Source organism: Lissotriton vulgaris, chromosome 9, assembly GCF_964263255.1.
Source record: "Lissotriton vulgaris chromosome 9, aLisVul1.2, whole genome shotgun sequence".
Lineage (NCBI taxonomy): Eukaryota > Metazoa > Chordata > Amphibia > Caudata > Salamandridae > Lissotriton > Lissotriton vulgaris.
The window spans coordinates 274,090,486-275,243,918 of record NC_141697.1 but is presented as its reverse complement, the minus strand read 5'-3'; the positions used below and the strand labels follow the sequence as shown (position 1 = coordinate 275,243,918).

General features: G+C 45.7%; 3 protein-coding genes across 7 annotated transcripts; 2 read left to right on the top strand and 1 right to left on the bottom strand.

The window, feature by feature from the left end:
* Positions 1–253,866: 253,866 nt before the first annotated feature.
* AHSA1 (activator of HSP90 ATPase activity 1) lies at positions 253,867–467,956 on the bottom strand. The gene is made up of 9 exons (XM_086937559.1): positions 467,416–467,956; positions 425,876–426,066; positions 384,628–384,710; positions 384,253–384,370; positions 376,889–376,974; positions 360,183–360,314; positions 322,689–322,790; positions 290,362–290,413; positions 253,867–254,545 (listed from the first exon to the last, which is right to left on the bottom strand). The coding sequence occupies exons 1-9, from the start codon at positions 467,493–467,495 to the stop codon at positions 254,373–254,375; spliced, it is 1,017 nt and encodes a 338-aa protein (XP_086793685.1). The 5' UTR covers positions 467,496–467,956; the 3' UTR covers positions 253,867–254,372.
* Positions 467,957–468,635: 679 nt separating this feature from the next.
* On the top strand, positions 468,636–778,418 carry VIPAS39 (VPS33B interacting protein, apical-basolateral polarity regulator, spe-39 homolog). Of its 2 annotated transcripts, none has more exons than XM_086937557.1 (20): positions 468,636–468,876; positions 496,433–496,525; positions 543,171–543,270; positions 546,676–546,825; positions 603,761–603,799; positions 608,334–608,398; positions 633,863–633,919; positions 634,360–634,452; positions 636,100–636,133; positions 655,877–655,979; positions 668,807–668,834; positions 672,321–672,397; positions 697,981–698,056; positions 710,900–711,034; positions 724,468–724,509; positions 730,924–731,013; positions 733,141–733,227; positions 767,070–767,159; positions 774,424–774,528; positions 778,292–778,418. In XM_086937557.1, exons 1-20 carry the CDS (start codon positions 468,874–468,876, stop codon positions 778,310–778,312), a joined length of 1,488 nt encoding a protein of 495 aa, XP_086793683.1. In that variant the 5' UTR covers positions 468,636–468,873; the 3' UTR covers positions 778,313–778,418. The 2 variants fall into 2 exon arrangements, with proteins under 2 accessions (XP_086793683.1, XP_086793684.1); XM_086937558.1 differs by lacking the exon at positions 468,636–468,876 and adding an exon at positions 468,917–468,940.
* Positions 778,419–849,918: 71,500 nt separating this feature from the next.
* Positions 849,919–1,042,072, top strand: NOXRED1 (NADP dependent oxidoreductase domain containing 1). Of its 4 annotated transcripts, XM_086936625.1 has the most exons (9): positions 888,510–888,552; positions 912,669–912,758; positions 928,476–928,548; positions 951,110–951,308; positions 959,662–959,855; positions 985,820–986,000; positions 1,006,660–1,006,814; positions 1,016,502–1,016,718; positions 1,041,351–1,042,072. In XM_086936625.1, exons 3-9 carry the CDS (start codon positions 928,536–928,538, stop codon positions 1,041,523–1,041,525), a joined length of 1,134 nt encoding a protein of 377 aa, XP_086792751.1. In that variant the 5' UTR covers positions 888,510–888,552; positions 912,669–912,758; positions 928,476–928,535; the 3' UTR covers positions 1,041,526–1,042,072. The 4 variants fall into 4 exon arrangements, with proteins under 4 accessions (XP_086792750.1, XP_086792749.1, XP_086792751.1 ...); XM_086936624.1 differs by lacking the exons at positions 888,510–888,552; positions 912,669–912,758 and adding an exon at positions 849,919–850,010; XM_086936623.1 differs by lacking the exon at positions 912,669–912,758 and having other exon boundaries at positions 888,488–888,552.
* The last annotated feature ends 111,361 nt before the right edge of the window (positions 1,042,073–1,153,433 follow it).

Here is a 1,153,433-nt window from a genome sequence, read left to right as displayed (position 1 = left end):
CTTCCACGCTTAGGGTGGACAAAAATATTTACAACAAGGGGTGGTGAGGGACAGAGTCTCTGAATTAAACAGAATACTCTCACCCAGTCAAGAGATCAGGGCTAGATCCAACACCGTTTTTTAGCTCACTGCACCATCCCAGTTTCAGAACCTGGCTGTATGCAAATTAGTCTGTTCCTGTCCCAGTGCATGATGGGAACAGGGCAAACCAAACTACAAAAGCCAATTCTTACACTGGGAAGGAAACAAGCTACCGGGGACCGGTTTCTGGCATTTCAGCCGTCTTCGGCCCGGCTTGCTTGAATCCTGATGGTGCAATGAGCAAGGGACTCACATCTGAGTATACCCTTCCACGCTTAGGGTGGACAAAAATATTTACAACAAGGGGTGGTGAGGGACAGAGTCTCTGAATTAAACAGAATACTCTCACCCAGTCAAGAGATCAGGGCTAGATCCAACACCGTTTTTTAGCTCACTGCACCATCCCAGTTTCAGAACCTGGCTGTATGCAAATTAGTCTGTTCCTGTCCCAGTGCATGATGGGAACAGGGCAAACCAAACTACAAAAGCCAATTCTTACACTGGGAAGGAAACAAGCTACCGGGGACCGGTTTCTGGCATTTCAGCCGTCTTCGGCCCGGCTTGCTTGAATCCTGATGGTGCAATGAGCAAGGGACTCACATCTGAGTATACCCTTCCACGCTTAGGGTGGACAAAAATATTTACAACAAGGGGTGGTGAGGGACAGAGTCTCTGAATTAAACAGAATACTCTCACCCAGTCAAGAGATCAGGGCTAGATCCAACACCGTTTTTTAGCTCACTGCACCATCCCAGTTTCAGAACCTGGCTGTATGCAAATTAGTCTGTTCCTGTCCCAGTGCATGATGGGAACAGGGCAAACCAAACTACAAAAGCCAATTCTTACACTGGGAAGGAAACAAGCTACCGGGGACCGGTTTCTGGCATTTCAGCCGTCTTCGGCCCGGCTTGCTTGAATCCTGATGGTGCAATGAGCAAGGGACTCACATCTGAGTATACCCTTCCACGCTTAGGGTGGACAAAAATATTTACAACAAGGGGTGGTGAGGGACAGAGTCTCTGAATTAAACAGAATACTCTCACCCAGTCAAGAGATCAGGGCTAGATCCAACACCGTTTTTTAGCTCACTGCACCATCCCAGTTTCAGAACCTGGCTGTATGCAAATTAGTCTGTTCCTGTCCCAGTGCATGATGGGAACAGGGCAAACCAAACTACAAAAGCCAATTCTTACACTGGGAAGGAAACAAGCTACCGGGGACGGGTTTCTGGCATTTCAGCCGTCTTCGGCCCGGCTTGCTTGAATCCTGATGGTGCAATGAGCAAGGGACTCACATCTGAGTATACCCTTCCACGCTTAGGGTGGACAAAAATATTTACAACAAGGGGTGGTGAGGGACAGAGTCTCTGAATTAAACAGAATACTCTCACCCAGTCAAGAGATCAGGGCTAGATCCAACACCGTTTTTTAGCTCACTGCACCATCCCAGTTTCAGAACCTGGCTGTATGCAAATTAGTCTGTTCCTGTCCCAGTGCATGATGGGAACAGGGCAAACCAAACTACAAAAGCCAATTCTTACACTGGGAAGGAAACAAGCTACCGGGGACCGGTTTCTGGCATTTCAGCCGTCTTCGGCCCGGCTTGCTTGAATCCTGATGGTGCAATGAGCAAGGGACTCACATCTGAGTATACCCTTCCACGCTTAGGGTGGACAAAAATATTTACAACAAGGGGTGGTGAGGGACAGAGTCTCTGAATTAAACAGAATACTCTCACCCAGTCAAGAGATCAGGGCTAGATCCAACACCGTTTTTTAGCTCACTGCACCATCCCAGTTTCAGAACCTGGCTGTATGCAAATTAGTCTGTTCCTGTCCCAGTGCATGATGGGAACAGGGCAAACCAAACTACAAAAGCCAATTCTTACACTGGGAAGGAAACAAGCTACCGGGGACCGGTTTCTGGCATTTCAGCCGTCTTCGGCCCGGCTTGCTTGAAACCTGATGGTGCAATGAGCAAGGGACTCACATCTGAGTATACCCTTCCACGCTTAGGGTGGACAAAAATATTTACAACAAGGGGTGGTGAGGGACAGAGTCTCTGAATTAAACAGAATACTCTCACCCAGTCAAGAGATCAGGGCTAGATCCAACACCGTTTTTTAGCTCACTGCACCATCCCAGTTTCAGAACCTGGCTGTATGCAAATTAGTCTGTTCCTGTCCCAGTGCATGATGGGAACAGGGCAAACCAAACTACAAAAGCCAATTCTTACACTGGGAAGGAAACAAGCTACCGGGGACCGGTTTCTGGCATTTCAGCCGTCTTCGGCCCGGCTTGCTTGAATCCTGATGGTGCAATGAGCAAGGGACTCACATCTGAGTATACCCTTCCACGCTTAGGGTGGACAAAAATATTTACAACAAGGGGTGGTGAGGGACAGAGTCTCTGAATTAAACAGAATACTCTCACCCAGTCAAGAGATCAGGGCTAGATCCAACACCGTTTTTTAGCTCACTGCACCATCCCAGTTTCAGAACCTGGCTGTATGCAAATTAGTCTGTTCCTGTCCCAGTGCATGATGGGAACAGGGCAAACCAAACTACAAAAGCCAATTCTTACACTGGGAAGGAAACAAGCTACCGGGGACCGGTTTCTGGCATTTCAGCCGTCTTCGGCCCGGCTTGCTTGAATCCTGATGGTGCAATGAGCAAGGGACTCACATCTGAGTATACCCTTCCACGCTTAGGGTGGACAAAAATATTTACAACAAGGGGTGGTGAGGGACAGAGTCTCTGAATTAAACAGAATACTCTCACCCAGTCAAGAGATCAGGGCTAGATCCAACACCGTTTTTTAGCTCACTGCACCATCCCAGTTTCAGAACCTGGCTGTATGCAAATTAGTCTGTTCCTGTCCCAGTGCATGATGGGAACAGGGCAAACCAAACTACAAAAGCCAATTCTTACACTGGGAAGGAAACAAGCTACCGGGGACCGGTTTCTGGCATTTCAGCCGTCTTCGGCCCGGCTTGCTTGAATCCTGATGGTGCAATGAGCAAGGGACTCACATCTGAGTATACCCTTCCACGCTTAGGGTGGACAAAAATATTTACAACAAGGGGTGGTGAGGGACAGAGTCTCTGAATTAAACAGAATACTCTCACCCAGTCAAGAGATCAGGGCTAGATCCAACACCGTTTTTTAGCTCACTGCACCATCCCAGTTTCAGAACCTGGCTGTATGCAAATTAGTCTGTTCCTGTCCCAGTGCATGATGGGAACAGGGCAAACCAAACTACAAAAGCCAATTCTTACACTGGGAAGGAAACAAGCTACCGGGGACCGGTTTCTGGCATTTCAGCCGTCTTCGGCCCGGCTTGCTTGAATCCTGATGGTGCAATGAGCAAGGGACTCACATCTGAGTATACCCTTCCACGCTTAGGGTGGACAAAAATATTTACAACAAGGGGTGGTGAGGGACAGAGTCTCTGAATTAAACAGAATACTCTCACCCAGTCAAGAGATCAGGGCTAGATCCAACACCGTTTTTTAGCTCACTGCACCATCCCAGTTTCAGAACCTGGCTGTATGCAAATTAGTCTGTTCCTGTCCCAGTGCATGATGGGAACAGGGCAAACCAAACTACAAAAGCCAATTCTTACACTGGGAAGGAAACAAGCTACCGGGGACCGGTTTCTGGCATTTCAGCCGTCTTCGGCCCGGCTTGCTTGAATCCTGATGGTGCAATGAGCAAGGGACTCACATCTGAGTATACCCTTCCACGCTTAGGGTGGACAAAAATATTTACAACAAGGGGTGGTGAGGGACAGAGTCTCTGAATTAAACAGAATACTCTCACCCAGTCAAGAGATCAGGGCTAGATCCAACACCGTTTTTTAGCTCACTGCACCATCCCAGTTTCAGAACCTGGCTGTATGCAAATTAGTCTGTTCCTGTCCCAGTGCATGATGGGAACAGGGCAAACCAAACTACAAAAGCCAATTCTTACACTGGGAAGGAAACAAGCTACCGGGGACCGGTTTCTGGCATTTCAGCCGTCTTCGGCCCGGCTTGCTTGAATCCTGATGGTGCAATGAGCAAGGGACTCACATCTGAGTATACCCTTCCACGCTTAGGGTGGACAAAAATATTTACAACAAGGGGTGGTGAGGGACAGAGTCTCTGAATTAAACAGAATACTCTCACCCAGTCAAGAGATCAGGGCTAGATCCAACACCGTTTTTTAGCTCACTGCACCATCCCAGTTTCAGAACCTGGCTGTATGCAAATTAGTCTGTTCCTGTCCCAGTGCATGATGGGAACAGGGCAAACCAAACTACAAAAGCCAATTCTTACACTGGGAAGGAAACAAGCTACCGGGGACCGGTTTCTGGCATTTCAGCCGTCTTCGGCCCGGCTTGCTTGAATCCTGATGGTGCAATGAGCAAGGGACTCACATCTGAGTATACCCTTCCACGCTTAGGGTGGACAAAAATATTTACAACAAGGGGTGGTGAGGGACAGAGTCTCTGAATTAAACAGAATACTCTCACCCAGTCAAGAGATCAGGGCTAGATCCAACACCGTTTTTTAGCTCACTGCACCATCCCAGTTTCAGAACCTGGCTGTATGCAAATTAGTCTGTTCCTGTCCCAGTGCATGATGGGAACAGGGCAAACCAAACTACAAAAGCCAATTCTTACACTGGGAAGGAAACAAGCTACCGGGGACCGGTTTCTGGCATTTCAGCCGTCTTCGGCCCGGCTTGCTTGAATCCTGATGGTGCAATGAGCAAGGGACTCACATCTGAGTATACCCTTCCACGCTTAGGGTGGACAAAAATATTTACAACAAGGGGTGGTGAGGGACAGAGTCTCTGAATTAAACAGAATACTCTCACCCAGTCAAGAGATCAGGGCTAGATCCAACACCGTTTTTTAGCTCACTGCACCATCCCAGTTTCAGAACCTGGCTGTATGCAAATTAGTCTGTTCCTGTCCCAGTGCATGATGGGAACAGGGCAAACCAAACTACAAAAGCCAATTCTTACACTGGGAAGGAAACAAGCTACCGGGGACCGGTTTCTGGCATTTCAGCCGTCTTCGGCCCGGCTTGCTTGAATCCTGATGGTGCAATGAGCAAGGGACTCACATCTGAGTATACCCTTCCACGCTTAGGGTGGACAAAAATATTTACAACAAGGGGTGGTGAGGGACAGAGTCTCTGAATTAAACAGAATACTCTCACCCAGTCAAGAGATCAGGGCTAGATCCAACACCGTTTTTTAGCTCACTGCACCATCCCAGTTTCAGAACCTGGCTGTATGCAAATTAGTCTGTTCCTGTCCCAGTGCATGATGGGAACAGGGCAAACCAAACTACAAAAGCCAATTCTTACACTGGGAAGGAAACAAGCTACCGGGGACCGGTTTCTGGCATTTCAGCCGTCTTCGGCCCGGCTTGCTTGAATCCTGATGGTGCAATGAGCAAGGGACTCACATCTGAGTATACCCTTCCACGCTTAGGGTGGACAAAAATATTTACAACAAGGGGTGGTGAGGGACAGAGTCTCTGAATTAAACAGAATACTCTCACCCAGTCAAGAGATCAGGGCTAGATCCAACACCGTTTTTTAGCTCACTGCACCATCCCAGTTTCAGAACCTGGCTGTATGCAAATTAGTCTGTTCCTGTCCCAGTGCATGATGGGAACAGGGCAAACCAAACTACAAAAGCCAATTCTTACACTGGGAAGGAAACAAGCTACCGGGGACCGGTTTCTGGCATTTCAGCCGTCTTCGGCCCGGCTTGCTTGAATCCTGATGGTGCAATGAGCAAGGGACTCACATCTGAGTATACCCTTCCACGCTTAGGGTGGACAAAAATATTTACAACAAGGGGTGGTGAGGGACAGAGTCTCTGAATTAAACAGAATACTCTCACCCAGTCAAGAGATCAGGGCTAGATCCAACACCGTTTTTTAGCTCACTGCACCATCCCAGTTTCAGAACCTGGCTGTATGCAAATTAGTCTGTTCCTGTCCCAGTGCATGATGGGAACAGGGCAAACCAAACTACAAAAGCCAATTCTTACACTGGGAAGGAAACAAGCTACCGGGGACCGGTTTCTGGCATTTCAGCCGTCTTCGGCCCGGCTTGCTTGAATCCTGATGGTGCAATGAGCAAGGGACTCACATCTGAGTATACCCATCCACGCTTAGGGTGGACAAAAATATTTACAACAAGGGGTGGTGAGGGACAGAGTCTCTGAATTAAACAGAATACTCTCACCCAGTCAAGAGATCAGGGCTAGATCCAACACCGTTTTTTAGCTCACTGCACCATCCCAGTTTCAGAACCTGGCTGTATGCAAATTAGTCTGTTCCTGTCCCAGTGCATGATGGGAACAGGGCAAACCAAACTACAAAAGCCAATTCTTACACTGGGAAGGAAACAAGCTACCGGGGACCGGTTTCTGGCATTTCAGCCGTCTTCGGCCCGGCTTGCTTGAATCCTGATGGTGCAATGAGCAAGGGACTCACATCTGAGTATACCCTTCCACGCTTAGGGTGGACAAAAATATTTACAACAAGGGGTGGTGAGGGACAGAGTCTCTGAATTAAACAGAATACTCTCACCCAGTCAAGAGATCAGGGCTAGATCCAACACCGTTTTTTAGCTCACTGCACCATCCCAGTTTCAGAACCTGGCTGTATGCAAATTAGTCTGTTCCTGTCCCAGTGCATGATGGGAACAGGGCAAACCAAACTACAAAAGCCAATTCTTACACTGGGAAGGAAACAAGCTACCGGGGACCGGTTTCTGGCATTTCAGCCGTCTTCGGCCCGGCTTGCTTGAATCCTGATGGTGCAATGAGCAAGGGACTCACATCTGAGTATACCCTTCCACGCTTAGGGTGGACAAAAATATTTACAACAAGGGGTGGTGAGGGACAGAGTCTCTGAATTAAACAGAATACTCTCACCCAGTCAAGAGATCAGGGCTAGATCCAACACCGTTTTTTAGCTCACTGCACCATCCCAGTTTCAGAACCTGGCTGTATGCAAATTAGTCTGTTCCTGTCCCAGTGCATGATGGGAACAGGGCAAACCAAACTACAAAAGCCAATTCTTACACTGGGAAGGAAACAAGCTACCGGGGACCGGTTTCTGGCATTTCAGCCGTCTTCGGCCCGGCTTGCTTGAATCCTGATGGTGCAATGAGCAAGGGACTCACATCTGAGTATACCCTTCCACGCTTAGGGTGGACAAAAATATTTACAACAAGGGGTGGTGAGGGACAGAGTCTCTGAATTAAACAGAATACTCTCACCCAGTCAAGAGATCAGGGCTAGATCCAACACCGTTTTTTAGCTCACTGCACCATCCCAGTTTCAGAACCTGGCTGTATGCAAATTAGTCTGTTCCTGTCCCAGTGCATGATGGGAACAGGGCAAACCAAACTACAAAAGCCAATTCTTACACTGGGAAGGAAACAAGCTACCGGGGACCGGTTTCTGGCATTTCAGCCGTCTTCGGCCCGGCTTGCTTGAATCCTGATGGTGCAATGAGCAAGGGACTCACATCTGAGTATACCCTTCCACGCTTAGGGTGGACAAAAATATTTACAACAAGGGGTGGTGAGGGACAGAGTCTCTGAATTAAACAGAATACTCTCACCCAGTCAAGAGATCAGGGCTAGATCCAACACCGTTTTTTAGCTCACTGCACCATCCCAGTTTCAGAACCTGGCTGTATGCAAATTAGTCTGTTCCTGTCCCAGTGCATGATGGGAACAGGGCAAACCAAACTACAAAAGCCAATTCTTACACTGGGAAGGAAACAAGCTACCGGGGACCGGTTTCTGGCATTTCAGCCGTCTTCGGCCCGGCTTGCTTGAATCCTGATGGTGCAATGAGCAAGGGACTCACATCTGAGTCTACCCTTCCACGCTTAGGGTGGACAAAAATATTTACAACAAGGCGTGGTGAGGGACAGAGTCTCTGAATTAAACAGAATACTCTCACCCAGTCAAGAGATCAGGGCTAGATCCAACACCGTTTTTTAGCTCACTGCACCATCCCAGTTTCAGAACCTGGCTGTATGCAAATTAGTCTGTTCCTGTCCCAGTGCATGATGGGAACAGGGCAAACCAAACTACAAAAGCCAATTCTTACACTGGGAAGGAAACAAGCTACCGGGGACCGGTTTCTGGCATTTCAGCCGTCTTCGGCCCGGCTTGCTTGAATCCTGATGGTGCAATGAGCAAGGGACTCACATCTGAGTATACCCTTCCACGCTTAGGGTGGACAAAAATATTTACAACAAGGGGTGGTGAGGGACAGAGTCTCTGAATTAAACAGAATACTCTCACCCAGTCAAGAGATCAGGGCTAGATCCAACACCGTTTTTTAGCTCACTGCACCATCCCAGTTTCAGAACCTGGCTGTATGCAAATTAGTCTGTTCCTGTCCCAGTGCATGATGGGAACAGGGCAAACCAAACTACAAAAGCCAATTCTTACACTGGGAAGGAAACAAGCTACCGGGGACCGGTTTCTGGCATTTCAGCCGTCTTCGGCCCGGCTTGCTTGAATCCTGATGGTGCAATGAGCAAGGGACTCACATCTGAGTATACCCTTCCACGCTTAGGGTGGACAAAAATATTTACAACAAGGGGTGGTGAGGGACAGAGTCTCTGAATTAAACAGAATACTCTCACCCAGTCAAGAGATCAGGGCTAGATCCAACACCGTTTTTTAGCTCACTGCACCATCCCAGTTTCAGAACCTGGCTGTATGCAAATTAGTCTGTTCCTGTCCCAGTGCATGATGGGAACAGGGCAAACCAAACTACAAAAGCCAATTCTTACACTGGGAAGGAAACAAGCTACCGGGGACCGGTTTCTGGCATTTCAGCCGTCTTCGGCCCGGCTTGCTTGAATCCTGATGGTGCAATGAGCAAGGGACTCACATCTGAGTATACCCTTCCACGCTTAGGGTGGACAAAAATATTTACAACAAGGGGTGGTGAGGGACAGAGTCTCTGAATTAAACAGAATACTCTCACCCAGTCAAGAGATCAGGGCTAGATCCAACACCGTTTTTTAGCTCACTGCACCATCCCAGTTTCAGAACCTGGCTGTATGCAAATTAGTCTGTTCCTGTCCCAGTGCATGATGGGAACAGGGCAAACCAAACTACAAAAGCCAATTCTTACACTGGGAAGGAAACAAGCTACCGGGGACCGGTTTCTGGCATTTCAGCCGTCTTCGGCCCGGCTTGCTTGAATCCTGATGGTGCAATGAGCAAGGGACTCACATCTGAGTATACCCTTCCACGCTTAGGGTGGACAAAAATATTTACAACAAGGGGTGGTGAGGGACAGAGTCTCTGAATTAAACAGAATACTCTCACCCAGTCAAGAGATCAGGGCTAGATCCAACACCGTTTTTTAGCTCACTGCACCATCCCAGTTTCAGAACCTGGCTGTATGCAAATTAGTCTGTTCCTGTCCCAGTGCATGATGGGAACAGGGCAAACCAAACTACAAAAGCCAATTCTTACACTGGGAAGGAAACAAGCTACCGGGGACCGGTTTCTGGCATTTCAGCCGTCTTCGGCCCGGCTTGCTTGAATCCTGATGGTGCAATGAGCAAGGGACTCACATCTGAGTATACCCTTCCACGCTTAGGGTGGACAAAAATATTTACAACAAGGGGTGGTGAGGGACAGAGTCTCTGAATTAAACAGAATACTCTCACCCAGTCAAGAGATCAGGGCTAGATCCAACACCGTTTTTTAGCTCACTGCACCATCCCAGTTTCAGAACCTGGCTGTATGCAAATTAGTCTGTTCCTGTCCCAGTGCATGATGGGAACAGGGCAAACCAAACTACAAAAGCCAATTCTTACACTGGGAAGGAAACAAGCTACCGGGGACCGGTTTCTGGCATTTCAGCCGTCTTCGGCCCGGCTTGCTTGAATCCTGATGGTGCAATGAGCAAGGGACTCACATCTGAGTATACCCTTCCACGCTTAGGGTGGACAAAAATATTTACAACAAGGGGTGGTGAGGGACAGAGTCTCTGAATTAAACAGAATACTCTCACCCAGTCAAGAGATCAGGGCTAGATCCAACACCGTTTTTTAGCTCACTGCACCATCCCAGTTTCAGAACCTGGCTGTATGCAAATTAGTCTGTTCCTGTCCCAGTGCATGATGGGAACAGGGCAAACCAAACTACAAAAGCCAATTCTTACACTGGGAAGGAAACAAGCTACCGGGGACCGGTTTCTGGCATTTCAGCCGTCTTCGGCCCGGCTTGCTTGAATCCTGATGGTGCAATGAGCAAGGGACTCACATCTGAGTATACCCTTCCACGCTTAGGGTGGACAAAAATATTTACAACAAGGGGTGGTGAGGGACAGAGTCTCTGAATTAAACAGAATACTCTCACCCAGTCAAGAGATCAGGGCTAGATCCAACACCGTTTTTTAGCTCACTGCACCATCCCAGTTTCAGAACCTGGCTGTATGCAAATTAGTCTGTTCCTGTCCCAGTGCATGATGGGAACAGGGCAAACCAAACTACAAAAGCCAATTCTTACACTGGGAAGGAAACAAGCTACCGGGGACCGGTTTCTGGCATTTCAGCCGTCTTCGGCCCGGCTTGCTTGAATCCTGATGGTGCAATGAGCAAGGGACTCACATCTGAGTATACCCTTCCACGCTTAGGGTGGACAAAAATATTTACAACAAGGGGTGGTGAGGGACAGAGTCTCTGAATTAAACAGAATACTCTCACCCAGTCAAGAGATCAGGGCTAGATCCAACACCGTTTTTTAGCTCACTGCACCATCCCAGTTTCAGAACCTGGCTGTATGCAAATTAGTCTGTTCCTGTCCCAGTGCATGATGGGAACAGGGCAAACCAAACTACAAAAGCCAATTCTTACACTGGGAAGGAAACAAGCTACCGGGGACCGGTTTCTGGCATTTCAGCCGTCTTCGGCCCGGCTTGCTTGAATCCTGATGGTGCAATGAGCCAGGGACAGACTGATTTGCATATAGCCAGGTTCTGAGCTGGGATGGGGCAGTGAGATAAATAACGGTGATGGATCAAGCCCTGATCTTTGGACTGGGTAAGAGTGGTCTGTTTAACTCAGACACTCTGTTCATCACCACCCCCTTTTCTAAATCGTTTTTGGCCACTATAGGTGTGGCAGGGTATACTCAGACATGAGTCCCTTTCTCACTGCTCCATCAGGATTCAAGCAAGCCGGGCCGAAGAAGGCTGAAATGCCAGAAACCGGTCCCCGGTAGCTTGTCTCCTTTCTGGTGAAGAATTGGCTTGGTAGTTTAGTCTGCCCTGTTCCCATGATGCACTGGGCCAGGGACAGACTGATTTGCATATAGCCAGGTTCTGAGCTGGGATGGGGCAGTGAGATAAATAACGGTGATGGATCAAGCCCTGATCTTTGGACTGGGTAAGAGTGGTCTGTTTAACTCAGACACTCTGTTCATCACCACCCCCTTTTCTAAATCGTTTTTGGCCACTATAGGTGTGGCAGGGTATACTCAGACATGAGTCCCTTTCTCACTGCTCCATCAGGATTCAAGCAAGCCGGGCCGAAGAAGGCTGAAATGCCAGAAACCGGTCCCCGGTAGCTTGTCTCCTTTCTGGTGAAGAATTGGCTTGGTAGTTTAGTCTGCCCTGTTCCCATGATGCACTGGGCCAGGGACAGACTGATTTGCATATAGCCAGGTTCTGAGCTGGGATGGGGCAGTGAGATAAATAACGGTGATGGATCAAGCCCTGATCTTTGGACTGGGTAAGAGTGGTCTGTTTAACTCAGACACTCTGTTCATCACCACCCCCTTTTCTAAATCGTTTTTGGCCACTATAGGTGTGGCAGGGTATACTCAGACATGAGTCCCTTTCTCACTGCTCCATCAGGATTCAAGCAAGCCGGGCCGAAGAAGGCTGAAATGCCAGAAACCGGTCCCCGGTAGCTTGTCTCCTTTCTGGTGAAGAATTGGCTTGGTAGTTTAGTCTGCCCTGTTCCCATGATGCACTGGGCCAGGGACAGACTGATTTGCATATAGCCAGGTTCTGAGCTGGGATGGGGAAGTGAGATAAATAACGGTGATGGATCAAGCCCTGATCTTTGGACTGGGTAAGAGTGGTCTGTTTAACTCAGACACTCTGTTCATCACCACCCCCTTTTCTAAATCGTTTTTGGCCACTATAGGTGTGGCAGGGTATACTCAGACATGAGTCCCTTTCTCACTGCTCCATCAGGATTCAAGCAAGCCGGGCCGAAGAAGGCTGAAATGCCAGAAACCGGTCCCCGGTAGCTTGTCTCCTTTCTGGTGAAGAATTGGCTTGGTAGTTTAGTCTGCCCTGTTCCCATGATGCACTGGGCCAGGGACAGACTGATTTGCATATAGCCAGGTTCTGAGCTGGGATGGGGCAGTGAGATAAATAACGGTGATGGATCAAGCCCTGATCTTTGGACTGGGTAAGAGTGGTCTGTTTAACTCAGACACTCTGTTCATCACCACCCCCTTTTCTAAATCGTTTTTGGCCACTATAGGTGTGGCAGGGTATACTCAGACATGAGTCCCTTTCTCACTGCTCCATCAGGATTCAAGCAAGCCGGGCCGAAGAAGGCTGAAATGCCAGAAACCGGTCCCCGGTAGCTTGTCTCCTTTCTGGTGAAGAATTGGCTTGGTAGTTTAGTCTGCCCTGTTCCCATGATGCACTGGGCCAGGGACAGACTGATTTGCATATAGCCAGGTTCTGAGCTGGGATGGGGCAGTGAGATAAATAACGGTGATGGATCAAGCCCTGATCTTTGGACTGGGTAAGAGTGGTCTGTTTAACTCAGACACTCTGTTCATCACCACCCCCTTTTCTAAATCGTTTTTGGCCACTATAGGTGTGGCAGGGTATACTCAGACATGAGTCCCTTTCTCACTGCTCCATCAGGATTCAAGCAAGCCGGGCCGAAGAAGGCTGAAATGCCAGAAACCGGTCCCCGGTAGCTTGTCTCCTTTCTGGTGAAGAATTGGCTTGGTAGTTTAGTCTGCCCTGTTCCCATGATGCACTGGGCCAGGGACAGACTGATTTGCATATAGCCAGGTTCTGAGCTGGGATGGGGCAGTGAGATAAATAACGGTGATGGATCAAGCCCTGATCTTTGGACTGGGTAAGAGTGGTCTGTTTAACTCAGACACTCTGTTCATCACCACCCCCTTTTCTAAATCGTTTTTGGCCACTATAGGTGTGGCAGGGTATACTCAGACATGAGTCCCTTTCTCACTGCTCCATCAGGATTCAAGCAAGCCGGGCCGAAGAAGGCTGAAATGCCAGAAACCGGTCCCCGGTAGCTTGTCTCCTTTCTGGTGAAGAATTGGCTTGGTAGTTTAGTCTGCCCTGTTCCCATGATGCACTGGGCCAGGGACAGACTGATTTGCATATAGCCAGGTTCTGAGCTGGGATGGGGCAGTGAGATAAATAACGGTGATGGATCAAGCCCTGATCTTTGGACTGGGTAAGAGTGGTCTGTTTAACTCAGACACTCTGTTCATCACCACCCCCTTTTCTAAATCGTTTTTGGCCACTATAGGTGTGGCAGGGTATACTCAGACATGAGTCCCTTTCTCACTGCTCCATCAGGATTCAAGCAAGCCGGGCCGAAGAAGGCTGAAATGCCAGAAACCGGTCCCCGGTAGCTTGTCTCCTTTCTGGTGAAGAATTGGCTTGGTAGTTTAGTCTGCCCTGTTCCCATGATGCACTGGGCCAGGGACAGACTGATTTGCATATAGCCAGGTTCTGAGCTGGGATGGGGCAGTGAGATAAATAACGGTGATGGATCAAGCCCTGATCTTTGGACTGGGTAAGAGTGGTCTGTTTAACTCAGACACTCTGTTCATCACCACCCCCTTTTCTAAATCGTTTTTGGCCACTATAGGTGTGGCAGGGTATACTCAGACATGAGTCCCTTTCTCACTGCTCCATCAGGATTCAAGCAAGCCGGGCCGAAGAAGGCTGAAATGCCAGAAACCGGTCCCCGGTAGCTTGTCTCCTTTCTGGTGAAGAATTGGCTTGGTAGTTTAGTCTGCCCTGTTCCCATGATGCACTGGGCCAGGGACAGACTGATTTGCATATAGCCAGGTTCTGAGCTGGGATGGGGCAGTGAGATAAATAACGGTGATGGATCAAGCCCTGATCTTTGGACTGGGTAAGAGTGGTCTGTTTAACTCAGACACTCTGTTCATCACCACCCCCTTTTCTAAATCGTTTTTGGCCACTATAGGTGTGGCAGGGTATACTCAGACATGAGTCCCTTTCTCACTGCTCCATCAGGATTCAAGCAAGCCGGGCCGAAGAAGGCTGAAATGCCAGAAACCGGTCCCCGGTAGCTTGTCTCCTTTCTGGTGAAGAATTGGCTTGGTAGTTTAGTCTGCCCTGTTCCCATGATGCACTGGGCCAGGGACAGACTGATTTGCATATAGCCAGGTTCTGAGCTGGGATGGGGCAGTGAGATAAATAACGGTGATGGATCAAGCCCTGATCTTTGGACTGGGTAAGAGTGGTCTGTTTAACTCAGACACTCTGTTCATCACCACCCCCTTTTCTAAATCGTTTTTGGCCACTATAGGTGTGGCAGGGTATACTCAGACATGAGTCCCTTTCTCACTGCTCCATCAGGATTCAAGCAAGCCGGGCCGAAGAAGGCTGAAATGCCAGAAACCGGTCCCCGGTAGCTTGTCTCCTTTCTGGTGAAGAATTGGCTTGGTAGTTTAGTCTGCCCTGTTCCCATGATGCACTGGGCCAGGGACAGACTGATTTGCATATAGCCAGGTTCTGAGCTGGGATGGGGCAGTGAGATAAATAACGGTGATGGATCAAGCCCTGATCTTTGGACTGGGTAAGAGTGGTCTGTTTAACTCAGACACTCTGTTCATCACCACCCCCTTTTCTAAATCGTTCACAATGGTGGGAGCACCCCACTCTGAAAATTGTTCCTGCACCACTGGATGAGGGGCTCAGTTAGCAGCAGAGGGATTTGAGCTGTGACCTGCAGATGATCACATGTTTCAGCAGCAAGCATCTGTCAGCAGCTACCTTTCAACTCATTGAGCCACCCGGGAACATTACTTTATCACCATTATTCTTAATAAACTCCTGAGAGAAACATCTACCACTCACCACTTTAATGGACCTCTTAACAAAGAGATAAAAGAAAGACACAAAGTGAATCGACCATCATGCGTCACCATAACATCATCTGTCCAAAACATCTTGCAAAGGCTTTTATAGTAGAGCATTAGTACAGGCTGAAAATGTCTTGAAAAATATTTTTGTTTAAATAAAAGCACTGAGAAGCTGTCACAGCTTCTTGTCCATATTGATTAGGCGCCCAGTTCTAAACTCATTCCTCTTAAGAATGCTCAATTATGTCAATATTATCTCCGAAAGGTCCACCACTCAAGCATCTTTCTAGTATATTTCACTTGTTTTTCTAGGAATGAGGAGGACAGTATCTATTGTCTACATTTCTGTATGAGTACTGTCACGTGGCTGCTTTGGACATTCTCGACATCTGTAAGTTAGCATGGCCCATGCAGCCATGATGCTGCTTTTGGGCACGTTACTACATAACTTAATTTTTGCAAGACTCTGTTTATACCTTTTACTTGAGAACTGTCTGCTGTGTTCGTTCTCTGCCTGTTCCTGGAGTTTAGTCTGAACATAGTGAGCAAGGTCAAAAAACAATGCCCCTTGTTATTCTGTTCTGGTCAGGCCCTAGCACCTAGACATAACATACCACTGCAGCTGTTGCTGGAGACTCGTACTTTGATATTATAGGGATGCAAGTTTAGGTAAAGGACACTTGGAGAGGGATCTCACCAGGGGGAAGAGCAACACTCCCCTTCAATGTAGAAATCCCATCTATACTGTAAGGTGTGGGGTCTGCTGACAAAACCCAGAGATCTTCTAATATATAATAATACTTCTTTCCAAGGGGAGGGAGGTTAGGCACTATAGTCCTTTCTCCATTGTCTTTATAAGATAACATCTCCCTTCATAATGTATGGAATGGCTGCAATGCTATCTGGATTCCTGTTATGCATTTTTCTGCTTGTTATGGCACGTATAGTGCATGTTAGAGCATGTTAATTAAAATGAACATTTTAAACTATATTCGTATCTCGTCAGATCTTATTATGGACTGGTTCGAGAGTATGAGCGTCAAGGTGTGTCTTGTTACCGCAATTCTTAATGATCTGGGAGTGTTGTGTTCTGGGGTATCTAATCACTTGCTTCTCCCTTTTTGTTAGGAGAGCGAGAGAGACACTATAGCTAGTCTGTCCTGGGCTCATGGGTACTAAGGCGGTAGGAAGGCTCAGTCCCTATACACCCAGGGCCCATAATCCTGCGGATAGTTCTGTGTATGTGCAAAATCCATGCAACAGTACTGTTTAGAAACAATATGCCTGCCCCAAACAGCAACAGTTGTGGGGTCAGTGAGAATGGGAGATTCAACACAGAATGTAGCCACTTCTTGATCACGTTCCAAAAAGACTCTATCAGGCACATGCATCAAGCTAAGTAGTGCTCGCAATATTTGTGAATCGCAAAAAAACTCTCTTTGCGAGCGCAATTTAGCTTATCCTAATGCATAAACACAAATCTTAGAAAAGCCCTGAAATTGCAAAAATAAGGAATCGCTAATTTTGAGGAGACATACTTTTCGAATCCCTATTAGCGAAATCCTTATTTGCGAATCTCAAATAGCGAATTGCAATTAAGGAATCACAGGGGGCCTCTGAAACTTTCAAAATGGCAGCGCTCTACCTGATGGCGAGGAGGATGAGGGTCCAGGCAGCAGCAGAGCAAAGGAGAATACATGAGCGCATCTTCAGAGTGCGCATCACATTGTTAGGACAAACAGATGAAGAAATCCACGACAAGTACAGGCTGAATGGTGACATGATCCTTGACCTAATAGCAGAATTGGAACCCCTAATGCAGCGCCACACTCGTAGGACCCATGCCATCCACACTCATGTGCAGGTCCTATGTTGCCTACACCTACTTGCGCCCAGCAGTTTGCAGGGGGTAGTAGCTGTTGCTGGAGGGGTATCACAAAGTTCCCTTTCACGTATCTTTAATTATTTCCTGAACGACATGATGACAAGGATCCATAACCACATTAGCTTCCCCACAACCCCACAAGAATTGAATAGAACCAAACAGGACTTCTACCAGGTTTGCCCGGTTCCCACACGTAATAGGATGCATAGATGGAATGCATGTTGCCATTTGTCCCCCAGCAGTGAATGAATACATAAATCCTATCACTCAATCAACATACAAGTAGTCTGCATCGCCAACCGTATCATCACAGACATTATGGCTCAATACCCTGGGAGCATGCATGACTCCTATATATTCAGACGCAGTAGCATACACACCCATCTGCTCAGGGGTGATTGTGGCGAAGGACATCTGCTTGGTAAACTCATATAATGATTCCTCACACACAATGGTCAAATGGCAATGCATAACTGTTACTAACCCTTTGCTCACTACCCTGTAGGTGGCAGTGCATATGCTGTGCAAAACTACATTATGATGCCTTACCTCAACCCAGCCACCCCAAATGAGCAGAGGTACAATGCAGCGCACATCGCCTCACGAAATGTCATAGAACGCACCTTTCGGCTGATGAAAAGTCGCTGCAGCTCCATCCACAAGACTGGCGGTGCGTTGCAGTACCGGCCCAACACCTGCTGCAGAATTGTGGCTGCAAGTGCCATGTTGCACAATATTGCCACCAGGAGGGACATACCCATTGAACTCACCGACAGTGAACCAGAGGAGGGCAACCGGCAGGGGACACAACTAAGAGCAGCACATGGGGCAAGCTCAGCAGAAGGGCAAAGGAGACATGCAGAAATCACACAACATTTTTTCTGAGGTGAGTAATGATGAGACAAGACACAGCATTTCCAAACTGAACTATATTTGTCATAATTAAATCATGTCATAGTGTTGAAGCACAAATATCACTTGGCAAGTAGCACAGGGATTGGATTTTATTAAATTAGACAATGACATAATCATAGGACTTGAAACTCAGTCCCTAGTAATGACAGTGGCAATGGTTACTTCACCATGATTGTTTGGCTCTGGACATACCTGTCTATCTTTTGATTCCACGCACCCCCAGACTCCTTTCGCCTGCTTCAGCTCCATCCCTCCTGGAGCCTAAGCAGGGTGTGGTGCTTCGAGTGGCGCGCCTCCTGCAAGTGGTGACTGGCCCTGACAGGCTACTGAGGGTTGAGGCCTCCTCACTTCCCCCTTCCCCCGTCACATTGCTAGCCCCAACTGTTGCAGACTGCATTAGTTCCACGGCATTGGTTACCTGACCCAGTGCCTTGGCCACATCCCCACAACAATGGGTCATCTCGATCTGCATGGAGGCGGACCTACGGGACAGCAGCGCAGTGTTGGCGCTCAGGCGATTGTTTGATTGGGTATAGCCTTGTAAGCGATGCATCAACTAGCGATGCCGTCTCCTCTGTGTCACCTGGCCCTCCTGCATCACTCTGGTCAGCTCCTGCATGGCCGCATTTGACTGTCTGTTGCCCTCCACCACAGCTGCAGTGAGTTCCCTTATGCAATCACTCATGACAGCGAAGTTACTTGCCATTGTGCTGATTTGGGCCTGCACTAACCTCATGTTTTTGGCCTGCAGGCACGGCACCTGGAGCATTTGTCCCTCCAGCCCACCCCAGACATTTTTGGATTGGTCCTCCTGCGGTGTGAAGCGGGACCTTGCTCTGTGCCTCCAGCTTTGGGCTGTGCTGTGCCAGACCTGCGCTTGGGGTGTCGTTGTGGGGGTACATTGAGGCTGGCTTGTCTCTGGTGTTGTTACTGGCTCATCCTCAGCTTCCATGGTCTGCAGTGGTGGAACTGTGGCCCTGCGGGTAGTGGGGGCTGTTGATTGTGGGACCACAGCTGTATCGATGTCAGCCACAGCCAGAGTATCCTGGGTGTCGCCGCAGTCACTGTCCTCAGCCTCTCCTTCTGCTGCATGTGTGATGTTAAACAGTGCAAGGTTTATTTTTTTCTGAAGGGTTATGTCGTGTCACATTAAGCATACTTTGACTCTCAATAAATTGTTGACTGTCACATATTGTTCACTTATTTTAACTTCTTATTGTCTATTTTCCTACGAACCTGCCTAACCTGCCTATGTTTCCCACAATGCATTTGGGTGTGGGTGCAAAATGTGGACTGGAGTTGCTTTCTGTACACTTGTGCTGAACTGGGGTGATGTGCACGTTTTAATATATCTCTTGTAATGGTCACTTGCATGCATCTTACCTTGAGATGTGCTGGGCGCTTCAGATGTGTCCAGCTGGGTCACTCCCCCATGCCTTCCGGCTGGAGTGTGGACTCAACCAAGTGCTCCATGGGTGTGTTCCCAGGCTGTGTTGCTGGTCCCTCTCCGGTCTTCTTGGCCTCCTTCAGCCTCTCAGCAATCCTCTCTTTGGCACTGCTGCGCAGGTCGTACCAACGCTTTTTTAGTTCGCCTATTGAGCGGTGGTTGACCCCCACTGCATTAACTTTATTCTGGATCCTGAGCCAGATTTTGCGCTTCGGTTCCTCTGGGACCTTCAGTGACAGTTTGTTAAATAGCTTGCATTGGCTGCTGACTACCTAAGGAGGTGTTCAATTTCCCTCTCACTGAACTTCAGCTTACATTTCCTGCCTAGTGTACTCTCCCCTGATGCTGAAGTATCCATTTTTAACAAGGGACAGGTCTGCAAGCACAGTTGTTGGATGTCCTGTTCTGCTCCTGCACTCAGCCTCCTCCTCTCACTCTCACTGAGCACTACATGAAGCATGGGCTGGATGACTTCCTGGTTGTGATGTCATCACCATGCATCAAAAACTGACCTCGCTATTTGCGATTTTGCTATTTGCGATTTCGCTAATAGCAATTTTGCTAATAGTGAGGTGGGTATTAGGCTTTTTGGAAATAGCGCAACTCTGCACCAGTATTTGATATTGAGAATTTTACCGCTTCAGTAACAAGTTGCAAAATTGGTCATGCATTGGGAATAGCGATTTCTAAATAGCGATTCCTTATTTTTCGCTATTTAGGAATCGCTATTTCTTAGTTTGCTGCATGTACAAACTAGGTCAGTAATATTTTATAGTTTATATAACAGTAATAAAAGTGGTTTATATTTCATATGAGCAATTGTTTTAATTTCCTATAAGAGTAATTGTTTACATTGTGTATAAGAGTACCTATTTACATATTATATGAGTGATTGTTTACATGTTATAGAAGATTTATTTTTCACATTTCATACAAGAGTAAATGTTTACATTTTATAGGAGTAAGTAATTACATTTTAAATAAGAGTAATTGTTTACATCTGCTGGCGAGACGCAGTCAAACCCACGGACATGCTCTGTCGCTAGGTGCGCTCCCCCAACCTCCCACAACTCATCTCAGCTTTCTCCCTTCCGTGTATGTGAAACCCGGCTTGACACTGCTGCCACACTGGTTGCAGTTGCTCCTGATTCCCTCCATTTTCGGCTCTGGAATTTACAGAGGAAGCCACCAGCAAACGGTTAGTAGTATTGATTTTGGCTGCCTTTTTCTCCGCTCTCTGCTTTTCTCTGTGCTTGAGGGAGAGTATGGATCTTTGCTGTATCCTTTCTTTTTTCGTTGGGCTGTGATAGGCCCAGGTTGCCTCAATTTGTTGACTGGAGCCCTTGATGCTTGCTTGCCTGCTGCCAGCTGCCAGCTGCCTGCTGTGTTGTTTGGCTCCGCATCGCTGCTAAATCTTGATTTAAAAAGAAGGCAGCTATCTCTGACTAAACATGTGGTCTCTATTATTAATCCAATGGACATGTCTCTTCTGAGAAGACTTTCACTCTTAAGTGCATCTCTACCCTGAGCATATATCACCAGTATACAGCCTCCTGTGATGAATCACCTGCATCATTTCGGTAAGCACCTTGAAGGTGGCTTTCTTTTTTATTTTTGTGGGCTTCAGTTAAGGATTTCCAGATCTGCTTCACGGGGCAACCAGGTTTCACACCAGTGGTAGCCTCCCAAGGGTGTCATAATGAGGTGGACGCCCTGGTAGTGGGTCGCTGGCTAGTCCTCTGTCCATTTTTTAAAAGACTGCTAGCTCTGATCTGATGGATTAAAAGACTCCCTCCATTTACTATAATGGGAAAACATCTCAAGTTTTCAATCATATGATGAATGTAGATACGGCCTCTAGTTTAAAAACTATAGGGTCTATTAGGATGGCCGGCGGACCTGGGTCCACCCACCATCCTAGCGGGAATGGGACCGGCTGCCTGCCATGCGACGGTCCTGCACCCTTGATTATGATGACACCACCACCACGGTGGCCACATCTAGCATTCTAACATTGCGGCGGGTGCTTGTGCATGGACCTGCGTGGGGTTATCATGGGTACCGCCAATTCCCCACGCCCCCGGCCTGCAAAGGGTCCCCAAAGCCAATCCCCACCAGCCTTTCCAAACATCATAATATGGATGGCGGTCCCTGCAAGGCAACACCACCATATATGGGCCCCCAAAATGATTGCCGATGGTCAGAAAAGCTTTGGAGGGACTTTCCGACCGCCGCAATACCCACCACCATTGTAATATGGCGGTGGATAATTCAGGTTACGATGGCGTGACGGTCGCCACCGCCGGCACGGTGGTGGCGATCGTTACGCCATCCTAATCACCCCCTAAGTCCCGCACCACTCAAATGAGGATGGCATCGGCAGCAGCAAAGGCAGAGCGCAGTCAAAAATTGTGCAGCTGTTCAGTAGCATTAACTAGCCCTTTAAGCTCTGAGGAAAATTTGTTGGATCAGGGACAGACGATTGGGAAAACTAAGTTGGTAATCTTCAATATTTCACAGGACCTGGCACAAGATGAACTGTCCAATTTATCCAATAGTGACTGAAGGGCTGGGGAAGACAAGGAAGTGGTATTAAAAGCAGCACTTACAAACTAGGAAGAAAAAAAGAGATTTCTTCTTGGAGCCACAAATGGAAGATTCCATGTCCTTAATTCTAGGGTAGGTGAAAGAATACTCTCTTTTTACTAAACCCAAACCGATAATAGCTATGTTGTTGGGAGCCTCCATTAATGAGCAATCTTCAAATTGGAGGTTTTGTGCTTCCTATGTAGAACATACCTTTCGTATAGAAGAAACCAGTACATAGTCATCCTTCTCCCAACAGGCTACTCCTACACTCTCGCACCTGCCATCCAAGCTCCATACAATAGATGCAATGAGACTGGGGAAAACAAGAGCAACCTCATGCAATTATGGAAAATAATAACTCTAAAATGCATCCTTTAAATCAGGTGCTGGAAAACGATCTGACTGCACAATGGAATGTAAAAACTATGCAAATCTTATATTAGAGGAAATAATAGATCTAAAAGCATCACAAGCAACTGAGATGGCATCTCTGCACCATCACCTGACGAAAATTGAGAAAGCAGTTGCAAGCTTTCCAGATAGGATGCAGGTGGCAGAGGAAAGGATATTGCCGCTTGAGGATCAGATTACCATATTACAGAAACAATTGGATGTAGTAAGAAAAGATAAATTACTACTCAATCAATCACAGAACTTGTAAAGCGCACTACTTACCCGTGAGGGTCTCAAGGCACTACTGGGGGGGGGGGGGGATAGCTGCTTCTACTGTTCGAAGATTCAGGTCTTGAGAAGCTTCCTGAAGGTGAGCAGGTCCTGGGTCTGCCGCAGGTGGATGGGGAGGGTGTTCCAGGTCTTGGCAGCGAGGAAGGAGAAGAATCTGCTTCCGGAGGTGGTATGCTGGATTCTTGGGACGTCGGCGAGGGCGAGGCTGGTGGAGCTGAGCTGGCGGGCGGGGGTGTTGAAGTTGAGTCTGTTGTTCAGGTAGGCTGGTCCGGAGTTGTGGAGTGCTTTGTGAGCGTGGGTGAGGAGCTTGAAGGTGATCCTCTTGTTGATGGGGAGCCAGTGAAGGTCTCTGAGGTGGAGGGTGATGTGGCTGCATCGGGGGAGGTTGAGGATCAGATGGGCCGAGGCATTCTGGATTCGTTGTAGTCGCTGTAGGTGTTTGGTCGGGATTCCCGCGTGGAGTGCGTTGCCGTAGTCCAGCGGGCTGCTGACGAGGGCTTGGGTCACCGTTCTTCTGGTTTCGATTGGGATCCACTGACCTGCTTGGACATGGAGAGGGAGGAGTCGAGGATGACTGCCAAGTTGCGTGCGTGGTCCGTGGGCGTCCGTGCTGTTCCTAGCGTTGTCGGCCATGAGGAGTCGTCCCAGGCAGACTGGGTGGGGCCGAGGATGAGGACTTCCGTCTTGTCTGAGTTCAGCTTCAGACAGCTGCTCCTCATCCACTCGGCGACGGCCTTCATTCCCTCGTGGAGGTTGGTTTTGGTGGTGTGTGGGTCCTTGGTGAGGGAGAGGATGAGCTGGGTGTCGTCGGCGTAGGAGATGATGTTCAGGTCATGTTGGCGGGCCACTTGAGCGAGGGGGGCCATGTAGATGTTGAACAGCGTCAGGCTGAGGGATGAGCCCTGGGGTACGCCGCAGATGAAGTTGGTAGCTTTGGAATGGTGGGGTGGGAGGCGGACCCTCTGGGTTCTGTCGGAGAGGAAGGAGGTGGTCCAGTCCACGGCTTTTTCCAGAATTCCGGCTTCTTGGAGGCGTGTTCTTAGTGTGTGGTGGCAGACCATGTTGAAGGCAGCTGACAGGTCCAGGAGGATGAGGGCTGAGGTTTCGCCGTTGTCTAGTTGGCGTCGGATGTCGTCTGTGGCGGCAATGAGGGCTGTCTCGCTGCTGTGGTTCCGTCAGAATCCGGATTGCGACGGGTCTAAGATGTTGTTGTCCTCGAGGTGGCGGGTCAGCTGTGTGTTGGCGATTTTCTCAATGACCTTCGCCGGGAAGGGGGGCAGGGAGATGGGGCAGAAGTTCTTGAGGTCCTTGGGGTCTGCCTTGGGCTTCTTAAGGAGGGCGTTGATTTCGGTGTGCTTCCAGCTTTCCGGGAATGTTGCTGAGTCAAAGGAGATGTTGATGACCTTTCGTAGTTGGGGTGCGATGGTGGTGACTGCTTTGTTGAACACGTGTGGGTAGGGGTCTGCTGGTGATCCCGAGTGGATGGAGTTCATGATCTTTCGTGTCTCCTCGTCGTTGACGTGGGCCCAGGATGTCCGCTGGTTGGTGCAGGTGGTGTTCGGGGTGGGGTCAGTCGTGGTCGGTGCGTTGAAGCTGTCGTGGATGTCTATGATCTTGCGATGGAAGAAAGTGGCCAGTGAGTCGCACAGTTCTTGCAAGGGCGGGATGTCGTTGGTGTTGGCGCTGGCGTTGGAGAGTTCCTTGACGATGCTGAAGAGCTCTTTGCAATCGTGTGCGTTGTTGTCCAGGCGGGCTTTGAAGGAGGATCTCTTGGTTGTTCTGATGAGTTGGTGGTGTCTGCGAATGGCGTCCTTGTGGGCAGCGTGGTTGTCTGACGTGCGGTCTTGGAGCCATTTTTTTTTAGGATCCGGCATGAGTGTTTGGAGGTCTGGAGTTCTTTGTGAACCAGGCGACTTTCTTGATGGAGTGGTTGAATGAGGCCTTCTTTAGCGGGGCTAGGGTGTTGGCGCAATCTTTGATCCACTGTCTGAGGCTTCAGCCGGCGCTGTCAGGATCTGTGGGGTCGGTTGGAGGGTCCAGGGCGAGGGCGGATGTCAGTTGATTCTCTGTGATTTTGCCCCAGCAGCGGCGGGGTAGCTGTTGAGTGTGGTGGTGCGTGGTTGCCTTTTCGATGTGAAGTGGATGCAGTGGTGTTCGGTCCAGTGGAGTTCGGTGGTGTGGTTGAAGGCGACGTGGGTGCTTGTGGAGAAGATGGGGTCGAGCGTGTGGCTGGCGGCGTGGGTGGGTTCGGTGACGAGTTGTCGGAGGCCGAGGTTGGCGAGGTTGACGATAAGGGTGGCGGAGTTGGAGTCGTTGTTGTTTTCGAGGTGGTAGTTCAGGCCCTGAGGAGGATGTAGACCGTGGAGGCGAGTGCGTGGGTGCTGGCGAGGTTGGCGATGGAGTCGCTGAATAGGGCCCTAGGTCCGGGAGGTATTTAGACGAGTGTTCCTCTGAGAGTGGTGTTGGGGTCGGTGTGGATCCGGAAGTGAAGGTGTTCGGCGGAGTTGAGAGAGTCGTCTGCGAGGGTGTGGACCTGGAGTGTGGCCTTGTGGACGATGGCTATTCCTCCTCCGATTCCGTTTGCGCGATCCCTGCGGGTGATCTTGTAGCCGTCCAGGATGGCTATTGCGATGTCCGGTGTCGAGGATTCGTTCCACCAGAACTCGGTCAGGAACGCCACGTCTGGGGCTGCTGTGTCGAGTAGGTCCCAGAGCTCGATGGCTTGCTTGCGTGTGGAGCGGGTATTGAGGAGTATGCAGCGGAGGTGGTTGGGTCTGGTCTTTGGAGGCTTGGTGGTTCTCTCACAGGAGAAGTTGCAGGTGTGGCAGGAGAAGGGTCAGTGGGTGCGTTTCAGGGCAGCCTGGAAGCAGCTGCAGTCCCGGCCCGTGTTGAGGGGGAGGAGGGCGTTGGCGTCCTATCAGAGTCTGCGGTTGCGGGGGGCGGGGTCCAGGGGTTCTGGCGCTGGGCGCGGTCCAGACACAGACAGGCACAGACGGGCATCCTCCATAAAAGGCGAAGTGGGAGGGAGGAGCAGCTGGGAGGAGGGAGCGGGCAGCCAAAGGGCGTGAGGGACGTGGACGGAATGGGACAGAGAAAACAAAGGGGGCGGGGCTGCAGGGGTGCAGCGGCGGGAATCGGGGAGTGGTGGGGTACAGAGGGCTAGGGGCGCTAAGGGCGCCTACACTACAAAACAAATGATAACAAAAACGAAATGAGAATAAAAATAGAATTGAAAAAAAATAACAGTATGAGAGGCACAAAGCAGTCACCCGATCGCAGCCACAGGAGCACACCAGCGGCGAACTCTCGGCAGCGGCAGCAGGGGGCAAGGAGTCACAGGCGCACAGGGGGAGCCGTGCGGCGTGGTGAGCGACCTGACCTGCGAGCAGGGTCAAGGGTCACACTCACTGCCGTGCGGGGTCCTCTATAAAAGGCCAAGTGGGAGGGAGGAGCAGCTGGGAGGCGGGAGCGGGGCGGCCAATGGGTGTGGGGGACAGGGACGGTAGGGGACACAGAAGGCAAAGGGGGCGGGCTGCATGGTTACAGCGGTGGGAAAGCGGGAGCGGGGGGGTACAGAGGGCAAGGGGCGCTAAGGGCGCCTACACTACAAAACAAACAATAACAAAAACTAAATGAGAATGAAAATAGAATTGAAATAAAATAACAGTATGAGAGGCACAAAGCAGTCACCCGATCGCAGCCACAGGAGCACACCAGCGGCAAACTCTCGGCAGCGGCAGCAGGGGGCAAGGATTCACGGGCGCACAGGACGGGCCGTGTGGCGTGGGGAGCGACCTGACCTGCGAGCAGGGTCAAGGGTCACACTCACTGCTGCGCGGCATCCTCCATAAAAGGCCAAGTGGGAGGGAGGAGCAGCTGGGAGCGGGGCGGCCAATGGGCATGGGGGACGGGGGCGGGACGGGACACAGAAGGCAAAGGGGGCGGGGCCGCAGGTGTGCAGCTGCGGGAATTGGGGAGCGGGGGTTACAGAGGGCATGGGGCACTAAGGGCGCCTACACTACAAAACAAATGATAATAAAAACGAAATGAGAATGAAAATAGAATTGAATTAAAATAACAGTATGAGAGGCACAAAGCAGTCACCCGATCGCAGCCACAGGAGCACACCAGCGGCGAACACGCGGCAGCAGGGGGCAAGGAGTCACGGGCGCACAGGGGGAGCCGTGCGGCCTGGGGAGCGACCTGACCTGCTAGCAGGTTCAAGGGTCACACTCACTGCCGCGCGGCGTCCTCCATAAAAGGCCAAGTGGGAGGGAGGAGCAGCTGGGAGGCGGGAGCGGGGCGGCCAATCGGCGTGGGGGACGGAGACGGGACAGGACACAGAAGGCAAAGGGGGTGGGCCGCATGGGTACAGCGGTAGGAAGCGGGGAGCGGGGGGGATACAGTGGGCAACGGGCGCTAAGGGCGCCTACACTACAAAACAAATGATAACAAAAACGAAATGAGAATGAAAATAGAATTGAAAAAAAATAACAGTATGAGAGGCACAAAGCAGTCACCCGATCGCAGCCACAGGAGCACACCAGCGGCGAACTCTCGGCAGCGGCAGCAGGGGGCAAGGAGTCACGGGAGCACAAGAGGAGCCGTGCGGCGTGGGGTGCGACCTGACCTGCGAGCAGGGTCAAGGGTCACACTTACTGCCGCACGGGGTCCTCCATAAAAGGCCAAGTGGGAGGGAGGAGAAGCTGGGAGGCGGGAGCGGGGCGGCCAATGGGTGTGGGGGACAGGGACGGAACGGGACACAGAAGGCAAAGGGGGCCGGCCACATGGGTACAGCGGTGGGAAGCGGGGAGTGGGGGGTACAGAGGGCAAGGGGCGCTAAGGGCGCCTACACTACAAAACAAACGATAACAAAAATGAAATGAGAATGAAAATAGAATTGAAATAAAATAACAGTATGAGAGGCCCAAAGCAGTCACCCGATCGCAGCCACAGGAGCACACCAGCGGCGAACTCTCGGCAGCGGCAGCAGGGGGCAAGGAGTCACGGGCACACAGGGGGAGCCGTGCGGCATGGGGAGCGACCTGACCTGCGAGCAGGGTCAAGGGTCACACTCACTGCTGCGCGGCGTCCTCCATAAAAGGCCAAGTGGGAGGGAGGAGCAGCTGGGAGCCGGGCGGCCAATGAGAGTGGGGGACGGAGATGGGACGGGACACAGAAGGCAAAGGGGGTGGGGCCGCGGGGGTGCAGCGGTGGGAATCGGGGAGCAGGGGGGTACAGAGGGCAAGGGGCGCTAAGGGCGCCTACACTACAAAACAAACGATAACAAAAACGAAATGAGAATGAAAATAGAATTGAAATAAAATAACAGTATGAGAGGCACAAAGCAGTCACCCGATCGCAGCCACAGGAGCACACCAGCGGCGAACTCTCGGCAGCGGCAGCAGGGGGCAAGGAGGCACGGGCGCACAGGGGGAGCTGTGCGGTGTGGGGAGCGGCCTGACCTGCGAGCAGGGTCAAGGGTCACACTCACTGCCGCACGGCGTCCTCCATAAAAGGCCAAGTGGGAGGGAGGAGCAGCTGGGAGGCGGGAGCGGAGTGGCCAATGGGCGTGGGGGACGGAGACGGGACAGGACACAGAAGGCAAAGGGGGCGGGCCGCAATGGTGTAGCGGCGGGAATCGGGGAGCGGGGGGTACAGAGGGCAAGGGGCACTAAGGGCGCCTACACTACAAAACAAACAATAACAAAAACAAAATGAGAATGAAAATGGAATTGAAATAAAATAACAGTATGAGAGGCACAAAGCAGTCACCCGATCGCAGCCACAGGATCACACCAGCGGCGAACTCTCGGTAGCGGCAGCAGGGGGCAAGGAGTCACAGGTGCACAGGGGGAGCCGTGTGGCATGGGGAGGGACCTAACCTGCGAGCAAGTCACTACTGGAAAATATGATCCATGAACCTGAAAATCAATCACGACGCTGCAATCTACGGCTAGTAGGAATGCCAGAAGGCTGCGAGGGCACTCAAACTTTGCAAAGGGTCGAGATATTCATCAAGAAAAATATGGTTCCGGAAATTGCAGGGGATTTGACAATTACGAGAGCACACAGAGTACCCGCTGTCCATTTCCAAGCTCAAACTTGCGAAGGACAATCTTGCTGAACATTACTGTCTATCTTATTAAAGAACAGATTCTCTCTAGAGCCATACAAAGAGAGCAATTTTCCACTAATACGGTTCCCTGTTGCTGAATTTTATCTGATATGTCAGCAGCATTAGCAAGGCATTGAAAAGAGTTTGTGAAGCTGCTTTATCTGTTCAAGGCTCAGGGTGTGCAAGCAGCTATAGCGCAACAGTCAAACCACCAAGTTCTAGTAAAGGGCAAATTCCACATGTTTACTAATTTAGAAGAAGCACAAGAAATGCTGCAAACAATTTCTACCCAGAGGGTTTTAAAATAGGGAGAAATCTCTTACTACGATTATTAATGGGTAGAAGGGAGGGGTTGTTCACTCAGGGTGCTCCAACATAGCACCCAGTTGTGGCGAACATCTAGGGCCCCTTTCAGCAAGGTAGAGAAGGGTATGGTGGGCTATTCCCCTCCTTTCAGGGTTGGGGGGTCAAGTTGGGGGTGTTGCTGGGGGGGTTGTTGGTGGTGGGGTGAACAGGCGTTAAAAAGAGCAAAACTATAGATTGAAAAGTAATGGCGGAAAAGATTTCTGTTTTGTTGACTTCTATGTTTGAAAAGTTAGTTTGGAAATGGGGGCTGAAGTACAAATACTATGCGTTAATGTCCATGTGCTATCCAACAAGCAAAAGTATGGGGCTTAGATGGCTAACCTCTTTTTCTCCCCAAATTTTGTTTCTGCAAGAAACTCATTTAAAGTCAAATTCCTCATAGTTTTGTATTCCCAATTACTATACAAAGCTATACTTTGCTTCTGCTGTGTAGGCCATGCAGGGTGTTGCAATTTATTTTGGGAAGGTCTTGACCGGAATATTATGCAGGTCCAGAGGGACCCCGAAGGCAGGTGGATTCGGGTTACTACCAGAGTGCATGGCTACGTATGTAATCTTGTGAATTATTACACCCCTATATTTGATGATCCAAGGTCTATTATTACAAAAAATGATTTGTTGAGAGGTGCTAAGGGTCCCTTAGTAGTAGGGGGGATTTTAACTATATTCAGGATCTAGTTAGGGACACCTTGAATAAAATGAAAAAAACTGTTGAAGCCAAATACTAAAAGCATATTAGATGTGATGATCCAAGATTATGAACTGATTGGTCCATGGCGTAGAGCCCAATTAGGAATGTCACAATATACTTATCACTCTCGATAATGTCAGTTCGCTTTGCGAATAGATTACTTTCTTATTTATCGTTCCCTTAGGTATCTTGATTCTCAAATATGTGCCAACTCTTTTTCAGATCACTCAGCCATCAGTCTAAAGACAGAATTAGATGTAAGGTGAGGGGAAAGATCCAGGTGGCAGATGGATCGTCTCCTTCTCTCTAATCCGGAATGGCTGATGAATACTAAAAAATAGATCAAAGAATTTTTTTCAGATCAATTAAGGTTCTGAAACACTGTTTTTTGTTTTGGGTGCCTTCAAGGCAGCTATCCACAAACAGATGGTGGCCAATATGGCTGCTCAATCCAAATTGCAGCGGGCCGTATCTCTCAACTCCAACTTGCGGTTGATACTGCAGTTCAGAGGATAGCGGGTCCATTGATCGACTGAAGTGCAGCCGTTCTGCAGCTGGCCAGTACGAAACAAGAGCTAAAGGAGTTTTTAGTTCTCAAAGAGAAAAATAGCTCATGGACATTGCAACAACGAGTTTATGAAGAAAGTCGGATGGTCTGTAAATTTTTAGCCTGGCCATCTAGGGTAAGGCAGAAATCTGCATTAATTACCGAATTGCAGGAACCTGTGTCTAGGGTCCTGGCCTCGGAGAAGGAAGTGGTTGCAAAAATCTTCCTTGATCATTATAGGAAATTAACAAAAAAGAGTTGTTTTCATTTTATATGAGTAATTGTTTACATATTATATGAGTGATTGTTTTATTTTATATACGACTAATTGTTTGCTTTTGATATAAGAGAAATTGTTTACTTTTTATATGAGTAATTGTTAGCATTTTATTCAAGAGTAATTGTTTTCATTTTATATGAGTAATTGTTTACATATTATATGAGTATTTGTTTACAATTTAGCTAAGAGCAAGTTTACATTTTATAAAAGAGTGTTTATTTACATTTTATATAAGAGTAATTGTTTACATTTTATAGGAGTCATTGTTTAAATTTTATACAAGAGTAATGGTTTACATTTTAAACAGGAGTAACTGTTTTCATTTTACACAAGAGGCATCATTTAACTTTATACAAGAGTCATTGTTTACATCTTGTGGAACATTTCAAGAACCTTGGACGCCTTGTGGAAAACCTTTCAAGAATAGCTGCAAGATCTCCATTGAAACATGGCTGCCATAATTTGGATACTGTCTAAAATGAAAGGCCAAAACGAAGCCCTTGCCAGCCAGCCCAGGGTGTTGAGCAGAGTGCAACAATGTCTCGATCCAAGGCAAAGGACTTCCTCTTTAGGTCACCAGAAAGATGAATAAGGTATCACCTGTATCGTCACCTGGAGGATGTAGTAAGCCTTGCCTTTTTTTATACTTGTGATAATCTTCCCTTTTGGAGGATGCTGGAAGCTAAAGAAAAGGTGGCAGGGCTTTTTCCTTCATTGTGCCAAAATTATAGAACACACTTCCTGTTAAGATAAGATCTATCTAACTCCCAGGACAAAAGTAAAAATCCTGGCTTTTTAGTTCTGTTCTGAACTTTCTGACCGACATTTTCCTTTTCAACTTCAGTTACGTTGAGGCTGGCACTAGGAATCTCATGCAGGTAACAGTGCACTCTAAAAAAATGTACTTCATTCATTATATAAATGTGGCAATATGCTAACAGCCACTTTACCCACCTGGGTTTTCTCAATCACAGTTCTTCCCACCAACAGAAGCCCCCACCCACCCCGGGGCCTACTTAATGCAGTCGCAATGCAACCGCTTCAATAAGCAAATTGGCACCTAGCCTATCACTTGCCTCTGACTTCCAGTTCCTGATTGTTCCAGAATGATTCAGTGACATTGCCACTGCCCTGGTTTTCCCAGTGGGGGTTTCCCTCCTGGGTTTTCCCACTCACTGTTCTTCCTGCCAACAAAAGCCACGTCCGCCCCAGATCCTACTTAATGCAGGTCGCAATGCGACCATGCAGGGGACTTGTGCTGCTGGCATGCCGCTGGTGGCCAAAGCCAAGCCAGTCTGCGCCTGTCCATGCCCGGACCATGCTCAGTGCCATGATCCCTGGCCCTCCAGCTCCCTGAAGATACAGCATCACCGAGCTCTACATCTTTGACCCCGGATGCCGCACCAAACACTGCCACGGCACAGACTCACACTCCTTGGTAAGACCTTTCACCTGCCACAGACCAGCCCCACCCCAAGCACACCATAGACATCACTTGGACAAAAACACCAGCTACCATACACCCTTCTCAACACACACTCACTATGCAAACATTCCACAAAATTAAGGGACCTCTTTGCCACCCATGCACACAACATCGTATTCCTCACTGGTACATGGCTCAATCCCACAATCACCCCAGACATTGTCACAGTGATCCCCGATGGATAAAAAATCACTCACCTACACCGCACCAACAAGCCAGGTGGAGCAACAGCCTTCATCCATAAAGAGACCATACAGTGCACCACTACCATCAATAAAACCACCACCCCTATGGAAGATCTCAACTTCAAGCTGCACAAGGATGACAAGCCAACCATCAGAGGACACCTTGTATACCAACACCCAGGCCCGCGCTCCAGCTTCTGCAAACACCTGCAGAGACTTTATTGCACCCCTAGCCTTAGACTCCAAGAATTACATGTTCCTCAGTTACCTACATTTCCACATCGAAGACCCCGACAACAAAAACACTGCACACCTCCTTGACAGTATGAGCAGCTTTGGATTGACACAGATGATCCACAACCCTACACACACCGCAGGACCCACATTGGACCCCAGCCAGCGTTCCCTACTGGAGGTAAAATTAAATTTCAGAGACCAGCTGGACAGATGTCCTTAACACCTCCAACCTCTTTACCGCCAGGAACCACCAACAAGGAATGAAGAACTTCAATGCCTAGATCACCAATTGCGCAAACTGCTTAGTCCCCTTCAAGAGCAACAACCAGAGAAATTACTTAAAAAAGGCCAGCTGGTACACCAAAGAACTTAGAATAGCGAAGCGAGAAATCAAGCAGCTAGAGAGGAGATGGCGTGTCAACAAGGACACCTCCGACAGGTCATACTTCAAGGTCTCCCATAACCTCTTCTACTGCATACTGAAGGCAAAGAAGAAGACAGATCTAGCTGCACACTTCAAAACCAGCACCAACAACACCAATGAACTTTTCAATATAGTTAAGAAATTATATAACCCGGCTTTCCACAAAGCAACATCACACCTTCACAGGAGCTGTGCGACACCCTCACTGACTTCTTCCACAACATGATGGCAAACATATACAGAAACTTCGAACCCCAAACCACACCTATGGACTTCCTCGACAGATAAGCCACCAGCACCTACACGATTGACAGACTGACCAATTAAAACCTCCTCTCCAACCAGAACACCACCTCCATTATGAAATCCATCCCCTCTGGAGCACCCAGAGACCCATGCCTGCACCATATCGTCAACCTGGGAAACCACCAAAGGATCGACCAGGAACTCACCACCCTGCTCAACACCTCTATTACCACTGCAACATTTCCTGATGCCTGGAAACACACTGAAGTCAGACCACTATTCAAAAAACCCTAGGCTGCCCCAGCGAGATCAAAAACGATCCCCCTGCTCCAATTCCCAGCGAAGGACGCTCCTTCTCCCACATCCAGAAAAGACCTGGAACAGCCCCCCCATGCACCTTCGGATCCTCAATTTACTTCTTGAATTCCAAATGGTGCTCATAACCTGGCTGTTCGAATAATGTTTCAAGACCTTCATGCTCCTGGACACTCTATCAGGTGATCAGCCTTGCTTTATAAATCCTGACTGATTGAATAGATTAGAGAGTTTCAATTGAAGTAAATCATGTGTAGTGTAGGATTTTAAACTGGAATTGTCTATTTTTCTAATATCGTAGAAGATTTTATTAAATTGTGAGCCAGCCTCTACACATGTTGATGAGTTTTATGGCTGTCCGCAGGTCCTTCTGGGGTCAGGCTGTCTACAGTGCATTAACTTATCTGGAGAGGAGCCAATGATATGGTTTAATTTCCACATGTTAGTTGACAGGACGCCAATCTTTTTCAAAATGGCTTGGAAGGGGTCCCAGTGCTTGTGGACAGAGTGAACAGAGTTGATTGCAGACCAGTTATGAGTTTTGGGTGTTTTCTCTTGTAGCACAAATGTCATATGAATATGGGCTCACTAGATTTAAGACATGCTTATCGGTTCTGTGTCACCTTCCACCCAAATGTTTGCTCAGCTTCTAAAAAAAAAGCTGTTGCAACATCATGTTATTAACATGACGGAAGAGAATTCATTTAGAATAATTCCAGATCTGCACTGCAGCCTGTACTAGTGCCACAGCGAAATTCACATCATAGGGTACCTGTTGAGCCTCACAGGTAGTGATGGGAGTATTGTCTTTTTTATTTTAAAAAGAAAATCCAGCTTTGGGATTTTTTTTTTTAAGGTAAAAAAAATAAGTTTGTTGCGTGCTAATCTAGGACCCTGATCGATACTGTGACCTTATGCCCCTATTCGGCTATAAATCCATTTATTCCCTATATTGGCATAACCGTTCAAGTGCAATATTCAGAAACTCGTCTCTGGCCTCACACGAACAGAGCCACATTTCAGAATAGCTTTCTCTGCCACTTCCTTTGCAACCAATTAGTGCAATGACATAGCAGAAGTTACTATCTGAGATTCCTAGATTAACACTCCGAGTTCTTCAACAAGATAAAAACTCAGCAACCTGGAAATCCCCGCTTGCTGTGTTTTGATTAGTAATAGAACTCTAATGAGCACTGATAGACGATCACTTCCTAGTGACATCTTTATTGATATCTTATGCCCAAAAACTTACGTCAAACAAGGCACCTTTCAGGTATAAATATTACCAACGTTGCCTTAAGCAAACGCTGTCTGCTGCTGTTTGCTGTTGTGTTGCTGAAGCTGATGCTGCCAGCTATCTCGCTGCTGCTGAAGAAGCTGTCATGCTGATGATACCATAGCTGCTATCGCTACTGCTATCGCTGCTAACTAGCGAACGATGGTGTGGTGAACTTAGGAGCTGAACAGCCGTCCCCTGCAAGAGCCCAGCAGATGCAAGCTGCCCGCGGACGCTGCCCCTCCTCCTCCTCCTCGACGCGCTGAGAAGAGACGCTGTCTTTCTCCTGCAGAGAAATCCAGCTCTGGCGTTTCTAGTCTACCCTTGCGGGTGACTGGGATATCGACCCCCTGAAGGAGATACCAGACCTCCATCATTCTATTCCAGAGGTATGGTGTTGACTAAACTCTTAGAGAGAATTCTTGAAGCAAACCTTGGCAAAACCAACTTAAACTAAAGCTACTTACTTACTCCCCTCCCAAGTATTAGGCTTAGGTCAGGTACACTGGGGTAGGCGTAGTTAGAAGCACCAGTTGAGTATTTTAGCCTAATGTATATATGAATGTATATATGTTTTATTCATTTTAAACCATTGTATGGCTAAGAAACCAGATCAATGCTTTTACAGTATTATTTCGCAATACTTATCTTACTGTACGTACTTTTTATAATAACAAGTCTTGCAATTGTGGCAATTCATTTCTCTTGTTCGAGAAGAAAGACTGTTCAATAAATGTTACCCTTTATTGACAACGCCCGTCTCTCTATTCTCTACATATTGTGAAAGTAATCTGCACCAACCTGACTGAGTAAAATAACTGTCTATTGTTTCACACGACCCTAGAGATTGACTCTTGATCTGAGGAGCAAAGTTGTCATGTTGCACGGTTGTTGGAAGACTGAATCCCTTCTTGGCTGTGCCAGGGAAGCTGATCACTTCCTATTCAGTCAAGAAAGTTTCCAGTGACCTCTGAGCTAGTTGGTAACAACCCCAATTAAGTTTAGCATAGTCAGTGGAGGCCTGGAAGATCCGCCCTTCTACGTCAATACTACTGTTTATGTTATTCCAATGCGCAGGGCCTATTGGGAAAATAGGAACTACACTACATGGCGCCCAACGTTTGGTAAGGCGATAAACTAACGCAAGACGTTAGAGTAACTCAGTCGTGCATATTTCACACAGACCCCTTTCTCCCGTAAATACTCCAATAGACGTCTGGAGTGGGTGTAAGGTTAAAATCCGCCCGACCTTAGTAGGAAGACATTCCTATGTAAAGCTCTGGTTTATTCAACGTTGAAGGATACAGTGTTCCAAAATATTGTGCACCTAATCTTTGTCTCCTTGGAGACCTACTCTGCAAAGCCTGCATTTATAAAATGTCAGACAGTGAAGAAGAAAGGGAAGCAGCTAGGCTCGCAACCCTACTAATAGATGAAGACTCGAGTCTCCTACAGACTGACCCGGATGCTATCGACATCCCGGTACATTTAAGAAAATCTATAACTTTAAAGCTTATAGAAAATGGACTGACACCACAAGGTGGTACAGTAATTTTCGTGATAGAGGCACACGAATATCGGCAGACAGAGGTATTCTATTCATGGATAAACTTTCCAGCGGCAAACGCTAGAACAAAAGAGTTTCACTATTACAAAATAGAGAAACCACCGGATGAGTACGCTCCTTTCGAGGAGACTGAAATCCCACTAAAATTCCAAGAGCACCTGCTCTGGTTTAATGGCGCCCTAAAACATAATGATCATATTACCAGGCTCGGTCCACTAGGTAGACCAGGAGCAACGTGGCCGGTTCTAGCCAGCTACACACCACATCCGGACATTGCAAAAATGTCTAGAGAAGAGCTGTTAGTACAGCTAAAAACACTTATAAAAATACATAGGCAATTAGTCCAATATTTAATGCGGACTGCAACAGTCCAACCAGCTGTTAATGTACCACAGCTGACCCCTCATCAGGGGAACACTCATAAAATTACACCACAGAACATACAGTCATGTCTTGGTAAAACACCAGTAAAACGGGAACAAATTCCTTTCTGGTTAGCACAGAAAATCACTCAAATAGAGGCAGTATTTCCGGATACTACCCCTATTGAGAAACACAGAATCTTGACCATCTGCCTTCCTATGGGAATCGCACCACACATGGAGGACTGTGACACTTGGGGTACAGTCTTTGCTTCCATTTACACAAAAACACATGGTGTTCCGTCTATGGCGGTAATACCAGATGTATTAAGACAGATTCAAAATGAATACGGTCCAGAACCTGCTTTAACTCTTGGTATGAAATTACTGAAAGACTTCAAGCAGGTCTCGGCTATATTATTAGCCAACATAAAGAGAGAAGCAGCATCTGTGGCGATCCGCCAGAAGTTGAAGGAAACAGATATAACAGATCAGCCAATTGAGCTTGCCAAAATCATAGAAAAATGCTATGAAGAATTAGGTAGAGACAGCTTGGGTGGAAAACCAGTAAAGCCCCAACTGCTCGAAAATCCTGAAAAATTATTTATTAAAAATAATTTAAACACTCCTAAAAAGAGCTGGGATGGAAATAAACAATCCACTCCCAAGGAAAAAGTTTTCCAGTTCAGAGGAAGGTCTCCTCGACGGAGGGAAAGAACTCCGACTCGAGAACACCAGTCTCCCCAGAGGGAGCACTCTGAGAAAAGATATAACCTTAGAAATAGGGATAATTTGAAAAAGCCTGACAGATATCAAAGTATTGATACACGTCCCTCTCGATCTTTTTCGCAGAAATCGGAAAGAAGAGGACGGTCAGACCCAGGAGAGCACACCAAGTCCAAAGACAAGGAACCTGCTCAGAGTAAAAAATCTCAATTTCCAAAAAAGAAGGTAGCCAGTATTAGAGTAATCAACCATGCCGAGAATACTGAGGACACAGTTGAAAAACGGGGAGTGGGCACAGACAATGCTAGACAGTGCAGCAGAAATCAGTATAGCCCGCAAGATCCTGATGAGTCATCTGGAGACAGTGGACACAAATGAATACATTCAGGTTGAAACTGCCGACACCAGACTTAGCGAGCCCCATAAAATATACGAAATAACATTGCGTATAGAGGGTGATAAGACTAGGAAAATAAAGGGTCTATTTTGGGATAAACTCTCAAAAGGCTATGATATTCTGTTAGCTGAAAAAGATTAGCCCCCAGAGGTTGTCAGGGAGTGCCCTCGTGGCGAAGAAATGATTATGCCTGCCTTCTCGAATCACATTCCGATTCACAAAAAATATACATATGCAAGGAAATGGGCAGTGGCCCAGGCACCGGCATTATATAAAAATCATGTAGGATGGGATGAGGACTCTCCTCCCCACAAAATCCAGTTAAAAAGTGAACCAACTGCCCAACGGCAGTATCCCATTAAGCAAGAAGCTAAAAAACAAGTCAGGGAGATCTTAGATCAACTTGAATACCAGGGGGTGATTGAAACATGCACCTCTCAAATGAACAATCCTTTGTTTCCTGTCTCCAAGCCAGACAATTCATATCGTCTAGTTTTGGACTACAGACACCTTAATGCATGTTGCAAAACATTTGCAGTACGGAAATTCGCATAGTGCTGCACTAATGAATAACATAGTTAGGAAAAAATATAAAACAACATTAGACATATCGAATGGTTTCTTTTGTCAAAACATTGCACCAGAAAGCAGATACTTGACCGCTTTCTCCGTAATGGGGTCTCAGAAAAATTTCTGTAGGCTCCCACAGGGGTTCAAGAACAGCCCAGGACTATTCTCAGCTAGAGTAACAGAGTTACTACAAATATATGATGATGAGGCATTATCTTACGTAGATGATATCTATCTCACAGACGACGACTTGGATACTCACTTGAAAAGAGTGAACACCATTATACTTGGGTTCGCAGCAGAGGGTTACAAATTCAACTTTAAAAAGTCTCGAATTGCCCATCTGACAGTATTATTTTTAGGATACGAATTATCAAGTGAAGGAAAAAGCATAGCGGACAACTTCTTAGAGAAGTGCGCTGTACTCCAAGCTCCAAAAACGCTGAAGAATTTACAATCCATTCTAGGTTTTCTGAATTTCGGAAGAACTTACATTCTAAATTACGCGGAGAGGGTTAAACCTCTCTACGAACTAATTAAACCTGATTTTAAACAAATCACCTGGACTCAAAAACACACAGAAATTTTGAGATCACTGCAAACAGACATGTTAGCTAAAACAAAATTAGATACACGTGACAACACACGCGATCTTGTAATCCGAGTCATCCCAGGAGGATGCGGATTCACGTACCTGACCTCTAATGAGGGTGAAAAGGTACCAATTTCAATTAAATCTCACTTGTACACACAAGTAGAAAAAACATTCAGTCACACAGAAAGAACTGTGAAAGCAGTGCAAATTGCATTAGCAAATGAAAGAGAACTAGCACACGGCAAACGGATTAATATCCTCACAGCGGAATCCGCCTTCGAGGCGCTATTCAGCCCAGTAAACCTGCCTACAGTGTCACTGGAGCCGAAATGGATACAGTGTATAGATTCTCTAGGAGCGGAAGATGTGAAATACTATTTCGCCTCGCAATTCGAAGAACTGAATGATTTAGAATATGAAGAAGAATATCCTCTGCCAATCGAACTTCTGCCTCTCCCACAGTACGCCTGTATAATCTATACAGATAGATTTGTACAGCATTTCAACGTAGAGAACAAATCCTACAATGCAGCCTGTGCGATTATTAAAGGTCGTTGGCTGTGCGGTAAACTCAGACCGAAAGTAACAAAAACTGAATCAGTAAGAAACTGTTCGGCTCAGAGAGCTGAAATCAGATGTTTAAAGATGGCGCTCGAAAATGCAGAACATGAATTCCCCACACTTATCGTGTGTGATTCTCATTTATGCGTCAACTCTTACAATAATAAACTGCAGAGCTGGATTGAAAACGATTACAAAGATGACACAGGTGCCACAATAAAGCATAAATTGCTCTGGAAACAGGTAGCTCTTTTACAGAAAGAACTACAAAAGACTCACTTGATACACGCACAGAGTCTTCAACGTGATGGCGTTCACGGTGCAGGGAATTCATTGGCTAACACAGCCACAGCGGAAGCAACTAAACCGGCTTCCGTAGCCACAAAAAAGCGTGCAGAAAAATACATAGACGGGGACACCATGCTGGCAGTAAAAACGACCGTAAAAGGCGACTGCGCAGCACTACCCATGAACTATCCACTCAATTATGCATACGTAATCGATGCAAACTCCGTTCCTTTTGCTCGAATCCCTGGAGTGGGGGATAGGGTAATTCCAAACAGGGACCGGAGGGGCTTTCTATTACAGGAAGCACATATGGGGTTGGGTCTGAGACACCAAACAATCAGGGACTCTCTGAGAGAATTAGAATCAGAGTACTGGTGGCCGGAAATGAGTGAAGGTATTCATGAGTTTGCAAAAAACTGTGAAGACTGCAACAGAGATCGCAGTGGAGAACCGGCCAGTGTAGTGTCAGAAGCCCTAATAGAAAGCATTAGGCAATCTATCCGCGCTATCAAAAAAGAGAAACGCGTCCCATTGTACATCGTTAAGGCTAAACACACTTAAAAAATGTGGCCCCAGCGCTCGGCTGACGCTAGAACGGTTATAAAAGATCTGCGAGTCTTTATCGGCACATACGCAATTACCACGTTCCATTCTGACCAGGGTCCTGCTTTTAGCTCTCGAGCTTATAGGGAGGCCATGGCCAGCATGGGAATTGGGTTGCGGTATTCTTGTCCGTCGCACCCCAAAGGGAATAGTGTGGTAGAAAGAAAAAACCGGGACATAAAGCGACCTATAACAGCGAAGGTATTAGGTTCAGGCGCTGGGTGGGTCAAACATTTAATAAGTGTCCAGACCAGTCTTAACAATTTGCCAAGAAAATCTCTAAAAGGTTTCAGCCCATACGAACTATTGTTCGGAATTAGAATGACAATTCAGGACTTAGATAGTCAGATATCAGTGGTACAAGAAAAAACAACAGACTTTGATATAAAAGATCGTTTGGCTGTTTTACAGAAACTGAATGAAACAAGAAAATCCTTAAGCAACATAAAGTTAAAACAACAGCCAGATACCACTGACGAGGCACCACAAGCAACAGCCCCAGCAAGGCCTGTCTGGATTCCAAAGATTGGGGATCTAGTCAGAGAAAAAATCGCGGTGAAGAAGGAATTTGGGCCTTCTTACAGAAAAGCAGTACCTGTCTTGGCAGTCACAGGAACAAGATCAGTAGTACTACCGCCCCTTGCTGGTAAAAAGGAGAACAGAGTTGTATCTATAGACCTGGTAAAACCACAAGCATGTGGCCTATAATCAACAGTAGGCCCAGTGGACTCCAAAGAAACAACAGAATACCCAAACTTGCAACAATCCAAGAGGTTCAAACTGAAAGACTAATCACATTCGATCAGCCTGCAGTGCACAGAGAAGGACTATGAAATAATGCCATGGAACTCGTGCCTCTTGAGACACAGATTGAAACAGTTCGTCAAGAAACACCAGTCTACAATAATGTGGCATCAGAAAGTGCTACCGAAAGACAAATTGAAAGAACAATCCCAACAATTGACAGAACTGCCTCTGGTTATTTCATCGACTTCGACAACTTTTCCGAGGATCAAAGTAACCCCGAAGTTATGCCAGAAAAAAAGTATTCTAAAGAAACAACAACGGAACTCTTTCAACAAATCAAAGAATTATATCTGGATTCACCGTTGATTGAGCATTGGATTATTTCAGGGGTATTCATACTCCTACTATGCCTAATTTTAGTTTTAATTTTAGGAAAGTTTATTACAATTGAATGGACACAGCAAGTCAGAACATCAACCTAGTCCTCAAACCACACAGATCATCCCACGTGAAGAAAAGAGAACTGTCAACAGTAAATGTCACAGCCATTCCAATACCCGGTGGGGTAGTATGGGAGAAAACTGACTATGAGATCTATGGTCCGGTCGAGATCCTGAAGTATCCTCATCAACTGAAGGTTTCCTTAAGTGACTTTGTAAAACCTAGAACATTCTCTGATGATTGGGACTTTAACAGTATTAATGACATGATGTCTGATTTAGTAATGTCAGCTAGATTCACAGAACATGATTATTTACAAGGTTCATCTAGTTATGAGCAGACATTCTGCTACACACATTATGGCGATCATTATTTGCATAAATCTGCACAGCCTAGAAATATTTTTAAGTATAATCAATGGGAACATTGTGCTACACCACCTAAAAGCAGTTCTAAAACATTCTTTGAGAAATTCAAGTACTTCTCAGGGTTTAACACCAGTGATGCAGAAACGTTTTATTACAAACTGTTAGATAAAACAGGAATGAAAACAATGCTGACAAATTCTAAATTGATATATTCAGAAGCATTTTATGAAAAAATGATGACATTTGGTTTTGATTATTGGAAAAATAATATTGAAACAAAAACCATTTGGGGTACAAAAGATTGGCAGGTACAAGGCCTAGAAGCACTATTCAGAACCTGCATGATACCAGAACAAATTATGTTTTTAAATGACACAATTCACCAAACATCCTGTCTTGGCCTAGCTAAGATCAAAGACCTTAACAAACTGTCTATTCCGAAGCCAATACCTGATAATGCAACAACAGATATTGAGATAGACGTAACTAAAATTTTACATTTTAACAGAACACATCCTGATTGGAAAAAGTGGTTAATCTGGCCTACTGACACAAACAACTGTCAAGATAGATTCCTGAATAAAACACAGGGGTTAAAAATGGCCAGACAAGACCCTAGATACTCCCAGAGACAACATCCAGGGATAGTATCAGCATACAGTGTAGGGAAACTCTGCCTCGAATGGCTAGGATCATCCACACTGGCTGAAATTAAGCAACACTTATCTTTACTTAAAGATGGTGCTGATTTGCGCGATTTCATTCTTGGACCACGCAAACAGCGTCAAAAGCGTTTCATAGCGACCAGTATTTATGCTGCGTACAACGAGGCTTGGAAAGTCACACAAATTGAAACAGCAGAAAAAATACGAGAAATTGATCGTATTAATTTGGAAAAAATCCCTTTCTGTAGTGGACAATGGGTTAATGACTCTGTCCTCCAGAATATATTTGTTGGACAATATTGTATCTTCTGCCTTTGACATAATAGACAGAGACTTGCTAATGTTACAGCATGGCCAATCTCAATTACGTTCTATTGTACAATTAGGCTGGACGCTGCAAAATCTTCGTTCAGGCTATGTGCCTTGGCGTTTAATCAACACAACGTCATTGTTTTCCATTTTTAACCTTACTGATAAACAAATCAGTTTGGCACAGAAAGGAGCAGACTATACAATCCTGAGCATCGAAAAACTTGAGAGATTACCATTGACAATGTCAGAAAGTCCTGTCATTGAATGGATAATACACGGAATTATCACTATTCCGATAACAACTTTCCGATTTAAAAAGTGCCTTGAATACATACCTACTGGCCAGTATGAACGATTGGGTAAAGGATATGTTAAATCAGCATGGAAATTACCATGCACACATTCATGCTATAGTGACAGCGACAAAAATTTATTTCTTAGTGGTGAAAACTGTAAACGTTCACTAAGCGGTATACTTTTGTGCCAGGGTATTAATTTACATGGAGCCTGTGAAGGTAATTCTAACAACCTTTCATGCCACCAGCTTGTCACACCTGCAACGCAAATAGAGCCCTTCTTTATGCAGCTCGCGAATGGGAGTTACATTCTAAGAACCGATCACAGATGTTGTGGCCTTGTTCCACGGAAAAGTTATCTCGTAAGCGTAACTTCCATGGTCAAATGCTGTATGCAAGCATTGTTCCCGAGCGGGCTCGGAGACACAGAGACTCCCATCTGGCCTCGTCTGCATTTCTCTTCTATACGAATTGATACTTTAAGCAAAATGAAGTCTGTGCTTTTACAGACAACAGTGCCCATAACGTCATCGAAAGAGACGTATGATCTCCTAGTTGCAAGGACAGCTACGGAGGTTCATGACCTTTTATCAACAAATTGCCCCGTGCATTTCGTAGAAATGCTTAGCCAACTCCTTAACATGTCTAGTGCCACAGGTATCCCAGGCATATTTAAGACGATTTTTACGGGACTGCTGACACCATTTCAAGCAATTCTTGGAATCGTTCCAAATTTTGTCCACTCTGTTTTTGGCGGCATACCCCTATTTTTGGGACTTGTAGCAGGGATTTTATTTTTGACCCTCCTGCTTCGTTATGGCAAGCCACAGCTCAGACATGACTCCTATGGGAATGGAAGAGACAATCCTAGCAATCCGCTACCGGGACAGAATAACTAGAGTCCTTGGATTGGCCAGGCTGAGAGATCTAAACATGACCTGGTTCCTTTCATTCAGACCGATATGGCAAAATTGCATCTTACCTGTACTCTGATGTATGCTATGCGGAGATGAGTGCGTGTTGGACACCTGTCTTTCACTTCCATCAGCAGTACCAATGGATATCGATACTTTGCTAAGTCCGATAACGGCTCACGCATTGTGTTGTCCCCAGCGGCTACCAATCCTGATGACGGCATTCGTTGAGACTCCTGTGCTACCACTAGGTGGTAACAGTGGAGCGAGTGACAAAAGCAACATCACCCAGGTACGACCTTCTGTGAGCATTGCTGATCCCGACTTTGATGACAGCAATCATTCTCACACCTGCCAAGTTACAGCACTAACGAATTTGGTCGAACTGTCACCTGATTTTGTAGACCAATTCTTTGAGAGCCTGTCTGATATGATGTTCTCACCCGAACAGAAACAATAACTTTGGAGAAGCATTCCGACACACAGCGTTCCCATGAACTCTGAATTCGGCCTTCAGTTTTGAACAACAAAAACTGCTAAAAGCGTTGGAACTCTATTTTCCCCGTTCAAGCAATAATTCTTTTGAATTGAACACTTTTTAATATTCACGTTTTTCTGGCACGAAAAATTCTTTGCTTAAAGTAAAACTATTCATAGAGAACAGAAGCTTCAACTTCTATTTCTAAATACATCTAGAGACATAATAACTTTACACCAGCCTCTAGCACATTTATTGCAATGCATTTATATGTGATGAAATTATCTCGCCCTTCTTCTGTTTCAGAGATATTTCATGTGTAATTCTTTTTGCATAATCGTTCATTGATTTCATATGCTATAATTTTTTTATGATTTCTATGCTTCAAAAACGTACAGTACCTAAATTTTCACGTATTACAAATACGCCTATTTCAAATGCATATATGTATTTTGGGGTGGGCAATGTTACACATGCATCTTATTGCTCTAGTTTTAGTAATTTGATGGACATGAATTCGTGGAATGGGTGTTGCGTGCTAATCTAGGACCCTGATCGATACTGTGACCTTATGCCCCTATTCGGCTATAAATCCATTTATTCCCTATATTGGCATAACCGTTCAAGTGCAATATTCAGAAACTCGTCTCTGGCCTCACATGAACAGAGCCACATTTCAGAATAGCTTTCTCTGCCACTTCCTTTGCAACCAATTAGTGCAATGACATAGCAGAAGTTACTATCTGAGATTCCTAGATTAACACTCCGAGTTCTTCAACAAGATAAAAACTCAGCAACCTGGAAATCCCCGCTTGCTGTGTTTTGATTAGTAATAGAACTCTAATGAGCACTGATAGACGATCACTTCCTAGTGGCATCTTCATTGACGTCTTATGTCCAAAAACTTACGTCAAACAAGGCACCTTTCAGGTATAAATATTACCAACGTTGCCTTGAGCAAACGCTGTCTGCTGCTGTTTGCTGTTGTGTTGCTGAAGCTGATGCTGCCAGCTATCTCGCTGCTGCTGAAGAAGCTGTCATGCTGATGATACCATTGCTGCTATCGCTACTGCTATCGCTGCTAACTAGCGAACGATGGTGTGGTGAACTTAGGAGCTGAACAGCCGTCCCCTGCAAGAGCCCAGCAGATGCAAGCTGCCCGCGGACGCTGCCCCTCCTCCTCCTCCTCGACGCGCTGAGAAGAGACGCTGTCTTTCTCCTGCAGAGAAATCCAGCTCTGGCGTTTCTAGTCTACCCTTGCGGGTGACTGGGATATCGACCCCCTGAAGGAGATACCAGACCTCCATCATTCTATTCCAGAGGTATGGTGTTGACTAAACTCTTAGAGAGAATTCTTGAAGCAAACCTTGGCAAAACCAACTTAAACTAAAGCTACTTACTTACTCCCCTCCCAAGTATTAGGCTTAGGTCAGGTACACTGGGGTAGGCGTAGTTAGAAGCACCAGTTGAGTATTTTAGCCTAATGTATATATGAATGTATATATGTTTTATTCATTTTAAACCATTGTATGGCTAAGAAACCATATCAATGCTTTTACAGTATTATTTCGCAATACTTATCTTACTGTACGTACTTTTTATAATAACAAGTCTTGCAATTGTGGCAATTCATTTCTCTTGTACGAGAAGAAAGACTGTTCAATAAATGTTACCCTTTATTAACAACGCCCCTCTCTCTATTCTCTACATATTGTGAAAGTAATCTGCACCAACCTGACTGAGTAAAATAACTGTCTATTGTTTCACACGACCCTAGAGATTGACTCTTGATCTGAGGAGCAAAGTTGTCATGTTGCACGGTTGTTGGAAAACTGAATCCCTTCTTGGCTGTGCCAGGGAAGCTGATCACTTCCTATTCAGTCAAGAAAGTTTCCAGTGACCTCTGAGCTAGTTGGTAACAACCCCAATTAAGTTTAGCATAGTCAGTGGAGGCCTGGAAGATCTGCACTTCTACGTCGATACTACTGTTTATGTTATTCCAATGCGCAGGGCCTATTGGGAAAATAGGAACTACACTACAAGTTGTGTACATGGCTCCGTCCCTTTGACGAAGCCATGCAACAAACTTCAAACAGAATTGACAGGAAACTTTGTGATGGCGGATCCTGCCAATGATTTGGAAATGACCACCCACTGGGAGTAATTTACTCCTTCTCCCTGAAAGAGAAACGGGCCGCCCACCAATTCATGAATCAGTCCCTAAGTCTAGTGTTCCTTTCCCCAGCATCCATTCCTTGATATCTTCTTGCTGTATATTGCAGTTACCTGGAGTTTAATGACCTGTGCAAGTAACAGGTAGACCAAGGAGTATCTTTGTGTCATCCTAGAAAAGAGATCGATCCTGGGGAGAGGAAACCATTCATGAGTGCGGGCAAAATTGATACTTTATATAATCAGTGGTGTAACAAAAGACCCTACAGCTCCCGCGGTTTGGGGGCCCCAAGCACCAGGGGGCTGCCTCAACACTGTGCATGGACGACAGCTAGGAGCTCCTGACTGGGGCAAGAGCGTGGGGGGGGGGGGGGGGGTGCGCTCCAAATACTTTGCAGGGGGCACCCTCAAGTTTCGTTACACCACTATAAATAATAACTAGGAGTGGGCAAAATGTGTGTACTTTGATTATGGGTAATGATACAAAATTCAGCAAAAAATACACGAAATAGCATGAAATCATGTGAAATGGAAAATCAACATTTAGCTCTATATTTTAGCATAAAATGTGTCCTCTTTGAACGAGGGGACACGATTCGAGCTCGAAAAATGGGACCAAAAACACATGTGCCAGGAACAACAGCCACTCGCTTTCTGGTCATACCATATTCTAGGGACTTATAGGTAAGTTAAGTATGCCATTCAGGTGTATACCACTTTTGCTATGTTAAAATGAAGAGCACAAGCACTTTACCCCTTGTTTGCAGGGGTAAAGTGTACACAGCCATCAAAAATAGGGTTCAGCACAAATGTAACAAAATTCGAGGTGACCTTGTAAAAAGGTCAATATTCCCACAGTCAAGATCCACAGATTTCCTGTGGTTAATCTATCAATATTATATTTGAGATCTTGGCTCTAATGATATTTGGCATCATGTTTGGGCGCTCTCTAAAATAAAGGCGGAGTCCGGTTTTAGCTGGTCCAGCCTGTCCTGCAGAGTGCAGGTGTGCATGGAGCCAACACAGAAAACTATACTATTAGCTCATCCTGAAGCTGATCTGGTACTACCTGCATCACTCATGTCAGAAGCAGGAGGATGTGGCAAGCTTTTCCTTTCTGAAATATCAAGAGGACCATTCCCACTGGAGGTTTGAACTACTGCAGTAGAGTAGCATTGTTGAGTTGATTGTCACTATGTCGTCCGCAGGTACTTCTTGGGGGATACATGGCCACCACTACGCTGGGCGTTAGAGCATATTGGGGTTATGCCACTAGACTCCCACTTTTTAAAATATATTTAAGGTTGCCCTTCCCCACTTTGTAGTTAATCTTTCCCCTTAATTTATGGATTACTTACATTTAACATAGTAATGCCCCAGGTACTGGACCAGAATGTAGTGGACTTGACCTAGTGAGAGTATACCCTGGAGAGTAGTTGGACCGTGATATCTCTGTGTAGAACTAGAGTCAAGTAGATATTGTTGCCTGTGCCGAAGGTTCAGAGGTTCTGACAGCATATCATGAAAACCTTGGATAGAATGTCTAAAACATTTTAAAATACCCTAAATACTTTCTAAAGCAATCTCAAAGAGTTTATACAAAAGACCTTTGTGCTGGCACTCACTTTGAACCATGTTGTTGCTAAATAATGGATCTAATCTTGAAGAGGACTCGTAGACTTATTTAGGGAATTGCAGAAGTAGAGCAAAATACACTGAACTCGGGTAGATGAGGGATTTCCACTAGCGCAGTGCTTAATTTCAGCAGGAGCTTTCAGGTGCTCAGCACCTGCACTTCTTTCACAGGGCCAGGGCTACAATTTTTGACCCTGCAGGTGGTGGTCTCAATATTAATGGTGTAAAATTCAAAATAAAATGAATAACATACATTGCATGGTTTCTGGCTGGTAAATGTTCATAGACAGGTCAGCATACGCCTGTCCAGGCAGGCATTATTGTGTATCACCAAGTTAGTGATGATGTCATCTCGCCGATCACAAATCCAAGAAGTCATCGACAAACTATGTCTTGCATTATATTCCCAGAGTCTGCTGCACCATGCAACTGCCTGAGCCTAAGCCTCCCATTGGATAATTGTAGCTGGGCCTGGCTCAAGACGAAGTTGAGGCAAGGAAGCTGCGAGTGGGCATTTGGAACTTGGGAGTGAGGGCTCTTGAGGAAGAATAAACGAAAGTAAGTGTGGACTTTCCACTTGCTGTGTAGCCAGAGCAGCATATCCTGCAGCCCTGCATTGCTGCTATCCTCAACGTGCTCGATGCGGCTGTGGCCCAACACAACTTTTGTGCGCCATGGCATTACCTGTAGAATCTGTGTGCTGCACCCCAGCATGGTAATTGCTGAGTGTGCCTGAGTCCAGTTGGCACCACAGCCATACTTACCGGCATTGGCAGCGTTGCGGCTGGGGACAGTGCCTGTGCTTTAGCAGGCAGGGTCACAGCAAGCCGAGCAGTGGATGACAATGCCGTCGCCTTCCCTGGACCTACTAATTACAGGCAGCACTACTAGTGACTTCACCTGCTGTGCTCGAGCAGCTACCTGTTCTGCAAATAACCCAGTTATACTGCACTGATTAATATATGCAAAAAAAGAATTTTCATTTGATGTACATTTTGTTTTTGCACTCGGTGTAGGTAAGAAAGTAAAACACATGTCATCTTCCTCTTCTTTAGGAAAGACAGCAGGAAAACGCAGAGTTCAAAATAGCAGGGAGATGTACAGGCTGACTACAGGGGGTCACAGGCAGCAGCAGTGTTATAGATGAGAGAGAGAGCAGGAGTAAAGAGGAGAAAGAAACAACAGGAGAGGAGAGGGATAAGACGGAGCTAAGTAGAAGAAAAGGAGAGCAAATCAGATACAAAGAGAAAGCAGCCATGATGTGAAGAAGAGAGCATTGAGAAGAAAGAAGATAGAATGAAAGGATGTAGAGGACAGGACAGAGGAAAAAAAGCAGACAAATGATAAAAACGGAGACACAGCTAATCACTGCTAGAAGAGTGATCGTAAAGACCCAAGATCTAGGGGAGAGAGAACAGAGCATGGATAAAAGTGAAGAGGAAAAAGGGCAGGGGTAGAGTGAATAGAGTGCAAATCAGAAATGCAGGGAATAAGGTAACACACCAGGTGTGACAAAGATGATAGAAAACAATTAGAGAGGTGAGAAGATAGACTCTTAGAGCAAAGACGTAGGGGACAGACAAAAGATCAAGGTTAGAAGATAGAGACTGAGGCAGTGAGAGTGTTGAAAGTGGGGCTCACCAGAGGAAGAAGTGAGCTGTGGCCTCCTTGGCAAAATTTTAAGCACCTGCACTGCTTTTTTTTTTTTAAAAATTAAGCACTGCGACTAGCGGAATTACTGGCACCAGATTATAACACGGAAGGGGTAATACGCATACAACAATCCATCTGATGGTTGATTTCTCATGTTTCCAGACATCAGGGAATTTACATGACCAGAAACCTCTGAAAGAGGTCTTTAAGAGTTTCACAAATCTGTTTTCAAGAGGTGCTCTGGAACTGTAGTAAAACACAGTTAATAAGCAGGCTTGAATTTCCCGTAGCCTGAGAAGATTAAGTAAATACCATTCCCTTACAGTGTTTACCAAAACCAGTCCCGAAGCAGATAACCAGAAATGCCCCCCTCCGGGGTCGATGCATTCCTCGGCTGGTTTACCAGAGATCCATGTTGTGATAGAAGGAATGACGGGTGATCATGTCTTGGTGCAGTTAATATCTGGTGTTCCCTTTCCTTGACTCTTTCCCATAGATCTGCTACTGGGAGTAGGTGCAAGGGCCAGGCCCAGAGCTGGTAACAGGTTTCTTAGTAAACTTAGTACTTCCGAAAAATCACAGATTTTGTCAGCAGAACTGGACTCAATTACTAATAGACCTCTTTTTGTCGTCAGTTTATTTCTGAAAACTTGTGGCCATCAGTGATTTGATGGTGGACAGACAGGAGTCTTAAGCCGGATGTTTGTTTTGTTTGTAGATGCTGAAGAAGGGAGAGGATGTGGTCTGACGGCTAGATTGTCGACTTTGGTGCTGGAAACCAGGCTTCCTGTGATTCTGGGAAAATTACTTATAGTGCCAATATCGGCAACACTCATCACCCCTCATGCAGCATCATACCCAATAAATAACAAGACACGACACTGGGGTAAGAAACAAAGAGACCGCTAGGTGGGCAGGGGAAGAACTTATACCTCTCTGGGGTGACCAACCGTCCGTAAATTTCACGGACAGTCCGTAATTTCGGCCGTCTGTCCGTTGTCCGTGAAGGATTCTTTAACGGACGCCATTTGTCCGTAATTTTAACCGGGCACCGGTCGCACCTCCCGAAAGCTGGCACAGCTTCCACTCACCTCCCTTCTTGACGTGACATGACGCATTCAGGGCTGTTAGCATCTGAATAGATGCCCCTGCTCTTGAAGCTGCAGCCCCCACCCCTCACACCTCCAGCCCTTGATGAGCTGTTAAGAGGTGCTCGAAGGTGACTGAGAGGGGGGGGGGCTGCAGCTTCAGGAGCAGGGGGCATCTATTCAGATGCAAACAGCCCTGAATGCGTCATGGCTCTGCAATTTGTGTGAGATATTCCCTTTCTGCGCAGGGCCCCAAACATCCTACAACCGGTCTGGATTACACAGAGGCAGCACGTGGTTCTATTCGCTCTGGTAGTAGGAGCCACCGATATTGGTATTCTGATTTACCAGGGTTTAATTACTGGCAAATCGTTGTTTCGCGAGCCTTTTCAATTGGCTTGCTTTGAGGTGGGCGTCTGCAAAATGACGGGGATTATCCTGCCACTTCGAATTTGAATTCGGCCTCCCTGCTCCTACTCCGGCAGCGTTTCGGGGATTCTGTATATATTGAGAATGTGGCTCCTACTACCAGAGGGCGACCCCGCCTATTGAAAGCACAAGACACCAGAACTGCCCCTATTATATTCAAAATCGTGAAAATATGCAGTTCAGCTAATACCCGGATTTTACAATCGGGCACCTGGTCCTCTATGATTTATCTGGAAACCAGAAATTAAACTCAGAACTGGTCCTGAAGAAGGTTTTTGTTGTTTCTTCCAAACCGAAACGCCGCGTCGACCCTTGTTCTTGCGAACATTTTAACCTTATATTGTACAAATTGTTTTTGTTTATGGTTTTGATCCTATATGTTTTTAATTGACTGTATAATATATTGTACCTATTTTTATAAACTACTTGTTATCATTGCAATAATATTGTGATCTTGAATAAATACACAAATGAATTTTTTTTAAACAATTCTCCTGTTCTCTTTAAATTTGACTGAAAATAAGTATCATGGGTGCTATATATGTATAAATGTTTTTTGACATCTTTTCTATAATGGTTGGCCTATGTCTAGTTGAATAGCCTTGTATAATGCTTGAAGGTTGATTTTCTGTGTGATTGGTATTGCCAAATAATAAGACTTTGGGTACCACCAGAATAACCATAACCACCTTTGTGGTTAACTAGTGGGACTTTCCCTGTTCCTTAATCATTTGAACAAAAACACCAGCTAGCATATGCCCTTCTCAACACACACTCACTATGCAAACATTCCACAAAATTGAGGGACCTCTTTGCCACCCATGCACACAACATCGTCTTTCTCACTGGTACATGGCTCAACCCCACATCCACCCCAGATATTGTCACAGCGATCCCCAATGGATATAAAATCACTGACCAGGACCATACCAACAAACCAGGAGAAGCAACAGTCTGCAGCCACAAAGAGACCACACAGTGCACCACCACCACCCCTATGGAAGATCTCAACTTCAAGCTTCACATGGATGACAGGACAACCATCAGAGGCACCCATGTATACCAACCCCCAAGCCAGCCCTCCAGCTTCTGCAACAACTTTACAGACTTTATTGCACCCCTAGCCGTAGTCTCCAAGGACTGTATGTTCCTCATTGACCTAAATTTCCACATTGACAACCCCAATGACAAAAACACTGCACCCCTCCTCAACAGTATGAGCAGCCTTGGATTGACATAGATCATCCACGACCCTACACACACCGCAGCACACACATTGGACCCCATTTTCACCTCCAGCAACCACGTCAAATACAGACACAGAACTCATATAGTCCGATCACTACATTGTCCACTTCAGCATCTCCAGCCCCTGCACCACCACCCCAAGATGGCCAGTGTCACCTACTGGTGGTGGAATAAAATCTCAGAGACCAGCTGGAAAGATGCCCTCAACACCTCCAACCCCTCTACCGCCATGAACCACGAACAGGGAGCGAAGAACTTCAATGCCTGGATAACCAATTGCACCAACTGCATCGTCCCCATCAAGAGCAACATTCTGCAAAAATCCTTCCAAAATGCCAACTGGTCAATCCAAGAACTGTCTGGCTCCCCGTCGAGAAGAGAGTAACCTTCAAACTGCTCACCCACACCTACAAATCCCTTCACAACATCGGACCCAAATAGCTCAACGAGAGAGTCTCCTTCCACGTACCCAAAAGGAACCTCCGCTCCGCCGACCTCGCCCTCGCAGCAAACAGCGAAGCAAGACATCAGGCAGCTGGAGAGGAGTTGGCGTGCCAGCAGGGACACTTCCAACAGGGCAGCCCTCAAGGACTCCCTCAACCTCTTCTACTGCCTACTGAGGGCAATAAAGAAGACAGCCCTAGCCGCACTAATTAAAACCAGCGCCAACACCAAGGAACGTTTCAACAAAGTTAAGAAATTCTACAACCTGGCTTTCAACAAAAGCAACATCACACCCTCACCTCGCTGACTTCTTCCACAACATGATCTCAACCATATACAGAAACTTCAAACCCCAAACCACACCTTTAGACTTCCTTAACAGATATGCCACCACTGCAACCAACGTGAATGACAGACTGACCAACTAGAGCCTCCTCTCTACCGAGGACACCCCCTCCACCATGAAATCCATCCACTTGGGAGCTCCCACAGACCCATGCCTGCACCATATCTTCAACTTCGGAAACCAAAGAATCGACCAGGAACTCATCACCCTGTTCAACACCGCCATCACCAACGCGACATTTCCTGATGCCTGGAAACACGCTAAAGTCATATCACTAATTAAAAAACCCTCGGTCAACCGCAGGGAGCTCAAAAACTACTGGCTAATCCCTCTGCTCCCATCCCCAGCGAATGACGCTCCTTCCCCCACACCGCAGAAAAGACCTGGAACAGCCTCCCCATGCAAGTCCGGACCATCACCTCCCATCTGGAATTCCGAATGGCGCTCATAACCTGGCTGTTCGAATAAGGTTCCGGGGCCTGCATGCTCCTGGACACTTTATCAGGGTATTAGCCACACTTCATAAATCCTGATTGATTGATTAATTGATTGAATGGATTTGAGAGTTTCAAGTGAAATAAATCATGGTAGTGTAGGATTTTAAACTGAAATTCTCTATTTTTCTAATACCGAAGAAGATTTTATTAAATTATGTGCCAGCCTCTACACATGTTGCTGCGTTTTATGGCAGTCCGCAGGTCCTGGAGTCAGGCTGTCTACAGTGCATTAAATTATCTGGAGAGGAGCCAGTGATATGGGTTAATTTCCAGACGTCATATTTTTTTCAAACTGGCTGGTAAGGGGTCCCACTGCATGTGAACAGAGTTATTTGTAGACCAGCTATAGTTTCCAGTAGCACAAGCAGGGCTTTAAGTGGGTCGGGTCTCAAGGGGTCTGAGCACCGGCAGTTTTTTTAAGGGGCCTCGAAACGGGTCTCTATCGGGCTCTGTTTTGAGCGCTGGCACAGGCGGTCCTTTTTTTTCCCAGACTGCAGTGACAGCAGTTTGCTGTCACTGCAGTCCGGAAAAAAGTGCCAGGGCGCAGAGAGCCCGATAGAGACCCGTTTCGAGACAGCAGGCACATCAATGTGCGCTGCTCACACTACTCACTTCTCACTAGTAGACGTCATGCCAGGTGAGCATTGTGTGGGAAGGGAAATCCTTTAAAGAGAGTCATTTTCTGTCTGGATTTCCCTTCCCTTTCCGAACGCAAGAGCAGCAACATTGTGGTAGGGTCACCTGGGCTTTAAGTAGACGCGTTTTCAATATTCTATGTAACGAGCCATAGTTGCAGCTGTTTTATCTTATGCAACTAACAACCATTGACAAAGCCAATAGTCCTGACTTGTTGTAGGTATGATGTTACTTGTTGTATCACATATCTGGAATGGATGTAATGACAGAAACAGCAAAATACAAGTGGGGCTGCACACTATGCTAAAAACAGATTTTTAACCTAAGTGATTTAAAGCCACTCCCCCAATTACACTGGCCACGCCCCTTTGAGAGACCCCACAGTTTTTTCATCCCACGTAAAGCCCTGAGCACAAGTGCCATGTGAATATGGGCTCACTAGATTTAAGAAATGCTGATCGGTTCTGTGCCACTTTCCACCCAAATGTTTTCTCAGGTTCTAGAGAAAAGCTGTTGCAACATCATGTTATAAACAATAGATATGACCAAAGAGAATTTATTTGGAAGAATTCCAGATCTGCACTGCAGCCTGTACCAGTGCCGCAGCGAGAATCACATCATAGGGTGCCTGTTGATTGAGCCTCACAGGTAGTGACTGGAGTATTGTCTTTTATATTTTCAAAAAGAAAAATCGAGCTTTGGGAAAAAAAATTTAAGGTAAAAAAAAATACGTTGGGTACATGGCTTCGTCACTTTGACGAAGCCATGCAACAAACTTCAACAAGCATTGACAGGAAACCCTGTGACGGCGGATCCTGCCAATGATTCGGAAATGGCCACCCACTGTGAATAATTTACTCCTTCTTCCTGAAGGAGAAACGGGCCGCCCACCAATTCATAAATCAGTCCCTAAGTCTGGTGTTCCTTTCCAGTAGCGGTCGGTGCTGCTGGGCAGTGACGTGTGGTGGGGGAGGGTTAGGGTGGGGGGTAGTAAACTGCAGAATACGGCCAAATACAGGTAAGTAAACATATAAATAAATAAAACGAATTTCGTTGCGCGCACTGCATCACATTTGGCGATGCAGTGTGCGCAATGAAATTTGTTTTGTTTAGTTATATGTTTACTTACCTGTATTTGGCTGTATTCCGTGGTTTACTACCCCCCACCTTGCCCCTACCCCACCCCACGTAATCGCTGGGCAGCACTCCCACCACCGACCGCTACTGTTCCTTTCCCCAGCATTCATTGCCTTGATATCTTCTTGCTGTATAGTGCAGTTGCCTGGAGTTTAATGACCACTGCTAGTAACAGGTAGACCAAGGAGTATCTTTGTGTCATCCTAGAAAAGAGATCGATCCTGGGGAGAGGAAACCATTCATGAGTGCAGGCAAAATGGATACTTTATATAATCAGTGGTGTAACAAAAGCCCCCACAGCCCCCGCGGTTTGGGGGCCCCAGGCACCAGGGGGTTGCCTCAGCACGGTGCATGGACGGCAGCTAGGAGCTCCTGACTGGGGCAAGAGGGTGGTGGAGCCCTCCAAGTACTTTGCAGGGGGGGGGGGGGGGGGGGGCTCAAGTTTCGTTACGTCACTGTGTAAATAATAAGTTGGGGTGGGCAAAATTTGCGTTATTTGATTATAGGTAATGATACAAAATTCAGCAAAAAATACACGAAATAACATGAAATTATGTGAAATGCAAAATCAACATTTAGCTCTATATTTTAGCATAAAATGTGTCCTCTGAACGAGGGGACAGGTTTCGAGCTAGAAAAATAGCACCAAAAACACAAGTGCCACGAACAACAGCCACTCGCTTTCTGGTCATTCACATGGTTCCCAGTCTTCTATACAAACGTTTCCTTTAAATGCAGCATAATTAAGCTGCATGGGTGATAGTGTAATTTCAGGAATTTCATATAACAACTAGAATAAGATGAAATTCAAGAAGTTAAGAGAAATTACGCCTGAAGTGTGCCCGTCCTAAAACGAGCCAGTTGATGAAATGAACTCTTGACATGAAGGTATTCACTGGCGTGCCTTTTACATACATTACGGGCTGACCCTGGTCAAACACTTTCTCAGCACTAAGTGCTAAAATGCCGTTGCCAGGCGACTGCGGGCAGCAATCACACGAAACCATCAATCCATGCTGTGAGGTTGCTATGCCGCGGCGTTTAGGAATTATCCTAACACCGGCTGCTACGATTGAAAGAGGATCATATGATCAGTACAGCTAATAGTTTTTATAAAACTTTTCAAATACCACGGTTGTATAGAGAGAAAGGGAAAAGGCAAGTGATATAAAAACTCCTGCTAATGAAGAATGCCATGCGAGAATTGGTGCAGAAACACCAAGTCCACATATTCGTGCCCATTTCTCTGGGGCATTTAGTAACAGCCCGGTTTTGGTACTGCTGGATGCAGTAATATCTATACAGTATTCCCCATCTCAATAATCGGCCACTTAAGCAGGATTGTTGTGGATGTCAGGCATAGCACGACTGGAGAGAGGTAACAGGTTTGCATAACCAACCACCCTCTAAGAGATAAGGGCATTCTCCTAAATTACAGTAATAGTTTGGGTTTAGTGATGCAATGCTTTTGCATTCCTGGAATGTTGATGCATTTATCAGTGACAGGTCAGTCACACTGCTGGTTAAATAATTAACCTAACCAAACTTATGCTTTTAATCAAGCGCTGTGTTACCCGTGGATTGAAGTTATAAAAAACTTTATGCAGCGAACTTAAGCTTTGGGGTGTATGGGATGACCGAGTAATTTGAGGGCCAACATGGTCAATTTTTTAAAGATATTTACTGGGAGCAAGTTCTGCAAAAGATATGGCGCAAGGGGAAGCCTGAAGGCCTGACGGATAAATTCTTAAACAACAAATGCTCGTGTCTTTTGAGCCATTCCTGGATATAATTTTTCTCTGTGCAGCCAAATCGCAGTATATTTGTTTCCAAGTGGGAATGTTGCTGCTTTGAGCTCAATTATGAGTCTGGCAGTTCACGGACGGCCCAAATCACGGGGGTGGGATGGTTGCAGTCTTCTGACCGCCCTATTACAATTACTGCAGTCGGACCGCCATTGCTTTGCCTCAGCCGCCAGGGAGCCGCCATTCCCTGGTGGTGTTGCGGCAGTCTTGAGGCCACAATATGCTTGGCGGGACCGCCAAGGGCCTGCCAAGCATTTTACAAGTTTCTTCTCTGCCACAGTTTTGATGGTGGTTCCTACTCCTGGAAAACCGTGGCGGAGTTGTGCCTCAGGGCAATGGGGTGCATACAAGGGGGTACAACATGTGCCCCCTGTGTGCATGCACCCCAGTTCCTGCGCAGACTGGACGTTACAGTCCATGCCGTGCAGGAACTGTTTTTGTAGTTCCCATTGTGGTGCCCATTTTCCGAGGCACTGACATAGGAACATAAAAAAAAAGCCCACCAGATAAGAGAAACACTCGTAATTTGGCGGACGGCCCAACTATGGTTTGGCAGTGCGGCGGCAGGGCAAATCCGGAGCTGCACTGCCAAACGCATATTCAGGCTCTAAGGGTCTTCACCTCAAGATGGTCTAAAGAGCAGGAACGAAACTGTATATGTCCATTCGGGCCTAACAGGCCAGAATCTGAGGTGGACTTCCTATTATTTTGTAAAAAACGTAACAAACCAAGATCCAGGTAGATTCTGGCTCTTTGCTGTAACTTGGGTGATAGGCAGCGCTGAGAAGCCTTCTGTATATTAAAATCTGATATCTCTGTACGCACTGTAGTCGCACATGCAAGATTACTAAATTGGGTTTAGTCACTCAGAGCTGCTGGGTGCTGGCTGGCGCAGCAGATGATTTAAGGGTGTAGTCAAGCTCCTGTAGGGATGTTACAGAGGGTGCTGTGATGTAACATTATATCTTTTAATTTATGTGGTTTGCCAACATTTTATACTGCATTAAACTACTTCCTTATCACAAGTTTGTTTAGTGAGAACAAGATGTGCCATCCCACGCTAGACACTTTATTGCCAGAAAGCGATATTGTTATATAATATTCTTCCCAATTTCTGCCAACTGTTCTAATCTTACAAATCTATCTTGCACTTTACTACTCCTTTGGATACATTTGGGGCCCGATGTAGGTAGGGCTTTACCGATCGGTATCGGCCGAAAATACCGATTTTTGGCCCTTACCGATCGGTAAACAGCCATCGAGATGTAGGGGACCAAAAACAGAACGAATCGGATAGAAAACCGATTCGGAATGTGTACCGAATGTGAAAGAATCCAATACGTACATACCGAAAATCGGATATGTAACGAATCGGAAAAACACCGATTCGGTTACAAAGACCGAATCGGTCCATGTACCGAATCGTTAGTGACACCGAATCGGAAAATCACCGATTCGGTCCCACTACCGATTCGTTAGCGACACCGAATCGGAAAATCACCGATTCGGTCCCACTACCGATTCGTTAGCGACACCGATTCGGAAAATCACCGATTCGGTCCCACTACCGAATCGTTAGTGACACCGAATCGGAAAATCACCGATTCGGTCCATGTACCGAATCGGAAAAAATACCGATTCGGACATGATCCGATTCGGAAAACATGCCGATTCGTATAAATCTCCGATCGGGAAATTCCCCGATTCCGACAGTTGGGGAGATGTAGGGAGGCACAGAAACACCGAAATCGGCTCAAAATCGGTAGAATTCACTCGGTATTTACCATGGATTGCAATCAGGTGGTAACCAACTCCAACCCATATAAACAGTCCCAAAATGCATTGCAACTTGCAGGATGGCAGCTTTCTATGTCATTGCGAGGCGGCTACGGCTACAGCAGGAAGGACTGAGGGAATGGCTAAGAAATGAACAGGTCTACAGACAGAGGATAACCCTGTTCATGCTCACTGAGGCTGAGATCCTACAGAGATACAGGCTGGACTCTGACACCATACTTGAGCTCATCAGGGACCTTAAGCCATACTTGGACCACCACACCCCAAGGGCACACGCCATCCCTGCGCACGTCCAGGTGCTATGCAGCCTACACCTGGTAGCGTCTGGCAGCTATCAAAGTGGAGTAGCAGCAGCAGGAGGGGTGAGCCAGAGCAGCCTGTCAAGGTTCTTCCACATATTCCTTGACGCCATGATAGACAGGATGGACCAATACATCTCATTCCCTGCAACCCACGCAGAACTGCTACAAACCAAAGCGGACTTCTACCAGATGGCACACTTTCCCCAAGTCATCGGTTGCATAGATGGCACGCATATTCCGATTTGCCCACCAGCGGACACCGAATACATATACCGCAATCGGAAATCGACACACACCATCAACGTGCAGGTGATCTGCAATGCCAAGTGCACCATCACAGACCTGGTAGCAAAATTTCCAGGGAGTACCCATGACTCCTATATATTCCAACAGAGCGGCATATATGCACGGCTGATGGCTGGCGATTTTGGAGAAGGATACCTCCTAGGTGAGCCACATCATCAGACCCCCATAACACATAGTAGGTAGGTGTAATACATGTATGCATGTGTCTAATGTGACCCCTTTCTCTTCCAGGCGACAGTGCATATGCCCTCCGCTCATTCATACTCACCCCCTACCTCAACCCCTCCACACCCAGCCAAAGGAGGTATAACCGGGCCCACATACGCACAAGGAATGTTGTTGAACGGACCTTTGGCATCTGGAAAAGTAGATTCAGATGCCTGCACAAGAGTGGAGGTGCAAGGCAGTATACCCCCATCACCTGCTGCAAGATCATAGCTGTATGTGCAATGTTACACAATCTTGCGGTCAAGAAGGGCACTGAGGTGGAGTTGTCTGACTACGAGGACTATGACGACGACGAAGCTGTGCCACTGACACAGCCAGCTGGGGTGTGTACGCCATGTGATGGCAGATACAGACGTGAGGAGATCACTGAGAACTATTTCTGACTGAGTACAGATGCAAAGACAGCTAAATGTTGCTTGGAAAATAAACTTTTTAATAGTGATGCACCACAGTTACATCACTGAAGTGCATAGAAAAATGGAGTCTGTCAAAACAAATAAAGTCCAGGGTTCTGGTATGATCATCCCCCCTTGCCAGCCTATTTTTTGGCCCGCTTTCCAGACCCACTGGGGTGTCCCTCGGCCCCCTCCGAATGGCCAGCAGCATCAGCGGAGCGCCTGGTGCTCCTCCTTGGCTCTGATGCAGCGCTGGCCGGGCTGCTGCGGCTGCTGCTGTCACCAGCATCACCCAGGTCCAGGGCAGGATTGGAGGCGGCGTTTGATATTAACATGGCCTCCATGGCCGTGGTGATCCTGGCCATCCCCCTGGTCAGCTCAGCAGTATGCTGACTCTGCACCGACTCCTGATTTGCGCTACGATGGCACAGCTGTGCAGTCGCCGCTGCAAGGCGGGCCATGGCCCGGTTGAGCACCCGGGCATCCCTCCTGCGCGCAACCTCATGCTCCTCCTGCCTGGCAGAGGAGTGGGTGATGGCAGTGGTCAGCCTGCCCAACCCTGCTGCCACCTCCTTGTTGCTGTCCACAACAGCCTGGAACCCCTTCACCAACTCCCCCATCTGCAGGTTGTGCTGCAGGAGCTGGCGTTGGCAGGCCATGGTGGATCTGGCCTGTTGGCGCTGGATTTTGACCATCTGGCCCTCCAGGCCCAGGAACACACTGCCCTCCCGTGCTGGTGCAGCAGTGGTGGTGGTGGTGGTGGTGGTGGTGGCACGGCGTCTGGCACTGCTGCCTCCGGCCTGCTGAGTGGGCTGGGGTGCCACTGGTGGTGGTGTGGTGCTGGCCGGTCCCGGAGCCCCTGCTCCCAGGACAGGTAGGACGGGTGGCAAGGCCACGGTTGTGGCAGGAGATGTTGTCGGCGGAATGGTCTGCCTTGTTGGGGAGTTGTATGGGGAAAATTGCAAGGGGGGTGAGCTGGGCAGTACTGGGGAGTGCACTGCCTGGAAATCAATCACCAGGACTCCCTCCATTCCAAGCCCTGGGGTGTCTCCTTCCTCATCCTCTTCCTCCTCCTCCTGGCCAGGCTGGCTGGTGCTCGGCCCTGCCACTGCAGTATGTGATGTCGAAGCTCCCTCTGCTGCCACAGTGGTGCCGCCTGATGGTGCCCCTAGGTACAAAGAAGCATTTGTAAACTGAGTGCCGATGTATTACAGTCAGTACAATTATGGCATTCCACATGTCCTTGCATCTCCTTACACTGTGTCACACTGTTTCCTGTCTTGTGATTCTGCACTGACATATTTGGCTAACTCCTGCTGACTACATGTACCATGATGCTTGTCTCTTGTATGTTGGTGACAGTACAGTGCTGGTGTTTGCCTATGCATTGTGTCTAATGGGGAGGTGTCTGGTAGGGTGTGTCATGATGCGCATGCTTCTTACCTGTAGCTGTGGCCATCGCAGTGCTGTCCAGGGTCCCGATCCCTACAATGCTCTCCCTCTCGATGGTGCTGGAGACAATTTCCTCCAGCTCGGTGAGGGGTGGCGCCGGGTTCTTGCCTCCTCCGGTGAGTCCTGCCTGCCTTTGGAGGTCGGCCAGCTTCCTCTTGGTGAGGCTGCGGAGGTCATAGAACCTTTTCTTAAGTTCCTCAATGGACCTGGGGGTGACTCCAGCAGCATTGACCTTCTGGGCGATGTCTGCCCACAATCGCCTCTTGGTGCTGTCTGGCACGTTGAGGGACAGCTTGCCAAAGAGCTGGCGGTGCACCCTCACCACCTCCTCAACCAGCACCTGTAGTTCTGTGGTGGTGAATTTGGGCTTCCTCTTTTGGGAGGACTTCTGGCTTCCTGCCTGATCTGCCATATTCTCTTGCTCCTGCTCAGTCTGCAACCTCCTTCTCCCACTGCTGCTAACTGTGTGTTGGGCTCAGGCAGGCTTTCCAGAAACTTCTAGAAACTTCTTAATTGGCTGCACCTGCCAGGGTTGCCACTCCCTGTTTGGGTGGGGGAGGGGGAGCCACCTCATTGGCTGAATCGCCTATTGCCGAGTCTGCTTTTACCGATTCGGTAAAATCCGATTCGGTAAAATCCGATTCGGTAAAATCCGATTCGGTAAAATCCGATTCGGTATTATCCGATTCGGTAAAAGCCGAATCGGGTCATGCAATGCATTCCTATGGGCTTTTTCGCCATGGGTCTATGATTGCCGAATCGGTTTTTACCGAATCGGCTTTTACCGATTCGGTATTCGCCGAATCGGAAATATCCGATTCGGTGGTAGCCGATTCGGTATTTTCCGATTCGTTGTTGGCCGATTCGGTAATTTCCGATTCGGACCGAGCTGAATCGGAACGTACCGAATCTCATTACCGATGCCGACCGAATCGGTCTTCAGTCGGTATTATTTTCCTACATCTCGTTTTCCGATTTCAGAATACCGATTCGGCCCGCCTCGGTATTTTGAAATCGGAAAATCCCGTTTACCTACATCGGGCCCTTTGTGTCTGGATTTGTAATGTATTAATCTGTGTCAGACTGCATTTTTGCTGCTGGAAATAGATTTGCTAAGGAGTTGTCAAGAACCCGGAGATGTAGATTATTCCCAGTATTTTAAGTATTCTAATTTTATATTATATTTTATTATATTTTTCTATAGAAATGTTTGTGATATGTTTTTAAGTACTGTATCTTTTATGGTCTTTTGTGGCTGAAATAAAGATGAAATGATGATGATTAGCCGAAGGTATTGCTGTGGGCACAGGAAAGCAAACGTATGCTTCCAAGGTCCAGATTACGAGTGTGACCGCCAGACTCGTGGTGGTGCGGCAGGGGCGGTCCAGCCACCACCGCACCGGTGATCCGACCACCCCATTAGGACTTGGGTGGTCAGACCGCCATGGGACCGCCGGTCCCTGGCAGTGGCACGGCGGTCCAGAGGCCGCAATATGCTTGCCGGAACCACCGTTGCCCCGTCAAGCATATTACGAGTTTCCTCTCCGCCACAGTTTTCATACCAGTTCCAAAGCCATAAAAACTGTGGCAGTGAGGAAACAAAGAGGGGTCCACAGGGCCTCCTTGTGCCCCATCCCTACTGGCCAACTGCTTGCTCCCGCAGCTCCAAAAGTGGTAATCGGGCCCCTAGTGTGAGTATATAATTTAAAAAAGAAGCAGAAAAGAAGTAACTCTAGCATAAGACTTGATTATTGACATGTTCATTAGGTATCAGGGTAATATATTTGAGCTTCCTCTAAATATCTATCTAGAATTCCTTCTAAATGATCAGAGTACAACATTTCAAAGGTGTATAGTTTTCTGAGGTATTTTAGTTTGTCGGCTGAAGCAGGTGGAGGCACTGACAACTGAAATACATTGGGCACATTGTTAGTGAATGTGAGTTTATACCTTCACGGGTAAATTTATCGAAGAGAACTCTGCCATGGTTAAGTTCTCAGGTCTCCAAGTAAGGGACAACAGCACCCTTTCCCCTTTCCTAGACGACTCCATGCTTCTACCCACACAAAGGAGAGAATAGAATATCAAGGAGGTTACATCTATTTGAAGTATTAGTGTCACCAATGTTTGAAACTAAACACGTTCTAATTGACATTACATTTTTGTTTTGCAACCTGAATTCACACTTTGAGCGGGTAAATGTAGTAAAAGCCCTACGTTGACATCCTGTTCTTTTTCTCTTTCAGGAGTGCTACCTCAGTGGATCTTTGCTGAAAATCCAAGCCCTACCGCTGAATAGGTGTGAGCATCGGCTAGTTGTGAGATGGTCCCTGTCTCCCTGGTTCTCTGGTCTGACATGGGCTCACATTTAAATGATTGCAATTAGCTTTATTTGGGAACGTCTATGCTACTCATGTGCATTTCTTATTCTTGAAAACCTCTTCTGGATACCACATTCATTAAAAACTAAATTCAGAGCATTGACAATGTTCTATAGAATGCTAGAGCAAGACTGTCCTCAACGCTCGAAGACCAAAGTTCATAAGTAGTCACCTAGTTGAGAACATTGGGTGAACTATTTAAATGTCCTGTGCATGCCTCGAGTTCAAAGCAACCTACATACGCTCACTTCTACTTCTAGAACCAACGCTCACTAAATCTTAGAGACTCACAATCTTGGAATTTCCAAGCAAAAACTGAAAACACTATAATTTATTGGGTTCTTTGTATCTCCGAGAAAGCTCTGTTTAGCGCCTGGAGACTTTTCAGTTTAGGTGCTTTATAAATGGCAGATCTGGACTGGACTGCTCAGGTAGGATTGCCTAAAATGAATAACCCTGTTCAGATCATGGGTTGATAGTGGAATGATACCCTGTCACATTGAGGGGCGGAGGTAGAGATTACCTGCGTTAATGACAAAAAATAAATTATGCATTTCTAGAAGATGCATTTTAGAGTTTTCAGACAGTTTTCCGACTTCAGATAAACCAGGGCTCCCGACAATGAGAATCAAGGCCAGGCTTCCCTTCCACTGTTATCTTAGAATCAACCTAATTTGTGTTTCCCATATTGGAACTGAAATCTCCTCTGTTCCAGAGGAAATTTAACATCTAGGATTGGGTACCACCTTTTCTTGATCAGGTATCTTTGAAGCAAACTGTATTAGCCACTAAGAGGAGCTCAGTTTTGGATTGTTACTTTCTCTATCACCTCATCCCTGTTGCCTCAACTTGATTGGGTTTCTGGCCCCCGAAACCTCAGTCGCTTCGAGATGAAGCTTATATTAATTAATTAAAGAATTTGTTTGAAACTGTGTGGGAAGCTTGACGGCATTGACCGCCCAATCACTGCATCTTTTGAATCGACACTGAAAGCTCTAAGAGCCAGCCAGCTAGCATTTGGCATCCTACAGAATACTGCACATAACACCTGGCTTAAAAATGGAACTCAATACCCTGATGTCTCTTAATGCGGACACTCTACACATCACATTCTGTGTGTATTTTCTACAGCTTGTCTTGCCTTTATGGTTCTTAGAGAATCAGAACCCCTGCTATGGTTGTGGGCACCATAAGTGGGGGTGTTTTTGGTTCAAGTGGGGATATTTAACTGTGCAGGATAGCCTTTTGTCATAAACATTAATTAGAGCTGAAGGGTAAAGCCAGGAATAAGGTAGTTAATCAATGTTATCGATAATGCGTATCACATGGGCTAATTATGTCTTTTGGCCCAGATTGCAACTGTGGCACTAACTCGCATGCAAGCTCTTATTTGAACTCTAAACAGGATTCCATGATGGCGCTATTTTTCTATGCACTATTAGCACAAGCTATTTGTCCATGCACAATTTGCATACCTGGTGCTATTTGCCCACAACTTTAGGACAGGTAAAACCTGGACAGGACCTTTGTGGCAAATAATATACAATTCTGTTTTGTGAGCCTTGTAAAGTGTAATGTAATGGTTTGTACTTCACTATTGTGCTTTCTTGCTATTGTGTTATTTTCTGGTTGTCTATTTATAAAGCTGTCTCAGGGGTCCCCAACAGGTTAATCGCTAGCTACCAGTAGCTCACAGCCTGCCTATCAGTGGCTCGCACACATTTGCCTGTCAGCTGGTTTGTGAATATACAGCTGCAGTTTTGCTTACAACGTTGGGCATCCCATTCTCGGATGCCCAGGGAAATCACAGTGCTGGGCTCTCTCATCTGAAAATAGTATTTCTTTCTCCATTGACTTGATTATCTCTTTCTTCTTCTTCTTCTTCTTCTTCTTCCTTTCAAGCATTTTTGCTCACTCGCTTTTTTCCATCTTGATTCATTTTATTCTCACATTTCCTGCTCTTTTGCCTTCCCTTCTTTCTCCTTCTTCCTATGTCTTTCTTTGTCTACTTGTTTCCTTTTTAGTCATGCCTCATATTTCTTTCTTCATTTCATTCTCTTTTTTGCTGTTTATCTTTCACTTCTTTTTCTTTCTTCTTCCCCTTTCATCCTCTTCTTCTCTCATTTAGCTTTCTTTATTCCCTCCTTGCAGTTTCTTTCATTCATTTCATTCATTCATTTCAATCTTTATTTCGGCCTTGTTGCCATAAAAGAAATAATTCAATACATACAATAAGAGCAGAATAAAACTGTACAGCATGGAACATAAAAACCATTAATTAAAACAATTCATTTATAATGGAGACAAGTATGCGCAACAACAATAGGGTTCAGCAGTGGCCCCCCACTGATTACTTAAAAATTTATCAGTTCTATCTCTGGAGTTGACCCCATTTACAGATGATATCCCAGTTTTTTCCTTTGAAAAAAAATACACTGCAGAAATCTACTAACACTAAATACTATAGGTTGAGTTGTGTTAGTGGATAGAATTCTCAGGGCCTGTGTACATGATCTCACGCCTAGCGCAAGACATATCGGTTTTATCCATCTTTTCCTGGCCTGTGCATATACTGGACAGAAAAATAGGATGTGTTGCTCGTTTTCTTTTTGGTGGCCTCCACACATGGGGCAAAGTTCGTCTTTTGCTGGGTTTGAGGTATTTGGACCGCTAGTCCAACGAGCCAAAGTTTAGCCTATTTGGAGATTGCCATATCTAAATTTTAAGAATAGGGTTTTTGCGAGTGGCGGTTCTATTTCATCCAAAAAAGTCTCAAAAAGTGGCTCGTCTTTAAAACTGAGGAACTTTGTTACTAAGGTCCCACCATTTGAGGCACTTTTGATCATGTTAGTAATGTAGGTCCAGAAGGCCCTTTTTAATAATTGTTTCGAGTTAGATGGTAATAGGTCCGGGTTCTCCCAAAAATGTTTCAAACCTAGGTTGTTAAGCCAAATTTTGACATGTTTGAACCACGGGATAACTTTAAAGGAGTCAAGCTCCATAATTTCTTTTAGCCCCTCCCTATAGTCTTGCAATTCTGGTACCCGCCATAGCCTAACCCATAACAATAATGGGCGTATTATAATGTGGTGGTCCGTTCTTTTGAAATTCAGATCTAATTGGAGGGGCACTAGGGGAGTGTTTCTCGGGGCCCTTACCAAACTTCTCATGAAATTATTGTCCAGGAGACTAAAGGCGTCCCTGGACCCGGGGCCCCAAATTTCTGAGCCATAAAGCACTGCTGGCTGTACTTTGAATTTAAAAAGTTCAACAGCCGGAGACACGGCTTTGCTAGTGCTCAGGCTTTGTTCCCTGAGAATAGGTTTAGCATTCTGGGAAAATGTCATCTTACTTTTTTCTAGTTGGGCTTTCCACGAAAATTTGGAATCCATTGTCACCCCTAAATAGACAAAATGGGGCACCGATTCTAGTTTTAATCCTTTTAAGGTTAAGCAGCCTTTATCTGATTTAGTGGAATTGAGGGCCATACATTTGGTTTTTTTCCCATTTATCTCCAGTCCCTTCTTACTACAATACTCGCTAAAGGAATTCAAAAGAGCCCGAAGACCTCTTTTGGTCTGGGAAATCAAGATAGTATCGTCAGCAAATAATAGGGAAGTTACCTTTTCGCCATTCAATTTAGGAGAGTCGTTTTCGCATCCCTCAAGATATGAGGGAAAGTCATTTATGAAAAGGGAAAAGAGTGTGGGGGCCAGGACACACCCCTGGCGAACACCACGCTCAATGGGGATTTTTGGAGTTAGCTCTCCATTAGGGCCCCAACGGATTCTCGCAAAATTATCTCTATGGAGCTCTTTGATCTGATCTATTAAATTGGTTGGCATCCCTGCTACACTCAGTACTTCCCATAGTAACTTGCGAGGCACTAAATCGAACGCCGCCCTTAAGTCGACAAATGCGACATATAATTGGCCCTTTTTGATCTTTACATACTTCCAGTAAAGGCAGCAAAATCGGAAAATTTGGTCTATAGTACTTACTTTAGGTCTAAATCCAGCTTGATATCTGGTTAAAATAGCATTTTCATCCAGCCAGTCATTACCACGAAATAAAATATGTTGTGCATAAATTTTCTGTAGTATGTCCATTAGGCTGATTGGCCGGTAATTGGAGGGCTCCATCCTGTCTCCTTTTTTAAAAATTAAAACTATTTCGGCTCCCTTCCAACTCTCTGGGAAATCTAGATTTCTGGATAACTTATTGCACAGGTAGTTAATATAGGGTACCCATACTTTTAGATCGTGTTTATATAAGTCTCCCGGGATCTTGTCTAGCCCAGGTGCTTTACCAGATTTTATTTGGCTTATTGCCATCTCTGTTTCACCTAGAGTAAAGTCTAGATGGTCTGTTGGAAGAGCGTTGTTTGGGACAATAATATCAATGGGAAGATCTTCATATTTTTTATACAGGTTAGTGAAGTGGTTAACCCAGGTTTGTTCATCCAGGTAGATGTCCTTAACCACTCTCCCTGCATGGTTTCCATTAGCTACTAGCCTCCAAAAAGCTACATTATCGCGTGTTTTTGCGGCCAGCAGCATGTCAGCCCATTTTTCTTCTTCCCAAGCAATTTTTGACGCCTTTTGTACCGATTTGTAATTGTTCCTAGCTGTTTTAATGTCTAAGGATACCTTAGATTTAATAGCTTTTAAAAGCGCCCTTTTGGACTCCCTACAGGCTTTGTTGTACCAGGGTTTGCTATGAGACAGATTATTTGTCTTTTGCTGACTCTTCTTGGGCATTTTAGTAACTAAAAGCTTAAGAGCGTCAAAAAATGTTTGGTGTAGGATCTTAAAGTGGGTGTTGTTTTCCATATCCGATGTACACTTTAAATAAGGGTCAAATGTACTTGCAAAAAGTGTATATATTTCTGCCAAAATTTCGCCATTGTCCAATACAAGTGGCCATTTTAGAGATCGCCTATTATTACTAATGTGGATCTCATTGTTGTCGCCATTGTCCCCCTCTAAAGACATAGTGGGAGGCGTAGCTTCTAACAATGAGGCTTCCATTTTGAGATCTAAAGGAAAATGGTCACTTTCTAATCTTTCTATTACCTCGATGTCAAGAAGGTATGCCCAGGTTGATATGGAAGAAATAACGAAATCTATATTACTTTTGCAATTCCTCCTACAAAAGGTAGGCTTCTTTAAACTGTCCGACGGTAACCGTCCGTTACAAGCCCTAAGACAATATTCTGCACATATTTTGGTTATTTGGAGGGCCACGGTTGAACATTTGACTGATTTGACATTGTCTAAGGCAGGTATTCTGTTGGCCTGATCTTCCTCATCAAAGATATCACTAAGTCCCACAATTGGTTCATAGTTACAATTTAAATCGCCAGCCACAATAACAAAGTCCTCCCTAGTGTCCAGATTACTTAAAAAGAGATCTAGGTGGGATAGTGTTGGGGTTTCTCTTGCTAACGGTGATGGCCTATTATAAATGTTTACTAGAAATAGGTTTTTCCCTTCTCGTGCAGAGACTTTTAAGGCCAATATATCGGGGGAGTTTGCATCCACTACCTCAATGTTCACCTTTAGGTTTACATTCACCCAAGTTATTAAACCACCCGAAGGCCTTCCACTCCTGGATGGAATAGCACTAATTCCATAAGTTTTGTACCCTAGTCTATGTAGAATTTCAACTGTCCAAGTCTCCTGTAACATGCAGAAGTCGGAGGAATCAATATAATTGGCCCATTCTGGGTCCCTCAGATTTTTTTAGACTCCCGCTATGTTCCAGGAGACCAGTTTAAATGACCGCCTTATTACGGGGTCCATTTCCATAGGTATCTTTCCAACCTCCTTGCAATTAGTGAGAACCTCAAGTTGCACAGCCGGAGAACCATCTGGACCAATCAAATTGTCCTGAGGAGACAACAAGACATTTGGCTATATAACGCTTCCATTCAATGTAATACTATCCAATGTAAGACTATCCCTAGTTGTTAATACAGCCAGCGATGAGGGTCCTGTGTTTCCCAATGATTCAGATTCATTGATAATACCCCCATTATACAGTACACTTATTTCATTTTCCACACCCCCCACCCCCTCGACATTGTCATTTGTTGTTCCTTTTCCATTGCCCCCCAATAACATATGGCATCAATCACAATCATCTAGTCCACTAAATATATCAAATCTATTGGTGGTTTCTAGAGGTGTGAATGGCTTTAGGTGGTCCATTCTTCTGTTGTTGGGGTTGAAGCGTCTGGCTGGCACACAATTCCATCCATAAGGATCAGGTGCAGGCACCGGGTGTGATGGATAGTACAGGTCCCTCGCATTCTGTTTAGTGGGTGGGTACAGAGTGTGTTGAATGTTCCCAGCTCTCTGCATAATCGATGGATAACAACTAGAGGGGGTTTGGGATGTTATATACAGGGGTGGTTGATGCTGGGAAGGGAATACCACTGACCTAGGGTAAAAGTACGTCAGTGGTCTAGGGATGATGCTGTTGTTGGAAATGCCCGACGGCCAGTTTAATATAAAGTGGACGGCATTAGGATCCCTAAAATTTACAACCACCACATCACCCTCGATATCTTTGGGTCTGCCCCCCAACCATTGAAGACGGCGCACATGCACAATTTCACCATTTACATGATTTGCTATTGGCCTGTATTGGCCTGTAAAGGCTTAGCCAATGCATAATCTTGTTTTTTAATTGAGCAAAACCCTCCCGCTTGTTTGGTTGTAACACAGGGACCCCTGTTAGAACTACCACAAAGGGTACTGCCTCTGGTGGTAGTTCGGGTAAAGGAGCCAGTTTAGGTCTCCCCCAGCTGGACTTAGGGCCCCCCGCCTCAGTTGTTGTTCTTTCCTGGGGAGTGTTTGCCGTATCAATGGAGGGTTTGCTAACTAGGGTAGCCGGTATTGGATCTGGCTTCCTAGTTGGATGTGTAACCGGTGGAATTAGCTCGGAAGTCTTTTTATTCCCTGTATGCTTAGAAGTGGAAGGATTTGTTGCCGGAATAGACACAGGAATAGAGACTGGTGCAACTGGGATGGATTCTGGTTGTATGTTAGTTTTGTGTAGTGCATTACTAGGGTTTGTAATGTTGTCATTACCCCCGCTTCCCAGTGCCCGCTCAATTTTACTTAATCTAAGTTCCACTTCAATCAGCCTCTCTAGGATTGACGCAGAGTAGGTTTTTATCAGACTTTCTAGCGTGTCTAAAGTAACAAGGTCACAATTTGCTTGGGGCGCTTTATCAGTCATGGTAATATCCGGATTGCCATCTGCATCTACCAGCATATTAGGTAAAGGCAACGGTGTAATAGTAGACCCTTCTGTAGCTACTGTTAGGTTATCAAGGTTTTTGGAAGTGGTCATCGACTTTTTCCCAAAGTCAGAGTGACTTAACTTCGGTTGTTGTAAGTCCCCCCTTTTTCGTCTTTTTTTACAAGGAGGAGGTCCATGTGTCATAGATACAGGTATAGTTTTTTTTGCCCTATTTCGCGATGTTTTAGTTAATATGTGGACAGGTGGCTTTGGTACATTAGGAGTGCTCATATGGATAGTTGGAGAGGTGCCATTCCTGGCCAACTCAGGGGATGCGATTAAAGTAGATGTAGTATTAATCACTTCTGGAGACTGGGTGTCCGATAGGTGTACAATGACATTGGCTATCTGTATATTTTCGTTAACGGAAGAGGAAGGTACAAGTAATGGTGACAGTGGCCGATTTTTCATGCTTTCCACAGAGCGGCGGCGTTCAGCTCGACGCTCTGCCAAAGCAACTTCAATAGGGATGTCAGGAGTTGCCTTGGTGAAATAATTATCTAGCGTTTTGTTTAACAACCCTCCCTGCTTGTCAGACATAATAAAGTCGGATGTGAAAAGAATACAAGCACAGTTCTGAAATGTCCACCAGATTATGGCAGCTGCTGAAATAGAGAAAAAAAGTACCAGGGAGTTGTGTCCGGTCCGGTCTCCTCGGTTCTCTGAGGGCTCCGCGCTTTGGCCCGCGCGCGTCCCGCTAGCGCGTTGTTGGCTGACTTGATATAGAGGGAGGAGGCGGGAAGAGGACCAGCTGTGGCGAGTTTGTAACGCAGCGCCCGCTGGTCCTCGCAGTCCCTGTTGCTCTTCGCTTCCCTCGGCGGTACCTCTTGTTCAGGAGTCCGGCGACCAACACTGGCAAAGCCTCGAGCGGCTCCCGCGAAGCGGGGGCCGCGAGGCGTGGGTAAAAAACAGCAAAGCAGCACCCGGTGACAAATGGAGGAGTCTCTGTTTTCAGGCACACAGAGTACGTTCAGCCCTTCTCTTCTTAATGTCCAGCGGGAGGGGGCGGGAAGAGGACCAGCTGTGGTGAGTTTGTAACGCAGCGCCCGCTGGTCCTCGCAGTCCCTGTTGCTCTTCGCTTCCCTCGGCGGTACCTCTTGTTCAGGAGTCCGGCGACCAACACTGGCAAAGCCTCGAGCGGCTCCCGCGAAGCAGGGGCCGCGAGGCGTGGGTAAAAAACAGCAAAGCAGCACTCGGTGACAAATGGAGGAGTCTCTGTTTTCAGGCACACTTTCTTTCTATTTCCTTGTTTATTTCTTTTTCAGTTTTTCATTTGTCTTGCTCATTCCGTCGTTGTTTTTCATATTCTCCTTATACTGTTTCCATTTTATTTGTATTTTTTTTCACACATCTACTACCTTCTTTTTTCTGATTCTTTCTGTCTTCTGTTCCTCCTTTTTTCTGCTTCTGCCCTAATTTTCCTTTCATTCACATTTCTTAATTTCTCAAATCTTTGTTTCCTCTGTACTACCTTTTCTCCTTTCTCTGTATTTTTGTCTTTCACAATTACCACTTTAGTTTATCTGCCGCTCTTTTTTCTGTTTCTTTATTTCCTATCTTCTTTCCTATTTCTTCCTTTTTCTTTTTTCTTGTTCCTTTTTTTCCTTTCTTTCATCTGCTTCTTTCCTTTTCTCCCTTCCTGTTTGCTCCCCTCCTCGTCTTCCTTTCTTCCTTTCTTTCTTCTTTATTTGCTTCGATCTTTCATTTTACTTTGTTTCTTTCGCTCCTTCAAGTTCCTTTCATCCATATTCCCCTTCCGTCTTACCTGTTCTTTCTCCCTTCCTTTCTTTCACCCTTCCTTTCTTTCACCCTTCCTCTCTTACTTCCTCTCCCTTTCTCTTCCTTTCCTTTGCCTTCCTCACTCTCTTTTCTTTCTTTATCCATTGCTTTATTTCCTTTATTCTTTTTCTATTTCTTTGTTTGTCCTTCTTTGTTTTTCCTCCTTTGTCACTCTTATTCTCTTCCCTTCTCTTTTCTCTTCACCTCTTTTTTTTTTTAACTTGTTTCTACTTTCTGTGTAGTCCTTTTTAGGTCTCGCCTAAGCCATCGCGTTAGCGATACTTTGGCGAGATATTAAGTAGGGACTTTCAAAAGTGCTCCCAAAGCATGCAGGCGGATCGGGTACAGTGCATGTGCGCCGGGCGCGCGCACCATTTGTCCGCCTGCAGCCTTTGGGAGCACTTTCGCAGCTGCTTTGATGTTCTCAGTGAGCCTCGTGGCCACTGAGAACATCAAAGCGGCAGCGAAAGTGCTCACCATTTGCCACCCACTCCCTTATCCCACTTCCTGCTTGTTTAACTCAGGGGGTACACCCGGTCTCCCATCATGTAGTTTCACAATAAATGGATAACAAGTACTTGTTATATGCAAAGCCTCACTTCTCAATTCTGCAGTTCTTAGACACCACAATTAAGCATGGTTACCTTTACCCAATTTAATGATACTCGTATTATTGACAAAAGAAAGTTGAAAGGCTTTGTCTGGCTTTCTAGGATTGACCTTGTGTCGTGCGGATTGCATATGTTGCTAGTGGCATGCGTTAAACACACTGACATGTATTATTACATCAGGAGTAAGTAGGTGAAAGTAGCCTATTTTAGGCTCAGACGCACAGTACTAGTTCCGTATTAGGAATACACAAGAATACTTGAAAAATTTATTTTACCAATGTGCATTAATAAAAAATATATATCTCAGCAATGCGCATTATTATAAAATATATGTCTGTTGCATAATTCCCTGGCGTTAGAGCTCCGCTTAAAGTGACACTCCATAATTAACCTTATCTGCCTATAACCGTTTTGAAAACTTTTTGCATTTAGTCCTGACCCTTCATGTAAAATCGCATTCTGTCTCAGAGTACATCACACACAGCAGAGCACATCACGCTCATGCCTGACACCACATCACACACAGCAGAGCACATCACACTCAGGCATGACACCACATCACACAAAGCAGAGCACATCACACTCAGGCCTGACACCACATCACACACAGCAAAGCACATCACACTCATGCCTGACACCACATCACGCACAGCAGAGCACATCACACTCAGGCCTGACACCATATCACACACAGCAGAGCACATCACACTCAGGTCTAACACGCCATCACACCACACACTACACCACACACACAACCACACACACAACCACACACAGACACACACAACTACACCCAACCACACACACAACCACACACACAACCGCACACACACATACAACCACACACACAACCACACAAACACACACAATCACACACACAACCACACACACCCAACCATACACACAACCACACATACAAACACACACAACCACAACCACACACACACACACAACCACACAACCACACACACACAACCACACACAATCACACACACAACCACACACACACAACAACCACACACACAACCACACATACAACCACACACACAACCACACACAAACACACACAACCACACACACAACCACAAACACACAACCACACACAACCACACACACAACCAAAAACACAACAACACACACACAACCACACACACACACAACCATGCACACACACACAACCACACACACACACACAACCACCCCCACACACACAACCACAAACACACAACCACACACACACAACCACACACACAACCACAACCACACACACAAACACACACACACACAAACTCACACTACCACACACACAACCACACACAACCACACACACACAAACAACCACACACACAACCACACACAGCCACACAACCACACACACACACACAACCACACACACACACACACAACCACACACACAAACACACAACCACACACACAACCACACACACACAAACAACCACACACACAACCACACACAGCCACACAACCACACACACACACACAACCACACACACACACACACACACACAACCACACACACAAACACACAACCACACACACAACCACACACACACAACCACACACAGCCACACACACACACACAACCACACACACACACAACCACACACACACACACACACAACCAACCACACACACACAACCACACACACAACACACATACACAACAGACATACAACCAAACACACACAATCACACACACCCACAACCACACACACCCACAACCACACACACAACCACACCACACATACACAACCACACACACAACCACACACACAGACCAACATCACACACACACCAACATCACACACACCAACATCACACACACAACCACACACACAACCACACACACATACACAACCACACACACACATCCACACACACAAATACACACAACCACACACACACAACCATATACACACACAACCACACACACACAACCACACACACACAACCACAATAACCAGAATACTAAACTGCATTCGTGCCCCACTTAGTTTTAAACAGCAAACAGTTATTCTAATTAGTTTGTTTCACAGAGGTTCAGTCTTAGGAAAAGGGCAGTGGCACTCACATGGCACTATACACTAGTGTGTTCAAAAGAGTTGTTTAAATTTTTTTTAATGAAAAATAGACTCTTATACAAATTCTGATTCCACCAGAATCCGAGTCCTCCACAACATCCTGTTTTTTTGGCTGCCAGCTGTGAAAAGGAGACCAATATTGCCCCCATTTTTAGTATTCTGTATCCTCGGTTCAATTTTGTGGTGCTTTTTCAACTTCTTGCTAGTTCATTGCGAATATTGCCATTACTAATTCAAATTGTGTTACCTTTGGCTTATTCGCAATGCAAACTTTATCTCAATAAGTTGCTGTAACAAGCCGCAAGTCCACTATGTAAGCCCATTCATTTGCTCATATTTTCCACATAAGGTTGCAAGATCATAAAGTGGAGTTTTCAGGATTTTGAATAGTTTCTTGTTTGAAGATGTTACTCTCTCCTGTGCACCCCACTCCTGTACTAAGGTTACGAGTGACTTGGCACCCGCCTTTCAGAGGTTCTTGCATCCGCCCAAGTCTGGACTGGCACTGGTGCGTCCCAGCCTGGCACACACCGGGTGATGATCTCCACACCTCCTTCTAGACCCAGCTCACTACTGTTTGCAGTCTGTCACTCACCCTTCACCTCCCTGGCACTCACACTTCACCCCTCAGGCCTGGCAGTCACTACTCGCACCTGGCACTCACCCTTCCCCCTCTCTGGCACTCAGCATTGACTCTCTGTGACACTCAACTGTCACCTCCCTGACACTCACCCTCGAACCTCCTGGTACTCATACTTACCCTCCCTGGCACATATCCTTTACCCCCTCACTACTCGCCCCCTTGGCACTCACCCTTCACCTCCATGGCACTAGCCCTTCATCCCCCTGGCCTGGCAGCTATCCTTCACCCCTTGCACTCACCCTTCCCCTCCCTGGCACTCACTTTTGATCCTCCTGACTCTTACATCTCACCTCCATGGCACTCAACCTTCATCTCCCTGGCACTCACCCTTCATCCCGCTGACCTGGCACTCAACCTTCACCTGAAAAACTAGATAGTACCAGGGAGTCAGAGAGAAACCACGTAGCTACTTTGAAAACAACAAAACACAATACTGTGTGATAGTTAAAGTGACGTGACTATGTTTCATTCTGCACTCAAAATTCCTTCTTGGAAAAAAGTGCCCATCAGTTCCCGCCTGATTCCGCCCTACATCATTTGGGCTCTCCTTACCCAGGAGAAAATGCAGTATATCTATCAGTGTGGTAGTGATAGATTGACTTCAGAAAATGTCGCTGGTAGGAGTGTCAGAGTATTAATGCGGGTTACTGAAATACAGTGCCAAATTAAATATGTGAAAAATGGTGATGTTAAAATTGGGTAGCTATTGAGTGGATGCAAACAATTTTAATCAGTTCCCTCAAAACTCCCAATATTAAAATGTGAAAAAGCAAACAGATTTAACATAATATCTGTTTATACAGTATGGTCAACATGTTTCAGCAAATGTGACTTGATATGTCACTGCTTTCATCAGGACCTTGATTTTATTGGCTACTGTGTGAGAAATAAAGGAAAAATATCACCTGTATATTTTTCAACTTCGTTCAATCTTCTCCACTCAATTTGGTAGGAGGAAAAGCATCACCCCACCTGGCCGCTGCTCAGGTAAGAGGAGCACCGCTCTTCCTGTCGGTACACCAGACGTCCCTCTGTGCAATCTGGGTCCTGATGAAAGCAGTGACATATCAAGTCACATTTGCTGAAACATGTTGACCATACTGTCCTTTCCCCTTCCTTTCTTTGACCCTTACTTTCATACTTACTTTCTCTTCAGTTCTTCCCTCCTCCCTCTTCCTTTCTTTCCTTTCCTTCTCTTCCCTTTCCCTTCTCTTAATTTCCTTTACCTTCCTCGCTCCCTTTTCTTCCTTTACCCATCGATTTCTTTCTTTTCGTTTTTCTTTTTCCATTTCTTTGTTTTTCCTTCTTTGTTTTCCATCCTTTGTTTCTTTGTTTCTCTTTTTTTCTTGACCCATTCTTTAAAAAAAAATTCTATTTTCTGTGTAGCCCTTCCTTTTTTTGTCTTTTATAAAGAAATGTCTATAACAAGTACAGCCGTGACTGCAAAGATATATTTACTTGTAAACAGCTTTCGAGTTTGCATGTAGCTTTCAAAATTGATTGCAGACATTGGTCCTGGTTAAGGATGCAATCTATATTGTAAAAAATAATATTTTGACTTCCTTATTAGTGGACTTCAACCAAAGGACCTCGTGACTATTAGCCAGATAGTAAAAGTGTTTTGGGCCCTGGCTCTCGAAACTAGAGGAGGGCTCATTATTTGTATTGGATTTGCAATGGGGCCACTAGCCCCAAGGAGACGACATTTTGTGATACAGCTAATATGATATTAGGATATGGTCAGTGGAGAAAACTTGAGCACTCTGGTGGAGGTGCTTAAGTTGTGTAGCCCATTTGAATCCTTATGTCAAGCAGTAGCTGAGGAAGGGTTTCAATGAAAAGAAGTAGCTTTTACTATAGGAAAGACTGGAGATCCCTGCACCTCACCATTTTTATTACCTCATTGCCCCCTCTCTCGCTTCCATCCATTACAACAATGAGCCATTCCTGCCTCACCAGACCCCCATACCACTTGTCGTCTATCACCAATAAAAGCGACCTCCTATCTCCTTTTTAGGTTTTGCCTGGCGAAAGCTGCGCTCTGCGCAGCTTTTTCGCGCAGTCGAAAACCTAATGATTATAGTAGGGGAGACAGGAACGGCCCCCGTCTTCGATTGGCTAGCTCCATAAATGGAGGCTAGCCATTGGAAGAAGGGCCTGTCCGTCAATGCCGGACCAGATTCGGGGGCGTTCCCGAGAATATTTGGCTTTTGGCTACGTCAGCCGAAAGCCTGTTCTCGGGAACGCCCCCGAATCTGGGTCTGCATTGAGCCGACACCCGCCTTCCTGCCGAAGGGAAGCAGCCGTCCGTCATACAGCCAGGGCCGCGTTGGGATTGGCCCAGCCGGCCGAGCCTCCACCGTGTCATCGGGAGGAGGAGGAGTGGAGAGCAGGAAGCAGCCTGCGTCGTCTGTCCCGAGGCTCCCGAGCGAAGGAGGAGCCCCGGGGAAAGAGCAAGTCCCGCCTCGGCCCCGGAACGAAGTCCAGGTGAGTGCTTTGTTTACCCTCCGTGCTGGGGCTAGGGGAGGCTCCCTCCCGCTACCCGTGTGTCCGTTCCCGCCCCCGCACCCCCCCCCTCTCCGTGTGTCCGTTCCCACCCCCGCACCCCCCCTCCCGCTCTCTGTGAGCGACCCTGCCTAGCTGCCCCCCCCCCACAAAATTAAAATTGTTTCATTTCTATGACTGGAATGAGAAGAAACGAAATCCCCAGTCATAAAAAGTAATGTTAGCGATCAAGTCTCGCATTACCGTTATCGTACCGGGCGGCGTAGTGATAGTGGAAGCGATCGTGCATTACAGGAGATATTAATTCAGAGACCCTAAATCTCCAGTTCGGCTTTCTCAGACTCGTAGAGAGGAGCATGGGGGCGATTCATTCCTCCCGCCCCATGTTCATTAAGCCAAATGACAACAGAATGTCACAGTAGTGAAAAGAAATGTAAGATCTTGGAATGTTTTTTTTCAGGTGGTTCATATTGTCTGAGCGCTTAGTCCAAAGAGCACCACCTCCCGCCGAAGCCCGCTCCCCGGGATGACTTCAGTAATCCGATTTAATTTGCAACCACATGTGGAGAATTGTTTCCCTTAATTACCATAAATGGAGACTAAAGGTTACTGTGGTCCCGAAGAAACACTTAATGGATTCTCAAGCAAAACTCTTAGGCACATTCAGGGAACGATCTTCCAAAACGTTGCTGGAGGTTTGTGGAGCAAGGAGTGCACGTGCCACATGACTGCCACCCAGGTCGAATCACCCCTGACCCCCACAACCCCGCAGAGTAACATTATAAACACACACTTATGCTAGGGGCGCACCGAACTTGCATACATGTGGGGCAACCCCTATGCGCCGCTCTGTAGAGCCTGGCCCCCTTTATGAAGAGTGCCGGTCAAACCTGCTTTGGAAGCCGGGACTACACCCAGTGCCCCGCAGACCCGTCTGTCATGCCCAGCACGCCCCCCCCTCCCGCTTCCGTTTCAAACCGATGAATATTCCACCCCTCAACCCCCAAAAATATACTACGGCTTCAGTCCCCACAGAAAAGATATCTTACGGCAGGAAGTGCATGAGCTTTCTTTTCCATTTAACTTGCAGTGAAGAGACGGATACTTTTCGCGAGAGGAAGTAAAACTAGGGGATATGCGAACGTTTTTGTCAAAGGCAAGAGAGAATTATATCTAAATGGCAACTCTATATGTGTACTCTCATTTTGTCCCCGCCGCCACGCTTAACCCTATCGCTCTTAAATGCTCTCGACCCGTTTCAGCACTCAAAACCCCACCCATCCTTCAGCAGCCTCCTTTTCTTAAGGAACGCCTCAACCCCTGCGCCAGCCCATTCCGAAACTCCTCTGGTGTTACTCCATACATACACTTTTTCTGTGCATTGAAAAATATTGAATAGTCACAGCTGCTTGTACTGACAATTTGTTTTCTAAAAAAACTGCCGTTCCCAACTTCAGTATTGGACCAAATGTAAGCGATAATATTTTCCAACTTCCGGAGACCCGTCTGTCACGCCCAGCACGTACCCCGATTGTTATTAACGTATTTCACAAGATCTTTGCTATATTTTTTGTAAGTTGTCACACTATTCCACAGGTCGTTTATAGCTGAACAGCTTGGAGTTTTTTTTTCTTGTTCTAGAACTAACTGTACTTATGTCTTCATTTAGTTTGGTTTGAAAACACATTTCCACAGGTATAAATTATATTTTAAATCCAACTCCCCGCTTTTGTTTAATTTATTGGCATAGCAATGCGTATCCAACTTTAAGTGTTTTACTTCTAATAATAATTCAGTGTGCCCACAAGTTCTTAAACTGTTCCAGTAATTACTATTGTTGCTAGCGAGTGAAACTGACGTGTTCATTTATGCAAGCTCTGAAAACATTTATTAAATCGTGGAATGTGCCCGGCTAGTTTCATGTTGTGCGAAATGGTGTTATTGTACTCCAGAACAAAAAAATGTACACTTTAATGTATTTGAAACATCTGGTGCTAGCGTTTGGATGATGACCGAACCACCACCACCAAAGAAAACCATGGACAGTGCCGAATATATATTTGTGAATTTGTATCTTATCTCGTCCAAGGCGCATAGGGCTTGTACTGTATAAGCTGCTGGGCAGTCTCCACACAGCTCGTATTAAGTTTACAGGTTTCTTTCGCATTCAGAGCATGTACAGTAGCATGTGTTGTCATCTTCTGAGGAACAGGAGCCTATTCCTGCTCGCCAGAGTAGGTCCAGTGACCCTGCTGATCCTTCTGCTTTGCTGTCTGCCTCTGAGGTCCAGGCTGTGATTGAGGCGGCTGTGGCCAGAGCATTGGATGACAGAGCTAAGCCCAAGCACAGCGGCTCACTTCCTGATGTGGGTTCAGTGGTTTCCCCCTCTGGAGATTCCTCGGCTTCAGAGACTGACCGCCCATCCACCTATACAGGGAAGTTTGTGCGCAGAGAGGAGATCCCAGACATTCTGCAGCACATCCAGGAGAATTTGGGTTTTTTGCCTTTCCCATCCACTGAGTTAGCAGAAGGCATGTTAGCACAATATGTTAAACCTCCCGTTTTTGCTATGTCATTTCATAGGTGGATTAAGGACTTGATCATGGCGAGACCTGGAACGCTCCTCAGTTCCCTGGTTTCTGCAGAAGCTGTATACATTAGAGGAGGGTGACCAGCCTTCTTCCTCTGGTATACAGACACAATATTGAGGTTTTTTTTTTATAGATATACATAAATATCGAGTTTTTAATATCGTGGGGACAGAATATCGATGTCAAGAATATCGTCAACTGAATATAGAATGGAATATCGAATGTGAAGTAAGAAATATCGAAGTAAATCATATTGAAGTTATTAATATTGATGTTAATAATATCGATGTGTATATTAATATGTATTTTATATGCATGTATTATATGTTTTTTTAAGTATTGTATTTTTTTACATATATTTGTACATTTTTTTAGAAGTTAGTATTTTTTTAAGTGAATTATGCGTTTTAGTACCGTAGCTCGTTGTAAGTTTATAGGGGAATAGGGTGGGAAGTAATTTAATTATAGTTAATTAATTCATATTTTTTATGGATTATTAATTATTTTTAATTAAATTTAGCGTTTTAGTTCTGTAGCGGGTTGTGGGTTTATAGGGGAATAGAGTGGGAAGTAATTTAATTTTAATAAAGTAATTATTATTTTTTGTTTATTTGTATTGATAATTAATTGATTATTAATTAACAATTGGTTATTAATTTAATTTATTGATAATTATGTTAATTGTATTAATTAGTTTTAGAGGGGGTGTGGATTTATATGGGAATAAGTTGGGAAGTAATTTATTTGTAATTATTAATTATAATTTATTGGTGTAGTTCATTTATTTATTGTTTATTAATTATTAATTGGTAATTAATTCTTATTACATTATTAATTGATACATATTTTAAATGTTTGAAATTGTATGTGGAGTGAGTTGTTTTTTTTATTTGGGAATAGGGTGGGAAGTAATTTAATGTTGTTAAGGTAATTTATATTTTTAATTTATTGGTATTTTTAATAAATGTATTGATAATTAATTAATCAATTAATATTTTAATTAAGAAATATTTAATTTATAAATATGTTATTTTTAATCGCTACGGTATCCAACGTTTTCCCTACTGCTGCACTCTGTGGAGTGTGAATAGTAATTTTAACCCCTACGCTATCGAACGGTTTCCCTACTGTTGCACTCTTTGGAGTGGGAATAGTAATTATTACCCATACACTATCCAAAGCTTTTTCCACTGTTGCACTCTCTGGAGTGGGAATAGTAATTTTAACCCCTACGCTATCCAACGCTTTCCCGACTGTTGCACTCTTTGGAGTGGGAATAGTAATTTTAACATTTCTGCAATCCAACGCTTTCTCTACTTTTGCACTCTCTGGAGTGGGAATAGTAATTTTGACCTCTAAGCTATCCAACGCGTTCCCTACTGTTGCACTCTTTGGAGTGGGAATAGTAATTATTACCCCCACGCTATCCAATGCTTACCCCACTGTTATACTCTCAGGAGTTGGAATAGTAATTTTTACCCCTACGCTATCCAACGCTTTCCCTACTGTTGCCCTCAGTAGTGTGGCTCACTGGTTAGAGGCGGCAGACCCGAGAGCAGAGGACGGCCCGGGACCAGGGTTCGATTCCCGGCGCGGCAGGTTTCTGGACCAGGGTCAGCGGACTCGATAATTCTCTCGCCTCGGTGCCCAATCTGATCAGCGATCACACTCGGCAACTCTGGGTATTAGCTTGCCTCATCTTCACTAACGGCCCCACCAGACCGCCGGGGATGCCTGGTCTCACCCTGGAGATACCCATTAAGGGACCATCTCTCAGGGAAGCCAGGAAGGGTTTCGCAGCGGTCGAAGCGCCTTGGGGCCCTCCGGGTAAGTAGTGCCCTATATAAATGCCTATACATTTACATTTACATTTACATTTACATTTACTCACTGGGGTGGAATAGTAATTTCTACCCCTACGCTATCCAACGCTTTCCCTAGTGTTGCTTTTTATGGACTAACTATATACATTATATTTTAAATATATATGCTTAACCCTTTCGATGCTGATGACGAGCTCAGCTCGTCATCAGCCACGGGTGGCGTGTGCTGATGACGAGCTGAGCTCGTCATGTAACGCGGCTTTAAAAAAAAAGCCGCACAGCGCAAAAATCACGCAGCAGTGATGCGGTTAATTTATTTTTACAGTATATGTGTTAGTTATTATTTTTAAATACTTTTAAATATTTTTAACTATGTATAATTTAATTATATATATATTTTTACTATGTTTTAAATTAACATTTAAACATTTTAAAATAATGATATTTTTTACAACGATATTTTTAAAATCGATATTTTTTATCTCGATATTTTTGGACTTACAATGTTATAGATAGGAAGTCGATATTCTTGATGTCGATATTCTGGCGTCGATATTTTGCCAACTGGATATTTTGTCGGTCAATATTCTGTCAGTGATCCCTTCCTATTCTTCCTTTTGTTCCTCCCGGAAACCTTCCAGACAGTTTTCGGATCGTCAGAGGAAGTTCCAACCCAAAACGTTGTCAGCCTCTGCAGGGTCCAAATATCAGCAATGTTCCTTCAAGAGAAAGTCCTGACAACTATTGCAGAGGGGGGCAACAATTCCTGTGGGCGGCAGGCTTTTGTTTTTCCTGGATGCCTGGTGACGGCATGCAAAGGATCTATGGGTCTTGAACATTGTCAGGAGTTGCTATCGTTTTTAATTTGTTAATCTGCCTTCTGGCTGGGGCACCATCCGTACTCCTATCCCCAGGGATACAGAGAAGAAACAGGCTCTTTTGGAAGGAGGTGAAGAGTGCAATGTTCCGGTTCCCGTGGCGGAACGAGGAAAGGGTTGTTATTGGATTCTTTTTCTGTTTCAGATGGTGTACGGAGGTGTCAGGCCGGTTCTGAAGAGAGTGAATGGGTGGGTCAGGAACATTCATTTCAAGATGGTGACCTTACAGTCCATAATTCCCTAGGTCGGTGTTTGGGACTCTATGACTTCCATTGGGCATACCATCGGGTGACTCCAGATCTGTTAGCCCAGGCCCTTTTGAACCATCCCGTGTCCTACACCGGTGACCTGGATAATGACCTCGAAATCCTGCAGACCTGGCTCTTAGATAGATTGAATGAGCTTGCCCCTGTGCTGCCTCCTCGAACTGCCATGAAACGGGTTTCGGCACCATGGTTCACTGAAGTGTTGGCTCACTCCCGTAGGCAATGCAAAGTTGCCGAACGGACGTGGAGGGCCCAGTATGATGCCGAGGCAAAGCTGACCTATAGATCTATGATTAAATCTTACCATAGACAAGTACTTCAGGAAAAAAAATGCTATTTCGCTAAGAGAATCGAGGAAGCAGCAAACTCCTGTAAGGAGATTTTCTCGATTGTTAGGGAATTCACAACCTTGCGATCTAACTCAGTACAGGAAGCTCCGTCTGAGATGTGGGCCGATACTATAGCTAATTTTTTTACTACTAAAATTAGGCAGATACAGGATTCTTTCCCCTCTAGACCGACGGTCGGTTTCTCGACCTTGCTGGAGGGGCCAGCCCATTCATTTACTTCTGGTCCTGTATTGGCGGTCTTTCCGCCTCTCACGATATCTTCATCATTATCACTCATGATGAATCTTAAATCTGGATCGCCACGTGACCCCTGCCCTGCCAAATTTTTAGCTAAAATGGCAGCCACTGTAAACCCTCTAGCCAACCCTATCCTGAATCTTTCCCTGAGTCAGGGGGCTATACCACAGTCATGGAAACAGGCTATGGTCATCCCTCTTCTTAAAAAGCCAAGCCTTGCCCCAGAAGTCCCTGCCAGTTATAGGCCCATCTCGCTCCTTCCGGCACTCACTAAAATCCTTGAGAAGCATGTTCACGGCGTGCTCTCCAATTTTTTGGAGTCCAATGAGCTACTGCACGCTTCTCAATCTGGCTTCCGCCCCAATCTAAGCACAGAAACAGCGCTTTTGGAGGTTTCGGAGGTCGTTAAGGAGACGCTGGATGTCGGAGGCAGTGTGATGCTAGTCATGTTAGACCTGTCGGCGGCCTTTGACACCGTCCCCCACGAGGATCTCCTTGTAAGACTTCATGACATCGGTCTGAGGGGGACGGTGCTCAGTTGGTTTCGCTCCTTTCTAGCCAACCGCCGACAAACGGTCTGGGCCTCTCCTGGTTCTGCTGAAATGTCGCCTTTGGGAGTCGGAGTTCCTCAGGGCTCTGTATTGAGCCCAACTCTATTTAACATCTTTATGACCCCTTTGGCGACATTGGTGGAGTCCTTCGGGGCCCAGATCGTTTCCTATGCCGATGACACCCAGCTTCTCTTTACCTGCCGGAAGGGTGAAGAATTTGATGGCGAAAGTATCCGGGAGTGCCTTGGGGCTGTTTTTAACTGGTTCCAACTGAACAGCCTCAAGTGCAACTCAGACAAATCTGAGATACTTTTTTTCGGATGCTCATCGGATCCGGATTGACAAGGGTGGTGGCCCGCCGACATGTTCCCCCCAGCCCATTCATCACAGTCAGCCAAGAACCTGGGAATTAAAATAGACAACGGGCTGACGCTTAAATCCCAGGTGCTGACTCTCACAGGAACATGTTTCGGCATCCTCAGGATGCTCCAGAAGTTCTTTCCGTTACTTTCAGAAGAACATAGGAGAACAATTGTTCAGGCCCTCATTGGATCCAGATTGGATTATGCTAACATCTTATACCTTGGCCTCCCGGAATACCTTCTACAACGCCTGCAGGTAGCCCAGAATGATGCCGCTCGAGCCATCTTTGGCCTGCATCGGCGAGCTAGTGCCTCGAGTCTACTGCAAGCTCTACATCGGCTCCCCATCCGGAAGCGGATAATATTCAAGGCTATGACGCTGGCCCACAAAGCTTTGCATGCTACGGGAGCTCATTACTTGCAAAGGAGGCTGGCTTTTTACCTTCCGGCACGATCTTTGAGATCGGAGTCCCTTGCACTTGCAGTAGTCCCCTGAATAAAAAAAGCCCGCATCGGAGGACGGTCATTTAGGCTGTTGGCCCCTCAGTTGTGGAACTCTTTACCTTTGTCCTTGCGTTCCACGCCTAACTTACTTGCTTTCAGGAAGGGTTTAAAGACCTGGCTCTTTACCCGTTAGAGACTTTCTGCCCTGTCTTAGGTTTTGTGACTGTTTTTATTTCTTTCTCACTGTTATGTTTTGTCTGTCTCTTTCCTAGGTCTGGAGCACAAAGCGCCGGGACACTCCTTTGGAGTAGCCGTGCGCTATAGAAGACCTATAATAACATATAATAACATAACATTGACCTCCAAGACACCTACCTCCATGGTCTCATGGCTCTAGATCATCAGAGGTTTCTGAGATTTGTGGTTTGGGGATGACCACTTTCAGTTCACTGTATTGCCATTTGGTCTGAAGTCCGTCCCGAAGCACTTTACAAAGCTGTTGGCCCCTTTGGTGGCAGTCGCTCACCGTCAGTGGATCTTCGTTCATCTGTACCTAAACGATTAGTTGGTTCGCGCTCACACAAACCTGTTGGTTCGCAAGCCCATGGGGGTGGTGCTGGCCATTTTACACACGCAGGGTTTTCTTATCAATCCAACATGCCTTGCCTTGTTCTGGCCCAGAACCATCTCTTTATTGGAGCGAGGTTTCCTATCCATTTGGGTGTGGTCAGTTTGCCCGATGTGAGGGTGGCAAGGATCTGGTCACACCTTCAGGGTCTTCTGGCCAGGCCCGTCGAGGTGACTGCCTTTTGACTCCAGGTTCAGGGGGATCTTGCAGCAATGGTGTTTCTGGTTCCCTGGGCGCATTTTAAGTGGCACAGGCTGATAGCTCACATCCTGGTGCATTGCTCTCCCACTTGTCTTCCCCTGTTGTTTCAGATTCCTCTCTCCCCTCAGATCCTGATGGACCTGGGTTAGTTGCTTGTCAAGGAACATATGCTGAGGGGTGTCCCTCTCCCCCCTCCTGCCCCCTTGATTGTCACAATGGATACCAGTCTGTTGAGGTGGGGTGCCTAGATAGGGGTGCATGAGATCAAGCGCTCGTTTCCCCATCTCAGAACAGGAGGTCTTTGAATTGGAGTGTCCGCTTGGTTCTGAGGGCATTCTCTTGGTTTCTGAAGGGGGCAGTCGTTCTGGTCAGGACAGACAACGTTATAGCTATGGCTTATGTGAACAGACAAGGGCAGGTCTCTTTCTCTTGCTCAGGTGGCAGGCAGGGTGTTCAGTTGGGTGGAGTCTCATCTGTTGGTTGTGTCTGCGATCCATATTCAGGGGTATCCAATACTCTGGCGGACACTCTCAGTGTGGTCTATCCATCATCGGTGGTTTTATTACCTCCGCCAGGAACTGTTTGTTGAGTTTACGGAGCAGTGGGATGTCCCGGTGGTCGACCTTTTTAAGCGAGTATTCTCAATGCCAAGATGCCGCTGTTTTTCAAGAGGACCAGGTATGGGCAGGCTTGAGCTGTGGAGGTTCTCTCCTGCCGGTGACCCCAGGGGCTTCTTTATGCTTTTCCTCCCTTTCCACTGAATCCTAAGTTCCTTCTCAGGGTCCAGAGGTTGGGGGCGTCGGTCATTCTTATATCCCCAGCTTGACCCCGCACCTATTGGTTTCCTCTTCTTGTGGAGATGACGTGAGAGGAGGAGTGGTTGTTCTTGTTGACTTCCTCCTCCTTGGTGGAAGAGGTGTCGTGCTGCGGCTAGGGCGACTGACGCTGGAATCTGGGGCTCACGGTACGATCCCCAGCACCGGCAGGTAGGTCAGCCTGGCACCATGTGACTATGGGCAATAGCTTGCTTAATCTTCCCGAGGGCCCCCAGCGCTGGGACACCACTTCATAGGTAGATGTGCTCTTTACAAATACTGGTATCCAATATCTATCTATCTTGGTGTTCCCTGTGTTGCAGCAGGATGTTCTGTCTAGGATGCGGTTAGCGGCATGGACGTTGCACGGCAAGGTCTGCTGCATAAGAGGGTTCTGGCTAGCTTGGCTCCATCTCTGCAGGCAGCTAGGTGCTCCTCTACCAATAAGTCTTACTTGCGTCACTGGTGTTCCTTCAGTAAGTGGTGTCAAGGTAAGGGTTTGGACCCTACTTCTTCTGACTTGTCTGATGTGATGCTGTTTCTGCAGGAGGGGGCTTATTTGGAGTTGAAAGTTGCCTCCCTTAAGCTTCAATGAGGTACTATTAAGGCTTTTAGGGTGTCTTGGAAAATCTGTCTGATCCCGATGATTTGGTGGGGTGTATTTTTAAAGAATTGGTAAAAGTTCTTCCTTCACCTCTGAGGCACTTACCTTCATGGGATCTCTCTTTGGTTTTGGGAGCATTGATGGATCCTCCGTTTGAGCCCCTGGACTCCGTGGATTCGCGTTTGTTGTCCCTTAAGACTTTCTTTTTGTTGGCTATTTCATCTGCTAGGCTTTTGAGTGAGCTGGGCACTTTGTCTTTTAAGCATCCTTTTTGTAGGGTTTTCGATGACAGGATAATTTTGAGGCCTCTCCTTTCCTTTTGTCCTAAAAATGATTCCATTTCCATAGGGACCAGGGGTTGATTTTTTCCTCCTTTTTCAAGTCTCTTTTTCTGACGGGGAAATGCGGCTGCATTGTTTCAATCAATCAATCAATCAGGAGTTTGTTAAAGCGCGACTACTCACCCGTAAGGGTCTCAAGGCGCTAGGGGTGGGAGGGGTGGGAGGGGTGGGAGGGTGCAGGTTCCATTCCATCAAGGAGGGGGTCTGTTGAAGAGCCAGGTTTTGAGGTTTCTTGCGAAGATGGGGAGCGATGTTGTCTGTCTGAGGTGGAGCGGAAGGGCGTTCCATGCTTTGGGCGAGAGGAAGAAGGAGCGGCCTCCCGATCTGGTCTTTCTGGTGCGGGGGACCACGGCATAGGAAAGCTGGGCTGAACGTAGGGTCCTTTGGGGTGCGTGGAATTTGAGTCGGCTGTTCAGGTATGCTGGTCCGGTGCCGTGGAGGGCCTTGTGTGCGTGGGTGAGCATCTTAAAGGTGATTCTCGCCTCGACGGGGAGCCAGTGGAGTGTGCGCAGGTGCTGGGAGATGTGGCAGTGTTTTGGCAGGTTGAGGACCAGTCTTGCGGCGGCGTTCTGGATGTTCTGTAGCTTGCGGATGAGGTTTTTGTTTATTCCGGCGTAGAGTGCGTTGCCGTAGTCGAGTCTGCTGGTGACCAGGGCGTGAGTGACTGTCTTTCGGTGTTCGAGGGGGATCCATTTGAAGGTCTTACGAAGGAGGCGGAGGGTGTGGAAGCAGGAAGATGAGACAGAGTTGATCTGGCGGTCCATTTTGAGCTCGGAGTCCAGGATGATTCCCAGGTTGCGAGCGTGGTCTGTGGGGGTTGGCGAGTTTCCGAGGGCAGTGGGCCACCAGGTGTCGCTCCAGGCGTCGGGGTTTGGGCCCATGATGAGTACTTCTGTTTTGTTGGTGTTTAGTTGAAGGCAGCTGTTTTTCATCCATTTGGCGACGGTTTCCATGCCTTCTCGAAAGTTGCGTCTGGCGGTGTTGGGCTCGTTGGATAGGGAGAGGATGAGCTGGGTGTGGTCTGCATATGAAACGATGTTGAGTCCGTAGGTTCTGACGATGGGGGCAAGTGGAGCCATGTAGACGTTGAAGAGAGTCGGGCTGAGGGAGGAGCCCTGGGGGACTCCGCAGGTGATCGGTGTGGGGTCCGAGAGGAAAGGGGGGAGTCTGACCCGCTGCATCCTGCCGGAGAGGAAGGAGCAGACCAGTCGAGGGCCTTGTCCTGGATTCCTGCATCGTAGAGTCTGCGTATTAGGGTGTGGTGGGAGACTGTGTCGAACGCCGCTGATAGGTCGAGGAGGATGAGGGCTACTGTTTCTCCTTTGTCCAGTAAGGTGCGGATGTCGTCTGTTGCGGCGAGGAGGGCGGTTTCCGTACTGTGGTTTTTTCTGAAGCCGGATTGGGAGGAGTCGAGGATGTTGTGTTCTTCAATGAATGTGGCGAGTTGGCTGTTGATGGCTTTCTCGATGACTTTCGCTGGGAACGGGAGCAGGGAGATGGGTCTGTAGTTTTTTAGGTCGGTGGGGTCCGCTGAGGGTTTCTTTAGGAGGGGGTTGACCTCGGCGTGTTTCCAGTCGTCGGGGAACGAGGCGGTCGCCAGGGAGCAGTTGATGGTTTGGCGGAGCATGGGAGCGATGGTGTTGGCGGCTCTGTTGAAGATGTGGTGGGGGCAGGGGTCCGTGGGGGCCCCTGAGTGGATTGACTTCATTGTCTTCAGTGTGTCTTCGGTGGTGAGGGCTGTCCAGTCATCAATTGCTGGTTTCCGGGTGTCGGGCGTGGTTGGTGAGGGTTCAGTGTGTTGGTTGTCTTCGTCGAAGTTGTCGTAGATGCTCTTGATTTTGTGGTGGAAAAAGATGCTGAGTTTGTCGCAGAGGTCTTGTGAGGGAGGGATGTCGGTAGACTCGCTGGTGGGTTGGGCGAACTCCTTGATGATGCTGAAGAGTTCCTTGCTGTTGTGTGCGTGGGTGGAGATTCTGTCTTCAATCGCTTTTTTCCTCGTTTCTCTGATGAGTTGATGGTGGGCGTTGGTGGCGGCTCTGAAGTTGTTGTGGGCTTCTGTGGATTTGGTGTTTCTCCAGGCCTTTTCAAGGCGGCAGCATGTGCACCTGAACTCTCGAAGTTCGGTGGTAAACCATCTGGCTTTCTTGGCACGGGTATTGTTTTTCTTGAGGGGGGCTATGGTGTTGGTGCTGTCCGAGATCCATCTATGCAGGGTTCGGGCTGCGGTGTTGGGGTCGTCGTTTTCCGCGATGGTTGGGGTGGAGTTGTTGAGTGAGGAGGTGAGCTGGTCATCGGTGATTTTGGTCCAGTTTCTTTGTGGAAGCAGGTGCTGGTGTCTGTGGATGGTGGGTGTTCTGAAGGTGAAGTGGACACAACGATGGTCGGTCCATGGGAGTTTGGTGGTGTGGCTGAAGGTGATGGAGTTTCCTGCAGTGAAGAGGGGGTCGAGGGTGTGTCCTGCTGAGTGCGTGGGCTCGGTCACGATCTGGCGGAGTCCAATGTTGTGGAGGTTGTCCAGGAGGGATGTGGTGTTGGGGTCCAGTTGATTGTCGAGGTGGAAGTTGAGGTCTCCCAGCAGGGTGTAGTTGGTGGATGCGATGGCCTGCGGGGAGATAATGTCCGTGATGGAGTTGGCGAAGGGTCCGCGGGGTCCAGGGGGTTGGTAGATGAGGGTTCCTCAGAGGGCGGCGGTGGGGCTGGCCAGTATCTTGAAGTGAAGGTGTTCCATCAGTTCTGTGGACTCGTCAGGGAGTGTGCTCAGGCGGAGGCTGGATTTGTGGACGATGGCGATTCCTCCTCCTGGGTGGATGGGGCGGTCCTTCCTGGAGATCTTGTATCCTTGGGGGATGGCAATGGCGATGTCCGGTCCCGAGGTGGTGTTGGTCCAGGTTTCGGTGAAGAATGCTACGTCTGGGGTGGTGCTGTCGAGGAGGTCCCAGATTTCTGTTGCGTGTTTGTGGAGGGATCGGACGTTGAGGAGGATGCATTGCAGGGTCTTCGGTTCGGTTGTGTTCTTGTGGGCGGGTTGTCCTGGATCCGTGTTCTTGGCGGTGCTGCAGGTGTGCCGGCAGCGGTGACAGCTGAAGGGTCCATGGGTGTCGGCTGGTGATGCTAGCTTGCAGTTGTTGTTGCAGCCTGGGTTGAGTGCGTGGAGTGCTGCTGGGTCGTAGCGTTGGCGGGGCGGAGGTCCAGGGTTCCTGGTGCTGGTTGCAGACGGGTCGCAGACGGGCGCAGACGTGCTTGCCTTTGACGCGCCTTCGGTGCACCAGCGGCGCGCCCGGAACCCTGCGGCCGCTGCGCGGCTGCGCAGTGGCCGCCATTAAGTAGGGGTCGGGGAGGGCTGGACAGCTGGGAGGCGGGGAGGGGAGCTGGATTGGGCCGGTCGTGCTGGGGGGGAGGGGCCGCGGGGGCAGCAGCGGCGGGGAAAGGTAAAGGGAGGAAAGAAGGGATAAAGAAAAAAGGGAAAATAAGCAGACATAAGGCACAAAAGAGCAGAGATGCAGAAAAGAGCAGAAAGGTGAAAGATAGAAAGGGTAAAAAAACGAGTGAAAACGAGTGAAGGAGCAGAGGGAGAGAAAGGGAAAATGTGCAGAAATAAGGCACAAAAGAGCAGAGGTGCAGAAAGGTGAAAGATAGAAAGGGGAAAAAAACGAGTGAAAACGAGTGAAGGAGCAGAGGGAGAGAAAGGGAAAATGGGCAGAAATAAGGCACAAAAGAGCAGAGGTGCAGAAAGGTGAAAGGGAAAAAAACGAGTGAAAACGAGTGAAGGAGCAGAGGGAGAGAAAGGGAGAATGGGCAGAAATAAGGCGCAAAAGAGCAGAGGTGCAGAAAGGTGAAAGATAGAAAGGGGAGAAAAACGAGTGAAGGAGCAGAAAGAAAGAAAGGAGACAGAGGTCCACTGGACCACCAGGGATGAGGCGCAGGGAAAATCGCGGGTGGAGGAGGGCCTCGATCACCAACACTGAAGAGTGCAGGGGCAGGGGCACCTCACTTAATGGTGGAGCTGCGAGGGTGGGAGAGCAATTTCACTGACAATGAGTCAGTGGTCTTGCTCGCCTGTCCCCGCAGTGGCCGCCATTAAGTAGGGGTCGGGGAGGGCTGGACAGCTGGGAGGCGGGGAGGGGAGCTGGATTGGGCCGGTCGTGCTGGGGGGGGAGGGGCCGCGGGGGCAGCAGCGGCGGGGAAAGGTAAAGGGAGGAAAGAAGGGATAAAGAAAAACGGGAAAATAAGCAGACATAAGGCACAAAAGAGCAGAGATGCAGAAAAGAGCAGAAAGGTGAAAGATAGAAAGGGTAAAAAAACGAGTGAAAACGAGTGAAGGAGCAGAGGGAGAGAAAGGGAAAATGGGCAGAAATAAGGCACAAAAGAGCAGAGGTGCAGAAAGGTGAAAGATAGAAAGGGGAAAAAAACGAGTGAAAACGAGTGAAGGAGCAGAGGGAGAGAAAGGGAAAATGGGCAGAAATAAGGCACAAAAGAGCAGAGGTGCAGAAAGGTGAAAGATAGAAAGGGAAAAAAAACGAGTGAAAACGAGTGAAGGAGCAGAGGGAGAGAAAGGGAGAATGGGCAGAAATAAGGCGCAAAAGAGCAGAGGTGCAGAAAGGTGAAAGATAGAAAGGGGAGAAAAACGAGTGAAGGAGCAGAAAGAAAGAAAGGAGACAGAGGTCCACTGGACCACCAGGGATGAGGCGCAGGGAAACCTGCGGGTGGAGGAGGGCCTCGATCACCAACACTGAAGAGTGCAGGGGCAGGGGCACCTCACTTAATGGTGGAGCTGCGAGGGTGGGAGAGCAATTTCACTGACAATGAGTCAGTGGTCTTGCTCGCCTGTCCCCGCAGTGGCCGCCATTGAGTAGGGGTCGGGGAGGGCTGGACAGCTGGGAGGCGGGGAGGGGAGCTGGATTGGGCCGGTCGTGCTGGGGGGGAGGGGCCGCGGGGGCAGCAGCGGCGGGGAAAGGTAAAGGGAGGAAAGAAGGGATAAAGAAAGAAGGGAGAATAAGCAGAAATAAGGCACAAAAGAGCAGAGATGCAGAAAAGAGCAGAAAGGTGAAAGATAGAAAGGGTAAAAAAAAGAGTGAAAACGAGTGAAGGAGCAGAGGGAGAGAAAGGGAAAATGGGCAGAAATAAGGCACAAAAGAGCAGAGGTGCAGAAAGGTGAAAGATAGAAAGGGGAAAAAAACGAGTGAAAACTAGTGAAGGAGCAGAGGGAGAGAAAGGGAGAATGGGCAGAAATAAGGCGCAAAAGAGCAGAGGTGCAGAAAGGTGAAAGATAGAAAGGGGAGAAAAACGAGTGAAGGAGCAGAAAGAAAGAAAGGAGACAGAGGTCCACTGGACCACCAGGGATGAGGCGCAGGGAAACCTGCGGGTGGAGGAGGGCCTCGATCACCAACACTGAAGAGTGCAGGGGCAGGGGCACCTCACTTAATGGTGGAGCTGCGAGGTTGGGAGAGCAATTTCACTGACAATGGATGTTAGGAGGGCGCTTCTGAGTTTTTTTGGCTGGGTGGCGTCTCTTTGGCTTTCTGATTCCCTGTTTGTGAATTTTGGCCCCGTGAATAAGGGGTTGCAGCCTTCCACTTCTTGTTTGAGTTGCTGGGTTCGAACTCTGATTTCTCTGTCCTACAAAGCTTCTGGTCAGGTTATTCTCCTGGGTGTTCCGGGTAGATCCACGAGGTACATGGCTACTTCCTGGGTAAGATCCAAGGGGCTTCTATTGCTGAGATTTGCAGGACTGCCACCTAGGCTTTCCCATTTACTTTAGCCTCTCATTACCGGATTGTGCAAGAGGTGGACCGGTCTGACGTGTTTGGCTCTAAAGTCCTGTCCACTATGGTGTATGAATAGTGGTCCATTACTTTTTGTCTGTGTTGTTTAATAAACATGTTTTTTGTTCATTACCACTTTTGGTTGTACTGTTTGGTTTTGTACTTCTCATTATTGTAATGAAGGGAAGTGAGGGAGGGCACGATGAGGTAATGTTTCAATTACTTACCAGTAATTGCATTACTCGGAGTCCTCTTCCCTAGCTTTAATTCATTACATCTCTCCCTCTCTCCCTGGTAGTCTGGGTCAACCATTCATTGATATTGTGTTGGGATACGTGCTATTACAGGAGGAAAGGGGGGCTTTTTATTGGTTATAGAGATCACATGGTATGGGTGTCTGGTGAGGCAGGAATGGCTCATTGTTGTAATGAATAGAAACGAGGGAAGAGGACTCTGAGTAATGCAATTACCGGTAAGTAATTGAAGCAAAAACCTTCTATGAAAGAGCCAAAAGTTCACTAAATATCATTTTCAATGTCAAAACTACAACTACACAACACATACCAGTACTAAACCCTAATTATAAACTAGAATAATACAATTTAAAAGTCTCACCTTAACCAATGACGAGATCAGGCCCCTCCAAATACCACAGATGAAGACTCAAACTAAGTAAAACAAAAAAGACTAACATCAAATATACGAGGGAAAAAATAGTGTTCTGATGACAGAAAAACACACATCCACAGATGTCTGTGGAAAGAAATGTACACATATAAATGATTCTATTAAAAAATTTACAAAAATGCAAAACTTGTTACAAAATGTTTACAAGCTGCAAAAAAAACCCGATGTTTTTAATGTAAAAAATGCACTACCTGTGAATTACGTAACCAAAAATAATTGCATATTGGGCCTGATTGACCAAAATATACTTTTGATTGCGTTTATACTTTTGAGTACATTTACTACTTTTCAGCATCAACTCAGAGTGCAAGGTACTAGTGAAAAAAGCCAGTGGTAAGTCCAGCACTACACATTCCAGTCACTGGTGCTGCAATACGCTCGCTCCTATAGGAAATATTGGAGGCAGGGACCTAAAATAAAACCATATTGGAAACAATCTTACATTCATTTCAATGATTTATATATATAAAAATATAAATATGTATAAATGAATGTTTAAAAAAAAATACATATATAAATATGGTACAAATTTATTATTTAAATATTACATATTTCAATCAATATTTTTAATTTAAAAAACAATGTAACAATACATTTTTATTAAAAAATAATTACATTTATTTTAATTAATTCTATACTTCACTGTAAACAAGTATTAATGCACTTTAAAAATATTCTCTTCTTTAGGATTAGATTATTTTTAATTTAAACTTCAGAAAAATACATTTAATTTAATACAGTTCCATTAATTAAAGTATGAATTCAAATATTAATACAATAGTGTTGTGGCATTTTTTATTTTGTTCTACATTTATATTGAATATAAAATGAATTTATAGTGACTTTTAACATAAAAATATTTTGAATATTTATGTCCCACTTTTATATTTGTACCATTACTATACCATGCAGGTATTTCCTGCTTTAATATAATTCTAACATTTTTAAAACTTAAAAAACAATAATTTGCACGTGTTAAAAAGTTCATGTTACAAAATACCAACTTCGACCTTATAAACATACAAAATTCAATTTGAAATCATTTATTACATATAATTAGGTATATACTCAACAATGTGTGAACATTTTTAAATGTAAAATCATAGTACTAATACATAAATAATCATCTGACAATTACAAAAATGTAAATTAAATCATACACATTATTTTAAAACACTACCCATCCAAAACTCCTATATTTCCCAACAACACGAAATTAAAATCAAACTCAAACTTATTATATTAATATTTAAGAAAAAATCAAAATAAACACTTCAAAATATTTAACTTTAAACCAATGGATACAAAATAAATAGAAAGCGCAAAAAATTATTAGAATTTCAAAACATTTTAATTAAATCACTACCCACCCTACTACCCCATTTACCCAACACCCTGATTATTCAAACAAAGAAATTACAATAAAATAATTGTGACTTTACAAAAAAAGATTATCAATAAATATAATAAATCTATAAATAAAAAGATTATATAGAACAATACGATTTTTTTTTAAAACAACAATATTCAACAATTTGGACTTATAGACAAACACAAGTAGGATATACTTTACAATGATATTACTTACCTCTAAGTAAATGCACTAATGATATTCCATCTTCGGTATTTTGTACCATCAATGTTCCGACTCTGATTTTAAGGTTGCACACCGATACATTTTTTTGTTATAGGCCAGTTTATCTACCCGAATTTAAGATCACAGAAATAGGAAAAGGACCCTTTGCCATTGGGAATATTTTTTCTCAGTACAGCGCCCATCTGGGATGCCAGTGTCCCAACACATGGGTCTGCTGAAACAAAAAGAGGACTCCTATGCATTCATGGGGGTTACACGAACATGCGCCCACATAGAATACAAGAGTTCCAGCTTTATGGCAAAATCTACAGTTAGAAAATCTGAACTTGGGGGGGCGTGGCTTAGGTGCCGCGCAGGATGGCCGGCTGGGTGCTGAGCTCCGCCGCACCTAAATACCTCAAGACGACTTTCCCGATGTGAACGGGACGTTTCCTGCGCCTTTTTACCGGTTTCTGATTCCAGACCTCACAGGGAACAAGTGGAGCGGCTTTGAAGCTTTCGGAGTGCCGCTGGCATTTCAAATATGCGACGTGGAGGTCGCGCCTGACTGACCCGCCATTTCCGACATTACTGGCACCTCTCACGCTGTTTGACCTCCGCCTCCCGGAACTCAACTGACAGGATACCATTATTCTTCAGGGCTCTGTCCTGCACCGGAGAGCTTTTGGGTGAGCAACCAGAGTTTTTTTTTTTTGTTTTGTTTTCTCACATTTTCTCTCGCTCTGAGGAAACGCTGCTCGATAGCTGCGTCATGGCGCCGCCTGCACAGTTGTAATTTTCTCTTCAGCGCTATGAGCTTTCCTGGCTTGTCACTCCTTTACCCTATAGACAGTGCTTAGTGCCATTTGTAATGCACTACTAACAAATGACTGTTGGACACTGCCAAGCCTCAGGAGACGTGTATTGAATAATTATTCCTGTCACACTAGGATGGCTCGTGTTGTTACACCTTGATGCTCTCTATGTTTAGTGTGTGCCCTGCTGGATTTCCTGAGTTGCACGGTTCCTGTGGCGTTGGAGGGGTTCTGAGACTCCTGATGGGCAAGTGATTATTTTTGCCATTCTCCATGTGACCCGGGGTATTGTGCCTTCACCATGCTCCTTTAATCTGCGCGTACGGCCACCTCCTTTTTACCAGTGTCAGTTTTTTTTGGAAGCTACTGCATACAATAGCTCCTTGATTATTGAGACTTTATATTGTATCTACAGCTCATAATTCTGAAGTCCCATGCATTCCAATCTACAACGCATGAGCATATGTATCATCTTCATCTCTTCACCCTAAGGATATAAATGACTTATTTTTCCCTTTTATATTGGTGAAACACTGCGCTTTCTTCTAGCCTCACTTCGTTATTCATGTTCTTACTTTTCAACAACTGAAGATTCTACACGCTGACCTTTTTCTTCCTGCTGGAGCTAGTCAAGAATATTTAAATATGATACATTTCTGAAACTCCTTGCAGTATAATATATTGACCTAACTGCTCTAGAATGACTCTCTGAACCACATTTACTCTACTTATTGCAGCTTTTGCCTTCTGCACATTTTTGATTACTTCTCAGAACATCGTGATTTGTGATTTGTCAATGGACTAGAGTGCACATTTTCTATGGTGAGGTTATACAAACCTAAGTTTGTTTTCACTCCCTCTGTTCTTACTCCTGTGAGCTCTTCAACTGCTATAGCTACACCTGTTCAACCTGCCATGATGGCGACTTCTTCTTCTCAACGCTCCCCTTCGGGACATTCGTCGTCCAATAGATCCTCGCCTCCTGCTACAACCGGCAAGCGACCTAAACAAGATTCTCCCACACCAGACAACTCCTCTTCTTCATCCTCCATTGATCAAATCTTGGAAGAAATTTGTGCAATGCGTCCGTTCATTGAGGAGAAAAGCAAGGATATGCAACTTTTAAAAGATAAATGGGAGACCATGGATGCCCGACTATCCTCAGTTGAACAACAGATCCCTGAAGTTCAATCCAACACGCAACGCATTGCAATATTGGAAAAAACTGTACTCTCTCTACAGCATCACACGGAGGATTTGGAAAATCGTAACAGAAGAAATAACCTTCGTATTTATGGTTTGCCGGAGACTCTTGAGGGTGATGATCCAGTGAATTTCTTTACTTCCTTCCTCCCGAAGCTTCTGGATATGCCTCATTCTACATCCATCAGTATTCAAAGAGCTCATAGACTGGGAGCACGAACTACTTCATCTACAAAACCTCGTGGTGTTATTATCCTTTTTTTGAAGTTCACAGATCTTCTCTCAATTCTTTCGGCGGCAAGGGCCAAGAGACAAATATCCTGGCTTGGTCAACGAGTCTACCTGTCTCAAGATGTTTCTAATGCTACTGCCTCCAGGCGTAAGGAGTTTCCATCTCTCCGCCCTTCTTTGCGCTCCCTTGGAGCACGATATGGCTTGTTCCATCCTTGTACCGTCCGAGTTACTCATCGGAATAAGACATGGTCATTTCAAGAACCTGGCGAATTACGAAATGTCATCCTTCTGCAGAATGATTAGGGAATGGAGGCCTCTCCTTCAAACAGTGGCTGAACTGTTAATGCTATTGTTGTATCTTTTTTTTTTGTAATCATCTTTACTTGTTTTCATTTCTATGTTCCTGCTCGAAGTCTCTTATTGTCGCTTCGTCTTCTTCTTTTTCTTATATCTCATCGAACCATGTTCTCAACAGGTCTTCTTATTTTCGACTTTTTGTATATTTATATTTTGTCTTTCGTTATATGATGTTTGTCATAGTCTCCATGGTGTATTAATTATTTTCTTTCTTCCCCTTTGCAGATATATATCGGTTGTTTCCCTTCATCATCATGTTCCATCCTTTGTAAGTTGTGAGGTCTCGGTGCGGTTATGAGTCTGTTCCTAGTCTACCCGTCTTGTAACGCATCACCACTTCCCCACCCCCCTTTGTGTATCTTCCCCTTCAGGTATGTTTCTTGCAGTCATCCTTACGGATATGTACTGTCTTCTATGCCTTTTCTCTTTTCTTTCTTTCCCTTCCTTTGCTCACCCTTTTTTCTTTCCTTTCTCGTATGCGGACCCTCTTCCCTTTCCCTTACTCTTTCTCCTCTCATTTCCTTTTTCTCTTCTTTTTTCCCTCATTTTTCCTACTACTTTTTTCATGGTTAGCTTATTTCCTAATGCTTTATTGTTTGATTTATTACTTGTACAGTATGCTTTTGCACTTTTCAAGTTTGAACAGTTAAAATGTTTTGATTTTCAAAGTTGTTTCATGGAATGTGAAAGGATTTAACCATCCTATTAAGCGGCAGAGAGTACTTTCACACCTCGCCTCTTATAATCCGATATTGTTCTCATTCAGGAAACTCACCTTTCAGATGTTGAATCTTTGAAACTTAAAAGATTATGGGTTGGCACGGTTTTATTTTCTCCGGCCTCTCAGAAAAAGAATGGTGTTGCTATTTTGATCCATAAACGTCTCAAATGTAAAGTAATTCTTGAGGAAAAGGATGATGAAGGTCGTTGGATTTTAGCTAAATTACTTATTAATGCCATCCCAATCACTTTGTTTAATGTTTATGGCCCTACAGGTTTTGACTCCTCTTTTTGGCCATTAATAACTGCTAAATGTATCCAACATAAAGATGATTCCTTCCTATTAGGCGGAGATTGTAATCAGATTATTGACCCCTTTTTGGATCGAAAGTCCTCGGTTCGTTTCACCCCTCACAAACCCCATAAACAATTTCTTGACATTATTACACAGGTTCATCTCGTGGATTCATGGAGGCTCACCCATCCGGACACTGTTGATTTTTCTTTTTTCTCCCCCCCACATGCTTCTTTCTCTCGTTTAGACTATATTTTTCTTTCTTCATCTTTATCTCAGACTCTTTTGTCTTCCTCTATTGAACCTATTGTCATCTCTGATCATGCTCCTATTATTACTGATTTTGATCTTCTTCCTCCTCTTCCTAAATCTTTTCGCTGGCGCTTTAATTCTTCTCTCCTTACTGACCCCCTTTTCTCTTCTTCCTTTCGTTCTTTCACCTCTGAATTCTTTCAACTTAACTCAAATCCTGATACTCCTCCTCATGTTCTTTGGGATTCTTTTAAGGCCACAGCCCGCAGGTTTATTCTCGATTTCGTCTCGAAAAAAAAGAAAAAGTTTCTTCAAAAGCGTAAGGTTGCTCTTGCACATATTAAATCATTAGAACATCAATTCTATACTTCCTCTCCTAACCATATGTCCCCGGCACTTTTCCAAGCCAAAATTGCGTTTAATAAGCTCACTACAGATTCAGCCTCTTCTTTTCTTCTTCGAGGTAGTGCAAAGTTCTATGGGGGCCGTAACAAATCGGGCAAACTACTTGCTAATTATCTAAAGTCGCGTAAGGAACGTACCCTCATAGACTCCATCTATTCCCCTTCTAATGTCCTTCTTCACACGGATAAAGACATTTTGGAACAATTTCAATTATTTTATGAGTCTTTATACACTCCTGAAAACCCTCCTTCTCCAGACCTCCTCCAAACATATTTTGAGAATTTACCTCAACGAGATGTCTCCAAACTTAATTTCTCGAGCATTGATACCGACCTTACCCTTTCTGAATTGTCCACTGCTTTGTCTTCTCTAACCAAGGGCAAGACTCCAGGACCGGATGGATTCCCAGTTGAATTTTATTTACACTTTTCCGACCTCCTTTTACCCAAACTTCTCTCTCTCTTTCAGTCCTTTTGTTCCGATTGTCTAGCTCAAGGCTCATTTCAAGATGCGACCATTTGCATCATTCCTAAAGAGGGGCGGGATCCCAAATTTTGTAAGAATTATCGAACAATATCTCTAGTTAATGTAGATTATAAACTTTTCACAAAATTGTTAGCTCTTCGTCTCGATCCACTCATGCCACATCTCATTGGAAAAGAGCAATGTGGTTTTGTCAAGGGCCGTCTTACGTCAGACAACTCCAGACTTCTTCTCAATATTTTAAGCAAGGCCCCCTCTCTTTCTATTCCACTTGCAGCCATTTCGGTTGATGCTGAAAAAGCCTTTGATCGTGTTGATTGGTCCTTTTTAATAGCTTCACTGAAATGGCATGGCTTTGGCCCTAAATTTATATCCTATATTTCTTTAATTTATTCTATGCCCAAAGCGTCAGTTCTCGTCAATGGTCAACTTACCTCCCCTTTTACTCTTCGACGTGGAGTGCGTCAGGGTTGTCCTCTTTCCCCTCTTCTCTTTATTTTGGCACTTGAACCCTTTATATCTTCTATTCGTAACAATCCTTCCATTTCTGGGTTTCCGTATGGAGATCACCAGCTTAAACTTTCTGCCTATGCGGATGACATCCTTCTATTCATTTCAGATCCAGTTACCTCTGTTCCTTCCTTATTAGCTGAATTTGAGAAATTCTCCCTGGTTTCAGGATACAAGATCAATTCAGATAAAACGGAGATTCTCCCTATAACTAAATTCTGTCTACCGCATCTCTTTGCTTCCACTGGCTTTGCTTGGAATAATAAGCAAATAAAATATCTTGGGGTTCTTTTCTCTAACTCGATCTCATCTTCTGTCAGACTTAACATGAATGCAGTTATCTCCAGAATTGATTCTCTTCTCTCTTCTTGGAATCCCTTATATCTGTCTTGGTGGGGTCGTCTTGACTCGGTTAAGATGATGGTTGCCCCGATCTTAACTTACTTACTCTCCATGCTCCCGGTCCATATTCCTGCTTTTTATTTCCGCCGTATTGATTCAGTTTTTGTCTAAGTTTCTCTGGAAACAGAAGAAAGCACGTATATCTCTTTCAGCTCTTCGTAAATCTAAATTAAATGGAGGGGTTAACTTTCCAGATTTTTGACTTTATCATAAGTCCTTTTCTCTCCATCAGGCTTCTCGCTGGTTATCACAGGACATATCCCCTCTTTCTCCACTTTGGCTTTCCGTGGAGCATGACTTGTTACTCCCTTACTCTTTTCAGGATGTAATTCACTTTACTGCTAAAGCTCCATGTCTTAATCCTCCACTTTTTAAACACACGTCTTCTCTTTTACGACCCCTGGTATCCATAGTTTCTATTTCTCGTGAAGCCTTTTTAATGTTGCCCATTTGGTATAAATCCCTCATTCTAATACGAAATAGACCTGTCGCCTGGACTACATGGAGATCGAGGGGAATCATTTGGGTTCATCATCTCTTTGATGGTTCAACTCCTTGTTCCTTCCCCCAATTCCAATCCCAATTTCACTGTCCTACCTCGTTTGGAAAGAAATATTACCTCCTGATGGAAACCATCCTAGACCGATACTATTCTCTCACATCAGATATATCACCTCCATCTTTTTCTTCCCTACTTACTATTCTCTCTACTATCCCTAAGGCTTCTCTTATCTATCGATATTTCTCAACCCCTGATCCTGCTCGTCCTAAATCAAAAATAGAACTTTCTTGGGAAAAAGATTTAGGTTGCTCATGGCCGATTCCTCTTTGGGATAAACTTTGGGCTAAATCTTTGAAGACTTCCCATACTGCATCTCTCACTCAGTCTCTATTCTTCTTTTATCACAGACTCTATCTTTCTCCCCTTTCTCTTTCCCGTTTTCTTCCTTCTCATTCTCCCAATTGCTGGACCTGTAATGCTCCCAATACTGATCTCTTTCATCTGTTCTTTCTCTGTCCTTCAGTCCGAATCTTCTGGACGCAGATTTGGTCTCGTATTTCCCATATTTTTAACTTATATACTCCTTTCTCTGCCTCTTTGGTGTTTTTGGGTAGCCTTTCAGAATCTCTTGATCTTTCCCCGCAATCACATGGTATTTTCGACCTTATGATAGCACTTGCATTCCAACACATTGCCTCCAATTGAAAGTCTTTGTCCAATCTATCCTTAACTTGTTGGTGGAACCTACTATGTCATTCCCATAGACTGGATGTGGCTTTTGCATCCTCCTGCAATCCTTCTCTCAATGTTGAATTATATTGGTTACCTCTTACCTTATATTTAGATCAATCCGCCAAAAAGAATTATGTCCCAATCTCTTCAGAGAATTTCAAGCCTCCCTGAACACTTGTACTCCTGCTTGTTGTTCCATGCTTTATATTTCACTAATGTAGTTTTTTCTCCTTCATGTTTTTATAAAGTTCTTATTCCACATATCTTCTAGATATTTGTGCATTTACTGTACTTGTTGCCACCAATCATTATGCTTTCTTAATTTATTCTTCAATTGTATTAACATGATGATGTGCACACAGGGGGGCGTGGCCGCGGCGGCAACCGTAATGGTCGCTCCGCTGTGAAGCTCCTTCGCCCACTTCGGACGAAAAGGAATGTAAACCGCGTCCCTGCCAACCCTAAATGCAGTGTCCAGCCTACTGATGGTCCGGGGCAGCCGGAGAGAAGTTCCTGAGCCGCGGGTGCGGCTGGCCGCGACGGCCACGGCGGAGGGGATCTGAGGCCTCCGGACCTCGGCGCCATCTTCCCTGCTGCGCTGGAGAGCCGGGTGAGTGCGACTCGGCGGACTGCGGCCGCGCCGCCGCTCCTTTAGGCTCCTGCCTCTGGCGGCCTCGCGCGCTGTTCCCCCCTAACCGCTCGGTCCCGTCTTTTCCCTGGTCTCCGAGTTCTCGGGTGTGGCTGCGGCCTTGGCCCGTTCGGGAGCGGGAGCCGGGGACTGGATTTCGGACTCGTGCGGAATCGGTGGGGGGTGCTGCGGGCTCGTTCGGGGGTCGGGGGAGGAGCGGGACGCAGGCCTGCTAGTCGGTCCGGGGGCGCTCCCTGGTAACGAACAGCGGCCCCGCCGTGCGCCCGAACCACGCGCCACCTTCCATCGCCGCTGCGAGGCTTCTGATGGCTACGCCACGGCTGGGTGGCCTACTCCTGCACCTCGCTGCGCCATTTTGAGCTTCCCGGCCACCAACGTCCCTGCTACTCTGACTGCGGCCTGAACATTTGCCTGCTGCCTTATCCACGTGGCCGGTCAGTGGAGGTCTACGGGTCGGCCTGCTTTTACCATTGATCCCTGCTCGCCACCACTGTCGCAGAGACTGCGGCCCCGCCACACGTCCTCCACGATGGGGAAAAAGGATCCAGCCCAGAGGACTCTCAACTTCGACAAGACTCTCCCTGCCGCCGACCCCCCTCCGGGTACTGCTGCTGGAGCCCCAGTAACACAGGACGCTGGCGATGCAGCGTACATGCTGGCCACCATGATGGGGGAGATGCGTGCGGGTTTCAAAGCCCTTGATACCTGGTTCGACAGTCTGGAACAAAAGCTGTCTGCCATCAACTCAACCGTACAAGCCCACGATCGGCGTCTGGACCTGGCGGAGTCTAGAATATCTGACCTTGAAGACGAATCCTCCAAAACCCGAAAGAGACTTGAGAGAGTGGAGAAAATTCTTAAGGATGTCACCATTAAGAACGAGGATTTGGAGGCACGTGGCCGGCGAAACAACATCAGAATCCTTGGCGTGGCGGAGACTACTGCCACTGGCCGGTTCGACACCTTTGTGGAAAATCTCCTCATCGAATTGTTTGGTAAAGACACGTTTATGGCTGGTTTTATTGTGGAGAGAGCTCACAGGTCATTGGGGCCTAAGCCGCGCTCGGGTCAGCTACCCCGGCCCATCATTGCCAGAATCATTAACTTTAGGGACCGAGACGCCGCGCTTCGGGCGGCGCGAGAGATGGGCGAGGTGCGATGGCAGGGGAGCAAGCTGTCCTTCTTTCCGGACTATACGGTCATGGTGCAGGAGGCTCGGAGGAAATACACCAGCGTCAAGGCGGCTCTTCGAAACCTGGGCCTGAAATACAGTATGCTCTACCCAGCTCGGTTGAAAGTGGACATTATTGGCCGGTATCGCATTTTTGACTCTCCAGCTGAGGTTCAGGACTTCTGCCACATGTATAAGAAAGGGCCTGGATCGGCCCCTGGCTCTAGACCCACTTCTCCCCCGCAGCCAGACACGCAGGCCAGCGCTGACTTGTTTACAGACGCTGGACAGGGCTGAATGTACACTCCGCTCCAGTTTTGGTTAATTCCTTCTTGCAGGGGTGGCTAACATTCCTATCATCCTTATCCGTTTATGACATTCTCAATGTTCCGTTGGACTGCCCGCTCGGGGGCTAGCGTTGCCTCCCCCCCAAGCTCGGGCTGATATGTTTTGTTGCTTCTTCTGGGGTTTCCTAGATTACGTTATGCAACCATTTTTGTATGCTTTTACTACATTGCACTTGCTGTACTGCTTTTCAGATTTGCAATTTGGGGGTTTTGCCTCTCACGGGGTGTTGAGAGGCTGGGTGGTGGGTGGGGGCGGGGGTGTTTGTATTCTTTGTTTTTTCCCTCTTTTTTATCCTGATTGCGAGACACATGGCACTGGTTTGTTCGATGATCACTTCTTACCCACGATTCTAGATTTGACTCTATGGCCCGGGTAGGTTTGCAGACTGGCCCTTCTAGTCTAACATTGATGACTTGGAATGTCCGAGGCTTGAATTCCACCCGGAAACGGAAGCAGGTTTTACAATATGCAGTGAGACATAAAGTTGATATTCTAATTCTACAGGAGACGCACATGGTTCATTCGGACACACCTTCCTTTGCACGGAGTTGGGGCGCCCATAGAGTGTTTTCAAGCTTCAGTAGATATGCTCGTGGTGTGGCAGTTTTGATACACAAACGCATACCCTTTGTCCTGACTAGTAGCAAAGTGGATAGGGAGGGACGATATGTGATCCTTCACGGGCTGCTGTTTGGTTACAAGATCTCCATTGTAGGGGTTTATGGTCCTAATGTTGACTCCCCGGCCTGCCTTGATGAACTACACTTGTCTCTAATACACGCAGATATTGACCTACTGGCGATGGGGGGCGACTTTAACTTACTGATGAACCCCGGCAGAGACAGCACATCCCCCTCCCCTGACGGCAAACCACTATCCCGCGCAGCGATGGCGGATATTTGTTCCCACTTTTCACTGCAGGACATAGAGGCTACTCGTCACGCTGCCTCCCCGTCCTTCACGCACCACTCGGGCTACCACAACACGAGCACCAGGATTGATTACTGGCTCTTGTCTCCGGGCTTGGCGGGGTGGGTTACCGATTTGCGCACACTACCGCGCACCATCTCTGACCACTCTCCGGTGGTTCTGGTGCTTGCGATCCCCAGGTTGGGTGGATATGAGAGGCAATGGAGATTTCCTGGGCGGGCTCTAGCGGACCCAGTTTTCACGGAGGAGATCCGCTCGGCGATAGAGGACTATTTCGAACTCAACACTGGCTCGGTGACTGCATGGGCTACACTATGGGAGGGATTCAAGGCTACCATCAGGGGGGTCTGCATCACTAAACATGTCGGAGCGCTGCGCGAAGTTCGGGCCACCCTGTCCCACCTTGAGACCGACCTGTTGGCCATTGAATCCCAGATCCTGATTGACCCCTCCCCGGTCAACGACGCAAAACGCATCGAGCTCCTTTTAGAGTTCAGAGACACGGCGGATAGGGAACTGAAATATTTGGGCAAGTACCATTCGGCACGCCAATACGGCGAAGGGGACAGGCCGGGAAGGTTATTGGCTCAACTACTGCGCCCCCCCCGGCAGGCGGCGTACATTACACAGATTGTGGCTGCAGATGGCACACCTCGCTTTAACACTCCTGACATTTGCAACACTTGCTTGTCTTACTATAAGCACCTTTATAAATCTGCCCTAACAGAGGAAAACCGCAACCCCGGTCCTTACATTAACGAAATAGCAATGGTCTTCTTGGAGAAGTACATGCAAGACTTTTTGGCGCACCCCATCACGCCCGAGATGATCGCAGAGGCGATTGACTCGCTGAAAGGTTCCTCGGCGCCGGGCCTGGATGGTTTCACGGCCGATTTTTATCAAACATACAAGGAGGAGTTGGTTCCCATTCTAGTCGAGGTCTACGCCGAGGCCCTGGAGTCCGGTATTCTCCTCCCTACGCTCCGTGAGGCGGTTATAGTCTTGCTTCCCAAACCTGGCCGTGACCCAACGGTCTGCAGCTCCTATCGCCCGCTGTCACTTTTGAACCTGGACTATAAAACCCTTGCCAAGGTGCTTGCTATGCGGCTCGCGCTACTGGTGAACTCTATTATTTCACCGGTTCAATCTGGCTTCATCCCTCAGCGGTCGACATCCCCGAACCTTCGCACGGTCTTCTCGGTCCTGCATAGAATTGACCCAACCGTTCCGGCAGCTGCGGTCTTTCTGGATACCGAGAAGGCTTTTGATACCCTAGAGTGGCCATTTTTTCTGGACGTGATGCGTAGGATGGGCATGCCCGCTATGTTTCTTGGCGACCGTCGAATTGCTGTACACAGCACCCACGGCACGTATTCGCCTCAATGGCACTATCACCGACAGGTTCACTCTCTCTAGAGGTACCCGACAAGGATGCCCCCTATCCCCCTTGCTTTTTATTTTGGCTATGGATCCTCTGGTCCGGCACTTTCAAGAGAAACAGTTGCACAGGGGGCTCCAGTTCCGCACCGGGCCTCTTCTTGTATCGCTCTACGCGGACGACATGGTTCTTTACGTCCGCACCCCGGAGACCAACCTGCAGCCTCTGCTGTCGGAGATTGTGCGTTTTGGTGACTATTCGGGCCTCAGGGTTAATTGGCACAAATCACAGCTGTTCCCCCTTACCCTTTCCACCACGAGATGGCCTTGCTCCCTCCGGCTGGAATGGTGCGAGGACTCCGTTAAATACCTAGGGATTCACATCCACTTAGATACCGTGTCTATTATTCGCATGAACTATGGACGTTCCCTCGATTTTTTGGAAGATAACACTGATAGATGGCTCCGCCTTCCCTTGTCAATGGCTGGGCGCATTGCTACAGTGAAAATGGTGGTACTGCCCCGGTTCTTATATCTTTTCAACAACATCCCCATCCCTCTCACACGGGTGTTTTTTGCTCAACTGCGCACTGCCCTACTGAGGCTGGTTTGGGGTGGGAAGCGCCCTCGCCTCGCCTGGAGCACGTTAACACTGCCATACGAGAGGGGCGGCTTTGGAGTCCCAGACTTCTACCTTTATTACCTGGTTGCCCAGTGTTCGTATGCCCACTCCTGGTACCATCCGGATGCCAGGATTCAAAATTTGAAACCTGAAGCAGACGCCCAGTTTCTCTGGACACTGTGCTCCCAAAAGGCCTTCCCCGCGATCCACATGACATACTCCCTCTCACCACTACGACTTGGGCCTGGGACAAGCTCAGGCGCTTACTACATGTTGACACTCTGTACTCACAGGCCCTCCCACTCCCCAATCCCCACTGGCTCCCCATAACAGGCGAAACATTGGTCAGTCGCACACTAGCTAAATACCAACTGACTACAATCGGTGACTTATTCCCAGATGGCCACGCTCTTTCCATATCTGAAGACCCCCGCTTCACCGAGCGCACTTTCATGGACACCTTTGTGTTTGCTAGAATTTGAATTTGAATTTAAAATTTGAATTTAAATGCTAGAGTCAGGGCATTGATGCGAGCCACATTCCGTACTTTCCCATTGCCACCGAATGACACTCTGGCACTCACTTCCATTATCCAGAACACTTCCGGGGCCCACGTGGTGTCCAAACTCTACAAGCTCTGCCTGTCCTCTCTTCCATCGTCAGATGAGGCGGTTCGCGCCGTGTGGGAAAAGGATCTGGGCACCCAGATCTCTGACGATCAATGGGACGCATGCTGTGCCACGACCAGAGAGGTTTCAATGAATAACAGACACAAACTCATACACTTCAAATTCCTTCGACGGCTATACCACACCCCAGCGATGGCCAACAAAATCGACCCGGCACGTCCCCACACCTGTCCCAAGTGCAACGCCCCTCAGGCGGACTTTGCCCATCTTTCCTGGACATGCCCGAAGCTACACGCCTTTTGGGTTGACCTACATGACACACTGGGTGCAATTTTAGGCCTGCCACTGTCCGTCCTACCAGAGATTGCCCTGATGGGATACATGTCCAACTTTCCCCGCAAAATTCGCAAATTGGCATCGATCTGCTTCCTTCTGGCCAAGAGAGAGGTAGCGCTGCACTGGTGCTCGAGACGTGCTCCCACAGTTGCCGCTTGGCTACTAAGTGTGGCATATTGCAATGTCAATAGTGTGGAATATTCTGACCAACTCCCTGCATCCTCCCGCCCCACAGACATTTGGGGTCCATATCGTCAATACATTGCGGGGAGGGCGTTGGAAGCACCCTCTCAGTCCCTACACCCCAATTTGCCGACTGGGGTGGGCTAGGCCTCAGGACCCCCACTCTGTACTCCATCTATTATGGCTTCTGCCACAACCTGCTGCTCCCCTTTGGCCAGGGGCGGGGATGGTCCTTGCTCGCCAATTTAGCCTACTCTCGGTCCCACATGGCATTTTTGTACTGTGCGATCCCCTGCTTTTACTCCTGCTCCCCCCTGGGTGAGATGATTCATTAATTGCTTTTATAGGAAATGTGGTCATTGTCTGAGATGCCTCCTAATGTGATACAGAATGATTTACCGTGCTGGTCTTGCAATCTGTTTTTTATGACTATTGTTTCTCTTATCATTTCTTTGATTTTTTGGACTATTGCTTATGTTTGCTTTGCATTTAAGTTGCTTCTTAGAAAATTATCCTATTGTGACATTTGTTATGCTTCATGGTGCAACCAAACTGTTTATTTTGCTAGCGTCATTCTTATGTTACCTGACCTACTTTGCTTCTACAAGCTCGGTCGATGTGAACAGACCTTGTCTATTTCACTACTGTGGTTTGCATCACTTGCTTTAATAAAGTGTTTTTTAAAAAAAAATGGTATTAACGTGATTTTTATTCCCCCCTTCCCTTCTTTTTCTTTCCCCTCCTTAAATTTTTTTTTTTAAATGCTTTGATTTTTTCATTGTGACATCAGTGAACTGTGTTCTATCTTTCCCACGAATTCACCACCTCTCATTTTGTTGTACTGATGTTACCTTCTTGTATTAACAATTTTATTTCAGTAAAGCTTTCAAACATTAAAAAAAAAAGAAAATCTGAACTTATTTCTTCCTGGTAATCTTCATCATTGCGAATCAGGAGCTCCTCATCCCTGTCCTGGAGCGTGAGGATCTGCCCCCCAGACAGCACCTTCCTATGTCTGTTTGACCTCTAAAAAGAGCACTACATCTATTTCGAAATACAGCATAAGGCCCCTCCCTTCCCTTGGTACGATGTTCCTGGCACTGTCCAGGGGCACAGTCTGAATGGTTAGGACTGGTACAAGGAGAAGATGATGAGGGGGTAATAATTTCTTTCTCTTGAATTACAGCATGATTAGATGATTATCATCCAGGTATACACTTTAACTCTCTAATGCAGTCCAAATGAATATTCACTGGTTCTGTTTCCTGACTTTTTCTTCACTCTCCACCACTGCCTTCTTTGTTAAGACTGTGCTAGGTGAGGTTTACTGACTCGGAATTCACTTTGCTTCCTTTATCACATTTTATGTGAACACGCAAAGCCTGTGCACTCAATATTTAGTGCTCTTATTATCTTTTAGGCTTCTCAGAAGTCAAATAACGCGCCAGTCTTTACCGTCATTCAGCAATTCAGACTGGCGCGTTATTTGACTTCTGAGAAGCCTAAAAGATCGTACATTAATAGACGATCCTTTGATGCACAACCGAATTTCCTTGGATGTGTGCAACAACCTCCTTCAAGCAATCAATTTCCTCCTTTGCACTGCCTGAAAAGTGCACAGAACAAAAGTCTCACGTTTCACCTGAGTCCCTGCTAATAGATTCGGACTGGTGGACGCTGCTCTAAGATTAATTCCTAACAGTACTGAAGCCGCCCGAATCTTAAAGTAAAGATACCGGCTAGTGATTCTCGCCCTTGGGGAGTTACAATATTTTGTTTCGATTGTCCTGATGATGGTCTCGTCGAGTTGCCCATAGAGACCGAAACGTCGACTTCTGCTTTATCCGAAAGGAAATTTTTCCACCTTTTGTTTTTTGGATAAGCTTGCCACGGGCGATACAGAGAAATTGATTGATTTTCTAAACACTTGTCTTGTATCCCTGTGTTGTACATTTTGGTCTATTGTATTTTCCCTGTTAATTTAAATATTTTGATAAAATCTTCTTTTTGCATATACACATGCCTATTTGTTTTCATGTCAATATTTGTTTTAATGTTGAGTATTGTCGTGTCTAGTTAGTCTTTGATTTACTGAAATTAAGTTACCCCAGGATAATTCAGTTGCCTACACTTAATTCATCTAAATAATCCTAAATTAATCTTGAAAACAAACTCCTTTGGAGGCCCTCTTTACCCATTTTATCATTTTTCACCCAGCCCCCAAAGGTTTACTGGGTAGCTCACTTTACTTAACATATGATTTCGATGTTGGGCAGAATTCCTTGCACCCGACACCTACTCTGTCCTGGGACCACTGACACTCGGTTGGCGGGCCCGACCACCTCATCAGGATGCGACCGAACAGTGTTCGGTTGCATTCCTATATTTCACTATGAGAGCATGCATTACGGCTGTAAACCGGCCGCAATGCATGCTCCCATTGTGAAATGGCAGTTGCGGTTTATCCCTGGTGGTCCCTCTAATCCCTGGTCCCCTACTCATTGGCCCCTTTCTCTTGGTACCCCCCCTCTTCCAGTCCCCTCTGTTCGCACTTTAGGCATCAAGGTCAGCAGTGACCTTTCCATGCATTCCCAAGTTAGCTCTGTAATTTCATCTTGTTTTTATCCCTTCGCCTCATTCGCAAAATTTCCCGTTTTTTTACCACTGAAGCCCTCAAATCCATCATTACAGCCCTCATCACCTCTCGTCTCGATTACGGGAACGCTCTTTACTCCGGCATCCCCGCCTTTGAAATGCGCCGGCTTCAGGCCATCCAAAACCAGGCCGCCCGGCTCATTTTTCACCTCCCCAAATTCTCCCACGTCACGCCCGTCCTGAAGTCCCTTCACTGGCTTCCTGTACGCTTTCGCTCTTCTTTTAAATTAGCCTGCCTAGCCTTTTTAGCCTTCACCCATTCCGCCCCTCTCTTTATCGTTTCTTTGATCACTCCCTATACTCCCTCTCGCACTCTTCGGTCATCTTCTCAACTCCTTCTTCAAGTCCCCCGCTACCGTAAAGCCCGTATCGGTGGCACCCGTTTCTCGGTTCTGGCTCCTCAGTATTGGAATAGTCTTCCATTATCTATCCGTTCGATCCCCACTTACCCAGCTTTTCGAAAGGCATTAAAAACCTTTCTTTTTCTTCAGGCCTTCCCCGGTTAGTCCCTCCGGTTGCAGTGCAGAACCCGTCTTCCCTCCCTCAGCGCCAGGAAGCCGCTCGGCCACAGTGCGCTTTATTAAGTTCCTTTTTTCATTTCATTTTTCATTTCATTTCATTTATCCCTGCACCCCGTGGCAGGCCCTCAAGGTACCTGCCACAAGGTGCAGAGAGCAACAGGGGGGCATCATAGGTGCCAACTGGAGGCCGTGCACCAACGGGGGGCCCCCAAACATGATTTCCGACATTGTTTTCAAGTCGAACAGGCCAGCATGGAAGCCATGTTGGAAATGTGCATTGTAATCACAAGGGCAGAAAGGCCCGCCCTTGAGATTACTAGCCAGCTTTCGGCTGGCAGACAGGGTCTCCGAGCCCATCAGAAGCCAGCCAGAAGGACCAGCCAGTTTCCTTACCGACCACCTCCATCATAATGAGGTGGTCGGAAAGGAAATTGATCTGCCCGTTACAATGCTTTACGGGCCGCACTTAATTTTGCTTTTTTGCTATTACTAAATTTAAATGTGTAACCACGTCCACTTGAGGAAGGACCACGATGGTCAGAAATGCACTGGAAAATGGCAATGTTCTTTTAATTTTGAATTAAGAAGTATACGGACATTGGAAATATATATATATTTCATTACCTGTTTAATCAAATACCCGTAATAAATGTTTGGTTAACCTTATCAAACCTCAATGGCTGGAGTAATATATGTATGTGTTGGGTAGAATTTCTGGATTAAAACTGCGCCTATGAACAGTTGAAGAGCAGATTGATACCCCTTTAGAATAATGAAGGGGGCTTCACACAACTTTTTGTTCAATATCCTTGCTTAGAGAATTTGCTTTCATAGCACACCATAAACCGTACAACCCATAGAAAAAGGGAGTACAACACTAGTAGTTCAACTACAGAGGTACATACTCACTCACATTGAATACAAAGAAACTGCATTTCAGGTAAAGGGGCAACAGAGCCACAAGTGATACTTTCCCAAGAGGCAGAAAAGATGTTGAGTCAATAGAATAGCTATTTAGGCTTCCGGTTTTGGGATGGGTGGGCTTGGATCCTTGGAGCACAGAGTGGATTGAGTTGCTCTACACCTCACCGATGGCTAGCGTGACGGTTAATGGGGTACAGTCCCTGTTATGTCACATGGGAAGGGTAGCCAGATGAGTTACCATGCATAGGTCCATTGTCCCCAATCCTGTATGCTTTGGTATTGTAACCATTCATCTGATAGAGATGATGAGATGCTTTATTGAGGGGCATGACATGAAGTGCAAATGGGAAGGCAGAGCTTCCCTGCATGTGAATGATATTCTGTTATATGCAGAAGACAAAAAAGAGTTGATTAGTAGAATTTTAGAAAGGTTTCTAAGTTATAGAAAACATTAATTGGACTAAGTCTGTATTAGATTGCATTGAAGGTTAGAGGTCATCACAACAGACAGAATCCACCGTTCTAATTAAAACAGAGAAACCTACCTACCTGGGCATTCATTTGACTAGAAATTAAAATAATTTTACAACCAGAATCCTAAGAGGCCAGATACACTTTCACACAAAGTTGCCCCAGATGGGGAAGGACACACTGTACCTAAAGGAAAAGACTGCACTATTTAAAATGATGGAATTCAACAGGTGCTCATATGATTTGCAGAATGTGCCACTCTGTCTTCTAAATGGTTTCTTTGAACAGTTGAGGCAGTTTAGCAAAACGTCTTGTAGGGGGGCACTCCTAGAATTGTGACTACTGGATATTGGGGGTGTATGATGGGGCACATGATGGTGGGTTATATCTTTCTAAAGAGTTTCCACCCCGTACTCATCATCAATAATAGTTTCCTCATGCTAGGCATCTACCCAGAAGCTCTTGAGACAGTCCAGATTCTATTACTCCTGAAGAAGACCACGCTAGACTCTCATGACTTTTGTCAACTACTTGCCCATCACTTCTTTGTTCTTTATTGGCAAGATCATTGGAAAAGCAGTCTATGCGCAACTCCAAGATCATATCAATGCCATCAGCAATTTCATGTATGGCTGCCAGTGGAGAAGGGAGACAGCTACCTTACAAATCTTAGACAATGACCCCTGACCTCTTAAAAATATGTCCACTACCTCCTGAAATTCCTTGGGCTCTCTAGTGCCTTCAAGACTGTTGGCCATCTTATCCTTAGCCAAAATCTTAATTCCTGAATTGGGCTGATTAGCAACATCCTTAACATGTATTCCTCTTACCAATCCAACCTATACCACTTTGTTCACATGGCCATCTCTGGGTCCCAGAAGATCACTATCAGTGGGAAATACCACTTGGTTCTATCTTGTAGCCATAATCTTCCACTTCTACATGGGGCTCCTTGGGACATTACTCACTGTTTACAACATCAAACTTCCTAAAGATGCCAAAAACACACAGCTCTACTTGAACATACCGCCTACTTAACATCCAATGCCTCAAACACTTACTTCATTTCAGCCACACCTTGATATCCACCATATCCCTGAAGCTCAACATCAGCAAAACGGAATTGCCGCTATTCGCCACGAACAAAAAGTACCAGCTAGTCTAAAGAAGACTCAAGCTCATGAATGAAAACCAATTTTAACCCCAATTTGTGCCCAGTGTTAAGTCACTCGATTTCACCCTTGACATAAACCTCACACTAAAGAAATGAACTACCAGGACAACCAGGACAGCCTAGTACCAGCTCACTCTACCAAAGAGGGAGAAACTGTTCCTCCCAAAAAGAAATATTAGAACTGCTGTTCAAGCCCTCCCACTTCTGGATGGTAGAACCCTGCTCTCTGGCCTCTCAGACTCCACACTGGCCTATGTTACATTCATTAAGAGCCCGAAGAAATATGACAACAGTACTCCCATCCTTCAAAGGCTCCCCTTCCCTGCCTGTACCATCTTCAAAACCAGTTGCATCATCTGCAAAACAAAAGGGGCACCCCTGCCTATCTGACTGACAAGCCCACCACCTCTAATGGCACACCCACAACCAGGACACCACCAGTCTGGAGACAAAAAGGGAAAAAAGAAAAAACATGACAAGAGGACTTGTCCATGTATGCAACTAGGATCTAGAAGAAATCCTGTTTCCTTCAGATCTACCTCAATAATTCTCAAATGTAAGGATGAATTGAAGACACAGTTCTTAAAAGGAAATACTACACCACAGTGCTGTAACCCACCAGTTCCACTCTCCAATCCCAGCTACGCCGCCAATCTCATGTTGATGGTATCTTTACTATTGACCTTGTACATGTGCCCGCTACATTTCTGTTCAATTTTTATGTGCGGTGATAGCATACATAAATCCATACCTGGTGTCACATTTGATGGTGATTAATGCATGGACTTTTCTGCCAGTTTTTTTATTTCTTCTATGGTGGAAAGGCCCTAAGAGATCTTCCATAGCCTACTTCAACAGTGATAAAATCCTGAAAAATAAAACGTATAGGAATGGGCTAGAGGGGGGGCTCTCAAGTAAAACCCCGTGTGGGTGGATACAACTAAGAAGGAGGTTAGGGAGCTTTGAGGATTCGGAGAATAGAACGTAATAGGCATATACAAAATATGAGTTGTATGGAAACCAACACAATGATCTAATTTATACAATAGTAAGAATGTAAATGTAAATGTGGCGTATTTGTATAGCGCGAACAGTGACCCGGAGGCATCCCGGCGCTTGTACTCCTACCATAAGGGAACCCCTCCTGGCTTTTCCTTGTGGGGTGTCCACTCCTGGGCATCCCATGGTGAAACCAGGCATCCCTTGTGTATCGGGGCCTTTGTGGAGACTAAGCAAGCTATTGCCCAGAGTTGCAGCGTGGGACCCATGCTTAGAATCGGCACTGAGGCGAGAATATCCGGTCAGAGGAATTTAAGCCCGAAACCCGCCGAGGCGGGAATCGAACCCTGGTCCCTGGCCTGCGTTCTGCATCAAGGTCTGCCGCTCTAAGCATTGAGCCACACTTCTCCAGAACGTGAGGGACTTAGTTTTCAATCTTCATATACCACTAACTACAATTTGCAGTGGCTCACTGTGTAAACTGGGGAGGATTTTCAAGATTTCTCACACTTTGAGAATCATCTGTTGTTTGAGAAACTGAAATGTTGTAGAATAATACACTCACTTGCCAAGTTAATGTTCAAATGGTGTGGTTGAGGTGAATGAAAGTAAATGGTCACAGGTGCCTTGTACCCACTAGATATGACTGTTAACAGGTGCTTTTGGAAGATCTGCTGCAGAAGTACCACCTGAGTACCCAGATGTGGACATTTGTATAATTTCTTTCAGCTACCTGCCAAAGAGAATGTGCTCAGAACTTCTGGGCCAGAAGGGTATATTTTATCACATCAGAGGGCAATGAGTCAGAAGGGTATATTTTATCACATCAGAGGGCAATGAGTCAGAAGGGTATATTTTATCACATCAGAGGGCAATGCTGAAAGACATCCTTTTTCTGGAGAAGGGTCATGGACCGTTTGCATGAGGTTGTGGGTCCCCCTAAAATTGCTCTAGTGGGTGTGTGGGGATCCCTCGCATCTCAAAATGGTTTTCATGGATCTCGCCTTGCAGAGACATAGCCCAGAAATAGGAAGCCACTTGGCCCCTAACTCAATTCCTGGCGCAATAACATGAACTGGCGAAGAGTGGGGTATTAAATGTGTTGCAAGGGACCTAGAAAATTTGAGAATTGTGTTTATATTGAGGCAAGTTTCAGAGTCTACAAATTAACCATTCATATCTTTAATTGTGGAAACTTAAAGTTGTACCAATATGTTTGGTAATGAACGAGACAATGCGGTTTTGTTTTCTTTCTATATACAGAATTGACGACCTCTGGATCTGTAATTTGATGATTAATTACGTTTTGTGATGAAAAATATTTTTCAAAATGTACGCACATTTTTCAACCTCATTTTCCCCCCCAACTCCTTCTACCCACGTTTGCCAATCACTTGAGCCCACCGCAGGGATTGGCAGAACGTTTTACTACCATTTTTAATTCCTGTCTTTCTGGCTATCTTCGTCACTAAAATGTGAAGAATAACTTCCCCACTTTTCCGATAATGTAGTATTACATGTATTATAAGATACAACGCATGCTTGGTGATCCCCAGTTTGCAAAGGCATCAAATGCCATCTGGAAACCTTTCCAGAAAAAACGCAGCCACCATTCCACAGAGCATATAGAACATTTATATATCACATCATGACTAAGCAAGACAAACATGGATGGCGATATATAGCTAATAATACAAAGAACACAACTGAACTGAACCCAGCTGTAGAGAAAAAGAATATCACATTACGATCCTACTTTAAAAGAGTTACTTTTGCAAAGTATGCTTGGATGAAGTAAGGGGGGTTAAAGGCAAAACCAGATGTAGATGACTGATTTTAAAGTGAATATCTACAATTTATAATTAAGCTCGTGAAGCACTCTGGGCCAGATGTACAAAGCATTTTCGAGGTCGGAAACGGCATGATTCACATTTTTCAAATGTACAAAAGGCAAATTGTTATTCAGTAACTTGTCAAGGAGTCAGTCAATCAATCAGTTCTTGTTGAGCGCGGCTACTCACCTGTGAGCTTCTCAAGATGCTGGGCGGGCTGGAGGAGGGCTGCAGGTTCGACTGGGCACTGCCATTCATTCGAAGAGCCATATCTTGTGATCCTTCCTGAATTGTGTCAGAGACAGGGAGACCCTGAAGTGGAGAGGCATGGCGTTCCAGGATTTTGCAGGGAGGTAGGAGAAGGATCTTCCGCCGGTCCTGGTCTGGTGGATCCGATGGGCGGTGGCGAGGCCCAATTTGGCGGAGTGGAGGTGTCTAGCAGATACATGGAATGAGAGGCAGTGGTTCAGGTATGCTGGTCCGGCGTCGTGGAGGGCCAGTGGAGTTCTTGTAGGTGTTCAGAGATGTGGATGTGGCAGGGGATGCTGAGGACAAGTCTGGCTGTGGCGTTCTGCACGTTCTGAAGTCTCCTGAGGAGTTTCTGGGTAGCGCCTGCACTGAGTGCGTTGCCGTACTCGTGTCTGCTGATGATGAGTCCGAGCATGACCATCTTCCTGGCCTCAGTTGGGATCCATCTGAAGGTCTTCCAAAGCAGGCAAAGAATGCAGAGGCATGATGAGGTGACGGCATTGATCTGGTGGTTCATGGTGAGTGAAGAGCCCATTATGAAGCTAAGGTTTCATGCATGGTCAGTGGGTGTGGGGGGTTCCTAGCCCGGCGGGCCACCAGGAGTCTTGCCAAGAAAAGGTGTTGAGCCCCAGGATGAGGACTTCGGTCTTGTCCGAGTTGAGCTTTAGGCAGCTGTCTCTCATCCAGGTGGCGATGGCCTTCATCCCATTGTGAAAGTTGTTTCTGGCGATGGTGAGTTCATTGGTGAGGGAGAGAATCAGCTGAGTGTCATTGGCATAAGAAAGGATGTTGAGTCCATGGCTCCTGACAATGACTGCAGGTGGGGCCATGTATATGTTGAAAAGCGTGGGGCTCAAGAGGGAGCCCTGAGGCACTCCACAGCTGATCTCTGTGGGTTCCGAGAGGAACAGGGGAAGTCTGAATTGCTGTGTTCTATCGGTGAGGAAGGAAGGGATCTAGTTGAGGGTTTTGTCATGGACGCCGGCGTCTTGGAGTCTCGTGATTAGGGTACGGTGAGAGACGGCGTCCAAGGCTGCTGAGAGGTCGAGGAGGATGAGGGCTGTTGTTTCACCCCAGTCGAGGAGGGAGCGGATGGCGTTAATGGCAGAGAGGAGGGTGGTCTTGGTGCTGTGGTTGCTTCTGAAGCCAGATTGAGAGGAGTCCAGGACATGGTTAGCTTCGATGAACTCGGAGAGTTGGGCGTTGTTGGCTTTCTTGATTACCTTGGCTGGGAAGGGGAGCAGGGAGATGGATCTGAAGCAGTTGGAGATCCATCAGTGGAGGGTGCGTGCAGAGATATTGGCGTCTATGGATGTTGGCGGTATGGTTGTACTGAGGGAGGCGATGAGATGTTCTTCGGTGACCTTGTTCAAGTTGCAACAGGGGGTGGTTGGTGCATTGGTGTACAATGGGTTTGGTGAAGGCGAAGTGAACGCAGTGGTGGTCGGTCCAGAGAAATTCGGAGGTGTGGCTGTAGGCGATGTTTTCGCTAGCAGTAAAGATGGGGTTGTGCTGCTGCATGGCTCAGAGAGGACACTAGCTGCTTGAGTCCGATGTTGGCGAGGTTCTCCAGAAGGGATGCAGTGTTCTGGTCGTTGGGATTGTCGAGGTGGAAGATGAGGTCATGGAGTAGGATGTAATAGGTGGATGTGAGAGCCTGGGGTGCAATGAAGTTGATGATGACCTTGGAGAAGGGCGGGTGGGGGCCAGGAGGTCTGTAGACGAAGGTCCCGCAGAGGGTGGTGTTGGGTTTGGTCTGGACCTGGAAGTGGAGATATTCCATGCTTGTCGTAGGGTCATCCGAGTGGGTGGTCAGGAGGAGGGAGTTCTTGTGGATGATGGCAATGCCTCCTCGAGTCAGTTGATGCGATCCTTGTTGGTGATCTTGTAGCCGTCGGGAATGGCGATGCCTGGGCCTGAGCCAGGGTTTGTCCGGGTTTCAGTGAGAAAGGCGATGTCCGGGGAGACAGTGTCAAGGAGGTCCCACTGTTTTGTGGCGTGTCCGTTGAGGAAGCGCGTGTTGAGGAAGATGCAGCTGAGCCGTTCAGGTGGGCTGTGGGTCGGCCTGGCCATGGGCGGAGCTGGAAGGTGGCGGTGGGTGAGAGTGCAGATGTAGTTTCGGCAGAAGAAAGGTCCTTGGGTGTCCTTCGGTGATGCGAGGTGGCAAGCAGCGTGTAGTCTTGTGTTAAGGGCGAGGAGGGGGCTGGCATTGTATTAGTGGAAGGTCCAAGAACCAGGGATCGTGGCGCTGGGCGCGGTCCAGGGGCAGATGGGCTTGCCTTTGGAGCACCTTTGCCGAGCCAGCAGCCCGCCCTCTGCGCAGCCGCGATTTAGTATGTGAGGGGGAGGACTGGACAGATGGGAGGTGAGAAGTGGGAAACGCAGCCCTAGAAAAGGCGTGGGCCCGTGGGGGTCAAACAGCAACAGGAGCACAGCACAAAAAGAGGAAAAAAAGTGAAAAACTGCAAAAAAACAAAAAGGGTGAAGAGAGAAAAAAGCAAAAAAGAGTGCAAAGAAGCAGAAAGCAAAAGGACAGAAGGTAGACCAGCAGCACAGCAAAGAGGCTCCCCACTAGAGCACCAGGGATGAGGCACAGGCCCTGCGGGTGGAGGAGGGCCCCGAACCACCAACCAGCAAAGGTCAGTGAGTCTGCAATGGGCACCAGCTACCAGGCGGAGCTTCGCAGGAAGGGAAGCAATTCACTGATAAGGTCAGTAGGCGGGGGTCGAGCAGGGTCACAGCACAAAGAGAGACAAAATTTGGAAAAACAGCAACAACTAAAAAGGGTGAAGAAAGAAAAGAGCAAAAAGGGGGAAGAGGCAGAAAGCAAATGGATAGAATGTAGACCAGCAGCCCAGCAAAGATGATCCCCCACTAGACCACCGGGGATGAGGCGCAGGCAGGAGTCTGCGGGTGGAGGAGTGCCTTCAACCACCAACCAGCGAGGGTCAGTGAGCTTGCAAGGGGCAGCAGCTGCCAGGCGGAGATGCGGCAGGAAGGGAATCAGATCACTGATGTTACTGAATCGCTATTTGTACTTGAAATTCAGTATTTGGAAGGAGCGAGTTTTGGGTCTCTTAATACCGAAACAGTATGCTGTTTTTCAACTGAATTTCGGTGCAAAGCAGTAATACTTTACCACCCGTTTTGTCATGTGTCTTAGTTAGGCCCATTTAGAAACACTGACATATTTAAGCATGTTTCTTAAGTTGCCTTCCTTTCACACAATAACCTTTTAGACACATGTGTGTGCATTACAATGCTGGATTAGTTAATCTGAAACTGGTTCGCTTATAGATTCCACTTTGAAAGACCAGTCCCATAACTCCTTCAACACCATGTACAGGGCCTCGACACACATTGTGCAAATATTATTCTATTTTTTATCCACAAGGCAACACGCTATCTATAGACCATAACAATGCTGGCTTGCCCAGGACTCGCTAGGATGCTTTTCATTCTACATAAGCAAATATTTCCAGGTTTAGTTAGAGGAGAGCTTTGCTGTCATTGGCAAGGTATCTACATGCTGAAGCTTCAGCCCAGCGGCTTGCTGATATCTCTGCGAAGGGTGTCCAGCTTGTGACCATGACAGGGACCTACATTCTTTCCCTTCAGGTAACCAGGTTTGGATTATCCTGTATGGGGATTCTTGGCAGAACGCATAAACATGCCCTAGACACTTTGGCTAGAAGATGCATAGTCAGAGTACACCAGATTTTTATATTTTTTAATACTGTTTTATATGCCAGCATAAATACATTGTTTTAGCATGATGGTGGAACTTTTTATTTTGTTCACTGTCCTGATACTGCTAATAACTTTCATCTGCTTCTGTCTATTGATTATTGCAGCACATATACCCTATACAAGAATCATGTGATTCAATAAGTTTTGCAAACGTCTCACTGTATATAATTCTCTGAGAATAAGAGAGCACGAGTGACTGAGCAAAAGGGTTCTAGATCTGTTACCACGATTCCTGGGGGATCAGGGTTGTCATGTTCAGTGGGTGCCAGAACCATTTCCTACCCGTCTAGGTTTAGGTGTGCTTATGGTGGCACTGTGAGTAGCTGGCCTATAAGATAACATATCCTTAGGGGGTGCTTGGAATCAGTCTGGCACCATCCCAGCGGTTATGCTGTCCACAAACATGCAGTTTCTACCGTAGGGTGGAAACTACATAAAAGTGGTGGGAACCCATTTGTAAATGGGTAGGGGTCCCCTCCAATTAGAATATTAAAAAAATATATATTAAGGAAAGGAGCTGCCGAGGAGTTGAAACCAGACTGTTGCAGGGGATGGGGTGCGGCTAACACAGGGTGGGGGAGGAACGAGCCTTGGGCTTCGTCTGAGGGCAAGGGGTTGGCACACATGGGAAAACACACATACGTGGTTGCCAAAGAAACTTTGAATGGACGAGTAACGTGAGGGGAGGGCAGAGCCATCGTTGTTTCAAAAGGTCAGTGAATAGGCAAGTTGCATTATTGTTGTCGGGTTCGCCAAAGTTGTGGGAGTCCCATTCGCTGTCGCAGTTCTGAGGTCAATTTATGAAGGACATATCCCCCCACACACACACATCGCTCAGGAGCAGTGCAGCAGTAATAATCTGAGGATGGCCAGAGCAGGAGGTGGAGCCGCGAGGATGAAGAGTGCACCAGGATCTGCCTAGAAGGACCGACACACCCAGAGCTGCTCATCTAGGACAGCATGGTAAGAGCTGCTGCTTTGAGAGCACTAAGAGGGAGGAATCCAGATGAAACGGAGCAATGCGGTGGAAGCCGGGGCTATTCTCAGCATTGCAAGGAAGCTGCAGTTAGCAGCAAACATCATGCAGGAGGCAGTGGGAGCCGTTTGCATCTTCACGGCGGCCCACCTGTGTGCAAGGATAGACACATTACCTGACCCTGCAGACGGGGGCAGAGACAAGGGTTCAAATTTATATTTGCCTTAAATCACTCCAATTTCAGAGCCCATGCAAGCCAACAAGAGGGTTACCGAGGACGGGTTGCCCTAATGGTGAGGGCCCAGACAGAATGTCTTCCCTTCACTCTGGGTACAACATGAGAAGCACAAGGGCAGGAGAGCGAGGCTGCAACTGACTAAGCCAGGAAAGGAGCCAGATACCTGGTTGACCTTCAGGCTACTAACAGGATGGGTGACAGCAAAGGGGCAAGCAGTTAAATCAGTTCAGAGGCAGCAGCCAGGAGCCAGCACAGGAAATCAGCTCTATACAGGGTGGAGTAGGATGAGCACAAGCAGGCAAACTGGTATGGAGTTGGCCAAGTGGCTGCAGCGGAGCAGCCGAGGGCATCCAGTCTTGGAGGGCAGTTCGAGGGGAATGAGGAGCTGCAGTGCCTGATTCAAAACGCACAGGAGGTAGTTCAGGAGCTGGGCCAGGATTGGCTTATGGGACAAGTGCTGGGCACCAGCCAAGAGCTGGACGGGAGGCAAAGAGTGGCTGGAGAGGGTGCTCAAGCACAAGGCGAAGGAGATGCTTAAAATAACCGCATGGCAGGCGCAAGCAGAGTACATGGACTACCAAAGCCCTGCAGCCCAATGCCTTAGAACATGTGGCCAAGACGGCGGTGCGGGGGACTCGTAGCCCGCACAGAGACAGCTTGGACAGTGATATGGAGGGGTCTGAGACAGCCTCCCTTAAGGCGCATGGAGCCAACACAGAGCCAACACGGAGGCATAAGATGGGGTGGATACAGTCGAACACCACACGTGACAACAGGAGGACCAGGGCTCGAGTCGGGGTACCACGTGGGTGGATGGCGTCCCCCCACTTATTTTACCGGGAGCTCAATAACTGGAGCAAATGGAGCCACACATTCACTCTTTGACCTCTCTGGGGTGAGATCGGAGCCCATTCAGAACGCTGCTCACGCACTGGCTTCTCTGATGCAATCGCATCTAAGGGGTGAGCAAGGGAGGTAATGAGTCTGATGGTGCAAGCCGCCTTTCGTGACGTCACTTCCTGTCGTGACGTCAGCGTCCCCCCACTTCTTTTTTTAGGACTTGTGCCCTGAGGAGGACTAAGGTGAGCATTTGAGCATGGCGGTCAGCGACCGAGTGGGGCCCGCAGAGAGGCAGTGCATCATGGAAGGGGCATGGTATATTGAATTACAGGACTCAGGGGTGATAAATAATGCAGCGACTGGTATGCCTTGGCTAGTCATGCAAGCACAGAAGGATATTGCACAGGCGCAACTGCAGCACACAGAGGGGAGATGCATGCTGCAAGTGCCACAGGAAAATTTGCTGGCATCAGTTTTCCAGTGGGGCCCACCAGAAAGTGGGCAGCTCCCTCATACCTTATGCAAAGGCATGCCCCATAGCAAGCGACTTACCTGCACAGCATCCTCACATAAGTAATGTGGCCTTTACTGGCCACATATGCAGGTTTGGTGGCAATACCTATGGGCAGTACCCCCCACCACAGGAGTAGGCGCCCAACGTATAAATAGGGGCAGGCAAAGAAGCCAACCCAGCAAGTAAGCCATAGCAACTTGGGCAGACTAGCGAGGGGTACCCAAGCACAGGCAGGCACTCGAGCGCACAGGAACAGGTAGGTAACCGGGGTTAACAAGCTGAGCAGGGTGCTGGCAGCAGCAGCAGCGGTGGTCAAGAGATTCATCCTATGGGCATTCACGAAAAGAAAGAGTATGGCGTGAGCACAGTCCTCACTGCAGTTGCACACTTTGCAAAGCTGCAAGGCGGGATGACCCATCTAATTCCTTCAGATGCAGCGGGGCAATGAAAGCTTAGGGGTGCTTGCAGACACAGCACAAGGATAATAAGCTCCCCACAGGTTTTGATAAAATTAGGGACATCCAGGAGAGCATTGGAATGGTTGTGTAGTGACTCTTTCAAAACAGCTCTGCTTAGAGCAGCGTTCACACTAACCTTCTTTGGGGCATACAGAGTCAGCGAAGCAGTGGCTCGAAGTTTGAAGCGAGTGTGTCCTGCTTAAGGTGGCACAACCTATTCCAAGGGGCAGATTACATGAAGCTAAGGCTAAGGTGCTCCAAAACCAGGGGCGGCTGGTGACATTTGAAAGTGGTGAGGCGTAAACTAATTTGCATATTGCACCGCAGCGATCGAGCGCAGCGAGCGAGCCCGAACCACCTTGCATCCATCCATACATCATTCATGCATCCACCCATCTATCCACCCACCCACCCTGCATCCATACATCATTCATTCATGCACCCACCCACCCATCCATCATGCATCCACCCATCATGCATGCATGCATCCATACATCATTCATACATCCACCCATACATCCACCCACCCATCCTGGATCCATACATCATTCATTCATGCACCCACCCACCCATCCATCATGCATCCACCCATCATGCATGCATCCATGCATCCACCCATCCATCCATCCACCCACTCTGCATACATCATTCATTCATGCATCCACCCATCCATCCATCATGCATCCGCCCATCATGCATGCATGCATCCATACATCATTCATGCATCCACCCATCCATCCACCCAGCCATCCTGCATCCATACATCATTCATTCATGCACCCACCCATCCATCCACCCATCCATCCATCATGCATCCACCCATCATGCATGCATCCATCCATACATCATTCATGCATCCACCCATCCACCCATCCACCCATCATGCATCCACCCATCCATCCATCATGCATCCACCCATCATGCATGCATCCATGCATCCACCCACCCACCCTGCATACATCATTCATTCATGCATCCACCCATCCATCCATCATGCATCCGCCCATCATGCATGCATGCATCCATACATCATTCATGCATCCACCCATCCATCCACCCAGCCATCCTGCATCCATACATCATTCATTCATGCACCCACCCATCCATCCATCCACCCATCCATCATGCATCCACCCATCATGCATGCATCTATCCATACATCATTCATGCATCCACCCATCCATCCACCCACCCACCCATCCTGTATCCATACATCATTCATTCATGCACCCACCCATCCATCCATCCACCCATCCATCCATCATGCATCCACCCATCATGCATGCATCCATGCATCCATCCATACATCATTCATACATCCACCCATACATCCACCCACCCATCCTGCATCCATACATCATTCATTCATGCACCCACCCATCCACCCATCCATCCATCATGCATCCACCCATCATGCATGCATCCACCCATCCATCCACCCACCCACCCTGCATACATCATTCATTCATGCATCCACCCATCCATCCATCATGCATCCATCATGCATCCGCCCATCATGCATGCATGCATGCATACATCATTCATGCATCCACCCATCCATCCACCCATCCTGCATCCATACATCATTTGTTCATGCACCCACCCATCCATTCATCATGCATCCACCCATCATGCATGCATCCATCCATACATCATTCATGCATCCACCCATCCACCCACCCATCCAGCATCCATACATCATTCATTCATACACCCACCCATCCATCCATCCATCCACCCATCCATCCATCCATCATGCATCCACCCATCATGCATGCATCCATGCATCCATCCATACATCATCCATGCATCCATCCATACATCATTCATGCATCCATCCATACATCATTCATGCATCCATCCATTCATCATTCATGCATCCATCCATCCACCCATCATGCATCCACCCATCATACATGCATCCATGCATCCATCCATACATCCATGCATCCATGCATCCATCCATACATCCATACATCATTCATGCATGCATCCACCCATCCATCCACCCACACTGCATCCATCCATCATTCATGTATTTTTATGACCATATAAAAATAAATTATGGACTCTAACAAGTCTTTAGGATCGATGTTGAAGGATGTGCCAGTTTACATATTACATCACCCCTACCTTTTTATGCTGGAAACCTTCTACTGCCCATGTATTTGCCATCCTGTAAGCCCTAGGTATGTACTATACAAATTCACATACAAACATACACCAACATGCATGCAATAATAAATGCATATATCATGCTATTCCGCCTCTACCGTTTGTTAACATTTTGAAATTTTATAACCTTAGTTCAAAGAGTACATTATATTTGTGGTGACAGTTGTTAACTCATTTTCTGGAAAATGTTTATAAAATGAAATCTGTTGAAGGCTGTTGTTGCAACTATCAAAAAAGAAATTCTGAGAATTTTTACATTTCCAAAACCCCATGCCGTGAAATAAACGGGTGACCTGGAATAGACGCACACATTTCTGCAGCAGATGCTTTAACACACTGAACTATCTCAAGTCATTTGTACAAGCTAGTTTACTGGAACACCGAAAAACACACACTCTTACCTTGCTGCCGGTCCGCACACGTCATAGGCTCACAGCGCCCCTGGCCAATCCTGGCGCCAGGGGCACAAGTACCCTCTCGCCCGCAGCACGCCCATTAGGGCTCCTGATGGGCATGCGCAACGCCGCCAAAACACAAGTGCGCATGCGTGGGCACGGGTAAAAATTCACCCTCCGTCCCCACGCATGCGTACTTGTGTTGCCGTCTGTACATTAATCATGTCAATGAATCAACATGAAGCCCGCCCGGCGGTCTGACGTCATGTTGATTCATTGACATGATTGTCATGAGGGAGCTGCGGGCGGCGTCGGGCAGGGGGGGCTACGCCCCCACGCCCCAATGGACGAACCGCGCCTGTCCAAAACAGACCTGAGGTCGTATTACAGTAAGAGCCCTAGGGGCACAACGAGCATTTGCACCTGCTTTGCGTGCCCCAGGGGCACTTTGGTATTACAGAACGAGGCACAGACGCTTGCGCATCCCCTTCAGTAATGCGGATAGCGCTTGCACACTTAAAGCACTAGCACTACCTCCAGGGGGCATTCCCTTGTTTTCATGGAGGCGTGCCCTATGCAAATGAGGGAATTACTTTCCTCTGCACCCACACCGCATTATCTACGTAGGCGCAGAGGCAAAGAAGGTCTCAGGGGGTGCACTCACAGTGCTGAGTGTGCCCTCTAAGATCAGCCCTCTGGAGGGGGGAAGGGGGCCCTGTGGCTCCCCTCCCCCCAGACAGCAGCTTGACACCCTGTAAAAGTGCAGGTGGGTGCCGCCTGCACTGTGAAAACACAGAGTGGCTGAAAGTGTTTTCACATGAACGCGCTGCCCTGGGCATTCACCGTAATAGGACGCACTTTCATTGTTTGCACTGGGCGCACCTTTTAATAGGTGCACCTGGCGCAAACAGTGTAAATGCATAATACGGGCCCTGGAAGTTAGAGGGATGAGATCATGTATAAAGTGCATAGCTGTGGCTGAGAGCTGCCCCGATTGCCTAATGCATGATTACGTGCACCAGAGGCCACTGATAGATGCTCCTTTGTTCATCCGCCGCAATGGTACCTTTTTGAGCAGATACAAAGTCTCTGCTGTGTTGAGGCAGGCCCTCAGCGTGGTAGGTTACCCCATGGGTGTTTTGGAACACACTCCCTTAGGATCGGGGCTGCCACCACGGCGGAATGCCAGGGAATGAGACAGCAAGAAATAAATAGACTACTAGGCAGATGGAGGTTCCCTGCATACAGGGCATACATCAGGCCCAACATTTACTAAGGCCTGCGTTCCTTCTCTGATTCTAGGAGCAGCGACAGGCACTCAGATGGCAAGGCTGGTCGGGCACTTGTACATCACACGGGCCCAAAGATGGGCAAGCTTGCAGAAGCAATACAAGGGAATCTGGCTAAAGAACTCAACCCTGATTTGGCTGGAGCTAAAATGAGCTGAACTGTTCACAGTAATGGAGCCACTAGACAAGAGAGGGCCGCTGGTCACCATGGTGATTAATCTGGGGGCAATGGCCTTACAACGTTGGACAGGTGAACGCGCCTAGCAAGTATGAAAGCAGATCTGACAGAGATAGCTAGGCTGGTGCAGACAAAGGACGTGCTACGGTCAGGAATAATTGCTTGGTTTGAGTGACGAGGGGCTAAGGACCACACTGCGGTCAAGAGGTCCAGAAGAAAGCTGAACATATCCAGGAGTAAGTTCTACAAAGGCATAGGATGGGAGTTTGTGAGACACAGGCTCGTGAATGTGAGGATGTCGGGTTACTATGCGGAGGACCGAGGCACCTCTCAAGGGTTGGTTTGGATATGTTCCTCTTTAACATTGCAGGGGCCTGGGGCTTGTAGGTTACTCATAGCGATGCATGCAGGTCATGACAGGGGAGAGCCACCGACGCCCATGAAACCACCAGCGGCATGGCCGGGTCGGCACCACTTAACCTGCGCTAATAAACTCTGAGGGGTGACCAGGTGTTGCAAGCAAGGTAAACCTTGGGATGTCTCACAGCAGCGACACTGAAGGGCAGAAAAGAAGCCAAATGAGAGTGGTAACGCAGGCACAGCACTTGCAGGCTGCACATCGGTAACAAGGGGAGCCTCCATCTGCGTCACAAGGGAAACAAGGATCTGTCACAATGGTACAAGATAAAGGATGATTAGATTTACGACGAAGCAGTTAAATGCCAGTGTCTAAATAGTGATGTCAGAACTATGATTTATGGCTCTATGATTTGGTACATTTGTGGCAGTATACCTTTGGGAGCTTACAGAGAACTGTGACATTTTATGGCCGATTACTTCTGTGATGCTTATGGTCTAACATGCTAGAGAATAACAATAAACTGTGGTCTGTACTGCCACCTGGAGTGATGTGATCCTTCTACCATGGGGCAAGGGAGGATGGACGGGGGATGGAGTGGTGGTTGCAGAAGGCCGAAAGCCTAGAGATAGGGGGTAGCTTCCCTAGGACAGGTTTACGCTATTCCTAATGTTTATACACCTGGCCCTCTGTCTGCTGAACTGGGCCTCGCTCTTCTAAACAGTGAAAAGCAGAACAAATGCATGAACTTAACCCATACAGCTCCCGACATCCCTGCACTTCCAAAGTCTTGATCGAGGTTCAGGCGTTGCCACTCGTCTCTATTTATTCATTTAAGTGCTAAAGCAGGTTATTACCCAGAGGTGCCCTGGCCTTTTAGTGTGAACAACCATGCATTGAGGAGTTTCCTTGAACTAAACTCGTTGGTTTGACGCTTTTATGTACCTCAATTTAAGGGTTGGTATGGATATGTTCCTCCTCAACATTGCAGAGGCCCTGGGAGCTTGCCTCAACACTGACTTGCCCTACACTAAGCAGGTTCATTTTGTTACTTCTGCCACCCTCCTCAGCCTCTGAACTATTAATAAGATTCTACCCTTTATCCCTCCTCGTTTGCAGAACACTGTGGTTGCATCCTTGGTCTTGTCGAAACTTGACTACTGCAGTGGACGTTACTTAAACGTGCAACAACATGCTCCGAATACTCCAGACCGCGCAGAATGAATCCGCCAGGGTCCTCTGTAAACCTCCCAAATATCATTCTGCCTCTCCGGTTGTCCAGCATCTTCATTGGCTTCTTGTCAGGCAATGAATTATCTTCAAATCTCTCTGTATGGTCTACAAAGCCCTGCATGGTCAGGGTCCTACTTTCTACGGTCTGCCTTCTCCTTCTACCTCCCTTCCGTCTCTTCTAAACTTCTGTTGGTTCCTGGTTTTAGACGAGTGAAATGGGGCGGTCGCGGGTTCATTCTGGGGGCCTCCAAGGCCTGGATCGCTCTCCCATTCTCCATTAAATCCTTGCCCAATCTTCTGGCCTTCCAGAAGGTGCTTAAACCTGGCTTTTTATTTCTTACTAATTTAGTTTTCTCTGTTGTAGCTCTCACTCTGGTTTGCCACCCTGCTAGTGCCAACACACCTTATTGGTATTCAAGTGCTTTATAAATTCTCATAACAGAACATAAATTCAAGAAGTAGCCTTTGCAGGCGCATCATTGGTATATGAAAAGCAAAATAAGGAAACTGTGCTAAGTCATGCGACATCGACGTTCTCCGCAGTGGCAGAAAATTGTAGATCCAATTCTCTATGACATCCTGTAGCAAAACAACACGGTTAAAAATGCTGGAGGCAAAATTTTTAAATTCTACAAGTAAAGGGAAATCGAAGTGAAACGTGTAAAAGCCTATAAATATCGTTTTCTTTAAAACCAGCTAATAGCCTAGACAGCCCTTGCAAGGAAGGTACTGCAACTGAGCAGGCTTCTAGCGCTAGAGGGGGGAAACAGCTACGAAACTGTAACTCAATCTACTCAACGCTAACAAATAACAAACAGTCAATGCCTTGGGGGACTGCAACATTAGACACTTCCAGCTGATTTGAGGCACACTTAGTGACATATTTCTTTGTCTGTCTATGTGCCTCGCTTCTCGTGTTCTTGCTTTGCTAAACCTTATATACGAAGCTGCCTGATAGATGTTTGCATGTTACCATGGGCAGTGAGAATAAACCGACAGGAGCAGCAGGACACACCTCCCCTTCACGAAGTCATGAACACTGAGGTCAGGGACAGAACAATACTTACGAGACAGCAAAGTGCAAAATAAGCCAAGGCCGCACGTGTTATGTGAGGCTGGCTGAGGGTTAGTACACTCCCCCAGAAGAACCCCATCTACTGGAACAGGCAACCATAGACAAACCAGGGTTTTAAGTGGGCCGGGTCTGAGAACCGTCAGTTTTTTTAAGGGGGCCTCGAAACGGGTCTCTAGCGCTGGTACAGACGGTCTGTTTTTTACCGGACTACAGTGACAGCAGTCTGCTGTCACTGCAGTCCGGAAAAAAAGTGCCAGCCAGGGCACAAAACAGAGCACAATAGAGACCCGTTTCGAGACAGCAAGCACATGGATGTACCCTGCTCACACTACTCACAAGTGGAGAAGTTACGGCATGACGTCATGCCAGGTGAGCATTGTAGGGGGAAGGGAAATCCTTTAAAGAGTCATTTTCACTCTAGATTTCCCTTCTCCTTTTGAAACTAAGGAGCAGCAACATTGTCGTGGTGTCACCAGGGCTTTAAGTGGAAGCTTTTTCAATATTCCATACAAGCCATAGTTGCTGCTTATTTATCTTATGCAACTAACAACCATTGACCAAGCCAATAGTCTTGACTTGTAGGTATGATGTTATTTGTTGTATCATATCTGGATTGAATAATAGAAGCAGCAAAATACAGGTCGGGCTGCACACTATGCTAAACACAGATTTTTAAATTCTGTTTTAAGCCACGCCCTTAATTACATTGGCCATGCCGCCTTGATAGACCCCCCCAGTTTTTTCATCCCACTTAAAGCCCTGAGCCAAACAAACACAGACAGAAGGCTATGTATGACTGTGACTAGACTTTGTAAACTGCACAGTGCCAACATTTGGAAAACATTCCCTGCACTTTGCAGCACAGGGATGCCACAGATAAAAATGTCTTGTTTGCGTATGTTATGTGAAGCTGGTTGTGGGTTAGAAACTCCCCCAGAAGAACACCATCTACTGGAACAGGCAACCATAGACAAACAAACATAGACAAAAGACTATTTATGACTGTGACCAGACAGAGTAAACTGCACAGTTGCCAACATTTGAAAAACATTTCCCTGCACTTTGCAGCACAGGGCTGCCACAGATAAACATTTCTTGTTTGGGTATCTGTTTTTTTTTTGTTTTTGTTTTTTTAATTATTGAACTGCAGCATAGGTTCAAATACAAGAATATCATTCACATACATCATTTCAGGAGTAAATCTGCACATACCTCAAAACTATACAGAATGTATAGTCCTTCCAATGTCAAAGTGCAGAGCTCCATATGCTTATCATATCGCAATGTACTGCGACTAACAGAACAATCCCTCGATAGTGACCCCAGCTGAACACAGAAAAGAAAAAAAACAACAAAAACAACAAAAAACATTTCACATCATGAACTGTGCAGAATCCCAAGTTGTGTCATTCCGCACCAGCATTATTTCCAAATATTGCACAATAGTCCCATCTGTTATGTTATGTTATGTTATGTTAATAACATTTATTAGGCGCAACAGCTGCCCCAGCAAAGGGGCGTCCTGGCGCCAGATCATGTGCACAACACAACAGATCAAAACTGAAAAGAAGAGAGATCAGATAACAGGGGAAAACAAATGGGTTTTGATGGCGCGTCTAAAAAGAGTCAGGCTATTAAGGGCGCGAATCTGAACAGGAAGGGAATTCCATAAATCCGCCGCCAGAACACGGAAGGAACGTCCTCCCATCCTGCTCAGCCTGAACCTAGGCTTACTCGCCAGATGGAGTGATTCAGATCTGAGGGACCGCGTGGGGACGTACGAAGAAATGAGGCCCACCAAGGCAGGGGGAGAAGAAAGCTTCAGAATCTTGAATGTCAGACAGAGAGCCTTAAATTTGATTCTCTGTCTGACCGGAAGCCAGTGAAGAGAGGTCAGGACAGTCGAGACCGAACAACGTCTCGAAAGGCCAACAATGGCTCGTGCAGCAGCGTTCTGCACCCTCTGAAGCCTAGTGGCCTCAGCCTGGTTGACTCCAAGCAGCAAGGCACTCCCGTAGTCAATCCGGGAAAGGATAGAGGCCTGAACCACCAGTTGCCGAGTGGGAGGGTCGAAGAATTTGAGGACTGGTCTCAGTCCTCGCAGAATACCATAACAGGTAGCTGCTGTCTTCTTCGTGTGGCTGGTGAAAGATAGATTGGAATCCAGCCAAACCCCCAGATTTTTAACTTCGGCCGCTGGGATGGGGGACGCCCCTAGTTCGGAAGGCCACCACTGATCTCCCCAGAGATCCGCCTGCTTCCCTACGATCAGGACCTCGGTTTTCTTGGCATTAAGCTGTAGACAGTTATTACGCATCCAGCTAGCCACAGCTATGAGTCCTGCCCGGAATCTGGGCGCAGTCACCTCAGGGTCCCCACTGAGTGTCACCGCCAGCTGCGTGTCGTCGGCATACGATGTCATGGTAAGGCCATATTGCCTGACGACAGCAGCCAGCGGCTTCACATACAAGTTGAATAAAGTGGGGCTAAGGGCAGAGCCCTGAGGGACTCCCAGTTCCAGAGGGTGGAACGAGGACTGGCCAGGTGGAATGGCTACTTTGAAAAACCGGTCCGAGAGGAAGGAGCGGAACCACTGAAGAGCCTTCCCCGCAATACCCACTTCCTCCAATCGCCGCATCAGAATGTCATGAGACACCGTGTCAAACGCGGCGCTCAGGTCTAGCAATAGGAGCGCCGCAGTCTGCCCCGCATCCAGCACCGACCGCAAATGCTCGATCATAAAGAGCAGAGCAGTTTCAGTGCTGTGTTGAGCGCGAAACCCATTTTGGCTCTCGTCGAGAATGTTATTACGAGAGAGGTGGGCAGACAAGATGGAATTCACGTGCGCCTCAGTGACCTTGGCGGTCCAAGGTAAGAGGGAGATGGGTCGATAGTTCTCCGGGAGCAAGGGGTCAGAGTTGGGTTTCTTCAGAATAGGACTGACCACAGCTTGCTTCCAGGAAAGCGGAACCACGCCCTCACTGAGGGAGAGATTGATCAAATCCAAAATGGGCTCACGACAGAGAGGCGGGAGACGGGTGAGAAGCTCCGGCTTCAGTGGGTCTAAGGGGGAGCCAGATTTAATTTTGAGGCTCAGAGTGTCGAATACCCCGTTAGACATGGCCGGCAAGGTGGACAAAGTTTCGGACGCCGAGACCTTCACATCACTCGGAGTATCCCCGGGAGCAGATGGAATAAAACCTTGGTAGATTTTCTGCACCTTCTCCACGAAAAAGGATGCCAGGCTTTCACAGTGCGAGTCCGTGCAGATTTCTTGCGAGGTGGCCCGTTTCCCCATCAGGTCTTTAAGTACCTTAAAGATTAACTTAGAGGGGTTAGGGCTGTTGGAGAACTCAACTGCATAATATGCGGCCCGGGTTTGACATATAGCTCTGTGGTAGGTCTTAAGCTGGGCAAAGTACAGTGATTTTAACGTGGGATCAAAAGATTTTCTCCAGGCCCTCTCAGCTTGCCGGCAGGTTCTCTTGAGCTCGGCAAGAGTCTCATTATACCAAGGACTACGATTTTTAGCATGACATTTTGCCCAACGCAAAGGTATAAGAGAGTCGAGGGCAGTAAGGACCCAGTTGCAGAACTGTTCATATCCCTGTTCTGCATTCTGCAGTTTGCCTAGTGGTTGCGCCTCCAAAATCCTGACAAACTCCTCCAGCTTGAGTTTGCGCCAATTGCGCTTTAGGATCTGTTTGTCAACAAGTTTAAGTTGAGGATTGTCAAGGGGACATATCACTTTAACCAGCAGATGGTCAGTCCAGCCCACCACCATCGGGTCAGCTGATCTAGCCCAAACTAAGGTGGTAAAAAAGGGGTCAAGTATATGTCCTCCTATATGGGTGGGGGAGGAGACTAGTTGGTTCAGCTGCATCGCTTCCAAGTCCGCCAACAAGGAGCTGATGGAAGGAGATGACGTCTGGTCAAGATGTATATTTAAGTCGCCTACTATGTTGAAGTTAGCACCTGTGGGAGCAAGCGAGCTAACCACGTCCGCAAGGGCGGCTTTGAAAGCAGTGTCATTCCCAGGTGGGCAATAGATAAGCACGCCGCTGAGGGTGAATTGATGACTAACCTTTACCTTAAACGAGGCGCTTTCACACCTTGGCAGATCCAGAGCCTTCCACTCAGCCGGGAAACAAGATTTAGTCGCCATGGCTATACCACCTCCCCTAGTCGAGCGGTTCAGAACAAACACCGTATAGGTGGAGGGGAAAGCCAGATTTATAATGGCAATATCGGTGTCCTGTAACCAAGTTTCGGTCAGGAAGATGATATCAGGAAGATCCGTATCAATCATGTCCCGTAGTGACTGATGGTGCTTGACCAAGGATCTAACATTCAAACTCCATATGTTAAGTGCTTGCCCGGTACGACCCGTATGAGTACTATGGACAGTCCTATCAACTGGGCGCACCCCAATGGGTGAGGCCAGAGAGAAGGAACCACAGGCACAGTCAAAGGGTCCCGAAAGAGGGGATAGAGGGACATGGTTACACACCAGAAGACTGTCTTTTATAGAAAAGAGGGTTGCGCGATCATACCTGAGCGTCACCATGTTAATCAGGATGATAATACAGAAGGAGGCCAGAGTCCATGTCCCGCTCCCGCTACCTCGACGCGGACGAGCGCAGACGGGCAGGACTCTGGCACGACTCCGGCTAAGCGACGGCGTCCCACTGCGCGTTCCCGCTGCGCGGGAGAGGACGACTTTAAATAGGCAGCTCCCAACACAACTCGAGCGTCGGGACGCTCCAAGATGGCGCCCGCGCTCAAACACACTCACCCCAAGCAAAGATGGCGCCCACGAGTGACCAGCCCCGGGACCCGGACCCGCCAAATGGCGGTGAGTTTTCCAAAAATTAACTGCAGGTGAGGGGACAGAAGCCCAGCAGAGCGAAGGGTAAAATCAGGGGTTAAGCAACTTAAAAGAACCAAAATGCGCTAAAGGTAGTATTTAAAATCTCTAATTGTCAAGCAGGCTGGCAGCGCGACCTGCGCTCGTGCAGCAATGATCAGGAAGCCAGAAAGTGTAAGTCCGCCTTAAATAGGCAGCTCCCAACACAACTCGAGCGCCGGGACGCTCCAAGATGGCGCCCGCGCTCAAACACACTCACCCCAAGCAAAGATGGCGCCCACGAGTGACCAGCCCCGGGACCCGGACCCGCCAAATGGCGGTGAGTTTTCCAAAAATTAACTGCAGGTGAGGGGACAGAAGCCCAGCAGAGCGAAGGGTAAAATCAGGGGTTAAGCAACTTAAAAGAACCAAAATGCGCTAAAGGTAGTATTTAAAATCTCTAATTGTCAAGCAGGCTGGCAGCGCGACCTGCGCTCGTGCTGCAATGATCATCTCTAGTCATTCTCTGAGGTATCTTGGTGAAGCAGATATGTTCGCAGCGGTTCCCAAATGTCCCTGGTCCTCGAAATCATAGGCAGTTCTTCTGCGTACGTTACTAGATTATCTCTGCAATACACCAAATCTTTTATCCACATATCAACTTTCGGCCTGCCTCTACCCCCCCATGTAATCGCCACTCTCCGTGTCGCCAACAGCTGGGCCAGACGTACGAACTTGCCAGCTACCCCCTTAATATGAGGCACACAACATAGTAAACAGGTAAGTGGAGTACATGGCAGGTCCACAGCCACCATATCCTTCAGACAGCACACCACCTTCTCCCAGAATTCCCATACCCTCTGACACTCCCAGGCCAGATGCATAAAATCCGTATTTTCTCTGCCACATCGTGCACAATTTGCGGATGCACGCAATCCATAGCCCTGCAATCGCACCGGGGTATAGTATACCTGATGTATGTATTTAAAATGTATGATCCTCAAATTCCCATTCATACTAAGCGTCCCTGTCAAGCCACATATATATTTCCAGTCCGCTTCCGATACTGGTTCAGGCAAACATGCAGACCATCGCTCCCAACTCCGGTCCAGAACATCCACACTCTCAAGCCTTATCATTTTGTACAATTTCGATACTAAACTTTTATTGCTAGGAGTGGTAAGTGCAAATTGTAAGGACAGCAATGTGGGAGGTTCTAGTGGATAAGTGGTGTAATGCAATTTGATCGCATGACGCAGACGATTCACCGCAAATCGGAATAGCAACAACTGATTACTGACATAATTCAAATCTATGCTTTAGAAGCAGAACAAAAAGTAGATGACCAAAAGAGGGACGGAAAAACAGGGTTGTGAAAATAATTATAAACAATTACAAATATATTAATGAATTTCAATATATAATTGTGGGTAAGAGCTCCCGCGCTGATGCAGATGGCGGGTGGCTTTAACATACTGTGGATACTAACCTGCTTATCAAATGGCAGGTCCCTGTTCTACGAGTAGATTTTCAAACCCCCCCAACCTCCATAAATTTTTTTAGGTCTCGCCTATGCAGCGCACATGCGCTGCATAGGAAAAAGACCTTTAGCAATGGATTCTGTTTTTCATCAAAAACGTGCACGCATTGCATTGCTTTGAATGCAACGCGTGCACGCTTGGCGATTGCCTTGCGGGAGCGAGCTTTAACATATGGTTCTTGCTCTCTCCCGCAAAGGAAACAGCCACAGGCCCCCTCCTTTCTCCACTCCCCCTGCTGCCCCCTCCTCTCCCATCTCGTTTTTATTTTTTTTTTACTTTCAGCTCGAGGCGCGCTCCGGTTCTTTTTTGGATCCATTTTACAGGGAAGCAACTAAATAAAAGAAGGAAAGATGTTGTGAATCGTTTCTTCAAGTCACGGTTTTCAGTAAGTGAGGAGGGAGGCGCGCGCTGGTTTTCCCTCTTATAGTACAGTGCGTAATCCGAGGCTGCTGCAAGAATGTTAGTAAAGCAGTTGGAATGTCTCGACCTAGCTTTCCTCTGATGTTCTCTTGCCGAGCAGGAGCCCTGCATACCCCTCTGAACCTGCTTGCAAACAGAGACGATTTCAATATGAGACATTCTTACATGGCAACGCATCGGATATGGTGCAATTACCATGCGAGTCTTACAGCAAACTAGTGCTTCACTTTCAGTGCTTAAGATCCCAGATCTTCCTTCCTGTCCGGGGTTGGGTGTTTTACACAGTGGTGTATCCAGTGTTCATGGCCATAGCGCAAGGAAGGACATGCCCCCGTGAAATACAGCAATATTCAGGGGTCAGTGGGCCCCTCAGGCCTCCGGCTCCAGGGGCCACAAAACCTGCGGAACCAATAGGAGCTATGCTTCTGTTTTTATTTTTATAGCGTGTCATGGTTAACTGGTGGGCAGCGATGAGCTACATTAAACGTTGTGCTCACTCCTTTGCATCGGCCTACACTTGCTAATAGGCTGCAATATTCCGTGAACAAAGAGACCACAGGCTTGCTTTGTTTTGGTTTGCATTTCTTTCAAAAAAGTCTTTACTGATTTAACAGAATCACCCGTTGCATGCCTTTTTAGAATGATAATATTGGTATTTCTCTGGAAAGAAAACAATGCGTTTGCCACTGTTTAGCTTAGTCTCCTGGGACATGTTGCGCGTTGTAAACCCTCTCGGATGTGGAGCAAGCTGCTCTGCAGGAGTTTTTGGTTTGAAGAATGTTGTGATCCTGTGTGGGAAGTGTTTTGGTATTGTGTTGTATTTGTTGCGATCCTATGTGGGAAGTGACTCTATTCAGCATTTAGCAGGCTGTTGGAGGGGGAGGAAGTATGAGAGATGGACCACAAATTAGGATTGTAGTTATCTGGCAGACATAATTACTCTGTAAGTTCTGTATTATTATGTGTATAGATTCTTTAAATTTTTAAATCCACTTTCTCTGCTGACGGTGGCAATTAGTTCCCCTGCTCTGCAAGTATTGAAAGGCTGGCTGAGGTGGATTGATGTTAGATTTCATTATTTTTATGCAACCAACACTTATGTCAGTCGGCTGTGATAACATCCATTAAAACAAAAATATTCTTTATTTCAGATTTTGCATAGTAACATACATGCATGTACACCTAACAATAAAGTATCTGCAACATTTCTTTTCAAACCGCTTCAACTTGCTTGCTTTATCTTGGTTAGTCTTCCCAGCACGTTCCTCCATTCCATCTAATCCCTGCCATTGCTCACCCCACTACATCATAGCCATAGTTCAGTTCAAGTCACATGCCCCTTAGTCGGTAGATCTACTATTTGTCCCCCCTTTCTCCCCTACAGTCCCTGCTTTCCAATTGGAGTCTACTCTAAGTCTTCAGGCACCTTCGTCATTTTTACTTGAGAGCCTAATATGTGTCTCCTCAGTCAACGCCCAGTCTGCAGTATACAATGCTGGCCCCTTAAACCCAGCCCTCCCCATTGAGATTTGTTGCATCACCAGAAGAAGCGCTAACTGGGGGATTGTATACTGCATCATTCCTGTTTTGGGACGAGACACTCTGTCCAATAGGCATTGCTTAGGGATGGGTTTAGCAGTAGTCCTGTTGCTGTTCCGATCCTGTCCACCACCACCACCACCTGCAAATACGCCAACATGAGAGCACACTGCTATGCCATGTATAGGAATGTGCTGCTGCAACAAATGATGGACAGAATGCTGAATGAATCAAAGATTCAACCCAGTCAAGAGACCTGGGCTAAATCCATCGTTTTTTTGCTCACTACCCCACCCCAGGGTGTGTGTGCGCCTGTGTGTGTTTGTACGTATGCTTGTGTGTGCCTGTGTTTGTGTATGTGCATGTGCTTGTATATGTATCCATGTGTGTGCTTGTGTGTATTCCTCTGTCTGCGTGTGTGTATCTGCGTGTGTGCTTGTTTGTGTGCCTGTATGTGCTTGTGTGTGCTTATGCATGTGCGCCTGTGAGTATGTGTGTGTGTTCTTGTGTGTATGTGCCTGTGTGTGTGTCTGTTCCTCGTCACTGACTCCATCCAAGAGTTCTATGTCATACCACTCTACACAGCCAAGTGACAAAGCATGCCGGGATATTGATCCCAAAAGGATAGATGAGGCAGTTGCCTTATGGAATCAGCAGTAGATGGTGCCCAATAGTAAGCAAGACCTGGAGAATAGTTTTGCCAGTGGATGCAAGACTGAAGTGTCCATGTGCTGTTGTGCCCACCCTTGCACCGTTCGTTGCACAAAATGCTATGACCACTTACACTTACACCTTACATGTCAGCCCCTACTTCTGTAGCCCAAGGGGCGTGCTGAGATCCCTAGAAATGCTTCCATACCCAGCAAGACCATAGACATTCTTTGGGATGACGTTGAGTGTTGAGTAAGCAATAAATGTTCCCTAAATAAGTGAATAGACATGCAGGCATCCAGGTCTAGCCATCACACTGCTCTCATCAGGTGGTTTCTGATAAGAATAATACTTGCAGTGGAGGTGACTCTTTTCTCAATGCAACTTCTCCCATGTCTGCCACTGCATCTTCTTTTTTATCTCTTTTATCTCGGTCACTGCCTAGCCTTTCGCTTCTTTCCACTTTTCTCCTTTCAATGTTGTCGTTACACTTTCTAGATGTCTTCCAGTCTCGTTGTCAACTCTCATGGGCCGCTCCCTCAGCGTTTGCCACACAATAACGCCTTTCCCTTTTCCAGATTGACGAAATTCCACGAAATCGCCCTCACCTGCCAAAACAAACTTAATTTGCTTCTGTAGGCTCATCTCTTAAAACCACTAAATATCACGCCCTATACTAGAAAGTTTGAGACTTATTCCTTATATCACACAGATACAAATATAAGCATAAAGGAATAACAAGCCTTGGCATAGCCAATAAGTCTCCCTTTTGGGACCTTATAAGTATTTAGTTATGCAGCACAATATCCTTGGTGCAACAACATTAACCATTGCATGGCTAAACACTTATAAGGTCACAAAGGCGAGACCTATTGGCTATGCCAATGTTTGTTTCAATTGCTGAGGATAAACAGGTTTTTTTCAGCTGCGGAGTTGCAGTTTCGGCTTTGCTCCACTGGCAAAACACACGCCACATTAACTAGTCCTGTCCATCATTCTGTTTGAGTAAAATAGGTCAAAGACGCCTCTTTTAATTCGCTTTTGGATTGCAATTGTATTCAGTGATGTTTGTACAGTGCAAGAAGGTCGGGCCTGGCTGCCATGGGTCAGAGCACTGTAACAACAGAAAAAACAACCCAGCAGAGACACATACACTCACCAATCTCCAAACCATCTAACGATGCAGCTTTGAGAGTACATGGTCTTAATGTCGACAGGCACAAATATAGGCACCGAAACGAACACATTATACAATAAATTATGAACTAATAGGGACTGCTATTCTCCTAACATACGCTTGGTTCGGGTAAAAATAACAAATGATACAACAATAACAACCCTGGCAGGAAGTTTGGGAGGGTCCCGACTCACACTGATTACTGACAAGGTATCCACTCAGGTTCTGTGGAGTCACTAGCACTCTGGCAGGGACATTTTAAGGATTTTGGAGGCCCTGGCCCAAACGTATTATTGGGGTCCCTGTTTGGATCAGTTTTGAATACCTGCTTCAATTTCAGCTCGTTCATGCAGTCTTTGGTCAGATCACTAACAGGCACATTCGTCCAAATTCTAAATGTCTTTACATCAAATATTCAGGGATAGTGCTGTGTGTTTTCAACATTGTAACACAGCAGTAGCTCACTAATTATGCTACAAATAATCTCCGTAACACCCTCCCATTTCTCATCCCAGTTCTCCCGCGCCCCCGCCCGTTTTTCCCGCCGCTGCTTCCCTGCGGCCCCGCCCACCAGCAATCCCATTCGCCGCCCCGCTCCCGCCTCCCAGCTGCGCCTCCCTCCCACATCCCCTCATATGGAAGTTCAGCAGGAGCGCCACTGGCGCACCTAAGGCAAGCCCGTCTGCGCCCGTCCGCTCCTGGACCGCGCCCAGCGCCAGAACCCCTGGCCCCCGCACCCCCCACCGCACCCGACCCAGACTCAGCTACGACGCCGACTCCCTCCACGCTCTCAACACCGGCAGAGACCAACGCTGCAACCAGGCCGCCCGAAACACACCCCCGGACCCTTCTCCTGCTGCAGCTGCAGATTCACCTGCGACAGAACCATCAAACCACCAAGAACCAGACCCAACCACCTCCGCTGCATACTCCCCAACACCCGCTCCGCACGCAAACACGCCATCGAGCTCTGGGACCTGCTCAACACCACAGGCCCGGACGTAGCCTTCCTGACCAAGACGTGGTGGAACGACTCCTCTGCACCAGACATCGCCGTAGACATCCCAGACGGATACAAGATCACCCGCAGGGACCGCGCCAACGGCATTGGAGGAGGAATAGCCATCGTCCACAAGTCCACCCTCAAGGTCACCACCCACGCAGACGACTCCCTCAACACCGCCGAACACCTGCACTTCCGGATCCACACCTACCCCAACTCCACCCTCAGAGGAACTCTCATCTACAGACCCCCCGGACACCGGGCCCGCTTCAGCGACTCCATCGCCAACCTCGCCAGCACCCACGCACTCGCCTCCACGGACTACATCCTCCTCGGGGACCTGAACTTCCACCTCGAGAACAACAACGACGCCAACTCCTCCACGCTGATCGACAACCTCGCCAACCTCGGCCTCAGACAACTCGTCACCGTGCCCACCCACACCACCGACCACACTCTGGACGCCATCTTCTCCACAAGCACCCAGGTCACCTTCGACCACACAACCGAACCCCTCTGGACCGACCACCGCTGCATTCACTTCACCTTCAAAAAAGCAACCACGCACCATCGCACCCAACAGCTGTCTCACCGCTGCTGGAGCAAAGTCACCGAAGATCAGCTGATCACCATCCTCTCCAAGAACCCACCCACCGACCCCACCAACCCACACACCGCAGCCCGCAACCTCAGACAGTGGATCAACGACTGTGCCAACACCCTCGCCCCACTGAAGAAACCCTCCAACAACCACACCAGCAAGAGAGCCACCTGGTTCACCGACGAGCTCCTGGCCTCCAAGCGCGCACGCCGGAAACTAGAGAAGAAATGGCTCCACGAACGCACACCGGACAACCACGCAGTCCTCAAGGACGCCACCCGCAGACACCACCACCTCATCAGATCAGCCAAGAGATCCTCTTTCAAAGACCGCCTGGATAACAACGCACACGACAGCAAAGAGATCTTCGGCATTGTAAAAGAACTCTCCAACCCCAGCGCCAACACCAACGACATCCCGCCCTCACAGGAACTGTGCGACTCACTGGCCATCTTCTTCCACCACAAGATCGCCGACATCCACGAAAGCTTCAACACCACAACCGACCCGACCACGCCAGACTCCACCCCTTCCCCGAACACCAACAGCACCAACGACGTCGAGACACGCAAGGTCATGAACTCCATCCACTCAGGATCACCGACAGACCCGTGCCCACACCACATATTTAACAAGGCAGACGGAGCCATCGCACCCCAACTACGGAAGATCATCAACATCTCCTTCAAAACAGCGACATTCCCGGAAAGCTGGAATCACGCCGAAATCAACGCCCTCCTTAAAAAGCCCAAGGCGGACCCCATGGACCTCAAGAACTTCCGGCCCATCTCCCTGCTCCTGTTCCCGGCGAAGGTCATCGAGAAAATCGTCAACATGCAACTGACCCGCCACCTCGAAGACAACAACATCCTGGACCCGTCCCAATCCGGTTTCAGACGAAACCACAGCACAGAGACAGCCTTATCGCCGCCACAGACGACATCAGGTACCAATTAGACAACGGCGAAACATCTGCCCTCATCCTCCTGGACCTCTCGGCCGCCTTCGACACGGTCTGCCATCGCACTCTAAAAACACGCCTCCAAGAAGCCGGTATCCAAGAGAAGGTCCTCGACTGGACCACATCCTTCCTCTCCGACAGATCCCAGAGCATCCGCCTCCCACCTTTCCGATCCGAAGCCACCAACATCATCTGCGGCGTCCCCGAGGGCTCCTCCCTCAGCCCGACGCTGTTCAAAATCTACATGGCCCCCCTCGCACAAGTGGCCCGCCACCACAACCTCAACATCATCTCCTACGCTGACGACACTCATCTCATCCTCTCCTTCACCAAGGACCCACGCACCGCCAAAACCAACATCCACGATGGAATGAAGGCCATCACCGACTGGATGAGGAGCAGCCGTCTGAAACTGAACTCGGACAAGATGGAGGTCCTCATCCTCAGACCCAACCCCTCAGCCTGGGACGATTCCTGCTGGCCAACCACTCTGGTGACAGCACCGACACCCACCGACCACCACGCAATCTTGGATTCATCCTCGACTCCTCCCTCTCCATGTCCAAACAGGTCAACGCCGTCTCCCCCTCCTGCTACAACACCCTTCGCATGCTCCGCAGGATCTACAAGTGGATCCCGATCGAAACAAGAAGAACGGTGACACAGGCCCTCGTCAGCAGCAGGCTGGACTATGGCAACGCACTCTACGCCGGAATCCCAGCCAAACACCCACGACGACTACAGCACATCCAAAATGCCTCCGCCCGACTGATCATCAACGTCCCCTGCCGCAGCCACATCACCCCCCACCTGAGAAACCTAAACTGGCTCCCCGTTGACAAGAGGATCACCTTCAAACTCCTCACCCACGCACACAAAGCACTCCACAACGCCGGACCAGCCTACCTGAACATCAGACTCAGCTTCCACACCCCTCGCCGCCAGCTCCGCTCCACCAGCCTCACCCTCGCATCCAAGAACAACCTCAGGCGGCAGATCCTTCTCCTACCTCGCCGCCAAGGCCTGGAACACCCTTCCTACCCACCTACGGCAGACCGAAGACCTTCTTGCCTTCAGAAGACTCCTCAAGACCTGGCTCTTCGAACAGTAGCGAAGCTTCCACTCCCCCCCCCCTCAGCACCTTGAGACCCTCACAGGTAAATAGCGCCCTCTACAAATAGATTGATTGATTGATTGATACGTGAGGTCCTGTTTTGAACTAAAAGAACTTTTTTTGTATGGATGTTGCATGAAACAAACACAACATTTCTCTGCAAAATATCTGTAATAGTCTCCCACATATCGCCAACAATAAAAATAAATTAAAGGAAACATGGTATTTAAAATACGTTGTTTAAGAATTAGAACTCTCATCTTCGAGATCCTGCGAAGACTGGCCCTGTCGTTTACTCGGAGGGGCAGATTTATGTTAACTGGCGCATCCCCAGGGATGCGCCAGTTAACGTGCGCCACAGTGCGCCACAGCTCCGCCACCCATGGTGCGCCGCATTTATAATGCGGCGCACCATGGTGCAAAAATGGCACAGATGCGTGACGCATCTGTGCCGGAAATGCGGCGCATTGCTGGAGTTGCGTTGCAAGCACAACGCAGCTCCAGCAAGGCTCGGGGGTACACCATCTGCACAATGCTGCGTCGAGATCTACGCCTGCTTCAAGCAGGCGCAGGGTTTTGACGCAGCATTGCCCTGAAAGTGACTGAGTGAAATCTCATAGATTTCACTCAGCCACTTTCAGGAGGCGTTCCTGCTCAGGAACGCCCCCCCTGCGCAAGAACGCCCCCCCTGCGCAAGAACGCCTCCTTATGGCGCAGTGCTTTACCACGTGACGCATCTCCTAGATGCGTCACGTTGTAAATAGGGCGCATTGTTTTCGCCGCAGTTGCGTCAAATAAAGTGACGCAATTGCGGCGCAACGGCCTCATAAATCTGCCCCGGAGTGTTCTGGACGACGGAATATTGCCGTAGCTTCTGGAGGAGAATGCTGTTTCCCTCCCGCTCCTTGGGACTGTGAACTGCACTAGTCCAGCCCGCTAGCATTTGCACTGGGACGGCAGCGCTTCCTTTTTCGTCCTCCGAGATATTTGACCTTGTTCACCTGAATCCAACTGCGATCATAGTGAAGGGGTCCTTGGGGTTAACCCTCGCTTCATCTGGACCTATTTCCTTATCCTGGGCTAAACACAGGCGTACAGATCTGCCTTTATTCCGACCACTTGTCCCCAGATATTGCTCTCTTCTAGGCATCATCATTCTGTGCGTCACCGACATCCTGTTCTGTCTCTTTCTCTAATATTCTTCAGAGGACGGACTGGTGACACGATCCTCACTTTTACGGAGCTACTGTCTTTGTAAAGTGCACTCTTGGCACCCACTCTGACCTTTCCCCTTTCGCCTGATTTTCCCCACCCTAGTGCTCTTTCCCAGATTTTACAGTCTTCAGTGCCTTGAGGAAGGTGATGGCTACTTGTTAGCCCAGCACCGAAACACGCGTCAGCACCATGCAAGCCAGGAACCTTTGGGCCACCAACTTCTGACAGCACTTATTAGGTGCACTAGTGCCCTGTACCTCTTGTGGGTTTCTGCCTTTTGTATATATTGTCTGTATATAATCTGATTTATGTGATTTTTGTGAGAGTGTGGCATTGTATGAATGGTAAGATTGGTGGAAATATATCTTTATGTCTTTGATCTCTAGGTTCAAATTTATGTTTAGAGCTCTTTCGTGGGGACTGTGAGAATTTAGTTGTCTACTTAGATATCTTTATCTGTCCAGACATATTTGTCTTGTTTGTATACTACAAATTTGTTATCGTATGTGTTTATTGCTCCGTAACTTATTACATGAAATCCAAATAAATTGATCTACATCATTTGTAAATATAAACCTGTTTTTTGTATTCTTGCTTGTTTTTCCGTTTATTTTATGTATTTGGTTCTCTCCTGAACCCAGTGAATTGTCCTCTCTTATCCATTTGAGACGTTATTACGCTCCTTGAGTTTATCCTTAGCAAGTGACACTTTCCTTCCTCGCCTTCGGGGGTGAACCTTTTTCTTTAAGAATTAGTACACGTCATAAGGGCAAGACTCTGCAGAACAGAGCTGGCTCTGTCTGGGGGGGCTCTGAAAGACTGGGGCCCTGGGCTATTGCCCACTTTGCCCATGCCTTAAAACATCTCTGCACTCTAGGTGTGTGATCGGGCCAGCTAACGGGCATATCTCCTGACTCTAGGGAATTTGGAGAAGGCTTCCTGCAGGTATAGCAGAGTAGGCAGCACTTGTTTGGAGCCAGACTGAGGAGGAAGGTAGTGATAGTGATGCTGTGCAGAGCCGGTGGGAATCAAGGTTTAGTAATGTGGGCAGAGGCAAATGTAAGTGTTTCTAAAGCACATGCAGTCCTGCCAAGTACCACACTACAGGCATTAGACTATCGCATTTCAGTGCGGTGATCTTCATCACCGGACTGAAATGCAAAGTCACAAATTATAGCGCCTCCTCAGCTGTCAAACTGGAGCGCTGCTTCAGTGGCAGCGCACTTCTGTTAGGCTTGGGGGGATGGCAGATCTGCTCACAGCTCTAGCTTCTACTCCGCTACAATATAATAATAGGACATCTTACAGCACGTGACATTACATTCACTGACATTGAATGTACCCTTTTGTATGCATAAGGGAAATTGAATACTCAATATATGCCAGAAATGCTTTAGTATCATTATGCATATCTGCACACCAATTCAATCTCAATCACATTAAATGTGTGCTCCTGGCTGGGTCCCTTAGCACTGCAAATAGCTCCGCCCCATAGCCCCACCCTAAGCCCCGCCCCCTAGTCCACATCTCAATTTGGTGAGTACCTGCACTGATTTTTTTCCATTTAAAGCACTGACAATGACAGTAGGAATTTAATGCACACTGTGCTTTGTCGTACATATTGGGAAATGTTGGTTGTTCTCATCCAAAACGTTTTCAAAACCAAATGCCACTGACTGTGCCTTACCTTAGGCTGAGTTAAATTTAAGTAATTCAGAATATTGTCAAGAAAGCGCCCCCTTCCTGAAATAGAGAGGAGGGATTTCCCTAGCAAGACAGGTAGGAAAGAAAGTCATTGATGGGCGGCTGAAATCTTGCAGCCTGAAGATGCCTGCAGAACCGAACCCAGTGGTTAATATGTGCGGTGGGGCCTGCGGCACTGCTTTTGGGGGCCTGGGACTCTTCTTGACAGTACATTAGAGTTGTGTATATAGTGCACTCTCTGTCATTGCAGCGTGTGTGAGAGAGCGAGAGAATTTGTGTGTTTGGGGAGAAGAGGAGGCGCAATCGGTGCTCAGCACCAACAGCCATTAAAACAATATTTTGAGTCTGTAACTGCAACCAGACACAAAGATTTTTTTCTTGACAAAGTGTCCAAGAACACTTGAAGTTAATCCAGGTGCCTGATGAATTCCCTGTTACATTAAAAAATATATATTCAAGGCCCAAGTGGCCCTATTTCCTAAGAGTGTTTTCTTTTGCTATTTTTTTCAGCTAGGATATGACTCTTGTTTAGCGAATAATGTGATCTGAATTTCAAGTTGAGTCCATGTAAGTGGAAGGGTGTTCATTGATGGGGAAATACTGGCACCCTCCCAGGAGCAAATGAATGAAACTCACCAGACATAGCAGGTTTGCCCAAACAGAGTGAAATGTATTTATTGGTACCAAAAGCATTCGTCATTGCTAATTAGCAAGGAAGAAGTCATGTCTCCTGCCTTAGGGGATCTCAGACCGTTGCTTCCCAGAGTGACAGGTTTCTAGGAGCTATATACAGTTAGAAATACCATGTCAGCGGAACTAGAATAAGACACCAAGCCAAATATGACTAACATGGATGTGCAATGTCTGCACCATGCAAATTATAAAAAGGCAGATATGGGCAGACCAGAAAGGCGGGCTCGGCACTGTGTATGCAACTTGCACAACCAGATTAAGAAATATCATGTAGTCAGGACAGGCAAAGTGACCTCTAAGGTGGTACCGAATAGCTTGTTGAAGCTTGTCCAGTCAAGGTCAAATAGGAAGCCCTTTGGAGCTCCAGGCCTCATGTTAATGTGATATATCTAAGCATGGTATCTTTTGAAGTGCATAAACATGAATTTATATATGGATATTCATATATATTTTGCAACAATCCTCCCTTTTGGATAGACCTATCGAACATTAGTGTAAAACCAAAATATTTATTATTAATAAAATTTAAAGTCACGCAGTGAGTGGTCATCTCCTTCTCCTCCTGGTTCACAGTTGTCTTGTTCAGGGGCGGTTTCACGGACCTGCCCTGCGTTGTGCTCTTCAGTCTATTTTTCTGCAGGTGCAGACCATCATATTTCTTCGAGACTGCATTGCGTAATTCACCCAACAGCATCAGTATATGTTGTGTCCCTCTGACACTTTATGATGGGCCCCCATGGATCGTAGAAATGATCTGGTCTGTCCTCTTCTTGACTGCTGTGTTGCTCAGGTCCTCTGGTAACAGATGGTCATCAATTTCTGGTACCATCCTCTCAGGCGTCTGGATGCTGCCCTGTATTTTGTCCCCTCAATCCATTCATGGTGTTGGTTCACCGTCTGTGGTTCAGTCCACCTAGAACTAAAAGAAACAGCTTTTATTTTTCTCACCATGACCATGTCTCCCTGATTGCTTTAAAAGTCTTTGCAACAATGCAGGCAGTACTAAAGTCAGATCATCAGGCCATTTCAGGCCTGTTCCATCAGTTGCTTTTACTAATAATCTATTTTTTATTTTCATTTTGGCGCTCATTTACTCCTTCTGGCTCAAGCTGGAGGGTGGTATGGGGTATGCATGTTCTAATGTATTCCCCAAAACAACCTCTTTAGCATAAATGTAGTCACTAAGTGATCTCCTTTTATCGCTATTTATGCCCTGTTGGGTCCCTAGCCTTGGAGAGATGGCTTTACTGAAGTACTACGCCCCAGTTGCTGCATTATTCTTCCCTGTTGGATACACCTCCATTCATTTTGAAAACATATCCACCCACACCAGCAAATATTTATATCCATTCACTGGGAAGCAACATGCATCTGCTCATTCATCCTCCCTTGTGCAATATCAGAGGGTCCCTGCTCCAGTCTTGTAAGGGAAAGGAACATACTGCGTGGGAACACAGGCATCTCATCCTGGTAGGCCCATACTCTCTTCCTTATTCGGCTCACATCCATCATCAATCCCCCCTCTATGTTTATCTGGTGTTGCAGACCATTGTGCTTCCTTTACATTAGCTTTCAACAATTGTCTCTAAATAAGCTGTATTATTGGAATGCTTTGTTCATTAGTCCCGTCTGCACTGGCTGTAACCTGCCTTTATTTAATGCTGTGTCAGCGATGGCATCACCATTGGCTAACTTAGTATTAGCTCCTGTTTAGGCTTCACATTTCATTACCGCTATCCTGGTATATAATAGTATTGCTTTTAACAAGATCCTTATTAAAGGACCATTTTTAATAAGGCGCCCTGCTTCTGTTATGAATCCGTGATATTTCCACAGCTGGCCTCAAATAAGAACTGCAAAGCATAATGTGAGTCAGTTTAAATGTTAACAGTTTTACCCTTGACTAGTATTCATGCTTTTGTTACAGCATACAGCTTATCTCACTGGGTAGATGTTTCAAGTGGCAGAGCTGCATTTCAGCTATTGCTATAGCATACCCTGCTCTGTAATCAGTGTCTATCAGCCAGCTGGAGGAACCATCAGTGTACCACTCCTATAGATGGCCTTTTCTAATGGTGTCTAATCTTGGCGTGGTACCAATTTCTACAATCTCAACACCAACTTACTTAGGGGTCTCATCTGTCTTAAGAGAATGGATCTCATCAGAATAACCTATTGCAGGTAATCCTTTTGCTAAATCAACAGGTGGGCCTCTTATTATGACATTACAATTAGACAACATGGTGCCATTATAACCTGTGTGCCTGCCAGCAAAAAAATGTTGTGTTGATCCAGACAACAACCATACCAAATATGGCACCTAGACAATACAGGTATAGTCCAACACAATGAGAGCCGTCCTCTCCACCATCACAGCTGCTGACCCCTAATCACTACAGAAAGCAAAGTCACATAGTTGTGTCCCACAGGCCTTTCCTTTCCAGCTGTATCAGCACACCATTGGCAGCACCACTTCATTTGCAATGTTATTTTGCTCTGAAACAGAGATGGAAAGGCAGTTTGTGGTCAGGCAGTCCCCATGATGGCGCAGTACACAATGTTTCTTTCAATTTCTTAAAACAGTTTGCAAGTTCATTAGTCTTAGCATCTGCATTCATGGGCCCATTTATGGAAGAGGTTCATTATCCCCAGGAAGGACATCATTCCTTTCTTGGTGGGCAGGAGCTAAATGCCCTGAAATAATTGTATTCTGTCAGGTGGCATGCCTTGGAATATCACATAACCCAGGTAAGTCAACTCTTTTTTGGCAGCACTGGAATTTTGACAATGAGGCTTTGTGTCTTCTCTCCTGGAGGTAGTTCAGCAGAGCTACAGTGTCTTTTTCATAGGCTTTCAAAGGCCTCAAGTGATGGAGATGTCACAAGGAGGTCTTCAGCCTACTGCAAGACGATTGTTATATTCCATAACTTGTTAAGTTGTACACTGTCACTTTAAGTGGATGGCCTTGCTCAGCTGTCTCTTACTTTATGATGTCATCTGCATCTTGTACATGGTAGAATGTTATGATTCAACACTTGAGAAACTGGAAACTCTGAAGATGCTGGCAGATGATGAGCTGTGTAGGTTTTATTAAATAAATCTCTTTTTAACTCATCCTCCTGAGTCCTGGATTACTACATATTTTTGGCGACGCGGTCCTACACAGCTGAACCCACGCATCCATCTTCAATTTTTCAAGGATTTTTTTTTATCCACTTCAAGCCATCTGCCTCAACGGTCATCTTCAATTCTTCAAAGAAATGTTATTCTCAACTCAACCTCGACATTCATCATTTGCTTCTCATCAAGATGAATTCTCAACTACCACTTAGCTCCAGATAAGTGACTTTTTTTTTTCCTATTTCCCTCTAAATCTTTGCTGTGTGTCAACTTCACAGCGTTTTGCCAAAGGAAGATATTGTGACATCATTTCTAAGTTCTTCATCAGCTTCCTTTTCATCAAAAAGGATTGTGATTTCATCATTTCTACTCTACCAGTTCTTTGGATTGTCAAATTCAATATCAGCTTTGTAAAATTCAATATCAGCAATTCCTTCAACACAAGGGAACATTTGAGAAGAACTCTATTCTCTACAAAGGAGTACAATTTTTCTAAACCATTTTCCATTAAGAGTACATTACATTTGTAATTTTGTTTCTCTTATTTATTTATTTTTGTTCTTTTCACTTTACAGGTTTTTCTTTGACTCATTGTATATTATCTTAAAAATGTCTATGTTACAATCTATTAATGCTCCTCCTGCTTTCCTTGATACTCCAGGAGATCCTCAAGTGAAATGGGATATTTGGTTTGACGCCTTTGAAACTTATTTAGGTGCTATTGGTGCTTCAAGGTATCGTCCTGAAAGGAAAAAATTTCTCTTATTGCATTCTCTTGGTTTTGAAGGTAGATCCATTTTTAAACACTTACCTGATCCTCTTGTAGACTATGAAGTTATTGATGAGTATCAAACTACTATTACTAAACTTAAACTAAGGTTTGATAAGAAGCCTAACTTAATTGTACTTAGACACAAATTTTTTATGAGGAAGCAATCTGAATGTGAAGATGTTGATTCTTATTTTTCCACTCTTAGGAAACTAGCTTCTGTCTGTCTTTTTGAAAACTTTACTGAGCAGTTAATTCGGGATCAATTTGTTGGTCATTGTAAAGACAAACAGACTAGACAGAAGTTACTCACAATGGATAATACTACTCTTGATGAGACTATCAAAATTGCAAAAAGTATTGAAACTTCTCATATTTCTCTTAAAGAGTTAGAAGACAAACCAGTAGATAGTATCAATTTTGTTGGGAGTTCCACAAAGGGTAAAAATAGATCTTTTAAGACTGTTAACAATTTTTATCCAAAATTCAAGGATAATCCTTCTCCAATATTTAAAGATGGTGTGTCTGTACCAAACAATATGTGTTTGCGTTGTGGAAGTTCAATTCACAGCAAAGGTTCGAAATGTCCTGCGATAAATTCTATGTGCAATTATTGTAAAAAAATAGAATTATGCTACTGTCTGTTTAAAGAAAAAATTTCAAAAGAAAACTATAGCTTGTGTTTTAGAATCAGATAATGACTCAGACACTGAAACTATCTCCATTGTTACTGACCATTTCATTTCATAAAGCTTTATTCGGAGCATTTAAAAAACATGTCCATAAAAGCACATATAATACAGACAATTCATACATAATTCATTAAAGAAAATACATGATATAAAATATACAATTATTAATTACAAACAATACATTAAACAATACATATCTCCATGAAATACCACATAATACAAAATATCCAGAGGGGGATGGAATAAATATTTAAAATGTACATGTATTTAAAAACACATACTTTTCCTGGCGCTAATAGCTTTAAGCAAAAAAGAAGCGGTAAAAAAGCAAATGTCCGGGTGATTCAGATTAAAAAGCAGTCTCATAGCATCCGAAGTGTTTCTCACTCCAAATCTATTAAATAATGGCTTCAAGTAGAATTTCCGTAACTCCCTATACAGTTCGCATGTTAATAAAAAGTGCTTAGTACTTTGTTCAGTTTTATTATCACATTCACAGGGGCCAATAGGGCGCATTTTAATGTTTGGGCACGCAACCAGATAATGTACTATACCCATCCTCATTCTGGTTAGTACAAACTGGTGCGTGGTTCTTGTTACCTGTGACAGATATGGGCTGAAACCAGTAAATTCATTCATGCTATTGTACAGTACACATGTTGTTAACTTAGAATCCTCTAGAAGATGCCTTTCATTACAGTGATTTAAAAAGATTGTTTTCACATTAGATTTGGGGATTTCCGAGAGACTGTAAGGGTCCGTTAACACATTGATCCCAAATAATTTTTGTAAACATTCAATAATATATTTGATCCAAGGGATCTTCAAGTGCTGGTCCAATAAAAAGCAGTCCTTAATAATTGCTCTGTTCAATGAGGTACCATCACTGAGCCAGATAGAGCGCCACAATAGTATGGGCCTTAGCATAATCAGATCATTTAGGGCTTGGATCCCTGTTTCGTTATGAACCAAGGAATTGGAAGTAGACTTGGGTAAACATAAGAGCTTTTTCAGGAAGAGGTTCTCCTCTACCTGGAGGCTCTTGGCAGATGACACACCCCAGACACCTGCCCCATAGAGGGCCGCAGAGAGACATTTAGCTTGGTAGATATTTAACATGTCTTTAATACGTCTATTCCCCAACTTCTTGGCAAACAAAAAGACCCCATTAGAGCTCCTAATCATTTTAGTTCTGACTACTTTATGTTCAGTGGCCCAGCTCCCATTATTAGAAAAGGTAATCCCCAAATAGCAAAAGTGTTCAACTTTTTTAACTGGTTCACCATCAATAACATAGTGGGTTTTACCTCTGGTTTTTGCTTTTCCCGAAGTGCATTCCATTACATATGTCTTAGACTTATTGATCACCAGTTTCCTATTCTTAATGAAGGATACAAAACAATCCATCAGACGTTGGAGACCCAAGGGTGTCCTAGACAGTAGCACTGCGTCGTCCGCATAGAGTAATACAGGTATATTAAAGTTATTGACTCTAGGGGCATCCGCAGCGACTGCCTGCAGGGCAGATTCAACCTCATTAATAAAGAGGGTAAAAAGCAGGGGTGCTAAAACGCACCCCTGTCTAATACCTCTTCCTATCCCAAACTTTGTAGTACATTCCCCATTGGGTCCATAGCGGACACTGGTGCGAAGCTTTTCATACAGTCGGGCTAAGAAATATATAATGCCTTCAGGTGCACCCATTTCCAATAATTTGGCCCATAATATTGCGTGATCTACCAGATCAAAGGCGCTACTAAGGTCAGCGAAACACAGATAAAGCGACCCTTTTTTCGCCTGGGTGTATTTTCCCACTAGTAGCTCTAAATTCAGGCACTGTTCAATAGTACCGCGGCTTTTCCTAAAGCCAAACTGGCAGTTGCTTAGGATCTCATTTGATTCTGCCCACTCCTCTAGTCTTACAAGAAGGACCCTACTCATGATTTTAACAGATGAGTCCAATAAGGATATAGGTCGATAATTTTTAGCATCCCCCCGGTCTCCTTTCTTATAAATGGGGATGATTATTGACTCTTCCCAGGTAGACGGTATTTTACAGCAGATGGCTGTGTTAAAGATTTTGGTAAGCAGTGGACCCCAAATATCTGGCGCAATCTTATACACGTCTATGGGAACGCCATCCGGCCCCTGGGCCTTACCTCCTTTACTAGATCTTATACTAGCCATGGTTTCTCCAATGGTAATATCTAAGGCTAGGGTGGGCCATCTATCTCCATTGGAATCTGTTAAATTACTAGAGTCAAAGATGTTAGAAAAATGCTGGATCCACGAGTCCATGCTCACATTAGATGTGAGTTCTGGGACCTTGTCATCTTTTAGGAAAGGGCTGTTCACCGTGGACCAGAACAGGGTACAATTATTCGTGTCCGCAGCTTGGGTGAGATTATCCCAGGCTTCTTGCTGTAATTCAGCTTTTCTACGTTTGAGGGTCGTGTTATATCCCTGTCTAAGTTGGACCACCAAATCCTTGTCCCTTGGTTTTGCTGCAAGAGCCTCTTTAAGGTCATTCCGGGCAGTAGAGCAAGCATGGTCAAACCAACCCCTTATACACCTAACTTTAGACCCAGCCTCTTTAGTAAACTTTTTATTGATGATAGAATTAATCCTGTTAAAGTGGTCGATACTGTCAGACGAGGTGTCTTCCTGTTCTAAAATTGCCGTGATCTCCAACAGACAACTAGAAATAATGGAATCTGATGTTATGTCCGCTTTTTCTCCTTTCCACCTCAGTCTATATCCATTCTGTCTATGGGGTTCGATATTGGCAATGATACCCTGTTCACAGACATGATCGTTTTTCCAGAAAGTTAATTCAGTAGTCAAACAGTTATGGTCACTCAACATAATATCTATCACCTTGGGCATTGGGCATAGCGGGGCAATGGTTGAAGACATGCACATAAAATCGATAATGGTATTCGCGCCCCTTCCTTTAAAAGTTGGTATATTTTCACCCATGTCGTTTTGAGCATTGTCCATAATTTCCATGTCATATTGAATCATAAAATTATTCAAGGTTTCCCCGTAGGTGTGATGGGGAAAATGGACTTCAGCTTCCCCCAGTCGGTTATACACACCGCAAACCTTCTGGGTGGATAATGGGCACACAGGAACATTAAAATCCCCCACAAAAATAAATTCAAATACACCATTAAAATTCTTCACGAAATTATTCACTGCCGTTTCTAATTCATTAATTGCTACATGTCTAGTGTTATCAAAAACATTATTATAGAAATTTATCAATAGAATATTTCTGCCATTTTCTTGAGTAAGCCATAGGATTTGCGAATGCGCCCCCACATTAACAAACTTTTTCACTGAGATGGGTAATTTAACAGAGATTAGCACCATCAACCCACCTTTAGCTCTACCATGGGTTGAGGGCAGTGCTGGGAGCTCACAAGACACATACCCATCAATGCCTTTGAAATTTTTGCACCAGGTTTCCTGTAAGCACAGGATATCGAATAAATGCACAAAATCCTTCCAACCTAACGCATCCTCTTTGCCCGCAATTCCAGCAATGTTCCAGCTAGCAATGTAACAGGTTACCTTCACTCTCTCTTGGCTAACATTAGGCTGTTCAACACTAGATATGGACATGTTATTCTCTATAGTAAAAGGCTCTATGTTATGTATAAAATTTGGGATATCACCCCCTGTCAACGTACAGTTCAAGCACACATCATTACCCGTTTCCTCAATTAACAAAATAACTTCTTCATTAAGGGTACTATTTCCTACATCCCTAGGAGGGTCAATCTCATGTCAGTCGTTCTGATCTAGGTAACTCAGGGACTGAAACCTGTTCTGGGTTGGGACCTGGTAAACCATACCATTATCGCACAAAGGGGTACTACCAAAAGGTACAAATGGGTTGGGGGTATGCATTAAGGGAACATTCCCCCCTAACATATAATTCCCCATATGCAGCGGTGGGGTGAATAGACCATTTTGTGAACCAAAGAAAAAGTTGGGCATCACTGGTCTATTTACCATAGATGGATAGGTAGGATTACTCGGTACCCTCTCCTTACAGTTTGCCGGAGGTTGCCGACCAAGATGATTATAAAAGTAGCCCAATGGTCTAGCAACTACTTCAGTCTCCGACTGTGTAATTGCGGCTGCTCTAAGCAAGACAGTCGCCACATGTTGTGGGTGTTTAAAATTTATTATCACACAATCCCCCCCACCGACTTTTTTGGTGTTACCTATCCAGTTGACTCTTCTGATGGAGACAATTTGATCAGAATAGCCGACCGGAAAGCCACAATGATGGTTTAACCAAGAGATGGTTTTATTCCTCAAGGAGTCAGGTGTCTCATAATCATTTGGGGGCTGAGTGAGGATGGGGACGTTAGTTAATACCACAACGTAGGGTACACAGTCGGGTGGAAGATCAACGGGGCGTCTACATATCCTAGTGGACACCCCATTAGACCCTCCCGTCGTATCAGATGGAACTGGCACCACAGGTGCCGATACTTGCATGGGGGCTGGTATTTTGACACCCGGCAAAGTGCTTGTAACCCCATTGTTAGATTGCTTTGAAGATCTACCTGCCTCCTGAGTCGATGTGGGTAGTGGTTTCAGTAGTTCTTTAGAAGAGTGTTTCCTGGTGGTAATGGGAGGGGCACTAGTTGAGGCTTGTGGCTGCTCCTTATCCTTAGTGGGAGCAGTGGCTGGACAGGTTGTCTTTTTGAGGTGGGCTAAAGACTTTTCTAAGTTGTCGGCATGCTTGCCCACCATACCCCTTAACCTAGCTACTTCTTCCTGGAGATCTCCTATTTTAGTTAGCAATGGCTCTACCACCATACTAAGTTTACTGAGAATAGTACTCATTAGTGAGTCAATTTGGTCAGGCTTAATGGAAACATATTTATCTTGACTCAGAGTTCCTAAGTCCTCGGTATGTTCCAAATGTGTGGTGTCTTTTTTCTTTCTTGAGATATGACTACCTCGCTTGGGGACTGTTTTTCTACAAGCTCGCATATATTTGGAAGCCCTCCCAGATTGCTGAGGTGTCCCCCCAACATTATCACATTGGTCATCATCCCCCATTATTGACTTGTCTGAAACCTTAGTCACTTCAACATTAATACTATTAATACTATTATCAAGCTCTACAGGAGCGACCATCTCATTAACAATATTATCTGAGTTAATATAGTTATTTGCATCAGCAGACAGGGTCAAAGGGGGGTCTGCAATAGTACTTTTTCCTAGTGACTTCCTTCTGTCGCTGTTGATTTTGGAGACCACTTTCAATAAGTAATTGTCCGGTAGTGTACTTTGGACTGACATTTCAGGGCTTGATTTGACAGTATCAGGTGAATATTATTTAAAAAAAAAAAAAAAACAAGGGGAACAAGTGGATTTTCCACGATGTGTCCTTCAATAGTACTCACAGTTCGTGCCAAGGGGGGTGGCCCAGCCCGGCCTCTTCTGGCCCCTGACGGCCACAGACGGCCACAGACGGCCCCGCCCTTGTCCCGGGCTTCTCCCGCGCGCGACTCGCGGGGCGAGAGGGGGTGTCAGGCTTTAACTGGCGCCTCCGGGCGCTCTTTGCGCGTCACGGGCGCGCTGCAGGCACAGGGCGTGCTGGGTAATGTGGTCCGCTTTCGGTGGACGCCTCCCGGCGTGTTCTCAACCAGCCGTTTCCCTCACGGCAAAGCCCGTCGGCCAGGAAGTGTAAGTACGCTGCTGGTGTTCCCCCACTAGGCTCCCGGGGGGTCAGGCTTTAACTGGCGCCTCCGGGCGCTCTTTGCGCATCACGGGCGCGCTGCAGGCACAGGGCGTGCTGGGTAATGTGGTCCGCTTTCGGTGGACGCCTCCCGGCGTGTTCTCAACCAGCCGTTTCCCTCACGGCAAAGCCCGTCGGCCAGGAAGTGTAAGTACGCTGCTGGTGTTCCCCCACTAGGCTCCCGGGGGGTCAGGCTTTAACTGGCGCCTCCGGGCGGTCTTTGCACGTCACGGGCGCGCTGCAGGCACAGGGCGTGCTGGGTAATGTGGTCCGCTTTCGGTGGACGCCTCCCGGCGTGTTCTCAACCAGCCGTTTCCCTCACGGCAAAGCCCGTCGGCCAGGAAGTGTAAGTACGCTGCTGGTGTTCCCCCACTAGGCTCCCGGGGGGGTCAGGCTTTAACTGGCGCTTCCGGGCGCTCTTTGCGCGTCACGGGCGCGCTGCAGGCACAGGGCATGCTGGGTAATGTGGTCCGCTTTCGGTGGACGCCTCCCGGCGTGTTCTCAACCAGCCGTTTCCCTCACGGCAAAGCCCGTCGGCCAGGAAGTGTAAGTACGCTGCTGGTGTTCCCCCACTAGGCTCCCGGGGGGTCAGGCTTTAACTGGCGCCTCCGGGCGCTCTTTGCGCGTCACGGGCGCGCTGCAGGCACAGGGCGTGCTGGGTAATGTGGTCCGCTTTCGGTGGACGCCTCCCGGCGTGTTCTCAACCAGCCGTTTCCCTCACGGCAAAGCCCGTCGGCCAGGAAGTGTAAGTACGCTGCTGGTGTTCCCCCACTAGGCTCCCGGGGGTCAGGCTTTAACTGGCGCCTCCGGGCGCTTTTTGCGCGTCACGGGCGCGCTGCAGGCACAGGGCGTGCTGGGTAATGTGGTCCGCTTTCGGTGGACGCCTCCCGGCGTGTTCTCAACCAGCCGTTTCCCTCACGGCAAAGCCCGTCGGCCAGGAAGTGTAAGTACGCTGCTGGTGTTACTGACCATATAGAGACTGATGACACATCAATACCTCTCACTGGTGATCCTTCTACCTGTGTAGATCCCATTGTTGAGATACTCGTTGGTGATAAGAACCTAATCTTTTAGCAGATTCAGGTGCAAGGATCACTATAATTACCAATGAGCTTTTTCGTGAAACATGGGGTGAGAGGGTAATTTTCCCTCCTGACAGAAAACCTATTTCCTATCAAAAACGCAAAATTGCTCTTTTAGGATTTTTTGAGGATTATTTAGAGTACAAAGGTAGGAGAATCAGGGGAAAAGTTTATGTAGCTGTCAAAGGACTTAACATTTTAGGATGGTTTCATCAGGGTCTTTTTGGGATGCAGCTTAGACCAGGGATGAAAGAACAAGTTTTACTTGTTTCTTGTGAAGAAGAAAACACAAGGTGGGTTAATGAATTTCCTTCTGTGTTTAGTGATCAACTTGGGAAGATCATAGGTTTCAAACACAAAATAATTGTTAAGGATGGTGCAACTCCTATTAAACACAAACTCAGGAGTGTTCCTTTTAGCATTAAGGAAGACCTTAATAAAGAAATCACCATGCTTTGCGAAAAAGGAATCATAGAACCCACAGAATCTTCACTATGGTTATCCCCTCTTGTTGTCGCACGAAAGAGAGATGGAAAACTCAGAGTTTGTGTTGATCTTAGGTCCTTAAACAAGGAGATCTGGGTTGACTCCCATCCTCTACCCAAAATTACAGATCTTTTTACCAGTATCAAAGGTGCAAACATCTTTTCAAAATTAGATCTGGCTAGTGCCTACCATCAAATAGAACTTCACCCTCAATCACGATCTCTAACAGCTTTTGTGTCACCACTTGGTACCTTCCGTTACAAAAGGATGCCTTTTGGACTGGCCTCGGCAGCCTCTGTTTTTCAGAGGGTGATGCAGAATTTATTGAGAGATGTTGAGGGTGTTCTTGTTTTTCAAGATAATGTTTTAATTTATGCCAAGGATGATGAAACTCATGATAACATTGTTAGGAAGGTCTTGGAAATTTTTAAGAAAAGTGGGGTTGTTTTGAAAACAGAGAAATGCAAGTTTAGTTGCAGTGAGATTGAATACCTTGGTCACTTACTTTCTTTTGAAGGGATCAAACCAAGACAAGGATTAATTGATGCCATTATGAAAGCACCTGTACCTAAGGACAGGGCTGGGGTTTAGTCTTTGCTTGGGTTGTTGGAATACTATTCGAGGTTTGTGCCTGGGTATGCGTCAATAGTTAGACCCATTAGTAATTTGCTCAAATTTTCTACAAAGTTTTCATGGACAGGTGACTGTGATCGTGCTTTCATGGAAGTAAAGGACATTTTGAAGAAGGGTGATGCGCTTACACCATTTCACCCAGACTTGCCTTGTTATATAACTGTAGATGCGAGCAAGGTGGGTTTGGGAGCTATTCTCACTCAACGTTCTGGTGAAAGAGAATTTACAGTTGCTTTTGCCTCCAGGGTTCCTAGGAGTGCTGAAGTTCAATACTCTGTTATAGAGAAAGAATTGCTAGCCTGTGTGTGGGCTATCGACAAATATTGACCTTATGTCTGGGGTAGACATTTTAATTTGATCACTGATCACAAGCCATTGGTGTCTATTTTGTCTGCTGGTCCTAGCAAATGTTGTACACCCAGGATCACAAGAATGGTGACTAAATTACTTCAATATCAGTTTGATATCACACACATTTCTGGTGGTAAAAACACACGTGCAGATTTTTTGTCACGTTTTCCTCAGAATGACGGTGTGAGCGAAGGTACAGGTTTCCATGATTTGAATGATGAAGATGAGGAGGATTGTTTTGTGGCATCAATAGATGTGCCTGTCCTAGCTGTGGGGTCTGAGGAAGATTGGAGAGAGTCCTTGTTAAAGGACAAGGTGTTGCAAGAAGTGTTCAATTTTGTCAAAAATGGGTGGCCCAAGGAGAAGTCCTTATCCACTGTGTTACAACCGTATTGGAAGGTTGAATCTGAAATTTCAATTGAAGATGGTTTAATAGTGAGATGTGACAAACTGATTTCACCTCATAGTCTCAGACCTACTATCATGAAGGAGGCTCATGAGGGGCATTTGGGGATTTCTCTTACTATACGTCGAGTGCGACAAGATTTTTGGTGGCCAAGCATGGACAATGAGATTCGTACTTTTGTTGAGAACTGTCCAGTGTGTTCTTTGTCTGAAAAATCACTCAAAGTTGTGGTTCCACCTTTGTCTCCCATTGAGTGTCCTACCAGTCCTTGGGTTAAGGTGGGGATTGACATTATGGGTCCTTTTGAAGTTTTACCTTTGGGCATGAGATTCATTATTGTCCTGATGGATTATACATCGAAGTGGCCTGAGGTTAAGGTTGTAAAGGAGGTCAGTGCTTCTACTGTTATCAAATTTCTCAAGGAAGCATTTTTGAGAGAAGAGTTTCCTGAATTTATCGTTTCAGACAATGGGACTCAGTTTGTTAGTCTTGAGTTCCAATCGTTTCTTAAGTCTTGTGGAATCAAACACATTAGGAGTTCACTCTATTATCCACAAACAAAACGGTCTTGTGGAAAGGATGAACCGTGTTGTGGGTGATTGCATCAAGTGGGCAGTCGAGGGGAGGCATGATGTTTTTGCATCCTTTGAAAGTATGCTTTGGTCTTATAGGACGACACCGCACTCTTCCACGAAGGTTTCCCCCTTTGAAGTGTTAAGAGGGAGGAAAGCCAATACCAGTTTTAGACCCGGTTGGATGTCTAAATGGTCTTGTCCCGTAGTTGATGTTGAGTCTGTTTTAGAAACAGTCAAGTCTAATTCCACTTTGGCACAGAATAAGGAAAAAATCTGTTTTGATCAAAAGAAAAATGCCAGGATGGTCACATTGTGTGTGGGGGACTTTGTTAGAATAAAGAATTATACTCACACAAAGAAAGAAAGGAGTAAATACAGTGAACCTATCAAGATTGTGAGAATTGGTGGAAATGCTGTTCAAGTTGAGGGAGGGTATTGGTGGAATATTTCAAAAGTTGTAAAAGTTAAAGAAAATCTTGCAGTTTCTCGAAAATGTGATATGCATGTCAACAATATGAATTCTTCTCGTAGGAAGAGTACTAGACCTATTAATTTGCCTTGTAGGTTTCGCGATTAAGCATTTTTCTTTATTGATCTTTGTTGTACTTTTGTTTCATTTTATTTTATTTTTATTTTCTCTTTGAAATGAATCCTATACTTGTTATTTGATATGTGCTTTATACTCTTTTATCTTTTCTTTTGTTTTTGGGTTCTTCTTCAGGAAGGAAAGGAGGTATGTTATATTCCATAACTTGTTAAGTTGTACACTGTCACTTTAAGTGGATGGCCTTGCTCAGCTGTCTCTTACTTTATGATGTCATCTGCATCTTGTACATGGTAGAATGTTATGATTCAACACTTGAGAAACTAGAAACTCTGAAGATGCTAGCAGATGATGAGCTGTGTAGGTTTTATTAAATAAATCTCTTTTGAACTCATCCTCCTGAGTCCTGGATTACTACAACGATGCTATCACCTTCCAGGCATAGTTGGTCCAAGTCTCTCTTTACTGCCCGCGCATTGACATTGGGACTCACAGTGAACAAAGTTTACTGGGTATCCCAGCATGACGGCAAAGAGCCTTTTACCCTGTGGATGGACTTTACTGCTAAAACCCACTGAGGGGAGAAAAATACTCAGCCTCTACAGGTATAAATAATAATATAGTACTGGTGTCAGGCACAACAGGCTCTAAGGGAACCACAGGTTCATAAGGTAATCACTTTATGGGGACAGCATGTTTTCACCACCCTCTCTTTTTTCATTTTATTTATTTTAAATATCACTTTATGGTGAGGGCTTTTTCCAAACCTCTCGTTCCCTGGTTCTATAACCTTATTGTTAGTTATGTGTACATCCATCCATTTCCTTTTCATATGTAACAAACTGCTGTCTAACAGCATCATTCATCATTTCTCAACACATCCATACGTGCTCTACAGGGGGTGCGTACAACAGAGAATCCTTACTGAAGCTGCAAGCAGTAAGTGCCCTGTTCTAACCTATCCTTAGGTATTTGTGATTAAATTACATTTATTAAAACATATGTATGTATATATATATATATATACTGCTGCAAAAAATATATTTGTTTATATAAAAAATTGTGAAATGTATCCCTATTTATTTCCCACCTTAGTGGAAACATCTCCTATGCAGGGTGGAAACATGACATTTTCCTCGGGCGTGTCTGATACCTTCATCCTGAAACACTGTGCAACACCCTATTTATTGCCCACCTTAGTGGAAACATCTCCTATGCAGGGTGGAAACATGACAATCTCCTTGGGCATGTCTGATACCTTCATCCTGAAACACTGTGCAACAATAACACTGATACCCTACTCTTATGTACTCTCTGGTATCTACGTTGTGCCCCTTGATAATGTTATTCACTAAGATAAACCCCACCAAGCATATCTCCTACATAGGTATTATTTCTCAAGAAAAAAGTGATATCCCCATCTGCTCCTAAAAGAATATGCAATATTTCCTTTAGCTAATGGTACCTAAACAGATCTGTGGTGTCCAATCTAGTTTCAGGAAGGCTTAATCAAGGCCATCATTTTATTGAAACAACTATGTAAATTCTTACATTTCTTAAATGTAGTTAAAATACTAATGACAATATCCTAAACATCATTGGCATGAATTGAGAATTAATTTGACCCTAATTTTCCTAGGCACATAATAGGCTCAGACATCATCAGAGCTAAGTTCATTTTAACATTCTCATAAATGGGCAATTATTTTTAGTGCTATGATCTTATTTGTAAATTACCTGTAGTGGTTTATCCTTCAATGTTAAAATCAGGAAATGTAATTAATACAGAGGAATTAAGTTGGTAAACTACTTTTCAAAACTACAAGCAGGTGTATTTCTATGTGTTTCTTATTTAGAACAAGTGGCACTGGAGTGTGCGTTTGCTTAACACGTGTTATTTGCTGTAGACCAAAATAGAAAGCAAATCTGCTGAAAAGGAATAACTCCCCATACAATCAAATACAGTCCTGTTTATTTATTTTTATTATTACTACAAGGGCTATAAACTAAATGTACAACTTGCATTTACACAATTATATATGTACATGTATACATCAGGAAAAGCTGTGATGCTTTCATAGGTTAATGTGGAAATCACACACTGTCACAGTGGCTGACCTCAGATAAAACAAAATGCTCCAAAACTACCTGCGGGGACTTTTTACGTTCAGTAGGGCTGGTCAGTTCTAAACACAGAACTTGGCCTCTGACCCTTAAACCTGTTGTCCCCTGTCTGAGCAAGGCTATTTTCATGCGGCCTTTACAACCGGCAGGTGTCATCTTCTACACTTCTCAGGAGAGAAGGCAGCAGCTGGTACTAGGAGTCAGCTCTGTTTATTCTATTAAAACCCAGGCATTCCAAGCCAGTCAAAAGCAGTGTGGTATCCCACAAAAAAATATCCCTATATGCTGACAACATATTACTATATCTTGCCTCTCCTTACAAATCCATACATGCCGTATTGAATATCTTTACAAACTTCGGGAAATACTCAGGGTATGCAATCAACTGGGGCAAGTCGGTGCTGTTCGTGCTGCAGGGACAAACTCCCCGTCTCCCCAAAGACTGCGCACTAGAAGTTGCTGTGGAAGGATTTAGGTATCTTGGAGTCTTTGTTACATCGGATCCAGCTCTTTTCTATAGACAGAATTTGGCAGCCCTGCTGGCTAGATTGCGAGCGGGCGTAAAACACTGGAGGTCACTGCCTTTGTCTTTGGTGGGCTGTGCCGCTCTTTTTAAAATGCTGGCGCTCCCGCGAATTTTATATATTCTCCAGAATTGCCCGCACCGAATCCCAGACACGTATTTTGTAGCAGTGGAAGGGGAAGTACGAACACTGTTGTGGGATGGTAAGGCCCCTAGAGTGGCATTTCAGAGATTAACAAAAGGGTGGTATGATGGGGGGATAGCAGTGCCGGACCTTAGGCTGTACTATTGGGCCTCCCAGCTGGTGGCTGTGAATCACTGGATTTACTTCCCGCTGACAAACCTGGCCTACACCTTAGATAGATACCAGAATGACCGCTCCGGCTATTTGGGTGCCCTTTACTCCCGCACTCGAAGACAGTGATATATTGGCCCAACACAGCATACCATACAAATTTGGCATCTGGAAAACGCACGGCTGGACTGGGCTGGACAAAAACTCTCACCAAGGTAACACCTTTGTTGTACCTTCAGAAACTGGGCATGCTGTGCTATCAACCAGGGTTTGATAGATGGGATACGATAGGTATCTCAGTGGTAAAGGACTTGGTCAAAACGGGTACGATACTTACATTTGAAGACCTCCAGAGGATTTATAAGATGGCTCCAGGGGAGCTGTTTAGATACCTGCAAATAAGACATGCTCTACAGGCGGCTTTCCCGAGCTTTGAGAACGTACCAGACTCGTCGCCCCTGGAGGAACGCCTGCTAGATGGGCCACTGCAGTCTTAAACCATATCCTTAACATATAAAAAAACTTAGCAATAATCTACCTGACAATTTTGGCAAGCTTAAGGAGCAGTGGAAAAGAGACCTAGGTTATGTCACCCAGGGAGGCGGCCATCACGCCCAGATTTAGACTGATACAGCTCAGGGTTTTACACTGATCATATATGACAGGGATAACCCTTGGAAAAATAGGTGCAAGACAAGACAACCTTTGTTTGAAGGGCTGCAGGCGCCAGCTACATTCTATCACACACTATGGGAGTGCCCGTGGGTGCGAGGCTTCTGGGAGAGAGCCACAAACCATATGCGGTCTGCACTGGTAAAGACGGTAGACCTGACACCGTGATTGGGCTTGCTGAATATTTGGGCAGATAATGATCTAACTGCCATTGAACAACAGCTGGTGACGCTAGGGTACACACTGGTGAAAAGAGAGCTGGCAAGGGGATGGGGCGGAAGGGCAGAGCCTTTAACATCGATATGGTTGAAAGAGTTAGATAGATGCATGATTGCAGAAAAATAAGTTTTTATAACCCGGGGGTGCCCGAAGAAATGGGACAGTAAGTGGTCCAAGTGGAACGCCTATAGAGGGGAAATATGTGTATCGCCAATGGTGGGGTTAGAAATGCGCAGCGATGTGAACAGAGATGTAATTTCTTAATATGCTTATTTTTGTTAGCTTCTGTGTGAAGTTCCATGATGAGAGTAACCAGCAAATGTCATCTGCCAATACTTTCTATATGTCTGTCACATTGTTCGAACAAATAAAAAAAATGTAAAAAGTGAAAAAAAAGCAGTGTGGTAAAAAGGAGGACGCTTTTATTTTAGCATTTTACCCGTACAGCAGCCACCAATTGGTCAAGTTTAAATACAATTATAGAAATCAAAAATAAACAATCATTGGCAAAGCCAGTAGGTCTGAAATTGGAGGTCGGTCTTTTTTTTTTTTCAATGTGTGACTTGTTTAGCCATGGTTTTTTTAAAACCATATCAGTGTTGGAGTTCCTGGGCCCTCACCGTTCTAACAAGCATTGGCAAAAGCAAAAATAGTTTTTTGTGTCAAAAAGTACACATTGCCACAGGCGTTATGGGCACTGTACAAAACTACTTTGTGTGTCAATATGCTCCTTGTGAAAGAGCAGAATACTATCACTCACAGTGATGCCAGCTGATAGAGAGAGAGAGTGACAGGCAGAATTTTAATATACACAAAGGTCATTGTTAACGCAATGCCTAATTAGAGGCCCAATTATTAAAGAAAGTCTCAAAAGTGCATGCATGGTATATATCCTTGCGTATCTTATGTTTCCTTGAATTCACACGAATTTACAGAAGTAGGCCAAGAAATAGTACTCCTAGAAAATATTTGTGAACTGCATTCTTCCATGAGCAAATGTGCATGTGTAGATTTGCTCATGTGAAAATCTGAATGTTTCCAAGTTCACTTTTCCTCAAACCACTTTTTTCCTAACCCTGGAAGAAGTTTTACGTCTGCCACTGTCAAGAGTAAATTTCCAACCTTTCTCATTATGAGAAAAGATTAGAGAAGAATTGGTTAAAACTAACCCTGGGCGGGCAGCTACGCTCCGTGCACGGAGTGTGCGTAGTGCTGGTTCCTACGCATTTTGCGTAGCATGCGTATCTGCCAGCACTACGCACGCTCCGCAGACGGTGCGTAGCTGGCCGCCACCCGCCTCCCTCCCGCCCTCTCTAAATCCCCCCCATAAAGGATAAAGTGGCATAAAAGTAAGTTTAAATCACTTACCTGGTCCACGGCGCGTCCCGGGGCTCCCTCTTCTATTTTGCTGCACGTCGTCATTCCCAATGCGCATGCGCGGCCGCCCGTGCATGCGCATTTCTCATGACAAATGCGCATGCGCGGGCTGCCGCGCATGCGCATTGGGATTGACAACGTGCAGCAAAATAGAAGAGGGAGCCCCGGGACGCGCCGTGGACCAGGTAAGTGATTTAAACTTACTTTTATGCCACTTTATCCTTTAAGGGGGGGATTTAGAGAGGGCGGGAGGGAGGCGGGTGGCGCGTAGTGGGGCTACGCGGAGTGTGCGGGTGGGCGTAGCTTTGTGCCCACTTCGCGTAGCTCCGCGTAGCCCCACTACGCGAACTACGCCCAGGTTCCTTAAACATGCAAGTTAGTAGGTTTGCACAGACTCAAAAGGGCCTTCCAACCCTGGAACTATTGCTTACCACTAACTTCAGCCCCAGTATGTAGACCTGCAGAAACGTGGCAACATAAGGGAATTGCTAGTAATCAAACTCTATTATGGCATGAGCCCTGGCATAATCAGAGATGCTATATCAGAACTCTTATATAATGAGATTGCTGCCATAATTTGTCACAGCATTGCATGGCACAAAAGAGACAAGTGGATTTTGTTACAGGACAAGTAAATATATGAAGCAACCTGCCCCATGGACAAGTAGATATTTTATTAAATTCCACACCCCTGTTAATACATCTATTATGTACAGAAACAAACACAAAATATCTTCTATGAAATACAAGATAATGTATGCAAAGTCAATTCTCTTTTTATATGGAATGCTAGGCAATTCTGCCTCGAGTTTTAATTGTAATATACATATACATATATATATATATATATATATATATATATATATATATATATATATATATATATATATATATATATATATATATATATTATCATTGTGGCAATGTATTACTTGAAGTGTCACACATCTATACTTAGTTACTGCTTCACTGTCCATAGTAGAGTGCAGCCACTTAACATATTTTATATAATTAATTTTCTTACCTTTATTTGCAGGGCTAATTGTTATTCCTTCTGCCAGTGTTTTAAAACAATGTTCTAGTGGGCTTACCATGCTTTTCGTCTGAGAAATTTTTCATGAAATGTGGTTTTTGTACTCACAATGTGCACTTTTACTCTGAAAGATAAATACAAAAGGTCTCCTACAAAGGAAAAGTTGTTAGGTAGTGGAATTCACTAATGCGCTCCATTTTTATATAAATCAAAGAAACATTTCAAGGAAACATAGAGGTCCTGTACTGAAGATCAATACCCTATTTAAATGCAGTCATTCATCCATGACATTACTGCGCATATTTCAAAATAATTTCTCTGTGTTCTGGTGCAACCCGCAAATCAAAAGCTCCACTCACTATATTCTGGGAGGGGTTTTTCAATACCCCCATCATAGCATAGGGTCTCCTGCAATGGATTTTTATAAAACCCCCAAAGGGTCTAGCCATTTGTCATTATTTATTGACATAAAGCAACTTAGGGGCATATTAGTAAGCAGGGGCGGCTGGTGACATTTGAAAGTGGTGAGGCGCAAACTGATTTGCATAGTGCACCGTAGCGAGCGAGCGCAGCGAGCGAGCCCGAACCCCATAAGGGGGGTTTGGGGTGATTAGCCCCAAGAAAATCTTGAAAAAGGAGAAGAAAAATCGTACATTTTCAAGCAAATTTGAGAAAGCAGGAAGGTTAATAAAGCACCGGGCTCCTCTGGAGATTGGTACCCGAGGGAGGGCTGGACCAGACCAGAGGCCTTGCAATGCAGCCACCCAGAGAGAGGGTAGTAGTAAAGGCAGAAACATGCAGGCTGAGAGGAAGGAGGGTAGAAGAGAGGGTAAGCAAGAAGAAGGAGTGGACCCAAGAAGACCAGAGGAAGGACCGGGCTACTCTGGAGGTTGGTACTCGAGGTAGGGCTGGACCAGACCAGAGGCCTTGCAATGCAGCCACCCAGAGAGAGGGTAGTGGTAAAGGCAGAAACATGCAGGGTGAGAGGAAGGAGGGTAGAAGAGAGGGTAGGCAAGAAGAAGGAGTGGACCCAAGAAGACCAGTGGAAGGACCGGGCTCCTCTAGAGGTTGGTACCCGAGGGAGGGCTGGACCAGACCAGAGGCATTGCAATGCATTTATTTCAAAATATGGTTAGAAACGGACACAGGTTGCTTATTTTAAATGCTGTCAGTCATGATTGCCATTCCAGTAGCTGTGCGGATTGACAAGTAAAAGAGTCAAAACAGAGAAAGTTTTCTTAATGCGTCTTAAAGAGCTGAAAATGGGCACCAGGCTGGTGCTAAAATGTGCAGGGTTTCATACAAGTATCATCTATGCGTGTCATATCACTGAGACATGTCAGGCATTCAAGGATGAGCAAACGTTCATTGGTTCAATAAATGTGGAAATATACTAATTTCGGCTTTGTTTTTTCACAAAACCCAAAATAAATGTGGATAACATTTGCAAACCTTATATGTGGATAAATAGAGACAGAAATGTCCAAAATATATGTACCATAAGAGTCGGAGCCCTATTTTTATAAATGCAAAATAGTGAGCCCCTGCTGTGTACTGAATATGACTTAAAACCATCAAAGGGTTTTACAACCAGATAGAAGAGCTGCTTCACGGGGAAAATGAACTTGATGGTCACTTACAGAATGCCTTTTTTACATACGAAAGGAAATATTTGATTTTATAACATGTTATCTCGCCATGCCTGGGACCTCACCTTCTTGTAAATCAATTTTTTTGTGAACTGTTTGAAGGAAGCCTAGAAATGAGAGCTTAAAGTCTCAAATCAGACAGCTGGGTGACAATCTGGCAGCTTTCAGTTGCGAGTGCTGAGGGGTGTGCTAGGGGTCTTGTTATAAGGCGCCCTGCTCTCTTCTCTTTATTTTCAATGATTCCTTCTGCTGGGGGGCGCGAGGGGTGGTGTCCTACACAGAAATGGTGGTGTCCATGCAGAAGGGCTGGCAATCATACCACCTGGGCCAGCTCCGCCATAAGGGCTAGAGAAAGTCATTAAGGCGTCACCTTGTAGCACCATATTATTTCAAAAACCTGGAAAAGGGCTGTTTTTCTTGCATTAGGGGCTCTCCGGTAGGTGAATGGTTCCCCAGTTCCTGTGTAATGGTGGGTCCCACGTCTAATGGTGAGTCCCACGTCTAATAAGGGTCCCACCACTGGAGGCAATGAGAAAAGGGAATTACTGAGCAGGTCGTGCTTTTCTTGAACATTTGACCCCAGACACCTGCATAATGCCGAGATGTTTTGATGATGAAGAATTGGCAGTGGTGCATTTTACTTTATTTCTTGAGCACCTGAGGCAGTCCCAGGGTTTGTACAATGCGCACCTTAAAAATATTAACAGCAACATGTTGTTTTAATTTGAATACATTTTGACATGAGTTATTAAAGCCAATGTGATGCGGAGTATTCAGGTGCAAAATGTTTCTAATATTAAGAGGTTTCACGTCTACCTTTGCAGCAGACACATGGGGGCACAGTGAGGGGTTCCAGCCCCATCTCATCGATACATGTGCAGTTGATTCACTACAACAAACTTTCCATATTTCTAATAGGGCACCATGTAAACCTCAAAATAGTGGAGAAATTTATATCAGAAGCATCTCTACAAGAGATGCACGATCGCCATGGCACAGGAGCAGCCCTACTCCTGCTGGGACTGTACATCTACAGAGTCCGTGCAAATTGGCATTCTCAAGGCCGCAGCTAGAGCTGTCTCTTGGGAGTCCTGCGCTCTTACATCCACTACTAGACCCACGTTGTCTCTGAGACAGCCAACCGCACTGACTCTCATAAGGTAGAGTTCAGCTAAGGAATCCCTGCGTAAGGACGGTCACTAGTCCCATGCGGCATCCCCTGCGTTGAAAGGTTTGTGTGTGTGTGGGGGGTGGGCGAGGTAGGAATCTTTTCAGCTGCCCCATTCATCCCAAGGCTAATAAAGATATGTGAGACACAGGACACTAACTCCTGCTGCACAACTTGTGGACGCAAACACAAATAGCAGTGAAGGTCACCGTACTTGACGTACCAACAGTCATGTATCTTTGTGTTTTCGGTGATGTAACCAACATTGGATGTGGACATTACGTACCATTTGCCTGTTGATAATTTGATTAAACACTTTTTTTTAAAACTGCCAATAAAGGTTAATTTACTTAGAAGCATCAAACAAGCTTTGTAAGTTTTACTTTATTTCTATATCACATATGTCTTATCTTGAAAAGTAATTATTGGCAATGTGGTCCCGTTGCTATCTCCCCTTCACAGCTCTACTCTCATCCATTAGCTGATGGGTGGCTCAGGAGCTTCTTCTTCTGAATCATATTGCAACACAGTGATTTGTAGCCGACACAGTGATATGTAGCCCTCTCCTGCTAGAGATTTTAATGTAGGCAACAGAAACGAGTTTTCAGCTATCCAAATGTCTCTCAATCACACTGCTGGTGCGATGATGTGCTGTGTAGTATTGCCTTTCATTTTGGGTTGTAGGGGGAAGGTATTGAGGCACACTGTGTCCTCGCCCTGGCGGCCTTTTTAAAACCCGGGGCCCGGCTGAAGCAGCACCCCCGGCCCTTCTGACCCTCTCTCAATGCCTGAACTGTGTGTGGCGCATCGGCGCATGCTCGGGCAAGTCACAGCCCGGTAATCATCATGCGCACAGTGCTGCTGGCCTGCTGCAGACTGTCACTCAAGCTGCAGCAGACCAGCAGCCCCGCCCCACCCCCTGCGCACTCCGGGACCGCACCGCCACCTGACCGCATATTTATTAGCATGATGATGGCATTGCCCGCCTGTCCCCGTGTTCCGCGTTGCGCTGTAGAATGTTAGTTCATGTTCATTAGCTTCACTTGCAAGTTGCCACAGTGCGTCCCAGGCTTAGTGGGGCTACGCCCCTATGCTCCAATGGACGCACCGTGGCTGTTAGCAAGAACCTTGTTAGAATTATCGCCATTTTAACGGCAGGAAACTGCCGCTAAATTGAGGATAATAAGTTCAAGTTCAAGTTTAGAATTTGTATAGCGCACTACTCACCCAGAGGGTCTCAAGGCGCTTGAGGGAGGGGGGGTCCTTTACTTATCAAATATCCAAGTTTTTAGTTGTTTTCTGAAGGAGAGGTGGTTCTGTGTAAGGCGGAGGTAGGTGGGGAGAGAATTCCCGGTCTTGGCTGCTAAGTAGGAGAATGATCTTCCCCCCATGGTGGATCTTTGGATTCGTGGAATTGCGGCGAGGGCTTGGTTGGACGATCGTAGTTGGCGGGTGGGGGTGTAAAAGGACAGGCGCGTGTTGAGGTATTCGGGTCCTAGGTCGTAGAGGGCTTTGTGTGCGTGGGTGAGGAGACGGAACGTTATTCTCTTGTTGACGGGGAGCCAGTGGAGGTCTTTCAGGTGACCGGAAATGTGAGCTTGGTGGGGGATGTCTAGGATGAGTCTGGCTGAGGCGTTTTGGATGCGTTGGAGTTTTTTCTGTAGTTTGGCTGTGGTTCCGGCGTAAAGGGTGTTACCGTAGTCCAGTCGGCTTGTGACCAGTGCATTGGTGACCGTCTTTCTTGTTTCGGTGGGGATCCAACGGAAGATTTTTTTGAGCATGCGTAGGATGTTGAAGCATGATGATGAGACGGCGTTGACTTGTCTGGTCATCGAGAGGGAGGAGTCCAGGATGAAGCCCAGGTTACGTGCGTGGTCCGTTGGTATGGGTGCATTTCCCAGGGCCGGTGGCCACCACGAGTCGTCCCAGGCGGAGGGGGATGATCCTAAGATGAGGACTTCCGTTTTGTCCGAGTTCAGTTTTAAACGGCTGTTCTTCATCCATTCGGCTACTTCTTTCATCCCTTCGTGTAGGTTGGTTTTGGCGGTGTTTGGGTCTTTGGTGAGGGAGAGGATCAGCTGGGTGTCGTCTGCGTAGGAGATGATGTTGAGGTTGTGTTGGCCCGCGATGGAAGCGAGGGGACTCATGTATACGTTGAAGAGGGTGGGACTGAGTGATGACTTCGGTGGCCTCTGATCTAAAAGGGGGAGGCGGACTCTCTGGGTTCTTCCGGCGAGGAACGAGATGATCCAGTCCAATGCTTTTCCTTGTATTCCGATGTTGCTGAGGTGTTGTATAAGGGTGCTATGACAGACTGTGTCGAAGGCTGCGGAGAGGTCATGTAGGATGAGGGCGGCTGTTTCTCCGTTGTCCAGTAGAGTTCGAATGTCGTCTGTGGCTGCGATGAGGGCGGTTTCGGTGCTGTGTTTGGCTCGGAAGCCGGACTGTGAAGGGTCAAGGGATTTGTTGGATTCGAGGAAGGCGGCGAGCTGACTGTTGACGGTTTTCTCAATGACTTTGGCAGGGAATGGGAGGAGCGAGATGGGGCGGTAGTTCTTAAGTTCAGTGGGGTCTGCTGTGGGTTTCTTCAGGAGGGCGCTGAGTTCGGCATGTTTCCAGCTTTCCGGGAAGGGCGCGGTGTTGAGGGAGCAGTTGATGACGTCTCGGAGATGGGGTGCGATAATGGAGTCTGCTTTGTTGAAAATGTGGTGGGGACATGGGTCAGTTGGTGATCCTGAGTGGATGGAGTTCATCAGGTGGATGGTGTCTTCAGTGGTGATTGGGTTCCAGGCGCAAAGGATGTTGGAGGGGGGTTTAGCTTCGGAGGTGGGTGGGGTGGGCTGGTCTCCAAAGCTGTTATGTATGTCAGCGATTTTGTTGTGGAAGAACGAGGCTAGAGAGTCGCAGAGGTCTTGGGAGGGAGTATTGTCGTTGGTGCCGGCGGTGGGGTTGGTAAATTCTTTGACAATGTTGAATAGTTCCTTGCTATTGTGGGCGTTGTTGTCGAGTCGATCCTTGAATGCTGATTTCTTGGTGGATCGGATCAGTTGGTGGTGTTTGCGGGTGGCGTTCTTGAAGGTGGCCAGGTTGTCAGTGGTGGGGTTTTTTCTCCAGGCTTTCTCGAGGGTGCGACAGATCTTCTTGGATTTCTTAAGGTCATCATTGAACCAGGGGGCTTTTTTGCTACCTTGCTTGATTTGATGGTTCTTCAAGGGTGCTAATTCGTCTGCGCTGTGGGTGATCCATTGAGTGAAGTTGGTGGCTGCTTGGTTTGGGTCAGATGATTTGGCAGGAGGGTTTTGGTGAAGCGATGTGAAGAGCTGGTCGGTGGTAATTTTGTTCCAGTTTCTGCGGGGAATTGGTTGTGGGTGTTGTGGGTCGTAGTCTTTTTGTAGTTGAAGTGAACTCAGCTGTGGTCCGTCCAATGGAGAGCTGTGGTGTGATTGAAGGAGATGTGCTTGCTGGAGGTGAAGATTGGGTCGAGCGTGTGCCCGGCGTAGTGGGTGGGGGTGTCAACTAGTTGTTCGAGTCCGAGATTGGCGAGGTTGTCCAGAAGGGTGGTGGTGTTGCTGTTGTTGTTCTTTTCCAGGTGGAAGTTGAGGTCTCCCAGTAGAATGTAGTCCTCGGAGGGGAGGGCGTGTGGGCTGATGAAGTCGGTGATGTCTTCGCTGAATTGTGTGTGGGGTCCTGGTGGCCTGTAGATGAGGGTGCCTCTGAGTGTGGTCTTGGGGTCGGTGTGGATCTGGAAGTGAAGGTGTTCGGCGGCTGTGAGGTTATCATCGGAACTGGTCGTGATGTGGATGGTATTCTTGTGGACGATGGCGATGCCTTCTCCTGTTTGGTTGATGCGGTCCTTTCGGATGATCTTGTAGCCGTCCGGGATGGCTATCGCGATGTCGGGCATTGATGAGGCGTTCATCCATGTTTCTGTAGGAAAGGCGACGTCCGGTGATGTGGTGTCGAGTAGGTTCCAAAGTTCAATGGCGTGTCTGTGGACCGAGCGGGTGTTGAGCAGGATGCATTTCAGGTGGTTAGTGTCGGAGCTCTGTTTGGGGTTTGTGGATTTGGTGTGGGTCCTGATGCAGTCGAACTTGCAGGAGTGGCAGGTGAAGGGTCCATGGGTGTGTCCTGGGGCGGCTTGGTAGCAGTTTGGGAGTCGGACGGTGTTGAGTGTTGAGAGGGTAGCGGCGTCGTACGTTATGCGGGTGGAGTGGAATTTGCGGGGACCAGGGGGCCTGGCTCTGGGCGCGGTCCAGGCACGGACGGGCGTAGACGGGCTTACCTTTGGCGCACCTTCGGCGCACATAGGGGGCGCGTTCGCAGCGCGTGAACGCTGCGCGCAAGTGCATCTGACATAAGTGGATAGTGGAGGGGGGCGGAGCGAGGGAGGAGCAGCTGGGAGGCGGGAGCCGGGTGGAGAGACGGGCTGGAGGCACAACAACAAAATGGCAGCAACAACAAAAGCCAAACAGGACGAGATTGGGGCACGATGTGAAATATAGCTAAGGGCAGTGTCACCGGCACAATCAGGCACTAATTAATATTAGCAAGCAGTGCAGCGCTACGATAATACACAGGCACAACTAATTTCAAAGCAATGCGAGCAGTGCACAATTACTTCTTGGCCGCAGTGAGTGAAAAAGCGCTACAATACTGAGCGGGCACAAAATAATAACAAGGCAATTAATTACAAGGCAATGCACAAGATCGTTTTTGGCAGCAGTGGGGAAAAGCGCTACGATACCCAGGAGACCAGGGAGGAGCGACCGCTTCTGAACGAGTCAGGACAGTCACAGCGCTTCACCGGACGGGACCTTTCCTGACTTTCAGTAGGAGGGAGGAACAGCTGGGAGGCGGGAGCGGAGTGGAGAGACGGGCCGGAGGCACAACAACAAAGTGGCAGCAACAAGAAAAGCCAAACAGGATGAGATTGGGGCACGATGTGAAATATAGCTAAGGGCAGTGTGCAGGACATCTAACATTGGCTTCTATTGGAATTCTATAAGGCATATTAGCAAGCCCATTATCGCCATTTTAGCGGCAGTTTCCTGTTGCTAAAACTGCGATAATTTTAAGCAGGTTCTTGATAATATGCCCCTTAAGGCCAGATGTAGGTCGCCAAATACCGGGCGGTAACGGCCAATTTCGGCCGTTACCGACCAGTATTTCGAAATTGAGATTTAGGGGGCCTAATATTTACCGAATCAGTAAATTTACAGATTCGATAAAATACCGAATCAGTAAATTTACCAAATCAGTAATTCTAGATGTAGGTGGCACTGAAAACAGTGCCACAGGCCCTTAAGAATTCGTTATTTACCATGAAATACTATTTCATGGTAAATAACAAATTCCTGTGTACATGCACATCTGTGCATGTACACCTGTGCCATGTGACACACATACATGCCCTTAGGGCATGTATGTGTGTCACATGCCCTTAGGGCATGTATGTGTGTCACATGGCACACAAGCCAGAATGAGGGGTGCAACAGGGTGTCAAAGTGACACCCTGTCCCCCTTGACAATTCGGTAATTTTACCGAATCGGTATTTACCGATTCGGTAATTGACATTGATTCCTATGGGGCTCAAGGCCCATAGGAATCAATGGCAATTACTGAATCGGTAAATACCGATTCGGTACTTACCGAATCATACCGATTCCGTAAAAATTACTGAATTATTACTTACATCTCATTTACAGAATCTAGAATACCGAATAGGTAAAATTCGGTATTCTAGAGTCGGTAAATGAGATTTACCTACATCGGGCCCTTAGTTACTTATCAGTCACCTGTTTCACCACTTCTTATATGTGTAGGTACACATAAATTATTCTCTAACCCAGGCTCTCCTGCAGTGTATGCCACTTATCAATTAGTGTATTGATACAGAGAATATTTTAAACACATTCTCTACAGTCCCCTGTCTATTATATATGCCAGTCAATGCCCCTTTTAATAATACTATGGGGTCCATTAGGATGACAGGCGGACTTAGTCTGCCCGCCATCCCATCGGGGGAAGGGGCCGCCCGCCATAAGGGCGGGGGTCCCGTGGGGGGTATTAGGATGGGCCCGCCACAGTGGCGGGCGCATCATGCATGTATAACAATGCGGCGGGCGGTGTTCACACCAGCAACCGCCGCAATGTTAAGAATGCATGTGATGCTCAGTTCAGTTCAGTTCCAATCACTTTAATCGATTAATTAAAATCATAAAAGTACGCATATAAATCACATTCAATAAATACAATATTAAAACAGTGGTGCCTGCCGCATTCTGTATGCAAATGCAGGGGGATACCACAGTTACCCCCCATGTGCACCCCCACCCCCCCTTCACCCTGGGGCCCGCAACGGGCCCCCAAAGCACAGACCATATACATTTCAACTGTGGCAAAGCCGCCGTGGAAAGGCATAGGTCCACAGGCATTGTAATATGGTTGGCAGTGTCTCGCTGACACCGCCACCATATGTACGCACTTTTTCCGCCGGTCGCAAAGGCGACCTGCGGAAAAGCGGCGGGCGGTCTTTCCGTCTGCCGAAGACTCCCCAGCCATCCTATTGTGGCGAGGGGTCATTTCAGTGAGGATGGCGGGCTGATTGCCCCCGCCGGGCCGGCGGAGGCTACCACCAGCCCGGCGGGGGTAATCCGCCCGCCATCCTAATGGGGCCCTAGGTGCTAAATACCCATTTGAAAGACTGAAAGGTCACTTGCAGCAAGGCAAGTTACTTATTTAGCTTACATCTCACTTACCAACTGGTGATATCACAGTCCTCTAATGTCCCACTGAGGATACCTGGGCATCCATATTAAGCTTGTTGTCAATGATGACTCCTAAGTTTTTAGCTTGAAGAACAGGACTAGGAGGTTGGCTCAGTTGTTCTGGCCACCAATTAAGGGACCAGATAGGTGAGGGATTTCCAAATATAATAACCTTCTTTTTCCCCGAATTGAGCTTCAAACAATGTCGATTTATCCAACAGCTACCATACAGTTTTACATCTTTGCGGACCTGATGAGTCTTTATTTGAGGCAGTGACTACCAAGTGGGTGTCATCAGCATAGGGTGTTACCTTCAAATTACACTTTTTTGCATAAGTGGGGCCAATTTGGCTACATAAATGTTAAAAAGAGACGGGCTTAGTGAGGATCCTTGTGGCACTCCACACGATGGAGTGTAAGGTGTTGACTCAAATTTTCCTAGCACCAAGGTTTGTTTCCTGCCTGTGAGGAAAGAGGTGAGTAGCGCCAGAGCCTTATCCTTAATCCCTATTCCTGCTAGATGGTGAATCAGGGTTTTATGGTCCACCGTATCAAACGCAGCCAATAGATCCAATAGGATGAGGACTGCGGATCCACCTCCATCTAGTGTCATTCTAATCTCTTCAGTTGCCTTGACCAGTGCAGTATCGGTGCTATGTTCCGGTCTAAATCCAAACTGTGTTGGATCTAGAATTAAATTATCCTGAATGTATTTAGATAATTCTAGTTTCAAGATTTTTTTCAATGATTTTAGGAGGCACCGGGAGGCGTGATATTGGGCAATAGTTGTTAGGGTCCATACAGTTGAGATTAGGTTTTTTTAATAGAGGGAGGGAGGGAGGAAGGAATCTTGTTTCCAAACAAACGAAATACGCCTGTGGAAATCATGATGTTAGAGATATCAGGCAGGTTAGTCGAGATAATATCTGGTGTCAATTTGAGTATTTTAGGAGGGCAAGGAAGATTATGAAAACCTGATTTGTTTTGCATAATAAAAGGTGCTACTTGCTCTGGGGTGGTGAATGTGAATTCTAACAGTGGTACACGATCTTTTGTTAAGAGTGTTGTCTCTGCTCACTCTTAAGTTGATTGTTTGTTTTATAAAACGATTTAAAGATCTCATTCACCTTTTCTTCAAATGCAAATGGAAAATATGATTCCATGGCACATTGTGTATAGGAATTATAGAGCTTTTTAAATATGAGATGTGCAAAGGGAAACCATTTCTAGGGTAAAAACCCCCATCTAAAACTTTGGGAAAGTGCCTTTCTCACTTCACTTGTTTGCTGCAATCTAGCTTTGAAATTCAGTATGCAAGCAGTGTGTGATGCCAGTGGTGGATGTTAGCAGGAGGAGAGTAAGTGGCGGTCTTCTAAGAAACTGCTGGTGCTCTATTCATTCATTTTTTATTTATTCTCACGATTCATTGAAGAGGAAAGATTAATGAATTGCGAGAATGAATAGGAAATAAATTAATAGAACGCTGGCTTGGCTAGGCCCATCACGTTGGCGACGAGAGCCTTGTTAGCGTGTCTCCAGATACAGGGGCTACCAGAAGCTAGTCCCCAGCCCTCTGAGTTCAGGATGCATAGGAAGCGGTGGCGATGAACAAAGGCAGGCGGTGAACCAGTCGCCAGCTTGAAACGTGAGAGGGAAGTGCAGGAAGGCATTTCCCTATCACAAAAGCAGAGCAGAGCAAATACAAATTGTGTCTAACATGTGTTCCGCTTGGCAGGCATCGTGAGCCAAGGCTCAGAAGGCATAAAAAGCAGTGGCGGTGAACGCTGGCAAGCGGCAAGCTGGTCTACGGCTCAAAATGTGGGAGGGAAGTGCAGGAAGGCGTTTCCCTAATACAAAAGCAGTGCAGAGCAAATAAAAAAATGTGTCTTACATGTGTTCGGCTTGGCAGGCATGGGGTGCCCCGGATCGAAAGCATGGGATGTTTCTAACATGAAAATGGTGGCTGTGTTGAAACAAAGCGTGGCGCCTGTGTATCTATGCATCTGGCGGCTCCGGTAAGCAGGCGTTATAATAATAAATAAGTAGTCCTCAAAGTACACTATGAGCATGTATAGGGTAATGAAACTGTAGTTGGCCAGTGCTCCTGGCGTGAAAACAGAAATGATGTATCGGGAGCACCAACCAATAAGAAGCCAGGAAATAAGAGCAAGGCAGGACTGAACCAATGGCAAGTAGCATATGGGATTACACTCACTATAGTTACTACAGCAGGCCTTGCAGACAGCGCATGCGCGCTGCCTAGGCTCAACCTAAAAATGAAATGTAACGCAACGAAGGCTGCTGCGTTGCATTAGATTTCTTTACAAAACCACGGAAGGCCAAGCAAATCAGGCTTTGCATGGTTTTGTAAATCCAAAATAAGCTATTGAGTTGCCCTGCTTCACTTTGCTTGACAAAAGGGTGACGCAAAGGCTAAGTAAATGTGCCCCACAATTCTGCAATCATGGTAGTGGAGTACATGATTACATAACATTAGCAAGTCTGACGAGAGTTTTCTTGAAAGATTGGATATCATTTGGCAATAAAGATGGTGGAGTGGCTGATGGAGGCCTTAATTTTGCACTAGAGTCTGCAAACGTTGTCGGGGATTAAAGGTGAGCTACAGTGTGCACTCACTGATTTAGCAATCTACGAATATATCTGTATTGCACTACACATTGATTTGTAGCTGTGAAATGTCCAGTATGATTTTTGAACCTTCATCCAACCCTGACCTGCACACTGCATACTGGAATCATTGAGACTGGACTTTAAATGTTATAATCAAAAACTGCAGGTCCCTAATTGCAACGTGTTTTTCGAGGAAAAGATAAGAATAGCTCAATAGGAGACACATGACATGGGGTCATTTGGCAGCAACTCCATAGATCGAACAATTGACTATTTTCTAACTTGTTACTGTTTCAACTGGGGCTCTGGAAAAGGTATCATGGCCAATACCATCAGCAATTTCACCATACAGTTGAGCCTTGCCCAGGTATCTTCAACCAAGCCCTGACAAGTGCTTTGCCCCATCACTATGTGAATTGACTGCACGTTTTGCTTAGGAAAGGTAAAGCCTTGCTCCTTGCCTTTCGCACCTTACAAAGATCATTGGATGGCCCAAGCTACCTGCCAATGCTGCAGTTAATAGCAGAAAAAATTACACCGTGTATCTCCTATGGAAGCAAAGCCCTCCGAGGTAGAGACACGTCAATCCAAAATTCGATTTCCTCGAAAATATTCAGATCGCTTTTTTACCTCCCTCCTAATGCTTTGCCAACTGAGATAAGGCTGGATTTTGACCTAACAAACCAAATAAGCAAGAAAGGGGGCTACATAAAAATATGTAACAGGAGAAAGCCCTCTCCTGCAAGCCAACTGTGCCAAGTGCTCTGGCAGGAAGTGCAAACAAATGAAGACACCCCTTCTCGTCGGCACCTAAACCTGGCCATTGAAGATCTGGATGCTCGGCCAATATGGGAAAGGTCTCCATCTCAGCTTCCTTTAAAAACGGATTATTGGCATGATGAAAAAAATCTCGGTACTCCGAGACAAAGCCTGTCTGAGCTGCCTATTTGCCTCTTCGATGCCAATCATTCGACATCCTACTCCCCCATTACACTTGTCACAGGCACCAGCAGTAGGCTGCACCATCGGCAGCTGACATCCATGGGAGCCGTTTATCCGGAAGGTACCTTTATTGCATTCAACAGGCCCTGCAGGGGCCTGCAATTACACTACTGGAATTGTTTATATACTATCAACTACGAGCTATGATCTGGACAATTCATGACACTTTTCCAGCAGCCTCTCTTACTTTTCAGGTACTTTAGATGACACTTAAATAACCTTCCCTACATAGGCTGGTCACACGGCTTTACGCTGGAATGCACGAAAATGCGCAAGTGAGGGTTCCCAGTGCCCGGCAGGCGTGGGATGCTGACCGTGCGATCCCTGCCACTGGCGACCATTGGAGATATTGTTGTTCTCAATCTTGGGAGCTTTCCCCCAACTATAGACTGTGTTTAGTGCACTTCAAGTATGTGCAAAGGTGTACCGCACCCCGGAGAAGATGCATTGAATAGGTTTGACCATGAATGAGTGCTGTATGCCCTGCACTGTGCTCTGTGTTGACTTCTTACACCTGCCCTGGTGTGAGATGTAGGAACATGCCCCTTTTTGCACAGTTGCCTCCACTTTTTGCGTAATGTTGATATACTTTGACTGAGTGTGCCCTAAGTTCCTGAAACAAGCTACCCAGGTCATATGTTCTTTCCCTAAATCTATACTGTTGCAAAGCTCAATTGGCAACTTTCTAGACACATGTAATCCCCTTGTAAAAGGTACCATAGGTACCAAGGACAATGTGACCTGGGAAGGCCTCCAAGGGCTGCAGCACTTATTGTGCCACCCTTAGAGGCCCTGTACCTTTGCACACACACACTGCCTTTGCAGGCTGTGTGTTTTGGTGAAGAACAAAGTGAAGGGCGACATGGCACACAACCCTGTCTGCCATGCCTACAACCCACTGCCCTGGCATAAGTTTAGACACCCCTCCAGATGGGTGCACTATACAAGTGGTGAGGGTACAGGTGCATGAGCCCTGCACCCCTAGCGTGCCTAAGTCAATTCTTAGACATTGTAAATTCAGTAATGCCATAACGAGCATATGGTATAGGAGTTTGTCATTACGAACTCCACAGCACCATAATGGCTTTGCTGAAAACTGGGAAGTTTGTTACCAAACTTCTCAGCAAATTAAACCCACACTGATGCCAATGTGGGTTTTAATGGAAAATGCACTCAAGGAGCATCTCAGAGATGCCCCCTGAAAAACAACCTAAATTTAGTGTCCTGGCTGAGAGGCTGCTCATCAGCTGCCACCGCCAGATATGTTTCTGGACCCCTGGGTCGAGAGCCTGACACTCTCTGGGTGTCCTGAAACAAAGCAGATCCTGGGACGAGGGGCCAAGCCTCCTCCCCCAGGATGGGCAGGGTCCACAAAGAGGAAACTTCAAAGTCCTGCCGCCTTTGTGAGCTACCCCAGCCATTTGCTTCTCCCAGCAACTGGTCCCCACCGGTTCTGACCCCCACTTTGGGTGGGCGAATCTGTTTGAAAACTACGTTAGAAAGAGAGGTGTGCCCACATTTTCCAACCCCACCCATCAGGTGCGGGAGGTGAGGTGTACTGCTTTGTTCACCATAAGTTGGCAGGGTATGCTCAGACGCGAGTCCCTTGCTCACTTTGCCACTGGATTCAAGCAAGCTGGGCTGAAGACGGTTGTAATGCCAGAAACCGGTCCTCGGAAGCTTCTTTATGTTCCAGGGAAGACATCGCTTGACAGTTCAGGCTGAACTGTTCCCATGAGGCCCAGGGTCAGACTGATTTGCATATGGCCATGTCTGAACTGGGGTGGCAGAGTGGGCTAAAGAACGGTGATGGAATAAACCCAGATCTGTTGACTGGGTGTGAGTGTTTGATTGGTTCAGATGCTCCGTCCATTACCACCCCCTTTTGTACCGCTAAGTCAATTCTTAGACATTGTAAGTTCAGTAATGCCATAACGAGCATATGGTATAGGAGTTTGTCATTACGAACTCCACAGCACCATAATGGCTTTGCTGAAAACTGGGAAGTTTGATACCAAACTTCTCAGCACATTAAACCCACACTGATGCCAATGTGAGTTTTAATGGAAAATCCACTCAAGGAGCATCTTGGAGATGCCCCCTGAAAAACGACCTAAATGTAGTGTCCTGGCTGAGAGTCTGCTCATCAGCTGCCACCGCCAGATATGTTTCTGGACCCCTGGGTCGAAAGCCTGCCACTCTCTGGGTGTCCTGAAACAAAACAGATCCTGGGACGAGGTGCCAAGCCTCCTCCCCCAGGATGGGCAGGGTCCACAAAGAGGAAACTTCAAAGGCCTGCCGCCTTTGTGAGCTACCCCAGCCATTTGCTTCTCCCAGCAACTGGTCCCCACCGGTTCTGACCCCCACTTTGTGTGGGCGAATCTGTTTGAAAACTACGTTACAAAGAGAGGTGTGCCCACATTTTCCAACCCCACCCCTCAGGTGGGGGAGGTGAGGTGAAGCACAACTCTCAGTCCCCGCCTACTTGCAGATGGGGAACCCAGCGAACCAGAGTGAGGCCTATGCTCGCCTCCCACTAGAAGGTGGCATAGTAGGGGGTGTACCAACCCCAAGAAAAGGACCTATTGTTACCAGAACTAAATTCAGTATTAGGGGCAATCTTGCATCCTCAGACCAGAGTCGACCAGAAGAAGCAAGAAGAAGGATCAAACAGCTGCGCTGAAAGTAAGAGAGGAGAACACTTACTGACTTGACCCACACCCTTACCAGCCTGTCCCAAACTCAGACTCCTTCAGCAGAACCTCAGTTTGTCCTGCAACAAGTAGCCCTCAAAAGTTCAGAGGCTCTGCACTGCCTTTGTAGCCAAACAGACTCTGTCTCCTGTGAGCATCGGACTTGCTCAAAACCAATCGACTCTGACTTCGGCCGATTCCGTGAGTCTCCATCACTACGGTCCCAGCAACCCGAGCCCAAGTGACCTTATATCCTCAGGGGGCCCCCTCAGCGATACTAGCCTTGATCCAAGTGTCCATTGAGCTCCTACAAACTCCTAAACCAATGCTGCAACCAACAATTGGAGGATCCCCTCAATGGCGACCGAAGGCGACCCCATGACCGACTCTGTAACCGAAGCAGTCCAGAGAGACCAACCGCGACCATCCGACTGACTCGGCCTCCGAATACTTGCATTCACAAGACTACAAACCCCAAAGGCCTCATTCGCCTCATCAACCGCTGACCGACTCCAAGGGACCCTCGACCGAATCTGAAGCTTCAGCCAAGAAAGCATCCTACACCCAGTTGCCTCTGTACCACTGGCGGTGTAGTTCTTGTGTTGGCCAGTTGGCCCTACAGAGCTGACCTCGACCCCAGGAGTTTTTGTTTTCTCAACCTGGTGGCCTGCTCGCCACAGTTCCCAAGTCCACGACTGTGTCTAGCCTGTTGACTAACGTGCGGTCCCTGCACTCGAAACCCGGTGCCTCTGTTCCATTGGTACTGTGACTTGGGTGCATATTTGACCGAACTTTAACCATGAACCTTTGAACACAGTTCTGCCTTCTCAGGACTCAATGTGGCATATGAGTAATACTGTAAACCTATATTGAGTTTGCAAACATATTGTCTCCTTTTTCCTTCCCTCAGGAAATGCACCAGCATTGCATCTAGAGATACCTGGCTGCATAAGAAAAGTAATTGTGAAGTAGTTCAGACTATCTACAAATACAAACTAACTCGACTGCAAACTAATTCACTACATTCAAACTGTATTTAAACTGTGTATGCTTGCAAGGTTTTTTACACTTACCGGTACTAGGTCCGGCTTGGTTCTAGACAATAAATATAACTAAACAATACTTTTTATACAAACCAATAGGTCAGAGTTCAGTCCGTGAGTGTGTGAAATCATTTCTTGTCTGAGCTGTGGAATAAATGCTTAGTGCTACTCTCTGATAAGGCCTTAATGCTCGCCCACACTACCACAAATAGAGAGTAAGGTACTATATACTTTAACCTCTGCCTACCTTTGGGGATCCACTGGAGTTTATGCACACAATACCTTACTTTGGTATAGTATATACAGAGCCAGCTGCCTACATGCAGCACTTATGGCACATGGTTTTTGAAGCTATTTCGGATATCAATGGGTTCACACCTGATCACTCACCGCAAGTTACACTTTTAGGGTACATGAAGGAGGTTCCCTTGGACATGTGCAAATTGACAGCAATCCTACTGGTGCTTGCCAATCTCCATGTGGTGATGCATTGGGGTCTGTGTCTGATGTGGCAGTAGGATAAATGGCTTCAAGATGCGATTATTAAGATTATTTTCAGGAACAACTGGCTGCCTACTGGAAGATGGTGCCTGCATGGTCCCACCCCAATCCCCTTTGCAGATGTTTTTGAGGACTCAGAATGATGAGGAGGATTCTGATTATGCTACTGACCTGGTGCTGAGTGATCAGTCGGCTGCCCCTACTGCTGTGAGTCAGGATCTTTAGACAGCTAAGTTAGATCAGTCTGGGATACAACATGCATTTGAGCGCGCTACATGTGTAGCTCTTTTTGGTGACCTCAACCATTTTCACCTTGCTGAGTGGGTATTCCTCTTTCTCCCTTTCTCAAAAAGAGTGAAATTATGGTGCAACAGCCTGCCTTTGGGATTACCTGCCTATGACTTAAGTAAACTTCAGTATGTGCAGAATAAAAGTAGTGTGACAGATTTGCCATGTGAAGAAGTTCTATGGAGTCTACCAGGCACAGGGAAATCTGCATTGTCTAGGAATTCAAAATACCAATCAGCCTCCGGAATCACCCTGTAACTCCGCCTGCAAGACAAATTCATGCATTAATAAGTTCAATTCCTTTGCCCGCCGGCACGCAGAGTAAGCGGTTGGGAGGGTAACAGCATGCCCAGTGGAAAACAAAGAGGCTGGACAATGGGTGTGGGCAGGTATAAATACCTGTACCCAGCCCACCAGAAATGACACTGCCGTGTTACCGGACATAGGCGGTACTCCCATGGGAAGGGGGTCCTGGCAGCTGGTCCTGCAGGAATGTGCCTTATGCGGCACTAAGGGGAGCACCCTCTTACAGGGCCTACTGCATGTGCCGCGGGTAGCCGCATAGTGCCGATATCGGCAACCCCCACCACTTAGCAGTAATTGGTCGCACTGCACAAAATAATCAGTCCACACAAATTTTGTTGGAAAACAGTTTGCTGCAGGTTTATTTCATATAAAAAGTATTCCAACGTTGTGGGTTAATTTACGGGCGATCCAAGGGCAGGCAGTGGTGACTAACCTAATCTGCCCTGCCCACCAGATGCGCCAAACTGCACTGTGGCCAACCCAATCTGTGCAATCATTTATGTGGGGATTATCTCCCTTACATACCATGGTGCACCAGTCCATAACTTTACTCACGCCTTTTAGGGGCGGAGCATTGCAAGCCCAACCCCCGGTTGGTCAGCCCTACAACTGTCCGAAGGACTAGCAGGGTGCCAATGCTTTCATCCAGGGTCCTGCCATAAAAACTCCTGGGGTTTGGCATAAGACACCACTCTGTGCTCCTGAAAGGGTACCCCTTTAACCCATCAGCCTCCGGATTGCTCTGAAACTCCACCAATGACCAGGATGTGGCCACCATCATATTCGGGCCCCTCCCTCATGGCCTGCTCCATAACCACCTACAACCTGCCATTAGTCCTTCTAGGTAGACCATTTCCTTATCTACCTCCGACAAGTCTGTTCCGTCCCCATATGTGTTACACAAAATAGGCTATGCCTAATTCACCCAGCCCTTCTTATTTTATATTGATTTTGAGTTGAACCATGCCCTCCTGCTTGGTGGGCTTGTCCGTGTCTTTATTTTCCTTTCTCTACTGTTCTTTTCTTTAACCACAGTTTTATTATCCTTCAAGTTATTGCAGGCTCCATAACCTCCTGCAACTTGCAGTTACAGTCATTCTAGCTGGACCATTTACCGTACTACCTCTTATAGGTGTGCCCGTCCCTATCGGGGTACTGTGTGGTGTTTGAACAAAAGAGGCCATGCCTAATTTACCAAAACCTTCTATTTGATTTGAATTGAGATGAACCAAGCCCTCCGGCTTGTTGGGCTTGTGCATGGCTTTATTTATCCTTCTGTAAGACTGTTCGATGGCTTCCCGAAAGATGGGAGCCTTCTTTAACCACAGCCTTGTTTACCCTGCAAGTTATTGCTTGGGGCCAACCAATACCCTTATGTCTACCTACTGACCTCCAATTGTATGGGAACGCAGTGCCAACAGAAGATAGGACCCCAAGAGCATAAAGAACTACCGCTCTCTTCGAAACCACAGTCCTGTGTCATATAATCCGTTGTGCCCTGTGTGCAAGGATACACATTTACATTTGGGGGTTGATTAAGCCATTGTTCTTCCACCTACTACTTGGTGAGTCCCAAATTTGAGGGTTCAAACTGATAACCTACTGCTGCCCCAGCAAGTGAATTCTGGACCCCCTGGAGAGGGTCATTGGGCGAGGACAAGAGGGAGTCTTGTGACCGTGGGTACGTCCTGCCTGAACTAGCACCTTGGCATGGCCCTCTCACCCATCTGCAACATATGACATTTATCGACTTTAAGCTTAGTCATGCCTTCCTAGGATGCCAGGTGGACGTCCCCACCTAACCAAGACAAAGGTGGATCTAAACCCTGAGGGGTGGGTCCTGAGGCCCCCTAAGAGTACTCCAAATATTCTGCTACATCTCATGTCCTTCTTGCCTGCACCACCGATCAGTCTGACTGTGATCTTCAGATGCTGTCTCGCCAAACTGGTGACCCCACCAAGCATATAAGGCCCAGAGCCAGCTTATGTTGCAGGTATCCCAAGTGCCGCAAAAGAGGCCAATACTTTTGGATTGTGAGGGCATGGAGTACATTATATGAGCATATTTGCCTGCACCTTCTTAGATAGGAGTGCAGTCTGTCCTTTGGATCTGTCAGTATTTGTGCTCCAAACCCATATTTCTTGACACCATTGGAGCCATGCAAACAAAAGTGTGCCCAGACATGGGTCCTGTGCTCTCCATGCCACTGGAGTCAAACTATCAGGGCTGAAAGCCCGAAACCAGTCCTAGGATGCTTGTTTCTAGTCCAGGGAGGACCTGGCCTGGCAGTTCGGGCTGGACTGCTCCCATTGGGCGCAGGGTCAAGACTGATTTTCATATGGCTGGGTCCAAACTGGAATGGCATAGTGAGCAAAAAAACAATGAATTTAGGCCCAGATCTCTGTAGTGTGGTGAATGTATGAAATTGTTCTGTATTCGGTCCATCAATTGTTCTTTTTGCACTATTAGAGTCACTGCACACTTTCTGCCATAGCAAACTAACGCAATCCACCTGGCTGAATGGCCGCTGAGAGATTTTGATCTGATACCCATACTCTCATGTTACCCGGTGCACATCTTCTATTGGACTGGCCCCCACTCTATATACACAGATTCCTGCAATGTACTCTTCTGCCCCTGTATGGGCGAATACAACGCCTGTAACATTGCCACTTTCACCGCCCTAAAATCTAGGTGCGATACGGGGGTGGGGGGTGTACCCTTGGTTCTGAATCAATAAATGGTCTCATTGCCTGCACACACCCGCGTCTGACAGTGATGCTTAGATTCTGTGTCGCCCGCTAAATGTCCCCACCCGGCACAAGCTGTCCAGTTCCATACTTCTGCCAATGGGTACCCTAATGCAGACCGTGGATGGAAAAGCTTATGGGATGGTGGACAGTAGGAGCACAATTTGAACAGATACCTGCCCTTTGCTTGGCTAATGAGAATGCCCAATGTGTTTTAATAGTTGTGACCTTTTGTGCTTTAATCCAGAGTTTCCCCGCTGTGGAACCACAGCACACATGTTAAGTGACAAAGTTACGCAACCCCGCCTGGCTACAAGGGCGATAAGGCGAGCGAAATTCAGCTTAACTGAAGTAACCAGTAACACACACTAGCATAAAGAGTGCACATTTTCTGCTGGGTTGACCAGACATTTGCAATGACAGTTTTATAGATAAAGCTATGGTGAACAACTTCATAGTGTCAAATCTGGTTGGAGTGAATGTTTGTCTGTTGTGCTTCTGCCAGTATATAAAGCAAGCGATATTTAGCTTAGCTGAAGCAACCTGTACCACGCACTGGTTTACGGAGTGCACATTTTTGGCTGAGTGTCCGGACACTTGCATGGTCAGGTGATTGATAACTATGGCGAACACTTACTAGGGTAAAATCCAGTTCCAGTGAGTGTTAGTCTGTTGTGCCTCTGCCCGTAAATACCTTGATTTGTCTTGGCTGGGTTAAAATTATTGATTCTGTCACACTTTATCCCTGGAATTAATTGTCTGCCACCAGAATCAAAGACCTGCCTTGTTACTGGCTTACCTTCTGGTAACATTGTAATTACCGATACCAAATATTTTACTCAGCATAAGACTGGCAATCTTGCGGCCATTGCCCTCGCTGGTCCTATGCCCTTTGGAATCACCATATAACCTCCTTGCACAGTGGTCATTTGCCTAAAGGCCTGGTAGGACCTGGAAATGCTATTTAACCCTCATATCATCTGCACATTTGGCAAGCACCACTCATTGTTGCAGGTGCCTGAGTGCGTGAGCAACCTGCTGGCCACCTCTCGCCACCAGCTATTCATCCCCCATGGAGGCTCCCGTTCGTGGAACGTGTGTGAAAATGTCTTGCTAGAGTAGACACAAAAGCCTTTTATAGATTGATGACTGTCCTTACCAGGCTACATGACTGCCCAGCTTCTGGCGCTTAAAAACAGAGTCCTTAAGCAATGTATGTCTTTAATTGCAATGCGTCCAATAATTCCTTAAAGGAATTTCCCCCGTGCAGATAATCCCCATAAACAAATTTCCCCCTGAAGAGGCCAGACTAGGGAGAGGCCCTTTACCAGCCACTGTCACTCCTAAAGCAGCTGCACATGGCTTTTCGCCATGCGCCACAAGCTTTGGGGCTGCATTAAAAAAAAATCATTTCTTTAAAAGCAATCACAGACAGGGTGGCTGCTAACCCCAGCAGGCCACCATCCATGTGATGGCAGCAAAACTTAGAGGGTCACAAATTGCAAACTACCCCAATAATATTCATGAGGTAGGTTCACTGCGACCCACTACGAATCGATCAATAGGAATTAAGGGACAGATATAACTTTAGCACATTAGTAATAGCGATTCCCAAACAATTGTTATTTGGTCATCGCTATTACTAATGTTAGTACACCTGCCCTTTGACTGGAATCAAATGTGACGCCCATGTTTTATACCACTGCGAATGAAGGAGGAGGGGGGCACATTTCATAGGGCCCATGTTCTTTGAACATTGCTGAAGTGAAGAGCTCCGTAATACGAATGTCTGTTTCCCCTCTTTAGTGTGAGCTACGACTTGTTTGCCCACTCCTGAAACACTCTCAGTGTTGCAAAGAGCCTGACAGCAACACCACCTAGTCAGATAACGAGCTTTGTGTTGTCAGTGTAAATGTAGAAAGTGAGTTTGAGGTCATTAATTACTGAGGCCCATCAACCAAGATAGACATCAAAAAGACGAGGACACCAACAGCGAAGGTGGATGTGATTTTAAAATAGCAGACAGGTAAAATGACCAATTGAGAAAGAGCAGAGAGAAAGCAGTTCACCCAGGGAAGCACTCGGACAGCAGCTAACCCCTACAGACTGAACACAAGCTACAAGGATTTGTGATCAATGGTGTAGCATGCAACTGACACACCTAAAAGAATAGTGCCCCAACAGTCTGTCTTGTCAACCACCCTGAGGTTGTCAAGTGCTACATGGAGCACCAACTCAATACTGGTACTTGCGAGAAAGATTGTCTGGAAGGGAGCAAAAACTGATTTAGCCTTACAGCAATCATTCAGCTTTTCAGTATCTACCCCTTTCAGTAATGTAGCCCCAAGTGGGGGGAGGATAGATAGAGAGAGAGAGAGAGAGAGAGAGAGAGAGAAAGAAAAAGAAGAAAGAAAGAAAGAAAGAAAGAAAGAAAGAAAGAAAGAAAGAGAGAAAGAAAGAGAGAAAGAAAGAGAGAAAGAAAGAGAGAAAGAAAGAGAGAAAGAAAGAGAGAAAGAAAGAGAGAAAGAAAGAAAGAAAGAAAGAAAGAAAGAAAGAAAGAAAGAAAGAAAGAAAGAGAGAAAGAAAGAAAGAAAGATAGCGAGAGATAGAGGTGTGTCAATGGGTCAAGGGCAGAGTTCAATTTTAGACTGAACAGAGACTGAGACTCCACAGTTCAATTAGACAAAGTGAAGGTGATTTAAGAAGAACAAGTCAGTGCTTCCTTATCACTGACTGAAAATGGACCTTTGTCAATTATGCTAAAGTAACTGCGCATATGCAGGATATTTTGTTAAAAACACAGACTGAGGGAGTCGAGCAGATTTGATGGAGTGCCAGAGGATCAATCATAGAAAAACAGAGTTGGAAACCTCTTTGTGATTGTTGCTGGGCTCCAGCATTTTTGTTGAATATAAAGATTGTCGTCAGGATATGCAGAGCACCTTGTAAGTCTAAAGTGGTTCTTTCTAAAGTAGCTTTGGCCTCCGGATTACACTTGCAGGGACACCCATTTTCTCCTTTCTCCTTTCTCCAAAGACAGCTTGGCAGAAAACCAAGGGGCTCATATGAGGCAAACACTTTGAACTTTAATTCTCAAATGTAACAATTCGTCAGCTGTACAATTAACCCAGGTGCTAAAGGAAACTTGGAGGATAGTAGGAAAAAAGTATCAGCAAAGCCTATAGGTATTGCAGATGTGAGATTTATTGACTTTGATAAGGTTTTAGCTATGTTGCAAATGGCTGAAAGTAAGGTAAAAAAAAAGCTGTACGACACAGCCAGCATTGTCCATGTAATAGTGCTTTCTTTTTCATTTTCAGTTATGCTGCACTGAAGCTAGAGCTGTTGTATAATATGGCTAATAACATTGTCATAGCCAATAGATCTAGCATAGGCGAGACCTATTGGTTTTGCTAATGCTTGGTAAGGAATGCCATATGGAAACTTATAAATATTTATATAGTGTTTACAATGGCTGAAGTTCTAATGTCATAGAATGGAGAATGCCCTTGATAAGGTGATAGTGTGTCTAGATTTAGACGCATTTTAGGGAGATACAAAAACGGTGAGAGTCTGCCTTTTAAATGCGCTGAATGTAGCATAAGTTGTGGATAGACAGGTCACAGCTTTTATTACAGCGATGCTTTTGGCTATATGTTCATTTTGGTGCAATGGTTACAAAAGAGCCAAAATCACACTCCTACCTGCTTGTTTAGTAGTAAAATATAGCAGTAATTGGTGTTCAGTGGAGTTCCTAGACCTTTTGGCCCCTGTGTCACTGCACCTGCTGCACCATTCAAATCATGACCCTAGTGCCTGCAAGGTAACTGCACTTGTGACTGCTTGTTTAGTAGTAGTGATAGAGCACGCAGGTCACCCGACTCTTATTTTACCAAATATACACTACTGGGCCCATAACGTGTTTATCACTATATTTCATAAATCAGGTAACCTACACACCGCTATCAGTAATTCGAGTTTCCTTTCTATTTATTTCCGTGTACCTAACTTACCAATCCTCGAGAACAGGTACCTAAGATCACCATGGATCAGGAGCTAGTTATGAGATGCAAGCAGAAAAACACCAATACCATGTACATTTATATTTTGTTTATACTTTTGTAATAACCACAAACACAAGAAGTTTTTAAAGCTTTATCTAATCATCAAATTCATGATGTGCCATGAGAATGAAATTCACACAGATCAAAACATCTATAACCAAGATGAGAAAAATAGTATAACTATGAATCAACGTAAGGAGCATCTAGTATTCGGGAAAGATAAAGGAAATGGGGAAAAAGGAACACGCTAATTTTTGTCTAACATATTTTATCACGTTGCTAAAGGTGGGTAAGAACAAGGGAATATTTTACTAAATGCTAATTTGAATATACTAAACGATTTAGAAGAAACGATACTTTTGAAATGCACTTATTTTCTATAGGGAGGGTAAGAGTGGAACATACTGGATAAGCAAACAGTTCAGTGTTTAAGTAAAGGTAGGGAGAAGATAAGGAACAATGCTAGAATAATATTTTTCATGAGAGTCAAATGTCAGAGATAATCACATAGGCAAGGTTGCTTTATTTGGAAAAAAGGAGAGGAAAGATTTAGATAGACAAACACCCACATATATTATATTTACCTAAGATGGAAAGAAGACTAACCCTGGCCACGGGTCAGTTGGGAAAGGACCCTCAAGGACTTGGAATGCCAGTAGGCGAGCAGGTAGAGCTCATGGACAGTCAGGACAGGATTACCCCAGGATTTGGATCAGGACTGGGCTCATCAAAGGGTACGACCAACACCTGCAGCTTCGGATGCAACGCCTGCGCTACGCCCTCTCTGCAAGGAATCTGCCAATAACCCCGATTGGGTTCTCGAATCTCCCAGCAAAGTGCTTCGCCAGCACTTAAGGTTTCTCCACCCCAGACTAAGTTTGTGGAAATTACGGACAGAGTGCTCCGCAACTCTCTGTATTAATTACCTATAGAGTTCGTAGGGTCAGTGACAGGTCAGCTATTCGGACAAGTCGGACAATTTCTCTAGCTAAACCTAGGCCAGTTATACTGTTTTCGGGTCGATGTACCACCCACAAATGTTGCAAGTGAAAGGATCCCCAACTTCGGATTGGACAAGAGAGGCGGTTAGGTCATCACACCACCTATAATTCGAACTTTCCCATAATAAATATTCAGTTTTCGAACCCACCCCTTACATTCCAGTTCCCATGGCATAGAAATTCAGAGCAAAATAGGGCATACAAAAATCTCAACATGTAGCGAGTTCAGGTACAAATCGAAGTCTTCTCCTGGAGCATGGGTCACTTTCCCAGGAGCATCTTAGCTTCGGCAGCCAGCTGGCTGAGTTCCACTGCTGTACGACTCGCTTCTCCTTCATCACGTGATTAGTACCACACGGGCTTCAAAGATGGAGTGGCGCACCGCTCCCAGGCACACAAAGATCGATACATGAAAAGTAAGCGAAAACAATTTAGAAACACAGAAAAATTGAAGACACTGTATACCATGATTGGCTATTCTACACCCCTTACTTTATAATATCTATAGCATTAGGAGTTAAGCAGAACAAAACGGCTGTGCAAAAGCAGCGGTGGCAAGCGAAGAGCATGTTAGAACAAAGCGGCCATATTTAGCTGTACTGCGCATGAGCGAAAAATTCCCTCCAGAACTGCAAGTGCGTCACATCACATGGGTATGACCGACGCATGCGCAGACTAGAATCCCGCATAGCAGCGACCATTTTAGCTGCAAGCGTAGTTAGGATTAGTAAACACATAGGCAAGCATCACTGGGACACCCGCGTGTAGTGTAAAAGTGCAATATTAATAAAACAAAACAGGTTGATTATGACGTTAACGTTATGAGAGGTTCATGAGTTCAAGCAAGTCGCGTAACATGCAAATCCTTGCTCCATCAGTAGCAAATAGCAATCATCAGTGTTCAGTGGGTTTCCTAATCCTTTTGGTCTCTGTGTCACTGCACCTGCTGCACAACTGAAATCATGACCCTAATGTCCACAAGGATAACTGAAGATATTATTTATTTCCATTAATGTATGTATTCCAGAAAAAGGCAAGATGCAGAAGGAATACATAATGTTTGTGTAGCTAAACCAAAAATGTTCATAAAAAGTGCCTTTAAACTTATTCAACTCTCCAAAACAAGTTGCCAACAACGTCATAAATAAAGATCATAGTAAAAACCGAGCATTGTTAAATTGTTTTTCAATGTGGCTGGCTCTTTCCCATGAAAAGATCTTATTAGGTGCTTGGTAATGAATGTGCCATAAACAGTGTAAATTGTCCAAAATCAACATACGTTAGGCTGGTGCAGAGACTGATATCAGTTTTTGTGCTTTGTTCTTAAATAGGCAGTCTCAAGAATTAAATGTACACACTAAAGAAGAGGAATTTTGTTTAAAAAATACGGGCAAATGTTTTGTGCAGCGACCTTTTGAGATGGCTATGTCAAGAATTTTTTTTTTTTTTTAAAGGGCACGAGCAGGCTCCATGGAGAAAGTGCACTGCATCCCTCTTTCCTACAAATGCTCTTACTTTCAAGTCAGCCAAAAGCAAAATAAACCCTAGCATCCCAAGAAAACACAGCTTAACTTTTGACCTCAGTCTTTGAAAGGCCAGCAAACTGATGAGATAAGCACACAATTTAACCCCTTGCATGCTTCGAACGGCCCCGGCCGTCCGACGTAGCGGTGGGCGTGTGCGTCGGACGGACGGGAGCCGTTCAATCTGCTCACAAGTGAAATTTTGCCACCCTGCGGCAAAATTCCGGCTGCACCCAAGGAGTTAAAGGTCTTTTTATTTCAGAAAACAAGTTTGTGGAAGAATATTGTAAATACAGCTGTAGTACGAGGAGGTACGACCTCAAGCTGCACAACCTAAAGCAAATAAAGCCAGCAAATGGAAAGCCAGAAAACGTGAGTTACAAACCACAAAGCCAATAACAAGTTACAGGCGGAATGCATTCCCAGGTCAACATTCTAAAGGTCCCCAAGATGTCTTTCGCAAACCAGTCAGCTGCGCGGTCTGGTAGGCGGCGACCTAACGAACATAAAAATGGAAGGATAAGATGGTATCAATTTAATGTAAAGAAAAGATTTGGATAAAGAGGACCAATTAAGTAAAGTAAATTGATCCTAATTGTTTAACAGTCGCACAAGTCTGTAGCCTAATCAGGCATGTGATAAAATAATTATCCTTCCAGATCATAAGCATAAAACACATTAAAAAATGTTAAGAGTCCATATCCCAAAACGCATTAAAGGTGTTCCGTGTGGTGGCTTAGACATTTGACCCACCGATTGAGATTATGGTCTCAAAAGAGCTGTTCAAGTTAAGACATTGCTAATCCAGCCATAACACTAATTTTTGGGGTTTTGGGCTAATTTCAGTTCTAAGGGAAAGAGCAGTGGAAGTAAAGTGTACATTGCTGCAAGGTGAGCTGTCATTTTGGGTTGGCTATTTCCAGCGGTTTCGACAGTTATGTGAGGTACTATAGATATTCAACAGTATGGAATAATCAATAGGAGCGGAGCAGTCGTTCAGTGTTGCAGCACTACACAACACTTTTCAACCTGTACAATGATTAAATATGTTTATGGTTGTTTGAATATTGAGTGTTATCATGTTACACTGTATGAACACTTTATGCAAAATGCGAAATATTTTTGTAAAATACGTCTATGTACACACATAAGGACCTTAATCTCGAGGGATACCATTCTTTGGCTGGTCTACACTGTTGGAAGTACTTTCTTACTTGGTGAGTTGTAGCTGTGCATGTTTCCTGTCATCCCGGAGGTTGATTAGTATTCCAATTATTGGTACATGGTATGGTATGTGTATTCACAACTGATTGGTTCTCTTAATAGTATTGCCAATAGGATTGGATATTTGGTGGCCTTCCAATACAAGAGCACAGATGTGTCAGGAGTGTTGGCTTTTTAGTTAATGTAAGGGATCTCCCTTCTGTATTCAGATATACTGTTGAATGTTCCGGTCTCTTATATTGTCAATAGGAAGAGAGTAATGGTAATTTATTTATAATAGATAATAGATGGACAGATTTATGTATAAAGTGAAGCACTTTAGCTTCATTGAATGACATTGGAGGGAGGGCTCCGCTTTGATTACACTAAGTGGCTTTCCCAGTATGGCTGATGCCATGGGATGGTCTAGTTCAGGTGCCTCCAACTAGTCAATTGCGAGCTACCAGTGGCTCAGAGGCACCCTCAGAGTAGCTCACATCCTCCAGTTCATTTTTAAATAAGCACAGGGTCACATTTTTCTTTTAAAGTTAAGGTAGTTCTGTGAAGTATGATCACGGTGTGGGAGGCCTTTAAGGTCTCAGTGCGGGGTGCATGTATTGGGTTGCGGTCCGGGGTCCTCACGTCCATCAGAGACTCCATGTCCAGACTAGAAAGGGAGTTGTTGGCTCTGGAGCGCCGACTGGAGGAGGGGGCGGATATCACATTGTTAGCGGATATTAGGGCGAAGGTCACAGAATATAATGAATTGGCAGACCAGGAGGTGAAATTTCTGTCCAAACGCGCTACAGCCAGGTACTATGGAGAAGGAGGTAGGCCAGGTAAGGGGCTTGCTGATAGAATCCGAGATCCTTGGGCGAGGCACTGTACGGTATTGGAAATTGAGGATCAAGGAGAAGTGGTGACTACGTCGGATGGTATACTCGCCTGCTTCTCGAGACATTATGCACAACTCTATGAACATAGGGAAACGGCGGAAGAGGCAGACATAACGCAGTACTTGGAGGATGTGGCACTGGTGTGGCTCTCCAGGGGTCAACAGGAATTCCTAATGCATCATGTTACTGAGGCGGAATTCAGAGATGCAATCGCAGCACTCCCGAATGGAAAGGCGGCTGGCACAGATGGCTTACCCGCCGAATTCTATAAGACATATGCAGATTTGCTTATTCCGCGATTGGCAATGGTACTGGAGGAGGCCTTCGAATGCGGACGGCTTCCAGGGACTATGAGAGAAGCGCTCTTGGTGGCGCTCCCCAAGCCCGGTAAACCTCTGGATAAGTGCGAGTCATACCGCCCACTTTCACTAATGAACACTGACGTTAAAATAATTGCTAAAGTGTTAGCCACGAGACTGCGTCTGCTCCTGCCGGTCATGGTACTACCTGATCAGTCGGGGTTTATCCCCCTCCGGTCCACCACTCACAACCTGAGGACCTTATTCGCCGTCCTGCATCTCCTTAAGCCAGAACTGGCCGCGGTGGCGGTCATGCTTGATGCCGCCAAGGCCTTTGATTCAGTAGCATGGAAGTATATGCTAGCCGTACTACATCGGATGGGGGTACCTTTCTTTTTCACGTCCCTAATCGCCCTGTTGTATAATGCGCCCACGGCAAGAGTCAGGGTTAATGGGCATGTCTCTTCCTCCTTTCCGATACAGAGGGGGACAAGGCAGGGGTGCCCTCTTTCGCCCCTGCTTTTTGCCATCATGATGGAACCGCTGGCCTGTGTCTTGCGGCAAAGGTATGCGGATGCAGCATTGAAGTTTCCTCTCAGATCGTTGGCTGTGTCAATGTACGCTGACGACATGGTTCTATATGTCAGGGATCCTGCACTCCACCTGGAAAACATACTTCGAGAGTTCATTAAATTCGGCCGACACTCAGGACTGACCATAAACTGGGACAAGTCGGTGGTGCTGCCTCTCACGGATGTTACCCAACGGGTCCCCTTGGAATTCCCGCTGGAATGGGCGACGGAGTCTGTTAGATACCTGGGCGTCTGGGTGCATAGGGATTGCCAGGAAGTCATACGGGCCAACTACGGCGTTGCCATTTCCAATCTGGAAGATCAGGTGGCGAGATGGACTCGTTTACCACTGACCCTGGCGGACCGAGTGTCGCTGATTAAAATGGTGGTGCTTCCGAAATTTCTTTATCTCTTCACAAACATCCCTGTCACGCTTAGGTCCCACTTCTTTGCGAGGCTCAGGTCCCTATTAATATCTCTCACCTGGGCTGGCAAGAGACCGCGAGTGACTTGGGAGGTGCTGATCAAGCCATACGATCTGGGTGGGTTCGCCCTGCCGGATATGAGGCTTTATTATCTGTGTGCGCAGGCACACTTCGCAAGTTACTGGATAGCCGCTCCGCCGTACACTCCGCACGTAGCGCTGGAAGCAAGCGCGGTTCTGCCATACCCATTAAGGGCTATGATCGCAAATAAGCACTCGGTGTTTAAGAAGGGGGAGATTGACACCGTGCGACTCACGGCGACTGCTTGGCACAGCTTGGGCAAACGGGCTGGTAGACTACCGCTATACGCCCCTGCTATGCCTCTACTTTATCACTCGGATATCTCTGTATCGGGTGACCCAGGAGGGCTGCAGATCCTGCGGGAGGCTGGACTACAGACTATGGGAGACCTGTTTCCGGGTGCATCGTTTCTCTCCTCTCAGGAGATGACGACCCACTCGACGAATGCCACTATGTCCACCTTTGTGTATGTCAGGTTACGGGCCGCCGTGCGTGACTTGTACCCTACTTATCCGGAGGAACCTCTGGCCCTGGGTGCCCTGCAGTTGCTATATACAGTTAAGGACAGGACTAAATTACTATCTAAACTAAATAAGGCTGCACAGGAAGATGAGGGCGGGGGGGCGGCGCTGGCTAGAGCAAGGTGGGACAGGAGTCTCCCGGAACCGCTGAGTGATGACGAGTGGAATGAATGCTGTGCTATGACCGGGGGGTATGTGATCAATGGCAACTTCCGCCTTCTACATTATAAATTTCTGCAACAATGGTACTATACGCCTACCCAACTGGTAAGATACGGCCTTAGGTCCACTGCTCAATGTGTCCGATGCGGGGCCGAGGAGGCCGACTTTATACACCTGGCCTGGGGATGCCCCCGTGTCTACGATTTCTGGAAGGAGGTGACTGAAAGGCTGACTGTCATAACTTCGATTGAGGTGAAGCTGGATGTACGCTTGTGTCTTTTGGGCATTGCTTCTGGTGTGGCTGCTCCGTCGCGCCGACTGGTGGTGCTGGCGCTTCAGTTGGCCAAGAGGAGGGTTGCTATGGTTTGGGGAGGGAGGAGAGCGCCTGAGGTGCAACTGTGGCTGAAGGATATGGCCTATTGCAGGGACCAACTGAACTGTTACTATGAAGAATTACCTGTGGCGGCTCGCCCGAGGGATGTATGGACTCCGTTCACACTTTACATGTTGTCTTTGACGGAAACCGACAGCGACGTGAGTGTGACAACTGCTTTGTCTGACGGAGGGGATGGAGCTGCATGAGATGTCCTTGTGAGATAGCGTTAAGATTGCCCTGTGTGTTGTGCGGAGTGACTGGACGATGGTCATGTAAGTGGGAGTGTCTCGGTCTGCTGAGACTGGCATGGCAGGCATGCATTAATGTTCCTCGCTACGGCCTCTGGGGAGTTCTGAGAAGGCGGTGAAGGTTCCCTACCTCGGGGATGCCCTGTTAGACATCTGATGTATTGACTACCCTATCACATTATAACTGCTGGACTTAGAATACTCACTGTGATCAGGATGAGTTGGGGAGGGGGGGTTGGGATTTGTTGACATTACCTTTCTTTATAAAAACTGAAAATTAGACCAAGATCACATGGGGGCGAACGACCGCACTCAATGGGTGTGCTGAACTTATTGCATCTGGATCTACTGTAGTGCCTACATGGGCTAAGACGTTTGGACTTCTGCACACGTGCCTCTGGCGTATGGTATCAAGCTTGTATGATATATGTGGTACTCCGATGGCGGCCGGCCCCAGCAGTGGGTTGTAGGCACACCGCTGTGTATATGAACAATGTGCAATAAAGGTCTTCCAAAAACAAAAAAAAACAAAAAAAAAGGTAGTTCTGTGTTTATTTTAGATTGTTAGCATCAGGCTGCAGATAGCCCACTGATAATGAGCAGTGTTCAGTCAGATTTATGACCAGGATGAACAGAGGTGAAGAATTGAAGCACTGTTGCATTTAACTCTCTCATAAAAGTCCTTATCAACTCAGTATTGGAGCTAAGAACAAAATTATGTTTCTGAATGCTTTTAAATGGTAGAAAATTCAAATGAAAAGTTTACCTTTTTTTTTTAGAAAGATCATGAATAAACACTTGATTTTCTTTGCCAGTGTTCCAGTTACAGGTGACCTCATTTCTAAGGAACCATTAGTAATATTCAAGGGAATTAAGTCAACTCCAAACAGATTAGCACACAGCCATTTCACCTCAGACCTGAACACATGGCTTGATTTGTGAAAAGCTACATTAATGATTAGGTTAACCCTTCATTTTAATTTTGTTCCATTTGAAGGTGTCAAACGGTACGCCTCTTGCTCCCAGTTGCCAGTAGACATTGTGCCATATATATATCTAAAAGATAAAGTAATTTTTTTTAATGGGCGAAATGTAAACTGAAGAAAAATGTTCCATTAAACATTAAGCGGTAATTACTTTCTTCACCTTCAATTAAGCCAGTTACATATTAATGTTTAATGAAGAATGTTTATTCACTTTATATTCCTCCCTTTTGAAGAAATAGCTGTAATTTGTCTTTTATAAATATAGCACTGTGTCTACATCCCACTGGGAGCAAGGTGTCTGATGCTTATCAATTTGACACTTGGAAATGGGAGGTAATTTAAATGATGAGTTTTATGGAATCTATATAAACATAAAGTTAACTCTTCAGTTTAATCTTCTCCCATTTCAAAGTGTTGCCACACACACATCAGACATCTTGCTTCCTGTGGCTGGTAGACACTGTAACATATTTATAACTGAAAGATGCACCCTTTATTTATAGTGGTAGAAATTGAAAGAGCAGAAAAAATGCTCCATATTATAAACATTGTTGCAGAATATTTTTCTGCACTTTAAATTTATCCCATTTAAAAAAATGGTTGCATGTTTGCGTTATACATGTAACGGTGCCACATAGGGTGAAAGATATGTCATGTGCTACAAATACATCCTATACAGGCTCCCAGTCACCTATGCACATATCTCATACATCCCCAAAGACAACGCTCTCACTGAAACACATGGCATCCCTGTAATAGTGTCCCTAGTCAAAGTGTTCTGTTCAAACCATAATATCTGGCTCTGTGGACATCAGGTTTAAGTCAATAAAGCTGGGCGTGGGGTGGTCTGGTAGCAATACCCGAGTTGCTTAGCCTTTAGTAGCGCACAATGATTTTCACCGATCAGAAGTAGCTCTCACTACAGAAAAGGTTGAGACCCCTAGTCTAGCTCTTTAGACACTTCAAGAGATATGCTTAGTAGTATCTGCTGCATCTTCACTTCTCTGATGGCAGCAATGTAATGAGTAAACACGGAGAAGCTGATTATTTCAGGAAGTGGTTCTGGGAATACCTTTGAATGTAGAATTTGTTGAGTCTCCAAGAGGAATTGACGAGACACTCTTGACACATAGTTGATTGAGAGGTTCTCTTCCTTGTGTAGTTTAAACCTGCACAGTAATTCATTCAAATCAACCGACAGGCCCCTTAAACGTTGTGTGGTGGTCTGGGAGTGGTGTGGGACCATTTGACCATGTGACGTCAGTGGTGGAGGATTCTCCGCCCTGTTTACACAGCACACTCAAGGGATGCTGCCTGTGAACCCAGTATGCAGACCGTGGAACGGAGTACGTGATGTCCACGCACAGGGCATATTCACGTGCATGACTTAGGATGAGTATGTCAGGATGGGCTACTAGTAGTCCCTCTATACATAGATTGTTTGCTCAAGCATGATCATTTGGCAGTACAGCGTAGGATGCATTGACTGGACACAGACACCCAAATCAGTGAGTGTGAGCATGAAGTGACAATATTGAGGCTTCATTTGGTGATGACATTGGTGAATCTTTGATAGCGATGCGAACCTATTGATAACACGATGCCATGCATTGATTACAGAATATAAAAGTTTGACCATTTTGAGTGCCTATTTACTCACATAAAGTGTGATTAGTAAGCATATTTAGTAGCCATGAGACACTTAACATGGTTTCATTTGGGTACATAGACTAAGCATAGTTCTCTCTTCTGCTATCGGTACTTTAGTCGTAGGACAAAGGTCCTGATGAGACCTCACAATTCGATACAAGTCCAAACTTAGACACCCCTTCTCTTGGTTCTTTAGCGCTTTGGAATCCGCTGAGAGATATTATATACAAATAGATGCGATCTCTGTTGACTATTGGTGTAAATCATCTTTGTTTATATGTTCACTGTCTAAGCACTGCATTGTCTGCACTAATATTATCTAGTACAACGAACACGTTTTTCCTTGTTCCTATAAAGCATACTAATGAGTTTCTCAAAAGAGAAAAAGTGCCTTGTATTCACTTTTTCACAGTTTCAAGTACGTAATGAATGATTAAATGTAGATACCCTGAAATGTTTGAGGGTGTTGACAAATTAGACCCATGGGGCAATTGTGACACTACACTGTTTTACCCCAGTTCTTGTAGGTGGATAGAGTTCTTCTTGTATTATTTACACATGAAATTGTAGCAGGCCAACTCTATGAAAGTGGCTGGGGACAAAGGGCTACCCCAAAGCAGATGGGGGCATTCGAATATGTTAAAGGTCCTGTGCTATGACTGCAGAAACAGGACCTCCTCCCAATCAATGGCTATGTGGACCGCCAGCAAGGGTTTGTGCGACCAAATGGTGTGCTTGCTCGGCTACATTCTGGTCAAGCGTGTCATAAAAGTGACTCATGCTTGGCATATTGTGGGGCAGTCATGAGATCAGTCTGGATATTGCTGGCTTAATAGTCACCCTCCCTCTACATACTGTGGGCACTCTTTTGGATTTATCAGCCACAGCTATATGCTGCCCTGAAGTCACAATTCTGTGTTTTTATAACAGGTTTTAGCACCCGTTCTGAACAGGTGTTAAATGTCTGCTAGGGAGCAGGGCATCTTAGGGCAATGCAACTGGTGTGGCCACACTGGGCGCTGACCTGAGGAGGGGGCGCTGACCCCAGGGGTAGAACTGTGCTTAGCAATAACTAACAATTAATTTCAAAACACCTTCTGCAGAGTTCCTTGTGCATCCAGCTTTCAGGCAGCAATAAAAATAACAAGATAACTCTTGTTATTAATGTTCCTGTTATAGAGAGAGATTGGAGTTTTGTCTGGTGGCATAAAGTAGCTCAGGGTCTGTATTTTGTATGGAGAGCGGAGTTGATTCCTGCTTTTGTCACAGAGGGCCTGATGTACAACACTGGCATTTTGCGACTCGCAAATTGTGTCGCTTTGCGACTCGCAAAATGCAATGTACAACAGTGTCAGAGACACTGTAAGCAATTCCGAATGGGGTCGCAAATTGCATGCCTCACCAATATATATTGTATTGTATTGTAATTGCATTTATATATTGCTTACTACCCCTGACGAGGCGTTGAAGCATTTTTTTGGCGAGTAGCGCGCTACTCCGGGACCCATAGAGGATTAATATTGAATTAGTATAGTGAAACATTCAGGTACATTTTAAGTGGTGGATAGGTTAGTCAGTTATTTGGATTTGGAATGGTAGCAGAAGGAGAGAGGAGGAAAAAAGATTTGTATTTATATAGCGCTTGTTACCCCTGATGGGGTGTTGAAGCACGCTATTCAGGAAGCCCATAAAGAATTAGTGGTGAATTAATATGGTGAAATATGAAAGTAATTTCAGTGGTGGATATTAGTCAGTTATTTGGAGTGAGAAGGATAGGGGAGGGATAAAAGGGGAAGAAAGGTTTGCATTCATAGCTATAGCCCTTGTAACCCCTGATGGATGTTGAAGCGCTTTTCTGGCGAGTAGCACGCCACTCCGGAACCCATAAAGGATTAGTGTTGAAAATTAGTATAGTAAAATATGAAGTAATTTGAGTAGTGGATATGTTATTCAGTTATTTGGGTAGAGAAGGGTAGGTGGCGGGATAGTGAAGGGAAAGAGGTTTGTATTTATATAGCGCTTGCTACTCCTGATGGGGTTTTGAAGCGCAGGTAGCACGCTACTCTGGAACCCATCAGGATTAGTGTTGAATTAGTATGGTGAAACATGAAAGTAATTTTAGTGATGGATATGTTAGTCAGTTATTTGGGTTGGGGAGGGGTAGAAAAAGAGGGAAGAATTTGGAAAGGTTTGTTTTGGGGGATCGGTATAGTAAAAGAGGTGTCAGATGATGCAAGGAGGGGTAGAGTAGGAGAGTCTAGAAAGAGTTCTTTTGGGGATCATAGTAGTGGTATGGGGTTTGGGATAAATGAGAGAGTGGATGTAAAGGATATATTGAGCGAAGTATAGCCTGATAAATAGGGAAGTGCATTGGAAATGCTAAATTAGAAGAAAGTGATAAATATATAGATTCATAAGTACATTGAAAGTATATAGATGCATAAAGGCGGTATATATATTGGGCAGCATTTCTGGCCCTGGTCCTGCTCAGTCTCGAACAGGCTCAAACAGGTAACTGCCCTTGTCCTCGCCGCCCTTAGCCTCGACGCCCGGGCTGAGGCGCCCTAACCCTGGCCTTTTATAGCCCTAGTAATCAGGTGACCCCGTCAGCCAATGGGAACCCTAGCCCTAACATTATCCAATCACAACACTAGCCAATCTTAGCCCTAGTCCAAGCACCCAACCAGTTAAAAAAAACCCTGATCTCTACATCTAATAGAGGCCCTAGCCCTACCAGTTGTCCCTACCCAAGTCCAAGCAACCAATAGCACAGGAAGCCCTAGTCCCTACTTCCAATAGAAAGCCTAACTCTACTCTGAGTCCCATAACTAGTCCAGCAACCAATTACACCAGAAGCCCTAATCGCTACTTCCAATTAAAGGTCTAACCCTAGCTCTAGTCCCACCCTAGTCCCAACAACCAATAACACAGGAAACCCTTTTTCAATAGATCGGAGGTTTCTCTTGGGTGTGTGGAAGGAGAGTCTCTCGTTGAGGTATGGGGGTCCGGTGTTGTGGAGGCATTTGTAGGCGAGAGTGAGTATCTTGAAGGTAACTCTCTTCTTGATTGGGCATAAAGCCATGGTGCAGGTAGGAGATCATTTTCCCTGCTCAGCCCCACAGTTTTGCTGCCACCTTCCAGAAGACGGGATATTTTCACCCTGCATATAGGAAAGCAGGCCTGACAACCAAAGCATGGGCATTGATTCAACATAATGCCAAGGGTAGTGGAAGTAACATCAAATACCCTTTGACCCTAATAGCATCACAGGAAGTGATATCACATATAGGTGTTTGCATGGGAACGCCCTTGCACCATCCATGGAACACCCACTTAATGCAAATGAATACAAGGCATTGCATTTTGCAATTTGGGTTATTTTGGGATACTATCCAGACAGTAATTTCCAACCTAACACTTCACACCAGGTTTGTATCACAAAAGTGACACAAGCAAAAAGCAAAGCATTAGTAAACCCAGATCTTAGTGTCAGTAAGTAGAAGTGAGATTAAGAACGATGCCAGTGAATGAGATTGAATAAGAATGAGTGTAAGGGGGTGTAAGAGAATGTGAGTACGATGTTGAGGTCATGTGAAATACCTTCCTGGAAGAAATCTGGATCATGGATCACATAATGTCACTCATTACCTGTCACTGACTCTCACTCACTTCCATTCACACAGACATGCTTACACATACAGACACATGCTCACACATACACACGGTCTTATGTCACATAAACACACTCTCACCCGCAAGCATGCACACAACATACATTTAAAAAATATTGTACTTACTACAGCTGCCACCAAAGGTTCTGTACCAGCTAAGTGTGCTCCAAGTTTTATCACACTAATAGTGAATAATGCAAAATTATTCACCATTAGTATAACATAAAACGTGTTGAAAATATGGAATGCAAAGCCGCCCCGTGATCTTGGCTCTGATATTGTGACCTCTGAGGCCAGGGTTTGCAAACCCAGTAGCAGCGGTCTCAAAAGGCAAGCCGAGGGTCACAGCTGCGAAACCGGTGACCCGTCCTTGACGACAGTTAATGGTTCCCCACCAAGCCACCATGTATGGTTGGAGTCTTCCTTTTAGCAAACACTATGACATGTGCCCTTGTGTGTCTAATCTTTACTCAATGATGCTTTGAGTAATATTCCATTTTATGACAGACACTGGAGGGGTTTTTCATAACTTAGGTGTTCTGCTGCTTGTGTATTGTGCTACTGAGGGGTGGGGTCTCCTATGGGCTTGTCGCACCACAACACGCCACCTCCTAGACCCCAGAAGGAAGAGACTCCAGCACAAGTGGAGGGGGGAGTCATCCATTTCTGATCTAGAAATGGTCTTCCAGAACAAACAATGTCCTGCCTCCCATAAAATAGCTGTGTAGTAATAGCTTAGAAACAAGAATCAGGCGATAATTTACGGTGTTTGCATTGGAAATATGATAACATATATAATGGTGATAATAAAAGTGCTACACGGAACAGTTTATAAAAAAATAAGTTACTTACTGGTAATCCAAGTTCAACAAAATAGTCTTCATCCATACCCTTGTTTGCCATCGCAGTATATTTTACAACTAATTTCTTTTTTTTAAATAAATAAATTAAAGCATTTACCAAGTGTCATTTGATTTTTCAAGAACGTTTATGGAACAAAAAACAGAAAAATTAGAGAAATGAAGCTAGATAAGCAACGGTTCATTGCTAACATTTGACAGTGCTCCTCCGAGGTAGCTAACAATTCCAACCTTCCTGCCAGTCCACACTTTGTAATGGCGGAAGTTGATTCAGTTTGTTTCGACAGATTCTGTCTTTGTCCGATTTACCTTATTTAAGTCACCAGACAGAGAGGGGAGAGTGGGAGGCATGAGGGTTTAAGATTGGGCGAAAAGTAGTTTATGAGTTTGTTGCCTAGCGCTATCGCAGCCTCCCTTGCACCATGGTGCAAGATTTCAACGATGAATAACAAATAACTTTGCCTTTTCCTTCCAGAATCATAGATGGTCTATAGACGTTTGACTAAAACTGAAAATGAATCTCCACTATGGCAAACAAAATGCAAAGTAAGATAACACGTCAACCAGACAGATTGCTCAAGGAGGCAATCTGACCTGCAGCCATAATTCTACATTAGAGCCTGCCGATGTCTGTTTCCAACTGAAACATGTCAGCTACAGGGATGTGTTTTTTAGTGCTGGTGTGGCAGCTTTATCTCTTGGTGAACGTGCCCGAGATTCCCAGAAAAGGACCAGTTCAGGAGAGCAGCTTCCACTGGTGCAGTAGCACCTGAGCCCAGAGACCCTAGGGGCCCCTGAACCTCGACTACTGCTGTATTTTATCATTGAAACAGCAGCAGGGGGAAATTTCCTTTCTTGCACTAGGGTCCAGGACACACGGTCTATGCTACTGGACCAGAGAGCTGTTTGGCTGAGGAGAGCTATACAGGACTCATCCACCTGTAAAACTGATTGTTTGAAGCTAAACCTGCTCAAACGAGCTATAACTCACAAATAGTTTTTTGATGACCTGATAGTTGTATTCAGGAAAAAAAAATAACTCGGCTAAAAGCCAGTGTGTAATGATCTACTAAAAATGAAGTTTTTTTTTTAAAGAAGGGGGCAAGAACGTTGCCTTCCTATGAAAACCAGAGACCACTTTTTTCAGGTGAGCTGGATGGAGTCTCAAGACTACAGTATTAAAAAATACCATGTATGATCTGTGGGACAAGTGGGTCGGTAATTCTTTAACCAAACAGCTGCCCCGAGAGCTGCTTCCTCCAAACATGATGTAAAGCTGCATAATGGAAGGGGACACTCATCATGCTACATTATAAGATGGATCGACGATTGGAGAGAAAACCTTTTCAATAGCTTCTGAAAATCCTGCCTCTGTGGGTAAGTAAAAATGTAATCTTGTGATGAGATGAAGCCTTCCGGTAAGCAATAATGACTTTAAAGTCCACCTTAATGGAAGATATTTGAAGACTGCACTCCGCAAACCTAAAGAGATTAAGTCAAAAGAAAAGGGTACTTCTCTATAATGCGAGTTCTTTCTCTCAGTGAGATTTTCTTTTTAAAATAATCACAAAATGTCCACTTGGAAAGTGAAGTATAAAGGGCCCTCTCCACTCGAGAAATAATTACATCAACAATAAATAATTAGGTCTTTGAAAGACACAATTAAAATTTCAGTAAATACTAAAGACAGCCAAATGTACTTTATTGTCAGTTCAATTGGCAAAAGAATGAAGGTGAGGCAATACTGTCTTTCCTAGGCAAGCTCTTGGGCCCACCTCCTGCGCGCAATATATGGAGAAGTACTCCACTCGCAGAATATGAATATCTCGTGAAAGGAGGCTTTGTTCCTTTCAATATGTTTATACAGTAACTGACAGACTTCGATAGATGCATTGCAAGTACTCGGGAGAGAGCCAGACAGGCTCAGCAACGGAGAGGGTAGGTGCAGGTTCTTATCTGACATCCTGGTATAAAGACCCAGGGGTATATTTACAACAAACGGACTCAGCGGGGCACAGGAAGCCATCTTTCCGCGCCATAAAGAAAGTGCAGGGATACGTCATATTTACAACAATACGATGCAGCCCTGTCCTTTGCGCGGACACAGTTTGTTGCCTAGCGCCAACGCAGCCTCCCTTGCACCATGGTGCAAGAGTTTCTGCTGTGTAGGAATGGCTGATTTTGTGCAGGAAGGGACACCTTTCTGCACACAAACAATTAATGGAGGTGTTTTCCTTCTATGTGCAGCACACATAGAAAGATGAAAAAACAAGGAGAAATAGCGATATTTCTCCTCTTTAGAACTTCCCAGCGGAGGCATAGGCTTTTGACGTACTCCCAGGTGTGCAAATCCTTGTAAATCTGAGAATGCGTCAAAATCCATGGGAACACCCACAGCCGAGCTCATGGAACGCCTCTTTGATGCAGAGTAAGGCAGAGTGGGAACTTGGTCTGCTTTGCCTTACTCCATATATACGAGGCCATGAAAAGACAACTAAAGTGACTTTGCGTGGCTTTGTAAATATGTGTCTGCACTCTACGCTGCCAATGTGTATAGAAAAAGTGATGCAGTGCGGCGCAGGCTTCTTGTAATCCTCCTGTGAGACTGCAGAGATCGGGGAATCTGATACATATAACACATCTCCCACAGCCAGTCCAGAGCACTTGGATTTCTTGCCTCAGCCTGGCAATCAGCCTGGGAAGAAGAGGAGCAGGAGAAAAGGCACAGATGACTGTCCTTGAGCAGGTTATAAAAATATCATTCCACATGGATAGGTATTCTGGATATCTTGGTGCAAAGTCTCGACAACATACACTGTGAGGAACAATTACACTGCTCCAAACTTTGAACCTGTCCACAGCCACTGCCGTTCTTCCACAAGATGCATGTTGAGAGTATCTATCTTCCAGTTCTGTAGATGAGGTAGGTGCACCGATGTCAGGATAACATTGCCCGCTAGTGTCCAATACCAGCTAAGCCTCCCTCGAAAGGACTCTGAATGGGATTCGCCCTTGCTTGTGGAGTTAATGGATCATTTTTGTCTAGTGTGAAAAAGGATAAAGAATGGTTTTGGCAAGCATGGATGTAAGAAACAATTTGAGCTCCTGATGGCCTGCTCTTAGCTGCAGGTAGCTGGTGTGCTATTTTTTTTCTAAATGAGATCACTCCCCCTGAGCCGAAGAAATTGAACATATGGGCTCCACTTTCTTCATTAGGGAATCAGTCACGGTGGTTTACACTGAAAGAGGATAGTAAAAAGTAATTTGCTGAAGGAACAATTGCTTACCTTTAATCTTAGTTGTCCATCAGGAAAATCACAAGTGAAATGATAGGCAGTTAATTGGCCCACCCATGCATGAAATCCCAGAGCACTTTTTACAAAATACCAACATAGTAAGATTTCATTTAGAAAAACAATTTGTAAAAAAAAAACAATGTCAATCTATTGCAGGACATATTTCTCATTTTTATTTATTTTGCTTCATAAAGACCATTTTAATTTTAGAAAAACGCTACATTAAAAAAAGTAGCAATCAAAACTCTTTCCCCAAAGTTTTTTACAATAAAAGTGAGAGATAAGCAAACAAAGTATCTAAACAGACTCTAGCCCAGAGAGGCTGGGAAAACGATGCCCCTCCTTTAAGAAAGTGCACTCCAGCCATATCCCATCATGCCCGGTCAACGGTTGTTGCTCCAGTTCTCTATCATCAGAGACTCAGGGTCCTGCCCTTTAAGAAAACAATGTATTTATCCATTTACCAGGAAGGATTGCTTATGAAGAATCACCTGAATGAGAACTTAGATAACAGATAAATAACTTTCCCTTGTCCTTCGGTGGTTCCTATCGCATCCTAAGCACTGACTACATTAGCAAGCCTGTCTTAGACATTAGGCAATGGACTTCAATATATTGACTTTACTGAAAAGAATCTGCATCAAGACAGTAGTGTCTGGTGAATGTATGTACAAACCACTGTATGGCTGCTTTAGAGATCTCCGTTATGAGAATGTTGCTCAGCAAGACAGTGGTTGCTGCATTACTCCTAGGAGAATGCACTTTGGGTTTGCCTAGCAAAGATTTATTCACTTCCTAATCACAGTGCACAATACAAAAGACAATCCTCCTGGCTATGGACTGATTTGAAATGGCCAAAGCTATACAAACAGGCCCATAGTTTACAAATAGAGACTTGGATTTATGAACACTTTTTGTGTTATCATATTTTAGAACTCTTCTTGATTGACTGGTCATATTTGTAAGGCACAACTACTCCAAAAGGATGTCAAAAGCTTTCAGCTGGTGAAAACGAAATCTGAAAGAATAAAGAGCGCGAGAGTCTAATATGAAAATCAGAGACTACTTTGGGTAGAAAATTTGGATCTTCCCTTTTGACCAACTTTGTTCTTATGAAACACAATGTAAGGTTCATGGGAGAATAGGTCTTGAGCCAGTCTTCCATAAAGTATGCTGTAAGGAGGCCTTCTGTACAGGTTCAAAAACTGACCCATGAGATTTACACGGACCATTTTGAGTCCGCAATTGGGAGAAGGCCTCTTAACTGGTGGAAACACTTTTATAATGCCTTTTAGGATATCTTTAAAAACCAGGGACTCTTAAGAAAGAGGTTACTGAAGGACATTGCCTGCAATAGCATCAAGAGCCACCTTCAATGATCCTGGCCCGTGTAGTGTCAATTGCCCTCTGGTACCAGTCACCAACAGCAGGACAAGTTACTTACCTTCGGAAATGACTTATGTGGTAGAGACATGATATAGCCATAGATTCAAGTCAAGTCAGTCAAGTCATAAAATTTATATAGCGCACTACATACCCAGAGGGTCTCAAGGCGCTTAGGGAGGGGAGGAGGATTACTTGTCAAATATCCACGTTTTAAGTTGCTTTCTGAATGCTAGGTGGTTCTGGGTAAGGCGAAGGTAAGTGGGAAGTGAGTTCCATGTTTTAGCTGCCAGGTATGAGAAGGATCTACCTCCCATGGTGGTCTTGTTGATGCGAGGTACAGTGGCGAGGGCTTGGCTGGAAGATCGTAGTTGGCGGGAGGGGGTGTAGAAGGACAGTCGTGAGTTGAGGCATTCTGGTCCGATTTCGTAGAGTGCTTTGTGTGCGTGGGTTAGGAGACGGAAAGTGATCCTCTTATTGACGGGTAGCCAGTGGAGGTTTTTCAGGTGACCAGAGATGTGTTCGTTACGCGGGATGTCTAATATGATCCTGGCTGAGGCGTTTTGGATTCGTTGGAGTTTTTTCTGGAGTTTAGCGGTAGTACCTGCGTAGAGGGTGTTTCCGTAGTCCAGTCGGCTCGTGACCAGAGCGTGGGTGACTGTTTTCCTGGTTTCGGTGGGGATCCAGCGAAATGTTTTTTTGAGCATGCGAAGAATATTGAAGCAGGATGAGGAGACGGCGCTGACTTGTCTGTTCATTGAAAGTGAAGAATCCAGGATAACGCCCAGGTTCCGTGTGTGGTCTGTCGGGATGGGTGCTTTTCCAAGGGCTTCCGGCCACCAAGAGTCGTCCCAAGCAGAGGGGGATGTACCTAAGATGAGGACTTCTGTTTTATCTGAGTTCAGTTTCAGACGGCTGTGTTTCATCCATTCGGCAACTTCTTTCATTCCTTCGTGTAGGTTAGTTTTGGCGGTGCTAGGGTCATTGGTGAGTGAAAGGATCAGTTGAGTGTCATCCGCGTAGGAGATGATGTTGAGGTTGTGTTGGCGGGCGATGGCCGCGAGGGGGCTCATGTATACGTTGAAGAGGGTGGGACTGAGTGAGGATCCTTGTGGTACGCCACAGATGACTTCAGTGGCCTCGGACTTGAATGGTGGAAGGTGGACTCTCTGGGTTCTTCCGGTGAGGAACGAGGTGATCCATTCAAGTGCTTTTCCTTGTATTCCGATGTTTCTGAGGCGTTGTAAAAGGGTGCTGTGGCAGACTGTGTCGAAGGCTGCAGAGAGGTCGAGGAGGATGAGGGCGACTGTGTCTCCATTGTCCAGTAGAGTTCGAATGTCGTCTATTGCTGCGATGAGGGCGGTCTCAGTGCTGTGTTTTGCTCGGAAGCCAGATTGTGAGGAGTCGAGGGATTTGTTGGCTTCGAGGAAAGCGGCGAGCTGGTTGTTGACAGCTTTCTCGATGACTTTGGCCGGGAATGGAAGGAGCGAGATGGGGCGGTAGTTTTTGAGTTCGGTGGGGTCCGCTGTGGGTTTTTTCAGAAGGGCGCTGAGTTCGGCGTGTTTCCAGCTTTCCGGGAAGGTGGCGGAGTTGAAGGAGCAGATGATGATGTCTCGGAGGTGCGGTGCTATGACGGAGTCTGCTTTGTTGAAGATGTGGTGAGGACATGGGTCTGTGGGGGATCCTGAGTGGATGGAGTTCATCAGGCGGATGGTGTCCTCAGTGGAGATTGGGTTCCAGTCGTTAAGGGTGTTCAAGGGGGGTGAATGTTCAGCATATGGTTGGGTGGGTTGGTCTCTGGGTTGGTTGTCGAAGCTGTTGTGGATGTCTGCAATTTTGTTGTGGAAGAATGAAGCTAGGGAGTCGCAGAGGGCTTGAGAGGGGGTGATGTCATTGGAGTTGGCAGAGGGATTGGTAAATTCCTTGACGATGTTGAAAAGTTCCTTGCTGTTGTGGGCGTGGTTATCTAGTCGATCCTTGAATGCTGTTTTCTTGGCCTTTCGGATTAGTTGGTGATGTATGCGGGTGGCGTTTTTGAATGCGTCCTTGGTGCTAGTGGTTGGGTCTTTCTTCCAGGCATTTTCAAGGGAGCGGCAGAGTTTCTTGGACTTCTTAAGATCATCGTTGAACCATGAGGCCTTCTTGCTGCCAGGTTTGCTTTGACGTTTTTTCAGTGGTGCTAGGATGTCGGCGCTGTTGGATAACCATAGGGTGAAGTTGGTGGCGGCTTGGTCTGGGTTAGAAGAGTGGGCTGGGGTGTTTAGAAGGAGCGATGAGGAGATCTGGTCGATGGTGATTTTGTTCCAGTTTCTTTGCAGAGTTGGTTGGGGGTGGTTGATGGGTTTAGGCTTGTTGTAGGTAAAGTGAACGCAGCTGTGGTCAGTCCAAAGGAGAGCCGTAGTGTGGCTGAAGGAGATGTGATTGCTGGAAGTGAAGATAGGGTCGAGAGTATGACCTGCGATGTGGGTGGGGGAAGTGACCAGTTGTTTAAGTCCGAGGTTGGCGAGGTTGTCCAGCAGGGTGGTGGAGTTGCGGTCGTTGTTGTTCTCAAGGCGAAAGTTGAGGTCTCCCAGAAGGATGTAATCTTTGGAGGGGAGCGCGTGTGGAGAGATGAAGTCCGTGATGTCTTCACTGAATTGTGCGCGGGGTCCTGGTGGTCTGTATAGGAGGGTGCCTCTGAGTGTGGTCTTGGGGTCGATGTGGATCTGGAAGTGAAGGTGTTCAGAGTTGGCGAGATTGACGTCTGAGCTGGTTGAGATGTGGATTGATTTTTTATGGACGATAGCGATTCCTCCTCCTGTGTGGCCGGTACGGTCCTTGCGTGTGATCTTATAGTCTTCAGGGATGGCAATGGTGATGTCTGGGGCGGAGGAAGCGTTCATCCATGTTTCTGTTAGGAAGGCGACGTCTGGAGAGCGGGCACACGAGGACGACAACAACAAACAAAATGGAGGCGGAGGGGGGAGCACAGCGGAGCGCTAGAGGCAAACGCGCTGACAAAGTCTAAACAGCAGTAAGAAATAAACAGAGCGCAAATGAAGCAAAGCGGTAATCCAGCACACAGCAGGCGAAATGATATGGCAATTTTCTAAGCAATCAAAGCAATGCAGCGCTACGATACCAGATGTCTGCAAGGGAAACTGGGAGCGACCACTCAGCCCGTGAGAGAGGAGCGAGTCACGGCGCCTTCAGGGAGAGGAGCGCTATTTCTGGTCAGTGGGAGGGCGTCTCAGCTGGGAGGCGGGGCGGGCACACGAGGACGACAACACCTTTGAACTTCCAGACATAAGGCTGGATCCGGAATATTTATTTTAGCAGTTCCGCTGCATGCCGGTAGGTGGTGTTGGTCGACTCCGTGTGACGTCATCGGTTTCGTGTTTCCCGTTGTCATGACGTCTGCATCATCATTATGACTGCCTTCCGGCATGCTGACGTCAGTACTTTTCACGAATTTCCACATCAGAAGTGCAGAAACATGAAGTGACTGACCACGGAGTGTTAAAAAAAGAAGCTAGGGCCCTGAAGGAGATCAGCCCTAACACTAAAAACAATTCCACAGTGCGGTGAGAATGGGTGGGTTGGTGAGGAATCTGCAGCTAGATCATGTCTCTACCAGATAAGGCTTTACCAAAGGTAAGTAACTTGTCCATCTGATAGAGACATATACCCGCCGATTCCTTACCTTTGATCAGATACCCAAGCAATACCATCCCCAGAGGAGGGACTGCAGAAGGGTTTAGACAAGAAAATCCTGCAAAACAGAACAACCAAACAAGCCTTCTCTGTGAACTTGGGAATCCAGGCAGTAGTGTCTAGCGAATGTGTGCAGCGATGCCCATGTGGCTGCTTGGTAGATATCAGAAACAGGGACACCATGCTGGAGAGCCATGGTGGCCGCTTCTGCCCTTCAGGGGGATCTTTCTTCGCTAAGGCGTAGCAAATTTTGAAACAGAGGATAACTCAGCGGGATATAGTCCTCTTTTGGACAGCGCACCCTTTCTTTGCACCCATGTACCCTATAAAAAGTTGGTCATCTACCAGAACTCTTTTGTTCGATGGAGATAGAATAATAATGCTCTTTTTTGGGTCCAGACGATGGAGACGCTCCTCTTCCTTGGAAGGGTGCGGTGGTGCATTGAAGGTGGGAAGAGTAACCAACTGTCCCCTGTGGAAGGGTGTCACCACCTTAGGGAGAAAATATGCCCTTGTGCGGAGCACCACTTTATCCGGGAAGACCGTCAGGTAAGGAGGCTGTGATGAGTGCCTGCAGTTTGCTCACAATCCTGGCAGATGTTATTGCCACTAAGAAGGCTGTTTTGATGATGAGCAACCATAGAGGACAGTTGTGTAGCGGCTCAAACGATGTGCACATCAGAAAAGTGTGAACCAAATTAAGGTCCCACAGTGGCATAATGAAGGAGGAAACAAGTGTGTTAACCCCTTATATAATCTCTGCACCAGAGGTGATTTGAAAAGAGAATGCTGATCAGGAAGCCGAAGAAAAGAGGGAAGGGCTGAAAGATAGTCCTTCAAGGTGCCAGAGCAGAGCCCTGCCGAGCCAAGAAAGGCATAAACAGGAGGACTTCGCATAAAGAGTCAATAGACCAGTCTGTACAATATTTACAAAATGTGTTCAATCGGCAGGCGTATACCGATTTTGTTGAGGGACGCCTGGCTGCCATAATAACTTCACAGAATTTGTGAGGGAGGTCAAAAGCTGCCAACTGTCGCCGCTCAATCTCTATGCAAGGAGGCGGAGAGCGGACAGGTTTGGGTGGAGGACTCTCCCCTGCTGCTGCAACAGAAGATCCTCCCTAAGGGGCAAAGTGACCGGAGGATCAATGCTCATGTCTAGAAATTTAGGATACCAAATTTTCTGTGCCCAGTCTAGAGCCACAAGAATAACTTGTGCTAGGTCGCTCCTGATCTTCTTGAGCACCCTGGGCAGGAGTGATATAGGTCCTATACGCTAAAGGAGGCCTGAGCGCCACTCGCAGAGAAAAGCATCGCAGAGTGAGAGCCGCCTTGGAAACTTCAACGTGCAAAACTGCTGACATTGCGCGTTCTCTTCGGAGGTGAACAGATCTAATAAAGGCTCCCCCCACAGCAGAAAAAGACCTTGTGCCACCTCTAAATGGAGACGCCACTCGTGATCCGCAAGGCACCTTTGGCTGAGCTCGTCCGCCCTGGCGTTCAGAGAACCAGCCAGGTGTTGAACCACCAGGGAAATGCCCTGTTGTTCCAGTCAAGTCCAAAGACGCAGGGCTTTTTGACAAGAGTCCAACACCCCCACTACACCCTGTTTATAGCAGCACCACAGGGCGGTACTGTTGTCTGTGAACACCTGTATAAACCTTCTCTATAGCTCCCTTGGCCAAGAGTGTCTTGACTTCCTTGCAGAGTAGGGCAATGTGATCCTCCATCAGCCGATCGTATAGTGGAGGCATGGATCGAGGAGTAGTCTCGAAGGGAGAGGAGTAACTCCTTCAGACTATTTGAAACACCCAATTGTCCAACGTGATGTCCTGCCAGTGGTGGAGATGATGGCATACTCGGCCACCAACTGGCTGTAAATGATCATGGAGGATTGGACTAATATGGTTTTGTGGTGGGGGTGGGGGTGGTAGGGGGGTGGGGGTTTGTTGCCTGGCTCGACCTCTGGCCTCCCGACCCGCGTCCACGTCCCGCATAGGCTGCTGAGCTGGCAGGGCCCTCTGGCTGGAATAGGGTTGGGGCAGTTGGTAGCTCCTCCGCAGCCACAAACGGAGCTAAAAGCAGATGCTGTTCGGGAAGTTGTGGTGAGGCCCAAGGACTTGGCCATGGCCCGCGATTCCTTGAAGCACTCCAGGGCGGCATCTGACTTGTCTCCGAAGAGACGGGAGCCACGAAGGGTATGTCCATGAGGTTAGCTTGGACATCCCATAAAGCCAGACTTTCTCAGCTAGGCGTGGCGACGAACAGCCACCGTTGTGGAAATTGCTCTGACCAGCAAGTCTCTCGTGTTCAAGCCACACCTGATGGCGAACTTTGCTGCATCTTTTCAGTCCCAAATAGCTTGGGAGAGTAGAGCTCGGTCCTCCTCCAAGACCCTGGGCAGCACTTGCGCAACCGTGTTCCATACAGAACGGAAATAACCGCAATGAAGGACCGGCGGAAAGAAAATGTCTTTCCAAAATTCTCTAGTCTCTTGGATTCCTTGTCCGGGGGTGCAGAAGGGAACGCGCCACGGGAAGTGGAAGCTTAGATCCCCAAGCTTTGTGGAGTGGGTGGTGAGGAAAAGTGGGTTCCCCGGTGCAGGGCAATGGTGGTGGGCAATCGTCCTATTCACAGGAGCCCCTGTGCTAGTTTTGGACCAGGTACCCAGGAAGATGTCCATCAAGGCCTCATTAAAAGGCCGCTAGGGTTCAGAGCTGGAAACTCCAGGCTACGGGACCTCTGTCAAAACATTAATCTTGATTGCCACAGTAGGGAGCTGCTGGTCTGGGAGCTGCAGGTCCAGGACCTCCGCAGCCCTATGCACCGCCATAGCAAATGATGCCCCCTCCTCCGTAGCCACTATAACAAGGGGGCTCCTGAATTTAGATGAGGGCGAAGATGCAGGGGAAAAGGACAACTGAAAAAACAGGAAAAATTCTCCACCCGCATTCAATCAAAGAGTTGCTATAAAGTCGCCAACAATTAAATCTCCCCCCAGCGCTGGCCTAAAGACAAAGGTAAACAATGTTCACAAGTTCCAGATTATCAAAATGTATTAAGAAATCAATTCATACATTTTCATCAATATATAATCACAATGTAACAAAAAGTAACATCCCCACAAAACATTCATTCAAACATTCATACCAACAGACTCATCAACAATCATTCTCATTCGTCCTGATCCTCAAGTATTCTTAAAATACTTACAAAAGTTGGACATAATTTGAAAAAGGGGACCACAATAGCAAAGAACAATCATGGCTAACAATAAATGTCCTACATATAGGTCGATTTATCAAAATGTCTTAAAGGTCAATTTTTCAAGATGTCTTGAAGGTTCTTTCAATTGATGTTACAAAATCCAACGGAATACCATAAATGAAAGGTAAATGGAAAACACAATGGTATTTGCTTTTGTATATATGTGGTTCACCAAGGATTTATTTGAAACAGTGCCGAAGCGCGTTTCGGTGTCTGACCTATTACAGGTCTCACCTTCCTCAGGGCGGATGTCTCTGTAAAGAAAGTTGTGAGGTGTACCTAAAACAAATAATCATTATATTAAAATAAGAAGGGGCCATTAAAACTCGATATTCAGTCATTATTATAGATGACTTGCATAGTGAGTGCTGATTTATGTTAAAGTGCAAGAGGCTCAGCTGGGAGGACATTATTAAAAACAATAATAAAAAGGACCAAAGTACACCACACGCCAAAGAAAGAGTATGTAAAATAGATCAAGTGTAATATGCCAACCATCAACCACAAGTGAACGACAAAGATTGTTTTTTCACAAGTGCAAAAAAAGGACGTATTAAGTTGCAAAGGATAGCAGACATTTACCAAGAGATAAAGGAAGAAACAATCCCATGCAAGGAATGAGATCAAGTGAAATAATCAGAAATAGAAAGAAATGCATGGATTCATCCAATAGATAAAAACAATAAATGTGGTTAGAATGGGTACCTGAAAGCAAGTACATAAAGGCACAATCACTGACCAGGACGCGGTATGAAGAACTCAGTGATATCTAAAACAATAACCAAAAGGGTGGTTGCAAAAAAACGTAATAGCGGATAAGAGGGTGCAGTGGCATAACAAAACTTGAGGGGGGCCCCCTGCAAACTACATGGAGGGGTCCCCCTGCCATTCTCCGTGCCAGTCTAGAGCTCTCAGGCCAGCGACCCGCCACACTGCAGGGGATGCGGGGCTATTGTTATGCCACTGTCACCAATACAGCCGTTTTAAGTAACACTGGATGGTGGAGTTAAAGGTTGGGCTTGGTCTGCCAGTAGGCTATCATAGGTGGTGGTCCATTCATTACAGGGTCCCTGCTTCAGTAGGCCGGGGAAGTTTACCCAATTTCAGGTGGGTTTCCTGATGCAGACTCCTGTCATGATATACAACATCGGGCCCACTTATCGTTCAGTTTTGAGAAAAGTGCATCCACTGCTCCTTCTCATTTCCTTTTTTAAAACATTAGACAATGCGACAATGCAGTATTTCAAAAGCAGATGTAACTACAAAGAGCAAATTTTGATAATACATTTGTATTAGTAGACAATAGCAATGTTAAGAGGCATTGCATAGCTTCATACACACTTTGACCCCAATTCCATCACCATCTCTCTCTCTCTCTCTCTCTCAGTTGTAAATGAATCTCGGACCCTGGTGTAATTTTCCCGATTTATGCCCTTTTATAGGTATACTTTATCATATCCTTATATAGGCATAGAAATCACTACCATATTTGGCCTAAGCCAAACAGCCCAAATACGACATGGCTACTTCCACTAAGTTCCGAGAATCAACAACAATTTCTTGCAAAAACCTGCCTTCGGCAGCTAGGAACTTCCCCCTGCTTGAATATTAAGTTCTCCAAGAACTCCTGGCGTTTTCCAAGAATTTAGCCTTTGAGTGACGTTATTAAGTCCAAACATGCATCAAACTCGGCACCTTCAAAGTATAAATATGCCTAGGTTTGCCCACACAAACACACAGTGGTTTGGAGCAGATCGACTATCTCCTTGCCCGACGCCCTGCTGCAGCAAGTGCCGAAGGAAGCCGACCCTCTAACTGACGCACTGAGAGAGACGCTGTCTTTTCTCTTGCCGAGAAATCCAGCTCCAGTGTTTCTGTCTTACCCTTGCGGGTATCTGGGAAATCGAGTCCTGAGAGAGAGATACAAGACCTCCTTCATTCTAACACCAAGGTACAGAGCTGATTAGACCTCTTAGAGAATTCTTGGAATAGATTCCTGGCAGAGAACTACTAAACTTAAGCTACTCCTCACTTCTTCCCTTGTACTAGACTTAGGTTAGGTACACCTTGGTAGGCATATTTTAGAAGCACCAGTTGAGTACTTTTAGTCATTATTTATTACTGTATGTATTTTATACATTTTATGCACGTTATGGCTCAGAAACCATATCATGCTTTTACAGTACTACTTTATAATACTGTTTGTATTATATGCCTTGTACTTTATAACCAGTATTACGATTGCAGCAGTTCATTTCCAATGTTTGAGAAAAAAGACTGTTCAATAAATACTTTTATTGAAAACACCTGTCTCTCTATTTCTCTGCATCTCTGGTGAAGCATACACGATTGACTGAGTAAAATAGTTATCTATTGTTTCTGCGACTCTAGAGATTTGATTTCTTATTCTTGGGAAACAAAGTTGTCATGTTTATGCGGTTGTCAGAAACTAATCCCTTCTTGTTTATTCGAGAAAGTTTCTAGTGACCTCTGAGCTAGCTGGAACTCACTATCAAGTTTAATATATTCGGAAGAGACCTAGTCGACCTCAGTCCTACGCCTAAACTACAGTATATATTATTCCAGTGTGCAGGGCCTATTGGGAATATAGGAACTACACTACATCTCAGTCAGTCTGTCTCTCTCTCTCAGTCAGTCAGTCTCTCTCCCTGTCAGTCCCTCTGTCTGTCAGTCTCTCTCTCTCGGTCAGTCTCTCTATCTCTCTCTTTCTGTCAGTCTCTCTCAGTCAGTCAGTCTCTCTCAGTCAGTCAGTCAGTCAGTCTCTCTCAGTCAGTCAGTCTCTCTCTCAGTCAGTCTCTCTCTTTCTGTCAGTCAGTCTCTCCCTTTCTGTCAGTATCTGTCAGAGTCCCAGTCTCTCTTCAATTTGTGTTATTTTCCAAGCTTCATTGTAAGCTGCTTATATACCAGCGTATATGAAACGTTTTTGACGCTGTTTGCGAGGTCCCAGAAAGAAATCTCGCAAGTCAGCACCTTCTTTAAGTAAAGTTAAGTGTTGCTTAATCTCGGGTAGTGTGGATTTATGTAGCCATTCGAGGCATAGTTTTCCTACACTGTATGTTGTTATTATCCCTGGATGTTGTCTCTGGGAATATCTTGGGTCTGGCCTGTTCAGTTTGAACCCCTGTTTTTTGTTCAGGAATCCATCTTGACAGTTATTAGTGTCTGTGGGCCAGTTCAACCATTTGTTCCAATCAGGATTTGTTCTGTTTTAAAATATAGGACATGTCTAACCCCTCTTCTGTAGTGTTATTTCGATCAGGCATAGGCTTTGGTATAGACAGGTAGTTTAAATCTTTTATCTTGGCTAGACAAAGACAGGTTGTTTGTTGAATGGTGTCATTCAGGAATATTATTTGTTCTGGGATCATGCAGGCTCTGAATAATGATTCTAGTCCTTGTACCTGCCATTCTTTTGTACCCAGACAGTTTTTGTCTCAATGTTGTTTTTCCAAAATTCAAAACCAAATGTAGACATTTTCTCATAATTTTTTTTAGAATAAATCAGTTTAGTGTTTGTCAACATGTTTTTCATTCCTGTCTTATTCATAATTTTAAAATGAAACGTTTCTGGATCAGTGATATTAAACCCTGAGAAGTATGGGAATTTCTCATAAAATGTTTTCGAACTGTCTTTTGGTGGAGTTGGACAATGTTCCCATTGATTATAATTGTAATCATTTCTAGGATTAGCAGATTTATGCAAATAATGATGCCCAAAATGATTAAAGCAATGCATTTCTTCATAATTCGATGAACTTTGTAAATAATCATGTTCTGTAAATTTTGCTGACATTTCAAATTCTGACATCATATTATTAATATTTTCAAAGTCCCAATCATCAGAGAAAGTACTAGGTGTTACAAAGTCACTTAAAGAAATCTTGAACTGATGTGGCTATTTCAAGAGTTCAACCGGGCCATAGATTTCGTAATCAGTATTGTCCCATGCTACACCACCAGGTATAGGAATGGCTGTGATGTTCACTGATTATCGTTCTCTTTTTTCAATGTGAGAGGATCTGTGAGGTTTTAGAACCAACTTGATGTTCTGACTTGCTGTGTCCATTGTACTGTATTTTCCATCAATCAATCATTTCCAAGCTTAAAACTAAGATGAGCCAGAGCAGGAGGAAAAGTACACCTAACACAAACCACAGTTCAATCCACAGTGAAATCAAATATGTTTCTCCAAGTTGATGAAAGAGTTCTGTAATTTTGTCTTTGAAAGTTTTGTTTGTTGGCTTGTCTCCATTTTCACTTGGATCATCAGAAAAGTCATCAAAGTTGATAAAGTAGCCAGATGCAGTTCTGTCAATTGTTTGAATGGCATCAGGATTGGTATTAATCTTTGTAGTTACTTCTTCCTTTTTCATATCGGTATAGTCCGAGGCTACATCATTGTAGACAGGTGTTTCTTGACGAACTGTTGCAATTTGGGTTTCAAGAGGCACAAGTTCCATGGCTTTGTTGCATAGTCCTTTTTTATTCACTGCAGGTTTATCAAATGTGATTAGTCTCTCAGTTTGAACCTCTTGGATTGTAGCAAGGTTTGGTCTTCTGCTACTTCTTGGGAGTCCACTGGGCCTACTACTTACTATTGGCCACATGGTTGTGGTTTTACCAGGTCGATTGATACAACTCGGTTCTCCTTTTTACCAGCAAGGGGCGGTAGTAGTACTGATCTTGTTCCGCTGATAGCTAAGACAGGTACTGCTTTTCTGTAAGAAGGGTCAAATTCCTTCTTCACCGCAATCTTTTCTCTGACCAGATCCCCAATCTTTGGAATCCAGACAGGTCTTGCTGGGACAGGTGGTTTCTCTTCAGTGGCCGTTGGCTTTAGCTTTGTGTTACTTAGACTTCTTGTTTCATTCAATTCCTGTAAAACAGAAAAACGATCTTTGATATCAAAAGCTTTTTGTTCCACCACTGAAGTCTGACAATCGAGGTCTTCGATTATCATTCTTGTACCAAACAAAAGTTCATACGGAGTGATTCCACCCAGAGAATTTCTTGGCAGATTGTTAAGACTACGTTGGACACTTATTAGATGTTTGACCCACCCATCACCCGAACTCAATACCCTCGCTGTTTTAGATTGCTTTATGTCACGTTTTTTCCGCTCCACTACCGCATTTCCCTCAGGATGGAATGGACTAGAGTACCGCAATGCAATGCCCATGCTGGCCATGGCCTCCTTGTAAGCTCGAGAGCTAAACGCAGGACCCTGGTCAGAATGTAGCATGCCAATTGCGTATGTGCCCATAAAGACTCACAAATCTTTTATAACCGTTCTGGCGTCAGCCGAGCGCTGGGGCCACATCCAAATGAATCTCGTCTTAATATTTATGGGATCGCATTTGTCTGGTCGGACGCCTGCGTGTAGATAGTCCAATGCTGTCTAAAAGAGGTGTCTGGGCTGGTATTACTGTGCTAGAGTCTGATATCTGGTCCGGTTCATAACTGCAGTCTTGACAATCCATTGCAAAGTTATACACTTGCACGCTCATTCCCGGCCACCAGTATTTTGATTGCAATTCTATTAGAGATTTCAGGATCTCTTGGTGCCTCAGACTCATTCCCATGAGTGCTTATTGAATCAAGTAAGCCCTCCGGTGCGTGTTTGGAATTACTCTATACCCCACTCCAGGGATTTGAGCAAACGGAATGGAGTTCGCATCAATTATGTATGTATTTCCGAGTGGATCGTTTAGAGGTAACGCCGCATAATTGCCTTCTATTTAGGCTCTCACTGCTAGTAGCGTTTCTCCATCTATTTGTTTTTTAGAACGCTTTGTGTAGCTACGGAAGCCGGTTGACCAGCTGCCGCCGTAGCTCTGTTAGCCAATGAATTCCCTGCAACGTGAACGCCATCACGTTGAAGACTCTGAGTATGCATCACGTGAGTCTTTTGTAGTTCTTTCTGTAAAAGAACTACCTGTTCCTATAGTTTTTTATGTTTTATTGTGCCACCTCTTTCATCTTTGTAACCATTTTCAATCCAGGTCTGCATGGAAATATTGTAAGATTCGACGCAGTAATGCGAATCGCACACTATTAGTGTGGGGAATCCGCGATCTGCATTTTGAAGCGCCATCTTCAAAGTTCATAGTTCAGCTCGCTTGAAGGTTGACATTGTCTAGTGGATCCTCGTCTCCATCTAAGGAGAAATAAACGCCACACAGAAGATGTAAGGGGTGCAGAGTGTATAGATAAAACAACGATACGTGGGAAAGCAAGCTGCCATTGTATTAACCACACTTACCTGCAGATAAGCGGTCAGGCGTATACAAGCGTCTGGGTCTCACGGCCAAAGTCCGATAAGGAGGGCTTCCGGGATGTTCGAGGAATATAAGTGTTATAATTGATCTCTGTCTCTTTTCCCTGGCTGGTATTTCCCTGTGGCTCATATGGTGGGACTGCTGGAATGTTTAGTGACGAACAACAAGGGTTTTGGCCAGAGCGCAGTAAGGCTGCGCCAATTCTATATTAAACTAACAAAATGCCAGTACTGCGCATTTAATCACAAACTGAAAGTAATTGAGTTGAGATTCCTCAATTACAAAGACCACTCTTTCAGTCAAGTTTATCAAACATTTAATCAGTTTATTTTATTTTTTCTTTCTTTCTTTTTTGAGAATTTCAAATGTTTATTGAATAAATTAAGAAGCAGAACAATATTTAAGTAGCTCCTACTAGGTTAGGTGTATTTCACAATAAATAAACAGTGAAACCAGGTTATTAATGGTGGGGGTAATGTTGGAAAGAAGATTGTGGGGGAAGAATTGTTTTGGAGGAACACAAAAACATTGAATGGACTACAGACAGTGCACTAAATTGCCACATAAAAAGACAAGACCAAACAAATAAAGGGATGGTGCAAGGGGGAAGAAGAAAGTGAAGGGAATGTGTGTATGCCCTGCACTAGTCCTACTTATGGGAGCAGGTGCTAACACCACTGGATGGAGCAGAAATAACTCAAAGTTTTAGCTTCAATCAAAGCAATAGACCATCAACAAATTGAACATTTAGACTATAATAGCATAAGATTGGTCTAGATAAAGGGCGAAGGGGGCCGATGCGTTTCGAATCCCTTTGAGTGGTGGGATTCTCATCAGGACCATGTGGACAAGATCTGGAAAAATAAATTTAAAACATACTGTCAGTCATACGGTAGAGCAACTCTCAACTTGACATTCAGTCCCTCACACACTTAGCTCGTACCTGGACTTCTGTAAAAGCTCGTTGGTCCCCGAAGGGCAGAAGTGGGTTTGCTGAAATTAAAAGACAGGGTTCGTAAGTTTCTGCATTGGATGGGGTGTAGGATGGTAAGAGTACGAACATTCAGGGAAATAGTACTCACTTGGACGTAAGGGAGAATGGATCTCTTCTGGTCTTTACAGTCTCCAGGCTATTGTGTCTTTTTTTGACTTTTTTTTAAATGAATGCAATTCATCCGTATATGATTTCTGGAAAAGATCAATACAAATGAAGGAGTTCAATTTTTTGTTTTTTGTTTGGTAGATGGTGAATCAAAAAAATGGAAGTCATGGATGCCGGGATGTTCTATTCTGGATCTCCGTTAATTTAAACATTGGGCTTAGCTAATGCGTGTAAGTTAAAAAGCTCGTAATTATCACAATGTTGTTGGATGGCATTAAAGTTGTTCTGAGTTAAGAAGGCGCGCTTAATCATAACAAACGGTGTTGTCACAGGGCAGCGAATGATTAAAAACGCAAGCGTTCGCAGGATGCTCGTATTTATAACATTAATGTTTGGAAGGCATTGTTAGTAGCTATGGAAGGCGTGCTCAATCGCCACATTCGATGGTCCCTTGGGACAGGGTGGAACATGCTTATGGCAAACGGACTTGATGCGTTGTTGGTGGGAAACGTATTAGTCAGCTCTTTGAACGTGATTCGTCCCAAACATTGAATATAAACCTGCTTGTGAAATACACGTACTATTAGGCCACTGCATATTTGTGGGTTTTAAGAAAAATTGCGGTACAGCGTGTCGCTCTGGTGGACGTCTCGGTGTATAAATAGTTCCAGCGTTTAGTTATTAAATCTTACCTTCAGGTCAAAACCGGGGGTCCTCCATGGGCGTCTCTTTCCTCATTCAGAACGCCGTGAATTGGTTCCGGTTAGGCAGGTTAATGTTGAATTATATATGGAAGTATGTTATAAACATGATTTAAGAAGATTTGAAAATGAATAAAAACACATAATATGTGAAAACAAGAAGACTTTATAAATAGTGTGGAAATAATTTTCTTTCCCAGGGAACAGTGCGCCGTACATGCAGATCTCTTCTGCATTTCATTTTCTAGAGACAGTCCAAACCAGGAAGGACCAGCACGTTTTCCTCACATTGGTTGCTGAGAAAGCATTTGATGCTGTCCACTGGCCTTTTTTGCTGCAGGTGGCGGGCAGGTATGGATTTGGCCTTAAATTTCAAGCATGGATAAGACTAGTATACAAGGCCCCATTGCTGCTGTCAGGGTAAATGGTGCCCTGACAAAAGAATTCACTATTGGGGAGGGCGCCAGGCAAGGCTGCCCCCTGTCCCCTCTCCTGTTCGCTCTAGTCCTGGAACTGCTAGCCTGCTCTATTCGGGTACACCCTGATATCAGGGGCTTTCAAGCAGAGTGTTGGGTGGGGAAAGGATTTCACTTTATGCAGACGGCATCCTCCTTTATATTACCCACCCAAGAAAGACTATTTCAGTGATACTCCAAGTGTTTAGTGATTATGGTGCTCATTCCAGGGTACACCATAAACTGGGACCAATCAGGTCTATATCCAATTGAACGACCTGCCCGACTATGCATAATGTGGGAGAGCTTCAGATATCTCTGCATCTTTTACATCTTAGACAGAGAATGCGATTTGGATCGTAATCTCCTTCAAATAGTAGAAGAGCTCCAAACAGATGATGGCAGGTGGAGGAAATTGCCATGGATGCTGTTAGGCCGAACAGCAATGTTTACGATGATTACCCTACCAAAATGTTTATATGTACTCCAAAGTAATTACTATTCTATCCTGGACGACTACTTTACCAAGATAAAATAGAGTTACAAACACTGCAAAGAAATAAATATAATGGAAGTATCGCTCTCCCGGATATCCAGTCATATTATATTGACTGAGGATATGCACCCGGAGACCATCTCGCGTACCTACTTGAGCATCTACAGTTCCATACGAACTTACTTACACCAAATCTTTGGCAGTCGAGGCACAAGGAAACTACAACCGGCGACACAGGTTATCATTGAAGCCTGGAACAAGACTGAGTAGCTTGGGGTGGGAGACCCCACTGAGGCGAAGGACGAGATTCTTGAGTTCAAAATCGTGCTACTTTGACACAGGTCCAAGCCATACACGTAAAATCAGCCATCGAGGCACTGCATCTGGGGCAGGCGTGTGGGCGCAGTGGGTCCATACGGTGAACTTGAGAAATGTATGCTCACCATGAACATTTTAACTGTAATATCTCATGCTTAAGGTTGAATGAAACTGGACATGTTAGTTCACAGCATGCCTTCCATTGTGCGTCAGTAAGGGGGGCACCTAAGTCCCGTCCCCAGGTAGCCCGCTCCCCCTCATCCCTAACTGGAAGCATAGATACCGAGGCTCTATACATCCTAGCTATGAGGTGCTCATCGGTTATGTCCTTAATAACTTGGGTCAGAGGGGGAAACTCCTGTGGCTCCAGGGGGTAGCTTGGAACCAGCAACCTGAATGCGCTCTGCAATCTGCACAGATTGAACTGGTCTAGGAAACGTGGCTCCCTGAAATCTTCCATCCTCCTCCCTGGTGAATATGTGCCCGTCAGGTAACACATCCCCAATCGTGCTCAGATTAAATTTATTCAAGGTTTATTCTAGGTTTGTTGCATCGTGACCTCGGCAAGCGGGCGGGCTAGAGAATACAGCAACTGCACTCCTGTAGTTCAAGCCAACTGCATCCAGGCCCAACTGGTCGTCGACAGCGTCTGTATGTCCATGGGCCTCTTTTTAAACTGGTCGGAAGAAATGCAGACAAGGGGGTGGGGTGTACTAAGTCAGCCTCTGGGCATAGATATGGAATTCATGAATCGGAGTGAAACCAGTGTCTGGAAAAGCTACACTGAGCAACTAGGTAGTATATGCAAAAATTAGGAATTCCAAACCTCCCCCGCTCATACAGGAGCGTCAATATGCCTCAGCTAATCCTCAGCTGTTTGCCACCCCACACCAACCGGATTAATTTAGTGCGCAGAGTGGCAAAGAAAGTCTTGTATAGTGGTATTGGAATATTCTGGAACAGATATAAAAATGGTGGCAAAACCACCATCTTGACCAGTGCTATCCTACCGGCTATGGTCAGTGGGAGTTTAAGCCACCTCTCTATTTTGTTATTTAATTTCTCCCTAGCTGGACCGTAGTTAAGTTGGAGTATTTGGTCCGGGTACCTATGTATAACTATCCTAAGATTTAACCGAGTCGTCACACCACTTCAAAGCCAGTTCAGTGTCGCGGTTACAGGGTGCCTCTGTCAATGGGAAAATGTCATATTTACCCCAATTAATATGCTATCCCGAAAAAACACTGAAATGGTTAATTTCCTGCAAAAGAGGCTCCAGGTTTTCATCCGTGCGCGAAACATACAAAATATCATCTGCGTATCTGCGAACCTCCAACCCGGCAGATAATAGTCCAGTCCATGGTCCTCTCACACCTGGACTATTGCAACGTTCTTTTTCTGGGCTCCAATCTGACTGTCATTAAAAGACTTCAGAGGGCTCAGAATGCCACAGCCCGCACTCTGCTTGCCCTGCCAAAACTCTGCTCCGCATCACAGGCTCTCGTTCGGCTGCACTGGCTCCCTGTAAAACAGAGAATCCAATTTAAGACCCTTTGTGTAGCTCTCAAAATTTTACACGGACAGGGTCCTCATATCTTGAAGGGACTCTGCACCTTCTATACCAAGACGCGCGATCTTCGCTCTGCAGATCTCCACCTGGCCTGTACTACGAGGGTACGAAGGAGCAGAGCAGGAGGACGCTCATTTAAGCACAAGGCTCCACTACTTTGGAAATCTATCCCTCTACAAGCACGATCCACTACGCATCATCAGTGTTTCCGCAAGCTAATTAAAACTTGGCTATTTTCATCAATCTAACCTGCAGAGCTGTGGAGGCCGGTATTACACTCCCTCTCCACACGCAGCCTCGCAGCCGATCTGTCACGCATGTCTGTAAGCGCTGGGACGCCCCGTTGCTGGAGTAGCCATGCGCTATATAAAACAACTTAACATAACATAACATATAATGTGATCAACAATGGGCCCGTTTTAAATTGTACGCCCCTGTGCAAATGATTATCCTGAAGGTGACACACCAGGGGGCACATTACAAGGAAAAATAACAGAGAGAGAGGACACCCCTGGCGGGTCCCCCTCGACAGCGTGAAGGCTGCCGTCAGCATGTCATTCACCTCAATACGAGCCGACGGGCGTGTATATAACAATGAGACCACCGCAATTAACCTGGGCGGCATCCCCGGTCTTATTAACATCGCCTGGAGAAATGGGCATTCTAAAGAATCAAAAGAATTATCGGCATCCAAAGCACTGCTGGTAACATCCTGTGGAGTGTGACAAACGGTGCGAAGATTCAGGGCAGTGGACCACTGAGGAATGTCAAGTCAAGTCAAGTCAGAGAATTTATATAGCGCACTACATACCCAGAGGGTCTCAAGGCGCTTAGGAAGGGGAGGAGGATTACTTGTCAAATATCCACGTTTTAAGTTGCTTTCTGAATGCTAGGTGGTTCTGGGTAAGGCGAAGGTGAGCGGGGAGTGAGTTCCATGTTTTAGCAGCCAGGTATGAGAAGGATCTGCCTCCCATGGTGGTCTTGTTGATGCGAGGTACAGTGGCGAGGGCTTGGTTGGAAGAACGTAGTTGGCGGGAGGGGGTGTAGAAGGACAATCGTGAGTTGAGGCATTCCGGTCCGATGTCGTAGAGTGATTTGTGTGCGTGGGTTAGCAGTCGGAAAGTGATTCTCTTATTGACGGGTAGCCAGTGGAGGTCTTTCAGGTGACCAGAGATGTGTTCGTTGCGCGGGATGTCTAATATGATCCTGGCTGAGGCGTTTTGGATTCGTTGGAGTTTCTTCTGGAGTTTAGCGGTAGTACCTGCGTAGAGGGTGTTTCCGTAGTCCAGTCGGCTCGTGACCAGAGCATGGGTGACTGTTTTCTTGGTTTCGGTGGGGATCCAGCGAAATGTTTTTTTGAGCATGCGAAGAATGTTGAAGCAGGATGAGGATACGGCGCCGACTTGTCTGTTCATTGAGAGTGAAGAATCCAGGATGACGCCTAGGTTCCGTGCGTGGTCAGTCGGGATGGGTGCTTTTCCAAGGGCTTCCGGCCACCAAGAGTCGTCCCATGCAGAGGGGGATGTACCTAAGATGAGGACTTCTGTTTTGTCTGAGTTCAGTTTCAGACGGCTTTGTTTCATCCATTCGGCAACTTCTTTCATTCCTTCGTGTAGGTTAGTTTTGGCGGTGCTGGGGTCATTGGTGAGAGAAAGGATTAGTTGAGTGTCATCCGCGTAAGAGATGATGTTGAGGTTGTGTTGGCGGGCGATGGCCGCGAGGGGGCTCATGTATACGTTGAAGAGGGTGGGGCTGAGTGAGGATCCTTGTGGTACGCCACAGATGACTTCAGTGGCCTTGGACTTGAATGGTGGAAGGCGGACTCTCTGGGTTCTTCCGGTGAGGAATGAGGTGATCCATTCAAGTGCTTTTCCTTGTATTCCGATGTTATTGAGGCGTTGTAAAAGGGTGCTGTGGCAGACTGTGTCGAATGCTGCAGAGAGGTCGAGGAGGATGAGGGCGACTGTGTCTCCATTGTCCAGTAGAGTTCGAATGTCGTCTGTTGCTGCGATGAGGGCGGTCTCAGTGCTGTGTTTTGCTCGGAAGCCAGATTGTGAGGAGTCGAGGGATTTGTTAGCTTCGAGGAAAGCGGCGAGCTGGTTGTTGACAGCTTTCTCGATGACTTTGGCCGGGAATGGAAGGAGCGAAATGGGGCGGTAATTTTTGAGTTCGGTGGGGTCCGCTGTGGGTTTCTTCAGAAGGGCGGTGAGTTCAGCGTGTTTCCAGTGTTCTGGGAAGGTGGCGGAGTTGAAGGAGCAGTTGATGACGTCTCGGAGGTGCGGTGCTATGACGGAGTCTGCTTTGTTGAAGATGTGGTGAGGACATGGGTCTGTGGGGGAACCTGAGTGGATGGAATTCATCAGGCGGATGGTGTCCTCAGTGGAGATTGGATTCCAGTCGTTAAGGGTGTTCACGGGGGGAGAATGTTCAGCAAATGGTTGGGTGGGTTGGTCTCCGGGTTGGTTGTCGAAGCTGTTGTGGATGTCTGTAATCTTGTTGTGGAAGAATGAGGCTAGGGAGTCGCAGAGGGCTTGAGAGGGGGTGATGTCGTTGGAGTTGGCCGAGGGATTGGAAAATTCCTTGACGATGTTGAAAAGTTCCTTGCTGTTGTGGGCGTTGTTGTCGAGACGATCCTTGAATGCTGTTTTCTTGGCCTTTCGGATTAGTTGGTGGTGAGTGCGGGTGGCGTTTTTGAAGGCGTCCTTGGTGCTAGTGGTTGGGTCTTTTTTCCAGGCCTTTTCAAGGGAGCGGCAGAGTTTCTTGGACTTCTTAAGATAGTCGTTGAACCATGAGGCCTTCTTGCTGCCAGGTTTGCTTTGACGTTTTTTCAGTGGTGCTAAGGTGTCGGCGGTGTTGGATAACCATAGGGTGAGGTTGGCGGCGGCTTGGTCTGGGTTAGAAGAGTGGGCTGGGGTGTTTAGAAGGAGCGATGCGGAGATCTGGTCAGTGGTGATTTTGTTCCAGTTTCTTTGCAGAGTTGGTTGGTGGGTTTCGGCTTGTTGTAGGTGAAGTGAACGCAGCTGTGGTCAGTCCAGAGGAGATCCGTAGTGTGGCTGAAGGAGACATGATTGCTGGAGGTGAAGATGGGGTCGAGTGTGTGACCTGCGATGTGGGTGGGGGAAGTGACTAGTTGTTTAAGTCCGAGGTTGGCGAGGTTGTCCAAGAGGGTGGTGGTGTTGCGGTCGTTGATCTTTTCAAGGTGAAAGTTGAGGTCTCCCAGAAGGATGTAATCTTTGGAGGGGAGCGCGTGTGGAGTGATGGAGTCCGTGATGTCTTCACTGAATTTTGCGCGGGGTCCTGGTGGTCTGTAGAGGAGGGTGCCTCTGAGTGTGGTCTTGGGGTCGATGTGGATTTGGAAGTGAAGGTGTTCGGAGTTGGCGAGGTTGGCGTCAGAGCTGGTTGAGATGCGGATTGATTTCTTATGGACGATAGCGATTCCTCCTCCTGTGTGGCCGGTATGGTCCTTGCGTGTGATCTTATAGTCTTCAGGGATGGCAATGGTGATGTCTGGGGCGGAGGAAGCGTTCATCCATGTTTCTGTTAGGAAGGCGACGTCTGGAGAGATGGGGTCTAGTAGATTCCATAGGTCAATGGCGTGTCTGTGGACCGAGCGGGTGTTGAGAAGGATGCATTGTAGGTGGTTGGGGTCGGGAGTCTGTGGAGTGGTCGTAGCGGAGTAGTTGTCGGTGCCGCTGAATTTGCAGGAGGAACAGGAGAAAGGTCCATGGGTGTGTCCAGGAGCGGCTTGGACGCAGTTGGGGGAGCGGCCGGGGTTAAGGGCTAGGAGGGTGGTGGCATCGTAGGTAATGCGGGAAGGCTGGGCGGCGCGAGGGGCAGGGGGTCTGGCGCTGGGCGCGGTCCAGGCGCGGACGGGCGTAGACAGGCTTACCTTTGGCGCACCTTCGGCGCGGATAGGGCGCGGTCGCTGCGCGTGAACGCTGCGCGCGGGAGCGGCTGTCATATAAGGAGGGTGGGGGGGAGGGGCGAGGGCGGCTCAGCTGGGAGGCGGGGCGGGCTAAGTAGGAGGACAACAACAACAAAATGGAGGGCGCTTGGGGGAATACACTAAAGGAGCAGGAAAGTCGCGCTGGCAATCTGAATAATGAAATATGCAAAGCGGTATACAAAGCGCACAGCAGGCTATTTATTTCACACAGTGTGCAGCAAGAAGCGTTATACAACGATACCGGAAATATGCAAAGCGGTATACAGAGCGCACAGCAGGCTATTTATTTCACACAGTGTGCAGCAAGAAGCGTTATACAACGATACCGGAAATATGCAAAGCAGTATACAGAGCGCACAGCAGGCTATTTATTTCACACAGTTTGCAGCAAGAAGCGTTATACAACGATACCGGAGCCAAAGGGAGCGATCACCCAGACAGAACCCTGTCTGGGTGGGTGAGATAAGCTGTTCAACTATCAGGGCCAGCCTGGTAGCCAGCATCTTCGCCAGAATCCTATAATCAAAAATCAATAGAGACAAGGGTCGGTAGGAGCCACAGCTCTTGGGGTCTTTGCCCGCCTTAGGTATTAGTGTGATAACTGCCTTGTGGAGAGTCAGGGGAGTACACCCTTTTCTATTGCTTCCTGATAAACATCTATCAAGTGGGGGGCCAGTGTCCGTTTGAAGGCTTTGCAAAAACGGCCAGAAAAACCATCCAGGCAAGGAGCTTTGGACCCATCCATTGCGTCTATAGCCTGAACTACATCATCTACTGTAAATGGCTCTGCCAGAAATTCCCCATGTGCGTTTTCTAGCCATACTAACGTTATTTCATCCAAATAAGCATTACAGGCCTCCGTATCCGAGGAGACTTTCCTAGTGTATAAATCTTTATAATATGCTAATATTATGGCTTCGATTCCCTCGCAGTCAGTTATAGCTTTGCCTTCTTCCCCATTCAAGCTAGTTATATATGTTGGGGCCCTGTGTGGCTGAATCAGTCTAGCCAACGTGCGGCCTGGGTGTTCTCCCTCCCCATACCTCCTGGCAACCGCGTATTTTCCCAGATAGTGTGAAGTCCGCCAATAGTACCGCCTGTCGCCTCAGCCCAGAAGTGGTCTGACCCCTGTAGCCAGATCAGGGGTGAGAAACTAATAGTCCAGTTTTTCATTGTATTGTGCACGGCTGCATAGTGAGTATACATCTGTGTATCTGCATGTAAGTGACACCAAGCATCAGTCAACTGATATGCCTCCATTAACACTGTCAGAGTCTGCCTGGCTCTTTGCTTCATGTTGGAGGTGCAATCTGTGCTATCCAGTCGTGGGCTCAATAAGATATTCAAGTCCCCACCTATGCAGATCCTTTCTGCCCCATGCGGTCAATACTAACATGTAAAACAACAAAGAAGTCAGGGTCGTCTATATTTGGGGCATATACATTAACAAATAGTATTGTGTTCCCTAATAGCCATCCTTTTACTAGTAGGTACCTACTGGCCTGGTCTGAATATATATCTACCGCTCTAAAAGTTACCCTCTTGTGGATTAAAATGGCAACCCCTATAGAATAGGTGCTTTAACTGGCAAAATAGTGGTCTGCACCCCAATCACAGGCAAAAATTGGGGGGGGGGGGGGGGGGGGGGATTTCCTGCAAAAATGCAATGTCAACATTGCGACGATGTAGATAATGTAACACTTGTTTTCTTTTCCGAGCACCATTAAGCTCCTGCACATTCCAGGACATCAGCGCTATATTCTCACCAACACCTTTACCATGCATTAACCCTCAATTTTGTATTTAGTATCTATGCTGCTATACGGTCTCACTATCAGTACATATATGCCCAGCATGTGTCTACAAGATTGCAAAGAGATCAAGTCTATAAATCTTAACCATCCCCTCCGATCCCCCTCAGTCATAACACTGAAAAAACGGAACACCCAAACAAGTGTGTGTGCCTAAGCTCTGGTGGGCAGGGGTGTCGGGGGCAGGGGTGTCGGGGGCGGGGGTGTGGGGGGCGGGGCGTGGGGGGACAACGCTACGCCTAGTCCCCTATTGCACTCAATCAGTGAAAGAAGAACAGTATGTAAATGGGTCCACCCCCGGACAGCAAGCACCACAATGTGATAAAAGCACCGGTAATACTCTACCATATTCAGAGCAGTCAGTCCGTCAGATGGCCGAGAACACATCGGCACTAGCCCCAGAGTCTGGCAGCCCAGGTGAACGATCCTGCATAGAGGACTTCTTCTGACGTCCATTCACATCTCGCAGTCGAAGAAATGTTTGCACTGCAGAAGATGTTTCAAATATTCGTGATCGGCCCTCCACATCCACCCTGAGCCTTGCGGGATACAACATGCTGTACTTCAGCCCTGCTTCAGCCCTTTCTTCAATGCAAGTTTGACCGCAGCATATTTCCAGAGTCTGGCAGCCCAGGTGAACGATCCTGCATAGAGGACTTCTTCTGACGTCCATTCACATCTCGCAGTCGAAGAAATGTTTGCACTGCAGCAGATGTTTCAAATATTCGTGATCGGCCCTCCACATCCACCCTGAGCCTTGCGGGATACAACATGCTGTACTTCAGCCCTGCTTCAGCCCTTTCTTCAATTCAAGTTTGACCGCAGCATATTTTTTACATGCATCCTGCACCATTACCTTGAAGTCTGGGTACAGAGCTATAGTCGATCCTTGCCAGTCCAACATTCCTTTCTCTCGAGCCATGCGCAAGGCAGTGTCCCGGTCCCTAAAATTAAGAAGCCTCACCATAATGGGGAGTGGAGGGAAGCCAGGATTAGGCCGAGGGCCAAGAGTGCGATGTGCTCTTTCAACCACAAATGTAGTTGTGAAGGACTCTCGGTCAAACAAGTCGATCAGCAATCCCTCCACGAATCCATCCAACCGACCTGCATTGGTTGACTCTGGCACTCCCATAATGCGAATGTTATTGAACCTTCCTCGGGCTCGAAGTCCGTATTCTTGATAGCTATCGTTTTAAGCACCCTTTCCATTCTCTCCATCTTTTTAGTGGTCTGCACCGTGCCGTCCTCTAGGTCTGATATCCTGCCCTCCACAGTTTCCAGTCTGCCTTCGTGTTGATCCAGCCGGGCTCCCATTTTATCAAGCCGTTTGTCCAAGGAATCGAAACGCTGTGCTTGTGGCGTCCGTACCATCACTCGGCCTTTCAAACATGTTTCCTTTGTTTGTCAGCGCGCTGGTGTATCCAAAGCCCTCCAGGGGCAAGCCAGTAGCTATCCACACCGTCCTCAGTCGGACAACTCACCCCCTCCTCGCATGTATCACCAATTTGTGCAATATGGGCTCATGAGGTAGCCAAGTCCCACTTACACCTTTCCAGCAGGGCTATGCTGTCTAGCATCACAGCCCACTACTGCACCTCGAGCCCAGGCCCTCTCCTGCAGTGTCCGAAACACCAAGAAGCGTTCTTTGTGCAAGTTTGATCATTACCAGCTTCCATAGGTATGTCCCACTGTGCGAGCTGCACACTATGCTGGGGAGGTATTCTGCTGAGTCTCATATGCTCCACACGTTGCAAAGTGGCATCAGCTTCTAAGCGACCGGTCCGTGTCCGCACAGCCGCAAACCAGTCTCCCCCATCTCTTCCGCACTGACCCCAGTTCTCTCGGGTCTCTAGGGGAGTTCAGATAGACCCCATACACTTACTTGGGTCGAGGGGAGGGCTGTCTCAATCCCTGCAGTGCAATTGCCAGCCAGCGCTGCAAGGTACGTACCACAGCTTTAGTGCTCGGCCATTCTCATTTCAGCCCTCCGAGAGCGCTGAGCCCCCAAATCAGCACAAGCCCGCGTCTCTGCACAGTTCGTCAGCAGCAGGTAACGCAAGTCCCCGGCTTCTCATTGGCCACGCCTCTCCTAGGTCAACAGTTGCCGACGCCCGCAGCTCCCGGGGTGTTCGTCCGATCCCGGTCAGAGCAAGCTCATCATGGCGCCCAGCTCTCCGGCATCCTCCAGTGCATTTAATATCTCCTCATGGGTGCCAGTCAGGTGGCCGATGTTGGTCGGGGGTTTCGGCAACAGCTACTCAACCATCTTGGCCCGCGGCTTGGTCATGCCTCGGGAAACAGGAAAGTTGAAAGTCTTTAGGAGTTAGAAACTTATGGGAAGTTCCACATTGGGAAGTCTTTTAGAAAATGGTGGGCTAATTCTCTTCGACTCACTCCAGTGAGATCATCAACTTAGTGCTAAGCAATAAAATACTATAAATAATAACATGTCTGATAATCTGAGGAAATTAAGGGAGAAATGGGAAAGTGTAGTAGCATAACTAGACAGCAAAGACTAGGAGGCAGCCCTGATGCACCCAAGGAAGGTGGCGATCAAATCATGGATAAGATTTACATAATTCAATATTCCTCACAGGAGCTATTATGAACAGGGCCGATTGCATAGATTTGGAAGGGCAGAGACACCACACTGCCGGAGGTGCAGGGAGCATAGAGGTACCTTTTTCCAAAACACTCTGGAACCGCCCAAATATAGCCAATACTGGAGTGGAATACTAGACGTGCTGGGCAGAATCTTTAGCACACCATTACAGACAGAACCCAAATGCATGCTTCTTGGCATTCCCATGGATGCAGATATCCTGAGAGCCCAACTCCTTTTTTTGCAATCTAAGTCTGGCAGTGGTAAAAGGAGTTATAGCCAAATGTTGGGACATGCCTGAGCTGCCCACTGTGGAGGAATGGAGGAGGGGGAGGGGAATGGATCTTTACATGGCTGCAGAAAAAGTCAGATATAAAGCTGGAGACTGTCCAAAGAAATATGCTAAGATTTGGGGACTCTAGTGCAAATGCCACAGAGCCGATAAGATTGAAGAAAATGTGTTCCCACCAGAATGATTCCTATGTTTAACACTGAAACTCTGTGTACGACTGTATGTGATGTGCTATAAGATAGACTGCCCAATGTGCACTGACTGCACTGTACTGTCATATGCTTTTAATGGCAACAATAAACTCAATAAGAGGTCGTTCTTGTTTGAAAAATAAAATAAAAATATTTAAAACCTTTTTCACAGTATTTTTTTTTTTACCCAAGCCAATATCCTATTCCTATACCAAACTACAACGACACATTAACCTTTGCTTCTTTCCTTGAATTGTTTTGGATTTTTGATCATATTCAGCCAACTCCAATGCTGCGCAAGACCTTTGGCAGTAGAGCCTGGCCTCCAGTCAGGCCCTGCTGCCAACCCCACCCCAGACAACCAAATCCTCACTGCACATCGCCTTTGGCTGTGGGCAACAGGGGTTTGGCCTCACTGCTCCATTTTTTCCATTTTCAGTACCACAGGACTCCCATGTGACCAACCTTCCAAATATATTTAACTTTTTAACCTCTTCAAGCCCAACTCAATCCCCTTTTTAGACGCAGAATTCACTAAAGTAACTGGACTGATTTACACCAAATAATGAAAGCCACAGTTTCGTAGAAAAGGAGAGCAAAGTTTCTATGGGTATTAACATGGGAAATCAATGACCCCTGCTTTTAGTTGGCCCGCTTGACTGATTAGACCACCTAAAATTTCGAGGAAGGAGAGGAAGTTGATGAGTTTTTTTGGGGGAAAGTTCCATGCACATTTGTCAAACGGACAACGCTATAAGCAAAACATGCTCTTCCTATGGAAATTTCTGACCTAACTATACCATACATTTATATACACTTTTATGTACATATACCAGTTGTTACAATGCATAATGCTTTTTTAAATACCACGTTGTAAAAGACAATGCTTTGTAAAAAAAAAAACAACATAGTAAAGACACAGGTTGGGGTAAAGGACATTTACCGATACTATTGATATTCATCTGTAGCTGGGTGCTTAATGAAAACAATCAAGGTAACCAGTTGCCAAGTCTATAATGTCTGGTCACCTGTCTGTACCCAGTCAGCTAGAAACAATTGTTGACAATGGACTCTTTTTCAAGAAAGGTTCATCCTTTGCAATTATATGCTTTTTGCAATGACTCATGAGCCTAAAGGAAGAGTAATATCATCTAGAGGTTTAAATTAATATCAACCGTATAGATTTTACCTAATGCTTGTTAATGAAGTAGCCCAGAAGATATATTAGTTAATACAAGCAGGCCAAAGCATGATTTGGACCAAGTAGCCATTCGAGTATCTGTGAGGGCATCACTAACTGTGACAAAAGGCTGATATTGCTGGCCGAGACTGCAGAGTTTCTGTCAAACCATTCTTTTTAGTCTCAATGGAGGGCAGCTGTAATGCTAGCACCTCTAACACCCTCTGACCCACTCTGCAAATTAGTTATTTTCTTCTGCTTGAGGCCCATTTGGTGAGCCATGCTCCGTGTCAGGAGGTATCAAGCCCACTGGCATTCTGTATACAAGGGTATAAGCCATCATCAGTGTAATGGAGGGAAGCACACCATCACCTTCCTCACAGGGTCGGATTGGGATCACAATTCGGCCCGGGCACTGACGAAAAAAGTGGCCCACATTCAGGAGGCGTGGCCCATATTTAAGGGTCGTGGCCCATATTCAAGGGGCGTGGCCCACATTCAAGGGGCGTGGCCTTTCATGAAACACCATTTGCACAGACAAGGAATGAAAGTGGGAGGATACTGTTCTTGCACAGGACACAGGGCCAAGGTGACAATGGTCTACATGCTGAGCAACTAAAAAAAATAGCAAGGCCCCTTTTTGTCACAAAATTATTCCAGCCCTCCAGCACAGGAGCACCTGAAAAGCAGCAAAGCCCCTGCTATTACTAACCTACTTAGCCCTCCCCAGACCTTCAGCACAGGAGCACCTGAAAAGCAGCAAAGCCCCTGCTATTACTAACCTACTTAGCCCTCCCCAGACCTTCAGCTCAGGAGCACATGAACAGAGGTAAGGCCCCTGCAATTAGTAAATTAATCAACCCTCCAGGCCTTGGGAAAATGTCCTGGCAGGGGAGCACAAAACACAGCTTTATGGGTCATCCAAGGTAGCCAGGTAGCCAGGGGGGGGGGGCTGAGGTGAAGCTGGTGCATGGGAAGTGCCTTCCCAGTGTGTTCTGGCAGTTTGAGTATTTACCATTTACTGTAGTATTACCCTTGTACCTGTGTATGGTACCCTTTTGTAACTTGCACATGTCACTTTTCTCTTGTAACACACTGTTTGCTACCTCTCATTTTTGTTTGCTTTAGATACTTGCACAAGTGCCACCATTGCCTACGTAACGTTTATTCTTGTGCTGGAGTGTCTGCCATTAATTGCAGTATTATACCTCTACTTGTATTTTGTACGCTTTTGTAACCTGCACACATATCACTTTTTCCTCCTGTAATGTATCGTTGGCTCCTCTTGTATTTTGGTTGCTCACTATTGTCACTTTTGATTCATGTAACTTAACGTTTGCTTTTGTAATTTGTCCACTTATAATTTTTTCCTCATGTATTATTGCTGTTCCTAGTGTGAAGCGCTCTGACACCTTCGTTGAAAGTCCGCGCTATATAAAATCGCATAAATAAATAAATAAAACAAAAAAATTCCAAACATCACCAGGCCCCCACAACAAGACCCATTCTTCCTCGCCCATTATGCCCTGAATGTGAAGGGCTGTGGGCGAGGTGTTAAGACTAACACCATTTCTGGGCTGCATGGGCGCCAGGGGGCCGAGGTGCAAATGGCTCAAAGGCCTGAGAAACACCTGGCCCCCAGGGAGGCCGATTATTGCAAACAATCACCCATGCCCAGCCTCAGCTTGATTGCTTGGCAGGGCAGGGGTGAAGGAGAGGCCACAGCTGACAATCGCTGTCTGGCCGCACAGCGAGGCTGCTTTCATTTTCTGTGTCTCTGTCTCCGTGCACTCTGTGGGCCGGTTTTTTTTCTCCCCTTTCCTAGTCCACTCTCTGTGGACTGGGACAGGGGAGAAAAAAAAACAGCCCACAGAGGGCACTGAGGCACCGGCCCTTCGGCCCATTCCCGAATGCCCGCCTTGCCAATCCGCCCCGGCTTCCTCATCAATATCCTTTGCTGTTTCCCGCTACGACACAGTATCATAATTAGAAGTAAAAGGTAATGGAGCCTCCTCCGCAGGTAGTTACAACACGGGTTGGAATCAGGCTGCATAACATCCGGTTGTGCTTTTGTAATTTCATAGCACCATCGGTTGAGCTCAGGCAGACGTCTGTTCAGGATTCAACATGGGTGTCTTCACCAGATCATCTGGAGGTACCAGGGTGGTGGGAACTGGCACGGATCCCTGGAGTGCGGGGGAAATCTGTAACTGAGTTGCAAAGGACTAACAGCACGGCCTAAGGGGACAGACGGCACTGAGGAGGGGCGGCTGGCAGAAACAAGGCTTGAGGCCCCAGCAGTTCAATGTGGTCTTAAGGTGCACTAGATAGAGCTGGAAGCAGACTGAAGAGTTGTAGCATGACCTCGATCTGCCGTGGAGTCAACAGCCTGTTAGGATTAGGATTAAGGATGAGTCGGGACCAAATAAGAGATATGTTTTGTGACCGGTGACTTAGCTGGAATGCTTCTAACATCTTTATGCGTTCGCCTCTTTTCGTTAGGGGCAGAGTTGTGGAAAGGAATAGAGTCCAGCTCCGCTTTTTATGCTTTTATTTGAGCTTTGACTTACCAAAGGACTTCTAGTAGGAGCAATAATTGTCCCTTGGGCAGGACAGAGACCAAGGACCGAACTCGGTACAGGATCTACATGAAAGCTATATCTTTTTGTGTTCGCCAACCTAAAACTTCACCCGATCTCTAATCTCTTCAGGTCCATGACTTCAAGTCGCATGCAGAGACAAGTCCAGGCAGCTCCACAGGCAACATCGGCTTCCTGCAGTCGCAGCACAACATGAATTCTGCTGTATTTGGTGTGGACTTTGCTTCCCAGTATACTGTGGCTATTTTTTGGGAGTCAGCGGAAAACCAGCAATTCAAGAGCAGTGCTCTTGACCCACGGATGATGGGTCGGAGAGAAAGTAACCAACATCATTGTGCCGGTGTGGTGCTTATATGTGGCTCGGCTCTGCCAATTTAGGGGCAGTGTGGCTTTAGTGTGGAGTGCACAATGCCACCTATCGTGCACAGGAGCATTGCCACAAAAAAATATTTTATTCTAAGGTGAGAAATCTGTGGTAAGAAGTACCCATCAGAAAATCCAACTATTAACATTTGTTAGAAAAGGTGGAATAGGCAGAGCCAGGGAACTTTAACACATCAGCTGGTAATAGAAACAGCCAGAGCAAGGCATGATGGATACAGAGCCGCTAGCTACCTACCTTAAAGGTGCAGTGTCAAATTTCAGCCCCAATCTTGTTCCAATTTTAGCATTCTTTTTTCTTTCAAAAAGTGATCAAGAAAGTGAAAGTGAAACCTAGCCAACTAGATATGCACTATTGTAATTTTAAACTTGATCACATTTTTTTTTAATAAAAACTAAATTAATTTGGAAAAGACGGCAGATGGGTTTACATTTTTTTAACCCCCCCCTCCATTTACAATTTACATTTACATATAAAAGATGCATTGTTCACTGAGTTTGTTTCACAAACACACCAGCAGTACAATTTAGAGTGTCTAGTCAGTACTAAGACACCCACACAGGAGAACCATTAAGCTAATATAGACAGGAACAAATTGAGACGAACAGCCATTCTTTGAGGAACATCTAACAAAAGATAATCGGTCAATGTGAAACTTAAGTTTAATTACTATATGCTGCCAAGGGACCACCCACATAATCATCAAATCCACTTAATCCCAAACAATACTTCTGTGCTAGTTAAAGGGATATCCTATTGTACTGAAACATCAAGCTGCTTTAATTCTGCAGAGAACCATGTCGGCAAATGCATCCATGTCAATAGTTTGGGAACAGAAATGTATTACAATGAAAGTGTCAAGTCTGAAAAACCTTTGGGTACATTCTCTCATGGTTCTACTTTCTTGCAGCCATGGAATGAAAACAAGTTACTTACCTGTAACTTTAGTTCCCCAGTATTGGTAACCTATATAGATTCCTATGCTTTTGTATGATTTCCCGTCGTTGGAATGGGAGTCTCGGTAACAAAAATAACATAGAAGTAGGTACAAAAGAGAAAGAAATAGGCCTAGGCCTCATTCCCTTTTGTAGCATATCCGACTCTTTTTGTAAAAGAGACCAAACTTAGGCATCAGCCAATCAGAAGAGCCTCACCCCATAAAACCCTCCTGAAGGAACCTCAGAGCCTCAGATTTTCGTAGCCGTTGTGTATCAGTCACCATATCTGCTGACGGCTGAGCTTTCCTCGGGGAGGTGGGTGAGCGCATGGGAATCTATGAAAGTTACCAATATTGGGGAACTAAAGTTACAGGTAAGTAACTTGTTTTCTTGCCCCAGTATGTAACTTTCATAGATTTCCATGCTTTTGCATCAGAGTAGCAAGCAGTTAGCAACCAAAAACACATTTTGTGTCATAACATACATTGCAATAGCCATCATGACAAAGATAAAAAATAACGGAAGGTGGGATAGAAAGGAAAGCTCACCAGTTAGTGGAAGAGGTTCCTCAGGACTGCTTGGCCCACTGCCGTATCTTCCTGTTGTAAGGATTGTAAGCAGTAATGCTTGGTAAAGGTGTGGACGCTGCTCCAGGTAGCAGCTCTGCAAATGTCTTTAATCTGTACACCCGCGAAGAGAGCTGCTGAAGAAGCCACTGATCTTGTTGAGTGTGCTTGAACCCTGCCAGTCAGTGGTTTGCCTGCTGCAGAATGACAAGGCAGAATGGTACTGGTAATCCATCTTGCAATCCCCTGCTTCGACAGAGGAAGACCCTTGTTCGGACCACCAAACGCAACAAACAGATGGGAAGATTTCCGAAATGTTTTGGTGCGATCCAAATAGAATTTTAAACATTGCTGTACATCTCGAGAATGTAGCGACCTCTCCGCTGGTTTAGCGGGTGAGGGAAGAAAGCCTTAAGAATCACCGGCTCGTTTAAGTGGAAGTCCGAAGGTACCTTAGGTATGAACCTTTGGTTAGTCCTCATGATAACTGTGTTTCTTTTGAATTGCAGAAAAGGCTCTTGGATTGTGAGAGCCTGCAACTCCCCAATGCGTCTTGCTGATGCGAGGGCAAGACGGAGAGCCAATTTCCATGAAAGGAACTTGATGTCTGATCGATGAATCGGTTCAAATGGACTTTTCATGAGTTCAGTGAGGACTAGATTCAGGCGCCAGGTAGGAGGCGGAGGCCTCACTGGTGGATAGACCCGGAACAAGCCTTTTAGAAATAGTTTCACAATCCTGGAAGACCACAATGAAGGTCCTGATTCTGACCGTCTGAACCTTGAAATTGCAGCCAAATTGACTTTTATCGATGAATGGGCCAGCCCTGACTTAGCCAAGGACAAGAGATAGGGCAGAAGCTGATGAGGTTCTGAAGAAAAGTGGTCAATCTTCTCTCTCTTGCACCAAATGCAAAATCTCTTCCATTTAAGGCAGTAAGTCTTGTTCGTGGAAGGAGCTCTCGCCTGGGAGAGGACTTCTTTAATTTCGGTCGAGATGGGAAGATTCATAAATTCTCGCTGCTCAGGAGCCATGCAGTCAGGTGTAATAACTGCGGGTCCGGATGCCAAATCTGTCCTACGGACATTGAGAGAAGGTCCGGAATAGTCCTCAGAGGAAGCGGAGGAGCTATTGACAACAGATGAAGCCCTGTGTACCAGAACTGTCTCGGCCAAGCAGGGGCTATTAGGATCATCCTGCATGGTTCCACTTTGATCTTCTTAATCAATCTCGGGATCAGTGGAATGGGGGGAAAGGCGTAGACAAATGTCCTTGACCAGGCTATTGAAAGCGCATTTCCCAATGATCCTTGGTGGCGAAGCCTGCTTGCATAAGACCAGCATTTCTTGTTGGTCGGTGTGGCAAAGAGATCTATTGTTGGTCTGTCCCACTGGTAAAACACCTCTTCTAGAACCCGCTGGTTCAGCTCCCACTCGTGACTGACCGTGGATAACTTGCTCAATCTGTCGGCATTTTCGTTTAGAATTCCTGGCAAGTTTTCTGCCTGCAGCGACATTCCATTAAGGATTGCCCATTCACAAATCTCTTGAGCTTCCTGCGACAATGGGAGAGACCTATTTCCTCCCTCCTTGTTCACATAATGCATGGCCGTGGTGTTGTCCGTCCTGATGAGCACTTGTGAACCTTTTAGGCAAGGGAGAAAGGCTTGCAGAGCCAGTTTTATCGCTCTTCGCTCCAAGAGTTTGATGTGGAGCCAACGATCGTGAGGAGACCAATGGCCACTGACATGCAGGTCTTGCATCACCGCTCCCCAGCCCTCCAAGGACGCATCTGTTGTCACCACCTGAGGAGACGGATCACTTACGAAGGATAGACCATGGGACAGGTTTCTCTGGCCTGTCCACCACAGGGCAGCTCTTTTCATTGACGGAGTGATGTTTACTTTGTCGTCGAATGACCCGTGAACTTGTGTCCATTGGATGTCTAGTTGTTCTTGAAGAGGACGCATTCGCAGTCTGCAGTGAGGAATCAGAGGTATACATGACGACATTACCCCCAGCAGAGACTTGTAGCGGCGTACTGAAAGAGACTTTCTTTTTTGTAAGTCCAGAGACATGGACTGCAGTTTCTCTAGTCTTTCTAGAGTTGGAAAAGCCTTTGAGAGTCTCGAGTCCAGAATTGCTCCCAGGAAACTGGCTTCCCTGGATGGGACCAGAGACGATTTGTCCTTGTTTAACGTGAGACCCAGATTTTGAAACAGGTTTGTACAAGCCTGAACCGCGTCCTGCGCAGCTCCCCTGGACGGGGCCTTCAGCAACCAGTCGTCCAGGTAAGGGAAGACTTGAAAATGATTCCTTCGCAGGAAAGCCGCTAATGGCGCCAGCACCTTCGTGAAAATCTTCGGGGCTGAGAAAAGACCAAAGGGTAAAACCCTGAATTGAAAATGGCTCTTGGCTACTGTAAAGCGTAGGAACCTTCTGTGCGCTGGGTGAATCGGTACATGAAAGTAAGCATCTTCGAGCTCGAGCGTGGCCATGAAATCTCCCGGATTGATGAGCTGCAGGATGTCGAAGAGAGACCATCCGGAAAGAAAGGGAGATGAGATAGGTGTTGAGCTCCCGGAGATCTAAAATGGGGCGCCATTACTCTAGCGTCTTCCTGACCAGGAGAAACCTGGAATAGAATCCCTGTCCTTTTTGGTCGGCAGGAACTGGCTCTATTGCCCCTTTCAGGAGCATCTGATGTACTTTGAGCCGCAGGTGTTTCGATGGAATGGCTGCAGGGGCTTTGGATGGTGGGATTTGGGTGAATTCTAAGGTATGGCCCTTTCGAATGATGTTGAGCACCCAACGGTCCGATGTTATCCTGGACCAATTCTGAAGGTATCGGGATACCCTGCCTCCAACTGATGACTTCCTGGAGGAGGGCACAGTAGGAAGAGCCAGGAGGCCGCTATTGACATTTGGAGGTATCACGACCATGGCGATCCTGCTTCCCTCTATTGTTAGGCCTGGAGTAATTGGAGGATTGACCCTGCCTTTGTTGATAAGGCTGGCGGTTCTGTTGCGAACCTGAGCCGTAGGACGAGTATCTCTGTATGTTGATAAGATCCTCTGTAGTTTGTACTCTTTCCTCTGGACCCTCTAAATGGAGTCTTGCGGTACTGTAGAGTACCCAAAGATCTGGCGGTCTCAGTGTCCTTTTTTTATGTCTTGGAGAGTGTCGTCAATCAGTTTCCCGAAAAGTGCCTCTCCATCAAAAGGAAGATCCAGGACCTTATTTTGGATCTCGGGTCGAAACCAGGTTGCTCTTAGCCACCCCTGGCAACGAAGGACTGCAGCCCCTGCCAGAGACCGAAACGTCATTGTGGCAACGTCCATGGCGCAGTCAATGATCTCCATAGATGTAGCCTCTCCCTCCTGTAAGACTTTGTGCTTCTACTTTTGATTCCGGAGGAAGCTGCTCCAGGAACGGTGCGACATCACACCATAGCTGGCGATCATATCTGCCCAATATTGCCAGGGCATTAGCTGCACGCACCAGAAGACTTTCCATTGAAGAGAATCTTTTTCCCGCATTGTCCAATCTCCTTTCTTCCTTGTCTGGAGGAGTTGTTAACGGAGCAGAGGGGTTGCGGGATGTTCTCTGCGCCGCTTGAGAAATTACAGAGTCCGGTTTTGGGGGACCCCGTCAAGGCAGCTGGACCGTCGTCAGGCGTTTTGTACTTTTTATCAAGACGCAGTAGTACAGGCACCACCATCGCTGGATTCTTCATTGCCCTAAGGCCTTCCTCCCACAGATGCTGCACTATCGGTATGGATCTTGTAGACTTCCTATAAGGTTCCTTGAAATCATACAAGAAACACTCAGTGGCCAACGCAGGCATTGCCAACTTAAATCTGCCAGTCGCTTTTTCCATTAACTGATGGAATCCGCCTATATCCGCCGGAGGGGAATCCACCGTATCCGGACATGGAGATGGAGGCCCCGGAATGATGGATTCATCCCATTCAGTAGCTTGATCACCAACGTCTGAATCATGATCCTCATCCGAGGAATAACCATGGGGGTCTACTGGCCTGGAAGGCTCTTGTGGCATTGGTGTCTGTGGTTGAGGAGACACCTGAGCTGGTACCTCAGGAACAGCTGTTGAGGTAGATGCTGGGACAGGAACGGCTTGTACAAGTGGAGCCGGAGCAGGCTTTGCTGCTCTAGATTTGTAATCCTGTAGCATCTTGTGTAGGTCTTGCAAGAAAGAAGACGGAACCGAAACCATGTCCCGATCTGAATATTGGTTGGGCAGAATGATGATGATGATGATAATCACCTTCTTGGTCATACCCTCCTTCTGAATCCGTCTCCTGGCATTTTACCAGAAGTTGAGAAGGACTGTCAGCGTAGTCATATGAGTCCTGATCCTCCTCCTCTGACTCATCCTCATCCAACAGTAGTGCTAGCGGGAAGGGGGTTACCTTCCTCGGAGAAGTCATGTCCGGCGTAATTCTGGTCATTGAGATAGTGATTCTCTTCTCCTATGCCAAAATCGTCGACGGTCCAGTCAACGATGGAACTGAAATCGCAGCAGTTGTGGGCTTAGTTGACGGAATAGGCCATGTCGACACTGAAACACTCGACGATAAGATAGGCATTGTCGTTGCTGCCGTCGACGAGACTGTCAACATCCCCGACGTCGACGTTGTCAATGTTGTCGTCGTCGAGGCTCTCGTCGACGACACTGTCGTCGTCGCCACCGTCGACGGACTTAAAGTCGTCGATCTCGTCGTCGTCGGCATCTTCGTCGAAGATGCCCTAGTCGACGACTCCTTCGTCGACGCTGTTGTAGCCGTCGTCGATGACGATTCCATCCCAGTCGATGATCCGGTCGTCGTCGGTTGTCCCGTCGACGAGCCCGTCGACGGAACCGCGTCAGCTTAGGCTGCTTTTTCTTCGTCGACGGAGCCTCCGTCGACCACGTGTTCATAGACGACGACTTGGAACTCCAGTCAGACTTTCCCGAAGATGGGGAAGAGGGTTTTCTGAACGCTGGATCAGTCTTCAAACCCTTAGAAGGCGTAGATGGTCCCACCCTCTCCTTTTCACCACGGTGAGGTGATTCTCCTGGACCTTGGCTCTCAGACTCTCTGGGGGTCTTTTTTGAGGCCTTAGAAAGATGCTCCACAGAAGGAGAAGGGGAACCCCTACACCTTTTGTCTGACCTTCTTGATGAAGACTTAGACGCAGAGTCCTCACTGTCACTGGAGACAGTATCCTTCCTGGACTTCAACTTCTGGAGCCAGGTCAGAAGCCTACCCTCACGATCCCGGAGGGTCTTGGTTGAAAAGGTGCAACAGATCTTACAGTCCGCAGCCTTGTGGTCAGGATAGAGGCAATAGATGCAGTCTTTATGCTTATCCTCAATGAACAGCCTTTTCTTGCCACAGGTGGAACATGGCTTGAAAAGGGCCTCCTTTTTCTCCTTGTCAGACATCCTGGAAGGATCAGCTAACAATCTGAAGAGAATCTGAAGAAAAAAACTTGAAGAAATTTTCTGAAGAGTAGAAGTTGAGCAGAGCTCAAAGGAGACTCCCTAGCACAACGTGCGGTAGAAAATCTGAGGCTCCTTCAGGAGGGTTCTATGGGGTGAGGCTCTTCTGATTGGCTGATGCCTAAGTTTGGTCTCTTTTACAAAAAGAGGCGGACATGCTACAAAAGGGAATGAGGCCTAGGCCTGTTTCTTTGTCTTTTGTACCAACTGCTATGTTATTTTTGTTACGAGACTCCCATTCCGACGACGGGGAATGATACAAAAGCATGGGAATCAATGAAAGATCCAATACTGGGGAAATCAAATATAATCTATAAATAAAGTAAGAGGAGCCCCCTCCTATGATCTGAAAGTTTCACCCAAGCCTTGCTTTGTTGTGCTGCGTATTGGTGGTATTTGACTTCCAAGCAGTTTCTTATACAGGTTTCAATCTTGTATACGGCTTCCTAATGGTGCAAGATAATTAAAAACAGACACATACGGGAGAGGCATTGCAGAAATAGTTTATTTTTAAAATGTTACGATGCACTGAAGTTCCCCGCTGCAGTCAATGTACTGGCAGCTAAGGCTGTGGACACTTGAATCCTGCATTCTGCTGTCAAATTGTAGGTCCTTTCCTCATAATTCAAGATCACCCCATGTACAAATTCTGTGGTGAAAACACTACAAAATCTGACGTTTCCACACATTACGTCTGTCAAAAAATTGACTGAAATGAGGAAATAATTCCTAGAGATGAATTTGGGAACCAGTTCAAATAAATCCACATGTCACTTTCCCGTCATCTGGGGTGCCAAGTGTGTCTGGCCTGTGAATGATATCCAAACAAACACTCTGTCTGAAGGGCATCAATACAGAGCATCCTTCCTCCTCAAGAAAAAAAACCCAAAAAACAAAGCAAAGGATGAAAAAAATTTAGGACAAGTTAAATAAATCTCAGTACACATAGAGAACTTGCTCTTCAGGCTAAAAAAGTGCCATAATTTAAGCCTTTAAAATAATCGCGCCCCATATCCAAATGTCTGTTTAATGGCTTCAAAGTAGTGCCGCCTCCAGCCTTCCTTGGTCATGGCCTCTTCGCTGGAAGGGACTCCCACCCCTTCCAATTTCAGTTCAGTCTCTCCACCTTTGTCGTGAAACATCAAGGTAATTACTGCATAATGCCCTGCAAAAAAAAAAAAAAATGCAGTTATTGACCACACAGAAACTGGGATTACTAGAAAGCACTTAATCCGGAACAAAGCATAGTAAAAGGTTTTCCTAATATTCCAGGAATTGCAATAATCGCTTTTCATGTACCCACTGTAGAAAATACACTTTTATGCAAGTTTGCATTTGACTTTAGGGTTATGAACTTGAATTGCTCACACTCTTGCCGTCTGAGCTCTGCTTACCAGCCCTTACAGCATGCATCAATTCTGATAAAACATGGCAATTGTTAAGAAAACACTAAGGGCCAAATGTAGGTAATCCAGATTTATCGATTCTAAAATACCGAATTTTACCGATTTGGTATTTTAGAATCGGTAAATGGGATGTAGGTATCCATTCGGTATTTTTTACTGAAGCGGTAAGATAAGATAACTGTTTTCGTTATTTACTACCAACTTGTAGTTGGTGGTAAATAACGAATCCTTAAAAGTGGAAAGCACTCACTTGAGTGCTTCCTACATTAAGGATTAGATTATTTACCGAATCGGTATTTAAGAATTCGGTAATTTACAGATTCCTTAAAATACCAATTCGGTAAATTACTGAATCCTTAAATTAGGCCCCTACATCTCAAATGCCTAATACCGGCCGGTAACAGCCGAAATTCGGTCATTTCGGCCGTTACCGACTGGTATTTGGCTTCCTACATCTGGCCCTAAATGGCATATTTGACTTGTATTAAAATCCATAGCAAAGTGCGCAAAAACGGTGCACGTCGTTTTTAGGTCTCGCCTCTCAATGCGCATGCACATTGAGCAGAGCGAGACTATAGGCACTTAAACAGACTTTACCCAACTGGCGATTTGGTGCTGTGCCCGTGCGCTTTTAGGTCAATGCGCAAGCGCATTGACCTAAAATGCGCGTGCACAGCATCAAATCGCCAGCCATCTGTTCCCCAGCAGCTCTTCCCGCTCCGCCCCACAAGCTTCCCCCAGCGTGCGCTCTGCCTCAGCCGCATTTGTTTTTACAACTCCTCACACCTTTGAAGTGAAGCTTAGCTTCACTTCAAAGGCCTCTGCTGCTTCACGTCTCTCCCTCATCACCGCTCTCCCCACTCCGCCCCCTAAGCTGCAGAAACCTAGTTGAATTTCCAATCCTAATGATGTAGTTATCGGCATGCTCAAATAGGTGAGCAGTTTTACTGCTGCGAAAGTGGTTCTTATGGTATTGGCGTACTTTCTCCTGATCTTTTACTATTGTTTTGGATTGCTTTCTCCTATCTTATCTCTCGACAAATGTTTGTCCTTCATTTGCTTAGAAATAGACTGCTGGGATGAAACCCGTCCGAATGATAGATTAGTAAAATAACCAAAGAAATCAATTACATTTTCCCCAATTTCAGTGAATTTTATCGCGGCCGCGCGGTGTTAGTTTTACGGCCGCACGGCCAATGCTTGTTGATTTTGTTGACACGAACACGGTCCTCTCCAACGGCACAAATACATTTCATGTATTACAGTCCTACTAAATATAGGGATCGGCCATGCTTTCACTAGCAGTGTCAAGGATAATTGTGCCCTGTAGAAATTGCCACTTCGTAAAGTTCCACAGTGCCCCTTCTCTCAAATACTATTGTGAAATTGAGGCAGCACCTTCAAGCAGTATCTTTACATTTTATAGTCATTGGCGGTTATCGCGCGGATATAAATTCTGCAGTAGAGCAGTGAACCTGAACCCTCGCTGCCCATGCAAAATTTTAGCTGAAAACAAGCAGCCCCGTCTGAGGGAATTTAGTCAGGCTCTGGAAGAACTATGGGCTGATTTAAACTGTGGTAAAAGCTCTGCTTTCAGCTCCCCGGCCAGGGCAGGAAGGGACAGAATTTCTTCATCTTTTAGAAAGGCTACCCCTTTCCGCCTTATCCCCGTTCTCCCTCTCAATTTCACCTCCATCCACCCCTGTGCACCCGTTCCAGTCTTCCCTGACTTTGCGCATTCTCCTCTACTTTCTTCCTCTCCAGCCCTTTTTACGCCTGCCGCTCTCGGCACCGTGCATCCTGCACAGCCCGTCTTTCCTGCACAGTCCGTCTTATATTTATCATTCGAATTGCTACCATGGTATGCGTTTGTTCCTTGAGGTGGAATATTAAGAACTGTAAAATGTAAACAAATGCATGTTGCAAACAAATACGGTTTAACTTGCATTAATCATAGACCAGTCACTTACAGGGAGTTTACTTACATAATGCTTGTTCCCTGTTGTTCTCATCTTCATCTCCCCCATGGTTACTCCTTTCCCAGGTCTATCTCCATTGCTCTGCCTTCTACCTCTTATGCCTCTCTCCCAAACTCATCTTCTCCCTTTCTATACTCAACTTCTCCCTTTCTATAATCTCAGACTCCCTCTCCTGCTTCTCTCTCTTGCTTCGCTCTTGGGCTCCCTGTCCGTACTTCTCGCCCCTGATACACTCTGTCTCGCTCTCCATGCTTCTGTCCCCTGCTGCACTCTCAGGCTCCCTGTCCGTGCATATCACCCTTGCTTCACTTTTGGGCTCCCTCTCCGTGCTTCTCTTCCTTGCTGCACTCTCTGCTCCCTCTCTGTGCTTCTCTCCCCTGCTGCACTCTCGTGCTCTCTAGAGATGTGGCCTAACGACCAGAGCTGCCATCTTAGTCACGTAAATACAAAACATGTTGCATTCCAAATGCTATAGGTGTCACATTCGCGAAAGTTATAACTATTGGCATTGTAAATGACAAAGCTATCCATTTAGCTATTTTAAAAACCAACACATAAATACAATATTTGTTATTTACAAGACCAATAGCTCCAACTTTTCTAATGCTAGACCTAGTGCATTTCCAATGCTTGTTTTAAGATGTCAATTTCCCTTTGAGAGGACAGCAAGACCCCATATGCTGGAATAATAAAAAAAAAAACCCACATGAAATGTCTTACAAGTCGTCATGCCACAAACCGAATTGGGCCTCAATGTGGAAATGGTACTTCAACTGTTTGGACAGTAAATAAACCTGCCATTCAATTTGTCGGCTGTAAGTAAGCCTTGAAACATCAAGGGCCTGCCACTTAATGTAGATTGTGCTCACAATCATATTTTTGAAGGCAATATGAATATAAAAGTCCATTTAGCAGATAGGCTGTTACAACATATGTATAGGTAAGTGTGTGTATTGCTTAGAAGTCCACTTTTTAGGTCTCAGCTAGAAGCGCGTTCTCACCGAGAACTATAGTCGTCGGCACAGCAGACGAGTGGCGACAAGAGCTGGCCACGCGCGCAGCATCGCCAATGGGAGAGGGAGAGACAAGAGCTGGCCACACGCGCATGGGATTTGGTTGCGTGCGCGTGAGTCAGTCTCGGAGCTGCCGATGTGCACGCTCACGGCGACAGCGTCTCCGCCGCGCGCCACAGCTCCAACTCAGATTGACCCCCAGACCCTCCACTTTCATGAGTCTTTGTCCACACAGCTTGGCGTACTCATGTTTTGTTTGCTCTGCCCCTAACTCAAGCAAAACATTTCAGACTAAGCCGCAGTTAATGAGAGGCTTTGTCATTACAGTAAAGCGAGGCAGCGCCCCGCACACTGTTTCAGCAAAGCACACATACCACATTCAGCTAAGACGCCGAAAAGGTAACTTTCTTATTTGTTTAGTTGTTATATGTTTTTGTGTTTAAAATCATGGTGATTGCTTTCCTTTATTTAGTTTTAACAGATATTCCTGGTATTAAGTGTTAGGAGTGACGATGTCGCCACAATAATGCGGGTTTATCCAAACAGTTGTTGAGATCCCCAGGTTTGCAGAGATTCTTATGACCCAAATGTCTGTGTGTAACCCCCATAGGGCATCTGTGATAGCAGAATTGTGTGTCAGAGGCCAACAGATGAGGAGGCAGGAGACAGAGAAGGCTGCGAATAGAGGGCAGCGAACAAGCAGTGTTGTTTGTTCGAGGCAGTGAAGTCTTTAGTGTTGGACGTGGGTAGTTACTGGGGGTATTTGGCAATGGGTGGTGAGACGGTACCTCCCATCCGCTGGTACTGAGTGATCACACAAGAGAGTTTTAGTGAAACAACTAGATCAATCAGAAACTCCTAGTGATATCTGTCAAGGAAACAGAGGGCAGTGGAGCACAGTGAAAGAAGGGGGTGTCAGAAAACACTGCTCAATCAGTTCTAATTTTATTAAGAATCATATTTACACCAAGTATCCATGAATCAAAGCCTGCCAGAGTGTATATACCTCCCAACCTTAACCTCATGGCTGCTAATGGTTTTCCCCTCCTGTGCTGAAAAAACGCAAATACCAGTGTTACATGACGAGCTGGGCTCGTCATCAGCCTGGAAGGGGTTAACTATATGTCATTGATCTATGCAGCACGTCCTTTCTTGTGCTTCTGATTTCTCAATGGGTTGGCCCCAGTCCCGGATGCATTTTTCCATGTATCATTAAGCCAGGAAGGCGGAAGAGCCCTTCAGAGATCAGATATATCACACGGCCGCTGAGAAGCAGCCCTGCTTGTTGCACGGTCTTTCACCTCCTCTTCACTGCATACCTCTTTAGAAAGCGGTCATCAAAAAATGAAGTATGCACTTCAAACCAGCCCAAAAATGTTCTTTCATGGCCTTGGGCATTATAAATTACCACAAAGTTGTTTTTGCAGCTATAGTATGCTACCTATAGTCAGGAAAATGAGTTTGTGTCGAGGCGGTTTTACATCATACCTAAGGAGGCTGCCTGTATGTGACGGATATCATTGTGTAAACACCATAGTACACAAAATAAAAGTGATTTTAGTCTTCCTTACTGTGTAAGCTTTCTAGCGGCCAGGGCCAGTGAGAATATACAGCAACGACGGGCGAAAATATGGGGCTGGGTTAAGTAAGCTATGTGCGAAGAAAAGGCAACTTGTGCAGCGTGATGCTACACATCCTGGTGCTGCATTATTTCACAGGTTTGCCATTTCACACACTGAAGTGACGTCAGAGACTAGCGAAAGAGGACTAGCTTCGTGGCATCACACCAGAGGAAGCAGGCAAGAATGGTAACAAGCAGGTGAGGGGGGGGCGGGGGGGGGGGGGGGGAATGAAAACGGGATGAACAAAACGGGACAAAATATCAAAGTACTCATGTAGGATTTCCCAGTGCCAGATTGAAACGCAAAACTGTTTTAATATGACCCAAGTAGAAGGAAAATTGAGGAATTCTTTATTCACCTCTCCCCCCGGCCTTTGCAAACTATCAGGTTAAATGTATATATTAGCTTCAGACTAACACAATTTGAGGCTTGTCTGCAATTAGGCCTGCTACTGTGAATAAACTAGTTGACGTCCATGTGTTGTCTTCAGTTATGCTTTTTTTCTTTTGATGTTCCTGCTTGTACTGTCCATATCACCAGAGTTCAAAAAGAAAACATCAGTGCATTGTACAAACCTTTGCAGTGAAATTTATCAAAAGCAAAGGTGACCGTTGAGGGTGCACAGTGAAAGTAGTGCATCTTACTCATTTAACCAAATGCCTATAAATGCTCTTGAAAAGCAGTTGCCTCTCGATGTAGGACATATGATCCAGATAAACCAAGGGAGCTTAAATATATGATTGGAAAAAAAAATCGCTCCCCCAAAATTGCAAGTTTGCAAGTATGCAAAGACTGGCAAGCAATCCTAGTTATCTCACATTGGCTACACATCGCAGAATGCGGAGTTGCCGTTCCGATAGGCTCGTTGTTGCTGGTTCCTAGCTGAGTAAGGTATGCCTCTTCGGGCCCTGAAGGGTAGGAGTGGCCAGAGTCTGGCATTTTGCCTCACAAAATGTCGCAGGTGGGGCGCCCTTTTGAGTTTTGACGTTGCTCTGTAATCACCTGTACAGTGCTCTTAAATCACATCGCTCTTTCAGTCTCAGTCTAACAATAACATTTCCTAGTTACCTCGCACCACTGCACGCCTCTGGTAAAAACTACAGGTCCCAGAATGCAACGTGTTAGTAGCAGAAAGCCACGACCGACTAAAAATATCACGAATGACAAGGGCCACTATGGTGACGATATACACATACCCTTATTCTCGCCTTTCATCCTTCCCACTTCCTCAATTAATTGCTCTCCCTTCTTTTACCTCCTCCTTTCACTGACTGACTTTAGACTCGTGAAGGCAGGACACCCTCTCTGGTAATGCATTTTCAATGCAATAGGTTTTGTGTTTGCAAGGGTTCATGCTATTGGCATTGTAAATGACAATGCCTTTTATTTATCTGTTTTAAAAAAATTATAAATAAAAGGCATTGCCGTTTACAATGCCAATAGCTCAAACTCTAACAAACGCGAGACTTATTGCATTGCAAATGCTTGTTTAACTAAAGCTAGCAAACATGCCCGGCATTGTACTGTTTATTGAAATCTAACTCTTTGGCACACTTACATTAGCACAATTGTGTTTTAGGACGTTTACAACTTGCTGCCTTACCAAGCTGACATTTTTATCATTATAAAAGACACACAATTGATGGACGGAATGCAGAACAAATCAAAATATTCAAGAGATCTGGGTTAAATCCATTATTCTTTTGCTCACCATGCCACCCCAGTTTAGACCTGGCCATATGCAAATCAGTCTTGACCCTGTGCCTCATGTGAATAGTCCAGCCCGAACTGCCAAGCCAGGTCCTCCCTGGACCTGAAAGCCCAAATCCGTTCCTAGGATGTTGGTTTCCAATCCAGGGAGGAACTGGCCAGGCTGTTCGGGCTGGACTGTTCCCATTGGGCGCATGGTCAATACTGATTTCGATATGTTGGGTCCAAACTGGAATGGCGAACAAAACAAAAAAAACGATGGATTTAGGCCCAGATCTCTGTACTGGGATGAATGTAGGACATTATTCTGCATTCTGTCCATCAATTGTTCTTTTTGCATTTTCATCATTATGCCATTTTCTTTTTAACTATTAAGGTTTGGACAATTTTTTACTTTTATTTTATACCTATTATTTGGTACGGTTGTTCAAAATTCACACGATTTACCCATGAGGGAAACAAGTAAGCTGTCCCAAGCTATAAGAGTAAAGTCCATGAGTCCTGAAAAAAAATCTGGTTTTACTTTTAGATGTTTGGTATGATTCTTAATGTGAGCTGAGTGAGCTCCTCAAACGTGAAGAACAAGTTACTTACCTTCTGTGACACTTTTTCTGGTGGATACAGTATCTCCCTGTGGATTCCTCACCTTTTGAATATCCCCTGCGCCAGCATTCCGCTGAAACTTTTTTCCTAGCTCTCCTCGCCGACAAGGTAGTCACAATGCCACGCCTCCGCTCGCGACTCCGCATGATGTCACCGGAGCCATAAGAGAGCCTCGTCGGCGTGATGACGTCAGTTCTACTCATTTTTTAAGTGCCTCTGAGGCGAACAGGTGGACCGACACCAAATTCAAAGTATACACAGTACACAATATTCATACAAATACACGCATTACCTATAAAGCCACTCAAAAGCAGATAGAAGAAACAGTACAAAATAAACATGTTAAATAATGCCACTTATAAGGTATAGTAGGGTGGACATTGGGTAGGAGGGTAGGTCAGTGAGGAATCCACAGGCAGATACTGTATCCACCAGAAAAAGCGTTAATGTAGGTAAGTAACTTGTTCTTCTGATGGATACACCTGCCTGTGGATTCCTAACCTTTTGAATAGAATCCCACAGCAGTCCCACTCCCGGAGGAGCGTGTCCACCCTTCTATACCAAAATGTCCTGCAGGACAGAGTGCGTAAAGTGACCATCCCTCCTCACTTCGGAATCCAAGCAATAATGCTTTGCGAAAGTGTGGAGGGAGGACCAAGTTGCAGCCTTACAAATGTCCACTACAGGAACACCTCTGGCCAAAGCAGAAGTGGATGACTTGGCTCTGGTGGAATGAGCTCTAATACCTTCAGGTGGCTCCTTACCAGACAGGGCCTAGCAGCTCTTGATGCACAAGATGATCCATCTGGATAGAGTGCGCTTGTGCACAGCCTTGCCCTTCATGCTTCCAATGTACCCACTAAGAGCTGATCATCCAATCGCAAGTCTTTAGTCCTTTCCAAATAAAAGCTAACCGCTATTTTAGGTTCCAGGCGGTGAAGTCTCTCCTCCTCCTTGGAAGGATGAGGTTGAGGACAGAATGCAGGAAGGGTAATGGACTGCCCTAGATGAAAGGGAGTAACAACCTTAGGCAGAAAAGCAGCCCTGGTCCTGAGGACCATCCTTTCAGCATAAAAGGTCAAAAACTGTGGTTTTGAACTTAGAGCCTGAAGCTCACTCACCCTCCTGGCCGAACTACAAGAAAAACCGTTTTGAAAGTCAGGAGTCTTAAAGGACAGCTATGCAAGGGTTCAAAAGGAGACCCCATTTAGAAGGTCAGAACAAGATTTAAATCCAATGGAGGGACAATAAAGGCAGTAGGTGGAAACCTATTGGTAAGGCCGTTAATAAATCTTAAAACAAAAGGAGATTTAAACAAAAGACGGCTGATCTGGCAAACAAAGAAATGCAGATAAAGCCGACAAATAACCTTTTACAGTGGCCGCAGCACAACTCTGCTGGGTCAAGAAGAGCGAAAACTGAAGAATAACCGACAAGGGTCAGCATCTTGAATGTCTCCTGTTTGAGGTAAAAATTCAAGACCCCGAGGTCCATGATCGGACGTAACCTGCAGTCCTTTTTGGGAATCAGAAAATACCGGGAGTAGCATCCCTGACCCCTTTCCTGCTCCAGGACTACCTCTATCACACCTTTTTGAAATAAGGCAAGGACCTCCTTCTGGAGAAGGAGCAAATGATCCTCCGAACAGAATCCTTGGTGAGGAGGGAATTCCCGAAAGGGAAGGGCGTACCCATTCTCTACAAAATTCAAAACCCAAAAGGTACGAAGTTACAGATTTCCAATCCTCTAGAAAGTGGGACAGCCGGCCACCCACAGGAACCACATGATCCAGGATGGGGGATCTAGGGCACCCTTCTTTCCGAACAGTTTTGATCCATCAAACGGAAGGTCAAGGAGGGTAGCCTGCACATCAGGAGAAAACCCAGAGGATCTGAGCCAAGCCTGTCTCATGGTAACAATAGAGGAGCTCATAACTCTGGCCAGTAAATCAACTGTGTCAAGACCAGACTGTATAACCGGACGAGCTGCAGACTGTGCATTCGTCAGAACCTCCATAAAATTATCACGATCCTCGTCGGGCAACTTGGGCAAATTGTTTCGCAGAATCCATCAGAGCGTGTATATATCTGCCAAGCAAACAGGTAGCATTGGTTAACTTTAACGGATCAATAGACTTCTCTCCACACAATTAGACGAATCTAGACCATCTGGAGGAGTAAACAGATTTGGTGGAGGGTCACCTGGACGATAAAATAACATCCACCACATCCGGCCTGAAAGAGAAAGACTTCAGGTTGCCCCATTCAATCTCCAGGCATGAAGGTGCAGGCTCTGGAGGTGAAGAACCTGCCCTGCGACTGTGAGAGGAGGTCTGCCCTGAGAGGGAGACGGAACGGAGAGTGCAATGAGAGGTGAAGTAGATCTGTGTACCATACCCTTCTTGGCCAATCCGGGGCGATCAATATAACTTGGGCCCGGTCTTGGCGAATCTTCCTCAGAAACCGAGGAATCAAGGGTATGGGAGGAAACACATAAAGAAGTTGTGAGCTCCAATCCAATTGAACGCATTCCCCATCGCTCGATGCATCGGATACCTGAGACAGCAGAACAACGGCCAGCGCGCATTCTCGTGGGTGGCAAACAGGTCCACCAGAGTAGATCCCCCACATCTGGAAGATGTGATGAACAACCTACGGATGAAGCCTCCACTCGTGATCGGCCGAGAACTGACTGTCCGCATGCACGTTCAGCACCCCTGCCAGATGATTTGCCATCAGACAAATCTGGTGGTCCTGGGCCCAGGACGAGAGCCGTAGAGCCTCTCTGCAAAGACTATACGACCCTACTCCTCCCTGTTTGTTGATGTACCACATTGCGGTAGTGTTGTCCGTCAGGACCTGAACCGACTGACCGCGATGGGAGGGAAGAAAGGCCTTGAGTGCCAAACGTATCACCCGCAATTCCAAAAGGTTGATATGAAGCAATCTTTCCTCTGGAGACCAAAGACCTTTGACCTCCAGGTCCCCCAGTTGAACACCCCACCCTAGGGTGGAGGCATCCGTAATCACCGTGGCCACCAATAGAGGAAGATGAAATTGCTTTCCTTGTGACAGGTTGCCTTCCACACTCCACCAAGTCAGATCTGCTGCAGTGTCTGGAGATCCTGACTGTCCCCCTGAGATCCCCGTTGTGTTGAAACCACTGCCTGCGGAGGCACCACTGGGGTGCCCTCATGTGCCAGCCTGCATGGTTGACGAACAGAACAGGCAGGTGAACGACCTTCAAGCCTGGAAGAACCGCTCCATTGTGAAACAAAGGGATCATTTCCTGAATGTCGAGAATCCTTTGTGGAGGTGGAAAAGCTTGACACACAGTAGTATCCAGTACGGCCCCTATGAACAGGTTGCTTCGAGAGAGCACCAGGTGATATTTGGCAATATTTATTAAATATCCCAAGTTGAACAACAGCGGAGCTGTTACTTGCAGATGATGAAGCACCATCTCCGGTGACTCGGCATTGAGCAGCCAGTCATCCAAATAGGGGAAAACTGGAATCCCCGACCTGAGATGAGCTGCCACCGCTGCCATCACCTTTGTGAAGACTCGAGGTCAGTAGTAAGACCAAACGGGAGGATAGCAAACGGGTAGTGCTGCGACCCTACCGTGAAACGGAGATACTTCCTGTGCAACTTCAAGATGGGGATGTGAAAATACGCATCCTGTAAATCAATTGACACCATCCAGTCTTCCTGCTGCAGCGCCCGAAGAACCTGAGCAAGGGTCAGCATCTTGAATGTCTCCGGTTTGAGGTAAAAATTCAAGACCCTGAGGTCCATGATCGCCAGTAAATCAGCTGTGTCAAGACCAGACTGTATAACCGGACGAGCTGCAGACTGTGCATTCGTCAGAACCTCCATAAAATTATCACGAACCTCGTCAGGCAACTTGGGCGCTAATTGTTTAGCAGAATCCATCAGAGCGTGTATATATCTGCCCAGCAAATAGGTAGCATTGGTTGACTTTAACGCCATACTAGAAGAAGAAGAAAATACTTTCTTAGCTGATTGCTCCAACTTTTTAGAGTCCCTGTCAGCAGGAGCTTGAGAAAATGCGACTATAGACTTTTTAGAACAGGACACCTGTACCACTAAACTTTAAGGAGACGGGCGAGATGAAAGGAAGACAGATTTCGAAACAGCAGGAGCAGATAGAAGTTTACGCCAGACTTCAAGGATAGGCTCAGTTAAAGCCTCATTAAACGGTAACAGACGCTCAACTATAGAGGATAGAGAATGAAAAAACATCTGTGAGTAAATTAGGTTTGTACTCTGCTGGAGGTAATTGCAAGTCCAAAAAGCTCTGCAGTCTTTCTAATAACTGAAGGTTAAGGAGCAACCTCTTGAGATGGTGAGGCTCTTGAGGAGGAAAGCTCCCACTCCGGTGCGGTATCCAGGCCACTAGCCTCTTGAAGACCCTCGAAATCATCAGACTCCTCGATTTCACCTTCTTCAACCTCCTCTCTTCGAAACTGCTCCTCCTCCAACAGTCTCTGTGCTCTCTCCTCGAATGCAACTTCGGTTGCAGTGTGGGCGGGCGGCGTCAACAGCCCCGGAGTCAATGGAAAGTCCGAAACAGGTATTGGCGCCGTACTAATTCGAGATGAAGGGCCACCAGATGGCGCCGGGGACTGATTTTACAGCGTTGAAAACCTCAGAGCCGGAAACTGCCAAGACGGTGCAGTCTGCATAAAAGGCACAAAGGGTGCCTGGGGCATATTGTTGAGGCACACCCAAATTAAAGGCAAGTGAACCCACGGGACCCGGAAGTGCTCTGGAGGGGAAGGCAGCTTTGCAAACACGCCATACATAGCATTTAAAAAATGCGAGGGATCGGACCCCGGTCCAGGAAAAGGAGGATACGGAGTAGTCAGGATCCACACGAGGTACATCCGGCGCCGGAACAGCCAGATCCACAGGTTCAGTCTCATGCACAGGAGAAGGCTCATCCTGATCCGGTAAGCCCTCCGAAGCGGGAGAGCCCCTAAGCTTCGGCGACCGCACCTGGGTACCTATAGACGAAGTAGAATGAACCGGAGTCGCCTGAGGAGATGGCGAAGGCGATGGAGATACAAAGTCCTTTTGTCGATGTTGAGGTGCCAGAGAAGGTGACCTCGAAGCCTTTCTCTTCGACGAATGATGCCGAGAGCCATGCCTCCTTCTTTTTATGCTTTCTCGACTTAAAAGCATACAAGGTCGACGACTTCGACCTTTTCCGAACCCTTTTCTCCTTCCTTGCTTTTGTCATGAAAAGCTTGGCCTCCCGCTCTTTCAAAGCCTTCTGGTTGATTTTGTGACAGCATGAACAGCCCTCCGCGTCGTGGTCCGAAGACAAACACCACAAACAGTCTTCATGGGAGTCAGTGATGGACATGTGACCCACACACTCTACAGGGCTTGAATCCTGACTTTCTTGAAGTCGCCATCGTGCGGCTACAGTTAAACCTGGAGAAATAACAAAGTAACACGAAAATAGTATGGGGAGTCCCAGAAAACCGTTACCGTTGCGTGTTGACGGCCTGGAAAAAAAGGGAACGAACGTCATCTCGCAGACGAGGCTCTCTTATGGCTGCAGTGACGTCATGTGGAGCAGAGAGCGGAGCAGTGGCAGTGTGATGACCTCGTTGGCGAGGAGAGCTAGGAAAAAAGTTTCCGCAGATTGCTGTCGCAAGGGATATTCAAAAGGTGAGGAATCCACAGGCAGATGAAACATCTGCCTCCCTTAGTTATCATTCTTGTTTTCTACACAGAACAATAATGGGTATACAAATAAAGGCAGGAGGTACACCGCTGACTGAGATGGAGTTGTATGCTTTAGCAAATACAGGAAAGAATACAAAAAAGTGATACATGGAATGCTTGAATTAATCGTAGTCACTGGTATTTACTCCGGGCCGCATCCCAATCCATTGTTATTTTGCACACCATATCACCTCCGTTGGGACCCAGCTAAATGCAAATCAGTCTTGACCCTGCTCCAATTGAACAGTCCAACACGAACTGCGAAGTCAGGTCCTCCATAGAACTGGAACACAAGCAACTCAGGACCGGTTTCACCATAGTTATGCGATCAGCTGGTTACAGCTTTGTTCCAGTGATAGTGTGTACGGGACGTACGTCTGCGCGTGCCCGACCCACTTAGGGCGACACACTAAAAAGTATACAAAAAAGTGAAGTGATGGATGGAATGCTTGAAATAATCTCAGCCACTGGTCATTACTCTTGGCCACATCCCAAACCATGGGCAGTGTCACTGGAACCAAGCTGTACCCAGCTGATGATCCCATAACTAGGGTGAAACTGGTCCTGGGTTGCTTGTGCTCCAGTTCAAGGAGGCCCTGGCTTGGCTCTTCAGGCTTGACTGTTCCCATTGGAGCAGGGTTAAGACTGATTTGAATATGGCTGGGTCCATACTGAGGTGGAATGGTGAGCAAAAGAACGATGGGTTGGAGTGCTACCCAGAGCTATTGCCAGTGGTTAGACTTACTGCACGGAGCCTCCCATCATCTTTTGTGTGTTTAGCAAATACAGATGCACTGATTTCACATGGACATATATAGTAGGAGAGCAAACATGTAAAGGATGATTGAAAAAAAAAGAGAGGCATACATTCTGCAAGAAGAGGAAGCGAGAAAAGCAGCTGTTGAAGTAGGCAGGTTATGTGCCTCAGTCCCTCTCTATACCTACACATCTGCTTCCCTGATATGGTGAGGCCAAGAGTGGTCAGCTCCACTTCTCGCATACCTGGGAGACTAGTGCTCTTGCAGCACTCTATACTAAGGGAAAGGAGTTCAAGTAGCATCCTTTTAGTTTCAAGACACCTCAAACTGTACTTTAAGAAGAAGAGGAAGCAGGCAGGCACACAGTAAGCCTGAGAGCAGGAAGGGTGAACTGGTCTTTGGGAACACAACACAAGGCCCTTGTAGCTACTACAGCCTACCCTCCACTGCTTCGTAAACCTGGTCTATATGCCGTCACCAAGGTGCCGTCCAAAATCCCATAGCCACCCTTTTAGTTATGTTGAATATTGTTAAAATAACCACACTATTATGAAGGAATCCCTAACACTGCCAGATAAATTATGGAAACTTAATCGCAAGCACAACTCGATCATGGTCATTGCAAGTCAGCATGGAACTGAAATGTTACCCCACTCATGAGAAAACATGGAATGCACCGAACATTCTATCTGTCCATAAAGCTACATAAGAATAACATATCCTCTTGCCTTCCATATCTACAACAAGGTAAAAATAAAGACGTGAGAAAAAATTTAATACAAGGCAAACATACAGAAAACTGCATTTTATATAATCCTGTAAGTACCTTGGTGGTCTGTGCATCCTACCTTCATCTCACCTAGTTCCTTACGAGAAGCCTGCACAATCCCCCTACAGGAGAGTCCCCACCTCCAACCTCAGAACTCACCAACCCAACGTGACAGGCATAAATCATGGACACCCATTAATAATAAAGCGCTGCAACTCATATTTCTCCCTACTCTACATTCATCCTCCACTCTGGTAAAGTGCTATCCTCCTCCTTTAGTTCAATCCCTCAACTTTCACCAAAACCATAAAGAGATGGCATACAAAATTTAGTCAGATCACTTAACTGACCAGATTGAACCTTCAACCAAACGCCAACCTTAAATTTATCATACAGATTCACCTTTTCCTGAATTTTACCACAACTTTCTTTCAAGGCGAGAACCATCTTAGAGCCTAGTTTTATGCCTCTCAACACAAATTGGCAACACTATTCAGAGTAGAGCGATACGTCCATACCATTTCTGCCACAAGCCTCATCGCCACTATATTTGATGAAGGAACCCATCAAATCTTTCAGATGGATTATAAGAACTTTCTCAGACGTGCATGCAGGGTTTGGTCATCTTAGGCAAGCCAGAAACCAACTGCCTGGAACTGGAAAGCCCACACTCATGGGAAAGCATGTACAGCTGAGCATATTTTAATCATCCATAAAGCTACAGAAGTATAACAAACACAATCCCTAAATTGCAAAACTGGGTTTAGCTCGAGGTTCCTGTGGAAGTACAGGATCCATGTTAAAAACCACTAGGCATTAGATAATGAGACTAGGGTAAAAGTCTCAAGATTAGACTTGGTGAACCTATTCCTGAATCTTAGCAACTTTGGGGTATGACCGTGCTTTTGCTAGGTGTGGTCTATAAAGTTATTGTTACCCTCTAACACTGCTAAACACACCATAAAAACATTAATGTCTCTTCTATGCACGTGCCTATGCTTGTATGTTTTTTCCAGCCACTGACTTTACACCTCTTGAAGTACACACCATAAGGACTAAGTTCATCAAAATCCATTGCTGCTATTTATTACATACGTTTTATATGCTCTTCAATCTTACCTACTCCCCTCATACTACATGATCCAGAAGCCCGATGTAAAATTCACAATGCAGCATAGAAAACAGAAAACGTGTCCCGTTTGAGTGGCTTTGAAGGTGGTACATTAGTGTAGCAATACATTTATGTCTTACGAATATGCTCATAATTTTTACCCCACCTTCTTTTATTTCCTTTCTACTAGCCAGGTCTGGTGGCTCAGTGGACTAATGCATCCACTGCAGGGGCCTGTGTTCGACCTCATGGTCACAGGTTCAAATCCCGGGGATCCACTCAGCCGCTCATCCATCTGAGGTCGATAAAATGAGTTCCATTGAGTTGGGTAACAATCAACATATGGTATTCAGCGCTACGAGACCCCGACAGGGTAAACGTGCGCTTTACAAATATAGGTTATGTTATTATAGGCAACACAGTTTACCATTTTGTGCATAAAATTCTGCACTGCCAATTATGTTTAATGAAAAGGTCAACAACAGAGTACGGTAGGTAGGAAGGATGGAAGAATAATATAACTTGCCTGAGAGTTCCAGAGATTGGTACCACAGTTAATACAAGGAATTTTAGCTCATCTACTTTGACTCACTGTTTGGCTCTGTGATACAGCCAATGAGGTGGAAAGGCTTTAAACTTCTTCTTCTGCATATTTCCTGCATGGTTCTTATAGCAGTAATATGTGAGGAAGGTACTCAAGAGGAAATGAAGGCACCACAGAAACCTCTGGAGAATCATACTTACAGGTAATTAGCTTTTTCTTCCCCAGCACTAAAATCTTCATAGATCAATTTTCTATGAATTACAAATAGCAAGCAGTAAACAATTAAACTAAAAATGAAGGCTCAGGTTATTCTGAAAGGATTTGTCAGTGTTACCAGTCTGTGCTTCAATTTGAATAGCATGGCCAAGAGTTAGTGCTTTGGCAAATTAGAGTACAACAGCGTTATGCATCTAGTATGAGTAAAGACCTGGCCAAGGGGCAGAATAGGTTTTAATGAATCTTAGCAGAATTATTCACTGGTTTATACCAAACAGCAAGATAACTAAGAAGAGAAAGTTGAATACTTTGATTTTGGGTGCAGAGTTTCATCTCAGTCTCAGCCATTATGATTTACTCAGGGAATGTTAATAAGTTTATCCATGAGCTACAAATTCAGATATTGTTGTAGCAGGCGTATGCCCTGGTTGGCAGTAAGGGTTCTTCTAAAAGGGCCTTGTTCATGCCCAGTCACTTGTACATTTAGAGATTTCTAGCAAGTCACTTAATTGGCGCATAAAGCACCCATTAATAAGCAAGAAGTAGCACTGGCTGCCTTAAATGAAGTAGTTGATGTGGCAACTAAACCCATTCTTCTAGTTTTATCAAGTAGAAGGTGGACCATGTGAGGCTCTTAATCCAGAGGCAATCCGGTATCAGCCAGAGTCACAAATATCTACTTGGTTGACTATCAGCCCTGGGAGCAAATATCCAGAAGTGGCTTCATTGAGGTGGAGTGCTGGTGCATCTTCAAGATGAATTACTACATGGCTTGTGAATAGAAAATGAAAAGTAGGATTTTGCTGCTTCGCTGACCGAAATGACAGAAAAGATAGTCGTTAGTAAGATTCCTGATAACAAATGGAAGAATGCATATCGTCCTTCAAATAGGAAATACTAATTATTTCCCTGTCTGTTCTAAAATGTAAACAGCTACTTCGAGCTGCAGTAATGAGACAGGTTCTGCAATGCCCAGTAGTTTTTGAATAACTGAGTACTCAATTTGTCTTGAAATGTGATTTGTTAACTGCTATGGTGTAGTTTGCTTGATGAGTTTTCTTTTTCAAATTACATCCTTTGATGGAATTGCTGGAGGATATGGTAGCATTTGAGGAAATAACAAAAATGGCTGAAGCGAAGGAAATACTTCCTGTACCATATTTGTGCAAAAAGATGAGAGTTCTACAAATATATGTAATCTGAAAATTTTTTGTGTTTCCATGACACTTGAAAAGGGTCACTACAGGCATAGCTAGTGTTCATGTGTTAACAAGGATCCACAACAAAAATGTCAACAATTCAGGCCGTAACTATGAATGCCTAGACACCGACGTTGAGGTGAGAGTTAAGCTCTCGCAGCAGTTTATGTTAGGAGCTCTATATTTTTTAATGCAATGTAGCAACCAGCACTTGGTCAGAAATATTCTACTATTAATACATTCAAATGGACTTAATTAAGGTAAAGCTATGATGCTAGGAATTTTTAAGCAAGATGGGGGTCCTGGTTGGACTTGAAGGAAAATTCAAGAACTAATTGTTTTGTTGAAAAATGTGCTTATTCTCTGAATTGTAGAAACTATGTTCTACAAAATGAGTTGTTTCAACAATCTTAGCATCTTGAGAGCACAAGCAGAGATGAACCAGTCAGTAGCAGATGCTTCAGCATCATAACCGGTGAACTTCAAAGTTCTCAATGCACATGTCTTGATATTAAAATCAGCAAAAGGCTCTACTTGTCTGAAAGGCCATCATGGTGGAAGAATGGGCAAGCATGTCTAAAAGATTATAATAATTTCCCCATGTCTTTATTGCCCGTTTAGCTTTTTACATTTACACAGAAACAACATATGTTAAAGAGTTGACATATAGTGCCTGATAAATTAGTCAAGCTTCAAAATATGGTGCACTTTCATCAAAACAACTGAAGCACATACATGCCTTTTGCTGCCAAGTAAAACCTACAGTCTGCTCCCAAAATATTTAGAGAAAAATTTGCCTTAACAGTCAAAGCTTCGTTTAGGGATATTTGTTCTGTAGAGGGAAAAAGAAGCTGCTGCAAAACTGCTAAGTATTCTCAGACAGTGGACTTTCCTAGGAGCTTTTAAGACAGGGTCTGCTTTTTCTCTGTTTGGTGGTACCAATAATTCCTGCTTCACTTTTCTTGATTTTAAACAAGAAAAAGGGTATTCAAATTAGATTTTCACAGAACAGAACTGAAAGTGTCAAATTCAGATTCAATTTTAATTCACTTTAAGAGAAAGAAGCGTACTCATGCAAATAAAAAACAAATACATTTATCAATTTGAAATGTGATTTGTATATTGTAGGAAACTGCACGTCTGTTGCAATAACACGGTTGCTGCCCCCCCCCCCCCCCCCCCCCCGCCTGGCATTTAATGCAACTGATTGAGGGTACTAGGTCCATGTTGACCAGGTTCCCAGTATCAGTGTTCTTTCCCTAACATTATACCACAATTGGGAACACTTCAGATTGGCCTAATAAGTCCCTAGTAAATGGTACTGCAAATGCTACTTACCAGTATGCATCTGTTCTTGGCATGTAGGGCTGCTGACATTCATATCTGTGCATAGATCGCCGCCTAGTGTTGGGTCCGGATGATTGCACATTGTTGTCCTGGAAGAGTCTTCGAAGTATCACGAGATAGGTGGCTCCTCCCCTGGACTACAGTGCGCATGGGCATCGCCTCCATCCCCAGATTGTTTTTAGCCATTGGCAGAGATGGAGTGAAGTATGTGAGTGATGACCATGCTATGAGCATGTATATATATATATATATGAATACTGCAGCTGCTACAGGTGCCGGGGAGGAGGGTGGGCGATATGAATGTCAGCAGCCCTACATGCCAAGAACAGATGCATACGGGTAAGTAGCATTTGCAGTTCGAGGCATGTGGGCTGCTGAATTCATATCTGTGCATAGAATACATAGCAGTCCTCCCATTATTGGCGGCCGCCCGTGCCAGCTGCAGCAGTCTGAAAAAGTGTTTTGAGAACAGCCTGACCAACAGCTGCCTGCTGTTTGGAGTGCACGTCTACACAGTAATGTTTAGTAAAAGTATGTGTGGTAGACCATGTGCAGGGGTGGGGGAATCATATCTCCCGACGCCCGAACCAAGTAGATTGTTATAATGGGCAAGAAGATTTAATGTCTATTTTGTCCGATGGACAAGTAGACATTAAATCACTAAAAAATATACAAGCTGAGGGCACTCTGAGGCTCACAGCCAATTCGAAATACATTCGGAAAGCCTTTAGAGGCCTTTGAGAGGCTAGAAGCCCGTGACTGGGCTCTCGCCAGTGATTGGCTGGGTGAGTCTTGAGTCAAAAGTCAGCTCCACACTGGTGCTGCCCGCCTGCTTAACCCAGCTGCTGAACATGCAAGGGTGGGCGAAGAGGTAGGAAACACGTTTTCCGCTGCCAGGTTCCAGTTCCTTGGGCCGGGAGGGAAGCCTTGCGGTCTCTCTGCCGCTGTTTGCTGCGTGCCTTGATTTCCCCTTGTTCACTGGTATCCATCCAAGGCAGGCCACTCGTCTTTGGTGCGCTTTGGCACACTTCCTGGAATCGGGAGCGGCAGGTTTCTGTCTCAGACACACACTGTATGCTCCCCACAGTGGTGTGAACATTCGCCTCCACAGTGCGGTGGGAGGGGGGGGGGGGGGGGGGGGGGGGGGCGGGGGACCTCCCTTCCCTGACTTAATTACTTTTCATTACGCCACTGGCTCCCCCGACGGGTGAGTCAGTCTGATAATGGTTTATGCAGTGGTCACAGCGTTAAGAAAATGACGTGAACTGTGATGCTGCATGTTATGGCCTGGGTTCAGTGAGCATGGGGGCAGGGTCAAATGAATGGCATGTTAAAAAATGTACAATATAGTGGGAAGGAGACAGACGATCAATACGGCCCCTGTTGCAGTGTAACAATGGAACCAGTACAGCGTTGATCCGGAGTGAAACACGATGAAAAGAAGTTCACTATATAGAGATATTGATCTTAACTGTCTCTGCTTTTATGGAGGACGAGAAAACAATCATACTTTAAACACCTGGCAGGATTTCATAAAATGCTGCCTTGTAAGATTATGCATGCGCTGTAAATATAAACATTTTTTAAATAACATCTTTTTTCCTGTGGTTATGCAAATAAAGTAACATATGAATAAAAGAACGGCCATATAATGCAGCAGACAGAAGGCATCTTTGTAATTCAGGCAATGCTGTGTGTGCAGCGTATTTCACACTGTTCACTCTTGCCATCGAAACGTCGCAACCCAAACGAAGTCTCCCTACCCCACAGTCTTGCCTTTTCCTTATTCCAATACCCCCACCTGGCCCCCCATCCCTTCACTCCACGACTTCTTGCTTAATCAGTGCCCACACTTTATTTCTCAATCTTGCCACTGCGTCCGTGTCAATTTTATAGGCTTTAATCCTGTCAAGAAACGGGTTATTGTCCACATTTTGGACTCATTACTGTTACTAGTCTCCTAAACCTAATCTAAATAGCCCCCACCGTGCATAGCGCTCTGGCGGTTGTGCTAAATAAGCAGAGCCACTGTAATGAAGAGACAGGAAAGGTCTAAACTATGCGGCAGTGTTGACTAAATTATGTGGCCACAAAATGAGAATTATATAGCATAATGCAGCACATTTTTTAAAAGGATTACTTCATTATTTTCCCATCTGTCCACGTTAACGCTGTCTATATACATGTTTTGCCTCATTACTTTCAGATGAACTCCCAAATACAGCAACAAGCAATGTAAAAGTGACCAGTCACTACTTGCGATGGGCTTTCCACTGAGCGGCAGGATAGGTCCCCACCTTTTTAGTAACGTTTGATCTGTTTGAGCTAGAATCAACATTTTTGGTTCAAATTTGCAGTTTATGTAGCATGCGATGAATTATATTTCAAATGATGTGGAAAATGACGCAGCTGTATAACCTCATAATTAGAGTGGCTCTGTATACGAGTCACAGGCATACACAGGATCTACCATCAGTGGGGGATCATATATCATTTGCTACAATATAAAATGGCAAAAATTGCAGAAGCATACTCAATATAAAACAGAAATTATCGAAATATAAATGTATAGGTCTCACAATCACGTTTTATTGACAGCTGCTTGGAATTATACAATATTCCACCTCAGAATTTTATGCAAACACTAGTTTGTTGCTCAGTTACGTCAGCAGTAAAAATAAGTCAATATCAGATCCAAGGAAAAGTGACTCTTCCACCTGTGTGAATTCTCGTCCTATGTAGACATAAAGGTTTGTTTTTCTATCACTACATGTTTTTCCGGTGTGCCTGTCTTAGTGCCTTCTTTATGCATGTGCCCATTTTAAAATATCTAAGCATCACACCTTAGACCCTTGGAATGCTCAGATTTTGAAAGAAACAAACTGATTTAAAAAAGTTACTGCAACGTTAAAACTGTACATTTCACCTGGCTTCCCACAACTCCCATGTCAGCATCCAGCAACAGAATTACACGATTTCCCAGAAGATAACAGACATCTGGGTAGGCAGTGGGGGCTGGGGACATTGGAAGGAGAGAGACTAGTGGCAGAGAACTCGGATTTTAAAGAAAAGAGTGACTACTTTACAAATCTCAGTGAGAAAAACTTGCACACCTATTGCTGAGCTGCACGTCTGTTTGGGAAGCTTACTCTGCTGGTGCCATTACTATACCAGTACTGTGAACAAGAGAACCCTGTACTGCTACGTCCAGTGCTCCATATACTTCTGTGAGAGAAGAATGTGGAGATGTAGCAGTGCATACCCATTAATATAATCACACCACACCTGCTCAGCAGTGTAAAACGAGAGATTGATTTAATTGCCCATTCCTTCCTCTTGTGTATTCTTTAGTTGTGGATACTGTCGCACTGAATCACAGCACCTCTGCTATGTAATGTTTGCTGCCCCATGAACAGTTCATAAGCTCTACCAAGAAGTGCAGTTTTTTCTATCCACACATTTTATCAGCACATCACATGGGAGTATTTTTGAAACTGGCAAAATACGAGTTGGCGCTAGGATGGAGAACACCCTTCTGTCCTACAGGTTCATATTCTAACACACACCCTGTGCCAAAAGAAATGTAGTCCATTACTAGTCTGCATATCTACCTTTAGGTACTAATTCTCAACATTTTAAAATCTGTCACATGAATACTGGTTGATAATTGAGTGCAGTGCACGCTGATGCATCTGCACACATGCTGTACAACCAGCCTGTACAACACTTGCATTTAAGGGTAGATGACCGTGCATTGAATAATTGGACTTGCATTGGATACATATATTGGACAGTATGTTGCACTGATTGCAGTGAAGCTTCTCTCCGTGCAGATCTACTTTAGTTAGTTATGGAGTAGGTAGGGCAAGCAGATATCTTCCCAGGGCAAGTAGATTTCTGTGACATTTTGTCCCTTGGCCAAGTAGATTTTTCAAAAATTTCCACACCCCTGATGTGGCTGCTCTACAAATATCTTCTAAGGGAATGTTACCTAGGAAAGCCATAGAGGCCCCCAACTTTCTGGTGGAGTGGGCTCTTGGTGGAATTGTGAGAGTGCGTTTAGCCTTAGCGTAACAGATCTGAATGCATTTCACGATCCACCTAGCGATACCAGCTTTGGAGATAGCGTTTCCCTTGTGGTGTGAGGCAAATGCAACGAAAAGTTGCTTGGTCTTACGAAAATCCTTTGTCCTGTCAATGTAGTACATTAAGGCTCTTTTAACGTCAAGGGTGTGGAGCATCCGCTCCGCCAGCGACTCTGGGTTTTGAAAGAACACTGGCAACTCAATTGTCTGGTTCATGTGGAATTGAGATACAACCTTGGGTAAGAATTTAGGGTTAGTGCGGAGCACCACCCTGATAGCGTGTACTTGGAAGAAAGGTTCTTGGATGGTGAGCGCCTGCAACTCACTAACCCTCCGTAGCGATGTAATTGCTACTAAGAAAGCCACCTTCCAAGTCAGAAACTGAAGCTCACAAGAGTGCAGTGGCTCAAAGGGAGGACCCATCAGCCTTGTAAGAACCACATTGAGGTTCCATTCCGGAGCTGGTGGTGTCCGTGGTGGAATGACCCTTTTGAGTCCTTCCAGAAAAGCCTTGATAGCAGGGACCTTAAAAAGTGATAGGTGTTGCCTATTCTGGAGGTATGCTGACATTGCAGACAAGTGAATGCGGATGGAAGAATACGCCAAATTGCATTGGTACAGGTGGAACAGGTAACAAATGATGTTCTGAATGGAAGCATCTAGCGGGTCAATATCGTGGTTTACACAGTAAATGACAAACTGCTTCCATTTAGCCGCATAACAAGCTCTAGTAGTGGGCTTCCTTGCCTCCCGAATGATGTCCATGCAATCGGGGGGAAGATTGAGGTAGCCAAACTCTAGGACTTCAGGAGCCAGATCGCCAGGTTGAGCTGTTGCGGATCTGGGTGCTGAATGTCGCCATGGCTCTGCGTCAGAAGGCTGGGTGTGAGATGAAGCCTTTGATGCGGTACCACGGAGAGTTCCAGAAACGTGGTGTACCATGGTTGGCGAGCCCACGTTGGAGCAACCAGGATGAGAGTCATCGAGTGCTGCCTGAGTTTGCGTGCCACCAGCGGTATCAGAGGTGCTGGGGGAAAAGCGTACGCAAATCTGCCTGACCAGTTCATCCACATCGCATTGCCCTGCGATTGCGGGTGTGGGAACCTGGCGGCAAAGCTTTGGCATTTTGCGTTCTCCTTTGTGGCGAACAGGTCTATCTCTGGATGACCCCACCTTTGGAAGTACGGTTGGAGTACTGATGGATGTATCTCCCACTCGTGCATTTGGTGGCTGTGCCTGCTGAGCAGGTCCGCCATCTGGTTGTCCTTGCCCGGGAGATGCTCCGCCATGAGGAAGATGTTCCTCTGAATGGCCCACTTCCACATGCTCTGAGCCAGATGAGACAGCTGCGGAGAGTGTGTGCCCCCCTGTTTCTGAATGTAGTACATGGCCGTCATGTTGTCCGTCCGGATCAACACGACCTTGTTGCACAGATGTACTTTGAATGCCTTCAAGGCCATGAAGATTGCCATCAGTTCCAAAACGTTGATGTGCATCTTCCTTTGCTGTAGTGTCCATAGTCCCTGCACTGTGTAGTTGAGTACATGTGCTCCCCATCCCTGGAGAGAAGCGTCCGTTGTCAAGATAATCTGTGGCACAGGCTCCTGGAACGGTCGGCCCTTGCAAAGGTTTTGTGGATTCCACCAATGCAGAGAGTTGTATGCCCGACCGCTCACCAACACTAGGTCTGTCAGTTGCCAATGAGCCTGAGTCCACTGACGTGCTAGGCACTCCTGAAGCGGACGCATATGTAGTCTCGCGTGCGGGACGATGGAGATGCAGGAGGCCATCATGCCTATCAACTGCATGAACACCTTCGCTGGAAGCGAGTGCTGAGGTCTGAATCGTTGGATCAGCGTTTGGATACTGACGATTCTCACTGAATTTGGCTGCGCAGTGGCTGCCAGAGTGTCTATTGTCGCGCCCAGATACTGCCGTATATGGGCGGGTTGGAGATGGGATTTTGGATAGTTCAGCGAGAATCCCAGATCGTGCAGGAGATGAATGGTGCGGGACACGTGGTCGGCGCACTGCTGTTCTGACTTTGCCTGAATGAGCCAGTCGTCCAGATAGGGATAGACGTGGACGTTCTGGCGTCGTAGATGCGCCGCCACAGTCGCCAGGCACTTTGTTATGACTCTTAGCGCTGTGGTGACCCCGAAAGGCAGAACCCTGAACTGGTAGTGCTGGTCTTGAATCGTGAATCTGAGGTACTTCCTGTGGGAAGGATGCAGGGGGATATGAAAGTATGCATCCTTGAGATCCAGCGTAGCCAGGAAGTCCCCCTGTTGAAGCAGAGGGAGGACCTGCTGCAACGTGAGCATATGGAAGTGCTCCGATAGAATGTACCAGTTGAGGGGCCTGAGGTCCAGGATGGGCCTGTGGGATCCGTCCTTTTTGGGGATTAGAAAGTACAGAGAGTAAACTCCTGTTCCCCTTTCTGGCAGTGGAATGAGCTCTATTGCCCCTTTTTGCAGCATGACTTGAACTTCCTGCTGCAACAAGTGCAAGTGCTCGCCGGACATAGGACGGTTTCTTGGAGGTATGTTTGGTGGAGTGGAAGTAAGTTCCAGACAGTAACCGTACTGGATAAGAGATTTGACCCACCTGTCCGTGGTGATGGATTTCCACGCGGGCAGGAACTGCTGGAGTCTCCCCCCGACCGGTGTTGTGTGGTCGGGGGGCAGTGACAAGGCGTCACTGTTTGTTGGTGGAGGATGACCTGGAGCTGTTGTTTCCACGTCCCCTGCCTTTGACGTTGTTGCCCCTGTAACCACCTCTACCTTTGTTGGTGTATGAGGTTTGGGTGTTGCTCTTATAGTACTGCGTGGATTGTGATGCCTGACCCCTTGAGGTGCCTCTGTTATTGGAGCGGCGAAAGGAACCACCCCGAAACTGCTGAGACTGGAGGGCCCCCATAGACTTAGCAGTGTCCGTGTCTTTCTTCATTTTTTCAAGGGTCGCATCCACCTCGGGGCCAAACAGGTGGTCTGGATTAACTGTTTGGTTCAAGATGGTTGTCTGTATATCTGGTTTGAAGCCTGATATTCTAAGCCATGCATGTCTCCTCAGCAACACGCTAGTGTTTATCGCCCTGGAGGCGGTATCAGCCACGTCCAGCGCACATTTGATGGAAGCGTTGGTGATCAGCTTCCCCTCCTGAATCAACATTTCACCTGCCTCCTTGTACTGATCAGGTAAGTGCTGCAGAAGTGTTTCTAGGGTGTCGTAATGCGCCCTATCGTAGCGTGCAAGTAGGGCCTGCGTGTTTGAAATGTGCCAAATACTAGCTGCCTGCGCAGCAATTCGTTTCCCTGAGGCTTCAAATATTTTTGACTCTTTGTCTGGGGGAGGAGCGTCACCCGTGGTCTGCGAATTCGCCCGCTTACGTGCGTTGGATACGACCAAAGAATCCAGTGGCAAGTGTCCCTTGATGTACGTTGGATCCGAGGGCGCTGCCTTGTATTTTTTGTCAATACGAGGATTGATGACTCGCGCCCGAGTGGGCTCCCTGAAAACCTCTGGCGCGTGCTTCAGCACTCCCTTGAGCATAGGCAATGTCTTGACTGACTTTTCAGCCACTGAGAAAGTGTCAAACAGAAAATCGACATCCACAGGATCTGCATGTAGGTCGACATCATGATTAGCTGCAGCTCTCTCAATCAGAGCGTTGAAGGCTGCAGAGTCCTCTGTTGGAGAAGTCTTCGCTGCAAAAAGCTGCGGTTCATGACCCGACTGAGGGTCCTCAGGGTCGCCTCCGGCAGACCAAGGTTCATGTACCTCCTCTGGATCCGAGTATGCTGGATAATTGTACTCGTCCTCCTCATCTCCGTCACCTTCCCCAGCGTTAGAATGCGTCGGAGAAAGTTCCAAATTATGTGGAGATGCAGGCTCTATAGGGGCAGAAGTACCCGCAGAGTCCTTTTTGTTCTTGAGTGGAATACGAAAATGTTCCAACACCGGCTCCGTGGTGATCTTCCTCTTAAGGAGAGAGAGCTTCCCGGTGTTGGCGTCGATGATAACCTCTCGACGCTCCTCATCTGCGAGTGGCTGGAGCCGAGGCTTCGGCGCTACCAATGACGCCTTGGGCGTTGACACCACCTTCAAAGGCACCCCGGCCCCATGCCTCGGAGCGAAAGCCTTCGGCGTCGTCTTCGGCGGCAGCGTGAAGTGGATAGGCGTCTGCGCCTTTGCCGGCTTTGGTGTAGGCTTCGGCACCACATCCTTCGGTTCGGGAGCCACAGCGTCCTTCCGAATCCGCTGCAGGGACTCCACGACCTTTTTTGTTAAGGCCGGGGAGGGCTGGACCGGCTCGAGCGATTTCCCCGAGTCCGGAGTCCGGTCGGCGAAAGGCACGGTCTTCTGAGCCGACACATCACCATCCTTGGCCTTGACGGCCGGAGTCGGCGCAGCCAGAGCTTTGGAGTCGTCCTGACGCTTCTTCGGAGCCTTCTTCGGGTCATCGACCTCGACCACCTTCGGCGCCGACGCGGCCGCGTCGGTCGTCTTCGCCTTCGGCTTCGACACCGGGGTCTTCGGGTCGGCCATCTTGACGTGGCTCTTGATGTCGGCCATTTTGAATTTCTTAGACATTGAGGCCTCTGGAGCCTTCTGTCCCACCAGTGCGACTTTCACTTTCGGTTTCGAAACCGTTGGTGCGGACCCCGATGGCTTCACTTTCGTTTTCTTCAACGGGAGTGGCGCATCAGAAATGTCCGTGGCCGGGCCCGGAGGCGAGGCCGTGGGACGATTAATGAGGTCTTGGGTAAGGCCCGAAGGCGATCCCTCGACCTGGGCCGTATAGTGGGGGTTGACCCCTGAGTCAGTTTGAGGATGCTCCTCCTCCGAGCTATCCTCCACGGTGGCAATGGCCCCATCGTCGTCCCCTATCTCACCGACGACTTCATCAAACTCCTCGTCTCCCGCGTCGTAGTTTTCTTCCTCCGACGCCGGGCTAGAGTCCGAAACTTGAAAGACATTGTCGTCTCCAACGTCTTCTTCGAAGATGTTGTCTGGCGGGGGCGCTGATAACTGGGCCTGGAGTCTAGCGGCCCGACGAAGCTTGAGAGTCTTCTTACACCGGAACTTTGAGCAGGCCATACACCTGGCCTCATCATGGTCCGGCGACAAACATTTGTTGCACACTGGGTGCACGTCGAGGTGTGAATACTTTGAGGTGCACACCGGGCACCTCTTAAACGGAGTTCGTTCCATGTCTGGAGCGTTGTGTAGGCCCGTCCGCGCCGACAGCACGCGGAAGGGCAGCAAGAGTTCGGAGCTGAAGAACAGTCAAACCCGAACGAAAAACGATACCGACGCCAAGCCTAAAGACCTTTTGGTCTCAAGTTAGGAAAGTTAAACAACTATCGATTCCGACAGAGGGAACCGAAACACATCCGAACCCAATGGCGGAAAAAAACAATCTGGGGATGGAGGCGATGCCCATGCGCACTGTAGTCCAGGGGAGGAGCCACCTATCTCGTGATACTTCGAAGACTCTTCCAGGACAACAATGTGCAATCATCCGGACCCAACACTAGGCGGCGATCTATGCACAGATATGAATTCAGCAGCCCACATGCCTCGAACCCCTGGTACCTTGGGCATGGGTATGGGTATTAAAGAGGGTCCTCTGGGGCTGCAGCACTGGTTGTACCACACCAGAGACTCCTCACAAAGGCAATACAAACTGCCACTGCAGACTGCATGCCTTAGTGCATAGAAAAAGGACTAATTCAACATTGCACACTGCCTGTGTGCCATGTCAGGCAGCACTGCCTAAGGTATGATATGTTACACCTCTAGCAGGCTTTACAAGCTAATGCAGGGTGCACTATATCTCAAGTGTGGGCATATCAAAAGCGCCAATGAAGCCACAGAGTACATGGGCTGGAAACTCAAGTTCCCCAGCACCATGATGGCTTCACTGAACCCAGGGGGTGTTTGTACCACACAACTCCTCCTAATAAACCCACACTTATGCCAGAGCAGGATTTATTAAAACATGCATTCAGAGGGCACTTCAGAGGTGTTCCCTCAAAACCTACCAATCATGACATTTTTGGATCCCTGGATCGAGAGCCCTTGCTCTCTGAGGCCAGAAACAAAGCCCATCCTGGGCAGAGGTGTCACACCTCCTTCCCAAGGATGAGCACAGTGCTAGAGAGGAAAGCTTCAAAGGCCTTGCCGCCTTTGTATTGCAACCCCAGTCTCTGCTAGCAGCAGAAGGCAGCCCCCAGTTCAAACCCCCACTTTTGGTGGGAGAAAACTGGTGGGAAAACTTGTGAGAATAGAAAGTATGCCCCGTTTCACGAACTCCACCCCTCATGTGAGGCACATTTTTCAATGCCCACCATCTTGAAGATGATGGGACTTACCCAATTGGGACTAGGGGTATAAACTCCACCCGCAGGAGAGTGGCATAATAGAGGGTGTAGACACCCCAGGCAAGGAATCCATTTGTCCCCACCTGTCACTCTTCTGTAACACTCCTAAATCTACTATTTAGGTGGCACCCCAGACATGAAATAAGATACCAGATGACACTACAAAGTCACACCAGATTAGACTGCAGAAACCAACTGGCTTGGCACGAGCTCTGCCGGCCTGTCTGCAGCTGTAGATGATCATGCACCAAAAGACAACCCGTTCTGCAGCCCAGCTACTTCCAAAGCCTCGGGAGGACTGACTGCCTTCAACAACAATCAAGAGCTCCCTAGAACAGCGGACATGTTCAAGAAAAGAACAACTTTAAAAGAAAAAGAAATGTACCCTGAGGAACCGCGAAACAGAAACAGACCCACCTCTGTACCAGACACTCACTGCCAGAGTCCAAGTGGCCCACCAGTCCTGCAAAGGTTACCCAGCAATTCTGAGCCAGGGTCCACCATGCGCTGACCCCAGCAGGACTCTACCTCAACACCAGCAGCCTCAATCTGTAGACTCCCCTGACAGCCTGGTAAGCTGATCCTGACGCCAATGGACAAACCTTAACTGAAGCCCCTGGGCCGGTTGTAGGATTTAACAACTACCTCTGGAATCACGGATGCCTAAACCACAATGGCTAAACAAAGACCAAATCCGAACCACTATGTTTTGAACCACGGCTCACTGAACTACGAAATACATTCCATTTACATATAAACCAAATCTACTACTACGTCTCTTCGTTTCGCTGTCAGTGCTTCGGAGTCTGATTAGGGCTTCATAAACGCTATAAAAACAATTTATGGAGTAACACTATTAATAGATGCTGGTTCTGCTGCGAGAGTGTTTTTTGTGCCACCCTGCCTTGTTACCAACGTCAGCTAAATGTTCTGATGCCAGGGCTCTTCCCCTGAATGTCAGTCTTGATTTTTTTTCTCCACAGGGTCAGAGGAAAGGGCATCCTCCGAGATAAATCACCCCTCATTAGAAAGACCTGCCATGAGGTTGCCAACCTTAAAATTTGAAGTAAATTCCTCAGAAAAACCCTCTGAAGGATACTGCCTCAGCAGAAAGCAAGGAAAGGATTGGCGCTCCAAATTCTTCCATTCATTGGTTTCATTCAATTATGGTGTGGAAGGCACCATGGTCCCAGCCGTCGACTTCCCTCTGCAAAGTCTCTACAGCAGGGGGTGCACCAGCACCTCTCTCTGGGCCCCCACTGCATCCAGCAGGGGTTGCTGCGCCACACTGCCCCTCTGCAATCCACGTCCTCGCAGCAGGGTGTACTGTGCCTCACCCTCTCAAGGGGTGCCGTTCCACACTGCGCCAAAGCCTCCACGCCCCCAACCTAAGTACACAAGCCAAAGTGTCCCATGGCGGAGGGGGCACAGAGAAACAGATGAGCCTTGTGGTGTGCCCCAGACCCCCGCTGAAAAGCAACGTGTCACACAATGCAGGCCTGTGATCTCAAATCAGAGGTTTCATCCGCTTTAAGTCAGTGAAACACAGATCCTCAGGATCCGTGCCCAGGGTCCTCATGCCTGAAAACAATCCTACAGTGCCATCTACTGGCCAATTACAACCAGGTAAATTAAAACGACTATCATTAGATGTTTAATAAAATTAGTATACGTTTGAAGTGTACTTTAAATAAATTAAATTTTTTTCCATGTTTAAAAAGGTAGGAGTCGTTGTTTACGGCCACTCGTTGTTTAATAAAGTCGTTGTTAAGGAGGTCGTGGTTCAGTCCCAGGTCGTTGTATAGGAGTCGTCGGTAATGCCACTCGTTGTTTAAAAATCTTTGTTCATGCCGTTTCCCCCTTGGGCCTTGGGCAGCTTGACCAACAGTGTCCCTAAGCATCCCTACTTATCTGGGCAGCTGCGGGTGTTCTTTGCCTGGCCCCCAGGCCCGAGTCTGCAGCCTTTCTTCAAAACTGACCTCCTCCATTGATTTGTATTGGAGGACTCACGCTGTGTTGGCATTCTGCACCCCGCCGCCCCCATGATGCGGAGGGTGCAAATCTTTTGCGGCCTTGTGCCCCCCTGGCCTTCCCCGGTGCATACCGTAACTCCAGGAGATTGTCCCCCTAACACTGCTTAACTCCCCTGTGAGCAGCGCACCTTCAATCCCCCCCAGTCTCCACTGGTTAACATTGGGCGCCCGACCCTGAATTTGACCTCTGCACCCAGTTGCCCCTGTGCTCTGGTAGTGCACTCTTGGTACTGATTTGAACCTTGCCAGGTGTGGACCATGGAACCCGTAACACTGGATTTGTAAGTCGAGTACTTACCTTCAAAACTGTATTCTTGTTTTCCTCCCATAGGTTAACATTGCTGAATGGAAAAATTAAACGAAGTGTTCACTTTTTGAAGTGAAAGGTATTTTTGTTGAAAAACGTACTTACCTTTTAGCGTACATCTTGGTCTTAAAATAAATCTTGAAACAAACTTATTTTTTATAAAATAGGTGTGGATCTCCTTTTTGAGTTTTGTGTTAGTCATAAATCTTTCTTTGAAATACATAAACTCATAAAAGCATCAAACATCACAAATCAAAATGTCATAGCACCTTTAAGACATCAATCAATAAATAATATCATTCAAATATACAAACAATACCAATGCTCTCAAGTATTAAAAAAACCTTACTAGAGCTACCCAAGAGTTTCCCCCTGCTATTTACAAATGGAACAAAAATGTGTACTATATTTTTATCTTCCAGCTTGCAAGTGTAACGTATAAACTATTTTACATTAACCTTGGTAACCTCATTTCAGAATACCAACTTAAAACTGTTATCAACAAAAACAGATGACTACATAAAACCTATTCATATCTCTAAGTGCTATGCATGTCCTCAAAAACTTTAGAACTGCCCAGCAAACATCTTTACTTTCCATACATTGTAAATAAAGTAATCCTTCCAAATGAAGTCTAACCTTTGACTTCCGTAAAATATGTATGAAAAACCGCTTGTTTGGAGAATTGATCACACAGGCACTGGGATACATCACGTAACCAACTATTGTGGGTGGGAAAGGCTACCAACAAATGTATTGAACAGAATCTAAAAAGGGAAAGACATTGCCTGTAAGCAGAATTTGTTCCATCTCATTTGCTGTTATCAATGGGACATATCTCACCAAGGGTGGCATGCTTTGTGCTTTCCTTAACCTCGTGTCAGTGCAATAACTTAGGAAATTACATTTTACTCTCTCTTTTGTGTTTGCAGTGATAGTGGAGGAATTTACATACAATTCATTCATGCCGAACATTCCAAAAGACTTTTGTATATATGACAACCAAACGATCTTCCTCACTCTTGTTAGACCCAGGCACTGCAGGATGCATGCCAGCACCAAGGAGACCTCAGGGTTAGACAAGGCCTTAACCCACAACAATAAGGGGGAGAGATTTAGGAGCTCCGTTAGGTATGAACGACAGAGCTCTTCATGGCATTACACATTTGCTGTGCCTTGGGGGACCTGTAATAGTCTTCCAACGGAAAGAGTTTTCCACTTTTAGTAAGAGGTCTATGATGTTTGTATATCCCCATACGCCAGCTCCATAAGATCCTGCTCAAACACCTTTTGTTTCATAGAGATAAACAAGCTTGTTAGATGGTTTTTGTCCTAGCTTCTAAGAGAATGTAAAAATAGCTTTAACATTACTTTTAAAATGATTTGCCCTAACAGTTAAAAGCTATCAGTTAAAGGCTGTTTCCATGACAGCGTCAAGCTAAATAAAATCCCCAGATAATTTAAAGTATGAACTTTCTCTGATGTTGCACTTCCCATCAAATAAGTTTTAGTATTTCATGGCCATGTGTCATTTATTAATCACTGGGAGCATAACACATGTTATGTTAGGCCCAAGGCTGCTTGACCACACTACCACAAATCGAGGACTTTGGGTTTACATTGAGACCTGCACACTTCTGGGGGAATCTCTGGACTCTTGCACGATATAACCACTTAGTGGTAGATCCTATGAAGAGCCAGATTCCTAATATATTACACAAACAAGTAGTAATTTTGATGCTCACCACTGGAAACGAATATCTTATGGTGAACAGTTGCTCAGTACGGTTATCTAAATGTCCGTTGTCAAGTGACCCTTCCATCTTCGCTTCAAAATTCTCTTTTGTTCCGAAAAAAAAGGAGAACGGCTCAGAGCCAAAGGGTGGTTGCTTCTCTACCTCAGTAGAGCACAAGGTGAAAGAGACTGTCACATACTCCAATGGAGTGTGGGGAGGGAAGAGCAATCAGCATATCAATGAGCAGCAATACAGAAATGTTGTTAAATTTATGTTCTTCTTAAAGTCAGTGTTGCACAAAAGTAGCAGCACTAGTTGGAGTAAGCAATTCTTGAATGATAGCTGTGAAAAAAGTAAAAAAAGAGAGGAACTGTGAAACCAAGTGCAAATGCAGTACCTCATACTAAAGGTTTTGAATAAAGCTATCTAAGTTTGTTTGTGTGTGTGTGTGTGTGTGTGTGTATATATATATATATATAGCAATTCCTCAGACCTCCGCGGAGCGTGGCGAAAGAAGAGACGGACCCCACGGCTTCAGGCAAGATGTTATTTATTTTTTACCTTTCAAGCGAAGCGTTTCGAGTATCAAGTACTCTTGTTCACACACATGATTGACGTGTCAGCTTGCTTTTTTAATGCTGTGTTTCCCTGACTCCTCCTATGGGCCACACCTCCTAAAGTGTATCACATGACCTTGTTCATGGACATAGAAACGGTACATAAAACATATGGGATTCAGGAAACGACATGTCGCGTTCTCCAAAATTTACAAGCTTGCCTGTAAAGTGTATACATCTCATAAAACAAATCACATTGTTTTTACTATGTATAATAGTCCCATAATTTCATGATGTTATAAAATCACATTGAAAAATATTTTAATAATTGCACAAATTTCATTTCAACAAATATCCCTACTGCATAAATGCAGATACCAATGGTACATAAAGTGACTAGTGCAGCTTGTTAGAAAATACTGATTTGATAAATGTTGTACCGATTGTGAACCATTGATTCATGAGAAAGTCTATATGAATGTGGTGAAAAGCCACCATGTTTACCCACGAACTCCTGTTCTACATATTTATTCAAAATTTAAAATTGATACATTCTGTATTTCATAAATATTAAGACCTATTTACAATTTACATACTTAAAACCAAGTATAAGTGCTAGTCTGTACATGGGCTTAATTTGTGGAAAACAAAAATAAAAGGGTAAACACAAAGAAATAAGAAATGGATTACATTTTAGAACTATATACAATACTTGAAAAGGATAGGGTTGATCTTACACATGCTATTAATTCATATAATTATCAGGTGCATTAATTTCATTTCATGTGCATGTGTGCAGCTCTATGGGTCTCTAATATTGACATAGGTCCTAACCTGACTCTAATTACTCATAGAATGACCAGAGCGTGACGATATTCTCATGTGCTTGCTGCGGACCAATACTGACAAACAAGGTGAATTTACAAAAAGTTATGCAGATCTTCGGTCACGTTCAGACCGTTGGGCTGTTTGCTGTCAAGCTCAATAATGTATCTTGTTTCCATCTTCCTTAATATTCTTTCCCTGTCCCCACCCCTTCTCAATGGGGGCACTGCATCGATGACAAAATATCTTAAACACGACAGATCCCTGCAGTGTTTTATGTGAAATGGCGAGCCACAGGATAGGCTGCATCATTATTCACAATGGCCTGGAGATGCTGCAATATCCTGACATGCAACTGCGACTTCGTGCTTCCTACATAGCACAAACCACAGGTGCACGTCAGGACATATACAGCAAACTCCGTGCGGCAATTGAAATTGCCCTTAATTGGAGTTTTAGTATGGGAGAATGTAGTATCATAGTGCGTGGTGTTCTGCCCAAATTTGCATGCCCAGCAGGAGGAGCATTTAAAAAAGCCCCTCCTGCTTAGCCAGGCGCAGCCGCTACCCAGCTCAGGACTGGCCTTAACCAGTTTGCTATGCATGCTGTAAGCCCTTCTGAAAGTGACAGTGGGTTTATCAGGGACTCTCGAGCATAAAACACCATCAGTTTTTAAGATGGGCCATTGTCTGTGTATGATGGATTTAATTTTACGCTGTTGCTGGCTGAAAGAAAGTTGTTATCAGCCTGGGGGTTTCATCACTGCCTGCTGCCTCGACAGGCTTGGATGTTTAAAGGGATATATATATATATATATATATATATATATATATATATATATATATATATATATATATATATATATATATATATATATATATATATATATATATATATATACATACATACATACATATATATATATACATACATACATATACACACACACACACACACATACATATATACATACACACCCCACTTACTGGCATAATAATTAGTCAGCCAAAACTTACCTGCAGGCCAAGACTTAAACCTCCATTTCATCACTATCTTGGTTTCAAGAATCTAGAAAAAGACAAAAAAGATTAAAGTCCTACGCAATTTCAACCTTAAAGTGGGTATCAGCCTTTAAGAGTAAGTCACTTATATATAATACCAACTGGATGAAAGTGCACTACTTAAAAGCAAGAGGAAGAGCCGGAGATGTTTTGTTTTCCTAAAGCAATGTGGAGGCTTTTATGAGAATGCTATGGTGGTACAACAGGAGCAGCAGAATAAACCCTCCCACCCCATTCACACATATTGAGCATGTGAAGCAGAACTGAAAACTAAAACATCCTTAATGAAAAATTATGTGCAATGCAAACTTTCCTCACATGCACAAATTACTGTGTAGGTAACAGCAGTGCAACATTCCATACAAGAGCAGCAACAGCTTAGGTAACAGCAGCACTGCACGCCGCACATGTTCATGAGCATCAGATTTATTCAAAACGAATGACCCCACTGCGGATAATCATGTAAAGGCCTAACATTTTTTTTTTTTTTTTTTTAAAAAGAACAAAATATTTGGATTCCGAGAAAAAGATAATAAAACCACCAGGAAGTGAAGGTTGCGTTACAACTACAGTAGACATCATTGTTAAGTCCTTGCCTAGAGCGTTTTGTCCAGTGCAGAAGAACATATCTGGAATATTGACTATGCATCATAGGGAGCACTGTGACTGCTTTAAAAGCCATGACAGGTTACCAATGTGAAGGCCATCTAGTTTATAGCTACAGTTTATGTATCTAGTACTGGAGAACATCTCTGCCATATTTTGTCAATTTCCAGAGATTTCAACCCAAGCGTTAAGGCCGGTTTTGAGTCACTTGCTGCAGCAATGAAAAATGAGTTAACACGGTGCAGAGGAATTTTTGAGTTTTGTTCCGTGTTGCTTTAAAGTGCTGCAAGGAGCTGGCAATAAAATATATAGTGGAAGCTTGGTTTCCAAACTGGGGGGGGGGGGGGGGGGGGCGCGGGTCATTAGGTTGGCGGTCAGACAATCGTTGCAGGCTTGGGACCGGCTGCCCGTAAGGCGGCGTTCCCGCTCAGGAGATTCCGATGCGACCGCCACTGTGGCGGTCGTATTGTATATCACGAACATTGCTGTGGGTGCTGCTAGCTGCAGCACCCACCGCAATGTTAAAGTGCCATGCCGAGCATTTCCCTGCACCCCCCACCCCAGGGGGGCCGCAACGGGCCCCCAAATACAATCCCTGCCAGTCTATAAATGGCGGTTCCACCGCCAAACACCGGCTGGCGGGGAATTTGGCTGACAGTGCCTGCTAGGCACCGCCACCATTTTACGGATGCTGACAGCTCTGCCAGGCAATCTGATCAGTCTTTGGTCCTGCCGCGGTCGCATTCCCCCAGTCATCCAAATTGGGGGGGGGGGGAGGGGGCATCGCAGTCTGGTGGCGGAAGGCCCGCCACCGCAAGGCTAGCGGTGGAGGGCCTTCCGCCATCATAATGATTCCCTTAAAATAGTTAGACCTGTGATAACACTTTAGTTAGGTCGATAGGGACAGCTTTAGCAGTCTCGCCAGCCTCAAGAAAAATGTAATCTAACTTTGAAATATGTAGTGGCGTATCTAGAGGGTCTTTGTGTCAGTTCTCTTCATAAACTGATTTGTTCAACTGTCATTCGCATTTCGCTACCACAGCATACGGCACAGAGAAATTGTTCGGCCTACTCCAGCCTACCACTCTATATATTCGAGTAACAGCATTTTGCCCGATTACATGTGCAAATCTGAACGAAAATAAGAGCATTTCAACGCTAATGCTGTTGGACTGAATATTTACTGAGTCAATGTTTTGGAGTAGGTTTAGAACTCGGTTTTGGGGGAGCAAGAGAAGGATTTAAAAGTGTGATAGCATCATGTAGTGGCTTTAATTGAGCCCTACCTTTCAGATGAAAGGGAATGGGAAATGTGGTTTGGTCCAGTCCGCAACCAAGGAGATTGTGAGCAGAGCAGCAGCTCCCTTCTCCTCTGCACACTAAATTCAGAGTAAGTGACTAGGCCTGGGCCAAGAGTTACCTGAGCAAGCCTTCCTCCTCCCCTCCCACCTTGCACAACCTCGAATGTTGAAGGTCACATGATCTAAAGAGAGGATTTTTTTGATATGGAGGCCAGGGTTCCTATTAGCTCTGGGCCTTGAGTTCTGATTGTTTCCTAGGGCAGAACTCTTCTTCACCAATGCATTTTTTGTAATGGTCTCTCCTGAACAGTATTCACTAGAGGTTCTTGGTGTCAACCTGGTGATTGGCGTAAACAGGACAGCAGAGCCACTCTTTGTGCTGGCCTTAGTGAGGCTCACTTCCCTCGTCAGTAGGTCGGTATTGGCAGAGTCAGTGTCCGGACTGGACACATAACAAGCCTTGGCTGCTGCAAGGGCTGTTACCCACAGTATCGGTGCAGGGAGGGAGGAGGGTCTAGCAGCTCGAAACTCGCGGAGGAGACAGGATTGACCTCTGGGTGTCAGGAAGTCCTTCATCCATGGTGGACCCAGTGGTCAGCAGAACAGTGTGTGAGAAAGTGCCATCTTTCTTTCATTGGTATGCCCCCACTTTTTTCTGAACTGCTGATGTGCTTTGACTGAGTGTGCCCAGGGCTCCTGCCAACCAGGTGCCCAGGGCCTGTGTTAGTTCCCTAAAACTGTATTGAAACTAAAACCCAATTGGCATCTCTGGCCACCGATCAGCCCCTAGTAAATGGTACACTAGGTACCCAGGGCATGGTGACCAGAGAAGACCCCTAAGGGCTGCAGCACTTATTGTGCCACCCTTAGGGGCCCTGTACCCCGACACCCACACACTGCCTTTGCAGGCTGAGTGTCTAAGTGCAGAACTAAACAGAGTCAACATGGGCCACATCCCTGTGTGCCATGCCCACAAACCCACTGCCCTGGCATACCTCAGCCACCCCTCTAGCTGGGTGCCCTATGGCAGTGGTATGGGCACAGGTGCATGAATCCTGTGCCCCTACAGTACCAAGGGCCATTCCTGGGCACTAAGTGCAGTGCTGCCATTAGGAGTATATGGTGCTGGGAGGTCGTCATTACGAACTCCACAGCACCATAATGGCTGCACTGAAGACTGAGAAGTTTGGTATCAAACTTCTCAGCACATTAAACCCGCACTGATGCCAGTGTGAGATTTAATGTAAAATGCACCAGAGGGCATCTTAGAGATGCCCCCTGAAACCTAAACCTGCAATCCACATCTGGACTGAGAGGCTGCTTAGGCTGCCACACAGCAGACATGTTGCTGGACCCTAGGGTGGAAAGCCCCCCGCTCTCCTGGGAATGAAACAATACACATCCTGGGTGAGGTGATAGGTCTCCTCCCTCAGGATGGGCAGGAGGAAGCTTCAAAGGCCTGCCGCCTCTGTGAGCTCACCCAGACCATTTGCTGTACCCATCAACTGGCTCCCACCATTTCTGACCCCCACTCTGGCAGGAAGACTGGCTGGAAAACCTACGTCAGGAAGGGGGATGTGCCAGCCTGTGCCAACCCCACCCGTCAGGTGGGAGAGGTGAGGTGAAGCACGACCCCGGGCTCCGGCCATCTTGAAGATGGGGAGCCCTGCCCAATCACAGCTAGGCTCCTGCTCCCCTCCCACAGGAGAGGAGCAGGCTAGGGGGTGTACCCACCCCAGGACAGGGAGCTCAATGTTACAGTTCGATCCCAGATCCCCATCAAGACCATGGTACCTTCTCCATTTTCCTCAAACTCTGCGGAATTTCCGGGGACAGCCTCTTGCTTTATAGGTGACCCTTTCCGCAATCATATACAAGTCCAGTCTCCTTCTCCATTCCCCCAATTGAGGTGGTGACGGCGCTCCCCGCGCCACATCCCTTTACGCCACCACCAGGGCCAGCATTGCAAAGATCAGGTGTGGGCGGCTCAAGTCTACATCGTTAGCTACCCTTAGTAAAACAAATTTTGGTTCCACAGAAAGCTTTGCCTCTAACACCTCACTCAACTCTCCCAATACCTGTGTCCAATAGGTGTGAATAGTGGGGCAGTCCCAAATGATATGATAGAAGTCAGGATTTAATTGCAACTTCTCTGTGGTGCATCAGGGCTGCATCCCAGTCTAGTGTGTCCATCTCGCCCAAGTCTTGTTCCCAGGTTGCTCTCAGCTTTCCTAATCTATCTGGTGCGTTATTATTCAGTGTCTTATATGTCAGGGATACTAGTTTATTGGGTATCTGTTCTTGCAGCAGGCGACCCTCCAACGGGGTATATTCCGGCAAGGGAGAGGACAGTGCCGCTTCAGCCCTCCATGCATGACGCAGTTGCGCATATTTAAGGAACTGTGTGGGACGTAGCCCATACTCTGTCACCAAGGTCCCATAGGGTTGAAAGATCCACCTGTGCCACCAGATCCCCCAGCGTGGAGATTCCAATATCGTCCCACCCTCCAAAACCCCTAAGCTTGTGGAGTTCCTTCAGCCATGAGCAGGGACCATATCGGCGTCTGCTTTGTTGGTTTATGTGTCCATCCCATCATCTTCGTTGCCCTGTCCCAGACCTCTGTGGTTATTTATGTGGCCCGGAGTACTCGTCTCTTTCCAGTGCCCCCATATAAATAGTGCAGACTGGTGCAGTGTGCAATGGTGTCCCTTTCCAATCTATATGTAGGGTGATCAGCTGAAGCATGGAGCCATTCATTTATCAGCGCCAAATGCTCAGCCCAGTAGTATGCCTCCACATGTTGTAAGGAGATCCCTCCATTATACGGATTTCTCTGTAGCGTGTCAATGGCTATTCTCGGTTGCTTTCCCAGCCACAGCAGAGAGCGCAGTTCTGCGTTTATCACTTTGAATGTCTGTCTGGGGAGGGGAAAGTATTAGTTTTGTGAGGCATACAAGAAACGAGGTAACGTAATCATTTTAAACATGGCAGCTCGGCTCAAGATTGTGAGGGGAAGGGCCTTCCACCTAAGGGTGTCGTTCGCGAAGTTCGTAATCACTCGCTGGATGTTATTTGATAGAATATGTTTCTGTCCGTGGTCAGGTAGAACCCCAGGTATGTGAACCCCGTCTGTGTGACCTGGAGGGCCCCAGGCAGAGGGGGCCATGTTTCTTCCAGTAGCGGGATGTACAGGAGCGATTTATGCCAGTTTATCATGTATCCCGAGAAGGAGCCATACCTGCCCAAGAGCCTGAACAGTGCGGGGACTGTGGTGGCCGGTTGTGTAACAGCATTATATCATCCGCGTATAGTGAGATTTTCTCTTCCTGGGTGTCGGTCTGTGATATTTGAAATCCCCGTATCTCCTCCGCCTGTTAGACCTCACAGGCCACTATTTCAACGGCGAAGGCGAACAACAGTGGAGATAGAGGGCATCCCTGCCGGGTCCCCCTCTTAATGGGAAAATCTTCAGATAGAACCCCGTTCACCTTAACCCGGGCTCTAGGGTGTGCATATAGGAGTCCCACCCACTACCTGAAGTTAGGGCCGACGCCAAATTTGATTAGAGATACCTCTAGAAAGGGCCAGTGTACCACGTCCAACGCTTTTTCAGCGTCGAGGGAGAGGAACATATGTGGATCCTCCCGTCCCTTCACCTCCATGAGCCAATTAGGAGTTAAACATAAATTTTGCCTAGTTGCCCTGTCTGGTAGGAATCCCATCTGGTCTTCATGTACTAGGCCTGAAATCACCTGGCGCAGTCAGAGGGCCAAGATTGTCGCCAGCAGCTTAGTCTCCACATTCAGGAGGGCGATTGGTCGATAAGACGCCATTCCTCGGGGGGCCTGCCTTGTTTATATATGGGTAGGATCGTGGCCATCCAAAGGTCAAGTGGGAGGATGCCCTCCTGGGCCGCTTCCTTGAATAGCGCGAACAGGTGGACCGTCAAAGCGGCTCCTTTTAAAAAAAATTTAAGCTAGCAGTCCATTTCGACCTGGTGCCTTCCCTGGACGGAGTCGGACTATCGCATCTCTAATTTCAGTGGCCGATATGTCGGATTCAAGGGTCTCCTTGTCCTCGTCCGTTAAGATCGAGGTTTGAACAGTAGTCAGGTAAGCGATGATCACTTCTGAGTCACCCAATTCCCTGGCTTTATAAAATTCCCTGAAGTAGGAAGCAAAAGTCTGAACAATCTGGGCATCCCCCCTCTGCATCTGGTCCTGCCCATCAAACACGCCCTTTATCCACCTGGCGAACCTTTCCTTGCGGCTTAGCCATGCTAGCAGCTTCCCAGACTTGTCCCCCACGTCATATAATCTGTGTAGGGTCGCTAGTGCCTGTGCCTTGGCTTCATCTGTTGCTAGGGTTTTATATTGCTGTTGGATATCAGTCAGGTGCAGAGGCACCTGCAGGTCAGTTTCCGACAAATATTGCCTCTCTATCTCTAATATTTGGGTTTCCAGGGAATTTAGTTCCTCTTGCGCTTTCCGCTTCTTCCATGACATTCGATTTTGGGCCCAGTCTCGGAGTACTGTTTTATATGCCTCCCACACTACAATACCCGACTGCACCAAGCCCACTTTTTCTGCAAAGTACACTTTCGTGTCAGCCCTAAGGCCCCGCAGTACCTCATTATTCTGTAGATCCCATGCTGGCAGTCGCCAACCCCAACCGCTGGCCCTAAGCATCCCACCCAACCGGACCAAGAGGGGTGAGTGGTCTGTAATCCCACTTGCCAGGTACTCAGCCTCAGCATCTGCCCCAAATGCATGTTGGGGGAGCCTACTGTAAGGTTGACTTATAGTTTGCATGAAGTGTCTGTGGGCAGGGCACACAGGGAGTGTGCCATGTCGTGCTTTCACAATGGTTTGCACCATTTCATGTAGCCTGCAATGGCAGTGTGTATGGAGTTGGATGTGGGTCCATAGGGTCGCACAATACATGCTGCAGCCCTAAAAGACTGTCTCTACTACCCATGTCCTAGGTACCAGGGTACCATTTACTAGGGACTAACAGGGGTGCTAAAGTCCTGGCCAATTGGTTTAACAATTGAACATGTTTGTTTTAGGGAAAGAGCATTGGTTAGCAGGGACCCAGTGCACATCAGTCGAACAACATCAGTACCAGAGGCAAAACGTGGGGGGCGACAATGTCACAAAGGGGCACTTTCCTACAACCAGTGCAACTCAATTTATTGGAAACTACTCCAGAGGGGAGAGAAAGACAACAACGTGTTTCGGCCTTGACAATTTTTGGCCTTCTCTCAAAAGAAGAGAAGGACAAAAGTGAAAGCCAAGAAGGAATTTCCTATGGAAGAACATACAAATAAATGTGTATATCGTTAATAAGGCAGGAGAGGTCTGTGGTCATTGTCAAAATCCATGCCAACATGGATAATTCCATAACAATGAGAGGATGAAACCTCTCCCCTCCCCCCCACCAAAGTAAATACCACCACGAGCCAACCTCAATAATCCACCGTGCACTAAACGTGCTGTATAAAAAGAAAAGTCCCCTGGTCTAAGGTTGAAGTTTTTAATATAGTTCCGAAAAAAGTTGCATGCACAATTAAAAATAATGGTTCCAAACAATATCTGTAAAAGGTTCAAAATGTCTCTTCAAATCCGTAGGCCATACAGATTGTTACCAAGAGCAAATTAGGTAACCATTCACCAAGTAAGGCACCTAAGTGGCCCTTCTTAGTGACTGAGATCCAATACTGTGTACCCTTTGGCTTACTACAATGGCACTCAAAAGTCAATCTACCCAGAACATTGCGACTCCTTTTTCACCACACGCTGCCCAAAATACAGCATCTAAAACCGGTAAAGTTCTGCTACAAATAAACATTGCATGCCAAAATGAGGGCCATAAAAACCCTCAAACAGACATCTTTTGCATGCAATTTGTGAGAGCCACAGTCCCTAGCACTGAACAAAACTACTTTGTGTATCAATAAGCTTCTTGTGAAAGAGCGGAAGCCAGACAATGAATGGATGGATGGCTAGATAATTTTAATAAAAACCAAAAGGTTTTTGATAACTCCAAACCTACTTAGGGGCCCAACTCTTGAAGAAAGTCACAAATTTGCACCTATGGTACAAGTCCTAGCCTTAGAAAGGATTTAAGCATTTCAGGAAATTGTATTCCTAAAAAATATTTGTGAACTGCTTTTTAGCATGAGCAAATATGCAGGTGTAGATTTGCTCATGTAAAAGTCTGTTGAGCGTTAACAAGTTCACTTTTCCTCCGACATTTATTTGTATGTTCTTCCATAAGAAATGTCTTGTTTGTTCTTTCACTTCTGTCCTGAGGAGGCCATTAATAGTCAAGATCGAAACGAGTCCCCTTTTTCCTGTGGAGGAGTCTCCAATAAACAAATTGAGCTGCAATGATATATTGGGACGATAAGGAAGAAAGATATTAAGGGAGTTTTTATATTCGACTGGCCTGATGAACTACCTCGGAGGTGGACTTTGCTATGAACTCATTATTTAGATATCTCTAGGGGTAACTGTTCAGAACAAGATAGCAAAAGCTTTTTACTGGTGTACAAAGAATTCTGTATATAAGTGTTTTGTAGTACACGCCATGCAATATATATATATATATATATATATATATATATATATATATATATATATATATATATATATATATATATATATATATATATATATATATATATATATATATATATATATATATATATATATCTCTCTCTCTCCACCACTCCGTCTCTCGTTTCGCGCTCTGGAGTCACACCAGCCAGGATACAGAGTACACGGACACGGACCAGTCAGGTGATTTCATTATTTATTTTCTAGTGCAGGTAGTCTCATGATGTTTCAGCTCCAAGAGCCTTGTTCACATGACAATGTTCTCGTATATGGTTGGCCCTTATAAAGTGCCAGTGATAGGTTCATTGTCGTCACATGAGAGGGCTATGTATGGACATAGACAACATACTAGGTTTATACGGCAGTTGTAATGTATACAAGCATTAATTTGATGCTATTTGCAAATCATAGTAAATACCAAATTAGCAACAATTGACAGTCTAATAATGCATTGAATTAAACTTTCGACATTTATAACATTGTGGTTGAAGTGAGGTGTCACAGTTAAATACCTTATGTTCATAGACTGTAAAATTTCAATATTTTCACATTCCTGGGTACAATATTATTGTTTATAGTGTCATATTGATTGATATCTATTGCATTTTGCTGTATGCTAGACCAACAGGTATATAAAGTGCAAGTGCAAGATTCTCAATGTGCAAATATCGCCTTTAGTGCAGTTTTTTGTGCAAAACATAGCTTTAGTGCAAATCGAATCAAAGCAGGGGTACTAGTCCCCTTCTGTCTGTACCAATTATGCTAAAATGCAAACACTAATATGATCAAAATTAATGACAGCTGATTGTGCAAGTATCTTCAATTTGTGTAAAAGATCGCATGGGGTTTTGTAGTATACGCCATGCAAAATTATATAATATATATATATATATATTTATTTGGTCAGGTCACATGATCTCTGGTGCCATTCACACCTATTGCTTAGGGCATCCAGTTGAAGTGTGAAATGTCAACAGTGTTGCAGTGTTGCCCGTTAGGGCCTAGGGCCAGAAAGGAATATGCTACTTACCAGTATGCATCTGTTCTTGGCATGTAGTGCCGCTAACATTCATATCTTGTGCATAGATCGCCGCCTAGTGTTGGGTCCGGATGATTGCACCTTGTTGTCCTGGAAGAGTCTTTTGAAGTATCACGAGATAGGTGGCTCCTCCCCTGGACTACAGTGCGCATGGTCATCCTCTCCATCCTCAGATTGTTTTTCGCCATTGTGGCAGAGATGGAGTCCAATACAATACTAGATGACCATGCTTACGAATAATTCTGACTGCTACAGCTGCGACAGGCACCGGGGAGGATGGGCGGGCGATATGAATGTTAGCGGCCCTACATGACAAGAACAGATGCATACTGGTAAGTAGCATATTGCGTTCGAGGCATGTGGGCCGCTAAATTCATATCTTGTGCATAGAATAAATAGCAGTTTCTCCCTTAGCGGTGGTTGCCTGAGCCAGCTCCAGCAGCCTGAAAGAGGGTTTTTAGAACAGCCTGTCCTACAGCAGCTTGCTGCTTGGAATGTACATCAACACAGTAGTGTTTGGTGAATGTATGTATGTTATTCCATGTGGCTGCTCTACATATCTCCTCTAATGGAATGTTACCCAGGAAAGCCATGGATGCCCCTAGCTTGCGTGTGGAATGCGCTCTTGGGGGGACTGTTAGTGTGCGTTTAGCCTTCTGATAACAAATCTGAATACACTTAACAATCCATCTGGCTATACCTGATTTGGAAATGGGTTTGCCCTTGTGCTGTGGTGAAAAAGCAACAAAGAGTTGTTTAGTCTTTCTGAAATCCCTCGTCCTGTCTATATAGTACAGGAGAGCTCGTTTGACGTCTAGTATGTGCAGTGATCTTTCTGCTACTGAGTCTGGATTAGGGAAGAAAACTGGCAGTTCAATAGTTTGATTAATGTGGAACTGAGAAACTACCTTGGGAATAAATTTAGGGTTAGTGCGTAGCACCACCCTATTTGCGTGAACCTGTATAAAAGGTTCTTGAATGGTTAGGGCTTGCAGCTCGCTAACCCGTCTGAACGACGTGATCGCTACTAAGAAGGCAACCTTCCAAGTGAGGAACTGTATCTCACAAGAGTGGAGAGGTTTGAATGGAGGTCCCATCAGTCTGGTCAAAACAATATTAAGATTCCAGACCGGCGAAGGTGGTCTTCTGGGTGGAATGACTCGTTTGAGTCCCTCCATAAAAGCCTTTATGGTTGGCACTTGGAACAGTCAAAGATGTTGCCTGTTCTGCAAGTAAGCCGCTATTGCCGCCAAATGAATACGTATAGAGCTGTATGCCAGATTGCATCTGTATAAATGTAACAGGTAACAAATAATGTTCTGTGTTGATGCATCCAGTGGGTTTATGTCATGGTTGGAACAGTAAATGACAAAGCGTTTCCATTTGGCAGCATAGCAGGCCCTAGTGGTAGGCCGTCTCGCCTCCTTGATGATGTCCATACAATCAGGAGACAAATTCAGATACCCAAATTTAACTGTTGCGGATCTGGGTGCTGAACTTTGCCATGGCTGTGGGTGAGAAGACTGGGTGTAAGACGCAGTCTTTGGTGAGGCACCACGGAAAGTTCCAGGAAACGTGGTGTATCATGCTTGCCTCGCCCACGTTGGAGCAACCAGGATGAGAGTCATCGAGTGCTGCCTGAGTTTCCGTGCCACCAGAGGCATGAGCAGGGCTGGCGGAAAAGCGTACGCAAATCTGCCTGACCAGTTCATCCATATCGCATTGCCCTGAGACCGCGGGTGTGGGAACCTGGCGGCAAAGTTTGGGCATTTTGCGTTCTCGTTTGTGGCAAACAGGTCGATGTCTGGATGCCCCCACTGCTGGAAGTAGGGTTGCAGCACCGAGGGATGAATCTCCCACTCGTGCACCTGATGGCTGTGTCTGCTGAGCAGATCCGCCATCTGGTTGTCCTGGCCCGGGAGGTGCTCCACCATGAGAAAAATGTTCCTCTGAATGGCCCATTTCCACATGCTCTGAGCCAAGTGTGACAACTGTGGAGAGTGAGTACCTCCCTGCTTCTGAATGTAATACATGGCTGTCATGTTGTCCGTCCGGATCAACACGACCTTGCGGCACAGATGTATCTTGAAAGCCTTCAGTGCCATGAAGATTGCCATCAATTCCAGCAGATTGATGTGCATCTTCTTCTGTTGATCCGACCATAGTCCCTGCACTGTATAATGAAGGAGATGCGCCCCCCACCCCAGGAGGGATGCGTCCGTCGTGGGCACTATTTGTGGTACAGGCTCTTGGAACGGTCGTCCCTTGCAAAGGTTGCGTGGATTCCACCAATGCAGAGAGTTGTACGCACGACCGGTCACCAACACTAGGTCTTTCAATTGTCCTTGAGCCTGATTCCACTATCGTGCTAAACACTCTTGGAGCGGACGCATGTGCAGTCTCCCGTGCGGGACTATGAAGATGCAGGAGGCCATCATGCCTATCAACTGCAGAAACACTCGCGCCTGTAGTGAGTGTTGTGGCCTGAATTTGCAAATCAGCAGTTGCATGCTGTTGATTCGCACTGAGTTCAGCTGGGCCGTAGCTGTCACAGTGTCCAACGTTGCTCCCAAGTATTGCTGTACCTGAGCGGGTTGAAGATGCGACTTGGGATAGTTCAGGGAAAATCCCAAACTGTGCAGAAGATGAATTGTGCGGGACACGTGGCTGGCGCACTGCTGGGCCGACTTCGCTTTCACAAGCCAGTCGTCCAGGTAAGGGTAGACATGAAGGTGTTGTCTCCGAAGGTGTGCCGCCACTGTCGCCAAGCACTTGGTGAACACTCTGGGAGCAGTGGTCACTCCAAAGGGTAGCACCTTGAACTGATAATGCTTGTTCTGAATAGTGATCCTGAGGTATTTCCTGTGTGCCTGATGTATGGGTATATGGAAATATGCATCCTTCAGATCCAGAGTTGCTAGGAAATCCCCCTGACTGAGCAATGGCAGGACCTGCTGCAGAGTCAGCATGTGGAAATGTTCTGAAAGGATGTATAGGTTCAAGGGTCTCAGATCCAGAATGGGCCTGAGAGACCCGTCCTTCTTTGGGACCAAGAAATAGAGAGAGTACACCCCTGTTCCGTGCTCTTCTAGAGGCACCAGTTCTATGGCCCCTTTTTGCAGCATGCTGGCCACTTCCTGCTGTAAGAAGGCTAAGTGCTCTGCGGACATATGATGGTGTCTTGGTGGTATGTCGGGTGGAGTGGATGTCAGTTCTAAACAATACCCGTACTGGATAAGTTGCCTCACCCACCTGTCTGTGGTAATGCCTTCCCAGACTGGCAGGAACTGCTGGAGTCGTCCCCCACCGGTGTTATACGGTCCGGGGGCAGTGACAAGGCGTCACGGTTTGGTATTTGCTGAGGACCTGGTGTTATTATTTCCACGTCCTCTGCCTTTGGCGCTGTTACCACGGTATCCACCTCTATTGTTCTTGTTAAAGGTGGCCTGTGCACCACCTTTATTGTATTGTGTTTGCTGAGATGTTTGTCCCCCTTGACGGCCCTCTACTACCTGAGCGACGAAAAGAACCCCCTCTAAACTGTTGAGACTGCGAGGCCCCCATAGACTTAGCCATCTCGGTGTCCTTCTTGATGTTCTCAAGAATCGTGTCAACGTCAGGCCCAAACAAGAAATCTGGGTTAACGGGGTGATTGAGCAAACTTGTTTGTATTTCTGGCTTCAACCCTGAAATTCGTAACCATGCCTGCCTCCTTAGCATTACACTAGTGTTAATGGCCCTGGCCGCAGTGTCTGCTGAATCTAGGGCACACTTGATAGAAGCGTTTGATATCAGTTTCCCCTCCTGAATCAACATTTCCGCCCCCTCTCTATATGTATCAGGCAAGTGTTGCAACAATTGCTCTAGGGTGTCATAGTGAGCCCTATCGTATCTAGCCAGTAGAGCTTGAGTATTGGCTATTCTTCAAATATTCGCTGCCTGCGCAGCAACCGCCTTCCCAGAGGCTTCTAACACTTTAGATTCTTTGTCTGGGGGAGGAGCATCACCACTTGTTTGTGAGTTCGCCCTCTTGCGGGCATTGGAGACCACCAAAGAGTCCAATGGCAATTGACCCCGTATATACGTAGGGTCCACAGGAGCAGGCCTGTATTTCTTTTCAATAAGTGGGTTCACCACCCTTGCTCTGGTTGTGTCCATGAAAATTGGTGTGCTTAAGGACACCCTTCAGCATCGGCAGCGTCTTTACTGATCTGTCAGACGTAGAGAAGGTATCAAACAGGAAGTCCTCCTCAACCGGGTCCGCATGCATGACCACATCATGGTTCAACGCTGCCCTTTCAATTAGAGCGTTGAACGCCGCAGTATCTTCCGCAGGGGCCGGCTTCACTTGGTAAGACTGGATGTCCGCTGTGCCTTGATCTTCAAGCACATCCTGCGAGTCATCCTGATTAGATTCATCAGGATAGTTGAATTGCTAGTCATTCTGGTCATCCCCCCACCATCCTCAGTGCGTGTGGGGGAATGAGTAAAGGCTTGCCCATAAGGCCTCACGGACTCGAAAAGGACTGGCGAGGAAGCAAAGTCTCTTTTCCTTTTGAGTGGAATTTGATAGGATTCCATCGGCTTCTCCGGTAAGATCTTCCGTTTGAAAAGGGTGAGTCTTCCGGTTGCAGAGTCAATGTACAACTTTCTTGAGCTTTCAGAAGAAGGTGGAGTGGAACCGACGCCTTCAGGAGTGGCGGTCGTTCCCTTAAGTTTTGACATCATTTTACCAGGGTCGGTGCCCTGTGCCGGCTTAGACGCTTTAGGTCTTGCAGTCTGAGGCAGTCCAAAAACTATAGACGGAGGCCCCGATGGCTTCTGGCCTTTTTTCACAGCCATCGCCAACTTCGAGCCAGGCGTAGCGCTGGGATTCCCAAAATGGCCGCGGCTTGATGCGTCACGTTCCAACGCGGCCATTTTGTGCTTATCTTCGAGAACCTTCACCAGCAGCAACTTGTATGCATTCGGACTGAGGGGCGGCTGCGACTCAAGTCCGTCTTCAGTGTCCACGCCCCCAAGGGCAGCCTTAGATGACGTCGCTCCGTCTCTTTGGGCCTTTGGTACCTTCTTTTATGTGCCGATCTTCGGGTTGGCACCCTTCTGTGACCCCGAAGGGGCAATGACACTTTGAGCCTTCTTAGGATCCGATGGAGTGAGGCTTTGCGAAACGAATACTGGGTTTACCAGTTTCGGTTTCGATTTGTCTTTAGTCAGTTTTGTTTTCGTTTTCGAAGGCTCTGAAATATTCTTAGCCGGGCCAGATTGCGGGGCTGTAGATGAGCATAAAGATCTTGGCTAAGGCCTTCCGGCGATGCTTCGACCTGAGCCTTTGACAAGACTGTCACTTTTGACCCCCAAAAGGTTCGGTTGGGTCTTGCTCATCGCTGGAACCGCCCTCTGCGGCTCCAATGGCCATACCGTCGTCTCTTACCTCGACGGCTTCATCGTCTTCGATGTTCTCATCGTCTACCTCTTCTCCGTAGTAAGAATCATGACAGGAGGCCGGGTCGGAGAAGTGCTCCGGTTCCTCCTCTTGGACGCCCTAGTCGTCCCCAGCCTCGAAGATATCCGCCACATCCGACGCTCTCTGCACCGGTAGTCTCGCCTCACGTCGAAGAGCGATCGCCTCTTCCGACCTGAATTTCGAACAGGCCAAGCAACTCTCCTCGTCGTGGTCTGGAGACAGACATCTGTTGCACACAGGGTTCACGTCTGAGAGAGGATACTTCGCGTCACAGACTGGGCAACGCTTAAACGGGGCCTGGAATTCCATCGTCAATGTCAAGATCGGGCCTAAAAAACTGGGAGCACACGTGCTCAAGTATCTGGGAACCGGATAAAGTAACTCAGAACCGAACGAAGTACAATACAGACGCTTAAAGAGGCCTATTGGCCTGAAGAAAACAAGTTTTTCCTATAGGTTCCGAACGAGAGTCACGGAACACATCCGAACCCAATGGCGGAAAAAAACAATCTGAGGATGGAGAGGATGCCCATGCGCACTGTAGTCCAGGGGAGGAGCCACCTATCTCGTGATACTTCAAAAGACTCTTCCAGGACAACAAGGTGCAATCATCCGGACCCAACACTAGGCAGCGATCTATGCACAAGATATGAATTTAGCGGCCCACATGCCTCGAACCATTCAATCTCTAGCATAATAACTTCAGTAAGCAACCATTCATTAACAAAAACTGTATCTGTTTCTGCTCCCTAAATACTACCTTTACTGAATTCACAACCCACACCTGAACTACTACTAAACCAACCTTATTAACCACATAACCTCTTCAAGAACGAAACCCACCACAACACCACACAACCTGCCACAAAAACAGACCAACTCTAAAACCACAACCCAAAGAACTCACAAACACGTCAATACAAAAAGGAAATAAAAAATCAAGGAAAGGAGCAAACATGATAACTAGGTTCCATAATAGTACATTCCCACAAGGGCTCCTACGTGTCACTCAAACCACCAGACAAACCACTGGCTGCCACAAAAAGCCCTCATACACACAAACATGTTTCAAGCCTCTGATTTCTTTACCCACTCAACCTCCCCTCCACCATCTCCACAGACTGCAACCAGAATGCCAGCCCCAAACCAGCTACACCAAAATAACCCATGCCCCTGCTTCTCCACCCATACTAAAACACACATCTCCCTCAAAGCACCAGGACATGAAGAAAGAAACAAACAAAAATTAAAAGGCTTACTCTTTAAAGCAAGATCCATTTACAAACATTGCTTCAACATTTTTGACCTACGCTCTGCAACTACAGACCTACGCTCTGCAACGATACCAGACCTCACCTTAATTACAGAAGCATGGCTCAGTGAAGACCGTGAATGCCAACTTTAACAATGTCTTACTAGATACAGTGACCAACATCCACCCCAACCAATACATTCTAGAAGACCACAACATAGGGTTTGACAAGAAGAATCAAACTAGAACCACAGCTATCACAACCAATCTTGAAGCCTTTAAACTAAAAATAAATAGTTTCTAACCCAACTCATCACTCTGCAGTCACACTCTATATGACATAATTGCACAAGCGACAGATACAAACAACCCAACCGTAGACTGAGGACACCATAACATTATCACTTTCATGTTCACACATATTAATGACAATTCTTTAAAAACACCAAAACCAGCAGCAAAATAATGCTCGTACAGGCAACGGAAAAAACTAGACATCCACAAATAGTTTGCATCTTGAAAGAACCCAAATAAACTTGCAACCAAAAGATACACACACCTTTTACAACTGAATCTGTACTGCAATGGACAACAGATACCAATAAAAATACATCCAGGCTGGACCACAAAATGACCACCACATGGAGCAATGAGAACATCAAAAGAATTAAGATGCAACTCACCGTTACTACAATGCACATGGAGTAAATAAAGAGAAAAAAAACTAAAACACCATACACCACTGAAACAGAGCCTAAAGAGGGCATTCAAAACCACATAAAGACACCACTACTCCAGAGGCATGGATGAAGAAGACTGCTCTTCTAAAGAGCTCCACAATATTCTAGCAGAAACCTACAATCCAGAGTGCAAAGACACACAACACTCACAAAACTTTCCTGATAAAATATCAAACGGTAAAATATCAAATGAACTTATCACAAAAATTTTAAAATATTGAAAATTACTTTACAGAAAATGCAGACAAAGCCACAACAATACATGACCAAAATACCATAGAAAGAGAAAAGAAAAAACATCCATGAATGCATACTTCCAATACCCTCTCACAAAAAGATTTCCTCAATATCACAGTAGCCAGAACCAGCACCTCCAAAAACATTCAAAGATATCCTTTGCACAGCCTGAGCACAGGAGGTGCACAGATGTCTACTGAACAAGTCACTGAAACTATGTTTGTTGCTATCCGAGCTAAAAAAAAAAACTCATGTTAGACCACTCCACCCATACTATTATTATTAATATGCTGTTTTATTACGCGCTCAATTACTGCCGGAGTATCCTGGCGCGAAAAGAAAAAAGAAAACAGAAAAAGAGGAATAGGCTATACAGAAAACTAAAAAGCCAACCTGAACAAATGGGTTTTCAAGGCTTTTTTAAATGGACCATAGTTCAGGGTAGCTCGCAAAAATAATGGAAGGTCATTCCAGGCAGAAGCGGCCTTAACCGCAACCGACTGCCCTTCCAGCCGAGAGCGCTGAAAATGTGGGACCTGCAGCAGATGTTGGGCGGCAGCACGCAAAGGTCTGTTGGGAGAGTAACGGCTAAATAGTTTCATCAAATAGGCAGGACCATGGCCGTTTATAGCTTTATGCGCCAGTGTAAAACAATCCGTTGTGGCACTGGCAGCCAGTGCAATCTCTGCAAGTGGTTCCTTACACTCACACGGTTAAGGATATTGCATAGAAGTCTGGCGGTAGCTTTTGAATTACTTGGAGACGCCTCACCAGATAGGCCAGAGAGCCGCTCAGCAAGGCATTGGCGTAATCAAGACGCGAGCGAATTAATGCCCTCGCTACTGACTCTCTTGCTGTGGAAGGAAGATAGGGAAAAAACTTCCGTAGCGCTTTAAGGGTCCCAAAGCAACACCCTGTCAGTTTCTTAATGTGCGCCTCGAACCGGAGGTCTTCTCCGAACCAGACTCCTAAGTTCTTAGCGGGAACATTTACTGAACAGGGCTTCGGAAAGCCAGCTGGCCTGAGTGAATGTCTAAAACTAGGGCGAAAATGGCCATACAACAAAATTTCTGTCTTATCCTCATTACATTTCAATTGTGCAGCGGCTAACCAATTGAAAACTGAGGAGAGACAAGACTGAATCAGAGCGGTGTCAAGAACATCACTAGGCCACGTAAAAAGCAGCTGCGTGTCATCAGCGTAGGCGATAATTTTGGCCCCCAACTGTTCGGCCATCTCAATCAAGGGGGTCAGATAGACATTAAAAAGCAGAGGGCTCAATGTAGAGCCCTGAGGGACCCCCGCCGAAAGAGGCTTGGCCGTAGATGAAAAGGGGGGAAGCCAGACATGCTGGGATCCGGACGAAAGAAAGGACCGCAGCCAGTCCAAAGCTAAGCCCGTAACACCAATATCAGCAAGCCGCGCGAGAAGGCACTGGTGTGGCACAGTGTTGAACGCGGCAGAGAGGTCCAATAAAATTAGAGCCGCTCTGCCGCCACTGTCCAGACACTCCCTGACCGCTTCAGAGATCTCCACTAATGCAGACTCCGTGCTGTGGGCAGCGCGGAACCCCGATTGCGCCGGGTGGAGAGCCCCTGACGATTCAACGAACTCGTTCAGCTGCCCGAATGCCATTTTTTCACCAACTTTAGCCATAGCCGGAAGTAGAGAAATTGGCAGATAATTGGCGAGCACGGCAGGGTCAGCACCCGCCTTTTTAAGCAAAGGCAGCAGCTTAGCCTGTTTCCAGTCAGCAGGCACGATGACCGACTTAAAAGAAAGGCCAATGACATGCAAAATTTCCTGTACCACCACCTCAGCTATACCAGCGAGCACCCGCGCAGGGCCAGACAGAGACCCTGATTTCAAAGATTTAATCACGGCCAGAGTGTCGACTACTGAAGGTGGCACAAACTCCGATATCTTGGGAGAAGAGGACCCTAAGGGGGGAGCAGGGCCGGGAATGGAGTCAAAGGTGGACCTGGAATCAAAGCTGGACTGAATAGCAACAATGTTTTGCTCAAAGAACGAGGAGAGACTCACACCACCCCCTCGAGGCCGGGACCATTCGCTGCTCAGCACAGGGGGAGAGAAAACTTTTGACAATCACAAAGATCTCACGGCAGCTATTATTAGCCTTATCAATCCTGCTAGCAAAGTACTCTCCCTTGGCTGTTTTAATACAGGCATAGTAGTTCCTCTGTGCCGCCCGCAGAGCCGCCTTAGCCAGGGGGCAGTAAGCTTGACGCCAGGCCCGTTCTAACTTTTTACAGGTGAGCTTATGTGCGCGCAGCTCGGGGGAAAACCAGGGTTTAGAAGGAGCAGAGCGAGTTCTACCAGAATTGCCACCTTTAGATGAGGAAGCCACCCCCGCTGCAACCCATTCATTTAAAGTCAGCCCTGCCTTTGCAAGCTCATCGCCCAGCACGGGCCGTCTCTCACTCAAGGCGGCAGACAGGGTATCCATAATAATTTTCTTGGCACAAACGGTTTTTGCCGCTGAAGGGATGATTTTCTGGGCTGACCATGCAAATCTGATCAGCCGGTGATCCGACCATGTGAGGACTTGCGGGGATTCCACCCGGAGGGGAAAGTTCGAACAGATCACATCAAGCGTGTGACCCCCCGAGTGCGTAGGCAGAGAGACCCATTGAGAAAGGTGGGCAAGGCTGAAAAAATCCCACAAAGCTTTACACTCCGGGAGCTCCGCCACCTCAGCATGAATATTAAAATCACCCAGCAGCAGAAAACACGGAAACCTCAGGGCCCGAGGCACCATGGCCTCGAGCAATGCTTTAAGAAAAGAACCAGAAGGCCCTGGTGGCCGATAGATTAAAGTGCCACCTAGAGTGAAATGAGGAGAGAGGACCAGGGAAAAATTCAGAACTTCCCCGTCTCCTAACTCGTCCGGGGGATCTACATGAAGAACCCAAGATTCTTTCAGAATAATTGCCAGTCCACCTCCCCTTCCCAGTGCACGATCTTTCCTACATATTTTATAGCCTCTAGGAATGGCCAACTCGACATCCGATGCACTGGCGTTATTATGCCAGGTTTCTGTGACAAACAGAATGTCCAAAGAGCCCTCCTCCAGCAGTTCAAATATATTCGCAGCGTGCTTGCTCAGCGATCGAGCATTGACCAAGGCCGCTGAGATAGAGTGGGAGGAACTCAAAGGGGGAGAGTGGGAGGAACTCAAAGGGGGAGATTGATCAATCAGTGTGGCAGCACAGCTAAAGCCACTGGACGAAGCAAACTATAGACCTATATCAAATGGACCATTCTTAAGAAAAATATCTGAAAGACCATTGCTTGCTCAACTCTCAAGCCTTACAGAACATAATGGCTTAATATCAGACCATTATTATTGATTCAGGTCAGGCAGAGACAGAGTCAGCAATAATATCCATTCGAGATTATCTCAAACTCACAGTGGACAAGAACGAAGTGGCCACCCTATTGCTTCAGAATTTATTAGCTTCGGTTGACAGAGTTCACCACAACACACTACTACAAAGACAATTTTATATTGGAGTCCACAAAAATGCTCCAAGATGGATTGTATCTTACCTCCGAGTCAAAGTGCAGCTTACCTACCACCTTTCACATCAGCTGCTTGCATACAACACTGAGCTGTCCCTCAGGGATCAATCACATCTCCTCTACGATTCAACATCTACCTAACTCCCTTTAGTAAATCATGCTACCTCGTCTGTTACAACTAAGCAGATGACACCCATATCTTTTTAAAAATGGATATCCTGGAAGACTTCCACAATTCAAAACTCGATGACTGCCTTTGTGCCATAAACAAGTAGAGGATGAATTTCCATCTAAAACTCAATAACAAAGGCAGAGATCATGACCTGCGGACAATGGCAAAAATACCAGCCTACTGCCATATGGCTTAAGGAACTGGAGGTCCCTCCAACAAGATCAACAGAAGTCCGAAACTTAGGGGTAACCATAGATTCAGACTTACCCATGCTACCACATGCTAATGTCACAAAGAGAGCCTTCTACACAATGAAACAAGCATTTACAATGCAATAGGTCTCGCAGCATTAAAGTTTGAGTTACTGGCATTGTAAATGACAATGCTTTGCATTATTTTATTTTTTTTAATTTGCAATTATGCAAGATTAAATATTAGGGCCATGCTCAAAGCGTGGGGTTAAGAGGAGGATTAGGTTTTTCACGTTATTTCTAAGAAACAATGTTGATTGATAAAACTGAAGTATTTTTGTGGGTATGACCGAATACAAGCTTTCAAAGAAATGTTTCAACCCCACCTTTCACGGAATCGTCAGTTTCAATGTAATGTAAAGCAAATCACACTTCAGATTGTGTTCAACAGAAACATTTTACTAGCACTGTAGTCGTCATACATGCGCCGAGAAGAAACAGATCTAACAATTCACAGACCTTAAAACACAAAAAATAAATATATGCCACCATAAACTGGAATACCTGGATACATGTAATGCAAGAAGCCCCCCGTATATTTATGATAAACGTTATCCAACAGATATTCGGCTATCACTAGTGACACAACTGTGATTTAAGACATAATCAACCCAAAACTATCTCAATGAGAAAGCAGCTGAAGTAGAAGACACGAGTCCTTCGCACACAACCATTTAAGCCCACAGCCATAACGAAGTAGCAACCAAAAAAAAAAAACTATCAACATTATGAAATTTAGAGAAAATACACAGACAGAAGAAGCCAAGCATTTGTCATTTTTATATTGAACAGGTGCACCAAGTCATAGTTGAGCACTTTACCGATTTAAAAGCCATACAAGGAATATTAGTTTCCTAACCTCAAACAGCACCGTGTAATGGCTTGGGAGATAGGGCAACGTAATCAGCTGACTACCTTGGGATGCATAGCTAACAACCTGCTGTGGATCAGAACTGATAAAACAGATATTAGACTGATTATCATCGGTTTAATACAAACCACAAAAGAAAAGGTATTAAAAATGCGCAGTGGTGTTGCGTGCAGCAGAAGACACTTTGCAAAGGTTGACTGTTCAACTTTCAGTGGCGTGTTGCTGTTTTTCTGAATCAAACGAGTACTTACAAGGTGAAACTCTTCTCCTGACAATGTTAATGTGTTAAAAAAAAAACATAATGAACAGATACTATTACGAAATGTGACACTTATGCCACATAAATAGATTTTTCTTGATACATAAATTAGTCAAATTTGCAATGTAATAGTATTGCCGCTCCCCTGGATGGGAGCTCACCCCGTGATAAAGAAAGAATCGCTGCCGCCGCCGCCGCCCGGGTGGAAGTCAGGCAGGAGGAGAAGGGCAGCCGGCGCTAGCGGGGCTCCCGTGAGGTGAGAGTGCCCCGCACCGAAGGAAGAGACCGCCGCCGCCTGCAAAGAGCCACCGCCTGGAGAGCCGGAGACGAGTACCGGTGAGTGGGGGCCTTCTTACTTTCCTGAGCTGCGAGGGCTCCAGGGGCATTCTGAAGATATCAAGTCCCCCGTGAGGGACTCCAACGGTAGTGCCGCCAGTAGTTTCAGGCCCACGAGGGTGGGAGCTTCTCTATGTATGTATGTGTGTGTGTGTGTGTGTGTGTGTGTGTGCGTGTGCGTGTGTGTGTGTGTGTGTGCGAGCGCGGCGGGGGAGGTTCTCTGTGTGTGTGCGTGTGTGTGTGTGTGTCTGCTTACAAGGAGCCATGGGAGACAGGAGATTGTGAACGCGCGCGCGCGCGACCTGATCCGATTCTGCAAGGTTGCGCATGCACATCACTTGTCTCCTGTCTCCCTTGGCTTATTGAAAGCAGAAATGATTGCAATAGAGTCTCGCAGCGACGATCGCTTTGCGATCTGTTCGCAGGTGCGAGACCTAAAAACAGTCGCAACTTCCCATACCTTGAACACCAATAGAAACTGTAAGCCACTCTTGCACTCACTCTCCAAACTTAACTGAGCCAAATGTTCATACCTTTGCGCACCCGCAAGCATCATAAACAAAATACATCACATTCAAAATGCTCATGAAGGACTTCACCTTCAAACATGAGAAAACGTTTCCGGCCTTGTAATCACTTCACTGGCTACCTATAGCTAGAAGGGTAATGTTCAAGGCATTCTTCATTGTCCACAAAGCCTAACAAGGAAAAGGAACGGTATACCTACTGGTTACGTTCAAGCAATACAAACATAAAAGGACATTGCGCTCCAGGTTTCTACCATATTTCATACCACCTTACCATAAGAAATCCGTTGGAGGCACAGCTTTGTCAGTGCAAGCTGCGTGCTCTGGGACTCACTGCCAGCCAGACACTGAGCACAAAGCAAAAGGAAGTTTTTGGTCCATGGTACAGTGAATGGAGAACACATGAAGAGGAATCAAGCAGGCACATGTTGACGAAACAGGTTCCCAGCAAGGATTAGTTACTTACCTGTAATCCTAGTTCTCTTCCAGGGGTATCCTCATCAAAGTCATAAGCATTAGAATATTCCTGCCCATGCGCGGGACCCCGGAAACACTATAATTATATGATATATATATATATATACACAATTGCAGCCTAATAAACACCAGAGCTGAGTCATGCTGTAAGGAATTTCCACCATACATGAAAAACATGCATTAGAAACAGGAGAAACAACAACATTTGTTTAGAGACTGTTTTAATGCTCAGCAAGCAGTAGAAATTCTCATAAGACACTGAAAGCATAGGAAGCTCCCAGGCTGCTATGCAAATACCCAGTCTAAAAAGACTGAAAAGCTAACCTGTAGCTGCATAGCAATAAACTGACACCGTGCCTTTAAGGCACCCCTGACCCCCAGCTTCCCATCATGCCTCAGGGGTGACAGTTAGGTCAGTTGTTCTTTGCGGAGACTGAAAAACCATGGAACCAAGTGGTTAACAAGATCTCCAAAATATAACAGTCCTTTGCCCGGGGAGGCGGGAGGGTTGCTTAGGACTTTGATGAGGATACCACTGGAAGAGAACTAGGATTACAGGCTAGTAACTAATCCTTCTCTTGCAGGGGATCCTCATAAATAGTCATAAGCATTAGAATAGAATAGTGAACCTCACCTCATCCCCCTGCAGGCAAAGGAGAACACAGAAATGTGATCAGTAAGCTTAAAAACCCAAGCTCGGATAGAGCAAAAGAACTATACAAACAGATTCCTCAAGGAGGCTTGGCCTACTTGAGCATCAGCCCTGTAATCCATATTCTAGGCAGTAGTGCCTCGTAAAGGTATGAACAGATTTCCAGGTTGCAGCCTTGCAAATCTCTAACATTGGGACGTCATGTAAGAAAGCAACTGTGGCCGCTTTCCCCCTAGTGGAATGCGCCTTAGGAGGCAACGGTAAGGGTCTTTTCACCAGCTGGTAAATTAAGGTAATGCAGGATACAATCCATCTTGAAATGGATCTCTTAGCGGCTGGGAAGCCTGTTCTCATGGCGCCATAATTGACAAATAACTGATCGGTCTTCCTTATGCCCTTGGTAATTTTCAAGTAGAACTTAAGCACCCTCTTGAGGTCTAAGGAATGAAGTGACCGCTCAGCCGGGGTCGCTGGATTTGGGAAACAAGATGGAAGAGAAATGGACTGATTGATATGAAAATCAGACACCACCTTAGGGAGAAAAGATGGATGCGCCCTTAAGACTACTCTGTTTCTGGTGGAAAACAGTGTAAGGCTCATTGGTACACAGCGCTTGGATCTCGCTTACTCTGCGTGCTGATGTAATGGCTACCAGAAAAGCGGCCTTCCAAGACAAATGCTGCAAGAAAGCTCTGTGGATTGGCTCAAAAGGTGGGCCCATCAATTTAGATAACACCAGGTTCAACTCCCACGGAGGAGAAAGGTTTCGAACAGGGGGATACACTTTCTTCAACCCCTGTAAGAAGTCCTTGACCACCTGCATTTGGAAAAAAGAGGGCTGAACAGGTGATCTCCTGTACGCCGTAATGGCAGATAGATGCACTCTGATAGAAGCATACTTTAAACCAGATCTTGCTAAGTACAGAAGGTAAGGGAGAATGACTTCCTCCTGCCCCTTCGTAGGATCAAGGTGATGTTCTCTACACCAAAGAAAAAACCTCTTCCACTTAAACTCGTATGACGCTCTTGTGGAGGGTCTTTTTGCTTCTTTCAAAATATGCATGCAATCAGGAGGCAGTTTCAAATGTCCGTATTGCAGGACCTCAGGAGCCATGCTGTCAAGTTCAGTGAGGGAAGGTTGGGATGAAGAATCCTCCCGCTCATCTTGGTCAGTAGGTCCGGCCTGCAAGATAGTCTCCTGTGTGGAAGTACCGACAGATGAAAAAGGTCCAGGTACCACCACTGCCGTGGCCAGACTGGAGCTATCAGAATCATCGTCATGCTGGATCTGAGTAGCTTGGACACAACCTACAGGATCAGGGGCAGATGAGGAAAGGTGTAGGCAAATGTCCCCGACCAGTCCATCAAAAGCACATTCCCCTTGTCCCTGGACGGTGGAATCTGGACGTGAAGGTGTGGCATTTTGTGTTTTCGTTGTCTGCGAATAGATCTATTTCCAGACGACCCCAACGATGGAAAAGGTGTAGCACCCAGTCTGGCTGATCTTCGAAGTGCCTGCTGAGTGCGTCTGCCATGACATTTAGCTCTCCTGGAAGGTGCACTGCCACCACCGAGAGGTTCCAGGCGAGAAGCCAGTGCCAGATCGCCTGCGTTTCCAGGGAGAGAGGACGCGACCGAGTGCCACCCTGTTTGTTTAGGTAGAACATGGCCGTCGTGTTGTCGGTCTGGACCAGGACTGAATCTGACTCGATTGCAGGTAGGAAAGCTTTGAGAGCAAGGTGGACTGCTCGTAGCTCCAGTATATTGATGTGGTAGGTCTGTTCCTTTTCCGACCACCGTCCTTGTATCTGAAGGCACCCAATGTGTGCCCCCCAGCCTTGCAGAGACGCGTCTGTCACCACCGATTGCACTGGAAGTGGCTGGTGAAAAGGGACTCCTACCATCAGATTCCACTGCTGAGTCCACCATGTGAGGGAGGATCTCGCCGCCTGGGAGAGACATATCTGATCTTCCCAGCGACCTGTTGATGGATCCCACTGGTCCTCCAGAGACTGCTGCAAAGGATGCATTCTCAGCCTGGCGTTGGGAATGAGAAAGATGCAGGAGACTATGGATCCTAGCAGGGATGCCACCTGCCGGACTGTCGGATTCTGCACCTGGAGCAGAAGCCTGCACTTCTGTCTCATCAAAGACAGTCTCTCCTCCGAAGGATACGCTCTTCTCACGCTTGTGTCCAGTACGGAGCCGAGGTAGTGGATGGTCTGGGTGGGCTGTTGCACTGACTTCTCCATGTTGACATGAATGCCTAGATCGTGCAAGTGTTGTAGACAGATCTGGAAGTCGTGCCCCACCTGCAGCGGGGATGGACCTTTCTGCAGCCAGTCTAAGTATGGATAGACGAAGGAGGCCTTTTCTGTGAAGAAAAGCTGCCACCACTGCCATGCATTTGGTGAAGACTCGTGGAGCCGACTTGAATCCAAAGGGCAGGACCTTGTATTGATAATGTTTATGGCCGACCACAAACCGTAGGTACTTGTGATGATGTATTGCAATGGAAATGTGGAAGTACGCATCTTGGAGGTCCACCAAACACATCCAATCCCCTACTTGCAGATGTGGACATATTTGGGGGAAGGGCCAACATGCGAAACTTGTCCTTCACTATGACCTTGTTCAGAAGTCGAAGGTTCAGGATCGGTCGAAACTTGTGCTCCTGATCTTTTTTGGGGACAAGAAAGTACCTGGAGTAAACTCCTCTTCCCCTTTGAGAGGGCTGAACCTCTTCTATAGCCTGCTTCGGAAGAAGAAGAGCCCTCACCTCCTTTCGAAGCAGCTTTAATTGGTGAGGAAGAGACTTTTTCGGTGGTATGTCCTTTTGAAGCGCACCGAAACGTAACACATATCCATTGCGTAGTATATTCAGCACCCGGCGATATTTTGTGATGCTGTCCCACTCAGCCAGATGTTGTGAAGCACTTCCTCCCACTGGAGTGGGCAACGGTGGCAGAGGAAGCCACTGCTCATGACTTCCCTCCTGCTCTCGCCGTGGTAGAGGACTGCTGCTGGTTACCACCTCTACCTCCGTGGACTTTCCTCCCCGAAACTGGGACTTCCCCTGGTTCTTGTTCTGGGACCACTGAGGGGTTTGAACCCTATGTTGAGGCCCCTTGCGCTGGTTGGATTTGTAGCGACGCTTAAATTTCTTCTTTTTCCCCAACCCAACCGCCTTGAGGGTGTCCAACTCTGTCTTCATTCTATTCATCTCTTCATCTGCGTGTGTGCCGAAGAGAGAAGAGCCAGAGAATGGGAGGTTCAAGATCCTCTGCTGCGCATCTGGTTTTAGTCCTGTCAATCTTAACCAGGACGATCTCCTGGCGCATATCCCATGCGCGTAAGAGTGCGCTGATAGCACCGCACCATCTGCCGCTGTGCTAATCATTTGATTTGCCACCAAAGATCCCTCTGTGACTATTTCGCGGAAGTCCTTTTGGTCTTCCTTTGGGAGCTTTGTTTTTATAACGCTCTAAAGATTCCCAGAGAGCTCTGTCATAATGGCCTAGCAACGCAGCCGCGCTGGAGACCTTAAGGGATGCAGCAGGAAAAGTGCAGGCTCTGCGACTCCACGAGTCCTGGAACCTGCTCTCTTTATCTGGTGGACCAGAAGAAATGGCTGTTACAGCATGCGTCTTCTTTGCTGCCGCCACGATGACTGGGTCTGCAGGAGGGTCCGTCTTGACGAAGACCGGTTCAGAGGTAGCCCGCTTATATTTCTTTAGGATGCGAGCCGGCACCGCTTTGATGGTTGCTGGAGTTAAAAAAGGTGTCCATGACTGGGTCATGGATCCCAGGAACTAATGGAAGCAATGGCCGAGATGCAGTCTTCTGATGAAGAGTCTCGAAAATCATTGTCGTCGTGACTTGCGGGACAGACACCTCAATGTTGAGCTTCTGAGCACCCCTCTGCAGAACCTCATGGTATGTAATAATGGCATCTATGGGAGAGACCCTGGAAACCGGGCTGTCCGATAGTGGGGGGGAATAATCCCTCTTGGAGGACCTGGTAGAGGAGGTCGAGGAAGTAGATGGTGTTCTTCTACTTCGCCGATTAGCACTGCGCCTCCTTTCTAGTGACCTGACTGCGCGTTCCTCTCGTCTCGGGGAACGCGATCTATAGTGCCTTCTCTCAGGGGACCTCTCGTGCCTACGCCTGGGAGAACTCACTCTGTCCACTTCGTCCACCAGTCTCTGAAGAGGTGATCTATGAACCAGATTGGCATACTCCTGCATCCGCCTTGTCGCTCCTGCCAGTGACGTAAGGGCAACCTGCACGCATTCCAGACATTGATCTTGGCTCCTGACTTCTCGTTGGATGGACCTTCCGTCTACTCGACGTCGAACGCTGCCTCGACGGCGACCACTGCAGATGAGAAGCAGGGGAAGAACGCTGTCTCGACGTTGAACGGCGATGTGAAGCCGATGACAGAGGGTCTCTCTCTCTCTCGACGCCGAGCGTCGTCTAGACGACGGAGAGCTGTATCCAATCTCGACGTCGAAGGTCTGCGAGACGACAGCGGAGGGGTATTTTTCACCCTCGACGCCGATCGCCGCCAAGTTGACGACGGCGGAGGGTCTCTGCTCCTCGACGCCGATCGTTGCCGGGTTGACGACGGCGGAGGATCCCGAATCTTCGACGTAGACGACGTACCTTTTCTTGACGGCGAGCCCGCTGTCAAAGGTCTTTTCTTAGATAAATTACCCACCTGAAGATCTTGACTCAGCGCAGAGCCCGACGCTGAAGCAGAAGGACGCGAGGACTTGCTTATAGAAGGTGTTCTAGACCTCTTGGAGCCCTTCCTTACTGGAGACCTTCCTCTAGATGATTTATCTGCCAGGCCATACAGGCGAACTCTCTCCCTGTCCTTTAAGGTTCTTCTGGACAGGTTCTGGCAGTGAGGGCAGGTCTTAGGATCATGATCCTCAGGTAGACAAAGAATACAGACCTCATGAGAGTCTGTTTTGGCCTTCTTTTTACCACAAGAAGGGCGAGAGTCAAAAAGAGATGGCATTTTAAGTTCAAAATGCCCAAACCTGTCAAAAAAAGAAAGCTTCTTACTTCAAAAGATGAAAGACATCGAAGTAAGGAATTAAAGTTGTGAAAAGTGAAGAGATTTTCTGACAAAAACCAGAAAAGAGTTGAGCTGTGTTGCCAGGATCCTTCCTGAAGGACAGCCAGTATGGAGTTTCTTTGCCCAAGCAGTGAAAGAAACACTAGGGTTGATGCGGCTGGCAAGTCGAGTAGACAAGCCCAGTGATCTTGCTAATGCTCTGCTTTCTTTGATACCCCCGCCCTCTTCTCCCCCAAAAAACTGATGAGTTCTGTCAAGGGCATGAAAGACAATTGGACATAGTCTGAAAAACCAGCCAACTGCAGCCAGGCATGACGGCGAATGATGTTGGCTCTACAGATGAAATCACTAGTATCCAAACCAAAGAGTTGTCATCTTGGTCACAACTGTCCTGTATGACTTAGGTCAGAGCCAGATCAAGTAGGACTTTTGCCACTGAATCCCAAAGAGCGTGGGAATAGATGTCCAGCAGGCAACTGGCATTCATGGATCCAAGGACCAAGCTGAAGAAAGAAAACACCCTCTTCCCAAAAGTTTTCAACTTGTTTAGTCTCTCGATCGCAAAAGGAGTAGCCGGAAAAGTATTCAAATTCGTCCAACCAGTATAAACTGGCACCACCAAAGTCTCTGGAGGGGAGTGCAAAGACAAAAAGGAATGGTCACCCGGGGCAGGGTGGTGGAGTCTAGCAATTTAGCAAGTGAATGGGCTGAGGGGGACTTTGGGGGCGGAACAAGGTTTGACCCAGGCCCCTAAGAAAGTATCTTAAGTGCTTCACTGAAGGGAAGGAAGGGCACAGAAGATGGTTTGCCTCTGCTGCAGCACTTCCTGCAAAACATTTATTTTGAAGTCTAAGGTGGAGAGCTGGAGGTCGAGAGCTGCAGCTGCTTTATGCCTGATGATTTTGAAAGATGAACTCTTCTCGGTGCAGGGCCTGGGGAAAGGAAGGTCGTTCCAACTCAGAGAAAGGGTCAAGGCCACAGGTCTCAAAGGAAATTTTCCTTGTTGTATGGTTTCCCCATTTCATCACTGTATCATAATCTTTGTCCGACTCCATAATAACTAAGGAATGCAGTGTGTGTATTGTTCCTTGCGCAGGTGGTAAGTCAAGGGGGAGGTTGCACTTTGATAGAAATCGAACACAGCCTTGGTTGGGCTCAGAGAGGCCCCGGCTTGGTAGTCAGAGAGCACAATGGGCATCTTGTCCTCCTGCATCAATTGAGTCCTAATCGGCGTTAAAACTCCAGGAACCAGCATGGAGCCAAAGGTGGTATAGGAAGTGGGGCCAAAAAGTGGTTTTGGAGGGTCCGCTGGCGCCAAGGGCAAATTTGCTGACCATTTAACAGATGGAGGGCCTCTCCACTCCTAGGGGCCCTTAGGCACGCCCAAGGGAATCAGTAAAGAGCCAAAGAGTTGGAGCATGGCCTGAAGAACTCTTCTGTCTGCCTCAGTGGTGCAGACAGCCTCAGAATCTTAAGTGATGCTGGGACAAGTGGCGGGGTGGGCTCCAAAGAGACTTCAGGAGTGAAAGGAATGGTACGCAAATGCACTGCCTCAGGAGTATGTGAGTTATGAGAAAGGACAGAGACCTGCTTCGATGATTTTTTTTTTAATTCTCTGACTTACCCAAACACATTTCTCAAGACAGCAACCAACCTCGGGTACGAATTCTGGACTGGGAATTAGGAACAACCCTTCTACTAAGACCAGTCTCACTGCAGTCTTCTGGTACATGGCGACTCAGCTACTGATTTGGCCTTCAGGTTCATCGATGTACAATCACTGCAGGCCTTAAAGTAGTGGCCAGATCCGAAGGATCAGAAGCAAACCTGATGAGTATTTGTCACAGACATTGGTATACGACAGTTTACGACGTTTGTAGCCTGTCGTTTTGGGAGGTGACATTTTCCTTGCACACTGAAACAATGTAGGGAAATTGCCTCTTAAGAGACAAGAGGTAACTACAGATCCACATATGGAGGTGCACAAAGAAATCAATTGACATCAGCTTGCAGGAGTGGTGCTTATATAGGCTTATATAGGCTCCACAAGTAATTTCCAGAACAGCATAGTGTGGAGCCGCACAGCACCACCTATTGGCACGCAGAGGTACTGCTCAAAACGTTTCTGGATCCAGTCGAACGTCTTAGGAATATTTAAAAGGTGTGCAATCTGAGGTTAGAAGTCTATATTAGAAAAACCTTGATACACACCTTCTAGGGCACAGATATTGAAGTCTGCGGAAAAAAGGGCTGTGCAAAATTGGTTTCGAGTGCTGCGGGCTTGGGATGGTAGCCAATTCACTGCGTTTCTTAGTATCCAGAAAAACTTCAAGTGTTGAGAATACTGGTTAATTCAGTGCCTGGCAGCACCACAGAACTGGACATGAAAACACATCAAGAATATCCAACGGAGTTCTTTTTGTTAAATCCTATGTATAATGTACAAATCCATTTGCTGTGCTTTCAAAGTATACAGCGACGTGATGCATTCCCAGAAGCAGGCCCCAATTGTGCCTTGAGGAAACTGGAAGAGGCCACTGTGACCAGACTTTCTTCTGTGACATCTCTAGCAGTGTTAGAAAATAGTTCTCTGCAGTGGCTTTAAAACACCACTTGTGCTAAAATTCAGAAAAGGGAATAACCAACTGGTAAAATCAATTTAAAAACTCAATCCCATCAACAATGTCCGACATACAGTGTCCACATGCTGGACAACACTACTTCCCCAGCAATGTGTAAGTGAGAGAGCTGTGCAGGAGAACTAATATTTCAAGCAGAAATTGCAAGTCCTGAAAACGAGGCAGGTAGGCAGATGAAAGGCTCACAAGCAAATGCAAAACTCACCAAATCTAAAAACTCTCCAGTTACACTTCCATTGAGCATCTGAAACTTCCCACCTTTATCTGCCTCCAAATCGGCTGGGGAATGGGTAAATGCCTGTACCAACTGCAGAGAACAAACAAGTTTACTATTATAACATCAAGTAACTTTAATATTTTACTCAACTCTTTACACTTCAGTCGTAATAGGATCTTCATATGTACACAAATAACCTACATAAAAATTATCAAATCAAAATACTCTAAAAGCTGAAATAGGGATCCGTCTCTTGTATCACCTTCTGAATAAATCTGTTATTATTCAGTTGCCAATGCTATTAAAAGTGCATTTAAGGCCAGTCAATATGGAACTGTAACAATATGGTTACTTACCAGTAGGAGTAGTTTAGCTGGTTGGAGGGTTTTCTGGATTAACATGCTGTGCATTATGCCACCATCTAGTGGTCAAGCCCAGAATTTTTTGGGGGTTTTGTTTTTTTCTCAGTAGTGGGAGTCGTTGACCAATCTTTGGTATGTGCATCCTCTGTGTGACAACAGACGGCACCCCGGATCTCCCTGTGCGTAGTAACCATCTTCGTATTTATTTTTTCCTTGTTTTTAGTATACATCTTCCTTTTTCCCCCCTCTCTTCTTCCCTACCTGGTTGCATTCTCTCCGATTTCTGGGGAGGCAGGTGGATCGCATGAGAGTCCAGAAAACTCTTCAAGTTACAAAACTCCTCTTATTGGCAAATAACAATTTTGTTTTGCAGCATGAACCCTTTTCTGGATTTGCGTTTTGAACTCAGGAAATAAGCTGAATAGTTTATTTTGTTTGCTTGCTCTGTTGGTACCCTTTCTATTGCTTTCTTTTATAAACGTTTCTTGATTTCTTTCTTGAGCAGTAAGATCTCTTGATTACAAAGGTTTTTTTGGTTGGGTGACGGTGGAATTTGTGGTGGTTCGTAGAGTAGTTATATGCTATATCCGTGAGGTATTATGTTCAAAACCAATCTGTCAGAGGATTTATTTTCCCATTCCTGTGGGTAATTCCCTAATCTGCCTCCCACTTCTGTTTATTGGTGGCATGTTCTGTTGTGCAACTCACCTGCTTGTTGCTCCTCCCCACTCTGGAAGCCTAGGCTCTTCCCCTTTCGCGTCCACGAAAGGACTGCCTCGCAGAGTGTTGCCACTGCTGGTATGTGGTTTGCTGCGTGGCATGGTGCAGGCTGCCCTGTGGTTGCTTTTGTTGTTGGCCTGATATGAAGGGGGCGCTGCCTGTGGGCCTTCGGGATACGCTGCTTCCCCCCTAAAGAGACTCCTAAATTGAGGTGCCCCCTTTGCAGTCTTGTTGTTCTCCTTCAATCTTTGTAGGAACTCATTCACCACCTGTCCGAACAGGGCATCTCCTGTGAACTCCTGTGTCAATTGAGGCTTGTTCCTCTGGCTTGAATCCAGACACTCCAAGCCAGATATGCCTTCTTAATGTTCCAATGCACATATGCCTGCTGGCAGTCTCTGCTGCACCAAAGGCTGACTTTAGGCAGGTGTCAGGGATGTTCCTCCTTATTTGCATCACTGCCTTGGCCCTCTTTTGGTAGTCCTCTGGGATGTGCTGCATGAGGGACTTCATCTCATCTTCTGTACCTGTTCAAGAGGGCGTTGAAATTCGCAATATTCCATTGAGTTGCTGCCTCCCTTTCTATTTTCCTTCCCGTCAGGTCTTTAACTTTCCTTTTCAGATGGTAGACCTGAGGATGTATGAGCGATGTTTCTCTTCTTGGGAGTTGCAACAATTATTGAATGAATGAATGAATGAATGATTACGCATTTATGTAGCGCATGGCTACCCGGAGGCATCCCAGCGCATTAAGTACCTAGTCAATATTCCGGCTCGGGGAAACAGAAAGGTTTTAAGAAGTTTCCTGAACGTAAGGTGGTTTGGTTCAAGTCGGATGGCATCAGGGAGCTGGTTCCAGAATTTTGCAGCGTGTAGGGAGAAACGGCGGCCGCCCATGCGTGTCCTTTTAATCCTAGGGACTAACAGAAGTTTCTTGTGGTTCGATCTGAGGGTCCGGGGAATATAATGGAGCTGAAACATGGGTTGGATCAAGGCAGGTCCGGAGTCAGAGATAGACTTATGGACAGTACACATAGCCTTAAACTAAATCCTTTGCTGCACTGGAAGCCAGTGCAACTGGCGTAATGCAGATTTGGCCGAACCCCGTTTAGGCACATCCATTAGCACTCGTGCAGCACAGTTTTGTACTATCTGCAAGACTTTAATAGTTCCCTGAGGGGCGCTGAGGTATACTGCATTTGCGTAGTCAAGTCGCGACAAAATGAGTGACTGGACCAACAGACGCCTGGCTTCAAAAGGGAGAAGATTTAAGTCCACAGGAGTGTTCCCCTGGATGCACTTCAGGTCATGAGTAGATGGACTGTATTTTTTCTCTCAGTAACAGCCCTTGCAGCAGCTGCTTCACAGAATGCTTCCTTCCCTTGGTCCAATATGCTTCAGAGCATGGTAAGTACAGGTTCCCTTGTGAGTGGAGATTAAGGTTTCCAGAAAAAAAGCATTTATACTTTTTTTCTCCTCCAACTGAACCTCATACGTCTCCGCAGCCCTTTTGATGGGGATAGGTCGCCGGGTGGATATGGCCTCGAATGGTTGTTGCCCACTCCTTTATCTGGTGAATAAGCATTGAGTTTGTGCCATGATTCTTTCAACCCTGTTGCTGCTTCGACCTTTTTAAGTTCGTAGAACTCTTTCTGCTGCTCTTGATGAGGTTCTGGGAGTTGCTGGGGCAAACAAAGCAGACTGGTAGTCTTTGGTCGAAGGCTTAATAGGAATATGGAAATCCTTCAAGGGGTCAAACTCCTTCCTTTGCAGAAGTGTGACCATTTCCGCCTCGAGCCTTCATTTCTTCAGATGACCTCGAGCATTTTCTGTTCAGCGTCGGCGACAGCCTCTTCTTCCGCGTCAACTGGTCTACCATCTACAAAACCTTGCTTTCTCTCTCTAGAGAGAGAGAGAGAATGAATGAATGAATGAATGAATGGTATGAAAGGTTTTGATGGTGTCTGGCCTCATTGGTACCCCTCTGTCGATATCCGTGTGCCTTTTTCAGTTTCAGCTGACCTTAGGTCGACAAGCGTTTCGAAGCAGAGGCTGCTTTTTGGGACTTATTGTCTGAGGGTTTGGCATCTGAACCTTTTGGCGGTTTAAAGAACTTCAGCTTCTTTTGTGCGTCCTTTGCTGACAGTTTTTTCCCAGTGTCAACCACATAGATCTCAACATCAGATTTTTATCCCCGTGAGCTAGCTCGCTTCTTTGACATCATTGTCACTGGATAGGCCAGGGTCCTGAGTGCTGGGCATGGTGGTGTAGTGTTCCAGCCTCTGTTGTCAACGTATTACTAGAGTTTTGGGTACAAACGCAGAGCAGGCCTCACTGTTCTTATCTCTGTGATCTTTCGTGAGACACAGATTGCAGACTTCGTGGGGGTCTCTCTGGGCGTACTTGTAGTGGCAGAATTTAAAAGGGGTTTTTTCCAGGACCCCCACCTGCCTTCTTTCTCTGGCCATGTGTCTGATTCTGGACGGGTCCCTGTCTTCGAAAAAAGAGAAGGATCCTCCCCTTCTCTAGTCATCCCTCTTGCGGCTTTCTGCAATTGTGTTGGGTTTTTTCCCCCAAAAACTTTTAGATCTCCTCCATTGATTCAGAGACCCTACGGCGGGGAAAGAAAATCTGAAGATGGAGACTACGCACAGCGAATTTGACGCCATCTGGCATCACACAGGGGATGGGCATACTACCAAATAGGTGGTTGAAGATGCCCACAACGAGAAAAAAAAAAGTTCTCAATAAGAACTCGAGTTTCCCTCTTCTCTCTCCCCCTCTTGTAACCCTCCCCCACTTTATAACTCCCTTCTCCTACCCCCCACCCCCCAGGTTTCCGCCCCCCCCCCTCCTCTCACCAATTTCCCTCTCCTGGATAATTCAAACTCTTCTCACTACCCAAATACAGACCACCTTCACTCCTCACTTCTTACCCAATCACTCCTTAATGTTGAACTTCCCCTTTTATCCCTTGTTTTAGAGCTCTCCTCCCTCAGAAATGACGTTTCACTCCTTGCTAGGATTCACTCTCTGGATCACCGGGCTGCGGATCACCCCCACACCACGATCCCCTCACAAAACTGCATAGCTTCTCAGCTCAAAACACCTCTCATTCCCCCCCTCCCCCAAACGTCTCACCTATTATTGTTACCAACTCCAATACTCTACCTAGCCCACCCCTCCCTCTGAGCTACCTGTCCCCACCCGAACCCGTTGAACTTACTAATGTCCTCCCCCCTTGCACCGCAACTATGATCTCCCCTCCACAACATGCTTCTTGCCCAGTGATCTTGGGAATTAACATGATTACAAACTCCCCCGTCTCTCCCCCACCTTCCTCTCCTACGAGCCCCCCTAACCTCAATCTACCATCCCAGTTCTCTTGGGAATGAGCAGGTACCCCCTTTACCCAGCGTCACCCAAACCCCCACAACAACTAACATCTATCCTTCCTTGTCCCTCCACCCAATACCTCGACTCGTCATCCCTCTGTTGCATGGTGATTAACTGCCGATCTGCCTCTTGCCACGCTACGGAGATCGCGGAAACCATTCTCAGCGAAAACATCGACATTGCATTCCTAACTGAAACATTGCTCAACCCCCACTCCACACCTCTCCTCGAGATGCTCATTCCTCCAGGATATTCCATCCTTAAGAAAGATAGAATCGATCAAATAGGAGGAGGCCTTGCCCTAAACTTTAAAGACAAACGTAAACTCATGCTGGTCCATCTCCAGGGCCCATCAACCTTTGAATACCTCTGCGCTGATCTTACTACTCCTGGTTCCCTTACTATTCGTCTACATACTATCTACCACCCCCCTGGTAATCCTATCTCCTTTACTGAGGAGCTGTCTGATCTCATTATTCAAGCATCGCTCTCTCACTCCAGTAATCTCTTCCTTGGCGACTATTATATCCATTGGAATCAAAATGACGACCCTGCAGTTATCCTCTTTAATGACACTATGGACATTACTGACCTGACTGAACTCTGGCAATCCCAACTCACTCTAAAGGTGCCATCCTTGACGCTATTATGACTAGCAAGGATCTGGCCTCCCTCTCCAAGATCATACCCGTGGACTGGTCTGATCACCACCTTATCCTTTTCACCATGAACAGCTCCACTACTTGCCCTACCCCAATCAGCAGTTTACCTATGAAACATACTTGTAATCTCCACCGTATTTCCCCTGGAGATTTGGAACCCTCAATTAAAACTTGCTTACTTCTTCCCCGTCTCTCTCACAGCACTACTAACCTAACTGATCATTACAATAATTCTATCCTTGAAGCCCTTGGCCAAATTGCCCCAACCAAACTAAAACAACAACAACAAAACATCCCAGCCAAATCCTGGTTCAATTCCGACCTTAATAATGAAAGACAGGCCCTCAGACAGTCAGAACGTGCTTGGAAGAATCATCCCTCCTCTGCTAATTTGGTACTCCTTAGAAACGCCAGAGCCAAATACAAGAAGCACATCTTCAACGAAAAAGCCTCCTTCCTCCGTTCTCAACTTGACCAGGCTATAAACCGTCCCAGAGAACTCTTTAACATGGTCAAAAAACAAACTTTCTCTGGCCCTCCTAAAATATTAGCCACTGTTGAAAGGTGTGAAGAAATCGCCAGCTTCTTTTCTAGTAAAGTCAACAAGATTGAGCTATCCTTCTCTTCCACCCCTCTCTCATTCCAACCTCCCCTCCTGAACATTCCTACTGCTTTTTTATCCTCCTCTCCCCAGTTTCATGATCCCTTAACAACCCTCCTTGCTCCATGATCCACATTTTTTGACCCCCAACCTAAAAACAATGCTTCTTGGAGCGAATGTTGTTCAATATCTGAAACTGCTGTCCTCAACATCATCTCTAAAGTCAAACCATCCTCTCATACCAAAGATCCTCTTCCCGCCCATTTGGTTCAGGAACTTAAACACATCATTGCCCCTATATGGGCCAACATCATCAATTCCTCCTTTGCCACTGGTTGTGTTCCTGCCTCCCTTCAACTAGGTCAAATCTCCCCCATCCTCAAAAACACCTCCACTGACCCTAATGACTTAAACAATTTGCGCCCTATCTCAAACCTTCCCTTCCTCTCCAAAGCCCTTGAAAAATGTGTCCTGTCTCAACTGGATAACCATATTGTCTCCTTCAATCTCCTTGACGTTTTCCAATCTGGTTTTAGAAAAGGATGCAGCACCGAAACTTCTATGCTCAATATTACCGACGACATCCATCGCTCTTTGGACAAAGGCGAATCCTCCCTACTAATCCTCCTTGACCTCTCTGCAGCCTTTTATACTGTCCACCATCCCACCCTTCTTAAAACTCTCAAAGACCGCTTCGGTTTTGAGGGCAATGTACTCAAGTGGTTCACCTTGTATCTCCAAAATAGAACACAACAAATTAAGCTCAGTGATTGCCTCTCCAAACCTCGACCTGTCTCTCTTGGTGTCCCACAAGGTTCTATCCTATCCCCAACCCTATTCAACCTCCTCATGGAACCCCTCACCCTTCTGCTCAAACAAGCTAAAATCAGTTAGCACCTCTATGCCGATGATACTCAACTATATTACAAGATCAAATCCCACAACGACATCTTACACCTCAAAGATACCCTGAATAAAGTCCAAGCCTGGTTCCATTTTAATCACCTCAAACTTAATCCTAAAAAAACTGAAATCATCCTTTTCACTCCCAAAAACAACTTTCTGCCTATCCAAAACTGGATCACAGATCTCAAAGTACTTAACTGGTCTCTTTCCACCTCCAACTCTGTCAAATCCCTTGGCATTAGCATCGACCAGAATCTTAATCTCATCTTTAAAAATGCGGCTAAAGGTGCTCTCTTCACACAAGATTGCCTGTATCACTCACAAAGCCCTTCACCAAAACACCCCCTCGTACCTTTCTGACAAACTACTAAAAGCCGGGTATTCCAGGTCTTTGACGAGCACTAACAGCTTTTAACCAGTTACTATACAGAAAAATATGCACCGTTCTTATTGGACTTTGTTTTTTTGGGTCTGAAATGGCAAAAGCCAACTGATCAATAATGCCAACACATACTAATCAGGAACGGTCATGGTAGGCCTCACCTTCAGGACACACTCATTCCCAACTACAGAACTTGACTGAAGAAAAAAAAAAGTAAACTGGCACGTTCTTTGGTCTCGCCAGAAGTGAACACATCGCTGAGGCTCTACTCAAGCTCTTGTCGTTTAGGTACATTGCTTAAACACATTCCAGTGCTTTTAAGTACATGTGAGGTGCTCCACTAAAAGGTTTTTTCCAAGTTGGAGTGCCAATGGGTGCCTATTTATATGCGTATAAACTGGATTGGATATGGTTTGAGGTACAGATTATACTCATATTAAAGGTAACTACTATACAGATAATGTGCTCTCTTAATTCAGCTGAGGGGCAGAGTATGGCTCTGTTCATGATCAGGGCCGGACTGGCCATAGAGGGCACCGGGCGTTTCCCAGGTAGGCCGCTAGGGTTGGGGCGGGTTTTGGGCCAGGGGTCGGCAATATCGGCCCCCTTTAACAAAACCGGCCCTCGCAAACTGCTCGGCTGCACTCCCCCCTCAGCCCACCTACTGTGGAGCAGAAAGCAACTGTGGAGCAGAAAGCAACTGTGGAGCGATCTCATCTGAAGTCCCCTCTATGATCCAAAACTTAAGCAACCCAAGACCGATTTTGCTATTATTTACAGCTCAGTCGGGTACAGCTTGGTGTCAGTGGCTCCGTGTGCATGGTGGTCTAAAGAATGAGGAGTTGGAATACTACCCCGAGAGACAGTTGTTGGACTTCTTGCTAGCAGTCCTTCATGCATCTTTTGTGTGTCTAACTTGACAATCAACAGCCACATGTGGTAATGATCAAGACAAATAACGGGCTGCTTCCCTTCTAACGGCGCTTCACACTGTAACAGATACCAAAGTCCAACCCTCCACAACTGCAGTTTCCAAAAGGGCAGTTCTAAGAAGTCTGATCAGTAGCTCCCTGTAACATAAAGGGCCTCATCAAATTTCTACAGGGAAGACTGTCTCCTATTTCCTTATTTCAGCGTCTGCTGTCCCTCCAGTCTTAAGAAAGTAAGCAACACTCTTTCAGCGACTGGGGAAAAGAAATTTCACTTCCACTTTGTGCACATGAAAAAGCAAGGGGATTCCAAAATGCAACCCACATGCCTGTGTGTCACTGTTTCAGCAGTACACCCATGGATTGCATACCAATCCACTAGCATACATGGACATGCTTCATCGTACGGGATCTTGTGCCAGGATACTCGATTCACCAGGAGCAGTGACATCTTTTATTGAGTGGGCCAGTTGGCTCCCACTCACATGAATAAAGCAAAAAGGCTTGGGCAAACTATAATCAATACAAAACAATGAATGCTACCACCACTATGCTACACCTGCAAAACCAGTTACAGGAACAATAGTCCAGATTCACTATGCCGGATTTGCCTGGTGCATCTGTCCATGTCAAGTCTAAAACATCTTGTAAGTCAAGGGCAGGCATAGGCATCTACACACAGTGGATTAGTGAGAGGCTGGGGCCAAAATCCAAAACCATGATACCAGATACTCGCACTTTAGGCAGGGGACACAATGGCTATAATGCATTACCATGCGTTTTAAAAAGAACCTTAAAAGTTTACTAAGGAGACAACAGTTAAAGTGGTGTGATGGTTGCAAATTAAAAATTTTAAAAACCTCACTGAAACTCTTAAGTACTGGGACAGTCAGTTGGATAATAGGAGCTATTTTGTATTGCCAGGAGATGCTCAAGGATCCTTTTTTGAACTAAACAGGATACTGCCCACAAAGTATTTGGAACAAAGACAGAGCAATACGTAGACCACATAGACAGAGCGGCAGGTAATTTTCTATTTTTATCTTTAATCCGGTTATCAAATGATACTTTGTACAATCTTCTATTTGTAGCATACTTGTAGGTCTTACATTTTATAAATTTCAAGAAGCCAGTTTACTACTGTAACCATGCAGGAGTAAATGGGCATTATTTGAGCAGACTTCCAGCTAGCAGGAATGCTTGATCCCTCCAAAATGTAATTCAATAGTTTATAAAAAATAAAGGGCCCGGGGGAGGAAGCGGTTACCTGCGACGCCATCGGGTATCGCTGCTTTTAGAGGGGGAATAGTCTGGATTGCTCAACAGAGTCCTTCAAGTCCATCACAAGAGAGACAGTGGAAGTGGTGTGTAGTGAAGGCTGGGCCTTATTTGCGCACATTGCTATGCTAGCATATGCTTATTAGAAGTTTAAATGCCATTTTACTTTTGCTGCTTTTTGCACACAACACTGCATATAGATGTCGTTGTAAGTTAGGCTGCGTGAATTACTTCCCATGAGAATGTGATTCTGGGCAAATCACTTAATCTCCCCGTGCCTGACAAAAATGAATGTGTCCTCATGTAACGCAACCGGTGCTACGTAAAGCACTCTGATACCCGATAGCTTCGGGTCAAGTTTGTGCTATATAAAACTCTGTATAATCTTTTTTTTTAAAATTGCCTTGTTTTCAGCATCCCTAGACTTACATCGCGACCTTAGTCTGCACAGTGAGTAAAGCCTTCAAGGTTATCATAACATGGTTAGCTGTTGTTCGGGCTGATCGGCTCACGTTTTAGACATAACATACAGGAAGCTGCAGCCAACTGAGATTCTGGCGCCTTGAATATTGCACTGTAGGCATGATTTCAGGCACTTAGAGAAAATCCGATTCCCAGAGAGAAAGAGCTTTCGCAGAACCTGATGTGATTCACTCCTGCTGATCTTGGAGGTATGGGGTCCCCTATTCAAGCCCAAGAGACCTTCAATATTTTATAAAACATAGTTCCTAGCAAGAGAAGGTGACATACTAGGCGCTATAGGACCTGTTTTCACCATCATTGTAATATGATTTCTTCTTTTGTGTTTAATGGAATTGTAACAATGCTGATCATATTATTTCTAATCATATGTCTGCTTGGGTTAGCAAAAATACTGCATCTTAGAGCACGTCGTTAAAATAACCATTTTAACCTTTCCGGTGTGTCACTTTTTACTCCTGTTGTGGACTGGTATGAGAATAACAAACGAAAGAGTGTTCTTGAGTCCCACCATTCCTAAGAGTAACCTAAGTCACATGTTCTGGGTTGTCTAATCATTGGTTCCTTTGCTATAGGACGAAGAGCTAATGTGTGAGTTTGTTGGTCCACCACAATTCACTGAGGGCCTGGGTCTCTGGCAACAGTTCTGTGTCTGAGCAGAATCCCTGCAACATGGCTCCCCTAACGTACTGGTCTTATTTTGAGAATATCGAGTAGTGCTTATATCAGTCCAAAACCCCCTCACTATTGTTTCCGTTGACAGTGGTGGCAGAAAAACCTACCTATAGTTTAATAGGTCTTTTCAAGCTTGATAATTTAAAACGGTTTCTATTGAATTACTACCCAGTTGTGCTACATTACTTTGCATTGTTCTTGTTCTTTTCCGTGTCCGTATGGCTGACGTTGATATCTCACAGCATAGTAGGGTGGCCGTCCGCAACCACTTGCTGACGTATGGCGTCACAGTAGATGGCTTTCTAGTTGTTTTTGTGGTGAGTGCTGAGGCAGCATACCCGTTTGAGCTCTTCTACTCATGGGTCACCTTTCCTGCAGTAGATGAAGGTACTGGTTTGTTTCACATTTATACTCCCAAGGTTGTGCCTCTACATTACACCCCGTATAGGACTAAGGAGATCCCTATTAATTCTTGCGTTTGGTTTGATGGCGCCCATCCCCAATCCTTGACGGTGGTTCGGTTGGGCCCTTTGTCTATTCCAGGGGCCACGTGGCCGGTTTTGGCCGGTTACACACTGCATCATAACACATGCACTATTGAGTTGCGTGTGCTCTATACCTATTTAGTTAGGGTGCACTGGGCTCTGGTACAATACGTGACCCGCAATGTCCAGGTGGGGGCACCTGGCGCTGCGGCACGTCCAGTTGGACAGGCCGGGATCAAAATTAATCCAGTCATGGTGAATTCCGTCATGGGCAAGCGCCCTCAAGATAAGGATGATATGCCTTTTTGGCTTGCTGAGAAATTTGACCAACTGGTGGTGGCATTTCCTAACACGACTCCTGTTGAAAAACACAGGATTCTCACCATTAGTTTGCAGAACGACTTAATACCAGAGGTTCCCGAATTGTGAAACCTGGGGCAAGATTTTTGCGACAGTCTAAGCTAAGTGCTTTGGCACTCCATCCATGGCTGTCCTACCCTCCGTCATTAAATGTGTTCAAGATGAACACGGAGTGGAGGCGGCTGTTGAATTGGGGATGAGACTAGTGGGAGTGTTTGACATTGTTTCGGATCTCAGCCTTGCAAATGTCAAGGGAGATGCGGTAAGCTTCCATGTGTCGAATGCTTTACGGGATGCCCCCGATGCTGATAAACCCCGCCAGTTACCGAAAATTATTACGGCGGCATATAAGACCCTTGGCCGTAATAGTTTGGGTGTTAAGCCTTTTGCCAAAGCAGCGCAGAAGCAAACTCAGGCGGCGAACTGTGACAAAGATGAACGCCCCAATGTTCCAAAGGAGAATTGGAATAAGAATAAAAAAACAGGGAAAACAGAAACAGAAACAGGGGTCCCGTCCTGTATCACCAATACCTGCGTCTGCTGAGCGCACACATGATTTGCGCGACCGCGCTACTATTAAGTCACCTGATCGTTTTCAGGTTCCTGATCAACGTTCTCCTTGTTCTTTACAGGATACATCGGTCTCGCCTACCGGTGGAGGAGACGGCGGTAAAGGTCGGGGTGTCCAGCAAAGACGTGAGCAGCCCCGCAAGACGGACGGTAAAGGCAAGCAGGACGACTTTCAACGTCAAAGACCCCAGTTTCAGAAAAAGAAGGTTGCAGCTTTAACAGCGAGATATGCCACGGATAGTGAGAACACAGCATTGGAACTAGACATGGGCGCTGACCCTGCTAGACTGCGAGGCGGAAATTACCATAGTGCGGGAAGCGTTACATTAGCTTCTGGAGGTGACAGCAACTGACACGTTCGTTGTGGTTGTTGAGACAGCTGACACTAGAGTGGCTCCCCAAGAAAGACTTTTGAAATAGTCATTTTAATTGAAGGTGACATACAACGTACTGAAAAAGGGGTATTTTGGGAGAATCTAACTACTACCTACGACATTTTGGAAGCGGAGGCCGATAGGCCCCCACCTTTCGTTTTGGCCGCTCCGCAAGGGGAGGAGGTGATCCTCCCTAGTTTCGCGCACACTGTGCCGAAAGAGCAGGCTCTGCATTTTGCATTAGAGTGGGCTAAGGTGCTTGCACCAGCTTTGTACCGTACTCACTGAGGATGGGACAAATGTTCTCCCCGACATAAGTTACCATTGCGGTCTATGCCACAGCTCCAACCCCAATACCCCAAGCAGCGTGAAGCGAAAGGTCCCGTGGCAGAAATCCTTGAACAATTGGAATATCAAGCTGTGATTGAAGCGTGTATGCCTCCGATGAATAATCCACTTTTTACTGTGACCAAGCCCGATGGCTCTTACCGTTTAGTATTGGATTACTGGCACTTAAACTATTATCCGACCTGCGAGGTACAAAACACTCAGAGTTCTGCCCTTGTGGATAGTCTCGTGCGTGAAAGGTTTAAGACCACACTTGACATATCCAATGGCTTTTTCGGTCATAACCTGTCCTCTATTAGTAGTCAATGGACAGCTTTTACCTGTGGTGGCAAACAAAGACAGTTCCGAAGATTAGCTATATGCTACAAGAAAAGTCCCAGCGTCTTTGCCCCCCGCATAGTCTCTCTTTTGGAGGGACTCTACCCAGACGCATGCTCGTATGTGGATGACATTTATCTCACCGCCGACGAATTATGGCCGCATCTGTGTCGTGTTGACCGCATAAATTGTCAGTGTGCGGACTTCGGTTACACATTTAACTTTGTAAAATCTCACATTGTAGAGTACAAAGTGTTGTTCACGGGCTACGAGCTCAACAATGAAGGTGGAGGATTAGCTCCTCACTTCCTGGAGAAATGCGCACAGCTGAGCGCTCCTACAGCACTGAAAAAACTACAGTCTATACTGGGCGTACTTACATTCCCGAATATGCCCAGCGTATCAAGCAGTTTTACGCCTTGGTACAACCTACTTTCAACAAATCGTGCTGGCTGCCTGCACATTCAGCCATCTTGCAATCTTTGCAGGCTGACTCTAAATTCTTACTGACTCGTGATAACCACACCAACCTAGTGATAAGAATCGTACCTGGGGCGGTGGGTTTCACATGCCGGACTTTAAATGAGGGTGGCACAGTCCCTATCGCTTACAAGTCACACTTGTACACTTCGGTTGAACTGCGGTTTTCCACTGTGAAAAAAGGTTTGACAGTGGTGCAAATGGCGATTCTGAAAGAACGTGCACTGTCGCAGAGAAAACGCATATTGGTTGTTACTCCGTATCCTGCCTTGGAGGCAGTGATGAAAGCCAGTGCATCAAATTCAAAAGCTTTGCACCCTCGGTGGATACAATGGGCTACGTCCTTGACATCTCAGGATGTCACGTTCATTTTCGATTCCTCTTTGCAGACTCAGGAGTATTTGCAGTATGAATTCGTTCATCCGGCTCCTCTGATCATGTGCCCGCTGGAGGATTTCCATTGTATCATTTACACTGACGGTTCGGCTCAACCTGCAACGGATTCAAAGCATGCTGATGCTTCGCCCTGCACAATAGTGGTTGGTACTATGGTGAGTTCAAGTGCAATGTCGTGCATACACAGACATTAGGGGACTGTACCGCCCAATTGGCAGAGCTCCATGCTCTGGTGCTTGCACTGGAGTACACTGATCCTAGTGTGACTACTCTTATCATAAGTGACTCTTACTACTGTGTTCAGTCTTACAATGACAATCTGTTCTTCTGGACTCAAAATGAATATTGTGACTCCAAAGGTAGCACAATTAAACATAAAATGATCTGGGTTCGAGTGGCTGAGCTTAAAGAACGGCTGTAATTCGTGTTTGTGATTCATACTCTTGGTCAGCAGCGCATTGGAGTTCATGCTGTTGGCAATAGTCTTTGCTGATGAAGCAGCAAAGACCGCAGTTGTGACATATGTAGTTGCAGCAGTAACAGGTTTCCAAAAGTAAGATTAATGATGACATCTTGGCAGCTATTGCCACAACAGAGAAGGGAAGTAATTACCCTAGAGGTTTCCCTTCCAAATAATCTTATCATTTAAGTCCTGATGAAGTTCCCCATGTGAGAATCAACGACGTGGGTGACAGGTTGATTCCCAACGTGGACCGCAGGTCCTCACTGAGAACAGCCGCTCACGAGGGTATTGCTCATGCCGGCGTCTCTGTGACGATCTCTTTTGCAACAGCGTTACTGGTGGTGCGGGTTGTACAAACAAACGCGTGATTATGTCCTTCATTGTGACATTTGCCAGCAGAATTAACCTTCAACTGCTGCATGCCCGCCCCAGACACAGTTGTGCATATCTAATAAACCACTTGGTTGCGTTTACTTAAATCACTGCGGTTCTTTCTCCTCTGATACTGCGTATAAGTACATCTTAGTTGCAGTTGATTCGTCCACACGCTTTGTTTGGGTGTGGCCACAAAGGAGTGCTGATTCTCGATCTGTCGTAAGGGATTTGCGTGTCTTTGTGGGAATTTTTGCATGTGGTACCTTTCATTCGGACCAGGGTCCAACGTTCGCCTCTAAGGCGTACAAGGATGCCATGCGTTCATTGGAGGTCCAAGTAAAATTTTCGTCTCCATACAGGCCTGAGGGCAATAGTGTTGTGGAGCGGATGAACCATGACTTAAAGCAATCCTTGACAGCTAGAGTTTTAGGTACAGGCCAGAACTGGCTAGCCCATCTTAATAGCGTTCAGCGTGCACTTAATTATCTCCCTAAAAGGTCTCTGGGTTGCCAGACCCCATACGAAATGCTCTTTGGCATCCAAATGTTTATTCCGGACCTTGAGTGTCTAGACCAAGCATCGTCTGCCGCCCCCTTTGGCGTAGATGAACATTGTGTATTCCAGAATCTACAAAAGACATGTGACAGTCTTGCAAAGGAACATTTGCCCACCACAACTGATGCTGCGTTGCATATTCTGGTAGCTGGCTGGCTACCTAGAGTTGGTGAATTGGTCCGAGAGAAGGTGGAGAACAAGAAGGAGTTCGGCCCCTCATATCATGCTCCAGTTTCTGTGCTTGGGGTGCAGGGTACAACAACAGTCATTTTACCGCCACACCTGGTCGCAAGGAAAACAGGTACATCTCCATTGACAATGTCAAATTACACAAAGTGGCCGATTCTTCTTAGTATGACACCTGCGGTCTGGTGATCCCCTTGATGAAACTGAGTATACTTACCCCACATATTTGTCAATGCCCGATTTACAGACATGTGTGGCTAATCAGTCGTGCTTTTCATTTGACACAGACTCTACCACATGAAAGTCCCCATGAAAAGTTTTGATTTTTGCTGTTTGGTTTAAAAAAAAAAAAATATTTGATTCCCCCTTGGACTTACATTTGGCTGGTACTGTTTTCTATTTTTTTATTCATGTCAATTGGATTTGTGGTGTATTTTTTCCATCTTGTGAATGGACACTAGGTTAAAGAAAGATCTACAATTGGAATGATTGATGGAACTTTGGCACCCCACTTCTCATCACACGTCATGAAGAGGGACCACACTTTTGTGAATATTACTGCTTGGCCTGTCTTAGATGGGATTGTGAGGGATGCTGTTGAATTTCAAATCCAAGGACCCACAGAGGTTATTAATGTCCCTAATGTACTTTGTGTTTCAATGGGGGATGTGGTTAAACAAAATACATGCTCTGATGACTGGGACGTCCAAGCCCCTGAGGCTTTATTTTCTGATTTGAAACATTATGCTGCCTTTGATGCTGAAGATTTGTACTTCGATTCCACAAATTAGGCAGACTTATTTTGCTACCAACATTATGGCAATCACTTTCTGCATAAGGCAAACACGTTTAGAAATGTGGTTAATTATACACAATGGGAACATTGTCCCGCTCCTGTTGAGGGCAGCTCGAAAACTCTTTTGAAAAAGTTCGCTTATTTTACTGATTTTAATCAATCAAATCCTGACGCATTTTATTTTAAGATGACTGAGAAGTCCTCTTCCAAGATAAGACTCCCCCACACCAAATGATTGTTTTCGAAGTCCTTTATTGACCAATTGGCAATAGGGGCTATGAGCTATAGAAAGATACTATTGATCTTAAAATCTATTTGGGGTTCTAAAAGTTGTCAAGTGCAAGGCACTGAGGCTTGGCATCATGTAAATGCCGGCAATGTAAATGCCGGCATTTGTAGAGCGCACAGCTACCTCCAACGGAAGTGTCCCGGCGCTGTCCATATACCGCGTAGGAACCCTTCCTGGCTTTTCCCTGTGAAATGTCCACTCCTGGACACCCCCAATGTAAAGCCAGGCATCCCAGCGCTGTTGGGGCCGTTGTGGAGATTAAGCAAGCTATTGCCCAGAGTTGCAGAGTGGGACCCATGATTAGAATAGGCACCGAGGCGAGAATTATCAGGTCCGAGGAAATTAAGCCCAAGACCCGCTGAGGCTGGTATTGAACCCTGGTCCCGGACCAGACCTCTGCATCATGGTCTGCCGCTCTAACCATTGAGCCACACTTCTCCATAGGTCTCCATGCAGGTCTCATCCCGAACCATATGTTGTTTTTTAATTCGACTATTTCACAAATCACCTGCTTTGGATTGGCTAAGTCTAAATAATTAAATGCTCCTTCTCTTCCTGATTTGGGAGAATACCCCACATGGTACAATCACACCCGCAAGTCCCTTAGTGATTTACAGTCTCGGTTACTAAATTCGTCCTTTAACATTTCCAGTTTGGATCTCCAAGGTCGGTTGTTATGGCAAAAAAGTGCAGATTCATGCCAGCATCGTTTTCTGGGTTTGGCCCCTGGCTATACACAGGTTAGGATGGATCCCCGTTTTCAGAGTGACCATTCGGTCACTACTTATTCAGTAGGCAAGTTATGTCAGAATTGGCTCAAGCATTCCACTTCAGTCAGTTAAACTTCATTTGTCTAAATTGACTGAAGATGTGGACTTGAATGACTTTGTAAAAGGTCCTGCAACAGGCCGATCCAAAAGATGGATAGATGCTATTGACAACGAAGTTTGGAAATTGTTCCAGGTTGAAGCTGCTTCTAGGTTAAGGGCTATTGATCAAGCTAATTTAGAAAAAGTGCTTGCAGTTGTAGATAATAGCATTAACACACTTTCTTTCCGAATTTACACATTAGACAATATTGTTTCTTCTGTCGTTGATATTGTGCAAGATGAGGTCTCAGTTTTGTACCATGGGCAAAATCAATTGCGTTCTATTATGCAGTTTGCATGGACATTACAAACGTTAAAGGCTAGTAAGGTGCCTTGGGACTACATGAACAAGTCTAAGCTATTTTTACCATTTAATTTGACTGTTAAACAACAATTTATGTCAATGAAAGATGCTATATTTTCACTTTTGCATATTGAAAAGTAAGAACCTTTACCATTTTCTGGGCCGAAACAAATTCAGCAGTTTGGCTTATTCATGGGTTAATAACGCTACCTTTCTCATTGTTTAAATTCGAAGCATGTATGAAACACTATGCCATAGGCAGATATGAACCTTTGGGTACCGCTTATCTCCATGAAGTTTGGTCTCTGCCATTTACCTATAGGTGCCTGAGGGAAGGTAAAGAAGTTTATTTAAAAGGTGAAGATTGCACTTCAACACCCGACCACTCATTGATCTGTATGAAAATACAATTGCACGGCTCTTGTAATTCTGATGCCCCTATTTTGGCTTGTATTTTGAAAGGTACACCCGCCCCTGCAATTACACAGACTTTCACGTTGTTGGCAAATGGTAGTTATTTACTTTTAAATAATGAAGATTACTGTGGTATGCTGGCAGGGATTCCGTACATTGTGACAGTCTCCCAATCTGTTGTAAAAGTGTTCCGTTCCCTCCTCCGCATGGGAAGCTGGATGTATCCATCTGGCCTTCCATTCCGATCTTGAAAGCAGAGTTCAACAAGAGGAGTCGAATAAGGGCTCTTTTGTCTCAAAAAGAAGTCTCCCTTACTTCTGTGTGTGAAACATTTGTCCTTCACGTGGCTAACACTCGTACCGAGGTACATGCCCTTCTGAATAATGACCTCCCCCTGCATTTTGGCACGTTGATTTACACAATATTCAATGCCTCGTCGACCACAGGCTTGGCGCACTTTTTTAAAGTAGTAAGTTCTGGCCTTGTGACTTCATTTCAAACTATATTTGGTGTGATACCGGCATTTTCTTTCATTTTATTTTTCCCAGCCTCTTTGGCGGTTTACCGTTAATTCTTGCCCTGGCTGCCGGTGTGCTGCTGTTAATTTGTTTGCTCAAGAATGGCTGCACAACCTGTGTCACACGACAATCTGCCCCGGCTGCTTCTACTTTGCAACCGGATGCTTGATTACTATGGAACGCTGCCTCTGGCTACGTTGAGTGCAGCATATGGATTATTTTGATTCTCCTATTTCATATGCGTGCAGCCTGTCTTCCATTGCCTGGATTGCCGTTTTGAATGGGCTCTGGATTTGTGTCTGCAACACAGTGTCTCCCAACCAGGATTATGACCAGCTGCTGAGCCCCTTAGTTGCTTATGAACAGCAATGTTCTGGCACCGGGATCATGGCCTTTGCAGCGATGCATGGAGTCTTAGGTAATTGGAATATTTGTGCAGCGGCACATGACTTCCTGGCACGCAGTTATATTGAAGAATACCGGAGTTGTCCTCTGATGGCGCTAGAGGCTCCAGCTATTGAAGAACATGTAGGTTCCTTTCTATTACTGAATTGGATGGCTGAAATGTTTTCAGATGAGAACAATGACTTCCTATTGGAGGCAGTTGCAACGTACTGTGCCTATACACTGATGGATTGAAGTGGCATTTTTTTTTTCAGCTGGACTCGTGATTTTATAATAATTTTTTTTCTCCACACACTCTTTGTGTTTGAAACAGTCAGTCTACTTTTATTTGATTTGTACAAAAAAATCATAAAAGGGTGGAACTTACCACCATGCGATCAATATTTACATCTTTAAAACTGCACAACAAATCGATTAAGAAAAATAAAATAAAAAATAGCAACATGAAATTACACAAGCTTTACAAAGAATGTTCTAGAAGGAGACTAAGACTTAGGAAAGTGGTGTAAGTTAAGTCACGTTGCGCTTTTTTAACTCAATTTTAAAAATATTTACACTATACTAGGGAATGAAGAAGAAGGTATCCATTGAGTAAAATAAAAATGAATAAATAGAAATTAAGAGAGGGTCCATGACCAACTATAGCCAGGGCTATTACCCTGAGTCCTCTTTAGTTGGTGCCTTGTTTTCCAGCTCTTGAGCAGCGTACTTCAGAAATGTTATAGTATTGCAGGATAATTGGATCCAAGACCCGCTGAGGCATTTAATAACAGCCGCCCTGCAAGTTCTCACCTGAGCGTCTCTTAAGAGTGGTAACAGAAGTGTTTTCCTTAGTTCCTGGAGGGCCGGGCATATACATTAAGTGCAGAAGTGACTCTACGCCATTGCCGCAAAGGCGACAGTCAGATGTTGGCCACGTCCGTAGCCATTTAGGGGTGAGGTCTTTACTCGAAAAGCAGCCCAGCCTTAACAAACTTAATTTCCTTTTGTAATGGTCCCTGAAGCAGTCTTGCAAATATGGGTGGGGTTTCAGATAGATGTATGATGGCAGGACCATCCAGGCGTGGCTTTTACCAACCACGGCCGCTTTGTCCAGTAGTAATGACACTTGTTTGATTGCTTTGTTAGTTGTCTGTTTAAAAGCAGTATAAGTCATGGGTAAAAGCCAGGATTCTTCCAGTCCTAATGCATGAAGTGCTTGCCTAAGGGACTTATAAGTGGAATTAGGGTGGCCTGCCTGTTTTTCAACTTCTAGCCAGCACAGGTGAGCCAGGGAATGATCTTCTGCGTCCCTCATTCGCCAATAGTATTTGGCAAGGGCTCCTTGGCTTGGCGGAAACTGATTTGTAAGACCATATTCTAAACGTATCTGGGCTTGGGAAATGTGACGCGGAATTGAAAAAAGGTTTTTGAACAGACTGGATTGGGCAAGATTTAGGACTATGGAGTCCCGGGTTGCCATCATCTCAGAGCCGTATGTAAGCGATGGCAGGAATTTAGCAGCTACAATCTTTAAAATGTGTCCGGTGGAATTTCCGCATAGATGTTTTTGGACGGTTTTAAAGGCAAATTGGAGTTGCTTGGCTTTCGATTTCCCCTGTTCCAAATGCTGTTTGTACCTTAACTTATGATCCAGTAAAATGCCCAAGTATTTGTATTGGTCTACCTGAGTTAGTATGGTGGAATTTATCTTCCAGGCAAATTTATTTCTCTTCTTGCGTGAACCAGAGAAACATAAGATGTTTGTTTTCTTAAGATTTATTGATAATTGTGCATTCGAGAGATATGTCGCGAGTTTGGAGATCATGCGTTGTAAACCAAGAAGAGTTTGTGACAAGAGCACAATGTCATCTGCATATGATAGACTCATTATGGGTGAGTTTGACACTAAACTCCCAATTTTCCGTTTTGGCAAATTTTTTTTCACAACCAATTTTATTGAGCAAATGAGCAGCAAGAACGTGGCATCTCCACACTCGAAGATCACCACAACAATATCAATATAGCAATTACATAGGCAGCAAATGATAGAGCTGACTCAAAATAGGCTCAGTATAAAACTCCCCAGCAACCCACCCCAACCCACAACTCTACCCCCCCCCGCTCCGAACACCCCCCCCAACCCCTCCTACCACACGTGTATAGAAAGTAATAGAGAAAAATAAGCAGGTGTAGCGCCACCAGGGCGTTGCGGCTTCGGGCCAAAAGTGTCACTGTGATCAAATGTCCTCCTCTTGCTCCGCCGGGGGGTCCAGAGACAGACCACGGTAGTCGGCCCAACGCTTCCAGATTTTGTAGTGTTTGCGCAGGCAGCCCCTCGCTTCAAAGATCGGCCTCTCCAGACCCATGAAGTAATCCAGCCCAGCCTTCCATGCAGACAGGGGGGGAGCCCTCACTGACTTCCACGCCCGGGCCAGGTCTCGCTTAGCCACGACCAGCCCCAAGAGCAACAGGTGACGTTTATATACATTACCCCCAATCCCTTCCATAATGTGCAGTAGGACCGGTGGGTACGAGGAAGGTCCCAGCCCAGGACCTCAGCCAAGCAACTCCACACACCCCTCCAGAACCCAGCCAGCCGGCCACACGACCATACAGTGTGCATCAAGGAGCCAGGCACCGCCCCACAGCGCAAGCATTCCGAGGATGCAATCAAACCAGCCTTCCACAGTCGTTCACGCGTATAATAAGCGCGGTGCAAGTATTTAAATTGGATCAGCCGGAGCCGGACTGCAATGGCGGTTCCACATGGGGATTCCAGCGCCTCCCTCCAGTCGTCTTCATCAAGGGGGCCCACGTCCACTTCCCATGCCTCCCGAAGAGAGTGCAGGGTGGAGGAGCAGTGGATGACAAGTGTCTGGTAAATCCTAGAGACCTTCTTGTCCCCCAGGTCTCCCATAAACACTTTAGCCTCGACCGGGCTAAACTCCGGCAAGGAGTCAAGGCCGGTGATGCTCGGGGTGAGGGCGCGCCGCAGCTGGAGGTAGCGGAAGAACTGGGACTGAGGCATTTGGAACTCCGTGCGGAGCTCCTCGAAGGATTTGAGGGTGGTGCCGGACATGACCTGGCCCAGCTGTGTAACCCCAATGGCTTCCCAGCCCTCAAACCCGGTCAGGGCCGCCAGCTCCGGGAGCAGACCATTATGCCAAAGCGGTGTCTCAGCCGTCAGTTTTCCCCACCATCCCATGCGGCGTAACGACTGCCGCCACACAGCAAAGACCACCCTGGTGACCGACGGCAACCGACGGCGTAGGCGAGCCGAATAGAGGATGGTGTGGAGCGTGTGATCACCCATGAGTGATCGTTCCAGGGCATATGCCGGATCCCCTTTAATCGCCATACCACCATTCATTAAGGACGAGCAGTTGGGAAGCTTGGTAGTAGGAGAGGAGGTCCGAGGTGGCCAGGCCACCACAGTACGTGGACAGAAAGCACGTCCTCAAGGCCACCCTGGCTGCGCCGCCAACCCACAGGAAGCGGCCCAGCACTGAATTAACCTGACGGAACCACTCCAGGCCAATGGGGTGCGGGAAATTTTGGATTTGGTATAGAAGCCGTGGAAGCGCCACCATCTTGAAGATGGCCGACCTCCCAAAGATCGTGAGCGGCATTCTGGACCAAGTCTTGACATCGGCCTGGACCCGTTCCCACACCGGCAAGACTCCACGCGCCCAGGCCACTACCCGCGACTCTGAGAGAAAAACGCCCAGATACTTCAGGCCATTCGTCGCCACTCGCAACTCAGCAGCCCAAGGGTCGGCAACCACAGCGCCCCCCAGTACCCACAGGGTCGATTTATTCAGGTTAAGATGAAGACCCGAGACCACGCCAAACGCCCGCATGATCTCTAGAACCCGGGGACCCGAGTGCCGCAGGTCAGTAAGGAAGAGGAGGACGTCATCCGCATACAGTGCAATCCTATCCGCCAAGTCCTCGTTCCAGACGAAGCCACGCAACTGGGCATCTGCTCGTACCCGCGACGCCAGGGGTTCCATGGCAAGGGCAAACAGGTACGGGGACAGAGGGCAATCCTGCCGAGTACCGCGACCTATACGGAAGCCCCCAGAGGTAGCACATGCCACACGGACCGAGGCCGTTACGTTAGTATAGAGGAGACGAATATAAGACACGTTTAGGCAAATTTTGATCTTTGTTCTGTCTCACTCGAACTTTAACTCTGCGTTCACATATTGCTCCCCGTTTTGTACGTGTTCCGATCAAGGGAGGGTGTAGTGAAGGCTGGGCCTTATTTGCGCACATTGCTATGTTAGCATAGGCTTATTAGAAGTTTAAAAGGCATTTTACCTTTTGCTGCTTTTTGCACAGGACACTGCATATAGCTGTTGTTGTAAATTAGACTGCGCAAATTACTTCACATGAGAATGGCGAGAAGGGGGATGGTGGCAGCTCCCTCCTGAATCGTTTGGTGGCCCACAGGTTCGATACTTTGCGTTCTCCCTCTACCCTGACGCTGATTGGAGTCCTAAATTTGTTTTAAAATTGTTTTAACCAGAGTGAAGTGTTGTTTATTCACTCTCGGCTTTGAACACGGCTCTCTGCCATTTTAGCTGGGGCTTGAGTGGCTTGCAGTTTGCTACCTTCGCGCTGAATCCATCAGTGGGGCATTGTTTGCTACCTTCGAGCTGAATCCAACAGTGGGACATTGTGAGCACTTACCATTTTAGCTGGGGGTGTGCAGCTTGCTTCCTACGCGCAGAATCTTCAGTGGGGCATTGCGAGCACTTACCTGGAGACGAACGGAGGCCTGTACTAGGTGATCTGTCCTTCCCGCCCTGGACAGACGCGGTAGCTAGTACCGTTGTGGAGGGCGGGGTAGGTAGAGTCAGGCCCTTCCGCATTCCGAGGTTAGCGGTCTAGTTGCCGGGGTGATCCTGCATAAAACCCACATGCCCCAGCGACCGCGCAGCGGGCGCACCACCAGCACACCAAAGGCAAGCCCGTCTGCGCCCGTCCGTGGCCGAACGGGGCACGGGGCCTGGACCACTGGAGGATTTAAGGTAGGAAAATCTTAAACGCGGCAGGAGCTGGTAGAACTCAAGATGTGCCTTGATTAATTGTAGATCGTTGAAAAAGCATACATTGGTAATCCGCGACTATCTGGTTGATAGTCAGGTGGGAATACTTTTTCTCATAGAGACCTGGCTGGACGAGGAGTCGGCCCTGGAAATTCTACAGGCACTGCCCCAGGGCAACGGTATTTGTAGGTTGGATAGACCCTCTGGAGGAGGGATTGCTTTGATCCATAAACACGACATACAGTGCACGCTAGAGCCGGCGGACATTACAGATAGCGGAGCAGGCTCCTTTTCTACTAGGGTTTCTAACAATTATATTATTAAGGGCCTCCTAGTTTATAGACCTCCGGGAGGAGCCACGCAATTTGCAACTAGCCTTATTCAAAATCTGATGCTACCGGCCATGCGTTATGAGAAGTTCCTCTTGTTAGGGGACTTGAATTTGCATTTTGAGGACATATCCAACTTTGCAGCCCAGGAGCTCTGACAAGAGCGGTTAACCTTACAACTATCTTTAAAATCTGAGCTTCCCACACACCGGCTGGGACATCTATTGGATCCTATTTTTGTTAACTGGGAATCATTCAAAACTGAACTCCCAGTACCTGTTATTTGGACTGACCACATCTTGATCCCTTTTCAAGTCACCTGTATTGCTGAGAAAATACCGGTGAAATCGGGAGCAAAGAAGAGTCAGAGGAAATGGGCAAACTTCTCCCCTGAGAACTTTCGTACGGCCCTGGCTCAGGGTGGTTCTCCGGGGGAGGGTTAGGGCTAGAGATAGAGATAGAGATAAATTCAGCCTGTGAGGCCTTGGACCGGTGCATTTTGAATGCTCTGGATAGTACGGCGCCTTGGTCTAGTATGGGGTCTGCGAGGCGAACAAAATCTGCCACTTGGTTCAATGTGGAGCTGAGGGAGGCAAAGACAGCATGTAATTGTCTTGAGAGACACTGGAGAAGCGGTTATCTGCCTATTCACGGGACGGAATACAAATCCAGTCTCAAAAATGATCATGTCCTGATAAGGAAAGCACGTTCTTCCTACAATGCAGATCGGATCGATAAGGCGGACAGCTCAGCTAAGGAGTTGTTGCGGGTGTATAAAGAGATATGTAATAGCTACCAGAAAAGCTGTTTTCCATGGGAGGAATTGCAGTTCACATTTGTTTAGAGGTTCAAAAGGTGGTCCCATGAGCCTGGTAAGAACAATGTTTAGGTTCCACACTGGAGAGGGTGGTAACCTGGGAGGAATGATTCTTTTTAATCCTTCCATAAATGTTTTAATAGCTGGCACTCTAAATAAAAGACAGATGTTGTCTATTTTGTAAATATGCTGCAATTGCGGCCAGATGTAGGCGTACAGATAAATATGCCAAGTTACATCTTTGTAAATGTAGAAGGTAGCAAATGATATTTTGGATGGAAGCATCTAGGGGATCAATTTGGTTATTGTTGCAGTAAATGGCAAATCCTTTCCATTTAGCAGCATAGCACTCTCTAGTAGTAGGTCTCCTGGCTTCTTTAAAGATATTCATACAGTCTGGTGGTAGGTTAAGATAACCAAACTCTAAGACTTCAGGAGCCAGATCGCCAGATTCAGTTGGCTTGGGTCTGGATGTCTGAAGTCTCCATGGTTCTGCGTTAACATGGATGGTGTCAGACGTAGCTTTTGGTGTGGAACTAGGGATAGTTCTAGCAGTGTTGTATACCACGGTTGGCGTGCCCATGTAGGAGCTACTAAAATCAGTTTGAGCGACTGTTGTCGTAGATTGCGCACTATTAGTGATATTAGGGGTAGTGGCGGAAAAGCGTATGCAAATCTGCCTGACCAGTTCATCCATATCGCATTGCCCTTGGACAGCGGGTCTGGAAACCTGGCGGTGAAGGTTGGGCATTTTGCGTTTTCTTGTGTGGCAAACAGATCTATGTCTGGGTGACCCCACTTGTGAAAGAATGGTAGAAGAACTTGAGGATGTAGTTCCCATTTGTGAATCTGTTGAGTTTGCCGACTTAACAGATCTGCTATCTGATTGTGAACTCTTGGAAGGTGTTCTGCTAACAGATATATGTTCTGTGGAATGGCCCATCTCCAAATGTTCTGTGCAAGCTGGGACAGTTGTAGAGAGTGCCCCCCCCCCCTGTTTTTGTATATAGTACATGGCTGTCATGTTGTCCGTCCGGATTAAGACAGCTTTGTTTTGTACTTGGAAAGTTTTGAGCGCTAAGAATATTGCTAGTAGCTCTAGGTGGTTGATATGTAGTGATCTTTGTTGAGTGGTCCATTGGCCTTGAGTTGTATGATGTAGGAGATGGGCTCCCCATCTTGTGAGATGAGTCTGCTGTTAAGCATTATTTGTGGAACAGGTTCGAGGAACGGCCGCCCTTTTGCCAAGTTTTTCGTGTTCCACCACTGCAGAGAGCGATGTGTGCAGCTGTCCACCAACACCAGGTCTGTTAGTTATCCTTGAGCCTGGTTCCACTGATGTGATAGACATTCCTGTAACAGATGCATTTGCAGTCTTGCATATGGTACAATAAAGATGCAAGATGCCATCATGCCTATTAGTCTCATGAACACTCTGGGTGGAAGAGAGTGTTGATGTTGAAACTTTGTGACTAAGGCTTGAATGCTCTGTATCCTTGCCGGACTGTGATACGCTAGAGCTGTAGACGTGTTTATTGTAGCCTCTAAATATTGATGTACATGAGAGGGCTGAAGGTGTGACTTGGTGTAGTTGATTGTGAACCCTAAGTTGTGCGGTGTTTGAATTGTCTGAGATGTGTGTTGGACACACTGATTGAATGACTTGACTTTTATTAGCCAATTGTCTGGATATGGGAAGACATGTATATGTTGTCTTCTGAGGTGTGCTGCTACTACTGCTAGGCACTTTGTGAACACTCTTGGCGCAGTTGTGACCCCGAATGGAAGGACTTTGAATTGATAATGCTGTCCTTCCAGTACAAGCCTCAGATACTTCCTGTGAGAAGGATGTAAAGGAATGTGAAGTAGGCGTCCTTTAGATCTAGTGTTGTAAGGAAGTTGCCTTGCTGCAGCAATGGGAGCACTTGCTGTAAAGTGATCATATGAAAAATGATCTGAGTGTATATAGTGATTGAGGGGCCAGAGGTCGAGAATTGGTCTTAGTGTCCCGTCCTTTTTGGGTATTAGAAAATACAACGATAAACCCCTGTTCCTTGATGTTGTAAAGGAACTTTTTCTATTGCGTCTTTTCGAAGAAGGGACGCTTCCTGGGTGGTATGTGTGGAGGGGTAGCTGTAAATTCGAGGCAGTAGCCATTTTGGATAATTTGTCTTACCCACCTGTCTGTTGTGATGGAATTACAGACAGGTAGGAACTGTGTTAGTCTGCCCCCCACTGGAGTGGAATGCTGTTGGGGGAGCAGAGGGAAGTCACTGTTTTGTGATTGAAGAGGTTTGATTATTGTTATTACCTCGACCTCTTCCTTTATTGTTGTTGCCTCTGTAGCCTCCTCTAAAATATCCTTTATTGGAGGATGTCTGAGTATTAGATTTGAAGGAAGCTGAATTGTCTGCTCCATACTGTTTGGAGCCTCTTCTATAGAAGGAGCAAGGAAAAGACCCTCTAGCTTGTGTAGATGGCAAAGCTCCCAAAGATTTGGCTGTATCAATGTCTTTTTTCATTTTCTCAAGTGCTGTGTCTACCTCTGGTCCAAACAATTGATGTTGGTTGAATGGCCACGCATGACGTCTGAGTAGTACACTAGTGTTTACAGCTCTAGATGCAGTGTCTGCTACATCAAGTGCGCACTTGATGGAGGCATTTAAAATTAACTTGCCTTCTTGTATAAGGTTGTTTGCTTGCGCCTTATATTGGTCAGGTACATGTTGTAGAAGTGGCTCTAACTGATCATAGTGAGCCCTGTCATATCTTGCAAGGAGGGCTTGTGTGTTAGCTATACGCCATGTATTGCTAGCTTGTGCAGCTATCCTCTTGCCTGAAGCATTTATCACTTTAGATTCTTTATCCGGGGGTGGTGCTTCACCTGATGTCTGAATTTGCTCTTTTCCTAGCATTTGACACGACCAGGGAGTCTAAGGGTAGGTGTCATTTAATGTAGTCAGGATCCCCAGGAGCAGGCCTGTACTTTTTCTCAATCCTAGGGTTTAGAATCCTAGCACGTACATTATCTTTAAATATTTCTGGAGCATGTTTGATGACCCCTTTATTCATAGGCAGAATTTGAACAGACTTTTGTGATTGCTCAAACGTGTCTAATAAAAACTCTTCCTCTGCCTCATCTGAATGCATGGTGACGCCATGACAGATGGCCGCCCTATTTAATAAGTGCCCAAAACCAATATGGTCTTCTGGGGGTGAAGGTTTTGATGGATATGAATGTGGGTCAGGGATATCTGGCACATCCTGTGGGTTTGGGTACTCCCAATCTGGATCATCAATAGGGTAGGGAAAAGGCTAATCTGGGACTACCCCTCCCCCCATGCTGTACTCATCATCATTTGGAGTTGTATATGGTGAAGAACGAGGAGGAGATTGTTCAGGAGAATTTTGAGGTGAAATGTTAAGAGGAACGGGAGATGAAGGAGAAGGAAGTATAGGAGAAGGGTGCATGGGAGATGTGGCAGAGTCCTTCTTCTTGACAGGCACTGTAGGTGTAGGTGCTGTGTCTGATTTCCTCTTCCTGTGTGGTGTAGTAGATACATGACCTGTCTTTGGGGCAATGTAGATATTCTTTTGTAGAGGATCAGGTTGGAAAAGTTCTTCTCCTTGCGGTACCCTTGCCGGCGCTTATTTTTTTTTGTTCTGGGCGTGGTTGCGGGTTGTCCTTAGCCTTAGGAATTGTTATTGTGTCCTTTACCGTAGATTTCGGCACCAAAAGGTATTGTTTTCGGAGCCGTAGGCTGTTTCGAGGGCTTGAGCGCATCGAAATCAGGCCTTGTAGGTTTCGGTACTGAACATATTGTCTTCGGAGTAGAAGCCGGTCTCGTCGGCCTCGAGGCGGCAGACAATGGCTTCATAGTTTTGTCCTTAGAAGTAGACGGTTTCAGAGCCGGGACTTCTTTCGGTTTCTGTGCAGAGGGAGCTGGGCTCGATGGCTGGGCTTTCGAAGTGTTTTTTCGGTCTCGACTGGGCCCCGGAGGCGGAGTGTTGACCGTTGCCTTCGATTTAGGTGCCAGGTATGGGGCAGGGACAGTGGTACTCACGCGCTGACCCGATGGAATGGAGTCATCGGAGTTGTCCCCGGATACGATTTGGAGATCATCTGAATCTTTTTCTGGGACGAGCGGAACTTCCTCGTCGAAGATATCCACCGGTTCCGGAGCCGTTCTCTGCATGTCGTGTCGACGGGACCTCCGATCTCGAATGGTCTTCTTGGATCGAAAGGATGCACAGGCTGTATAGCTGGATTAGTCGTGTTCTGGTGATAAACACAGGTTACAGACCTTGTGATGTTCACTGTGTGGATAATTTGCTCCACACTCGGGGCATCTTTTGAATGGCGTCCTTTCCATGAGTTGTAGGCCTCACGGCATGGATAGGCCCAATGGCCCACGTCGACGACCGGAATCGAACAGATGAAGTCGAGTCGATGTTTGTCGGAAGTTGTTTCTAAAGTTTTTTCGCATTGAACTACCATTTAAGGTAGATTTCGAACCGGAGAGGAAAAGTTACATCCGAACCCAGTGGCGGAAAAAAACAATCTAAGGATGGAGCCGATGCCCATGCACACTATCGTCCAAGGGAGGAGTCACCTATCTTGTGACTACAAAGACTTCTTCCAAGACAACAACAACATGCAATCATCCGAGCCCAACACCAGGTGGCGATCTAATGCAAAGTGTAGAATCTGCAGCTCATATGCCTCGAACATAAACATTTTAACCTTTCGAACATAAACATTTTAACCTTTCCTATGTCTCTTCTTACTCCTGTTCTGGACTGGTATGAGAATAACAAACAAAAGAGTGTTCCTGATTCCCACCATTCCTGAGAGAAACCCAAGTCGCATGTTCTGGGTTGTCTAATCATGGTTCCTTTGAATAGGACGTAGAGTTAATGTGACACCGATGCTAGTCGGTTAGGGGTTCTAGGTACTGAGGTGAGTTTTTTGGTCCACCACATTTCACTGAGGTCCTGAATCTCTGTGCACAGTTCTGTGTCTGAGCAGAATCCCTGCAACAGGGGGGATTGAGCAGTATCATCAGCCAGGGGTCCCTGCTGCAGCCTCTACAGATTTGTAAAATGAGCATGCTATATTTCAGGAGGAATTGTGTCTGCTAGAAGCCTCAATGGGCCCTTCTTATTATTAGCTACCAGCTTTCAAAAGGCTTTGGTATCTTTAGATATGGCTGCCTCATAAATATCTCCCCACAGTTCTGATTCCCATTCCCTATGTGCTCTTACTGGAACCAGCCTTTATTCCTTTCTTTTAAGACACATCAATTGTGAATTACCAATAACTAAATCCTGTCGAAGTTCATTTTTTTTTAGTATTACATGCCTTATTATACCACGTTTTTTGGTTTGGAATAGGTCTTGGTGGGCTTGTAATTACGTGAAAAGAACTTTCCTAGAGTTTTAAACAAACCCTATTTTTGTAGACCAGGAATTGTCCCTGGGCTGGATGTATTGAGGTCCAGTATGTCTTCTGTAAGAGACAGGCTCATAAGGTCTCTTGTACGCTTGTCCTAAGGCTTCATGCCCTCATTTAATCCTGCGCTTGTTAAATGGAATAGGTGGGGAATGGCCGGAAAGACACGGGCAGAGCCACACGCGCTGGAACATATGCTAGACCATGTGCTAGGGTGAAGGACAGGAGCCGATATGCAGCTCTGGTCCAGCGCGTCACTAAAGGGGTGTTGAAAGCAGGGATTCCCCATTCTTCATCCTTTTCACTTATAGGTGATTAGTTATCAATGTCACATGGCTCGTATGTTGTATTAAAGCCTCTGCAGAGATAGTGTTATGGAAATCAAAAGAAGCCCTGTGTAAGGTCCCAAATCGCCGCAGCCGCTCTCCCTTCCCTGTCCATCCGATTATAAACATTATAAAAGTGGTAAGTACGGCATCAGTTCTTGTAACTGATCAACCCATAACGCCGTGTGAAATTGGGAGTAGGAGACATATTTAAACATTGATATTTTTTTTAGCCCAAATATGGCGGCCACCCGAGGGGCGACCCTTTCCAGTGCTACGTAATGTAGCCCGATCTGTGGGGTGGGTCAAGAGACCAGGTTTCTGGCAGAAACACATATCAAATTGATCAATAAAGCACCTCCAGGACAGATTGCTCAACTTGATCAGTATTCAAAGAAAGCATATTAAAAGCTGGAATAAAAAGGATGGGGTCCGAGACTAGTCACAGGATCACAGTTAGGGAATCACTATCTTGGTGCAATGTTCCTGAGACAGCATGATGGTCTCTTCAGCTGTCAATGACATTTGTGGGAACCCAATTAGAAACAAAAATGAAAGGAGTGGAGTCAGAGACACTGGGTACGGGAACAAGTGAGGTACACACAGTTAGGTAATCACTATTTGGCTGCAGTGAATCCAGATTGGCATACTGGTCTGCACTGCTGGAACTAATGATCATAGGACACTCTGCAAGTTAGTCCACCATTGATATGCCCAGAGGTTCATCCTGTTTTTGGCTGGTTCCCTTTATCAGGGGAAATGGGCCACAAAATGTTGGGGGGTTAAATTTAAACCTGGTTGTTGGTTCATCTACCAGGTGACAGCACAACTCCATGTTCACAAAACCCTCTACTTCAGCTCAAGCCTAATATAGTAGAAAGCACCTGAGGGCTCAGAGAAATCATGGAGTCATTTCACATTAAGAATGCCAGAGCGGAAAACCAAGTAACAATGGTGTCCAGCTTGTATCTTGAAGATACAATTATTTATAAGAGGCTCCGTTTCCTCATGTGCAGACTCTGGTTAGAATGGGACCTTAGTCATATAAACTGAAGATACTGGCATATGTCCTGTTTGGGTGTTCCTTGCTCGGCTACGGGGACCCCCTTCCCGACCTTTCGGGAAAGCATAATCATGATGCTGTGTCCGGACATCCTGTCCTTTACGTCTGGTTTTGATGGATTTTAATGGAATCTGTTGGGGCACAACTTCAGGGGGCAGGCCAAAGAAAATACAGGTTTAACAACCTCGGGTGGAGCTAAGTGAGGAGGGATAGCAGCAGAATGATTTGAAACCATTTGGTTTCTTGCACTATTCCTTTTATTGGAAAGCGTTGTACAAGAAGAGCATGTGACAAATATATTTGGGGATTGATGGCCTCACTACTAACCTCAACTCTTCTAGTTGAGCAGTCAGTGTTGATAATTGTGCCTTTAAAGCAGAAACTTCTGTCTGCAAGCTGCATACCAAATTAAAGACTTGGTTACCTTCAGTACCCACAAGCAAGTTCAGATCCGTAGAAGGGGTCTGAAGAGGAAGAAATGATAATGTGTCAGCAGATTTAGATACCATCTTGGGAATTTCCAGCTCCGGAGGAGAAGCCAAAGGCATAAATTGATTAATACAAATGGAGACATATGGTATAGGCAATCTTTTTACAGATGGAGATTTACACAAAGAGGAAGATAAAACATTAATAGAGTTGGCTATAAAAGAACTAGAAAGGCCCAAGTTAGGATTTGAACAGCAATGCAATGCTGTAACAGCTTTAGTTTTACTCTTCTTCAAAAAGACAGAAGGAACTTTCTTCGAACTTGTCGAGGGGTGTGTACTCAGTTATATACAAATAAGACTCCACAAAGCGAAGTTGCAAAAAGGGTCCTGGGTCATGAAAAGTGAACCCAGTGCCAAACAACAAAACCTGGCAGAAGAGTAGTCAAAATCGATAAAGATTCCCAAAAGATTGCAGTCCTTAACCCAGCATCATGAAGAACAAGCATTTGCAATGCAATAGGTCTCGCATTCACGCAAGCTTGAGCTATTGGCATTGTAAATGTCATTGCCTTTTATTTACATAGATAAAAGGCATTGTGATTTACAATGCTAATAGCCTAAACTCTTGCAAATGCGAGACCTATTGCTTGCCAGGTGAACGGAATGGAACAATGGGGATTGTCAATGGCAGTCTGGTACTAAGTTTGAAACCTCCAGTTTTCAGTACATAGAGTTAAAGTGGGACAATTCCCTGCTGGGGCTGTGGTAGGGGAGGTAATGACAGAATGCAGGGAGAGGGTACAGATATATATATTTATATATATATATATTTATATTTTTTCAAGCTTCAAAAGGATGTCCTTGCCAGTTTTACTCCTAAGACACACAGCACTCGCGGGGTCGTAGAAGCGTTTGAACGCCAAACTTTATTTCAACAGACGCGTTTCGGGAAAACTCCCTTCGTCAGTGTCAAAGAATACATTTCGCGGCTCCATTTTTAAAGTGCAAGGGTTGTCGGGAATAACAAACAACGGACTTTGCCTCAAAATTTCATGCGGGCGCCATCTTAGAGAGTGTTAATCTCATACAGTTTACATACTGTTTGAACATTTCAAAGGGATTTAGTTACCACATGTAACAAAATAATACCCAAAACATTAATATCGCCGTGGATCGGCAATTGCAGCATATTAATGCTGCCACTAGTCCAATTTTTAGTAAATGTATTAACCCGATCTCATCAATGTAGCAATGGGATAGCGAGACTGTCATTACACAAACATACTATTCATGAATTGTGTACAAATTTTTACAAGATAATCTACGACCCCGCGAGTGCTGTGTGTCTTTGGAGTAAGGAGGGAGTGAAAAAAAGTAGAAAAAGCATAAGATATGATGGACGTAGGGTCGTGGGAAGCAGTGGACTATCAGAGAAAGAAATGGGATATGAAGGACGAATCAAACTTGAGGTCCTGGGACGACATTAATGGGACAGATGCAGGGAGTATAGGCAGATGGCATGAAGGGGAGCCTGAACGGATCTGGCGTCACTGCAAACACCCCACCAGGGGATCAGAAACACTCCAAATGTACATTGTGGAGGCTGCCAGCACAGCACCCCTACAGTAGCACTCCGGCGGGGCTTCCAATGTGTCTAACCCAGAGGCTCACCTGGCAGTGCAGTTCCCTCCTTTAGGTGCTGCAGCTCAGTCTTCCTTCACTGGCTTTACATGGGCTTGGGACCCTGCTGTGGGCAGAAGCTCCTGTAGCGCCTCCTGCTGAGGTTACTTCCTTGCCTTCCTCCTTCGGTGCAAAGAAGGGCGCCTGCCTGCTACTAGTGCCTCCGCGTGCGCACCGCCCCCGCTGCGAAACACTGAGCGAGAGAGCAGTGGCGCGCGCACCCGAAGGCAGACCCCGGCGCGTGGACAGCAGCAGCAGTGGCAACCACAGCGGCGCGTGGACAGAAAGGAACTTGATGCCAGGAGGAGCGGAGTGTGCGCACACACACGGTGCCCAGCGCCGAGGTAGGACATACAAACAACTTCAGAGGCTGCTCGCAGAATGCAACCCATGCATTTCCGAGGAAATGACTGCTGACTCCCTTTAGCCCATACTCAGTGGGGGTACTTTGACCAGGACCGGGACATACGGTAGGGCTGCTGGGGGAGGTCTGGTATATGCAACGGATTTGTGCCAGCTGGTGGAGGGGCTAGACTCTGGACTGCCTCAGTTGCCGGCCTCTCGCTTAATCCTGTTGTTTGTAAGTTAGCCTGGGGTTCACGAGTGGGCATACTGTTTGTCCTCCGGGGGCTGTTACTTGCACAAGCAAGTGACGGAATCAAGGGGGCGGGGGGGAGTGGGCTGGGGAATGTTGGACGATGTCAATTGGACTGAACACGTTAAGTAGGTAACCTTCCTTTGGTCCTTAGCCTCCCTAATATGATCCCCGAAGGACCTGGGGCTTGTCCTGGAGCAGGAGGGTCGGCCATTCTCGGGGGGGTGCCAGATGTGCCACAAACAGGCCTCTGTTAATGAGGAGAGAAATTTCTCCTCAATCTTCCCCAGTCTGGAGTTTAACAGGTTAAGTAGCGTGAGGACCAGCCGCCCCCTCCCCTTTACACACTGGCACACACGCCCCATCCGTTCCCCCATTTTCACAGTGCTTGCCAGGTTTCACATCGTGAAAATCGTTCTGTACATTGTGACATTCTTTAATATTTATATGGGTGAAGGTGTGTTGAGCGGATTGAGCGCACGTGCGCATTGGAAAACAAAAGTGAAATGGATTCAGGCTTGCGAGGCGCTGTTTCTGCATGCAGCTGGCTTGCTTGGACGGAAGAGGGACAGGAGATGTGCACACCGCGTTGCTATACGTGCGTGTGCACGAGCTCCAATTACCAAAAGCCCTGCGTGTGGCCATCTCTGTCTCACTTCCGAGTCAGTGACAATAGATCTCGCTGGCAACAGCGCTTTCGCGCTGTGGTCGCCAGGCGAGACCTAAAATTGAAGGGGGATAGGGGGTGGGGTAGGGGCAAGGACTGCAGCCTACTTAAAATAGTGCTGCCAGGGCTCAGGTGATGTCCGGAGGGGATTCTGGGCTCTGTATTCCGAAGAGGCAGCAGGTCTTCCCTCATCACACCCACAATCAGCAGGGTGTTTGTGGTAAGGCTCCTGATAAGGCAGACAACAATGGCAGAAATATCCACTTGAGGGTACATGAAAACAGCCCCCCGCCCCCCACATATATATTAATTTAAGTGGTCAGTCCATAGTACCTGCACTTCCCACTAGGCCAAGAACAAATTTGTTTATTTGAGGACCAAACAGGCACATGTGCAGTACTTATGACCCAAAAAAATGTTTTCAACCAGAATATTATATATATATATATATATATATATATATACACACATATATATACATATACATACACACACATACATATATATATATATATATACACATACATATATATATACACATACATACACACACACACACACACACACACACTCCTACATATACACACATTACACATATATACATACACACACACATATATATATATATATATTTTAGATGGTTAAGCCTTCTTACTGAATGTTTGGTATTAGTTTCAAAGCTTGTATTTCACAGAATAAAAGTCTAACAGTTAATTTACCATAATTCAGTACTTTAATTAACTTGCAGGATATTTATCTTATCTAAACAAATGAAAAGTTAAACGCAGAATTTCCTCCTTCACAATGACAGTGCTGCTCTATCAAAATTTATCAGCACACCTGACAAGCTCAACTTGCAGGCCTAGGCTTAATGCAAATTCTACAGATGAATTCTCCCTGGTGTGTGAAAATAAACCATGTAAACAGAACACCATCAGCGAAAAGTAGCTGTCTCACATTGCACTTAATTTTCTTTCTATACATGTCTTGTTAGGCCTACGCTGTAGAGGTGTACTACAAAAAAAAGTACATGCAATGAAACAGGTTTAATTTCCTTACAACAATTTGCTTTGTGTTTATAATACACATTGTTGCATACAATATTTTAAATATTAGCACATTATCCCCAAACACACACACACATTTCTCAAAACAATGAAATCCATATCTGCAGCTTCAGTCAAACCTATTTCTCCCTAAAGTGTACTAAAACCAATTAAGAAATCATGTAATATAAAAACGAAATAACTAATTTTAGTTCATTCCACCTGTTTGATTTTGCTTTCTTTCTTCTTTCTCTCTTTTTATAATCTGATAATAACAGGTGTTAACGATTGAACTTCGTGTTTTTGTCATGATTAAGTCATATATTAATTCGGATCATATAAGAATGAAGGTATGTTATTTTTTTGCATTGCAACCTTATTAAGGGAAAAGAGATGTAGGTTCTGTAGATATCTATAGGATTTTTCTGCTATAAGAATAAGGTGGATCTTTAATCGAAACTGTTAATATTGGTTTCAATAAATAAAGCTTGTTAGAATGGAATATAGGCAGGATGAATGTGGGCATATATTACATATGTGAATCAGAACTATGAACATGTACCATAATGGGACAATATATTGTATATTAATACTGATTGTTAGTTTGTTTTAATTAAGATGGATTTTGATTATATTTTTCTGTTTATCATTTCGCAGCCCTGATGATGTCCAAGTAGGACGAAACGCATAGGCTGTGTTAAAGGGATTTTCACCTCATGAACTTTGAGACATTGAATCTTTGTTTTGAATTTACTACACTGGATTGAATACATTTTGTTCTGTTGGACAATCTTGGACTTTGGAATAAGCTCATAATAAAGAGTTGTTGGACTACAATATTGGACTGGAAAATAAATCTCGAATTTGGCGCTCCTTCCCATCTAGTTTATATTGACGGATAACTTCGTGGCTTGGACGGTAAACCACAGGAAGAAGAGCGCTGGAACTGATACATTTTTTCTTTTGAAATTTTGCTGGAACATACCCTGGTGCATACCTGGTCTTGCGCCTTACCGTCATTATTGAATAGTCATTGTGAAATCTTGTATTACCTTGACTAACTAACCGGGCATTTAACTGAGCAGGCCCACTCAAAAAAAAGAAGCCAGTAGTCACATTATATTTGTGGGACTCAAGTTCTTACCTCGTGAGTTACAAAGATTCGGTAAAGCTCCTCAGGTGACGTTAAAAAGGTCTCCTTCAAACTGATTTTGCAAGTTGGGATCTTCACTCCGGCAGGGTTACACGACTGTGTGGTGCTACTGGTAGGAGCAACCTAGGAGGCCATAGTTGAAAACAGATGGTTACAATTCCAGGAGATGATCTTACCCAGCTATAGCACATACAATTTACTACTTATTTAATCAATGAATTATTTCCACTAAAAAGATCATTAGGAGCAAGATGACAACAAATAAGTGGTGATAGTGCCTGGAGATGAACGGAAGAACACACTGGCATGAGATACATATATTGTTAATTTGTGATCTAACCAAATTATGCATTTACAATATATACCGCAAGGAGATACAGCCATGAGCCCAGACTCACACACACACCAGTAAAAATCCCAAGCAAGTATTACAATTTAGTCTACCAGTGCTAGGGTCAGCAATTTAGCGACTAGGCCACGCTGCATCCCAGAGGACATACAGTGCAGTGTGGAAATCAAGCTTTAAATGTCTCCCGGGGTAGGAGCTACGCTAGCAAACAAGATGGCTGCTTAGGCTCCCGGCTCCGCCGACCTCCGTATCCTGCCAGATGATCCTGTCGATAATCCTGTTTTTACGCCCGACCTCCATGTAGATGAACCGATGCACACTCTGATGGTGCAATCCCGAAATCTTAATCGGCTTGGTTGATGGAATTGTGTCGAGTTGAAGTTTGCGGCCTAGTCCAGCAGGAGAGCCGGGGCCTCGAGTTTTGACCCAGCTGGGGTGCAGTTGAACAACATCGGCCGTGAGAATCAAGCAGGGTCCGGTCTACCGCAGTTGAGGTCTTTTCGCCCGATGTTGACGGCGATCATTCTGATTGACTAACATCGAGGGAGGAGTGACGTGGCACGACAGTGGCTGTGGGTGGAGGTCCCTTTCCCGCAGATCCGGTTTGCTGCCGCAGGGGTTCGGTGTGTCGGGGTCTTCACTCGCTCGGAGTGCAGTTTGCTGTCGCAGAAACTGATCAGTCACCCGTCCGTTCCGCTCCCATCTGTTCACCCGGAGAAATCGGGCTCTCTGGGGAAGTGAATACGATTGGTACTGAGCGAGGAGAAATGGACCGGACGGAGCCCTAGCCGTCACTGAAGACAGTATTGGCAGCCATCGGGGCATTTCATTCACATATGGATGCCCTGCTTCACAAAATAATTATGGGCTTATCTGAGAAGGAGTGTGTGGAACCAGACCCTGCTCCACTGCCGGAACTGCTGCCAGCAACGATTTACATGACGACCATTTTGAATCTGGACGAGGATCCCTTGCGACAAGAGGCGCCGAAGCCCTCGGTTGGTACTCTTGAGAATCATGAACCCTGGTGTTTCGAACGTATTATTACACCTACCATCATTGCTGACTTTGGGAGAATCGATTGGCGTTCCCTTCCCGGAGACTCCTGTTGGTGATTGTTCTTGGACTTCTGTTTCATCCTTTCCCTCTTTGGTGACCGTACGATGGTGGAGAAAACAACATTGGGACTATCCGTCCATGAGGGAACGTTTCTGTGCTGATGGGAGTTCTTGAGGAATTACTGACTTTGATTTGTTTTGGACTGACTTTTTTCAGATTCTTTTTGCACTTTGATTCTCCTGTAGAAGTAGTGGTCCTACCGGGAGGGGTTCGCTCGCATGATGGTTCGAAGGGCCAAGGCTGAGATCGATTGACCGGGATTGGTACTATGGCCTTAATGGATGTGGGATTCGTAACTGTTGGTCTCACGAGAGGCTGGGCCGTGTATCACTGCTACCCCTAATTTACTTTTTCTGTGATCACAGATAAAAAATTGTATTTTCATCATAGGGGATGCTCGACTTTGGCGGGGGGGGGGGGGTGATGGAAGGGGACCGGGAGCCCATATGGAAATGTTTTTTCTTTTCTATTTTTAGAACCTAGTTAGTCGGGGCGACAGGCACACTGCTAGTTAGGGTTAGGAGATAGCCATATGCAGGGGTGCAGGGTGGGGGGGATGGGTTTATTGTTTTCTTTCTGTACTCGTTCTTATGGTTTTCTTTTCTTCAATCTTCTCTTTTGTCTCTCCCTTATAAGTAATATTAGCGAAATATCCTGATTTTGTTTAAATTCCAGTGTCTGGTTGCCATGCTTTTTCTACTATTCTGATTTTATGGGCGGGCGGGCTCTGAGGGCATGCGCTTAAATTGTTTGTTGATTGTAATGCCACAAATCCTGCTTCGTACTTATTAGCGCAGGCGTTTCAGCGATTCTTCTGTTGCTTCACGTCTATCCTGTCATTGTACCTGTGCACCCTATTATTATGTATGAATGTATGGCACCGGATATGTCTATTCCTTTTTCCTTGTTTTTAAAATAATAAAAAGATTTATAAAAAAAATGTCTCCCAATAGTGACTCTGTAATATAGGAGACCATGGCTTGCTTCCAGCACTAGAGAGAAGTAACGGGCAAGGTCATTACACATCAATAAAAAACAAGCATTAGAAATGCAATCGGGCTCGGATTTATTTGAGTTTGAGCTAATGGCATTGTAAATGCCAATGTATTGTTGCTATGTGTTATGGAGTGTGTTCATGTGGTGTGTACTGCCAGTGATCTCCTTGTGAGTGTGAGAATATTGCACCGTTACTGCCTGTGATGTCCTTCTTGTGAGTGTGAGAAGCTTGCACCTCTGCTGCCTGTGGTCTCCTTGTGAATGTAAGAAGCTTGCACTGCTGCTGCCTTGTGGAAATTAGCAAAATTAATGTACCTAAGCGGCGTTCATTTGCCCTCTCCCGTCCCCCCTCCCTGTAGGCACCACGTATACCCTGAAATGTTGACCGCATCATTCTGCCAATGAAAGCCCGTGCCCATATGTACATGACAGCCATTTTAGGCACCTTGGCCTCTTGCCCACTCATTAGAATCACTGGCTTCCCTCCTGCGCGCATTTGAGCACCCCCCTCCCACTCTCACATGCATAGACCATGAAACCCAGCACTCTGCGCGACCCTGCTATGAAAGGCAACCCTCCTGCTTGACCCAGGCACCACCCCCCCCATTTCCCTCTTGAAGAGGCATCCTTCGCCTCAGCTGACATAGCCCCCCAGCTGTATCTGACTGCCCCTGTTCTCTCATGTACGGGTCATAAGACCTCTCTCTCTCTCTGTGCGACTCTGACCCTGCGCGCACCCTGACCCCCTCCTTCTCCCTCACATGGACAAGTCATAAACCTTCTCCTTCTGCAGGACCCTGTCCTTGGGAGTCACGGCCGCGCCTGACCAACACCTCCTTTCCTTCCATGAATGCCCCACTGTTGACAAGCCTTCCCTCCGCGCTCGATTGTCCACGTGGCATGAATGCCACTCCTTTGATGACCCCTTCCCCCGAGTCCGACTGACCACACATGTCCGAGGCCATCGCCTAAGCCAGAGGATACCATTTACTGCACTTTATTGTATGAAGTCACTCCTCTTCAAAGGACCCACTATTGATCCTGGTCTCCCCACCCCCTGGGCTACGATCAGGCGCACACATCCTAATAATCAGCGGAACATTCAGCTGCGTCATTGCCCCCTCTCTTATCAGCAGGTCAAGGGTCCCTATTGTGAACACATGTGGGGTAGGATTGACACGAGGATTATGGGGTTATCTTTTCTTTGTTTCACAATGCTGTGACTGTAATGCCAAGTGTTTTGTAAGGTATAAAAGGCTGAGTCTCAGCTCACTTGTTAGAGCACCTCGAGACGATACCTTGTTGTCTGATCTGATGTGTTCTGCTCCGTCGGAATAAACTTCTGTTTCCTGCCTTCTGGTCTCCGGCGCCTGCCTCATTGCTTGGTAAACTTGAATGGTACAAGGGCGGTTAGCGCCGGGCAAATCTTGAGAAAGGTCCTAGCCCTACCTTTTTCAACAATTGGCGTCCCAAAGCGTGGGGCCCATCAGCGACACGTGGATCCAGTGGGAGAGGTCCCGACGACAGAGTGAACGACTGCAACGATCGGGAGAGCTCGTGTCCGATAGACCCTCGTCTGACAGCCGATCATCCGACCTTCACTAGTTCTGAACAGACCTCTCTCGAGTGATCCACGGTCCTGACTGGGAACCATCAGGAGTGCCACGGGCATCACGAAGAAGAGAGGACGATCGGGCGCTGGATCCAGGAGACAGGAAACCGTCCACGCGGTCCGGGTAAGGTCGTGTAAACACGACGAATTGAGAAAAGATTGTTTTGTTTGGATAATACTAGTATTACGCTTTGTTGAAACCTCTGGAGATTCACTGTCTGCAAACGGGGAAAAACAAACAGGCTCTCTCTTTGCAAGCAGTGAAGGATAGGTAACGCAGACTTTTTGTCCCCGTTGTAATCTGTCGTGCCTATCTTCCTCCCCCACGGTTTCCCGAACTGTTGTTCGTGGATTATTGTCTGGAGATTCTTTGTCTGCAAACAGGGAAGAACAAGGTCTCTCTTTGCAGGTAGAGAAAGAGTGGGTAGCGATAACTTTTCGTGCCCACTTATTCTCCCCACTGAATTGTTTGATTGGCCGATTATTCGGTATTGGTTCGTTTGAGGTATTCACCGCCGGCAAACAACGGAGAATAGAAATATTCTGTCTAGTCTTTGCCCGCCGTGATAAGATAGGTAGTGCAGACTTTTGTCCCCGGTGTAAACCGTCATGCCTATCTTCTCCCCACTGGTTGGTAGCCTGTTTAGCCCGGACCGCTTATTAGAGATGAACCATCCAGCTCCACTGGAGGGCACCCCTAATAAGGACATGTTCACTAAGCATGGACTAGTCGCTATAGCTTATAATAGGTTATGGCATAAAAATACAAGAAAAGGAGTTGAGCGAAATCAGTAGGCCACTGAGGAGTTATCAACTTCGCTAAAAATAAAATAAGAAACGCTAGAAACAACCCGTAATAAGAAACATACAAATGGCGAGGGAAGACAAGTTTGACAGCAGGCAAGCCACGAGGTAGCTAGGTTCCGTTGCCTATTCCTGCCCTAAACATGTCTGCCTCATTGCCCACCACGCCCAAATAACGGTCACGTGAAATAGATACAAATCAATAGGTACCTACCCCCATCCCGGAAACTCCCGAAGTGCCACAGGTCCGCGGTTACGCCCATCCGGTAGGCGAGGCCTCGAGGCATGCGGGGCTCGCCTGGACGCAGTCGGAAGGGGAGGCTGTGGGGCGGACGGCCCAGAAAACCGTGATGGCCTCTCCTTCTCTCCTCCTCTGCTGCCCTGCAGGCCACGGGGGGGGGCTGTCTTGCCTCAGCCACCGACCACCCCCCCCCCTCTGTCTCTCGCCTGGTCCGACCCGCGAAGAAGGCCGAAGCCAAAAGCGAGAACGGCGGCGCTTGCAAGTAGTCCCGCCACATGTCAAATTCCTGGATAGTTACAGGTAGTCCCGCCACATGTCCACCTCTGGAGAGTTGGAGGTAGTCCCGCCACCTTATCAAAGAGGAAGGGGGGGGGGCTGTCTTGCCTCAGCCGCCGACCACCCCCCCCATCTTCAATAGCCGGCACGGCCAATACCGAAGCGGCAGAGCCGAGGAACGGCGCGGGGTCGCTGGAAGGGGGAGGCGGCGCGAACGAGCCTCCCCCACCTCCCTTCAGGTGGAGGCTTCCAGCGACACCCCAACGCTCTTACTTAAAGAGGGTCCACAACAAAAAACGGTCTTCTGCCCAGGACGGGCACACGCTCCATGCCTTCTCTCCTCGATCTTGAAGATTCTATGAGAGCCGGGGGGGCACCCCGATCCCTCCTCATGGGCGCCCCTGCCCCCCTCACTGGGAACCGCGACATCGACGCACTCCTGCCGGCGCCAGCCTCAGTTTGGAAATGGCTAAAACACAGCCAAGGTACAGACTTGTTCAGTTCCGGTGGGACACCAGAGTGACCCGGTAGGAAAATTGTTGCCGCCCTCCCCACTCTTTGACTGATGGTCCATATTGTTAGACTGTTACCACATTACGCAAAACTTTTTGAACTGCCAACGGAAGGTTCTGGTCCAACCATGAGTCATTGGAAACATTCTGACTATACCGGAACCTGCCTGACCTTGCCCAAAATGGCGCCGATACACGAAACAAAACTTTTTGCCCTGTTCACCCGGATTGCTCGAATCTTGATGCTCTGAGATACGTGTGCATTTTTGGACAATGGAAGTCGATAGGATGGATAATGAGTATGTGTTTAGAGAAGAAAGCAATGTAAGACAGATATTGATCATGTGTTTGGACAATGAACTGATTTAGGGTGGGTACTAATTATGATTTGGGAAAATGAACTGGTGTAATTTAGACAGTGAATGAGCATTTGGATACTGAATTAATGAATTAATTGAAAAACAGAATTCTTGACATGCATCATGCTTGCTCTGTAGGGAAGTTTGATACGATTTTATTGCACTGCTGCACTTTATGCAATGAACTGCCACCAACTTCGTTCTTCTTGTGTACAGTTCCAATCTGCTCCGTGGCCGGTCCACTGGGTTGTAGGCCTGTATTTATACATCAACACTTTTTTATTAAAAGTATTTTGAAAAAGAAAGCATAGTTGTAGTGGTTGCGTTAATGAGTTTCGAATGTTTTGCTACTATGAGCAAAAGAATAAGTATGATGAAAGCTGAAGGTTAAAAAGAACCAGATATTTAGCAGCTACATTATGTGTCACAGGCAGCTGGAAAAATGTTTTAGACACACTTAAAACGACACCACAATGCCACCTGACCGCCACCCTTGCACCCAACAAAAGGGGTTGCGACCAAGTAACCTATGTAGATATCATATACCTGACATTACTGGTCCTTCTGGGCTTAAACGCCGAGATGGTAAAGAAATGCACTACGTGGAGATAGGTCGAGTATGTGGTAGGTAAAAACATTTCCAGATTACTACATGCTGATGTGGTTTGAATGCTGCCCCCCCCACCCCTTCTTTCTCCTCCCTTCTGCAGGTCGCATTGGAACATCGGCTGAAGTATGGGAGAACGATGATTGAACCACCGACGAAAAGGGAAGGAGGGAATATGTGCATAGTCCTTATGACGATAAGTTTTTAAAAGACGTAGACTTAAACATGACTGTTCCTCCTTAGAACGTAGCGACTGGGAGGATGGACTGACATAGAAACTTGACGGGTACTGTATGACGAAAATTGACTCGAAATAACACGTTAGATAATGTAACTAGACGTTTTGACTAGATAGGGAAAGGACAAAGAAGAGTGCATGGGTAAGGGTTACCAAGGCACCACCCGTCTGGGAAGTTAGAAATGTTGCTGATGTTCAAAATGTACTGCCCCCCTTCTCACACCATTATAGATCTAGCCAAGCTGTCCGACTGATCTCCCGATCAATACTAGCCGTTGCCTCAGCCTGGAGAACTTCCCACCAAAGGAAGGAACTGAAAAATGGTTTAAGATCCAACCATGGGTAAATAGCGCGACCAGGTTAATTTCAGATCGACTGACCACGGTGTAAGTATTAGCGACTGAGAACACTCACGAAGATAGTAATTGAGAGAAAAAGGAGGAAAAAGGTAAAAAGAGCTAAGCACATAGATAAATAGGATACTAAAGATGCGCAGCATGCAGAAGTTCTCTTTGGCCAATAACTGTTTTATGTTTTGTCATGAACCCTTTTTGTATGTAACACATGTACTGCCTTCCCCTGTCTGAGTTTGTGTGTATGTAATGTACGAGTTTTATGTCCTCCCTCTGTCTTGTGTTTCCGTGTTACCTGACCCCTACCGTTCTGTGTTATGAATGCACTAAACGACCTGTTGCCGTACACGTCTCTTTCTCTCTCTCCCCTCGATCTCTCTCTCTCCCTCTATCTGTCTCTCTCTCTCTCTCTCTCTCTCTCTCTCTCTCTCTCTCTACATGTCATATGTGTACTGAATAGCTCGTTTAGGTTGCGGACGACTCTCACTCTCTACGAGAGTCCCCCTGTTCCATCTTCCTTTTTTTGTATATATTTTGTGCCCCGCTGGCACCAGTCTGATTGGATACTCTGTGAACACAAAGGTGTTCGGTGAAATTGACAGATAATAAAATGATTGTGATTTGCCATATTACTACCTCTCCTTTCTACAAAATAAATGAACTCGAATTGGCTAAGAAAGAAAGGACAGGTGAGACGACTAAGGTCCCCTAATCTGGCCCTTTTATAAGGGGGACTATATGTCAATGGCATCCTAATTTTTTTAATTGTTAGAGACAAGCGCCAACGTCCAGATTGACCCCCAATGCCCAGATTGCCCCACCCCTTTGCACCTAAGCGCGAATGCCCGAAGCGTCCCAGCCCCACTTGATTGACCCCGGCTACTGTCCCCGATATATATATATGATGACCATGAGTAACTGCCGCCCTTCGAGAAAAACCTGTTTGACCCTGTCTTTCAATGATTGCACCCCGCTCCGTTTGAAAGAGTTAGCCAGCTCTAAAGGGAAATGTAAGACTGTTCAGGCTCGGGTTAGAAGGACGAGTCTCCCCTGAATGTTGTCAATCTTGGGGTTTTTGTTGAAATACGCAGGTGATAAGAGTCTGACCTCTGTCCATATATGTCATGAACGAACGCCGATTAGACTTGGTGCGAACGCAGTAGAAATACCCACCTACTTACTTCATGGTAATAGACTTCTGACTATGACCAATGAGCATAACGCCAGGTGCTAGGATTGCGAGTGGAATTCAGATGTAAAAATCTCTTCTCCTGCCAGTTCTCTAAAACTTGTTTTTACCCATTTAAAGATACTCAATCACCGGAGGAGAAGGGCCGGACGTAACGCACAGCCTGGCCGCAGATCATGGGACACATGCGACCTCGACCAAAGGTGGAGCCGCAGCACAACAAGAAACGGGACGAGGCAGCACTTTCAAAGGCGGTAAAAGAAAGGATGAAGGGCTGTCCTGAAGCTCGCCGTCCGCCAACCCACGTGTGCCTGGAGCCTCCGTCCCCCTTTTCAAGCCCGATTGATGGGCCTGCTTGCTTGTTATCCATTGCTCCCTTGGTCCTTTTGGTGTGTCCCAGGAAATCTGCTCCCACTCCGCCCTCTCACTCCCATCGACTATTTGAACGACACACCCTCTTTTCCATGTGACTTCTTGTCAAAAAGGAAGAACAGCCTTCGGGTGGGAATAGGGTGTTGCCACGGAAATATAGGTGCCGAGCATAAGGCACCACTAAACGGATTGGTTAGGGAACAGGACTGTGGTCTAACAGCAGAGGACTGACTGCACCCTGCAACGCGTAAGGATAAGACCCGAGCTGGACCTATAGCTCCACCGCCGGTGCTCAACAGCGCCAACGAAAGGACACGGACTAGAGCCTACCAGTGATGGCTCACTGCTAAAAGACACTGTGACGAAGAGATCTTGTGTATTGAACTGAATTCCGCCCTCAACTGCTTGGTCAAAATGTTCATTGGTCACATTTTTAAGTCAGAAACATTTATGCTATGTAGTGCTTTTGAAATGATAGGAACTCGACAAATGCAATTTCCTATGTGCTGCATTCTGCCCATCACATCAACTGTTCATGATTTTTATGCAATATGTTAGTATTGACAAATGCTATTTCATCAACCACATGTTTATATGTACACCCCTTAACTAGGAAGGATAGGAAAATGAACTGTTGTTGTTTATATGTACGCCCATCAACTAGGAAGAATAGGAAAATGAACTCGCTTATGTTAAAAGCGGCGACTGTGGAAATTAGCAAAATTAATGTACCTAAGCGGCGTTCATTTGCCCTCTCCCGTCCCCCCTCCCTGTAGGCACCACGTATACCCTGAAATGTTGACCGCATCATTCTGCCAATGAAAGCCCGTGCCCATATGTACATGACAGCCATTTTAGGCACCTTGGCCTCTTGCCCACTCATTAGAATCACTGGCTTCCCTCCTGCGCGCATTTGAGCACCCCCCTCCCACTCTCACATGCATAGACCATGAAACCCAGCACTCTGCGCGACCCTGCTATGAAAGGCAACCCTCCTGCTTGACCCAGGCACCACCCCCCCCCCCATTTCCCTCTTGAAGAGGCATCCTTCGCCTCAGCTGACATAGCCCCCCAGCTGTATCTGACTGCCCCTGTTCTCTCATGTACGGGTCATAAGACCTCTCTCTCTCTCTGTGCGACTCTGACCCTGCGCGCACCCTGACCCCCTCCTTCTCCCTCACATGGACAAGTCATAAACCTTCTCCTTCTGCAGGACCCTGTCCTTGGGAGTCACGGCCGCGCCTGACCAACACCTCCTTTCCTTCCATGAATGCCCCACTGTTGACAAGCCTTCCCTCCGCGCTCGATTGTCCACGTGGCATGAATGCCACTCCTTTGATGACCCCTTCCCCCGAGTCCGACTGACCACACATGTCCGAGGCCATCGCCTAAGCCAGAGGATACCATTTACTGCACTTTATTGTATGAAGTCACTCCTCTTCAAAGGACCCACTATTGATCCTGGTCTCCCCACCCCCTGGGCTACGATCAGGCGCACACATCCTAATAATCAGCGGAACATTCAGCTGCGTCATTGCCCCCTCTCTTATCAGCAGGTCAAGGGTCCCTATTGTGAACACATGTGGGGTAGGATTGACACGAGGATTATGGGGTTATCTTTTCTTTGTTTCACAATGCTGTGACTGTAATGCCAAGTGTTTTGTAAGGTATAAAAGGCTGAGTCTCAGCTCACTTGTTAGAGCACCTCGAGACGATACCTTGTTGTCTGATCTGATGTGTTCTGCTCCGTCGGAATAAACTTCTGTTTCCTGCCTTCTGGTCTCCGGCGCCTGCCTCATTGCTTGGTAAACTTGAATGGTACAAGGGCGGTTAGCGCCGGGCAAATCTTGAGAAAGGTCCTAGCCCTACCTTTTTCAACAGCCTGTGATGTCGTTCTTGTGAGTGGGAAAAGATTGCACCTCAGCTGCCTGTGGTCTCCTTGTGAGTGTAAGAAGCTTGCACAGCTGCTGCCTGTGATGTCCTACTCACTACTCTACTCACTACTCTACTCACTACTCTACTCTACTCACTACTCACTGCTCTACTCACTACTCACTGCTCTACTCACTACTCACTGCTCACTGCTCTACTCACTACTCTACTCACTACTCACTACTCTACTCACTACTCACTACTCTACTCACTACTCACTACTCTGCACTCACTACTCTACTCACTACTCACCACTCACTACTCTACTCCTCACTACTCACTACTCACTACTCACTTCTCTACTCACTACTCTGCACTCACTACTTTACTCACTACTCTACTCACCTCACTACTCACCTCACTACTCTACTCACTACTCTACTCACTACTGACTACTCTACTCACTACTCTGCACTCACTACTCACTACACCACTCAACCATGGTCCACATCTCAGCACAAACTGCTTCCACAACCCATGGAGTGCCACCGATTTAGAGAGGAATCATGGTAACCACAAAGATCTTGCTGATGTGAACCCCCCACGCCGCCCCCCACTTCCTCCTCTCCGCGGAAACAGGCCTTTTTGAAGTACCAGAATGGTCTGTGCCGTCCCAAACTCACGCCAGAGAGCCATCAACTAACATCAACTGTGATCCCCTCCACCCAAAGTTCTATATTGATCTGGCAATCGTGGTATGCAGGATAAATAAAATAAAGGAAATAGTGGGGGGGGGGGGGAGAAGGGGAGGTCGACAACCAGCGTGGCAGAACAGCTGTAATAAAAAAGCAGTGTGTGTCAGGGAGACAAGCAGGGGTTGAGAGAGGAGATGAGTGAGAGAGAAACAAGAGAAGGCGAAAGAGCAGAACAGTAATATGGAGGGCAGCGCGCAGGCAGCTGAAGAACTGCATTAAAGCGAAGAAATGCGGAGAAAACAGAATGATCAGGTGGAGTTCGCGATGCAAGAATGAACTTTTAACACCATCACACATGTTCTTCTTTGTGTGAAAAAACAACCGCAGCCAATGTAGGTCTGGCTAATTCCCCAATCTATACAAGGTAAACTACGGACATAGCACTGTAGCCCGCCCGCCTCACAAGTATTGCCCCGAAGGGGTGTGCCGAAAGGCCCCACGTTCGCTAGGCTTCTAGGGAAAATACGGCAGCCAAGTCAGTGGCAAGGTGACTTCATTTTGCTTGTCAACGTGCTTCTCTCCTGCCACATGTCACTCACTGAACGCTTCTATGAGCCCAGATACATGCAGAATGATGACAATGAAATACAGTGCATGCGAATGTCATACATAAAACACGCAAATTGTCATGAAAAGTGTGCTGTTCGAACTTGTTAACTTATCAGTGGCTTCCAAAAGGAGCCGGCCACGGGTAACTCATTTTGCATGCACTCTTTACAAACAATTTTTAAAATCCTGCGAGATTTAACGAACGAGACACTAGCATCATGCTATGCCGTGTACCTAGAAAGGAGCTTCATTTTACCCCTCGTGTGTGTGCAAAGTATCACCCGTTCAAGACGCACTTCTCTGAAGACGAAGAAAGACAGTTAAATAAGAAACAAAGACACAAAACCACTTGTTTCTCAAGTGCTCCGGATCTCTGATGAAACCACCATGTCCACCATTTTAGGTTGTCAGGAGCCCTCACCACAGTGCCAATATGCTGCAGGCAGCTGAAGAAAAGGCGCACCAGGCCTGTCCTGTTGAGCACTTGAGTGCCCGGCAGTAAATATTTGCTTTGGCAGATGTACAACAGGCAGGAGCTGCCATCAAAACATCAATGGCGCCCACAAGATACAAATGGTAACAATAGAACATGACATCAGGTGATCACCAGCTTCACGCGATGCGCTTTCAGGTACGCAGATCACAAATTTGGCCCGAATGATAGCTCAGCTGCATGACGCGCAAGCCTAGTCCCATCCCCCAAAAGTAGAGTTCGATGATGATTGCAGTGTATTCAGCCTGTCATTCTTCTGAGGCCGATTACATGAGTACCAGTTTCTTTTGATTGAACCTAAGTAAGCGCCTCGACGCGTCTACACCATGGTATTCAACGCTATAGACACATAAGGCAATAAAAGTCTGTCCAGAGGGACTTCAACAGAGAGAAAGCCAAAGGCATGCTATACTACCTCGACTAAGCAGCAGCAGTGGCAGACCATCATAGCACTACTACACACACACACTTGGTGCAAGCCTTAGTCCAAAACGACCGCCATCACATCGAGGTCACGTTTAACGCAAGCAGTCGCAGTTTTCCTATCACTCAGATTTATTTCGAGACCCAAAGAAGACGGCAAGCTCTGCTCCCGGCCTCCTTGTGTATGCATACTGCGCATAGCTCTCTGCAGAGTGTGTTATGACAAAAGTTAAACACACCAGCCAGTGGCTAAACAAATACCCACCTCCAAGGCCGTATCACTAGTGAACGTTTGGTGCCTCAACCAGTGAGCACAGTAACACTCACTGCAGCCACATGACCATCAGGGAGTCCCACTCCCATGGCCCGTGAGTGAGAAGCCATCCGTGCAATGCACACGGAACCGCCCCGGCCACATCAAAGTGTCTGCTGTGCCGAGCTAGGGGTGGCATAAGCGCACTCCAGGCGGGGTATTTTAAACGGGGATTAAGCAGCAGCCCGGACGCTATCCGAGCCATGCACGGATCGCCTTTGGCTGGTAATGCCGCAACACTTTTGGTGTTAACATATTCAAGTCTCCAAACGCAAGCCGGAGACTCACGATTCAAGGCATCCCCATAACTGGTATTTCGAAAGTTGTTGAATACGTCGCTTATTTGTGAACACCAATTAGCACACTCTCCGCGCATCTGTGCACATTCGGTTATGGACAACACAATAGAGAAACGAAAGCGTAGCATTAATAGTGCATCTAAACATAACATGCTAAACGACGCAGCTATGCGTCAAATTAATCCCGAACACCAGTTTTATTTTAAATGCGTCCTTCAATCAAGAGAGACCTGCGGAAAATCACCTGGGGTTGAGGAACAGCAGAGACACAAACCACGGCTCTTCGGCTGCGCTTGTCAAGAGCGACGACATCCCCCCGGGCCGAGGTTGGTCTGTTCGAGCCGGTTTTGCATTGCTTGCTCGCTCCAGCAAACTTTTTACTAAAGTTTCATCTGCTGGCGCGTTCCCTTTCGAATGCAACCTTCACAATCCGTGCCATTTGCTAACGCATTATTCCTTCAAAATCTAACCAAATGTAACACATAAATGTGAATTCAATAAGGCCACAGGGCATACAGGACATTTGTTCAGGCTATTGACTTGCTCGCGTGTCCCACGGAAAAGAAGGAAATGGCGCCCTTTGGAAATGAGACTCTTCAGGAAACACAAGAACTACAGTGTGGACGAGCATGTATGAGTCATCTTCTGTGAGCCTCGCCTGCTGCCTCGTGAGCTCTTATCATCTGGATTGCATTACATGGGCACTCTGACAGCTCCTAATTAAGATGAATCACTCTCCCGTGCTCGCTCGCGAACAGAAAATGCCAACTCGGGCACGCGTACATTGCATACAGCCTATCACGTCAACGCTACTGAATACACAGCACAGCGAAGACGAATCACTAGGCAGATGCCAGAAAAATCTAAGGAATGTCCCAGCCGGAGTCCTTTCTGAAACTTTTTTTTCTAAATGCTAAAGAGCTCGCAAGCTCCTCCTACACTTCCGTGTAGGGGAGGCCCGAGCCCTAAAAATCATCTGTTCTGTGCCCTTAAATGGTTTCAATGCTTGGATATATCAGACAAGACTCAAAATCTTTTAACCGCATCGCTGCGGCGGTTATTTTCGCGCTACCCGGCTTTTTTCTAAAAGCCGCGTTAGATGACGAGCTCAGCTCGTCATCCGCACACGCCCCCCTGTGGCTGATGACGAGCGGAGCTCGTCATCAGCATCGAAGGGGTTAAAAAGGAATACCATCTCGTTTACAAGCAGAATCGGGAGACAGTCACAGCTGAGAGTTCTACACTACGCCCATTTGTAAGAATACAGAGAAATGGGTTAGAATTGGGAACAGCATGTAGCATTACTGTATCATCAAGTTATGGTTCTGCATAGGTGTCCCATATCAATGCGACACCCGTAAATACTGAATGACAATCTGAAAATCGATTATATATGTAATAACCTGGAATGGTAGCAACTGCAACCCCTCTTATCTCATGCTTGCCGGTGGATCCTGTGGGTTGACGTGGTTCTGGTTGGCAAGGCAGATTGTAAATATGTAGTTCCGTTTAATGCCTAGGCGGTGGTTTAACTCCGCTTTAGTGAATTCTGTGATCCCTTTTGTTTTTAAGTGCGAGATAATCTGTAGAATTGATGATGCGATTGACAGACATGGGTGGCAAGGGTGGGAAAATGCACTCACTGTAAGAAGGGCATTGTATGATCTGGGTTTAACAGAAGATTGGTGGAAACAACATTATTCAGAAACAATGTACTCCTTTTATTCGTTCATGTTTGGATTACTAGTTTTTCTCCTCTAGACCTGCAGAAGTCTGAAATAATTGATTACAATGACCGGATTCTCTCAAACCACTCCTTTGGCTTCGTGTAAAATGGTGAAGGCTAAAGAACTCAATAACAGACTTCCACCCAATAAATTACTCACGAGCATTCCAGATGGTACCAGTTCTTTGGAATTTTGGGGGTATTGAAGAATTGGTATCATAAAAGCAGTGGACAGGAAGTTTGCGAAGAACACAACAATGAGAAAGGTGGAATAGACAAAGACAAACTAACCCAGCAGCCCTAGAAAAACAGTGATTTTGGATATTCCACTCCGCTATCCCACCAATGCACAGCTATTTGAGGAAGGGCACAGATATATTGGTCTTATGGAGCTTTATGAGGGGTTTCAAATGAACTTCTTCAGCCAGCGTTTACAGAAGGAGAGCAAAACTTGTCTTTAAAGAGAGAAGACTACCTACTGCCTTATTAAGGCAATTGAGAACGCCATGGTTATACCAGACCTTATAAGAGATTAAGAGTGTGTTCCTAGAATATCTTAAGGCATAACACTCAACCATAAACTCCTCAGACTTACTCCGACAGTCTACTGGGCAATTGCATACTGCTTTAACCAACGTCATAAAAGCAATTAAATCTATAAAAGAACCGAACCTGGGTAGGACCTTCATAGTACACTAGCTTGCAGACGTATTTTAGTATTGATGACCACAAGGTATACTGTATTCTGGGGAGACGGTGGCTTAAACATAAACTGCGCTTCGTTCAATTAGGAAAAGTGACCTGAAAAGCTAAGATGAGTCAGAATGACCAAAAACGCATGCAGAGTTTGCACCACTGTTGGCTGCAGGCACAGCAAGCATTCAGATTTATTAAGGGGTTTCATGATGTTGAAAGAGAAGACCATGCATCAAACTAGATATAGAGTCCTAGTGTGGTCTCCCTGAACAAGTTAAAAAGTAGCACAATATAAAGTTCCGTATCCCTTCAATCCTGGATTGTTTCCTAGTAACTCACTCACTCAGTTTCCACATTCCCTTGATCAACATGCAGAGGTCGCTCACACATACATAAAAGAAAATTTAAGTTAATGGGACTTTGTGGTTGAGATTACGATCTAAACCTTATTAAAACAATTAGCTAGATATGGGGAACATAGTTCCAACAAATTCTCAAAAATGAATACCCAATGATAAGGAATTGTGCCTGAATAAAATTGTACCTTTTGTTGGTTGGTAGGCACTTTGGTCTCCTGGACTGGCTCCTTCACACCATTAGCAGTTGGCAAGATCATGCCTTGCGTGAACTCTGGAAATTAAAACAAGCCCAGTTACTACACTCAAAAATAAACTAAATACATAAAACGCATTCAAAGATTCAAAAGCAGAGTATCAAGAAAAGATACGAAAAAGCTCCTTGTCCACTTCCAACAAGTGCACTGCCCTTCTGCTCAGTGGCTGGAAACTGCCTCACAGTTTCTTAATTTGCAGAAGACAGGCTACAACTAATCTGACAATTGTTATGGAAGCTGTTCTCAGAGAAGAGCTCATAATACGGATCCTGGAGCTCCTCAAGCCTTGGAAATAGACCTTTTGGGGGTACCAGCCAATTTTCATCTTTATCTGGAAGAGAATGTGGCTGCTTATGATAATAGAATAAATTGCACATTTGGAAACAAAAGCATACCATGGATGCACAGAACAGAACTGTGGAAAGCAACAGAGAGCGCTCAACTAGAGTAAGCAAGGTCAGACAGTCTAGTCTGTCAATCGTTATCGAAAAGTGGACACCTGCTCCCGAAACACATTTAAACAAACTGCAATTGTTTGGATACGCACTGCACGCACACTCAGCCAGATGTGCAAAGTTCAGCATGATAAAAAAAATAAAGGGGGCCATGCGCTAAGAAAAATCTAGGACCAAAATTACTTGACAAAGCTTTACTTATTTCAGTGAATTACTGCCGATACCTATTCACAATTTACTCTTGCCCCCCAAAAAAATTCTGGCTTGCAAAATAAAACAATGAGACAATTCCTTGATATAACCAATGTAGTAGTTTATTTGTAAGCATATATTAAGCAGCACAAGAGGATAGCTATTCTGGATTTGATAAAGTAATTTTTTTCAAGTATTTATTGTGGAAAAAGGTTTCTAACCGGCGTTTACTGGGCCAATAGATTGCCATTACAATTCCTTGGCCTCGAGAAAACGACTGGAAAGATCACAGCATAGTTCAAGTGCTCGAGTCAAGTCTTGAGGTCTCCTCATAAAATTCACAACAATGAGGTCTTGAGCAGAGTAGGCACCCTTCTCATTCCATACCCCAGTGAGAGATGTGGGAGAGGTATGTGTGTTAAACACTAGAGAAAGACAGCAGGAGTGGTAAATAGAGACATATGCTAGCGAAGCCTTTTGGGCCCCTAACTGAAAAATGGGTAGGTCCCTTAATTGGTGATCGGGTGAGGCAGTATGAGCCAGATACCAGTCAAGACGCTGAATCACCAGCTAAGCAAAAGCAATCTTCCACATGTAAATGACTGCTACTGCTGGGTGTCTCACAGTAGACTCATTAGTTCAGGAATTCTTTAAATTGACAGCCTTCAGCTGTGGCATGCTGAAAGTTACAGGTGGGCACTACTGTATGTATAAGGTATTTGCATTGAACAATAGTTCTCCACCCTAGGAATTATCATTAAATTCATATACAATGGATGTCTCCATTTATGACCAGGATAACAGAAACTTCCAATAAAAAAAGAAATTCTGCATTTATTTTTTCAAAAATACCTAACAGCAGCACTCCTTATTTATAAAAACATAAATAAAAGGCCAAAATGACACTTTCCATGGGTGTGCAGCTTCATGTGTAAAGAATAACTGTGAAGTGACCAAGTCAGTTAAGGAGCTCAACGGAAACAAAATGCTGCCCAGCAGCAAGTAAACCCTCTATTCTGGAATATTCGGTCAGGAGGTTTGGTTGAACAATAACACTAACAACTGTAAACTGATGCTATAAGCAAGTAACCTGCTATAGCATCATGTGACTTCATAATACTCACAAACAATTCAAACTCAAAAAGCGCACCCTTTCCGGAAAGAAATTGGAGTCTTGTGGGATCTAAAATTGATAAACAACACAAGAACTCCTGAAAAATAGGCATGACACCCCCTTGGGAGACTGCCTTGATTCCATATTCGAGGTGCACGGGACAGCCTAGCTTCTTATACTCATTGAACGCAACGGCATATGGGACTAACCAAAAGTCTATGAACTCTTTAATTAAACTTGGGAACAGCTAGACAGCCCAATTAGTCACCAACTCAGGAGTTTTCCTTTAATGGTGGCCTTCCTCATTGGGAACCGCTCTAAAGTCTAAATTGGTAGCAAAAAAGTTTAGGAGTCCTTGTAGATAATTCTTTATCCATGCAAGAGCAAGTAAAGGCCACTTGTGGCAAATGTTTCGCCATTTTAAAACTGCTAAGGAGACTCTTTAAGTGGATTCCTGAAAATTGGACAAACACTATAATTCAAGGCTTCATAACAAATAAACAAGACCATGAAAATGCTTTGTATGTAGGCATGGCAGAATTTGCTTTCACAGCTGCAGGTTAAACAAAACACAGAGGCCAGGTTAATCTGCGATAAGGACAAGTTCAGTTTGGCATGCCTGGAGGTTTTACATTGGCTGCCAAAGTTTAAGTTTAAGTACTTAAAACTTGCCCTATAATCTTGCAAGATAGAGGAGAATTCTATTTTCCTTCACGTTAGCGTAAACTTTGGGGGTGATGGAAAAGCTAAAAGCATGGTTGTTTAGAACATAATGCTTTCGGAGCCCACACTAACTAATGTTTTCAGAAACGTCAGGGAGTAATATTAATGTAGTGATATCCCACTGGGATGAGTGTTTCGCTTTATAAAAACTGTAAATAATATTAACAAGCACTTTCTAGATTTACCGGGTCCTTCAATTTAATTGGTCAAGTGCCTTTACCATTGTAAATAATGGTAAAAATTGGACTCCCACGATAAGAAAAAAAACTAAGGCAATATATGAAGAACTCCTTAAGAGGATGCACAAGTCTCCAGGTGTTCTTCAATGTAAGCGTGATGCATTTATGACACAAGGCAAGAAAAAAAAATTCTTGCAAAAGATATACCCAAGTATGGAATCGGCTAAATATGATAGAATAGCGGAGTCTTCTAGAATTCTTAAAATGGCAGGGTTACGTTCTCTCACACTCTAAATATTTACGCTTATGGTCACCACTTTTATTTTTCCTTTAGATTTTATTACAATGGTGTTTACAGGCAAAAGTGCCATACATTTTCAATATAGCTGTTTAGATTTAAAAAACAAAAAGCAAATACTGCCTAATTGGGCATGTTTTCCAACTAGGTTATAGATTTTAGAAAACGTGGATTGGCTAAAAAGTATTCCAGGATCTCACAATGGTGCATAGATATTCTAGCTTTAAGATTATCTGAGAAAATCTTATGATGAAAGGTTTTGCACAATCAATAAAGTATAATAGCTCTCCTAATGCTTAAGCCATGTAGAAACAGGGTAGCTCAATAGTGTGATGAAAATTTCGGTGAATGTAAATTCCAGTAAGTGCATACAATACCTTTCCTTCGTTGGTTACAGGCAGATAAAGTTAATCTTTTGCATTTTTATTGCAGCTGCAGTTTTAGTGTGAAACTAAAGAGCTACACCAATTGAAAGCTTTTGCTTACAAATGTGTCCTGTGAACCTGAAGTGAAAGACTGCATTTAGTAAGCTTGGGAAGTTTTTTCATTGGGATATGTTATTTTCCACAAAGCCCATTGCACTCACACTTTGGGTGCAATGACCGTGTTCACCAGTCCATACAGAACTTTACCAGGCTGCAAAGTACATACAATAAGGTAGACTTCAATGCCCGGTGAATTTCACCCCAAGACACAATCCTAACCCTAGTGATAACAATAGAGGCCCAGACCAAGAGGATGCATCTCTCTTTATAGGCCTGTAAGAGGATCGGAAGAAACAAAAAGGTTATTGAAGAATGCTGCTTTCTTTATTCTACAGCCCACATGTTTTTTATCTGGAGATACTCTACCAATACAAAGACACCTATCACAATACAATAATTCAAAGGAAAAGCATAGTGGTATAAAAGCGATCCACCACTCTAGTATTGATTATTTTTTCAGGAGTCATATGCATGCATGAATAATTCCTGGGGAAAATAGTCACTATTTTCCAGGTCCCAGGAAATGCAGTTGTGAATCTGTAGACGATTCATACAGCACAACACCTATATTATACAAGTCAAGTCAAGTCAAGTCAGATAATTTATATAGCGCACTACATACCCAGAGGGTCTCAAGGCGCTTAGGTAGGAGAGGAGGATTACTTGTCAAATATCCACGTTTTAAGTTGCTTTCTAAAGGCTAGGTGGTTCTGGGTAAGGCGAAGGTGGGTGGGGAGTGAGTTCCATGTTTTAGCTGCCAGGTATGAGAAGGATCTGCCTCCCATGGTGGTCTTGTTGATGCGGGGTACAGTGGCGAGGGCTTGGCTGGCAGAACGTAGTTGGCGGGAGGGGGTGTAGAAGGACAGTCGTGAGTTGAGGCATTCTGGTCCGATGTCGTAGAGTGATTTGTGTGCGTGGGTTAGCAGTCGGAAAGTGATCCTCTTATTGACGGGTAGCCAGTGGAGGTCTTTCAGGTGGCCAGAGATGTGTTCGTTACGCGGGATGTCTAATATGATCCTGGCTGAGGCGTTTTGGATTCGTTGGAGTTTTTTCTGGAGTGTAGCGGTAGTACCTGCGTAGAGGGTGTTGCCGTAGTCCAGTCGGCTCGTGACCAGAGCATGGGTGACTGTTTTTCTGGTTTCGGTGGGGATCCAGCGAAATGTTTTTTTGAGCATGCGAAGAATGTTGAAGCAGGATGAGGATACGGCGTTGACTTGTCTGTCCATTGAGAGTGAAGAATCCAGGATAACGCCTAGGTTCCGTGCGTGGTCTGTCGGGATGGGTGCTTTTCCAAGGGCTTCCGGCCACCAAGAGTCGTCCCATGAAGAGGGGGATGTACCTAAGATGAGGACTTCTGTTTTATCTGAGTTCAGTTTCAGACGGCTTTGTTTCATCCATTTGGCAACTTCTTTCATTCCTTCGTGTAGGTTGGTTTTGGCGGTGCTGGGGTCATTGGTGAGAGAAAGGATCAGTTGAGTGTCATCCGCGTAGGAGATGATGTTGAGGTTGTGCTGGCGAGCGATGGCCGCAAGGGGGCTCATGTATACGTTGAAGAGGGTGGGACTGAGTGAGGATCCTTGTGGTACTCCACAGATGACTTCAGTGGCCTCGGACTTGAATGGTGGGAGGCGGACTCTCTGGGTTCTTCCGGTGAGGAACGAGGTGATCCATTCAAGTGCTTTTCCTTGTATTCCGATGTTTCTGAGGCGTTGTAAAAGGGTGCTGTGGCAGACTGTGTCGAAGGCTGCAGAGAGGTCGAGGAGGATGAGGGCGACTGTGTCTCCATTGTCCAGTAGAGTTCGAATGTCATCTGTTGCTGCGATGAGGGCGGTCTCAGTGCTGTGTTTTGCTCGGAAGCCAGATTGTGAGGAGTCGAGGGATTTGTTGGCTTCTAGGAAAGCGGAGAGTTGATTGTTGACAGCTTTCTCGATGACTTTGGCTGGGAAAGGAAGGAGCGATATGGGGCGATAATTTTTGAGTTCGGTGGGGTCCGCTGTGGGTTTTTTCAGGAGGGCGGTGAGTTCAGCGTGTTTCCAGCTTTCCGGGAAGGTAGCGGAATTGAAGGAGCAGTTGATGACGTCTCGGAGGTGCGGTGATATTATGGAGTCTGCTTTGTTGAAGATGTGGTGAGGACATGGGTCTGTGGGGGATCCTGAGTGGATAGAGTTCATCAGGCGGATGGTGTCCTCAGTGGAGATTGGGTTCCAATCGTTAAGAGTGTTCAAGAGGGGAGGTTGTTCATCATGTGGTTGGGTGAGTTGGACTCCGGGTTGGTTGTCGAAGCTGTTGTGGATGTCTGCAATTTTGTTGTGGAAGAATAACGTCAGGGAGTCGCAGAGGGCTTGAGAAGGGGTGATGTCGTTGGAGTTGGCCGAGGGGTTGGTAAATTCCTTGACGATGTTGAAGAGTTCCTTGCTGTTGTGGGCGTTGTTGTCTAGTCGATCCTTGAATGCTGTTTTCTTGGCCTTTCGGATTAGTTGGTGGTGTGTGCGGGTGGCGTTTTTGAAGGCGTCCTTGGTGCTAGTGGTTGGGTCTTTTTTCCAGGCTTTTTCAAGGGAGCGGCAGAGTTTCTTGGACTTCTTAAGATCATCGTTGAACCAAGAGGCCTTCTTGCTGCCAGGTTTGCTTTGACGTTTTTTCAGTGGTGCTAGGATGTCGGCGGTGTTGGATATCCATAGGGTGAAGTTGGCGGCGGCTTGGTCTGGGTTAGAAGAGTGGGCTGGTGTGTTTAGAAGGAGCGATGAGGAGATCTGGTCGATGGTGATTTTGTTCCAGTTTCTTTGCAGAGTTGGTTGGAGGTGGTTGGTGGGTTTCGGCTTGTTGTAGGTGAAGTGAACGCAGCTGTGGTCAGTCCAGAGGAGATCCGTAGTGTGGCTGAAGGAGACATGATTGCTGGAGGTGAAGATGGGGTCGAGTGTGTGACCTGCGATGTGGGTGGGGGAAGTGACCAGTTGTTTAAGTCCGAGGTTGGCGAGGTTGTCCAAGAGGGTGGTGGTGTTGCGGTCGTTGTTCTTTTCAAGGTGAAAATTGAGGTCTCCCAGAAGGATGTAATCTTTGGAGCGCGTGTGGAGTGATGAAGTCCGTGATGTCTTCACTGAATTTTGAGCGGGGTCCTGGTGGTCTGTAAAGGAGGGTGCCTCTGAGTGTGGTCTTGGGATCGATGTGGATCTGGAAGTGAAGGTGTTCAGAGTTGGCGAGGTTGACGTCAGAGCTGGTTGAGATGTGGATTGATTTTTTATGGACGATAGCGATTCCTCCTCCTGTGTGGCCGGTGCGGTCCTTGCGTGTGATCTTATAGTCTTCCGGGATGGCAATGGTGATGTCTGGGGCGGAGGAAGCGTTCATCCATGTTTCTGTAAGGAAGGCGACGTCCGGAGAGATGGTGTCTAGTAGATTCCAGAGGTCGATGGCGTGTCTGTGGACCGATCGGGTGTTGAGCAGGATGCATTGTAGGTGGTTGGCGTCGGGAATCTGAGGTGTGGTCGTAGTGGAGATGTTGTCGGTGCCGCTGAATTTGCAGGAGTAGCAGGAGAAAGGTCCATGGGTGTGTCCAGGAGCGGCTTGGACGCAGTTGGGGGCACGGCCGGGGTTAAGGGCTAGGAGGGTGGCGGCATTGTAGGAAATGCGGGAGGGCTGGGCAGCGCTAGGGGCAGGGGGTCTGGCGCTGGGCGCGGTCCAGGCGCGGACGGGCGTAGACGGGCTTACCTTTGGCGTGGAAAAATTGGAACTTTGCAACTATAGACTCATCATGGGCACCTTGAAATCAATCAGTCTTTGCTGATAAGAGATGATGTTTGCTGGCCGCAATAACCTTTCCCTCCACAATGTCCTGCTGTAATGCATTCATACCTGTTTTGAGAGTGCTGATGTAATCTGCAACAGCCGCTCTGATCTTCTTAGAACCCTCCTTCTTCATTAAGGCAAGGAGATTTGTGTCTGGCTGGTCTTTAATTAGTGTGACACGGATCTGTTACAAATGAGAACAAATGTTTAGCTGGTTTCCATGAAAGTCCACTCAAAAGTGATGAATGTAAGCTATCAATTACACGCACCCAACATTCCTAATAACCACCCAAGTCACGTCATCTGTGTAGGTGCTTTAAATCAAGTAGTTGCTGTTCCGTGTATTTCACACAAATCAGTTTCCAAAAAACCCAAAACTAGGAAATACTTTACAATTGATTATTCCATTTGTCTGCATTAAATTAAACTGAGAATACCTACATCAACTTCACTGGGATCGTTTTCATCTGACAGATTCGGGATCTCCACGTGGCCCTTGAATATCACACCAGACTTTGAGGTGCCTGCAAAAAGTAATGAACAACTTTGGTTATAATTGTGCCTGAACAAGCACCAAAAGTGTAGTTAGTAAAAGTCAGAAAACTCTAAATTTGGAGGGCGGGGGTCCCTTGGGATGGTAGAGGTATTGTCCACTGCTATGCCAAAAGAGTAAACTCTGTGCATCAAGCTCTAAATCCCAATTAAAAGAATTTCCAATAAATTTAATAAAAAACTGTATAGCTTCTTAGTGCAAGAGACCAGAGTACTTTGCAAGAGAAAAACCTTTTTAATTTGATTAAACATTCATGCCTATATAAAAAGCCGATTCACTTTTTTGTTAACATTCACTGCTCAAATAGACAATGTACTGGCATATTTTCTCAACCTTTTTTAATGCTTAGTATTTTTTTTATTAATGTTTAAGTATTTAGTAAAAATTGAAGCACAACAAAGTAAGCATTGTCCAGATTACAAACTCTGTTTTGGGTAAATAATGTATCAATGGAGTTCAAATTCTCAAAAAATAGTGCTCAGTTTGGTTAGAACATAATTTTTCATAAGCTTACAAATGCCCCCAAAGCTATTGCAAATGCCAGGCGGTCCTTTTTAGGTCGAGCATCAGCGAAAGACCTATTGTTGCCCGTATTTGGGAATGAAGACACGAGAGGGGCACGAGTGCAAATTTGACCTCGTGGGCGCGCACGGCGCCGTGCCCCTCTCGTGCCTCATATTCCCATGCGCACACAGCCAGCCCCCACACCCCTGCTCACACACCACACAGGCACACGTAAACACGCTGCCGCCCCCCCACCACACACACACATCCACGCAGGCAGGCACACACACAGGTACAACACATGCAGGCACATACAAGCGTGTTGCTCTAAGAGCTCTCTATGAGTTACTGTGTCACGCAGTGAGATTCGTGCTTGTCACGGGCCTGCCATGCTGCTCACGAATGGGCAGCGTGGGCTCCTAAAATAGAAACCAATCAACAGATTTGCACAGCTGTGAACATTAATGCTCTTAAGCAAAGTTTAAGGTCGATAATATTCAACCTCCAGCGGACAGAAGGCACTGTGATGCATCAAGGCGCTGCGATGCATCGAGGCGCTGCGATGCTTCGAGGCGCTGTGATGCATGGAAGCGCTGCGGTGCATTGAGGCGCTGTGATGCATCGAGGCGCCTCGGTCCATTGTTCATCGCCACCTCGCGGACCGACCACGCAGGCCCCCGGAGCGGCGGCCCAATTACTTATTGATTCCCATTCCGCCCTTATCGGCTGCCTGTCTTCTGAGATTGTTTCCAGAGTGTTCTCGGCGCGCTTTAAGCCGCGGGGCCCCGATCCCTCCTTTAAGCCGGCGCCGCTCAATCGCGGGCCACAAGACGAGTGATCTTGGACAGACATCCCTCAGTCCACGCCGCTTGGAGCCAGCAAAGGTCACTCCGAGGCAGCCCCTGTGCTTAGCCCACGTCGCGTGCCGGTGTATGGCTGAGATACCCGCCACCCCCTCTCAACACAATCCCCAAAGGAGGGAAACCGGAAACAGTTCTTGAAGTTTTTGGAAGTGGGAGGGAGTGACCCTCCCGGCCGTATTTATTAAAACAAAATTATAAACATTTAAACATTAATGTACAATTTCATACCACATTGCGATGTTTGGCTAACCTTAACAGATTCTCTAATACAGAGGTTCTCCTAGCCGAACTATCATCCTACAAAACATTTACTTGAAATATTGAAATTGTACATCCTAACATTTAAGGGCCAACGGCAAGGTCGTAACCGGTGTCAAGATCCCTAACCAGACATACCCCCCCCACTTGGAGGGGCGACAGCACTGAGGCGTACTCAAGTGCAACTACTACCAATTTCCCTTGACTTGACGGGGGCACTTATCAACTCGACGCCAGTTAAAGGTCGTTCGAAGACTCGTGTGAGGTATCTAGAAGGTATCGTAGACCTCCCCCCAACCCCACACAACTTACCGCATCTGCCGTCGCAGATGTCACTGGCCCCGGGAAATTCCCCAGGAGGGGGCTGTAACCCCTCCTACACAGGAAGGGGCCTTGACCGCCTTTCCTCTTCTTTCGGCGACCCATCCTTAGAAGGGACCGCCTCCCCGTTGAGGGGCCAAAGGCCACCTCCCCCGAGCGCTCCCATCCGTGTTGGGTGACGCCCACTCATAGGGATCTTCCAATTAGTGCTCACCGATCATGACCTTACCGCCCGACCAAAATAAATACGACAAATGCTAACTAAACGAAACTACATTGGCCACTATGACCGAAAAAACCTGTTTATAAATGGACCTTACATCCGAAGTTCTTTAATCGCAAACTTGTAAAATTAGACCAATCTTTATTACGCATTTCATCATCAACACAACACTACAATAACCTGTAAATGAAATAGAATAATTGATCAAATTTATTAAAACCACTGGCTGTCCTCAGGGGCTGGTGGGTGGGTCAAAATTGGCTCTTCGTTCCGTCTCGAGCTCACGTGCAGCGAGGAGGTGCAGCTTCAGAGCACAGGAACAAGAGGATGTCTTCTGGTCTCGCGTCCCTTTTTATCCATCTTCAGGGCGGGCGTAAACCCGCCCCTGCCTGCCCCGAGGGCGTGGCCAGCCGCGTCAGTGTCTAGGCCAGCCCACTCTAGGGCGGGAAAAAGCGCGCCCCGGCTACGCCGCTTCGGGCATACCAGCCGAGACGCGCCTCCCGCCCAAAATGGCTTCCCGGGGGGATCGAGGCACTCTGCCATACGTTCGGGGGGACCGAGTGGTCGCCCCTTTCCATATGGCTGAGATACCCGCCACCCCCTCTCAACACAATCCCCAAAGGAGGGAAACCGGAAACAGTTCTTGAAGTTTTTGGAAGTGGGAGGGAGTGACCCTCCCGGCCGTATTTATTAAAACAAAATTATAAACATTTAAACATTAATGTACAATTTCATACCACATTGCGATGTTTGGCTAACCTTAACAGATTCTCTAATACAGAGGTTCTCCTAGCCGAACTATCATCCTACAAAACATTTACTTGAAATATTGAAATTGTACATCCTAACGTTTAAGGGCCAACGGCAAGGTCGTTACCGGTGTCAAGATCCCTAACCAGACATACCCCCCCCACTTGGAGGGGCGACAGCACTGAGGCGTACTCAAGTGCAACTACTACCAATTTCCCTTGACTTGACGGGGGCACTTATCAACTCGACGCCAGTTAAAGGTTGTTCGAAGACTCGTGTGAGGTATCTAGAAGGTATCGTAGACCTCCCCCCAACCCCACACAACTTACCGCATCTGCCGTCGCAGATGTCACTGGCCCCGGGAAATTCCCCAGGAGGGGGCTGTAACCCCTCCTACACAGGAAGGGGCCTTGACCGCCTTTCCTCTTCTTTCGGCGACCCATCCTTAGAAGGGACCGCCTCCCCGTTGAGGGGCCAAAGGCCACCTCCCCCGAGCGCTCCCATCCGTGTTGGGTGACGCCCACTCATAGGGATCTTCCAATTAGTGCTCACCGATCATGACCTTACCGCCACAGGCCGGATAGTTGACCGGCTATCCGGACCCCCCACACAACTCCTACCTAAAGGTCATGTTTCAACGATTTTAACCATGCTAAGAAGTCTCCTAAGAGTAACTCATTCCCCACCCAAGACAAATGCACACCATCCCCCGAATACATACTGTCATCATTAATACAGCTATGAGAAATAGAATGCAATGCCCTGGAACGGAACAACCTACTCACTTTATTGTTAAGCTTTCTAACAGAATGGTTCAAAGCAGGAATAGAGATAGCCCCCCGCCACACCTTTCGTGGAATCAAATGGGACCATGCAATCGTGCACCCCGGAACTCTCCTCGCCAACCAACTTACGGTGGAAAGCATTGCCTCCAGGAGTAGTCGTCTACCGATGGTGACCAAATCATTACCCCCAACATGCACTATAACTATAGACGGCGGTGACCTTGTCCGCCCTAACAAACCCTCGAAAAATGTTTTAAACTGGTCAATACAGAGACCGCCCCTTCCGTAGAAGGACATCCTGTACCCGTATTCCCCAGCTACGTGAATCATGTCACCTGCTTTGAATACGTCTGCGGCACGCCTCACGTATGAGTGGCCGACGACCCACACCTCCTTTTTCACAGCCGGTGATGTCTGACCGCTGGCCCGGTGTAGGGTCGACTGCATAGTCCGCCCCGCCTCGTAGGCTTGCGTAACTGAAAACCAAACAAAAACAAGAAGCGTGAGTACATTATTACAGCTTCACAACATGTGCAACCGCACGTATCTTTTGTAACAATTGGAGGACCAACGCCCCACTCGTTTCACTTGCTCAACATTAAGACCCCTGGCTGTAGCTTCCGTAGCAGCCCCTATCCGAAAGGAATGGGTCCCAAATTCGCCCGGGTTCAAGCCCGCAGCGGCAATCGACATCGCAAGCACCCGCTGAAACTGAAATTTCGTCAGTGGGGTGGCGTCAGCGTGTCTTAACAAAGTCCCCCCCCATGATGCCACCCTTCGTGCTAGGTAATCCTCTAAACACTGTACCGGACACATGGAGGACCCAGGAATCCTGCGTATGATGACGCAGTCACCCATCCTATCTTGATCAGTCTTGGATTTTACAAAGGAGACAGTCATTGTTTCTCCCCTGATCTGAACGTGTTCCTGGCACAAACCCCCTGCCACATCCAGTTTGTTCCTTGCAACTAGTTCGCTTACCCGCATTGCTCCGTGAAATGCTAGCGTAAAAGCGGCTCGGAACAGCAACGCCTCAAACTGAGATGAACATGTGGCCGGGAGTGTGGCCAACAACTGGGACAATCTATCCAAACCTATCGGGCGCCTTTCATCTACTCTGCGACCCTCAAGGCGTTGCCACCCACGTAGCGCTTTCTGTACAACGAAAGACGCTGTTGGGTCCTGGATAGCGTGTGCTCTGGCAACAAAGGAAATGGCAGCACGATGCCTCTGGGCCGTAGCCACCGATTTCCCAGCCCTACGTAAGGACATCAGGAAATTCACTACCCATTCCTCGTGACCCCAAAGTCGCTCTCTATCACTCCCCAAAAAGGCTAAATAGGCCCGAAACGCCCCTTCGTATGCCTTCCTCGTCCTTGGTGCTAGACTCTCTCCCACGAGGTGACGAAGTTCGGGGCACCGAGAGACCAGAGAGCTTCGGGAAAGGGTGCCGGCTCTGGGTCCGCTGAGGGGAGGAAACCCGAAAAAGCCTGCATTTGAAAACGAGACAGTGCGTCAGCCGCCTGATTCATCACCCCCGGAACATGTTTTGCTCTGAATAGCACGTTCAATTGCATACATAGTAAAACAATTTCCTTAAGCAGTCTCAAAATCAGTTTACAACGTGCTGCCTGACTATTGATGCACTCGACCACGGTCATATTGTCAGACCAAAATATGACAGAGTGATCTTTGAACCCATCGGGCCATGTTCTCAAGGCCACCAAGATGGGAAACAGTTCCAGGAAAGCAATATTACTCGTCAGACCATTCTCATGCCACCATGTCGGCCATCTTTGTGCCGACCATTTCGTGCCGAAAATGGCGCCAAAACCTATGCTTCCTGCTGAATCTGTCCACAGCCCCAGCTCTTCAGAAGACACGGCTGGTTCATTCCAGACGATTCTACCATTGAAGTCCGCCAGAAATGCTAACCAAATACGCATGTCCTGGCGGATCTCGGACGATAGTCTCGTGCGATGGTGGCACTCTTTAAGGCCGACCATCGCTTGGGCAATTGAACGGGAAAAGGGGCGGGCCATTGGTATTACCCTCAGGGCAAAATTCAACTGTCCCACCAACTGCTGTAATTGTTGCAGCGTAACTTTTGATGCATTCATACACACTTGCAGCGCAGCCCTGAACTTCAACACCTTCTCAGCTGGCAAACGGAAACACCCTTCAATGGAGTCCAACTCGATCCCCAGAAACTCGAGGCAAGTCGTAGGACCCACTGTTTTACCCGGCGCCAATGGCACACCAAACTGTTTCATTAACACACAAAATTCGGCCAAGGCCCGGGCACATTCAAGATCCCCGGCTGCCCCAAGAAACAGAAAATCATCAAGGTAGTGCATTACATCTTGGAAACCTGTTTTCTTTGTGAAGACCCATTGTAGAAAACTACTGAATTTCTCGAAATAAGCACAGGATATAGAGCACCCCATTGGCATACACCTATCCATGTAATAACAACCCTGAAACATGAATCCTAGGAGACGCTGGTCGTCTGGGTGTACCGGGAGCAATCGGAACGCTGACTCGATATCTGACTTCGCCATCAGCGCCCCGGGCCCCAGGCGATTTAAAATGGCTACGGCCTCATCGAAGGATGCGTACCGCACCGAACACACTTCTGGATCGATTGCATCATTTACGGAAAGACCTTGTGGAGCTGATAAATTATGAATCAGTCGGAACTCACCGGGGTCTTTCTTGGGGACTACCCCTAAGGGAGAACAAACAAAATTCTGGACCGGGGGTAAACTAAACGGGCCGGCGACCCGACCTCGAGTCACCTCTTTCCGGATCTTATCCTGTACTACGGTCGTATGCTGCAGGACGGAAAGTTGATTTTTACACTTTTCCACACCCTGAAAGTCCCCTACCGGGATGCGGAAACCATACGAAAAACCGTTCTGCAGCACCCCAGCAGAAGTACGATCCGGGTATTCACTGAGCCAGGGAATCATCGCCAGGGTATCAATTGGGGTAGGTAAAGGCGCCCCTCGGACTATATTAGACCTGTTTGGCACCTCCTCTCCCCCCGTTATCACCCGTTTTGGCTCTGCACGAGGACTCAGGATGGGACGACCCACAACCACTACATTCATGTTTGAATTTACACGATCCCTGGGGTCTAGTACATTTACCTCTGTTGTAATTAAAGCAGAAACCCCTTTTTCCGGTATTGCCGGCAGGTTTCGAGTAGTCATCGGCACCCGTACCTGATCGAAAGGGCGTCCCCGCATATTGCCGGGAGGATTCGCCAACATTACTTCCCACCAACGGCATTTTCAACATTCCTGACTCCTTCATTTTATCCCAAGTCAAGGAATCATAACAATCCCAGGTTAAACTTTTATTATGCTCCTTTTCCTTTCTGAACAGATTATCGTAACAGAACCAATGATTACCCTGGTGCGATGTCGAGTACCCCATGATTCGTGATTGATAGATTGGGAACTCGGAAAGCAACTCAGGTCTACGTTCCCCCAAGATTGATGTAAAGATTCCCCAAGCATTGCCCCAATTGCCGATATTCTCATTCACTTTAAAGGCGGCCATTTTTGCGCGCCAAACACTCGGATGCATGAGATCCTTCTGACTCTTCACATGCTCTACCTCATAATGATCAACAAGCAGTGAGAAAATGTTCACATACTCCCCCGCCCAAATCTTTTCCTTAATTGCCAAAGGAACATGTTGCCCCAACTTTTCTCTCCGAGAGGGTGTTGACTCATCCCTCGCGATCGGCAATGGCCGCTTACCTGCACCTGACGCTGCCTCTGTGGTCGCAATCGTCCCTGGTGTCTTGTCCCCTACTGCAGCCGGCACGGGCACCTTGGCTGCTTCCCGTTTCTCACGCAATTGCTTTATCAGCGCCTGCGCATCGACAGCCGTGGCGCCCTCGTTACCTTTACCCAACCACGCTGCCAATTGTGCCGCCAGCTCGGGCGGCATATCATCCTCGGACACGGGGGTGACCACAACGGGAATTGGATTCCCCTCCTTCGGCGCGGGAGTTGGAGCCTCGAGCGGGGCACTGGGACCCGGGATGTCTTCACCCGCTGCCCCCCTCCTGGGCCTCTTGTTTTTCCCTCCCGGGGCTGCTCCCGCCAAAGGACGTTTTGGACCCCCTTCCTCATTCTTGTCCACCCGCTTCTTTAGCTCGGACATCTCCTTCATGAGAACGCGCAGCATCTGGTCAGTAGTCATGCGCTTTCCCACCTTCTTCGGCATTCTCCAACAAAGTAACTGTAAAACAAACAAGAACGATTAAAACGCTCAAAATTGGCTCTTCGTTCCGTCTCGAGCTCACGTGCAGCGAGGAGGTGCAGCTTCAGAGCACAGGAACAAGAGGATGTCTTCTGGTCTCGCGTCCCTTTTTATCCATCTTCAGGGCGGGCGTAAACCCGCCCCTGCCTGCCCCGAGGGCGTGGCCAGCCGCGTCAGTGTCTAGGCCAGCCCACTCTAGGGCGGGAAAAAGCGCGCCCCGGCTACGCCGCTTCGGGCATACCAGCCGAGACGCGCCTCCCGCCCAAAATGGCTTCCCGGGGGGATCGAGGCACTCTGCCATACGTTCGGGGGGACCGAGTGGTCGCCCCTTTCCATTTAACTCCCAGAGACCGCTGCTCCTGGAAGGTCGAGCCTTCATCCTGACAGCCGGGCGCCTACGGGCCTTGTCAGGCAGTGACCAGTCGCTCCATCAGGGCACTGCACAGGGCCTCTCGGAGGTCAGGCCAGGCATTCCACGAACACTTGCATTACAGCAAAGCTTCCGAAACCCTTTAGAACCACATCTCAGTAACCAGGGGCGTAATTTTTAGATTTTTGACCAGATTTGCATTCTATTTATGTACCCTCTTTACAAGCATCAATCTGTGCAACCATTCAACAACACCTAGTTCAAATATATTCTCTCAATGTTTCAAGCTTTATTACAAATGTAACAAAAAGATGTTAATATTTCACTTCTGTTCTTGGATTTTCGGCCCAATAAAATACATTGAACATAATCTTCACAAAAGTTATTTACACAACTTTAAGCTATTGCCATTATAAATGACAATAACTTTTATTTAAGTATTAATTATTGAAAAAAAATTAAAAGCCACTGTTATTTGTAATATCAATACATGTAAGTCACGTAAATACAACACATGTTGCATGCTATGCGTGTCACATTTGCGAAAGTTATAACTATTTGGCATTGTAAATGACAAAGCTATCAATTTCGCTATTTTCAAAAACAAAACAAATAAAAAATTTGTCATTTACAATACCAATAGCTCAAAATTTCCTAATGCGAGACCTATTGCATTGCAAATGCTTGTTTACAGTAGAGTGCAGTCGACTTCCTGGTTGCCCCAATCATTTTCCAAGAAAGGCCTCAGGTGCTAAAGTTATAAGCTCACAGCCACCATTAGTGGAGTGCGAAATTCACCTAAGTTGCATAATGACGCAAAGTTGGGAGAATTATGTGGAACTACTCAAAATGCAAAAACAGTATTTGCTGCTTCAGTTTATCACAAAATACATCCTCAAAACCACTGTCACAATGAAAGCACATTTCATGTAAACAAAAAAAATTAGAACGGCAAAAAGCAGCTACTTGCGTTTCGTTAATGTTATTCCTGTGCACTTGCTCTACATTTTTAACAAGGTCTCCTGACAGGATTAACACGAAATTTCGAGAGATTAAGCGGTTATAATGGAATTTTTGCTTGGGCCCATTTACTATGTGGGAAACTCAGAAAAGCTAGGCCTGGGTCAGTCGGTATCTCATATGCCACTGCTTCCGTAATGTCGCTGAAGACCTCTTTCCAATATGCTGGGAGGTTATTGCAGCTCCACTAGTCAATTTTGCATGAAACTCCTTCACTATCCTTTTTGGGCGATCCTTAGGGACCATTATAAATCAGTGAGTTCTCTGGTCTCGAGAGACCATCACAGCTTCCAGACCCTTCAACGTCCTTTCACTGCCAATCTGGTGTAGTGCTGAGCAGTCAGGTAGCCCTATTGGTATTTAATTCATTTGTTCAAAATCTGAGTGATACTTTTCAGTTTCTTTTACTTCTGGAAAGTCTCGGAGGTTAGATCATGGTACAAGAGGACTCTGGACCCACAAATAAGATTTGGTCACACTGTAAAGCGTTATTCATTAATTAAATGTATCTAGCTTTATTGTATGCCAGTTTCACAGCAATAACATTATATTAGGTAGTTGATTCATTATATTTCTGTTCTCCAGGCATGTATAGTTATAATTAAGGTCTGTGCCTTCCTTCTTTATAAAAGCAGATGTTGTAGCCCCTGCGCCGATTTTCCAGGCTTTTGCGCTCATCTAACAACTGCCAGGTGTGCTCCTCAAAGTGTGCCATTGTGAGGTGTGGGGGCTATTTTTTTGCTAGCTCAATCAGCAGGGTCTTGGCTTCTTGCATTTACGCATTTAGAGATACTCCACAATCTGGTGACGTCAGGCAGCTACCAGGAGTCTACTTTGGTTTATGTGCATGATTTGAACACTTTCGGATAATAATTTGGACCACTAGTCTACGTTGGATTTTATTACTACTCCTGTTAGGTCATTCAGATTTTGTCAGCTTGATCAAAGAGATTATGTTCTGTATTCGCTGTGAAACGTGCAAGGTCATCTATAAATACCGCACCCTTTCTGCTTCGATCCCACCTGCCCCCTTGTATATAGATTGTAAATGATTAACTCATTCCTGCATGGAAATCATACTTCCATCCCTGATCTCCCTGCCATATACGCCTAATCTCACTAGTTTCCAGAATTTCTGAGGATTCCTTTAAATGATTACAGCCAACATTTCATTCCAGTTTTTCATGAGACTTCTTTTGTGTAATAGGAGTTACCATCAGTAGATGAAGAGTTTGCCCAGTTAATTTTTCCGTTTTTCTTTTCTAACTCCTCACATTGGAAATCAAACGAAGGTGCATCCTTTCCCAAATGCACGAGACCATATATTAGTCTAGAGGTCTCTTGCCGATCTACTTTCAGGCGGTTGATCAAATCTTTTATTGAGACGTCATACTTTCACGCTCCTTATCAAGGGAGATTATAGGGTTTAAACAAAATTATTTTAAACATTTTTCAATCCACTCTGAAGTTGCAAAATTCTGGTGGCGCTACGAAGGGAAAAATCCATGACCATTGAGATAATTGTGTCCCAGGGTGCAGTTCCTAATTCAGGGGCCAACTCCGATGGACTTCTGTCAGTCTGCCATAATCCTGGGGATGGGGACGACCCAGCTATAAGGCGGCGATGTCACATATGGCATTACGATTCGTCCGCCACTACCGCAGTCGCAAGTGCCATGTTTTCCATTGCGATGGGTTTTGCTGGCTGCAGCAACTGGCTCAATGGAAAAAAATACAGGTTTTGCATCTCCCTCCACTACCTGGAACACATGGTGCAGGGAAATGTAGGGGGGCACCATAGGCGCCACGCAAGTGCACCAACCAACTGCCCCTGCACTAGGGATGGAGGGGGGGCACAACGGGTCCCCAAAGGCCTTCCTTGCCAGCCTTTCCATGGTAGGTGAACCCCCATGGAAAGGCTGCTGGAGAGCCAGGATCGTAATCAGATGGGCTGCGCCTGCTAGGCACCGTCGGTATGCATTACGTTCTGAGGGCCTGCACCGCGCCGGCGCGCTCCTCGAGCCCATCAGATTTCTGGCGGTTGCACTTCCCGCCCACCATCCTAATATGGCGGGTGGGAAATGGCCACAAGATCGCGGTGAACCCGCCAATGGCATCCTGCCGGAGGCGCTTTCGCTGCGATCCTAATCAGCCCCATAACTACAAATGTTAAAGGTAAATGATCGCTACCTGATAATGCAGGCTGTTGAAAATCGTTAATAAAAAAAAAATGAACGTTTGAGATATATATATATGAATTTGATAGTAAATAACCAAATGGGTTGAACAATACAAAAGATATGTATAACTTTCTTTAAATCAGGCAGTTCCCCATTACATGGATTCTGGCCCTTTCACTATCATGACACATCACCATACTGTGATTTCTTTTAAATATATATATAGCCCTTTCTATTTTCCCAAATGTTGTAGGATAAGTAACATTATTTAATTTCCATAATGTTTTTCTTTTAGGACAGTACTTGAATAACTTACATGCCTAAAATGGAAAACATGTTTTTATATCACTTTTGCACTTTATCCATTATGCTGAATTTTAGAAATGTTATTTATATGATTTTAGCAATATTACCCAGAAATGGTTTTTCATTGTTAGCAATATTTATTTAATCATACGGATAGCACTTTATTTAGAGGATGTTTGCACATTAGCACAGTTTTGCACAGTTAGTTGATTGCTGCTATGCTCTATTTTTGCACTTGAATTGGTCCTCCAGACAATAATATATTGCCGTTCTATCTTAAAATATGAAATGTTTTTATAAATGAAGCATAATTTAGTTTCAGTGGTTCTCTAACAGGATTTATCCAGTTACTGTATTTCTTAGAAAAGGCATATGCTAGATCGTAGAAGGCAATTTCAAGGTACATGGTGCTAGCTTTGTAAAAAATAATATGTGGTTGTTCAGACAAGGCTGGGCTTTCGCATAATGCCTTCATGAAGGAAAAAATATAGAAAAGATATATTTTTTATGAATTTCAGCTTTAATGTATTTATACAGATAGTAAAACCGAAAGTACCTCTGTTATATGGACTATAATAATGAAACATCTCATATTGCATATTATTTGTGAGCCAACGAAGAAATGAGATTATTTGTGTCACAAAACCTAAAAACTCGTTTTAGTGCTCTTTCAAGAAAAAGGTAGTATTTTTTCACTCTCTATGGTCATGTGATCGGGAGGTGAAAGAAGAGGGTGTGCACTTTATAGCATGTAAAAACAATTGATTTGGCTGTGACCCGCATGTGAACGAGGGCTTCCGAGCCCAAAATATGTCATGCGCTGAAAAAGAATGGTCAAAGAATAAAACATCTCTCCTGTGGTCCGTCTCTCCTTCTTCGCCATTCGGAGGTTGCGGGAGAATATGTTTGTTGGAGAGATGGATTATATATATATATATATATATATATATATATATGTATATATATATATACGCGTCATCTTGTCCTGTTGCTGCTCGGATGAAAATATGAAATAAACTATTTCTGCAGTCAGCAGTGAATTAAATGGCAAAGTGTCCGTGTTCTCTGTTTGGTGGAGTCTAAACACCTAGAGCGGTAAATATAAATATATATATATATATATATATATATATATATATATATATATATATATATATACTCCAAATGCCTGCTTTCTGAACTCTCGGCGGGTGCACACAAACATGGGGATGGAACCCGTGTGTTCCACAACAACTAACGCTCACCATGTGCACTCGCGGAACGTGTCACTATCCTTCGCAGACATGTTTTCGCTTTCCTCAGTGCAGTAAAAAACTTCTGACACCCAGCCACTGTTGAAATTATTCATTGTTTTTATTTGGTGCTCTCTTGACCAATAGAAAGGCAGCATACTCCATAGGGCTGTCATTGGAGCGGACAATTTGAAAGTCCTCTGCTTTGATTGCAAAATGTTCCAATAATTAATTGCACATGTATGTGAAGCATCTCCAACCAGTCCTGTTAAAACTCATTCTGCTGCTGTCTTTAGTGCCGAAAACGTCCCTCGCCTGCTGCCAGTTGCAATACAAAGCATACTGCGGGTGTCCGTCTAATGGCTGAAACACCCTGAATTTGAATAATTCACGACCTTCTTGGTCGTCAGGGCTGTGTTAGCGGCGATTCAGTCAGGCAACTAAATCCGCTCCAAAACTCCACCAAATGCCTGCTTTCTGAACTCTCGGCGGGTGCACACAAACACGGGGATAGATATGTGTGTGTATGTAATATATATATATATATATATATACATACACACACACAAAATGGATTGGACCCTTAAGGTTTCCCTGCTTAAAAGTTTGACCAGCCAGGGAGCCAGTTTGAAAACGCTCCTTTAGCAAAACGAATCTTCTACTCTCCAGAGATCTGAATAACTTCTGTGCTACCTTAGGTTGTCTGCATTTTTAGCTCGAGCTATTTATGGCTCTGAACTATTGTAGAGGAATGCAAATGCTACTTACCAGTATGCATCTGTTCTTGGCATGTAGGGCTGCTGACATTCATATCTGTGCATAGTCCGCCACCTAGTGTTGGGTCCGGATGATTGCACATTGTTGTCCTGGAAGAGTCTTCGAAGTATCACGAGATAGGTGGCTCCTCCCCTGGACTACAGTGCGCATGGGCATCGCCTCCATCCCCAGATTGTTTTTAGCCATAGGCAGAGATGGAGTGAAGAAGTGAGTGATGACCATGCTATGAGCATATGTTTGTATATGAATACATACTGCAGCTGCTACAGGCGCCGGGGAGGAGGGTGGGCGATATGAATGTCAGCAGCCCTACATGCCAAGAACAGATGCATACTGGTAAGTAGCATTTGCAGTTCGAGGCATGTGGGCTGCTGAATTCATATCTGTGCATAGAATACATAGCAGTCCCTCCATTAGCGGCGGCCGCCCGTGCCAGCTGCAGCAGTCTGAAAAAGCGTTTTTAGAACAGCCTGACCAACAGCTGCCTGTTGTTTTGAGTGCACGTCTACACAGTAGTGCTTAGTGAAAGTATGAGTGGTAGACCATGTGGCTGCTCTACAGATGTCTTCTAAGGGAATGTTACCTAAGAATGCCATAGAGGCCCCCAACTTCCTAGTGGAGTGGGCCCTCGGTGGTATAGTGAGAGTGCGCTTTGCTTTAGCGTAGCAGATCTGAATGCACTTTACTATCCATCTAGCTATTCCTGCTTTGGAGATTGCATTTCCCTTGTGTTGAGTGGCAAAAGCAACAAAAAGTTGTTTGGTTTTGCGGAAATCTTTTGTCCTGTCCACATAATACATCAAGGCCCTCTTCACATCAAGAGTGTGGAGCATCCGCTCCGCCAGCGTCTCTGGGTTTTGGAAGAACACCGGCAATTCAATAGTTTGGTTTATGTGAAACTGTGAGACCACTTTGGGCAAGAATTTAGGGTTAGTGCGGAGCACCACCCTGTTGGCATGTACCTGGAAGAAAGGTTCTTGGATGGTGAGCGCCTGCAGTTCGCTAACCCTCCGTAGCGATGTGATTGCTACTAAGAAAGCCACCTTCCAGGTCAGAAACTGCAGTTCGCAAGAGTGTAGTGGCTCAAAGGGGGGACCCATCAGCCTTGTAAGAACCACATTGAGGTTCCATTCCGGAGCTGGTGGAGTCCTTGGTGGAATGACTCTTTTGAGTCCTTCCAGAAAAGCCTTGATAGCAGGGACCTTAAAGAGTGACAGGTGTTGCCTATTTTGGAGGTATGCTGCCATAGCCGACAGGTGAATGCGGATGGAAGAGTAAGCAAGATTACACCGATACAGGTGAAAGAGGTAGCATATGATGTTTTGAATGGAAGCGTCTAGCGGGTCAATGCTGTGCTCCACGCAGTAGACGACAAACCTCTTCCATTTAGCCGCATAACAAGCTCTAGTAGTGGGCTTTCTCGCCTCCCGAATGATGTCCATGCAGTCGGGAGGAAGATTGAGGTAGCCAAACTCTAGGACTTCAGGAGCCAGATCGCCAGGTTGAGCTGTTGCGGATCTGGGTGCTGAATGTCGCCATGGCTCTGCGTCAAAAGGCTGGGAGTGAGATGAAGCCTTTGATGCGGTACCACGGAGAGTTCCAGAAACGTGGTGTACCATGGTTGGCGAGCCCACGTTGGAGCAACCAGGATGAGCGTCATCGAGTGTTGCCTGAGCTTGTGTGCCACCAGCGGTATCAGAGGTGCTGGGGGAAAAGCGTACGCAAATCTGCCTGACCAGTTCATCCACATCGCATTGCCCTGTGATTGGGGGTGTGGGAACCTGGCGGCGAAGCTTTGGCATTTTGCGTTCTCCTTTGTGGCGAACAGGTCTATCTCTGGATGACCCCACCTTTGGAAGTACGGTTGGAGTACTGATGGATGTAACTCCCACTCGTGCATCTGATGGCTGTGTCTGCTGAGCAGATCCGCCATCTGGTTGTCCTTGCCTGGGAGATGTTCTGCCATGAGGAAGATGTTCCTCTGAATGGCCCACTTCCACATGCTCTGAGCCAGATGAGACAGCTGTGGAGAGTGTGTTCCCCCTTGCTTCTGGATGTAGTACATGGCCGTCATGTTGTCCGTCCGGATCAACACGACCTTGTTGCACAGATGTACTTTGAACGCCTTTAAGGCCATGAAGATTGCCATCAGTTCCAACACATTGATGTGCATCTTCCTTTGCTGAAGTGTCCATAGTCCCTGCACCGCGTAATGGAGTACATGCGCTCCCCATCCCTGGAGAGAGGCGTCCGTTGTCAGGATGATCTGTGGGACAGGCTCTTGGAATGGTCGGCCCTTGCAAAGGTTTTGTGGATTCCACCAATGCAGAGAGTTGTACGCCCGACCGCTCACCAACACTAGGTCTGTCAGTTGCCCATGAGCCTGAGTCCACTGACGTGCGAGGCACTCCTGAAGCGGACGCATATGTAGTCTCGCGTGCGGGACAATGGAGATGCAGGAGGCCATCATGCCTATCAACTGCATGAACACCCTCGCTGGAAGCGAGGTCTGGGGTCTGAACCGTTGGATCAGCGCCTGGATACCGGCGATTCTCACTGAACTCGGCTGCGCAGTGGCCACCAGAGTGTTGATCGTCGCGCCCAGATACTGTCGCACGTGGGCGGGCTGGAGATGGGACTTTGGGTAGTTCAGAGAGAATCCCAGATCGTGCAGGAGGTGAATGGTGCGTGACACGTGGTCTATGCACTGCTGTTCCGTCTTTGCCTGAATAAGCCAGTCGTCTAGGTATGGAAAGACATGGACGTGCTGGCGACGGAGATGCGCTGCTACAGTCGCTAGGCATTTGGTGAAAACTCTTGGTGCCGTGGTGACCCCGAACGGCAGGACTCTGAACTGGTAATGCTGGTCTAAGATCTTGAATCTGAGATACTTTCTGTGTGAAGGATGCAGGGGAATATGGAAATAGGCATCCTTCAGATCCAGCGTTGCTAGGAAGTCCCCCCGTTGAAGCAGGGGAAGCACCTGCTGCAATGTGAGCATATGGAAGTGCTCTGAGTTGATGTACCAGTTCAGGGGCCTGAGGTCCAGGATCGGCCTGAGTGATCCGTCCTTTTTGGGGATTAGAAAATACAGGGAGTAAACCCCTGTTCCCCGTTCTTGCAATGGAACGAGCTCTATCGCCCCTTTTTGCAGCATGACCAGAACTTCTTGCTGCAACAAGGTCAAGTGCTCGTCGGACATAGCACGGCCTCTTGGCGGTATGTCCGGTGGAATGGACGTAAGTTCTAGACAGTACCCGTACTGGATAAGAGACCTCACCCACCTGTCCGTGGTGATGGACCTCCACGCCGGCAGGAACTGCTGTAGTCTCCCCCCGACAGGTGTTGTGTGATCGGGGGGAAGTGACAAGACGTCACTGCTTGTTGGAGGCGGTGGACCTGGAGGCATTGTTTCCACGTCCCCTGCCTTTGATATTATTGCCTCTGTAGCCACCCCTGCCCTTGTTGTTGTTATACGAGGACTGGGTGTTACCCTTGTAGTATTGCGTGGGCTGGGACGCCTGGCCTCTTGAGGTGCCTCTTGAATTGGAGCGGCGAAAGGAACCACCCCGAAACTGCTGACTTTGTAAAGCCCCCATAGACTTGGCAGTTTCGGTATCTTTCTTCATTTTTTCTAGGGAGGCATCCACCTCAGGGCCGAACAGATGGTCAGGATTCACCGTTTGACCCAGTAATGTGGTTTGTATGTCGGGTTTGAACCCAGAAATTCGAAGCCAGGCATGGCGTCTAAGTAACACGCTTGTATTGATAGCCCTGGAGGCAGTGTCTGCTACATCTAGGGCACATTTGATGGATGCATTAGTAATGAGTTTACCCTCCTGAATGAGCATCTCCCCCGCCTCCTTGTATTGGTCAGGCAAGTGTTGTAGGATGGCCTCTAATGTGTCATAATGGGCCCTATCATAACGTGCAAGCAGGGCTTGGGTGTTAGAGATCCTCCAGATGTTTGCTGCCTGTGCAGCAATGCGTTTGCCTGATGCCTCAAAGATTTTTGACTCTTTGTCTGGGGGAGGAGCATCACCAGTAGTCTGCGAATTTGCCCTCTTTCGAGCGTTGGACACCACCAGCGAGTCCAATGGCAAATGTCCCTTAATATACGTGGGATCCGTGGGCGCCGCCTTATACTTCCTGTCGATGCGAGGATTGACCACCCGCGCCCGGGTGGGCTCCTTGAATACCTCCTGTGCATGCTTCAGCACCCCTTTGAGCATAGGTAGCGTCTTGACTTGCTTTTCGGCTACCGAGAAGGTGTCAACTAAGAAGTCCGCATCCACAGGGTCTGAGTGCAGTTCGACGTCATGGTTCGCTGCAGCTCTCTCTATTAATGCATTAAACGCCGCCGAGTCCTCCGTCGGGGACGTCTTCGCGGCGAAAAGTTGAGTGTCCTGGCCTGACTGCAGGTCGTCCGTGTCGCCTCCTGCCGTCCAGGGCACCTGCTCCTCTTCCGGATCCGAGTACGCAGGATAGTTGTACTCGTCGTCCTCCTCGTCCACATCAGGCACTGGGGAATGGGCCGGCGAGCGTTCCATGGCTTGTGGAGACAGAGGTTCCATCAGAGCCGAAGAGTCCGCAGAGTACTTCTTGCTCTTAAGTGGAATCCTAAAAGGTTCCAATGGCGGCTCCGACGTGATCTTTCGTTTAAGGAGCGACAATTTTCCGGTGTTGGCGTCGATGGTCACCTCCCGACGTTCCTCCACCGCGAGCGGTTGGAGCCGAAGCTTCGACACCACCAAGGCAGCTTTCGGCGTCAATACTTCCTGAGAATGTCCGCCCTGCTTAGGCGCGAAGGCCTTCGGCGCCGACTTGGGAGGAAGGGTAAAACGGATGGGCGTTTGTTCCTTGGCAGGCTTCGGCGTGGGCCTAGGCACGACAGTGTCCTGGCTGGGAACCACAGTGGACTGTTGGATCCGCTTCAAGGATTCTCCCACCTTCTTTGTAAGGGATGCCGAGGGCTGAACCGTCTCGAGCGACTCTTCGTCTCCGAGAGCCCGGTCGCCGGCAGGCCTCTTCTTCGGTGCCGACGCCCCATGGCTTGTCGCACCGTCGGCGTGACGCTTCTTCGAAGCCGTCTTCGGGTCCGCGACCCCTTTCGGTGCCGACGCAGCCGCGTCGGAAGCCTTCACCTTCGGTGCCGACCCAGAGGACTTCGGTTCGGCCATTTTGGCGCGGCTCTTGTGGTCGGCCATCTTGGCGTGGCTCTTCGAGTCGGCCATTTTGGGTTTCGTGGAAGTTGACGCCTCCAGAACCTTCTTCACCAACGCCAGTTTCGGTTTCGGTTTTGCATCCGAGGGTGCGGGACCAGTTGGCTTCACTTTCGGTTTCTTGCTAGAAATGTCCGTGACCGGGCCCGGAGGCGGGGACGTAGGACTTATAGTAAGATCTCGGGTAAGGCCCGAAGGCGATCCCTCGACCTGGGCCGTATGACGGGGGGAAACCCCGGAGTCCGGTTGGGGATGCTCTTCCTCTGAGCTATCTCCCATCGTGGCACAAATCAGTTCGTCGTCCCCTACCTCACCGGAGACTTCGTCGCAGGCCTCCTCGTCCGCGTCGTAGGTCTCTTCCTCGGGGCCAGAGTCCGACTCTTGCACGTCGTCCCCCTCCTCGATCGATTCCTGAAAGATGTCATCAGGTGGGGGTGCCGAAGCCGACAACTGTGCCTGGAGTCGATTAGCCCGGCGAATCTTCAAAGTTTTCTTACTCCTAAACTTTGAACACGCCATGCAGGTGTCTTCACGGTGATCCGGTGACAAGCATGTGTTGCACACGGGGTGCACGTCGAGGTGCGAATATTTCGAGTGACACAGCGGACACTTCTTGAATGGAGTCCGCTCCATAGCAAATGCGGTAGTGTAGGCCCGTCCGCGTCGAAGCACGTGGAAGGGCAGTAGGAGATTGGAGCTGAGAGTCAGTAAGAGAACCCGAACGCAACTATACCGACGCCCAGCCTAAAGACCTTTTGGTCTCAAGTAAAATCGAACAACTATCGGTTCCGAAGGAGGGAACCGAAAACACATCCGAACCCTATGGCGGAAAAAAACAATCTGGGGATGGAGGCGATGCCCATGCGCACTGTAGTCCAGGGGAGGAGCCACCTATCTCGTGATACTTCGAAGACTCTTCCAGGACAACAATGTGCAATCATCCGGACCCAACACTAGGTGGCGGACTATGCACAGATATGAATTCAGCAGCCCACATGCCTCGAACACAACACTCTTGATTACGTCCAGTTCATGTGGTGCACTTGTGTGAGACGCGTGTGCACAAACCCATCAGCCTCGCTCCCATTTGCTCCCCGTGCCAGGCATCTGAAGCTTCCCCAGTTCAATCCCCACCCTTCAGACTTCAGGCATTCAAGTGTGAAGCTTCCCCAGCGCGCGCTCAGCCAGATTTAATTACCCCAACTTCCTCCCTCGTGTTTCAAAGGCTGCTTGCTCAAGCACATTCAGCAACCTGTGGGTGGGCAACTCCTGCAACTAGCAGTTCATTAGCGATTCTACTCTGTCTGCTGTACTGCAACAACGCTATGACAATTAATAAACATCTTCAATTCAAACTCCACGATCTTCCCTTCACCGAATTTACAAAGATCTGTGCATACTTTACCTTTTACTGTATGATCTTCGTTACCCTCCATGTTTCATGACCAATTCATACTTGGTGTACTCGGAAAAGATAACTCGGCTGGTCATAAAGTAATGTACTTTGAGTCTTGTAGGGGTCAACTAATCATCGATTTTTATCCCGCTCTAGGCAATAAAGAATTATCTTCATGGTGTATTTCACTGTGACAAACAGCAGCATTACTGGATTTAAAGGGCTGCCGGGGTCCACGGATCGGTACCACCCGCCAATTTTTGCTCGCCTTAAAACGTTTTCGCCAGTCATTCCAGGCTAAACTGCTGCGTGCCGCTGAAGGCAGCTGCACTGTGATTAAGAGGAGATGTTATCACTGCTTTCTATTTTATAGGAGGAGGAATGGGCAATTATGCCACAAGATTTATATCTGTATTTAAGGACGTCCATCATTACAATCCCCAGGGTACATGCATTTTAAAACAACTGTTTCTAAAACCCACACCGAGTTCCAGCGTCTGAAGCCTTTCAGTGGTGGGACTATTCCTCTTTGTGCCTCAGTTCCACCTTCTTCTCTTTCGTTTCCCTTTCTTCTTTTCTCTTTCCCATCTCTCTCTCAGAGTCCCTTTCCTCTGTGGCCACTCCTCTCTTCCTCCTATACTTTTCTTCCTCTGACCCCCATTCATTTTACTCCTCTCCTTGTCTCCCCCACCTACGGTGACCATTTGCTACCAGACACTTCGTGCGTGGCGCGCCGCGCTCCGCCTCTGCTGCCACTTCAACTCACCAGGCTGCATACCCCCTCGCTCGCGCCAGTGTCCCTCCCACCCTTCCTTTGATGTCCTTCGCGAGTTCTTACAGGCTAATGGCCCTCCCCCAGCTCAGAGCGCGCATCGCTTGTTTTCATCTATTCTCTCACTTTACTTTCCAATCCCTTTCCCTCTCACCCATACGTTTTCTTGCTCTCACACCTCCTCCTCCTGTTTGTTGTCTCATAGATTCCGTTCCCTTTCTCATGGTTTGCTTTTTCCCACCTCGCTTTTGTGATCTTTCACCTCATCATTCTGCATCTCCACACCAACCCTTCTTTCACCCCTCTTCTCTTCTCTCCTTTCTCTTTCCTACCATCATGATTCGCCCTCACCTGCGGAAGTCAGGCGCTGAGTGCATGATCCTGCTGTACCGATCTGCGCCGCTGGGACCACAACTACCAGCATGCCTCGAGGGGAGTCAGCGCGGAACAGACACGCCTACTTAAGCAGGTAGCACCGAGGACGCAGCGTCGGATATTCGTATCCCTGCCGACATCGTACTACAGCCATAGTACCCGTTCCCAAGGATTCCCGTAGCAGGAATAGACCATAGGACACCGAGGACAGATAGAGCGGATGCTCTCTGACCCCATTATTGAACCGGTTTCAACAGTAGCTGAGACGCACACCACAGAGGTGTTTGCCGCGTCTCCGCTAAAGAAGCCAGAGAGAGCACGATAGTGCTTTGAGCCTCCACAGTACTTGGGGGATTGAACGGCTGTTCTCCGCCCCCACTGTAGACCCTTACAGCCGCAGTAGCTGAGACGCACACCACGGAGGTGTTTGCCGTGTCTCAGCGCATTAGTTGGGTGTGGCCGTTGACGGGACTGGGCACGACGAGCGGCGGCTCTCTGCCCAAACACTCTCCCTGGAGATCGATGCATTGTATTAAGTCAGATACAGAGACGCACCCCACGGAGGTGGTTGCCGAGTCTAAGAAGGAGGTTTACCGTTCCTGAGATTAACTCAGGGAGGCTCACTGAGTGGTGCAGGTTGAGCGGCTGTTCCCTGCCTAAGTTCGAACGGAAGGTAGAGTGCCCGGCTGGGCATTCCCTCATTCTGTACTTACCTACGAGCCCCGCGGAGGATCAGGAACTGTGTCTTAAGTAACGTACCCATCACAGCATTCGAGCGGCATTGTCGGCCGCTACTTAGCACGATGTCCTTCGTTGGAGAACACCGGGACCGGTGTTCATGCGAAGGACGGTGAGATCATCCAGGAGCTGGGATTTGGTATCGTTGTTCTCCTTCGTATTTACATGCACAGTATGTGTTGCATACGTTTTGCTTTGTTCTTTACCTTTGACCATTAAATGGGTAAAGTTCTTAATCCTTGTGTTGTCCTACGTATTTACGGGCTTTCCCGATCCCGGGAACATCAGGTGGTTACACCTACCCTCTATCTATCCTTCTTATTAGCTTCCCACAGCATCACTCAACGTGACAGCATCACTCAGCGCCACAGCACCACTCAGCGCCACAGCACCACTGAATGCCACAGCACCACTGAATGCCACAGCACCACAGCACCACTCAGCGCCACAGCACCATTCAGCGCCTCTGCGCCACTGAATGCCACAGCATCACTCAGCACCACTGAACGCCACAGCATCACTCTGTGCAACCATTCAACAACAACTGGTTCTAATGTTCTCTCATTGTTTCAAGCTTTAATACAAATGTCACGAAAAGATGTTAATATTTGACTGCTGTTCTTGGATTTTCATCACAATAAAATACACTGAACATAATCTTCCCAAAAGTTATTTACAAAAGTTTAAGCTATTGCCATTATAAATTAAAAGAACTTTTATTTAAGTATTAATTATACAGATTAAAAAACATTGTTATTTGTAATATTAATACATCTAAGTCATGTAAATACAACACATATTGCATTACAAATGCTATAGGTTTCACGTTTGCGAAAGTTACAACTATTGGCATTGTAAATGACAAAGCTTTTAATTTAGCTATTTTCAAAACCAACACATAAATAAAATATTTGTCATTTACAATACCAATAGCTCAAACTTTCCTAATGCGAGGACTATTGCATTGCAAATGCTTGTTGAAAGTTTGCTGTGGGTATAGAATATGCTGTCAGTAGATTCCCATAAAGGGCTCCTCCCTAAAGTGACCGTAAACCATTATTGAACTCTACCAAGATTCCAATCATGCCTTAGAAAAAAGTAGAAAAAGTCTAAATCCTTTTGGAACAAAGTTACCTTGTCAGACTTTAGACTGTTCCCTTTCGGGGTGATGTACACATTTATAACTATCAGATTCACCAGCACTTCCTCATTCTTCTTACACAAATCAATTCTGCAAACATGCACACTAAGGGCCACATGTACAACCACTTTTTGTGGTAGCAAACGGCTGATTCACAAAATACAAAAAGGCCTTTTCACGTGTACAAACCCCTTCTTGCGATTCAGTAACCTATTACCAAATCGCAAATTTATTTTGCAATTTGGTATTAAAAGAGGTGTGTTTATGGCGTCCCTTCCTAAAATAAAATCGCAGTGGTTGGTATGTGTGAATGTTTTGTGACCAAAATGTGGTTGCAAAACATTCACATTTTACCACCTACTTCAAGTAGGTGAGGCAGTGGTCCCACGCAACACTGCCTACTCTTAAAAAAAATTAAGAAAAGATTTTTTCTTTTTTTAACGCAGCCCATTTTCTTTTTAAGGAAAAAGGGCTGCATGAAGAAAAAAAAAGCTTTATTTGAAAGCAATCACTGAAATGGTAGTCTGCTGACCCAGCAGGCCACCATCCCTGTGGGTCGCAAACCAGCACCTACCTCATAAATATTTTTGAGTTAGGTCTATTTGCGACCCACTGGGAATCACAAAATGTGTCAAAGACACATTTGTACATTGGTGTTTGCGATTTCCAAATACAGAAGCACAAAAATGTGCTATTTGGGAATCACTAACGATAGTACATATGGTCCTTAAAGCATACCTACAAGTCACCTTGAGCAATTTTGGATGAGACCAAAGTGTTTAAAACAGCCTAGTTGCGTCATGAGTTATTGGGTGTTGCATCAGAGTAAATCGTGCAGAAGCCTGAAATTACCGGGTTCTCCTTAAGAAGCCACGTTTCCAGACAGCATACAACATAGTTCTTGGTTAGTACTTTCCTGAAAGAGTCTGATTCAACCATACTACTTGGACCATGAACTTTCCAGAGGGGGGCTGTATTATAATGCATATACACACATATACATACACTATGGTTGGGGGGGAGAGGGGGGGTCATGACCAAATCTAGTTCACTAAGGCTGCTTAAAACCTGCCAGGCTTTACCCTCCGGGTTTATAAAGCCACAAAGGTCTACTTCCCTCAGGGGAATGGTCATTAATTAATTAGCTTTGCCCTGAGCCACTATTCTACTGGTTTGTAGAATAATTCTTAGTCTTAAGAAAAGACTACCTGCTTTGGCCAGAGTCCTGCATGGCAATTTAGGATGGCACTTATTAGTGGGCATTGTACTTCAGACTGCTGGACAATATGGATCCCTTTCTTGTTTAATTATTGATATGCTGCCACAATTAAACACTTCATTGCCTGGGGAAAACAAAGATACCTTTATTATTTCCTTAGCTACCTGTCCTGCAACAAACCCCACCTACATTGGGTTGCTTTAAGAGCTCACTTACAATCCATTTTTTGGGGCATCCGGTGTTTGAAAACATACTTCTCCACAAACATAGCTCTATCCATGTGTGCAACCCAATCTCTGATAGTTGGCATTACACTCACCCTCTTATTTTTTTTCACTCTTTCACTTTGCAAGGGCCCATCTCAATGAAACCCTCTATTTCTCTGTCTGGGTGAGGTCTGTGGCCTCCCATATGTTTAGCAGTCATAGTTTCGGGGCACTGTTTGAGGCAATAAGGATCGGTCTTCCTGCCCATATTGACCAAAGCTCCTGCAGCAAGATAAAGGCAGTGCAGAACTTTGACGTTGAAGCTGCAGTCTCACGGGAATGGCTATATCCCTGGGGGGAGGACAGAGCATCTCGCCAATCAGGGTCAAGTATTAGCTTATCTTCTAGTGGGGAAGCCTCAGGCAGTGGACCAAAAACGTACATTATTATTATAAGAGCATTCTTTTGAACTTTCTTTTTACATCCTCTACGGACCAACTGCTCTATTCAAAAATATGAATTCTCCACGTTTCCTCACTAGAATAGGAACCTAAGAGATAAATATATCTGAGGTACCCCCTCCTTCTCTTGGATTTCTTGACTGCCCGATTCTTCCTTATCCACCTTTGAGTCCTCCCCTTTGGACAGAGACAATGGATGGCATACTAATGTCTATTGCCTTGAAGTTCCTCAAAAACACCTTTTAGCATGACATAATGCTTTTTGATTCCTCATTATGTAAAACCACAGATTCAAAAACTCAGGGCAATGTCTACTGCATAAGTATTAAGACGTGCAGGATGGAGGACCAGGCGGCAAAAGATGCTTCTACATTACAGAAAAATAAAAGATGTTTTGGCTGATTTAATGAGCGATTGCCTTCGGTATGATCAAAGCAAAAGCTATGTTTTGCCAGCGACTGTCGGATATATGGCACTCCTCCCCATGCCCGGAGACTCCCACACCTACGAACTCCAGGGAAGACGGAAACTCCAATTTGGGGAGCTGAAACTTTGAAGCTGGAGTTTAGCAGTAGGAAAGTAAAGCCTAGTTGTCCAGTGGACAACATAGAAATGAAGACTTGTTGTCCTTAAACCCAAGCATTATGTCCTGTACATCTTACTATATGAATTCCACACCACTGAATGTATGTAAAATACCAAGTAGGTACACTTTTGAAAAGAAAACAAAATGGTCTAAAAAGAAACATTCAAACTAATACATGGCCTGCATCTCTCCCCATTTAAGGAATTCAGAGGACTACACGCAGGAAAGAGTCAACAAAAGGTCACTATTTGAAATAAACAGGACTGGTAATCTTAAATTATTTGCAGGTGCGAAGAATATGCACTCTAGTCTCAGGCTTGCTTTAACAAAAGAAAATAATTAGGTATCCAATCACTCAGATTGCTGATCTTATCCAGTGTTGAAATCTAGTCGAAATAGGCATAAAAAATAAAAAATTTAAAAAGCTGCAATTTTCTTGCGATCACAAAAAGCACTGTAAAACTAAATAAACTGGGGATTCTGTTTATTAAAGCGTACATAAAGAATGAAGACTTAGACCATAGATGACATGGATCAGCATATGAAGACTGCACGATAGAAAGTTCCAATGCACTGGACACCTAACGGAGGAGGAGTGGTCTATTAGAAAGCTATGGAGGAAAGATGCATCCGGATGAACCCCAGATTGACAAGAGATGTTGCGAGAGTTTGTTAAATTGTTTTTAGGTCTCGCCTTTACCATTCCGCAGAACTGGGAAATGGGGAGAATTCAAGTCAGCAAAATCCTCTTCAAACCAAGGGCTTTCAGCCCCGCGGTTTTCTTGCAGTTCACGTGAATCACATGAGTAAACATGCACGCGCATTCACGGCCAGGGCTTCTCCTCCCCTAGCAGCACTCCTCCCACACCAGCAACTCCCCCCTCCCACACCAGCACCTCCCCTCTCTCTCCCCGCAAACACAGCCTTGCCGTAGCAGCACTCCTCCCACACCAGCACCTCCCCCCTCCCACACCAGCACCTCCCCTCTCTCCCCGCAAACACAGCCTTGCCCTAGCAGCACTCCTCCCACACCAGCACCTCCCCCCTCCCACACCAGCACCTCCCCTCTCTCTCCCCGCACACAGCCTTGCCCTAGCAGCACTCCTCCCACACCAGCACCTCCCCCCTCCCACACCAGCACCTCCCCCCTCCCACACCAGCACCTCCCCTCTCTCTCCCCGCAAACACAGCCTTGCCCTAGCAGCACTCCTCCCACACCAGCATCTCCCCCCTCCCACACCAGCACCTCCCCTCTCTCTCCCCGAAAACACAGCCTTGCCCTAGTTTTACGACTTGTGAATGGTTTGTACAAAACATCAGCTAGATAGTGTAACTTGGTCATGTAACATGCGTGAGGATGACAAAAGAAAATGAAAAAGGCTCCAAAGTTAAGACTCAGACACATCGAATATGTACGTACTGCCTCAAATGTTCAAACTACAGAGCGTCCCTTTCCTTAGGTAGAACACACACTTCTGCCACACTGTCCAGTGGAGTGCAAAAATCCAGCGTCCGCTACACAGATGAAAAACGTGAGGACTCACGCCGTAATTACAAGTTTCTTCACATTATCGATGCGTCAATTGGTTGGCAACTTGAAGGGAAAACATTCCGAAACAGCAGGTAACTAAGCGGAGTCGATCTGCCAATCCTCAAATGGCGGCACTCAGACACCGCACCGGATGGCTTCCGGCAAAAGCGTACGCCCAAACGTCCTCCACAGCACGGCGATTGAAGAATCCACACACTTCATGGAAGACATCACGGAGGGAACACAGGTATGGAGAGGCTGCGCCCTATGAGTGTGCACACCTCAGGAGGCTTGTGTAGATTGTAGCAGCACTCCTCCCACACCTTTGAAGTGAAGCTTAGCTTCACTTCAAAGGCCCCTGCTGCTTCACACCGTGTCGCATTTCTCCTCCCCCCTCCCCTTCTCTGCCTTCCCTCCGTCATGTCTACTTACTGACCCAGCTTATTATTGGTATGTTTAACGTTATTGGATAAAAAGGTCACATTATCTTTTGGCGGCCATTCAGAATGTAAAAAAAATGTAGAAAGAAGAGTAGTGATCTACTGTAGAAACAATTTTCGCTGCTTTAAAGTAAGAGTTTACCAATACCGGAGCTCCCTCTGCTGTGCATTAGTTGTTAATGAAGTTCCGAGCTTCATTCACTGCGTTGAAAATGCTTATCGCTACATACTGTTCACTGACGTTTTGGGCGAATTCCTCATACTTGATTACTGGTCTGTTTCAAAAGTTCGTCTGCTGTCTGACAGGATCTCGTGTTAGGCATGCCTAGGTATCGGGGAGGCAATGATGCCAAACCAGTACTTTAAATGGGCCGTTACTCGCAGGTACAGAGTACCGGCACTTCTTATTTTTTTATCACAGAGTACCAGCACTTCTCTACTGCCGAGGAGAATACCGGTACTCATTAAGGATAGGCGCATTGCTGCTAGGGCTGGTAACATGTCTCTTAACAGTCAACACTTTGGTAGGCCTGAGCCGAGCCCCGCTGAACTATTCAACGTGGGCTCGTTTGTAGGATATCTGGGTGCATCTTCACCATCATGCTGTGTTGAAAGGAATCGAGGCAGCCCGGTGACAGTGCAATTGAGAAAGCCATGGGGGGTTAAAATGACTTTAATCCCACCCCACTCTTTTGTGCAAATGTCTGCTTACGTGTGTCTGTTACCTGTGCGTGTTTTAGTGTGAGAGAAAAGAGGGAGGAAATCGAGACACTATTGGGGGAATATTAGAGGAAATGTGTGGAATGCTTAGAGTGTGAACATCTGTTGGTTTCTTTCTGTGTGTGTCGGCATGCTCGAGAATATATAATATTGTGCCAAGTAACAGCAAATAAAAGTATTCAAGCGGCAAATATTACTAAACAAGGAATTGCTTAAATATCACTTCGTTTGTCTTTGTTTTGTGTAATGATTTAAACAATTTTGTTTTTGTAAATCATTTCTCATGTGTTTTGGTTTGTGCTACAACTAGTATAGAAGTCAATAAGTAAGTCATTTCTTGCCTTTGGCCACGCTCCTAGCCCCGCCCACTCGCCTAATTTAAATGAGTATCTGCACTATTTTGCTCTGATTTAAAGCACTGGGCCTAACTGCCTGACCTGCCTACCCTGGAACTGGGGAACGAGGCTCGAGTCCCGGCATCGGCTCAGTATTTTGTGCAAAACATTTAATCGACCCGTGACTAAATGAAAAATCTGCTCTTGTGTGATATAATCCAGCTATAATGCCCCATGGGCCAAGTTTTGAATTGAAAGCAATGCACTGGACACAAGTCTGTCCGTTTTTTGCAGTGTTTTTGAGTATTTCAGTGTTCAATTAAGAAATTTCTTTGGCATACTCGGATATTGTAATTTAAAAACAATTACATGATTGTTTACATATTGTGAAATCGTTGAATTTATTGCTAATAATAATATTCATACTTTGCTAAGTGAGGAGTGTTTAAGCATCTTATGGAGTTAATTGAGCTAGGCCTGGTCAAAATATGTATATTTTCTGTGCGGAAGTTGAGCAAAATGCTTGCTAAAATATTTTGCACTATTTTTTAGCATAGATACGTCTTTACGTCCTTTTTTGGCTCTTCACACAAAGATAAAGCAGAAAATCCGACATGTCACAAACAGCTGTTCTGTTTCCATTCCTCCCTGTCACCTGCAATAACATTTTTACCAGAATTAGGCATAGTGATGTAATTGCAGGCATTTCGATTTAAAAAAGTAATATGAAGGGACGCTAAAGTCCGCAAAACAAAATTGTTGCTTGATATTTTAGGTCCCTCAAAACCAGTTTATATCCAATCTGATTAACCCATCGACTTCTATGATCAACAGATTCACGCACGCCAAGCAATGGTAAACAAAATATCTTAATGTTTGCTCATGTACGTGCTGCTCACGGAACTGGAGGAAGATTTCGTGCAGACGGGCCCTAATCTGGTGGCTGAAGTAACAAGCACTGGCGTTGCCAATAGGTCTCGCAGTAGGAAAGTTGGAGCTATTGCTTTTGTAAATAACAAAGCCCTTTATGTTTTTAAAATGAAAAATAAAATAAAAGGCATTGTTATTTGCAATTGTAATAGCTCCAACTTTCCTACTGCGAGACCTATTGGCAACGCCAGTGCTTGTTTAGTTGAACAATTGATCCGGTACCAATATACAATTCTGATAGAAGATGGGGCAATTCCCTGCGGGCACCCCTACTTATGCCAAAGTTTGGATCTTAACACAGTCAACAGTGCCTTAACACCCCTCACTTTCAAGGTCACTGAACAGTGTAGGACAGAGTAAACATCAAGAAAATGTGTGTGGGTAATAGAAATGACATGGTGAGCCTCAACCCAACCAATCTGATCAGATAATGGAATATTAACAATCCGTTTCACTGTGCGGGATTTCAGCACTTAGGAGATTAGAAGAGGTCAGATTCTAACCATAACATTTAAGAATGGAAATTGTAACTGCCCCTTTCTAAATGTATGGTATGCAGCCAACTGGTCATGGGAGAGCGCACCAGAGGGTATATCTGTTGAAGCAAGTTGCTTCTCAAGCCATTAAGACCTAGATCTTTGAAAGATTACATGACAAGATCAAATTAGTTTTAGTACTGATGGAAATTAAATCATCTTCAGAAAGAATAGGATTTTTTTTGAAGACCAGAAAAATAGCAGGACTTCGTTGTCTGAGCAACCTTTTAGAATTTCATGAAATGCTAAAGGGAGTCATTGGTTTGACAGCATTATGCATATGAAGCCAATTTCGACTGGCACTGGCTTTCTTTTGCTTAATAAACTTTTTTAGAACTTTCGTTTTTTTGCTCTTCCGTGCATGGAATATAGGGATAGGATTACCGTGCCTACTGTCATGAAGCAGAGCTTCACAGATATCAATCACAGTCATGAACAGAGTTGTTGTAGCAGTAGCTGGTGTTTTGTTAATAATATTGTTCTATACATTACCAGTCTGTTTACCTGGGAACTTAATGAATGAGGAGACTCAATGTTTTAAGGCAAAACCAGGGAAGCAAAAAAACAAAAAACAAAAAAGTCAGCGGCACCAAAAAATAGATTTCCTGGTAGAACTATATATCTTTTCTCTCACGATTACTCCAGCAGGAGTTGCAATTAGTAAAAAAAAATCTAGGGGGAAACAACCGCTGTCTGTGTGTAATGTTAATTCAAATGCCAAGGACAAAAAAGCTTCAGCTGGTATAAAAGTAAAAAAAAACTGTAATTAAAATTTACCTGAATAACGTATTTGGCCTGATTTTCCTGGAGGTAAAAAATTTCGATAAAGTTAATTTGGTTCAAACATAAATTGAAAGGGATTTGGCTACTCCAACTCCAGATAGGGACTAGACACACAGTGCAGAGGCACTATAATACTGTCAAAGTGTATGCAGTCGTATTTTCAAACAATGTGATTTTCTACAAGCCTCAACTTTATTGCCCAGTTTTAAAAAAATCCAATGTTCTTCTTTTCACGCAAATCCTTCATTTTCGCATGAGCTATACTTCATAGCCTTTCAAAACATACAAAGTGAGATGCTGTGATTACAGTAGGATGGGGATTACAGTTTCAACCTTGAATTCCCCCTGAAAATGGACCAAATACATTCCAAAATTCATTGGGGTGAATGCTAAACATGCCAATGTTTTCGAAAATATGAAGTATAGCTCGACTGGAGCTGAAGTGGGTAGACCCCTTTCAATTGGAAGAAAGGCACACCCACAGCGGATGAATTGACCATCATCATTAGATCAAAAAGAGCGTTATAGTTATGGAATATTAATTGAAGCATAATGTGAAAGCACCTTGAGGAGAACCGGAATCAGACAATAGAGAAGAGGACTCCGGGCGACTGATATTTCGAGAAAAAATAAAAATCCTGCTGTGAATTTGGAGATGGACCATGGTTTGTACATGAAACATGAGCCAGTGTTGAGATAGTATATTATTCTGTGAGTCAATCTCAGCAGGGATCTCTACTGGCTGGTACGAAGAAAGTGTTCAATGCCATAGAGTTGAATCTCAATAAGTTAGATTGAGCAGAAAGTTGAATCTCAATAAATTAGATTGAGCAGAAATATTACTCTTGCTTTAAAGCATCAGTTTGAGGACACGGATTAAGCAGAGGGGCAAATAAAATACTGGAGAGGGCAGGTGGCATGATGAGTAACAATTGTTTGATTTCGGTTTGCATGATCTTGAGTAAGGTAATGCCAAATGTTTGTGGCGCGGTCGAATGAACAGAAAGTAATTTGAACACGTTGCACAAAATGTTTGCATCATTTTAACTCTTCATTTTCAGATGTTACAAAGGAAACTGAAATGCATCAGTGTAACCGTAGCCTGGTAGTGCCGACATGTTGAATAGGTTGAGGGGCTTGCGGCCGATAAGTTAAATGACTGGCCATACATGACAATAGCTGTATCTTGGACAATCAAGTATTCAGTCGGAGTGGCAATGATATGTTGTGCAAATTTCATAGATATAGCCTACATACAGATGGTCTGTACAATGTTTTACTTTAGGAGAGCATAAGATCCTAAATCATGTGTAAATAAAGTTTATCAAAGCTTTATGCAAGTGCTTTTGTTCAGTCCAATGATATATATATATTTTTTTTAACTTAGCTTACTAAATAGAGTCAATTCCACATCCAGGGTGGTAAATAACCTTTATGCTGGGCAAGGCAATTCAGGTAGGAGGTTAGAAGTAACATTCTGTGACATACATAGAAATCTGACACGATCTCAGCACAACAGGTTAACGTCTTATTAAACAACCTTATTTCCATGAAATAAAGCATGATGCTCATTAGAACGTAGAGCCTGGCTGTAGCTAAGACAACCCACATTGGCGCAGGCAACAAATAAAACAAGTTTTTAGGAAACTGTCTTTAAGCATACGTTCAAATGCAAATCCCATTGTTAGATAGAGGAGTATTCCCCCAGTCATACTAAACACTTTCCAAAGCCCTTCCACAAGTCAGGTATGAATGAAGTCTGTGAAAGACTCTTCCTATCTGAGGAGAGGACACTTAAGTGCATTTTAAAGAAACAGAACTGAAAGGGGAGCTTCATCAATACAAGTCCTAAGTGAATACAGTTTTTGATAGGAAAGCTATACTATTAATGAATATAATAAGGAAGGCAAAGGCAACAAAATCTGTGTAATAACTCTTTTTAATTACCAGAGTTCAGTAAATTCAATGACAAATCCAGATGCCTAAATTCTTGTGGAATGGTTCTTTATTTCACATTGAATTTTGGACTCTACAACAAGACAGCAGTCAAAGTGTTTAAATTCAACATGAAGGGGGCGTGGCTAAGATGGCGGTGTGAGCGGACGGGCTTTGCTGAGCTCCCGCCGCCGGACGCCGTCTTCTAGCACCAACAAAGCATCTATCCCGGCCCGAAAGGTCCGACACGGCGCCTAAAACCAGCGGTACAGCGGCGGAGGGGACTGCGGTGGTGCAGACAGCGGAGGGGGCCCAGCCTTGTCCCGATCGTTCGCCGCGGCCGTTGGGGCCTGGAGAGTGCGGAGCGGCGGCAGCGAGGCCGAGGTGGGCGGGGCCTGAAGGCCGCCTTTGTGACTTCCCAGGCGGGCGGCGGTAGTAGCGGCAGGTCCGGCCCGCGCGGCGCCGCGCGAGGCCTCCCGTGAACACTTACGGAGGCTTCTGCGGACCTGCCGCCTCAGCCCAGATACCAGAGCCGCCCCCGCCCAGAAGATTGCCGGTGTGTAGCAGCGGCCTGAACGGCAGCATCAAGCGGCCCCCGGTGGCGCCAGAGGTGAGGAGCAGGGGGTGAATGACCAGCCCCCACCCGCGACGCGACAGCGGCAACTGAGTGGAGGAAGGCGGGGGGGGTGAGACGGTGACAGTGGACCCCCCTTCCTGCAGAGCGCCCACCTTTCCCTTCGCCCGGCCGGGGCCAAGCACCGAGACCAGCCGCCATCTTGGGGAGCCTGGCGCCACACATCGGAGTGCGCGGGCAGCCGGCCTGTGCTCTCTCACTGGGGGGTCGTGACTGAGGGACCGGACGCCCCCCCCAAGCAGCGCGTGGGGAGCTGGACTAAGGCGGCCCAACCACGACAGTGTCCACGGGCAAGTGGGGTACCCGACCATTGGGGGCCTGAGACCACTGGAGCTAGTGGCACCCGATCGGCTCGTCGGGGACGACCTAGTTGGGTCATGTCCAACGGGAAGACCCGGAAGACCCGCACTATCACGGAGCTCTTCACCCCTGGCACAATGGGGAAGCGAAATGACGTCGCGTCAACCAGCCACCGAGCGGGCCGCGAGAAGAAAGCCCCGGACTCTCCGTCCTTGGGAAAGACGGACCCGGAGGCCCCGGTCACACGTTCCTTCCTGGAGTCTCTCTTTACCGGCCTGCGCGAGGACATACACGCCCTGAAGAAGGAACTGCAGGAGGAAATAAAGGAGGTACGCCGTGACACCGACGCCATAGGGGAGAGAGTGGCTGATTTGGAGGCGAAATGAGACACGCGCGACGCGGAACTCGAGGCGCTGCGCCAGGAACTGGTTCGCGTTCATGATCAACAAGTGGACCTCCAGACCCACGCCGAGGACCTGGAGAATCGCTCCAGGCGGCACAACATTAGGATTCGGGGGGTTAAACACTCCCCAGACACGGAGGATCTTTTTCACTTCACCCGGGGCCTGTTTAATCACATCCTGGGCCGTTCAGCGGACGCTGCCCTAGTTCTCGATAGAGCACACCGGACGGACCCACCCAGGGCTAACACGGCACACCCGGCGGACATACTTGTGTGCGTGCAAGACTTTCGAACCAAAGAGGAGATCCTCAACAAGGCGCGCCAGATGGCGCCGCTCACCTTCGGCGCACACGCCCCAACCTTGTACCAGGACCTCGCAGCCCTTACCCTGGAGAAGCGCCGCATTTTCCGGCCGGTCACAGCTGAACTGCGTAAACGCGGCATCTCCTACAGTTGGGGCCACCCCTTTAGACTGGTGTTTAGAATGGGCAACAACCTCCACCAACTGCGCTCCCTCAGGGAGGCCTGTACCCTCCTGGGCCTCGACGAGCCGACAGTAGACGGAGACCCCCCGGGCGGGGGCGCCTCCGGTGAGGACACTGCCGGGAGATGGAAGCAGCAACGGCGCCGCCACAAACCGCGGCGCCCCGCCACTAAGGAGATAGAAGAGGGCCAGCGTGCGGCGGTGGAGACCGTCGCGCAGGGCCTAGCGAATCCGGACAGTGGCTGATTCCCACACGAGCTGCACAGACCGCGTCGGTTTTTGATGAAGCCGGGATTGCTCGCTCCGGCGGCGGGAGTGACGGCATCGGACTCACCACCCTTTCTTTGTTATCCCAGTCCCGTTCTGCCCACAGGGGCGGCTGGGACAGTACTTCATCCACCAACACCGCTGCCATTGCCTGCTTACCAAGTGACTACCCTACCACGGGTCCAGCGGACTACCACCTGGACCTGGGACTATGTTTGCTCGAATCTTTTTCAATGTTTGGACAACGGGGCGGGGGGTATCCGGGAGGGGGGAGTTGCACTAGTTGGGATTGGGGCTGGGGGGGAGTTGGGGGATGGGGGGGTGGCTCTCCTTGTCCAAGGGGCTCTAACTTCACTGACGGAGTCGATGGACATCCCCGTGCTGTGCCTGTCATGGTCTTTCGGCTCATGCCCACCGCCCACGGGTGGGACCTAGCATCTCTCCTATTACTCCCGACATGACACGTCACCTGACGATACTCTCACTTAATGTGCGGGGTCTTAACAGCCCAAACAAGCGCAAGGCGATACTGTCCTTTTTGGAGCGATCGAAAGCGGACATATGCCTCCTCCAGGAAACACACCTGGTCACTAGTGACCACCACAGGCTTAAATCGCGCGCCTTTCCCTGGCAGTTCTTCTCCTCCTCCCAGAAAAAGGTGGCTGGGGTAGCAATTTTAGTGGCCAAGTCGTTCGAGGGGAGGGTCCTTCAGAAGGAAGCTGAAATCAAAGGGCGGCTTCTACTCTACAGCTTCCAGATCGCGGGTGGCACTCTGCTGGTGGGTTCGGTCTATGCCCCGAACGAGGGTCAGGAAAAATTCTTACACACAGCACTAGAAGCCGCCACATCTACCACACACGCACACTTACTACTCGGTGGGGACCTCAACCTTGTGTTCCACAACACGGCAGATCGCTCAGGTCAGAGATTTGGGCAGGTAGGGGCACTCACCACCGCAGGGCATGCACACATAGCAGAGCTAGGCCTCATCGACTTGTGGAGACACACTCACCCGCAAACGACGGCCTACACATATTACTCGGCGGCACGCAAATCCTATGCGAGACTGGACTATTTTTTGTGCTCCTCCCGACTGGTGCCACAGGTCAAGGATGTGGAGATACTCCCGGCCGCGCTGTCGGATCATTCCCCAGTCGTGGCGACACTCCGAGTAGGGCCCACGCCGGCCCCCCGACGACACTGGAGGCTGCGAGATGGCCTTCTGCACCTGCCAGACACCCAAGAACGGCTTAAAACCGCGATAGCCCGCTTCCTGGAACATAACGCTAACGAAGACACCACTAAAGCCACACAGTGGGCAGCCCTCAAGGCGATCCTGCGCGGGGAGCTTATTTCCATCGCCACCGCCAACAACAAAGAAAGGGCTCTGAAACGAGCCGAACTCACCCAACGGGTGGCGGAACTGGAACAGATGCACCAACGCACGGGGCGGCGCGGGCATGGCGCCAGTTGTGCGACGAGAGGAAGATGCTAGCTGCCCTGGACCAAGACGTGGCGGAATATGCCGCCATGCGCCTCAAACACGCGTACTACACCGGGGGCGACCGCTGCGGGAAGCTTCTGGCGAGCAGACTACGGGCGCAGACCCAGCGACAGCAGGTGCGCTCCCTCCAATCTGCTAGTGGCACCCAGATCACGGAGGACGCAGTTATAGCGGCAGCCTTCGGCAACTTCTACGCCGCGCTTTACGATGCGGATCACCTGGACCCCGACGCCGGCCCGGCCTATCTGCGAGGCGCTGTGCTCCCCACCCTCAATCAGGCCCAAGCGGACTTCCTAGAGCGGCCTATTGGCCTGGAGGAGGTCATTTCGGCGATATCCCGACTCAAGGTGGGCAAATCCCCGGGACCTGACGGCTATATTGCAGCCTTCTACAAGGCCTTCTGTCCACAGCTTGCCCCCCTCCTGCGCGACTTGTTTAACACCTCTGATCAGCCTGGAGCCATACACCCAGATCTACTAGAGGCTTCCATCTCTGTCATTCCTAAACCCGGCCGCGACCCGACTAATTGTGGCTCATACAGGCCTATATCGCTGCTGAACATAGACCTGAAGCTTTACACCGGCATACTCGCAGGTCGCATAGCGCCGTACATGCAGCAGCTGATAGACCCTGACCAGTCGGGCTTTATCCCCCAACGGCAGACCAGTGACAATACTCGGCAGGTACTGCACCTCATTGAAGCCGGGTCACGTACTAGGCCGGGTTGTATGCTCCTCACCATCGATGCTGAGAAAGCATTTCGATAGGGTGCATTGGCCCTACCTTGACCAAGTGTTAGGCCACTTCGGGTTTGGGGAGAAACTCCGTCACTGCATCTTCAACTGCTACCGCCAGCCCAACGCGGCGGTGCGGGTGAACGGCCATACTTCCCCGAGGTTCGACATTGGCAGAGGCACCCGCCAGGGCTGCCCACTCTCGCCGCTCCTATTCGCGCTCTACATGGAGCCGATGGCACAGAGGGTGCGGCACCACACGCTCATCTCTGGCATCCAGTTCGGTGCTGACACACACAAAATCAGTCTCTATGCGGACGACATCTTACTGTCCCTCACCAACCCGATGCAGTCACTGCGGGCGCTCTTTGTGGAGCTCCACGCCTTCACCCTGGCCTCGGGCTTTAAAATCAACGAAGCGAAATCGGAGGCCCTAAGCATCTCACTGCGACCTGACGTGTTGGCCGAGATCAAAGCGGAGTTCAAAATGCAGTGGTCGGACCCCTCCGTCTCTTATCTGGGTGTCCTCCTGACCCCGACAGTGCGGGGTACGGCACGGGTCAACTATGAGGCGCTCACGAAAAAACTTCGAGAGCAGCTGAGACGGTGGAAACCACTTACGCTATCATGGCTGGGCAGAATTGCCGCAGTCAAAATGACGCTGCTGCCGCAGATTTTATATCTGTTCCAGACGCTACCCCTGAAGCCCCCGGCTGGGTGGCTTCAACAGACCCAATCGGAGCTGTCGCGATTCATCTGGAATGGCCGGCCACGGTTTAAGCATACCCTCGCCACTTTGCCTCCTGCCCATGGGGGGGTTGGTGTGCCTGACCTCACCCTGTATTTCCAGGCGGCACAACTACGCACCCTCGTAGAGTGGTACCAACTGGAGTCAGGCAAGCACTGGCTTTTCCAGGACCAGGCAGTGGCCGGACGTACCCTACAGGGCGTGCCTTTCCTGCCGCGCCGGCATAGACCCCCCAACCTCTACGCCTCCGACATCACGAGCACCACCCTGGAAGTGTGGGACAGAGTAGCTGTGGTCAAGGGATTGACCTCCTTTCCCTCGCCTATGACCCCCATCTTCGAAAATCCGGACTTCACGTCTGGTTTGGACACCAGAGCGTTCTCGACTTGGCGTACAACGCCCGGCAGAGCGGCGGGCCACATGTTCGACCTCAAGGGGATCCTCCCGTTTCATCAGGTTAAGACAGACTACGGCATTGCCGAGACAGAACGCCTACAGTACCTACAAGTGCGACACTGGGTGCTTCACCCCTCGATCCAACCTGGTGCCCAACGACACCTCACACCTTACGAAAAGTGGTTGCTAACTCGCACATCAGATAAAAAACTGATCTCGGACCTCTATCAACAGCTGCTCCTCACTCATGTCCACACATACAACGCAGGGCAGGCTAGGTGGGAGAGGGATCTGGGGCGACAACTCACTAGGAAAGAATGGGAAGGGGTGTATCATAGAGCCCGACATTCAGCACTCCACACCGGGCTCACCGAGACCCTAACCAAAGTCGCCACATACTGGTATCAAACGCCCGAGAGATTACACCAATGGGATACCCGGGTTAGCGATAGATGTTGGAGGGGGTGCGGGGAACTAGGAACACTGGAACACCTGCTGTGGGGCTGTGAGGCACTCCGCCCCTATTGGACCCCCATCCTGGACCTCATAGACTCACACCTAGACACGCAGCTGCCTCGCTTCCCAGCCTACATCATATTAGGCCTCCCGAACGATCTCATGTATCCCCTGAAATCCTGGAGAGGGCGGCTGATTGCACTAGCTCTGGGGGCAGCACTCCAGAATATAGTGGCCCATTGGAGGGCCGTCCAGGCTCCGCAGCAACTGGGTTGGCTACACCGGCTCTGGGCGATCCTGGGGATGGAAAAACTGTCATTGGCAGCAGCAGGGAGGGGGACGGACTTTGCGGAGCTTTGGCGGCCCTTCCTCACCCTACTAACGGGGGAATTCCGGGAGGTAAGCTGTCCCCGTTACCTACGTCTACTGCGACTCGCAGAAACCCCTCTCCCGGAACCCAAGACGCGCACCCACAAGCGCAAAGTCCCGACACGCGCAGCGATGCCTGACCTGTAGAGGACAACAGAGGCTTACTATTGGTCCCCAATACTGGACAAGGAGAGGGGAGGGGTAGGGTGGGAAGGGGGGGGGGGGGGGGGGTATTTAATGTTCTACGTTCTTGCACTATTGTTGTTCAGCCTGCACCTCTATAGCACCTCTTTTGACGCGGCCGGCCCGGTTGGGTTGTAGGCGGCTTGCTGTGTTAACGAACAGTGTTCCCCGCTAGGAAATGCGATAGGCGACAATGGGGCTCTGGATTTTGGCTTCCCCAGATCGACTCCGGCCCGAATGATGTGGTGAGGTGCATGATGCTTATCTTTGTTCAATAAAAGATTTAATACATAAATTCAACATGAAAGCTTCTTCAGGGCTAAGAAATACAGGACTCGCGTGTCCTGCCAAAATCTCTTTGGACTAGAAAATGTCTAAGGCGTATGTACAGCGGTAATGGAGAACATGAACTGTAATAATCAAACGGTTACCCAAGTTCATTCTCAGCTGCAAACTCTACGTTCAAATATATTTGAATTTTTTTCATTACCGCTAAGCATAACCTTGAGTCATACTCCAGTCCAAAGATAGTTCAGGTTATTGATTTAATTATTTCATTAAATTATTGGACTCTAAAAATATGAAAGAATGTGTGCACAGCATTTGTTGACTTTCATTGCTATACTATATTAAATTGTATTTTGGGGTTGTGGATATCTGACCCATAGACATGGGCAACATGTTCATTAGCAAATTGCAACTATTTGGATTGAGCCGTACATTAGGCAATGGCTATCTATGTTGGTACTCTTCTATCAATGGACTGCACCACAAGCAACATTTCTGAAGCTTGCATTTGTAAGCAAAATCTCAAGAATACATTGCAGCATGTTATATTCTAGCACTTCAACGCAAAGTAAAACTATCTCAATCCTAAATTCAAACCTTACATAGGACATGGTATTTAATGATCTCCCAGGTATTCATGGGTGGACCTTATTTTAATATCTATTTGATCGATGCAATGTCATTCCTAAACCATATTTTGCCAGGACTGATTTCCTTACTTCCTTTCTAATCATGTAAAGATGATTTTAAAGCTGTAATGCTGCACCCTGTTGTGTATGTAATGGTTCTCTCATTACAAAGAAAAAAAATCACCAAGCCAGAAAAACATAAAGGTCCTTAGACACACTGACACATACGTCTGTACTAAGGTCATTAACTTCATGCTAACCTACACAAACTAAATAATGAACATACCGGTCACCAATCTGACACAAACACCAAAAATATAAAGCATAATCTTCCAAGTTGCAGATTAATGGAAATCAAACTTTTGAATGTGCTGTAATGCAATGGAAATCAGGGTTAATACTATACAAAAGCAAACAACTTTAAACTGGCTGTATGGAGCACAAATTCTTGGATTTTATAATGGCTAAGCAACTACCACAGTCTTTTCCCCACCCCCTCCTTCTTGCCTCCAGCAAAAATTATGTTGCCACCCCATTTGCATACTTACCTTTCCAATCAAGTTTAATATTCCACTCATAGAAAAAGATGAGTTTGCCCTTGCGATTGTTGATTGAGGCTTCACCTTCGACTTTGCTCACTTCAGTCACCTCACACACCCCCTCCTCACTTTCTACCCTCACTGCCATCAGCAACGTTTTCAGTTTGTCTGTAGACCAGCTGGATGCATCTCGCTCCGTCCTGTCATGGAAGAAGTAGGAATGTCACACATTCTGCACAAGAATTAACAACAAGCACATGTTCACAACAAAGACAGCAAGTGTGCACCATAGGTAAAAGAACAGGCTCCCCATTCAGACCAACCAAACCAATTAAAAAGACTCCCTTCAGTTTCCATAAACAACTTAATTTTAAAAAGTTGCTTGCCTTCTGTAACAATCTTTTTGGCGGACGCTCTACCTGCACATTCCTCACTCACCACTGAATATATAAGACATGGGTCTGGATCCAGAAACATTTTCAAGGATCCAGTATGGGGTGCAGGCTTCATGTCAACATTGGCGGTGGCATCATGATAACATCACCAGAGCCATGCAGTGCCCACTGGGGCACTATGAGGTTCGTTCGTATCCCCCTCTACCCCCCTCCCCCCGACCGAGACGTAGAAGAGAGAAACATCTGTACGTACAGACCAAGGCCCATATGTATGAAACTATTTAACATTTCTTAACTGGCCAAATCGCTATTTCGGTCAGTTAAGAAATGCTGAATGGTCTAGCCTTATGTACAAAAGATAGAAGAAACGCTATTAAAAAATGCGATTTCTACCCAGTAGAAATCATATTTTGCGATTTCTAACTTAGGAAACTGCAAAAAGGGATTTCCTATTTGCGACTTCCTAATGACATATACATGGCATTTCCTAAATGCAAAATGGGCATTTAGAAAATGCTATTACCCTCTAATCGAATCCAATGATAGCTAGGAGCAATTTTTAGGTCTCGCGCCTAGCGGTGCAATGCGCACCACTGTCAGCAGCACAAGATCTTTAGTATCTGAAAACGGGGTTTTCAAGCTGATCTAGGAAATCGCACACGCTCGTGTGTGTGCTTTTCCTTCGGTGCGACGAGATTGGCCTTTGCGTGTGTCTTTTTCTAAAAGACTGCACGCAATAGGCAAAAGGCGGGCGCATTGCTCCGCCCATGGCCTATTGGTGTCTATTACGCGCTTGGTGCGCGTAATAGACACCAATAGGCCTTGTGGTTTCAATTATCGTGCCCAGACACGGGCGCGATAATTGAAACCACGTGTGTCGCTGTGGCACGCGCACCACTTGCGGGCGTGTTTTGTGCAATAGCGATCGCTTTCACTGCCGCTTTAATTCATGCAGACGATTGGGGCAAGCCTCAAGGCACGCACCACGAGTAGCTTTCGAAGCCAGACTGGGGCCCAGGCATGCATGCCTTGGCAATACACTCCACATTCCGCAAAGACTGGCACATTTTTGGATGGCATGAATTTGAGGTTTCTTTGCAGGATTAACTAAAACGTTTGTTCTTCTAGGGGTAATGAGAAAACTCCATTGCCTTGGGTGTCAATGAACACATATTTTAAGATTTATGTTACGTTTCTGTGCTTTATACAGGTCTTTTAGTATAATTTTCCCTCTAGACTTTGAATACATACATGTTTGAGTTTTCAGGGACCATCTTGTTTTACTTGCTTACAGTGCAGACTGAATGCACTTTGTTTATTGTTACCTGGAAAGCAGCTTCTTTTTGAGGGAGATTTAGCATGTGGATCACTGACCGGTTGGCTCGGTCAGAGCCACCAGAATTATGTGATTCTGCAGCATTTTAGTTATAACTACAGATTAGCCGCATTTGCCCCACACTGCTCCACCCTTAGAACAACTTGCAGATTTCACCTCAAAAAATGTTTTTAGATGATATGGATAAAAAGTTAAGCAAAAAGCGCATGCGTGGTTCTGCGTTGTCACAAATTATTTACAAAGATAAGCGGTTCAAATTGCAGTTGCTGGTTGCTTTGTAGGAGTAATAAACAGGTTACTAATGAGGTATAACTTTAGCCATTCGGTGTTAATGGTTAAAATGGCAAAAAAAATACACACAAAAAAGAAACGCTACAGATTGTGCCGCATTTTGCCTCTCAATACTGCATCATTTGGTCTTCTACTGCCACATAATTCCAGCCTTTTCTTAGCGGATTAGTGAACTGAGATACAGTGTATTGTCGGAGCACGTGACGCGCATCCGCTATGCCCCGGTTCCTTTGACCTCACGACGAGGCCTTAAAAGACCCAACATAAAATTGACAACGGCGGGTGATTGAGTGTCACCTGCTGTGAAAGTTTAGGCAGGTCAACCGTGTGTCGGCAGAGAAAGGGACAGTCTGCTGAGGTGAAGACAGTTGCTGGGCTCCTGCTGAGAGGGAGGGCTGTGTGGGGGTGTGATTGGTGCAAGGAGCGGTACAGCAACCTTCCCACCTGTGCATTCATTACAAGGATCTTCACTTTTTAAAATGTTATTTTGACATGTTTATATAGCGGAAACATTTTCTGAAGGTGCCTTTACACATAGATATGTCATTACATGGGTAGTTCCAGAGTTCAAAGATTACCAAGCGGTACCAAATATAGTTACATAAGCTCAGGAATTCTAAAATTCCAAAAGAAAGAAAGTTATACAGTAGGTATTTACAGCAATGAATCAGTTGGTGCATACAGACGTGAAACATTTGCAAACATTTAAAACATCTGGGCTTGCTCCTCTCCAACATCCTCGCAGACCCCACATTTGTCCTTCTTGTATGTCAAGTCTGTACCTGTTCCCGAAGGCAGCCCTTTTCCTTTCAGCATATAGGTGGGATCACATCCTCTTATGGACTCTTCAGACACTTCCTAGCCCTTCAGTGTAGTCAGATGCCCAAGACTAAATTACCTGTTCAGTAGTAGAACCTGCATACTCTTTGAAACGTTGCATCATTTCAGGGTTGTCGAGGTTGGAGTTTTTCATATAATGAAGCACGCCAGCTCCGTCCCGCCCCTCACACCTGCTTTCATTATTCCTTGTCCATTTTGTGCTGATGCAGCTTCCGGTTGCATGACAGCCTTTACAAATAACAAATACGTGAATATTACCGCGGTAGCCCTTTCAAGTTTCTCCACCTGTACATGCAGTTCAGAAATCTTGCCAGAATCTCTTTAGCTGTACTGTTAGCTCAAATTAATGTTCCAGAGAATCTCCCTATTCTATCTCCCCATGCCTTACATTTTCCACAGAGGATCTCCACATATGGATGTTTCCCAACCCGCTTACCAAACTCCATAGCTGTCCATCAATGTTCCTCACTAATCTCGCCAGTAGTTTTTAGGTCGAGCCTGGGCAGTGCATGCGCTGCTCTGCGAGGTAAGCCGTATTCATGTTTGGACTTGAAGCTCTGCCCTCGTTTTATTGGCTTGTCATTGTCCTTTGTAAATGCTGGCTTCTGATTAGTTAGTAGGCTTGTTAGTCCTTCCTGTGTAAGGCCTTGACTTCATTTGTAACTTCCCATGAGGACTGGCCCTTTTACTTCTGTTACACGCTATGTCTTATTTAGTCTCTAAGCACTATTTTCTATGAGCTATTGGCATTGTAATTGATAATTACTATTATGTCTCAATTATCTAAACAGATAAATAAAAGGCAGTCATTTACAATGCCAATAGCCTAAACTCTCGCAAATGCGAGACCTATTGCATTGAAAATGCTTGTTAAAAATGCACTCAACATGCATTTTTTCTAGTGCCATAGAGTGCTCTCTTGCCCGAGAGTTTTGGAGCACTTTAAACAAGCACCAATCTTTTTTCCTTACATTTAAAGGGGCGTGGGGGAGCCTTAGGCAAGAATGTTTTACAGTTTCAAGTTTGTGATTTCCTAATAAGAATTCGCGATTTCCTGGGAGCTATTCCTATGGAGTTGCAATCAAGTACATTTCAAGTTGCAATTCTTGAATAGCAATTTCTTAGGATTTGACATTTGCGAAATTTAAAATGGGAATTTTGTACAAATGGGCCCGAATTGGCACAGTTTTGAAGGCATACGAAGATTATTGATCCAAGAAAGGTTACCCCTAAGGTGGTGGGCCTGAAGGAAAATAAAAATGAGGAAATCCTGCAGGACTGAGTGGGCGAAGTGCCCCCCTCACCCCCAATTCAAAATAATCCTATTTTGCAAATGTGTGGAGGGATGCACATTGTCACTTTACAAATGTCCACCTCCTGCACACCTCTACACAAGGTCGTAGTGGAAGACTTTTACTGGTGGAATGGGCACAGATTGCCTCAGGCCGTTCTTTCTTTGCTGGTAACAGCTCTTAAGCCAGTAGAAAAAGTGTTCTCTTTTGAATCACTGTGCTTTACTTCTTGCCAGTGTACCAGACAAAGAGCTGACCGTCCAATATAATCACTTTCGTACCGATATTGTAATAGCTTACCACCGGTCTGAGGCCCAGCCTATGCAATGAGGACGACTCTTTGGTGTGGTGGGGCTTTGGATAGAAGGTGGGCAACTGTCCCAAATGAGATGTAGTCACCAACTTAGGTAAGAATGCCATTTTAGTTTGCAGTTTCAGCTTGTCTGGAAAGAAGCATATAAAAAGGTGGACGAACACTCAGGGCATGTAGCTCACTAATACATGAAGCAGAGGTAACTACAACCAAAAATATCAAATTCAAAGTAAGTAACCTCAACTCGCAACTATACATGGGCTCCAACCAGCACTCCTTGAGAATGTCAACACTAACTTCAGGTCCTGGAGGCATTCCAAATGGAACTGGTGGAAACTAATTTATCAAACCCTTAAAAACCGGTCAACCACTGGACACTTGAACAAGGATCTTTGGCCCTAGAGAGAGAACGAAATGGGCTGACAAACAACCTATTATATTACCTTGATAATGCCAACTGCACAACTTTGCTGACTCTCAGACAACGTGAACTGTGTGTGGGAAGTTAGCGGAGGTCAGTTTCCTGAGATCACGGTGCCTCCCTGTACACCAGGCTATAAATGTATTCCCTCTCCCAGAATAATCCGACTAAGTAGAGGGACGACAAGATAATTTGATCATGCTGATCACCCCAAGTGGAAGCTTACGGAACTCTGATTACTCAGCCCAATCTCCATGTCGGACGTTGTAATACTTTGAGATTGGGGTGCTGGACCTGGCCCCAATTGGGAAAGCAAGTCCACTCTTGAGGGAGAATAACGAGAGCACACAGGGATGTGTGCTGGAGGTCAGTGTACCACACCCTTCTTGTCAAGTTCGGATAGAGGAGAATGCTGGGGGCCCGGCCCAAGCAATTTTTTTTGTTGAAAATAAGGAACCAAAAGTTATGGGAGGAAAAGTTACGGGGAAACTTCCACTTCAACTGAAACATGTCCACCAAGGATCCCGGAGACGGATGGTAAAGGGCACGGAAGTTCAGACAAATTATGCTGCTGTAAGTTGCAAAAAGGTCCACCTGAGGCAGGCCCCACAGGTCAAAAAAGTCCTGAGCCACTTCTTGATGAAAACTCCACCTGTGGTCGGAAAGATGATAGTGACCTAGGCTGTTGACTCGGACATTGAAAGTTAGATGGTTGGCTACCCTCCATGGCCCATGTTGGTGTGACAAAGACCAGGGCATTAACGCTTACTAGCAATTGAGACCCCAACCCCCACTTCTCCTTGCTTGTTGACATACCACATTGTGGTCGTGGAGGACCTACATAAGCCATCATGTGCACGAGACCAGGAGGATTCAAGAAGTCAAACAGAGTAGGCTTAAGATTTTAAGGACTAGAATCCGAGCTCTCACCCAAAACATCGGAATCACAACCAGAATGTCATGGATTCTCTGAGGAGGAGAGTATGCCTGGGGCAAGGTTGTATCCTTTACAAACAGGAGTTTCAAGGGGACTTAGGTGAGACTTAGGTACATTGATCATAAATAAGTCTACAGCAGTAAGTCGGTCATCTGCAGGTGGTGCGACACCAACAGTGGGGAATCAGCTTTAAGCAGCAAGTCACAGGTACAGAAACACTGCGATACCCAACCTTTTAAGATGGGCTGTGCGCACCATCATTACTTTGAAGACTCAATGCAAAAACCAATTCAAAGGGAAGACCCGCAAATTGGTAACGAGTGGAACCGACCACAAAAAAATATTTATAATATGAATACAGGATAACAATATGAAAGCACATGTACTGCAGGTAAAGAGACAACAATCCAATCTTCCGCATCCAGCACTAGCATAACCTGAGTGAGGGATAGCATCCTGAACTTCTCCTTGCGCAGGTATCAAGTCAGAAGCTTTAGGTCTAGGATCAACAAAGGCTGCTGTCCTTCCTGAGCACAAGAAAGTACTGAGTGTAGCACCCCTACTCAAGTTCCTGCTTTAGTAGCAACTCATTTGCGCCTTTCTGCAGCAGGGGTGCCACCTGAGTTTGCATGGTGGGTGGATAATCTTCTAAAGTATGGGAATGTGGGGAAGGGAACGAAGGACGTTGCTGCTGGAAGAATAAACACCTTTGCTATGATTTGCAGGACCCACTGGTCTAAAGAAACGGCATTCGATGCTTATAGAACCCCATCCTCCGACAGAGAAGCTAGTTTAGCTTCCATGGCGGTGCAGGGGAATGGGAGAAAAAAGGAAGCTGGTCCAGACAATCAAATCCCTTGCTCCTGCCCCTGTGTGATCGTAAAAAGGGGATAAATGCTACTGTTGAACAGCTGGTGTATATTTGATTTGTCAGAATAAAAGCCTCAACTGAAGGCTTTAGGTCTCCTAGATATTTTGCAGCGTCTCTACATACACTTTGAAACATTTTAGCATTTGTCTGCCTTTGGATCAAAAAGCACTTAGCAGTGGAAATTGAAAGGATTTTTAAAGCGCTCTGCTACGAAGCGGTTTCCTGGAGCTGAGGGATTGACAAGCATGGGAAGGGGAACACCAGGAAATTACTATAGAGAGAAGGCTTGGGCAAACAGATGGGTTTTGCGTGCTTTACAAAAGTGCAGGTATACTGTCATGGATCTGATAGTCAGAGGGAGACTGTTCCACAAGCGGGGGGCAAGAATAGAGAACCTAGTGCCGCCCACTCTGGACCTTCGAAAGCGAGGGACACTGAGGAGGGCCTGGGTGGACGAGCGGAGGTTGCAGCACGGGAGGTAGGGGGTAATCATGGAGTTGATGTAGACTGGGGCCGTACCGGCACGGGCCAAGAAGACCATGCAACCCATCTTGAAGAGAGTTCTCTGCAAGATGGGGAGCCAATGAAGAGACTTAAGTAGGGGGGGGGGTAGTATGATAGAACTTAGGGAGCCGGTAAATGAGACGAGCGGCCTGATTCTGGATGGACTAAAGGCGCCGCAGTTCGTAGGCAGGTATGCCCATGTACAAGCCGTTCCCGTAGTCCAAACGGGAGAGAGTCATGGCCAAAACAATAAGTTTAAGGGCTTCGAGGGGAAAAAAAACACGGGAGATCTTACGAATAATTCTAAGGGACAGAAAGCAGGATGAAACAAAAGAGCTAATCTTAGGACGCATGGAGAGGTCCTGGCTGATTTTGATTCCCAAAGTTTTAACTGAAGCAGAAGGAGCCGGGGGAGGGCCAAGAATGGAGGGCCAAAAGGCGGAGGTCCAGGGACTGGTAGGGCCGCCAGTCAAGACCAACTCTGTTTTGTCCGGATTAAGTTTTAGATGATTTTGATTCATCCAATCAGAAATAAAGATAAGTGTAGTTTGAAATTTAAGGACGGAGTCCGGGGAGGAGGAGAGATCAAAAACAAGCTGGAGATAGTCCGCGTAATTGAATACAGAGACCTCCATGTTGAGCAGAGAAACAATAAGGGGATAGATGTAAAGATTAAAAAGAAGAGGGGGAAGGGAAGAGCCTTGGGGAACCCCACAGGGCACAGGACGGGTAGGGGCGGTAAAGCCCGAAAGTTGAACCGCCTGCGTCCGGCCTTGAAGAAATGAAGCGAGCCAAGTTGTAGTGTAGTTCCTATATTCCCAATAGGCTCTGCGCATTGGAATAATATATTCAGCAGTGTAGACGTAGGACTGAGGTCGACTAGGTCTCTACTGACTATATTAGACTTAAGGTTTGCCAGCTAGCTCAGAGGTCACTAGAAAATTTCTCGGATAAACAAGGAGGAGTTTAACCTCCCTGTATAGACAAGAAGGGATTAGCTTCCGACAACCATATTACATGACAACTTTGCTCCCTCAGAATAAGAGTATATCTCTAGAGTCGTGTGAAAACAATAGACAGCTATTTCACTCAGTCAATTGTGCGTACTTAGTTTCACCAGAGTGCAGAGAAGAGAGAGACGGGCGTTTTCAATAAAAAGGTATAATTTATTGAGCAGTCTTCCTTCTCATGCAAGAGAAATGAATTGCCACAATTGCAATACTTAATGTAAAGTAAAGTGCGTACAGTAAAAGGAGTATTATGAAATAATACTGTAAAAGCATTGATATGGTTTCTTAGCCATAAGATACTTAAAATGGATAAAATCTATACATACATATATACATTGACTAAAGTACTCAACTGGTGCTTCTAAATACGCCTACCCCGGTGTACCTGACCTAAGCCTAATACGTGGGAAGGAGTAAGTAAGTAGCAGTTTAAGTTAAGCTGGTTTTGCCAAGAATCTGACTCAAGAATTCTCTTTAAGGGTTTAGTCAGCTCCGTACCTTGGTAATAGAATGTGGGAGGTCTGGTATCTCTTTCCTCAGGACTCGATATTCCAGCAACCCGCAAGGGTAGGCTGGAAACGCCGGAGGTGGATTTTCTCGGCTGGAGAAAAAGACAGCGTCTTTCTCAGCGCGTCAAAGAGGAGGGGCAGCGTCCGTGGGCTCTCGCATCAGCTGGGCTCTTGGGCAAGTAGATAGCTGCTCTGTTCCAAAACCACCACCGTGTGTTTGCTTAAGGCAACGTTGGTATATTTATACCTGAGAGGTGCCGGGTTTGACGTAAGGTTGGACATAAGACGTCAATAAAGATGTCACTAAGAACTGGCCGTTCTTACAGTGCTCGCAGGAGTTCTATGACAAATCAAAACAAAACAAAAGCAAATGGGGATTTCCCAGGTTGCTGGAGGTTTGGTGTGTCGAAAGAACTCGTTGTGCTTTCTAGGAATCCAAGGAAGTAGCTTCTGCCGTGCTTTGGACTGCAAGGGCTATTTACTTAAATATGGATCTGATTCTTATGCCATTATAGGGATATTATTGATTATAGCCGTACAAGGGCATAAAATAGCAATATTGATTCAGGTTCCTAGATAAAAACACAATAAAGTGAGAGCGGTTCCCCGGATGCCCGCTGCTCTGACACGATCGAGGAGAATGGAATGATCGACCGTTTCGAAAGCAGCGGACAGATCAAGTAGTACCAAGGCTTGGGGAATGTTAGAATCTGCCTTGCTCTTCAGCTCGTCCAGGACGGAAAGGACCACAGATTCCGTCGAGTAGGCCAGACGGAAGCCGCTTGATGGGAGGCCAGGAGATGGTTGTCCTCGATGTAAGCTGAGAGACAGGAAGTAATATGGCTCTCCAAGATCTTGCCCAGATAAGGGAGCAAGGAATTGGGCCTAAAATTGGCAGGAAGAGTGGGGTCAGCACCGTTTTTTTTTTAGAATGGGGATGACTGTGGCCGATTTGAAAAAGGCCGGGACAATACCTTGAGAGATGGAAGCGTTGAGAAGGGACAAGGGAGGATCAGGGCAACCGGAAAACAACTCCCTAAGGATGTGCGCCGGGCCACAGTCGGCGGGGGAGCCTGACCTGACTTGACCTTTCTGAGCAGAGCAAGGAAAGACTCCTTGGAAATAGGTGAAAAATGGTCAAGGGAAGGAAGCGGGGGGGGGGGTAAAGGGAAGGGAGGAGAGTGACAAAGGAATATTTCGTTTAATGTTAGCTATTTTCTCGAGGAAAAAATCGTTGAGAATGGCAAAGAACTAGAGAGGGGACAAGATTGGGATTAGCTCTGTCCGATGCAGCTAGGTTATGGACGATGGAGAAGATCTCCTTGGGTTTATTAGCCGCCAGTAAGATCTTCCCAGTAAAATATTCCGTTTTAGCTAAGAGAATAGCTTTCTTGTAGTTGTGAAGAAGAGATATGTATCGAGCCCTCATAGAGGGGCAGTAATTGCGCCTCCACTGACGCTCTGACTGTCTAAGAGCCAGTTTAAGAGTTTTGAGATCACTGGAAAACCATCTGTTAGCTTCGTGGAGGCGGGAAGACCTGACCCTCCTGAGGGGGATCGACCAGGTCGCAGGAGGTGGACAGCCAGCTGTTAACGGCGTCCACTTGGAGGTCGAGGGGAAGGTCAGATAAGTCGTGAGAAGAGGTCGCCAAAGAGGAGCAGAGAGTATTAAAGGTTCACCCGATTCCAGTTCCGGGCCGAGACGTTCTTAGGCAGGGGAGCTTGTCAATAGCTCCCAGATCGAGTGGAGGAGACTTGAACCACCATACTACCTGAGGGGGGTGGATGAATAAGAACGCTGGGTCTCCAAGGGACTGTCTATAGCCTAATGCTGTCTGGTGTACCGCTGGGCATGATGAAGGTTAAGAACATGGATCTTTTACAGCTTTTTTAGGGCTTCATTAAAGAGAAGCAGAGATTCAAGAGAAGTGATGTTGAACTGTAGGGCATCAATCAATACTCCACCAATAGAATAGGGAGTAAAAACACCCTCAGCTGCTTTCTTAAGCACTGTATGACATGAAGCCCTTCCGCAGATGCTAAACCAAGGATTGGGTCAATATTAATGTCAGACACAGTCTGAAGGGCCATTAAATGCCTTGAGTCGGAGGAGGGTAATAGGTTAGCATCATCAGGATCCCCATAGCCATCTGAAGACTGCTGATCCCAGTCTGACCCAAAGAGATTGTTTATATTATTCCAATACAACCTTCGGGCACCAGATCCTCCTCCTTACTACTTCGCTTCTCAAGAGGCAGCAAGCTTTTTTTCTAGACCAAGTGTTCTTTACAGGTTATACAAGTGTGGTTCCTGAACAGGTGAGGGCAGAAGCAGGGAGGAAGGCCCAGGGGTGTCGCAGGTATTGGCAGCTGTGTGTAGAGTCAAAGGCGGTGCTACTGACTGCACAGACATCCACACGGCCAGCTCTGAAGAGGAACCCGCCGAGAACCGAAGCGAGATGGCACTAGGAGGAACCTGTATGGCACTAAACGATGGACTTCAAGTGGAGCCCTGAATAGTCCCATGGGGCAAACAAGTGCACCAGAGGGAGTTGCGCTCTCTTGAACATGTCCGGCAGACAGAAGGAAGAAGGCTGGATCTGTACCCGACACCATAACTATGGTTAGCATCACCCTCGGCACAGGAGGGTGCAGTGCAGAAAACGGGCTGGTGACGTCAAAGCCAGAGGGGAAGAACACCACTAACCTTTAGCTCTGGAGAGGATGGAGCCTAGAACAAGTGATCTCCTGATCGAAAAGGAGTGTTTTACCCCTTTTAACCATGCCTTGTTCCCTTCGAAGACTTGGAAAATGGTTATCAATGACATCACACTATGGGCAGGTAAACTTAAACTTCTTTGGTGGAGACGTATCCCTAGAATAAAATAATTTTTAGACAAAAATCTTTTCCTCCAAGAGCTGAGGAGAGAAACGCTGAACTTGTGGAAACAAACCCAGAACTGATGTTAGGATTTCCGGGTGGGAGCTAAATATATGACTCTAGTGCGATCACTGTGAGACCATTTACGATGTCGACATGGAGTCAGCGCACACTACAGGTGCTAGGAGAGCTGTGTGAGAAGTTTCCAGATCAAGACTGGGTGCCTAGATTATTCCAAGGTGAGGAACCTGCAGGTTGACGTATCCACCAGAAAGTGTAATTGTCTTTGACACATAAGTTCATGAACATACATGCCACAGTATGTTCCTTCTCAACTATTACCAACTTTATAGAGATGAGGGTGGATCATAAAGACAATAGCCATTTGCTGCACTGGTAATTGGATCCAAATCCCCGGGTTGTTCGCTTCATTTGATGCCAAGGGCCTGTTCTGCTTTATTGAGCACTACACCATCCACAGGCATGGCTACAGTAATCCATGCTAGAAAGTGAATTGCAAACAGTTCTATTTATTGTAGTCACAGCAACTGCTAGCCTCAATAGCTATAGCTTTCAGTAGAAAAATGTACGAGAGCACTCCAAAGAGAGATATTCGGAACAATGGTTTGTTTATTTTCATCTTAGACTTTTAGTAACATCAACTACTGTTTCAATTATGCTTTGTTTAGCAATAAAGAAACTTTGAAATGTATATTTGAATGGGATACTACACTTAGTTTTTCTTTAATAAAAATGAAGGGTTCTCTTTTATTCAATGTTTTACTGTCTTTATAATATTTTATATTCTTGTAAATTATTGATATACAATAAACATACTGTTGACACTGATGACGGTGAGAAGGTCTGACATGTCTTAATATTTAAAACCAAAGACTGTACTAAACCACACAATGTGTACTTTGAGTCCCAAATTCTCTGTAAATGAACTCCTTACACCACCTTCACAGGTTGCTTGCTCTCTTGTCACTATGAGAAAAGATTTCCATTGTTGGGTGCAGCCTCGATTGATGAAGAGGTTATAAAACAGAATCAACAGAAAGCATAAAAAATACAAAAGCTCACAAAATAAACAATGTCATATAGCACAAGAGAACTAACGGCATATAATAGGAAGTCTCACTCCGGACTAGAGGTTGTCGTTGGAATGTTAGTTCAAAACCTTGACATGGACCACATGGATGAACAGGCTAACTAAGAAGACACAGTTATGGGTGATCACTTGGCTCACTTGGATTGATATTTGCACATTAGGGGATGTTGGAGTGTCCCCACACATCAAACTGCATGCAGATTTGAACACTTCTTTTGATGTGCATATAATACAATTTCCCAATTCGCCATGCTCTCGAGCCATGTAAGGAGAGCCTAAACCCCATTACAGAGTTCAACTCAACTTGAATGTCTCCTGATTTTCGAGGTGACAGAGAATAAGGGAGTGCTAAGACCTATTTAAGATGCAGAGAAGAGAAAGAGATACTTGGTGGAAACGGCGGGAGTGAATAGTGATTGAGACCATGATGTTTGCCAGGGCACTAGAAATCTCTATCAGGCAGTAACCGCTCTAATTTAAATATTTTCATCGGATTCAATATACCCCAGAAATAATGTATAAAATTAAGAGATCCCCACTGAAGACTATACTGGATGCTGCTCGGAGACTGGAACGTTTCCTGCTTATTCAGATGTATGGGTTTAGACAGAGACCATGCCACTACACATACAATGATTGTTAGCCCATTTAAGTTGGATTCTTAACGTACTCATTGGTCAAAAATCTCAGCTGGGATGATTCGAACAGAGACAAACTACTGCTGAATGTTGGACTTTTGTTGTGGTTTAAGGAGGCACAGGAGCGCACCAGCTGCACCAATGACATGGAGTGTGTTGTGCTAAATACCACCACCTACCTTTCTCTTTCTCACTCTATCCCTTATCTCACTCTCCTTCCCTTCTATGACGTATCCTCCTATTATAAGAAGAGTCTCCACGAAGTTGAAGGTAGATTGAGAGTATCCTTCTTTATTAAAATACAGGTTTCTTAAGCCATGGTGCGGAGCAGTGTGTTCCCTCGGATCACGATCACCAACAGCTGATCGAATCCACGGGAACACACGCTTCAAGAACAACAAAGCATTCTTAACAAAGTATTCCAAAAGAGAAGACATGTTCAACATTCCTAAAGACACCAGACCACTACAACACCTCCCCCTTTATATAAAACAAAAAAAAAAAAAAAAAAAAAACAATACATGAGCTGAAAGCAACAAATAAAGTTCAATAAGTCACAAAATCCCCAAAAATAGCAGGTAATCTAATAGTGCGCCCACTTCTGGCAGACCTGTCCCCCACGACATTCCTTTCCACCGGAACAGCGGCATTAGAAGAAGGAACAACAAATGCACTGCCATTAACACTGGAAGCAGGAGCAGCAACAACATTACTTCCACCTTGATTCTGCAACCAAAAAGTCCATTCCAATTCATTAGAACAACTACTCTTCTTTTTTTTTTTAATTAACTCAGCTTGATCTTTTCGCAACTTGACTAACTGTCTCTTATTCCACCAACCTCTACCGTTGAGGAAAACAGCCCCTTTACTAACCTTACAAACCTGAATCGGGTCATAAAAATGAGACTCACCTTTCCTAACGTTAAAGGGTTTTTTGCATAACACCCAATCACCAACTGAAATATCAACATCATCCACCGACCCTTTACCGTCAAAACGTTTTTTCATCAGAGCCGGACTACGCCTCACCTTCTCCAACACACCAGAAGCCTGCACTTTCACCTCATTCTTACCGACCAACCAAGAAGGAAGAAGTAAGGAATTAACTTTTCTTCCCCCAAGTAACTCAAAGGGAGTTACCCCAGTGGTGCAATGCGGAGACACATTGTAACTCCAAACTTTCTCTTCCAAAAATGAACCGACATCCAAACCAGACGCTATAGCAGTTTGAATCCCTTCTTTAAGGCTCCACCAAACCATTAGAAGCGGGGGAGTACTTAGCAACTTTCAGATGTTTAATATCCAGAGACCCCAAAAACGAACATATACGTTCCAACACAAAATGAGTCCCGTTATCGGTGACTGAACACCTAGGAGCCCCTTCAACCAAAAACACATTTTTTTAAAAAACAAGATTGTATTCTCAGTATTAGGCGCGTCCACAAACTTATAATACATCCATTTGGAATGATAGTCAACAGCCAGAATCAAATACCTACACACCTCCGGAAGAATTAAATATGGACCGGAAAAATCCAGAGCCACCTTAACCCAAGCTTGCTCAGGAAATTCAGTAGGATGAAGTGACAACTTCGGAATCTTCCAGTGCTTATCAGAAAGCAAGCATTCTTCACAACCATCAATAAGTCCTCTAACTTGAGCTACCAACCCCGGCCACCAATAATGCTGTCTAATTTTCATACAAGTTTTGGTAACACCAAGATGGCCTTCATGACCCATCTTAATAACTACTTCCCTCAATTTAGACGGGGCACAAATTTATCCCCTCCGAGAATAACATTATCCTTTACAGAAAGTTCATCCGCGACCAAAGCAAAATTCTTAAAGTCCCCAGAAAGATTTCTCACATCAGGCCAAACCTTATTTGGTCTGAGTGGTTTGGACTTTTCGAAAACCATATTGTGGCCATAGATGCAACAGAATATTCTCCAGAAAGGAAATATGCTCTTCTTTTTGGCAGTTTGGGTTTAGCTGCCCAACGTATTTTTCAAAGTTTACCTCCTATTCCACTTCCAGCTGGTCAGTCTGGGTCTGGGGATAGATGTTGGAATGTCTATTTGGAGGCTATAGAGAGGCTTAAAAAACAGTTTTCAGAATCACCTAACATTATGTTGGAGCGACATAAGTTTTATAAACGTAAACAAAAAGAAGAGGAGAAAGTGGAGGAATATATTTCTGCATTGAGAGTACTTGCTATAACTTGTGAATTTGGTCCAACAGTTGATGATATGATTAGGGTCCAATTTGTTTTTAATTGTTCTTCACATAAAATAAAAGAAAGGATTTTAAGTTGTAAAAATCCTCCTCTTTCGGAAGTAGTTGATTTGGCTCTGGGCATCGAAAGGTCCACTATTTCTACTAAAGATTTGCAAGCTTGTGCTGCTAAAGTTAATATAGTTTATCAGCAAGAAGATTCCGCTGATGAGGGGGTTCTGGCTATAGGTGGAAAGGTCAGCGAAAAGAAACGATCTACTCCATCAATGTCAGTTTACAGAAAGCCTCAAATGTTTTGCTTCAGATGTGGATCAAAATTTCACATTGGTAACTTTCCTAATTGTCCCGCTTTGAACAAGTGTTGTTCAAATTGCAAAAGGTTTGGCCATTTTCAAAAGTTCTGTAAGGCGCAAAAGAGAGTTGTTCAAATTAGCAATGTGAACAACAATGTTGAGTCCTGTTCAGAAGATTTTGATAACTTGCTGCTCACGTTGGATCATAAGAAGGATCTTTTGGAGATAAAGGGTCCTTTTTGCGAAGCATTGATTGATGGAATCCAGACAACAGTGATGGCAGATTCAGGTTCTCCGATAACTATTTTACGTGACTCTTATTTTTATGACAATTGGGGAAAGGATGTTCACTTAGCTCCCCCTGATATTAATCCAAAGGAGTTTGGAGAAAAGGACATTGACATGTTGGGGTTCTTTTTGTCAAAGGTTGAAATTCTTGAACGGTGTATTATGACAAAAGTGTATGTTGCAATTAAGGGGAAAAATATTGTGGGGTGGAAGGACCTCGCAAAAATGGGCTTGTATTTGGTTCCAGGGGATGAGAATCCCATTAAGGTGAGGAGTTTGGAGGTCATGAGTGTGGGAAGTTCTGAAATTGACTGTAAGCACTTGCTTCAAGATTTTAAGGAAGTTTTTAAAGATCAAGTAGGGTGCATAAAGAATTTTAGTCATAGAATCAGACTGGTTCCTGACGCTCAGCCGGTCATGCATAAAGTACGTCCTGTTCCATTGAGTGCTAGGGAGGAGTTGAAGAAAATGTTAAATGACCTTTGTGATCAAAAAATTATTCAACCTACAGAGTCTTCCCAATGGGTCGCCCCGATTGTCGTGGCGAGGAAGAAAACTGGAGAGATTAGGCTCTGCGCAGATTTGAGGGAGTTGAATAAAAATATTCTGGTGGATTGCCATACCCTCCCTAAGATCCACGAACTCTTGGCCAATTTGGGGGAGGCTAGGTGGTTCTCCCTTATTGATTTAAAGTCCGCCTACCACCAGATTCCTTTGAGTGAGGAGTCTCAGGAACTTACTACGTTTGTAACACCTTTTGGTGCGTTTAAGTTCCTGAGACTCCCTTTTGGGCTGGCCTCGGCTGCTAGTATTTTCCAGAGGTTGATGGACTATGTTCAAGGGAATGGTGGGGGTCCAAGCTTACTTGGACGATATTCTGATTTTTACAAAGAACCGTGATGAGCATTTAAGTCCTGGGCACTTCGGAAGGCAATGGAATGACGATCAGGGCTGACAAATGTAAGTTCGGTGTGAATGAACTTGATTACTTGGGGCATACGATTTCTGATAAAGACATTAGTCCAAAGTTTTCAGTTATTAGAGCTCTAAATGTTAAATGTCGTATACTTGTAAAGCGCACAGCTGCCCTAGCAAAGGGGCGTCCCGGCGCTGCATACCGCTGGGGAACCCATCCTGGCTTTCCCTGTGAGATGGTCCCTCCTGGGCATCTCCAAGGTGAAGACAAGCATCCCCGGCGCTGATGGGGCCGTTAGTAGAGATTAAGCAAGCTATTGCCCAGAGTTGCTGAGTGGGACCCATGGTTGGAGTAGGCACCGAGGCGAGAATTATCGAGTCCGCTGACCATGGCCCAAGACCCTGCCGCATCGGGAATCGAACCCTGGTCCAGGGTCGACCTCTGCTTCTGGGTCTGCCGCCTCTAACCAGTGAGCCACACCACTCTACTAAAAGATGCTAAGCCTCCTTCTGATAAAGATGCTTTGCGCTCTTTCCTTGGCCTAGCTGAATACTATGCTAGTTTGAGTGTAATTATGCTCAGATGGTTGAACCCCTTCGCTGTCTGCTTAAGAAGGGTCAAAAATGTATCTGGTCAGAGGATTTGAACAATGTTTGAGAGAGTAAAAGATCTAGTCATTTCTGCGAAGGCAATGCATGCTTTTCGTGATGATTGTCCTTCAATGATCACTGTTGATGCTAGTTTAAATGGGCTAGGTGCAGTTTTTAGTCAAAATGTAAAAGGTCATGAGCAAACTGTGGCTTTCGCATCAAGAGCACTTAAGCCTTTTGAAAGAAATTACAGCACGATAGAACGGGAGACGCTAGCCTGTGTGTGGGCGGTGCAGAAATTTAAAATGTATATCTGGGGAAGGAAATTTCAGATTTTGACTGATCATAAGCCTCTGTCTTTCATTTTTAACAAAGTTTCAAATACCAATTCTATGTCTGCTAGGTTGACAAGATTGGTTTCAAAGCTGCAGGAGTTCAATTTTGACATTAAGCATATTCAGGGTAGTAAGAATTTTCGTGCTGATTGTCTGTCCAGAATGCTGATGGATAGGGATGATGAGGAGAATTTTGAGAAACAGTGTTGCGTGTGCGCAAAGGACCCTGGGAAGGGTCCAGGAAAGCGTCCTCACGCTGTTTACGTGACGGAGCGGCCATTTTGAATTGGGAAAGGGACTGCAGTTTCCTTGTCTGCGCGCTGCGTAGCAAACACCGATTTCTTCAGGATTGAATGTCCGATGGCTTCACAGCTCGTTTTCGGTGTATCACGGTGATACACACACCTGTTTTGGGCAAATTTGAGGTACAGCTCGGAGTTTTTGACTCTATTTATTTTCTTTGAGTTAATTTTTATTTATTTTTTCTTGGATTCTTTGTGCAACTATTATAAGCCTTGTTTTCCATGAATCTATAACAAGATACTTGGAATCTCAAAGTTTGAATTTGCCTGCAAGACGACGTTAAAGTCCAGTTTATATCATCTTTCATTTTGTTTGCAATTTTTGAGCAGTTTGAATATGGCTTCAAACCAACAGCAAATTAGTCAACTTATGCAACCTCCTCCATTTTTGGCTAAGCCCGGCAAGCCAAACCTTATTTGGTCTGAGTGGTTTGGACTTTTCGAAAACCATATTGTGGCCATAGATGCCCTCGTCGCCAAATATTATAAGAAGAGTCTCCACGAAGTTGAAGGTAGATTGAGAGTATCCTTCTTTATTAAAATACAGGTTTCTTAAGCCACGGTGCGGAGCAGTGTGTTCCCTCGGATCACGATCACCAACAGCTGATCGAATCCACGGGAACACACGCTCCAAGAACAACAAAGCATTCTTAACAAAGTATTCCAAAAGAGAAGACATGTTCAACATTCCTAAAGACACCAGACCACTACACCTCCCTTTCATTCCACTATAAATGTGACGTAATGGAATGTTCGTGCATTCCATACTTTGAGACGCTTCTTGCCAGTTTTGTGCAGAAGTGTGGGACTTCTCGCTGACAGCTTAAAATAAACCTTATTTTCATATATACTCGGACTCCGTGTCTCAACAATTTGGCGACGAGGATGGGATCATTACGGACTATAAACTGCTAACATTTATGATGGATGGCTGTGGGAGAGGCAACAATAAAGCAAACATCTTCTAGACTTGTCAGATTGATTGCAAAACTACAGGAATATAATTTCAAGGTAAAAATACATCCCTTAGAAATTAAATTCAAGAGCAGACTCTCTCAAGAATGCCAATTGCCGGGGGGCGGATCCGGACCGGCGACCAAGATGGCCGCTCGGGGTCCCGGCTCCGCCAGCCTTCTTCCCTCACCGCCCGAACTGGCCGCCTGTCCCGCACAGACACTGAGCTTTTATGTGTCGGAGGGGGCACTGAGACGAGGCGCCTGACTTTGGGGAAATTCCGAGCTCCGGAGACGGAGATGTGGTCCTTTGCACGGTGCGGCCTGCCCGATGCCAGCAGCCTGGACCTCACGCTGCACTGCTTCCGGCCGCCAGTTGAACAACAGCGGCCACATGGACCCGGAAGACGCCGGCCGCCCGTCATGGAGGTCAGCCTGCCCCCCCGACAGCTTCCTCCCAGCGCGTGACCACTGGAGCCTGCTACCTATGTAATGAACCGTCCCTCTATACCGTCCACCCCCCCCCCCCCCCGAGCTCATCTCATCGGCAACGGGACACTGGAAATTGCTCTTTGTTTCCCTGGCGGTACAGTGTCTGATCTGTGTACATTAGTCCGTAACCTACGCTCCGGTTCACCGGAGCCGGTGGAGGTAAAACGCTGCTGTGGAACTTCTTGGGCTAGGGGGGCACGTATGTGCCTTTCCGTGGTGAGTGAGGATGGCATTCGTGCGGTGCATTAATGTTGGGGCTCTGATGAACTACGCTCCTCTATCTAGCGGGGGCCGGCGACTTCGAAGCTTGTTTGAGCTGCGCCTAGGTGGTGATTCCTATGGAAGTGGCGCCTCGATGGGTACTAACTGGTCATGGCGACGGCTGTGTGGATTAAAGACCGGGGGGTAGTGACCGAATACCCATTGTGTGCCGAAGGGTCACATTCTGGACGTGGCGTGAGGATGTTCCCGGTTGCCTTTGGACCGGATGACCAACCCGAAGCCGGCGCCAGCTCTGTAAGCCACTCTTTGTGGGGCACATGCTACAGTTCCCCGTGAAGGAGCCGCGGCTGGGGGTGGAGGTGACTCTACGGTGGCTGAGAGGCGACTAAGCTTATCTAAGAGACTCCCTGGCAGTTCTGTGTGGATCGACGAAAGGATAACTGGCTCCGTGTGTGAAGATGGACGGCTGTTGAGCGAACCGCGCCATGGGACATCACAATGACTCTGGTTTCTCCCGGAATGGCCTGCGTGCTCCAGTTGGAACTTTTCTAGCCCGACCCTACATTACATGAACGGTGTACTTTGTGATTCGAGTCTGGTGGGTCTGTGGGAGTCGAGGGCGCTCAGGACGCCATTGTTGCTGTACGGGGAGATTTACATCTTCACCGTGTGGTTTGAGAATGCTGAGCGACTACTACTATCCTGTTTATGTGGGTGCTCCCGATGTTATGGCTCTACTTCCGTAGTAGTTGAAACGCTGTGTGGCGGTGGGGGGGGTCGGGGAACCCGCAACGGGAACCCTCCACATATTTTCTTTCTCCTACCGTGGGGTACTAGTTAACTTCTTTCCTTTCCCCTCTTTCTTTCTTTTACCTTAGTGTGCGTTATTGTCTCTTTCTCTTTTCTCTTATTCTCTTCTATATTTCGGGTTCATATACCGGGCGACAGGCACGCTGCTAGGGGGGTAGGCCGTAGCCATATGCAGGGGTGCAGGGTGGGGGGATGGGGGAGGGGTGTTGTTGTTTTTCTTCCTTTCTTTTTCGTTTCTATGGCCTTCTTTATTTTTGTTGCTCTTGGCTTGTCTTCCCTTTCCTCTTCTCTCTTCCTTTTCTTGGGATCTGCGTGGAGATAATTCTCCGTATGTTCTTCTTATTTCAGACAACGAGGGTGGATTTTTAAATGCTTTGCTTACTGCGGGCTGGAACTGTTTTGGTGGGAGAACTGCATTGCTTATTGATTATCCTGGTTACGTATTGGAACGCAAATACCTTACCTACAGTATTCCTGACTGAGAATATCCTGCCTATCGAATATCCCTTGATTTGTTATGTCTTAAGTGTAATGCTACAGATCCTGTTCTTTCTATTTTAAACTAAAAAGGAACCTTCTTTAATACGGTTACCTTTATGGTAATAATGCTCTCCTGTGTTACAACCGAGTATTTGAGGAGCGGATCCTTGTACTGCAATGGACTAATTGTTTTGTTTTAACCGCTTCTGTCTTGATGGCCGACCATGGTGGTCTGAAATACTTCTGATTGTAACTGACTTAATTACCAATAAACGTTTACCAAAAAAAAAAAAAAAAAAGCCAATTGCCAACAGTGTAGAGGAAGATACAGAGGATGTTGAGTGCTTAGTTGCTCCCATTGATGCTACAGTTATACGTTCTGGAGCCATCATCGAAACTGAATGGTTTGAAAATCTAAAAAAATGACAGCACATTGCAAAAAGTGATGAGATTTGCTATTACCAAATGGCCTCCTTTAATTATTCTAGAGAGTGATTTCAAAAGTTGTCAGTAAGTTTCTGATGAAATAACAATTGAAAATGGTTTACTAATGAGACATGATTTATGTATTCCACCACACAAGCTTAGGAAAAAAAGACTGATTTGCATTGCTCACAAGGGTCATACTGGATCAACCGCCACTAAAAGCATTCTCAAAGAATACTATTGGTGAACCGGAATTAATTCTGATATCAACAACCATGTAGATTTTTGTGAAGAGTGTTGAAGAGCAGATAAGCATTGGAAAGTTGGCAAAAATGAAATGCAATTTATAGAGATACCCAAAGGTCCATGGTCAAAAGTTGCTATAGATTTTTCAGGACCGTTTAAATGTTTGGAAGATAACTAAGTTTCTTGTAGTGTTATCTAATTATTACTCCAAGTGGATTCACTATGAATTCGTTCGTACGATAACTACTGATATCGTTATTGAAAGGTTGAACAAAATGTTTGCTATTGAGGGCCAACCTAAAATTTCAGTGTCTGATAATGGGACCCAATTGGTCTCGTTAAAAATGTGCAATTATTTAAAATTGTTTGGTATCAAGCAAGAAAAAACACCTTTGTACAGCCCATCTTCAAATGGTCAAGTAGAACGCATACATTGATTTCTCAAAGAGGGTGTTCAATTAGCCATTGCATCACATTTACCGGTTAAAAAATATATATTCAAGAAAATGTTTTTAGTTATAAACAACACAATAAATAGAATTACTGGGGACACACCATTCTTTCTCATGAGAGGAAGGAAAAGTAATACCATGTTGACACCAAAACGTATGAATTGGTATCAAGAGAAGGTTGAATGTACCAGAATTGATGATATTGAAGTTAATGTGTATCAGAAAAATGTTGATAGTCAAGTCTTGACTAAGGCATATCATGATGTAGCCAACAAAACTAAGTCCAAGATTTAAAAAAAGGGAGACTGTCATAATTTTAAAAAAAAACATTAAAGTACGGAAAGGTGAGTCTACATTCACCAAACCTTACAGAATTGAAATTGTGTACAAAGGTTCAGTTTACCTTGTGCAAAGGGTTGGTGGAGTAAGAGTGAAGTGGTAGGTCTCAAGCCAGGGCAAGAAGAGATTCTACTAAAAAAGATAGATTCTGATTCCGTTACTGATTTTGAATCTTGGAACAATATTGATAGCAAAGTAGCTCCCAGTTCTAATAAGGATTTCAGAAACAATATTCAGGCAATTGTTTTATCCACATCACATCCCACATCTGTACCAGAAAGTTTAGTTAATGATAATAATACTAGTGAACATGTTGTTCTACCAAGAAGTCTGACACTCTCTGAAGGTTCTATATCTAGTGATGAACCAGATACCAATTCCTTCAGTGAAGACGTTTTACCTAGTACTTCTCATTGTGACCTTAACTCACTTAATAGAATAATAGTCAATCAACCCAAACACTTTGACGATTTTGTGTTGTATTAAATTTACTGTTTTCCCTTTGTGATTAGGGAGATGTGCTAGATATCACCACCTACCTTTCTCTCTCACTCTACCCCCAATTCCTTATCTCGCTCTCCTTCACCCTATCACTATCCTTCTCTTTTATGACGTATGCTCCCTTTCATTCCACGACAAATGTGATGTAAGGGAATGTTCGTGCATTGCAACCTTTGGGACGCTTTTGCCAGTGTTGTGCTTCCCACCTGCATGTGGCCCTTATTGCTGCCATCTTTAAATAAACCTTATTTTTATATATACTCGGACTCCGTGTCTCAACAGAGTGGCTCCCATGCAATGACCGCTATGTCTTAGCTAAGGAATCTATATAAGGAACCCATGGAGGCCAGGTAAAGGACATGATAATTTGGGGTATAGGGGTTAGAATATTTTCAAGACTATCACTCACTATATAATTAATGTTCGTAGTGTTATGGACAGCATATATATGTTGTTGACTCGATTATTCAAGCTGTATAGTGAGTCGGTAATATGGATGCAAGGCTATTTGACCTGGCTATTTGTCCTGACCTGGTCAGAACCGGTTGCTCCACCTCGCTCCTGAGCCGCCTGGTGTTCGTGGCTGTCTGGTGTCCACATTGCTCCCTCCTGGGCTGCCTGGTATCGTTGTGCTCATTGCGGCGCCTGCCATTGCAAATAAGTTGTTTTGATTTGCCCATTTCATTATATAATATTGCTCCGCTTTGCCTGGTATCGCCGCTTTGGGTGTCTGTGCCAGAGTGTGCCCCCCGATCCCGTCCTGCATTGTTTTCGTGCCATTTGTTGTGCCTCTCCTGCTCCCCCACGGCCCCTCCCCCGTAGCCCTCCGGCATCCCCAGACCTCGCAACCACGCTCCCGCCTCCCAGCTGCTTCTCCCTCCCACTGAAACACATAAGGAAAGGAACGTGCATTAAGGAGCTGTGACCGTCCTGACCTGGTCAGAACCGGTCGCTCCACCTCGCTCCTGAGCCGCCTGGTGTTCGTGGCTGCCTGGTGTCCACATTGCTCCCTCCTGGGCTGCCTGGTATCGTTGTGCTCATTGCTGCGCCTGCTATTGCAAATAAGTTGTTTTGATTTGCCTATTTCGTCATATAATATTGTGCTCATTGCGGCACCTGCCATTGCAAATAAGTTGTTTTGATTTGCCCATTTCATTATATAATATTGCTCCGCTTTGCCTGGTATCGCCGCTTTGGGTGTCTGTGCCAGATTGTGCCCCCCGATCCCGTCCTGCATTGTTTTCGTGCCATTTGTTGTGCCTCTCCTGCTCCCCCATGGCCTCTCCCCCGTAGCCCTCCGGCATCCCCAGACCTCGCAACCCCGCTCCCGCCTCCCAGCTGCTCCTCCCTCGCTCCGCCCCCTCCACGATCCATTTATGACAGATGCACTTAAGCGCAGCGGTCGCGCCAAAAGGTAAGCCCGTCTACGCCCGTCCGCGCCTGGACCGCGCCCAGCGCCAGACCCCCTGGCCCCCGCCAAACCAACTCCACCCGCCTAACTTACGACGCCGCAACCCTCTCTGCACTCAACACCGGCCGACTCCCCAACTGCCACCAAGCCACCCCAGGACACACCCATGGACCCTTCACCTGTCAATCCTGCAAGTTCTGCTGCATCAAGACCTACACTACGCCCACTAACGCCAAACAGAGCTCCGACAATAACCACCTGAAATGCATCCTGCTCAACACCCGCTCGGTCCACAGACACTCCATTGAACTATGGAACCTACTGGACACCACAACGCCAGACGTCGCCTTGCTCCTCGACTGGACTTACTCCTCGACGGTCGCTCCCCCTCGCTCCCTGCCTCACCTCCCCGACCACCTGGAAACACTCCTGCTATTCACTGCCAGACATCGCCTGCAGTTCTAGCGCCTCGACGCCGGACTAGCGCTCTTTGCCTGCTTGGTATCGTTTTTGGGAATATATCATTGTAACTCACTTTATTGTAATAGCGCTGCATTGCCTGCCCTGTGTAAATTCGTTTCACTTTAAGCATATTTTATTTATATTGGGCTGCATTTAATTGGTTCTAGCTGTCCCCTTCTGTGTGTCCGTGCCCCAGTTTCACTTTCCCTCCCTCCATTTGTTGTGCTCGTGGCCCGTGTCTCCTCCCACCCTCCCTGCTGCCCCTCCCACGCTCCGCCCCCTCCACTATCCATTTAAGTCAGATGGTCCTTCGCGCAGCGTCCACGCGCTGCGGCCTCGCCGAAGGTGCGCCAAAGGTAAGCCCGTCTACGCCCGTCTGCGCCTGGACCGCGCCCAGCGCCAGACCCCCTGGACCCCGCCAAACCAACTCCACCCGCCTAACTTACGACGCCGCAACCCTCTCTGCACTCAACACCGGCCGACTCCCCAACTGCCACCAAGCCACCCCAGGACACACCCATGGACCCTTCACATGCTACTCCTGCAAGTTCGACTGCACCAAGAAAAACTCCTCATCCACGATCACACAACAGATATCTGACTCCAACCACCTAAAATGCATCCTGCTCAACACCCGCTCAGTCCACAGACACGCCATCGACCTCTGGAACCTACTAGACACCATTTCTCCTGACGTCGCCTTCCTAACAGAAACATGGATGAACGCCTCATCAGCCCCAGACATCACCATTGCCATCTCGGAAGGATACAAGATCATCCGTAAGGACCGCACTGACCAAACAGGAGGAGGCATCGCTATCGTCCATAAGAACTCCATCCGCATCTCAACCAGCTCAGACGTCAACCTTACCAGCGCCGAACACCTTCACTTCCAGATCCACACCGACCCCAAAACCACACTCAGAGGCACACTCCTCTACCGACCTCCAGGACCCCGTGCACAATTCAGCGACGTTATCACTGACTTTATCACCCCACACGCCCTCCCCTCCGAGGAATACATTCTGCTGGGAGACCTCAACTTTCATCTGGAAAAGAACAATGACAGCAACGCCACCTCCCTTCTGGACAATCTCGCCAACCTCGGACTCAAACAACTTGTCACTACGCCCACCCACATCGCAGGTCACACACTCGACCCTATCTTCACCTCCAGCAAACATGTCTCCTTCAGTCACACCACCACTCTCCATTGGACGGACCACAGCTGCGTACACTTTATCTACAATAAGACCACAACTCACAACCATCCTCAACCTACTCTGCGAAGAAACTGGAACAAAATCACCATCGACCAGATATCCTCATCGCTTCTTCAAAACCCACCTGCCCACTCCTCAAACCCCGACCAAGCAGCCATTAACCTCACCCAATGGCTATCCAACAGCGCCGACATCCTAGCACCGCTGAAAAAACGTCAAATCAAACTAGGCAGCAAAAACGCCTCCTGGTTCAACGAGGATCTTAAGAAATCGAAGAAACTCTGTCGCTCCCTCGAGAAGACCTGGAAAAAAGACCCAAACACCAACACCAAGGACGCCTTCAAAAACGCCACCCGCATACACCACCAACTAATCCGATCTGCCAAGAAAGCCGCATTCAAAGACCGACTAGACAACAACGTCCACAACAGCAAGGAATTATTCAACATCGTCAAAGAATTTACCAACCCCTCAGCCAACTCCAACGACATCACCCCCTCTCAAGCCCTCTGCGACTCCCTAGCTTCGTTCTTCCACAACAAAATCGCAGACATCCACAACAGCTTCGACAACCGACCCGGAGACCAACCCACCCAACCTTCTGCAGGACTTTCACCCCCCCTGAACATCCTTAATGACTGGAACCCAATCTCCACTGATGACACCATCCGCCTGATGAACTCCATCCATTCAGGATCCCCCACAGACCCCTGCCCTCACCACATCTTCAACAAAGCAGACTCCATCATAGCACCACACCTCCGAGACGTCATCAACTGCTCCCTTAACTCCGCCACCTTCCCGGAAAGCTGCAAACACGCAGAACTTAGCGCCCTTCTGAAAAAACCCACAGCGGACCCCACCGAACTCAAAAACTACTGCCCCATCTCGCTCCTTCCATTTCCGGCCAAAGTCATTGAGAAAGCCGTCAACAACCAGCTCGCCGCCTTCCTCGAAACCAACAAATCCCTCGACTCCTCACAGTCCGGCTTCCGAGCCAAACACAGCACGGAGACCGCCCTCATCGCAGCAACAGACGACATTCGAACTCTTCTGGACAATGGAGACACAGTCGCCCTCATCCTCCTCGACCTCTCCGCTGCCTTTGACACAGTCTGCCATAGCACCCTTTTACAACGCCTCAGAAACATCGGAATCCAAGGAAAAGCTCTGGAATGGATCACCTCGTTCCTCACTGGAAGAACCCAGAGAGTCCGCCTCCCACCATTCAACTCAGAGGCCACTGAAGTCATCTGCGGCGTACCCCAAGGGTCCTCACTCAGTCCCACCCTCTTCAACGTATACATGAGCCCCCTCGCGACCATCGCGCGCCAACACAACCTCAACATCATCTCCTACGCGGATGACACTCAACTGATCCTATCACTCACCAAAGACCCCAACACCGCCAAAACCAACCTACATGAAGGAATGAAAGAAGTAGCCGAGTGGATGAAGCACAGCCGTCTGAAACTGAACTCAGACAAAACAGAAGTCCTTATCTTAGGCACCTCCCCCTCCGCCTGGGACGACTCTTGGTGGCCAGAGGCCCTTGGAAAAGCACCCATCCCGACGGACCACGCACGGAACCTGGGCGTCATCCTGGACTCCTCACTCTCTATGAACAGACAAGTCAACGCCGTTTCATCATCTTGCTTCAACATTCTTCGCATGCTCAAAAAAACTTTTCGCTGGATCCCCACCGAAACCAGAAAAAACGGTCACCCATGCATTGGTTACTAGCCGCCTGGACTACGGAAACACCCTATACGCCGGTATCACCGCAAAACTCCAGAAAAAACTTCAACGCATCCAGAACGCATCAGCCAGACTCATACTAGACATCCCGCGTAAAGACCACATCTCTAGTCACCTGAAAAACCTTCACTGGCTCCCCGTCAATAAGAGGATTACTTTCCGACTCCTAACCCACGCACACAAAGCACTTTACGAACTTGGACCCGAAAGCCTCAACACACGACTTTCCTTCTACACCCCCTCCCGCCAGCTACGATCCTCCAACCAAGCCCTTGCTACCGTACCTCGCATCAATAAAACCACCATGGGCGGTAGATCCTTCTCCTACCTCGCAGCTAAAACCTGGAACTCACTCCCCACTCACCTTCGTCTCACTCAGAACCATCTAGCATTCAGAAAGCAACTTAAAACTTGGATATTCGACAAGTAACTCCCCACCCTTCTTCAAGCGCCTTGAGACCCTACGGGTATGTAGTGCGCTATATAAATCTTTTTGACTTGACTTGACTTGACTCTTACAGAAACCTGGATGAAAACCGCATCAGCGCCCGACATCGCCATAGCCATCCCGGATGGCTACAAGATCATCCGAAAGGACCGCATCAACCGAACAGGAGGAGGCATCGCCATAGTCCACAAGAACACCATCCGCCTCACAACCAGCTCCGACGACACCTTCACCGCCGCCGAACACCTCCACTTCCAGATACACACCGACCCCAAGACCACACTAAGAGGCACCCTCATCTACAGACCACCAGGACCCCGCACACAATTCAGCGAAGAGATCACTGACTTTATCAGCCCACACGCCCTCCCCTCCGAGGACTACATTCTCCTAGGGGACCTCAACTTCCACCTGGAAAAGAATAACGACAGCAACACCACCACCCTGCTGGACAACCTCGCCAATCTCGGACTCATACAACAGGTAAACACCCCCACCCACCACGCCGGACACACGCTCGACCCAATCTTCTCCTCCAGCAAACACATCTCCTTCATTCACGCCACAGGACTCCACTGGACAGACCACAGCTGCATCCACTTCAACTTCAGAAAGACCACAACCCACCACCACCCACAACAAGTCCCACGCAGAAACTGGAACAAAATTACCACCGACCAGCTCACCACATCGCTAAACCAAAACCTTCCCGCCAAACCATCGGACCCAAACCAAGCAGCCATCAATCTTGCACAATGGATCACCCACTGCGCCGACAAATTAGCACCCTTGAAAAACCATCACAACAAACCAGGTAGCAAAAAAGCCTCCTGGTTCAATGACTACCTCAAGAACTCCAAAAAGAACTGCCGCACCCTCGAGAAAGCCTGGCGAAAAAACCCAATCACAGACAACATGACCGCCCTCAAGGACGCCACCCGCAAACACCACCAGCTGATCCGATCCACCAAGAAATTAGCATTCAAGGATCGACAACAACGCCCACAACAGCAAGGAACTCTTCAGCATCGTCAAAGAGCTAACCAATTCCAGCGCCGGCTCTAACGACATCACTCCCTCTCAAGACCTCTGCAACTCTCTAGCCTCATTCTTCCACAGCAAAATCGTTGACATACATAACAGCTTTGGCAACCAGTCCACCCCCCTCACCACCACCGAACAGAAGCCCCCACCACCACTCTTGGCGCCTGGGACCCAATCAGCACCGAAGACACCATCTGCTTGATGAACTCCATTCACTCCGGATCACCAACCGACCCATGCCCCCACCACATCTTCAACAAGGCCGACTCCATCATCGCACCCCATCTCCAGGATATCATCAACTGCTCCCTCAACACCGCTATCTTCCCAGAAAGCTGGAAACATGCCAAACTCAGTGCTCTACTGAAGAAACCCACAGCAGACCCGACTGAACTTAAGAACTACCGCCCCATCTCACTCCTACCTTTCCCTGCCAAGGTCATAGAGAAGACCGTCAACAATCAGCTTGCAGCCTTCCTCGAATCTAACGGCTCCCTCGACCCCTCACAGTCGGGCTTCCGAGCCAAACGCAGCACCGAGACCGCCCTCATCGCAGCCACAGACGACATCCGAACACTTCTCGACAACGGGGAAACAGCTGCCCTCATCCTCCTGGACCTCTCCGCAGCGTTTGACACGGTCTGTCATAGCACCCTTGTACAACGCCTCAGAAACGTCGGGATACAAGGAAAAGCACTGGACTGGATCATCTCGTTTCTCGCTGGAAGAACCCAGAGAGTCCGCCTCCCCCCTTTCAGGTCAGAGGCCACCGAAGTATCTGCGGCATACCACAAGGATCATCGCTCAGCCCCACCCTCTTCAGCGTCTACATGAACCCCCTCGCATCCATCGCACGCCAGCACAACCTCAACATCATCTCCTACGCCGACGACAACCAGCTGATCCTCTCCCTCACCAAAGACCCAAACACCGCTAAAACTAACCTACACGAAGGGATGAAAGACGTTGCCAAGTGGATGAAGAACAGCGGCTTAAAACTGAATTCTGACATTCACGACCGCAACACCACCACCCTGCTGGACAACCTCGACAACCTCGGTCTCAAGCAGCTGGTGACCTCCCCCACCCACTACGCAGGACACACACTCGACCCCATCTTCTCATCCAGCAAGCACATCGCCTTCAGCCACACGACCGGACTCCACTGGGCGGACCACAGCTGCGTCCACTTCAGCTTCAGAAAGAACACTATCCACCAGCAACAGGTGGCACGCAGAAGCTGGAACAAGATCACAGCCGACCAGCTCACCGCAGCCCTGAGCCAAGACCCCCCCGCCAGCTCATCGAACCCCAACAACCTCACGAAGTGGATCAGCAACTGCGCAGACGACCTCGCCCCACTGAGAACCCCACCCAGCAGACCCGGCAGTAAGAAAGCACCATGGTTCACCGACGAACTCAAGAGCTCCAAGAAGAACTGCCGTGCCCTCGAGCGAGCCTGGTGCAGAGACCCTACACCAGACAACATGACCATCCTCAAGCTTGCAACCCGAAAACACCACCAACTGATCCAGACCACCAAGAAAACCGCATTCAAGGAACGACTGGACAACAACGCACACAACAGCAAGGAACTCTTCAACATCGTCAAAGAGCTCTCCAACCCCAACGCCAGAAACAACGACATCACCCCATCACAAGACCTCTGCAACTCCCTCGCCTCCTACTTCCACAACAAGATCGCAGACATACACAACAGCTTCAGCTCGCAACCGACGCACCCTACGACCGCACCAACGCCCCCCACCGCCACCCTCCGCGCCTGGACCCCAACCACCACCGAAGACACCATCCGCACGATGAACTCCATCCACTCCGGATCCCCAACCAACCCCTGCCCTCACCACGTCTTCAACAAAGCTGACGCTGTCATCGCACCCCACCTGCGGGACATCATCAACACTTCCTTCGACACCGCTACCTTCCCGGAGAGCTGGAAGCACGCCGAACTCAGCGCTCTCCTGAAGAAACCGTCAGCAGACCCCACCGAACTCAAAAACTACCGCCCCATCTCGCTCCTCCCGTTTCCGGCCAAAGTCACCGAGAAGACCGTCAACAAGGAGCTGGCCGCCTTCCTCGAGACGAACGGATCCCTCGACCTCTTGCAGTCTGGCTTCCGGGCCAACCACAGCACCGAGACCGCCCTCATCGCAGCCACCGATGACATCCGAGCCCTGCTGGACAACAGGGAAACTGCGGCCCTCATCCTCCTGGACCTCTCCGCGGCATTCGACACTGTCTGCCACCGCACCCTAGTGCAGCGCCTCAGCAACGTCGGAATCCAAGAGAAGGCACTAGAATGGATCATCTCCTTCCTCGCCGGTAGGACACAGAGTCCGCCTCCCCCCGTTCAAATCCGACGCCACCGAAGTCATCTGCGGAGTACCACAAGGATCATCACTCAGCCCCACCCTCTTCAACGTCTACATGAGCCCCCTCGCGGCCATCGCACGCCAACACAACCTCAACATCATCTCTTACGCCGACGACACCCAGCTGATCCTCTCCCTCACCAACGACCCCGCCACCGCCAGAACCAACCTACACGAAGGGATGAAAGACGTAGCCGAGTGGATGATGAACAGCCGCCTGAAACTGAACTCCGATAAGACGGAAGTCCTCATCCTGGGATCGTCACCATCCGCCTGGGACGACTCCTGGTGGCCCCCGGCCCTGGGCAGCGCACCCAAACCCACAGACCACGCACGCAACCTGGGCTTCATCCTGGACTCCTCCCTCTCCATGACCAGACAAGTCAACGCCGTCTCCTCGTCGTGCTTCAACATCCTGCGCATGCTACGTAAGATCTTCCGGTGGATCCCCACCGAGACCAGGAAGACGGTCACCCAGGCCTTTGTCACCAGTTAACTGGACTACGGCAACTCCCTCTACGCCGGAACCACCGCCAAACTCCAGAAGAGACTCCAGCGGATCCAGAACGCCTCAGCAAGACTCATCCTCGGCATCCCCCGACACAGCCACATCTCCGGACACCTGAGAGACCTGCACTGGCTCCCGATCGACAAGAGAATCACCTTCCGTCTCCTCACCCACGCACACAAAGCCCTACACAACCGAGGCCCAAGATACCTCAACAGCCGCCTCAACTTCTACACTCCCACACGCCAACTTCGATCGACCAGCCACGCCCTCGCCGCTGTCCCCCGCATCCGAAGAGCCACCACAGGAGGAAGGTCCTTCTCCTACCTGGCCGCCAAGACCTGGAACTTCCTCCTGACCCGCCTCCGCCTGACCCAAGACCACCTCGCCTTCAGGAAGCAGCTCAAGACCTGGCTGTTCGAGCAGTAGCGGACCCCTCCTCCCCAAGCGCCTTGAGACCCTCCGGGTGAGTAGTGCGCTATATAAATGCTTGATTGATTGATTGAAGTCCTCATCCTAGGATCATCCCCCTCCGCATGCGAAGACTCATGGTGGCCACCGGCCCTGGGCAGCGCACCCAAACCAACGGACCATGCTCGCAATCTGGGATTCATTCGAGACTCCTCCCTCTCGATGACCAGACAAGTCAACGCCGTCTCATCATCATGCCTAAACATCTTACGTATGCTCAGAAAGATCTTCCGCTGGATCCCCACCGAAACAAGAAAGACGGTCACCCAAGCACTTGTCACAAGCCAACTGGACTACGGAAACACCCTCTACGCCGGAACCACAGCAAAATTACATTCAGAACGCCTCCGCCCGACTCATCCTAGACGTACCCCGCCACAATCACATATCCGGTCACCTGAGAGACCTTCACTAGCTCCCAGTCAACAAGAGAATAACGTTCCGTCTTCTCACCCACGCACACAAAGCCCTCCACGACCTGGGACCCAAATACCTCAACACGCGCCTGACGTTTTACACCCCCACCCGCCAACTACGATCGTCCAATCAAGCCCTCGCCGCGATTCCACGCATCAGAAGAGCCACCATGGGAGGAAGATCCTTCTCCTACTTAGCAGCCAAAACCTGGAACTCTCTCCCCACCCACCTCCGCCTTACACAGAACCACCTCTCCTTCAGAAAATGTTGGACAGGCCACGTGAAGGGCTTGCTCCCTCCTCGCATGACAAGGCCCGAGCCCGGCCCTCCAGGTGTAACCCACAGTAACCACCCGCTCCCCGTCTCATACGGGACCCCTGCCCCCGGACATCCCTGCATCATGGGCCCAAATCACTACCGGCCCCCTCGCCCGGCCTGGGCGCCATCTTGGACATTGCACCACGAGGCCGCGTGGCCTCCGATCGACCCTAACCCTGGGCCTGGCCAGGCCCCGACATCCCGGCACCACCATCCACCCAGGAGGCGAACGGACCACTTGGCAGGTCAATGGGAGAAAGAAGTGTCGATGGCTCTCCCCCGCCAGGTGCCGATCGCCCCCAGCTCCCCCAGGCGCTGGCTCCACCCCCCTGCTGGGTGTCTGGACTCCCTCATCCCGGACCTCCCGACCTCCAAGTGCGAGGGTCCGGACTTCAAAGGGCGCCAGACCTATAACTGGGGCAGCTCCAGAGCAGGACGGGAGTTGTATCCTGGAGTCGAGAGACGCAGTGAAGAACTCATCCTTGACGGACTACTGGCGCTGCCGTAGTCCTGCCTTGCGAACTACCGTCTTGCCTGCTGGCGCTGCCGCAACCTTCTGAAGCCTTCATCCTCGTCGGGACCTGCTGGCGTGGCCGCGGACCGTTTTGTAACTACCACCTTCTCGGGACCTGCTGGCTCCGCCGCGGCCCGATCATCTAGAACGCCGAGCTCGAGGATTGTGAGCTATCCATCTTATCATCGCATCTACCAGATTGGTAACGAGACTGTCCCGCTACCCCTTCTCCCCAAACCAAGAGACTAGAATCGAGGGGACCCCGGAGTCCAGACCTCCTTGTACCATTCCACCGTACTTATCGAATTACTTATAAAGAACGTTAAACCTTACTTCTGTGTGGTGTGCCTCTGTGGGGGGGAAGTTACTCGTCTGTACGATCGCTGGAGACGGCTCTCCCCGGAGACCTCTCCCCTTGTCCTCGGCCGACCCTCCCGGTCCGTCTAACATTGGTGGCCAGCGGCGTGATCCGAATCGACGCGTAATCGTACAGAGAGTAGCTCACCCCACGACGAAACCACAATGACAACCAAAGAGAGCGGATCCACCGAGAAATTCCAGATGGAGAAATTGGAAGAGTACAGCCATCGTGAGTTGAAACAATTCTGCATGGAACTAGGTATCGCTACCACCGGTCTGAGTACTAAAGACGATTTCAAGCACGCCATTGAGTCATGGGCAGAAACCGGGGCCGTCAGACCCCCGGACCAAAATGTTGCAGCATCAGAGAGAAACACCACGGCTCCCGAGGAACGGGTCTCTCGCAGGAAGAGATCCAAGAGAGAGAAAAAAACAGACTACATGAGTTAGAAATGGCCCGGCTCAAAATGGATGGCGAACTCAAATTAGCCGAACAAAAACTGAACCTAGAACATCTGCGGCTCCGAGAAGAACGGGAAGAAAAACAGAGACAAAGAGAACTCGAAGAAAAGAGACTAGCGTATGAACACGAGCGCAAGCTAGCAGAAATAGACTTACGTAAGCAGAACAAAGAATTAGGGGTGCCCGAGCAACCGCGCACCCCACGAGCAACAGAAAAGAAAGTACACATCCCCAAGGATGTCGTTCGAGAATATTTCCGAGATGACGACATACAACAATGGTTCAAGGCCTACGAGATCGCTATGACCTCCCACCGGATCGATCGAAGTGACTGGGGAGCCGGGCTATGGGGGAGGTTCGTCAATGAGGGCCGCGACGCCCTGTTACAGCTCCCAGACCACCTGATGACCTCCTATGACCACATGAAGGCTACCCTCCTCACCCGCTATGGGCTCACACCCGAAATGTACCGCCAGAGGTTCCGAGATTGCACCCGGATCCCGGGTACGACTTGGGTGGAGTATGTGAACTATTTCAGTCGAGTCTTCGAGGGTTGGATCAAGGGAAGCAATGTAACGACCTACGAGCAACTCTTCAATCTCATGGTGTGGGAACACCTATCTAACAACTGCTTCGTCGAGCTCAGGCAGCACCTCCTCGACAGTAAATTGACTGATCCACGGCAGCTCGCAGCCGAGGCTGACCGGTGGGAAATCACCCGAGTGGGCCGGAATGGGCCACATGAACAGAACCGGAACAACCACGGTCAGCACCGTCCCCGAGGAGGAGGAGGGGGCCAGGGACGAGGAAGAGACAACGCCCCGGCCGCTCCCGCTGCCAGCACCCCACCCCCGGCCAACCGGGGCAACCCCCCGGCGCGCCCGGGGTACAGAGCCAATGTCACGTGCCACCGATGCCAGCGAGTCGGCCACTACGCAAATGACCCGAACTGCCCACAGAACCAGACTCCGAGACCCCGCCAGATGGCTGCCGCCGCCCTGGGGGAGGAACAAATCTCCGAAGAACAAGAGGAGTGTGAGCAAGAACACCAAGAGTGGGAACCAGCCGCCATGGTTCTAGCATGCCTAGGGGGAAGAGACCTGGTCCCGCGGGCCCCCCTACCCGCCAACACCAGGAAGTACAGCCAGTGGGTGAACATTAATGGACGCCGGGCCGAAGCCCTACGTGACACAGGGGCCAGTGTGACAGCCGTCCGCTGTCACCTGGTGACCCCAGAACAGATCCTGCCGAACACTCTCTACCCTGTCCGTTCAGCCGACAATTCGGAGAGTCTATGCCGGATGGCCTGCGTCCCCTTCGAGTGGGGAGGAGTCTCCGGCATGTTGAAGGTAACGGTCCGAGATGATGCCCCCGTGGACTGTCTCCTGGGGAATGATCTTGAGAGTTCCCCGTGGGCCGCCGTAGAGAGAAGAGAACACCTGGGGATGTTGGGCCTCCCGGACTGGGCGTGCGTAACCACCCGGTCCATAGCCGCCCGTGCCATCCCCCGACCTGAAGAACCAGAATGGCCAGCACCTCCTCCCCCGGTCGCTCCAGCAGAAGACGCCGACCGGGCCGACCCTCAAGAGCAAACCCCCGAAGAGCTCGCTCAGCCCCAAGACCTTCCCGACCTGGCTCAGTGGCGTCAAGAAGGTGGGCCCACCCAGGAACAGTTTCGTCAAGAGCAGAAGACCTGTCCCTCCCTCGAGGGACTCCGCCAACAAGCCCTCGCCCAGAGCGCAGGGGATACCTCCGGGGCCCATTGGGTCTATTGGGACAACGACCTGTTGTACAGCGAACAGAGAATCGCGGAGTTAGGGGCCAGTCGAGTGCTAGTGGTACCCCTCCGCTTTAGAGACTTCTTACTGAACCTGGCCCACGATGTCCCCCTGGCTGGCCACCTGGGTCAAGACAAAACCTACAGTCGCCTGGTGACCCACTTCTTCTGGCCCAAGATGAGAAACGACGTCCTCCACCACTGCAGGTCCTGCCCCACGTGCCAGGCCAGCGGGAAGAGCGGCCGCAAACTCAAAGCACCTCTGCAACCCTTCCCAGTTGTCACCACCCCGTTCGAGAGGGTGGGAATAGACATTGTGGGGCCCCTGGACCCCCGTACAGCACAAGGACATCGGTTCATCCTGGTCCTGGTGGACCACGCCACCCGCTACCCCGAGGCTGTTCCCCTGCGAACTGTGACAGCCCCGGTGGTCGGCCGGGCCTTGATGGGGATCTTCTCCCGGGTGGGCTTCCCCCGAGAAGTCGTCAGCGACAGAGGCACGAACTTTATTTCCAAATACATGAGGTCCCTCTGGCAACAGTGCGGGGTCACCTACCGGTTCACGACCCCCTATCACCCTCAAGGAAACGGACTAGTCGAGCGGTTCAACCGCACGCTCAAAGGGATGATTGGGGGGTTGGAAGAGCCCCTCCGTCGCCAGTGGGATGTGCTACTGCCGTGCCTCCTCTTTGCCTATCGAGAAGTCCCCCAGAAGTCCCTTGGTTTCAGCCCGTTCGAACTCTTATACGGACACCCTGTGCGAGGGCCGCTCAGCCTAGTCAAAGAAGGTTGGGAGATGCCCCCCCTGAAGAACCCTCCAGATGTTTTCAAGTACCTCCTGACCCTACGCAATCAGACCAGGCAATTCAGAGAAATGGCAAAAGCGAACCTGGAGGCCAGTCAGGAAGACATGAAAAGGTGGTACGATCAAAATGCCTCCTCCATTGAATTCGAACCCGGCCAACAAGTGTGGGTGATGTCCCCCACCGAACCATGCGCCTTGCAGGACAAGTGGACAGGGCCCTTCAAAGTGGTCGAGCGCAAGAGCCCTGTCACCTATCTCATCGATATGAAATCTGCACGGAACCCCCTCCGGGTCCTCCACGCCAATCGATTAAAACCCCACTTTGTGCGTTCGGAGCTCTGCCTCCTGATGGCGACAGACAGCGGAGCCGAAGAGGATTCCGAACCACTCCCTGATCTCCTACGGACTCGGGAGAAAGATGGTTCCGTGGACGGGGTCCGACTCTCAGAGGCCCTCACCCCGGAACAGCGCCAAGGCTGCCGAGACCTCCTACTGCAGTTCGCGACCCTGTTCTCCCTCACCCCAGGGGTCACCCCCGGGTGCTTGCACGACGTGGACACTGGAGACAGTCCCCCTATCCGACATCGGGCCTACCGCGTACCAGATCGGGTACGGGCCTGCATCCAGGAGGAGGTGGCAAAAATGCTCACGCTCGGGGTCATCGAGCCCTCAGACAGCCCCTGGGCCAGCCCAGTGGTACTGGTCCCCAAAGCGGCCGCCCCCGGCACCACTCCTGAGCTCCGGTTCTGCGTCGACTACCGGGGCTTGATCGCTGTCACCAGAACCGACGCACATCCCATCCCCCGAGCAGATGAACTGATCGACCGCATGGGAGCTGCCCGCTACCTCAGCATCTTCGACCTGACAGCGGGCTACTGGCAGATCGGTCTCACACCCCGGGCCCAAGAACGATCGGCCTTCTCCACTCCTGATGGCCACTACCACTTCAAGGTCATGCCATTCGGCATGAAGAATGCCCCAGCAACTTTCCAGCGGCTAGTGAACCAGGTCCTGGCGGGACTTGAGGAATTCAGCGCTGCCTACCTGGACGATATCGCTGTGTACAGCCGCCACTGGTCCGACCACCTCAACCACCTCCGAGAGGTTTTGCAGGCCCTCCACCGAGCCGGCCTCACGATCAAGGCCAGCAAATGCCAAATTGGCCAGGGGTCCGTGACCTATCTCGGACACCAGGTGGGAAGCGGTCTGGTGGCCCCCCTGCAACTCAAAATCGCTGCCATCCAGTCCTGGCAGCCCCCCATCACCCAGACCGAGGTCCGCGCCTTCTTGGGACTCACAGGCTACTACCGGCGGTTCGTGAAGGACTATGGCAGCATTGTGGGGCCCCTCACGGAACTCACATCCAAAAACCACCCCTTCAAGGTCAACTGGACCCCAGACTGTCAAGCGGCCTTCGAGAAGCTGAAGGCCGCCATGTGCTCCGCCCCTGTGCTCCAGGCCCCCGACTACAGTCGGGAATTCATCGTCCAAACGGATGCCTCCGACCATGGCATTGGGGCAGTCCTTTCCCAGTTGAATCCCGAAGGACTTGACCAACCAGTGGCTTTCATCAGCAGACGTCTCCTGGCCCGAGAGCAACGCTGGAGCACCATCGAGAGGGAGGCATTCGCAGTGGTGTGGCCCTCAAAAAGCTCCGGCCTTATCTCTTTGGTACCCACTTCCGGGTGCAGACAGATCATCGGCCCCTGCAGTGGCTGATGCAGATGCGGGGGGAAAACCCAAAACTATTGCGTTGGTCCATCTCCCTGCAGGGGATGGACTTCACTGTGGAACATCGACCTGGGCAAGACCACGCCAACGCAGATGGCCTGTCACGCTTTTTCCGCCTCGACGAGGAGAGTCCCCAAGAGGATGGGTGACTCTCCCCGCCTTCAGCTGGGGGGGGACGCATGTTGGACAGGCCACGTGAAGGGCTTGCTCCCTCCTCGCATGACAAGGCCCGAGCCCGGCCCTCCAGGTGTAACCCACAGTAACCACCCGCTCCCCGTCTCATACGGGACCCCTGCCCCCGGACATCCCTGCATCATGGGCCCAAATCACTACCGGCCCCCTCGCCCGGCCTGGGCGCCATCTTGGACATTGCACCACGAGGCCGCGTGGCCTCCGATCGACCCTAACCCTGGGCCTGGCCAGGCCCCGACATCCCGGCACCACCATCCACCCAGGAGGCGAACGGACCACTTGGCAGGTCAATGGGAGAAAGAAGTGTCGATGGCTCTCCCCCGCCAGGTGCCGATCGCCCCCAGCTCCCCCAGGCGCTGGCTCCACCCCCCTGCTGGGTGTCTGGACTCCCTCATCCCGGACCTCCCGACCTCCAAGTGCGAGGGTCCGGACTTCAAAGGGCGCCAGACCTATAACTGGGGCAGCTCCAGAGCAGGACGGGAGTTGTATCCTGGAGTCGAGAGACGCAGTGAAGAACTCATCCTTGACGGACTACTGGCGCTGCCGTAGTCCTGCCTTGCGAACTACCGTCTTGCCTGCTGGCGCTGCCGCAACCTTCTGAAGCCTTCATCCTCGTCGGGACCTGCTGGCGTGGCCGCGGACCGTTTTGTAACTACCACCTTCTCGGGACCTGCTGGCTCCGCCGCGGCCCGATCATCTAGAACGCCGAGCTCGAGGATTGTGAGCTATCCATCTTATCATCGCATCTACCAGATTGGTAACGAGACTGTCCCGCTACCCCTTCTCCCCAAACCAAGAGACTAGAATCGAGGGGACCCCGGAGTCCAGACCTCCTTGTACCATTCCACCGTACTTATCGAATTACTTATAAAGAACGTTAAACCTTACTTCTGTGTGGTGTGCCTCTGTGGGGGGGAAGTTACTCGTCTGTACGATCGCTGGAGACGGCTCTCCCCGGAGACCTCTCCCCTTGTCCTCGGCCGACCCTCCCGGTCCGTCTAACAGAAAACAACTCAAAACTTGGCTATTTGATAAGTAACGAACACCCCCCCCCCCCCCCCCCCCTTAAAGCACCTTGAGACCCTCTGGGTGAGTAGTGCGCTATACAAATTTTTGACTTGACTTATTTGTACTACTGTTGTTGTGCGCTAGCTATTGCTCTTTCAAAACAATAAAAATAATGACACCGGCCTCGACAGCTGGTAGACAAGGCTTTCTAAGTGTCAGAGTACCCGATGTTATGACAACATGATGGCACACCTAGGAGGAGGGTAAACAGACACCATGCCCGCACGTAGGACGCCTAGGTTGTCCATTGCAGAAGACCAATTACTGCAGTAGTCCCTTAAGATGCAGGTGTGAGCGTACGCCAATGCCATGGGTTGGAGATGAGAGACGAACAGGCAGGGAATAAGTTGCTCGCACTAGAACTTTTCAACCAAGACGTAAGCAACAACCCAAAAGCAGTGTTCTAAAATGGAAATACAGAAACACACCAAGACGTAAGCAACAACCCAAAAGCAGTATTCTAAAATGGAAATACAGAAACACTGGTATTCCGAATCCAGAGTACCTGTTTGCGCCAGAAAAGAGTCGATACTCTCCTAATAATTGTATTGCAGCAAAGAAGAGCAATTCTAACATCTGAGTAGTAACCCTGTACAGAAGCCGGCTAAGGCAAGCCCGACTTTACTATGCCGCCTAGCATAACCTCCCCGACTGCAGCCGCTTCCCATATAAGCACTTGACTTTTAACTCCTTTCAGCGACAGGGTTGGTTCGTTCTCCCATCAATCTCCCTTCTCCAGCACCACCGGAACACCGCCCTTTGGTAGTCACCTTACAGGATCTATTTTTAGTGACTTTTAGGGGACAATGAGATCATTTATTAGAGACACCTATAAATCAACGTAACTATACACGATAAAGATGCAACGAATATTCAGAGGAAATGTTCTAGAAACATTGCCTCTGGCCAAATATAAAGCTCTAAACCTAGAAAAATCTAGACATGTGGCAATGACTTACCAGTGCCAGTTGTTAACGTTGGTGGCATCTGCTCTCTGCTCCACGATCCAGCGAGGATCTCCCTGGCCCCACTTGGCCATGGCGATTCCGTTCTCCTCGTTACCGAAACAAACCGCTCTTCACCAACGGGTGCAATACCCGATTGTCGGGCCCCAGGAACCTGCCTGTTCGAATTGCCTCTGGGGCCTGCACGCTCTGTACTGCAGCGCCCTCAATCTAGCGAGCTGGGGAGCCTGCTCCAAATCCCAATTGCTCTTCGGTCGTCTGCCCAGAAGAGTGTGATTTGGTGTCTTCGCCGAAGCCTGCTCGTCCTGTGCCCTATTGTCTTTTGTTTTCTTCGGATCTTGCTCCCGTACTGTCCCCACGCTGCCAGCCCAGCCTGCTGTCACTTCTTTTTCAATTGGGAGATCCTTATGTAGAAATTACTAGAAAAGCCTAGAAAATGCCGGCCCTAGCGACACTTCCGGCCCCGCCTCCAGCAGTAACAGACAGGAAACACTAGGTGTAGGTAAAGTTTAGACTGCACTGCGCATATGAAGGCAAACCTCACCTCCTCTCCCCTCGTTAAAGTCAGGCAGCTTGTTACTGACGCTATACATAAATATGTGGCATTTTTATATCGTGAGAAATAGATCCGCAGATATTGGAGCACTTAACGTGAGCACCAGTTACATCACACAATGGACTCATTCTTGTTTTTGTAGGCACGGAGAGCTCAAAAGATTCGTAAAGATTTACAGGCTGTTGAGCCGACGCTTAGGCTCGAACCCACTTCTCCACAGCCAAATGTCGGCAACTCTGGTTGCTACACTATAGCCTTAGTTGTAATTACGCCGTCCCACACAGCATTCAAAATTAAAAGTGGACGCCATATTTTCGTTGCTATGTATTTCACGTTTAGCAACTTTGTCTTTGGCGTGCATGAGTTCTGAGTCTCTAAATACATTAATATCAAAGAGACACCATAAAGCAATGGATCTGGCATATTTAATTAATACATGAGGGGTCGTGGAATGGCAGAACATTTTATTTTATACAACGTATCTTTAAAACTATAGATGGCCTCTATGAGTAAGCAGTTTTTACGGTATACGTTTTTTATTTTTTATATGTCACCTACTGTTTTGAACGATATACATATTTTCGGTTGATCAGGAGGCGGATGATTATTTTTACAAAATGGCGCCTTATTTGCAGTGGAGTACTATGACTGCTGCAATGTACACATAATCGTTGGAGCCTGCTGCTGTTCTTTAGTACCGACTAGGACCCGGAACTGATCGGCTAGGAGATGTAGTCCAGTGAGAATTACACTCTGAAACGAATAACCGACTTCGTCTTTACAATTGAACTACATTTCCCACAGTATTGCATGGCAACCAGTATATCTGAATTGGGGTTGCGGCGGTAGTATATACAACGGAGGGTTCGTGTGAACAGGAAGGGGCCTAGGATGTCATGGTAAGTAGGGATGGGGCAGTGGGGTGTCAATGTCCATTCCTAAGCAAAGACAAAGTGATGTCACGTGAGTGGGTGTAAGGGAAGCAATTGCCGATTATTTCAAACAGCTGTATTAACAGATGTATTATGTCACAATTTCAGGCACAGTCAACGCATATGCTGTCATGTAGTTACACTCTCCCTTAACGTTATGAATAGTGTAAAAGGGAGGGACATTTTTGCACTTTTTGTGATGCTTTTAAATGAGAAACTGTTGTAATTAACCACCAGTTGTTCATATTTTAAATGTGTACTTTTTAACGGATATCTTCACGTATCCCTTTTTTGGTACACATCTCTTAGCTCCTATTTGCGTACATTACTTTTATTGAAATCACCAGATGAACATAACATTGAATCTCTTGAATTGTTCCAGCGTTCTAGATTACAATAGGTTATACGAGGAAATGCTGTTACTGGAAATGTACAACAGTGACATAAAGCCCCGTGCTCACACTATACTGTCATTCTGTGTTCCTCTCTGTAATAAAATGCGGACATAGCCTAAGACATTGGACTTTCTGTGCTATAGAGATGGATAATGCGCATGGTTTGAAGAGGCGGACATCGTGGGTTCGATTAGTGTGATGTGTGAAAAAATACAGTTACAGGTGACTGAGTGAGTCATATTTGTTGAAAGATTATCTAGTTGGTGCTTATCTATTTGCTGCACCAGTTGAAAGAGATTGTATTGTGGTAGATGATGACATTGTAGCTGGTGTGAAGTGTTGGGGAAACATCATTTACCACGAAGGCATTACCACTACTCACGTTTACCACGTGACACTTACCACGCAGGGTGCCTTCCACGCAGGGTTCCTTCCACGACGTCTTTAGTGTTGGAACTGGGGGCGTGCTACGCAAGAGTTGCAGTTCGTGACAAGACATGCTAAATGAGAGTTTACAGAGATTATGTTAGAGCATCTGATTTATGCACTAGTATGTAAACGTAATTCTATGTTCAAGCAGGCATTAGCCATGCCTAAATCTTTAGTATCTTGACTAGTGGTTGAATTATGCATTATTTTTGGGCATTCAACACTTGAATGGTGTCTCTCTAGAACACTGCAAGAGATCAATGGCAGAAATACTTTAAGAAGCAAATATGCTCAACGTTTTCGACTCCTGGTGTAATTAGTACACGGAGGTCATCTCCATAGCAGCAAAAAATGAGGTGGGGAAGTTGGTTTAATACCACTTCTTATTCATGCTAGGGATGACTTAGAATGAGGGGAGTGATGTTCTGGGAGAATTAGCACGATTTGAAAGTACTCTGAAGGGCTTACTCCAGCGTGCAGGAAAAGATCAATTTTTATGTTACTTCATTTGTATTAAAGAAATTATGTAGGTTTGTGTTGCGATAATAGCGTGGCATCTTGTACTGAAATATGCACCTGTATGCTCTGTTCTAAATTGACAGTGGTAGATTGTGCCCTCATTCATGTTCTTATCTGGGTGAGCCCCTACTCAGTTCTAAATTGACAGTTGCTGAACAGGCCTATTAGCCCTCTAAAAATTCTCGCTTATTGAAAAGCAAAGTTCCATTGCAAGCCGCTAAAAGCAATTTTGGAGGCCTGAATTCATGTGTCACACTACCATTATACATTCTTTTGCTTCACATTTCAGAGTAGCACCACTTCTGTGAAAAACCATCTCAATCAAGCAATCAGGGAATTTTGAAGCACGCTACTCACCCAGGGGTGAAGATGTTTATGGAGGGGGTGCATCTGATGTTGATCGGGAGATCGTTCCAGGTCTTAGCTGCGATGTAGGGGAAGGATCTTTTTTTTTTTTTTTTTTTTGTATGTTCTTATATAGCGCTCGATCACCCGGAGGCATCTCGGCGCTTGCCTTGGGAACCCGTCCTGGCTTTTCCCTGTGAGATAGCCCCTAACGGACATCCCCAAGGTGAAAGCCAGGCATCCCGCCGCGGGAGGCCGTTGTGGAGATTAAGCAAGCTTAATGCCCAGAGTTGCAGAGTGTGAACCCATGATTAGGTCAGGCACCGAAGCGAGAATTATCGAGTCCGTGGACATTTGAGCTCAAGACCCTGCCGCGTTGGGAATTGAACCCTGGTCCCGGGTCTGACCTCTGCTTCAGGGTCTGCCTGCTCTAACCAGTGAGCCACACTTCTCCACCCATATTTGCTCTGCGGATGCATGGAGCTTCGGCAAGGGCAAGGTCAGCAGATCGGTGGTTTCTCCTGGGTATGTGGAAGGAGATTCTTTCATTGAGATATTGTGGTCCAGTGTTGTGGAGGCATTAGTAGGCATGGGTGAGTATCTTGATGGTTACTGTCTTCTCAATGGGGAACCAGTGGATGTCTCACGGGTGTTTGGTGATGTGTTTGTGTTGAGGGATGCAGAGGACGAGTCTGGCTGCTGTGTTCTGTATGGTCTGGAATTTGAAAGCAGATACTTGTTGATTCCGCCATAGAGGGCGTTTCTGTAGTCCGGTCTGCTGGTTATGAATGCATGAGTGACTGTCTTTCTTGATTCGGGAGGGATCCATTTGAAGGTCTTCCAAAGGATGCAGAGGGTATTGAAACAGGCGGAGCTGACTGAGTTGATCTGTCGGGTCATGGAGAGGGAGGAGTTGAGTACGATGCGGAGGTTCCGAGTGTGGTCCGTCGGGATTGGTGAGCTGCCGAGGGCGGAGAGCCACCAGGTGTTGTCCCATGCAGAGGGGAAGGGCCCGAGGCCGAAGACCTCTGTCTTCTCTGAGTTGAGCTTCAGGCAGCTGCTGCTCATCCAGGATGTGACATCCTTCATACCTTCCTGGAAGCATAGTCTGGTGGTGACGGGGTCCTTGGTGAGGGAAAGGATTGACTGGGTGTCGTCGGCGTAGGATACTATGCTGAGTCCGTGCTGTCTGACGATTGCGGCAAAGGGGACTATGTAGATGTTGAAGAGCGTATCTTGGGGTACTCCGCAGTTGATCTCTGTGGGTTCGGAGAGGAAGGGCGGGGGTTCCCTGTATGCTGGCGTCGTGGAGTCTGGCACTGAGTGTGCAGTGGGAGACGGTGTCGAAGGCTGCAGAGAGTTCGAGCATGATCAGGGTCGCGGTGTGGCCTTGGTCAAGGAGAGTCCAGATGTCATCTGTAGGGGCGAGTAGGGCAGTCTCGGTGCTGTGGTTTCTGCGGAATCTGGATTGAACCAAGTGGCCTTTCTGGTGCTCTGTCTGTCGGGGTTGCGGAGGGGTGCTAGATTGTCTGCAAAGTTGGTGATCCATCCGTGAAGTTCTTTGGCTGCGAGGTTGGCGTCGGTCGGGGTGGAGGTGGCATCGCAGTTGAGGTTGGAGATGAGGTGTTCCTCGTGACTTTGTCGACGTGGAAGTGTACACAGTGGTGGTTCATCCAGGGTGGTTGCATGGTGTGGCTGGAGTGGATGTTGTTGCCTCCTGTGAAGATGGGGTCGAGGGTGTGTCCTGCCTTGTGGGTGGGGGTGGTGACGAGTTGTTTCAGTTCGAGGTTGACAAGGTTGTCCAGGAAGGTGGCAGAGTTGGGGTCGTTGAGGTTGTCGAGGTGGAAGTTGAGGTTTCCGATGAGTATGTAGTACATGGAGGCGATGGCGTGGGATACGATGAGGTCGGTGATGGTAGTTTGAACACGGTTCTAGGTCCAGGGGGTCTGTAGGCGATGGTGCCGCATATGGTTGTTCTGGGGCGAATGTATGACATTACAATGCATACTATTACAACGCATACCTTTACAACGCATTTTTTACAATGCAACATCCATTACAACGCATTCCATTACAACGCATGCCATTACAACACATTTTTAAAAACTACCTTTACAACGCATTCCATCACAACGCATACTACCTTTACAACGCATACCATTACAACGCATACCATTACATTGCATGTATGGTAAGTATTGGATAGTGTAGGGGTAAAAATTACTATTCTAACTCCAGGGGGTGCAACAGAAGGGTAAGTGTTGGATAGTGTAGGGGTAAAAATTACTATTCTAACTCCAGGGGGTGCAACAGTAGGTTAAGTGTTGGATGCGTTGTAATGGTATGTGTTGTAATGACTGCGTTGAAATGACATGCGCTGTAGTGGTATCCGTTGTAGTGTCATGCGTTGTAATGGTTGCGTTGTAATGGCATGCGTTGTAATGGATGTTGCATTGTAAACGTTTTGTTGTAATGGTAGTGCGTTGTAAAAGTTGCGTTTGTAAAGGTTGTTTCACTCTGGGGCTGGTCTGGAAATGGAAATGAAGGTGTTCGGTGGTGGACGGGAAGTCGCCCGCTCTGGAGGTGGTGAGTCGGATGGTTTATTGTGTGCAATGGCGAGTCCTCCTCTTGAGCGGTTGGGGCGGTCCTTCCTCTGGATCTTGTATCCGTCGGGGATGGCAGTGGCGAATTCGGGGGCAGAGGTGGAGTTGGTCCAGGTTTCTGTGAAGATGGTGATGTCTTTTAAGATGGTGTTGAGGAGGTCCCAGATCTCTACGCTGTGTTTGTGCAAGGAGCATACATTGAGGAGGATGCACCTCACAGCTTTGGGAGTGCTGGTGTCGGGCGTGGGGGCTGTGGCCATGGGGGTGCAGAGAGTTGTGAACGTTTGGCGGCAGTGTTAGCAGGAGAACTGGCCGTGGATGGTGTCCAGCGTAGCCAGCTGGTAGTTGTTGTTCCTTACGCGGTTGAGTGGGAGGAGGGCAGCTGAGTCATAGCATTCGGTGGCCGGAGAACCAGGGTCCCTGTCGCTGGTCACGATCAGGTCGTGGACGGGCGCAGACAAGCTTGCCTTCGACGCGCCCGCAGCGCAGTGTTGTGATCGCATCTTCCTTTAAATGGAATCTTATTCGTGTATTGTGGAATGTTATCATACAAACATTGCTTATGTTTGGAATAGCGGTTACTGGAGTTAGAGGGCATTCTTATCTGGACCTCTCCTCCAGCTGCATGTATTTATTTCATTCGTGATTAAATACTTCTCTTGACGATTCTACTTGAAGTCTCATTCTTGTAATACCTACATGAAGAAGATACTACAATTTTGGCGACATGGATGGTGATTTTTCTTAAATAGACATCAAGTTTGCTTTCCGAGCACTTTTTGGATATATATGGTGAAGCTTTGGATGCTATCCGATCACCGTTTGGATAGATTTGGTGGAACTATCTTCGCTAATATCTTTAAAAGACTGAGAAACTTTCTTTGTGAGTACCCATCAATAATGATATACGTGGAATATTCTGTATTTTACTCGACAGTTAATTAACTCTGCGTGAGAAACTTTATTCTTTGATTGGAATTTCTTTTATACATTTCGTCAAACTTCTGCATTGGATTGTTACATGGAGAAGAATTGGACAAATTCAACCTAAAGGTACGTGGTTTACCAAGTGTGTACCTTTAAATTTGGCCTTGTAACTTCCTTTCCGCAGCGTCTTAGTTTCAGAACGTCACTGTGCAACTCGCGAAGCAGCGCGCACCTTCATCGCGCCTAGGATTCTTTGTGAGTTTACCTACGCACCGACGCTCAAGTGACGTCCGACGCTCAAGTGATGTCCGGCGTTCAAGTGACGTCTTCACGTGAAGCATGATCACGTTTCCACATATCTGGTGGCCATTTTGGAACAAGTAAACTCCGGTTTCCATGGTAACCGGTTCCGAGGATTTTAAAGCATCAAGTTCTCCGTTTCTTCACGATATTTTGGCTATCTAAAGTCGCAAAGAACTAGCGGTATTTATAATTTTCACCATAGTTTCACCATATTTTCGTAAAGTGTACATGCAGCTGTTATTTCATGAAGAAACTGTTCGTGAAGTTGTCATGTTAAACTTCTGACAAGAACAGTATTACTTGATTTTTGGTTTTCATGAAGACATTATTCAGGAAGTGGTTGTTTTCCAATATATAACAATTTTTCGTTTCTGCTATTAGTTCCTCTCATTGAATTCAATTATGCCTTCGGATGCTAGTGGTTCACAAGCAAATCCAACAGGGGACAAAAATTCTTCAAATTTACAAATCAATTCACCTAAGGAATTTTTATCGCTCCCTGGAGAACCAGTCATTGCTTGGTTGGATTGGAAGGCATATTTTCTAAATTACATTGCGAATTTAGAAGATGTTAATGGTACATTTTCTCCTGAAAGGAAGAAGAGGATGTTGTTATATTGACTTGGTCCAGAGGGTTTGCGCATTTATGAAGAAATGCATACTCATAACAGAACTGAAGGAGACTTAGAGGTTTTTAAAAGTGCTTTATTACATTTGTATGATCATTTTCTCCCTCAGTATGTATTGCTGTTACTAGACATGCTTTTTTTCACAGGAAACAAGGAAAAAATGAATGTATTTATTATTTATTTATTAATACAATTTATAAAGCGCATACGTTTGCCCGAAGGAAGAGTTTGTGTCAGCTTTAAAAAAGTTAGCTAGGAAATGTGAATTTGCTCAACTACACGAGGATTTAATCCGTGACCAAGTAGTCATTTATACAAAAAACAAAACGTTACAGGATAAGTTATGGGTTGAGGGAGATAAATGTCTTAAAGATATAATTGTCTTAGTTAAAAAAGCAGAGTTATCTGATTGTTGCGCGAAAGCTACCTTATCACATGATAACAAAATTCCAGAACAAACAGTAGGGAAAGTTGTTGAAAAGAAGGCAACATATAAAAGTTATAAGACTAACAAGTATGAAAAAGGGAAAACTGACTTACGTGATAGAAAGAAATTTGAAGGGAATGAGCAAAAGAAATTTAGTAATGTAATTTGTTATAGATGTGGCAGCTATTCGCATGTGGCTACATTTCAAAAATGCCCTGCTAGATCTGCTAAGTGTTTGGAATGTGGTTTGGTTGGTCATTTTTCCAGAGTATGCAACAAAAAGAACAAAAAAATTTCGCCCAAAAAAAGTGGCGTATGTTCAACACGAAGATGATACCTCTGAGTCAGAGTCTGATGATGATGATGTTCAGGTGAACTTAATTCAAAAGAAAAAGGTAGTCTTAAATATCATTTGTGACATATCATCAAAACCCTTATGCCACATCTCATTAGGTGGTATCACAGTTCAACTTGCTGCTGATTCGGGTTCGCCGTTCACTAGAATTCCTCAAAAAATGTGGGAGAGTCAATTTGTGGGAAAAATAGGAGAATGGTTGGAACCAAACAATGTTGCGGCAGAAGGGTATACAGGTGAGGAGATTGATATGTTCGGGTTTAGAACTCTCATTTTTGAGTTTAAAGAGAGACAAGCTACCGGAAAATTGTATGTGGGGAAAGTTGGTCCACCGGTTCTAGGGTGGAAAGATCAAAAGTTACTGGACATCATCCTAAATCCAAATAGTAAAGAAGGGAGGGTGCTATTCCCAAGATTCACAAAGCTAGGAACATTCCATTTATCATCAGAGAGGAGGTCAAACAAGAGTTGGATAAGATGTTGGCGAACAAAGTTATTGAGCCTATTGAAGCTGCCGAATGGGTTTCGCCTTTGGTCGTAGCCCGTAAATCCAATGGTCGAGCCCGTTTGTGTGTGGACTTAAGGTATCTTAACGATAACATTATTGTGGACCAATTTCCTCTCCCTAGAATGGATTAAATGCTGTCCCTTACGCGAAATGCCAAGTGGTTTTCCACTATGGACCTCTCTTCTGCTTATCACCAGGTGGTACTGAATAAGCAGAGCAGACAATTTACGTCATTCTGTACTCCATTTGGATGTTATAGATTTATTCGCATGCCTTTTGGGTTGGCATCGGCCGCTGCGGTTTTTCAGAGGTTGATGTCGAACCTATTCAATCACATTCCTGAGGTAGTTGTCTTCCAAGACGACATTCTTATTATGGGCAAAGACAAAATTCATCATGATACCTTATTAAGGGAAGTTTTGTCCATCCTCGGGAATAATGGTTTGATTGCTGAAGGCAGCAAATGTAAATTCTCAGAAAAACATGTTACTTACCTAGGCCATGAAATTGATAGGTCAGGGATCAAACCTAAAAGCTCTTTGGTAGAAGCAACTTTGAAAGCTCCTTCTCCCAAGTCGAAGGATGAGTTGAGATCCTTTCTGGGTTTGGCAGAATTTTATGCAAAATTCGTGAATAATTTCTCAAGCAAGACTTATGACATGCGCATCTTAATGAAAAACAAAGTTCCTTTTCATTGGAGTGATTATTGTCAAAAGTCCTATGAGACCATCAAGAAGTCCATTGCACGAACTCCTGCATTACAGGGTTTTGATCCTGTAGCTGACTCCATTATTACTACAGATGCAAGTGGTACAGGTTTGGGAGGAGTATTATCACAAATAAGTAAGGAAGGCTAGGTAGTTGTGGTTGCTTTTGCGTCCCGTTCGCTGTCCCCGACAGAAGAGAAATACTCTGTCATAGAAAGAGAAACACTTGCATGTGTGTGGGCAATGGAGTATTTTAGGAAATTTATTTGGGGGAAGAAATTTCTCTTAAGGTCTGACCATAAACCTTTAACCAAATTACTGACTACAGAGGGTCTTTCAAGAGCATCGGCTAGAATAGCCAGGATGTCAATGAGAATGCAAGATTTCGTTTACAATGTTCAGTATGTTCCGGGAGCAAAGAATGTCATTGCTGATTTTCTCAGTAGGCATTCCTTGCCCCTCAAAGAAGTCGCATCTGATCCTTGGAGTGATTGGTGTGTTGCTGCAGTATTTGAAGCCACTCCTAGTCTTTCAAAGTCTATGTGGGAGCAGGAATACAAAAAAGACGAAGTTTTGCGGGTTGTTTCTAACAGAGTCATTCAGGGATGGTGTAAGAATGACAAACTTGATCCCAAGTTTAGACCATTTTGGGAGGTCCGAGATGAATTGGCTTTGGATGGGGAGTTTTTGTGTAGATCTGGAAGGATCATACCTCCTTTAGGCATGAGAGAGAAAATACTTAGTTTAGGCCATGAAGGTCATCCAGGAATCTCTAGAACCAAGAACCAAGAGGAGTGTTAAGATGTTATATTTGTGGCCTGGAGTTGATTTAAGCATTGAGGGACATGTTCGCAATTGCATTCAGTGTGAAATTTCGGATAAAACACAGAAAACCCTTAATCCACTTTTGTCGTCTTTAGAGTGTCCTAGTTTGCCATGGCAAAGTGTTGCTTTGGATATCATGGGACCCATAACTTGGCAAGATGATGTGGTTAAGTACATTTTAGAACTTGTTGATTTATTTTCAAGATGGCTTGAAGTGGAGGTTGTAACGAAGGTAGATACGCAAAGTGTAATTAGATTCTTAGAGATGTGTTTTTTGAGAGAGGGTTTTCCAGCATCCATCCTAACAGATAATGGTGTCCAGTTTAGATCAAATTTAATGAAAAGCTTTGTTACCAGCACAGGAATTCAGCAAAAAATGACTGCATTGTATCATCCCAGGGGTAATTCTGTGGTGGAGAGAGTGAACAGAATGCTTAAAGGTGCTTTACAACTAGCAAAAAAGAGTAACAAGAACTGGTATGATGAATTGTATAAATTAGTGTGGTCATATAGAATTGCGCAACATGACACTGTTGGTGAAAGTCCTTTTTGTTTGATGCGTGGGAGATTTCCTCATTGCAAGCTTAATCCAGGATGGATTGGTAGAAGTAGGAAGGTGGATTGGGACTCTGATAAAATCAGGCAATCTATTTTGGAATCACAAAGTAAGAATAAAAAGTATTATGATGAAAAACATGGTACTAAAGAGGTGAATATCAAAGTTGGACAGTTGGTCCGTGTCAAGTCAGCAAGGAAGACCGGGAAATTGCATTCTAAGTTCTCTGAGCCCAGAACAATTACTAAGGTCATGAGAAATACTGTTGAACTGGATGATGGCACTGTCCATCATATGAGTCGAATTGCTTTGGCAGGAAACATCTGTATGGAAGGTTTGGACAGTAGTAGTTTAAATAGGGATTACTGGTGGTTAGATGTTTGTTCTCAGTTTGAAAAGGAGGATGGTGAGGGGCCAGGTCTGGTGTTAGATGATCCTGTTCAGACACCAACTGGGATGGACTTATTTCTGTGGGCTCACACAGTGAGTTGATAGGTGAAAGTCCAGATGCACACAGTGAGATGGTTTGTGAAGGTCCAGACGTTCGTATTGGTGACAGTAGTCCTGTCATTCTTAGTATGCGTGACTCATGTTATGTTATGTTATGTTAATTATTCATTTCTATAGCGCACGGCTACTCAAAAAGAGTGTCCCGGCGCTTTATTGGAGAAAGAGAAAAAAAACTGCGACATACTAACATAACATGTTGAGTTGTCTGATCAGCCTTTTGTAGAAGGTTCTAACCCACAGGAGAATGTCAATGTAAGTAAAAACTGTGTATCTGAAAAACATACCAGACAAGGAAGGGAAATTGTTACTCCTAAAAGATTTGAGGATTTTGTGTGTTATTAAGTTTGATTTATTTGTTTACAAACATTTGTATTTTGTTGTTTTTTATTTCTTTGATTTTTTGTTTAAGAAGGGGGGTGTGTTGTGATAGCATGTTCCTTTAAATGGAATCTTGTTTGTGTATTGTGGAATGTTATCATTCAAACATTGCTTATGTTTGGAATAGCGGTTACTGGAGTTAGAGGGCATTCTTATCTGGACCTCTCCTCCAGCTGCATGTATTTATTCCATTTGTGATTAAATACTTCCCTTGACGATTCTACTTGAAGTCTCATTCTTGTAATACCTACATGAAGAAGATACTACACGCGGCCACCATTATATAGGGGAGGGAAGCGCAGCTTTGAGGCGGGATATGGCACGGAGGAGGGGCCGCGGGGGCACCAGCAGCAGGAAAAAGGGCGGCGCAAACGGGCACGAAGGACAAGGGCACAGGTAAAGAAACAGGCAAAAAGACAAAATATAGAAAATAGAGAAATACCACAAAATAGCAGAAACAGAGGCACAATGCAAAAAGACAGACAGGGAGCGAACTCGAACCCTACCTGCACAGGGCAGCGGCACAACAGCGTAGCTGCTGGTGGAGAGAGCAGGTCTCTGACCAGTAGGTCAGAGGTCTTGCCCATACGCCCGAGCAGCAGCCGGCATTTAATAGGGAAGGGGGAGGGAAGCGCAGCTTGGAGCGGGATATGGCAGGGGTGAAGGGCTATGGAGGCAGCAGCGGCGGGAAAAAGGGCGGCGAAAATGGGCACGGAGGACAAGGCCACAGGTAGGAAACAGGCAAAAAGACTAAATACAGAAAATAGAGAAATACTACAAAATAGCAGAAAAAGAGGCACAATGCAAAAGACAGACAGAGAGCGAAATCGATCCCTATCTACACAGGACAGCCGCAGCGGCACAACAGCGTAGCTGCTGGGGGAGAGAGCAGGTGTCTGACCAGGAGGTCAGAGACCTGTACCAAAATAAGAAGATCCTTGCCTCAGCTGGATTTGTTGCTTCTTAATTTATTCTTGTGATTAATCTCCAGAGATTCTGTATACTTATACCACCGAAGTGCTAAATGCATAGATATATAAATAATTGAACCGTGACAATAATTGCCGATATCTCGCTTAGTTCCAAGAAAAGAAAAGGTTACCCCTGTGTATACCATAAATATGTCTATCTTAAGTATGCCAAGAATACCTTACTGAATTCTTTCATTACATTATTATACATGTAGATGTCCTCTAGAATTATGCAGCAACATAGGACCAATGTATGTGGCAGAGTTGGCTGTATTACTTGGCCAATGAAGATTTATTATGCACATTATTTTGTGACCATATTTAACAACCACTGATACAAAATGACACCAATGTTAAAACATATATTTATTTATTGGGAAAGAAAACTGTGCACATTCACCATAACCAAATAAACATATTAATAACCAGAACTTGGACTAGGAAGTTAACACGTTTCGGTTTTAACTGTTCACTGTTTACCTTATGCACGCTATGCACTATATCATGGCCTAGCTTGTGATTTGAAACCGACGGAACCCACGCCCCCTGAGATGACAGAACAAGTCTCCATAGCTATGGGAGGCTTGAACACCCCTCAGAGACTGCTTGAGGAGCGGAAATAATATGAGGCTAGTGTAAAACTTCATTCTTCTTGTCAAGTACTCGGTGTTGTGAAGCCCATAATGTTAATGTGCATTATATGAAAAGATGTTATAGGTCATCCAAATAGATACAAAAATATATATTATTAACCAGAATTGACAATTTAGTCTTGCATGTGAATGCTAGACCCCACTTAAATTTATACTGCCCCTCTCTGTTTCCCAGAGCAATATTGATTATGTAAACTAACTTCAAATGGTACTTTTAAGAGCACAGATCCTACATATACACACTTGTAACAAAAGGTGTACTTCGTTTATGCAGCTCATCCCAATTGTGTTTAAAAATATCTCTTCGGCTTTGGGTTTGGCCTTTTGTTCAAATGACAGTGCATTTCCATTAAGAAACCTCACTAGGGATCATAATAGTGCAGCTCATATTTATTATTAACATGTCTCTTTAGTGTGTGCTTTAGGATTCAAGACATCCGGCATGAATCCCTTGACCTTAAGGATGTCTCTTCAGGCCAGTTCCACTTCTGCTCAGGCCCAAGGGCTTTAGCCCCCTCTTCCCCTGTGTCCCAGCCCGGGCTGCTGCAGTGTAACTCTGCTGGGGCCTCAGCTGGGCAGTGTCTGGAGTCTTCTCTCCAGCACACCCATCAGAGTTTTTCACAGGTCTTTAAAGGCCATTTACATATTTACATGCCTTTGTAAACTGGTTACAGAGGCTTAGTGTTTTTTTTCCTGATTCCAGTACCCCCTGGGTCCCACTCTGCCTATTCCTTACATTTATATTTTACATTTACTGATGTAGTGTGAGAATGCATTTCATGAAAAGGAATATAAAGTAGGGTTGCCAAAAGTAAAATGCCTGTGTGTGTTGTTTAAAGAGCCTGCAGAGACCTCCTCTTGACACTAAATAGATTTATAAATAAAAAAGTATGCATTCATTCATTATGTGACTTTTCTGTGTTTGTTCTTTTTAATTATCAGTCATGGATCATTGAGGCAGTCCTAGAACACAATTAAAAGTGCTTTCTATTTATATTTGCTGTTTGAAGTATGCACATATAAGTGCTTAAAATACAGCTTTCGGTGACTGCTTATTTTTGTACCAACTGGGCTATCAAATTATCTACTGGCAACCCTATCCATAAGACTGGAAGTTTGTTGCAGGATCAGCACAATATGTATTTCCTCCACCCTGCCATAATAACAATAGTTTAACTTAGATCTTACCCTACGCCGCCGTCAATAACATGCTGGGTTACTTCAAGTGTCTGGGAATGGACCCTGCATTCCGACAACTCACTCCTCCTTCACGCCCTTCACTTTCATGCTCACCCTGTCCTCATAGCGATCAAAATGCACTCACACTGATCACAATGCACTCACACTGATCACCATGCACTCACACCATTCACCTGCTCACCCTGCACTCACAATGATTACTCTGCACTCACAATGCACTTGCGCTGTTCACCCTATACCTCACCCTGCAGTCACACAAGCACACTACTCATCCTGCACTCATGTGACACTTCTTTCACCTGTCCCCCTCACTGCTGAATATACAACTCACTCAAACAATCCCAGCAGTAATCATACATTCATTCATCCCATTCTGAACTTGCATCCGCACCCAAATTCGTACGGCCACATCACTCACCCTGCAGTCACTCCTATCACCCTACTCTCACACTGTTGCATCGCTCACCGTGTACTCACATGGGCACTCCTGCCACCCACACATCGCAGAGGGTTAATGTGCCTGCTACAAAGAATATGTACCATGCAGATCACAGAAATGAGTGGGAGTAAACTATGAGTAGCGCTATAAAAAGTGAAATGTTTGTCAGAAAGGTGTTATAGAGAGATGAGGTGCATTGTTGGTGAGTGGTAGTGAGGGGATTCATGGAGAAGGAGGAAACTGGGTGGGGCACCTAAAAAGACTGTTGCACCGTGTGCAACCAGTGTTAGGGCCAGCCCTGGCTGAGAGTGTTAGTACCCCTCCCCCAGAAGTTCTGGTCTAGTGGCTCCCCTGCTTCTGCAGATTATTATTATTTACATTTGTACTGCGCTACTGTTACCAAAAGAAGCCCTCGGTCTAATGACCACCTGCTGGCTGAAGGCAAATGAGAAACACACAGAAGGAGATGGATAACCAGCCAAATTGGGTAACCTACAGAGCATAGAGAAAGGTTTTTATATCTTCCTAAAGGATAATCGATTCTTGGTGGATTGAAACAAAGGAGGGTGCAAGTCCCATAACTGCGCGGCATGCACCAAAACAGCGAAATAGACAACTCATGCCTTCTTGAATTGGGGAACAATAAGCAGAGTGGCACAGGCTGAGAAGAGGATACAGGTCCGACCCGTATGTTTGGTGAGGAGAGATGAGAGGATGAGAAAGGACAGCAAGGGATTGAGAGAATTTGATTGAAGAGGTCAGGGATGAGGAGAAATGTAAATTGCAGAAGAGTAGTGTGGACACTCAAGAAGTGAGTGTGAGCCACAGGTGAGGGCTTCTGTTAGAACAAAGGGAAGATGTGAAAGATGAATGGGGGGACCGGACGGGTGTAAGATACAAATAGACAATAAGTTGAATAGCGAGACGAGGTGAATGAGAAGTGCTGAAGGGAACGGGTGGTGACGGGGCCAGAGAGGCCATGAGGTAACTGCGAGAGACTGTTAGAGATGAGGGCAGTAAAAAGACAGAATGGCAAGAGGTGATTAAAGGTGAAGTGAGAGGTTGAATGGGGAGAGTTCAGAAGTTGTAAAAAGGGATGAAAGAAAATGGCCTGCAAAGTGAGAGAGGGATCCAGGGTTGGGAGGGAGTGAGAGGAAAACTGCATGGGTAAACTGCTTAACTCTGCAGAAAACTGCCAGGGTTATAAGGGACCTCTGATTCTCCCGACCAGGGTCAGGTGAGCTTCTAATGTGGCAGCATGTATTCCTGCGGAGTGGAGGGCCCTTCACAAAGGTTGACTAGAAATCTTTCTGATGTTAATTTCTGTATTTTGGTTATAAACAGGTACTGATGGGGTGAAATCTTTCCTCAGTGTTACTGTGTGTAAAAAATTAATTTCAAAATAATGAAGCAATGCTATCCCAAAATAAGCTGCGTCACGTAACATAATTTACATTTTCTTCCCACACAATTTAGTCAAGCCTGTTGCGTAATTTGGTCCTCAACTGCCTCATAATTCCAGTAGCCCTGCCTACAGGTTTAGAAATTTGTCAGGAGGGGGTCCTTACACCTCAAAATGTTGCCAGGGGGTTCTCGGCATTCAAATGTTTGAAGACCTCTGTTCTAAAGTCTTGCAGCCTCCGCGGGGCTCTCCCTCAGGCATGGGAGCCCCGTGTCACCAGCACTGCTTCTCTCCGTGCCGTGGGCGCGTGCGCGGGCTTCCAAAGACAGAAGTCCCGCCCCATGGAAGGTTTCGGTTTCGCTGTCTAGGAAGCTCTGGCGAGTCTGATACGGTTTTGAAGGAAGCCTGACGCTCGCAAAAGAACTACCCCGGGGGTACGGAACACCGAGAGACGTTCAGGGCAAGCAGTGTGTGCTCGGCGGGAAAACGTACTTTGCTCAGATTGTTCCTGAATGTTCTTAACTTTATTTGAATCAAACAGAATGATTCCCTTGGGTCGTGTACAGGAGAAGCTTGGAATTAGCTATAACCACAATCAGATATAAACACACTAACTAAAGAAATTGATCAAAAATGAAGTTACATAACAATTTATTGAAACAATAAAAAGACAATTTACAATTACACTGGAAAAAATGTTAAAAAACAATTAAAATACTATATAATTTTGTGACCAGCACAAAAATGAAGGACAGACAAAACTCAATTGTAAAATATACAAATTAGAGATTACAAAGCGTACATTCACAATTAAAATTTCAACGACCCCTGGTTTTATAACCTTACAATCTTATATACACCGGGGGGGAAAAAAGATGAATTGTACAGAAAATTGCGTCGACGCGTTTCGGTGGTTTGCGTATTATTATGTGCCACCTTTATCAAGACTATTGATTTGTTGTCTGTCGTGTTACTGGATCCTTATGGTTGTCCTACAATAGATATACATACAATTAATTGACTGAATTGAGAGAACACTATACTTTACAGTAATTCACAGGTACAATGTCTAGCCTATTAATAAATGGTATTACTTAATGGCTGCTCTTTATACGTGAGTTATATATTCTATTACTTCACAATTTTCTCTACATACAAACTCTCAGGAACACAGGGTCCCTAGGTCGTTGGAACTTAATCTGGTTATGGTATTTGAGACTTCTCTAATAAAGACCTAAATTTCGACACAATGATAGACACTGTTAGCCTAGTAGGCGTAGCTAGGTGGGGGCAGATACTAACGTGGCATACTCTCCCTAAGTCAGAAAAAAGATTGTGCTTATGGGGTGCTCTCTCTACGCTCTTGCTAATTGTAGAGTATTAGTCTATGCAAAATAGAAGAAGGCATTGACTTCACATCTGTATGTGCATGTATCGGCTGTATCTCTGCTACTAAAGTTCAAAGAGACTCAAAAAAGCTTTGTAGTAGGTAAATACACTTAAAATTGTGTTTCCCTACTCAAGTTCTGCTTTTACCTGTTTGGTGGGATTCCTTATTATGTAGGAGATAAAAATTCTTTCAGGATGTGAAATTTTAATTGTGAATGTACGCTTTGTAATCTCTAATTTGTATATTTTACAATTGAGTTTTGTCTGTCCTTCATTTTTGTGCTGGTCACAAAATTATATAGTATTTTAATTGTTTTTTAACATTTTTTCCAGTGTAATTGTAAATTGTCTTTTTATTGTTTCAATAAATTGTTATGTAACTTCATTTTTGATCAATTTCTTTAGTTAGTGTGTTTATATCTGATTGTGGTTATAGCTAATTCCAAGCTTCTCCTGTACACGACCCAAGGGAATCATTCTGTTTGATTTAGGTTTAACACCCCAATTCCCTTGTTTACTTCAAGGGGTTCCTCTCTCTTTTCATAACTTAACTTTATTTGCACATCGTAAACAAGCGGGGGGCGGAGATGGTGTCTTCCTGCTGTCTGCCTCTGCGTGCCTTGTTTTATAAAGGTAGCTGTCCACGCAACTCTTTTTAGGTGTCGCAGGCGTTGCAGCGCATGCACTGCGCTATATAGTCACCTAAACAAATATGCCCTTTGTCATTCGGGTGCTGGAGTCAATCAGTCGTGGATGAATTTTTGTGGCTCACACTTGCACAAGAAGCATGAATGTGATAATGTTTAGGTCTCGCTGGGGTACATTATGTTGTATAAAGAAGCTTGCATTAGTGAGCACTCAGAAAGCCCCTTCACGCGCCCCACACTGACTTGATTTCGGATAGGGATCTATAACATCTCTAAACTGGTCGCAATCTGTGATCGCCTGTTCCTGTTACTGCCGGGTCAACTCTCAGCCAGGAGCAGCTGGTAATCTGCTCTCGGTTGAGCGGCGGTCGCGGAAACGGCGTATTGCTGCTTTGGCCGGGCCCTGCAGATGTTTTCATTGGAAGGACGACCAGAGAAGTGCCTGACTCACTGAAACCTCGATTCCAGGAAGATTTCAGGGTTGTTACAGGCGGAGGGGGCGAGAGGCGATGGTGTGTAGCCTAATACTTTATTTCAGCATTTTACGCCACTTTTGAACTTTCCAAATATTTGTTGTAAATTTGCAGCTAACACATACTTCCCCCATACTAACCTTTTTGGTATCTGAAGTAGCGTTCTCCTCGCCGAAAAGCACTCTGACGCCTTGTCAGGGGTGGTAAGCGCTAAACAAATGCCAATTAAATACAATTACTATGGTCAGCAGTACGCTGCGCTGACTTCACTTTCGCCCTTCAGTGGCTCTGCGATAGAATAGAGAAATTGTGCATATGGAGTATTGAACTCTAAAGAGCTCGAAAGCCATACAAACGGCAATCAGCGCTATGCAAATCTTTGTTGACATATCATCATGCAGCTCCATTTCTACACCGCGTCATACCCTGATGGTGCAATAAAATCGCCTAGCATGCTTAACAGCAGGGAGCGCTTGGCAGCTCAATATATTAGTTCACTTCCTACACAGATGCGTAGGGCACATGTTCCAGTCCATGAAAAACAGCCGACTGTGACATTTCCCCTTGTGTAGCGATCAGTGCAGCAAGCACGTTACTGGTTCCCTACCAGTAAGATAGCTTGGTGCGTTCATGTACCAGCAGCGTGCATCCACTTGCAAATAACAGGACATAGCTTCCAATCCATGAAACGTATCGGAGGGGGTTAATGCATGTGGTATTAACATCTGTTGCAATTGGCTGATGCCGCCTCGGCCGCGATCTTCACAAGCGATATCACGGGTCCCTATTTCAACAGGTTTGCCTCATCCTTTCATTCACCTGAGATTTAAAAAAATACAAGGACCACCTGCTTGTGGGTCAGTCCAGGCCTGATTGGAGCTTCCTATTATTGTGGTTGAGAGAAGGCTTTTTATGACATATTTATCAGTGGGTGACTCTGAGTGTCACTTAACAGCAAGTGTGGTAATGTGGCCCATCAGCTTTTTAAAAAAAGTATAATGGCCAGCGCAGCGCCCGCTTCAGGAACACCGTGCTCTCTGCAAAATAGGTTTTACTTTTTCAAAACTTTGATCCATTGGTATTGTAAATGGCAATGCCTCTTATTATTAATAAAGGCATTGCCATTTACAATGCCAATAGCTCAAAATCACGCAATTGCGAGACCTATTGCATTGCAAATGCTTGTTTATGACGTGTATGTCATTTGGGCAGCCAACAGGTTAGAAAGAGACGTAGCATGTTTGGGATTTTTGTGAAGTTTGAGTGGCCTTTTGAAATAACGACTGCTTTGAGAACAGCGTCCATGATGTAAACACAAATTTGTGTGAACAAAGAAATTCAACCTTTTCAAGCTAAAGAAGGAAGAATTCTTTCCACTGTGTTTGAACTGTAATTTAGAGTGTTGCACTTTGCACCTTATGCAGCAGTTGTAATAACTTGTAATCTGTTTGAGCTAGAATTTGTTTTTGTTAAAATCTGCAAATTATTCAGTCAATGATTGGTTATCAGGCAAGTGGAGCAAAATCATATTCACACAGAAAAAGCAGCAAAACCATATTTTCCAATGGCCTTGCTTGTACTCTTGCATTTATTATTGAGAAATACAACTATCAGCTCACAAATACGTAAGAGAAAAGAGTAGACTTACTAGCCACATGTGACATCAGGCAACAGATCTGCAGTTATATCGAACCACGACCCACATGACCATTTTTAACTTGTCTGCACTATGACTAGCTAATGCTACACAACTCATATTCCGCATCATGTTGGGCATGGTGGCTAATTGTGTTTTAAAGATATTTGCTGTCCCACCAGGCAGTGCCTTAGAGCGTATCTGATTTCTGCAGCCCTAAATGGAAGCAACATATTTTCCCCTCATTGAGCGTTCTGATTTTTCTGTAAAAAACAAAAACATTAAAAAAAACAATGGTCCTCCTTCGTGCCAACCCGCCTGTATAATTTCATAATATTTGCAGAACATCAATGGGATTCATATGTAATGTTGTGGTTTTTTTTAGGCATTCGCTGTGTTGATTAACTCTGTGATCGAACTTTCCAGATCCTTTTTTACTGGTTGCACAACTACACAGCATTTTCATCTTCCTCATATTCCTTTCTGTTAAAAAGGAGCTAAACCAACAATTTCTCCTAAATATTAGTCATGTATCTTTATCTATATCTTTCTGATACAGACGGTGGCAGCTGGATGAGTTTCATGCAACACTGAGAGATGTGCATACAAGTTATACAAAGCTACGTATTCAGATTTTATATTTATAGCGATGTATGACATGATTCTCTTCATCAGTGTGCCCTGATGGCTGTCCCAGATTTGCTATTTAAGAATTGTGTAGTGGGAAGACTTCCATTCCTCATAGGTTTAGTTTAGTATGGAAGTATTTAAAACTTGTGTTTTGGAATTTGTCCTCTAAATATTATTTACTTATTTGTGGGACAGTGTCTTCCCTGGGCCAGTGGCGATTATGTACTACGTTCATTTCTATAATATACTATAACATAAACCTCTAAACTGCTCATTACAACTTGGCCTCCATGTTGACATGAAGTAAAAAATATATGTCTGCCTATCTACAGTTTTCATAATGACTACTTCTGATCAATAATGAGGCAAACACTTTAAACACACAATTGACAATCATTAATGTGTTGAGTAGGAGCTGGAGAATTCGGGCACACAACTCTACTGGGCCACATCAGAGATTGTCTTGTTCTTGACATTAGGAGCGAAGTGAGGCTGGACACGACTGGTGGTGACTCCATGTTGACGGGTGGTTAGGGTCTAGCGAAGGAGCAGACTGGATCTCTGGCCCTCCTCACCCTACAGTTTCTGGCCTACATATTAGCATTAGAACTATTACCCAAACTGCCTTTAAGCTTGTCGAAGTGGGGGTGCTTACCTAATTAAGCGAAAAACCACTTACCCTCAAATTAGTGGATACTGATTAATAAAAATTTCTAGACAGATTCCCGCCCTGGATAGGGTCTGAGATATACTCCTCTGAATGGCAGAAGAAAAAAATCATATGAAGGGTGTGAATGGGTAGAGGAAGTACTCCAAAATTGGTAGGAATTTAGTGGAATGGATTTCTTCACAGGGAAAGATATATTTTCCCTATGATGAAGCGAATAATACACTAGGGTGGCATATTTTCACATGCACAAACGTACTATTGCTATATTTATGCATGCCAAAATTTCTATGGACTTGTGTGGATTTCACAAAGAATTCCAGTACTACTACCAGACATCTGTGACTGTTGAAGCTTCCAAGGAGTGTTTCCAAGGAGTACTTCCTGGAATAAAAACAAGCATTTGCAATGCAATAGGTCTCACATTAATTAGGTTTGAGCTATTGGCATTGTTAAATATTGCAACACCAATTGCAACAAAAGTCTATAAATTGTAGGTAAAAAAAAATGTGTATTTATTTTTGTAGAAATGGTGGCATGCTACGCTTTAGATTAATATGTTTAAAAGTAAAGTGCGCCATACTGCGATTGCCACAATAGTTATTTGTGGGTGCAATTACAATTGATGTGTGCACTGATGGCTGGTGGTGTGTGTGCCTGTTGAAATTGTGCACTGATGGCTGGTGGTGTGTGTGCCTGGTGGAAATGTGCACTGCCGGCTGGTGGTGTCTGTGTCTGGTGAAAGTGTGCACCGACAGTTTGGTTGTCTGTGGTTGTGTGTGTGGTGGTGTGTGTGATTGTGGGTGTGTGTGGTTGTGTGTGTTTGGTTGTGTGTGTGTGGTTGTGTATGTGCTTGTGGTAGTTTGTTTGTGGTTGTGTGTGTATTTATGTGTGTGTTTATGTGTGTGTGTGTGTGTGGTTGTGCGTTTGGTTGTGTGGTTGTGTGTGTGTGTGGTTGTGTGTGTGTGTGACAGTAATACTAAAAGCATCTTAAAATAAAGGAACACAAACATTGAGTTTGTGGAAAGAGAAAGCACGCTCCAAGTCAAACGGACAACAGCAAAGCATTAACACATGTTTGATGTTCTTTGAACGAGATCAAAGGGGCACCGCGTAAGTTATCGCGGGCGAAAGTGAAAGTGATCGCAGGCGCTTAATGAGCACAACGAGGTTTGCCATATGGTGCATCTAATCCTAAGCACGCGCCCGCGCACATGCACTGTAGCTCTAGCCTGGCCATGGTTGCATTTTTTGAGCCCTCACTAAAAGTCTCGCCAGACCAGCGCTTGTGCTGGTTCAGTCGAGGCCTAAAAAGCAAGGGACATCTGACTGTTGTGCAGGGTGTCTGCTGTCAGGGTGTCACAAGCAGGGATGGGTGGCAGATTATATAGCTGAGGTATGTGCATTAGGTTACACAGCGTGGGGGGTGTATCACTATAGCGCCTCTTTTGTGAAAACTGCAATGCTTACCAAAGTCAATGGAATCAGCACTAGGGAGGCACTCACTGCAATGATGGCTGTGTGGTACTGGTTGCACTGAGGGTGGATGGGGAGAGAGTTAGCACTGTGTGCCTTGCAGAGATGAGTTACAGTAAGGAGTGGGTTTTTTGCAACTGTGGTCGACTGAAGAGGAGCTTGCCACAGAGGAGAGAGTTAAACTGCTGCTGGTTGTGCATTCAAAGGATTGGGTTGTTATGCCACAGTTGTGAATGCTTAGTAGTGCTACAGGAGGCACGATTTCCACGCAGTTTCATTTGGGTTTGTGTGACATTGTGTGATTACCTTGGTGTAAATATGTTAATCTGTGATTCACCACCCTTCTGGCCCTGGATAGATTGCCCCATCCACCCACCCCTGGGAAGTGACGCTATGGAGTGTAATCACTAGACGTACATCAGAACCTCAGGAGTTGCTTTTCCTCGCTTTGGTAGCCGTCAAACCCGCCTCATACATGAAGTGTTTTCCTGTTGTCAACATGACTGCCGGACCACCTCCAACAGGTGCCCATGTTGGAAACCGGTAAACAGTTAACCCATTTAGAGCCCAAAAAGGATACCAAGGAATGGCAGGATAGAAGGGCTCCTAATGGGCTGATTTTGATGCAGCACCACGTGTCGATTTAGCTTGTCCTTCTTATCACAGTTTGAGGTCAGGCAGCAGTAAATAGTTCTTCCTGGCCATATGTAGTAAAAAAAAAAGTTCCAGCACACAAGCATAAGTAGATAGCTGGCATTTTCGCCCTTGGTGAATCAACCTCTAAGTGCCTGTGTTTATTTTCAGTGACAGCCCAGCACCCAGGCAGTGGAATTGGAATGAGGGGAGTTAGAATGCTGCAAACCACTCGCACATCTAACAGTTCTTCTGCAGAAAAACCAATAAATAGCCCTGCGTTCTCCAACGATTAACTCCTGGGCTACCGGTAGCTCTCCCGCTACCTGTGAGTAGCTCTCCTGTGTACAGCACAGCCTACTGCCCATCTGTTTATTCAACAGGCTTTCTCTTGGACGCCTTCACTTGCGCATCTCTGGGCTTTGTTCGGTGTCTTGCGGCTGGCGGGGTGTACTCAGTGTTTCTCAGCACAAAATAAAAGCACAGCTCGCCAGGGTTCCAACCTTACAACACACCCATTAATAAACAACTGAGCTCCCCATATACTCACTTCCCCTGCTGTTCACCACCATTCACACAGAGCCCTGGCTTCAGCCTGTAAGGATTGCAGAGAGCACGCCGTAGAGGTAGCAGTACCCCTAGGACGGTAGCTCCCTTACAGTACACTGCAGTGTACCCAGAGAGCTGGAGGCTGGCGCTTCATTGGACTGTAAGTGCGTCTGTTCATTAGCTGCGTAAGTTACAGCTGCTCCGGCACAGCTTTCATGGACTTCTGCTCTTTTGTCTTTTCTTGATGTGTGTGTGCGTGCGTATGAGATACAGCTTCTCTGCTTCATCTGTTACCTTGTTTGCAGTGCAACACTGCACTCCCTGGTTCTGTCCCCCGTTGCTTCCTAGGTACCTCGGCAGACCCGGGGCAGCCTGTGCCCGATGCCTGTGTCTGCAGTGGGTGCAGTAGAAACAATCCAGCCTATGCTACTTAGAGCTGCAGGAGAGCACCGGGGCTTGAATGACGTCTCATGTGGTTAGAGTGGAACAGCAGTGGCAGAACTGGGAGCTGCCGGTGGTACGAAAGGGCGGGCCCCCAGCTGTACGAACTAACTGACATATGATAATCCAAAGCCTTAAAAAACACGCGGCAGAAATCACATTTATGAGACTGGAAAAATAAGAAAAAGAGGGTGCTCCTGATATCGAATCTTTCGGTATGGAAATTAACATTTGTTAAAAATACGAAAGCTTCCTACAATTAGTAGAGTAACAAGCCGTCACTAAGCTCTGGTGTGAGAAGAGACTGGGTTCCCAATGAATTTCATGGCTGACCGGATGCACACCTTCCAACTTTATTGGCCTAGGCAGTGTGAGGGATAAAGAAAAGGTAATCTGCTTCCCTGATTGATTGATTGATAAAAATTTATAATGCGCAAAAACAATAACCCGCAGGTATCAAGGCGCCTAACAATAATATCAAAAGTCTGAATCAATCATCATTACACATAGGCCTGCAAGAAGAGGCGGGTTTTTAAGGCACCGCGAAATGTCTGCAGGGAGGGTAGGGACCTAAGATCCAGAGGAAGATCATTCCACCATTTGGGAGCTAAAGTGGAAAAAGCCCTGCCACCCCATTTAGCTCTTCGCACACGAGGGGCTGATAGAAGCACTTTCCCGGAGGAACGCAAATTCCTTCCAGGGATGTAGTGGGAGATGAGGGAACCCACACCAGAGTCACTGTTTCTTGCAATGGCTCTGTATGTCATGCACAGGACCTTGAACCGTACTCGGTACTCTACAGGGAGCCAGTGCAACGTTTTTCTGGCCAAGGTGGCCGAAGAGCGTCTAGGGACATCCAGGACAAATCTGGCCGCGGCATTCTGGACTACCTGCAAGCGCTGCAGGAGGGTCTTGTTTAGCCCCGCATACAGCGCATTGCAGTAGTCCAGGCGTGACCCAATAAGCGCGACAGCTATTTGCTGTCTGGACTGCACAGAAAGATATTTCCTGATCCTTCGCAGGGTATGGATAAGGCCCCAACAGGTGGAGATGGTCCTACTCACCTGTCTGCCCATATCCAAGGCAGGATCTATCATCACCCCAAGATTTTTTGCAGATGTAGTGGGGGAGGGACACACTCCGAGCGAGTCAGGCCACCAGCTGGAAGACCTCCCTGCCTGTGAGGTGCAACACTTCGTCATCTGTCTTTTCCTGCACTGGGGTTTGTGGTTCCAAGCTCGCACACCTTTCACTTTTCGAGGGTTGAAGAATAACAGTGGCGTCTTTGGTATCTGGTTTGCCAAGAACTCTGGAAATGAACTTTCCGGGAACGGAGGAATAACAAGCACTGGTGGTGCTGCCCGCGGCCCGGTGTTGTGTGGTAACCCAGACCAGATTGCTGTCTGAAAGCAGGGTGCAGGGGGGAATTGAGAGCTGTGATTGGTCGGTACTAGACTTCATACAGGCAGTTGGTTTTCACATTACTCGTGTTTACACAGCGATGCAAGGGGGACATGGCACAGTTTTTTGGCCAGCTGCCATATCTAGGATTAGAAGGAAGCATTTCAGGTCAGCTGTGAGCCTGACCACGCCTCCTCGTTAATTAGGGCAATGGACACAGTTTGTCCATGATTGCGCAGTAATATTTCCCCCCTACTGAAGCCCGGGATTGGTGACCCATCCAGGAGGCTGGGTTCCGGTATAGAAAAGTCGTTACTAACAGTTCGCTTTGGCGAGAGGTTGTGACAGGAGTTCACATCCCCGCACACCTTTGGTTATTACTCCGCGTCTGTCCCGGTGCTGGCGCCATCATCAGCCGCGGCGCAGGGTCACAAGAAGCGCTGCCGCCTGGCAGGTGTGCCGAGCAGGGCCCTGGGCAGGGGCGGCCTTAGGCAGTCTGCACAGCTTCCGCACAAGTTGCAACAGGGGTGCCAATCCTACCTTGCACATAGTGACAATTAATGCAAGATATCTATAGGTGCCGAGAATCAGCCAACAATCAGCAGCGTAGCGCGTGCACGAGTTACAAAGGGGATGTGCTTCTGCTCAGAAGTGTTCAGGGTCTGCAAGTTGCTGTCTACGCCTCCCGATACCCAATTACCAGCGACATTTCACACTGGCTGTCTTTTTATTCCAGACGTGTAAAGATGATGTTTTTCATGAGGTATTTAAGTAGTGAGGACGTGTAAACAACTTCGCCCTGAGACATAAATCAACTTTACCTTGAAAGATGGGATGTTTCTAACCGGATATAGAAAGGGGAGTCAGCGTCGTTGTTCTCAAGACAAAATCTGGAGCTGCAGCTTCGTAAATGTTGATGTTTTTATCTGAAAAGAAGAAGGGGCTGTGGAAAAGGAAGGACTAGCCAAGGAAGACTGTAAGGCAGAAAGGAAGAAAGGAAAGGTAGGATCAGAGCAGGAGGAGTAACAAGACGTGCGCGTGACAAATTATGCCGTGGGGCAGGACTTCCGTTTCCTGCTGGAAGCCCGCGCCCACGGAGTGGCTGGCCAGGAGAGGAGCAGAGGTGACGCTGGGCTCCCATGCCCGAGGGAGAGCCCCGCGGTGGCAGCTGAAGTCCAGAGTTGCCGATGCGGTAATTGGGGCTTAGTTGTAGTGGGGGTGGCGGCAGGGGGGAGGGAGGTAGGAGTGGGGGGTTTATGCGCGTGTGTAGCTGTGTTTGTGTGCGTGTGTATGTATATCTGTGATTGCATGTCTGTTAGCTGTGCGTGTGTATATGTGGGGCTGTGTAAGTGCGTCCTGATGCATTGTGCCTGCGTGGGTGTATGTGTGTGAGTGTGGCTGTGTGTGCACGCGTGATTGCGAGAGGCTGTGAATGTGGAGCAAGAGATGTGCATGGCTCCGGGAGGCTGGGTGTGCGCGTCCACGATGTGAAATCGACGCGCGTGCCCAGGTCTGTCTCCCTTGAGAGCCAACTCCACATCAATAGGTCTCAAGCGAGACCTAATAAAAAACGACATAGATGTACTCCAAATGTAGGTGTAGACATAAAGGAGTAGTTGTGTGTATACGTTTTAAACAATATGTAAGCGTTAAAAAACCTCTGTACCTACATTGAGGTTTCATATTGGTGCTGTGGAAACGTTCGTTGTAAGGTATGTTCTTGTGGTCGAGTGTGAGTAGGGAGGATACTTCTGAAAGCTTTCATGCTTTCCAGCATTCTTTTAATCTCTGTCATATATCATGTTTGTTTACCAGATGCCCTCTATTATGATTGTCAACGGTCCTAGTCATATTTTGAAAGCTTATTCATGTACCATAAAACTAAGAACTCCTTTATTCCGCTGTCACCTGATTATATAATCATATATCTCTCTATTCCTGCTGCATCACCAACATATGAAATATATCTTGCTCTTTTTTTCTTATATGCCCTGTTATTTACCCACTTCTTTCCTTGCTTTCCCATCTCTTTTCACTATCCAGAATGAACTCAGTGTTTCAAGTTCCTTAGTGGCTATTTCTTTTATGTTTTTTATATTTCTGGTACCCCGTATTCATGGTTTCTCAAATGTAAAGAGCACTGACAACCTTTGGGCTAAGAGTAGGGCTGTAGAAAAAACATAAATAATTAAAATAAAATAAATCTTGGCATTGAACTTGCAGAATACAAGCTGATTGGCATGTCAGGTGCATGGCAGAATATATGCTTCATTGAGATTGTAAATGTAGCAGTTGATCTATTTATGAGGACTCATATTTTATCAGTGTAGACATGAAGTTCACTCTGTATCGACTTTAGGTCCACACAGTCTTAGTCTGCAGGACTTTGGGCCTTCCTCTCCATGTGTAATTTCGGTTTAAGTAATTTGTGCAACTTTGCTTACATCATTGTCCTTAGCTGCAAGGGAATGTAAATGTCTTATTTCTTTCTTCTCTTTAGATGAATCGACTCAAGAGTGAGGAGGAAGAGGAATATTGGAACAATACCAAGTGCAAAGCCTACACCTTTGAGGATGATGACCAGCTTTCACAGGTTTGTTCCTAGGGCGTCTGTCGTAAATATACACAGGCAATAATGAGCATGGTGACTTATTTGGTGTAGGTTTATCCTAGCAAAGGTCTGGTACCAGGCAAGTCTATCCTATGAGTAAGTGAATCCATAGAGAGGAGTGTGTGAATATTGAGGTGCCAGTTTCTATCTTGTGTTGGTTAGGTGTGTCCCTTAAGTAAATGCATCCTATGATTATTGTGATTCCAATGGAGATTGAATTCCATGATTACCTAGGTCAAGAGAGAAGCAGCATACTAGTAATATTAATCAGCCAGAGGAGTTTGTATTATGTGGGTAAATTAATCCTCGGAGAATCTGTATCCTGAAAATATTTACGTACTAATGAAGGTTATATGCTTTGTTCCTTGGAGATTTTGCAGCCGGTCTGCAATGTATCATGAGCATCTATCTTTGAGAGTAGTTGGACCACAGGTAGACTGAGTCCCAGGAAATGTGGATCTTAGCATATTGTGCATTTGGAGGTTGCATCTGTGACATTGGTCAGATTGTACCTTGGGGTGGGTAAATGCATTGTGACATTACATGTAGCCACATGCTAAAGCAGGCTTTATTCTGGCCACATAAATCAAAACTTGAATCATAAGTAGACTTTAAAGTTCAAATATTGAGCTCTAAGGAACCTTCTATCATGACGATGTCATGGTTATTTTCATTTTATATTATTTTATTTAGGGGGGATTTATAGTGCACACGGCTACTCAATAGAGTGTTCCGGCTCAAGCCAAAGTATCAGAGGGAACCAAACCAAAGTATGAGAGGGACAGGCTAGTTGAACAGGAAGGTTTTTAGCTTTTTCCTAAACTGAGAGGGATTCTTCAGATTGCCTAGATCCAGGGGAAGGGAATTCCAGTAAGTTACTGCAAGATGGGACAGAGAACTGCCACCCTTACGTTTCAGGGGAAACCTGGGGACAGGTGCTCCACCCCTGGCAGGAGCGCAGGCACCTGCCAGGGGTGTAAAACTGAAAACGTTTCCTAAAATAGGCAGGGCCATACCCATAGAGTGCAGCATGAGCATTGGTAATAGCCTTAAACTTTATCCTAGCTTTACCTAGCAGCCAGTGTAAATTACGCAAGTGATGCCTAACTCTGTAGTGCTTAGGAAGATCCAGAAGGAGACGAGCGGCAGCATTCAGAACCACCTGAAGTTTGTCCAGAAGGTAACATGGCAAATCGGCATAAAGTGCATTCGCGTAATTTATGCGAGAGGTGACCAAGGCATGGATAACCGTTTCTTTAGCAGAGAGAGGCAGTAGTGGCAGAAATCTACGGAGAAGTTTTAAAATACCAAAGCAGATGCCAGTAAGTTTGCCAATCTGGTTACCAAAACTGAGTGTATCATCAATCCAGATGCCAAGAATTTTCACAGGATGGCCAGAAGGGGAAGGGCAGGGGGACTCAGTCGGCCAGAAGTGATGCCAAAACAGAGGGGAGAACTCCCCAAAAAGAGAATCTCAGTTTTGTCTGAGTTACATTTTAACTGAGCCGGCTCAAGCCAGCTGAATACTGCAGACAGGCCGGCCTTGACATGAGATGTGTCAGCCTCGTTTTTCTTCCAGGTAAACAGGCGTTACATATCATCTGCATAGGCAACTAATTTGGCACCCAGATCCTCAGCCAGCTGAATAAGAGGAGTCATATAAAGATTAAATAACAAGGGACTAAGGATAGACCCCTGAGGCACTCCTGTCAGCAAATCTTGCGATGGTGCCACAAAAGGGGGAATCCAGACTTGTTGAGTTCTCTTTTCCAGGAAGGATTTCAACCACTCCCAAGCAGTGCCGATAATGCCAAGCTTATGTAGACGGGCAAGGAGAAGTAAATGGGGGACTGTATCAAAAGCGGCTAAGAAGTGCAGCAGGACAAGGACGGCCCAGCCCCCGGCTTCCAAGGTCTCATGGATAGCTTCTGCTACTTCCACGAGGGCCGACTCAGTGCTGTAAGTGGCCCTAAAGCCCGATTGTGCAGGGTGGAGAAGGTCATGCTGTTCAATAAAAAATGTGAGCTGCTTGTTAACGATTTTTCACAGACTTTAGCAATTGCAGGGAAATAGGGCGATAACTGGAAGGTAGATGGGGATCGACAGTGAGGTTTATTTATGAGAGGAACAAGCAGCGCCTGTTTCCAGTCAATAGGCACAAAAGCAAGAGAGAGTGAGGTATTGATCAGCTGGTTCACAAAGGGATTAACAACAACCGCAGCAGGGCATGGATCATGCGGGGAGCCTGATTTAAGGCAAATTAATGCAGCCAGGGAGTCTGGCAGAGAAACAGGTTCAAATGCAGAAACAGTATTCTATGAAAGGAGACCCTTGACCCTCCGGTAGGTCGCTCCCCTCCCGCTGCAGCTCCGCCGCTGGGTGCCGTCATTTCCCGCCTCCTGACGTGCCTTGCCTGTTTCTCCTGCTCACCCCGGTCTCATAGCTCCTGACTGTATTTTCCTCCCGTGTTAATCTTTCCTCCTGATTGTATTTTCTCCCTGTATGTATTGTTGGATTCTTTGTGCCCCCCCTGTACTCGCCGCCCTTTGCCTGCTGTGCCCGTGGCCCCAGCCCCCTTTCTCTTCTGTACCCCGCTCCCTTCCCTCTAGATTCGCGCTCCTCCTGCCTCCCCGCCGCTGCCGCCCCTGCGGCCCGCCCCCGATCCTCATTCGCCGTCCCGCAGCTCCCCCGCCTCCCAGCTGAGCCGCACTCCCCCGCAAGCCCGTCTGCGCCCGTCCGCGCCTGGACCGCGCCCAGCGTCACAACCCCTGGACCACACACCATCCAGGTAGCCCGCATACGGTACGGTGCCAACACCCTCATCGCACTCAACCACGGATGGCCACACAGCTGCCACAAGGCCGCCCCAAAAGCACCCACGGCCCCTTCACCTGCCAGAACTGCAGCTTCTCCTGCATCAAAGACGCCAAAACACCCACCACGACAGAACCCAACCCGCTCTGCACGCAAACACGCCGTCGAGCTCTGGGACCTGCTTGACTCTGCATCACCAGACATAGCCTTCCTGACCGAGACCTGGATGAACGAAGCCTCCGCCCCAGACATCGCAGTGGCCATTCCCGACAGATACAAGATCACCCGCAGAGACTGTACCAACGGAGTTGGCGGAGGAATCGCCATCATCCACAAGGACACCATCCGGATCTCTACTAACACCGCCGACACCCTCATCACCGCCGAACACATGCACTTCCAGATTCACACGGACCCCAAGACCACCCTAAGAAGCACCATCATCTACCGACCACCAGGACCCCGTCCCCAATTCTGCAACTCCATCGCCGACTTCATCCGCACGCATGCACTGACCTCCACCGACGACATCCTCCTTGGCGACCTGAACTACCACCTGGAAAACAACTACGACAGGAACTCCTCCACCCTGATCGACAACCTCACCACCCTCGGACTGACCCAGATCGTAACGACACCTACCCACATCGCCGGCCACACGCTTGATGCCATCTTTTCCTCCAGCCCCCATGTTGCCTTCAGCCACGCCTCCGAACTCACCTGGACCGACCACCGCTGCGTCCACTTCGCCTTCCAGAAACCCGTCTCACATCACCGCACCCTACAGATCCCTGATCGGCGCTGGGGCAAAATCACCAAGGAACTACTGCAAGCACACCTCGCACTCAACCCCCGACCAGTCCCACAGACCCCGAGGAGGGGGCCCGCACCCTCAGACTGGATGGAAGACCGCGCCAACACCTTAGCCCCGACGAGACAACACTCCCACAGAGATACCAGTCAGAGAGCCAGCTGGTTCACCCCAGAGCTCTTAGCCTCCAAGCCCACCTGTCGGAGACTGGAAAACACCTGGCACGACGAGAAAACGCCAGACAGCCACATAGGCCTCAAAGACGCCATCTACAACCACCACCTCCTCATCAGGACCACCAAGAAGGCCGCCTTCAAAAACCGCCTCGACAACAACGCACACAACAGCAAGGAGCTCTTCAACATCGTGAAGGAACTCTCCAACCCCAGCTCCTGCACCAACGACATCCACCGTCACAAGCCCTGTGCGACACCCTCGCTGCCTTCTTCCATCGCAAGATTACCCACATCCACGACAGCTTCAGCCCTCGGACGAACCCCGACAACCACACCACACCGGACCCACCGACACCCACCGTCCACAACCACCTCACCGCATGGACCAGCGTAACCACCGAGGACGCCATCAAAACCATGAGTACCATCCACTCGGGCGCCCCTTCCGACCCTCTTTCCCACCACATCATCAACAAGGCCGACAGCTCCATCGCACCCCACCTGTGCAACATCATCAACCTCTCATTCAAGACCGCGACCTTCCCTGAGAGCTGGAAACACGCAGAGATTAACGCCCTACTAAAAAAAACCAAGGCGAACCCGAGCGACCTTAAGAACATCCGGCCCATCTCCCTACTTCCTTTCCTGGCTAAGGTCATCAACGCCCAGCTCAACCGCTACCTGGAAGACAACAACATCCTCGACCCCTCCCAGTCAGGCTTCCGCAAGAACCACAGCACCAAGACCGCCCTCATCGCCGCCACAGAAGACATCAGAATCCTACTCGACAACGGCGAGACAGCAGCCCTCATCCTCTTGGACCTCTCCGCCTCCTTCGACACCGTCTGCCATCTCACATTACGCACACGCCTCTACGACGCAGGGATCTGCGACAAGGCCTTGGACTGGATCACCTCCTTCCTCGCCGACAGAACCCAAAGAGTCCGCCTCCCCCGTTCCACTCCGGAGTCACCAAGACCATCTGGGGTGTCCCGCAAGATCATTCCTCAGCCTGACGCTCTTAACATCTACATGGCTCCACTCGCACGCATCGCCAGACTACACAACCTCAACATAATCTCCTATGCAGGCGACACCCAGCTGATCCTCTCCCTCACCAACGACCCCCTCACCACCAAAGCCAACCTCCACCGTGGTATGAAGGCTGTCGCCGACTGGATGGAAGACAGCTGGCTCAAACTCAACACGGACAAAACAGAGATCCTCATCCTCGGACCCAACCCCTCCTCCTGGGACGACTCCTAGTGGCTCACCACCCAGGGCACAGCCCCTACTCCAACCAACCACGCACGCAATCTGGGAGTCAACCTCGACTCGAAACTCACAATGACCAACCAAATCAATGCAGTCTTCTCAACCTGCTTCTACACCCTCCACATGCTCCACAAGATTTACAGATGGATCCCTACAGACACACGAAAAACCATCACCCACGCCCTTATCAGCAGCAGACTAGACTACGGCAACGCCCTCTACGCCGGAGCCCCATCCAAGCTCATTAGCAGACTGCAAAGAATCCAGAACGCCTCTGCACGCCTGATCCGCGACGTCCCCCGCCGATACCACATCACCCCCCACCTGAGAGACCTGCACTGGCTCCCCGTCGACAGAAGAATCACCTTCAAGCTCCTGACCCACGCACACATGGCACTCCACAACACCGGCCCAGAACACCTCAACAACCGACTGGCTTTCTACGTACCTAACAGGAGACTCCGCTCCGCCGACCTCTCACTGGCCGCCGTCCCACGCATCCACAAAACCACGTCCGGGGTCAGGTCCTTCTCCTACCGCACCGCCAAGACGTGGAACTCACTCCCGCTCCTTCTACGGCAGACAGAAGACCCTCAGACCTTCAGGAGACTACTCAAGACCTGGCTCTTCGATCACTAGCTGCAACCACTGATACCCCCCACATCCCCACCCACCCCCCCCCCAGCGCCTTGAGACCCTCGCAGGTGTGTAGTGCGCTCTATAAATTATTGTTGATTAATTGAAAGGCTCTAATTGAAAAGGTATACATGCAAACTAGAGTAGGCTTTTTTGGGTCTTGTAACTTGGGGGTTACTGGGTACCACTGAGTTTCATTGCCTGGTATAGGGGCGTATAGCCTATGGATGTATTCTGGTGCTATAGAGGTTCCTTGGCTGCTCTATCCCTCGGATAATAAGAGCCAGCTTTCACTCCTTCCTGGGCATATTGAAATTCTAGGGTTATACTACAGTGGGAATATTGAGGTAGCTAGGTCTTCTGTATTCTGGGACTATTGATTTAGTAATGATTGTCTACTCAGGGGATATCCAGGTGACAATGGTCACTCTTTTTTTATCATGGCAAACTAAAATATCAATGGAGGCTATATCTTGCATCTAGGGAATATTGAGGTATTGGTGGTGGGTGTATCTTGGTGATATTGAGATACCAATGTACTGGAAGGTTGAGTACGGGGGAGATTATATTGATGTAGACGGAGGGGACTGTATCCAAAGGGCATGGAGGTGCCCGATGTTTCTATATTCTGATAACATTGAAGCACAAATGTTTCAATCATTGATGCATACGGTAGGCTATATCATTTAGGGAAACAACCTTTACAACGCAGTCATTACATCGCACTACCTTTACATAACAGTCATTACATTGCAACATCCTTTACATAGCATGTCATTACAACGCAGCCTTTACATTGCATGTCAATACAACACATGTAATTACAAAACATGTCACTACAACGCAGGCATTACATCGCAAGTCATTACAATGCATACAATTACAACGCATAGTACCCTTACACTATCCAACACTTACCCTACTGTAGCACTCACTGGAGTTAGAATAGTAATTTTTACCCCTAAACTATCCAACACTTACCCTACTGTTGCACTCATTAGAGTTAGAATAGTAATTTTTACCCCATACTATCCAACACTTACCTTAAATGCGATGTAATGATATGCATTGTAATGGTATGCGTTGTAAAGGTATAATGCGATGTAATGGAATGCATTGTAAAGTTAGTTTCTGAAAATGCGATGTAATGGCATGCAATATAAAAGAATGCTTTGTAAAGGATGTTGCGATGTAAAAAGTGCATTGTAAAGGCATGCATTGTAAATGTATGCGTTGTAACGTCATACATTCTATCATTTGACTATTGAAGAATCAGGAGAGGCTTTATCTTGTTAAGGGGAGATGGATCATGGGGTGGGGTATCGCCTGTAGCAAGGAGCCTTATTCTGGGGTGAAGAGAGCGGTAGATGTGGACCATGTATTCTTGGCATATTAAGGTAGAGGGCTGAACCTTTGTTATTGAAGTTTAAAAGCAGATTTCGTTCTGGAAATTTGGAGGTATATGGGGAAAGCTGTATCCTTCCTGTGTTTATTTATTCTGATGATACTGAGATGCAGTTTCATTGGGATTTTGAGTTGCCAGGGAGGCTGTAGACTGAAAACATTGAGGTTGCAGCAACATCTGTATAGTCAGGACATTGAGCTAACAGGTCAGACTTCTCCCCTAGATTAAAGGGGCGGGGGGGCTTTTACCTTATTATACTTAGGTACAAGGAGGGGCTGGCTGCATGATGGCGATATTTAAGTATGTATATTTGTTTGTTTCTGGAATAGCCTATATTAAAAGTGCTATATTCTGGAGGTATCTGGTTGCTGAGTGTCAGACTCTTTCTTCTATCCCACACATAAATAAGTTATGCAAACTGAAAAGTTGGCCCTTCTCTTAGATCTCGCTTACATTTCAATGTATTTTATTAATGAATATTAAAAAAGAAACCAATAAAAAAAGCTACACCTTTAAGATATCCCCCATCCTCTTCTCTACTGGCAAGAAAGCATCACTCAGTTAAAACCACTCATGTAATCCCTCAGAATAAATAGACACAGATTTATGACATCATTGCCATTGGTTGGTTAGTTGTAGGGCTTTCAAGGTCCTGGGCAGGTTAAAGTCCTGAAGTGTGTCGACATGTTCTCCAAGCCGGACTCCAGATGATTTTCCAATGTTCTTTTTGTCATCATATATTGATTGTCTACTTTACTTCATCCCCAGGATAAGCCAAAGTTCCCATTGCCTATCCTCTAGGGTAGGTACCCAAATCTGTTCTCAATTTGTTAGGACTGCCTGTTTTGTTGCTAGTATCAGAATATTTCTGAGTTTAACAGGGTTTTCACTTTTCCTCCATTTTGTGTCATGCATCCATCCCTAAAGTATACCCGATGGTTTCCTCAGGACAAGTATATCTGTAATTTCCTCAGGACAAGTATATCTGTAATTTCCTCAAACACAGTCAGGGCTTCCTCAAAGTACTGGTTAAGTTTCAGGCAAATCTATGGTATTTAAGTGATTGTTCCCTCCTGATTACATTCCAGCACTTCGGAGAGCTGGAATTTCAAATATTGTGCAAGTGACTTATGGTCCAATGCCAGCGATGTAGTATCTTGCAGGCAATTTTTCTCCCCATCCCCACATGTAAGTATTTTATAGATTTTGGATATTAAGTATTTGTTCTCCAGGGTAATTTTTAAGAGGCGGTCAATGGTCGGACATGCACCTCATTTATTTCCTTTGGTAGCACCCATGGTTTTATCCGCTATCTAAATCTTGGTTTCTTAAAGACCATTGTCTCACTTAATGTGTTCAAAAGTTTTTTTGTCTGTTCCTTTTGTGAACATGTCCCCTATCTTCACACACATTCCGTTTCACCACTGGTGGAAGGCATCTCATTCTAACTAATTGCCCAAGTCTGGGTTAGCAAAAACCAGTGTGAATATCGGTGTGTGTTTTTTGTGAGGCCTAGTTGCTCACCTAGGCCTCACAAGAGATGTCTGACTTTATTGTCGAACACTATTGTGGTAAACAAGGAAAATGGAAAAACCCATATTAAACTTGAAAGGTTAGGCTGGGCATTGCTAAAAAGAATAATGCGAGCTGAGCATTTCTACTCACGTCTTTAAAGGACTGGGTGCTGTGCCTATCGTTTCTGCTTGCCCCTACATATTGTGAGTGGGGGTGGGGGTTGGCCACAGTTTTTATAGCTGCTGGTAGTGTTCTATGTATCTCTGTGACCCTGCATAGAGGGTGCAATGACGTGATCTGTCATGTGCACAGCATGTCACGGGAGGCATCGAGTGCTGATGTCGTTAGTACTTATGTCTCGGAAGACTTTAAGCAGGGACCTTACTTCAAGTAGTGACAGATGTAACCTGACTACATCATTCAGAAAGAATGTGCAGGGGATTATCCAGTTAAAAAAAACAGAACTGGATGTGAACTAATTATCTGTCAATATGACTGTATCCATCCAATATTATTCATAGTATAATGTAAAAAATAATTGGAGGATTTATATGGCATGCAATTATCATTGCACACATACCTATTGTTTGGAGCTCTTTTCACTACAGAACTAATTTTCTTACTATCATTATGCTGTGTGGGACGGATCGATGGAAATTGTGCTTGGGTTGCTTTTACGTATATTTTTAACAAACTATGTGTGGCATACAGTGGGGAATACAATGTTAGTAGTTCCTCAGGGACCCGAAGAGTACACAATCGTGCGCCCATTTTGAGTGTTCTCTGTATCTCTGTTGGGAGATTAGCAATTCACTTCTCTCATGTAAACCCCTCAATGATTATTAGTCTTTCTTTGCCATATTGAGATATGTCTAGGGAATATCATCACTGAGACCTGTTTTTATAGGGTTCCAATTCATAAACCCATTGCAGTACTTTCTGCAGAAGTATTCTGGACGTTTTGTTAGGAGGTTCACTGTTCCTCACTTGTTCAATGATGACCCAGTCTGTGTTTTACTTACTGTGTCATGTCATGATTTAATGATTGGTCAGGTGTGTTGTGCTACATTTACAGTTGTCGTTGCCTCAATCTTTGCTTACCCGTGTCTTAATTCTGTGACTTGTTAGCCCAGTGTACTTCAAGTTACATGGGCATGGCATTGTGTAAATGACAAGGTGTGCATCACAGTTACTTTGATTCCTTAGTATTCGGTTGTTATTGATGCCAAGATCTAGTTTCTTGGAATGCCTGGTAAGATAACAAACACTGCAGCACCCACATGCATAGAGGCTTGTAATCAGTGTTGACCTCACAAAGAATTGGTGGTATCCTCTGGGTTTATTTTTCTCTAAGCCAATTATGTATCAGAACGCCCCTCAAGCTCTGCCCTCTTTTGTGGGAACATAATAGTTTATCGAAATTGAGTTTCCCAGTGTTGATACTGCTCCAGTTTGTATTTATGATTTTGTTTGATGTTGAAGCTCTTTGCATTAATCTACCACAAGACGAAACATTACAGATGACTGAGGAACTGTTTTATTAAAATGAGTGGGACCGCATGACTCTGAGGAATTTGGTTTAGAGGACCCTATAAAGACATTCATGAAATGTTAAAAGTAAAAGAAATATGACAGAATGGTTAGAATTTCACACAAAAATATCTTATTGGCAGGGACACAAAAAGACCATTGAACCTGTGTGAGATTGAGAACCTACTGGGTCCACACACTGAACCCCTGCTATCTGATGAGATGAAGAAAGCTAATAGTTTTGCCTTGACAGTTTCCATTTTCCAACAGCAGGTCTGGGTCATACTGAAACCTCGATATGAAGAAAAAATGTATGTGATCATGTGACGGGCACTGTAAAATAATCCCAAACCCGAAGGGACCTCAAACACGCTATAGAACAGTGGTACTCAAAGTATGGCCCTGGGGCCACATGCGACCCTCCTGACAATTACGTGCGGCCCTCTGGTCAACATCAACACTGAGCTGTTGTTTACTTAACAGAGCACTAATATTAAAAATGTGTTTTTAAAAATGTAGTTTTTAAAGTTTTATATAGCGCGAACTAGACCCGAAGATATCAGTTAGCTTTACATGAGCACCAGTTGAGCACCAGTTTCGTTACACAAGGACATATTCATTTTGTTAGGCACAGGGAGATTAAGTGATTTGCCCAGAATCACAGGATATTGAGCGTCGTTACCCCTGCTTCGAGGTCGACCGTTCTAGCCGTAAGGCTACATCCTCTCCCCAATGTTAAGTAAATGGACAAGAATTTATTTAAATGTTAATTGCAATTAAAGAGAGGAATTAACTAGGGAGTCCTGAACTTTTTAACTTTAGGAACACCTTTATTTATAAAGCCATCTTGCAGCAAGTGTGTAAAAATATGATAGTCTCTTCAAAATTAAAAAAGTGTATTTTATTAACATGCAGAACCTTTCATCTTAATAAATCGGATTCTATCAGTGCATTGAGAAGAATTGTCTTTTAAAAAGGGCATAGTTTGCAAACATGAATTTAGAAACCTTCATCCTTTACCACCACCCTGGTTAAAATGCCAGTAGTAAACTTAGAGGCAAGTCAGTTGTTATGTGCACCCTTTGAGTGGCTGGGGTTGCTATCACACATGAACAACATTATAGTTTATTAAATGAAACAGAGTAAAAGATTTTGTGCAGTGCATATTTTGAAGTCCTGTATTTTGAGGTCCTCTTATATGTGGAAATGATGGAAATGGAGGGAAAGTCAAATAAAACAATTGTCCAGCATCACACAATTTGGTCACGGTGGAAAACCAGGATTGTTCAGTTCAGCTAGTAGATGTACATGCTTTGCTTCACCTACAACCACCTAACCCCTCTCCCCCAGCCCGACCCCCCCCCTGCTGGTACCTGGGTGACCCTCAGTCCCACCAGCGACCTAATATTTTGTCCTGTGGGAAAATGTTTGGGAGTGCCCATTCCGTAGAAAAACGAAAATGCTTTCCATGCATTTAAAAAGTATTAATATAACGGCACTGTTTTAGAACAGGATTGAACTAGTTCTTCTACCTCAGCATAAAAACAGTACATAACAGCCTCCTTGAGATCATGCCATCAAAACACAGTGTTGAAGAATGCTTTTTCCCCAGCACAAAAATAAATAAAAAAGGCATACGGTTTGAGAACTGAAACAGGTTAGTCATTTTACCTGTCTGCTGGCGAATATCAAAAAGTTCTGCCTCGTCCTGATACAAACCCTATATCCACTAGATATCTTGAAACTGACAAATTTCAAATACTTCGGTATAGAAACATATAATGATATGAAGTGTTCATAATTGGACACATTTCATAGGCACTCACTATGACACTGGACTTTTGTAGTATTCTGTAAGAAACTGGGATGGGCAGCATTGTTCTGTACAAGATGATGGTGCTACTTCAATTTTTAAAATTATGAATTTATCAACAACGCCATATAAATGCACTTTTTCAGATCCTAAACTTGATTTTAACAGACTTAGTTTTTGGGGAGAAACAGATGGAGACTGGTACTTCCAAAGCATCATGCACCAGTCACAAAACAAGAAACCCACTGTCTGTGACGGGGTGTGTTCGATCTGTCAGCCTTAGGGTGGTCTTCCCCCAAACCTTTTGCCTGCCTGCCTCCAGTTCTGCTGGTGTTTAGGTCTCGGGACCGTTAAGCTGCGAAGCAGCTTCCGGTCATTAGGTCTCGGGACCGTTAAGCTGCGAAGCAGCTTCCGGTCAGGAGATTTAATGACTCTTAGTAGGGCAGTTTAGACCCGCCTCTCAGCTCAGTTCGCTTCCATTGGCTGGCTTCCTAAACAGAGGCCAGCCATTGGAAGAGAAGTGAGTCACTCCAAACAAGCCCCGTCTTTTTCGGATTTGGGGGCGTAAGTTTTGCTGTTCTTTAGCTCGTGACGTCGTCCGTCACTCAGCAAAACACGCCCCCGAATCCGAAAAATGCCGGATGCTTGAGGCCGCCATTTTCCTGTTGGTAAGGTTGAGGTAGGCTGCTCTCGCTTCCTCCTCCACTCCTGCCTCAGCTCCCCCTCGTCTCCGGGCTTCCATGCAGCGCCCTCAGTGTCTCATGGATGTTTTTTTTTAAATCACTGTGAATCGCCACAATCCGCCTCTGACGCACCCTCAGCTCCTCCGCGTTTACCGGAAAGATACACAACCCGACAAACACTTCCGTCGGAAAAGCCCCGCCCTACCTCTGTGTGCGAGACGCCATCGTTTACGCACCACAGCTTCCCTCAACGAGAGTGTATCTGCGACTGTCCTCCCTCCAAACTAAGGATCCGGGTAGGTTTTACTCAGTAAATTTACTGACAAACGCGAGATTGGGTAGTCGTTTTGTGCCAGGAGCTGCAGAATTTCGTCTGCGTGGTGGCTGTGCGTGTGTTTGTGTGTGCCGGGGCCGTGGTCGCCTGGGAATGGGGGCCGTGTGACCAGGATAAAAGAAAAGCCGTTGCCGAACTTGGAACGTTTTAACCGCGGGTCGATCTCTTTCTCTTCTGCAGCCCTCGCCGTCAGGTATGTTTTCGCCGCTCGTTTCTCCTAGTTTGCCCCCTGCTCTTTCCCTTTTATTTCGTTGCCCGTCTTCCCAGCACTTCCTCTTCTGTTCCCAGTTTCTGTTCCAGAGAAGAAGGAAAGGCCGGGTCAGCCCTGCTAAGCATACTCATTAACCCCCTCCCTCCGCCCGCAGCTCTCCTTCGTCCCCCGCTCTCGTGCGACATTGTAAATGTATTTGAGCTGCTTCACCACCTCTGGTGCACGTGTAATTGCTGCTGTGTGCGGTGGCCAGCTCGCACGTGACTGCACAGGCCCTGCTCCGGTTTATGGGACCAACACTGAAATTCTTTACGAGTAGTCATGCAGTGAATACAAGAGACAAAAGTACGATATTTATTGCGAGGGTTGAGGATCCTCCACACCTCCACTAAGGCATAGTCATGGAGCAGGTCTTTGATCATGCCGGAAAATATGCCACAGCTTCATCCTGCTAGATCGGTCTAATGTTATATTCAGACCTCTGCCCAAATCCTGTTTATTGTCGCTAAATTCTGATATCACTCTTGAGAGGTCAGAAAACAAGTACGATTTGGTCCCTGCTGGTGCATGCGCTAAATCGAATACTAATACCTACCCCTGAATTCTGACTTTTGTAAAGACATATCACTCTGCTAAGTATTACAAGTTTCAGAATGCCCAGGGAGAAAAACGTACAAATTAAAGAATCGCCACCTCTCTCTTGTACAGTGCATACTTACAGCATCTGTTCATGAGTCCCATGCATTGCAATAAAAAAATAACCTTGAACACCCAATCTCTTCTCAACTTTTCAGACTCAGTAGGAGCTAAGTGTGAATTCTGTATTAGAGCAATATTCATATGGCTAAACATGAACTTCTCAAGAACTTTCTTTCATCTTATATGGTGTGTGAGTCTGTTGGCATTAAGTGAGAGGAGTTGGATATTTTGCAAGTGAGAATTAGGGTTTCTGTAATTTATCTAAATACCAGGGTGCATTGTTACCTTCTACCAATGGTTCCCAACAGTAGAAACCCATGCCACCTAATGTGTGAGTGCCACCCAGGATTCAAGGACTACTTGTAGATAATGGGCAATTATGTCAGAATAAATATAGTGCAAAAAGAGGGCTGTGAATAAGTGCATACATACTTTGTGTTGTGTCATTCTTGCCAACAGGCGTTTCGCCTGTTGCACTGCAGTGCCTAATTTAACAGTGGGGCAGTTGTTGGCAGCGAAATATCCTTCGGCTGGTTGGGAAGGGGAGTGGCGCACGAGGGGCACCCCTTATTTTAAAAAAGGCAATCCGTGCAGGTAGACACCAATGTCAAGACTGAGTTAGCGTTTGACCCGCGATGAAATGTTAGCAAATCATAAATAACATAATAGACTAGAGTCATTACATTTGTGCTGTGTGCGGTGACCAGGTCGCACGTGACTGCACAGGCCCTGCTCGGGTTTATGGGACCAGTTATTGGGTGGTTTAGATATCTTGTAAGATGTGGGTTATTCGCAAAACAAAGCGAGTTAAAACTGTCTAGAAATGAAGTGGGGCCGAATGCCACGCTTGACGTTGTCTGCGACGCCACCACAGACTGCTGACCGCAGATCAGTGCATTTGAAGTTGCCATTCAAGTGTCGTTCATTTCGAAAACTATTTCCTCTGATGGTAAGGCCTGCATTGTGACGCTTCCTGCACTCAAAAACAAACTGATTCCAACCATGCAGGACCACAGTGCTAGGAAAGAGAGGAGTACAGGGATGGGAAAAGCCTAGCAACCTAGTTTATACGTGAGATCTATTCATCATGGTTGCAGAATGCCTTGATCTAGAAAAACTGTGATTTACCAACCTGAATGCAGATCTTTCAAAGAGAAGCATACCTTCATGCTTGCTGCATTTAGTTGCTGACCGCATGTGCCTGTTGTTACTCATGACCAGGTTACTTACTGCTAATCTTCATTACTCCAAGAGTTTTTTTTGTGCTGTTCTGTTGGGGAGCTGAAGCTCTCAGTCATGTGGCGAGGAAGATTTAGGAGGTCATTGTTATTAAAAAGTAGTGATAATGATGGCTTTTGAAACATACAATGGTCTACTCTCAGAGTGTAAGTGTAAGTTCAATGATGCAGTAGGGGTGGGTAGTGGGAGTAGCTGCCGGGCGGTGATGTGGGGAGGGGGAGGGGCATTGTAGGGTGTAGTAATCTATGAATTACGGAGGATTACAGGTAAGTAAACATATAAATAAATAAAACGATTTTCTTTGTGTGGACTGCATTATATTTGGGGAAGTAGTGCATCCAATACAATTATTTTTATTTATTTATGTTTACTTACCTGTAATCCTCCGTAATCCATAGATTACTACCCCCCACAATGCCCCTCCCCACATCACCGCCCGGCAGCTACTCCCGCCACCGACCGCTACTGTAATGATGAAGAAAAAATGTTGGTGAGACTTCTATGGATCCAATGATCGCCTCCATATTGATCTCTTTTCTTCTGAATGAAATTAAAAACATTATAATACCTTTCCACAACACTGAATATAGAGCCCTTTCTGAGGACCTATGTGGGCTGAAGTTAAAAATTAAAAATGTCTCTTTGAAAAAGTTCTTCATAGTATTAATAATGCAAAAGCTACCATTAGTTTTCCGCTTTGAAACCGTCGAATCCATTAAGAGGCGACTATCCTGTATTTAACATCAAATGAGGCTTGGCCTGCTGTGAGGCAGGAGGCCACAACCCACTTTTAGTCGCCCCTTTCACCTCAGTTTGTGCTGCCTACATCAGCATGTTGGGTTCAAAGGCAATTAGTGGTGGGAATATGGTGGTCTGAAAGGCGCCAAACGTCTCATTTAAGAGTTACTGGATGTGTTTGCTCCCCTGCCCCCTGGCTGTGTGTGTGTGGGGGGCTCTGTGTGTGTGTGTGGGGGGGGGGGCTCTGTGTGTGTGGGGGGGCTGTGTGTGTGTGTGTGGGGGAGGCTCTGTGTGAGTGGGGGGGAGGCTCTGTGTGTGGGGGAGGCTGTGTGTGTATGGGGGGGGCTCTGTGTGTGGGGGGGGCTCTGTGTGTGGGAGGGGACTCTGTGTCTGTGTGTGGGGGAGGCTCTGTGTGTGTGGGGGAGGCTCTGTGTGTGTGTGTGTGTGGGGGGGCTCTGTGTGTGTGTGTGTGGGGGGGGGGGCTCTGTGCGTGTGGGGGGGGCTCTGTGTGTGTGGGGGGGCTCTGTGTGTGTGGTGGGGGCTCTGTGTGTGTGGGGGGGGGCTTTGTGTGTGTAGGGGGCTCTGTGTGTGTGGAGGGGCTCTGTGTGTGTGGAGGGGCTCTGTGTGTGTGGAGGGGCTCTGTGTGTGTGGAGGGGCTCTGTGTGTTGGTGGGGCTCTGTTTGGGTGGCCCTGTATGTGTGTGTGGGTGGGTGGCTTTTCGTGTGTGGCTCTGTGGGTGTAAATACAATAGGTCATGCATTTGCGAGCGATTAACCTATTGGCATTGTAAATGGCAATGCCATTTATTTAACGATTAAGCTATTGCCAATGTAAATGACAATGCCATTATTTAAGATGTAAAAAAAAAAAAAAGTCATGCACAATGCCAATAGCTCTACCTTTAATAATGCCGAGACCATTGCATTGTAAATGCTTGTTTAACTTTAGGGAACTTTACCACTGCTAACGAGTGATAAAGGGCATGTGCTCTCTCCATACACATGGTTTGATTGACTCCTCCACAATTGGCATATTTAATTTATTTTAAAGATCATAGAAAAGTGCCCTACCTGTGCCCAGGGTCTGTAAATTAAATGCTACTAGTGACCTACAGCATTGATTGTGCCACTCACTTAGGTAGCCAAAGTCAAAGTCAAATAAACTTTATTCGGTTGTTCGATTTGACAACCATAAAAGTATTTACATTACAGTTAATAACACGAAAAACACATGATCTAAAAGAGAGTATTCAATTACAGTTAAAAATCACAGAGTTAAGAGTACTGCACTATATCAAAACATTGAAGACCGTTTAAAAATAGTATTCCTTTAACAGCAAATATAAATAACAATTCATGTATCAGTATTACTATCCTTCCATACTGTTTCTGAATTTAATTGCCAGTTTTAAAAAACTACATATGAACAAAGTGTATTCACAATTTAGCAGCTGTAGAAAATGTTGTGCAGGGTGGAATTGTCGGAAGTTCAATTTTTTCAAACAGGGTTTCAAGTATAGCTTCCTTGGTATAGCATAAAAAGGACAAAAAAACAAGAAGTGTGCCAGGTCTTGCGGAGACTTATCGTCGCAGCCGCAAGCCGGCAACACTTGACCTCGATGAGAACCCCTAGGTACCGCCAACAAAAAATGAAACAGGTTGAACCTGAACCTTGTCAGCAGGAAGCGGTCGTAACTCAACATTTGCCATGTCAGGTAGGGTTCCGTAAACAAAGTGCTTTTAATTAATATATGGTTACGTACACTTTCTTTTTTTAGTTCACATGATTCCCTTTCCTGTTGTCTAGGGTCAATAAAAGCATTTTTGACCGTAATAAGATCCGTTTTGGTGATGGATTCCGGAAATAGAAAGAGTTCAGAGCGGCCTAAATCAGTAAAACACTTAGATAAGTATTTAAGCCAAGGAACCTCCATCCTGTTGTCCCATGTAAGTGCTTCTCTTAAAATAAGCTTGGTCAGTGGGATATTGTCATTTAGCCAACAATTCATCCAGCATAACATGGGATTCACTGCAATTTTATCGCATACGTACGGAACCCCCAGTTTTTCATGCACAGAAAAGTTTGCTGTACCCCTGGGGACCCTTAAAATCTGTTTTAAAAAATTATTTTCGACTATCTGGAGTGCATCCAGGGGAACATATCCCCATATTTCACTGCCATAACAAGCTGTGGTTACACTTTTGGCCTTATAAAGTTGGAGTAGAGCGGCAACTGGGCTATTTCCCATCTTTTTTGAGAAATCCAATATAGCCGCATTTACCCTAGTAACGTCTCCCTTCTTTTTTTGAATCACGGGTCCCCAATTAAGTTGACTATCAAAGAGGACCCCGAGATAGGAGAATGTGTGAGTTACAGGGATTTCCACTCCAGCTACATTTAGACGATTTGGTTTTTTAAAACCTTGACCAACCTTCATTATGTAGGATTTAGTGTTGTTAATACTTAAATCTCTTGTCTTCATAAATGTGTAAAAGGAATCTAGTAAAATTTGGAGTCCATTGGCCGTTCTAGATAAAAGGACTGCGTCGTCCGCATATAATAGAACCGGCAGACCTTTTCGACCAATGTATGGATAATCTGTGTTGGTGCTTAAAAGGTACTCTTCCAGGTCATTAATGTATAGATTAAAGAGGAACGGGGCCAAAATGCATCCTTGCCGGACGCCTCGATACACTCCAAAGTCTTTGGTCACTTTTAGGTCCTGGGTGTATCTGACATTCGCTTTAGTATCTGAGTGCATATCTTCTAGAAAGTTTACTAGGTTTTTGTCCACGCCCATTTTTTCCATGGCGCCCCAGAGCTTCCCTCGGTTCACGCAATCGAAAGCCGAGGAAAGGTCCATGAACGCCATGTGAATCGTTCCTCTTCGAGCCTTGGTATACTTCCCAATGATAAGATACAAATTTAGACATTGAGAGATGGTAGAGTGTCCAGGCCTAAAACCATACTGGATTGGAGATATTATATTATTTTCCTCTGACCAACTGATCAATCTATTTAAAATGACTCCTCCTATCACTTTTGCCACGGAGTTTATTAGTGATATTGGTCTGTAGCAGGCCGGGCTGCTACGGTCTCCTTTCTTGAATATAGGGACTATTGTAGATACCCCCCATGATTTTGGGCATCCACATAACACGGCAGCATTAAGTACTGCTGTAAGTACCGGCGCCCATAGTGCTTCACATGATTTAAAGAGGTCAGGCGGAAGTCCATCAGGACCTGGGGCCTTATTATTTGATAGACCTTTAATTCCTTTAGTTATTTCATCATTTGAGAAACATAGTGAGATTTCTCTACCTTTAGTTAAGTTGTGTTCTGCCTGTGACTCATTGTTTATAAAAATAGAGCTAAAGTGGTTTATCCATTCATCCTCTGAAATGTTTGTGCCCACATTTGAAATGCTAGGACAATCAAATATTGATTTATTGATTATCTCCCAGAACTTCGAGCTGTTTTTTAGTGTCTCGGGTTCTAATAGTGACTCCCATACACTTTTTTTAACTGCTCGCTTGCGGGCGGCCAGTGATTTCTTATATTCAGTCCGCAATCCCCTGATGATCAATGGATCTCTTGGTTTTGTTTTTAGGGCTTTCTTAAGCTCGCGACTAGCCTTTGAACAGTCACTGTCAAACCATTTCGGGTAGCTATTTGAATTTATTCTCCCCTTGATGGGTATCGTTAAAAATGACTCCACCTTCTTGGCTATCTCCTTGAAGGATGTCAAAATTTGCAACGGAGCTGATGCAGGAGATGTGCATATCGTCAGTTCTTGGTTACATACTGCATTAATAGAAGTATAAATTTGATCGCAATCCACCATTGACCATTTTAGGCGACGCTTACCATTAATGCATTTTAAAAGGCCACGGTCCTCTCGAGAGTTGCATTTTTCAAGTAAACTCATGCCCATAGTAATGCATAAAGGGTTATGGTCGCTGTAAATACTCCTAAGGATCATAAATTCCTCAATGATATTAACAAAGTCAACTGAAAGAAGAATGTGGTCTATATATGAACCTGTAGCATGGCCTTAAAGGCTCTGTGTGTGTGGAGGGGCTCTGTGTGTGTGGAGGGGCTCTGTGTGTGTGGAGGGGCTGTGTGTGTGTGGAGGGGCTCTGTGTGTTGGTGGGGCTCTGTGTGGGTGGCCCTGTATGTGTGTGTGGGTGGGTGGCTTTTCGTGTGTGGCTCTGTGGGTGTAAATGCAATAGGTCATGCATTTGCGAGCGATTAACCTATTGGCATTGTAAATGGCAATGCCATTTATTTAACGATTAAGCTATTGCCAATGTAAATGACAATGCCATTATTTAAGATGTAAAAAAAAAAAGAGTCATGCACAATGCCAATAGCTCTACCTTTAATAATGCCGAGACCATTGCATTGTAAATGCTTGTTTAACTTTAGGGAACTTTACCACTGCTAACGAGTGATAAAGGGCATGTGCTCTCTCCATACACATGGTTTGATTGACTCCTCCACAATTGGCATATTTAATTTATTTTAAAGATCATAGAAAAGTGCACTACCTGTGCCCAGGGTCTGTAAATTAAATGCTACTAGTGGCCTACAGCATTGATTGTGCCACTCACTTAGGTAGCCCTTTAAAACATGTCTCAGGCCTGCAGCTATATCGCCTGTGTGTGCAGTTCATACTGCCATGTTGACTTGGCATTTAAACCCCCTTGCCAAGCCTTAAACTCTGATTTTACTATATATGTCACACCTAAGGTCGACCCTAGGTAGCTTATAGGACAGGTTGCTGTGTAAGTAAAAGGCAGAACATATACTTTTAAGTTTTGCATTTCCTGGTAGTGTAAACCTCCCAAATTCGTTTTTCACTACTGTGAGGACTACCCCTTCGTTAGGTTAACATTGGGGATTCCTTGCTACATCTACTAAGTGTAATTCCCAATTTAAAGGAGGCTGAGCTGTCATGTTTAGCACCTATGGAATTGCAATGATAAATCCTCCTTACGGGTAAGTAGAATTTATCATTACAATATAGAAAATGCCACTTTTGGAAAGGTCAACAAAAAAGGTGATGGACAGAATGCTGAAAATTGTCAAACATTCACCTCCAGTCATAGATCTGGGTTAAATCCATCATTTGTTTGCTCGCCACCCCAGTTTATATCCAGCCATATGCAAATCAATCTTGAACCTGCTCCCCATGGGAACAGTCCAGCCTGAACTGCCAATCCAGGTCCTCCCTGGACCGGAAACAAGAATCCTGGGACCGGTTTCAGGGTATTACTCCACATCAGCTAGCATAGCCTGAAACCAGTGGCATAACGAACATGGGACCCACATCTGGGCATACTATTCCCACTTATGGCGAAATTGCAACACAGAAAGATGATGGACCAAATGCTGAACATTATCAAACATTCACCCCGTCACACATCTGGGTTAAATCCATTCTGTTTTTTGCTTGCCACGGCACCCTAGTTTGGTCTCCACCATATGCAAATCAGTCTTAACCATGCTCCTCATGGGAGCAGCCCTGCCGAACTGCCAAGCCAGGGCTTCCCTGAACTTGAAAGAAGCATCCTGAGACAGGTTTCGGGGATTCACCCCAAATCAGCTCTGCTAGCTTTAAACCAGTGCGAAACAAAAGGGGATGACGGAGCGTTTGAGCAAATCAAACCCTCACCCCCAGTCAACTGATCTGGGTTTAATCCATCACCATTCTTTAGCTCACTTAGCCACCCCAGTTCAGACATGGCCATATGCAAATCAGTCCAGCCCGAACTGCCAAGCCATGTCTTCCCTTGACCGGAAACAAGCATCCTGGGACTGGTTTCGGATTCATAATCCTCATCAGCCAGGCTATCTTGAATCCAGTGGCCAAGTGAGCAAGGGACTCACGTCTGAGCTTTAAACCAGTGGCGCAGCGGCATGGGCCCCACATCTTGACATACCCTTTCCACGCTGGGTGAAATTGCAACAGGAAAAGATGATGGACGGAATGCTGAGCATTTTCAAACAGTCACCCACACTCACAAATGTGGGTTAAATCCATCATTTTTTTGCTCACCACCCCAGTTTTGACCCAGCCGTATGCAAATCGGTCTTGACCCTGCTCCCCATGGGACAGACCAAACTGGAATGGCATAATGAGCAAAAAAGACCAATGTATTTAGGCCCAGATCTCTTTGCTAGGGGTGAGTATTTGACATTGTTCAGAATTCTGTCCATCATTTGTTCTTTTTGCATTTGTCGCCCTAAGTGGGATGGGTATGTCCCGACGTGGTCCTGTGCTCACCATGCCACTGGAGTCAAGCTATCGTGGCTGAAGAGTCAGGGGACTGGTTACATAGTGTGATTAAAAGCCATGGAATGCACCAAGAGTCTCTTGGGCAAAAACTTTCACTGTACCTTGCATACTCTGGTGGGTAGTGGACTTAGTGCAAATATCGTGCCCTGCTTACCTTAGAGTATAAATTGGGGGTGTACCCAAGTATAGTCACTGGGACCTGGGCGAACTAAGTATTCAGAGGAAGGGGTCCCAGTAAGGTAGGACAAGAATTAAGAATAGTAAAAATATAAATCACACAGAAAATGAATCCATCCGCATTGTTTTATTCACAATGGGAATGCATAATGAATATACAAGAGTTAGCGATATAACCAAAGGGGGGAGAGAGAGAGAGTCAGTGGATTCGGTCTCCCTTGGAAATGCGAACAAACAAAATGGAATCCACTCTGGGAGTGGTGGTGGTCCCTAAAGTGATAGGGAACACACAGTGTTGTTTAAATGCCCCTCACACACCAACAGGCCCCTTGGTGTCATGCTTCATCATCGGGGCCTTCGCACCCCTCTACGGGATGCGGCGTGCTACGACTCACGGCTACGCAGGAGCACTAAGTAGTGAACTATGTCAGGGGGTGTGTTTTCTAAGTGAGTGAAGTGAGGTGAAAAAGTGAGAAAATTAAAAATTACCTGGCACGTAGGAAAAAATAATTTATTATGTCCTCGGCTGGTATTGTTAGAAAATGTGCAAAGTGGGGTTGTAGGTATACGAATTAAGGTATTACAACCAAGGTGTCAACATGTTTCGGAGCGCAGAGGCTCCTTCTTCAGGACAAGGATAAGCACGTATCCTCACCTTACTCACATGAGAATGTCAAAGTGTTTAAAAAAGAATTACAAAAATGTGTAATGTACTTAACAATGTTATAAGTCAGTTCAGTTGCGCCCAATAGGCGTTGATGAGAACCTGTGGAGAAAGCATAAAAACACAATGGTTCAAAGACTAAGAAAAGAATGATTTTCCTAGTACACACGGTTATATAATAGAACCCAAAAATGAGGTTCAAAAACCTGTAAGAAAAATATTCCAAAAGCGAAAGTTTAAAAAGGACAATACACAGATATACACAGACATACAGTCACAATGTCGAAACTCTCCCTGATTCAATGGAAAGAGAACCTAGGGAAAGGATGACAAGATCAGGGCTTACTTCTTGGTCTCAGTCCGATAACCTCATGAGCCTATGCGTAGTATTGGGGGGATCCTTCCACAATGCTCAGTAAAGTAACCTAAAAGGTGTTAAAAAGTATGACTCAGTTGTCTTTATGAGCACCAGCCAGTGTAAAGCGCGCAGATAGTACTAGTAGTTTCGGCTGTTACTCACGGTTACCGCATAGCCATTTGCCTGCCTTCCCCTCAACGCTGCTCCGATGAAGTGAGCGGTTGTGGGTGGCGGTGTGTTATTTATACTCATCTGTTTGCCAATTAGTGAGTAATACTGGCTAATGGAATCAGGAAACCTGCCCATTTAAGGAGTTTTTGGCCTCGAGATCCGGAGTTGCGCGACCAGTACAGTGTCAGCCGCACATGTGATAGTAGCAAAAGTAGCAGTAGTCTGCGCATGCGTGTCACAGGAAGTGAAAGCGCATGCGTGAAAACCAGACGCTTTTCTCGAAAAACAGTCTGAAAATGATGAAAAATGGTATGATACCTAATCATCTTAAAAGGTTCCATGGAATAGAATCATTGAGGCCGGTGGTGTCAGTTCCGAGGCGGAACACCCACCGTTGCTCTTTTTCGAGGAGTCCTACCTCCGAAGGTAACTGTTCGATCACAGTCCAATGTAGCTCATTGACACAGTGTTGATGCTCAAGAAAATGGGTTGACATCTTTGTTGTTGACTTCTTGCACCTGATGTTGCTTTTATGCTCATTGATTCTCACTTTTACTGGTCTCGTTGTCATTCCCACATATTCTTTTGCACATGGACATGTGATCAAATATACAACATTCTTGCTGTTGCAATTTGTAAATGCACGTCACCACCCTTGTGGTAACTGTAACAGTTGTCACCTTACTAAAAAAAGCAACAGTCTCACTTTTTCAAATGGCACTAACTGGGAACAACGTGCATTTACAAATTGCAACAGCAAGAATGTTGTATATTTGATCACATGTCCATGTGCAAAAGAATATGTGGGAATGACAACGAGACCAGTAAAAGTGAGAATCAATGAGCACAAAAGCAACATCAGGTGCAAGAAGTCAACAACAAAGATGTCAACCCATTTTCTTGAGCATCAACACTGTGTCAATGAGCAACATTGGACTGTGATCGAACAGTTACCTTCGGAGGTAGGACTCCTCGAAAAAGAGCAACGGTGGGTGTTCCGCCTCGGAACTGACACCACCGGCCTCAATGATTCTATTCCATGGAACCTTTTAAGATGATTAGGTATCATACCATTTTTCATCATTTTCAGACTGTTTTTCGAGAAAAGCGTCTGGTTTTCACGCATGCGCTTTCACTTCCTGTGACACGCATTCGCAGACTACTGCTACTTTTGCCACTATCACATGTGCGGCTGACACTGTACTGGTCGCGCAACTCCGGATCTCGAGGCCAAAAACTCCTTAAATGGGCAGGTTTCCTGATTCCATTAGCCAGTATTACTCACTAATTGGCAAACAGATGAGTATAAATAACACACCGCCACCCACAACCGCTCACTTCATCGGAGCAGCGTTGAGGGGAAGGCAGGCAAATGGCTATGCGGTAACCGTGAGTAACAGCCGAAACTACTAGTACTATCTGCGTGCTTTACACTGGCTGGTGCTCATAAAGACAACTGAGTCATACTTTTTAACACCTTTTAGGTTGCTTTACTGAGCATTGTGGAAGGATCCCCCCAATACTACGCATAGGCTCATGAGGTTATCGGACTGAGACCAAGAAGTAAGCCCTGATCTTGTCATCCTTTCCCTAGGTTCTCTTTCCATTGAATCAGGGAGAGTTTCGACATTGTGACTGTATGTCTGTGTATATCTTTGTATTGTCCTTTTTAAACTTTCGCTTTTGGAATGTTTTTCTTACAGGTTTTTGAACCTCATTTTTGGGTTCTATTATATAACCGTGTGTACTAGGAAAATCATTCTTTTCTTAGTCTTTGAACCATTGTGTTTTTATGCTTTCTCCACAGGTTCTCATCAACGCCTATTGGGCGCAACTGAACTGACTTATAACATTGTTAAGTACATTACACATTTTTGTAATTCTTTTTTAAACACTTTGACATTCTCATGTGAGTAAGGTGAGGATACGTGCTTATCCTTGTCCTGAAGAAGGAGCCCCTGCGCTCCGAAACATGTTGACACCTTGGTTGTAATACCTTAATTCGTATACCTACAACCCCACTTTGCACATTTTTAACAATACCAACCGAGGACGTAATAAATTATTTTTTCCTACGTGCCAGGTATTTTGCAATTTTCTCACTTTTTCACCTCACTTCACTCACTTAGAAAACACACCCCCTCACATAGTTCACTACTTAGTGCTCCTGCGTAGCCGTGAGCCGTAGCACGCCGCATCCCGTAGAGGGGTGCGAAGGCCCCGATGATGAAGCATGACACCAAGGGGCCTGTTGGTGTGTGAGGGGCATTTAAACAACACTGTCTATACAAGAGTTAGTACATCAAATACGTAGTTTAGGCAGTGCCCCAAGAAAGGGAAGTGAGGTTGGGGGTTTGTGATCGTGTGAGGACGAAGTGCAGGAGAAGAAAAATGATTTAAAGGTGACAGTACAATCAACCAATAAAAATCTTCAAGTTGACAAAGTTACACAATATGTACAAAACACATGACTTATTAGTCAGTTTTCAAAATAGAGGATACTTCAAATTGTTCAATTTAATGAAACATTCGGGTGTTAAGTTGACATACAAAAGCACGTGGTTGTCGACGTTTCGACCCTTAAGAAGTACGCATGTTTTAGTGATGTCCTTGCAGTAGGGTCTTCATCAGGACATGAAAACGGGGCAAACAACCTAGTCAATATGTAAATACTTAAATTAGACTTGGGAAAAATATCCCTGAATTAATCAAAACAGAAAATAGCACACGAACCCCTTGACGGGATGGGTATAGGGTCGAAAGGCAAGAGCCTTAAACATAATTACAGAAACTAAGTATTATCTGCGATTAGTGCTATAATTATACAATTTCAGGTTAATATTAAAGAGATAAATTACCAATACATGGATAATTCAGTGGTAAGAGAGAGCCGTTGGATAAAAACCAGCCCTACGACGGTGCACATGGCCAGGGAAAGCAGTGCGAAAGCACCAATATCGCTGAGAAGCGTTAACGTCGGTCATGGTAAAGACAACCACTTGACCCAAGGCGCTGGTACCTTGTCTTGTGGTATTTTGACATAGGTCTGAGTGGTGAACGGGGGAATCGAGTAAGTTACTAGGAAAATAGACTCACCATTCTTTTATGTGCGCAAAGCATTCATCACTCAGAGTTCAGTGGCAGTCAGAGGTCAGATAGACCGGCGATTGTGTTAAATCTGCCGAGATGGATTAAAAAGGAAGGGGGCCGTTACCCATGGTCACATAAACCGAATTGCACAAAGATTGCTCGTGACCAAGTTAGACTAAACTGCACAAGGCAGGAGGGAAAACTCACCGGTTAGTATCGTTAAACAACGCGTTCAGCGTACGGTAATCCCAACAATGGAGCCTTCAATAATGAAGTAATCACAGGGAATCTGACGAACCGACGATAGTATTGAATCTATCGGGATTAATAAAAGAGGCCGTTACCAGGGGTCACATCAATGTAATTGCACACAAGGGACTAGTGGCAAGGTTATACTGAGCTGCATAAGGCAGGGGGGAGACTCACCGATGAATAATGTTGAAAACGCGGTAACCATGCAGTAATCCCAACGTCAAGGCGTTCAAGCGAGAAGTGATCTCCAAAAATCTAGAGGGCGAGATAAAGTGAAAACATGAGTTGGCGTAACTCAAGGATAATGATTGAGGTGGCGAGCTGGTCTCTAACTCTGAGAGTGGGGAGGGAAAGCACTTACCCGATGCGGAGTGAATCTCGCTCTCAGTAACGCTCGGGTTCGTAATGGTGAGCCAAGCTTCCGGGTTGGCTAAGTTGCCATGGGGATGGAACCACGTGGTGCAGAGCACCCGTGTAGAGAGAATAGAAGGACTTAGTCTGTTGCCAGGTTACCGTAAACATAGGCATTCAGACTTGTGCTGGGACGCGATCGGATGTCAATAGGGATGGATGAATATATCATACTGAGTTGTTAAGTGTTATCCTAATTGTGTGAGCTGGGGGGTCCGAGTAGTCATATATAAAATATACTCCAATATTTTGACGTATTGCTATTGATTGGCCTCATCAGTGCGCAGTTCAAAGAGATGGGGTTAACTACCCCCCTCGGGGTAGTGAAAACTTACATGACCTTAAATTGAAAATTCACAGTGCATATCTATTACTTCAACACAGTGGGGTGGTGTACCTCTCGCAGGAGGGTAAAGGCCACACATAAATGATCATGATTGTCATACACAACAGAACAGAGCTTATTTGTCAATATTGTTCTTCTGTTCGTGTCCAATATATGTATCAAAGTAAGCTAAACAAGTTAGTAGTTTTGCGAAGGCGTGACTATTCAAGATGGAGGACATGAATAGAAACATTCACACAAGTGTCGTAAATTTGCATAAGGGTGGCGTACCTCTCACACGAGGGTAAAGGCCACTCATTAATACGGTACATGATTTGTTTACAAGACATATGAAAGCAAGAAAGAACCAATATATCAGCAGGTGCATTCAAACGGCGTTACTATGGGCATGGCGTACCTCTAACACAAGGGTAAAGGCCGTGCTTGGAATAGATCCGTTTGAAATCAGGACAGAGTAGCTAGTTGGGAGAAAGAGCTATCGTGCTCATTAAGACCTGTCTCTATGGAATCAAAAAAGAACATCCATTTGAGCTCTTGTGTGTTTAAAATGTTTGCGATGTTCCCACCCCGAGGACCAAGTATAGCTTTCTCAATTACTACCCATTTCAGGCTTTCTGGTGGAAGTGCTGCCACTGTAAAATGTTCCACCATTGGTGCACCTTGCACTTGGCATCTGATTCTGCTCATATGTTGGAGAATTCTTACCTTCGCCTTTTGTTGTGTTTGGCCTATGTATATCATTTGGCACGGACATACGATTGCGTAAATGATGTCAGAGGAATTACAATTAGTGTGAGTCTTCAGGCGAATCTTGTGTTGGCGATGTTCAAACTCTTTGGTTTGAATGGTACTGTCACAGGCTTTACAATTGCCGCATCTAGAATGACCTACCACCGGAGTCAGATTCCATAGACTGGTGATAGTAGACTCTTCAGGAGTTGCTAGAAAGGACCGGACCACATGATCTTTGACGCTTCTGGCTTTCTTGAAAGCGTGTAGGGGTGTCGCAGATTGCTCAATGTCATCCGATATTAATTTCCAATGATGATTAATTATGCGTCTGATTTTGTTGCTCTTAGTATTAAAAGTTGTGACGCATACGATCCTATTGTCTTGTGGATCCTTATCAGACTTTGGGGAAAGTAGTTCCTCACGAGGGTAAAACCAAGCCCTTTTCTTTGCTCTTGCATCATCGCAAACATTTTAAACACACGAGAGCTCAAATGGATGTTCTTTTTTGATTCCATAGAGACAGGTCTTAATGAGCACGATAGCTCTTTCTCCCAACTAGCTACTCTGTCCTGATTTCAAACGGATCTATTCCAAGCACGGCCTTTACCCTTGTGTTAGAGGTACGCCATGCCCATAGTAACGCCGTTTGAATGCACCTGCTGATATATTGGTTCTTTCTTGCTTTCATATGTCTTGTAAACAAATCATGTACCGTATTAATGAGTGGCCTTTACCCTCGTGTGAGAGGTACGCCACCCTTATGCAAATTTACAACACTTGTGTGAATGTTTCTATTCATGTCCTCCATCTTGAATAGTCACGCCTTCGCAAAACTACTAACTTGTTTAGCTTATTTTGATACATATATTGGACACGAACAGAAGAACAATATTGACGAATAAGCTCTGTTCTGTTGTGTATGACAATCATGATCATTTATGTGTGGCCTTTACCCTCATGCGAGAGGTACGCCACCCCACTGTGTTGAAGTAATAGATATGCACTGTGAATTTTCAATTTAAGGTCATGTAAGTTTTCACTACCCCGAGGGGGGTAGTTAACCCCATCTCTTTGAACTGCGCACTGATGAGGCCAATCAATAGCAATACGTCAAAATATTGGAGTATATTTTATATATGACTACTCGGACCCCCCAGCTCACACAATTAGGATAACACTTAACAACTCAGTATGATATATTCATCCATCCCTATTGACATCCGATCGCGTCCCAGCACAAGTCTGAATGCCTATGTTTACGGTAACCTGGCAACAGACTAAGTCCTTCTATTCTCTCTACACGGGTGCTCTGCACCACGTGGTTCCATCCCCATGGCAACTTAGCCAACCCGGAAGCTTGGCTCACCATTACGAACCCGAGCGTTACTGAGAGCGAGATTCACTCCGCATCGGGTAAGTGCTTTCCCTCCCCACTCTCAGAGTTAGAGACCAGCTCGCCACCTCAATCATTATCCTTGAGTTACGCCAACTCATGTTTTCACTTTATCTCGCCCTCTAGATTTTTGGAGATCACTTCTCGCTTGAACGCCTTGACGTTGGGATTACTGCATGGTTACCGCGTTTTCAACATTATTCATCGGTGAGTCTCCCCCCTGCCTTATGCAGCTCAGTATAACCTTGCCACTAGTCCCTTGTGTGCAATTACATTGATGTGACCCCTGGTAACGGCCTCTTTTATTAATCCCGATAGATTCAATACTATCGTCAGTTCGTCAGATTCCCTGTGATTACTTCATTATTGAAGGCTCCATTGTTGGGATTACCGTACGCTGAACGCGTTGTTTAACGATACTAACCGGTGAGTTTTCCCTCCTGCCTTGTGCAGTTTAGTCTAACTTGGTCACGAGCAATCTTTGTGCAATTCGGTTTATGTGACCATGGGTAACGGCCCCCTTCCTTTTTAATCCATCTCGGCAGATTTAACACAATCGCCGGTCTATCTGACCTCTGACTGCCACTGAACTCTGAGTGATGAATGCTTTGCGCACATAAAAGAATGGTGAGTCTATTTTCCTAGTAACTTACTCGATTCCCCCGTTCACCACTCAGACCTATGTCAAAATACCACAAGACAAGGTACCAGCGCCTTGGGTCAAGTGGTTGTCTTTACCATGACCGACGTTAACGCTTCTCAGCGATATTGCAGCTTTCGCATTGCTTTCCCTGGCCATGTGCACCGTTGTAGGGCTGGTTTTTATCCAGCGGCTCTCTCTTACCACTGAATTATTAATGTATTGGTAATTTATCTCTTTAATATTAACCTGAAATTGTATGATTATAGCACTAATCGCAGATAATACTTAGTTTCTGTAATTATGTTTGAGGCTCTTGCCTTTCGACCCTATACCCATCCCGTCAAGGGGTTCGTGTGCTATTTTCTGTTTTGATTAATTCAGGGATATTTTTCCCAAGTCTAATTTAATTATTTACATATTGACTAGGTTGTTTGCCCCGTTTTCCTGTCCTGATGAAGACCCTACTGCAAGGACATCACTAAAACCTGCGTACTTCTTAAGGGTCGAAACGTCGACAACCACGTGCTTTTGTATGTCAACTTCATGCCCGAATGTTTCATGAATTGAACAATGTGAAGTATGCTCTATTTTGAAAACTGACTAATAAGTCATGTGTTTTGTACATATTGTGTAACTTTGTCAACTTGAAGATTTTTATTGGTTGATTGTACTGTCACCTTTAAATCATTTTTCTTCTCCTGCACTTCGTCCTCACACGATCACAAACCCCCACCCTCACTTCCCTTTCTTAGGGCACTGCCTAAACTACGTATTTGATGTACTAACTCTTGTATATTCATTATGCATTCCCATTGTGAATAAAACAATGCGGATAGATTCATTTTCTGTGTGATTTATATTTTTACTATTCTTAATTCTTGTCCTACCTTACTGGGACCCCTTCCTCTGATTACTGCTTACCTTAGAGTCAGGGAGACCGAGTACAGGGTTATACTTAAGGTATTACCCTGTCACCGAAGCATGATTGCATGGACACAAACTGTTTGCAACATTCAGTGGGGAAGGCAGGGCTATGTTCAAGGCACAGCCATAGGCAATCTCCAATTAGTGTTTTTTGTATGGGGGAGGCAAAGATACATTAAAAACCAAATAAATAAATAAAATATATGTTTTAAAAGGGAAGTTGTACTTGTTTGCTAAGATCACAAAGTGTTAATAGCACCATACACATTTTCCTGAAGTGATATTCTAGATATGATCCAGAACCTAAAAAACACTAAAAGTTGCACCCATCAAAGATAACATCATTGATGACATCACTGTTGACTTCTTATATCACATAAGCATTTTCAGCGGCATCATTGAAGCTCCGTACAATTGTTCAGTTTCCTTAAAGTGGACCCATAGGCCTTCTTTAAATAAACACATATTTATCAAATAAAAGGACCTCTGTTTGTAGAGCAGGCAATATAAGCCTTTTAACTGCAATTATTGATTATGAGGCTAGTTATTGCTAGTGAATCACACCATTCTTTCTTTGCTGCATAATCTTTACGAAAAAAGTCTATCTGCTGACATTAGTACTCCATTCTTCCAAATGTATTTAAATGCTGAAACTGTGCTCAGAGCACAATCAAGGTGAAGATTTTATGGGCAATGCTCTTATGCACTAGCAGGTTGTAGGGGGACGAGTAGTGGACATGCCAAAGGCATTCCCCAGCAGTGATTTGAGATGAGTCCTTTCTCAGGAAACAAAGGGCCACAACATAGTCCCAGCGTAAAATCAATTTAATTCCAAATACAAAATATCCAAATTCAAATGTGAGATTTATTTACAGCAGCTCCGCCTCCATTCGTAAAATAAATCTATTTTGTGTTTTTATGCAGTTATTTTATTCTTGAGTTCCAACTATATCTCCCTTCATCCGACTTAGTAGGATTAGTAGTTTGTTTTATTGCTTCACCTCATGGGCGTAACTCTGGCAGGGTTATAAAACCAGGCCTTCCTTTTTTATACTTAACATCTCTCTTCTTGGTGTCTATTCAGGCCACCAAGAGAGGTTATGGAGGACTTCCTGTGGTGATGTCCCTGTTTGAGCCTCTTAGCACCTGCCCCATGACCCTCATAATAAGCAAACTACTCCTCCTCCAACACCAAACCTCCTCCAGGTGCTCAACCTCTCCTGCTCCAGGAACACCATCAGATCACTGGTACTCACCAGTTTAAGAAGCTAAGCATTCCACTGTGCGACTTTCAGGTACTCCAGGATAACACTCCAATAGACTTGTGTTTACTTGTGGGATGAAGACTTTTCTATAGGGTTGCCTGGTATTCCATAGCAAAACCTCAGCAGACGTGTACACACTTGTGGTATGAAGATCCTTCCATGGTGTCATCTCTCCAGTTTCCATTAACTGTTGAGACAGTTTGCTTTTCAATGTAAATAAAGTTGATGGATGGTCCTCATAGACTACAGTTACACTTGGTGGTTTTGAAACTGCATCTTCTGGTGATGTAACTTCTTCCACATTTGAGCACAAATGTACTCTTTCTACTTTTGCTTACTAACATGATTTTGCATGGCTGTAATGTGGAATTCACAATGAATTCCTGAACTGCTAATGGACCGCTGTGACAGTAAGTACATTTGCTACTTTTTAAATAAGATGTTAGTATTAAAAGAGACGTTCCTTCTGCATTGATTATTGTTGTGTTAGATGAGGGGTATTGATCTTGGGGTTCTGCATGCATAGAATGGATAGTCCTGAATGCTGTGAATTTCTGATCTTGTTCAATACATAGTATATTTGGTTACCTAGATGCCCTTTCCAGTGATAGTTAAGTATACATTTGCAAACATTTCCTGGTCATATTTTAATGAGTCCCCGTAGACTCATTATAATTGTTGGGCTCTAGAAAACATGCCGCTTCCAGTGTGTTGCAAGTCTTCCGCTCCCACAGATCACAATATAAGTGCTGTTTTTGGAAAGACACAAGGGCAATTTGGTAGTAGTGTTCCCTAATAGGGAATGACCGCACATCAAAACATGAATAGGTGTGAGATGTCCATATAGTAAGGGCACACTGGAGTAAAAATTGCTGTAAGTACAGCGGAGGTGCTCTAGCAACCAGTACCACTTATTTCCAAGAAGTGGTAATGGCAGATCGAAACGAGCTGCAGTTGAAAGTATCTAAAAAGAAGGTCAGCAAAGCACACCCCAATTACAATTATATAAAGTCTTGGCAATCACAAGAATGTGTTTTTTGGGAAACTCCACCTTCCAATTGGTCGTACCTCACCCCACTCGGGTGGACCTCATGGACACGTATTATCAGACTTGGTAGTTTCCTAAAAAGTTTTGACTTCCTATGAACTAACCTATGACCTCCCTGAGTGGATCCAGAACTTTCATAAATAATGGTGGGTGTTTGGATGATTTGTCTTTTGGTTGATTTCGTTCATGTGATATTCCCTCCAGGGAGAAAGTCTCTTGCCTGTGTAATGATTGCTTATGCAGTTTTTATTCAAGAGGAAACCATGTTACCTTGTCAGTTCCTGTGGCATCGCCTGCCTCTTCTCTCCCCCTTTTAACTTTTCTATTCCTCCATTTTCCCCAATCAAGGCTTCCTTGACCGTGTTCAGGACATCAATGATTTGGTCATAATCTACCCATATTATATCAATAGTGTCTATCTTGGGCCCCTTCTCTATCTTCTGTAAAGACTGGAGAGAATCTATATTGTGGTTGCAAGACAACTCCTGCATCTAAGCATTTTTTACAACATTGCACCAACACCTCAAGCCTGCTATTGATTACCCCTGGCCAGAAGCAGTTTAGTCAAGGCTGTGTCCTTTGCTCATTGTTCATTCAAGGCTTTGAGTTTTGCCCACAGAATCAGACCATGATTACTCCAACTAAAGTCAAGAACATACATCCACATAAATCATTACATTCTACGCTGAATCCAGTCCCGACCAGCCTTCCATTAGAAAAATGGGCATTAGTGGTACTTCCTTATGTATTTTATTAGCCATAAAGATGAGGCTGATCCCAAACAGACAACTCTTTCATCTTTGTCATCTTAGAGGAGGCCAGTACTTTTAAGCAACCCCCAAACATTTCCATATTACAGTCCTCTGCTGCCCTTGATGCACAGCTGCAGCTACAAGATTGCTGTTTTACCGTTGGATCACCCTCACCGTATCCAATGCTTCACACTTATTCCAGTCTACAAAGCTGCACCTTACCAATGAAACAACAGCATTTGTATAGCTTCTTGCTCAACTGCCTGAAAATGGTTTGTGTACACAAACACAACTCAGTCTCATTTACATCTATCTTTTTCACTCCATGTTAAAGCTCCACCACAAGCTCATCCTGCAGACCTCAGAGGGAAAGGTCACCCTCTAAGCCCACACTTTACAAACCATGGATTAACTTCATATTCAAAGTTGCTAAAGAAAGGCAAATACAACGACCGCTCTTACATTTCTACTCCACCCCAAGTTTGCTGCAACATGACTGGAGCACTCCTCCGCATCTCATGCACAACACTGAAATTCCTACCACGTATACCACTGATAAAATTCATACTCCGTCAACTATCACTGTCTTCACCATACAGAGCAATTTGGAACCTCTTCAGGGGTATGAGTTGCTAAACATATGCTACAGCTATACAGTAGCTGGCTGAGAACCGCACCTGTGCTCCAAATCACATCTGCAGTGGAGAAGTGTGGCTCAGGGGTTAGAGGAGGCAGACCCGGAAGCTGAGATCGGCACAGGACCAGGGTTCAATTTCCCGCCTCGGCGGGTCTTGGGCTAAAAATTCCACGGACTCGATAATTCTCGCTCTGGTGCCTTCTCGACTCACGGGTTGACACTCTGCGACTCTGGGCAATAGCTTGCTTAATCTCCACAACGGCCCCTCGCGGCGGGATGCCTGGCTTTCACCTTGTGGATACCCTGCCGGGGTTATCTCACAGGGGAATACCAGGACGGGTTCCCTAAGCAAGCGCCGGGAAACCCACTGCGGGTAGCTGTGCGCTATATAAGCTCAAATACATTTACATACATTTACATTTACATCTGGATTATGATTAGTCCTGGGCTCTATCAATGACTATATGGATGTAAAAGTCATCAGTAAAGGGATAGCTGAAAGGCTATCCGAGATTGTAGCCAAGGTAATTCAAAGGAACCACATTAGGTCTATCCCTCATAGAAACACTCTTCTTAGCCAACATCCATAGATTATTCAGAGTGTGTGATGACAGTTTGACTATTGCCACGTCTGATCCTCAAAAGCTCTTAACACGTTTGCTTGGTGCTATATGGAGATGTGCAAAATTGGCTTAGGACGAGTATTGATCCAGCAGATTGCAGTCCTGTTGCCAGGGTCAGAATCATGGGTGTTATTTCACAGAGGTTGAATATCCAGCTGGTAAATAGGCAGACTTGTCCATGATATTCTTTCTTCTGGTCATAGATGCCTTAGCATGTTTGTTGTCTAAGATTTTGATTGTTGAGTATTTTGATAGTTGGGGATAAAGATGTATGATATGACAAGTAGCTCCCTGAATGATAATGATTGACTTCCCTTAAAGGAAAGTAGGAAACCGACGGGAGATATTTTGGCTTGTAATGGTATCGCAGGTCAATCTGGCAGATTACGCAATCCTGTAGTAAAGGTTTCCCTACGTGCACAAGATGAGTCAGAAACTACCCTAGGGGTCACTGCTAACCGAATCCAGTCGGACAACTGTAGTAAAGTAAGGGACACTAGTGGGATAGTTGAGAATGGAACAGTGGGCCTACAAAACAAGGAATCAGTTACACCTCTCACATCACTGATCTCGTGGAATGTTGCTGGGGTTCGAAGTAAGATACATTCTTCAGATTGGTTGACTTTCATGGATTTAATGGATTTTATCCTGTTACAAGAAACCTGGTTGCTAGAACCAGAGTATAGAGTTGGATATCTTAATTTCTTTATCCCAGCTATCCCAAGTTTAAAAGGTAGACCTAAGGGGGGGCCTAACAACATGGGTTAAGCAGGACAGTAGATATATTATCCATCAATTGGACACTAAAAGCAATGATATCCTCTTGATTCATGTTTCTAGCGTAGATTTTAATGACCTGTACATTTTAACATTTACTCACGGGGACAACCGGGGGGCAAATCCTCCCATACTATTGATCAACTAGATGCTCTTCTTGAGAGCTATCGTAGTCAAGGAAATATTATTGTAGGAGGGGACCTGAAATGTTGCTTCGAACCGTTGGATAGGAATGACATCGACCTGACAACAGAAGAAGACACTGTTTGGAACATCCCCTCGCTGTCACTGGTGCCAATTAAAAAGTGGACGGAGGCTGCGCTTCAGCTTAAAACCCTCTGTGTAGGGCATGGGCTGCACGCAACTAATGGACGCACTGCCTCTGATAGTCAGGGAGCGTTTACTTTCAATAATGTCACCTCAAGGAGCCGTATTGATTACATCCTTACTAACAAGGAGTACTGGCAACATATTAAGGATATGAAGATTGAACAGAGGGTCGAGAGTGATCATGACCCGTTACTAATGTCCTTCTTGTTATTTAAGTCTAAAATTCAGGATATCCCGTTAGGCTGTGTGAAAATAGTCCTTTCTAATGATTCTAGGCGAATTAAATGGGCCGACTGCGTGGCGATAGAAGAGAATATAGTTGCTATGAAAGAGCTGACTATTCAGGCCACAAAGGAAATTCAGAATTGTTCCACCAAGCAGGAAGTTGAGTCTAATGTCAATCTCATCCATTCCAAATTTTTTAGACAGCTGAGCAGCGATTTTTTAAAGAAGATTTTAAACAAACAGAAAAGGCCTGTTAGAAAAGAAGAACAGTGGTATGGCAAGTCCTGTAGTGCCGCATATAAAGGTCTAGCGGAAGCTGTTAAATCAAAAGATAGAGAAAACATTAAGAGCGCTACAGAATTATACAAGAAAACGCAATATGATGCCAAACGAGCATGCAATGAGCTGCTGGGAGCTAGCAAAGAATGTTCTATGTGTACCGTTTGGGATATGGTCAGGTGGGGTAGGGTGTTCAAAAGGGCTGAACCAACAAATCATGTTCCCCCGAACCTATGGGTTTCCCATTATGCCACCCAGTTTGCACCTTTTGGGCTGCTGGGTATTAGCGAGGCTCCCATCACCATCGAGCAAGATATCATCCCCCTATGCTTCACTAGAATTGAAGTTAGAAAGGTGTTGGATAACATCCCCAAAGGCAGGGCACCTGGTTTGGACTCAATCCCTGCTGACCTATTCATGCATGACAAGGAGGTCTGGGCATCTTACATATTAGCGCTAATAAACAGTATCGCAAAGGGTTCACCCATACCCGAAACCTGGAAGGGCGCTGTGATAATTCCCATACATAAGAAAGGGGATCGCTCAGACCCGGGAAATTACAGGCCTATCAGTTTAAATGACTGTATTCAAAAGGCAGTAGCTAGGCTTGTCCTTCAGAGGATACAAGCATGGATTAAGGAGGAAGAGGTACTCTCTCCGCTCCAGGCTAGTTTTCGTACTCACACTAGTACGATCGATCAAGTATTTAGATTTGTTTTAATTTATTGGCGGATGGTGGTACTGGGGGGGTGGTACACTGTACGCTGCTTTTATTGATTTAAAATCAGCGTTCGACTTGGTGCCCCGTCATAAAATGTGGACTGTCTTTTCAGAACAGGGTATGCCCTTGAAAATTCTCTCCTTTTTAATTAAGTTACACGAGGGTAATTATGCCCAAGTCCGCTGGAATCAACAGGGGAGCGTTACAGAAAAATTCCCAATCGCCAGGGGTGTGCGCCAAGGGTGCGTTTTGGCACCAACCCTCTTTTCGTTGTACATCAACAGGGTGATCAGCTATTTTGAAAACCAACCAACTGATGCCCCCAAGTTGGATGGGAAGCTGATCCCCCTGTTGATGTTCGCCGACGACACCCTTTTAATTTCAAAAACCCAGCAGGGCTTACAAAAGGCCATAGATGCTTTTGAATTATTTTGCAAAGACCATGGACTTGTTCTAAACGTTAATAAAACCAAGTTTATGGTCCTACTTAAATCTAAGCAAGTTAGAGGCAGGGCACTCGTGAGTGGGGTACAGCTCGAGCAGACAGAGGTTTTCTCATACTTGGGTATCACCCTGGCTTCCAAAATGGATTGGAAACACCATACTAATCAATTGGCCATAAAACACGCACAATTGGCAGGGGCCTTAACGAAGGAATTCTATCTCTCCCACACTAGGCCGGTTAGTCCAGTTCTTAAGATTTATGATGCGAAGATTGGCTCAGCTGTTCTCTATGGGGCAGAATTGTGGGGGTTTAGTAACCTCAGTTGTCTAACGATAGCACAAAATAAATTCCTACGGGGAATTACAGGTCTCCCGGCGTCAACCCCCCTGACACCTATTTTTTATGACCTAGGCTGCCTGCATTTGGAGGACATGGCTCGCTACAGAACGATAGCCTACTGGAGAAGACTGTGGGTTACCCCAGAACTCTCCCAGTATGCTCGGGCATTTATGGATGTACGAAATGCAGACAGGGCTCATAAGATTTCATGGATGAGGGAGGTTGGGGTAACATATAAAGCAATGGGGTTATTAACTCTCTGGCAAGGTCCTGAGGCCAATGTCTTCCCACCGAGAAATCGGCTTAGAGAACTTTATTGGAGTCTGGTAGCCCAGAAAAGGTTTGGTCGCTGTAGTGGCCCTTCCCTGACCGCTGCTTTTTTAGACATCAAGCATACAGCAGCCTTAGAGGGCTATTGGGACTATATAACTGTTCCCAGAGATAGGAAAAGATACCATCAGTTTAGGATTGCTACTTTACCCATTAACAGCTACACTGCTAATTGGCGCAGTGGTTCCGGTGCCACTTGTCCCTTTTTGTCCCTCCGAAAGGGAAAGTATTGGCCACATACTACTCGTTTGCCCCGAATATAAAGTACCAAGAAGGACATGGTTGAGACCCATTTGCCTCCAGCTAGGTATACAAACAGGTTGTGAGGCACTGAGGATTTTAAAAACAAATAACTCACAGCCTGTGGTTATAGCTGTTGCACAATTTCTCCACTGGATGTGGATCACACGAGCCCGAGGTCTTTGCACATATTGATGTGTTGTGTTTATTTATCTAATCACATAAAATTGCACTTGTCACTTTACTGTCTTAGAGCAATACAGAGTTGGAATTATTTCTGTGTTTTTAAATAATTTGAATTTTTTAATAAATTGAAAAGTTGTATTCTATTTAAACTGGTCATAAAATCCACCACTATTTTATTAATTAATTATTTATATTTTTAACGATGGAGATTGACTTTATGTAACGTCTTACTGCTTTTTGGATGCTATTTGCTGCTGGATTTGTTTTAATCAGCCATAAATGTAAATTGTCCTGTTAATGTGTCTTTTATGATTTTTATCGAAATAAAGACTTTTGAAATGAATGACAAGTGCAATATCGTTTTATCCTGGTGCGTTCCTTATGAAGCAAACACAAAGAGATGATGGAAGGAGCGCTGAAACTATTCAAACACTCACCCCCAGTCACAGATCTGGGTTGAACCCATCATCATTCTTTAGCTCACTTCTTCACCCCAGTTTAGACACAGCTATATGCAAATGAGTCTTGATCCTGTGCCTCATGGGAACAGTCTAGCTCGACCTGCCAAGCCAGGTCTTCCCTGCACCAGAAACAAGCATCCAGGGATAGGTTTCGTGGTAACACCCCTCATCAGTCAGGCTAGTTTGAATCCAGTTGCAAAGTAAGCAGGGGACTCACGTCTGGGTTAAATGCATCATCGTTCTTTAGCTCACTTCGCCATCCCAGTTACATTCAAATTCGTCTTGATTTCCTTATGAATGCATTCCTTCAAAGTATTTTTTTTACCAAATATCAAGGAAATTTGGGCTCGCTTTCAGACTTCAAATTAAGTGGGCAGTGTTAGTCAAGAATCTTTAATTGTTGTGGAAGTAGCTGCAGTGCTTGACCTCAGTACCAGGTTGCCAATTGAGTAATTTATGTAGCTGGAGATATTAGGGCCCAATTAAGGGGGTCATTAGGATGGAGGATTTTCCGCATCCTCCGGGCCGGCGGAAGCCACCGCCGGCCCGGAGGATGCGGAAAATCCTCTGCGGACCCACCAGGACCCACCGCCACATTAGGATGGCTGGTGGGTCATGGTTTAGGTCCGCAGCTTTTCCGCCGCGGCTGGCTTACAACCGCGGCGGAAAAGCACTAAAATGGTGAAGGTGTCTCTTAGACACCTTCAGCCAGATTAGGATGTGCATGGAAACATGCTTTTCCGCAGCGGCTTTTCCGCCGTGGAAAAGCATGTGTAACTGCACTGCAGGGGCCCATTGCGGGCCCCCTAGGTGTAGTGGGGGGTGGGGGATGCACATGGGGGGTACCTATGGTACCCCCCTGCATTTGCGTGCACAATGCAGCAGGCACCGCGCGGTGCCTGCCGCTTTGTGCACGCAAATGCTGTGCATGCATTTTTAACATTGCTGCGGGTGCAGCTTGAAGCTCCACCCGCAGCAATGTTAAAAATAGAGGATGTGACCGCCACCCTGGCGGTCACATCCTAATCTGCACAGAGGGAACGCCGCAGCCCATGCGGACGTTCCCTCATGCTCTGGGGTCGCGGACGGACTCAAGTCCGTCCGCGATCCTAATGACCCCCAAAATCTGAGTATGTTACAAACAAAATGTGCTAAAATTGGTATGTCTTTTTTGACAAGTCAGACAAGCTTTGGTTGTTTTTTTATGTTGTAAATCAGCAAAGATGTCCTCACGAAGAAGAAAATGCCTAGGTTTTATACATTTCCCAGTGCCTTCAAATACTGCCCTTGAACCTAGCTTCAGGGGGAAGAGCCTGTATGACCACTCCCTCTCCACTGAAATTGCCATGTAAAATAAAGTGGTGTGGTGAAGCCTGAAGGATGACTGACTCTACCCCAAGGGCAGCTGAGCTGGAGTTAAGTTGATGCCCAAGAAGTAAACTTGTATTTTCTTGGCTCAGCTAAAATATATGGAATTATAATCTGTTACACACTCTATAGTTCTGCTAACCCGAATGATCCTTCACACTGTAAGCCCAAAGATGTTAATATATGTGTTGTCAAGAATGATGAGGGAAACATGGAAGTGCCCCAGACAGTCAGTGATGCAAGCATTACTGTTGGCCCAAAGTAGCACAAAAGGAAGGGATTTTGATATTTTTCCTTAGATACCACTCTGTGGCAGCATGGTGTTCTTTGAAAAGCAATGAGTATTCTCAACTCCGATATGACCTTCTGAAAGTGATAATTCCATATTGTACTTTTATTAAAGTGATTTCTGGTTTTGAGGTATTTCGTACCGTCCGATAAGGCTAGAAAACACGTTCTCACATATCTGTCTGGAAAGTATGGCGTAAATAACTAGTAGTACCAGAAATACCTTTGATTGGAAAAACTCTAATTTTAAGGGTGACACACTTATTATCATCATAATTTTATCATTTATATATCCCACTTATATATAATGGTAATAAGGTGCATTCCATAGAACTCAAACAATTCATATCAAAACCAAACTAGGGAACAAGGAGATTGACTCTAATAACAGATTAGATTGGAACGGTGGTCCCTTAAGCGGATGAAAGCAGTGCAGGTGTATTAAAAATAGGAACTAGCCCGATCTATAGTTTATAAAGAAGTAAGAAAGTAGCTCAGGAAAAATCAGAAGAGAAAAGACTTTTGGTGCTTCCTTAACATAGTGCTGAGTGTGGATAATGTGACACAGAGAGTTTTAGGTAGACTTACTGCGTCAGTGACAGATTGCTTCTGAGGAGAAAAATTTATAGAGTTGCGACTTCTAAGGCCTTTTTTCCACCTGAGAAGAGAAGTTGTTTACAGGGCTGGTGTCATGGCATTTTATTCTTTTCAACTAAGATGAGACCCAACTCCCTGGGGTGTCATGTAATTGAGAAAGCTTGGAGAATGTAGCTTCAGCTTCACTTAGGCTGCCAGTATTCAGAGTATGCTTTCTCACTATCCCAGGTACTCAAATAATGCTTATAAGTAAGGGTGTGTTTCCTATGTCCGTTTCAGTTTTTTTTGTTTTAATCTTTTATAATATAATGTCATTAGAATTTACATGGCACACATCTGCGACACAGATTGTGCTGCTCTTTATTGACCAACTGCTTAGATGGGTTGGTCTTTCCTTCTGATTTGACTTCAGAAGTGTTTGTGTGTATATTGTATTTGTTTCCATGATCCACTGATGAGGAGAATGTTTCCATATTGAAGGAGACCTTTTCTCATTGGTATCTAAACGCATCTAATTTGTGACCTGTATTGCATTTACCTTGTTTGACCCCTCATAATATTAATACTTTAATTGAATTTGTTTCCTCACCTCAGAATGACCTTGTTACCGGCGGGGTGGGGAAAGGCAGGAGACGAGTCTTGGTGATGTTCAAACCAGGTTTTATTTGGCTAAACAAACGGTCTATGCAAGTTTTCCTGGAGTTGGCTCTTCTCGGTGACCGGCTTCTTTCCCGCCGAGACTTTCGTAGCACGCCTTCCTCTCGTCTTCGGGTCGGGCTCCTCCTCCTCCTCCTCCTCTCCTCGGGCTCCGTGGTGACCCAGGCTCCGCCGAAGGGGGAGACACAAGAGAGGGAATATCAGGTACAGGCGAGAATAACAGACAGACTCAGGGAAAGGGTGGTGAGGACAACCTTAGTGCTCGGGGAAGTAGTAGTGCAGTGCAGGACGTGTGCCAGGGGATTTATCTAGGGGTTACGGGACACCTCTACCCTTGTACTGAACCCAACCCGCTATCCGGTCACGCACCTCGGTTAGCCACGCCCCTCCAGGGGAGCGGCTGGGCGATACGTTTGTCCGTTGGCCTCCTGGCTCCGTTGACCCCTCTGCTCTCCTCAGGATTCCTGTCCCGCGGCGTCCTGGAGTCTTCTCTGCTGCCGGGGAGTCCTCCGTCCAATGCTTCGTTCCGGTTCTCGCCTCCTCCAAAGCTCCTCCTGCCTACTCCACGAATACCGCTCTCGCCTCCCTCTCCGCTTCTCCTCTCACCTCCTCATCCACGCTCTTGCTCCACGCCTCTCCTCTCCACTCACTGACCGCTCCTCCGGTGTAAAGACACACCTGGTCCTGCGGGCGGTCGTCTCTTAAGGCGTGTCCTGACTCCTCCTCCACTATACTCCCACCAGGCCACTTAAAGGGCCAGAGGCCCATCTCTTCATCGTCACAGCTATACCTCTCCTCATGCCTGTTCAATGTAGGGGCCGCTGACACCTGAGGAAACAAGAGGGAGGGGTCACAGGTTACGGGCTTACTCCGGGGCACAGGGGGCGGGGGCCACCCGTCCTGGTTACAGACCTTTTGTGAAATCTCTGTAAATAGATCTTTCTTTGAACCCGTAAGGGTATTGGATATATTATAATGGAGAAGTGTGAGAAATTGTAGGCACCATTAACACAACAATCACGTTGAATACTGCTCTCCATTACTGTTATATCAACCGTAACTGGTCCATATGTCTGTTTGAGACCTACATTGTTTAAAAAGATTGTTGCCTACCAGCCTTTACAGTTACTGAACTATCAGTGAATTCTGCAAGGTACTGCAAGAAAATGATGAATAAACTGCAACCCCACTGCAGGCTCTACTGTTGAAGTTGAACAATATTATGGTTAGCAAGGGAACCCATCCCTTAATTAGCGCCGAGACGCCCACGTGTATTCGCTGTGCTCTACAAATGTCAATAAATAAATAAATAACCCCTATTTCTTTCCCTCTCAAAAGAGCCAGTAGACAGCACCTCCATTCAACACTGCACTGCAGATGCAAGCCTATGCTACTGTTGTAATATTGCTGCATGGATAATGCATGTCCCTTCCTACCAGTGTAAATTAGCATAGAAATATAATAATGCTCCCTAAACTCTCCATCCTGTTCTACATACCTCCCTGACTGACTTTGCATACTCAACCGGCCTTCAGCACTAGGACCATTGGCAGTAGGCAAGTCAGTAACTGGTGAGAGTAAACCAATTATTTTAATAGCTCTGTCTCAGCCGTCTTGGGGTAGAGTCCGTTGCAAGTTTGGTGAAGCATGATGATTGGTTAACTCTTTTTCCCAAGTCCTGGCTTTAAGTTACTTATACATGCAGTAAAGCTTGATAGAGGGCTGACTCTGTCCTCAGTCTGCTGTGTCTGAGCTTAATCAGACTCATGCATTGAATACTGCCATCACTTTGCTACGGCTCTTTTGTCTTTTTTAGAAACAGGGTCTCTTTTATGAAATCGGGTCATTTACATCTGAGAAAGCGTTTCAAAACTTTATAAGCCTTACTATTAACTACTAGACTATGATTATACAATACACTATTCTCAAAGTGTTTTCTTGTGATTTGGCAAACCAGCTGTGTGAATCAGACCTTGTGAACATTTGAAGACTAAATCTAGTTTGGAGGTGATTCTCGGGAGACAGTGATCAAAAGAAGAACCCAGTGTGGGCCATTTTTCAAACCCAATGATAAACTAAACTAACATTTAGAGCCTGCTTTGGTTGTTGTATAGCTTCCACAGAGGGACCAATATAAATACTGTTGCATTAGCCAATATGTCAATCAATGGCTGTCATTACTACCAAGATTGGTTGTAATAGGACCAAGTCTTGGCCTCTTTGATTGAAGGTGGTGATCAACAGTCCTACATTGAGTGTCATAGTCCGATCTGAGTGAAACAGAGTGGCTCAGATCTTAGTAGTAACTCTTGGAGGTACTGTGAAGAGAAAGAAGGCATGAGATTCTGAATGACCAGCTAGCTTTTAGGTCCAAGGAAGAGGACCTTCAATGGAAAGCTGTTAGCCATCCAGTCTTTCATGCTCCCAAGACAAAAAAATGAAGGTATTCTGATACGTTGATGTTATTGAAACATGATACTAAAAAGGAAATAGGAAAGAGAAGTAAACAGAGGAGCTGTATATGTATGGTGAAGTGTTGTGGAGGATGTTGGCCACTGGGGGACTGCATATTCATTGTTAACTGAATTCTATGTCATACTATACACAACCCCAGGCTTGCAAGTCTTGCAACCTTTTACTGACACATTGTGGTCTTGCTATACTCTAAGGCCCGCCTGTCCTAAACCACTCAGAAGTAGTATTGGGGACAGACAACAGGGTTTTTGTAAATGACACATAAGCAACACAACAAAGCTAAACTCATTGCTGCAACAAAGCTTTGAAAACAAACATTGATCAGCAAAACGTGCTGCAATACAATTAACCACATCAATAAAGTTTTGCTTGTTATAAATGAGCTTAATAGGACTACCACCATAATTTAATTCACTGCAGCTACGGACTTTACTGCTGAATGAGTAGGAGTGTATGAGTGCAAGGTAAATGCATCGATATACTATACAAAACTATGCTGCAATCCTTGTCCGCCACCAAGAAAACAGCTTCAGCAAAACAAACATGTTTTACAACGGAGTACTTAATTTACAAAGAGTAGCAGAAAAATGTATTCTCCTGCTGACCTTAGGGCATTAAAAAAGATGTCCTGATATACTGAGGGTGGTGAAAAGTGAGAGCCTGGCACAATGATATTCATGAAACATAGGGTCCTACTGCACCAAACGCAATGAGAATGAGGACTTGCCTCACTTAGCTCAATAAAAATATGTGCAATATAATTTTATTCTGGTGTTTCAATGAAACCGAAACTGACGTTAACACTGGCAATATATTAATTGCTAGTAAAAAGTATTCATGTTTGGGATAGTGGAATAGATCATATGGGCAGTAGGTTGATAGTCCGAACCACCTATTGAAAGTCCTAATGGCAATCGCAAGTATCAGTGGCGTTCAATGAGAGGACTGTTTTCTAACCATGTATCATGTGGGACGTTGTGTCTTGGAGTGATTTGTACGGTTCTTGCATTACATTTTAATTGTGAAGGAGAAGGCTATAGCCTTGTGACATCTGGATACTGGTGGGGTTTAAACCAGAAAATGTGCTTTCCTGTGCTCTATACCTTCTTATTTTGGTGTCAGACAAAACTAAATACATGGGATAGAGAGATCAGTTTATACCTTGATGATAATGATCTGCTGGTAGAAGATGACTCCTTGATGTGTAGTAAAACTGATTTTTATTTTTTATTTCTTTGTTTAGCTGAAAGAGTCAAAGCGTGCAGTAAACAGCTTGCGAGATTTTGTCGACGATGACGATGATGAGCTGGGGAAATACAGCTGGACTGGAGAGCCTGTGGGAAGTAAGTGAAGAAGCAGTGCTTCTTTAGTGCTCATACCTTGGGGAGAACAGATCTGTGATCAAGTGTAGAATGAGAAAGGGCTTCCAATAACGATATAGATATAGAAGACTGGGCAAGTGTGCACCTCTACATTGAAGAAGAGAGGAACTATACAAAATGCTTTTAAGAGCGGTTAAAACCATGATGGAAGATTAGTCCACTAACTAACAGCAGCCCATGCTAAGGATCTAGCTCCGCAAACAAATGATTGATAAATGCTGAATAAATCAAACATTCACCCCCAGTCAAGATATTTGGGTTAAATCCATCCTTCTTTTGCTCACTATGCCACCTCAGTTGAGTGCCAGCCATATGCAAATCAGTCTTGACCCTGTGCTTTATGGGAACAGTCCAGTCGCATTGCCAAGCCAGGTCCTCCCTGGACCGGAAACAAGCATCCTGGGACCGGTTTCTGGATATTACACTTCATCAGCCAGGCTAGCTTGAATCCAGTGGCACAGTGAGCAATGGACCCACGTCTGGGCATACCCATCCCACTTAGGGTGGAAAGTGCTACGCAAATAAATGATGGACGGAATGCTGCATAAATCATATATTCACCCCCAGTCAAGAGATCTGGGTTAAATCCATCGTTCTTTTGCTCACCATGCCACCCCAGTTTAGACCCTGCCATATGCAAATCAGTCTTGACCCTGTGCCTCATGCGAACAGTCCATACCGTACTGCCAATCCAGGTTCTCCCTGGACCGGAAAACAAGCATCCTGGGACCGGTTTCTGGGTATTACCCTTCATCAGCCAGGCTAACTTAAATCCAGTGGCACAGCGAGCAAGGGACCCCCATCTGGGCACACCCATCCCACTTCGGGTGAACAGTGCTACGCAAACAAATGATGGACGAAATGCTGAATAAATCATACATTCATGGTGAGCAAAAGAATGATGGATTAAACCCAGATCCTTGTGACTGGGGTTGAATGTATGCATTGTCCAGCATTCCGTCCATCAATTGTTTATTTTGCATATGTCACCCTAAGTGGGAAGGGTATGCACAGACGTGGGTCCTGCGCTCACTACACCACTAGATTCAAGCTAGCCTGGCTGATGAAGGGTGATGCCCTGAAACCGGTCCCAGGATGCTTGTTTCCGGTCCAGGGAGAACCTAGCTTGGCTGTTCGGGCTGGACTGTTCTCACAAGGAACAGGGTCAAGACTGATTTGCATATGGCTGGGTCCAAACTGGTGTGTTGTGGTGAGCAAAAGAATGATGAATTAAACTCAGATCCTTGTGACTGGGGTTTAATGTTTGCATTGTCCAGCATTCCATCCATCAATTGTTTCTTTTGCATATGTCGCCCTAAGTGGGAAGGGTATGCCCAGATGTGGGTCCCGTGCTCACTACACCACTGAATTCAAGCTAGCCTGGCTGATGCCCTGAAACCGTCCCAGAATGCTTGTTTCCTGTCCAAGGAGGACCTGGCTTGGCAGTTCGGGCTGGACTGTTCCCACAAGGAACGGGGTCAAGACTGATTTGCATATGGCTGGGTCCAAACTGGGGTGGTGTGGTGTGGTGAGCAAAGGAATGATCGATTAAACCCAGATCCTTGTGACTGGGCTTGAATGTTTGCATTGTGCAGTATTTCGTCCATCTATTGTTTCTTTTGCATATGTTTCCCTAAGTGGGAAGGGTTTACCACACGTGGGTCCCGTGCTCACTACACCACTGAATTCAAGCTAGCCTGGCTGGTGAAGGGTGATGCCCTGAAACCTGTCCCAGGATGCTTGTTTCCAGTCCAGGGAGGTCCTGGTTTGGCAGTGCGGGCTGGACTGTTCCTGCAATGAACAGGGTCAAGATTGATTTGCATATGGCTGGGTCCAAACTGGGGTGGTGTGGTGAGCAAAAGAATGATGGATTAAACCCACATCCTTGTGACTGGGGTTGAATGTTTGCATTGTCCAGCATTCCGCCCATCAATTGTTTGTTTTGCAAGGATCTAGCTCCAGCACTTGAAGTCTTAAAATTGAACATTTTCACAGTGTTCCTAAAAGTCAATCTCAGCTGACCTTCTTAACTGTATTTTATTCAGAGTGGCAATAACACCACAAGACTACAAGAACTATACATTTTTAATAATACTTTTCATCCATTATTTCACACGTTTGTCATGTACTTATGTTTGAAATGAATACATTTTAAATGCACAAGCCTTATTAATTTGTTGCTTTCTGTGATGTGAAAAGTGCCTTACTGAGCACCGTAATCTCTGCAAGATGTATGAGGGAGCTGCAAGCCTATGCCAGCCGCAGCCCGTCCAGGTAAGAGTGGTGGGTCATGGGGGCGGTATTTCGACAGACCATGACATTTAATAAATAATTTTCCCTCGTCATCCATCGAAATAACACCCACACGGGCCCACCGCTCTTACATGGACGGGCCGCGGCTGCTTATTGCACTTCAGATTAGTACACGGTTTTCATTGGTACAAGTGCTGAGGACACACACTCTAGAAGACACACCTTGCATATATACACACGCCCAATTGCAAGTCTTACCCAAAGTTGTTTTTCTTTGGATTCAAAGCTACTCTGAAAGGGAATAGTAGAGATCCAAGAGGTAGGAGTACTAAAAGTTACATCTATTGTGACCTGTATGTAGGACCTGCCTTATGCCCAACACCTGCCCATCTACCCCTCTTCCATCTGTCAAAAGGTCTCCACCCTACTCTAGGCTGTATTTACAAAGGGAAAACTGGCGGTGAAAGTGAACAGCTGAGTGTTGAGGATGATACCCTTTTTTGGGCACTACCAGCAGTCTCTGGCTAGGACCTTCATCAAGTCATTTGGCGCACAGGGATACATTAGGCAGAAGCTTGTTAATTACTTAGCTATTTTCCAAGTGTTCCTATGCCAAAATGTGGGGGAGCTCTAAGGTTACACAATGTGTATATTTACTTGAACAACCCTATATCCTTCTGTTGTCTAGCAATAACACAGTTGGCTCATACACATCATAAGGAACTTTGATTTGAAATGTATAATAAAGATGCCACAAGACCTGGCAGAGAGCTTGGTACAAAAACCCATTGTTCATACATATTCTTGAACCTCCTTCAATGAACAAATACATTTGTACGAGGATTGCTAACAGGTGGTTTCTTCCATAGGAGGGTGACTAGCAAACTATTCCTGGGTGAAGGTACCAAACTTTGTCTGAAATGTATTTATGATATTCTTAATCATAGGGTCATAAGTGTTAATGCATAGTATGCCTAAAGAATTAGAGCACTCATTAAAAGAGCAAATAAAGCCCATGGATGTCCATTATCTGATTCATTGCTTCCAGGGAGATTGCAGCAGTCTATGACTGTGAGTAGTCTGAATGTTTTAATTAATACTCTTTGTCTGCAGGCATTACCTGGTCAATCAAAGAGACTGCATCCAACAGTCGATCGACAGCAGAGGTACGAAACCAGGATCCAACAAAAGGCCAAAATGGGAATTCTTCATACCCATTCTCGAGACAAGCATCAACCTACTCCATCAGCAGCTTGTTCAAAGGTAAAATGAATGCTTAAAAGTGCTTAAAGGGGAGGCGCATTTTATGAAGGGAAGAAGGGAGAGACTGAAAGGAATGTTGTAAGCCATGTTTAAATATTTATACTTATGGTACAGTGAATGAAGAAAACTTTAGCTTTATTACATTTCAGACACTCTGTCTTAAAAAGTAATCCTCAATTAAATTAAATTAATGTGAATAAGACTCCCCCCTATTATGTAGAAGGTAAGCTGTGAATTCGGAGATAATTTTATTGCAAGAATGAGAGAACAAGTTGCAAATGCATTTAACATATAGTAAGAGTGAGAGAAATACTGATATCCCATTACTCCTCAGTCGTTTCTAATGTTGCTACCATTTAAGCCTTTATTTTGTTGATAATTTTATTGAAAGTTTTGAGGCAAGACACATAATTTCTCAAATGCAAAGATCGCGAACATGCAATGACATTGTAGGAACTGACATCAGTATAGCCAAACTGCATGGAATTAAAATAATAATCCATAATAGTTACACCATTTCCCCCATATTCGATGATGAATTCAACCCAAATCTGTGAATGGGGTGAGTTTCTGAAAAGTTTCAGCGCTCCGACCATCATCTTTTTGTGTTTGCTTTGTTCGCCCTAAGTTGGCAGCGTGCGCCCAGACGTGGGTCCAAGCTAGCCTGGCTGATGAGGGGTGTTACCTTGAATCCGGTTCCCGGATGCTTGTTTCCATTCCAGTGAAGACCTGGCTTGGCAGTTCATGCTGTACTGTTCCTATGAGACACAGGGTCAAGACTGATTTGCATATAGCTGTGTCTGAACCGGGGTAACGAAGTGAGCTAAAGAACAATGATTGATTCAACCCAGATCTGTGACTGGAGCTGAGTGTCTGAAAAGTTTCAGCTCTCCGTTCATCATCTCTTTATGTTTGCTTTATTTTCTTGTTTAGCCATCCACTGTGCCTCTGCTAGGTTTGTGTATTGACTGTCTGGCTTTGGAGTGACAGGGGCTGGGATGTGCATTATTGTCATTGAGCCACTTGTGGGTGGGGGGGTAAGGTGTGTCCTGCCTTTCCAAGGTGGGTCAGGGCTGGGCTGATAAGACCTGGGCTGCATTCAGAGTAGGGGGAGGAGATTTCTTTCACACCTGAATGGACCTGGTCTGCCTTGGACAGTTCTGTCTCCACCTTCTGCCGGGCAGCTGCACCAGAGAGGACAGAACTGGTTTTAGCTGGGCAAAGAGCTTCTCTGCCACCAGAGAACAAAAGAATTTGTGCTCTAAAACATGGGGGCCCAGACCTTCGATTTTTAGATTACATCTGGAATTGAAGGGGAACCTCTCCAAGGAGAAGATCTGGCCTGCAGTGGCTGTTTTTGCCAAGGAGAGGAACTGTGTGTGTATCTTGCTTGATAAGTATCTCCAAGGGCTTGAGGAAAAGGATGCCCCTTGTTCAAGAATTCTCAGCAACAGCAAAGGTTATTCACCTGTTACAACGCATTTTTTACAACGCACTACCACTACAACGCAGGCATTACAACGCATACCATTACAACGCATAGCGCTGGGGGGCGCTCTAGGATAAGAGGTAAGTTTAATTTACTATCCAACACCTTCCCTAGGGTCCACGGGGACTGGAGTTAGAATAGTAAATTATACTTACCACTATCCAGCACCCCAAAGCGCTATGCGTTGTAGTGGTATGCGTTGTGAATACCGCGTTGTAATGGTATGCGGAGTAAAAGTATGCGTTGTAACGTCATACATCCACAGCAAAGGCTTCATCATCCCTCTGGGCATCCTCTCTGGAACCACTGGTTTAAGTTGCCACAGAAGACAAGAGCAGCCGACTCTGTCACTGAGTCCGTCACTGGTTCCGTGTCCTGAAGGTACTGCAGAAGGCTCCGCCATCCGCATCCCTGGCCTATTCAACGCCACTGGACGACCGACACCGAGCCGCTGCGTGCACTGCTTCATGTTGGTACCGCACTCCGCATCACCTCGCTTCACTCTGCCCGGAACACACCTACATCGTCGCTGCCCACCCGGACATCGACTAGCTCCATCGCCTGCACTGTGGCCTGCCAGCACTGCATCGAACACCGCCTCACTCCACTTCGTAGCCTTGGACTCACCAACGCCATTCTATGACCATCACCGAGCTACTGCTTGCACCATGCCGTAAGGGCACCACACACCACACCGCTTCACTTCACAACACAAGCGCAACGGTTGCCTGGACCGACTCGTACCAACGGGATCGGCCACAACCAGAAACGTACTGTCTAAGAGTCTGTCGACGCTACAGCTAACCTGTACCAACCCCAGCGGCTGGAACTGTTAGACTCTGTCATTTTCAGCATCACGGTAGCCCCGGACGGAGATACTGACTCGGAAGAACTGTGTTTTTAAGCTATTTCTGCAATTTAAAGGTTATCTTGAAAAGTACCTATTTTTCCAGTATTGTATGTTGGACTTTTGTCTTTTTTGATTTGTTGGTTCCGATAAAGATTTTCTATTTTTCTAAATTGGTGTGGCTTCCCTTTGTAGTGTTTTCATTGTATTACTGTATGTGTGCACAAATGCTTTACACACTGCCTCTGAGATAAGCCTGTCTGCTTGTGCGAAGCTACCAAGGGGATGAGCAGGGGTTACTTAAAAAGTTTATCTCCCTTACTCTGACTAGGAAGAAGGGTCCCTACTTGGGCAAAGGTGCAAACCATTGGCAAGTAGAGACCCCCATTTCTAACACCTAGGATATAAGAATAGCGCAGCAAGCATACCATCTTGAAGAGAGTGGTGGTGCCCCCATAGGATTCAACAGAAGAGTCGTCCAGTGGCCCAGGTCGCACTCGAGCGTTAGGGTCAGCCCCTGGAAATTAAGATTCCTTGCCAGGTCTGGGTAGGGAAACCTATGAATCCCCAACTATTTAAAGGAGTTGTGCCGGATGGGAATGTTGGGGCACCAAACCCGCCCATGAGCATCTCTCCTCCACTTGGCAGAACTTGCCCTCATTGATCCGGGGGCCGGGGGCTGCGCCCTATAACCAAAGAAGGAACAGGCATCGGGGCTCAGAGGGCTACGGATTTTGCAAAACTGAAAGAATATTTTCAGCATATAGCGTGATGCGGTCCGCGAAGCCACTCCCCCGCTGCCAACCCCAGATCTGCGCATTACAGCAGATAAGCTGTGCCAGGGTTTCTATCGCCAGGGCAAAGAGCATTGGAGAGAGAGCATACAACCCTGGCAGTGCTGCGTTCAGTGAGGAATAGGGAGGAAAGGACCCTGTTCACCTGGACCGAGCGGCTGGGGTGCCTTAGAGGAGTTGCACCATGCGACAGAAAACCTACCATAATCCAGCCTGCTGGAGAAGCCGGTCCAATACTGTATTGAAGGCCTTGGTAAAGTCAATTAACGGGAGAACCAAGGAACCCCATATGTCTTTGCGACTGAGAGAGCGTTTCATGAACCCCATTGACACAGTGACACGTGCTGCGACCTGTTATGAATACTCATTGATCTGGATGAATCAGGTGTCGTACAGCATGCACCAGCCGCATCACCAGGACTTTTGCATAGATCTTAATATCAGTATTAATGAGGGAGATCGAACCGGAGGCCGAACACTGATCACGAGTAAGGCTTAGGAAAGACAAAAATTGTGGCACAGTCTAGATCGGGTGAAAAGTATTCGCACTGCAGCCATACAGAAGTTCAAAAGATGGGGACATAGAATGTCTCGAAAGCACTTATAGTATTCAACGGGATACCCGTTGTGGCCGGCCGTCTTTCCGGATTGCAGCGCTGTCACCGCTACCTGTACCTCATCAAGCTGCAAGTTCTGATTCAGTTCCCGAGCCAAGGCACCCAGTATGGACGGCAGCAGTATGTCATTCAGAATCGGGTTTGCTACTTCAGCGGGTGGCGGCGTGTATCCTGAAGACAACCCCTGGTGGAAATCAGTGAAGGTCTGAGCTGTGGTGGGTGATTCCTCCTGGTGGTGCCCCGATGAGTCCTGAATTGCCAGTAACACCTTGTGGAGAGGCCACAGGTCGCCAGTCAGTACAGTAGGTTGCCCAATTTGTCACCGGACGCGTATGCATTCTCCGTGGAGGCCAGCCAGCACTGCTTGGCCTCCCCAAGATTGACCTGTCGCAGTTCTGTGCGAGCTATGGCCAGGGAACGAAGGACGTCATCGATTTAACGGCAACGCAAAGCGGGCTCCAGGCGTAGTATTTTACCTTCAAGTTGGGTCACCACAAGAGGCGCTGGGCTTCAGCTCGGCAGACATACCCCGCTACGAGGGCTTACTGGCTGCCCACAGCATCCCTGCTGAGGAAACCGATCCTGCATTAAGCTTAAAAAAACGCCTTTAACTCTTCATCCACAAATGCCACTCATTTGGTGCTTTGTAAATGCCAAGCACTTGATCGCCAAACCGGGCACAACAGAAGCTTAGCATGGTGTAGATTTTGGGTAGGAGAATATGCATGGACTGGACCGAGAGGAGGCCCGCCGCCGGTAGCTGCAGCAAATCTATCCAGGAGATCGTGGCATGCACCGCTGAACTGTTGTGGAAGCAGATTATTTAAAACCCACTGGTGCAGGGTCACCTTTCGTCCACGGGTTCTTTAACAAGTAAGGAGGAATCGACACTGGAGTGAAGTACAAACCAAAGATCATTTATTAGCATTCATGAATGGGGCCTCATCCGGTAAGCACCATAGAGATACTGAAGGAGGAAGCACCCTGAATGATGGTTACACTGGTTTTTAAAGCAAAAGATCACAAACAAGTGACGCCCAGAGGTAAATAGAGCTCTGGAGAACATATAAATGAGGTAATAAGAAACAACAGCCTTGGTGCATTGTGCAATCGTCGCATCTTAAGGCTGCACAACAAGATATGCTAACTGGGTAAACTTTACTTGAGGCTTTACCTTTGTCTGAAAAACACCGAGCAGATGCCAGCTGTTCTTTTGCGCCGACTCCGCATGTTTACATAGCCTACAATACCCTCATCTAGATTCTTTACCAATGTTTATGCAAGTGCGGTGTCAAGGATAGAGCCGGGGCTGAAAGTAGGGCAGGGGTGAAAATGAATGATGCATAGCTCGATCAAAAAACGAGAGAATCGGATTTTACATTTAAACACTGTGTGTGTATGCATGCAAGGTAGGATGCCAAAGAGCGCCATGCGTCGCAGAGGCCAACCGAGTCAGCCTAAGGAAGAGAGACAGGCCGAACAGGTGCGCCTACCAGAGTATGAGGCAGTGGAGGCCTCAAAATCAGGATCAGGGACAGTGTTAAAGTCACCCCTGACCACAGTAACCCCTTGAGGAAGAGCCAAAAGAAAGGACCACAGCGTTTGGAGGGAGAATTACAGAGGGGGAGGGGTGATGTAGCATGATACAAAACTCTATTGCCTCGCCTCCATATGGCCTTCAACACCCACGTTACACCCCTGTTAGTTTGTGTGCTGCCCAGTAACCGCCAGGGGACAGACTTCTGTATCAGGATGGCAACCTCTCTTGGATGGACATAGCCAGAATGTAAGATCCTGTCATATCCGAAGCGGCCTGAGGAAAGCGCATAGCATACCCAATAAGTGAATCCCTTGTAGGAGAATGACAACCAACCTGTGCCACCTAATATACAGTAGGACTGCTGAGTGTTTAATCTGGTCCAGTAGGCCAATAACATTCCAGGACAGAACCGTTATTTAGGGGGAACCATGATATGCGCAGAGAACAGTAGGTGGTTGCAGCCTGAGAGCAGGGTCTAATGTGGTTGTCCGGGGGCATACAGTGTGAAGCCATACAAGTCCGAAAATGATGGTGATCGTGTCTGCCCTTAACAAGCTGCAAAGGAAAGAAAGACACAATAGAAACATTTTGAACCGCCCTCCCTCCAAAGTCCCATTACCCAACACTTCACCCCAGGAAGCATATGTCGCCCTTGAATAACTACCTGCAACAAGCTAACTCCGAGGGAACGTCTGTAGCCAAAATGAGCCAATAGAGAAGGATGCAGTGCCTGACAACATAGAACAATGTAGGTATAAACCAAAACTGTTACGAGGAAGCACCAGAGAAGACAACGTTTGGGACCACCGGTGGGGGGGACCGCCTCAATTCATCCCTGCTCCAGACAGAGAAAAATATGGCCATCTGCCACTAAATTGAATGAAATGAAAATAAAATGTATTAAGCAAACCAATTACCTGGGGGTGTCTAGGCGCTAGCCAGACAATGCAACTAGGAGGATCCAGAAGATGACTGAGTTATTTGCGGAAGAGCCAAGTTTTTTGGTGTTTCCTGAAATCTAACAGATTTGTCTTAAGATTAACTTCTGTTGAAAGAGAGTTCCACAGCCTCGAGGTTCATTGAGTTACGCTCAGTCATCTCCCGAGATGAGGATAAGATGATTTCAAGGAATGCAGCGCCAACCAGTCAAAGCGGTATGGAAAGCTGGGAGGAGGCATCCAGGTCAATTTCTGTAGATCGGAAAAACATGGGAGTGTTGGATAACTTGCCATTCGATGTCGGTGAGAGTGGGGGCGAGGCAGCCACTCGAGGCCAAGATGGGGCCCTCCCAGTCAAATCCTGCTACGCCCGGGACCTCTGAAAATGGGAATGATTTCCCCATCACCCACGAAGAGGCTGTGCCGGAGCAGACTCCACTGAGTCACCCAAGTGGAGTCGCCCAGGAGAAGGCGTAGATGCCCCCACACCATCGCCCATTCCCAGGCCTGGTCTGGCATATCGAAAAAGAGAGTACTAAATTGAAAGATGACTTTAAGGCGAGCAGGGAAAAGGAGCATGTAACGCAGGTTGAGTGCCCGCAGCTTTTGTTTCACTACGCAAATAATCTTCAGAGCTGCTGCACTGCCCTGGTGCAATTGGGAAAGATAAGGACTCTAGAGTTGGAGAACTGCAAGTCTGGTTGAGGGCAGGCCTCCTGCAGGGTGACATCCCTGTACTTGAAGTTTAAAAGCCATAGGATCACAAGTCAAGGAGGGCCCCTAGGTGGGAGCGTCGGCGCCAGGGAGCGAAGCGCTCACTCTGTGACAAAAAAGGAGACAATTTATTCTGTCATATGGTTACTACGTTTCTATATATTGTGTTAAGTTAGCATGTGCTTATTAAATATTTAAACGCCATATTTTCTTTCTGCTTCAGTTTGCACACGACACCTAATTGTTATTGCAGCTTTTAACGTAGACGAAAGATGTGATTTATTTGAGAATAATATGTTATTGCACTGATATCAGTCGTGCTTGGTACACTTGGTACAACTGTCTGCACACTGAGAACTGCACACTCTCAGAATAACCTAACACAAGGTTGCTGTAGGCCTGATCCTCGCACCACGTTAGTCATAACACAAATAATGTTTGTGCCAACATTTGGCTCTACGTGGGTTTAAGATACAGTTACAGGGAATGAATCAACACACTTGATGCTTTGCATGCTGAGAGCTGGTAGCGGTTGATGTGATCTCCTCCTACTGAGAATTAGAGGTATGGGTCCGCCCTGCTAAGAACCCAGATGAGACCTTCTTAGATATAATATAATATGCTAATTAGGGTGCGCGAAATATAGGTGATACAGAATTATATAGATCTTTGCATCATAACATGCTATCACCTTTTGCTTATTATGGATTAGTGACTATGCTGCTAACTCTGATTTTTATAATATGTATATTGATATTATATAAGATACTGCGTTTGAGAATGTTGCATTGAAAAATAAACATTTCAAACTTGCACGTGTGTTCTCTGCCTCCCAGTTTCGGTTTGTAATGATTATATAACGAAAGAGTGTTCATGTGTTCCACGATACCTGAGGTATTCTAAGTTCATGTTCTGGATTGTCTAAGACATTGGGAAGTATTTACTACCGATGCGACACTGTAGCTAGCTTGGTAAGGGGATTTCTGAAACAAAGGTGAGTTGTGGGTCACCCTAACTCACCCAGGTTCTAGATCTCTGTGCACAGTTCTGTGAGAGAACGGAAACCCTGCGGCATGGCGCCCATACGTTGATTGGCCTTATATCATGACACTCGAGTAGTATATCATTCAAACCTTAACGCCTACATTCCCGTTTCCGGAAAACGGCGGTGTCGGTAAAACCTACCTATTTTTGAAATAGGTCTTATTCAAGCTTGAATCTATCTAAAACGGTTTCTTTGGATTACTACCCAGTTGTGCTACAAAGTATTATTTGTTTTATTTTCTAGTTGCTGTGCTGACATGGCTCAAGCCGTGGACATCCCGCAGCATAGTCGCATTGCGGTGCGTGACCATTTGCGGATGTATGATGTTCCACTAGAGGGCTTGGCTGTGGTTCTAGTGGTGAGTGCGGAACATGCTTACCCGTACGAACTATTTTATTCGTGGGTGACATTTCCGCCGGTGGACGCTAATTCTGGTGTGTTCCACTCGTACACTGCTTCAGATGTACCGGCTGCGTACGCTCCGTACAGAGCACTGGAAGTTCCTGTTGACGCTTGGCAGCATAGAGTTTGGTTTGGTGGCGCCCTACCGCACGCTTTAACCGCTCCGAGGTTAGGTCCATTGTCCATTCCGGGCACTCCGTGGCCCGCTTTGGCTGGGTTTACTCCTCACCCCCGACGTGCCACTTGTAACGTGGCTGATCTGCGGCGGCTTCATGAAGTCGCGGTGGAAGTGATTAGAGCACTTGTTCATTACACTAGCCGTAATGTTCAGGACGCGGCCCCTAGGGGCGCACAGCTTCGTGCAGAACATGCTGGTCTGAAAATCAATCCGGTCACGGTAAATTCCGTGATGGGTAAAAAACCCCAGGAAAAGGACGATTTTCCGTTCTGGCTTGCTGAGAAGTTCGGCCAGCTGGAAGCTGTGTTTCCCAATACGAGTCCGGGTGATAAACACCGGATTCTTACACTAAGTTTGCCGAAAGATCTGGATCCTGACCTTGCTGACTGTGAGACCTGGGGAAAAACTTTTGCAGCGGTCTATTCGAGGTGCTATGGCTCCCCGTCTGTGACCAATCTAGGTGGGGTCCTTAAACGTGTTCAAGACGAACACGGACCAGAGGCGGCTGTTGAATTGGGCATGCGCCTGTGTGGCTCATTTGAAGTAGTTTGCGATCTGATCCTTGCGAATGTCAAGGGGGATGCAGTGAACTTTCAGGTGGCTAACGCATTGGCGTTGGTTCAAGAGGCCGACCGACCCCGACAGTTGGCAAAGATTATTGTGACTGCTTACAAAATGGTTGGCCGCAATGCGAAGGGGGTTAAAGCTTTTCCGGAAAAGGAGAAGAAAACGCCCCAGGGTCAGACATCGGAAACTAGTGGTCAACAAAAGTCCAAAAAGCAAAATTGGCCTAAAAAGCAGAATCAGGGTAAGCAACAACAACAACAAACACAGGTTTCTGCTCCTGCGTCTCCGTTGCCTGCGCAGTCGGATCGTGTTTATGATTTGCGCGACCGCGCGATGATTAAATCGCCTGAAAGGTTTCAGGCTTCTGACCAACGCTCTCCTCGTTCCTTTCAGGACTCATCGGCTCCGTCAACCGGTGGTGGAGGGGGCGGCAGGGGCCGGGGTGGCCAGCAAGGACGTGGTCAGCCCCGCCCGCGAAACGGTGGAGAGCAGCAGGAAGGCTCTACGCCCAAGAGACCACAGTTTGCAACGAAGAAAGTCGCCGCCCTGACAGCGCATCGTTATGCCCCAGATAGTGAGAACGCGGCTTCGGAATCTGACGTGGGCTCTGACCTTGCTGGACAGCGCAGCAGAGATTACCGTAGTGAGAGAGGCCCTCCGTCCACTGTTGAAGGTGACAGCGACTGATTCTTATGTTGTGATTGAAACTGCTGACACGCATGTTGCTCCCCCTGAACGACTTTTTGAAATTGTCCTGTTAATTGAAGGTGACATGCAGCGAACTGTAAAAGGGGTATTTTGGGAAAATCTCTCGTCTACATATGACATTTTGCTTTCGGAGGCTGACTGGCCCCCACCTTTTGTTCTCGCAGCTCCGCGAGGGGAGGAGGTAATCCTACCCAGTTTCGCGCACACTGTACCGAGAGTGGAAGCGCTGCATTTTGCAGAAGAGTGGGCTCTGGCGCTTGCGCCGGTTGTGTACCGTAATCAGTGTGGCTGGGATAAATTGTCACCTAGCCACGAGATTCCTTTACGGTCTCAACCACAGCCTCAACCTCAATATCCCATACGACGTGAAGCCAAAGCTTCAGTCGCGGCTATCCTTGAACAATTGGAATATCAAGGTGTAATTGAAACGTGTGTGTCACCGATGAATAACCCACTTTTTACTGTAAACAAGCCGGACGGCTCATATCGTTTGGTTTTGGATTATAGGCATTTGAACTCGCATTGCCGTAACTGCGCAGTACAGAATACTCATGGCTCTGCGTTAGTGAATAGTCTTGAGCGTAAAAGGTTCAAAACCACGCTTGACATTTCCAATGGTTTTTATGCCCATAGATTAGACGGTCTAAGTTCCCAATGGACCAGTTTTACATGCGGCGGTGTGCAAAAAATGTTTCGGCGTCTTCCAATGGGCTATAAGAACAGTCCTGGAGTATTCTCCGCCCGCATAATCTCTCTTTTGGAGAGCTTCGACCCAGTTGCTTGTTCGTATGTGGATGACATTTATCTCACAGACGACGATCTTTGGGAGCATCTGTGTCGAGTAAATAGCATAATTTGTAACTTTGCTGACATAGGTTACAAGTTTAACTTTGCAAAGTCGCACATTGCAGAGTACACAGTGTTGTTTCTAGGTTACGAGCTTAACAACGAAGGGAAGGGTTTAGCACCCCACTTCCTGGAGAAATGCGCACAATTGCGTTCTCCGACAACACTGAAAAAATTACAATCTCTGCTGGGATTTTTGAATTTCGGGAGGACTTACATTCCGGAATATGCCCAGCGTATCAAGCCTTTGTATGCTTTGATACAACCATCTTTTTCCAAATCATGCTGGCTGCCTGAGCATTCGGCCATTCTGCAGTCTTTGCAGGCTGATTTGCTCGCTTCTGAATACTTACAGACTCGTGATAACCAGACCAACCTGGTGATAAGAATTATCCCTGGGGCGGTGGGTTTCACATACCTGACTTTTAATGAAGGAGATACAGTACCTATTGCTTACAAGTTACACTTGTACACTTCGGCTGAACTGCGATTTTCCACTGTAGAAAAAGTTTTAACGGCTGTGCAGATGGCGATTCTTAAAGAACGTGCCCTGTCACAAGGAAAACGCATGTTGGTTGTTACACCGTGTCCTGCCTTAGAGGCGGTTACGAAAGCCAGTGTACCTAATTCCAAAGCTTTGCACCCTCGGTGGATTCAATGGGCTGCATCCTTGACGTCCCAGGATGTCACGTTTATTTTTGACGCCACGTTACGGTCGCAGGAGTATTTACAGTATGAATTTGTTCATCCTGCTCCTTTAGCAATGCGGCCGTTGGAGGATTTCCATTGCATCATTTACACTGATGGTTCGGCGCAGGTTGCGCATGGCTCTAAACATGCCTACGTTTCCGCTTGCGCCATTGTGGTCGGTGCCATGGTGAACGATGAGTTCAAGTCCAGTGTCGTGCACACGCAGACGCTTGGGGACTGCACCGCACAGTTAGCAGAGCTTCGTGCTCTGATGCTTGCATTGGAGTACGCAGATCCTAGTGTGACGACTTTAATCGTAAGTGACTCTTACTACTGTGTCCAGTCTTACAATGAAAACTTGTTATTTTGGATTCAGAATGAATTTCGTGACTCCAAAGGTAGCACAATAAAACACAAGACGATCTGGGTACGAGTGGCGGAACTTAAAGAGAAGCTGCCACTTGTCTTTGTAATTCATACTCTCGGTCATCAGCGCGTGGGGGTCCACGCTGTTGGCAACTCGCTTGCTGATGAAGCAGCGAAGTCAGCGGTATCGAAATACCTAGTTGCAGCAGTCACGAGGTCCAAAAGCAAAATTTATGATGACATCTTGGCGGCCGTTGCTGCAACACAGAAGGGAAGTAAATATCCTGCGGGGTTCCCTTCTAAATACACATACCACTTAAGTCCCAATAAGGTTCCTTATGTGAAAATCCCTGAAGTTGGCGAACGTCTAGTTCCCAACTCGGATCGCAGGGCTGCTTTGATTACAGTGGCTCATGAAGGAGTGGCGTCCGCGCATGCGGGCGTCTCGGCCACTGTAACTCAGCTACAACAGAGATTCTGGTGGCGGGGACTGTACAAACAGACGCGTGAATATGTTCTTCAATGTGACATTTGCCAGCAGATTAAGCCTTCAACTGCTGCGCGTCCGCCTCAGACACAGTTGTACATCTCGAATAAACCACTTGGATGTGTTTATTTGGATCACTGCGGTCCATTTTCTTCTGATACTGCATATAAGTACATCTTAGTAGCAGTTGATTCATGCACACGCACTGAAGGACTGGGTTCTTTAAGACCCAGCGGTGCCAGGGCACAACACCTGAAACCTTCGTGGGTAACCTGCTCCGGCGTACGAATAACAGAGACACGGGACACTTCCTTCGGCGTCAAAGATTCAAGGTTTATTTGCTGCAGGGAACACAGATATCACGACAAGTACAACTCGTGCAACTTGGGGAGACTGCTTCAAATTGGTTCTGTGGATCGCTCCTTTTATACAGTTTTTACCCATAGGACAACATGGTACACAAAGGTTTACAACCCGGTTCCCACCATTATCCCCCAGAGGGGTCGCTTTGGTCACTTTGATACACATAAGGTCCGGAACACAAGTGCGGAAACATTTGGCGGTTCCCAACTGTAAAAACCCATCTTCCCAACATTAGTGCATTCCAATCGGCAGTAAAACAGATCGAAATAGGAACAAAGACAGGTGCAGAGGAAGACGGAGACAGTGGGGAGATCGGAAAGGGTGTAAAAGGGGAGGTATCGGGAAACACGAGATGCAGGCATCAAAGGGACGTGCCTAATGAGATGCACGGCTGAGACAATAAACCGGCACGGCGAGATGAGCCTCGAGCGGGGCCATCTGCCTTACAGTATCATCCCCCTCGTCATAAAGACATTTACAAAGGACATGTGTCTTCCGCAAATATCTTGGGAGTCCCAGGGTCGCGAAGCGGACAGCGTCCGTTCGCTGGCTACTTGAGGGCAAGAGACAAAATGGATGCCGTATCTAAGATGGAACCCGTGGGTACAGATGAAAAACCCACATAACAAACGAACGGTTTGAGTTAGCACAGCGAAACTGCGCACACTTACTAAACTCGTCATTTGCGGTTCATAGATACCAGACTCGACCATATTCGTGCGAGTCGAAAACACCACTTACAATTGTCACGGAACCTCAGACGCTCCTCTGCCCTCATGTAGGCAAGCACTAGTCGGAATCATATTCGATATTCATCAGACCATCGAGATGTTGCTGTAGCATAGCTCTGTCCAACCGAGTCCCCTTGGTAACAGGTGGCTGTCTCATACACGTTGTAGCACAGAGGCCACATAAGGCAGGACCGCACTGCACACAAAGGCAACACGTGAACAGGAACACCACAACGACTCCGATGATCATCAGAATCTTCCAACCCCAAGTCGACATCAGGCCCCAAAACCACCCAAGTAGCGTCCAATCCCCTGCATCCACGTGTATGGATTCGGAGATTTTATGCAACTTCGAGATGGCTTGATAGACAGTCGGAGCGTTATCTGGAATGAAAATACAGCAGCTCGAATGGATCACCTTACATACCCCACCTCGATCTGCTAAGATGACATCTAAAACCATACGGTTTTGTAACGTCATAAGCCTATCCGCCTGAAGTTCTGTGGTGATATTACCAAGGGCACTGGCAGTAATATTAGCTGTCGATTCTACCACTCGAGTCAACTGTCTCAGGTTCCTACTATTAACCATAGGTCCCCAAAACGGGAGGAAACCCTTGAAAAAGTCTCCTGCCTCTTGACCGGCAGTATCCTCTTCGCTAATTACGCCTCTCACAACTCTAGTCTTATGATAATCGGCATCTACAGTGAACGTCGGAGGCAACAGATTTGCAATGAAACATGAGCCCATGAAGTCAGCGGGCAACCATGCATATGCACGATCATGGCAGATAAAGTATGTACCCTTGGCAGCCAGAAACACAGGGGACGAGAACATCGGCAGAATGTAATTTTCAGTGCAAGCACTCGCTCCAAGTCGGGCTTGCGATCTTCGGCCACGACCCATGAGACAAAAATTACCAATGTGGGGTACGACCCATATCGGAGGCGAGCTTTTAAGCTGCTTTTCACTGGTGAACACACTATATTCGCCTCTACTTAGGACCCTATAGGCTTGTACCTCTTCTTCGGGAATAAGCGAGGGATCATAGATATCGCTATCTAAATCCTCTATTGCTATAGACAAAGGTTTTTGATACGAGGTAGGACCAGAGTAGGGGGAACGTGGTTCTCGAATGGGGTGGAAACCCAGTGCGCTTCGAAACATTGTCTGAAATGCTCGAGCAGACCCTTGGGAACTATACGGTAACACCAGATATGGAATTCCCTTATCCGTAGTATGTGGCATCAACCCACACACCCAACAATTAGTAGTGTTAACCACTAACTGATGTTGATGAAGGAGCTGAATAAAGGAATTGTTGCGGAATTCTGCACGTCTAGCCTGTTCGTGTTCAGGTAGGATATGAAAGGAATGAGGAGAAACAGTGGAGGTAAGATTAGGGTCAGGAGTAGGAGCAGGTGTAGCAGAAAGTAAGAAGTAAGACATCGTGTAATACACCCCACCCGCCAATAATGCAGAAGCAGTCAAAAAACAATACAAATATTTGGAATATAAAACATTTGGTACGACTGAGTTGCTGCAGCTTGAATCTATGAGCCTGAGCTCCTTCCAAATCCTTCAGCTTCGAGAATGCCATTCCCTACGACCGTCCGCAACGTTTCTTGATGCACTTCGTTCTGTGTAGCAATAGTCAATCCCTAGGAGTTCCCAGGAACCGACGGCCTTTAACCTAGCGTCAAGACCTACTATCCAATAGGAAGTACGCGCGCGGCCCTACGGCCTTTAATGCACAATATATATATGTATGCAAAAACAATGTCTCTCAGCTGTGGAAGCAAAAAAAAAGTGTAAGGAACGAAGCTCAATGTATATATACAGGAAAAATCACAATAATATGAATGTTCAAAACTGATCACGGAAAACGGGAAAATGCAGTTGTCAATACAGCAAAGCAGGATCTTTTATTAGTCTTTAGTGCTAGATCGCAAAAAGTATCGGGTTTTCCCAGGACGTGTCTGTTCGTCGAACAAAGGATCCGTTGAAGGGACAGCGTCCTGTTGATCAGCTGAATGTTTTGGTCTTGAGTCCTTTGCTGACAATTGTTCGACAATGTCTCTCTGCTGCACTGAGGATTCTCCGACAGGTTGTGCGTCGCTAAAAGGTACAAACGCCGGCAATCCTTCGGTTTCAGTTGATGCAATGCCTTTCCTCACCCACGAGTCTGCTGGCAACGGGATGGGGACTTTCTTTGTGTGGGTGGCGTGCACCCAATTCTTCCGCCCCTCAAGACGAGCTGCAGTTCTCGTGGCAAGGAGGACCTGGTAGGGTCCGGTAAACCTCGGGTCCAAGTTATTCTTGCGCGAAAAGTTCCGCGTCACCACCCAATCTCCGGGCTGGAGCTGGTGGCCTGGACCCTCCGTCCGCGTCGGCAATGCTTCGTGAACCTGTTGGTGAATTAACCTCAGTTTAGCAGTCAAGTCATGAAGATAATCGATCAACATTGGGTACTCAAGATCACAGAAAATACCTGGCCTAGGAACCCCCCAAACATTCGCAGGACGACCGAACACTATTTCATAGGGACTAAGCCCTACTCGGGAGTGTACAGTCGCCCTAGTTGACAGTAATGCTAAAGGTAAAGCGTCAGGCCACGAAAGACCAGTCGTAGCCTGAATCTTCGCTAGCTTTAGCTTAAGGGTGCCGTTATACCCTTCAACCAAACCAGCTGACTGGGGATGATTGGCGCTGTGGAATTTCTGATTAATTCCAAGGCCCTTACACACACTCTTCATCACACTACCCACAAACTCACTTCCGTTATCTGACCACACGACTCTAGGCATTCCATACCGAGGAAAGTATTCCTTCAGTAGGATTTTCGCAGTGGACAAAGCAGTATTGTCTTTGAGAGGATAGGCCTCGATCCATCGGGAGAATGCGCAAACCACAACTAAAACGTATTTCAGGTTATTGCATCGCTCCATATGGATGAAGTCCAATTGGATCACCTCAAAGGGACATGAAGGGGGAGCAAAACTGCCAGGAGGAGTTGGGGTTCCCTTGCCAGGATTGTACATCATACACACCATACAATTCTTCACCAGACGTTCAGCACATTTCGTGATACCATCATTCTTCCATACAGGAGACAACAATTTACAAATACCTTTCGCGCTAATATGTGCTAACCCATGCGCCATTGTCACAACAGCCAGCACATACGCATCCGGTAACATCCATCTTTTCTGATCAGACAAATCAATCCAACAACCATTCGCATCCAACTTTCCCGTACTTTCTTTCCACTTCGTCTTTTCAGCCTCGGTGGCCTCATTCTGAATTGCCTTTACACTCTCAATAGTGTCCTCACACATGCTCGATTCTGTAGGCCACCTAACCGAACTCGTCACATACATTCGAGTGCTAATGTTCCGGGCAGTCTCCTTAGCAGTCTCATCCGCAAACGCATTTCCGCGACCAACATCATCCGTCACCTTACGATGCGCACTACATTTAACAATCGCCAGTTGCTTAGGCAACGTCAATGCATCCAAAAGATCATTCACAAGCTGGCCATGCTGAATCTTGGTACCATGCGACGTCAAGAACCCTCTCTCTCTCCACAATCGTCCAAAACTATGTGCGACGCCAAATGCATATTGGCTGTCGGTAAACACATTGACACGTTTCCCCTTCGCTAACACACACGCTCTAGTGAGAGCGATCAGCTCTGCAGCTTGGGCAGAATTCTGATTTAATCTTGCAGTCTCAACAACAGTATTCAACGTTACAACAGCATACGCAGTAGTCACATCGCCATTCGGCAACTTAAAACATGACCCATCCACATATAATGTACCATCAGGTTCTTCCAATGGGGTGTTTTTAAGGTCCACTCGACCTTTTGTTTCTTCTTCAGTCCTCAAGTAACAATCATGTTCTGCTACTACATCTGACTCTGTGCTAATTGGTAACAAAGTTGCCGGGTTCAGAACATTACAACGTTTTATTTGAATGTGGCTTGCCAACAGCGTCAACTCGTAACCAGACAACCTCGCACTCGTCAAGTGCTGAGTTTTCGTACGATTCAAGAGAGTATCGACTGCATGCGGAACCATCACCGTAAGCATATTATCCATAACCAATCCTGCTGATTGTCGGATGGAGACCGCGGCTGCCGCTGTTGCTCTCAAACAACTCGGCAATGCTCTAGCTACCGGGTCCAAGGTCGAGGAAAAATATGCACATGGACGTTGCTTACCACCAAAAGGTTGCGTTAAGACGCTCAAAGCACAACCTTCTCTCTCGTGAACATATAATGTAAACGGCTTGCTGTAGTCGGGAGTACCCAACACAGGAGCCGAACATAATGAATCACGCAGTTCAGAAAAACTTTTCTGACATTCGTCCGTCCATGGTAAAGGAGTCGAAACATCCTTGCACGTAAGAGCCACTAATGGTTTCGCTAGCAATGAAAAATTTGGAATCCATTGCCTGCAGTACGACGTGATACCTAGAAAGGCACGCACATCTCTTTGGGTTGTTGGCACAGCCATGCGCGCAATTGCTGCAATTCTCTCTGGGGTCAACCTCCTTCCCTCCTTTGACAATAAGTGACCTAGATAGGTTACTTCTTGACAACAATATTGGAGTTTAGAAGGGGACACCTTATGATTCAACTCACAGAGATGTTGCAGCAACGACACCGTAGCGATTTTGCAAATGTCCTGAGTATCCGCAGCCACCAATAAGTCATCGACGTATTGGATTAAGGCCGCACCGACCGGCAACCTAAACGCATCCAGTTGACCCTTCAAGGCTTGACTGTAAATCGATGGACTTTCACAGTAGCCCTGAGGAGCGCGTTTGAACCGGAAGCTGCGTCCACCAAGAGAGAAACCGAAAAGGTCTCTGCTCTCCTCGGCAATCGGGATGCTGAAAAACGCATTTTTCAAGTCAATCACCGAAAACCACGATGCAGAAGCTGGAATCAGTCAGTAGCGCCGTGATATCAGGCACAACAGGAAATTGAGGAACCACAATTTTATTCACCTCCCGTAAATCGATAACAAAACGATAAACAGGTGGTTTCGAAGGATCAGTGCGTTTTAGAATGGGCAGTACAGGGCTGTTGCACACGTTTCCCCGAGTCTCTTCAATAACATCTTTCTCGATCAGATCATAGATGATCGCTAACAGTGCTCGTTCACCATCAAGGGAGATACGATATTGGGGAATACGTGGCAACCGCACATTAGATTTCAACTGAACAACATAAGGGGAGATGTCAAGTAGGCCCACGTCATTTGGACCCGTTGCCCACAAAGACGCAGGAAGAGAACTCAATTCCGGTGGGAGCTTATCGAGAGACAAGTACATGGGAGAGACAACCCTCTCTCCTAACGTAAGCTTTACACCCGCAGGAGAACAATACAAAGTCGCATACAAACGTTTGAGCAAATCCAGGCCCAAAAGATTTTCACCACAACCCGTAGTCAAAATCAACGGAGCTTCGAGCTTACGAGGCCCAATTTTAAGGGGCAATGGGCACGAAACTGGATTGCTAACGGGGGCGCCAGAGAATCCAACGGAAACATTTGTTAAGCCAGACAAAGGTGCGCCAGGAAGTTTCGAATGCTTAATGGAACTTTTCGCTGCACCAGTGTCCAACAGAAAAGGCTCAACGACGCCCGATGTAGCAACTGCGACGTAAGGCCCTCTCTGATCAACCGGAACTGATACCACTCCCTCTCCTTGTCTATGGCTGTCCTAGTAATTACTGTCGTCAGTTCCCTGATCGACGTAATAATCGTCTACATTGTACTGCGCAGATCGTCCTTGCGACGATCCACGTTGATCAAAACAATTATCGGAATTTGATGAGTTATCTGAGCGAACGTTCTGAGCACCACGACCTCTACCACGTGATGCCTGCTGCGAACCACCACGACCTCCTCTAGATGAATTACCACTATTACGCTCGTTTAGAACAGGACAATTGAATTTAATGTGACCCTCTTGTCTACAATAAGCACATTGATTGTACCCTAACGAGGATCTTTGGGAAGAGGAGTCATTACGAGATTGCGATCTATTTTGTTGCGAATTATTCTGATTCGAACGTGGAGGATACGCTTGCTGAAGCAACACTTTAGTTTTTAGCTCTTTCGTCTTTTTATCAGCACGGTCATTCTCTTCTTTCTCTCTATTCTCATAATATTGTGCCGTAGCCAATATCTGAGCTGAAGTAGAAACGGCCCATGCACTTTCTGAATTCTTTAATTTATTGCTCAAATCGGGCAATAAGTTCGAAACAAATTTATCCACGAACAACCTTTGACCACCCTCAGTGCTCATATCCTGACCACTATGGTCGATGAATGCTTCCTCAAACCTCGTAAAGAAGTCGGAAACACTCTCGTCCTTCTTTTGTTTACAAGCTGACAATTTGTCCCAGTTCACCCTCATAGCTGGCATAAGAGTTTTCATCAGCGTTATAATTCTTTGAGGAAGATCAATAATCAACTGGTCGGGTTTAGTAGCAGCCGCTTGTCCGGCGTCTGCCGCTACAATGGCAGCCCAAGCACCACCTAATTCATTCGGATGGTTTTCATGACGAATCTTAGCCCATACCGGTTGTGGTACGACATTGCCGAACAACATATCGATATCGGCAAGATTCATTACCGTAGCATCTACGAGCTGCGATAATTCTTTGTAATACCCTGTAGGATTTTTGCGAGGGTCAGGCAAAGATTGCTTCACCTGTAACACTTCCGAGCGTTTCCATGGGAGATGTATCCATACTTTCTGGAAATGCGCCAACACCGGAGGAGCAGCATTAGGATCAGCTGGTATCCAAACCGGTGGAACTTCTCGCATAGGAAACTGACCAGACTCATCTGGCTGTCTTTCAATATCCTCAACAAACAAGGCTTGAGGTATAGGAGTGGGACGAAAAGATAGCAACCGTTCAACGGCTCGTTGAACGTTGGTATCCACTATCAGTCCAGCCGAAAACTGAAGCTGTAAATCAGACAACGCGGTCAGCACCTCGTCAGGTGCGTCGGCTGATATCTGATCACGAAGGACCTTGCACATTTCCTCGAACACAAATCTCTGGGTTGGTATATTGAACTGACAAAACGTGTTGAGTACAACACGGGGTGGATTTCTAAGGGGGTGCGTCATCCAACCCATCGCCATATTATATAGCGAAGCACGTTCCCTATTACCTGGAAGCTGACTACGTCTCTGAGGACCATCTGAACCAGCGGACCCAAGAACAGGTCCGAGCGAATGAAAGAAGCTAGCCGCAAGAGGAGAATTACGACTACGAGTAGAGGGAGGAGTATAGGACACAGGACTAACAAATGAAGGAGTAGAAACAGAAACAACAGCAGGGGTTAATAGAGCAGGAGCAGTAGCGTGAGCAGGAGTATGTGGAAGCGGAGGAGCAGTAGGAATAGCAACAGACGAAGGAGCAGGAACAGTCGGAAGAACGGGTGCAGGTTGGGGAACAGGCAAAGGAAGAATAGGTGCAGGAACAGGTACAGGGGGAATCACAGGGGCTGTGGTACCCTGTACGTACGGAGGTGGCGATTTCATAAGATAGGACATTAAAGGATCCTCAACTGACTCATCCTTCTTTTCCGACTCCGTAGGCAAAGCAGGATAGCATTTATCTATAGTCATACGCTGTAATCTGTCAAACACTTCCTTTTCCCTAACCTCCTTATCATGCTGAAACTGCTCTGCTTTCTTTACAATGGTACCAGCACTATCTCTCTGATTTCGCTTAGTCTGTCTGATTTCTTTCTGTCGGGCTTCTTTACGCCACAACCGAAAGGCATCAAACATAGCCGGCCTCGACTTTTTCGCGAACAATTTAACCTCTAGATTATCTAAGATCGGGGCCTCGAAGCTACCGTGTGGTGGCCAGCGAAGGTCACCATCCTTCTTTGTATATTTAATCCAGTAATCATTAAAAGTAATCGGGCCTAGCCCATGTTTGCTATACAGTTCATAAGTGGGAGTTCCAACCGGAGGTATCGGACACGAGTCTTCCAGTCGGGAATCCACACCACAAGGTCTGAAACAACTAAACAAAGTACTGCGACCAGGCATCTTGCACACTAGCCGAGTTTCACAAACTTCAAGGGTTACGGGATTTACCAAGTCCCAGCAAAGAACAAAACCCTCGGTTTTTGGCGGCTGCAGTCGTCAAACAACACAACAAAGTACCAAGAACTACAAATGCAATGGAACCATGCAACCACTAAGTAACCACAACCAAGAACTCTGGGAGCGACCCACAAATACTTAACTCAAAGATCGATGGCGTCTCCAGGAAGGCCCGTCAATCGTCTCGCTATACCAAGGTCTACGCCAGGCGCCAAAACAGGTCTACAGTCAGGGCAGCAGTCCGTCGCAGCCGTCAGGAGGCGGGAATCTTCGCGGGAAAAGTCTTCGGGCCACTTATTTCGACAACAGGATCGATGAAGCGGAGTGCACCTTCCCTCGGAGATTTCACACGAAGTTCCTCACGATCGTCGGGCTTGGACCGGTACCACTGATGCAGCCCCACGTTGGGCGCCAACTGAAGGACTGGGTTCTTTAAGACCCAGCGGTGCCAGGGCACAACACCTGAAACCTTCGTGGGTAACCTGCTCCGGCGTACGAATAACAGAGACACGGGACACTTCCTTCGGCGTCAAAGATTCAAGGTTTATTTGCTGCAGGGAACACAGATATCACGACAAGTACAACTCGTGCAACTTGGGGAGACTGCTTCAAATTGGTTCTGTGGATCGCTCCTTTTATACAGTTTTTACCCATAGGACAACATGGTACACAAAGGTTTACAACCCGGTTCCCACCATTATCCCCCAGAGGGGTCGCTTTGGTCACTTTGATACACATAAGGTCCGGAACACAAGTGCGGAAACATTTGGCGGTTCCCAACTGTAAAAACCCATCTTCCCAACATTAGTGCATTCCAATCGGCAGTAAAACAGATCGAAATAGGAACAAAGACAGGTGCAGAGGAAGACGGAGACAGTGGGGAGATCGGAAAGGGTGTAAAAGGGGAGGTATCGGGAAACACGAGATGCAGGCATCAAAGGGACGTGCCTAATGAGATGCACGGCTGAGACAATAAACCGGCACGGCAAGATGAGCCTCGAGCGGGGCCATCTGCCTTACAGTATCATCCCCCTCGTCATAAAGACACTTACAAAGGACATGTGTCTTCCGCAAATATCTTGGGAGTCCCAGGGTCGCGAAGCGGACAGCGTCCGTTCGCTGGCTACTTGAGGGCAAGAGACAAAATGGATGCCGTATCTAAGATGGAACCCGTGGGTACAGATGAAAAACCCACATAACAAACGAACGGTTTGAGTTAGCACAGCGAAACTGCGCACACTTACTAAACTCGTCATTTGCGGTTCATAGATACCAGACTCGACCATATTCGTGCGAGTCGAAAACACCACTTACAATTGTCACGGAACCTCAGCTTTGTGTGGGTGTGGCCGCATCGGAGCGCTGATTCACGTACTGTCATTAAGGATTTGCGAGTCTTTGTGGGAATTTTTGCCTGTGGTACCTTCCATTCGGATCAGGGTCCGGCATTTGCCTCTAAGGCGTATAAGGATGCTATGGTTTCGATGGGGGTCCAAGTCAAATTTTCGAGTCCCTACAGACCTGAGGGTAATAGTGTAGTTGAACGAATGAACCGCGACTTAAAGCAATCTTTGACAGCTCGAGTTATAGGCACTGGCAGAAACTGGTTAGCCCACCTCATAGGCGTGCAGCGTGCGCTTAATGATCTCCCTAGAAGGTCTCTGGGTGGGCGGACCCCATACGAAATGCTCTTTGGTATCAAGATGTATGTACCTGACCTCGATGTGCTAGACAGCAAGGCCCAGGCCACGGCCTTTGACGTAGATGAACATTGCAATGTTTTACAGAATCTACAAAAGACCAGAGACAGTCTTGCAAAGGAACATTTGCCCTCCACATCGGATGATGCGCTGCAGATCCCGGTAGTTGACTGGCTACCCCAAGTTGGAGAACTGGTTCGAGAGAAGATCGATAACAAGAAAGAGTTTGGTCCCTCATGTCGAGCACCGGTTCGAGTTCTTGGAGTGAAGGGCACAAGAACAGTCATTTTACCACCACTTCCAGGTCGTAAGGAAAACAGATTTATTTCTATTGACAATGTCAAGACACACAGGGTGGCCGATTCTTCATAGCATGACACCGGCTGTATCCTGTCCTTCCATGGTGAGGCACTCTGAGCTGGCTATTACATCTGGTGCAGAACAGGAGGTGTCCCTCGAGATGCCTGCCATTTCCAGTCCTTTATTAAATACTATTCCTGATACTAACATTGATGAGCTAAACTACACTTATCCTTCTGATTTATCGATGCCTGATTTACAGACCCGTTTGGCAGGCCAGTCCAGATTCTCTTTTGACTCTGTTTCGGAAACTTCAAAGAAACCCACAAACATTGCAAGATATGCCACGTTGTTCAAAAAACATTTTTTAATTCCACCTTGGACATACATTTGGTTGATTCTATTTTCATTCTATCTTTTTATGACAATTGGTTTTGTGTTTTATTTTTTCCGCCTGATTGATGGTCACTACGTTAAAGAAAGAACAGGAGTTCGGTACCTTAATGGAACATTGGCCCCTCTTTCCTCTTCACATTCTGCGCACAGACTGAAACGAAACTTAAATACAGTTAACATTACTGCTTGGCCTGTCCTTGATGGGATTGTGTGGGATGCGGTTAGGTTTCAGATACATGGGCCTACTGAAGTGATTAATGTTCCAAATGTGCTTAGAGTAAACATGGGAGATGTAATTAAACAGAATATACGCTCTGATGATTGGGATATTCAGGCCGTAGAAGCATTATTCTCTGATTTAAAGTATTATTCTGCCTTCGATGCTGAGGATCTGTACACAGATTCTATTAATTATGGTGATTTGTTTTGTTTTCAACACTATGGTAATCATTTTTTACATAAAACAAACTCCAGGAGGGTTGCTGTAAATTTTACACAATGGGAACATTGCCCTACTCCATTTGGGGGCAGTTCCAATACGTTTCTGAAAAAATACACCTATTTTACAGACTTTAATCAATCTAATCCCGAGTCATTTTATTTTAAAATGACACAAAAGTCCATGCCCAAAGTTAGACTTACCAATACAAAATTGCTGTATTCGAAGTCCTTTCTAGACAGGTTGGCTGTAGATGGCTACGAGTTTTGGAAAGGAACAATTGACCTTAAATCGATTTGGGGTACCAAAGATTGGCAGGTACAAGGCACTGAGGCTTTGCACCGTGCATGTCTCATCCCGAATCACATGTTGTTTTTAAATTCATCCATTTTCCAAACAACATGCTTTGGATTGGCTACTTCTAAAAAATTGAATACACCGACCATCCCAGATTTGGAGGACTATACAGGTTGGGGTAATTTTACTGATTTGTCCATTCATGAGTTGCAAATCCTTATACACAATTCGTCCTTTAACATATCCAGTTTGGATTCGAAGGGTTGGCTGATGTGGCATAGAAGTGCTGATTCTTGCCAACGCAGGTTTCTGGGTTTGGCTAAGGGGTTCACGAAAGTCAGACTCGATCCCCGTTTTGAAGAAGACTATACTGTCACGACTTATTCTGTGGGGAAGCTGTGTCAGAATTGGTTACAACATTCCACTTTAGCTGCAGTTAAAATACATCTATCTCTATTAAATGATAATGTGGATTTGAACGATTTTATAAAAGGCCCAGCTAAAGGTAGATCTAAACGATGGCTGTATGCGATTTACAATGAAATTTGGAAGGTTACCCAGGTTGAGGCTGCTAAACGCCTGAGAGCTATTGATCAAGCAAATTTAGAGAAGGTGCTTGCAGTTGTTGATAACAGCATTAACACGCTTTCTTCCCGAATTTACACGTTAAACAATATTGTGTCTTCTGTTGTTGATATTGTACATGATGAAGTGTCCGTGTTATATCATGGTCAAAATCAATTGCGTTCTGTGATGCAATTTGCGTGGACACTACAGACTCTTAAGTCTGGTCGAGTGCCATGGACTTTTATGAACGTCTCATCATTATTTGCCCCGTTTAATCTGACTGAAAAACAGCGCATGCTATCAATGAGAGATGCAACATTTTCTATGTTGCATATTGAAAAATTAGAATCCCTGCCATTTTCTGTGGCTGAAGTGACTGCTGCGACGTGGCTTATTCATGGTGTTATAACATTACCTTTTGCTTTGTATAAATTTACAAATTGTATGAAATATATAGCCATTGGGCGATATGAACCATTAGGCAGCGCTTTCCTCCATGAGACATGGTCTTTACCATACACTTACAGATGCCTTAAGGAGGGAAATGAAGTGAATCTCAATGGTGAAGAATGTACACAGTCGCCTGACCGCTCACTAATATGCAGACACATCCAGTTGCATGGTTCTTGTAATCAGGACAAACCTAATTTGGCATGTGTTTTGAAAGGGACACCAGTTCCTGCAATAGTTCCCACGTTTACTTTGTTGTCCAACGGAAGTTATTTACTTTTGAATAACGAGTTTTGTTGTGGTTTAGAGGCTGGTATCGCTTATGTGGTTACCGTGTCAGAAAGGGTGGTTTGCCAAGAATGTGTTGTATCCACCCACGCATGGGAATTCAGAAGTTTTAATTTGGCCGAGAATACCAACCTTGAGAGCTGAGTTCAATGGTTTAGGCCGTATAAGAGCCCTTTTGTCTCAAAAACAGGTGGCCCTGAGCTCTGCACGCGAAACATATGTCCTTCACATAGCAAACACACGCACAGAAGTACAAGCACTTTTAAGTACTGATTTGCCGTTTCATTTTTGCGAGCTGGTTCATCAAATCTTCAATGCCTCCTCCACAACGGGCCTGGCTCATTTTTTTAAAATGGTTAGCAGTGGTCTCGTGACTACATTTGAAAAAGTATTTGGTATTATCCCTGCGTTCTTTCATTCTATATTTGCTAGCCTGTTTGGCGGATTTCCTGTTTTGCTGGCTTTGGCTGCAGGCGTTCTGGTGATATTTTATTTTATAAAACATGGATGCCCATCATGCGCAAGGAAACGCACAGCCCCTACTGATGCAGTTTCGCAACCGGATGCTTGATTACTATGGATCCTTGCCGCTTGCGACATTGAGCACGGCTTTTGGATTATCCTTCAGATTTTCCTATTTTACCTGTGTCCAGCCTGTGTTTCATTGCCTGAGCTGTGATTTCGACTGGGCCATTGATTTGTGTCTCTGTTTACCGACTTCTCCTGACGTCAACTTTGATCAGCTGATGTACCCCGTAGTGGCTCACGAGTTGGTCTGTTCTGGCGAAAGGGTTATGGCTGTGGCAGCGATGCATGGACTAATGGGTCAGTGGGACATATTCGCAGCGGCGCATGACTTTCTGGCACAGAGCGTTCTCGAGAACCCACTGAGTTGTCCTCTGATGTTGCTAGAGGAATCAGTGTTGGAGGAGCACGTATGTTCTTTCCCATTGCTTAATTGGATGGCTGAACTGTTTTCGGATGATGGCAGTGATTTCATGTTGGAAGCTGTAGCTACCTATTTTGCATATTCATTCAATGAGGAATGACTCTGAATACTTCCATCATTATGGCACGTGACTTTTTAGTAATTCTGAATGGTGCCTTTTTCAAAACGAACATTCGATTTTTTCATATGTTCTAGGCCTATTAATTGAAATTAGGCCTCAAGTTCGACTTTTTATGTTTTGTGTGGCCACTATAGGCATTCATACATACATTTTTGTGTTTTTATATTTTACATACATTTACATACATTTAGCTTGGCTCAATATCATTGAACTCTGCTTTCATGTCTTGCCTCTCATAGGGTATTGGCTTATATTTTTCTCTTTTAACCGTCCTCGGATCATTGGGGGGGTGTCATATGGTTACTACGTTTCTATATATTGTGTTAAGTTAGCATGTGCTTATTAAATATTTAAACGCCATATTTTCTTTCTGCTTCAGTTTGCACACGACACCTAATTGTTATTGCAGCTTTTAACCTAGACGAAAGATGTGATTTATTTGAGAATAATATGTTATTGCACTGATATCAGTCGTGCTTGGTACACTTGGTACAACTGTCTGCACACTGAGAACTGCACACTCTCAGAATAACCTAACACAAGGTTGCTGTAGGCCTGATCCTCGCACCACGTTAGTCATAACACAAATAATGTTTGTGCCAACATTTGGCTCTACGTGGGTTTAAGATACAGTTACAGGGAATGAATCAACACACTTGATGCTTCGCATGCTGAGAGCTGGTAGCGGTTGATGTGATCTCCTCCTACTGAGAATTAGAGGTATGGGTCCGCCCTGCTAAGAACCCAGATGAGACCTTCTTAGATATAATATAATATGCTAATTAGGGTGCGCGAAATATAGGTGATACAGAATTATATAGATCTTTGCATCATAACATGCTATCACCTTTTGCTTATTATGGATTAGTGACTATGCTGCTAACTCTGATTTTTATAATATGTATATTGATATTATATAAGATACTGCGTTTGAGAATGTTGCATTGAAAAATAAACATTTCAAACTTGCACGTGTGTTCTCTGCCTCCCAGTTTCGGTTTGTAATGATTATATAACGAAAGAGTGTTCATGTGTTTCACGATACCTGAGGTATTCTAAGTTCATGTTCTGGATTGTCTAAGACATTGGGAAGTATTTACTACCGATGCGACACTGTAGCTAGCTTGGTAAGGGGATTTCTGAAACAAAGGTGAGTTGTGGGTCACCCTAACTCACCCAGGTTCTAGATCTCTGTGCACAGTTCTGTGAGAGAACGGAAACCCTGCGACAATTCCCGGGGACCCATGATTTGAACCAGTCTTCGAGTGCCCCGGCCAGACCCTGCTGCCCCAAGAACTCCGTAAGGCCTATAAGTCTGAGGTTATTGTGCCCTGACCTGTTTTAGGTGTCTTCTGCACGGTCCGTGAGCGCTGACAGAGAGCCAGACATTTTGGACCTCTGGGTTTTAGGAGAAGCGTTTATCATCTTCTGTCATGGACACTCAAGTCTAAACCTCTGTTGTTCTTTCCACTATGTTGCGCAGATCCTGGCGCAGCAGAGAGAGGTCGACAAGCAGACAGACCGTCAACTTTAGTTTCAATAGCCTCCCTCGAGTCTTGAATGGCCTTGAGGATCTACCCTGGGTCTGCCGACCCTTATTGTACCAGCGCAGTTGTTTGCGCCGCCAGTTCATCAGCAGTCCCCTAGAGGTTAGGCGGTGGGCCATGTACTGGTGTATCTTGGTTTGGACCAGGGTCTGTGGTAGCACCTTCCAGTACCCCATTCTCCAGAGAGGCCACGGGCCGGCGGTCTGTCCGGGGGAAAGGAGGCCCGCTACCAACTTGGGGGGTTCCCAGGCACCACACAGGAAAACCACAGCTCGCACTGTGTCCCACTTAACAAGCAAAGTTTCTATATGTAGGAAAGAAAGGCCCAGATGGACAGGACCGTGGAGTACACAGTGCAGATGGCTGGGGCTAAGGAATAAGGAACACAAGCAGGCCTCACATCAGTCTCTGACCAGGCCTCTAACCGCCAGAATGTCTTACTGCCCCCCCGCAATATGAGATGAGGGTCCCCGCACCCCAGCCGGGCTCCACACCAGACTTTGCTTCTCCCCAATGATCAGTGGTGTTACACTTGAAGTTCGAAACCCGCCGAGGCTCTGCACTCGAGACCCGGGGCAGCTGGGCCTCAACAGACCCAGCGTCGCTGCCCCAGAGCAGGCAGGCCCACCCTCATTTCTCAGGCCTTCGGTTTGCCTTCAGGGACCTCACAGCAGGGCTCTCCGCAGCCTCTCAACTCGGGCTCGAGATAGGGGTCAGCAGATGGGCTCAGCCTCTAGTTCAGTGCTGCAGGCATTTGATCTAAAGGGATAGGCCACAGCCCACATCCCAGCGCCAGCTCAGACGGTGCACCGCCACTTGCACTCTGTGGTCCCGATGCCTGTCGGCACACCCCTGGACAGCGGATGGGGGAGGGTCACGTGTTTCACCACTGGGCCAACGTTCCGGAAGTCTATGGTTGAGGGCCCCAGGGTGCAGGCTAAGTGTGCCGCCCTCCTCTTCACTGGCCCATCTGCCACGGTAAAGCTCTGCGTAGAGCCTCCAGGGGGATGCGGGGGGGCCCGTTGAACTGATGGCGTGTGTCTCCTTATCGGCACATGGCTCCCCGTGGTGTCGGGCAACACCAGCGAGCCAGCCCTCCCCAAAGTGGTCGCCGTCTACTCTCAAGCGGCGCAGCACAGCCTCAGGTCACCACAGTCCCAGGACCTGCGCCACAGTCCAGTGGAGCAGCCTCACCGACAAGCAGAGCCTGCCTCTGCCACTGTACTCGCTGCCGCCCTCTGCATGAGAGGGGGGTGGTGCTCCAGAGTCCAACAGGAACGAGCCAGCGGCTCCGGCCAGCACAGATCACCCATAATGGCAAGCTGCTCCGCCCTCAGTTCCGCGGCACAGCATGCCGCAATCAGGATACGGCCAGTTGAAAGGCCTCCACCACAGTCATATTCACCACCCCTACACTTTAATCTCCTGCTAGGTCAGTACATTCCTTCTCTGACCCCTGGGCCTCAAGTGCAGTGCCTCTGCAGGTTTCGAACTTCAAGTGTACCACCACTGATCATTGCGGAAAAGTGCAACTTATAAGGTCACGGTAAGGGAGTTACAGGGAGGAAGACCCTTATGACCACCTGTGGGGTCAGGGTACCGGGATGACCCCTGGGACGACTGCACAGTTAATCCTCTAGATGATACAGACCTTAAGCCTTACCCAGGCAACCAATCTCCACCTGAAGATAGCACTGCTTATCATGTGGTCATTCAAAAAGGCGGCTCTCCGACATGCATGTCCTACAAGAAGAGGAAGTCTTTTGTTGGTGACCGTCTCTAAGACAGAACAGACTGTCCAGTTCCTCCCATCCCTCAAGGGTATGATTTAGTCAGCCTCTCACAAGATCTGGTTTAAATGCTTCTTTTTTGCATTTTCAATGTCAGCTTGATAAGTCTTAGCAATTTAGCCTTCAAAAATAAAATAATCGAACTGAAGAAAGCAACAAGAACAGGCCGACAATTTCCCGCTCTGTCTTGCACCCTTGTCCCTTCTACATATCTCCTCCACAATATCCACCCCTCCCACTCCTGCCTCTCTTTGAATAAGGTCCACGAATGCCTTGACCATCTTCCATCAATATTACTCTGTGAGTTTGCTGGGTCAATGGACTTCCTGCGAATTTCAGTTTAATAAACTCCAAGTTTGGAATTGTCCAATATCTTTAACACTCGAAGTTGCTTGATGCAAGAGAGTTCTCTTTAGTCCATGCTGAAATCTAACACATGATTCCATTGCTTGTAAAAGTCTTTCTCTTCCCCACATGCTGTTTTTGAGAGCTTTTACTTATCTAAAACCCACCATTAATTTTCCATCCACTTGTGTTCTGAGGGGGTTGATTTTTGTCCCCATAGCCCAAGAATTGTTTGCTTAGCTGCCAGGAGCAGGTGTGAGATGACCCTACCCTCTGTAACATGTACATGGTAAATTTCTGTAGACGAGCGTCCAAGCAATATCAGCTAGCCAGGTCTGAACCAGTTATTTGTTCTATATTTATTGAATGATAAAGCTTGGGGCACAAACAAAATGTGTGGGTCAAGGTCCCTGCTTCCCCACTGCCTCTCCAGCAAACTGGGCTGCCCCTCCGCCCCATTTTTGCTAGGCATGCCAGAGTGTAGCGCCATCTTTAAAGTGTGTTGAGGAGTGTTTCCCTAGCCTCAGTAGGGTAGGTAGAGTTATTAATCCGTAACATAATCTTACATTTGTCCTGATCCGGAGTGATGCTTAATTCCTTCTCCCAAGCCTCTGAAATATGAATTTGTGGACTCCTGACCTAGCATTTACCATATTATGGATTTAAAAAATAGCATGGCTGTCATTAGTTCAGGTCAAGAGATACTTTTCAAACTGAGCTTGGGTTCTGGTGGCATCTGCTTTAATTCCAGGGTTCAGCAGCTAGTGGCACCGTTGTATGTATTGATATCTTTCAGTCTCTGGTAGGGCTTATTTGTCCTTCAGCTGTTTGAATGTCTTAATAGCGTCCTGATTAAACATATCTCATAGTGTTGTGCGCCCCCCTTCTAGCCATCTGCATTATGAGGACTCCTTTAATCCCAGAGTGAATTCCTGTTTTTCCTATAGGGTTGTAAAGGGTGATGGGAAAGAGGTGAGCCGACACTTGACTGCTATTCTGCCCCTTATGTCCAGAGTGGCCATTGTGATTGCAGAATTGTAAAGTTTTTTAGTGCGCTTTAGGCTGCCAAGGCACATCCAAAAGTGGATCCACTGGCATAGTGTGATCAATCATGCACCACCCGTTATCCATCTTCCTTTGTATTTAGTGGATTAAGAAGCAAAGTTGGGCTGTCACATAATAACACAAGAGATCAGGTATTCCAAACCCTCCCTGGTATGATCAATCAATCAATCAGGGATTTATAGAGCGCACTACTTACCTGTTAGGGTCTCAAGACGCTGGGGGGTACGGACAGCTCCATGGTCATCCGAAGGTCTTGAGATCACAGTGTGTAATGTCTCTTAGCAATTCCTTCAGCTTTACCCTGCCATATGAATGAGTAACATAAGGACTGAAGTTTTAATGCTATATTTTGTCAAACATGTGAATTCTTGCTCTGTGCTGGCAGTGTAATTTTGTCTTTGTTCTGCAAGATCATAAAAATTGATTGTCAAAAAAAAGGACTGAAGTTCGGCAGTGCATTCTCAGGGGCCTGGTAGCGTCTGAGTGTTGAAAAACTAATACAGTATTCTAGCCCGTATCAACATTTTATATGCTGTTATTATGTCCAGTCATGTAAATGTCTTACATTTCCAGCTGTTGAACTCGGTCTTTACATTTCTTTTAAAACGTCGTAGATTCATGTCTCTGGTTTTGCTCAACATATGGGCAATGGTCAAGCCCAAGCAATTTGTCTAAGACGTTTCTCATCGCAACGAGGCCAGATTTTGTATCTGTGCGACTGTAGTTTTTAGTGCAGAGACATTTAAACTATTTGATTTGGTGATCTTTATTCGGAGACCTTATGGTACCCTTCAAGTTCGTCTACTACATGGGGAAGGGAGTAAAGGGGATCTGTCAATGAAAGCAAGACCTCATCTGCAAACAGTGCCATCATAATTTCTTGGGTGCCAAATTTAATTCTCTTGATATGGGTGATTAGCTTTAATATTTTGGGCGGAAGGGTTCTATTGTGAGAGGAATGAAGAGGGGATACAGAGGGCACCCCGCTTCTTACCCAGTTTATAGTAACACTGAGAATAAACACCACTAATCCTTATCTTGACTCTTGGGCTGTACTATAAATCTGTCTCCCATCCCCCAGCCCCTAGTGTGTCCGACATAAAATGCGAATCCACCGTTTCAAATGCTTTTTCAGTGTCCAAGGGAACATGGATTGTAACTCCCCAATATCAAGCAGATGCAGCGCTGTCTTTGTGTTGTCCCCTGCTTGACATCCCCGAATGAAGTTCGATTGGTTAGGATGTATCAGATCCCGCAGCACCGTTTTTAGCCACAACATAGCAATTTTAGTAAAGATTTTGGCGCCCTTGTTGAGGAGGGAGATGGGGCGATAGGACACGCACTCGCTAGGATCTTTATTTGGTTTAAAAAACAGGGAGTTGGTAGATTCATCCATCGTGTGCTGATACATTTTGTGGAGAAGGGAGAGAAGTGTTGAAACAAAGGATTTATAAAATAGCTGTTGTAAACCCATCTGGGCCAGCAGCCCTGGAAGCATGTAGTTTGGAAATTGCTATCCGAATTTCTTCTTTTACTAATGGTTTGTCTAGGGCCTCGTAATCTGCTTTCCCAAGTTTGGGAAGAGCAGCCTCCACCAGGTACGTCACTTATGCCTGTGGGTCGGTCGGTTCGTTCAAATATGACTGAGAATATAAGTCATCAAAACAGTCTGCTTTTTCTCTATCATGTGTGCTTAATCGCCCTTGGGGAGATTTGACTTCTGATTTTGTGATTTAGGCTTGGCACACTCATACGAGGTTCGCTAACAATTTGCCTGATTTGTTGCTAAGTTCATAATATATGCTAATGAGTTTTTCCGACCTATCTGTGTCTAGATTTCTAATATGTCTTCGTACCATGAGGATTCTCCTCCACACTTTGTGGAGTTAGAAAGCTTGTGGGCATGTTCCAGCTTCTCTAGCTTCCCAGACAACGCAAGTGAGCTTCCTCAACAATGTAATTCCATTGTAGCACTGCTTCCAGTGCATCCCAGAAAGTGGAAGCACTGACTTTTCCTGTGTCATTAATTGTGATGTAATCGGTAATGCTAGTTTCTATGTTGGCAACTGTTATTGGGTCTCTTGTGAGTGAATTCTGTAGTCTTCAATTCTCTCTATTATCTGGGGACCTGCCACATTTATGGACAAGTGTATGGTATATCGGACCATGGTTGGATAATGTGGGTGTTTGGTGGACTCTAATTTCTGAGATCAGTTGCTTACCTAGGAAGAGTACAGTATGCACCATCAGCTGTTCACCTCTCAGCTATCCCTTCAATGCCACCCACATCCTGCTTTCATCTCTGCGTGTTTGCTCTACCTGCAGTGGACATCTGTGGTGGATTAGAATGCCCACCCCATCTACGGCAATATGTCACGCTGCTCACTTTCTGCATATGTTCCAGCACCAATCTGCGACGTGAGGATCTCCTCCTGCTTGGAGGGTCTTCCGCCCTCCTCCCACTCACCAGCGTCCATTCGGGGCTCATTGACTGTGGAAGATCCATCTGTGGTGTAGTGTCTCTGGTTTTGCTTAACATAAGGGCAATGGCCAAGACCAAGCAATTTGTCTAAAAGGTTTCTCATCGCAACGAGGCCAGATTTTGTATCTGTGCGACTGTAGTTTTTAGTGCAGAGACATTTAAACTATTTGATTTGGTGATCTTTATTCGGAGACCTTATGGTACCCTTCAAGTTCGTCTACTACATGGGGAAGGGAGTAAAGGGGATCTGTCAATGAAAGCAATACCTCATCTGCAAACAGTGCCATCATAATTTCTTGGGTGCCAAATTTAATTCTCTTGATATGGGGGATTAGCTTTAATATGTTGGGCGGAGGGTTCTATTGTGAGAGGAAAGAAGAGGGGATACAGAGGGCACCCGCTTCTTACCCAGTTTATAGTCACACTCAGAATAAGCACCACTAATCCTAATCTTGACTCTTGGGCTGTACTATAAATCTGTCTCCCATCCCCCAGCCCCTAGTGTGTCCGCCATAAAATGCGAATCCACCCTTTCAAATGCTTTTTCAGTGTCCAAGGGAACATGGATTGTAACTCCCCAATGTCAAGCAGACGCAGCGCTGTCTTTGTGTTGTCCCCTGCTTGACATCCCTGAATGAAGTTCGATTGGTTAGGATGTATCAGATCCCGCATCACCGTTTTTAGCCATAGCATAGCAATTTTAGTAAAGATTTTGGCGCCCTTGTTGAGGAGGGAGATGGGGGGATAGGACACGCACTCGCTAGGATCTTTATTTGGTTTAAAAAACAGGGAGTTTGTAGATTCATCAATCGTGTGCTGATACATTTTGTGGAGAAGGGAGGGAAGTGTTGAAACAAAGGATTTATAAAATAGCTGTTGTAAACCCATCTGGGCCAGCAGCCCTGGAAGCATGTAGTTTGGAAATTGCTATCCGAATTTCTTCTTTTACTAATGGTTTGTCTAGGGCTTCGTAATCTGCTTTCCCAAGTTTGGGAAGAGCAGCCTCCACCAGGTACGTCACTCATGCCTGTGGGTCGGTCGGTTCGTTCAAATATGACTGAGAATATAAGTCATCAAAACAGTCTGCTTTTTCTCTATCATGTGTGCTTAATCGCCCTTGGGGAGATTTGACTTCTGATTTTGTGATTTAGGTTTGGCACACTCATACGAGATTCGCTAACAATTTGCCTGATTTGTTGCTAAGTTCATAATATATGCTAATGAGTTTTTCCGACCTATCTGTGTCTAGATTTCTAATATGTCTTCGTACCATGAGGATTCTCCTCCACACTTTGTGGAGTTAGAAAGCTTGTGGGCATGTTCCAGCTTCTCTAGCTTCCCAGACAACGCAAGTGAGCTTCCTCAACAATGTAATTCCATCGTAGCACTGCTTCCAGTGCATCCCAGAAAGTGGAAGCACTGACTTTTCCTGTGTCATTAATTGTGATGTAATCGGTAATGCTAGTTTCTTTGTTGGCAACTGTTATTGGGTCTCTTGTGAGTGAATTCTGTAGTCTTCAATTCTCTCTATTATCTGGGGACCTGCCACATTTATGGACAAGTGTATGGTATATCGGACCATGGTTGGATAATGTGGGTGTTTGGTGGACTCTAATTTCTGAGATCAGTTGCTTACCTAGGAAGAGTTCAGTGAGCACCATCAGCTGTTCACCTCTCAGCTATCCCTTCAATGCCACCCACATCCTGCTTTCATCTCTGCGTGTTTGCTCTACCTGCAGTGGACATCTGTGGTGGATTAGAATGCCCACCCCATCTACGGCAATATGTCACGCTGCTCACTTTCTGCATATGTTCCAGCACCAATCTGCGACGTGAGGATCTCCTCCTGCTTGAAGGGTCTTCCGCCCTCCTCCCACTCACCAGCATCCATTCGGGGCTCATTGACTGTGGAAGATCCATCTGTGGTGTAGTGTCTCTGGTTTTGCTTAACATAAGGGCAATGGCCAAGACCAAGCAGTTTGTCTAAAAGGTTTCTCATCGCAACGAGGCCAGATTTTGTAACCGTGCTCGTCCAGAATCATCTCCGTCAAGCCCTGAATGTACCTTTTTATAAACTTGCAATTTTACCGGGTTGTGCCCCTCTTATGTGAATAATGAGAATACGTGAATATTGCAGCACTGAGAGAAGTTCTTGCTAGTTTCAGTTAGGACAGATTATGCTTAAAATCTAGGTGAACTGCCCCAGTTTTCCGTAAAGAATTGCAACATGAAGCTTTTAGTGGGTGTCTTGTCGACCTCTACGGGAGGGGTGGTCTGATGTTTCTGATCTTTGCTAGTTTTCTTGACTGATTTAGTCCCCATCTTTCCTTTCTTTGATTTAGGCCTGAAAGAAGTCTTTGATTGTCGCTTCACATTTAGGCTGCATGGGCGCCATTGGTATTATACTCCCCTTGCTCTCAGGTGTGTGCAGGTTTGAGAGTTCTCTCAATCATGGAGTGAGTGTTATTATTGATGAGCAACCAAAGTTCAGATTTGTGACTATCTCCTCCTAGTAAGTGCTAATGAAGGCCAACTGGTAGGCCTGTGCGGATGTCAGTTATCATCCAAGAGACTGCCCGATCAAGGTTTCTAGTCCCTGCCTATGCAGGTGCTGCCTGTGTTGGCTTCTCCATACTGAATTCGGGCTGGTCTTTTCTGTATCTGTACTTTTATGTGACTTAAAAGGTATCACCACTGTGACTTCCGGTCTATCTGCAAGCAATACTGAAGGGGAAAGTATGCTTCATTGAGGCTCTCACCAGATAATGTGAAAGCAGTTCAACGGGGAGGATCTAGCTGACTGCATCCTCTACCCGCACAATGCGACTTCTTTCTCTTGGGGATTGTCGTAATTGTTTATATAGCAAGAGATCCGCCTCTTTGGCTACCACCCGCCACTGTACATCACATCATGAAGAGCCAAGGGTGCAGCAGTGGCCTCGTGGACCCCTACTCTGCATTCATCCCATCACCTCGACCGCAACCCACATATGTGATGAGGCTGGATAGTTTATTCTCCCTTGGTCCCCAGGATTGCTGTGATGTACAATTTACTTACCAAAGCCATGGGGGAGCACCACAAAATGTCCTGTCTGAGTCCAACACAGAGGCTCTGTAGTTCACAGCAGAGCCCGGCAGGGGCCATCCCTCTAGAAAGCAGCATTGATTTGTCTCCCATACCCACCTCCAGGTCACTATCTTTGGGTAGTCCGGCCCTGTAAATAGGTCCTCCACTGTGTTCAGGACCTCGTATGGGCACAGTTTGTGTAAGAAAAGCCCCTCCTGTTCGGGAGCGGCGCAGGGTCTCAACACTCATCTGCTTGGGCCGCCTCCCCAAGCTCTACAGTCTCACCTGGACAGCAGTCTTCGTTTGCACCTCAGGTGACAGTCATCAAGTTACATACAGTTTTGGCTGCAGGACACATCAGTAAAGGCCAGCTGCCTCCAGCTTGTAATTGGCACAACAAATCTCTGTCACAGCGGTCAAACTCGAGCAGGCCATCTTACCGGTGTTTCCCCCACCACCAGATCGAGAGGGCTCTCAGGGGCTTCTCAGCTCCCTGGTCCCAAGCGACCCATGACCCTGCTCCCAGGCAGGTCGCTCCCCACACTGCAACAGCACCACCTGTTGTGCCTGTGACTCAGCTCACTGCTGCTGCCTCTAACGTGAGTTCGAGGCCAGGTTTGCTCCCTTGTATCTGCTCATCATTTTTGACCGCTTGTCTTTATTTGCCTTAATTTCCAGTTTCCCCCCTGTAATTATCTGTGCTTGTCGCTGCTTTGCCCTAAATTCCTGTTTTAATAATTTCTGCCTCATTTTGCCTTCTGTTCCCTCCGCCGTTCCTCACCCAGTTTTCCCGCCGCTGCCTCCCTGCGGCCCACCACCGTGCGCGCCCATTCGCCGGCCCGCTCCCGCCTCCCAGCTGCTCCTCCCTCCCACCTCCCCTTATATGGTGGTCGCTGCACGGTGAAAGGAGCGACACTTGACCCTGCTCCCAGGCAGGTTGCTCCCCACGCCGCAACAGCACCACCTGTTGTGCCTGTGACTCAGCTCGCTGCTGCTGCCGCCTCTAACGCGAATTTGAGTCCAGGTTAAATCCCTTGTATCTGCTCAGTATTTTTGACCGCTTGTATTTATTTGCCTTAATTTCCCGTTTTTCCCCCTGTAATTATCTGTGCTTGTTGCTGCTTTGCCTTAAATTCCTGTTTTAATTATTTCTTCCCCATTTTACCTTCTGTTCCCTCTGCCGTTCCTCGCCCGGTTTTCCCGCCGCTGCATCCCTGTGGCCCGACCCCCGGCGTGCCCATATGCCACCCCGCTCCCGCCTCCCAGCTGCTCCTCCCTCCCACCTCCCCTTATATGGCGGCCGCTGCACGGCCGAAGGCGCGCCTAAGGCAAGCTCTTCTGCGCCCGTCCGTGCCTGGACCGCGCCCAGCGCCAGAACCTCTGGCTGGCCACCGCGACCTACACGACACACGACACTGCTACGATGCCAGCACTATCCACAAGCTCAACACCGGACGATCACACACCTGCTTCCTGGCTGCCCCGAAGCTCACCCAAGGACCCTTCTCCTGCCGGGACTGCAGCTTCACCCGCAGCCGACCTGCCAACCCACCCACCGGGAAAGAACCCAACTACCTCAGATGCATTCTTCTCAACACCTGCTCCGCACGCAAACACGCCATTGAACTTTGCAACCTACTCGACTCAACCTCCCCAGACGTCGCCTTCCTGACAGAGACCCGGCTGAACCCCTCCTCTGCACCCAACATCGCCATAGCCATCCCGGATGGCTAAAAGATCACCCGCAGGGTCTGCACCAACGAAGTAGGAGGAGGAATCGCCATTGTCCACAGGAACACTCTCAGAGTTTCGATCAACACCGACGACACCCTAAGCACAGCTGAACACCTGCACTTTAGGATCCACACCGACCCCACCACCACCCTCGGAGGAACCCTTGCCTACAGACCCCCCCCCAGACCATGACCACAGTTCAGCGACTCCATCGCCAACTTAGTCAGCACACACGCCCTTGCCTCCACGGACTACATGCTCCTCGGGGACCTGAACTCTCACCTCGAGAACAACGACGACACCAACTGCACCACCCTGATCGCCAACCTTGGACTCAGATTACTCGTCACAACACCCACCCACTCCGCCGGCCACACACTTGACCCCATCTTCTCCGCAAGCCCCCACGTCTCCTTCAACTACACCACCGAACTCCACTCTACCGACCATCGCTGCATCCACTTCACCTTCCGGAAACCCACCACCGCACCCAATAGATCTCGCGCCACTGCTGGAGCAAATTCACCATAGACCAGCTAACCACCACCCTCGCCCGGAGTCCACCAGCTGACCCCACCGACCCGACACCGCCGCCCGCAACCTCAGACAGTGGATCCTCAACTGCGCCAACACCTTCGCCCCATTCAAGAAATCCTCCAACAGCCACACCAACAATAAAGCCAGCTGGGTCACGGAAGACCTCCAGGCCTCTAAGCAAACCTGAGGTAAGCTAGAGAAGAACTTGCACCGCGAACGGACACCGGACAGCTACACAGCTCACAAGAATGCCACCCGCAGACACCATCACCTCATCAGATCCGCCAAAAGGGCCTCCTTCAAAGACCGCCTAGACAACGCACACAACAGCAAAGAGCTCTTCAACATCGTGAAGGAACTCTCCAAACACGGCTCCAACACCAACGACATCCCACCTTCGCAAGATCTATGCGACTCGCTGGCCACCTTCTTCCATCGCAAGATCGCAGACATCCACAACAGCTTCAATCAATCAATCAATCATGAAATTTGTATAGCGCGCTACTCACCTTGAGGGTCTCAAGGCGCTTGGGGAGGGGGGGTCCGCTACTGCTCGAACAGCCAGGTCTTGAGTTGCTTCCTGAAGGAGAGGTGGTCTTGGGTAAGATGGAGGTGGATGGGGAGGGAATTCCAGGTCTTGGCTGCCAGGTAGGAGAAGGATCTTCCTCCCATGGTGGCTCTTCGGATGCGTGGAACGGCGGCGAGGGCGTGGCTGGTCGATCGTAGTTGGCGAGTGGGAGTGTAAAAGGTCAGGCGGTTGTTGAGGTACCTGGGGCCTAGGTCGTGGAGGGCTTTGTGTGCATGGGTGAGGAGGCGGAACGTGATTCTTTTGCTGACGGGGAGCCAGTGCGGGTCTTTCAGGTGTCCGGAGATGTGGCTGTGACGGGGGATGTCCAGGATGAGTCGTGCGGAGGCATTCTGGATGCGTTGGAGTCTTTTCTGCAGTTTGGCTGTGGTTCCGGTGTAGAGGGTGTTTCCGTAGTCCAGTCGGCTGGTGACAAGTGCCTGGGTGACCGTCTTCCTGGTTTCGGTGGGGATCCATCGGAAGATCTTTCGCAGCATGCGTAGGATGTTGAAACACGATGACGAGATGGCGTTGACTTGTCTGGTCATCGATAGGGAGGAGTCCAGGATGAAGCCCAGGTTGCGTGCGTGGTCCGTTGGTTTGGGTGCGCTGCCTAGGGCCACCAGGAGTCGTCCCAGGCAGATGGTGAAGATCCAAGGATGAGGACTTCCGTCTTGTCTGAGTTCAGTTTCAAGCGGCTGTTCTTCATCCACTCGGCTACTTCTTTCATCCCTTCGTCTAGGTTGGTTCTGGCGGTGGCGGGGTCGTTGTGAGGGAGAGGATCAGCTGGGTGTCGTCGGTGTAGGAGATAATGTTGAGGCTGTGTTGGCGTGCGATGGCTGCGAGGGGTCTCATGTACACGTTGAAGAGGGTGGGGCTGAGTGATGATCCTTGTGGTACGCCGCAGATGACTTCGGTGGCCTCGGATCTGAAAGGGGGGAGGTGGACTCTCTGGGTTCTTCCGGCGAGGAACGAGATGATCCACTCCCAGTGCCTTCTCTTGGATTCCGACGTTGCTGAGGCGTTGTACTAGGGTGCGGTGGCAGACAGTATCGAACGCTGCGGAGAGGTCCAGGAGGATGAGGGCCGCTGTTTCCCCGTTGTCGAGCAGGGTTCGGATGTCGTCAGTGGCTGCGATGAGGGCGGTTTCGGTGCTGTGGTTGGCTCGGAAGTCGGACTGTGAGTGGTCGAGGGATCCGTTCGTCTCGAGGAAGGCGGCGAGCTGTCTGTTGACGGTCTTCTCGATGACTTTGGCAGGAAACGGGAGGAGCGAGATGGGGCGGTAGTTCTTGAGGTCTGCTGATGGTTTCTTCAGGAGGGCGCTGAGTTCGGCATGCTTCCAGCTCTCCGGGAAGGTGGCGGTGTTGAAGGAGCAGTTGATGATGTCCCGGAGTTGGGGTGCGATGACGGAGTCGGCCTTGTTGAAGATGTGGTGGGGGCATGGGTCGGTTGGCGAACCGGAGTGGATGGTGTTCATCGTGTGGATGGTGTCTTCGGTGTTGACTGGGGTCCAGGCGCGGAGGGTGGTGGAGGGGGGCGTTGGTTCTGCGGTTGGGTGCGTGGATTGTTCGCCGAAGCTGTTGTGTATGTCTGCGATCTTGCTGTGGAAGAACGTGGCGAGTGAGTCGCAGAGGTCTTGCGAGGGAGTGATGTCGTTGTTTCCGGCGCTGGGGTTGGAGAGCTCTTGGACGATGCTGAAGAGCTCCTTGCTGTTGTGTGCGTTGTTGCCTAGTCGTTCCTTGAATGCTGACTTCTTGGTGGTGTGGATCAGCTGGTGGTGTTTGCGGGTGGCGTGCTTGAGGGCGGTCATGTTGTCTGTGGTTGGGTTCTTTCGCCAGGCTTTCTCGAGGGTGCGACAGTTCTTCTTGGAGATCTTGAGGTCGTCGTTGAACCACGGGGCTTTCTTGCTTCCGGGCCTGTTGGGATGGGTTTTCAGGGGTGCGAGGTCGTCGGCGCAGTTGGTGATCCACTGTGCGAGGTTGAGGGCTGCTTGGTTGGGGTCCGTTGATCTGGCGGGAGGGTTCTGGTTCAGTGATGTGGTGAGCTGGTCGGTGGTGGTCTTGTTCCAGTTCCTGCGGGGAGCCTGTTGTGGGAGGTCTTTCTGAAGCTAAATTGGACGCAACTGTGGTCTGTCCAGTGAAGTCTGGTGGCGTGGCTGAAGGAGATGTACTTGCTGGAGGAGAAGACTGGGTCATGCGTGTGTCCGGCGTAGTGGGTGGGGGTGTTCACCAGTTGCTTGAGTCGGAGGTTGGCGAGGTTGTCCAGCAGGGTGGTGGTGTTGTTGTCGTTGTTGTTCTCCAGGTGGAAGTTGAGGTCCCCTAGGAGGATGTAGTCAGCGGAGGGAAGGGCGTGTGGGCTGATGAAGTCTGCGATGTCTTCGCTGAATTGTGTGCGCATTGGACAATCCTGGAACGTGTATTGCTGACAGAGTGATCCCTTGATGTAAAGCTCAACTCCATATTTCCTGGGCTTCCTGTGAGAGAAGGGCTGATCTTGTGCCCCCCTGCTTGTTCAGGTAATACATACTCGTTGTATTGTCTGTTCTGACAAGTACCATTGATCCGTGAATCACTGTTTGAAAAGATTTTAAAGCCAGGAAAATTGCTCTCAACTCCAAAAGGTTGATATGCCATCTCTTTTGTTCTTTGCTCCATTTGCCCTTGGCTGTCATTCCTTCCAGATGAGCTCCCCAACCTTCCAGAGACGCATCTGTGGTGATGGTGTAAGCTGGAATTTCCGTTAGAAAAGAACGTCCTCTTTTCAAATTGCTTGTCTGTGTCCACCATGCAAGAGCATCTAGCATTCGGCCAGTTATGTGGATCTTGTCTTCGAATGACCCTGTCACTTGAATCCATTGAAGACTGAGCTCTTCTTGAAAAGGACGCATCAGCAGACGACAATTGGGTATGAGAGGGATGCAAGATGATAGCATCCCTAGGAAAGACTTGTAAGTCCTTACTGAAACGTACTCTCTTTTCTGCAGGTCGAGGGCCATCTTGCAAATCTTGTACTGTCTTTCTTTTGAGACAAAGGCTTGGGTGAGCTGAGTGTCTAATGTCGCTCCTAGAAATGATATTCTCTGTGATGGAACAAGGTGTGACTTTTTGAAATTGACTGTTAATCCCAGGTTTTGAAATAGTGAGAGACATTCCTGGACATGCATAGTAGCTGTCTCCAACGAACTGGCCTTTATAAGGCAGTCGTCCAGATATGGAAAAATCTGGATGCCTTTTAAACGAAGATGTGCCGCTACTGGTGCCAACATCTTTGTGAATACACGAGGCGCTGACCGAAGTCCAAACGGGAGAACTTTGAACTGAAAGTCCCTGCCAGCCACTCTGAATCTTAGAAATTTTCTGTGCCTGGGGAGAATTGGTACATGAAAATAGGCATCCTGAAGGTCCAGGGAAGCCATATGGTCGTTTTGGGACAGAAGCTGAAGGATTTCTTGGAGCGTTATCATTCGAAAGGATATCTTTTTGAAATATTTGTTGAGGGCGCGCAGATCGAGGATGGGACGCCATTCCCCTGTCTTTTTCAGAATGAGGAAGAACCTTGAATAGAAGCCTCTTCCTCTCTGTAACTGTGGAACAATCTCGATTGCGCCTTGCCGAATCAAAATATTGATTTGGAAAAGAAGCTCCTTGATGTGAGCTGGTGGGGGACCTTTTGGAGGTGAATTTGGAGGAACTTTGATAAACTCCAAGGCGTGACCTCTGGTTACAACATTCCAAACCCACTTGTCTGTTATAATTTTTGACCAATTGAATGAGAAATGGCATATTCTTCCTCCAACTCTTGATGGAATATTTGTCAGAGGTGGTGACAGGTGACTGTTCTCATTGTCTCTTAGCAGAATCTTTCCCCCGGTAGGAAGATCTTCTTTTGCCTTGTGAATAGTTGCCTCGTTGTCCATAAGTGTGTTGCCTATACGGCTGGTATCGCTGATTACTCTGTGAGGACTGGTAAGAGCGTTGCTGGGAAAATCCGCCTCTATTCGAATAGGACCCCGTCCTCTGGCGCCACGAAAGGACGATCTACGAAACTGTAGCGTTCCCAGGGATTTTGCCGTTTCTGTATCTTTTTTAATGGCCTGCAGGACTTTGTCCACATGTTGCCCAAAAAGATACTCCCCATCATAGGGCATGTCCATGATCTTTGCCTGGACTTCCTGTCTGAAAGCAGTTGACTTCAGCCAGCCTTGCCTCCTTAGCACAGCTGCTCCTGCTAGCTGTCTAAAACCTGTGGACGCGACATCCACTGCTGCGTCGATCATTTCTGCCGAGACGCACTCACCCTCATGAAGCACCTTCATTGCTTCCGATCACTCTGGCTCTGGCAACTTTTCCAAAAATGGAGATATGTCTGCCCACATCTGTCTTTCGTATCTCGCCAAAATTGCTAGCGAATTTGCTGTTCTGACAGTAGTCGCAGCCATTGTGGACACCTTTTTTCCAATAGAGTCAAGGCGCCTTCCATCCTTGTCCGGTGGAGCATTGACCTGAGAGGCTGGAATTTTTTATCTATTTTGTGCCGCCTGCACAACTACAGATTCGATCTTTGCCTGTCCAACAAGGCATGCAGGGGATGTCTTGGGTGCCATGTATTTTTTCTCCCGCCGTGGCATGACTGCAGGTAAAGAATTTGGCGTAGACATGATCTTTATGCCTTCTTTCCAAATAAAGTCAATTATTGGGATTGTTCTTACTTGTTTGTGTGGTTGATCTTTAAAATCATATAAAAAACAGTCTTGCTGTGCAACTTCCATAGCGATCTTAAATCTTTTTGTCGCTCTATCCATGACCAGGTGAAAACCTCCAATGTCAACAGGTGGTGAATCCGCTGTGTGAGGAGCAGTTGGTGATGGGGTCTGTGTCTGATAATTATCCCACTCCGGCATTTCTGATTCTTCATCAACTTCCCCTTCTTCTCTCTCATCATCATCATCATCATCAACTGTCTGATAGGTATGCTGGGATTGAGCTGGAGATGGAGGGTCATTAGTGTGAGCCTCAGGTATTGGCGTCAGTGACGACTGTCTAGGTATTGTAGAAATTGAGACATGTTCTTGCGTCATTGGAGTCGCTGGACGTGATTCTGCAGTCTCTGATGGAGGAAACCTGCGGTAATAATCACTCAACATATATTGTAAATTATTAATAAGATCTACTGGCATTTGTGGAGTAGGTATTGGAGTAGATGTTTGACCCCTTTGTGCTGCAACGAACTGATCGTCCTCCTGATCATACTCTTGCATCTTGATGAACAATTCTGAAGGACTTCTGGCTACTCTGAAATTGCCATCATCATCAGAAAAGTCCTGATCTCCTTCCTCATCTGAATATAGTAACTGATCAGATAACTTCAATGGAGAAAGAGGCTGCAATGTAGAGCTTCTTCTTTGTAATAGTGACGCTCCTGACGACTGAGAAGCGTCATAAGCAGTATGCGACTTAGCAGACCACACCTGTATATCAGTACACGATGATAAAAGTGGCGTCGACGGGCCCATCGTCGACGGTATCGTCAACGGAGGTTTGACCTGTGTCGTCGACGGAGCCATCAGTGACGCGGTTGTTTTCGTCGACGATGCTCTCGACGACGATGAAGTTCTCGTCGACGATGAAGTCGTCGACGATGGTAAAGCTGTCGTCGACGGAGGATTCTTTGTCGACGGTGTCGTCTTCGACGACGATGAACTTTTCGTCGACGGCAAGGCTGTCTTCGTCGACGAGGGATCCGTCGACGGGCTTAGCTTCGTCGACGATGAGCTCGTCGACAGCTTTATCTTCGTCGTCGACGACGAAGGAACGTCGACGCTCGATGGTTGGATGGTCGTCGACGAGATGGGTCTTATTGACACAAACACCCTCGTCGGCGAGGAAGCCGCCGACGTCATTATCATCTGAGGCTTTGGAGACGAGAAAGTAACCGTCGACGTAGATGCACTACTGTAGACAGGACCTGTCGACGGAGCCGTCGTCGACGATGAGTCCGTCGTCGAGGTTTGAATCTGAGGTAATTTTTTGTCTGAGTGTCCTTTAGATGACACAGGCTTAGCAGACTTTTTCAGGGGCGATTTCAATTCAGAAGTAGAAGGTGCAGAAACCTTTTTCTTTGATGAAGAGGAAGAAGAAGGCAGGTCAGAGACCTTAACTTTTTTTTGCATCTTAGCCCCAGGAGAAGAACTCTTTTCCTCAGTCTTTCTCTTTCTTGATGGCACAGAGGAAATAGAAGCCACACTTCCTACCTCAGAAAGAGCATCGTCCTTTCCTTTCAGTTTCTGCAACCACAGCAGCAAACAACCTTCCCTGTCTCTGATGGTCTTCTGTGGAAAAGTCCTGCAGATTTTACAGTCTTTCACCTCATGTTCAGGGTAAAGACAATATATACACTTCTCGTGGGGATCTTCTTTAAAAAGCCTAAGCTTCCCACAAGAGTCACAAGCTCTAAAGAGAGACTTTGAAGACATTCCAATTCTGAAGAAACACTGGTAATGTTGAGAAGTACTGAGCAGAGCTCAGGGAGACTCCCTTTCACACTACGTGCAGTAGAAAATCTCCCACCTGGGGGTCTGTAGATGAGGGTGCCTCTGAGTGTGGTCTTGGGGTCAGTGTGTATCTGGAAGTGGAGATGTTCGAGGCTGTGAGGGTGTCGTCGGAGTTGGTCGTGATGCGGATGGTGTTCTTGTGTACGATGGCGATGCCTCCTCCGTTCTGGTTGACGCGGTCCCTCCGGATGATCTTGTAGCCGTCCGGGATGGCTATGGCGATGTCGGGTGGTGAGGAGGCGTTCATCCAGGTCTCCGTGAGGAAGGCGACATCCGGAGAAGTGGTGTCGAGCAGGTTCCATAGTTCCGCGGCGTGTCTGTGGACGGAGCGGGTGTTGAGCAGGATGCACTTCAGGTGGTTGCTGGTGGTGCTCGGCTTGGCGGGTGCGGGTGAGTTGCAGGTCCGGATGCAGGAGAACTTGCAGGAATGGCAGGTGAAGGGTCCGTGGGTGCGTCCTGGGGTGGCTCGGTGGCATCCGGGGAGGCGGCCGGTGTTGAGTGCGCTGAGGGTGGCGGCGTTGTACGTCCGGCAGGTGGGATGGCAACTGCGGGGGCCAGGGGGTCTGGCGCTGGGCGCGGGCCAGGCACGGACGGGCGCAGACGGGCTTGCCTTTGGCGCGCCCGCTGCGCGTATGCGAGGACTCTGCCATAAATGGAGAGTGGGGGGGCGGAGTGAGGGAGGAGCAGCTGGGAGGCGGGAGCGGGGTGGCGAGTGGGGAGGGGAGAAGCGGTGATGCAGGAGGGAACGGGGGTGGGGCCGCGGGGAGCAGCGGCAGGCAGCGGGGAACGGGGAGCGGGGTGGAGGGGCACAACGGCGAACACAACAAAATACAATGACAAATACGGTCAAAAAGCAGAGACGGTCAGAAACAAAATTATAGGCACAACATTAAAACTGGCAAAAACGAGATACTATACGGTCAGGCACAACAGAGGCACAACGGGCAGCGGCAGCAAGCGGAGACCGGGCACACCAGGGGTGGGCCATGCGGCGGGTGGAGCGACCGGCTCTGACCAGGTCAGGTCAGGTCACAGCTCCTCGCCTCGCGGACCCAGCCCTATGTTTCCAGTTGGAGGGAGGAGCAGCTGGGAGGCGGGAGCGAGGTGGCGAGTGGGGAGGGGAGAAGCGGTGATGCAGGAGGGAAAGGGGGTGGGGGCGCGGGGGAGCAGCGGCAGGGAACGGGGTGGAGGGGCACAACAGCGAACACAACAAAATACAATGGCAGATACGGTCAAAAGCAAAGACCGTCAGAAACAAAATTATAGGCACAACATTAAAACTGGCAAAAACGAGATACTATACGGTCAGGCACAACAGAGGCACAACGGGCAGCGGCAGCGAGCGGAGAGCTCAGGGGCACAACAGAGGCACAACGGGCAGCGGCAGCTAGCGGAGACCGGGCACACCAGGGGTGGGCCACGCGGCGGGTGGAGCGACCGGCTCTGACCAGACCAGCTTCAACGCCAGAACCACCCCGACAACCACTGAGACCTCCATCCCCACGACCACCATCCGCACCGACCACCTGCTCTCCTGGAACAACAAACGACACAGTCAAAATCATGAACACCATCCACTCCGCATCCCTGTCAGATCCGTGCCCACGTCACATCTTCAACAAAGCCAGCACCACCATCGCACCCCATCTCCGAAAAGCCATCAACATCTCCTTCGAGACAGCAAGCCTTCCGGAGAGCTGGAAGCACGCCGAGATCAACGCCCTACTCAAGAAACCCAAAGCGGACCCCAAGGACCTCAAGAACTTCCGGCCCATCTCCCTGCTCCCGTTCCCGGCGAAGGTCATCGAGAAGACAACTGACCTGCTACCTCGAGGACAGAATTCTGGAACCGTCCCAGTCCGGGTTCCGCAGCAATCACAGTACCGAAACTGCCCTCATCAACGCCATGGATGACACCAGGGCCCTGCTAGACAACGGAAAAACTGCGGCCCTCATCCTCGTGGACCTGTCATCCACCTTCGACGCGGTCTGCCACCGCACACTACGCACATGCCTTCACGACGCTGGGTCCAAGAGAAGGCCCTGGACTGGACCACCTCCTTCCTATCCGGCCGAACACAGAGCGTCCGCCTCCCCACCCCCTCTTCCGCTCCAAAGCCACCAAGATCGTCTGCGGCGTACCCCAGGGCTCATCCCTCAACCCAACGCTCTACATGGCACCGCTCGCCCAAGTCGCCCGGCTGCACAACCTCAACATCATCTCTTACGCCGATGACACCCAGCTGATCCTCTCCCTCACCAAGGACCCCCACACCGCTAAAACTAACCTCCACGAAGGAATGAAAGCAGTCGTCGAGTGGATGAAGAACAGCCTACTGAAGCTGAACTCGGACAAGACGGAAGTCCTCATCCTCGGATCCTCCCCCTCCCCCTCGGCCTGGGACGACTCCTGGTGGCCGACTGCACTGGGAACAGCTTCAACACCCACTGACCACGCATGCAACCTAGGGGTCATCCTCAACTCCACCCTCTCCATGACAAAGCAGGTCAATGCCGTCTCTTCCTCCTGCTTCAACACCCTCCGCATGCTCCGCAAGATCTACAGTGGATCCCCTCCGAAATGAGAAGAACGGTCACCCAGGCCCTCGTCAGCAGCAGGTTGGACTACAGAAACGCCCTCTAAGCAGGAGCCTCGGCCAAACTCCTGAAATGACTTCAACGCATCCAGAATGCCTTTGCACGCCTGATTCTTGACACCCCTCGCCGCAGCCACATCACACCCCACCTGAGAGAACTGCACTGGCTACCCGTCAACATGAGGATAACCTTCAAGCGCCTCACCCAAGCACGCAAGGCACTCCACAACACCGGATCAGCGTACCTCCACAGACGACTCAGCTTCTACACCCCCACCTGCCAGCTTCGCTCCGCCAACCTCGCCCTTGCCACAGTCCCCCGCATCCAAAGAGCAACCTCCGGCGGCAGAACGCTCTCCCACCTAGCCGCCAAGACCTGGAACACCCTCCCCATCCACCTTCGGCAGACCCAAGGCCTGCTGATCTTTAGAGGACCTTAGTGCAGTAGCAGTACTAGGCACCCAACCCCCCCCCCCCCCCCCCCCCCCACCGCCTTGAGACCTTCACGGGTAATTAGTGCAATTTATAAATGCTATGATTGATTGATTGATTGGTGGCCTATAACACAGAGGCACTCTCAAATGGTCGCAGCTGGGGCGAGAGCTCGGGGTTAAAGCATCTGGGGCCCTGTCGGACTTGGCCACACCCCCAATGACAACTTTAAGGATCCGTTCAGAGCAAAGGAGGTCACACTAAAGGTGGGAATTTTGTTAAGGCTTCTCCTAATGACATCAGGGGACAAGTGCCCCCGGACTTCTTAGTGTTCAATACTGCAAGAAATCTGACCTCTTTCCAGGCAAAGGAAACTGCCTCCCCTCACCCAGACAAGGGAAGTAAGCATCTCAATGGCACTGGCAAGCATGTAGCTGTTGGTGCAACAATCCAGTGGTGCATCGCCTGTACGGTGGGTTTGCAGTCAAGCTGCAACAGGTACTACTGGAAGGAGATGAAGGTCCGTAGTACAGCACCTCACTGAAACATACTGGAAAAGGGGTGAGGATTTAATCAAAGGAAATATAATTTCAGATGCAAATATCTTTTTCACATTTGTTGCTGCATTTACTGGTTCTCACAGTATCAACACTGGTATTTTGCCTTGCAGCCACTCACATCTTTGCGTCTTCGGCCAACAACACCTTCTTAACATTTCATTCGATGGGCTACTCTCTTTGGTCCCTGATTGGATACGATGTTAGCGAAAATCAAGAATACAACCAAGATTGCAAAGTCCTTGGGTCCCTGCAGCCTTCTACACTCAGGATCTCCTTTGACAGGCAGCAATCGAGGGGCAGGAGCAAGACCACACCATGAGTATAATCAATGCTTTTGCCGGGTTACTACATATAATTCCACATCACCCTTCATAACATCCCTCCACATCAACACACCCTGAGTCAAGACCACCAAGAAGAAGTCACTGTGCTTCTTCAAAAGAGTGTTATTCAGCCAGTGCCCAGACACCAATGGGGCAAAAGTATTTATTCTCTGAACCTCCTCATTTCAACAAAAGGATGGCTCCTTCCAGCCCATCTTAGACCTGAGGCCACTCAATCTGTGCATCCTTTCAGAGCACTTACATATGATAACCCTGCAGTATGTCATCCCACTGTTCCTTCAGGGGGCACTTCATGATGTCATTAGCCTTCAAGAACACCTTTTTTTTACATGTTGATCTACTCTGCTGATCACCTGTACCTTCGATTTGTGGTAGGTGGACAACACTACCTATTCATAGTACTGCCCTTTGGTACCACTATGGCTCCAAGGGGGTATAGCAAGTTTCTCAGTGTGGTGGCGCATCCTCTATGCAGAGCAGGCTTCCACATCTTCTCATATCTCGATGGCTGGGAAATGAAGATCAGCAGCAGGCAGCAATGTGTAGCACACACTGCTATAGCTCTCTCATTGCTCCATTACTTGGTGTTCACTGTCATTGCAAAGCAGTAACACCTCCAGCCCAAACCAATTCAACCTTCCTGGGCTTAATCTCAAATGCTGTCTCAGGGAAAGCATACCCCAGTCACTAGAGGGTGATGGCATTTTAACAACTGCATCCTCTTTTACTTCAGCTAGTCCCATTAGCAGCTTTTCGCCCTTTGTCAGTTCTTGTATATGTGGACAATGCTGTTCTCTTGTCTAGGACTGCCAACGGGCTGCAACGACTGGTAGAGCTGTATGTAGGGTATATGGAAGGACTGGACCTTTCCACAAACCATCTCAAATCCTATGTGATGGTGGTGCGACCTAGGAATACCTGGTCAAAAAGCTTTGTGTCAAAGGGTTATTCCATCTCTAGGGTTGAGCACTTTTCCTGCCTGGGTATGTTTCAGACTCCAGGTTTTCTTGGCAACCACTTATGAAGAGAAATTCACTGAAACTTAAATCGGCCTCTGCAGGGGTTGCACTTTACGCTAGACGCTTGGGCCAAACTAATGTAGAGGCGATGTTAAAGGTCTACAAGGATAAATGTTTGTCACTGGCCAGTTATGGCTGTGAGATTTGGAGTTATGTATCGTGTCCCATCTACAGATGGTCGAAAACTCATTCCTTAGGGGCCTCCTCAAAGTTCCTGTAAGCATCCCCTCAGAAATGTTGCATGAGGAAGTAGGCATTGGTTACATAACAGAGTGGATCACCCTTCGTCCGCTGATCTTCTGGCTATCAGTCTGGGTAAAAGAAGATCTCACTTAACAGGCTCATAATACACGATTGTATGGCACTGGAAGGAGCGATGAGTATTTCTTGGTTAGCCTATTTCAAGCTTGCTTTTAAGTCTTTGGGTTGACCTGCGCCATTTTCCAATCCTGAAGGGATAGTGAAGAGAGACATTCCATTGGTAAGACAGGCTTTTTTTGAACGGGTAGCTTCAGAACTGGAAGCCTTAGCCCTTCATCAGTTTTCCTTCCAACAAATCATTATGATCAAGACAGTTCAGAGTATTAAACCCTATCTACTGTGGGAAATGTCTAAATATCATAGGAGGCTCCTGACGTACTTCAGGTATATCAAGATTTATCAGCTATGTTAACTAGAGGGGCTTAGTGTACAGTCTTTCATCTCCCTCCTTGCTAATGTGGTCAAGTGTCCCTTCCTGATACTTTCCATATTGTTATGATATGTCCTACATTAGCTGCGCCACAATTTAGTCTGGCCTCTCCTGTTGAATCTGAATTGTACTGAAGTGCGGCCAGCTTTTTTCTTTCTCCAGATATTAAAAACACCCACTATTTGTTATTATTTAGCCCGTTTTTTTATCAGGGATTGTTAATGGCCGCTGAAAATGAATTATAGATGGCTAGTTTTAATCTGACAGTTGTTTTTTTAATTGATCAGATGAGCTGTTTTTATTCTATGCATTTTTATCTTTAAGTGGATTTTATGTATGTATTGTATTGAATGTTGGGAGTTTTGGGATACCGATTTTTTTTTTCTTTTTTTTTTTTTACATTGCATGATGATTTTTCTATTTTCTTTTATGATTTGAGAGAAAATCTAATAAAGTTATAACTAAGTAAGCAACTCGTCCCTCAGCTATAGTTAGAGTAATGAAGCTCTGGGATATGATGGCATCTTGCATAGCAGTTGTGCCGCACACCAGATTGCACATGTGCCCACTCCAACAGTGCTTAGCGTGACAACGGTCCGCAGGGGAAGGTATTGCATGGGGAATTATGGTAGTGCATGGCACCTGGACCAAGGGTGACACAGCAACTACTTAGAGCTCATGATCATTCACCTATCCCTGAAAGCCTTCTACTGGCTTGCCCGCAACAGGGTGGTCCTTCTAAGGATGGACAACATTCAGCGTCCGGATACAGAAAGGGGGCGGGCCTCATTCACCTCCGCTGTACACACTTGCCAAGACATCTGGCACTTGGCAATTCACCACAAGATCCATCTCCTGGCGGAACATCTGGGGTTTGATAACTTGTAGATCTGTTAAGAAGGATGAATCAACAAACTCCACCCACAAATCCTTCACAGATACTTGCAGCATTGGAGGCCATTGATTTTTTTTGGCCACCCCAGAAAACACAAAATGCCCAAGGTTTACCTCAAAGTTTCCACACCCAAAGTCTTTAGGCAATGCATTGTGGATGAAATGGTCAGGGATATTTGCCTAGGCTTTTGGGAGGGCACCGGGGATGAGTTAAGGTTTTTCATTTACATGATCTGCCAGTGATATGGGGAGCAATTTTCTTGATCTTGATATCCAAGTAGATGACCATAGGATAATGAAGACAGTTCATCATACAACCACAAATAAGAACTCTTTGCTTCGTTATAGATCCTTCCACTGTAGATCAACTTATCAATTCTACTAATCTTCAGATATCACAAGTGTAGTTCTGCATAGGAATTTCAGTCGATTCACCCCTTCTCTGTAGCAAACTGAACCAAAGTGGATAGCCTAGAATAGTCATATAAAACCGCAACAAACTGGTGTTGAATACACCAGTATAAGCCCTACATACCACCTTTGTATCCACGTTTGATCCACTGTCAACCCAGATACTTAATATTATCAGAAAACACTAGTTAATTTTGGAAATGAGGGAAGAGTAATAAGTAAATCCAGATTTAACTTTAAGCATTCCAGCAATTGGAAAGGCAAACTAGTTTACACAAGACCCAAGAATGATACTTAATGAATCCCAACATTATGTCTTACCCAATGATTCCCAACATTATGTCTTACCCACCTCCAAATGGTCATCACGTATTTGGGTGCTGTAATAGGTGTACCTTGACTAAGAGAAGCAGTGAGGTCTGAGTCAGATAATGAAATGACAAAATGTGGCAACAATACAAAATCACCACCTTTAACACCCACCTATCCTTGTGGGCTTTAGCTTTATTATATAGGTCTTACAACCAGAAATATTAATGTTTGGATTCAAAAGCATATTTACACACTATGTCTGTCTTCAAGGAATTAGGTAATTCCCCAAATGGTTAAACAGTGCTTATACATGTCTCTGTGATTAACGCTATAGTGGAACAGATCTTATATTAAAAAAGAAGCAAGATGGATCTTTCTAGAGGCAACAGATAAAACGTGACTGAACGACTATACAATGGAACCCGGTGTCAGTCTTCTAACTCGCCTCTCTGTTTGTGTTGTGTCATGGTAAGATTACATAATTGTGGCATTCTGTACTGGTGAATCCATTAACAGTTTGTCTTTCTTTGAAATCTTACTATACAAGTATGTATATCTGGGCGCCAGTTGACATGGTATCCGGTCATTTATACTGTGTACTTCTCTAATCTGGCACCCGCTTTTTTGGCACTTTTTTTGTTGCTGTACTGATCACCTGATATCATACATCCAACTGAGTTTTCATAAACAGATTATCCTTGTACTTTCTGAGTGTCTTTCAGCAACAGCACATATTCCTTTTATGTATTATAACATCACAATCCCAAACCAATATAGCGCTCACGATCATAGTACCAAGTACACTTACAGTTCTGTGCCATTTAAATTACGGGCCATCATGCCAGAAGCATCATGTCCTGCATGTGGTGCTCCATTTATGCTGGTGATGTTTGCCACCACGTCCAGCTACCTACTGCATTAAAGAGGACCGTCCATCACACCAGTATTATTCTCTGGCAGTCCAGTGAGTTTTCCCTGACCACTTCTCATTGTGATGGTGTTTGAAGTGAAGACTTTCAGCTTTCTTGCCTTTCTAGACTGAATGTTGAGGCGCTTTTTTTGCTAACAACTTATTCTATAGTGAACATAAGTCAGCACACCTGCGCGTCCTTGGAACCATATTGGAATGATTTTTCATACCATTCCAAAATGGCTGCAGTGTGTGCACAAACATGCTCATCATTTGTAGTCTATGCTTTTCAATGTATGTGCTCGTACATGTTGCAAACATTCATTAGCAAATTCATTAGTTTGATATTTGCCTCTTAAAAGCAAAGACAATTTTATTTATTTACAGAGTTTTATATAGCGTGAACGTGACCCTACAGGGTATTGGAACACTGTACAAATCGCACTCAGGTCTTCGCAAGGGACACAACTACATATAAATACAGATGCGTTATATCAAAAAGGGCTTGGTGGATCCTGGCTCCCTAGAAGTCTGAATGACAAAGATCAGGTTGAATGACTTAAGATGACAAGTGAAGGAATCTATTCATTAGAATCTTTTTTACTTCTTTTTTTGAAGAAGGGAGATGAAGGGTTAGTCCTAGTTTCTGGCAGAAGTGTGTTCCATAATCTCGGGGCTAGACCCGAGAAGGAGTGGTTCTAAGTCTTTTTAACAAAAAATGTGTGGCTTCAGCAATAGAAAGTTTGAGTTTTTGAGGAGTCGCAACCACCGGATAGTTCAGGATTGTTGGCCAGGTTAACAGGTTTGTTGTGGTGAAAGGCCTTATGTGTCATGCAAGCTATCTTCAACTGGATTCTGGCTTCGGACAGGAGCCATTTTAGATGGATGAAATCAGGTGTAATATGGTTGAAACCTCTGGATCCTGTGATGAGCCTAGCAGCAGAGTTCAGAGTGGCTCGTAGAGGAGCAAACTTTGCATTGTGTAGATTAGCGTGGGTAGCCTTCCTCCCATAATCTAACCAAGGATTGGACTACTAACTGCAAGTCATCTGGGGGCAAGAACTGTTTGATTTTCCTTAATATGTTTAGACAGTAGTAGGCTCACCTTTTGGTGACACAGATATGGTCTTGCATATTCAGGTGTTTGCCAATGCTAATTTCGTTTCTATACTAAGAATTTGCATTTGATCATGTGATGTAGTGCATTTTGTGCCATAAGTAAAATGTATGGATGCAAGGCTCCGGGATTGACTGGGACATTATGCTTTGTTTTGTTTAAATACCAAACCATAAAACAACTGACTAAGCAAGAGGTGTATAGTCTTAATTTTGGGCTCCTCCTGTTTGGCTTACTCCATGGGATCATCACAGATATTCCTGTTAAAACCTTTAAAAACTGCATATGATCAAAACAACTTGCTGCCATATTCAGGCACTAGTGTGTGCCATGGTGGTGATATCTTACTGATCCTTGGAGCTCTTCACTGACGTTTTGTTTTAAAGTATTGATTCATGACCATTTAATGAAGAAAGTATATTGAAGGAAGACACCTATCTACCTCTAGGATCTTGCCATAACTACCAACCTTCTAAACCATTTTTATAAGAATTGCTGAGACAACAAACACTAAGTTATTGGTAAGTAATTATTCCAATTTTCATCAGATTAAAAAGACATCCATGTCATGGAAGCTTTGTGTGTTCCATACAGAAGTTGGGAATGGTGGTGGCGTATATTTCGACACATCTAATTTGCTTCCTGTGGTTTTAATGATCAATGGTATCCTTCAATAGTATCCTTTAAGCTGTATGTCATAATGAAACCCACATCCACGACTCCATCCATGGCTTTACAATCCTCTGGAAGCATAAGTTAAACCATACCTATATATGTAACCTCTCATTATTCTTGACTGTACAATTCCTTACAGACGAATGTAAGGAATTATTGAAGTAAATAGATGACAAGTCTTCAAGTACTAGCAATTCTAGATATCGTATGGTTGAAATCGACAAAGTGCCCCATCAAGGTGTCATTGTGATTCTTTTATGTTTGGGGTAGGGCGTAAGAGCAATTGATTAAATGTTTTTCTTTTTTCTTTTAGGAAGAGGCAAGTCTGGCAGCTTCCAGGCACTCTCTGACAGTTAGTAATCATTCAATTAATATTTTAATAAAGCAACTCATTAAAAGTTTCCTTTCATGAAAGGTATCTCTATTGTGAAAAACACATATACACTGAAAAATACATATACACTTCTTGTATTATACAATTTCTTTGCTATTGATTTGTATATTTTAGAATAGTAATTCATGTGTAATCCTTATTCCTAAAGTAGACCACTGAAGATGTGTAAAACATTTTTAACATTATTACTTAACTTTACATCAGCTGTACAAGATAAAGTACTACCTAACCATTTGCAATCATGATATTTTGTAGCTTACCATAGGGAGGCACGATTTCTCATGCTGAGTGCTCTTATGAGAATGTAGAACTATGATGTGACGTACTGTATCGGTACATATGGTTTAAAATATTTAATGTAGTACATAGTGCCCTGTTTGTGTGATATTAAAGGCACATCAGTTGCTAAAATCTGGCATATTGAAAGTACGAAGGCCCTCATTATAAGTGTGTGTGTGTGTGTGTACGTGTGTGGGTGTGTACGTGTGTGTGTGTGTGTATATATATATATATATATATATATATATATATATATATATATATAGCGGACGCGCTGGCACTAATTAATTAAACAGCATTTTTTTTGCACCAGCAACTTACGGGTCTGCTCTTCGTCATTTCGCATTGGCAGCGTGAGCTTTCCTGGAGCTTTCCTTGTGACGATTTCTTGGATATATCTATATATGGCTGTGCCAGAAATAAAATCACCTTGAGCACGAAATCTGGGTCTGTGTCCGAATTTGCGGCAGGAGGCGCTGGGAGGAAGCTAGCGCTCGCAGCAGGTTGGAAAGTTACGATACATATATATATATATATATATATATATATATATATATATATATATATATATATATATATATATATATATATATATATACACACACACACATTATATATACACACACACACGTATATGTGTTTGTATGTAGATATATATATATATATGTGTGTGTATATATGTATGGTCTGTGACACTTTCTGCTAAATAAAATTTGTAAGCACCTCGAGGTCCGTGTCCGGTGTCTACTTGCTGGCTGAGGAAGCAGCGCGAGCTTGTGTGAGACGGAGTTCAGGATATATATATATATATATATATATAAATACTAGCAGCCCGTCCCGACGTTGTCCGGGTATGAATTGCTGCCGGCCAGTAGTATATTGTTTTGTAGAATTTCGTTTTGATAGCATTTCTTGTCTGTGACAGGCCTGTGAAACGCTCCGATTGACAGTGCACTGTTGATGCACTTAGGAGTGCGCATTCAGTAGTGTGTGAACTCGAGTTTCCCTACTTTATTTTTCCTTGCAATATTATATAGCGCGAACTCGACAACATGACATGGCATGAGCACAATTTACATTACAGAAGAACACATTCATATGTGGTAGGCACGGGGAGACAAAGCGATTTGCCTGGAATCACAGGATGTTGAGCTGATGCCGAGATTCGAACGTAGCTTCCCAGCTCTAAAGTTCGCAATTCTAGAACTTGTGGCGGGAGGTGTGTCTAAAAGTGTATGTCGGTGCGGGCCATCAATGAGAGAGACCTGCATACCATTTGCCTCCCTGACTTGGACCACTGCCCCACTCACCTAAACTGAAGCAGCACTTTTCGGCTTGGCTCCACTGACTCGACACCTATGACATTAACAACTCAGAAAAGAGTCCCCCTTAACTTTCTTAGGAAAGATACTTGAAAATCTGTGACCCAATACCCTATACTTCTTAAACATTTCCTGCCATTTACATTTAGCTCCATCCACTCCACAGTACCAAAATGGTGTTCTTAAATGTATATGATAAAATGATCTTCATATGGTAGATAATCCCTCTGACCACTACTTTTGAAACCATCAGCGACAACATTCTGCTACAGACTACAATATGTATGTGGCTTGCAGGCAAATTGCTACATTTCGGCTGTTCCTTTCTGTAAGACATTACCCAGATCCTCATACTTGGCCTAGTTCAGCAACCTAGTCAGAACCAGTGTTCTTTAATTGCCACCCTTTACCCAGGGTAGCCAATATATCTTCTAGATTTAAGTGTCAGAAGATTTGCTGAAGCATTAACACAAATTCAGAGCCTACTGGTTCTTTGTAAATAATCCTTAGGTTGTTTTCTTGGTAATGGCCCCAGAGCCAAACAATCTATGATTGAGTCCATCCTGTCTCTGCTTTTTAAATTCATCCATTCATATGCTGTTTAAATAGTGATGTCCCATAAATAAAACTATGTTTTAAAAAGACAACTTTGCACCTAACCAGTTGACTTGTTTTCCTGTACAAAATCCAACATTTAAATATTACTAGTCCCCCCCCCCCACCCAAGAAAATTAACCCACAGTAGAGGTAAATCGTATGTCCCAGACTTTGGAACACTTTACCACCTCAGAAACAGTCTCCTGTTGATTAAACACTTATTACTAACATCTTGACCATGGCTTAGTAAAGCTAATGATGCTCCATGTTACCGTTTTATTTAATGGCATCAATCAACTCCTTCCATCTCCTCCATGCCCATAACCCCACTTGCATGTCGCCTAATCCCACATTACCTTGCCAAGTGTTGTATCTGTGCATTTGTAGCCCATGGACCCAAAACTTCCCAATGTTGAAAGCTTGTACAGGATGGAGACACTATGCAAGTGGCAGCGCTCCTTTAAAGAAAAAAATGCAAACACCAGTGGTACTTCAACTTATAGTGAACATCAACCCTGGCAACCACTGGCTCTTTTGCTTAATATATTATGGGTGCTTAAATATCTGTCACATTTTAGGTTCTGAAAAATACCCTCTGCCTCAAAGCTTGGTTTGAAAGAAATTAGGCCTTTGAATCTCTGTAAGTTGCGCCAGGTTCCTGCATATGACAGATTGGTCAATGACACCCTCTAGTCATCCTTTTGTGTGGCCTTTTTCTATAGTGAGAGTAGTAGCAGGCTTCCAGTAATGATTCTGTGGGGATTCCCAGATTCCAAGAATTATTCAGTGGGGGGTCCCTGGATTCCAGTAATGATTAGGAGTGGGTCCACAGTTGTCAAAAGGTTAAGAACCAACGCCCTTATTCTCTCCTATATGTCTCATTGCACATACCAATCTCTCTCTATTCGGAATGATGCTTTGGTCCTGTGGTTGTAATTGTATCACTTTAGCGCTTTTCAAGATGTAAGATGGCCGGCTATATGAACCTCATAAGTAAATATGTGTATAAAACCTAAAAATACAAAGTTCCAAAAAATTCTAATATCAAAAAAGCTTCAGATTTCCTATACAAAAAGGTTCTTTTTGGTAGGAGTTAACTGTTGAATTTGGGGCAACATCCTGGGAAGCCTAACAGCCTCATACATTTCTGAAAACCACACACTTGGGGACTCCATGTTAGTGTGGTGTGTGAATGTATGTCACCACGATTTCTTTCCAAGAATAGATTGAAAGTGTCAAACATTGGTTCACAAAAACAAATGTACTCCAATTTCTATGATCTAAAGTTCTGAAATCTGCAGAGGACAGTAAAGGTACTACCACCCACTGTTCCCGCACTTCGCCCCATAGAAACAGTAGCCTTGACATCAGTGACTGGAAAGGCCCAAAAATCCAACTAAGGAAAGGAATTCAAACTTAATTTTCAATTTTCAAAAGGCCTTTTCTTTGGAGGGTGGGTAGATGCAGTATATAAGATCAGGGCGACGCTTCAACCAGAGAAATATATGACTCCTTGACAGTTTTGAAAAATACCTGGGGTGTTTAGGGTGCTGTGATACTCTTCAGGTGTAAGATACTTACAGTGTACACTTCCCTGTAGTGCAGAGGATATAGCAAGATGGCTGTGAGAGAAGGCCATGATTGCTTTGACTTTAGCTAACTCCTTCAACAAGATTCTACCTCATCACAGAGAAGTCCTTATCACAGAAGGCTTAAGGTTGCTTCCTGCATGTTGATCATAAAACTGGGGAATCCATTCAGAATCAAATCTAACTTGCCCTTTTGTTGACAAACAGAGACCTTCAAGAAGGGAGAGCATACCTGGGGGAGGAAGAGTGAATCGGAGTGCACATCTGGGAAACCACAGTCATGTGCCTCTCAGTGGTGACCATGTACATGTGAGCCCTTCACTCCATGGCACCAAGCTCCAGAATTGATCCCCTTCACAACCACAATCTATGAAAAATGCTTTAGCGATAACACCACAATGTTCCTTCAGATAAATCATCATATAACCAAGTCCATAGCCCCTCTGCTAGAGATTCCTACGTCTGTCACAGGCAGTGATGAAAAAGACAGAGCCACAAAGGCAACAGTCTATTTTGTTGAGTACTGGGATTTCATTATTGTGGAGGTGGTGTCCTGTAGGTTATCTTTTCATTGCCTTGTGGTGCTGTCAGTATTACAGTAAGATATTTAAGCATAATATTCACCTCTGTTCCTTGACTCAACTGTATTGAGATGGAGGATAAAGAAGAAGCATTCAGAAATATCTGCTCTCTCCTTTTTCACAGGTATCCTGGACACAACTGCTAGGAGCTTTGCCCCGGAGCTGCGGAAGCCGAAGGGTGAATATCAGGTGCGTTTACCAAACTGATAAAGGACAGTAATTCCCTATTGATTAGATATTGAACCTGTCTGCTAACAATGATTAATATGAAACAATTGCAATAAAGTAAGATCTAATGTATACAATTTATGTATTTATATACAAAAAAGTGAACTTGATTTAATCATGTACAAAAATATCATCATCTAATGCATAGACCATACTCAAAGAGGGCGTTCAGATGAGAGAGACTGTCCAGAAAATTCAGGAAAAACACAGAGAAAGAAAAGATCGCACACAAAAGAATAGTGCATAAATAGTGTGCACACTGAATGTCTATGCCCACCGAGTAAATGCACATGTTCAGCAAGAGCACAGAAAGGTTAACGATGCACAGAGAGCCAGCGACTGCACATAGAGTGCTTTATTGCGCCCACAGCATTTTCACTGGAAAGTAGATGCAGAAATAGAGTGAAATAAAGCGCACATGGGTAGGAGTTCAATTGTGTCAGGATTATACCAGATTTATTTTAAGACATGTCCCAACCTAGCCCCTCGCAAGCACCAGCATACACTATGCAGGCCCTTGCAATTGACATAGCACATGCTTTTTAGAGTCCAAGAGTAAGGCTTCCAAGCCTGATACCTTTCATTCATTAATTCATTTATTTATTTACTTTTTTGTTTATTTATAGGTTTTATATAGCGCTAGCTAGACCCAAAGGCATCAGAGCGCTTTACATATAGTTCAGGGTCGTTACATAGAAGAAACAAAAAAAAATAGACAGTCAACAACATAAAGGTAATTATCAAAATAACATGCTAAGGGAATAGATTATGCAGTCAAGAACGTTACAAGACATTAAAAACAGGATTAAGGTGAAGGACAAAGAGGACGCTGCTAAACATCAGAATCATACGCCTGCCTATAAGGTCTGGAAGGATTGTGTGACTTAACTGGGAAAAAAGATTCGTTAGTATGAGTATTAAAGTATTTGTGCGGAGGAGTTTAAGGTCCCGTTTGAAGCATGGAAAGGATGGGTTACAGCGGAGGTCACTGGGGAGTGTATTCAAGACCCAAAAAGCATTACCAGAGAAAGAGCGAGTCTGTGAGGATTTCTTTTTCCGTTTGGGAGGGATGAGAAGAAGTGAGTTGGAGCTTCTCAGCACCCTGGCTCTTCCTGCTTTGGAGAGTTTGGAATCAAGGTAATTTGGGTTGGGGGTATGCAGGGCTTTGTAGGTGATGCAAGCAGTCTTGAAGATGCTTCTCCCTTGGATGGGAAGCCAGTTGAGGTTCTTTGAAGCCGGTGTAATGTGCTCAAATAGTTTAACGCCTGTTGGTAGCTGCGCAGCCATTTTGAGAACGGTTGTAAGGGGTGCAAGCTGGAGTTCCTGTGTGGATGGCGTTGCCACAATCCAGTTTTGAGAGGGCAAGAGCCTGCACTACCGTCTTAAAATCATCGGGCGGAATAAACGTTTTCATTTTCTTGATATTTTTAAGAGTGTACAGCGCTCCTTTGGCTGAGTTGTTGATATGGTCTTTCATTGCCAAATTTTTGTCTAGAGTGATGCCCAGGGACTTTACGGAGTTGGATAATGTAAGAGAGCAGTTGAGGGCGTCCAGGTCAGTGAGCCAATCTTCCATTGGAAGAGGGTTGTTTTTCGGGGAGAAAAGTATTATTTCCGTTTTATTGAGGTTCAACTTTAAGTGGTTGGTGTTAAACCAAGATTGTATCTTGATTAGTGTATCGTTCAGATGAATGACGTCACACAGTGAATTAATGTTGTAGTAGAATTGGGTGTCATCGGCATACTGATGGTATTTTACACCTGCTTGGTTCAGGATAAGAGTAAGGGGTTCCATGAAGAGTTGAACAGGGAAGGGGAGAGAATTGAGCCTTGGGGGACACCATGGGGAATTGGTGTTGGTTTCGAGAGACAGTTTTTGATTTTTATTTGTTGCGAGCGATGTTGCAAGTATGAAGTGAACCAGTTAAGGACTGTGCCATTGATACCACTACCGTTCTTGAGGGTCTCAATTAATGCAAGGTGGTTAACAGTATCAAAAGCTGCGGATAAGTCAAGTAGGATTAGAAGGCAAGTGCCACCTTCATCCAAGGATCTACAAATATCATCCACGTTATTTAGCATAGGAGTTTATGTGCAGCATTCTTTCCTGAATCCTGACTGGAAGGTGTCATAAACAGATCTGGGCAATGATGACTGTACCAAAGCCCTGTGTCATCTCTGATCCTGAAATCTTTGCAACAGACCCTGCCAAACAATATAAAAAGATTAAAAAGATTTTAATGGAATCTTCTTGATTAATTTAGGGTCAACCTATTTAAGTAAAAGATCATTGATTTGCTTGTCAAGAAATATATATTGAAAAGGAATACCCTAAATATTTTACCATACATTGACTCAACTGTTTACCTCTTTTTTTTAAAAAAATTGTTGGTAAATGTGAGAGCCATAACACGAGCAACATAAATAAGAATCACTTGATTTCCCCCAAATGAACATTTGGAGTATCTTGCATCTTTACCATTGAGTGAATTATTTTGTGTGCAAAATTATTCTCATAGATTATGCAAATTACAAGAGCTCACTACTAGCTCGTATATATTTGGAGATTTCCTTTTGCATTTCATAACTTGTATTGAATCTGATGAAGGGAAGTAGTGTGGCTCACTGGTTAGAGGCGGCAGACCCGAGAGCAGAGGACGGCCCGGGACCAGGGTTCGATTCCCGGCGCGGCAGGTTTCTGGACCAGGGTCAGCGGACTCGATAATTCTCTCGCCTCGGTGCCCACTCTGATCAGCGATCACACTCGGCAACTCTGGGCATTAGCTTGCCTCATCTTCACTAACGGCCCCACCAGACCGCCGGGGATGCCTGGTCTCACCCTGGAGATACCCATTAAGGGACCATCTCTCAGGGAAGCCAGGAAGGGTTTCGCAGCGGTCGAAGCGCGGAGATACTCCTCCGGGAGTCGATCCTAGCGCTATATAAACCTGCAATTAATTAATTAATTAATTAATTAATTAATTAATTAATTAATTAATGAACACAGAAGCAAAATAGGCTATGATAAATTAGCCTTGAAAAAGCAGGATTATACATGCAAACCACATTTTGGCTGTGACTTTATATGTTGTCAGAATTGGAGATCTGTTGAAATCATTTCAGGAGTTTGGACTTTAAACCACGCAAGATCTGTTTTCCTCTCTTTGATAAAACATCATGTTATGATCACTTTTGGATATTGGATATGAATTTATAAACAGATTTTGATCTGGGACATTATAAGAATAAAAGTAAATTGGATTTATTGTTACAATAGTCATGTGATATGACTGTATGAATCCATAAGTCAAACACATTTTCTTCTCATGATTTAAATTATTCTACAGTTGTGATATATTACTTTTAAGTGGGATATTCCTCATAATTATTCAGTTTATTTGCCTACAAAAGTTATTCTAGTAACAACTTAATGTCTGGGAAATCTCAGAGGCAGTTTTTAAACCTCTAGAGCTTGCCTAGGCTTCTGCGAGCCAAAGATAAACAAATCAATGTATAGGTTCAAACAACTGAAAAAAATCAGCTGAAGGTACAGAGTCCTGTGTGCTCATGCCTGAGTGTGTGTGTTTCTGTGGTGGAATTGCTTTATTGTAAATTTGATTGATCAGATGATCAGACTCATAGTTGTACTAACGTTACCCCCCCCCGCCCCCACATACTCAATTAACAGATAATATTTGGTGACTTCCACAATAACCCTCTCATACAAAGAGCATAGTTTTTCACATGTAGCCTATTTCTAAAAAAATCCCATATTCTGTAGCATTCTCATCAATGGGACTCATCACCAGTTGCTCTTGGTTTAGTCTACACCTTTTCTTCCCCATGAAAACATTGATCTGAGAAAAAGAACTAACGCTGGCACTGAATCCCACCTTTTGCAGGAATTTTCAAACTACAAGCTTGCAGTTTGGGCCCCTATTGCCACTTTCTCCACCAACAATGGTGTAGCTGGAGCTGGCTATTTTGTGACACTGTCTCTGAAATATATGCATTAAACTAGGTACAGAAACATATTGGTATCTTTCTAAACTGTGGAAAAAGTTCTTTAAGAGATGCTTTGTTCACTTCAAATGTGATTGAGGATGTATCATGACACATTTCTCATGGGTTTCTGCTTCATTTATGTCCTTCAGTGAGCAGTTGCAAAAGTGTTCCCCCGCTTCCTCTAAGGCAGAAGCTTGACTTCGATACAATTTAAATTGTGCACTTGGAAGGTGTTCATGTTTTGGAATTCTGACTTTTTTTATGATCTCAACTACTGCAGACATGTTTTCCTGTAGTTATCTTACTGTACAGTAGACTGCCCCCCCTCTGCCCCCCTATTGCTATGTGTCCTGTAGTCCTCACATTTCCGGCCAGTGGCATCTACTTTCTGGATGAGTTCAATAAACATCTGGTCTGTCAACGCCATGATAACCCTTTGTGGTGAATGTGCGCTTTGCAAATAACACATTATGTTATGGACAGTACATTGTTCACTACCTCTTGCATCAAGGACCACTGGTTGAGGGAGAAAGTTGGGATCACTTTCTTTCTAAGGCAATACAATTTGCAACATGAGAAATATTTTTTTAGCTCATGTGCCTACCTAAATCATTTTTTAGCTCATGTGCCTACCTTCATTGTGAAACCAAGTCATCTGTCTTCATAATCAGTTCTGAATATTTTAAAGCTGTTTTTAAAACATGTAGCAAATGAAATGAAATAAATTTGTACTTGTATAGCACACTGCTACCCCAGCTGGGGTGTCCTGGCGCTGTACTCATACCGCTGTGGAACACTTCCTGGTGTTTCCCTGTGAAATGTCCACTCCTGGGCAACACCAAGGTGAAGCCAGGCATCCCAGCGCTGTTGGGGCCGTTGTAGAGATTAAGCAAGCTATTGCCCAGAGTTGCAGAGTGGGACCCATGATTAGAATAGGCACCAAGGCGAGAATTATCAGGTCCGAGGAAATTGAGCCCAAGACCCGCCAAGGCGGGAATTGAACCCTGGTCCCGGGCCAGACCTCTGCATCAGGGTCTGCCGCTCTAACTTTTGAGCCACACTTCTCCATTGCCTTTGATAGATCATCGCATAAATGTTTCATGTAACAATCAGAATCACTGTAAATGTCTACACTTCTCAATTTCCTGCCAGATGTATCCAACACCTCCTGGAGCAATGCTATAATTGGCATTGCCTTGCAGGTTTCTGTGATATCCTGATAAGCCTTGATAGTACGGTAGACCTACCCATTTCCTGCATCACAAAATGCGATAAGCACTGTCACCACTGAATCCTCATGAATTTTGGAGGTTTTATTGTTTTATCAACAGTAACAGAAACATTTATGCCACCGTGGGGTAATGCTGTAATAGGCTCAGTATGTATTGGAAAACATCGAGGGCTATATTATGGAAAGTGCCCTGGGGCGCAACCGGCATGTGCGTTTGCTTTGCGCGCCCACTGGGCACTTTGGTATTACAGAAAGGGCTGCAGACGCTGGTGCAGCGTGTATTATTATTAGGCGCAGAGCCAAAGAAGCTGTCGGAGGCGCACTGACAGTGCGCCACATGAAAACTAGTGCACTGTGAATGCGCCCCTTAATAGCAGCCCTCTGGAGGGTTTCCTATGGACCCCCAGACATCCCCTTGCAGGCGAGTGCAGTCCATTACTACACCTGCCTGCAAGGGGATCTCTCAGTACCCGCCACTGGGGGGATTTGGGGACCAAATCAAAAGCAGAGCAAAGGCCAACAAACACGACATACAGACTTCAACACCCCAGGGTGACCACCTTCCAGTACACCTTCAGGAGCCGGAACACCTGGTGTATTGTGCTTGTGTCCTCTCTAAAGCTCGCCTGTAGGGGGGACAGAATGTCATTCCTAACTATCCACTCCTGCAGTCTGCCAAGTATAAGCCTACAAAACAGCTTTTGCGAGCTATCTATAAGACTTATGGGTCTATAAATTGATGGTTCATTGCAAGGCCCTTTCTTATGAATGGGTATGATTTCGGCCCCAGCCCATGTGGGGGGCAAAGGGGCCCCTTTAGAAAAGCTTTAAATAATGGAGAGAAGTAAGCACCCCAGATGTAGGCCTCTCTCTGAAATACGTCCCTGGGAATATTATCTAGACCTGGGGCTTTATTGGGTTCTATGCTCTGTATGGCAAGACATATTTCCTGCTCTGTTACTCCCTGGTCATTACGGGCACACCGCGGACCGCTGCTTCAAAGATGTCAGCCTTCTCTCCTATAACCTGTGCTAATCGGCTCCTGATCCCCAACCCTACGGAATCACTAACAGGGGGGACGGTTCTCTCTTTTTCACATAGAGGCTTAAATAATGGGCTACCCAGTCACTTGCTGAAATGTTAACATCCGTGGGACCGGACCCTTCCCTAGTGCTACTAGAGACAATGTTCCAGAACCGATGGTGATGTATCAAGCTCTCCCATCTGTCCCTTTCCCAGTCTTTTTTAGCATCAACAAAGGCCTTTTTATGGATCTGCCTGGCCTCCTGGATCAAGGACCAGTGTTGCGCCTTTATTGCCTCGACCAGTTTGGGTTTGGAGTCTCTGCAGGTTTTGTTGTACCTGGTCGGAGGTTGCTTCCTCTCAACAATATGCTTGGTTTCAACGAAAATAGGCTGCTTAGCTTCCTGCACATCCAAATGTGGATCTCTTAGAAATGGAATCCAGTGACTCTTCCCAACCCTTCATAAAAAGTGGCATCAGACCCTCTATCCCTCAGCCAGAATACAGAAGATCTGACTTAAGCCTCTTGCGAGGTCTCCAAGCTACACCATTTAATTCTGCACATATCTGTAGTGATCCACAATCTCCTGTCCAGTAGTTCTTTACAGTGTTCAGCCTGTTAAACTACGTTTAAAGTCAGCGTAAGGAATAGAGCATTGGGGTCACTATCCTGTCGAGGCAGGACTTTCATGTCTTCGAGGTGTGGCCATAGTTGAAGGTCCCAAAGAATGTAATCAATCAAGAAGGTTGAGTTTGGGCGATAATTGTGTACGCCCTTAGTCAATCTGAGCTGGTTCTGCCATTACAGGCTCTCAACCCCTGATTTAAGGTAAGGACTTTGATCTTTATTGCAGTCGGAGACCATTTTCCCAGGGGAGATATTTGGCTGGGACTGACCATAAATCATTCTCTTCCACTGACAGAGACAGCTATCGAGACCCAAAGGCTCGAAATGACAATTAAAGTTGCCCCCCACAATTATTCTTGCATCTGGTGACTGAAGTGATATATGTGCAGTCAGTTGGTCAAGAACCATTGTTTCTCATTCTCTTCCATCCGGTCTACAGTACACATTGTGTATTAGGTAGACCCTGTGGAGCCTTAAAGCATATACACAATCAGGGGAGTCAACCATGATGTCTGTTATCGTTCCCCTCACTGTAATCTTAACCCAAATCGTAAGACCTCCAGAAGGCCGGCCCTTGCCTGCCCTGGTGGCGACCTTGGTATAGTTAGCATAGCCAACATGGAACTGGGGTTGGAGGGACTAGGTCTCTTTAAAGAGGCACACATCATACTCTTTGATAAACTCACACCAGTCCGGACGTACTATTTTAGATTCCATGCGCGCCACATTCAAGGAGATAAGTTAGGCCTTCCCAGGAACACCTAGAGCAACAGTGGTTGGATACGTTGGAAGATTCTTTGGCTGACCTTCAGGACTGTTGGGGCCATGGGGCAACCTATTGTGAACTATGATGGGAGACACTTGGTTATCCATTATCTTGTTGGCTGGAAGCCATTCCATGCATGTTCTTTGTAGACATAAGAAAGATACAAGGGAAGTTTTCAATACATTTAATGGAACAATCTTACTCTTGCATAGAGAAAATGAGCTGCAAATATTAGGCACATGAAACAAAGCAATGTAAGCAGCATTATGAACATGGTGTAAAGAATGAATAATCCAACCATGGCAGCAGTCTACATATATTCTTACATAGCACTACCCCTACTCTGAGAGCATAGTGGGTGTACCCTCCGCCTGATCTCTTAGGTTATCCTGAGACCCCATACCTGAATGACTTGGTCTAGACTGGATTGGCAATCCCTCTCTACAGGAGCAAGATGGAAGATCAGCTTTAGGAGGGTTGCATGTCGAACGCAGCAGACATTACAGTACCGTCATGGCTGGGGTTTATCCTCTTACCTCTGTTTTTTAAATATGATGTTCTCCATAGGAACAAAGCGGTGGTGTTATTGTCTGAGATGCGACATTTAGATGTGGCAGTTGGGATTGCTCGGTTTTTACGATCTGTCAAACAGAATCTTAAAGATGAAGTGTAAATGTAAATGTAAATGTAAATGTATAGGCATTTATATAGCGCACTACTTACCCGTAGGGTCCCAAGGCGCTTCGACCGCTGCAAAACCCTTCCTGGCTTCCCTGAGACATGGTCCCTTAATGTGTATCTCCAGGGTGAGACCAGGCATCCCCGGCGGTCTGGTGGGGCCGTTAGTGAAGATGAGGCAAGCTAATGCCCAGAGTTGCCGAGTGTGATCGCTGATCAGAGTGGGCACCGAGGCGAGAGAATTATCGAGTCCGCTGACCCTGGTCCAGAAACCTGCCGCGCCGGGAATCGAACCCTGGTCCCGGGCCGTCCTCTGCTCTCGGGTCTGCCGCCTCTAACCAGTGAGCCACACTATTGGGGGGCGGGGCAGCTATGAGTGAGGTTCCTTTAACCCCTTCCATGCTGATGACGAACCCCAGCCGTCATGCACTACGGTGCTCGTGTGCTGATGACGGCTGGGGTTCGTCACGGCCCGCCCCTGTTGGTGTTGTTTACAGCACACCAGGGGAATCGCGGCCGCATGGAAGGGGTTAAAGGTTTTAATTGTTAAGTGTGTTTTTTAGAATGGTTTAAGGACACATGTCTAAATAAACCTGTTTCTGAACCTAAAGTAAAGGGGCAGGGCATTGTTTATATAATAAAGCCAATGTGTCAGAAAAATAGCTCTGATGCAATGATGTGTGTAGATGTCAGAAGCTGTCTTCGAGTGAGCAATGGAAACACAAGGATATCTCTTACTGTTCCTAGCCTTAAACGAAGAGTACAGATTATGTATCAGGAAAGGCTTTCTAAAAACAAGCAGCATGTACACTGCGTCTTCGCAGAAGAATATCATGCAAGCAAATAATAATCTATCTAAAAAAAGTCTGCTAACACGTATAAAATATAAAACGGAGAACCAAAGTGGGTCCAAGAGGGCCTCACTGCCCTTGGCCGTGAAAAGACTGAGCTTCTACATAAACTAGTCTAAAACTAAGCATAAAATTAATACTAAACATTTTCACAGCCTAAGCAAACCAATCAAAAATAAGCCAAATTGGAAAAAAAACAGTTAAAACAATTTGTAAAAACAAAGGCCGAATTATAAATCAAAATAAGCTTCCAAGATGTCATCCAAGTATCCAGTGTCAAGGAATTCCAAGCAGGATTCTTCTTCCGCATACAATATGTTCACAATAGCCGCATTGATTAGTTACAAAGAACACACGTGGTCTACACCACTACCCTAGGCATTTCACCCTGCTGTGCACCCACATTAGAAGAGCCGGTATACAGGAAATCAGGAGCCAAAGCATCAATATCCAAAGAGAATGGTTTATAGAGAGCATCCTGAAGCAGTGACTTATTCAAGGGACAACTCTGAAAATGGGTCCTCATTCGTGCATTAACAGATCCATCTCCATAGTTTTTACCTATTGCATTGCAAAGTAGATGTTAAGTGTACACTCGAAAGGTTACTACAGCCAGTGGAATACAGGCTGCATGCTGGTAAACCACACTAGTCGAAAGGGAAGGAACTACTTATAGTTCAATTCCTGAAGCAAAGACTCTCCAAAACACTTTATTGCGAGTTCATGTCACAGTTGGATGTAAGGCAGATCCATCACCATCATTTTGCCTTGAGGTGGAACTTCCATTGTTGAGCAACAAAAATAGGACCAAAATACTACAGATCAGGAATAACACCAGTGGTATGCCTCCAAAAACACTAGAAAATATAGAATGTTTGAAGGACGGAATCACTCCACAAATGGTCTGAATCGTGCTGACAAAGCCAGACCCACACGCTTTAAAGAAATGCACCACACCAGCGTAGTTAGAAGCATTAAATATGCATTGCATAAGTTCACCAAGATGTTGAGGTAGTGTTGTGCACAATAGCGTTTGAATTTCGGAGGACATACTTGCTACTTGTAGTTCAAAGAATTCAATGGCAGATGTAAGTGCCACATACTTTTGAAACAATAAGGCTTTTAATCTGTTCAGTTTGTCAAAATAAATCTTTCAAGGTCGGAATAGAAGATCATAAGCTAACTCCTAAAACCAGGTGCGTTGGAGGAAACTGCACAAAGTTGCAACATGTGACTATCTGAGAGACTGAAACCACATATGGGGCACCTGCTCTCACCCCACAACAACTTAGATCGTTCATCATCTAATAACTTCCATTCCAAAGCATGGACTAATTGAAGAAGCTGGTAATCCCTTCTAGTAACATGCCAATTTGGCCATCAAAGCGTTACATGCCCCGTGAAGTGTCACTTGTTTGCAAATCAGTGAGTGGCTGAGTGCCGATTCACATACTTTTCCACTAACCAATCCCTCTTGTTCCCCACTGACATACTTGTAATCAAAAGGCAATGACCACACTTGGTGGATAAAACTCTCTCCTAAACACCCATATCTGCGAACTGAAAAATGTTTCATGCAAAATGTGAATTGAAACGTTGATATTGGTAATGAGATCACCCGATATAATAATGGCAGATGGTGTCCCGGCTACTGTGAAGAGCAACTTTTCTAATTTTTCAATATTTAACATTGTGTAAGTGGCGTCTTTATTAGCTATTAATTGGTGCCTACATGTTAAATACAAAGGCAAAAATAATTGTATTGTGTTCAGGTATTTCCAGGGCACGCAGCTTGAATTTAAGACCTGTAGTGTCCGACTCAAACTGAATAATTGACCTTAGCTGACTCTGCCCATGGAATAAATAAGACATGTAATTTTGTATAATATCAATTGCAAATGATACAGTGGTATTCAAATTGTAAATACGAGTTGTCAATGTATTCATGCTATTATCAACAACAGCCAGTGCTTTTTCCACATTTTCTTGATCAATTTGCCTTAAAGGCACAGAAGCTTCCATTTGCAACTTTTTTCATATTTCATTATAGGTAGCATAAATAAATCTTTTAGAACGCGGGAACTTAGGACCCAACAAGAAATCTTGCAAATCCATGTACTCCAAATTTCCCAAGGAATAGATGGTAACTGCTCCTGAGTATTGGAACTGGATGAAACAAGGGTCATGTCTGCTCGGTTGAAAACCCTGGGTAGTGTTAAAAACCAAAAGTGCATAACAACCATTTCTGTCCACTGGCCCCAATAACCACCCGGGAGGACCTGAAAGTGTTGAATTGTATGTACCATTTTGCACCATACTATTAATCTGTTCCTCAGTATAATTAGAACATTGGAATGTTGGGAGCTCCATTGAAAACAATGGAGTGCTCTGGGCTTATAATGGCTGGTATAAGCCTGGAGCTCCAACATTCCAATGTTTCTTTTTGTTCACAGCTCTGGCTCTCAACAAAGGCTTCAGGGAACCTGAGGGGATTCCAATCCCCTCACGCTCCCAAAAGGCTTTGTTTTTTTGTTAGAACATTCTCTAGTGACAGAATGTTCTAATAGCCTTATAGCCCTTCGTAGATGGGCTATACCGCTATTAAAGTCCCTCTCCCTTGTTAAAGGCCCTCGCCTTCGGCTCGGGGCCTTTAACGCTGGAGAGGGCCTTTAATAGCCGGTATAGCCCTCTACGGCGGGCTATAAGGCTATATTAATAAATGTTGCCGATTATCAAAGCGGGCAATTGAAGAAATACTATTCTGGTTAATTTCTTTGATTTTAGCTAGACCCAAACAAGTGGTCTGCTGCACTGTTTTATTTAGGAAAATCATTTATTTTGAAATCAAGCAGGCTCTAAACAAAGTGTCTGTTCCCTGCACTTACCAGTATTTTGTTCCCCAGACTGATTTTAAATCAATAGTATCTCTCCAATAATCATAGCCTTTTAGAGCCAGCTAGCAAATGAGTGAACCCGAATTAATGAATTTTGTTTCGATAAACATATTTTGTTTGCCTGTGAAGGGGTACGTTTAAAATAAAAGGAAACAGGATCTGACGGAGTATGCCCAGAAACATATGTAAAATATTCCTTGTATGTATTGGAGCTATCCACTAGGGGAGTCAGGCAATGTTCCCATTGTGTAAAATTGAAAACTGTATGTGGAACACTAGCGCTGTGTAAATAATGATGTGCATAGTGATGATAACAAAACAGCTCTCCATATTAGCAGAGTTTAGGTACAAATCCTCACTTTTAAATACAGTATAATATTCAAGCTCCAAGAGCACTGAGTTAACTGTTTTTACATCCCAATGATTAGATATAAATCCAGGGGTAATCACGTCACCCATTGTCTCTGTAAGACCAAAATTATCATATTGGACCATATCCCAAACAATTTTATCATGTACGGGTGTCTTCGTACTTTGTGTGAAGACAAGTGAGGTTTTAGCGCTTCAACTACTAGTTCCACAGCAAAGGGTTCTGGGAGATAATATTGATCTCTGATCAATAAAAAAACTGTCGCAAATCGAATCCAAAGACTCAAGAAAAGAAATTAAAGGACAATCCAAATGTGGCTGAAGAAATAACGTGGGAGGCGCACACCATATTCTTCTACTTTACCACCGCTTCCGTGTGTTTAATCAAATTATTGCGTGCTACGCAGGGATAAGGATCTTCCTGTCTCCCAACAATGTAGTCACACAAATGTTTTAACCCCTTCGATGCTGGTGACAAAGCCAGCTCGTCATGGGCGTTACCTGAGTTGCGCGCATGACGAGCTGGCTTTGTCACGTTACCCGCGATTTTCACATTTCAGCGCGCAGCGGGAAAACCCGCTAGCGCGCATGCGGTTAAATAACGTTTGCAGCACACAACTGTCATAACATGACCTAAGAGATTGGAGTTGAAAACAGTTAAAAAGAAAGAATAAATCATCAAGAGCCCAATGGATTGTGTTATGTTTTATTTGTAAAAACGTTTGTTAGATATAGAATGTGATAAGTGGTGTGCTGCAAACGTTATTGGAAATACTGTTCAATCCTAGGATTGTTTAGAGCGAAGTAGGGTGTTCTCTTCTCCCATCTGAATTGCAAGCACCCAAGGGAATTACGTTTGAATATACAAACAAGTGTATTCCTATATGAGCGCTATAAATCTCCCAAACACCCAACATTAAAGACAAAAATGCTTTAAGCCAGGTTACCTGAACAACCTATGTGCACTGCTGAGTGTGTATAAAATGTAGCATATTACCATGTTACCCAAATAAAATTAATTCAACTCTTACACAATAGTATTCTCAAAACAGAATGTATTATTTGTGTTCATGTTTACATGATATAAATCAATTTCACAAAATCGTATTAACATTTATAGCATCAATGTTTGGATGACAATCACATAACAATATTGCGTCACCAATTATTATTAATTCTGCTTTATCTGTGAGTTTCACATTGATGTTTATGTTGCCCTTTCCCTATGCATTTCGGGACCCATGGTCCCTTCTTGAGGAGCCTCTGTATAGAAAACAAATAAACATAATTCATATGTTTTTTTAAAGACTTTATGTTCCGGAATCGGACCAAAACTTGACACAATCCTCCAATCCACTTGAGAATTCACCATGCTTCAACCCCGGTACTGTGCTCACGCCCAATCCAGCATTTCGATTACCACAAACCTGTTTATGTGTCACATGCCAAACTAGACTAAAACAGTATTGATAAAATAAGAACCACCATCACACCCAACCAGTTGAAATCGCCATCATAGCTGCCTTATGACCACACCTTGCATATCCCCAAGGTGCAACATAATGCTACGATGTACTTACACAAAATATGGAACAAAGGAATGTCTCCTGAAATAACATCATGATGTAATTGTAATCAGAATTTAAAAATGTCTGACCGATTCAAACCATGTATCGTATGTTGAGCACGCTATTTACATACATCAAGGGTAATCATGTATACCTAATCCTGAATAAGCGTCTTTATGAATAGCAATGGTTCATATCCAGCTGCATCAAAGCACTACTGTTAGGGAGAACCAAAATATTGTTAACTACCAAAGCACAAAATTTAAACTGTACCAACACAACTCCTCTTCCACAATCACGGCGTTACCTGTCAGCCTGCTCTGTGACTTCATGCCCATTTAGACCAGCATATTTAGTTGACTAGAGATACACTTCCATTTCCAAACTAAATAGATGCATTGTGCAGACTGTCTTTTCCGCATATCAAAAAGAACGATGGACTACCAACAAATCTGCTAACTTTAATCTGTTATGGTGGCCATCTTTAATGATATCACAAAACTAAGTCATTCCAATCTCGTAATCAAACTAAAACTCCTCTCTCTTTGTATTAGATGGAACGACACACAGCAGACGTACTAGCCTTAATACCTATGTCGACCCTCTATTAAAAATGTTATCACAAAGCAGTAATATTTGAATTAAGAAATCGATTGATAACCTTAATCATAAAGTAGGTCAAACTCATCAACCTAATCAAATGCAAAAAATCTTTCGCTAATGCCATCACAAGGAATACTGATGGACCCCGTAAGGGTGCTTCTTTAGTGCTAACAATATACCCTATGCAGGGTTGTTTAAATCAGATTACCATTCATAACCATGGTGAGTATCATATTTGCTGAAAATAGTTAACAGCGTAGCAAAAAGACTACCAACATTACATGTGATGCATTGAAGGTTACAATACTGTGCTTTTCTATACATATGCACAATATAATCAGCTCTCAAATGTAATAGAATACAATGTGATGTTATTCAAGTGTGTGTGACTTAGATGTAGCCTAATGTGTGTGTAGAGTATCCAGACTTCAAAACCTATAACCTTTGGGTCTCAGTTTATCATTGAGACCCAAAAGAATTATGGTATTGAATTTCTTGATCCAAAATGTTTCTCTTTTTCAAGTAATCTTATTGAGGTCTGTACCTGCTCTGGGCATTACCGTCTCTAAAATCAGGAACCATAATTGAGCCATGTTATTACATTGTTCCAGCCAATGTGCCTCTAAACTAGAGTTTGTGTTCTTTTTGTGAATCATGCTCTTGAGTTCAGTTATCCTGATCTTCACTTTTCTTTCCGTTTTACTAATATAAAACAAGCCACAAGGGCAGTAAATGACGTTCATTATATTACAATCAGCTGAATATTTCAGGCTTACAGTTTCACTCACCCGTTCTCGGATGTGTGGTGCAATGACGTTCATTGTGTTACAATCAGCTGAATATTTCAGGGTCACAGTTTCACCCGTTCTTGAATGTGTGTTGTTATTCCCTACTATGACATTGTTGCATTGCACACAATTATGACATCTGCTCATGCCCTCAGGGTTAACGTATATGCAAACACAGGTCCATGATAGAATGAATAATTCTGGCTGAGTTTGTAGTGGTTCCCAACGCTTTAAAATTGCTTTTTTTAATGCATTTAGATTTTCTGGATAATTTGGAGACAAACGCCATTTGGTGCTTTAAATTGTTTGATTAATAGTTCTTGACGCTCTTTAAAACTTAGCACAGTCTGCATGGAGTATCCTCAGGGTAAATAAAATATCTCTGTCTAATCTTGGCTATGCTGAATCACCCAGTGTTGTGTTGGAAGAAATCCTTTTGACTCTCATCATCTGTGAATAAGGCATATTTTCCAATAATTGTGAAGGAGGAAAACTTTGGAAATGTAAAGCATTGTTTCTATCTTTTGCTTTCCTGTATACTCTGGTATTTAATTCTGCGTCACGTTTTTCAATCCATATGTCCAATAATGCAAGATTAGTTTTGCTGATGGTATGAGTAAACTTAATACTGTAGTTTTTAGTGTTCAATTCGGCCATATTCTTGATGAGAGTGTCTTCTGTGTACCTTCAAATAAAATAATGTCAGTAATATATCTGCAATAACAGATTCTTTAGTGGAAAAGATATGTTCGTGTTCAAATTTCACCATAAAGATATTTGCATATATTGTAGCCCCCCCAAAGAGGTCCCACTTATTTGCAAAAATTCATAATTTTGCCATTTAAAATAAGTATGTTGCAAGCAGAACTGTAGTATTTCCAGCAGAAATACTTTGTTGATTCTCAAGTGGGCCTGGTTGAGTAATGCCTATTCCAGTTCTTCTATCCTTTCTTGTAATGGTATAGATGTGTACAGGGAAGTGGCATCTATGGTGCACAGTATCCAATTTCCATATTTACCTTTGGTGAGTCCTTCAAACGTATTAAAAAATCTGTGGTATCTTGTCCATCTGAACGCCACAATTGCACAATGAGTTGTAGAACGTGATCAACATATTTACCCAAGGGCTCAAACAAAGAGCTGCATACAATAGGCCTGAATGGGGGATCTTTAAGATCTTTGTGGATGTTGGACAATATGTATAAATTAGGGCGTCTTGGAAATGGTGTACTCAAAAATACTTTTGTTTTAGCACTGATTCAATCCATTTCGATGGTGGGCTCATGATTTAACCTCATATAAGTAAATTTGTCTGTGACGTGTTTAGATACTTTCATGTTGTAATATGCCCTTTCCATAATCTCCAGGGCTCTTCCTTTATCTTCCTTTTGGAACATTAGATTGAGCTTTTTAGCTGGGTAGTTTAACGTGTTTGTCTGATTTAGACACGTTTTTTTTTAGCTCGCGTAAATGTAGCGCCATGGAGGGATCAGATAAGCACATTTTAGCCAAATGAGGAAATCAGGAACACCATGCAGTGAAGATTCAGAAGAAAAGTCATCAACATCGACAAAGTAACCAGAAGCAGTCTGTTGTAAAACAGGAGCTGTAGTAGGCTGAAGAGAACTGGTAGACACCTACAAAGGTGGTTCATCATAAACAACTGTATTTGAAGTAACAGAAGCAAGTTGTATACTCACATCTGGTGTATGGTTTGTATTTATAGCGGTAACAGGAATCAACAATAGTTCATTCTCCTCCCCCTAGCCGGGGGGAAACAATATTGGTGATGGTTAAAACTTGTAGAGGAAGTTCCTGTAGGATAGTGAAAGGGCTCAGGGAACTACATATGAGTCCTCATGGCCTACTGTGTTGTACTATCCACATGATGCAATTTAACTTGTTCAATGGAGACAAGTCTTTTGTCTTTACAACCAGCAAGCGGAGGCAAAATCACTGTTCTTTACCTTAAATGGCGAGGACTGGCACCGATGCGCAGTATGATAGGTCAGACTTCTTCTTTACTGCAATCTTCTCTTAAACTAGATCCCCAGCTTTAGGAATTCATCCAGGATAGGCTTGTTGCTCCTTCACTTCTTCAGTTGCAGACTTTTTGAAGAGGATATTTAGGCCATCACGTCCTGGAAGTCTGGTAATCCCTGTAAGACAGCGAAACATTAATTTATGTGAAAAGGTGTATCTGCTGCCACTGCGCCATGTCAGTCAAGATCTGGAACGTACATCTGGATGCCAAATAAGACCTCATATGGAGTCCGTCCAACCAAAGACCGTCTATTTAATGCTCTCTGAACTCCATACAGTTGGGAGCCAACTACGACCTGAACCTAATACTCTAGCTGTTAAGGATTGCTTTAAGTTACGTTTTTTCCTCTACACTATCGAATTTCCCTCAGGACGATAGGGCGAGGGATAATGCACAGCCACACCCAGGATTGCCATAATATCCCTGTAAGTCTTAGTTGCAAAAGCAGGGCCGGGGGCGTGTAAAATGCAACTACCACATTTGTGCTGATGAAAACTTGCAAATCTTTAATAACAGTGCCCGCATCAGCTAATCATTGTGGCCACACCCATTTGAATCTGGAGCATGAATCTACAGCAAGTAGAATGAATTTTAACACACCATCCAAATTTTGAGGGCCACAATGGGCTAAATACACACAATTGAGAGGTTTGTTTGAAACTAGGAGGAATGTCTGCGGTGGGCTTACAATGGTAGAGCTTTTAATTTGTTGGCAGATGTTGTAACTAAGGACATACTGCTATGTCTGCTTGTACAGACCATGCCACCGATTTCATTTTTGTGATAGTGAAATTGTGGCTGTACACCCTCATGGGCAGCCATGGTTAATTCTAGCCTGCAGTCTTGGTTGTGGATCACATGATCACCCAACCCTGGAATGGTAGCAAAAGGAATATTTGGGGCATGAAAGTGGTAGAAATATTTTGCTGGATATTTTTTAGGTAAAAGGTGCTGTTGTACAAAGCAGTGGCGACCGCCATGTTGTCTTCATCTACCCTTGTGTGAGAATAAGTAAATGCAGCTACTGTTGCCGTCTTAGCTGCTGATTTGCCAGCCTCACCTGCCATTGAATTCCCTACAGCGTCTATTCCAACGCGCTGATGACTCAATGTGTGTATCACATGTGGCTGTGGCAAACTGTCCTTAAGTTGTGCCACCTTTCCCCAAAACAACTTGTGCTTGACAATATTTCGCTTTGAGTCTCTGAATCCATATAGGCACCAATGATGACCGGTTTCATTAAAGACTGGACACAATAATATGAATCACACACTATAAGTGTGGGGAATTCAGGATCCGTATTCTCCAGTGCCAGAATTAATGCTTTTAGTTCAGCCAAATGTGCAGTGCATTCCCCAAAGGATTGTCAGTTTTTTGAGGATGGAATTTCTATCCATCGTGGCATCGAGTACTGCAGCACAAGCTGCTGATTATTGGCGTTTTGTGTCTGGAGCAGGCTGGGTTAAACCATCAGTGTATATGACGTGTTTTTTACTGATCAAGAGGCAAACTTTTACTGGGCATGGGATATTCATGTTCATATTGGAGAAATTCTTGAGTTTGTAATGTTGGGTCAAAAACATAACATTTGTCAGTAGCTGTCAGGGAAGTGGCCCATTGTATCCTTCTAGGATGTAAGGCTTTTGCATTAGGAACGCTAGCCTTTGTAACAGCCTCTAAGGCTGGGACCAGGGTCATGACAATGACCTTCAGCCAGTTGTCTTTCCTTTCTGACAGCCATCTGTAGTGTAGTTAGTATTTTTTTATTGATTGCAAAACTCATTTCTGTATTTGAATATAGATGCGATTCATATTCAGTCGGCACTGTGTCACTTTCATTAAATGTGCCATATGTAAAGCCATTGGCATCTGCAATTATACGGATGACCACATTTGTTTTGTTGACACGTGTGTGTAAATGTTGTGATGCAAGCATATCAGTCTAGTGGACTGAGTATTTGTGTATGTTCTGATGTCCAATGTGTGTTGGAAAAATCAGGACTTATTAAGTTGTACAATAGTTTAATGTGTTGTGCATAATATGGTATATATGTTCTGCCAAAATTGAAGAATCTGAACAAGGATTGCAATTTTTTAATGGTGTTTGGTGGTTGTAAAATACATCATTTCTGTAGGAAATGTGGCTCCATGCTCTTGCCCTCATTTGTCTACTCATATCATAGGAATAGTACACTGAGGAAAGCAATCTTAATGTTTTTTAAATTAAATGTGTAGCCTTGTTCAGCAAATTCCAATACTGTGCTATCTACTCTGACTAAATGTGTATTTGTCATCGTCCGTCAGATATATTTCATCAACATAGGACAATGCTTCTTGGTCAATATCATGTAGAATTGACATTACTCGGACAGCAAACAGTCAAGGACTGTCATTATACCCTTGAAATAATCGACAAAAACGGTGTTGTGAGCCCAGTGCTAAGAACTTTTTCAAGTCTCTGCCTTCAGGTGCCATGTTTTGGCAGAAAAAAACATTGGAAGTATTCAGGGTTGTTTTGTATTTTTATGGACAATGTTGTTCATTAAAGCTGTACTGAGTGAATGTTGTATTGCAAATGTGCATGTATGACTTTATAACTGTCTATTGTCTTAGACTATATGATAGGAATGATCTTCTGGTTTTGCTACCGGAAATAAGGGATTATTCATATGCGATACGCAGGGTTCAATAATTCTCTGGTACACACGTTGTGAGAATTTTTCTCACTGGAGCTTTTACTTCATGGTTAATGGTGTATTGTGTTTGCACTTGTAAACTGGACCTTATGGGTATAATGTGATAAGGTGACTCCTTATCTCAGCCAACATGGTTGCGGTATAATGCTGGGGCTTGTACAAGAGTTGATTCTGTGGTAGAAGCTTGTTTAACTTCTTCGGGAACAAACCCTGAAAATGAAGTTAAAATTACTTACTCTCCTTGTAGGACTGGTTTTACAAATCCGTTGGCCAATCGACCTCCACTAAGAGAACGTCATACCTAAATGTTACATTTTCCCAGAATATTACCCTAATGGCTAGCTGTATGTCACCCACAATTTGTATGTTTAATTTATAAAGTCTATCTGGGTGAGCGCGCTGACGCCTTGATCTAGGGTTTCGACTTCTATAACGTCATCAGTTATTTTTACATTGAGAAACTCCTGAACATTCTGGCTATCGTGACCTCTGCCGTGCTGTCTAGAATAAGTGGCATATTTTATTGAATTTCCAGCAACCTTCTTCTTTTTAAATTGTTTTTTTTAATGCTGACTTCCGACGAGCGTTGAGTTCTTTTTCCGTTTCACATACTCTTTGTGTCTGTGCTCTGATCACCGCTCTCTCTCTCTGATCATTTATCCAATGAATCCTGAAAGGAACGAGAACAACGTGTATCAGTGTACTGATACCTATCACGCTGTTTACCATTATCACGGTTGGGTAATTTATAATGTCTATCAGAGGTCTCCAGAAGCGGAGATTCACTCCATGATTTTTGTTTTTCTTTATTTTTTTGTTTGTCCCAGCGTTTCTTAGATGACACTGGTACTTGTTTGGCATTGTCCTTTTCGGAACTACCTCTAAACTGTGGTTTATTTGGGCTGGCACCCAAATTATCTCTATTTATAGATGTACAGGTTTCTGCAATAATTTTTGGTAACTCATGCTTTTGGTCAACTGCTACTACCTGCGCGAGGCGTTGCCGTATCTTCAGTGCTGCTGGTTCCTCTTTAACATTACTCAGTATATTTGTGGATACTTTAGCAAAATTGCCAATTAATTTCAGCCCCAAGCCCAGGCCGGGACTGTGCGTATTTGGTTTAGCACTTCCGGTAAGACCGCAAGTGATGGTGTACCATGTGTTATGGCACTTCATATTGCAGCAAAAGCTATACCCCAAGAGGCACAGTCGTCGAGTGTGGGAACCATTTCAAGTGGCAAGCACATGGTGGCAATTCTATGTTTATCTTGAGGTCCCATATCGGGTAGCACTGCTTCAAGCTGATTCGTTTTTTTGTGCAATCCAGAATGGGATTTCCTCCCGTCTGGTAGGAAATTTGCCCAAAATAGTGTTGAGTTACTGGACTTATCGTAGACACAGCTAACTGTGGCTGTACAGCTTGAACAGCCCTTCCTGGGGTAGTTGTTATTGTACACTTAACAAACTGTGTTAAACATCTGTATAGTTTTACTTGACCAGTATAGACAGTGCCTAAGTTGCCTACATTTAGTGGCGCTAATTATGTTTATGGTATTTAGGTCGCTAGGGCCAGCCATGTAGCTCTCTCATTGCTGAGGTGACCCATTCTAATGTTTTTAATGTATGTGGTTGGGTGCCTTAGAACCAATCTTGATGTTCCTGAAATGTTCATGGTATTTCTAAGTCGTTATAAGCTCTGGATAAGTTTGGTAAAGGAGCTTCATTGCAATAATGAAATGTTTGTGTTAGCATTTATTGCTGGAAAAGTGACCAATGAGTAGTATACTTCAGTTTTATGAGCTTTGTGAGTCTCAACTACGAAGGTAACATGTCCACCCCAATTTGAAGCCCATGTAATGTTGAGGGTGCTGTAACAGCAGGTCTGGAATTAGCAGGAATATTAATTTGATTCACCATTGTGGTTTATGAAATTCAGAGAAGAAATAACTGCTATAGTGGGGTATCCTTTTAAAGGTTCACATTTGAACAATATATAGACAAACATAGGTGCTTTCTATCATGCTGTGGAGAAATAAATTATCTCTAACACCATGGACGTCTCTGTATAAAAGGTGAAATAGAGTACCTTGGACACACACAAGAACTACTCAGGAGACTTGTTAAATACGTACCTGAACTGAGAGCGTTGGTGGAGCCATGTTGTATGGTTCTCACTAGAAAAGTAGGATGGCGTATTAGGAAAACAGTACTTAAGAATGCAAGGACTGAGTCCATCCACACCATCAGAGACTGTTGGCCCAACTCCTAGCTAGCTCACTGTACCTTACCCAAACCCCTAACCTTCCAGGAATGAAAGATGATTTTTGCAACCTCGAACATATCCCTCTGATCCCCACGGAAATCATGGAAACAGATTCTGCCCCTTTCGTTACTTACTCATGCATGCTCTTGGTAGGCATTAGAAAGATACGAAGGAAGCTTTCAATACATTGATTGAAGCAATCATATTCTTACCTTGAAAGAATGAGCTGCAAGTATTAGGCAGATAAAAGAAAGCAATGTAACCAGCATTTGAACATGGTGAAAGAATGAACAATCCAACCGTATATATTTTCCTACATAGTACTACCCCTACTCTTAGAGCATCTGGGGGTGTACCCTCTGCCCAATTTCTTAGGTTAGCCTGAGACCCCATGACTGAATGACTTCGTCTCAAGTGGATTGGCAATCTCTCTCTGCAGGATCAGGTTGGAAATCAGCTTTAGCAGTGTTGCATGTGGAACATTGTAGACATTCCAGGACATTCCAGGTCTGTCGTGGCTCCAGTGTCCCCTTTGACCTGTAGTGGGACAGGACGCTGTTTATATAATAAAACCGCTGTGTCAAAAATACAGCTCTGATGCAGTGATGTGTCTAGATGTTAGAAGCATCTCTCCAAGCAGGCAACGCAAGCAGTAGGATATCTCGTACTGTTCCTAGCCTTGAACAAAGAGTACAGATGATGTAGCAGGAAACAAGCCCATGTACTACATCTACGCAGAAGAATATCACGCAAGCAAATATATAAGAGCAATCTAGCTAAACAAAGTGTGCTAAAATGTATAAAATATCAAACTAAAATGGAGAACAAAAGTGGGTGCAAGAGAGATTCATTACAGTTTAAAGCAGCTAACTATGTGTGTGAATATCAGGCCATCGAAACGTCCAAAGGTTGGTAAGTAAAATGCACAAAGAAGCACAGTGGGCTCTGAGATGCAACAAAAAAGAAGGAAACCCGGAAAGAGCACATTGGCATATCATGCTGTGGGCATTTGCATTAAAGTGGGAGCATGATCTTTTTCCTCCTGCCATGTGTTGAGGGCAAGAAACCCAATTTCTGCAGGGCTTACTCGGGTAACTAAAGTGAGTACACAGCTTTCAATTTTCAATACCCCATGCACTAGTAGCTCCACCACAGGTTATTTTGTGTGTTCTGGTACTTATAATCCTGTTTATGACATTATACAGTCAGGACAAGTACGATAATGCAAAAGCTTAAAAAAGCGACATTTCCTTACCAATTGTCCTTTAAGTACAGTGAGGACAATAGCAAGCTGGTCTTAGTCCTTGCCTTTTGTGGTTTTACAATACAAAGACTCATTGTTCTCAGTTTGTGAAACAAATTAATGACCATACTACAGAGCTGAAAATGCTAAAAATTATCCCATCAAAATCCAGACAAGAGTTGATAGTAGACATAATGCCACCCCCTTTTAGCAGCAGGGTTCATAGGGTGTAACAAAGGGCATATCCAAAAAGGCTTTGGTTCTTTGCATTTTGGTAATAGTAATGGATTTTCCTTTGCATTGTGAGACTACAAGTGCCATAATGCAAATAAATAATCAGATTTGGTGAGCTACATATGTCTGATATGGGACAACTTAGAATCTCTTTAAGAGAATCGTCAGAAACATTCTTGTGCTCCCCTTGAGGGTTGCAAAGACCTGTTCCATTGCACTTAGTTTCCTGGACACTGCAGTTACAAAGGTTTATGTTTGTGATGTGATCAAAAATATTTTGACATTGCCTATATTTTAAACCCTGGACTTGAATTTGACAAGCCCTATTAATTCTCTATCATTGGTGCTTGTTGCTCGGTTCTACAGATCTTCATTCCGAAAGGTACTCCACAGTCTGTTAAAGCCCTATTTTTGCATTCTGGGATTTCCATGAATACTAGCCATGCCCCTCCTTTTAAATAAAAGCCAGCATCAATACAGCGAAGCCCACAAACTTGTTTTCAAAGTCAAGAAGTCAACTAACATACCAAATAGAAGCGGTTCCACCTTGAAAATAGACCGTGGCAGCCCTCAAGCAATCATAGTCGGGAAGCATTAGGAAGTCAGATTGCAATTTTCTCTATACAGACCCCAATTGACTTCAGTCCTGAAGATGGTTTCCGCAATTAATTCATAGGAAACCGAAACGTCGACATTTCATCTTATCCCTGTCTTGTTTTATTCAGTGTGATTTGGGATAGGTGTTTTTAGGTTCTGTTGAGTCACGTAGTAATTTACTTATGTGTGTACCCACAGTCCTAATTTTCTGTTTGTTCACTTATCTGTATATGAAGTGATTTCTTTAAAAAAAAATTGGATAAAATTATATTTTTCTAATACACCTTGTGTTGTTTTTTGTATGTTGTGTCTTGTTGAAACAAATTGTTTAAACTAAATTGAAACTCCACAGTGTTTGATTGATTCTTAACTCCATGGCTGCTAAGGCAATTCCCCTCCTGTGCTGGGAATTGCTATTCTTCATTGTTTTATGACGAGCTGGGCTCGTCATCAGTGTACGAGGAGGCTACACCATGACGAGCCCAGCTCGTCATCAGCTTGGAAGGGGTTAATAAGGATCGCTAATCGATCCTTCCTAAAATTAGTCTAAATAATTAAGCACGCATAAAATAAATTCCCTTGAAGGCATCTTCACCCATTCATTTTCATTACCCAAGCCCTCAAGGGTATTCTTGGGTTGCTCACTTTTTGTAAATTATTTTTTATTAGTCACACATTTCAAAATTGTGCTTTTTTTACATTGAGAAAATGCAATGCTGCAGTTTTGTTAAAAGACCCTTTATACTATGTGTTTGAGGTGGGAGTGAGTGGAGAGTTTTATGGTAAGCATGACTTGCAAAAGAACTGCTTTATAGGGTTTCAATGTGAGAATCTCTGGGGCAATGGAAGTATTTCCTGCGATCCCCATTGTTTGCTGGGGCTACGTAGGTTGGAGCGCCTCAAAATAATTCCCTCTAACACTCGATTGAACTGTTACATTTAGGACTACAGTGGTGACTGGAGTATGGAAGACACCATCAAGCGAATGCAGAAGGGAAAGGTAAGGGGGATCCAACCACACTTGTGCTTGGTCAGGTATTTCTCTTTGCCAAAATGTCTCCTTCTCTGAACATCGTTCCAAATGATTAGTGCATGGGTGTATGACTCTATCAGGCCTAACCTATCTATCACTGAGTGGCTTATTGACTTTTTCTTAATGTGTATCTCTTGTCAAACTGTGCCCAGTTTCCCATTCCTAGATGTATTTGTATGTTGCATGTTAGTCCATTGCTATGTTTTGCTAGGAATGTAACCATGTCTGTATTTATATCCGTTCCAACCTCTATCTGGGTACAGCTATGGTGCTGAAAGGTACCGAAGGGGAATTACCCTGCCAGAATGCCAGTTTGCAGCCTTTACGTATTTTTTTCATCAACCTATTTCTTCAGATTGCTCTTTGATTTGTTAATTGTTCACTTTTGTATATTATTTATTCTGCAGGTCTACTCCTTGGAAAGATTTCGTTCTTTGACAGAGAAACTGGCGCTTCTGGATGAGGCCGTCCGATTGCATGATGGGAACGTGATTACAGCAGTGAGTAGTGAGCATAAAGTGAGAATCTGTTCTCTTCCATGGATAATCTTCTCTGAAAGCCTCTGAGCAATTAATCAATCCTAACCCCATGCACCAAAAGGCAGTGCAAATAGGAGCAGGATTGGGAAGTAAAACTTCTGGGTCCCTCTCTCCAATATAAAGGTTCAAGATAACCCAGTCATCCACATTGCCGCCATGTGTTCTATGTATAGGAGCCACACCCAGTCCTTGTATTGAAGCCCAAGTCTGAATTTCTGCAGCACTTTGAACAGAAAGTGTTACCATTATGTACAATCAAATGCTTTTTCAGTATAAAGTGACAGCATTACAAGGGACTTCACAGCACTGTCCACCCATTGCAAAAAAGCTCACACAAATCTGATCTAGTGCATCTTTGTGCCTTGACACTTTAATTCTCCGGATGTAACAGGGAGGTATTTACCAGGAAGAGCCTTCGCCAGAATTTTAGCCTTGAGCTGTATAGAGATGGGACGTTATGATGAATGCTCTGTGAGCATTTTACCCTCTTTGTCTATAAACACTGAAGGTCCTCAGACAACATTCCAACCCTTCTTTCTCTTTGTAGATGTTAAGCAACTCAGCTTCAACGATTCCACTCTCAACAATAGCCAGCAATAAGCCAATCTAATGCAATATTATCACAAAACAAACCGATAAGTGATGGATAGAATGCTTGAATTAATCTGTCACTGAGAATTGCTAAGGCTGCATTTCAGTCCTTCATGCTTTGACTGCCTTATACAAATCAGTACTGACCCTGCTCCTATTGGGAGCTGTCCAGCTTGAACTGGTAGGTCTCGTCCAGATGAAAACACAAGCAATTCCAGAGCTGTTTCAGCGTAACTGGGCTTTATCAGTGAGGGTTGGTCCTTAGTGAGCATGGGACTCATCTGTGCATGCCAGTTGCACTTAAGGCATCTAACTTTGGAAGAAAAAGTGATGGGTGGAATGCTTAGCTAAATCTTAGCCACTGGTAATTTCTAGGACCACATTCCAGTCCAATGCTGGAAAAGTCTGACGTAGCTGATGTCTGTCTGCCTATTGAAAAGTAAACATTTGCCTAGTTTGTAATTTCACATATATGATAGTACACCCTAATTCAAATGGCCGGCTTTATGACTGTGAGCCACATTTGCACATCTGATTCCCGATTATTTCCTTAGCAAAGATGTAATCTATAATCTTTCCACTCCTTCAATATTGAACTTTTTCTGGCACTAGCAGCACTGGGCATAACGTTCCTTAACTATCTTGGCTGTCTTTCTTTCAATGCTTCATGGGGGGGGGGGGGTTGTAACTCTCACTCCACATGGAGATGAACCTGTTAAATTTGCCAGATACAAAGGACTAAAGATGTGTCTATGGTTTCACATCAACGTTTAATGTGTCGCCCCTAATTACCTCTGCAGCCTTGTTGCTGTGCATCCCTTTCCTCTTGTCAGTCCCTTTGCATTTAATCTTCTAGACGTAACCCTATGATCTCTATATCTGCGGAAGCAACCACTTCATATTAAAGTTGAGTGAAGGGGCACAAAAGTACAATTGCAGGAATGGTGAGTGTGAGGAAGAAAAGCATGACGTGCTCAGATTCAATTTCCAGATTTATGTTGCTTCTTTTATTTGCAGGTCTTGATCTTCTTGAAGAGGACGTTAAGCAGAGGTAACTGAATCCATGTCATATTTTCTCATGTAGTATGCTTTTCTACTGATGCTTCCCCCAGGCTGCACCAGCCACATTTCTGGATAGTTATTGGTTACCCCTCCTTTCCCATATGACGCACTTGGAATTTGCGCCCGTTGTGTTTCCCTAACTTAAAAATTCAACAGATCCTTTTTGAAAACCATCAGCTCTGTAACCCGAATTTCTTTGAGCTAAATATACAGATATAATACGCATATATGCTTCTACAAATTGCCCTCCAATGTACAGTTAGTTCTGACTTCAAAGTTGTATATGAAAACAAAGCCAGAACTGAGTAATACAAAGCTTGACTCTAAAATTGGAATATAGGTGAGCCTGGCATCAGAATGCCTCGACATTAGTGACTCGGTGCTTTAGGGATGATCTCCTGTCAACAATAGGCTGACTGAGCTTTCAGCTGCCCTCTGGCTTTCACTCTCAGTGAGACAGCATAAGATTGATCGCTTTGCTGATGCAGGAATAGAAACAACTTTGTCCTTCAGCCATCAAACTAAACTTACTAAAAAATAAAGAAATGCTTTTACAGAGCAGCTCTCCTTATTACTTGAAGTCCGCAGTGGGATAGAGGAAGAAGACATTTATAATATGTATTCATGAAGGAAGATGCCAAAAGAGGTAGCAACAAGTGAAATCGGCAATGAACAGTAAAACTAAACGAAGCAGTCATAAGATAGAATTTCAGGAATGAGCTCAGGAGAAGCCGTCCAGCTTGGCATCCTATGCATCCCCCAGCGCAATATCGGCCAGCAGCTCACATTTAGAGATGGATGACGGGAGGGATGTTCATAGGGCACTGAAAGCGTCCGCAGCCCATGTGAACCAGTCAAGATTAGTATTAGCTAGTGTGCTAGAACTCAAGAAAAAAGTTTCATCATTTGAAAGGCAGCTTGTTATTGTTAATGTTAAAATAATGTTGTAATGTGCACAGCTACCCTAAAAGGGTTTCTCCCTATTGTGAGCAGGAATAACAAGGTGTCTTTCAAATTGCGCTGTACTTGCTACAGTACTTGTGTACATTAGCACACATGCTATTTGCGTCTTTTTAATTTGGTCACTGAAGTGTACCTAAGGACTACCTCCAACACGATCCTGCTGAACAGTATACTTTAGGCAGAATATTATAGGTGCATCCCACGCAGCAAATATATGCCATGTAGCTGGTGTCCACCAAAACATACCACACACTGAAGTACAACCGCACACATAAGGACAGAACTCAGAACATACATCCATCACAACCCCAATATGTGGCTAACTGGCTATTAAGGTATCAAACAGCCTTTTCTACCATCAGCTATTTACTATACGTATATGTTTGGAAGGCAGTGGTCACCTGTACTAACCCATACAATGCTTAAGCCATCAAAATAACGAAGCTCCTGCAGATTCATGGAGAAAAAGTGAAATAGTTTGTGCATATCAGCACCCGGGACTGCCTCAGTCATCACAGAGTTAACAAGCATTGGCAATGCAATAGGTCTCGGATTTACGCGAGTTTAAGCTATTGGCATTGTAAATGGCAATGCCTTTTATTTGTTTTAAAATCCAAAACAAAAATAAAAGGCATTGTTATTTATAATGTCAATAGCTCAAATTTGCGTATTGTATTTGCATTTATATAGCGCTTACTGCCCCTGACGAGGCGTCGAAGCGCTTTTTCGGCGGGTAGCACACTAGTCCGCGACCCATAGAGGATTAGTGTTGAATTAGTATAGTGAAACATGCAACTACATTTTAAGGGGTGGATAGGTTAGTCAGTTATTTGGATTTGGAATGATAGCAGAAGTATAGAGGAGGACAAAGGTTTAAAGGATTAGTGGTGAATTAATATGGTGAAATATGAGGTAATTTCAGTTGTGGATATTAGTCTGTTACTTGGAGTGAGAAGGATAGCGTAGGGATAAAAGGGGAAGAAAGATTTGCATTCATACAGCACGTGTTACCCCTGATGGGTGTTGAAGCGATTTTCTGGCGAGTAGCACGCCACTCCGGAACCCATAAAGGATTAGTGTTGAAAATTAGTATAGTATAAATATGAAGTAATTTGAGTAGTAGATATGCTATTCAGATATTTGGGCAGTATATTAGTATAGTTGGATATGGAATTTGAGAAGTGAACATGTTAGTCTGTTAATTTTGATTGAAAAGGATAGTTGAGGGGTAAAAGAGTGAAGTTTTTTTTTTTTTAGGTCTTGGCAGTAGGAAGAGGCTTTTGGATGAGTAAAAAGGAGTTTTTGAGTGGAGGAGTCAGAGGGGCGAGTTTAGAAAGTTTTTTTAGGGGATCGGTGTAGTAAAAAGAGGTGTCAGATGATGCAAGGAGGGGTAGAGCAGGAGAGAATCTAGAAAGGGTTATTTTGGCGATCATAGTAGTGGTATGGGATTTGAGATAAATGAGAGTGGATGTAGAGGATATATTGATAGATGTATAGGATGAGAGATAGGATAGTGCATTGGAAGGAGTAGTAGAAAGAAGTTTGAGATGAGTCAGTAGGTTGGAATAGAAGATATATTGAGCGAAGTATAGGCTGAGAAATAGGGTAGTGCATTGGAAATGCTAAATTAGAAGAAAGTGATAAATATATAGATTAAATAGTTAGATTAAATATATTGATAGAGGCACAAGATGAGAAGTAGGGTAGTGCATCGGATATGCTTTTTCAGGAGAAAACTAACAGACACACAGATCCAAGTACATGGAAGGTACATAGATGCCCAATGCTCTGTTTTAGGAAGTGGATGGTGTGGGCTTGGTCTTGCTAAATTCGAAAAAGGGCAGCATTTCTGGCCCTAGTCCCGACCAGTCTCGAACATGCTCAAACAGGCAACTACCCTTGTCCTCTCCACCCTTAACAGGCTCAAACAGGCAACTACCCTTGTCCTCTCTGCCCTTAACAGGCTCAAACAGGCGACTACCCTTTTCCTCTCTGCCCTTAGCTGAGACGCCCTAACCCTGGCCTTTTATAGCCCTAGTAATCAGGTGACCCTTTCAGCGAATGGGAACCCTAGCCCTAACACTATCCAATCACAACACTAGCCCTAAAATCTAGAACCAATAGGAGACCAGGACCTTACAGCCAATCTTAGCCCTAGTTCAAGCACCCAATCAGTTAAAAAACTCTGATCTCTACATCCAATAAAGGCCTAAGCCCTACCAGTAGTCCCAACCCAAGTCCAAGCAGCCAATGGTACAGGTAGCCCTAGTCCCTACTTCCAATAGAAAGCCTAACCCTACTCTTAGTCCCACAACTAGTCCAACAACCAATCACACCAGAAGCCCTAAATAGCTACTTCCAATTAAAGATCTAACCCTAGCCCTAGTACCACCCTACTCCCAACAACCAATAACATAGGAAGCCCTAGTCCCTACTTCCAATAGAAATCCTAACCCTAGCCCTAGTCCCAACCCTACAATGATTGAGACCCAGAAACCAATAAGAACCCTCAAATACCCAACCAAGGAGGACATTAACCCTAGCCCAATAGAAACACCAGATTCAACCACCAATCCGTGTACACATGTGCCATATAAGCTCCCAGCAACCTCAGACAAGGTTTGCTGGCCAGGGAGTTGGAAGCTGCTTCTCCTGTTCAGAATCTCCTAGGAGACAGACAGGCTCAATCCACACTTTGGACTTCTGCAGGTAAAGGCTTAACTAACTCGAAATCTAACCATACTGTTTGAATATAGCTTTACTCACCCTGCTGGCCAAAAAACGAGGTGCACAGGCCCCAGTAAATACAGTTTAAACAGCTCAATGAAGCACCCTCTGATGTAGAATATCCCTGTTGCTGTGGGGAGGGGGAGCCGGGGGGGGGGCGGGGGGGAGGATCTGGCCTTACTGGCTTGTGAACACAAAATGGTGGCTGGGGGTGCACTGTTTTAACAAACAGGTCTTAGCACAGAGCAAAGGAGAAATTTGGAGGGAAAACAGATTTGTCACCAACGAATGAGAGGGACAAACACAGAGGTTGGACTGAAAATCCCACAATTCAAAACGTTAAATGCAAGCATTCATGGGCAGGGAAAAACCACAAGTTTAAAACACAAAACAGGTGATAAAATATGCAATCACAGGCAGGTCAAAACTGCAATTTTAAACTGTAACAACCACATGCAAAGACAATAATCACAGAAAGGGAAAATCGTTTTTTTCTTTTTTTTTCTTTTATTTTAATTTTGAGAACACACATTTGACAATACAAATTCCAACTTACACAGCAAAATTGGTTATGAAGACAAATTAGCAAACTAAGTTATTTATCAATATGAGCATACGGTACAACAAAACATTCATTAAAATTGAGAATAAGGAAAGCAGAAAACAAGGAGAAAAAAAATAATCAATACACCAAGAAATCGTAATTCTTTTAGCCGTCCCATTCAGCCACCGGCGCCCAAATCCTGGTTGCCAATTGTCGCCTCTTTCCCCCCTTTACACGAAAAAGCAGAACATTCAAGCCTATGAATAGCAGCGGAAAATTCAAGCCTATGAATAGCAACAAAAAAAAGAAAGGGAAAATCGTTTTTTAAACTACTTTTGTTTTGGGAAGAGACAGCACTAGTCTGTCTCCTTACCACTTCCTGGACTCTGCTCACTGCATTCTGGGGCACAGGTAGGCTGCAATTCACAAGATGGAGTGCTAAATTATCCAGGATGGTATAGGGAAATGGTTGAGAAGAGGTATCCGAGTCCCAAGGAGACTAGATGTCAATCTAGTATTAAATATTATGTGGCCTGAAACACTATGATGCTATTAAAATAAAACAAGCACAGAGAAGAAATACATATTGTAATTGTCCTTAGTAATATGCAACTAACAGCCATTGACAAAGCCAATAGTCCTGGCCTGTTGTAGGTATAATGTTACTTGTTGTATCATATATGTGGATGCTATGACAGAAGCAGCAAAATAGCAGTAGTGTGGCACACTATGCTAAGCACAGATTTTTAGCTTACGTGTTTTAAGCCACGCCCTTTATTAGATTGGCCATGGCCCTTTGAGAGAGCCCCCCCAGTTTCTTCATCTTACTAGTTAGAAGTGGGCAGAACATCTGAGCAAGAGGGAACAGTGCCGAACACAAAAACGCAGCACAGAAGTGACCAGAACAGGGCAACGCAAAACTGAATAGAACAGCCCCCAAAAGAAAAAGCCAGAAGAAAAGTGGGCAAAACAGGACAGCACAGAACAATGCAAAATAGAGCAGGGCAGCATGGAACAGTGCATAATAGAACAGGGCAGCATATAACTGAACAGAACATTGGAAAATAGAACAGGGCAGAACAGAATAGTGCACAACAGAACAGGGCAGAAGGAGAACAGGGCAGAAGGAGAACAGGGCAGAAGGAGAACAGGGCAGAAGGGAACAGGGCAGGGTAGAACAAGGAAGCACAGTGAAGACCAGCAGAGAGCAGAGAACAACAAACAAACGGAAGAGCTACCATTGGGAACAGAAAGAAGGAGACGCGGTTTGTGAAGAAAGAAATGAAAAGTGAAACGGGAAAAGTGAAGGACAGAGACAGGACAATAAAGAAGGGAGAGGAAGTGAAGGGGAATGGGGGAAGTCAGGGTATGCTGTACAAAAGGCATAAGAGCGGGACGGGGCCACAGGCCTTACGATGCCACGGCAGACTCAGTGGTTGCAGACAGATTGCACACCCAATGCCATTATCGCTTGGCAGAGCAGTACCACAGGTGACGTGGCTGTATTCATAGTTAAGACTTGCAGAACCCAGAATGTGTTCTGTAGTGGCATCCAATAAGACGAGCCTAGGCAAGGCCACAGGTGTATGTGGAATCTATCTGCTTTGCAAGTGTGTTGTTATTTTTTTTTTTAACCCTAGGTGGCTGTCTACGTAGATGCGACCAGATGTGTGAGTGAACTCTGAGTGAGAGTATTTGCTCTTCGTGAGAACTATTTTTTGTTAATCAAAATTCTTCACACCATGTTTGAATGTCCGTGCCTTCCTCATAATTTTTGTACTGCCCTCAAGAAAGCCTGTTTCATTGTCTTGTGTTTTGAGTGCCTTAGGGCCTTCTAGTAAACCTCTTTTTACATGTAATGCAGGCCCCTCCAGTTTATGCGAAAAGTATTTGCACCTTAGGATGAGGACTACCTTGTAGTGATGCAGACATCTTTATTAGAGTGCCGTACTTCAGTAAAGCCATTTGAGATTCTTAAGTGGTGGAGTGATTCGGTGCTTACATCAGATGCACAACTGCATTTATGGTCTCTTTTAGTGTAGTCTTACGATATATCAGGACAACCCATATTTCTTTAACCTTTATCATTACCTCCTTGCTCGCTCCCCCTTTCCCTTTTGCATTGGTTCCATCTCACTCACCACACGTTTCCTCCCCATCCCTAGTGGTCCTAAAAATAAAATATATATATTTCAATGTTTTGGAGGGCCTAGCAGATGCCATTTGGTGCCAGGCCACTCATATTTTTAAAAAACTGTTGCACAAGTAAAACATTTTTTTATTTTTGTTTACCATTCCAAGTAGCATCCATCATCTTGTAATGTTAAATTTAAAAAAAAATGGTTCAAGTCGGCAGCAAACACGTATTGGGAGTAATGTACGAAAATGCAACACACAAAGCTTTAAAAAACAAATGTCATTATATGTGCACATAAGCACTATGACACATGTTTATTTCCATCATTATCTTTTCTTTCAAATGGTCACATCACCAAAAAGCATTTTTTTTTTACCGATGCTGCACAACATTGCGCAAAAGCATCAGTAAGGTTGGTAACTTAAAAAGGCAAGACCAATTGGCTTTGATCCGAGCAGGACCTGTTACATATGAAGTCTCCTAAACGTGGTGTTGTGAAAACCAAGCATTTGTCCTTTCCTTGCCCTGCTTTAGAATGCAGACATAATCGCAGTTCAAATCTGTATTGCTTCTAAAATAATTAAACCTCTCCAGTTTTCTCCATTAACGCCCAGCTCATGAAGTCATGACAAGGACTGTTTCAATTTATTACCGACGAGCTGGTTCTGAAAGATGATGATGATTCAAGAGCTTAGCTCTGTTTCAGAGGTGACCGCATCACGAGCCGTCCAGAATTCAAATGTCCCTTCAGAGCTCGGGATGCCACAGGTAAAGACGCGTCTGCGGATTGTGCCCCTGAAACCTGAATGCAACAGAGCGTTTTTGTTACATATTTTTTCACATGGGAAAATAAATGGAAAATGCACACCTTCTGAGGGAAGATGGGAGAGCAATTCGGAAAGGGTTAGTCTGCGATAAACATGAACTAACGCTTTGCTTTGTCTCCACCTACCGAAGCAGGAGAGGCAAACGAACTAAAGCCGCGCTTCACCGCGCACGATGTAAGGCATTGCGCGCATGCGAGACAGAGTGCGAATTCGCCCACCAATGAGACGCTAAACAAGCACTGAAAATTTAATAGGGCTCGTATTTATGTGAGCCCTATTGCATTTTACACAGAAGTGCGTGGGAAAAGAAGTCACTAACAGGAGGAGGTGGGGGGTGATTGCGGAGTAAGAAGTTACAGACTACAGGAGGGAACGAGGAGAGCCACGGGAACAAAACTGTTTTTCTCGTAAAGGGGCCAATAGCCTCGCAAGGATAGAAATGACGACATGGCCACCAGGAGGCGAGATTAAGAAGCCAAGCACCAATGAGAATGCAGGAATTATGATTCAAGCCAATAAAAAGTAAGGCCGGAAAGTGGGCAGAGCTTCCCCCACTATACTGTATACAGCATCTCTCTGACGAGACAGTGCATGCGCTGCCTAGTCCGAGACCTGAAAATAGTCCACCTACCTTTTTGCTAACTATGTGTTGAAAGATTATTTTTAACTTCGAGCGCTCTGCACTGATCCACACTTCCACAAATTTGATCAGATTCCAGTATGTGATAGAAATGCTTTAAAAATCCTGCTCTGAACTACTGAAAGGCACTACAGTGCTATACTAATAGCAGACTGTGCAGTGTACATGTGCTAATTAAGAAAATTTGCAATGCTCCATAAAGCCAGAATTCAAGAAAACAAGGTTTTGCAATTCCAATGTTTGAGCAATTGCGACAATCCCGTCCTATAACCAGGGCCCCTGGAATGATGTGGCAGGGTTTACAAAGAAATTAATTTGACGAGAATAAATGAAAATTATGTGGCATAATGCGGCACAATCGGAAGCAGTATTTTTTATTTTGTGGTTTTAAGAACTTTAAAGACTCTTTGGGGAAAGTTTAATCTTTTTAGTACCAGTTTAGCACCTAAAATTAGGACAAGATCAAATATGGTGGTCAAAGTCAGTCACAGGTTGTGACCTATTGAAAGATAATTACAGACTTACTGCTAATAGTAGTAGAAATGGTTGTGATATTGCTCCTTGGTCAATCCTTCCCTCACTCAACGCATCTTCCCAGACACTCTGAAGACCACTCGGATTCTCCCACTTCTAAAGAAAACTTACAGTAGACCCTCGTGTCCTCCCCAGCTAACAGCCCATCACTGACCTAGTATTCACCAACAAGATCATTGAAAGAGTATTCTATGTTCAACTGTAAATAATGTTGCCATTTATTTTTTTCTGCAAACAACACGTCTTTTCTAATGAACTTTGTGCAATGTCACAGATAAAAGCGGTACCACGGGGGTGGTGATGGACCGAGCATCTGAATCAATCAAACACTCACACCCAGTCAAAAGATATGGGTTAAATCCATCACCGTTCTTTAGCCCACTCTGCCACCCCAGTTCAGACATGGATATATGCAAATCAGTCTGACCCTGTGCCTCATGGGAACAGTCCAGCCCGAACTGCCAAGCCATGTCTTCCCTGGACCGGAAACAAGCACCCCCTTTTGTACCGTGTCACAGATAAAAGCATTTAGGTGTACCAGAGCACCTTATTGAGTAATAGTGATCGTCCCCACTGTCCTGGAATGGAATGGAATTATTTTCAAATAATATTCTTTTTTGTATTGCACCTGGTAAAATAAACCCGCTAAATGGTCTGCTGAAATATTCCTGTGCCTTATATTTGAAAAAATGGGGATGTAGCACTAGATACCTTTTATTTTGTAGAGTCTTGAAATGTCTCTGTTATTCTGCATTGCAATGAGAAAAATAATTGATCATCCATTATTGCACAGAAGTTTTCTGTCAAGCTCATCTCCAATAGAGTTAACTAACTTAAAATACAGTTACAAACGTTTCTGCAGGATTCTGATGATTTAAGACCTTGTTTGTTGCCCCATATGGTACTATCGTCCTTTCCCAGTATCTGAATTGCTGCTTCTGTTAACCTGTGTTAATCGAGTTCCTCATGGAAGTCCCTCAGGAGGTACATCAATCCTGCCTCATTGTACCCTCCATGCCAACCTTCAATAAACTACTTACATGGTTTTTTTCCTGACCCACAGTGTGTCAAGCTGCTTTCATAATTCGGTCACAGCTATCTCCGAACAATTTTGTAGCTTCAGTCAAGTTAATTTTTTTTATAAAAGCTGCAACAAATGTTGAATGAAAATAAATGAGCAGTTGGGTATGGAATGTTGGTTTCAAAGTTACAGTAACATTTGGTTTCTGTTATATGTTTGAGGACAACATACTAAAACATTTTTAGATGTCCTTGTTCTCTTCTAACAACTACTCCAATTAAATCAGAATCGGTCATGACGCAGCTCTAGAAGAAACCATTTTCTAGTATATCCTTTCACACTCCAGGGTCAGTCCTGGTCCATGATCTCCGGTATATGTAAAGACTCTGACTTTGGCCATAGAGCATTTAAAAAGTATGGGACCTGTGATGCTGCGAGTAGTGGGGGCGGGGTGAATGTGGGGGCGGGGTCAAACTTGTGGCAAACAAAACAAAATATTCTGTTCCTTTTTCTGGTCTTTCACTTTCAGGAGCTACAAATAAAATAACGCACAGCTTTAATAAAAAATAAGTTAAGTAATTCAGTTGGAATCACACTGTCTTACATTCTAAAATCTCTATTAGTTAATCCACTGCAGCGGTCTGAGTCTGTAACCAGAGAGTCATAGAATTGAATCCTGGTTGGTGCAATGGAGAGTAGTGTCTGGGGTATGTTTAGTGCTCCAAGGTTCCAGTCCATGGTAGAAAGCACTGTGAACATGTAAGTCATTGTTTTAAACTTGCATTAAACACGGTATAAGATAGGCTGCTATAAAATGATCAAAAGGGTATTTAAAATAAAAACAAACGTGCTTCCAAAATAAAGATTGTAGTCATACGCAAACTGTTCACAGTGCAGTTTTATTTTGTAAAAGCACACACTTCGCAGCTTAGCTGGTAGTTCCCTTGCAATACCTCTCAAAAAGAATAAATGTGTGTCATCAGGAAGCAAATTATTTTTATAACTGTCTTTAACAATCACACACTACAGCTTAGCTCGTTGCTCCCTTACAGTACCTCTCAAAAAATAAATGTGTATCATCAGGAAGCTTCAAGTGATTCCATCAATTAAAGCCAATACCGACTTCAAAGCACCCATTACATTTGCAGATTGACCAGTTGCGCACATTTACATTTCTTTCAGGAAAGCAAACATCCTGGCAAGAAGGCTTGTTTAGCTACCTTACCCTCCCTCATTTTTTACAGCACACTTCAGCTGAAGCATTTTAACTGTCGAGATTAACCGTCCCAGGACGGTTGACTTTTCACAAAAAGTAGGGGAACTGGTTTTCTAGAATTAAAAAAGTATGGGCATATCGTTCCCCTCAGATCTCGCCCACTTCAACCTCTGACCTGGTGGGTCATCCTGGGAGTTCCACAGAGTCATTGCCATTGTTCAGTACCACGAATAGCAATGCAAAGATGATCTCAGTGAGCACAAGATGATAACTACTAGAAGAGAGTGTACCCAGACTCTCAATTGCCAACACAGAATACATCACTAGGTTCCAGTAAAATACAACTCGCCACAACACACACATGATCTGTGATATAGCAAGCTAAAGACAACCTAGATAACCATTTAGTCAAACAGTCAACAGGTGGCTGGGCACTACAGGTGCACTCCTCTGTGTACCCAAACTTGTATAATGCAAAGGTAATTCAAACTGATGCTCAACAGGAGAAAGAAGAGGCCACCTAACACATCTCAGGAAATCACAAGGATTCCTATACTAAGCAAAGAAACCCTAAGCGCCCTTAGTTATAAAAAATTATTCAATATATCAAGTCCAATAGTAATCTTGAGTTCTTTATTTCCATCTTCAAAGTTGATCTGGGGCTTCTTGTAGCCAAAGCCCATATTACTTCATATCTACATTAAGCCATCACGTGTTTCATCATTACGGCATTCAGGTTGCTTGTATAAACAAATCATTCCCATCACCTTTGCGATAATATCATATAATTCTTCAAATTCATGTTTATAATGTTGTTTATGTTGTTATTCCACCTATTCAACAATTTAGTGAAATGTCTCTCAATAGCGAAATAAAATGAAATAAGCTACATTATCTTAATTGCACCTTCTTTAGCCAAACAATTTCTGTACATAACACAAATGTCTAGGCCACTCGGCATTTATTTTAGGCTGATCTGGTTCATTCTTCTGCTGTGATAAAACTGAACATATATTGAAATTTCAAATAACTTTAACAGTTGTGTGCTTAAAACTCCTTTGGCTCTGAAAATGTATATTTACTAACATTTTAGAAACCACTGTTAACCCTTTCGATGCTGATGACGAGCTCAGCTCGTCATCTCCCACGGGTGTCGTGTGCTGATGACGAGCTGAGCTCGTCATATCTGCAGCAAAATAGCAATTTGCAGCACAGCGCAAAAATCCCCGCAGCAGCCATGTGGTTAAGCAGGGGCATTTAGTCCCATCTCTCGTATTCCAAAAAGAAGCAAATTACACCTTTAAATGCATGTGACCCTGCATTGTTTCAACGGAATAGATTTAAGACAAATTAAGTGCGGTTAGTAGAGACTTCTCCTCTCCACTGTTAGAAGAATAATCATACACAAGGGTATAGAGTGTGAACCTCCAGGGAGCTTGAGTGCCGATTAGCTTGTCAACATGACAGATTATTGAACCAATGAACATTTTGTTGGCCAGATAGTGGCATTTGTGATTCCTTCCTCAAAAAATTGTTACAAAAATCAGGAAAATAGAATGTTAATGTACATAAATCAGTTCAGAATAGTCACTGTCAGCTTGTCTCCCATGATATTGTTCACTGTCTTGATTTGGGTTCCAGGAATTCTACACAGTCCTTCTAAAACACTCCTCTTCCCACATTATCTGCTGTGAATTGACCTAGGTATATTGAAGATGCAGCAAGGTTCTCAGTTTCAACCAATTTCCCCAGTGTTACAAATTTACAATCTCCAAGAATTAGGGGCAGCTCTTTATGGTGCAGAGCCCTGAGGTTGTAAGCATGCGTCTGCCCTGTTAGCGGTTGAAAATTGATTTATGTGATCATTGACTAGTCTATCCAGCAGTACTCCACTGGTTCCCCTTAGATTAAACCTAGGATTAAGATCGACTTGTGATGAGAGAGTTGAAGCCTATTTTATACTGGAGAGTAATCTGTGCAACTCCAGAACTTATCTCTTATCAACAGAGTCTAGCGGAAATACTACGCAGTTCTGGATCATCTAACATACCCTTGATAAGGTCAATAAAAATGTGCCTTATCCAGATTGGGAATGAGAGTCTGCAGACTAACCCAGAGGAGGCCGGTGCAACATCGACAATATCCATTAAGTCCATTTATTGGCAATACAAAAAGGGAACCCTTCTTGGGCTGTCAACATTAGGAACTCTTACTGAATTTTTCCTTGAACATAAAGATGAGTTTATCATGGAGGATTTTTTGGATGAGATTGAAACCACAGAAGCAAAGCAAATCTACTTTAAATTTTGTCTTGGGATGCTTCCGCTTCATTCCTTTACAGCTAAATTTTTATGAGATCCCATGGAGCTTGATTGGCAATGTCCTTCTTGCTGCAAGGCCAATGAAATGGTGGAGCACGTATTACTCTTATGCCCAGCTTACACAGGTATTGAAAGGAAATGGATTCCCCCGTTGGGCCATATTTTAGGTACAAGGTACATAGAGCAGCGATCAGAATTCTGAAAAATGATACAAAGCAGCCATTGTTTATGCAGTCTCCCTCTTTCTGTTGTTCATGTCGAGAGTAAGGCAAAAACAAGTATTTACTTACCTGCCCGTGTCTGGGCAATTTTAGTTCGCTATTTCCATTGTATTAGTGATTGTAGTGTTTAGCACACATTATACACACAGGGTACTCGGCGCTAGGATCTAGTCCTGTATGAGGGCAAGATACTATAGAGCTATACCGTCAGTTAAGTACTATTGGGCTGGTAACAACTTGCAAATGGGCAAAGTTTGTTGTTTCAGCGGGGGTCTCATCTTCATTACTCTTTTTTATTAAAGTCCTACGCTCTCGAACCCAGGTGGGCTGAGCACTATTTGAATAGTTAACAAATTGTGCCAGTGAGTGAGACCCTGTTATGATATTTGTAAAAAAAATGTTTTGATTTTCATGAAGTTGGTCAATAATGTAGATTCTTGGCCAAAGGTGTTGAGGTGATTTTTCGGCCAAAATAATGTATATAGGTTGTAATAATTGCACTATATACTTTTTGTAATCTTTTTTATTATTTGAAAACGAAATTGAAATGTTAACAGATCAACTGAATGGACACTCACTCTATTTAATTGATTGTACATATTCTACTTCTTTCTTGTTATTAGGTGCTTTATGGCTATTGTGACATCTCATGTGCGCCCACGTGAGAGATGCATATTGATGTATTTACATTTGTATGTTATGAAGTATGCACAAGCAACAACGTCTTGCCGCTCATTTATATTTGGGGTGGAGCAGAGGGAGGGGTAGAAAAATCATAAAGAATGGTGGTGATAGGAAAAATTAAAGCGTTCCTTCACCCCTCCTTCCTGCCAAAGTGTCGACATGTTTCTGCCATGTCTTAAGTGCCTACAGTGTTGGGTCACACCGGCTTTCCTCAGGACCCTTCAGTTCCCAAACATGTGTTGCCCTCTGTACCTGGGTTTGGGTATCCTTGGAATCTGTTATTTCCAAGGGGTGGGTGCTCCTACGTAACTCAGTCATTTATCTGTAGAGATAAGAACAAACAAAGGAATAGAATAAAATAAAAATGACTCATGCTATTGTATATATCGGGGATCGTGCTCCGACACTCCAAATTACCTTTCATAGCTTTAATCTCGCAAGGAACATTTATTCCACCAAGGTGTTTCCCTTGACCCAGTCGGTCTAAAATATTCGTTTATAGAACACACCATTCAATCATGGAATAATTTCCCTGAAAAGACCATTGCAGGACTTCTTACTTAGCTAGAGCAAAGTTTATTACACATCCGTTGCGCACACTCATGCTGCGTTGCGAAAGATCAAACTCACTGAGTTTCGTCAACTAAAATACTAAAACTGGCGAGTGCATCGGAGAGAGCCCCTGTAGTCAAACTCTGGGGGAGTATAAAAAACATAGACACATTGGATTAATCAGTGGTAAATATTGTTCAAGTCGATATGCAGGACCATGTGGTGGGTGTCATGAAAGTCCTAAAACAAAACAGGTAAGTGTTAACAAATTGAGAGGCTCTTTGCGTTGTAAACCGCCTCTAACCGATGCCCAGAATATTGTTAAGGCCGTGACATTTAAAGGTTGACTGCGAACAACCGTCCTTCCAAGCTACACATGCGCTGTGGAATACCTTTTACAAAGACACGTGGTAAAAGTACCCTGGCCTGATGGTGTGATCTCTCGTGGCGCGGCCCTCCCTGCTGAGGAGTGACCTCTGCTAGTGGTTCAGTGCCGGGGAACTGCCCACTCTCCTTACAACTCCGTACTTCATCAAGGGTAGTACTCTGCCAGGAAAATGTCCAGCTCTCGCCGTGAAGGTAGCGAGATGCAGCTCCGTTGTGGCTCTCATAGTGTGGAGATTTCCGGTCACGTGACACACACCGTGCCTTGGGGCTGCGTCACGTGACCGTGACATATATTTTCGTCACCACTTTGCTAGGAGCTCAAATACACAACGCAATCTTTTTCAATACACTGGTGAGAACTTTATCTATTCATGCTTGACCAGACAAAAAGAAAAACAAAGAAGTGTACTATAGCGACGGGGTTATTGCTTGTGTTGTCAGCACAATGATAGAAGATTTTAAAAGATGGAAAAAAGGTACAGTAGAGAACCATTCTTTAGGTCCCAGTATTTCCTCTGTAATGCTCCCCTGTACTAAACGTGCATTGGTAATGGGTGCTCATGAGTTTTAAAGTGTGGGACAGGGCTACGCTCAAGGTCCCAGTTGCTCCCATGTAAGGCACTGGTTACAAATATCAGAGCCGTGCAGTGATTTACAATTCTCTAGGCACACATCTGGAGGTACAGTAGGGCACACTATAACCTCATTGTATGATTTGTCGGCGGCTAGTGGTATCTAAGGGTTATTTATACTTTTGTAGGTTATGCCCAAGGGCACAAGCCTGAAAGTCTGCCTGAGTCTAACTGGGTCCTATCTATTGAGGATGTTCCATGGGATCTCATTGTTCAGTCCAATCTCATGGCTCTTAAGTCTGTATACCCATTTCTGTTCTGTTATCAGAAGCAATCTTTTTGTCGCCCCTGTTGGGATCAAATCTCGGTTTGTCTAGCACGGTCCATACTAGGTCATTGACTGTATGCTGTTGTTCCAAATAATGTGTCGTACGTTTGGTGTTTGACTTATGACACCTAATAATGCTTCTATGCTCCATTATGGAAATTTTTACTTTTCTCATGGTCATCCCTATATACTATTTTCTACAGGGGCATGTGATGAGGTAAATGACGTTCTCGGATTTGCAGTTTGTATGTGTTCTTTGTTCCCATGGATGTGGTAGGCCCACATCTACACCCTTTGAGGCCTTGGAAAGGTGGCACACGTCGCATGAACCACATCTCTTGTGTCCCATGATAGGTGGTAATGCCCTTGGACCCTGTATGTCAGTAGGGTTAGTAACCCTGGGTCGTGTGTGAAGTAACATATCTCTCATATTTGCACTTCTCTTAAAGGAGAACAGAGATTTTTCAACATTAGGCCTATTCGAATTCAAAATGTGCCAATTTTCAATATTAGCCTTTTTATGTGTTGTGAGGTTGTATTGAAGGTAGCAACACAGACTGGTTTTGTCATGATAGGTTTTTCCACCCTTTCCAACAGGTTATCTCTGTTTGTGTTGACAGCTCTCTTTTTGGCCTTCTTTACCACTCTCTCTGGGTATTCTCTTCTGTGTAGTGTTTCTGTCAGGAGTTACTCTTCTTTGTTGAAGGTGGTTCTATCCGTGCAGTTTCGCCGGAATCGGAGAGTAAGGAGTTTTTGTCCGTGGGTTTGTGGTAAACCCTGGTGAAATGTTTTCCCTCTTTAGGTTCTATCACCAGGTCCAGAAATGGCAGTTCTGAGTTAGTCAGTGGAGATGTGAAATGTAATAGAGGATTGTGGCTGTTTAGTCACTCCAAAAAGCTCAGGACTCGTCACCTCTCCAAATAAAAATAACGTCATCAATGAATCTACGCCACAGTCTGATGTTGTATGACCATGGGCTCCCCTCATTGTAGATATTAGTCTTTTGAAATTCTCTTACGTACAGGCCCGCAAGGCTGGTGGCGAATGTGCTGCCCATGGAAGTGTCGTGGGTCTGTAAGTATAAGGTACCCTCAAATTCGAAGAAGTTTTTTGTGAGGGTGATTTCCGCCAGGTTGAGGATGAAGGCCCCAGGGGTTTGGTACAACCAATCGTCTCCAAACAGGTCGTCTTTCTTACACCCTCAATGATTCTATTTGGGGAATGTTTGTGTATAAGGCGTCAATGTCTAACCCCAATAGAAACTCACTGTTGGGGTCGAATTCAATATTTTTATGTGGTTCAGAACATCACGGGTATCCTGGAGGTAGGCTTTCATCTTTTGTACCAGGGGTTTAAGATAGAAATCACAAAATTGTAATAAGGGTTCAAAGATGGATCCAATCCCTGCTTGGGGAAGGACGTGTGAGCTTATGTATTATATAATAGTTATTAGAAGTACAGTGTGATCGCTTGATCTTTGGTCAAATAGTATAGTACACTTCGGAGTTTGTCCCTTTGTTCTGATCAAGCATGATTAGATAAAGTTCTCACCAGTGTATGGAAAAGGTCACAATGTGTAACTGAGCTCCTAGCAACATGGTGATGAAAATATACGTCACGGTCACTAGACGCAGGCTCATGGCATGGCGTGTGTCACGTGACACTTGCTGAAACTGCCCATCCTCATTACAACTCCTTACTTCATTAACGGTAGTACTCTGCCAGGAAAATGTCCAGCACTCGCCGTGGCAGAGTACTACCCTTGATGAAGGAAGGATTTGCAATGAGGATGGGCAGCTCCGTGGCACGGAACCAGTAGCAGAGATCCCACCTCTTAACATCGGGACGGGCCCGCCACGAGAGATCGCACCATCACGCCGGGGCACTTTTACCACAATTCTCTGTAAAAGGTATTCCATGGCGCATATGTAGTTTGAAAGGGGTGTTGTTCGCAGTCAACCTTTAAATGCCATGGCCTTAAAAATATTGTGGACATCGCTTAGAGGCGGTTTACAATGCTAAGAGCCTTTCAATTTATTAACTCTTACCTGTTTTGATTCATGACTTTTATGACACCCACCACCTGGTCCTGCATATCAACTTGAACAATATTTACCACAGATTAATCCAATGTGTCTGTTTTTTATTCTTTCCCAGAGTTTGACTACAGGGGGTCTCCCCCATTCACTCGCCAATTTTAGCATTATAGTTGATGAAACTCGGTGAGTTTTGTTCTTTCACAACGCAGCTTGAGTGTGAGCAACGGATGTGTAATAAACTTCAGTCTAGCTAAGTAAGATGTTCTGCGATGGTCTTTTCAGGGAAACTATCCCATTATTGAATGGTCTGTTCTATAAATGATTATTAAAGACCGTCAAATGAAACAAACGCCTTGGTGGCCTTGTGAGATTAGAACTATGAAAGGTTATTTTTAGTGTCTGAGCACGATCACCCGATATATACTATAGCACGATCAATGGGCAGCTCCGTAGCACGGAACCAGTAGCAGAGATCCCACCTCTTAACATCGGGACGGACCCGCCACGAGAGATCGCACCATCACGCCGGGGCACTTTTACCACAATTCTCTGTAAAAGGTATTTCATGGCGCATATGTAGTTTGGAAGGGGGGTTGTTCGCAGTCAACCTTTAAATGCCATGGCCTTAAAAATACTGTGGACATCGCTTAGAGGCGATTTACAATGCAAAGAGCCTCTCAATTTATTAACTCTTACCTGTTTTGATTCATGACTTTCATGGCACCCACCACCTGGTCCTGCAATCAACTTGAACAATATGTACCACAGATTATTCCAATGTATCTATGTTTTTTATTCTTTCCCAGAGTTTGACTACAGGGGGTCTCTCCCATTCACTCGCCAGTGTTAGCTTTATAGTTGATGAAACTCGTTGAGTTTTGTTATTTCACAACCCAGCATGAGTGTGTGCAATGGATGTGTAATAGACTTCAGTCTAGCTAAGTAAGATGTCCTGCAATGGTCTTTTCAGTGAAATTATCCCATTATTGAATGGTGTGTTCTATAAATGAATATTAAAGAATGTCAAGGGACACTAACACCTTGGTGGAATAAATGTACCTTATGAGATTGGAGCTATGAAAAGTAATTTTTAGTGTCAGAGCACGATGACCCGATATATACTATAGCACGAGCAATGTTAATTTTATTCTATTCCTTTCTTTGTTCTTATCCCTACAGATAAATGAGTGTGAGTTACTTAGGAGCACCCTCCCCTTGGAAATACCAGATTCCAAGGATACCTAAACCCAGGTACAGAGGGCAACACATTTTTGGGAACCGAGGGGTCATGAGGAAAGCCGGTGTGACCCAACACTGTGGGCACTTAAGACATGGCAGAAAAATGCCAACACTTTGGCTGTTAGGAGTGGTGAAAGAAGTCTTTAATTTTTCCCATCACCACCATCCTTCACATTTTTAGACCTAGTCGATGGGCCCAGTAGTATATTACAGATAAGAGACACCACCAAGCTAGTTTTAACCTACACTGCACTTTTCTTTCGGTGATCCAAATGTATATATATTATATTGTTTCATGTTTATATTGTCTACCCCTCCCTTTGCTCCACCCCATAGCGTCGGTCTGCGCAGGGGTGTACTGTAGCATGCCCAATGAAGAAGCATGTCACACAATTGTGTGAGTGAGGGCAGTATTTTCTCACAGAGAACGTGCCACCTCCTTTAAATGTGTGTGTTACAAATTAAGCACTGTCTAGGTGTTACCCTTCGAGGCATCCATTAAACATGCATCATGGTAACAATGAACTTGCTTAGACAGCAACTTGCCTGTTCAATTTTCAGGATATAAGTGGTTTGGGATGTGCCAATGTTTGATTATCAACTGATCACAAGGGAAAGAAAAGCAAAAATCAGGGTCGCCAGAGCAAAGCCTGATTATGGAAACCATGCCTTTAAACCCTTGGTATTATCTTGTGTCAAAATGGTGTAAAAACCTGTTGATGTCGAAATTGCTGTTTGGAAAATCGTTCTTTAGCAGTGGAATGTGTTTGATCTCTACAGAAATCCTTTTCCGGGAGCTGGAGGTCCGACAAGTAGCTCTTCGGCATTTCATGCATTTCCTGAAAGAAAGTGGTGAGCAGCAGCTGCTCTTGGATCTTCTCAGGTATGAACTGTCTTGTTTACGATGAACTGCGCATGATGTTTCCTGGTTACACGGCTCCATTAGATGCATCTCCCTTTTCTCGTGAGCTAAGAAGGTCTTTTTCCAGTCCTTGAGCCCTTGCAAATCGCTGCCCAATAATTCTGTATTAAGTATGGTTTTTGGGGGGGGGGGGGAGGCGGACCTTGCCACAAAGCGAGATGGCCGCATTTTAGGCGAGCTCCTCGCTGATGCCCATAAAAATCCTGCAATAATCCTTCACATCGAGAACAAATCGGTGCATTAGGTGCGGCCCGCAGCGGTGGAATATCGGAAGCTAGTACGGGACGACACCGGAGACTTTAGCAGCTACTGCATTGTTTGAAGCATGGACCGGATAGCCTCGGCCCAGTAGCGAAACCGAAACTGAGGCAGCGGCCTGCCGTGCATAGGAAAGTCGTGACACACGGCACGCACGACGGCCTGGTGAAGTGACCCCTGCCGGGCGGAGGCCAGACGTTCCGTCTGCGGCTTCTGTAATGGACGGAGCGGCCCAGCGATAATGAGGTGCGGCTGGCAGCGGACGCGGGTAGGTACTAAAAAGGACCCGCTTCAGAGCGGAGGCATACGGACCAATCTGCGATATAAGGAGTGCCATAAAAGAGTGCCATACTCACTACATTAGTCCCCAGAGACCAGCTCCTTTGGTGATACATACAGATTTGAAGGTCCTGCAATTTGGGCTCATCTGTGAATGCACTACTGCGTGTCAGGATGCACTGAACCGCCTAAATATCTGTACTTAATAAAGTGCTGTGAGGGAAGAAGCGGCAGGAAGTGAGAAGGAACAGGTCGGTTGGGTACTCTCTTTGAACGGCAGCAAGTGACAGGGTCACGCCCCACACAAGGCCACTTTATCAGCAGTGACTAAAGCAGGAGCCAGCGAATGTAGAGAGACAGTGGAAAGTGCTGGGAATTGACGGCCTAGCGGTGTAGGAGGCATCTGGACCCTGATACAGTGCATTACTTGGTGGTATAGGAGCATGGACCAAAAGACAACATAGACCATGGGTAATACGGACTGGACCCAACCAAAGATAACTTTAGAAAATACCAAGAAGCAGAGAGATCGCGGACCGGATGAACCACTACCACAGCAGAAGGACACAGATGCGACTGGCGGAGTAACAAACTTTGAAGTGCAAGCCATGTTCACCACTATACAGGATGCTCTCTCCAACATAGACAGGAAAATTGACTCCTTGACGTATAGGGTTGATAGGATGTCGGAGCGCCTGGACAAGCATACAGAAAGGATGGACATGGCCGAGGGCCGGATCTCAGAAGCTGAAGACGCTCAAGTACAACTGGATGCAAAGTGAAGGTGGATAAACAACTGGCGGCTCTGTCGGCAAAAGCTGAAGATTTGGAAGCGAGATACCGAAGAAACATTGTCCTCCTGACGGGCATATCAGAGACAACGAACACAGGCCTCATGGAACGATACGTGGAACAATTGCTCATCTCAATGCAGGGATGTGACACATTTTCAGAGATATTCATTGTCGAAAGGGCACACAGATCACTGGCGCCGAAACCACCAGCAGGTTAGAGACCAAGGTCGATCATAGCAAGGATATTAAACTATAGAGACAGAGATGCAGTGCTTTGGAAGGCCCAAGAATTGGGGAAGCTACATCACGAAGGTATGGACATATCCATTTTCCCTGATTTCACTGTCTCTGTACAGGAGGTAAGGAAGAGAAGAAGTTTGGTCCAGTAAAGCAAAAACTAAGTGACCTTAACATACCATATGCAATGCTGTACCCGGCCAGGCTCATGATATCTGATGACGGGAAGGTGAAGATATATAATGAACCAAAAGACGTTTTGACCTTCATACAAGAGAGAGGACACTCGCGACCAAGACGTAGATCGCCTCGAGGAGAACAGGAAGAACAATCTACAACATTGGACGTCGAATAACCGGACAGCGCAAGGAATAGCAGATGCCGACACCTGATTGACTGATATGAACAGAACCTGGACGTACTTGTCTGCATAACGAAATAGACAGCTTGCGGAGACTGCTTGCCACCAGGGACATACCAAGGTGATATGGGAACTCCGAGATGCCGGTTTGCAAGTTGCTGTCGGACACTAGGAGGGTTTCCGGAAGGGACAGGTGCCATTCGCAGATAAGTTGCACACCAATACACCCTTTGTACTTTATTGTAATGATGCATTGTACTTTGATATTGTACGAGCTACCCTTATTCGTGCTGAATCACCTATTGCACATTATTTGATGTACTAAACTGTGTTCATTTTCCTATTGATGTATAAGATTAGTGGGGCATCCGCCCATGTGGGGATGGCCCACAGGAAACGGGCTGGCAGCCCTCGCCCTTACTGTGTGCACCACACAAGTTCATTGCAGAGTGGGGTTTTTTTCCGCCACTTTCTCTTTTTCCCTATTTTTATTATTACTTGCCCCTTGTATCTTTATGGTACGTCCTGTTGGGAATGACTCTGCCGTAGGGGATAGGGCGGAGTGGGTGAGGGTGGGAGTTAAGGGGCACAAGATAAAATGTCTGGTCAACGTAAAGAAGCTATTAGTAAGGATATTGCTCAGCGCATGTAACAAGCAGGAAGCATGACAGACCCGAAGGCAGATAAACAGACATAGCTGACAGAGACATGACTACTCGATAACTATCATTTATAACATGGAACGTCCGTGGGTTTCCCAAGAAAATACGCAATGTAATAGCGTATTTCGACAGGCACGGCATTGATGTGGCATGCATGCAGGAGACACATCTCACACCTATTACTGAAGTGAGGGTGGGCACAAATGAGCATCATACCGCACAGTGTCCTCATATTCTAATTATGCAAGGGAGGGTGCTCTTATTAATAAGACGAAGCACCCCATTCCAACTTCTCCAAACTGCGAAAGATGATCAAGGCCGCTATGTCATAGTGCAGGGAAATTTAGGGGGTACGTATTAACGATAGTTACCTCTTATGGCCCAAATATAGACACCCCTGGTTTTTATGCAACAATATGGTCTAAACTCAGGGAATTTCCTAGCTCACAGATACTATGGGGTGGGGATTTTAACACATGTCTAGACCTTGCCTTATATAGATCGACTGGTAACGAACACTATGGGAAGAATGCAGGTAAAGCCCTGAAAGACGGTATGACAACATGGGGAATGTCGGATATATGGAGGGAGAGGCATGGGAGCTGCAGAGAGGGGACATGCACATCAACAACGCATAACACTTGGTCTTGGATCGATTACTGGCTGTTAACAGCAGAAGCATGTACGTGGACAAGGACAGTTAAACACTTACCTAAGACACTATCGGACCACTCCCCAGTATACCTCACGATGGATATCCCCACGCACATACCGCAACAGTTTACATGGAGACTACGGGGTGGCGCCTTGTTGGACCAGGTATTCCATAGCGAGCTCCAACAGGTGATAGTTGATAATTTTGAGTTAAACACTGGAACTGTGGAGAGTGCGGGGACATTATGGGAGGCTTTCAATGTAACGATAAGGGGCCATTGCATCAGCAAACACACAGGGATTCTGAAAGATATTCAGCAGCAATTGAGTATGATAGAAAGGTATATCAACACATTAGAAGCAGAACACTCACGAACACATAACCATACGTTATGTTATGTTATGTTAATATACACTTATAGAGCGCATTATCACCCAGGGGTATCTAAGCGCTACTCTACTGGGGGGCATTAGACAGCGGATAAATGATTACCAGAAATAAGCCAAAGATGAGGTAAAATATAAATCGAGGCGATATACAGCGCGAAACTATGGGGAGGGCGGCAGGCCGGGAAGAGCACTATAAAGTAAGATTCGGCCCTCCCTCACAACAGCATACATCACGCAGATTTAGGATTATACAGGCCAATTGTTATATGATACGACATCCATATCAAACTGTTTCAGAAACTATTACTCACAACTTTATGACAAACAAACACATACCACGACAGAAGAAATTGACCATTATCTTCAGGAAGTAGCTCTTGCATGGCTATCGGACACTCACCGGAAGTTTCTAGGTCATCACATTACTAAAGATGAACTCACAGACGCAATAAATTAATTACCAAACAACAAAGCCCCCGGACTGGATGGGCTGCCTGGGGAGTTCTATAAAACATATAAAGATCTACTAGTGCCACACTTAGCTGCAATGTACGAAGAGGCATACGAAGAGGGTAAACTCCCTGCATCACTGAGGGAAGCACTCTTAGTGACGCTCCCCAAGCCTGGCAAATCCCCTGTCCTTAATAAATATAGATGCAAAGATTTTAGCTAAGGTTATAACAACCAGGATGCAGCTTCTACAAGAGCAGTTGGTATTACCAGATCAAGACGGGGTTGTGCCAACCACTTCTACAACCCAAAGCATACGTACTATTTTTGCCCTGTATCACCATCTGGATCCGTAATTGCCGGCGGCAGCAGCTTTACTAGACACTGCGAAAGCTTTCAATTTGGTGGAATGGACGTTTATGTTCGCAGTGCTGCGCAGGATGAGCTTTCCGGAGCACTTTTTGCGATGGATAGAGATTCTATATCATGCCCCAACCGCCAGAATCAGGATAAATGGACAAATATCTAACCCCATAGAAGTGAGCAGAGCGACGCGGCAAGGATACCCGCTGTCACCGATATTGTTTACATTGATTTTGAACCCCTTGCCTGCAAGATTAGACAGTGTCACCGGGAAGCTGCTCTACAGTTCACATTATGGCCCCTTCACATCTCACTTTATGCGGACGATATGGTACTCTTTACACGACATCCAGATGTACATCTTAACAACCTCATTAGAGAGTGTATTCGATTTGAACAGTATGCAGGATTGCGAATAAATTGGGACAAGTCAGTGATTATACCTCTTACATTGATCACGACGCGCCAAGACTAGACTACCCCCTAAAATGGCAAACTGAGCCGGTGAAATAACTGGTAGTGTGGATACATAGGGACCCCGAACTAGTCATAAGAGAGAATTATGGAAGGGCAATGACTAAACTTGACAAACAAATGGATACGTATGCCCCTGTCGCTAGCCGACTGGATAGCATTACAGAAAATGATCGTTTTACCCAAGTTCCTATATCTTTTTATAAATATCCCTATTTGGCTCACGCAGGCTTTCTTTGGGAAATTGAGGTCGGCACTGCAACGACTAACGTGGGCGGGAAAGGCGGCAAGAATTAGTTGGACTGTATTAACGAAACCATATCATAGGGGTGGTTTCAGAGCAGCCGATTTACAACTGTATTTTTACTGTGCTCAAGCACAACACGTACACTACTGGACACAACCACATGCGTACATTCCACACGTGGCGGTGGAAACTGACAGCATACAGCCCATTGATGGCATATGTCTCAGACCCACGACCTCACACACATAGGGACACGATCGAGCCTGTGCAGTGTACATCGAATGCATGGTACGAGCTAGCACAGAGGGCCGGCAAGATGCCTGTTTATGCACCAGCACTTCCAATAATCGACCATCCGCAATTATCAGTGACACGAGAAGTGAAGATGATGCGGTTACTAGCAGATATGAACATAACTGCAATGAAAGATGTATTACCAAATGGTAGATTTATACTGACCCGTCCTTAAGCACACACCACACACCAATGAAGCTGTTTGCCCATTTGAGGTTGCAAGCGGCAATCAGGGAACTATATGACACTTACCTGGAAGAGCTGCCAACATTGCAGGCATTACAAGCTTTACTAATAGCACCGACACGTCGGAAATTGGTCACCCGCCTATACCTCACATCACAATCAGAACAAGATGAGGCTGATAATAGATCACTTACTAGATGGGAAACGCTGATAGGGGATAAGATAGACGAGAAAGATTGGGAATACTGCTGCACACAACTACATCTACTAACGTCGAATTGTAATTTTAAATCCTGGCACTTTAATCTTTTCCTTGCCACTTATTGAAGGGGTAGACGTTTGTGTGATTGTTTTTTGCATAAGTAATGCACTGTACTATGAAGTGACTAAAGATGTGCTGTTGGCCTGTAATACGAACTTTCTGATGATGCAAGGTAAAGCAATGATGGACAAATAGTTAGCCCTTGCTGTGCGAAAGGTTTGGAATGGCAATTATGTCGATCTGCATAAATATGTAAAGTTTATGTGAAATGGGACTGAATATGCTATACTGTACATGTAAATTGCACTGTTGACCAGACGAAATAAATAAAATAATTTTTAAAAAGTATGGTTTTTGGGAGGTTCATGTGCACAGGTGTCGCTGAATTGATTGATTACACCCCTGATAAAGTGAACATTAGGGCAAATCGGAATTTAATTGTTAGGGAACACATCCCAGGATACTGTTAACTGTACTGTGCATTCAGATTTAGCCTCAAAAAGGCATGGACATTAGGAGTTCCTCCTTCCTTGTTGAGGATGGAATGATGCATAGGATGCAAGTAATTCACGCAGGCACACCAAGCCTCTCTATACACATCATGTCGACCTGAGGAAGATTCTCTCATTGCGAAATTCTGCTTCTGTTTTCTAGCCATAGTTAATTGTCTGTATTATTTTGTTGTCACCTCTGCAGACACATTGCACTAAGACAACTTCAGTTCACAAGCCTTACCACAAACTAAACACATCTAACCATGATCTAGCTACCAAACCCAAGAGATTCCCTTTCCTGTGACCAATGCTTCTGAGGAACTTCTGTTTTGTGATTGGATGGAGCCCTACAGTTGGGTCGTAAGGACAAGGTCCAAGTCTGTTTTGGGGTAGTGACTTCCACAGTCAAACTGATGAGAACACGTTTCACACCCAAGGAGTCTGTGAATTATGATTGTGTGTATGCTCATAATCCCTGGCATGTGTTAAGCCTGCATTACCTTTGCAAAAAGCCTTCACAGTGAAACTAACTTAAACAAATCTGTGGTGAAACTTTACCACTTACAAGGGCTGCATTACCTCTCCGGGTTGGAGGGAAAGATCAGCATGGTGCCTCATATTCCCTAAAAGGCGCAGTGACAAGACCTAAACTTCTGCCTCTTCAGACAACACTGTATCACCTTGAAGAGCATTTGTTTATTTAATTGATTTATAGAGTTTTATCTAGCGCGAACATGACCCATTCGGGTATCAGAGCGCTGTACAACAAGAAAAGCAAAAGGTTGACAGACAAGAATATACAAATAATGAAGAACGAGAGAGATAATTTAAAACATAGGATCCCCAACATAAAATCGTAATTAGGAGTGGTCACATAGATAATATATAGAGTGGAATCATAGAAGAATAATGATAGGTATGTAGTAGGAGCGGAAAGTCTCTTTGAGGGGGAAGCCCCAGATGTTAGAAACTAGAAGCCAGATGTACAACCCTTTTTTGCGGCCGCAAACATGTGCCTGGACCATTTTTTTCTTTGTTTTCTCGATCAAGAAGGAGTCAAATAAATCGCAGTTGGGCCGAGTTAAAATTATCTGAAGAAAGGGGACTGAATTTCCTATTACTTTGATTTTTGACCATTTCAAACAATTCTTTGGGACAATTTATGTCCTTATTAAGTTGTTGACTGAAAAAAAATTTCTTTGGTACTTCTGATACGCCTGTTGGATTCTTTTCTTTTTTGTCTCAGTAGTTTGAGGTTGGTGGGAGAGCAAGAGTCTCCCTGACCTTTCCGCTAATCTCAGCAAGCGATATTCATCATTCAGGCTACCGTTGAACTATGGATTGGATTTTTTGATCTGGACTCTTTTTAGTTGTTTGGAGACGGTGGCGTCTATGATGTCTGATATGGAGGTGATATAGATATCAGTGAGGCCTTGAGTCTCGGACATGTTTAGAATATTATTACTGAGAGTAGACAACATGAATGGGTTGATATTTCTGGTGTCTCTGATCCAGTGTTTGGCTTTCACTGGTTTTCCTTTGAAGGTAACTACCCTTTCAGCTATGTGCAAGGTAATGCACTGATGGCCTGTCCAGTCGCACGGTAGGATAGATTCTATTTAAATGGTGTTTTCCTTTGCTATTACTAGAGCAAATATGGCTTCTTTATTATGTGTGGGCTGTTGCAGGTTTGAGCTAAGTTAAGGTTGAAAAGAAAGGATTTTAAGCTATTCACCAAAGGTTTGTCCGTGTTATTCCAGTGGATATTGTAATCGCAAAGAAAAATCTGGTTGCTATGTTGGCCATTAATGGTAGAGATGACCTCCATGATTTGCTCAATGAATGTGGGATTATCTCCTGGAGGGTGCTAGATTGTGTGCAGTGAACATAGTGTGCTGTCTTTAGTTGAAATATTGATTCCCAGACATGCGCAGGAGGACAGTTATTGAGTATGGATTTGTTTTACTGATAGATTGGTCCGATGGATTCAGGCAGTGCCACCCCCAGGCTGGCCTGAATGGTTCAAACTAATGATGTCATGACTGGGAGGGACTAGGATGTCCAGTATAGGAAATAAAGAGTAATTTAACCATGTTTCAATGAGAGTTAGGAGGTCTAGATCATGAGCAAGGAAAAGGTCAGCTATATAAGCAGCGTGTTTCACTGAGGACCGGCAGTTGAGTAATGAGCATTTTAGGTTAAATACGGTTACATTTGTTGACAAACGAGATATGGGGACTTGTTTAAGGTTAGATTTATTAATGGATGTTAAACTAGGATGGGGATCCCTGTATGGTTGGGTAATAATAATCTGGATTTTACCCATGGACATAGTGTAGTCAGTAGGAGCGTGGTTGCATGAGGCAAGGAGGGAGAAGATATCGTTATTCAATAAGTGACTAACCAGCCTGTTGGGTCGAGAGGAGTGGTCTAGATTTGGTTTACATCTCCACGTAGGTTGAGGAGCCCAGGCGTTGACAGGGCTGGCAGCAAGATGGCGTTTGAAGGTGGGGTTGTTCCAGTAGTGCGTTGTGTGATTTGTCCACTTGTGTTCCAGGTTAAATGTAATATGCACTAGATTCTGGATATCAACCTTCACCAGCTGTAGTTCTATTTTTAGGTCGTTGAGCGTTGACCAGAGAGTGGAAATACTGTTGAGTCGATTTAGAGGAGATTTAAATTTGGGAGGTAGTTAGAAGGGTTGGAGGGGCCTTGGAAATTAAAGATGGGTTTTTGGTTGGTGCCCGTGCTATGATGTATGGCTTCGGGGTTAAGTCGAGCATGGACTTGGAGATTATAAGAAGTGTGGAGAGTCCTAAAGATATTCTTTCTAGTGTAAGCACTGTCATGGAGGGATCACCTTGTTTCTAAGGAAATAGGGGATTGGCAATTAGTATAAATCATGATTGGCATCACAATGTTAGATGCCTAATTTGGGATGGAGTAGTTACTGTCACACCTAAGATCAGAGTTGATATTCGGTTTGCTTATGGATTGGAGAGGGGAGTTGACAGAGTGATAGTGTCTTGTGGCAGGGTTAGTACTCTCGGTGCGAGGGAGAAATCTGGACTGTAGTGATGCCATGAGTGGGAAGGTGATATGGGGAAACAGTGGGATTAGGTGAGAGAAGGGGTAAATTGGACGTTGTGATCGCTCATAAGGGTGTCAGTTGGTAGTGGCGACAAGGGAGGGATACACACTGTTTGTTTTTTAACTTGCACTCACCTCGGTCCACCGCGGGCTTTATGCCTGATTGATGTGGAGGGTGTTTGGCAGAATCCAGTCCTCTTTTGCTTTCTCACTATTGACGGCACGAGTAGAGGCGGAGCTCCGACGGTCACGTGGCCTAGAGCCCCGTCCACTACTTAAAGCAGATGCCTGTCAATCCGCGCAGCGGGCGCGCTAAAGGCCAGCCCTTCCGTGCCCGACCGTGACCAGGGGCCACGTCCCCTGGTCAAATGGCATCATAAAGACTTTTATGCTTACACCTGATCAAATCTTAGCTCTCCGCCCCCCTTCCGTAAAAGGTTGCCAACGTTACTCTGCCGACAATATAGCTGACAAAATCTGTCCTTGCTGTAACTTTTCTCCCTCAACTAACCTGCTATATCCCCCTCTTACTACAAGACACACCTTTCATACTCATACTACAGCTCTACCCACTAAGGACCTTGTGTTCCTTAGCCTTAACTGTCGTTCACGCCCCAAACACAAGTTGGACATTTTTAATCTTCTCTGGGACGAATGCTGTATTCCTTACTGAGACCTGGCTTCACGAAAGTGCCGGTCCTGACATAGCGACAGTATTACCACCAAACTATGAGATTGTTCAAAAGGGCAGAGTTTCCAAATCAGGAGGGGGCATAGCCATTATCTTTGAAAATTGCCTACAATGCAGATTTGATTCTGTAGACATCCCTGACTGTGAAGCTGCACTCTTCAAGCTAGCAGTAAATCCCAACTTCACGCTCACTGGTTTACTTGTTTATCGCCCACCAGGACATCCAATACCATGGACTACTTCATTTCCTAGCTAAATTACCCCTTTACTCATGAGCTCCAAAAATGTATTGCTTCTGAGCGACCTCAATCTACATTTGGATGACCTGTCCAATTCAACATCTAGCAATTTAATTGCCGACTTAGCTGCATTGACATTAATTTACTTAATTCCGGTCCAACACATACAGCTGGTCACCTGTTGGACCCGATTTTTTCTAGTCTTTCCCACATTAAACGCACTCCTGCAGTACCCTTGAGCTGGTCCAACCATTTTCTCTCCAAATTTAGTCGTGCTTCTCCTATTTCCTATTGAACACTTCCCATATAACTGCTGGGTCCCTACAAGGATCAGGTACCCGCAGGAACAGCAGGTTTTAATCATTTGTTTCCTGTTTTTTTCACATACATGACCTCCTGGTTTGGGGGAGCCTTAGCGCGCTCATACCGCCTGGGTCTACACACTGGTCCTGAAGAATGTCTAGCTAGTCTCAACATACAGGCAGAAACATGTTGACCACTCACTCTGAGACATAACTGAGACATCTATCCAGCATATATATTGCTCACTTTGCTTTTAACCGTGCCTGATTGGCCGGCAAATAAAATTACTTTTGGACACAACCCAGACACTTTTAAACTCACTTCACATTCACTTGCACTTGTAAAACATACAATATCAACCAGCTTTGCAGTAATTCTGGTGTTGAAGCACACCGGGTAGGTTTTCGACCTTCCTGGTGGGGCCCGATGATGAAGCATGTCACCAACTAGGTTGGTGACATGCTTTCTAAAGAAACAAATCTGACTCTTTATGCTCGCTCTTCTCCTAAGAAGACACACTCTTTTGTTGTTTTGACTACTCTTTCAGAGGGAACAAGAGCGCTCCTTATAATAAATCCCTCTCTCTCTTGTTGTTTAATGACACAAAAAAAACAAAAGTACATCAAAGTCATAGGGCCTCAGGAGCAGAGCAGCTTCGTCATAGATGCTAAAAACCAAGTCTCCAGTAGAATGTGCCCAAAAAGAAACATTAACACCGCGGCAAACAAAGTCACTCACTGCAGACATAAAAAGGAGATCAGCAGCATGTAATAGCTGTGACTCTGACGTAGACAGACTCGGATTTGATCGAAACTGTGGCGGGTAGCTCAGCTGGAACAAATAGACCGATGAGCACAGCGCTCCTACCCAGCACAATGAAGCAGGGGAGTAGCTGCGCATGTGTAGAATACATCCCTGGGGTGGGCTGGCGTCGGTGCGAAACACATACATTTTAGCCACAGCTTACTGTCAGAATGTATTATTTTCTGCATACTATTTTTTTTTATAAAAAACTTTTTATTGACAATAAAAGTAAACAGTGGACAGTTACAAGGGTTACATTATACTCCGCAATCGATCATAGGCAAGATGATGACACATGGTGGACACATTATGAGCTCGCAAAAGAAAACATTCATCACGATCAGCACTTCTCTTCCGTATCAGCCCCACAATCCCGCTACCCTCTTCTCTCTTGTTTAATCCTCCGAATCAGTATCACTTTCCAACTGGGGTGGTTCACAAATATTCTGCATACTATTTGAGTATCATAAAAGCCTTGTCTTTTAAATTATGTTATTGTGATCATATTATGTTGTGAGATCTGGAGTTGCTGTTATGCAATAATGTGTTCCAACTGGCCTTTTCTGGTTCAGATGAAGGTCAGAAGCAAGTGAGTCTGCAAGGATAGTAGGCTCATAATGTCTATTTTACATGTTATGCTGGCACAGCCCATTTTAGTGGCATTGCTCAGGCCTTCAGCATCACTTGCAGTGCCATGTGTGGTGCCTGGAAGTTCGAGGCCCCTACTCGGTCATGGGCTTTGATATTTCTTTGAGCCAGTCAGCCCAAGTACAGTTATGGGGCTGCTCACCAGTTTTTACTTTGGTGGTGGGGGTGGATGTTTGGCATTATTTTGCATTACAACTCTAGTCATTTGCCCTAATAGGCAGCATCCTTGTTAGAATTGGCTGCGCACAAACCCAGGGATTTATGCAGTGATTCACTTAAGAGTGTTGAGGTGATGATACTAACTGGTAACCAAGGGAGGGAGAGCCTTCTCTGTCTTGGTCCCTCAGCTCTGGAATAAGCTACCCGAGGGGCTACGCAGAGAGGTGAATCTCCTGCGATTTAGAAAGTCTTTAAAGACATTGCTGTTTGGAAGGGTTTTGGGCATAGTGTAGGTTGGCTGCTGCATTATCTCTCTGTGTTGTATGTAGTTATTGTATGAATTCCATCGATTTCCGAGCGCTTGCGACCTGTAGGTGATTTGGCGCGTTATAAATCCAACATAACAATAACAAGAACAATGATGGTTTCCTTTCTTTTTCCTGCCGCAGGTTTCTGGAGCGAGCAGATGAGCTAGCGGTAAGTGCCAGGATTTAAATGTGCTATTTATGATTTTCACTGAATGTAAGTTGTAAGAATATTTAGGTTATTAGTTGTGAATGATGCGAGTCTTGCACAAGTAATGTATCTGCAATTACTGGGAACCAAGTGCTCCATTGCATTACTTGACTCTCTCAGGGTAGCGAAGCAGAACATCATCAAATAAGAAAGAAGTTAAAACTGTAACAGTCAATAAATACAAACTGTCCATGTAATTTATAAAGTTATCTATTAACACTTTTGTTGTGCCCGTCGGCCAACGGCCGTCACAAGCACTACCTCGGTAGTGCTGCGCACGTCCGTTGGACCGACGAGGCCCCACCCACCTAATGGAACGTCCCGCACCGCGGCGGAATGGCAGCTGCGTTAAGGCGTTAACGACTGCAGTCCCTGAGCTGTTCTAGAGAATAAAGCTGCATCATCTGCGTAGAGGAGGAGCGGAACAGGTCGCCCACCCATCTGCAGAGCAGAGCAGTCCAAGGCCTACTCAGCAAAGGTGATCTGGGCTAGCAATCCTTATCCTCTGGCACGTAACAGCAACACATTGAATTACTTATTGTCATACTCTTTGTGGGTACTGAAAACCCTAATGACAATGCCCCCCACCTATTCCAGATCAAATATCACCCTCTAAGGGAGTGTAATTATTTATGAGGCAAGCCTATTAGCTTTGTCAGGATGCCACATTAATATATATAAGGCTGGCTTACTGACTTTGTCAAGCAGTCACCACATTTTCATAAAACAGCCACTTGTTATATCGACATAAAATCAATCTGAACAATAATCCTATTTAAATGTAGTCATTATAAGTATAGAGGTTGCCTTGTTCATCATTAGGATTGTTAATAAAGCAGCTATAAATAAAGCATTGCAGTTCAACACAAACAGAAACATACGTCATTCTTTTACACTCTTCAAGCTACGTAATGTAGCAGTAGGACCAACCACGAGAGTTCAATGCACTCCAGATCACAAGAGTGTTTAGCTCAGTTGTGGGAGTGCTTGAAATGAATGGGAACTTCTCCAGGAGTCATGGGAATAAGGCCCCAGAAGACTTAGAGCTTGTTTGCAGAAATACTCAAGAGGGACTGCTGTACTCTTTGCAGCCCTCACAACACTTTGAAAATACCTTGGTGGTGACCCTGCCCCTCCTTGGGGCACCACAGAGAAAATTATTAATTCTTCAGCCCCCCCGCTGGAAAAGATTAATATTTAAACAGTGGGATTGTCTGCTGTACGGCTTCATACATCATGTTTGTTTTCCTTAGTTTCTTTAGCGGCTGCAAGCATGTTCTCTCTTTTTAGGTTCCAGGCACCCCCGGCTAGTCCTAGAATGCTGCATCATCCCTCCACCTGTATTTCACCCTCTTACACAGCGTTCTGGGATATTCCATGTAGGTAATTGAAATTTTTCTCTGGAAAAAGCTGCTCTGAGGATGACCTCACCTCTGCCCCCTAGCTGACATCACTGCCAGATCCTTTCCCACTAAACTTTCAAAGGTGAGGTCCTCCTGTGTTGACTGCAAAGGTCAGGGCTCCCTCATTTGTTCGGATGGGCTTGGCCTGTCCCAGCCCATATGGAGTGTAACAAGCTAATTATCAAAAGCTGATCTCCCCATGTTCTTTCCTCTCCCAGAAACAATCACTGTGACTGTACCTTATGTGAGGGGAGGTCTTTGTTACCTCTGCTGGGTAGCAGAGTAATCAACATGGCTTAGTATAGAGGGGAGAAAGACCTGGAATCTGATTATGAACTGAGGCTGAGAAATATGATGCATTTTGAAGTCCACTAAGATGTGGATATAGTGTGTTGGAAACTGCAAATTCAAACTCTGTGTGCATGCTTTACTGCAGTTTGACACCCTGCTGGATTGTGTAGGTTTAAAGTAGAGCAAAACTGCAGTTTAGGGGAGAATTCACCTATATTTATAATACATGAGAGCACTACAGATTTTCCAGTAAACCTTACTGACCTATCTATGAATGGCCACTAATATTACAATGCTGACCACAGGTTATCACCAACCCTTGCAGAGTCCCTTCTGCACCACACTACCAGTGCACAATTACTGAGATGCACATGACAGTAGCCCAGTGCCCCTTACTGTAGTTGCGTCGCATCAGCCTTATCTTAAATACTGGACACTTGCAGTAAACCCGCTCAGTCCAATTTCTGTGAATTGACCGTGAGGGAGACTGATGTAGGGAAATTCACCCACAGGGAAAAGTCCTGTTAGGCTAAAGGACGGAACCAATTTGCTAGGTAGGTCCCCATAAAAATTGAGATAGAGGCACAAGGGCAGCATAAGGTATTTGTACTGACAAAGTGGCACTGCAAGGTTGGCAATGCAATGAATGCCTCGGAACGTTATTTGAATGATAATTGTTGAGCTAAAAGGCCAATCCATTTCAAACCTTTGTATAGTAGTGATACTACTATTTTCCGCACATTCCATAGAATAATACAACTGCTCTGCATGGGTAGGGAATCATCCCATTTTGTCAGAACAGACCTTCAGACATATTTGTTTTGGTGGAAGAGCATGGCGAATGCCATCAGAAATGCCAGGAAATCAATGTAGCTTCCAGTATCTGGATTTTCTTAAAACTATTCCTTTTAAGCATAAAATGAAAAAGTTAGTTCTGCTCTGAACTAAGACTTTTTCTGATTACAAAGGTGTATGCTTTTGTCTTCTCATTTATATAATACATTTATTGACTGCTTATTTGCAGTGTTGCTAGGTTGTATGTTTCATCTTTGGTGCTTGACTTACAGTGGGCATGAGTGTTATTTGTTGGTCTGTAGACTACCACATTTTCTCTTGTTGGCAGTTCTCACTCTCATGAAGCATTCCACCTCCCCTAAGAACTCTATAATGCCACTGTGTACATTAAACAGAGACTGGGCTGTCAGCCTGCACGGGCTTTACAACTGCCCGCACAACAATAAAGAATGTAGAAGGGGAGGGCATGTGTAGTACCGTAGGGTGCAGTTCAGGACCAGGCGCATTACATGCACTATCATGGAGTTTGGCCCCAACAGACAAAACTAAATAAAGACATATTGAGGACAGAGACTACAGCACCCCCCTTTATAGCCAGTTTTTGCAGCAAGGGCACAATTCCTTTTGATGATCAGTCGGTACTTCACTACAAGCCGGCGCTTATTCCAAATTACATGAATAATCTGCAATGGTGTGGAGATGTAGGAAAGGCCTAATTTGTGTTAGTGCTGCATGGTACATGCAACATTTAGTAGCCCTACTGCAGGGATCTTCCTCTTTCGTGTGTATGACTTTTGTTACTATAAGCAGTATCATCAGCGCCCTCTCACCACTGTGCATTTATGACTCCACAAGAAAGCTCTTATTTGGGTGGTGGACATATTGTGTATGCATAATGTTTTAATGTTTTAGAGAATCAAGCAACTCCACCAATATATAAATGTTTAAATTCTTGCAGCTCACCAAATACAGGGAACACTTGGATATTCAGACTGCGGAGGAACGGCGTGATTTCTTAAAAACCAAGTGCATTGGGTAGGTATGAGTAGGTGGTGTCCTGTTGTTGCTGTGCGCTCATAAAATTTAGTGCAGTGATCTGCTTAAAAACATTCAATTTAAAATAGTCATAGGACATTCTGGACTTCCAGTTCTATGGCTCACCACGTAAGAATCTTTTTAACAAGTATTAATATGATTCTTATACTTTCTATACAAGCATTCACCATGTTTTTCTACATCATTCTTACCGACTTTATTTATATAGGAATACATTTTTTTTTTATTTACATTAATATTTATTGTTTAATTGTTATTTTTTTTAAGTGTGCATTCATTCTATTGCTCTCCTCAGTTTCTATCAAATCTACCTATCCTGCATCAGTGGTGTCACAAATATATTTGTACCATACCAATATTCAACCCACCTGCCCATCTATTAACATGCATAACTCAGGAAACCGCATACTGTAGAATCGCGTGCTCTCCTGTTGCGCAGCGGACGTATAGACCCGTAACGCTGTAATTTTGTTTTATGGTATTTCTATTTTGTTTTTATTTCAAGTTGTCTTCAGCTTTTACCGTTCAGATTTATTGCACTGGCGGCACCCTATGAAGTGAATTTTAACTTGTTATAGGCCTTGTTTTTGCACTCTTATCTCGCTCCTTGCTGCCTTTGCCTTTTCGTGTTCTACCTGCTCTCCGTTCCACCCCAGTATTTCCCGTTTGTGTGGAGGAAACAAGCGCGCACAAACTCAACCCCACCTCCGGCTCAGGGAGTAGCCACAGGTGTTAGCAGTCTAGCTTCTCCCCAGCTATTTAATCGCATGGCTCTCCCGACACACAGCGTACACGCGCAGCGGGCGCACCGCAGCTGCCGCATCCGGCGCACCAAAGGCACGTTTTCTGTTCCCATCCACGCCCATCCGTCAGCAGGAGCCAGGACCCCTGCATCTTTCAGGTCAGTTACTACTCCCTGGAAAAGATACATTTATTCTGGTGAGGAACCTCTAAACATCAGATGTTTGTACAAAGCACATAGCGCCAATAGCTCCTGGGATAGATCTGTGGCCTTTGATAGTATGGAGAGTCCTTTGTTCCTGCAGATATTGCCAATTTCATCGTGTTTAGATAAGATAGAAATCAGGTACACAGCCTATCCCTGACCTGGTGGTTAGGAATTATGTTTGAGACACTTCCTCTTCCCATCCGATAATCTACCTATTCTGATGTGGAAATGTTTTCTGAACAATGTTAGATCTTTACCCAAGCATGCTGTAGACATCTGGGACTTACTCACCTCAGAAACCCCCAACCTTGGGTTCTTCACCAAGAGTTGACTTAAACCCAGCCCCACTCCCTCCATTACTGTGGCCCTTCCAGAGAACTATTGCATCCTCCGAATTGACAGGTAGAACTGGGCGGGTGGAGGGATTGCCATCATCCATAAAGACTCCATTAAGGTCTCTATACTTGAACATTGTTCTGATGACAAGCTATAGATTTGTATCTTAAGAATTGATCTCTTGCCTCATGATTGCTGGAAAGGTGCCCTGGTGTATCGCCCTCCTGGACCTCTCAGTGATTTTACATCCTGTGTAATGGATTTGATTGCTCCCCATACCATCTTCACCAAACATTTCTTGTTGTTAGTAGACTTTACATAGTGAATTGGCCTCCAATGCGGATGCGTCTATGCTCCTTGCCGAGCTGGCTACTATAGAATTGGATAAGATTAATGATGGCCCAACTCATTTGGCAGGACACACACTAGCTCGTGTCCTGTCCAACTCTCCCTGCAAATTTATTTGGAGGCCCCCGCCCTCTTGTATGGTCAGATCCGTCTTTGATTGGCTTTCAAATTTATGGGGCTGAGGTGGAGACCACCCACTCAAATGTCTCCTATAGCTATAGGAGACAGTGGCCTAAAATTACCCCAGACACCATTATGAATAAATTCGCTGAGGATACGAATTGGGAGTCGAGGCATATCAATGGCTGCTTAACTGCCTACCACAAAGCAAAAACACATAAACAGAGGGCAGAGGCTATAAAGAACAGCACACAACAAACTGAATAGTGTCCTAAGTTAACAGAAAAAGGTGCACGAAACCAGAGAGTACTTCCCTCTATACTCCCCACACAGTAGGACCTGGTCCCACACAAAATTCAATTGCAAAGAGGTTTCAGCACTCAAGTGTATCAATATAGCTTATTCATTTTAAAGTCCACAAAATAACATCATGACAAGGAAGAATTGTCCAACGTGATGTTTTTTTCCAAATACAGCTTTCACTTTATTTTATTCATCAAGAATTCATTCCAATGTTCCACATAGCATAGCCAACGCGTTTCGTCTACTAAGAGACTTCTTCAGGGCTTGGAGTTATGGCGCAAAATATATCTCATCCCAAAGTGCAGTAGTTTCATTCCATTGTACAATATAAAACTTCCAATTTCCTTAGCAGCCTGATAACTGCCTCTCATCAACGTTCGTAGATTAGGTTTAGAAAAAACCTACCACAATGCTGTAAGATCAGCTATAGATAAGCTGTCCCCTTTGAAACAGCAACTCAATAATGCGCGTCGGCAACACGCAGCATAATACTCCCAGGAATTACATAAGGAGAAAACTCTTTGCAAAAACGTGTAGAAACGCTGGCGACACTCACATCACCAGAATGACAAGGAAATCTACACAGCTTCCTTATCTCTTTATCATAAAATCTTTAAAAAGGCCCGTAGAGCTTTCATTTCCTTACAGCTCAATCAGGCAGGAAATTCTCCTAAAGAATTATATTTGATACTTAAATCTTTCACCAATCCGAGGGCTTGCTCCGCCGAAATCCCTACATCTCTAGAACTTTGCCATGAGATAGTGAACCATTTTGAACATAAAATCACTTTGATTTATGACAAATTCACAGCAGCTAGGGACTCTTCGAGTGAAACAATAAATTGCATTCCACCTATCTCGAATAATTTCCATTTATTGAATAGTTTTACTCCACTCACAGTAGACCTGGTTGAAAGCAGCTAAATCTGGGTCACCCAGGGATTTAAGCCAGAATCTCATCCCTGCTACATAAACAACTGGCTCCCGCTATCTGCCCAGTACTCCATGAGGGAAGGCCTACTTCCACCACAGTGGAAAGCTGCACAGATAATCCCCATTCAGAAAAAGGCAAATGCCCCAGTAGCAGATTTATCTAACTACTGCCCTATTTCCTTCCTGCCCCTTCTGAGCAAACTTCTGGAAAAGCATATGAATAAATTATTGTCTGAATATATTGAGTCCTCAGGATGACTTGATATCACACAAATGGGTTTCAGACCAATGTACAGCACAGAATCAGCACTGATTGCTGTTGCAGACAATATTAGACCCTTCTTTGATAATGGTCAGACAGTTCTGCTGGTGCTGCTAGATCTGCCAGCAGCTTTTGACACTGTATCCCACCTCATTTTGCTCCAAAGACGTAACGAGATTGGAATATGTGGACAAGCCTTGACTTAATTCTCCAACTTCCTATACCATCGTACACAGACTATTAATCTTGCATCCTTTCGTTCTCGAACAATGGAGCTTAACGAGGGAGTACCACAGGGATCCTGTCTCAGTTCCATTCTGTTTAACATTTATGTGGCCCCCCTTGCTAAAACCCTTAGAGAATTCGACTTTATTTCCATCTCATATGCCAATGACACTTAGCTCAGACTCTCATTTGACATTAATACCAGAACACCCAGTGTCGTTTCTCTGAGGGTAGGAAGGCAATCGCTTCTTGGATGACAGAACATTTTCTCCAGCTGAATGCTGGGTAAACAGAGATCATGCTCTTCAGGAACACCCTTTCGCTCTGGTCTCCCGAATGATAGGACCTCTGAGATGGGCACTGCCCCCACCCCTAAGACAGTAGTTAAGAACTTGGGCATCCGTCTAGACCAGAAACCTACCATGAAGGATCAGGTGGAGGCCACCGCTGGTTCCTGTTTCCATATTTGGAGCCTCTTGCGCAGAGTTTTCCCTCTCTTTCCTCTATGTGTGTGTGGAACGCTCATTCAGGCACTTGTGACGACTCATCTGCCCTTTGCAATGCCCTTCTGTTTACAGTGAACTATTCTTCTCTAAATACACTCCAGGTGGTACAAAATACTGCTTCCCATCTTGTTAGGAATTTACCTACTAGAACTGCCTCCCTCCCCCTCTTATGTCAACTCCATTGGCTACCGATATGAAAGAGTCATATTCAAGATTTGTGGTATTGTACACAAAGCTTTGAACGGCAGAGATCCCGGTTATTTAACAGAAACACGTATCCCTTACCAGCCTAATAGATTCCTTTGCTAAGGAGAAAAATCCCTTCTTGTAACTCTCCGTTTCAGGAAAGCTCGTACAGGTGGCAAACCCTTCTTCTATTTGGCTCCCCACTGCTGGAATCAAATACCGATACATCTTCGAAAATGTTAAGATTATCTTCTTTTTAGAAAACCTCCTAAAACAGAGCTCTTTTGAGTGTAGGTCTCTTTGTCTCTACTGACTGCTATGTTCCCTGTAGCGCAAAGATACACCTTCGGGAGTGATTCATGCGCTTTATAAATTAAATAAATAAAACAAAATACCTAGAAAGCTGCAGTGTAATTTCAGAAATGTAATAGAATGAAAAAAGTCAAGTCTATTGTACAACTAGATAATTGTGAAACAAGAGATACTCCCACACAACCTGTATTTCTTCTCTATAACTCACCATAAAGATGGTAATTGTTAATCAAGTGGTGCCCCCAACCTATTTTTGAGAATACCAATCTCACAATGGATCAAAACCTGACGGCTCAATATATGACCACACAGTAAAGCAATTAATACATATCACATAGAATTACTAATTATTACTAAAATTTAAGACACAACAGGCAGAAGTGTTATCAAAATATATATATATTTATATATATCTGTTTATTCAAAGAAGGAATATTCAAACAATAATTTTGAAAAAAAATTCACTAAATTAAAACCATATAAAATCAAAGCACATATACACAAAAAGAGACAATTTTGGTTAAAATGTTCACAAGAACAGGGGTCGACGCAGCGTTTCGGTTTGGAAAGATTAATGAACAACCTTCTTCAGGACCAGTTCTGGGATTATATGTTCTTCCACATTAATCATAGAAGAACAGGGGCCCGATTATGTGATCCGGGTTTGGGTGTACTGCTTGGTTTAAGTATCCTCAGTATGATTGGAGGAATTCTGGTATCTTCTGTTCATTAGTAATGGGGCTCGCGCTCTGGTAATAGGAGCCACCGATATTATTTAGCGAAATTTGCCAGATTTAGTTGACTGGCATTTAGTTCACACACGCCCTTTCAATTGGCGTTCTTTGCTCATGTGTCTGTTTAGGCATGGGAATTTTTTCTCACATTATCTGTATCTTTGTATTCGGCCTCCCTGCTCCTATTCCGGCGGCGTATCAGGGGTTCTGCGTAACCAGTTAAGGTGAATGAGGCAGCCAGATATGTTTAAAACTCGCCTCATTTACCTTCAGCATAACAAGACCCTACTCAGCAGAAATCTCTAGGTAAAACATTTCCATAGTGGTTTTATAAACCTGAGATTATATTACACAATCATCCGCCGATCTTTCACCACCAATATATGTCAGGTCCCACTGTAGCCAAGGGGACCTACTCAAAATACCCCCATCCCTCACTACAGTCTGCCACATACCCATCAACGTCTATAGATAGCCCCCCTCAATCTCAATGGAACTGCGTGGGCAAAGACCCAGCGATCTCTCTCCAAAAAGACATATATTTTACCCCAATCCTTCGAGAGTATGGGACAGACAGAATAAACTTACTTAATCTAACCTCCCGGCTAACTGGGATCTTCCTACATCCTAAGTTTCGGGGCATCCCGTGAGTTCTTGGTAAACCTGAGGCTGCTTCCCAAATGTCCTTTGGTATCCCAATATTTTTTACATTAACCATCCGCAGAAGAAGAATGTCAAATGAGGCGTTCGGAAAAACAGATGTGCCGAGGAGAAACAGTGAAGTAAGTTTATGAAGTTGGCTCGGTGGCTTAGTGGATTAATGCGTCCACTAAGGGGCCTGTGCTCGACCTGATGCTCACAGGTTCTTATTCCAGCGGGTCCGATCAGCCTTTCATCTTTCTGAGGTAAAATTAGTACCATTTCGCTGAGTAACAACCAACATCTGTTTCTCAGCGCAGAGATACCCTTGGGTGAACATGCGCTTCACAAATACACGTTAAGTTGAGAAGTTAAATATTTTTAACAGATATCACCATAAAACAAAATACATTCGACCAGACTCTCCTTTAGCCAGTCACAGGCTTGCTTCGTTTTCTGAAACATTGCATCTTGGGTTATTGATGAGCCCAACCAAGGCTCAGCGCTGGACACAGATGATTCCTGCACTCAGCTTTGACACAAAGGGGGACATGGATTTGCCTTCCTAAAGAGAAGACTTGTTACCCTAGGGAGGGCTTGTAGTAACCATCATACATTGAGAAAACCGTTTACATCCAGTAAAGATTTTGTGGGAGAACCGCTTTTCAAGTGCAGGATTACAGCATCAGAGATGACGGTAAACAAAAATATGTCGTAAACCGAAAATAAACAACAAATTGTTTCAAGCCAACATATGAAACAGCTGGTGCTCATGGGAGGGCATACATATAAATGCTGAAAGGCACCTGGTTCGCGTGCTGACGTAATTCCTAATTTTAAGCAGAACGTGTGCACTAAAAGACATAGGTAATGCCAAGGCTGCTAGAGGAGTTCACCGTCTAGTTCTGCGCACCACCCAGAATGAGCACTAGAGTGGCAGTTAGTACCCCAATAATTCTTATGGCAAACCGCCACCCTGAGTCATATTGCAGTCGTCTCCCTACACTGCTGGTGCTTTTACTTTTTTATTTTTTTTATTTAAGAAGTTTTATATAGCGCTAGCCTGACCGGAGGGTATCGGAGCGCTTCACATTGGTTACATAGCAGAGGAAAAGATAGCAGCACAAAATACAGTAAGGCAAGACAGTTCAGCAATAAAAATCACATCGACAATGCGGTGGGGGGTCCATATCAAGATCCGGATTAACATCAAATCCGGGAAGAGGTAAGTGTGAATCTCAAGGCTCCAGCTGCTCCTATCTGTTCGTTAGGGATCGGTCAAGGAAAATGATTTTTTTTTTAAATGTTTTCATTAAATCAAACGTCTCATCGGCAGTCATGACACCAATTAAACAATGATTGTACATTTCTACCATTGTACACCGTTGGATACACATTTCTTACCATTATATTAATATCACATTTTTCCGGACACAGTTATATCATTTCTCGCAGTTGCGTCACTATCCTATTCCCCCTCCATCTCCTCGTCCGAGCTTTCTACTACGGATTCCGGCAGCAGGTCACACAGGTCTCCCCGAAAGCTATTCCAGGCCGCCCAGATTTTATTCCATTTATGCGGGCTTCCCCTGTTCGCATATACTGTTCGTTCCGTAATCATTGCGAGGTCCATGTTTCCACACCACAACGCCAACGTTGGTAGGTCCACCGCCCCCCATTTCTGCGCTATGTCTCTTTTGGCAATCATGAAACCCAGTGTGACCCAGATCTGTCCATGGCGTGTAAGATCATTAGGGTCCCATATGTTTAAGAGACATTTGCGTGGCTCTGGCAAAAGGGATAGTTCCACTGTTTGTGAGATTGTACGTAACCCCTGTCTCCAGTAGTCTACTATTGCTGGACATTCCCACATAGTGTGAAGAAAGGTACCCTCCTCCCCACATCCTCGAAGAGAGTATGGATGCTTTGCTCTCTGTAGTTTATGTAATGTGGTTCCAGTGTAGTATATGCAATGTACTATCTTGAGCTGCACTAGTCTAAGCTTGACTGAGACTCCCACCTCTCTAGGAGATGCCAATGCTTCCAACCATTCCGAGTCGTCCATGTTTCCTATTTCTGTCGCCCACTTCTTCCGCAGTGTTACTGTAGGGTCAGGCAGGTTGTTGAGTAATTTTCTTTATGTGAGAAAAGTTGCTCGCTTTTGCATGAAGTCAGTGAGCAGACAGTCTTCTAATGGGGAGGCCTCCGGTACTTCTGTATCTGGGGGAAGTGCTGTTAACAACGCATGTCTAATTTGTATATATCTGTATGATTCATTCGGGACTAATTCATATTGTTGCTGTAGTTGGGTAAACGGAAGGACCGTGCCTTTATCCCATAAGTCACCCACTGTGGAGATACCAATATTATCCCACTGCGTAAAACCTCTACTGCGTCGTAGTTGTCCCAGGGCCTTGGTGTCCCAAAGTGGGGTAAGCTTAGTATCACCCCTTTCCACCCAAGCTTCGCCTGTGCCATGTACCATATGGCGACCGTTTGTTTCGTGGGCCCCTCTAATTTCGAGGCAAGTCCTCTGTTGTAGAGCACAGCTAGCATATTATTCGAGCCCCGCTGCACCCTATCTGCCCTATATGCTGGATCATCTTGGGGAGCGTGTATCCATTGATTAAGGGTTTTTAGTTGTGCTGCCCAATAATACAATTGCAGGTTTGGTAGCGCTATCCCGCCGTCATACCAACTTCGGTGCAGCTTAACCTGCGCTATACGTGCTGGTCGGGCACCCCACAGCAGGGTCGATACTTGTGTTGCTATTTGTTTAACCCCTTCGATGCTGATGACGAGCTCAGCTCATCATCAGCCACGGGTGACGTGTGCGGATGACGAGCTGAGCTCGTCATGTAACGCGGTTATTCTAAAACAGCCGCACAGCGCAAAAATAACCACAGCAGCGATGCGGTTAAAGTACCTGGGTGGAATTGGATATGGCGCGTTGTCACGTGCGTAGAGAAATCTCGGCAGCGCCATCATTTTGTATAATGCTGCTCTCCCCAGAAGCGTCGGGGGCAACGACGCCCAGTGCGCGACATCGCATTTCAAACGTTCCAGAGGTTGAACCAGATTTTTTTCGCAAAGAAGTCCGCCGTGTCTTTAGTAATGAGAATACCTAAGTATTTAAAGGCGTTCCCTGCCAGCACCAATGGGCACTCCACAGGGAGCGAGGGCTCTGGTCCTTGCAGTGTGTAAAGTACCGACTTGGACCAGTTTATCGTATATCCCGATACCTTCCCATGCGTGTCACACTATTTAAGGAGCTCTGGTATACCGTGATCTGGGTCCATCAGATAGACTAAAATGTCGTCAGCATAGAGTGAGAGACGGTCTTCCCATCCCCCTCCCCAGCTAATTCCCTTCAACAATGGGGTTGACCTAATTAACGTCGCCAGTGGCTCTAGTACTATTGCAAACAGCAACGCCGACAGTGGGCTCCCCTGGCGCGTTCCCCTCGCCAGTTCTATCGTATGAGATATATGGCCGTTAGCCGTAACCTGAGCCAGTGGCGCTGAATACAGTAATCGGATCCAAGCTCTAAATTTTGGGCCGAAATACATATGGGTCAGTACAGCAAAGAGATATTGCCAATTTACCATGTCAAATGTCATTTTCTCATCCAACGATAATATCAGCGCCGGTTCCGACAACTTCGAAGCCCGTGCGAGCACTCCATGTACGCGCTTGATATTTAGAGCTGTGTTCCTATTTGGCATGAAACCCAACTGGTGGATGGGACATTAACCTATTCGCTAATAGTTCCGCTAAGATTTTTGCTTCTGCATTCAATAACGATATCAGGCGGTAGGAAGTGCACTCTGTCGGGGGTTTACCTGGTTTTGGAATTGCCACTATTGTCGCTATTCTTTGATCCAGTGGGAGCACCGCATTCTTCAAACTGTCATTATACATTGCCAACATGGGTGCTCAGAAACGTTTTACCCTACATCCCGATCATGTTAAGAAAGACGGTGATGGGAGCCCTCGTAATGTCCCGGATAGACTACTGTAACTCCCTCTATCTGGGAGCAGGAGAAAAACAACTGTCCAAACTGCAGGCAATCCAGAATGCGGCGGCCAGGGCCTTACTGAACCTCCCCAAACGCCACCCTACATCCAAAGCCATTCGGGAGCTTCACTGGCTCCCGGTTAGGCGCCGTATTCAATTCAAGGCTCTTTGCTTGGTACATAGATCTCTACATGGTAAGGGGCCTGACGACTTCATTAATCTACTGCCCCGATATGAACCCTCGCGAACGCTGAGGTCAGCCACCCATGACCTAGTCTGCCAGCCCAGAATAAACGGAGCCCGATGGGGAGGAAAGTCATTCTCCTACCAGGCGGCTAAAATATGGAACTCACTACCCCCAGCATTACGCGCCCAAAAATCTAAAATGAGCTTCAGGAAGGATCTAAAGACCTGGCTCTTTACCTAAACCTATCTGCCCCACTGCTTTCCTCTCCTTTCTGTATCTTACAGCGCCAAGACGCTGCGGCATTCGTGCGCTTTACAAATATTTCAGTCAGTCAGTCGGTGTACTTATAGTCACGGTCATAAGCTTGCACCATTCTATTGGAATCCCATTGGGGCCCAGGGCTTTTCCACATTGAACCGAACAAATTGCCTTTTGAATTTCGTCCTGTGTCAGGTCCGCTTCTTATTCTAGGGCTGCTTCAGGTGTGAGCGCCTGTGTTTCGATGTATCTGAGTGATTCCGTTACATCAGTCTCCGATAAGGTCTGACTTGGTGTATAAACCTTTCTAAAATATTCCGCCAGCGTATGCACTATCTCTGCAGGGTGTTTCTGGAGCCTTACCCCCGTGTCTGTAATTGCTGTATTCCCCTGGAGCCTTCCCCCCTTTTGTCCAGCCAAGCCAACATTTTGCCTGCCTTATCTCCTACCTCGTAAATTTTATGTTTTGTCGCCGTAATGTTACCAACAGTTATATTTTTTAGATGGTCCTTGTATTGTTGCTGACATATATTCAGGGAGTGTGTCGCTTCTGGAGAGGGGCCTGTCATGTGTGTCGTGTTCGCTTCCTGTAACTTTAGTTCTAATTCAACTAATTCCCTCTGTTGTGCCCGTTTATACCCAGTGATCGAAGCAATTGTCTGACACCTAAGAACTGTCTTCTATGCTTCCCATACTATGGACTGTGAGTCTACTGATGCTGTGTTTTCCTCAAAGTAATGTTTAGTAGTGTTTTTAAGTTCCTTCCTAATGCTGGGAACCCTAAGATATGCAGGGTAGATAGGATACAGCCTCTTACGAGATTTCTCTCGGCAAGAGAGCGTCAGTAATACTGGGGAATGATCCGAGATGCCCCTGAGCCGTATTTCTATCTCGTCGATGCTTTGCAGTCTAGCAGCTAACATCAGGAAGTAATCTATTCATGATAGACTCTTGTGCACTGAAGAGTAGTATGTGTACTGGCAAGCTGCAGGATACATGGACCTCCAGACATCTACCAATCCCATAGCCTCTAAAAACCCCCGCATCCGTGAAGATTCGGCTGTCTGTGGTCGAGCCGGGAGCCTGTCTATCATCGTGTCTATAGTCGTGTTGAAATCCCCTCCTATAATAAGATCACCTTCTGGTAGCGCTGGTAGGAATTCTCCCAGTGCAGGCAGTGCCACCGACTGAAGCGCCGGTGGTATATACACTGACACTATATTCAGAAGTCTGCCCTCCCATTGTCCCTGTATCGCCGCAAAACGTCCCTGGTCATCTATCGACTCTGTAATATTATAAATGGGGAGGTTTTCTTGACTAGTTTGCCAGTCCCCCTTGAACCTGCAGAAAATTTGGAGTGTGCCGCCATTTTGTACCCCATCTATCCAGAGCCTTACATGCTGTCCCTGTGAGGTGTATTTCTTGTAAAGGCACTAGTGCTGGGCCATGTCACTTTAGAGCCTGTAATACTAGGCCTCTTTTTATTTTATCGCCTAGCCCCCTTACATTCCAAGTTATTATTCGTAGGGGGGCCACCAGATTTTCCTGCATCAGTGCATCAGTATGATCAAGTTGTGAATCCAGTGCCATGAGTGACCTGCTGGAGGAAGCGGAATCGCCTCCCTGCTAAGACATTAGTGCATCCGTCAAGTATCCAAGTATGTAATGTATCTACCCTGTCGAGAGCAACTCTAAACCTACATAACAAAACAATATTAACTTCACTCTTCATCCCTACCCCCCTCCCTGCCTCCCTGCTTAACGGACCTGCAACCGCCCACCTCCCCAACTTAGCAGAGTGCTTTACCCATCCCAAACCCATAGTACTTGCTTGTCGGGGTAAAAGGTCTGTGAGAACTGCGGCCCTTCTTGCCCTCCTAAGCCCGCCTCAGTCCAGTGTCCATGTCCGACTCGAACTTATTGTTTACTGCAGCAGTTAGTCGCTCAGGAGCTGGACATTCGGGGGCTCTACCCATGCCCATTCTCTTCACTTCTTGCGCTCGGCGAAAGGTCCGCACCTTGCTTGTTGTGATGCTTGAGATCCGGGGCGATGGTCATCCTTCCGGCGCTGACGATTGTTGCTTCCACGACGGGGGCCCTCCACTGTTCTCCATTCTTCTAGCCAATCATAAGCTGCTTCTGGCGTGTCAAAAAAACTCTTTTTTCCGTCTGCTACTACTCTGAGCCGCGCTGGAAACAACATTGAGTAGGGTAGTTCTTGTGCTCTCTTTTTTACCTCCTAAGAAACTTCTTCTGCGACGGGCGACTTCGGCTGTGTAGTCAGGAAAAAAGGCAATCGTAGAGTTATGTATTCTGATTGGTGGGGAAATTCTTGCCGTCTGTAGGATCACGTCTCGGTCTCTAAAATTAAACAGTCTGGCCAACACTGGCCTCGGGGCAGCTCTGGGTTTTGGTTTGCCACGGGGACCCTATACGCCTTTCCATGGAGAAGAAACTCGACAGGCCCTTGGGTTGTAGTCTTGCCTTGATCAGTTCCTCCACGTAAAGGTCCATTGCTTGGGTGCCTTCGGCCTCGGGAACCCCAAGAATACGCACATTGTACCTTCTTGAGCGCCCTTCCTGATCGTCCAATTTCTTGTTCTCTACCTGAACGCGGGCCATTGCTGACTGCAGTTCTGACGTGTCCTCCACTAGTGACTTGGTAACGATCTCTACCTCTTTAATCCGTTCAGTCATTTTGTGGAAGTCTGCCCGCAGTAGTGAGACGTCTGTCGATATTGTTCCCACCGTCGTTTGAACACTGGATAGCGCTTCCATAATATCCTCTAGTGTCACCTTCTTTGTCCCATCGCCATCAGGTGTCTTTCCCGTGGAAGGGTGACCCTCCGTCAGGGGCGGGAAATTTTTGTTGAATGCATACTTTCTGTGTCGTTTGATTTCTGGGCCCCCTTCCAGCCATGTCAGTCCTGTCGGGTGATTACTCCTGTAGTCTCTCCACAGATGATTATTCGCTAGTTCCCTGGGGTGTGCTAGTTGTCAGTTGTGCTTTCTGCCACTATATATAGCTCAGTGGGGAGACCGATTGATGAACCATGCACTACTATGGGTCCTGGTAATTGATTGCCGCTGATGCCAGCCTTGAGATATGCTGGCCCGCCTTGGTATAGCGCTGGTCCGATTCCCCTATATCACTGTCCTGGTTACGCATATCTGTGCCGCAAGCAGTGCCACCACCGGACACCCCAATCATTGGCGAACCCTTTATTAACGGGGGGCTGGGGGGGAGGCCGCTCCTAACTTCTAACGATGTTCACCGCCACTGGGACATCTACGGCCGGTCATATGTTGCGCTTGTTGCTTGCAGTTTGTATCAGGCACTCTTTGCCCCTTTTGTTGCAGGCTTCCTAGGCTTTTAGTCCACAGCGGGCCTTCCACCCGCACCAATCCACTCACACTCCTCGCCTCGGGGCGCTCACCGCCGCGCTATCTTGTCTCCGCGTCCACACCCCTCCTTCACCAGCCTCCGGTTGTTGTTCACCCCTGTGCTGCACACAGGGACCCCACCATAAGCGCCACAGTCTGCTCACCTTCGGCGGGGATGGTGAAGCGGCGGGGCGCCGGGAGCTCAATCGTCGTGCGCTGACAGCAACACCACACTCCCCCGGATATGCTGTGAATTCACTCCGCCCTGCGCAGCGGAACCAGTGGGTCTCCGGCGTCCGCCCTCCTCGTTGCCCTGTCTAGGGGGTTCCATTCTCTCTCCCACCCCTTGCGATCGCTGCTACGACACTCCGGTCGGGAGCCAATAATTACCGGCTGCTCCAACTGCTCTTGGGTCGACGCGTTGTGCTGTCCCGTCGAAGCCTGGTAGACCTCTTCTGCCACCGCGGATCTCGAGGTACTTTAGGGCGCGGTTCCCGGCAGTGGGCTAGGCCTCAGATCGCCGCTTTCTGTTTACGACGGTTCCCGGCTCCGTATCGGGTTCGGATTTCACCCGGTCAGCGCCGCCTGATCCTGGACGTCAGTCACTGCCCTCGGAGTTATACTTTGTGCTGGATCAGCTTACGTATTAATGCGAAGGACCGCGTTGTCATCGGAGCTCTCGGACTACACAGCCATCTTGATCGGCTGATAGCCACGCCCCCTCAATGAAAAGGATTTTGAGCTGACTTTTGAATTTATTGAAGGACGGAGTAGTTCTGATGTGAGGGGGAATAGAGTTCCAGATTTTGGGTGCGTTGCCATCGAAGGACCTGGCGGCGGTTTTGCAGGGTCCCTCAATGCACCCCTTAGGGATTGAAGAATAGAACAACAATGCCCTTGCACTATACAAAATTAGAACATTAGAGTAATGATATTGCTGAGATGATCATTTAGTATACATCCACACTTTCGGAGTGACTTTAAGAGAATTAATTATCCAAGTTCAGGTACAAGAGTTCAAAAGAGAAATGTTCTGTTCCTGGTGTAAAGTAAATGTTTTATTGTTCCTTTGATAATGCCAACACGTGTTTCATCGCAGGGAACTCACTGCGAATCTTCAGGGCTTCTTGAAGAAAGTATGACAAAAAGTGTTGGAAATACCAGTTTCCGGACACTGCTTGGGTTAATTACTCGTGGTGGTTCGAGCTCTGTGACACGCTGCCTGCGTGGTTAAAGGATCTTGATCAGTAGCGCTGTGTGTTGTTACCGGGAGGAGTCGACGAGTGTTAGAGGGGGGGGTCTGAATTATGACCTAGTCTTTCCTAAAAGGCGAGTACACCTTGTTCGCGCTGAACTCCCTCTTGAGGTTCCCGGTGCCGTTTTCCAATGACGGTTACATATACATACACCCCTTAGGGATGTTTCTTGCACGTGAACGGGCAGTCACATGGTTAAAGATTGTGCATGAGTCCATTTTCCCGCTGACAAGCTGGATGATCCTCGCAAACAACCACTGCACACCCACAATTGTATGTGTTTTAATGCTTTTTATTTTTCTTTCTTTCACTTTTTACTTTGCCTGGTCCTCATCTTCTGTTACTGTCAAGTTGTGCCTTTGTTTTTGACTGACTTTCTCTACTCTTTGCTGTGTATACACCATATTTATACTCTGCTACTGTACATGAGTAATTTTGTAAGCTGAACATTAATGTACAGCACTGTAACCCTCTCCAGGGTTTAACATGGCTACAGCAATAACTACAACAACAAAAATAGAATTTGCAATGCAACAGGTCTCGCATTTACGCAAGTTTGAGCTATTGGCATTGTAAATGACAATGCCTTTAATTTATGTTTTGGTTTTTAAAACATAAATAAAAAGCATTGTCATTTACAATGCCAATAGCTTAAACTCTTGTAAATGCGAGACCTATTGCATTGCAAATGCTTGTTTATATTGTTGGTGAGTGAGCAACACTTGAGCAAAATCACTGCATCTTCTTCATGATTGTATAGTCTCTCTTATTTCAATTCTTAGTAGTGACTATATTAGAAATAGGTGTGTCTCTATGGATTTTGGCCTGTTCTATACCCATTGTACATATACAACAGAGATTCTGAGAGCTGGGTTCCTATTAAAGTAAACTTAACTAAGAAACTGCCTCTATCATCCTACATAGTTTATCTCATACTTTACCGCTATCTGAGAACACCTGACGTTTAATGTAAATCTTATTTCTAAAGTACAGAGAAGGGTATGAGACTGACTTCTGCTTCTACCTGTACACATTTGTGGCAAATTCTTGTTTAGGAGGATGGAGGTATTAGTAAAAGATATATACATATATATCTCCATAAATGTATTCCAGTGGCAGTCGCCACTGCATAGTTTCTAGTTAGGATCATGTTTCCATAGGACATGCATTTGTTTTGTTGCTAATACCTTTGTTGATGCTTGAAGAATCTCCACGAAACTTTGCAAAGAAGTGCTACTGTTTGACTAGTTTGTACATGGAAAGTTTTGGGGTGATTCCTCAAGTGGGGGAGAAGAAAAGGGGGGTGCCAAAACGTGTTTCCCCATTCATTTTTCCATAAGAACTTTAGACACAGCTACAACCCAAACCGCTGAACTGATTTACACCACATTTGTGCCAAAGTGGTGGCAGTCCCCAGTCCTGAAAATAACACATACGTCCTGAAAATAACACATAGGTACAACATAGGGGGGCATGGTAAGGATACCTTGACCCCCTAGGCCTGTTGGTCGGGTCCCAGAGGGCCAAAAATATTTTTTATATTTTGTCACACCTTGGGGTGGGAGAGGGCCTGGGGGGACACATATTAATTAAGATGAGGGGGCACATTGCTTCGCTTTCTGAGCCTAATAAAGCCCCGGGGACCACCAATCCCTGGACCGAAATGCTTAAAAAATGGGAGGGGGGCCATGTAGTCCCTCTTCCCGATTCTTAAAAAGCTCCTAGGGACCCCATCACCCATTGTTGTGATTTAAATTACAAGTGAAATTTAAAGGCCCCTTTACCCCATCCCACTGGGACAGGCTCACTTATTGTGTCCTGGTGAGCCAGCAGCGCAGGCAGGGAAACCTGCGCAGGCAGGCAAACACTAAACCTACTCCCAGCCGGTGGGAGATATAAAAATGCTCCAGTGGGCTGGGAGTAGACTTGTGTTTTGTTTCCCTGCCCACATTGATGTGGGCAGAGAAACAAAACATATCTTGCTGCCATCTGGATGGAGCATGCAAACAGCAGGTGCTTCCACTTGGCTGGAGCAATGCCGGCTCCCGCACCATGCCAAGAGACAGCTGGGGCCCTGGTGCTCCCACTACGGCCCCTATGTGTTGGTCGGTGTGTGCTGCAGGTGGGCACCGGAGCACCCACCTATAATTGATGTGGGCCCCCGGGAGATGGGGTCTCTGGAGCCAAAATAGACTTGGGCAAGGGGGGCACATCCCCATCTCCTTTTTAATTGGCTTTGGTCTCGGAGGAAGGGGTGTCTGGAGCCTGGTAAGGCTCAGTGAGGAGGCCTGCACGCCCTTCCCCCTAGTATTTGGCCCTGGGGGATGGTATCCCTGGGGTCTAATAAGGCTCGGGGAGGGGCAGGAGGACCCCCTCCCCTTAATTTATATGTTTTGGCCCCAGGGATGGGGTCCCCGGGGTCCAAAAGGCTAGACCTACGCCACGTCGCCGAAGGCTGTGTGTGACTTGAGGTTGGCAGGCTGCCAGGTGAGGTTGGCTGCCTTCTGGTTGGTTTCCCTGTCGACAAATCCCGCTGTGCACAACCACAGACTGTTCACAGCATGGGGTTTGCTGTCTGCGTGGGAGGGAGGGTTGGCTGCAGGCCAGGCCCTGTGGCCAACCACCCTTGGTGATGCATGGGGTCGGCTACCTGCAGGGGCCAAAGACCCTGCGCAAAATTGGGTTGGCTGTCTGGGGGTATTAGGTGGGGGGGGGATGGGTAGGTGTGCAAATGGCCTGAAGCCTTAGGGCACAAGTTACAGTTACTTGAGATAACTAGAACTGGTGAAATGCTGTGGTTTTTAGAGTGTAAGGGGCACATGCACCATTGTTTTTTGCCGTCGCAAAGGGACAGATTTGCAGAATCTGCCCCTTTGTGACCGCAATTTTTGCATTTGGGATGCATCATCATTAATCATTAATTGCACTTTCGGGGGTGCATCAGGGTGTCTTTTTGGCACCATTGAAATTGAATCCGCAATTTGCGAGTACCTATTTGATACTCTCAAATTGCGCATGCAATTCCCAATGATTCCTATGGGCCTCTAGGCCCATAGAAATGAATGGGAAGCCATTCCTTTTTTGCGATTCGCAATTTGCGAGACACAAATAAGGAATGTGTAGGAATCAAAGTGTTTTTTGCGATTCCTACATGCATAAGTAATTGCGATTCCTAAATTGAGATTTCTTAAAAATCGCAAGTTAGGAATCGCAATTCCTAAGTTTGATGCATGTGGCCCTAAAACAAAGGTTCAAGTAACGTTATAGTTAGGTGAAAAGTTAAGTAACAACGTAATGTTTCAAACTCTAAAAACCACAGAAATTCACCAGTTATAGTATCTTAAGTATCTATAACTCGTGCCTCCACCTTGCACAGTTTTCTCATAAATAATTTCGTTGCAAATGTTGCAGTGATATTATCGTTGATGTCATAGAAGATGTCATGATAATATGAGCGATAATTAGAAGTGCTTAACTAGGGCACAAATTATTTTAGGGCACAAATTATAGTCACTAAAAATAACTCTTAACTGGTGAATTTCTGTGATTTTTAGAGTTTAAAATGTTATGTTGTTACCGAACATTTCACCGAAGTATAGCGTTACTTTAACCTTTGTTTTTCCAGTGATTTTTTGTGTTTTTTTAACATAACCCCTGCCGCACACAGCTATTGGCCGTACATCGCCGGGGCCTGGCTGTGGCAAAACCCTCACCTCACCCATGTTTGATGGTGGCCGCAGGCAGCCACCGGCAGCAACGAACCCCTCACCATGCACAGCCTTGGGTCATGCGTGGGGTTAGCCACAGGGCCTTTCTTGCAGCCTAGCCCTGTTTACAACTCCCCACAGGCAGCCAACCCCATGCTGCACACAGCCTTTGGCCATACACATTGGTGTGTTGGCCACAGGGTTTGCCTGCTGCCAGGCACTATGACCAAATCCCCAGCTGGCTACTAACCCCACACCACACACAATGTTTGGGACAACTTTGCATTTGGGTGTCCCAGGGATTGGGGACCCTAGGGGCGCAATCACTGAGCCAGCCAGGGGGATGGGTTCCCCTGGGCCATTGTATGACTCAGGGAGGGGGGGCTGCGCCCCACCACTCCCTTTTATTTCAATTACCAACCCTGGGGGATGGGGTCCCAAGGGCTTCTTCGTGGCTTGGGAAGACTGGCCCCACACCCTGCACCTCACTCCCTCTTAAATAAATGCCATGCCTCCTCCCCGGCCCTGGATCACCCAGGTGTTTTTTTATAAGCCATGGCAGCTTGTGCTTTTTGAAAAAATAATTGCCACAGATCCTTAATGAATTTGACTTTGCTGCAAAATGTATGGGCCACACCACCAGGCCTAGGGAGGGTTGGGGTATCCCTACCCTGCCCCTATGTCTTTTGTGTGGTTTTTCTTAGGACTCTGGGCCGAGTCTGGATTCCTAGGTTGGCTGCCACCACTTCCTGGTTGGGGTGGTGGCAGTCAATCAGATCTCAGGATGAGCTTTGTATACTCCGCGAATCCTCTGTGCCGGGATTTACAGGGCACAAGTCCTAAAGAAAAGTGGGGGGACTAACAAAGTTAGGCAGTATTCAAATGACATCATGGCTCTGACATCACTGTCCATGACATCACACGTGCCATCACAGGAAGTGGCATCACAATCCATAACCTCCCAAAAAGTGACATCATAAGAAGTGACATCAGATCTTAAGACCTCACAAATATGTTTTGCAGGTCTATCATGACTACGTTTGAGCACATTCCAATTGTTAACAAATGAGATTTTTCGTCGGAGTTGTGGCAAAAAAGTGACTCGACCCCAACTGAAAATCTGGACCTCAACTTATACATTTATGTTTTAAAACCCTGCCACAAAGAAATTTGCAACACTGAGAAATGTGGCAGTAAATCTGTTCTTCTTAATTGGTTGGAAAGTCTGCATTTTAAAATGCCTTATGGGGTTAAGGCACCTGCTGCAGAGATCTATGGGTACCAACTATATCACAGGATAATAATAATGGTAAGATCACTCTGGAGGTTAACTTATTTGCTGAAGAGATCTGTGATTTGTCTAGTCCTAGTTTTGAATCAAAGTAGCATAGAGTGCTAATGTCTCCTGCAAAGCACATTATGTAACACGCAGATGACATTAAAAAAAAAAATTAAATGGGTAATTCAGTTACTGCTTTTAACACAGAGGTCCTTTTGTTACTTGCTATGCTACTTAAGCTATGAAGGACGTGTAGTTCCTACACCTTGTAACCCTCACTGTCTTATGTAACACATCCTGCACATTGATTTATACACATACGATGTATTGTCAATGTATAATGTGTACTGTGATGTAAAGTGCTCTGACACCCTGCAATGGGATGAGCAGCACTATAGCCAACAAAATGGTATTTAAATCGTTATTTCTGTAATTTCTGGGATAGACCAACACATTTGACATCCTTAAAGTGCATGCATATCTCTTATGTACAGGGACTAACAAAGTCAAAAGCATGCCTGTCTCAAGTACCTGTGAAGTAATGAGCTGTGAGCCTTTGTTTCCCCTTCATTCCATCTAGATGTGAGGGTCCAGATAGCTCTCAGCCAGGATTATCCAACAAAAGGATGCCTGATGGCCCCTTGGCCCTAACTTCTTCCTTTGTTTGTGGAAGGCTGTAATCTGAATCTGATAAGCCCTTCCCCGTCTGCATGTTACTGCTTGGAATGAAAGCAGATAATGTAAAGGTGCTGCTGAATGTGTGCCAGTATCTAAAAATTACGCTGGGACTAATTTGTCATGTTTCCGTTGGACCCAATCTCTTGGCATGGTAGACGGTATCCACCCTGTGAAAAGAGTGGGTCAATGCCATCTACCTGTGTGTACCCTTGACTTGTGCCCTGGTGATATATAAAGTTTATTTGATAGAGACTTCTAGCTGTAGATTTCCTACCTCTGAATATCCCCAGCCGTAAGACTGGATCTGGAAGATTTTCAAGCAATTCGCCTGAGCGCCAGTAGGTGTCGTTGTTAAGTTCTGCAGCGCCGGAAGTGACGCATGCAGTACCTATATGCGCCACTCAGTGCGGTAACATACGTTTTTTTCTTTCTGCGCCAGATAGTGCTGGTCCAGATTGAGCTACCCCTCAGTCATTTTTTGACTGACCTTTTTCAACTTTTTTACAACCTTTTTTCCGAGATTTAATTTCCTGGTGTGATGATGTCACCCAATTATCTGACTGGTTTCAAACCATGTAGGGCCTGTCACTAGGAAATGTCTGTGACAGACGTCCACTTGGTGTGTTTGTGGTGCCTGGAGCCAGTACAGAGCTCCAAGGCATGTGAAGACTGCCTTGCGATGCACCAGAAGATGCTGAGGGAGCGAATGATTCCTCAAGCTCCTCGCCGCCTTACGTTGGTCAGCTCTGCGACACTCAAGGTCTTTTTTGTATGGGAAGTCCAGAGCCATTTGCGGAGCCCAGACCGACAATCTTCGTCACACTCAAAGTCATTGGGGAATTTGGGTAAGTCCCACAAGCACAAGAAATTGAAGAAGTCCAAACACTCTTAGACTTCTCCCACATCTGTCAAAGTCATCCCACAAGATGTGGGAGCATCAGCACTCCAGTCCCCACAAGTTGGTGGGGGCTGAACTTTGGTCCAAACCGTGCTTTCCTGATTTTCCCAGAGCCGAAGTGACCCCTGCACAGCTCAAGGAATTTTATGAGGCCGTGCGCCTCTTTTTTGGGCGTTCGTGCCCTATGGGCGTGGGAAGGGGCCTCACTGGAAGCATGCCGGGGGTTCACCCTCTGCGCCAGTTGGGCCCCAAGGATCCTTCACTGGATACAAACCTTCCTCAGTACTTGCTGACTTCCCAGGCACTACCGATGCCCATAGGCAGCACCATCCCCAACATAATACCCAACTCGAACATGGAGCCAGATGGGCCCCATCCAACGTCGCGTCCATCACCAACGAGGATGGCCAGTGGGTTGAATACCTCTCCTGACACTGGCCTTGTTTCCCCTCCTATTGTGGCTTCGGAGGAGGGAGCCTCTCTTGCTGTGATGATACTCAGGGCGGCTGACGTCCTGGACCTTAACTTACCCTTAGTGGCAGACAAGACAAATGTTTTTAATGAGGTGATTCAACTGGGAGTTACTCCCTCAGAACCCTTACTTCCATTTAATGAAGACCTTATAGACATCCTACTTGGGCCCTGATCCAAGCCCTGCACAGGGGCTCCAGTAAATATGACGTTTGCCCACCGCCATCGCCATCGCCCTTTCTCCTGGTGATCTCAGTTTCCTTACCCAGTACCCCACCACGGAGAGCTTGGTGGTCCAAGCCTCCTCATCCCACATTCACCCTGGCATGTTCCCTACCACTCCACAGAATATGGAATCCAAGAGTCTGGACACCTTTAACCCCTCCCCTGCTGATGACGGAACCACTCCGTCATCAGCTACGGTTGGGCTGTGCTGATGACGGAGCGGTTACGTCATGGCCCGGCCGCCGCACCTGCGCGGCGCTGATTTCGCGCCTGCGCGGCCGTTCTAATGAGCGGGGCGGGTCATGACGGAACCGCTCCGTCACCAGCACAGCTCAACCGCGGCTGGTGACGGAGCGGTTCTGTCACCAGCATGCGGCCGCCGCGCGGCCGCCCCGCCCCATTAGCGCTGCGGCGGAATAGCCACCGCAGCAAAAGGGTTAATAAGAGAATGTTCTCAGTCAGTGACACTCCACTGTCTAATACACAGCATTGTTTCATTGCCCATTACAACTTTTCATTTCACTATCAAAAATATAAATCCATTGGCTAGTATGAAACTATGCACAATTCACAGTTGTGTCCATTTTCTCGCATATGCTTTAAAGAAAATGAAGATGACTCTGTGTACAGTAGTACCGCAAATTGCAGAAATTCCCTTGGACACTCCCTTCTGTGTGACACCATATCGTTGGAAGAAATGTGTAGTACTTTGATGCCAGGGTTAAGTTGTGTTTTATTTGTCTCCTCCATTGCATCCATTCACACACATCATGAACTTGTGAATAACGGTTGTCATTTACTTTTAACAAATGCTACTTGCTGTAGGTTGGAACCCGGCCAGTCCTACTTGATAACAGTTTCAGAAATAATGCAGCATTGTGGAAGAACTTTGTATCCTCTACCTCAAAATAGCATTAGGAACATCCCTTGGCCTAGTATAAGTATGAAAGCTATGCATTTTGCCAATTTAAACAAATTGTTGTCTGCTCTGTTACAAAAAGAAGTCTCTTTTACTTCATCGGTAGACATTTATAATCTGCAGACAGTCAGAACTGCTTCAGAAATCCTGAGGCTATTAGAAATGCAGTACTCAACACATTTTGTAGATATCGGACAAACGGCATTCAATTTGTCTGTGACAACTGGTGTTGTACACCTTTTTAAGAACATTGGATCGGGTCTGGTGACTGCATTTTAAGCGGTAAATGGACTCATTCCGTCATTTTTCCATTCTCTGTTCTCCAGCCTTTTTGGAGGCCTTCCAATCATCATACTGCTTATCGCCTGTGGTATCATCATTCATTCTACTGTTTCGACAAGGAAATCAACAACATGGAGTACACATATCCAGATTAACAAAGCTGCAGAGAGACTCTAGCACCTACATGGGACATGCTTGGCTATCTGAACTGAGCGAGTACTGGATGCTTACCTTTCACTAAAAGGACTCTACACACGTAAAACCTGTGTCCTGATGCATAAACTGTCCGACTGAAGTCATCTTGGACTTACATCTGGAGCAGCACCCGGTGGCTTATCTTGATATGGAAATGATTATGTAACCTCTATATGAGCACTAGAAGCAATGCTGAGTAATGCATCTGTCCTTTCAACAGGATGCTACCTATAACAGAGCATTATCACCGGTTGCACTTTTCGAAGCAGCTTTTGATGAGTGGCTATACTCATTGTTTTCTTTCAAGCCCACTGGAGAGGAGCCAAAATTATCATTGAGTGCCTCAGACAAGCAACCAATTGCTGCGCCATCAAACACGAAGATTTTCAACTATGAGCACGCTCTGCATGGTTTTTGTAAAGATCACACGTATGATGCGGGTGTCCCTGACAATGTTGACATGTCATCTGATGAGGAATGAAGTGAACTTGGTAGTCAACCAATGAATAATGACTCGGCCCGATACGGATTTGGACAAACCGAATGCCGTTCGGAGCCTTTCCGACCAACATCGTAATAAGGCTCTAAATGCAACATTAGTCTGAGTTAGATGTTTACTCTTCACCATATCAAGGTTAAATAAGAACACATACAGACATATAACCAAAATAATGAAGTCTTAATCGACATCCTTTTACCGTCTATGTTGATAAGGACACGTCTGGGATGGACATAATGTATTTCAGACTCTCCCAAACGTATGTCAGAAATTCTAATTTCTGATAAGATTTAGTATATAAGGACTACTCCTCTACCACTTGTGAGGAGAGGTCCTTCGCCCAGGTTATTGCCCGAGATTCTGACAGAGACATTCTCACCTACTGCCAGTACACTTCACAGATGTTACATCTCGCCTGATGCCTGAAGCTGATAAAGCCAAGTCCCGGAGGATGACCGCACCGACTGCCACCTCAGCGAGCGTTTGCCCTTTACTGGGAACATGTTCTTAGCTGATAAGGACAGCCTTTGCTGTCAACAAGATATGCTGGCCATCTCTTCTCCCTAAAGAAACTGTAGATTGCAAGTAGCTCTGCCTTCCATGCTGTTTTATTATACCGCGTAGAAGTAGATGTTAAGGTATTAGGTCCTAAATGACATTCTAAATGAAATTTTAACAATGATGGACGTGTTCATTTTATTCTTGTTATTTACAAAGTGCCTTCTTGCTGTTTTGTTATAACATTCTTTGCAGGTGTTTTAGATGTACTAAGAAATGGATTACTCTTGCAGTGATAAATGCTTTTATTTAAAAGTGTTCATTCTTCTTGCTACAGTGTGAGTGATACTGTGAATAATGAGATAAGGTGTGTGACTGTTACTATGTTGCCCTTTATACCTATATGGGATTATTAGTAACCCAAAAGCAATACTTCTATGTCAATGACACATTGTATAGTGTTTTGTAGGGCTACAATAACCTGTCTTTCACATTAATCGCTGGTGAATAGAACCAAGTTCACCCATGTCACCTGAGTGGGAAAGCACACTTTATAGAGTTACGCCAGAGTCATAACTCATGCAACAAAGGTGCTTGATTATGGTGTCCTTCGGTCTGGGTTTCTTAAATAGAAGGGGCATGAATGTCCTGATGCTTAGAAGATCCGTTTGAGAATCTACACTACTGTGCTGAGGCCTGAGTGTGTGATGGTTAGAAATGCAGGGTTGTAGTAGTCTTATATTGCTCAGAGCAGGGCTGTGGTTTCCTTACATTTGAATGCTGAAACAGAGAAGCCTCAGATCAATTGGGTTATCAGAGGGTACATACGATGGATACAGTTGGGGTGGGGCTGTCTTTCTTTTGATATTTAACTGTCACATATTTTCTGTATGTCCATCACTTTGCACTGCATATATTTGTTAATTAAAATCCATGTTTTATCTGTTCTAATCAGGTTGCCTTTTTCAGCTGAGGATGGGGTTCATGTCCAGGATCACTATACATTATTGGAGCGACAGATCATCATTGAGGTACATACTCTGCCTTGATCATCTTACCATGAATCTCTGAAGCAGCATTGGCTCTCACCAGATCATCACCAGCACAAATGCCTGTAACTATAGGCAGGCCAACTTATTTCTCCTTTAAAATTACCTCTGTGGAAAGCATGCTACTAAGCTTTTGAAGGAAATGTGTACGTTTTGCCAAATAGCCGCTCTTCTGAAAATTACACAAATACAAGCACTCCTCTATGGATGTAAGCACATTAACTATCATTGGTCACTTTACTACATTCTATTGGTATAACTGTACCTGTGGGCATCTGAGACATATCTTTGGGCTTATCGGCTCAATGCTGCTCAGTCTCTATGGGTGAGATATGTTCTGTTTACAATCTGGAAATGTGCTAATTTGTATCTTGCTTTGCAGCCTAACTGAACTGGACTGCAGCATCTGTTTACCATGAATCTTGTCAGTGACCTGGTCCCCTCCTGTGCAGCTCCACCTAGTAGTTGCTGCCCTGCAGACCCACTGACCCTTGCTGGGTAGTGAGTTTGAGGCCCTCCTCCGCCCGAAGGCTTCTGCCTGCGCCTCATCCCTAGTGGTCCAATGGTAGAGCATCTCTGCTCTGCTGCTGTTCTGCCCTCTCTCCCTCCTTTTAGGACTCCTTTCCCTTCTTCTTCCACATTTTTTTCTGCTGTTCTTTTCTTTTTTGCCACTTTTCTCCTTTCCAGCGCAGCGTTTCCCTCTCCGTGTTCCCAGTTGTCCAGCCCTCCCCCTCACACTACTTAAAGGCATGCCAAAGTTAAGCCTATCTGCGCCTGGACCATGCCCAGTGCCATGGACCCTGGTCATCGGACCCACCACCGCTATGAATCTAGCTCCCTCAACCTCGGACGGAACACGGCCTGTCAGCTGTCATTGCCAAATGACACCCACTGCCCCTTCACCTGCCACCGCTGCTGCTAAAGCTTCACCCACCTCTGCACTCCAGCTCCACCAACTGCCCAGTCGACCGTCACCGCACCCAACTGCCTCAACTGCATCCTCCTCAAATTTCAATACCTGCACAGACGCGCAATAGAGATCTGGGACCTCCTCAACTCCACCTTGCACGACGTCACCTTCCTTAATGAGACCTGGACTAACCCCAGCTCAGCGCCAGACTTTGCCACCGCTGCCCTCGGTGGCTATAATATCATCCGCAAGTACGCCAACTGACCAGGGGGCGGCAACGCTCCCCACGCCACCACACGACCGCCAGCTGCCTCGTACCTGCTCCCTGCTGCACGCCTCTTTTCCCGCTCCTTCCCGCTGCTGCATCCCTGCGGCCCGGCCCCTGCTCCCCATTGGCCTCCCCGCTCCCGCCTCCCAGCTGCTCCTCCCTCCCTATCCCTCTCTTATGGAGGCTGCGCAGCGGGCGCGCCAAAGGCAAGCCAATCCGAGCCTGGACCGCGTCCAGCTCCAGAACCCCACGAACGCCACAACACCAGACTCTGCTAAGACGCCAGCACCCTCTATGCACTCAACGCCAGCCGAAATCACACCTACTTCCAATCCGCCCCGAAATGGACTCAAGGCCCTTTTTCCTGCCACACCTGCAGCTTCACCTGCGACAGAGCCACCAAACCTCCAAGGATTGGACCCAACCACCTCCGCTGCATACTCCTCAATACACGCTCCGCTCATAAACACGCCGTCGAGCTCTGGGATCTGCTCAACACCTCCGCCCCAGACGTGGCCTTTCTGACCGAGACCTGGTGGAAGGACTCCTTGGCGCCCGACATCGCCATAGCCATCCCGGACGGCTACAAGATCACCCACAGGGATCGTGCCAACAGAATCGGAGGAGGAATAGCCATCGTCCACAAGTCCACCCTCAAGGTCGCCACCCACACAGACCACACCCTCAACACCGCCGAACACCTGCACTTCCTGATCCACACCGACCCCAATACCACCCTCAGAGGAACACTTATCTACAGACCCCCGGACCCCGAGCTCAATTCAGCGACTCCATTGCCGACCTCGCCAGCACCCACGCACTCGCCTCCACGGACTACATCTTCTTTGGGGACCTGAATTTCCACCTCGAGAACAACAACAACGCCAACCCGGATCGACAACCTCAGCCTCAGACAACTCGTCACCGCACCCACCCACCCGCTGGCCACACACTAGACCCCGTCTTCTCCACAGGCACCCACGTCACCTTCGATCACACCACCGAACTCCACTGGACCGACCACCGCTGCCTCCATTTCACCTTCAGTCAGTCAATAGGCTTTATTTCGTAAAAACATATCTTAAAAAGCATCACACCTTCAATAAACCAACCACGCACCACCGCACCCAACAGCTACTTCGCCCCAGCTGATCACCACCCTCGCCCAAAACCCACCCACCGACCCCACCGACCCAGACACCGCAGCCCGCAACCTCAGACAGTGGATCGACGACTGCGCCAACACCCTCGCCCCACTCAAGAAACCCTCCAACAACCACGTCAGCAAGAGAGCCACATGGTTCACCGACGAGTTGCAGACCACCAAACGTGCATGCCGGAAACTGGAGAAGATATGGCTCCACGAAAGCACTCCGGACAACCACGCAGCCCACAAGGACGCCACCCGCAGACATCACCACCTCATCAGATTAGCCAAGAGATCCTCCTTCAAAGACCGCCTGGAAAACAATGCACACGACAGCAAAGAGCTTTTCAGCATCGTAAAGGAACTCTCCAACCCCAGCGCCAACGCCAATGACATACCGCCCTCACAAGAACTGTGCAACTCACTGACCATCTTCTTCCACCGCAAGATCGCTGACATTGACAGCTTCAACACCATGACCGCCCTGACTACGCCAGACCCCACCTCCCTGTGAACACCACCAGCGCCAACCGCCTGACCTGGTCCAACGTCAACGACGATGAGACACGCAAGGTCATGAACTCCATCCACTCAGTATCTCCGTCAGACCTGTGCCCACACCACGCATTCAACAAAGCAGACCCTGCCGTCGCACCCCAACTACGGATGGTCATCAACATCTCCTTCGAAACAGCGGCATTCCTGGAAATCTGGAAACACGCCGAAATCAACGCCCTCCTCAAGAAGCCCAAGGCGGACCCCAAGGACCTCAAGAACTTCCGGCCCATCTCCCTGCTCCAGTTCCCGGCGAAGGTCATCGAGAAAATCGTCAACATGCAACTGGCCCGCTACCTGGAAGACAACAACATCTTAGACCCGTTCCAGTCCGGGTTCAGACGAAACCACAGCACCGAGACAGCCCTCATCGCCGCCACAGATGACATCAGGCGCCAACTAGACAACGGCGAAACATCACCCATCATCCTCCTGGAGCTGTTAGCCGCCTTCAACACGGTCTGCCATCGCACTCTAAAGACACGCCTCCTAGAAGCCAGAATACAAGAGAAGGCCCTTGACTGGACCTCGTCCTTCCTCTCCGGAGGAACCCAGAGCGTCCGCCTCCCGCCCTTCCGATCCGAGGCCACCGACATCATCTGCGGAGTCCCCCAGGGCTCATTCCTCAGCCCAACGCTGTTCACCGTCTACATGGCACCCCTCGCACAAGTGGCCCGCCAACTCGACCTCAATATCATCTCCTACGCTGACGACACCCAGCTCATCCGCTCCCTCACCAAGGACCCGCACACCGCCAAAACCAACCTCCACGAGGGAATGAAGGCTGTCGCCGACTGGATGAGGAACAGCCATCTCTGAACTCGGACAAGACGGAGGTACTCCTCCTCGGACCCACCCCCTCAGCCTGGGACGACTCCTGGTGGCCAACCACACTGGGAACAGCACGGACACCCACCGACCATGCACGCAACCTAGGATTCATCCTCGACTCCTCCCTCTCCATGTCTAAACAGGTCAACGCCGTCTCCTCCTCCTGCTACAACACCCTCCACTTGCTCTGCAGGATCTGCAAGTGGATCCCGACCAAAACAAGAAGAACGGTGACACAGGCCCTCGTCAGCAGCAGACTGGACTACGGCAACACACTCTACACAGGAACCCCAGCCAAACACCTACGACGACTACAACGCATCCATAACGCCTCCGCCCGACTGATCGTCAACGTCCCCCGCCGCACCCACATCACCCCCCACCTGAGAGACCTACACTGGCTCCCCGTCGACAAGAGGATCACCTTCACGTTCCTCACCCACGCATACAAAGCACTCCACAATGCCGGACCAGCCTACCTGAACAGCAGACTCAGCTTCTACACCCCCACCCGCCAGCTCCGCTCCGCCAGCCTCGCCGCTGTTCCCCGTATCCAACGAACAACCTCTGGCGACAGATCCTTCTCCTACCTCGCTGCCAAGACCTGGAACACCCTCCCTACCCACCTACGGCAGACCCAAGACCTACTCGCCTTCAGAAGACTCCTCAAGACCTGGCTCTTCAAGCAGTAGCGGCACCCCCTCCCCTCAGCGCCTTGAGACCCTCATGGGTAAGTAGCGCGCTTTACAAAGTACTCTGATTGATTGATTGATTGATTGATTGGTCCACAAAAACACCCTTCGCCTGACCACCCACGCAGACGACCCGACAACCTTCATGGAGCACCTCCACTTCCTGATCCAGACCAATCCAAACACCACCCTCCGTGGCACCCTTATCTACAGACCACCCAACCCCGGGCTTCCATCACCAATGCCATCATTGACTTCATCGCATCCCATGCCCTCGCATTCACAGATTACACCCTACTTGGCGACCTCAATTTCCACCCGGACAACCCCAACGACCAGAACGCCTCATCCCTTCTAGAGAACCTCGCCAATGTAGGACTTAAGCAGCTTGTTACCTCGCGCTACACACACAGCAGGACATGCGCTCAACCCGGTCTTCACCCCCAGCGACTGCATGATTTTCAGCCATACCACGAGCTCCTCTGGACCGACCCTCACAGTATTCATTGTCCTTCACCAAACCTATAGTACACCACCACACCCAATTTTCTCCCGCAGAAGCTGGAACAAAGTCACCGAATAACATCTCACCGCCTTCCTCAGAAGTACCCCTCCACTGGCTTCCACTGATACCAACACCGCAGCACGCAAGAAAGCAAGCTGGTTCACCCCTGCCCACCAAGAGTCCAGAAGCACCTGTAGGTGGCTCAAAAAGAGATGGAGGAACAACAAAACCCCGGAAGCCCACGCCACCTTCAAAGCAGCCACCACCGCACACCACCACCTCATCAAAACCACAAAGAAAACAGCCCTCCAAGTCAGAATCAACACCAGCGCACACAATTACAAAGCCCAACAGTGTGACCACAGACATCCCACCCTCTCAAGACCTCTGCAACAAACTCTGCATATTCTTCTACCACAAGATAAAACAGCTTTGCCGCCCAAGTCCATCCTAGTGGCCCTGCTGCCGCCGCCATCCTCCCCCCAGCAGTTCCTGATCAGCTGGAACCCACTCACCACATATGACACCTTCAAGACCATGAGCATTTACTCCAGAGACTCATCAGTTCCCTGTCCGCACCAACTCTTCCACAGAGCTGCCATCGCACTCAAGCTATGCCGCACTATCAACTGCTCCATCGAAACCGCCACCTTTCCTAATGAGTGGAAACACGACGTGATAAACCCACTGCTGAAGAAGCCCTCTACGGACCTGATGGACATCAAGAATTTCAGGCCCATCTCACTGCTCCCTTTCCAGCCAAGGTCATTGAAAGAGCCATTGATGCCCATCTTGCCAAGTTCATCAAAGCAAACCACATCCTGAACATCTTCCAATCCGGTTTCTGAAGCAACCACAGCACCAAGACTTCCCTCCTCACTGACGAAATTTGCTCCTTCCTCGACCAAGGCGAAACTGCATCCCTCTTACTCCTGAACCTCTTGGTGGCCTTCGACACCGGCTCCCACGGCACCATAAGCACAAGACACCACAACGCCGGTGTCCGCGACAAAACCCTGGACTGGATCCACCCCTTCCTCACCAGCCAAACACAGCAGGTCAGACTACCACCATACCTCTCAGAACCTGCAGAGATCTGCTGCGCAGTGCCCCCGGGCTCACCCCTGAGTCCCACGCACATCAACGTCTACAGTGCCCCACTCGCAACCATTGTCAGAAACCACAGACTCAACATAATCTCCTATGCCGATGACACCCAGCTTATCCTCTCACTCACCATCAATCCCACAGTCACCAAGAACAACTTCCACAAAGTATTAAAAGCAGTCCCAACCTGGGTGAGACAGCTGACTGAAGCTCAAATCAGACAAGACAGAAGCCCCCATCCTGGGATCCACCCCCTCCTCTTGGAACGACTCCTGGTGGCCCGCTGCACTAGGAATATCCCCCACACCCACTGACTAATCATGCAAACTCAGCATCATACTGGACTCCTCGCTGACTCAGGAACCGCCAGATCAACGCTGTTTCCTCATCATGTTTCAACACGCTCCACAAGTTCCAAAATACCTTCAGATGGATCCCCACTGAATCCAGAAAGATTGTCACCCACGCCCTCATCAGCAGCAGATTCGACTACGGCAACACACTCTACCCTGGCATCGCCCAGAAACTCCTCCAGAAGCTCTAGAACGTTCGAAACACTACAGCCAGACTAGTCCTAAGCATTGCCAGCCGCAGCCATATCATATAAACACCTGCGTGAACTCCACTGGCTCCCAGTCAACAAAAGAATAACCTTCAAGCTCCTCACCCATTTATACAAGGCCCTCCACAACGCCGGACCAGCATACCTCTCATTCCACGCACCCAACAGACACCTCAGCTCTGCACAACTGTCACCGTCCCATGGATCCACGGGAGCAAACCCGAAGGAAGATCCTTCTCCTATCTTGCAGCCAAGACCTGGAACTCCATGCTCCTCCACCTCAGGCAATCCCCATCACTGTTCCAATTTAGGAAGGACCTCAAGACCTGGTTCTTCGAATAAACCACAGATCTGCAGCCCCTGGGAAATCACAGTATGGTGAGGTTTAGCATTAAATAATAGTTTATCTGTGCCAGAAAAAACACTTTTCTTATTCAGACGTTTCAACACCATTCATTGCCCTAGATATATTTGCTGAGAGCTGTGTCCATAGACTTGATAATCTAGCAGGATTCCTATAGGGAGAGTTTACAAACACAGCAGAATTTTGAGTAAACACCCATCTTAACAAACACTATCCAGCCCATAATTTTTGTCTCACAAATTGTGCAACCTGGACAGTTTCTCAAGCACATACCTAGCTACTCAGTTTTTTACAGCATAATTATGAAACACTCCCTTATTGCTGATTAGTGTAATCTGCTGCTAGTGGAGCCGGTCACCAGTCCATTACCTTTGCATCTTTTTTGGATGTTGTAAAATGTCCCCCATTCTCCAGAACTCTGTCTTTTCAACTCGGTTTGCACAACTTGTTGTTTCTGCTAATTTCAGAACCATCAGAAATATTGCAGGCTGCCAATACGTTGCCTCTTGTTTGCTAATGTTAATGTTATTTGTATTTGTAAAGGGCAAACTGATACCCGAAGGTGTCCTGGCGCTATGAGAAGACCTGCTGTGAGCTGGGCGTGGGGATAGCCAGTTAGATTGCGAAAAGCCACGTTTTCAGTGCCCTTCTGAAGGGCAGGAGGTTAGGAATATTTCTAATGTTCAGTGGTAGTGAGTTCCACGATTTTGCTGCATTGATCCTGAAGCTCCTTCCGCCCCAGTTAGCTTTTTTTACTCAAGGGATGCTGATGAGTTTTTGGTCAGCTGATCGTGATACTCTGTTGGGCTTATACCAGGTAAAGCGTTGTTGAAGAAAATGTGGTCCTATGCCATGAAGAGCTTTAAATACAAGCCAGAGTGACTTGAATTTAGTACGATTACTGACAGTGAGCCAGTGAAGTTGTTTTATTTTGGTTGTGATGGATTTGTATTTTGGAGTGGCTGTTAGGAGTCTGGCGGCTGCATTTTGCAAAACCAAAACTACAACCAAAATGCCAATACTGATAACAATTGAATAAATGGTGCAAAGATGCTCAAACTATGCATCCATAAGCTCTTCAGTAGCCTTTATTTCAATATCAAAATTTCTTATTTGCTTATAACATAAGGGAAACATACTGGTACATACAATACATCAAAAACATATAAAAGATTTCTTTATTACATTACTGACTTCAATATATTACCACATCATGTGCAATCAAACTCTCACATTCACTCCATCTTCCTTCAGTCACTCCAACTCCATTCAATCACCATACTCACTACACACCACAATAGTCCTCTGGGCCAATATAACTTTTTCCACACTTGTGGAAAGGCCCTACCACCAACCAAACAAAACAATAGTAAATTCAAATTTTGTGATGCACGTTTACAAAATAATAATCACAACAATTTGAATTTTTAGACATAAGATTATGTTCAAAAAGTGCACCAGAAAGGCCACAAGTTTATAATAATTGTTTGGTAGTCAAAAACAAAAGGTCTACGAGTTTCAAACCCCCAATGGATACCAGGGTTCTCATCAGGACCAAGCACCACTATTTTAAGAGAAACCATATTCGTGGACTTCCCGCAAAGTTGGACTAATTGTGTGATTCTAAAAAAAAGCACCAAAAAAACCAATTGATAAAATTCCAGAACTTGTAAACTGTAATTGTCTTGAAATCAACACGCTCCCAGGATCCTAATAGACATTCAACTTCTGAGTCCAGCGTTTTAAAACAAGTTCACGCTCGCTCTGCTCTCCCTCGCTGTTCAGTCTTCAACAGCTCCAGTCAGCTCAACAAGTTGCCGTCTTTACTCCGCCATAACTCCCGTAATTATTTCCGGGCATTTTGCAGCATATGCAGTTTGTTCATTGATGCTTTATGAACTGTAAGGTAAAGACTGTTACAATAGTCTAGTCTAGACATTATGAGGGCAGATACTAAAGTTTGTTGTGCATCCTTGGGCAGCAGGGGCATGATTATTTTGCACGACTTAAGGATGTACGAGGTGGTGGAGGCAGCCTGGTTTATTTGGTCCCTAAAACTAATTTCTTCATCGATCAAGATTCCAAGGTTCTTGACCTGTTTTATAGGGAAAGGTAAAGGTCCCATCTCATCTGGCCAACAGCTAGGGGTTCAAAAGGTGGGGTCATTTCCAAAGAGAACCACCTCCGTTTTACCGGATTTGAGCTTCAAACAGTTCTGGAACATCCAGTCTCCTACTGCTTTCATACATTCCTTCAGCCTTGTTGCGGTTTCGTGTAGGTTCTCCGGTAGTAGAGTCACAACGATTTGGGTGTCATCCGCGTATGATGTTAAGGCAAACCCAAAGCTTTGAATTAGGGGAGCTAAAGATGATACATAAACATTGAACAACGTTGGGCTTAGTGATGAACCCTGTGGCACAACACACGGCAGGGAAAAAGATTTGGCTTTAAATCCATCTAGTGTCACAGTTTGGGTTCTATCTGTGAGAAATGATTCAAGAAGCCTCCATGCGTTGTTCTTGATCCCTAACTTGTCCAACCGGTCCATCAGCAACTTGTGATGGACCGTGTCGAAAGCCGCAGATAATTTCAGCATAATCAGTACTGATCCCCCCCCGTGATCCAGTGGACTTCAGGAGTGCCGTGTCTGTGCTGTGGGCCTCTCTAAACCCATATTGGGTTGGGTCAAGGGCCTGTGAGTCCTGTAGAAACCTGTTCAGTTGGGAATTCAGGCTACTTTCTAAGAGTTTTGCGGGGAAGGGTAGCCTAGAAATAGGTCTAAAATTATTGGGTTCACCTGCGTCCAAATTCGTCTTTTTTAGGAGAGGTAAGATGGATGCATGTTTCCAATACTTGGGGAAATATCTCTCTTGGTAAATGCTGTTAAAGATGTTGGTCAATTGTGTTGCAATGGGCCCAGCTGCCATTTTTACAACTGAGCATGGACACGGATCTGTTGAGGAGCCTGATTTAGCTTTATTCAGTAGTTTGAGAGTATCCGCTACCTCTAAGTTGGAAAAAGAGTTGAGATTAGGCATATCGGAATTAGTAGCCTGCCAACCGTCATTAAGACTGGTGCTATGGTCAGACGACGAAAATGTTTGGAAAATGTTGTTGACTTTGTCAAAGAAGCTTTGAGCCATTTTGTTACAGAGCTCCTGACTAGCCACTGTTGGAGGAGTCTGAGGATGAGCCAAAGATTTTACAATTTTAAAAAGTTCTTTGGGGGAATTTTTTACAGAAGCAATTTTGTTGCTAAAAATTCTTGCTTTGAGCTTTTAAGAAGTTGTTTATAGAGTGACAGCCCTGCTTTGTATTCCTTTATCATTTCCTTTATAGCCCCCCCTCCATATTCTTTCCAGCCGTTTGCAGGCCAGTTTTTGGTCCTTCAACTCCTTTGAATACCATGGGGCTGAGGGATGTTGTCTGGTATGGCTGAGGCTTTTTAAAGGGGCTAACTTATTCTCTACAGGTTCCAGCCATTTAGTGTAAGCTCTGGTGGCGTCATCTAGATTGCTGGGAATGGGGGTGATGGAGTCAGAGTTTGAACTAGATCCTCCTCTTTTATCTTGTTCCAGGCTCTATTCTTGGTGTAGCTAACGGCTAAATTCTGCATTTTGCAGTCCGGTATTGAAAGCTCAAAGAAAATTGCTGAGTGATCAGACCAGACTAATGGCAGAATTTTAGTTGTTGAGATTTGGAGACTGTTAGAGAAAATGCCATCTAGGGTGTGACCAGCTAGATGAGTGGCGCCCTTCACCAGTTGCTCTAGGTTACCCCCTCTCATGAAGTCAAGTAAGTTAGAGGTATCAGGATCCAGGGGTAGTTCTAGATGGTAGTTAAAGTCGCCTAGAATGGTATAGGAGTCAGAGCAAATACCACTTTCTATTATACTATTAATTTGTGTTGGAAAAGGGCCTTTCGGGCCTGCTGCTCTATAGAGGAAGGTGCCTCTAAAAGTATAATGATGGGATAATTTGAGGCAAAATTCGAGTGCTTCACAGTCTTCTAAAGTATGGTCCTGGCTGGAGTGCAATCCGTCATTCCATTTTAGACTATCTCACTTGTTGTAGGAAGGGAGCGGTAAACCTGCTAAACTTTGTTTACCCACACAAATTCTGAGCTGGGTGTTTAAAATTAACAACGTCCTAAATACTAGTGTTTTACCTCATATGGATTAAAAACAGACTGTATCTTTAACAATTGAGGAAGAAACTCAAAAGAACTGCACCTTCAGTATACACATTGTGGTATTTTGGAGAACATTCGAGGTTTTAACTAGTTAGCGGTCCTGTAGAAGGTGGAGTAAAGGTCAAGAAGCCACCAACGCTCTGTGTCGACATAATACCCTCTTTTAGTATCCAGATTGTATATAATGTTTCATGTATTTCTAATTGAAAAATGTTATTCATGTATCTAGCTCAATTATTGACAACCATATGAGTACTCGTTTTTATGTACATTCCATTAAATATTGATTTGTGAGATTTTACATTTTGTGGTTGATATTGAAGCTGCATTTGTTGTTGGAAACTATTTGTATTTGTTTGTTTGAATTTGTAGAAGAAGTCACTCTCCAAGTTTTTGATGATTGACCCCTATACTCCATTCTTCAAGTCTCATTTTTCACAGGTCTAATAATAGTGCAATCTCCAGAGTAAAGAAGGTGCAAGATAATGGGCAACATTGCCTTGTGTCCAAGCGTAATCAAAATATGGGTGTTGACTGTCCGCTGTATTTGGGAAATATCTATTTATACACGCTATAGCATAGCTTCACAATATCTAGGAGCGGGCCATGGTTTTGTTGGAAGCCAAACTAGTAAAACAGTAGTTTTCAGAGTTGGCAGTGTGATTGTCAAATCAACCGTTGGTTTTATTATGCTGTTTTTCATCCCTTTACCCCATGCCAGTTTAGAAAACTGCTGAAAAATCATTTGTTCCAGTTGCAGTTTTAAGCTTTCTCTTTATAGTTCACATTCTGAATAATTGTATTCCGTGGCTGGTTAGTTGTAATACTTATGAAAATTGTTGCTAATTTTGGTAATACTCATTCTTTGTAACAATGTAATTTAAATTCATTAAATACTCAGTTGTTATTTTATGAAAATTCATTAAGCCTTCATTCTTCGCCCTACAAATGAGTAAGATAGCCAAGCACTTTCTGAACTGGAAACAGAGAAATGTATGTTATTATAATCTAAATTTTTGACACTAATGATATCCTCTTCGTAAGAATAAGCATTTAAGTCAGCACTATCCAATATATATTTTAAATATTTTTTTTAATTGATTACTACAACATATAAAACATCTGACTACCACGTGAAGTCTTCAACGCATACGCTCCTCATCACCGAAATAGTTATCAGAATTTCAATATGTATCCTGCAGGTTTAGAGATACATCTCAAGAGCGGCTGAACAAACCTTTCAATTGTCAGCATAAAGCACACACACACAATGTTAATACTGCTGCACAGAAGACCTCTGCACGTTTTGTCATCCATTGAAGGAGTGACCTTACACCTTCTGGCTGCATGTTTCCGGACACCTGGCATTTTCCAGTTTGCCTGGTCAGCTGCTGGAGACACCCTCCTTAGGAATTGCCGAATTGCTGTCCACTGTTATTTGTTAAACAGAGCAGTAACAAACTTGAAATTCGGTTCTTCTTTAAGAGGTAAGATTATGGGGTCCTCTGATTGACCATGCATAACAGCGTCTTGCTAATGGACACAAGAATGGCTTATTTGCACTTCAATCTTGTCTCGAGAATGGAGTACAGGAGCATATTGATGTTTTATCTTTGGCACACCCCCTATGTAGCAGATAGTACAAGAAACAAAAAGTAAATTCACAAATTTCTTTTTTGGGTTATATTTTCAGGCAAATGACAAACGTATAGAAGCTTCTGGGCAGGATGAAATCTTCCGTAAGCTTCCAAGAAAGACGTCCATTCTCTTCATGCCTCTTGTGACCACGCTGTTTTACTCCTGCTTATACCACTACACAGAAGGGGAGGTAAGCTCTGCTCCTGATACTACACTGCCAGCTGACAGTGATATAAGAATTGAAAGTATCACTCATCCTCTCGGACTGACAAGGGAGAAAAGTGAGCCTGGGGTAAGCCTTTTCAGGGAATGAAAGAAGTGTGATACTATAGTAAGTCACTGTATGAAGAGGGGGTTTGAACCAACGCCTGTGACTTAGGACCTAGTACACAGTGAAAGGAGGGGAGGCTTTTGGGATCATATTATTATACTGAGATGAAGTAAGTATCTGTATCTGGGGTAAAAATGCCCCTGTACTGCAAGCAATGCAAGATTTGAACAAAATGAAAGTAACTACTGTAGACCTGAAGATGAAGGAATGTTTGTAGGAATATTCAATTATATGACGTGGGAGGAGCATACTGATGCATGGAATATTCCTCTGTAGCACTGGTGAAAAACAGAAACAATGAAACATAATTTCTGGTGGTGAATAATGACTGGCTATAGAAGTTTGTATAGAGTTACAGAGGAATGCCCAGCTTTTTTTTTTATTAAAGACCTTTATTCTTCATGAAACATAGCATGCATTGCATATCCCACAATCTCGTATGTTTAGTCAAAACAGCGCAACTTATCTGCATAGCATAATTATGTTGGACACAGCCATTTAGCCGGCATCCCGGGGGCCCGGCGGCGTACAATGCAGCAGACATGCAGAGTCAACAGTGCTTAGTCGCATCCATGCAGTAGAATATATAGGCCCATGAGTGTTTGCAAGTATCTGATTTTCACTCGTGCCCAAAACCTTAGGTATATGAAAAAAGGTCTAGAAACAAACTAGCTACCCCAACCAACCCTTGCCCTCCCCCGTGTGCCAGCAATGATGTTCCTAGTAGTGTACTCTAATCAGTACTATCGGCAAGTTCATACGTCACCACCTACAGCTATCACCCCGGGATCCCTGCTCCTTGATCTAGGTTGCCTGGAAGGGACTCTACATGTGCTATTACCAAGTACCCCCCCCCCCTCCCGCAGCCCCCTCCGAAAGAAACTACGTCAACTGTTCCACCTGACCCTCTGGGGATTCCAGGAGGTCCAGTGCCTCGTTGCCATCCGAGTTCTCCTCCTCACTCTGCTGTATGTATGCCTGGTAGAGGCCCCAGAAATTTTTGGGCCTGCTCCTAGGGGGGAGTAGTTCACTATAAAGTTCTGACTGAGTGCAACAGTAGAGTAAATCACCCGCCTATCTCTTCTTGGTGGTAAGTGGTCCCTTCATCCAACACTGGGCAACTACCCTTCTGGCCACCAGTAGTGCCATATCTACAAGTCGACGCTGGGAAGACGGAAGTGGCTTAGAGTACCCCAGAAGCGCCAACGCCTGACCAATAGTCAACTCCGAGCCCAGAATCGTGTTGAGCTCTGAGAAAACCTCCGCCCAAAATCTCTGGATTCCAGGGCAATACCACGCCATGTGGATAAAATCTGCAACCGGCGTGTGGCAGCGGTCGCACTCCGCCGACAGCCTGAGTCTGTATCGGTGCAGCCTCTCCGGTGTATAGTATACCCACTGTAGAAACTTAAAGTGCACTAGTCTATGCCTTCCATTAAGGGAAAGTCTTCTCGTGCTAGAGCAGCAGTATCTCCACATGTCGTCATCGATCGGCAGCTGCAAATCTCTTTGCCACTCCTCTCTAGCTTTGGAATGCTGGATCTGTTGGTGTGCAACGCCCAGCTTGTTCAGGTTGGAGATTAGTTTTTCCCTAAGTGGACCCCGCCACAGTGCCCAGTCGATCTGCATTTGCGGCGAATACAAGAATCTACAGTCTCGCGCACGGGTCAACGTGTGCCATGCATGATTGGTAGACTTGAGGGAGTCTAGTTGGCCAATGGCACGGTCCTCCGGGAGACAGACGGTGGCCGGAAGGGGGGGAGGCTCCGCAAACAAGCGTTCTAAAGTCACATGTGGTATGCGCTGGTCCCCATGGATCCACGAGTGTAAATGGGCTGCTTGCGCAATACGGTAATATCTTTCCATATCAGGGGCCCCCAGCCCCCCCATTTCACAAGGGAGCAGCAGCGTCGTCCACTTAACTCTAGGCTGTTTACCCCCCCATGCCAGCCTGGTAAGCACCTGCGTAAGCTGTTTGAAGAAAGCCTTTGACAGGACCACCGGTATATTGTTGAAGAGGAATAGGAACCTAGGCAGTACTATCATTTTCATGATGGCTATTCTGCCCATTAGGGACAGCGGTAGTTTACACCATGCGTCCACATCCTCTACCAGTCTAGCGTACGCTACGCCATAATTTTCCCTAACTAAAACATCCGGGTCAGTGTGTAGATGTATGCCTAGGTATCTGACTGAATCAGTGGTCCATTTCAGGGGGTACTCCATGTCAAAGGGCTGAGTCACGGGCGTCAGTGGGAAGGCAATTGACTTATCCCAGTTCACTTTCAGCTCGGAGAGAGCGCCAAAACGCACGACCTCTCGCAGAACGGCTGAGAGGTTCGTTTCCGGATCGCGGACGTATAGGAGAGTATCATCAGCATACGTTGAGATGCCTATTTTATACGTTGGAAAACTAATACCTTCCAAGCTGTGATATTCTCTGATTGCACAAGCCAACGGCTCCGCCACCAGCGCATATAGAAGGGGCGAAAGAGGACATCCCTGTGTGGTGCCTCTGCTGATATCAAACGGGTCCGTTACTCTATCCCCTATCTTCAGCCTCGCTGTGGGCCGGTAGTACAAGGCCCCCAGCATCTGCAAGAATGGTTCTCCCAAACCCAACTTCCTAAGGACTCTGATCATGAAAGGCCACTCCACAGAGTCGAAGGCCTTTTCCATATCCAGGAAAACTGTTAAGGCAGTGTTTTCCTGACGCACGTGTTGCATAGTCCCTAGCACTGTGCGGATATTATATGTCAGGTTCCTATTGGGAACGAAACCAGCCTGTTCAGGAGCCACCAGGTCCGGTACTAGGAGCGCCAACAGTGTGGCCAGTACTTTAGCAAAGATTTTTGCGTCCACATTTAACAGGGAGAGCGGCCTGTAGGAACTGTAAGAATCCGGAGGTTTCCCAGGCTTTAAGATGGTGATAAGTAGGGCCTCCCTCATTTAGTGGGGCATACTACCCTCCTCGCAGATATCATCGAAGAGGGTAATCAGGTGTGGGACCAGCTTGTCTTTAAATGACTTATAAAAGCCAACCGTCAAACCGTCCGCTCCCGGGGCACTACCCGATCGCATGCTCGCCAGTGCCTCCAATATCTCGTCCTCCTGTATGGGAGACATCAAGAATTCCCTGTCTGAATCCGGCAAAAATGGCATGGCAATATGCTCGAGGTAGTCATCGATCTCCTCCTCAACCCGCAGCGATCTGGACTTGTACAACTCAGCATAGTACTGCCTAAACGTTTGGAGGATCTCCTCCTCGTCTGAGATAACCTCACCCTCTGGCGTGAGTAGTTCGTCCACCACCAGGGGTCTCCTGGTACTGCGTATCATTCTAGCTAGAAGCGCGCCCGGTCTTTCCCCCTCCCCGTAGGTTCGCGCCGTGGCGTATTTGCCCATGTGTTGTACTTCCCTGTCGGCTAGGTCATGGTATTCCGTCAGCAGAAGTTTGATTTGGGAGTCGGCGTTAGCATCGGGGCCACCCAGTAGATGCCCCTCCAAATCGGACAGTTGGGATTCAAGCGGTTTCAAGTCACGTCTAATAGATTTAAGCACACTCGAGTGTTTGGACATCGCCATACCCTTGATGTAGGCCTTAAAAGCGTCCCACACAGTCTGAAAACTGTCAACAGTCCCCAGGTTTGTTTAAAAAAACGTGTCTATATCGTCCGCCAGTTCACCCCGGAAAGCATCATCCAGTAGGGAGTAGGGAGGGAATCTCCAGGTAAAGGGGGGAATTGTTTTCCTTGGAATCACTAAGTGCAGCAGTACTGGGGAGTGATCCGAGAGGGTACGGGGGAGCACCTCGCATCTCCTAATACTATCTATTAGAGCCTGAGACACTAGCCAGTAATCTATTCTGGTGTGGATATTGTGGAATGCAGAGTAGTGAGTGAAACCACCTTTCGTGGGTTGCTTACTTCTCCACACGTCCACCAGGTCCAATTTAATCAGTTCCGCCTTCATGTGCAAGGCCGAGGCCACTGGCCTCCGGGCAGGTCCCGCCGACCTATCCAGGTCAGGGTCAAATACAAAGTTGAAATCACCTCCCCACAGCATTCTAGAGGAAACGTGTGTTCTGCACTGTGTCGACAGCATTGTGTAGAAGTCAGGGCAATCATAATTTGGTCCGTAAACATTAACCACAAGTAAATCAAGACCCCTGCCCACACACCTAGTTATAACAAAACGACCCTCCGGGTACGACACCAGTGGTACCAGTTTTAGTTGAGAGGTAGGGCTGACCCAGGTGAGTACGCCTCTGGAGTGTGTTGTAAACTCCGCCGCCACAATGTGTCCCCCAAGTCCCCTGGCCTGCAGCATCCTGCTAGTAAGCGGAAGGTGAGTCTCCTGGAGGAGAGCAAGGTCAACATGGTGTCTATGCAAGTAACTGAGTACCTTCCGCAATTTACGGTAATCATTGAGCCCTCTCACGTTCCACGTCAACATCTTCAATTCCTGCAGATTGCGCGAGGAATTCCCTCCAATAGCATTAGTCATCCCAACAGTGACCACCATAGGGCGCAGATAGCTGTATTACCATGCCGCACGCTCTCTCTAGACTTGAAATCAGGCAACACATTGCTTAGCATTAGTTTCAAAACCCCACAGTCAAGACAGCAATTACAATCCCCAACATAGTCCCCCCCCACCCAAAGTCGGCCTCCCCCAACCTGGTCAGACAGAGCCCAGAACCACCCCCCTTCACCCCAGAAAAAACAGACTCAAACAGTCCCTTAACTGACTCTCACCAGAGCCGTAAGGCCAAAAGCACAAGGGCAGACGTTGCCAGCCAGAAGCAGTTATCCACCAGCCCACAACTACAAAGCTGACGCGCCCTTGTGCCAAGCCCCAGCTGAAATTTCAGTGCCATAAACGAGTCCCAGATCAATAAGTTCAAAGGTATTTTCTACCCCCCTTTACTCGTAATCCGGTTCCACTCAGGATCCTCTGCACCCCGATCCACCTCCCCAATTAACTTAATCTTTGGCGTGAGGCAGCAGCTCAGGTTGAGGAACCCTCCCGGCCCTCCCAAATACAGAGATAAAGCAGAGCGGTCTCACCCACCAGGGCGTCTACTGGGCTCTTCCAGGGCACAGTCCATTGGGTGCCGTCAGTGCGTAACAGCTCTACCGCTTACTGCTCAGGGTGATGCGTGAGCCAACAAGAGGGAAAGGATCCAATCATAACATAGTTATGCCCATGGCACACTGTCACTGCACGTTCATTCTTGCTCATCCATTTGCGAGGAAGCATTGGTGTCGTCTCGGTTGCTCCTCTGTCCGCTCCTGCGCTCTCTGGACCATTCCTTCAAAGATTTCTGGAGTTCCCTGGGGTCCGTAAAGAAATGCGAGTGTCCCTGTTTGTTGATCCGGAGCTTCGCAAGATACATCATGGCATAGTCCAATCCCAATTTGCGCAGCTGTTTTTTGTAAGGAGCAAATTGCCTCCTTTCCTCCTGTACTCTAGCAGTGAAGTCCGGGTAGAGTGAGATATCCATGCCTTCATACTGCAGCTTGCCTTTGTCCCTGGCCAAGCGGAGCGCCGTGTCCCTATCTCGATAGTTCAGAAGTTTCGCTATTATGGGACGGGGGAATGCGCCAGGCTTCGGTTTAGGTCCTAGGGTGCGATGGGCCCTCTCAACTATAAACATAGGTGAAGAGACCTCCTCTCCAAGTAGCACCTTCAGGAGTTTCTCCACGAAAAGCTCCATTTTGCCAGTCTTTGTGGTCTCCGCCACTCCCGTGATGCGGATGTTGGATCTCCGTGACCTCGCCTCCAAATCTTCGGACTGGTCTTGAATCATCTGCAAAAGTCTGCCAAACTGCTAACGGTCTTTGTCCCACTCCGTCTGCGCCTCCTCCGCCTCTGTCAATCGCCTTTCCGCCATTTCAAGACGTTCAGCATGCTTGTCAACACGTTCCGACATGTGATCCATGCGGTATGTCAGGGCGTCGATTTTTGTTCCAATGGTCGCTATACTGTCTTGTAGCCCTTTTTCCATGGATACCAGCAGTTCTCAGGTATCGGCGCCCACAGATCCGTCAGATGTGGCACCCCTCGGGGACGCCTCTGTAGCAGGCACCTCCGTCCCCATGGTCCGGCGCTGCTCAAAGGTGAGTTTGGCTTGCGTTCTGTCGTTTTTACCCATGGCTATTCTGCTGGACATCAAAGCGCTCTATCCCGCCGGCGCCTGCACCCAGTCAGAGCGCTCTAGTGTTGTTCCGCGTGCTTTGGTGGTCTACTCGCTCACCGCGCCTGAGACCAGTCCACACTGGTGAGCTCCCAGGAATGGGCACAGCCGCTCCTGTGATCCTGTGCCCCGCTTCACCACAATGGCGCCAAGCAGCAGTCAGCCGCGATGCTCCCCCTCCAGACACGCAGCGTCTATAATGTGTAACACAGCCCCTCTGCTCCGAACTCCTCACGCAAGGGGCCCAGCCTGGCTCAGAAACTGTCTATGTGTAGGGCTCCCACAACACCTCGAGGTCCCAGGAGTCAAGTCGCCCTCGTCAGGGCCTGCAGTATCAGTCACTGCTGTCACCACCGCAGTCAAGGTCCATAAAACCCAGCGCCGCCGCAAGGCAATCTCTGCACCCAGCCACAATCGCAGGCCGCGATCACCACCGCATTAGTTTTGCTCCAAGTGCAACCAGGCTTCAAAATGGCGGCTGCCGCGAGGGCTGGGCTCAGCAACAAGCCACTATCAGGAGCCGTCCCCACACTCACTCACTGCATCGTTCTCTAACGTGTCCTCCTGGCCGAGTGCGGGGCACAATAACGGGGTCCGCAATGGGCGCGATCCCAATCTCATGCTCCACAGAGCTGCCGGGTCCCCGCAGTTACTCACTGTTGGCGCGCGGGTCCGCAGTGAAGATCGCGGCAGGTCCCCCGCTGTGCTCGCTGATGCCGCTGTGTCCTGGGTCACACTCTTTCAGCAGGGCCCCCGCCTGCTGCGTAAGCCCGCTCGCCGCCAGTTCGTCCGCTAATGGCGGACCGAGCAGGGGAGGTCCACCAAAGTCAGTCCCCCGAGGTGCTCCCAGATCCTCAGCACGACCCTGCTCCAAAGCGGCCAGCGAGGGCTCAGCTCGCAATAAGACGCTACTTCCGAGGCACTGCCGCCTCGGGGGGGAAACACTGGCCACCACTCCGGAGTGTCCCAGTTCCGCTGAGAGGTCCGTGCCCCCGGCGCATGCAGCTCTGCTCCAGCCGCACGTTGTGTGACGTCGCTCGGCTGGCGACTCAGGACAGGCCGTGGATTCAGGCCTGGTCCGCCGCCGCCAGAGCCTTCTTTCTGGGACGTTCCGAGTTACAGTCGGACGGGCCGCCAAGTCCCCACCGCGAACTCCCGGGGGCTGCTGGGGGGTGCACAGAGTCGTTAGGGCCAGACTAGGCACTTCCTAGGAAAGTTCTGCAGGATATTAATGGGGCTAAGGCGAGGAGCCCAGCGCTCACACGTCCAACATAGACGCCGGCAAGCTCCGCCCCCCAGGAATGACCAGCTTTTAGTAACGCCATAACATAGTACAAACCTGTTGGAATGACGTGGTCATTGACAGATGAGATACCAACCTTTCACTGAATGCCAAGTCAATTGGATTTACCCTGGTCACCAACATACCCCCTCAAGGAACAATTTGGCACCATCCACTCAGAAATCAACTAGTGTTAAAACCCTCATACACCTAGATTGTGAAAACTCACTGGTCTCTGTCCACCCAGACTCCAACCTGACTCCCTTAAGGACATCCTAGGCATTGGCACACATCTCATTTAGGGCCTGTAGCAATATCACATAATGCCCATCCTGATGGCACTCCATGGGTTCCCCTCGCCGGCTCAAATCATCTTCAAAACCAGCTGCATCATATACAGAGCCATTACAACCTGCACCCCCACCTGTTTGGATGACAAGTTCACCATCTCTGATGGCTCTCGGCACATCGGCAGCCAGGACAACAGCAGACTGAAGACAAAGGAGTGTGAAAAGACCAAGTCAGGAGGCCTTTTCCATCTATTCACCCAGGATATGGAACAACATCTCCTTATTAACTAGAGCTACCCAAAACCTGCTTCAATTTGTGAAGAGTTGAAGTTCCACCTCTTTAAAGAACACTGCATCATGGTGCAGGAACTGTCCAAAACTCAGCCACCACTTCAATCGCTTCTTGACTGTATCCTTGGTTCTGAGTCTGTAACTCGCTCTGCTCCCTTCTGGCAATGTCTGTGCTACACAAAGCTATATACATATATACCACATACATACAATATTGTGTGGGGATGAAGGAACTGCACCAATGGAAAAAATCAAGATGCCAGGGAAAAAGAAACATCTGCACATACTTGGCCATATGCCACTATACTTAGTGGAAAGAAGCATGCAACTTGGAATGTACCACTAAATGTAGGGGTAAGGTGGGTTATTCTTGTGTTGCTATAATTCATTACTAACGAAGGGAAATGACCATATTTTCAAAGACTGACAGACAGTGAGATAGACAAAGAGTGTGCTGCCTATGTTGGTTAACAGAAATTAAATAAAATGCTACTCTTAAATCACCTTGATTCGTAGGTGAAGCAGTTCCTTGAAATAGTGATTTTCATTACAAAGATAATTTAAGGGACTAGCCAGATCCTTGCATTTTACTGGAAAATATTATGTTCGGAAGTGGGATGAAGAAAAGCGGCATGGGGTCCCAATGTTATGAGTGAGTTGATTAGTTTCTGCCACTCACTGTGCTGGGCAGAGTGTGCTACTCATGCTGAGCAAAAACAAAGGAAGGATATAGATCGTTTTGTTTGATGTTTGTGCCAGTGGTCTCAACTGAGGCTAATTGAATAACATATTGCAAGGTATTCCATATCACTACTGAGAAAAAAGCTTGGTTGGCTCTTTCCGGTATTGAGAATTGTAGGGAGGAGGTACTGTGGGTGAGTTACTATTGCCAAATACAACAACAACTAGAGAGAGAGGGAAGAGACAGGAAACTCTCAGTCCCCCAGGTAATTATTATAAACAACAAAAGAGTGTCGTCAGAGGAGGTTTGCGCAAAGCACAGTGAATGAGAAGAAATATAGAAATCAACCTCTAAGAGAGTCACTTAGGGATTTCTTAAGAAGCCCTCACTCACCACCCTGGGTGGTGACATGCTTCATCATCGGGCCCACCAGGAGAAGCCGAATGCCTCCCTAGTGTGCTTCAACGCCAGATTACTGCGGAGCTGGTTTTTCGTGACAATAGTGTGAACAATAAGTGAGTTAAAAAATGCCAACAAGCTATACCAGACAAAAAACTTTATTCTGTGGCTAGCCAGACATTGGTTAAAATATATGTGTCGGGAAATTTACCAACTAATGTGTTGGGTATTTTCCACTTAGAGTGGAGTCGAATAAGTGGAAAATCCCCAACTCATTAGTTGGTAAATTTCCCGACACATATATTTTAACCAATGCCTGGCTAGCCACAGAATAAAGTTTTTTTGTCTGGTATAGCTTATTGGCATTTTTTAACTCACTTATTTTTTCACACTATTGTCACGAAAAACCAGCTCCGCAGTAATCTGGCGTTGAAGCACACTAGGGAGGCATTCGGCTTCTCCTGGTGGGCCCGATGATGAAGCATGTCACCACCCAGGGTGGTGAGTGAGGGCTTCTTAACCCCTTCGCTGCTCATGACGAGCTCAGCTCGTCATGCAGTACACTGGTCGTGTGCTCATGACGAGCTAGGCTCGTCATGAATAATGGGGAAAATCACTTTTCAGCACAGGAGGGGAAACGTCTTAGCAGTCATTTGGTTAAGAAATCCCTAAGTGACTCTCTTAGAGGTTGATTTCTATATTTCTTCTCATTCACTGTGCTTTGCGCAAACCTCCTCTGACGACACTCTTTTGTTGTTTATAAGAGTTACTATTGCCTGCATAGAGTGAAATTGGCTTAGTACTGCCAAGTTCATGCATAGTGCTTGGTAAAGTAAAATGGGATACATTTCGTTGCGAAAATTTAATTTACTGACAACAGTAGCTTGATTATATTTTTAACATAGATTTTCACTTCCAAATCTTAGAAAGTTTTTGAAAGAATGCTTTGAAAGAAGGGAAATGTTGTAATTGCACTTAAGATGCTGGACTCCGTGATGAGCTTCTCCCTAGTATCACTGAATGAACCTGGCTATTGATTTCACAGGGCCAGTCAGAGACATCTAGGATAATTAGGAAGTGCTTTGATTGTTGGAAGGGTACAAACTGACTTTGATGAATGGCACTACTATTAAGCTTATGGTTGATTACTATGTGTATTAGGGATTCCCTCTGTTTGCGGCACAGTTATACAAATACAACTGGAATGATGTTCTCTTATTGCAACTCCATTCATTACATTTCCAATAGACTTCTCGTATTCCAAGTGATTCTGAAATATATTTGTTTTTTGTGGGTAATCACAGCTGACGCGTGTTTTGTTATGTTATGTGTATTTGTAAAGTGTACTATTACCCGTGAGCCTATCCTGGGACCGAGTAGGTGTGTGTGTACGCCTGCTCTACCTGTGGTTGGTTGGTTAATTGAAAAGCCAGATCTACAGATTCTTACGGAGTACACAAAAAGAGGAGGAGGTTCTGATGTGGAGATGGAGGCCGTTTCATTATTTAGGACCATTGTAAGAGAACACCCTTCCTCCTGATCTAGTTCTGTGTATGTGTGGGATGTGTGCCAGTTGGAGTCCTGTAGAGTGGAGATTTCTGGGTGTTTGGTGGAAGGAGATGCAACTGTTCAGGTACTTGGGGACTTAACTTTTGCAATGCCTTAAATATGTGTGTGAGGAGTTTGAAATTAGGGCATTTGTGTATCAGGAGCCCGTGGAGCCCCATAAGGTGTGGTGTAATATGTGTTCTGTTTAGGAGGTTGAGGATGAGTCTGGCTGCTGCGTTCTGAATGGTATGTAATCTTCTAGTGAGTTGCTTGGCAATCTCGGTATAGAGGGTGTTCTACTTCCTGGTGACTATGATGTGAGTGTCAGTTTTCCAGTGTTGCATTGGAACCATTTAAAGGTATTTCTCAGCATCTTCAGGGTGTGGAAGCAGGATGCAGTGATAGCATTTGCCTCTACGTCATTCTCCAGTTTGATGTAGATGAATATCCTGAGGTTCCTGACATAAGTGTCGGTATGTTCAGAGTTCGGCCGGCCACCAGTTAGAGTCCCATGGTGAGGTGTTCTTTCCAAAGATCACTACTTCAGTCTTGTTGGTGTTGAGCTTGAGACAGTTGGCTTTAATCCAGATGGAGATTTTGGTCAGACAGGCCGTGAACTTCTTGTATTGGGGGCCTTGTCCAAGAGGAAGAATATGAGTTGCGTTTTTAGCAGCTTTGGAAAGGATGTTGATGTTGTGTGCACGGATTGCGTTGGTCTGCAGGATCGTGTAAGAATTGAAAAGGGTGGGGCTGGGAGATGAACTTGAGGCACTCCACAGATGACTTTGTAGACTTCTGAGGAGTAAGGAGCCCAGCTGAAAGCTTGTGTTCTGACCACTAAGTAGGTGTCTATCCAGCGGAGCAGGTCTTTGAATGCCAATTTCAAGCAGACACCTCATGAGGATTGGGTGACAGTGTAAAATGCTGCAGCGAGGAGAATGAGGGCCGACATGTCTTCTCCGTGAAGGATAATGAAGATGTTGTTTGTGGCAGTGATGAGTGCTGTTTCAATAATGTGGTTGGGCCTGAATCCAGACTGCGTGGCGTCAAGGAGCTGATGAGAGCTTAGGTTGTCAGCGAGGAGTTGGTTGATTAGTTTGTCTAAGATCTTTGTTGGGTATGGTAGGAGGGAGATGGGTCTAAGGATGGAAAGTGTGGCTGGGTCAACTGATGGTTTCGTGAGCAGGGGCATGATGATGGCATGTTTCCAGGTGTCAAGGAATATCAATGAGTCAGTTGAGACGTTGAGGATGGGCGTTAGTGCTTCACTGATCGCTAGGAGTCTTTTGAAAACCTTGGTGGGGGCAAGGGTCAGATGGGGCTACCGAATGGATGTTCCTCATGGTAGCAGTGATTTCAATGGCAAGGCACAAGGTCATGGTTTGTTCTTCAGCTGTTCATCCGGTTGAGGGTCGAAATTGCTGTTTATGAAGGTTATTTTGTTAAAAAAGGTCTTGTGAGGGGTTGATGTTGCCAGAGGCGGTATGAGGTGTGGTGAAATCTTTAATGATGGCAAAGATGTTTTTGCTGCTGTTTGTGCAGGCATCAATGCTATTTGCAAGGGCTGTACACTTGGAGTTCTGTATCTTCTAGTGGTAGCATCTTAGGGCTGAGTTGAAGATATGTGGTGTCTTGACTTGTTCTCCATTTGTGCTGCAGTTGCTTGCAGTGGTGTTCCGTCAGTGTGGCTTCCTCTGTGTACCAGTTGGGCTGTGGTCAGACTCTATCCATTGGTTTGTGCTTGAGGAAAGCAGATTCTCGGTACATGTTGTGATCCAGCTGTTGAGGTTCTTGATGCCTTTTAGCAAGCTGATTCGCTCTGACAAGTCCGCTAGTGGGATTTTTCAAGGCAGTACTATGAGTCATGCTTGCATTTGGTTTAAAGGGGGCCAAGCTAGGTTATCATCATTTGTGGATTAGTCACTTAGCATTGTCTTTCTTATCTGTTCGTCCATATTGCCTGTGAATGTCGTAATAAGGAAGGATACATTTCTAGATTATTTTGTCTTTTTTCCAGGATGGATACCAGCATATATTGCTGTTCTTGACTGTGCTGATAGGAGCAAGTGAAGGATTTATGCTGCAGGGAAAATATCACTTTCAGCTTCACTTTAAGACATTTCTTTCAGTGAATGGGTGGTCTATGTGGGTGGAGATTCTTGGCGTATTAGTAGGGTAAGAGGTTGCTTTATCAAACAGAGAGGAATGGACGATGTAACTTAATGTGACATTCTAAGGATAGCATTTTTCAAAGAATTACATCAATTTATAAGTACCACATCCATCTCTATCAGCTTTACAAAATGTGGGTGTTAAAATGGAACAGATTTGTTTCTTTTTAATTAGAGTGCTTACTCAAATTATTTTAGTAAAGCCAACTCCACAAAACGTAGTGCAGACTTAAAATAATTGCTTGGTTATATAGTTTGAAGATGGTTACCACATGCATACCTGTAAGTCTTTACATTCTTTTTTTTTTGGTCCACTGGCACACAACCCTTAGACCCATAGGAGTTTTGAAGCTGCACATGAAATTCTCTTCCCAGCTAAAAGAAGGTTTTTGCTTCAACTCATTGAACTAACTCCTTTAATTTCTTCTAGGGAACCTTCAGCAGCCCAGCCAACCTGAGGAAGACATTTAAGGTAAAGGGAAGCATAGTGGTGCTTTTGTGGGGACAGTTAATTTTTTTGTATATGAGCCAGGTGTTAAGAGAGTGAGACATAGCATTATATTTAGGTACTTTGGCTATACTTGTGGTATTTGATGACTTTCCATTGTATAAGTTTGCAGATGACAGTCAGGTTGTTCTCAACATGGACAGTAACCCGAGTGCTGCTATGGAGAAATGTTTTTCAAAACACATATTATTACAATACTATATATATTGCTGTAGTAAAATGGCTGTTGATTAGGTCTGTAGAGCGAAGATAAAGTGAGGGGCAGTGCTCTCAGTGAGCCCTGTATGGCTACCCATCTCTTGTTAGCATCTCGGAGTGTTACCTTGACCACCAGGGGCCAGTGACGATGTATTAAGATGCCCATCCCCTTTGTCTTATTGTGTCCTGGGTAATCCCTTGATTTCAGGCAGAAGTGGTCGAAGTGTAGTAGGTGTGTTTCTTAAGGAACCCTACATCCGCTCAGAGGAGGGAACATTTGAGGAGGGAACGCCATTTTACAGGATTATTAGTTCCTCCGAAGTTGTAGGTGAAAATGTGAAGAGTGTTGTTGGACATTGTTAAATACAGTCGTTGGTAGCATAGTTTCACATGCAATAATGGGAATGCTGTGTGCTGATGTGATTGGGACAGATGACAAATCCTCCCAAAACCCACAAATCCCCATCACAACCATAAACAAGAGAAAGAGAACCTAGGCAGAGATGGATATCTTAGAGAAAAAAGCAACCAACTTGGGATTCAGTAGTCAATAGGAGCGGTTGTGTAAGGATGAAAAGGCTTGGAGGAGAAATGGCCTCTGTCAAAACAGAATCAGAGTGTTGTCCGCCCAGGCCGACGGCACCCATCTTCAGAGCTTAGTGGTTACCTCTGTGTGGCAACCCAGAGGTAGCACCACCTCTCAGCTCATTCATGAAGGCAGGGTTATCAATACGTTCAGCAAAGGGTTTAGGGTGGAGGTCTGTGATGAAGAAAGGCCGGGCAACTTTGTGCACATGTTCAAGAACTGACTTCCAGTCTGCCAGTATTTCTGGGAGATTCCGTTAGCATCCTTGTTGCACTTGTTTCCAATCTTGGCTCCTCTGCCATTGTGAGTCTTGTTGTATAGCTGTCTCAGCCTCTGAGAGTGGGCTTCCGACATCCTACAAGCCTCCTTGAGGGACCTAAGGGACAATATATATGTATTTATACAATAATAGTGGTAATAGCCACTCTGGAGTTATAGTTAGGATTCTTAGGGATAGGAACTCCTTGTTAATCGCATTGCGCCTGTTTGGTGCATCTCCACTAAACTTGTCAGACCTATAGCTTTTTCTACATTGGCAGATAATGCAATGCTTTGTGGAAACTTGTCAAGGGGTTGCAGAGAAAAAAGTGGTGGTCCAAAATGCGTTTTGGAACAAATTCATTTTCCATAGAATTTGTATTTAAGCGTAGCAGGCAAATGGTTGAACGGATATCCGTGAAATGTGGCAGCATTATACATTATGGTGTGTAGATGACCCTTTTGGGTAGTAGAGGTAAGTAAGGTAAGTATTTGTACAGTTATAAGGCATTTTGCCGTTGTAGCTTCGCAATATTTTGCGAAAGTTCAGCAGAGCATAGTGATGACAAGTCATTATGTGATTGGTTGATGACTCCTTTTACAAAAGTTAAAGACAGCTATGATTTTTTAAGGTCACTTTCCCTGTGTTCTGGGTTAGGGGCATAGATATCGATAAATATTACGTTTTATAATGTTTCCCTACCTATTAACACTTTACTAAAGTGGTAATAGGTAGGCAAACATTATATCTAGTTTCTATATATTTGTACAAAATTACACAGAGTACAGTGGTACTTCCTAGGAAGGACAGTGGTACTTAAAAAAGATTAAAATAGTGTTTTTTAAACACTGTAATACACTATATTTCACAAATATAGTGTACTACTGTATATTTTCATTTTTTATATTTTTCCTTTTTTATTAAAAAAAGTGTAGAGTACCGCGTAAATACAGAGAAATTACAACTCTACTTAAAAATATGTTTTTAAAAAAAATACATTTCTTTAAAAACATTGTACTGTTTTGTAAAGGCAACCATTAACTAATTATATACTACCTTGTCATCGGCTTGTACCACGCTATGCCGCAGAGTTACAGTGTTATACCGTGGCACAATATATCACGAAGGGACAGATTTACCATTGTATTGCATTTACCCTTGTATCACGCATGGTATTGAAAAGAAAATGCAATACTTAAGTCAGATCTACCATGCAACGCAAGGCCACCATGTGGAGCCCTGTGTTGCTTAGTAAATCTGGAGAAACGCAAGCTATTGGAAGTCGCTGCCTTGCCTTACTCTCTACACCTTATTCTGGATTACTGGAACATTTTATGTACAACTAGTTAGCCATTTTCTTACTACGACACTTTAAACTACACTCTACAACACACCACTCCACTTCACTGTTTGTACCACACTCCCTTCTAGGACAAGTCACTTAATTCTAAGTCTTGCCAGTTGACTCTACGACTGTCCACTCCAGTCTCTGACACTACACTCTACGCCACAACACTGTACGCTATTCCTTTGTATACCACTCTACTATATGCCAATCCACTCTACGCTGTTTTACAGTATGGCAATCCACTGTACACTACTCCACTCCCCTGTACACCACTCAACGACACTCCACTCTATGCTATTGTATTGTACACCACTCCACTGTATGCCACTCCACTCTACACTATTCCAGTCTATGCCACGCCACTGTGCCGCACTCCACACTATATGTTATTCAACTATACTCCACACCACTGTATGCCACTCCACTCTGTGGTATTCAACTGTATGTCACTGCACTCTACGCCACTCCACTGCACCCAACTACTCTCAATGCCACTTCACTCTACGCTATTCCACTGTATGTATCTCCACTCTACTCTATTCCACTATACATCACTCGACTGTACGGTATTCCACTCTATGTCACTCCACTCCACTCTACTCCACACCACAACAGAACTCTACTCTACAAAATACTACTTGACTCTGCGTCGCTTCAGTCTACACAACTCCACTAAATGCTATTACACTCTAATCAGCAACATACCATTCCACTCAATGCCACTCCACTATACAGTACGCCAGCCACTCTACTCTGACACACTATTCCATTGTACTCCATTGTAGTCTACGCCACTCCATACGTTATTTAACTATACCACAATCCACTGTACACCTCTACACTACGGTACTCCACTGTACTTCACTGCTCTCTACACCACTCTAGTATACGTTATTCCACTGTACTCAACTCCATTCTATGACACTCCACTGTACGCTATTCCATTGTATGCATCGCCACTCTACGACACTCCCCTATACACCACTCCACTCTCTGCCACTCCATTCAATGCCACAACACTGTACACTATTCAAATCTATGTGACTCAACTCTACCCCACTCCACTGTACTCTATTCTACTCTATGTTGCTCCACGGTATGCCACCCCACTTTAATATTTTTCGAAATCTACTCTGCTGTTCTACTCTACGTCACTCCACTGTATGCTTCTCTACTGTACGTAAGTGCACTGTATGCCACTGCACTCTATGACACTCCATACTACACTATATCACTGTATCACACTTCACCCTAGGCCAGTATACACAACTCCACTCCATAACACCCTTTGCCACTTTGCTCGACATCCCTCTACTCTATGCTATTCCAGTATGCATGCCTCTGCTGTAGGCCGCACCACTGTACTGCACTCCACTATACCCCACTCTACACTGTTCCACTCTACTCTACATCACTCCTCTCTATGCCATTCACTTTCAGCCCCAATACTGTGCACCGTTCCACTCTAATCCACTCCACTCAACCGCACTCCAGTTTATTTCTCTCCCACGCCACTCCACTCTACGCCAATCCACTTTATGCCACTCCATTGTACGCCCCACACTGCGCTATTTCCCTCAACACTATACTACTTTACCCAGTCCACTGTATGCAACTAAACTGTACACCACAACACTGTGGGCTGGTCTACTCTACACCACTCAACTGTACTGTATTCCACTCTACACCACTCCACTCTACGCTATTCAACTATGCTCCAGTCCACCCTACACCACTGTACTGTAGGATTTGATTTTGATTTGATTTGAAAATGTGTAAAGCGCACGAATGCTTGAGGGCATCTAGGCGCTAGTCCCGAAGCGGCCTGGAAAGGTTGTCAATGAAAGAGATAAAGAATTGTTTTAGTTGGCAAAAAGCCATGTTTGTAGTAATTTTCTAAAAGATAGCGGTGTTTGGCTGTTTTTTTATATTAGCCGGCAGCGAGTTCCATGTTTTAACTGTACCCAGGATGAAACTTCTTCCACCCCAGCAGGCTTTCTTGAACCTGAGGATCTGTAAAAGTTTGCCCTGTGACGATCTTAGGTTTCTGGAGGGTACATACAAGGTCAGGTGTTGCTTCAGGTATCGAGGACCAACAATGTGCAATGCCTTGAATGCTAAGCATTGAGATTTAAATGTTATCCTTTTTTCAATCGGAAGCCAATGTAGCGTTTGTCAGACCATGGGAGACTGGCTGGAATCTAGGAATAGAGGAAACACAAGGAGATGATTGACGGAGTGCTGAAACTTTTCAGACACTCATTCCCAGTCACATCCATCATCATTCTTTAGCTCACTTTGCCACCTCAGTTCAGACCCAGCTATATGCAAATCAGTCTTGACCCTGAGCCTCATGGGAACAGTCCAGCCCGAACTGCGGAGCCAGGTCTTCCCAGTTTTCTTTTTACTGAGTTTTATATAGCACAAACTTGACCCGGTATTTGGTATCAGAGCGCTTTACATAGCACCAGTTGTGTTACATGAGGACACATTCATTTTTATTAGGCACGGGGAGATTAAATGATTTGCCCAGAATCACAGGATGTTCAGTGTCATTGCCGAGACTCAAACCCGGTACCCCAGATTCGAGGTTGACCTCTAACTCCTCTCCCTGAACTGTAAACAAGCATCCTGGGACTGGTTTCTGGGTAACACACTCATCAGCCAGGATAGCTTGAATCCAGTGACAAAGTGAGCAAGAGACTCACGTCTGGGCATACCCTGCCAACTTAGGGCGAACAAAGAAAACACAAGGAGATGATGGTGAGCAAAAGAATGATGGATTTAACCCAGATCTCTTGAATGGGGGTGAATATTTTGATTTGTTCTGCATTCCGTCCATCAATTGTGTGTCTTTTACTTTCTCGCCCTAAGTGCGCCGGGTATGCCCAGACATGGGTTTCTCTCCCATCTTTTAACCTCATTTATTATCAAAGTCTTTAAAGAATGTCTGATATAAAAATGGCAATGTTTCACAGTTGTACAAGAACATTTCCATACACATGTGGAGCATACTGCAGTGATCACCGAGAAGGAGGGGGCTGCTGCAGCTCTTCTCTGTGCTCCTCTCACCTGGAACTTATCTACTTATATTACAAGAATAGCAGAATTACCGGCTAGGAATTTCCCCCTGGGGTAGTCACTAATAGTGCTTGTTTAGAACTTCCCTGGTGGGAAAATTCTATAGTATTCAATAGTATTCATAGTGGAGATGCTCGGAGTGAAGCATAATTTGGAAATTGGTGTTTGCACATGGATTTCGATGTTTTCCACTAATTCCAGGCACTTTTCCTACAGCATATTTCACCAGGTTTTTCTTGCAAAAGATGCACGGAGAATACTTTTCTGGAAGTGTAGTGATCCTGTACAACTCTTTATCCCAAGGCTGCAGATAACTGCTGTTACTAACCGAACTTCAACTTACGAGAAACTCCTAATGAGCACCCAGAGATGGCCTTGATGCCAGCTTCCGTGCTAGCAAATTGATGACCGAGCTCTGGGTTTTTCTGAAAGCTATGGTGCGTCACCTTTAGTAATGAATTGGGCCTTTGGCTTCTGCCAGCAACTTGCTGTATATATCATTTAAAAAACATGTTTGTGTTACTCCTTCCATGCGGTAGAGGCAACTGTTCAGGTCCACCGGTTTCATCCCTTTATAGTAGAGATAGAGATCATTCCTACTTTCTTTCTAACCTACCTAGGCATTCTGATCTGAGACTGACTCTCATTCAGCCATTGTAGCCTTCTGGAAGCACCAACCTCTAAGCAATTCTCCCAGTTTTCATCTAGAACGTCCCGCCTATGACCAATTAGAGAGATGAAACTGCTATCGTGCCATTCTTTATCTGTGTTTTGGGGGAAGTGGGGCACCCAAAAGTGTTGCCCAGTAAAAAATAAAGTTGACATTGTAGGTGACAAACACTGGTTGGGTTGTTATGATCTTGTGTATGTTGTTTTCCCTGAGATAACAGTCTCGTTTATTTTCAGATCCCAGAAAAGCTGTACGTTCTTACCGCCCTCGCTGCCAGAGCAAAATTGAAAGACTGGCACACTGTAGACGCCTTGCTTACAACAAAGGTAAAGAGTGTAGTTTATCGAAGCATGGCTGACAGTATGTCCAGTGAGTACTGTGCATATCTTCTTATTTTTGAGCAATTACTCAATATTTCCTCTTTGAAATAATGCGATCGTAATGCTTGGTTTGCTTTTAAGGTCCCAGGAAGCCTCATCTTTCAAGGACAAATCAGACCTTTTTATTGCTAAAACCTGTATAAATAAGAGCGTAAAGATTCCCTGTGTTATGTTTGGGAAACAAACATTCCATTTGATAATCCATACACACAGGCCTGCATACACACCACTCTGCAATCCTTTCTGAAAAATGCTTTTCTTGGAATCGCACCCCACGAATAACATTTTGGTGTGCAAATGCACGGCCCCTTTTTAGTTTCAATGATTCAACATAAAAGTATATCATAATGAAATTAAGTAATGGCGGTGTTGCTTTTAGCAGGACTTTCTCAGCATAGGCAGATATATCTCAAGAATGTTCCACAAAGACATGATTCAAAGACATCATTAGCAGCACTAGTGGCCAAACCGCCTTACACTCTTGGCCATCTTCAGAGCGTGTTTTTGTGCTCTCTTATGTACAACCTATAAAGTATTATTGAAGAGGCATTCAGTGGTACAGTAATCAATAGTGGGACATAATTGTGGGTTCACCCTGGGTTACTGGTATGGCTGTATTTCCCCATGACAGTCCCTCACTTGCTACTCTCCTGCCTGCATTTGATCATCGGCTGTCAGACTTTAGAGTCTTTTGTTCATTGTATATTTATGGTAAGAATTGTTATCCATTCCACGTGGATTCATTGGAGCTTTAGGCTGCCTAATACTACTTTTTGCGATCTCATCAATGTCACAAGTTGCCTGATGTCACCAGGGAATCAAAAGGCACGTACGTAAAGAAATTTGCACCAACTATGATTTTGTTAAAATTACACTAGCTGTAATGCTTACCAGTTTTCAAGAATTCATTTTACAAGGGAATAATTTGTTTAAAATCATTATTTTCTAATTGCGTGAGTTTTATTTGTGAAAAGCTGCACCTGCATCTCGAACCAAAGTGGTCCCATTTGGAATCTTTGTCGCTTATTAAAAAAGACCACTATTCACATGTTTGCACATGGATCGGAACCAAGAGTTTACCAATCATTACTCCATCCCGTGCAATTTTCTGTGGCTGAATTTTGACATGTCCACTTTGTAAAAATGTGTTGAGGAACAATGACTGGTGATTGCTAGTGCGTGCGGATTTTGGTGCAGGAAGAACCAATATCGACACGTCATTCCACAGTTGACTGGAGAGGCCTTGTGATGGCAGCAATTTATCTGCCCCAATAAATACTGATCCATGGGGTATTGTTTTTTTATCGGGACCGATAAATAACTCAAGCCTCACCCGACTACTCATAACTAAGGCCAGTGTCTTCAAGTTCTGTTTAGTTTTTCCAAGTATGCAAAGAAAGTACTCAACCATACTCCAAAGTCTGAACCCTCTATAATAATGTTCATTGCTGCAGGTAGCAATATATATGTTCCTTTAAACCTTTAGTTGTCTAAAGAGTATAGCTCAGTGTCTCCAGACCTATGGCCTACACTTTTGAATCCTGAGACGTTTAGGCGGCATCTGGAAGTAGTAAATGCAGGAAGATGCTTGCTTAAAGCAAACACGGGGTGATCATTGGATGAAATTCTATGAAGCATTATTGACAATTAATTTTGGGCCTTTGACATTTTGTGGACTGGTTTGTCTTCCTATTATATTAGCACCATGTTTTCATTTTACTCTTTTATGCAATGTTGTTTTATCAATCTGATTTTGATACAAGTGTAATTTATTGTGCCCTTATTAATATCTGTGTGTCCTTTTTCAAAACCCATTTACAGTGTTATTTTCTGCATGTCTCTGAACCTTTTTTGGTTTGTTGGGCCATTTTGTTTGTCCTCGAATTAAGGATTATCTTCTTTAAGTGAATCCAAAGGAACTATTGTCTTCTAGATATGTAGCCCGCTACATGAAAACATGCCATGCCATGTGTTTTTAGTTCTTGTATTCACTGCATGCTTGAGGAATTCTTCAAGTGTCACTTTGTCATGGTAGTCCGATCCTGCTACACTCACCTCCTTCTGCCATTTCAGAACTGGCTCGGTTATGCAAAGAAGAGAGCCCCCATTGGCTTCCATCGAGTGGTGGAGATCCTGCAAAGGAATGGTGCCCCAGTTCAGGTAGGAGCACCCTCTAGGATGAAAGACTGGAATTTTGCACCCTTGGAGTATGTTCACTGATGTTTCCTTCCAACCCTAATTTCACTCAAGCATTGCATTAGTCTCGAAATGACTAAGCAGTTCTCCAGTTGTTTAATTCATCTAGTTTATGAATATGTTAACAGAGGGTGTTTGTTGATAAAATCATATGCATGGATAAAAACGAGTTGTTTACTAATGTAGTCTTTTTCCTCCAGCCCATGATGACTTATGTACTGTAGCATCTTGATTTTTGCCAATATGATAATACAATGCTTCGACAAAAATATAAGTTGTTAATCTAAAACAAAAGCATGCTGTTTAGTGGGAAATAACTTTCCTGTGTGGATATTTCTGATTGCTTGTGTGCATCTAGGCTCCAAAAACAAGTTAAGAAGACTACTGTCAATATTCATTTGCAACATAATTACAAAAAAAATATGATTAATAAATATATTTACCGATGTTATGGGCCTCGAAGGGTGATATTGGCTTCCCAGCAAAAGTTAGAAAAGCAAATCATATGATATGCACTGCAGCATGACTTGAAGTGCACATCTGATCACAACATGGGCAAATAATTTTCCACTGGCGAGAAAGAGGGACAGTATATGCTTTTGGTTTTACCATTAAGTAAAACTTTTTTTGTTCAATCTTTTTAACCTGTTTCATCATTTTTAGCAATAAATAAATAAAATAAAACCAGGGAGCCTCACTTATTAAGCCAGCCTTTCGAAAGCTCTACATTGCAGGTATGTATGTTATAGGAAACCTAATTAAGAAGTACTCTGTTACCTGGAGAGGTTTGTTAGTACTGAATGAAATATGGAATAATATAATGTAAGGTGGATTTGTAGAGTGCTGCTTGTCACCCATGAGGGTATCCAGGCCTGCTGAGTAGGTGAGTGTAGGCGTGTGGTGAAGCTGGGTCTGAATATGGGCAATCTTGATGGTGCCAAAAAAAGGATAATTGAATAGCCAGTGAGTAGCGACTGGTTTTAGGGAAATGTGGTGAGGCATCAGGGGGTGGGGGGGTGTAACAAAAAAAACAATTTAAAAAACTTACCTTCCGGTTTTCTGCTCCTCTGGGCATAGGATGAAGCTCCCAGAATCCCTTAGGGCCAATCCAGATGCTGCTGTCATGCCCATGAGAGCGGTGTCGGGAATGGGCTGAGCGGGCTTGTTTTGCGCTCCAATGGGAGCTGGAAGCCTGTGCCTGCTGGTCTCTCCACCCAGCAACACAGCTGGGTTGGAGAGATGTCAGTGCGCATGATGGTTTGGCCATACTAAGATGGCCGGCGAAACCGTCATGCTCACTGACAGCAGTGCCCACCACTCCTGCTCCTCCTGCTGCAGTGCTGTGCCCCCCCCCCCCGCCCCAAGACTCGGTTACAGGATGAAAAATTAAATAATCAGAATTTAAATGTTGTTTGCCTCTGTGGGCAGGTTGGGTGATGCTCCTCCGTAGCAGAGGAGCTACCACCGAAGCCAGGTCTTCAGCTTATTGTGGAATTCAAGAAGAGAGGAGGAGGCCCTAATGTATTGGGGGATGTCGTTTCAGGATGTGGCGGCTTGGTAGGAGAATGATCGAGCTCCCGTTATTCCTCTGTGGATGCGAGTGAGATTGATGCTGAGCACAGTTGGCTGGTGGGTTAGTGGAAGTGAAACCCATGATTGAGATATGAGGGTGTCGTGTTGTATAGTGACTTGAATACATGTGTGATTAATTTAAATTGGCAGTGCTTCTGGATGGGGAGCTAGTGGAGCTCTTTGAGGAGTGGTGTGGGTTTCGGCGGAGGAGGCCAAGGACAAGTCTGGCTGTGGCAGCGTTTTGGATGGTTTGAAGTCTGTAAAGGAGCTGGGTTGGGATGTCAGCTTAGAGGGCATTGCTGTAGTCCAATCTGCTTGTGATTAAGGCCTGCGTTTTGGTACGTCTGGCGTCTAGTTGGAGCCACTTAAAGATTTTATGTATTATACAGAGGATGTGGAAGCATGAGGAGGTGACTGCGTTGGCCTGGTGAGGTTGGTGTCCAGGATGAGACCTAGGTTCCTAACTTGGTCGAATATGGTGGGTGTGGGTCCAAAATCATCCAACCACCAGATGGAGTCCCAAGGTGAGCTCCTATTCCCTAAGATCAGCACTTCAGTTTTTTTGGTGTTGAGCTTGAGGCAGTTTTCTATTATCCAATTAGTGACGCTGGTCATGCATTGTTTGAAGTTTGTCATGGTTGTGACAGTATCGTCTAGAAGTGAAAAAGTGAGCTGTGTGTCATCAGTATAGGAGAAGTTGTGATTCCATGTCATTTGATTATGTTTGCCAGAGGAGTATATTTTGAAAAATGTGGGGCTCAGTGATAATTGTGATTCTCCTATTAACATGACCAGAGAATCTGGATTTCATTAAAGACACGGAGGCTAACATTATGCATAAATCCTTTAATGCAACTCACAACAGCCGCTTACATCACAAAGAATAATAATAAGAATTAGATGACATCACAGCATCAGTATAAGCCATGAGCAGGAGTAGAGCTGCCTCTTTTAAATGCAGAGAAATGTTGAGAGAAAAAGTAGAATCAAGCTTCAATGTTGAACCAAAGCGCAGCCGAGTTTCAAAACCAAGAAAGGAAGCAAGAAAAATCCATGTTGAATCGTTCATCAATTTGAAATATCTGAAAATAAAGTAAAGAATGTCAAAATTGGAACACAGTAATCAATAAGCCTTGAACATAAAGAGAAGAAACATCAGAAATTATCTTCAAATATAAACAACTAGCAGCCCGTCCCGACGTTGTCCGAGTATGAATTGCTGCCGGCCAGTAGTATATTGTTTTGTAGGATTTCGTTTTGATAGCATTTCTTATCTGTGACAGGCCTCTGAAACGCTCCGATGCACAGTGCACTGCTGATGCACTTAAGAGTGCGAGTTCAGTAGTGTGTGAACTCGAGTTTCCCTACTTTATTTTTCCTTGCAATAATATATAGCGCAAACTCGACAACATGGCATGAGCACAATTTACATTACAGAAGAACACATTCATTTGTGGTAGGCACGGGGAGACAAAGCGATTTGCCTGGAATCACAGGATGTTGAGCTGATGCCGAGATTCGAACGTAGCTCCCCAGCTCTAAAGTTCGCAATTCTAGAGCTTGTGGCGGGAGGTGTGTCTAAAAGTGTATGTCGGTGCTGGTCATCAATGAGAGAGACCTGTGCATTTTTCAAATGGGTGGTGAAAAAATATGAGTATGTTGCTGGAGATGTGGGCCGCCATGCCACCAAGTACCTGGGGAGGGTAAACACCCATTATTCCGCAACTTTCTTTCCGCATACCATGACTCCGCATACTTTCATTATGAAAGTACCATGACTCGGCAATGCCATTATAACGCATCTCATTACATTTTATAAGCTTTTACCACACATACATTTACAACGAAATTCGTTTAAAATGTTTGGATAAGGTAAGTATGGGTATAGGGGTATATGTTTTGGGGTACTGAGGTATATGTTTTGGGGTGTTTGGGTATTTTAAGGGTTCAGATATAGTTTTGGGTTATGGGGTACAGGGGTAGTTTTAGGGTTTAGGGATAGGTATGGGTTTTGGGGTACAGGGGTGTTTTTAGGGTTCAGGGCTAGGTTTGGGTTTTGGGGTATAGGGGTATTTTTAGGGTTCAGAGGTAGGTTTGGGTTTTGGGGTACAGGGGTATTTTAAGGATTTAGGGCTAGGTTTGGGTTTTGGGGTACAGGGGTATTTTTAGGGTTCAGGGCTAGGTTTGGGTTTTGGGGTACAGGAGTATTTTAGGGTTCAGGGGTAGGTTTGGGGTACAGGGTTACTTTTAGGGTTCAGGGGTAGGTTTGGGTTTTGGGGTATTTTAAGGGTTCAGGGCTAGGTTTGGGTTTTGGGGTACAGGGGTATTTTTAGGGTTCAGGGCTAGGTTTGGGTTTTAGGGTACAGGGGTATTTTAGGGTTCAGGGGTAGGTTTGGGGTTTGGGGTACATGGTTATTTTTAGGGTTCAGGGTTAGGTTTAGGTTTTGGGGTACAGGGGTATTTTTAGGGTTCAGGGGTAGGTTTGGGTTTTGGGGTACAGGGGTATTTCAAGGGTTCAGGGCTAGGTTTGGGTTTTGGGGTCCAGGGGTATTTTAGGGTCATGGGGTAGGTTTGGGTTTTGGGGTACAGTGGTATTTTTAGGGTTCAGGGCTAGGTTTGGTGTACAGGGTTATTTTTAGGGTTCAGGGCTAGGTTTGGGTTTTGAGCTACAGGGGTATTTATAGGGTTCAGGGCTAGGTTTGGGGTTGGGGGTATTTTTAGGGTTATGGGGTAGGTTTGGGTTTTGGGGTACAGGGTATATTTATAGAGTTAAGACGGGTTAGTGTTTAAGGGTGTTGGGGTATTTTAAGGAGTTAAGGGTGGGTTATGATTATGGGGTGCAGGGGTATTTAAAGGGAGCAGGGTGGGAGAAGCACACAATATGAGACATGGCATGAAGGGCGGAACGTACCACATGCCCCCAGCGTTTGTCACGCCCCCAGCACACGCCCACAGCACAACGCAGACACGCCCACAAAGGACTACTTTGCTGGCATGGTTCTTTTACCTTTTAACACCTTCGACGCTCATGACGAGCTCAGCTCGTCATGAGGTACAACCCCTTACACTCATGACGAGCTGAGCTCGTCATGAAATAATGGTATTCATGAAATATCAGCACAGGAGGAAAATAACACTAGCATCGATGGTGTTAAATGTATATGGTGGGCGTCTGCATAGCCTATGTCCTTCTGCTGCAACTGCCCTTTCCAACGCTGTATTGGGTGTTGTGATTGGTGCTGTGGTTCCTGAGATTACCCGCCTCAAAGGTTTGGGCTCTCTATTATATTAGTATAGATGTCATCAGAATCGAATTAACAAATGAAATCTCCGTCCAAAGGAGGGACGGGAGGGATAATGTTAGCCTCCATGTCTTTAATGAAATCCAGATTCTCTGGTCATGTTAATAGGAGAATCGCAATTTCATTACAAGACAAGGAGGCTACATTATGCATGTTGGTAGCCCTGATTAACAACGTCAGAAACATGTTCAATCGGTTTACAGTAATGATGAGCAAATGTAGAAGCGTTGGACCAGTCAGCAGACTTAAGGATAGCATCCAACTTACCACCAGACCAGAAGGACTTGCTAGCCATAGCACTTCTGAGAGAGTGAGCTTGAAATTTGGAAAGGTCAATTCCAGCAAAGTTCAAAGCCATTTTAACCCACCTAGCGATAGAGCAGGATGAGATGGGTTTAAAGGGCTTGGCATAAGAAACAAGAAGTTGTTTTGCATCAGAAGGACGAAGGTCTTTCATTCTAGAATCATATTCATTCAGGCAATCAACTACACAAAGTTTTTTGCAGAGATCAAAACGAGGATAAAAAATGGAGTCGGACATGGTTTTAGTTCTCCTAAGGATTTCGAATTTAGCTCCAAACATGTCATAACATCTATTAGAAATATCCAGAGCCTTGACATCGGAGACTCTGCGACAAGAAACCAGGCATACAAGAGAGGCAAGTTTTATGGAAAGACACTTCCTGTTAAGAAGGGAGTTGTCAGGCCTGGAGCAAAAAAGGTCAAGCAAAAGTTTAACATCCCAAATGGATTGGTATTTAGGCCTAGGTTTTTTTTTCGCCTAATACTTTTAAGAACTCTACAAATGATAACGTTCTTACCTACCGTCTTACCGTTGACAAGAGAATGTCCTGCGGAGATGGCAGATCTAAAGCAATTGATTGATCTATAGGAAAGACCAGAGTCGAAAAGTTCCTCCAGGAAATTAACTATGTTAACGATAGGAGCCTCTATGGGATCCAAGTCCCTCTCCATGCACCAACGAGTCCTTTTCTCCAGATATTATTATATCTGTAGTGAGTTCCTGGTGCCCACGATTCTCCGAGGAGAGTGAGAGCAGATGACGAAAATTCAGACAATTGGTTAGATTGCCTGACACTTTCCAGGCAAGAAGGTTCAAAGTCCCTGAAAGAACTAGGTGGTGATCTTCTCCGTTTGCGTCTACAACCAGACCTTTCTCTGCTGGAATCAGGAAAGGGATGTCGCAAGAAAGTTCCAGAGCTGTGGGGAACCACGCTTGAGAGGACCAGAACGGAGTTATCAGGACTAGAGAGCACTGTTCCTGTCTGACTTTCTTAAGGACCCTCTGGATCATTGCGAACGGGGGAAAGGCGGAAGCTCGGTAAGGAGCCCATGTTTGGAGAAAGGCATTCACCGGCTGGCAAAGAGGTCCACGTTTAAAGGGCCCCAGAACACGGACAATGAGTTGAAAATGGACACGTCGAGTTTCCAATCGCTGAAATCTTGAAGGAATCTCGAGTTCCAATCCGCTGAGAGATTGGATTTCCCGGGGAGTTATTCTGCCCTCAGAGAGATCTTGTGTTCCAAACAGAACATCCAAAGATTCTTGGCCAGATTGGACAGGTCCGCAGACCTCGTTCCGCCAAGTCGGTTGATATAAGAGACTGCAGATACGTTGTCCATTTTCAAAAGAATGGATCTGCCCTGAAGAGAGTGTCTGAAACTCATTAGGGCATAGAGCCAAGCCGTCAATTCTAAGAAGTTTATATGGTGGGATGACTCTATTTGTGTCTAAATTCCACCAGTGTTTTCGTCGAGGAGACGTGCCCCCCAGCCATGAAGGCTGGTGTCTGTCTCCAAGACAAAGTACGGAGTTGAGCCGAAGATAGCTGTTCTGTTCCAAGCATCCAAATTGTCCAGCCACCAAGAGAGTTCCAATCTCGCCTGATGATCTAGGGAAATAAGGTCCCCGTACCAAAGACCTGACCTGAGGGCATTGGCTTTTACTCTTTGGAGGGCATGGTAGTTCAGGGGTCCTGGGGAGATCGCTTGTATTGAAGAAACGAAAGTAAGCCCAGGAGATTGGCCAACTGCCGGAGAGTAAGGGATTGTGTCTCAGTGCAAACCTGATCTCTTTTCGAATTTTTGCGATTTCCTTTTTGGGAAGAAGGAGGAGTCATCTGGAGGTGTCTACAGTAAAACCTAGGAATTCTAGAGACTTGGAAGGGGAAAGAATGTTTTTTTCTCGGTGTATAATGAAGCCCAGGTCCTCTATGAGATTCATGGAGATTTTGAGATCTTTCATGAGCTGGGAGTGAGTTTGAGACATAAGGATGTCGTCCAAGTAGATAATAAGGCGAATACCCCTCGCTCTTAGGATGGAGGCAATTGTTCTCATGACCTTGGTAAAGCACCAAGGGGCGGATGAGAGGCGGAAAGGAAGGGCCTGGAACTGAAAGAGGCGATCGTCCCATATAAATTGGAGAAAGGGTTGATGTTCTATTGCCATAGGGATGGTAAAATAGGTATCTTTTAAATCCAATTTGACCAGCCAGTCTTCTTGAAGGAGAAGGTCTCTGAGAAGATGGATGCCCTCCATCTTGAAATGTCGATAAACAAGGTATTTGTTTACTTCTCGAAGGTTTATCACCGGTCTCCAACCTTTGTCCATCTTCTCGACTAAGAAGAGGGTGCTTACAAATTTTCTTTGAGATCAAGGGACCTCGATAATGGCACCCTTCTTGAGCATAGAGGAAACTTCCTCTTTGACAACTTTTAGGTGTTCTAAGGGGAGAACCAGAGGTTTGGGTGTAACAGTTTGATATGGGATCTCTAAGAAAGCTATTTTGAATCCCTGGACTGTCTGGAGGACCCAGGGGTCTTGTGTCAAAGATTCCCAAATGTGATAGAAGTGTTTGAGCCTCCCCCCGATCTTTGGAGGGGAAGAAGAGAGAGAAGCCCTTACTTTGAGTGTTGTTGTTGGAAGCTCCGCGGGGGGGGAAGCCTCTTCCACGTGAACCTCTTCCTCTCTGTGGATAAAATTGTCGGTTGGAGGGGTAGAAGCCTCTACCAGTGGAGACTCTTCCTCTTCTGGATGAGAAGGGCCGATAGTTTCTGCGGCCGGAAGAGCGTCCCCCTCTTCCGGCCTGAACAAAAAGGTTTGTAGGGAAAACGCGTCTCATGTTATTCTGAGCTTTATCCAAAGCGGTGAAAGTTGCAACATATTTTCCAATGGTTTTGATCCTATCTTCTCCGAAGAGGAGACCATTGGGTTTAATCGAAGGTTCTTTCTCTGTAAGATCACCTAGTTTTGGGTTGATTCTATTAAGGATAGTTTTCCTTCTCTCAATGTTAAGAACAGAGTTAGCGTTACCTAGAAGTACTATTGCCCTTTGGCTCCATCCTCTTATTAGATTGGTATCCAGGGGTGAATTAGAGATGTGGGATTCCTCTGCTAAGTCGAGGATTCTAGTAAGGGGGCCTAGGACATCAAGAAGGCGATCATGACAAGCCTTAAGAGCCCTTTCGAGGCCTTTTCTGGGATCCTTGCCCAATTTGAATAAAAGCTTTATGAGGTCAGGATCTAGGTTGGGTGTCTGGCAGACTTTATTTTCAATCCATGGCCTAGGGCATTCTGACCTCATAGTATTTCGTGTTTCTCTCCCCCCCTCTCTCTCTCTCTCTCTAGATAGAGAGAGAGAGAGAGAGAGAGAGAGAGAGAGAGAGAGAGAGAGAGAGAGTTTCTCAGCCATTTAGTTACAAACTTTGCGACGTGGTCGTGTGGGTACCATCTTGAACTGTTAAGGTGGGAGATATTGTTCGGGGAGAACATTTCTCCACCTAGAGGGTCAAGGATCGCGTCTTTTGAGGAGGAGGAAGAGTCTGCTTCAGAAAGTGTGTTAAGATCCAAGTCATCTACGTCCTGGTCATTGGGGTCAAGGATGAATTCATCAAAGGGATCGTTGAAGATCTCGTCTTCATCTGAGCTAGGATCAACACGTGCACTGTCAACAGTTGTGCCGCTGAGGGCACCCGCCAAATCTGTGCCGCTAGGGACACCCATCCGGAATGTGCCGCGAGGGGCACCATTTCCTTTTGAGGCGCCAGGGCCTCCCATAGAGGTACTTGGACCTCCCATGTCATATGAGGTATCGCGACATCCAGCAGTGCTTAGGCAGTGTTTGGTTTTCTTATGGGGTTTGGAGTATGTACCTTCGGGATCACGAGGAGTGTCATCATCATTTGGTAAGATTCTTTTATGTGACATGACCTCTCTCAAAGTATCCAACATACATGACCTAATTTCCCTTTGTAGGAAGGATTTGAAGGCATCGCTATTGTGATTAGGGGAGCTAGCGACTGCGTCGTCTGATTCCATGTCAGACATAGTAGGTAAGTATGTAGATAAAATTAAAATGTTTTAATTCTAAAGAACCTTAAATTTATAATTAATAATGTTGTTCTTATAAATAGGTTATTAATATGTCTTAATAAATATCCTTAGCTAAATAAATAATTATAGATAAACAGGGTCTTTCTTTTTTTTTTAAATATTTTTTATGATTAACAAAAGTAATGCTAAGCCTACTCTCCGTGCCAAAGCTTCTCTCTATTTAAATATGTCAAAAGGAGGGGGTTTTGGGTAAGAAATGCCCATAAAAACTAGTGAGGAGGGAGACGATTTGGGAACAGCTGATCGCACGCAGTAAAATCGCAGTCGGTACAAGGCTCGGAGGGCAACCGACGTGCTCGAGCCTGCTGATCCATTATGGTGGAGGAATGGACCTTAGGAGGCAGGGGGCGTTGCGCCGCCGCTGCCGAGGTTCATTCCTCCAAACTGAAGAGACGGGCTCGCGCTGTGTATATCGTGGGAGCCTGGTAATGAAAAGAGAGAGAAAGCCTTGTTTTAAAAACAAATAATTCTTTAAATTAATTTACAGCGACTCTAAAGGGGTAAACGGTGATAATCCTTAACATAAGGTATGAAACAGCGTTAAAATTTGAAAGCACGCGAAAAGTCGGTATCACGCCGAGGTTGCATCAGAACAGAGAAATCCCTACACGAACTCCTAACGGTGAGGAAAGGGGAACGGAGGGTGGGGAGAATCGACAACCATATATTGGAAGTCGAGGGAGGGTTAGGGGTTGAATGTTTTGTGAGAAAAACAGCATATGGAATCAAAATGGGCACATTAAGACAGTATAGGCATATTAAGGATAAATAGTACTGTACAAAGTCATATAAAGTACAATAAATTATCGGTCAATAAACAAAAACAATGGTTAGAGAAAATAGAGCCAACTTATCTGTTGTGAGCCGCATTTAAAAGAGGCAGCTCTACTCCTGCTCATGGCTTATATTGATGCTGTGATGTCATCTAATTCTTATTATTCTTCTTTGTGGTGTAAGCGGCTATTGTGAGTTGCATTAAAGGATTTATGCATAATGTAGCCTCCTTGTCTTGTAATGAAATCCCTGTGGAACTCTGCAGATAAGGCCCTTGAGTTCTGATGCGAACGGCAAGAGTCTGGCTCATTGTGTTCTTCCAGAGAAGAAGCAATCTATCTGTTTGAGTGCTGGTCCTTGTATTCCCTCTGTGTGTAGTCTGGTGATGAGTGTGTGGTGGGAAATGGTGTCAAAAGTGGCAGAGAGGTTGAGGAGGATGAGGGCGGCAGTCTGTCCATGTTCGAAGATGGTGTGTATGTCGTCTTTCACAGCGATGAGGACTATTTTGGTTCTGTGGTTGTTTTGGAATCCTGATTGTGAGTCGTCCAGGAGAATGTGGCATTCTAGTTGGTCAGAGAGTTGTCTGTTGATGGTCTTTTCAATTACTTTGGCTGAGAAGGGGAGCAGTGTAAATGGTCAGTATTTTCTGTGTACTTCGGGGTCGACTGATGGTTTTTTATGCAGGGCAGTGATTTCAGTGTGTTTCCAGCCTCTGGGAAGGTGGCTGTTGTGAGAGAGGTGTTAATGATGGAAGTGAGTGCAGCTCTGTTCGTGGCTCTTCCCATGTTGTAGATATGGTGAGTGCAGGGGTCTGTGGGAGTCCCTGAGTGAACTGTCTTCATTATTGCTGCATTGTCCTTGATGAATAGAGCGTTCCATGATGTCAGTTGGTAGTCTTTGGTTGGTGAGGTTAGCAGGCAGGCAGAGAAGGTCGGGGCACGGGGCTTCGAAGTTGCTGCATATCTTGGTGATTTCTTATATGGAAGAAGTCAGAGTGGTTATTGCAGAGTTCTTGTGTTGGGGTGGTTTGGGTTACGGCTGTTGGGTTAGTGAATTATTTGACGATGGCAAAAGGTTCCTTGCAGTTGTTGAAGCTAAAGTCGATACTCAGGGTCGGGGCTTTTTCTTGGTCTCTTACTTGATGGTGATAGTGTTTAAGTGTAGCCTTGCAGGTGTTATTTGAGGTGGTTCATCAGGTGGTTCTCCATTTCCTTTCGAGTTGCTTGCATACTCAGTTGGCATCTCTGAGGTCAGCATTGTACCAGCTAGCTTATTTGTTGGGTCTTTTGGATTTAATGTTTTTCAGGGCACCAAGGTATTGGTGCTGGCAGTGATATAGTTGTTAAAGTTGTTTGTGTCATTAATGCAGTCGCTGGGGGTCCAGGTAGTTTAGTTGGAGGGCTTTCTGCCATTCCTTTTCTGTAACTTTCTTCCAGCAACAGCTTGGGGTGTTGCTAGACTCCGTAGGGGTGGTTGGTGGCCCTGTTAAGTGGAAGTGGGTGAAGAGTGGTCTTTCCATGTGACTGGAGTGATGTGGCTGACTTTAATCTTGTCGCTGGAGGAGAAGATAGGGTCAAGGGTGTGTCCAGCGATGTGGGTAGGGCCTTGCATGGGCTGGGTGAGGCTGGGGTTCAGTAGACTTTTGAACAATGCTGTGGAGTTGGTGTCCGTGGGGAAGTTGAGATGAAAGTTGAGATCGCCTAGGAGTATGAAATCTTTGGTGTTCTTGGTCAGGGGTGCAGTGAGGTCGGTGTGGAGCTACTGAAGTCTGTGTGAGGTTCTGTGGGCCGGAAGGCGACGGTGCCTTTGATAATGTTGTTATTGTCCGTCTGAAGCTTGAAGAGGTTGTGTTCCATAAAAGTGGCTTCTGGGTCAGTTTGAGAGGTACATTTGATGGTGCCACTGTGGATGATGGCAAGTCCACCTCCTGGTTTATGGGGTTGGTCCTCGTGCAGGATTTTGTATGCAGTCGGGATGGCTCCGGCAATGTCCGGCGCTGATGTGAGGTTGTGCCAAGTTTCGGTGAGGAATACGTGGGAGTCAATGAGGCCTCAAATCTTGGTGGAGTACTTGCTGAGTGAGCGTGTGTGGAGGAGCATGCATGGAAATGAATGTTGTACGGGGTGGCTGTGTGAGTGCAGATCTGGAGTTCCAACTTGGTGAGGGGTGCAGTGTGCATGTGTGTGTGGGGCGGTGGGAGTGAGTGTGGGTGGAGGCAGGGGAAGTGGCAATGCGAGCAGGTAAAGGGGCCCACAGTGGACTTAAGTGCAGCTCAGCAGCAGCGTTTGTGGCAGCATCAAGGGTTGAGCAGGTGGAGTTCATCAGCTGTGTAGCTGCAGGCAGCGTTTGGACCTGGGTTGCTGCCACTGTGCACAGTCCAGCCGTGGGCAAGTGCAGACAGGCTTGCCTTTAGTGCAGCAGCCTTCATTAAGTAAGGCCTTGGAAAGTGGGAGGAGTGCATCTGCTGTGGGCAGGTTCAGCAAGAATGGGAAAGTCCGGCAGGGAGTGCAGGAAAGTCCAGTGGGAGCAGCAAGGTGTGAAAACGCAATCGGTGGAGCAGGTTAGGGGCAAAAACTGACAGAAGAGATCAAGACACAAAATAAGCAGTAAGAGGAACAGAATTTGCAAAAAAGAGCAGTTAAGAGGAACAAAGAATGCAAAAAAGAGCTGTTAAACAGAGCAAGATGGCAGATGGCACAAACAAGAAAGAGAAGTTACTGAGTTGGAGGCAGAATAAGCAGTTAACAAGAAAAAAACTGAAGGAGACAGTCACCAACATGAGTCAGAAGGGCAAGGCGAGGTAAAGGTCGCACTAAAGCAAAAGAGAGATCCCTGGGCACCTACTCAATAAGTGTTTGAACGGGGCATGTTAGTGGTTTAAAAAACCTTTTACGCAGTTCTAGTAACCTATTATATACAAGTTTTGTTCAGCGGCAGATAGAGGGCATTATTTCATAACTAGGAAGGCTCGACCACCAAGCTGGTTCCATAGAACTATTTGGATATAACGTAGACCTCTGGCTCAAGATCACAGTCAGCAGGCAGACAAGTAGTCTTGAAATGTAAACATCAGGTATCTTGGATCAGGTATTAAAGGCTGTGTGTACCGGACAAAGAGTTGTTATGGTTTGCTTCTGTATTGGAAGTGAATGCAGGCCACAGTAGAAGTGATGATGTGTTCTTAACCTGAGCCAAACTGAAGAGGTGATGCTTTGACCCATCTGAAGAGATGGCAGAGCTCTGAAAGGGGGAACGTCGTTTACGACGCAACTTTTAGCACGCAGTGCTATTACAACGCGGTTTTTAAATTGCATTCTATTACAACACATGACTCTGGGGGCTGCTCAAGGATAGGGAATACTTTTAATATACTATCCAACACCTTCCCTAGTGTCAACGGGGACTTTTTTTGGGGGGGGGGGGGTAGGGGGGGAATCCGTTGTGGGCCGTCACGCTGACATAACCCTTTGAAGCACGTGTGTATTAGCAGCTTATCAAGGACTGCACATACGTCGCTTCGCGTCGCAATACTTTGATGGATATTCATATTTACCTAATGGGATAATCTGATATGCTATTTGTGTGAAAAATTCAACGGCCCTCTACGCTTTGGATACTTCTATTCAGCTTTGAACCTTTTACTAGTATATGTACCATTATAGTGGCCAGCTTTTTCTTCACTTTGATTGCACTACTATAAGAGAACCATCTATTAAAATTGCCCTGACGAAGCTCCCATGGTTGGGGAGCGAAACGCGTTGGCAGTCCTGTGAACTTTGAAAATACGAAAATAAAAAGAAAAATATATTTTTGAAAAATGTTGGCCTTGTTGATTTACTACAGGATTGGTGCTGCCTCCACGTTCTTTCAAATTTTCTATCTGGAATTCCAGTGGGACCGAACCACAGCAGGTCCTGGAGGTTGACAGCACAATAAGACTGAACATTTTATGGGACTTTCGAAATTTGAGGTGCTTGCTGGTTGATCCGCTGTGGAGTTTCTGTCTTGTTCAACGGGGACTGGTGTTGGAATAGTAAATTAAAATATTCACTATCCAACACCCCTTTGTATTATGCGTTGTAAAAGAATGTGTTATAAAAACCGCGTTGTAACAACGTACATCCCTCTGAAAGCCTTATGACTCTGTGTTAGAATGGTCTACGTGGGAAGAGTCACATTTTTACTGCTGTGTCAAAGTTTATTTTTTTGTGAATTTTCTGTGGCACAGCTATATTATTTTGGAGGTTGTGCACTTTACGTACAGCAGAGCATTAAAGACACAGACCCTCATCAAGTAACAATGAAGCTGACCTGCTAGACATTTTGTATATTGAAGGGTAAAGGGGAGATAAAAGAACCTTGCAGGACGCAATCGTTTTTAGGGCTGGCACGAAGGGTGACAATGCCACAAACTATGTGTGATCTGACAGAAGGACATCACTGAGAACAACTCATCCTTTGGTCAAGCTGACCAGTAGCAAGAAGTGTTCAGTGTGATAAGGGCGTTTAAGGCCACTGACTTATCTCACGTAATCAGAGAACGGTCTCAATTCACCTTCATGCAGGTCATTGAGTAGTATGAGGGCAACTGTTCACTTCTGGTGGGAATCAAATTTAGAGTGGATCCATGATATTATTTGTAATTGGAATAGCGCTGAAGTGTAGAGTTAGCCACACATCCAACACTGCATAGGGACAGAATTAGGAGGAAAGTTTGCAAGCTCTGCGGTGTCAAGTGAAGGTTTCTGGTGGATCAAATTCTGCAGATTTCAAAGTAGATAACATGCTGCCAGCTACACAAGATCGGCGGTTAAGGTGCCTGAGAATTGGAGAACTTTGTCCAGCCATGATGGGGAGAACAAGAACATGTGGTGGAACCAGAGTGTGTCAAATTCAGACTGATACAGATATTCAATATTACAAAACCAGGGGCCAAGTGACTCAACTAATCAAGAGCAAAGAAAGTCATTGTGAGGTTTGAAAGACTCTATGTTTATGTCTACACTGTTACCCCCACTTTAAATAAAAAATAAAAAAGTATGAGGCTAGATTCCTGCATCAAACACACACAAAACAACAGGTTGTAATGCTACCTTGAGCAAATGCCTGCGGTTAGCCTATTTACAAGCATTCCTCCCATCACTTTTTGTGTGTTTGATGCAACACTCTAAGTGACCAAGCATTTACCCAGACGTTGGTTCCATGCTCCTAAACCGGTCTCTGGTTGCTTGTGTTCTGGTTCAGAAAGGATCTGGCTCAGCAGCTCGGACTGGACTGTTCCTATTGGAGCAGGACCAAGGCTGATTTGCATATGTCTCAGTCTAATCTGAGTAAAAGAACTATGGGTTGCAATGCTATCCCGAGCAATTGCCAGTGGTTCGATTTATTGCAAGCATTCTTCCCATCATTTTTTATGTGTTTTTGCTAGATTTTTGCAGACAGTAAACAAAGGGTCAACAGAAGAAGCGACATCGAGGTCACTTCCCTTTTCAGTTTGAAACATTCTTTTAATATTCAAATTCAAAATACTTTATTCGGTTTTACATAAGTAAAAGACCATAAAAGTAACATTACAACAAGAGACGTAAGACACATTTAAAACAAGTACCATGGTCATATTTGCAGGACTTATAAAAGATTAAAAGAGACATAAAAAGATATAAATAGGCTACAAATATAATGACAAGATATATATAGCTGTCAGATCTCCCTACAGTTTCTTGATTTTAGAGAAGATTTCAAGAATCCAATCACGTATAAGGTGCTTTCGGATTTTAACATTTGTAAATAGCAAAGGGCGGGGCAAACCGGTTTAAACTTCAGTTTTTTTCAAAGTGGCTTCAAAAAGAACCTCTAGGGGGCATTATAGAGGCAACAGATAAATAAAAAGTGCACCAAATCCTGCGGGGACGTATTGTCGCAGCCGCAGGGAGGTAACACTTGGCCTCTATGAGATCCCCTCGGTACAGCTAAAAGTAAATGACAATAATCCAGCCGAAACCTTGTTAATAAAAAACGGTTGTGGCTTGTTACGGGTAATGATAAGTATGGCTCCATAGATGGTGTGGTTTTAAGCATCATGAAATTGCGAATGCTGGGTTTTGCCAATTCCCCCCCATCTCGATTTAGTTTTTTCATTAATATAAAATAATTTTTTACAATCTCCACATCTGCGATAACAATCGGATCTGGATTTTAAAAAAGGTCCGGGCGCCCAAGCTCGGTAAAACAGCCTTTTAGATATTTGAGCCATGGGATATCGAGCATATGGTCCAAAGACAGAACTTCCCTTAACAGCTGATGGTTGAGAACCAGATCTTTATTTAGCCAACACTTCAGCCAGAAAAGTAAATGCCGTAGTGCTATTGTATCGCCATTAAAGGGTAAACCAGTTTCCTCATGCACTATTAAGTTAGAGGTTCCCTTGGGTACCCCCAAGAGCTGTTTTAGGAAGCTGTTCTCGACCACCCCGATACCTTCGGCTCGTACATACCCCCATAATTCACTGCCATAGCTACCCAAAGCAACACTTTTTGCCTGATAAATCTTCAGCAATGCAGCAACTAATATGATGTTTGGAATTTACTATATCCTGATGATTCTGGGTTTACCTTTTTTTCTGCCCCGCATTCCAAATTTGTTCGATTAGATTATTTGTTTGTAGCATCCGCATTGTTAGGAAAAGTTAATGTTGAGATACAGCCCAAAGTGGTTTCGGATCATAATCCTGTAATACTAGAACTGGTCTTAGATTTCGAGACGAAAGAAAGCAGTCAAGTCTGGTCTTTTGAGAGAAAACTGTTACTTGATGAAGAGTATTGTCAATACATGACCAAGATAATCCGGGTATTTTTTCAATTCAATAAAGGATCAGCTGAACAGACAGTGGTATGGGATACTTTTAAATCTGTTGTCAGAGGGGAAACCCTAAGCTTTGCTAGCTCTAAACGTAAAAGGATCTGGGCCAAACATAAGAAGGATTTTGATGCGGTTATATTGGCGGAGCGTAAACTTGCAGAGACGGTTAGATCGGGCGCTGATTCTAAGATAGCCCAAAGAGACTTAATTATCAAAAGGGCGAGTGCGTACGCCAATATCGCTGATCAAATAGCGGAAAAGTTTGTTCAGCATAAGGAAGACGCCTATGAATTTAGTGAACAAACAGGTAGGATGCTGGCTAAAAGATTAAGGGACAAAGTAGTGTATAATGATATTGTCAAAATTATCGACTTAAATGGTGTCTTGCAAGAAACCAAGGTGGGCGTTTTGGAAGCCTTCCAAGTATTCTATCAATCTTTGTACAGCTGTCCCGGGTTAGATTCCGGATCAGGGGATGACAGTGAATATCTAAAAGACCTGGCGTCGAATGGATTACAGGATGCACAAAAAATGATATTATCGGCACCTTTGGTCTGGGAAGAAGTCGAGATGGCTTTATTAGGATTAGCTCAGGGAAAGGCTATGGGCCCAGACAGTATTCCGCTCGAATTTTATCGAATCTTTAAGCATATCCTAAAAAATGAACTATTAGAAATTTGTCAACAAGCTTTTTGTGGCAATGCCCCTGACTCCTGGTCTCAAGCAATGATTGTGGTCTTTAAAAAGAAAGGGAAGAAAGATACTGATATGAGATCTTATAGACCCATTTCGCTATTAAACTCTGATAGCAAAATATATTCAAAGTTACTTGCGAATAGATTGAATGATTTAATGTCTGGGCTGGTCTCGCTGAGACAACATGGCTTTATTCAGCATAGAGACACTACAGATCATGTCAAAAGGATCATATCCATGCTGGACTGGTCGCAGGGTACTAATTCCCCTGTTGGCGTGGCCCTGTTGGATGCTGAGAAAGCATTCAACAGGGTCTCGTGGAGGTTTTTGTGGTCAGTCTTGACATAGAAGGGGTTTCCGTTGGAATTTATTACAGCCATACAGACCTTATACCGTAAGCCATCGGCTACTGTTCGCCTTTCGGGTAGGCTGTTAGGGAATATTGCGATAGCAGGGGGGACGAGGCAAGGCTGCCCCTGTTCCCCCCTGCTATTCGCTCTTTATATCGAACCCTTTATAAACACCTTGGAGAAAAAACTCTGCAACAAAACCTGTCGAGATAAAGAATGTGCTGTATAAAGAATTCGCATACGCAGACGATATTGCTGTGGTTACGTCCAGGCCTGGACTGGCCGTTGAGGGCACCGGGCAATTCCCCGGTGAGCCGCATGGTTGGGGGCCGGTTTTGTGGCCCTGGGGCCGTTTTTGTTACAGGGCCGTTATGCTGCAAAAACGGCCCGTAACAAAAACGGCCGAAAACGGCCCTGTCACAGAGCACGGTCGCACCTCTCCCCCCCTCCCCTCTCCTCCCGGAGGGGGGCCGGCCGAGCACTTTGCCAGGGCCGGTTCTGGTTCCCAGTCCGGCCCTGGTTACGTCCGATGTTAGTAATGCTTTGCCCGGGATCATTGACGCAGCTGAGGTATTCGGAGGCTTCTCGGGCTATAAATTAAACGTCTCCAAAACACAATTGATTCATTCAGAGGCTAGCCGACCAGCTGGTCTTAATTTTGAAACAGAAGCAACCTATCTAGGTATTAAAATATCATCCAAAGTTGAGGATATTATTTCCTTGAATCTGGACCCAATAATTGCCTCCTCCAACGAGACATTGGAAAGGCTTAATAATCTACATCTTTCTCTTTATGGGCGTACTAATGTTTTGAAAATGCTTATTTTTCCTAAATGTTTGTATTTATTTCGGGCTATTCCTTTGCTCATTTCAGCCTCCTTCTTTTCTCGTATCGAGAGAATTTGTTTGAGGTTTCTATGGAGCTACTCCCGTTCACGGAGAGCTCTTAAATGGTGTATGCTACCTAGATCTAGGGGAGGCTGGGGAGTACCCAATTTCCGCTTATACCATTGGATAGCCATATTACAGCACATGGGGGTTTTAATTTTGCAGGATGACCCAACAGAAGAATTTGCAGCGCCTTCTATTTATGAGATGTTATTGGGTACAGAGGCAAAACAATGCTTAAACCGAGTAATTGAACCCAGTTACTTTAAGAAAATAAAATTTATAGTTGTTATGACCGCTTATGAAATATGGAGAAAAACCAAAAAGAAACTTGGCATAGACTTTAATCTGAATTTTTATACTCCATTCAAGAATTGCCCCTTACTCCCAGAAATATTTAGAGACCAGGTTATGGTTAGGTGGCAAAGTGTTGGAATTAGTCAAATTGGAGATTTGTTTCTGTGGAAGCAGTTAGTGTCTATTGACTTCTTACAGCAGAAATATAAATTACCCCGAATGGATTTCTTTAAATATCTTCTGGTACGTTGCTTTCTTGAACAAAAAATAACTCAAAATTTGATTTTATTGAAAAGGGTAGACATTATTGAAGCAATTAAATTAAGATCAAAAATGGGCCCGCTATATCAGATGTTTATCGAAAAGCTCGAAGATGATCTCGTGATTTGGGAGACAAAATGGCAAAATAAATTGGAGATAGAACGAATTAATTTAGAGAAAATTATCAAGTTGGCCATAAAAGTTTTATATAGCGGCCCCTTAAAGAGTCAACATTTTATGTCCATTTTCGATTTATATTATACACCAAGAAAACTTGCTAAGTGGAAGTCCACAAGGGGGAATCAGTGCAATCGTTGTGGGTTATATGCTGCGGATGCAGCTCATATGTTTTTTTTCTGCCCCAAACTTTCTCAGTTTATTAAGGAAGTAGAGTATTTTTAACACATAGCCTGGGTATTCGAACTTAAGTATCGGCTGAACTGGTGATTTTTGGCTGGCAAGAAAGTTCGGCTAGCCTTCGGTCGGAGGCTGAAGAAGGGTTTTTGTTTATTTGTATGTCTATTTTCCGTTTATGTATTACGTCCCAATGGTTAGACGTTGAACCACCAACTTTTATTAACTGGCAATCTAGATTATTGTCTATTTATCATCTTGAGATTTCAGTTTATAAAACAAAGGGCGTTAGAAAGAAAATGCAAAGTCTGAAATTGTGGTCTCCTATTGCAAAATGGATATGATTTATTTATTATTATTTTTTTTTGATGTACGATGAATAGATGAATTATGAATTATAGATTGTATACGATGTTTATTTGTAGATATGGGGGGAAAATGGAACATGTATCATGATTGCCTATATTTCATTGTTGCTTGCCCTGTCTGCATGCTGATATAAAAGTTTAATAAAAAAATATTTTTAAAAAAAAGCAATGCGGCAACTGGGCGTTTGCCCATTTTTGTCGCAAAGTTGAATATGGCGGAGTTTGCCCGAGTTATCTCCTATTTTATCCTTTGTACCAACAGGCCCCATTTTAACTGGTCGTCGAATAGGATTCCCAGGTAAGAAAATGATGAAGTCAGGGGAACCTTCTCTGCATTTACCACAAACGAATACTGTTTCTTGGGACGCGCCCCCACCTGCATGATGTAGGATTTGGTGTTATTGATGGCTAGATCTCGGCCAGCCATAAACCCACAAAAAGCATTTAGTAGGGACTTCAAACCTCTGGCAGTTCTTACCAAGAGGACAGCATCGTCTACGTATAGCAAAACGGGCAGTCCCCTGCGCCCTACATAAGGGAAATCAACTCCAGTCTTAACCAAAAACGCGTCTAACTCCTTGATATATAAATTAAAAAGGAAGGGGGGCAAAATACAGCCCTGCCTCACTCCTCTCTCAACATTAAAATCTCTTGATACCCTGAGATCCAGCGAATATCTAACGTTGGCCTTTGTGTCCTTGTGAAGGTCCCTCAGGAAGTTGACCAGGGTGCCCATGGATTCCCACAGTTTCCCCCGGTTTACACAATCAAACGCGGATGAAAGATCCATGAATGCCATGTAGATGGTGCCCCGTCGGGCTACGGTGTACTTCCCGAGCACCATATACAAGTTTAGGCATTTTGCCAATGTGGAGTGGCCCGGGCGAAACCCATATTCGATATCCAATATAATCTTGTTTTCTTCAGCCCAAATTGTCAGTCTGTTCAGCACCATACCTCCCACATTCTTGACCACGGAATCAATCAGGGAGATCGGTCTATAGCAGGTAGTGCTATTACAGTCTCCCTTCTTGAAACCGGCACGATTGTGGAAATACCCCATGACCTGGGGCAACCCGATACTACTGCTGCATTGCTGTGAGGACCGGCGTCCATAGTGACATTTTTGATCAGGGCCTGGTGCTTTGTTACTTGACAACCCCACGATTCCTTTCTCAACTTCTCCTAAGGTGAAATGCAGAGATGTTACAACCTGCCCACCGTAGTGTAATTCTAACTGAGGGGTGTTGCTCTTAAATATGGAGCTGAAGTGAGATACCCATACCCAGTCATCTTCAGGAATATTGGGGCCCAGTCCAGGATCCCCGCCCTTATCAAACGGTGGTCTGTTAATTATGCCCCAGAATTTCTCACTGTTGTTCAGGGTGCTGGGGTCTAAGAGATCTTTCCAAACTATCTCCTTTAATTCAGTCTTACGCTTTGCTAGTGTCTTTTTATAGATTAAACGTAATGAGCGAATCTGCAGGTGGTCTCTAGGGTTAACTTTCAGGCCAGCCTTTAGCTCCCTGGCGGCTTTTGAGCAAATATGGTCAAACCATTTGGGGTCCCTAAGCAGCGGGCAGTTATAGGAGTGGTCAACAACATCCCCACCTTAGAGGTAATCCCCTCAAAAGCCTTAAGGGTATCCAAGGGGAGGGAAGTAGGGGACACACAAAATGCGAGTTCCGGGGCATAAGATTTATGAATGCTATCATAAAGTAAATCTGGGTTCACCTTTGACCACTTAAGTCGACGCCTTCCGTTCGTGGGTTTCAACACGCCGGAGGTGGTCGACTTAACCTGTAGGTGCAATAAATTAACACCCAGATGGATACAATAAGGATTATGATCACTGTAGATACTATCTAAGATTTTAAAATCTGATATACGTGATCGTAGGCCCTTCGTGATTAAAATATAATCTATGGCCCTTAAATGTGGGAACGTCCTGTTTACTACAGACATCCATCACATACATGGTAGAAACCAGATCATATTCATTAAGCAGATGGTTCAGTGCATCACCCCACCTAGAATGTTCAAAATGGAGGTCCTCCATTCTACCGCATCCCAATTCTCCCCTGGGAGTTTTCATCGGATTGCCACACAGGTGAACGTTAAAGTCCCCCGTTAACATAATACCGTGTGGACTAATTCCACCAAGCTGTTTAACAAAATCACCCAATTGGGCAATCCGACATATCCCTGTGGTATTCACAGCATTATAAAAATTCATCAAAAGCAGCTTTGCATTCCCTCGCTTTAGAGTGACAGCTTGAATGTCAGCATTAGCGCTAGATATGGAGTTGATTACACATTTCAGGGCTAAAGCAGTATACCACTGGGTGATGGTACGGCCGGAACGAAAAAAGCTTTGTAGCCCTCTATTAAAAGATCACAATCCACCAACCAAGTCTCTTGTAGGCATATCACGGGCAATAACCTAATAAAATCTATCCACTTTGGATCTTGAAATTTCCCCGCCAACCCAGCGATATTCCAAGAGATGATGTTGTGGGCTACTTTGCTTGTGGGGTCTACGGTGGGAACCATTTTTAGGCTCTCAGACTGGATGGCGGTACATTCCCCACTCGGGCACTCTCCTGGGGGCGGCCCTCTCTTATATGCTGTGAGCTAAGAGGCGGCATGGGCTCTCTAGAGACTTCAAATATTTCCAGTCAGTCGCAGTCCTCTAACTTAGAGAGAGCTGCAAATCTGTTACTCGTTTGTGGAACGGGTAAAGGGTGAAAATTCCCCCGGGGACTATAGTTGGCAACATAGGGGGGTCAGGTGGTTAGCTCTAGTGATTGCTGTTGGTCCGTATGTCTGCCATCCAGTATATGAAGAGGGGTTATTACTGCTTGGTAGCTCAGGTTGGTAAAAGAAGCCCAGGGGGAGAATCTGGATTGCAGAGCCAGTATTAAACCGGCTCGCTCTTGTTCCTCTAAATAACCGCTCGACGATCGTGCGGTCGTTGGAATCTATGACAGAATATCGACTGACATAATATCGACCTACAAAACATTGATGCTGGAATATCGAAGGCAAGTATATTGACACCCTATCTACAATATGGTAAGTACAAAAATATCGAAACCAAAATATTGATGTTAAAAATATTGTAATTCAAAATATCGGTTTTTATTCTGTAAAAAGAAAAAAGTAAAATAAAGTAAATGAAACTTATAAATAAAATAAACATATTTAAACATATTTAATAATGTTTAAAATTAATAAATAATACATATTGAATAATAAAACTTTAATTAAAAATAAACATAACATAATATATACTTACTTAATAGTTACTTATAAATTATTAAAATATACTATGAATTAAAAAAATATCTACACACATAAAAAAATAACATAAATAGAAATAAACGATTATATTTAATAAATAGAAATAAATACATATACTTTCAATATTTTTAAAGTTAATTAAATACAACATTATCTAAAATAATACAAAAAATATTAAATTCATAAATAAATAAAACTACTATTTAAATTCCCAAAAAAACTACAGGAATGAAAACATTAGATAGCGTAGAATGTAAAATTACTATTGCCACTCCAGAAAATGAAACAGTAAGGGAAAGCATTAAATAGCGTAGGAGTAAAAATTACTATTCCCACTCCAGAGAGTGCAACAGTAGGAAAAACGTTGGATAGCGTAGGGGTAAAAATTACTATTCCCACTCCAGAGAGTGCAACAGTAGGGAAAGCGTTGGATAGCGTAGGGGTAAAAATTACTATTCCAACTCCAGAGAGTGAAACAGTAGGGAAAACGTTGGATAGCGTAGGGGTAAAAATTACTATTCCCCTCCAGATAGTGCAAAAGTAGGGAAAGCATTGGATAGCGTAGGGGTAAAAATTACTATTCCCACTCCAGAGAGTGCAACAGTAGGGAAAGCGTTGGCTAGCGGGTGGGTAACAATTACTGTTCCAACTCCATAGAGTGCAACAGTAGGGAAAACGTTGGATAGCGTAGGGGTAAAAATTACTATTCCCACTCCTGAGAGTGCAACAGTAGGGAAAACGTTGGATAGCGTAGGGATAAAAATTACTATTCCAACTCCAGAGTGTGTAACATAAAGGAAAGCGTTGTATAGCGTAGGGGTAAAAATTACTATTCCAACTCCAGAGGAGGCAACAGTAGGGAAAGCGTTGGATAGCGTAGGGGTAAAAATTACTATTCCAAATCCAAAGGGTGCAACAGTAGGGACATCGTTGGATAGCGTAGGGGTAAAAATTACTATTCCAACTCCAGAGGGTGCAACAGTAGGAAAAGCGTTGGATAGCGTAGGGGTAAAAATTACTATTCCAACTCCAGAGGGTGCAACAGTAGGAAAAGCGTTGGATAGCGCAGGGGTAAAAATTACTATTCCAACTGCAGAGGGTGCAACAGTAGGGAAAGCGTTGGATAGCGTAGAATTTAAATATAACATACTTATAAATAATTTTTATATTTAAAATAATGTATAATTAAATCAAAAAAAATCTACATCATTTACAAACAATTAATAATTAGTAAAAGCAATTACATTTTAATAATTAATTAATAATAAATTAACAAACACCAATAAATATTAATTAATAAATATTACTCACCAAATAATAAATATTAAACAATAAAACATTTTTTATTACAAAAAAATATTATTTAAAATGCATTCACAATTAAAAATTATTAAACAAAATTATTTTTATACCAAATAATACATTTTATAAAACATTGATTACCAATTAATTACAAATATTTTCCAATTAATAAGAAATAATTACCAATTAAAAATATGAATTGCCAATTAACAAAATTATTTACCAATTAAATATTTAATTACCAATTACAAAAATTATTTCCCAATTACAAACATGAATTACCAATTACAAAAATAAATTATCAATTTAAATAATTAATTGCCAATTAATAATTAATTATAAATAAAATAATTATCCATAACAAACATTTTTATAAATCATTAATTAATTACAATTAAATTACTTCCCACCCAATTCTCCTATAAACCCACAACCCGCTACAGAAATAAAAACAAAAGTTAAATAAAATTAATTTATAATTCCTAAAAATTAATAATTAATTTAGTATATTTAAATTACTTCCCACCCTATTCCCCTATAAACCCACAACCCGCTCCGGTACTAGAACATAAAATGTACTTAAAAATAACATTATTAATATATAAAATAATACACATATAATTTTAAAAAAAATTAAAATACTTAACAAAAACATATTACACATACATAATTAAATACATAAAAATTATACAAATATCGATATTAGTAACATCGAAATTAGTAACATCGATATATATGCTATCGATATTACTGACTTCGATATTACTTACATCGATATAAGTAAATTCGATATTACTTACCTTGGGGTCGATATTCTGTCCAACGATATTCTTGACATCGAAATTCTGTACCTTCGATATTTCCAACTCGATATTTGTGTAGGTCGACAATTAGGAATCGATATTTAGACTGTGTACCCGGTCGTTGAAGTTTACAATAATACAGTCGCCCCCTCCTTCCTTTCTTGAGTTTCCCACCCAACCCACACGACGAGCCATTATAATGTTACGCTCTATTGCTGGGCCTATCAAGGTTTTATTTGCGAGCCAATGGATCACCTTTTTCTTGAGTTGGTGATAAACTTCGGTGGAACCGTGGGGAAGAGGTGGTACATTCCCCAAGATTACCACCAATGGTGTAGATTGGGGAGGCAAATCTATTACTGTAGGATTTAAGACGTTGGTGGGCATTTCTCCTAATCTCCCATTACTGTTATTCCTCGGTCCCTGGAATGTGTCGTTAGGATGTGTGGTTTGGGGTAGCCTGTTAGATGTAAAACCCTCAGTAGCTCCCCCCACCAGCTTTATTGAAGTGACATTACCCTGGCCACCCAGATTAGGCACACTAGTACTAGATGGAATATCATAGTTAGGGCCACCTGGGGGATGTACAGGATCGGCTGGGGCGTGGGCTTGCTTGGCAGGCTGCTTGTTGTGACTAAGGGGCAAGATAAGTCCTGACGCCTAGTTAGCGCGACAAGGCTGTGTTCAATAACCTGCAACTTGGATAAAATGGGAGCCAGTCTTTCCAACAACACAGAGCTCAACAATGATTTAAAAATGTCCAAAGATGTTTTATCAACCCCAAGAGACACCCCTGAAGATGGAGTTAATATTGACGAATCGTTAGGTTTGGATTTTTTTGCTTGTCCCGTGGTGGCTTTACCTTTCCTCTTGCGACTAACCGCTGGGCTACCGGCTACCTTTGAGGGTGGAAATAGACGGGGGCCTTTAAGAGCCTCGGAAGAGGCAACAGTATTCTTCCCATCATGCCCTCCCTCACCCATAGTGGCAACATTTACGGGGCCTTCTATTGGCGATTATTATTGCAGGGGACAGCGGTTTCGGCAATGCCCTACCCGTGACTTCAGAAGAATCAGGGGTCGATTAGGATTGCGGACGGACTTTGTCCATCCGCCATCCTGTCTGGGGCAGGGACCGTCCGCGGAGGTTCCGTGCCCCGAATTAGGATGCATCCGCCACAGTGGCAGGTGCATCCCGCATTTTTAACATTGCGGCGTATGGTGCTTGAAGCACCGCCCGCTGCAATGCTAAAAAGGCATGTTGTGTGTTTCCAAGCACAACAGGACAGGCACCACGCGGTGCCTGCCATGTTGTACTTGGAAACGCAGGGGGGTACCATAGGCACCCCCCATGTGCACCCCCCAACCCCCCTTCACCCTGGGGGCCCACAACGGGCCCCCAAAGCAAAGACGGTATGCCTTTCCGTGGCGTCATTGCCGCCAAGGAAAGGCATACCCCAAAGCCTATCCTAATATGGCTGGGGGTGTATGATAGACACCGCCACCATAGTAGAGCTTTTCCGCCACGGTCGCAAGCTGACCACGGCGGAAAATCGACGGACGGGGTTTCTGTCTGCCGCGGTCCCCCCGCCATTGTAATACGGCGGGGGGAAATTGGTTGCGGACGGATCGCTACCGCCTGCATGGCTGTGGCAATCCGTCCACCATCCTAATCGACCCCTCAGAGTGCAAACCACAGCCAGTATTTCACTGTCTGTTCCCGATCGATGTTGGGTATCCTCTAAAACTTCCGGCACATCATTATGGCTATTGGAGGAGCCTACCCGGGGTTGATTAAGAAGACCGACTGGTGATTCTTTTAATACATCATAAGACAGGAAAATGTAAGCTAGTATCTTAGTATCCTTTATTTGAAAATTGTAAAATTGTCTCATCCTCAGGGTACTAACGATGGGGTTAAAACAATATTTGAGCTTTGTTTGAGATTCAAGTACTGAGATGAAGTTAAAGCAAAAATAACGTGCTTAGTTGATGCTGCACAGTGATGGTGATGACTTTTAAAAGACAACATGGTCCAGTGTTTTGGCAGTGTAGTAACGGAAAGTGACAATAAGAATCTTGGCCTTGGGTGAAAATGTGAGCAAAAATATCCCTCATATTGGTCTGAGAAAACAGTACCTAATTGATTTACCTTTGCAAGTCTCTGTAAATGTTCAAGTTTAGTAGATTTAAGTGGTAGAGTAAACCTCCCATCAATAGCTATCAGGAAGTTCTAAGTTACAGCAAAATGACAGGGCTAGGTTAAAGGGGGCAACTGTCACACCAATGTCTGGAGACCAAAAGCGGTTTATGAAAATGACCTGTCAAGTAGGTGGGTCAGAAAGTTAAGTCATAGTGCCGGTCCACAAATGAGCAGGATATCGACACTGGAGATTTAACCACTTAAATCTTGAAATCTCCAAGTATTAAGATTTGATTATAGGCTAACAATGCAAGGATTCTAGTCCCCATGAACAGGGAGGAAGTCAGAAGTAAGCTAAGTTTCATGATGCAAACAAAATCCAGGTCAACATTTGTAATGAAATCGGAGGTTTTCACCATGTGTTTTTTAGGGCGGCCCTACCTAACATTAAGAATGAAAACGTTGAACTAGAGTGGTCACACTTCCTACAACAACAACGTGCATAAAAGAAAATTCTGTGAAGACGAACAGGATGAAAGAAAATGTTGGTGCCTAACTTGGCAACAAAGTATACTTCTTGGGAACAAAGTCAAGTGTTTATGGAGTGCAGGAGAAACGATCATTGGCATAGCCAATAGGTCTGGTGTGGGCTGCCAGACTTTTGGTCTTGTCAAAGCTTGTTTTTTTGTCATGGTTTTTGTAAAACTGTATTGTTGGAGGAGCGGCAGGGTCATCACCAGTATAAAAAAAACTATAATTGACCAAAAGCGAAAATATTTGTTAACAAATTTTAAAAACAGTGCTGAAGTAGCCCGTGGCCTTGAAAGGAACTATATTATGTGTTGATATGTTCCTTATGAGAGACCAGAATGCCTCACTCAGTGAAGAGTGCAAATGGCTGAAGTGAGCTGCACAATTGTCCCATGCCCTATGCTGTAGTGTGCAGAAGAAAAATGTGAATTGTGCAACAACAGCAGAAGGGATAAGAGAGGCCTGGCTGAAAGCCCCGATAAATAGTATCACTTAGCGTGATATATACGTATGAACTTTCCACTTCTAAAGGTAAAGAGTAAGTAAAAAATATATATATCGAGATGCATTACTCCAGATTGCCTTTCCCCCATCCCTGTTACATTTCGACACTTTAGCCCCAGTATAGAAAGGTCGGTTATGTAACAGTGCATCTTGAACCTGTCAGGCTATCTAATATTTCATCTTCCAGGTGTGAGTTAACTAAAAGAGTTCCAAGAAACAAAGTACTGGGAAATGACAAAAGACTGGCTAGCTTACGGTCCTCAGTTGCTAGCATTGGGGTGGTGAGTCTTTAGTGTGTCATGTAGTGATGGAATGCTGGTAACTCACTCATTGGTTTAGGAGTCGTGGAGGGGCACGAAACCTTTAACATAGGTCTGGAAATGTCTCTAGTTGATCATTTAGGCTGTAGATCAATTAGGTTAATGGCAGCTACATGCTGCAGACATTGAGTCACACGACAACAGGATTTAAGCTGCTTTACTGATCAACCAGAGGGTACAAAGGGAGGGAAGCAGCGTGGCAAGAAAAATGTTTTCAGAAAAATATTTAGCATGCATTTTAAAAGCATAGGAAAAGTCAAACTAACAAAGATTTCCTACATCAAAGAGCACCACATAATATTACGGGGAGAGAGGCCAGTCTGCAGGGGCTGGCGCTTAATTGGCTTGTTAGCTTTTTGGACCAGCGCACGCAAACTGTCAATCTGGGCCCTTTTCGATCTCGAACTGTGAAGGTTAGTAAGGGGGTGCCCCAAGTCTCTTGTTTGTGCCTGACTTTATTCAGTATCTACGTGGCTCCCCATGCTAAATTCATTTGAGAGTACGGCTTCGTGCCGTTTTCCTACGTAGACGACACACAATTACTCCTATCCTTTGATAAGGATACGGAGTCAGTCAATCAGCGTTTTGCTAAAGGCATGTCTGCCATAGCTGATTGGATGACTGAACACTTCTTGCAGCTAAATGCGGCCATAACCGAAATCCTGCTGGTTGGTCCTGCACTTATTTCCTGGTCCCCTACGTGGTGGCTGACAGTGTTAGGCACCACCCCTCTCCTACCTCGGTGGCAAAAAACTAGGGGTCCAGCTGGATGCATGGTTATCGATGAAATATCAAATAATGACCACTGCCGGACCTGCTATCATACTTTGAGCCTTTTGCGCAGTGTTCATTTGGCTGCCCCTCTCAGTACGTAGAACCCTAGTTCAGGCTCTGATAATAGGTCGCCTTGACTATTGTAATGCTTTACTGGCCTCTGCGAACAAGGCTTTCCTTAGTAGATTGCAGATCGTTCAGAATGTGGCCGCACGCTTAGTCCTTAATAAACTACCTCACACCTCCCCAGGGTCACTATTGAATCTTCTCCATTGGCTTCCTATCCCCCAGAGAATAAAGTTCAAGCTCTGGTGCTTTGCTCACAGAGCCGTTTTTGGCACATGCCCGAGCTATATGGTGGATAAGTTCAAACTATATTGTCAGAACCGGTGTCTCAGATCGCAAGGCAAAGGGCTGCTGGTGGTACCTCGTTTGATGAAAATTCGATCTGGAGGATAAACGGTTGCCTATCTGGCCCCAAAACATTGAAATTCCTTGCCGGAGGAGTTGCGTAAATGTTCTAGTTTCCCTCACTTCAGAAAACTGCTGAAAACTGAATTATTCAAGGCTTGAGCTATGGAAATCTGTACCTGGCTAATCTGTTTTCTATGCTAGCACGGAGATACCCCTTCAGGGGTGATTCCTGCGCTTTACAAATTCTCTACTTACATACATGTATATCTACATTACTAAAACAAAAAAAAGACTGTTTATTCCAGGGCAGAAAGTTGAGACTCAAATACATAACTGGTCCTATAACAATAATAACAGTGTTGGGAGCTGATGTTGAAGAGATAGGATTTCAACAGATGTTCATTAAACCACTAAGGACACTACAGGGTAAGGATTAAACGAAGAAGAAATGTGGATGAGTTCCACTTCTCGGTAGGTAAGTGACATTACACTTTTTCCACGTTCTAAGCTTTGTTTTTCCCTCGAAAGGCTTGATGGTATTAGATTATTCAGGGTCAGCACTACTTTAGTCCGGAATTAAATATCATGGGCCTGGTTATTAATGAAAATGCATATAATAGGCAAATCGTATGCTTTAGTCCTAAAAAATACTGCTTAACAGCACTTTCCTTGGCTAAAATAAAGGCAACCTTGTACATTCTGTAGATCCGGGACCAGATGTAATTAATTTGTTCACATCGGTGTTGAATGCTGCACTCAATAACCTCTGCTCACCACGCAGATGTCACAAACTCAACCAAACTTCTCCTGGAGGTCCTATTTCTCAAACCCTTTGTTGCTATAATGGGTGGATGAAAAACAATAACACTTTGGTGGAAGGTTGTGTCACCTACACGCACCAAGATAGTTCTGATTCTTTTCTTTGAGGATTTCTACAACGACAAACAAATGTCCCACTCCAGACTGTTGGTGTATCAAAACATAATACACTTTATTTATATTTTAACCTATGAATTAAAATGGAGAAGCACAGAAATGGAAGAGGCGTTACAAAAGTCAGTTACCTTTGAAAGCAATTCCTGCTGCTGCTCAGTTCAAGTCTTTAGAGGTTTATTCCACACAGCTTCACTAGGCTGAACAGTTGCTTGTCCCTTGAGGACCAGAAGTCTATTCCAAGTCCAAACACAGGATTTTCTCTGTGTCCTATGACGTACCTACACATGCGGTGACATTTTCTCTCTCTTCAGCCCTCCAGCTTGTGGGCTCTCAAGAACTGCTCTTGCCTGAGCTGGTCTGGTTTCAGTGGTCTCCAAGACTAGTCAAATGAATGTTCACTCACGGAAGATTGGAGCTACCCATCTCCCCTCAGGAAAAGCTGCCATATACCATCATAATGAACTGCCAAAACATTTTCTGCTTCGCTCTGCATAAGGTTACAACTTCATTAAACAAAGGTTTGCTTACGCTGATGTGTAGAGAAATTAAATATATAGGCATACACAATGTGGGACTTAGCAGTATTGATCAACTGAACAACTGCGGGGCTGTGTCATCCTCGTTTAGCGCACATACTGAAGTCTTGACCCCTGTGTTCAATATTTTGCCCATAGGCAAGGCGCACCAACCTAAAACCTGGATAGATTTGAGGGGGTGCTGACCCAGGCTTGCCTGATGGGACCAGATCAGTTTTTTGTTGTTGCACATGACGACTCTCTTACCCCAGGTCCTTTGTCTGTATCGCTGTTCCACAAACAGTTTTCTAAAGAAGATACAGTACCTCACAAAGAGTCAAAGTAATAATTCAGTATACTCGTATCTCATTCTGCTCAATTAGAATTCAACAAATAGTACCTACTTCTGGGGGCCCAGGATTCTCTACAAGGTGTGTCTGTTCTTGCAAATTTTAACAAACAATATTTTTAATGTGATAGTTCTAGTCAAGTAAGAAGAAGTCTATTCATTACGAGTGGCCCAACTGGTTATCCAAAAATGATCGCACCTTTAAAAATCTGATGTCTATTACAAGTTGTGCCCTTTAAAAAACGCAGTACCGTGTGGATTTTAGGGCCAGATGTACGATCGTTGTTTTTGCGGTTGCCAGCGGGTAATTGGCTTCTTTGCGACTGCAAAATAGACCTGTGGAATGTACAAACCATATTTTGCGAGTCTGTAACCTATTACTGTCTCACAAAATAGGGTTTGCGACCCGCTATTAGGAAGGGGCGTGCCAAGGGCGCCCATTCCTAATAGCAAGTCGCACTTCTATGTACAATTGTTTTACGACTGCAAATGCAGTCGCGAAACACTCGCAGTTTACCACCTATTTCAAAAAGGTGGAAAGCCACTCGCAAATGAGAAAGCCCTTTGTGACTGGCAACACACATATTATTTTTAAGAGCAGGCAGAGGCCCCATGAACCCCATCCTACTTTAAAAAAATGAACAGAAACGTTTCATTTTTCTTTTTTAAATGCATCCCGTTTTTCTTTAAGGATAACTGGCTACATTAAAATTGTAAAACTGCTTAATTTAAAAAGCAGACACACACATAGTGGTCTGCTGACCCCAGCAGGCCACCATCCCTGTGAGTGCTGGCCATTCCCAATGAGGTCGCAAATTACGACCTGCCTCATGAATAATAATGAGGCAGGTCATTTGCCAGCCCATTGGGAATCGCAAACAGTGTCTGAGACACTGTTGTACATTCCATTTTGCGAGTCGCAAATCGACGCAATTTGCCAGTCGCAAAATGGAATGGTCGTACATCTGGCCCTTGGTGCTTTGTGCACCATAATCTACATGTACCAGTATTTACCAGGCATTTTCCCCCAGTAACATTTGACAGGGTTCACCTGCCAAAATTTACCTGAGGAAGATTGTGGGTGATGTAATTATCCCACAACTTTTAATTCTGATCTTTGTGCAGACAGTAGTGCCTTTGGTTGAAAATCATGCTGTTGGAGAGATAACCAAGCACTTATGGCACATAGTAAGGAGTTTCTTATGGTAGATAAGAAAATGGTGATTCCTACATAGACCTATGCTGCATATATGAGGTCATACTCATGTTGGACCTGTATGTGATGCAGAATTTATGATGAATTTGTTTCTTTGCTCAATGCTCATCCCAGTCAGAAAAACAACATTAATCCACTTAAAAGAATGATAAATAAATTCAATTTATTTTTAACACTATCATAGTAGAATACTAGTTTCCTGTAGTGTGTATGCACAGAACAATGAATGGCTGATTTGCACAGTTCACTAAAACTGTAATCTTAATTCTTCTTTAAATAGAAAAGCCTTAAAGCGGATCGTTTGCTCACAATTTATTTTAGATTCTGGCCTTAAAAACTTAGTTCAACTCTAAAGCTCTAGTTCGGTGAAATGTGGTGGGAACTATTCTCGCAAGCCATATCTGACTTAACATGATGCATTGAATTCTTTCAGAGGTCAGATACTCAACAAGTCACTGTGCCATGGTTAGGTCAAGTGCACCGTGTTGCCGTTAATATTAATCACTTTGTTCAGTTGCAATTTCCCCTGTCGGGCTTAAACATGTGTTTTATCTTCTCTTCAGGTTCTCCAGGACTATGTGCAGCTGGTGGAAGACGTTGACATGAGACTGACTCTTGCCACAAAATATAAGTGCCACAACGTTGTCATTGAGGTGAGTGCTGAGAAGGGCATCAGCAATGCATAAGTGTGGATAGTGATGGGTCGCCTGTTGGCCTCTGGCGCATAACTAATTGTAACACTTGGGGCTAGAGGAGGAGAGTTACAGTGCGTTAACAAGAAGTTAGTGATATAAATGTGCTATATATTGCAAGAGGAATGTCTCTTTTATAATAAAAAGGAGTTTCTCCTTCTCTGAGAACCATGTGAAACTGGTGTACAGATTTTTATTTTAGCTGAACTCACGTGTGTGCAGAAGCCTCGGCTGCCCATGGTAATGTGAGGCTCAAAACCTATTCTTTGACCAGGAGAGGCACACAACGCGTGCCCTCATGGTGGCTATTGGACAGATGTCCATGCACTGAGTGTATCTCATGTAGCGATGGTGGCAGTGAACCGTGATTTCCAAATCAGTTGTGTGACCAGGCCTGTTTTTTGTTTCACGGAAGGGCTAATTTAGTGACTCTTCTTATGAAAAGTTCTGCTATTAGCCAGTACATTGCACTGACATCTCGTTTGCATGTTGAGTGTATGTGTTTGCATTAAGTGCTTAGCAATGTGTGATAGTAGGACACTGTGCTGTGTGAGTTTGAGTGTTTGGGCCAGTACAATCTATTTTTGATGTCCCTGGGTTAGCACGGTACAAGATGGAGAGTGAGAACAGCTTCCCTAGACAGTGGAAGTGTTCCTATTTTTGGAGGGAGGAGAGGCTGAAGAAGGAGTGGATGGAGACACTGCTACCTTTAGAAATCTAAAGTGAACCTAATTAGGAAAGGGTTGCAGATTAGTTTTTCCTGAGCACTGCTATTTGATAGATGCTATGAGCAACAGCTTCTGTTGTCCAGGGTGAGGACATTTCTAGGCAGGCCCCTGCTCTTTGGGTCTTTGACCACAGCTTCAGTAAAGCTGATGGCCTCCAAGCATGGGCGTCCGCAGGGGAGGGCAAGGGGGTGCGCTTGCCCCCCCCTGGATCGCCGGTCCCATTCCTTTTATCCTTAATGTTCATGATTACAGCAAGCCGTTCCCCAGCGAGAAGCCCCAGGAGTTTAAATGTTCTCTCACTTGGGGCCTCTCGCACTTCTATCTGAACTCTAGAGGCTGCAGCAGCCCCTCCCCAGACTTTGGACAGGCCCATTGTCATTCTGTCTGCTGCTGATCACCACATAAAGAATGACAATGGGCCGTCTGCCTTTAACTTGCCTTGAAGGCGAGTGATTAAGTAACAATGTTGCCCCCCCTTGGAAGGTGAGTGACGAAGTTAGAATGTTGCCCCCCCCCCCCCCCCCTGGAAAAATTTCTGCGGACGCCCATGCCTCCAAGTAGAAACAAATCACACTCCTTTGTGCCCACGATTTGTATACTCATGCTTGGAGCCATCCCCATTGCTACCTGCTATGAGTATCATCACTTTGTACAAAGGCTGTCTTAGGAGCAGGCTGAAAATGATGTTTGAAAGAGAACCAAATTTTGATGCCTCAGGCATCCCTTGTCTGGAAAATGTGTATTAACGTGAGATCCAAACCACCCCACTTTGTTTTAGTCCCAAGTTCTTGTTTACCAAGGAAGGGACTGCTCTGTACAGTACTCGAAGAGCTGCTGCTGTTTGCCTAACAGGTGCTGGCCTATAACTTGAACTTTGTACTTCCTGCTGGAAGATCGAAGGGTCTGCCTGAAGTGCCTAGACCTCTGCCTGTCTGCTGAGAGCAGGAAGGAGCAGGATGAGAAACTATCCAGAAGGAGGAGCCCAGGCGAATCTAGCATCTGGAGCACCGAGAACTGGAGCTGTCACTGCTGATAAGGCATTGAATGATGTTGTGTTTTTGTGCCAAAGTGGGAAGATCCAGTTGAGCTTGAGGCGACAATTTTCAAAAGTCTTTCCTTGCAGATAACTCCGCTTGGAGTCCGCTTCTTTCAAATCTGAACCCCTTTCTGCAGTCAGCCAGTAAGGCTGTGGTTGCCAAAGACTTTGGCTGCTGTAGAGAACTGCTTCACTAATTTTGTCCTACAAAGCCTGTCCCAAGGAGAAGCTGCTGTTGTGGATCACCCAAGACATGAGCCATTACCATGAGTGCGGGAAATTAACTGCATTTCTTTGCACTGCTGTATTGATAACCAGCAGGTAAATGAGGGGCTTATCCCACACCTGGGACAAGAGATTAACATGTGTAAAAAAAAAAAAGCCTTCTGTGCATCCTGGAGACTTTTGTGTAAGACATTTAACTGAGTTGCATTTAACCTGTGAGAGATTTTAGCATTATCTTCACTGTGAGTGTGGGTGTAGCGCCTTACTGTTAAACAAATTTGGATTACAACCCTGTATTACGTTTGTAAGGAAATGCATCTTTTTGTATGGTCACCCCCAAGCTTTTCGACTGATGCAGCTGATTTTTCATATCTGAGAGTGCCCTGAGGCCTCCTAACCAGACCTCAGTGACAGTGCCCTGACCCTAAAGTGTACGTCAAATTGGCTGTACCCAATTGACAATGGCTAAGTTATCTGTAAGTCCCTAGTAAATGGTACCCTGGTACCCCAGACATGTCAGTTAGAGGGATGCCCCAGGGCTTGCAGCACTGGTTGTGCCACCCTGGAGCTCCCCCAAGTAAAATGAGCCACTGCAGACGAGGAGAGCAGTCCTGCACAGCTGACCTGACTTTGCCATTAAAAGCAATAGCAACACCACCACTTCCCCCGTACATGTGTGCCAGTCAGCCCTCTGGCAGGCCGACTGAATCATAAAGGCAGCATGCAACAAATGACACACGCAGGACATATGTTCTGACAGTAAAACCTGCAAAACTACTGTTTTAATGTGGAATGACTTACACGCTCAGTTTGTAAATGAATGAAATGAAATGAAATGAAAATTGCACTTGTATAGCGCATAGCTACCCGGAGGCCTCGCAGCGCTTGTGAATGATTACTTAGTGCGGGCTTGGGGTAGATTAGCAGGTGTTAGCAAACAGGTGCGTTTTCAGGGCCTTCCTGAAGGACATGTGATTGTTGTGTTCCCGAAGAGAGAGCGGGAGAGAGTTCCAAAGTCTCGCCGCCGTATGAGAGAAAGAGCGGCCTCCCCAGCGAGCTTTCTTGATTTTGACGGACGTTGCCAGCTGGAGGGTGCAAGAGCGAAGAGAACGGGACGGAACATATGGCGTGACCATAGGGTGTAGAATTACAGGGCCCGTTCGATGGAACGATTTGTGTAAAATACACATGGCTTTAAATTGCACTCTTGCCGCCACAGGGAGCCAATGGAGCTCCCTCAGGGCGTTCTTAGCTGACTGCCAGCGGGGGATGTTGTAGAGTAGGCGCGCCGCACTGTTTTGTGTGATTTGGAGCTTCTGAGTAACGGAGATGGGGGCTCCCATATAAAGAGCATTCCCATAGTCCAGGCGGGAGAGTATCAGGGCCTGGACCATAACCCATCTCGCCTGGAATGGGAGCAAAGGGAGCACCTTCCGCAGCATCCTCATTAGCCCAAAACAGGTGGCGGCCGTCTTGGTAGCCTGGACCGAAAAATCGAGTGCTCTATCGAGCCAGATCCCAAGGCTCTTTATCTGGGACTTGGGGACGGGGAAGGAGCCTAAACATGGAGGCCAGATGGATGCAAAGGCAGAGGGAGAAGGGTTGCCCAGTAAGATGATGTCTGTCTTCTCCCCATTAAGCTTTAAGCAGGAAGATTGCATCCATCTGGCGACAGCCTCTAGACAGGGGCCTAAGGTGGGGGACGATCCCTCAGAGTGGTCTAGAGAGACCACCAATTGGGTGTCGTCTGCGTAGGTGACGATACGCACACCAAAGGGATGGACTATCCTGTCTAGAGGTTCCATGTAGGCATTAAAAAGGGTAGGACTTAGGGAAGAGCCCTGGGGAACCCCGCACCTAAGTGGGTGTTTGGGAGACACCACTTCACCCTCAAAGACTTGAAAAAAACGCTCATCCAGGAAGGATGTCAGCCATTCTAGGGCCGCGCCCGACACGCCCATGCCCGCCAAACGATGTAATAACGTGGCATGGTTAACCGTGTCGAACGCGGCGCTGAGGTCTAGTAGAATGATGGCGACTTTTCCTCCCCGATCCAGCACGGCTCTCGCTTCTTCCGTTACCGCAAGGAGGGCGGTTTCGGTTCCGTGCTGAGGACGGAAGCCTGTCTGAGAGGCACGCAATAGACTATTGGACTCTAAATAGTCCATTAGGATGTTATTCACGTGCCTCTCAAGCAATTTACTCAGCCACGGAAGAAGAGAGATGGGGCGATAGTTTGCCCAGTTGCTCTGGTCGAGGTTGGTTTTTTTTAACAAAGCCTTCACCATCGCACATTTCCAAGATGGTGGAACAGATTTGGAAGAAATGGACGCGTTAAGAACGTCTAAGATGACTGGACGAACGACGTCCAAGACCTTGATGAGGGTCTGAGGAGGTGCTGGGTCATTGGGAGAGCCAGAAGTGATCTTAGGGATCAGTTTGTCTAGTCCAGGGGTGTCGAGAAGTGGGATTTCCTCCAGCTTACAAGGAACAGAGGAATCAGAGGTGATGAGGAATTTTGGATCGTCCATGGTGTTGTTAAATGAGGAGTATATGGCCTGAATTTTTTGAGAAAAAAAGACGGCCAGATCATTACAACGGTTTTGGGCGCCTTCAGCAGAGGGACGCTCAACCGGAGGCGAAATAAGGGATTTAGCGATTTTGAAAATTTCCCTGGGGGCATTCGCCGCCGCATTGATTTTCCCTTCATAAAAAAGAATTTGTGCTGTTTTCATCTCCATTTTGTAGTTTTTTATGGCAGCCCTATACTCAGCTTTTTTTGGTTGAGAATAGTCCTGCCTCCAGGCTCTCTCAAGTTTTCGGCAGGCTAATTTCCTGAGTCTAAGGGCAGGTGTATACCATGGGGCAACTTTGGGTCTTCTTATAGTATTGCAAGCATGTTCGGGAAGGACCTGGTCGAGGGTACTGGAAATCCAATGGTTAAAATTATTAGTTGCCTTACTAGGATTGGTTGCCCTTGCAGGAGGATTTTTGGCGAGGGCCACTTCCCAGTCAGGCAAGGGAAGAGAGGGCCATTTCCTGCTTCGATGCTTGGTAGTGTTCTGAGAGGAGGGGGAGGGGTTAGTACACCAAGTGAAGGGAATTAAAAAATGGTCGGTCCAGGGTAGAGGAATCGGAGTCTCCACCAAGAGGTTATCTATGTTGCTGTAAATGTGGTCAAGAAGATGACCTTTGTTGTGCGTAGCATGAAAGCCCTTCTGGCATAAATCCATGGCTTGCAGGTTGGAACAGAGATTGTTAGCCGATGAATTATAGGGGTCGTCTAAATGTAGATTAATATCACCAAGCAGAGTGAGATTGGAAGAGGTCAGGACGACGCTTGCGACAAGATCTACTATCTTGGTAATAAAATTATTGAGGGGACCAGGTGGGCGGTATGCTAGGATGCCCGAAAAAGTAGTAGTGGGAGAAAGTTCTAGCGAGAAGTGGAGACTCTCACAAACAGGTGTGGTGGTAGGAGTGACACGGCACTTGTAACCGTCTCTGTATATAATAGCCAGTCCACCACCTCTCCCAGTCTGGCGGTCTGATCGTTTTAGTGTATACCCTTGGGGAGTGACCCATACAGCCGTAGGGTCTTTATCTAGCTGGAGCCAGGTTTCTGTTAGAAACAGGGCATCAGGGTTAAGTTCTTCAATTAACATGTACAGCTCGGTGAAGTGTTTCGGTAAAGACCGACAATTAAGGAGAAACATTCTCCATTTATGTCCAAAGGAAATAAATACAGGGTACATGCTGACTCCTCAGTTGTGCTTACTCCTGAACAGTGCGACCAAAGTGAACAATCCAAGATGTGAAAAATCTTGTTAAATGAAGCCCGACTATTATCTCAAGTCCAAATTAATGTAACTTGTTGTAGTGTGCAGCTTTAGCAAGGCTGCCACATTGTTGACTGTAAAACTCTTGTGCTTTTCCGGGCACACATAGAGCCTGCTTCACAAGACAGCCTTCTGCCCTCCTTGAGAGAGGTGCTAACAACTCTCAGGAAGGAGCACAATGAGGGATTGCAGGCCAGGGAGGTGTCACCTTCCTCCTGCAGGAAGCTACTTGGGTGTTACCCGCAAAAGGCAGGTTTCATAGGCGAAGCTGCCTTTGAAGGTCAGATGTGTAACATTAGGAGGGCTGCCCTATTGTTGAGATAGACAGAGTGGCACAGGAAGCAAAGGGGGGAAACCAATTGCCAAACGGTTTTTCTTGGGGGCTTGAATTCCTGAGATAGCCACACAGCCAGGGTTGGGCTAAGGAGGTCTGAACACCGAGAGAGGGGCCTTGCCATCTTGGGAGTGGGTAGAATGGTGCATCCTGTGATAGCCAGATTCCACACTCCACATGAAGTGGTCATCAGGTGGGAGGGAACCTGCTAGTACATTGGCCACCAACTCCATCCTGCCCTTAGGGCACTTTCCGAGCATAAAGAGGGCACCCCTGCCAGCCAGACCTCAGATCTAGACCGACAAATAATTTTCTGTAAGCAAATCCAGGATGAACTGATCATAGTAGTCTTCAAAAATCTAGTTCATGGTGAGGCAATCTGAGTAGCCTCTATCTTTATTTAATATAATGCAAGGTGAAAGAGCAATTGTTTTTTGTAATCTAAATTGTTTATGTATGTGCATTTGTATGTGGGTTTTTAATATTATGATCCTAGTCGGTAGGCAGCAGGGGTCTGTAGAGGCTCAAAAACAAAGGAATAAGTTCAAAGGGTGTAGCATTGCTTGGTTCTAAGAGGGTAAGATGTATTGAGATATAGCATTATTTAAAGGAGTTTGTGTTCAAGTGTTTCCGAAATTGAAGAAGGCTTGAGGCAGTCCTGCATGGGGGACCAATATGCCAGATCCCGGGTGCACAGATGGAGTGTGTTTCCAGTTTCTATTCTTGTTTGCCCTTCTCGGTATCCATTGGTGTTGTCCTATGTGAAGGTGTGCTGAAAACCACGTACACAGGTCGGATGCGAGCTGTAATAGCTTTGTATATAAAGCAGCTGGTCTGTAGAATGACCGCTCCGGCAGCAAGAGCTAATGAAGTTCAATGCATGGCTAGGTCAGTGGCTAATGGTGGTTTCCTGGTTGACTGCCAATCAGTAACAAAATAACTCACAGCAGGTACAAGGCTTTTAGGGAAGACTTTCTAATTTTCTGTATATTACACTACTCCATACTGTTTATTTGATTTATAGGTGTAGGGCCTAGTTAATTATGCATGTCTTTCTCATCAGACATACAAAGATCTGAAGGATCGACATCAGCTCATGGTGTACCGGTGTAAGGTGGACAGGAACTCTCCAGAAGAGGAGAAAATCGACATACTTCTAAAAAACACGGTATGTGAGAGTGTATTTATTGAGTTTTTCTCGACAACTCATTCCTTAAACACACACTATGATATATGGTGCATTCTAATCATTCACACTGAATTCCATAAAAGTGCGAGAATCAACTGGTTAGGTTTCTCTCACTCATTGATACACACATTGTTTTAAAACAAATTTTATTGACAAAAATACCACAGCCTCAAGTTACATTCATTATGGCGTACAGGTACAGTGGTTAGCAGGATGCTTTCGGAAGTCCAGCATACTAAGTGAAAGTATAGCAAAATGTTGAATGAGGACTCCGTGTAGATCGGCCATCAAAGAGGACTCCATTGTACCCCACAACTCCCAAATCAGCATTCTGTCTCCATGAGGGTACTCAAAGGACAAGGGTATAACAATGAATTGGGGGATCCATCGGAAGAGGGAGGAAGGGTTAGGAGGGGGGAGACATGTCCTAATTAAAACACGTCTTATGGCAAGTGGGTGTAATCCTAAGGCAGAGGTTTGGTCTTATTGCACACTACTGTGACAGGGAGTGTCGGGGTGAGCAATGGAGGGAATTTCACAGGGAGGGAGAGATAGGGGGTTCCCGGTCAAAATGTTGAGTAATGCGGCCATGGGAGGTGCTTTAGGACAGCAACGAAGGCCTTTGGCTTCCTCCCTGTGTAATGCGGTCACCTCTTCCCTGCACACAACTGCAACTCTCTAAGACATGCCAGTTGGGGGGTTGCGCTTTGTGCAGCCGCATGGTTATGGCGCGATTCACCAGGGCCAGATTGATGAAGCAGGCTGCCGTCTTATACTTCTTTTGGCACTTGTAGATACCCAAGGCACACGCCTCTCAATTATCCAGAAGAGGGCGTCCTGTGTTTTGGATGCGGCTGATGTGAGTGGGGTCCATGTGGAGATCGCTTAGTTAGTTTGTGTGGGTGGGTTAAGGTTTTTGAGGTTGACATGCATGGGTTGTTGGTCGAAGTTATTGTAGATGGTGTCTTATCTTGCTGTGCAAATAGTCCGATAGGGTGTCGCAGAGTTCGTGGGAAGTGCAGATAGTGTTCTCTGTACCAGGTGGGTTGGAAAATAATTATTTAACTATGTTGAAGAGTTCCTTCATGTGGTTGGTGCTTTTTCGATGCTGTTCATGAGGGCTGCTCTATTGGTGGCCTTGATTCGTTGGTGGTAGTTATTGAGGGCTGATTTGTAGGTGGTTCTGCCATAGGTGTTTTTGGTCATACACCATTGTTTCGCTAGTCGTTTGTAGTTGTGGTTGATGGTTTTGAGTTCTGGGTATACCAGCTTGTCTTGAGGTTTTGTTGGTTTTGTCTGGCTTCATAGGGGCTACTCTATCTTCTCATTTGGTGATCCAGATAGAGAAGTTCTGGACGGTCTTCTCTAGGTCTGACTTGGCTTCTCGTTGGATGGTGCTGAGGGCCTGTGTCCACTGGGTCTCAATCATGATGCTCCAACTGCAGTGAGAGGAGCTGGGGCCTTGATGGCATTTCCCTGGGCGCCTGAGATGGTGAAGTGGACAATAGCGTGGTCGGTCCAGGTGAGATCTATGGCGTGGCTGTATTTGACTCTGTCGCTGGATGTGAAGATCAGGTTCAGTGTGTGTGTCCTGCCTTGTGTGTGGGGGTCGGTGACCAGTTGGTGAGACGGATGTTGTTCATGCTCTCCAGGAGGGTGGTGATGTTGACGTTGTTGGGTACGTCAAGGTGGATGTTGAGGTTGCTGAGTAGGATGTAATGTTTGAAGTCGATGGCTGTGGGGGGGCGATGGCATTTCAGAAGGTGGGTATAGGTCCAAGGGGTCAAGAAGCAATGGTGCCTCTAATGGTCATCTTAGTGACGATTAATAGTTGGAAGTTGAGGTGTTCCATGATAGGTGTGGGGTCGTCCTTGGTGGCAGTGCATCAGATGGCGATGTCTCATCCAAATATTTTTTGTGCGGTCTTGTTGTATTATCTATTAAGGAGAGAGCCTAGGATGTGGGTTGTTGTGTCAAATCATTTTCTGAATCCGATCTGGATTGCTGGGACCAGATTGTACCTGTAAGACCACTCTATGAGGTCAGCTAGGATTTACGATGTGTAGTATTTTGCTTCAGTGTCCATTAGTGCTATTAGCCTATAGCTGGCTGGGTTGGAACGGTCCCCACCTTTAGAGACTCGATTTATTATTTAACCTCCCCAACTCTTTGGAATGATGCCAGAAAGCTCAGCTTCTTTCCATGTGGCAGATAGTGGATTTTCCCAGTACTGGGGGGAGCAATTTGAAAATGGCCTGTTGGAAACCGTTGGGACGGGGTGCTCTATCTCTTCTCCCCATAATTATTACTTTTTTAATCTCATCTGGTGAGTAAAATTGCTGCATTACGTTGTCAGAGATTTTATTGAGACCTTTATTTCTTGCGTCTTTAGTATTATTTGCAGCATTTTTTTTAATTTTTCTCCCATTTTCGGTCCCTCCCGCTGTGTCCCCCCACTTCTCTATTCTTGTGTATTTTTGTAATAATAGCACAACCCTTTTCGTCCCTTGGAAGACTTGAACATTCAGCTGTCTCTGCTGTTTCAGCCCAGCGCCAACTATCAGACATCTTGGTCAGGTAGTCGAACCATATTTCCTCCGGCACATTTGAGTTATTTATTACTTTATTGGGTCTCTCAAGACCGTTTACACTGTCGCCCAGAATGACCTAGAATTGACTTTCTTAGTTCCCTTTTTAGACTTTGGCATTTGAGGGAGAGGCCTGTAGCGCCCTTATTTGCTAGTCCCTTATTGTTTGTACTCTACAAAACATGACTGATTTACACGTTCGCATCAATAGGCATGTGTGCCAACAGTGAAGGACATGCAGATTCTGTCCCAAAACCACCCTGTCATAAAAGCCTTGTTGTAAATAGACTTACAACCCCTAGTAGTCAAAAACTGGAGGGCCAGAGACGTTAAGCCGGCTGAGGCTGCCAGCGTCCAGCTGCACCTGCCGTGCTCAACTCTGGGGCCCTTCAGCATGCTCCACTGTGAGGGGAAGTTTCCCATACTGGGAGATCTCCCAGCACGGTCTTCAACCAGTGGGAATACCATAGTTAAAGATCCGTCTTGAGATCTCATTTGTAGGGGTGGGTTTCTGCAGAGGGACTGCCTATGTCCATTTGCAGACCTGCAGATGCTGCTGGACAAAGGAGCAACAGTACAAGGAATGTCACCAGACCACACTCCGTGCCCGAATGGCCGGTGTGCCTTTAAAGCTCTACAATTGGAAGGGGACACAGGAGACTATGATGCATCCTATTGCTCTTTCATTGGCTGCCCCAGGACGGCAGTTTTGGTGAGCAGGCCTGAACAGGAGTGTTGCTCTTTTTCCATTTTGAAAGATGCAAGGACTAGCACAATGGCCTCTAGAATCCTGCCCGGGGTCTATTTCCCCAGTCTTGCTTTTAGTTCTAGGGGGTTTGGACTTTTTTTTCACAAGGAGGTAATCTGTGCCTATATAGTGCTACTGTTGTGCTCCCCATTGCTGAGGCGTGTGCCGAAAATGAGGAAATGAGGGCTAGGTCGCTCCCCACCTTAACCATAAGGTGTATGATTTCAGAGCAGAGCCATCTGTTTGCCTATTGAAAAGCTTTATAAATCATCACCATATCATAGAAAGTATTGCCCAATCACTGCAGGCTTGGAAAAAAGAACAATGTACATTATGTTGATGTTCATTATGTTGATGTTCTAAAGTCATCTATTTATAAACATGCATTTTTCTTTCTTTTAAACAGCAAATACGGTGGAAGAACTAACCAGAGCTTCTAATGTGTGTAAAGAAGGGTATCTAATTCCAAGAGTGTATGGAAACGTGTTCCCACAGAGCCAAGATTCAACAATAAAAATGTTTTCTTAAATAAATGCCAATGTATGTGCATCTCTGAAGCCCTGTGGTTCGGGTGATTGGATACATATGACTCATCATTGCTTCATTTATGCAGCAAGGATCTGCTCCCACTAAAGGAACAACGAAATACAAACAAGAGGAAAGTGACTCTTGGATATGATCTAGAGGCACTTGACACCTGGATAGAGACATTTCCTTTGCCAGTCTAGTCGGAGGTCATTGATGGAGGACCACGTGGTACGTCCTCAGAGAAGCAACTAGACACTCCTGTGAGGTTAGAATGGGTAACAGTTGTTAGTCTGATTAATCTCATGGGATTATAAGTGGCCAGATCCATCCCCCTTCAGGAAAATGTAACGACGGTGGTCAGGTTGAGTTCCATGGGGGACTTAACTAATAGCCACTTTACACCACACAGAAGGGGTATATCTGAAAGAAACACGTTAGTATTAGATTCCTTACCTAAGAATATACCCAGGCGTCAGACTGGATCCTGAAAGTTTTCGTCAGCAGTACCCCATCGCGTCGGTAGGCATCGTCTTCTGGCTCCGGGTCCGTCGTCTGCGTCGTGATCGCCGGATTGACGTCGCTGGAGTACTTAGACGCCGCCCTCGCGCACTGGTGTCCGTTCTTCTTTTTTCCGCGCCAGCAAGCGCAGACCTGGGAAGAGTATGTACCCTTAGTAATTTTTTTACTAACTTTTTGGACTTTTTGTCTATCTTTTTCAAGTTGACTCGGCTCCTGGTGCCGGTAGAGATGCCCGGTTTCAAGCTGTGCGACGCCTGTCACCAACTGATGTCGGTTACCGACCCCCACACCCGGTGTCTCTACTGCTTGGAGGCCGACCACGATGACAAGTCGTGCCCCGACTGCTGGGGTTCTCCATCAACGTGCCGAAGTCGCACCTGATTCCCTCTCAGAAGCTCCTCTTCATCGGAGCGGTCTGGACTCGGCGCAGTTTCTGGCTTATCCTCCCGAGCAGCGGATATTCAGGCTCTGATTCCGATCTTTCAGTCTTTATCCCAAATTTCGGTCAGTACGACCCTACGGCTCCTCCTGCATCCTGCTGGTGCATCACGCCAGGTGGCGGATGCGGGCTCTGCAGTGGGACCTGAAGTTCCAGTGGGCACAGCATCAGGGCAACCTGTCCGACCACGTCCTGATCTCTTAGGACACTGCGAGACAGTTGCAGTGGTGGCTCACAGACCATGATTGGATCAGTGGCAGATCCCTCTCCCTTCCTCAACCGGAGCACACTGTGGTGACGGATGCGTCCCTCCTAGGATGGTGGGACCATGGGAGAGGCGGAGATCAGAGGCCTCTGGTCTCGGGTGGAGGCCCGTCTCCATATCAACCTTCTGGAGCTGCGTGCGATCCGACTTGCCCTGAAGGCATTCCTTCCCTCTGTCCGGGGATGTGTCGTGCAGGTGTTCACAGACAGCACCACCGCCATGTGGTATTGCAACAAACAGGGCGGTGTAGAGTCGTGAACCCTTTGTCAGGAAGCGCTGCGCCTCTAGACATGGCTGGAACATCAGGGCATCACCCTGATAATTCAACACCTGGCAGGTTCCCTGAACGCCAGGGCGGACAAACTCAGCCGTCAGTGATTGATGGATCACGAGTGGTGTCTGAACTCTGACGTGGCGCTAGGTCTCTTTCAACAGTGGGGAGAGCCTTGGTTAGATCTATTCGCCACTGAAGAGATCGCGCAATGTCATCAGTTCTGCACGTTGGAATTTCCAAGGCGGCACTCGCTCGGAGACGCTTTTCGTCGCGAGTGGAGCTGCGGTCTGTTGTACACCTTTCGCCTATACCACTTCTGCACAGAGTGCTGAAGAAGATCCGGCGCGACCGGGCCCAAGTTATCCTTGTGGCTCCGGACTGGGCACGAAGGTACTGGTATCCCGAGCTACTCAGTATGTCAATCGATCCCCCAATTCGTCTGCCTCTTCAGGAGGACCTTCTGTCGCAGCAACAGGGCACGGTCCCCCACCCGAACCTATCCAGCCTCCACCTACATGCGTGGAGATTGAGCGGCGACAGTTGATGCCATTTGACTTGCCTCCTGAAGTCTGTGATGTCATTCTGGCAGCCAGGTGTCCCTCCACAAAAACGGTATACGCCTGCAGGTGGGACAAATTTGTGGCATGGTGAACAGCAAAGGCTGTGGATCAACTTTCTGCCCCTCTTTCAGAGGTTCTCCTCTTTCTTCTTTCCCAGCCGCTCCATAACTGCCCTTTACGTCTTCTGACTCTAAAGACTGCTTTCCTGGTTGCCATCACCTCTGCCAGAAGAATGAGTGAGCTCCAGGCTTTCCTCTAAGCCTCCTTTCTTCTCTGTCCAGCCGGACAAAGTTGTTCTAAGGACTCGTCCTTCTTTTCTACCCAAGGTGGTTACTGCCTTTCACATCGGACAGACCATTACCTTGCCCACCTTCTTTTCGCCTCCACATCCCTCAAAAGAGGAGGAGAGGCTCCACCGTCTGGACCAAAATGTGCGCTCTCTTTTTACCTGAACCGCACACAACAGTTCCGGGTGGACGACCAACTCTTTGTTGGCTACATGGGCGCTAAGAAGGGACGGGCGATGCACAAGCGGACCATCTCTCGGTGGGTTGTTTTGTGCATCAAGATCTGTTATTCCTTGGCTAAAAAGGAACCTCCTAAGGGGCTGCGCGCCCATTCCACTCGGGCGACAGCGGCTACTACTGCCTTGGGACTAGGAGTCCCTTTGCAGGACATTTGTCAGGCAGCTACGTGGGCCTCGCTGCACACGTTTGCCATGCATTACTGCCTGGACAGCCAAGTCCGGAGAGATGGCTTCTTTGGGCGTTCCGTTCTCCAGGACTTCCTGGTGTGATTTTGGTTTGCAGACCCACCACCAGGGTTGGTATTGCTGGGGTATCTATTCTAAGGTAAGGAATCTAATACTACCATGTTTGTTTCAGATGCACAAGCTACTTACCTTCGGTAGCGATATATCTGTAAGAAACATTAGTTAGTGTTAGATTCCTTACCGCTCCACCCATCCTCCCCATTCTGCGAACCGATATCTAGGGTTAAGGAATTTCCCTGTCAGGGCCCTATTTTCATGGCACCAGTGTCGGTTTCTTGCATGGCTCTGCGTTCCTGGCGTGGATAGCTATGTACCAAACTGATGTCAGTGCGCAAGTGCGGCCTTTAAGTACTCCAGTGCCATTTCGGTGATCACGACGACGACGACGGACACGGAGCCGCAAGACTACGCCTACCGACTCTCAGGGGTACTGCTGACCAAAACTTTCCAGATCCAGTCTGACACCTGGGGATTCTCTAAGGTAAGGAATTTAACACTAACTAATGTTTCTTACAGATATATCCTTACCGAAGGTAAGTAACTTGTGCAATGTGCATGAAGTAATAGACACTCCTTAGCACAAAACAACCATGTTCCCACAGACATGATCTCAATATGGAACTTTCACAAACACTTTTCAGCATCTGTACTGCTACGTTCTGCACAAGTTTGAGCTCAGCATTCAAGTGGTCCCATTCTGCTCCAGCCTAATATGCCATATCTGTTTTAGCACCTGGGTACCCGTATTCTGAAGTAACTGGTACTGACTAATACGCAGTGGCAGCTGGCAACTATAAGCGAGTGGAGAGGCAAGTAAATGGGTGGTGGGTGGGTGCAGTAAAAAAATGTTGAAAAAAAGTCAAAATTAAAGTTACTTACTGTGTTTGCGCAGACACGTCCTCCTCTCTCCAGTACTCGTCCTCTTCTCCTCCTCACGTCTAGGGCCCCAGCTAACTCACTTAACCAATCCTAGTGCTGCTCTCATGCTGTTAACCAGCATGAGAAAAGCACCAGGATTGGAGGGAGCATCCTCTCTCGGCGCTCCCAAGGACACTGGAGTCCTATGCTTTCTCTCAACCCAGCTGTCCTTAGCTGGGTTGAGAGGTTAAAAGTGTGGATGTTAGGCTGCCCATCACAAGACAGCCGATCAAAGTGACATACGCACCACTGCTGCCACTCAGCAGGCCCCACCCTGTCCTGTGACATTTCTGGGGGCATTGTAGTGGGACAACGCTCCTCCGTTCTAATGGAGGAGCCACCCCTGCTAATACGCCACATTTGCTGTTCCACATTCTCTAAACTAATAGCTTTCTCACAAATCCAAACAAAAGCTCTACATACAGGGCTTTCATATATATGGTGCACATCGGAACAAAGGTTTGTCTAACCACTCTAGAGCAAGCTTGCAAGAGTGAAGCAAAATTCAGAGCAGTCAGTGAATATGATCACCATTGTAGTACACAGCAAACATACATTTACTCTTTAATCGAAACATGATTGGAGGTGAGACACAGGAATGTGTCCTTAATTATCGGTCCTTGATCTGTTAATCTGACGAGCCAAAAAAACGTTCCTTGGCCCTATGTAATGTACTGGGCGCTTATAAAACCCACTCTTACCGACAAGGGCGCCCTGGTGCTAGTGTTAACATTGGAGTTTAAACAATAATGTGTGATATAGTAAAGCAATTAAAACATGCCATCGTCCGTGAAGAACCGCTTCTTCAGAGCCTTCCTAAATGGGAGGAGCTAAGTAATGGGACGTAATCTGAGATGGGTTTCAAATTTCACAGTCACTCCCGTCTGCCTCAGCCACAATACTACCTGAATGAGGCAGGCTGCACGCGTGAGCTTTCAGCATCCGAAGTCAGTGGCGGCTGGTGACATTTGAAAGTGGTGGGCCAGAAACTCGGCAGCATACTGCACCGAGAAAATTTTGAAAAAATAGTGAAAAAATGGTGCCACCTTAATGCCACTGGTACAGCACCTTTTGCAAATCCACACTTGTAGTTCAGTCCCTTCTGCAGAAACATGCTGCTACGAGCCAACTAACCCCACTTGTATGACTGTCGCCTAATGTGGCCATTTTCAAAACTTGCCTGCGACTGTGAAATCTCCCCACTTGACCAAATTCTGGGATCCTATCCAAAGCATTTTAATACACTGAGCATTATTTTGATTGATTGTTAGATTAAAGTGCACCTTGGATAAATTCAGTTTGGGATGTGCTCTAAATAGAAAAAACACTCTTGCGTATCAATTACTAAACAACAAGGTTGCTCCACTTAGCACAACATTGGCTTGTGTATACTGTACATGAAGAGCTGACATATCTAGGCTCACTCAAAGCATAATGTCAGGGCATGGGGGCCCATGTTCAAAAGCTTAATTTTAATATTTGTTAATGCCGGGAGGACAAACGAATGTAAAACAGAAGCATTCAAAAATAAAAAAAACAATTTGAAATAGTATATTTTTACATGATATTTGCTGTCATTTACATGCTAAAACCTTTGATGGCGAGACTCGTTGTTTTAGCTCTTAGAAGTCAGGCCACACTAATGGCTAGGCTCGACCCCATGAATTGCTGGCTAGCCCAGTTCTAATAGCCCCCAACACACTAATATTGGACTGTTCCAATTTGCCAACATGGGGCTAAATCCCCAAACATTTCATGTTACAGGATACACAGGTGTGTACATCCACCTTTGGCATCTAATAGTTCTGGAGATAGACAGGATCATTCAGACAGTCTTCTGGTTGAGAAGGACTCCTCTAGTAGCTGTGCAAATGGCATCAGACCCGTACTATACACATGAATGCTCGATGGGCCCATCCCAGAATACTAGTATTAGTCTTTAATCCATGAATACCCCTCACCCACTGATGTGCGGCCCACCTCTCCCTTCCATCTCAGCCTCATGTACTGTTTGTACGTTTATATGCATGCCTAGTTATGCGTTTGCCCTCTGTTAAAAAGTAACTGATCACATGTCTTCTGCTGCAGCAACTTTGTTTTTGGAACCCCCAAATGCACATTACAATGAAATCCAACTGATCACAGCTTCAAAAAACAAGCCTTTATTGCTATCAAAATTATTTCATGTACAATGCTCAAATTATCAAATTATCAAATTGCGGCTGGCAAAATTCTAGTGCTAATATGCGGCATTATACAGATGACTTTCCGAAAGAAAAAAGCAGCCGGTAGTTTGCACGCGCGTTGCCTTCAACCTTTACTTAACACTGTCGGCAGAAGACAGGCACATTCAATCTGAGAATCTGACACCTTCGGGTAAAGTTCGCGCTATATAAAATCGAATAAATAAATAAATAAATGTAGGCCTCGCTTTGCTTTGGTGCACTGAGAATGTGTATGCAGCCCGCAGTGTGTTCCACTGACAATGTTCTTCACAGCCCTCAGAGAGCACGACATTCAGTGCACTGATCCTTCGTGGGGCCATCAGACAGTGCACGGCGCAAACGTTTTGAGAGCACGGTGGCCGGGGCCTATTTTCTAATGCATTTTTTAATAGTGCTTTGGATACCCACACACATGCTATGCCTGAGGCCTGCTGCACTAAATGGGCCTGCACTGCAGGGCGACAGGTCGGACAGGAGAGAGGTTTCTTTTATGCATCCCCCCTTTTGTTACATTGCACAGCCCAGCAAAGCCCACGCAGCCTCCCTGAAACCCTGAGCGCGTGACAGCAAGTAGTTTATCTGTGTACATTTTGACCATTTGGTATTAAATTGGTCCGCTCTGTTTTACCCGGGCACTCCTCGCCAGTGCTTAGATAGTAATTACGCAGAAAAAGTAATTGAAAAGTTGGGTATTAGCACACACAAAACGGGCGCGCAAACATGTGTGCCTATGACGCCCCCACCCCCTTATTTCCGGCAGCCTGTACATTGGATTCCAAAGACACCCTGAGTGACGGAGGCTGCCATCTGCGCCAAGGTGCTCTGTGCCCGAATGTACACCTAGAGAATGAATCCATGTAAGGATGTCTGAAGGGTAGAGGCCTGGCTGGGTGGTCCTTGACAGGATGTGCAGGTCACAGCTGATGTCAGCAGCGAACACTTAGCCTGCCGCCGTCGTGCAGGACATATAGAACATTGTTTTTTTCACAAATTAGTCCCAGGACTACAAACGTGGGAGAAAAGTGCGAAAAGGGGGGAGACATTGAGACAAGTGCAACTAGAGTGTAAAATGTGAATTCTGGGGTGGTTGTACAGTGTACATACAAGTAGTACTGTAATAAGATAATAATGTTGCACTTACATTAATTTGCCATACGATACGACGAGTGAGTCAGGACAGGAGTCAGTCACCGTCACGCACTTGGATCAACTGGTCTGTCTCAGTGGTCACCTAGTCTGGAGTTCAACGTCGTCTTCTAGAACCTTCCTTCGACTTTCAGTTGCTCACGCGCGGTCACGTCACTGTAGCTTATGGCCAATCACCTCAACTTGGCTTGATATAGCCATATGTGATTGGCCATTACTGAACTAGCAGCAAACACCCAGGCGCGGCACCCCATGATCCTGACCCCTGCTCTACTCAGCCAATCCTGGCGCAGGCTTAACAGCGCCACTGCGCCAGGATTGGACTACGAGCAGGAGAAAAACTGCCCATATTGAAACCGGGGCCCCGGGTCCCTGCCATGTCTCTCAGTGCTACAGGGGGGGGGGGGCGAGGTTTATTCGGTACTACGCATGCGCAGGCCAGTCTCAATTATGAGCACTCCTGGCTGTTACATGCGTAGCTAGTCACCCTGACCCCGCTGCAGGTGCTTACGCTCTGGCTGCCTGCCTGTGTGCGCTGTCAATCACAATCACTCTCTGCCGCAGCCCCGCCCCCCACGGCCCACTTCCATACGCAATGCCCGATTCTGTCGGGCTCGTCCCGGCCCTGTAGCGCTGTGCGCTCTGATTTATTGTAAACACAAAAGGAACTTTAAATAAAAATACTCATACTGTAAATATGTTGCTGGCACCAGCGGCGGGCGTCCATGGCTAGTGGGGCAACGCCCCAACGCCCCCAATGGACGCACCGCCTGGATATAGGAAAACAAGATAACGGCTTAAAGATACACGCCCAGGGGGGTGAGCACGAGATTTCAGCTATGAATGTTGATAGCCAGCCTTTACAACAGGATAGAAGGCTTACGAAATAAATGTGACGCGGTGGAAGACCATCCCCTGAGGAAGGAACTGTTTATGTTCCGAAATGCATTGGGCACAAGCATTGAACAGAATATTATTTTGTAAATGAATTATTGTGTTTTAACACATGTATATAACACATACATAGTGATTCGATGTACAAATATTATTGAAGAAAATGAAATGTTATGTACATTTGAGGTGATTTTTTGAGTTTAAAATGCTTTCAAAACTGGAATAAAACTGTTAGACGTTGAAAAAGTGTATGTTTACATTGTGGTGTTATCACCAAGTGAATTGTGCGCAGAAAAATCAAGTCTCAGTACTTGTGGCTCAATGGTTAGAGCGGCAGACCCTGATGCAGAGGTCTAGCCCGGGACCAGGGTTCAATTCCCCGCCTCGGCGGGTCTTGGGCTCAGAATTCCACGAACCTGATAATTCTCGCCTTGGTGCCTATTCTAATTATAGAGTCCCACTCTGCAACTCTGGGCAATAGCTTGCTTAATCTCCACAACGGCCCCCACAACGCCAAGGATGCCTGGCCTCCACCTTGGGGGTGCCCAGGAGTGGACGCCTCACAGGGAAAGCCAGGACGGATTCCACAGCGGTATTCGTACAAGCGCCTTGAGACCCTTGCGGGTGAGTCGTGCGCTATACAAGTATCAATTTTTTATAACTAGGCTTTTTTATAGCAAGGGTTGACAGCTCTTGCTTGTTGCAGCACCCCATATTACTAAGGAATGGAAAGGAGTATTCAGGAGTGCACTCCCTAATATCATATAAGTTATATCATACAATCATGACATACTTTTCCAGTTTCAGCTTCTTGGCGGCGCTGGAGGGACAGCACGATTTGTGTGTCATCCCCATAAGATGTCAGTTGCAACCCAAACTATCTTATCAGGGCTGCCAGAGGGGACACACACACGTTAAGAAGTGCAGGGCTGAGGGATGACCCCTGTGGCCCCCCACAAGTAAGGGAAAAAGGCCTTGACCGATCTTTCTCCATATCCACTGTTTGGATTCTGTTGGTGAGGAAGGATTTCAGGAGATTCCAGGCACTGCCTTGAACACCCACTTCTGACAAACGGTCCAATACCTCATGATGAATCGTAACGAAGGCAGCTGAGAGATTCAACATGATCAATATCACGGCTCCTCCCTGGTCCAAGGCCCCTCTTAGTTCTGCCGTAGATTTAATCAAGGCCATCTCTGTGCTATGTTCAGCACGAAAGCCATTTTGAGTAGGATCCAGCAGGCTGTTAGTCAGGAGAAAAGTGATAAGTTGGACGTTCATAGCTTTCTCCAGCATTTTTGCCGGCAATGGGAGACACGAGATGGGCCTAAAGTTACTTGGTTTCTTGGGATCCAGGTTCAGTTTTTTAAGCAAATGGAGAATAGATGCTATTTTTTAAGCTCTGAGGAACTGGCCCAAGTTAAGAATGGTATTAAACAAGGGGTAAGGGCTGCCCCAATGATGTCAGGGATTTGTTTAATCACCGACACCGTTGTTACCTGAAAGGTGATGCTGTGTCTCAATTTAGTCACTATCCCAACAAGCCTCATAACAGATAGAACATAGGCTGTTTTTCTCCTTTTTACCTTAAAGGTCCCCCAATTTAGAATGGTGGTCACAATCTGAGTACCAGGGTTAGATATCCTGGCTCCCAACTCTGAACACTTGTAGAGATAGAGGGCAAGTGACACTGCATGAACAGCAGTGATGAAGTAATTCTAATGTCAGTTTGCAGCCTACTATGGATGCTTCAGTCCGGTTTCTGCACATCCAAGTCTATCATTTCGATATACATGACCAGTACGCCAAAATCACCTGAAAGATCCCTATGTGTGTGCTGACATAAAGATAACACGTACTCCTCTTTAGATGACATAAATTTAAAAAATTTAATGGAGTAAAATGATAGTAACAAACGTGTACACAACACATAAAGTAATGAAGCAGTATGAATAATCTGTTTAAAATTAACTAATTAAATTACAACATTTCAAAAGCCAGTGCTTTGCCTCTACGCAGAACGTGTGCCAATTTGGCTGTTTACATTTGAATGTAAAAAATTTGAAAATTAGCTATGCATACAAAAAACTAGAAACAAAATGTTCGATAATTTAAACAGATGATCAAATAAGCATTAAATGTGTTGCACTGTTGTGTTTTATACTGGTTGTTTAAATAAATATGTAGTTGACAAATTTCTGAAAGGTAAGAGGTGTTTAAATATGATCGTATTCTGCATCGGGAAGCAAATGTGAGGAAAGTGACCCTCACCTTGCCATTCTTGCACATGGAACAAAAAAGTCCCGAATTCAGGAGCACGTCAGATGTGCAGGGAGAGTGAAATCGTATTTAACTGGTACTTGTACTCCATCTCTGGTGTCTCGCTATTCTGCTAACATTGCTAGTTTGACTATTCTTAACATCCTTTAAGACTCTGTCTATACATGCTATGATACCTTGTGGCTATTGATTATGACATCTCCTTATAATGATGCACTTGGACATTGATACACTTGTGAATGTCTATGTTATCATTAGGTCTCGCCTTTTCCATTGGAAAATGGCGAGAATTCAAGTGCTCGATCGAGTAGTCAAACCACTGCAGTTTCGACTGCAGTTTCTTCACAGTGCATGTGACCACAAGCCTCTCGTGAACGAGCCCAGCCAGCCCAGCCTCCCTCACACAGCTTCTCCCAGCCATATGGTTGTTCGAGTTGCCCACCCCCTCCCTCTCCAGCGCCTGCCTTCCTTGACTCGCATTAGATCATCAGAGGCAGCCCAGCCCCCTCTCCCTATGGGCAGCCCACCCCCTCCCTCTCCAACGCCTGCCTTCTCTCTCTGCGTACTTGCTCCAAATTAAGTGGTTAATTGGGCCGCTTTGATTTCCAGTTTACTTCAAACTTCTATCACCCGTGTGCATAGGTGATTTCACACAATCTCTGTTAATCTCAGCAGAGCGTTTTTGACTTGGTTCATTTACACAAATAGCCCACTTCTGCTGCTGCACCAGGTATGACTATCTTGCCACAACCAAACCTATCCGCCACCAGTCTTCCTTTAACATCTAACCCATGTTTAACAATCTTTAAATAAAAAACATAACATACAGCCTAACACTGGCTGCTTGGCTATAATTCGTAATCCATAAGCATCAAACTATTTTATAAGTAACTGACTCAGTCCTAGCCTTACCAGCCCTTCACACCAGAATGCACTCTGACAGGCATCTGTTGCTTCCCCAGCGTCTCGGCCTCACTTCTCCTCCCCCCTAATTACATCTCGCTTTCACTTGAAAGGGACCGCCAATGCTTGTTTCATTAGCTCCCCATCTCTCATTCTCTCATCTTCCCCCTCGTCCCTCCCCCCCACCGGGTCTCTTCTTTCCTTTTAAGAAGGCCCGCAGTTCACTAATGGAAATGTGGCATTGCATGGCATTTTAAACATTTTGTGTGTGCGCGCGCACGCACCACTGGGATGTGCATCTTTGTATTGCAGAAATAAGCAGAAGATTTAGGGCATTGTTTCTGCAAAATAAGAAATTCCAATGGCAGTCTGACTTCATTATGTTTCTTGCGGGAGCCCCTTCTTTGGTTATGCCGCTCGGATTTCCCCAATATCTTGCGCGCACAATCAGCAGGTTGCTTGTCAGCATGGTGTTATAAAGAATAACATTATCCCGGGGCCAATAGAGAAGAACCTTCAGATAGTTTAATATGCAATTTGACGGTATGAAAATTAACAAGGATAATCTTGTACAAAGGTACACCACATATTTGTACGCAAACAGACCTTCAATAATACTCACATGCGTGGGAATGCGCACATCAAGGCACAGGCTCATGCATGAGCACAGGTGCCTAAATAATTGCATACATGCAAATAGACACGCACTCACATTTCTATAAACATGCACATTCATACATGCAGTCTCATATGCATACATTGCATTTCCATACCAAACACACATGCAAGCCCACACTGCACAATCACACGTGCACCCTCACAAACAGCCTTCTTCTTTCCTAAAACACAGCTTATTTTTGTTAATGGCTTTTTTATATGCGTGTCTGTGGTGTTAAAAATGTCAGCATAGCATTCCCCATAGCTCCCCGTGACCCCCTCCCTCCCTCTTCTCTCCTCGCTCCTTGTGCTCCCTCCTTCCACTCAGCATTGAACATGTGCCCCGGTGCCTTCAGAGGAAACCACGACTCTTCAATCTTTTTAGAACAACGTCCGCTCATCTCATTCTACCTCTCCCTTCCCCCCACCCCGTGTTGGTCCGTCACCTCTTGCTTTCGGAGAGAGTTATATGGCTGCAATAAAGCACAGCAGCAATGCCCCATTCTCAGCTCTTCACAGCGCACTCTCTAGCTGTGCTGTGACAAAAGGAGAAGGAAGGGCCCTCAGCCCAACCCCAGGGGGCAGCCACTTATCCTGATAGCGGGGCACTTACTGGGCAATAGTATCTCGTCCCAAGGGGATTTACAGAAATGAGGATTTAATGGCAGATAAGCACATGCAGCCTGCCAATTTCCGGCCCAATTGGACATCAAGGCCCCACATAGGCACAAAGCTTTAGCGCACAAAGCTAGAAACTACTGCACATGCAACGCCACTCACACATGCAACGCCACTCACCCACGCAACGCCACTCAACCACGCAACGCCACTCAACCACGCAACGCCACTCAACCACGCAACGCCACTCAACCACGCAACGCCACTCACACATGCAACGCCACTCACACATGCAACGCCACTCACACACGCACACATGCAACGCCACTCACCCACGCACACATGCAACGCCACTCACACACGCACACATGCAACGCCACTCACCCACTCACACATGCAACGCCACTCACACACGCAACGCCACTCACACACGCAACGCCACTCACACACGCAACGCCACACAACCATGCAATGCCACACAACCACGCAACGCCACTCAACCACGCAACGCCACTCAACCACGCAACGCCACTCAACCACGCAACGCCACTCACATGCAATGCCACTCACACACGCAACGCCACTCACACACGCAACGCCACTCACACACGCAACGCCACTCACACACGCAACGCCACTCACACACGCAACGCCACTCACACATGCAACGCCACTCACACACATGCAACGCCACTCACACATGCAACGCCACTCACACATGCAACGCCACTCACACACGCACACATGCAACGCCACTCACACATGCAACGCCACTCACACATGCAACGCCACTCACACATGCAAAGCCACTCACACATGCAACGCCACTCACACATGCAGCGCCACTCACGCATGCAGCGCCACTCACACACGCAGCACCACTCTCAGACACACAACGCCACTCACACCCACGCAAGCCCACTCACCCATGCAACGCCACACTCACCCATGCAACGCCACACTCACCCATGCAACGCAACTCACCCACGCAACGCCACTCACACACGCAACGCCACTCACACACGCAACGCCACTCACACACGCAATGCCACTCACACACACAACGCCACTCACACACGCAACGCCACTCACACATGCAACGCCACTCACACACGCAACGCCACTCACACACGCAACGCCACTCACACATGCAACGCCAGTCACACACGCAACGCCACTCACACACGCAACGCCACTCACACACGCAACGCCACTCACACACGCAACGCCACTCACACATGCAACGCCACTCACACATGCACACATGCAACGCCACTCACACATGCAACGCCACTCACACACGCACACATGCAACGCCACTCACACATGCAACGCCACTCACACATGCAACGCCACTCACACATGCAACGCCACTCACACATGCAACGCCACTCACACATGCAACGCCACTAACACATGCAACGCCACTCACACATGCAACGCCACTCACACACGCAACGCCACTCACACACGCAGCGCCACTCACACACGCAACGCCACTCTCAGACACACAACGCCACTCACACCCACGCAAGCCCACTCTCACACACGCAACGCCACACTCACCCATGCAACGTCACACTCACCCATGCAACGCCACTCACCCACGCAACGCCACTCACCCACGCAACGCCACTCACCCACGCAACGCCACTCACCCACGCAACGCCACTCACCCACGCAACGCCACTCACCCACGCAACGCCACTCACCCACGCAACGCCACTCACACCCACGCAGTGCCACTTTCACCCACACTGTGCAGTGCACAATAGGCCTCGCATGAGGAAAGTTGGAGCTATTGGTTTTGTAAATGACAAAGCCCTTTATGTTTTTAAAATGAAAACAAAAATAAAAGGCATTGTTATTTGCAATTGTAATAGCTCCAACTTTCCTACTGCGAGACCTATTGGCAACGCCACTGCTTGTTTTTCTTTAGAGCTTATACTCCCACAATATCCCATTCTGACATATTGCAACGCCACTCACACATGCAACGCCACTCACACATGCAACGCCACTCACACATGCAACGCCACTCACACACGCAACGCCACTCACACACGCAGCGCCACTCACACACGCAACGCCACTCTCAGACACACAACGCCACTCACACCCACGCAAGCCCACTCTCACACACGCAACGCCACACTCACCCATGCAACGTCACACTCACCCATGCAACGCCACTCACCCACGCAACGCCACTCACCCACGCAACGCCACTCACCCACGCAACGCCACTCACCCACGCAACGCCACTCACCCACGCAACGCCACTCACCCACGCAACGCCACTCACCCACGCAACGCCACTCACCCACGCAACGCCACTCACACCCACGCAGTGCCACTTTCACCCACACTGTGCAGTGCACAATAGGCCTCGCATGAGGAAAGTTGGAGCTATTGGTTTTGTAAATGACAAAGCCCTTTATGTTTTTAAAATGAAAACAAAAATAAAAGGCATTGTTATTTGCAATTGTAATAGCTCCAACTTTCCTACTGCGAGACCTATTGGCAACGCCAGTGCTTGTTTTTCTTTAGAGCTTATACTCCCACAATATCCCATTCTGACATATTGCTGGAAGCCTTATACTTTTTGCAGGATATTTTACTCTTGTGGTTTATGGGCTGGGTTTGATTGCATCATGATACTCCAGTTGATCTCCTAGCAAACCTTTAGCGCTCACACCGTTGCTAGCCTTTCTTTTATGGGCATCTCAACAGCATTAGCACAACTGGTCTTTTTTACCTCGCCTCATAGGTTTACTTACTGACGACTCAGGAGGCCTTACCTTGCCAATAGATTTATTTCCCCACAAATTTGGGGACAACGGAAGTTGGTACTGCACCGAGACCTTAAGATATACTGGTTCCACATAAGGTGTGCCTTTGTTGGTTTATTCCAGTTACACTACTTACTGTTTGCACTGTTTAAGCCTGTATTTCTGTACAATTTAATTACTCGCCGAGTTCTTAGGACCTCTTGTCCTATCTTCCGACCCTCCTGGTCGAATACCTATGTCTTGTCTATCTAAGCGCTATCTTTTGAGGTAGCAAGTGCCTTGCCTAGCCCACATTATCTCCATTCTTTGTGTAGTCCTGGGAATACAGTAGATATTGTCGATCAATAGTGATGCACAGCGTTCACATTATGCTCTCCTTTTTCTGATATTTTACGCTTGCATCAGCATACTATTCGTTTTAATCTTGGTAAGCAGCTAGTGCTGGGCGTTTTTGTTTTTTGCACCTAGTTGCTCTTTGGGTGCTTATTTCCATTTGGGGATCCATTTTAAATGTTTTTTAACTCTCTTCTGTCTTCTAAATAAGACTCTTTGGTCGAAAGCATTGTTATGCTGCACTTTTCACAGATCCCAACAATTTGACTATCTTACGGTTACACGTTTTGCGGTTGGTCCCTCCTCTGATGTTTCTGCTTTTTCCCTACGCTGGACTTGATAGTCCAATGTCAATGTCAATGGTATTTATAGAGCGCAAACAATCATCCCCAATGGGATATCACGGCGCTGTCCTGACAGTAGTGAGTAGTTAACAGATAGCAGAGTAAGGATTGTATTTAGTCAGATTTTGGAAAAAGAAATGTTTTTAATTGCTTCCTGAAGGACAAATAACATTCTGTTAGTCTGAGTTCCTGCGGCAGCTTGTTCCAGTGGTTTGGCGCCAGGTGGGAGAACGCCCGTCCACCCATCCTAGCTGTTTTCACACAAGTGTTGCTTGCTCTAGCAGCCGTACAGGAACGCAGGTTCCTCGTGGGAGCATAGAATCTGATTTTATTTTTTAGGATGCGAGGGCCCGTGTTGTGCAATGCTTTATGCGTTATGCACATTAGCTTGAAGATAGCTCTCTGTCTCATTGGTAGCCAGTGAAGCTCACGCAGGCAGCTTCTGGCTGGGTCGTACTTTCTTTTATTGCAAATTGCCTTTGCCGCAGCGTTCTGTACGACTTGTAGTTTCGCGAACAGATAGTCCGCCATTCCCACAAACAGGGAATTTACGTAATCCAGCCTGCTCATTAATAAAGACTGGACCAATATCTTCCTACACTCAGTGGGGATCCATGGAAAAACTTGCCGGAGCATCTTGAGTAGTGCGAAGCCTTTGCCACAAATTGTAGATACATGGGTTTTCATGCTCAAGGTATTATCTAGGATCACACCTAAATTTTTGGCCGTTGATGCTGGGATAGGAGCGGTGCCCAGAGTGGTGGGCCACCTGCTGTTGTCCCATAGGTGAGTATGTCTACCAAACAGCAGAATCTCAGACTTGTCTGCGTTTAGTTTAAGACAATGGTTGTGCATCCAATTGGCTAGTTCAGTCAGGCAGTTCAGTAGCCTATCCTTAGGGTCGTCTTCTTCATCTAATGAAATCATTAGTTGGGTGTCGTCTGCGTAAGAGCAGATCCCAACACCCCACTTTCTCCCTATCTCGGCTAGTGATGAGACAAACACGTTGAATAGGGTTGGACTCAATGAGGTCCCTTGTGGGACCCCATATTTGATGTTCCAGGGAGGGGAAACAAAATCACCCATCCGTACTGACTGTGTTCTGTCTTGCATGAAAGACTGCAGCCATCCTAATGCCTTTTCCCGGATACCCTTGGCTGCTAGGATTTCCAGGAGTCGGTGGTGTGGGACGGTATCAAATGCCGCCGAGAGGTCTAGTAAAATCAAGGCGACTGTCTTTCCCTGATCTACCTTGGTTCTGATATTGTCTGACACTGCCAGGAGTGTTGTCTCGGTGCAATTGTTGGCCCGGAACCCTGTTTGGGAACTGTCCAGTAGATCATTGGTCTCTAAGAATTTTGAAAGCTGCCTGTTGACCAACTTCTCCATCACCTTAGACAAATAAGGAAGTTGGGAAATAGGCCAAGTTCACATCATCTCTCTCTTTACCATTCTTTACCATTTTTCTGTCAATTTTTTACTCGTTAAATAGTTGTTTCTAAAATGATTTATGTGGTATGTTATTACAGCCCTGAAGATGACCTTCTGAAGGGTGAAACGTGTTGGCTGTTTCCACAAATGTATAAAGGATTTTTCAAATAAAAGAGTTGCATCGGAAACCAACAACACCTGCTAAATGAACTCTTCTTTCTGTGTCTTGAAACATTGTTGCTCTTTTGTGTTGTCCTCATCAGCGTGTTTTTCCTTTGAAAGATGCATGCAGGCCTTGGACAAGTCTTCAAGTAGAACTATTTTGTCACGTTTCATTGACCGTCTGTGAGTCCAGGCTGCCTAGTGTTTGAGAGTAAGGCAAAATGGAATAGCAGAGTCTTCTCATAAAGCAGACACATGTGAGCTTTACTTGCAGGTGAACATAATTTATGTAATTGTATATTGGTGTCCTTGGATGTCTGAAAACGAGGCTGTGGTCACTCAGCACCTGGACAATAGCGCTTATCAGTCTGAAGCGTAACAAGTTATACAAAACTCGAGCTATCACTTAAATGTTGTTTCCAGAACAGATTGTGAATGTAGTAGAAGTTAAAAAATAACACAAACTGCAATTTTTGTTTAAGGAATAATTTATTGTTAAATAATGTTTTCTCATAACAACACACAAGGAAAAGGGGGTCCAAGGGATATTTAAAGACCTGCCTTGGTTCGTATCCCCATACAACAATCATAACACAACCAAAGAACCAGGGGTCTACAAAGGGATGGATCTATTCATCCATTCAGAAGGCACTACTGTAATTAAATCAGTAGAGGATACAGAAATTCCTATTGGGCCTAAATGTAAAGCACACGACAATAGCAAATGATCGTGAACACAGGTGATTATAAGCGAGACTCAATGAAAAAGGATTCCCATCAAATGTCTTGTGATGATCTATATTCTCATTTGGTCATCCATGGCCGTGGGGCGGTCTGTCTCTAGATCATTGAGACCGTTTCCGCTCCCACTTTCTTACAAGAGTTTGTGAGTCTTGTTCAAAATCACTGTGCTGACCATGAGCTAGATAGAATAGCTATGGGAATCAGTGCAGTGCAAAGAAATAAATGTGTAGTGAGTTAAAATAGGGTGGCAAAAACAAAAAGACGAAACATTTTATTCTATGGATTGTTTTGCCCTCTAGTTAAAAACAAGAACAGTGCAAAGAGAGGGTAATCTCAAACAAATATATGACTACCAAAAAAGGGCCAATATGTTTCAGCCTCTGGGGGAAGGATGTCCCTAGGCTTTCTTCAGGGCCTCTGTTCGTATAGTTTGCTACTGCTGATATAAATATAGAAATAAGAAGTGAAATATTATTCTTATAAAGGATATAGATGGACAATGTAGTCCATAATCATTCTCCTCCGTGTCAAAACTTGAGTGTCTCACATCTAGAAAAAACAATCACAATAGTCTCAATCATGTATACAATGTACGTGTAACAAGTTTGTAAATAGAATTAAGAAATTAGCACTCATCCAGATTAGACGGGGACTGGACCTCTCCTGGACCCTGCTCAGTAAGATTGAGGCCCCGCTCTAAGAAAGAGAAGTATTGGGTGTTTTGAGTAACACAGCTAGCTCTATAAACACTTATGCCTAATGTTCCCAAAAACACATTCTGCACCTCTCTTGGACGGGTGCTATGCTATTCTGCTAGCCGCAAAGCTCTGAAGTTGTCTATCACCACTCAAGCTGTTGGTAGTATAACCCTTAAAAAACTTTTTCTATCGCTATCCTCTGCATAGAACAGAGACTCCCAACCTTTAAAGAAAAGCAATAGGTCCTGTTACCGAGTGTCTAAAGAAACCGGATGAAATATCTGGGGTAAGATGTTTTGCTAACCTGTCTGTCGTTACCTCGCTGCAGACGCCGAGTGAGGGGGGAGGCATCTGTTTGGACTCTGTCCCGGAAGTGAAAGCAATCCCAGGATTTTGGGGCGGAGCCTCGTTTGTCACTGTATGTTTTGCTCATACCCTCACAGATCCACAGTGTCAAATAACTGGCCTATGGAGCTGGTGATACACTCGATGCCACAATGATTTTAGAAGCCAAAAAAGTAAACAGAACATAGTTTAGTGTTATGTTAAGACTTCGGTGCCGCCGTCTGTTGAAGAAAATCTCGCGATGTTCATTAAAACTACAGGGCGACGTCATCGGGGCTCACTCTGTAGTTTAATGGCCACTATAGCGCTGTTAGTGTTTGAGAGGGATAATAAAGTTTCACAATACAGCAATTCCAATTAGGTAAAAACATTGTACGACATGACTAAAAATTGATAGACAAGAAGATGTTGTAAGCTAGAGTTATGATCGCAGTGTTTTTATAGGAGCGATATTTTTAGAAACACAGAACGGCGTCATTGGTATTCGCTCCGTGGTTCTGTAAATATTATCAACATTAGAGGAATAATACGATAAAGATTTGAACAACAAAGTATCAAGTGACATGGCAAATAGTAAAGTAGAAAGACTGGCAAGACTGTAAGCTCAGGTAAAACATGGCGTAGTACTACGGGAGACCGATTGTTATATATCTCAAAAAATTAGTGTGGAGATAGTGTGGGAAAATGAGTAAGATGTATCTCGATAACTCTTGTGAACATATCAAGCTTAGATATCTGATCACTCAAAAGGATGTTTCTTACAAAGAAGGATTGAGACAAAATATCAATCCACCAGGCAAGGATATATATCTGCAAACTTGTGCAGTCAATGTCTTCATTTTGATTTCTATTCATAAAGAATCGGAAAGAATCAGTGATTCTGAAAGGCGAGATAGTTTCATTATCTGGTGCCATCAGAGCACAGTGATCAAAGAGGGTTTGTGACATAGATGATCAAAGGCTGGCCCACAATAATGTTTTCTCTCAGTGAAGAAGGAGGTACAGCTGTTTCTTTATTCTGTGGATTTTTAGAGCCCTGTCTTTGGGAGAAGCACTTAATTATTTTTCTGCGGTTGCAATAGCACACATCGCGCAAATAAGGACTCTCACACAACTCTGAATATAGTATAAACGGTCACCTTTATTACAGGACAGCCAAAGACAGACCCGCAACATTACTTTTCAAACAAAACTTTATCTTTTATTTTTTCTCCAAACCTTTTTCCATATAAACCATTCCTTTTCCAATCCTTTATTTCCCAATAACCAATACTTGTTTTCATACCATCCTTGTGTTTTCCTTCTTCTTTCCATCTCTTCCCAACCTACCCTCCCAAGCCCTCCCCCTTAGAGAAAGGATGAATCCGCTCTAGATTATCCAATCCCCTTCACACACGCCGGCAAACAACAAAAGAATCTGTCTGTGTTGTCCTGAGGTGACATCCTGACAATTGTTTGTCAAATATCTCAAGGTATTCACGCATGTACGTATTTATTATTTCTGTCTGACAGACTTATTTCCTCTTTTTTTATTTTTTTTATTTTAAGAACACTTAACAACATTAACACGCGACAGTTAACAAAAAACACCGTACCCTTGAGTTTTGCAACCAGGGTGGGTGGGTGGGTCAAAAGCGACACCACCGTTCCTCTCACTCGCTCAGAGTGACGTCAGCCCTCCCTCCCCTCCCTTCCCTAGGGCCTAACCCCTCCCACCACCCAATCAGGTCGCATGAGGTCGTCCCCCTCGCGCGAAATACCCCAGGGGGACATTGGCTTTGCCAAGTGCCCCTGGGGGCCCATCGCACAAATAAGGACTCTCACACAACTCTGAATATAGTATAAAAGGTCACCTTTATTACAGGACAGCCAAAGACAGACCCGCAACATAACTTTTCAAACAAAACTTTATCTTTTATTTTTTCTCCAAACCTTTTTCCATATAAACCATTCCTTTTCCAATCCTTTATTTCCCAATAACCAATACTTGTTTTCATACCATCCTTGTGTTTTACTTCTTCTTTCCATCTCTTCCCAACCTACCCTCCCAAGCCCTCCCCCTTAGAGAAAGGATGAATCCGCTCTAGATTATCCAATCCCCTTCACACACGCCACCCAGGAAAACCCCTGAGTTTTCCTGCCCCACCCAAAAAAAAACCTCCCAAGTCAGAAAATGGACCGCTCAAGTCAACATATAATGCACTGTGAAGGAAAACACTGCCGTGATTGTTCTTCCCCTCATTTTTTTGGTTTGGAGCACCACAAGTCAACACACCAAAGATTGGCCAAGGTGTCTCTGAGTTCCATCAGGTAATAGGACTGACCCATCTGCGATAGATGAACCCCATCATCCCTCAACAAATGCAGCATTTCATTGTTAAAATGCTTGTGCGCAATGACCGTAATGCCCATTGCCACACAGTACGTTTTCAAAGCTTTATTAACTTTCTTGCGGGCTCTTTCCACCGCTGCATGAACCCTAGCTCCTTTCCACTGGCTCCTGTACAGAAATTCCGTCCACACTACCCTGGTCCCTTCCCATCTGTCTTTGATCACCGCCAAATCAAGTTTCATTTGCTTGATTAAAGCGAGACCCGACCACTCCACCAGGTCATTTTCTCCTAAGTGCAGGATCAGCAAATCAGGAATTCCCCAAGCTGCAGCCATTTTGTTTAAAACTGGGAACAACTCCCCCCATTTCATCCCCCCTAAACCTTTCCAAATCACCTCATGGTCATTACCATACAAGCCCAGACCTCTCTCACACAGCTGCTGCTCAGCAAAGTTCGCCGCCCACTTCACTATTGAATGGCCGACAATCCAGGTCCTCTTTTTTCGAGGAAAATCCGCCACTCGACCTGTGATGGAAAAAGTAACATTAACTAACTGGAACCTTCTTTTTTTTTTTTTTTTTTTTTTACAACCTAACATATTTAAAACAACAATCGGACTTCCATCGTCCAATTTGCTGCAACTCCTCTTTCCCCCAACCAAACCTCGCTGCTTCGGTAGCTGCACCTATTCTGAAGGAATGTGTCCCAAAACAGTGCGAATTTTCCCCCACCAACACCAATGCCTTCCTTAAAACAGCTAAAAATTGAAAACAAGTCAATTGTGTTTTGTTCTTATGGCAAAATATCCCGCCCTCTCGGAATACCCTTGACTCAGTAAATGCCTCCCACTCCCCCACTGGACAGCAACCCCCAACCCCGCTCCTGCCAAGTCGCACCAACATCCCTCTCCCTTTCTGGTCTGTCTTTGACCGTCTCAATGTAATTTGCAACACTCCATTACCCAGAAGTTCAATATCCGATGACTGGATCCCTTCTTGATTCCGTAAACCCAATAATTCTGATATCCGAAATGCACCAAAAAACAACCATACCATGCATAACTTGAACCGCAACCATTCCCACTCATCATAACAGCAGGAGGGCAAGACGCCCAACAATTTTTGTAACAATTCAAATGTAATGGGATCTCTCAACATTTTCCCCCGCCCAAGGGATCTCCCAAAACCCTTCAGCATTTTTTGTAAACGGAAACCCATTCTAACCTCACACCCCAAAACCAGTTGACTATAAAACGAAATACCCGCCAACTTGCCTGAAATGGTTGATGGCGACAAACCTTTGTCTATCAAACTCAACACAAATTTACACATAAACTTTTCATCTCGCACCGCTGTACCATACCTGCCGTGTTGTGCTGTATATCCCAAAAAACCAGACCATGCCAGCTGATAACTGCGTCGCGTGGAGCCAGCCAAGGACTGCTCGACAAACTCTGCCATTCTCAGTTCCCCAGGTCCCACATGTTCCGCGGAATCGGTGTCCTACATTGGTCCGCTCCAGGTGCCAAATCCCGAAACCTCTGCCACTGACAACGAGACAAAGCGTCGGCAATTGAATTGTTGACACCAGGGATGTGTTGAGCTCGAAACACAATATTCAGCTGCAAAACACGCAACATGAAAGGCCGCAACAATTGCAGCACCTTTGCATCCTTCGCCCGCTGCCCATTAACCAGACAAACCACTGACATGTTGTTGATATGAAACAACACGCAGCGGTCCCTGAACTCCTCACCCCAAATCTGCAGCGCCACCAGCAAGGGGAAAAATTCCAAAAAAGCGATGCTGCGACCCTGTTGCAACCACTGTGCCGGCCATCGCTCCGCACACCACCTTCCTTCCCAAAACAAGCCGAAACCCAAAGCCCCGGCCGCGTCTGAGAATATCTGCACTGGCCAGACCGTGTCCTCTGACACAAAATTGATGGACACGCCATTGAACTCATCCAAAAATCGCAACCATATGCTCAAATCCTCCTTTATTTTCGATGTCAAACGGATGTGATGATGCGGCAACCACGCCCCAGCCATAGCAAAGCCCAGCCGCCTGCAAAACGTCCTGCCTGCCCTGACAACTCGACATGCAAAATTCAAATAACCCAGAAGCCTCTGGACCTGCCTCAACTGCACTCTTTTGGCTCCCAGAATTTCCTGCAGAAAACGCCTGATCTCCTGCACTTTCTGTCTAGGCAGACGGGCCACCATTTCTTTAGTGTCTATCTCTATGCCCAAGAAGGTCAACATGGGCGTTGGACCTTCCGTTTTATCCTCAGCCAAAGGCACACCAAACTCCTTGGTCACGTCCTGAAAGCAGGCCAAAACTTTAGCACATTGCTCCGTTTCCGCTTTGCCCACAAACAAAAAATCATCCAGGTAGTGGCAAACAGCCACATGTTCTGAGCGCTGGACTACCCACCACTCCAGAAATGTACTAAAAGTTTCGAACAGTGAGCAAGAGATAGCACAGCCCATGGGCAACACCCGATCCACATAGTACTCTCCTTCAAAATACATGCCCAGCAAACCGAAATCCGCCGGATGAATAGGCAAAAGGCGGAAGGCAACCTGAATGTCACATTTTGCAAGATCAGCTCCCACCCCTGCCTTGCGCACCAATTCCAATGCATCGTCTACTGAAGAATACGACACTGCTGAATCAGAGGTAGAGATGAAGTCGTTCACTGATTGCCCCTCCGGCCAAGACAGGTGATGTATCAGGCGGGACTCGCCTTGCGCTTTCTTTGGTATAACACCAAGAGGTGACACAATTAAATTTGGCAAAGGGCAAACCGTGAAAGGGCCAACTATTCTGCCTAAAGCCAATTCCTTCTGTAATTTCACTCTCACCACTGAAGCCATCTCTTTTGCGGACTTGAGATTATCTGCCCAGCGCAAAACTCTGGGGCCCTGGTAACCAATCCTAAATCCGAGTCTAAACCCCCCCCAAAACAACTTGGCCGCTCCTTCCACGTCCAGATACTCTTCCAACGAACCCAACATGGCCTGCAACTTAATGGGGGTAGGCGCCTTTTGGCATAAGAGGCGGCACTGATCCTCGCCCCCCCCCCCTCTGACCTCTACCATGATCTCCGGGGTGCTGGTTGGGAAAGCACTGAAAGACGGCATGTCTGCCCCCGCACTGAGCGTATTCGTGCTTGAATTTACAATACTGTCGCACACAGGAACCTCTGTTAAAGCTCCAGCATGCTCCAGTTGTGGGCAACTGACCCCGTCCGACACCACCCGCCCCCAGTGTGGCGGGACGCTGAGAAAAGGTCCGGTAAGGAATCGGCAACCCGCTTGCGGTATGGATCGTGTTGGCAGATGAATGACCCGACAACCACTGTAACCACAACTCCTGATCAACCTCCCACCATGGTTTATCGTGAAATAAACTAATCCGTGCCCGAAACTCCTCATCGTAGCCCTTCTAATGACATCTACATACTTAAACAGCGAAACCGCCCTCTCAGGGTAACGTTCGCAATATACGCTGGCATAGATAAGGAAGGCCGCTGTCCAATTTTCTATTGTTTTCGGCACTTTGGGACGGCGGGACAATTCAGCTTCCTCCTCTTTAGAACCTTCCCTTGCCTGTAAGTCCCTGTGAAGAAGCCGGAAAACATCTACGTAATCATGGTCCCAAATGCGCTGCCTAGTTCTGTTTGACAAATGTATGCCTAATGGCATTGATACCCCCATATAAGGCAGCTTCGTACCACTCACTCTCGGAGTCTCACTCTGTTCTGAACTAGTAACCGATGAACCTTGGCTTTCATTCCCCGGCCTCCACCCATGCCCCGCCGTTGCCTGTACACTTTCACCATGTTTTGACCTCAAGCTGTCCCCAACCACCACCCTTCCTTGACCACCCTCCGCAGGCGCCAAACCTGAACCACCTGCCAACGGCCGTGTCCAAGCAGCCCACCAGTCTGTCTTACCTGCTGGTAACTGCGCAGCCCGTTGACGAAAATCTTCTAGACCATCACGCTGATGATGTCCGCTCAGATTCCCGCGTGCCGGTGAGAGAACCGCTCCAGAACTCTGAAACACACTGGCAGAAGTTACTCGTCTCTCCCCCCTCCCAGCCCGCACCCTACCACCATGAGACAGACCACCTCTTGTCTCATACTCATTTTCTTTCTCGGCCTCACCAAAACCACCTTCAACATGTTGTTCAGCTCCTGACATAGCAAAACTCATACCTGGCCTAGTGCCAGACGCCAAGTGAAGCATTGGACTGTGAACCTCTAACTCAGGCCTCCGTGAAAAGCGCCCAGTCGCAGGTATGAAATCCGCACTAGATCCACGTCTCAAACTCACCCCCCCCCCCCCCCCCCCCCCCCCCCCCCCCCCCCCCAAGCACCGCATTCTGCGACGCCGTCTGAGAGAAAAAGAGCTGCTCATCTGGCACCAGACCAGCAGCCTCCGTAAGGTACTCGCCGCTCGAGCGAGGACCCATACCATACTTACCCGCTACCTGTGAAGATGAGGTACCAGCCCCTTTTGGCAATGGCAGCTCCGTGTGTTCCACCCACACCCATTGGCCCTGCGGAATCGCAGACCCCATGTTACCAGCTACCTCATGACGCCCAGGCGGGGGCCTGGCGTCTGGAAACACTGCAGTGACATCCATCACCTGCCTGCCCCCTCCCCTGCCACCCCTGTCCCCCCACCTCCCGCCTCGGAACTGCCTGGCTCGAGGCTTCCAGTTCAAACCCCCCAACTGTTGCTCATCCTGTGAAAAATGAAAATCATATGCTAAATCTGCATTAAAATCCTCCTCAACAAATTGTTCCGGGGGGCCTCTAGGCTGAGGGACAAGAATGTTCTGGCAGTCCATAAACTCCTGCTGGGGTTGCTCCTCGACCTCTGGCGCACTGCCCCTGACATCCTCACCTTCCTCAGCTCCTGACAGTTCATACTCATCAGACTCACTATCGCTGGAGTAATCCACTAACATCTGCCTCTGCCTGTCAACATCCAAGTCTGGTGCTATTTCAATTATCTTGCCGCTCGCCGGCTGCCCTTCTGACCTCCTGAGCATGCCTGACACAGCCTTCATGCCGGTGCGCGACCCAGCCCTGCCTGGCTCCTGTGACGTAGAGGCAAAGTGCTCCTCAACAACTCTGTCAGCCGCTCCTGCCATCAGCTGAATCTGTGACACGCGCGTGTCGAAGAAACCACCAGCGCTGCCGCCGCGCCTACCAGCCCTACGTCTGACCGGTGCAGTAACTACATTAACGCCCCCTTTTAAAGCACTTGGGGCCGATGACAAGTGCAGGGGTGGCAGCTTCTTACCCCGACTTCCTCTGCTCGTCGAGCGCGCTCTCCTGGTTCTCGCCGCTGGCATCCTCCTGCCTCCGTCTTCTTCGTGGGGATTGTTATGACCCGGCCGACAGGCAGCCACAGCTCGTGAAACCCCCTCTGCTGCCAAGCGCCGCGGACGCTTTACAGCCACTGAGGTATCCACCACAGCGCCAGGCCTCAGCAAGTCGCTCCTCCCCACCGCTACCAATGCTCGAACTGCCTCAATGGCAATCTCTTCAGCCGACATTCTTCGTTTGCTGACAAAAAACGCTTAGAAATTCTCTCACAAAAACACTCGTACAGCGCTGACAGGAATAGTCAACAGCGACGCCTCCTCAAAAGCGACACCACCGTTCCCTCGCTCGCTCAGAGTGACGTCAGCCCTCCCTCCCCTCCCTTCCCTAGGGCCTAACCCCTCCCACCGCCCAATCAGGTCGCATGAGGTCGTCCCCCTCGCGCGAAATACCCCAGGGGTACATTGGCTTTGCCAAGTGCCCCTGGGGGCCCATTATAGAGCCCTGTGCACTACAAAATTAAGTATATGTAATCAAACAACATTGTGATTCCAAAGTGACCACTGCGTCTCAGGATTTTGCTGTGCACAGTTTTTGAAATGTTGTTTACTTCATATTATTATATTGGATATTGGATATTGATAGGTATTTCTAGAGCGCAAACGTTCGCTCCGAAGGGAGCATCTTGGCGCTGTGAAACCTGGGACCAGATCACCGAGAAGGTGGAGGGGGCTAAATGGCTGCTTTAGTCCAGTCATCAGAGAGATTAAAAATCCACGTTTTGAGGTGCTTCCTAAACGGCTTCTCATGCGTCTGAAGTCTGAGATGCCTTGGCATGCTGTTCCAGGCTCTAATAGCCAGGGTACTGAGTGTTTTTCCACCTTTAGACTTTAGGTTGAATTTAGAGGGGGTCATGAGGTTTTCTTGTGAGGATCTGAGAGTGCGACCCGGGGTGTAGTGAGGGAAGCGTCTCGACAGGTAGGATGGGCCGGATTTGTTGAAGGCTCGGAAGGCTACAATGAGAATTTTAAAGAGTATTCTCTTGTGCAAGGGGAGCCAATGTAAGGATTTGAGGGCGGTGGAGATAGAAGATTTGCGTGGGAGTTTTAGGACAAGCCGCGCGGCAGTGTGCAGGACACTTTGAAGTTTCAATCGGGTGGACTTTTTGGTCCCTGCCAGGAGGCCATTACAATAGTCCACTCGAGAGAGTATGAGGGCTACCGCAATGGTCTTTCTGGAGTCGAGCGGGAGGAAGTCAAAGAACTTTCGCATGGACTTTATAATGCCGAAGCATTTACCCGCTACGGTTGCGACGTGGGTATCGAAAGAGAGATCGGAATCGAAAATAACTCCGAGGTTTCTGGCCGATGAAACTGTCTGAGGTGGGGCAGCAGAATTATCAGGCCACCACAGGGCGGGACAGAAAGATGCATTCTTTCCAATGGGCAAGATCTCGGTTTTATTCGAGTTGCAGCGAAGGTGGTTGGCGTCCATCCATTGAAAGACCGCTGTGAGGCAGCGCTTGAGATTAAGTTCGGCCGTGTTGGAATTGTCGTCAAGAGGGATGACAAGCTGAGTATCGTCAGCATAAGACGTGACAGTTATGCCGAACGATTTTATAAGAGTAAGCAGGGGGATGAGATATATATTGAAAAGGAGGGGACTAAGAATGGAGCCCTGGGGAACTCCACAGGAGATCTTTTTCTCTTTCGATTGGAAAGGGCCCAGTGAGACAGTTTGAAACCTGTCACTGAGGAAGGAACTGATCCAGGCAAGGGCCGAGTTAGTAACGCCGATGTCCATAAGTCTGTTAAGCAGAATGGAGTGGGAAATAGTATCGAATGCCGCCGTGAGGTCAAGAAGGATCAGAATGGCCTTCTTCCTTTGATCTTGGAGGTTTTTGACGGTATCGGTCAGCTCGATCAGGGCGGTCTCGGTAGAGTGCTTAGACCGGAAACCGGATTGCTGGGGGTGAAGTAGGTTGTGGGCATCAAGAAAGAACTTGAGCTCCTTATGGACTAACTGTTCTGTTATTTTGCCCAGCGCAGGTAGCAGGGTGATGGGACGAAGATTAGTTAAATCAGAGGGGGGTTTGTTTGCCTTTTTCATAAGAGGTTTAACCACACCCTTTTTCCAAGAGAGAGGAACAGAGCCAGTTTTGAGGGAGAGGTTGACTATTTCATTAATGATGGGGTTGATTTCATCAATGATGGTGTGGAGGATCTTGGGGGGACAAGGGTCAGAAGGGGAGCCAGATTTGCATGAAAGGATCGCTTCTCTGGTCTGAGTCAGGGTCACCGGGGTAAAGTGTTTGAGACAGTTTGCAGTCGGGCGAGATTGGTCTAGCTCCAAGATTGAGTACACCGGAGGGGGAGGGGGGAAGTTTTTGTGGATAGAGCTGATTTTTTCCTCAAAGTAGTCGGAGATCTTGCCACACAGTTCTTGGGAAGGGGGGATTTCTGGTTGAAGAGCTTTTGGTTTGGTGAAAGATTTCACTATGGAAAAGAGGGTTTGTTGTTTTTGGCTGGCCTCTTTAATGGCGTTTACATAGTAGGTTCTTTTTGCTGATTTAATGGTTGAGAGATAATTTTTCCTCTGTAGAATGTAGTTGTTACGATCGTCATTATCGTAGGATCTACGCCATTTACGTTCTGCTTTCCTGCAGAGTAGGTGTGCGGCTGTTAGGTCAGGCGTATACCAAGGGGCTTTAATTTTCGTTTTCTTGAGGGTGTTGTCTTTTTTATTAGGTGGGCATCGTTTTGAGATTTCTTGAGAGAGCCAGTTGTTGAGAGAGACTGCATCTTTATCGATGTTACCAGAGGAAGGGGGGGCATTGGTAGGGGAAAAGGGATGAGGAATAAGACTTTTCTGGACAGTTTTCCAATTGATGGAGTGAGTGTGTTGGCGAGTTGATTTTTTGCAGTTAAGAGGGGGAACGTTGAGGATATGGAAAGGGATCAGGCTGTGATCAGTCCAAATTTGGGGAATGGGAGACAAGGTGGAGATGGACGGGAAATTGGAACAGACACCATCCAGGGTGTGGCCAAGGGAATGAGTAGGCAGCTTGACGCTTTGTTGTAGATTGAAAATATCCAATGTCTGCTGAAGATTTCTGATTAAGGGGTCAACGGATATTTCGAGATGCAGGTTAAAGTCGCCCAGGAGGGTGAAATGTGGGTAGCGGAGTAGGAAGTGTCCGAGTGCGTCATTAAGGGAGCCAAGGAATTTCGCGGCATTGCCAGGTGGGCGGTAGATCAGACCACCTGAGAAAGAGAGGGTTTGACTAAGTTTGATGGAGAAACCTAGTCCCTCTGCATCAGTGAGGGGGTCGAGGCAGAAGGTGTGGCAGCTAAAAGAGTTCCTCAGGATGAATGCAACGCCTCCTCCTCTACCTTTCTGTCTGTCCTGTCTGTGAAAGGAGTAGCCTGGGGGGAGGGCGATGGCTATGTCAGGGTTACTGTCTTCAGTGAGCCAGGTCTCGATGATCATGAGACAGTCCAGGTCATGGTCGATAATGAGGTCGTGGATATCCTGACTATGTTTGCACATCGACCTGGCGTTTATCAGACCTCCTGTAAAGTGAGGTCGTTTGAGGGATGTTGGCTGCTTGGTGACGAAGTTGAGTATCCAACGACATTTGTTATATAGTGTAGTTCCTAGTTTCCCACTAGGCCCTGCGCATTGGAATAACATAAACAGTAGTATCGACGTGGAACTGCGGATATTCCAGGCCTCCACTGACTATGCTAAACTTAATTGGGTTGTGTTACCAACTAGCTCAGAGGTCACTGGAAACTTTCTTCTCTGCATAGGAAGTGATCAGCTTCCTTGGCACAGACAAGAAGGGATTCAGCTTTCCAACAACCGTGCAACATGACAACTTTGCTCCTCAGATCAAGAGTCAATCTCTAGGGTCGTGTGAAACAATAGACATAGATTTCACTCAGTCAGTCTAGTGCAGTTTACTTTCACGAGATGTAGAGAATAGAGAGACGGGCGTTAGTCAATAAAGGGTTAACATTTATTGAACAGTCTTTCTTCTCGTACAAGAGAAATGTATTGCCACAATTGCAATAATTGTTATTATAAAAAGTACGTACAGTAAGATAAGTATTGCGAAATAGAACTGTAAAAGCATTGATATGGTTTCTTAGCCATACAATGGTTTAAAAGTAATAAAACATATATACAGTCATATATACATTAGGCTAACATACTCAACTGGTGCTTCTAACTAAGCCTACCCCAGTGTGCCTGACCTAAGCCTAACACGTGAAAGGGGGAGTAAGTAAGTAGCTTTAAGTTAAGTTGGTTTTGCCAAGGTTTGTTTCAAGAATTCTCGTCTAAGGGTTTAGTCAACACCATACCTCTGAATAGAATGATGGAGGATTGGTATCTCCTTCAGGGGTCTCTCTCGATATCCCAGTCACCCGCGAGGGTAAACCGGAAGCGCCGGGACTGGATTTCTCTGCACGAGAAAGGCAGCGGCTTCTCTTCAGCGCGTCGAGGAAGGAGGGGGGACAGCGTCCGCGGGCAGCTGGAATCAGCTGGATGTCTTCGCAGAGGACGGCTGCTCAGCTCCTTAAGCGTACTGCACCATAGTTCGCGCTGTAGCGGCGATAATGGTAATCAGCAGCTTCACCACCACAGGATAGCAGGCTGCAGCGACAGAGTGCTAGTTTTTACCAACACAGGGTCATGCAGGCAGCTGGCATCAGCAACAGGCAACGAACTCACAGCTCGTATCTCTCTCTCATTGCTTAAGGCAACGTTGGTAATATTTATACCTGACAGGTGCCGGGTTTGACGCAAGTTTGCTGGACATAAGACGTCAATTAAAGATGTCACTAGGAAGTGATAGTTATCAGTTGCTCATTAGAGTTCCATTACTAATCAAAACATAGCAAGCGGGGATTTCCAGGTTTGCTAAGTTTTTATCTTGTTGAAGAACTCGGAGTGTTATCTAGGAATATCAGATAGGGACTGCTGCACTGTCATTGCACTAATTGGTCGCAAAGGAAGTAGCAGAGAGTCATGCTGGAATGTGGCTCTGTTCGTGTGAGGCCAGAGATGACTTTTCAGAAAATCGCACTTGAACGGTTATGCCAATATAGGGAATAAATGGAGTTATAGCCGAATAGGGGCATAAGGTCACAGTATCGATCAGGAACCTAGATAAACACGCAACACCCACTCCACGTTTTCATGTCCATCAAAATTACTAAAACTAAAGCAATTAGATGCATGTGTAACATTGCCCACCCCAAAATACATAAATGCATTCGAAATAGGCGTATTTGTAATACACGGAATTTAGGTACTGTACGTTTTTTAAAGCATAGTAATCATTCAAAAAATTATTGCATATGAAATCAATGAACGATTATGCAAAAGGAATTACACATGAAGTATCTCTGACAGAAGAAAAGCGAGATAAATCATCACATAAAAATGCATTGTAATAACATGTGTGCTAGAGGCTGGTGTAATGTTGTTATGTCTCTAGATGTGTTTAGAAATAGAAGTGTGAAGCTTCTGTTCTCTAAGAATAGTTTTTACGTTAAGCAAAGAATTGTTCGTGCCAAAAAGGAAAAAAAAGGTCAATATTAGAAAAAATTGTCCATTTCAAAGAAAATAGATTTTCCAAAGCTCCTGGCAGCTTTTGTTGATCAAAACTGAAGGCCGAATTCAGAGTTCATGGGAACGCTGTGTGTCGGAAAGCTTCTCAAAAGTTATTGTTTCTCTATGGGTGAGAACATCGTATCAGACAGGCTCTCAAAGAATTGGTCTACAAAATCAGGTGATAGTTCAACCAAATTAGATAGCGCTGTAACTTGGCAGGTGTGAGAATGATTGCTGTCATCGAAGGCAGGACCAGCAATGCTCACAGAACGTTGTACCTGGATGATGTTGCTTTTGTCACTCGCTCCACTGTTACCACTTGGCTGTAGTACAGGAGTCTCCACGAATGCCGTCATCAGGATTGGTAGCCGCTGGGGACAACACAATGCGTGAGCCGTTATTGGACTGAGCAAAGTATCGACGTCCATTGGTACTGCTGATGGAAGTGAAAGACAGATGTCCAACACGCATTCATCGCCGCAAAGCATACACCGTAGCACAGGTAAAATGCAATTTTGCCATATCGGTCTGAATGAAAGGAACCAGGTCATGTTTAGATCTCTCAGCCTGGCCAATCCGAGGACGTTAGTTATCCTGTCCCTGTAGCGCATTGCTAGGATTGTCTCTTCCATTCCCATGGGAGCTATGTCTGAGCCGAGGCTTGCCATAACGTAGCAGGATGGTCAAAAATAGAATCCCTGCAACGAGTCCCAAAAATAATGGTATGCCGCCAAAAATGGAGTGCACAAAATTAGGAAAGATTCCCAAAATTGCCTGGAAGGGTGTTAGCAGTCCCGTAAAGACTGTCTTAAATATGCCTGGGATGCTTGTTGCACTAGACATGTTAAGGAGTTGGCTGAACATTTCTACGAAATGCACGGGGCAATTTGTTGATAAAAGGTCATGAACCTCAGTAGCCGTCCTTGCGACTAGAAGATCATACGTCTCTTTAGATGACGTTATAGGCACGGTTGTCTGTAAAAGTACAGATTTCATTTTGCTTAATGTATCAATTCGTATAGAATAGAGATTCAGACAAGGCCAGAGGGGAGTCACTATGTCTGGAGGCCCGCTCGGGAACAATGCTTGCATACAACATTTGACCATGGACGTTACTTGTACTAGATAACTTTTCCCTGGCGCGAGGCCACAACACCTGTGATCCGTTCTAAGAATGTAACTCCCGTTTGCGAGTTGCATAAAGAAGGGCTCTATCTGAGTTGCAGGTGTGACTAGCTGGTGGCATGAAAGGTTATTTGAATTTCCATCACATGCTCCGTGTAAATTAATACCTTGACACAAAAGTATACCGCTTAGTGAGTGTTTACAGTTGTTACCACTAAGAAATACATTTTTGTCGCTGTCACTATAGCAAGAATGAGTGTATGGTAATTTCCATTCGGATTTTACATATCCCTTACCCAATTGTTCATATTGGCCAGCAGGTATGTACTCAAGGCATTTATGAAATCGGAAAGTTGTTATTGGAATTGTGATAATTCCGTGTATTATCCATTCAATGACAGGACTCTCTGACATTGTCAATGGTAATCTCTCAAGTTTTTCGATGCTCAGGATTGTATAGTCTGCTCCTTTCTGTGCCAAACTGATCTGTTTATCAGTAAGGTTAAAACTGGAAAATAATGACGTTGTGTTGATTAAACGCCAAGGCACATAGCCTGAACGAAGATTTTGCAGCGTCCAGCCTAATTCTATAATAGAGCGTAATTGAGATTGGCCATGTTGTAACATTAGCAAATCTCTGTCTATCACATCAAAGGCAGAGGATACAATATTGTCCAAAGAATATATTCTGGAAGACAGAGTCGTTAACCCATTGTCTACCACAGAAAGTGATTTCTCCAAATTAATACGATCAATTTCTCGTATTTTTTCAGCAGTTTCAATTTGCTTTACTTTCCAAGCCTCGTTGTAAGCAGCATAGATACTGGTCGCTATGAAACGCTTTTGACGCTGTTTGCGTGGTCCAAGAATGAAATCGCGCAAATCAGCACCATCTTTTAGCAAAGACAAGTGTTGCTTAATTTCAGCCAGTGTGGATGTAGTTAGCCATTCTAGGCAGAGTTTCCCTACACTGTATGTTGTTATAATCCCTGGATGTTGTCTCTGGGAGTATCTAGGGTCTAATCTGGTCATTCTTAACCCCTGTGTTTTGTTCAGGAACCTATCTTGACAGCTATTTGTGTCTGTAGGCCAGATTAACCACTTTTTCCAATCAGGATGTGTTCTGTTGAAATGTAAAATTTGTGACACGTCTAACTCAATATCTGTGGTGGTATTCTCAGGTATTGGCTTCGGTATAGACGGTGTTTTAAGTTCTTTGATCTTAGCTAGGCCAAGACAAGATGTTTGGTGTATTGTGTCATTTAAAAATAACATTTGTTCAGGTATCATGCAGGTTCTAAATAGTGCTTCAATGCCTTGCACCTGCCAATCTTTTGTACCCCAAATTGTTTTCGTTTCAATATTATTTTTCCAATAATCAAAACCAAATGTCATCATTTTAAAAATGCTTCTGAATATATCAATTTAGAATTTGTCAGCATTGTTTTCATTCCTGTTTTATCTAACAGTTTATAATAAAACGTTTCTGCATCACTGGTGTTAAACCCTGAGAAGTATTTGAATTTCTCAAAAAATGCTTTAGAACTGCTTTTAGGTGGTGTAGCACAATGTTCCCATTGATTATACATAAAAACATTTCTAGACTGTGCAGATTTATGCAAGTAATGATCCCCATAGTGGGTGTAACAGAATAACTGCTCATAACTAGATGAACCTTGTAAATAATCATGATCTGTGAATCTAGCTGACATTACTAAATCAGACATCATGTCATTAATACTGTTAAAGTCCCAATCATCAGAGAATGTACTTGGTGTCACAAAGTCACTTAAGGAAACCTTTAGTTGATGAGGATACTTCAGGATTTCGACCGGACCATAGATCTCATAGTCTGTTTTCTCCCATACTACCCCACCAGGTATTGGAATTGCTGTGACATTTACTGTTGACAGTTCTCTTTTCTTCACGTGGGATGATCTGTGTGGTTTCAGGACTAGGTTGATGTTCTGACTTGCTGTGTCCATTGTAATATATTTTCCCTCAATGAATTTTCCCAAACACAGTACCATGATGAGCCAAAGCAGGAGGAAAAATACACCTAGACCGAACCAGAACTCTAGCCAAGGGGAAATTAGGTAGATTTCCTTCAGTTGATGAAAGAGTTCCGTTGCTTTTTCTTTAAAAGACTTTTTTGTTTCTGGCATCACTTCGGGGTCATTTAAATCTTCAGAGAAGTTGTCGAATTTGATGAAATAACCAGAGGCAGTTCTGTCAATTGATGGGATTGTTCTTTCAATCTGTCTTTCGGTAGCACTTTCTGATGCCACATTATTGTAGACTGGTGTTGTTTCTTGACGAACTGTTTCAATCTGTGTTTCAAGAGGCACGAGTTCCATGGCATTATTGCATAGTCCTTCATTGTGCACTGCAGGCTGATCGAATGTGATTAGTCTTTCAGTTTGAACCTCTTGGATTGTTGCAAGTTTGGGTATTCTGTTGTTTCTTGGGAGTCCACTGGGCCTACTGTTGATTATAGGCCACATGCTTGTGGTTTTACCAGATCGATAGACACAACTCTGTTCTCCTTTTTACCAGCAAGGGGCGGTAGCACAACTGATCTTGTTCCGGTGACTGCTAAGACAGGTACTGCTTTTCTGTAAGAAGGCCCAAATTCCTTCTTAACCGCGATCTTTTCTCTGACTAGATCCCCAATCTTTGGAATCCAGACAGGCCTTGCTGGGGCTGTTGCGGGTGGTGCCTCGTCAGTGGTACTTGGCTGTTGCTTTAACTTTATGTTGCTTAATGATTTTCTTGTTTCATTCAGTTCCTGTAAAACAGCCAAACGGTCTTTTACATCAAAGTGCGTTGTTTCTTCTTGTACCACTGACATCTGACTATCGAGGTCCTGAACGCGCATTCTAATTCCGAACAATAGTTCGTATGGGCTGAAACCTTTTAGAGAATTTCTTGGCATGTTGTTAAGACTAGTCTGGACACTTATTAAATGTTTGACCCACCCAGCGCCTGAACCTAATACCTTCGCTGTTATAGATTGCTTTATGTCACGGTTTTTTCTTTCTATCACACTATTCCCTTCCGGGGTGCGACGGACAAGAATACCGCAACCCAATTCCCATGCTGGCCATGGCCTCCTTATAGGCTCGAGAGCTGAAAGCAGGACCCTGGTCAGAATGGAACGTGGTAATTGCGTATGTGCCGATAAAGACTCGCAAATCTTTTATAACCGTTCTAGCGTCAGCCGAGCGCTGAGGGCCTCATTTTTTTAAGTGCTTTTCGTCTTAATGGTGTACACTGGGACGCGCTTCTCTTCTTTGATTGCGCAGATAGACCGCCTTATGCTGTCTAGAAGGGATCCTGAAACTACACTGGCCTGTTCATTACTGCGATCTCGGTTGCAGTTTTCAGAATTTTGAGCAAAACATTGAATATCTATGCTCATTCCTGGCCACCAGTACTCTGATTGCAATTCTTTCAGAGAGGCTTTGATTGTTTGGTGTTTCAGACCCAACCCCATGTGTGCTTCCAGTAAGAGGAAGCCCCTCCTGCTCCTGTTTGGAATTACTCTGTCCCCCACTCCAGGGATTCGAGCAAAAGGAACGGAGTTTGCATCGATTATGTATGCATAATTGAGTGGATAGGTTACGGGTAGTGCTGCACAGTCGCCTTTTACGGTCGTTTTTACTGCCAGCATGGTTTCCCCGTCTATGTACTTATCTGTACGCTTTTTTGTGGCTACGGAAGCCGGGTTAGTTGCTTCCGCGGTGGCTGTATTAGCCAATGAATTCCCTGCAACGTGAACGCCATCACGTTGAAGACTCTGTGCGTGAATCACGTGAGTCTTTTGTAGTTCTTTGTGTAAAAGAGCTACCTCGTTCCAGAGCTTTTTATGCTTTATTGTGGCACCTGTGTCATCTTTGTAGTCGTTTTCGATCCAACTCTGCAGTTTGTTATTGTAAGAATTGACGCAAAAATGAGAATCGCACACTATAAGTGTGGGGAATTCGCGTTCTGCATTTTCGAGCGCCATCTTTAAAGATCTGATTTCAGTTCTTTGAACCGAACAGTACTTTACTGATTCAGTTTTTGTTATTTTCGGTCTGAATTTACCGCACAGCCAACGACCTTTAATGATCGCACACGCTGCATTGTAGGATTTGCTCTCTACGTTGAAATGCTGTACAAAGCTATCTGTATAGATTATACAGGCGTATTGTGGGAGAGGCAGGATTTCGATTGGCAGAGGATATTCTTCTTCATATTCTAAATCATTCAGTTCTTCAAATTGCGGGGCGAAATAGTATTTCACGTCTTCCGCTCCAAGAGAATCTATGCACTGTATCCACTTCGGATCTAGTGACACTGTAGGCAGGTTTACTGGGCTGAATAGTGCCTCGAAGGCGGATTCCGCTGTAAGGATATTAATCCGTTTGCCGTGTGCTAGTTCTCGTTCATTTGCTAATGCGATTTGCACTGCGTTCACAGTTCTTTCTGTGTGACTGAATGTTTTTTCTGCTTGTGTGTACAAGTGAGATTTAATTGAAATTGGTACCTTTTCTCCCTCATTAGAGGTCAGGTACGTGAATCCGCATCTTCCTGGGATGACTCGGATTACAAGATCGATCGTGTTGTCACGTGTATCTAATTTTATTTTTGCTAACATGTCTGTTTGCAGTGATCTCAAAATTTCTGTGTGTTTTTGAGTCCAATTGATTTGTTTTAAATCAGGTTTTATTAGTTCGTAGAGAGGTTTAACCCTCTCTGCGTAATTTAGTATGTAAGTTCTTCCGAAATTCAGAAAACCTAGTATTGATTGTAAATTCTTCAGCGTTTTTGGAGCTTGGAGTACAGCGCACTTCTCTAAGAAGTTGTCCGCTAGGCTTTTCCCTTCACTTGATAATTCGTACCCTAAAAATAGTACTGTCAGATGGGCAATTCGGGACTTTTTAAAGTTGAATTTGTAACCCTCTGCTGCGAACCCAAGTATGATGGTGTTCACTCTTTTCAAGTGAGTATCCAAGTCGTCGTCTGTGAGATAAATATCATCTACGTAAGATAATGCTTCATCATCATAGATTTGTAGTAACTCTGTTACCCTAGCTGAGAATAGTCCTGGGCTGTTCTTGAACCCCTGTGGGAGTCGACAGAATTTTTTCTGTGACCCAAATGCGGAGAAAGCGGTCAAATATCTGCTTTCTGGTGCAATGTTTTGACAAAAGAAACCATTAGATATGTCTGCACTATGCGAGTTTTGTACTGCAAAAGTTTTGCAACATGGATTAAGGTGTCTGTAGTCCAAAACTAGACGATATGAATTGTCTGGCTTGGAGACAGGAAACAAAGGAGTGTTCATTTGAGAGGTGCATGTTTCAATCACCCCCTGGTACTCAAGTTGATCTAAGATCTCCCTGACTTGTTTTTTAGCTTCTTGCTTTATGGGATACTGCCGTTGGGCAGTTGGTTCACTTTTAAGTTGGATTTTGTGAGGAGGTGAATCCTCATCCCATCCTACATGATTTTTATACAATGCAGGTGCCTGGGCTACTGCCCATTTCCTTGCATATGTATATTTTTTGTGAATCGGAATGTGATTCGAGAAGGCAGGCATAATCACTTCTTCGCCACGAGGGCACTCCCTGACAAACTCCGGGGGCCAATCTTTTTCAGCTAACAGAATATCATAGCCTTTTGAGAGCTTATCCCAAAATAGACCCTTAATTTTCCTAGTCTTATCACCCTCTATACGCAATGTTATTTCGTATATTTTATGGGGCTCGCTAAGCCTGGCGTCGGCAGTTTCAACTTGAATGTATTCATTCGTGTCCACTGTCTCCAGATGACTCATCAAGATCTTGCGCGCTATACTGATTTCTGCTGCACTGTCCAACATTGTCAATGCCCACTCCCCGTTTTTCAACTGTGTCCTCAGTATTCTCGGCATGGTTGATTACTCTAATACTGGCTACCTTCTTTTTCTGAAATTGAGATTTCTTATTTTGAGCAGGTTCCTTGTCTTTGGACTTGGTGTGCTCTCCTGGGTCTGACCGTCCTCTTCTTTCCGAATTCTGTGGAAAAGATCGAGAGGGACGTGTATCAATACTTTGATATCTATCAGGTTTTTTCAGATTATCCCTATTTCTAAGGTTATATCTTTTCTCAGAGGGCTCCCTCTGGGGAGACTGGCGTTCTCGAGTCTGAGTTCTTTCCCTCCGTCGAGGAGACCTTCCTCTGGACTGGAAAACTTTTTCCTTGGGAGTGGATTGTTTATTTCCATCCCAGCTCTTTTTAGGAGTGTTTAAATTATTTTTAATAAATAATTTTTCAGGATTTTCGAGCAGTTGGGGCTTTACTGGTTTCCCACCCAAGCTGTCTCTACCTAATTCTTCATAGCATTTTTCTATGATTTTTGCAAGCTCAACAGGATCTTTTATATCTGTTTCCCTCAACTTCTGGCGGATCGCCACAGATGCTGCTTCTCCTTTAATATTGGCTAATAATATAGCCGTGACCTTCTTGAAGTCTTTCAGTAATTTCATACCTAGATTTAAAGCGGGTTCTGGACCGAATTCATTTTGAATCTGTTTTAGCACTTCTGGTATTACCGCCATAGACGGAACACTGTGTGTTTTTGTGTAAATGGAAGCAAAGACTGTACCCCAAGTGTCACAGTCCTCCACGTGTGGTGCGATTCCCATAGGAAGGCAGATGGTCAAGATTCTGTGTTTCTCTATAAGGGTAGTATCAGGAAATACTGCCTCTATTTGAGTGATTTTCTGGGCTAACCAGAAAGGAATTTGTTCCCGTTTTGCGGGTGTTTTACCAAGACATGACTGTATGTTCTGTGGTGTAATTTTATTTGTGTTCCCCTGATGAGGGGTCAGCTGTGGTGTATTAACAGCTGGCTGGACTGTTGCAGTCCGCATTACATATTGGACTAATTGCCTATGTATTTTTATTAATGTGTTTAGCTGTGCTAACAGCTCTTCTCTAGACATTCTTGCAATGTCAGGATGTGGTGTGTAGCTGGCTAGAACCGGCCACGTGGCTCCTGGTCTACCTAGTGGACCGAGCCTGGTTATGTGATCATTGGGTTTTAGGGCGCCATTAAACCAGAGCAGGTGCTCTTGAAATTTAAGTGGGATTTCAATCTCCTCGAAAGGAGCGTACTCTCCCGGAGGTTCCTCTATTTTGTAATAGTGAAACTCTTTTGTTCTAGCGTTTACCGCTGGAAAGTTTATCCATGAATAGAATACCTCTGTCTGCCGATACTCGTGAGCCTCTATCACGAAAATTACTGTACCACCTTGAGGTGTCAGTCCGTTTTCTATAAGTTTTAACGTTATAGATTTTCTTAAATGTGCCGGGATGATTATTGCATCCGGGTCTGTGTATTCGGGACCTTGCTGAGTCGCATCTGCTGCGGCCCCAGTGGTTCCGTTTTCTGGCATTGTAAAAATGCGAGGTTTGCAGAGTAGGTCTCCAAGGAGACAAAGATTAGGTGCACAATATTTTGGAACACTGTATCCTTCAACGTTGAATAAACCAGAGCTTTACATAGGAATCTCTTCCTACTAAGGTCGGGCGGATTTTAACCTTTCACCCACTCCAGATGTCTATTGGAGTATTTTACGGGAGAAAGGGGTGTGAAATATGCACGACTGAGTTACTCTATAAGTCTTGCGTTAGTTTATCGCCTTACCAAACGTTTGGGCGCCATGTAGTGTAGTTCCTAGTTTCCCACTAGGCCCTGCGCATTGGAATAACATAAACAGTAGTATCGACGTGGAACTGCGGATATTCCAGGCCTCCACTGACTATGCTAAACTTAATTGGGTTGTGTTACCAACTAGCTCAGAGGTCACTGGAAACTTTCTTCTCTGCATAGGAAGTGATCAGCTTCCTTGGCACAGACAAGAAGGGATTCAGCTTTCCAACAACCGTGCAACATGACAACTTTGCTCCTCAGATCAAGAGTCAATCTCTAGGGTCGTGTGAAACAATAGACATAGATTTCACTCAGTCAGTCTAGTGCAGTTTACTTTCACGAGATGTAGAGAATAGAGAGACGGGCGTTAGTCAATAAAGGGTTAACATTTATTGAACAGTCTTTCTTCTCGTACAAGAGAAATGTATTGCCACAATTGCAATAATTGTTATTATAAAAAGTACGTACAGTAAGATAAGTATTGCGAAATAGAACTGTAAAAGCATTGATATGGTTTCTTAGCCATACAATGGTTTAAAAGTAATAAAACATATATACAGTCATATATACATTAGGCTAACATACTCAACTGGTGCTTCTAACTAAGCCTACCCCAGTGTGCCTGACCTAAGCCTAACACGTGAAAGGGGGAGTAAGTAAGTAGCTTTAAGTTAAGTTGGTTTCGCCAAGGTTTGTTTCAAGAATTCTCGTCTAAGGGTTTAGTCAACACCATACCTCTGAATAGAATGATGGAGGATTGGTATCTCCTTCAGGGGTCTCTCTCGATATCCCAGTCACCCGCGAGGGTAAACCGGAAGCGCCGGGACTGGATTTCTCTGCACGAGAAAGGCAGCGGCTTCTCTTCAGCGCGTCGAGGAAGGAGGGGGGACAGCGTCCGCGGGCAGCTGGAATCGGCTGGATGTCTTCGCAGAGGACGGCTGCTCAGCTCCTTAAGCGTACTGCACCATAGTTCGCGCTGTAGCGGCGATAATGGTAATCAGCAGCTTCACCACCACAGGATAGCAGGCTGCAGCGACAGAGTGCTAGTTTTTACCAACACAGGGTCATGCTGGCAGCTGGCATCAGCAACAGGCAACGAACTCACAGCTCGTATCTCTCTCTCATTGCTTAAGGCAACGTTGGTAATATTTATACCTGACAGGTGCCGGGTTTGACGCAGGTTTGCTGGACATAAGACGTCAATTAAAGATGTCACTAGGAAGTGATAGTTATCAGTTGCTCATTAGAGTTCCATTACTAATCAAAACATAGCAAGCGGGGATTTCCAGGTTTGCTAAGTTTTTATCTTGTTGAAGAACTCGGAGTGTTATCTAGGAATATCAGATAGGGACTGCTGCACTGTCATTGCACTAATTGGTCGCAAAGGAAGTAGCAGAGAGTCATGCTGGAATGTGGCTCTGTTCGTGTGAGGCCAGAGATGACTTTTCAGAAAATCGCACTTGAACGGTTATGCCAATATAGGGAATAAATGGAGTTATAGCCGAATAGGGGCATAAGGTCACAGTATCGATCAGGAACCTAGATAAACACGCAACAGTTACAACTGGTGGAACCGAATACTTTAGAAAGATCAAGCTTGCAGGGGCAGTCAGATCTGCCTCGAAGTTTGAGGAGGTCGTTGGGAGCATACCTGATGGTTAGAGGATGTTGGGCAGGGGTTCCTGCGCCTGGCGCGGTCTTGGCGCGGACGGGCGCAGACGGGCTTCCCTTAGGCGCGCCTTCGGCGCGCAAACGGCGCTCCCGCTGCGCTCGTCCGCTGCGCGTCCTATGCATACACATTTATGTTGGAAGGCGGGGGCGTGGCCTGAGAAAGGGGCGGAGTCTGCGCGCACGCCGGTGGCTATGGCGACTGCAGGTAAAGAGCGATTTAGTGAGTGTATGTGTGTAGTGTGCAGCTTCCTTACACACAAGTAACAAAGCAGGCAGCATCAACATTCAAACAGGCTTCTTTATTTTGTAAGTTTCAGACATACAGGAAACTGGTATGTCCAGCTCCTCTGCCACAGCAACTCCTGCACAGAATGCTGGCTAGTGGAACCTCACTGTTCCACCATGTACCACCCTCTACATTCCATGTCACTTTGTAAGCTTCGAAACCATAACACCCCCCCCCCCACACACACAATAAAAACAATACATCTTCCCATCACCCCTTGGCCCAAACTAAAGAAAACAAGCATTTGCGATGCAATAGGTCTCATATTTGCAAGAGTTTGAGCGCTTGGCATTGTAAATGACAATGCCTTTTATTTATGTGTTTTGAAAACCTGCAACTGGTGCATAAATATGTACTTTGTACTTATAGTCCTTGCTTAGGAGAAGCAAGGCTGGCAGTAACTGTGCCTTTTTTTACTGCCAGCCTTGCAGGGTGCTTCTTTTGCAAGCACCCCATCCATCATCTGTAGTTATTTTACGTTGTTTTAAAGAACTCAGGAATCTATTTCCACAACAATGACCCAAACAAAGAAAGGAACCCATCAAAAATATTCTAATTCTGTGACTAACAACTTTCTCGGTTTACAAATCAGAATTTGATCCAATGCGTTAACACTTCCTCTGGTAAATGACTCTGGATTTGACACAAAGCGCCTAGAGGGAAATGACCAAAATGCAAGAACAGAGCCCCCCAACAGGCCTAATGTGATATATTTTGCAGACAACACCAGGCCATCATCAACAGTTATCTGGAAGGATATGCTGTGTTTCAATTTAGTCACTATTTATCCCAACAAACCTCACAACAGATAGAACGTAGCCCGTCTTTCTGCTATATACTATAAAGGTCCCCCAATTTAGGATAGTGGTCACAATCTGTTACCAGGGTGTGACATCATGGCTCCCAAACTTGAACACTATGAGAAATGGAGGGCAAGTGACACTGCATGAACACACAGCAGCGATGAAGTAAATCTAATGTTAGTTTTCAGCCTGTGATGGATGCTTCAGTCAGGCTTCTGTCTTCCAAGTCTATAATTTCAATATATATGACCAGTATGCCAAAATCACCTGCGAGGTCCACATGTGTATGCTGAAACAAAGCGAACACTGACTCCTCTTAGATTATATAAATTTAAAAAAATGGAATGGAGTAAAATGACAATAACACACATGTACCTAACATAGAAAGCAATGAAACAGTATGAATTATCTGTTTAACATCAACTAATTCAATTACAAAATGTCAAAAGCCAGTGCTGTGTCTCTGCAGAACTTGCAAAGTTGTGGCAATTTGGCTGTTTACATTTGAATGTAAAAATTAGCTGTGCAGACAAAAAATTAAATAAGCTGGGCAAAATGTTCAAGAAAATGAACAGATGATCAAATAATCAATACATGTGTTGCACTGTTGTATTTTAATTTTCGGGCCAGATGTAGGTCGCCCAATACCGGTCGGTACGGTAATTTCGGCCGTTACCGACTACAAGTTGGTGGTAAATATCAAAAACCTTTGAAAAAGCAATTATTTTGCTTTTACAACAGTGCGTTGTGGCAGACATACATGCCCTTAGGGCATGTATGTGTGCCATATGTGCACCCATGCACTGTTCAGGGGTGCAACAGTGTGTCAATGTGACACCCTGCCACCCTTGAAAATGTACCCCCTATTACCGATTCGGTATTTACTGAATCGGTAATACTGAATGGCTTCCCATTCATTCCTATGGCCTACAGGCCCATAGGAATGAATGGGAATTACCGAATCGGTAAATACTGATTCTTAATTACCGAATCCTACCAATTCGGTAAAATTTCCCAAATAATTATCTACATCCCATTTACCTATTCTTAAATACCGAATTGGTAAAATTCGGTATTTAAGAATAGGTAAATTGAGATTACCTACATATGGCCCTGAGTTGTTTAAATAAAGTCGTTGACAAATTTCTGAAAGGTAAGAGGAGGTTAAATATGATCGTATTCTGCATCGGGAAGCGAATGAAAGGACAGTGACTCTCACCTTCCCATCATTTGCACATGGAACAAAAAGATCGCAAAACCAGGAGCTGATGCTCTGCCCGTAAGATATGCAGGGAGCGAGAAATCGTATTTCACTGGTACTTGTAAATGAGAGTGCCCTGGCTCGTCTACCCTGACTATACTATTGCTAAGTCTGTTATTTCAAAAATGGTATACATGGTATTCGATTCCACATCAAAAGTGCAAGTGGAGGGCAGTTGATGTGCTTAAAGTGGAGAGTTATGTTTAAAATGTTAGATGGGGTGCTTGCCTACTAAGACCCAGTGTGGTAGCTCAAAGCATACACGTGCTCCAGTGACACTAGGCGTGAGGATCAACAGATAAATCCATAGTGAATTTCCATGTTTTAGTTGTAGTGTCGATTGGCATCCATCTCTGTTATACTGCACTCCTGCCACCCCCAACCACAGTGACGTGTGGGCCACAGCGCACATGGCGAATGAGGACAGAATTGCATTAATTTGATAAAGGGGCATGACAGAAAATAACAAGCATTTGCAATGCAATAGGTCTCGCATTAGGAAAGTGTGAGCTATTGGTATTGTAAATGACACATTTTTTTAATATGTGTTGGCTTTGAAAATATATAAATTAATAGCATTGTTATTCACAAAGCCAATAGCTTACACTTTCCTAATGCGAGTCCTATTGGCTATGGCAATGCTTGTTGGTAGCAAGCAAGGACAGTGCTGTTGTGGTGCTAAGTGATGATGTGGTTGGGCTGAGTGATGGGGTGGTGCCCCTGAGTGATGTGGTGGTGCCCCTGAGTGATGTGGTGGTGTCCCCGAGTGATGTGGTGGTGTCCCCGAGTGATGTGGTGGTGTCTCCGAGTGATGTGGTGGTGTCTCCGAGTGATGTGGTGGTGTCCCCGAGTGATGTGGTGGTGTCCCCGAGTGATGTGGTGGTGTCCCTGAGTGATGTGGTGGTGCCCCTGAGTGATGGAGAGTGGAGTCGGAGGGTGGAGTTGGAGGGTGAGGGTGGAGTTGGAGGGTGAGGGTGGAGTTGGAGGGTGGAGTTGGAGTTGGAGAGTTGGAGTTGGAGGGGGGAGTTGGAGTTGGAGGGTGAGGGTGGAGTTGGAGTTGGAGGGTGGCGTTGGAGTTGGATTTGGAGGGTGGAGTTTGATTTGGAGGGTGGAGTTTGATTTGGAGGGTGGAGTTTGATTTGGAGGGTGGAGTTGGATTTGGAGGGTGGAGTTGGAGGTTGGAGGGTGGAGTTGGAGTTGGAGGGTGGAGTTGGAGTTGGAGGGTGGAAGGATTAAGAAAAGGAAGGGGCCATGTTCAAATACTGATGGAGGGTCGCGTTGCTCAGTTAACTCTTTAGCATGCCGTTTTACAAAATAATCTTTCATTAAGGTCTTATAAAGACGCTGTTCTCTTCTGCTTCCTAAATACATATTTAGTAAAAGTTGTATCTGAGTACATAAACACATATTGGCGAATTATTTTAAATTAGACGGTAGAAGATAACAAGACATTTATTTCGGTATAGAGTTACTGTTTATCTCCTGTGTACTATCGTGTAGTAGCTTTCCTTTATAGTAAATGGGTTGCTTCTGATTGTTTTTAATCAAATCGTCATTTTTCCAAGATGGCTACTGGGTGAAGTTTAGGAATGGGGCGGAAAAATGTTGCTTTGGTCTGTCTTTTATTTTGATTGCAGGTGACGTCATTAGCTGACAAACACAATTCAGAAAAATAGACTATTCTTGTTAAATGTTGAATTGGAAACCGCCCCGTTCTACGAGACTTTGAGTTGAACACTAGAACTGTATTTCTTTGCAAGAACAGGATAAAACACTACCGGATAACGTCACTGGGAGAGATACATGTTCCAGTTCCTGTGTTGTCGCCTACGAGACGCAGCAACAGTTGTGTGCGAGGCACGCTCAAGGTGAAGTTGTATTTTAGATGCGAGTGCACTGCCAGAGGTGTGATTCGTGAGAATTTGCCATTTTAAATAGCTATGGCCTTAATTAACAATAGGACGAACGGCTGAACTCCGGGTTGGATTGGGATTAAAAATCGGTCCACGTACGTTAAAAAAACAAGCTCTCGGCATTGCTGTGGCGGGGAGCGGGGGAGCAGGAGCTCATTCCTTTGAAGTCTGATACGGGGCAGGGGAGCGACAGACTTTGCCTAGGCACAGACAAATGGTGGTGCGCGATGTGCACGTGGGGGGGCTGGGGAGCAGCAGCCTTTGAAGTCTGATGCGGGGCACAGACAAATGGTAGTGTGTTATGTGGCTGGCGTGCACGCGCCTGTCTCACATGATCTGTATGGGATCCGCAGCTGTTTCGGTAGACTTTTCTTTTCCACTTACTATAATTCTCGCCAGCAATGCGCAAGCGCATTGGCAGGCGAGACCTAAAAAGGAAGGGGTTGCAATGCAGGCAAGAAGGAAGGCGACAAATCTCCCTCAATTGCTCCAGCACAGCACCCCATTATTAAATGGGCCCAGATGAAAGCTGTGATGATCACAAATTAACTACCGAGTGAAAGCAGAACAAGAAGCTGATGAGTTAATTCAAACTGAGTGAAACTGTATTTATATCTCGCATACTACAGTTAGTACTCTTGGCACAGGTCTAAAATAGGCTTACAATAGGTAGGATTTGGGACCTACAATTAAAAAGCCCTGCCACCTCTTGTTTTCAACGTGGATGTAAATCATCAGCCTCTTCCCTGATTTCTAAGCTATTGGGTGGGAGGGAGGTTACAGGATTAGCATTTTTTTAAATACATTTGAATATCATTCTGGCCTCAAAGGGTAGCAGGTGCAAGAATCTCTTCCTGTGAAGCTTGATCTCTTCTGCCCAAGCAAGCAGGTAAACCGTGGCTCTGTCAGAACTTTGGAGTTAGTTTAACCTGTGCAGTTGGTAACTGCATAAAGACTAATACAGTGATTGAGTTTGGAATTGACTGAATTTTCTACTGTGAAAGTATTGTGAGATGCAGATAAATAGACTGGATGACCTTAACTTGGCCAGTTAGTGTTAAGGAGGTGCCTTCTCAATAGACACAGCTGCCAAGGATTCAGATTGCTTATGTGAGACATTTTGATAATTTCAGTGTAATTATGAGTGAGATTCAATAACTATGAGTGACACTTTCTCGCAAACAGTATTATGTCACCCACACTTAGTAGTAGGATGGCACAACCCACTGCCTAGGTCGGATACCTGTTGTCGGGCGTGGGTAGGCAGAGAAACAATAAAGTAAACAGAGATTCCCTGCCTTAGCCAGCCTGCGCCTCCCTAGCTGGCAGCCAATCAAATAATAGCATGATCAGATCATGATCAATTGACAGAGCCTGCCCAAGATCGCTATTGTATGCAGTGGTAGAAGTGGGCGGAATCTCAAGGGCACGGCGTGCCCCTACTTAAAAAAATTCTTTCAGTCTGTTCACCTACTTCTGTCATTCAAAAATCGTCCCGGGACGGCAAGAATAGTCCAACTTACAAAACGATTATTCTTTCATCTTCCAGGGGTTGCTCGCACTTCTCTGTTGAACTCCAGAGGCTGCAGCAGCCCCTCCCTGAGCTCTCACTGACCGAGGGCAGGCCCATTGTCATTCCGATTGAGGCTGATTAATCCTTTCGAATGACAATGCACCGCCTTCTGCCTTTAGCATATCAAGCTGAGTTAGTGATTACAGAGGAGCTTTCCCCAGACAGAGTACTGTCGGGAACCTGCATGATTATTTTTTGGTTAAGGTGGTAAGATGTCTTTGTAAGAAGTTTGTGAGGAAAACAAAAACGCATGAAAAATTGTGACTTGTGTTTTTAGGCCTTAATGTCCGTGCCAACTGATCTAGTTTAAACTTGATACTCCTTTGTCCAGCTCCTTGAAGATGTCCATCCCTGCGAATGTCATGAAGCAACCAGGGCCAGAAACTGTAGATCCACAGCCACACCGTGGCTTCAGCATACTCTATAGTTTTTTCCGGACAATAATTTGGGTTTTTCCTGCACAGCGGCTTATGTTACATTCCAGGCCTGTTCTGTAATCTGATGTTAGTCTCTTGGTGTTTTGTCGTGATACTTGCTTATCGACTTGTATGCTTTGTGTACTTTTGCTTATTCAGGGCTCGGTTATTAAATGCCTGTCATTTTTAACCAGACAGCTCTGAACGTGGCATTCGTGGATATACCCGTATTTTGCAGGACAAAATTGTTTGGGGTGTTGGGGAATGTTCTAGTCTGTAATGAACTGGACATGTATTGCTCTGAACCAGAAAAGGCGACAAAGAGTTCCTTTTGACCGAGTATCTCGGAGGTTCCCAGTTTTCTACAGCAAGTTGTGGTGGTTTGAAGAGATTGTGATTTTGCGTGAATGTTCCCTTGAGTGAATGTGCTCTAAAGGCATGCATTTTCGTGGAACCCCTGCCTGTAAAGACCCGTGCTAAGGGAATCATTTGCGCGCTGACCAAGTTACTTGAAGGTTGTTTACTTGCTGTCCCGTTAGTAGAGGTGATGGGGCGGGGGAGGTGACCGGGCAGGAGAGGCAACAGGGATGGAGAGGTGACGAGTCAGGAGAGGTGACGGGGCAGGAGAGGTGACTGGGCAGGAGAGGTGACTGGGCAGGAGAGGTGACGGGGCAGGAAAAGTGACTGGGCAGGAAAAGTGACGGGGCAGGAAAAGTGACGGGGCAGGAGAGGCAACAGGGATGGAGAGGTGACGGAGCAGGAGAGGTGACGAGGCAGGAGAGGTGATGGGGCAGGAGAGGTGACGGGTCAGGAGAGGTGACGGGTCAGGAGCAGTGACGGTACAGGAGAGGCGACGGGGAAGGAGAAGTGATGGGGCAGGAGAAGTGACGGGGCAGGAGCGGTGATTAGGCATGTGCAGGAGCGGTAACCGGGCAGGAGCGGTGAACAGACAGGAGCAGTGAATGGATAGGGTCAGTGAATGGATCGGGTCAGTGAATGGATAGGGGCAGTGAATGGATAGGGGCAGTGAATGGATAGGGCAGTGAATGGATGGGGCCAGTGAATGGATAGGGCCAGTGAATGGATAGGGGCAGTGAATGGATAGGGGCAGTGAATGGATAGGGGCAGTGAACGGATAGGAGCAGTGAACGGATAGGGGCAGGAGGTGATGGGACAGGAGAAGTGATGGGGCAGGAGTGCTGACTGGACAGGAGCGGTGACCGGGCAGGAGCAGTAACCGGGCAGGGGAAATGACAGGGAAGGAGCGGTGACGGAGTAGAAGTGACTTGTACTTATGTTCATTGCCTATATATTTATATAATATTGCATGACATTCACTGATGTGTCTGCAAAGCATACCTGTTGCTCCCAGGGGCGGCTGGTGATATTTTAAAGTGGTGAGGCGCAAACTGATTTGCATACTGCACCGTAGCGAGCGAGCCCGAACCCCATAAGAGGTTTTGAAAAAAGAGAAGAAAAATTGTGCATTTTCAAGCAAATTTGAGAAAACAGGAAGGTTAATAAAGCAATAGTGAAAGTGCAGTTATTACATTAATAGATGACATAACATAGGTAGCTGCTTATTCAGTATAACCACGGAGCTTCATACATTCCGTCCTATTACGCTCAGGTGCTGAATTCAGACTATAAGACTTTCATGAAAATCTCAGCTCTAAGACCTTGCTGACTGGGATACGGACTCTCAGGTGCAGATGGCACATAGAATACCATTACATCCTTGTCCAATACTGTGTCATAACTCAGGACTCCTGCCTCCCATCTTCCCGCTAGAGCGTTGGGTTCTAACCGTACTATTTTGTTTCAGTTCATCTACACTTTTACTCTTCCCTCTTCTATTCCTCCTTTATCCTTTTCAAACCAACTAACAGACTTGCAAGTCCACCGCTTAGGTGACCCTAAGGGAAGTCCAGGGACATGATGCTGTTCTTTTTTTATTTAAACAAGCCATTTATATTAATAGAGACTTGTTTCTAGAGGGTCCTTATCCTGCCCAGCACAACTCCTCTTGCATCATCACCATCTCGCAGCAAATGCTCTCGTAATACACTGAGTATCAGTCACTCTCTTGGTGCCTTTTCTTCCCAATTCTACATTCCTCAGTGTTGGCCTACGGAAGTTTGTGTCACTCTGTAATTGGTGATGCCATGTATGTATGTGCTGCATGGCTAAACTTTACAAGGTGACAAAAGCAAGACCTAGTGGCGATGCCAATGCATGTTAGTAATTTTTTACCGGTTTGAGCTAGAAACATTTTTTGTTAAAATCTGGAGATTATGCAGCAGTTGATTGTTATGAGGGAACAGCAAAAAACGCATAATTTGGCGGAAAACGCCATTGCTGCAAAATAGCATAAATCCAGTTGCCACACTTCTCACCAATCTCATCAAAATCCCAGGCAAGTTGTCTCCCCTCTCCCCCAGCAAACTGGTGCGCTATCCCTCGTAGTCCCGGGGTCAAACTGCACACACCTCTCCCTGGACAGCCAAGAGTACAGGGTACTGTAGCGTATAGCTCTACGCCATGTAGCAAACAGTCTCACAGTTGCATTGTTCTTAGTTCTACCTTGGAAACAGTCAGTGCACGGATTCGCACTTTGCACAGTTCTATCCTGTATAGCAACACAAGAGGACCAGGATCACAATGCGTTTCGTTCCCTGTCATCTGTGAGGGAACCAGGAGTTATGCATCCAAAGAGATATGTACATGGGATGCGTAATGTTGTTTGGTATTTTCAAAATACAAAACAGGACTCTGGCCTGAGAGCGCATCCTGCCCCCTTTGTAAAATACTTTGTATTCTAGTCATCTAACTCTGGCCAAACTGACAGAAAACAGCCCCATCTGAGCTATGGTGATGTGTCGTCAAAGGGCGGGATTATATGCACCGCTCCTCCCATTGAACTGGTTGCTCCTCGGCACCCCGTGCAAATGAAAGTGGAGGCACAGACGAGTGTCCGTGCAGCCATTTCCAGGAGCCGTTTGCTCAATTTCGGCTGTTTTTAGTGAACGACAAAGTTCTAATGCATGTTGATAAATGGATGTGCCCAGGACAACACTGTTTTAGTCAACTAGGGAGCTGGCTGCTAATGACAAAGCAACCTTGCTCGGATTAACTCCATGAACAGGCCAACGTTGAGCTAAAGAGATCACAAATAGTATTTCGTCCAGACCAGTTTATTACTCTGCATTCTGAGCATCGCAGTCTTGCACCTATAAAAGGAAAAATAAAATTACAGAACTGAAAATGCAAAGAATAAATTCAAGAATAGCCAAAATTCTGACACCAAACAAGAAAAAAAAAGAGCTTTGCTGCTTTGATATGGTAACAATGGGAAACGGCCTTAATAACCAACACACCTGAGCCACACCTGCCTTTTCCCCGCTAGCCGAACCACTCTTGCCGTAACCACGCATATGCCTTATTCACAGAGATGACCTCTGTCTGAGATTTTGTGCACTTGATCCTCTTCAGATTAATGCAGTGGGCGTGTGTGGACAAATCTACCTGGCTGGGTGGGAATATAATGATGCTCTCCAGTTGACAAAAAGGGCACCTTGGCAGATCTTTCGAGTGAGTGTTGCCGGGGACTGCGTGGTAATGGCATTTTGTTTGCTTTGATACTTGCACAAGTGCCACCATTGCCTTTGCCTTCGAACGTAACGTTTGTTCTTGTGCTCGAGTGTCTACCATATATTGCTGTATTATACCTCCTCTAATTATACTTTGTTTTCTCTTGAGCAGGCTTCACTTTAAAATAGTTTATTGCAGGGGATTAGACTGTAGACACCTAGATCTTTGTTTACAAAGCAAATTCCAAAGCATTGTAGCTGTAAGATAACTTTGGTGGTGAATACACTTGCTGGCGACTGGCGAGATCTGTGTGCAGTCTAGTTACAGCAGGCCGGCCTCAGTCACTCATACAAAGTATAAAGAGACAGAGTTAAATGTGATGTCCCAGCTGCAAAGTGAAGCATGCACCATGCAGGTCACAGATTTGTATTTTACGTAGGAAGCTCAGCGAGTTACTGCTTTCATCATTGCAGACATTCTTTAGTGAGATAGGTCTCAGGTTACCACCTTGTAATATACCTGCTTAAGGAATTATGAACCATCGTTAAGGAATTCCATGGATGGTAACTGCAAGGTATAAGCTTATTTACAAGCCCCTTGCGCGACCAGTGCGTCACTTTTAATATGGGAAAAAGTGGCGCACCGGCGGCGCAAGGGGCTTGTAAATAAAATAAGCCCTAGGGTTTTTACTGGTATCCTTGGTCCATGCGGTAAGTCATGAGGGGGTGACACCATGAGTTACCCGCACCGGGTGACACCAACCCTAGTGACGCCACTGTATATAGGCATAGAAATCATAACCATATTTAGACTTGGCCCATGCAGTCCAAATACGGCTTGGCTACTTCCACTAGTTCCGAAAATCCGTAACGATTTCTTGGAAAAACTAGTCTTCAGCAGTCAGGGACTTCCCCTTGCTTGAATATTGATTTATCCAAGAACTCATGGAGTTTTCAAAGAACTGCGAGTCTTTAATGACGTTATTATGTCCAACGTTACGTCAAACTCTGCACCTTCAAGGTATAAATATGCCCACACTTGCCCTAGCAAACACACAGTGCTTTGGAGCAGCAGTTCGACTATCTACTTGCTCGACACAGCTCCGAGCTCGCTACAGTAAGTGCAGAAGGAAGCCGACCCTGCTAGCTGGCACACACAATTAAGTCTAGTATATTCGATAGACACCTAGTCGACTTGAGTCCTACGTCAATTCCATAGTATATGCTATTCCAATGCGCAGAGCCTATTGAGAATATAGGAACTACACAACAACGTGACCTATCAGAGTCCTAATTTCTTTAGGAAATATCCTTTGATTTGGTAATTTGTGGTTTAAATGAAAATGACACATCAAAATCTTTCACCAGCCGCCACTGCTGATTGCCTTCTTTTTTTCCCTACCCACTGTCAGCCCGGCCCGTTGTATTGCAAGCAAAATGAAGAGAATTCGAGTACACGAATCTGGTTCTTCGAAACGAAAGAGAAAGGTGGCTCAGCAGGCTTTCGTAGCGTCACAGGAAGGAGCAATCCTGAACTTTCTCACCCAAGGGAAACCTAAAGATGGAGAATCCTCTGGCCAGAGTACTGCTGATGCACTAGGTAAAACAGGCGCCAACGACCATAAACAAGAACAAAAAAATGATGATAATATCCATGAGCAGAATGATACTCACAAGCGGACCAATGAAAATGAACAAGGTGACCCTGACATTGATACAAACATGCAGCAATTACCAACTCAGGATGAGTGTTGTAATTTGACGATGATCGGGTTAGCGTTAAGCTTTGCTACACGCATTTCCCCTTAACTTGACTATGGTGATCGGAAGCCATTTTTAATACACTGGCGGCCATTTTATATGAATGCGTCGCCTCGTGGTCAGCATACCCTTTTGTCCTTTCTCTGTACCACTGACCACTCGAATTTGCCCAGCAACAGGCTATTTTTAGTACTGGTCAAGCTCACACATGCGCAGTTAATCCCTCTGTATTAGTGGACAGTCATCACTAAGGAATGTCACTCCAAACTGACCAGTGATGTTGTAACTCCTCCCATGAGTTGGCTGTGTTTCAAAAATGACCATATATGTACCTAAAACTGAGCAAATGTGTTCCGCCTACTCTTTTATTGCTGTAAAACTGTATAAAAGATGTCTCGCACCGATGTTCGGTGTGATACTTCTTGCATTACCGAAGGGTGCTGTAGGAATGTACCACCACCCCATGGGGTCTTAATTAACTTGTCTTTTGCATTTTCCAGTTTCCGTGCCAACATCTTTTTATGGTGTAGCGGGTTTTGCGGAATATGTAGGCCTGGAGAACCCAATACCACAAATTGGCGACCACGAAGGGACTCATCGGCGACTCGGATGCCCGAAGGAGAGGTCGTGACAAAGGATTGGAAACTCGCCATGGACGCGTACGCTGCCACTGAGTGACCCGAGTCTTGGCACCCACGGTGTTTTCTTCCTTTCCTTCTGATCTGAACTTCCAGGTGGCGCCGGTCCTCGACTGAGATCCTGCTCGTTCGAGTTGTCATACAGTGCCGGTTTGGCTGATTCGATTAAAGAACTTGGCAGTTGTAATCTGGATATCGGAGAATTTGGTAAGCTTGTGATTGGTAAGATAGTCTACGGACGCTTACTGTGGCTTTTTGACTATGTTTTGAGTTAGCTAACGTTTGGTTCTATGATTTGAATTATATGTGCAGTGCACTTCACATAGGCGGGCATGTAGAGATATTTCTCTGAAAATTGTCTTTGTTTGAACGGCACATTTGTGTGGAGTATATTAAGTGCCATTTTGTGATATCACGTTTCCGTGATATTTTTGACATGCCTGTTTTAAGCACACTCCGAGGAATGTGCTGTCTTGGAAAAGGTACCAATTATCGATTAAATGAATCTCAGCCGGCTCCCTTAGAGGGGACTCCTAATCGAGAAATGTATATAAAATTCGGCCTTCCCCCTATTCTATACAGTAAATTGTGGCATAAGTACACAAAAACTGATCCCGAATTGCAATGGCCACTACATGGGTCGTTTGATTTACAAAAGGTTCAGTATGTGGAGCAATGTTTGTTTCAGCGTAGGTCTAGACAAGATATGTTTGATTGTGCACGAATGTGGGAGAAAGAGGTACGTGAACGAATGAAGCGTGAAATAGCCTTGGCGGACAAAGAGCAGCGGAAGGCTGCTCGGGATAAGGCTTTACAGCTGGAGGAGAAGGAGTAGCAGGAAAAGAAAGAGAGGGAGGCACGGGAACGTCATTTGCAAACGAATGGTCAATTCCCTATTCAACGTCCTCTTTATCCTGTCCTTACTAATGAAGTTGATGATTTTTCATTATTAGATCGTTGCCCGCCTCCGTATGTTTCACCTACGGCCCCAGATGAGGATTCGGACGGAGATGCTCAAGGGGGTAGTCGTGTGAGGTTAAGTGCCAGTGAGGCTGCGGAACTGCGTAGTTTTGCTCGTAAACTTAACTTGGACAAAATAACTATGTCAGAGATTAATGATCAAATGAGTAGGTGGTCTGAACGAGAACGGTTGTATTTTTTGAATCAGTTTGGAGATGAAGTTGTAGAACGATTTAGGAAAAATTTGACTGATCTAGAGCCTAAGGATATATCGGTCAATATGGAGAATATGCGTAAAGGTTTATTTGTTATTGCAGATGCGGATGGGTTTTTCCATCGGTTGGTCCAGCTACGGGATGAGGCGTCAAGATTACGGGAAGCACGCAAAGCATCAGATGTGCCTGCGCCGGGGTCGACGGAGATATCCAAAGAGTGTTCTATCTTTGGAGCAGATAAGAGTTCTACGATTCATGTTATGCCTATGCGTGAAGCTGCACCTTTGTATGTTCCTCCTAAAGGGCAAGGTACAAGTGACGATAAATTGTCTGGGGATGCCAAGGGTTATTTCGTATATAATTGGGTTTATACACCTTGGAATAGAGCAGATGTTATAGCACTGAAAAATGCTTTGCCAGATCCCCGTAAGAATCCGGCAGCTTTCTATGAAGGAGTGGAAGGGGCTATTTCTTCGTGTGTTATGACGTTAGTTGATATTGATCTTTTCTTTGGGATGATATTGCCCCCTGATATGTGGAGAGCGATTCGTAAGTTCGATAATCAAGCGACCTTGGGAGCGGATTGGAAAACTTTAGGCAAAGCTGATTTAGATATGGAGCCTGCATGTAAGCCGTGTCAATTAATCTTAGATCTTCCGACGGCTATCTTAAACAAATTAAAAACGCTTGTCCCCCCTAAAAAGATTGATTGGACTATGTTAACTTCTTACAAACAGAAACCAGATGAATCGGTTTCTGACTTCTTTTCGCGTTTTGAGGAAGCATTTCATGATTACAGTGGGCAATTATTAACAGATGATACGGGTAGGCACTTGTTCGTCGACAAGTATGTGGCTAATCTCCTGCCGGAGATTGCAAAGCGTTTAAAGACTAGTTAAAGTTCCTGGACCATGGCGACCCCTGCGTCCTTATTGACTATGGCTCAGTATTATGAGCGACCGGAATTAGAGGCCAAAGAAAGTACTGATAAGAAAGCGAAGGAATTGAAGACGAAGGTGATGTTGGCTCAGGTTCGTGCTACACAGCCGAGAGGGAATGATAGAGGCAGGCGCGGAACGTATGGTGCATCTTCTGGTCGTACCGACATTGCTGAGGATCAGTGTGCATACTGTAAAGAGTTTGGACATTGGGCCTCAGATTGTCCGGTGCTCCGTGAACAATGTAATCAGCGTGGTCGAGGAGGTGGAAGGACACGGAATATTTATTCAGGAGCGAGGGGCGGAGCAAGTGATCGTGGCAGGTTTGAGGCGAGGGGTCGTGGTCAGGATGATCGTAATACTTTTGATCGACGGAATCAGCATCAGATATCGGAGGGTGAGAATGTGGAGTTTCAGGACTATGTGCATGCATAGGATTGCGTAGGATGGGGTGTGGAATTGGTTGAAGTACCAGTAGATCAAAGAGGTCCATATGTATCAGCGGGCGTTTTGGGTTCTACTGATCAGTTCCTGGTGGATACAGGAGCTACTCGTAGTGCTCTGTCTAAAAACTTGGTTCCAAGGGCTCCCCTGTCTGGCGAAACGATCACATCCATAGGGTTCGATGGAACACCTTCTCTTAGCCCATTGTCACAACCCCTTACGTTTTACATTGATAGATTCTTTGGTCCCTGCCCATTTTTATTGTCGCCGAATACTCCAGACAATATTATGGGAATAGATTTGCTTAAATACTTCCGAGCAACAATACGCTGCGCTCCTGAAGGAGTGCGGGTTATTCTGAGTGACAATTACCCAGATGTAGAGAGATTACGTACTATGCAAGAAATTGAAGCGCTGGCATCCCTCCCACAAACGTTATGGGCTACTTCGGATACGGATGTGGGACAGATGCTTATTCCTCCTATTCGAATAACTGTTAAGGAGGGAGTGTCTCTGCCGCGTGTGCCGCAATATAAAATCTCTAGGGAAGGTGAAATTGCCTTGACTCACATTGTACACAACTTGATTATTGCAGGAGTAGTGGAGGAAGTTCCCTATAATGTCTGTAACAGCCCGATTCTTCCGATCTTAAAGAAAGATAATGATGACAAAGTGTATCGATTTATTATTGATTTGAGGGAAATTAATAAGATTGTAGTGCCCCAGTATCCGGTGGTGTCTGATATTACCACCTTACTTACTCTGATTCCGCCCACTGCCACCACGTTTACCGTGATTGACCTCAAAAATGCCTTCTTTTCCATTCCCATCCATCCCGATAGCAGATATCTATTTGGCTTCCCATTAAATAATAAGTCGTATAGATTTTGTCGAGTTCCTCAAGGTTATACAGAAAGTCCTAGCATCTATAGCCAGGCTTTAAAAAGACAGCTTGATTCTTTCGATTTGCAGTCTGGAGTGGCTCTCATTCAATATGTTGATGACATTCTACTTGCTGCAGACACGCATGCACAGTGTGAGGAGAGTACTCTTGCTTTGCTCTCCTTTCTTGCTCAGAATAATCATAAGGTATCTAGGAAGAAACTTCAATATTGTAGACCAAAGGTGACCTACCTCGGTCATCTTTTGTCTAAGGAGGGGCATGCATTAACATCTGATCGAATTCAAACGATTTTAGACACACCAGTCCCCCGCACCCAGAGAGATGTGCGCGCTTTTATAGGCCTAACGTCTTTTTGTAGACAGTGGATAATGGGATTTTCACACATTATAAAACCTTTGTTAGCGTTATTGTCAAAAACTACACCAATGCCCCTTGAATGGACAGATGAATGTCAGAACGCGTTCGAACAATTGAGACAAGCTCTTTGTTCTGCACCAGTGTTAGGTACACCAGATTATACGAAGATTTTCACATTGTATGTACACGAGAAAGATGGGTGTGCATTGTCAGTCCTAGTGCAGACACACGGGGATAAACAGAGGCCCTGCGCATATTTTTCGGCAATACTTGACCCTGTAGCACGAGGATTACCTGGGTGTTTTCGAGCAGTCGCAGCAACAGCAGTGGCTATACGGCAGAGTGAGGGAATAGTTTTGTCACATAAATTGCTGGTGTTAGTTCCCCACGCGGTAGATGCCCTGTTAAATCAAACAAAGACCCAGTATCTCACGAGCGCACGTTTAACAGGATATGAGCTCACACTGTTGGCGCCACACATCACACTAAAGAGATGTGCTACCCTGAACCCTGCAACTTTATTGCCGTATCCAGTTGCTGAGGGCCAAGAGGAAGAACACCATGATTGTGTTTTCCTGACTGAAGAACAAACAACGGGTCGCGTCGACTTACTAAGCATGGGCGGAAAATCAGTTTCGCTCGCGGATTTTGCGGATTTTCGGTAAATTCGCAATCCGCGAGATTCGCAAATCTCCCGCAAAATCCGCGAGCAGCGGATTTTATGGCTTGCTCGCACTGTTCGCGTGAGTTCGCGGCTTCCCAGTACAACTTTGCGCCCCGCGAATAAGCGCTAAATTGCAGAAATACGATCTTAGCAAAACTGAAACTACTTACCAGGTTCAAAAGTTCAGGCTCATCATTAGTAGCCATTTCCCGTAGTGCTTCCTGAGGGGCCCCTCCAGAGTTCAGTTGCCAGTTGCAACTATTATGTGACCCTGCTCTGAACCTCAGAATAGTTACACATATGCCACAAAGGTCCTGAATTACAGCTAAGGGAGACAAGCAGGAGCCAGGCTGGAAGTTCAAATCCATTAATCAGCCCCTAATTCATTATTGTCAGTTGGGGCAGGGCAGGTGTTGTAACTAATTTTGCAACAATGAAAGCACTTAGCAAGTGCAAAAGATCACTAATCAGGAAGCACTAAGGAAGCAGGTGCCAGCTAAAAAAATATTCTGTGACACATTAATCAGCCCCAAATTAATTCAGGTCACTTGAGGCAGGGAAGGTGTGCTTTGCTTTGCCACAATAATGTACACTGACTGGACAACCAGAGGGTGCTGTGATGAAACAGAGGGTGGCATGGGTGGGCCAGAGGGTGGCATGAGTAGTCAGAGAGTGGCAGTGGTGACAGAGAGTGGCAGTGATGAAGAAGAGTGTCCCAAACAGGCTGGACACGTAGAAACAACAAGTTCGCAAAACTTGCGACCCGACAGGTAAGTTCGCGTTTGCGAAATTGTACAAAACCCTCACGAACTGGCAGAAACCCGCGCGAACACAAAAAAAAAAACGCGAGAATTCGCGGATTTTGCGGATTGCGAGTTCGCAAATCCGCAAAATTCGCGAACGCGAGATTCGCAAAATTCGCCCATGCTTACGACTTACAGGATACGCCATTTCCAGATGTGGATGGGGAACTGTGGGTTGATGGATCATGTTTAAGGCTGCCAGATGGTACAACATCCGCAGCATATGCAATCACAACACTTAAGACAGTGGTAGAAGCAGCACGAATACCACAGAAATCAGCCCAGGCAGCGGAACTGATAGCCTTAACAAGAGCATGTGAATTGAGTGCTGGCTTGTGTGTGAACATCTACACTGATAGCCGGTACGCCTTTGGAGTAACGCATGATTTTGGCCTACTCTGGAGAGAGCGAGGGTTTTTGGCTTCACATGGAGTGCATATCATGCACGGAGAATTAGTGCGTGATCTCTTGAATGCGTTACTTTGTCCAAAGAAAGTGGCGATAATTAAATGCAGTGCACATAAGAAAGTGACGGACAAAGTGGGACAAGGAAACGCTTTTGCAGATAGCATAGCGAGGGAAACTGCTATGTTACGAAATGCCTCGCCAATGTACGTAGTGAAATCACAGGCTGAGCGATGGCATGATGCTAGAGAGGAGATACTAGACATTCAGAAATCAGCGTCTGAAGCAGAACTCACCACCTGGGCAGCGGAGGGAGTGCTGGATGATGAGGGTTGTTGGAGAAGCAAAGATATGGAAAGATGGAAATTGCCTGCAGCTTACTTGCAAGCGATGGTTCAAATGACACATGGATTGGCACATGTTGGAGCTCTTGCAATTACTCGATTGCTAACGCGAGTTTGGGAGCATCCTGAGATTGCCAATACAGCCAAGAGAGTAGTGCAGACCTGTTTGATATGTTTACAGCACAATCCTGCTAAGGGGACCCATACTCCGAAAGGAGGGTTTGTTCCACCTACTGCTCCATTCGAGGTACTACAAATGGATTACATCCAGCTTGAGCATTGCAATAACCTTAAGTATGTCTTAGTGGTGGTATGTGCTTTCAGTAAGTGGATTGAGGCCTTCCCCACGAAGGATAATACAGCTTTGACAACAGCTAAGGTTTTGCTCAAGGAGTACTTCCCACGCTACGGCGTTTGCAAATTTCTGTGGAGTGATAATGGTCCTCATTTTGTCGGGAAAATTGTGGAATATGTGATGAAGGGATTGGGAATTCAGCAGAAATTCCATGCTGTATTCCATCCGCAGTCAGCAGGTCTTGTGGAAAGGTATAATGCTACTCTGAAATTGAAGTTAGCAAAGATCGTGGCATCCACGTCTTTGAAATGGCCGGATGCTCTGCCTCTGGCATTGTTATCTATCAGATCAGTGCCCCATTCCTGAACTGGCCTCACACCTTATGAAGTGGTGTTTGGAAGGCCTATGAATATATGGGGAGTTCCTAAGCCTCGATTGTTACATGATGTGCCTTGTATAATGATGAACGATTATTTGGCACGATTAACAAATGATTTACTGTCTATTCATCAGCAGGTTCGAGAAGCGCTCCCCGACAATTCCATTGGAGAGGCTCACAATCTTCATCCTGGTGACCATGTAATGGTCCGGTCCTTTGAGAGAACCAGCAGCTTGGAACCGAGGTGGCGTGGCCCCGAGCAAGTGCTACTTGTGACTTGAACGGCTGTGCGAGTTACTAACAGGAACCGATGGGTCCATTCGACTCACTGCCGCCGTGTCTCTCCGGATCTGGTGAGCCCAACTGTGCTGTCTGACTATGGAGACATCTTGGACGAGGAGAAGAGCCCAGCTGTCACGTCTACTGAATCGGAGGGAGCCTTCCCGGACCACACCGTTTTTAGAAAAGAAAGATATAATTTGCGACCATGAAAAGCAGTTGTTTTGTGCGAGACTGGTTGAGTTACCGCTCCAGGTTTGTGAAACGGAAGCCGGGAATATCAAGGGGGGGATCTGTTCTGCCAAGTGTAGCGACACCCGTCTTGAATCTCGGAGAAGAAACCAACGGCTACCTCGGAGCTCAGCACTCATATTTTTATTTTTTAGTTGCTTTTTGAAGACATTTTGAACATTGAACTATGGCATCTACTACAATGCGAAATAAGAGAATTTTTGGTGCAGTACTTCTTGTTATAACAATTGTGGCCATTGCAGTTATAGCTTGGGTGGTAGAGTTGCTGGTGCCGGCAAGAGAACATTTATTGCCAACTACCCCAATTCCGGCTGAACATTTTCATTTTACTCTGCCTTACCATGAAGAGCGACACAGACAGACTTATTTGAATAACAGCTTCATCCAGATTCTGCATCATACACATAATATGACAAACACCTCGAACTGCTGGGTATGTGGGATGTTGCCTGGACATCAAAAGAAAGGAGGCACTCCACTTATCCCACTACCGTTTTCTCATAATGGTTCTTGCAATGCTTGGTATACTCTTTTGTTTACTTTGCGATGGCCAACGAAAGGTGGACTACTTTTCAGACTAAATAAAGTTTGCTTTAATGATCGAGATGGTTATCCACAAGCTGAAGGAACTAAGTTTGAATGGGAAGAGTACCGTCCTGATAAGGTATCCTCGCCACGAATTTATAGTAACCAAAGAAATTTAAATATGTCTAATCTGTACGTGATTACTGTTATTGATAAGAAAGCCGACTTGTGTGTCCGAAATAAAGGTACAATCCCAGTAGGAAGAAGTGAATGTAACACTACTCTCACCTTTGACACTCCAAATGGTATCACCTTTGTGGCTTCACGAAACACCTACTTCATTTGTGGAAATAAAGGTTATCACTGTCTCCCTATTGGTTGGTTAGGAACATGTTATATATCCTTTGTATTACCTCCTGTGTTCCTTGCCCCACCTATGTATCATAACAACGTTGTGTTATACCATGACTTTATATTGAATAGAGTGAAGAGAACATTAGCCCTCGAAGACATTGATCAGACCGACACCTCTTTGCAACAGTATGTTGATTTTAATTTAGGCCTCTTTTCATTTGTTGGGGCTGCCTTAAATAGTCGAAAAATAAGACGATTGACACGTGTTGTAGAAGCTGTTGCTAATGAGACAGTTTTTGCTTTAAGAAACTTAACAGAGGAACTTCAGATTATCAGGATTGTAACGCTCCAGAATCGTATGGTTCTAGATGTAGTATTAGCTGACCATGGAGGTGCATGTCGCATTATCGGAAGTAGTTGTTGTGTATATGTGCCAGATAATTCACCTTCTGTATATGACGCACTATCTAAGTTACACAAGATAGCTGCTGAGATACATCCTGATAATGGTACTTGGACATTTTCGGGGTGGTTTTGGACGTTACTTAGTACATGGGGTTGGAAGTTGCTGACAATCTTATGTGTAATAATCGGGATATTATTCTTCTTATGTCTTTGTATCCAATGTGGCCATATGTTATGTTCCATGTGCCTTTCTGCCTGTATTCCATCTAGACGAGCTATTGTCAAGAATGAACAAATGATTCATAGAGAAGTAGCGAAAATTATGTCCATTGATATTGAAGATGAATATCCTGACTATGTCCACTATGAGGTAGCTTCAGCTGAACGCTAAAAGGGTCGTCTGTCGTAATTTGACGATGATCGGGTTAGCGTTAAGCTTTGCTACACGCATTTCCCCTTAACTTGACTATGGTGGTCGGAAGCCATTTTTAATACACTGGTGGCCATTTTATATGAATGCGTCGCCTCGTGGTCAGCATACCCTTTTGTCCTTTCTCTGTACCACTGACCACTCGAATTTGCCCAGCAACAGGCTATTTTTAGTACTGGTCAAGCTCACACATGCGCAGTTAATCCCTCTGTATTAGTGGACAGTCATCACTTAGGAATGTCACTCCAAACTGACCAGTGATGTTGTAACTCCTCCCATGAGTTGGCTGTGTTCCAAAAATGACCATATATGTACCTAAAACTGAGCAAATGTGTTCCACCTACTCTTTTATTGCTGTAAAACTGTATAAAAGATGTCTCGCACCGATGTTCGGTGTGATACTTCTTGCATTACCGAAGGGTGCTGTAGGAATGTACCACCACGCCATGGGGTCTTAATAAACTTGTCTTTTGCATTTTCCAGTTTCCGTGCCAACATCTTTTTATGGTGTAGCGGGTTTTGCGGAATATGTAGGCCTGGAGAACCCAATACCACATGAGGATCCTGACAATAGACCCTCAGACAGAGAAACTGAAACATCATTCATCAGTCTATCAACATCTGGCATTCTGGAGGAGGTTCAGAGTTTACAGACGGATGATGCTGGTAGTGAAAAGGAAGCCAAAGAGCTAGACCATGTTACAGACCTGTGTTCTGAATATGATTTATGTGATTGGAGTGATCCTGCTTCGTGGCCGAACTCTCTTACTGACGCGCAACGTGTTCTTCTTGTTGAAAGGGGTCCCTCCAGAGACCCAGATTCTAAAACAAAGTATCCAAGTGATGAGCACTCAAAAAGTAAACGTCGTTTTTCTGTTACCATGTTCTCACGGAAATTAAGGAATGGTGAAATTATAGATAGGCACTGGGTTGTCTATTCAAAAAAAAATAATAATGCAGTATTCTGTTTTTGCTGCAAATTGATTTCTGACGCAGGGATCAAATTTACTAATAATGGAAATGACGACTGGGCACACATGCACAGTTGTCTGTCTGATCATGAATCCTCTTCAAAACATATTTGTGCCGTCAGTGCCTGGGTTGAATTAGAAAGAAAGTTAAAACAAGGACAGGCAATAGATAAAGAACAGCAGAAGTTACTGCAAGTGGAAAGTGATCGTTGGGGCAAGGTCTTGGAAAGGATCATATCCATTGTTCATTTTTTAGCAGAACGAAGTTTGGCTTTTCGTGGTACAACTGATACTTTGTTCAAACAGAACAATGGCAATTTTCTAGGTCTTGTTGAGCTGGTAGCCAAGTATGACCCATATATGCAAGAGCATGTGCGTAGAATTAAATGCGCTGAAATCCATGCCCATTACTTGGGCAAGAATATTCAAAATGAAATCATTAATCTTATGGGAGCTTCAGTTTTGGACAACATTATTGCAAAAATACACAAGAGTAAATATTTTTCTGTCATTTTGGATTGCACACCTGATGCAAGTCATCAGGAGCAAATGACGATGGTCCTTTGAATTGTCAACGTGGAAACAATGCCAGTCGAAATAAGTGAATTTTTCGTTGGATACTTGCCTGTTGAAAGCAGCACAGGTGCTGGTCTCACAGAAGCATATTTGCAAACACTGCAGGAATTGCAATTGCCGTTTCAAAATTGCAGAGGTCAAGGGTATGATAATGGGGCAAATATGAGAGGTTGCAAGAGTGGTGTTCAGAAACGTTTACTTGACATGAATCCAAGAGCGTTGTATGTTCCATGCGGTTGCCATAGCTTGAATTTAGTACTTAGTGATATGGCGAAATCATCCACTCACGCTGTGACTCTTTTTGGAATCTTGCATCAAATTTACATACTGTTTTCTGCCTCAACACAGAGATGGCAAATACTAATTAAGCACGTTAAAGATCTGACAGTAAAGCCCATATCCGAAACTCGATGGGAATGTCGTATTGATAGCGTCAAGGCTGTCCGTTTCCAAGTGGCCGCCGTTTATGATGCCGTCGTTGAAGTATCAGAGGAAGCGAATGACCCAAAGGCCAGAACTGAGGCAGCCGAGTTGGCTAAGCAATTAAGGAGTTATGCATTTCTAGTATCGCTGGTGATTTGGTATGACCTTTTGCAGCAAATAAATCTTTTAAGCAAAATCATGCAAAGTAAGGATATGCAACTTGACATTGCATTGAAATGCCTTGAAAAGACTGTCCAGTTTCTGGAAACTTATAAGGAGAGTGGTTTGACATCTGCACAAGTTTCAGCTAAGGAGTTGGCGGAAGAACTGGAGATGAGCTCAGATGAGATAAGTTTTCCTGCATCTACAAGTTTGCGAAGAAGAACGATTAGGAGACAATTTCAATACGAGAGTCGTGATGAGGGAATCTTAGAACCAAAAGAGAAATATCGCATTGAGTTCTTCAACGTCTTGATGGATCAAGCAAATATGTCCATGACTGAAAGGTTCACTCAGATGAAACATCACTATGATTTCTTTGGATTCCTTCACGACTGCGGGAAAATTGCTAGCATGAACGATAATGAATTGATGAAAAGATGTGCAGATTTAAGCATCGTGTTAACCGTCAGTTCTGACTCAGATGTTGATCCCGGAGATTTACATACCGAGCTTCGAATGTTCTCCTCCTTGGTGGCAAATAATGCAACAGCTTTGGAAACATTACAATTCATTTATGAAAACAAACCGCGCACTGCAGTTCCAAATCTTGCAGTGGCTTTATGCATTGCGTTGACAATCCCAGTTACAGTGGCTTCAGGAGAAAGAACTTTTTCAAAACTGAAATTGATAAAAAATTGTTTGAGGACATCAATGACTCAAGAGAGACTGAATCATTTGGCCCTGTTATCAATTGAACATGACATTACTAGATCGCTGGATTATGGACAGCTTATCAGGGAATTTGCAGCACAGAAGGCTCGTAAAGTTGACTTCCTTTCATAAGGAAGTACGCAAGATGTTTTCCATGGTTTTAATCAGACTCGCTATGTTGCTATTCAGCAAGTATGCAGAAATGAAAAAAACAGGTCGTAAGATAACCAAATAAGGAAAATGGAAAAGTGGAAACAATATAGAAGAGATAGCAAACAGTAAAACACAAAAAGTAAAAAGTAAAAGAAAAAGTTAAAAAACATAACATAAAAAAAAAGCTGGGTATTGCTGCTACCTCCACGTGGTGCCTGGTGGAAACAGCGAAAGCTGGCAAAACGCAGCAGCAAATTTTGACAAAAGTTAAACGCTTGTTGTGTCACGAGGTGGCTATGCAGTGTCTGCAACGGACGTGGCCATACGCCAAGCGTAAGACACCATATTCGATATGGCATTGATATTACTGTTTCGGGGCAAAGAGCCACAGATTATTTCTCTGTGGGGGGTTGTGGGGGTCCGGTGCCCCTGTCATGGCCCTGGCCCTGGCACTGCAGCTGTCTGTGCGCCCAGTCCCTCATGTCGTGTGTCACAATGCCCTCCTCCTCCTAAATTGTATCGTTCTGAGACGAATTCGGAAGGGTAGGAGCAGCCGCAGGTACTGGTCAATCATCTAACGACTTTTCTGGACGTATTATTAAAACACCTTCCTGAGCTCCGCCCCGTCCGGACCCCCTCTTCCGGGGCCCCCACTTACGCTCCCTGCACAGGGCCACCATGAGCCTAGAGCCGGCCCTGTTAGCAGCATAAGGATTCAGGTGCAGTACGTGATGAAAAGAAAGCACCTATAATCTAGAAACTAGAATCTAGGACTGAAGTCTGATTGTCTTACTGCCGGCCCATTCAGAGTATCCAGGTAACTAGCAGAGATGCAGACATTTGAAATCGCTAGATTGTTTTGATGGACAGCATATTCCCAGAGTGCAAACGGGCATCATTCCCTGGATGCCCACAAGATTCAAAGAATTATTACATTGTGCCAGGGAGATTGTTTTCAAGGGGGTGTCAGAGATGTGGCAATAATATATACACAGCAAATGCAATATTGCAATTTGAAGAGATGACCTCCCCTCCATAGTAGTGAGCATCTAATACTAACCTCTCCCAAATCTGCACGACTTTTATAGGTTTTCTTCGAGCATTACTTCAAATGAGAGTATATATGGCAGGAAGGAAAAACAGATTAGCAGATGAATAGCTTACTAATGAGAAGAACAAAAAAACAGGACCTCGAAAAACATACAAGAACTACATTTTTAGGTCGAGCATTCGAGACCTCTGTCTTGTATATACTTTAGTATATACTTATGGCTCTGGAGATCGGCCCTGGGACTTGTCTGCGTGACGCAGCTCAACAGTGCCTGTAATATTCACACTCACAGTCACAGATTGAAATTAATCTATATACCTGCAAGTCCGCTGTCCACTGAGACTCTCACTGTTCCAAATACTAGGGTCAGGGAAAGAGTCGAGATGCCGGAGTCGGACAGAGGTGTTCTCTGAATGTGATCGTCGGCGGTGGCGTTGGTATTAATGTTTATTCTCACACACGATGATGACGCACGCACTCTCCCTGGCGCCGGGACTCGTGACCACCGTGACGCATCACAGCGGCTCAGAGCAGCAGGTGCAGTTGCGCACTGCGCACAGCGCGGGGGGCTGTCCCAGGGCCGTCATGTCATTGGTAGTAGGCTAAGATTGACGGCCCTGGGACCCAAACTGCTGGCTGGGCGGCAAGTTAGTGAAACTAAAAAACAACAACGCTGCCAAGTGCCGTTGCTAGTAGCCGGGGTCGGAGCCGGAGGCCGCCAAATCCTGCCAGGGGGCCGCCACTGCCACGAACGATGACCGATCCTTCGGATCCAATCCTCGTCCGTCGTGGCTGGCGGCCCCTGGGGTTTGGCGGCCTGTGCAGGTGCACACTTTGCACATGCCTAGGGCCGGCCCTGCTGGCTGGGATTGGAGCTAAACTTTGTTGTTGCTTGCGGAATGAGTTCTAAGGACCGGGCACAAGTCCCCCACTTGTAACTAAGTGCTAGCATAATAGGCACATGCAGAGCAAAACAGCTGTGCAACAAATAGTGGTGAAAGACTGCTTTTCACAAGAGAGGTCTCTGATGAATGCGCTGGTGCATAAGGGCCAGCAGGAAACTCTAATAGAGGGGAGTACATTGTCTGCAGCAGTCCTTCCTAAACACATACACAACACTCAAAGAAATGTATTCACACACGCATACACACAAACACATCCATTCGCAACACTCTCCACCAAACATTCATGCATACGCGCACGCTCGCACCAAACACTTTAAAATAAAAGAAAAACACACACTCTTACCTTGCTGCTGGTCCCGGTCCGCGCCACCTCTGGGCTCTGCTCCCCTCACATCACAGGCTCACAGCGCCTCTGGCGCCAAGATTGGCAGAGAGGGGCTGAGCCTGTGACTCACAGCCCCTCTCGGTCAATCCTGGCGCCAGGGGCACAGGTACCTTCTCGCCTGCAGCACGCCCATTAGGGCTCCTAATAGGCATGCGCAACGAAGCAAAAACACAAGTGCGCATGAGTGGGCACGGGTAAAAATTCACCCTCCGTCCCCGCTCAAGCGCACTTGTGTTGCTGCCTGCCTGGTGCCTGTACAATCATGTCAATCAATCAACATGACGCCAGACCGCCCACCCCTTCAAACTCTGAAGGGGCAGGGCGGTCTGACGTCATGTTGATTCATTGACATGATTGTTGTCAGTCTTAACTAAAAAACGCCGAGGGAGTTGCTGGCGGCAGGGGGGGCTATGCCCCCACGCCCCAATGGAGGAACCGTGCCTGGTTGCCCCGAATTTGTGTGCTGAATTTTTACCTCCTGTCCTGAATTTTTGTCCTGAATTTTGACCCCTTGTCCTGAATTTTTACACTCACCATCCTGAATTTGCACCCATGCCATTGTTCCTGCTTATATTTTGCACGCTTTACATAAACCTGTATTTGCTTTTTCCTGAATTAAACCTCAAATAAACATGTTTATCCATTGTTTGAATTAAATAACGTTATAAGCTGTAACTGGTCAGTGAAATGCTAAACGTACTAAAAATTGGTATGTTTTGCGATTTCTAGCCGCACCCCTGACTCCGCCCACTGATCCAATATTCGGTTATTCCCGCCCCCTGATTCTCCACCCACAGTTCCCCTACTTTTTATTCCCCACTTCGACCACTGATCGTATGGCACCCTGGTCCGACTACAGGATGTGAGAGGGCCCCTAGCGGGGATCTTCTCCCTGAACAGTTCTCCAATGAGGCCCCTCTTTTACTGCAGTGTAGACTGGCCCAGTTTTTGGCATGTATTTAGAAGCTTAGTTTTGCGTCTGGACGGGAGTGTCGTTTTGTGTTCTGGTCTTCAAATGTCTGAAGTTTGTTTGGCTTGTATATGAGTTTCTGTGATAGTTCCACCTCCTAATATTTTGATATTCGTATACCTCCTGTTGTACACTAGCGCCATCTTGTGGCCTTTGAAAAACAAGCTCAGCTTTTTTGCTCAGTCCCAGCAAAACCTGAAACTAGAAATGACTACACGGCTTTATTTCACTTCGGGACACAGTTCTTTTTTCCGTACTACAGGACACAGTTATTTTGCATGACAATTCCAGGTATTGCAGTCGTGTGTGAAAATTACCGGAAATGCATTATTTTAAGCGAGACGTGTGGAACTTAGCAGGGCTGGGCATTTCAAATAAAGTTCTAATTAAAAGCCACGGGCTTTTGCTCAAACACAAAATGTAATAGGAGGATGCTTGCATTGAGTCTAACCACTGGCAATCACTTAGAGTAGTACTCTAATCGACCCTTCTTTTGAAGTGAAGGTTCCTTTGAAGCATTTCAAGATGCCTACCAAAAAAATTAATGTGTCGTTGTGTAACGTAACCGGTGCTCATGTAAAGCGCTCCAATACCTTCGGGTCGAGTTCGCGCTATAAAAATCTGCAACAACAAAAATAGAAAAAGATGTCTGCCTTCATTGTTGTTCATCCAAACGGAAGAGTTACGGTCCGCTCTTAGATTGGTGGCTGCGTTATAGTTGTCAAGGAGACGCGGGCCGTCTCAGAAGCCTCACTGTTTCGTCACTGACAGGTCATAGCAAATCCGTCCCTTAAGACGTTTTCATTGGCTGTTGCCATGGAGACGTTTACTGCTAAGCGCAGCCCATGCTTTAAGGGCTTGCCAACTTTGGTCCCGTCTATCTTTTCAGAGACCAGCGGGCAGAAGCCACCGTGTGAAACAAGAGCTAGTTTTCGATTATGTTTGTAATCTAGGAGAGGTGAGCGTCGTTAAAGTTAAGGAGAGATTTGCAATTTTGAGTGAGTACGTTAAATTAGTTAATTTCCCCAAATATGGTCGGTGGCGGTTGTCACCTGAGTGGCCCATCGTGTGAGGGGAGATGGGTTTATTTGAGAAGGTAGCAGATGTGAGTTATCAAGAGACGATGTAGGGGAGGCAGCATTTACAACAGCACCGCGGGCGAAACACAAATTAACCTAAACTCTGCCTTTTCTGCTCTTAGTCTCTCCCCAATTTGTTCTGCTTGACACATAGTCCTATCTCTATTCTCTACCCCTCTCGTCGTTGCCCCAGTCATAACTTTTGAGGGGTCCCAACCTCAGGACAGGAGAAAAGAAACCTGAAAGTATGCTGCTTGTCGATCACGCCCACTCGCGTGAGAGCCCTAGGACATCACTAATCCCATCCTTCTTTTTCTTTTTTATTGTCTCAGACTGAGAGGAGAACCTGAAGTATGAGATCCTACTAGAATGGTGTCCCTGGTGTCCTTGACTTTATTCTGTGCTGGACACTTAGCAGTCTGGGTGGTAACGGTTCTTTAAACAACATCGAAGGGTAGTTTATTGACCTGCCAAACTGTCGAAAAATGTTATCTAATAAGAGGATGACAAGTTTTAGAGGGGTGCACGCTTACCTATAGATTTGTGGTGGTAAGGATTCTGTTTTAGTGTGTTGTCTGCGACTTGAAAGTTTGTTTTCCTCTATCTTCCAGTTATGTAATGTTTCCTGTATGGGCATGTGTGTTGAACTGTGTTTTCATTCCTCATATACAAGCATGACTTTTCACTTTCTCTTTGTCTGCCTTTACATGTAAGTAAAAGTGAAACATCAAAGTAAGATGCTATAACAAGCGTATTCAGTCTGTGGTTTTAGTTCTTTTTAATGATTGGAGCTGTGAGTACAGCCAAGCATGCTAATAAGATGAATTTTTCGGAGGAGTCCTGTTCTTTTTCTTCCAGGTCACGCTCTCCAGACCCCCCCCCCCCCCGAATTCTGCAACATAGAAAAGCAAATTTAGCAGCACACAAACGGGAATTTAGCGACACAAAAATCAAAATTTAGTGGCAAATAATTTTTATCTGAAAGAAACACGTTAGTGTTAGATTCCTTACCTTAGAATATCCCCAGGCGTCAGTCTGGATCCGGAAACTTTTGCGTAGCAGTACCCCTGCGCGTCGGTAGGCGTCGTCTGCAGGCGTCCCCTGCGGCTCCGCGTCCGTCGTCGGCGTCGTGCGCCGTGATGACGTCGCTGGAGTATATAGACGCCGCCTCCGCGCGCTGACGTCAGTTCTTCTTTTTTCCGCGCCAGTGGACGCAGATCTGAAGAGCAGTACTCCGGTCTTTTGACCAAGTTTTTCGATAGTTTTTCTCTCTTTGTGCCTGTTAGGATGCCTGGGTTCAAGACCTGTGATGACTGTGAGCGCACGATGTCGGTCATAGACCATCACCGCCTCTGTCTCCGGTGTCTGGGCCCCGACCACGACGTGGACTCCTGCGTCGACTGCCGGGCCCTCACCTCCAAGGCTAGGCGGGAGCGGTCCCGCAAGCTACTGGAGCTCCGGGTGTCGGCCCCACGTCGGGACCGGGAGCGGTCCCGGTCCGGCCGGAGGTCGAGGGAGCGTTCGAGGGAGCGGTCGCGGAGCCGCGCCGAGCGTTCCGGAAGTCGACACCACTCGTCAGGCTCGTCAGGTAAGAAGCACAAGAAGTCGGGGCGTCGTCATCGTACCCCCGACTCCCCCCGACGCTCGCGCGATGCGGCCGGGGGCTCGGGTGACCCCAACCCCGCGGCTCCGCGAGAGTCGCCGGCGCGGCCTGCCTCATACCCTCCGGTCCCTGGGCACGGCGCGACGCCTGAGGAGATCGAGGCGTTCCTCATGGCCATGAGGGCGCTCGCTTCTCCGACGGGGCCTACGGTGCCTTCGGGCCCAGTGCTACCGTCTGGGGGCCCTGGCGGTTCGGGTGTCCCTGCCTCGGCGCCGTCGGGTGCTCCGGCCCCGGCGCCGCCGACGACTCCGACCCCGGCGCCGCAAGGGCCTTCGGGATCGGCGCCGGCTGGTCTCCCGGCCTCTCCGGCGCCGTTACCATCGGGGTTACCCCCGACGCCGCCCCCGCGCGGCGCCGGTTCTCCGGTGCCGGCTCCGGCCGGCGGCGGGGTTCCGACGCCGGCTCCGGGCGGCGCCGTTCCCCTACCTTCCCCGACGCCGGACGCGGAGCCGGACCGGCGTCGCTCGACGCCGGTCCCGGCGCCGATGGGGCCCATGAACCCCGAGGAGCCGGTCTACATCGTTGACTCCGAATACGGAGAGGATGAAGAGTTCGGTGAAGGTTGGGAGGGGTCCGAGGACCCTCTGTCACGCGAGTGCCAGTATGACCCGGACTGGACTGGTGACTTGGGGGATGCCAGTGGTCTGGACGACTCTCCTAACCCTGGTTTGATCTCTCCTCCAACCGTGGCATCGGTGGAGGGAGCTGCATATTCAGTGGTGCTGATGAGGGCTGCCAAGGCCTTACACCTTGAGCTCCCCGTCGCGGCCGTGAGGCCTAACATCCTCACTGAGGTCTTCAAACCGCAGTCATGCCCACAGGAGCCACTGCTGCCGTTTAATGAAGCCTTGTCAGACGTTCTGTTGGGCACGTGGTCCAGGCCCGCTTCAGGTGCGCCTGTTGATCGGAACGTGGCCAGGCGCCACCGTCCTTGTCCGGACGACCCCAAGTTCCTGTCTACCCACCCCACTCCTGAGAGTCTGGTGATCCAGGCCTCGACCTCCCAGTCCGCATTCCCGTCGGACCGGGAATCCAAGAGGTATGACCAGTTTGGCAAGAAGGTCTTCTCGTCCATTAGTTTGGGCCTGCGGTCTTGTAACACCGCGTGCCTCTTGGGCCGCTACACTCACTCTGTGTGGGATACGGTCGCGGAACTGCTGCCAGAATGCCCCATGGAGGTGCGGGCAAAACTCGGTCAGGCTGTGGCTGAGGGCCGAGATGCAGCTAAATATTCGATACGGTGTGGTCTTGATACGACCGACTCGCTGGGCAGAGCTATGTCAACGACGGTGGCGATTCGTCGCCACGCCTGGCTGAGATCCGCCAACTTTTCGGCAGATGTCCAGAATACATTGATGGACATGCCGTTTGATGGCTGTCACCTGTTCGGTGATAAGGCGGACCACGCGCTGGAACGCTTCAAGGACTCCAGGGTCACGGCCAAGTCCTTGGGTCTCTCGACCCAGCGTCAGCAACCGGGTTCGTTTCGTCCCTTTCGTGGCCAAGGAAGGGGCGCCCCCACACGTGCTGCCAGCCACGCGCCGCAACAATCCTTTCAACGCGGTGGCGGCCGTGGAAACCGCCGTGGTGGCGGTCGGGGACAACGGCGGGGTCAGACCACACCTCCCCCCGCAGCATCTGCCTCAAAATCCTCCTAGTCCGTGCTTTCGGCCCCATGTGACGCCAGTGGGTGGCAGGGTTCGCCATCACCACGCTCACTGGCGCACGATCACTTCGGACAGGTGGGTGCTGCAAATCGTCCGAAGGGGCTACTCCCTCCCCTTCGAGACCACTCCTCCAGCCATGCCACCGCAGAACCACCGTGTGTCGGGGGACCACTTGACACTTCTGCAGGAGGAAGTTACGGCCCTCTTGGCCAAGGGGGCCATCGAGCGCGTTCCTGGGCCAGAAGTAGGGCGTGGTTGCTATTCCCACTACTTTCTGGTGCCCAAGAAGGACAAGGGGGGCCTACGTCCTATCTTGGATCTAAGGAACGTCAACGGCTTCCTCCGGAAGGAGAAGTTCAAGATGTTGACGTTAGCTCAGGTCTTGGCTGCTCTAGACCCACAAGACTGGATGGTAGCGTTGGACTTGCAGGATGCCTATTTTCACATCCCCGTCCTGCCGGCCCACCGGCGTTACCTGCGGTTCACGGTAGGCCAGGAGCACTTTCAGTTTATCGTGCTTCCCTTCGGCCTTACCAGCGCCCCACGGGTGTTCACAAAGGTGATGGCGGTGGTCGCAGCCCATCTGCGCAGGTTGGGGGTCTCAGTCTTCCCCTACCTAGACGACTGGTTGTTGAAGGCGGGCTCGCCCCAGACAGTCGTCCACCACCTTCAGATGACGGCAGACCTCTTGCACGACCTGGGGTTCTCCATCAATGTGCCGAAATCGCACCTGTGTCCCTCTCAAAAGCTCCTTTTCATCGGAGCGGTTCAGGACTCGGCGCAGTTTCGGGTTTATCCTCCGGAACGGCGGGTCCGGGATATTCAGGCTTTGATTCCCATCTTTCAGCCGCTATCCCGGGTTTCGGTCAGGTTGACGCTGCGGCTGCTGGGACTGATGGCTTCCTGCATCCTTCTGGTGCATCACGCCCGGTGGCGGATGCGGGCTCTGCAGTGGGACCTGAAGTTTCAGTGGGCCCAGCATCAGGGCAACTTGTCCGACCACGTCTTGATCTCGGAGGGCACTGCGAGACAACTGCAGTGGTGGCTTACGGACCGCGATTGGGTCAGAGGCAGATCCCTCTCCCTTCCCCAACCGGAGCACGTTGTCGTGACGGACGCGTCCCTCCAGGGCTGGGGTGGCCACTTGGGAGAGGCAGAGATCAGAGGCATCTGGTCTCCGGCGGAGTCCCGGCTCCATATCAACCTGTTGGAGCTGCGGGCGATTCGTCTAGCACTGAAGGCATTCCTCCCCTTTGTCAACGGGAGTGTAGTGCATGTGTTCACCGACAACACCACCGCCATGTGGTACTGCAACAAACAGGGCGGAGTGGGGTCGTGGACCCTTTGCCAGGAGGCTCTGCGCCTCTGGCAGTGGCTGGAACGTCAGGGCGTGACTTTGACGGTTCAACACCTGGCAGGTTCTCTGAACGCCAGGGCGGACGAACTCAGCCGTCGGTGCTCGATGGATCACGAATGGCGTCTGAACTCGGACGTGGCGCAAGGCCTCTTTCTGCAATGGGGAGAGCCTTGGTTAGATCTATTCGCCACAGAAGAGAACGCGCAATGTCATCAGTTCTGCGCGTTGGAGTTTCCAAGACGGCACTCGCACGGCGACGCCTTTCGGCGCGAGTGGAATTGCGGTCTGTTATACGCCTTTCCGCCTATACCACTTCTGCCCAGAGTGCTGAAGAAGATCAGGCGCGACCGGGCCCAAGTTATCCTTGTGGCTCCGGACTGGGCTCGAAGGTACTGGTATCCCGAGCTACTCAGCATGTCAGTCGGTCCCCCGATCCGCCTGCCCCTTCAGGAGGACCTTCTGTCGCAGCAGCAGGGGACGGTTCTCCACCCGAACCTGTCCAGTCTCCACCTCCATGCTTGGAGATTGAGCGGCGGCAGTTGAGGCCATTTGACTTGCCTCCTGAAGTCTGTGATGTAATTCTGGCAGCCAGGCGTCCCTCCACTAAGTCGGTATACGCCTGTCGGTGGAACAGATTTGTGGCATGGTGCACAGCAAAGGCTGTGGATCCACTCTCTGCCCCTCTTTCCGAGGTTCTTCTGTTTCTTCTCTCTCTTGCCCAGCAGGGCTCTGCTCTGGGCACTATCAAGGGCTACCTTTCTGCCCTTTCAGCCTTTTTAAGGCTTCCTGATCAGCCTTCTTTGTTCAAATCCCCGATTGTAACTCGATTCTTGAAGGGCATCACTCGCATGTTTCCACCTGTTCCGTTAGTGATGCCTCAGTGGGATTTGAACCTGGTTTTGACCTTTCTGATGTGTGCTCCCTTTGAGCCCCTTCATTCTTGCCCTCTCCGTCTCCTGACTTTAAAGACGGCTTTCCTGGTTGCCATCACCTCTGCCAGGAGGGTGAGTGAGCTCCAGGCTCTTTCTGTCAAACCTCCTTTCTTGTCCATTCATCCTGACAAGGTGGTTCTGAGGACTAGACCTTCTTTCCTGCCCAAGGTTGTTTCGGCCTTTCACATCGGGCAGTCCATCACCCTCCCTTCCTTCTTCCCGCCTCCGCATCCTTCAAAGGATGAAGAGCGGCTCCATCGTCTGGACCCAAAACGTGCGCTTTCATTTTATATGGATCGCACACGCCAGTTCCGGGTGGATGACCAACTGTTTGTTGGCTACGTGGGTGCGAAGAAGGGACGGGCGGTCCATAAACGGACCATCTCTCGATGGGTCGTTCTCTGCATCAAAGCGTGCTACTCTTTGGCTCGGAAGGAGCCTCCTGTTGGGCTAAGGGCCCATTCCACTCGGGCCACGGCGGCTACTACTGCCTTGGGCCGGGGAGTCCCTTTGCAGGACATTTGCCAGGCGGCTACGTGGGCCTCGCTGCAAACTTTCGCGAGGCACTACTGCCTGGACAGTCAAGTCCGGAGGGATGGCTTCTTTGGCCGTTCTGTCCTCCAGGACTTTCTGGTGTAGGAATGTATTGGTTCGCAGACCCACCACCGGGGTTGGTATTGCTGGGGTATCGATTCTAAGGTAAGGAATCTAACACTAACGTGTTTCTTTCAGATGAACAAGTTACTTACCTTCGGTAACGATATATCTGTAAGAAACATTAGTTAGTGTTAGATTCCTTACCGAACCCACCCATCCTCCCCGTTCTGCGAACTGATACCTAGGGTTAAGGACATCCCTTTCAGGGCCCTAGTTTTACATGGCACCAGTGTTGGTTCTCTCATGGCTCTGCGTCTCCTGGCGCGGAAAAGCTGTGTACAAAGAACTGACGTCAGCGCGCGGAGGCGGCGTCTATATACTCCAGCGACGTCATCACGGCGCACGACGCCGACGACGGACGCGGAGCCGCAGGGGACGCCTGCAGACGACGCCTACCGACGCGCAGGGGTACTGCTACGCAAAAGTTTCCGGATCCAGACTGACGCCTGGGGATATTCTAAGGTAAGGAATCTAACACTAACTAATGTTTCTTACAGATATATCGTTACCGAAGGTAAGTAACTTGTTCGTATAGTTCTACATTGCCTCTAAGTTAAACCTGTCTGCTCTGCTCATAGCTATCAGGGGGTTGAGCTCAGGTTTAATTAGTTACTTTAGTTGTGCACCATAGCAAGGATTGTGATTTTTACTTGAAGTGGGTACTTACCATAAAACGTTTCAACGAGGGCCTGAAAAATTCAGCATTTGCTGGTACGCCTCTTCCGATATAAAATATTCAGAATTCATTTTTAGCTATCTAACTTACTAATGGGGCACATTTTTTAAAAATAGAAGTGACTCCCATTAGTAAGTTAGATGCGACAGGTTAGACTTGAAAACACATGCTGTATAAGTGTTTTTTGAGGTATGGAAGACTACATCAGTGGTCGAAGTAGACAGGATCGAAATGGCATGATGTGATACGTTTTTAATTTATGAAAAAACTTTTGCCCTACTTTTTGTGAAAAGACAACCGTCCCGTGATGGTTAATTTTGAAAGTTTTAATGCTTCAGCTGAAGTCTTATTCAGGGAGTCTCTTCTGTTGTGAAACCGTTGGCGGGCAAGCAGCTAAACAAGAAGCCCGTCTTCTTGCCAGGGCGCCTGCTTATCTGAAAGAAATGAAAATGTATGCAGCTGGTTAATCTGCAAATGTAAAGGGTGCTTGGGAGCTGGTACTGGCTTTCATTGATGGATTCTCTTGAAGCTTTGTGAGGACAAAGATGTATTCTTTTTAGGTGCTATTGCAAGGGAGATATGCTTTTAAGGGTTAGTTATATAATAAAATTGCATTACTTTCAGTCTGGGTATTAAACCCAGACTTATCTTAAACCTTTTTGAGCATTTTGTAGCAGTCTATCTTATACTGTGTGCAATGCAAGTTTAAAATAATGACTTACTAATTGACAGTGCTTTCTGTGACAGGGACTTCCTAGCACTAAAAATTTACAGGTCACTGTTCGCCTTTGCACGAACCAAGATTTAATTCTCTGGCTCTCTGGTTACACACAGACCTCTGCAGTGCATTAACTAATAGAGGTTTCGTAATGCACTATAGTGCATTTCCCACAGATTATTTTCATTTAAGCTGCACATTATTTTATCTGCAGCTACCAAGAGATGAAAAAACGCAAAAAGTTAAAAAAAAATATTTTGTTTTTTTAGCCACACCTTGGACTGCGCTTTCACTCTAACTGATCCTCGCCCCCTATTGCTCACAGCATCACAGTTCCCATACGTTTTTTAATGCACTTCGACTGCTGGAGTACATAGGCTGGAGCTTGCTACAGGTTATGTTTGTTTTAATAGGTAATCGTTTTTACAGATGTTGTTCTTTGACTTTATTGAAGATTAGTTTTGGTTTCCAAGAAAAGAAAATGTGAGGTAAAAGCTAGCATGGTTTACTTCATTGTCCGTGGCCAGAAAATATCCTTGATCTGTGGGCGTTCACTTTGCTTTAGAAATGTTCCAATTTGAAGCAAAAAACTCAAATTTTGTGGGAACTTTTATAAAAATTACAAGAGTTTTTGCAAAAGTCCAGATTTTATGATTTTTTTTGTAACTTGCTATATCCTGAGGAGTCTGCTTTTCCTCCACGTAAGCTTTTAGCCCCAGCTAGATTAGGTAGCCTCTTGAAAATATTCTCCATCAGCCCTGTGGTTCTCTGAAGAACTCAGCGCTGATAAAGTATATGTAAACAAAAGGAGCGCCTCTGGAGGAATGAATACTGTCCACTGGCCAAATTGGTCTATAAGGAAGCACTAAAGGAATTTCAAAAAGCGTTGAGGGTGGTAAGAAGGGACTACTTAAAAAAAAAGAATTAATACTGCTGAGAAATCCAGCAAAGACATTTTCAGGTTAGTAAGTTCCTTCACTAAGCCAATTGCGCTGGAGAGTAAGGTAGCCCTCTCTCCCTAACTATGTGCAAGCTTTTGGACTTCTTTGAGAACAACATTCAAACAGTCTATGACACTTTTAGGACTGGAATGGACACAACTGAATCTGAAACTGTGAAGACGAGGTCACCTTTTCTGAATTTCTCCCCATTTCACAGCAGGAATCCTTGGCAGAGATCCTGAAATGTAAATCTGGGTCCCCAGAGGATCCTTGCTCCACTAAACTGTGGAAGGTCACTGGCTCACTTGATCAACCCCATCCTGAATCATGTATGGAACACCTCACTCACTATGGGCATCTTTCCTGATTCCTGGAAACATGCTCTGTTACTGCCTCTCATGAAGAAGCCCAATGTAGACCCAGGCAAACTCAATAATTACCAACTTATTTCACTGCTGCCAGCACCAGCAAAAATGCTGGAAAAGGTGGTTCAGCGCCAACTGACCAATTTTATTAATAAGCATGACATTCTGCATGACACGCAGTCTGGATTTTGGGCTGGATTTAGTACTGAGACCTCTCTGTTGGAGGTGGCAGAGTCAGTAAGAATGGCTGCGGACACAGGTGCCTCAGCAATGCTGGTCCGTCTGCGTCCTTCGACACGGTGGATCATCAAATTTTACTAGCCAGACTTAAATGTGCAGGACTGGGGAGTTTGTCTCTCTCTTGGCTACAGTCCTATCTCAGCAACCGTACACAAAGGGTTTCTCTACAACCCTTTCAGTCTGAAGCCAAACCTCTGAGATGCGGAATACCACAGGGCTCGGCCTTGATCCCTCTACTTTTTAATGTATATCTGGCTCACCTTTTCTCACTCATTTCCAAATTGGAAGCAAAGGTGATTTCTAACACATACGACACTCAGCTGGTGTTCTCCTTCAATGATCACTCTGTGGAATCCTTTGCTAGATTTAAGGGATGCATGGAGGACATTTCCAGCTGGATGAACCACAACAAGCTAAAGCTCAATGCAGAGAAAACAGAGGTCCTGTTCCTCAGCAAGACATCCCCCCCAGCCGGCTAGACTGTGGTGGCCGGATGGAATGGGACCTTCACCTTCTCCCTCATCCACGGCAAAAAACCTGGGCGTAAAATGGGATACGGACCTCACATTCACGACCCAACTACGCCGCATAACATCCTCATGCTTTGGTATACTTAGAAGCTTGAGGAAATTTCTACACCTACTTCCGGAGAACTGCAGACAAATTATTGTACATGCCTCAGTAACGTCAAGTTTGGATTATGCGAATAGTCTCTTCTTGGGGCTGCCGGCCTATCTGATCAGGAGACTACCTGCCTATCTGATCAGGAGACTACAGATGATGCAAAATGCGGCTGCAAGAATAATCAGAAGATTACCATTTCAACATCATATCTCCGCATTTAAGACAGCTTCATTGGCTGCCAGTGGTGAAACGGTTAGAGTTCAAAGCCCTAACGATAGCCTTTCGAGCTCTTAGAGGATACTGTCTCAGCAATCTTATGCGACGGATATGCCCCTACCAACAAAAACGATCACTTAGATCTAACTACCAGAATCTGCTCTGTGTACCCCGATACGCCCAGGCACACATCAGTGATAGAGCATTCACTATGGTAATGTCCAGATTATGGAACTCTTTACCTATCAAACTACGCTTGATTCAATATGAAATGGAGTTCAGAAAAACACTGAAGACCTGGCTATTTGGCTAGAGCTAGGTCCCTGGTAACCCTCTCTCTCTCTGCTTAGCCTGCTATAGCGCCGGGACACCTCTGTTTGATGTAGCTGTCGCGCTTTATAAACGAAATAAATTAAATTAAATTACATTTTAAGGAGGCCAGGGGAGCGTTCTGAAGTGGATACTAAAAACAGAATTTGAAGGATATTAGTTAACACTATGTTTACCATGGAGTTGTCTGCCCCTCTGACTTTCAGACCTGAGATGCGGAGGTCTTTGATTAACTTGGCTCTGAAGACGAGAGGTGGAAGTTCCCACTTCTGAGCAAAAAAGAAAATATATTTAATGAGAGATTTTGCCTGAAATCATGTCAATAATTCGTAATAATATGGGGTTTCCCATTGAAGAGCTGCCTAGTAAGTCTGCTGAATCTGTTTTAAGACAATAGGCTCCTTCCTTGAGCCTTTCTTTCATCACCATGCTCTGGGTGTGATCCCTAGGGAATGGTAGGATCCAGGCCAGACTAATGCACCAAAATGTATGTCAAGACTGTATCCTACTGACAATCTGAATAAAACTATTTCAGGGTTAAGTTTCAGTCAATTCTCTGATAGCCGGCGTTCTAGGCTATACTATTGGTGAGAACATCCTTTTGGTAGATGGAGGAGCAGCTGGGTGGCCGGAGCGGGGCGGCGAATGGAGTCGCAGGGGGGCGGGGCCGCAGGGAGGCAGCGGCGGGAAATCCAAGTGTCTGCGGGCAGCGGGGATCCCAGGAGCTGCGGGCGGCGCTCGAGGGAAACTGCAGGGGGCTCATGTAGACGTTGAAGAGGGTTGGGCTGAGTGAAGATCCTTGTGGTACGCCGCAGATGATTTCGGTGGCCTCGGATCTGAACGGAGGGAGGCAGACTCTCTGGGTTCTTCCGGTGAGGAACGAGATGATCCATTCCAGTGCTTTTTCTCGAATTCAGATGTTGTTGATGCGCTTCACTAGAGTTCGGTGGCAGACGGTGTCGAATGCCGCAGAGAGGTCCAGGAGGATGAGGGCCGCTGTTTCCCCTTTGTCGATCAGGGTTCTGATGTCATCGGTGGCTGCAATCAGGGCGGTCTCGGTGCTGTGGTTGGCCCGAAACCCGGACTGCGAGGGGTCGAGGGATCCGTTCGTCTCGAGGAAGGCAGCCAGCTGTTTGTTGACGGTCTTCTCGATGACTTTGGCCGGAAAAGGAAGGAGCGAGATGGGACGGTAGTTCTTGAGGTCGGTGGGGTCCGCCGTTGGTTTCTTCAGGAGGGCGGTCAGCTCGGCGTGCTTCCAGCTCTCCGGGAAGCTGGCTGTGTGGAAGGAGGAGTTGATGGTGTCTCGGAGATGGGGTGCGATGGTGGCGTCGGCTTTGTTGAAGACGTGGTGTGGGCACGGGTCGGTTGGTGATCCGGAGTGGATGGAGTTCATCGTGCGGGTGGTGTCTTCGGTGCTGATCGGGGTCCAGTTGCAGAGGGTGGTGGTGGCGGGCGTTGGTTCGGTGGTAGGGTGCGTGGTCTGTGCGTCGAAGCTGTTGTGTATGTCGGCGATCTTGCTGTGGAAGAACGAGGCGAGTGAGTTGCAGAGGTCTTGCGAGGGAGTGATGTCGTTGTTTCCGGCGCTGGGGTTGGAGAACTCTTTGACGATGCTGAAGAGTTCCTTGCTGTCGTGGGTGTTGTTGTCCAGTCGTTCTTTGAGTGCCGTCTTCTTGGTGGCGCGGATCAGCTGATGGTGTTTGCGGATGGCGTGCTTGAGGGCGGTCCTGTTGTCTGTGGTGTGGTCGAGCCGCCAGGCTTTCTCGAGGGTGCGGCAGTTCTTCTTGGATTCCTTGAGTTCATCGGTGAACCAGGGGGTTTTCTTGCTGCTGTGTCTGCTGGGAGGGTTCTTTAGTGGTGCGAGGTCATCGGCGCAGGCGGTCAGCCACTTGGTGAGGTTGCTGGCTGCTTCGTTGGGGTCCGTTGTGCTGGTGGGAGTGTTCTGGCTGAGGGAGGCGGTGAGCTGCTCGGCGGTGATCTTGCTCCAGCATCGGCGGGGGACCTGTTGCGGGTGGTGGTGGGTCGTAGTTGTTTTGAAGCTGAAGTGGACGCAGCTGTGGTCGGTCCAGTGGAGTCTGGTGGCGTGGCTGAAGGAGATGTGCTTGCTGGATGTGAAGACTGGGTCGAGCGTGTGGCCGGCGTAGTGGGTGGGGGTGTTCACTAGTTGCTTGAGTCCGAGGTTGGCGAGGTTGTCCAGCAGGGCGGTGGTGTTTCTGTCGTTGTTGTTCTCCAGGTGAAAGTTGAGGTCTCCTAGGAGTATGTAGTTGGCGGAGGGAAGGGCGTGCGGGCTGATGAAGTCTGCGATGTCTTCGCTGAATTGTGTGCGTGGTCCCGGTGGTCTGTAGATGAGGGTGCAGCGGAGGGTGGTCTTGGGGTCAGTGTATATCTGGAAGTGCAGGTGTTCAGCGGCGGTGAAGGTTTCGTCGGAGTTAATTGAGATGCGGATTGTGTTCTTGTGTACGATGGCGATGCCTCCTCCCGTCTGGTTGACGCGGTCCTTCCGGGTGATCTTGTATCCGTCCGGGATGGCTATGGCGATGTCGGGCGCTGAGGAGGCGTTCATCCAGGTTTCGGTTAGGAAGGCGACGTCCGGTGCTGTCGTGTCGAGCAGGTCCCAGAGTTCCACGGCGTGCCTGTGAATGGAGCGGATGTTGAGCAGGATGCACTTCAGGTGGTTGCTGCTGGTGCAGGGCTTGGCGGGGGCCGTGCAGGTCCGGTAGCAGTAGAAACGGCAGGCTTGGCAGGCAAAGGGTCCGTGGGTGCGTCTCGGGGTGGCTCGGTAGCAGGCAGGGCTCCGGCCAGTTTTGAGTGCGTAGAGTGTTGCGGCGTCCTAGGTCCGTTGGGTCGTCTTGCTTCGGCGGGGGCCAGGGGTCCTGGCACTGGGCGCGGTCCAGGCGCGGACGGGCGCAGACGGGCTTACCTTTGGCGCACCTTCAGCGCTCAATCGGTGCTCCCGCCGCGCGCGTCCGCTGCGCGGTCGCTCAGGGGGCGTCATAAGTAAGGAGCCGGGATGGAGGAGCAGCTGGGTGGCGGGAGCGGGGCGGCGAATGGAGTCGCAGGGGCGCGGGGCCGCAGGGAGGCAGCGGCGGGAAATCCAAGTGTCTGCGGGCAGCGGGGATCCCAGGAGCTGCGGGCGGCGCTCAAGGGAAACTGCAGGCAGGAGGCGGCAAGGCAGGCAGGAGCGGCAGCAGAGGGTGGAGCGACCAAGCCCTGGGGAGAGCTGAGCGGTCCTTCTCATTCTTTGTCTTCATCTGCCCAGGTTTCTGAAAGGTCTTCTTTACCTCAATCTTCCAGTAAGTCTCCTCTCTTCCAATATGACGAAACAGTGTGACAGGACTTTCCTGGGACATTTTGAGCAGAAGGGCTCCTAACAAATCTCAGTGCCCCTGACTATGCCAATGATGGCCTCTGGTTGCCAGTTAGAGGCTGGATTAAGAACTTCAGGTCCATGTGGGAGAATCTACCTCAAATGTATATATACTGAGATTTGTCAAGGAAGGTATCACATGGAGTTCTCTTCCATTCCTCCAGATTCTAGGACCATATTTTCGCTGTGCCCTCACAATTCCATCAACAATTCTGCAATGCCTTTAGCAGAACAGTCTGTTTGAGAAGAAAGCCATCATTAGAGTTCTGCAGCATTGGGTGAGAATCATCTTTATTATCTTCCTTGGTCCAAAGATGACAAGAGAATCAAGATTATAATCAGGGATCACATCTTTATCCGACAAAGCGCATACACTACATTGTATTGAGAATAATATCAAGGTACATTGTAAAGTGCACTTGTACAGTCTTACATCTAGCAGCAATAATGAAAGTTCATTTAATTATACCAATTCGATCGGTCTAATATCCCAACTTTAAAAAGCAAAAAAAACATATAATACATTTTGTTGCGAGTAACATGAGGGAACATTTTTAAATGGTTTAATATTTTGCACCAATCACAAAAACCATTACTCCAAATGGATGGTAAAAACATTCTTGAAGGAACTACCTACCCAACCCTCAAATTTAAAATACATACAGAAAAGTACCAAAATTAAGGTGCAATAGATAAAGTGTACCTGTGCAGAATATTACAACTAGCAGCAGTAGTTTTCATTTGATTGATTTGATTTATAAATTTGTATACTGCGTGTATGCCGAAGGGCGTCTTGGCGCTGGAATTGGCAGGACGTTGGAATGGCAGGACCTAGTGATGCTGATACGAAATTAGAGCAGAATCAGTTGGAAAATAGCCATGTTTTCAGCAATCTTCTAAAAGACATGAGCGACGTGCTGCTCTTTATCGAGATTGGCAGGAGGTTCCAAGTGTTCGTTGTCCCCAATAGGAAGCTTCTGCCCCCCCCCCAGCGAACCTGCTTGAACTTGGGTATTAGTAACAGTTTTGAATGAGATGATCTTACATTTCTGACTGGCATATACCATTTCAAGTGCGTCCTCAAATACAGTGTTCCTTTACCCTGTAGGGCTTTATATGCTACGCATTGTGATTTGAATTTAATTCTTTTATCCACTGGAAGCCAGTGGAGGTCTCTCAATCAATGGGAGACTGGTTCATATTTGGGGATGCCCAGTATTAATCTAGCTGCAGCATTCTGCAATATCTGCAGTTTTAGTAAGTACTGGGATTGTATCCCCACATATACGGCATTGCCATAGTCTAGTCTGGAAAGGGCCAAGGTTGTGACAAGTGTTTTTAATGCATCCGGGCGAATGAAAGGACGGATCTTCCTGATCATCTTTAAAATACCCCAGAAGGTGGATGCAAGCTTGTTAATCTGACAATCAAATATCAATCCGTCATCAAAGACAACACCTAGGTTCTTAGCCTTAGGGACTGGAATTGGGCATTCGCCCAAGTTGGCCGGCCACCATCTCGGAGACCAGAAGGAAACGTTGGATCCTAGCAGCAAGACTTCTGTTTTTTCACCGTTCATTTTCAGGCAGTAGGTCTGCATACAGGTATTTACCTGAGACATGCAGTCGTTAAAACGATCGGCTGTCTCTTCCACGTTATTTGAGACTGATACCACCACCTGGGTGTCATCAGCTTAGGAGACTACCAAAAAACCACACTGCTTAATGATCGAGGCCAGAGAAGCCACATAAATATAAAAAAGTGTGTGGCTCAAAGAGGAACCTCGTGGCACATCACACAGCAGTTTGAAGGATTTGGACGCAATGCCACCCAGTTCAACAGCAAAAGTTCTATCCGTTAGATAGGGTGACAGTAGAGTAAGGGCGGCATCTTGAATCCCCAGCTCTGCTAGTCTGCCAGTTAATATTTCATGGCTAACTGTATCGAAGGCCGCTGATAGATCTAACAAAATCAAGGCGGCCTTCCCTCCTGCATCCAGTGTTCTTCTAAGTTCATCTGCCGCCATGACCAGAGCAGTCTCTGTTCCGTGGCCCTCTCTAAAACCATATTGAGAATGGTCCAGGAGGACTCCTGCTGAGATGAAAGTTATGAGCTGTGTGTTAAGCAATTTCTCCAACACCTTAGACTGGAAAGATCGGACACTAGCTACTAGGTTCCTTAGGGTCAAGGTTTTTTAGGTCTCGCGACCTATCGATGCGCGCAAGCGCATCGAGCGTAGCGAGAATTCATGTGGCGAAAACATCTTCAAACCAAAGGGCTTTCAGCCCCGCGGTTTTCATGCAGTGCCCGTGTACATGCACGCGCATCGCATGCAAGCCCAGCCCAGTCCTCCCCTCATTCACGCCCACCCACCAGGCTCTCCCGCCCCCATCAGGCTTCTCTCCCAATCCGCCTGCCTCCCGCCTGCCTCCCCTCGCGCATTCACGCCTCCCACCAGGCTTTCCCGCCCCCATCCGGCGTTCACGCCTCCCACCAGGCTTTCCCGCCCCCATCCGGCTTCCCTCGTAATCTGCCTGCCTCCCCTCGCTCGCATTCCCGCACCAGGCTCTCCCGAAACATTACTTTTTTCACTGCTGGCCGGCCCATCTAGTTTTGCACGGCTTTCGTTTTCCGCTTGTCTGTTTAATTTTTAGGTCGAGTGAAACTCGGACCTATTATTGTCAAACCAAAAGCTGACTTTAGATGTCTTTCATTTGTTTATTTTTCACTCCGCGCTTTAACTTCATCATGTCAAAACCACCTAGTCTTTTTACATGAGGAAACATTCCCTATGCAATCAAAGTCTCTTACGAACATTAGCTGTAACTACAAAATTAAACAAGTGCACGCATCTGAGTGAGCATGTAAGCAAGTGTTCACCTCCAATGCTTACCTATGTTCTATTAAACAAGCCCTTGCAGGTCGCTCTCCTTCCCCCTGCTATCTCAGACTCCCCTGGTTTCGTTCTACCCTCTCCTCACAGCTCGCTCTCCTTCCCCCTGCTATCTTAGGCTCCCCTGGTCCTGGGGCAGCCCCTCTCCCCTGCCTTTGGAATCTCATTCTTGTGCGATCTGTTCAGTTTCTGTGGACGTCCATGGATGAGGATGTATCCCGAGTAAGTGGGTTACATTCGTTTTGATAGGGACACGTGTTGGGGGAAGAAAGTATTAATCTGGAAGTTTGCTTTTACTTCTTGTTCAGCCCGTCCCGTCCTCCTGCTTGCGTTTCAAGGTCTTCTCTGTGCGCCACCATTGTCAAAGTTAACTTTGCTCCCGCCCCCTCCCGTTGTCTGAGTTCACCACCTCCCTTGCCCCCCCTCCTCGCCATTTTCAGGGTGTGTGGTGTTATATATGATGTGGAGCCCTACAACAATACTGCATGCTGCACCCGCACCAGGGCAGTAAGCACACCGACTTTCATTGTCCATCGGCTTCCATACACCTCACTCTTCCAAAGAAAATCATCTTTGATCGGCACAAACTGTTAGGAAGCTTCAGTAATGTGTTTAATTTAAGTTGTAGATTATTATTATAACAACGTTTTCTTCATTGTTTATGGTCTTTTATTGAAGTGAAACCACGTTATAAATGAAAGGTGGCTGAAATGCAGCGTGAATTTGAAACGTCTAAGATTAATCCCGGCATCCCTGCTTCACTAATGTGTGTGATCCTGGGCAAAATCTTTTTCACCAAGCCGCCTTTGTGTACATCACATATGACAGAACCTTTGAATGTGTGAGTTCGGGGTGTGCGCTGTTCAAAAACCTCTCTTATGTTTGATTTTAATATTTTAAAATGTAAAATCTATAATAAATAACTAGGCCTTTTATAGTGTTCACGTGTCTCTTCTTTAAGCAACTTCCGGGCCAGGTCTCCTTCCCCTCCAGTCCACTCCACCTCAGTCTCTCCTTTCACGTATCCTAAGACCACCTCCTCTGTTTTTTTCCTAAAACCCCAGCATGCGCTCGGCCTCATGCCAGCATTTCTCCTCCCCTAATTATTCACTTGTCGGCCGGCCAGCACATCAAAGGCTGCTGCTCTCCGTGCGTCTCTCACCCGTCCTTCCTTGTAATTATTTACATGACTTTAGTTTAACAGTTCTTCTTCCTCATCTCTGGTACACGCAGTTGAGTTTCATTGACCTTTTTTCCTCTTAAACATTAGTATAGCGAGAACAATCCCAGTGATTTTCAAAATGTGGGCACTTAATGTTTTGTTCTCGTCAAAATCCCAATGTGTTTTTAGCTTTGACTGATCTTACAGTTGCTTGTTTTAGCTATAAAGCCAATAAAATGGGCTATCGTGGTAATAATTCCTGTTCTTTACATTATGCCACGGTTTTGGATTTGAGGTTTTCTACAGTGTGGTCCGTCGCATCTAGATGCCAGAACACTTAGTTTACACAGTTGTTTAACAAAAAAGTATAAGCAAAGTATAAAATCAGAGCCACACCAGTTATATTTACATTAAATTAATATTCTAGAACCCAGTTTATTGAATTTGGTGTATACCTTCATGTTTTAGTGAAGGAGGAAAGTGTTTTTTAAAGGTCTCGTGCTTTTCTTCCAATAGTTAATTAGTTTTTGTTTGATCTTGGGTTATATAATCAAGAACATTTCAGGAGTTAGATTATCCCTTTCAATGAAGGCAGCACACGCAACGCCACTCACACACGCAACGCCACTCACACACGCAACGCCACTCACACACGCAACGCCACTCACACACGCAACGCCACTCACACACGCAACGCCACTCACACACACGCAAGCCCACTCTCACACACGCAATGCCACTCACACACGCAATGCCACTCACACACGCAACGCCACTCACACACGCAACGCCACTCACACACGCAACGCCACTCACACATGCAACGCCACTCACACATGCAACGCCACTCACACATGCAACGCCACTCACACATGCAACGCCACTCACACATGCAACGCCACTCATCCACGCAACGCCACTCACACACGCAACGCCACTCACCCACGCAATGCCACTCACACACGCAACGCCACTCACCCACGCAACGCACGCCTCCCACCAGGCTTTCCCGCCCCCATCCGGCTTCCCTCGTAATCTGCCTGCCTCCCCTCGCTCGCATTCCCGCACCAGGCTCTCCCGAAACATTACTTTTTTCACTGCTGGCCGGCCCATCTAGTTTTGCACGGCTTTCGTTTTCCGCTTGTCTGTTTAATTTTTAGGTCGAGTGAAACTCGGACCTATTATTGTCAAACCAAAAGCTGACTTTAGATGTCTTTCATTTGTTTATTTTTCACTCCGCGCTTTAACTTCATCATGTCAAAACCACCTAGTCTTTTTACATGAGGAAACATTCCCTATGCAATCAAAGTCTCTTACGAACATTAGCTGTAACTACAAAATTAAACAAGTGCACGCATCTGAGTGAGCATGTAAGCAAGTGTTCACCTCCAATGCTTACCTATGTTCTATTAAACAAGCCCTTGCAGGTCGCTCTCCTTCCCCCTGCTATCTCAGACTCCCCTGGTTTCGTTCTACCCTCTCCTCACAGCTCGCTCTCCTTCCCCCTGCTATCTTAGGCTCCCCTGGTCCTGGGGCAGCCCCTCTCCCCTGCCTTTGGAATCTCATTCTTGTGCGATCTGTTCAGTTTCTGTGGACGTCCATGGATGAGGATGTATCCCGAGTAAGTGGGTTACATTCGTTTTGATAGGGACACGTGTTGGGGGAAGAAAGTATTAATCTGGAAGTTTGCTTTTACTTCTTGTTCAGCCCGTCCCGTCCTCCTGCTTGCGTTTCAAGGTCTTCTCTGTGCGCCACCATTGTCCAAGTTAACTTTGCTCCCGCCCCCTCCCGTTGTCTGAGTTCATCACCTCCCTTGCCCCCCCTCCTCGCCATTTTCAGGGTGTGTGGTGTTATATATGATGTGGAGCCCTACAACAATACTGCATGCTGCACCCGCACCAGGGCAGTAAGCACACCGACTTTCATTGCCCATCGGCTTCCATACACCTCACTCTTCCAAAGAAAATCATCTTTGATCGGCACAAACTGTTAGGAAGCTTCAGTAATGTGTTTAATTTAAGTTGTAGATTATTATTATAACAACGTTTTCTTCATTGTTTATGGTCTTTTATTGAAGTGAAACCACGTTATAAATGAAAGATGGCTGAAATGCAGCGTGAATTTGAAACGTCTAAGATTAATCCCGGCATCCCTGCTTCACTAATGTGTGTGATCCTGGGCAAAATCTTTTTCACCAAGCCGCCTTTGTGTACATCACATATGACAGAACCTTTGAATGTGTGAGTTCGGGGTGTGCGCTGTTCAAAAACCTCTCTTATGTTTGATTTTAATATTTTAAAATGTAAAATCTATAATAAATAACTAGGCCTTTTATAGTGTTCACGTGTCTCTTCTTTAAGCAACTTCCGGGCCAGGTCTCCTTCCCCTCCAGTCCACTCCACCTCAGTCTCTCCTTTCACGTATCCTAAGACCACCTCCTCTGTTTTTTTCCTAAAACCCCAGCGTGCGCTCGGCCTCATGCCAGCATTTCTCCTCCCCTAATTATTCACTTGTCGGCCGGCCAGCACATCAAAGGCTGCTGCTCTCCGTGCGTCTCTCACCCGTCCTTCCTTGTAATTATTTACATGACTTTAGTTTAACAGTTCTTCTTCCTCATCTCTGGTACACGCAGTTGAGTTTCATTGACCTTTTTTCCTCTTAAACATTAGTATAGCGAGAACAATCCCAGTGATTTTCAAAATGTGGGCACTTAATGTTTTGTTCTCGTCAAAATCCCAATGTGTTTTTAGCTTTGACTGATCTTACAGTTGCTTGTTTTAGCTATAAAGCCAATAAAATGGGCTATCGTGGTAATAATTCCTGTTCTTTACATTATGCCACGGTTTTGGATTTGAGGTTTTCTACAGTGTGGTCCGTCGCATCTAGATGCCAGAACACTTAGTTTACACAGTTGTTTAACAAAAAAGTATAAGCAAAGTATAAAATCAGAGCCACACCAGTTATATTTACATTAAATTAATATTCTAGAACCCAGTTTATTGAATTTGGTGTATACCTTCATGTTTTAGTGAAGGAGGAAAGTGTTTTTTAAAGGTCTCGTGCTTTTCTTCCAATAGTTAATTAGTTTTTGTTTGATCTTGGGTTATATAATCAAGAACATTTCAGGAGTTAGATTATCCCTTTCAATGAAGGCAGCACACGCAACGCCACTCACACACGCAACGCCAGTCACACACGCAACGCCAGTCACACACGCAACGCCACTCACACACGCAACGCCACTCACACACGCAACGCCACTCACACACACGCAAGCCCACTCTCACACACGCAATGCCACTCACACACGCAATGCCACTCACACACGCAACGCCACTCACACACGCAACGCCACTCACACATGCAACGCCACTTACACATGCAACACCACTCACACATGCAACGCCACTCACACATGCAACGCCACTCACACATGCAACGCCACTCATCCACGCAACGCCACTCACACACGCAACGCCACTCACCCACGCAACGCCACTCACCCACGCAACGCCACTCACACACGCAACGCCACTCACCCACGCAACGCCACTCACACACGCAACGCCACTCACCCACGCAACGCCACTCACCCACGCAACGCCACTCACACATGCAACGCCACTCACACATGCAACGCCACTCACACATGCAACACCACTCATCCACGCAACACCACTCATCCACGCAACGCCACTCACACACGCAACGCCACTCACACACGCAACGCCACTCACACATGCAACGCCACTCACACATGCAACGCCACTCACACATGCAACGCCACTCACACATGCAACGCCACACACACATGCAACGCCACACACACATGCAACGCCACGCACCCACGCAACACCACTCATCCACGCAACGCCACTCATCCACGCAACGCCACTCACACATGCAACGCCACTCACACATGCAACGCCACTCACACATGCAACGCCACTCACACATGCAACGCCACTCACACATGCAACGCCACTCACACATGCAACGCCACTCACACATGCAATGCCACTCACACATGCAACGCCACTCACACACGCAACGCCACTCACACACGCAACGCCACTCACCCACGCAACGCCACTCACCCACGCAACACCACTCACCCACGCAACGCCACTCACCCACGCAACGCCACTCACACATGCAACGCCACTCACACATGCAACGCCACTCACACATGCAACGCCACTCACACATGCAACACCACTCATCCACGCAACGCCACTCATCCACGCAACGCCACTCACACACGCAACGCCACTCACACACGCAACGCCACTCACACACGCAACGCCACTCACACATGCAACGCCACTCACACATGCAACGCCACTCACACATGCAACGCCACTCACACATGCAATGCCACTCACCCACGCAACGCCACTCACCCACGCAACGCCACTCACCCACGCAACGCCACTCACCCACGCAACGCCACTCACCCACGCAACGCCACTCACCCACGCAACCTCACTCACCCACGCAACCTCACTCACCCACGCAACGCCACTCACTCACGCAAATACACTCACACCCACGCAGTGCCACTTTTACCCACACAGCACCACTTTCAGACACACAACGCCACTCACACCCACGCAAGCCCACTCTCACACACGCAACGCCACACTCACCCATGCAATGCCACTCACCCATGCAATGCCACTCACACACGCAACGCCACTCACACACGCAACGCACCCACGCAACGCCACTCACCCACGCAACGCCACTCACCCACGCAACGCCACTCACCCACTCAACAACAATCACACACGCAACGCCACTCACCCACGCAACGCCACTCACTCAAAGGCACTCACACCCACGCAGTGCCACTTTCACCCACACTGTGCAGTACACAATAGGTCTCGCAGTAGGAAAGTTGGAGCTATTGGTTTTGTAAATGACAAAGCCCTTTATGTTTTTAAAATGAAAACAAAAATAAAAGGCATTGCTATTTGCAATTGTAATAGCTCCAACTTTCCTACTGCGAGACCTATTGGCAACGCCAGTGCTTGTTTTTATCAGAGGCAGGACTGAGGCTGCCTTCCACGCCTCAGGAAACATGCCTGACTCTATTATCTCAGTGAACACTAAACTAAGTTGTTCGCTGAAAATTTCAGGGAACAGATGGAAAACTTTAGGCGGACAGGGGTCTGACAGGGCTCCTGACTTGGTTGTCTTCTTTACTTAAATGATCTGTTCCACCAAGGAAGAAGAAAAGGAGATACTAGTGCCGGGTGTGTGAGTATCTGGCCCCGGCTTAGGTATCTTAGAGGAGGAGTGATTGCTATCTTTGAAGGTTTTATAAACTGTCTCAACTTTGTTAAAAAAAACAAAATTACAGAGTATTTCAAAATTCCAGACCACTAGCCATTCGAGATTTAGCTGGAAGATTGGATAGTTTTTTTGCTGTAGCAAACAGCTCCCTGCTGGAGTTCTTAGCCTCCAAGATTTTTGCTGTCAAATATTTTCTTTTTTCCTCAATGATCTTGTATTCTGACAGTGTATGTACGTATTCAATTTTTCTCCCCTGATCATAATTTGCTCTCCATTTTCTTTCAGACCTACTGCATGCTTGTTTTTGTGCTCTAAGTTTGTCTGAGAACCAAGGTTCAGAGGGCTTTTTCCTTCTGGACATAAAACTCTTTTTGGGGGCTACAGCATCTACCGTTGTTTTAACCCAAGTGGCTAATCTGTGAACCACTGCATTGGTATCCGATACGAGGTTTGGTTTAGTGTTGAGTAATAAGTGCCAGTGCCAGCTCTGGGTCTGAGGCCGCATCTGCCCATGTCTCTGTTATGAAAGCCAGATCGAGCTTGTGACTTATGATCAGGCGAAGCGTGTTTCCAGAGACAAGTTATTATAGCTTGTCGACCTGTTCTCACCCCATATCTGTTGAAGATGGATTTTAATAGAGCTTTCCTCTCTTCTACCAGCTGAGGGCAAGAAGTTACAATATGCATGAAAGATTCTTTATAAAAAACGCATAACCTACAGCTGTTTGTGGGCCAAATCTGTTCCCATGAAGGGATTCCATCCTTTGTGGGATATCTCCCAAATCGTAACAACATAAATCTGTCCCTTAAAAATGATGTTAAATGGGTTGTAAGATAAGATTGTGGTTCTAATATAGTTAATGAATTAATAACTGACCAGGAGTGACTCTTTTTGGTGAGCTCATCCTTGTCTAAGAGAATTGATAGGGAATTAGCTGATCGATTTATTGTCTGTTTAAACCCCACTTTGCTCCTAGCTACGTCTTTGAGGGGCGGAGACTTAAAACTATTTAAACTCTACATTAAATATGCTCTCCAGCCCTTAGCATGCCCATACCTCATTATTTCCTGCCAATATTGATTCGCAAGGGTACCCTGGTCTGAACAAAAAAAAGAATGTAACGATTTAAAAAAAGCAGATTGTCTTATCAGAGTTCGTCTTTTCAGACCAAATTCCAATCTGACATTGGCATGCCCAATATACCTTGGACCACTAAAAACAGATTTAAAAACTTTTATTTGTAATTAATCAAGGATTTTCGTGTCCTTACCTTGAAAAATCTTTGAACCATAAGCCAAAGAAGGAATCCGCTTTGCTTTCATGACCTTAAGTAAATGCTCATGGTTTGGACCTGCCAACGTATTTCTCAACTTTCTAAAAGCAAAGGACAAGGCTATAGCTTTAGCTTTTTGGTTCATAAAATGCTGTTTAAAAGACAATTTGTCATCAAATGTGTTACCCAAATATTTATAGAATTTCACTGTTTCAACATGTAACCCATTAATCTTCCATACTCTCTTGTCTGATTTTGTACCACCAATCGTCATTATTTTTGTCTTTTTGGTATTCATTTGTAAGCCATTAGCAGATATGTAGTTATTGAATGAATCCACTAATCTTCTTAGACCTATAGCAGTGTGGCTTAACAGTATGCTATCATCTGCATGTTGTAAATTTTAATATCTTGTTCTGAGAAGGTAGGTGAGTTGGCTTTGGCATTTTAAAGATATAACAGTAGGTCGGCCATAAAAAGATTAAAAAGGCATGGTGTCAAAACGCAACCCTGTTTAAGACCACTTTTAGTTTTGAATCAGCCGGTTATACATCTACCGTCTCTGACTTTAACATGGACCCACGTATTAGTATGTAGCAGTTTAATCATGTCAAGCAGTTGATATGGTATGCCCCATTCAGATAGCTTAGCCCATAGTAAATTAGGGGGGAGTGAATCAAAAGCGGCCTTAAGGTGGAGAAAACAAATAAATAGCTTTTGTTTTCTATGCTTTTCTCTTTCAGCCAATAAAATCAGTAAGGTCAAGTTTGTGGTCTTTGACTCGCCCCTACGAAAACCAGTTTTGAACGTTGGGATTAGATCTTCTTTTGTGGCCCATTCTTCCAGGGCAAACAGTTTGAGAAGATTTTTGCCTCCACATTTGTTAGGGCGATTAGCCTATAATTTGCAGGATTATCTTGTGGGCCACTTTTATAAATCGGCTGTATTAGGCTTCCCTGACATGACTCGGGGACCATTTTAGTTTTAATAACATCATTAACCAAAGTTGTTAAAATCTCTGACCAAAGATCAAGCTTAGCTTTAAAGATTGAATTCAGGATTCCGTTGGGGCCTGGCGCACCATTTGATCTAATCCTGCTAATTGCCATTTTTACTTGTTCCGGTTGCCATATCTCATTGACTTGTGGCTCGGCTAGAATAAAAAAAACTGATCATTCCTGGCTGTTCCACCGTCTTCTCTGCTCAGTGAGGTTGCCTTTTGATGAACTGCATTATTGTTGAACATTATATCTGGGGATGCCCCATAAAGGTTTGAAATAAAAGAAGCCCAACAGGATTCGGCTATATTAGCACTATTCACTCTTTCGCTACCATTTTTGAGATTGTTTATTATGCCCCAGAATACTTAAAAGTTTTTAGTTTTGCAGGAAAAATGCAGCTTAGTCCATATTCCTTCATAGTACGCAAGTTTGGGTTTCCATATTTCCTTCTTATAGGACCTTGTGAGCCATTTTAGTTGGCGAAGTTTCGAAGTTTTAATGGCTCCATTTGTTTTTCTAAATGTGGCTCTTATTACTTTGTTAAGTTCTCTTTTTTGGTGAAGTAGCCTATTTGTATACTATCCTGATGTTTTAGGCCTCATAATGGACCCTTTTGATGTAGTTGAAGAAGGAAAGCGATCCAAACTTGAAGCACACAGACAGGACCAAATATCAACCATAGACTTCCCTTGACTTTTCTCAAGTAGCGCCTTGGCAATTGCAGGTTCTAAAATTCCCATATTTCCTTCTGTTTCTCGAGTTCCACACTAGCCATTTCAGGCTAAAGGCAGTTGACCCGGTTACCATAGATCTTGCTTTGTGCAGGTGGGCGACTGATGATACCAAGGAGATTGTTTGTGGATTGTGGTCGCTTTCTATCCTAGGAATCACTTGATAAAGGTGGAAGGAGGATGTCAACTCCATTGAAATGATGGAATAATCAATAGTAGAAAGAGGAAAGATGACCTAATTTTTGTAATTTAGGTACACACTTGGGATTTTGAGCATCTTCCTTTTTATTTTTATTTATTATTTCTTTTTTTAACTGATTGTTCCTTTTATTTTATTTTTTTATTTATGCATTAACAATGACAATAGTTATGGCACAACATACATCAGAGTAATTAATTGGCAAATCAATGCAAGAAGAGAACAGAAACTATAAAAAAATACCAGACATTTCCTATTATCTAAACAGGATCAAAATACATAATGGCAGATATGACGAAAGAAGACATTATTCGCCCAATCCAGCTAGTTTCTGGCGGCCATAATTTCTTGCCCATTTTGTGTCTCCTACGACCTTTTAATCTGTATACCGCTGATTCCATACTATATATAGCAGGTAACCTAGCCCTCCAGTTTATAAACGTAGGGGGATCTGGGCTAATCCATTGAGGTGTAATAACTGCTCTCAAGATGGCCATTGCAATAAAAACTAGACCTATTTTCGATCTGGACCACCCCACCATGTTGAGTCCTATCTATCCCCAGGATCACTAGACCGCAGGGCTCAAAAAATAAAAAAAATTGCACTAGACCTGCATGACTAGTACCTTAAAAATGTCCTCGACCTAACTGCAACCTACTTGACCTCCATCTCTGAAATCGGAGCAAATGTGACAAGATAACAAGATTTAAAGGCATCTTTATTGCTCATTAACTTTGTGAGCAATAAAAATGCTTTTAAAACTTATCTTGTACAATTTGTCCCGTTTTCACAGACAGAGGACAAAAGTTGGTTTGTTTTCCTACTCGCCAGAAAGGGCGAGTAGGACCTAAAAACAGCTCGACCTTGTTAAATTTAGCTAGACTATGCGAGTGGAATTTTCGAGCCCTAGACCAGATGTTATTGAAATCACCTTGCCCAGGGTCTGGCCCAAGAATAATTCAATATCTTGTAAATATTTAACGAGCTTAGGGCAAGCAAAAAACATATGAATCGTGTCAGTAGCCAGTGCCCCACATCAGCCACATGAATTCCCACATGACCCAGACCACTTAGAACATTTCTCCGGGGTGTAATATAAATCAAAGGCAGACATATAATGTTGAGCCCTCAAGCTGCCAGTTATTAAAATCTGATATGACAATTCCAAAGATGCTTCCAGATCAGTGCCCTCCTGTCCAAATTTCCTGTCCCATCTATCGTTCTGGATAGCCAAATCATCAGGAAGAGCAGATAGCACCATTTGATACAATTTCCCAATCCGGGACCTGGTCGCTATAGTATCCATCAGAGGTATTTTCACAAACTTGACCCTCTCCTGTATCAAAGTTTTAACCAAAAAACTTCTAATCTGTAAAAACTTGAACAAGTGTCTCATGGGGAGCCCACATTTTTCTTGTAGTTTAGAAAACAAAGTGATTTGACCATCACAAAAGAAATCCCCCAAGACATTAATTCCAAGAGCCCCCCAGCTAGTAGTTATCTGGTCCTGGAAGATTGGCGGTAAAAGCCCATTTGAGAACAGAGGGTAAAAACATTTATATTCGAGATACCAAGCCGATGCCGCATTTTTTCCAGATAGCGAAAGCAGATTGAATGATTTAAAATTTTGTTTTCTTGTAATAGCTTGGTTCCATAACTTTGGTTAAGCAATATCGAGCTTCCTCCCCAAGTAAGACTTCATAAAAAGTAGGTCTGATCGGTTCAGGGACTACTGCCTTAGCCCCGACCATCAGTATCCCTATTAGTGTAGTAGTGCTGCCCAGTGATATAGCATTAGAGAAGGTAGTCACCAGCCCCCCTTGAGTCTCGGAAGAGTTAGCCATTTAACTGCCCTTCTAGCTTTATGATATCCCCATAAAAATCCAGTACATACTCTTTCTGCTCTAGAAATACAAGAAGCCGGGAATTCTAGGGATATGGTCCGTAACAAATATAAACATTTGGGGAAAATCAGCATTTTAATAACATTGCACCATCCGTACAATGAAAGATGCATGTGAACTAATCTAGCGAGTATCTGATCTGTATTTTTTATAATCTGCAGTAAATTAATCTCTGGTATCTGATAAACCGCAGCTGTGATCCTCACACCCAGATACGTTGCTGCCGATACAATTGGAATATCTTCCGGTATTGAGATGTCCGACTGTATGACCTGGGTTTTGTCAGCGTTTAACTTATAACCGGAAACAAAACAAAACTGTTTCGCTAGATCATACACTGCAGAACAAGCAGATCTTATGTTAGTCGTAAAGATGGCGACGTTGTCAGCATAGGCTAGTACGCAACGCCATTGACCATAGCCGCTTTGATCTGCGAGCTGGCGTCTAGTTTGCTCAGAAAAGGGTCAATATATATTGAAAATAATAATGGAGAGCAGGGACACCCTTGGCGGGTTCCTCTGCTGATCGAGAATGAATTGGATTTGTGTCCAGAGCTCCGAACGCAGGCCTCAGGAGAAACATACTGTAGTAATCACACTTAAAATTCAGTAAAGTTGAAGAGCTTGTTTATTAAGATACAGCTATCAGTGACCCTCAGCATCAACTGCTTGCATAAGAATCTTTGGTGATGTCACAACTTACATCAGAAAGTTCCATCTTAAAGAAGACATCACCACACATCTCCCCCTTATAACAAAATATAAAATAAATAACACAACTTTCTAAAATAATAATAACATATTACAATGAAATATTTTACAATAAATACAAAATTCTTTTTTAAGATACATTCAAATAAATTAAAAAGATTTAGAAATAAAACACTAAAATTGTTCAAGCTACAACTTCAGGAAAATGAGGATTAATTTTACATATATTTCCCAAACTCCAGATTTTTCCATTATCTAACTTTACAACGGATCCCATGACCTTAATCACTTTCCGAGGTTGGGAGTATTTGCTTTCTCCTTTTTTTAACAAATCCAGCCTTCCTCACGACAACCCAATCACCATTCTCTACACCCACAACTTTCACACCTTTTCTCTTATCATACCTTTCTTTATTCCGTGCATGAGAATATTCCATCCTTTCTGCCATGCACTCACGATATGTGGCAATATGTCCTGGCCCACCACACCTATAACAAATAATTGTCCTTCTTTCAGGCAACTTATTTGTACCAGTCTTATTTTCTAATGTCTTAATTTCTTTCTTGACTTTCACTTCTTCCACATCGATTGCAACAACATCTTTTTCTGATACTTTGTTGCTTGGCTTCCCAACATCAATTTCTTTTAACCAAATATAAGTATTCTCCATACTCCTTGCAATCTGAATAGCCTCATCAAGAGTTGGATCCAAGGATAAAAGTCTCTCTCTGATCTTTTTGTTTTTCGTGCATCTAACAATTTGATCACGAATTTAAGATTCTATTAAACCCTGAAATTCACAAGTTACTGCCAGTCCTCTTAAAGCAGCTACATAGTTTATAATCTCCTCATCTTGGGATTGAGAGCGAGAGAAGAATCTATGTTGTTCAAAAACTACATTTAGTTTGCGAGTAAAATGTTTCTCTAACATCATAAGAGACATGTCAAATACATTAATTGGATGTCCATTCCCAACTCCCAAGGAAATCTCAGGTAGATCATCGTATATTCTTCTACCTTCAGTTCCCAAGTGATGTAGCAACATCGCTTGTCTCCTTAAGGGACCATATTTATCACCACCAATTGCTAACAAGTATGTAAAGAATATATTTTTCCATCTTTTCCAGGGAATAGCTGGTTCACCGGGAACCGGTAAAAAATTGGGTGGTGCTGACATTCCCTGATCAGACATACCTGCAATAAATTAAAAATAATAAACTACCACAAATAATCAACACAACAAACTACCATAACAAATTAAAATAATGGATTAAAATAACAATTTAAAATAACTATCTAAAATAATAACTATTGTAGTCCAGAATATCAAAATCTCCTTTGTATATGTCTTTTTCCTGTGTCCATAAATATAACTACTGTAAATTGAGTGTAGTCCTCCTTTTAATTTTATTTCCTTAGAAAAGCAACAGACAGGAAATTACTTGAGATAGACATCATATTTTTTAGTTCTCCTTTGCTTTCTAGTTTCTTAGAACAGGAACAGGAAATGATTTCTTCTCTGAACAATCAGAAATGAATGATATACAGCTTCAGGTAATCTTATGTCAAACGTTTTAAAACAAGTTTAATGCTGTCAGCCAGTTTCATTTCTTTATTAAGATCACGCGCGCGTGGTCTGCGTGTGTTAAAGTGTCAGCTGGTAAAATATCATCAATCGCTTTTATTCCTTAAATGTGCTTTATTTGTGCTATTCAATAGCCAGTTGAATTCTCCTTTACACACCATAAATAATTAATGCTTGATGACTGCTTTGTTTATACTTGGCTACACGTGATGTCTTCAAACACTGCTAACAGTGCGCGCTGCCAGCACGAGCTTCCCTTCACGTTCAGCTGCACGCGATGTTTATTTTTAATTATTAACTCAGCAGGCGCTCCCAGCACGAGCTTCCCTTCACGCTCGGCTAAACGCAATGTTTATTTTCAATTATCAGCTTAGCAAGCTTTGTATGTGTGGTGAAGACATCACCACACATACAAAGCCTGTATAGCTGCGATAAATTCCTGCGTGAGCCCTTTGGTCTTCAGCATCAACCAGAGAAACTCCCAGGAGACCCTGTCAAACACCTTCTCTGCGTCCAACAGGAACATTCCCATGGGTGGCTTTGAGGCCTGGGCCCAATAAAACAAGGCTATTGCCCGCTTAACGTGGTCTGATGTATCACTACCTGGGATGAAACCATGTTGGCGGATGGACACCAGGGGAGTGATAACCATTCCGAGCCTTAATGCAATTATTTTGGAATAGATCTTGCTGTCAGCACAGAAAGCTAAAGAAATAGGTCCGTAGGATGAGGGACTAAGGATTTTGATCATCTACCTCTAGTATCGTAAGATTATATTTATTGAGCTGAGAACGGCACATCTGTGTCAGCGCTCTGCTTGGTTTGTTAGCGTGGTTTTTGGCGAGCAAGTGCATATTAAAGTCTCCTGAGATCATTAGCATGGTGGCTGGGTGTTCATAGTACAGCATTTTGACTACTTCCCATAGTGCAGTAAATTGGGATGTCTAGGCAGTATCTTTTGGACTTAGGTAGACATTTATAAATATTATTGGTTGTTTGAGGTCTAATTTAATGCACAGAAGCCACACTAGTTGAAAGTCGATTTCATAGCGTTTGACATCGGGGTCAATGACACATAAATAGATAGGCCGCCATTTGCGTGACCAAAGATAGACGTGCAGGATGCAAAATTCGAATACTCGTAATATCCAACAAGGGGTTCCTTTTTCGTATTCCATGTTTCCTGAAACATTAAAACATCAAAATCCCTTACAAAGTTACTGTATCTTGGTCCTCTATTAGGGTTTTAAGGCCGTTGGAGTGCCACGAGCAAATGTTAAAAGGTTTTATTCCCTTGAATGAACTTTTTGGGCATCATTCATGCGTTCCAGTCTTCCCTTTTGTGAGTATTTTCGGAAACCAGCTCCAGTCATCACTAAGTGTTGTATTTTTCTTCGACTCCTCACAAACTCGAGAACCCGAGTTGCAGCTTGTAACTTTGATCCCGGATGACTGATCTGGATTAATTAGTTGCCATATGGTTCCTTTTAATACCCTTTTGATTTTGTGGTCATAGAGGGATCTATTAAAGCAGAACTATTAATTATTAACTTCGGGATCAGTAAAGTTGTATATTGATCTTCATTGCTCTTCTGTATATTGATGCCCCGTTTCTCAAATTGTGAGTTGTTTTCTAAAATTTTAAAAACTGTCTCATCACAGTGCTAAATTGTGAAAGTCACCTCTTTAGTGGGATTATTAGGATCTTGTTCGAATTCAACTGAATCTAAGTCTTCCGATGTTAAATCCTTAAGCTCTGGGATTGAGTTCAACAGTTTCAGAATATTACCATGATTCAATGCATCGTGAGGGCCTCTTGAAGTATACCATGGGGTAAATATTCATTTCATAGTGGGGACTGGATACTTGTTGTTCACTAACTTTCCCTTTTTTAGGTTACCACTGGCCTCAGGTGACAACTGCATGCCTTGAGAGTTCCTATCGCCTGGTCCAATGTCTTCCACGTCTGGTAGTCCTGAAGATACTGTAAGCTTGATGTTAGTTGGAACATTTTCCGGTAACACAACATTGTTAACACACTTTCCTCTGACCACATTTTGCACTGCACTCTGCAGGTCACTTCCTTGTTGAACCGGATCTTGTCCAAGCGCTTGAGAATAAGATGCTGCAGTTGGTTGTGACATTATAGGTTCATGAGCCGCTTCAACGGAAGAGGAGGATATGACTAATCCATTTGGGCATGGGGTTAGTCCTTCTGTTTCACATTGACAGGATTTCAAAAATCTAAAGATTGGATACATTTCTTTTGAATTGGGATTAGTAGGCGAGCTAGCGTTTGTAGATTTCTTTAGTTTCTGTGATTTGTTATGGGCTTTTCTTAATCTTTTTCTTGCTCTTTTAGTTAATCCTTCTTGTATTGTATTAGTGGTTGGGACCAGGTTAGAGGTGGCTTGGGAAGCATTGACAACAGATACTGATAATGGTTCAATGGGTTCATTTCCTTCCATCGAGTCCTGAGGTTTCTGAGGGATGCTTTGTAAAGTCTCACCCCTTGGTGATTGATTTTCACTTTCATTCTCCTTCCTTATTGATGCAAGTGTGTTCTGTTCCTGAGCTTTATAGGTATGAGTGCGGTTTGTGTTTTTTGTAGGTTTTCTTCTAATACTGTTTTTTCCTGTGAATTCCAAGTTTCGCCTGGTGTTCCCACAAATAGAACTTTGGTATCTGGGTGATGGCCGTGATCATGTTCAAGTGAGCCTGCTGTGTCTTCAGCAATTCTGTCCGAAATCATCTTGACCTCTGTCACCATGGACCTTAATATAGTTGGTAGCTCTGAAATGTTATCGATTATATGAGCGCAAGTACATGTGATCTATAGATTATCTTTGTCAGATTGATCCTTAACCACTAAGTTTGATAGGTGGAGTAGCCTCGAGTTTATTCCGGCTTTAGAGAGAGCCAGTGTATTTAGTAAGTCTACCTGAATGTTCAACTTGACTGAGTGGTAATTAAGAGCATTGGTGATATTGCCCATTGCGTTAAGCAGACTACCCCATATTCCATTTGGAGAGCTATTCTGATGTATATGGGTAGGTCGAGACCTTAATGTAGAACAAATCCTCTTTTTCATCCAGTACTTGGTAGTCCAGGACATGCTCACAAAGATGCTTCTATTTCCATTAGTGCATGGATTTGGTGTACAAAATATTTTACCTTTGTCAGATACCCCTCTTCCTGAACTTATTCAAGGTGGATCCATTAAAAGGGTGGCAGCATCCTGGGAGGGATTCAAGAAAGGTCCGGTACCTGTTGTACACTAGCGCCATCTTGTGGCCTTTGAAAAACAAGCTCAGCTTTTTTGCTCAGTCCCAGCAAAACCTGAAACTAGAAATGACTACACGGCTTTATTTCACTTCGGGACACAGTTCTTTTTTCCGTACTACAGGACACAGTTATTTTGCATGACAATTCCAGGTATTGCAGTCGTGTGTGAAAATTACCGGAAATGCATTATGTTAAGCGAGACGTGTGGAACTTAGCAGGGCTGGGCATTGTCTAGATAAAACTTAAAAATTAATGCAGGTAATTTCAAATAAAGTTCTAATTAAAAGCCACGGACTTTTGCTCAAACACAAAATGTAATAGGAGGATGCTTGCATTGAGTCTAACCACTGGCAATCACTTAGAGTAGTACTCTAATCGACCCTTCTTTTGAAGTGGAGGTTCCTTTGAAGCATTTCAAGATGCCTACCAAAAAAATTAATGTGTCGTTGTGTAACGTAACCGGTGCTCATGTAAAGCGCTCCAATACCTTCGGGTCGAGTTCGCGCTATAAAAATCTGCAACAACAAAAATAGAAAAAGATGTCTGCCTTCATTGTTGTTCATCCAAACGGAAGAGTTACGGTCCGCTCTTAGATTGGTGGCTGCGTTATAGTTGTCAAGGAGACGCGGGCCGTCTCAGAAGCCTCACTGTTTCGTCACTGACAGGTCATAGCAAATCCGTCCCTTAAGACGTTTTCATTGGCTGTTGCCATGGAGACGTTTACTGCTAAGCGCAGCCCATGCTTTAAGGGCTTGCCAACTTTGGTCCCGTCTATCTTTTCAGAGAGTCAAGTCAAGTCAGAGAGAATTTATATAGCGCACTACATACCCAGAGGGTCTCAAGGCGCTTAGGGAGGGGAGGAGGATTACTTGTCAAATATCCACGTTTTAAGTTGCTTTCTGAATGCTAGGTGGTTCTGGGTAAGGCGAAGGTAAGTGGGGAGTGAGTTCCATGTTTTAGCAGCCAGGTATGAGAAGGATCTGCCTCCCATGGTGGTCTTGATGATGCGAGGTACAGTGGCGAGGGCTTGGCTGGAGGAGCGTAGTTGGCGGGGGGGGGGGGTGTAGAAGGACAGTCGAGAGTTGAGGCATTCTGGTCCGATGCCGTAGAGTGATTTGTGTGCGTGGGTTAGCAGTCGGAAAGTGATCCTCTTATTGACGGGTAGCCAGTGGAGGTCTTTCAGGTGGCCAGAGATGTGTTCGTTGCGCGGGATGTCTAATATGATCCTGGCTGAGGCGTTTTGGATTCGTTGGAGTTTCTTCTGGAGTTTAGCGGTAGTACCTGCGTAGAGGGTGTTTCCGTAGTCCAGTCGGCTCGTGACCAGAGCATGGGTGACTGTTTTTCTGGTTTCGGTGGGGATCCAGCGAAATGTTTTTTTGAGCATGCGGAGAATGTTGAAGCAGGATGAGGATACGGCGCTGACTTGTCTGTTCATTGAGAGTGAAGAGTCCAGGATAACGCCTAGGTTCCGTGCGTGGTCTGTCGGGATGGGTGCTTTTCCAAGGGCTTCCGGCCACCAAGAGTCGTCCCATGCAGAGGGGGATGTACCTAAGATGAGGACTTCTGTTTTATCTGAGTTCAGTTTCAGACGGCTGTGTTTCATCCATTCCGCAACTTCTTTCATTCCTTCGTGTAGGTTAGTTTTGGCGGTGCTGGGGTCATTGGTGAGAGAAAGGATCAGTTGAGTGTCATCCGCGTAAGAGATGATGTTGAGGTTGTGTTGGCGGGCGATGGCCGCGAGGGGGCTCATGTATACGTTGAAAAGGGTGGGGCTGAGTGAAGATCCTTGTGGTACGCCGCAGATGACTTCAGTGGCCTCTGACTTGAATGGTGGGAGGCGGACATTCTGGGTTCTTCCGGAGAGGAACGAGGTGATCCATTCCAGTGCTTTTCCTTGTATTCCGATGTTTCTGAGGCGTTGTAAAAGGGTGTTGTGGCAGACTGTTTCGAAGGCTGCAGAGATGTCGAGGAGGATGAGGGCGACTGTGTCTCCATTGTCCAGTAGAGTTTGAATGTCGTCTGTTGCTGCGATGAGGGCGGTTTCAGTGCTGTGTTTTGCTCGGAAGCCGGACTGTGAGGAGTCGAGGGATTTGTTGGCTTCGAGGAAAGCGGCGAGCTGGTTGTTGACAGCTTTCTCGATTACTTTGGCCGGGAATGGAAGGAGCGAGATGGGGCGGTAATTTTTGAGTTCGGTGGGGTCCGCTGTGGGTTTTTTCAGAAGGGCGGTGAGTTCAGCGTGTTTCCAGCTTTCCGGGAAGGTGGCGGAGTTGAAGGAGCAGTTGATGACATCTCGGAGGTGCGGTGCTATGACGGAGTCTGCTTTGTTGAAGATGTGGTGAGGACATGGGTCTGTGGGGGATCCTGAGTGGATGGAGTTCATCAGGCGGATGGTGTCCTCAGTGGAGATTGGGTTCCACTCGTTGAGGGTGTTCAAGGGGGTAGAATGTTCAGCATATGGTTGGGTGGGTTGGTCTCCGGGTTGGTTGTCGAAGCTGTTGTGGATGTCAGCAATTTTGTTGTGGAAGAATGAGGCTAGGGAGTCGCAGAGGGCTTGAGAGGGGGTGATGTCGTTGGAGTTGGCCGAGGGATTGGTAAATTCCTTGACGATGTTGAAAAGTTCCTTGCTGTTGTGGGCGTTGTTGTCAAGTCGATCCTTGAATGCTGTTTTCTTGGCCTTTCGGATTAGTTGGTGGTGTGTGCGGGTGGCGTTTTTGAAGGCGTCCTTGGTGCTAGTGGTTGGGTCTTTTTTCCAGACCTTTTCAAGGGAGCGGCAGAGTTTCTTGGACTTTTTAAGATCATCGTTGAACCATGAGGCCTTCTTGTTGCCAGGTTTGTTTTGACGTTTTTTCAGTGGTGCTAAGGTGTCGGCGGTGTTGGATAACCATAGGGTGAAGTTGGCGGCGGCTTGGTCTGGGTTAGAAGAGTGGGCTGGGGTGTTTAAAAGGAGCGATGAGGAGATCTGGTCGATTGTGATTTTGTTCCAGTTTCTTTGCAGAGTTGGTTGGAGGTGGTTGATGGGTTTTGGCTTGTTGTAGGTGAAGTGAACGCAGCTGTGGTCAGTCCAGAGGAGATCCGTAGTGTGGCTGAAGGAGACATGATTGCTGGAGGTGAAGAAGGGGTCGAGTGTGTGACCTGCGATGTGGGTTGGGGAAGTGACCAGTTGTTTAAGTCCGAGGTTGGCGAGGTTGTCCAAGAGGGTGGTGGTGTTGCGGTCGTTGATCTTTTCAAGGTGGAAGTTGAGGTCTCCCAGAAGGATGTAGTCTTTGGAGGGGAGCGCGTGTGGAGTGATGAAGTCCGTGATGTCTTCACTGAATTTTGCGCGGGGTCCTGGTGGTCTGTAGAGGAGGGTGCCTCTGAGTGTGGTCTTGGGGTCGATGTGGATCTGGAAGTGAAGGTGTTCGGAGTTGGCGAGGTTGGCGTCAGAGCTGGTTGAGATGCGGATTGATTTTTTATGGACGATAGCGATTCCTCCTCCTGTGTGGCCGGTGCGGTCCTTGCGTGTGATCTTATAGTCTTCAGGGATGGCGATGGTGATGTCTGGGGCGGAGGAAGCGTTCATCCATGTTTCTGTTAGGAAGGCGACGTCTGGAGAGATGGTGTCTAGTAGGTTCCATAGGTCAATGGCGTGCCTGTGGACCGATCGGGTGTTGAGCAGGATGCAATGTAGGTGGTTGGGGTCGGGAATCTGAGGTGTGATCGTAGCGGAGTTGGTGATGGTACCGGAGAATTTGCAGGAGTAGCAGGAGAAAGGTCCATGGGTGTGTCCAGGAGCGGCTTGGACGCAGTCGGGGGCGCGACCGGGGTTAAGGGTTAGGAGGGTGGCGGCATCGTAGGTAATGCGGGAGGGCTGGGCAGCGCGAGGGGCAGGGGGTCTGGCGCTGGGCGCGGTCCAGGCGCGGACGGGCGTAGACGGGCTTACCTTTGGCGCACCTTCGGCGCGACTGGGGCGCGGTCGCTGCGCGTGAACGCTGCACGCGGGAACAACTGTCATATATGGATAGTGGAGGGGGAGGGGCGAGGGCGTCTCAGCTGGGAGGCGGGGCGGGCTCCAGAGGGCGACCACAACAACCAAAATGGCAGCGGAGGGGTCAGCGGAGCGGAGCGCTTGGGGCGAAATGCGCAAATACTGATAAAATTACAATAGCGCTTTTAAAATGCAATTAAGTAAAGCGGCAAGCAGGGCAGACTGCAGGCAACAATAGGAGGCAGTTAATCGAGATAAAGCGGAACAACGATACCACAGTTCGCCAGGGAGGCAGGGGAGCGACCACTCAGCTTGGGAGCGAAGCGAGTCACAGCGCGTTTAGGTCACGGAGCGCTGTTTGTAGGCAGTGGGAGGGCGTCTCAGCTGGGAGGCGGGGCGGGCTCCAGAGGGCGACCACAACAACCAAAATGGCAGCGGAGGGGTCAGCGGAGCTGAGCGCTTGGGGCAAAATGCGCAAATACTGATAAAATTACAATAGCGCTTTTAAAATGCAATTAAGTAAAGCGGCAAGCAGGGCAGACTGCAGGCAACAATAGGAGGCAGTTAATCGAGATAAAGCGGAACAACGATACCACAGTTCGCCAGGGAGGCAGGGGAGCGACCACTCAGCTTGGGAGCAGCGGGCAGAAGCCACCGTGTGAAACAAGAGCTAGTTTTCGATTATGTTTGTAATCTAGGAGAGGTGAGCGTCCTTAAAGTTAAGGAGAGATTTGCAATTTTGAGTGAGTACGTTAAATTAGTTAATTTCCCCAAATATGGTCGGTGGCGGTTGTCACCTGAGTGGCCCATCGTGTGAGGGGAGATGGGTTTATTTGAGAAGGTAGCAGATATGAGTTATCAAGAGACGATGTAGGGGAGGCAGCATTTACAACAGCACCGCGGGCGAAACACAAATTAACCTAAACTCTGCCTTTTCTGCTCTTAGTCTCTCCCCAATTTGTTGTGCTTGACACATAGTCCTATCTCTATTCTCTACCCCTCTCGTCGTTGCCCCAGTCATAACTTTTGAGGGGTCCCAACCTCAGGACAGGAGAAAAGAAACCTGAAAGTATGCTGCTTGTCGATCACGCCCACTCGCGTGAGAGCCCTAGGACATCACTAATCCCATCCTTCTTTTTCTTTTTTATTGTCTCAGACTGAGAGGAGAACCTGAAGTATGAGATCCTACTAGAATGGTGTCCCTGGTGTCCTTGACTTTATTCTGTGCTGGACACTTAGCAGTCTGGGTGGTAACGGTTCTTTAAACAACATCGAAGGGTAGTTTATTGACCTGCCAAACTGTCGAAAAATGTTATCTAATAAGAGGATGACAAGTTTTAGAGGGGTGCACGCTTACCTATAGATTTGTGGTGGTAAGGATTCTGTTTTAGTGTGTTGTCTGCGACTTGAAAGTTTGTTTTCCTCTATCTTCCAGTTATGTAAAGTTTCCTGTATGGGCATGTGTGTTGAACTGTGTTTTCATTCCTCATATACAAGCATGACTTTTCACTTTCTCTTTGTCTGCCTTTACATGTAAGTAAAAGTGAAACATCAAAGTAAGATGCTATAAGCGTATTCAGTCTGTGGTTTTAGTTTTTTTTTAATGATTGAGCTGTGAATAGCAAGCATGCTAATAAGATGAATTTTTCGGAGGAGTCCTGTTCTTTTTCTTCCAGGTCACGCTCTCCAGACCCCCCCCCCCCCCAGAATTCTGCAACATAGAAAAGCAAATTTAGCAGCACACAAACGGGAATTTAGCGACACAAAAATCAAAATTTAGTGGCAAATAATTTTTGTATAGTTCTACATTGCCTCTAAGTTAAACCTGTCTGCTCTGCTCATAGCTATCAGGGGGTTGAGCTCAGGTTTAATTAGTTACTTTAGTTGTGCACCATAGCAAGGATTGTGATTTTTACTTGAAGTGGGTACTTACCATAAAACGTTTCAACGAGGGCCTGAAAAATTCAGCATTTGCTGGTACGCCTCTTCCGATATAAAATATTCAGAATTCATTTTTAGCTATCTAACTTACTAATGGGGCACATTTTTTAAAAATAGAAGTGACTCCCATTAGTAAGTTAGATGCGACAGGTTAGACTTGAAAACACATGCTGTATAAGTGTTTTTGAGGTATGGAAGACTACATCAGTAGTCGAAGTAGACAGGATCGAAATGGCATGATGTGATACGTTTTTAATTTATGAAAAAACTTTTGCCCTACTTTTTGTGAAAAGACAACCGTCCCGTGATGGTTAATTTTGAAAGTTTTAATGCTTCAGCTGAAGTCTTATTCAGGGAGTCTCTTCTGTTGTGAAACCGTTGGCGGGCAAGCAGCTAAACAAGAAGCCCGCCTTCTTGCCAGGGCGCCTGCTTATCTGAAAGAAATGAAAATGTATGCAGCTGGTTAATCTGCAAATGTAAAGGGTGCTTGGGAGCTGGTACTGGCTTTCATTGATGGATTCTCTTGAAGCTTTGTGAGGACAAAGATGTATTCTTTTTAGGTGCTATTGCAAGGGAGATATGCTTTTAAGGGTTAGTTATATAATAAAATTGCATTACTTTCAGTCTGGGTATTAAACCCAGACTTATCTTAAACCTTTTTGAGCATTTTGTAGCAGTCTATCTTATACTGTGTGCAATGCAAGTTTAAAATAATGACTTACTAATTGACAGTGCTTTCTGTGACAGGGACTTCCTAGCACTAAAAATTTACAGGTCACTGTTCGCCTTTGCACGAACCAAGATTTAATTCTCTGGCTCTCTGGTTACACACAGACCTCTGCAGTGCATTAACTAATAGAGGTTTCGTAATGCACTATAGTGCATTTCCCACAGATTATTTTCATTTAAGCTGCACATTATTTTATCTGCAGCTACCAAGAGATGAAAAAACGCAAAAAGTTAAAAAAAAATATTTTGGTTTTTTAGCCACACCTTGGACTGCGCTTTCACTCTAACTGATCCTCGCCCCCTATTGCTCACAGCATCACAGTTCCCATACGTTTTTTAATGCACTTCGACTGCTGGAGTACATAGGCTGGAGCTTGCTACAGGTTATGTTTGTTTTAATAGGCAATCGTTTTTACAGATGTTGTTCTTTGACTTTATTGAAGATTAGTTTTGGTTTCCAAGAAAAGAAAATGTGAGGTAAAAGCTAGCATGGTTTACTTCATTGTCCGTGGCCAGAAAATATCCTTGATCTGTGGGCGTTCACTTTGCTTTAGAAATGTTCCAATTTGAAGCAAAAAACTCAAATTTTGTGGGAACTTTTATAAAAATTACAAGAGTTTTTGCAAAAGTCCAGATTTTATGATTTTTTTTGTAACTTGCTATATCCTGAGGAGTCTGCTTTTCCTCCTCGTAAGCTTTTAGCCCCAGCTAGATTAGGTAGCCTCTTGAAAATATTCTCCATCAGCCCTGTGGTTCTCTGAAGAACTCAGCGCTGATAAAGTATATGTAAACAAAAGGAGCGCCTCTGGAGGAATGAATACTGTCCACTGGCCAAATTGGTCTATAAGGAAGCAGTAAGGAATTTCAAAAAGCGTTGAGGGTGGTAAGAAGGGACTACTTAAAAAAAAAGAATTAATACTGCTGAGAAATCCAGCAAAGACATTTTCAGGTTAGTAAGTTCCTTCACTAAGCCAATTGCGCTGGAGAGTAAGGTAGCCCTCTCTCCCTAACTATGTGCAAGCTTTTGGACTTCTTTGAGAACAACATGCAAACAGTCTATGACACTTTTAGGACTGGAATGGACACAACTGAATCTGAAACTGTGAAGACGAGGTCACCTTTTCTGAATTTCTCCCCATTTCACAGCAGGAATCCTTGGCAGAGATCCTGAAATGTAAATCTGGGTCCCCAGAGGATCCTTGCTCCACTAAACTGTGGAAGGTCACTGGCTCACTTGATCAACCCCATCCTGAATCATGTATGGAACACCTCACTCACTATGGGCATCTTTCCTGATTCCTGGAAACATGCTCTGTTACTGCCTCTCATGAAGAAGCCCAATGTAGACCCAGGCAAACTCAATAATTACCAACTTATTTCACTGCTGCCAGCACCAGCAAAAATGCTGGAAAAGGTGGTTCAGCGCCAACTGACCAATTTTATTAATAAGCATGACATTCTGCATGACACGCAGTCCGGATTTTGGGCTGGATTTAGTACTGAGACCTCTCTGTTGGAGGTGGCAGAGTCAGTAAGAATGGCTGCGGACACAGGTGCCTCAGCAATGCTGGTCCGTCTGCGTCCTTCGACACGGTGGATCATCAAATTTTACTAGCCAGACTTAAATGTGCAGGACTGGGGGGTTTGTCTCTCTCTTGGCTACAGTCCTATCTCAGCAACCGTACACAAAGGGTTTCTCTACAACCCTTTCAGTCTGAAGCCAAACCTCTGAGATGCGGAATACCACAGGGCTAGGCCTTGATCCCTCTACTTTTTAATGTATATCTGGCTCACCTTTTCTCACTCATTTCCAAATTGGAAGCAAAGGTGATTTCTAACACATACGACACTCAGCTGGTGTTCTCCTTCAATGATCACTCTGTGGAATCCTTTGCTAGATTTAAGGGATGCATGGAGGACATTTCCAGCTGGATGAACCACAACAAGCTAAAGCTCAATGCGGAGAAAACAGAGGTCCTGTTCCTCAGCATGACATCCCCCCCAGCCGGCTAGACTGTGGTGGCCGGATGGAATGGGACCTTCACCTTCTCCCTCATCCACGGCAAAAAACCTGGGCGTAAAATGGGATACGGACCTCACATTCACGACCCAACTACGCCACATAACATCCTCATGCTTTGGTATACTTAGAAGCTTGAGGAAATTTCTACACCTACTTCCGGAGAACTGCAGACGAATTATTGTACATGCCTCAGTAACGTCAAGTTTGGATTATGCGAATAGTCTCTACTTGGGGCTGCCGGCCTATCTGATCAGGAGACTACCTGCCTATCTGATCAGGAGACTACAGATGGTGCAAAATGCGGCTGCAAGAATAATCAGAAGATTACCATTTCAACATCATATCTCTCCGCATTTAAGACAGCTTCATTGGCTGCCAGTGGTGAAACGGTTAGAGTTCAAAGCCCTAACGATAGCCTTTCGAGCTCTTAGAGGATACTGTCTCAGCAGTCTTATGCGACGGATATGCCCCTACCAACAAAAACGATCACTTAGATCTAACTACCAGAATCTGCTCTGTGTACCCCGATACGCCCAGGCACACATCAGTGGTAGAGCATTCACTATGGTAATGTCCAGATTATGGAACTCTTTACCTATCAAACTACGCTTGATTCAATATGAAATGGAGTTCAGAAAAACACTGAAGACCTGGCTATTTGGCTAGAGCTAGATCCCTGGTAACCCTCTCTCTCTCTCTGCTTAGCCTGCTATAGCGCCGGGACACCTCTGTTTGATGTAGCTGTCGCGCTTTATAAACGAAATAAATTAAATTAAATTACATTTTAAGGAGGGCAGAGGAGCGTTCTGAAGTGGACACTAAAAACAGAATTTGAAGGATATTAGTTAACACTATGTTTACCATGGAGTTGTCTGGCCCTCTGACTTTCAGACCTGAGATGCAGAGGTCTTTGATTAACTTGGCTCTGAAGACGAGAGGTGGAAGTTCCCACTTCTGAGCAAAAAAGAAAATATATTTAATGAGAGATTTTGCCTGAAATCATGTCAATAATTCGTAATAATATGGGGTTTCCCATTGAAGAGCTGCCTAGTAAGTCTGCTGAATCTGTTTTAAGACAATAGGCTCCTTCCTTGAGCCTTTCTTTCATCACCATGCTCTGGGTGTGATCCCTAGGGAATGGTAGGATCCAGGCCAGACTAATGCACCAAAATGTATGTCAAGACTGTATCCTACTGACAATCTGAATAAAACTATTTCAGGGTTAAGTTTCAGTCAATTCTCTGATAGCCGGCGTTCTAGGCTATACTATTGGTGAGAACATCCTTTTGGTAGATGGAGGAGCAGCTGGGTGGCCGGAGCGGGGCGGCGAATGGAGTCGCAGGGGGGCGGGGCCGCAGGGAGGCAGCGGCGGGAAATCCAAGTGTCTGCGGGCAGCGGGGATCCCAGGAGCTGCGGGCGGCGCTCGAGGGAAACTGCAGGGGGCTCATGTAGACGTTGAAGAGGGTTGGGCTGAGTGAAGATCCCTGTGGTACGCCGCAGATGATTTCGGTGGCCTCGGATCTGAACGGAGGGAGGCAGACTCTTTGGGTTCTTCCGGTGAGGAACGAGATGATCCATTCCAGCGCTTTTTCTCGAACTCAGATGTTGTTGATGCGCTTCACTAGAGTTCGGTGGCAGACGGTGTCGAATGCCGCAGAGAGGTCCAGGAGGATGAGGGCCGCTGTTTCCCCTTTGTCGATCAGGGTTCTGATGTCGTCGGTGGCTGCAATCAGGGTGGTCTCGGTGCTGTGGTTGGCCCGAAACCCGGACTGCGAGGGGTCGAGGGATCCGTTTGTCTCGAGGAAGGCAGCCAGCTGTTTGTTGACGGTCTTCTCGATGACTTTGGCCGGAAAAGGAAGGAGCGAGATGGGACGGTAGTTCTTGAGGTCGGTGGGGTCCGCCGTTGGTTTCTTCAGGAGGGCGGTCAGCTCGGCGTGCTTCCAGCTCTCCGGGAAGCTGGCTGTGTGGAAGGAGGAGTTGATGGTGTCTCGGAGATGGGGTGCGATGGTGGCGTCGGCTTTGTTGAAGACGTGGTGGGGGCATGGGTCGGTTGGTGATCCGGAGTGGATGGAGTTCATCGTGCGGGTGGTGTCTTCGGTGCTGATCGGGGTCCAGTTGCAGAGGGTGGTGGTGGCGGGCGTTGGTTCGGTGGTAGGGTGCGTGGTCTGTGCGTCGAAGCTGTTGTGTATGTCGTCGATCTTGCTGTGGAAAAACGAGGCGAGTGAGTTGCAGAGGTCTTGCGAGGGAGTGATGTCGTTGTTTCCGGCGCTGGGGTTGGAGAACTCTTTGACGATGCTGAAGAGTTCCTTGCTGTCGTGGGTGTTGTTGTCCAGTCGTTCTTTGAGTGCCGTCTTCTTGGTGGCGCAGATCAGCTGATGGTGTTTGCGGATGGCGTGCTTGAGGGCGGTCCTGTTGTCTGTGGTGTGGTCGAGCCGCCAGGCTTTCTCGAGGGTGCGGCAGTTCTTCTTGGATTCCTTGAGTTCATCGGTGAACCAGTGGGTTTTCTTGCTGCCGTGTCTGCTGGGAGGGTTCTTTAGTGGTGCGAGGTCATCGGCGCAGGCGGTCAGCCACTTGGTGAGGTTGCTGGCTGCTTCGTTGGGGTCCGTTGTGCTGGTGGGAGTGTTCTGGCTGAGGGAGGCGGTGAGCTGCTCGGCGGTGATCTTGCTCCAGCATCGGCGGGGGACCTGTTGCGGGTGGTGGTGGGTCGTAGTTGTTTTGAAGCTGAAGTGGACGCAGCTGTGGTCGGTCCAGTGGAGTCTGGTGGCGTGGCTGAAGGAGATGTGCTTGCTGGATGTGAAGACTGGGTCGAGCGTGTGGCCGGCGTAGTGGGTGGGGGTGTTCACTAGTTGCTTGAGTCCGAGGTTGGCGAGGTTGTCCAGCAGGGCGGTGGTGTTTCTGTCGTTGTTGTTCTCCAGGTGAAAGTTCAGGTCTCCTAGGAGTATGTAGTTGGCGGAGGGAAGGGCGTGCGGGCTGATGAAGTCTGCGATGTCTTCGCTGAATTGTGTGCGTGGTCCCGGTGGTCTGTAGATGAGGGTGCAGCGGAGGGTGGTCTTGGGGTCAGTGTATATCTGGAAGTGCAGGTGTTCAGCGGCGGTGAAGGTTTCGTCGGAGTTAATTGAGATGCGGATTGTGTTCTTGTGTACGATGGCGATGCCTCCTCCCGTCTGGTTGACGCGGTCCTTCCGGGTGATCTTGTATCCGTCCGGGATGGCTATGGCGATGTCGGGCGCTGAGGAGGCGTTCATCCAGGTTTCGGTTAGGAAGGCGACGTCCGGTGCTGTCGTGTCGAGCAGGTCCCAGAGTTCCACGGCGTGCCTGTGGATGGAGCGGATGTTGAGCAGGATGCACTTCAGGTGGTTGCTGCTGGTGCAGGGCTTGGCGGGGGCCGTGCAGGTCCGGTAGCAGTAGAAACGGCAGGCTTGGCAGGCAAAGGGTCCGTGGGTGCGTCTCGGGGTGGCTCGGTAGCAGGCAGGGCTCCGGCCAGTTTTGAGTGCGTAGAGTGTTGCGGCGTCCTAGGTCCGTCGGGTCGTCTTGCTTCGGCGGGGGCCAGGGGTCCTGGCACTGGGCGCGGTCCAGGCGCGGACGGGCGCAGACGGGCTTACCTTTGGCGCACCTTCAGCGCTCAATCGGTGCTCCCGCTGCGCGCGTCCGCTGCGCGGTCGCTCAGGGGGCGTCATAAGTAAGGAGCCGGGATGGAGGAGCAGCTGGGTGGCGGGAGCGGGGCGGCGAATGGAGTCGCAGGGGCGCGGGGCCGCAGGGAGGCAGCGGCGGGAAATCCAAGTGTCTGCGGGCAGCGGGGATCCCAGGAGCTGCGGGCGGCGCTCGAGGGAAACTGCAGGCAGGAGGCGGCAAGGCAGGCAGGAGCGGCAGCAGAGGGTGGAGCGACCAAGCCCTGGGGAGAGCTGAGCGGTCCTTCTCATTCTTTGTCTTCATCTGCCCAGGTTTCTGAAAGGTCTTCTTTACCTCAATCTTCCAGTAAATCTCCTCTCTTCCAATATGACGAAACAGTGTGACAGGACTTTCCTGGGACATTTTGAGCAGAAGGGCTCCTAACAAATCTCAGTGCCCCTGACTATGCCAATGATGGCCTCTGGTTGCCAGTTAGAGGCTGGATTAAGAACTTCAGGTCCATGTGGGAGAATCTACCTCAAATGTATATATACTGAGATTTGTCAAGGAAGGTATCACATGGAGTTCTCTTCCATTCCTCCAGATTCTCGGACCATATTTTCGCTGTGCCCTCACAATTCCATCAACAATTCTGCAATGCCTTTAGCAGAACAGTCTGTTTGAGAAGAAAGCCATCATTAGAGTTCTGCAGCATTGGGTGAGAATCTTCTTTATTATCTTCCTTGGTCCAAAGATGACAAGAGAATCAAGATTATAATCAGGGATCACATCTTTATCCGACAAAGCGCATACACTACATTGTATTGAGAATAATATCAAGGTACATTGTAAAGTGCACTTGTACAGTCTTACATCTAGCAGCAATAATGAAAGTTCATTTAATTATACCAATTCGATCGGTCTAATATCCCAACTTTAAAAAGCAAAAAAAACATATAATACATTTTGTTGCGAGTAACATGAGGGAACATTTTTAAATGGTTTAATATTTTGCACCAATCACAAAAACCATTACTCCAAATGGATGGTAAAAACATTCTTGAAGGAACTACCTACCCAACCCCCAAATTTAAAATACATACAGAAAAGTACCAAAATTAAGGTGCAATAGATAAAGTGTACCTGTGCAGAATATTACAACTAGCAGCAGTAGTTTTCATTTGATTGATTTGATTTATAAATTTGTATACTGCGCGTATGCCCAAGGGCGTCTTGGCGCTGGAATTGGCAGGACGTTGGAATTGGCAGGACCTAGTGATGCTGATACGAAATTAGAGCAGAATCAGTTGGAAAATAGCCATGTTTTCAGCAATCTTCTAAAAGACATGAGCGACGTGCTGCTCTTTATCGAGATTGGCAGGAGGTTCCAAGTGTTCGTTGTCCCCAATAGGAAGCTTCTGCCCCCCCCAGCGAACCTGCTTGAACTTGGGTATTAGTAACAGTTTTGAATGAGATGATCTTACATTTCTGACTGGCATATACCATTTCAAGTGCGTCCTCAAATACAGTGTTCCTTTACCCTGTAGGGCTTTATATGCTACGCATTGTGATTTGAATTTAATTCTTTTATCCACTGGAAGCCAGTGGAGGTCTCTCAATCAATGGGAGACTGGTTCATATTTGAAGATGCCCAGTATTAATCTAGCTGCAGCATTCTGCAATATCTGCAGTTTTAGTAAGTACTGGGATCGTATCCCCACATATACGGCATTGCCATAGTCTAGTCTGGAAAGGGCCAAGGTTGTGACAAGTGTTTTTAATGCATCCGGGCGAATGAAAGGACGGATCTTCCTGATCATCTTTAAAATACCCCAGAAGGTGGATGCAAGCTTGTTAATCTGACAATCAAATATCAATCCGTCATCAAAGACAACACCTAGGTTCTTAACCTTAGGGACTGGAATTGGGCATTCGCCCAAGTTGGCCGGCCACCATCTCGGAGACCAGAAGGAAACGTTGGATCCTAGCAGCAAGACTTCTGTTTTTTCACCGTTCTTTTTCAGGCAGTAGGTCTGCATACAGGTATTTACCTGAGACATGCAGTCGTTAAAACGATCGGCTGTCTCTTCCACGTTATTTGAGACTGATACCACCACCTGGGTGTCATCAGCTTAGGAGACTACCAAAAAACCACACTGCTTAATGATCGAGGCCAGAGAAGCCACATAAATATAAAAAAGTGTGTGGCTCAAAGAGGAACCTTGTGGCACATCACACAGCAGTTTGAAGGATTTGGACGCAATGCCACCCAGTTTAACAGCAAAAGTTCTATCCGTTAGATAGGGTGACAGTAGAGTAAGGGCGGCATCTTGAATCCCCAGCTCTGTTAGTCTGCCAGTTAATATTTCATGGCTAACTGTATCAAAGGCCGCTGATAGATCTAACAAAATCAAGGCGGCCTTCCCTCCTGCATCCAGTGTTCTTCTAAGTTCATCTGCCGCCATGACCAGAGCAGTCTCTGTTCCGTGGCCCTCTCTAAAACCATATTGAGAATGGTCCAGGAGGACTCCTGCTGAGATGAAAGTTATGAGCTGTGTGTTAAGCAATTTCTCCAACACCTTAGACTGGAAAGATCGGACACTAGCTACTAGGTTCCTTAGGGTCAAGGTTTTTTTTTATCAGAGGCAGGACTGAGGCTGCCTTCCACGCCTCAGGAAACATGCCTGACTCTATTATCTCAGTGAACACTAAACTAAGTTGTTCGCTGAAAATTTCAGGGAACAGATGGAAAACTTTAGGCGGACAGGGGTCTGACAGGGCTCCTGACTTGGTTGTCTTCTTTACTTGAATGATCTGTTCCACCAAGGAAGAAGAAAAGGAGATACTAGTGCCGGGTGTGTGAGTATCTGGCCCCGGCTTAGGTATCTTAGAGGAGGAGTGATTGCTATCTTTGAAGGTTTTATACACTGTCTCAACTTTGTTATAAAAAACAAAATTACAGAGTATTACAAAATTCCAGACCACTAGCCATTCGAGATTTAGCTGGAAGATTGGATAGTTTTTTGCTGTAGCAAACAGCTCCCTGCTGGAGTTCTTAGCCTCCAAGATTTTTGCTGTCAAATATTTTCTTTTTTCCTCAATGATCTTGTATTCTGACAGTGTATGTACGTATTCAATTTTTCTCCCCTGGTCATAATTTGCTCTCCATTTTCTTTCAGACCTACTGCATGCTTGTTTTTGTGCTCTAAGTTTGTCTGAGAACCAAGGTTCAGAGGGCTTTTTCTTTCTGGACATAAAACTCTTTTTGGGGGCTACAGCATCTACCGTTGTTTTAACCCAAGTGGCTAATCTGTGAACCACTGCATTGGTATCCGATACGAGGTTTGGTTTAGTGTTGAGTAATAAGTGCCAGTGCCAGCTCTGGGTCTGAGGCCGCATCTTTTTCCCTAATCCTGTACCCCCCCTCCCCTCTTGTTGCTTCAGTTTCCCCCTTCGTTCCTTGCCCTTCTTAGTCTCTGGCTCCGTTTGACCTGGTGAATTCAGGGTTCTTCAGCGCTGGGATACCTCCGGGTGACTATCGCGCTTTACAAAAATAAATAATAATAATAATAATAATAATCTGCCCATGTCTCTGTTATGAAAGCCAGATCGAGCTTGTGACTTATGATCAGGCGAAGCGTGTTTCCAGAGACAAGTTATTATAGCTTGTCGACCTGTTCTCACCCCATATCTGTTGAAGATGGATTTTAATAGAGCTTTCCTCTCTTCTACCAGCTGAGGGCAAGAAATTACAATATGCATGAAAGATTCTTTATAAAAAACGCATAACCTACAGCTGTTTGTGGGCCAAATCTGTTCCCATGAAGGGATTCCATCCTTTGTGGGATATCTTCCAAATCGTAACAACATAAATCTGTCCCTTAAAAATGATGTTAAATGGGTTGTAAGATAAGATTGTGGTTCTAATATAGTGAATGAATTAATAACCGACCAGGAGTGACTCTTTTTGGTGAGCTCATCCTTGTCTAAGAGAATTGATAGGGAATTAGCTGATCGATTTATTGTCTGTTTAAACCCCACTTTGCTCCTAGCTACGTCTTTGAGGGGCGGAGACTTAAAACTATTTAAACTCTACATTAAATATGCTCTCCAGCCCTTAGCATGCCCATACCTCATTATTTCCTGCCAATATTGATTCGCAAGGGTACCCTGGTCTGAACAAAAAAAAGAATGTAACGATTTAAAAAAAGCAGATTGTCTTATCAGAGTTCGTCTTTTCAGACCAAATTCCAATCTGACATTGGCATGCCCAATATACCTTGGACCACTAAAAACAGATTTAAAAACTTTTATTTGTAATTAATCAAGGATTTTCTTGTCCTTACCTTGAAAAATCTTTGAACCATAAGCCAAAGAAGGAATCCGCTTTGCTTTCATGACCTTAAGTAAATGCTCATGGTTTGGACCTGCCAACGTATTTCTCAACTTTCTAAAAGCAAAGGACAAGGCTATAGCTTTAGCTTTTTGGTTCATAAAATGCTGTTTAAAAGACAATTTGTCATCAAATGTGTTACCCAAATATTTATAGAATTTCACTGTTTCAACATGTAACCCATTAATCTTCCATACTCTCTTGTCTGATTTTGTACCACCAATCGTCATTATTTTTGTCTTTTTGGTATTCATTTGTAAGCCATTAGCAGATATGTAGTTATTGAATGAATCCACTAATCTTCTTAGACCTATAGCAGTGTGGCTTAACAGTATGCTATCATCTGCATGTTGTAAATTTTAATATCTTGTTCTGAGAAGGTAGGTGAGTTGGCTTTGGCATTTCAAAGATATAACAGTAGGTCGGCCATAAAAAGATTAAAAAGGCATGGTGTCAAAACGCAACCCTGTTTAAGACCACTTTTAGTTTTGAATCAGCCGGTTATACATCTACCGTCTCCGACTTTAACATGGACCCACGTATTAGTATGTAGCAGTTTAATCATGTCAAGCAGTTGATATGGTATGCCCCATTCAGATAGCTTAGCCCATAGTAAATTAGGGGGGAGTGAATCAAAAGCGGCCTTAAGGTGGAGAAAACAAATAAATAGCTTTTGTTTTCTATGCTTTTCTCTTTCAGCCAATAAAATCAGTAAGGTCAAGTTTGTGGTCTTTGACTCGCCCCTACGAAAACCAGTTTTGAACGTTGGGATTAGATCTTCTTTTGTGGCCCATTCTTCCAGGGCAAACAGTTTGAGAAGATTTTTGCCTCCACATTTGTTAGGGCGATTAGCCTATAATTTGCAGGATTATCTTGTGGGCCACTTTTATAAATCGGCTGTATTAGGCTTCCCTGACATGACTCGGGGACCATTTTAGTTTTAATAACATCATTAACCAAAGTTGTTAAAATCTCTGACCAAAGATCAAGCTTAGCTTTAAAGATTGAATTCAGGATTCCGTTGGGGCCTGGCGCACCATTTGATCTAATCCTGCTAATTGCCATTTTTACTTGTTCCGGTTGCCATATCTCATTGACTTGTGGCTCGGCTAGAATAAAAAAAACTGATCATTCCTGGCTGTTCCACCGTCTTCTCTGCTCAGTGAGGTTGCCTTTTGATGAACTGCATTATTGTTGAACATTATATCTGGGGATGCCCCATAAAGGTTTGAAATAAAAGAAGCCCAACAGGATTCGGCTATATTAGCACTATTCACTCTTTCGCTACCATTTTTGAGATTGTTTATTATGCCCCAGAATACTTAAAAGTTTTTAGTTTTGCAGGAAAAATGCAGCTTAGTCCATATTCCTTCATAGTACGCAAGTTTGGGTTTCCATATTTCCTTCTTATAGGACCTTGTGAGCCATTTTAGTTGGCGAAGTTTCGAAGTTTTAATGGCTCCATTTGTTTTTCTAAATGTGGCTCTTATTACTTTGTTAAGTTCTCTTTTTTGGTGAAGTAGCCTATTTGTATACTATCCTGATGTTTTAGGCCTCATAATGGACCCTTTTGATGTAGTTGAAGAAGGAAAGCGATCCAAAATTGAAGCACACAGACAGGACCAAATATCAACCATAGACTTCCCTTGACTTTTCTCAATTAGCGCCTTGGCAATTGCAGGTTCTAAAATTCCCATATTTCCTTCTGTTTCTCGAGTTCCACACTAGCCATTTCAGGCTAAAGGCCGTTGACCCGGTTACCATAGATCTTGCTTTGTGCAGGTGGGCGACTGATGATACCAAGGAGATTGTTTGTGGATTGTGGTCGCTTTCTATCCTAGGAATCACTTGATAAAGGTGGAAGGAGGATGTCAACTCCATTGAAATGATGGAATAATCAATAGTAGAAAGAGGAAAGATGACCTAATTTTTGTAATTTAGGTACACACTTGGGATTTTGAGCATCTTCCTTTTTATTTTTATTTATTATTTCTTTTTTTAACTGATTGTTCCTTTTATTTTATTTTTTTATTTATGCATTAACAATGACAATAGTTATGGCACAACATACATCAGAGTAATTAATTGGCAAATCAATGCAAGAAGAGAACAGAAACTATAAAAAATACCAGACATTTCCTATTATCTAAACAGGATCAAAATACATAATGGCAGATATGACGAAAGAAGACATTATTCGCCCAATCCAGCTAGTTTCTGGCGGCCATAATTTCTTGCCCATTTTGTGTCTCCTACGACCTTTTAATCTGTATACCGCTGATTCCATACTATATATAGCAGGTAACCTAGCCCTCCAGTTTATAAACGTAGGGGGATCTGGGCTAATCCATTGAGGTGTAATACCTGCTCTCAAGATGGCCATTGCAATAAAAACTAGACCTATTTTCGATCTGGACCACCCCACCATGTTGAGTCCTATCTATCCCCAGGATCACTAGACCGCAGGGCTCAAAAAATAAAAAAAATTGTACTAGACCTGCAGGACTAGTACCTTAAAAAATGTCCTCGACCTAACTGCAACCTACTTGACCTCCATCTCTGAAATCGGAGCAAATGTGACAAGATAACAAGATTTAAAGGCATCTTTATTGCTCATTAACTTTGTGAGCAATAAAAATGCCTTTAAAACTTATCTTGTACAATTTGTCCCGTTTTCACAGACAGAGGACAAAAGTTGGTTTGTTTTCCTACTCGCCAGAAAGGGCGAGTAGGACCTAAAAACAGCTCGACCTTGTTAAATTTAGCTCGACTATGCGAGTGGAATTTTCGAGCCCTAGACCAGATGTTATTGAAATCACCTTGCCCAGGGTCTGGCCCAAGAATAATTCAATATCTTGTAAATATTTAACGAGCTTAGGGCAAGCAAAAAACATATGAATCGTGTCAGTAGCCAGTGCCCCACATCAGCCACATGAATTCCCACATGACCCAGACCACTTAGAACATTTCTCCGGGGTGTAATATAAATCAAAGGCAGACATATAATGTTGAGCCCTCAAGCTGCCAGTTATTAAAATCTGATATGACAATTCCAAAGATGCTTCCAGATCAGTGCCCTTCTGTCCAAATTTCCTGTCCCATCTATCGTTCTGGATAGCCAAATCATCAGGAAGAGCAGATAGCAGCATTTGATACAATTTCCCAATCCGGGACCTGGTCGCTATAGTATCCATCAGAGGTATTTTCACAAACTTGACCCTCTCCTGTATCAAAGTTTTAACCAAAAAACTTCTAATCTGTAAAAACTTGAAGAAGTGTCTCATGGGGAGCCCACATTTTTCTTGTAGTTTAGAAAACAAAGTGATTTGACCATCACAAAAGAAATCCCCCAAGACATTAATTCCAAGAGCCCCCCAGCTAGTAGTTATCTGGTCCTGGAAGATTGGCGGTAAAAGCCCATTTGAGAACAGAGGGTAAAAACATTTATATTCGAGATACCAAGCCGATGCCGCATTTTTTTCCAGATAGCGAAAGCAGATTGAATGATTTAAAATTTTGTTTTCTTGTAATAGCTTGGTTCCATAACTTTGGTTAAGCAATATCGAGCTTCCTCCCCAAGTAAGACTTCATAAAAAGTAGGTCTGATCAGGGACTACTGCCTTAGCCCCGACCATCAGTATCCCTATTAGTGTAGTAGTGCTGCCCAGTGATATAGCATTAGAGAAGGTAGTCACCAGCCCCCCTTGAGTCTCGGAAGAATTAGCCATTTAGCTGCCCTTCTAGCTTTATGATATCCCCATAAAAATCAAGTACATACTCTTTCTGCTCTAGAAATACAAGAAGCCGGGAATTCTAGGGATATGGTCCGTAACAAATATAAACATTTGGGGAAAATCAGCATTTTAATAACATTGCACCGTCCGTACAATGAAGGATGCATGTGAACTAATCTAGCGAGTATCTGATCTGTATTTTTTATAATCTGCAGTAAATTAATCTCTGGTATCTGATAAACCGCAGCTGTGATCCTCACACCCAGATACGTTGCTGCCGATACAATTGGAATATCTTCCGGTATTGAGATGTCCGACTGTATGACCTGGGTTTTGTCAGTGTTTAACTTATAACCGGAAACAAAACAAAACTGTTTCGCTAGATCATACACTGCAGAACAAGCAGATCTTATGTTAGTCGTAAAGATGGCGACGTTGTCAGCATAGGCTAGTACGCAATGCCATTGACCATAGCCGCTTTGATCTGCGAGCTGGCGTCTAGTTTGCTCAGAAAAGGGTCAATATATATTGAAAATAATAATGGAGAGCAGGGACACCCTTGGCGGGTTCCTCTGCTGATCGAGAATGAATTGGATTTGTGTCCAGAGCTCCGAACGCAGGCCTCAGGAGAAACATACTGTAGTAATCACACTTAAAATTCAGTAAAGTTGAAGAGCTTGTTTATTAAGATACAGCTATCAGTGACCCTCAGCATCAACTGCTTGCATAAGAATCTTTGGTGATGTCACAACTTACATCAGAAAGTTCCATCTTAAAGAAGACATCACCACACATCTCCCCCTTATAACAAAATATAAAATAAATAACACAACTTTCTAAAATAATAATAACATATTACAATGAAATATTTTACAATAAATACAAAATTCTTTTTTAAGATACATTCAAATAAATTAAAAAGATTTAGAAATAAAACACTAAAATTGTTCAAGCTACAACTTCAGGAAAATGAGGATTAATTTTACATATATTTCCCAAACTCCAGATTTTTCCATTATCTAACTTTACAACGGATCCCATGACCTTAATCACTTTCCGAGGTTGGGAGTATTTGCTTTCTCCTTTTTTTAACAAATCCAGCCTTCCTCACGACAACCCAATCACCATTCTCTACACCCACAACTTTCACACCTTTTCTCTTATCATACCTTTCTTTATTCCGTGCATGAGAATATTCCATCCTTTCTGCCATGCACTCACGATCCACCCAAACCTGATCTTTCTTTTTTAACCAAATAGGTGATTCTTTAGTGGCTGGTTCTCTCCCTTTCAATGCAATGAAAGGAGAAATTCCCGTAACAGAATGAGAAGTTACTCGATGAGCCCACATCATCTTGTTTAATTCTTCTCTCCAAGCTAAACCATTTTCCAACGATAATTGGATATTGTCCATAATTATCCTATTGACCCTTTCAACAAGACCATTAGCTTGTGGTCTAAACAATGCTACTTGAACATGTTCAATTCCAAAATCTTCAAGGAATCTTTTCATCATGCTAGATACCAATTGCACTCCATTGTCAGTAACCAGTGTTCTAGGAATCCCTTCTTCCATGAATACTTCCTTTAGAAACTCAATTACCTTTGTTGCTGTGATATTCTCAACCGGCTTTATGGTGAACCACTTACTATGATAGTCTACTAAGACAATCAAGAATCTGCTCCTAGTACCCAACCTCTCCACAGGACCCAAAAAATCTAAAGCTAACTTTTCCCATGGACGGTGAGGAACGTTCACACATCCCAAAGGTAGTTCACGTATAACTTTGCATTTGTCACTGTTACTACAAGCATAACAGTCTTTAATCGACATTTCTACCTCTTTGTCCATTTCTGGCCACCAGAAACTTTGCCTCAATCTTCTCTTACACATACTTCTCCCAAGATGACCCTTGTGCACCAGTTTAATCAATCTTGGGCGCCCAGTGGAGTAACAAAGGATGTTAAAGCTCTCAACTCTGGATGTAAGTTTACTTGGTGGTAGGCAGACGACATATCCAAAACTGAAAATATTTTACCACCACTCATTCCACTCAACATTTCCCCAATATTGGGCAGAGGCTGCCGATCCACCCAGATATTTTTGTTCAGATCTCTAAGATCAATGCACAAACGAATCTTGTTACCCTCCTTGGGGGCGACAACAATGGGGACAAGCCACTCTGATGCTTCTATTGGTTCAATGATCTTACTTTCCAACAAGTTATTCAGTTTTTGTTGAAGAGGTTCCCTCATAAGTAAAGGAATGGGCCTAACTTTATGTACCACCGGCACAACATTCTTCTTCAAGATTATGCGATGTGTGAAGCCCTTCAGCAGACCCAATTTGTCCGTAAAAATATTTGGAAATCCAGGCATGAATTTCTCACTCCACTCCGTCTCAATCTCACCCACTCTCTCCACAACCATAACCGGTACTTGACTATTGGGATTGAGAATTATATTTAGGTCTTTTTGGTGTCGCCAACCTAATAAGTTAGAACCATCTTCAAATATGTATACTCTTCCATGAACAGCATTCCCTTTAAACGCAATATCATTCCACAACATACCAATGATTTTCCTCCATAGCCAACTGCCTTTATATCAGATCGTAGATCATTCATTCGTCCCTTTAGTTGTTCTATGAAAACTGTTTTACTGATAATAGTGAATAAACTTCCAGAATCAACTAGGACCCTTACTATAGATTTTCCAATCATGACATCACAATGTGGCTTTTCGAGTTTGTCAGTGCTTTCCCTTTTTACCTCATTACCTATGGTACTATCAATATTATGACACTCAACTACATTGTCATTACTAGTTTCATTAAAAATGTCACATTCATCAATTGCAACAATCACATCTTCATGAATCTCACCAAGATTTTCTACTACTTTAACATTAAATTGTTGCACAGGCCGCAATTTCGTTCTACATATTTTAGCTAAATGGCCCCTTCTTCCACAAGTTCTACAAATTGAATTCCTTGCTCCACATGTTGTACTCGTGGCAATATGTCTTGGCCCACCACACCTATAACAAATAATTGTCCTTCTTTCAGGCAACTTATTTGTACCAGTCTTATTTTCTAATGTCTTAATTTCTTTCTTGACTTTCACTTCTTCCACATCGATTGCAACAACATCTTTTTCTGATACTTTGTTGCTTGGCTTCCCAACATCAATTTCTTTTAACCAAATATAAGTATTCTCCATACTCCTTGCAGATTGCAGATTGCAGAATAGCCTCATCAAGAGTTGGATCCAAGGATAAAAGTCTCTCTCTGATCTTTTTGTTTTTCGTGCATCTAACAATTTGATCACGAATTTAAGATTCTATTAAACCCTGAAATTCACAAGTTACTGCCAGTCCTCTTAAAGCAGCTACATAGTTTATAATCTCCTCATTTTGGGATTGAGAGCGAGAGAAGAATCTATGTTGTTCAAAAACTACATTTAGTTTGCGAGTAAAATGTTTCTCTAACATCATAAGAGACATGTCATATACATTAATTGGATGTCCATTCCCAACTCCCAAGGAAATCTCAGGTAGATCATCGTATATTCTTCTACCTTCAGTTCCCAAGTGATGTAGCAACATCGCTTGTCTCCTTAAGGGACCATATTTATCACCACCAATTGCTAACAAGTATGTAAAGAATATATTTTTCCATCTTTTCCAGGGAATAGCTGGTTCACCGGGAACCGGTAAAAAATTGGGTGGTGCTGACATTCCCTGATCAGACATACCTGCAATAAATTAAAAATAATAAACTACCACAAATAATCAACACAACAAACTACCATAACAAATTAAAATAATGGATTAAAATAACAATTTAAAATAACTATCTAAAATAATAACTATTGTAGTCCAGAATATCAAAATCTCCTTTGTATATGTCTTTTTCCTGTGTCCATAAATATAACTACTGTAAATTGAGTGTAGTCCTCCTTTTAATTTTATTTCCTTAGAAAAGCAACAGACAGGAAATTACTTGAGATAGACATCATATTTTTTAGTTCTCCTTTGCTTTCTAGTTTCTTAGAACAGGAACAGGAAATGATTTCTTCTCTGAACAATCAGAAATGAATGATATACAGCTTCAGGTAATCTTATGTCAAACGTTTTAAAACAAGTTTAATGCTGTCAGCCAGTTTCATTTCTTTATTAAGATCACGCGCGCGTGGTCTGCGTGTGTTAAAGTGTCAGCTGGTAAAATATCATCAATCGCTTTTATTCCTTAAATGTGCTTTATTTGTGCTATTCAATAGCCAGTTGAATTCTCCTTTACACACCATAAATAATTAATGCTTGATGACTGCTTTGTTTATACTTGGCTACACGTGATGTCTTCAAACACTGCTAACAGTGCACGCTGCCAGCACGAGCTTCCCTTCACGTTCAGCTGCACGCAATGTTTATTTTTAATTATTAACTCAGCAGGCGCTCCCAGCACGAGCTTCCCTTCACGCTCGGCTAAACGCAATGTTTATTTTCAATTATCAGCTTAGCAAGCTTTGTATGTGTGGTGAAGACATCACCACACATACAAAGCCTGTATAGCTGCGATAAATTCCTGCGTGAGCCCTTTGGTCTTCAGCATCAACCAGAGAAACTCCCAGGAGACCCTGTCAAACACCTTCTCTGCGTCCAACAGGAAAATTCCCAAGGGTGGCTTTGAGGCCTGGGCCCAATAAAACAAGGCTATTGCCCGCTTAACGTGGTCTGATGTATCACTACCTGGGATGAAACCATGTTGGCGGATGGACACCAGGGGAGTGATAACCATTCCGAGCCTTAATGCAATTATTTTGGAATAGATCTTGCTGTCAGCACAGAAAGCTAAAGAAATAGGTCCGTAGGATGAGGGACTAAGGATTTTGATCATCTACCTCTAGTATCGTAAGATTATATTTATTGAGCTGAGAACGGCACATCTGTGTCAGCGCTCTGCTTGGTTTGTTAGCGTGGTTTTTGGCGAGCAAGTGCATATTAAAGTCTCCTGAGATCATTAGCATGGTGGCTGGGTGTTCATAGTACAGCATTTTGACTACTTCCCATAGTGCAGTAAATTGGGATGTCTTGGCAGTATCTTTTGGACTTAGGTAGACATTTATAAATATTATTGGTTGTTTGAGGTCTAATTTAATGCACAGAAGCCACACTAGTTGAAAGTCGATTTCATAGTGTTTGACATCGGGGTCAATGACACATAAATAGATAAGCCGCCATTTGCGTGACCAAAGATAGACGTGCAGGATGCAAAATTCGAATACTCGTAATATCCAACAAGGGGTTCCTTTTTCGTATTCCATGTTTCCTGAAACATTAAAACATCAAAATCCCTTACAAAGTTACTGTATCTTGGTCCTCTATTAGGGTTTTAAGGCAGTTGGAGTGCCACGAGCAAATGTTAAAAGGTTTTATTCCCTTGAATGAACTTTTTGAGCATCATTCATGCGTTCCAGTCTTCCCTTTTGTGAGTATTTTCGGAAACCAGCTCCAGTCATCACTAAGTGTTGTATTTTTCTTCGACTCCTCACAAACTCGAGAACCCGAGTTGCAGCTTGTAACTTTGATCCCGGATGACAGATCTGGATTAATTAGTTGCCATATGGTTCCTTTTAATACCCTGGTATGACCTTCTGATTTTATGGTTATAGAGGGATCTATTAAAGCAGAACTATTAATTATTAACTTCGGGATCAGTAAAGTTGTATATTGATCTTCATTGCTCTTCTGTATATTGATGCCCCGTTTCTCAAATTGTGAGTTGTTTTCTAAAATTTTAAAAACTGTCTCATCACAGTGCTAAATTGTGAAAGTCACCTCTTTAGTGGGATTATTAGGATCTTGTTCGAATTCAACTGAATCTAAGTCTTCGATGTTAAATCCTTAAGCTCTGGGATTGAGTTCAACAGTTTCAGAATATTACCATGATTCAATGCATCGTGAGGGCCTCTTGAAGTATACCATGGGGTATATATTCATTTCATAGTGGGGACTGGATACTTGTTGTTCGCTAACTTTCCCTTTTTTAGGTTACCACTGGCCTCAGGTGACAACTGCATGCCTTGAGAGTTCCTATCGCCTGGTCCAATGTCTTCCACGTCTGGTAGTCCTGAAGATACTGTAAGCTTGATGTTAGTTGGAACATTTTCCGGTAACACAACATTGTTAACACACTTTCCTCTGACCACATTTTGCACTGCACTCTGCAGGTCACTTCCTTGTTGAACCGGATCTTGTCCAAGCGCTTGAGAATAAGATGCTGCAGTTGGTTGTGACATTATAGGTTCATGAGCCGCTTCAACGGAAGAGGAGGATATGACTAATCCATTTGGGCATGGGGTTAGTCCTTCTGTTTCACATTGACAGGATTTCAAAAATCTAAAGATTGGATACATTTCTTTTGAATTGGGATTAGTAGGCGAGCTAGCGTTTGTAGATTTCTTTAGTTTCTGTGATTTGTTATGGGCTTTTCTTAATCTTTTTCTTGCTCTTTTAGTTAATCCTTCTTGTATTGTATTAGTGGTTGGGACCAGGTTAGAGGTGGCTTGGGAAGCATTGACAACAGATACTGATAATGGTTCAATGGGTTCATTTCCTTCCATCGAGTCCTGAGGTTTCTGAGGGATGCTTTGTAAAGTCTCACCCCTTGGTGATTGATTTTCACTTTCATTCTCCTTCCTTATTGATGCAAGTGTGTTCTGTTGCTGAGCTTTATAGGTATGAGTGCTGTTTGTGTTTTTTGTAGGTTTTCTTCTAATACTGTTTTTTCCTGTGAATTCCAAGTTTCGCCTGGTGTTCCCACAAATAGAACTTTGGTATCTGGGTGATGGCCGTGATCATGTTCAAGTGAGCCTGCTGTGTCTTCAGCAATTCTGTCCGAAATCATCTTGACCTCTGTCACCATGGACCTTAATATAGTTGGTAGCTCTGAAATGTTATCGATTATATGAGCGCAAGTACATGTGATCTATAGATTATCTTTGTCAGATTGATCCTTAACCACTAAGTTTGATAGGTGGAGTAGCTTAGAGTTTATTCCGGCTTTAGAGAGAGCCAGTGTATTTAGTAAATCTACCTGAATGTTCAACTTGACTGAGTGGTAATTAAGAGCATTGGTGATATTGTCCATTGCGTTAAGCAGACTACCCCATATTCCATTTGGAGAGCTATTCTGATGTATATGGGTAGGTCGAGACCTTAATGTAGAACAGATCCTCTTTTTCATCCAGTACTTGGTAGTCCAGGACATGCTCACAAAGATGCTTCTATTTCCATTAGTGCATGGATTTGGTGTACAAAATATTTTACCTTTGTCAGATACCCCTCTTCCTGAACTTATTCAAGGTGGATCCATTAAAAGGGTGGCAGCATCCTGGGAGGGGATTCAAGAAAGGTCCGGTACCTGCGATTTGTAGGGCAGCTACCCGGGTGTCTCCCATACGTTTGTCAACTAAAACTGCATTCAAGATCTTGGGTTGGATGGTTATGCCTTTGGAATGGGTCTTGAGTTCTGTCCTGCCTTAATTTTGTAAGAACATTTTGATATTTTGGTTAAATCAATAATGATTTGTTTTGCTTGGCAGTTTTAGTGGATTTTGTTATATTTATTTCTTCTGCTGCTTTTTGAAGGGCAGCATTGCATTGTAATTTCTGAAACATAATGTCTGGATGAGAGATGGCATTGTGACAGCCATTAGGAATCACCCATCCACCCTTGACTGCTGACCTTTGATTAGGCTTGGTAAAGTTGGACTAGATGCTGTGCAAGCTATCTATGTGTTTGGGCGTGGTCAGGCGCATCATATTTCCAGGTTCCATTTTTTCTATCCATAGCTGGGTACACCTCAGAAGTAATGAGAAGGAACAGGACTAAGGATAAAGAAGATAACAGGTAAATAATAAAGATATTTAGGCAACTGAAAAGCGCTAGGTGATTCCCCTGCTGGCTATAAACTGTATAAATAATGTACACTTTAGCTCCCAGCATTATGTTTTTTTTCCAAGAAGCTGTAGCTCTGTTTTCTTTAATGTACAAGATTGATTTTAATGGATTCAGGGATTAAGGGCCTTATTATTAATATGGTGGACGGCCTTACCTATGGTCGCGGTCCGACCGCCGTATTATGAGTTGGTCTGATTGCCTTTGCAAAGATGATGGCTGAACTGCTGACACCGCAGCACACCATCAACCACTAGGCTCACGGTCAAGGGAAAGCAGCAACCACAGGGTCACATGGAGGAGCTACACCGTCATTTGTATTACGAGTTGGCTTTACCAAGAGCTAACCGTGGCAGTGGGACAACCGTCTAAAGGTTGGCGCAAACAAAGGATTCGGGGTTCATACTCACCCCTTTACTGTTCTTTCCAGAAGCAGTCGATGTGGATCCCTTTCTCCAGGTGCCCCCTTCACAGTAGCATCTTCACCCTGAGGAATACAACCCTGTCTGCGGCGATCAAGGTTAGTCCTTTTTGTACCTTATACCCATTGCCAGAACTGCCCACTTATGAGTCAGACTCCGGCAAAGGGTAGGTGGTATTTTTCCACATGTATCATGCATATGTGTGCATTTGACACATATGCAGTTGAAATGCTCGCACATGCATCGCTATATATCGAGATTTACTCACCACACCACTGCCACAAGAACGTCGCAGCAACACAGCAAGCACTGTGGTTAACTCGTAATACAGCGCTCAAAAGACTGCTGGCACCCCAGTGTCCTGAAGGCCACAGCTGCGGTCTTCGGGCTGTAGGACAGCAGTCAGGCCCTAAATGCTTTTGTGACAAGGGCAATTCCTTAACGAGCATACACAAACTGACTTGGGCTGGAGTTTTTACAACAAAAAGCTTTGGTGGAACATTGTGTGACACACATCCACAAAATATAGTGATATAATAACATATTTTAAAACATTTTGAGAACAAAATGTCAATGTTAGATACACATACTGTAAATTGTAAAAATATCTACTACCAAAATATTTTGACCCAGAATATCGACACTGCAAGTATTTAATTGTAATTTAAAAAAGCTTTGAGAACCAAAATATCAATGTTAAATACATATAATGTAAAGTGCAAAAATATCTACTACCAAAATATTGTCATCCAAAATATCGGCATTATATTTATTTAATTAACATTGTTGTTTAAAAAAGTTAATTTTTTTAAAGAATGTTATATAATCAAAAAAATACATGACTAAAAATGGCATAAACATTAACTTATTAACCAAAAACAAAAAAACAGAACTTCTTATACCTTTAAAATATTTTTATCAATTAAATGATACATGTATTGTACATATAAAAATGAGTCTTGTATATTATTAACTTATATTAAATAATTAAGCGATGTATAGTTAGGAATAATTTGAAAAACATAGAAACCATATTTTACATTTAAACTATTGTACATTTTTGGGGAAAAATGTATCCAAAATGTATAATTTTAAAATACTAAAAAGAACCGAAATATTAGCTAATTTAAAAAACTCAAAAGAAAAATAATTAAATCATTTAAAAAATATTTTGTTTAAATTAAATATGCTCAAATACTATTAATACGTTTATTAAATGAAGTAGCATGTTGTAACCTAATCCAATCCTAAACCAATACAAAATATATTAAACACAATTAAAATACACATTTCTAACCTCAATCCTTCAAACATTGGTGAAAATACCCACACTGCTGGGGAAGAAGGGGGATCATATTTACCATTATAACTCCAGCCCAACAAACACTGAGAAAGTTTGTACAATGGGGTGTCAAACTTACTATTCTAATTGCAGGCTAAGAGGCACAGGGGAAACTGCATACATTTGGCTCGGGTCAGATTTACTATTCTAATCTCAGTCCAGTAAATACTGGGGAAAGTGCATACATACACTTTGGGGTCGATTCCGATCCTGGAAAATATCGTCCGTACGATTCGTATCCGGAGCCCTCTCCCTTCGAATCGTAAACATGCCGTACGACCCGACGAATACGATCCGGACCGGGATATGAGGACGCGATTCGTACGGTCCACGTCAGGTAAGGGCGATTCGTACGGAAAAGCACACAATCACATACACACCGTACAGTCCGTACACCCCATGATCGTGGGGTACGGTGCGTACCCCTGCGATCATGGGTTGTACGCACCATACCCCTGAGATCGCAGGGTGTATGCACCTTACACCGGGCGAATATGGGGTAAGGTGCGTACACCCCATGATCGCAGGGGTACGGTGCGTACACCCCATGATCGCGGGGGTACGCACCGTACCCCTGCGATCATGGGGTGTATGCACCATATCCGGGGGAGGCCGTTCCGTACCGGTTTCGGGGCGAACTCTGCTTTTACGGCTGTTTTCAGCTCCCGTAGAAAAGGGGTCGTACGGTGCTTACCCGACACGTATCGTACTTGCTGGGTCGGAAAAACCAGCCGCGAACCATACACATGTCGCGTACAGCGGGTTCCGAGGGAGAGACGTCCGGTCTCTGTACAATTCATACGGAGTCCAGCTCCTGGTACGAATCGTACTTCGTCGTATGTACGGGGGACGTTGCAGGTTCGATTCGTACGGGAAAAACGCTCTGAACTGCAATTCGGAGCGTTTTTTCCCGAATCGGAATCTACCCCTTTGTGTGTGTGTGTGGTGGGGGTAGGGGGAAGGGTTATTTGGTATTCTAACTAAGGTTTAACAAACATTGGGGAAAATACATAAATCAGAAAGGGGCATCATACTCACTATTTTAACTCCTGGCCAATAAGCATTGTGGAAGGTGCATGCATTGGACAGATTCACTACACCCAAATACTGTAATTACACATTAAAAATGATTTCAGAAACAAAAAAAACAACTTTACAAAACCTACAACCCAATTAAATATCTTAAAACCTGAGAAAAACTCAAATAATAATATAAATATTTGCTAAATAAATGCCATCCCTCAACCCCATAAAACCTGCAAACCTAAAAGAAAAGTATTTTAAATCTATTCTAAAATGTAATGAAATATTTCTACAACCAAAGATTGTTCACAATGTTGTGCTTTAAAATATTTAACTTTTCAATTATTATTTAATAATATAATTCTCTCAAATGCCCCATAACCCTTAATGAAAATTCAATGAACATTTTTTTAAATTAAAATATAAGTACATAATTGATTTCTCCTTATTAAGGTTGGATAAACCCAGTAATAGGTCTCTCCTCCCCTCATTCTAGCGTAGACAATGGCATAAAATTATACCAGAGGACTTCCAGAGAGCTCTAGTTGAGCCTTCTATAACTGCCTCTGACAATACTGAATTGGCCTTATCCAAATTTAATTCAGCTATTTCAACTGTAATTAATTCTCTGGCCCCTCTGAAATTATGCAAACAGCTCCCCTCCTCTCGTCATGAAGTATGGTATACTGACCAACTGCGTTCAGACAAGCAAGCCTGTAGGAAATTAGAAAAAACATGGAGGAAAAGTCACCAGGAAGCAGACTAAAAGGGCTACTATGCTGTCCTGTCTATATACCATAAAAACATTAGATCAGCCAGAAAAAATCTCATTGCCTCGCAATTAGCAGAGGCGGGCAACTCCTTGAGGGCTCTATATCAGATTCTACAAGCCCTTACGAAACCTACGGCTTGTGAAAGTCTGGATGTTTCCTCACCATCCCTATATGATGACATCTCTCTCTTTTTTAAGGATAAGATAGAGCTAATCTATGATAAAATCATCAAGACAATCTGCCCTACGGATTCCCCTCCTATAGCCCTTCCTCAGTCCCAGGTCATGGACACGGAGACACTTACAGTCTTTCCAGCTGCCAACTTAAGTGACATTGAGGCACTTATTGGTCATATCAAAACAGGGTCTCCGCTTGATCTCATCCCGGCCAGAATTGTTTCCACCATGGGCAACTCCCTTGGGCCTCTGATCCAAACTCTGGTGAATCGCTCTATTGCTGAGGGCCAGGTACCACGGGATTGGAATAAGGCCATCGTAAACTCAATCCGGAAGAACTCTGCTCTCCCCTGGTCGGACTTATCCAACCTCCGCCCTATATCTCTCCTTCCTTACCTGAGTAAGGTAGCTGAAAAGCACATTAACACCCACCTGTTGAGTTTCATCGAGCGGTCCAGAGGCTTAGATCGCTTCCGGTCCGGATTTAGGCCCAACTATAGCACGGAATCAGCACACCTATCTGTGACAGATACCATCAGAATGTCACAGGATGGTGGGAGCTCTGTGATTCTAGTGCTCTTGGACCTTTCCGCGGCCTTCGACACGGTATCACATGAAATCTTACTCAGTTGATTGCAGGAGATAGGGGTGGGGGGTCTGGCCTGGTCTTGGTTGAAGAGCTTCTTATCTGGCCGCTCACAGAGTGTCAACCTGGGTGCCTTTCGCTCGGCTTCGATAGAGCTCACTAAGGGGGTACCACAGGGCTCATGCCTAAGTCCCACACTTTTCAATGTGTATGTGGCCTCCTTAGCGGATCTCATGAGATCATATGGATTTATTCCTGTGTCATACGCGGATGACGTCCAGCTGCTTTTCCCTTTTAAAACCCTGACAGCTGCAGCTAAATATTCATTTTCGGAAGGGATGAGGGCTGTGTCCCAAAGGATGGCCGTAAACTTCCTGCAATGCAATGTAGTGAAGACTGAGGTCATGCTATTTGGAGATGCGCCACTGCTGTGGTCACCGGATTGGTGGCCATCAGATCTGGGCACCGTCCCTATTACCAAGCAGACCGTAAAGAACCTGGGGGTTCGACTAGATCAGGGACTGTCGCTGAAGGATCATGTCAACCAAACAGCTGGGTCTTGCCTGCATGTAATTGGACTCCTTAGACAAGTGTTTCCCTTACTGCCGGATACATCTAGAAAGACCCTGGTCCAGGCCCTAGTGCTTAGTCACCTGGACTATTGTAATGGGTTACTGATATCAGCTACCGAAAACTCGCTAAGTAGGCTTCAGGTGGTCCAGAACACCGCAGCAAGGTTGGTTCTCAATGCCCCCCCGAGAACTCACTCTCACCCTCTTCTGGATAAGTTGCACTGGCTACCGATCTGTGCACGGATACAATTTAAAACTTGCTGTATAATCCACAAGAGTATTTATGGCCGTCGTACCTGGCTGAGAAATTTGTCCCGTATAACCCAGTACGCACCCTCCGTTCCAGCAATCAACACCTACTTCAGGTTCCTTCTATAAGAAGGTCGAGACTGGGCGGAAGATCTTTCATTTCTGGGTCCCACCCTCTGGAATAAACTGCCTTTTACCCTCAGACAGTGTACCAATCATTTAACCTTTAGAAAAATGCTGTAGACTTTTCTGTTTTGATTATCTTCCTTGTCTCTGATCTGGTGAGCACCATACCTTTACCTGCTGGGCGAACAAAGCGCAGAGATACTCCTTCGGAAGTCGAGTCCAGCGCTATATAAGCCTATAAATAAATAAATTAATTAATAATTCAATTACTTAAAAAAGTTACAGTTAAGTACAAAACCAGTTCAAATTTAGAATAATTACATATTAATCGATTAATAAAATAATATATTTTTTAATTAAGACTACCCACTTAATTCCCTAAAAAACCCTCACATTCCAAAAGTAAAACAATTGTAAATAAACAGTAATGCCAAAGGACAATGCGTGTATCAAAATGAACACTTTCTTGTTGTGCTTTAACTTATGATAATGGCCAAAGCTTTATTGTATACAGCTTTCTTGTCACATACTTGTTTCTAAGTGGCAGCTTTGGAAAATGTAAAAAGAAAAAGAGCATTACTTTATGCTTTTGGTTTAGTTTTGTCTCTTTTGGAGCAAGCACTAATTGAGGAGCTTTTAGATTTGATATGTTGATTGCATACATCACAGTGCTAATGTCACAGAACTTTGCTTAACTGATTGTTATCTGCTGCCATAGCTCTCCTTTCTTAAGCACTGCTCGTACGCTCACTCATTACTACACTACACAATAAAACTATGTGTTTGCCTGAGGAGCCTGGGCAAAGTCTTTTACCTGTGAACACATTGTCACTGCCAAAATCTTACGTTGCTCCATGCCAGGAGTTAGTGGCTGATATTGTCCAGTAAAGGATGTGTCATGTCTAGCACCTTGAATAGAACACCCAGAATGGACAGATATAGCTATTATATATAACTCAAATGCTGAAAATTGTTGCACTGCTGAAATTAAGTGGTCCAGCTCTAAAGCCACGTGTTGTTGAGTTGGACAGAACTACTTGGGTAGCGCTTCTACCTGTCCATCTTTGATTCTACAGTTTGGTCTAATGAGTTAGGTAGACACCTGCTCTATAAAGATTGGTATTGGTTCTATTTTTGTCTTGATACACATGTGTTTAGACCAATACTCAACTTGGGTACTTTTGGAGTCAAGAGAACACCTGTGCCAACAATGGATTTGAGTTTAACGAAAGCTTAATATAATAATATTGGAATCTGGCATGAACAGAAAGGGATAACCATGTTCCATTGTCTGGGGAGGACATGGATTATTCCTTTTTCTGGACAGTAAAGACATTATGTTATGGGGTAGGAGTGGACCATGAGTTTCAAGTGACCCTCCTTTTAGGTGGAGCTAAATTACACCCCTCAGGAGGAGGTCATAGGGTGTGTTTCCCACATGTGGACCATTGTGAAGGAAATCTAGGTCTCTTTTTGAGAAAGTATGGGTCAGTTAAAGCGCTGATCGCCATGGATAAAAGGAACAGCTAAAACAAATATCTATTTGTAATGCTTAGATACAACTTCAGATTAGAGCATACAGCAAATATTATCCTATGGTTGAATGTTCCAAACTAGTCCTGAAGGGAGCTTTATTGATTCAAAAGGAGTAAATCTCAGTCGTTGACATAGGGAAACACCAGTAAATAAGTCACAAGAGTGGACAGAACAATCAAAATAAGAAAAATATTGCTCCATGAACTTTCTCCTTGACCCTAGCAATGTCAAGGAGATCACAACAAATAGCTCAACAGATTGAGGGCAAGGAGATCACAGTAAAATAAGCCTGGTAGTTTAAGTCCCTCCTGTTTTGCTCTCAAATAACCACACCTACCATCAAGGCAGGAAATTGGGCTTAAGCTAAAAAAAAAAGAAGCAAGTGCTCTAGCTGGCAAAGGGGTTGTGCTTGATTGTTGTTGGGTAATTGTCCAGTTAACTGGGTTGGGTAATTGTCCAGTTAACTGGGTTGCGTACTAGCCACAGTCAATGCCAGTGATGCTAGAGACTGGATAGCTGCAAAGGTTGTCTGCCTAGTGTGTTGTGCTAAGTAGACCCTAGGACCTGCATCTCGGAAGCTACAGTGTTGCAGCAAGAAACCGTGGTCAGAGTGTAGAAAGAAATTGGAAAACTAAACTGAGCATCAAGAGTGGGCTTTCAAACTTGAGTCTTTGAAGTTTAGAAGTTTGGGTACCCATGTGACTGAGAGGATTGATGATGCGTCAGGGCATTCTGTGGTTGGCCGAGGAAAAAGCCAATCTGAACCCTACGCATCCTTTTCCAGAAAGGTTGGAATGGCTGAATTGCAGAACTCATGTTACCTGCTTCACAGTTTTATCAATAACAAAAATGCCAAAAAGGAACCATGCTGTAGTAACGTGTGTGTGTGCTTCCTTCTAGCCCTTGTGATTATGGCCTTACAAGCTAGGATCAATGCCCAGTTTGACACCTCTGTATGTGATTTCTTTACACCCTGTATTACCCATGGTTGATCAACTTAGAATGCAGACCTTCCATGAGAGTTGTACAAAGGGCCCTGATTCAATTACAGTATGGATAGTAAATGATCCTAGACTGGATGGGGAATTCATGAATCACAAGACCTTGCATTTTTAGATTCTGTTTAAAAGAAACTGCCTCCTTCAGTCTGGAGCTGTAGGTGAGTAGGATCTGATTTCATGGTTATCCCCACTTTCTGCCTGGTGCTATGCTATTTCTGACTAGTCTGACTGGGATCCTGCTAATCAGGACTCCAGTCTCTCTGCTTTCTCCCATAAATTGGTTATGGTAGGTACTTAGGTACATCACAGATTGGATACTGGTGTACCCTTATAAGTCTCTAGTTAATGTTACTGAGATAACCAGTGCACAGGTACACCAGGGGTCCCCCATGGGCTAAAGCATGTATTATGCTACCCATTGTAGACCAGTCAAACTGTAACTGCAGGCCTGCTATTGCAGCCTGTGTAACCTGGTGCTAGCAGAATTTATGACAGATATTGGTAACCTTTATCTAGGGTCACTGCACTTAAAACCCATAAAGCAGGCCTTTTAATCCTGAGGGAAGGGTGCTCGGTGCTAAGTGTGAGGCTGCCACTGAATGAGCAGGACACCCCTACAACCTTCAGAGTCCATTCTCCCGGGTTGTAAGTGCACCAGCCATTACGTTACTTAAAGTGGTCATGCATTCATTACGCGATGACCATTTCTAAACTGGCTGTAACAAACTCTGTCATGTTTGGTATCAAAACATGTTAGAATCATATCTCCACACCATAAATGGTGTGGGAGGTATGATTCCATGCACTGTGAAGCTCATCCGGGAGGCCCTCAGTGCTCCTGCTACCAGTCTTCTAGCACAACATGGCTGCTGCTGACAAGAGACTCAATTCTGCCCTCCTGCTACTGATCCAAGCTCGAGCAGGGGAAGGCAGAACAATAAGTATCCTGTCACAAGGAGGTGTGACCACCTACCAGACAGGGTTTAGTGTATTGGGGCCAGGTGGGAGCACTTGTCAGAGCCACTCAGTCTGCTTGAAGGGCTCATTTTGGTGTCCTCCTTGCATAGGCCAGTTCAAACCACCTCAGGGAGCCGTTGGCTCCCGCTCTGGTGCGAAACTGGACAAAGGACATAGGAGTATCCTCCCTACTGTCCAACCCCTCCCCTGGAAGGGAACCTTGAATCGTCCCAACCCTTTCCTTAGGGTACTCAAGGGCTTACCTGTGGGTGGGTCCCTAGATTCGTTGTTGGACAAGATTCATATCAAGCCACCACTTCTTCTTCAACCGTCTGAGCACTCTGGACTTCACTGATCTTTGCTCTGGGCATCATGACTGCAACTAGGAAGACTCCTACTGCTCCTGGTCTCATCGCCCTGCTTGTCTGCTGCAACATCTGTGCCTGTGTTCCATAGAGGAACCTTCCAAGGCCTTTGGACATCCAAGGCACCTGAAGGAATCTCCCTTGAAGTGAAGTAGTCACTTCCCTGCATCTGCAAGCACCACAACGAAGCTGACCGAAATGCTGATCCCAAGCTCCCACGTACTCTGAAAAGCGCAGCAACACAAGTGGTGGTTCTTCAAATCCATTGAGGCCGACCCTATCCTCTCACCAAGTGTGAGGCCAGTACCCCTTGTTGAAACATCATTGAACGGATTGCAAGTGGTCCAAAACACCCGAGCCGGACTGATCTCCAATGCTCCCCCTCTCACTCTTTCCCTCCCCTTCTTGCAGAGTTTACATTGGCTCCGAGTACGGAAGCGGATCCACTTTAAGATCTGTTGCATTGTGCACAAATCCTTAAATGGGAAAGTCCCCAGCTATCTGGCAGAACAATTTACAAAATAGCCTCTTAGAACGTTACGCTCAGAGACCAAATCTTTACTGGTGGGTCCATGCTGTAAAAAAGCTCGGCTGGGTGGTAAAGCCATCTTCCATTTATCCCCTAACTTTTGGAATCTACTTCCTATCCATCTGCAGGAGTGCTCTGACCATCTGCAGTTCTTTAGGCTCCTCAAGACAGTATTGTTTTAATATATTCCTTTCTCTGGCCGACGGAAGCAGCTAATTAGCATGGTGATACCCCTTGTGGGGGAGATTCAGGCGTTTTATAAGTTATAAACCAAACTAAACTAAACCGCTGTGCACAGCATCGACTTGCCATTTCATAGGCTTGTTGGCTTCCTTCTACTAGGATCGTCGGGTTCCAAGTAGCCCCAACCTCAAGCACCTCCAGTGACCAAGATCTTTGTCCTCACTGCAACACTTACACCGTGGGCCTGCATCTTTTGGTGAGCTGCTCGAGGTCCTCTCACGACTTCAGTGCCTCCAGCCTGTGGGTCCTCCTGAAGGTCTTCTTTGAATTTAGTGGGCCCCCCTGATTGCTCGGGCCTGCCCTGACTCTCCTGTTTGCGGTGAGTCACCTGGACCTTGCTGGTCCGGAAACCTTACCTTCTTCACTTCCACGTTGGTTGCAGTTGAAAAGGCTTGTTGGTGCTCCTGATGGACACCGACCCCTCAACTCTCGTCATCCAGCATGGGACTGCGTGTGGTCTTCCACAGCATCGCCTGGTCCGCATAGCTGCAGCTCCAAGGTCACCGTAAGCTCTCCTGCAACACTCGACATTGGTGGGCATTCGTCTTCCGTGACTCCTGGTCAGTCCTGACTGACATAGACTCTGTCCCCTCTGCTTGAAGGTACTTCTCATCTTGAATCCACTCCTGATTCCACCGGACACTTTCACCTTCTCCAGCAGTGGCATCTTCCTGAAGTCCTCAATTGAGTTCGACAGCGGTTTTTGACGCCACTTCACACCTATGCACCTGTCTTCCCTGGTGTAGGAATCCTGGTTCCTAGGGTATCCATTGGTGGAGTGGCTCTCCAACCTTCAGACCTCCACGGGTTTTCTTTAGGATCTACTGGGAAGGGTCCTTCTTCTTTTAAATTGCAACTGTGACTTGCCTATTGACTTGTATTGAGCCCGCGGTCTTGTTCCCACTCTGCACACGGCCTCCGTGGGGTTCTTGGTTACTTACCTGAAGTGGTTCCTTGGGTCCCCAGCACTTCTATGTCTTCTGGATGTAGTCTCGACTTGAGCTGTGGTTCACATACCAGTATTTTAGTTTATGGTTTGGTCTTTCCCAGGCGACCATGTGTATTTTGTGCTACTTACCTGTTTCTATTGCAAAGTATTGTGTGTACTGTGTTGTGATACTTTCCAACATGCAGGCGGGGGAATAATAAATAATACAGCGTTTTTAATGAGATACAGGCTTTTCCGTTTATTTGAAGATAAGCTTCCAGTACAATTTCTTGGCCTTTTTTATATAAGTCTCCTCTCTTGTCTCCTCTTGTTTCAGGGTCTTCGCAGTCAGTCCCTTGATTGGAGTCCTACCGGCCAGTATTTTCCCTCTGAAAAATGGAGTGTTCAGGTAAGTGCTTCTATATATGTTTTACTCTTTAACTCATAGGGAGGGGGTGAGGGGTTCACCAGTCCAAAAAAAAAAAAGAAAATACCCAGTGAAAGTGACAATATTTCTATGCGAGAGTGAGGAAGAAGGTATGTGCTCAGAGATAAGGGGAAAACCCAGGTGGAGTAGTTATACAGCAAGAGCATATAGAAGGAGAAAGAAGCATGAAAACAAACAAGTGTCCTTTTCCTATTTTCCTCGTTGCCCACACTCTAGCACTCCTTTCCCTTGCCCTCAGGCTTCCCCTCTGTTTCCTGTCCAGAATATTCCGTACTCGTCCACGCATCTGAAGTAGCCACAACCCTCCAGGGTCATGATGGGACATCTCCGCTTTTTCTGGGATCGGTGGGGCAGCCTCCACTTGTTCGCCTCGCTTTGCACTGCCTCGTCCCTTCTCTTCTATATTCTCCTTCTCGGGAACTGCTTCCTCGGGTAGATTCACTCCCACTCCTCGCGTCTCTGCCACCAGCGTCTTCCATCCCTCTCCTTCCTCTTCTGACCCGTGGCTGCTCCTTTCTTGTACCACGTGGGTCAAGGCTGCTCTGTTCTTAAAGGGACCGGGCCAGATTTCTTCTTCTTCTAACACGCATGAAGGAACTCCCATCATTAGGTTCCATGCAGGCTGCAACATAGATGTGGAGAGATATGAGACGGAAGGGGATCGTGACAGGCCATCTCAGGTATATCGTCTTCACTGTCAGGGGCTTCCGAACATACCCCAACCCCAGTCTTTTCCCGTTCGGTGAAACAAGGATTGTGTGAAAGAAAGTCTGCATTCTCGTTATCAGATCCATTACGCTGTTTTATGTCAAAGGAATAGGGTTGTAGGGATAAGAACCACCGTAAAATACGTGGATTATTGCCCTTATTACGACTCATCCACAGTAGGGGAGCATGGTCGGTTTATAGTGTAAAATGGGATCCTTCTAAATAATAATGTAACTTATCAATTGCCCATTTAACGGCCAAGCATTCTTTTTCAATAGTCGAGTACTTTTTCTCTCTTGGGAACAACTTACGACTAATGAAAAGTATAGGTCGTTCCGTATTGTCGTCTGTATACTGAGAAAGAACAGCCCCAAGGCCTAAGTCTGATGCGTCTGTTGAAGTATAAATGGTTTCTTGAAGTTAGGTGATATTAGGACGGGGCTACTGGTCAATGCTGTCTTTAATGTGCAAAAGGCCCTTTTTGCAGCTTGGGGGGGTTCCACTAGGTCTTTCTTTTTTTTGTCTTTCTTTAGCGGTGCTGCTATCTCAGGGTAATTGCCTATAAATCGGCGATAGTAGCCTATTAGACCGAGAAAAGACCAGATACCTTTTTTTGTACAGTGGAAAAGGACGTCCATTACTGCTTTAACTTTTTCCTCTTGGGGTGCAATAACCCCATCCCCTAAAAGATAACCAAGGTATTTTACTTTGGAAAAACCTACTCAGGATTTCTTAGAGTTGATATGTAAGCCTGCCATTTTGAGTCCTTGGAAAACCTCTCTGCAGTGAACAAGGTGTTGTTCCCAACTAGGGCTAAATATGATGATATCGTCAATGTATGCTGAGGAGTAAGCTTGATGTTGTTGAAGCACCCTGTCCATTAGATGTTGAAAACTTGCCGGGGCCATGTGCAATCCAAAGAGTAACACAGTAAATTCATATAAGCCATTAGGGGTACTGAAAGGAGTTTTCTCTTGGTCTTCCTCTCTCAATGGAACTTGCCAATATCCCTTAGTAAGGTCGAGAGTGGTTATGTATTGGGCTTCAATTAATTTTTCTATTAACTCATCAACTTTGGGTAAGGGATATGAATCAAATTTTGATATGGCATTAACTCCTATGAAGTCTATACAGAAACGAATAGTTCCATCAGGATTTGGGACTAAGACAATAGGGTAGGACCAACTGCTATGGGATGTTTTAATGACTCCTAAATTCAGCATATTTTCTATTTTGTTTGTAACATCAGCTCTCCAAGCTGCTGGGATCCTATAGGGACATTGTTTCATGATGTTTCCTGGTAAAGTGGTGATGATATGTTCAATCAGGGACTTTCTACCAGGATAATCGGAGAAAATGGACGAGTAAGACTTTAAAAGTTTGAGGAGGGATTCCTTCTGGTTTTGTGTTTGTTTTTCATTTATATTTATTTGGTTAATGGAGGAAGTGGAGGGAGAGGTCTCTGAGGTAGCCTTCTGAACGGCCTTTGGAGGAGGCCCTAACCATTTTTTTAGACGATTTATATGGTATATTTGGGATCTTGTTGGTGTCACTTTCAACCGGTAGGTTGTAAGGCCTATTTTATCTATGACCTCATAAGGCCCTGTCCACTCTGGGATAAGGAAGATGGTGTGAGTACGAGGGCCCAATCGTGGATGTTTAAATGTCTCCACTTTGTTATTTTATTGTAATAATGTTGTTGACTTCTTTGAGTTTGTTCTAAGTTAGCAGTAGCGAAATCTCGTAATTTTTGGAGGCCTGATCGTAACGCTTGGGTACAGTCAAGGAGATTCAGCGTTTCTCCCTGTGTTTCTTGCTCCCAAGCTTCCTTCGTCATCTCCAGTAGTGTTCTCGGCTGTCTTCCGTAAAGAAGTTCAAACGGAGAGAAACCCAGGCTGCTCTGGGCTTGGTTACGGATGACAAAAAGAGCGAGGGGCAAGAGCATATCCCACTCTTTCCCTTCAGTAGACATCATCTTTTTTAAAGTAAGTTTCAAGGTGGCGTTATATCTTTCATACAGACCATCCGTTTGAGGATTATATGCAGATGTTCGTATTTGGGAAAATATTTAAAGACTTATAGACCTGCTTCATAAGGCGAGACACAAAGGGAGTTCCTTGGTCCCTTAAAATTTCTTTAGGAAACCCAACCCTAGAAAATAGTTCCAACAATTTCTCACTAATGCTTTTAGTATCTGGTGTCCTTAAAGGAAATGCCTCTGGATATGGATATGGATATGGATATATATATATATATATATATATATATATATATATATATATATATATATATATATATATATATATATATATATATATATATATATATATCCCTTTTGAGATTTGGGGAGGGGTCCCACCAAATCCATACCAATTCTTTCAAATGGTTTCCCCATGATAGGCAGTAGTTGTAATGGAACAGGTGGTGGTGTGTATGGATTTCTTTTTTTACATACCTCGCATTCCCTGCAGTACTGGTTTACATTGGCATACATACCGGGCCAATAAAAATATCTTAACACTGTCTGAGTGGTTTTTGTGTTACCATTGTGACCAGCTAAGAGATGTGAGTGGGCAAAAAATATGATTTGTTCACAAAATCTTTGAGAGACCAATAGTTGGGGAGATTCGTCCGGTTTTCCTACTCTATATAGCAACTTGTTTTTAATTAAAAACTGTGGGTAGGAAGATGGTGTTGTGGTGTCTCTGGTTTGTTGCCAGGCATTCTGGAGAGTAGGGTCTTGACTTTATGCATATTGAAAGGATTTGTCAGACAGCCTTGTGTTAGAAGAATGGGAGGTTGAGTTGGGAGTTTCTTCAAAGTACTTTTGAGTAAGACGTGAAATACAGGATTGTCTGTTCCTAAGAGTAACTGTTCTGGAACTGTATCCATTACCCCTACTTTAACCTGCGTAGTAAGTCCATGGGGTAACGTAATGGGGACCCGGGCTATGGGATAGACAGGAATATCTCCATGTACACAACGAATAGGTATTTGCTCGTCTGGGGAGAGTTGTGATTCTTTCACGAAAGTACTTTGGACTACAGATTGCCTACAACCAGAGTCCAAAAGGGCTTTAATGTTGTTTCCATTTAGTATACGACTTACATAAAAACAGGAACCACATTCTTCTGTATACAGGATACATTTGTGTATACAGCTAACGTCCATTGATCTTCTTGTCCATGTGATCTTCTTTTGAGGACAGAACCTAACTATGTGTCCCCACTCCCCACACTCATAACATTGTGGACCTTTGAACGGTGTCTTATCGTTTTTGATGGTTCGTTCTTTCGTGATTTCTCCAAGTGGCTTGGTCTTTTTCTCATTTCGTCCATGTCCTGTAGCTAAACGTGTATTTTTCTCAGGTCATATGAAAATGGTTTTGGTTGGGCTCTTGCGAAGGACGTTGCTATATCCACCAACTGTTCAATGGTAAGATGGGACTGTTGTCGCAGCCATCTTTGGGTGGGTGTCAGCAAGGCTTCCAGGAACGGTTCTAAGTAAATTAATACCATTATGTCTTCCTTACTATTCTCCTGGGGTCTGAGCCACTTGTCGGCAGCTGCCTTTAGCCGAAAGAATTGAGTTTTTGGGGTATCTCCAGGTTGACCTCGTTCTTTTCTAAACCGAACCCTATGCCTCAGGGTCCACCCCTAGGTGATCTAAGATGATCTCTTTTATTTCTGTATAACCAGTATTTCCTGTGGGGTTTGCATCTTGGTAGGCTGTTTGAGCCTCCCCCGTTAACAATGGCGCCAAAAAGAATGGCCATTTAGTCTCAGGCCACCCACACGCTTGAGCAGCCCTCTCAAAATTTAAAAGAAATGTACCGGGGTCCTCGCCGGGTTGGTACTTCTGTAAGGATATGGTAGGATACCCTGCTTCCGTCACTTGTCAGGTTTGTTGTCCTGTAGAAGGTTGGGCCTGTCCTTCTGCAACTCTTTGAATACAGTCCAGCTGTTGTGTTAAGGATGACTTAAACATGTCTCTATCTGCTTGGGCAGATGTCATTTGTCTTTCGATGGCCCATTCTCATTTCTATTATAAGGTTCTCCATCATTACAAAAAAATGGAGGTTTGCCTGCATACTCCACCATATGTGATACTTTCCAACATGCGGGTGGGGGAATAATAAATAATACAGCGTTTTTAATGAGAAACAGGCTTTTCCTTTTATTTGAAGACAAGCTTCCACTACAATTTCTTGGCCTTTTTATATAAGTCTCTTCTCTTGTCTCCTCTTGTTTCAGGGTCTTCGAAGTCAGTCCCTTGATTGGAGTCCTCCCGGACAGCATTTTTCCCTCTGAAAAATGGAGTGTTCAGGTAAGTGCTTCTATATATGTTTTACTCTTTAACTCATAGGGAGGGGTGTGAGGGGGTCACCAGTCAAAAGAAAATACCCTGTGAAAGTGACAATATTTCTATGCGAGAGTGAGGAAGAAGGTATGTGCTCAGAGGGAAGGGGAAAACCCGGGTGGAGTAGCTATACGGCAAGAGCATATAGAAGGAGAAAGGAGTATGAAAACAAACAAGCATCCTTTTCCTATTTTCCTCGTTGCCCACACTCTAGCATTCCTTTCCCTTTCCCTCCTCCTCCCTCAGGCTTCCCCTCTGTTTCCCGCCCAGAATATTCCGTACTCGTCCACACACCTGAAGTAGCCACGACCCTACGGGGTCATGGCGGGACGTCTCCCCTTTTTCTGGGATCGGTGCGGAAGCCTCCTCTGGTTCACCTCGCTGTGCACCGCCTCGTTCCTTCTCTTCTATATTCTCCTTCTTGGGAACCGCTTCCTTGGGTAGATTCGCTCCCACTCCTCACGTCTCTGCCACTGGTGTCTTCCATCCCTCTCCTTCCTCCTCTGACCCGTGGCTCCTCCTTTGTTGTACCACGTGGGTCAAGGCTGCTCTGTTCTTAAAGGGACGGGCCTGATTTCTTCTTCTTCTAACGCGCATGAAGGAACTCCCGTCATTAGGTTCCATGCAGTCTGCAAACATAGATGTGGAGAGTTATGAGACGGAACGGGATCGAGAAAGGCCGTCTCAGGTATATCGTCTTCACTGTCAGGTGCTTCCTGACATGTGTATATTACAGGGTAGGAGATATCTGAATGTGTTTGGGAATATCTTATAATAAATACATACTTTTATAAGTATACTGTGTGGTTCTTTGTCACATAATCTATACCAATAAGATCATGCTCTGGTACAACTAGCTGCTTTACACTCCTTCTGGACTAAGCCTTAAGGTACTCTCCACAACTTCCACTTAGAGAGCTTTCTAAGGCTGTCTAAGACCCCTAAAATCACCAAAAGGATTGTCTGGATTAGTGCAAGGTGCCCACTTATATAAGTGTGCACCATATACTAAGTGAGCTTCTCACAGGAGTCTCCATGGTAAGTGTATGAAAGGGTCACAATGACGGTAGTGAGTGCTGTCTACAGTATTCGAGCTGCTGGCGACCTTGATGGCAGTCCTTGGGTTCTGTGTGACAAATCTGCCATTTCAGAGGCATATGGCCTAAGATAGCGCCTTAAAAAGTATCTACCGCCTCCAGAAAGGTGCTGTAAGTGGGTGATATTTTTACAGTTTTTTTCCACAGAATCAAAACATAGGTTTATGTTTTGATAAGTTCTTTCACTGTGTCTAGTTAAAATAGACAAGTTGCATCAGAACCCTAGAGGTCTTTGAGCAGTGCACTTTGTGAAAGTGTGTATGTTGATGCACACATGTTTTGCATCAGAATAATAACCGATTTAGAGTTAATGAAAGATCTGTAACTAAAGAGACAATATTTTGTAAAAGGAATTTAAGATGTAGTGTTTATGTCAGACGATATTTCTGACTAAAATATTCTGACATATATGATGCAGGTCTGCAGGGGCACAGAGTACATGTCAACTAGGACACGGACAATGGCAGGGAGTTCTAGAGAGGAAGAAATAGATCACTCACCTTTCATGCACTAACCAATCTTGTAATTTGAAAGGGGTGGCGGTCATATATAAAAGCTCAGCGCAAGTTAGGGTGCAGAGTACCACGGCAGATTCAGGGGGTAGATGGCCAATAAGATTTGCTAAAATACACAACATAGGATATGCATTTGTGGGCTACTATGGTCCAAATGTCAATGACCCATCACCACTTCGAGAACTGTATCAACATCTCCTAGACACAAAATATCTTATCTTCATAAAAGGAGATTTTAATCTATTGTTGGATCCAGAGCTGGACAAATCTACATCTAGACCAGCAATGAATTCACTTTAAATGAGAGATAATACACATCGGTTGATAAAGAGTTTAGGTTTGGTAGACCTCTTGAGATTAAAAGCAGGTCAGGAAATAGGGTACACTTTTCCGAATAAAAAGCGCTCTCATTCCTCTAGAATAAACTTCTTTCTCATAGATCTAAAACTAAATAAGAACTTCAGTAGTGTAGTACACCAACCAACACATCTATCAGACCATGCCGCAGTGAAATTAGAGATGTCTTTAGAGATTCTCCCATCGCAGAATAGATGGACTTTAGATAGAACCCTCTTAGGAGACCCAGAAATATTGAAGACCTTAAAAGCTGAAACAGTTTTAATTTTTAAACAAAATGAACAGTCAGCCCCCCCCCCCACATATTGTATGGGATGCATATAAAGCTTATATTCAGGGAAAATTCATCAGCTTTGCAGCATATAAAAAAGGGAAGGGAAGAACAAATTAAAGGAACATGAAATTACTATTAAGGAAATACAGGACAAGATAACAAATATTCTGCATGCTCATGATTCCACAAATGAGACGCTGCCTAATAAACAGAGAGGCGAAGGAGACTCTATTAGACTACCTCGCATGGAACGTTCAAAAGAGATGGGAGCCTAGTAAGTTGGCACATTACGAGTATGGTGCAGGGTGTGGAGAGATGCTAGCTTTGAAGGTGATGTAAGACTACATTAGGAAAGAAATTAAGGAAGTGGTGAATAATACAAAAAGCTGATGTTCGGAAGATCGGACGATTGGGGAGGCATTTTGGAGTTTTTTCCAAGATCTATATACTGATGACACTGCAGCTACACAATCAGAAATTAGTGAGTGGCTACAACAAGGATAAACTCCCCTGCCTGGATATAGATCAGCAGGCATCTCTTAACCAAGCGATCACCATTCCGGAAATAGATAAGATCATTAAAATCTTTGAAAAATGGGAAAGCTCCAGGTCCTGATCGTTTACCTAATGAAGTGTATAAAGCTCTGAAGAAGGAACTTACCCCCTTTCTCGTTAAGCTATTGAATAATATATATATATATATATATATAAGCATCACACACACCGTCCCCTTACATGGAATGAGGCAGTTATACCCTTGATACTCAAACCTGAGAAAGACCCTAAAAATGCGAATCCTAGAGACCAATGTTCTTGCTCAACGCAGATTATAAAATCTACACACAGATCCTTGCCAAAAGGCTGGACAAGGTTTTGGGAGAAATTATACATACAAACCAGAAGGGCTTTATGAAGAAAAGACAGCTCTCAGACTTAACCCATGATTTAGTCTGTGCAATAGATGCAGCCATTGTGACGGGTGTTCCTCTATCTATAATAATGGTACACGCTGCCAAGGCCTTTGATAGATTTAGCTGGCCTTATTTATACGAATTAATGGAACAGAAGGGTTTGGGAGGCAATTTCATTTTAGCAATCAAAAGTATATATTCCACCCCTACAGCAAAGATATTGGTAAATGGGTCAATAACTCCAAGCTTCCGTATAAACAGAGGTACACAGCAAGGCTGCCCCCTCTCGCCTCTACTGTTTAACCTGTATATAGAGCCCTTGGCGAGGAAAATCTGAGCAGAACAAAGAATTCCCTCATTTTGAATCACGGTTGGTTTAAAAAACATGCTCTATATGCAGATGATTTAATAGTTTATACAAGCAACCACTGTTCCCGCTAACCTGCGCGGGCGCGCGCGCGCACCTCTCTAGACGTTGCCGCGCACTCCGTGTGTCGAGCGCGCACACAGCCAGAAAGTTACAAGAGAGAGTCGCGCCGCTGCTTTAAAACAGCGAGCGGCGCGAAAAAACAGCCACTTTCTAATTGCGGCGTGCCGGAGTCGGGACGGAGTACAGGTAAGGCTTTCTTGGGACATGGTGCTTTGTGGCTGTTGGTAAAGCGCGGGATGATTGTGGGCTTTTGTGTAAATGTTGATGTTAATCAGAGCCCCTTCACGGGCTCTGATTAGCATCAATACTTTAACAAAAGCCCACAATCATCCCGCGCTTTACCAACACAACAGTAGAGCCACTTTAAAAACACAGCGTGTACATTCTGCAAGTACGCGCTGTGTTTTTAAACTGGCTCTACTGTTGTGTTAGTAATGCACGGCTGCAAGAGCAATTGTTGGCTTTTGTTTAAGTATTGATCTTAAACGGAGCCCGCGAAGGGGCTCTGATTAACATCAATACTTAAACAAAAGCCAACAATCATCCGGCATCATACCTTCTAGAGCGCAGCATGTTACTGGGCTGCCCCATTCATCGCTTCCAAGGCTTCAAATTGCGTGTGACATTTCCATAATTCAGTGTAATTAAAAGTGACATTTCAATGATTATGAGTGTCACTTTCTCGAGAGCAAAGTCACGCAATAAAGACAAGGGAAACATAAAATGACATCCATTTGAGCAACTAGAAACTCTATGAAGTCACTGAACTAAAGTACACTAACGGCAGGCAGCGGAAAACTGAGCGGTGCAGACAGCGTGACTGCACAGTCCTCAGCCACAGTACACCAAAGGCAGAGGGCGCAGGCAACTCAGAATGATTGAAGCATTAATTGTATTTATTAATAGCAGCCACAGCAAGTCAGCTGAACTACTATATACCTACGCCGCGGGTTCAGGCAGGTACTCTTGGTTGGGACCGCTATATAAATATAATACTGTACTGCTGACTTTCAAAGTAGTTCAGTAGGCAGCGCGCCTATTGGACACAGCACTGCCTCGTGACATCAGTCGTGGCAATGAATGCAGCACTGGGAAACCATCTTCTATTAATAAACTGTAGCAGCCAAGTGAGTTAGCAGAAGCTATTACCTCAGTCACTGTCAGCCCCAAAGCCCAGGAGCAGCGTGCATGACACAGCGCGCTGCCACTCTTTTAGTTTAATCAGCATAATTGTCAGCGAGGAGCTCTCAGCTGCTGTCCCATTTATGCGCGACTTTGCATTTCAGTGCGGTGATGCAGACCACCACACTGAAATGCGTTAGAGCCACAGCTGATGTGTGACACTTGGCAGGGCTGCCCTTTGTTATTTGTGCAGGCAATGGAACCCTTTGTGGCTAAACTAGAGTTGAGAACCATCTTTGGGCATTCCTCTGTGGATGACAATCCATTGGATCCAGGCTTCCATTGACATGGCCTACTGTTCATAAGTTAGTTGAGGGTTCACATGGTCCCAATCACTGTGTCCTAGCACAATTTTGAGACTGTATTTGGGCTAGAGATTACAATGGCAAAGTCATATACATGGATTTTGAATTACATTGCTTATCAGCAAAATTACAGTGGGCTGCTACATGGCTCAGTGACCAACAACTTACTGAGATAGTTACCCTAGAAGGCATACTTCTTGAGGGCATGCTCTACCACTTATTTCATACCAGGACCACTGTACCACAGGCTATTTATTCCCAGCTTGGTAAAGGTTGCACTGGGTTTCATGCCAAGGGTGCTCTGTAAGACACAAGTGAAACTTCTGCTTCGGAAATCTCTAAACAGACCCCTTAAGGCTGGGATTAATAAATGGCCAAGATCGTCTTGACAAGGTCAGAGGCAGTGAGGATGTAAAAACAGGTTTGACACAGGATCCCTGCCTGCATTCATCTCACTAGTGACTGGGTATGTGCTCTACAAGGCGTATTTCTTAACACAGAGGGCATTAGTGGAAATGATGTGTAGAATCTGGTGTCTAAAGGCAACAAACTCCAGACTCATGCTCTAATACATTTACTGTACATTATGAGAGATGGTAGAGGTTATAATATTGTAAATGGTTTTATGGTGTTTGGACAAAATATTGAGCTGTAAATATCAGGAGGCAGTATTATCGGGGGAAAATATTGTGATACACAAATATCGTGAAGCAAAAACTATTGTTGTCCACGGGCTCTGATTAACACCAATACTTTAACAGAAGGCCACAATCTCCCCCGCACCGCGCTTTACTAACAAAACAGTCGAACCAGTTTAAAAAGACAGTGTGTACATTCTGCAAGTACCGCTGTGTTTTTAAACTGGCTCTACTGTTTTGTTAGTAATGCGCGGCTGCAAGAGCAATTGTGGGCTTTTGTTAAAGTATTGATGTTAATCAGAGCCCTTTCTCGTGTTTATCCAATTTGCAAACTGCCCTTAAGACCCTTATTGTGGCACTGTATGTGTGAAAATGCACCATTTTTCACTTTTTATTTTAAGTAAACGTTTTGAGTGACATTTGGCACCGCACGCACGGTCTGGTTCCTGGCGCACATAACCATGGTTGCAGCGCACAGAGACCCTCCACTGCCGCACACAGAGGAAAAAAATTAGAGGGAACATTGCAAGCAACCCTGTGGTGTCATTGCCAATAATTATCGAAGTAGCAGAACATTTTGGGAAAATCTCTGGATATTTAGTCATCGAAGATAAAACAGAGACTATGACTTGGAACAGACTCACCCTTAATCATTTAAATAAAACAGAAATCAGTTACGTAGGAATCAGAGTGATGAAGGACTTGGAAAAAATGGCATACATTAACTTCAAAAGACTGATGAATGATTTCAACAAACTCTTGCATTGCTGGGCCTCCCTCCTGATTTCCATTTTAAGATGATCAAACCAAGTCACAATAATGATTCTTACAAAATTCACTTTTATTTTTAACTCTCTCCCTACATTTTAAACCAGCTTGGTTAAAAAAATTACATGGAGAACTTAGTAATTTTCTATTGGAGAAGCAAGAATATAAAAATCTTATGGAAAAAACTTAGGAAGAAAAAGATCGAGGGCTGAATAGCACTTCCTGACTTCCAGCTTTATTATTATGCCTTCTTCTTGAAAAATGCTAGACGACTTCTGATGGACGTCCAAGATATGCAAATGCGATATAGAGCTCTAATAAAAAACCTAGCAGAGGAAGGCAAATATTTCCTATTCAATTCGGCCATCCCAAATTCTTACAAAAAATGTAATTCAAGACTTTAATTGCAGCATGTAAAGCATGGACTCACATCAAGAGAATTCTAGAAATCCCATAATATAGTAGTATAGCACCAATTTGGAGATCCTCAAGGACCCCGCACTGCTTGAAGGCTAATCTGGAGACCCCGATACTAAATGCGGGACTACTAAGGTGGGGCCAACTTGCCGAGCAAGGTTTTTTGGCACCATGGGATGCCATATGGCAAAGTACACATTTTAATCTACCTAGATTTAAGGACTATCAATTGGCAAGTTGGTCGCGAACCCAGACGAATCTGGGGATGGAAACCAAAATTGAGAAGGAATTACAAAATAACCAGAGTTAAAGAAAGGAAGTCTTAAAGTGGTACTGGACCGTTGTACAAGTGGAAGATGGCCCTCTGACTCTACTGGAATAGATCTGGAAGGTGGACATGCCGGGCTGCGACATCCTACACTTATGGCAGGTATCTACATCTACACTTTGGTCGTCAGTAAAGTCTGCACCACTCAGGAGACACCACTTATTCACACAATACAGCATATACTGGTCCCCCAAGAAACTTGCAAAGATGGGTGGAAGCAAGAAGAGATGCTGCCCGAAGTACAAGGTGGAGACTGCGGATGATGTACATCTTTTTTGCCAGTGTCCAGCTATGCAGTCCTTCTGTCAAGAAGTGGGTGAAGTATTCAATAAAATTTTGGGGACCAATAATTAGGTAAGCTTATTCCTAGTTATCCAGTATTGGGGTATCTTTCATAGATTCACATGCCTGAATCATTCCCCATCGCCGAGGCGGGAGTCCCACAGTATATAAAAAAGCCGTGCCAAAAGTAAATTACAGTAGTAGGCCCTATGAGAAGGCCTGAGGCCTAGATTGTAGTAGCCTATCTACCTCATTATGCTAAAAAGACCAAAGTCTTTGCTCCAACCAATCAGCTTACAGCACCCTCTAGAACTGTCTCTGCAGAGCCAGTTCTCCTCAGATTTTCACCTCACGTCGTGTGGAAGGGAGTCTCCCTGAGTCTTGACTCAGTTTTCTCTAAGCTTCAGGATGTCTGACAAGAAAGCCTTGTTTAGACCTTGCAGAACATGCGAGAAGAAAAGGGTCCATATTGATGACCAGCATAAGGACTGCATTTATTGCCTTTATCCCAAAAATGAGGCAAAAAATTGTAAGATCTGCCGCACCTTCCCTTCTAAGACTCTAAGGGATAGGGAGGCCAGAGTCCTTTTATGGCTAAAATCCTCTTCTACTAATGAAGACAAAGCCTCTACCTCCAGTAAGAGAGCGAAATCTCAACAGGATTATCCAAGTGAGGGGAGAAAACATGTTAAAACCTCCCACTCCACTTCAGGCTCTTCACAGAGATCTCCATCTTCTATCTCTGGAGCCTCAGCTCTCAAGGAATCTTCAAAGTTAACCGTGAGTAAGAGCTCTTCTCTTCTCCTCACCTGTGACTACCATTTCAACTTCTACTTCTTCTTCGACGGCTATGATCTCTACTACAGCCATCACCTCTCCTATCCTGTCTACTAGAATCTGCATTGTGGCTAAAAGACCTCTCGTCGACGAAGAAGTACTCGTCGACAAAGAAGCCCTCGTCGACAAAGTCATCTACGGTACCGTCGACGACCGTCTCGTCGACGAAGAAGCAAGATCCATCGACGTCGAGTCTGTCGATTGCGGTCCCGTCAACGTTGAGTCTATCGACAGCGGTCACGTCGACGTTGAACCTATCGTCGACGACTGTGACACCATTATCACCGGTGTCATCAAGACCAATAGATACTGCTTCAGTTAAGCCTTTAGCTGTGAAACAGGCTTTTTCTACCCCGCTTTCTTCAAAGACCTTTCAATTAGTATCATACCAGAGGCAGCAAGAATCTTACATTTCGCACTTATGGATGATGACAATGAGGGAGCTTTTGGAATAGCTCACCATCCCTCAGAATTAAATCTTAAATGCCAGGAGGATGATGAAGAAGAAGATACTTATTCCGGGCATTATTATCAGGAGGACATTGTAGTCCCTCATCATACAGAATACCGGAGGAGGTCTCAGGTTTCGGAAGCCAGTCATTTACCATCAAGCCTCATCCTAGATTTACAGACTATGCTGGCGGACTATAAACAACGTTTTCCACCTCAACAGGTCGTGCCTCCAGCCCACCTGCTGTCCCATTTCCTCAACCTAAAGTGCCACCGCCCAGGTCTCCGGTCACGGAAACTCCACAACCTGCTTTGCCTACACAGACCCCGGACACTTCTTCGGATGAAGTAGTAGAGGAAGGAGAGTTAAATAATAATCCTACGTTGGATCCGTGGGAGGACTACCTTATTGCGTATATCAAGAGGGAGAGAGAGGACTAACTAGCTAGTCCAAATCCCCAGGGTTTATATATAGTATTAACAAGGACTAGTCAATAGTGACCTGTATAGGACTCTAGACTGTATTATCTCAGCAGGCACCTAGTAGGTGTTCATAAAGCCCTCACCTACCAACCTAGTTGGTGCCTTAATTATGCTGGCTTTCCTCAGGACCAAGGTAGTGTGTGCAATAGTTAAAATTATATTTAAGTGAGTGTGAACGACTAAGTGTCACACTCGCTAAGGTGCTCTTAGTGTATGAGGGGATTTCCTCATCAAGCATACGCTGGCGGTTTGCCTGGTATGCCTCCTGGAGTGACTCGGCAAGGGCATTGACCGAGAATGTCAATGTTGAAAGTATCTCTGTTTCACTGTGGCTGGCGCCCATTATCAGTTCAAAGTACTCCCATTTGGCCCCAAGTCGGCGCCAAGGATTTTTACAAAGTGCCTGGCCCCAGTTGCGGCAGCACTACGCTCATCAGGGATCCAGGTTTTCCCGTACTTGGATGACTGGCTAGTCAAAGGTCCATCAAAATGCAGGGTGCAGAGCGACATAACAGTGTGCCGCAATCTCTTTGCATCCATAGGTCTCACTGTCAATGAAAAGAAGTCTCAATTGGTGCCGAAAAGAATCCTACTTTTCCTAGGAGCTTGTCTGGACACGATACAATTCAAGGCATTCTTGTCTCAAGAAAGGCAGCTCCGTCTACAGACATTGGCCATAAAGCTATCCAAAAGAAAGTCACTTTCTGTTCGCCTCTTTGCTTCACTTCGGGGATGTGTTCTTCAGCCATAAATCTCATTCCGCTGACACGTCTAAAAATGCGGCCTCTACAGGAGGAGCTACATCTTCAATGGCAGCAAGCGACAGGCTCTTTCAAGGACATTATCAAAGTCACCCCACGCATAGTGGATGCTCTTCAATGGTGGACACAACTTCACAATCTAAGACAAGGACTCACATTCTTGCAAACTCCTCCAGACTTCGTCCTGACGACGGATGCGTCCATGGAGGGCTGGGGAGGCCATCTCCAAGACTTGCAGGTGCAAGACAAATATTCTCAGAAACCCAAGAAATGCCACATCAACAGTCTAGAGTTGAGAGCCATCTTCCTATCTCTACAAGCATTCCTCCCCAGAGTCGCGGGTCTTCAGTCCTGGTCCGAACGGACAATATCACCAGCATGTTTTATGGTAACAAGAAGGGAGGGACAAGATCAGCTACACTATCAAAAGAGGCTCAAGAGTTATGGGAATGGCTAACGCTTCACGACATAAGGGATCTATGCTTATGCCTTTCCTCCGATCCCGCTGATTCCGCGAGTGTTGCGCAAGATGAAATTGGAGAGCTGCCGTCTCCTTCTAATTGCTCCCAGATGGCCTTGTCAATATTGGTTTCAGGAGCTCATGTTGCTGTCACAGGAGCCTCCGATCAAACTTCTACCGGCTCCAACACTACTGTCACGCAACGGGGATAAGATACTTCACCCAGACCCTCAATCTCTGAAATTGCACGCATGGCACCTAACTTCTTAGAATTTCAACACCTACAAATTCCTCAAGACTGCCGGGACATCTTGAAGAAAGCACAAGCCCAGAGCACCTTGAAGACTTATCGTCTCAAATGGAAGCGTTTCTGCTCCTGGTGTACTTTAAACGCTTTACACCCTATCGAAGCTCAAACTGAAAAAATTCTGCCTTATCTTTTACATTTGGCTCGCTCTGGTCTTTCATTCTCGTCCATAAAGGTCCATTTAGCGGCTTTATCCAGGTTCAGGAAGGTGGCTGACACTCCGTCACTATGCTCTTCGTCACTGATAAAACAATTCATGAGGGATCTTTTCCAGACTTATCCGCCAGTTAAACCTTCACCACTGGAATGGGAACTCAACACGGTCCTCTCACAGCTGATGAAGCACCCATTCGAACCGATCCACAAAGCCGACCTCAAATTCTTGACACGGAAGGTCGCCCTGCTTTTAGCCCTAACTTCTGCCAGGAGAATAGGAGAAATTCAGGCTTTCACTATCAAAGAACCTTTCTTACATTTTTTTCAAGAGTATGTCACTCTTCGAAGGGAATCCAACTTTCATACCCAAAGTGCCTTCTCAGTTCCATCTGAATGAACCAGTGCAATTGCGGGTTTTCTTCCCAAATCCTACAACCCCAGCGGAAAGAACACTACATTCTTTGGACATTAAACGATGTTTAAAGTTTTATCTTCAAAGAACAAAGAACTTCAGAAAGTCAGATCAGCTATTCGTGGCTTATGGCCAAACTGCACTGGGGAAAGCGGTCACTAATGCCACAATTTCCAGATGGATAGCCTCTGCTATCCATTTCTGCCACGTTAAGGCTAACCGACCACTACAAAAGACTGTAAGGTCTCACTCTACAAGGGCTGTAGCAGCGTCTACAGCATTGTTTTCAGGAGTGACGCTAGAGAACATTTGCCGTGCTGCGACATGGAAGAATGTCCACACGTTTACAAGACATTACTGCCTGCAATCAGCAAATCAAGAGAATGCGGCAGTTGGTCAAGCAGTTTTACGTCACCTGTTTCCATAAGAACATATTCAGGTAACAATGTTTGGTTCATTGTATAATGTGTGTATACTATTCAGTATTTTTGTTGATATAGAAGAGGGGCATGTTTAGCAGATTGCTTGTTTCTGTTATGCTAATATTTCTTTCCTGTGGAATACTAGATGACTACTCTTTTGAATTTAGACATGTTTTTATTAGTAGATCATTTACTTTGCAATTGTTGGTTGTTAAACATAAGTTTATGGGGGTGCACCACAATAAGTCTCCCAACATCCGCAACCGACTTTTGCCTGGCTTACTGCTTGCTATTCTGATTCAGGCATGTGAATCTATGAAAGATACCCCAATACTGGATAAGAAAACAAGTTACTTACCTGTAACTTCAGTTATCCAGTATTGGTATCTTTCATAGATTCACATGCACCCACCCTCCTCCCCGGAGAGTCAGTTCTCTAAGTTGGGATACTCATTCCCACTTGTGCTAACGAAAATCTGAGGAGAACTGGCTCTGCAGAGAGGGTTCTAGAGGGTGCTGTAAGCTGATTGGTTGGAGGTAGATAGGCTACTACAATCTAGGCCTCAGGCCTTCTCATAGGGCCTACTACTGTAATTTACTTTTGGCACTGCTTTTTTATATACCGTGGTACTCCCGCCTCGTTGACGGGGAATGATTCAGGCATGTGAATCTATGAAAGATACCCCAATACTGGATAACTGAAGTTGCAGGTAAGTAACTTGTTTTCTTATTTTTGGGATCCCGAACGAGGACAAGACTCCTTTGGGGAAAATTAGATCTCACTTAGTCTTCATACTAATAGCTATTGCACGAAGAGAAATCTGTATAAAATGGGTCTCCGAACTACCACCCACCTGTGCTGGTTGGCTAAGCTTTTCCAGACATGGTGCCAGGCTTGATTGTCAATTTGGCTCATTGAAGAAAGCAAAAATGTGGGCTCCTTTTTCCACAGTTTACCCATAGTAACTGAGCACTCGCACTATTATAAGAGGGTTTGGACCGTATAATGGCTTGTTATACTGTAATTAAGACAAAGCTCAACAGGGTGACGAGGGATAGTTGTGGTTACTTCTAGAACCCTCCTCGATCACTAGTTGAAGAAGGCTGGTTAATGGAGACTTAGGTCATGGAGGTTACGTAGCGCCCAGTTTCCAGAGCTTTTTCCAGATCATGGCTCCTGCCTTTGTCACATGTGAGGACTAAAAAAACAGAGTACATGTCAAATAGAGTAGGAGTTTTAGTTGTATTTCTTCTGGTCATTTGCTTTGTTGTGCTGTATTTTGTAGGACACTGTTTTGGAGCCTACTAAGAGCTTGAGAATGCCAAAGAGTGGGGCGTTATCATAATCAAGGTGGGAGGGGACCAGAGTTTGGACACATATTCGAAGTAGGCCTTGTGGAAGAATGTTGTCTTATGCACAGGAGAGAGAGAACTGCCACCAGGAAGTTTTAATTATTATTGGCAGTGCTGTTTCGGCAGGCGAGGTCTCCTTTGATGTGGAATCAAAATGGTTTTATATTTGGGGTGGGAGTCAGTTCAGCGTATGTTTAGGAAAGCAGTCTTGTGCCCCAAATAGTTTGATTTTGTTGGTGAGGAGGATGGATTTGGTTTTAGTAGGGTGCACTCTGAGGAAGACACTCCACTTACATGCTTGGTTAAGTATGAGGTAGACTTTTGAGTGAATTATTGTTCTTTCTACTAGGGAATTCCATATTATTGCTTATTGTCAGTGTAGTAATGGACATTGATTCATTGCTTGGACAGCAGGAAGCGCACAGAGTATTCAATTTTCACACTGAAGATCAAATACAAGACAATTTATTTGACTATTCTGCAAGTCACTGGCAGGAGCAGCGACTTAAAGTTGTCCATCTGGAAGAGTTGGTGACCGTTGCAGAGACAAGCGGAAAACCAAATTAGCCAGTGTTCTCAAATCCCATCCATGTTAATAGAAATACGATAAATGCTTGATGGTCCTTTGTAATGAAAGCTGCTGAGAGAACAAGCAAGGTCAGGAGAAAGAGGCACTGTTGTTTTTGAAGAGACAGGCATCATCAACAACATAAACAGTTGCTGTGTAACTGCTGCAGGGTTGTCTGAATTCTGACTGTGTGGCAGAACTGTGTTGATAGTGATTTGGTCTTGCAATTAGATGCCAATTGCTTTCTCAGTAATCTTTCCGATAAGGAGTATATACCAGTGTTTGGTGAGCTTATTGGGGTTGAAGTTTTTTTCCATCAGGCTATGTGTATTTTCAAGTGCATCGGAAGCCTTCTATGATGGAGTTAAAAATTACAGTGAGCAGCAAAGTGAGTGTTCCCCCCAAGCAGGATAATATGATGGTTGTAGGGTTGCAATGGCCTTTGTATGTGATGGCTCTGAGGGTGATGAAGATGTCAACGTAATATTTGTGTCTGACCATTTTGAAGGTATCCTTTTTTTTCTTTTGTAATCTTTATTTATTTATTCTTTTTGCAATGCTAATGAAGGGTATCCTTGTCAATATCTTGTGCGGCTGAGTGGTAGGGATGGTAGCCATTTGCTTGATAATATTGACTGAGTGCTTGACTTTGCTTGTTTTTGTTTTGGTGAGTAACTGGTTGATGGTACTGAATATTTTAGTAAAACGGGGATGTGGGGTGTTCATGTTTAAGGGGATGTTAGATCAGACTGATGCTTTGAAAAAGGTATTGTTTGAATCACACAGATTTGATACATGTTGAGGAATAGCATGGATGACTTTGGCTGTGAAACTGAGGTTTCTGAAAGTTGACTGTGCATTCTTCAATCTTATGTTAAGTTGTTATGTTAAATTATTTGTAAAGCGCAGCGTGTACCCGAGGGTGTCTTGCCGCTGAAATAGTAAGCAACGAGCATAGTGGGAACGACCTACTGATCGAAAAGCAATGTTTTTAGAAGCTTCCTGAATTGAGATAGGGAAGGAGCTGATCTAAGATTGAGTGGAAGAAAATTCCAAGCTGTCACTGCTCTAACCACAAAGCTGTTGCCACCCCATTTCTATTTTTTTAATTTTATGGTATTTACTCTGAAAGAGCTTGCTTATCTTCGGTTTCTTCAGGGAGTGTACCCTGATAAAGCTTTCTTCAAAAAGGAGGGTCCAGAGTCATGGAGGGCTTTGTACGTCAGGCAGAGGGCCTTAAATTTGATTCTGTTTTTGACTCTCAGCCAGTGGAGATCTTTGTGGGCAGAGGAAACCGAGTAGTGCCTAGGCAGGTCCAGTAGGAGTCTGGCCACTGAATTCTGAAGAATTTGCAACTTATTCAAATATTGAGCTTGCAAGCTGATGTAAAGGCCGTTACAGTAATCAATCCTGGATAATACTGGTGTAGAAATAACTGATTTCCTGACTGAGATAGGCAGAAATATTAGAATTTTTTTAAAGTACTCTCAAGATGTTGTATGAGGGGGAGACCACTGCGTTAATTTTATTACCCAAGAGTAAGTGGTCATCAATCGTGACACCAAGGCTCTTGGCTTTCCTAGTGGGTACGGGAAGGGGGCCCATCTCCCCAGGCGAGCACTGGGCAGTCCAAAAGTTAGAGTTGTTACCGAGTAAGATTACCTCAGTCTTTCCAGCATTAAGCTTAAGATGGTGTCTGTTCATCCAACCATTAGTACGATTCATACAATCGTGTATGCAAACACCAGTTTGGTTGGCATCATTGAAGGCTAATAACATGATTTGCGTGTCGTCCGCATACGAAGTGAGTGAGAATCCAAAGAATTCGATCAGGGGGACAAGGCCTGTGACGTATAAATTGAAAAGAGCCGGACTAAGAGAGGATCCCTTTGGAACCCCGCAGGACAAACGGAACGAGCTTGATGAGAAGGCATCAAAGTTGATTATGTTTTTCCTGTTTGTCAGGTAGGATGAAAGTAATTTCAAGGCAAGGTTTTTTTTTTATACCTTTTGCTTCCAGACGGTGTATCAGGGTGGTATGATCCACCGTATCAAACGCTACAGATAAATCCAACAGGATAAGGGCGGCTGATCCCCCTTTGTCTAGGATAAATTTGAACTCATCAGTGGCCTTGATCAGAGCAGTCTCTGTACTATGTTCGGATCTAAATCCTAATTGAATAGGGTCCAGGCTGTTGGACTCCTTGATGAACTGATTTAATTGAGTGTTCATTACTTTCTCTACTATTTTCGCTGGGAAAGGAAGCCTGAAAATAGGTCAGTAGTTGGCCGGATCCGAGGGATCCAGATTGGATTTTTTCAATAAAGGCAAGATGGAGGCTCGCTTCCATTGGGATGGAAAGATACCAGTTCTAAACATATCATTTAATATGTCTGAGAGGTAGGTAGCAATAATGTCAGGGACTAGCTTTAAAACTGAGGGCGGACAAGGGTCGTCTGGAAAGCCTGACTTGGTGGTTAAGATAAGGTCTTCTATTGATGCAGTGGAAACGGGAAAAAACTCGAACGTTTTAGTAGACAAATCCTATTCGAAAGCTGAGTTTGCATTAACTTGATCTGAACTTGACTAGGAATTACCACAGTGACCAAATGAGTAGAAAATTGAGTCAATTTTACCCCTGAAGTGTGAGGCAATATTATCGTAAAAGGACTGGCCGACCCAATCTCTTTTATGCTCTGGTTGTTTAGTCAATTATTAATAACTTTATCGTGTTCGCTAACTGAGTTTTGGGAGGATTCGATTTGCAAGGAGAAGACGCTGCTCTTTTTGTAACCAATAGAGCTTTGTATTTAATTAATGAGCATTTATACATTTCTTTCTCGTGTATGTCATATTGGGCTCTCCATTTCCTCTCTTGGTGTCTGCAACCTTGTTTTTCCTCATGAGGTTGTCGGGTATTTTGGATCTTCACCTTTCTTCTCTAGTTTCATAATGGTTTGTATGCTGTTGGTGAATTCTCCGATGTACCAGAATGCCGAAGGGCCTAGATTTCATGGAGTACAGTTCCATGGGGATCGGAATGGCCCTCTTGTCCGGCCGGTCTAGTGGCATTAAGGGTGATATGAAAGTGTGTGCATGGTGTTGGGGAGATCAAGAATTTAAACTTTGGTGTGGATCGGTTCCATTAATTGTTGTTTGATGCTCATAATGTTCATGAGTTCTGCTGAAATCCAGATAGACCTTCACTTTGTGGGCTAAAACGTGACAGATGCAACAGGTGCTTTTCAGGTTTTGTGTCTTCCTGCAATTTAGGCTAGAAATTGTTCTATTTTTCTCTTCTGTTTACTGAGATCGATAATCTGCTGCAACAGCCGACTTTGTTGGTTGGGTTGTTCATTTTGAAGTTACTCTAAAGTCCTTCCGACTCTCAAACATTGTCCAAATTTTGAACAACATGCAGAGTGTGAGTTAATTCAGTGGCCGACCTTGCATATGTCGAAGTACAGTCATCCCTTTAAAATTCAAATATCATTTGAGCATTAGTGGCTCTGTCATTTTCTGCTATCAAATGCCTGATCGTCTTGATGAATGTAGTTTGAGACAAAATTAGCAGGACACTTTATTCAGCATATGTTAGCACATTAACATGTTTAAGCACATTGGCTAACAGTTTTCAGTCCACCACTGGTTATAGCATGCATTATAGGAGTTTAGCGCCATTATATTTATTGTGTCACTGATTCATTGTCGTTCATTCATCTAACTAAAGAATATTTTGTTACTTACTTTGGTCCGTATGAGATCCACCAGTCAGGAGGCTGTTAAAGCTTATCGACTGATAGGAACAGGTAAAAATATTACCTCAACCAGTGATCATACTTATCTAGTAGAAGTGAAGGTCTCTCGAGTTCAAACTCGTATGATCAGGGAACCGGTCGACACAAACCTCTTCTGTCCTTGGGATTTCTTGAGGTTTGGTGCTTAAGACCCTGGGCTTGCAATTCTGATTTATTTATTTATTTATTTGTGTGTTTTGTAAAGCGCACAGCTGCCCCAACGGGGCGTCCCGGCGCTGGTAAAACTTGGAGACAGTGAGGGTAGGAAAAAGAGGATAACCTTATGAGGAAAAAAGGTGGGTCTTTAGTGACCTTCGGAATGCCACTTCAGTTTGACATGCGCGTAGAGTAATCGGAAGCTTGTTCCAGCACTGAGTGGCACAGACCTCGAAGGTTTTCCCTCCAGTACGAGAACGTTTGAATCTTGGGGTTTCCAGGAGAAGAAGGGAGTTAGAACGTAATGTCCTGGCCTTGACGTACGGCTTCAGAGTGCTTTTCAAGTGGGCTGAGCCATTGCCCTTGGAAGCACGAAAGGCCAGCGTCATGGCCTTGAATACACAAGAGATTATGAGATTATGAGATGAGAGATTATGAACTTTTATGTCATTTGATGCCAGCATCTGCGTAAACCTGAAAGGGCATTTCTTTTCTGTCCTGAAAATGTAGCTAATTGGGTGTCTTTACTTGATCTTTTCTTAAAGGGTGGGATTAGAGATGCCCCTTTGACTTCTGCTTTACGATCAACAAGTAAAACGTGGTCTGTTTCTTATTGAAATGGCTAACTTTAGTAACCTGTGATTGTCTCAAAAGGTTTTGAATTCTCCATCCTATTATGGCATTATTCTTGCATCTTAGTGTGCAGTGGCTGTCACGGGCATGCCCTTCTTCTGAAATCCATTTTTCTCATGATATCCATACTCTAACATAGTATGAAGACATTCTCTTCTTGCATTCTGCCTCAAAAGACATTGCAACTGCTGTGAGCAGATGTTCTACCTATGAGAGTCCAGGGCAAGTTAAGCGTTGGGTGACCACCAATCAAAATCCTTCATTGTTCACTTGATAGGCCTTCTGATTGACCTATCAGGCAAACAGTGATAGGTTTTGTTGCAAAACAAAACGTTTACGTGCAGATTTTCACCAGATCTTTTTGATGGTATTCAAAGAAGCCAAAATAGGGTAACTTCTAATAATAATAATAATAATAATAATAGGCATTCTTGTAGAGCGCAATGGTGACGCACAACGGCGTGTCCCCGCGCTTAGATGCGAGCGTGTTCAGAGGGAGATCAGAGGGAAGGCCCGCTATCTGGCAAAGAGAAATGTTTTCAGCTCAGCCCTGAAGATAGACTCTGATGGTTCCAGGCGCAGCGTTACCGGGAGTTTATTCCAGCAGGATGCGGCAAGGTACCTAAAGGATCTGCCACCCATCCTCGCTCTGGACACCTTTGGAATAGTTAGGCGCCCTGAGCCAGAGGATCTTAGCGTACGGGATGGCTCGTATTGTGTCAAGAGATCCTGAAGTGGAGAGGGTGCCCTGCCGTTGATGATCCTATGGCAGGTGCAGAGGGCCTTGAATTCTATCCTGCTCCTGACAGGAAGCCAGTGCAAGGCTTGGAGCGCGGCTTTAGAGGCTGATCTTCTCGGTAGTCTGAGGACTAGCCGAGCAGCGGCGTTTTGCAAGACCTGAAGGCGGCTCAGGTTCTTCTCAGGGATTCCCAGGTAGAGAAGGTTGCCATAGTCCAACCTGGACGTGACTAGAGCATGCACCAGTGTTCTGCGGGCTTTGGTGGGAAGGAACTCCAGAACCTTCCTGAGGGTCTTGAGGATCCCAAAACAGGTGCCAACCACCCGGTTGACCTGGGTGCCAAAGGTTAGATCGGAGTCGAACCAGACCCCTAGATCCCTCGCCTCCAGGCAGGGGGTGGGTGCCATTCCCAAGCAAGGAGGCCACCACGCCGACGTCCACGCCGCTCGGTCTCCCCCTACCACCAGCACCTCGGTCTTGTTGCCGTTAAGTTTAAGGCAGTTGGCAGACATCCAGGCAGCAAGATCTTGCATGCATGCTCTGAAGATGTCTGCCGCAAGGCCGGGTGCACGCGATAGGGAGATGACCAGCTGCGTGTCGTCAGCGTATGACACCAAGCGCAGACCGTAGCTCTCCACTATGGAGGCGACTGGGGCCACATATAGATTAAAAAGCGTTGGGCTTAGGGACGAGCCCTGTGGTACCCCTTGGTCCAATGCCATTCGCCTGGAGTAGCAGTCGCCCTGCCTGACCTGGAAGCCACGGCCCGATAGGAACGACTGGATCCATTTTAGCGCTGCATCACCCAGCCCTGCCTTGTTCAGACACTGTAGCAAGATGGAATGTGCCACAGTGTCGAACGCGGCGCTGAGGTCCAGCAGGATCAGGGCCATAGTGTGGCCCTCGTCGACCCCCTGCCTGATGGATTCGGAAGACATGAGGAGTGCCGACTCCGTCGAATGTCGAGGTCTGAATCCGAATTGGGTGGGGTGAAGGAGATTAGACTCTTCCACAAACTGCATTAGCTGCCGATTCACCAACTTCTCAGCCACTTTCGAGAAGTAAGGAAGGAGGGAAATGGGGCGCAGGTTCTCCAGCTTCTCGAAGCTAATATTAGGCTTCTTGCGAAGGGGGAGCACAACTGCTTGTTTCCATTCCCAGGGCACAGTGCTGGACCTGAAGGAAATGTCCAGCATGTGCCTGATATATGGTTCTAATGTTGTCAGGCTGTCCCCCAGCCGTTTAGGAGATGCTGGGTCCCGTGGGGAACCTGATTTCACTGATCTACATATGTTGATCAGGTCTTCAGCTGGTGGGGTGAAGAAATTAAGCAGCAGATTGTGACCATCTACCTCTCTAACTGATGCCTCAACTTTTCCATCTATCGCTGGTTGGGCAGGGAAGGCGGAGTATATTTTGGACACTTTGTCGCTGAAGTAGTCGGCAATGCGATTACAAGCAGCCAGAGAGCAATCCTCTGGTCCTGCTGTGGATTCGGAGACAGCAAGAGATTTGTATACACAGAACAGCTCTTTTGCTGAGTTCTCTGCATCCAAAATTCTCTCTGCGTAGTGGGCAGTTTTTGTTATCCTGATAAGATTATGATATTCTCGTCGGTGAGTGAGATATTTCTCTCTCGCCTGACTGTCATAGGCTACCCTCCACTGCCTCTCCGCTCGCTTACACTCCCTCTTGGCACCACGCAATTCTTCGTTAAACCATGGTGCCGATCTCTGTTTACGACCACCCTTCTTAAGATGGTTTAAAGGGGCCGTTTGGTCCAGCGCAGCCGTGATTCGTTCATTAAGTAGTTTATTTACCGAATCCACATCATCGTCTACAGGGGGGCCATAGGCTGTAAGAGCCTCATTAAATTTGGGCAGGGAAAACCTAGCCCATTTGCGCCTGAGATAGTTAAGGGGAGTGGGAGCGGTGACCTTATTCTTAGGGAGAGAGATTTCAAAAGGCACCAAGAAATGGTCAGTCCACGGGAGAGGCACTGGAGGAGCCACCCTAACATCCTCCCAGTTAGCAAAGACTGGGTCAAGCAAATGACCATGTTGGTGTGTTGGAAGGTGGCCCTTCAGCTCTAATTGTAGTGCTTGGAGATCCTGCCGGAACTCCATCACTCCCTTGTCTAGTGAATCTTCGAGGTGCATGTTGAGGTCTCCGAGTAGCAGAAACTTATCCCTCCGCAGCGCCATCTCAGTGGCGCACTCTATGAGGGTGCCCTTAAACCTTGCCAAGGGGCCCGGGGGGCGGTAGACTAAATAACCTTTTACAGTTGTACCCCCATTGATTTTTATCGTAAACATCCCCACCTCACTTGCCGCCAGCTGAACTGACTCAATTTGACAGGCGAGGTTGTGTTTAAATGCAAGCGCTATGCCTCCTCCTCTACCCTCAGGTCTATCTAGTCTTACCATCAGATAGTCATCCGGTAATGCCTGGATGATGTCAGGGTCAGAGTGTGTGTCCAGCCATGTTTCTGTTAGAAATAGCAGGTCCAATTGTCTGTCCACGAGGAGGTCGTGGATGTCGAACTTATGGCAGCGCAACGACCTCACATTGAGCAGGCCGCACAACAGGGTGGGGCTGTTCCGAGTATCTGCCATTACCGTGCGGAACCGATATTGGCAGAATATGCAGCCTGTGTCCCCCCCTGCATGCATAGTGTGGAGGCCGTGACTGCAAGTGACGGAGGCCAGATTCAGCAGTTCATCCCTACTCCACTGGATCCGGTTGACAGGACCAGGGGGTGTGGCCCTTGGCCGTGTCCGGTCGCGGACGGGCGCAGACGGGCTTGGCTTTGGCGCGGCTTCGGCGCGCGCCCAGCGTGCCCGCTGCGCACGTCCGCTGCGCTTCCTAGGCCAGGGTACCATTTTGTATAGACAGGGGCGGGCGGGTCTGAGCACTAGAGTGCTCGCCCAGCTCGTCCCCCTCACCCAAGATGGCGGGACCGGTGAGGAGGGATCGGGGGTTCGCGCCCTGCTAGCTACAATATAAGTTTAAAACACAATGGGGCAGTATTATACACGCAGTCTGTATATACACAAGGCAACAATTTTAAAATATTTTTAAAAAGATAGCAGCAATTCCAAGCCTAAAACCGTCCCGGCTTTCCGCCTCAGGACATCACTCTTACCGCGCTCACAATCTCTCTGAGTTTCTAATTTTTGGCGAGTCAAGCCTCATCCCAGGCCCAGCTCAACACCATTTATATGACTATCAATTGAAGGCAAGTTAAGTTCTATAGTTTTTACACACAGGTCTCTAAGCCAAGCATAACACTTTGGACTGACTGCATTCTCCCTGATATTACTTGGTTTAGCATTATTTAGGTGCAGCAAATCAGCATTTTTAACATGGGGTTTCTCTTTTTCTCTGTTCCACTGTCCTTTGCTGAATCAATGAACAGCTCCTGACATTTGGTAGCTGATAAGAGTTAAAAAGTTAGCAGTTTACATCTTGGTGTTCTCTCCTATTTAGGGTCTGTCAAGCTAATCGATCAGCCTGCAATTACTTTGGCTACATTGGATATCACCAGCGACCTGAAGTCTTTTCAGTTTGAGAATGGTGTGGACATCAGCCACTGGCATCTCCTGCCCCTGAGGGAGCGTTCCAAAGGTCTGATGGTGACTGCCTGTGCACATGCTGTCTTCTTCTGCAAGCTCCTGCACGCCATGAGGTAAGGTGTGGCTTTCATCTTAGGATGTGACAAAGTTGAACCAGAGACTTTTTTGGCATTGAATTTACCGCTATACCAAACACTTGGTAGACACCATGTTCTTCTTCCTTTCTATTCTCCATTTTAAGTGGAAAAGAGGCCCATTGTTACTTTATGTGAATTCCTTGTCTGCAACGTGCCACATAATGTAACATGTAAAGTAACATGTGCTGCTCCTTCACTGGAAATGTGTCCGAGAACTATGCTTGCTTCTAAGAGTTAAATTCCATCTGTTGAAGCAGTAAAAAGTTGAAGGGTTATTGGGAAAAGTAAAAGAACTGGATGGATGTGGAATTTTGGGCTGTTTGTCATTCGACGGCCAAAAATGTGATGTATGGAAATACCCATCGAAGAGCTACTGGTTTCGAGTCCTGACTAGTCATCCCTTCAAGGTAAAGGATCTGTGACAGCTGATAGAAAGTGTTTTAGAAGTAATTCAAGGGTTTAACTTTATAAGAAGAAGGGTTGCGTATCACAATTTAGCTGAGAGCTTTAAGTTGCACTTAAGCCACGCGTCTGAATACATAGGAGGAACAACCGAGAAGCTCACTGCAGTTGTCACAGTTAGCACATGATGGTATTAATACATTATTCAAAAACCTTTTGTGATGCCTGGTAACTAGATGCTGGTTTACAAAAACTGAGTTATCGGTCTCTTCCAGGTACTGATGAAGATTTTTAAGGACATTGTAGCAGGAAAAAATGTTGCTGATAAAAGATTCAAAGCTTCTTTATTACCAGAAACATTACCAGGTGCAGGAGGGAGACCAGCTTCAGATTTCTTGCATTATAAGAACCTACCTAACCTCTGTTGACACATTACACGGAATCTCACACAGGAATAAACTATAATTTACAAAAAAGTAAAAGATCTGGTCTGTATCATCATTGCCATAGCAAATGAACCCATATTCAGAACTATTCTCAACAGCACTATAAATCCATGTATTGCAGTATTCAATTTCAAAATCAGGTATATGAACCACTTTGGCGACACTACATATATTTCTATCGCTCAACTCCAATACTTTCTTCTCCACACGCAACTGTACAGTATGCGAAACATTACTTCTTCACTCTTAACAACCTCTGATGAACCACTCACACTTCCTAAAATTCACACACTTTTTAATATCGATGCCGAACTTACCACAATTACTCACATGCTCAGTTCTGCTATTTTCACCTCATACTACATTAAGCACTTTAACCCAATTCTTCCTGTGTGTGTCCCACTTCCCTTTCATCCCTTCAAACAGCTACCTATTGGGGCTACTACGTGGAGGGATACAATTTGCATACACTTAGAAAATGTTGTTTTTCCAATGCTTCTCTTCATACAACTTTACAATGGTATGCTCTCCTTTAATTTAAAGTCCCGTCTCTCACTAGTTCATTACTTTGTGGAAAATATACAGTTTTTTTTGTATGTTGAAGATCCTGCATAGACAAATACTAATTGCAGTCTGATGTTTAGCTCACAGCATTAATCTTGTGTATGTACACTTCAGTCAGGAAGTTACTTCATGATTATTCACATGGCTCAGAGACTTCACTTTCACCCCCTTCCAGCATTCATTTACAGTAGAGATGGTATGTAATATACCAGACCCCTTAATAACAGACATATGTCTCACTGTCTCACCAGAAATCTCACCACCTTCACTGGATACAGTACTACACTGGACCTGATATAGTCTGGGGTAAATAACCTCCATGTATCAATGCTCTGCTGGTCTCCTGTGCCCTTCTATTGAATGGTGTCTCATTTTTATTGATATTTTTTATGTATCACTTCCTACTCCAATTATCCAATTATAAGGGTGGTAATAACGCCACTTAATTGGAACACATTTGAGAGAGGAGTTGGCCTAACGGCTAGGGTGGTCAACCTCGAATCTGGGGAACTTGGTTCGAGTCTCTGCAATGACGCTGAACATCCTGTAATTCTGGGCAAATCACTTAATCTCCCCATGCCTAACAAAAAAAATGTATGTGCCCACATGTAATGCAACTGGTGCTTTGTAAAGCGCTCTGATTGCGCTATATAAAACTCTGTAAAGTAAAACTCAGCTTACTGACCAGGGAAGGCTGAGTTAGTCACGCCAGGATTCAGAATTCTGATCCACATACCACAGTAGATGCCAGCAATGAGTATTATTTATCTAGCTGTCTGGATATGCAGGCAGAAAGATTGAGGCCTCTCTAGCGGATATGCAGGAATAGTTTTCCCTTCAACCTTGTGAGGTACTGGTTATACATTTTGTAAGCCAAGGCCAATGTGATGTTCAAATCATTGAACCCTTTTTGGTGTGGGGGTAGGGAGGAGTTGGGGAGTTGTATCCAAGAGCCCAACATGTGCAGGAAATTACTTTCCAAGGGAGCCATTAGGACAGTAAAAACTGCTTAATATAAATGCTGAACCAGCACTTTTGAACCATGGCAATTCCTCTAGGTAACATCGATTTCCATGTGTTTTAATCTGCCTGTGCCTTCCCAAAAGGGACCCATAAACAGTCTTTTAGGGACTTCCCCCTTTGTTAAAATATGTTATGTTGAAATAGATTTGTAGAGCGCACAGCTACTCTATAGAGTATCCCGGCGCTGAGACGGAACACAAAAAAGCAGATGCATGTGGGAAAGAAAACAATACCCAAAAAGGTGAACGGTTATATTGCTTGTTGGAACAACCAGGTTTTCAATTGTTTCCTGAACGCAAGTAGATTTGCGGCTTGCCTAAGCGGAAGAGGCAGCTTATTTCAAAGTCCAGCCACTTGCACTTCGAAAGACCGACCACCTCTGCGGGTTCTTAGATACTTTGGGGTGACCATAAGATGTTGATGTGCAAATCTAAGAGGTTCTTTACAGTCCTGACTGCTGCCTGGGGAGGAGACATGTCTTGGGGCCACCATTGTTTTCAGGCGTCCAATGGGGGGGAGCCGAAGAAGATGATTTCGGACTTGTCTGTGTTACATTTCAGATGATTATGTTTGAACCAGGCAAAAGTTTCTTTCAGACACTTGTTGATCTTCTCCCCGTTAAACTCCTCTCTCTTCCTGCAGGTGAACAGCAGTTGGGTGTCGTCGGCGTACGACATTATCGTGACCTTGTTCTGTTCAGCCAGGGTAGCCAAGAGGGCCATGTACAGATTAAAAAGTAAAGGGGTCAAGATAGAACTCTGTGGCACACCCATACTCAGGGGTGGCATACTGACCGAGAATGGTGGTGACCAGACCTCCTGATTTCTACCCTTCAAAAAGGAGACAAACCACTTCAACACCGTGCCCTCAAACCCACACTCCCTCAGCCTCTGCAGGAGGTGGTCATGGGGCACAGTGTCAAAGGCCGCAGACAGGTCTAAGAGGACCAGGACCGCTTTGCCACCTGCATCCAGGGTCTCTTTGATGGATTCAGAGACTTCCAACAGTGCCGTCTCTGTACTGAGATTCTGCCTGAAGCCAGACTGACTTGAGTGGAGCAGGTTGTTAGCCTCTGCAAAATCGCTGATCACTGTATGAACATATTTCTCAACTGTCTTTGCAAAGAAGGGCAAGAGAGAAATGGGTCTGTAGTTAGTTAAGACCATCAGATCAGCCGTAGGTTTTGACCCCATCTCCAATTTATCAGACAGAAAATGATAGAATATGATAGCTATTATCCACCTGAGTATGGGGGAGCAACAAAGTCAAATAATCTGTGAAGAGAATAAACCCATTTTGGGGCGCTCTCCATGTGGTAGCATTGCCTTAATTGGGTAAAGTAAGCATATGTCTGTGTATGTGTTTGATGGAACAGCAAGATCACTCCAGAGGTTACTTTTCTGTCTCAAGCTCCTCCTGTACTACAGTGACTGCAAGTGAATGCCCTCCAGTTACAGTGAGCTTAGAAGGACTCAATACAATTTTGTTGAATTCCCTCTGGCTGATCAATGGGATTTATCATGAAATCTATAGATACCAATATTCCCTTGTAGAATGCAGAATATTCTACGTTCGCCCTGCGTCAAATGTTGGATGTGAATTCAGGCTGTGTGTGCAAAGAATCATGACTGCTGTTGAGGAGAAATACAAACATGGAGACATTGGTAAACATCGTTTACCACAAAGTTTTTACAACGCGGTACCTTTACCACGCACCCCTTACAACGCACGTCGTTACCACGACTTGCGCTGGAGGGCGCTAAAGGATTACAAATAGTAAATTTACTATCCCAACACCTTCCCTAGGGTCCATGGGGACTGGTGTTAGAATAGTAAATTATACTATTCGAAATCCGCACCCCCAACGCAAGTCGTGGAAACGACTTGCGTTGTAAGGGATGCGTGGTAAAGGGATGCGTTGTGACGGTACGCGTTGTACCGTCATACATCCGGAGACATTCGGTTAAAGGACAGAAGATCAGAGGTTTTTTTTTTGTTTCGTTTTTTTAATTTTCAAAAACCTTTATTAAACAAAATTGCATGACAAGGTTACATACTTACACCAATTCAAAGCAGCATGGACATGCATACAAATGAATCCGACAACATACACCATGTTCGCCTTAAGCGTGGCAATCCACCTATCGAGTCCAGTAGTTGGGCAGTCTCTTAACAATGGCGACAGAAGATCAGAGTTAATCCGGATAAGTGAAGTGATGCTGTGTGTAATATAGGAGGAGAAGGCCCAGCAGCCTCTATCACCTCTGAGAAGGAAGACATCCCATCAAGCTAGAATTTGCAGTTATGTTGATTTAGGGTATACCCATCCACTCTCAATCCCCATATATAAAGATATCAACATGTTCTTTTGCTGGAAGTGCTCAAGAGATGACAGTGAAGTTTTAAAAAGTAACTTTTTTACAATTACAATAAGCCTTTCTTTTTCCATTACCTGTCCATGTGCTGGTGTCTTAAATAAGGAATAATAATATAATATTTAGTTTTTGAACAGGTTTTGTAGAATATATATATATATATATATATATATATATAGATAGATAGATAGATAGATAGATAGATAGATAGATAGATAGATAGATAATGAGGTGGAGGGTCACCCCTCGAGGTGATGCAGCTCGTGTGTGATCTTGGTCAACTTCCAGGAAGGGAGGCTGAGGGTGGCCCAGACTGAGTCCACCATAAAACCCAGGAACACCAGGGGTTGAGAGGGAGTAAGGACTGACTTGTCCTGATTGATAAAGAAGCGTAGCGACTCCAGGAGAGAGACTGCTGTCTGAAGGTGTATAGACAGAGCCCAAGGATGCTGATTCATGAAAAGGACATCGTCCAGGTAGATTAGTTGTATGCCCCGGGCATTTAGAAACTCTACCACAGAACGCATTACATGGTGAAGCACTAGGGGGGCGAACAACAGACCAAAGGGGAGCATGGTGAATTAGGACGTGTACCCCCGGCACTGAAACTGAAGGAAGTGGATGTGAGGCGGAAGATTGAGATGGTCATATAGGCTTCCTTTAGATCGAGGCATACCATCAAGTTGTTACGCTGGAGGAGATCCCCGAGTTGGAGGATAACTTCCATTTTGAAATTGTAGTATACCAACCACGCGTTGAACTCCTTCAGGCTGATTACAGGTTGCTGGCCTCCATCTCGTTTGTCCACCACAAAGAGATTGCTTTTAAAAAACCTTGGATGCAGGATTGTACGCACTACTACCCCTTTGCATAGAAGCTCCTTCACCTCTATGTCCACCAGCTCGGCATGTGCGGAGGAAAAGACCAAAGGGATAGGAGGTCTATCCTGGACGGGGCAGCTGTAAAACTCTCTATGGAAGCCACATATTGTTTGAAGGACCCAGGCATCAGAGGTAAGGGACTCCCAGTTGTGTACGAACCCCTGGAGCCTGCCCCCCAGACATTGCAGAGGAAATGGATGTACACTCACCTTTATTGGTTCCCTGGGTGTCACCACATCGGTCTTCTCCTTTTCTATCCCAGTGACAGGGGTTACCTTTGGAGGGATAGAAGTTCCCGAATTAGGAGGTGCCCAAGTACTGTCCTCCCCTATTGGTGTATCCTCTGCTGGAGAACTGATGGATGCCTGGGCCTGCACAAACTTGCCCAGCTCCCAAATAAACGGGTCTCCGAACACCCCCCCCCCCTCCCCTGGGCGACGTGGCCTGCCTCGGAAGTGGTGAGCTCCTGCAACTTGGGGTAAATCTTAACCCTTCCATGCTTGTGACGGAACAACTCTGTCACAAGCCACGGGTGCCGTGTGCTCATGACGGAGCGGTTCCGTCATGTCGTGGCCGTTCCGCCCACGGGGCATCAATTCCCCGCCTGCGCGGGTGAATTAATGAGCGGGCGGGCCATGACGGAACCACTCCGTCACAAGCACAGCGCGCCCGCGGCTCATGACGGAGTGGTTCCGTCACAAGCATGGCGGCGCCGCATGACCCCCCTCCCCCCAGCGCCACAGCGGAATTACCGCCGCGGCCAAGGGGTTAAAGAGGATCGATGTACTCCTCACGTGGAAAGGGCATAGATCACGTTCCCCAGGAGGATTATGGCCCGCTGAGCCCAACTTGATAGAACCTCGAGGGAAATAAGTGTCTCAGATACCATGGTGTCCTCCGCCATATCGAGGATACAGGTCAAGGGGCCTGCAATATCCAGAAGCTACCTGTCAATCTCCTTTTTGGGGTAAGGCATGTACTTCCCTAGAAAGTAGGTAGTAGAACAATTGTTGGGGTTCCAGGCTAATGTGAGAGGGTTATATAGAGGTTTCGGATCTTCCAGCTCAAGATTGATGCCCAGGGGGTCAAATACTGAGTACCAGGCTCTGTGGACACCTCACACACCTTGCAAACTATGGGGTACACCTTGCAAACTATGGGGTAATTGGACTTCCCTTTGCCAGTTTCCTTAAGTGCAGCAAGCACGTTAAATACTGAGGAAGTACAGACCCGGTTAGGGTGTCACTCTCCAGGCAAAATGGAGCTTTGGAACTCTAGAGAAGCTGAGCACCCGACCGGCCGTGCTACAATCTGAAACTGACAGCGCGGGTCGGCTCGGGCCAGGGGAGAACCAGGCTGCACTTGCCCCAGGCACCCCAGCGCTCTATGAGAAGAACGAAGCGGCCGCGGAGGAGCGACGAGTGTTCCTGCAGTCGCAGACCAAATCTAGCAACAAATATAATAGAAACATTACAAAAAAAACTTACAAAGCTACGTTATGCAATTTACATGGAAAAATACAGAAACAAAGACGGAAAGAAAGAGGCCAAAGGCCAGAGCATTTAACTCCGCTGCAGGAGCATCGAAGAAAGAGGAGGAGGCAACAGCAACAAGGGACTATAGAGATGCCATGGACTCAAAAGCTTGGATAGTGTTAAAATTTGAACTGTGACTTCTCCCCCAATGGTTGTGGGAAATGAAGTGTGTTATTGTGTTTTTTCTGTAATAGCGACTGTTAATAAAAGTTAAGAAAGAACAGCTTAATCCTCACCTCTGGTCCTGACATGAAATTTTTCTTCCATGTATATAAAATAATTTATTTCATTCCTGTTCTTGTGTGTGTGTGTGTGTGTGTGTATATATGTGTGTGTGTGTGTGTGTATATATTATATATTTATATTACCATATATATATATATATATATATATATATATATATATATATATATATATATATATACATACATATATATATATATATATATATATATATATATATATATATATATATACATACATATATATGTGTGTGTTACTATATAGCTATAAAATATACCGTTCAGTGGTCAAGTTTTTAGATTGTTTTGATCGTGAATATTTTCCCAATTTGGGACGAAATGTGTCTTTTAATTTCAGAGGTGATCTAGAGGCCGGTCTACTCTGACCTCAGTGGGGGTACCACGGTCACATTTCTGTTCTGAGTGTCTGAACTGAATGTGCTCCTGTCTGCAGTACCATACCTCTGAGACTCTGACAAAGTCTAATTTTAGGCTTCCAAGGAAACCTTTCAGTAGCATCAGGCAAGTGATTTGAAATGTGATAACCATGTGAAAAACACACTGTACTTCCGCACCCTGGTATAATATATTAATGAATATTTAAGCATATGATTGTATTTTATTTTTGTTTTAAATATTTACTAACATAAACGTGCTTGGTTCATGTGTCTGTCGGGTGTAGTACATCTTTGACAGAATTCATCATAAATAACAATGGTGAGTATGGTATCCTGTCCTGTTTCAAATTGAATGATGGTCCTAAATCTCAGGTCCTTCACTGAAGAAAAACGTGGTAGTGTAGAGTGAGAGAGGCATTTGTACGGCTTGTGGCCAACTTTAACTATGTATGCTGTCTTTCAGAAAGGAAAAAGGAAAGAAAAGCTGCATAGGGAGTGGGATGTCCAGGCTCTTCCTGGGCCACCACAGAGAATGGCTGAAGGTTGGGATCATCGGAGGAGGCCATACAGGAAGGCAGCTGGCACTGGCGCTCAAGGAGCTGAGTGGCATCCCAGCAGAGGACATTCACATTTCCACCCGGAGGCCAGAGACCTTGAGTAAGAACACACAACTTTTCATTCCCTCGCTTGTGATCCCCACGTAAAGGCCAGAGGTGAGATTCCCCACCCCAGGCTGTTGTGTCCATTTTGAAAAGGCCGCATCTCCATAATACAAAAGGCAGGTTGGAGGTAGGTAACCAAAATGAGTTCTGGTCAAAAATATCAACACTTGCTAATGTACAGGACATATATGAGGCAGTCAAAGAGGAAATGAAGCGTATGACGCTCCTTATGTTGCTTGAGAATAGGGGAGTGGCTCCATAACAATTGTGGGGATAACAGGAAGAGAGTAGAGACTACTAGTTAAGAATTGTGGGCGCCAGAGCCGTCTTTAGGGCAGTGCGACAGATGCGGACGCACTGGGCTAAGAGCTGGGGAGGGGGCGCTGACCTCAAGGGGGCAGGGGGGGTCAGGGTCACTGTGTTTAGTAATAACTCGCCATAAAGTAATGCGGAGGGTTAATATGCCTGCTGCACACAAGGCGTGCCGTGCAGATCACAGATCTGTATTTTATGTGGATAGCTGAGTGGATTTCTGCTTTTGTCACAGAGATGCTTTTTTTAACGCAGTTCATAAGATACAACCCTCATATAGAACTGTTACGAAGGTCATCAAAGAGCTGCATGCAAACTGCATAAAATAGGCTAGGACGTCATGTTTTTTTCCCCAGTCTTGCATTACCTATTCCAAATGTTGCTGAAAAGTGTTTGTTTTGGTAGATATACATTCTTATTAGTAAAGTCAGTATATTCCATTGCTTTAAAACAAAAATGTATGTGAGATAGGGTCTATAGAGAGATGAGAGGCACTTTTACCTGGTTGTCGTGAGGGAATCAGAGGAGGTGGTCTAAATCCGGCCCTGCATGGGCCAACAACAAGCCCAAAACAAGCATTTGCAATGCAATAGGTCTCGCATTAATAAAGTTTGAGCTATTGGCATTGCTAAATAATGCAACACCAATAGCTCAAACTTTAATATTTGCGAGACCTATTGCATTGCAAATGCTTGTTATTTTTATTATGTACTGTTCTGGACCATCGCAGCTGACTATTCATGCTTCCGAAATGGGTACTTAAGCACCATAAATTGGACAAATGTAACACTCTTTAGAGCGCTTAGAAGCAACACAAGTGCGATGCTTAGCGCTACATAAAAAAAAGGAATGGCATGTTCAGACTCCTGAATTAGGAAAAACACGGAAGTTGGAAGGTAGAGGAAACAGGAAGTGACACACTGGAAAATATTTTGCTATGATGGATTGGAGTACTCTAGGTAGCAGAGAATATACAGGAAGCCATTCCAGTTTGGAAACAACATAACACTGCAATTCCTGTCTTGTGACTCCGCAGAAAATGGTTTGTTACACAGAAGGCAGACTTCAGAGTATTACAATAGACTTTAGATTTACTGTAAGAACACCAGGTGAGCGGAATCTTGATTCCTTCCAACGTGCTGAGTGATCAACGTACATTCTCTTTCTATGCCCATTTATCTTGTGTGTGATGATGGCATGGACGTTGTGGTGTCAAGAGACGCACAATGAAACGCCTAGGCACTGCTCTTAAAATGAGTTTGTAATGGCTGCTCAAACAGATACAAATATCCAGTGCATACGATTGCAAAATCACACAATCGTACCCGTATTTGTCAACAGGACATAACGGGTTCCTATAATACCCTGAAAAATTCTCTTCTCCAAATAAATAATTACTAATACAGTTATTAATCTGAAGCTACACCTCCTTGCTCATTCTCGCTAGTACCCTTTCTGACCTTTAATTCATACATTCAAGCATTTGAGCGCATTAACAAGCATGCCAATTGCCTGTAGAGCTGAAGGGCATGTCATGCACACACGGAAATATTTTCCTATAAACGAGGCTCGAACCCTGGTTTCCAGCACCAAAGTCGGCAGTCTATAATCTTTCTGTGTCTGGGCTCCTGTGTGGCGCTGCTTGTAGGTCATGAATGGTGATAGCTGGGGGTATTTATGACAATAGTTTTGGGCACACCAAGGATTTCAGCGGAATAAGTTGCTTGTGTGCCTCACTGCTTTGAGCAGTGCTTACTATTGTACAAACTGACCCTGAGAGGAGGAAAAATCCTGGGTTTCCTGGAAAGACATACACTTGTTCACAAATAGGTCTTCAATTCCTATACAGCTGTCCTCCCTCCATTGAGCAGTGTTTTCATCCCTGGCTGCTCTCTTAAAACTAAGGAATCCCTGTAACTGTGAAGATTGTGTAAATGGAGTGTCCGCTTTCACATTAATCTCCATTGGACTCCACTTCAGTGAAGCTAGTCAGATGACAAAAGGTAGTTTAGAGTCCAGTGAGGTAGAGTGTTAAATGTATTCTTTTTTTTTTTTTTTCGAGACGTTTATTATTGTTCAAAAGTGCAGTACATATAGCAAAGCCTACAACCCTGTGGGCCGGCTGCAACACGTCTGTGGATCGTCTGGTCAAAGGTGTACAGGGGAAGGCATTCTGCAGTATCTTACTCATCTTCTGGTGTGCTAAGCCACGGGTATTTTATGCATATCAGTCTTGTTCAGCACACAATCATCTCTATAAGTGACGTCTCATTTTACATTTTTACTAGAAATAAACCTTGAACTCTGTAGACAAAAAACAAAGCCGTTTGCATCGGCGTGTCCCAGTGTTTCCGTTGTGGCAGCGTTGCGCCGCGTCCCCTCGGCATGTATAGCCCCAATGACCCTGTGAACGGTGCAATGTGCACTGAAAGCGTGTCAGTGAATCGGGGGGTCAATGGCGTGCTTGTATAGATAGCTGTAGAGCTGGTGAGGGACAGGCTTGGTGGGCGGTGGTGCCTCACCGACTGTCAGCTCAGTGTGCGGTGTGTGCGGCCAACAGATGAATCGCCCTAGTTGGTGTTTCGGCAGATGCTGCCCGCGCCCGGGCTCGCTGCCGAGTGCTCGGCTAGGGGCATCCTTCTATCGCTATGTGATAGTGGGTATATTTGCAGCTGGGAAGAACAGGAGTCCGAAACCTTAAACGTGGGAGTATGAAAGGGGTGGAGAAGAGGGGGGGGGAGTGTACTCGTGAGGGCGGTGTCAGGGTTATGGTGCTGGGGGCGAGTGTCGGGTCTGTGTATGTTAGAGAGCTCTCGCGTGGGTGGCTGGCTGTGTCCGTGACCTGCGCGTCTAAAGGCCGGTGTTACCTTCTGGGGGGGGGGGTTGTTGCGTGTAGCCCTGCCTATGGTGCCGTCACCCCTGGGGCGCCCGCCCGTCTCAGTTGTTTCTGCGTGAGCCCCCTGGCCTCGCCCTCTTCCTGTAGGGACCCCAGGATGTCATCCCAGAGGTGCGCGATCGGGAATTGTCTCAAACCCGCCATCTCCTCCCCGCGCAGCGCCGTGCTCTCTGCTCTGGCCCAATTAGTGAAGGATGTATACCAGTGTGCGGGGGTAGGTGGTTCCCTTCTCTTCCAGTGCCGAGTGAGCAGTCGCTTGGCTGTAATGAGGCCCAGATCCCAGAACCGGGCTTGCGTTTTATTTTGTTTAGTCCTCTTGTATAATCCAAGAACGCACGCCTCCCATGTGTCAGGTAGCCCCGGGCCTGTGCTGTGTGTCAGGAGTGACGTCACCTCCCCCCAGTATGTGGACAGAGATGGGCAGTTCCAGAGCATGTGCAGGATGTCCGCATCCAGCAGGTCGCATCTGGGACAGGCGGCAGTGTCGGTCGCAAAGTATTTGTTTATTCTATCTCGTGATAGGTATGCCTGGTGCAGTATATACAACTGAATGGTTCGGAAACGGGCGTTACGCGGGACGTTCACAGGGCTGGCCAGGACCAGGTTCCATTCCTTATCCGTCCAATCCCTCCCACAGTGGGCTGCCCATTTGTCCCTGATCGGCTGTGTGGGCCTCTGAGTGTGCATGAGTAGCGCCTGCGCCAGCCAGTGTGTAATGTGTGAGCCTCTGCCCATAACATGCAGGTACTGAATTAGGTGATGGATCGGAGGCTCCTCCTGGATATCCCCCCAGGATTCCGTGTATGCCCTTACCACTGACGTGTGGAGCAGGAATTGCCCTGCCGGCAGACCCGTGCCCTCCGATAGCTCCGCAAAGGGAAGCATGGCCCCGTCTGCGTACAGGTCGCCCATTGTCTCCACGCCGGCAGTAGTCCAGAGTTCCATGTTACGTGGTGTCACCATCCCACTCCTTCGGGGGGTGCCCACCAGGGGGAGGGCAGGGGCATACGGCCTGACAGTCTGTGTCAGCTTCAGGCTACGGATGAAGCATTTACGGGCTACGGCCAAGTGCAGGGGCAGAGGGCGGGGACCCTTGGTCAGTGGGTGAAACAGGGCGCACACCTGTAGGTGTGTCCACTGGTACCCTGCGTTGGTGGTGTCATCGAGGTGGGAGTCGCTGAGCCAATACGTCACCCATTGCAGTTGCGCAGCCAGGTAGTACAGCTCCATGTTGGGGACTGCCAACCCTCCCTCCGCAGTTGGGGAGTACAACTTCGCCAGGGCCACTCGTGGGCGCCCCGTGTTCCAGATTAAGCCGCGGAGCATCGATTCCAGTTCGCGGAAGGTCCTCGTGGGGACATACAGAGGGATATTCGCGAAGTGGTAGAGTAGCCTGGGTAGCGCTATCATTTTAGACAGTGCAATCCAGCTGGGAACGTTCAATGGTAAGGTCTTCCAGAATGTCATCTGGGCCCGCAGCGAAGAGATAGCACGCACCAAATTGCCCTCCAGTATGCTCTGCGGGTCCCTATAGATGTGCAGCCCGAGGTACTTGAACGTAGTCGGGTACCAAGCAAGCCGAGCACCTCCAAGGTGCACGTCGCATTCCTCCAGGTCCGGGCTGAATGCGTATACCCCGGACTTGGTCCAATTGACCCTGAAGCCCGACACTTCCTCGAAGGTCCGGAAAATGTCCGACAGCGCGGTGGGCACCGCGTGAGGTCTCGCACATAGAGCAGTAGATCGTCCGCGTAAAGCGAGACCGTGTGCATCCCATCAGCCAGCGGGATCCCCCATTCCACTCCCTTGTCCCGCAGTAGAGCTGCCAGGGGCTCGATGGCCAGAGAGAAAAGGAGGGGTGACAGGGGGCAACCCTGCCTGGTGCCTCTGCGTACCCGCACCGTCTCCGACAGCAGCCGACCCGTCCGCACCCGGACGCCAGGCCTCTGGTAAAGCAGCCCGACCATTTCCGCGAAGGCGTCCCCCACGCCAAGTTTGTCCAGCACCGCTCCTAAGAACGGCCACTCCACCGAGTCAAAGGCCTTCTCTAGGTCTAGGACGAGGCACCCCGATCTCGGCCAGTGCAGTGTGGCCTCTTCCTGAACCCGGAAGAGGCGACGCAGGTTACGAGAAGTGCTCCTCGCCGGCATGAACCCGTTCTGGTCAGTATGTACCAGGGCCGGGACCTCCAAGGCCAGGCGGCGGGCCAACAGGGAGGTGAAGATTTTGTAGTCCGTGTTCAACATGGCTAAAGGCCTGTAGGACCCCATGCACGTACCATCCCTGCCTGGCTTCAGTAGCGAGACCAGGTTTGCCTCGTTGAGCGAGTCTGGGAGCGCCGAGTCCTCAATTGCGTTTGCATACAGCTTGAGCATCTCCGGGACCAGTGTGTCCGAGCAAGCCTTGAAGAATTCGGCGGGTAGGCCGTCTGGCCGGGGGACTTGCCATTGGACAGTGCGAAAATGGCCTCGCGCATTTCCTCTTGAGTGAATGGTTCTCCTAGATCCCCCTGTTGTGCGTCCGTTAGTGAAGGCAGTTGAATGTCCGCTAGGTAATCCGCGATGGTGGCCGCAGAGACCCTCAGTTGTGTCTTGTACAGGGCCTGGTAGTGCTCCACAAACGCTTGATGTATCTTGCTCTGTGTATACACTATCTCCCCCTCAGCTGTGCGGATGGCGGACACGGGCTCCCTGCGGGACTCTTGTTTGACCAGCCAAGCCAGTAGTCTCCCCGGCTTGTCACTGTGTTGGTGTACTCGCGCAGAGTGGGCCGCAAAATTAATGTGCCTCAGTCTTTCCAGTAGCGCCGCATGTTCCTCACGGGCCTCCCGCAGCCGGTCACCTGCGCCAGCCACCGCCTCCCGTTCCCAGCGGAGTAAGTCCGCTTCCACCCTGCACAAGTCCGCCTCTAGTTTCTTCTGCATACTTCCCTGCGTACCCAGGCAATGACCCCGTATCACCACCTTGAAGGCGTCCCATTCCACTCTCGGAGAGGACGCTGTGCCCGAGTTGTCAGTGAAGTATTGTGCTACGCGGGCCTGCAGGGAGTTTCTAAAGGGGGCGTCGAGTAGCATAGCAGGTCGTAGTCGCCATGTAGGGATGGGTGGGTGTGGGCGTTCCCAAGCAACGGCCAGCGTGTGTGGGTTGTGGTCCGAGTGTGTCCGGCCGAGGTAGTGGGACTCAGTGATGTGCGGTAGCATTTCCGTTGACACCATGTACCTGTCCAGGCGGACGTGCAGCGCGTGTGCCCCCGAGTAGTAAGAGTATACCCTGGTGTCTGGGTTGTGCGCGCGCCATGCATCTTTCAGGTCCCACTGCGCCGCCCACCGTGTGAGTGCCTTCGTGGCCCCTAGGGATGTAGCGTCTGGCCTGGGCGGGGCCGAGCGGTGCAGCACAGGGTCTAGCACCGTGTTGTAGGCACCCCCCAGTACCCAGGGGACACCGTGCCAGGGCGCCAGTTTCTCCGAAAGGTGTGTCAGGAAGCTTCCCTGGTCTGTGTTTGGAGAGTAAATGGACGCCAGGACTACTGGCTGCCCGTCTATGCGACCCTTCACCAGGACGTATCTCCCCCCCTGGTCCGTGAGAACTTCCGACATTGTGAAGAGGGTGCCCGGCCTGACCCACAGCAGTGTTCCACGGGCAAACGAGGAGTATTCAGTGGCGTACAGTTGACCCCTCCACCTGCGCCGCAGTGCAGCCACCTCCGCCCCACATAGGTGTGTCTCCTGCAGGAGTGCAATCTGTACTTGCTACCTTTTCAGGTAGGAGTATATTTGGTATCTGCGCGCAGGTGTGTGCATACCTCTGATGTTCCAAGTGCATATCTTTATTGCAGACATATTAGCAGTGTGTACTCCTCCCCAACAATCTTACAACCAGCAGCCCCACCAAAGGCCCTCTCCTCGCTGTTCTCAGCGTTCCCGTATCCACCCCCTACAGTACACTCAGCATTATTCAGGAAGACATTAGGTAGGGGAAAAACAATAAACAACAGTAACCAACTGTGGGTGAGTCCCACTAGAATACCAAAAGGGCAGTGGCGAAACGGGCCACCGTCCATTATCTCAATTGAGAGGGACAACCGTGTTAGTCTAAGGGGCAGTGTGCATAAGCACAGTTGTGGCAAAGAGGATTGTAAGTCAGTTAAGGGATTCAAGTTCCATCCCCGAGCCTCAGGTTACAGGCCGTTGCTGGCCGCCGGCCGCAGTCCGGTGTGTGATGCCATTCCATTCGTGGGGGGCCCCGCTTGTGTGAGTTTCAGCAGGCAGGGGGCGGAGATATGGCATGCTGTGAGCCCTTAGTCCCTGTCCGGAAAGGCACCCCTCCCTCCCGGGACCGTGCCTGGAGGCGGTCAAGGATGAGTACAGGTCAAGAGGTAACCCCACCAACACCACCCCCGCCGGCCACCAGTGCCACTAAGGCAGTACTCACTGTTCCTGATGTCCACTGTCGAATCTGCGGGCAGGGGGGAGAAGAGTGCGCCCCCAGCCATGTCTGGTGTCAGCTGCGCTTCAGTGTCCAGTAGGCCTTTGCCGCCTCCCCCTCGCCTCGATGGATAGGTCACAGGTCTCTCCTGTGGAGTTAGTGGACCAGGTCAGATGTTTGCGGCGTGACAACTGGCAGGTCCACAGAGATCTGATAGTTCGGGGTCCCATAAATGGCCTCGTCTTCATCGCTGGGCACTGTCTGTTGGCCTTCCTCGAGGTTCGTTTCCTGTGAAGGCGGATTGCTGAGCTGGGAAACCTTCCGGAGCGCATCGCGTTGTTCCTGGAGCATCTGGTCCAACGGGGGAGAGTGTCGCAAACCTTCCTCGTCCGCTGAGACTGTTGAGTTGAGTGTTAAATGTATTCTTTTACCAGACTACACGGACTCATTCGAGAGACACCTTCTTATCTAATACAGGCTCTGTGTTCCCAGAATAGCTCTGTTTCAGGGCTTATAGCTTGACCCTACTATGCGTGCCACTCAAGACAAACTGAGTAAGGATGCTATGTTCAGGTCTTTAATCACACCACTGGGTACATGCACGGGCATCCTTTGAAACAATAGAAGCAACGGGGCAGCACCATTGTCTTTGCCAACAATGACTGTTTGGTCAGTGACAGCAGTAAAGTTATGTCAAAGTCCACATATTTTCTCACATTCTCAATCACCCTATGCAGATTTATTGTATAGTTTCGCATTTCAGAGATTATGAGTTGTAAAAGTAGCAAAAGAACCCTCTTTCCCAGCCTATGGACAGGATTAGGGGTCCCAGTATTGGCCTTTCACAAATACTATTGGGAACAAAATCGATTTGTGCTAGATTAGTTTGAGGTCCGAAAATAAACTGAATAATTCTCAGTATCGTAACCAACAAATGTAGGTCCCTAAGGCATATTGCTGGCACAACGGCAAAGGATATGTTTCCTTTTAGTTATCAGCAGGCCCATGACCTATAGGGAGCTATTCGCCATGCATGCAGGCGGTCCACTGCAACAGTGAAGAGTAGCAGCAATTGGTTTCACCACTGATTCATGCCTCTTCCAAATCCTAAATGTCACAGATGTCCATGGTAGCCCTGACATGAGCTACAGGTTTGTATATAAAAGTGTGATCCACCCAATGTATGTGGGATCAACGTTCATGCAGTGAACTGTTTCATGATAAGTCCATTTCGTTTATGGAGCATACAACTACACTGATTAGAATGAACTAGATTTACAACCGCCTACTGAATGCTATTCAGCTGTAGTTAACGAAAGATCTTGGTATCCATATTGAGCATGGACAAAGTGTGGTGTGCTTTAAAATTTGTAGGGGTTTTATTTGATTTGTCTTCTTAACTATCCTGGCTTCTCTTATTCTTCAGATACTATGATACAGATGAAATATCAGTGGGCAACCCATCACCATCCCCACTTAGAGTCTTCGAAGCATACATTTAATTAATGGTCTCATGGAGTTTCTCCCCATTTAGAATCATATCAAGAGTGTCCTGTTGTTCCTCTGACAACCTGTGGATCTCAGAGACTCAGGGCCCGATGTAGGTGCCCTAATACCGGTCGGAAACCGATATTACGTTTTTCAGATGTAGGGCATGCATTTACAGAATATGTATTTTACCAATTCTGTATTTACCGAATCGGTAAAATTACTGAATCGGTAAATACAGACTCGGTAAAATACCGATTCTGTAAATGCAGATGTAGCTGGCACATGTCAGAGTGACACAGGGCTTTAAGAATCTGTATTTTACCACCCAATCCTATTGGGTGGTAAAATACTGAATACAGGTGTGCATGCACATCTGTGCATGCACACCTGTGCAATGTGACACACAGACATGCCCTTAGGGCACGTCTGTGTGCCACATGGCACACAAGTGCGGAATTGGGGTGCTAGAGGGTGTCAAAGTGACACCCCCTGCACCCTTGCAACAATCGGAATTTACCGAATCGGTAAATACCGATTCGGTATTCCACATTGATTCCTATGGGCTTCAAGGCCCATAGGAATCAATGGGGGATACTGATTTGGTATTTACAGAATCGGTAAATACCGAATCTTACCGATTCTGTATTTACCGATTCTGAATTACCTACATTTCCCCCCCCTCTAATTTCCCACTTCTTAAATACCGAATCGGTATGATTCGGTATTTAAGAAGTGGTAAATTAGAATTACCTACATCGGGCCCTATGGGCCAGATGTAGGTCAACATTTACCGACCGGTAACGGCTGATTCGGCCGTTACCGACCGGTAAATGGCTATTCTAGATGTAGGTGGCCTATTTTACCGATTCAGTAAATTTACAGAATCAGTAAATTTACTGATTTGGTAAAATACTGAATCGGTATTTTTACCGATTCGGTAATTTTGAGCTGTAGGTGGGACTCTTTTGAGTCCCACATGCCTTACCGAATCGGTATTTTAGCACCCAATCTAATTGGGTGGTAAAATACCGATTCCAGGTGTGCATGCACATGTGTGCATGCACACCTATGGCATGTGACAGACGGACATGCCCTTAGGGCATGTCTGTGTGCCACATGTCACACCTTAAATCGGGGTGCTAGAGGGTGTCAAAGTGACACCCCCTGCACCCTTGCAAAATTCGGTATTTACCGAATCGGTAAATACCGATTCGGTAATGCCTATTGATTCCTATGGGCTTCAATGCCCATAGGAATCAATGGGCATTACCGAATCGGTATTTACCGATTCGGTAAATACCGATTCTTACAGAATCGGTAATTCAATTACCGATTCTTTCTACATCTCCCCCCTTCTATTTTACCGATTCATAAATACCGAATCGGTAAAATTCGATATTTATGAATCGGTAAAATATACTTACCTACATCTGACCCTCAGTAGTTTTTCAGTTGGATGAATCACTGGCTGTAAATATAGTTTTTTATGTAGTCATAAACTACCTCGTTAATTTCCGCCTTCATGTTCACCGTAATCCGATTCTTGTTTTTTATGGCTGTTACATGTGTGGGAGACCATTAATGTTTTTTATGCTCCTGTCAACACAGATTGAATGCCCTCCCTGTGCAGCAATTGCTCTTCCTTCTTTAATTGAATGTATCCAATGTTCCTGTTTATTTGCTGCTAGAAGACCTTATAATGCCCAGGGTTCTAGAATTCCATTTCTTCAATGTGTAATTCTGTTTTGCTCCTCATAATCTTTCTTTCAAGAAGTTTCATGTTACATAAGATTTCCCCATAGGTAAGCCTGTCACAATCCCTTTCATACACCCCCACTCACTCCTCCACGTGGGGTTAGTTCCTTTATTTTTCTTGGAGCACTACATCTTTTCCCACTTACTCCTTGTATGAGGGATTCTGCAAGTTCCTATGTCAAATCTCCTCAGTGTTGTCCTACCCTGACTAGAGGTCTCATTTAAAGGGGAGTGATTAGACTTCACCGTCGCATAATATGCAGTATCTCCAAAACCCATTGAGTGTTTACCAGACATGAGCATCAGTTCAAATTTTAAGGACACTCTATACAGCAGAGAATTTGAATTGGATTTTGGGATGTTCCCTCCATGTTATGTCAAGTTGAGTTGTGTTATCTTTAGAGCACAATATCACATGTGAGAGTATCCTGGCCCTGAGCAAGTGTGTGTGCCTGGCCGTGCCTAGGGAAGGGAAGGTTGGTTCATTAAAAAGCCAGGTCTTCAGCTTTTGGTGAAATTTAAGAAGAAAGGAAGAGACGCTGACGTGGAGTGGGAGGTTGTTCCATGCTACTGGAGCAATGTTAGAGAAAGCCCATCCTCCTGATCTTGTTCTGTGCATGGGTGGGATATGTGGGAGTAGGAGCCCTGCTGAGCAGCGGTTTCAGGGTAGTTGGTGGAAGGAGAAGGGATTGTTCAGGTAGGTGGGGCCTAAGTTTTGTAGTGCCTTTAATGTTTGTATGAGGAGTTTAAAATGAGCACAATTGTGTAGCGGGAACCGGTGGTGGTCCCGGGATGAGTTCTGTGTCGAAGGTTGAGGATAAGTCTGGCTGCCGCGTTGTCAATGGTTTGTGGTCTTCTGGTGAGTTGCTTGGCAATCTTGGTGTAGAGGGTGTTCATTTAGTTCAACTTGCTGGTGACTAGGGTGTGAGTGATCTTTTTTTCTGGTGTTCAATGGGAGGCATTTGAAGATCTTCCTCAGCATCTTCCAGGTGTGGAAGCAGGATGAAGTGACAACCTTGACTTGTGAGGTCAGGTCCAGTTTGCTCTCAGTGATTATTCTGACGTTTCTGACATGGGTGCTGAGTGTGGGTGAGAAATTGTCCATCTAACAGTTGAAGTTCCATAACAAAGTATTCTTGCCGAAGATCACTACTTCCTTCTTGTCGGATTGAGCTCAAGACAGTTGACTTCATCCAGTTAGCGACTTACGTCATGCAGGCGGTGAACTTGTTTCTTGCGTTGGGAGTCTTAGGGCCAGATGTAGGACACCAAATACCGGTCGGTAACGGCCGATTTCGGCCGTTACCAACCGGTATTTGGTGTTTGACATGTAGGGGGCCTAAATTTGAAAGAATCAGTAAATTTACCGAATTGGTAAAATACCGAATCAGTAAATTTACCGATTCTGTAAATCAAGATGTAGGTGGCACTTAAAACAGTGCCACAGGCCCTTAAGAATTCGTTATTTACCACCAAATACTATTTGGTGGTAAATAACGAATTCCTGTGTACATGCACATCTGTGCATGTACACCTGTGCATGTATGTGTGCCACATGGCACACAAGCCACAATCAGGAGTGCAACAGGGTGTCAAAGTGACACCCTGTCCCCCTTGACAATTCGGTAATTTTACCGAATCGGTATTTACCGATTCGGTAATTGGCATTGATTCCTATGGGCCTCAAGGCCCATAGGAATCAATGGCAATTACCGAATCGGTAAATACCGATTCGGTAATTACCGAATCATTCCGATTCGGTAAAAATAACCGAATAATTACCTACATCTTATTTACCGAATCTAAAATACCAAATCGGTAAAATTCGGTATTTTAGAGTCGGTAAATAAGATTTACCTACATCTGGCCCTTAGTTCTGAGGGTCTTGCCCAAGAGGTAGAGAGACGGTATAAATTGCATGTCATCAGTGTATCAGAGGATGTTGAGGTTGTATGCACGGATAACATTGGTCAGTGGGATCATGTATGCATTGCAGAGGGTGGGGCTGAGCAGTGAACTTTTAGGCACTCTGCAGATAAGTTTGCGGATTTCGGAAGAGTATCCAGTATTCCATGCATCCAGTAATTCCATGGCATACAATATATTCTCCTAAATGCCTTAGTCAAAAGTATTTTCACTGGATCTCACTGGTGGGAGTGTATTTAGATTTGATTTAGATACGTGATCACTGCCTCTAACACAGAGTATCAGTTCTCCAACATAGAGGATAAACAACCAGACCAGGCATGGAAGAAAGCGGGCATATCTACTGTTGCAGTCAGACCCCTAGTGTGACATCGATAGCAGTGCTCCGGGGGCTATCCATATTCCCACTCTCCCAGAATACATTAATTAGCATTTGTGGGCAAACTATCTCTTTAATCTCTTAAGTTTTTCCTGACATTCCTCCCCTATTACATATATTTCCTGCAGTAAGGCTATCTATTCCATGTTGCCTATGGTAGAACTCCCACGGCCACTTTACGCAATAATACAGTTCCTTGACTTTGCAGGACAGCACTTTAATCTTTGCCACTATCTAGTCAGATTGTTTTCCAGACAGGAGTCTCAGACCATACAAAAGCATATTATATGTGTTCTGCTGTACCACCAAGGTGTTAACTACCATGTAACTTGACTGAGACTTCATCCCCAGAGCATATTGTAAAAGTCCAAAGTCTGAAGTCAGAAAGAGTCTAAGGGACCTCAAAGTCCAGCATCTCCTATGGATCAGTTGTAAAAACTGACGTTTCCCAGCTCATTTTCCATAGCTTTTCTTTCCAAAGGCAGCAATTCAGAATTGACAAGTCTATTAGAACACTACCATCGAAATTCCATATCGTCTTCTCCACAATGAACATTTGTACTCTAACGTCCTCAGTAGACCAGAGATAGAAAGTATCATACAACACATCTTAAGTCATAGTTGAAGCTGCAGAGGTGCCTACACGCATTCAAATATGTGACATTGCGAAACCTCAGTAATCTCAGTTATTAACTGACATCAATCCACATCAGATCCCCCCTTGGGGGTTCCTTGTCATGGACCCTGATGAGTGTGACCTCAGTTTCTATGTGTCTGTGTGCATTGAGCTGTTGGAGGCTTTGGCTTGCATAGGGGAATGTGGTTACATTGCCTTCCTTTCACTTTGTCTCCAACCAGTCAAAATCCTGCTAAAGACCAGCCAAGAAAAGAGGAGCATGTACTTTATTTACATGTCCCTGACTTTTTTTTCTCACTGTTTCAAAGCACCTACTCAGCTGAGTATAGTCTAAAAACAGCAACATTTCTGTATTTCCGTATCTAATAGACCAATTTCTCCAGGCTGGTATTGTGTTCCTGTAACTCTGGTTTAGTAGGTGGAACATCTCGGCTCTGGAAATTGCCCCTTGAGGGTAATATCACTAGGGCTCTGTGGTGTGGGCATGCTGCATTAGAAACTAATATGAGAAGACCTCTAGTTTAAGATGATTTGTGATTGAGTAATCAATGAAAAGTGTCATAGTTCAGTCATCAGTCTTTTCCAGAAGGTCCATTATGGGGTAATTGCAACGATAGTAAGTATCATCTTTGTCCGCAGCCCATACCTCCATTCTCTTGGTTGCACATGACCGCACTTTGCAATTTGGCAACTTCTTCAGTGGGTTGGGCTGAATTAACTTCGATTTCTGCGGTCCATTCAAACACCCTCTTTAGATCAACTCCCTCCATATTGACACCTGTGACATATTGACACGTCCTTTATCCCCACCTCCAGCAAGGCACTCATGTCTTTAATTGCAGTCAGGGATCACTATTTGAAGGATCGGGTAACATATGTCGCTATTCTGCAAGGGCCAGGGTACCCAGCTGATCTGCTGCCTACTTGCTGGAGTTGCATGTCTTGTAACTGTCTCACCATCATGTATCATGCCTTTCACTATGGCAGCAGACCTTACATACCTATCTAAACATTTGAACTCTTAGTCTGTGCATTACCAACCCACAACCAATTAATAATTGGCACAAAATATGCTTCAGGTAAAAGCCTGTGATGGTGGACCACTTTTCTGCACAGAAGATGTGGTTCTCCGAGTCATTCTGGTACTAATATCATTCTTCACCTCATGTTGAGAAGGCAGCACTAGGTGATATATTCCAGTTCTCTTACACCTGTGCTTGCCCCAGTAAGGATGCCCCCTGGGTAATCAAGGTTACAGGCCCAGAAAGCAGTGTGCAACACCAGAGGCCCCCCACACCACACGCCGACAGAGGATTGAGGTCTTTAAAGTATTCTTTCAGTGGCTAAAGTTGTCCGTTTATAGCAAGACGTTAATTGGAGACTGAAGTTTACAGAGTGCTTGGTGACCCTCTGCAAGGGAGTGATCAAACATCCCTGCATGTGTGACAAGGCTAGTAACTTCTAGTAACCTCGCCAACCTCGGACTTAAACAACTGGTCACTTCCCCCACCCACATCGCAGGTCACACACTCGACCCCATCTTCACCTCCAGCAACCATGTCTCCTTCAGCCACACTACGGATCTCCTCTGGACTGACCACAGCTGCGTTCACTTCACCTACAACAAGCCGAAACCCATCATCCACCTCCAACCAACTCTACAAAGAAACTGGAACAAAATCACCACGGATCAGATCTCCACATCGCTCCTTCGAACCTCCCCAGCCCTCTCTTCTAACGCCAACGAAGCTGCCTCCAACCTCACCCTTTGGTTATCCAACACCGCCGACACCTTAGCACCACTGAAAAAACGTCAACACAAACTTGGCAACAAGAAGGCCTCATGGTTCAACGATGATCTCAAGAAGTCCAAGAAACTGTGCCGCTCCCTGGAAAAGGCCTGGAAAAAAGACCCATCCACCAGCACCAAGGACGCCTTCAAAAGCGCCACCCGTACTCACCACCAACTGATCCGAAAAGCCAAGAAAACAGCATTCAAGGATCGACTTGACAACAACGCCCACAACAGCAAGGAACTTTTCAACATCGTCAAGGAATTTTCCAACCCCTCGGCCAACTCCAACGACATCACCCCCTCTCAAACCCTCTGCGACTCCCTAGCCTCTTTTTTCCACAACAAGATTGCTGACATCCACAACAGCTTTGACAACCAACCCGGAAGCCAACCCACCCTACCATCTGCTAACCATCTTCCCCCCGTAAACACCCTTAACGCCTGGAACCCAATCTCCACTGAGGACACCATCCGCCTGATGAATTCCATCCACTCCGGATCCCCCACAGACCCATGCCCTCACCACATCTTCAACAAAGCAGACTCCGTCATAGCACCGCACCTCCGAGACGTCATCAACTGCTCCTTCAACTCCGCTACCTTCCCAGAAGACTGGAAACACGCTGAACTCACCGCCCTTCTGAAAAAACCAACAGCAGACCCCACCGAACTCAAAAACTACCGCCCCATCTCGCTTCTTCCATTCCCGGCCAAAGTCATCGAGAAAGCCGTCAACAACCAGCTCGCCGCCTTCCTCGAAGCCAACAAATCACTCGACCCCTCACAATCTGGCTTCCGAGCCAAACACAGCACTGAGACCGCCCTCATCGCAGCAACAGACGACATTCGAACTCTACTGGACAATGGAGACACAGTCGCCCTCATCCTCCTCGACCTCTCCGCAGCCTTCGACACAGTCTGCCACAGCACCCTTTTACAACGCCTCAGAAACATCGGAATCCAAGGAAAAGCACTGGAATGGATCACCTCGTTCCTCACCGGAAGAACCCAGAGAGTCCGCCTCCCACCATTCAAGTCCGAGGCCTCTGAAATCATTTGCGGCGTACCTCAAGGATCCTCACTCAGTCCCACCCTATTCAACGTATACATGAGCCCCCTCGCGGCCATCGCCCGCCAACACAACCTCAACATCATCTCTTACGCGGACGACACTCAACTGATCCTCTCTCTCACCAAGGACCCCAGCACCGCCAAAACTAACCTACACGAAGGAATGAAAGAAGTCGCCGAATGGATTAAACAAAGCCGTCTGAAACTGAACTCAGACAAAACAGAAGTCCTCATCTTAGGTACATCCCCCTCTGCATGGGACGACTCCTGGTGGCCGGAAGCCCTCGGAAAAGCACCCATCCCGACAGACCACGCACGGAACCTTGGCGTCATCCTGGATTCTTCACTCTCAATGAACAGACAAGTCAACGCCGTATCATCTTCCTGCTTTAACATTCTTCGCATGCTCAGAAAAACATTTCGCTGGATCCCCTCCGAAACAAGGAAAACAGTCACCCACGCTCTAGTCACTAGCCGACTGGACTACGGAAACACCCTCTACGCAGGTACCACCGCTAAACTCCAGAAGAAACTACAACGAATCCAAAACGCCTCAGCCAGGATCATATTAGACATCCCACGCAACAAACACATCTCTGGTCACCTTAAAGACCTCCACTGGCTACCCGTCAATAAGAGGATCACTTTCCGACTGCTAACCCACGCACACAAATCACTCTACGACATCGGACCAGATTGCCTCAACTCTCGACTGTCCTTCTACACCCCCTCCCGCCAACTTCGCTCTTCCAGCCAAGCCTTCGCCACTGTACCTCGCATCAACAAGACCACCATGGGAGGCAGATCCTTTTCATACCTGGCTGCCAAAACTTGGAATTCACTCCCCGCTTACCTTCGCCTCACCCAGAATCACCTAGCGTTCAGAAAGCAGCTTAAAACGTGGATATTTGACAAATAATCCTCCTCCCCTTCCTAAGCGCCTTGAAACCCTCTGGGTATGTAGTGCGCTATACAAATTTTATGACTTGACTTGACTTGACATTGATATCCTCTTGGGATGCTAATGCCACCAGTTGAGATGTGGACGCCTCCCACTTGTGAGCAATCTAAACCCTTTTGGATAACCTCACCAATCTCGGACTCAAGCAACTTGTTGACACCCCCACCCACTTTGCCGGGCACACGCTCGACCCAATCTTCACCTCCAGCAAGCACATCTCCTTCAATCACACCACAGCTCTCCATTGGATGGATCCCAGCTGCGTTCACTTCAACTACAAAAAGACTACGACCCACAACCACCCACAACCAATTCCCCGGAGAAACTGGAATAAAATTACCACCGACCAGCTCTTCACATCGCTTCACCAAAACCCACCTGCAAAATCATCAGACCCAAACCAAGCTGCCACCAACCTCACACAATGGATCACCCACAGCGCTGACATATTAGCACCATTGAAAAACCATCTAATCAAGCAAGGCAGCAAAAAAGCCCCCTGGTTTAATGATGACCTTAAGAAATCCAAGAAGATCTGTTGCACCCTCGAGAAAGCCTGGCGAAAAAACCCAACCACTGACAGCCTGGCCACCTTCAAGAACGCCACCCGCAAACACCACCAACTGATCCGATCCACCAAAAAATCAGCATTCAAGGATCGACTCGACAACAACGCCCACAACAGCAAAGAACTATTCAACATCGTCAAAGAGTTTACCAACCCCACCACCGGCACTAACGACATCACTCCCTCCCAAGACCTCTGCGACTCTCTAGCCTCGTTCTTTCACAACAAAATCGCTGACATACATAACAGCTTTGGAGACCAGCCCACCCCACCTACCTCCGAACTAAAACCCCCCTCCAACAACCTTTGCGCCTGGAACCCAAAAGACACCATCCGCCTGATGAACACCATTCACTCAGGATCGCCAACCGACCCATGTCCCCACCACATTTTCAACAAAGCAAACTCCATTATCGCACCCCATCTCCGAGACGTCATCAACTGCTCCCTCAACTCCGCCACTTTCCCGGAAAGCTGGAAACATGCCGAACTCAGCGCCCTCCTGAAGAAACCCACAGCAGACCCCACTGAACTTAAGAACTGCCACCCCATTTCGCTCCTCCCATTCCCTGCCAAAGTCATTGAGAAAGCTGTCAACAGTCAACTCGCCGCCTTCCTCGAATCCAACAACTCCCTTGACCCTTCTCAGTCCTGCTTCAGAGCCAAACACAGCACCGAGACCGCCCTCATCACAGCAACAGACGATATTCGAACTTTACTGGCTAACGGACAAACTGTTGCCCTCATCCTACTTGATCTCTCCGCAGGCTTCAACACAGTCTGTCATAGCACCCTTATACAACGCCTCAGCAACGTCGGAATACAAGGAAAAGCATTGGACTGGATAATCTCATTCCTCGCCGGAAGAACCCAGAGAGTCCGCCTCCCCCCTTTTAGATCAGAGGCCACCGAAGTCATCTGCGGCATACCCCAAGGATCTTCACTCAGTCCCACCCTCTTCAACGTATACATGAGTCCCCTTGCATCCATTGCGCGCCAACACAACCTCAACATTATCTCCTACGCAGATAACACTCAGCTGATCCTATCCCTCACCAAAGACCCAAACACCGCCAAAACCAACCTACACGAAGGGATGAAAGAAGTAGCCGAGTGGATGAAGAACAGCCGTTTAAAACTAAACTTGGACAAAACGGAAATCCTCATCTTAGGATCATCCCCCTCCGCCTGGGACGACTCATGGTGGCCACCGGCCCTGGGAACCGCACCCATACCAACGGACCACGCACGTAACCTGGGCTTCATCCTGGACTCCTCCCTCTCAATGACCAGACAAGTCAACGCCGTCTCATCATCATGTTTCAACATCCTACGTATGCTCAAAAAAATCAAGAAAGACGGTCACCCATGCACTGGTCACAAGCCGACTGGACTAAGGAAACACCCTTTACGCCGGAACCACAGCCAAACTACAGAAAAAACTCCAACGCATCCAAAACGCCTCAGCCAGACTCATCCTAGACATCCCCCGCCATGCTCACATTTCCGGTCACCTGAAAGACCTCCACTGGCTCCCCGTAAGCAAGAGAATAACGTTCCGCCTCCTCACCCACCCACACAAAGCCCTCTACGACCTAGGACCTCAACACACGCCTGTCCTTCTACACCCCCACCCGCCAACTTCGATCGTCCAATCAAGCCCTCGCCGCAATTCCACGCATCCAAAGATCCGCCATGGGAGGAAGATCCTTCTCCTACTTAGCAGCCAAGACCTGGAATTCCCTCCCCACCCACCTCTGCCTCACACAGAACCACCTCTCCTTCAGAAAACAACTAAAAACTTGGATATTTGATAAGTAAAGCTCCCCCCCTCCCTCAAGCGCCTTGAGACCCTCTGGGCAAGCAGTGCGCTATACAAATTTGAACTTGACTTGACTTGAGGGCCTGTTGGCATCCTGATAGTAAATCAATGTGTTGCCGATATGGCACTTTATGGGTCACATTGCTCCTAGGTATGTGACCATTGTGACCATATGGGTTTTCTGAGTCTCTATTTCCATCTTTTGCTAGTTCAACACATCTTCAGTGTAATTGGAGCACATTAGCAGCCATTAGAACTTTCATCCCTGTCTAGGACCCCAGCAGGTAATACCATCCTCCTTCACACAGCCCATGCGGGCTCCCCAGGCATCTTTGATGACGACTGCTTCACTTTAGTGATATGTTACTGTTGCGACCCTGCTGAGCAAAGCCCAGGGCTCATGCTGTTTGTGATGCTGAGCCTCTGCCATCTCGCTGATGGACAGCAGGGGGTCCAGCTCAAGGAGTACCAGTTCACTTAGGCGACCATGCTGGTCCTGCCCTCACTGGCAAATTACAGGATATGATGTGACCATAGATTCCTCAGTATCTTGATATCCTGTCCACTTGCAGCTAGCAGAGTGTACACTAGAGATACTAGAACTGAGAACTCCTATCACCGATGCCAGGATTTTTTGGCCAGTCTGTTTTACCTTCTCAGAGTGCATCATCAGTGGGGTCTTCAGGGGTCTGCCCGAGAGGTGCTTTGCCAGGATCCTCTTTTTTGACTCTTTTTCCACTTCTGATCTACTCCAACTGAATGCCCTTCTATTGCTCCAACACTTTGCAACAACCATCTCTAGTAGAAGGAATCAGATATGTGGTGCACCAGTAGCTATGGAGAGTATGATCAGGCACCGATCTCACACAACATGTGTGGAGTTACTGCCTGCATTTTTATGGGAATCCCTTCAGTGGTCTTGTCAACCTTATGGTTCAATTTATTGGATTATTAAACCAGATAGGATATATTTAAGATAATTGAATCACTCATGGGAGCTGATCCTCCATGTGTAGGCCCTACATGGTGTTCTGCCATGCTCCCTGTCTTCTTGAGATGAGATCCATGACTCTGCCCCTTTGTCACTGACCTCATTCCTGATTTCTTTCTGGCCTTTCTTTAGATCGCTAAGTATCAAGCTCACTTCCCTTTTGCATTTATTTTCCTTCCTCCCCCTACCACCTCTTGATTGTTGCTATTCAATCGGTTCTCCCTTTGTTTCACTTTATCTCACAAAAATAGTTTAACATTACAATATTTCATTTAATGCTACAAGTACAGCCCAAAAACGACAGCCTTTCCAAAAATAGGTCATCTACGTTGTGCAATTATCTTTCTACCAAAAGTATCTCTTTCATAATTCTAAATATTTAAATTCCAACCATTAGGCTACACCTATTTTGTCACACTAACCACACTCAATGACATTAGTAGTGATGGAGCGGTAATTTCTTCTGGTAATTTCTCAATGCAAAACCCTCAAGCTACCCCTATTTACAGCTGAAAAATGTGTTGCGCCCTTCACACCATATATTACCTTCAGGTGACTTTAAATAAACCTGAACAGTCAAAAATGCAATTAATATTTTAAGCCAATAAAGAGAATTGTTGAGTATTTTAAAGGGTTTTATTTTCTAGTCAAAAGTTAAGTTTTTCTCTGATCCTTTATTCATTAGTAAAATATCAATCAGGTTACAGAATTTAGAAAACAGGAAAATTAGCATTAATACAGAACACATTACAGTCTGCATATAAGCATTACATGTAGGAAATAAAATGTGGTGCAAAATTCTTAAAGAGTTTCTAAGAAAAATAGTCTTGCAAAGCTAATCAATAATTAAATAGTTGTCAAAAAATCTTCCATTAAGAGAAATAAATGCATAAGTCAAATACATCTTTTTAGACCTAATTAATTAGTCAAAGCATAAACTTAAAGTTTAGTATCTAATTCTATCCTAATCCACTGCACTCTGCTCCTGTCTGTGTCATATGAAGTGCCAGGAGTTTGGAAGAAAAAATCACCAGGGAACCCCCCCCACCTGACTCTCCTAGGACGCCCGAGGATGCACCTGTGACAATCTCGTACCTAACCCATAGAATGTCTGGTCTAATCTGTTCCTTCTCTCAAGGGCTCACACACCCCCCTGAAGCCTAATGAGCCTAGTAGCCTAAATGAGCAAGAAGCCAACCATGCCTCCAGAGAGGTCATTATTTATACTCTAATTCTTGGCAGACTACACAAAAATGTTTCCTCTACACAAAAACTTGTACGTGATTGGTCAGCCACAATGGCATGAACTCTAATCATCCTGACTCATTGAAAATTCTAGAGCATACCAGTTTTAACAAAAAAAGTGCAAATGATTTAATACATTTTATATGTTTGCAACTTTTACTAGGAAAAATGTTTCATTCTAATTCCTCCTTCCTTCCTTTCACAGCGCAGTCAGGCCGGATACTTTATCTAACTGGTACATTGGCACAATCACTAGAATGTTTCAAAGTACAAAAAGGCCTTGACTTCTTCGTGGTTTGAGTCAAACAGATCTGCGCATGCCCTCTTCTTTCATGCAAGTCATAGCCTTGCTGGATTCACAGGCAGCCATTTTTTCTTAGGCCCAAAAAATAAAACAGACACAAAAGAGAATATTAATGTCCCAACTCCATACTAATAACCCTTATAAATGTTTACCTAGCCAAGCTATTAGTTTCAAGCAGCTTTTCTATTATTTATGACAACATGCAAAATTAATGTGCAATGTGCAACATAGCATTTTTATGCTTTAGTGTAAAATATAAAAGCGCACACACTTAATACAGCGCACAAAGTTAATACAGCACACACGGTTAATACAGTGCACAGCAACATGCTTTAATGTTTTAGATAGCTTTTCATGCAAAAAACATTTAGCCCAATGTGTAGTGCTTGGTGCATTATTAATTCACACCCATTATAAAAAGAGGTGTTTTAAACTAAACATGTTTATCTAAATATGCAACAAGCCAAAGTCTTTTAAGACAGGAATAGTGAATTTCGATTGCAAGGGATGAGCTGGGAAGAGAGAAACACATTCTATTAATCTTCAAAGCTAAAAGGACCACTTTTCTATACACTGCAAAAAAACATGGTAATTCAGCACAAACATTTCAGACAGACTAGGCCTCACTTTCATATTTTTCATGTACCATGTTTTTAATCTTGCACCAAAATGTGCGTGGCAATTTAAATGCAGTCTGTCTGAAGCACAAAAAATAAAACAATGCCTGACTGCAGATGAAATCTGCTTCATCAGTAGTTAAACTTTAGCGTTGGTGGTGCCAGGGATACATTTGACTTTTTTCCTGAGTTTTCATGTTTTTTCAGTTATTAAAATAACTACACCTAGAGCATTATGGATTTTTACAATGTGTTGGGCCTGTTAACAAATGGCATTTTGTAGTACATTTAGTAGTAACTACAATATGCTATTAACAAACCTCCAGCGGGAGTCTATGCCTTCGCATCTCCTACTTTATATGTGTAGAGCTCTACATCCCAAAGGGAAGATTTCTGCAAACGTATATCTTTTAGTAGTTACTGTGGGAGGGAGAAGTGGGAGTGGCTGGAAAATGGGGAATGTTTAAAACTAAATGGGAGGGGTTTGGGAGGAGTAAGGAATGGTTATGGGAGGGCTAGGTAGAGGTTTAGAGAGGGGCATGCATCAGCCCAACAAAGAGTTAGCCCTTTCCTATTTTCAAACTGTACTTCTGAAGATACTTTAGCGAAATATGACCCAGAACAGACATAAATGTTTCCTGCTAAGAGCTGGCATAAGCAAAGCACCAACTATAGCCACTCACAGCTACTGAAACCCCTTCCCACAGAAAATAATAGAGGTAGATATTTAACATGGGACCCCATAGGAAATAATGTTAAAATAAGCTAGCTAATTTTAATTTTCGAAAAATATATATAAATGTATTTTATTTTCAATATCAAAAAACTAATTGTAAATAAAGCATGTTTTATTGTTATGAACTTTATTCTGTTTAAATGTATATGTAACTTTTTCTTTTACATTAAGTACATTAAATTAATTTTGTACATAACCTTTAGTAATTTGCAGTATGCATTAATTACATATATTAAGGTAATCTTTAAAAAATAATTTACATTTATTATACTTACATTTATTATCAATTGCATTTAGAATGTACTCAACAGTGCAGTAACCATTTATATCAAAACAACACCTTTTTTAAACTTTAGTAAATTTAATGAATTACCTAATACTTTACCATATGGAAATCTTTACCCGTTTTGCAGGAGTCGCTGCCAAGTGTGCAGAACATTAAATACTGTTGTAAAGTTACTACTAATAGTAACTTTGCAGTCATATTTGATGATTTCTACTGTCTTCACCCTTTATTTCAGGGCTGGGGACATGTAAGTCTAAATTTTTGAGTACGTTTACACTTAGAAATGGTGAATAGCCAAAAGTAGTAAAGTTACTCATAAGTGTAATAGTAAATGTAAACATGTAGATTTACTCACATCTAAGTTTACCTTTGTGAATAGGCCCCCACTGTATTCAATTGCAATGAGGAAAATTCTCCATCCATGAAATCTAATAAGACATTCTTTACTTTCTTGTTGTCATTAGAAGGCAATCTGAAACACAATTCTGAATAAGCAAGCTTCCTTTTCTGTATTATGTAGCTGCTTATCTTAATGGTTGGGAAATGTCCACCATAAACCATTCTATTTGTAAAGCTGCTAGAAGCATTGAACAAACAATGACAAAGCCATACTCACACAGCAAGCATAATCTCCCCTCACACATATGTATGTGTGTCTGAGATGAATGTTTAGTTTTGTGTGTTTGCTATTGTGGATATGATGGGATGTGTTGTTTTGGTGGTGTGTGCATGATGGTACATATGTGATGATTCTGCCGCATTAGAATGTCAACAGACACTGCATAATGTACCACTAAATAGCACGTAGCACTTCCTTCTGATTAGCAAGTAAAACCCAGGGCTAAGGTGGTGTTAACGATATGGCTATGTCGCACCACTACTGTCTCTGAACCACTTCTGGGGCACTATAGACGTACGGTTATCATCAGAACAACTACTTAAATATTTGTTTGTTATACATGTATGTCTTTGTCCCTTCACTTTCAGGTGCAGAAACCGTAAAGTTGAAGCCTCCAAAACCTGGAGTAATGTAGGAGACTGACCTGTCTTTCTACTTTTTGCACTTATTAAAAAATTTTATTTTCACTTTCACGTCCCTAGGTAAGGGTGGGCCTTAGCGCGCCCATAACACCAGGGTTTAATTACACCTTTCTAGTCCTGAAGAATTGCCCGGTAAATTTACACCAGTTTCATGGCAAGAAACATGTCGACTGATACCTAGGAAACTACCACTCAACTAAATGTGGACTGCTTCCATACACATTGTTTTTAAATACTGTCTTTAGTGATCATAGAATAAAGTTCCGGTTGATACACTACAGACTATTTTTATTCCCTCATCACTCACTAGCTTAGTTTTGCACAAAAACACGCCTTAACTCCCACGTACCGGCTCCGCAGTAGACCTGGCGTTGTAGCACACCAAAGAGACATTCGGTCTCTTTGGTGGAGCCCAATGATGAAGCATGTCATCACCAGGTGGTGATTGAGGGCTTTCTTTAAAAACACCCTAAATCAGGCTGTTTGCAATACTTTCTTTTTTGATCCGTATATGTGGTCAAAAATAAACCATAGGGCACTCTTTTCTTGTTGACTGTACACTACACTGCAATCATTTTGATGAGTGCCATTCAAGTTCACATTTAAGCACTTTTTGTATCTGCTCTTTCTTTCTCTGTGGTCTCTGTCTAGTCACTCCTGTCTGGCATTCTCAATATTTCCATTCTGTCTTCTCTTTTCCAGAGGATCTTCAAGAATTAGGAATGGATTGTTTCTACAACAATCGGCGTGTAGTTGCCTGGGCTGATGTCACCTTTCTGTGCTGCCTGCCATCCCATTTGCCCAGCATCTGTTCAGAATTACGCACACACCTTCCGGAATCCTGCATAGTCTACAGCCTGGTCTCTGCTGTACCCATTCCCAGGTAACAACCTCTCTACAACTTCATGTCTACCCGTCTCTTCCTAGTTAATAGGGCTAGCCAACTCACCAGAATTAAAATGATTCAATAACATATTAAACACAGTGATGCATCTAGACTCATTTGATAAAGCTTTACAGTTTGAAAGAAGCCATTGAAGTGCGTTGCTTTTTTGTTGTTGTTTTTTTTAAACAATTTTCAATAAGGCAGATTGTAGAGCATTCCAATGACAGCATGACATTCATCATTTGTAAAATCATAATTATCGAAATCACATCTTTGGCTACAGTCATATGAACCAGCACGCCCATTCTCTTCCCTACTATCCCAGCCCACCCATTCATGGACATGTTCAGGGAGTCACATATCATAACACAATCACATGCTTTCATCTGAGTCAGAGCCTTCAGGCTGCGGGGGCTCACATATACCACCTCTGTACGTGTTCCACTTTCCCCATATTCTCTCCCATTTTCTTGGGCAGCCCCTATATATATACACTGATCTTTCTGCCACCATTGCCGAATCCATATCCCTACACCACTGAGTGAGGGTGCGACTAACCCTGGATCCCCAGCGTTGTGCGATAATCCTTTTTGCTACAGTCATTCCTAACGTCGCCCAATCCTGGGTCGTCTTCTTTAAGTCCGTTGGGTCCCAAATGTTAAGGAGGCAGCATCTTGGGCTTGGCAGTACAGTGATTTGCGTAACCTGAGAGAGTGTCCTCATGATCGCCTTCCAATATCTCATAATCACGGGGCAACTCCAGGTAGTATGGTAGAAGGATCCCATTTCCCCGCATTCCCTAAGACAGTGCGGCGAATCCACCCTTCCTATTTTGTGTAGAAGTGCCCTAGTATAGTATGTACGGTGCAGTATTTTCAGCTGCACTAGCCTGAGCCTTGATGGAATAGCAGCCTTGTTAGGGGAAGCTAGCGCCTCTCTCCATTCTGCCTCATCGATCTCTCCTACCTCGCACTCCCATTTAGCCTTCAGGGTCCCTGTGGGGTCTGCTCTATTGTTCACTATTTTCTTGTATGTCAGTGATATAGCTTTTTTCTGGAGGTGATCCGTTAGGAGTCTATCCTCCAGCGGGGAGGAGTCCTCCGGGTTCGTGTCTGGCGGTATTAGGGACTGCAATGCGTGTGTAATCTGCATGTATCTAAACCTCTCTGTCTCCGCCAGGCCGTATGTGGCCTGTAGATGAGCGAAGGTGACCACCACGCCCCTCAGCCATAGGTCGCTGACCATTGAAATTCCTATTGAGTCCCAATTATGGAACCCCTTTGTATTGCCCAGCATCCCCAGTTTTTTAGTGTCCCACAGCGGCATAGCCTTCGTGACCACTCCTTCCCAACCAAGTGCTCCTGAGCATCGAACCATATACGTACTGTGTGTAATGTCGGACCCGTGATTGTGGGCTTCTTCTTTCTATTGTATAGGGCACTCATTATCCCCGCCGGTTCTAATAGATGCCTATCAAGTCTAAACGCAGGGTCATCCTGTGGAGCGCGCAGCCAGTAATTAATTGCGACCATCTGGGAAGCCCAATAATATGCTCGGACATCCGGCAGGGCAATCCCACCGTCGTACCAACCCTTAATAAGTTTTTGGAGCGCTATTCTAGGCGTTTTACCGTCCCAAAGTAGCGTTGTGACCTCCGCATTAATTGCACTAAAATAGGTCTGGGGGATAAGGAACGGCGTATTCTGTAGCACGTACAAAAATCATGGGAGGGCCACCTTTTTAAAAAGTGCCGTACGTCCCAATAGTGTTAACCGTAACGTGCGCCAATATTTAACATTCTTTTTAAATAGCAGCAGGGGTTGAGTTAAGTTTATTTCAGTGAACTGCGCACGATCATATGTCACAAATATCCTCAGATTCTTTAATCTGGCTGTAACTATTTGCAGCTCGCAGCCACTCGGTAGCTGTGGCGGGGGCCCCCGCAGGACGTACAGCAGTGACTTGTCCCAGTTGATGGTGTATCCTGACTGATGCCCATACGCAGCACATATGTCTAATAAGCGGTCAATGGAGTTCTTTGGGGACGTCAAGTATAGGAGAATGTCGTCCGCATATAGCGAGATACGATCCTCCCAGTCCATCGCCCATTTTATTCCCTGTATCATAAGGTCCTGCCTTATTCACGCCACCAGCGGTTCCAACCCTATCTCAAAAAGCACGACCACCTGTGCTACTGGGCTTGTGTACAACAAGCGGACCCATGTACAGAACTTCGTCCCGAAGCCCATACGCTGTAGGACCGCGAATAAAAAAGGGCCACTCCACCAAGTCGAATGCCATTCTTGCGTCCAGAGAAAGTTTTGCTGCATCCTCTGTTATGGTTGCCCTACGTTCCATTACTCCGAACAGCCTTCTCAGGTTAAGTGCCGCATTGCGGTGCGGCATAAACCCCGACTGGTCAGCGTGTATAAGTTCTGACAGGTGCGGCTGTAGCCTGGTGGCCAGGGTCTTTGCAAGTATTTTCGCCTCTGCATTAAGGAGAGATATTGGTCGGTAGGATGCGCATTCATTCGCCAGCTTACCGGCCTTATAAATTGCCACTATGGTGGCAAGACGCTGATCTTTCGGTAAGATTCCACTTGCGAAGCTGTCGGTTAACATCGCCAGTAGATGGGGCACTATGTGCTTGGTTCCTAGCTTATAAAATTTGACTGGGTTCCCGTTGGGTCCCAACGCTTTCCCCGTGTGAAGCACTCTTATTGCCTGCGTAGCTCCTCTGACGTAATATCCTCCTCTAAGGCAGTCATCGCATCTGCGTCTAGCGTGGGTAACCGAATGCCGTGCAAAAAGGCCAGATTCTCGTCTACTGTTGCGACAGCGACTGGTGTATATATCGTTTTGTAATGTTGCGCTAGGGCTTCTGAGATCTGTTGTGGCGTGGGCACCAAGTCACCATTCCTAGTCCGTATTTGTGTTATCCAATTACTAGCCCTCTCTTTTTTTCCCAAGCACGCCAGCAATCGGCCTGCTTTATCTCCCTGACCATATATCTTGTGTTGAGTGCTAGTTAGTCTGGTAGAGGCCGCCACTTGCACATACGCTCTATATGCCTGCTCGGCCAAGTGTAATGCATGGGCTGTCTCCTCTGTAGTATTGTACGTGTGCACCTTCTCCGCCCGTGCGATCCCCGAATCTAGGTCATCAGTGTGTTTCTGGTGTTCTCTCTTTTGTCCCGTGATGAGTGAAATGGCGCCACCCCGGAGCACTGTCTTATAGGCCTCCCATAGTGTAGTCGTTGAGGGAACCACGTGCCGATTTTCTTCAAAGTAATGCTTTTTGATCTGCATGAGTGCTTTACGTAATCTACGGTCCTGAAGGTATCCGGGTCTAATTGGAAATAATCTACGAGTCTGCGGGGTAAATGGTGCATAAGAGATGAGGATTGGTGAGTGGTCCGATATACCTCTAGACAGGTGTCTGACGTCTTTCATCCCCAATATTCCGGTGGCTAGTGTGAAAATGTAATCAATTCTAGAGAGACTATTGTGAGCCCCGGAGTGGAATGTAAACTGCCTGTCCATTGGCTAACTGGTCCGCCATTTCTCCACCAGCCCCAGCACCTCAGTAAAGTCCGGTCATCTATGGGATGACCCACCCACGTCTCTGGGAGGGTGCCTATCCAGTGTAGAGTCCATAACCGCGTTGAAGTCCCCCCCAACAATCAGCTGTCCACGAGGAAGTGTCAACAGGAATTTACCCAGGTCTACAAAAGCACCTTGATGTAGTGCTGGCGGAACATACACCAACACTATGTTGTAAGATTTACCATCCCACTGACCTGTGATGGCTAGTGTGCGTTGTTGGTGCCTCAGCAGCTACAGTATTAGGTTATATCTGTTTAGTGAATTTTTAACATTTGTTCATACCTTCACAATATTCCAAATCTTGGGAAACAAGCAAGTAAGACCCATCCCTCCCATTCCGGCACCTTTCTGTCTTGACTTATGCCCTCAATCTCCACAAACACTCCCCCCACCTAGTTCCTCCCCCCGTTCTTTGTGGAGACAGCCTCCAACTGAGATCTTATATTCCTTGATTTGATGCTACTCTACCCCGAAGACTGCAAGTGCTCTTCTTTAAATGCAAGGCCATGATGGCTACACTTTTCTTCTGCTCTTCGCTCGGTAAAACATTTGCTTATAATTCTTGGAACCCTCAAGTAGAGATTAGAAATTAGGCGCTTGGTATTATCTTTACCCTAAATAAACAACTCCATCAAAGGTCAATTCACCCTTTTCGTTATCATCAGATTGAATCCTGAAAGTCAAACTTGGCAATAATCGAACTATTCTTTTTCAGCTAGGCTGAAGTAAGCTTTTCATTGTTCAAATGGCTTAGTAGTGTCATCTTTATACATGAGTCCAATTTCTGTAACCCTTTCTCGTTCCCTTGGTGGTGAAAGCGTGGGTTACGTTGGGAGTGGATCATGATGGTTGAACAGAGACAGGAAGGCTGTCAGCCCTCATTCAGGGCTGACCTTGTCCCTTATCACCAAATTTGCTCTAGAGTTGAGTTGAAAATATTGTATTCTACTTTAGGTTTCCAGCTTGCAGCCTCAGGGAGTCCTAAATAGTTTGTGAAAGGGCATCCTCTTAATCAACCTCTAAGCAACTGCTTTGGTGACATTCAAGTTAGAAATAGTGTTATCTTCATGCACAACTTGGTACTCTCCAGCTTGGCAGAAACTACAAATAATGTACTGCCAGGTAAAGGACAAATCGAGTCTGTTGATGTTGAGCTCAACTACATATTAAAAGATTCAATACCAATATCCCACTCAGTGAAAAAGTCAACTATTTAGGTAAGCCATAACAGCTCATTTTGACTCTCTTACTTTCAATATCATGTGCTTTCTCAATATTCGAACAAGTAGTTAGAATACATCTTTGCTGCGGTTTTGCAGTTAATCTTGACAGTCAAAGATGTATGGGGTCATTTATGTTTGCAGGAGCTGGAACATTGCCAGCATTCAGCAGTGCTCCAGTCTTGCCAAACTCATGGCTTCCCAGCTCTCTAAGTAGAGTTGGGGTAGGCACTAGTTTCACACCAGCGGTGACTCACCTGGGCCACTGGTGTGAACCTCTGACCTGACAGTCAGTCCCCCACTTTGCCACTAGGTCACAGTGAAGGCTGCCCCACCCTATTTGCAGTGAAGCGACTGTAACTCATTTTCCCTACCCAGGACTGAGCGTGGGAAGACACACACAAGTTGTCATGCAGAGGGAGAAAACTCCCTGCATGTTGGGCCATTCTGATTTTTTTTTAATCACTCCAAGTTTAGGATTTGTTTTTCAGAAAACAAAATTTTTTGCCGACTAGGCTTATCAAACATGGTGTCCACTCGGTGCCTTCAGTGCTGCAGCTCTACTGAAGGCATAAACCTCCATCCTTGCCTTGTAAGGATGTTTAAATATGGCCGGTCTTCCACCAAGTGAATGGGGGCCATAGTCTCCGCAGATGTGGCGGGCTGGCAAGCCACCAAATAGGCTATAAATGAGCCCATAATACAAAATCTATACGGAGCCCCACATGGCCATTAATAAATATGAATCGAAAGAACACAACATACACATTAATCTAGTGTGTTCGAGTATTTATCTCATTTCTTATTTCATTAACTTATTTTCAATTATATTTTACAGTTTTTTGATAATCTTATCTTTTTGGTACAGAGACACAGATACATAAAACCATTAACACAATTGACATAAATCAAAAGATACAAAAATGACAAAAAAAAATTTTTTTAAGTTCAAATAAAATTTTTATTAGGGTAAACAAAATTGTCATTACAAAAAGTGATATGTAATACAACAGTAGCAATAAGAATAATAAGCTAGGATAACAACAATAAGTTACATCAAATTAAAGAGTGTAGGGGAAAAAGAGGAAAAGGGGAAACAAAAAATAATAAATGAGGCTTGGGATGAAAAGTGTACACTCGATGAGGCTTTGTACTACAGGAGACAATGCAAATATATGCGGGAAGCTAAGTATTAAAGAAAAAGAGGGAACAAAAGGTAATTCATGGGGGTTTCGAAACCTCTTGCTGCAATGGGGGAAGGTGAGATGAGCGTTTGGCGCAAACATCCAAGTAGAGGGTAACAGGAAGCCACAACGCATGTCTTTTCGGGGCTAGGGTAATGGGATAAACAAATGCAGTATCTAATCTATGATTATAGCATACATTGAACCACCAGGCTTTAAACGTAATATCCTCAGAATTCTTCCAGTTAACAGTAATCTGTTGAAACGCAACAGCTAATAGCAAATCAATAATATGAATATTCATTTCAACTTCAATCCAGGAAGAGGATAGTGAACCGAGGAAAATGTCAGTGATAGAGAAAGGGATAGAAGTGTGAAAGATAGAATTGATTTGATCCCATACTCTGATCCAGAATGCTTGCGTGAGAGGACAAAGGAAAAGCATGTGAAAAAGCGTGGCATTGGGGGCGGAGCAAGACCAACAAAGGTCCGGAGTTGTAGGGACAAAAACATTTTTTACAAATACATTTTGAGGATCCAGAACGAGAAGTGTTTGCCCGGAAGATTCCATGTCCATCCATGGAAGTTGGAACCGTGTCGGCACTGCTAGTAATGGCGCGAGGACCGGTTTGAACAATGAAAGGATTGCATGAATATCCAGCCCAGGATTGAATCCTGAATCGGGAGCCTTGAACGAAAGGAAGATTGGAAATAATTAGGGGGAGCGGCAGCCAAGTAAGTGCAAAATCTAGGTTTCCCTTCGGTTGCTGAATAAGAAAGTGTTTGAAATTACGAAAACGTTTTTCCTCCGTTTCAAATTCAGAATCGAAGCTACTACTGAGATTGATCCCTCCCCTTGAGTAGGCCTTAATGGATCACACCCCGCTATGTTTATATAAATGAGCCCATAAGTATTATTTTTCATGGTGATGGGAACCATCTGCAGAAGATCTGAGTGTGCAGTTGATATGAGTTGGATCCCCTAAATCTCACGCCTTCCCCAGGAAGACCTGGGCTTCCCAAAATGGAACCCAGAGTCCTCAATATAATGTACCATTACAGGCAAACTTGCAGTCAGTGTATGAACCTAGCACACACACAAACCAGTTACCACCATGCATTGTGCCACCCTAGGCACACATACATTCTGCACATTCATTCACTCTGCCTGCACTGCTCAGTACAGTATCCTTTCGGTATTGTGTCATAGAGTGCAACTTACAAGCATACATTCTGCTAGTGAATGTGGAGAAGTGTGGCTCAATGGTTAGAGCGGGCAGACCTCGATGCAGAGCTCTGGCCAGGGACCAGGGTTCGATTCCTGCCCCGGTGGGTCTCGGGCTCATTAATTTCCCTGACCAGATATTCTCTCGCCTCAGTGCCTATTCTGATCATGGGTCCCACGCTGCAACTCTGGGCAATAGCTTGCTTAGTCTCCACAACGACCCCCACAACGTGAGGGATGCCTGGTCTGCACCATGGGGGTGCCCAGGAGTGGACACTTCACAGGGAAAGCCATGAAGGGTTCCCTTGCAGTATTCGTACAAGCGCCGGGAAATCCCAGCGGGTAGCTGTGCGCTATACAAGTACAAAAACATTTACATTTACATATACATTTACCATGTTTGAGCTGCACAACATTTCATCCAATTGTAAAAAACATAAACCAAGTAAATGCATTCACCATACACACACTGCACAGTATTACATCCGTCATGTAATGTACTCCTAATGTGTATACATGCACCCTGTTAAAAATGGGGTTTCTGGTTGGCTAGGGTATGCACCTCAGCCAGGCAGAACCCACTACTCTAGTCAGGACGAGAAAGTTACACAGCCAATTTAACCCCTGTTCACACTCTTGGTAGCTTGGCAGAAAAGTCAAGCTTATCCCAGAGGCAATGTGTAAAGCGTTTGCGGAACCCACAAACACCAGTGACACACAACATACACCACAAAAAGAGAATCCACACAGTGTTATATAAAAAATATCACCTGCGAGACAGCCTACCGTGACATACCCTAGTCCTGCACCACTCAGTACTCAAGTCCCTCTGGCGGCTGAAGTCACGACGGGCTCCTGGGAAGGGCCTGGCGTTCGCACGGCACTCACCCACCCGGAGTGTGGCTCTGGTTGCGCTCACGGCGCTGGTGTAGGTGGGGCTCCCAGCGGACTCCTCGGCGTCTGGGGGTTGTTCGGCAACACGTCCTCAGGCACTGTGCTAATAGTGTGCCCCAGCAGAGCCCAGCAGGACATAAGTGGCCCAGAAGGCAGGACTCACAGACGCTCAGTCCATTTTTTGGTTTGGATGGCCACTCCCTTCTGACTTGGGAGCTCAGCAAGGAACTCCTGTCTGCCAGTGCTCTGACCGTGCACTAGATGGGTCAAGAATAAAGAGCTCAGCACACGCTCACCTTGGCCTCCTGCATAGCAAAGTGCTTGTCCTGCACTGCTCCCAAAGCGCTCGCCATTCACATCTCTGCTTTGAAAAAGGTGAAAAACACAGCGCTTACTACGCGCTGTTTTGCATATCTATGAAAGACCAGTCCAGTCCTTTCCCTGCTCCAGGCAGGTTGTTTTTGAATATAGCAAGTACCTTCCTTGAAGTCTTTTATCTCCCTGAGGTTTCTAACGGGAGGCAAGCAAACACAAACCATTGGAGAGTCTTCCTAAGCTGGATACCACAGCAGGGCAAAATGAGTCAGTTCTTTTCCTCCACCACAGACAGAAGCAGCAACTGCTGGCCAACCCACCCTCACACAGAAAAGGCAGCGCTCCTCACACAGTACTTCAGCTCTTCTTCTTGGCAGGGTCCTCTTTTTTCTTGAAGTAATCTAAAATCCCGGGGTTTTAGTTCCAATACTTATACCCCATCTTGTCATTGTTCTCTTTGTGGCAAGGGTCTCTGAACTCAGTCCAAGGCAGTCCTGATCTCTTTGGTCCAGCATGGACCAAGGAGGCTGAGACAGCATTGTGTAAAGGAGACACAGCCTATTCAGGGGCTAATGAAACCCCTCCCACTGCTGTAAATGCAGACCAGGTCTTTTCAGCCTAGCAATGAGTCACCCAGGCAAGGCAGGACACACTTCAAACACCCCCCTCCAGTGTGACCGTCTAGATTGAATGCACATCCCCAGCTCCTGTCACCCCAAACCCAGATGGTGAATACACAACAGGCAGAAGCACACAGGATGGTTAAACAAGAAAGGGCACACTTTCAAACACAGGATTTAAAAAAACACTTTTACTAAAAGGTGTCTTATTAACTTCTGAGTTCAGAGAGCCTAAACTAAATATCTCTATCCTATCCCAATTATAAGTTACACATGTAAGATGCTACAGTGCAGCCCCAATGATAGTATATGGGACAGACAGCCTTTAAACAGTGAAAAACTAAATAGAAAGAATTTCACTATCAGGACCTGTCACACACACCAGTACATGTCCTACCTTTCACATACACTGCACCTTGCCCATGGGGTACCTTAGACCTACCGTAGAAGTGCTTTACATACAATGAAAGGGACGGTTAGGGCCTGGCAAGTGGGTGCACTTCAAAACACACAAGATGATGGACGGAATGTTACACATTGGCAAAACATTCACCCCAGTCACAGATCTGGGTTTAATCCATCGTTATTTTGCTCACCACGCCACCCCAGTTCAGACATTGCCATATGCAAATCAGTCTTGACCCTGTGCCTCATGGGAACAGTCCAGCCTGAACTGCCAAGCCATGTCTTCCCTGGATCGGAATCAAGCATTCTAGGACCGGTTTCGGGGTTTCACCCCTCTTCAGCCAGGATAGCTTGACTCCAGTGGCGTGGTGAGCACGGGACCCACGTCTGGGCATACCCTTCCCACATAGGGCGAACAGCAAAACACACAAGATGATGGACGGAATGTTGCACATTGGCAAAACATTCACCCCCAGTCACAGATCTGAGTTTAATCCATCGTTATTTTGCTCACCACGCCACCCCAGTTCAGACATGTCCATATGCAAATCAGTCTTGATCCTGTGCCTCATGAGAACAGTCCAGACTGAACTGCCAAGTCATGTCTTCCCTGGACTAGAATCAAGCATCCTAGGACCGGTTTCAGAGTTTCACCCTTCTTCAGCCAGGATAGCTTGACTCCAGTGGCGTAGTGAGCACGGGACCCACTTGTGAGTGCACTTGCCAGGTCAACATGGCAGTTTAAAACTGCACGCAGACACTACCGTGGTGGGTCTGAAACACATTTACAGGGCTACTCATGTGAGTGGCACAACCAATGCTAAAGGTCCACAAGTAGCATTTGATTTACAGGCCCCGGCACACTCAGTGCACTTTACTAGGGACTTAACAGTAAATCAAATATGCCAATTATGGATAACCAATCATAATTTACACAGAGAGCATATGCACTTTAGCACTGGTCAGCATTTGTAAAGTGCCCAGAATCCTATAGCCAACAAAAACAGAGTAGGAAGAATAAGAGGCAAAAAGCTAAAAGTTTGGGGGTAAACCTGCAAAAAGGGCCAGGTCTCATACAACCAATACTTGCACTCGTCATTCACACACGGGAAAGCACTGCTCTCTACCTGTACTGTACCCTTCCCAGGCACACAAACATCCAGTGCAGAGTCACTGCTCCTGCGCTGCACAGCAATTTATATCTACCCAATGTAGGCTAACGGTGAGCTAAGACACAGTTGTGGAATGTGTGTGAGCTGGTAAGCCTCACTCCAGTGACACATGTTAAAAAGGACCTGTTCCCTCCTACTGATCCCTACAAGGAATGCTGCAACCCCTGCGCTCGTGCTTCTTAACTCGTGGTGAAGGCAGTAGTCCTCTACCACTATGAGGGTATCCGGGTCCAGCAAGATCGCAATCTGTGAGCTAGGTCTAGGTCATCACTCACACGGATGATCCGTGTTTGCCTATGAAAAAAAAAATCAGCATTAGGGATTAGACATCAGTACAGTTGGGGACCCAGGGCATGGGGACACATGCATTGCCATACAGAAGACATTTTCTCCATCCTAACAGTTGCACTGGGACTGCCGTTAGCTTCAAGACGAATTCAATGCGTGGAACAAAAACTAAAGGTCCTTCATTGAACATGTGGGTTGCGAATATAATCAAATGTCTGTCCTACTGGTAAAATTCAATTAGGAATCTCACTAAAACACCAGCTGTGACTGCGCAGTATGTCCCCTCAGTGATTGGTGATTTGTCAACCTGTAAACTCCCTGCCTAGTCTGTGCAAGAAAACTCAGCCAGCTTCTCTTTGCAAAGATCTGGGTAATAGTGTGGTGCTGTGGGAAACAAAAGTAGACAACCTCCAACTCTTGTCCTCCAAAAGCAAACATGCTTCCTCCTCTTCTTAACAGTGGACATTTCCTGTTCTGTGCACACAGCCTCAATACATCTATATATGTCAGTAATTTTAACAGTTGCCCATCCAGAGGATCAGAACACTAAGACTGATTTCTAAAACCAGAACTGTGGTATAAAACTATCCACTCATTTTCAGCACAGATCAACTAGCATTTCATTGAGCTCTGTCAGATTTATTTTTGTTAAGCGAAAAAGGTGCTAGTGCTTTTTTGACATGGAGTGCTTTGATAGGTACACATCACCTACATATAAAATAGTTACCACCTACATCTCATAAGCCTTTAAAGTGCTCACATAAACCTATAGTAACCAATAACCCCCCCCACCCCCCCAAAGGAAAATAGCCCTCACCAGTGGAAACAAATAAACACTGAATAAACACCAGCACAGCCACAAACTAAATGCAATTCAAAGAAAGGAAAAGGGGACTGAAAGAGTCATTTCTATTTCTTCCTGTAGGGGCCAATAAAATGTAACTTTGGTAAAAAAGGTAGCAGCAAGAAATACTGGGCCAGCATTATTCTGCTTGAGTTTTGTCATTTAGGGATGTCACTAAAATATTATTCCTTCTTCCATTTGTTTTTTTCAGTTTTGTTGTCTTTGGTCTAAAGATGCAGGTTTAAAAGCAAGTTTTAGGTCTTATTTAACTATTTTATTAACTGCTAAGAATCAGGAAATATCAAACATATATTTGATATTTTGGCTACATTTAATTCTTTCACTGATAGGTAAAATGGCTGGTTTCATAAGAATCTTTCCCAATACGTATCTTCACATTTACCCACAGACAGAGAATGGGTGAAACCCTTTGATATATCGGCCCATTTTCTAACGAGTTAGTATTGATAGTAGGTGAATTACCAAACACCCCATGCTTTAAACATTCAATGCAAGGTGTAGTGACAAGTATATGTGAAATCAATGCAAGGTGTAGTGAGAAGTATATGTGAAAAGAGCACTGCCACCAAGCATCTGAGATAGTGGTGAAAACATGACACCAGACTGCTGCAAAAAATTCTTACCAAGTTCAACAAAGATTGGAGTGATATTGTTTGTATTTGCAGTAATTCAGCTACGTCTATGAAAAGGTTGTTTGAGGACCTGCCAAAATTGGTACCTGAGCTGAATTGCTTCCCTGTAAGAGATCTTTGCCACTTGCTAGATGATATGCTGAAAGCATCTTTACAATCTTCAGAGTTAATGAAGAGTGCTTTTGACTTTTTAGTCAATTCTGGTGCACTTTTTATTATGCGTGGGACCTAAAACGCGAATATTTCTCATTTTGTGCCTTGTATGGCATCAAAGAAAGAGCCTTTTCAACTGTGTCATTTAACCGGTGGTTCTCTGTCCTAGAGGCTGTGAATGCTATATTATACATGTGCGACCATTAATCGAATTTTTGCTTCTTGATGATGCCAAAGGCAAGAACTGTGAGGATCTTCGGTCGCATATTGATAGTGATGTAAAAAAAAGTACACTCTACTGCATTCTTAGATTTTTACAGGAACACATGAATGCTGCAGTGGACATAATCAAGAAAACTAGTGTCTGAAAATACCCTTGTCTACTAGGTGTTCAGCGTGATTGGTGTAGATGTGAAACATCTCATTGATAGTAGGCTGGGCGATACTTTTATGACTTTGGCACTGCAACATGCTGCATGTTAGAATGCTTTCCACTTGGAAATCAAAGAAATGTTATGGAGCAGTTCAGGAAATTTTATTTTACAATGCACAAGAAATGGCTTGCATTGATGTATAGAAATGTCCCCTCACCAACCATGGCATTTGAAGTCAATACATCCTCACTGTGGTACTCTGCACATGTTCTAGATCCCTTCCATAAAGGGGAATTTTTTCCGTACTTTGAAAAGCACTGCTTCATTTTTGACCGTTTCAGTAACTCTGAGGGCATATGCGCCCAGTTTAATGCATATGTTGCAGAATCTGTCCCAGAGAATCCCAATCTTCAATGCACCAGTATTGGCAAATGTTGAAAGTGCCTTTTCACAGATAAACGTTTACATGGGAAGAAAAGAGCGAGCGCATATGACCAAAGACTCACTGAAGAAGTATTGTATGGTGCATTACAATAAGTTTAATTTGTATATATAAACATGTATTTGGACCTAATTTACACCATACTTACACTGTCTATATACCATGCACTATCAGTGCAAAAAGCAAGCAACAATAAAAGCAAAATGTACCATAAAAAAGAGAAAAACACTGTTTCTGTTATTTTTAATGGCACTGATTTTTTAGGGTATTGAAATCACTGAATAACACTGAAAACCCCAGCAGAATATACCAAAATTAGAAACTGAAAACAGGAAAGTCTAACTATAATAATGATTCTACAACAAAGTGATGCATGACACAAGAAATTGTACCATCTAACATGTTCCTGGATTTTATATTAGTTTACACATTGAGTCACTTTAAGACCAGATCCTTTGGGCAATAATTTTATTTTGAGATGGGCTGCCAATTGTTTTGTGGGTAAGAACTAAGCCACCCAGTGGATCCTTGTCTCCCTTACCAAAAACTCTTCACTGCTATGTCAGGACTATCAGGATTAGACCCTACTAAATTAGAACAATTTGCTTCAATTTGCTTCAATTTTGAGAGCCAAGTAATGGTAATAATTACTAATTAGGTCATGGTTGGTTTCACACAGATCTCTTGTATGGACAAAATTGTGAAATGACTCCATCATTCTAGATCATTGCTTATTGCAGCGCTGGATATAAGATTCCTACCCTGGCGCGCAGCCTTGACCTTTGCATCCATCCAAGACCACAGATATTATAGCCAATTATCAAGTTCAAGCAATGTTAAAAACAATGATCTGTTCACACTGTCAGTTTGGGTACAGGCTGTCTCATAGCGCCATGTCAACCCATTTTGCATATATTGTAAAATTGGTTATTGGAAACAGTTAAGGGCAAAACAACTTTAGTTATTTTGCTTAACCTCTTTGTTACTACACAGTAGATCAGCAAGTATTGTTTGAAATATTGTAGAAGTGTATGGTAAAATTGCCATGCTCTATTATTTAGGCCGAAATGAAGGACCATTGACTAGTAAAACAGCCCTTTGTAGCTTACAGGCAACCATTGTTAAGTCAGCCAGTGTTGAAAAAGATGTGATCTTTCTGGAATTCTGAGAGCCTATTCGACAAGGCATAAAGCAACAGCTGTTCTATGGTTGATAACAATTGTCCTTCCACACGTTTGTTAAAATGCTACTACAAAATCAGATTTTTTACTGGATACAGGCACTTGAGTCGACTCTGGTAGAAGAGGCAGCAACTGAAAAACTGTTTATATAGATGGTGATTAAATTTCAAACCCCTCCCAGTGGTTTCTCTCTGCTTGGAATTTTATACAAAGAGTTATTAACATAGGGAGCATCCCATACTGATAAAGGAAATAGTACTTCCTCGAAGCAATAGTTGACCAGCAATCCTCTGGATTGATTTGCAATTTACTCAGCTTCAGTTTTGGATGTGGGGTTATGCCACAATTAATTATGAGGAGAGAAAAGCTGGTACAGATTATAACAGCTGCTCTTTCACAATCCAGAATTTGATTCTCCCCCCCTACTATCATGCAGGCCTTAAAGCCTAAATGGGCTCCCAATGTAATATAGCATGGATAATCATAACATAAGGAAGAATGATTGATTTAAAAATGTGAAAAAGCGGGATCATTTGAGTCCAGGCACAAATTTAGGGCGTATTGCTCAGCGGAAGATATTCATGCTTGAAACCTTTTACTATAGATACCATTTTTATCTGTGTCTTGGCTGCACATTTCATGTACAGTATGGTATGTACTGAGTCTGGCCTCATGCTACATTATCTGTACACTGATATCTTCTGTGTTTAATCCCAAAATCTGCACCCAGTATTCTGCATGTGTTAGGAGCTGGACACAAGAAAAGCTGTCTGTGTCTGGAGGTTCCGGATTTAAAGCATGGATGATTGCTTTTGGAAGCTACCTTGCCAGCCAGGGAAGGGGACACAAAGCTGGAATGTGACCTCTAAGGAAACTTCCAGAAGGAAAAAGTATGAAACAGACAAAAAACTGCCAAAATTCAGCCACAACAACAGCAGCACATAGTACTCAGAGGAAAAGACAACCAAGAAACCGTAACAGAAACATCCAAGAGCGTTGTGACAAACATGATGACAACCTCTGAGAGTTTATATAGAAAAAAATACCTAGACAGTGTGAGAAGTTAGGAAATAATTCCCCACAACTTGGGCTGGGTAAACCCCAGAGGAATTAATGGGATGGCATTCATGATGGATTGGGCTGAGAAATAGGAAGTTCTGCCCCATCATGGCAATATCACTTCCTGCCTAATTATTTCTCTAAAGAAGGCATGGTGTCCCCAGGAACCCAATCCCCCCCCCACCCCTGAATGGCCACCGAAGAGAGGGATCTCATACTGCTGCAGTTAAAGCTGCAGATAGGCGCACCTGATCCTGTTGCATGGATGCCCTCTGCAGGCGTGCATGAGCCCCTGACAAGGGATTATTCTGTGAGCGCACCCGACAGTATGGGACCTCCAGTGCCTATGTTCAGTTAAACTCATCCTTCTACAGGCTGGTACCTTCTGTACCAATCTTCATATTCACCCTGTCTGCAGTCTGGATATTCCCAACCCTCCGCCTTCCGTCTCATACTAGATGTTACCATCTTCTGGTTGTGCTCTCAGTTTAATATCGGAATCCTTAAGTCAGAACTTTTTGTTACCGAATACCCTAGGCTTTGCATAAACTAATGCAGTGCTTTCCAAACTTTTCATGTTGGTGACACACTTTTTAGACATGCATCCTTTCACAACACAGAAATTCAGTTTTACTACCAAACCGGAGGTTAAACTAACCGCATACAGGAGATACAGACAAATACATTCATGTCATAGAAATTGTAAATAACGAAATGTATAGGGATGCAACATATCTCACGAAAACCTTTCATTGATATTTTAAAAAATATATGATTTGTAAGATAATAACACACATACATTTCCAACACCTATTGTCCTTTATGAGTAACAATATGTAAATATGTGCAAGAATTGAACAATTTGAATAAAACCAACAACACTTTTTTTTTAATGAGATGTATGAGGTTGATAGGATGAACACAGCTGGTCAATATTTGGTGGAATATTAGATAAAGACACTTCATTTAGTCATCAAGCATTTTCAAGCTTCCACCTTTCAGTGGCTTTAAGTTTGTTAACATTGAAAAGGATACTTCACAAATGTATGTACTAGAAACCTGCATGGGAATTTCTAATGCTTTTTTACCTATGTTTGGGTGCATTTTTGAAACACAAATCCAAAAGCTGTCTAAGTCACCCTCTTCATGCATCATTAACAGACTTCAATCATTTTTTATTTCAGCTAATTTTTCTTCGTCAATAAGTGAAAGGTTCCCACTTGCAAGACATTGATTTCTGATCCAATCATAGTCTTGAATTTGACATTTGGGAAGTAATGATGAACTTTCTCTCTGAGCAATGTTAAATTGTCAACAATCAGCAGGCTGATATCTCATATCAGCTCGCAATCAGCAGTTTTGGAAAACATTTAAAAATTGACTTCTTTCACTTTCCTTTTCCAAATTGCTATTTTGTCTCCCATGGAACAAATTTTATCTAGCACTGTTAAGATATTTTCTCCTTTTCCTTGCTTAATGGTGTTCATTGTATTCAAATGTTCAAATATGTCAGCAATACATGCCAATTTTGTGCACCAAAGTTTGTTTTGAATTAGATCGCAGAATTCGCCTTGCTGATTTTCTTCAACAAGTTGAAGCATCATTTCCCACAATTCGTATACACGACTAAGCACGCGACCTCTTGAGAGCCAACAAACGTCTGTCTGTAGTGGAAGCTTTTTAAACCTTACCCCCATTTGTTCATAAATATGAGCAAATAATCTAGATTTAAGAGGTCTGATTGTAATTGACCATTTGAACTACTTTGTCCATAACTTTTCCTAATTTATTTCCAATGGTTTGCACGGCTAGTGCTTTGCGATGTAAAAAGCAATGAGTAATTATAATGTTTTCATTCTCTTTCTTTGCTAAAGCTATAAAACCTTTTTGTTGAGCCAACCATTGAGGGTGTGCCATCCGTGCCTATTCCAACACGATTTAACAATTGCAAATGATTTTCCTTCATGAAGCAATCTAAAGTTTTAAATAGATCCTCACCTCTAGTTCTCATTGGAAGTTCTAGGCCACACAGAATTGCTCAATAATGTTGTCAGTATAAATGAAACATACAAAAAATAATAATTGTACTAGCCCGCTGACATCTGTTGATTTGTCTACTTCCAATGTAAAGATCATATTATCTTCTTAAAAAATATCCTTCATTTGCAGCTTACTATTATCAGACATATCTTGAATACAACTTCCAATTGTGTTATCTGCCAAATGTATTTTATTAACTTCTATCTCAAATTCTGGCCCACACATTATTGAACAATAGCACCGCAAGATCCTTTATGGAGATTTCAGCAATGGTGTGTGGTTCCTTGTTTTTGGCAATTATTTGAGCAACCAAGTAACTTGCGTTTGAGCTTTCTCTGATGTCTTCATTCTCTTTGTGAATGTTGCAGACGGCTTCTTTATAGATTTTGAAAGCTCAATAAAGTATTCTACTGGTTTTTCTGAACAATTGCTGGGTTTTGAGGTAAAATGCCATTTTAATGTATTTGGGACCATACATTTGCAGGTATATCCCCACAAACTAAACACTGGTGACAAGGATTGTTTTCATTACCAGAAAATGTGAACCCCAGCTTCATATAAGCTTTATTAAATAATCGAGGATTGGAGATTTTTCCTTTGCACTTCTTACGTACTGAGACAGACCGTTCAGTTGATACTTGCGTACTTTCCTCAATAGCTGCTACATTTTGTTCATCGCAAACTTCATCTTCACCAGCACTTTGCTTCTTAATTACAAACTTATCCATGTTGTATTTGTGTTTGCCTTATCTTGCCCTTGCCTAGTGACACGATCTCTGGAATGTCCAACAGCAAATCCTGAACTTCAAAAGTGTCTCCTTTAGGTTTTCACAAAATAGGTTAAACCAGTCTGGGTTAAACTATAAGTAGATTGTTTTTATATTGTACTGTACGTTACCCTTTTATTTTAAAAGATTTCTAATGAGTTTTATAACACTATTTTTTTGTGTGGTTTGTAGAAAAACTTATATTCATAATTATGATTGACCAAAACTGGATGCACTGTTGCTTGGCTCAACTGATGTCATTTGGACAAAGGCCTCATTGATTGACATTTCAATGGTGACAAAATCTAGTGAATTTGTGTGTTATTTTGAAACGCTGCTGGCGTTTTTCCCAGAACTAATTCTGTGCGTACATTTTTTGACTGTTCCAATTCATGGCAGGATTATAGATAATCAGAGTGCCTGTCGCCATGCTGTGGTAAGGGTATTAAGACATGCGAGGGCTGTCTTTAGTCACCGCCACTGCCAGATGCTTCCATGGGTCTGCGGCAGGGCAGCAAGTGTCAGTGATGCTAATGGGGCTGCCGGCCTCCCCGGCCGCTGCCAGTAACATAAGTAAACTTAAAGGTTCAAGTCCAAATTTCAGAGAGCAAATTTGATTAGCAATGCCATTTTGATGAATTGGTTCCTGTCTTTGTTGAGTGCTGTCTCTGGTGCCTATAACTCTAATACCATTATCTCAAGTGGCTGAAGTCTTTGGGACTGCTGTTCTATCGCTGCTGTCTCCAGAGCTGCTGTCTCTCGTGCCTCTGTGTGACTGATGCCTGCTCCGTCTGTTGCTATTGTATCTGGTGCCCGTATCTGTAGGGTGGCTGTTTCTGTGGCTTAAGTGTCTAGTGCTTCTGCATCCACTTCTTGCAGCCTATGGTGCTGCTGTGTCCAACGTGTCTGTTTCAAAGGCTGCTGTGTCTGGGACTGCAGGAGTGGTGCAGTGAGCGCTGCACTGCAGGAGATGCGTCGTCTTTACTCACCACCCTGCCTCTTCAACGGACCCGTGGGAGACCAGCAGCACTATGCTCCGATATGGCTCGCCGTCACAGTAGACTCCTCCTCTTCTGCCTTCTGTAGGAAGCAGCAGCGAGCCCTGGAAGGCGACGCCCAAGCCTAATGGGGCTGCCGACCTCCCCATGCCGCTGCCGGTAGGCTAAACAAGGCTGCAGGGGCGGCACAACGAGCACTGCACTCCAAGAGTGGCCAGCTGGAGATGCCGCAGTATTTACTCACTGGCGCTGCCGCTTCAACGGGCCCACAGGAGAACAGCAGCACGATGCTCCTCCTCTTCCACCTTCCGCCGGAACAGGAACTGCGTTGGTACCATGCGCTGTACTATCCTGCATGATGCATAGGCTGCGTCTCGTGCGACATGGCAGGCGACACAGAAACGTGTCGCGACACAGAGTTTGGAAAGCACTTAACGAATGATTAGTATTAGAAACCAATCTAATATCTTACATTTTTGCAAAGATCTAAGACCTCATCTCTTTACTGCAGTACAAATTTTCAACTAATTTAGAGCCTGATATAGGTCTTCGTGGATGGGTTACTCCGTCACAACAGTGACAGACATCCTGTTCGCCGAAATATGAAACCCATAGGATATAATTGCATTCATATTTTGGCAGATGGGCTATCCGTCACCATTGTGATGGAGTAACCCGTCCACTATGATCTAAATCAGGCTCAGTTTCATGAGTTGTGTGTTTAAACCTTAGGGGTATTCGTCAGGCTTTTTAAAAGAATATAGTCAAAAACTTTAAATTTGTTGTGGTCCCAATATAACACCTATCATGTTAAGCCAAAAAGTAACCTTTTCAGTACAGATCGACTCATTTTTCCTAATCTACCATAAGAAAATCCATTTATATAATGTTTTTATTCTTGCCCCTTTCATCGGAAGGTGTGTATGATTCAGTACTGTTGCACAGACAAGACTGGAATTTGCTACCTAATATTGTTTGATTTCTCTGCTGCAAAATTTTGCATCACTTTTCCTTGCATCTGAATCATATGCTAGACAGTATACGTGGCCAGTTTCTGGGATACACTGTAGGGCTGTGCAGTGCAGAGAACATCTAATTTGATATAAATTACCTTTTGCTCTAAAGGGTACGAGGCCTGGTGACTGTCTGTTCCCAGTTATTTATGAATTTTGTATCCCAGCTTGACAAAGCTGACATCTATAATTCTCCTCTTTCAGGCTAAAACTGCTCCTCTCCCACAACTCCATCTTGCGACCCAAGTACCAGTTTCAGTCTGAACTCCAAGGCTTCCAGTGGGGGACTCAAGGCACCACTGTTGCTGCCCTTCAGGACAAGGATGCTGTCCAGGCCACATGTCCATGGAGCCCAAGGGGTAATGTAATTATCTATATGTGTGTTGTTGAAAAGGTGCTTAAAGAGGTACTTGAAGTCGTATTTTACTTGGGAACTAATCACCTTGTCTTGTAATGGGTGATAGGGGCAGAATCCTCTTCTGTAACATATTTGCATGAAGACTCAAAACTTAGCTGCCAGTTGTCTGCCATGGCATGACAGCCAGCTGACATTAATGTTTTGCGGAAGTGCTCCAGCTATACTGCTGGCTGGAGTACGCTTGCTAGCCATCATTGCTTTTACAGCGGTGATCTCTTAATATGGTAGGCTACCTCTGTCGAGCAGGTAGAGGTAAGGGCCAATGTTGCATCATCAGGCGGGCTGAGTACCTGCAATTTTGTAAATGAGCCTATAGATCAAGGGCCAGATGTATGAAAGGGTTTTGCCCATTCTGTGTCTATGGGGAAATGTGTTGATACATATGGCCCCTGATCTTTTATCTACTACTAATAGGAGTTAGGCTGGAATACAAACATAGTACAAGATTTACAGCTGGGGGGGCGTGGCCAACAGCATGGCCGGTTAGGACGTGCAACTGCGGAACTCCTGAGAGGCTGCCTCGTGATCCGACGGAAAAACTTAACCTGTACCCCCAAAACACGACTGAACTGAGGCAGAAGGAGTCCTGCTCCGGATAGAGGCGAGAAAACTGAGATTTTCGGCGCTTTGACCAGGGAAAACGCTCCGGAGTATCCTGCTCGTGCACCCGACTGCACCAAGATGGCGGCTGTCGGCACCTGAGATCTCCGGGCGCTGTGAGCTCTGGTTCCCTGCCCGCCCCCTGATCGAAGGTGCCGAGGTGGGAGACACGATCGAGAACAGGCACACCCAGAGCAGGCCCTTGCGTCGGCTCCCCCCTCCTACTCTGCTGGAGATCGGTTATTATAGGGGGACCTACACTAAGATGGTGCCCGGAGCTGCGAAGGAGAGCCGGTGGCTCTGAGAGGCGCGAATCGAGCACCCGACTGACTGGCGAAGGGAGACTGGTGGTCGCGGCGGAACGAGTGGAGCGCCGCGGCGGGTGTGGGACATACCACCTACGCTGCTTGCCGGGCTCCCGGGAGGTGGATGTCGGAACCCGCCCACAACTCCGAACCCGGCTCCTGGTCCCCGGAGGATCGGTGCAGGGAGCCAGGCGGTGGCGGTGAATTCAGTGGGACACTGTGGAGGGTGCTTCTGCGGCGGACAATCATTGGGCCAGCAACGGCGAGACGCCCTGAAGGTACAGTCTTAACCCGCCCAGACCACAACACAACGGGCGGGAGCCGCGGCTGGGTCCCGACACAGGCTTGTCCTCGGGGGGTCCACGGGGAGGCAGGAAGACGCGGCAGTTAGCCCAATGAGTGAAGAGAGGGGCGGCCGGGAGGACCCAGGGCACCGACAGACAAATCGGCGCCCTAACCAACATCACCATGGGGGCCTAGACACAGACGTAGATGCTGGAATGCGCAAGTAGCAAATCATGGGGACGAGCTCTCACCGGTATTGCGACGACAATAGCGACCAAGCCTGGGGCAACTAAGGAAGTACTTGAGCATAATTAACTGCACTCGCCTCCGCAACTAGCCGGAGTAGGGGAGGTAACCGCTAAGATACACCGCCACACAGCATCTACGCAAGGGGACTGCGACGCAGGGGCACTGCTGCAATAGTTGGTGGTACGTGATCGGGAGAGGGCGAGAGGCCTGGAGTATCCATACCCGGTAGGCAGTGGACCAAAGGGTGCTCCTGACGAGGATTACTGACCCGTTGCCAGGCTCAACACCCGAGGCAGGCCGAGAAGATCCTTGGAGGTGGGGAGACACGGACGAGGCCGCAGCTGGTACGGGGTACAACGGGAGAGTCCGGGATCCGGCTCGTGGCAAAAGGAGACCAGACAGTGAGCCCTACCAATTGGAACCCTTACAGGCAGCTATAGAGGGTCGGGACCGAGGAGGCCTTGGCTAGTGAGGGAGCGCTTGGAGGTCTCGTCCAACGTCCGGGTGAAGGACGACGACTTGCCAGAGGAACACCTAGGCTGCGATCACCCGAAGAACCATGGGGAAAAAGGAGATCCCGGCGAAGGAACCCAAACAAGGCCCAATGGACAACTTTGCTGCGCCGCGCCAGGTGACGGAAGGCCTCCCTGCGGCCCCGAACATGCATTCTGACACCGATCTACTAATGGCGGCAATCCAGGCCTCCCGCGCAGATATCCAGGAGTCCAGGGCGGCATTGGAGGTCAAAATCGGCGAGGTGGGGTCGGAAGTGACACTCCTACGACAGGACTTCCGAAATCTGTCCGACAGGGTCACCTCGGCGGAGACACGGCTGGGAGAGGCCGAAGATTCGATCACGACCCTGCGAAAAGACATGGCGGAGCTACAGGCCTCACATCGCCAGCTCATCTAGAAAGTGGACGATGCTGAGAATAGGGCCAGGCGTAACAACCTACGCTTTGTCGGATTTCGAGAAGGAATTGAAAAGAACGATATGGTGTCCTTCCTGTACTCGTGGCTAAGAGAAACATTCCCACTGGCACAATTTTCACCGTGTTTCATAATAGAAAGGGCGCACAGAGCTCTCCTTGCGAAGCCACCGGAGGGGGCAAGACCACGCCCGGTTATTGCACGTTTTTTTAACTTTGCGGACAGAGACATGATACTGAAAGAGGCGAGGAAGATGGGCGAGATTCGGCTGGAAAACTCGCACGTCATGATATTTCCGGACTACAGTCAGGAGGTGCAAAAGCAGAGACGATCCTTTGACTCGGTGAAGGCCAAACTTAGAGACTTAAAAATTTCATATATGCTACTGTTCCCGGCGAAACTTAAGGTGATATTCAATGAGCAGACACTCTTTTTCACACACCCAGAAGACGGCTGGCAATGGCTGGAAGAGCGTCCGATCCTCAATAGCAGAGAGACCGCGATACGTGATGCACTGGATAGGTCACTGAAGAATGCGACTCACTGGGAACTTCCGAAGCCCCAGAGACTGAAATCCAGGCGATCTAAGAGGCAAACCCCAGCAACGCCTTATAGAGACCGTGATACCGGGAAGGCAAGAAGAGGTGCGGCTGCACCGGGGTCGGGATTTACAGTGTTGCGCAACACGGCACGATCGGAAGGAGATGAGGAAGAGACACTCGATAGCCACACATCAGGTGGAGAAGGAGAAGAGGAAGAGGGACAATCAGATCATCCGTTGGTACGGGAGATCCGAGTGCTGGAACAGGACCTGTCGGGACAGCACAGTGCGCCAGAGTCCGAGACTCAAGACTCCAAATCCTAGCAGAGAAAGGCCTAGAACGCGAGACGCACTATGCTTACAGAAACATGGAGAAGCAGATGGAGAATCGATGACTTGGTGGACTTGCAGGCCTGGAATGGCAGCCCGCTACAGGGAAGCACGCAAGTTGACACACCACCTTTATTGTGTTTTGTTTGACACGTTTGTAGGGTTGTTTGGTGTTTACTAGGGAGGGTTTGGTGGGTGGGCGACAGGCCTACTCCTTCGGAAAGCTATGTCTAGTTTACGGACACAACTGGAAGGGGAGGGAGGGGGATTTTCAAGCTTGTTGGGGCAGGGGAATGGGAGGGAATTGGTGGGGGACACTGAAGACTCAGGTACAGGATCAATTAAGCAGGCTGTGCTTTCGTATCACCTCCAACTGTAAGGGTGGGGACACCTATAGCCACAGCGCTCTCCAATGGCAGGTACCGTAGACACATCGCAAGGGGCAGGCAGGAGGTTGAATATCCTGACGTGGAATGTAAATGGGCTAGGATAAAAGATAAAGAGAGGTCTAGTGAACGTGTACATTAAAAAGATCGACCCTGACATTATTTTCCTGCAGGAAACCCACCTTAGGAGTACTCAGTGTGCCTTCATTGCTAGAGGCAGATACAGGGTATTGGTCCATGCGGGATACACATCTGACTCCAGGGGAGTGGCAGTCATAGTTAGAAAATCCCAACCTTTCTCTATTACCCGTACATGGATTGACCCACAGGGCACATATGCTGGAGTGCAGGGTTACTGGAACAGACACACATATACCCTGATCTCCGTCTACGCACCACCCAAACTACAGTCACGCACGAATACCTCGATTGCAAACATACTTTTCGACACAGCGGACACAATACAGGTGGTAGGGGGAGACTTTAATGATGTGATGAATGTCAAACTGGATAGATCAGGCAGTACAGTTGGAGACGAACACAGGACTGCATTATTTGGCCAGATGTCCACCTTGGGACTGACGGATGTATGGCGGTGGCTCCACCCGACGCAGCGCGCCTACTCCTATTATTCCGGGGCACATAGGACGTTCTCGCGCCTTGACTATGTTTTCATGTCCAGGCAGTATCTGAGTACAGGGGATAACGCAGACTACAGTGCCAGGGGCATATCTGACCACTCACCGATGTATGTGAGAGTGGGGCGTGACAGAGCTAGGGACGCGGGATCCTGGCGCCTCGCAGCCTGGGATCTTCAAAACGCAAAAATACTGAGAGACGTGAGGACAGACATAAAGGTATATTTTGCAGACAACGAAGGTTCGGAAGACTCGAAAATCACTCTATGGGAGGCCCTGAAACCGGTCCTACGCGATAGGATTAGACTCAGACTAGGTGAGGACAGACAGAGGCTTCAGGCAGAGGTAGCAGCCCTGGAACAGGCTATTCTAAAATGGGAGGGCAAATACTTAACCCATAAGTCCGAAGACACTCTATGGCGGTTACTCGACGTCCAGAAGCAATATCGGGAACTGGTAACCAACGAATCCAGGACCCAGTCATTAGCCACCCTACACAGATTATATGACGTGGGAGACAAGTCAGGGAAATTATTGGCATGGCTCAGCAAAAAAGAGAGAGCGGAGAGGTGGAGAGACAGTATTGACACTGCAAGGGGTACTGCGGTCAGCACCGACGCTGAGATAGCAGTGGCCTTCGCTACCCATTATGAAACCTTTTACGGAACCCGAGACCTGGCGACGCACGAGGAGGCCCTTCAATACCTGGAAGGTACCACCTTGCCGGTCCTATCCCCGGAAGACATGGGGGCACTGGAAGAGGACATAACAACTGACCTTATCGCAAGTGCTATAGCCAGGCTTCGACCAGGTAAACCCCCAGGCCCAAATGGCTTCCCTGCAGAACTCTTTAAACTCACGGCGGACTTACTGACCCGTCATCTTAGGGGACTCCTCGTTGGTGCCTTTGAGATGGGAGAACTCCCACCGGACCTCACTATGGCCATGATAATACCACTATACAAGGAGGGCAAGCCACGGAGTGACTGTGCCTCCTACCGGCCGATATCTTTACTCAACACAGAAGTGAAAGTGCTGGCGACCATCTTGGCAGTCCGCTTGAGGGCGGTCATCGCGGGCCTGGTACATATGGACCAGTCGGGTTTCCTACCAGATAGGGCGACGAAGCTAAATCTCAGGAGAACCCACAACTGGCTCCAAGAGGTGAAGGAGAGAGAAGTCCCACACTGGTTCCTCTCCCTGGACGCCGAAAAGGCGTTCGATGCGGTTCATTGGCCCTTTTTGTTTGCAGTGCTGCAGAAGTTTGGATTCGGACCAAAGTTCACGGCATGGATCCGATTACTCTATACTGGCCCGAGGGCCAGGGTGCGGGTCAACGGGATACTGTCCCGCGAGTTCCAAATCCAAAGAGGTACCAGACAGGGCTGCCCCCTGTCCCCACTTCTCTTTACGCCCGTTATTGAGGTGCTAGCAGCCAGAATCTGACACAATTCAAACATCCACGGCTTTACCGCTGGGGAGACGGCACTGCACCCTGAAAAGATCTCGCTCTACGCAGACGATGTCCTGCTCTGTATTACGGAGCCAGAGACAACCTTGCCGGAGCTCTTCAGAGAGCTGGAGCGCTATGGGGGGATGGCGGGTCACAACATAAATTGGCACAAATCAGTACTCTATGATCCGCGGGGCGCAATCAGTGGGGGAGACTACCAGGGGAACTGATGACAACAGCTGAAGGATTCCAATACCTCGGGGTTTATATTACGACGAACGTTACTCTTACGTTCCAAAGAAACCTGGAGCGAATCATCACGAACGCGGTGGCGGATATGGACCGCTGGAGACAGCTTCCTTTAACACTTCTGGGTAGGGCGGCCATGTACAAAATGGTTATTCTGCCGAAATTCCTATACGCCCTGCAAAATGAATAATATCCACTACCGGCGGCGGTCTTCAACAGGATTCACGCAGATTTAAGATCTTTTCTTTGGCTAGGCAAACAGGCAAGGGTGGCCCTGACCACACTACAGAGGCAGCAATATAGCGGGGGAATCTCACTCCCCAATTTGGAGGCCTACTACTGGGCGGAACACCTGACTCCAATTACTGATTGGCTCCATGCGCCGGCGGAACACCCGACGTATGCATTAGAAAGAGCTAAGCTGGCGCCCAAAAACATACTGCGATATCTTTACGGGAATGTTCGGGGGGCCCACCTTCTCCCTGCTACATCCATAACGCTAAGGGCATGGACGAAAGCTACACAACGCATGGGCTGGGAAAAGAAACCCACGCGGCAGACACCGCTGTGGCATTGCCACTGGCTGCACGAGCTGCATAAACTACGCGGATTCCAGAGGTGGGACGACATCGGCATTTCCACCATAGGAGATGTAATAGCAAGGGGGGAGTTGAAGTCGTTCCGAGCTCTTCAGGCGGAGTTTGGGCTACACAATACGCAACATTTCAAATATGTCCAGCTGCGCCATGCCTGGAAGGCCCAAAATATCACGCTTACTGATATTCCTGAGTACGCATCACTGGAAGGGAGGCTTCTTCAAGAACACATGGTAGGGAAGGCGGTGTCCCTTACTTACAAATCACTGACGAATCTCATGCTGGGTGACTTAACAAACTTAGACACACGTGGGAGGCAGAGGTGGGGGAGATGGAGGACCTGGACTGGGAGATAGTCTTGATGCACCCCCGGGAAGTGGCTATCAAGTCTAGGCTACGACTGATTCAATTTAACTTTCTTCATAGAACATACTTCGACAGGGTGCGTCTATGCAAAATGGGGAAAATAGAGGAACCAGGATCCTTAGATGCCTACAGGAAGAGGGGGATTTCTTTCATACTGTATGGACGTGTGCTGTAATACAGAGGTACTGGGCGCAGATCTTCCGGGAACTGGAGGAGATCCTCGGGGCTCACATCCCCATTGACCCCAAGTTAGCGCTGCTTGGAATGACGACCGAAGTAGACCTGACCCGCCCACTACTCACTTTCTTGGTCCTGGCATTGGTTGTTGCCAAACGAGATATTGCAAAACATTGGGGAGCTTCTGCACCCCCAGAATTAGAGGAGTGAAGAAGAGGCCTGGACCTATATATGGCAGCGGAAAGGGTCACGTATAAGGCCAGGGGCTGTCCCAAAACATTTCGGAAAGTCTGGTCTAAATGGAGACACTACCATGGATTGGATGGAGGGCTGTAGCAGGGTGAGGGATGGAAGGGGGGTGCGACACAGCTCTTAGACAGCGGGGGTATAGGTTGGACTGTGTAGACATAATGTTGACCGCATAAGATGTAGTGGGCCACCTGGTAAGGCAGGCCTGGAACGAATGAGTGTCCTTGACTGATAGTGGGGGGAAAGGGGGAAGGGTAAAGATGCAAAAATGATGCTTTTTCTATCGTCTAATTATATATAGAAGAATCCTAACTTGAGTTTGTTACCTTCAGTCACTGAGGGAGGGGGGAGGTATGTTCAAATAATTAAAAATGCAGAAACTTGGATGGCCTATGACCGACTGTAGCTGGTAATCATAGGTGCAAATAATACATCGAACATGTTCGCCGCCCGACCTCCGGGGTGTGGGCTAAATGGCCATGTATCTTCCAGGGCGAAATGTAACAACAGCTTATGTATACTGGGGTTCCCCGGCAGACTGTATAATGGCTCCTTGTGTATCTGCAATAAAAAATAAAAAAAATAAAAAAAAGATTTACAGCTGGGATATTGTGCAATCGACAAAGTAAAATGGCTGCAGTGAGATATTATTCCCAGGTTGAGACATTTGTAGCCTCGTGTCCCGGAACAAAATATACTATTTCAAATATTTGTGTAATTCTGGTCTGCTCTTCCCCTTGCACTTCAGTGGGTAGTCAGGTCTCATTGGGAGTCCTCTTTGATGCAGGAAATATCTGAAGAAGACTGGGGCACTTTGTAGGAGCATGTTTCTAATAACACAAGAAAAGAGTAGAACATACAAATGTTATATGACTAGTTCTGTACTCCAGCTAAATTGTACGGCATGTATCCCGTATTACACTTGAAAAGGTGGAGAGGTTGTGGAATGCTCGCAGACTTTTTGCAAATTTGGTGGTGGTGCCCCAGGGTGGTCATATGATCCTAGGAAAGTCTCTGGGCCATAAAGGCTATTTTGGCGTACCCCATCCTCCACCCTCTGAGTAGATCTATTCGGTCTCAGGTCTGTGTCGATGATATCTTGGAATTCATTTCACCTGCAAAGTTGTCAGTAGCCTTCAAATTACAGAAGCCTGATCCTGCATCAATAAGCAAATGTCAATGGTGATCATTAAATATTCTTGCTATGGAATATCTTACCTTTAATTTACTTTCAGCTTAAACAGGGAAAATTCCACGATTGACATCACCTAGAAACCATGAATCGATGACTTGTGAAAGGGAATCTCATTCCCTATTGGACTGATGGTGTTAGCACTATTTTCTTTAACTATGAAGTACATTTGAGGCAAAAGGGTGAATACCGATTTGGTGTGTATTTATTTGTAATGGATTTGGGGGAGTCTTAGAGCTCTTTGATTTTTTTGTAGAACAAGGAAGGTGAGCAGTGACCACTGTTTAATTGGACCGGGTATGCTTTTGAGATTCGTTGGTTATTTGTTAGTTTGAGGTAGGCCCTGACTGATTGTTTCTATGATTAATCTGTACATGGTCTTGTTGAACCATTTTGCAGTTTGAATATGCACTGTTGTGGCTTGCCTCTATGGTAACACGTAAATAGAACTATTTTCTCTGGCAATGCTGAGGTAAATAGGTTGCGTAAAACACTCAGTGAATGCATTATGGGGTGTATTTACTGGCAACTTTAAAACTATTACACTGCATGGAACTCCCATAAATGTCCCCAAAACACCCACTGTAAGTGTGAAAAATCCAAATAAATGCATTTGTATTTTAAAGGCCTTCTTGTGAATGGTGAGGATGTAGATTACTAAATGCTGAACCTCAAGGCTATTTTGTTGATGCCTTGTGGACACCAGTTATCTTTTCACAATGTCAGTCCCTCTGTGATGTGGCTCAGCTATTGTCCTCTAATGCACTGAAAAGAGGGAAACATGCCATGGAGCAATGTGGGGAGAAAGTGCCAAATCATGCCGTGTTAGTGCAAAGGCAGCACTATCTAGTTGTTGAACTTGGATGTTGAAAATCTGCAGTTCACTTTCGAAGGTAGGGTCAAATGAAATATATGTCTAAAAAACTTCACACGAGAGACAGTTCCTATGAGAAGCGTACAGTTTTTGAGGGTGGTCTTTGCCCTGCAACTGAATATGATAGGAATGTGTTGTTAACTGCACTAAACTACCCTGTTGCTTTGATGTCATTCTGAAAACCCAACTGTCTCTAACTTCTGCTTAGGTGGGATCACAGTGAATGCCACATGGTTCGAGTCTGTGGTATATGCTGCCCTGAACTGCTGCAAAGCCTGGAGCCTAGCCCACAGGGAGTCTCTTGAGGTCCTTAATGATGTGATCATGCGACCGCTGGCCAAGAACCAGGAACAGAAAGCCTACCCACTGTTTGAGCGTGAGAACTTCATCAACAAGACCTTTGCTTCCTTTATGGCTGAAGATGAGTAAGTTGAAAGTCCAATTGGAAAAGCGTGGGTAGGGACCCTAGGCTGTGGATCACTGCAATGTATTGTACATGTGGTATCGTTTGTTTTCCTTTTATGGAATTCACTCAGCGTTGTATAAACAGTTCAACGCCACTGTTCATGTGTGGGAACTCGGAACACATTATTAAATTCCTACAGGTCCATTTTGGAATGGATTTGAAACAGAAAATGAGCATAGAGGAGGCAATGTTTTCGGTGTCTTCTGTTTTAAAATATTCAGTTAAAAAAAATCAGTGAAATAAGGTACATTAGACTGACATTTTAAAAGTGAAATGCACTAAAAAAGAGAAAATAAAGCATGAAATAGTGCTTCCTTCATAAACTTCTCCTTTACGAATTTCAAAAGCTGAAGCTGCCCATTCATGGGTAGCAGGGTCTGTGAAGCAGTTCATTTTTCCATTCACTTGACAAGGAATCCCTGAACATGGGTTTTTTCGGACAGAAATCTCTTTTTCCAATAGGACTCATGTCTTTCTTCGTGGTTGTAGGGCATTTCTTTCTTTGTCACATCTCTTTTTTCAGATAGGAGTCATGTTTCCATCATTTTTGTTCAACTGTTATCATAACATTCCCTCCTTTCATTGAAAATGCAATTCTTTAACATGTGCCCGAAGAGTGGTGGAGAGTGTCCAAGGAGGATGACCACAAGGTGTGCTTGGTCTACTGCTGACTTCTTACACCATTTATGGTTGCAACATTTGTCACAAGATATCCTAAAGAAGGCAGACAGCGAGCGATTGGTTTTGGCTTAAAACCCTGTGTGGAATGGTTGGAAAATTCAGAATTGTTGTTGCACAAAGTTTCCTACGAAATAATGGCCTCATTGTAACTCCTGTGCGCTGTAAGGACCTGGCCTCATGTGGAGGGGTCTCTGTTTCTTTTGCTCACTGTTGCATCATTTGAGGTCCTTCAGGGCGAGAACTTAGGAGACTCTACCTTGGCTTCAAGGACCTTTTTGCTTTCAACATTGAGACCACACTCAACATCATTGCATCACAAGATGTGGTGAAGGATTAGACCCACCTGACCTTTTACAGAACCACCAGAGCCCTTGTCTGAGGAGCTAGTGCGGATTCAATCTTGGGAGACAACGGTCATATTTATTGCTCTGGATACCACTGCAGGCACTACAACCTTCCAATTGTTTGCCTCTAAGGATCATTGTGGTACAAACCTAGGAAAGGGCTCCAAGGAAAGATTACTCGCCTCCCAAACAAGTCGACAACTTTGCTCCTAAATTTCCAGGACATATATTTCCCGAATATACTCGACAAACCACTACTGAACTGCATTTAGTCTCTGATTCAAGAGACTTCTTTCTCCTTAATCTTTAGATTCCATTCTGTCCTGGTTCCAACCTCTGGCTTGCATTCCAGAAAGATAGGATGATGCTGTTGCACTCCACATGGTCTCTTAGAGGAAAACAAGGAGATTTAAATTTGTGACTTATTACTCCTTCCCTACATACCTCAACAACCTTTGAGACTGCAAAACCTAAGCAGTATACTAGACAAATTGCTCCTTTGGTTTCTGTTTTCATTGAACTAATTTTAAAAAGGTTCCTCATCCCATCTTCTGAATGTCCTGTAAAGAGGCTACAAGAGACGAAGAGTATAAGTATCTTTTCCTACGTTTCTCAGGGAAAATCCTATTTCAGATTCTCTAGTGGTGACACTGGTAAATTGTAATGTAACTCCCACAGTTTAATCTCTTCAGCTACGGCAGAGCCAACAGCAGGAAGATAGATGTTCTAGGAAACAAAGGCCTGATTTAGAGGTTGCTGGCAGGGTATTCCGTCACGTTTGTGGCGGAGTACCCTCTCAACCAAACTCTCAATCTTCTGAGGTCAAGCGAACCATTAATTTTCCAATGGCGGTGCCCGCGGTGGCTCCTCTTACGGAAAAAACGCTGTGATGACCCGATGGAGTAGTGGCTGTTAGAGTAAGGGAATCAGAACACCTGCCATATGTAGAGCAAAGACCTGATGTCCTTTTTTATGTACGAGATATCCAAAATAAAGCTGAGAGAAGAGATTTTTTTTTCTTAGAGCACTGGATGGAAAGTTTGGAAAATGCAGCCTTTGGGACTAAAATCTTGGTTTAGCAGGACTTTTGTTTGCCGTGGTGTTTCTATGGCTTATTCCTGGCAATCATGAACAGTAGTATGAGTCACTCTGTCACTCATACTAGTGCCAAGCTATTTATCTCACAAGTTTTATTTAATTTAGTCAGAGCCGAGTCATCATTCTGAGCATGTAAGCTCTACTCACAGTTCTGTACTGATTGTGCTCTGCAGTCTTTAGACCGTTGTGCCAGGTCCTCGATTTGGTCCAGGGTTACAGTGAATGGTGCAGTTGGTGTTCTGGGGTTGCACTGTATAGGACAGTAGCATTTCCAGTGTTAGTGAGTTATCCAGTGGCTTTGTCAATCACCATTGCATGGTGCAATCGTCATGTTCGGTTTGCCGTGAGCAGTGCATTGGCTGTGTAGGAGCTACACTGAAGTATGATCGTCCCTCCACGTTTATAGTGAGGTGAAGTGATTTTGCCAGGATTCCATTGAAGGGGCAAGCCAAAGACCGATCGTTCCAGTGAACAGTGCTTGTGTCCGTTTTTAGAATGCATAGCGCCAACTTCATGCAAGGGAACTTACTAGTCCTTACTAAATTGTTACAGTCACGCCGCTTCTGCTTTCCTGGTTCACCATTTGTCCTCTTTAATGCGATTCCCTGCTCCCTCTGTCCAGCCCATTACCAAACATAATGAAAGCAATTACTGAGTCATCTGTTCAAGGACCAGAAAATAAGTCATTGCACTAGGTTTCCAGAGAACATCAGCACCCCCTCCCCTTCACCACCCATTGTGGCTCCATCATTGCCCTGTAATTGGAAAACCCACGTATTGCACAGATTGAGGGTACTAACACCCCAAAACACGCTGTACAAATTGGCATCCTGCGGGTCTTCGCTGGCACTGCAGGGTCAACCCTGTCAGCAGTCATGATGGATGGGCTTGGACGTTCTAGTCCCTCGCAAGTCTGTGGATCGGAGATATGAACGGTTCTGCTGGTTGGACCCTGGATGCATGGCCTCCATCTGACCTACAACTCTGACCCGGGTCAGCTTCCTGTGTCAAAACCTCTTAGGCCATCACACACCTAGAGCTTTAGGTAAAACGTGCAATTCAGTGGGCTTTGCAACATCCCTGGGAAAATCTGTTCGCAAGAGGATGGCTCCCAATGCACTGTAAATTAATACTACATTGTTTCATTGAGGTGGTAATCAAAATCACCTTTTTTGTAACTAAAGGCCCTAGTTATTTAGTCAGGGAAGATACCACATGTGGCCCTGTTCAGTGGCAGCTCCTCTGTTATGACAGAGGAGCGTCGCCCCCCCCACACTGAAATCCAGCAGACGCAAGGAAATTAATAAAATGAATATAAAGCATTTTTATTACCATTTTATTTTGCGTCCTGCCGGCTGTCTGCCAGCTAAGCAGAGGGGCGGAGACAGCCATAGTGACTCTGCAGCAAGCACCAGGGAGGAGGGGGGAGTGGTGAGCAATGCTAAGTGCGCATGATGGTTTAGCCGGCCCCAGAGGGCTGGCCGAACCATCAGGCAAATGAACCCTTTCTCCACCTAGCTGTGTTGTACAGCTGGGTGGAGATCCAACACAGGCACCCAGTCAATGTCTGAGCGCTGAACCGAGGTGCTCCGACTAATTCCAGCTCTGCTCACATGCTGGTGAGCAGCGGTGGGATTGGGAGCTAGCTAGCGTTGTGTGCAGTGTGCATCATTTCCTGGAAGGAGGCGAGGATTGGGAGGAAGGTGGCGGCCATCAGAGCAGGTAAGTGCTTTATTATTTATTTTTTATTCTTTCTTTTTTTTGTGTTTCGCCTCCCCCGCCTCACCACTTCACAGTAGCGGCAGCTACTGCTTATTCTGTCTGTTAAGTATGGAAGGCAGTCTCTCCAGTGACTGCTTTGCCAAATGGCTGTGTGCGACTCCAATTATCTTTGCTGTGGGGAAGTGCAGCAAATACGAGTCTAGGAAGAGTTGTGGCACGTCCTTTTCTGGGTTCTTCATCTCTCTTCCCTTCTTCATTGTTTGCGGTGATATCCCCTTTCTCCTTCGGCAGGATGGAAGCGGGCCACGCCATGGCTCACACAACAGGCAGGTAGACGACAGGTGGTGTCACTGCAGAAGCCAAGTCAGCTTTGTCTGTCCCATGGCTGGCTTTAGGGCAGTGCGACAGGTGCAGCCACACTGGGCGCTGACCTGTGGAGGGAGCGTTGACCTCATGGGAAGGCACTGTGTTTAGCAATAACCTATGAGTGGAGACATGATGGGCACTTATGCCTGGTGGTAGTGAGAGAATCGGAGGAGGTGGTCATGGGGTGTGGGGGCACCAATAATGATTATCGCATAATTACTAAAGCCGGCCCTGATCTGTCCCTCCCAGCAGTATGCAGGGCAGGGAGGCTGAGCAAGAGGAGTTTCATTTGTTGTACACTAGTAGTAATAACGCTTACGCTACCTCTTCCTACTCCAAGAGTCCGAAGCAGCTCCCGGCAGTAGCGAGTGGCCTCAGCAAGTAGCGTTTATCGTATTTGGAGTACTATGCGAGCTGAAACACCGGAGTTCCTAGGTGCGGTAGGCCAGTCTTCTGTTCTGAAATGATGCTGTCTCCATCAGTGGATCACTCGTTGACGTGTCAGATCAGGAGAATCCTTATAATGTATTTATTTCAATTTGTTTAGACTGGCTTTGCAGTGCTTCGGGTAGCAGCAAACATGGTGCGGGTGATAATATAATGTAATATATAACCCTGGATAGTACCTTTTCATGGATGTGCTCACTTTGTATACATTATAATAACCAATGTACAGTCACTGTAGATAGCATCCTACACGTCACATTAAACGTGAGGCGTTTGTCATCTTGTGGACTAGACTGGCAGTACTACATATTTTATTGGTGTGCGCAGTGAATCATGCTGCGGAATCTGTGCTTTAGATGAATATGTTTTCCATGCCCCTCACCTGCTAGGATTCAAAATCCAGTGCAAATTCACATGAGTTAGCAGAGTAGGCGGACATAGTAATGAAGCTGCCAGCAACAATAACTAGGAAACACACTGAGCCGCCGTAGTCTATTATTCCCGTTCACAATCAATCAATCAATCAGGAAATTTGTATAGCTCGCTACTCACCCGGAGGGTCTCAAGGCGCTTGGGGGATAGGGGTCCGCTACTGCTCGAACAGCCAGGTCTTGAGTTGCTTCCTGAAGGAGAGGTGGTCCTGGGTGAGACGGAGGTGGATGGGGAGGGAGTTCCAAGTCTTGGCTGCCAGGTAGGAGAAGGATCTTCCTCCCATGGTGGCTCTTTGAATGCGTGGAACGGCGGCGAGGGCGTGGCTGGTGGATCGTAGCTGGCGGGTGGGAGTGTAGAAGGTCAGGCGTTTGTTGAGGTACCTGGGGCCCGAGTCGTGGAGGGCCTTGTGTGTGTGGGTGAGAAGATGGAACGTGATTCTCTTGCTGACAGGGAGCCAGTGCAGGTCTCTCAGGTGTCCGGAGATGTGGCTTTGTCCGGGGATGTGCAGGATTAGTCGTGCGGAGGCGTTCTGGATGCGTTGGAGTCTTTTCTGCAGTTTGGCTGTGGTTCGGGTGTAGAGAGTGTTTCCGTATTCCAGTCGGCTGGTGACGAGTGCCTGGGTGACCATCTTCCTGGTTTCGGTGGGGATCCATCGGAAGATCTTTCGGAGCATGCGTAGGATGTTGAAACACGATGATGAGACAGCGTTGACGTGTCTGGTCATCAAGAGGGAGGAATCCAGGATGAAGCCCAGGTTGCGTGCGTGGTCCGTTGGTTTGGGTGCGCTGCCTAGGGCAGGGGGCCTCCAGGAGTCGTCCCAGGCAGAGGGTGATGATCCAAGGATAAGGGCTTCCGTCTTGTCTGAGTTCAGTTTCAGGTGGCTGTTCCTCATCCACTCAGCTACGTTTTTCATCCCTTCGTGTAGGTTGGTCCTGGCAGTGGCGGGGTTGTTTGTGAGGGAGAGGATCAGCTGGGTGTCGTCGGCGTAGGAGATGATGTTTAGGTTGTGTTAGCGTGCGATGGCTGCGAGGGGGATCATGTAGACGTTGAAGAGGGTGGGGCTGAATGATGATCCTTGTGGTACGCCGCAGATGACTTCGGTGGCCTCGGATCTGAACGGGAGGAGGCGGACTCTCTGGGTTCTTCCGGCGAGGAACGAGATGATCCACCCCATTGCCTTCTCTTGGATTCTAATGTTGCTGAGGCGTTGTACTAGGGTGCGGTGGCAGACAGTATCGAACGCTGCAGAGAGGTCCAGGAGGATGAGGGCCGCTGTTTCCCCGTTGTCGAGCAGGGCTCGGATGTCGTCAGTGGCTGCGATGAGCGCGGTCTCTGTGCTGTGGTTGGCTCGGAAGCCGGACTGTGAGTGGTCGAGGGATCCGTTCGTCTCGAGGAAGGCGGCAAGCTGTTTGTTGACGGTCTTCTCGATGACTTTGGCAGGAAACGGGAGGAGCGAGATGGGGCGGTAGTTCTTGAGGTCGGTGGGGTCTGCTGATGGTTTCTTCGGGAGGGCACTGAGTTCGGCATGCTTCCAGCTCTCCGGGAAGGTGGCGGTGTTGAAGGAGCAGTTGATGATGTCCTGGAGTTGGGGTGCGATGACGGAGTCGGCCTTGTTGAAGACGTGGTGGGGGCATGGGTCGGTTGGTGATCCGGAGTGAATGGTGTTCATCGTGCGGATGGTGTCTTCGGTGCTGACCGGGGTCCAGGTGCCGAGGGTGGTGGTGGGGGGCGTTGGTTCTGTGGTTGGGTGCGTGGTCTGTTCGCCGAAGCTGTTGTGTATGTCTGCAATCTTGCTGTGGACGAACGAGGCGAGTGAGTCGCAGAGGTCTTGTGAGGGAGTGATGTCGTTGTTTCCAGCGCTGGGGTTGGAGAGCTCTTTGACGATGTTGAAGAGTTCCTTGCTGTTGTGTGCGTTGTTGTCTAGTCGATCCTTGAATGCTGACTTCTTGGTGGTGTGGATCAGCTGGTGGTGTTTGCGGGTGGCGTGCTTGAGGGCGGTCATGTTGTCTGTAGTCGGGTTTTTTCGCCAGGCTTTCTTGAGGGTGCAGTTCTTCTTGGAGTTCCTGAGGTCGTCGTTGAACCAGGGGGCTTTCTTGCTTCTGGGCCTGCTGGGATGGTTTTTCAGGGGTACGAGGTCGTCAGCGCAGTTGGTGATCCAATGTGTGAGGTTGTTGGCTGCTTGGTTGGGGTCCGTTGATCTGGCGGGAGGGTTCTGGTTCAGTGATGTGATGAGCTGGTCGGTGGTGATCTTGTTCCAGCTCCTGCGGGGGGCCTGTTGCGGGTGGTGGTGAGTCTTGGTCCTTATGAAGCTGAAGTGGACGCAGCTGTGGTCTGTCCAGTGGAGTCCGGTGGAGTGGCTGAAGGAAATGTACTTGCTGGAGGAGAAGATTGGGTCAAGCGTGTGTCCGGCGTAGTGGGTGGGGGTGTTCACCAGTTGCTTGAGTCCGAGGTTGGCGAGATTGTCCAGCAGGGTGGTGGTGGTGTTGTTGTTGTTGTGGTGTTGTTGTCGTTGTCGTTCTCCAGGTGGAAGTTGAGGTCCCCTAGGAGGATGTAGTCGGAGGAGGCGAGGGCGTGCGGGCTGATGAAGTCTGCGATGTCTTCGCTGAATTGTGTGCGAGGTACTGGGGTTCTGTAGATTAGGGTGCCTCTGAGTGTGGTCTTGGGGTCGGTGTGTATCTGGAAGTGAAGATGTTCGGCGCCTGCGACGGTATCGTTGGAGTAGGTCGTGATGCGGATGGTGTTCTTGTGGACGATGGTGATGCCTCCTCCTGTCTGGTTGACGCGGTCCCTCCGGGTGATCTTGTATCCGTCCGGGATGGCGATGGCGATGTCGGGCGCTGAGGAGGCGTTCATCCAGGTTTCCGCGAGGAAGGCGACGTCTGGAGATGAGGTGTCGAGCAGGTTCCATAGTTCCACGGCGTGTCTGTGGACGGAGCTGGTGTTGAGCTGGATGCACTTCAGGTGGTTCACCAACAAGCACCTGCGGTAATGGGTTTCAGAGTTACTCTGCGCTTTAAAAGAACTCTGTGGCATTTGGTGGAGTTTTCCAGTTACTCTGCGGAACTCTGCAAACTCCGCTCAGGAAAATGGATCTGTGACTGTATACCGATGTGCAGTTTGGAAGCAGTGTGTTGGGGGCGTCCCTTCCAAATTGTTATCAGGTACCAGATGTATCAATGGTTTGACACCATAATTCCATTGACAAGCCATTCGAAAATGTACTGGTATTTTATTCGCAAAAGTGGTCCCCTTTGAACCCTTTCTCGTATGTAAATTGGGGAACATGTTTCAATGGGAGTAAGCATGGGTCAGGAGAACCATTTTAAATCTCACAAAAAGAAGAGGGATTAAAAAGCTATGTGGAGATAGATATGTGTATGGGAATGCATCAATTTTATAAAACTGCCCTCACACACAGCAAGCTGTGTCATGCTTCATCATAGGGCTGCTAACACACCTCCACGCCAGCCAAACACTGGAGGTGGAGCAATAGGGAGGGGAATACAATCCAACACAAAATGTGAACGTGGAATCACAGGTGAGATAATGGTGCAGAATAAGTGATGATAAGTGATATAAAAATGGTAACAGGGAGTCCTTATCGGAATTTTAATATTAGGTACCCGTCCAGAATTAAAACAAAAAACGTGGATGGTTGGTTGGAGAGCTTATAATGAGATTCCAACCCCTCCACTCTGCATAGATGTCGACATGTTCAGCCAGCAAAACTAATACCCCGGCTTCACTAACCCAGGGCGGTAGCTCAACCAGTCTTTTCCAGCACTGCAGATTCTTTCCTCGGTCTTAAGTGGTATCGCGATGCTCCAGGAATCGTGTGGTTCAGGAAGACTTCCTCAGATTCGTCAGGTGAGATAGCGTGGCCCTTCTCCGTCTCCAAGATCTCTCTATGATCAGTCAGCACAGCAGGTTCCATCAAGGCAGGCGACACACGTTTCTTCACCTGGTTCTTCTTGTTCGTCAATCAAACTGCTATCCTTTTTGCTTGGAGCACCTGCTCCGGTCCTCTCCACCTCGGTTCCAAACTGTTCGACCTCTAGAAAACCTTGATCATCACATAGTCTCCAGGATGGAGTTCGTGGGCCTCACCTGTAGATCTGTCAGGAAGAGCTTCTCGAACCTGTTGATGAATAGAAATCAAACTGTCGGTTAACTGTATCAAATAATCATTCATCAGAACACAAGGTATATCATGTATGGGGCGTGGCTTAGGAACTCCCCAAATGTTCATTGGTCTCCATAAGACCACTTCATATGGAGTAAGGCCGAATCGTGAATGTGGCACCGACCTTATGGACAACAATGCCAAGGATAGTGCATCTGGCCACTTCAAAGACGTGGAAGCCAGTATTTTCGCCAACTTCAATTTCAAAGTAGCATTGTACCGCTCCACTAATCCTGCTGGAAGACTGCATGGAATTTCTGCTTGATCCCTGATCCTTTCAGGACATGCTCAACAACTTGAATGAGGTCCGTTGTCACTCCACAAAAGTTTGCAAACACCATATCTAGGGAAAAACTCTTTCAGAAGCACCTTCGCTGTAGTGAGAGTTGTATTATCCTTTGTAGGATATGCCTCTATCCATTTACTGAAGGCACATACCACCACTAGGACATATTTCAGATTATTACAGCGTTCAAGTTGGATGTAATCCATCTGCAAACCTTCATAAGCTGCAGTCGGTGTGGCAAACCCTCCTGTAGGAGTCCATGTCCCTTTTCCAGGATTATACTGGCAATAATAAACCTGACTGTACTACTCTTTCAGCTGTGCTGGCAATTTCAGGATGCTCCCAAACTTGCATAACTAATTTAGGTATTGCTAGAGCTCCAACATGTGCCAGCCTATGTGGCATTTGAACTAAAAGTTGTAAATGGGCTGCAGGCAATTTCCATTTATCCATGTCTTTGTTGCGCCAACAACCCTCATTGTCCAATATTCCTTCTTTAGACCATTGCTCAAGTTCTGCTACAGAAGCTGATCTCTGTACATCTAGTACTTCTTCTCTAACATCATGCCAATGCTCAGCTTGTAATTTAACCATGTACATGGATGTAGTGCTTCGTTGCATCGCAGTCTCACGGGCTACGCGGTCTGCAAAGGCATTGCCTTGTCCTATTTTGTCAATGATTTTCTTGTGTGCGCTACACTTCATAATAGCAATTTTCTTTGGGTATGTAAGTGCAGTCAAAAGGTTATGTACTAATTCTCCATGCATTATCTGCTTCCCGTGGGATGTAAGAAAGCCTTTTTCCTTCCAGAGTAGGCCAAAATCATGAACCACTCCAAAAGCATAGTGGCTATCCGTGTAGATGTTCACACATCAGTCAGTGCTAAGTTCACACGCTCGTGTCAAAGCTATTAGCTCAGGTGCTTGAGACGACTTCTGTGGTATGTGAGCTGTTTCCACTACTGTCTCAAGTGTTGTGATTGCATATGAAGCTGAGGTTGTACCATCTGGCAACTTCAAACAGTACCCATCAACCCATAGTTTCCCATCTACATCTGGAAGGGGCGTATCTTGCAAATCGACACAACCCTTTGGCTGTTCCTCAGTAAGGAATATACAATCATGAGGCTCTTTTGATTGAGACTCGGTTACAGGATATGGCAACAAAGTGGCTGGGTTCAGTGTTGCGCATCTCTTCAAGGTAATATGAGGTGCTAACAGTGTCAATTCATATCCTGTCAAAATGGCATTAGTTAAGTGTTGTGTCTTGGTCTGATTCAAAAGGGCATCTACTGCATGGGGTACAAGCACCAATAGTTTATGTGACAAAACTATCCCTTCACTCTGACGTATGGACACAGCTGTTGCTGCAACTGAACGGAAGCACCCAGGCAATGCACGAGCAACAGGATCAAGGACGGCTGAAAAATATGCACAGGGACGCTGCTTGTCACCATGTGTCTGTACTAGAACTGACAATGCACATCCATCTTTTTCGTGTACATAGAGTGTAAAAGCCTTCGTGTAATCTGGAGTGCCTAACACTGGTGCAGAACAAAGAGCTTGACGTAACGGTCGAAAAGCATTCTCACATTCATCTGTCCATGAAAGGGGCATTGGAGTATCTTTCGTCAAAAGTGCTAGCAAGGGTTTGACAATGTGAGAAAGCCTTAATATCCATTGCCTACAAAACGAGGTCAGGTCAATGAATGCACGGACATCTTTCTTGGTGGAAGGTACTGGTGTGTCTAAAATTGCTTGTATGCAATCTGGTGTAAGTGCACAACCCTCCTTAGACAGAAGGTGACCTAAGTAGGTTACCTTCGGTCTACAATATTGCTATTTCTTCCGTGATACTTTATGATGGTGTGTTGCAAGAAAAGAAACTAGAGACAAAGTACACTCTTCACATAGTTCAGGCGTATCGGCTGCCAACAAGATGTCGTTGACATATTCTATGAGAGCCACTCCTTCAGACAAAGTAAAAGAATCAAGTTGTCGTTTTAAGGCTTGACTATAAATGCTCGGGCTCTCAGTGTACCCTTGAGGAACTCTACAAAATCTGTATGATCGATTTTTCAAAGTAAAACCGAACAAATATCTGCTATCAGGATGAATAGGAATTGAGAAGAAAGCATTCTTCAAATCGATCACAGAAAATGTAGTCGCTGTTGGAGGGACTAAGGTAAGTAATGTTGTTATGTCAAAAACCACAGGGTACTGTGGTACCACAATCTTGTTGACTTCCCTCAAATCAATGATGAATCTGTAAATCCTAGCGTCAGTATCTTTTGCCCTACATCGGTGTCTGAAGTAGACCACCAAGTACTAGGGAGTGAAGCTAATATAATGTCCTCTTTAACAATGCAGGATCTCTCAACCACGGGGTAATTGTCATTCAATATAACCCGTACTCCTTCCGGAGAACATCGTATGGTAGCCCTGAAATACTTAAGCATATCATGACCCACAATATTGTCTGGTGTGTTCGGAGAGAGCAAAAACGGTCATGGAGCAGTAAACTTATCAACATGGAATGCGAGTGGTCGTGACAGTGGGCTAAGGGAAGGTGTTCCATCGAAACCTATTGATGTAATAGTTAAGCCAGACAGTGGAGCCCTAGGAAACAATTGTTTAGATAAGGCGCTATGAGTAGCTCCTGTATCAACCAAAAACTGATGAGTAGAACCCAAAACATGTGCTGTAACATAGGGACCCAACAACAAAATAAAAGGGGGTTCCCCAGAGAGATGATTCAAATATTGAGAGGAAGGGGGGGGAGAAAACAGCTAAATAGAACGAAAGAACCCTGCCAAAATTAATTTGTAGGTCCCAGAAGAGACATCCTAATGATATGGGGGGTGGTGACGCAGTAATACGTATCAGAGTCAACAGTACATCACACAAATCGAATACACCTTTTTATGAAAAATAGAGTTGATTTATTAATAAGAATCTGATTCATATTTAAGTTCATGTATGGATTATGAGGCTTCACAGAGAACAAAACATTTATTCATGTCCCACACACTTCCGCAGTCATTCACTAAAGCATACACTCACTCTCAAGCTCACTCACTATAATAATACAGTCACACACATAAAATAATGGAGGTACATTATAGCCTGCAGGTGATAAATTTTAGAGCCGCTAGGACTAAATTGACAACATGGAGGCAAAACAAGATGGGCAGGGTGAATTAATAACAGCTACGTTAGAGGCCATCCATGTAGGTCACACCAACGCGCGTTTCGATGCGAAGTCTATTTGGGCTGCACCTTCATCAGAGCGAAGAGGACCAAGGGGTGGGGACATACACACTCTTTTCTCATTAGTGAAGACTAAAACTCTTGTGGACTTCGGCAATATCCGAGGAGATTCTTTGCACCAAGGAATAAATGTTGGAAGGGTTTGGAGGTTCACAGCAAGACACGCCCCTGGTGTTCCTGGTAGGACCTAAAATATCCTAGGGGTATTTTTCTTCCTTATAGGGTATGGACTAGATCAGGGGAATTTTAGACAGGTGAGAAACAAGTTAAGATGATAAAGGGATAATGCACCTAAATTCGGCAGCAGGCGCGACCAGAGATTCTACTGGAGCAATTCCGAGTTCCCTGACGTGGCAGGAGAAAGGCGTTTCACAAGGAACAGTGATTGAAGCCTGGGTCGATTTCCCGTCGAGGTCGGGTCAATAATGGGGTCACAGGGAGTCAAAAGGGTGGGGGCCCTGTCCCCAGAGCGACAGGGTTGAGGACAGCTTTAGCTGATCGAGATCTTAGGGTCGTCCGATGTTGCAGCCGGGTCCAGCCGAGGATGGAGCACAAACCGGATCACCAATGAGGGGGGCCTGAATTCTCGAAGTCCGCCAGAGCCGCGTAGCGACGTCCTCTCTCAAAGGGAGGAGAGCAGGGAAATGCCGTAGGAAGGGGCAACCTTTTAAAGTAATGGATGTAATAGTTAAGCCAGACAGGGGAGCCCTAGGAACCGATTGGTTAGATAAGGCGCTACGAGTAGCTCCTGTATCAACCAGAAACTGATGAGTAGAACCCAAAACATGAGCTGTAACATAAGGACCCGTCTGATCTACTGGAACTTCAACTGATTCCTTACCCCATCCTAGGCAATCCTATGCATAAGCAGAATCTTGAAAATCAGACGGCACATAGTCGGACATTTGATATTGGTTCCTTCTATCAAAAGTGTTAAACCCATCCTGCCCATGTGTATTAGCATCAAACCTAGCGCGATCATTCGTGCTTCCTCTAGGCCCTGAATATCCTGAAAGACTTCTAATTTGTCCCCGACCACGTGGACACTGCTGAGCACGCAGCACTGGACAATCAGAAATCCAATGTCCAAATTTCTTGCAGTACGCACACTGGTCAACAGACAAATTCGAACGAGTATAGGAAGGAAAGGACAAACCATAAGATCCACGTCCACCTCTATCATTACCTCTAGAAGGCGGACCATAAGCCAGAGCCAACATAACCTTTGTTTTCAACTCTTTAGTCTTGTTATCCTTATTACCCTTCGCTTCTAATTCCTGGCATTCATAATACTGAGCCATAGTCAAAAGAGACACCGGAGTAGAGGTAGTCCATGAACTCTTGCTGGCCTTTAGGCGACTAGCTATTCCTGGCGAAAGGTTTGCGACTTATTTATCGACAAACAGATGCCTAACCATGTCATCTGTCAATGACTGGCCACTAAAATCGTGGAATGCCTCCTTAAAGCGTGTAAAGAAATCTGAAACTGATTCATCTGCCTTTTGCTTACACAACGCTAACACAGTCCAATCTATCTTTTTAGGGGGAATAATCGTCTTTAATTTAACTAATATAACTGCAGGGAGATCTAAAATAAACCGACACGGTTTCTGTGCAGGTTCTCTTTCTTCATCTAATTGTTCTAAATCTTTCCATAATGCTCCAAATGTTGCGCAATCATCAACTTTGCGCACAGTTCTCCACATATCAGGGGGTAATATCATTCCAATAAACAGATCAAGATCAGGCAAAGTCATAGTACAAGAGCTAATTGCACCCTCAACTTCCTCATACAAGGCTGCTGGATTTTTTCTCGGATCAGGTAATGCAGTTTTAAGACCCATGACATCTGCTCTATTCCAAGGAGTGTAAACCCAATTATAAATAAAATAACCCTTTGCATCTGTAGAAGTTTTATCATCACTCGTACCTGCTCCTTTAGGAGGAACATATAAAGGTGCGGCTTCCCGCATGGGTCTCACATTAATTACAACATTCTTATTTGTTTCGGGAGTCGAAGCTCGTGCCATGCTGATCTGGGATGTTTGTGCAGCTGCGTCGGCTGCCTTTTTCTCCTCTCGCAAACGGACTGCATCAACACGCAGTTTCACCAAACGTCTGATCGTGTCAGCCACCTGGGGGAAGACATAAAGATCGTCACACAGTTGCTTACAATCATTTGCTACATCATCGGGCTCCATGTCTACCCAATATTTCCTGAACCGTTCAATAGCCTCTACAGCAAATGTGTCGGTAAAATATATCTGCTTCCTTTCCTGCCAACCTTTTATACTATCTAGAAGTTCAGAGACAGTGATAGTACTACGAACAGCTTTACGAGCAGAGTGTCGAATGTCAGACGCACGCTCAGCAGATAACATCGAGCGAGTTTCTCGAGCTTTGTCCTGGTCTGAAGAAGAGTCCTCATCCGACTCATAAGGAGCAGAAGGAAGAGTATACAGAGGTGGATAATGATCTAATAAGAGAGAATCATCTTGAGTTTATTAAGGATAGTATAAAGGGGTTGCCTAACAGGGTATTGGCCAGTTAACTGTAAATGGCGCTCCCTATCCGCTCTCTCTTTTAATTCTTTCGTTTCCTTGTTTTTTAACTCTAATGTTTTCGCATAAATGTTTTTTTGCTGTTCTTTTTCAATCAAGGCTTGCTCACGCTTCATTCGTTCACCCACTTCTTTCTCCCACATTCGCACACAGCCAAACATATCTTGCCTAGTCTTTCGCTTAAACATACAGTGCGCCACATACTGAATCTTTCGCAAATCAAATGACCCATGCATAGGCCAACGCAACTCAGGATCCTTATGAGTATATTTATTCCATAACGTGCTGTACATTATAGAAGAAATACCATACTTAATATACATGTCTCTATTAGGCGTCCCCTCCGGGGGGGCCGGTTGTGCTTCATCGATTCTCATACTTGTACCTCTACAAAAGCAACACATCCTACGAAGTGTGCTGGAAACAGGCATGCTAAAAATAGTGCAAAATATGCAGTATTATAATCAAAGTAGCGCTTAAGGTACTCTTCGTACGTTGCGCCGTTCAAACAAATTCAATTAGAGAAAAATCTCCTCATTACCTGCCTATATAAATACATGTATATATACCTTACAAACAATACTAATATTGGCCAATCCTTCAAATCAAAAGCCACAGTAAGTGTTACTAAACTACCTTACCAATCCAAGACATCAAAAACCAACAGCAAGTGCCACAGAACGACTCTTACCAATCAAATGGTGTCCAGGTTCCAACTGCCAAGTTCTCAAATCGACCAATTGGTCACTGCACGGCGAATTAACAGAAGAATTCTCAGTCGAGGACCGGCGCCACCTGGATGGTCAGATCAGAAAGAAAGGAAAAACTCCGTGGTTGCCAAGACTCGGGTCTCCTCAGGCAGCGATCGAGTCCAAAGCGAGATTTCAATCCTTCGTTTCGACCAGTTCTTCGGGCATCCGAGTCGCCTATGAGCCCCGCGTTGGAGTGCCAATTTGTGGTGGTGAGCCTCAGCTAGGCCTGCCAGTGCTAGGGATTCGCCCTTCTCTGCACAGAGTCCTCAGACCATAGATTAGAAGTTGGCACAGAAACTGGAATAGAAAATAGAAGATTTATTAAACCTCATGAGGTGGAACTACATTCACACAGCACCCTTCTGTAATGCATGAAGTAGCACACTGAATGGAAAGAGCTTGGTCCTTTTATACCCACACAGGGGCTCAAATGAAGGTGGTACAAGTACGAAATGCTGGTTTTACGTACATATACGGTCATACAGAAAATGCACAGTCAACAAGTGGGAGGAGCTAACAGTGGCTAACAGTGGCTGTTTTTGGCAAACACATCCTGACAGTTACATTCTAGTGGCAGCTGCAAGATCAACTGAGCATGTGCGAAGGTTGAAGATGCTAAATATATCTCGTCTCTAGGCAGATTTCAAGAGCAGTTAACAGAAAGGTAGGACAGAGCACATGGCGAGCACATGGTAGTGCATGGCAAACAAAATGGCTGACAGAAATACAAAATGTATTCCACAAAACGGACAAGATAGTCTCTAAATACAGGATGGCTTCTGCTAATGCTAACCTAATCGCTGCCAAATTACAACACCAGGATGGTTAAAAGAGGAAGAAATGTATACTGGAACACATTTCAAGCAAACCAGTTGCAGACGACCTAAAACTGAATACGTCACAGGACAATGCATCTAGTGATTAATGCTTACAGAAGATGTGAGGTAGCCAGCGTTGCTGCCTCACCAATTTCTGCAATGTATTTGTATTCAGACAGGGCAACCAATAATATCATAGGAGAATGGGCATGAAACTGTAAGTGTTAAAGTAGCTCCCAAAGGAATAATTTAGGAAAGAATGTGAATGCTTACCACTTACTTGAAGTAGATGGTAAATTGCGACTGTATTGCGACCGCAATTGCTGTCGCAAAACAGTCATACATAGGGCTCAGACTCACTATTAGAAAAGGATGCCCTTGAAAAGGCCCCTTCCTTATAGGGAGCCGTAAATCCTAATTAGCGAGTCGCAGATAAATTGCGACTCGCTATTTAGGGTTTGTACATAATTGCCTGCGCAAACGGGTCGCAAACATGCAAAAATACTTCATACATCTGGCCCTAAGTGATTTGCCCAGAATCACAGGATGTCAAGCTGACCCCGAAACTTTTTGAAAGTCTGCAGCTCTGGCCGTAATGTCACATTCCCTCTCTTAACTGTAAGATATAATAAAGTGATGAACTGGATAAAAAAATATAAAGATAGCAAATTATTTAAAAGTGCTTTGTCGCTATCTGAGAACTCAGAAAATATCTCCTCGTTTTAGTTGTTTAGAGCAATAATCATAAATTCTATGGGAATAAGACCTGCTCATAGAAGAGGGTATAGAAGCAAAAAGTTTGCTATGCTCAGCAGGTGGGGGCAGTGTTAGCACAACAGGGCATTGAGGGCAGGCGAAAGGTGGCAGGGGCAACAAACCAACCCTGCAGGAAATATAAAAGACCATTGTTATTGTTATTGTTAGTGTCAGTTTATATAGCGCCAAATCACCGGCAGGTCTCAGGGCGCTTTTGACTGCAAAACACAACAACCTAGTCAGCAACAGGAGAACGAGTAGAAACTATACTGGGCTCAACGCTGCTCTGAATAAGATGGCCTTTAGGGCTTTCCTAAAGCGGAGCAGGTTTCCGTCTTTGCGAAGAGCCTCAGGCAATTCATTCCAAATCTTAGGCAGCAAGACCGAGAAAGATCTCCCTCCTTTTGTAGCTAATCTGAACTGGGGGCACACAAGCAGTTGAGCCTCGGAGGACCTTAGGCTTCTTTCAGGCCGATAGATCTCCAACCTTTCTTTAATATAGGCAGGGGCTTGCCCATAGATGGACTTATGGGCTATGCAGAGACTTTTAAAAACAGACCTTTGCGTCACTGGCAACCAGTGAAGGCTCTGCAGCAGCGGGGAGGCATGTGATCTTCTTGGGAGTTTGAAGATGAGTCTTGCCGCGTCGTTCAAGACCACCTGTAGTCTGTTAATTAAGGCTTTTGGTAAGCCCAGGTAGAGCGCATTTCCGTAGTCCAGCCTCGACAGTATGGTGGCAGAAACTACAGTGCGAAGCATGGACTGGGAAAGGAGCGGAACTAATTTGCGCAGTTGTCTTATGAGACCATTACAGGTTCCCACTACCGTAGAGATCTGGCTGACCATTGAGAGGGCACTATCTATCTTAATGCCGAGACTTTTGACCGAGTCGGCTGGTTTAGGAGTGGGACCTAATTCCTGGGGCCAATACAGGTCACTCCAGGGGGAACAGGTGGATGAGACTATTAACACCTCGGTTTTTTCGGGGTTAATCTTCAGGAGGTTTCTGGACATCCAGTTGACTGTGTATCTGAGTACCTCCTGTGCCTGTGACTGGGCCCGTGCGGTGTCATCTATGCTCAACAACAGCTGAGTGTCGTCAGCATAGTTGAACACGCGGCAACCCATCTCGGCCAGGGCACTTATTAGTGGTTGTAAATACAGGTTAAACAGGAGGGGGGACAAGGCGGAGCCTTGGGGTACCCCACATGTGAGTTCTCCCACTCCTGATACCATATCTCCCAACTGAATCCTCTGGGTTCTCCCGGACAAAAAAGATTCCAGCCAGTGATAGGCTGAGTCCCGAAACCCGAACCCGGCCAGCCTGTCCAAAAGTAGGGTATGACTGACAGTATCAAACGCCGCTGATAGGTCTAAAAGTATCAGGGTGCTTGGTTTTTTACTGTCAGCCATCCCTCTGAGATTGTCCAGCACCGAGAGCATAACCAGCTCGGTGCTGTGGTGTGCCCGAAACCCTGCCTGCATCTCATGGAGAAGATGGTTGGACTCCAGGAACTATGCCAGGGATTTCAACACATGTTGCTCAAGGACTTTGGACAGGAATGGTAGCTGGGAGATCGGCCTATAGTTCTTCAGCACTTTGGGGTCTGCCCCTGCTTTCTTTATTAGTGGTTTTACTCGGGCTTCTTTAAAGCTAGCTGGTAGCCGTCCTGTGTCTAATGACTTATTCAGCATGGACAAGATATGGTCCTCTAGGCTAAGGCGAGCTAAGCGAAACACACTTGGGGGGCATGGGTCTGCTGGGGAGCCTGACTTTGTTTTCCTCATCAGTGTTTCAAGACCTAATGAGTCAATCGGAGGGAAATTAGACATATAAATTCCCACCGGAATTTTGACAACTTGTGGTTCAGTAGAGCCAGTAACAGTGCTTTTTATCTCCTTTAAAATGGTGTCAACCTTATCTAGGAAGTATTTCAGGAAGGTGTCGTAGCTAATTGTGATGTCCGTGTCTTGATCTCTCTCACTTAATTCCGTGAGTATTTTAAAAGTTTCTTTCTGGACATTGTCCGCCTTATTAATACGGCTTCCGTAGAATGTAGCTTTGGAGTCCTGTTTATATTTTTTATAGGTACGAAGCAACTTCCTATATTGTTCACAGGATTCTTCGTCTTTTTTCCTCCTCTAGTTTCTCTCAACATTGCGTAGTTCTTTCCTATGCTCTCTCAAAGCAGGGGTAAACCAGGGGGCCCCCTTACCACCACTATTCATTTTTTGGGACTTCTCAGGTGCAATCTGATTAATTGCTCTGATCAAACTGTCCGTTATATCCTTGCACTCCTGATCTACATCCGCGCCAGGAGCCATAGGTTGGACAAATTCCATAAGTGTGGTAGTCAGCGTTTGTAAATCGACATTTTTCCACTGACGAGTCTTTTTAATTTTAAATGGTGGTTGCGGAGGTTTTGCACCAATAGGAACGTCACAGTAGATCAGGTGGTGATCTGACCAGATGCAGGGGAGGACTTTCATTAAAGTAACCTTGGGATCTAAGGCCCAGATCAAGTCGAGGGTGTGGCCCTTTATATGCGTGGGGGAGTCTACCAACTGCCTAAAACCCAGAGAGGACATAGTTGTCTCCAGAGAGCTGGATGCTGAATCTTTTTTTTCCTTGTCCCAATGCAGATTGAAGTCTCCCGTGACTACTATGTTTTTATACCGTGAGCATATATCAGATATGCTGGCCATAAATAAGTCATTGAAGCACGGGGAGGAGTTAGGTGGACTGTAGACAGTGAGAATAATTAGACACAGATTGTCAAACATGATTTTCACTGCGAGCATGTCGGCCAAGTCCACTGTTTCTGCCAGGATTTTAGTTGCAGCTAAGTTTTTCTTAAATAATATTGCCACTCCTACCCCGCGGGCATTCCCCGCGCGGTTATGCCAGTGTATATCATATCCTGACGGAACAGCAGCTATGATGTTGGGTAAAGAGTTTTCCCCAAGCCAAGTCTCGGTCAGAGTCAAGATATCTATGTCTTCATCTTGGAGCAAGGTGAAAATCTCGAGGTTATGACATTGCAGGGACCTCGTGTTTAAGCTGGTCAATTTCAAGGTGTAAGAATCAGAGGTAGACCTACCTATGTGTGGGCTTCGAATGGAAAGCTCGTCCAATATGGCTAACGTGGCTGGGTCTAGGGGCTGACTTCCCTTATTTAGTCGGTGTATTTCATCCCGTGAGTAAGTGGGCCAACAGCCAGAAATCCCAGCCCCTGCGCCCGTCCGTGCGCGGACGGGCGCAGACAGGATGGACTCTAGCGTGACTCCAGCGTGCACACGCTGCTCGCGAACGCTGCGCGCGAACGCTGCGCGTCAGCATGGCCGCCTTAAATAGCGATCAGCCAACCACTAGTGCGGCAACAAAGATGGCACGGCCTGGCGTCACGACCTTCCCCTAAGATGGCCGCCAAGGGGTGAGAAGGACCCGCGAAATGCGGTGCGTTTTTCTATTAATGTGCGGGTAAGTGGGTCTAAGAACAAGGTAAAATTGAAACCATAAGCAACGTAAATACAGAACAGGATAGTAAAATTCGCTTTTAGTCAGCACTATGAAGTTTGTGAAATGCGCTGTCAGTCTAGCGCTCAAGAGCTTCTAAGCGCGATCTCCCTGGCGCTGTGAACTGAGGCAGCACGCCTTGTCGATCAAGCGTTGAGGGCAGAAGGACAAGCCAGTGGCAGTCCAACTATACATGCCAACAGACCCAATTCAGGCAGGAGAGTCAAGATGTTTGTAGTCCCCAAAGGGCTTTATTTTATTTGTCTTGTGCCTAAAACCTCCTCTTTATCAATGTAAGTCAATTAGAAACATCAATTCCCCAGGTTTTTTTTTATATCTCCCTACTACCAAGTTCAAAATGTTAACACGCCATGGAGGGCAAAAGTGAGACTATAATGGCATACACACAGACAACAGAGAGAAGGTGGGAGGGGGTCAGGGGCAGCAAGCTGACCAAACAGGGTAGGTGGGAGGGGTCGTGGCAGCACAGAAGACAATGCATGTCAAACAGGAGGGTCAGTGCCAGCACAACAGTCATGGAGGGCGAGGGGGAGGGGGCAGAGGCATGCACAAAGGACCATGGGGGACAGAAGGGAGGGGGAAGGGCTGGATACAAAAAAAAGAGGGCAGGGAAAAGCGTCAACAGGCGACGCAGGACAGACAATAGGAGCAGTTGCAGCAACAGAGCATGGAGGGCAGAAGTGAGTGGCAGCAAAATGGACCATGGAGGACAGGAGGGAGGGTATAGGGGCATGGAACTAGGACAGGCAGGGTGGAGGTGGCAGGGACAGTTCGTGGCCATCTGGCCGTGCTAGGCAGTTGGGAGGGGTAGCTCAACAGAACACTCAAGAGTAGATAGGAGTGTCAATGGCAGGTCCATATAACATGGTGGGCAAAAAGGAGAGAGCAGGGGCAGGCACACAGACATCGGAAGGCAGAGGTAAGGAGAGTAGGGGCAGCAATATAAGCACAGAGGCTTAGCAGGATGGCAATGATGGGGCATAGATTTGGGCAACGGAGGGCAAGAGGCGTGGGCAGGGACATCAAGCTAAATCGAGGGTATCCGCTGCACATCAAACTTGCAGGGTAGGAGGGGGAGGGTTGGTGCATCGATTCGTACAGAACAGGATATGGAGGAGGTGGATGGGGAAGCAAGGTAACTGTTTAGGTCAGTAGTAGAACAATGGCAACACAGGGCTTTACTGAGGGAGCAGGGTCATGGACTTGGACAATAGATGGCAAGTAGGAGGGGGAGCAGGAGCAGCAAGTTGGGTGGGAGCACCACAATGCCACGTCAGGTCCTGCATGTAAACTCCCCTCCCCCTCACCCCCACTGTGCATTGCGATGGGCATCCTAATTTACGTTTAAAAAAAGCTAGAAATTCACAAAAAAAATTCCAAAGGTTACAGGGACCTTATAGTTAGGAAATAGGAAATAGAATTTAAAAACCTCCGAAATTCACTGGAAAAAACAAAGGTTACTCGGACTTTATAGTCAGGCTCAGATTCCATTTATACAAAACCAGCCAGATTCAGGAGTTCTAGTTACCTGAGCTAACTATAACTTATGCCCCCGCAATGCACTGCTTATGATTTAGCATATTACATCACTCAAGACAGGGTCAGAGACATCACTAATTACATAACCGATGACATCTCAAATGTAATCACTGAGGACATCATCAAGTGATTGTGAGTGTTTTCTAAAAGTATATGTGTTAAACATGTTTACTATGTTACTACCAAAGTTAAATGATATTACTTTGTGTACTACTAATGAGTGATACTATGTCTAACATATATTATGTGAGTGGCTCTGAGACTATTTGTGTGTGAGTGGATGTTTGAGTGGCTGTATAGGTGTGTGAGTGGCTGTATGGGTGAATAAGTGGGTGTGTGAGTACCTGTATGGGAGAATAAGTGGGTGTGTGAATAACTGTATGGGCGTGGGAGTGGCTGTGTGATTGGCTGTACTGGTGAGTGAGTGGGTGTGTGATTGGCTGTATGGGTGAGTGAGTGGTTATAAGGCTCTATGGATGAGTGAGTGTCTGTATTGGTGAGTGAGTGGGTGTATGAGTTGCTGCATGGGTGAGTGAGTGGCTGTATGGGTCTGTGAGTGGATATGTGAGCTGCTGTATCAGTGACTAAGTGTCTGTGTTAGTGACTTCATGGGTGAGTGTATATGCAAGTGGCTGTATGGCTGACTGAGTGGCTGTTTGAGTGGGTGTTTGGTTAACCGATTGGTTGCATGGCTGGCTGTAATGGAGAGTCATTGTCTATGTGAGTGACTGTATAGGTGAATGAGGACACATTGGAGTGCTTGCATGGGTGGGTGTTTGAATGGTTATATGGGTGAGTGAGTGGCTCTGTTGAGAGGCTGTATGTGTGAGTGACAGGGTGTGTGAGTGGTTATATGGGTACATAAGTAGGTGTGTGAGTAGCTGTATGGGTGAGTGGCTGTGTGCATGACCATATGGGTGAGTGAATGGCTGTGTGAGTGGGTATATGAGTGGTTGTGCAGGTGTGTTAGTGGATGTGTGAGTGGTTCTATTGATGATGTATCAGTGATGTCATTTGAGATGTCACTGACCATGTGATGAGTGATGTAATATGTGAGGTCATAGCCAGTGCATTGTGGGTACATAAGTTATATTTAGCTCAGGTAACTATAACTGCTGGATTTCACTGGTTTTGTATGAGTGAAATCTGAGCCTAACTGTAGCGTCCCTGTAACCTTTGTTTTTTTCACTGTATATATATGGATACATATATATAAATGTATAAAACCAATGAAACACTCCAAGCCTGCCAAGGGATCGGAATGAAGAAAACCCCCATTCCAATGGTTGTTCAAGCGGTGTTAATTTGCGTTTCAGCGTTCTTAGACATCTTTGTCACACACGGACCACAGTGCCAGTATGTGCAGTATAGTTAGACAAATTCCCTCAATAGATATGGAGGAGATACTAGCCAGTAGTATGTATTCATATTGTTTGTAAATTGTTATTTCCGAAGCCTTTAGCACTTAACATTTAAAATGTTTGTAGTGAGCACATGCTTTTGGAAAGTCTATAATGCTATATCAACTCTGGTGGCACAAGTGTGAATCATCCGAAGATGCTGTAACCCTCTGATGTCAAATACCTTCGATATGCACAGGAGGGTGGAGCAGACTTCACCAACCATTTGGGTAAAACTGACATCCAGATCGCCAGTGTTTTATACCCTAAAAGCTCGGCATCTCCTTCGGTGCCTGTTATAAGTGTTATATTTATTGCTTCGCGCTGTACGTTTAATTTTGCATCTCACCCTCTCTTGCTTAGCAATTTGAGTGATTCTTCTTGTCTTCTTTCCGCAGAGCATTTCCCTGGTTTGACCTGACAGTTGTGCAGAGCAAGGAAACTCCACTAAGTCGACTCCTAGCAAGCACACCTGAACTACGAGACACCCTCGCCCAGGCATACTGTGCCTTCTTCGGGGCCTCTTTGGAGAAACGTGGCGAGCATTGCCTGGTTGCCTCCTCAGGTACATAACAGGCAGCTTCATCGGCACAGAGCTGATGTCCACACAGACTGCAAGAACTTGTCACCAGAAGAGTCTGAGAACCAGAGGCAGCAGAAATCCTATTTGAATGCTAGAGACACGCCGTAAAGACTTCTTTTTCCTTCAAATGCCCACAGACTGCAGCGCCAGCTCAGAAGTGAGGAGCGGTCAGTACTGACCAATGGCTTGTTCATGGTTATTAAGACCAACAGGACAAAGTCCAGGGCATATTTTCAAACTTTCCCAATAAGATAAATTTACAAATAATCTAAATGAAACTATATTACATACCTAGTGGGTTTCCTAAAAAGCTGGGATGGATTGAAGCCTTCTGAACCTCTGCTCCTACTCTGCCAGCCAATCAGACTTTCACAATGTGTTATATGTTAATGACAGCGTGCTTTATTAAAGCAAAGATGAGAGCACACACCAGAGACGCGGATAAATTCATATAAAAGTATTTTCAGTATTGTTACATTTTAAGACATCTGCACCACATTAGAGTAATAAAGACTCCTTAAAAGTGAAAGACTCGGAAAACGAAAAAGTGAACGTTTGTTTTCATTTTATTGAACCAGTGTCAACCTTTTTTCTGCAGAGGCCCCTTATCTTCACCTTTTCCCCAGTTTCCACAAGGCTTAAGCCTTGCTGGACAGGCTCTCATTTAGCCCACAATACATTACTCTGGCTAAATGTCTGCCATCTTATTAGTCTCTCCCAAATATCCTCGGCTCTGGCTGACCTGTTAATTATTCTGGTAATCCACTTAGTGTGTGTCTCTGATGAACAGTTTGCTCTTTTGGTATATAACAGTGTTAACACAAGCATGTGTGTGTAATATTTGTGTATTTGCTTATTTCCTTTACTTCAAAGTCAGTCAAAGTTAACTTTATTCGGTTAATTAAAACCATCAAAGTGCAAAAAACAAATCAAAACCACTCAAAACTACATATATTGAGAACATAAATGTAAGCTCAATCAGTTTCCCCCAATTTATAACAAAGTGACAGACATCAGATTTTTTTTTAAACAAAGGACAATTAAAACAATGATTGCACTTCATGACATCTTACTATGTTCGGGGTCATGATCTACAAAAGGTTAAAAATACACTTCGAAGGATTGCACGACACTTCATGCATAAAAAGTAAACGCCCCAGCCATCTATAGCGGGGAAAATAAGAAAACAGCACTCCAACACAAAATAATTAAGCCCGGCAGTTAAATAAATAAGTGAGATAAAATTTCGCTCATCTTGTTTTATCCAATGTCATATGAAGAGAACTTTAAAAATAACTAACTAACAGGTAGATTCATCAAAGACCCGTTTTGCGAGTCTTTAATAGCGATTCATAAGGAATCGCTATTACAGACTCGCAAAATGGGATTCATGTAGGAATCGCAAAATAAATTGCGATTCCTACACATTCCTTATTTGCGATTAGCAAATTGCTGATCGCAAATAAAGAATAACTCCCCATTCATTCCTATGGGCCTAAAGGCCCATAGGGATGAATGGGGAGTATTCCTTATTTGCGATTAGCAATTAGCTAATCGCAAGTAAGATAGCGATTGCAAATTTACACAGGTGTTGCGCACACACATGTCCAAAGGACATGTGTGTGTGTGTAACATGCAACAGAGAAAAATGCACTAAAGTGCTTTTTTCTATTTTTCCGCAATTTACCACGAAGCCAGACTTCGTTGTAAATAGCGACCAAATATTACGAATTCGCAATTTCAAATTGGTTAATGAATTGCATTTAAGGAATCTCTAATAGAGATTCCTTAAATCCAATTCCTCGCAAATGTGCGATTTCGCAAATAGCGATTTTTGCATTTGGGATGATGAATCCCAAATGCAAAAATTGCACTCGCAAAGGGCCAGATTCTCAGAATCTGGCCCTTTGCAAGCGCAATTTAGCTTGATGAATCTACCTGTTAGTAACATGATTTAAAACAGAGTCCACAGAATGGTTCAACCTATTCCTATGCCTGATTGCTCCTGTTAAAAAGCTTGCTACTCCAAGGCACACCATAGGCGATGCTAGCATTTGCAAATATGCCAGTTTATTCAAACTTACAACCTCTGAGCAAAGGAATAATACATTTCCTGCGTAATGAGTTATAATAAGCGCAGAAAAATTTTAAATGGAGGGTATTCTGGTCAGAGAAGTTATCACATGGGCAAGGATCTAATGTTCCTTCTTTAAAGTACTCTTTCGGAAATGCTAAGAGCCAGGGAACCATATTATGCCTAAATCTTATTAAAATCAAACAGGTGGTAAGGTTTGTTTATATAGGATAAATATGGTTGCAACTGTCTACCCAGGCTCAGTGTGACAAAACTTCTCACTATAGGTTTTACCAATTCATTCCCCTCCCGTGATGACATACATCTATCCAAGAACTGCAGCTTAAAGTCCCTTATGGCTGATTTGCCCAACGCGGTGGGCCTCAGAAAACAAGTCAGGACAGCCAAGGATTTCCATCTGGACCTTAATTTATCGAATCCATGGGATATCTAATACCTTATCTAAAGGGAGGCAGTCTTGGATGATCAGTTGGGTGAGATTTGGCATGGGTTGTGCCCAAGTTCTAATCCAGCACAATAAAGGGGCAACCGCAATTTGGTCGGCAATAAAGCCTGCTCCTAGCTCCTCATGTATGTTAAAAACTGGGGTGGATGCCGGGACCGATAACAATCGACGCAAAAAAGCATTTTCGCCCCCTGAATATCTCTGACATCTATGCATCCCCAGATGTCGCTCCCATAAGTCGCCATGGGGAGACACTTGCCGTTATAAATTTTCATGAATGCCGGGAGTGGCTTAGATCCAATTATTTTTGCAAAGTCTAGAATAGCCCCCGAAGCTCTAGCTAATACATTCTTTTTGTGTGTGCACTGCGTGGACCTTGATCGCCTATCATCAAAAGAACCCCTAAGTATGGTAATGCAGGGGCTTTTACAAGTTCTAGATCCTTGCAGTAGAATTTGGCCTTAATTTCCCTCTTTGAACCTATGGACATAGCATGTGACTTTTTAAAATTAGTAATTAAGTCCAGGGACTCCATAAAATCTATAAAACAGTTTAAAAGTGTTTGCAGCCCCCTAGCCGTCCTTGCCACCAACACCGCATCACCTGCATACAGAAGTGCGGGAATCATTTTAGTGCCAGCGCTAGGGATGTCCTTACAACAAGAGATCAGGGCGTCCCCTAGCTTATTGATATAGAGTGTAAACAGCAAGGGTGCCAAAATGCACCAATGCCGGACCCCTCTTTTAACTTCCTAAGACTCAGTTAGGCTGCCATCTTCATTAAAGCGGACTGCCGCTGTTGTATTTTCATGGATGGCAGCCAAAAAAGATATCAGGTCTGCGTCTAATCCTATATCTTGGAGGTTCACCCAAAGTTTTGATCTATTGACAAGGTCGAAAGCCGAGGTTAGGTCCATAAAGGCCAGATGGAGGTCCCCGTGCTTAGCGACCGTATACTTCCCTATCACCAAATGCAGGTTGAGACATGGGCCCAGCGTGCCTTTCCCTTGCCTGAAACCATATTGAAGGTCAGAAACTATGTTTGCTTGATCACGCCACTCTGTAAGGCGTGCAAGGACCACTTTCCCCATAATTTTGGGCGCGGAGTCAAGAAGCGAAATGGGCATATTAGCAGGCCGGATCGTCTCTAGCTCCCTTCTTGAAGATTGGTATAATGACTGCCTTGGCCCACGGCAGGGGAAAACCAGACAGGGTGGCTGCATTAAAAACATGAGTTAAAATATTAGCCCATAACTTAGGATCTGCTTTATAAAGATAGGCAGCTACTCCGACAGGACCTGGGGCTTTCCCCCTGACGTTGATATAATCGCCTTAGTAACTTCATTCGTTGTAAAAACTAAGGGATGTAAGACACGATCACTGCCTGCTGACCCTACAGGTGTTGCAGTGAATACATCACTGTACACTTTCCCAAAGTGTTGAACTCACCTATCGGCTAGAACTAAACAGTTGTGTCTCGAGTTTGGTGATTCACCGAACATCGGGCTATTAACAAAAGACCAGAACCTAGAGCTATCTTTCAGGACACTAGCCTGACTAAGCTCCTCCCATGCCATCTCCCATAGTTGGTTTTTCCGCCTTTCTACAGCAAGTTTATATGCCCTCCTTGCATTCTTAACCCCTAAGGCTACCCTGGGTTTTTGCATGAGTTGATTATGAGTACTCATACAGGCATCATCAAACCATTTTTTATGTTTTGGGGGCCTTAGTTTACGGGATACAGTTAGATTTGAGGCAGCCTGCTTTGTAATTCGATCAAAGTCACCAAGGACTGATAGTGGACGGGAGTCCTGATCTGAACAAACCCCAAACTCCTGTGCGCAGTCAGTAATTAGTTTGTCAATAAAGCTATCAGGGGTAATCATTTCCCACCTTATTCTGCGCGCTTGATCTATGGGTGCAATTCTAGCATTGGTGAGTTGCGCCATAAACCTCTCTTTATTGACAGCACAAATATTAAGGTCCAGCATCAATGGGTTGTGGTGACTAAAGCAATTGTTCGTTTCACTTAATGTGCCTAGTGACAACAAAAATGAAGATGAGGCTAAAATATAATCAATTATACTTTGCCGACCTTGGCCAATGTATGTGGGTACGGAAAGTATCCTACCCGACTGTGCAGGGCAGATCAAGTTATGGGTTGATAAATGAGTTAGCCCATAGGGACCATGCTCCTCTTCCAATCTTACAAGACAATCGGTAGGGCAAACAAGATTATTAAAATCACCCAGACTAATATATTATAAGGAGTTGTAAAGATGTCCGCAAACTTAGTCAAAAAGGCAGTAAGAGCTCTTAAGTGCTCAAGCTCATCGCTTCTAGTGAACAAATTGTCAAAATTTACCACTAGAAGGGTTGGCAGGTTCTTCCCTGTCAATTCAACTGCCAAAATATTTGGGGAACATGTATCTAGCAACCTTGCTTTATACAGCAATTTGAGGTTAAACATCAACAATGAGCCCCCCCCCCCCCCCCAGCTCTCCCCCGACAGGATGGTGTAGCGCATTTACAAAAGGATATGAACCCATCCAGAAAATACGTTTTGTTAGCCTCCCATGTTTCTTGTAGTGCTATAATGTGATGAGTTGCAAAATATTCCCAATTGACGTCACCCCTTTTGGCCTTCCAATTATAGAAGTTTCATACTTCCGCCGTCAGTTAATACCCGAGCTGAACTAGAGTTTACAAAACCAGATGAAGACGACTGGCATTTCAAAGGGGGAGGTATAATTAAAATTGGTGAACTGACCATGGGGGCATGTATTTCGTCCTCTATCAGATCATCGCGATTCTCTAAAGCCACTAATGTTGTGTTACTAACGGGTAGTCAATCTTGGGTATCTAATCCATTACCCATAATCTATTGAGCATAGTCATTGATGATGTGGGAGTCACAGATTAGTATTGCACTCATTTTATATGAATAGAAGAGTAAGAGGGAAGAAGAGTAAGAGGGAAGAAGAGCTGAGCCGCTTTACTCCTAAAAAAAATGGTATATAACCTTGAGTTTACCAAACAAGAGTTCTGTAGTCATCTTAGTCCCTAGTTGTCCTTTAAACGGGAAAGCTGGGGGGCGTGGCCAAGATGGCGGCGTAGGAGGACGCGACCTCGGCGAGCTCCTGCGGCCCAGGCCCCTGAGCACCTTATTCACTGCTGATCTCCCCCCATCGTCGCTGGCCGGCGACGGAGGGTGCAGTGGAGAACTAGCGGACCTTGCTGGGAGGAAAATCTGCGCACCAGAAGGCATTGTTAGCGGATTGTGGAAGCCAAGCCGCGACCTTCGAAAGCTGCGGCCCGACCGGAAGTGCCGTTGGGTCCGCCCTGTGAGCAAACTCGAGCCTGAGGCGCTGCGCGGAGGCCGCCGGCGCGGCCTGGAGAGGAGCGGGGACCAGCCCGGGTCCGCCCACTACTGCAGTGCGGAGCCGCTGATTGTGGCGCTGAGCGAAAGCGAACGAGGCGGCGAGAAGTTGGTGCCCCGCCAAGAAGAACGGCCGATTTACGGCCGTGGGTGGGACTGGAGTGGTGCCGAGGATTTCGGGGGCCCTGCCTGGACTGGCTCGGGGCACGAGATCGTCCCACCCGCTGAAGCCAAACAGGAGGTGGTGTGTGCCTGGCGGTGCAACTCGGGCCCAGTGGGGTCTCAGAAGCCATTGAAGCGGCTGGCCGCGGTGACTTGTTGGCTCCCTTATTGTGAACGGATTGGGGTCCGCTCGGGAGCTACTTGCGAGGCAGTGTGCTACGGATTGTGGACGCCATTTTGGACTGGAAGCTACGTTCCACCGGCCTAGCACTGAGGTGGAGTTGGCAGGAGTTGACGCCCGAGGAGCACGAGGAGGTGGAGAACGGGTGTTGGACTGCACCACAGGAGCGGACGGACGGCCTAACCAGTTAGGGCGGTCACCCAGCGGGTAGCTAGGCGGTGTAGTGAACGCTACTGTCGCTGGTGAGGATGGAACACTTCCATTCAACGCCCAAGATGGCCGGCAACAAGGGGAACAGGAAGGGTGACCGCACCCTACCGGAAATGCTGAACAGGAGCAATGCACGGCAAGACCGCGGACAGCCCTCCCCAAGTCAGTCTAGCAGTTCACAGGGGGCGAGCGGAGGGGAGCCGCCAGTTACCAGGTCATTCCTTGAGTCACTTTTTAGCTCCTTACGCGAGGACTTCCAGACTCTCAAGCAGGAAGTGGCGGGGGAGGTGCGAGAGGTCCGGAGAGAGGTTGATGGCCTAGGAGAAAGGGTCTCATCTGTGGAAGAAGCGGGACATGCCCGGGACGAGGAACTCACACAGCTCCAGCAGGAAGTGATCAGGCTCCGGGACCAGCAGATTGATCTACAATCCCATGTGGAGGACCTCGAGAAACGTTCCCGGAGGAACAACATCAGGGTCCGGGGCGTTGCGCTAGGAGAAGAGGGGGAAGACGCGGCCACCTACCTGCAGGATCTGTTCCGGGAAGTCCTGGGTGAGCCGACAGACTTTACTCTCAGGATCGATAGGGCACATAGAGTGGGCCCACGACGCAGAGCCCCGGCGCCTCCCCCCAATCTTCTGGCCTACCTGCCGGACTATCCCCTGAAGGAAAGGATTCTAAGGGTGGCTCGCACTAAGCCCTCCTTGGAGTTCAGAGGCCATAGGGTGGCCCTCTTTCAAGATCTCTCAGTGGTCACCTTACAGAAACGCAAGTCCTTTAAAATTGTGACTGACTTCTTGCGGGAGCATGACATTCAATATTCTTGGGGCCACCCTTTTCGTATTATCTTCCGCTGGAACGGAATATTGCATCAGCTGCGCTCCCTTCAGGACACCTGTACTGTATTGGGCATCACGGCGACTGACGAAGATGCCCCCACTCCACGTCGTCGCCGGATCACCAGGGATGGCTGGCAATCGGTCCCTGGCCGCAGGTCTTCGACTTCTTCAGTGAGACCGGACTCGCCTACTATCCGGGCTGAAATGGATAATGCTGTGCGAGAGGTCGCTAGAGAAACGGCGACAGAGGAGGTTGCTTTGACCGCCTAGGAATTCTCCGGGGGGAGATCAACATTGCTTCTTCTTTTTTGAGCTACAGGTTTGGGGGCCTGGGGGGGTGGGGGGGAGCGGGGGTGGTGTTGTGGCTGGACGTCCACTTTCGAGAATTTTCCATAGACTTGCCTTTTTGGGCCGGCCTTGGACAATGGTTTCCTTGACTCCTTTCTTGGGGGGACAGGGACAGTGTTTTGGGTTTGGAAGGGGTTGTTTTGGGGTGTTGGGGTACCGGGAGGGGTCGTGGGAGTTGGGTGTGGGGGAAGGAGTTGTCCAGTGCGCTGTTCTAAGATTTGTTGCTTTGCCTGAGTTTCTCCACCTTGTCTTGCTCTGTGACGATGGGAAGGCGCATGGGGAGGTGGATTGTGGGGTTGGCGGGTGTGTGGTGGGAGACCTGGTCACATTGGGGCTGGTGGTTGGTACTAGGCCGCACTGCGCAGGGGGGAGAGGCTTTGCATACTGTTGTTGGGAGACTGATTTGCGGTTTGAGTTGGGGGGAGTATGCCCGCCCACTATGATCACCACGCAGGACACTTGCGCCTTTAGACACATTTCCTCCTATGCCTCCTCATACCTTTAAAATCGTGACCTTGAATGTCAGGGGTCTGAACAATCCCATTAAGCGGCGAGCGGTGCTTTCCCTGTTAGAAAGCGCCCAAGCGGACATATGCCTCCTTCAGGAAACCCACCTGTTACCACAGGACACACATAGGCTACGCTCTTGTAAATTTCCGACGCAGTTCTTTTCTTCCGGTACTACCAAGACAGCCGGGGTAGCGATTCTAGTGGCTCGACATTTCAGGGGGGAGCACATCCACAAATTTGCAGAAATTAAAGGGAGGATGTTGGCACATAGGTTTCGGGTGGGGGGCATTACATTCACGATAGGCTCCCTTTATAGTCCCAATGATAAACAGGAGCGATTCTCGCAGTCTGCGGTGGAAGAGATTTCGGCCTCGCCGGATAGGCATGTTATCCTCGGGGGCGACCTTAACATGGTCTTTGATTCGGTAGTCGACAGATCGGCGCAGCGCTCCCCGCAAGTCGGGGAATTCTCAGCTGGTTGTAAGGCTAGACTTGCGGAGGTGGACCTCCAGGACCTCTGGCGTCATAAGCACCCCGTAGACAGGGATTACTCCTACTACTCCCACGCGCACAAGACCTACGCGAGGCTTGATCACCTCCTGGTCACCTCACCGGTGCAGGCCCTGGCGTCTGCCGTGGACATGGGGGTTATTTCCTTGTCGGATCATGCCCCTGTTGAGGCCTCCTTCTGCTTGCCACCGTCTGCCGCCCTGGCGAGGGTCTGGCGCATCCGGGATACTCTGCTCCACAGGAAAACGGTAACGGACCGTATTGAGCAGGTACTTCGTGACTATTTGGCGCACAATGACAACACAGATACCACCAGAGCCACCCAGTGGGCAGCTTTGAAGGCGGTCCTCCGGGGGGAGTTCTTGTCAATCTCCGCGGCCGAAAATAGGGAGCGCAGGATAAAGAGGGATGAGCTTACTGACAGAGTCCGGGAACTGGAGTTGATCCACCGCAGAACTGGGGCTCCGAGGAATTGGCGGCAGCTTAAAGAAGCAAGGAAACTTCTTGCCGCCTTAAATGTGGACCGGGCGGAGTATGCGGCCCTTGGACTGCGCCACGCTTTTTATACTGGGGGAGATCGCTGTGGCAAACTTTTGGCCAATAGACTCCGGGCCACTAGGCAGAGCCAGTTGGTGAAAGAACTCTCTGACCCCACGGGCGGTGCAGTAACAGACGATGCCTGCATCTCGGCCGCGTTCCGAGGGTTCTACGGAAACCTCTACGCGGGTGACCCGCCGGATGTACCGGCTATGACCTCCTACCTGGACTCAGTCACTCTGCCCTCCTTGGACCCTCTACAGGCGGACCACCTGAACAGGGACATTAGCATAGAGGAAGTAGTGACAGCCATTGCCAGACTCAAGCACGGCAAAGCTCCAGGTCCAGATGGCTACTCGGCCCTTTTCTATAAGACGTTCTGCGGGTCGTTAGCCCCAATCCTCACCCGCCTTTTCAACTCTTTCGCGGAACCTGGAGCCATCCCGCCTGAGCTCCTGAGGGCTTCCGTCACGGTCATCCCCAAACCGGGGAAAGATCCTAAACACTGTGGATCTTATAGGCCGGTATCTCTCCTGAATGTCGACCTGAAACTCTATACTGGGATTTTGGCAAGTCGCCTGGCGCTCCATCTACCCGGCCTTGTCGACCCGGATCAGGCGGGTTTTGTTCCGGGACGGCAGACGGTGGATAATACAAAACGGGTGGTCCACCTGCTGGAAAAGGCTTCCCGGATTCGGGGTGAGAGGATGATGCTCGCGGTTGACGCAGAAAAGGCGTTTGATCGCGTGCATTGGCCCTTCTTGGAACAAGTGCTGGTGAAGGCGGGTATTGGAGAACGGTTTCGCGCTATGATCCTCAACTGCTATAAGGAGCCCTCAGCAGTGGTCCGGGTTAACGACCACACCTCCGCAGCCTTCCCCATCGAGAGAGGCACCAGGCAGGGCTGTCCACTTTCGCCCTTGCTCTTCGCTCTCTACATGGAGCCGCTCGCTCAAAGGGTGCGGACGCGGCCGGCAGTGGAGGGGATACGGATGGGTGGATTTACCCATGCGGTCAGTCTCTACGCTGATGATCTCATCTTCACATTGGCTACACCCCGGACATCACTTCCGGCCTGTATGGAAGAACTGGCAGCGTTCGGCACGGTCTCGGGCTTTAAAGTAAATATGGGGAAGTCGGTGGCTTTGGATATCTCCATGGCGCCTGATACTAAGGCATATTTGCAGAACAGGTTCCCGTTACTTTGGTCCTCAGAGGGGATACTATATTTAGGGATTCAGATTGCCCCTACGTTGCCAGCCATGGTCTCAGCCAACTACTTGGCCTTGGGTGCCAAGATCAAGAACGAGCTAGGCCGCTGGAATCGCGGCATCCTCTCCTGGTTGGGTAGGATTGCTGCCGTCAAGATGACGATTTTGCCACAAGTGCTCTACTTATTCAGGGCCCTGCCGCTGCTGCCGCCGAAGGGGTGGATACAGCAGTTGCAGTCGGACGTAGCCCGTTTCATTTGGCAGGGGAAAAAGCCTATGTTACGCAGGACCCTCTCCCTTTTGTCTCCTGACGCTGGAGGCCTAGGTATTCCCGACTTCCGTAAATACTTTCAGGCGACGCAATTGAGGCACTTGGTCGAATGGTGCAGGTGGGAGTCGGATAAGCATTGGCTTTTCCAGGACCAAGCGGTGGCGGGGCGGGCTCTGCAGGAGATACCGTTCCTACACCGGACCCACCGGCCTAAAAATCTCTACGCCTCTTTCATTACTAGGGTACCTTTGCGGGTCTGGGATGCGACCTACCTTAGGTATGACCTCACCACATTTCCTTCGCCGCTTTCACCGCTAGTGGATAATCCTGCCTTCACCCCTGGGATGGAGAAAGGAGCCTTCACACATTGGCGGCAGGCAGGATGCAGAGCATTATGTCACCTGTATGGCCCCGAGGGTGTCATCCCGTTCACACAATTTCGGCTGGAATTCTCACTCCCCGAAACGGAGAGACACCGTTATATGCAGGTTCGGCATTGGGCCCTTCAGCCACAGGTGAGGGATGTGGCGGATAGGATGCTCTCACCGTGTGAGAGATGGCTGTTGTCCCGTACATCGGACTCGAAACTAATCTCGGACCTGTATACGTTTTTGCAACTGCCCTCAACACACTTCCACAATCCAGGGAGGGTTAGATGGGAACGGGAGCTTGGGAGGACACTGAGCCCCAAGGACTGGGACCACATATCTTATAGGGCGCGCCACTCAGCATATCATATGGACCTCACTGATACTTTTACTAAAGTGTCCACTTACTGGTATTATACGCCTGAGCGGATCCATGAGTTCGACCATAGTAAGACAGACACATGCTGGCGGAGGTGCGGACAACGGGGTACGCTCATGCACATTCTCTGGGACTGTCCTCTCTTAATTGGCTACTGGAAGGAAGTGCTGGATGAAATTGATTCTCATTTCGGCATAGAGCTCCCGTGCTTCCCGGCATATACCCTGCTAGGACTCCCAAATGATCTAATGTATCCCCTCAAGTCCAGAAGAGGTAGGCAGATCGCCATTGCACTCGGCTCTGCAGTTCAGAATATCTTGATATACTGGCGTACAGACACAGTACCCACGATAACGGGCTGGCTCCACAGACTTTGGCACGTGCTGGGTATGGGGAAATTGTCTTTGGTGGTGGCTGGGGATGTAACGCAATTTAATGAACTGTGGCAACCATTCCACTCTTTGCTGCTCACAGAGTTCAGGGAGCTCACCTGTCCGAGGTACCTTCGCCTCCTGCGGCTTACGAGCCCGCTAGCGCCAGATTAGTGAGAGGGATGAGACCCTCCTCCCCAATTACCTATAGCTTTGGGAGATAGGCTGCATGTTAGTAGCGCACTGGACAGTGAGTGGGGTGGGTGGGGGGGGAGTTGGGTGGAGCATTGGGACGTTGGGGTGGCGGGGGACGTTTGTACTAAAATGTTGTGTCATGCCGGACTTTTGCTCCTTTTCATTTGCCGATCTTATACTGCTGTATATAAGTTTGGATGTGTCACGCTGAATGAATACAATACTTTAAACCTAAACGGGAAAGCTGTATACATTTCTGCAAAGCTGAAACAGTTCCTTATTTAATCATTAGAAGTTCCCCCAGGGTGAACAGCTTCAAAAGCAGACAAAGTAGCCCTTCAATGCGGCATTTCATGTATTGAAGCTGTGCAATGGCTATGTTATAGTCCTTTATAGAACATATTAATTTCGACCCTTTCTTCTGTTGATGCAAGCCTATAGTTGTCCAGGAGTTCATAGTAGAAGCATCTAACTTTTGAAAGGTGGTGCTCATCCAGTTTCACAAGTATCACCCAAGCCTTTGCCATTTTTATGGAAGTTCTGAGAAAGGACTCATTTTCATTCCTGTAAAGCACTGGATTGTTTGCACTAGCTTAACAGTTCAATTCTGGTCTTCTCATGGCAATTGTGTTATTTTTTAAACAGACTAGACTGACTCAAAAGGTTTTGTGAGCCATAGAACAAAAAATAAAAATGAGAACGCTTCCTTCTTCTCTAGGGGATCTTCATTATCAGACATAAGGGCTGAATTGTCCTGAAAAACAAGATTTTCTCACAGTCTACAAAAAGGCTACATTGGCCAATTTCCACCAATTGTCTTTAACAAAAAAAAGACAATGAAGCCTGAAAGGCTGGGAAACCTGCTGTTGCTCCTTTAAGGGCCTGCATACCCCCAGTATCCCATCATGCCCTGAATGAGGCAGTTGAGCCACTGAAAGATCCTGGAGCACTGATCCCAACCTTTTAACGTGTCAACTTTCTAGGTAAGTCTTCTAAATCTTTTAAAAACATCTTCACTCAGCATCTTTAGAGACAATTGGCCAAGTCACAAAGGTAAATTTTTACTCCTACACGTAACTGTCCATTTTTTTTGTTGATATTCACCATTTCTGAGTGTAGATTTACACCTAGGTGTAGACTTGCAAGTCACTATCCCCTGAAACGAGGCAGTGGAACCTCCTACAACCAAATGTACTTTTCAACTGTTGGTGGAGAATCTATGTTACTGTGATGGACATCTCCCTATGGGAAAGTATAGAGAAACGTAATAAAGTTTATTATTTAAAGAGTAATGTATAACATGAATATAAATACGTTTGGAATATCTGTTATTAACCTGAAAATACAATATGTGGCATTATATTAACAAATCAAATTAAATGTATATTACAAAACATAGTTCATATAACTGTAATTTATAAATACAATTTTTTAAACAATAATTATAGAATACTTAAAATGTATTTTTAATTTAAAGAAATCTATCCAGCCATCCATCGTTCCCAGGAGTGGTTGTCACTGGCTAGTAGCAGGCTGTAGCAGTAGCAGGCATGTGCTTTCAAATCATAAAAGCACTTAGGAAGTTCTTTGATCTTCTTCCTTTATCGGCGAGGAAAACAGTCGCAGTAGCCTTAATAAGTTCTAGGCTGGACTATTGTAATGGACTATATGTCGGAGCAAACAAAACCGTTCTCCACAAATTACAGATGGTCCAAAATGCGGCAGCCCGCCTTGTACTGCGTCTGCCCCGTAAATCGTCAGCCTCAGCAGCCTTAAAAACCCTACACTGGCTGCCAATAGGGAAATGAATCCTATTCAAACTTCTCCTAATTACCTTTAGGGCATTCCACCAACGTGGCCCAACCTATTTACGATATGGGTTTAAAAGATACTATCCAGCGCGTTGTCTGAGATCCGCAGGCCAGAACTTACTTACTCTACCTCATTTCAAACTGGCCACAAAGGGTGGCAAATCCCTGTTTGTACTGGGAACTAAAGCCTGGAACAAACTTCCCCTTTCCTTGCGGTCTTTCTCCCAAGAAGCTCCCTTTAGGAAGGCATTGAAAACTTGGATCTTCTCTCTGCCTGACGCCTTGCGCAGGACCTTAGTGTAATGTGTGTGCAGAAATTAGGACATCCTTTTCCTTTTCCAACTCCTCCATCTGAGTTGTGTAAGCGCCAAGATACTCCTTGGAGTGGAAGTCGCGCGGTAGAAATGTCCCTTACATTACATTACATTACATTACATGTTTAGTACTATGTTTCCATAGGAAATAGATTTTTTTGGTTTGGGAATAACTTTAGCAGCGTTTGATGAATTTTCATGAAACATTCCTAAAAACGACTCATCTACCTCAGCTTCTATCTGAACAGTGTTGGGGTGTTCTGTCAAGTGGGGGCCGAGAAAAAGGAGGGGTTCAAAAACACATTTTCCCCATGCAATTATCCCCAGAAAATTGAACAGTGATACTGAAAAAATGGTTGAATAAAATGTTACCAAATTTGGCAGAAAGCTAGATCTTGATTTGATTTGGTGTAAATCTGTTGCACAATGTTTGAGAAATTAAAGTTCAAAATACGTATTTTTCACATCGTGGAGTATCGGTGGACATGACAGATGAAAAGTTGAGATCTGATTGGCTACCACAACATCAACTCCCCCCGAGCTATTACATAGTCCAGTGGTCCCCATGCACTGGGCCATACATTAAGTTGCAGTGGGTGCCTGGGTCTAATCTGGGACACAAACAGCAATTAGAGGCCTGCCGGCTCTCTTGCCTGCACCCATCCTGGTTACAGCAGGAGTCAGCTTCATTCATTTTGCTCCCGCCGTGCTCGAGAAACACTATGTTCCCTGTTGAGGAGAGTTTTGGTAGGGAGTAGGATTTCAGTTCCCTGCTTGTGCTCATCCGGACAGGGAACTATTCAGTGTCCTGGGGGATAGGGTCCAGAGAACACTGCTGCCCTCGGGCCCCAGGGGACGGTGTCCTCAGGGCCATTATATGGCTCGAAAAGGAAGGCACTTTGCCTCCCTGCCCAAATGAAAACTACTTCGGCCCCAGGGATAGGATCCCCAGGCCCTTGAGAAAGGCTTAGGGAAAGGGCACCGCACCCTTCTCCCAACTAAAAAAGGTATGAACCCCGGAGGATTGGGTCCTAGGGGTCTTGAAAAGACTCAGGTATGGGACCACATGCACCCCTCCCATTAAAAAAGTGATCAAAACAGAGGAATGGGGTCCACAGGCTCTTCAAAAGGCTCAGGGAGGGGGACCTCACATCCCATCCACATAAAAAAAAAAGGTCGGCCCCAGAGGATGAACAAAAATATAATGCAGTGAATGTGAAATGAGTGGAAAGCTGCTCATTTCACATTTACTGCCCCAGCACTTCATAATGCCCTGCAAAGGCTTACTAAAACATTCCTGATGCTCGTGGGGCTCCTAGAAGGGGCAGGAGCACCACCACATTTTTTTAACTGTTACAGGGGGCTGCATGGAGTGCAGCCCCCCCCGAACATTTAAAAAAAAGTTTAAGTAAGTCACCTGGGTCAAAGAATTCATGGGTCCAAGACGGTTTACCAGATTTTTTTTAAGCTAGAGCTGCATGCTCTTCAGCTGAAGTGCCGGGACCCCATGTGGTTAGCTCTTTGGCTTTATTTTGAGGGTTGATAAATGTTAAAACAAGATTCAAAACGTTTATGGTTATTTTGAAGCAAAATGCTTTATTATGTGATAGAGATTATTATTAATGAGTGCCATGTATATATATGGAAGTATATTGGATTATAGTTATTAAGAAATTATTGTGTTGACTTATTGATAGAGCCAATAAGTCAGCTTTATATATGTTGATGTGTTGACCCCTTTAATAAGCCAATAGGCCAGTTTTTCATATTTTGGTGTTTCGTGCCATAAGGTAACTATAACTTGCGCCCCCGCCATGCACCGTTTTCTCATCAATAATTTCACTGCAAATGTTGCAATGATATTATCTTTTTTTTTTTTTTTATTCTTTTTTTATTGGGATTGTGAGGCAAGACAGACAAAGAAAATTCATAATAAACTTACAGATAAATGCCTTCATCATAGCTCGTTCAGTAACTATTAAACAATTTATAATTCAGCAAAATCAAAACAGCAACGCAAAATTAAATTCTGGCCGCCCTCCAATTTGTAACCGGGGCCCATAAACGCTCACCCATGGCACGTTTCCTAATCCCTTTAGATTCCTATAAACAGGCTTCAATATTGTGAATCCCCAATAATCTAGTAATTCACATCTGGAAGGACGGGGGGTTTGCATCTCTCCACCCAGCAGAGATCAATATGCGTAAGACGGCAACAAAAATAAACATTAAAGCAGCTTCATCTTCCCCCAATTTCAAATTTGCATCTACACCAAACAGCATCAATGTCGGAGATAATAGAATATTATGGCCTATCAAACCTTCCCAGAATCTCCCCATCTCACTTTTAATAGAGTCAAGACAGACACAAGAAAAAAACATATGCAATAAATCAGCTTGACCCTCATTACATCGGGGACATTTATCATTTTCAATCAATCCCCAGGCATGTAACTTAGATGGCGTATGATACAGATTAAAAATTGTTTTATAGTGCTGTGCACGGAGATTAGATGCTCTTAATTACCCGTTTGTTCATTGCCAAAGCAAGATCCAAATCTACCTCTGGATCACTTAATTTGGAGGCCCAATTGGTTTCCATCTTCTCCATGTCATCAGGGACAGCTTCCAGTAGACAGTTGTAAACAGTTTTAATCTTGTTACTATCCCTTTCTAGAATCTTGATCAAAGGGAATTCCTGAGAGGTAAAAACTCTGGGTCTTATAGATTGTATAGTCCGAGCTAGTTGGCCGTATAAAAGCCAGTGATTCCCAGGAATACCATATCTATTCTGCAGTACCTCAAACCCCAAAATCTTGCCTTCTTCCATAATGTCCCCCAGGGTAGGAATTCCCAGACTGTCCCAAATCATGAGATTTCTATCACCTTTCAGCTGAGAAAAAAGATTCAAAACGTTTATGGTTATTTTGAAGAAAAATGCTTTATTATGTGACAGTGATTATTATTAATGAGTGCCATGTATATATATGGAAGTATATTGGATTATAGTTATTAAGAAATTATTGTGTTGACTTATTGATAGAGCCAATAAGTCAGCTTTATATATGTTGATGTGTTGACCCCTTTAATAAGCCAATAGGTCAGTTTTTCATATTTTGGTGTTTCGTGCCATAAGGTAACTATAACTTGCGCCTCCGCCATGCACCGTTTTCTCATCAATAATTTCACTGCAAATGTTGCAATAATATTATCAGTGATGTCGTAGAAGATGTTATGAGTGATGTAATATGTGGGGTAATTAGCAGTGTATGGCGAGGGTGCAAGTTATAGATACCTTAGGGCATGAGTTATAGTTACTTGACATAACTATAACTGCTGAATTTCTATGTTTTTAAGTGTGTAAAATCTGAACCTAACTATAACGTCTCTGTAACATTTGGTCTTTTAGTGAATTTCTAAGTTTAAACATTTTTTATTTCCAACTAGAGCATCCCTGTAACCTTTGTTTTTTTCAGTGAATTTCTATGTTTTTTAATGCTATTTATTAACTATAATGTCTATGTAACCTTTATTTTTCCAGCGAATTTCTATCTTTTTTAATGCTAATTTCATAACTGTAATGTCCCTGTAGCCTGGGTGTATGAGTGGTTATGTGGTGTGTAAGTGGGTGTGACACTGTGTGGTGGGTGTGTCAGTGCATGTGTGACTGACTGTGTGGGTCTGTGAGTGGGTGTGTGAGAGGCTGTGTGGGCCTGTGAGTGTGTGTGAGTGGCTGTGTACATGGGGTGTATGGGTGTGTGAGTACCTCTGTGAATGAATGTGTGAGTGGTTATCTGGGCCTCTGAGTGAGTGTGAGGGACACTGTATGAGTGTGTAAGTGTGTGTGTGTGTGAGTAGTTTTCTGAGTCTCTGATTGGGTGTGTACTTGAGAGGGTGTGTGAGTGCTTGTGTGACTGGCTTTGTGGGTGAGTGTGTGAGTGGTTTACTGGGTGTGTGAGTGTGTGTGTGACTGGCTGCATGGGTGGGCGTGTCAGTGTTTTTATGGGTCTCTGTGTGGGTGGGGGAGTGGCTGTACAGGTGTAAGTAGTTGTGTGGGTGTGTACATGAATATGCGAGTGCATGTGTGGGTGCCTGTGTGACTGGGTGTGGGTCCCTGAGTGGTGGTGTGAATGGGTCTCTGAGTGGGTGTGTGAGTAGTGTTCTGGTTCTCTGAGTTGGTTTGTGAGTGGCTGTATGGATGTGTGAGTGGTTGTGTGGGTATGTAAGTGGAGTGTGTGGGTATATGAGAGAGTGTGAGTGAATCTGTGAGGGAGTTTATTTATTTTTTATTGGTGTCTGGTTCCATTGCGGATTCTCACAGGGGATCATGCTGAGTGCTGTAGATCCTTGTGCCCCCCTAAAGAAATTTGGGGACAATTTCTTGCCCTTGAGGGGTTTCTCACAGACCCCTCCATCAGTCCAATGAGATCAGGATCCTGACCCCTTATGTCCTGTTTAGACTTTATTTCCCCCCAAGAACTGTGTCCCAATCCACAAAATGGCAGCCACAATTTTTCTCTCAGGTTGCTGTCAGCCAGTCACACATTGCTCTTGGTGCATGGATCAACATAAATCTTTTTTCTTAAATAACTCCAAAACTACTGAACAGATTTTCACAAATTACAAAAAGTTCTGTTTCTGGGTCAAGTTCTAGCTTTCTGCCAAATGTGGTGTAATTCCGTTCAGCGGTTTGGGCTGTAGTGTGTCTAAAATCCCTATGGTAAATTGCATGGGGAAAACACGCTTCTGGCCTCCCCATTTTATCTCAGCCCCCACTTGATGAATCACACTAACACTTTGCAGACAGCAGCTGAAGTGAGCAGCAAACTAGGTTTGAAAATTTTGTGAAGGTTCATCAAATGGCGCCAACGTTATTAGCATAACAAAAACCACTATTCCTATGGAAACTAGGTCCTAACTTCCAAAATATTTATTTACAAGGACTCGTTTCGGCGTTTAGCCTTCTTCCAGCTTGCATATGAACAAAACAGCACTATCGTAGCAGTCTTTAAAACAGGTAAAGTGATTTCATTGGATTCAGCCTGTAAAGGGAGAAAGAGGACTGTTATATCTCGGACAAAGGTCCTTTCACATCCAGCTCATACAGGGATTATAAAGTCAATAGTAACTTTTTGGCAGAACAGAATGATTGTATTCTCATCTGCATGACACTCATAAACAATATGCCGCTACATGGGCACACTTTCCAAAAATCCACAGTTCGTATCATCCTGAGCTGGCAAATACCTGCAGTCCTCCCTGTCCAAGCCGCCAGTTTGATACATATACTCATTATTCTAAATGCCTCATTAGACTTCTTTGATGACTCTAATGGAGGGCCCCTCGTCGAACCACTGGGTTTCAGCGCACTTAACGTGGGAGACGGTCAAAAGTCTGTGTCTCCCCCAGTTTGTATAAGTGTCGACACTCAAGTGCGGTGGTGCCCAAATTCCGTTGTGGCGGTGCAAGCGCCTTTCAATAACACTCTGCTCCACTTTCCACCTTAGACATCTGTTGCACTCTTCCTGACGGGTGCACTCGTACATGGATGTGGATCCATGTCAAACATCACGCTTAATTCCAAACGGGAACACGCTGCACTCGCGGGGCCACTTCCAAAAGATTTATTCACAAGGACGCGTTTCGGCGTTTAGCTTTCTTCGAGCTTGCTTATGAATACAACAGCACTATCGTGACAGTCTTTAAAACAGGTAAAGTGATTTAATTGGATGCAGCCGGTAAAGGGTGAAAGAGGACGGTTATATCTCGGACAAATGTCCTTTCACATCCGGTTCATACAGGGATTATAAAGTCCAATGGTAACTTTTTGGGAGCACGGAATCTTTGTTTTCTCGTCTACATGACACACATAAATATTATGCCGCTACATGGGCACACTACCCAAAAGTCCACAGTCCGGATAATCCTGTGCTGGCAAATAACTGCAGTCCTCCCTGTCTAAGCTGCCAATTTGATATATATATACTTATTATTCTAAATATCTTGTTACACTGCTTTGATGACTCTTATGGAGGGCCCTTCATAGAACCACAGAGTTTCAGTGCACTTAAGGCCGGAGCTGGTCAAATGGCCATATCTCCCCCAGTTTGTATAACTGTTGACACTCGTCGGTGGTGGTGCCCATATTCCGTTGTGGTGGTGCAATCACCTTTCAATAATACTCTGCTCCACTTGCCACCTTAGGCATCTGTTGCATTCTACCTGACGGGTGCACCCGTAAATGGAGGTGGATCCATGTCAAACATCACGCTCAATTCCAAAAGGAAACACGCTGCACTCGCCGGCCACTTCTAAAATATTTATTAACAAGGACGCGTTTCGGCGTTTAGCCTTCTTCCAGCTTGCATATGACTACAATAGCACTATTGTGGCAGTCTTTAAAACAGGTAAAGTGATTTCTTGGATGCAGCCTGTAAAGGGAGAAAGAGGACTGTTATATCTCAGACAAATGTCCTTTCACATCCAACTTATACAGGGATTATAAAGTCCAATGGTAACTTTTTGGGAGCACAGAATCTTTGTATTCTCGTCTGCATGACATACATAAATATTATGCCGCTACATGGGCACACTTCCCAAAAATCCACAGTCCTTATCATCCTGTGCTGTCAAATACCTGCAGTCCTCCCTATCCAAGATGCCAGTTTCATACATATACTCATTATTCTTAATACCTTGTTACACTGCTTTGATGACTCTTATGGAGGGCCCCTCGTCGAACCACAGGGTTTCAGAACACTTAATGCGGGAGCCGGTCAATTGCTCCTATCACCCTCAGTTTGTATAACTGTTGACACTCATCGGCAGTCGTAACCAAATTCCGTTGTGGCGGTCAAACGCCTTCCAATAACACTCTGCTCCACAGTGTGTGTGTGTGTGTGTGTGTGTGTGTGTATGTATATATATATCCGAAATTTTCCTCAAGTGTGGCCTTTCTCTTTCTACGAAGGAGCTTGTTTGGATACAATTCAGCGTGCTCTCCAGTGTCACGCTTCAAAGGCTCCCGCTTTCTCAAGAGGCCCTGTACACTCTGGACCACTGCTCGCAGTTGTTTCTTCTTCGGGGTACTGGAATTTACAGGGTCCACCACTGAGCAAAGGATGAAGTACGACGGTAATGTTGCCACTGCGCATCACTTTGGGCAGGTAGGATTGCCATGCGGTGCCCCCGCCAGAAAGGATTCCTTTGCCAAGTTGGTTTAAGCAGTTTGGGGACTGGAGGAAGCGCCGCTGCTCAAGTGTGTTTTTGGACTTTGGGGCTAATTCACAGACATTGCAGCACAGTTCGTCTTCCCCACTTTTCCTGCGATACTTACCAGAGTCTTGCTGCTGCATACTGGAACCTGTAGGCGCTGATGACCTAGCAGACCACAGTAAGTATATGCACTGTGACGACATTGGTGTGGGAGGCGCTGTAGTCCGTGAATGAGGAGAAGGCTGGACATATAAACCTTCGCTCACACCCCTTTCCTCAAACACCTGTACCCGGTGCTGAAAAGGCAGAGAACGCCGAAATGCATCCGCCGTGAAAGGTTGACAGAATTCTACTCTGTTTGGGCAGTTTATTAAAAGCGCTTCCGAAATTTTCCTCAAGTGTGGCCTTTCTCTTTCTACTAAGGAGCTTGTTTGTGTATATATATATATATATATATATATATATATATATATATATATATATATATATATATATATATATATATATATATATATTCACTTAAAAAACTATGGGTTTCAGGCCTTATATAGTTAGGAATTAGCATTTAAAAACCATTGAAATTGCTCCTATATAGTTAGTTGTATTAACTATATTTCGCGCACCCGCAATCCACTGCTGATGATGTCACATATTACATCATTCATGACATGGTCAGTGACATCACTGATGACATCTCAAATGACATCACTGATGACATCACTGATGACATCTCATTTGACATCACTGATGACATCACTGATGACATCATCCAGTGACTGTGTGTTTCTGTAAAGTTTAAATATGTTTTACATATTGAAGAATGAGTGGATGTATAAGTGTCTGGATGAAGGATTTAGTAGGTGCGTGACTGACTGTATGAGTGAGTGATTAAATGTGTCTTACTAAATGCATGGGTTAGTGACTAAACTGTCTGAATGTGTGCATCAGTATGTCTGTTGTTGTGTAAGCTGCTGCATGTGTTGATCAGTAGCTATATGAGTGGCTATAGGGGTTATTGATTGGTTGCCCAAGTATTTGAATGGGAGACTGAGTGTGTGTGTGGGTGGCTGGGAGGTGTGTGGCTCTGTGCATAGATGTGTGAGCAGTTGATTCACTAGGTGTATGAGTTCAAGAGTGCATGTGGAAACAGCTATTTGGGCAGTTGACTGTGTGCATGGGTGTGTTGGTGAGTGAATGGATATCTCAGTGCTACATGTCCAAGTAAGTACATATGTAAAACACAGTGCATGTGAGAGTTGGCATATATATAAATGACTATACATGAGAGCCAGTGAATGTGCGAGTGGCTGTATGGATCATTGTGTACTTGTATCAGTGATTGTATAAAAGAGTTAGTATGTGTTAGTATATGTTTGAATAAGTAAGGTGTTGTATGTATAACTGTATAGTTGAGGAAATGGAAGTGTGATTGATTCTTTGCATGAATGACTAGGTTTGTGAGTAACTCCATGGATGAGTGGCAGTGTGTGAGTGTCTGTATAGGTGTATGAGTGCATATGATAGTGTTGTATTGATGAGTGACTGTATGTATGAGTGATTCTATGGGTGAATGAGTGAATGTGTGTGTAGACCTAGGAATCAGTGAGTGTGTATGTAGTAACTGGTATTGGTGTGTCAATGGTTTCAAGAATGGTAGTCTATATTTAATACTGGGTGTATCAAAGGTTATATTAGAGTGTGAGGAGGTGCATTGTATTATCACATGAATGATATCATCAGTGATGTGATCAGTGATGTCAAATGAGATGTCATCAGTGATGTCATCAGTGATGTCATTTGATATGTCATCAGTGATGTCATCAGTGATGTCACTGACCATGTCATGAATGATGTAATATGTGACATCATCAGCAGTGGATTGCGGGTGCGCAAAAAATAGTTAGTACAACTAACTATATAGGAGCAATTTAATGGTTTTTTAAATGCTAATTCCTAACTATATAAGGCCTGAAACCTATGGTTTTTTAAGTGAATTTGCAAGGTTTTTTAAATGCTAATTCCTAACTATATAAGGCTTGAAACCTATGGTTTTTTCATTGAATTTGCAAGGTTTTTTAAATGCTAATTTCTAACTATATCAGGCGTGAAACCTATATTTTTTTTCAATAAATTTCAAAGGTTTTGTAAATGCTAATTCTATTAGCGGATAACTTTTATATATATTATTATCCTTCTGGGACCACCTGATCAGCCATCTTGTTTCTCAATACAAGTGAGGCACAAGAGAGCACAAAACAAGAGTGGAAAACGCGAAAAGGGGGCAGGGTTGAGACCCCCTGACCCCCTAGCCCTTCTCAGGGGGTCCCAGAAGGACCACCAAGTGCAAAAAAAATTTATTTTTTTTTAAATCGCGGGGTACGTGCACGGTGCGCGTACCCCGCGATTTTTTTTATTGATTTTTTTTGCCCTTGGGGGTCCTTTTGGGATCCCCTGAGAAGGGCTAGAGGGTTGGGGGGTCTCTACCCTGCCCCCTTTTCGTGTTTTCCACTCTTGTTTTGGGCTCTCTTGTGCCTCAGTTCTCCTGAAAAACAAGATGGTGGCCAACACTTCCTGGTTTGGACAGTTTGGAATGTTGACAGTCGACTGCCAGCCAATCAAAAACTCGCTTGCGCACGTAAGGGTACGCGCACGTACGCGTATGGTACGCGTACCGTACGCGTACGGTGCGCGTACGGTGAGCGCATATAGATATATAATTTGCTCAAATTCAATTTTCTCAACAACTACTGGAGGGATTTTCACCAAATATAGAAAAGGCACTACTGCATACCTGTCCCTACCATTTTGCCAAGTTTGGTGTAATTCCGTTCAGCCGTTCGGGCTGTAGCCGTGTCTAAAGGTCCCATAGAAAATGCCATTTGAAAAATTTCAAATTCAATTTTGTCAAGAACTACTGGAGGGATTTTCACCAAACATAGCAAAGGCACATCTGCATACCAGACCCTACCATTTTGCCAAGTTTGGTGTAATTCCATTCAGGGTTCGGGCTGTAGCCGTGTCTAAAGGTCCCTATGGAAATTAACATGTGGAAAACACGTTTTGTGACCCCCCCTTTCGGCCACTGCTTGACGAATCCCCCCAAAACTTTCAGGGACGGAGCGGTGCGGAGCTGGCCAAAATTCTGGAAAATTACACACAGATTCCTCAATCGGCACCAAAGTTATTCCCAATAGAATGTTGAGCGCATATAGATATATAATTTGCTCAAATGTGTGAACAAGACAACTTTGCTGTCGAAACGCGTTACTTTGCTGGAATAAAACTGCGGTGAACTTTATCCTGAGTGCGAGTTTTCCTGTGAAGGATTATTGTGTGATATTGATTACCGAGTGATCCGCTCGGTGTTGCGCTCGCCATCTCTCAACGGACTTCAGTAGACGGGTCGTTTCTTCTTTATATATATATATATATATATATATATATATATATATATATATATATATATATATATACATATATACTACTATTATAAAGAGAGAGCTGAAACGTTTGAGGCAGGTAAGCTCAAGAAGTACAGCACCAATCACAACACCCAATACTGCATTGTAAAGGGGAGTTGCAGCAGATGGACATAGGCTATACAGCAGCCCAACATATACTTTGTAAGGGGAAAAAACATTGTGGGGCAAAGTAGTCCGTAGGAGTGGCACCAGCTCAGAGGTGGGCGTGTGAAAAGCCATTATACAGCGTGCGAATAGCGTTTTGGGCGTGTCGTTTAGCGTTGTGGGCGTGTGCGGTCTGATACTCACGCCTGCAGCATCGGCGTCAGGATAGCGTTCTATCACGTCGCGGCACTGGCGGGAGCGGACACTGACACGGTGTGTGGCGTGTAAGTGCCCGGATAACGTCGGGACGGGCGGGAGCGGACATTGACGCGGCGTTGGGACGGGCTGCTAGTATATATATATACACATATATATTTATGTGACCAAGCTCCTTCTAGGAGCAAAACGCGTCATGGAGGGGCATTTTTCCCGTTATTTTCTTTAAAATAAATTATTCACTCTGCTTTTCACTCTTGGAATTTTTGTCCTATTTTGCTGCAAACGTGAAAGGCAAACTTGAGGTCCTCACCTGGTTTCCCTTTCGCTGATGGACTAGCGAAACAGGAACATTGCTGCATATATATATATTTATATATATAATGTGTGTGTGTATGTGTATATATATATATTCACTGAAAAAACCATAGGTTTAACACCAGTTATAGTTAGCTGGACATTTTACTCATACAAAACCATTGAAATTCCCACGTTATAGTTATTTGGACTATAACTCGCGCGCCCGCAATCCACTGCTGATGATGTCACATATTACATCATTCATGACATGGTCAGTGACATCACTGATGACATCACTGATGACATCTCAAATGACATCACTGATGACATCATTCATGTGATAATACGATGCACCTCCTCACACTCTAATCTAACCTTTGATACACCCAGTGTTAAATACAAACTACTATTCTTGAAACAATTGACACATCAATACCAGTAACTACATACTCACTCACTGATTCCTAGGTCTACACACACATCCACTCATTCACCCATACAATCACTCATACATACAGACACTCATCAATACAACACTATCATATCCACTCATACACCTATACAGACATTTACATGCTGATACTCATCCACAAAATAACTCAAACACCTAGTCAGTTATGCAAAGAATCAATCACACTCCCATTTCTTCAACTACAAACTTATACACAGTAAACCTTACTTATTCAAACATATACTAACACATACTTACTCTCTTTTACAATCACTAATACAAGTACACATTGATCCATACAGTCACTTACACAATCACAGGCTCTGATGTTTAGTCATTTATATATGCCAACTCTCACATGCACTGTGTTTTATATATGTACTTACATGGACATGTAGCACTGAGATATCCATTCACTCAGCAACACACCCATGCACACAGTCAACCGCCCATACAGCCGTTTCTATATGCATTCTTGAACCCATATACCTAGTGAATCAACTGGTCACACATCTATGCACAGAGTCACACACCTCACAGCCACCCACACACATACTCACCCTCTCATTCAAATACTTAGACAACCAATCAATAACCCATATAGCCACTCATATAGCTACTGATCAACACATGCAGCAGCTTACACAACAACAGACATACTGATGCACACATTCAGACAGTTTAGTCACTAACCAATGCATTCAGTAAAACACATTTAATCACTCACTCATACAGTCAGTCACGCACCTACTAAATCCTTCATCCAGACACTCATACATACACTCATTCTTCAATATGTTAGACACATTTTGACTTTACAGGAACACACATTCACTGGATGATGTCATCAGTGATGTCATTTGAGATGTCATCAGTGATGTCATCAGTGATGTCACTGACCATGTCATGAATGATGTAATATGTGACATCATCAGCAGTGGATTGCGGGCGCGCGAGTTATAGTGAGTCCAACTAACTATAACGTGGGAATTTCAATGGTTTTGTATGAGTAAAATGTCCAGCTAACTATAACTGGTGTTAAACCTATGTTTTTTTCAGTGAATTTCAAAGGTTTTTTAAATGCTAATTCCTAACTATAACGATTGTGAAACCTATGTTTTTTTTAGTGAATTTCAATGTTTTTTTAAATGCTAATTCCTAAATATAACGATTGTGAAACCTCTGGTTTTTTCACTAAATTTCAAAGGTTTTTTTAAAAGCTAATTCCTTTCTATATCAAGTTTGTAACCTACATTCTTTTTTTTATTTGCTGTTTTGTGTAAGTAATAATTATTAATATTTTTTTTTTATAATAATATTTTTCCAAAGTTTTTTTGTTTTTTTTTTCATCATTTTTTCCTGGGGCGCTCAGGGTGCACGCACCGGTAAGCTCTCCCGAGAGCGCACCGAGAGCGCTATTTCTGCGTTCGTTTAAAAAAATATGTATGAAAAGTAAATAATAACGCAAGACATTTAGTACCATACTTATAAAAGCAATATTTATAATTTACGAAATGAAAATTAAATTTCATTTCCGTAAAGCTATCAAAACGTCACTCTTGTGCGCCTCGTAAGCGACCCCGGAAGCGCCTATGTTCACGCCGCGTAAGCGCCCCCGGAAGCGCTCATGTGCGCGCAGCGTAAGCGCGTCAAGTCATGTGACCTTAAAATAACTCTTTTCATTGGTTGCTAACAGTTTTTTTTTTACAACTAATGAAAACCCCACCCTTTTCCTTCACTTCTTTCACTTTGGTGAGAGCAAGACCTCTTTTTTTCTGTGCTAAGAATTTGTGGAAAGAATGGCTGCCAGACCATCCAGCAGCAGTGAGGACTTAAATGATTTCATCGATGAAGAGCCTCCTCAGCCGAAGGTGAAAGAACATTTCATCTGGAAAAAAATTCTATACTTGACGGGCATAAAAAAGTAAATGCACCAAAAGTTGAATGCAAAATCTGCCAAACTGTACTTTCCGTGGAGACCCCCGAAAGAAGTACAGTTTTGGTAATTCAACTATGATTCGCCACGTAGAAAGGAGGCACCCCCAGAACTATGCCCGGGAGAGTGTTGGGGATCTAGCACAAGAGGCTCCCAGGGATGGGGCCTCTACATCAACCAAAGGACCAACAACATCGGTGAGGGGGCGATCGCAAGAGCTGTTTCCGAATATTCAGCCTGCTTTTAACAAAGGCGTCCTTAAATGCAGAGACTGTGATCAGCTACTTTGCTATGGGGAACAAAGTGTTCTGCTCATGGTTCAAGCATTGGAGAACCATCGCTGCCGTTCCCAGCCCTAAATTTGTTTTTTTTTGTTTTTGCTCCTGTTGAGCAGTTTCCCATTCCCTGTTTTTGTTCCTGTTCTGAAAAAGGAAAAAAGAAGAAAAAAAAAGTTCTTTTCAGAACTAACTCCAATTCTCACCAAAGAGCTGTGTTCTTAAAAAAATGAAAAAGAGTAAATGAAGTGGAGTGCATTGATAAAGGAGAGGAAAATGAGTAAGAAAGCACAGAAAGGGACGAGAGGAGAAGGGAAGTGAAGTAGGGGGAGTGAAAGAAGGTGAGTGTGGGGAAGGAGAGTGAGGAGAAGGAGAGTGAACATGGGGAATGTGGATATGCGAAGAAAATGTAGTAAAGGAACGGGGGTGTGGAAGGGTAAGAAAATAGCAGTGATGTTTTGGAAAGAGTGGAGATACAGAATGGATAAAGACAAGTAAGTGTGAGACCAGGTAAGTAAGGCAGTGAAGAAACAGAGAAAGTGAAAGAAAAAATAAGAGTAGAAGACTGAAGGCCTCATTTATGAGGCCATGCGCCACTTTTACGCCACCGGTACGTCACTTTTTGTGACGCACCAATGCTGTGAAAAATGCACCTTATTGAGTCATACTTATAAAGTGCTGCATCTAGGTAGATGCGTCACTTTGTAAACCCCTGCGCCACATTATACCTTCGTCAGGTTAATGTATACAAAAGGGGTGTATTGACGCAAGAAAGGGTCGTAGAGGTGACGCAGTGAAATCTAAGAGATATCACTGCGTCACTTTTATGATGCTGTTGCGTCCAAATCTTGCACCTGTATCACAGCAGGCGTGAGACTGAAGCAGGCCCTTTCACATGGGCCTGGCCCCATGTGAAAGGATACATTGCTGGAGTTGCATCATTTTTGTGACACACTCCAGCAATGCATCACTTTTGCGCTTACAGATACGTCTGAAATACTGACGTATCTGTAAGTACTTGCGACATAATGCGTCATATATTTAATATGACGCATGAGTAGAAGACTGAAGGCCTCATTTATGAGGCCATGCGTCACTTTTACGCCACCGGTACGTCACTTTTTGTGACGCACCAGTGCTGTAAAAAATGCACCTTATTGAGTCATACTTACAAAGTGACGCATCTAGGTAGATGCGTCACTTTGTAAACCCCTGCGCCACATTATACCTACGTCCGGTGTAATGTATACAAAAGGGGTGTATTGAGGCAAGAAAGGGTCGTAGAAGTGACGAAGTGAAATCTAAGAGATATCACGGCGTCACTTTTATGACGCTGTTGCGTCCAAATCTTGCGCCTGCTTAACAGCAGCTGTAAGACTGACGCAGGCCCTTTCACATGGGACTGGCCCCATGTGAAAGGATGCATTGCTGGAGTTGCATCATTTTTATGACACACTCCAGCAATGCATCACTTTCCTCTAAACACTCAACATTTTTTTTTTACTCTATTTTTTTACACTGTTTTTCCCTGTGGTGCACTCACGGTGTGCGTACCGGAGAGTGTACCGGGGAGCGCCGCCAGCGCTTACCCCGTGAAAATTAAAAAAAAAAAAAAAGTTTTTTAGCCCTTCAAGGTCCTTCTAGGCCCCCCTCAGAAAACCTAGTTAATTATATCCCCCTTTCTTTTTTCACCCCTTGTGTCTCGATTCTACCGAGACACAAGATGGCGGACTCTCCGGACTGTTCAGCTTTCGCTCGCGCACTCCCGTAGCACGCAGGGTGCGCTCCCTGGTACGCGCACCGTTGAGCGCCCGCAGCGCACCTATAGATATATATGTGTTTTTGAACTTAATTTTCGTAAAAACCACTAGAGCAATTTTCACCAAACATAGCAAAGGCACATCTGCGTACCAGTCCCTACAATTTTGCCAAGTTTGTCGTAATTCCGTTCAGCGGTTCGGGCTGTAGACTTGTCAGACTGTCCTATGGAAATTAACATGGAGAAAACACGTTTTGGGACCCCCCTTTTTTCTCAGCCCCCACTTCACAAATCCCCCCGAAACTTTCAGGGAAGGAGTGGAGCGCAGCAAGACCATTTTAAGAAAAATTACAGGCAGATCCCTCAATCGGCGCCAAAGTTATTCCCAATAGAATGTTCGGAATTTCCTATGGTAGCCAATCCTAACTATAACTACCTACTGGCGACCACCAGTAGGTAATATATATGTGTGTATGTATATTACCTACTGGCGGTCGCCAGTAGGTAGTTATAGTTAGGATTGTTTTCCATAGGGAATCCGCAACATTCTATTGGGAATAACTGTGGCGCCGGTTGAGAAATCTGCCTGAAAATTTCCTGAAATTTGCCTCGCTGCGCTCCGCTCCTTCCCTGAAAGTTTGGGGGGGATTCGTCAAGCGGGGCGAGATAAAAGGGGGGTCCCAAAACGTGTTTTCCCCATGTTAATTTTCATTGGGCGGTTGGACTCACTTTTAGCCCGAACGGCCGATGTGCCTTTGCTATGTCTCAAGATATGTGCTCCAGTGGATTTTGAGTAATTTAGGTTCAAAAAAATATATATATCTATAAGCGCGCCCTGGTACGCGCACCGGGACGCGCTCCAGCGTGCTACGCGAGTAAGCGAGCGGAAAGCTGATTGGCTCTCGGGTGTCTGTCAACAATCCAAACAGTTCGGAGCGGCCGCCATCTTGTGTCTCGGTAGGATCGAGTCACAAGAGGTGGCAAAAACAAAGGGGGAAATGACCAAAAGGGGGCAGGGTAGACTCCCCCCCCTGACCCCCTAGGTTTGATGTGGGGGACATAAATGGGCCCCGCGGGGCAAAAAAAAAAATGTTTTATTTGCGCGGGGGGAGCGCCCGGTACGCACACCGGGGAGCGAACCAGGGAGCGAACCATGGGGAAAAAAGAATGACAGATTTTTTTTTAAATGTAGCATTTTTTTATAAATTGGAGGTAGTTCTAAAAAGAACTGTTATTTTTATTCTTTTTGTTGTTTTATTTTTTTTTATTGTTTTTTGGAACATTTTGTCCTTTTTTTGGCTTTTATGAACAATTTTTTATTTTTTGGGGAATTTTTATGGGGACAAATAAAAAACAGGGAATTGTAAACGGCTCAACTGGAGAGAAAAAAATCAGGAAAAAATTAAGGTTTCTTTGGGCACTTGTGGTTGTCACCAGCACGGTTGATGAGTTTAACACTTTGCTCACCATAGCAAATTGTACGCCAACAAAATATGCAAACTATTTTGAAATTTCCAAACTGGGTTTGGATGTTTGGGACCATCTCCCTTGTCTCTGGTCCCCATGGAGTGGGTTGGGTACTTTGGGAGGTGCTGGGAGAAGATTGGGGAGGGTTTCTGGTCAGTTCTCTGACCTCTGCCGCACTATAGTTGTTAGGGTGCCGGCGTTGCATGTGGCAAATCATGGTGTTGTTGCCAATAGAATATTTTTGGGCAGGGTTCCCCCTGGAAAGTACAGTGCCACAGATCATACAAGTAACCTTTGGCGCATTAACTTTCTTGAGGCCCATAGGGATTTAAAAAAACTCCCAGACGATGTGCTCCTTTGGCTTGTAGGGGGTAGTATCTTCTGGCAGGTAGCGCCTCTCCTCCTCCTCCTCCTCCTCCTCCTCCTCTTCTTCATCTCCACCACTGTGGTGTTGTGGTGGTCCTTGTGGTGGTGGTGGTGGTGGTGGTGGCTGAGATGCTCCTGCTGCTGCTGCTACTGTAGCCATTTCTCAGTACAAATAGGTACAAATAGGTCTGTAAACAGGTCTTCCTCACTCAAAGTACAAAGTGAGAATGAGGAAAAAAGGTGGGGGCTTTCATTATTTGGAAAACAAAACTGTCCTGAACCAATGAAAAGTGTTATTTTCAGGTCTCATGACCCGGGCTTTCATCATTTGGAAACCAAAACTGTCTTGAACCAATGAAAAGTGTTATTTTCAGGATTCAAAAAAAGGGGGGGTGGGGTGGTGATGAACAGAGTGTCTGAATTAAGCAGACCACTCTTACCCAGTCAAGAGATCAGGGCTTGATCCATCACCGTTATTTAGCTCACTGCATCCCCCCAGTTCAGAACCTGGCTATTTGCAAATTAGTCTGACCCAATGCCTCATGGGAACAGGGCAGACCAAACTACCAAGCCAATTCTTCACCAGAAAGGAGACAAGCTTCCAGGGACCGGTTTCTGGCATTTCAGCCATCGTCGGCCCGGCTTGCTTGAATCCTGGTGGTGCAGTGAGCAAGGGACTCATGTCTGAGTATACCCTGCCACACTTGTGGTGGCCAAAAACGATTCAAAAAAGGGGGTGGTGATGAACAGAGTGTCCGAATTAAGCAGACCACTCTTACCCAGTCAAGAGATCAGGGCTTGATCCATCACCGTTATTTAGCTCACTGCATCACCCCAGTTCAGAACCTGGCTATATGCAAATTAGTCTGACCCAGTGCCTCATGGGAACAGGGCAGACCAAACTACCAAGCCAATTCTTCACCGGAAAGGAGACAAGCTTCCGGGGACCGGTTTCTGGCATTTCAGCCGTCGTCGGCCCGGCTTGCTTGAATCCTGGTGGTGCAGTGAGCAAGGGACTCATGTCTGAGTACACCCTGCCACACTTGTGGTGGCCAAAAACGATTCAAAAAAGGGGGTGGTGATGAAAAGAGTGGCCGAATTAAGCAGACCACTCTTACCCAGTCAAGAGATCAGGGCTTGATCCATCACCGTTATTTAGCTCACTGCATCACCCCAGTTCAGAACCTGGCTATATGCAAATTAGTCTGACCCAGTGCCTCATGGGAACAGGGCAGACCAAACTACCAAGCCAATTCTTCACCGGAAAGGAGACAACCTTCCGGGGACCGGGTTCTGGCATTTCAGCCATCGTCGGCCCGGCTAGCTTGAATCCTGGTGGTGCAGTGAGCAAGGGACTCATGTCTGAGTATGCTCTGCCACACTTGTGGTGGCCAAAAACGATTCAAAAAAGGGGGTGGTGATGAACAGAGTGTCCGAATTAAGCAGACCACTCTTACCCAGTCAAGAGATCAGGGCTTGATCCATCACCGGTATTTAGCTCACTGCATCACCTCAGTTCAGAACCTGGCTATATGCAAATTAGTCTGACCCAGTGCCTCATGGGAACAGGGCAGACCAAACTACCAAGCCAATTCTTCACCGGAAAGGAGACAAGCTTCCGGGGACCGGTTTCTGGCATTTCAGCCGTCGTCGGCCCGGCTTGCTTGAATCCTGGTGGTGCAGTGAGCAAGGGACTCATATCTGAGTATACCCTGCCACACTTGTGGTGGCCAAAAACAATTCAAAAAAGGAGGTGGTGATGAACAGAGTGTCCGAATTAAGCAGACCACTCTTACCCAGTCAAGAGATCAGGGCTTGATCCATCACCGTTATTTAGCTCACTGCCTCACCCCAGTTCAGAACCTGGCTATATGCAAATTAGTCTGACCCAGTGCCTCATGGAACCAGGCCAGACCAAACTACCAAGCCAATTCTTCACCGGAAAGGAGACAAGCTTCCGGGGACCGGTTTCTGGCATTTCAGCCGTCGTCGGCCCGGCTTGCTTGAATCCTGGTGGTGCAGTGAGCAAGGGACTCATGTCTGAGTATACCCTGCCACACTTGTGGTGGCCAAAAACGATTCAAAAAAGGGGGTGGTGATGAACAGAGTGTCCGAATTAAGCAGACCACTCTTACCCAGTCAAGAGATCAGGGCTTGATCCATCACCGTTATTTAGCTCACTGCATCACCCCAGTTCAGAACCTGGCTATATGCAAATTAGTCTGACCCAGTGCCTCATTGCTCATTGCACCATCAGGATTCAAGCAAGCCGGGCCGAAGACGGCTGTAATGCCAGAAACCGGTCCCCGGAAGCTTTTTTCCTTCCCAGTATAAGAATTGGCTTGGTAGTTTGGTCTGCCCTGTTCCCATGATGCACTGGGCCAGGGACAGACTAATTTGCATATAGCCAGGTTCTGAGCTGGGATGGTGCAGTGAGCTAAAAAACGGTGATGGATCAAGCCCTGATCTGTTGACTGGGTATGAGTGTTCTTTTTAATTCAGATACTCTGTCCATCACCACCCCCTTTTCTGAATCGTTTTGTCCACCATAAGCGTGGAAGGGTATACTCAGATGTGAGTCCCTTGCTCATTGCACCATCAGGATTCAAGCAAGCCGGGGCGAAGACGGCTGTAATGCCAGAAACCGGTCCCCGGAAGCTTGTTTCCCTCCCAGTATAAGAATTGGCTTGGTAGTTTGGTCTGCCCTGTTCCATGATGCACTGGGCCAGGGACAGACTAATTTGCATATAGCCAGGTTCTGAGCTGGGATGGTGCAGTGAGCTAAAAAACGGTGATGGATCAAGCCCTAATCTGTTGACTGGGTATGAGTGTTCTGTTTAATTCAGATACTCTGTCCATCACCACCCCCTTTTCTGAAGTGTTATTTTCAGGTCACATGACCCGATGCGCTTACGCTACGCGCCCCGGGCCGCTTATGTAGAGCGATCGTATGCGCTCGAGTGCTTCCGGGTGCGCTTACGCCGTACGTATCACGCGGACGCGGCTACGCGATACGTCACAATGATGTTTTCGTTCGCGGAAATAGCGCAAACGTGATGCTCACCGGTACACGCACCGGGGCACGCCGGAAGACTGCGCTTACCGGTGCGCTCACCGGTGCGCGCACCGGGAGCGCTGCAGGGCAAAAAATTAAAAAAAATTAAAAAACATCAACAATATACATAAAAAAATAGTATTACATAAATATACAATATAGGATTAATTATAAAAAATATTAAATGTCATAGCTATAGAAATTTGCTATTAAAAAAGCCTTTGAAATTCACTGAAAAAAACATAGGTTTGAGGCCCTATATATAGTTAGGAATTAGCATTTAAAAAACCTATGAAATTCACTGAAAAAACCATAGGTTTCACACCAGTTATAGTTAGGAATTAGCATTTAAAAAACCTATTAAATTCACTGAAAAAACCATAGGTTTCACACCAGTTATAGTTAGCTGGAAATTTTACTGACATAAAACCATTGAAATTCCCACGTTATAGTTAGTTGGACTCCCTATAACTTGCGCGCCTGCAATGCACTGCTGATGACGTCACATATTACATCACTCATGACATGGTCAGTGACATCACTGATGACACCATCCAGTGAATGTGTGTCTTTCTGAAAAATAAATATGTTTCATATATGTATATGTAAAGGTCGATGGAAGAATACATTTTTTAATAAGTGTGTAAATGGATGTTTTTTAAAAAAAAATGTGATTAGTTAAATACATGTTGTTCTACCCATGTCACTAATACGCTTAAAATCATAAATATTACAAAATATGTCCATATAAAAAGCAATGAACAACTGGGCCTATTATTTGCATAGTGCAATGTCGTGGCTCAACACCAGTAATGTGATCATCATGGACATACCTATACATAACATCCATCATCATCAATGTATCATGTGGGAGCATAATAATTTTCACTGGTTTAAAAAAAGGAAAAAGTGCTGTTGTGCCAATAAAGTGCAATGTGTAAAAAATTCTATATGTGCAAAAAAGTTTTAAAATACAGGCTCCCCAGCCAGGGAATCCTGTTGGGGAAAGGACAGTTTCAATACGAACAGATTATTTAACAGTTTTCACATAAGTACCATTGACCAGAGTCAGGGGATAAAGTGACTTGTGCATGATAATTCCACGATATGCAAAATTGGGCATAGATAAATAGATTATTATTAATCATATCTCAATACAAAAATGGCGCCAATAAATAGGATAAGACCATAAATTCGCAATACATTCATGATAAAATCCACATTCATAAAACACCACCCTTTGGAGACATAAAATATAAATACCACACACATCGTAAAAGCATTACAATATTATGTAAACGTCACTAAGAGAAATCACGTAAAGCCACTGCTACCACTGTCTAATGTCAATTATCATAAATAGTGGTGCAAATCTTTGCAGATGTTGAGACCTCTGGGACTCTTGGTATCTAATTCCAAGATATACTTGGTCTCCAACTGCCTAAGGGACTTATCTCTATCACCACCCCTTTTGTTTGCAGGCACACTGTCAATTACAAAGTAGGTCAAGACATTGAGGTTACCCCCATGCTCTGACTTGACGTGTCTTGCGACGGGATATGATGGATCCGAATTGACCCTTTTGTGGACCTGCAATTTGGTACTACCAATGTATTGCAGGCCACATGGGCACTCCAGCACATAGACCACATACTCCGTTTTGCATGTCAACTGTTTGTTGATCTTGCGAGGCACTGTAGAAAATGCTGTTAGGAACTCGGTTTTGTTGAGCCCTTGTGAGCATGCCTTGCAGCTTGAGCACTTTCTAAATCCTCGGCTTGCTTCTAACCAGTTTTTAGGCGGAATCACCTCCGGGCTAGATTTAACTATACCATCCTGTAGCGAGTATGCTTTTCTGAAGGTGATAGCTGGTTTATTGGGCATGTATTCTCCGATTACTGGATCTAATTTGATCAAGTTCCAGTATTGATTGATTATCTTTCTCAGTGCCCCGTGCTGGCTGTTGTAGGTCCAAATGAGTCTAACTGGTTGGATACCACCGGAACTTGTGGCCCTCTGTGGATATATATATATATATTACCTACTGGCGGTCGCCAGTAGGTATATATAGTTAGGATTTTTTTGAATAGGGATTTCTGAAAATTCTATGTTGAATAACTTTGGCGTTTGAGGTTCGGTAAGAATCGGAACGACGTTTTGGGCCTGTTCGGATATGGATGAGTTTGGTATCTACGAACCGTAAATGACGAGATTAGTAGATGTGCGTGTTTTCGCTACACTACTTGGAAGGGTTCGTCTTATTTACGGGTTTTTCATCTGAACCTTCGGGTTCCATTTTAGATATGGCATCCATTTTGTTTCTTGCCCTCACGTAGCCGGCGAACGGACAAAGTCCGCTTGATGACCCTGGGATTCCCAAGCTTTTGCGGAAGATGCATATTCCTTTGAGTGTGCCTTTATGACTAGGGGAATGACACGGCAGAAGCAGATGGCTCCGCTCGAGGCTCATCTTGCCGTGCCGGTCTATTGTTTCAGTCTTGCATACGTTAGGCTCGAGTCCTTTGATCCTGTGATCACGCTTCCGATATTGCCCCCACACTCTTTTCAATCTGTTGTCTGACTTTGTTTTCCTGCACCTGTTTCTGTCCCTTCTTTTAGGTCGTTTACGGCTAGAATGGAATGTGCCTAATGGTGGGATAGTGTGCTTTTACAGTTGGGAACCGACATGTTACTGTAATTATGTTCCGGGCTTCTGAAAACATGAATGCGATCCTTTTGAAGTTTACTGTGGGAACTGAGTTGTAACCTTTTGTTCGTTATGTTGTGCAATGGCGAAAATGTGTATAAAAGGAGCGATCCACTTTTGCAATTCGAAGCAGACTCTCTGAACCTACACTATGTTGTACTTCTAGCGATTTCTGTGTCCCTGCAGTAAATAAATGCTGATCTTTGACGCCGAAGGAAGTGTCCCGTGTCTCTGTAATTTGTACGACGGAACAGGTATCCCACGAAGGTTTCAGGTGTTGTCCCCTGGCACCGCTGGGCCTTAAATTAGCCCAGTCCTTCACGTTGATGGACGGAATTGGCTAAAATTTTCAGGAAAAGGGCACATTTTGTTTCTGCGCGTCCCCTGAAAGTTGGGGGGGGTTTCGTCAAGCGGGGGCCGAGAAAAAAGGGGGGTCCCAAAACGTGTTTTTAACATTGAGTTTTCCATAGGGCGGTTGGACTCACTTTTAGCCCGAACGGCTGAATGGATTTCCACCAAACTTGGCAAAATTGTAGGGACTGGTACCCCGATGTGCCTTTGCTATGTCTCAAGATATATGCTCCAGTGGTTTTTCCGAAAATTAACTTTGAAAAATATATATTGGGCTACATTGGGCTATATATATGTTAGAGCCCAAATGTAGCCCAATGTAGCCCAATGTAGCCCAAAGAAGGCCACCAGAGACAAAAAAAAACAAATGTAGCCCAAATATCAGCCAGATGTAGCCCAACTATAGCCCAATGACAGAATGTCCCAGAGTGTCCTAAAGAACAACTAGAGCGCTAACAGTCTTACTTATGACAAAAGTATGGCACACCTGAAGTCATCTTGATTGGAATAAAGTGTTAACACTTAAAACATTTAATTTGCAAAGGAACAAAATGAGGGGGTTCATTTTGCCATAGAAATTATGATTATTGCTGAAGAAAGAAAAATTAGGGCACATTTTGAGTGACTTCTCAAATCCTCTTATATTTCATTAAAAAAATTCTGATATGCAGTCTCCCAAGATGGCCACCAGAAACAAAAGAGCCCAAATGTAGCCCAAATATCAGCCAGATGTAGCCCAACTATAGCCCAATGACAGAATGTCCCAGAGTGTTCTAAAGAACAACTAGAACGCTAACAGTCTTACTTATGACAAAAGTATGGCACACCTGAAGTCATCTTGATTGGAATAAAGTGGTAACACTTAATATATTTTATTTGAAAAGGAACAAAATGAGGGGTTTCATTTTGCCATAGAAATGATATATATACATATATATAATATATATATATATATATATATATATATATATCACCTACTGGCGGTCGCCAGTAGGTATATATAGTTAGGATTTTTTTTAATAGGGATTTCTGAAAATTCTATGTTGAATAACTTTGGCGTTGATGGACGAAATTGGCTGAAATTTTCAGGAAAATGGCACATTTTGTTTCTGAGTGTCCCCTGAAAGTTTGGGGGGGGGGGGGGGTTTCGTCAAGCGGGGGCCGAGAAAAAAGGGGGGTCCCAAAACGTGTTTTTAACATTGAGTTTTCCATAGGGCGGTTGGACTCACTTTTAGCTCGAACGGCTGAATGGATTTCTATGAAACTTGGCAAAATTGTAGAGACTGTTTGCCTGATGTGCCTTTGCTAGGTCTCAAGATATGTGCTCCAGTGGATTTTGAGAAATTAACGTTCAAAAAAATGTATATATCTGTGACAGCGTCCCGGTTAGCGCCCCGGTTCGCGTACCAGACACGTAACGGAACTTCGCCAGGAGAAGCGGATTGGCTCTCCGGTGACTGCCAACATTCTAAACAGTCCGGAGCGGCCGCCATCTTGTCGCTCGGTAGGATCGAGAGACAAGAGGTGGAAATAAACGAAGGGGGAAATGAATGAAAGGGGGCAAGGTAGACCCCTCCTGACCCCCTAGGATTGATGTGGGGGCTATTAAAGGGCCCCGCGGGGCAAAAAAAAAAAAATTCGATTTTTTCGTGGTGGAAGCACTACCCGGTACGCGAACCGGGGTGCTCACCGGTAGCGTAACGGGAGTCCGCCATCTTGTGTTTCGGACGAATTTAGTCCCAAGACGGAGGATAAACAATGTTGGGAATGGGTATAAGGGGGCACGGGAGACATATCCTTACCCCCTAGGTTTTCATCAGTGATGTCATTTGAGATGTCATCAGTGATGTCACTGACCATGTCATGAATGATGTAATATGTGACATCATCAGCAGTGGATTGCGGGTGCGCGATATATAGTTAGTGCAACTAACTATATATGCGAATTTCAATGGTTTTGTGTGAGTAAAATAAGGTTTTGTAAATGCTAATTCGTAACTATATATGGTCTATAACCTATGGTTGTTTCAGTGAATATATATATATATATAGATTCAAATTGTTACTGTTCACCGCCTTGGATTCCAGGCAAGAAACGAAGGAGTCGACCCACAGTTCTGGTGCCAATCAAATTTTTATTGTGCGAAACTTCTGACCAGCCAGAGCGCCATGACGCGTTTCGACCCCCACTGGGTCTTGATCACATGACGCATTGTCATGGAGGAGGAGGCTATTTAAAGTGCACTCATCACATTGAAGTCAGGCATGTGACTTACACAGACATGGAAATAAACAAAATACTTGGTAAGTCCAAGTGCAAATATTGCATGTGCAAGTAGTACACAAAGAGACATTAACAAGTAATTAATAAATCATAACACTAAATTTCCGTATTAATAGATAATGCCAAGATAATGTGTTAAAGGTATATAGGGAGTACAGAAAGGGCACAGATTTCATATGTACATTTGGAACTACGTGAAATTCGAAGAACACAATTCGGAAAGTGTCAGCATAGTGCAAGTATTGTTCCATAAATACAAATCACACGGATATATCTAAAAGCACACACTAAAAGACATATGAGAATAATTGATTAATATCATTGTAATTCAAATGTGCAAATAACGCTAGTGCAATGTAACTGGTAAGTAAACCAAACAATAGCAGCATTACCATAGCAGTTAATCAGGAAAATATCCGCATAGTGCAAGTAATATTTCCTATGTGCAAATCATGCTAGTGCAAAATCAAAGAATAGAACAGTAGCAGCAATATAGTAGCAGCCAACAATAAATAGCATCATGATCGTAGGATCCAAATAAAGGTAAATAAATATATAAATATAAATATAACTGATTGCCTAGCATAGATCTCCTTAAAATCCACTATATACATATAATACAGTAACCTCCCTTCAGCCAATTGCTAGTATTATCACAATGCGCTAATGTCTAAAGAGAGCCCAAGTTGGCAAATAACTCTCCTTTGTCTATGATAGATCCTGTATGCTGATTCCATGGTTATGTGATGAATATGAAAAGTGAATAATTATCCATTATAACCAGTGCAGAACTAATTAATTATAATCACCCCTGTATCTGTAAAAACAAATCGTCAGTTTGCTTTTATATAGTACTGTGTGCCCCCTCTAAACAAAATTGATAAAAAATATATATATATACAACGTCCATGTTTTAGAGTTAATTCATATATTCTGGCAACTAAAGAACTGTATTGTACTCTTGTGTTATATATATATATATATATATCCTTAGAACACCCCCTTCCGTTGAAGTTGATGAGGAGACACAGTGGGGCTTTTAAAAAATAATTTATTCAAAATCGGCATGTCGCGTTTCGGTATTTAAACCTTTATCAAATGCCTTACGTTTTGAAGGTGCCTCTGGAGCTATCAGTTCCTGGTAAGTCTCTTGTTCCACCCCAGCGTCTGAAGTAATGTGGGGTGTATCTGGGTCACCTAACACAGAATCCTTACGTGCAGTACGTTACTTGAAAACTGCAATACCCAAAATGTAGTTGGTTCTGTTACACTGGTATGTATCTCTGTTGCGCCGGTATTTCTTTTTCTTTCTAAAGTAGGAAACCGGTTTAGTGCGTGACCCGGTAAAACTGTAGCGCTGTACTGGGCAATGATGATCTCTGCATCCCACACTTCCAGCCCTACAGCCCTATCCGTAGCAGGACAGGAGACGCCATTGAAGTAATACGTCCCTCCATATATATATCCACAAAACACATGCTACTCTTCGCAACATGAAACAGGCCACTCCAGCATGCTCTAGCATTGTTTCAGATATTTATTGGAGACAGAAGCAGCATGACGCGTTTCACCTCCCACGAGGCTTAATCATATGCATAGTTTTCTCTTGATGGGTTTGTTAGCTTTTTTTAAAACGTAACTAAAAACATTGAAGAAGGACTGATGTCCACCAGCTCAATTAAAGCGGCAGTGGGTGTTTTAACATAAATGCACGCAGCTTCTCTTTTATGCAGTCACAGTAAGTACTTTTGTATCTATATATATAAAAATTAAAGTATGTCTGTTTGTCCTTTATGCATTACTACACCATTTATTTGCGGCATTTGTAGAGCGCAACACTCATCCCTTGGGATATCACGGCGCTATGTACCAGGAAGAACTACTGATGGCGTATGCTGAGAGGTTACGATTTAGGGAAGAGGTGTGTTTTCAGTTTTTTTCGAAACTGAAGGTAATTTGTAGTATGTCTTAGGTCGGTAGGCAGGTCATTCCACCTTTTTGCTGCAAGGTAAGAAAAGGAGCGACCGCCTGTTCTGACTTTGTAGATGCGTTTGGTTTTAGCCAGAGCTGATTGACATGAACGTAGATTCATGTTGGGAACATAGAAATCGATCCTCCCTTGAAGAATTGTGGGGCCAGTTTTATTTAAAGCCCTGTGGGCATGGCTAAGCAGTTTGAAGGCAGCCCTCTGGCGCATCGGGAGCCAGTGGAGTTCCGATGCCGAGTCTCGTTTGCCTTTGTTGCAAATCAGTTTGGCCGCCAGGTTTTGCAAAACCTGTCGGCGGGAGAATAACTGTTCATTCATCCCTTCAAATAATGCATTGCCATAGTCTAGGCGGCTGACCAATGGGGCTTGTGGGACTGAGCGTCTGCAGTCCAGGGGTATCCAGGGAAATATCCTGGTGAGAAGTTTTAATATGGCAAAGCCCTTACCCCAGAGAGATCGGACGCGATCCTTCATGGACAGGGCGTCATCCATGATAATTCCCAAGTTCCTGGCATGTTGTTTAAGAGTGGAGGCCAATCCCAATGAAGGTGGCCACCATGTGGCATCCCACACACGTTTGGCTCCACCGAACAGAAGAATCTCCGATTAGCCTGCCTTCAACTTTAAACAGTGGTTGTGCATCCATTGGGCCATCTCGGAAAGGCAGTCATGTAGCTTAGTTTTGGTTATCTCAGGCCCTTCGTCCATGGCCACCATCAGCTGTGTATCATCCGCGTAAGAGCAGATGCCAATGCCCCACTTCCTTCCAATGTCAGCAAGAGATGAAATATAGACATTGAAAAGAGTGGGGCTCAATGAGGCGCCCTGGTTGACCACGCAGCCGATGGGGTTGGGCCTTGAGTGGAACTGACCCATATGTACTGCCTGGGTGCGATTATTCAGAAAAGAGTGTAACCAGTTCAATGCTGTAGATTGCACTCCCTTGCTCCGGAGTTTGTTCAGCAGACAGTCGTGGGATACCGTGTCAAACGCCGCTGACAGGTCAAGCAGTATCAGTGCCACTGCTCCACCTTGATCGGTGGAGGATCTGATACTGTCCGACTGCCAGCAACGTTGCCTTGGTGCTGGTGTTGGCTCTAAAGCCAGTCTGGGAGGGATCCAGAAGAGAGTTGTTTTCTAGATACTTAGTCAGCTGTACCTTGACCAGTTTCTCCAGGGCTTTGGAGAAGTAAGAGAGTGGGAAATAGGTCTATAGTTCTCTGGGTTGAGAATATCAGATCCCGCTTTCTTCAGGAGGGGAGTCACGGAAGCGTGCTTCCAAGCCTCAGGGAAGGTGGCAGTGACTAACGATTTGTTAAAAAGTTGAGTGATCAGGGGACAGAGCGTGGGTGCAATTTTTGAGAACACGAAGTGGGGGCATGGGTCCGACCATTCATCCGATCGCCATGAAACTTTGGGAAGTTGTTGAGTACACTCCCGCGAAGGTTTCTGGCAAAAAAAAAAAAAATTGTTAAAAGTTGGTGAGTACACTCACGCGAATGTTTCTAGCAGAAAAAAGAAAAAAGAAAAATGTGTTAAATATCGGCCCCCCAGGGCCCTCATAATCTTTCCAATACTGAACGTTTACAGTCTACGGTGCGACTCGCTTTTGCAATGACCATCAACAAAGCACAAGGGCAATCGCTGCAAGTGTGTGGACTAGATTTGGAGAATCCGTGCTTCTCACATGGACAACTGTATATGGCCAGCTCACGCGTTGGAAAACCTTCTGATTTATTTGTGTACGCACCAGACGGAAAAACAAAAAATACCGTGTATCCACAAGCACTCGAATAAATAAACAGAATTAAAACAACACTTTAAAATGTTTTCGATATTAAAATGAGTACGTTTCAATAAAAATTACACAATGTAATTTGAATGTTATCATAACAAGTTTCCTTAAATTTCCTTTTTTCTGAGATCGCAGCAACGCGGGACGGGAAAGCTACTTATTTATATAAGGAAAATCCTATAAAAATCAAGTATTTTCATTATAGTCGTGTCCCATCACTGCATAGTTTCCCAATTGTCTTTAGATGTAGTACTCGGACCACAATGCCCAGAATCCACCATCACTGCTTTTTTTCACCTACTTGGTACTTCAATGTTGTTTTTGGCAAAATTCAAACCTTGTTGTCACCGCAGCCCTCATACACATATATATATATATATATATATATATATATATATATATATATATATATATATATATATATATATATATATATATATATATATATATATATATATATATATATATATATATATTAATTATCTATAGTTAGGACCTATTTTCCATAGGAAATCCGCAACATTCTATTTGGAATAACTTTGGCGACGGTTTTCGAATCTTTGCAAAATTTTCAAAATTAATGGCCAGCTCCGGTCCGCTCCTATCCTGAAAGTCTCGGGGTGATTCGTTAAGCGGGGGCCGAGAAAAAAGGGGGTCCCAAAACGTGTTTTCCCTATGCAATTCTCCATAGGAACCGTTCATCGCGGCTACAGCCCGAACGGCTGAAAGGAATTACACCAAATTTGGCAAAGACCTAGTTCTTAGTTCAGACTTGTGCCTTTTACTTAAATGGTTTAAATCTGTTCAGTAGTTCCTGAGAAAATCACATTTAAATGTACATATATATATCTGTGGCCGCGCAGGATCCGCGCATCCTAAGAGCACCCTGCCGTGGATGTATGACGGTACAACGCGTGCTTTTACAACGCCTACCATTACGATGCAGGTTTTACAACTCAAGTCGTTACAACTACTTGCGTTGGGAGGCGCTGGATAGTGAATAGTTTAATTTACTATTCCAACTCCAGTCCCCGTGGATAGTAGGGAAGGTGTTGGATAGTAAATTAAACTATTCCCTATCCTAGAGCGCCCTCCAGCGAAATTCGTTGTAACGACTTTCGTTGTTAAACCTGCGTTGTAATGGTACAGCGTTGTAAGGGTTTTGTTGTAAAGGATGTTTCCCCCCTGCTGTGCACAAGCTGTATTCTAATTGGCTGTCAACACTCCAAATCAGGAAGTGTTGTCAGCCATCTTGGGCTTCGGTAGAAATGAGACACAGGCACCCACCAAAAAATGCACAAAACGCGAAAAGGGGGCAGGGTAGAAACACCCTGTTCAGCGGGTCACACAAGGACCCGCAAAAAATAAATTGCGCTTCAATGCTAATTAGCCCCCAGGGTGGCCAAATCCCTGGGCATTATGAAAATAAGAGTGTTGAGGGGCCGAATCCCCCCACACTGCCCCAGGGACCGCTTTAACATAATATAGGTGGGGGGCTCATGGCCCCCCGCAGCCCCAGTGAATGCCATACCCGGGGCTTCTTTAAATTGGGTGGGGAGACTCTCAGGCCCCCCCAGCTCCGGGGATCGCCACCCCAGGGGCTTTAAAAATTGAATGGCGGGGGTGCACATCCCCCCCACGGCCAAGGGGACCGCCACCCCCGAAGCTTTATTTTTTTTAATACCCTGTGTGGGGGGCTCAAGCCTCCCACATGCCCCAGGGGCCGCCACCTCCCCAGGGCACTAAAAATTCAAATGGGGGGTCTGTGACGGACCCCTCAGCCCCGGGGACCACCACCCCCGGGGCTTTGTAAAATGTGGGAGGGTGGCCGCTCTGCCCCCCGCCTGGAGCCTGGTCGAGGCCCTGGGGACCCCCACCCCCCAGGGCCAGCTCCTGCAGTGTCCCGGGGTGCCCACCCCTGGACACTGCCATTTGTAATGACTGGGCGGGAGCCTCCCACCCTGTCATTGCAAACTGCTATGCTATTTGGAAGAGAGAGCAGGCAAACCTGCTCTCTCTTCCAAATAGCAAAGCAGATTGCTTTTCCACAGGGGAAGCAGCATGTTAGCTGAAAAGCAATGCCGGCTCCTACAGGATGCGGGGAGCCGGCTGGGTCCGTGGTGGGGAATGGGGACCCGCCATGGCCCCCATCGGAGAGGGCCAGCCCCGGGGGATGGGGTCCCTGGGACTACTGGTGGCCCGGGAGGGGGCCCACGCCGCCCCCCTCCCCAAAATGTAATTTTAAAAAAATAATAATAAATAATGCCGACCCTGGGGGATGGGGTCCCCGGGGCCGTAAGTGGCCACAGGAGGGGGGCAAGGCAGCCCCCTCCCAAAAAACAATATTAAAAAAACAGAGCCATGCCCCGGGGGATGGGGTCCCCAGGGCAGATTATGACCTCGGGAGGGGGCCATGTGGCCCCCTTCTAAATTTTTTACATATTAAAAAACAAATTGGGGGCAGGCTCTGGGGGATGGCGTCCCAGGGCCAAAAAATTTGAAAAAGAAGGGGGGCTACACAGCCCCACTTCTTACATTTTTTTTTTAAAGACCGTGCCAGAGGCCACGCCCCCTTCTTGCACCACTCTGCAAACGCATTGCAGAGGGGGAACAAATTCTCCTTGAATACTGGGGGTCCCTTGGGGCCAACTAGCCCACCAGGAACCTCCAGTATGTGACAGGGGGCTTCGTTGCAGAGAGGTGTTCTGAGGCCACGCCCCTTTTTAAACCTCTATGCAACGCAGCTCCGTGGTGCTTACTAGAGGTACCTGGTGGGCTATCAAGGGGACTTAATCCCCCAACTTAAAACACCACACGGGGCACGTTTGAACAGTGGTGAAGGTAGGGGGTGGGGTCTGAGGTGATATGTGTGCAAATAAGCCCTGTCGCACGTTTTAAGTTGGGGAATTAATTCCTCTTCAATCCTGAGGTACCCTGGTGGCCAACTGTTCCACCAGGTACCTCCAGTATGCGTGAGGGAGCTGCGTTGCAGAGAGGTGTTCAGAGGCCTTGCCCCTTTTTACACCTCTCTGCAATGCAGCTCTGTGGCGCTTACTGGAGGTGCTTGGTGGGTTTGTTGAACCCTAGGGACCCTCAGGATATTCAAGGGGACTTAATCTACCAAATTAAAATGGACACAGGGCGCTTTTACACAGGGGCGAAGGGAGGGGACGGGGCCTGAGGTGACATGTGCAAACACGCCCTGTGGCGTGTTTTAAGTTGGGGAAATAATTCCCCTTCAATCCTGAGGGCCCCTGTGGGCTAACTAGCCCACCAGGTGCTTCCAGTAAGTGCCATTGCGCTGCGTTGCAGAGAGGTGGCCCAGACCGTATCCCTTTTTACACCTCTCTGCAACGCAGCTCTGTGGCGCTTACTGGAGATACCAGGTGGGCTACTTGGAACCCAAGGATGCTCAGGATTCAAGGGTACTTAATCTCCCAAATTAAAACAGACACAGGGCGCATTTAGACAGTGGTGAAGGGAGGGAATGGTGTAGGAAAGTGGCTCTATATGTAGTGGACCAAAGTAAAATCAGCCAAACTACGAATTCCGATTTATTCACCTGTTATCAGGAGCGACCTCAGTAATACATCTTTGAGCCCAGTACTGATCCTGAAAAGTAATTCTAACCGTACTTACCAGTAACTTGAATTTCCTTTCATAAGCTAACATTGACTGGTTTCACTTGGAAATTCTTCTAAGTGTGGAGTTTTGGAACTTTAAAATATTCACCTAAAATCATCCGAACAACGAATTCCGATTACCTCACCTGTTATCAGGAGAGAACCCAGTGCTGCATCTTTTAGCCCAGCACTGACCCTGAAAAGTAATTCTAACCGTACTTACCAGTAGCTTGTATTTCCTTCCATAGGAATCCATTTTCTGGTTTTCACCAGAAAAGTTTCTATTTTCACAAACTACAAATATTCCTTAAAAATCGACTGTATGACGTAAACGCATTCTTTCAACTGTTTACAGGAGATCCACCAGCGCTGGTTCCAGGATTTACCACTGAGTAAGAAAAAGTAACGATAACACTACTTACCTGCTATGTGAATTTCCTCCTATAGGATAACATTGGTGATTCTATGCGAAAAAGTTTCAACTTTTAAAATACAATAATATTCCTTAAAAATCACTATTGTCAACTGTTTATAGGAGATGTCCCAGGACTGAATCTAGGATCCAATCCTGTGGTTAGAAAAGTAATCCATAAAGTAACTAATTGCATTTAACTAGAAATTCCAATTCAGCTCAATGTTGCATTGGGTTTGAAATTGTGTTGCCCATTGCAACAAGTAATGAAATGAAATGAAATAATGTATTTGATTCAGTTCTCTTACGAGAACAACAAATTTTTAAACAATACAAATTACAGTTTTTACTGATAAAATTATCGCACTAATATAATATTAAAAATTATTTTAAAAAGTTAGACATGTTAATACACACAAATTCATTGGGTGGAGCTTGGGAGAGGGAAATCAGATTCTGGCCCGAATTTATATTACATTTTGTTTTGATCGGAGTTATGTATCTGTTCCTGGCTGCTACAACAGACTCATTTGGACATACGAACAGAACGTGTTCTAGGTCTTGCATCCCACCTTTACATCAGTCACAGAGATTATTCCCTCCTTCTTTTAATGACCACTTAAAAGTGTGTGATTTCAGGGCTAGTATTCCGAGCCGTGCTTCTATAATGCTTCGCCTAACTCTGTGATTTAAATTAAAAAAGATATATGGTTGCATTTTTTTAAAAACTATTGTGTCCACGTACTGCTTTTACGTTGAGAGCCTCGAGCAGTGTTGAATGTCTAGTTCCATGCTTAGCCTTGGGGCTATGTGCTTCAAGCAAAGTTTCAGTTGGGCTGGTGACCAAGATTTTAACATTTCTAGGGAAACTGATGTTAGTTTAAAAGCAGTGCAGTACATACTTCGGAGAGTCTTGCTCAAGTGTCTCTATTTTTAACAGTGCTCTTAGGGTTCCTTGATCAGCATGAACCAGGTTATACGCCCATCTAATTATGTTTGTGATCCCTCTGGCGTAGGAGCTAACTATAGTTCTAACCTAAGACCTTGAACCGGAACAGCTTGCGACATCCTGGTTAATTTCCACAGGATTTTCCCTTCTTTGATGTCAATTTGTTTCCATTCTTTTATTGGAATATGTTCTATTGCGCATGATAAAATGGCTGGGATCTTTGAGCTATAAACCTGGAGCAAGGAAGAGAAGTGTCTTTGACCGGTGGATGAATAAAGTCTTTGGAGGGCCCCTGAATGGACATCTGCATTTGGACCCATTTTTAGTAAGTGAGGCTGATTGTGCAAAGACTGAGTGAAAGTTCTCCCAAGATATATGTATTCTTTTACAGTTTCCAACGGTTTTCCCCCTAATAACCAATTATATTTGTAATAGGTCTTCTTTCTTTGTAACAACTAAAATCTACTGTACTTAAAAGTCTATTGCCTATTTGCAAAGTATTTAAACTAAAGTAATTCATTCTGAGAAAGTATATTTTGTAATGTAATGTATAATGTAATTATAATGTAATTTAAATAATACAATATCTAAAAACAAATAGTGTAAAACAATGTAGTAAATCGGTATCAAAAAAATAAATATAACTATTAATACATTTTAAAAATTGTCATTTACAAAACCTTTGAAATTCACTGAAAAAAACACAGGTTTCAGACATGTTGTAGTTAGGAATTAGCATTTAAAAAACCTTAGAAATTCACTGAAAAAAACATAGGTTTTTAGGTGTGTTCTAGTTAGCTGGACATTTCACTCGTACAAAACCATTGAAATTATTCCGTTATATTTAGTTGTACTAAGTATAACTCGCGCGCCTGCAATCCACATGTCACATATTACATCATTCATGACATGCTCAGTGACATCACTGATGACATCTCAAATGACCACTGATGACATCACTGATGACATCATCCACGTGACAATCTGATACATTTTATCATACACTAGTATAACCTTTCAACACTCATTATAAAATATGGAGTACCATATATGAAACCATTGACACACCAATACCAGTTTCTAAAAACACACTTAGTGATTCCTACATCTACACACACATCTAAACACTTACCTTTAGATTCACTCATACATGCTAACAAAGATCAATGGAACACTATCAAATATACTTATACACCTACATCGACATTACACACCAGCACACATCCTATTCACTTATGCAGTCATCCTACTCACTTATGCAAACAATTGATCATACTTACATTTACTAAGCTACACACGTATACAAACACTACTTTATTTATTCATATAGATAGTAACTTATACTTAGTGTGTTATAAAATCACTATTACAAGTATACACTTTTTTATACAGTCACTCATACAATCACTGAGTCTTATGTATACTTATTTATATACAACAACTGTCACACACACTGCCTTTTATATTTCTAGTTTGTTGGACATGTATCATTGAGAAATATATTTACTCATCACCACACCCATAAAGAGATTCACTCACCCAAACAACTGTTTCCACATACAGTCTTAACCTCATATACCTACTAAATAAACAATTTACACATCTTTGGACAGTCACACACCTCCCACCCAACCACACACACATTCACTATCCCATACAAACACTCACTTAACTAATTAATAACTAATATAGACTTTCAGATAGCTAGTAACCAAGATAGGTAGTAGTTTACACAACAAGAGATAGAGTGATACAGGTATTCACACAGTTTAATCACTATACCATATATTTGGTGAGACACTTTAAATTAGTCACTTAGACAGTCAATCACATTGCTACTAAATCCTCCATTCAGACACTTATACATCCACTCAGTCTTCAATGCAGATTGATATATATATATATATATATATATATATATATATATATATATATATATAATACTTATTTAAATGTCAAACCAAATCACATTCACTGGATGATGTCATAAGTGATGTGATCAATGATGTCATTTGAGATGTTATCAGTGATGTCCTCAGTGATGTCACTGACCATGTCATAAATGATGTAATATGTGAGATCATCAGCAGTAGATTGCGGGTGGCGAGTTATACTTAGTACAACTAACTATAACAGAGGAATTTCAATGGTTTTGTACGAGTGAAATGTCCAGCTAACTATAACACCCCTAAAACCTATGGTTTTTTTCAGTGAATATATATTATCGGTAACCACAGGGGCATCCCCTGTTTAAACCGGGCACGAGAGTGTGTGACTAGTTTTATCTGTTTGCCGACTGTACTGCGTGTTGTTTTAGCGCAAATCGTTTTAACCTGCATTTTGCATCGAAGCGGAGCGGTGTTCAATGCTTCATTTCTTACTTTGTGTTGCTTTTAGAGCAAACCGTTTTTCCTGCAAAGTTTGCACTGAAGCAGAGCTGTGTTCAATGCTCCGCTTCTTATTTTTATTTCTTAAAACAAAACTCACTGATCCATTGCATTTACGGCTATTTTACACAAGGGTGGCCGTGTTGTTGATAGGGGAAGTGGCCATAGCGCTGCATAGGCCTTAGGTCAGCGCTCTAGCGGTGGAAATCAACACATTGCTGACGCAGATAAAAGCATCTGATGACGCGTCAGCGCTGTGGGCGTGCCAAAGTCGCACCTAAGGCAAGCCTGTCTGTGCCTGTCCGCACCCGGCCATCCCCAGAGGGCTGCACCCCTGCTCCACCACCCCCAGCACTCTTTGGCTATACTAGCTCTCAGCTGTAATAATTGAATAAACCCATAGCGCCTCTATGCACTCATCCAATTATGCCAGAGGATTTACAGGGTAAGTGCTCACACTGCCAGTATAAGTTTCTCCCTAACTCTCATTCCCCAGCCCCATGGGGGAACGCTTCAAATTATTGCTTCTAAACTGCAGTTCTTTGCCAAAACACTCAACAGAGGTATCATTGCTGCTATTGGATCTGGAACCTGAAGCGATGTTCCTGACCGAGACCTGGCTCTCTGCAAGCTCGGAGCCTGACATAGTTAGAGCACTTCCTCCAGGTTATTCAATCCAAATATTAGACAGAACGTTTGGTATGGGTAGCGGCATTGCTATCATTTACAAGAATGATATGACTTGCCGCCTACTCGGCATCCCCATAGCAGACTGTGAGAATGTTCAGTTTTCTATTGAATTTACCCCTTCACTTACATTTTCAGGTCTCCACATCTTCGCCCCCCCACCCCCCGGTGCGCCTGGTCAATTTTGTAAATCCTTGTTGGAAACTACTGTTGACCTTGCAAATTCCTACGCTAACTTAACTCTCTTGGGAGATTTTAATCTTCACTTTGACGAACCCTCCATCCTGATTGCCAGTGACCTCGCTCAAGAGCTTGCATCTTACCATCTACAAGAGAAGGTCTCCCAACCGACCCATATTAAAGGTCATCTCCTTGACCCCATCTTTTCCAGTTTGGAGGATCTAAGAGCAAAGCCCCCTTTTCCCCTCCCCTGGTTGGATCATTGTTTAGTTCCCTTTTTTGGTCCCCTACCATCACAGGGTCAAACACACAGCTGACTCGAACCCTTAATCGTCCCTGGTCCAGACTCCCTTTGGAAGAATGGTCCCCTGAACTTGGAAAGTCCCCTCCCATTCCAGACTCCAACCCAGTGACCGCTTATAATCACTTTACTTCCTGGATTGAAGGCACACTCAATTTAGTGTTCCCGAAAAAACGTATCCAGACTATAGCTGGATCTAATAAATCAGCATGGTTCACCCCGTAACTACAGTGTCAAAAAAAACAATTTAAAAAGCTCGAAAGGTTATGGAGAAAGGACTTTTCTCCTATCAAGAAATTAGACTATAGGGTAATCGTACGCACTTATCAATGGGAAATTAAAAAAGCTCAAGCTCTTTACTTTCAGGAAAAGATTTCCCTCGCTGTTAACACTCCCATGGAAATTTTCCAGATCGCAAAAAAGTTATTAAAAGTCCCGACCCGCCAATCATCCCTGATCGTTTCGGATACCGCTGTAATGGCCTTGCACAATTCTTCTTGTCAAAAGTGCAAAACATTCTCAAGTCCCTCCCTGTGAAAGACAACGCTTTTATAACTAACAGCCTCATCTCCAGTCAAGTTGACAACGCCCCGCTTATGGAAACTTTCACCTCCCTGACCCTGGGCTCTCTCCCACCTATCCTTGCCTCAGTGAAAAGTGGATCGCCTCTCGACCCCGCACCTCTCAACATTTTATAAATGGCAGCTTCTACAGTTGCCTCCTCTATTCTGAGTGTGATCAACGCCTCCCTCGCTGCGGGTTTGGTCTCCACAGAGTGGAAGAGAGCAATGGTCAAAGCCATGATAAAGAAACCGCACCTGCATCCCAACGACTTAGGCAATTATCGTCCCATTTCGCTCCTCCTTGGAGTGAGCAAAATCGCAGAAAAATATGTGAATTCCACACTTTCTGCATTTCTCGAGTCTCATGATTTGCTTCATCCTTCACAAACTGGCTTCCGTCCTCGTCAAGGAACTGAAACCGCTTTGTTAGCGGTTGTGGCGGAAGCAAGAAAGATCCTTGATGCAGGAGGTTCATCTGCGATTATCCTCCTTGATCTGCGTGCGGCCTTTGAAGGTGCTTTCAGATGTTTGAAGAAAATGCTACCTCAGACCCCGTACCTCTGCTGTGTGGAGTTCCGCAGGCCTTTTCCCTGAGCCCTACTCTTTTTAATATTTATATGGCTCCACTGGCGGACATCGTCAACCCTTTTGGAATCCATATAGTGTCCTATGCTGACGACACACAGCTGGTCATAGCTTTGAATCAAGCTGACCAGTCGCCCTCTGGCTTCCTCTCTTGTTTAGAGGAAGTGGCGAAGTGGATGAGCCTTTCCCACCTCAAACTCAATGGCGACAAAATCGAGTGGATGACACTTGGAAATCACTTAAGCGCCAACCTCACATACCTTTGGCTTGCCAATATGGCCCTTGTCCCGGTCCCAAAGCCTGAATTAAAAAGCTTAGGCTTCTGGCTAGTTCAAGATCTCTCCTTCAAAACCCAAGCCAGGAAGACGGTTACATCATGTTACGGCCTACTCAAAATGCTTCGTAAAGTACTATCCTTACTTCCTTTTCCAGAAAAAAGCTACTAATACAGGCTTTGAATGTATCTAGGATAGACATTTAGCAACACGCTCTATCTGGGAGCCCCCATCACAGTGGTCACTAGACTCCAGATTGTTCAGAACGAGGCAGCAAGACTGCTCACTGGCACTGGCCACCGTTGTGCTGCGAAACCCGCATTGCGTTCCCTGCACTGGGTCCCGGTGCAGGAGAGGATTAAATTCAAAGCTCTTTGTGTTGCCCATAAGTCTCTGAAAAGGAACGGTCCTCCTATTATTAAAGCTCTGATCCGTCCATATAAAGCCTCCAGAAATCTTCACTCCGACAAGCTTCACTTGGCAGAAGTGCCTAGAATCAAGAAAGCCAGAAAGGGGGGTGGGTTTTTTCATACAATGCCACCAAACTTTGGAATGCTCTCCTGCTTGATCTTCGTAGCGAATCCAGCCACTCTATTTTTCGAAAGCACTTGAAGACCTGGCTCTTCCTCTAACTTTGGGCCTGCCCATTCAGTTTTTTTCTGCTCAGCGCTGGGATGCTCCTGAGTAGCCATGCGCTTGACAAAAACCCATTGCATATATATATATATATATATATATATATATATATATATATATATATATATATATATATATATATATATATATATATATATATATATCAAAAACAAGGAGTTCATGGTACTCCCAAGGTCCGGTGCACGCTCGGGTTGTGTGTCGGCTAGAAAGTATCCGCAGACGCGTTTCTGGCTCTTGCCGTCATCAGTGCGGAAAGCCGTCAGTAAAGCGGCACAGTTATTTAAACGGAACTGCCATGTGGTTGGTGGATCCTTGGCCAATGAAAGGCCGATGGCGCTCCCATAGCGAAAAACTTTATTGGCAGCCGTAACAACTGTGCCTGCACATTCCCTCGCCTGCCGCTAATAGAACGAAGACGCTGTGAGTGTCACACAATGGTGGAGCACTCTAGCTTTGTATAAGCCACAACCTGCATGGGTCAACAGCGTCCGTAAGCGGCGTTTCGGCAGCCCAAATTGAATCCAAAACACAGTATCCCACCTGGGGCCAGCCGAACTCGCGGCGGGTGCAACCGGAAAGCGGTGGTGGAAACCGCTTGTAACACAGCAAAAACAAGGAGTTCATGGTACTCCCAAGGTCCGGTGTACGCTCGGGTTGTGTGTCGGCTAGAAAGTATCCGCAGACGCGTTTCTGGCTCTTGCCGTCATCAGTGCGGAAAGCCGTCAGTAAAGCGGCACACTTATTTAAACGGAACTGCCATGTGGTTGGTGGATCCTTGGCCAATGAAAGGCCGATGGCGCTCCCATAGCGAAAAACTTTATTGGCAGCCGTAACAACTGTGCCTGCACATCCCCTCGCCTGCCGCTAATAGAACGAAGACGCTGTGAGTGTCACACAATGGTGGAGCACTCTAGCTTTGTATAAGCCACAACCTGCATGGGTCAACAGCGTCCGTAAGCGGCGTTTCGGCAGCCCAAATTGAATCCAAAACACAGTATCCCACCTGGGGCCAGCCGAACTCGCGGCGGGTGCAACCGGGAAGCAGTGGTGGAAACCGCTTGTAACACAGCAAAAACAAGGAGTTCATGGTACTCCCAAGGTCCGGTGCACGCTCGGGTTGTGTGTTGGCTAGAAAGTATCCGCAGACGCGTTTCTGGCTCTTGTCGTCATCAGTGCGGAAAGCCGTCAGTAAAGCGGCACAGTTATTTAAACGGAACTGCCATGTGGTTGGTGAATCCTTGGCCAATGAAAGGCCGATGGCGCTCCCATAGCGAAAAACTTTATTGGCAGCCGTAACAACTGTGCCTGCACATCCCCTCGCCTGCCGCTACTAGAACGAAGACGCTGTGAGTGTCACACAATGGTGGAGCACTCTAGCTTTGTATAAGCCACAACCTGCATGGGTCAACAGCGTCCGTAAGCGGCGTTTCGGCAGCCCAAATTGAATCCAAAACACAGTATCCCACCTGGGGCCAGCCGAACTCGCGGCGGGTGCAACGGGGAAGCGGTGGTGGAAACCGCTTGTAACACAGCAAAAACAAGGAGTTCATGGTACTCCCAAGGTCCGGTGCACGCTCGGGTTGTGTGTCGGCTAGAAAGTATCCGCAGACGCGTTTCTGGCTCTTGCCGTCATCAGTGCGGAAAGCCGTCAGTAAAGCGGCACAGTTATTTAAACGGAACTGCCATGTGGTTGGTGGATCCTTGGCCAATGAAAGGCCGATGGCGCTCCCATAGCGAAAAACTTTATTGGCAGCCGTAACAACTGTGCCTGCACATCCCCTCGCCTGCCGCTAATAGAACGAAGACGCTGTGAGTGTCACACCTGCCGAAACGCCGCTTACGGACGCTGTTGACCCATGCAGGTTGTGGCTTATACAAAGCTAGAGTGCTCCACCATTGTGTGATTTTGAATCCAAGCTGGGTGTGCGACCCGTTGTTTTCCCCTTTGGGAAGAAAGTTGTTGTGATAATTAGCGGCTTGGTTCTGCCGCAGGATACCGCACATGCGAGAGCGCTGCAAAAACTCCCGCGAAGGAACCGCTCTGGAGGTGATATATATATATATATATTATCGTAAGAGTTACCCCCATTTGGAAGAGCCACAAGCAGGTTGGTGAAATTTTCGTTTTATTATGCAAGTTTTCCAGCGTAGTAAAGAGTGAACAAACTCCAGTTCAATTAAAAGCCTTACGCGTTTCATGCGCTACGAGCATTTCTTCAGAGGCTGCTTGAAATAAAGTGTGAAGCTCTAAAATCTTCAATCTTTAACACCTGCCTCAGTGGGCATTGGCTCACCCAGAGCCTGCTGGTGTTTGTAGTCCATTTCAATATTGCTCCAGTGAGCTGCTCCACAAACCTTGTAAATTGTTCAAATAATAAACGCCCCCAGTGGAACTTGAAGTTGTCACAGTATTTCTGCGCTGTAATTTATTATTTTCAATACGACCTTCCTGCCGCTGTTCGCCCCGTGACTGCAGCTTTAACCACTTTTCATGTGGCAGGGCTCTTCCTCGACCGGGATCGGCGGATAAACATTCCATCGTAAGAGTTACCCCCATTTGGAAGAGCCCATTACATATACATATATATATATATACATTTCCTGCATTTAACTTCTTATCTGGATTAAAGACCTGTCATCCATCTTGTGGTCCGTCTCCTGCTTTTGCGCTTCGCAGATCTGTAGGTTGGAAGTGGCGTGTTGGGAGTTCTGTTTGAATATATATATATATATATCTTTGTTACCGTGACCAGGGACAGCTTCATGTCCGAAACGCGTATTTATTTATTTATTTATTTATTTAATGCCATTTATAGAGCGCGTACAATTACCCTTAGGCGTCTCGGCGCTGAAATTGCATTGAGGTTTCACCCTGGAACGGAAATGCGGAGATGGAAATCACTGATTGAACAGCCAAGTCTTCAGGTTTTTTCTGAACTGAAGAAGAGTGGGACTAGTTCTTATGTGGATAGGCAGAGTGTTCCAGAGTCTAGGGGCTGCAATTGAAGGTAGGTGGGGAACCTACAGAAAATAAACCACAAGTTCAACTATCGAAGTAGTGTGCGGCGTTTTCTCTTCTGAAGAGTGTTTGCTTTAAACAGTAACTGCAGGGGTGTCCTGAACCTTGCCGCCAGCACCAGCTATTGCTGCTCCTCTCATCTTGGGACGTTTGCTCGGAAAATATATATATATATGTATATATATTTGCTTTTTAATTTAAAAAAGGGCTGAGTACTGTATACGAATATCACTATAAAAACATATTTAGAACAAATTAATATATTTTTTTGACGTAGAGGTTTATTACTGACTACATAAAAATAGTAATAAAGAAGTTATAAATTTGTTTTAAAATGATTTTAACAGATGTTTGTATACGCAATGGCATTGCGTACTGGTTGCAGATCTACGTGTTGGGTGCGCAAATCCGTTATTTATTTATTTATTTGTATAGCGCCAGAATCGACACCTGAAGGGGTATGTCTGCGCTTGGACGGGCGGTGTGTAGAAGACTATCTGCTGAAAATCAGAGGCAAAAGAGTCGTCTTGAGCTACCTCCTGAATTGAAGGTGATACGAACATTGTTTTAGATATAGTGGAAGCTCGTTCCAATAATGAGGACCCAAATAGGACAGGGACTTGCTGCGCAATATGGCCTTCCTGATTCTAGGAACCTCAAGAAAGGACTTGGATCCCAAGCGAAGTGGTCTCGGAGGCATATAAGGTGTGAATTTATCGGAAAGATAAGTGGGACCGAGGTTGAACAGAGCCATGTGTATGACACAGCAGATTTTAAACTTCACCTGTTCCCATATGGGGAGCCAGTGGAGCGGGGGAAAGGATGCAGTCCTGGAAGGGGCATTAAGCATCAAACGAGCCGCCATTTTCTGGACTACCTGCAGTCTGCTGAGGGTGGTCTCATTAGCAGAGGCTAACAGACCATTTCAGTAGTCCATACGGGGCAAAATAAGTGCCTTGGTCAGTGTCTTCCAGGTTGAGTCGGGGAGCAATGGAAAGACTCGGCGCAACAATCCCAGCGTGTGAAAACAGGAACCAGCTGTCTGAGCAGCGTGCTCCTTCAAAGTAAGGGCCTGTTCCAGGCAAACACAGGTTTTCGGAGCAGGGGGGTGCCCAGATCAGCTGGCCACCATTTAGGGGTCTATAGTAATGGAGTCTTTCCAAAGAGCATAATCTCCGCCTTCCCCACATTGCATTGGAGGAAGTTAATCCTCATCCAGTGTGAGATAGCTCTCATGCCTGAAGAGAAGGTCAACGGTACCGATGGAGTAAATTTATCGGAAGGAAAGAGCAGCTGTGTATCATCAGCGTAGGAGATGGGAATAAACTCACATATCCTTAGAAGGTTGGCCAAGGGAGCCACGTAGATATTAAACAGGGTTGGGCTCAAACAAGAGCCTTTGGACACTCCCTTGGTCAGATCTATAGGCGCTGACTGATACGGGCCAAGACTAATGGTCTGAGAGCGGGAAGATAGAAAGCTCGTCATCCACTGAAGAGCCAAGTCTTTAAGTACGATCTCCTTCAATTTCCTGAGCAGTATCTTGTGTGAAACAGTGCCGAATGCGGCGGATAGATCCAGCAGCACCAGAATCATAGATTGGCCCCTGTCTAGGGCCATCCTGATGTTATCTGTGACCACTAGTAGGGCTGATTCTGTGCTGTATTTGGGCCTGAAGCCTGACTCGGAAGGATCTAAGCTACCGGTCAGCTCAACATGGTTGGAGACATGTTTGTTTATATGCTTCTCCAGGAAAGGAAGGAGCGAGATGGGACGGAGATTAGAGAGCTCAGTCAGCGGGGCCTTGATGTTCTTGCGGATAGGCATGACCTGTGCTGCTTTCCATTCTAGCGGATAGTGACCCTCTCTCAGAGAGTGATTGAGAAGACACTCGATAGGGGAGGACAGTTGACAGGCAAGAGTGGTGGTGACCCACATGGTGGTGAATGTAACCCTAAAATACATACTTACACTGAAATAATATATATTTTTAACAAAGAGGTTTATTAATCAATCCTAAAAATTTGTATTAGTGTTCTCGTGCAATATTTTTAAGATGTTTAAAACACATTTTTGTGTACGCAGACTGGACGCACAGGGGTCGCGAAACCTGCTGTCACGTATTTCCGTGATCGCGTAGGGGACGCTCCTCCAGCGTAATTTCAGAAGTATGAATTATGTTTCAAGTTTAAATATCTGTTTTGCATAAAGACTTTTTATTGAAATACTTTTTATTGAAATACTTTGAAACACAATATCCTAATAGTAATTTACAGCTTTATAGTACATTTAGTACATTTTACTGGTGCGTGACCCCTACGCAACTCCATGTCGCATAGAAAGAAATCTTCTTCTTGGTTAAAGAGGTTTTCATTTTGTTGGTGGGTGGAACTAAGACCTCTTACAGACCTTTCATTTTGGGTGTGTCTGGCTTGAAGACTACCTGTTTTGTAGGCTCTGTTAATTTTGTATTTTTTGGTGTGATTATAATATTTGCCCAAAAAATGGCATCAGCATTAACTGAAGAGCAGGAGGAGGAGATGGAAGATGTGGACTAGCCAGTAAGAAGAGGAGGGAAAGCATTGTGTAGGCTTTCTTCACTGTGCCTGAATGTGAAAAGAAGGTGAGCGCACGTAAGGTGATGTACAATTTGTACAATTTGTCACAAAGTCCTCGCAAGAGGATCTTAAAAGAAGTACTCATATTGGTACTACTTCCATGAAAAAACATCCTGACACGATACACCCTGTTTTGCTTGCACGAGAGGTGGAGCGCCGAAGAAGGGAAGAAGCAGCCAATGATGATGGAACACAACCATCAACATCTGCAGGGGTTGTCTTGAATACTCCACAACCTCTCATTGTTCCAGAGCTGGTGGATGCTGGCACCCACTGTAGAAAATGTTTAATATCTGTGTGTGTTGGAGAACTCTCCATTGACGCCATCAAAACACTCCTCAGAGCTCACAAGTGTTCGTTTTTGTTTTTGTTGCTTGTGTTTCTTTGTTAAAAAGAAACAGCAGAGTTGTATTCTCACTTTTATTTTTTGTTTTAAAAAAATATAAAACACCAAACAAAAAAAATCTGAAAATACAAAAAAAATATAAAATTGTTCCAAACAAAAAGTTGTATGTAGTGAAAGTGATTGCTTGTATGAATGTGTGTATGTTCAATGTTAGTGTTCTGTATAGGTAGTGTGTCAGTGAGTGGAGGAGCGCACGCATAATAGATAAGTGAATGAATAAGTAAAAGAATAGTGCTTGTGTGATTTCAAATGGGCATAATTAGTGGCATAGTGAATGGATGACTGTATGCGTGAGACCTGTGTGAATGGTTGAGTGTAGGAGTAGTGGTTGCATGAGTGCATTCGTAGTGCCTGAGTTATTGTGTGAGTAGATGTGTAGTGTCTGGGTGATTGTATGAATGCATGGGTACTGCCAGAGTAAAGAATGAGTGCACCAGTAATGCCTTAGGGTTTTTATGAGTGCAGGTGCCTAGATGATTATTAGATGAGTGCTTTGGTAGTACCTGAGTCAATGGATGAGTGCATGGGTTGTGCTTGAGGGAATGGATGAGTGCATAGGTAGTGCCTAGGTGAGTGCATGAGAGCATGGGTAGGGCCTATGTGATTGCATGAGTACAGAGGTAGTGCCTGTGTGATTATATGAATGCGTAGGAAGTACCGGAGTGAAAGTATGAGTGCAAGGTTAATACCTGGATCATTGAAAGAGTGCACAGGTAGTGTCTGAGTGAGTGGTTGAGTTTAAGAGTTGTGCCTGAGTGATTACATGAATAGTGCCTGGGTGAATATATAAGTGGAGAGGTACTGTCTGGATGATTGAGTACATAAGTACTGCTTGAGTGAGTTTATGACTCCAAGGGTAATGTCTGGGTGATTAAATCAGTGCATGGTTAGTGCCTTAGTAAAAGGATGACAGTAAGAGTAATGCCTGGGCCATTGCATGAGTGCATGGATACTGCCTGACAGAATGGTTGAGTGCAAGAGTAGTGCATGAGTGATTGTATGAGTATATGGGTAGTATGTCAGTGATTGCATGAGCACAGGGGTATTGCCTGAGTGATTTCAGGAGTGCAGGGGAGTGCCTAGGTGATTGTATGAGTGCATGGGAAATACCTGAGTGAAAGTATGAGTGCCAGGCTAATGCCTCGGTCATTGCATAAGTACATGGGTGGTGCTTGAGGGAAGAGATGAGTACATGGGTAGTACTTTAGTGAATGGATTAGTCCAACTGTAGTGCTTGCATGATTGGATGAGTGCATGTGTAGGGCCTGAGTGAATAGATGAGTGCATGGATGGTGCTTGAGTGAATGGTTGAGTGCAAGAGTAGTGCGTGGGTGATTGCATGACTGTGTAGGTAATGCCTGATTAATTGGATGTGTGTATAGGTAGTGCCTCCTTAATTGCATGATTGCATGGGTAGTGCCTAGGTGATTGCATAAGTACAAAAATACTGAATGGGTGATTAGATAAGTGCATTGGTAGTGCCTGATTGAATTCATGAGTGCAAGAGTAATATCTGGCTGCTTAGATCAGTGCATGGCTAGTGTCTGAGGATGACTGCAAGAGTAATTCCTAGGTCATTGTATGAGTGCATCAGTAGTACCTGAGGGAATGGATGAATGCATGGGTAGTACTTGAGTGAATGGTTGAGTGCAAGAGTAGTGCCTGGCTGATTGCACAATTGGAAAGGTAATACCTGATTGATTGGATGTGTGTTTAGGTAGTGCCTCCTTAACTGTATGAGTGCATTGGTAGTGCCTGAGTAAAAGGATGACTGTAAGAGTAATGGCTGGGCCATTGGATGAGTGCATGGGTAGTGCCTGAGTGAATAGTTCAGTGCAAGGTTAATGCTTAGGTCATTGCATAAGTGTAAGGGTAGTGCTTGAGGAAATAGATGAGTGCATGGATAGTGCCTGAGTGAATGGATTAGTCCAACTGTAGTCTCTGGGTCATTCGTATGGGTGTATGGGTTGTGCCAGAGAGAATGGACAAGTGCATGAGTAGTGCCTGAGTGACCTCATGAGTGCAAGAGTGATGCCTGGATGCCTAGATGAGTGCATGGGTAGTGCATGAGTAAAAGGATCAGTGCAAGAGTAATCCCTGGGTGATTACATGAGTGCATGTGTAGTACCTGAGAGAATGGATGAGTGCATTATTCCCTGAGCAATCAGGTATTACCTGAGTGATGGTTGTCACAAGTGAAGTTCAGCCTCCCACCATACCTTGTAAATATATAGTCTAGAACGGCTAGGTTCCCTCCTAAGTGACTAAGATTACAGATTGCAGTAAACCTTGCTAATCTAAACGGGGGGCCCAAGATCCGTTTACGAAGTTCAGTTTAACAAGCGTGACACAAGTGCAAAGCAGTGAATATCACAATAATGTCAAAATATTATGATTGTTTTTTTGTTTTGTTTTTTAGAGGAGCAGAAGTAGTTTGTGTCAGTGATCAAGTTCGTATTCTGGGATTATTTGCTTTAGCTTTTATCTCGGCCCCTTCTTGGATTTGATTTCCTCTAGGTATTCTCTAGCTTTAATTTCTGACAGAAATATCTTGAAGCCCCCATTGAAAATAACCTTGAACCTGGCAGGGTTCATGAGATAGGCTTCAGCCCCCATCTGCTGAAATGGAGTGATCAGCTGCCTTAAGCGCCATCTTCTCACCACTGTCTGGTGGCAAAAGTCTGGTTTTGCAAAGAAACGTATTCCGTTAGTTCAAATTGTAGAAAAAAAACAAATCAGCGTAGAGCATCACTTTCAATATGTGTAGCTTTGTGTTTTTCTATGTACACTTTGTTAATTACTTCCTTCATCTACATTAACTCTATTATTTATGTCAAATGCAAATGCCAAAATGTACACTTTTATTTACATCTGGTACAATACATACAACAAATATATAAACTATTTCCTTTTAAACACAATTTTCCAAATGCAATATCAATTAGCGCAAATAATATTCCAAACACTAATTATAAATACTAATTGTTTGCAGTGCTGTCTACTTTCTGTTCACCTCTTCCCAATAGGCCGTATGATGTATTCAAAACTTTGGCTTAAAAAATATCAAAAACGAATTTGGTAATTCATAAGGCAATCTTGGGGGTCCATTAGGATGGCGGGCGGATTGCCCCAGCCAGGCTGGCGATAGCCACCGCCAGCCTGGCGGGGGCAATCCACCCACCATCCTTCCCTGTATTCCCCCCCGCCATATTAGAATGGCGGGGGGGACCACAGCGGAGCAAAGCACCGCCCGCCACTTTTCCGCCCCGGTCGCATTGCGGCCGGGGCGGAAAATGAATATTATGGTGGCGGTGTCAAGCAGACACCGCCAGCCATCTTATGATGGGCTGAGGGTGATGCCTTTCTGTGGCGCCATCGGTCTTCACTCTGGGGGGGCCCCACTGGGCCCCCAGAGTGAAGGAGGGGGGTATTGCACATGGGGGGTACCTGTGGTACCCCCCTTCATTTGCATTAACAAAGCGGGAGGCACCACGCGGTGCCTGCCACTTTGTTAATGCAAATGCAGAAATGCATTTCTAGCATTATGGCGGGCCGTGCTGAGAGCACCGCCCGCCACAATGCTAGAAATGCAGGATGTGCCCGACACTGTGGCGGGCACATCCTAATGCTGGTGTCGGGACCCCCGTCCTTAAGGCGGGCGGTCCTGTTTACCGACATCCTAATGGAGCCCTAGGTTTGAATTCCAAGTGTGCATCATTGCAATGTGTCCATCCTTTATTACACTTTAAATACACAGTATAGTGTTGAGATGTTGTAGTAGGTCCATCATGAAAAATAAAAGCCACTGCTATATAAGTTATTCCTGAAATAGATATTTGACTTCCATTAAAATAGCTTTAATTTTGGTTTCAATTTTTCTTCCACTTGCTCTACAACGTTATAGCATTAAAATGAGATATTTTCCAAATCTTTCTATATGTAATGTAGACAACAGCTTTGATCTACAATGCGAATATTTCATGTCCTCATTGGCTGTTTTGATCAATTTACTAAAAAGGTACTGATTTCCACTATTGTATCGTCAAGTATATGAATTGTTCTGTTTGTATTTCAGTGGTGGAAGTAAACGAATACGTGTAATTCTGGAACTTTGCATCTAACATTTATGTATGTCTTGTCATGCTTTTATGAGTTTTCTCGAATAAAGCTATTTGAATGAATGTAAATGAATACTCTTCACATTTATGATCCCATCTGTAACTTAGTCCAAATAAGTTTTCAATCTGTGTTCCCTCGTGTTCTAATACTTAAAGCACAAGCATTAGAAATGATTGTGCATCTTGTTGTATATTGAGAGTAAATGTCAATGAATCAGTACATATATCCAAAAGATGCCGAATGCCAAAAGCAGTATGGCTTTTACTTCTGTCAGTTACCAACTGTTGAAATGCATGACGTAGTAAAGAACAGAGGGGCATATTATCAACGGGGTTTATCTCCGCTTTTTTGGCTTTAAAAGCCAAGAAAGCGGAGATAAAATTATCTCCCTATTACCTAGCTGTTGCTAACACCAGTTAGCGACAGCTAGTAGGAGATAGCGACCATCTTGGGCCCCACTTTGCATGTCAGTGATATTTATCACTAATGACATGCAAAGTGGGCGTGCCAAGATGTTAGCAACTGAAAACAGTCGCTAACATCGCTATCTCCTATTACCAACTTTTGGAGATATTTGCGCTAAGCGCGAATATCTCCAAAAGCTAACACCTGCCCTGAGCAGTTCTTAGCCATGTTATCCAATGGGAGGTGGATAACATGGCTAAGAGCATTAGCTCGGTAATGCATGAATATCGCTGACTGTTCAGCAATATTCATGCATTGCGGCGATTTTTATCGCATTTGCGATAAACCTTGGTAATACCAAGGTTTATTTGCGGTAAAAATCGCCGCAGCTCAGCTAGAAATTTTTGTCTCTAACCAAGCAATAGCGATAATTATCGCTATTGCTTGGTAATATGCCCCAGAATCTTTTTTCATGATTTCCCATGATACTATTGATGAAAAGCAGCCCCCTTTGAGACCCCCGAAACTGCTTAGCTGATCACCTTTATTTCACTTTCTATTCTATTAAAATAACGAGGCAGGTGCTGGAAACTGGAAGGCAAGAACGAGGTTTATTTACTCTGGAGGACAGCACGTCTACCACAGACACCGGGATGTCTCTCAGGGAGGTGTTCTAACTTCAACTCTTCAACAGGCTACTTTTATACAGTGTTTCGGCAATACAATCTTTATGAGCGGTGTCACGTAAGCTTGGTACCCCGCCCCGGACAAGATGCCATACATTTCGGACAAGTTGGTTCATACCCTCCCAATCATAAACAGTCAGACATATGTTTATCAGGCAGCTGGCCTTTCCCTCAGGGTCGGGAACATGTGAGACTGGTCAGGGTTTAACGTCCTTTCCTGTTGATAGGAAAACAAGTTCCATTGTCCATCGGGAGGTGCATTCTTTGGGGTGCAATAAACTACGTTTAGTGCGGGACCTTTTGGTATCTGCAATCTTTGGTTACATGCACAGGGATGGGGAGGAACAAGGAATGGAGAGGTTTTCGGCGGCAATAAATGTCGTTCTTAAGCTAACATCAAACGTGGGCATGTCCGCTTGATTATGGCCCTTAGCACACATACCAAGTCGGTCTGAAGGTTATACAGATACTTGTGGAAGTGCAGGTGAAACAGGGGTGAACCCCGAACACAAAATGGTTGCGGTCGATCAAAATGGCTGCGGCCTATGTGAGCGTAGAAAAGGACCATCGGGCAAGATGGCGCAGGTAATGTTCACGATTATCGGCCCAGGTTTCACACTATGATGAAGATCTTGTAGATAAAACACAACATCCAGAGTCACATTAGCATAACAGTTGATACCTGAACTATTTTCCAACTGGCATCCTACAATGTCATCAACAATTTCCATTTTCTTTTTCTTTATACCTTCAAGTTTTTCTTCAAATATTTTTTTTCCAACCTCAGTCGAATGTTTGACATATTTCCATTTTGGACACACTACACATTTCTCTATATATGCGAGACTCACCTAACTCAGGTGTATAAAGTCTTCTTACTCTCTTACACAATTTGCATCAGCACTAACCTTTTTGTCATTGAAATCTATCAAATACAAACCAGACAATGTTCTTTGTCGAGATAGTGATATATATGCCATTCCATCTTTGAACACTGTACTTCTGATATTTACAAAAGCACTGTCTATATTTAAACCTTGAGATTTATGAATAGTTACTGCATATGCTAAAGACAGAGGAAACTGTTTTCTCCAAACATTCAAATCTTTTACAAGCAAAAAACGTACAACAGAACGCCCAATCTGCCTTACCTCTTTAATCTGATAACATTTTATAATCAAAAATTCTATTCCATCTCTGTTCTGAAATTTTACAAAATCAACAACTTTTCCCATTGCTCCATTTACTAAACCTTCTTCTGCATTCAAATTACGCAATAAAATTAGCCCACAGTTTATACAGACATGTAAAGTCTTTTCTAAGCCTGCAGTTTTAGATACAGACTTTTTCAAAGAATGCAATTTAGCCTGTAGTTTGTCTGTGGGAAGAATAGTCACTCCCTGTTGTTCAATTTTATCAATAGCTTCAATATCCACTATTTTTTGTTTTCCCAGTTTCAAAAGTTCTTGATTAAATGTAGAACATTTTTCCAGTGTAGACATTAGGCAAACTATAGACTGCTTTTCTCCAAGCATGTTGTACATTAATTTAGCTGCTGTGTTTCCAGTTGTAAACAAGTTTCATAATGGCCGACTTTCTAAAGCTTGTTTACCATGTTTCGTCAAGACACCAATTCTTATGTCTTAAAAATATTTCTGTAATCTTCATCACTTGCCTGTCGCATATTCATATTAGGTTGTTTATATTCAAAATGTAGCCTAATGTTTACATTTCCAATATTTCCCAAAGATTTCCTAATGTCTTCATGGACAGGTGTTTTAAAAACAGGTTGTCCTTTTACAGGAGCTTGTTGTAGTAGATCTCCAAATACAATTAAATGTTTTCCTCCAAACAGAACATCGTAATCTGTTTTTAAAATCTGTTACATTCTCAAATGAACAAAGGCAAGCATTACGGTTTTGACCATGCTCACCTCATCAATGAAAAAAAATGTCTTGACACTTCATAACAAGCTTCTCCAGACAGCGTCTGATATTCCAATTTATTATCATGTTCTACTGGTAGCATAAGCAATTTATATAGGATCTATGACAGAATATCGAAAGTCAGAATATCGAGATACAAAAATACTGCAACAAAAACCTCGATGTCAACAATATCGACATCCTATCTACAACAAGATAAGTACAAAAATATCGGAAAAAAATATAGATGTCAAAAATATTGTTTTTAAAAAAATATTGTTTTTTTAAATTAAAAACTGTCACAATTCGCTCCCTATGTTCTCGTGTCCACCACCAGGGGGCTGAACTGTGGGACTCTCCAGTGTTCTAATATGCTTCCTGACACTCCCCTGCATGCATATCTTGACTTCTAGCCATTTGGACACTATTTGGGAATTGACATCCATTCCCAATCCATGCTGGGTTTTGTGAAAGCCAGCTTGCTTAGACTTAAAGCCAGCCTACTCATGCCTGAATCTCCATTACCCAGAATTCCCTGCTCACTGCTTTGTCTCCACCCCTGCAGGCCAAGGATGGGTGGAGGAATTCATCTCACCTGTGGCTGGCTGCTGCTAGCCTGCTCACACCAGCTGCATGTGATTACTGTGAGCTCTTTTAAGCACCAGCTCCCTTCAGGCAAAGGTTGGTCATTGTAGCTGTTTACCGGTGAGACCAATCCTTGGTTCCAGAGTTCCCTGAGCTTTTGCTAATCTTGTTTCCAGTGTTTCCTAAGCTTTAGTTATGCCTTGTTCCTGACCTGCTGCTGTTTTCCCTGTTCCTGAATTAGCACTGCCTGCAGTGCTACCCTGACCCCATAGACTTATTATTCCTTGTTCCTGAACTGCAGCAGTTTCCCTTCTCCTGAATTAGCACTGCTTGCAGTGCTACCTTGTTTCCTGAGTTCCTGAGCTATAGTTATTCTTTGTTCCTGGGCTTAGCTATTTCTTGGTCCTGATTTGCACTGCTTGCAGTGCTCTCTTGACTCCTTGTTTCCTTAGCTGTAGCTATGTCCTGTTTCCTTGAACCAGTATTGCCTGCAGTGCTACCTTGACTCCTAAGCTCTGGTAATTTCCCTGTTCCTGAACTAGCACTGCCTGCAGTGCTACCTTGACTCCTAAGCTCTGGTAATTTCCCTGTTCCTGAACCAGCACTGTCTGCAGTGCTGCCTTGACTCATGAGCCTTAGCTCACTTCTTGTTCCTGCCCCAGCTCTGCCTTCTCTGCTACTTTGTTTTCTTGATTCCTTAACCTGCACTATTCTAGTATACCCTTGTAGCCTCCCCTTCTGTATATCCATTTCCACTCCCTGCCTTGCTTCCCATTTCATTGGTTCCAGTTCTAGTCTGCTGCCTTTCTATTCTGCTGTCTTACTTTTGTTACCTTGTATGTTTGTTACCTGCTTTCTGCCAAGTGTGCCCTGTCATTTCCTTCCTTTCCTGTTAAGCACTCCTCCTTGCTAGCTCCTTGTATATTGTGCTTGTGTTTAGTTCTACCCCTTTGCTGTTACTACCTTGCGCGTTCCTGTTTGATCACCAGGATCCATGGGCTCAGCTGACTACCTAGGTGGTGTTTCTTGTTCACTGTGAGGTTACATTTATAACATCACTATAGGTATAAGCTCCACAGACCCTGCCTTTGCATGCATATCCTACATGTGGGTATTTGCAGTCAGTATCTGTAACAGCAATTGCGGGTAAGAAACTTACTGAGCTTCAGTCTTACCATGTGGAGCTCCTGAGTGCTTTATCCCACACCCCCCTTTATTGTTAATGTTGTATTATATATATGTCTTGCACGTCCGTCTAGGGTTTAGTTAGTCTGAATGCTAAATTGCCTTGTGAGTGCCCTTCCTTTCTGAGTCTTACCCATCTTGTTCACTTGTACAAGCTTCCCCTTTGGATCCCTCTTTCTCCTCTGACTCCCTGTATGATCCTGGGCAGCACTGTACTCCTCCTTTCTGTGTACGTCTTCTACCCAGTTCCCAGTCCTTGTCCAAGTCCCTGACGGTTTTCCCCACATAGTCCCGGACAGTCCCTGACAAAAAACAATATGTAAAATTAATTAAAAAATACTTAAAAATATAATAAATATAGTTAAACATATTTTAGATTATTTAAAATTAATAAGTAATATACATCATTTAAAATTTAAACAAATACATATGATAGATAATATATATACTTAATAATCAGTTTTAATAACTATTGTAATAACTTATAAATAATAAAAAATATTATAAATTACAAATTCAACTAAAAACAAATAAAAATTGAATTATACAAAACAAATTTAAATAATTAATTTACTTTTAATATTTCTAAAATTAATTATATACTACATTAAGTAAAACAAAAATATTAAATAACAGAGGAAATAAAATACTATTCCAACTCCAAAAAAAAAGTAAAGAAAATGTTGGATAGCGTAGGGGTAAAAATTACTATTCCCACTCCAGAGAGTGCAACAGTAGGGAAAATGTTGGATAGCGTAGGAGTAAAAACTACTATTCCCACTCCAGAGAGTGCAACAGTAGGGAAAGTGTTGGATAGCGTAGGGGTAAAAATTACTATTCCCACTCCAGAGAATGCAACAGTAGGGAAAGCTCTTGGAGTGGGAATAGTAATTTTTACCCCTACGCTATCCAACGTTTTCTTTACTGTTTTTTTTTTGGAGTTGGAGTAGTATTTTATTTCCTCTGTAATTTAATATTTTTTGTTTTGTTTTACTTAATGTAATTTTTACTATTCCCACTCCAAAGAGTGCAACAGTAGGGAAAACGTTGGATAGCGTAGAGGTAAAAATTACTATTCCCGCTCCAGAGAGTGCAACAGTAGGGAAAACGTTGGATAGCGTAGAGGTAAAAATTACTATTCCAACTCCAGAGAGTGCAACAAGAGGGAAAGTGTTGGATAGCGTAGAAGTAAAAAATACTATTCCAACTCCAGAGAGTGCAACAGTAGGGAAAGTGTTGGATAGCGTAGGGGTAAAAATTACTATTCACACTCAAGAGAGTGCAACAGTAGCGAAAGCGTTGGATAGCGTAGGGGTAAAAATTACTATTCCAACTCCAGAGAGTGCAACAGTAGGGAAAGTGTTGGATAGCGTAGACATTAAAAATAACATACTTATAAATAAATTAATATTTTAAAATATTAAAAATATTATTTATTAAATAAATCTAAACTATTTACAAATCCCAATAAATAATTATTTAAAAAATAATTACCAATCAATAATTATTATCCAATAAATTCATTACCAATACACAAATATAAATTTGATAACTACTTAATTACATATCAATTACTTTACACACTATTCCCCTATGAGCACACAACAAACACCAATGATAAAATAATACACTTAACATAATTATCAATTAATACATTAATAAAAATGAATTATCAATTAATAAATATTCATTACCAATTAATTATTAATTAACAATAATATAATTACCAAAAACAATTAATAAAAAAAGTATTACTTAATTACATTTAAATTACTTCCCACCCTATTCCCCTGTAAACTCATAACCCGCTACAGAACATAATTATCAAATAATCAATTATTTAAAATAAATTACTAATTAATACAAATTATTTACCTATTAATTAAAATTTAATTTATAATTCCTAATAAATTAATAATTAATTTAGTATAATTAAATTACTTCCCAACCTATTCCCCTATAAACCCACAACCTGCTATGGTAATAAAATACAAAATTTACTTAAATTACATTTAAAAAAATACATATTAAATACATAATAATATACATAATCATATAAAAATCGATATTAGTAACATCGATATTACTAACATAGATATTAGTAATATCGATATTACTTACATAGATATTAACAAAATCGATGTTACTTACCTTCGATATTACTTACATTCGATATTACTTACCTTCGATATTACTACTTCGATATTATTGTTCTTCGATATTAACAATTCAATATTTTGACTGCCTACCATTTATATAATGTAATCCCTTTAATGTTATGTGCTGCTAATCAAGTTGGAGCTGTTACAACACAAGATAAATGTTATTCTGTAGTTATGTGTACATAAACTGGTCAAAACTTTAAGAAATGTTTTCCTGTTCCAGCTTAACCACTTGTACATTGGAATAGGTTTAAATGATTAACATTGGCTTTCTTTTTTTTCATGTAGCAAATCATGTTGTATCTGTTCTTTCACTTGTAGATATATTTCTTTCTATTCAATGTTTAGTTGTTCTTCTAATGTTTCCAATGGAATATTATCCTGTTCTTGTTGCATTGCAGTTTCTACTTCATTCATGGCTATTGCTACTTAATTTTTGATAATTGGTTGTCCCAGTGGATCTTGGCTTAGTGTTTTAGTAATCTTTAGCTATTTCAGCTGCAATAGTACTTTCTTGTTCAATCTCATCATTTAATATTTGTAAATATGTAGGGAAAATTGTGCATTGAATGCTATCTTTACATGCATTCAACAAATCTTCAGAGCAGTCGAAATCCCCAAGTAATTCTGTTTCACTACGCCATGGCTTAAACAGTTGCAGAAGTGCTAAATAGAAAAATGTACTATTATCTGGACATTCGCAATTGAGTTTTCTGTGGTTAATTAGAATTCCTTTGGCATGTTTTATTAAATATTAGTCACATCCAATTACTGCATACTTTTCTTCTTTTATATTTTCTGTAACATTTCTTTTAAAGCTGTAATTTTGAAGTATTTCATACACACATAGGTTTTTCAGATGAGGACTCCTTTTGGGATAGTATGTATCCAACATCTTAGTTTCAACAATATCTGTACTTTCTGTTTCATTCAGAGCTAAGTATTTGATTTCTTGTAATGTTTTCAATACTCTTTCATGTGGAGGCAAGAACTAAACTTACCCAAATGATTCCTCTTGACTTTGAATATAAACTGGCAGAGCTCAAGCGATACAAACATTCATTGGATCCAATCTCTCAATGGGAAAGCATTTTCAAGCTAAAGCTTTACAATTTCTTGCTAAGACTCTTTTCTTGTGAAATTTCTTCCCACATTTCTTTCATCTTTTTCTTTTCAGATTTGGTTATATATGATGTAACATAGCGAGCAACAGCAATTGAATTTTCAACAATATATTGATTATCCATGTTTGCATTCCACATTTTCAAAATCACTGGACTGTAGTCATTAATATACTTTGAATCTTCGATTCTTTTTAAGTTGTATGTATTCTTCGGAGATTTCCAAGTTATTGTATGCCTTACTGCTGACATAAAACTATTTACTCTTCCTTAAAAAATTATTGGACGTGGGAATCCAAAATGACATTTTGTATAACATTTCCCTTTAGACTTGTATTTTCGTTGACAGTATTTTCCACATCGATGACTTTGAAATTGTAGAACTTGTTGCCTCAAGCTTTTTTCTCCTCCTTCTCTTGGAATGTTCCAGGTAACACACTGTTTGATAAAAAACAAAACACTTTCATCAGTATCAGTTCCAAATTTTGGAGCATTCTTGGCCCATAATAGCATATGTATATGAGGAACACCTCTGGCTTGGTATTCTTTCACCAAAAGAAATCAGTAACTTCTCCAAGAGGAGGAATATTTTTATTGCAGATAAATGACATCATACTTTGAAACCTATGGTTAAAATACCTACAGACATTTACAAGATCCAAGCAATAGAGTTCTCCAGGTGTTTTCAATTCAATATGTTTTACATTTGAATTTGCTTCTCATAGAAATTCAAGTAAATCTTCCCATGCTATTCAGCACAGCTAAGTGTTACAAACTATGTAGGTGTACCTAAATTTCTTAACATACATCTAAGTTAACTGTGATGACGAAACCAATATTCATTGGTACCACTTTGACATGCCATCAAATTAACTGTAATTCTAAATTTTCATCTCTTTGTGGAACTTTGTCCATGAATTGTTTTTCAGAAACATGTGGAAGATGAACTCCTGTTTTTAATATGTAGTTCACTGCATATGAAAGTGCAGACAAATCACTTTCAAACAGAAGATGAAATATATAAGGAATGCACTAACGAAATCTTGGATCTTCAGAGTACAATCTTGTCGAGCGGTTTTCTAAAGCTGGAATCCATAAAGCTAGCTCATAAAATGGTCAACCTTCTCCAGTGGGGAACAACATTTGAAAACAACAAGATTCTAAACTTTTTACCCACACACTCATGGGAGTTCCCTTGGCGCTCTTTATTTGAAATAATTCAATACTGTTTCCTATCACTTCTTTTGAATGTAAAGGATGTATAGTATAATGTTCATAAATCTCTACACTCCTAGACTTATCCACTTTTTCTATTTGGCCACTTGAAATTTCTGTTTCATCTTCTAAGCATAGTATCTGCTCATCAACATTTACATTCTTATAATAAATATTATTCTGTACCAGATATAATGTAGCCTTTTGAAGTTTATTAACATCTACAAACTCTTGCCATATTGTTCGACTCTTTGTTTGTACACCATTAACTAGAATACCTACTGGCTCATTTTGTTCCCTGTCTACGCCAACAGTTCCAATATTTTTCTTAAAATCTAAAGGTAAGTACACAACTTTTCCTTTCAGGCCTCTTTGTAAATCTGTTAGAGGCAGCTTACCTGTTTCAGGCTCCATACAAACTATAGGGTGAAATGTGTGCACAGATTGAATAAGAATGTACTCATTCATATCTGCCAGTTCTGGAGGAATATCTACCAACTCTAAGTTGCTATGTACTGTTCTAGCTGGCATTATGTACTCTTCTAATTTGCTGTAACAATATTTACAATTAACTCGATCAGTAGCCAACTCACACTGGCCTCTACCAACAAATAAGCACCAAATTGCTGCCACTTATCATTGTTTTCTTTTTCACTTTTTAAATATAAATCTACATTTCTAGTTTGACTTCTATAATGAGTACGTCGACAACAAATACAAACATAGGGCCTCATTAGGATCGCGGACGGACTTGCGTCCGTCCGCGACCCCAGAGCAGGAGGGAACCTCCGCATGGCATGCGGAGTTCCCTCCTGTGCAATTAGGATGTGACCGCCACCCTAGCGGTCACATCCTCTATTTTTAACATTGCGGCGGGTGCGGCTTCAAGCTGCACCCGCGGCAATGTTAAAAATGCAGGTGTTGCATTTGTATGCAGAAAGAGGCAGGCACCGCGCGGTGCCTGCCGCTTTCCGCATACAAATGCAGGGGGGTACCATAGGTACCCCACATGTGCACCCCCCACGCCCCCTTCACCTAGGGGGCCCGCAATGGGCCCCCGCAGTGAAGTTACACATGCTTTTCCACGGTGGAAAACCCGCCGCGGAAAAGCATCTGAAACAGGCCATCCTAATATGGGAGACGGTGTCTGACAGACACCGTCACCATATTAGAGCTTTTCCACCGCGGTTGTAAGCCAGCCACGGCGGAAAAGCTGCGGACGGAAACCAGGACCCACCAGCCATCCTAATGTGGCGGTGGGTCTTTGGTGGGTCCACTGCGGTTTTTCCGCATCCTCCGGGCCGGCGGTGGCTTCCGCCGGCCCAGAGGATGCGGAAAAACAGCAATCCTAATGACCCCCATAGTTTGGTTTTTCACATGAAACTGTCTTAAGATTTGTAATTTCTACTGCAAACTCATCAATACTAATGTATTTCCCATGTTCTTCAACAACTACACTTTATCCACATTCATCTTGTGAACCTAAAAAATGAAATTGTATATCATCACAAGCTTTTTGTACATCTGAAACTGAACCGTGCAAAAGAGCTGTGTTTATTTCACTTAAACATCATGGAGGAGTTTTTACATAGTAAAGTCTCCTTACTAACATCCACATTTCTGAGTGGTGTACTGCTAACATTCTTAAATGATGAAAAGCACTTTTACACACTTTTCTTGAAAGACAAGCCAGAGAATTACCCTGCAACTTAGTATATTTTCTTATTTTACAAGGATATAGTCCTTGCAACATCTTAATCTTCTGTTTGAGACTTGCTTTTGCATACTCTCGCAAAAAAATTCACAATATTTCAATAGATTCCTGTTGAATACTGCAAATACTGCTACAATCTCACTTGTATACAGGAGCCTGTGTACGCTTCCATTGAACTTCTTCAGCTATTACTTCTTCCACACTCTTAACAACCATTTTATTTTATTTTGGAATAGGACAACCATCTTTCATTTCATAGCATCGAACACTAGTATCAACTGCATGCACTAATGTGTTCTGTTGAAAATAGCTTTCTTCATTAAAGAAGGGCTCAGTACTGGAATTGTGCTTCCATTCACCAGTAAATGTTTTACAAAAGTTACTTCTATTAACAAGTCTTTTTCTTTTGCTTCTCTCCTTCATAACCCCCATTGTTTTATCCAATGTTCTCATTATCTTCAAAATTACTATAAATTATTTTTGTTTCAGTTTGAAAACAGTATCTACTACACTTTCAATATGTTGCTTTTTCCTATACACTGCTGATCTTTTTTTTAAATACTTTTTACAATGTGTTAATACATTTTTAATTACTCTACTTCGAAACATTCATATACGTATCTATCTTTAAATTGTTTTAGTCTTCTTTTAACATGTGTTGTTTTTTCAAAAACGAATGCTTTTTTACAATTAAAAATCTTCTCTTTCTGCTTTGTGGTAAAACTTTTCTTTTTTCTTTCATTATTATTCTCTTTCTTTAATAGCTGCAACTGTGTTAAGAAACTGTTTAGTGCTCTTACCAGAACACACTTTATCCTTGGTAACATTTTTCTCTTTTTCTAATACACTCTTTTTTACTTTTGTTTAAGTAGATCTGTTTTTTTTGTTGTCTTCTCTTTTCATGTTTTTTTGCCATCTTCAATTTGTGATCCAAACAAAATAATTTGCTAAAAAACAAAGAACAGTTTTAATAGTTTGTTACAGAATTAACAATTTTAAATTAATTACATATCAATATTCATATTAACTAGTAAGCAATTAGGGGATTCTCTGGCTTCCTGTTGTAAAGATATAGCTAGAGCCGGTACCAAAATGATTCCCGCCCTTCTGTATGCCGATGACACAATCTTGGTGGCCAGAACTGCAAGGGGGCTGCAACTGCTTTTAAATTGTTTTATAGATTTATGGAGTCGCTGGATTTAATTACTAATTTTAAAAAATCACATGCCATGACCATAGGCTCTAGGAGGGCAGCGAAGGCTAAATTCTTTTGCAAGGGAGTTGAGTTAGTAAAAGTCCCTGCTTTTCCCTATTTGGGGCTTCTTTTTGATGATCAACGCTCATGGTGCACGCAGCGTGTGCATAAAAATAACGTGTTAGGCAGAGCATCGGGGGCTACCCTAGACTTTGCAAAAAGGATAGGATCAAAACCGCTCCCCGCACTTATAAAGATTTATAATGCCAAGTGTGTTCCCATGGCAAGTTACGGTAGCGACATTTGGGGTTATACAGATGTGAAATAAATTCAAGGGACCGATAAAATTTTCATGCATAAACTGCTCTCGGTCCCCGCATCCACCCCAATTTTTAACATACATGAGGAACTGGGAGCAGGTTTTATTTCTGGTCATATTGCGGCTGCGCCTCTACTACGTTGGCTGAGAATCTGGGCCCAACCGACCCCAAACTTAAAAATCAACTTATCATCCGAGACTGTCTTACCTTAGAAAAGGTGTTAGAGAGTCCTTGGATGAAACAAATTAAGAATCAGATGGAAATTCTTGGCTGCCCGACTTATTCTTGAGTCCTATAGCACTGGGTAAACTGTCCATTAGAGACATCAAGCAGCAGTTTCTAGACAGACGAAAAGGATTAAGGGAGGAGAACAAACTGAAAAAACCCATGGTGAGAAGATTTGTCACATTGAGCCTGGGCCAACATATGCAACCATATCTATCTCATATAAATAAACCTTACCATCTTTTTGTTCTGACAAGATTTAGATTGAATATGGTTCCTTGGCTACTTGCCTTCCCTGATGGTCACTTTAAAGAGGGCACATTAAATCCCTGCCCCTGTGACAACTTCTCGGAACAAGACACTCTTCATGTAACGTTTTCTGCACTTATTACAATCTATTGCGCAGAAAGTTTATCCTCCCCTTGCTTAGAGGTAGCATTTTTGTACAGGTTAGGCCGGCGTTGGTCCACTTACAAATGCTAGCGTCACCTATGGTCTGTTTCAGGGTAGGCAGTTTCCTAATGGGGGTGATTAGACATAGGAATAGGTTGCCCTTGAGTCAGCCTGCGGATACTGTCCCTAATAATGTTATGTAATTTTTTTTTAAAGAACATATTCTTATTCTCTGTATATTGTAGTCTTGTTTAATATTAATTTTTCTTAGTTTTAACTAAATGCGAGCAAGTTTATGTTGGGCAAATTTAATTCTATACTATCAGGTCTAATCATGTTATGGTAGCTGATCTCTTATTTTTGTATGAACTGTCACATTATATGATGGTGTGCATCTTATTTTGTTGTTCCCCAAGTGGGTTGCAGACCATGAATTTTGTCTTGAGTAGGATTTTATGATGTCTATCAATTGTCTTATGGTTTTATTATCCACTTATTTATTTTATGTTTGTTTTATGGTTGTTAAAACAGTGGGACCTCAGCTGACTAAGGACTATATATCCATGTATTATAATGATCGCAGAATGTCCTGCTTTTCTTTTTTGTTGTTGTACTTTTAAGGCTTTAATTAGTTGAATAAAGTTAATTTAAACTGACTGACTGACTAGTACACAATTACCTACATTTACATTGCTATTGTCTTTATTACAAATAAAATAAAACAAAACTGTAAAAACAAGCAAGAGAAGTGCAGAAAGAGGGAAAAAGGTGCTGAAGAGAAAGAAAAGGGAGAAAAAGAAAAAAAGCTTAGAAACACCAAAAAGAAATACACAAAGAAGAACACAGCTGCTAAAAAATGTGAGAAATACAGAAAGAGGCAACCAAGGTACACAAAGAGACAATATGGGATGCACAAATAATCAACAGAGGTGCACAAACATGCACGAGAAGTGCACAAAGATATAAGAGAGATGCAGAAACAGGTAAGAGAAGAGCAAAACAGGGAAGACGGGTGCATAAAAAGGCAAGAGGGGTGCAAAAAGAAGGAAGACAGGTGTAGAAAGAGGAAAGAGAGATGCTCAAAGAGGCAAGAGAAGTACAGAAATATAGAAGAGGGATGGAGAAAGAGACAACATTGGTGCAGAAAGGGACAACATTGGAGCAGAAAGAACCAAGAGAGGTGCAGAAAGAGATAAGACAAGTGCAGAAAGAAGCAACAGGGGTGCACCAAGAGGCAACAGAAGTGCATAAAGAATGAAGAGATACACAGAAAGGAAAGTGGGATGCAGAAAGACGGAAGACAAGTGCAGAAACATGTAACAGAGGTGTAGAAAGGGGCAAAAGAGCAACAGAAAGGGGAAGAGGACTCCAGAAAGAAGCAAAAGAGGTGCAGAAGGAAACAAGCAAAGTGCACAAAGAAGCAAGAGATGTGCAGAAACAGACAAGAAGGATGCAGAAAGAATCAAGAGAAGTGCAGAAAGAAGCAAGAGAACTCCAGAAATTAAAAACAGCAATCTTTGCAATGCTACTGTTGTAAGTCTCACCATATTCTTGAAAACATGCATGCATGTGTCTCTACCTTTTAGTGGACGCATCATACAAATAGTAGTATGCCTGTACTTCACACATGTAGCATGTTCAGATGCATAACACATATGAGAAAATGTTTGCAAGTAAATACATACCTCAGTCATAAGACCTTTAAACTTGCCAAACTGCACTTCCCATTCCAAGCAAACACCTAAAATGATACGGCATACTCCAGTGATACCTTTCCACAGACCCATACAAAGTAGCCTAATCACTAATCCCTCTGCCAGCATGTCTTAAACCTCACTTTTCCCTACACATTCACTATTCAGCAACTACTCAGAGTGCTGGGCCCAGCCAAATATAAAGCAGCAACCCTTTGCATATCTCTGTTGCAAGTCTCACCATATTCCTGAAAGCATACAGGCATGTGTCTGAGCCTTTTTCTAGTGTCATCATACATAAAATAAACATACAAATAGCTGTATACCTATGTTTTATAGGTCTAGAATATTCAGGTGCATAACACGTGTGAAAATACATGTACAAGTACAGACATACCTCAGTCACAAGTCCAGTCCATGCACTCCTTTCAACTAGACAGAGTGCACTTCCCATTTTAAGCAGATACCTACATTTAATTTGGCGTACTTTAAGTTGACACTTAAAGTACGCCATATAAATGTAGGTGTCTATAGACTAATACAAAGTAGCCTAATCACTAATCCCTCTACCAGCATGTCTTAAACCTCACTTTTCTCTTCCAGCTTCACTATTCAGCGACTACTCCGAGTGTTGGGCCTAGCCAAATAAAAAGCAGCATCCATTTGCATGTTACTGTTGTAAGTCTCACCATAATCCTGAAAACATGCATTCATGTGTCTGTAACTTTTGCTAGTGGCATCAAACATAAAAGAAACATACAAATAGATGGAGACCTGTGTTTTATAGGTCTAGCATCTTCAGGTGCCTAACACGTCTGAAAATACATGTACAAGTACAAACATTCCTTAGTGACTAGTCCATGAAGTCGCTTCAACTTGACAGACTGCACTTCCCATTTCAAGCAATAAGCTACATTTATACAGCGTACTTCAAGTGTACCTTTCCACATACTCATACATAGTAGCCTAATCACGAATCCCTCTGCCAGCATGTCTTAAACCACACTTTTCTCTTGCAGCTTCAATATTCAGAGTTGGTCCTAGCCAAATATATGGCTATTTGCACCACCAACCACATATTGCCTATACATTACTAGGAGTATTTGCCCCCCAGCTCCCATGTGTGTCTGATTTGCTGTAACAATTGCCCACACCCCTCCTTGCCTCTACATTGCTGCAAATATTGCACCCACCCCATATGCATCTGTAGTTTCACCCCTGCTTTAATGTATGTAGTGTTTTGCGGTGTAGTGGCGTATTTGTATGGTATAAGGTGTCAGACTTACCTTCTGCGGCAACCGCATCTGTTGGGGTTGTAGTAGTGTTCGTAGAGGTAGAGTATAGGGATGACATGCGTAATAGGATACATGGCTGCACCGTGTTGTGGCGCGATTTAGAGGTTGAAATACTCCCCTTCCGGATGCTTTGACGTGTTGGTTTTGGCGACAGATTCTGTGCACAGGAAGTATGCATCGTACTTCGCCATTCATAATCGTACGTGGGAACACCTCCGGACAACTCCATTCTCTGTTTCCAGATGCGTTTCGTTTGGAAAATGGGGACAGATTCGGAGCGAACAAGTTGTTTGGTAAGTAAAGAGATTTGGACATCATACTGCGTCGTTTGGTCGCACCGGCTCTCAGTACTAGTCGGTTGTACAGGTACGGACTGCTCTGGGATGGCCTTACTAACAAGATTGGAATCGGGCCCTTTGTCTCCATTTTTTTCTTATTACCCCGTCCTTTTTGTTGAAAACTCTGATTTTACTGTTCGTTGCCTTGTGTAACATTCTATATGTTTTGGAAAAAGAACGTTTTGGCCCCTTGCGCCAAACTTCCCTCAGCATTTGAATCCAATTCTAAACCTGCATCTGCAGTGGTATCCTCCATTATTCTATACATTGAATCTAAAGTATTATCCTTGGCCAGCTGCACTCTAGCATTGTCAAATTTTCGTCCAAAAGTGAATCATAGTCTTTCTCGTCCCTTTGGAAATTTCTTTGTTTGCATTGCATTACTTCCTTTTCAAAGATTTGAATGCATTCCTCAATTGTTTTGAATTCCCTGGTTACCCAATTCTGATCAGATTTATGTTTGAGTTCCATCATTAAATTATGCATTTTCTCTAACAGATCTTTATGTTCCTCCCATGCATTTAAACGTTTGCACACTTATCACTGGTTATGTGAGCAAAACCCGAGTAGGGTCAAAATATGTCATCTGTTTCCTCGCCAGAAATAAACTGTGGAAATAACAATTGGTTGGAGTGTCTCATACTTTTTCCTAGTCTTCTAGAGGGTCTTATTGGAGTAATTATTCCCATCCACTGTACTACTCCACACAATCTATCTCACCTATATGTACAAGGATGGTAACCACGAAAAAGAGAAGGTCGCAACAAAAAAGAAGAAAGGGTGACACCTGGAAGCACTACTGTGTTAAGACGAGGACCCTCGCTCACTCTAGGGTGACATACTTTATCACACACAAGGTAGCCATTGTGGGCTACAACTCCCCCGTAGGAGAGGAGCGGGCGTTTTTTTTGTCATCCAAGCTAAGGGTTCCCTCTATCTTATAGGCGAGAGAGGGGCAGAGTGCAAAACATAATGTGTGAGTTTAAAAATATCTCTTAGTGGGTGAAAACCACCTTTATTCTTGTACCCCCAATGGATAGACTTAAAACCAAGCTAAGTGAGATAGGGATATGGATATTATCCTATGTTATAATCTGGTCAACATGTTTCTGTCTATATAGACCGAAAGGTTCTCAGCATTCCTCAGGACCAAAGCTATGTGTCACTCTGCTTAAAGGGTGATTCAAAAGGTAATAAAAACCATACTTTCACTGGTATGGAGTATAATTGTGATACCGACATCTAGTAAGGTCCACATGATGCATTTATAAACAATAAGAAATGCATCACCTTCATCAGTCCCTTCATGGCAGGTTTCGAACTCAGAGGTCTTAACCGCCGCGTCTGTGAAGGGCCGGAAGGGTTTGTAGTAACAGTGGTTGATCATGTGGGGTGCATAACTTACTCCAAGACTGGACTGGAGTACATTTGGGCAGCTTTGACGCCTTTAGGGCTTTAGGAGTTTATTTTATGAATAGGTATTGTCTTGTGGTTGTTTTCATTACCTTGGCCCTCCCGAATCTCTCCTTAAAATACCCAACATCCCTCCCATTCAGTAGTAATTATTCCCAATTTTAACACCACTCTCCTGGACCCTCACACTTTTAATACTAATTTGCATACCTATTTTATTTGTGAGGAGATCTCTGCCACTGTGATAGAGATCTCAACAGAAAAGAAAGGAGAGGCTGAGATCTCTGGCCGTAGGTTTCGAAATTACATTTTGGAGTAGGGAACTACTGTTTTACATGTGATAAATGCTGTTTATGAATCATACTCAAAGACTAAATTTTCTTCTTTTTTTGTAAAATGAAAGATATTTTCTTCTCCACAAAATGCCTTCCCTTTTTGCGGGGGCCTACTTGTGGAAGAAAGAAAGTCCAGAATCAATCAATCAAAAAGTAAGTTTATTATGACCAATTGGTCTTTAACCTACATATACCATCATACAACAGCTAAAAAGTACACTTATTAAAATTTATAAAAGTACCTAAAACCAAAGAATTCATTATTTCTCATAAAAACTTGTTTTCATAGTATCGTACTGTGAACCAAGTCCAATGCATAAAAGTTCAATGTTAGGAGAATACATAAAATAATGAAAATCATCCACATTGGCTCTGTTTGTCTCTCCATGGACCACCCTTTCCATTTCCTTATTCCATGAGAAATCACTTAGCTTCTTGGACAAACTTCACCAAAGCGATTTCAATGGCAAAGAACTGCATGTCAATGAAGAGCTCAATTGCTTGCGTCCTTGACCTTATTCCATATTTTATAAAAACAGGCCTTAAAATCAATCGCAGCACAGATAACAATTTTTGACAATCCATTACAATATGGAGACAAGTACATTTTAAGCCTATCCCGCATGTACATTTACCAAAATCATCCATTAATAAGTTTTTTATGTTCTCATTTGCACGAGCAGGATTAATACCCATTCTCACCTTTAAGAATTCCAATCTCAACCAGTGATTCGGTACAGTATCTAGATACGGATATTTCATTTCTCCAGCTATTTAACATAAAATGCACAGGTAATCCATAGTGATTTGTCTAGATTTTTCGTTTCCCAAGGTTTTTAGAATACTCTTCTGTTCATCAATACATAATGACTCTGGGTCAATAGTCACCTTTAAATTATCACAAATGGAGTAGACTGTCTTTCTAGTAGATTTGCCCACTTCAATTCACTCTGTTGGATCTCCCTCCTACACCAACAGGACACTTTCTCCTCCTCCCCTGATCCTAGTCGTTTTCAAAATCTACATAGATTCACCTGAACCTGTATGTTCCATGGAGGCCAATCTAGTTCTAACCTAATGGCCTGTATCATTGAGGAGCTGGGCAAAGAAAGAAGAGTTTTTAAACATTACCCTTCCTCATTATCCCATGAACATTTCCCCCCTAAACACAAGATTTCTGCTCCATATTGCATCTGCGGAGGGATCATAGCCTTAAATGCTTTCAACACTGGTCTGTGTGGCATGGCTCCTTAATTACTGTTACATTTTTTCGAACCACAAATTCCTGCAAGTCCTTTTTTTTTTTTCGGCCTGTAAGTGTGTGCTCCAATTTAAAGCTCTATCGAACCATATTCCCAAATATTTGTATTCATTAACGACTTCCAATTTTGTCTGACCCAGAAACCAGCTATATTTATGATTTTTCTTTCCAAAACACAATATTTTAGTTTTTTCCATATTTACTTTCAAGTGTTTGGATAAACAATATGTCTCAAATTCATTTAACTTTCTTTGCAGTCCTAGTTCACTTTGATCAAAAATAACTAGGTCATCTGCATATAGTAGGCAAGACAGATGCTTCCAATTTACCTTTGGGCTTGCTCCTCTTTCGGTTATTAATAAATTTGGTAAATCAGCAAGAAAGATTGAGAAAAGAAGAGGGGCCAATGTGCAACCCTGTCTTAAACTGTTGCTGGTTTCTATCTTGTGATTCAAACCCACTGCTATATCTTTAATAACCTGTGCCCAATTTTCACTATGCAACCCTTGAATTACTTCTAAGAGCTCCTCAGGGATATTATATCTTTTTAGCGTCTCCCATAAGCATTCTCTATCTACTAGATCAAATGCAGCCCAGAAGTCAACAAAACAGCAGTATAATCTACCCTGCTGTTCCACTGACTTCTGAGCTACAGCCCAAAGGGCAAAGCAATGGTCGAGAGTTGAGTGTCCCTCTTTGAACCCTCCTTGTTCTACCGGGACAATCGCATTTAATTCGACCCATTGCTTCAGTTTTCCCGGAATTATTTTGGAAAACACTTTCACACCAATATCTAATAGATTAATTAATCTATAATTCTTTGGGTCCTTTCTATCCCCTTTTTTATGCAATGGCCTGATCACGGCTCCCCTCCATGATTTTGTAATTATACCTGAGGTTAGTACGGCTGTAAACATCTTTGAGAAACATTGGGTCCACCAGTTTAACTCTGTTTTAATTAAAACTGCAGGTAAATTATCAGGCCCTGCTGCTCGGGTTAAATTTAACCTCCTAATGGTGTTCTTCACATTTTCAGGAGAGCATAAGGGAATTAGATTTTTTACTACATGCCGCGTACAGGTTTTTTCTCACTAAGTTCTGGCCCATCACTAAACTTATATAATTGATTTAGGTGCACCTCTCAGGAAGCCTCATCGGCTTTGCAGCTCATGGCTACCGGAAATTCAACTGCTGCATCTTGGATCAAACCCCAGAAGCCTTTAATATTTTTACTTTCTATGGTTTCCAATAGAGAGTCCCAACATTTTTCTTTAAAACTTCTTTTAATTAGATCTCACTAACATTTTATATTCCTTCTTCAATTTTAATAAATTATGGCCCTCCTGATCATATCTTAATTTCATCTTTCTTTCTTCTCTCCTCAGCAGCTTTTTTCTCTCTCTACATACGGAGTCAAACCAGCCCATTTGCTGTCTGCCACCCCCTTGCAGAGTTGTTCCCCCTTTTTTCATCTTCTTTAAATTTACACATTGGCATTGTACTGCCTGCTTAATTATTTCCTCAAACCATGGAACTCTCGGGTTCCATGCTAATTCATAGGCTAGATTTTGTTGGAGACTAGACAATTTTAAAATATATTCCTTCGTTAGTTTTGTAGTCAATCCTTTTGGGTAATCAATAGGTTGTAATAGAACTTTTTCACAGATTCTTGGGGGAGCTCTCACTATTTATAATACAGAGGGTAGTGGTCACTTTCTTTGCGCTTAATTACCTAAAACTTTTATACTGAAGCAAAGTTACAGGCGTGTACAAAGAAATAGTCTATGGGACACAATTGGTTGCCCCTTCTAAATGTTTGCTCTTCTGGTCTATCGGATTCCGATCTACCGTTTAAACTAACTAGTCCATGTGACCCTAGAAATTTCCCTAGCTCTTCGTCTTGCTTATTCATAATACCACTTTGAAAAAGGACCTGCATTATCTCATATGCTTCTAAGATTTCCTTCATCCAAGGGTCCAACTTTTCGGGAGTTGATTAAAATCACCAGTAATAAATAGGAAATCCGTACCATATTTATCATTTTGGGATATCAGATCTACTTTAAAAAGCCCAATTTCTTTTACATATTCTTCTTGGGTATGAATGATTGAATGAATGAATGAATGAATGAATGATGAATGATTACCCATTTCTATAGCGCATGGTTACCCTGAGGCATCCCAGCGCTTACGTGGTCCAGTCGGCACCAATGATTTTAGCAGAATAGGAAGGTTTTCAGCAACTTTCTGAACCTGAGATGGTTCTCCTCCATGCGAATAGCATCTGGAAGATTATTCCAAAGCTTTGCGGCCTGTAGAGAGAAACGTCTGCCCCCGGTCCGTGATCTCCTAGTCTTGGGGATTGCCAGTAGATTCTTATTACTGGATCTCAGGGTTCTAGATGTTTGATAAGGAGTAAACAAGGGTGCTAGAATGTCTGCTCCGGAGTTATGCAGGGCTTTATGGGCAATAGTCATTGCTTTAAATTCAATTCTTTGTTGCACAGGCAACCAGTGTAGTTGCCTCAATGCTGGTTTGGCAGAGGTTCTGCGTGGGATATTTAGTAGCAGTCGGGCAGCACAGTTTTGGATGGTCTGAAGGATCTTAATTGTCCCTTTAGGGGCACCCAGATAGACTGCGTTGGAGTAATCTAGTCGTGATAGTATCAGACTTTGTACTAGGATCCTTCTAGCTTCAAAGGGAAGTACTCCTAGGACATTTCTGAGTGCTCTCATGAGGGCATAACCAGTCCCTGCTACCTTCCGGGCTTGGACCTGAAAGTTAAGGGCTGGATCCAGCCACACTCCCAGGCTTTTAATTTGCTCCTTGGGGGTTGGAGGCTGCCCCAGGGAATCCGGCCACCACATATCTACTGAGGTAGGTGGTTTGTGTCCCAGCATCATGACCTCTGTTTTAGCTCCATTAAGCTTCAAAAAGGAGTCGTTCATCCATTCCTGGACTTTGCTAAGACAGGAGGAGAGATTGCTATAAGTTGTCTCCTGCCCAGACAGGGAGATGATAAGCTGAGTGTCATCAGCATATGTCACCAGTTGTACTCCCCAGGGTTGCACCACCTCAGCCAGAGGTCTCATGTAAATATTAAATAGAGTCGGGCTGAGGGATGACCCCTGGGGAACACCACATTGGAGCTGTATTGGGGCAGAGACTGTATCATCCTCAAACACTGAGAAAGTCCGATTGGAAAGGAAGGAGCTAAGCCAGTTCAGGGCGGTCCCAGTGATACCCACATCCCTCAGTCTCTGGATGAGAATTGTGTGATTGACGGTATCAAAGGCCGCACTGAGGTCTAATAATAGTATGGCCGCGCATTTCCCCTCGTCCAGAATCTTTCTGGTTTCCTCAATTACTGCCACCAGGGACGTTTCAGTACCCTGTTTACATCTAAACCCGGTCTGGGTGTAGTGCAGCAGATTATTAGCTTCAATGAAGGTAGATAGAAGAGAGTTGACATGTTTTTCAGCTATCTTGCTAACAGTTGGCAGCAAAGAGATAGGGCGATAGTTGGAACAATCGTCGGGGTTAAGATTGGGCTTTTTTAATAACGCCCTTACTCTTGCTTGTTTCCACCTTGGTGGGACTACCCCGGTGGTCAAGGACGTGTTGATCACGTCCTGTATTGCAGGGGCCACTGTGTCTGAGACAAGCTTGAGGATGGTAGGTGGGGCTACATCACAAGGTGATCCAGATTTCAGATTGCCTAAAAGCAGTTGGGTCTTGTTGCCATCCAGGGGAGAGAATTCATTAAGTATAGGTAGGACTTGTACCAGGGGGGGGTTGGGCATCATACAGTCATCTGTGGCAGTCACCTGAAAGGATGCGTAGATGTTTGCAACCTTTGTGGCAAAGAAAGTTGCCAAGTCTCTGCAGCGCGGGAGTGCCATAGTTGAGTCCATCACGGGGGTGGGGGGGGTAACCAAAGTTTTAAAAATTTTAAAAATTTCCCTGGAGGAATTGGCAGCTAGAGAGATTTTTTCCTGGTAATAGTTAGATTGGGTCGCTTTTATAGCCTGCTTGTAATTGCGTAGGGCTAGTCTGTAAATATTTTTAGTCTCTTCACCATAGTCTTTCCTCCACTTTCTCTCCTTCTGTTTACATATCTGTTTAAGAGTTCTCAACTCAGGTGTGTACCAAGATTTTTTATTGGCCCCTTTCCGATGGCTAAGTTCAGTTTTGGGCAAAGTCGCCTCAAGAGATTCCTCTAACCAGTGATCAAATCGCGCGTTTGCCTCTATAGGGTCATTGGTATAGTCAGGCTTATTTTTCCTAAGTTCAGATGTCCATTTGTCCACAGGCAATTTGGACCAGACCCTGCACATTTTTTTTGAGACCTTGGTCTGTATGGGTTGCTTATGGTGGGTCAAAGAGAAGGACAGAAGAGTGTGGTCCGACCAAGGAACCACTAAGGAATTTTCGAACTTCAGCGCGTTCATATTAGTATAACAGTGATCAAGGGTATGACCTGCTATATGCGTGGGACCTAGAACAATTTGTTTGAGTTCAATCACCTCTAAAGCTGTTGACAGTTTTTGACAGGCATGAGTGTCACCTTCGTCAAGATGTATATTGAAATCTCCTAACATAGTGAAATTAGGGGCATTGCAGGAGAGGTTGATGGCACAGCTCACAAGCTCTTCACAGAATTGGCCGAGCGGTCCGGGGGGCCTATACACAAGGAGCCCTGTGCATGTACAGGTCGGGGACAATGTAATGGAGAAGGACAGACTTTCTGACCCTGCTATAGAAACCTTCTCCTGTCTGCAGATCGCTGATGTTTTGTAAATTATAGCAATCCCTCCACCCCTGCCATCAGTACGATCTTGTCTCATAATTGTATAATTAGGCGGTAAAGCTCTTACGATATCTGGGTCTGAGCTCTCGTTGGTCCATGTCTCCGTTAGGAAGAGCACCTCCAGGTCTCGTTCTTCCAAGAGTAGTGAGATTTCCAACGCATGCTTGCGAAGGGATCTGCAGTTTATTAATGCCAGTGAGTATGAAGCAATGGTAGGGGTAACGATATCAGGGGTAAACTTAAAGTTGCAGCCGTTACAGGGGATATGGTCATTGACGTATGGAGATAGGAGATTACAAGTGGACTTCCACTCCCTTCTGATTGCCAGGAGTTGGTTCCTATCGTATGTTATAGATGGGTTAGCAAGGGTCCATGATGTTAGGGGGGTAGCCCCTAGTCCCGTACCGGCCCGGACGGGCCCAGACGGGCTAGTCTTTGGCGTGTCTTCGGCGTGCCGAAGGTGTGCCCGCTGCGCTCGACCGCTGCGCTGTCGGGTAATGACCATGATAGAGAGGTGGAAAGGGCGTGTCTACCAGTGCTGGGCGTGGCCCCGAGACACGTGGGAGGGATGACGCCGAGTGGGGATTAGCAGCTTCCCCCTCGGGCGTTTCGATGAGTGCTACGAGCACTTTCAAGGTTCCAAGGTTTTAAAATAGGCAAATAACAATTTTACACGCAGTTAAGTATTTTTAAAAACACAGTATGCTCCTAACACACCCCGGCTTCCGCCTCAGGGTAGCGAGCTGGGTACTCCACTGTACATATATGTTAACCACAATCACAAAATAATTGTGCCTTTTCTGGTTCTGTAGACGTACCTCACTGGCAAGAATCCATTTACAAGAGGTATTTATCAAAGTTGCTTTATTTATTGTTCTCGTAAAAATGAGTGTCATGATCCCACAAGATGGACGTCCACATCTAGCTTTGATAGCAGCTTTATAAATCTGGGTAAAGCCTTCAACTACAGGGGTACTGTCGCATAACCAAGTTTCTTGCAGTCGGATAATGTCTGCCTGCCGTGAAACATTTTTTATACAATCTATCTTTCTTTGCTCTTTTAGACCATTGATGTTCCACGAGATTATTCTTAGTCTATGCGACGACCTATTTCCCTAATCTATTTCGCTAAGATGACTGGACTTATTTGCTGCCCACCAAGATGCATTTAAGTCTTTATCCTCAATGCTTCAGTTTCCCCAGTTCTTATACAGCTTGTGGTTTTCAACAATAATTTTGATTTTTTTCTCTTGCTCCACATGCCCCTGTAATTAATCTTGCTTGTCTTTTCCCCAAGCCTGCACGACAGTTCAAGAAATTGCTACTTGGCTGTCTTACATTTTCTATTTCTGTCTCTGTCTCTGTGATTAATCTTATTCCTTCCTTTAATATTTATTTTTCAGCATTTACTATTGCAGATTTAATCATCCCTGAATATACTTCTACTTTTGTCAATTCCCTGCCTTTACTTCTTGGTAAGAATCCAACCTGCCTTAAATCCTTTGATTCAATTTTACATAGGCTTGGACATTTTGAGAAGGAAAATAAAAGTTGCGTGCGATTTAACGGAGTAATTTTCTTTAACTTTTTCCTGCCCTTAGGTGCATCCAGGGGTTCAAAGTATAATCACTTTTTATCACTTGGCTCAGTAACTACCAGATCTCTAATCTTTTCTTCACATCTGTCTCTTTTTCTATTTGGGCCATTTATCTTCACACCCCCTTTTCCTATACTCTTTAGGTTACTTTTCGCCTCCCTTAAATTGACCCTTTTTGTGGATCATTTCTCCTCTCTTATTACCTCCCAGGGATTTTTTTATTGGAGCCTTTTTTCTTTTCTTTTCTCCAGACTTAAATTTTGGAGATTTTCTTGCTTCTTCTTACTTTCTTTCTTAGTAACTATAGGAGGGTCTCTTCTTACTGTTTTTACCTGAGGTACAAGTGGTTTATCTTTTTTACACTTTACTTTTTACTGCCTGTTTGTTTCTCTTTAAGTTTCCCTGAACTTTGGGTAGGTTTTCTTAACGGAAATCTAAACTTTTGCCACCTATGACTCCACTGTTAATTTCTTAGCTTAATTAACATAGGCTGTTTCGATATGTACACATCATGGTTATAATTCTGTTGGTCTAATGCCTCAGTGTCTTTGATGCCCCCTACGGTGGTAGTGTTAGTGTCCAACACTGGTCTAACCACCGACGGCAATAGACCCCTAATGCCCTGTAGTTCACACACGTTGAGCTTTTGGCTCGTTTCCTGGGCTCTTAATATTTTATTGTTTGAAAGTGTGACCTCTAACAGGCCTTGCAAGATCTTTTGTAGCATTAATATCCTGTCCAGCATTGATGCCGAAGGTGTTGCCGACAGATCTAAGTTCTCAGTGCTATTAGGAAGTGTTGGACTTGGCCTTTTTCCCCCAACATTTTTCGCTTTTGACCCCCTTACCTAGGATGTCTCCCCCATGGGATTAAACCTGTATAGCCCATGAGTGGTGTGAGACACCTTGTTGAAAATGTAAAATTACATGTTGTTAAATGGTGTACAGAAAATATCCCCCATTTTGAAAATGTACCTGACTAAAATGTACTGTGATTTTAAAATGGATGCCATGGCCCTGGGTAGTGCCACCTGACTGCGTTAGGTTGGCGGTCTAGTTAATATTACCCAGCTACCCCTAGCTTTTGGAGGGAAAGCCTGGCACCCAGGGTGCTCACCCCCTCCCCTTGAGCCAGTTTAGGCCAGATTTGCCAACATTCTAGAAGGTCCTGGCACTGCCTGGGAGGAGGGTATAAATAGGGGGAAGTGTCACCAGAGAGTCAGTCAGCGCTGGGACAAGGAAGAGAGGGGACCTGCTGTGAGGTGCTACCGCCACATGGGCCTGTGAGCTGGGCCCTGCACCCCTATAAACCCCCCCTCTGCTGTCCCCATGGGCCCCTGACAAGGGAGGGCCCCTACCCAGGTCCCTGACACTGTGGGAACCGGGAGTTACGCCAGCGCTGTGATGAAGGAGCGCCCAGGAGGTGAGAAATAGGATTGTCCAATCCCCCTGCTGAAGCTGTGACCCTGTGGAAGTACTGGGTCGCGAGGAGCTGCCTGGAGGAACTGTTGCCCCTTGTGAGGTACTGCCCGGCAAGCGCTATTCTGGGGAGGTTGATGCCCCCAGGGAAGTTGTGGCCCCTGTGGAAGCGCTGGACGGGGAGGAGCTGCCCAGGGAGGAGTGTGCCCTCGAGGAACTGCGTCTCTTTTGTAGTGTGCCTGGTGTGTCGTCTGTGGGTACTGCGTGAATGCTTCACATGTCCTCGAAGTTTGGCCTGCCCGCTTGATGCCATGCTACCCCCTTGGAGATTTGGGTAACCCCAATTTCTTACATTGGTGGCAAGCGGTGGGATAGGACTTGTGTTTACGCAGTACCACAGCAGCCACAGGTTACACCACAAGTAGAGCCTTGTGGTGGGGATTATTGTTTGGAAGATTGTTTGCTAAATTGCTTCCTCCTGAAAGTGTTTGACAATTGTGTCCCCTTGGTCCACTGTGGGTGTGTCTCGAGAGTCCTCGCCACGATGGGGTTGGTTTATGAGGAGGTGGAATTAATGGAGTACACCGAACAGGAGGTGATAGACTTCCTCCTGGAGAGAGGGATACCCCCAGTAGGAAACATCAGGAGAAATTTGTTTCTCTATGAGGCCCTCAAGAGGGGAGAGCCCTTAGAGATTGATGGGGACTTGTCTGACTACCCTCCTGAGTTTTTGAAGGGTCAGTGGGTTAGAGACCAGAGAGAGGGCTCCCCATCCAGAACCCTGGGAGGAAATTACTCCGATGAGGAGGAGGAAGAGTTTAACAGGGCAGAGACGCCAGTAGCTGTGGAGGACACCGAAGATAGGGAGTCTCGCACTGGGTCCAATCCCGGGGGCACTGCCCCATCCCTTTCCCTGTCCCCAGAAGAGTGGGTAGATAGGAGAGAAGAGAGGGAGTATCAGCTGGCGCTGGCAAAGCTCAGGCATGCCGAGGGCTTAGCGCAGCTGAGGGTAGAAGAGCAGCGACTAGAGACTGAAAAAGTCCTAGCGCTGGAGAGGATGGCGGAGGCGGAGAGGGCCTTTGCAAGAGAGAGATCAGCTCAGGTGGGTAGGTTGTCCCCTGAGAGTGGTTTTAGGAGTCTGGATTCACCGAGGAGGGTGGGATCCAGTGGTGGCAGCGAGTGTAGGTCCAGTGCAAGGAGTCCCGCTCCCGAAGCCCAGGAGACTGTGCCTGATTCCCCGGAAGAGGAGGATGGGTTAGTGTTCAGGGGCAGGGGAAAGCTGTCCCATCAGTCCTGGGGAGAGTTCGAGGAGGAGTGTTGGACTGTACTGGAGGATTGGGTGGTGAGGAGAGCAGTGGAGATTGGGAAGGGCTGTGCCATGCCGTTATCCGGGAGCACATGCTGAGGAGTTGTTTCCCAAGACTCCGTCACCATCTGTTGCAGTGCGGGTTCTCAGACCCCAGGGAACTTGCACGGGAGGCAGACCTCTGGGTAAGTGCCAGAGCGTCTGGGAAGGCTGAGGGGAGTGATCCTGAAGGGAGTGAGACGGGGAGGTGTCCCAAGGTGCCCCAGCTGCGGCCACCGGGCCTGGAGTGTTCTTTAAGAGAACCCCAGCTTGGGAGGCTAGGCTGCCCCGATGTGTCATCCAGAGGGAGGGATCCCCTTATGTCAGGAGAACCCGGAGCATCAATAATCAGAGCTCCAGTGGTTCGGGGGTCTGACCAGTCACAGGGTCTAGATCCTGGACTGGGGTTCCAGGTTCAGGGGTTGCCTGACCTGGAAGGTGGGGTTCCTGTAATGCAGGTCCCTACCAAATTGACTCCCAGGAGTACTACTCCAGTCAGGAGGGTGCGGAACTCTGGGAGGGGGTGCAGAGGGAGGAAGGTCTCTTCTCTGTCACCGGCTCAGCCACAGGGCATAGATCCCGGGTTGGGTGGCCAGGGACAGGAGTTGCCTGCCCTGGTGGGAGGGACATCTGTAACCAGAGTCCCCCCGGAAGTGACTCCCAGGGGTACTTCTCCGGGTAGGAGGGTGCGGAACTCTGGGAGGGGGTGCAGGGAGAGGGAGGACTCACCCCTGTCACCGGTTCAGCCTGTGGGTTTCGACTCCAGGTTGGGGAGAGAGTTGTGTGAGGGTGTCCCCAGGCGTAGGAGATGGAGGAACCCTAGGAGGAGAAGTAGGGGGAGGGGAGCCTCGCCCCTAAGGGCTGGTCAGTCTGAGGGTGTAGACCCCAGGTGGGTGGACCAGTGGAAATTTGGAGAGAGGAGAGTGGTTCAAGAGAATTCCAAGCCTGAGTCTAGAGCCTCCCACTCTAGGAAGGAGAAACATCCCACTAGGGAACACCCGTGGGGTGGTTTTGTTAGTGAAGGGAGGGTTGCGAGAGAGAACCATTGGGTTCCAGAGTGGAGGAGAAACTGCAGGTGCTCCTGTAGTTGCAGGCCTGCGTCCACCTTTTTCCGCCCCAAGCAGGGAAGTCCATCAAGGCAATGATTGGCCTACCCTGGCTTTTGGCTGGGGGGGAGTTGTGTTGGACTTGGCCTTTTTCCCCCAAAATTTTTCGCTTTTGACCCCCTTACCTAGGATGTCTCTCCCATGGGATTAAACCTGTATAGGCCATGAGTGGTGTGAGACACCTTGTTGAAAATGTAAAATTACATGTTGTTAAATGGTGTACAGAAAATATCCCCCATTTTGAAAATGTACCTGACTAAAATGTACTGTGATTTTAAAATGGATGCCATGGCCCTGGGTAGTGCCACCTGACTGCGTTAGGTTGGCGGTCTAGTTAATATTACCCAGCTACCCCTAGCTTTTGGAGGGAAAGCCTGGCACCCAGGGTGCTCACCCCCTCCCCTTGAGCCAGTTTAGGCCAGATTTGCCAACATTCTAGAAGGTCCTGGCACTGCCTGGGAGGAGGGTATAAATAGGGGGAAGTGTCACCAGAGAGTCAGTCAGCGCTGGGACAAGGAAGAGAGGGGACCTGCTGTGAGGTGCTACCGCCACATGGGCCTCTGAGCTGGGCCCTGCACCCCTATAAACCCCCCCTCTGCTGTCCCCATGGGCCCCTGACAAGGGAGGGCCCCTACCCAGGTCCCTGACACTGTGGGAACCGGGAGTTACGCCAGCGCTGTGATGAAGGAGCGCCCAGGAGGTGAGAAATAGGATTGTCCACTCCCCCTGCTGAAGCTGTGACACTGTGGAAGTACTGGGTCGTGAGGAGCTGCCTGGAGGAACTGTTGCCCCTTGTGAGGTACTGCCCGGCAAGCGCTATTCGGGGGAGGTTGATGCCCCCAGGGAAGTTGTGGCCCCTGTGGAAGCGCTGGACGGGGAGGAGCTGCCCAGGGAGGAGTGTGCCCTCGAGGAACTGCGTCTCTTTTGTAGTGTGCCTGGTGTGTCGTCTGTGGGTACTGCGTGAATGCTTCACATGTCCTCGAAGTTTGGCCTGCCCGCTTGATGCCATGCTACCCCCTTGGAGATTTGGGTAACCCCCATTTCTTACAGGAGGCATATCTTCCAGAGACCTGGAGCCGCCATTTGCCCATTCGCCCAGACTTTTATCTACATTTTCTCTTTCCTCCAGGACATTACTATTTTTCTGAGCTTGCTGCTCTTTTGAGACGTTCTCCTCATAATCCCCATCTCCATCTACGGTGTCATGCTCTGAGACAATCCTGGGCGATGAGGAAAATCTTGGTTCCAGATTGATGTTTATTTGACTTAAATCACAATCATTGGAGAATGAATCTTCTATGTATTCAGCACATTGATCATTTGTTTCCTGGATTAGAGTTAAATCCCTCTCCAAATTTGGAGTGTTTTATGGCATAGGTTTCTTGGTGAAGTGTTTTCCCACAAAGTATTTTATTGATCTAGATACCGTGCAACCTCCTTTCGTGCTCGCATGCGATGTATGTTGCACATTTGGCGTATTTCTCTTCATTATTACTTTATTTTGTCCCCTCATATCATTCACTTCTTCTATATTCTCCGCGGGGTTCAAATAGACTCACTTATTTCCTTATTTGTAGACAGGATCTTTTCTTATTTTGCCTATTTTTTGCTTTTTTGGGGGCCATTTAAAAAGGAAACAGCTCTGGACCAATATCATTTTAAGGCTTGAGTTTCAATGAATGTATCTAGCACAACAGCTAAAACTGTTGGATACAATCTGTGGAGAGGCCCAGATTAGTCCAGCATGAGTCCAACAACTATTGAGACCTGTATTGCTTCCGCTTACTGCGTCCAGATTGTCCCCACGCAGCTAAAAATCCAAAAAGAAATTCACTTTCACTTACCTCTGTTGTGTCGAGTAGTGGTACTTCGGGCTTGCCGTGGTAATAGCCTTAATCCTGCGGGGATAACCTTACTTAACCCTGGGCTGGTTACTTCAGGTTACTCCCCCCCCGCCCCCTTTTTTTTGGCCTCTCTACCCCCTCCCCCTCTCTGGGGGCTCCGCTGAACAGTTGGCAGTTCAAGTTAAAAAAAAAAAAAAAAACGTACAGGCTTTGCTCCTCACTTCAAGCTTGTGCTCCGTTCCCCGAGACTCTACATCACCTAATCTCCGTATCCTGGTTCTATGGCCTCCGTGCGGCCTCCCTACTCACCGTGCTCCACACCAAACCTCTGATCCACCGTGGGATTGGGAATCCAGAAATGACGCACAGCCTCACGTTGCGTCGCGTATCGTTGCACGGCAGCCCGGAAACCTCATTGGGGCCCATTGGCGAAAAGGGGGGGGGGGGAAGAAAGCACCGACCCGAGACTCAATGTAAGTGTGATAAAGGCCGCTTTATTGGAAGCAGGTGCATCCTACACAATAACAACCTTGGCCTGCGCCGCACAATCTAAACCTCATAAATATGTAAATTCCTGCCTCACCCCCACCCCCTCCCCTAACTGATTCCCACAATCCACAAACAGTAACAATTAGCATAACGTCAATTTGCCTCTCCACCTGGCTAACTACTTTATTGTGCTTGACCTACCCCCCGATAATCCAAACAGTTCTCCTACTCTTCCCCCATATATTAGGAAGAACCGCCACTCGAGGGACGTGCTAGCGGTCCTCGACCCCCCCCCCCCTAGGACTCCCCCTCCCTTAACCCGGGACGTGCCGCATGACCCAGTCGGAAGGACCACCTCCTAACTAAATGGCGTGCCGCGGACCCCCCTCAAGCCCCGTGCAGTCCGGGCCATGCCTTTGAACCGCCGGCAGGTCCTCCCCCCCTTACCACAGGGCCATGCCCTCCGTCCCAATGTATAGGGCCATGCCCTCCGTCACCAATGTATAGGGCCATGCCCTCCGTCACCAATGTACAGGGCCATGCCCTCCGTCACCAACGTATAGGGCCATGCCCTCCGTCCCCAACGTATAGGGCCATGCCCTCCGTCCCCAACGTATAGGGCCATGCCCTCCGTCACCGTCGTATAGGGCCATGCCCACTGTACCCAATGTATAGGGCCATGCCCTCCTTCACCAATGCATAGGGCCATGCCCTCCGTCACCAATGCGTAGGGCCATGCCCTCCGTCACTAACTGTATATGGCCATGCCCTCAGTCGACGTCACCCCCGTGGCGTGCTTCCTGGCCGCGGAATCGAGCTCCCCACGAGGTATGCCGCACTGAAACCGGGGCCGTGCCCCCTCTCTGGCGCCCAGGGCCCCCCCCTGTCAACATACGGCCTGAGAAGCCGCCCAGCGCCCGCAGGCAGTCCGCCGAAGCCGGCCGTCCCACCAGAGAGAAGCCCTCCGGATGCGTGTCCCACACCTGAGCCCGTCCGCCAGGAAGAAACCCCTGCCGCAGTGCCCCCAACTCCCCCCCGTCACCTACCATACCCCGCAGCCCCCGACATGTCAGCGGCACCGATCCGCGTCAGACCCCACTGGGCGTCGCGACCACCCTGTCCTCCGGCGGGCGTGCTCCCTGACCACGGAGTCGAGCTCACCACGGAGAATGACCACACCGACATGGGACCGTGCCTCCTCTCTGGCGCCCAGGAAAAAGTCCTCCACACAGTGCGTCACCCCCAGAGCCAGTCCGCCAGGAAAAAGCCCACTGCAAAGAACCTACCTCTCACCCACACACGACTTGAAACGACCCTGTCCTCCGGCGGGCGTGCTCCCTGACCACGGAGTCGAGCCCACTACGGAGAATGACCACACCGACATGGGACCGTGCCTCCTCTCTGGCGCCCAGGAAGAAGTCCTCCACACAGTGCGTCACCCCCAGAGCCTGTCCGCCAGGAAAAAGCCCACTGCAAAGAACCTACCTCTCACCCACACACGACTTGAAACGCCCGCGGCCCAACCGAGGCTCTGCCCCTGGTCACGCTTTACGCCCGTACCGCCCGCTCGAGCCCCCCCCAAACCTGCACCCAGGCCGACACCTCACAGCACGTTGGATGGACCCTAGTCCGATGCCATTCAAGTACATTTACTTAGACCATGATAAATACTTAGTTATAGTTCATTAGACTAAGCCTCTGACCATATGAGCCAATCTGTAAAGACAGATAAGCTTCCGTGTACCTGCACCTTTCTTATGAAACGTAAGCATTTCTGCCTTCTCTTCGGGGATATCGCTCTGTCTATACACAATGTTAATGGCACCCGTATACCCTCCATCAGATGTGAATCCAAGAGAACGCACTCAAATGATCACAACGTGGAACCCAAGAACATCATCTTTAGTGTCCATCAAGGTTCATCACTCAACCCCACTTTGTCCAACGCCTACATGGCCCTCTGGCCAACATTGCCAGAACCCATGGACTGAACATCATCTCCTACGCAAATGACACCCATCTCATCCCCTCTCCATGTGAAGATCCATTGACCATGCAGGCCAAATTCCACTTGTGCATGACCAGCGTCGCCTATTGGATACAAAACAAGTGCCTCAAACTCAACAGACAGGACAGGAGTGCTGATATTTTCAAACAACACCTCCCTGTGGAATGACTCCTGGTGGCCTGCTGAAGTGGGACCCTCACCCACTCCTAAAGACCATGCCCGTAGCCTCTGCATAATCCTGGACAGCAACTCACCATGAAAATTCAGCTCAATACAGTCTCCTGTACCTGCTTCCTCACTATTCCATGCTCCAAAAACTTGTTCAAATGATTCCCAATCACCACCAGACGCACCACCACTCAAGCCCTCATCAGAAGCGGCTTGGGCTATGGCAAAGCCCTCTACATAGTAATTACCACACCCCTCCCGAAGAGGCTGAAGACCATACAGAACTCAGCGCCAGACTCATCCTGTGCTTATTCAAATGGACCCAGATCACCCAAAGAAACTGCGCTGGCTCCCCATCCACAAGAGTTTCCAATTCAAGATTCTAACCCATGCCCACAGAGCCCTACAAAAGAAAGGACCAGCATACCCCAACCATTCCGTTAGCTGCCACCAACCCTCCAGACTCCTGTGCGCTGCCTCCCTTGCTCACACACCGTGCATCCAACTAAGCAACAGTGGAAAATGCTCCTTCTCCCAACTCGCTGCGAAGTCCTGCAGCAGCCTCTCCCTCCACCTCCAGACCTCAGTAGTTCAGAAGGGAACTCAAGACCTGGTTGTTCAATTGTTTCCACCGTAAGCTTGGCTCTCGGCGCCTGGCTACACCCGGGTGACAAACAGTGCTCTACAAATCCTGTTTGAGTGACTGATTGACTGATTGAGCCACAAACTTTGATCTGACCAATTTTCACTCTCACCAGCAACTGTAACCACTTTTCTTCCAGGGTGAGAAGCGGAACCGCTCGCCCCCAAACTTTGTGGGGAAATAAGGGAAGGGAATTCCCCACTGGGGAATCCACAGAGAAAAGAAAAGAAAATTGAGCATTCGCACATCTGCCTAAATTCCCTCTACAAGATGCATACCTCTGCAATAGAAATGTGTCACAGGACAAGCGAAAATTCTGGGCATATGCAAAAGTATGCCCTGGTATCCTGCAACTTATTTTCTCACCAACCAAGACTTTTAAAAAACTTTCCGAATTGTCCGTAAAGCGTTCCGATCTTACTTAGCCTTCAGTTAAAAGACGTTTTGCTCTCTATGGCGAGGTCATGTCTACCACTCAGAAAATCCTTTTCATTCTGACTGAACTGAACCACACTGCATGTAACGTTTTTTCTGAAAGTAGTCGTTATGACGAACGTTTCTAAACATAATGAAGATCTTTTCTTCTCTCTGCTAGTTTGCTGTTCTCTTAACTGTTCTATTCAGAATGGCAAATGTGTGTAGGATTTTTCTGTGCAAGTTGACCTTTTGCAGATCTTCCCTACGCACAAAACGTCGCAGAGGAGAACTGTTGACTCTGAGTTTAACTTATGCAGGGCTATTTTGTTGGTGTTAATTAAGGATGTATGTATTATCGAACTAGTCACAAGTCTCGAAAGGATGTGGTGAAACCAATATTGACAAGTTGCGAAGAATTCAATCTTGTTTGGAAAGGTTGCAAACACTTTGCAATTTCCCGAAGTCCCAGTATACACCCCCCCAAGCCGGACCGGGTGCTTCTCTTACAGTGAATATGTTTCCTATGCTCTGAACCCTGCCACAGTGGGCAGCCCCAAATGATTGCAAGTACCTATTTGTTCCCCCTTCCACAAGACTCTCCTTGAACGAAGTACAGTGCCGCCCGGAATTCAGTGTTACAGCGGTCACAGGCACCGGAGCGCCCACCCCCCCCCCTTCTCTTCCCGCCTCCTCACCCCCCCAATTATAGCCTCGTGGACATCCTTCATTTGAGCTAGCTCGTGCTACGAGGAATACACTTCACGTCCATACCCCCAGCGTGCACTACGAAACATTTCAACCCCCCAGAAGCACCTAAGGCGCTATAAACACAAATGTACCTTCCCTCGAACAATTATACACACTCGTGCATGTAACGCGGGAGCACACAAAACCCCTCCACCTCCGTCCACATACCCAAACACCCACCTCTTGTACACCTCCAAATTAATTGTCACCACAACTCGCTACCCCTTATGCGGAGAGACTATAAATTTCGCCCTCCAAGGAGCACATCAGTCTTTTCACCCCCGCCCCAAAATATAAACCCCGGGGCCGTATGGACCCCTCGGGTAGGGGCAGCAGGACTCACCTAGTCCCAAGTGGGAGCCTGACCGCCCGCACCAGGCAGAACAGGCCCATCCGCTCGGCCGCGTGGAGCCGCATGCTGCTCACCCGAGCTCCTCCGGCCTCCTGCGATGCATCCAGCACACCTTCTGCCCGTTCCTGCCCACAAAGTGTCCAGCCTGCCGGGAAAATCCGGTATCGCCCAAGCCTGCACAGTCCCCCTGCACCCACCACATTCCGTAATGTCCATCCTGGCGCAGGCTATCCATTCGCTTGGTACCCCGGGTGATTTTGCACAACCAACGTCCACGAAGAAAATTGTCCGTAATGTCCATCCTGGCGCAGGCTATCCATTCGCTTGATACCCCGGGTGATTTTGCACAACCAACGTCCACGAAGAAATTTGTCCACGCCAAAAAATTGTCCACACACCAAAACCCCCGCCCGGCGGCCGAGACACCTCACTTAAAATGGTGTCTCTGCCGCGTGGCCGGACGGGAACCCCCGCCCAGCCCAAAAGAAGCCCAACGAAGCCCCGCCCCCAGCCCAAAAGCTACCAAAAACGCCCAAACCGTCCCCGGGCGGCGCCGTCTCTACCCCCCCCCCCCTTTTCCCCGGCCCCAAATTCCCCCGGGCGGGACAGGCCTCCCTTCGGTCGGCCGCCCCCCCCAGGACCCCAGTCCGATCACAGGAGAGCTTCCGTCACAGCTTGTACAGCACACTCTGTCTGCATTGTGTGACTTTCCAATTAACATTCTCTAGACTCCTGCCAATTTTATCGGAAAATGTCTACAGAACTGTGAAAAACAGGACTTATACTTATACTGGCTGTCAAACAGAAAGGAAGAATACTTGAGATTCAGGATCTCTCTGAACCGATTCTTCTGCTAAAGCTATGGTGTTCAGCAGTTTACTAACGCTTCATATATAGAGCTCGCCCATGCTCATATAGGAAAATTGTGCCACCCCGACAAAGTGAACTACCGTTGCGGACTCTGAGTGATGATGAGAGCACCGCATTAGCGCTTTCAGTCAAATAACTCACACGCTATATCTGTAAAATGCCTGGTCCTAACTTGCTTCTGCTTGGATTCTTTAAGCAATGCACCCTGCTTCTGAATCCCCCACACCTTCTTTAGCCTGCTCTGTGAGGCCCTACAAATACTCCTAATGCCTGAAGACCGGTTGCTGAAACCTCTGTATAAGCACTGGAACAATTGGATCGATATCAACTGGTCTTCTTACTTATCAATGGGGATGCAGATCGCTTTCAAGGTATTAGCAATAGATTAGTTAAGGTAATCTTTTCTTTGGTCCATCCTGACCAAATGGCTTGAAGCCTGGTTGGAACATACAGCAATGCCTCAGGTGTACGCTGATGGAGTTGTCCTAGGTGCATGAGTTCCCTTCTTCTAGTGCAGTGATATTAATGGATGCCAAACAGGGTCTTTCATTCCCTTATTTTGAGTTTTGTGCCATCAAGTACAGCATAAAATAAACTTGCTTCATCAGAGTACTATAAATTAACCTGTGCACTCAAGCCTGAGTCAGTGCTTTCTTATTCAGCCCTTTTCCCCTAGAGAGAGGTATTGACCTACATTAGGTGTGATCTTTTGTTGAAAAGCTTGCTTTCTGAGGGCATACTGAAGACTGCATGTCCCTATGTGCAGACATGATCCGCTGCTTTCTAATAGAGACTACTATTCACAGATTCCTCACCTTTTGAATATTCCATAGGCACCAGACTAGGCCCACAAACCTTTTTGAAATACCTCGGTGTGCAGTCAGCTGGGCGGATCCGCACTAACACCATTCTGCTCTGGAAATGACATGTGAGGTCTATATAGGCACCACCCCTGCACTGACATTGCCTCCTTTCTTTCTGCACCACTAGATGTGGATCTGGAGCTCCATTTGGGTCTCTCCGAGACATTTACCTCAAAATCTTTCTTCAGTGTGCAAGGGATGTCACCCGCATAAAGAACAGATTTTAATCCCTATAGGGACTGTCACAAACCAATGACTGTGACAGATCCCCACCAGGCATGCCTCCAGGCCTGCAGTGACTGTGTTTCAATGAACCTGAAGCCCATCAGGGACTGTGAGGCGAAACTTTACATCATCAAGCAAAAGACATTCCAACTCAAGGTCTGCATCCAAAGTTCGATCCCATTGCTGGAGTCCGTGAAGCATCTCTAGAGGCTGGTCTTCTTCGCAGTTAAAATTGTCAGGTAAGTTAAAAAAGAAACACAAGAATAGAAGAAGAATTTAGCTCCCTTACGCCACTCGCATTTGCCTGAGCAGGCGTGAAGAAGCACCACACTTCTTGATCTCTCTCTATAGTCGGCAGACTTCAGAGATGATCCTGCAGCTGGTTCCTGCACAATCCGAGTTTCTGTAGTCTTCAACCACGTGACATCAGATGAAGAGTTCCATCTAGCCATGCTCTGGCTCTTCGGAACCTTGCGGACTCTCTCTGGTGCGCCTTTAGACCCCAAGGAGCTGAGAGGCGTGCAAGAGGAAGTGCCACCTCTATGACTATTGGGTCCTTTGAGCAAGTCCTGCCTCTGGCTCATGTTCTGATCCTGTTTCCATCACCATGACTTACTCCAGCCCGTGCACTTCCATGCCAATGTTGACTCTGGAGAAAGAGGTCCCAATAGTTCTTTCCAATGGTCAAGACCGTTCCAACCTGTACTGATTGTGCCCCTGATTTCGCCTGAGGCGCCACTTGATTTGTCACCTCTACAAGGGAGAACACACACTTTGCATTACCTGTGGAATAGACTCAGTCACTGACTTTCACCCATGTGATGAGTTTGCTCAACCCTACAAGCATGATAATTGTTTTGAGGGCGTATAAGAGGCTAGTTGCTTCAATATATCCCAAGAAACCTGTCTTCTCTCACCCTCTGTACCAGCAATGGAGGAACCGGCTCCCTATAGCATGGTGATGCGTAGAACGAGCAACGTCCTTTATCTCCAGTTCCCCACCTTAGAGTAAAAACCAATCCCTTGACAGAAGACTTCCAACCAACTTCTGAGCCCCTTCTTCCATTTAGCAAGGCCCTGATGGATACCCTAATGGAAGCTTGGGCCAACCCTTTTTCTGTCCCCTAGTCAATCAACACATTTCCAGGCCCAATTGCCCTGCTCCAGGTGCACCTGCTTTTCTCTCACCCCACTCTTAACCTGAAAGCCTGGTGAGCCAACGAGCTCATCCAAACATTTTCTCTACCATTTCCCCTGACAGGGAATCTAAATGAGTGTACATTTTTGGCAACAGTGTCTTTTTTCCACCAGTCTGAACCTCTGCTCTGTTAATGCCATCAACTTATTGAGAAGCCATTCTCAAGCCCTTTGGTATTAGGTGGCTCCAGTTCTCCCTGGTGTGCCCGAAGACCTTTGTCCTGCTTTCGCTCTGACAATTCAGGATGGTTTTGATGTGGCCAAGTTCATGATTCGTTGTGGCTTGGACACCATTGATTTCATTGGGCGGTATATAGGCACCAGTGTTGCCATTTGCTGCCGTGATTGGCTGAGCTTGACTGGGTTCTCAAGCAACGTCTTGTCCTGCCTCATGGAATGCCCTTCGATGGAACTCACCTATTCAGGACTAGACTGCTTACTCTCCAGAAAGTTTTAATGAGAGCAGGGCTATTGCTCACTCTCTGGGCCTTTCTGCCCCACTTCGCCAACCACAACAGTTCCACCGGTCCTTTCATGGATTTGGTTAGGGTGCCCCAAACCATCAGCCTGTCCAGCCTCCACTAGGAACCCAGCAGTTTCATTGGCAAGGCATAGGTGCCCACTACCCCAGTAGAAGTCAAGGGGCTTCTTAGTCTACTGCTCCCACTACAGCCCCACCTGCCAAACCTCTTTAGCGTGCCCTTACAGGAGCATAGCCACCCAGTAGTAAGCAGAATCCACAGATTCTACCCAGGCTGGTAGGCAATACCTTCAAACAGGTAGATTCTACAGATCGTTTGAAGGGGCTATGCCTTACCCTTCCTTTCCTCCCCACTGCACCTTCCACTGACCCTCCACCGCCAGCAAATGAAGAAAGGAACATATCTCCATTTTGCAGCAGTTTGTGCAATCCCTTATGGCCAAAGGGGCTATCAAGAGGGTGCCTGCACCAGATATAATTTATGGTTGGTATTTCCCCTAGTATTTGGTGCTCAGGAAAGATGGAGGCCTGCTGCCTATTTTAGACCTGCACCCTCTTAACACCTTCCTCCGGAAGGAAACATTCAAAATGCTCATTCTATCCCAGGTCTGGTCTGCCCTTAAACCCTGGAGAATGGATGGTGGCGTTGAACCTGCAGAACGCCTATTTCCATATACCCAGCCCACCAGCGCTACCTGCAGTTTGTGGTGGGACAGGAGAATTTTCAGTTTGCGGCGCTCCCCTTTGGTCTCACCAGTGCCCCTGGGTGTTTACAAAAGTGTTTGCGTTGATGGAAGCTCACCACCGGTGGTCAGGAGTCACAGTCTTACCCTATCTCGATGACTGGATGTTGGAGGTGGACTTGCCCTGGACAGTCATCCACCACCTTCAGATTATGGTGAACTTTCTGTCACTCTTAGGTTTCTCTATCAACGGGCTGTAGTCACAGCAGACTCCTTCTCAGTTGCTTCCCTTCATCAGAGACATTCTGGATAAAGTTTGGTGCCTTTTCCCTGGGAAAGAGAGTCCAGGACATTTAGAGTATGACCCGAGCATTCAGCCTCGGTCCTGGATTTCAGTGGGGTGGAGTCTGAGGCTGCTGGGGGTGATGGTCTCCTTCACCCTGCTGGTTGAGCATGCCACATGGCATATGCATGCAAAAACCACAGTTGATGGACAGACTGCAGAACAATGTCATACATTCACCCCGGTACAGAGATCTGGGCCTAAATCCATCGTTTTTTTTGCACTCCACACCACCCCAGTTCAGACATGGCCATATGCAAATCAGTCTGACCCTGTGCCTCATGGGAACAGTCCAGCCCGAACTGCCAAGCCATGCCTTCCCTGGACCGGAAACAAGCTTCCGAGGACCGGTTTCTGGCATATGCAAGCTCTACAGTGGGACCTGAAGTCTCATTGGCACACCATCTAGGAAACCTCTCTGACAATGTTCAGATTTTGAAGAAGAGTGCAAAAGACCTACAGTGGTGGGTATTGGACCTCAATTGGGTCAGCAGCAGATCCCTATACCTTCCCCACCCCAGGCTGACAGTGGTGACTGATGCATCACTTCTGGTTTCAAGTGGTCAGCTGGAAGAGGTGGAAATCAGAGACCACTAGTCTCCAATGGAGTCCTGTCTCCATATCAACTTTCTGAAACTGAGGCCCATCCATTTGCCGTTGAAAGCCTTCCTTTCATCCATCGTGGGGAAGCTTGTAAAGGTGCTCATAGACAACACCACCACCATGTGGTACTGCAGCAAGCATGGCAAGGTGGGGTCACGGACCCTGTGCCAGGAGGGCCTGTGCCTCTACACATGGCTGGATGGCCAAGGGATCTTCTTGGTGGTGAACCACCTGGCATGCTCTTTGAATGCCAGGGCCGACATACTCACCCACCAACTCTTAGAGGACCACAAGCGGCAATTGCATCTGGAGGTGGTGCATGGTCTCTTCTGGGAAGAACATTGGCTCGATCTATTTGCAACTGTTGAGAACACACAATGTCAGTGCTTCGGTGCGTTGGAGTTTCCAAGGCATCTCTTGCTTGGAGAAGTATTCTGCCTCATGTAGAATGCTGGATTCCTGTATGCCTTTCTGCCATTACCACACCTGCCTCGAGTTCTCAATAAGATCAGGATGAATAGGGCCCAAATTATCCTACTGACTCCAGATTGGGCACAGAAGGTAAGGTATCTTACACTTCAGCATATGTCGTCCAATGAGGCTGCTCTCTTGGAGGATCCTCTGTTGCAGCAACTTGCAGGGTTCTGCACCCGGGCCTTCTCAATCTTCACCTTCATGCTTTAAGATTGAGTGGAGACAGCTGAACACCTTCAACTTTCCTCCGGAGATGGTTGATGTCATTTTGGCAGCCAGGAGTCCTTCGGTGAAAACTGTATGTGCCTGTTGTTGGAATAAATTTGTGGTTTGGTGTGGCACAAACCACATTGCCCTGCTCCAGGCCAAGTTATCTGATGTTCTATTGTTTTGCTTTGGGCACAGTAATAATACTCGGATTTGTATAGCGCAGCTAATCACTTGTGAGGGTCTCTAGGCACTGTTCTTCAGCATGGGGAAATTAAATGATTTGCCCAGAATCACAGGGTGTCGGGCCTATGCGAAACTCAAACCTGGTTTCCCAGCTCCAAAGTCAGCAGCTCTGGCCATTACACCACACCCTTGTCTTTCATTCCTTTCAGCCTTTTTATGGTTGCCAGATTAGGCCTCATAGTTTATGTTAAAGTTATGATGTGATTTTTAAGGGTGGGCGGCAACCTTCGCTCCGCCAGCGGAGCTCACAGAGTTTTGCCACTCCGGCTGCATACAGAGTGCCGCGTTTGTAAAAAAAACGCTGCCGGCAGAGCGGAGTTCAGATTACCCTTGCGCTGGCCACTCACCCCTGCTCACAATGAGTGGAGAGGGCGAGGCTTTGCTTCTCCTTACTGGGGCTTCCATGGCTGCGGCTGCAGCTGGCAAGACCTGCTCTCACAGATGCTTGTTTTGTGCCGGGTTCATGTTAGTGTTCCGCAGACCCTGCTTTAGCCCTGACGTGGCACCACGTTCGTGGCCGTGCCCCAGTGCTTACACTAATACTGAAAGCTGGGGCGCCCGGGGAGGTGACATCAATTCCAACCACTAACTGTACCCTTCAATACAGCGCCAACATAGAAAAGGACTGGTATGGCGAAGAAAGTTGAAGTGTAACTACAAGAAGGTTGGGCTTCCCTTCGAGTTCAGTACATCATTGAATTAAAAAAATTAAGACAACAGATTTAATACGGCACAAAAGTGTATTGGGATTTTTTTTTATTATGCATCTGGCGCTATGTTTACACTGCGGTCCCTTTTCTATGCCCATGGCTCCCCATCCCTTTTGCTTGCTTCCCTCCTCTTTTTAGGTCTCGCCTGAGCCAGCGCATGCGCTGATCTGGCGAGACATTTAGTGAGTGGGCTTTAGAAATCCCACCACAAGCTTTTGCTGGCCTAGAACGTGCGGTTACGCGCACAGTAACGTGCATTCCTCGCATCGCTCGATCAGGCTCCTCCCCCCCACTCCTCCTGCTGGCTGCTGCTGCTCCCGGCGCCTTCTGGCTTTCCTCTCTTGTTCACATCCCTGTTCCACAGGAAAACGATAGCATTCATGGGAATGCAAAAACTCAATCCTGTAATTAATTTAAGAAGGCAACATGGAAGATTATGTTACCTACTATACATCATCTTCCAAGAATTATATCAAAACATATACTGACTCAAGTTCTCAATAAGATCAGGATGAATAGGGCCCAAATTACCCTACTGACTCCAGATTGGTCACAGAAGGTAAGGTATCTTACACTTCAGCATATGTCCTCCAATGAGGCTGCTCTCTTGGAGGATCTGTTGTTGCAGCAACTTGCAGTGTTCTGCCCCCGGGCCTTCGAAAATCTTCACCTTCATGCTTTGAGATTGAGAGGGGACAGCTGAACACCTTCAACTTTCCTCGGGAGGTGGTTGATGTCATTTTGGCAGCCAGGAGTCCTTCGGTGAAAACTGTATGCGCCTGTTTTTGGAATAAATGATCACAGGCACAAATATGGTGACAATCACATGGAGATGCTGCAACATGCACCTCCAGACAACAAATGGCATCAGATTGCACACAAAACATACAGGTCAGCCTTGGAGTGGAACAGCCACAACCAACACACGCCTTTTGGTTTCTGCGAAAGGTTGTTTTAAAAGTAGCTTCAACAAGGCAAGAACTGCACAGAATTATCTTCGTCATGAGTGCGCCCAGGCCTGCACATTTCGGAAATCCGCCTTTCACGTTCAAAGCATATGTAGAGACTTTAAGCCTTATATGCAGAGCTGAAGCTTAAGTGAGTTGGAGCCTCTTAGTGAAAAGGACATGACAGGTGCCCCAGCTTTATGTAGGAATGACCTATCTGAATGACCCTGAAACTAACAGAGAGTTAATAAAGCCACGTCGCCAAACATAGATTTTTATTTTTCATTTGATTGTTTCACTGCCTTTAAACAGGCGAAAATTGCAAGCGCGCTAGAAACTGGCTTGTACGTTTTATGGCTCAAAGCATAGATTTCATCCCTTTTTAGGTCTCGCTCTGTAGACCTATTGTGGTTGAGATGGCTTTCAAGGGAGATAGACCGGGGCATGCGCCGATTTGGGACTGTGGACGTGCTTTGCTTACGCCTGGCTCGCATGCCGTAACGGCGCACACGCGCGCACACACACACACACACACAGCCAGCCCCCCTGCACACACACACAGACACAAGCATGCGCACACTGCACACACACACACACACACACACACACACGCCCTCTCCCTCCCCACCCTGCTCACCGGGCACGGCTGTGGTCTGTAGGCCTTCAATCCCTCCGTGCTAGACGGCCGCTGTTAGCCCCGCACTCACCAATAGCTCAAAGCGTGGCAGCTGGGTCAAGAGCCGCCTCCACTCCTGTCGTCTTCTGCCTGATCTCCTCTGTCCGTGCCACCGCTTCAGTCTCTCTGGGTCTGCTGCTTCAACTCGGCACTCAGTAATTCTCCCACGTCCGCTGCACCTCTCGGCAGAAGCGAGGCAACGCTCATCAGAATTCACATCGGCGGCTCTACAGGCCCCGCACCTCGTGTCCTTTGGTCTCAGCGCTGGCCAACGGGGTGTCTTCCTCCGCTCATTCTCCACTCAGCACCAGTAGGGAGTCACGTCTACATGGCAATCTTGGGTGGCCACGCCCTCTTCTCCTAATACATCTTTACAGCTTCCTGAGTTTCCGCTCGTGTTCTATTTTCCTTATGGTAACACTGATAGAAGTATGAGCTCTGTCCCTCTAAGGCGAGGGAAAGGTTATCGTTGCATGGCCTTTGTGTGTATGTGCTGATGCGGGTGCAGGCAGCCAGACAGGTCACGCGCGCGGAGAGACCTGGGAAGCGACCGTCAATCGATATGAGTGGTGTGAAGTGAATTATTGTGAGGCAGGCAGTCTGTCTGTCAGGAGCAGCGCTTGCAGCGTGGGGCTGGTCGGCCCAGTCACCGCGGTGGTCCGGCTCCTCGAGACCCAGCACTGTCTCCAAGAAGAAAAGGCTAAATGTGCTCTTTGCTTCCGGACGTGGCTATCCCTTTCATGCTGGGAAATATTTCACGGAGAAGAGCCCCTGACTCCTGCTCAAATTGGGTAAGGAAAGTGGTGGGGGAGGGGTAGGGGGCAAAAGATCAGTGACATTTCCCAATCCCTCCCATTACTGGAGACGACTGGTACCTGACATGAACATGCAGGTGGAAGAAATTGCATTATGGTTCCAAAAGACACTGCTTTGGGAACAAAAAACAATGTTTAACTATATGTCTATTTGTAAACCCAGAAACGCAATGTAATGGAATAAAACATGTTTCAATTATAGTAGTATTGACCTCTAAAGCTTACGTTTAGTATATTTTACATTACGTAAAAATTATTTTTTTGTTTGTTTTAAAAGTATTTGTTTCTTGCATGGATCGTTATGTAAAGTGTTAACCGAAGCAATTTTTATCTACTGCTGTGTGGGGGTACACAGCCTTGAATTTGGCATATTCAGCTTGGCTTTAACACATCCTTTTTTTCAAGTAGTCGCAGAATGTCTTCTGTCTTTATACTAATGCTGTACAGTATCGGCCGCAAAGGCTGCGAAGGTGGCCTGTGGCCTGTGGCTTGGACATCGGAGCGCGCCACTGTTTGTATTCATCGGATTTACAATGAACGCAAATCAAATAGGACTATTTTTGCATTCCTACCAGTCACTCCGCCGCCCAGGCCCATTTCATCATTTTCCCTGCAGTTCCAGGCAGGATCTTTATAATCGAACGCCACACCACGGTCTATTAATTACAAATGGATAGGTAAAGCGAAGGCAATTCAAACACAAAATACCTTTGAGGCTGAGGCAGGTACCAGTACATGCGAGGAAATGGAGTTAAGTCATCCTAAACACTTGACTCGTGTCAAGAAAACTACTGACACGGTCTGCACATATGATAAGTGATGCTTTGGGTACACGTTCATCAGAGGCGCAACTAGAGCCAAATTTCGGGGGGGAGGGGGCTAAGAAATTTTTGGGGGGAGGCTGAATCTTTAAGGAATAGGCAGAGTGGAGCTGCAGGGGCTCTTAGAAGGAGTGAAACAACAGCGAGCCCTCATTAACATGCAAATGGTCTTTTAAAGACCTGTGAAATTCTCGGGTGCGGCAGTGTGTGTACCTGGGAAGCTGTCTCATCCCGGGCTGACACACACCACGGTGGGGTTGGTACCATGCCTTATGTCGCGTTTTGCCCGCCCAAATAACACACAGGAGTCAGAGCTACAACTCACACATCCATCTTTATTCCCTGCCAGGATGTGACTGGCTTACAAGCTAAACTGGGGTTCCTGTTCTGGTTTCCATTTTCCGCTTCCTGCTTGCCTGCTCTGTCCCTAGGCAGAGTCAGGCACGACGACACGACACCTCCCCCTTTTGTACAAAGTCCTGCTGCTCCCTACATTTCTTCGACGAGTCGCCTGGGTCTCCTCCCTTGACGTCTGGGACGGACCTCTCGGTCTGGTGTTCGGCTACGTTGATTGGGGCTGCTGATGATTCTTGGAGAGTTATGATGATGGGGGTCGTTGTTGTCGCTTTGACTGGCTGAGTCACTCGATGTTTGACTCGAGGATGTTTCTCGACCGTTTG

Coding starts and splice junctions, on each gene's coding strand:
- VIPAS39 (XM_086937557.1), top strand. Junction 634,453..636,099: donor ATGGGAACGTGATTACAGCA/GTGAGTAGTGAG, acceptor TTTTATTTGCAG/GTCTTGATCTTCTTGAAGAG. Junction 672,398..697,980: donor TTAAAAACCAAGTGCATTGG/GTAGGTATGAGT, acceptor TGTTCTAATCAG/GTTGCCTTTTTCAGCTGAGG.
- NOXRED1 (XM_086936624.1), top strand. Junction 986,001..1,006,659: donor TCTGCTGTACCCATTCCCAG/GTAACAACCTCT, acceptor CTCCTCTTTCAG/GCTAAAACTGCTCCTCTCCC. Junction 1,006,815..1,016,501: donor ATGTCCATGGAGCCCAAGGG/GTAATGTAATTA, acceptor ACTTCTGCTTAG/GTGGGATCACAGTGAATGCC.
- AHSA1 (XM_086937559.1), bottom strand. CDS start 467,495: ATGGCCAAGTGGGGCCAGGGAGATCCTCGCTGGATCGTGGAGCAGAGA. Junction 426,067..467,415: donor AACGTTAACAACTGGCACTG/GTAAGTCATTGC, acceptor CTTCCATGACAG/GACGGAGCGAGATGCATCCA. Junction 384,371..384,627: donor ACGATCCCAGTGAAGTTGAT/GTAGGTATTCTC, acceptor CATTTGTAACAG/ATCCGTGTCACACTAATTAA.